Source organism: Paroedura picta, chromosome 2, assembly GCF_049243985.1.
Source record: "Paroedura picta isolate Pp20150507F chromosome 2, Ppicta_v3.0, whole genome shotgun sequence".
Lineage (NCBI taxonomy): Eukaryota > Metazoa > Chordata > Lepidosauria > Squamata > Gekkonidae > Paroedura > Paroedura picta.
Window position 1 is genome coordinate 122,127,457 of NC_135370.1, and position 1,083,700 is coordinate 123,211,156.

The following is a 1,083,700-nucleotide window of genomic DNA, read 5'->3' on the forward strand; positions in this document are numbered from 1 at the left end:
CCATCTACTCCTCCATAGTGATGCAAAGTTACCTTGACCAATTATAATACCAGGTAATACCCCAAATCATCTGTATTTGCTGTATTTGCCAAACTTCTGCAACACACATCATAGGAGCTCACTGTCTGATGTGTACCTGACCCCAAATTCATGGTTGGCAGAATATATCAAATTCTGGATCTTGCCCTTACAGACTGGACAACTCCACTGCCAAGCTCTAGCGCCCCTTGTATTCTTGGACACAACGGGCTTTACCCCTAGTAGAACAATAACTCACAAAGAGTGATATAATAATTGACAACTGTTCCCATACAGGCTCACTGGATGGGCAAAAGAACAAACAAAAACAACCTTTGGGATTACGTTCATGAGTGGGAGCATGACTGCAAACTCATATCTGGCAGAAAGGTGGGTGTCTGGTGTCTGGCAAGCCCAAAGCACAGAATACCTTAGTGCTTACAGGTGCTAATGGCTCTAGCTGGACTGGGCTTACTATTTCGCACCTTGCTAGAAAGGCACACCTAAAGAGAAAGGATAGATACAAATGGGTAGCCTGTTGGTCTGAAGTAGAACAATAAAATCAGAGTCCAGTGTCACCTTTAAGACCAACAAAGATGTATTCAAGGCGTGAGTTTTCAAGTACAAGTCTGAGGAAGAGTGTTTGCACGCCCTGAATAAATCTTTGTTGGTCTTAAAGGTGCTACTGGACTCTGATTTTATTGCTCTAACGAGAAAGGGACTTTGACAGCCAAATGGTTTGACAGTAATTTCTTCTTCTTGAGGCAGGAAGTTTTAAAAGGAGGTGGACTCCTAAGGGGAGATTGTAAATTCTCAGAACAGAAGGAAGATCCCTCTCCAGTCCTGTGGGTTTTGATGAAAGAAGCACAAGCCATGAATGGCAAGTCTTCCCCTGAACTCCATCATGTCTACTGGATAGAAGTCCTAACTCTGAGTGTAAAGGTAATGATGGAATCTTAATTTTGCAACTTCAAGTTTTACCAGCCTATCCTAGCAGCACCATCAATAGAATAAGAACAGAGTTTAGGGAAATGTGAATGTGTCTTTCCATTTTTTCTTTGTATCCTTGCTCAGTCCGATGTTTGGACAGACTAGAGGTACCGGTTTTATTTTTATTTATTAAACTTCCTTATATTTTGACTAATCTAAACCTTGGATTTTGTGGTGATGATTACTACTCAGTTTAGTTTTGGTTTGTCCCAGGAATAAAGAAAAGAGGGGGGGGTGCCAATAGTTACAGCTTTAAGGTTTTCTTACTTTCCAGGATCCAAGGACTTGCAAGTGTGTTCCTACAAATTCCCAGTCTTTGCATGGCCTGGAATCTGCATGGCTGAAGTGTTATGTGGGCTGCCACCCCTCCATCAAAGGCTGGCGCACCCGTGTCAACCCTTCCTGACACTCCTGAGCAGACCTTGGCACCAGAGAGAGAAAAGCCAGGTCAAGCCTTGCAAAGCATAATGGGAGAGCAACTAAAACCCACTTCTGGCTCAGAAGCAGGACTTGGAGTTAGGCTTCCCCCAACCTACTTGCTTGCAAACAAAAGAGGAGTTTGTCAGCACACCTGGCAAGTACAGAGAGACAAAGGCACCCCACCCAAGACTCCCCTCCAGCCAGCCAAGCACATTGTCTTGTAAGGGGAACTGGCCACTCTCTTTCAACACCAAATCTAATCCAAGATTTGGTCTTTGTCTTTTCCCTTACCACTATCCCCAGGCACAAGCAATCATCCAGGATTTGCCAGAAATGGGCCATCAGCCCTACTAGACAGGAAATATTTCTTCATATTCCCAGCAGCTAGTTTCTTTGTCTCAGCAACCCGTTTCTTTGTTGGGACCTGGCTACAGTCGTTACTGGCCATCAAACTCTTTGTCCAAGCCCTGGACAAGGTAGGATCAGCCCCCTGTAGCCTCAGGCCACAGATTTCCTTTAAATATTGGGCTCCCACAGCCACAAAGTGCAGTCAGTTTCCAGGCTACAGAAACTCTGTCCGACGTTCGTCTTGGTCCCTCGTCCGTCACCCCAAATTGCTTCCCTGGACCTCCGGAACTCTGCTCCACCCAGAAGACAGGTAGATATCACATCCAATCAACCCTTAGTATAGGTTCCTCCCCTATAAGTCTTTTCCTTGTGTGCTAGTGGCTAGGAATGTACATTTCTTTGCTAGAGTGCGCATGTGTTGTCTTTTGTCTAATTAGTGTGTGTTAATAAAATCCTTTCATGTTTAGATCATTGTCTACCTTGGTTCTATCTCAGTGACATAATTACCCAGTAAACTGTGCAATACAAGGTCCCACGTTACGCCACGCTGCCTCTTGCTAGCTCTACTAGCTGATTCCCCACAACTAAATTTAGACACGTGTCCTTACAGACACGCATTTGGCGTAACAGATGAACTGTCTCTCCCTATATCTATGCAGATGTCAGCCAAGGGCCTCTCAACTGATGTTGCTTATGATTCCATCACACTCCCTGATTCAGCCCACCTTGACAAGGTCATGCTGTTTTCCCATGATTGTACCATACCAGTTTCCCATCATTACTAAGTTTCATAAGCTGGGCATGGTGATGAAGTGAGATGGACTGGTTCTAGTGTACTATGGCTGAATTTTGCTGTTAGACACTCTGAGCTGAGTTAAGGGGGGGCATGCATTTTTAAATAAATAAAATAAATGGTGATGTCTGTCACAGCAGGTAAAGCAGCATTGTGCCTTTGGATATTCAGCTGGATCCCTTTTGCAATAGTCAAGTCTGTGTGTAACAAAAATCCAGATACAGCAGTGTGATAGAGATGGTAGTTCTGGAGCTGGTCAAATGGCCACGAGGATATTCTGCCTGGAACTAATGCCTATTGGCAACCAGATCAGACCTATGTCTGTTATGGACAGAAAGGAACAGGTGACAGAATGAGGAGACTCCAAAACTGATAGCAGCAGCTGTAATTATAGGTCAATTGTTTATGACTTTAGTACATCCAGAGGCATTAGTTACACAAGTAGTAATAACTGGCCATGAAGCTCTAACACAGCCTTTCACATTTGCAACCTAAGATCCCTGTCCCTTGTATGAGGCTCCCATCTCCATGAGAGAGCCAATGTCTGAACCAAGCCAGCATGACAGAGGCACATCCCTGGCACGTAGGCACATGTGCTATGCCAGCTGCTTGGTGCATCAGTGTTGCTAAGGAAGAAGGCGTTTTAACATGTTGATTAATGCCCTGACTCTGAATAAGTAATTAGAATTAATGTGGGATATCAAATCAGGAAATCAGGCATTATTAGGAGGAATTAGCAATTTATTTTCATTTTACGCCTGGCTCGCCCCAGTTCCAAATACTGGCAAGGATTTGGCTGGATACAAAGATCTCCTCTAGCAGATGAGAGAGATGAAAAACTGGAGCACAACAGAATCTGTAAAAAGGATTCTTCTCCTTTGAAATCTCTAGGTTAGAGAGCTCTCTATGTGCGCTTATAATAAATCAGTCACAAATTCCTTTGGAATGACTGAATATGGATTCACAGTAGCAGCAAGCATGAACTATGACCTGGGATTTTCCAATCCAAATCACACTTCAGCAAGAATACGCTGGGTAGCCTTAGGCAGCCTGCAATGTAGAAACAATACTATGAGCTTGCATGACCCTTATAGAAAACTGCTGTACAAATATATTAGGATGATGATTGCAAAATAGACACCCATGGAATGTGCACATGTTTCAGTGTTTTCTGCAACATATTGGCATGTACTTCTAGACATGTTCAGAGTCTGGATCTCTTCTGTTCATCAACCCCTCAAAAAAGGTTTAAGTCCCCCCCCTCAAATCATCAATGTGCACCACATGGACCTGTAGTACCCACTAGCCAATCCACTGGGCTTCTGCTTAGCAAGAAGTGGTACACTGGAGGAACAGGAATTGAGATATAAACCGTGCCATTTTGGGTTATTTGACAGAAAAACCTTTGAGCCCCTCTAAAGGGAATGGTATTGTTAAAATGTCCACATACAAGGTAAGGATCAGGCCCCAAAGAAAGGTAAAGAAAGCTCATTCTTCTGCAGGCTGAACTGCACACAGCTGCCCCCCCCCTCCTCCCTGAAGGAAGGCAATCAAGCAAGAGTGGTCAGCCTTTCATGTTAAGGCCAGAGAGGATATGAATGGTCCCTTCCGTGGAAGAAGCGTGGCCTGAGCTCTCCCAGATGGAAGTGGCTCTTCAATCACACACCACCATTCTCTGCAGCTCATTGATCATGTCGAAGGATGAATCTTAATTGGTTGGCTTCAGCTCAATAAATCATAGGTGCAATTAAAAGTTTCGTTTACACTGACTAATTGCTCCTTAGCCTGGAATGGTGCTAAGGTTTTAATCTGTTTAGTGCTGCTGGCACAGAGTATACGTGCAGTGTCCCTGGATCGGACATCACAGGAGAGCAGGCTGCAGTCCAGGGAGACCAAACTTATCCTAGTTTAAGTATTCTTTGGTCAATTTCAGGTGTGTTATCTAAACAAATCTATGCCAGGCAAAGGTCTATGGGCAAAAAATATGACAGGAAAAGACAAAGTCCATGGAAGATAGATTCAGGTATGTAGAGGAACAACAAAGTTAGAGGCCAGCAGCAGCTTTAAGAACAAGAAAGTTTTATTCAAGGTATCAGCTTCCATGTGCAAGCACACTTCTTCAGACATAAAGGACAAAGAGTAAGGATATAAATGGTCCCTTCAGATGAAGAAGTGTGGTCTGAGCTCTTCTAGATGGAAATGGCTACGAACTATGAACTGGGGTTTGCCATGGAAGTTTCAAACAAACTCTAATTTGACAATGCAGTCCATGAGTTTAGAAAGATGTAACTTGGCTTAGGACTCTTCTGGAAGTTTTACACAAACACTCATAGGCTGAGCTTCATAAGGTTCTAGATGCTGCACTGTAGGCAGACTGAGCTCTCCCTTGTCCTGATTCTAGCTGCCCCCATCCCGAAATCTCCTTGCTAATAAATGGATATTGTTTTGCTCGCTCTCTCAACTTGTCCCCCAGCCAATTGGAACAGTCCCTTATTTCTTCCTGGAGCCTCAATCCACATTCTTTCCCACTTAAAAAACAAACAAACATGTGGAAGAAGGCAAGGACATAGCCATAGATGGCTCATATACTTTTGCGTTGATGAAATGGTTGGTGATGAAATAATTAGGCCAAGGAGCTCCATTCGCTCAGCTTCTTGTGGAGTATGAATATCACCTCCTCGGCTCCTTACGTCTCTTGCCTGGCTTGGTCTTGGTATTATTAATGCACAGTTACGCTCAGTTTGTTTTGAATGGAGGAGACACTGTTGCATCATGTCGAATCATAAAGACATGGTGGTGTTGGAGGAAAGGGCTGCCAGGCTGCAGCCAACTCATGGAGACCCTGCAGTGTTTTAAAGGCAAGAGATGTTCAGAGGGGATTTACCATTGCCTGTCTCTGGACTTCTTTGGTGCTCTCCTGTCCAAATACTGACAAGGGTTGACCCTGTTTTGGTTCCAAGATCTAATGGGATCAGGCAAACCACGTCTGATCAGCTAACCATAAACACATTTACTGGACTAATTTTCAACTGGAAGAATCAGGTGCCAAAGCTTTTTCTGGCCTCTCTGATTTTAAAGTTCTCAATAGGTGCACATGTATGTTGCATTCCCAAACACTTTCTATTATGACAGACTCCCTGCCGGCAGAAAATTAGCATGTCAGGCAGAAAGGTTTGATCTAGCTTTCTCCATGACCTGCAGGGGTTTCTTTCCTCTTTGTGCAGGACAGGCTTGTTGAGGAGAAATATTCAAATATGCATTCCCACATCTGCATTCAAAGCTGGTCTTCTCAAAGAAAAGTGTGCCTCTTAATATTGCTGGTTGTATAAGCCCTCCCTTTGAAATTTGCCTATGCTTGCATATACTCAGGTGTCTGATGCACTTCTGAAAGGTGGTCAGGTCCCAGCAGCAATTTTGTACTGTTAGCAAGAGAAAAGGATCTCTACTTCTGGTTGAGTAGAATTGGTGGTGGCTTTCCCACTCATAGGAACATAGGTCCAATAAGAAGAAGCAGGATTTTTCATGTGACAACTGGAGCTTTATTGCTCGTAAGAATCTCTCTTTGCCCATGGTTCATGCATATCTGTGGATCATAGCCATAGAAACCATTGCAGCTTTGTGATATTAAATAGTAACGAGTGTGATAGACCTATAAAGTCAGTAGGGAACCCACTCAAAGGTTATCTGACCTAGTCATTTTCATTGCTATGATTTAAATGCTATGGCCTGATCATTATGACTACTCTTTAAAGCTTCCATGAAAAAGAGTTTAATCCTCCAGTCTGACTACATGGGCAGTTAGGGTGGTATTTTATGACAACCATCCTTCATTATGTTTGCTACAAACAAAACCCCTGGCTTCTCCCTGGTGGATTTGAATTTTATTGGGGTCAGTTTTACAGATCCCTGAAAGCTTCCATTGTGCATTTCCTTCTCCCTCTTATTTATTCTGATGACTACTTCTATTTTTTTTCCTTTTTTATATAAATATCTGTTTCATTTGTATTATTCCTTTTAAAAAATTAAAAACGCAATTGCCAGGTCTGTAACTGAAATTTACATTTATACAAGCATATGCTCATAACATAAATCCAGAGTTAACAAGCCTGCTGTTTACACTATGAACTATTCTCAATGTATCTTTCCCTAAATCTCTTATCTTAACGCAGAACCATAGGCAAAATTGAGAACACAGAGCAAGACCCTCCTCTGCCTTTAGTGCGATGGGGTGGTTAAAAGCAGCAGACGCTAATCATGAGTTCAGTGTCTGATTCTGCACTCCTCCACATGCAGCCAGCTAGGTGACCTTGGACCAATCATAGTTCTCTGGGAACTCTTTCAATCACACCTACCTCACAAGATAGGTGTTGTGGAGAAGAGAAGGGAATTGTAAGCCCCTCTGGGACTCCTTAACGTACATCAAAACAGGGTATAAAAACCTTCTTTTTCTTCACTTTTCTCCTTCAGCATCAAGCTAATTCAAAGAAGCTTGTACTATTAAAGACCATCCTAGAGAGTTTGGTTGTTGAAAGAAATAATCCACTTAAAAGAATAGCTCACCCATAACCATTTGGCTTTAATGGCCCTCATAACTGAGCAGACAAGTAAGGCCTGATAAGGCACCCCTCAGATTGGCTGTATTTTTATTTCAAGTCATTATGTTCAATCTCTATATTAGGTGGGTGCTGCTCTGAACCGGTGCATCCCATTTGTTTGCCACAATGTTTTGCTCTTCTTTGAATTCTCCCCAGTTTGCTTGTAACGTCTTTAAAAGTTAAGCCTCTTATTTTTGAGTGAACATTCTCCATTTTATAGCTCCATTTCCAAACCATCCACAGAGTACAAAACTCAACATCCAGACTATCCTTTATTTTGAGATTTTTGATTTAACAACTGCAATAGCAACCTGGCCAGCTCCTCATATTGTCTTATAAAAAGCTTTCTCGGAGCAAAACTACTGTGATAAATTGCACATTATTATCTATTAATATGATTTATTTATCTGAGGATAATACTCCACATCTCTTGCTCCAAAAGGCAAAGTCTTTAAAAAAAATGAGAATCTCTGAGGCAATAGACTCTCTGTTAATCAGTTGGAATCTCACAACCAGTTGAGAGCACCAAAATGCACAACCTTTACATGCTGAAGACTGGGAATCACTGGAGACTGGCTGCAAATGACCCTCCCCCTCTGCAGTCAGAAGAACGCATTGATCCAGTGCACATCACCTGTAGTCACCCTGTATACCTGCCATGGGTACACTGGGTTGAGACAAACATTTCCTGCAGCAAACATGTACATATATGCAAACATACACATCCTTAAATAACCATTGACGCACATCAAGGAACAGCGTCCCAGTTGCTACTGCAAGATGTCTGTTGTTCATGTTACATGCTGGCTGTGGGACAAACAAGTATAATGCTTATGTGCCCACAGCAAATGTAATTTCTATGTAAAGTGTGAAACAGTTCTCAGTAGGCGTAAGTATTACATTTGCGGCTGAAGTGTGATAAACAGATGCAAATAGAAATTTCCTACACAAATGGGCCTTCTATGAATTATTACCTGGTAACATTTTTGCAAAGGAAAATACTTAAATTTATATTACTACAGTAAAGTCATGGTGTAAATGGTATAAATTGCACAGATAGTAAAGTGTATCTCCAAGGGCACTTTATGCAACCAAACTGGTATATGGGAAATGTTGCAAGATTAGATCTAGACAGAATTCAGCATGTGGTGAAGTAGTTGTGTGATTATCTCAACTCACAATTTAGCGATGCACAATTTGCAGCACTACTGAAAGCTACTGAGAGCCAGTTTGGTGTAGTGGTTAGGAACATGGACTTCTAATCTGGCTAACTGGGTTTGATTCCCCACTCCCCCACATGCAGCCAGCTGGGTGACCTTGGGCTTGCCATGGCACTGATAAAGCTGTTCTGACCGAGCAGGAATACCAGGGCTCTCTCAGCCTCACCTCCCTCACGGGGAAGGTGATTGTAAGCCACTTTGAGACTCCCTCAGGGAGAGAAAAGTAGCATATAAGAACCAACTCTTCTTCTTCTTCTATACTTGAAACTGAATTCATCAGAGATGCTCCAGATCTAGGTTCAGCTGGAAAATGGACATAAGCAAAATAAGTCATTTCACCCTGTGCCAAACTGTTCATAGAATGGATGTGCCCAGCACATATGCCTACTATGCCTATCTGGCTATATGAACTGTCTCCAAGTAATATAGGTGCTACCTGATTGACTCCTAATGTCAAAGCACTAGTAGTGTGGTAATATATTAGGTGGTGACATGTATAAATTGCTATGAGTTGATTTTGGGCGGCACCCTGACCAGTCTAGTAAGGACACTCCAACAAGATCTAATGTGTTCCAAATTTCTTAGAACTTCCAACTCAACCTACCTTCAAAATATTGGTTCACTGGAGAGGGGCTATGCCACCATGGTAGAGCATCTGCCTTGTTTGCAGAAGGTCCCAGGTTCAGTCTCCATGACCTCCAGTTAAAAGGATTTGTAGAATCATAGAGTTGGATTTTAGGGGGCATACAGTAATCTAATCCATCCTCTGCTCAATGCAAGATTAGCCTAAAGCATCCAGGATAAGAATCTGCCCAGCTGCTGCTTAAAGACTGCCAGTGAGGGGGAGCTCACCACCTCCTTAGGCAGCTGATTCCACTGCTGAACTATTTTTTTCCCCCTGATATCTAGTCGAGACTATTCTACACATAGTTTAAACCCAGTTCTGTGGGTCCTATACTCTGCTGCCAACAGGAACTGTTCCCTGCCATCCTCCAAATAACAACCTTTCAAATACTTAAAGAAAGCAATCTTGTCTCCTTTCAACCTTCTCTTCTCCAGGCCAAGACTGCATTCACCTTTTTTACTGCCACATTACACTGTCTGCTCATATTTAGCTTACAGTCCACAAGTACCCAAGTTCTAATTTGCACACACTGATACCCAGAAGTGCATTTCCCATCCAGTATGCATGCTTCTCATTTGTGTGATGCAGATGTAGAACTCTGCACTTTTCCTTATTGAATTGCATCTTTTTCTCATTTGCTCACTTTTCCAGTGTGTTCAGATCTCGATGAACTCTGTCTCTATCTTCTGGGCTGTTCGCTACTCCTCTCAATTTGGTGTCACCCGCAAATTTAATGAGGAGTCCTTCCACCCCCTCATCCAGACCACTGATAAAAATGTTGAAAAGTATCAGACCCAGTACTGAGCCGTGAGCCACTCCACTGCTCACCTCCCTCCAATATGATGAAACACCATTGACAAACCCAGACCACTCATCATCAACATGTGCCTGATTACGGTTTAAATCCCACTGGAAATCTGCAGTGCCGGGCTGAGAAACTAAAGAGAAACAAAAACACAACACACAGCATGATAGCAACATGCTTCTGTAGTCTTCCAGTTTACCAATGGGAACATCACTGATGTTTACCCATGGGAACATCATTACCCATGTAGTCCTCCAGTTTACCCATGGGAACATCACTGAGAACCTTGTCAAAAACCTTATTGAAATTCAGGAAACAACATCAACTGAGTTCCCATGATCTAGTAAGCCCATCACTTGGTCACAGAAGGAAACCAGGTTGGTTTGGCAGGACCTGTTGGAAACAAATGTGGTGAAAGACAAATGTGCAGCAGTCTGACTTTGCAAGATCAATGGTCTGGTTCAGTATTAGGCTGCTGCTTCTATTCATCCAGCCTGATATTATTTGCCATAACTAGAAGCAGCTCTCCAGGGTAGCCTCTAGGAGTATACATGCCAGTCTCTCTGCTCGAAAGCCTTCAGTGAGATAACACAGACAGAACCTGCAAACCTCAGGGAAACTTAAGAACAGCCCTGCAGGACCAGACAAATCTATCTCAGCATCCTCCCTGTTTCCCTCAATAGCCAATCAGATGCCACAGAAAGCCCACAAGTTGAGAATGGAGGCTAAAGCCTTCCTTATTTTTGCCCCTCAGCAGCTGGTATTTCTAGGAGTGTGGGGAATTTCTCAGGCTCTGCCTAGTGAGCAAACAGAAGGTGACAAAAGATCACAGAATTCAGCATTAAAATATGTAAGCCTGAGCAGAACAGACCCCACCCAATTCCTGTTTCCTTACTGTGACACTTCATTTCAGAGATGCTTCTGTTATAAGTTTGCCGAAGGTAATAAAGAAAGACTGGGGAGGGGGAGGAGGTTGACAAATTCAACAGGTGCAGCTTTCTCCATCTCTGCCATCTCTGCTTTAGCATGGGGGAAAGGTGCCTGTAGAATTGTCTCCCTGTTAGAAAAAGGTGCTGACTCATGGAGACAGGAAATTTATTGCCAGATGCCAAAGCCAACAGAAGCAGGAGGGCAGCAGCCCCCCCAAGTCTTCTCTGGAGTCTTCCTCACACAAGAGGAAGAGAAAAACAATGGTGCTCTGGGCAAAGCTATGTAGCAAATGATAGCATGATGGCAGGTCTATGGCAGGCTTGCTTAAGCATGAAATCCAAGTGGAATATTTATGAGCTCATTTAAATACTAATGAGGCCCTAGCTAGTACAGGAGCTGAGAAGTAGTTCTTTCACTTCCAGCTAAATACCATGGAAACCTCAGAAAAAGAAAACAACAGAAGCTTTGTAGATAACAAAGAGGGGCAAATATCTCCTCCTATGTGGCTGCAAACCAGCCTGTGTTGGGGACTCCTGGGTAGTCCTTGTTGCTAAGGAGGGTGACCTGATGCAAAGGAGGTTGCGGCTGTTCTACCCTTAACTGCTCCATAGAAGAGAAAGATTCTGTATTGGCAGAAAAAGCAGCTTAAGCAGCAACTGTTGAAGATCCCTGTTTCTCCTCAGGAGCCTCATCTTCTTTTGTCTCAAGTGCTCAATGTGCCCTTAAGGCCCCCAACAAATCTGGTAGTCTATTAAGACCACCTAAGGTGAGCCACAAGGCCAGGGCTGCCAACATGGAGGGAAACAATGTCCTGCACCTTTAATAGAGGCTTGATACATGGGAATGGGCATGTGAAGTTTTTCATGGCATGGAAGGAAATAACCTCGCCTGGAATATAACATCCTACTAATTATCTGTTAAAGAGGCAAGCCAATTTTTTTCTCCAGGCCTGTTTTGCCTGTTGGCAAACCTACCACCCTCTGGAAGTTATCGAGGCCAGCTATATTAAGAAAGGGAAATCTCTGTGACTATTGTTGCTTTTAGCCAGCTCAGTGTGGTAACCGTGCTGAGGCCAGAGAACAAATGCAGGCATTCACTTCACATTGTTCATCCCGTCCCAGTAGGAGCGCAAGGTGGGATGTACCTGCCTTCCTCTAATTTTATAAATGTTGCACAATAGAGGATTCCCACCCCTTTCCATGCAGAAGAATGCTAAAATCTCACCTATCTGTTCTGGTAGGATATTTTCCTGACTTAAAATGATTTCATTCTCCTCAGCTAGCCTTCTTTGAGACTTCTCAATATCCCCTTCAGTCTCTTGGTGAGTTTATTCAGATGTTCGCTCATTCTCATATCCCCTGCCTTTCTACAATTGCTTAGGTAAACATGTTCACACAATTAAATGACCTCAGGTCACTCTGCTTATTGTTAATTTCCCCTAAGCAATCTACCTAGATTCACAATGTACAGAATTCATTTTGTTATTTGGACCAAGATATCCCTTGAGTGCTTTATCATTATATGAGCATTGTGGAAACATGTGAACCAGTCCCCTGCATCTATGCTGACAGCAGCCGCAACTGTTATCCCTTAAAATAACCTCAGCAAATATTTTAGTGGTTAACAGAAAAGTGCTGGGGCTCAAACTAATCTGGTGGAACACCTATCAGTCTGCGCATGGCCATGCACTGGTGAGGAAGCCTCAGTTGCCTTTATAATTATTTCACATGTTCATGAGTCAAACTTAGGCAATGAAAACACAGAATCATAGAGTTAGAAGGGGTCATAGAGGCCATCTAGACCAACCACCTGCTCAACACAGGATCAGCCCGAAGTATCCATGACATGTTCCAGAGTTGGGCTTTACCTCAAATTAACTCATTAAGTCATCATAATTTTGCCTACCTACGTTCTTTTGTGACAAAGTATTAAACAATAATATGGAGTTTGTGGCAGAACAGTTCTGCTCTGACCTGCAGGCCGTGTTCCCCGCTGCCCTCCAAAATGTCCTCTCTGTGTTCATCCACTGCCACCACCTGGCCTTTGTACAAACTGCCAATGGGAGGGCCAGGGCTCCCAATTTCCCTTCCAATTTTTGGGGCCTTGCCTCTGCATCTCCTGCTTATTTATTGATTGATTTGTTTGTTTGTTTCTTTTGTGGGTGTCTAGGGCAGAGTCTGCACTTACTTTGTTTATTCCATTGTCAATCCTGTTGAATTCAGATCACTTTGAACTCGGATCCCTCCCCCCCCCCATTGAAACAGGAAAGTCTTCTGCACGTGGTTAGGGTAGTTCAGAAAGGGGGGGGGAGCCAAGCCTCTTTCTTTCTTTTCTTGAAGGGGGGGGGGAGAGGAGCCAGGCAGGGAGCCTCTTTCTTTTCTTGGAGGGGTGGGGGAGAAGATCAGAAAAGGGCAGAAAAGGGAGGAAAAATCCAGGACCGACAGAAGTTGAGAGAAATTAGGGGCTTCTCCTTTAAGGCAAGCTTGTCACATGTCCAGGTGTGGCCTATCAGAGGTTCTCTACCATGGAGCTTGGTTTCCCAATCCAGATTTTAAAATATATTGAGCATTAAAAGCACTCCAAGATATCGCACAATAAAGGTAGGGTCACTCCAGATCAATCCTTCTTGCTGCAGAAGGAAAATTTAAATCGCCCAAAATCCAAACGGAAATCGCATTCTGTGTAGAGGGCAGGGACTGAATCGAACTGGGGTTGGAATAAAAGCTCCGTGCAGTTTACACCTAGGTCACCTATTTCCAGATGGCCTCAAGGTGGCTTACAACAATTTGACAGTTTAAAATCCCATACAAAATTTTAAAATTCATCAGTTTAAAATACATTAGAAAAAACAAAACAAAACAAAGGCACACTCTGTTGAAATATCTCCTATCGCACTTGGGACCACATATATTTTAATGTCAACCAGGTGCAAAACGTCAGGGAAGCCGTTCAGGTGAAAGTGTGGCCCTTGGTGTTAAATGCTGTTTTGCAGGCCCTTCAGAACTTAAAAAGCTCCATGAGTGTCTGGGCCTCTGCTGGCAGCTCATTCCTCCAGGATGGAGGCAGGGCCAAGTGCATGTCTCTGGGGTTGGGAATCGCCAGCAAGTTAGAATTAAAATAGTGTGTCCAAGACAGTGGAGGTCTATGTAGTACAGAAAATTACTAACAGTATCAAAAGTCCAAAGGAATTTATTAAAACGAAAAGGTTCCCAAGCATACTTTTAGCACAGCACCGGAGTAAGTAAGGGATTCAAAAGAAAAGGGTAAAACACAATCCCTCCGTCCATCCCTCTAGACATGTCCTAGTAAGATGTGAAGGCAAGCTGCTTTGCTCAGGAGGTTACTAGATGTTCTGCAGAGTTTCCATTTCCTTGAAGAATATTTCAAGAGTGCGGGCCAGCACGTGGCAGTGCTGTCTCCTATGGACCTAGGTCAAGTGCTCCATCTGCCTCACTGGAATCAGCACCAAAGCAGTGCCCTCCTCTTTGGCCCCAGAAGTTTTCTCTCTCTTCCTCCTCCCACTGTCAGGTCAGGCTGGGTCAAGGAAGCTCCAGCATATAATTCCTCCCAATCTCTGTTCCTTTTACATAGTACCTGCCTAGCTAGATTTGGGGGGATCTGACCCATCCCATTGCCTTTAGATAGACCTATTAGGGTGGCTGAAGTGAGGCTGAAAAGCAACTGACTTGACTCCTCCACTCACCCTCCTGCTTGTCCTTTGCCATGAGAGAGAGAGAAAACTTTTAAAAACTCAAAATGGAGGTTTTGCTCAGTTTAAACCGTCAAAGAAAAATGCATTTCTTCACAGGGCTCAAAACTGACAAATGCAAATTTAAAGAGAAAAACTCAGCACATTTTGACAATTACACATTATTGATCCTGTTACTGATGACTGATAAAATGGCCGAATGTTTCTGTTTAAACAAGGATACTGTGGCATTCAATCTGCAGTCCTAATATACTGTAATCCTTAGTACAGAAAGACATGGGTTGGTCAAGGGACAGAGCGTTGTTATGATGCTCATTCACTACTTAGGCCCGTATAACATTTCTCCACCTTGGGCCATTATTCAACACTGAATTAGGACTAAAAAATGAGCTTAAATCAGCAGGACTGTGGCTCTGTGGAAGAAGTTAAGAAGCAAGCCTAAGGTTCAAATGTATTTTACATTCCTGACATGACCTACATGAAAAAAGACATTCTCTAGTCTAGAACACGTAAGTTGCTAGCCACTGTCAGCCTGATAAAAGCACTAGGACTTCATAGACAGTGTCTTGAGATAGCGATTCTGCTTAAATGCGGAGCCACTTCATCCACTGCACTGTGCATCTTGCTCATGTATGGTACAGGTAGGTACACTTTCCAGGGAGCCATGACTGAGTAGCAAATATGGGCTTGACTCTGTGTAATGTTAGTTAGTTCTAAGTAGAATATTTATTTGCTGCAATCCCAGAAAACTGTCATTAGAATCACAGTCATAATTTGGCATATTATTGTACGTAGAAACAACATGATTATTTTGGAAATTCTGATTCGGGATGGGGTTCGGCTGAGCTTTAAATGTACCTTTTTTAAAACCTTGCAGCTTGTAGATTTCACCATTTTTGTGCTTTTCCAGTTTTTATTATTCATTAATGGATGCAGAACATGAGCTTCCCTAATTGCATGCTATTACTACACTGGCTGTAGTTTTTAAAAAAGAATTGCTACTGTTTCTTTGTGTTTATTTGGAAGAGAGTCCTTAAATTATCATTAAAGCAATGGATTTTCCAGTGCTTCTATTAACAAGTGCAGCCCAATTATGCTGAGATGTTTCTAAAATTAAAATTACCTGTTCTTTACACAGCACAAAAGACTAATGGAGCAGTGTATGCTGTACCCTCTCCAGTTCTGCCTTCAGAATGCCTCTATAAGTGACCATTACGCAGTTCTTTTTTTTCTTTTTCATTTCTTTTTTTTTTTTGTCAGAGACTGGAAAGATAACCAAGTTAAATGTGTGTGGTGGCAATAATAGGTATATAATAAAATATAGGTACAGGAAAGGGTTATACCTGAGATCGCTCATGCAAGGTGGACATTTCCAGAGCCGGAGCTCTTGGCGCTAGTAGGAAAGCTTGAAGCCTCATGGCACAGAAACATGCATATACATGCTTCTTCCAGCAGGTGGTAGTGGACTCTGGCTTTTTCCAGCCCTGTTAGCACTGACAAGAGTTAGAGGTGTTTAAATCAATCTCATTCGACTTGCAGCTGCAGAAAGAGACAGCTATCTTAGTTTGATTGCCAGGCCTGTGACTGGCAGCTCCGCGCATGCACGTTTGTGTCCACTGGCATGCCAGCAGCCGCGCCTGCCTCTTCCCCCCCCTCGCAGCAAAAAGCTAGCTGGGCCGCAACCGAAGCGGCCTGGTGAGCTTCTCGCTGCGGGGGAGGGGAGAGGCAGGCGTGGCAGCCCGTTACTGAGGCCTTCGCGGCCCGATAGCGGGCTGCAAACCGGGGGTTGATGACCCCCGCCTTAGAGCTCAGGTCACAATAAAGAGCTGAAATGAACTCCCAGTGTCCTGGTCTCTGAACCCACAGATTTAAGAATTCCCCTAGTAATCATGTAGGTGGCACATTCAGATTTCTAAGAGTTACGTCTCCAGTCCTTTCCTCAACTGTATGCTGTTGGGGCAGGATGCAATGAGGCTTATGGTTGAGGCCAGTTTGAGCAAGCGAGCACACGAACAATAAAGCAACTTCCCCCTGCTGCAATCCAGATAGCTCTCACGAGAGAGCTGCAACAAAAAGAACTCTAATGGGGATGTCACCAACTATTTGGTTGATTTGATTGTGGCTTTAATTGTTATTATATCTATTAATGTTGCACACTGCTACAAGATGGAAAACTGCTAAAGGCAGTCTAGAACTCTGATAATAAATAAAGTCCAGACTGTAAAGATGCAACTCCTAGAGGCTAGAATGCCTAGTTTTCACCTAAAATATGTCCTCCTTGCTTTTTCCACCCAAAAGTGTCCTTCAATGCTGTCATTCAGAAAGTGTTATTAAGTGTCAAGCCCTTTTTGGGGAAAGTGCCCAGGGACCCCCGTTCTCTTGATGAACTCTGATTATGCCAATTGAAAAAGATTATATATTTAAGTTCAATTTAAAAGACACATTTTCCAGGTGCACAGTGCCTGCATGAGACAGCACACATTTCCTAAAAGGACAGTACATGAAACAGTTTTCCAATGTTTCCATGGTGCTCTTTGTGAAAACCATATTCTGTATTATACACACCACACAGTGCCTCTGCCAAAAGATCAACCTCCCTTGACCTCTCAACATTTGTCAACTAGAACACTGGCAAAAGTCACCCCATACACAAGTGCCTTGTCAGAAAAGTACTTTGGGGATCTACAGCACTGTGTTTTGTTTGTTTGTATATCTCAGCTGCTGTATCTGTTAAAGCTGTATGGTTTAAAGTTTCATATCAACAGTAAAATCTTTTTCTTTTCTCAAAAATATGTCTTTGTTTGAAAGTAATAGAATAGGTACTTTATCAGACATTTAGGAAATAGGTAATGGGGGTGTGGGGGCTACTTGAGGCAAAAAACAGTATGAACAAGGGAAATTTGGGAAATTTAAACACATGGCAATTTATGGGAAATTAGTATCCTTTGGACGCACAGGGCACCTCCTCCATGATGCTTGCATCATTTGGACATTTGAAGAGGGTTCTTCATGTTTAGTTGGGTCATTGCACCGAGATTCTCCATTGAGGTAGTAGTGGGTATTGGAGTCTGCTGTCAGGAACACCTTGGAAGCTTCCATGGCACACTGTGGGACAGAGAAATTTTTCTTCAGGGCACCATGGACCAATTCATGGTCATGGTGTGCCTCTCTCATCATCTGCACGTGACAGCTCATCCTTTTTCCACATTTGTGCTGCTTCGGGCTCCTTGCTTGAGCAGGCCTTCATGCGCTACACTGTACTATCCGGCAACATGTCTCTTCCTGTTTCTTGCATTGGTTAGCTGAGTATTTGGCAAAAGCTGGACAACACTTACCTGTGAAGTATCTATTGCCTCTGCATTGGGGGGGGGGGGATTTTGTTACCATGTTAAATTAGAGATGCCTATCCACGTACACTCCTTTTCTCAAACATAGTACAACCATGATGGTTATTCTGTACTTCCTTCAGCATTCTGTACTGGTGTGCTTGTATTTAAACCAGATCCCCCTCTCACTGGAGACTCTGTCCCTGAAAGAATTGAAATATATATTCAATAAACAGCAATATCTGTCTGAGTGTATGAGTCACAACACCAATTATCTTTCTATCATGATTACTAATAGTGCATCAAATTTTGCCAAGAAAGATGCTATTGAACCCCTGCCTAGTTATGAAAGTATTCTATGTAGGGACCATTTGTTTCAGTGTAAGCACCTTAAAGCACTAATATACATCAGTGCTGGCATGCAAATTTTAAAGATCCCCACTACCCTCGCACAGGGATATAAACAAAGTTGTCTGGACACAAGAAAAAAACTCAGGGCATTTCTGCACATTTGTAAAAAATAGTGTTACGCCAGCTGAATGGCAAAGCGCTAAGTATTATCGTGCCTCCCATCCACTCCTCTCCTTTTTGCTGTCTCACTCTTGTCTGCTGCCTTTTTGCCCGATATTTATTGTAATGTAGGTCAGTGGCCCCCCACCATTCCGAGGCTGGGGACCGGCAAGGCATAGGGCTGCGCCCGCACTGACCGGCTGTGCCCGCCGCGCCCGCCGCGCCCTTTGCGCCCGCCGTACCCGCGGGCCGCGCCCACGCATCGGGCCACGCAGCACATCGGGCCACGCCCACGGGTCGCACCCCGCACATCGGGCCGCGCCTGCGCATCGGGCCGCGACTGCGCATCGGGCCACGCCCGCACGGGCCGCGCATGCGCGATGCGCAGCCCGGCCCTGATTCCCTCTCCCCGCCCTCCCGCAGTAAGAAGCTTCCCGGGCCGCAAGCTTGCAGCCTGGGAAGTTTTTTACTGTGGAGGGGGGCGGGGAGAGGGAGCCACGGCCCGGCGCCATGGCCTTCGCGGCCCAGCAGCGGGCCGCAGCCCGCAGGTTGGGGACCACTGATGTAGGTGAATGAAAATGGAAGGGGCCATCTGGAAAATGCCTATGCCCCCCCCAAAAAATGCCCCCCCCAATCAAACGACTCAAGAATCACTAAGGTCCCAATCTGGGCAATTTGGCTTCAGCACCTATTAAAGTCAATGTGGTCATTGGCTATAATGGGAATTTCAGCTTTCCCACGGCCTGGGGGCTGGAGTTTTAAGTTACAGCCTCCAAATTTTCAGAGTAGCTCCAGGAGGCTCTTCCCTGACGCCCCTCCAAATTTCAGAATTATTGGTCAAAGGGTTCTACTTCTAGGTGCTCCCAAGAGGGTGCCCTCATCCCTCCATTATATCCAACGGAGAGGCTATCCCATAGGATATAATGGAGGGATGGGGACACCTTCTTCAGGAGCCCCAGGAAATGGATCCCTTGGACTAATAATTCTGAAATTTGGAGGGGAGTCAGGGAAGAGCTTCCTGGAGCTACCCTGCAATTTAGAAGGCTGTACCTCAAATACCCACCCCCAAGCCCGGGAAAAGCGGAAAAAGCCAAAATTCCCATTTTTGGTTAATGGAGGAAGGGGATTGGTTGCCTGAATTGATTGACAGGTGGAAGTACAACATGTATAAGGTGTGTTGCCCTCTTCCTCCATTTCCAGCAGCAGTTGTGGAAGTTGAGATGCGCGAAAAGGTGCAGACAAAGGCAAAACAGCAAAAAGGTGAGGAGGAGCTTGGAGGTGTGATATGATTTAGTGCTATGCCATTCAGCTAGTGTAACGCTATTTTTACTAATGTGCGGAAATGCCTTCAGAGTTAATTACAACTGTGCAGGCAATCTAAGATGGGAAACAAACTCTATGGAACATACAGCTACTGTGTGAAGCAGCAGGGGGAAGAAGGTTAGGAACCAAACTGAGTTAAGCCTCCAAAATTGGCCATTTTTTTGTTCAGTATGCTTCTCCACAACCTAAGGGGAAGTTGCCAAAACGCCTACGCTTGCCCTGTTTCTGCAGACTGTGGGAATATAGCCAATTTTTCTTTGGAAGGGAGGGCACTTGATTCTCCCAACCTAGGGGGAAATTGCCCCAAAAAATATTTTGGATGAACAGAGAACTGCAAGAGGAACTAAGAAAGAAAAGGAAAATGTTCAGGAAATGGAGGGAAGGACAGAGCTCTAAAGAAGAGTACCTACAGGTTACTAGGCACTGTAGATCAATCATAAGAAAGGCCAAAGCTGAGAGTGAGCTACGATTGGCCAGGGAAGCCCATTGTAACAAGAAAAGATTTTTCAGTTATGTGAGGAGCAAACGTAAAGTAAAGGAGGCAATAGACCCACTGTTGGGTGCGGATGGACAAACTCTAACGGAGGATGCAGAGAAAGCAGAAAGGCTTAGTGCCTATTTTACATCTGTTTTTTCCCACAGGTCAAAGTGTTTAGGCACATCTAGAGATGGCCATAGCCAAAGGACAGTGTCTGGGTGGCAGGTTAACATGGATAGAGAGGTTGTCGAGAGGCATTTAGCTGCACTGGATGAGTTCAAATCCCCTGGTCCGGATGAAATGCACCCGAGAGTACTCAAAGAACTTTCCAGAGAACTTGCACAGCCCTTGTCCATTATCTTCGGAACCTCTTTAAGGACTGGAGATGTCCCGGAGGACTGGAAGAGAGCAAATGTTATTCCGATCTTCAAAAAAGGGAGGAAGGATGACCCGGGAAACTACAGACCAGTGAGTCTGACCTCTGTTGTGGGGAAGATAATGGAGCAGATATTAAAGGGAGCGATCTGCAAACATCTGGAGGACAATTTGGTGACCCAAGGAAGTCAGCATGGATTTGTCTCCAACAGGTCCTGCCAGACCAACCTGGTTTCCGTTTTTGACCAAGTAACAGGTTTGCTGGATCGGGGAAATTCGGTTGATGTCATTTACTTGGATTTTAGTAAAGCTTTTGACAAGGTTCCCCATGATGTTCTGATGGATAAATTGAAGGACTGCAATCTGGATTTTCAGATCGTCAGGTGGATAGGGAATTGGTTAGAGAATCGCACTCAAAGAGTTGTTGTCAGTGGTGTTTCATCAGATTGGAGGGAGGTGAGTAGCGGGGTACCTCAGGGCTCGGTGCTTGGCCCGGTACTTTTTAACATATTTATTAATGATCTAGATGAGGGGGTGGAGGGACTACTCATCAAGTTTGCAGATGACACCAAATTGGGAGGACTGGCAAATACTCCGGAAGATAGAGACAGAGTTCAACGAGATCTGAACACAATGGAAAAATGGGCAAATGAGAACAAGATGCAATTTAATAAAGATAAGTGTAAAGTTCTGCATCTGGGTCAGAAAAATGAAAAGCATGCCTACTGGATGGGGGATACGCTTCTAGGTAACACTGTGTGTGAACGAGACCTTGGGGTACTTGTGGATTGTAAACTAAACATGAGCAGGCAGTGTGATGCAGCGGTAAAAAAGGCAAATGCCATTTTGGGCTGTATCAACAGAGGCATCACATCAAAATCACAAGATGTCATAGTCCCATTGTATACGGCACTGGTCAGACCACACTTGGAGTACTGTGTGCAGTTCTGGAGGCCTCACTTCAAGAAGGACGTAGATAAAATTGAAAGGGTACAGAGGAGAGCGACGAAGATGATCTGGGGCCAAGGGACCAAGCCCTATGAAGATAGATTGAGGGACTTGGGAATGTTCAGCCTGGAGAAAAGGAGGTTGAGAGGGGACATGATAGCCCTCTTTAAGTATTTGAAAGGTTGTCACTTGGAGGAGGGCAGGATGCTGTTTCAGTTGGCTGCAAAGGAGAGGACACGCAGTAATGGGTTTAAACTTCAAGTACAACGATATAGGCTAGATTTCAGGAAAATGTTTTTCACAGTCAGAGTAGTTCAGCAGTGGAATAGGCTGCCTAAGGAGGTGGTGAGCTCCCCCTCACTGGCAGTCTTCAAGCAAAGGCTGAATACACACTTTTCTTGGATGCTTTAGGATGGTTAGGGCTGATCCTGCGTTGAGCAGGTGGTTGGACTAGATGGCCTGTATGGCCCCTTCCAACTCTATGATTCTATGATTCTATGATTCTATGATTCTATTCTCATCCTGCTTCCACAGACCGGGAGAGCTGTTTGAGCTCAAAGAGCACAGAGTCCATCTCTGGGACACAGGCTGAGAGACTCAATGGGGGGCCCACCCTGGGTGTAAAAATGAACTCTGAGACTGGCAGCAGCAGGATTTTCAGTCCTGCCTGTTGCATGGGGGAATACCCTAATGTTGCGCTGCTTGAAGGTTCCCTGAAGTGGGTGGGTGCAGGTACAGTGTGACCCACCCAAAACTCACAACTAACTCCTGTAGCTAGCTTACAATGGGAAAAGAGAAGACAGATGAAATAGGGAGTAGCCTATTTCAGAAAAAAACACATCCACGAATGACAAGCCCACAGACAAGGCCAATGGGCTCCTTTCAGGAGTTTTCCCTTACGTCAGGGGTTACTCCAGAGTGCAGCACATTTGCCTTACTCTTGTGTAAGCCCAGTGGTAGATCCACGTGATCCACCAATTCTGTTATTGAAATTATTATTATTATTATTATTATTATTATTATTAATTGAATTTATTTCCCGCCACTCCCCGTAGGCTCGTGGTGGGTCACAACAGTCCTATCCCCATTAATATACTCATTAAAAGACTTTAAAAACAATCCTAACATGGCGGAAGCTCTCATTATTCCCACCCCTGCTATCAGAGCGGCAGGGAGGGTGGGGAGGAAGTCTAACTTACTAGGTCCGGGGAAAATCATCAGAAAGGCCAAAGCTGAGAGTGAGCTAAGATTGGCCAGGGAAGCCCATTGTAACAAGAAAAGATTTTTCAGTTATGTGAGGAGCAAACGTAAAGTAAAGGAGGCAATAGGCCCACTGTTGGGTGCGGATGGACAAACTCTAACGGAGGATGCAGAGAAAGCAGAAAGGCTTAGTGCCTATTTTACATCTGTTTTTTCCCACAGGTCAAAGTGTTTAGGCACATCTCGAGATGGCCGTAGCCAAAGGATAGTGTCTGGGTGGCAGGTTAACATGGATAGAGGGGTTGTCGAGAGGCATTTAGCTGCACTGGATGAGTTCAAATCCCCTGGTCCAGATGAAATGCACCCGAGAGTACTCAAGGAATTTTCCAGGGAACTTGCACAGCCCTTGTCCATCATCTTCGGAACCTCTTTAAGGACTGGAGATGTCCCAGAGGACTGGAAGAGAGCAAACGTTATTCCGATCTTCAAAAAAGGGAGGAAGGATGACCCGGGAAACTACAGACCAGTGAGTCTGACCTCTGTTGTGGGGAAGATAATGGAGCAGATATTAAAGGGAGTGATCTGCAAATATCTGGAGGACAATTTGGTGAACCAAGGAAGTCAGCATGGATTTGTCTCCAACAGGTCCTGCCAGACCAATCTGGTTTCCGTTTTTGACCAAGTAACAGGTTTGCTGGATCGGGGAAATTCGGTTGATGTCATTTACTTGGATTTTAGTAAAGCTTTTGACAAGGTTCCCCATGATGTTCTGATGGATAAGTTGAAGGACTGCAATCTGGATTTTCAGATAGTTAAGTGGATAGGGAATTGGTTAAAGAACCGCACTCAAAGAGTTACTGTCAATGGTGTTTCATCAGACTGGAGAGAGGTGAGTAGCAGGGTACCTCAGGGCTTGGTGCTTGGCCCGGTACATTTTAACATATTTATTAATGATCTAGATGAGGGGGTGGAGGGACTACTCATCAGGTTTGCAGATGACACCAAATTGGGAGGACTGGCAAATACTCCGGAAGATAGAGACAGAGTTCAACGAGATCTAAACACAATGGAAAAATGGGCAAATGAGAACAAGATGCAATTTAATAAAGATAAGTGTAAAGTTCTGCATCTGGATCAGAAAAATGAAAAGCATGTCTACTGGATGGGGGATATGCTTCTAGGTAACACTGTGTGTGAACGAGACCTTGGGGTACTTGTGGATTGTAAACTAAACATGAGCAGGCAGTGTGATGCAGCGGTAAAAAAGGCAAATGCCATTTTGGGCTGTATCAACAGAGGCATCACATCAAAATCACAAGATGTCATAGTCCCATTGTATACGGCACTGGTCAGACCACACTTGGAGTACTGTGTGCAGTTCTGGAGGCCTCACTTCAAGAAGGACGTAGATAAAATTGAAAGGGTACAGAGGAGAGCGACGAAGATGATCTGGGGCCAAGGGACCAAGCCCTATGAAGATAGTTTGAGGGACCTGGGAATGTTCAGCCTGGAGAAAAGGAGGTTGAGAGGGGACATGATAGCCCTCTTTAAGTATTTGAAAGGTTGTCACTTGGAGGAGGGCAGGATGCTGTTCCCGTTGGCTGCAGAGGAAAGGACGCGCAGTTATGGGGTTAAACTACAAGTACAATGATATAGGCTACATATCAGGGGGAAAATTTTCACAGTCAGAGTAGTTCAGCAGTGGAATAGGCTGCCTAAGGAGGTGGTGAGCTCCCCCTCACTGGCAGTCTTCAAGCAAAGGCTGAATACACACTTTTCTTGGATGCTTTAGGATGGTTAGGGCTGATCCTGCATTGAGCAGGGGGTTGGACTAGATGGCCTGTATGGCCCCTTCCAACTCTATGATTCTATGATTCTATGAAATGCTCTTAATTTTGGGGAATAGCAATATGAGAGAGGATGAGCATGACTTTTGCCAATGTTCTGAGGTAATTGTCCTCTTTTAGGAATCTGTGGCAGACAACACACAAGGCAAATAATAGACACAACTAACAGAAATACAATTACTCTAAACACACTCGGGGGGGGGGGGAGAGGAGAAAGAAATACCTAGATTATAAGGGAACAAGAGGCAGCAAAATTTATAGATACCAAATCTGGGCGCAGGGTGTGCTGGAAAAAGGAGCAAAGCAACACGACTGAACCGGCAATCAAGTTGGGCATCTGGCAGGATCCGTAGTCACCAGAGAGGCAATTTAGGGGCCTAAGCAAAGGGGTTTTATATCCTTTTCCCAACAGTGTACATGGTGAAAAAGCATATAGGCTTAATAGGCTTCTGATAGAAGGTGTGATTGCTCTATGATTGCAGTGGTGGGATTAATAAAAGGGGATACTTAAGGGGGAAATGGGAAGTTTCTGGGTGCTTCTGGAAACATATGATACCTAATGCCTGGTTGATGTGAGTAATCAAACTCTGGTAGGCTAGCTTAATGCTTGGGACAAGAAAGAGGTTTTTGTGGTAAACAAAGCATTTCTCTTTAGGAGAAAGACATCTGTCTGCCATACTTAGCAAAACAATAGTTGAGATGGGAAAGATGGTCAGGAAGGAGGATAATATTTCTCTTGTTATTAATAATTTTTATATAGAAAAGAACAAGGGAAAATATCTTTAATTACAATATTACAATATCATCCCTCCCTCTACCCCCCAAAGTCCCCATTTGCTTGAAGTTTCATATTGCTGAATACTCTAGATGTCTGTTGCCTGTAAATATAAAAACAAAGCCACAACAAAAAAAATCCCACTTTAACATCACATTTCCAGCACTTACAGTCAACGGGTGTTTTTTATACCCTTAGACTTGACCCAAGGCATATCCTTAAGCTAGAAAATCAGCTGGTTCCTGCACTTGTTCAAAGCAACATATTTTAAGTACTTAACATTAAGCATTTCTTATAAAACAATACGAAATTTAACCCAGTATTTATTTAAAAAAAATTTAAAGGAAAAAAACCCTTTATCATGACATTTACAGCTACTTTAGCCCAGTATTCTTTTAAGGGGGAAAAAAAAAGAAGCCCACTTTGTCATAACATTTGCAGCTCTTTAATTCTTCAATTCAAATTGTTTTAAAATCTTTGCAGTTACCTTAAGTATTAATGCCATGCATATAAAAGTATACAGAAACAGAATATAGAAAAAATGTTAGCCCTCCCCCCTTGCCTCCTCCCAATCTTCTTAAGGAGGTCTCAATTTGAGGCTTAGGAAATGAAGTTGTGCTCTTTTCCACAAAATTCCAATGATTCTTGAAACAGTTGTACCTTCTGATCTCCAATTTGTGGTGTGTTAGGACCTTTTTTTTTTCCTGGGAAGCTCTTTTAGAATAATTACTTTCAGGACAAACCAATGTGTCTTTTGGCTGGTTCTTTTGTGCTTCTGCTTTGAGATATGTCTTTTCAGTAAAGGTATCCTCATCTCGGGGAACTTGATCACTGATGATAATAACTTCTTTTTGCAGGTCTTGCTTTCCGACGGACTCCATCTCCAATGCTTCAAAATTCTCTTCCGTTGAAGATTTCTAATCTTGTAATTCTTCACTCTTGCTATTTTTTTGTTCCAGTTGGTTAATATTATTATCATTTGGTTCATCATTCCTGTTCTTGCCATTTCAGATCTCCTTAAAAATATCTTTCAAAACATTTTCTTTGAAGGCATTCAGATCTTCTCTTTGTTTTGCTAATAGATGGACCATCTGAGTCAAAATAGCAATATTAAAAATCAAACTTAAAAGCCAACACCAGCCAGTCTTGTACAATTTTTCAAACAGCCAGGAGAGGTCCTCCTGCAGAAGTTCTGATTGCTTAGAAAGTCACACAGTGAGATATTAAGACATGAAAAACATTTTCCAGAAGGATGTAACTGGATGTTGAAACTTCAAATTTCATCCTTTCTGCAAAGGAAAGAAATTCAAATCCAATTGGATAGACCATTAACGGATTTTGAAAAATTAATCAACAACATAGATAAAATAGAAGGGAAACTAATATCAAAACTATATAAAATATTATTAGATCAGGAACAATCCGCATAACAAACAATTTAAAAAATGTGGGAATTAGACCTAAATATCACTATTAATGGGATGGTGTGGAATAAGATATTTAGGCAAGTTCCATTTAAGTCATTTAAGTCATTATCAATGAAAGACCAAGAACATGCAATAAAGGTAATACAAAAATGGTATTATACCCCAATTAGGGTATATCAAATGAAGAAATCTGAGGATAAAAAATGTTGGAGAGGCTGTGGAAAGGAGGGAACTTTTGTTCATATGTGGTAGAAATGTCCAGCAATAATGAAATTCTGGGAGAAAATCTTTTAGGAATTAGTAAAATTATAAAAGTGAAATTTGAACCTTTAGTCCAGTTGATTCTCCTCAATTTATTTCTCAATGAAAATGCTCAATGTAAGCAGAAAATATTGGTGAACTTTCTGATTGTAGCTGCCAGCATGTTAATTGCTACTAACTGGAAAAACGCAGATAATATCTCATTAGATAATTAGCAAAAGAAAATTAGGCAGTTTATGATGTTGGAAAAGTTAACAAATAACATTAAAGTAATTCAAGGGGAGAAAAAGATTGAGGATTTCAATATAATTTGGCTGGATTTGGCAAATTACTTAAGGAAATTTTCAGACTATAAGGTATGTGAACTAGTGTAGTAATGTGTGACTTGGAATTATGATGAACAGTTGAATTGTAATAGATGAAATGGACATTGTCTACAGGATTCAAATGGTTTATGAAGCTACAGAGTTGTGCTACAGTGAATTTTGTTTTTGGTGGGGCGTTTTGGTTGATTGTTATTTATTAATTATAATAAAAATAATTTTAAAAAATTTAAATAAAAAATAAAAGGAAGTCACACAGTGGGAGAGATATTATGAGAGCCGTTATCAAGGAAAATATCCATATAATGTAAACAGTCAAAATTAGCTCATTTATCTTTTAAAATTGTTCATATGTTTCACCTTTCCCCCAAAGTTTGAAAAAAGACAAGAAAGACAAGCAGAAAAGTCTTTGTGAGAAGGATGAGTTCACTGCCGTGGCTTGGTAGACGAGACAGGGGGAGGTGTACAAAAACAATTTAGTGTCATTAAAACGTTACTCACTGTTGATAGCAGACGTTTGAAGTTAGAGAATTCTGAAGACTCTTCAAAGCAGTTCAGAAAATGATAGAGGAATGAGAAAGAATAGGTGATCCTTGTTAGAGAAGGCTCTGATGGCAGACTGCTTCTTGGCCTTGGTCACGTATAGCTATTATCGATCTGGAGAATCTCTCTCCGCAGATCAGTGATGGGCCTTTTTAGAGTTCCGGAGCTTTCCGAAGCGTTTATAAGGAGAATTTAGCAAGGTTTGCGCATCTTGCTTGCTTCTGCCAGACGTAGATACGTTCGGCCCCATATACGGACCAAGAGCTCCCCCTTAGGAAAACTGCTCAAGCAGCCATCTTTCCCATCTCTCCGTTCTTTCTCTTGATTGAAGATGCATAAGTGACACTCAGTCTGTGCAGAAAGGCCTAGTTAATGAGCAGGGTCAGTTGGTCCAAACATGGCTACTCTTGCTCCTTCAGATTGCCTTGTGCTGTTGGCCTGGCTTGCCTTTGCCTAGACCAGGGGTAGTCAAACTGCGGCCCTCCAGATGTCCATGGACTACAATTCCCAGGAGCCCCCTGCCAGCATTTGCTGGCATTTGCTGGCAGGGGGCTCCTGGGAATTGTAGTCCATGGACATCTGGAGGGCCGCAGTTTGACTACCCCTGGCCTAGACCAATGCGGGTATCGATGGCAGTTCAATGCAGGGGCACCTTTGCCTTCTTTCTTGACCAAAGGGGCCTATTGCTACTGGTAACATTGTGGGGAAGGTCTGATTCAGTTTGGCATGGGGCGGGAAGAGTTTTCTGCTCCCCCTCCCTCACTAGGATCACCAGGTCTCCTGCTATGGCGGGAAACCTCCTGCCAGCAATTCCTGCTGGTGGCTGCTATCCACCAGCTAGCAGGATAATCAATTTTAAAATCACCATTGGCACCATGACATGACATCACTTCCAGGGAAAACCTTGAAGCAACATCATGCTACTGTAGGAATTACCAGAGACTTTATGGTTTTACCCAACATGGCATAACATGATCATGCTGCCAGTGGTCATTCCCCCCCCCCCCAATGTTTCCACTCCTCTAAACTTTTACCATTGACACCCCTACCCCACACTTTAGAGCGGAGTGTCTACCTGGAACTGAGATGCCAAACCTGGTAACACATATTTGGTCCCTAGGTGAGCTCTATAGAAGCAGCCCACTAGAGTAAGAGAGCATTCTGTTGTGCATTGATTTCAATATCCATCAATCAAAAACGTTCCACATGGCATTGGTCTGCATATGTGGCCTTTTCCTCCCAGAGAAAAAGATTAGAAAATTGGGGAAGGATGTTAAGGAAATCTGGGAATCCAGGAATCGGGTGGCATGCCTGGAGGCTGAGTGGAACCAGCCAGACAAGCAACATGACAACAACAGACTGAACAGAAACAGCAAGACAGTGTTGTTTTTTTTAATGGCATTTTTTCTGAAGCCTTCCATTATGTGCGGGAAAGAAGAAAATGTTCATGTGGCATTCATCCTAGCCCATGGAAAATTGGCCAGTTGGTGACTTCAGTCTGTTCTTCATGCAATGCCCTGCTTCCTGATCCATAGCTCAATTGATTTGGAGGCACTAAGAGAACAGGAATCTGCATATACTAGAGTAGCACTCATACCGTGTGGTTGACACATGGCACAATTGCTTGGCTAACAATATGTCATAGAAAGTAGCCTTCCATAACAACCCAGTTAGGGACACAGTGGTATTGATCACATATGACCCAGGGCTACATAAGGAAAGATGAGTGGGCTTGGTGGGGGAAAAACAGGGACCCAAACTAACAGGAGAGAGTTAAATTCCAGGAGAGAGGCAAGAGATCTCAGTCACCATTAAGTTTATTGACTCTGGTTGCCGATATTTACCCACAAGGCACAATAAATTTGTGCAACTGACTGGAAACATGCATCCTGCTTTGGCTCATCACATAAATCCCATTGCAGATATTAATTAGAATTGAGATTTATTTGTTTAATTACGAGTAATTGTGGGAAGGATTGGGATAAAATTGCATCAGGGAGTTTGGGGCTCATGGAAGCAGCAGCATCTGGCTGGGCAGGGAACAGCCACCTGACTCAACTCTGCAACAAAGCAGCTCTTAAAGTGAATTGGGGAAGAAGACGACGACAACTGCCTCCTGCCCTCTTGATGATGGCGAAGAAGAAGAGATGGGGGTTTTGTACCCTGCTTGCTGCTACTCAAAAGAATCTCAAAGCAGCTTACAATCGCCTTCCCTTTCCCTCCCCACAACAGACACCCTGTGAGATGGAGATGAGAGAGCTCACCCAACTGTCTTCATGTGGAGGAGTGGAGAATCAACCCAGTTCTCCAGATTAGAGGCTGCCACTCTTAGCCACTACACCATGCTGGCTCTTCAGTGTCCACAAACACAAGGTCAATCATCTGGTTTGTTTCCACGGAGGGACTTCCATCCTCTGTTATCTGTCTGCCAACAAAAGAGTGCACCAATAAGTAGGATGAGAGACCAGGCCTTACGATAGGATGAATATTGAGCCTTCAAGAGAATGGCCATCTTGCTTGCACCCCCCCCCCATTATTTCCTGATAGTTTGGGGTGAGAGGAAAAACAGCTGTTTTTTATAACCCGCTTTTTATTACTTAGAGTAGCTTACAAAACCTTTCCCTCCCTCTCTCCACAAAAGACACCCTGTGAGGTCAGCGGGGCTCAGAGAGCTCTGAGAGATCTGTGACTAGCCCAAGGTCACCCAGCTGGCTGCATGTGGAGGAGGAGTAGGGAATTAAGTCTGGTTCTCCAGATTACAGGCTGACATTCTTAACCTTGACACCAAGGAGGGAGTGTAAACCACAAATATTTGAGCCCATATTGGGGAGTGTTCACTTTAGTGCTCCATACTGCAATCAAATTATTGACAGGCAAGCCCCAGGCTCCCTGGGATGCTGCTGCCTTCTTTAATGATTCCTTGTTCAAGCTCTTAGCCCCAAAGCAAGCTGCCGGAGGCAGAATCAGTGTCCCACTGCTTGTTGCACAATACCCTTTGCAAGTACACGCAAAAGTAAGTGCTGCTAATTCAGAATCAGCTGGTTCGATAGGAAAGCTAAAATCCCCAAAGAACCTGCAGATTCTATAGGCCCGTCAGTGAGTCATATCCCTACATGTTACCCACTCACATATTTCTTTACATGTACCCATGTAAGCAGCCAGAGGCATAAAGTGGGGCAATTGTCCAGGGATGCTAACTTGCAGGCACCCCCAGTGAGATTCATGTATCACCCATCTGGGAGCTCTAAATCATGGAATTAAAGTGAGTGACCGAGTGTACTGGAGAGACAGTCCTTCCAGAAACTAAATTACAATTCCTTTGAGGCCCTATTTCAAATGTCCTTGCCTTCAGAGATGAAGAAGTTGGTGAGTGGGAACAAGGGGTTTTTCTGGGCTAGCCTCCCAGTTGTGGAACATCTTCCCCAGAGGTATTTGTCCTGAGCTATTCTTTTATCATTTCAGCACCAGCAGAAGGCTATTTATTTTCCTGAGCTTATGAGGAATGGCATCATAGCCATCTCTGCTTCTGATTCGATTTGGTGTCCTCTGTGCATTTTATTAATTACTTTAGATTCCTGTTTGACATGGGTCCATTTTAAAACCACCTTGAGCCCATTTTGTGGAAGAGTGAGATAAAAATAAGTTAAATGAATAAATGCCTCCTAGGTGCTAAATCAAAAAGGCAGACAGGAAAAGCATTGAATTCACAAAGCCAATAGCATTCTGAGAGCTAGTCAGCCCTAAAGGTCTTTCAAACAGCAGGGGCTGTTATAAAAATAAGGGCACATGCTCACTTATCCAGAATCTTACACACACTGCACATGTGCAATGGGTTGCCACCTACAACCCTAAATGCAAAAGCACTTGCTGTTTTTCTGATTAATACAAGAACTGTGCTTATATCCTCTGTGATCCCAGGGCCCTACAGTTCTCCCTGAAATCCAAAGGGATTTATTTATTTGTCCTATGACATGTGTGGTGTAGCCAGGAGATCCGAGGATGGTTTGGCAGCCAGGCAAGGGATGTTAGGAGGTGGTTTGCCATTGCCTGCCTCTGTGTCAGCTTCATATTTACAAACAACCTGCGTTGTAATACAATCCACATGCCAAAAGAGCTGGAGTACCACTTTGCATTTAACTTCATTTGCTCACAAGAGGCATCCCCTCCCCCATAACACTAGGCTCCTCCTCCCCCTTCAGGTGCTGTGGGAAGCCAAGCATCTCTTCCCAAACACGACTAAGATCATTATCCAGATGAATAGTCAGAAGCAGAAGGCATTAGAATAAGCTGGAGAACAGCAAAGACAAAACAACTGGGAAGATGCAAACACGAGTCTAGGGGCATTTCCAAACAGAGCAGTTTTAAAGTGTCAGTTGTAAATGTTTCAGTGCCCCTGACAACATCAGCTAGTTGCACAGCAACTGTGCCAGTCCTCTGGAGGATCACAACTATGCCAAAATTCCAAGGCCGTTTTAATAGGATTAGCTCAGCTGACAAAATCCACTTGTGGTGGTGGTGGGGGGGGGGAATCACATGCTACTTGGCATTTTGGCTACTGCCATTCTGAAGCAGCATCATTTCTAGATAAACCTTTCCTTCATGTTCCCGGCCAAAAGACCCAGAGTGCTGCAAGAGACAGCCGAACAAGGAGGCATCACAACCCACAGAGGAAAAGCAACAAGACAAGAATAGGACAAACGTTCAGAGCAGTTTATTCTTGTAGGAAAGCCTGTACTTGGTGATCGTGCACAGAGGGAGGGGATGGCACTCTGCACATTCTCCAGAAATGCCACTGCGGCTTTCCAGCACTGGCTTGTGGAGGCTGTTAGCAACCCTGGGCAGGAACATCACCACCACCTGTAGCCAAGTAAGGCATTTTTTCTAAAGGTGTAACACACATGAACACCGCCCTTCAAGAGGTGCTTAAGACTGCCTTTATCCATGATGGTTTGACTGGTGGAATTTGTGAAAACGCAGGGGTGGCCAAACTGTGGCTCTCCAAACAGCCATGGACTGCAATTCCTATGAGCCCCCACCAGCTCATGCTGTCAGGGGCTCATGGGAATTGTAGTCCATGGCCCTCCCAGTAAAGCAGCTCAGGACAGTGTACAGTGTTGTATATAAATATGCAATAAGTAAACAACCAGTTTAAAATTTAAAATGAAATTGAAACAATTAAGCAACATTAAAGTTAAAAAGGTCAGTATCAGTACCCTTTTTACTAGACCCTCTTCCCATTTCACCCAAACCAGACTATAATCTGGGTATTTTATAGTAGGTGGTGAATGACGGAAAGGTGGGGCCCATTAGATGTCAGGTGTTAAATATATCATTGACTCAACCCAAAGCCTGGTGGAAGAGCTCCGCCTTGCAGGCCCTGCAGAACTGTGCCAGCTCTGACAGGGCCCAGATATGTTCGGGAAGCTCATTTCACCAAGGGGTGGCCAGGATGGAAAATTTCCAGGCCCAGGTTGAGGCCAAACATACCTCCTTGGGGCCAAGAACCACCAAGTGTTGTGAGGATAAAATAGAGAACAGGATGACACTGTAATGGTATGGGGAAAAGGTTACCTCATGGGAATACCAATGAGCAGCTAGTCACCAAAACAACGGGTTCTGAAACCACGTCTAGCCCCTATACAAGCAAGGCCCATCGTTTCACATCACGTTTCTACTTCAAACTCCAGGGAACTTGTGTGGTTTAGACCCAGAATCAGGAGTACTTGGCCCTAGAATCTAATTTGGTGGTGAAAAGCAACTGAAGCAAGTTCTGCCAGCTCCTGTGTTGGCAGAAAGACAGAACCAAGCTCAGCAGAAGACTGATAGGGACCTGGCAGAAAATATCCTCTTGATAGCTAAGAACAAAATGCAAACAAATAGAAATGACAGTCGCTTCTGTAAGATTTTCCATCACCTCTGCCAATAGTAGGAAGAGTGCCTGCAGTTCCACGACTGATGCGTCTCTGGAGACCCTCCACCACTTGGAAGAAACAATCAGGAAGGATAAAAGAATTACTCATGGAACCCAAAGGAGACTTCAGATCCTTATCAAGAACAAAAAGGTCATCAATCTGACGCCAGCACAGACCTGTCAAACTCAACCTGCCTGCTCAGCAGTGTGCCCAAGGAGTTGGCTGGGGGATGTTCCTATCTCTATGAAGGATCTGTTATTTTCATGGCCCTGCTGATTTAGGCAATGTCATCTCTGCTGAGCCAGCAGGGGTTAGACTTTCCAGGGTGGTCTCCTATTTATACACTGACTCCAGATCACTATGCAGCTGGGACCCCCAAACTAGAGAATGGAAAATTCTCTCTCACAGGGGAACCAGCCCGATCTGAGGGAAAGCATCTGCTCAGCCCCACCCTTCTCTGTGTTGGAGGCATTGCAAGAACATGTTGTGTGAGGTTTTCAATGCTAATCTGTTGAGTTACTATATCCATCTGCAGCCACATTCATTGTAAGCTTCTTGAGTCCTGCTTAGTGTTAGAAAGCAAGGCAAAGAGCATTCCTAAATAAGTAAATAAATTAAATTTATCTGCAGTACAAAAATAAAAGTGTGAGCGAGGCCCTCTGTACAGATTTACAGTTTACTTTAAGTTAGTCTGGGAAAGTTATTGCTGCCCTGCAGGCCTTGTGCCATATTTGAGATTACTTCTACCCAGTCCAGCCCTACCTGCCTGCTTCGGTCTTTGCTTTCAGTTTCCCATCTCAGGATGTTTCACATACTGTTGAATAAACTTAAGTATCTATGTAACCAATATATGTTATAGGTTCTTTAAGGTTGCTAGTATCATTTTAATTCCTTTCTTTTAGGGGTTGAGATGTTCAGGAATGGCTCCAGTCTATTTCTGCAAACTAAAAATGTCACAGCACTAGGGTTGCCAACAGAACCTGGGCCTTCCAAATCTTAGTCCAACAGTAACCATCGCACCACACTTGTCTTGCTAACTGGACAGGCAGAATGTCTTGTCCTTTTAATAAAGGCTTAATGGGATATTATTTACCAGCTGACATTGGTCCCAAGGAAGCTCGCCTGGCCTCGACCAGGGTCAGGGCCTTTTCAGTCCTGGCCCCAACCTGGTAGAATGAGCTCCTAGAAGAGCTGCGGGCCCTGCGGGAATTGTCATCATTCCACAGGGCCTGCAAGATGGAGCTCTTCCGCCAGGCTTTGGGTTGAGGCCGGGCAGCAAGAAGATTTAGCTCCCCTCACAAATGTGACGGTTGCGTCTGTCATCTGCCCCCTCCCTTTCTCTTCTTGGAATTGGGTTATCTATATTGGGTTTTGCCGCCATTCTTGTCTTAACTTTTGTATTAATTGTATTATGTTTGATTGTGCTTTTATTGTTTTAGGGGATTGGTTTTTATGTGACCTGCCTCGAGCCTCCGGGGGAGGCGGGATATAAATTAAATTATATTATTATTATTATTATTATTATTATTATTATTATTATTATTATTATTATTATTAATCTTCATGCCGTGAAAAACTTCACCTACCTGAGTGCAGTCTCTGTTAAAGGGACAGGACATCTTTTGCTCCAGGCAGTTGGCAACACTGGAGAGAAAAGGATTGAAGCAATACAAGTTCAAACTCCCACTCTTTCTTGAAGCTCACTGGTTGGTTGGACCAGTCACTTTGCCGCAATCCAATCACAGGGCTGACTGGAGGGTAAAATGGAAGGAGGGAATTACAGATGGCCCCCAGAGTTTTTAGGAGGAAGAATGAGTTTAAAATGTAATAAATTATTTTTAGGTGCTCTTTATTGCTCTAAATTTGTACATTCACTATATATAACAGGGGGGAGTTTTGAAGTGCTGTGCCCTCTAAACTCCAATAAAATGCTGCAGTGCTTTGATGAGCTGGAGGTGGAAACAAATACACTCCTTTTCCCTCCTATAAAACAAGTAGCACACATTTTAAGTGACACATTCCTGTGGTGTACAACTCCGTTTTGGACTGCTGCATCTGCCATCTCCTCAGGGAAAAAGCCTCACCTCTCATGTTTCAGGGCAAATCCTTGTAGGGGCCTGTGTATGCCAAGCCACTGAGCACATGGCACCAACAACAGATGTCTTGTTCTCTTGTCTTGATGATGGCAGAAGGGAGAGCTGTAATGGGAAGCCTCTGGATCCATCAGCCAACTGGAAACCTTTCTAAACAAAGCTAAGGTTATGGTTTGCTTTCAGGAATGGAAGATGCTTATAGATTTCCAGCCACAAGCAAGGGCCCCGGGAATTCAGAAAGAGATGCTTTTCTAATTGAGTTAGCCAGCTATTTGGATGACTCAAATGTCTGATAGTTTTTGGTCACTAACAAATCTCATGACACTTGTAAAAGCCATCATTAATTCATGCAGCAAACAGGCCAGGTAGATACATGCTACGTTCTTAAGTTAACCTAAAAACATATCCCACTTACAGCAGAGAGTGTATGACTCAGGGAAAAGGAAAATAAATTCAGGTAGGATAGGCCATTAACTGTGAATACGAGAACTAGCTCTGTCAGCAGTGCCACATCTTTCTCCAAGCAGTAGCTAAGGCCATCCAGGGTTTTTTCCAGGAGTGAGAGAGATTGCCAAGTAGTAGGGAATAAAAGCATGTTAGGAGGTTGTAGCTAAGTCAATTACCATTTATGCACTGAGAACTTCACTGTCCCAGCTCCCGTGCAGGAGCACAGATCGGGGGCAGATGAGGTGCACCGGGCCAAATGCTCCCCTGTGTGGGTTCAGGAAGAGGTGGGGCAACCTGCCATAATGAAAATTCCAGCCTGCAGCCCAGCATGAAACCTCCAGTGCGTAAACGGTCAATCTGAAGGCTATTCTTCAGTCACCTCCTGATCAGCTCAGGATACTGTAGCGCAGTGGTCCCCAACCTTTTTCAGGCTGGGGACCGGTGGGGGGAGAGGGAGGCCCAGGGACCGGGGGGAGAAAGGCACAGGTGCGCGGGCAGGTGCAAACGCTTCCCCCCCCCCCACAGCACGGTGCTTGCTGTGCCAGGGCCTGGGAACAATCGACTGCCGAAACAGCCGTGGGGGGGAGGCGCACCTACTGGCACATCCGCTGGCATACCTTCTGGTGCATCCTCACCTGTGCCTCCCTCCCCCCCTGCTACAGCCTGGTACCAGACCGCAGCCCAGGAGTTGGAGAAGACTGCTGTAGCATACAGGCCTGAATGGTGTCCAACACAGTAGGTTGTCCAAGTATATTAGTAGTAGAGAATCAACAGACCACATGGTTATTTTCTCTCTAGAAAGATATCCTTTCACATATCTATCTAGCACATTTTTATTCCACTTTGATTATCCCTTTTATTCTCATAACAGCTCTGTGAGGTAGGTCTGCATTCGGACGAAGTCAGCCGCTGAATCCCAGTGCCAGGAGGCAACATCGGATTAAAGCCTTGGCCTCTGTGCCCTGTTGTTGGACTTCCAGAGGAACTGATTGGTCATTGTGTGAGAATCATAGAAACATAGAATCATAGAGTTGGAAGGGGCCACACAGGCCATCTAATCCAACCCCCTGCTCAATGCAGGATCAGCCCAAAGCATCCTAAAGCATCCAAGAAAAGTGTGTATCCAACCTTTGCTTGAAGACTGCCAGTGAGGGGGAGCTCACCACCTCCTTAGGCAGCCTATTCCACTGCTGAACTACTCTGACTGTGAAAAACTTTTTCCTGATATCTAGCCTATATCGTTGTACTTGAAGTTTAAACCCATTACTGCGTGTCCTTTCCTCTGCAGCCAGCAGAAACAGCATCCTGCCCTCCTCCAAGTGACAACCTTTCAAATACTTAAAGAGGGCTATCATGTCCCCAGATGGGATGCTGGACTAGATGAGCCACTGGTCTGATCCAGCAGGGCTTTTCTGATGTTGCGCTGAGAAAGTGAGAGCGATTCTCCCAAATCACTGTATGAGCTATATGGTTGAATGAGGATTCGAACAATAGTCCCCCGAGGTTTCTGTACTGTTCACATGAGGACAGTCTGTTGTTGCTACGGCTGCCCATACAGTGCAGCAGTAATGGAGCTTCCACATGTCAAGTTTACCTGTATTTTCCCTGCCCTGGTCCCTCAGCAGTAGTCATCCTAATCACCTACCCCTCCCTGACTGCCAATGGAACTTTCCCACAACTGAATATTGTTATATGGTTATAACAATTAGGTTATCTGAATTCCCAACTTCTATTTTTTTAAAGCAACTCTCTAGGCACCTTTCATTGTGCAAACCTTTCCCCTTTATATCTTTAGTAGAGAGCAAGCCCACTGTATGCTAAATACAGTGGGTGCTAGGATCCTCGGCCTGGGGAAAGGAGCAGGGTCTCTGATCTTTTGCCAGACATTGCGGGTGGCGAAGCTTCCCTGGCCGCCTCCCAGGTACGTCGTGCTTCGTGTCCGGCAAAAGGACAGCGCTGCCGCGTTTATGACGCGGCTAAGCTGTCCTTTAGCCGGTCCTGAAGCTCCCCACCCCCCCAGCCGGCTCCCAAAGTGCCTCGTACTTCAGGGCCAGCAAAAGCACAGATGCAGAGGGGCTGTCCTTTTGCTGGGCCTCGAAGCTCCCCCCCCCAGAGTGGCCTGGCCGGCTGCCTACCTGCCATGTCAGCGGCCAGGGGGTAGGCCCAGTCTGGGGCCAATTGGCAGCTGCGTGCAGCCAATTGTCAGGCGCCGGCCTGACAAGTGGAGGGCCCAATCAGCAGGCGCTTCGTGCCTACCGATTGGGCCCTCTGCTTGTCAGTCCGGGGCAAAAGGCCAATGGGCACCCTTCCCTTACTGTTTTATTTATACAACTCCCACGGAGCGGTTAAAGATATACAGCAGAAGGACAAGGGAGATGCCTGCCATGTGGGCAGGATTACGAAAACCTGAACTTTTCCATTTACAAAGCAACCATTCAGCAAAGCAGGTTTGGGAAGGAGCAGGGAAATATTCAGAATACCTGAGAGGTACACAAATACACCATGATGAGATGGGAAAAGCTGGGGCGGGGGGGGGGGGGAGGCATCAAACCCAGACAAATATCTGTATGTAAATAGCTTTAGTCTTACACGCTGACCATTATGAAGTAGCTCTGTAGAGGGAGCTCCGACTGCTCATACCATATTTCATACCTTTGCTCATTGTAATTTGTCAGGATGGAGCTGTTAGCAGACTCTATGAATTGTACCAGTTGGAACCCAGGCTCAGTAGCAATGTCAACAGGCCTGGAGATAAACGTTCTATCCCTTTCACAGGTGAGGAGAAAAGAACCTTAAAGAGCAACAAAATTTGTGGCAGGGTATGAGTTTTTGTGAGTCACTGATCTGCTCTGGTCTACTGCTACAGACAGACTAGCATAGCTCCCCATCTTGACCTTTCACAGGCAGTTTCAGCTTTTCATGGCATGGAGGTAAATTATTAAAAGACAGGACATCCCCCCCACCAGGCAGCTGGCACTCCTATATTTAGATGAACTTAACAGTAAAGTATGGCATGCATAAACATAAATGTACCTGTAGACAAACAGTGAATAAATACAGGTTTCTTCAAGAAAGGACGTTTCAAGTTTATTACTACTTCTGTTGTTAGTTTGTTTAATGTAGAACTTACACTAGAAGGCATGTAGATAATTCAAAGTTGATCTTGCTGTCATGTTAAGAGAATTTTACCCCCTTCGGGGTCTGTCTTTCTTGAGCAGCAAGGACTTGTTATCACTGGTTAGTTATACTAATATTTGGGTAGACAGATGACCTATTCAGCACACATATGGAATTGCTGCATCAGTATCGTTATCATGGTCTCTAGACAGAGAGTACACACCTGAAACATTGATAAGACTGCACAACAAATATTCCAACATCTTTACAGTTTAAAGCTTCCTGCTCTGATTTTGAATCCGGGGCTACTTTCAAATAATGTCCTTTTTAGGGAGACAGTTTACTTGCCCAGATGTGTAATTAAGATTTTTATGTAAGACAATCTACCTTCCATGAGAGACATCCTTGATGATGCACTGGAGAGGTTTAAACTGCAAGCTGTACCTGGCAACCTGTGGCACTCTATTGTTTTTCCCTGTGGAGATTTCCCTGTAGAAGGTGACTTCTGAGTAGCTGTCTAGCTTTTTCTACCTGTATCTTTGCTTTTCCTATGGGGCACAGTCGTTTTTAGGAATGATTGGTGTTTGTCCTTGCTTAAAGATTCGTGCTGATACAGCCATATCTGACGGCTTGGCTGTAGACAGTGGACTATGCAGGGTGTTTCAGATGGTAGCTAGAAGCCTGTAGGTAATAATGAGCAGGAGGTTTCTGTTACATGTATGTCCATCATGTAGTTGTACAGAGGTGTCCAGAAAGTAGACATGCTGCATGGACTGGCCCAGGCTGAGAATGACAGTTGTCCAAGAAAGGCTAATGTTGTGGTGAAATTTCTCATGGGTCCAGATGGTAATTTCATGGTGAAACTCAAGTAAAATGAGAGAGAGAGAGAGAGAGAGAGAGATTTGTTCGAAATCTGCCATAAATATACCAATTCTGACTTAGAATGATTGCTCACTACAAAAATGGTATCATCATAACAGGGATGTTGATTATGCCCCCACAATTTAGCCCAGACATCCCACCCCCACCGCCCATCTGAGTGGAAGCTGGTAATCCTATTTCACATTCATGTTAAACTCCCTCCTCTCCCCAAACTCTGCCTTCCTCAGACACTACTCCCAAATCTCCAAGCCAGAGTAATCAACCTATTGGGGAACATCTGATAGTCACTGAGTAGATCTTTTATCCTTTTGTCGGGATTTTGTTTCTAATCTGAGTTCTGCAATGTTATGTCACAGACCTTGTCCTAAGAATCTAGGCCTTCTGATCTCTATTTGTAATAACTTCTGACCACAATCAAACATCAGACTCTTGAGCAATGCTTTGTTGTTGTTGTTAGGTGTGAAGTCGTGTCCGACCCATCGCGACCTCATGAACAATGATCCTCCAGGCCTTCCTGGGCCAGTTTGGTGTAGTGGTTAGGAGTGCGGACTTGTAATCTGGCATGCCAGGTTCGATTCTGCGCTCCCCCACATGCAACCAGCTGGGTGACCTTGGGCTCGCCACGGCGCTGATAAAACTGTTCTGACCGGGCAGTGATATCAGTGCTCTCTCAGCCTCACCCACCCCACAGGGTGTCTGTTGTGGGGGAGGAATGGGAAGGCGACTGTAAGCCGCTTTGAGCCTCCTTCGGGTAGGGAAAAGCGGCATATAAGAACCAACTCTTCTTCTTCTTCTTCTTCTTCCTGTCCTCTACCATTCCCTGGAGTCCATTTAAGTTTGCATCTACTGCTTCAGTGACTCCATCCAGCCACCTCATCCTCTGTCGTCCCCTTCTTCTTTTGCCCTCAATCGCTCCCAGCATTAGGCTCTTCTCCAGGGAGTCCTTCCTTCTCATGAGGTGGCCAAAGTATTTGAGTTTCATCTTCAGGATCTGGCCTTCTAAGGAGCAGTCAGGGCTGATCCCCTCTAGGACTGACCGGTTTGTTCGCCTTGCAGTCCAAGGGACTCGCAAGAGTCTTCTCCAGCACCAGAGTTCAAAAGCCTCAATTCTTTGACGCTCGGCCTTCCTTATGGTCTAACTTTCACAGCCATACATTGCAACTGGGAAGACCATAGCCTTGACTAGACGCACTTTTGTTGGCAGGGTGATGTCTCTGCTTTTTAGGATGCTGTCTAGATTTGCCATAGCTTTCCTCCCCAGGAGCAAGCGTCTTAACAAATGCTACTTTGCATTATTCTCCTGAAATCTGCCAAGGTATGTGTTCTCCTCACCTTGGCAGGAAGCTTGTGCCAGCAGAACTCCAGCATCAAAGACCCATGATCAGAATGAAGCAGATCCAATTGCCCCTGGCAATGGAACAGACTAGTTGGGCCACTGTTTCATTTAAGCAGCCCCACCTCCCTACCTCCTCTTCCCACACTGAACCAGGGCAGGAAGCCACCACTCACTAGGGTTGCCAACCTAGGTGGGAAATATCTGGAGACTTTGGGGGTGAGACCAGGAGTGGGCAGGATTTGGGGTAGGAAAGGGCATCAGTGGAATATAGCACTATGGAGTCCACCTTCCAAAGCAGCCATTTTCTCTAGGACAAGTTATCTATTTAGTCTGGAGATGAGCTATAATTCCAGAGGATCCCCAAGTCCCACCTGGGGCCTATCATCCCTACGATTCACTCTTCAGTGTGGTGGTGAGGAATGTGAGATGGTGAGGAAAGGAGAAAGAGTGCCAGCCCCCCACCCCACCCCATCTGAGAATGAGGGAGCAGGTGGCTGCCCACTGAGGCTGTGGGAATGCCTCTCCAATTGCCACAAGCCGTGGCCAACCCAGACACTGCAAGCAGAGGGGCAACAGCACTGGTGACTCCCTTCCATCTCTCATGATTGCACAGGAAGGCTTATTGGACAGGACAGCCCCGTGTACAAGGAGAGTAGGAGGGGATCAGGAGACGCAGCCTTTTTAAAGGGAAAAGGCCATAACCTTGAACCAGAAACAAGTAAACAATGGTAGTTGTTTTAAAATAGATTAAACCTGTATGCTCCAATCAAAAGACAAGCAGATTCCGTTGGTATTAATTCAAATGTCTGCATAATTTCAAAGGGCAACCCCATGTACTATAACGCAGCCTGGAAGCTACAGAAGCATGGATTGGAATGGCTGAGTCTAGAAGGGGAGATAACTTACATGCGCTGCAAGATGTGAGGGGAAAAAAACATCATACCAACAATATTGGACTCGTTTCCCAACAAAAAAAACCTGAGCAAAGATAATTTCAAATCTCTTTAGAGAGCCTTTTGAAGGCAGCCTGTCTCTCTCCAGAGTGGGAAGTGCAATCCTTTCCTGAACATCAGCCTTGCCCACCAGCCAGCTGAAGCCATATCTGTCAACATTCTTTGGTTCACACACAGCCTGCTCTCTGCTGCTTTTGCTTAAGGAAAAGTGTGGAAGAAGGAAACACAGAATTCTAAATAATGTATACTTCAAACCCCAATGTGAACACAGAAAGAGCCACGATCACCACTCTGTATGCCATTGCATGCCAATGTGAAAATATGAACCACATTGCCACTGTTTTTCAGGTCTGTCTGTACTGAACATTCTAGAAAAGTGTTTGCTGTGCAGCCAAACTGTGCCACACAGACATGTGCCTTGGGGGATTGGTTGCTAGTGAAGCTCCTCAGCCTCTCTGTTTTAAACTCTGCCAGCTGATCTCCATCTGGAAGCAAGCTGTGAGTCACCGGCAGGTAATTGCTAATGCAAGCGGGGCTGTGCTAATTGGAACGCTCCCAGCCAGGGATGTACTCACAGTTAGCCTTGGTTCTGCAGTACTTAGTATGGGAGAAGTTAATCCATAGGGATTCAGATTCAATTTTCCACTGTGTCGCTGCCTCCAGAAGTTAAAGCCAAGCAGGACTGATGGGATTCTAGGAAGAGGAAAAGATCTCCATGAATATTGCAAGATTTTACCACAATTGCCACTGATAGTGAAGACAGGCCAGTCTCCCAAACCCTGATCTGTTTGGTTATGAACTCCTCTGTTCCTAATAAGCATTCCTGCATCAACTCTGTACTGGCTGTCATCAGATTGTTTCTTCTGAAGACTGCTTTCATCACCTGGCCTGGGCTTTTCCCATGACTCTTTGGTTCATTATTCACAGCACTTTGTAGCAGGAGACTTGACCTGAGCTGTTGTTTTGATCTTGAGAATACGTGTTGTTGCTTTCTTAGAAATTGGCTATTTAAACTAATAGTTTTAAAGGATAAATGTCTGGAGTCTTAGGGCCAAATTAAGCATGACAGCATCCTCATGACTGCTATTTTTATATGCCATGAGAACTCTTGTTTCCCTTTGAAACTCATCAGAAGGCTCTGTATGCTAAGCAACTTCTCTAGTCAGGGTGTGATCAGTTTGGGATCCCCTTTTGCAACCCCCCCCCCCCCCCGACCAGGTTGAGTCTCCCTTTTGAAAAAATTGTGGCTGTGGTCCTGCCATTGGAGGACATCCATTCCACAGTCTTCCTTCCTTTCTACCTTATTGCTCATTGCCCCTTTTGATACTCCATAGTCCGACAGCTAGTCCTGTCATAGGTATCAAGGGGTAATTTGGGAAGCATTTTGGAGAGGCTCTCGTTTACCACTTTCTCCTCCCTTCCAGGGCCATTTACCCGAGTAGCAGCACTTTTTGGTTTTCCTTTGCCTTGGGGCTTTTCCTTGTTTCACATTCAACAAATGTAATGGTACTCATAGGTAATTGTACTCAGCAGGTATTAGATAGATGAGTAGATGGTGATGTAGGTGGACAGGTAGACGGTTAGGTAGGTAGGTAGCTAGATACCTGGTTAAGTAGGCAGATAGAAAGTTGGTTAGGTAGGTAGGTATGTAGCTAGTTGGTTAGGTGGGCAGATATAAAGTTGGTTAGGTTGGTAGCTAGATAGGTGGGAAATCAGAGCCATAATAGCATATGGCTGCTACAGTCAAGCAGTCTGTTTCTTTCTTCATCTGCTTTCACCCAGCTCTACAAGGCTGTCTGCTCAGCCAGCCAGGTCTTCACCATTGCAGATAATGAAACAACTTTTCCTCTTTTCTTAACTTCTCTTCTTCTTTTCCACATTTTCTTCTCATTCATTCTGCTCTTTCACTTTTATGATATTCCTTCATTTCTCTCAGCCCCTTTTATTTATTAGTCTTGGTTTCAACTCGTTCTCATCTCTAGAGATACCAGTCGCCAGGTGGGACCTGGGGATCCCCTGGAATTATAACTCATCTCCAGACTAAAGAGAATTTCCCCTAGAGAAAATGGGTGCTTTTAAGGATGGACTCCATACCTTTATGCTCCACTGAGGTCCCTCCCTGCCCCAAATCCCACCCACTGCTGGCTCCACCCCCAAAGTCTCCAGGTGTTTCCCAACCCTGAGCTGGCAACACTACATCCCTAGTTGGCACTTAGAATGTACAGCAGTATACACTTGTTAATATTATGAGCCGCAGTGATCTATCAAAGTAATAAAAAGTTGCTTCCACGTTTTACATGCATGGTACTGGGAAGTTACTATGTCTTAGTGGTTATACATATGGATCAGAAGTTAGAACTCTGTCTTTCTTTTCCTTCTCCCCCCCCCCCCCCTCCAATTAGATTTAATTAAATTTTAAGCACTGTTCAGGCAGGACAGGACATCTAATATCCCCATATGTTATATGACAACACAATATTTTTAGAAAATATGTCAGTAAACTCAGTCCCAATGATCCCAGCATTTCTATTTCAGCACCACTGCATAATCAATTTGACCCTGCCTTTGTGCTTGGTAAAGATCTATGAATAAACTTAAATAGATTTCTTACTGATCTCCTTACTACGATTTAGAATCCTAAGAAGTTTTTGTGAATGACAGTCCACTTCATCAATTGTAAGAAGTGTGCTCCATATTTGTATACATATGTATGGGTAGACAAATATGAAATTAAAAAATTAAGCACATGATTTGGCTCAGGGTCATATAGGGGGACATGGTGGCTCTCAGCAGCCCTGGGGGCAGACAAGCTGTCAATCTCTCTATGCAACATGCAATCAGAATGGAGTATCGGATATATTCTTGCACCATGTTCTGGTCATGTTACACAATCAGTATCATGCACGATGCTGATTAAAATTTAATATGCACATTCAAACATGGCCCCAGAACCCTCTTCATGGAAGATAATATGAGACTCACTTGATTTCTGTCAGAAATAAGCTTGTCCCACAAGTTGCCTTAGCTTTGGGTGCAAGTAGGTCTTTTAAAACATTGGAAGACTGCCATTTTATCAGTCAACATTTGGCTCAGGGGGATATTTATTCCCCATGCTTGGTCTCAACTTGATCATTTTCAATTTAATGAACATTATTAACAGGAATAAATAGAAGATCAAGAATTATCTATTTTATTTTGATATACAACAATGGCAGTGCTGAAGTGGATTAAGAGAAGGTAGAATGAAAGACCATTCATTGACTTGTGGTGAAGTCATCTAGGAGTATAAACCAGTCATTTCCCTGTCACTGTAGTATTGCCACTATAGTCTTGAATCATCTACATGTGCCTTTCTAATGGCAGACAATGGCAAACCACCTCTGAATGTCTCTTGCTTTAAAACCCCTACCTACAGGATTCCCATAAGTCACTTACCTTCACTACAAGGTTTGGTGTGAACAAGGAACAGAAGTAGAAATGAAGGGTCAAAGCACAACTGAATTGACAGTGGCTTGGACCTCATGAAAAAAACTCTGTTGGAAGGGGAAGATGTTCATCAATTTCCACTTCCCACTATGGACCTCAGACACATGGTGGTCCTAGGAGTCCCTCACTCCGCAGCTGCAGCAGTTTTAAGATCATTTTGACCTGCAATGAGAAGAGTTATGCAAGAAAGTCCTCCTCCACTGACAGGTATCTCTAGAGCAGCAATTTACTAGGGGATCCAAGCCCGTGGGAGTTCTTCTGGGTTTCAAGAGCCCATTCTGCATACATAGGATAATGCACTTTCAGTGTGCTTTAGCAGCTGGTTTTTCCTGTGCAGAACAGGAAAATCTACTTCTAAAGTGTATTAAAAGTGCATTATCTATTGTAGGCAGAATAGGCCAAGGACTGGCATGTTAAACCATTTTGAAATCTGCACATATTGTGAAATGGGTCTAGACTAAAATAAGATAGTAGCAACCTCTTTCTGTTGGATGGAGAAGAAATCCTGGCACTATTAAAGAGCCCAAATATCTTTTCAAGAAAGGATAGTCACAGGATTTGGGAATGGAAGTTAGATCTGTTAAAATTTTCACATCTCCTCCCTGTGGATCCGTTTGGCAAATCAGAAGGCCCTTGGCTTTAGTTCTATGTTGGGTTGTACTCCCAAAGCAAGGTTTGGGAAGAAGCTACGGGCCTGGTTGTTATGGTTACAGGAACTCTCAGTATCAAGCAAAGAAAGAAGCCTTCCTTTAAATCAGCAAGTTGCTATGGCAACTAGTATCTTCAAAGGCCAGTTAAAAAAAAAATCCCAAGGGCTTCTGTAAGGAGAGAAAGCCCAGTGCATGAAAGAGTGTTATGCCACACCACACGGAAAGTTGTGAAAGTCTTTGCCCCAAATAATCGGTAGAAGCTAGTGCCTCCAAGCGTACCATACTTTAGGAAAGAGATAGACCAAAGGTACATGCCAGGTTTTGTGGTGATTGGTCTAGATACAGTTGCCAAATCCAGGTTGGAAAATTCTTGGAGCTGTGGGGACAGAGCCTGGGGAAGGCAGACTTTGACAAGGGGAGGAGCTCCAGTGGGGTATAATATCAAATAGTCCTGCTTCAAAGCTCCCACTTGTCCCAGAGGGGACTGTTCTTTGTAGGCTGGAAATCAGTTCTAACCCTGAGAGATCTCCAGGCCTCACAGATTTGGCAACCTAAAAATAGGCCAGTCTTTCACAGATCCTTTTCCTTTTGGCCTTAGTCCATCCTCTTCTCTATTACTGTAGCCTTTATTTTAAACAACAATTATAAAGTGACTACATGTCATTAAATTCAGATCTTGTCACTGTAAGCCTCTTGTTAATTTCTGTCCACAAATTTACTTTCAGCAGGTTATTGTTGTTATCAGCCATTCAGTCATGTCTGACTCTTGAAGATCACATGGCACAGCTGTCACCACGATCCTTGATCCTGCATCACCTCCCTCACCCATGCAATGTTCTGGTTGGTGTCCATTTTGATCATGTCCAAACATTGTGTTCTTTGCTGGCTTGGTTTCCTTTTTCCATTGACCAATCCTAGCATAATTGCTTTCTCTATTGAGTTTGATCGCATTTTATGACCAAAGTAAGTGAACTGGACTTTCGTGATTTGGCCTACCAATGATATATCCAACTTTATGCACTTTATTCTCCTGTCTTTCAATGAGTTCCTCACAAGAATCTTGTTAGGCAGGTCCAGCTGAAGATATATGATCAGCCCCAGATCAACCAACAAGGTTCCACAGCAGAAAGGGTGTTCAAAACTTGATTTCCCAGATTCTAGCACATTTTAATCACTACCACACTGGATCTTGAAACCAAACCACATGAACCACATCTTTGTGGGAATCAAGCAGCATTCTATGCAGTGTGTGCATCACCCCCAAAAATGTCAGTTTGTAGTAGTATGGCTAGAAATGTGTTTTTAATTGTAATGTAATATAATGAGGAAGCTATTCACACCAGCAGCTTTTCAAGCAGAGCAGCTGCTTTTCTGTGGCTTTTCAAGTAAGAATGTATTGCAGAACACATGCATGAATCAACCTTAGAACTGAGAAGACATCCGTTGCCTATTCCACTTGTTTCACAAAGAATCCAGTGAAGTTCCTATAGCATGGCCTGGCCTTGGACACTGAATGGCTGCAACACACTTTTACCTTCCCTCCTACTTGCTTCACCATTACCAAGGATTTATGAGCATTCACAGTTAATACAGTACTGACACTGAGGTGTATTTTGACAAGTGGTACAATCCATTCCTGGAATCAACATAGTAGTAAACAAGAATAGTATCCAAGTAGCAAATGAAACATCTGTTCAAATGACTGGAATACTGTGACATTTCCTCCCCTCCTACAAAAAAGAGGACAGGCTATGAATTCAGGGCCAAGAAGATTTGGCTTCAGGTACCAGAGCTATTGGCCAACTCCAGTTAAACTCCCACTGTTTTTTTTTTTTTTTGGTAGGGTTTACTCTTATTCCATGTATAGGACAAGATGAGGGTTGCTTGGAAACCAGAAGGAGATGGGGGAGGTAGGGACTTCTGGGGGCAGGGAAATGATCAGTGTGCCCTGAATTGTGACCTTTCTGATCGTAAAACCTGGAAGTGATGTCATCATGCCAAAGGCGATGCTCTGGCATCTGCCCCAAACTCTTTCGTTTAACCATAGTGTTATGACATGACTTCTGGGTGAAGCTAGAGAAACGACATGTGGTAAACTGTATCAGTCCATTACTTTATTTGTTGCTATCACATCATCACACCAAATATGCCAGTCATGCTCCCTCATTTGGCATGGGAATGTCTGCTCACTGCCAGATGAACACCAGTGGACAGTGAGAACAGGGGGCAAGAAATTTGCCACCCCCAACAGGGAACAAGGTGAGCAGCTTGGCCGGGGGGGGGGGGACTGTCACTGTTGCCACTCCTCCTGCAGGTGTCTGTCTGGAGCAGCGGAAAAAAGTGAGATCGGCATGATGGGACAAGAAGCAGAACTGAACTGAGAAAGCCTGGGGGGAAAACAATTTATATACAATCGTGAACAATGGATCTTCATGCCATTGGTCAGTTTCGGTTTAATTTCTGTGAAAGTACACTTGCATAATGTTATGGACATAAGGAACTGTATTAAAGGGTCGCAGCATTAGGAAGGTTGAGAACCACTCCCATAGAGGCTATTTGAATACATTACAACATTCTCCCCCCCCTTAAGTTTCAACTGAACTCCCAAACCAAAATACAGTAAAAATAATATTAATACACTAAACATGGATAATTTTATACAACATAGTCCTTCAGATGAGTGGGAGTACAACTATAACTTATAGAACAACATACTGGCAGTTCCATAAATGATGGTGTTTTAAGTGTGTCTGTAGTAGTGGAAAACACAAGATGATCAGAGTCCCCCTCATTTTGCACAACAGGAGGCACTGTTTCATTCTGCATCTCAGTGTTAGTGACTGTGCTCCCAGACACATGTATAATTGGACATTCTAAGTCCAAAATAGATCCCAGACAATTTTTGAGGATATAACACTAGGTACAACTGGAGAAAAGACAACACCCCTTTTCAAATGATCCACATGTCTCTGCATAATCCTTCCATCTTGTAAGGTGACAGAATAAGGACCTGTAAGTGTTCCCACAGTAGCAGGTATCCCCAAAGGACCCAAAGCAAAGTTTTCAACATAAACAGCATCTCAAACTGTTAAAAAATGTTCTTTTGCTTGTTTGTCATGTTGCCATTTCTATTGCTGCTGTTTATCATGCATACATCCTGTCAGGTATAACAAATCGAACCTGGACCTCAATTTCCTGCCCATTAACATTTCAGCTGGAGATATACTTGTGATAGAATGTGGCAAAATTCTATAATTGAACAAATAATGAGCAAGCCTTATATTAAGACTTTCACCTAGTATCTGGGAGAAACCTGCTTTAAAGACTGCACCACACGTTCTGCCAGGCCATTTGATGCTGAATGATATGGGGCAGAGGTAACATGCTGAATACCATGTTGTTCCATAAACTGTTTAAATTGCTGGCTCATAAAGGAACTTGCATTATCCATCACAAGCATTTCAGGCAGCTCATGCATAATGAAACACATTCTTAATTTTGCAATGGTAGCTTGACTATTTGATGTAGACATAGGATAAATCTACATCCATTTCAAAAGAGCATCTACTAATACAAGGGTTATCTTACCCAGAAACATACCTGCAAGATCTACATGTAACCGCCTCCAAGGTTGATCTGGCCACTCCCAAGGATGAAGGGGAGCCACATCAGGTATTTTACAGCTTGTTTGGCACACACCACAAGTATGTACCATGTGCTCAACTTCCTGATCCATTCCTGGCCACCACATGTAGCTTTAGCTAAGCCTTTCACCTTAAGGTTACCAGGATTGTCCTGGTATAGATCTTGTAAAATGGTCTCCCATCCTTGTTTTGGAATCACCACATGGGCACCCCACAAAACACATTGATCATAGACACTCAGTTGCCATTTACCTAGGTAAAATACTGTAAGTTCTTTGTCTTTCAAATATATGGTCATCCTGTCAACATAAATTCCATGACTTTGGCCAACATGGGAAATGCATCAGTCCATGACTTTATTTGTCACTGTCACTGGTGGGGTGACATGATCATCATTGTGTTCTGTTGTAGGTACTTCAGGTAATGGCAGGTGGCTTAAGGCATCTGCATGGCCCAATTATTTTCCAGCTCTAAAAACAATATTATACTCATAGGCTCTCAAAGTGACAGCCCATCTCTGGATCCTTGGTGAAGCCATCTGTGGTACTGCTTTATTTCATTAAATAATTAAATCAGAGATTTGTTGTCTGTACTAATTGTAAAATTCCACCCATAAATGTATTTATGGATTAGGTTTGATGGCTTCTGATGGCTCTCTATATCCAAAATGGACAAATTGCTGAGGTCAGTGAGGGCGACCACTTGTCCCTTGATCCCTTTCAGTCATGGTTGTTCAAGTTGAGTGATCAGTGGATACGTGATCTACTGAGGGATATTGTTAATCTCTTCCTCTCTTCAGGGGAGTTCCCTCAGTGGCTTAAGGAGGCGGTGGTCTGCCCTCTGCTGAAGAAACCATCTCTGGACCTGCGGGACCCCACTAGCTATTGCCCACTTTCACACCTTGCATTTCTTGGCAAGGTAGGAGGGCCATGGTCACCCAGCTCCTCACATTTTTGGAGGAAACTTCAGCCCCGGATCCATACCAGGCTTCCATCTTGGCCATGGGATGGAGACCGCACTGGTCACTCTGATGGATGATCTCTGGCGCCAACTGGATCAAGGCGGGTCAGCCATTCTTGTGTTATTAGATCTGTCAGCCACTTTTGATGTGGTCGAAAATGAGGTCTTGGCCAAACGCCTTGCTGACATAGGAGGTATAGCTCTTAAGTGGCTGACCTCCTTCCTTAAGAACAGGTTGCAGAGGATTACAGTGGGAGATGAATTGTCTGACCCCTTTGCACTGCCATGCGGCATGGCACAAGGAGCAGTACTCTCTTCCACTTTATTTAACATCTATATGTGCCCTCTTGCCCAGTTGGTCTGGAGTTATGGGTTGAGCTGTCACCAATATGCAGATGACACCCAGCTCTATCTCCTGATGGATGGACGGACGGACCCCCCCCCCTCAGATACATTTGCCAGCTGTTTGGAAGATGTAGCTGGATGGATCAGTGATCTGAAACTCAACCCCTCCAAGACGGAGGTCCTCTGGCTGGGTAGGAAGGGGCAAGATCAGGAAGCTAGCCTTCCCTGCCTGGATGGGGTGCAACTGTCATATGTACCACAAGCTGGGAATCTGGGAGTGATTTTTGATGCCTCCCTGTCCATGAAGGCTCAGGTCACTAAAGTAGCCTGGTCAGTGTTTTTCCATCTGTGCCAAACCTGGCTACTAGTGCCCTACTTGTCCCCAGAACACATGGCCACCATGATCCATGCAATGGTCACTTCCAGGCTGGATTTCTGTAACCCGCTCTATGTGGACCTACCCTTGTCCCTCAACCAGAAATTGCAATTGGTACAAACTGCAGCAGCATGGGTTCTTTCCAGGTCTTCCTGGAGGACTCATGTTCAGCTGCTACTTAAACAACTTCATTGGTTACCAATTTACTTCCAGATTCGGTTCAAGGTATTGGTTTTGATATTTCAGGCCTTATGCAGCTTGGGCCCTACTTACCTTCAGGACCACCTGCCTCCTTATGCCCTCCACAGAGCACTCCGCTCTGCAATATGAATCTGCTGAAGGTCCCAGGGCCTCGAGAAGCACACCTGGCCTCGACCAGAGCCAGGGCCTTTTCAGTCCTGGCCCCTACCTGGTTAAATGAGCTCCCAGGTGAGCTGTGGGCCCTGTCAGGACTCTATTTCTGCAGGGCCTGCAAAATGGAGCTCTTCCACCAGGTGTTTGGTTGAGGCTGGGTGGGAACCCTGCGGTATTAGATCTGGTCCTCCCCCCCCCCCCCCCCGGCTGCTACTGCAGTGGTAGACTGTGCTGGGATCTGTTTCCACCTCCCAGCCGGTACATATACATATATATCTTAAGACCGATCCCCGAAATATGAAGAACAATTTTTAAAGTTGTTAGCATACCACCATCTTGTATCTGTATTTATATTTTATATTGTTTTACTGTTCTATCAGGAGTATTTTTAATTGATACTGTTTTGTTTATGAACCGCCGTAAGCCAGTTTCTGGGAACAGCAGTATAGAAATGCAAGGATAAATAAATGTTTAAAAATCAATTAAATTTAAGAAATTTTTGAACTGCAAACATAACAGCTAATCCTTCCCAATCCAGTTGTGAATAATTGCATGCAGCAGGAGACAAGGTTTATGACATAAATCCTATGGGTTTCTAAGATCCACCCTCCATCTGATGAGCCAAAATTGCCCCAATTCCATAAGGAGAAGCATCACAAGCCAAAAACAAGTCTTTATCTGGTTGAAAATGAACCAGCACATCTGAAATCTGCAGGAGCTGGTTTGAGTTCTCAAAGGCTTGTTCTTGAGGGGCATTCCAATACAACTTGACTCTCTTCTTAAGCAAGGTGTAAAGAGGCCAGAGACATGTTGACAAATTAGGCAAAAACTTACTATAATAATTAAATAATCCTAAATATACTTTCAGCTCAGAAATATTCTTTGGTCTGGGAGCATTCCAAATGGCTTGGATTTTATCCATCACCGGGTGAAAACCATGAGTATTCACTTTATATCTTACGTAGGTCACCTCTAGTTGCAAAAAAGAGCATTTGTTTTTCTTAAGGCACAACCCTGCCCCCTTCAGTCTGTTTAAAACTTGGGGCTTGACTCATAAGAATAACACTGCAACCCATGTCCAGTTCAAAGATATCTGCTTATTGTTTGCATCCATAGTAATGCAAATAGGATCCACTTTAGGAATATTTTCCAAGTCCGATTATAAATTGTATATATTATCTCCTCATCTCTCTCTGGCGGTGTCTTCTTGCCATCAGGCCCTCATGATACCTTACTCGGCTCTAGACTGCTCTACAGGAGCCTTGTAAGGCCTAAACTCTAAGATCTGCAAAGCAGCAACTTGCCCCCCCCCCCATGGCCACTTGTATACATTACAACATGCCGTATACATTCACTGCATGCTATTACAAATGCTATTACTTTTGATTTTGGGGGACTCGAAGTCCATGCAGATGAGCCGTCTTCAGAACTTGGCCTGGATCTAGTGTCTGCCATGGAGACACTAGGGTTCTCATAATTTATTGCTGGTCCCACCCATCCGGCTGGCCATACCCTCAATCTGATCTCTGGCTCAGGTGTAGCAGTAGATCTGGTGGTGAATAACATTGTTCCATAGTCAGACCACCATACCCTGAATGCTTGGCTAAGGATACCACCCCCTGCCCATTTGAGTGATGGGTACTTTCCTGTCCGCCCATGGAGATTTATGGGTTCCGAGAGATTCCTGAATTCTCTGCAGGACCTGATGCCCTCTGGCATCTCATTGGTGACCTTGGTGGAGGACTAGCTGTCCCGCCTATTGGGTGCTATAGACAAGATTGCTCCTAGGCGCCTTCTCTGCCTTTGCCTCAAACAGGCTCCTTGTTATTCCCAGGAGCTTCAAGAGAGGAAGAAGAAAGTGAAATGGCTAGAGTGGGTGTGGACGAAGACTTGCAATGAGGTGGCTAGGATATCTTATTGCACACTTATGAAGGCGTATGAGAATGCGGTGAAAGCAGCAAAATGGGACTTCTATGCCAAGGAAATTGCGTCCATGAGCTCTCACCCAGCACAATTGTTTAGAGTGATTAGGTTTCTTACTGCCCTCAAGGAGGGACATCAAACGATATGGGAATTGGATTCGAGCTGTGTCGCTTTATCAAGCGATTTTGCGGACAACGTTCTGTCACTCCACCAGGACCTTCCTACCACAATTGATACAGTTCGTGAACTGGAAACTCCATGGCCATCACAGGGGTTAGTGTTTGATGGTTACAGACAGCTCTCTTATACTGAAGGGGACAAGTTGCTGGGGTCAGTGAGGGCGACCACTTGCCCCTTAGATCCCTGTCCATCAGGTGACCAACAGATAGGAGGTTCCTTGAGGGAGATTGGGAACCTCTCCCTAACATCGGAAGAATTCCCTGAGGGGTTTAAGGAGGCTGTGGTATGCCCTCTATTGAAAAAGCCATCGCTGGACCCGCAGAACCCCGCCAGCTACCACCAGGTCTCACATCTTGCGTTTCTGGGTAAGGTAGTGGAGCAGGCTGCAGCTCCTAGCATTCTTGGAAGAAACTTCAGCCGTTGATCCATGCCAGTCTAACTTCTGTCCTGGTCACAAGGTGAAAACTACACCAATCGCCTTGACGGATGATATCCAGCAGCAGCTGGACCATGGTGGTTTGGCCATTCTCATGCTTTTAGATCTATCAGACACATTTGACATAGTCAACCACAAGTTATTGGCCCACCGCTTCGCCGGGACCAGGATTAGGGGGACCGTGCTGCAATGGCTGATCTCCTTTCTCTAGAACCGGACACAGCGGGTTGCTGTGGTGGATGAGTTGTCAGCCCCTTTTGGGCTCCCATGTGGAGTGCCACAGGGGGCAATATTCTCTCCCATACTTTTCAACATCTATAGGTGCCCTCTAGCCCAGCTGGTCCGGGGCTTTGGGCTGGGTTGCCACCAATATGCGGATGACGCGCAGCTCTACCCCCTAATCAATGGATAGATGGACAGACTCCCCCCTAGATACTTTTGCTAGTTATTTGGAAGCAGTGGCTGGATGGCTCAGGCAGAATCACCTGAAAAAAGGCAAGCATGGTAAAAGAGTGATCAGGCAAGCATTTTGCTTTTCTTGTTAGAGGCTTATACCACAACAAAGTGAATTTTAGATTTTTCATTCTCATCAACTGGGCTCTTCATGCTCGGCAGTCCTCTTGTGTTCCTCCTACAGGCAGCTGCATCATCAGTCTGAATAAAACACCTTGGGGTTGCATGTTGCTCAGTCAGCTTTGCAGATTTATGTGCTCCCTTGATAGGCAGCAACTGTTTCTCCATACCTAAAAAGGGGAAAGGTTTTATATCTTAATCATAATAATGTTTGTTTCCTTTCTCTCCCTTTTGGAACTGCCTATACCTGCCTCTCTAGCAAATATAACAATGAATCTGAATTGGCAAGCAGATGTCCCTGGATCTGGTGTAGTTTTTTAATCTCATAAACTAGGGCTGATTCACATGTTGAAATGCCCATCTGGTGGATATGTAGACTGTTGACAGAACTGTTCTGGGAATTCCATACTGAGAACTTGGATAAAGCCTGGAGATCTTCCAGAATTACAAATTACAGTGGTCAGTTTCTTTGGAGAAAGTGGCTGCTTTGGAGGGTTGGTTTTCTGGCATTGTACCCCACTAAAGTCACACCCCTCCCCAAACCCTGCCTTCCTCAGGCTCCATACCCCAAATCCCCCCCCCCACACACACACACACACACACGGTATTATCCTGCCTGGAAACAAGTCTAGAATTCCATTTGAAAAGAAGCTTCTTGAGAGAGAGCCAGTTTGGAGAGGGCCAGCTTGTTCTACTGGTCAGGAGCGCAGACTTCTAATCTGGCGAGCCGGGTTTGATTCCACGCCCCCCCACATGCAGCTAGCTGGGTGACCTTGGGCTCCCCACAGCACTGATAAAGCTGTTCTGACTGAGCAGTAATATCAGGGCTCTCTCAGCCTCACCCACCTCACAGGGTGTCTGTTGTGGGGAGAGGAAAGGGAAGGTGAATGTAAGTTGCTTTGAGACTCCTTCGGGTAGAGAAAAGCTGCATATAAGAACCAACCAGGCTGGGCTGCAGAGGCACAGGAGCTTGGGAGCTACACTGAGCCTGGAAGTGCAGCAGGCACTGCTGTAGCTGGTGTAGGCAGCACAGCCACTCAGGACCATGCTGGGCTGGTAGTGGAGGTATTGCAGCCTGGGAGCAATGCTGGTCCTAGCAGCAGTGGAAAATGCTGGCCTTAAGAGCTGCAGCAGAGTTGACACCGGGGGAGGGGGATATGTGATCTCCTCCAGCTCATAGCAGCAGAGGATGCCAGGCCCCACAGCAGTAAAGAAGGACACTGTAAGTCTCCCCTCCCCGACTATAAGCAGAATCACCAGAAATGGGGAGAGGGACTCCTCCTCTTGCAAGTATCACATTTCCCTACTTGTTTCATAATATGAAATTCATATCTTCCATGGCTGATTTCCATGACAATCACAAAAGAGGGGAGACCAGGTACCTACAGACAAGGTATCTTGGGAGCTTATCCCACTTTGAAGAAAAAATGTGACAATATAAATTAACCAAAAAGGTGGAATCACCTTTAAAAAAGCCCATGGAATGCTAAGAATGCTCTAGAAGGGATGGAATACCAGGAGCAATTCTGTAAGTATTAAAATAATGGGTGGGGAGAATCAGTGATATCAGATAAAGCCTAGAGAGGGAAATTTGGGGAAGTGACATTTTCAAATGGCATAACTCCCTCCCTTACTGTTCCCTGTGGGCCCAAATTATGTAACTGTAGATATTCATAATTCAGATGTGTAACTGTCATCTGTACTTTTGTATTTTTTTTCCTTTTAATGCCAACTTTATTATTATTATCATTTCATCTCTAGAGGCACATTCAGGGAAGTTTCGCCCCGTGGGGTTCGCTGCTCTCACCCAAGGTGAGCTTGTCAAACAGGTACTCCCCCAGGCTGTTCTAAGGCATCCCCAGGCGCTTCAGGTTGGTTATGTGGTCGCCCAGCCTCTTGATGGTCTTCACTTGCTCCTCCAGGTATTCAGACTCCATGAAGTCACACAGATGGGGGTCTTTCTTCTCTGTGGCCAGCTTGTGCAGGTCCAGCAGAGCCTGGTTAACCTGCTTCTCCAACTGCAAGGCTCTCTCCATGGCTTCCAAGCTGCTGTCCCACAAGTCCTGGTCGGGCTTCTTGATGTACTTCAGCACAATGTGACCTCCCCGCTTGTTCTGGTATTTTAGGAACCTCTCAGCATGCTCTCTCTCTTCCTCAGACTGCTCCCTGAAAAACTGGCCCACGTGGTTCAAGGCGATGTCATCACAGTCAAAGTTACTGGCCATAGAAAGGTATACATAGCTAGCAACGAGCTCCAAGTTGACCAGCTGGTTCACAGCAGCCTCATAGTCAGGATGGAAGTTTTGTCTCACCTGGGATGTCATCTCTGCAGCCAAAAAAACAAACAAACTCCAAACCCCTTTGCAATAATCAGATGGCTCTTCAGCTACTCTCTCTGATTTAAACAAAAGAAGCTCTAGATATACAGTGTCCTACATGAGACCTCCAACAATGTCTTCCCTCCCCTTCTTTTCTCTCTCTCTTCATCTTCCTCCTAGCTTTACCCTCATCCACATAAAGTAGTCTAGATTTTAATAATAAAGACTTTGGTGGGTCTTATTGAGCAGACTTGCTCTTTGCCATCAAGACAACACTATGCTGTGTTTCTGTGCTATTAATAGGCTGTTTGGGCTTCCATATTAATACTGAATAAAGCAAGGATACTTTAAGAGGAGAGAAGCATTCCCTTCATTTAAAAATCTGAATTTAACTTCACAGGCACAGACAATCGTCTGAGGCAACTTCATCAAAGCATTGTGTCATTAGAACATTTGACATAACCAGGCTCTTTTTGAGCATTCTCTCCCCTTGCCGAGGACAAGCACTCTGCTGTATCCTAGGCTCTCTACAAGAGCTCAACTGTACTGCAATGTTCAATGAATAATAAACTCCAAGCACAAAGGAGGACTCTTGTCATAATCCAGAAGCGAACATTATCTCCAGCTCTCCAAGACTGGTGCAAAGAGGGATATGGCCTGCAGTGAACCCAAGCTGGAATCCAGCTCCCAAGGAACATCCACAGCACTACAGTAAGGGCACAAGGAATTACAGCAGCACTTTCACTCCCATTAACTCCCTTAAACAGCTCCATGTAAAAGCACCAGGACAATCCATAAGATTCAATTATGTTTATTGGGTAATTAGGCTCACAACAGCCCTGTTAGTGTGGAAATAACACTGCGTACCCAAGGAAGGAAGGGGAGAGCAGGTTAGGAGGAGAGAATGTTGGAGCAGCAAGGTGGAGAAAGAGAAGTGAGTGACTTGTAGCATGAGGGAGGTGGAATGCACATTGCTTGCTTCTGATTTTCTTTGGGAGACAAGCATGACTAGCAAGCAGTTTCCAGTAGCAGTTTTCAGCCTTCAGTGCATCATCACAACAAAAATACAGAAAGCCTGGGGCAATAAAGTATCAAAAGGAACACTGGTTCTTTCCCTAGGCTGCCTATGTGCTCATGTCTAGGGTCTAATATTTTGTCCTTCATTCTCTTTCTTAGCAAATGTTTGCATGATAAGCACTTGAGCATCAGGCCCACACCAAAATAAACAGTCCTTTGAGCTCCTGCCTTACTGAAACTACTCGCCAACAGAAAGAAACAGTTATTGTTGGCTCTGTGAAGTCACTGTGCAAGATTCACTTCTCAGAGATTCTGTATAACTAGTTCCCTCCACCCTCCAAAGCAGACTCTTTGCTTATATAGTGAACTAGGAGGAAGAGAAAAGAAGAGAAAAAGAGTAAAAGGAAGAGGAAGAAGAGTTGGTTTTTATATCCCACTTTTAACTACCCGAAAAAGTCGCAAAGCAGCTTTAATCACCTTCCCTTCTTTCCACACAACAGACACCCTATGACACAGGTGGGGTTGGGAGAACTGTGACTGGCCCAAGGTCACCCAGCTGGCAGCATGTGGAGGAACTTAATTCTCCAGATAAGAGTCCACAGCTCTTAAGCACTGTACCACGCTGGTTCTCAAACATGAATATGGGTCAATAAAATGTTCTCTGTGGGTTAAATGAATACCCTGCCTGTCCCATCCCATTGCAGACTAAAATTCCCACTGAAAATGAAGGGAACTGATATCTGAAGAAGCTATTTTCTCCATGAGAACCGGTCTCGGGGCCCCACCTGAAAAGTGGAAGCTGTCAGTAGTCTTGGGAATAGTGGCCTAGGATCACTGTTGGGGCAGTCCACAAACACCTAGTTTCTTTAAATGAAACAAAGTCTTCTGGGCCAGATGAATTGCATCCAAGAGTACTAAAAGAACTTGCAGATGTAATCTCTGAACCTCTGTCCATTATTTTTGACACTTCTTGGAGAACAGACCAGGTGCCAGATGATTGGAGGCGGGCAAATGTTGTCCCCTCTTCAAGAAAGAGAAAAAAGAGGATCCGGGTAACTAGCAACCTGTCAGCTTGACATCTGTAGCTGGCAAAATTTTGGAACAAATCATCAAACAGTCAGTCCTTGAGCAGTTGGAACTGACAGCTGTGATTTCTAAGACTCAGCACAGGTTTCGCAAGGACAAATCATGTCAGACCAACCTTATCTCTTTTTTCGAGAAAGTGACTACCTTGCTGGATCAGGGGAATGCTGTGGACATAGTTTATCTGGATTTCAGTAAAGCGTTTGATAAAGTTCCATATGATATTCTTGTTGACAAGTTAGTAAAATGAGGTATGGATCCTAATTCTGTCAGGTGGATCAATAACTGGTTGACAGATTGTACCCAAAGGGTACTTGTTAATGGTTCAGCATCCTCTTGGAGAAGAGTGACAAGTAGAGTGCCCCAAGGATCTGTCCTGGGGCCTGTGTTGTGCAACATATTTATAAATGATTTGGATGAGGGTTTAGAGGGGATACTTATTAAATTTGCAGATGATACTAAACTGGGAGGGGTAGCAAACACAACTGAAGCCAGAATCAGCATACAAGATGATCTTGATAGGCTCAAGAAGTAGGCTAAACTGAATAAAATAAAGTTCAATAGGGACAAGTGTAAAGTTCTGCATTTAGGTAGGAAAAAACAAACACGCCAAGATAGGATGGGGGAAACTTGTCTCGGCAGTAGCATGTGCAAAAAGGATCTAGGAGTCTTAATGCAACATACATTGAACATGAGTCAACAGTGTGACTCAGTGGCTAAAAAGCCAAATGGGATTTTGGTCTGTATCAAACAGAGTGGCAGTCTTCAAGCAAAGGTTGGATACACACTTTTCTTGGATGCTTTAGGATGCTTAGGGCTGATCCTGTGTTGAGCAGGGGGTTGGACTAGATGGCCTGTATGGCCCCTTCCAACTCTATGATTCTATGAGAGTATCGTGTCCAGATCACGGGAGGTGATGATACCGCTTTACTCTGCATCAGGAAGAAGTTCCTGACAGTTAGAGCGGTTTCTCAGTGAAACAGGCTTCCTCAGGAGGTGGTGGGTTCTCCATCTTTGGAAATTTTTAAACAGAGGCTGGACAGCCATCTGACAGAGAGATTGATTACGTGAAAGCTTAAAGGGGTGGCAGCTTACAGTGGATGAGCGATTGGGATGTGAGTGTCCTGCATAGTGCAGGGGGTTGGACTAGATGACCCATGATGTCCCTTCCAACTCTATGATTCTATGATTCCTGCTAATCAATCCAGGAGGATGGGGCAACCCTAAGGGAGGCAGAAAGAAAAGAGGCATTCCTTGGGGAGTCTTGGTTATATGGGCCAAGAATTCAGGCCTGATAGATGTTTGCTCTCCTGCTGGCTAGCCATCTACAACGGAAGGCAGGAGAAAGGGAGGAGGAAGATATAGGATGCTGTTAACCTTCCCTCTCTCTACTCTGAGGTTTGTCAAGAGGTGACTAGAGGGAGTCTTGGCCCCATCCTACCCTGACAGCAGAGCAGGTGCTCACGAATTTAAAATATGTTAAATTATAAGACACTAAAATGTCTTTGAAGGGGTGCTGAAGGGAATTAAGAGACCTGTGGTGGTGACTGAGCCAGCTGTCAGAGTCTTAGAAGGCTGGGCAGTCAGAAGAGCCTGCCTGGTATTGGCTGCTTTGATTCTAAGGACAAACAGAAAGGCCTGAGGAATGAGACAGAGAGAGAGAAAGCATGAAGAAAAACAACACACATCAGCCACAAAATCATCATGCGGGCCTAGGGAATGAAGGGGGCCAAGGTAAGAGGGAGGGAAAGATGGACAGACAGACAGACTGGCAGATGGGCAACCAGGAACCCCAGGGATAAGGGTGGCTGAAGTTCAGAAATAACTACTGTAAATTTCTAAGACACCTTCCTTTGGAGGGTTGACTCTATAAGCAGCCATTTTCTCCTGGTCAACTGGACTGTTTTCTGGTAATCAATTGTAATTCTGAGAAATCTCCAAACCCCACCAGGAGACTGACAACTCTACTGCAAGCCCCTAGTCAGCAATAGGTGCATAGAAGGCGCACTAAACCTAGGTGTAGGTACAGACCAAGTATCTTTCCTTTGCCCATGGACTAGTAATCTTGTTCCCATCCTCCCAGTTTGTGACCCACTCTGGCTTCCTTTTCTGGGCAGACAAGGCAGTATTCGGGACCCATCAGTTGAACTGGCAAAGCAACTTCCACCAGCTGCTGTCTCACCTTACTTGTTTGCTTTCCCAAGGTGCCTGGGCACCTTAATTCCCTGTAATTCTGTGCTTAATATTCTGGGCACAAGACTGTTCAGCATCACTTCAACGACAGCCAGAGATTTAAAAGTACAAATATAATTAGGGCAATAATGCCCCAGTGCAGCCAACTGGAATGTCAGGAGTGGGTGGGCAAGCTCATTGTCATGCTCTCTACAGCATCTCCCCTGGATCAGCCTCCACAGTACCTGCCTACTTTGGACAGCGTTTCTGCTCTTGCAGATGGTGGGGGCAGATCTCCATTTCTCCATACTCTTCATCACCTCCCTTGTCTCACTGTTCCCCTGGCTCTAGATGCAAAAATTTGAGCATCCTTCCTCAGTTGCCTGAGCGTGTGCCTCTGATATCATCTTGATGGGAATTTGTTTAATAAAAGCTAATGCCACATGTGGACTTTGTGCAAAACATGACCTATATCTTGAAGCCAGGTCCTTGTATTCGACAGTGTTTGATACAGATAGGAGGGAAATGATAGGGCAGCTTTGGTTAAAACTAAAATGAAAAGAGAACATTATATTAAGTATAGAACAGAGGAATTAGAAGTTTAATTACATTTTCCCCCATTTGACAATTTTGCCGCAGACTGCAGAATTTTATCTACATGACAATCACCCAGAAATTAACTGAGACCATTTACACACTAAGGACTCACCCACCCATGGCGTCGTGATGCTTCCTGTTTATAAAGTTAGGCATAGCATCCTGGACCATTTCCGATGTCTGCATTGGAAACCTTTGGCCCCCTTTGCCATCTATTTGCCCCCAATTTGAGCCCCCATATCTGTCTCCGCAACTGAAGCCAAGGGACAGGAAGCCTTTTTTTCCTTTACCCTTGTCCATCCTGATGAAAGCAGCCAATCATCTGCCACTGTCTGTCCCCTCTTTACATTTTGGACATCTTGCTGACTTAAAAAAAAATGCAACCAAAATTGCATTATAGCGTTATGCAACTATAATATACTCATCCCCTCCCACCCGCCACCATGCGGCCTCATTTATTCTAACATCTGCTTCAGAGCCCCACAGTTCTTGGAAGGCAGACAAACCCACCCCCACCCCCAATTATGCAAGAGCCAAGCAAAGGAGTTGCAAGGAATGCCACTGGATGGCAGACTTCAGGCAGTTTCTCTGACCAGGTCTTATCCCTGCATTGCCAGAGCCTCTAGGAAAGGAGTGGGGCTTTCACTGTGGGGGGCTCTTTGGGTGGCCCTTCCTCCTTCCGACATTGGTCAGCCCTCCCTCCCGTGCAGGGGCCTAGATGAGGACTTGGGCCAACTGGCTGCGGGAAGAAGATCAGAAGATAACTTAAGACTGCTGACGCTGCTATTCTGTTTTTCATACTAGATGTTGTATTAAATGTTAAATGTATCTGATTAGATTTTAAAACTAATTTAATGAACTGTTTAATTAATCTTGATGTTGATAATATGATGTACCTGTCCTATGCCAGTTTGCTGGGTAGGGTGATATATAAGTTAAAAATCATTACATGGATTTTGTTTTAGATTTTGCTTTGGCTCAACAGAGCTACCTGCAGCCTTCACAAATATCTGAAACCGCTGGATGCGGTATTCATAATGGTTAAGGCCTAAGTAGGCAGGGAAGTGGGCGGGGCCAGTCTGGGTGAGGGGCCAATCAGAAAGCATGAAGCGCCTTTCGATTGGCCCATTACCCAACTGGCTGGAGTTTGGCAGGGAGCAGTCCGGGCGGCAGAGGCTTCCCTGCGGGCCTCCGAGCAGGCCCATCGTATCAGGGACGTGGCGGGCCTGCTCTGAGGACCGCATGAAAGCCAGGACTCAGTGGGGAGGGAGTTGGGTGGTGGAGGCTTTCCTGTGGGACCCACACAGGGGGGTCCCCGGGGGGTGCGGGGGCCACCACTGTGGTCCCCCGCCTTTCATAGCCCACTCGTAAGAAGCCTAGTGCTGGTATAAAATCCAGCCTTCAACCTATTGTTCCTCACCAGGGCTTCTCTAGTCAGTTATGCAATTAACCACTCACCAAAGGGGAAAGGCAGCAGTTGTCCTTGTAAAGAGGCCAAGTTGTATCCTTTCATCCCTCTTTTTATCAGTTCCACTGGATGGAAAGAACATTTCAAGGCTCCTGTGATTCTTTCTAGCCCGGCCCTTTGAAGAACAGCAATGTCTTGCCAGTCAGCAGTTCTATGGCCCACATTAAAAGAGCCAGGTGACATAGGGGCAGTGAAGCATTTTCCAAAGAATAACAACTCCAGGCTGTGTTGAAAAAGAGCCATCCAAGGTTACCTGTGCAGTAGAGTGTCTCTGTGCATAGAACGAGCGCAAAGCCATCACAACCTCCCATGTACATCTGGAGTGACAGGGCAAGGCTTCAAGATGATAAGATGTCGCTTTTAGATATCAGGACTCTGCTGGGTACAATCTCAGGTACCTCTTCCATATTCTCAAATTGTGTCTTTCTGGCATGCTCACTTCCTTGCATTGCCTTCCACTGCTGGAGCCTTCAAAAATGCCTCCTCAAATCCTCACCTCTGTGAGAATGTAGTTTGACAGGAAAGAGAGGGAAAGCGGGAACAAAACTGCTCCTCCATCTGTTTTCTCACCTCCTCCTGCCTTTCCCAGCACCGCTGTTTTGGCTGGGAGCTGAAATCACATACTGTTGGCTCAGGAAACACAAAGCTATCAATCCCTGTTAGGCAGCTCTAGCCTCATCACATAGTACAGAATACAGGCTGAATGCTAAAAGTGAGCCAGTTTGTTGAAAGACCCTGGGAACCAAGTTTTGTGAATTGACAAGACTGAAGTTTATTTCACCACCCAGTTGTGCACCTAGGAATTCTAGCCTTCAGGCATCCCCGGATTGCAGAATGTGGCAATTAATGCAGAGGCTGACATCTCCTGCAAACTCCTAAACTAATTCAACAGTGTGAATGTGCACAATAGATTTCTAGCTCTCACTTTTTGCAGAAAATGTCTGCAAAGATTAAAAACCTAAGGCAGACTGTACATCTAGAGGGTGCAGCTGCTGCACTCAGTATGACTTCATGAATATACACACTGCCCATTTTCACTTATACCTTTTTCTCCAACTATCTTTCATGATCCCCAATCTCTGTTTCACCATCCAAAGCTTAGCTTAGCTTCCCAGGGAGAAAAACATCAAATCTGGACTGATCTGGAAACTGCAGCCATCCTAGTAATTTAGGAACTGTTACTGCTCAGAAGTTAGGAAGCCAGTCGGATGTCCTCACTTTATTACTATCCATTATTTCACATGAGTTGTGGAATTTAAAATTCATAGGTCATGTCTTCATTATAAAACAGAAGACCAGTGGCACCTAACAAAATGTTAGGCATTCAAGCATGAGTTTTAATAAGCTTATTTTTTAAAGAAAAAAAGAGTTGGTTTTTATATTCTCCTTTTCTCTACCCCAAGGAGTCTCAAAGCAGCACTTACAATCTCCTTGTCTCCCTCTCCTCACAACAGGCACCTTGTGAGGTAGGTGGGGCTGAGAGAGCTCTGAGAGAAACGGTGACTGGCTCGGGGTTACCCAGCAAGCTTCATGTGAAGGAGGGGGAATCAAACTCAGTTCTCCAGATTAGAGTCCATGTTGTCTCTTGTTCAAGCTAAATTTAGTGGCTTAAGATTGCCACTTATCCAAGGGTTAGTTCATACATAGTGTTTTCTTTCAAACACAAGCCATCCAGGCTGTCCTTGGCACACAATCACATATTACATGTGTCATGTGAAGTGGCAATCAGTAGCAATTTCTGACTGTTTCTAGCCACCATGCCCAGAAATATCCAGTTGACCTTGGACATTAATCTATGTACCTAACAGTCACATAGGGTTGCCAGCTCTGAGAGGGAAATACCTAGAGACTTGGGGGGGGGAGCCCTAAGTGGGCTGGATTTGGATCCAGATGGGACCTCAGTGGAGTATAACGCTACAGAGTCCACCCTCCAAAGCAGCCATTTCTCCAGGTGAACCAATCGCTTTTAGATGAGCTATAATTCCAGAGAATCCCCAGATGGGACTGTCATCCCTATATTCACAGTCTATTCACCTTACAAACAGATATGGAGCTAACCACAGTTCCAATATACTGTTCTGTGAATCAGAGAGAACTGCCAGATTTGCAAGAAAAAATTTAATTTGAGAGGGCGGTACAACATTCTCCTGTTAAGAAAAACTTTTGCAGAGTCATTCATGGGTAGGGATGACAGATGAAGGGAGAACAGACAGAAAGTGGAGGCAAAAGGCAGAGGTGAGGAGGGGAGAAAATGGACTTTTCCTTCCCATGTGAATCTTTGGTCAGTCTGTCAGCATCTTTCCTAAGTCAGCCTTGGGCCTAGCAGCAGATTCTTTATACGATGCCCAGGATAAGCTAAGGACCACCTAGGGAAGAAGAGAAGGGTCACCCACTACCAGTAGACACACACACACACAGACCCACATCCTCTGAATTCCAGTTAAAGGACTCACCTCTGAAAGCTCAGCGGCAGAAAATGCTGCCACTATGCCAGATCTTGCCAACCTCCTTCCTTATAGGGCCAGATCCTTCCCCCACCAGCCCCCATTTGTCACCCAGCAGGAGCAGTAAAAAAGAGGCTGCTCAGAAATGAGGGAGCACCAGGTGGACAGCCCATGCTCCAGACACTGAGCCAGAGCTCTACAGTCCTTCGCAGGATATGGTCTTAATCAAGCTCTGGCTGCAGAAAGCTCCGGAAGGCTGGATTGGCTGTTAGGTCTTCTGGATCTCTTCCCGTGGCAGAAGAACTTCATCTGGCCTGCCCAAGCCCTGCACTGCACAGGGGGAGGCAAGTGATGAAAGCCACACCTGGGATCCCCAAGGTCTGTGTGGAGCGAGAAAGGTGGCATCTTGACCTGCCCAAACACTGGGCTGTGTTGAAAGATGGTACCTGGCATGCCCAAGCACAGCATCGAGTGAGGGAGGGGTTGCCCCTAGTCTGCCAGAGCCCTGCATGGTGTAAGAAAAATGGTGCCAGCCTCCAGGTGGAATCTTGGGATGCCCAAAATCAGAGCATCACCCACTGATGGATTAAAAAATTAGAGCATCACTAGTAGATAGAGCTGGATGTCATCGGCCTATTGATGGCAACTGAAACCAAAACTCTGGACTAGCTGGGCCTGAGGGTACATGTAGATGTTGAATAATATGGGAGAAAGGACTACCCCCTGCGCGACTCTCCACAAAGTTGGTGAATGTGTGATTGCTCCTCTCCCACAGAAGCCTCTGTGTTCAATTCTGGAGGAAGGAGATCAGCCCTGGCAAGGTGGTGGGCTAACAACTCATGGTCAGTGACATCAAATGCCACTGACAGATCTAGCAACATGAGGAGCACCGACCCATCTCTATCCAGCTGATGCCAGAGATCTTCCATAAGGGAGACCAGCACCATCTCCACCTTGCAGCCAGACCAGAAGCCAGATTGGAATGGTTCAAGCACCAAAGTTTCCTCCAAGTATGCCAGGAGCTGGTCTGAAGCAGCCCTTCCCCAGAAACACAAAATGCGAGATGGGGCGGTAGTTGATTGGGTTCTGAAGATCCAGAAATGGTGTCTTAAGCAGGGGGCAGTCTACTGTCTCCTTCAGCCCCTCTGTAAACTCTTATGATGACAGGAAGAGGTTGATAATATTCATGAGGGGGGCCACTATCCTCCAGACACCCCCCCTTGTGGAGCCAAGAAGGATAGGGGTCAAGGGGACACATGGTCGCCCTCACCGCACCCAGCAACTTGTCCATGTGCAGCATTCTTTTGATTTGGAAGAGGTTAAGGGGAATTGCATGAAGGGAGGTGCATCCTAAAACTGGGGGGCACCTGGACCAGGGGATCTGGTCATATCAACCTGGGTCTGGCAACCCTATTCCCCATCCCCCACACCACACCAGCAGCAGTGGGGACCTGGCAATCCTAGGCTCATTATGCATACTCAGCCCAGAGATCAGGAAGTGTCACCAAGCCCCTCTGAACTCCATGTTCTATGGATGAATCTATTCCTGGCCTACCTGAGACCTGTACCAAAGAAAGAATGTGGTGTCTAGCTAAACTGCATATGGCCCCAAATAAGCAGTGCCTGGATTGCCTGAGCCTTGCACAGAGTAAGGAAGGTTGTACCCAGCACACCTGGGCTGTTTCTGCAGTAACTAAAAACTTCACAACAGTACCCATAAAGAATTCATGAAGAGAAATTGAGCTATGGTCAATTTCAGGCAGGGAGGCTAGCCTCTGGTGGCTTTCTCAAAGTACAAAAAAAAGCTTCTTTGTTTCACAACATAGGAGCGACCTAACATAATGACTGTTTTTTAAAAAAAAAATAACATGCACTCTATGGGGGGAAGGGGGGAGGAAACTGATAACACAGAATGCTTGCCTGAAATGGCACACTTAAAATAAAGGCGCAAGCAGGCACCATTTTTCCCAAGCTGTCTTTTAATTTGCATTGCTCCCAAGAAAGGTTGGGGGGGGGGGAGAATGAACTGCACAGCATATGGAGAAGGGGAGCACTTGGGCACTTTGGCAATGAGAGCAAACAAAAAAAAAGGAAGGGGGTGGGACCAGCTGCCTGTGCCTGCAAAAAAAGCATAGGAGGTGGGATTGGCCGCCAGCACTTCCAAAGTGAATGTGAACTTCATGGTGTGAAACCAGTCCTCAGTACTGCCATTCGGATATGACGCGTGAAGAGTCAGGCGCAAATTCGATGTCAGCTTCCAGAGATCAATATGAAGGAAACTTGGAGAATACAGACAACTGCGGAAAACCCCTGATCTAGGGATGAAGGAACCAGTTGGTGTATGAGTGTCTTTAAGGAAGAGACAGAGAAAGAAAGAAATGATGGTACGTGTGTCTTTAAACATAACATAAATGGGTTGCTGTTGTCAAAGCTGGCTGATGGTAGGCTTAGATTCCAAATGCATCTCTGCCTTTCAGAGAAAACAATCTGGGGGGTTTGGTATGTTCATCAGCGAGGCTGAGTTGCCAGGATGCGAAGTGGAACGTCATCCTGAACTTTCCCCTAAAGTGCATAGCATCAATCCATACCCATTTAATGGAGACTATATTTCTTTCCTCAGGAACAACTAATAAAAATTCTAAAAGCTTTATCTGCTTCCAACATTGATATATCTCCTTCAGATGCAGCTGTTTGGCTGGCTAAAAATCATCTCCCCCCCCCCTGAAAAAAAAATGTAACAGCCTTCTTCAAAAACATTGGTTTTCTTTTTTTAAGTAGCAAGAAGAGTTGCATGTGATGGGGTGGCTGAACGATCACACTGGGATCAAGGGGACCCAGGCGCAAATTTCTACTGGTGATCTTGGGCCCCTTGAAAGCTCTGAGTCTAACCTACTTCATATGGTTGTCAACCTCCCAAAGAGGCATGGAGTTCTTCCAGAAGGACAACTGAGCTCCAGACTAACAGTGACCCATTCCCCTGGAGAAAATAGGCGCTTCAGAGGGGGGACTCAAAGGTACGGCTGAATTCCCTTCCCCCCAAAACTATGGGGCTTTACGCACTGGGATCTTTGTAGCAAATTGGTCACTGAATGAAAAATCGCCATTTAAAATAGTGGAATTCGTCGTTATGCATACCTGCCTTTGTAGTGGAATCCAGTTGCGTTTTGTAGCATTTCCCACAGGCTTCCGGTCTCGGCAGAAATCGCTAGAAAGGAAGCACTATTGCCGAGCTCGTCCCGCCCCTGGCCGTCAAGCAGCCAATGGGCAGCCGTTAGCATGCTCCCAAACAGCCCCAAACAGTTTAAAAAAAAAACAAAAAACAGACCCATTGCAACGAATCTGTGTTAATTCGTTGCAACGGAGAGACCCATCCAGCTCCTGGTGTGTTTGAGCTGTCGTTTGATCGTTGCCACGCTCCCTCCGAGTGAAACCCCCCCCCCTCTCACGGGCCCGATTTTCGGCTGAATGAATGTGTAAAAAATAAAGGGAAAATACATCAGCAAACGGGCTTCTCTGTTCTTTGTGCTTACTGACTGAAGGGGAGGGACTGAAGCCGGGGAAGCCTCTAAACTGAAAGAGGCTCGCTGGTGCGTTTATCCCCGCTCGCTCGGAGAAAAAAAAATGGCGATCGCTTCGCCAGAAGATCAGAGAAGAGAGCCAGGGGGAGGGACTTTGTAGAAACCGCAACAATGTTAATGCACAGGTCTTTTTCGCTAGTGTTGCAGATTGGTTGCAGGAGTGTATCGCTTTCCAGAGGGTGAATCCACTTTTGGGGATTTCCCTGAAAGCGCTACAAGGAAGCGCTTTTTGCAGATTGGTTTCAGGTGTGTGGCAGATTGTCGAAGACGTTGTGCAAAACAGCAAATCAGTAGCGTTTTCAATTGGCAACCATTGTGCTATTTTGAAGGCGTGCAAAAAGCCCCTATGTCCTCCCCAGCCTTCCCAAACCAGAGCTGGCAACCCTACCTATCTCCTAAGGTTGAGACAAGGATAAAATGGAGAAGAGAAATATGTAAGCTGTTTTGGGTCCCCATTAATTTAAATTACATTTATATTAAACACTGAAATCAAATTTTATTTTCCCCTCATTCTGAGCCCTGGCAGGTGCAAATTTAAAGACACACATATATGTGGTTGGAAAATGTATATTTTATGTACGTTTTTGAAAATGCTAAGCGGCATACCTATCACCAGATTCAAGGAACAAGATTCACGTCCATGCTGAACATAGCATTGCCAGCTCTGAGTTGGGAGTGGAGCCAGGAGTGGGTGGGATTTGGATTGGAGAGAGACCTCAGTGAAGTATAACTGCTATGCCCACCCTCCAAAACAGCTATTTTCTCCAGGCAAACTGATCTCTTTAGTCTGGATGTGAGGTATAATTCCAGGGGATCCCCAGGCATGTTTTCCATCTGTGTTGGTCAAGGAGGAAGAGGAGTTGATTTTTATACTTTGCTTTTCACTACCCGAAGGAGTCCCAAAGTAGCTTACTATCACCTTCCCTTTCTCTCCCTATAACAGGTAGGTGAAGCTGAGAGACCTCTGAGAAAAACTACTCTGTGTGAACTGTTTCTAACAGGACTGTGACTAGCCTAAGGTCACCCAGCTGGCTGCATGTGGAGGAGCAGGGAATCAAATCATTACCAGATTACAGGCTGCTGCTCTTACCCACTACACCTAGTTGGCTCCACCCAGGAACTGGCATCCCAACTGAACACCACAGCCTAAATGCACCTGGACCATCACAAACTAGACAGAAAACATCCTCATGGCCAATCAAGCCTGAGAACTGATCTCCTGGGACTTGGCTCCATCATGCAGCTGCCAGAGCCTGAGATACCATTGGCAACCACTAAACTGCTCCTGCCCTGTTTCGCTGGGCTTGGGCCCACTCTGGGCCTGCCTGGTTCCTGTTGTAGCACAGTGCTGCATGGAATCAGGACACTTTCTTCCCCACACTTGTGATGTTGGCAACTGCTGCTCCACTCACATTTTTGCTGAGGTAGAAAGGAGAAAGGGTTGTTTTGCTTCTGCTTTCCATTGGCCTACTCACCTGTGGTTTCTTTACTGTTCTTTACTGTACAGAGGCTTGTTTTCTTGCAGTTACAAGCTGCCTGTCTCTGTTGAACTAAGAGGCAAAACTTAGGAGAGCGTCATTGTTAGCCCTGAATCTCCTAGCACCACAAACATCCTCCACCCAGATCATAGTCTATGAGTTCCTCTTTTTAAAAATCCAGCAGCCTCCAAAGAAAAAAGCTATTAGTGCCACCAAGAGGGAGGAAAAAGAAATGAGTAGAATCAGCAGGCACTGCTGAACCAGAGGCTGTCTCCTTCCAGAGTTAGCTGGGGGAACACCTATATCTATAGATGTCTGCAGAACCAAGTATCTTCTTAATAAATAAATGTATTTTGGAAAGCTGGCAGTGAAGAAGGAAGTGCTGGGAGGGGGGCTGGGAGTGCTGGGAGCCCTGCCCACTGGAATGCTGCTTCTGTAGATAGCAGCCGGGTGAAAAAATACTGTGAAAAAGTACTGTGAAAAGATGGGTAGGGTCACACTTAGAAGAAAAGGCCAGGTTATTTAAAATCAGAAAGAGAGCCCATATCCAGTTTGTGCTGAGGAAGCTGCATTGGTTGCCAGTTGCTGTCCAGATCAAGTTCAAGGTTTTGGTCTTGACCTTTAAGGCCCTTTGCGGTCTGGGACCCACATATCTGAGGGACCGCTTGTTGCCCTAAGCCCCCCGCAGGGCTTTACAGTCTGCAGGTACTGTCCTGTTGGTTATTCCTGGCCTGAGAGAAGCAAATTTGGCCTCAGCCAGGGCCAGGGCCTTTTTGGTCCTGGTCCCAACCTGGTGGAATGAGCTCCCGGTCGAGCTGAGGGCCCTGAGGGAGCTTTCTGTGTTCTGCAGGGCCTGCAAAATGGAGCTCTTCCACCAGGTCTATGGTTGAGGCTAGGGTGGTGAAGAAGATCGTTGGGGGGGGGGGCTCTCAGGCCTTGGGCCAGTCCCATCGTGGACTGTGGACTGGCCAGTGTGACATCGTTAGCTCTCCTCCTACCTCCCCCCACATTATTACAATTAGATATATTTGATTGATAAAAGTAGACTGAGACAACAGTTAGGGATGTGTGGGTGATTGGGAAAGTCCATTTAACATTCTTAGAAAGGAGGCTGGTTTAGGTCCAAATCCATTAAGCATAAATGACTGGACATTCAAGATTTTCCCTTGCCTTCAGTTTTCAGTCTTCAGTAGAAAATGGTTCCACAGAAGGTTGACTAGGAGTTAACAAGCCCTTCAACCTCTTGTTCCCACGAGGAACTCTGCCCATTCTGGGAGGAACCAGCTATAGCAATTAGCTTAGTCCCACTGTATTGCTTTCCATTTGAATATCTATGTGCTGGGTGCTTTTCCCTGTATTTTGTTTTGCCTTTCCCCACCCCTTGATTAAACCCCCCTCCCCCCTTTACAATAAACTTTCTTATAAAGTCTTTGGGGGTGCTATTCACTTAGTACAATCTATTTCTCTGGGATATTTATCTTTTTTGCATGGGTGAGGAGAACTTCTCAGAAAGGCAAGGCCCCATTTTCTACTTCCTACCATAGCAATTATAACCTGCTTTTATTAACAATTTACTTCATGTAGCCTGTCCCTCTTGCTGACACTCAGGGTGGGTTACAGAATCAAAGCAACGGATTCATACAGCATAAGATATCCAGTGAACAATGTTACAGTACAACATGATATGGAATAACAATCTGCCTTTGTCAAAGTGGACTATAAGCAATGTAGTAAATGGAATTACAAAGGTATAGAATAATGCAGTACAAAAGAGGATAATATGTAGAATAATCATTGCCGCAAACTATAGTCCTATTCCATAATGAAGGCAAAGTTGTCATGGTGGAATATAAGAGAAGAGGCAGCACCAGGGCCGGTTCATCCATGTAGCACATGCTACAGGCCCCATGTTTCCAGGGGCCCCACCTTGTGCCCCCCCCATGATCATGGCTGTACCTTCTCCTCCCCTTTTCCCTTTTAAGGACATTCAGAGTGTCACTCCTTTCCACGGGGGGGGGGGGGGGCTGTGCCACAAGTTTGGCTGCTCCTACCACAATTGTAATCTGCTCTGGTGCTTTGAGCCCCACAAATCCTTAAACCACTCCTGGGCAGCCCTGATGGTGTGTGAATCTAAGACCATTGAGGGTTTTGTTGATGATAATTAGCACACTGAATTTAACCCAGGAGCCAATTGGTAACCAGAATGGGTATAATATAGAACTACCTTGGAGTGGGGCCTGAACTGACTGTCCTGTGACGTGCCAAAAGAACTGAGCAAAAGAAGTTATTCTTTTGTTTAATTTCCCTCCTGTGTTATGAGCTCCAAACACTTCCAGCTTCTCAAATCTTCCACAGACAGTATGTCTCACCAAGGAATTGCCTAACTTTGTGCACTCAGGCCATCCTACCAGGGAGAAATTGATAGAGCTCTACCTCCAGACTCCTCAGGCTAAGCATTTTAATTTATAAATGGGATCTGTCACCCCTGACAAATTATATCTCCCCTCCCTAAGGCTGCCTTCGAAATGAGTTTTTAAGGTTGGGCCATTTGGGGAGACTGTGGGGTAACTTACACTGCAATTCTAAGCACAGTTACACCTTCTAAACTCACTGACTTCAATGAACTTAGCAAGCTGTAACTTTGTAATTGCACTGATGTTTTCTTGCTTAGGTAAATTCAGAACAAGTACAAAATGTGGGTTAAGAGGACTAAGAACAAGGAAGCCCCAAATTCTGTCCTATCTGGGAACTCACAGGGAGGCAATCAATTCTCTCTCTGCTACCCCCCCCCCCTGCAAAAAAAAAAATCTGTCATGTGGGAATACTGCCGGTCCACTGGAACATTTCTTGTCATAATAATTTCTGAGATTGCTAAATACAACACTTCAAATGTTTATGATCCACACAGGTTATAAATGAAGTTAGCTTTCCCCTGGGAATCTATGTGTAAGGGATACTTGTTAGTGAAGTACTCTTGTATATGGGTCCCTGAATTCCTAGGAATTCCAAAAGTCTTTGGTTTTAAGGACTGTCTCTTAAATGAGAGAATGTAACTGCCATTTCCACACAGAGGGGTAAAACGCGAGTGGCTTCCTGCTGGCAAACGCGGGATGGTAAATCTCGCGTTTGCAGCCCTCTTCATGGGGAGATTCCTCCTGCATTTTCCCTCTACCCCATTGAGGCTTTCTGCTTCCTGACAAGGCTGCAAGGGAAAACAAGTTGAACTTCTCCCTCTGCTCCTTATCTTGTCAATCACAGCAAGCCACCAATCACAGTACAGCAGTTCTCTCGTGGACTGAAACTTTCTGCTCCCCCCCCTAGCCCCCAGTTTTTTTTAAGGCACTTCCGCGTTGCTATGCAGTAATGCCATGACACAGATGCATCTTAAATAAAACAACACTGCCCCGTTGCTATGGAGAAACACCAGAATGACACAGTATTCTCCCCCCTCTCCCTTTTTGGAGTTCCATTGTTTTTTGCAGTTTATTTCTGTCTGGGTGGATTTTTGAGACACTAAACATTGTCCCTGGAGCCCAAGAAGACATTTTGTGCTAATGTTTGGCTTTAAATCAAGCTGTTCAGACCCCTGTATGATTGGGAGGAGGCAACACGAACCATGCCATTAAAAAAAATTACTTGGAGCAGGAAATGGAGGGGATAAGGTGGGACAAAGCTGTCAAGACTATCGCACATTTCCTCCTGGTCCTATCCCTGGTTGCTCACTGGATGCTAACCTGTAGTTTGCACAATTTAGGGTGGTAAATCCAGTGTCCTGGATTCCCAAAGTTGCTTTTTAAAAATGGCTAAATCACGACCCGGCTACTGGACAGCCTCAGGATGTTGGTGACATCATGTGAAGGGGGTTCTATATGCCACCAACATGCTAAGGCTGTCCAGGAACATTTTCTTCATGAGGAAGTGGCTGATCGTTGATCAAAGACAATGGGCATCCATCATTCCAGATTCCTATGTCTTCCCACAGAACGTATTTCATAGTTAGCAGAATGTCTCTTCAGAAATCTATCCTGTAATTCTATTTGGCACTTTGAAAGCAGACATTCTTCACAGTAGACTAAAGCTAGTGCACAGGAGTGCTCTCCCTTGTGCTGCTGGGGTTTTTTAAATCCCACATGCAGAAAATGGACCTTCCAAAATTTGGAGCAGAAGCTGCCATTTTACAGCTCTTTGCAACAGACTCCTTCAGCTGTGGACTGTGTTTGACATTTGGCAATAGACAAGGGCTGCTACCAAAGGCTGCAGAAAAGGAGGAGCAGATGAGTTCCAGGACAGAAGCAACAGATAGGAAGCAAAGTATTACCTGCCCCATTCTTGACATTTCTCCTCTGCAACTATAGCTTCAGCCACAGTATAACAGGTGGAGACTTGAGTTTCAGTTAGGAGAGTTTTCGAAGCCCTAGTACAACCCCCTCTTCTCCAAGTTAAATCTGAGAGAGAAAATATCCACTCAAGGCTTTTTTGTTTTGGCTTGGCTTTTTGTATTTAAGAATTAGTCTGAAAGCCTGTTGTATCCAGGAATGAAATGGGCACTAGCGGGGGCCCCAGAGGGGGCTGCCGCTGCCCTACCTTCTGTTCCGGCTTGCAGCTGGGCCGACGGAAGCACAGCCAGCTGGCCTGGAGCATGTCAGTCGATCTGGTCCCCATGCTGCCGGCTGGGACAACAGCACCACAGCCATTCGGCCTGGTGCGCAGCAGATGAGCCAGTAGTCCTGCCAGCAGCTGGGCCAATGGTGCCACGGCTAGTTGGGCCAGCGCAGTCGCAATGTCTGCAGGCCAGACATCCAGATGTGGCCCGGACAGCGCTCCACCTAAAGGGGGTTTTCACAAATATCAGAGCCACCAATGGTTATGATCATCATTCTAATGTGAGCGCATCTGAACAAGCTGACATACTGAACAAGATTCAAAGTTCTTCCTTTAGAGAAAAGAACAGGCAAAAGGTCAGGGCCTGTATTTGGGGAAAAACAGTTTGAACTTTCGATTCTTAAACATAATTCACACTACCCCCTGTTTAGAGTACATTTCACATTCCTAAATGGAGCATAAGGAAAACAAACATTATACACTTTCCCTGAAAGATAAAAATGGCACGAGCCTTTGGCTGAGGTATCTGGCAAAACACATATTTTGAGTAAGGGTAAAAATAAGGCTAGGAACAAACTAAAATTTAGAAAATCAAACCACAAGATAACAAACCAATCTTCAAGCACAGCTTATTGAGAAGTTATTTGCTAAATTCTAAATGATGAAGTACAATTTTCTAATGTATCACAGTATAGGGGAAAGCAGCAAGAGTGGACAGGAGAAAGGCAACAGGCAGATGGAGGTTCAAGTCCTTCCTTCCCTACCAAACATTTGTAGAGGTCCAGCTTCCTAGAGCTAGTTATGCTGCCATTTAGCTAGAACTGCAGTATATAGTGCTGCAGGTTCTGCATAAGGTAAACAATCAGATGCCACAAACAGAATCAAAGGGGCAGGAACTTGCCTGGTGCCACATAGTGAGCTTCAAAACTGAGAAGGGCTGGGAGAGAGTAGTCTTTAGGAATGTACAACTGCTAAGCTGCTAATTAAGATTTGGCCCAGGCAAAGCTCATTCGTAAATATTATGAATACTCTGAATTAAAAAATAATAATTCTGATGTTCAGGGTGATTGGATTGTCCAAAAGGGATTAAGTCTATTCAGTGTGGAATGGAAGCTCACTCTAATGGGACCTCTAGGGATCCAGTTTCCCAGATGCTCTAGGTGGCTCTCTTGAATCTTTGCAAGTTTTAGGATTTCCGTCACAATACTGTCAAGAGAGCCCTCCAAAGCAGCCATTTTCTCCAAAGGAACTGATTCCTATAGTTTGAAGATCAGGTGTAATTTCAGGGCCACACCAGGAGATTAACAACCCTATGGTGGAGCTAGTAACAAAATGGGAGCTTATACCAGAACTGCAATGCTTCCGAGCAAGTTGGCAGTGTGAAGTGAAGAAACTTTTCCTCCGCCCCTCCCCCAGGTTATATCTTGCCCCGCAGGGAGGAAATGTATAGTTACTTCATTTCCCTTTAAAAGGCAAATCATAACATTGATGTCGTAGGAAAGAGTCAATAGCATACTACTTTAGCATCCAGAGATCAGATCTCCCCCTCAATTTTGCTGATAGCAGGTCTTCTTTAATAGAACTTAATAGGAACTCTTGAGGAAGTCGGGTACCTCCAGATGCACAATTCCACTAGTTCCTGGCCACTAAGCTGTGATTGGGCACAGGAACTGTTGTTTAAAGTATCCATAGTCAGATGAGTGCTGAGTTGGGGGGGGGAGTGATCCTTAAATCAGGGGGAGCAGGGGCAACTCCCACCCGTGAGACATAATATGTGCATTCAGTGATCATCTGAATAGGGAGAGGGTGAGTACAGGAAATGTGCAAAGAAAACAGTGCTCATACTTGGATGAGCCACCCTGTGTTCATTCCAGCCTCTCCCAGACTACTTTTGAGCATAATGGATAGCCAGGGCATTGCAGGTCTTGGCTGCCCCCACACTCTTGGTTACTCTAAGCAACACTACGCTGGTGGTGTTTGTTGCAGCAAATGACTTTCTATCTTGCTGGCTCACATACCCTTTATGCTACCCTGCCTCAAAGCCATTGAAGCTGTGGGGATCATTTCATCCAAGGGAAATAGAAATGAAATCATCAGGGGACTCAGCTAGTGCAGCCAAGAAGCCTGTTATAGGCCTCATAAATAAAAGCCGGCATCGGCTGCAGGCACTGCAGGGCTTTATAGGCCCATAAAGCACCCCAAGCTGCCACTGAGGCAGAAGGGGAGGGCTGGGAAATCTAATTTCACAGGATTTAAAGCAGGTGAGAGAGATATAAATGTGTGTTTTTAATAGTAATTAATGCCACCATTCAGGAGCACTTAGGCCTCTGGTTTGAGAGCTTCCAAGGGCCTGAGTGATAAATCACAAGGCACCTCCTTGCCTGCAACACTTTGGGAGAGGAAGTGCTGCTTGTTCACTTCATCTTCAGGGTGGCACAGCACTGAACGCCTGGTGGGAGCAACATTCAAACTGGAAACAGGATGGCTCCCATAGGGTTGCCAGTTCTGGATTGGGAAATACCTGGAGATTTGGAGAGGGTGGGGTTTGGGAAGGGGAGGGATGTCCACACTGTATGATGCCGTAGAGTCCACTGTCCAAGCCAGCCATTAGTGTTGAGATCAATTGTAATGACAGGAAGCCTCCAGGCCCCACCTAGAGGTTGGCAGTCCTGCCTCATAGTCAGTCGGCCTTTTTGTCCTCTTTACTTGCATGATACTTGTCTGCTGTCTTGTGTGGCCCAAAAAATTCACTGACAAACAACTGTTCAGAGAGGAAGGGTTGCAGGTTCTCCAGACAAATACGATTCCTTTCTGTGCCTTTTTGGTTCTCTGCAATTACCTAGTTTGGCATGTGTTTCTGCTGACTGGGATATGCTATGCATAATAACTAATGGGATTAGTAAACCAAACTGCTGTAGAGGTAGAACAAAGTTTGAGTCCAATGGCATCTTTAACACCAACAAAGTTTTATTCAAGGTATAAGCTTTTGTGTGTAAGCATACCAGAGACAGGTAGGAAATGATCTGTCTAGGCCACTGGTGTAGTGAAACTGATTTATATTAATCTTTTATCCAGTGACAGTTGTGGGTTTTGTCATTCTATGAAGATTTTCACATCTTCTGAATTGGTTGTGTGGCAGTCAGCAACATGTGCAGAATTAGGTTATATTATGCAACTGGAGCCACTTGACACCAGATACCATTTTAGCTGAGTACCAAAATTTGAACTAAGCTGAGTTGCTCTCTAGGATGGTCGCAAGACTGGCAACCAGTGGTGTTCCCCTCTTAGACTCAGCTGGAGAATTTAGTTAGTGAGAGGGGTAACAAAGGGATCTCCACAAGTATATACTAGGGTTATTCCCTTGGAAACTCTTAATGAGCCACACCAAAATAAGTGAAAGTGATTTTTATGTGAACAATGATTTAAAGGTAACTAACAAACTTGCACTCATAATTCAAGTACTGTCACACAGAAGATGGAGCAGAGTTATTTTCTGTTGCCCCAGAGGGCTGGACCATAACTAATGGGATGAAATTAATTCAAAAGAATTTTTGGCTAAACATCCAGAAGAAATTCTTGACATTTAGAGTGGCTCCTCAGTGGAACAGGCTTCCTCAGCAGGTGGTGGGTTCTCCTTCCTTGGAAGTTTTAAAGCTATCTAGCCACTTCACAGAATTGCTGATTCTATGAATTTAGGCAGATTGTAAGTGGGTGGGCAGAAGGGATTGTATCTATACTTGGCTCTTCTGGCCCTTTCTTGCATGCCCAGGGAAATGCTGATCACCATTTTGGGGTCAGAAGATAAATTTCCTCCAGGCCAGACTGGCCAGGGATTCTGTTTTTTGAGGGGGGCATCATCTGGGCATAGAAATGGGGTCACTGTGGTAAATTGGTAGTTGTGAATGTCCTAGGGTCTCTGGAAAAAGATGAAGCCTACATGCATGTATGGATGTGCTTATTGGATCCAAGAACACATACACAGAGAGGGGTTCTGGCATGTGCCTTAAATAGCAGAATTTGTATCTTGAGGTTAAGGTTGGGCTCTGTCGCCCCTAAAACAATATGCTTGACTTGACTCTGTGTGTATAATAAAAAAACTAGAAAACATGTTGGTCTTGTTGGGTATGAGACAAAACCTTGGACAGAACTCTGGAGGTTTCCCACATTGGGAATAATAACTGTGATTGCCCTGAGTGGATCATTAACAAATTGACCAGAAAAAGAGTCAAAGCCATCACTGCATTATCTGTCTGAGACTAAACATGTAAGTGGTTGATGACCCCTAGATCAGTGGTTCCCAACCCCCGGTCCAGGGACCGGGACAGGTCCGTGGATCAGTCAGGACCGGGCCACGGCTCCTCCTTGTCCTCTCCAGCTGCTGCCTCAGGGACTGCCCTGCCACTCTGCCGCCGGCTCACCTTTGGTGCTCCCCAGCGGCCGCAATGGCTGGGGCTCCCCCTGGATGGAGCACTGCGCAGTTGCTACTGTCAGCGCCCCTCAGTGGGCAGCAGGAAGTCAGGGGCACCAGTGGGAAAGCAAGTGGGGCTCAGGCAGCAGTGATGTCCCTGTAAAAGACTACCCCCACGGGCCTCAGTAAAATTGTCAAGCATTGACCGGCCCCCGGTGATAAAAAGGTTGGGGACCACTGCCCTAGATGGTGGGACAGAATGCTGACCTGTGTTGATAATTTGACAGAAATAAATTAGGGAGGAATAGAGCAGGGGGGGAAGGAGTTAACAGAAAATAATACTCTACCTTGTCTTGTGTTGTCCAAAAAAAGCAAAGGTCTGGAGGATGTCTTTTGGGTTAACCAGAGGGCCTTGGGATTCTGATTTTCATTGAATTTTCTCTTGAACAGATCTCTTTCAGTCATTAACTAATCTTACAAAAAAGAGATTAGAACAGAAAAATTGTTTCCTCTCTTGGCTGAGGCATCTCCTTCACACTGCTTAGGAGAAAGGCCAGCTCTACTTAAAGTTGACCAATGGACTGTGCAAAGGCATTTGGCTTCTCCTGGCACCACCTACACCAGTTTCCAGACGTGTTTAGCACAGACCACAAGTCACCTGCTGAGTCTCCCCACTCAGAATCACAGCAGGCTCCCAATATAGGCAATTGCTGTGCTAGACTGACAAGGAGCTTCCCACCTTCTTAGGATGCTGCAGAAGAAGATACTTTGATAGATGAAGTTCAATCCCAATAATCATCATGATTAGCGATATAAAAATTGAAAAGAATCAGACACAATCACAGTTTGTCATGACATGGTGGTATCCTTTTTCTTTTATTGTAATCTAAATTTTACACAATAGTGTGTACACAGACACAATACTCTTCATAGTCATATCATGATCAAAAATAAAGTACAAAGAAGCGGAAAGGAATGCATAATTGGACAACAATTATCAGAGCTGAATGTTTTGTTGCTGTTGTTGTTCTAAACGTGGAAGGCAAGTACCTAGAAGGTGGTCAGAAACCCCAAGGCATGGATGTGTACATGACTGGCCAGTTCTAAAATAGCTCAGGTATCAGGCAGAATCAATCATTCCTGTTCTGAAGAAGAAACTGTCATGCTATATGGTATCAACACCAAATCAAAGAGGGAAAGGTAGAAGCATCTCAAATGAAAACAGCAGGCATGCCCTCTGATTTCATTCCCTGTGCGACCTCCAAGTCCAGTTCTTCAGTCAAACCAGAAGCTACTTATAGCACAGAATGAGGACATCGACCTATCATAGGAGCTCAACACATCTCTAGCCATTGATGATATGAGGGATGATTAATGTTTCCTCCTGGACTTGAACCAAAACTCGGTGGGCCCAATTCAAGTTCAGTTCAGACAAAGACGGCAGCAGCACAAGACAATGCAGTGAGTGCATCTTTTTTGAGGATCAAAATGCCTTTAACCAGCTCTGATGACAACGGACTTTGTCAGGTCACTTCAGTTCCTCATCTATAAATTCTCAGAATCACAGAATCATAGAGCTGGAAGGGGCCATACAGGCCATCTAGTACAACCCCTTGCTCAATGAATAATTGTGGCCTATCTGATAGATTATCATAACATTACATAAGCAATAATGGGATGAAAATGGTGGTATAGTGTCTGCTAATGTTACAGTATATAAACAAGTATCAACAACTTATCTGTAGGCTATATTCTTGCAAAGCAACTTCATGCAGATAATAAAGCTTGGTGATATTTTTAAAATCCCATATTGATTATTGCATTTACTTATGAATTGTTACATTTATTTGCGGTCCCATCTCCGAAGAGTCAGGGTAGCTCACAACAATGTAAATTACATCATAAATAAAATATAATTTTGGGATTTTAATAAATTAATAGATTTTAAAATATGAAAACTAAAATCAGTACTATATTGCCCGATTCTCTTAATCTTATGGGAGAAAGCAGGAGAAGGGTAACAAGACCCCAAGCTGAATTCTAATTTGGTGGGTTTCCAGCAGGAAGACCAGTAGTTCCAGATGTAGTTACAGTCTCAGCCATAGATCTGGCGGAACAGATTAAGGCCCTGCAGGGCTCCGATCTCATTTGACAGAGCATTCTACCAGGGCAGGGATAGAGCTGAAAAAGCTGAGGCCAGTTTGATCTCCTCGAGACCGGAGTTCTTGAGCAGATTTCAATCTCCACATCTTAAGGCTCTTGGGGAAACGCAGTCCTGTGGGTATGAAGGTAGGTGATGTCATATTCTGTGTTCTATTGTTTCTGTGACAAAAAGAATCTGTAACTATAGAAAAACAGTATGGGGTGAAATACGCTGACTACAATTCTGAAAAAATCAGGGGGTTAAAAAACCCTAAACCCAGATGCAGTTTTGGAGCGGATGCAGGTTAATTAATTGAAGTTGTATTGTGACAAGATGAAAGTGCTGCTGGTGAGCTGAAGGACTTACCAGGGACATAAGGTGACATCCTTCGTGAAAGATTCAACTCCACTTTTTACACGTTTTTATATTCTGCATTTCAGACAAATGTGTGAATGTAATCAACCTGTGTTTTGTAAACCTGTTTCATACAAGTAGACTTGCTAAGAAGCCAGAACTGGTGATTCTGTGAGTCGTTGATTGCAAACCTTGGTTTGTTTTCACATAAAGTGTGAAATAGCAGCTAAGAGTCCCGGTGGGTGATGGCTGGCAGGATTCTGTTTGCTGAAGCAGAACCTGTTCCTTTGGTATGCCATTTTTCAATGGCATACCTTTTGCTGCCCTCTAGTGTAATTATCTGATTACAGCATCATGTTTTGTTTCTTGCCTCCACAACATACTGCAGATGTATTATTATTAATCAGTTCCATATAGTACTTTTATTCAGGTAGTGCTATGTAAGTATTATTTCAGTCACCCATGCATAATGCTTCCATTACTATACAGCAGGTACTTGAGACCAGTTGTGTAGAACAGTGGTCCCCAACCTTTTTCTCACCAGGGACCACTCAACGCCGGAGACCACTCACCAGGGACCACTCAACGCCTTTTACTGAGGCCCGGTGTGGGGGGGGGTAGTTTACTCCTCTACTCTCAACCACCGCCCTAACACTCTCTGATCGCTATGGTAATGTTTAAACATCCCTTCAAAATAAGATACAGACACGCGACAACAATGAACATAAGGAACATTTTATTTTCATGGAACTTTTAACTCATGACAATGACAAATCAGTGGGAACCCTGAGCTTGTTTCTCGGCAACGAGATAGTCCCATCTGGGAGTGATGGGAAACAATGACACCCGAAGTGTGTTGTAAAGGGCCGGGGGGGTGAAGTAAAGGGCCGGGGGGGGAAGGCATCCTTCGGGGCCCACCTCCAACTAGACGAAGGACCACATGTGGTCCACGGCCAACAGGTTGGGGATCGCTAGTGTAGAATACATGCAATCTTGGAAACATAACACAATTGAGTGATGCAGCTGCTCAAGTCACCGGGATGATCTTCATAAAAGGAGTCACCCCAAAGGGTAATAATCATGACAGCATATTACAAGTACCAGGGATGACATTCTGCTAGGCCACACCACCTATTTCCCACCTGTATGAATACAGCCCCATCTTTAACCTATGGTGGCCACAAAAGACTCATCATCTCAAGTTTCTGCTCCCTGACTGGAACTCTACAAACAGTATGTGTAGCAGCTACAGCTCCTCGTTTTTCAGATATCTTGAAATGCAGAATGACAAGATCTGCTTATGTTCCAAGGCTCTCAGGAATATTCTTAGGTGTGGGCAGCTTGCTCTGTTGTGCTTGGTATAGTGGCTAAGAGCAGAAGCCTCTAATCTGGAGAAGTGGCCTTGATTCCCTCCCCTTCCACAAGAAGCAAGCTGGGTGAGCTTTGGCCAGTAAGAGTTCTCTCAGAACTTTCTCATCCCACCTACCTCACAGGATGTTGGTTGTGGCAAGAGGAAGCAGAGGTGATTGTAAGCCATTTTGAGTCTCCTTCAGGTAGTAAAAAGCAGGATACAAAAAAAAACCCAACTCTTGCTCTTATTTAAAACACTTGGAAAAGCATTAAAAGAAGAGTCACAGAATCATAGAGTTGGAAGGGGCCATACAGGCCATCTAGTCCAACCCCCTGCTCTATGCAGGATCAGCCCTAAGCATCCTAAAGCATCCCAGAAAAGTGAGTATCCAACCTTTGCTTGAAGACTGCCAGTGAGGGGGAGCTCACCACCTCCTTAGGCAGCCTATTCCACTGCTGAACTACTCTGACTGTGAATGTTTTTTTCCTGATATCTAGCCTATATCGTTGTACTTGTAGTTTAAACCCATTACTGCATGTCCTTTCCTCTGCAGCCAAGAGAAAGAGCATCCTGCCCTCCTCCAAGTGACAACCTTTCAAATACTTAAAGAGGGCTATCATGTCCCCTCTCAACCTCCCCAAGTCCCTCAACCTATCTTCATAGGGCTTGGTCCCTTGGTCCCAGAACATCCTCATCGCTCTCCTTTCAATTTTATCCACGTCCTTCTTGAAGTGAGGCCTCCAGAACTGCACACAGTACTCCAGGTGTGGTCTGACCAGTGCTGTATACAATGGGACTATGACATCTTGTGATTTTGATGTGATGCCCCTGTTGATACAGCCCAAAATGGCATTTGCCTTTTTTACCATTGTATCACACTGCCTGCTCATGTTTAGTTTACAATCCACAAGTACCCCAAGGTCTCGTTCACACACCGTATTACCTAGAAGCGTATCCCCCATCCGGTAGGCATGCTTTTCATTTGTCTGACCCAGATGCAGAACTTTACACTTATCTTTATTAAATTACATCTTATTCTCATTTGCCCATTTTTCCATTGTGTTCAGATCTTGTTGAACTCTGTCTCTATCTTCCGGAGTATTTGCCAGTCCTCCCAATTTGGTGTCATCTGCAAACCTGATGAGTAGTCCCTCCACCCCTTCATCTAGATCATTAATAAATATGTTAAAAAGTACCAGACCGAGCACTGAGCCCTGAGGTACCCCGCTACTCACCTCTCTCCAGTCTGATGAAACACCATTGACAACAACTCTTTGAGTGTCGTTCTCTAACCAATTCCCTATCCACCTAACTATCTGAAAATCCAGATTGCAGTCCTTCAATTTATCCATCAGAACATCAAGGGGAACCTTATCAAAAGCTTTACTAAAATCCAAGTAAATGACATCAACCGAATTTCCACAATCCAGCAAACTGTTACTTGGTCAAAAAAGGAAACCCGGTTGGTCTGGCAGGACCTGTTGGAGACAAATCCATGCTGACTTCCTTGGATCACCAAATTGTCCTCCAGGTGTTTGCAGATCGCTCCCTTTAATATCTGCTCCATTATCTTCCCCACAACAGAGGTCAGACTCACTGGTCTGTAGTTTCCCAGGTCATCCTTCCTCCCTTTTTTGTTTTGTTTTTTTATAGTTTTATTATTTATTATTATATAAAGCATTTACAGAAAAATTAAGAAAAAAGCGACCAGCTGATATGGTTTGCCATCTCTTTTAACATACATATTCAGTTCCCATCACATATTATTCCTAATCTAGAAGTTTTTACCATTTTTCTTAGCAAAGTAATTGTTAATACATATGAGAATATGATCTGTTATAAGAATATATTCTGTTATTATCTTAAATGATATAAGGTCAGTCCCCTTCATAAATTGGCCCTGACCTAGGAGTTACTACTGCCGTCTTGTTAATACCTATGAAGTATAGTTTGTCATCCTCTTTTAGCATACATATTAACATACATATTCAATTCCCATCACATATTGATCCTGATCTAGGAGTTATTACCATCTTTCTTAGCAGAGTAGTTGTTAATACATATGAGAGTATAATCTATTAAAAGGATATATTCTATTATTGTCTTGGATGATATAAAGTCAGTTCCCTTCATATATTGGTCCTGTCCTAAAAGTTACTGCTGCTGTCTTTCCCACAGGAAACCAGGAGAATACTCCATTGTTCAACTCATCCTTCAGGTGGTCGCAGAAAATGAAATTGTGATTTTTTCCATAGTAGAGTGTTTCTGATTGTCCTTCTGTCAGTGCCAAAGAAGTCTCTTACTTGATTCTTGCTTGCAGTCGCCTTTGAGTAGGCTCTGTATACTTTATCAATCTGGATCTCTTCCTCTGGTCGCACAGGAATATCTCCTGATAGCTTCCTGGGTGCTGTCACTTTTGAATAGACTCTTTTTATTTTGCTGATCCAAATCACTTCCTGCTCTGAATAGATTTCCAGGTTTTCGGTGCTTTCCTTCCTTGAATCTGTTTTCCCAGGTTCTTCAAAGGTGCTTTGGGTTTTTACATCCCTAGCTCTCTCTCCCTCCTGTTGACTAACTTCCAAACATTGAATTTTCGTTTGATTTATTATTGGCTGAGCTATGTCAGCTGCTCTCTCCAGACTGTCGGCTCCGTCCAAAAACTCCCCCTTAATCCCACGGATTTCCTTTTCCAGCTTATTGACTGCTTTCAGTATCTTTGAGTTCCCTTCGCATAACAAATGGAAAAGCTGTGCCTTAGTTAATTTTTCCATAGTTCTAGGCAGTCACAGATTATAAACAGAAAGTCTCGTGAGGTCTCGCGGGAGCACGAGCGATCCCAAATTATCAGTTTGTCGATCTCCGTAACAAGTCAGCTACCCCCACTGAACTTTCACTGACAACACTTCAAAGCTCTCTCTTTGTTTGGTTAGTGGGTATAATTAGCTGGGAGTCTCTCACTCGATGAAAGAGGGAATTCACTTGTAAATTGGTTGAGGAGGGGGGGGGAGAGCTTGTGGGAAAAGAAAGGGAAAAGCCAGAAAGCTTTCAATCCTTACTGTTGTAAACTTCAGCTTCTGTCAGCACTCCTGTCAATCTGGTAAAAGATGGTCTGGGAAGAATGTAGGGTCAGCTGGTCGTTTCAAGCTTAGAAAGTTGTTTGCGACAAGGGCGCCATCGTGACCTTGAGCACACGCCGCTGTTGATCCAGGGAGCTCGGTATCCCTACCTCCCCACGGATCTGTAGGACCATCAGGATGCCGTTCCCGGTTCCTGGGGCGACCGGCAAGCAGATTTGCGTATCTGCTCAGGTCAGCCAGGTGCAGATGCTCCTGACCCTCGGCATGGCTTAAGAGCTGAACAGAAGTCCAGCTTTTACGGTGCCATCTTCAGTCCTGCTCTCCTTCCTCCCTTTTTTGAAGATTGGAATAACATTTGCTCTCTTCCAGTCCTCCGGGACATCTCCAGTCCTTAAAGAGGTTCCGGAGATGATGGACAAGGGCTGTGCAAGTTCTCTGGAAACTCTCGGGTGCATTTCATCCAGACCAGGGGATTTGAACTCATCCAGTGCAGCTAAATGCCTCTCAACAACCTCTCTGTCCATGTCAACCTGCCACCCTTGGCTACTGCCATCTCTAGATGTGCCTAAACCCTTTTACCTGTGGGGAAAAAACAGATGTAAAATAGGCGCTGAGCCTTTCTGCTTTCCCTGCATCCTCCATTAGAGTTTGTCCATCTGCACCCAACAGTGGGCTTATTGCCTCCTTTACTTTACGTTTGCTCCTCACATAACTGAAAAAAAGTTTCTTGTTACAATGGGCTACCCTGGCCAATCTTAGCTTACTCTCAGCTTTGGCCTTTCTGATGATTGATCTACAGTGCCTAGTAACCTGTAGGTACTCTTCTTTAGAGCTCTGTCCTTCCCTCCATTTCCTAAACATTTTCCTTTTCTTTCTTAGTTCCTCTTGAAGTTCTCTGTTCATCCAAATTGGCTTCTTAGAACTCCTGCAGTGTTTTCGTCTTTCTGGGATTCAGTTCTTATATACTGTTTTTCTCTACCAGGCGTCTCAAAGCAGCTTACATTCACCTTCCCTTTCCTCTCCCCACAACAGACACCATGTAAGGGAGGTGAGCCTGAGAGAGCCTTGAGATTACTGCTCAGTTAGAACAGCTTTATCAGTGCTAATCAGTTTGGAGAGCCCAAGGTCACCCATGTGGAGGCGCGGGGAATCAAACAGGCTCTCCAGATTAGAAGTTGGTGCTCCTAACCACTACACCAAGCTGGTTCTTAGCTGCTCTGGCTCCTGTGGATGAAAGAGTGATACTGTACCAAGGCAAGTGAGGGCACCATGGTGGCAGTAAAGGAGGAGGCAGAGGCTGCCATGTCCCAGAAACCTCCACGTGACACAACTGCCTCCCCTTGGCTCCTCAGGGATTCATCTCTCAATGGCCGTTTCATAGATGGCTGTGTTTGGCCTAGTGGATCACAAACAGTGACCCCTGCACTAGCCTGCACACACATGTAGCAACCATTCCAGCAACTTGGATATGGAAGGAAGGCAGAGTTTGTACTAGCTAAGACAGACACAATATCTAATATAGCATCAGCACTAATCTACTTCTTTTATTCATCTAAAATGAGGGAATAATAGAAAAACATGGTGTTCCAAAGAGAAACATTTTAAGCATCCAGATTGAGATAGATGTTCATGCTAGGCATTAAAACATTTCCATCGTTCCACCTTGCATTTTGGTCCACATTAGGTATCCAATTGCTCGCATCAATGCTATTTATCATACTTGCTCACATCAGATAATATAAGGTAGTATTCTCAGCTAGCATCCTTCAGTATAGTTGCTAAATTAATCTTACTTGAATGCTCACTGCTGCAAGCTGAGGGTAAAATGATAGCCTAAAATACTTTTCACTGTTTCAATAAATGAAAATGGGGAGGGGGAAATCTGTGGCTTGGAGAAATGTTGAGTTACTCTACAGTCTTAAGGCAAATCTAGTTGACTGGTTGCCTAAGTCCAAAGCACGTTTGCTCTAAACTATGTCCCACTGAGTTCTCTGAAAGTAATTTACAGGTAAATATGCACAGGACTATACCCCACCCCAAAAATGGTGATTTGTATGGATCTATATAATGAATGGCAAGTGTTATGTGTGAGGTCCACCTTCTGCCCAACTTGTAACCCAATCCACATATACTGCATCATGTGCATCTGTTTGGCTCATACATCTAAAGAAGAGAGCTTGGTCTCACAAAAGCCAGCACTGTGACCCCAATTCAAACACTAAAGTGCTCTATGAATAGAAAGATAGACTAGAAATGCACTTAAAAAATAACCCCCAGCAATGTAGAGAAAAGCGATGACTGGCTTTTTAAGCTTTATTGAAGAGATATTTTAGGAAAGAAACAAGTGGGCGCTAAGAAATATATGGCCCAAAGTATGTTGGTGGTCAGAGACATTGCATTGTTGCCTTTTATGTCCTCAAATGAAAACTGCCATTTTCCCTTCCCCAGAAGGCTTAGGTGCAACACAAAATCAGCTCCACCTATGGTAATTCTCTGGGCCATTCCACACAACCGCCAATGTAGCTAAATGTAAGCACTATTGTAAAGCGCTACAATTAATAGCAGCAGGTCTTGACAATGAACACAGCCGTTTCTAGCGGGGAAAAAGCTCTCCCACTAGCACTGTTACCCACAAGTTCGCCGGAATCACAACAAAGGAGGCAATATTTTTCCACGCTTCTTCCTGCCCCTGGCCATCAATCAAACAGAACAGAGAATTAACTGTTGCATTTGGGCTCCTGGAAAGCCCCTTTCCCTTTAAAATCTGTTTTTTAAAAACCCGAAAGCACCAGTTGCAATGAATATTTGTTCATTTGATGTTTAAGAAAGACCTTTTTCGCTGGCGTAGGAGCTGGCGCTTAATCATTTACACTCTCTTCAAGTAAACCCCCCCCCCCAATGGGTGCAATTTCTGGCTGAAAATAACAGTCAGTGTTGAACAGGGGGCTGTACTGTACTCAGAAAGTTTAAAGACAATTGCAGAAGGAAGCTTTGTTTTACTGTTAAGCACTTCTGTGGAGGGACTTCAGCCGAAGAAGCCTCGCTTATTCGTTGCTTTCGCTGGTTTAAGGGAAAAAATGGCGATTGCATCTCCGGAAGCTTGAGGGCAAAAGCTAGGGAGGGACATTCTTTCTACCGCTATATTGAGAACGCACATGTCTTTTCGGATGTGTTGCAGGTTGCTCTCAGGAGTGAAGCGGGTTTTTTTAGGGGGAATCCACTTTTTATGATTCCCCAAAAAGCGCTACATCGAAGCGCTTTTTGCGGAAGTGTTGCAGATTGTGTACGACGTTGTGCATAATGTTAAAAAAATAGCATTACACAACAGTTAGACTTCAGCAATATTAGCGCTGTGTGGAATGGCCCTCTGTAAAGGGCCACTGTGTAACTTTGGCGCTTGTGGATGGGGCCCAGAACCTAGCTGCCACCTGCCACTGCAGCCTGGCATTTCAGTCATAGCAGTGGGTGGAGCAGGCTGCCGTTCTCCACCCAGGTGAGTCCTCTTTGGGTTGGGGGCTGTTTTAAGTCTGGGTGAGTTGGAGGGAGAGAGAGGGGACCTGCCCCTCTTGGGGTTGGTTGGGGAGGTTGTCTAGGTGATGTAACTTCCAGTGGCATGTCTCTTCCAGGTGCATGACAGGGAAGCATGGTCAGCTGACATCACTTCAAGGTTACCTCGAAGCCTGCAACATTTTTTCGGGGTAACTTCACAGTCAAAAGGTTGAAAAAGGCTGCAGTAAAGCATTCCACTGTCCTAAAATAAATTGCCTTGAAATGCCAGGAATGTGTTTCAAAACCACTTCAGCCACCATTTAGAACCTCTGTCTTTGTTTCTTGGCCTTTGGGCTAAGATCAAGTGCAGTGTGCATTTATCTTCACACAGTTTTCAGTACTGTCCTCTGTATACTTACTCAAAGATAGGCAGTTTGTGCTCAGCTGAGCTTACTCCATGGTAAGCACGCCTAAGGCTATAGCCTTTAGCAGATATCTGCTACAATCAATGACAGTTGAGGACTGGCCTTTGGTTTTGTTCTTTTGTGAGTGGCCTGCTTTCCGTCATAAAGTCAACAACTGTGTAGGTGTTTTTTGCAAAAGATTTAGCAGCACAAAAGAGTGACTCTGAACCATAGCTGCAGTAAAGTGCATACTTGCAACATGCATAGCCCTTATTCCACAGATTCACAATTCCCTTGTGCAGAATGGTAAGTTGCTGGAACAGCTCTAAGTGATGCCAGGAATAACATCTCTTTCAGTATCAATTACCACCTTGATGCTCCCACCTGTGTAACTGAGAAGGAACCTGTTCTATATCACAATGACCTCTTGTCCTATATCTACTAAACAAGACATCCCATAATGAACCTGCTTATTAATTAATGTCTGCATCTTCTCAGCTACAGTATGATGCACAGGTATCAGAGACCTCTCCAGTGTTTTAGCAGTGCTAATTCCACATTACCTAAATTATTAATCTGGAGAGAATCTAAAACTACCATTACTAATAACTTGACAGAACAGTTATGGCCAAAAGACAAGCAGATAAGGAAGTCATACTATAGCAAACATAGTAAAAGATCAGTCCTGTGTTCTGCTGTACCCACAGGCTCTTTTATTGATATAGCTAAATCTAACACTGCACTTTAGATCCTGTTCCTTCCTTCACTTCCTGAAACTTTAAATGCGTCCAAATCTTATTTATTTATTTATTTAAATCTGTCTCTTGACAGAGAAACATATACATAGAAGGTGTGCAGGGGCAAAAGGGGTGAGCTCCCATGGGCCTAGCATCATTTCATTATAAATCATAACATCCCATGAGATTTACTTATTGCAAAGCATGCACAAGATAGCAGGCTAACCATCCTAAACAGCGTTACATCTCTCTAAATTCACTGGTGTTAGTGGTCTTCAAAAGATATAACTTTGATAAAGAGGGCATAGTAATGAATACTGATGGGAGGGCAGGGCAAAAATTAACTTGCAACATAAAATGAAGTTTGGCACCTTTAAGGCCAACAAGTTTGATTAACAATGGCACATGAAAGAAAAAGAATAGAAAAAGAGTTGAAAAATTCAAGAAAAAGAAAGAACTATTTAAAAAGTTTCACAAAGGTTCTGAAACATATTATAACCCCCACCCCCACCCCCACCCCCACCCCCAAAAAATCCTGTGCACAGGCCTGATATAGGTACAGGGTTTAGGTTGATGGCTGGAAACGCTAATTAGATTCGAGATGAATAGCTAACGAAGCAGTAAATTTAGCTAAGACTGGATGAAAACGATTGGTAAAGCCTGTAAATAGCAGCAAATTAGCATACAAAAATTGCAAAGCAGTTTACAAGCAGATGCACACCAAGGCTTATGCCCCAAAGGGAACTTTGTTGGTTGCGCCAGAGAAAGTGAAACTAGAAGTTCTGGCTTGTCTGAATCAGGATGGGATGGGGGAGGCCGGGGCTGCGGCTGCTGCGGCTGCTGGCCGTAGGTAGCAGACACTGAGCAGATATATAGGGCTATTATGGGCATGGATTTGCAATGATACGGCAAAGCTGCGTCTGTTGGCAGTCTTAGACGGAAGTAACAGGTCAGCTCAGCGGCACTACGCGGTATGAGAACACCTTTGACACATTTCTCGTTGTGGGGCGGTCCCGAGGGGAGAAGGAGGAAGCGAAGATCCTGGTCGTGCAGGACGCTGGTCCAGGAGGAGGAGGAGGAGGAGGAGGAGACGGCGGGAGCAAAAGCAGAAGAGCCTCCGGCTGCCCAGGTGAGCGAGCCCCCGAAGCGAGCGCTGCGCTAGGAGGAGGCGTCGCGGCTCCTTTAAGGAGACCCAGCCCCTCGAAGTGCGACGCGTCTGCGCAGCCGGAGCTCGGCGCAGGAACGGGTGGGCCAAAGAGGAAGCGGAGGACGGGGCTGCCCTCCTGGGATCCCTGGCCGCAGGGCTGCGCTTGGCCGTCCCCAGCCGCGGGCCGTTCCCTGGGGCTCTTCCCCGCCCCTGCCTCCGGTTGCCATGGGCTTTGCAGCCGAGTAGAAGTCGCCTTGGGGTCGCGGCGTTGTCTCACTTGCCGAAAGCGCTGAGTGCGCTTGCACGGGGCGAGAGGGGGATCTTGCCTCGCATGGCGGTGACCCGAGTGGCACCCTCTGCTAGCGAGCCTCGGCAGGCGGCTTCCTGCTCCTCTAACTCGCCTCCCTCCTTTCTATGATGAACAGGATCCAGCTGAAGCGTTCCGGGATCCTCAAGATGGCCCTCAGCGGCTCCTCAGACCCCCTGCTCCAGCAGGAAGAGGAGGAGGTCGGCAGCAAGCAACCCTCGTTCCTGCTCAGGGCCTTGCGGATCGCCACGGTGGTCTCTCTCTACTGGTTTATCTCCATCACTATGGTTTTCCTCAACAAATATTTGTTGGGCAGCCCCTCACTGCGCCTCGATGCCCCACTTTTCGTCACCTTCTACCAGTGCTTTGTCACGGTCCTCATCTGTAAGGTGCTGAGCCTTCTGGCTGCCTGTTGCCCATCAAACTACCTGGACTTCCCCTCCATTCGCCTGGACCTCAAGGTGTCCCGCAGCATCTTGCCCCTCTCCGTGGTCTTTATTGGCATGATCACCTTCAACAACCTGTGTCTCAAATACGTCGGAGTGGCTTTCTACAACGTAGGGCGCTCCCTCACCACTGTCTTCAACGTGCTGCTTTCTTACCTGCTGCTGAAGCAAACCACTTCCCTCTATGCCCTTTTGACCTGTGGGGTGATTATAGGTGAGCAGAACATCACTCGTGTTAGAATGAAGGTTTTTTGTGCAATAGCTGCGGAGGGAGATCAGCGTTCTGCAGAGTATAACCCGCTGCCTGTTCACACAACGTTCTAAATTCAGTAGGGCTTCGTCCCAAGAAAGTGTGCCTAGTATTGCGCTTTTACGGCAACTACTCAAGATCACTTATGCAGTCTGATGACTTCATTCTGGGAAGAGGCTTAGTGGTAAGGCACCTCCTCTGCATATGGACAGTTCCAAGTTCATTATTATTATTATTATTTAATTAGATGTATTGACCACCCATCCTTGATGGCAGGCTTGGGGTGGCTAACAACAGTAAAAACATGAACAAAATAAATGTAAAGGCATTTATAAACATGTTTTATTTTTTTAACAAAACCCTACTGGGTCCTCCAACTCTGGCCACAGGTCAGAGTAAGCTGTGGCATTGATTTTATAGCTGGATTTCAGGATGGGGGAAAGTGGGGAACGAAGAGGAGGAGGGGGGCCTTTTGGATGTCACATTGTATTGGACTCAACCATATGCCTGGTGGAAGAGTGCTGTCTTGCAGGCAAAGGCTCACAAATGTGTGTGGAGAGGAGACTTTTTTGTACCTGGACAGCTACTGCCATTTAAAGTAGACAATTCTGATCTAGATAACTGTCAGACTTTGTATATAGCAGTATTGTGTGTTCCTCAGCATCTTTCTGTCATGCTTTGGAAGGTCAGAGATTAAAAGGCAGCTATTTTCCAGTTCTTTCAGTGTGTGAATATATATGAACCTTGGGTTTTAATCTGCACTGGACTGTGTGTGTTTGTGGAGAGGGGGGTATTTGGTGTAATTTGTTAAAAAGAAAGTATGAATCTGCTGCCAGTCAAGTGGCAAACTGAGAAACAAAAAAAAAGAGAGAAAGAAAAAGAGAAAGGCCTGGGATGGGAACATATGTGAGATGTTCATGACAATTTTAGATATTACTGTGATCTGGACAAGAAAATTAGCAGATAGAATGGTCTAAGATGACAACACTGCTTTTTGCACACATGAAGCTGCCTTACATGGAATCAGACCATGGGTCCATCAAAGTCCTCAGAATGGGCTTCTAGGGTCTCAGGCAGAAATCTTTCACATCACCTGCTGCCTGACTTTTTAAACTGGAAATGCTGTGAATTGAAACTATGACCATCTTCATGTGAAGTAGAAGCTCTTCCACCAAGCCACAATTCATCCCAGTTTTTATGCTAGAAGAACAGAGATCAAGCAGCTGAGGAAAGGTAGAAGGCTTTTTTGTTTTAGAAAAATAATTCTCAAAATATGAGATTGCTTTTATCCAATGATGTGTACATTTACTGTGGAAGCAGAACATAGTGATTTCCATCCAGATAATATGAATCTGCAAGTTGTTTATTTCATGCTTCTCCAGAGTCTCTAGTGTATCACCAATCTTGTTTGTCTTGCAGGTGGCTTCTGGCTTGGGATAGATCAAGAGGGCGCAGAAGGTACTTTATCATGGGCTGGCATAGCCTTTGGAATCCTGGCCAGCCTCTGTGTCTCACTGAATGCTATTTACACTAAAAAAGTTTTGCCCGCTGTGGATGGCAGCATCTGGCGTCTGACTTTCTATAACAATATCAATGCCTGTGTCTTGTTCTTGCCATTCATGTTGTTCTCTGGTGAATTTCAGACTCTATACTACTTTGATAAGCTGGGAAGCCTCTATTTCTGGGGCATGATGACCGTGAGTGGGCTGTTTGGATTTGCCATTGGTTATGTGACAGGGCTCCAGATAAAATTTACTAGCCCTCTAACACACAATGTCTCTGGGACAGCCAAGGCATGTGCCCAAACAGTATTGGCTGTCTGCTACTATGAAGAAACCAAGAGCTTTTTATGGTGGACTAGCAACATGATGGTTCTAGGTGGCTCCTTTGCCTACACATGGGTGAAAGGGTTGGAAATGAAGAAGGTTCAGGAGGAACCTGTTCCAAAATCAAATGAGACTGGTGTCTAAATTAATCCAGCCTGCACCCCACTATGTGCATGTCTCGTCTCCCAGTGTGCATGGAACTGAGCCTCACTGGAAAGAGAAACTGGATTTGAGGAAGACCCTGGGACCTGAAAGCAGTGTGAACAGAGCCAAAGTCTTCCACACTTAAACAGAGTTTGCTGCAGTAAAAGGGGAAAGGGTGTGAAATAAAGAAGGTGGTGGGATGGTTAGCTCCAGTAAAGATCTCTGTCTACCAATGCACTTTTTCAAATGGCTGCTGTCCCCTTTAGGTCCTGCTTATTTGTAACTGGATTTTTCCCCCTGTGATAGAGAAAGCGGTGTTCTGTTCAAAGACCAATGAATGCTAGATGCCTTGTGGCTCTTGTCCAGTTTGGAATATGCTTTCTGTGTAGGTGCATCTTTTTAGTCTTTGGCATCTTACACAACATACTGAGCCATTCTGTGTATCCTTAGAACCGGTCTCTTGGCCACCCAGGGACGTCCAAGGTTGGTTGTTAACTGTTCCTGCCCTTGTGGGGCATATTTGTAGTAAGAAACATAAGGCCTCAAGTGTATGAGTTAAATGAATGCTGAAGAGCATTTCAGTTAGCGGCATTCTTTCCAGCAAGTTTATTTACATGGGGAAATCTTTCCTCTTGGTTGCCTCATTGTAATAGAATAGAAACGAAGGTCAGTGTAAAAAGAAATAGGCTTTGGAATTTCCTCAGAACTCATGGACAGATTCTAGCTCCACTGTAACGATGCAATGATACAGCCTTCTCACAATCCAAGATTAGTAATGAAGTGGGAGGTATTTGTTGCTGACCTATGTAAATATACATTGAAAAAAGCAAAAATGTTGCTTGCTCTCAGAGCAAATGGTTTCTGGTTTGTTTGTTTTTACTATCTCCTTTGCTGAGGGAGCTGCTGTGGGCTCCAAGAGTGCCAATCTGATTGGATGCCCCACTTGCCACCTGGCTATCTGATTTTGACAGGGGGAGTAGGTTTTCTCCAACCCAACCCACCTCTTTCCCAATCCTTTTTTTTTTTTAACTCGGAAATTAATTTTGATTAATGATTTGTCATTATTAAACTTTAATAAAAGTGTGATTTGCATATTTGTGGCTTGATTTGTTGTTGTTGTAGTAGTAGTAGTAGTAGTAGTAGTAGTAGTAGCAGTAGTAGTAGTAGTGGGAAATGAAGCAGGAGACCTTTGTGGCTATGGTAAGATAGACTGGATAATGAATGAGAGGGGAGCAAGTAGAACAGCCCTTGTAACTTGTTCCCAAGATAAAAATTTTGCCCTCTTCAGGTCTGCTTGGAGATACCTCAAGGCTAGAACCTTAGTAAAGGTGTACTTTTGCGATTTTGAAGGAAATTATTCTTGTAGGTAACAAAGCTCAGTAAAAGGTTTTTAAAAATTTTTTTTGAAAAATTAAAAATTTAAAACTATATTAAAGCACAATAAGGAAAATATCCCTAGATTCAGGTGAGTAGCCATGTTGGTCTGAAGCAGCAGAACAAAGTTTGAGTCCAGTGGCACCTTTAAGATCAACACAGTTTTATTAAAGATATAATTTGAAGAAGTGTGCTTATACACAAAAGCTTATCTCGAATAAAACTTTATTAAAGGTGCTGCTTGCAAACTTAAATGGACTCCGGGGAATGGTAGAGGACAGGAAGGCCTGGAGGATCATTGTCCATGGGGTCGCGATGGGTCGGACACGACTTCGCACATAACAACAACAACAAAGGTGCTGCTGGACTCAAACAGAATCTCCTAGAAAATAAACGGGACAGACCATGGGTGAGATGTAGAAAGTCAGTCTTGCATGCCGAAGGTCTCAAGGACAATATTCAACACTTCCATTAAAAAGCATCAGGTAATAAGTGATATGAACAACCTCTGCTTGAGAACCTGAAGACCTGTTGGCAATAGGAATAGGCAGTACTGACCTGCAGGGCAGCTTCATGCATTAAAGTTTTTCTATATCAATTTTGCCATATTTGTTACAAGTTGCTGGGGACAGTAAGGGCGACTACCTTCCCTCTGGATCCCTGTCCATCTTGGATACTCAAAACGAGAGACCAGCGGACAGGATGCCCTCTAGGAGAGATTGTCAACCTCTCTCTCTACAGGGGAATTCCCAGAGGTGCTAAAGGAGGTTGTGGTTCATCCCTTGCTGAAAAAACCATTGCTGGATATGTGGGATCCAGCCAGCTATCGCCCAGTTTCGCATTTTGCGTTCTTGAGAAAGGTAGTTGAAAGAACCACTGCAGACCAGCTCCTGGCTTACTTGGAAGAAACTCTGGTGCTCAATCCATACCAGTTGGGCTCCCATCCTGGCCACAGGGAGGAGACAGTGTTGGTCATCTTTGGACAGTCAACTAGAGTCCCCCTCCCCAATACATTTGTCAGATATTTGGAAGCCATAGCTGGTTAGAGCAGAGCCATGTGAAATTCATCCCCTCCAAGACGGAGGTTGTTTGGTTGAGCAGGAAAGAGACAGGACAGGAAGTGTTTGCAGCAAAGAATCTCACCCACAGCAAAGAATTTGGGATTGATCCTGGATGCCTTCCTATCAATGGAGGCTCGGATCACGGGAAGCATGCACAGCATTTTACCACCTTTGCCAGGCGAGGCTACTAGCACCTCTGTACTGTTTGGCCACAGTGATCCATGCGACTGTCACCTCTAGATTGGACTTCTATAACTCTACACTGGCCTACACTTGTCCTTGACCCAGAAACTCCAGCTGGTGCAGAATGCGGCTGCTAGGCTCCTCACTGCTTCATCTTGGAGGACCGACATCCATCCTGTGCTGAGACAGTTGCATTGGTTACCAGTCTTGACCCAGATCAAGTTCAAGCCTTTAGTTTTGACCTTCAAAGCCATCCGTGACTTGGGCCCAGCCTATCTGAGGGACCACTTGTCTGCTTATGCTTTCCATAGGGTTCTTTGCTCATAGGTACTAATCTGTTGTTGGTCCCTGGTCCCGGAGAGGTACACCTGGCCTCGACCCGGGCCAGGACCTTCCTGGCCCTGACCCGGTGGAATGAGCTGCCAGGAGAACTGAGGGCCTTTGCAGAGCTACCAAAGTTCCACATGGACCTGTAAAATGGAGCTCTTCCACCAGGTTTTTGTTTGATACTGGGTCTCTTAAGATCACTGGGCCCCCCTCAGGTGACATGTCATCACATGACCCTCTTGACGATTGTGGGAAGGACTGGAGAGTGTTTCTGTCTGACCCTTGGGGTGACGCCCTCTAGTGTTTTCATGGCAGACTCAATACGGGGTGGTTTGCCAGTGCCTTCCCCAGTCATTACTGTTTACCCCCCAGCAAGCTGGGTACTCATTTTACTGACCTCGGAAGGATGGAAGGCTGAGTCGACCTTGAGCCGGCTGCTGGGATTGAACTCCCAGCCTCATGGGCAGACAGCTTCAGACAGCATTTCTGCTGCCTTACCACCCTGCGCCACAAGAGGCTCTCTTGGGAAACCATACACAACCATAAAAAGTTATGCATCCCTCAATGACTGAGTATTCAAGCTGATATCTGGCTAGACAGGTTTGGGGTATGTATTCCACCAGGGCTGTTTACCTGAGGTTTACTGGTCAGCAGCTTAAGGACTTTAGAGTCACTAGAATAAAAGGCAATATGTAGCCTGGAGAAAAGGTCCATGACGTCATGTTTTGCAAGAGGCGACTGCCTTGCATATCTGTAGACTCATTCAGTGCTTAAACTAGGCAGTTCCCTTCTGCAGGGTAGGGTTGGGCTATTTGCTACCTGCATACATCTGACTAATTTCCTCAGCATGTGCTATATAACCCTACATTTGGATCCACCCCTTATCTCAAGTTGGGAATGTCAATGTCTTTGATTATTCAGAAGCAATGAAAGCAACTATGCTTTCTTGTTGGCAGGATTACTAAGGCTGTTAATTGAAAGGTATTGTTATGATAGATATTATTACAAGTTTATATGAGAGACCAGCTGGCGAAACACTTTTTTTAAATATATTGACTGGCAATAAGAAAGTTTCAACTGCATCTGATGGTAAGAAAGTGACAGAAAATTCCAGAAGTCTTAGACTGATTGCACAGTTAAAAATGTTTGTGCAGCAGCACTCAAAGCTCTGCAGACTAGCAAACGTTTTATACAAAAATCTGGCTCTTAAGGAGCTGATATAATTGCAATCTCTGTTTGCTGTGCAGTTTGAGAGTCTTCAGAAACCATGATTTCTCCCCCTCTCCTTGCAAGGTAATTCACGGTTATCCAGCAAGGAAGCCGAGGATTTGAGTCTGCTTCCTCCTCCATTCCTGCCTTAAATGATATCATCGTAGATACGCATCAACTCTGCCTACAAATGCCTCTCCTCTTGCCCACACCCTCTCCCCACAATATTTTTTAAATAAAATTGAACATTATTTATTTATTATTATTATATTTATATACCACCCTCCCCGAAGGCTCAGGGCAGTTTACAAGCGGTTTATCATGTTACAAAGCAAATTAGCAATAACAATAGCACCTGCTTTCTGGGAACGCTACAGAAAGTTAGCCTAAAGTCAAAAACTAAGACCACATTCCTCTCCCATCTCCCACTCCAACATCTAAATGAATTTTTATGATTTAAAATGCAGTGGCACTTTGTAACTTTTGGGCAAATAAACATTTGTTTAATGGTGGCTGATGTGCTTGTCTTCATGCATGCCTAGTGATTGAGCATACATCAACACAAGAGCTCCCCTCTTGCTTGGGTGATTCAAATGCCATGGGCATCAAGGGATGGGGTGCAATTTTTTATTGCATTACAGTGTGAGTGCATTATTGCACATGCTCAGACAAAAAAAAGGGTGGGAGGCATTGACAGGAGACAGAAACACCCACTCTCCCAACAGAAATGCAAAACACATGCTGTAATTGGAGTCCTGACCAGTGACAAAAGAAAGCCTCAAATGCAGAACGTCAAGCGCAAATTCAGCGTCTACATTTAGAATCCAGTGTGGTAAAAAAACCTCAAATACAGAACGCCAAGCGCAAATTCAGAGTCTACATTTAGAATTCAATGTGGTAAAAAAAAACAACAGCAAATTATAACTGTGGAATCAGCCCTGTTGAATTCAAGGGGAAGAAATGCATGCAGCTATGGTTGAGCTAACAATAACTCTCACACATGACTTTATTCATTGGGTTATTGATTTACGCATTGGTTTATTCAGTTATCTTGACTCTAATTAGCCCTTCCTGGCAACTAACTCCCTCCTACTTTTGAGTAAATCTGTGTCAGTGTATCTAAAATGTGTGCATCTACACATGCTATGTCTCTTCTTGCTTATATCCAGAATTGAATTTTGTTGGTCGTGGAAGCAGCACTGAACTCAAGCTCAGTTTTCACATCCATTAACTATTGTATTTACATGCTAATTTTCTGCCATTCACATGTCTTACCAACTGCCTTAATCCAATCTCAGCTATGATCACGCACTTACTTATGCATATTGATTCTAACTAGCCCTTCCTGGCAACTACTCCCCCCCCCCAAAAAAAAAAATGTCATGGTTAAGGACATCTTGTTTCACTGTATCTGAAGAAGTACACAGAACACTTATACTATAAATCAAACTTTGTTGGTCTTAAAGATGCAAGTGGACTTCAACTTTATTAATGATTCAACCCTATCCTTGTCTTCTGTGAATGCTGAAGCTCTTGTCGGCATTTCCTCCCTGGGTTATTGCTGCCTTCTTCAGATTCCTTCTTTAAAGGCACAGGAGCCCTTCAAAGCAGAGAGAAACTCTTCCTGGCATTTAGGCATAGTGGCTGGGAAAGCTTCCAACTGCTGAACTTTTGCTAGTTGCGAACCAATTAAAAATGCAATAGGAATCAGAAGAACCAGATTGTAATCCAATGTACCTTTGAGATTAACAAGGTGGGGGGGGGGGTTGAGAAATTAGCAATCCTGGCAAAGTAGTGTGGAGTAAATTGTTTTTGTGTGGGTTATATTGTAGTTATATCCTTACCATAGTTCCTCTATATATTTTTGAAAGGGCCATCTGGGCAGCACTGTCTGGGTCTCAGGGTTGCTGTCCGAAACCACAGGCAGTGGGCCAGTAGAGCCCGCCCGCCACAGTAGCTGCCGCCTCTATACAGGCCTGCTGCCCTCTGGCTGCCGCCGCCGTGCCAGCCGCTTCCAACGGCCCTGGCCACCAGCGCGATGCTCACCAGTCACTCGCCGCGTGGCCAGAACACACCACTGCCCCCGCCATTGCCTGACCTCCACCCTCTCCACCGCCAGGACGTTGGCCTCCAGCCCTCCGTGTGCCCACCACTGCTCGCCAGTGGCCTGCCCACCACCGACCTCCTTGCCGCCAATGCACCGATTGACTCAAGTACGCCCCCTCTCAGCCCGCTCTCCCTGCCACTGCCTGCTAGTGCCCATTGCATTCCTGAATGCAATGGGCTTTCCGGCTAGTTGTTATATAAATGTATTATGTTGGGCCTACAAGACAGAATACATTAAAACTAAGGTTTTATCCCTGTTCCTGGCTATATCCTTAACAGCACAAACTCTGGACTATACACAAGATGAACTTATTGTACTGTACTGCATGCCATTATATAGTGTGTGTACATTTGCTTATGTTTCCCAATTCTTTTGTAATCACCTTTGGCATAAGGCCCTGAGAATACCATACCCAGAACACATTACTAGAAATTAAGCAAAATAGGAATCAAGTGGCATTTTAAAGACTTAACATAATTTATTCTGGTATAAATTTTTATGAAACAAAATAGGAATGGACAGTTCAGCTCAGATAAGCTGAAAAGTACCTGAATCAATGCTGATCTGAGTACTTTTTCAGCTCATCCATGCCCATTCTCTGCATTCAAATGATCTGAATGCATCCCCCCCTTAGGTAGCGGCTGAGAAGGCAGGGGGGGAGTGTGCACCTCACAGCTGATAATGCCAAGTAGCCCGCCTGTTTCCTTTAAATCCCTCTCCAACTGGCTCTGTTCAGGCTGCAGACACTGCTGCCTGGGAGTGGGGGGGGGGGGGTAGAAGCAAGCTGACAAAAAGGCCCAAAACTAGTATAGTATAAGTATTTAGTATTAGTATTTACTGCCGAACTCAAAAAGGGATATTCGTGCCTTTCATATTCAGCAAAACAGTTTTCGGTCAAATCTGAAACTATTTTTTTTACACATGTCTAAAACAAAGTCTCCTCTCACTCAAAAAGCTTATGCTAGAATAGATTGCTGTTAGATTTTCAGGTGCCCCTGGATTCTTGTTTTATTTGCTGTTACAGATATAGACTAATATAAATATTCACCTGATACATTTATTTAGAATATTTGTAGACTCTCATTTCTTCCCTAAAAACTGGAGCTCCAATATGGGCTACAACAATAAAACCAATGCCTCATGAAAATATCCTTACCATTGTTCTCCTTAATATTTGCAAAAGGCCCCCATAGGCGGAGCGCTGTCCAGGATAGTTAAAAAGACTATCCTATTTAAAAAGACTATCAAGATCTGGGGAGGAAGCTCAAGCAAATGGGGGCACAAGTGGTATTCTCTTCAGTCTTGCCTGTCAAGGGAAGAGGAATGCGTCGGGAGAGGAAGATAATGGAGGTGAATCACTGGCTGCGTAGTTAGTGCCGGCAGGAGCGATTTGGTTTCTGGGACCACGGGATAGGCTTTCTTGAGGAAGGCCTACTAGCACCTGATGGACTGCACTTATCGAAACTGGGGAAGAATGTGTTTGGCAGGAACCTGGGGAAATTCATTAGGAGAGCATTAAACTAAAGCCACAAGGGGAAGGAGACGATCAACATAGGGAGTGTATGGAACGAAAATGATCGGGGGCAGCCCAACCGGCAAGGCCAGGGAAGCAAAAGTAAAAGGATTCAGATGTCTTTATACTAACGCCCCAAGCATGGGCAATAAAAAGGAAGACCTGGAACTTCTCATGCTGATGGAAAGGTATGATCTAGTAGGCATCACAGAAACTTGGTGGAATGATTCTCATGACTGGAATGTAATGGTGGATGAATATGAACTGTTCAGATAAAACAGAATAGATCGAAGAGGTGGAGGAGTGGCACTGTATGTGAGGAAAGGGCTTACCTGTCAGGAAATTCTAGTGAAGGAGAGCATATCTACAGTGAAAAGCATCTGGATGAAAATAAGCGAGGGGAAAACAAACAGTGTGGTGGTTGGTGTCTGCTACCGACCGCCTGACCAACGAGAGGATGTGGATGCTGCACTTTGTGAGCAGCTTGAGAAAATATCCAAGCGGCAGGACCTTGTCATCATGGGTGACTTCAATTTCCCAGATGTGTGCTGGGAAACAAACTCTGTGAAGCGACCTCAGTCATGCAAGTTTCTGACCTCCCTGGCTGACAATTTCATTTATCAAATGGTAGATGAACCCACAAGAGGTTCAGCCATCCTGGACTTAATACTGACCAACAGGCAAGAGTGGGTGGATGAGGTGAAGGAGGTGGGGACCCTAGGGGGAAGTGACCATGTCCTCATAGAATTCCTTTTGAGATGGGGAGACAAGGAAGCTTGTAGCCAGACGCGGATGTTGGATTTTCGTAGGGCAAACTTTAATAAACTGAGAGACATGATGAGTGTCATACCATGGACGAGAATGCTGGAAGGGAAGGGAACATGTGAAAGGTGGGCGCTACTCAAACAAGAGCTATTGCATGCTCAATCAATGACTATCCCAGAAAGACGAAAACACTGCAGGAGCTCTAACAAGCCTATTTGGATGAACAGAGAACTTCAAGAGGAACTAAGAAAGAAAAGGAAAATGTTCAAGAAATGGAGGGAAGGACAGAGCTCTAAAGAAGAGTACCTACAGGTTACTAGGCACTGTATATCAATCATCAGAAAGGCCAAAGCTGAGAGTGAGCTAAGATTGGCCAGGGAAGCCCATTGTAACAAGAAAAGTTTTTCAGTTATGTGAGGAGCAAACATAAAGTAAAATAGGCAATAGGCCCACTCTTGGGTGCGGATGGACAAACTCTAATGGAGGATGCAGAGAAAGCAGAAAGGCTTAGTGCCTATTTTACATCTGTTTTTTCCCACAGGTCAAAGGGTTTAGGCACATCTAGAGATGGCCGTAGCCAAAGGATAGTGTCTGGGTGGCAGGTTAACATGGATAGAGAGGTTGTCGAGAGGCATTTAGCTGCACTGGATGAGTTCAAATCCCCTGGTCTGGATGAAATACACCCGAGAGTACTCAAAGAACTTTCCAGAGAACGTGCACAGCCCTTGCCCATCATCTACGGGACCTCTTTAAGGACTGGAGATGTCCCGGAGGACTGGAAGAGAGCAAACGTTATTCTGATCTTCAAAAAAGGGAGGAAGGATGACCCGGGAAACTACAGACCAGTGAGTCTGACCTCTGTTGTGGGGAAGATAATGGAGCAGATATTAAAGGGAGTGATCTGCAAACATCTGGAGGACAATTTGGTGATCCAAGGAAGTCAGCATGGATTTGTCTCCAACAGGTCCTGCCAGACCAACCTGGTTTCCTTTTTTGACCAAGTAACAGGTTTGCTGGATCGGAGAAATTTGGTTGATGTCATTTACTTGGATTTTAGTAAAGCTTTTGACAAGGTTCCCCATGATGTTCTGATGGATAAGTTGAAGGACTGCAATCTGGATTTTCAGATAGTTAAGTGGATAGGGAATTGGTTAGAGAACCGCACTCAAAGAGTTGTTGTCAATGGTGTTTCATCAGACTGGAGAGAGGTGAGTAGCGGGGTACCTCAAGGCTCGTTGCTTGGCCCGGTACTTTTTAACATATTTATTAATGATCTAGATGAGGGGGTGGAGGGACTACTCATCAAGTTTGCAGATGACACCAAATTGGGAGGACTGGCAAATACTCCAGAAGATAGAGACAGAGTTCAACGAGATCTGAACACAATGGAAAAATGGGCAAATGAGAACAAGATGCAATTTAATAAAGATAAGTGTAAAGTTCTGCATCTGGGTCAGAAAAATGAAAAGCATGCCTACTGGATGGGGGATACGCTTCTAGGTGTGTGAACGAGACCTTGGGGTACTTGTGGATTGTAAACTAAACATGAGCAGACAGTGTGATGCAGCGGTTAAAAAGGTGAATGCCATTTTGGGCTGTATCAACACGGGCATCACATCAAAATCACAAGATGTCATAGTCCCATTGTATACGGCACTGGTCAGACCACACCTGGAGTACTGTGTTCAGTTCTGGAGGCCTCACTTCAAGAAGGACATAGATAAAATTGAAAGGGTACAGAGGAGAGCGACAAAGATGATCTGGGGCCAAGGGACCAAGCCCTATGAAGATAGGTTGAGGGACTTGGGAATGTTCTGCCTGGAGAAAAGGAGGTTAAGAGGGGACATGATAGCCCTCTTTAAGTATTTGAAAGGTTGTCACCTGGAGGAGGGCAGGATGCTGTTTCCATTGGCTGCAGAGGAGAGGACACAGTAATGGGTTTAAACTTCAAGTACAACGATATAGGCTAGTTATCAGGAAAAAGATTTTCACAGTCAGAGTAGTTCAGCAGTGGAATAGGCTGCCTAAGGAGGTGGTGAGCTCCCCCTCACTGGCAGTCTTCAAGCAAAGGTTGGATACACACTTTTCTTGGATGCTTTAGGATGCTTAGGGCTGATCCTGCGTTGAGCAGGGGGTTGGACTAGATGGCCTGTATGGCCCCTTCCAACTCTATGATTCTATGATTCTATGATACATCCAGTGTCTGGACTGCGCTTTCGCCTGCACGGCCCAATGGGCTTTAAGACTAGTTGAAATATAATCCTTAAAATAGTAATAACACCTTTAATAGAATCATCTAGATGGAGGAAGGGAGAATGATGTAAGCTGATCTGTGTACCCATTGGGGGAAATACAGGGTATAAATTAATTAAATAAAGAAAAATCAGCCAAAATCCCTTCTAAAATGTTCATTCTTGGATCCCCTTTGAAACTGCAGAGGAGAGGTAGGTCTTGCATGTTCTCTGGGAGAATGTTCCGTAGGATCAGAGTGGAAGCTGAAAAAGCTTAGCATTGGAGCTACTGGAGGCATTGCTGTTTACACCAAAAGCTGGAATATCATTGAATCATTTCATTTTATTGTTGAATTGACTGAATAAGCTGCTAGTACCTGTTTTAAAATGGCCAGCATTGCCATGGGAACAGATTGCAGGTGACCAAATAAACTGGTTAGGTAACTTCTAACTACAAGCAAATTACTGGGCTGGAAAAAGCCCCAACAGCTCTCAAGTCCAACCACCTGTCCCCAACCAGAATCTTCCCTGCAGCAGTACTTGCATACAATGCAGCCCACAAAGTTGCAATCAGAAAAGAATAGGGAGCATTGTATCAAGATGTTTGCAGAACTGTGTGTGCCAACTGTTCAGCCAACCATTGTAGTTGTCCCTTAATGAGCAGGCATTAGAAGGTTATCTGTAAAAAAATCACCTGTTCATTTCTGAGTAACATGCGATTCAAATCACAAGAGCAGGTCAGGCCCATTTTTGGGTCACTTGGCAGCTACTACAAAGTGCAAAAATTACCTCAAGTGAGAGTATCAAATCATGTATCACATTTTTATCCTGCTGTTTTTCTAAGGAGATCGAGGCAACGTACAGAGGGTTCCTTTTCTGGTTTTTAATTTCATAACATTCCTGTGAGGTAGACCAGGCTAAGAGTTAGTGAAGATCACTCTGAACTTCACAGATGACTGATGATGATGAATTGTCACAGTCAGATATTTGACAGGTGGGTGGTGTTCTTCAATTGAACATCTAGTCAAGTTCTTGGGAATTTCAGATGTATCTTTGCAGGATTTTCCTGTTCCACGCAACACTGTCTTCTAGAACTGAGCTGGTGTTAATTACTCAATGCCCAGAATGTGCAGGTACTTCTTGAGACTTCTAGGCACTGCTTCAAGGTCTCCAATGCCAGCTGACATGACAGTAACCTAAATCTATTCATACGTCTTGGTATTTCATTAACATCTCTCATTCTTTTCTATTCTGCTGTCTCCTGGGATTGCAATGTTAGTGATCCAAACCTGATTTCTCTTTTTTTCTACCATTATGATGTCAAGGGTGTTATGTCCCAAGAGTTTATCTATCTGTAATCGGAGGTCCCAAAGAATCTTTCATTGCTGCATTATCTTCATAGAATCATAGAATCTAGTCCAACCCCCTGCTCAATGCAGGATCAGCCCAAAGCATCCTAAAGCATCCAAGAAAAGTGTGTATCCAACCTTTGCTTGAAGATTGCCAGTGAGGGGGAGCTCACCACCTCCTTAGCCAGCCTATTCCACTGCTGAACTACTCTGACTGTGAAAAATTTTTTCCTGATACCTAGCCTATATCGTTGTACTTGTAGTTTAAACCCATTACTGCGTGTCCTTTCCTCCGCAGCCAACGGAAACAGCATCCTGCCCTCCTCCAAATGACAATCTTTCAAATACTTAAAGAGGGCTATCGTGTCCCCTCTCAACCTCCTTTTGTCTAGCTTGTGCTGCCATCAACTTTGGGCTGACGGTAAGCCATTCTTCTGGCAAAGATTCCAGTGTCATTCTATCATGTCATTCTTTATAGTTAGTTTGAGCAGTTTTACCACAGGAACTGACCTTGTGGTCAGCTGTTTCATCCTTTATCTTACAAAGTTGACATTTGCTGTTATCACTAGGCTTCTGAATCTTCTGAGTGCCTGCTCTTGTGCAGCTAGGATGTTCTTTTTTTTCTTCTTCAAGTGGCCATTTTGGAGCCACTTCCAGGTATTTGGTGTAAAGATAGTTGGGATGGGGGTGGGTGGGCTGGAGTTGAGTTTTAATTTAGAATGACTGTATATTTGTTGGAGAAATGAAAGGGGAAGACACTTCTGATGACTGGAAAGAAAGAAGGTACACAGTACCAGAGGTTACAAAAATGTGCAATGGCATGTATATTAATAACAACAAAAATGACAAATTGTCCTTGTTTTTTGTCATTATTAATACAACAGCTTTATGCATTTTTGTAACTTCTGGTACTTTGTACCTTCTATGTTTTGTTCACCAAGTCTCCAAGTCAGTCTGTCTCTGTCATGGTCCAGTGCAGATGCTTTGGTCAAGGGAGATGGTAGCAAACAAGCTATAACTGAACTCATACTAGATAGAAGTGATACTGTCATCCATCCATTTTAGGGGGAAATGCTTTACCACCTTTAAATGGAACGAGATGCTCTTTTACATATGATAAATAGGGGTGTTTTTAGATCCAAGATTACTAACAGAGAAACAGCTTGGGGAAATTGCCAAAAGTATCTTCTTCCAATTACATTTTGTGAGAAATGTATCTTTTCCTGTAAACTTAGCTGATCTCCCCTGATGCATGCTACTGAACCTCATTATTAATTATTGTGAGAGCTTGTATTTTGACTGGAGCACACCAGCTTGGTGTAGTGGTTAGATCTGCGGACTTCTACTCTGGCGAGCCAGGTTTGGTTCCACGCTCCCCCACATGCAACCAGCTGGGTGATCTTGTGCTCGCCACAGCACTGAGAAAGCTGCTCTGACCGAGCAGTAATATCAGGGCTCTTTAAGCCTCACCCACCTCACAGGCTGTCTGTTGTGGGGAGAGGAAAGGGAAAGCAATTGGAAGCCGCTTTGACACTCCTTCGGGTACAGAAAAGCGGCATATAAGAACCACTCTTCTTCTACCAGGGTAAACAGTCTTGAAACAATCCCATTGGTTCACAACTTTTGTGTACAGATTGTGTCTGACTCATCTACCTACTGCACTCCTGGAAATTTAAGCCTTTTTTCTGCATATGGTATGTCTTTTTGCTTTGTGGGAGCAGTTATTCACTCGTGGAATGCTAGATTCTTCTACACACACCAGACCAATGTCTTTCAATAAGCTAGAAAGTCTCTAGTGATGAAGGAACATGCTTAGCTGATGACTGACTCCACTGTAAAGAGGGGCACGAGAGGAAACAAGGCCTAGGGTCCAAGCCAATGGTACTTGTGTGCCATGCCATCCCATAGATTCCAACTGATCCTCACCCATCACCCAGCCCCAACTCACTGGAATGGTTGAGCTGTAGTTTAACTTCCAAAAGTCCTTAGAAGGTATTACAAAATAATTTGGTTTAAAGGGCTTGAGGGGAAATATGTGTCATTTGAAGTTTTGTGGGACTTTTTATCACTCATTTTGTTATCTGTAAATTGTTTGAATGTTTGAAAAATTGTACATGATTGTTTTACATATATATCAAAGCCAATTTTTGTCCTATTTTAAAAGGAGATTTTTCAATAAATTAGTATTTTATATGTGGTTTTAAATAGTAGTTTTTAAATGGTTTTGTAGGTCACTAGTGATCTCCTTACAGCCTTTCAGGTGGTATGTGAGTCGACAATGAAAATGATAGAAGAAAATACTGGCCTGTATCTCAGCATGCAGTTAAGAAAACTGAAGAGCCCCTATATTTCATAAAGGGTGTATTTATTTCTGCAATTCCTCCCTGCTGCTGCAGTCCAAAGCCCACACAATTTTATGCCTTGAGGTCAGTGGACTCTCATGAACAGAACAAAGGGGGCCTGAAATGAGGAAATGGGAAGAAATCCGTCAAGACTGTCATGGTATTAAGTCATCGAAATGTGCTAAGATACATAATGCTAAGGAACATGAGGCTCCTCTGAAGTTTCATGATTCCCTGCTCCCCCACATGCAGCCAGCTGGGTGATCTTGGGCTCGCCACAGCACTGATAAAACTGTTCTGACCAAGCAGTAATATCAGGGCTCTCTCAGCCTCACCCACCCCACAGGGTGTCTGTTGTGGGGAGAGGAAAGGGAAGGCGACTGTAAGCCACTTTGAGCCTCCTTCGGGTAGACAAAAGCGGCATATAAGAACTTTTTCTTCTTTTAAATCTTGTTAGTAGCAGAAGTGAGACATTTTTAAGTGAATGTACTAATCTAGGAAGTGCATCTTTTCACTTGGTTTATAGAAATTAGGTAATCAAAAGTATGTTTGTTTAGTCTATGCATTAATTAGAAGTCTCACTGAATTTGCTGGAGAAATTCCCAAGTATGTATGCATTGGACTGAAGACCTGGGGTTGGATGTAAACTAATTTTCCACCAAGAGGGAACTTCCACTGGAGGTGGGTAAATACAATTTCTGCCAATTTCTCCCTGCTACTGGAGACCCTATGTTGTACCCAGTGCTGTTCCTATGTTTATGTGGAACCAAAATCTCATTATTTAAGACATTCTTCCAAGGAAGGATGCTTCAGAATTCAGCCCAGATGTTACATCTGTTCATAACATGTTTTCTCAGACCTTACTTAGTAGTTGTTTGTACAATGTTAGCTGCACCCTCCTGTCCACTTGGATTATTGATTAAATGAATGCTACAGGATGTTATGATGACCATGACTAGCTTCTTGAAAGGATTATGTAAATATGTAGTAGACAGGTCTAATGCTGCCCTATTGCTGAAAGTACAACCTTCATATTAATAACCAGTATACCTCTGGTGATGCTGGAGACAAACAACAGGAGATTATCTCCAGCACTGTCTGTACTTTTCCTGTTGTTTTGTGTGCTGTGATCCTCTGGGTATCTAAGCCCATTGAAATAAGTACTTGCTATCTTAATGATACCTTAATGACTGGGGAAGGGAATGGCAAACCACCCTGTATTGAGTCTGCCAAGAAAACACTACAGGGCATCACCCCAAGGGTCAGACATAACTCGGTGCTTGCACAGGGGATATCTTTACCTTTATCTTACATGCACCTTCCACTCTCCACTTAAGAATCCCAAAAAGAGATCTAAATAAATGTTTTATTGTTGTGGTGTGTCCCCACAGCAACATGGAAGTGTATCTTTCTTTGAAAAAAAAATTGGGACTGGAGGGGGGGTAGTTTGAGTCCCCCAAACCACCACTGTGAAGATATTGGTGGCTAGTGTTGATTGACAACCAGAGGAGCTGAGGAAAACTTTAAGATGTCCATACTTCCTGTTTCTCTGCCGCCTTGTTGGGAGGCAGAGTTGTGATGAGAAAGCAGAATAATGTGGGAGGGGTCTCCCGTCAGGAAGCATGCAAATGCACAGTTTACTAAAATGTGTTTGCAAGCAGGAAATAGCATGCGTTTTACACCTCCATGAAGAATTGGTCGATTTGTTTTCCTTCTCAAAACCTCTCATCTTCTGCTCTATATGTGAACAGGGTCAGTCCATGGTTACCCCCCACCCTAAAGTGGCCAACAGAAGAAAAGGCCCAGTGACAGACTCAGATGGCAGAATACTGGATGGTATCGCTTTGGACAGGAGATGGGAGGTAATAATTTGGATATTTCCAGATCTTAAAAACTTTCTGCACATAAAAAACATCAGAGACTTCAAAAACAAAACAATGTAGTGCTTTTCAAGGAGTTCTGGCTAACTATATATATATATATTTAGTGGAGCAAGGTTTTAAAAAGATTTCCACCTAGTAGTACAGTCCAGCTTTCTAAAATATATAATAATTTTGCACTCTGTTTTGTAATACATAAGGCTGTGGTTATCAAACTATAGGTAAGAAGCCCAAAGTGAGTTATAGTTCTCTCCCAGGTAAGTTATATGATGAAGATGTGACAGGGAAACAAGGCCATGAAATGTTCAATAATGCTACATATTTATAACATTACTATATAGTAAGAGAAAGATTCAGTGCTAACTGATTTGAGACTACTGCATTATATATTAGGAAGGAGGAAAGCAGTATAAAGTTCAGTGACACCAAAGACCAATACAGTTGTATTCTGTATTTGAAGTAGTGTGCTTGCACAAAAAAGTTTATACCCTGAATAAAACTTTGTTGGTCTTAAAGGTTACTGGACTCAAACTCTGTTCTGCTGCTTCACACCAAGACAACTATCCACTTGAATAACGTTATTTGGATGTAGGCCCCCAAAAACGTAGTCAGTTAGAAGTGGGTCCCATTTTAAAGAGTTTAGAGAACCAGGTCCACTAGTGTAAGGGCCAGAGCCAAACTACGGCTTGATCTGTACAAACATACTTGTTTTGCACAGTAGCCACCGTGAACGATCAAACCTTGCCTTCTTCGAAGACCCCTCTGCTTGCACATGCTACGAACGAAAACGAGGGGAAGGGCCTTTAGGATAAAGGATTCCAGGGTTGTGTAAGGCTTCCCAGATATTATCGGGAGCATTTGTCAGCACTTAAGCAACTGCCTGTTAACTAACAAGTCTGTGTGTGAGCCCGGGATTCCTCAAATGATTTCCGATGGTCCTTCTCGCCAGTTTTTCCATTTCTATTTTTTAAATCCACAGGAAATGGCACCGCTCGGGTTCCAACCGCATCCCGTGTGGCATAAAGGGAAGGTTGCTTGGGAGGGCCCAGCGCATAAACGCCACTGGCAGCGTCGTCAGCCACGGCATGCCCACAGCCAGGCAGCCGGCAGAGGCAGAGGCAGAAGGACGGGTGTGCTCGGCGAGCGCCCAGCCTTGCGCCTCCCAGCCGCGTCTGCCGCCTCCTGGGGCGCTGCGGGTCATGCGGCGACGGCAGCCAATGGGCTTGGGCGGGCGGGGCGCTGGGCGGGCTGGCTGGCTGGCTGGCTGGCGTCCGGGGGAGGCGGGCGGGTGTTGTGTTGTGTTCGTGGGGCTTCGGATGGCTTCTCTCCGCGGCGTGGGCGCTCCGGCGCGGCCTTGCGATGGCGGCGGCTGCTCGGTGCTCTGGTTCCGCCGGGGCCTCAGGCTTCACGATAACCCCGCGCTGCAGGCGGCCGTCCGGGCGGGCGGCTCCGTGCGCTGCATCTACATCCTGGATCCCTGGTTCGCGGCCTCCTCCGCTGTGGGCATCAACCGCTGGCGGTGAGTGGCGGGCCGGGCCGGGCGGGCGGAGGGGCGTCGGGGCGGGCCGGGCCGGGCCGGGCCTGACCGCGGGCGTGTGAAGCAGCCGCTGCCCCGGCCGCCGCTGTCAGGACAGGAGGCCGAATGCGAGCGGTGCGTCTGCGCATGACGAGCTGCCCCCGCTGGAACCGCCCTGACTTGGAGGCTCCGAGGCTACGGGCAAGATGTCAGAGCAGTTGCTGAACAAAGTTTGAGCCCCGTGGCGCCCTTAAGGCCAGCGCAAAAATAATATACATTTAATAAATAACAGTAATAGCGAAGGGGTCGCTGAGGTAGCCTCTCCTGAAACAATAGAACAGATATCTGCAACATTCGTTCCAGGACGCATTAAATAGTCAAACAGATTTATGGAGAAAATGTTTATTTGAAATGTTTGCTAAATAAGAATTATGCAGATGGTATAGTCACTTTTTAGGAAACTTTATTAGAAATAGTACAGGAGGTAAGGCTCCTGTTAGGTTGCTTTCAGATATTTAGGAAGTTTTGTGTCTGGTAAAGTTATACATGTCAACTACAGGTGGATTTCTCCTCCCTTCCTCAATAGTTCACATGGTCTGTACTCCCCTTTTTCTCTGTACAAGTCAGTGTATCTAATCCTGCAAGCAAGACAGTCATGGGGATTAATTAATAGATGAACTTCACAAAACATGTTCCCCCTCCATATCTCTAGGATTCAGAAGAGGAGTGTGGCCTCGCCATCAGAAGAGTGCCTCCTGCTAGTCTATAATTTCTGCTGGTCTCCGTGTCTTGCCTCTTTGCACCCACTTCTGTCTTTGTAGATTGCTGGTGGCAGCATTCAATAACCTTTGGAGCCATGTTCAAGCAGCCATAGAACAGAAGCTAGTAACCTATTTTATTCTGTAGCAGGGTGACACTACAATTAGAGATTGCCTTTGAGAAGGCATGCGAGAACACTCTTGTTTGGCAGACTTCGTTACTCTAGCTGTCTTGTTGGACGGCTTTTTGTAGCTTTTCCCTCTCAATTTTACAAGTAAGATTATTAAAATTATGATCCGCATAGTGGTTTATGAGGGTTTAACAAACATTTTGATTCAAGTATGTTTATTTAAAAGTAAGTACAGTTGGATTCATTGGCCTTTTCCCTTCCTTAGTGCTTGTAGGATTGCAGTGTGATTTAGTTGTTCAGGTTGATAAGAGTTTGTGGCATCTGTGTGTGGCTGAAATGGTCCAAAACGGTATTTGAAACGCTTTTCTTCCTTGAGAATTTTTAATCTTTGAAAAGTATTGGAGAAACTAAGCATGCTAGAAGGGTGTTATTGCTAGCAGTTGGCATGGCTATTGAAATTACACAATGAACAAAGTAGAGCTGGCACCTTTCCTAGTTGGTAATATTCCTGTTTTACTGGTTTGAAAATACCCGCCATGCACTTAACTTTGTCTTTACATATAGAATCCTATGTATAGAAACTGGGAAAGCCCTGTTATATCATGCTTAGTAATCACTGTTGTTGTTGGACTTGGATTATTCTGTGTTTAAACCAGAGGATTTACTATCTGTGCCCTTAGATGTAATTTAGCAAATTTAAATGTTAAATGGCTAAGGATTTACTGGAGACCAGAAAGGGTCAATTATACTTGAGCAATTTCTGGGGATTTGGTTATTTTGTTTTAAAATATATGTTGTTCTGTAGAAGGTCTTGCAGTTCTTGATGATTGCTGAAGGTTTGGTTTAGGTCAGGGATCCGCAGTGTGGTCATCATGGATGCTGAGCAACACCAAATGTTTACGGAAAAAGGACGGGGCAGGTTTTTTACTCAGCAAGGCTCCTGAGTGGAGATTCGGTTAGCTGTGCATATTTTAAAGAACATTTCTTTAGCAGCAGCTGCCACCACAGCACAAAGATCTTCACAGTGTGACTGAAGGTAAGCTGTGGCAGGCATTTTGTGACTGGCTCTGCCTCCTACAATAATAATTTTGTGACCGTGCCCACCACATTGTGTCAGAATTCCCAAAATGCTTGCTGGCTGAAAAAGTTTGGGGACCCCTGATTGACTTTGCTTATGAAAGCTTGCAATACATAAAATCAGTTCTGTTTTCTCAGTGTTAGCAAATTCCTAAGGTCTTGATATTTTTGCATAAAGTTTATTACATTTGCCAGCACCTGGCTATTCTGTGGACAGTTGCTTTCTGCTTAGTATAATGTTATATGACTTCACAAAACTGGCAGAAGAGAGTTTTAGTTCTATTGTGTTTCTTGGTAGCAATATTTTTCTTGTTCTTTTAACTGCATGAGTCCATGAAACCTCAGGTGAAATGCAATTCAACAAACTTGCATTGTGAAGCCTTCAGCCCTCTGGGCATAGAGACATATTTCCTCTGGGGTTGGGCTTTTATGATTGCTTAAAGAAGAAAATATGGAACAAACAGTTTGCCTCTTTCTCTTTAATACAACAATGAAATAGTGCTTTAAACCTCCTCCTGTCTCTTCCCTGCTCAGTCCTCCTTGCCTGGTGATGTCACTTTTGGTGACATGCCCCTTTGGTGACAAGGGGCATGGCAGGGAGGCATGGGCATTTAGCGTCACATCCGGGGCCCCTCGAAGTCTGAAAAATTATTTCAGGGATTCCTCAGCAGTCAAAATGTTGGTTTAGAATTTGTCAGAGCAGTGTTTCTTTTTAAATCTCTATACCTAGTGCATTGCAACTTGACGAGAAGCTACTAGATCACATTTGCAGATGTGTCTAAATCAGGCTTTCTTAGCCAGGATTTCATGAAACCCTAGGGGTTTTTGTTGGCCCTGGAAGAGTTTCCTGAATGAGTGGGAGTTAGACTCATAGAATCATAGAGTTGGAAGGGGCCATACAGGCCATCTAGTCCAACCCCCTGCTCAATGCAGGATCAGCCCTAAGCATCCTAAAGCAGCCAAGAAAAGTGTGTATCCAACCTTTGCTTGAAGACTGCCAGTGAGGGGGAGCTCACCACCTCCTTAGGCAGCCTATTCCTGCTTTAGGATGGTTAGGGCTGATCCTGCGTTGAGCAGGGGGTTGGACTAGATGGCCTGTATGGCCCCTTCCAACTCTATGATTCTATGATTCCACTGCTTATCTACTCTGACTGTGAAACAATTAATTAATTAAAATTAATTAATTAAAATTAATTAATTTTATTTATTTATTTAATTAATTAATTTTAATGTCTTTTCAACATTTGCTAAACATTTATTGGGTAATTTGATCATATATAGTCTTGTTGATATGCCCCCCCCCCCAAATGGCCAATGATGGGCCTGGAGATGGTAGGAAGGGGAGGGGCCCTGGGGGGGCATTTACACATCTACAGTTTCTAACCACGTTGTGCACAATTGTGTCACTTCTGTAGTTTCTCAAAGCCTGAAATATCAGGGAGTTCTCAATTATTAAAAAGTTGAGAAAGGCTGGTCTAAGTAGTGATCCTGATAAGCAGATGAATTTTATAGATAAACTAGTAGCAAAGCCCATTTTGAAAATAGTCTGTAGGAAGGCGGGAGGGCTCCTACAGAGCAGGGTGGCCCCTGCCAGTAAGCCGGTGTAACGCAGTCAGCTGGCCAACCTCCTGTACTCCCTGGCAGGCAGCTGAGTGCAGAGCCTGGCAGGCCAATTTGTGTAAGCCAGCCTGCCAGGGCCAGCACTGAACCAGCAATGGAGCACACTCAGTCTTCTCCTCCAGCTCACTTTCTGCCAGCTCTTCCTCCTCCTTTCAAGTGCCAGGAAGCTGCATGGAGGAGGAAGATCTGCAATTGTCCCTCAGTGGATGTGTCCTCTCCCTATTGGGGGGCATGTCCCCCAGTGAGGGCCAATCAGAGGGACTAGAATGTTCAGCAAGTTGTTGGAAGGATGCATTTTTATATATGGTATGATGATGATGCTATATGGCGTGATGATTAGGCTTTAGACCAAATAAGTAATAGAGGAGAAATTTTAGCATTTATTTCTAGCTTCAGTTTGAAGCACTAGTTCTAATCTCAGATCACATTTATTGTTGTTGTTACTATATTTATTACCTGCCTCTCCCAAGAGACTCGTGGCAGTTTACAAAAGTCCAGTTAAACCCCCATTAAAACCCATTAAAATGGACAATCACAATATAATAGCAACATAACAGCAACAACATGGTGGAACCCCCAACCCCCCTCCTATCCTACATCAAGAGGGAGGAGAGACAAGAACACAGATGGCATCTAACATCAGGGGGACCCCAGCTGATCTTCCTTCAATGCCCCAGCCTCAACCATATAACTGACAGAAGAGCTCAGTTATACAGGCCCTGCAGAATGCTGGAAGGTCCTGCAGGGCCCGAAGCTCACCCGGGAGCTCATTCCACCAGGTCGGGGCCAGGACCGAAAAGGCCCTGGTTGAGGCTAGGCATGCTTCTTTGGGTCTGGGAATGACCAGTAAATTCTCACCCACAAAGCCCTGCGGGGGGCATAGGGCAATAGGTGGTCCCTTATGTATGTGGGTCCAAACCCACGTAAGGCCTTGAAGGTTAAAACCAAAACCTTGAACCAGATCTGGACAACAACTTGGTAACCAATGCAGCTGCCTCAGCACAGGCTGGGTGTGGGTCCTACATGATGTTCCTGTGAGGATCCTAGCAGCTGCATTCTGTACCAGCTGCAATTTCTGGGTCAGGGACAAGAGCAGGCCTGTGTAAAGTGAGTTACAGAAATCTATTATGGAGTTGACCGTCGCATGGATCACCGTGGCCAGGTGTTCAGGGGACAGGTGGGGTGCTAGTAGCCAGGCCTGGCAAAGGTGGTAAAATACCTGGCTGGCTACCTTCTTGACCAGAACCTCTATAGTTAGGGAGGCATTGATGGTCACACCTAAATTCCTGACCTGGGATGTGGTTGTAAGTATTGTTCTTGTCTGTATTTTAGGCAGTATGCCAAACCTGCCCTATTCACTAGTCTTCAGGTAAGTAAAGGTTTGACTGCAGAAGATTAAAAAAATTAAACTACAAACGAGAAGTTGGAATTTGCAGAGATGGTTAAACTTCGATTAGAGAAAAGATAATAACTTAATTCATTGCTAACTGGAAATCACTTTTTACATGAAAAGGAAAAATGATTTGATGATTTGTGGTTTTGAGGACTAAAGGAATAAAGAAAAATTATTAGATGAGATTTGAAGAGAATAGAGAAATTGTTATAGATTTTTAAAAGATTTTTGTTATAATTTTGCAATACTTTCTATCTTAACTTTTATTCCTTTTTCCCCTCATCAGCCCTTTTATTTCTGAACTTTTATCATTTTAAAAAATTCAGTTAAATTATATAGATTTTTTTTTAAAGGTTTGAGTTTTTTCCCCTTTTGAGTTGCATTTCCCACCCTGTAGAAGTTTGACTGTCCCTGCCTTTGTTTTAAGCTGCTCTTTAGTGTATTTGGTGCTGGTTTTTAGAAATTTGTTTCATGCATTATGCTGTATTGTGTTGTTTGTAAGATATTACATTGAAAGAAATGCACCATAAAGGTAAAGGTATCCCTTATGCAAGCACCGAGTCATGTCTGACCCTTGGGGTGATGCCCTCTAGCGTTTTCATGGCAGACTCAATATTATTATTATTAGTAGTAGTATTAGTATTAGTATTAGTATTTTTAGATTTCTTTCCCGCCTCTCCCGACAGGCTCGAGGCGGGTCACAACAACTAACCCCATTAAAATTCCCATTAAAACATCAATCTACTAACATGATGACTAAAAATCCCATCCCTCCCCCAATTATTAAAGAGGTGAAGAGGAAAGGATAGGGGAGTAGCGTACACCCCAACTCCTAGGGGGGGAGCAATGTCCCTGATTCACTGATCCCAGCCTCAACCATAGACCTGGTGGAAGAGCTCCGATTTACATGCCCTGCGGAAAGCTGACAAATCCCGCAGGGCCCGCAGATCACCCAGGAGCTCATTCCACCAGGTAGGGGCCAGGACTGAAAAAGCCCTGGCCCTGGTTGAGGCTAGGCACGCTTCCTTTGGGCCGGGGACAACCAACAGGTTCTCACCCGCAGAGCGTAAGGCCCTGCGGGGGGCATAGAGCGGTAGGCGGTCCCTCAGGTATGTGGGTCCCAACCCGCGTGTGGCTTTGAAGGTTAAAAACAAAACCTTGAACTGGATCTGGACAGCAATTGGCAGCCAATGCAGCTGCCTCAGCACCAGCTGGATGTGGGCCCTCCAAGATGTTCCAGTGAGGACTCTGGCAGCTGCATTTTGCACCAGCTGTAGTTTCTGGGTCAGGGACAAGGGTAGGCCTGCGTAGAGCGAGTTACAGAAATCTATTCTGGAGGTGACGGGCTAGTTCACCAGTGCCTTCCCCAGTCATTACCCTTTACCCCCCAGCAAGCTGGGTACTCATTTTACCAACCTCGGAAGGATGGAAAGCTGAGTTGACCTTGAGCCAGCTGCTGGGATTGAACTCCCAACCTTATGGGCAGAGCTTTCAGACAACATTTCTGCTGCCTTACCACTCTGCGCCACAAGAGGCTCATTGAAATGCACCATAGAGCCTTTTAAAAAATGAATAAATTCACTGTTTTATTAGTTTGTTGGGCTTGTTTGTGGTAGCTGATACTTGTCAATTTCTGTATCAGTCAATAGCTTACATAATTTTAGTTACCTTTGCAAGATATATTAAATTTCCCAGAAATTGGAGTATAGGCACTTAATACTATATTTCCATGCATATTTACTCAGAAATGTCCTAGTAGATCCAGAAAATATGCAAAATGCATAATCAAAATATTCATCTCCAGCAGAAGTATTTTCTTATGAAACTATAATGTAGTACAGAAATATGGTAGCATGGTGCTGTGAGAATCTCTAATGAATTCTTCCATATCTCAAAAACATCTTTTTGAAGGGAGTCTGTCAGTGCTCTGTGGATATGAACTGCACTGTATCCAACTGCTGCTGATTGCATTTCTTTTTTATCCATAGGTTCTTGCTCCAGTCCCTGGAAGACTTGGACAACAGTCTAAGAAAACTCAACTCCCGCTTATTTGTTGTACGAGGCCAGCCTACTGATGTGTTTCCAAGACTCTTTAAAGTGAGTTCACAAAGTTGTGAGAAACTCATGCCCTATGCAGCTACTGCTGATCTTAAAGTTCCTGCTATTAATCTGATCTTCCCGACTGATGTACATGGAAACTTCTAACTTCTTTGTTTTCAATATTTAGTTGAGTTGGGAGCACTGCTTAAGTTTCCATGCATGGCCTTCCCTCTCAGTGCTAGCACTAGAGAACATTCTCAGGACTTCATGCTATTCAGTTTGACTGGTGAATGAGATGTCCAGAACAGCAGAAATATGCAGCTTAATATTAAGTAAGCAAATCAGATGAAAGTAAAATTAAAGATTGTTGTAGTTCAGGTGTAATGTATTATTTAGGTTTCAACAATCCGCTCAATCCCACTTTGGGGTGCTATCTTAAACTTATTTAACCCATTGCCTTTAAATGAACTATGCTGATGAGAGAGATTTACTGTCTCCCACTCCTTTATTGGCCCTATCTGATTATTCTTCTGCTTTCACAGTATTCCAGTTTTTCCATATTCAACAGGAGGAAAGAGATGGGTGAATGGAGCACACTGTAGTATGAGCATCCTAATGCTGCCTTGTACAAACTTTATGTTATAAACTGCATTAAGCCTGCCATGTAGGGTGGGGGCAGCCTAGAAATAAGAATAAGAATAAATTAATTTTAAGGTGTCTAGTGGAAAATAGTCTCAGAAGCACAGTTATTTATAATTTATAATCTAACTGCTTAATATAGCCTTCTTGAATTTCTTTATTTGTGACAGTACTTCTTCTGTGCTCGTTAGTTTCATTTTTAAAAGTTACCTTCTGTCCCTTGATTGTGTGGGATTTGCAGCATACCCTTCTGAGTTCTCAAGAAGTCCAACATGACAAGAGCTGTGCGAGGTAACACACCCTAGTGTGTGAGTGTCAAGAAAATAGCCATGTTTAGAGGTTTCTTGGACTTTCAAGTCCCAGTGGGAGTTTTGTACTTACATTCCATCTCTTTATCACAAGGAACCCTGGACATGGGAGAGTAGCTTAACTGTAAAGTACATGCTAGCTGCAGGAGGACAAATCATGGGTCTTAGTAATACACCTGATTGGCCAACGGGATCAAGATGGCTGCAGGCAGTCTGGCATAAAGCAAGACCATTCATTCTAGTTTAGAAGAAGAAAAAGAGTTGGTTCTTATATGCCACTTTTCTGTACAAGGAGTTTCAAGGTGACTTGCAATCGCCTTCCTTTTCCTCTCCCCACAACAGACACCCTGTGAGGTGGGTGAGGCTGAGAGAGCCCTGATATTACTGCTCTGTCAGAACAGCTATATCAGTGCTGTGGTGAGTCCCAATTTCACCCAGCTGGCTTCATGTGGGGGAGCAGGGAATCAAACTTGACTCGCCAGATTAAAGTCCTAACCACTACACCAAGCTAAACTCCCCTTGGGATTGACTTCCTTCTTACCATCCTTTTGACTTGTGTGGCTGGAACACCTGCACTTTGGATTTTAGGGTTTGGTGTTCTCTATGGATCCTGTACTTTCAGTCTGGCCATATAACATCTGGGTCTCAGGAGTAAAGCCTGAATTAAGTATTCTAGGATAGTAAATTTATTTTATTTTTATTTACATTATTTATAGTTCACTTTTCTCACAGGGACTCAAGTTAGATGACACATAATGAGGCGGCACAAGCAACAAAATGCGTCATAGATAACTGATGCATTATAGTTTTTTGAAGTCTCAAATGATCATGTAGAACTGAAGCATAGCATTAACATGACACGTTAAGCAGAACAGAAAATACATAATAGGATCCTACATACAATAAGCTGTGCACAACAGTAAAGAGTACAGTCCCAGTCATCTGTCTAAGTTTGTGAACAATTTTGTACATATTTAGTTTTATTTTCTTCCCTGCTTTGCATTTGCTTCTACATTTGTGTACTTTTGCACATTTATTTTAATTAACGTTATTAATCATATTCCTGTGGTGATATTTGGGGCTTTAGTATAAACCCTATATCCTGGCCTATTTTGGCTACATCTGCTAAATACTATAATTGCTTGTGGAATTCAACTTGCAAGTATTCTAATTTGAAGGGCTGGCTTCTTGATTAATATCCACTAGGCTGGAGACTTGGTTCCTTGTTCTCTGAGCTGATGGTTAAGTTAGTGGCTGATGGTGGGTTGATATCCTGGGCAGTGAGGATTCATTCCTCAGTATTGTGTGCTTTACTCTTGACCTTCATCCAAAGCCTTCTGATGGGGCAAAGGGCTTTGACAGGAGGACATAGAGAAAAGAGCCCAATTTGGATTAAGTCAGGTCTATTGAGAAGTCTTGGGGAAGGCACTGGCAAACCACCCAGTGTTGAGTCTGCTATGAAAACGCTAGAGGGCATCACCCCAAGGGTCAGACATGACCCGGTACTTGCACAGGGGATACCTTTACCTTTATTGAGAAGTCTACATATCCTTGTTTTTGTCTTCCCTTAGAGGTAAGCTGGTTGTCAGGGCACTGGCCAAGGAACACCATGTGTTTTATCCTTTCCAAGATGAAGCATCAGAATGTTTTTGTTTGTTTTGGACAAAGTATGTGCTGCTTTCATCTCTTAATGGAAACTTGCTGAGCAGTTTGTCCATGTCTTCATTTCCCACCAGTGTTTTCTAAATTAAATATGTTCTCATAAACAAGTTCTGGGTTTAGTCTCAGCTAATTGCTTTAATTTGAAAATGAGATCTACACAGCCAGTTAGGAAATGGCCATTTTAAATTAAGTCAGTTGTTATGGTACAAAGAATAATACTATTGTCAGTTATTTTACTAGTGCTGATATGAAAAGAGCTCTTTGAACCAAAATACCATATGAGGGAAGCATGAGGTTCACCAGTGGGAAAAAAATGGCTTTCTTAAACATCCAGAGGGTGTTGAATTGTAGATTATTGAATTGTAGATTAAATAAAGTGTAAAAATTGTATCTGAAAATATACAGCATACAGATTTCCCAACATTTCCTTAGCAGGAGGCTGGTCAACGACACCATATCAATATAAAAAACAGATTATTTCTGTGATAATTTAAAAATCAAGTGTCTTGATTCAAAATGAGTAAAAATTGATTCTTTACAGTGTTGGCAGAAAAGCAATATCCCTCCCAGAATTATTTTATGCATGAAATACAAGGTGAGATGCATCAGACTTCATTAGTAAAAAAAGCCTCTGTTTTTATAAGTAATCTTTAAAAGGAGAGTGCTTTAAAAGAAATTTAAACAGCAACATTTTTATTTGAGATAATTAAGTTAAACAGAAATTTTCTACAGCAAATGCTGGTTGTTCGACTCCATTATAAATTGTTGGGTTTTTTTTGGGGGGGGGGGTGTTGTTTTGTTTTTTTTTTGCATTTTCATGCTGTTAGCTATGCACAGTTTTTAATTAATAGCTGGTAGATTTTATTAGGATAATATTGCTTCCAATCTATTTCATTTCAAATTTGTAGCAGCTCTGCACAAACAAATTTTGTGAATCTATCTGGGGAATACCTGGAGCTTGGTTGCACTGAACAAAGTTTATTGCATCCTATAGAATATTTATTTAACTGTGTCATGTTTTGCAATGACCATAGAATGCTTGCTGTGGCAACCATTACATCTCCCCCTCCCCCATCTTTGTCAGAAAAATAGGTCAAGTTTTTGAAGAGTGAGATATTGCAGAAAGGTCTCGATCAGTGGTCTCCAACCTTTTTATCACCGGGGACCACTCAACGCTTGACAATTTTACTGAGGCCCAGTGGGGGGGTAGTTTACTCCTCTACGCTCAACCACTGCCCTAACGCTCTCTGATCGCTATGGTAATGTTTAAACATCCCTTCAAAATAAGATACAGACATGCCACAACAATGAACATAAGGAACATTTTATTTTCATGGAAATTTTAACTCATGACAATGACAAATCAATGGGAACCCTGAGCTTGTTTCTCTGCAACGAGATAGTCCCATCTGGGAGTGATGGGAGACAATGACACCCGCAGTGTGTTGTAAAGGGCCGGGGGGGGGGGGGGAGAAGGCGTCCTTCGCGGCCCACCTCCAATTAGTCGAAGGACCACATGTGGTTCGTGGCCCACAGGTTGGGGATCGCTAGTCTAGATGAAGCTGTGAATGTGCTTCAGTTTTGCTCTGTGATTTCCTGCAGTGATAATTCTACAACATATGGACACAATGATGATTTAGCATATAACACAATTCCTAATAGGCCTCCTAAATATACCTGTGCCTTTCTAGATGTGAAAATAAAACTTTTCTAGTTTATGGAACATTTATCACAATTCAGCAGTATTACTTTTTCTGGGTGCCTATTGATGCTCTGCCCGTCTTACACATCACTAACTTAATTTGGGTAGTTGGGAGGTAGTTTTGATAGTGGCCTCTAATTGTGGAAAGTATGCGCTTCCTTCCAACTGCATTAATTGCAACTTTCCATATGATCTCTGCCACAACTGGAGCAAGTTATCACATAACTAAACAATCAAAAGTGGTATAATTATACTGCTTGAATGGTGTGAGAGAGCCCTGATATCACTGCTTGGTCAGAACAGCTTTATCAGTGCTGTGGCGAGCCCAAGGTCACCCAGTTGGCTGCATGTGGGGGAGCGCGGAATCAAACCTGGCTCAGCAGATTAGAAGTCTGTACTCCTAACCACTACACCAAGCTGGCTACACCAGGAATTTTCTCCAGTACTGAGTGACATCGCCTTTCCATCTTGCTACTCCTCTACAAAGAGGGACTGCAGACCCATTTTAAATGCAGTAAAAAAAGTGAAAGTTCATCTTAGGGTCATAGTGGCATGAAGGCCACTGTTCTAGAATGCCTTCTCCATAATTTCTGTTTGTTTCTTCCACAGCACATTGGCCTGATTTCAATAAGACTCTTCTTTAATTTCAATGTTACTGCTGCTTCACTCAGACTGGTGCATTATTTTTTTAGTGTGAGTTAAGCATTGTGTGGTTTCTTGCAGGAATGGGGAGTGACCCGTCTTACCTTTGAATATGACTCAGAACCATTTGGGAAAGAACGAGATGCTGCTATAGTGAAGTTGGCTAAAGAAGCTGGTGTGGAAGTGATGATAGAGAATTCACACACCCTTTATGACTTGGACAGGTAAGATATAAGTAGATGGCATCATCATATTTGACAGCCTAGTGGAACACCCTACCCAACAAGATCAGGGCCCTGCAGGGGACCTTAACCAGTTTTGCAGGGCCTGTAAGACAGGGGTATTCTGCCAGGTCTGTGGTTGAGGCCAAGAAATAACATGGAGATGCTAGCATCCTTTCTTGAAAGTCCATCCCTAGAAATGACATCCACCTATAAGTTCCTCATAAAAAGGAGATGGCTGTAGACTTTGAATTAATTGAGTTGATTATTTTAATTACTGATTTTTAGAATTTTAAAGCCTAAATTAATATTGATTTGTTGTGTAGTTTAAACCTTTTGTAAGCCGCCCTGGACCTCCAGGGAGTATAAATGGAAAAAATTAACAAAAAAAAGTACTGTACATTGCAGAGGTTTGGAATTTATATGTTGAATGATGAAGTTTCAGTTAATCCCACAGGAACAGGGGTTTTATTTTCATACTAAGGTCCAGGTTTTATTGAAGAGACAAGGATTGGTCTAGAGACATAATGAGAGTCAACCCATGGACCAGAATGGTGGCAGAGAAAGGAGCAAGTGACAAGTGGGCTCTCTTTAAACAAGAGCTATTTCATGCTTAAGATGACTATTCCAGCAAGGGGTCTTTACTGGGTTTTTAAGAGAGGTTGTAACCCCGCTGCGAGCCTCCAGGGAGCAGCGGACAATAAATTCAATAACAATAACAATAATAATAGATGGAAACATGGTAAGGGATCCAAGAAGCCTATTTGGATGAACAGAGAACTTCAGGAGGAGCAAAGGAAGAAAAGGGAAATGTTCAAGAAATGGTGGGAAGGACAGACCTCTAAAGAAGATTACCTGCAGGTTACTAGGCACTATAGGTCAGCCATCAGAGAGGCCAAAGCAGAGAGTGAGCTGAAACTGGCCAGGGAAACCTACTATAACAATAAAAGCTTTTTCAAGTACATGAGGAGCAAGCATAAAGTAAACTAGACAATAGGCTTGCTGCTGGGTGAATATGGAGAGACTCTGACAGAAAGAAAGCAGAAAGGCTCAGTACCTATTTTGCCTCTGTGTTTTCCCAGAAGAATATGGACAGATCTAGGGATGGTAGTAGGCAGGGTATAGTGTCTGGGTGTCCAGTTGACATGGACAGAGAGGTTGTCGAGAGGCATGTGACTACACTGGATGAGTTCAAATCCCCTGGGGCACATGGTATGCACTCGAAAGTGATCAAACTTCCTGAAGAGCTTGCAGAACCCTTTTCAATCATATTTAGGACCTCTTGGAGGACTGGAGAGATGCCAGAAGACTGGAGGAGAGCATATGTTACCCTAGTCTTTAAAAAGGGGAGGAGAAATGCCCTGGGAAATTACAGGCCAGTGAGTCTGACCTCAATTGCAGGGAAGGAGCAGATTGTAAAGGGGATGATTTGCACTCATCTGAATAACAAAATGTTGATCCGGGGACGTCAGCGCAGATTTGTCTCCATCAGGTCCTGTCACACTAACCTGGTTTCTTTCTTTGACTGAGTGATGGGCTTATTAGATCATGGAAACTCGGTGGATGTTGCTTACCTGGATTTCAGTAAAGCTTTTGACAGGGTTCTCCATGATGTTCTGATGGATAAACTGGAGGACTGTACACTGGATTTTCAAATGATTAGGTGAATAGGGAACTGGCTAGAAAACTGCAGTAATCAAGCTATGACAAGGAATCATTACAGATATAAATTCTGCTGAAGGGTAAGGAAGTATACCATCTCCTTGACATTGATGTTGTGCAACAACTGGTCCATAAATAATAAGATCACAACCCTGCAGGATTTTCTTGCAGGGCAAGACATGGACCTGGCTCGCCTGATGGAGACCCGGGTGCAAGAAGGCAAGACAGTCGCCCTGGGTCAACTATTTAAGAAATCGTCACTGGACCTGCAGAACCTTGTCAGCTACTGCCCCATCTCACACCTAGCATTCCTGGGGAAGGTGGCAGAGCAAATGACTGTGGACCCGTTAATAGCATACTTAGAAGAAGCTTCAGTCCTTGACCCCTTCCAGTCCAGCTTCTAACCTGGCCATAGGGTGGAAATAGCACTGGTTACTCTGACGGAAGACTGCTGCCAACTGGACTGAGGCAGATCAGCGTTGCTAATACTACTAGATCTAACAGCAGCATTTGATATTGTTGACCATGGGCTCCTTGCTTGCCGAAATGGGTATCCAGGGGTCAGTCTTAACATGGCTGTCCTCCTTCCTCCAAGGCTGAGGACAAACAGTAGGAATTGGGGAGAACCAATCGCACTGTGAACTCAAATGTGGAGTCCCACAGGGAGCGAGCCTCTCCCCAACACTATTCATCTTCATGCATCCTCTTGCCCAGTTGGTCCAAACCTATGGCTGTTGCTGTCCCCGATGTGCCGATGACACCCAGCTCTACCTCCTGATAGGTGGTCAGCCTGATAATCCTCCTGATTCCCTGGCCAGATGCCTGAAGGTGGTAACAGAAGGTTTTCCCATGAAACCTAACCCCTCAACAACAGAGGTCCTTTGGTTGGGAAGGGAAGGGTAACACCAGGAAGCATGTCTTCCCAGGCTGAACAGTGTGCATCTTAAAACAGCACAATTGGTCAGAAACCTCTTCCTCCACCTCTGCCGCATCACCAGCCTCCACAGGCTGACAGGAAGCAGGAGCTGAGATGACTAGACCAAGGTGGGAGCCAGATTCATGACAAAGCCTCTAAAATATCTTATAGGAGGCTTATGAGCATGAATTCTATGCCACTTCCATTGCATCTGCAAACTCACACCCGGCTCTGTCATTTAGGGTAATTTGGACCTTCTTCACCCTGCAGGAAGGGTGCACAAATAGTAGCCAATTGAAGATCAGCCGTGAGGCTTTTGTGAGCTATTTTGCGGATAAAATCTCATCACTCATCCATGAACTCCCCCTGACAATTGCTAATTTTCAATCTTATAGTAATAATTTACTGTTCTTGTAATCAATGTTAGATCTTGTTGTACACTGGCCAAAGACGGCTAGTCTGAAAGAGGTGGTATACAAATTGAAAAATAAAATAAGATACTTTGTGGTATTTCACTCATATGTTCTGGGCATGTGACCAGCTGAAAATTAGCACTGTTTTGTAACATTTAACAGTTTGGTAGCTGGTTCTCCTCAGTCTTTTTATTGCCAATTCCTCTCAGGCCAGTAGCTGTAATGGAAGGGTAGGATTGCCCGATCCAGGTTGGGAAGCTTCTGGAGATTTGGGGACAGGTCAGTGGTTTACAGTGCCATAGAATCCACGCTCCAGAACCTCCATTTTCTCCAGGGGAACTGGCATTGGTACTGGCATTCTTATGACAGTGATACACTTGCCCTCATTAGCAATGTGAAAAAATGGATGAGAAATTTTAGATGGAGATGGAGAAGGGAATACTAAATTGAGGGGCTTTCTTAAGATCTCCTGGTGGTCTGGGCCCAACAAATCTGAGGGACCACTTATCTCTCGGTGCCCCCTGCAGAGCTCTTCACTGCAGGTACTAATGAACTTGTGATCCCTGGCCTACGTGACGTTCGCCTGGCCTTGACCAGGGCCAGGGCCTTTTTGGTTCTGGCTCCTACCTGGTGGAATGAGCTCCCAGGTGAGCTGAGGGCCTGCAAGAGCTATCACAGTTCTGCAGGACCTGCAAGGCGGAGCTCTTCCACCAGGCATTTGGTCAAGACTAGGGGCAGAAGATCTTATTGGTCCCACCTTCTCTTGATGTCTGGACATCTTAGACATTGCACATATCCCGTCCACTCACTTGAAACACAGGGTTTATTGCTGAGGAGGTTGTGGAGCTGGGAATGAGAATGACTAAGGATTAAATCTCTGCTACTATATTGTACAGTATTGTGTTTTAGCTATGAGGTTTTATGCTTTTACAGTATGGTAACCTAATGTATTCGGATGTTAAACTGTAATTTGTATTTTGATGTTAAATTGTAAGCCACAACAAACTGGCCTTGGTCAAGACCGGCGGGTAACAAATTGAAATATATAAATCAATTAAATTAAAGGTGACTGAGCTGGGAGGAAATAGTATTAAAAGGACTGCATTTTCAAATCTTCACAGTGTTCATAGGTTTCCTTTTGCAGGGAAAATGTTCTCTTTCTCAAGGGTGCCCAGTCCTGCCCTTCTTCATAATATCAGAGAAATGTTTATTTGTTACTTGGATTCAGGGGGCTGAAAAGCTGTGAAGCAAGGAGCTATCTTTTGCTTTGTAGTAGCTTTTTATTGTTGGGAAGCTGGCTCACAGAGCGCTGCATGTGAATACAACAGATGGAAGCCTGGGTGGCGTGGAGTTCCTCCCCTTTACACGTGGAGCCTGTGGGGGGGGGGGGACTGGCACATGGCTGTGGCTGAAACACTAGCCTAAAAGCCCCAACCCTTTGCATAAGTAGTTGACTGAAAGGGTGTGGCTATTGGAGCTGCAACTGCTGCAGTGCACATTGAGCAGGAAACTGATTTGGCTGCTGCAGTTTTATATAAGCCAGCGACTCAGCTCAGATTTCCTCTTTAACTCTTCTACTCCTGGTTTTATGAAAGACTCTCAGCCTCTGTTTCTTTGTAGTTGATGTTAACAACTTCAATATAGAGGAGGGTTAAAAGCCAAAAACTTGCAGTGTAAAATGTGCATCAGTACAATGGATGCCTTGTCTAGAATATATGCCGAATATATGTAAGCATACCCTGTGAAAATGATATGTAAGGTTCAGTAACCATTCTGTTACTCTGGCAAATGTAATGCTTCCCCATTAGCTGGACTTACATCCTGCAGGGGCATCTATGGATTATCCACAGGTTATATCTGAGCATGATTGCTACTGGGAACACTCACCAAATGGCTTAACTGCATAGGAAATTACTTGAGTTGTGCAGTACCTTGCCTTTGATCCTTCTTAACTGTAGTTGTAATCCCATTCACGAATGTGATCAACATTGCTTGGCCAGAGTGCAGGTGGAGTGAGACTAAATAGAATTGCATTCATCCTGGCAACTATACCACTAGTTAAAGAATTACTTTCTGAGCATCTGTTAATCATCAAGAGGAATCCCAGTCTTGGAAATTTGGGGCAAATTGGGCTCCATGTGTAGTCCATATCTTCCTTTCTTTGTTCTGCTTTTTTTCTCAGAAGAAATGAAATGGTAGTTTTGCAGCCCTATATGATTGTAAGATTTTACTCAGAACAGTAAGATTTTACAAGAAGAAAGCTTGGAGCCATTGTACAATTTGGGGTTATACCATTAGGGGTTATACCATTTGAGACAGCAGGTGGTGATCTTCACACCTTTTGAAGGCTCTCCCACATTAAAAACTCCCTGCATATTGAAAGCTAGCACATCAGGCATAAAGCTTTATCATAACCTAGTGATCCCCAACCCCCGGTCCGGGGACCAGTGGCGGTCCGTAGATCAGTCGGTACCGGGCCGTGGCTCTGTCTAAGAAGTAAGGTGCTTCAGCCCACCAATGTCGACCCAACTTTGCAGAAGTCCAGGTCACAAAGCTACCCTTCTCCATTCCTGCTCTAACTAGGACTCCCTCATCTCGCGTCCAGTAGCACCTTAGTCCCAGGGCAGCCCACACAACTCCGTGGCAACAAGGTTCCTTGCCTTCAGCAACCACAGCAAAAAGAAACAGAGGCCAGCTTGCTCCCTCAACCTTCTAATCTGTTTGCCCAATCAGAGGAGCCGTAGTGGCCAACAGTTAATCCCGCCACTCCGGTGCCATCCAATGACGGGTCCTTTAGTAGACTACCCCCCCCCCGGGCCTCAGTAAAATTGTCAAGCTTTGGCCGGTCCCCAGTGATAAAAAGGTTGGGGACCACCCCCTTGTGTGTAGGGGAAGCCTTCAGAAATGTGATAGTGATACCGCTACCATATACTCTGCAGACTGAAGCAGAACAGTCCAGAATTATGTCATATCACCCAGTTCATTCTGTGTAACTTGTAGAACGATTCTTAAAGTTCTGTTTGTGCATTTAGATTAATGAATTAAATGAAGGTAGAACTCTTGCATGGCAAATAAAACAAACATGTGAAATCTGATTTTTTTTGCAGTTGAAGAGGGATTTCACTGATCCCACAGAAGGAACACAAAGTTCTAGGAACAATGATATTTCCTCACAGTAACCCTATACACACATATAATACTAGTATGATCTGAGGCCTGGCACTACTTCTTGGAGGGTGTCCTGATCATGCTACACCTTGGGATTTTGTCCCTAGAGTGAAGAAGTGAGAAGAGGTTCATGGTAAGGTTTCTTTCTGAGGGGCTGATATTGTTGAGGGAGGATTTTAAAAATATATATACATTAAGACATGGTAGGACAAAGATGTGAAGGGGCCAGATTGGGTACTCTGGTCTTTTAATGGCAGAGGTGGGGAATAATAGAATATGTATGAATGTTTTGTGTTTTTCTTGCCTCATCTGCCCCCTTCCTTTGATCTGAAAGAGACTTCATGATTGAAGCTGCAGTTTCCCTACACATCTGTAACTGCATTTTCCTATTCTGCAGGATAATTGAGCTGAATGGACACAAACCTCCTCTTACATATAAGCGCTTCCAGGCCATCATTAGCCGTATGGAACTGCCCAGGAAGCCAGTTGCTGCCATAACAAGTAGTCAGATGGGAAAATGCAAGACGGAGATCCAAGAAAATCATGATGAGACATATGGGGTTCCATCCCTGGAGGAGCTGGGTATGTTGCAGTGTTCTGGGGCAGTTACAACTTGTTTTGAGCTTGTAGTAACTTTGAGATGGGCTGCAGTTTTCCTCTTACTTGACCTGGTTTGGCTTTTTCTATAGATTTAGAAAACAATTCTGTTATTAGTACATCTTGGAGCCTAACAACACAAATGGAAGTGTTCTTTGTACTCAACCTAACGCCACAATTCGGCCATTTTTGCAGAAATAATTGCCTGCTGCAGGTTAGTGGACAAAAGAAAGTTACATATGAAAAACTCTGCCCCAAAATATTTTTAAATACTATATCACTAGAAATGTGTTGAAAGCATGAGTATTTAAAATCTTTTTGACCTACTATTCGTTGCTTTCTCCTTTTTACAAATCAGATTTATTTAGGGGGGGCATAGATTAAGAACCATATAAAATATTTTAATTTAAAAAGTATTTGGATTTTGGCCAATTTACGAAGCCATATTTTTCTGCATACTGGGGGAAACCGCTGACGATCTACCCCATCTGTTGGCAACCCGTTTGTGCTACTTTTAGTATAGTGTAGTGTTTAAGAGTGTTGGTCTAGAGTCCAGAAGATCCAGGTTCAAATTCCCATTCTGCCTTGGAAGTTTGCTAGGTCAGTGGTCCCCAACCTGCGGGCCGCAGCCCGGTGCCGGGCCGCGGCCCGGTGCCGGGCCGCAAAGGCCATGGCGCCGGGCCGCGGCTCCCTCTCCCCCCCCCCCCGCAGTAAAAAACTTCCCAGGCCACAAGCTTGCGGCCCGGGAAGCTTCTTACTGCGGCAGGGCGGGGAGAGGGAATTGGGGCCGGGCCGCGCCCGTGCGGGCGCAGCCCGATGTGCGGGCACAGCTCGCGGGGCGCGGGCCGATGTGCGGGCGCGGCTCACGGGCGCGGCCGATGCATGGGCATGGCCCCCGCGGGCCGCACCCCAATGCCCTGCCGGTCCCCAACCTCAGAAAGGTTGGGGACCACTGTGCTAGGTGACCTTGGGCCAGTTATTCTCTTGCAGTCTGATCTGCATCATTTTTAGGATAAAATCTAGGAAGAGGAAAAAGATTGTAAAATGTTTTGGGTACCTCTTGCTTTGGGGAGGAAAGTGGGATATAAATATTTAAATAAATTATTGGCATGTAGTCCATCCACTTTACAATTAAATTTAGTGAAAGTAGTGTTAACAAATAAAGCTGTTCTTATTTAAGGTTCTATGCATTTCAGGGCCACGATTTATAAAGTTTTGTTCTTGGGACTTCATGTTGCTCTAGAAATAGAACTAGACACTGTTTTGGTTACAGACATAGCAAGTGACATAAACTAAGAGCAAAATGAAAGGAAATTTGAAATGCTTTGCTATAGGCATCTATCAGTGCTTTGCCCATTAATTCTGCTCTAGTGCTCCTATGGTTTTGCCACTGCATCATTGTGCCCAACCATCATTCCATTTAATTCATTCTCAACAGATAGAAGTACGATTATGAATTATAGCATGAACAGAAAAGTACACGTATAAGCTGGTCCATGACACTCTATTACTTGAGTAATCTCCAAACTATACTGTGGTCTTTCTGTGTATTCATCATGGACTTGTTTTTGAGGCTGATAAGTTAATTGCACAAAAATGAAGACCTTTTGGTTTCAAAACTACTGCTTTACTATTTGCTTTCTACAAGTCCTTATTCAATAGCACCCTCTTCTGGTTACAGGAAGTCATCCTGAATTAAATAGGAGCAAAATTAGTAAATATGTAGCAGTATTGCGTTAGAGCTAGGGTTAAGTAGTTGTCTGATGTTGGAAATGTTTAAGGTTAGCTACAGCTCCTGTCTTCACCCCTCAGGTTTTCCCACTGATGGTCTGGCCCCTGCTGTTTGGCAAGGAGGAGAGACTGAAGCCTTAACTCGTCTGGATAAGCATCTGGAAAGAAAGGTAACCCCATATTATTTCACACTGCACCACCTTTGCCATACTACTTGCTTTCAAACTGTTATCTGCTGAACTACCCTGAATTTGTTGGGCATATATTAATGTTTTTCTAAAAATAGAAATCTCTCTACATGGAGATATCACAAGCCAAAGATCTTCATTATTTATTGCTCTATCCTTAAATTAGCATTAAATCCCAAATTGTCTTTCATAATGTTTTTAATAAGTGTGTCTTACCCCATGTACTCCATCCTATTCCTTTACTGGTATTGTTTGCACTGTTTATTTTTATTTATGTGATTGATTTGATTTGATTTTATACCACCTTCCCAGCAATCTGGTTCAGGATGATAAAAATTATCTATGCTAACTAACCAAGCAAGAGAAAAAGATTGAATCAGTTTTTAATATGACACCAGATTATAGCAGGAGAGCAAGGGGGGGACCAGGCTACTGAATAAAATTATTGAGGGAGAGTCGTCTCTTTGTGATGTTTTGACCAGACTTGGCTATGCCTTATAGTTTGTTGTCCATGTAATATGTTGCTATTCTGGCTTCCCTGACCTACTTCCTTTATCTTGTGTGATAGTAGTTGATTGGGCAAGGTCTGCTGTCATCCAAGGTGGATAAGCAGGTTTCATGAATTAGTGAGAAGATGAGGTATTTGGGTGAAAAGGTTGCATATAAATGTTTTAAATCAGAGAACTAGTGTCATGTGTCTCAATGCCTTTTAAGCTGTAATGCTGCTAGAGTTCTCTGCAGTTGTTGAATATTGAAGTAGCAGTAAGCAGCTCTTGTTGATAAACTTTTACAAAACTTTATTTTTCATATTGATTTTAAACCATTGTCCTTGTTTTTCTTGAATCCTGTTAGGCATGGGTTGCAAATTATGAAAGGCCACGAATGAACGCCCACTCGTTGCTAGCAAGCCCCACAGGGCTCAGTCCCTACCTTCGTTTTGGCTGCTTATCTTGCCGCTTATTCTATTATCGTCTCCGGGAATTGTACAAAAAGGTGAGAAATCAAAATCTAGGCCAATAATCCAAATGATTTTGTACATTTAGTAAAATATAAGCACCCTTTGCATCTTTAGTAAAGACAACTGTTGCAATAGTTTGTAACATTTCGATTTTTTCCTTTACTATTCTCCTTTGTCTGCACTCTTCCTTGAGTTGTGCTTTACTTTCCATTGTAGCAATGGCTGTATTGATACCCCATGTTATAGAAAGATGACGTTTTATCTCTGTGCTGGGTAAGCATATAAGAAGTTGTGGACATACCCAGCTGCATGAGTCTGATGAGCGTTCTGTGTTGCCCCCTGTGACTGGCAGCAGCTCTTCACAGTCTCAGCGGTGTGACAAGTCTGTCTCAGAGACCTTTTAATTCTCCAACTAAATCAAAGGCAGAGTGATTGACAGAAAGTAGAACTGCCACTCAGGGCATTCCTGTTTGATTAGAAGATTGACAAGCAGTTCTAGTTGGATTGATGTCTGCTGATATCTGCCCTTTGCTACTTGGGAAAATTTTGCCAGAAAACTATCAGATAGGGAAGATTCTGGCCATTACTGAATGTTAAAAAATGTTTCTATTTGAATTTGACTCATAATATTTTATATCATGATAGTTAAGTGTGGACTCCTGTATGGATATCTGAATCTGTGCATTGGACCCATACTAACAGTAAATAGTTAAGCACACCTGGGGAACCTCCCAAGTTTTCTGAAAAATCAGAAAACATGCATACATTGGTGAGTTGAAATGCCTCCTCAAATCTCTTATTTAGCCATAATAGTTGTTGGGTGGTGTGCAGACAACACACACCCTACCTGATTGGCCCTGGGGGAGCATGCCTCCAATAGAAGCAGCCACTCTCTCACTGAGGGCCAATCACAGATCTTTCCCACCCTCCTCCTCCTCCTCCTTACTGCCACTTCTAGGCACTTGGGAGGGAAAAAAGCCGGCAGCAGACAAGCCAGGAGGGGGGGAGCAGGAGGAGGAGACCAGCTGTACTCTGCGGTACTGTACTCTGCGGTGCTGCATTGGCCTTGGCAACCTGTCTCTCCTGGCTAGGCCAACCTGCTCTGTCCCAGCCCTCCCACCTGCCTGAGACTGGGGGTGGAGGGGGGGAACCAGGCCCACTTGCTCGCCCTGCAGTGGTGAGCACAGCCTGTATACCTGCCCACCCAAATCCAGGGAGAAGAGAAAGAATTGGGCCACTTGCCAGCCCTGCAGCTGCAAGCAAGATGTCCACACTGCCCAGGACCTCTGCCCCCCCCCCCCCCCCGGTGAGGTTGCCACTAGTGCCCATTGAATTCTCACAAGCAATAGGCTTTGCCTCTAGTAAAATATAAAACCTGTAGATGGCTGCCAATGCCTGGAGCTGTGCCAGGCGTGGCAGCAGATGGGAAGAATGGGATTCCTCCCCATGAGTCTTGCAAGCCCCCACTTGTATATTCTAATAGTCAACTATGGCCCAAGTCTCTGGATACTTAAACCCATGGAACAGAGCCACCAAGAGAGAGAAAACAAGTTTTCCTGCAAAATTGAAACCTCCAGGTTTGTAGAAAAATCTGAAAGTTTTTACAAATCGGGGGGGGGGGGGGTCCTTTAATCCCTCCAAAAGAAAAGATAGTTGTCTGCGCAATCTGCCCCTCTGCTAAACCATCAACAAAGGAATTGAGGAAGGGATACAGGAGTCTTCATGCGCCCAACCAAGTCAGCAAAAAGGGAGGTGGGTCCTGGAGAGGGGGGGGTTACTGGAAATTTCAGTGACCCCAGCTGTGGCATTGTTAGGTGGTGATCACTAGGAGCCTTGGCAGCCACTGCAACAACATGGGTGGGGCAGAAAGAAACAAAGAGAGGCACGGTAACACCCCATAAGTATCAGGTCTCTACAGGTTTCCTTATATTTATGAATGTATATGGTTTGGATAGATTTTTGATCAGCAAAATTCCAAGTAGATTTCCAGCTGCACATCTCTCCTTTAGAGTTTGTGTTCAGGTACCCCAAAATCCCAGATCTATCTGTTTTATGCACATTTTGCTTCCTACCTTTTCTAGGTGAAGCGGAATAGTACTCCTCCACTATCACTATATGGTCAATTGCTATGGAGAGAATTTTTCTATACAGCTGCAACAAGCAATCCCAAATTTGACCGTATGGAAGGGAACCCAATCTGCATCCAGATCCCATGGGACAGGAATCCTGAAGCCTTGGCAAAATGGGCAGAAGGCAAGACAGGATTTCCCTGGATTGATGCCATTATGACACAGCTGAGACAGGAAGGGTGGATTCATCACCTAGCTCGGCATGCTGTGGCTTGCTTTCTAACCAGGGGTGATCTGTGGATCAGCTGGGAGTCTGGAGTGAAGGTGAGTTGTGGGGCAGAAACTGTGCATTGGCAACTAAGTTTCAGAATGATTCTGTAGATGCATCGCTGCTGCATATTACCATTTATAAGAAAAAAAGCTTCCATTGAATAGTTGTGTTGGTTTAAAAATGCACAGCCCCTCTTTAGATTTAAACAGGTGCGCATGTTTATAAATGCATGTTGACCTCTGCATCACAATCTCATTTGGCTTTCATTATTCCAGAAGCCTGTGATGTGGTTGACTGTTTAGCACATTTGTATCTTTTCTCTCTAAGACCCAAGTAATTAAATGTAATCAAGTTGACAGTGAGTTTCTGTTCCTGCTCTGCTCATCAACATTTGCACCAGTGATTCAACATGACACTTCCTTTGAAATCTGCCTTGAAGCCTTTCCTCACGGGTTTTCATTCTGTTTTGTTACAGGTGTTTGATGAGCTGCTGCTGGATGCAGATTTCAGTGTGAATTCAGGCAGCTGGATGTGGCTTTCCTGTAGTGCTTTCTTCCAGCAGTTCTTCCACTGCTATTGCCCTGTTGGCTTTGGACGTCGTACAGATCCTAGTGGTGACTTTGTCAGGTGAGCACATTGACCAGTTTTGTCTGAACTTTTCAAGGATGAAACCTCTGTGGAGTTTGGGCATTTGATTGTCTTATGCTATGTAGGCTCTGTTTATGTTGAAGAGTGAACAGTAATGTCTATCTCAATTTGTATTGCAGACGATATCTGCCAAAGCTGAAAGGCTTTCCCTCACGCTATATCTATGAGCCGTGGAATGCCCCGGAGTGTGTGCAGAAGGCAGCTAAATGTATCATTGGTATAGATTATCCTAAACCTATGGTGAATCATGCAGAAACCAGTCGACTGAACATTGAGCGCATGAAACAGATTTACCAGCAACTGTCACGCTACAGAGGCCTCTGTGAGTACTGGCAGCTGCATTGTGCCATGGAGTTGAGCGGTTTAGTTTCCGTAGCAAAAGTAGTGTTTACCTTTTTATAAATAAGAATGGTTTTGTGTTAGGAGCCAGGGTCTGTTTCTTGTCACTGGTACAGGAAAATCATACTGTAAATATACTTGCATATAAGCCAAGTTTTTCAGCCCTTTTTTAAGTTGAAAAAGTCCCCCTCGGCTTATATGCGAGTATTTTAAAAAACCTGCCAGAAAGGAGGGTGGGAGTGGGAGACAAGTATACTTGCCTGAAAAACAGAAGCAGAAACAAAGCAGCAAGTCTGGGAGGGACAGTGGGAGGGGAGGGAAGAGCAGTCTCCGCCTCCCCCTCACTGCCTTAATGAGGCTAGCACAAGGCTAGCACATGTAGCAGGAAGCTCTGAAGCCTCTGTCTCAGAGGGAGAGCAGTGATCAGAAGGAGGAAAGGAATGAAAAGTGGAGGGAACAGAAGGAGCACAGGATTGGATGTAAAAAGGCAAGAGGGGTCAGAGGGAAAGAGGGAGGAGGAAGGGAAAGAGGGAGGAGGAGGAGGAGGGTGGGAAGAAAAGGGGAAAAAAGATCCTGCCGGGAAGGGAAGGGGGAAAAGCCATTATCCAAATACCACCCTCAGCTTATATGCGAGTCAATATGGTTTTCCAACATTTTGTGGTAAAATTAGGTCACAATAAAACAAAATCAGAGTCCAGTGGCACCTTTAAGACTAACAGAGATTTATTCAAGGCGTGAGCACTCGAAAGCTCACACCTTGAATAAATCTTTGTTGGTCTAAAAGGTGCCACTGGACTCTGGTTTTGTTTTATTGTAAAGACAGATGAGAGAGAATGGTAGAATTTGCTACCAAAAGTGAATAAATATCCTGTTATACTATGTAGACCACATTCTGATATTTCTGAAAATGTTCAGGCCTTTATCACTCTTTGCCAGCTGTGTGCTTTCCAGGCAGCTTGTCATTCTTTCCACATTACAGCAGTATTGTACTTATCATTTGGAAATTTAAAACCGCCCTGAGCCTCCGGGGAAGGTGGTATATAAATATAATAAATAAATAAATACACAAATAAATAAATAAATAAAATTTAGCTATCCATTGGCTAAATTCCAAAATATAACATGTTTTCTGTTTCTCTGCAATATTGTTGTTAGAAACAAAATGGTCATTTCCATTAAATCTAGCCTCTCTCCCGTAATGGGCCTGTTGACAGTGTACAACGGGGTTAAAACACATAAAACAGTTAATTCATTGAAATTTAAAGTATTATTTAAAATTTTTAAATTATTAAATCAACTTACTAATAATTAAAAAATTGACCTCTAGTGACCATGTTGTGGCTTTTTACACTTTTCTCTCCCAAACAGTCTTACTGGGATTTAAGTGCTTGGGGGCTAAAGCAGATAATAGACATTCAGATATAACCAGTTCAGGATGAAAGGCAGAAATTAGACTTTGAATGCTGAATATGATGTTTGCTGCAAAAGTTGTCTAGGCTCAGCAAAGTAAGAGAGCTAGTTCCCTCCCTATAAGCAGCTTCTTAGTATCACTGTTCTAGCTGTAGTTGAACAGTTTCAAAGCTGAACTTTTCTGCTACATTAGCTTCTCCTTTATGCATTATTGCTTTTCTGACAATAAAACCCTTATGCTATTACTGCTGCAGGATTAAGTAACCATTTCTAAATAATATGCATTTGATGCTGTAGGCCCATACAGTCCTTTGACTTTGCCTAACACACTAGGTGGCTATTGGAGTGGCAGCCTTAAAATAGTTTGTATCCCTGTTCTTCATGGGAATGCAGGGAGTGGTGAGGGCAAGATGTGGAATTAGTCCCCTGGGAGTAGACATGTGGGCTGCCCCAGTGGCTTCTCCTCTACCCCGTGATGTTTCTTATCTATGAGCAGCCATTTAGTAGAATTATCCAAGTGGTGGTGTTGGATATCATCATGCTTTTGGAGCATTACTTGGGCTCAGATCAAGTAACTAAAAGAGAACATGCTACAATTGATAAGACAAGATTAAGATAATGCTGGTTGGAAAGGCCAGTGTTCTGAGAAAAGTACATTTAATACCATTGGATGGTATATCTGGGGATATGGATCTGAATTGCCTTCTGGTGGGACTAGGGGAAAATTGTTTTTGTTTGTTTGATATTCTCTCAGTGATCCTTAGTTCCCATCCAGTGGTTTTGTTTTGTGTTTATTTTAACTCTCTTTTTAAATTGGGGGGTGGGTGGTTTTAAAATGTGGTTTTATAAATGTTTTAAAATTTTAGTTGCCTTGGTAGCCCTTTTTGTAAATTCTGCAAATAAGTTACTTAAAATATTCCTGTATCCAGCCCTGTGGATAGTGAAGTGATGGTGTTAGGTTTCTTTCCATAACATCTAGGCAGAAAACTACATCATGTCCTGAATTCAGGCTTGTATAGCTGCACTGGTCATGCTAACATAACCTCAGGACTAGATTACTGTGCCATACGCTGTGTGGAGCTGTTTTTGGCAGTGGCTCCAACTACAGTTAGTACAGAATGAAGCTGCCTGGTTTTTGCAGGAGCTAGTAAGTTCATCCACGTTACTGAAACATTGAAACATCAAGGCTGGTTTGGTCTGAATGTGATTCAGAGTGCTGTCTTGACCTGTAAAGTTCTTAACACCCTAGGACCTATGGATTTGCTGTAGTGCCTCTCCCAGTATGAGACTCCCAGAGTACTATGCCCACAACAATAAGAAATGTTTGCAGTCCTACTACTGAGGAAGATTAGGATAGTTTCAGCTCATATTTGGGCTTTTTTCAGTGATGACGCCAATTATTTGGGATGCGATGCACAGGGAAATGTGATGTCTGACAACCTTTCAGGGGAAAAAATGTTTGGCTGAATTATTTTAAAAGGCCTTTAGAAATTAACCTGCAATTGTGCCAGTTGTCTGTATCTGATGTTGGTTTCATTGTTTATGGGATTATATTTAGAAACTGCTGTATAAACATTTTCAGCCATTAAATATAAATTAGTTGCAGCTCTCATCTTTTAAAAACTAAGACGACTATTTAAAGGGTCAGTTATTCTGATTTCAGGTGGAAGAAAGGCGGTGGAATGTTCTACAGACCAATACCTTGGTCTTAACATACCCAGTAGTAGTATGTCAGTGAAGCCTTTCTTTAATAGACATTGTTATTTTTATAGGTTTATTGGCCTCTGTCCCTTCCTGCATGGAAGACCTCAACAGTCCAGCCACAGACCCTCCTGTGGGGCAAGGAAGCAGTACTAATACAAGTGAGTAGGAGCTGTCCATAAATCACATGACTCTTTTAACAGGCACTTGAAGACCATATAAAAGCTGGTTACACAAGGGCTTAGAGGCAGCAAGATATAACTTTAATTCATCTCCTTGAGACTTTCTGAAAAACCCAGTGAAATCTCTTTCTAGAAGATCTGTAAGATTAAGCTCATAAGTTAATCAGTGAAACATTATCTAAGCCTTTTGGCACCCAAGCCTTTTGGTACATGTCTGGGCAGACATTGATGGGATATTTTAAGTAAGAATGCCCAGGGTGGAAGGAGAAAGGGTGAGTTCTGAAGTCTGAAACAATACCATAAAGAGGAGTCTGGATATAGTTCTATATGAGCATTGCATTCCAGTGTCTATCCACTATTGCAAATACTTGAATGTCTAGACAGTAGCATTTAAATCCCTAGAGTTAGAAGAATGTTCTAATGATTCTCTGCCATTTTGCAGTGCCAAGACAGTCCCACTTGGGTCATATTTCTCCAAAACGGAAACATGAGGTTGCAGGTGAAAGCAGTGAAGAACTGTACAAACGAGCCAGGGTAACGGCTCTTCAGACCTCAGATAATCCACAACAGGAACTTGAGAATGTGAGTCACTAGCTTACTTTTGTCACTGGAACCCATTTGATTGTCCACTCAAACAGCAGATCTCTTTTGCTTGGTGGGTGTTTCTGTAACAGCTTTTGCTTCATAGCACTGTCAGATTTGCTCAGAGGTATAAAAGCAAATATTTGTATGCTGGCCACTCCTCCCTCTCTCCGCCCCCCCCCCCCCCCGCAGTGAGAAGCTCACCAGGCCGCAAGCAAATTGGCCGCCAAAGCAGCCGATTAACTTGCGGCCCGGTGAGCTTCTCGCTGCGGGAGGGGGGGAGATGGTGGCATGGCTGCCAGCACGCCAGCAGGTGCAAACGTGCATGCGCGCAGTTGCTGCGCATGCGCATTTGCGCCAGCTGGGGTGCAAACGTGCATGTGCAGCAGTTTCACGCGTGTGCAGAACTGCGACACATGCACGTTTTCACCCCCACCGGGGGCGCAAACACACACCGCGCATGTGCGGCACCCCAGGCCGCCCTCTACCCCCACCCCTCCTTGCAGTCCGCAACTGTGAAAAGGTTGCGGGCCGCTGCTGTAAAATACTCCCTCTGATTACTGTTATCTGATGGATGTGTGAGGATAAAATGAAACCAGAGAGGACCATGTATGCTGCCCTGAGTTCCTCTGAGAAAGGGTGGGATAAAAATGGGAGTGATGTAACTTTTTCTAGTATCTTCTTAATTGATTCAGTAGAAGCGTTTCAGCACACTAAAAAAATTTGGTATGATTTTGATATGATAGCCATCTTCAAGTACTTGAAGGGCTGTCACATAGGGGATGGAGCAGAGTTATTTTCTGTTGCCACAAAGGGTTGGACCAGAACCAATGGGATGCAATTAATTCAAAAGAATATTCGGCTTAACATCTGGAAGAAGTTCCTGACAGTTAGAGTGGTTCCTTAGTGGGACAGGCTTCCTCAGGAGGTGGTGGGTTCTCCCTCTTTGGAAGTTTTTAAGCAGAGGCTAGATACGCATCTGACAGAAATATTGATTCTGTGAACTTAGGCAGATTGTAAATGGGTGGGCAGAAGTAATTGTGTCCGAGTTTGGCTTTTGTGGCCCTTTCTTGCATAGCCAGGGAATTGCTGATCAACACTTTGGAGTCAGAAGGTGAATTTTCACCAGGCCAGACTGACCAGGGATTCTGTGGGGGTGGGGCTTGGGGGGGAGGAATAATCTGGGCATGGATTTTCGGTTACTGTGGGCAGATAGGTAGTTGTTAATTTCCTGCATTCTGCAGGGGGTTGGGCTAGATGACCCTGGAGATCCCTTCCAACTCTGTGATTCTATGATTTATGCCAAATTGATTCACGGTATACCAAAATCACCGGCTTGGGACAGGGATTAGGTTCCTGTGATTTGAGTTTACCCAAATCAATTCATCTCCATTGGAGACCGACAATCGGCTGATGCTGCAGAGAGCTGGCTCTCCGCAGCATCAGGCAGTCTGCTGGGATTTCTGAAAGCTGTCCAACAGGATCAGTTGTGGGGTGGGGTCTTTCTCAGACAGCTAAATGAAACCTGAATCGATTGAGCCTTCTCAGATTAGACCCATTTATATTCATAGGGATTGCAATTTAGTTTGGATAAGCCCAGAAAAGAACTGAATCAGCATTTAATTTAGTTTCTTCAGGCTAATCCAAGCTAAATCACATATCCCAATTCAGTACAAGTGGATTTAGACATTCGGTAATGGAAGGGAAGCAGAAGTACCCTTGTAGCATCCAAAATGTAGTCCCCCCCCCCCCCATATGCAGGATGAGATGTGATGGTTCCACTTGGAATGCTGCAAAAAAAAGAAAAAAGGAAGGATAGATTGCTTAAGCATCCTCTGCCACTCAGCTACGTAGTATCCAGAGCCAAAAATTAGAGAAAATGCTGTAAAGAAAGAAAGTACAAATATTTGCATCATTCGGGTACTTGAATCTTCTTGTTCATGCATTTAAGAATATTTATGATTCTAAAGGACAGATAGATTGACCACTGGGTTTTTTGGTTTAAGGGACTAAGGAGAGAGGAATAAGGGAGGTGCTTTCTGTTAGAAGTCTCCTGGAGATTGTTGTCATGCTATGATTTGCTGAACTGGTCAGTAGATGGCAGTTCAAGAATTTTATTTTGAAAGGAAACCATTGGTTCCCATCCTAAAACTGATTTTGTAATAGTCTAAAGAGAGTTAGATATCTTAATGCCTAAGAATCCTGTTTCTTTTTGAAGAAACTCAGCATAAGTTAGGTTGGTTGAGTAACTGTAATTTGTCCAGAGTTGGGTTAGTATTAACTTCAGCTGGATGAGTACCAATTTCACAAGACTTTAAATGACCCTTTAAAATCTCATGTAGTTTGACCGTTAGTGAGCACTGGATACAGATCTCCCTATCTAAGTCTTACAGTGTTGCATTATCTCCTTTTCCACTTAACTGCAGATTATGTTATGCTTCTGTCTTTTCTCCCTTTTTTGGAATTCACTGCATCCCAACAGCTTCACCTTGCCTTTCTTATATATTTTTAGAAGTTACGTAAATGATGCTTGCTTCTCTAAATCATTGCTTCTCCTTCCTTGTTCTTAGATTACAAACCTCCGGCTGGGGTTGGACAAGCTAAAAGGAACAAGTTTCCACACCCCCACCCCCAATATTAAAAAAACCAAGGATATTAGGAAAAGGTTGGAGGAGGAGAGTGAAAATGTAGAGACATGACTAGCTGAATAAATATATAGTACTATTCCTTTTCAGCTAGTGAGTTGTCACCCATTAGTGGTCATGCCCCAAACTAAGATGAGTCACACCAATGACATAATTTCATACATCTTGTTTTTTTAAAAAAAACCTTAAGGTAAAACAAGGGTGGTGAAAGATGGTAAAAAGTCAGTTCCAAGATTGAGTGGGTATAAAATCAGACCAGGTGGAATGATACTATAAGGAATATTTTCTAAATGATAGCTAGGAAGTACTATTTCGAGGATGCATTGAATTTGAAGAAACCTCCCTGCTTTCTGGGGGAGGAAAACTAATTTTGGGGTGTGTGGTTTTTTTAATTTCTTTACAGCCTGAGATCGGAGAATGACAAGGCAACAGCTGTGTACTGGAGTGGCCTCTGCAGTAGCATAGCAGTGTCTACTGCTAGAAGGATCAGAACGTTGGCCAACTTCATCTGTTGAGTGTCTGTGTGAATGTGTAACCCGGATGGCTGCCACAAGGATTCTGCAATTCCAGCACAGGATGCAGTCAGGAAGGTTCATCTGTAAACAGAAGCCCAGGGAACAAATATCTGGCTTTCCTGAGATGTGTTTGCAGTCTTAAGACAGGACATTGGAATGAAACATACTCATTCCAAAGTATATTCCATTTACCTCATGTACTGATCCAGTTGTTGCTCCATTTAGAGCTTTATTTACTAAGTGTTCTCTCTCTGCTGTTAATTAACAGGTAATGAGATGAGCCATGCAAAATATATCATGGTGCTCACCATGGGTCCAAAAGCTGCTGCAACAATTAAAACACTCCAAATAGTCTTTTGAAATCCAGACAGGAGAAACATACATCAGATGAGAATATTAACAAAAATATGTAAACTATAATAAGGGTACATTGATTTAAGTGGGTAGCTGTGTTGGTCTGAAGCAGCAGAACAAATTTAGAGGCCAGTGGCACCTTTAAGACCAACAAAGTTTTATTCAAGGTATGAGCTTTCGTGTGCATGCATGCATACTTCCTCAGACATCAAGGGTAACCTGAGTGATTCTAAAGTGACTGCATAGTAATGACCAATTTTTCCCAGATGGTAGTTCAGTTGGTGAAGGGTCAGAATGGAAAGAATTATTTTGTTTGACCAGAGAAGCCACTACAGCTTTTTTACCACACGATTCTGAGAAGAGGTATTCTTGCCACTTTATAGTTTTTCTTTGGGCAGGGCTATATCTGCGCTGCAATTCAGCAGGAAAACTGAAAATGCTGCAGAATATAACTATTGCAGAACTTTAGTTTCCATGAAATTGTCTGTTTTTTAAAAAAACAAAAAGGATGCCTGAAAACGTATGATAATGTCTGGTGAAGTTTCCAAAATCAGAGGAGTTGTTGAGTAAGATTTCCTGTGATCAAAAGTTGTGGCTTCAAGTGCCGTATATAGTTCCTTCATCTTCCCCAAACTAACAGAAGCAAAATAAATTACAGAATAAGAGAGAGTGCATAAATATAACTTGATTTGCAAACTCTGAATTTTTCCAGAATTTGAATTATTAGGCAAAGTAATTCTTGTCTATCTCACTCCTTCCTACATGTGAATTTTTTTCCTAAAGTATAAAGGTAAAGGTAAAGGTATCCCCTGTGCAAGCACCGAGTCATGTCTGACCCTTGGGGTGACGCCCTCTAGCGTTTTCATGGCAGACTCAATACGGGGTGGTTTGCCAGTGCCTTCCCCAGTCATGACCGTTTACCCCCCAGCAGCAAGCTGGGTACTCATTTTACCGACCTCGGAAGGATGGAAGGCTGAGTCAACCTTGAGCCGGCTGCTGGGATCGAACTCCCAACCTCATGAGCAAAGCTTTCAGGCAGCTGCCTTACCACTCTGCGCCACAAGAGGCTCTTTCCTAAAGTATACTCCTCAGAAAAAAAAAGATCTGTTTCCTGTTGTGGAAAGTCTCATTGGCATATAGCTACCTGATATTTTCCCCATTTCTTGCAAGAATATATGGATTGAACCAAATCCATTGTAATGATTTTTATGTGATGATTCACTTGGATTAAGGAAAGCAAACAGATATTGCCCATGTATAGAATTTCCCCAGTACTTTACTTCTGTTCTATTTTCACAACCATAGATTGCAGTGAATTTGCATCTTTAATTATTCCCAGGTTGTGTGCCCTGCACAGCATGCCTTACCTTGCTCTTTGAAGCTTTTTGAATTCTAAACAGTTTCATAGTTCCTTCAGATTTCCATCATTTGATTTCATTGTAGCCTTGGCAGGATTGTTGTACATCTTCCTGCATTGCACTAGTGGGAAATGCCATGTTCTCCAAGATCTTTGGAAGAAAGTTTAATGTAGCTGGTATTATGCAGCTATCCAGAATTTTTGCACTGTAAAGTACTTTGGTTGTGTTAGCAAATTCCAAGAAGCTCATCACAGATGCAGGAACATTTCTGGACACTATATGGAGCTTGACAGCCTGCTCTTACGTAGCAAGAACACTGACTCTTACGTGAAGTAGGGAACTGGACTTTGGATATGAGAACACTGGTAAGGGACTTGGTGACACCTGAAACTATGCAGTCAAGGAGAAGGTCATACAGTTCTATAAGATGTATCTACATCTGTAAGATGGTAGTTATATGGTAGATGTGAAACAGCAAGTCAAGTCGTTTCTGAAAAGGGAAATATCTAGTAAATTAGTAATGCTTCTCTCTGCTGGCCTGCTTTCTAAACTAGTATGCCTGGCTCCTCTGTTGAGAAAGCTATGTACAACCCATTTTTTCTAGTGGCCTGTCTCCTAAATATTCAACCTCAAATGGTAGAGGACAGGAGAAGAATTCATCCCTGTTCTGTATTGCAGAGTAGGAAAGAAAGGCACTTTGTACACTTCAAATTTGGAGACTGTGACTTATCTTCCTTGAAATGTTTTCCAGCTTTGACAATTGTTGTTTGTTGACATTTTGTTTTATAAACGTCTTTATCACCCTAATTTGTTGTATGTCAGTTAATTGGTAATGAATCTAGCATATTTGAAACATGACGGATTGCCAGAAAGACAAGTATGTTCTCAATCAAGTTTGAGCTTTCTATAGAAGCCAAAATGACTGAGGTTATTGCACTTTACTCATGTGATTAAACAAGACTCACTGGAAAAGACAACAGATCTAGGGAAAGTCAAAAGCAGCAGGAAAAGACTTGCTATAAAATGGATTGACTCAATAAAGGAAGCCATGGCACTGGTCACCCCCATGCCACCTCCAGATTGTTGAGCGGCTGTGCATGCACCACCACCACTGCCGCAATTGAGAACCGCTGCCTTAGAATCATAGAATAATAGAGTTGTAAGGGACCTCCTGGGTCATCTAGTCCAACCCCCTGCACTGGGCAGGACACTCACAACCCTATTCCTCATCTATTGTAACCTGCCACTGAACCTTCACAGAATCATCCTCTCCATCATACGGCTGTCCACCCTCTGTTAAAAAATTTCCAAAGACTGAGACCCCCCGCTGAGGAAGCCTATTCCACTGAGAAACCGCTACTTCCAGATGTTTAGACGGAATTTCTTTTGAATTAATTTCATCCCATTGGTTCTTGTCTGTCCCTCCGGGGCAAGAGAGAACAACTCTGCTCCATCCTGTATATGGCAGCCTTTTAAATACTTGAAGATGGTTATCAGATCCCCTCTCAGTCATCTCCAGGCAAAACAGACCAAGCTCCCCAACCTTTCCTTATACATCTTGGTCTGCAAACCCCTCAGCATCTTTGTTGCCTTCTTCTGGACATGCTCGAGTTTGTCTACATCCCTCTTCAACTGTGGTGCACGAGACTGAACACAGTACTCCCTTGTATAACACAATCCCTACTCCCTTCCTCAGTTCTCCCAACTTCTTACCCTGACTTGAATTTTGAGAGTGTGACTTGGCACACCGGGTGGGGTGGGGGCCGCCAGGTGGGGGGGCCTCCCGTACCCACCCACTGCCCACTAGCGCCTGCTGTATTTCAGATACAACGGGCTTAATGTCTAGTATATATTATATTTTACCCAAGATACATTTTTGGAACCTCTTACGGAACGTTTAGACTTTCATGTTCAGAGACATTTTCCTAGGACAAACTCACTTTATTAATACAATAGAACCGCTCCAGATTCCATGCAATTTTGGTTACCATGGATATAAATTCATTGTACACTAACATCCCTTTAGATGAAGCAAGAAATGCGATAGAAAAACCTGAACTCCCGCGTCACTCAGAACCCACCTACTCCTTTTTGTTAGACCTTTTGGATTTAATTTTGGAAAACAACTGTTTTGAGTCCGAGAGGGAAATATTTTTGCTGATTCATGAGATCTCAATGGGCTCAGTAATAGCCTTGGTGGTTGCCAATTTATTTATGATTAATCTGGAGGTAGAGCAGTTATGTAACATGCTTAATAACCCATTCAGCAATTACATGTTCTTTTATGCTTGTTTATTGGACAACATTTCTTTGGTGTACACTGACAGATGAAGTTTTCAGGATTTTGAGAGGTGGATTAACAACCAGCACCCAACAATTAAATGTTTGGTCAGCACTAATGATGAAAAAATACAATTTTTGAATACTATGGTCTCATTTTACGTCTGAGGTAAATTAGTGTTATCATAGTATTGAAAACCTACCAACTGCTGTGTTACACTATTTTCCACTCTCCACATCTTAAAGATAACCTTCATGGTAAGTGTCTTCATCATAGAAGAATTAATACTCAAGTGGAGGACTGCAAGGAAGCAAGTAACTGTTTATAAGTTTCTTTGATAGAAAAGGGTTGTCCGCATTCAGTTATTCTTAAGGCGAGTAACAGAGCCGCTTTAGTTAAGAGGCAGGAAATATTACAGTACGGTGAAAAGGGAACTTTGAATAAAATTGTTCTTTTGAGTTTTCAAGTAATACTGATAGAGTTAAAAATATTTCTAAACATTGGCATCTGAGATCAGATATACAGGACTGCTAGGGGGGACCCTTGTCCACATGGGGAAGAAGTCACATCAAGGATTTGGTGACTGAGGAAGAATCCGATGGGGGTGTCTTTAAGGCAAGTACCTAGTGGAAACTTTCAGTGTGTTTCATGTATGAGCTATAAATGTATGTTGCCTGTTAAGGAATTTGTCAACTCTGGAAATGGCTATGTAATCAAGGTGAAATTGTTCGTTAATTGTTTGTCTAAAAATACCATCTATTGTGTAATATTCCCATGTCAAGTGTTATACATCAGGATTTCATCCAGACCACTTAGAATTATGGAGCACCAATCCCAACTATGTCATTGTGTAAGAAAGGCTCTGTTGATGGACCATTTTGAAATAAAGAAACTGCAGTCCTGAAGATCTTCACTTCTTTCATATTGAGCAATTATCTATCCCTACCCACCAGGGCATCGATGTTTCTCGTATACTATAAAGGGAGGGTTTTTACATTTTCATTCTGGAAACTCAGCCCCAAAGGTCTGAATACTTCATAGGATTTGGTGTGTTTTCTATTATGCAGTCCCATTAAGTGGCTTTTTACAAGGTGCACCTGCTGTTTATGGTTGTTAGGTGCAAAGTCGTGCCTGACCCATCGTGACCCCAATCATGATATAACATGCCAACAGTTCAGCCCACTTCTTGAGCCATCAAGATCATCTTGTATTCTGATTCTGTCTTCAGTTGTGTTTGCCATTTATGGCAGGGGTAGTCAGCCTGTGGTCCTCCAGATGTTCATGGACCACAATTCCCATGAGCCCCTGCACTGCAATTGTAGTCCATGAACATCTGGAGGACCACAGGTTGATTACCCCTGATTTATGATATGCAGTGTTAAATTGGGTCTCAATCTTCCAGTTGATGGAGTTTTGTGACAGAATCCTCTGTGTAATGCAGGAACCTATGGTCAAATGATACTAAAGCTCATAAATATTTTTGATTATATAAAATCAAATGTTGTATAATGTATGGGATATTGTATTGTGTTTATTAATATGTATAGAAGCAAGAACCAATGATCCATTGTTATTTATTGTGTAGATTTTGAAAAATTGTGAGACATTTTTGAACGCTTGAGGAATTAATACAACGGTGGGACTCTATTGTTTATTTGTATTTAGATTAGAGCTGTAATTTTTTGCTATGGCCAATAGATGATTTTATGTTGATTTGTACACAGGAACAAGGCAGTCGTCTAGAACATGGATTAATATCTGGATCCTGTTCTGGTTTGACCCAATAATTTTGGGGAAAAAGACTGAGTAATAATTTGACACGTCATTTATTAAAGAAAACTTTGTTTTTCACACCGCTGAGTCAGTCATTCTACATTCTTGAATAATGTTTATTTGGCCATGCTGAAAGTAATGTATGATCCTCCTGAAGAAAGTACCCCTGGATTTCAGTGATCTAAATCAGGGGTAGTCAACCTGTGGTCCTCCAGATGTCCATGGACTACAATTCCCATGAGCCTCTGCCAATGTTTTCTGGCAGGGGCTTATGGGAATTGTAGTCCATGAACACCTGGAGGACCACAGGCTGACTACCCCTGATCTAAATAATTACTGCCTGGCAGCCAATTTTTCTTTCTTTGGAAGGGTGTTGGTGGCTTTCTTTGGAAGACTAGCTGGTGGCTAGGTGGCTTTAGGAGGCCTTGGAGGAGATGGATTATCCAGACTCATTTCAACTTCAATTCATGCCCAAGTTTTAGACAGAAATGGTTTTAGTTACTGGCTTTATGAGGTTTGACCAGCGACTTCAGGGAGAATGTCATAGTTAATTATTGTGGACCTTTAAAGGTAAAGGTAAAGGTATCCCCTGTGCAAGCACCGAGTCATGTCTGACCCTTGGGGTGACGCCGTCTAGCGTTTTCATGGCAGACTCAATACGGGGTGGTTTGCCAGTGCCTTCCCCAGTCATGACCGTTTACCCCCCAGCAGCAAGCTGGGTACTCATTTTACCGACCTCGGAAGGATGGAAGGCTGAGTCAACCTTGAGCCGGCTGCTGGGATCGAACTCCCAACCTCATGGGCAAAGCTTTCAGGTGGCTGCCTTACCACTCTGCGCCACAAGAGGCTCTTTGTGGACCTTTAGGCAGTTTCAATTCCATTGACTGACATCCTTCAGGAGAGGCTGGCCAGGTTGAGATTAGGTCGCACTATGCTTTGTAGCTATGCTGTTATTAGACTGCCTGATTCCAAAAGGCAGTGGTGTAGGACTGCTGCTTGGACTCATGGCATGTGTCCCACCAGAATCCGTCCTGCCCCCATGCTGTTTAATATCTACCAGAAACCCATGAAAGAGATCAGCAATTTTGCTACCTGTAGATGATGCCAATTCAGTTTCTGCTTAACAGCTGTCTCTGTGAGTCTGTGGCACTGGGATGGATCCATGCTGTGATCACATCCAGGCTGTGTTACTGTAATGCTCTTTACATGGGACTCAATTGAAAAAAAAGTACCATAAAGTTGGTTTAGAAGGTGGCAGTTAGGCTAGTGTTGTGGACTGGATATGGGGATTGTACACCCCTGTGCTAAAAGAACTGTTGGTTGGCCATGTGTTTCAAGGCATTATTCAAAGAGTTCGCTCCCACCTTTAGGGCTCTTAAATGTTGTGGTAACTGAAAGATTGCCTCCTCCCTCCTCGCAAGGTCTACTCCCCGGACAGCAGAGGTGAGGTGAGTAGTGGTGGCCAGAGACAGGGCTTTGTTGAGCTTTGTCTGGTAACCACCCTATTCCAGTTGAAGTGGCCGGCATTTTTACCCAGGCTTTTAACTAAGGGGGCTGATCTTTTAAAGTTAGTTTTACAATCTGTTGGTCACCTGAGGACCCTCTTAAGAGTACCAATTTTTTTTTATGCTAAATGTTTTATTCTGTGTTGGCTCTGGCTAGGTTGTAGTAAGTCCAAGATTTTCATGCCATGTTATGATTTTTATGTTATCCTTTATTTTATTTGTTTGTTTGTTTAGATTTTTATACCGCCCTTCCAAATGGCTCTGGGCGGTTTACATAAAACGTCGCAGAACAGTTACATAGAACATATAGCAATATAACAGATAACAATTATGACATAACATGCCAACTGAAACAGTAAAACAGTATTTTATCCAAACAATAATACTGGCAATTCCTGGGTAGGTTTGATTTTTTAGTCGGGGGAGAGGGGGGCACCTGTAGATGTTTTGAGTCAGTTGGCCTCAAGCAACTGCCTGGTGCAGGACCTCCCTTTTGCAGGCCCTGCCGAATTGTGGAAGTTGAGGCAGGACCCTGATCTCTTCAGGGAGCTCATTCCACCAGGTGGGGGCCACCCTGAAGTATGGTGCCCTTATTGATGTAGCATCTCCACCCATAATAGATGTTTGAGCAAGTAGGAAACCTGTCCCATCATGATTTATGACAATGTTTCAACAATGTTAACTAATCTACTTTAAATGATCATGAACCTATACCTACAGCGAATAGGTCAGAGATGATGTTCTTAAGGAGACTAATCATGAGCCTTAAGCATGCATGAGATCTAACAGGAGAGATCAAGTTTTTAAAGTGTGAGTGCCCTGTCTTCCTTGATTCGGTCACTGTTGTAAGTTTAGGAAAGATTTAAACTCTGGGTATTGCTTAAAATAAGACCACTGCCCTGAGTGCCTTGAAAGATGGGAATAATAATAAAAATGCATAAGGAGATATACTCTTCTCTCCTTGCCCCTGCCTTGTTATTGAAGACTCTGCAGAACTCAACCCCGTAGAGGCCTAAATGCTAGTGCCGTTGCTGTCATCCCTTCCCTTCCCCCAGTCTCCGGGCAGTTAGCTTTTACTGTAAGCGCCTTGAGAGCAGAGACCTGGCCTCCTGCTCTTCCTGCGTCTTGCTTCTGGAGCCCTGTGAAGCGCGGCGCTCCGTGCAGGGCTCCTACCTGCAGCACCACAAGAGAGGGGGCGGCAGTGGCCGCAGGGAGGGCCCCTCCTCTTGCTTCCACCTGCTTCTCTCGTCATTCATTCTTGGGAGGGCTCCTCCCCTTCTCTTCGACGTCAACCCCACCCCGGGGGCCTTCAGCCCGCCTTTGCGCCTGTTTCCCCGGTCGCTTCTGCCCCGGCCCCGCGCGGGCCACCTGCCTGGAGACGGGCCCGTTTTCCCCGGCTGCAGCTCCCCGGGAAAGGGGGCGGGGGCGGCTTCTGGGTCGCAGCGGCTGCTGCTGCCGCCGCCAGACCACATCTGTCTTGCAGCTGCCGCCGCTGCCGCCGCCGCGGTAGGAACCTGCTTCGACTGGCAGCGCCCCCCCCCCCTTCCCGCTGACCTCCAGCGTCCCTCTCCGAAACCCCCCGGGTAATCGCAGTCTGCTCGTCCTGCTGAAGCCTCCCTTCGCCTTGCCTGCCTGCCTGCCAGCCTCAGCAGCCTCTCCCTCCCCTCCCCTCCCCTCCCGCCTGCATGGAGAGGGAGAATGGCGGAGAGAGAGAAAGGAGCCACGTCCCCCGCTGGATCCTCCCCATTCTTGGGGTTGCATCTCGCCTCGCCCCCCAATTTCAGGTACCGCCGTTTCTCCTTTCTCAGGGGGTCCTTGCTGAGGGGAGCCGCTTTAGCCGCAGGTGGGGGAGCAACAGCCTCGAGGCTGCCCCTCTGCCCCATCCAGCCCCCGCTTTTCCGAGCCTTCCTGAGCTCAGGGCTTCTCCCAGTGTGTCGTCTCCCTTCGTGCGGTGGGGGGTGGTTGTCCAGACAACGGGGATTCTCCTCGTTGTCGTCCCCCCCCCTCCCATCCTCATATCAGCCTGCTGTTTATCATAAGGCTTTAGGTAAATGATGCCCAGTCTCTGGGTTGGAAGAGGAAAGGAATGATGAGGGAGAATGGGGAAGATTTCCTATTACCCTGCATGCCAGGGCCCTGGGAGTTAGGAGACTGGAGGTGGGGGTACAGTGGGGCCACTAGGAATAGATGAGAGAGGGGACTGCAAACCATCCTGCTAGATTATCCATCATCTCTCACCACATGAGATTCTGGCATCATGAAGCATCACCCACCAGGTGGGCGTTCATAGTCCATCTCCCCTTGTAAACAGGTGCGGTAGTGGGCCCTTGCTAATGCATGGCTCTTTGAGGTAGTAAATGGAGCCAAGCTGCCATTGGGCAGCAGCTACTCACACAGAAGGAAGGAGGGGATTCCCCTCCCCCTTTTGAGAAAGGGAAACAGGAAAGATTTGTCTTCACATTTCCCTGAATGTAGCTGAAATTAAGGCTGTTCCCTGCTTAGCATGCATTCCTACCTCAGTAAACCTCCTGCACCTTATCTTCCTGTCACAATCTCTATCTCATAATACTATACAGTCCCACTGAAATCTGGTTTTCCTCATACTCACTGTCTTTGGGAATTTTTTCCTCATACTATTCTGTGGTTTCCCTCAACCTTTCCCATATCTTAATTTTCTTATTCAGAACACCTTCTAGAAAATAGGATTGCAAATGGAAATCTCCTTCCAAATATGTCCTCTACATACTGTAATTGAAACCCAAGCCACAAGGTTAATGTCAGATTGATACGGATTAGAAAGAGAGATAAATAGCTGAAAAATCAAAGGTTCACAATTGTGAAGAAGACATAATGCTTTTGAGGTGCAAATAACAGCATGATCAGGACCCGAGACAGTCACAAGGGACCTAAACCCATCTATCTAAGGTTACATGGCTGCTTATGATGCCTAAGAGATCTATAATTTTGCTCCTGAAGGTTTGCATTGCATCTGGGCAGTAGGTCAGCATACAATTGTGTGTGACATTTTTGTTTAAAGAATTCGAGGGGCTGGGTGGTGCTGTTTGTCATAGATTTCTGATCTGCTGGTTTCTCATTATTTGTTATTTTTCTGGTTGAAATGTGAAATCTTATAGTTGAAATCCTTTCTGATCTGGAAAAGAAGCCAAAATCTGTGACATTCTTCCTGTTGCAAGGTGCAGCTGAAGTAGGCTGCAAGAAACCGACTTTCCATAATGCTCAGGCTTCAGAAAAATAGGACCCTATTATGATTCGTTTTGCTAGAGCAGTTTTAGAAAGTTAAAAATGGGATTCTGCATGTAAATGAGCCTGTCTTACATCATAGAATCTGCTAGTTCTGTGTTCCTTTTGATTTGATTGTTAGTACTCAAAAGGGACCAGGTAATGATCCAACCCAACTGCCATCTAATTCCTGAGTTTCTGAAACCAGGGCAGAATATAAATCCCTAAATAAGCAAACAAAATAATTCAGGCTATAGTTTATCACATGCAGAGAAGTAAACAAAGTGCTTCCATGTAAATTTGAAGTTGTAGTAAGTGCTATTCAGAAGCATACAGCTAAACTTGGAGGTTCCATTTAGGTCTCCTGGTTAATAGCCAACTGCTTTCAAAACCGTCTAGAGCAGGGACTGACATAATAGTTTGGTGTAAGAACAAGCCTTGTAAGAACAGAGCCACTCCCATGTTCCAATAAAGAGAGAAACGTGTTTCTGACTATGAGGAGTATTGCTTCTAAGTTACAACAGGTATTCATTTGAACTTTCCGGGATACCCTCTGCTAGTTTTTTTGTATGACTTTTATAGGTAACAAAAAGAAAATGATTTTTTATGTTGGTCCAGATCCAGTGTCAGTGGCGCAACGTGCTGTAATATCAAAGAGTATTTGTTGTGTGTGTATGTTTTTTTTTAAGGAGACAGGTATCCAGAACTTGAGCCCACAACAAGGCCCTGCTCTAGTGACAAAGAGAGCCTTTGCAAAGTGGTCCCCCATCTCTTTCATTAAGTGCTTAAGAAGAGCTTGGCTGGAACAGTCCCCCCAGTCCACCCATTGCGGTTCCAACAGTGGCTAATAAAAGACTTTCAGGAAGCCTTCAGCAGTGCATGAAGACAGCAGCCTCCTTGTTACCTCATGCTTCATCTAACCAGGAAGGTTCTAGCCACTGATCTCCTTTAAAAGTTATGTAGAACACAAGCCTTTACCATAGTTTGTGGTAGCAAACACTTTAAGTTAAACACGTTGTAACCAAATACTTTATTTTTCCTGAATCCATTGCCAATCAACTGATTTGTGTGAGTTGAATTCTCCCTCATTCTTGATTTTATCTATGCTTTTTGGATGTACTTTTTTCTGACATAAAGAGCCATAAGCACTATAGTTTTTCCTCATAGGGATGGGACTGCAAATAATCTGATTTTACTTCACCTTTTTTTCTGATGGGAGGATCAAAACTATACACAATCTTCCAAATGTGGCTGCAGCATTTAGGTATATGGTATGATAATGTTCTTCTATTTTCAATCAATTTTCTGTGTTTCTAATGCAGAAGTTAAATTTTTAGCTGCTGCAGATTGTTAGTGTTTCACCCTGCGCCTTTGATCTCCCTTTTTTAGTTACTTTTATCAAGGCGATTTTTTACCCCCTGTGAATTATTTTATGCTTACACTGAACCTTTCTTGCCATTTTGATGTCCCTTAACCCGTTTGTAGGAATAAATTTTGAGTTCTTCCCAGCCTGTTTGTTTTTCACCATTCTGAATCATTTGGCATCCTCTTCAAATCTGACTGCTTCTCTGCTCACCCCTGATTCCAGATCACTAGTAAACAACTTGAATCACACTAACCCTCGTACAGTTTCCTGAATGGGATCCTTTTGGTTGTTTCTCTTTAAGTCTGCATGAGTGATCATATATTTTGTTGCAGCAGCAAACACTGTACAGAGGCCATTTAAAAAAAAAGAATGATCCAGCAAAAATGAAGCACTTTGATATCCTGTTATCAGTCTAACACATGTTTCAATCTCCCCATTGAAATCAGAACATTAAGGTTCTTTTGAGAAGACAAAAATTCAATCTAAGAGTGCATTAAAGACTGACACAATTTCCCTGGGAATATGCAGGAGCCTCTTGTGGCGCAGAGTGGTAAGGCAGCCGTCTGAAAGCTTTGCCCATGAGGCTGGGAGTTCAATCCCAGCAGCCGGCTCAAGGTTGACTCAGCCTTCCATCCTTCCGAGGTCGGTAAAATGAGTACCCAGCTTGCTGGGGGGTAAACGGTAATGACTGGGGAAGGCACTGGCAAACCACCCCGTATTGAGTCTGCCATGAAAACGCTAGAGGGCGTCACCCCAAGGGTCAGACATGACTCGGTGCTTGCACAGGGGATACCTTTACCTTTACCTTTATGCTTGTGCAAGCTTGCTTTTATCAATGGCAAATTAAGTTTTCACCAAAGTGTACATTCTCAAAAATCTGGGGTCTTTAAGATGCTTCTGGACTTGAATGGTGTCCTACAACCATAGACTAACACAGCTGACCAACTGAAACTGTCTTGTAGAAAGACAGATATTGCTAATGGCCATCTTCCAGAGGCTGTTGTTGGGGATAAGCTTGTAGCTTAGCAATTCTGTTTCTCTCTGTTCGGAAGGAATATTATCTGATTTATCACTGTTCTGATATATCATTGTCTTTTAAAGCCATTCCAAGGTTTATTTTTACTTCTATTTTTGTGCTTGCTCTTCAGATTTATTAACTGCAAAGAATTGATCAGGTGTGGGTGGCTCTCTAGCCACCTCTTTTGTGAAGCAGAACAGTTCTCTAGCTCCAAAGCTGTTTGCTGGATCTGTTGAAAATGATTACATCATGGCCATTTTTTAAATCTTGCCATGTAAGCAATTAAAACTGTCCCTGAAAAGACAAACAGTGGAGAAGCAGCTGTGTCACAGGGCTGGCTAAAATAAGGTTAGAAATAGAGCGCAGCCTCTTCTTTCAGTCATCTTGGACTGACTCTGTTGCCCAAAACATGGCATGTGGATACACAAAGTAAACAGGAAGAATGGAACTCAGTTCTGTCATAGGTGTCCAGGACCTCTTTGACTTCAAAAGAATCCATTTGATGGGAAGAATTCTTGACTCAGCAGTAGGGCATGGTTTGCATTATATAGTTTATGATGAAGTTCCAGGTCTGTATGCAACCAAGAGAGGAGAAAAAACACAGCCCTATACAAGGAAGGAAACCAAAAGAGGCTGAGACAAAAACCCCACAAAGTTAAAATATAGCAAAATATGCAGTGCTAATATACAAGTTATCAAATATACTTTAATTATACATTTAAAAGTATGAAAATAAAATTTTAAAGCCACATTCTAAAGGATCTTTATGTAAGTACTAATGCCTAATACAGAGATTGATGTCTAAATATAAATACAAGTTAAATGATACATATTATTTACATTTACAAGAACCAAATATATTTCAACTAAAAGCTTCCTCAGTGGTAGAATTCAAATTGAACACTCTATAAGTTAAATATAAATAACTTGTCATATAGAGATTGAACCAAAAACTCATAAAATGTAATATGAACCTTACTCTCATTCATGTGTTTACCTGTGGAGTAAGTGGAAATAAATAATCTTAAAATGTGCAGTGTTTTACATGCCCATGAACCTGCTTAGGCCCAATCCACAATGCTCAAAGTTTTAATGGAGTGCTCAGATGCCCTATGAAAAGAATCTTTGAGTCTGCAGAACCTTTAGAATGTGATTTTAAATGTTATTTTAATACATTTTAATGAATAATTAAAGTATGTTTGATATTTTTAATATTTCTGTGTCAAGAGTACTTGCCATAACTGTTAATAATTGCAAACATTAATCTGCATTGCACAGTGTAAACTTTTTTTTTAAATTTCATTGCAATGTATTTTTCCCTCTTCTCTCCTGAAGTCCCAGAGCTTTTATATCCCTTATAAGTGATTGTTAGCTTCTTAAAGGAAGTTGTGGGAGTCATTACTTTGAAAGTAGGACTATAGTTAGTCTCAGTTCTTTTGAATGGTTTGGAATCAGAACTGTGTGACCTGCCAATACTGAAAGCCTAGTTTCTCAGGAGTATAATGCAAATGCTCCATTTGTGAATAGAGCATTTGCATCATGGGGATTGCTGAAGTGCATGCCTGAGGGAGCAAGCTACCAACTCAACTTTCCAAATATGTTTGGTAACTCTTATAAATGAACAAATTCATCATAAACAGAAATATTAAACTTTTTAACTAGCTATAGACAGTGCTTGAATCTGCATATTGTTTGACTTCAGGAAGTCAACATTTATTGTACTACAGTTACTTGTAAGCGAGAGCATGCACCTGGTGAAGGATGCTCTTATCATGATTCATTTGATAGTCTTTAGGTGCCACAAGACCTGGAGAATCCCCCAGAATGAAAGCCCCTCTCCAGATTGCAGATATCAGTTCCCCTGGAGGAAAGGGCTGCTTTGGTAGGTGGGGGTCTCTTTGACTCTGTGACCCAGGGATAAACAAGAATGTGAGCTTCTTGGTGGGATTTGGGATCCCCTGGAATGACAGCTCGTCTCCAGACTGCAAAGATCACTTCCCCTGGAGGAAAGAGCTGCTTGGGATGGAGAACCAAGAAGACAAAAGCATTCCTCCCTTCTCAAATTGCAAACCTTATTAACCACCTCTCCATGTGGGAAATACCTGAGTCTCTCCCTCCTTAGATTGCTCTGAGAAGCCATTGGCCAGAAGGTCCAAATTTAAAGGAAAAGAATCCCATAACATCAATGAGCAAATCAAGAAAGGACTTACACTATCCTCCTTCAACAGCTTCTTCTCCCTGTGCTCTAGCTACATCTCTTTAAGGCAATGGCAATTTTTACAGCTTGATGTAGTGGCTAAGAGCAGCAGTTGAACTGGATTTGATTCCCTGCTCCTCCACATGCTGGGTGACCTTGGGCTACTCACAGCCCTGTAAGAAACTGTTCTCACAGAGCAGTTTCTCTCAGAGCTCTCTCAGCCTCACCTACCTCACAGAGTGTATGTTGTGCGGAAAGGAAGGATATTATAAGCCAATCTGAGACTCCTTTGGACAGGAAAATGTGGGATATAAAAACTAATTCTTCTGCAACAGGGAAGGTACTACCAGGAAACTGACTCCTCAGTGCCTCATGGTGATTCTGTGTCCCATCTCTAGTTTCCCCATCTTCCATGTCATTGGTGTCAAATCTCTTTTGTTGTGATGGTCTTAGAAAGGTTACAGCAAGACCAAGATGGTATCCATTTGGAAAGGGACAGTGTACATCTTCCTAGTCCCACCGACATCATCACTGTTTTCCCTGCTGCAATTGCCTGTGATAGTTACCCTTAAAGCATTCTTCCCTTCTCATACTGCAAATTGCAGACCTCACATAACTTACTCATGAGTAAAAATTCCTCAAGGAGAGGCTATTCCAGGATTTCCAGAGGGCTAGCAGGGGCCGTTTCTGGGCCTTGCACGCCCCCCCCCCCATGAAGGTGTGCAGAGGTTGTGGCAGGAGGTGGCTCACCACCCACCCCAATGTCCTTCAAGTTGAAAGAGGCCAGGAGCCAGTGCAACTTACTGGCAGCAGGGCATGCTCTGAGGCTGGCTCCTCTTCCACCCAGCAAACTTCTGAAACTGGCATGAAGTTGGAGTCAGAGAGCTGAATCCTTATTAGCCCTTCCTGGTTAAGAGCTCCCTCCTGATTGGGGCTAAACTACCAGGGTGGGTGTTTAGTGTTTACAGTGTTTTTATTCTTCCTTTTTTTGTAGTTCAGGGCAGCTCATCACAATAGTTGTATGCCTCCTGATGAGTTTATGTAGGATGAATGTTTGCATGAGAGTGTTCATCTTGTTCTTGGTTATAATTGTTGATAATGTAGTTACCAACCCAGTCACTGTTCCCTGTATGTGAGGAATTCTGAACAGAGGCTGTGATTTAACTTATTCCTTTAGTGTGGAAGAATCCATGCCTTCTCACAGGATTCTTCTCCTCTGACCATCAGAAAGCTTCAGTGCTGTTAGGATGTAACTATATCGTAGCTAGTACAACTCTCAGATTAATGTTGCAAACCCTGTAGCTCTGGAGAAAGTGACATTGGAGAATACTTCTGGAAGTAGGCCTGTAGGAGTTGCCTTCTTTCTTCACTATGTCCTGCTAATTTTTTCTAGCACAAAAATATAAGAAGAAAAAAGGAAAATAGTATGAACACATGAAGCAACTTTGAATCAGACTATTGGTCCACTGAGGTCAGTGTTATGTGTTCTGACTGGAAGCAGCTCCCCAGGATCTCTGGAGGTCTTTCACATCACCTCCTATCTGAACCTTTTGACTGGTTGGTGCAGCAAACTGAACCTGGACCCTCTGCAAGCCAAGCATTGCCCCTCCTCTATGGGCTGGACCCCATGTATGAATCAGAATCAGAATACCTTTATTGTCATAAAAAATCAACCCTATGTATTGCAAGCACAATTGCACAACAAGACCCATTTTCACTGCAGTATTTTGTGGTTTTTTAAATCTCGGTGTTGGGATACATGGACCTTTAGGTACAGAATTGAGGGTCTGTGGAGGGAAGGAGAACTGGCAGGAATATTGCATAATGAGAAGCATAGTTTACACAAGGGGGATGAGGCATAGAATTCCACATAATGTGTTTCAAGGGAGGTGCAATAAACATACCTTTAGACAAATTAAAAACAAGTAGGCAAAGTCCCTGAACCATGGAAGCTTTCTAATACAGTATAATTATTATGGCATATTGAGGTCAGGGAGCAAGTATTCTTGCTAAGTTCTGGAGTTGTTCTTTGGCGGCCAAGATGACAGCTGCAGAGGATACAGAGGGGGTAAGGCAATCTCCTCCTAGAAGAAGATTGAATGTCAGGTTCTGACTGCATACTTGTCATTTACCTGGTCCTTGCATTTGTTGCTATGAAAGCAAATTTTGTTGTTCCCAAAATTTGAGTAGGATTATAGAACTCAATGCCATTTCAAATTCCAGTCAACTAGAGCAATAATAGTATTGGATAAAACTGCAAAAAGGTGAAGTATAAAAACAGTTGTTCCACCAAGGATTAGGATCTTGGGAACTAGGTCATAGATACTACCAGATTTCTCTCAGTGCAAAAACGAAGACAATCAGCATTAGCACTTGGATTGCTTTCAGTTTATCAGCAGTGTCACAAAACCTTTTTGTGGAATGTTGCATATGTCTGTTTGTAAGAAAAACAGTGGGTTTTCTCAGTCTGCAGCTTCCATGGCTGACGTGAGTGGATGCATCACATAACATCTCAGAGGAATTGAACTGAAATATCTAGAAACAACTGAAGAATTGGAATTCACGCGATGGCTGCAAGTAGAGTTTTTTATATTTGTTGACATTTGTTTAATCTCAACATCTTCCCCCCCTCCCGTAATAGAGGCAGGCCACCTGTAAATCACCAAGAAATAAGCCATTCATTGATGAAATTCTAGGTAGTGATCACATTTGTACAGCCTCTATTCATTCTTTCTATTAACTCAGGAAGATAAGCAGAACCAGCAGCTTCTTCATTTAACGAGGAATGTGCGAACTGCTCTACTTCATATGGATTAATAGAGAAGGAAGAAAGAATAGTTCAAGGAGAGTATAATACAACAATTTGTTCATCAACAAATTTTGTCTGGCAATCACAAGGCTTCTAACCATTAAAAATTTAACATCTTTGAGTATATAATTGTGAAGGATTTATTATTTATTTATTTATATTATTTATTTATTTGTTTCATGCATGGTGGATGTAGTGCAGCCAGGAGATCCAAGGCTTGTCTGGCAGCCAGACAAAGGACATTTAGAGGTGGTTGGCAATTTCCTGCCTCCATGTCATGACCCCTAATGTTCCTTGGAGAAAGTCCATCCAAATCCTTGGAGGCCTCCCATCGAAATACTAGCCAGGTGTGATCCTATTTAGCTTCTAATATATGATGGTAAGTTTGGTGTGAAGGGCTTATGTTTAAAGTGCAGCAAGTCAAATTTCTGTCAGAAAAAGTCCAAGATTTTGTCTACATTTGCAGATTTGTGTTGGTCAGTCAAGCCTTCTTTGAGAAATAGAAGGACAGATTCTGTTTCACTCCATAGCTATAGTCGAGCACTGTGGTCCAGATTAGGCAATCTGCCTGGTTTGTAGCATTTTCCTTTCTTAATGCAGGCTTCCTGCTGACACTGCATAAACTACTCCTATAACTCAGTGGCGTTTTAGAAACAGTCGCTGATGCAAGGGTTATTTGGATTGCAACCCATATCCTCTATTCTTCTGTAGTAGTTGAGATTACAGTAGTTTAAGCCATATTGGATTGGGACTAAAGCTCTAAGAATCTTTTTTGGTTTAAGGTGGTGGCAGTTTGGTGCATGGCACATATATGCACTGTGAAGGCCTGATTGCCATGCCTGAAGAGCAGCAATGAAACAAATTAGTTGGATTTTGCTTTTCCTTCTGCAGCTGGCAGTTTGGATCATTTGTTTGAGAAGCCCCTGATGCAATTCTCAGCAGACTGACGTCCTTAGAATACAGACCGGCATATGATCACACTGCTTTTTTTCCCCCAGTCACAAACTTCAGTTTCATGCACCTTGGTTTCTGCTTCTTCCAAGCCCTCTACAAGCCAGATCCTGGCTTAAATGTCACAAACATTATGAAAGCTAAGGATTACAACATTCTGCAACCTGAATAAATTGGTATAATTTCAGTAATTTATTCCGTACTCTGAATCTGATTTTCCATGATGTAGACTCCAGATACTAATTCTGTGAGATGTGTATATATACATGGCAGTCACAGGGGTGGGGGTGAATGTAGTTTATCATTCAAACAGTGGTCCAACCATTAGTTTTGCCAGTTTGGGGGCTGGATATTTGAGCTGCTGGATAAATCCGTTGCCATAGTACAGAGATTGCCTCTGTCTCCAACAAGTCACTTGAGTCTGGGAACTGCTGCTAAATGCAGATTTATTGGTAACAAGCCTGCAGAGTAATGAGATGATTTCTCCAACCCCTGGGAGCCCATGCATTTGCAGGAAGGAGGCCTAACTGTCTGCTTGTTGCTCATGCAACTTGCACGCTTCTGCTACAGAAAGGGTCTGTGCATCCCCAGGGACTTCTAATAGCTTCTTCCAAGTCAGCCTGAATCCCCATAGGAACCAAAGGACGGGCGGGAGGGGGGGGCAGAGTAGTTTTCAGCTGGTAAGCACCATGGACAGGGATTTCTGCTACAAAATGCTGTGGGAGAGAGAATTAGCTTGATAATCTTTTTGTGACAATAGAATTTTAAACATTTTTTCTCTAACTAGTCCCCATGAACTTAACCCATGGAATTTAAGCACCTCCCACAGCCATGTGTAGAGATACAAGAAGGAAATAAAAATCCTTATTTAGTGTTGTTTGTAACATAGTCTTGCTGAGGGGTTCAGCTGACAATCTCTGCAAACGCTTTGTCATGATCAATAGCAAGAATAAAATTCTGTGAATAAGCACAGAGCTAAACTGAAGAAGCAGCGTCAAAGGAGGAAGAAAAGCATGAGAGATCCCATGTGAAGGCCAAAGGTTCTCTGAGAGTATGGAGGTAATAGTGGTAAGGAAATGAGCTTGTATCCCAAGGATGCTATTCCATTCAGTCATTTGCTGTCATCCTAGGCTAATGCAAGTCCCTGAAATAAAACATCTTCACATGAGTTCTGCTAAAGTTGGGTTGACTCCCTGATTTGGCTGTTTCCTAAAAGCTAGGCTTTGTTCCTGTAGAATGGCTATATTAACTGGTTGCTTGGGATGCACGTTTAACAAGGGAGAGATGCCCCCATAGCTTTATCCAATGTTCATTGAAATGCAAGTTGTATGCGATGGGAGAAACACAAGACTAATACCTTCCGTGGCCCCGAGCCAGTAGGTTTGGGGTGTCTGTAGTGCTAGGATGACATTGGTAACTGAATCTAGCTCTAGTAGTAGCAAGCAGGTGCTTTGCATGTAAAGCTGGTGCCTGAGGACTCTGGTGGAACATTGTTTTTGTTGTTGCTGATGTTGTTGTTGTTGTTTTACAAAGCCTTTTTTTACAGCACAATAATATGTAGATAGATCTGCCAGCAAGTTGGAAAAATCAGTGGGAAAGGGTGCAGGTTACTTACTATGAGTGCATGAGAACTGGATCAGGGCAAAGGTTCATCTAGTCCAACATTCTGTCACCAGGGGTCAGAAGACCCATGGAAGTTCACAAACTCAGTGCCATGGAAAGTGTTATCCTCACTCATGAGTTTGGCATCTTCTTCTGAGAAAATTTGAAGTTTGACTGCTGTCAGAAATAGGATATTGTGCTAGATTGGCCATGGGTCTAATCCAGTCTGGCAGCTCTGATGGGAAAAACAAGACTGAAAATGAAAGACTGGCAGGAAATTGAAAAGGTAATATAATGAACACTAAGAAAAAATGGTAAGACAACAGGAAAGTATTACAGAGGGACATACACAATGCTGTATATATTAAAGAAAAAGGATGGCGAGCATAAAAGAGATACAGTAGGGGAAAGCCAGAGATGATAAAACATTGAATAACTCCTGCAGCTTTAGTAATTAAAATTGGTATTACTGTGATTAACAGTATCCAATAAAATTGAATCTCACTTCTTTCTCTCCTATCAGGGCTGTATTGTAGGGACTTCAGCTTACTTCATTTCCTGTCTTAAGTCTGATCTTTCTCTCAGTAGTTCAAAGGACGCTGTCATACCTTCCTGATCTGAGAGAGGGTTTATCACTTGGGTTTTCCCTGCATTCATGATACTGTCTTAAAGCATAGTGTTTTTAGGTGCACTCAAATGTCCCACTGTAATGAATGAGGTACGTATTTTTCACAACACTTTGGCAAGCAAACTGGTTGTCTTGTTGGGCACCTATGGTTTTGATAGGATGGCTCCAGCTGGCTTCTGTGGTTTAAATTAAGCCCTTCCAGAAACCTTAATGAACATAAAGTTGCAGCTGTTGACTTAACTTCTCTCCACAGTCCTTAAAAGCTTCAAATCCAGCTAGGTTTTGGATATATCCCAAGTGTAGATCCCTGGGCAAGTTACTTAGTTCCGGTGTGGCTGAGAGCCAGATATTGGTATATCGCTGAGAGAACAGGAATATCAAGTGCTTTGCTGCATTGTTGTCTTCATCCCCACATATTCCAAATCAGAATTTTTGCATCTCTCTCCTTGGCATCTCTTGCTTCATTCTTGAAAATAGTAGAGAGCCAGCTTGGTGTAGTGGTTAGGAGTACTGACCTCTAATCTGGTGAGCCAGGTTTGAGTCCACACTCCCCCACATGCAGCCTTGGTGCTCTAACCGAGCAGTGATATCAGGGCTCCCTCAGCCTCACCCACCTCACAGGGTGTCTGTTTTGGGGAGAGGAAAGGGAAGGCAACTGTAAGCAGCTGTGAGACTCCTTCTGGAAGAGAAAAGTGGCGTATAAGAACCAACTCTTCTTCTTCTAGTACCGGATCACAAACTGGGGTCAGCTTGTTGACTGTCATGGCGATAAAGATAAGAAAGTTCTATTTCAGGTACAGTTGCCAACAAACTGGAGGGGAAAATGTCCTGCTCCTCTAATCTTGTATTAATATGTAGAAGTGGGCAGGGGAGACTTTTCATGGCATGAAGTTAAATAATAGCTTAGTGTAGTGCTTAAGAGCAGCAGCTTCTAATCTGGCAAGCTGGGTTTAATTCCCTGCTCCTCCACATGCAGCCAGCTGGTGACCTAAGAACTGTGCTTGCCGAGCAGTCCTGTCAAAGTTCTCTCAGCCCCAACTCCCTCACAGGATGTCAGTGGGGAGAGGGTGATTGCAAGCTTCTTTTCAGATAGTAAAAAGTGGGGCATAAAAACCAACTCCTCTTCTTTTTCAGCAACTTGTTAAATATATTAATTAAAGGGGCAGGGCATTGTTCCTCCAGGCTTCAGGTGGCACGAGGGACCATGAAGCACTTCCTATTCTGCCATGGAAGTATCACATCATAAACTACATTCAGGTTGCCCTCATAATGATATAGATAATAGGGCTTCACTGCTCTGGAGAGTAATAATGATAAATAATACTGAATCACTTAAAGGTTTGATAAAAGACACTTGATATAAAATGGCTGTCAGGTGGAGGCAAACCTACATTTTATCCATACAGTTGCTGCTTTAAACAGTGAGCCATCCAGGGAAAGTGAGTTACCACACAAATCAGCTGCCTCATGCTTTATCTGTCTGATTTATTGGCTTATTTAGAGCGTTTACATGCAGCAACCCCCGCTTTTTTCTCATGAGGAGGCATCCAGCAGTTATAAAAACAGTTAAAACACAAAAAGCATCAGAAAAGAGTAACCAGATAAAAATAAACAATGACTATAGTACAAAAACAGTACAGTTAAAAATGGTCCAGTAGTGAAGCATTTAAAGGTACATGCAGCATAATTCAGGGCAACCAAAAAGATATTCGGGGAAATGATTATGGATCTTTTTTAAGAGTGTCAAATCTACAGGCACTGGCATGGAGAGATATGTGGCCGGCCGGATAGTCTTGAATGGAGTATGCAAAGCATGGTCACAGAAGAGGAGCTAAGGTCAGTACCAGGAAAGCAATCACTCATATAAAGCAGGTCCAATAAAGTCAAGAAGAGAGTCCATAGTTGAAAGTCACAAACCAAAGTTCAGTCAGGGAAGCAGGGTCCAAGAGGTCAAGGCCAGAGAGCAGGAGCATGAGGTGCAGGTTGGCAGGAAGAACATTGGACTTCTGCCTCCAAGTTCTTTTTAAGATGGGTACACAGCAATCACTGGCTCACTGTTCAGGCTGAGCCTTGAAAAGCCTCTTGGAGGCCAGCTCTGCCCTGAGCCGCTAATCTCGCACATCTCCTTTCCTGAAAAGCAAAGTTCTACATTTTACACCATTGCTCCTTATCTCTGGAGATAAGGGTGGGGAGCTAGCTGCTGGTGGTGTTTCTGCTTGGTGTCCAAGGGTTGGAGGTGCTGGATGCTTGTGCCTGGTTGTGGTTCTGAAATAGAAACATTTGACTGGTTGGCTATCAAAAAAGTAATCTCTTTTTGTTTATAATTGTTTCAATTTATTGAAAAAATATATAACTTCAATAATTAATATTCAATAGATATTATCTTCATATCTATGATGTTATAGGCACGAAAACATAAATCAAACCAAAATGGGTTCCGGATAAACACAATTCTTCCTCAGAGGCAGACAGGGTTGCCCTGGCTGGGGCCTGAGAGGCAGGAATGTTTCCTCCTAGTACCTAAAGCTCAGGTGCTTGTGCGGAGGGAGTCCTACCATTGAGGTGCACCACATTTGAGAAGGTCCTGCCTCTGGTGTTTATCCAATTCCCACCCAGTATCTCAAAAGCAGATCTTTAACTAGAGGGGAGGTTTATTATTCTTATGAATACATTTTGGGTGGCCTAGAGAAAAACCATAGAATATCTGCTAGTCTCTGTGATGAGCTTCCACAGATCACCATATTTATATGCAGCGGTGGCTCGTTTTTGTGAATAAAATGTCTTGAATTAATAAGACAAACCTGCTGGCCTAAGACCACAGTCTTGCCAGGCCTGTCGAGAGAGGTCAACAGTGAGGTTAAAAGGACAGCTAAACATTTGGAGGATGAATGATTTTCTGGCACCTTTCTTTTATTTGAGTGTATTTAAGTGAGAAGGAAGACTTAAAAAAAAAAAAACTCTGATGGTGAGGGTTTCTCATTCCACCGAGCAAGAGAATGATCTGAGAGGGATTATAACTGACAACATCCCAGAATTCCTTGTTTGGTTATCAAGGGATTGGAACCTCAGGACAGTGACTTTGAAGCAATGCTCTCTGGAACTTCGATGGGTATAAATAAGCCCCTTGTTTTGTCCAGCCCATTTGGATCTCTATTCTGCATGCCAGATAGTGAGGGCAGCTGGGTTGTCCACTGGTACCCAAGAGTGGGGTTCCATGAAACAGTTGGATGGAGCTCTGATTGTCAAAAGTGTTGCAAGGTCAAGGAAAGAATGGCTTGGCAGAGTTTAACACCACTGATATGGTAACTTGATTCTCTTTTCCCCTTGACTGCAGATAATGGGGGGGGAGGGGAGGAGCCGGCAGAAGGAGCTGCTGCTGGGCTGGAATCTACCTCGCTGAGGGAAGCAATGGACCGGGCAGAGTGCAGGCCTTGGCACCATCTCAGCCCAGAGGGTTGTTTTCCCCCCAAGACAGCTGATTCCATATATTTTTAATGAGCTCCCTCAGACTGCGCAGTCGGAAGCAGAGAGCAGCGCAAACAGCAGTTTCTTCCAAGCTGGGACAGGCAGAGGAGACCGGCACCTACTCAACTCTATCCAGTTTTCCTCTTTGAGAAGATCTCTTTTAAACTGTGGCCCCGGCTCCTCTCCCCCTGGCACGGGGCTCCTCGTAAATGAAGCTTGAACTTAAAATGCAGTCGAGCACAGAGGAGGAGAGCTGGCTTGAGGACCAGTGGGAAAAATGGTAGGCGACTGTCCGGATGTTGGAAGGCGTGTGTGTGGTACAGGGTGAGGGGACGGAGCAGGTTTTGGAGAGACCTTTTAAAAGGAGTTCTGTTTTGCTTTGCTTTGCTTTGCTTTGGGAAATGTGTTTGCTTGCTTGGTACGGTGTCCCTGGGTAGAATCCCTGCCCTCTGTCTAGGCAAGGTATCTGCATAGCAGGTATTGAATGCAGAGTGCAGACCTGGTTGCAAACTTTGTTTGCTGCAAAGACTGAAAAGCAGCCAGACGGAGAATCAGGCAGGACTCTCTAGCTATGCAGGCTTTGAGTCTAGCAGGCCCCTCAACCACAAAAGGCAAATAATTTTCTGTCAGCGAGCTCTTAGCACAGGAGGGAGCTGATAATAGTAGGATATGAATGAGGGAGATATGCTGAGGAAGACACTATTTTTGCTTGTGAACATTGTAATGGGTTGTGTATCCAGGCTTTCTCATGTCCTTCCCTTTTCATTGTCATGGATGGATGATGGATAGAATACTTGGTGTCCCAGAGCTGAGCAGGGAGATGTCTCCTGGCCTATCATAGTGATACTTCTCTCACTGCCACTCAAAGCATTGTATATGAAACAGCATCAAGTCCAATCCTGCTGGATATTGGGAGGTTATGAATATGTAAAATGCTCCTGCCTGCCTGCCTGTGGTGGTCCCTGTCCAGCTTGGTGTAGTAGTTAGGAGCATGGACTTCTAATCTAGTGAGTGGGGTTTGAGTCCCCGCTCCCCCACATGCAGCCAGTTGGGTGACCTTGGGCTTGCCCCAGCACTGATAAAGCTGTTCTTACCGAGCAGTGATATTAGAGCTCTCTCAGCCTCATCTACGTCACAGAGTGTCTGTTCAGGGGAGAGGAAAGGGAAGGTGAATGTAAGCTGCTTTGAGACTCCTTCAGGTAGAGAAAAGTGTCATATAAGAACCCTCCTCCAATTCCTTCTATCAGCACCCCAGTGGCTCAGACAGATGCTTCCATATAATAGGATGAATTTTATCAAAAGTGATCGTATGAGACCTGTGACTGCTTTGGAACAAGAGAGGGAATACATTGGCACTTTATTGAGCTCCCTAATGTTCTCCTCCTTCCTTTCTCCTCATTGCTTCCAGGGTGTGAACTCTTTGAGAGGTAGAGGCTACATGCCCCCTTTCCTTTTGCTCATCCGCTGATGTCACCATTGCTGCCCAGCTGTGGGGACCTCCCCCTTTACCTTGGAGGCAATTATGTATTTCGTGCTAGAAATCCCTAGTCCTAATGTCACTCTGATAAAACACTGAATAGAAAAGTCAGGTGGGAGGAGAGAAAAGCAGGGGAGTATGTGGAGCTTCTGCCTGGCTTCTTTTGCCATCTTTCTGTTATAAAGTATGCACTAGACAGCTACAAGTCAGAGTGGCAACTCTGCAGTATCTCCCAGGGTGCTGTTGATACCTAGTGAGCTGAAGCAGAGGAGAATTCCCCCTATGGATAATGAAGATGTGGGAAGGATTCAGCTGGGATCTACTGTGAAAACAACAGATTCTTTGCTGAGCCTAACTCTGTGCAGGCTTTGCTTCATGTTATCTACTGTTCTGCTGCTAACTGACCTACCAAGGGCTGATGGTTGTGAATCAGAGGGGCTGGAGAAAGCACTTTGGCAAGATTTAGGAAAAATTAGCATCTATGCTGATGATGCATTTAGATAACCTATTGTTCTTGCTTGGCTCTCTAACTATATATTTTTCCTATGGGAAGTCCGTCAGTTAACATGTGTGTTCTGGTTCCTAATGCTTAGTTTGAGAATCATGACAGTGGTATGTGAGGATATTTTTCATCCTTTTCCATAGGGCAGCCTTTCTCAACCTTTTTTCCGTTGAGAAACCCCTGAAATATTCTTCAGGCTGAAAGTGCTATCAGCAGGCCATACCTTCCTGCCACATCCCTGGAAGTCACATGTCAACAAATGTGACATCACCCAGACATTCACACCAGATGTGACATCACCAGGCCACTCCCACAGCACAGAAAGTAACAGCGCAGAAATATGTTAGGAGGTTTTGTGAATAGAACCATACTAGCACTCTGGGCGAGGCTACCAGTTTGCTTTTCTTCACCAAAGGGAGCCTGCATAAACAGGGCTGCAGCAGGCCTATGCCTCTCCATCGTCTCCACACACCTCCAAAGTCCTGAAACAAGGCTGGAGCAAGCCTATGGCATTCTGTTCCCACCCACCAGGCCGTTAAAATGAGGGTACTTATCTCTCTGAACTCCAGTCCCTACCATGTGCAAGGAGCCTTGGCCAGCAAAAATTTATATGGCTGGGGCCCCTCCCCTTCCCACCCCCTCCAGGCCCATCATTGGCCATTTGTGTGGGGAGCAAGTCAACATGACCATATACGGGCATATCACCCAATAATTTTTTAAAATTAAACAATATATACAAATTTAATTCTCACCCAATTGGCCAAAGCCTTCAGAGACCATCACAAAACCCCAGGGTTTTCATGAAAACCCTGAATGAGAAAGCCTGCCTTAGTGCATGTAGGGGAAAATGGGATATAAAATGCCCTTCTTGTCATCTATGTACATCCCTGAACATCTGGGAACAACTGAGATCTAGCAAAAAAACTTGAACAGGTGGTACTGGGAGAAGTAGGCTCTGGGCCATGCAGGGAAGGGTGAGAGAAACGAACCTTCTACTTACTTTCAGTACACAGAACCAGGCTTCCTGCTTTATTCACATTTTAAGGGGGAAACTACATTCTTAAAAGATCATCATAATAGCCTTTCTCATTCTCTGTTTGTACTGGCTGGTTAACCTTTCTGGCAGAATCAGCTGAAGTTTCCACTTGGCAAAGCTTCTGCTCCTTTTATCTCAACAGATGAAACTTCTTGGGAAAAATCTCTTGGCTGGAGATTGTAGAATGAAAAGTCAGTTTGATTCTCCAAACCAGGGGTAGTCAAACTCCAGCCCTCCAGATGTCCATGGACTCCAATTCCCATTCGCCAAATATAGCATTATTGATGAATTTCACAAACTCTGTTTGCAGCATCTTAGAAAAAGATAACAGAGCTAGAAATGTGATGGTTTTTGCTGGAGTGTGTTGTAGAAAGAAGGGCTGTTTCTTTTTGTACCCTGCTTTTCACTACCCAAAGGAATCCCAAAGCAGCTTACTATATCTTTCCCTTCCTTTTCCCACAACAAGCACCCTGTGAAGTAGGTGGGTCTGAGAGAGCCCTAACAGAACTGCTCTGGGAACAGCTCTGATACAACTGTATCTAATCCAAGGTCTGCATGTGGGGGGGGGATCAAACTCGGTTCTCCAGATTAGAGGCCACCACTCTTGTTTTTATTCTGTGCAGCTTTGGGGGTCCTTGGTTAGGTGGAAAGATGGCTTAAAACTATTTAAAGAAATCCTTATATCTTTAATGTATTAAATAATGTTTCTGCAATTAATGGCTGCTAAATTCATTATCAGAAAGTTCTTCAGTCTAGAAAAAAAGCATAATGTTTGGATAGGGATGAGCAATAGAAGCCAAGGAGCCTCATATGTCTCCTTGAGGGGCAAAGCAAGAGGAATCTCAGTATTGAACTATAGACAATATTGGTCTACTGAGGACTGAAAACCAGGAGTCACAAGTCACAGAACATGGGACCTTGGGATGCCCTGGAATTATATCTCATATTCAGACTAAAGAAATCAGTTCCCCTGGAAAAAATTGACTGCTTTGGAAAGTGGACTCCCTGCCCCCAAATCCTGCCCACTCCCAGCTCCACCCCCAAAGTCTCCAGTTATATTCAGCCTGGAGAAAAGGAGGTTGAGAGGGGACATGATAGCCCTCTTTAAGTATTTGAAAGGTTGTCACTTGGAGGAGGGCAGGGTGCTGTTTTCATTGGCTGCAAAGGAAAGGACGCACAGTAATGGGTTTAAACTACAAGTACAACGATATAGGCTAGATATCAGGGGGGAAATTCACAGTCAGAGTCGTTCAGTAGTGGAATAGGCTGCCTAAGGAGGTGGTGAGCTCCCCCCACTGGCAGTCTTCAAGCAAAGGTTGGATACACACTTTTCTTGGATGCTTTAGGATGCTTAGGGCTGATCCTGCGTTGAGCAGGGGGTTGGACTAGATGGCCTGTATGGCCCCTTCCAACTCTATGATTCTGTGATTCTGTATTTCCCAACCCAGAACTGGCAACCCTACAGGAGAGGGTTTAGAGATCAAGCCCTGAGTCTAAGCCAGAAACCACATTCAGGAGTCAAATCAGCCATTGAAGTCAGAGTGAACAGGAATTGTTGCTTCTTGTGCAATGGCTACAACCTGAACAGGAAATCTTTTTATTAACAACCAGCCAGTGGCCCATCTGGTGGATAGAATCATTCTGGAATTTTTTATTGCTTTTGCATGTTCTCATCCATGGTCCTGTTGGCTCACCATAAAATGATCTATGTGGCTCTGATTCTAGCCCAGGGTTCTCCTGACCACTGGGGCGATCCACTTTGGAGGCAGGAGTTATGTCTTTTGATCTTTCACGCCTCTCAAAATGGCCTCCAGTGGATTGTGTTGTCATCCAAATATTATAAGTTAAGGGAGAAATACTGTTAAAGCCAAGTACATTATCATGGTTGTTTTTCAGTTGTTCTGTAAATTATTCTTCTCTTGAGTGGCTTTTCCTCTGCCTGACTCTCAGCTATAGATTAGGGCTTATTTTAGCCCAAGGTTTTGACTCTGCTTCCCTGCCATGTATTGCATACTTGAGCAGTTAGATACCTGCTCCCACCTGTATGAAAGACACTGTGAGAACTTTTCTAGCCCTGAGTGCATCTTTAGTTCTTCTGTTATTTGAATAGATATTATGGAAGAGGGAGTTTGTATTCTTGTACTGATTATTTTTTATGGAGAAGGAACTTGTAGTGTCTTTCCAGCAGAGAAGCCTGCATTTTGCATTCATTACCTTGGCAAATGTATCTTTTTAGATGAAGATATGCAACTTCTCTCTTCATCCATTAGCTGCAAGCATGAATTTGCAAAATGATTCTAAGGTCATGTTTATTTTCTTAAGAGATGGGACCAGACAATGTGTGCTGTACTCAGGAAGCTATAAAAGATCACAATGGAAAGAGGAGGATCTGGAAAGACTCAAATAATTGTCTCAGAGCTGGAAATAAGTTTGCTTGAGGCTCTGCCTAATATAACCTTCGAATGCAACTGTTCATGACGCTTCCTGTTCTCCCTTGTACTTCCAACCCGGTGTTTATAGTATTAACCCATGAAACAATATATGTCCTTTTCTTGTTGATTAGTCTCCTTAAATGAGTAACCTCATGCTCTTTTGCCTTAACTAGGCTCACCCATGACATCAGCCTTGAAGAGTTTGAGGATGAAGATCTCTCTGAAATCACTGATGAGTGTGGAATCAGCCTGCACTGTAAGGACAGCTTGGCTTCACGGGTAAGAATACCAGCATTTCCTTAATTACTGCCAGCCAAACAATTGCTCTTGTCCAAAAAGGCTGGAATATACTGACTTCAGTCAACCAATGGCAACTTAGCAAGTTCACTTGTCCAGGTTATTTTAGGTCTGGGTACAGCTAAATGTTTACACTGCAACTGTAACCTGAACAACTTGTTTGTCTCTATGATTTGTGGTCAGTGGAACCTGTGTCATCCTAAAGCAATGTTCCTGCAATTCATTTTGTCTTGACTGCACTTGGGGTGGCGCCCATGGGCTAGAAGATAGCACGGGTGCCATTCCTTTTGACTGCTTAAATAAGCAAAGTTGGGTGCATGAAGTTTTAAGAAGGGATAGTTGGTTTCACTTTATGAAGGGCTAATACTTTCCTAAATGTCTGGGAGATCCTAGGACACAAGCTAATGCTATCTTATATGGATGAAGAGGAAGAAGGTGGAGACTTGATAAGTGATAAGAATCCACATTGTCTTCAGATATGTAGTATTAACCTCAGTTTCCTCACTAACTGACAGAACATAATGTCTATATTATAAACACTGTATTATTTTGAAGATTCTTTGTTTTAAGGGGTTATCCTTCATTACAGAGCAAATCCCACAGAATAAAAGACTTGTCCTGTATATACAAATTTAACATTCCCTAAAGGGTGGTTTTATTTTTAGTAGCTTATTTCTAATACCGCAGCTGCTGGGGCTTTAAAAACCAGATCATCTACTCTGGCCTCTCTCCATAATTCCAGATATGTGCAAATGGTTATGGTAAGTCAGTGATGAGGAAAAGCATTCTGTACATGCTCCAGAATATTCTCATTCCCCCCTCCCCTTTATATGATCCAGATCTAGGCATCAAGATCAAATAAAGCAGTATGACTCCTGTGGGGGAAAAAACATTTGTAAAGATAGACAATATGATCTCATCTTAAATTTAGTTGGACCATTTATTTGGTTTTTGTATAACATTGTTTTATAATGGTTGATTTGCTCTTTGCTCTGCTGGGTATTTAAGTTTCCCCAGCAGAGTGGATAGTGGCTCCTTGGGGACATGTAAGGTTGAGAAAGTGGTACGGTTGAGAAAGTGGCTAATCCAGCATCCTGTCTTACATCCCCTGATGTTGCCTCCAGGTGCTGGGATTCATAGGTTGACTGCCTCTGAATATGAAGGTTCTTTTTAGTCACTATGGCTAGTAACTACTGATAGATCTATTCTCTATGAATCTGTCTAATCCCTTTTAAGGTTTTGTATTCCTGTGGCCATCACTACATCATCTGGCAGCAAATTCCACATTTTATTCCTTCACTGACCAAAAGGTTGGTAAGACTGGACTTCCATTTGCAGAAACCATTCTGACTTTCCCTCAGCAGGCTTTGTTCCTCTGTGTACCTAATAATTCTATCTTTGATTACAGTTTCAACTAATTTGCTTGGAACAAACATTAGACTGATCACCTGTAATTTCCTGTTTCCTCTATGGACCCCCTTTTAGAATCATAGAACTGGAATTGATCTCCAGGGTCATCTAGTCCAACCCCTTGCACAATACAGGAACTCATAACTACCTGCCCACCCACAGTGACCCCAATTTCCTGCCCAAATGACCCCCCCACCAAAAATCTCCAGAATCCAGCCTAGCCTGGAGGAAATTCACCTACCATCCCACAGTGGTGATTAGCAATTCCCTGGGTATGCAAGGAAGGGCCACAAGAGACAAACACTGGCACATCCCTTCCTGCCCACCCACTCACCATCACAATTTTTAGAAATTGTCAGTTTGCTACTCTCAAGTCTTCTGGTGCAGTGGCTGAATTTGGTGAGAGGTTACATATAAGGGTTAGTAGATCAACATGGTGTAGTAGCCAGCATTGTATATAGCAGTTAAGTGAGGAGAACCAGGCTTTATTCTACACTCCTCAACATGAAGCCTGTTGGGTGATTTTGTGCCACTCACAGTTCTCTCAGAACTTTCTCAGCCCAACCTACCTCACAGGGTGTCTATTGTGGGGAGAGGAAGGGATGGCAATTGTAAACTCCTTAGGGCAGAGAAAAGCAGGGTATAGAAACCTACTCTTCTTCTAACTCACATAAGAACTCTCTGAGAACTATCTGGAGAATACTTGTAATTTTTAATTTCTTTGTATATCCTTCCTGAAAATAGTGGTTGTGGCATGGGTACAAAGCACACACTTACCACAATGGACACAGAAGCAAAAAATGCATTGAGCATCTCTTGTCATCTCCCCATCTTCCATTCTCTTTACTCCTTGGTCATCCAAAGGCCCAATGGCTTCCCCTAGGAGATGTGTAAGCAAGAATCCTTCTAGCACTGTAAAGGGAAAGGTTGCAATCAATGAAATACTTTTACGTGGTGTTAGGATTTTACTGTTTTACAAGGGAAGAACAGTATATCTTAGGGAGTAAGAAAGTTGTTGTTGCTTTAAGCTCCTAGGCACTATTATTGGCTTTGCTCATGCGAGAACATTTGGGTTGCCAAAATATTAATCGAACCTACCAGTAAATATTCCTGTCCCCTGTCTCTTGAATTTCACTGAATGTCAAGGAAGCCTGAAAAAAGTTCAGACGGCAATTTGAGCTGTCTGTGAAAGCCACAGGAGCTAGTAAAATGAATGCGGGGTGCATGTGTATAAAATGGCATGGTTTTTGACACCCAAGGCACAAGTGTGGCACATTTATTATGCATTCCATGCTAGAGGGAAGAAAGCTGTGAAGATGCAAAGAAAAGCTGTCACCAGAGGAAATGTATTCCTTACAAGTGATGCAAGAAACGTTTCAGATCCCAGAAGAAAAAGAATTAATGAGGAACTTTTAATTAACAACTCTGGACTTCAAAATATGGAACTTGCTGGCAGTGAAAGAAATGCTTAGTTTTGAGCTGCAGCAATAAAAAGGCATATGAAGAACTACAAATAAATCTAGAAGAGATTTTTTTAAAGTTATGTTTAAAAAGTGACAAGTGTCCGACTTCAAAAAAGTGTATTGTTGAACATCAGACAAATATTTTGTATATGCAAGCACCTTTGTAAAGTCATTCTCAGAAGGAGCCAAATAAAGCAGACACTGTGATATTCTCAAGCAGAGAGAAAAATGATTGAGAGGAAATATTGCTAAGGTGTCAGTTGATGGATTTACCTGCAACAGAAAAAAATCTACCACTGCTCTGGTCGTCCAGGTACTACTAACTGCAGCAAAGAACAAGGAGGGAAGAAATGTTGCAGAGAACAAAAACCAAAAACCCCAACTGGAATAGTTAGGACCTAAAAGGTTGAATGTCTGTGTGAACTAGACAAGAAATTATAAAAATATGTAAACATTTATTTTGCACAACTTAAAAAAAACTTTAAAGATACAAACACACACAAAGCCCATAGGCCGTTGTTGAAATTTATCCTGTGCCTTTGGCACAAAGCCCAAAGGCACAGGATAAATTTCAACAATGGCCTATGGGCTTTGTATGTATTCATAACTTTAAAGTTAAATGTCAGCTGCATCAGACATTAGAATTGAAGCGCAAGTGATCCAAGTTCATGCAAGGTAAAACTAGTGATTATATTTGTTTACTGAGAAGAGCACCCAAACTGTGTGTAAACAAAGGTCTGAAAAGCTGGCTATAATCAAAAGTAGTGGGTCCAGAGAGCATGAGGAAGAGTAGAAACACAACCAAATCAGTTGTGATGTAAGAAATTAAGAGATGCTGCTACGGGAATGTGTGGGTTTTGTTAATTCTGAACCTTCAAGGTCAGATTGCAGGGCAGCTGGACATCCATATGTTCTGATCTTTGAGGAAAATATGTTTTCATAAATGTGACTGGGATCCTATCACTTAATTGGCCACATGGCCATACACATATTTGCTCTTACTTGGGTCTCAAATACTTGGCACTGCAAGCAATTTCCTCCCAAACTTCCCTGAGTTCCAGAAGCTTCCTTTGTGGGCCTTATTGCCCAACAGGACTGAGCACTCTCTCACCCTCCCCCCTCGTTTCCATACAAAAATAGACTCCCAAACATATATGTATGAACACACCTATGTCATTGGGTTTAATTTAGATCCGTCCCCTCTGGGGTGGACCATAATTCATTGTGTCGCTTGGGTATCTTTATGCAAAAATTCAACTCTCAGGGCTTTTCTGCATGCGATAGTATAGTGAAATGCTTACCTTGTGAAGACACTATATTCCGGCCTCTCCGCATGATGTCGCCAACCTCCTGCATCTGGCCAGCAAACTGCTCACTACATCCACCATTTTAAAGTGCTAGTTGGGGAATCGCATAAAGTGGATTCACCAACCTAAAAGTGCTTTCCTCCAGCAGACAACCAGCAAAAGAAAGGTATGGAGGCGAAGAAGTGCTACATCTGCCTCCAATGTCCTGCCCTTGCACCCGCCTCCCTATCCCTTCTTCTGGGGGATGGGAAGTGCTTTTGAAAAACGGAGAACAGCCTGGAGCAACTAATAGGCAGACATGCACCTTGGCTGAGATTGTCTGTGCCTTTATGAAGGTTCAGATAAGCATTTAAATGAATACGTCTATTTTAATTTTTTTTTAAACGGTAGTAGCCAGAAATTCATCTGTTAATCAGCCATGTTGGGAGGGGATTGACTGACCAAAGTGATTGACACTGGTAGACAGGCCAAAGCGCAACAAGTCTAAAGTGGGAGAAGTGGCCAGAAACATGAGAGACAGCTCAAGAAGTGGAGTGCCGGTGAGTGGTGATTATTTCTCGCACTTTGCAATACAGCAGGCTTCACGCTACAGTGCCCAATGTGCGAAAGTGCTCTCGGTATCTCAACTGGTAGTTTCTGTTCCACTCTTGCCCCAAATTGCTGCCTTAACTTTCAGGCAGAAGGTGAACTATACATTCCACAGTGCAATCAGTCTAAATGCCCACCTTGTGTGACAGGGTGTAAAAAGACCTCTCCCTAACATCTTGGAGAACCACTGCCAGAGTAGACAATACTGTCCTTGATCCATCAATGGTCTGACTCAGCATAATGCAGCTTTGTGTGTTTAGGTGTACTTTTATTGTATCTGCAGCCCGAGGTGATAAACTGCCTCTACAAATGTGCAACTTCCATATCATGATTAAAACTGCAGGAGCCTGCCCTCTCTTTCACTGGCAGAAATCCTGTATGGGGTTAGAGTTTTGGACTTGGGAGTACAGATCTCCAGTTAGCAATTAAGTTCACTGGGTGATCTTCGGCCAGTTTCTTCTAGGGTTGCCAATTTCCTGATGGCGGCTGGAGATCTCCCAGAATTACAACGATCCCCAAGCTACAGGAATATTTTCCCTGGAGAAAATGGCTGCAAGAGAGGTTGGATTCTGTGGCATTCTACCTAACCCCACGGAGGTCCCTCCTCAAACCTTGCTGTCCTCAGGTTCCACAGGAATTTACCAATTCAGAGTTGGCAATCCTAGTTTCTCCCACCCTCCCCCTCCCCCACAGAGTATTACTCAGAGGATAAAATGAGAAGGAAATCTCAGTTTATGCCACCCTGAGCTGCTTGAAAGAAGGATGGGGGAAATAGTGTGTGTAGTTAGGTAAGTGCTTCTTTTCTGAGACACCCTTCATTGTACAGTAGGCTTGAATACCAAATTGGGCCAAATTACTTTTAACATGAAGTGACATCTCCACTAGGGCCACAGTGCTTTGACACCCTCTCACTACAGTTCTCACTACAGGTGTTCTGAGGAAGACTTGGGACCGAATGGATGGCTGCAACATATGCTGCTGGAATCGGAACAGTCAGCGTTAGGCAAGTGGAACGATGGCTGGCCTTGCAGATGGCGCTGCAACTTCAGACCATCTCCTAAAATTGTAACATGAGAGCTGCACATTTTATTAGCTCCAGGAATGTGCCAGGCACCATCAAAATACAAAACATAAAATGTGTCTTGGTCAGGTTGTTTAAAATCTGCATTAGCTGCAGTTCATGGATGCAGAGAAAGGTTTTGATCAAGTTGGAGGAAAGGCTGGCTAACCCATTGCAGCATTAGCTACCTCATTTTGAGAGTGGACACATGCAGAACAACCTCACCTCCTTGAAAAAGAGTCTATGGAGCTGCAATATAAACTGAGGAGCATAGTAATGTGCAGACAGCATGGGACCCCAAAGGGCCCGATCTAGGAAGAAGATGTAATGACTTGACCTCAGTAATTTGTGACATACTGCAAAGGAAAAAAAATAGTATGTACTGATGATGTTTATTTGCTAGGTCTGTCATTATATCAATCACAATTAAATTAATTTAATTAATTACACATGCAAAATGCATGAAATAATTTTAGGAATGGGGAAGTCCTTCTCCCTGATAATAAAAAATGTGCATATTCAAATCAGTAGCACTAGGAGAGAGCTTATCAAGCCGTCACAAACTGGCTTGCAGAGTCAGGGAGGCAGTTCTCTCTCCAATCCTATTCAATATCTTTATGTGCCCTCTTGCTCAACTGGTGCGGAGGTTTGGGCTGGGTTGCCACCAATATGCCGATGACACCCAGCTCTTCCTCTTGATGGATGGCCACCCTGACTCTCCCCCATTAGCCAGCTGTCTGGAAGCAGTGATGAGGTAGTTCAAGCGGAGTCGTCTGAAGCTCAACCCTTCAAAGACAGAGGTACTGTGGTTGGGCAGGAAAGGTCCAAGCAAGGAAGCACACCTACCCAACCTGGATGGAGGACAGCTGTAAGTGGACCACTTTGCCAGGAACCTGGGGATGGTTCTTGATGTCTCCCTTTCAATGGAGGCTCAGATCACAATGCATTTAACCATCTTTGCCAAGTCAGACTCCTAGCAACCTGCTTGGCCCCGGAACACCTAGCCACAGTGATCCACATGATGGTCACCTCTAGACTGATGGTCACCTCTAGTCCTGCCATTATCCTTGATCCAGAAACTGCAACTGGTCCAGAACGTGCCAGGGTCCTCACAGCAACATTCTGGAGGTCCCACATCCAGCCCATCCTCCAGCAGCTGCACTGGATCAGGCTTAAGGTCTTGGTTATCACCGTTAAGGCCACATGTGGTCTCAGCCCAGTATACCTGAGGGATTGCCTCTCTGCCTACATCCCTCAAAGAGCCTTGCACTCCACCACCTCCAACCTCTTGGTGGTCCCTGGTGTCAAGGAAGCCCACTTGACCTCAACCAGGGCCAGAGATTTCTCCATCCTGGCCCCCACCTGGTGGAACGAGCTCCCTGAGATGATCAGGGCCCTGATGGAACTCAAACAGTTCCTCAGGGACTGCAAAGGAGAGCTTCTCTGCCAAGCATTTGGTTGAGGTCGACCTGAACCACCACTTCCCAAACCTCCCTTCTACGACAATCACTGCAGCTCTGCCCAACCCACTGGGCCATCAGTATGCATTGATTTAATGTTCTCCCCAGTGTTCTACCATTCTATAATGTTGTTTATTGTTATCACATTATTATTATTATTATATAAACTGAGTTATCTGTATTGTTCCTGTTTTATGTAAACTGCCCTGAACCTTCAGGAAGGGTGGTATATAAATATAATGAATAAATAAATAAAATTTCCATTATATATTTATTTGCATGTTTTTATTACTTATCTAATTCATTTATTATTTATTCTTTTAAATTGTGCTTTCACCCTGGTGAGGCCATCAACTGTTTTCACTGTTCTCTTCTCCTCTATTTTATCCTCAGTCTGAAAGAAAGTGTCTGTCCCAAGTTCACCCAACAAACTTCCATGGCAGAGTGGAAATTTGAATGTGGGTCTCTCAGATCCTACTCTCTGCATTCTAAACATGGCACCATGCTGTATTAAAACAGTAAGCTCATGATCAGAACATGCACGTACTGAATGAATCTGTGGAAGGAAAGACATGCAGACTTGGATTTATCACAGGATGCCCAGTTTTGATTAAAAGCTGAAGCTGCAGCAATCCTAACTAATAACGCATGCAGAACTTTCCGCCATTACCGAATTAAATAGAAAAATCTTTTTAAAAGACACTTTCATAAATCACTCTACTGAATTCTTTTATCAGTTTATTGATCTGAGCATAATGCATGTTTTATTCTGGTACAGTGATCATGAATAGATACATAGCTGAACCAGTGCACAGAATGGCTTATGCTGATAATGCTACAGTGACACCCACCATGAAGCAAAAACTAACATTGTGGCTGTCAGGTGCACAGTGTTCCTAGGCTTGCCAAGTGTCTTGTAGCTGCCGATGGGGCTTGGGAGTGTGCATTCCGAGAGCGGGGAGGAGTGAAAAATGTGATGGGTTGATGTAACCTAGAAATGATGTTATCATCCCGAGGAACAATGCTCTGGCTTTTGCCCAAAAACTCTATGATAGAATTAGCTTCTTAAAATAGAGTTTTGCCCAAAGACCAGAGAATCCACCACCACCACCCCCTTACAAACATGCCTGCATTGCTTCCAGGTGACAACAGTATGTCACATTTACTTCCTGACAGAAATGCTTATTCGGTGAACTTAGGCAGATTGTGAGTAGGTGAGCAGAAGGGGCTGAGTCATTGCTTGGCCAGGGGAATGCCGATTGCCACTTTGGGATTAGGAAGTGAATTTCCAGGGCCAGGGATTCTGGTTTTGGAGAGGGCATCATCTGGGCATGGAATTGGTGTCAATGTGGGCAGGTAGTTGTGAATTTCCTGCATTCTGCAATGTGTTGTACTAGATGACCCTGAAGATCCTTTCCAACTCTATGATTCTATGTGTAGGCAAGTAATGCTGTTCATTATCCAAGCCTGGCTATTAACCATTCATTCCTATTGCACAATTTTCTACAGGACTATTACGCTACATCTTATAATGTTAACTGATGAGCATCAGTACTGATCCCAATATTTCAGGGCATGCAGTGTAAGTTTGAGTAGTTCACTATCCCTAAAACAAAACTGGTAAAAATCTCATGCTTGGAATAAGATCTTATTTTAAATATGTAATATATTTAATAGGGTATGAGTGTAAATTCAGTACATTTTCATTTAAAATCAATTTCTTATTGTAGATAAGAAACCCCCAATTACCGAGCCTTCAAAAACTGTAGACAATTTGAGGATAGCTGTGTTGCTCTCCAGCAGAACAGGTAGACTGAGTCCAATAGCACCTTAGAAACAAGATTTTCAGGAAATAAGCTTTTGAGGATTAAAGCTATCTAACAAAGGAAACTTTGACTCCCAAAAGCATATCCCTTGAAAATCTTGTTGATCTTGAAGGTGCTATTCACTAGGAAGCAAACAGAAAATAGGAATAGTACAAAATACTTTGAATATGTGAAATACTTGTTATATTTGTGGTAATTGGGGTTTTAATGGGCCTTTAACTGGGGTTGTTATTGGATATTTTTATTGTATGGATTGTTTTACGTGATGCGCTGCGAGCCAGTTTCCGAGAGAGGTGGGCTATAAATCCAATAAACAAATAATAAAGGCCACCTGTTTTATTTGCTTGGAAAGTAACAGCCATGCAGTAATCAAAGGAGAACTGTGACTTTGGAGCAGAGATTATTTTAGTACTCAGAAACAATTACTGAAAATGTAGTTCCTTTAACTTCCCTCTCTCATAAATTAAAAGATGTTGATAGGGCCCAGTAATTGGACCACTGATACTGGAAGCAATTTAAGCTGATATTCTCCAATATATTTGAACAATTGCCTAAATGTTTGTGAAGAAATGCAATTCCATATAAAGGTCAGTGGTGACAGTGATTGCCCTAGAAAGAAGCCTCTTCAGCAGTTGGGAACCTCGTGGAGTGAGGAGGGTGGAATAGGGCTTGCAGACCAAAGCAGGCCCATTCCGCCACAGTGTTAAACAAGGGATTGATTGTATATTAGGCCTGCAGAATGTGCGGTCCACCAAGGCTGACATAGCCTACCAGCAATATTTGTGGGCCATTAAAGTGTCAATAAGTCTCTGCTGCATGCTTAGAACTGCAAAAACAGATGGGTTATTAAGCACGGACAATATATGTTTGATGAATCCCATCTGATTTTGTAGGTCATAAATTGTACAGACCTACAGAGAGACTAACAGTGCCATCCTAAGCATTAACTTCAGTGGACTTAAAAGGTTTTAACTCTGCTTAGCACGGCAGTGTTTCAATTACAGGGTGGACTGGGTAACAGAGAAATCAAAGTAATTCCTTATGTTAAAGCATTCTCTCAACATAGCTTCATTGTACAGTGAACCCTGGGCAAAGAGATCCGAAGGCTTTGACTGGAAGTGCTTCTTCCTTGAACATTTGGCTAAGGGATTTGAACATTCAGAGAGAATGAAGCGGCAGGGACTTACCGGTGCCGCTGGTTGGCTGGGGGAGGGCGAGTGGGGAAGCGCCGGCTCGGCATTCCTTGTGCGGGGCTCGGGCGCGGGGCGCGACGGCGGCAGGCACGCGAGCCTCGGGCGGGGGTTTAAGCGCCCCGGGAGGACGTTGGCCATTGCTTCCCTGCCTCTGTCTCCCGGCGGGGAACATTGATGGACTTCTTATCGGGTTGTGTGGGTGGGGCAGTCAGCGGACTGCCTAGGTAAGGCTCATTCACCTGGTGTAGCGCCAACCCTCCGTGGGAGGTTGTTTGATTAAAAGCTGTGGCCATTTTTAAGCCAATGCTGAGTCGCGTCTTCCTTCCACCAAATCTGGCCTCGTACCAGCCAATGATTCTACAAGCAGAAGAGGCTTCCTGTCAAGCCCTTGAGAGAGATGTACACTTGCACCTTCTTATTCATTCTCTTCCTATGTTCAGGAACAACTCTGCAGATCCATGAGCCCCACTCCATTTTGGGCCTTCTGAGGCATCTAGACATGCAGCGGTCATCCTAAGACTCTTCCCAGTGGCATGCCACTCCATTGAGTCTGCCTGGAGGAATTGTCCTGCTTTTCACATTACCCACTCAGAGGACCAGCACTCTATTCACGATGCTTTTATAAAGGCCATGCCGAGTGCCTGCATCTTCTTCTACCCAACTCCTGGTTACCATGGAGACAGCTTACTGCACTGGCACACTCCCAGGAAGATAGTGATCCAACCACAAACTGCCTCCCTTCCCTTGGTGCTTGTTTTAGAGAGAGCGTGCTCATATGGCGGTGTATATGGTCCAGAAAACATGCCAGTATTTAAAACAGGAAAGGATTTATTTTTGTTAATGTCCACGCATACCCCAGACAGCAGCTGATTATTCTAGGGATACAAAGAAATGGGATGAGCATGCAGTTCTTTCTCCCTCAGCTTTGTATGTGCCCTAGCTGAACTTATCCTGAGGCAGGGTCTTTAAGCTTAGGAGTTAACAGCATTCCGAAAGCACTAGAGAGCATATTTGTTGGGTATTTGTTAGCTCCGAATGGCAATGGTGGCTATCAGCTATTATCATTGGAAAATAACCTTGCAAAGTAGACCCTGCTGAATGGACTGTATTCCCCTTGTGTCCAAGGAATATATTACCTTGTGGGTCTTTCCTTCTCTTCCTGTATTTTTCCTGAAGAGATGCTATCTGGCACTGGCAACTCCAGGTCTCTGTCCGTTCAAGGTGTCACATTATTTTCAGGCTGTGAGATGATCCTATGGTTGTTCTCGGCTACCTAGAGCGTTTGCATCAATAGGAGGGGGATGGATGACCGCAATGTACTTCTCTTCTGTTTTCTGTCCTTGTGCTGCCTGAGAAGCCTCTTAAAATGAATGTTGGGGTTTTGTAACCCCAAAATGGAATGAATTTCTCAACAGCTGCCATGCTCCATGTTTAATTGCTTTGTGACTCTTTCTCCCCCACCCCCTCCACACTCCATGCTTCTTGTTGCAGACTAACAATAGAACCCAATTTGGAGTCTTTTTGCAGAGTTGTAGAAGAGGGAAAGTATTTTGATCTCATAAACAAGGGGATATATGTCTGCTACTATTTAAGCAAAGGATCTGCAGAAAGGGGAAGAAGGAAAATTCCCTCTTCCCTTTATCTAAAATTCCTGATAAAAGTACAGAGCTCTGAAAAAAATGGCCCAGTTATGATTTGATGGTCTATTTATCCATTTGTTTCTTGTTTAATCCTACTCTTCTTGCAAAACACCCAGGGCACTGCACAAGGTTCTTCTGTCCTCCTGTTTATTCTCACCACAAGTCCAGATTTACCCAATGAGCTTTATAGCTAAATAGTGATTTAGTGCTACAAGACTTGTTTTCCTGTGCGTAAGAAAGCCCAGGAGACGTTCAGTGTGATTTGTTTCATTTCCCACTATACAAGCCGAATTTGGGGAAAGGAAGTAGACTCTCCCCAAACAGTCACTAATTCCCCAGACAATAATTTCCCAGCTTCTCCTCCTGTCCCCCAGCTGCACCCCAAGTTTCACCCAAGTTTTTCTAAAAGTGCTTTGCTTTTTCTGCTTGGCAGTTCAAATTCTGTAACTTTTTGTGTGTGCTTACACACCTGTAAACATACCTAGAAATTATGAACTTAGATCTCAGCCCTGCCAGGTAACTTATTTAGAGTGATCAAGGTGGCTGAACTGGGAACACCATTCCATTCTCAGAAACAGAGATCTTCTGCAACATGCTCACTTCAAAGCTGCAAGTCCTCTTGAGTAAACAAAAACTGAACATCCTCGTGAGAATGGACAATGTAGAAAATGATACCAGACTTCAATGGGTGTTTACTTTTAAAATGTTTTCAATTCTGTGTCAAAAAGGAAGGGCATGATTATCATTTTAATTAAATGTTGGGAGTAAATTAATTAAATAGCAGAAAGTCATCTTGCAAAAAAAATCAATTTTAATTAATATTGGGGGTGGTGTAGCTATACTCCCAAAACTGAGTGAAAATAATCATGCCCTTTCCACAATTACAAAAGGAAATTAAAACATAATTTTTGAAATGCCTGCAAGGAATGACAGGAAATGTATTCTTTTCCATTCAACTTTAAAAGACTGTTATTTTGGAGGGGTAAAATACCTGGACTTCAGAGGCCAAGTCTGCCAGCCCTTGAAATAGCAACTTTTTAAAGTTTAAGGGACCGGCTTCTGCCGTACGGGATATTGGTGATCTGATACCCAAAATATCAGATATTTTATTGGCCCAGTAGTATCTGATTGCACATGCCTATATGTGGCACATTTAGCTATTTATATATTAAGTAAGCAAATCCCTCTCCCTGGAACCAGCAATCAGGAGGACTCCATTAAAAATCAAAAGGCAGTTTTGCCCTTGACACAAAATGTTCCGCTCTTGTTCATAAACAGGCAGCCTTTTCCTGGGTTCCCCAGTATTTTCTCTCAGTGAACGGGTCCTCTTCAATCCACACAGGGGTAGGATTAGAAAATCAGTTGATTTCATTGACCCGGGTCAGACAATTAGCCCTACTTTGTACTATTGCCAGTAGGAAATAATAGAAAAGCTACAGACAATTATGAAAACACAAAAGTTTGTTAATTCCAGGCCTAAATAGAATTTGGTATCTTCAGGGATTCCCACTGCATGGCAAGGGATTTCTAGGCACAGTTCTATGCAAATCTCATCTGAGAGTTTCAATCAAATTGTCTCTCAGTGAGGTGGTCCTTTTCCTTACATAGATTGCATCTCAACATGCTCAGCTCATAAAGTTCTTCAAATCTGCTGCCAGTTCTCCCCCACCCTTACCACTCTTGATCTCATTCTTGGACTAGTCCAGCTCATTTTATTATTTATGTATTTAGTTAACAATTTTTTTGCCTTGAATTACTGGCCTCATAAGAACCACCAAGGTGATAAAGTGATTCAAAACATACAAGATAATAATATGACTTTAATGCCATTAAAATAAAGTAAAAACTCATAATTAAAACAAAACCCAAGCTAAAATATACATACGGAAACATTAAAACATAGAAGAAGAGAAGAGTTTTTTGTTTATAGCCTGCTTTTCACTACCCGAAGGAGTCCCTAAAGCAGCTTACAAACATCTTTCCCTTCCTCTTCCCACAACAGATGCCCTGTGAGCTAGGTGGGACTGAGAGAGCTCTAACAGAACTGCTCTGCATGAACATCTCTAAGCCAACTGTGGCTGGCCCAAAGCTGCATGTGGATGAGTGGGGAATCAAACCTGGTTCTCCAGATTAATAGCCACCACTATTTTCCAGTATATATTTGTTTGTTTGCCTTGTAGACCACTCCTCTCTGAGACAGTCTCGGGGTGGTTCACAACAATAAAAAAGCAATGGGGTTGGAATACAATAAACAATTTAAAACAGTTTAAGAATTAATTTAATAAAAATGTTATTAAAATGCTCCATTGATAGACCAAGTTGTTCTGATTCGAGCTTCATACTTTATGTCTGGGCTTCAGTTGTTGGACTATGGTGGTGAAGAGGGGGAGAGGAGAGGAAGGAAGCCTATCTCTGTGCTTCTATGTGCTTACATTGGCCTCAACCATAGGCCTGGTGGAAGAGCACTATTTTGCTGGCTCTTCTGAACTTTGGTAGCTATGACAGGGCCTGAAGATCTCCTGGCAGCTCATTCTACCAGGTCACAAAGGCCCTGGCTCTGATCAAGGCCAATCTTACTTCATTGGAGCCAGGTCACCAACAAGTTGGCATTAGCAGAGCGTAGTGCTCTTCAGGGGGCATATTTGGAGAGGCAGTCCCTCAGATACAAGGGGGCCTGAGCTGTGCAAGGAAGGTGAGAACCAGCACCTTGAACCTGATCCAGAACACAGCTGCCAACCAATGCAGCTGTGGAGAACAGGTCAAATGTGGGCTCTCCATGGGGTCTTTGTAAGGACCTGAGTAGCTGCATTTTTTACCAACTGTAATTTCTATATCAAGACAAATGGTTAGGCCTGCATAGAGTGACTTACAGTAATCTAGCCTGGAAGTGATCATCACCTAGATCACTGTGGCTAGGTTTCTGGGGCCAGGTAGGGTGCGAGTACCTTTGCTTGGCGCAGGTGGAAGAACGCCTGCCAAACTCTCTTAGTGCCCCCATAGAAGGAGGTGTCAAGAGTCACACCCAAGTTCCTGTTGGTCTGTGTAGCTGTCAATTAGACACTGTCAAGACAAGAGAGGTGTGCTTCCTCTTCTGGCCCCTCCCTGCACAGCCACAGGACCTCCGTCTTCAGGGGACTGAGCTTCAGGCAGCTTTGTTGCAGCCATTCAGTCACAGCTCCCAGGCATCTGGCCAAATATTTGGGAGGAGTGTTCAGTCGGCCGCTCATTAACATGACACCACACTGGCAGCATAAGGGGACAGGTGAATCTTGTGCACTTTCTTCAGTGTAGTAACTGAGGCTAGCTCCTCACTGTTGAACCCAGAGGACTTGGCTTGTCATAGAGACCACCTATGGCCTAGCAGTTGCTGCTGGGACAGTCCTAAGGAGAAAACCGCTGGAGAAATATAGCCGGTTCAACGGACTGTATTGGGGAATGTAGTTTGATAAGCATGACTGAGATTCCAAAGCCATGAAGGGCTTTAAAAGTAATAACTGGGCTGGGATGCAAGGTCACCTGGCTTCCACAGCAGAGTGGGAATTCAAACCCACATCTCCCAGATACTAGTCCAGTGCTCTAACCACTGTGCTCTAACCACTATCACACTGGCTCCCTAAAATCTAAAATTATTCTCATTTGCCACTGAAAAAGATCAAGACAAGCATTTCCTGTGCCAAAGTGCAGTTCAGCACATAATACCCTTTTCAAGATGATCCTCAAGAAGAGACACTCATGGGATTTGGTTTTGTCAGAGTATTGATTTTTCCCTATTGATTTTAATTGATCGAGAGAAAACTTGCTATGATATAATTGTCTCAGCATTTCTTCCTTAGCATATTAGTGCAGTACTAAGCAATATCCCATAGGTGGCAGCAAGGTTCAAGTTCATTGTAGGTATTTCTAGACCTTGCTATTCTTATGCATAGGCCAAGTTTGCACCACTGCTAGGTTGCTAAAGTTGTAACAAAACCTCCTGCATGGTCTCTTTCTCAACTTTTTTAACATTGAGAAACCCCTGAAACATTATTTAGGCTTCAAGAAACCCCAGAAGTGTGTGATGGTGCAGAACATGGTTGTGAAGCCCACCCCCTCCAAGACCATTGTTGGCCATTTGAGGAAGGGGGGGGGGGTAGGTTGACATGACTATATATGATCATATCACCTGATAAATGTTTAACACATTTAAAAATATATATAAAAATTAATTAACTCCCACCCATTCAGGAAACCCTTCCAGTGCCATCAAGAAACCCCAGGGGTTAGGGCTTCTAATATGCAACTTTAGGGTATATCCCTGTAATAACCCCATGCACGGTTTTGTTTTTATTTCACATGCACCTGCTGACAACTGTTATTGGCCATGCCTGCTGAGGATACACACACATATAACATGAAATACATGCATATTGACTAGTAAGATGTGACAACACACAAGTTTCATATCATGTTCTAAGTGGCTCTTTTTGCTGTTCAGTTCAGGAATGCCCTGGAATGCAATAAGCAGATGAAACTGTCACTATTTTCAGAGTAAACTGCCCAGAGCTGTAAGGAATGGGCGGTATAAAAATCCAAATAAATAAATAAGAGTAGTGTCACAGATGGAAAAGAAAGGCTGCTGACAAACGGACCCAAAATATACTTGATGGTAGTAGACCTGTGACTGTTCCATGAATGAAACAGGAGACAGAACAGTAACTTACAACATAAAAAGTCATATGGATGGAGGGTAGAAAAATATAAATTCTAGGGTTGCAAACTGCCAGCTGGAGATCTCCTGGAATTACAATTGATTTTTAGGTGACAGAGATCAGTTCACTTGGAGAAAGTGGTTGCTTTGGAAGATGGACGCCATGGTATTTTACCCTGCTGAAGTCCCTCCTCCCTTCAAATCCTGCCCTCCTCAGGCTTCACCTCCCAAACCTCATGTTTCACAGAAACCTCATGTTTCATGTTCCACCCCCCAAACCTCATCAACACAGAGCTGGCATCCCTGATGGTTTGGGTGGTGGCTTGGAGTGGAGTTGTAGGTGGGTTAGCATCCAGCACAGGGTTACCAACTTCCAGATGTGGCTTGGAATTCCCCCAGAATTACAGCTGATCTTCAGACCAGAGATCAGCTCCCATGGAGATAACACTGCTTCAGAGTGCTTCAGAGTGCAGCCTTTATGGCATTACAGCCCCAATGGGCTCTTTCCCCTCCCCAGTCTCTACCCCCAGATCTTCAGGAATTTCTCAGTGTGTAGTAGGCAACCATAGTCCAGCATGCTCTTCCCACCACGTTTCTTTTATGCTTCAATCACAGGTGCTCTCGACATTATGGGCAAATGCAAGTTTCAAAGTGTTGTTTCTATTAATAGCCTGAAATGTATGGAAAACAAATAATTTAATGCATGTAGTACAAGTTTCCATTTCCAAGTTGAATGAATTCAACAGGTTTGTTCTGAAACCAGACAGAGAGTCCACTTGACTATCTTTCCTCCAGCCTAGCTATCATTTTACGCATGAGTGCATGGAAATCTCCCTGAGGAATGAGCCTAAGTCTTGTATGTTCCCTCCCATGATCATTGAGCTCCTCTCAGCACAGGAGAAGTAAATAGCTGAATGGGAAAGGCTTTTTGAATGACAGAATCATAGAGTTGGGGGGTCATCTAGTCCAACCCTCTGCACAATGCAGGAACTCACAACTACCTGCCCACCCATGGAGACCACAATTATGTTTCTTGAACACAAGATTACCCCTGGAAGACTAAAGACCAATGTTTGCAGTATTTTTTTCTGGGCACCCTAGTCCTCCCTCTAGGCTTGTCTGTACCAGTATTTGGAGGTATTATGGAATATTTTCCATACCCTGAAAAAAGGAAGCAGTTCTTCACATAATGTAAAAGAATTACTTGTACTGCAAAATTTGGCGATGACTATGAGCTGAGATGGCTTGTTAAGATTCCTGGACAGATGGCCCCTCATGGCCTTCGGAAACGGAACCCGCCGGCACAGAGTAGGGTAAGGTCAATGTTCCTCCTCCCCCACCTTCAAAAGGCCACATGCACTGCAGGAAATTGGCTGGGTGTAATTGCTTCTCCCCCCCCCCCGCCCCCCCCAACATTTCCAGTAGGTGTATAAAAAGATATGACACAGGATCACTGTCTGCCTTCATTCTCTGCATCTTGATTAGGCCTTTTTCTTCATACCTTTGCATGGGTGGGAAACCGGAGTCTGGCTGTAGCTTTTCAGTTTAGAGTTAATGGACACTCTCAAGACTCTTCCTACAACCTTGAAAACTAGCATGATAGGTTCTCTCACCCTCTGTGTGTGTATCTGTGTTTGTGGGGGAGGTGGGGGGAGGGAGGGAGAGAGAGAGTTTGTGTGCAGGTATGCACAGTATTAAATCCTGTGAGCATCCACCTACAATCTAAAGTAGTACAGTTGGAGCTCAAGGTTTAGCTCCTGAAAACAAGGTTTGTTTCTTTTCATTGGAGATGCAGAAATCCTATGACAAAGAGTAGGGGTGGGGCGTGGATATGCCATGATGCAGCGGCTACCCCCGGTAGTGGTATTTATTTTACAAACGTCTTGGGCAAGCTGGGAAATTGAAAATTCTGCTTCTTGGATAGGTTTGATTTGACTCCTTTATTATTTTATCCTGCCACCTTTTCTCTTTCTCTCTTTCTGAAGCTGAGCAACCAGCTCCGGTGCTTTTCACTGCTTGGGGGTTTCTTTTTCTCTCTCTATGACACTCTGAGTCACTGGACGGAGGCTGATCAGGCCTGACATGACTGCCTGACCTCCCACTCCCCCCCCCCGCCTCTCTGTCTCTCTGCCTCTCCCATTCTGAGCTAGTCTCATGATCACTCTCTCTCTCCCCCCTCCCCCCATCCTGGCAGAGCCATGTGAATCTGCAGGCCAGTAGCGTCCTGGGAGTGGGTGGCGGAGAGGCGAGCCGGCTCCAGGCAGAGATGCTACAGCTAGACCTGATTGATGCTACTGTGGAGACCCCCACTGAAGAAGGGACGGCCCTGGAGCCCATCAAGAAAGAGCCCCCATCCGTAACCATGGATACCTATCGACCCAAGCGGCCCACCACGCTCAATCTCTTCCCACAGGTGCCTCGGACACAGGTGAGCCTCAGGGAAAGGGGAGGCTGCAGGTCAGTGAATTGGGGCCCTCCTGTTGCTATGACAAATGGCTGTTCTATGCTTCCATAAGGAAGGGAGAGTTGATTTGTTTTAGCCTCTCCCCACCCCCCCAGTGCTTTTTCAAAACAAATAAAATCTCCCACTGATTTTCAAGTTGGATTTCCAACCACCAGGTCTTAATTCCCATAAACTGCATCCCTTGTGGCTGATGACATCTTCCCATTACTGGGATTGGTTGTCAATGACCCTGTGCTGAGGGGGAGGTCTGGAAGCTGCTCTTCTTGCTAAGTTGCACATGCTCAGTTCCTGCAAAATGAAGGGTTTTGTAGCAAGTGAAGCCTTTGGGGTTTGGTGTGGTGGGTGTTCTTAGTGTCTGATGTTTTTAAATGAGAGGTGCTAGGGCCCAAGCATTCCTGGAAGGCTCACTCTTTACCTGAAAGCTCTGATCCATGATCCAAGAGGCATGAAGGCGACTGGGGTTGCCAAGAAGTGTAGGGAGTGCACTTTGCATATACATTCCTGCCACTCAAAAAGTGTTCTGGAATGAAAACTGTCGGAACTCTGCTTTAGCCTGTCAGTCTGGAGTCCAGTGCAGAGCCCTGCCTAAAGACAGGCACAGTTTGTGGAGAAAGAGCTGAGAATGTGAGAAATTACACTTGCAGGGGCCACCCTGGATAAGGTGCTGCCTGTGGTGCTGCTTGGACTAACTCATCTCCTATTAAAGGACTGTTGTTCAGGATGACCCTGCTCAACTGATCAGCAGAGGCTGCCTGTTCAGCCATATGTGTGTGCTTGGGAGAGCTGGAGGTGTTCTTGCTGCTTATGGCTGGAAAATACCAAACAACTGGAGAACTCCAGCCCTTGTCTGCCCTCTTACAAGTTTTCTAGTTGGCATTGATAATTTTTATCCTTCTCAAGAAATGCTCATCATGTACACTATGACCTCCTTGTCAAGCTTATAGAAAGTACACCGCCTGTGTATTCAGGCCATGGGGCTTTTCTGCTGGATGGCTTGTTGGACTGTGCACACCCAGAGAACAAAGCTTTCAAAGAATGTTCCCAAGAGCTATCTTTGCAGCGATATTGAGCCTGATCTAGTAGATTGTGGGACTGGTTCTGATCACACCACAGTGGTTTATAGCTAGTGGACCATTCATTGTCAGGAATACCCTAAACTAGAGGAGGGGCTTTAGTGAGACCCCAATCAGAGACCCCAATCAGAGGAAAGGAAGTGTGCATAATTTCTTTTCTTGAAGTAAATATGTTAAGAACATCTCTATCTGAAAGAAAGAACTAGCAGAAGCATCTAAAGAGATTACATTAGGGGGGGGAACAAAGCATTTGTAAAGGTAAAGGTAAAGGTATCCCCTGTGCAAGCACCGAGTCATGTCTGACCCTTGGGGTGACGCCCTCTAGCGTTTTCATGGCAGACTCAATACGGGGTGGTTTGCCAGTGCCTTCCCCAGTCATTACCGTTTACCCCCCAGCAGCAAGCTGGGTACTCATTTTACCAACCTCGGAAGGATGGAAGGCTGAGTCAACCTTGAGCCGGCTGCTGGGATTGAACTCCCAGCCTCATGGGCAGACAGCTTCAGACAACATTTCTGCTGCCTTACCACCCTGCGCCACAAGAGGCTCTAAAGCATTTGTAGAAGTGACAAAAATGTGTGAATGGACCATCCACCTTAAGTCAGCTGGAGAGAGATGTGAAACTAGTGGATGCTTTTAGTTTGTATGTGTGTGATGTTCCTCCTTCATCTGTGGGAGGAGAATGGATTTCAGTGGTCCTTGAAGTAACTGATCACAGGCCAGCTGTCTGTGGTCCCCTCTGTTGTTTAGTCTACAAACTGATGAAGGTTCCTCATACATGAGAGGCTATTTTTAATCTGCTGTCTGACTCCACTTACTGAATAAGTAGATTTTTCACAGTGATGTTAGCCAAGGCAAGTGTATTGAAAGGCAGGTGTTGCTCTGTGTGGCAGATGGTGGAGGCTGAGGGGGTGGGAGGGGTGGGAACATGTATCATTATGCAATTGACAATGAAGGGCTTTTTTGCCAAAGAGCCACACAGCTTGATGTGCATGTGTGTGTGTGTGGGGGGGGGGGAGGGATTGACGATAAGAGCCCTCTAATGGCTGTTGTGCCTCTGGTGATACACAGGAGAATATAGTTGGAAATCCCCAGCTACTGAAATAGTCTCCCAACCTGGACCAGTCCTTTTACTTGTCCCAGAACTTAGGCATCCCACTGTGTTCATCGTAGAATCAGGACTCCAACTACAGCATCGTCACTTTAGGAGAGGCAGGTGAAGCTTCTCATAGCATGGAGAGAAATAATACTCCACCACACCAGTAAATAACATCCCATTAGACCTATTTTGAAGTAATGTGTTATTTCTACCCAGACCTGTTGGCAACCCAATGGCTAGGGCAGGAATTGAGCAGACCCTGATATCTTTGGGATCTTGCTCCGTGGGAACTGAGACCTTCACAGAAATATTTCTAGTGTAGTCAGCACACTCAGTGTTTGTTACCTAAATACTCATGTTTTTATCATAACATGATTTTTTAAAATCCTACAATCAAGTCTTTTCCAACTTCTTTAAGGGCAAAATTCCCAATGTAATACAAAAAACTTGGCACCAATATAAGGAGTCTGTTTTATAGGTTCTTTTTTGGCCTTTGTTGGACAGGTTTTAAATGTCACCATCATCTTTTCTCTATGGTTCCTTGACACGTTATGATACCCAGAGTGTAGGTGAAAATGTTGGCTTGCTTTGTCCATCTTCCCTCTCACTAGCTGTTGCGGACAGTGACAGATGCAGACTTGAAATGTGGTTGGAGCATATGCTGAGGGGTGGAAGGAGACTGCTGGGCATAAGATGATCAGTTGTTATGGGAGGTTGTTTTATGAGGTACAGCTGTAAGAAATACATGCAGAGAGAGAGAGAGAGAAAACTGACCTCGGTCTAATTCATTGGGTTTTGGTTCCTCCCCCCACCACCATGTGTTGGACAGAATGGGTTGAAATGAGTCATTCCCATGAGAATAAAGGTGATAAATTATATCACAAGTCTCTTCCTCTGCCTGGCAGGCCCTGCTAAACTCTGGGCCTTGGTTTGCTGCACCTCTTCTTGAAGATGGAAAGTAGAGTATGAGTAAATTGGGTTCACCCTTCCCCACCCCCTTTTCATTTGGTTGTTACAATGGTCACAATGTCTGGATACTAAGAACTTTGCTTCCAAAGCTTGTCATATTCAGGGAGGAGTTTCCGTGCCAGTCAGCTGTGTCAGGAAACTTCCTTCCAAGCCTTTCTTGCTGGTCTGTGAGGCCAGCTGTAGGTGGTGCTGTACAGATTGGGGGGGGGGGGGGCGCTAGTCATGTCAGCTGCAGTCTTTTTAAGTAACCCTTTCAGAACAAGCTTAAAGCAGCAGAATTCTAGACTTTTAAGATATTGTAAGGAAAAATCTCACACTATTGGAACTGTTTTGTCTGCATGTGGGTTGCCTCGAGGCATCTTGTTAGATAAGGAAGTCTAAAGAGCAGCCTGGTTCAAATGGTAGAGCCAGTCCCCGTGTAACATTTTCTGTTTTTGAAATTTTCATCCAGGAGTGATTCCCGTGGGTGCACTTGTGCATGTTTAGTTCAGTTTTTCAGGTTAAATATCCACACAGTTTGCCTGCAAATGATGTTTTTGGACAGGGACCTGGTCCATGTTCAAACATCCTCCATCATTAAAATGGACAGACAACATATACAGGCAAAATACTTTGGGGCACGTAGTTGCCTTGCCAATTTCATGCATGTATGATAATCTTCCCTTGACATGGGCAACCTCGGTGATTAATATATAATAACAAACCACAGACAGAACTTACCATTTTCCCAATAGTCCATTATATGCAGGATTCCAAAGAGAGTCGTTAATCCTTGCTGCTTGTCCACAATAAGCCAACTTGGACTTACTATTCCACTGCCAGTCGAATAATAAGATGCTAGAATATGCAATATCTGAAGTGTGCATGATTCAGAACCATAGGAAGAATATCCTGCAGGAGGCATCATAGGAGATGTGTACTTAGCAGAGTCAGTTTAGGATCTTCCAGATGTTTTCCAAATAATCTCCTCCTTTGTCCTGATTGGCTCCTTGGAGACTTCCTGCTCCTTTGAGTACATTTCCTCCCTGTTTGCCTCAACTACAGACTGAATGAATATTCAGAATGTTCACTCATGTTCCAAATTCCTTTCCCCCTACATTATCAGTGGCCAAGCCTATAAACAATACAAGAGAGGAATAAAGGCAATTTAAACACAATGCAAATGCATGAATTCTGTTTCTCTCTTTTCCTCAGTCCATGATAAAATGGTAAGATCTAATAAGATAATGCAGTGGGATAGATCTCTAATTTTTGTTGTTAAAAACATCTGCATTGTTTCCAAATACATGTGCAAAACTTTCACCTCCAGTGTTCTCTATTTAGAGTTTTATAGACTGTGTATTTAGTGTTAAGTGCCACTGGTAACTGTATCTCAAAACCAAATCTATTTTCTTGTGAGAGGCATTGAGTTTACCTTGAGGAAATTGCCTGTATGGCACAGTGTCAAAATATCCTGGTGCAATAGGGATCATCTGATAGGGCATCAGTTTGTCACGTTGTTGCAGTGCAGAGGGATAGAACTGAGTGAGGCAGACCCTTTTAAGACAGACAGAGGCATGCATACAAGCTTCCAGATTCTTTGAAAGAGCAAACAGTACAGTGGATGCCAGGCTGCCACCCTCAGGCTGGTCTCATTACCTTAAACTTTATGGCTGTAGCAGAACTCAGAAGCCAGCTTGTGTCCTCCTCTTCCTTCAGCATTCTGTGTGAACAATTTTCCTGGAGGGTTGGGGTGAAAAACACAGAAGGTGAAAAACAAAGTTGTCAGAATATGGGGCAATTTTGCCAGGGTTATTGTTTGGTAGCCTCTAGCCACACCCTGTCTTTCATGTAAAGGTTGTACCCTCTCTCTGCTGTCCTTGGAAGGTGTTGCATAATCCCAGGGACAACAGAGGAAGCTGTAGGAGTCAGGGATTCAGGAGTGGTGGAGACCATGATTCCCCCCTTTATGCCTCCTGCACAGGCAGACAGATCGAGCATGCAATGTCAACAGGGGTCATCTATGAAAGAAATTCCTCCACCAGTATAATATAAAGATTTATTTTTTTAAAAAATCTTCAAGGACAGGGGAGTCCACTGAATCACTTTCCACCCTTCTCCCTGTCTGTTTCCCAAGTCTACTGTCTCTGAGAAATCATGCAGAATACTGTCAGTGTCCTTGCTTCATTATGCCAGGAAAGAGCACTGTTGATTCCTGCCACTAGGTGCATGATCTCATAATCCTCTATTGTGGCCATAAGTTTGGGGTTGGGGGAGGAGTAGGAAGGGAGAAAAATGCCTGTTCTGCTAGCCTATCTATGTACACTGACTGAAGTAGCTGCTGTCCCTATCATGCAGTCTTTCTCAGCCTTTGTACTGTTCAGAAACCGCCGAAACACTCTTCAGGCTTTGGAAAAAAAAAACGGAAGTGATGTCAGCAAAACCTCCATGTCATGCCCCTGAAAGTCACACGTCACCAGAAGTGACATCTCCCAGACACTCCTACCAGATGTGATATTACACTCTGTAACACCCCCCCCCACACACACACACACACACCACAATGCAAGAAATGGCCCAGCAGGCTACTCCACTGGTTCAGGAACAGGGCAGGCCTCCGCCGCTCCGTCGCCTCCCCACCCCCAATGCTGGGTTGTTCTCCCTGGAGTGGCCTCCCTGGCCTTGGCACTTGCCTGCCTGTCTGCCCCTTCACCAAGTTCCAGGCATGCTGGCAAGAAAGGCAGCTCTCGCACAGAGCTCAGCTGGCTGCTGAGTTTGCAGGGCTCAGCCAGGCTGGCTCAGGAGGAGCGGTTAGGAGCCAGGACTCTGCATCCCCCAGCTTATCTGGGGATGGCCAACCATGATCCAGAGGGAAAAGTAGAAATAGTGCAGCAGGGGTAGGTATATTGCAAGGATCTTCCCCCATTTTCAGGGCAAAAGCCGTTGCTATGCTCTCCCATCTACCCTCATGTGTGCTGCCCCCATGATTCCCTTTCCTCCCTTGCAGCAAATGAAAGTTGAGCCAGGTTTCATGGAGCTGCCTGGGCAAAAACAAGCTGTTTTGGCCCTGCACATTGCACTGGCTGGGCAGGCTCATCACAAACAACTTCCCACCCCTGCATGATTCTTTTTTTTTTTTAATGCAGGCTCACAAAAGGGTTGCGTGGGCACACAGTGAGGGCAAGCACCTCACCTTTCATGGAAGGTGGCAGCTGCTTTGCTTCTCTAACTCCCCCAAGAGCATCTTGAAGAGGCTGGGGGGTCACCAAGGAAGGCACAGCACAGCTATCTGTCTTCACCTGAAGGTGCAGCAGCTACAGTGCAGGAGGGGCCAGAGGGAGAAAGCACTCCATCCCCACCCCACCCCCCAACACCAGAAACAACCCAGCAGCCTACTCCATTGGGCCGAGAAGATATATATATATGTATGTATGTATGTATGTATGTATATATGTATGTATGTATATAAATTAACTCCCACCCAATTGGAGAAACCCCTCTGGGGCTTTTGAAAAACCCCAGGGTTCCATGAAGCCCCTGTTGAGAAAGTCTGCTATAGTGGCTCAGAGCTTGAACACAGGATGTTTTGGGGGGGCACTGGCTTCTTAGTGCCAGCCCAGAACCAGGTTTGCAAACTACATGGGTAACCTAGTAATAGCCTTCCTGCTCTGAGAGAGGACTGGCACACCCTTGGGGCCATACATCTTGATGTTTCGCTTTATGCTGGCTGGCAGTCCCAGGATTTTGCTGCACACCAAAATATATCAACAAATGAAGTGGGCGAAAAAATGCTGAGAATGTAGACTAGGAAATCTCTGGCAAGTTTGCTTTTCATTTTGTGAGTGTTGTGAAAAGCAATGGAAGCCAAAGCAAAGGATCCAGTGACAGTTACCCCTGGGCAGAATATGCTTGGAAGAAAATAATTTCTATAACAGAAGAGAAATGCCTAATTTGAGAAGGTTCTACAGAGCAGGAACAAGGAACCAAAAGAGCAGGAGGACTAAACAGAGTCATTCCAGAAAATAAGAGCATGTCCACAGCTCTTTCATTCAGGGGGGGGGAAGTCTGTGTCCTGTCTCTTTGGTGCAAATGTCTTTCTTCTCAGGAATTCACATTATAGTTGCCATGCCACCTCATTGGCCCCATGCCATCAATCATGGGGATTCCCTCTTCTTAGTGTTCTGATGTGCCTCTCGGTACTTTTCCAATGCTGTGGCTGTTTCACCTCCCCTCTCTCTGTCTCTTAGGTTCCACAGTTGCTGGGTTCATTGTTTATAGCTTGGTATCTCTTGTAGTGCCTGAAGGGTAATAACCATCCTTGAAGAGTGTTCCCAGCCAGGTGTCAAATCCTGAGTTACTATCACTTTGGGGGATGGAAGGGCTTTTCTGTGGGAATGACCTTTGTCTCAAAAATGCCTGGGTGAAGGGGGATTTGGGCTGAAGCCCATATGTATCTTGATTCTGCCATTGTATTCTGGCTTTAAGAATGATGACCTGCTGTGATCATTTGCCCGTCATTGCTTTCTTGGATTAAATAAAACTTCTCAGTGGATGTTGCTTATCTGGATTTCAGTAAGACAAGATTCCCATGATGTTCTGATGGATCAACTGGAGGACTGCAGACTGGATTTTTGGATGGTTTGGTGGATGTGGAACTAGCTAGAAAACTGAATATTATGGGGAACATATGGTGGCAGTCACTGTTGCTCATCTTTCCAGGAATCAGGGACATTTCATTTTTAAAAAATGTGTTCATTTAGTCTTTCCCCAGACTCGTTTCCACTTGGAAGGGAAAGGAAAATGCTAGATGTGACAGCATCATGTGTAGTAGGCCTTTCAGTGACATGAGCTTGCCAGGACTTTCAAACTCCTTGGTTACTGTTAGGGACAATAGAGACGGAGTTAAATGAGAGAGCAGAGTGCATATTAAGCAACTGTGTGATTCGTTCTCCCTGTGTCAGGGAAATCCCCGTGAAAGTGCCCCTGCCAGTGAGAGTGATGATCATTCTATGGCTGAGATCCAGGGCGCTTCCTTTCCCCTCCTCCTCTTCAGCCATTACTTCCAACTGCCCTTCCCTGTTGTGGCACTGGCGCCTGTGGCAGCAAAAGCAACAGATGGGCTTAGCTGTTGGGTCCCTCTGAATAGCCACCCTTTCCTGATGCACACAGACAATAGCTGGCGGGTGTGGAGGGGGAGGTGAAACAGCAAGGCTGGAGGCTGGAGTCGAGGGGGAGGGATGGGACCCCTTTGTGCCATGCGCCGTTTGCCCTGGCAGCTACAAGCCCGCTTTGTTCTTTTCCTCAGGACACTCTGAACAATAACTCTCTGGGGAAAAAGCACAGTTGGCAGGAGCGAGTGTCCCGGTCATCGTCCCCACTGAAAACTGGTGAGTTCATCTCTCTGCGGAGGCTGGTTCCTTGTTGATCATTCTTCTCTCCTGCCACCCTTTTCATTTTTTATCTTTGGGCGTGCTGGTAGTTTCTTTGGCACTTGGACCTCAACTCTACAGCTTACTTTAGTCTGCATCTTGCGATGGATGCTGAAATTTTATTAATTGGCTGGTGGGAAACAAGCCATCAGGGAATTGGCTTTTCTTGTCTGCCCCCTTCGCCTGAGGCTTCTTTTCTTCACCTCACCTCAGCCAGCACACGAGTCAGTACATACGGGATTAGACAGGGCATCAGGTCAACAGTGAATCTCCCTAGGAGGTCTCAGACAAGACAAGACGCTGTACCTCAGAGAGCTGCTTTAAGGATCATGTGGGGATGGGGGACCACATCCATCATCCGTGGGATTCATAATAATATCTGGGCTGACATACCATCATTGTCTTTTAACCTCCTCTTGGGCCACCTATTCCATAAGTTGGCCCAAGTTCTAATGTTTTCTGCTAACTTTGGAACGTGGGTGGTGGGCCATAAGGATCAGAATATTAAGGAAGGAGTAGAACAGCCACATATCTGTTGGTTGGCACCATACGTTATTAATTGTACTAAGCATTCTTACAGCAATTTCAGTGTACATAGCACTTCACATACATGACAGCCCCTTGCAGCCCCTGGGGTGGGGGGTGAACTTGTTTTTGCTGCAACTTTGAGTTGACTTCATCATTTAATTAATTTTTTTCTTTGCCTCTAGTATGTACTTTCTCTTTTGCCCACCCACAGGTGAGCAGACCCCTACCCATGACCACGTTTGCCTGAGTGATGAAGTCAATCACCAAAACAGCACAACTTCCACCAAAGATCGGGGCACATCAACCGAGAGCCCGTGCCGGCGTACGACAGCCACACAGATTGCACCTGCGTGTGTTGCATCTTCCCACCCCCCTGAGAAACAGCAGGCTACCAGTCGCCCCCCACCACAGAACCCTACAGTTGTGGTAGTGACAAGGGGGACCGAAGCCTATCGGGACCGCATCCGCTACCAGACAGATGTGAGGTTGGAGGCTACTGAGGAGATTTACCTAACACCAGTACAAAAGAATTCTGACCCTCTGGAGTCTGAGAAGCCATTTATGTCACAGTCCAGTGACAACCGCATGTCTATCAGCTCTGATATAGACACTTCCAGCTACCCCCACCTGACAGGAAAGCCCAATGCCTCAATCAGTGAGGAGGATGAGGTTCTGGACTACTTGTCTTCCCCTGAAAAAATGAATGCACCAAGGACTGTGTATGCAAGCAGCAATGGTGGCTACCGATCTTGCCACAGCCTCCAGAGGGCATCGGTGAGCTCTGACACCAGTGCCCTCTCCTACGATTCTGTGAAATACACCCTAGTGGTAGACGAGGATGTGCAGCTGGAACTTGTTAGTCTGAAACAGTGCTACTCGGGTTACAGTGATGAGAGTGATTCAGCCACCGTCTATGACAACTGTGTCTCCTCACCCTATGAATCGGCCATTGGGGAGGAATATGAAGAGGATGCGCTGAAACGTGACTCTGTCTGTCTCTCTGAGGATTCCACCCCCGAGGCAGACATCCACTTCTCCAAGAAGTTCCTCAACGTCTTTATGAGTGGCCGGTCACGCTCCTCCAGTGAGTGTGGGGCAAGAGGGGTCCTGTGTAGTAATGGCGGGAACTGAAGGAGAGGGACGTTCAAATTGCAAGGTGATGGTGGTTTCTGTTGGTGTAGTGCAGGGCTTGACAAGGTGGTGGGTTGGTGCCAGCAAGATGGTGCCATGACAAAAAATCTCCTGGTGTCCAAAAGTGTCATCGGACCTTAGAGAAAATTGAATGCATAGTGCAAGAGAATAGAAAATTTGGTTTAGGGTCCCACTGCTGTTGTCTTAGCTTAGAATGGAAACAAATCATTACCAGTCATAACAGTGTATTGCTTGTGACTTAGTGCTTTCTTGAGTTTACTCAAATCTTGTTGGCTGCTAACTTCCTACGAAGAGCAAGGATTTCTTCTTTTTTTGCTGTCTCTAGGCTGAAATAATAGCCTCCAAAACTGATGTGTAGCACTCTTGAAAGACTCTTTGATGAAGTCATTAGTATGGAAGCTTCTGCACTGATGTTGTTCTGATAGCTTTGAAGAATTTTTCTTTTTCTTTACTAGGATTTCCCACCTGATGATTTCTCAGTGTTTCCTGTACCAAATGAACCAATAGGGCTGAAGACAGATGGTGCCTTTTAAGTGTGATAGGATACAGATTTGGTAGTTCATGTATTTTCTTTGTTCCCCTGTGACCTCTGGCCTAACAGGTTTTGCATGCTTTTGAAACCCTACAAATCCCTAGAAATCTGCTTGTCAGTGGTGACAGTGAGAGGAGTTTACTACAACCATGAGAAATAAATGTCTGTCTCTTGCCCCTTGATCCATTCCATAAAAAAGTTATTAGCTCAGTCAATTGATTGTTCCAAAGGCCAAAATATGTTAGGCCTTGGAGATGGGCTTTTTCTACCATAGTTTCCTGTAAGAAACAGCCATGCTAAAACACTGATATACTGTTGCCTTGGCTATATTTGTTTAGAAATGGATCATTGTATTAAGAAGGTACATACTATGCACATGCGTCTGGATCCCTCTGCATGAAATGCTTTTGCACCATGTCTGTTGCTGATATGGCACCGGGTATCCTCTCCACATTGATAAAAGGGTGTGATGAGATGACCCAGTGAAAAGCTGTGTTTGGTGGTATTTTAATTCAGAGCATGACCTAACCTGATTTATTAGCCCAGCATTTTTCTTCTTTTGCATTTCCAGGTGCTGAATCTTTTGGGCTTTTCTCTTGCATTATCAATGGAGAAGAACAGGAGCAGACTCACCGAGCTGTCTTCAGGTGAGTGCTTGTAAACCTTTCTGCTCCTAAGAGTGTAGAGTCGTTGCATTCATCCAGTCATTGGAAAGTTCCCACGCAAGTTATTTGCTGAGTTTTCCCCTCACCATCCCAGTGGAAGAGAGGCTTAAGGCCTTCTCAGTGGCCTGGATTTATGAAATCCCAAACTGGGATAAACATAGCAAACCACATTTGGACCTAGATGCAGGTGGGTAGCTGTGTTGGTTTGAAGTAACAGACCAAGGACACCTTTAAAGACCAGTTTGGAACCTTAGAAGATCTTTGGTGAAACAGGCATTGGGCAAAAGAGGCAGTATGCATTATTTTGTTTATGAGGGTATGTAGAGCTAGTATAGACATTAGTTTTTGGTGCTGACTTCCATAAATACTTGTGGCTCATGCTTGTAGTCCCCACCACCACTTTCCCTGAGCAGGGAAACACTGGAGGAAGCGCTTGTGCAAGACCGCAGCAGCCATGTTGGGGGCGGGAGGAACATCCACTTATTGATTCCTGCATCCTGCTCATGACAGTATCCTGTGGTTTATTTATGAGTTGCTCTCAGGATGTTACTTATCTCAGATGTGGAGCTAATTACCCAGTTAAGCCCTGACAAATAACATCTGGTTCATGAGCCTGATCTTTTGCAATGCTAGCACAGATGTCTCTGGACAAAGAGAGCTTTGACTAATACTCTCTGACTTTGACTGTAGAATTTCCTACCAGTCCTTTTCTTTTAACTTCTGGGCAAGATTGCAGAGGATGCAAGCTTGCAAAGCAGTGGTGATTGTCTTCACAGGTTTGTGCCTCGTCATGAAGATGAGCTGGAACTGGAGGTAGACGATCCTTTGCTGGTGGAAGTTCAGGCAGAAGATTATTGGTATGAGGCTTATAATATGCGGACAGGGGACCGGGGCATCTTCCCTGCTTACTATGCTATCGAGGTCACCAAGGATCAAGACCATATGACAGGTAGTGGCCTCTCTACAATCTCCTTGCACCCACCTGGGCTATTGTCCCCGTTTCTGTCCTGCGATGGCCATGTTTATTTATACACCTCAGCTTGAGCTCCCCAGTGTCTACTATAATTTCTTGCAACAAGATTGCCAGTTAAGACCAGTAAATGTGAGAGGGAAAGGGTTGTATACAAACTTCCATTTATATGAAGTAGTTGGAAACATACACAGCTTGTGGGCCCTTCAACCATATCATTAGTGGTTCCAGTATGTCTTTAAACTTTTTTCCAGCAAATGTTGGATTGGGCAAGACAATGTTTTTCTTCCCTGATGTTCGCTTGCTGGAAAAGCCCTCACACCACTGGTTTTACCTCTTTGGGGGAAAATACTTGGATGCTTTAGGATGCTTAGGGCTAATCCTGCGTAGAGCAGCGGGTTGGACTAGATGGCCTGTATGGCCCCTTCCAACTCTATGATTCTATGATTCTATACAAGAAATGACAAAAGAACAATTATTCGATTTCTTGACTGCACCCTTCCTGCAGCCTTCTTTCCAGCAACTGTAAAACTGGCTCAGGAATGAGGTGGCTGTTTCAATGAGAATATGATAGGGGAGGAAAGGGTTAGAGTTTTCCTGTTTCACTATGTCTTCTTTCTCCTTGATCAAGCAGTGCAGAAGACTACATTTGCCAAAATGTAGGTGGGACGTTGTTTAAAGTAAATGTTGGGGGGAAACATGCAGCTGAGCCTTGGGTTAAGCAATTGGTTGAGTCTTTTCTTGGTAGGACAGGCAATGTAGAATATCTGTATGACTGTGATATATCTCACCTCTCTTGGCTCTTGGCTTTCAGACTCGAGCAAGACCAGCGATTGGGTGGATCAGTTCCGGGTGAAGTTTCTTGGTTCAGTCCAGGTTCCATATCATAAGGGCAATGACGTGCTGTGTGCAGCTATGCAGAAGGTACAGCTCCTTTTCCCAGCCCACACAAAAAACTGGCTCAAGACCAACTTGACGTTTTAACAGCGGTAGGGATGGTCTTAGAGCACCCTCGTGACTTTCAGTACAAATGTACTTTTTATTTTGCCCTTGGAAAAACTGTGGAAAACCAGATTCAGGTGTGTAGTCATGTTGGAGTCAAGTGGCACCTTTAAGATCCACACTGTTTTATTCAAGGTATTGGCTTTCATGTGCATGCACAAAATAGCATGCGGATGAAAACTTATAGCTTAAATAAAACTTTATGGGTCTTAAAGGTGATGCAAGCGTTATTCTGTGGAAAACCAGGTCTGCAGTTTTTCACCTGGTTCAATTTGAACTAGAAAACAAGAGTGAGGGGAGCGTATTGACAAAGTTCAGTGACATCACCCATATAGTTTCCCATTCCTAATCCATAGAGTATTTTTCAGCTGTTATGAAATGTTAACAATTTGTTCCCCATAATATGATGAGCCTAAAATTATTTTTCTAGCCAGGTGAGAGGGAACTTATTTTCCAGGGTCAGAACAATGTCACTGAAGAATTTGTGCAGCAGTTGGCATACCTGTAGCCTTTCTCCCCTACAGATTGCCACTACTCGCCGTCTCACCGTGCACTTTAACCCACCCTCCAGCTGCATCCTAGAGATCAGCGTGCGAGGAGTCAAGATTGCAGTGAAAAGTGATGAGTCCAAGGACCCCAGCAAGGTACGTTTTGAGCCATGCTACCAGCCATGCTGCCCACTCATCCATGTGCTCCCAACCATTATTGTATCTGCTAGTCACAACTGAGAACTACTCAAGTCAAGTGAATATGCAGGGCAAGCCACTTGTACGTGTCTTGGGGAGCAACATTTGTTATTCCTTGCAGGGGATCGGGAGTCTGGATATAGGACAACAGCCTGTAGAATACCCATTGCACTGGAACGTTTGTCCCCTAAGCTTCTTTGATGATCTGTGAAACCATTGCTAAGCCCTCCTGCTACTATTTTAAGCAGTGCTCTGTGGATCTGTGCAGTAAAGCTTCTATGATTAGCTTTTCTACATAAGTAGCTCACATCCAGCTTTCAAGAGGAAGGAACAAAGCTATTCAGAAAGTGTGTTCCCCTATAATAGGATTGCTTTGCCAGGGTCAGCCAAGGGCATTAGGGGCATGATTCAGAAAGACTATGCTGGGGATATATCTATTTCACTGACTTTGGGGCTGTTTTTTAAAGACTACTGTTAGTATAGATTTTTTTGTTGTTGGAGCAAAACAATAATTTATTCTTTTTAGAACTTAAAATGACCAACTCACTTGTCATATGCTGCTGCATGCACTAGCAAACCAGAATCAGCTCAGTTCAGCATCACAAAGTCTGCTTTCAGCATCACAAAGTTCAGCAACTTTTGAAAAAGTTACTCAACCCTGTATGCATCGGTGTCCAAATCTTTCATTTATTTGACAAAAATACTCTCATTCTGTCTCAGCCTACCCTACCTCACCAGGTTGCTGTTGTGCAGATAAAATAGAGGGGCGAGTGTTGTAAGCCAGTGGTCCCCAACCTGCGGGCCGCGGCCCGGTGCCGGGCCGTGAAGGCCATGGCGCCGGGCCGCGGCTCCCTCTCCCCGCCCCCCCCCGCAGTAAAAAACTTCCCAGGCCGCAAGCTTGCGGCCCGGGAAGCTTCTTACTGCGGGAGGGCGGGGAGAAGGAATCGGGGCCGCGCCCGTCTGGGCGCGGCTCGTGGGCGCAGCCCGATGCGGGGCACGGCCCGATGCGGGGGCGCGGCCCGATGTGCGGGTGCGCGGCCCGCGGGTGCAGCCCGATGTGCGGGTGCGTGGCCCGCGGGCGCGACCCAATGTGCGGGCGCGGCTCGCGTGCGCGGGACGATGCGGGGGCGTGGCCCGCGGGCGCGGGCCGAAGTGCGGGCACAGCCCGCGGGTGCAGCCAATGCGTGGGCGTGGCCCGCGTGCGGGCCGCGCCCCAATGCCCTGCCGGTCCCCAACCTCAGAAAGGTTGGGGACCACTGTTGTAAGCCACTTTGAGTCCCCTTCTGAGAGGAAAGCAGGGCATAAGTATGTAAATGTAAAAAAATGAATAAAACTGTAGCAGGCTTTGAAACTGGTCACTTGGGAGAGGCTGAGGATTGTGACATCGGGGCATATAAGCCAAGTCCTCCATTTGCAGAGGAAAAGACATATTTTTTTCCAGTAGCAGAGCTCATCCATGGCCATGGCTATAGGCTGCAGGTGAAAGAGGGAATATTCCACTCTTTCAGTGAGTGGTTCTGGGTAAACTGAAGATCCCTTCCATGTTAAATATGAATTCAGGGTTTTAGTAATGATGCTGGCTAGTCATATGTGGATGCCAGACCATGAACTTGGGCAAGTGTACAAAAACTCTGGGACTGGAATTATCGTCATCTGATCTGATCCTGATATAGCCTTCCTACCATCCTGGCCCTTCAGTCTCCTCTGCAGCATTCCTGTATAAAGGAAGAACTGTGTGTTATGGGTGGTTCCTGTTGGCAGAGTTCAAGTATGCAAAGAAGGGGGAGGAGCACCAGCTGCTTAAATAATATAATAGTTTTATTGAGAAGATAAACCACCATGTAAAGAAGAGAGGGGAGAGATAGTCGTAATAGTCTAACTCAGGGTTTTCAACCATGGTACTGTGATGTGATATGAAGGCGCCTCATTGTTAACATGGTGGGAAGGTTTTCAAAATGGTGGCTGCTGAGAGCTCACCCAATCTGTGCCTGCCATTTCCAGCTCTGAGCAAAGAGGAAAGAAAAAGGGGTTTTGATTTTAAGAAAAATTCTACCTTATTTGTGCAGGTTGACTCTCCCTTTCTCAAAGTAGCTAATGATGGACCTGGAGGGGCTGGGAAAGGGGTGGCTCCAGCCATTTAAGCCTTTGCCACCCAAGTCACCGAACATTGCTTTTACCATTACTAGAAAAAACTGACAAGGTTTATAAGAATCCTGGAACATTTGCATAACATGTTCCGTGTCTGTGAGGTACTCATCACCTGCAACTTTCTATCATATTTCATGTCAGAATGAAAATGGTCCAGGGTTCGCTATCTCCTCCCCCTGCAGATACAAGTTTAATAGGGGTTTTCTCTCTTTTTTCCCCCCAGGGAAATAAATGTAGCCACTTTTTCCAGCTGAAGAACATTTCCTTCTGTGGATACCACCCAAAGAACAATAAGTAAGTTTCAGGAGGTGGTCAAAAGTTGTAGAGTAGTTCATAACAAAGGAGGCCTCCAGCATGTCTTCCTTGTAATACTCTGTAGTGTCCGTGCAACATAAACACTTGCAAAACTAATGTCTGAAACCCTGGCACTTCCTAACAGTTTTAGGTAAAACCATTCTTGGAAGTTTAAAGATTTCTTAAGTATATATGTAGTTTTTTTGTTGGACAATGCAGAGAGTGATAGAGCTACCTACTGGTTTTCCCATTGCACAGACTTGTATTGTTTGGCTTTTGAGGAGTAAGGAAGAAAGGAAAGCCCGTGTGGTGTCGTGCTTAGAGCAGGCTTTCACAACCAGGATTTCATGATAGCTCCAGCAGTAGCTATTAGGCAAGACAGTTATGTAGCATCTCCATGTTTGCAGGTAGGCATCCCTTTGAACAGATGCTAGAACAAACAATGGTGAAAGCATTTGCCTTCATATCTTCCTTGTAAGCATTCCAGAAATATGTCCTTTGCTGGATGTAGATGATGGAATGTTTGCTCGATTAATGTCCCACCCAACAAGATTCGTCTTGTATAATTTTTAAGTTAGTGTGATGGTTGCCGAAAACTGTGTTTTCTAGGGCTGCAGGGTCACTCTGAACAGCTGGCAGGGGGTGAGGGGTACGTTTACTGGGAGCTGGGAGTTTCTTTGTACATTTCAGTGATGTGCCCAGGTGACTTTCAGTGTGATGCAAAAATGTCAGGGATGTTGGGGCAATGTTCTGGTTTGGGAGCAAAACCAAAGCATTCCCTTGATGTCCCCACTATGCCAATGTTACTTCCAGATCACATTGAAGTCAGATAGGCATGTTGCTGAAATGTCAGGCATTTCTCCCTCATTTGGAGGGTAATTCCCCACCACCAGCCAGCGGCAGAGAGGTGGGGCATGGCAGTGGGGGATCCCTGCCCCCACTACTGGATCTGGAATCCCTAGTATTTTCCCATGGTTCAAACTGTAGTTTACTTCTCTTGAGAAATGCAGCTTCACTTCCCAGTACCATTTGCAAAAGAATTTTATGTACTACGTGGAATGTGTCTGCACAAATGTCTTGGCATATAATGGTTAGTGCCCATGAGAGCACTGAGGAGTAATGCTTTACTCTTCATCCCTGGGTTCTGATTTTCTTCTTTAAAAATTCCCTAGAGCTTTATCATTGTTGTTATTTATACAGCTCGATTGATGACCATGGCATTTTACATCACATAAGCAGCACAAAAGAGAGAAAGTTCCTTGCCTTAAGAAATTGTCCATAGACATTTCAACAGAGGCTGAAGAGAGGAGAAGGATTTAAACAATTAGCAAAGGAAACAAGTTGCCAGTCCCTCAAATATTTGTTAGGAAATGGAAGTAACAAAAACACTGGCCTTTCCCTCATGATATTTGCCCATTGTATTGTGAATTTTTACCTTTTTAAAAAATGAAATGCCTTGTTGTTGTGGACCTCCCAGTACCAGTCCTGAAGAGCACATAACACTGCTGCAATGGGCACTAGTAACAGTTTGTGTTGCCCTGCAACAGAGCCATCCTACTTCACCATCATCTGTTGCTGCCTGTCCTTTACAGCTCCCAAACTCCACCCTTTTTCCTTTGGCTGGATGCTGGTAAGAAGTGCTTCTAGCAGCCAGGAGTCAGTGGTGTGTTTCCATTGCTCTTTCTAATGTGTTCTATCAACCCGACTCCCCCAGAACATATTCTCTGCATTAGGTGTCGGCAAAATGCAGGAGGCAGCACCGACTGCCAAGGTGGAGTGGATTAAAAGGTGAACCAGCCAAGCTGTGTTATAGGGACACTGTTATTCCAGTGCCGTATCTCCTGCTTCCTGATATTTGCCTGGGTGTGCAACAAAGTAAAACAGGAAACTGACTCTTCAGAGGACTCCTGATTCTGTTTCTGTCAGACTGTAGATTGCAGGAAGTCTTTTGCTTTGGTAAACCAGTGCCTTTGGGGAAGGGAGGGAACCCTCAACTTTAAGCCCAGACTTGCCTAGTATGTCCTCTCTTTCTCTCTGTGTCAGGTATTTTGGGTTTATCACCAAGCACCCGGCTGACCACAGATTTGCGTGCCACGTCTTTGTGTCGGAGGAGTCTACCAAGCCGCTTGCAGAGTCTGTAGGGTGAGTCACAGGCTGCTTCCTGGATAGTCTAAGTAGACTGAAGGGAAGAGATTGTGGGTGGATACTGATGATGTCAGCATGTATCTAGGAGGTCAGGGGGACAGCCAGCCTTCCCCAGCAAGATGAGCTGTCTTTCAAAATGATGCGTGACCATCTGCTCTTTTTCCTTTGATTCTCATTTTCCTTTGAATGGAAGGGAGCCAGAGCTTCGCTGGGTAATAGAAGCAATATAATGCTGGGGAGACGAAAAGTTCCCCCCCCCCCCCGAATTAGCCTCTTCTCCAGAGCTGGTGTATTTTTCCTGAGCAGTTCACAAGTGAGGAAGCGAAACAGACAAATGCCTCAATTATCTAGCAGCGGGATATATTTCAGTCAGAACCATATAATCCTGCAGGGCTGCTCCTGCTAGTCTATGTGTAGCATTTGAGAGCCTGCACAATCACAGCAGGAGGCAACCAGGTTCATACAAAGTCAGGTGGGCTCAACACGGTGCATGAACACAGCCTGTGAATCTGGTTCCTTGCATATATTTGCCACCAGTCTGCTGGCTTGATTGGTTTGTCACCTAATAAATGTATTTGCACAGGGGTACCTGTGTATGTGAGAAGGGCAAGAACAACTTGCTCACAAAAGTAGCTGCAGCAGTATTTTAGCCCACTGTGTGTTTTTGAAGGATAGGCAGGACCATCTCTAGCATATACATAGGAGGACTATAGAAACATAGAGTTGGAAGGGGCCACACAGGCCATCTAGTCCAACCCCCTGCTCAATGCGAAGGGAATATACTTTCTTCTAGGTGCCAAGCTAAACTAAGGGAATATTTACATTTATAGACCACCCCTATCAAACCAGTCATCTTGGGGCAGTTTACATCCATTAGTGAAAAAGATCAGAATGAGTTAAACCCAAGACCTTGAAGTCAACCCGAGTCTCAGCTGCGAGCCGATGTAGCTGCTGCAGTACTGGCCTGATGGGGGCTCTCCGCGGTGTTCTAGTGAGGACCCATGCAGCAGCATTTTGGACCAGTTGTAATTTCCGGATTAGGATCAAGGTTAGACCCATTTAGAGCTAGTTAGACCCATGTAGATGTGACCATTACATGGATCACCTTGACCAGGTGTTCAGGGGCCAGGTAGAGTGCTAGTAGCTTAGCCTGGAGAAGATGGGGGAAAGCCAGCCTCTATTAACATGAAGGCGTCAAAGATCACACCCAAATTCCTGGCCGTGTGTGCAGTTGTTAGCTGCGCCCCATCCAGGCAGGGCAAGTGCACTTCATGATCTGGTCCTTCCATCTCCAGCCATAGGACCTCTGTCTTCAACGGGTTCAGCTTCAGGCGACCACCCTTATCTTAACAGCCCGCGGCGCCGCAGGCGCCGAGGACTAAATAAAACGATAAGGCCTTGGGAGGCGGTCCCTCAGGTATGTGGGTCCCAACCCGCGCATAGCCTTAAAGGTCAAAACCAGAACCTTGAACCTGATCCGGGCAGCAATTGGCAACCAATGCAGCTGCCTCAGCACAGGCTGGATATGGGCCCTCCAAGGTGTACCAGTGAGGACCCGAGCAGCTGCGTTTTGCACTAGCTGGAGTTTCTGGATCAGAGACAATGGTAGGCCAGTGTAGAGCGAGTTACAGAAATCTATTCTGGAGGTGACTGTCGCATGGATCACTGTAGCCAAGTGGTCAGGGGACAGGTAGGGCGCTAGTAGTCGGGCCTGGCGAAGATAGAAAAACGCTTGACCCGCTACTCTCTTGATCTGAGCCTCCATAGTCAAGGAGGTATCAATGGTCACCCCCAAATTCCTGGCCTGGGGCGCAATAGTAAGTTGCGTTCCTACCAGGGTGGGTAAGCGCGATGCCTGGTCCTGCCCTCTGCCTCCCAGCCACAGGACCTCCGTCTTGGAGGGGTTGTGTTTCAGGCGATTCTGCTCAAAACATTCAGTCACTGCTTCCAAACATCTGGCGAATGGTTCTGGGGGGGGGGGGTGGCCGTCCATGAGGAGATAGAGCTGGGTGTCATCAGCGTACTGGTGGCAACCCAGCCCCAAACTCCATACCAGTTGGGCCAGAGGGCGCATAAAGATGTTGAATAACGTGGGGGAGAGGACTGCGCCCTGCGGTACCCCACAGGGGAGTCCGTAGGTAAGCGAGAACTCTTCCCCCACCGCAACCCTCTGGGTCTGGTTCTGGAGAAAGGAGCGTATCCAGCGCAAGGCTGTGTTCCGTATCCCCGTGCCGGCGAGGCGATGGATCAGAAGGTCGTGATCCACGATGTCAAAGGCCACCGAATTGATGGAGATACATTATTCCCCCTCCCAAAATACTAGAGCAGTGGTCCCCAACCTGTGGGCCGCGGCCCGGCACCGGGCTGCGAAGGCCATGGCGCCGGGCCGCGGCTCCCTCTCCCCGCCCCCCCCGCAGTAAAAAACTTCCCAGGCCGCAAGTTTGCGGCCCGGGAAGCTACTTACTGCGGGAGGGCGGGGAGGGAATCAGGGCTGGGCCGCACCCGTGCAGGCTGCGCCCGCTCGGGCCAATCCGCAGGCGCAGCCCACGGGTGCAGCCCGATTCGTGGGTGTGGCCCGCGGGCGTGGCCGGGCGCGGCCCGATCTGCGGGTGCGTCCGGGCGCGGCTCGCGGGTGCAGACCGCGGCCGCAGCCCTAAGCATGGGCGTGGCCCGCGCGGGCACGGTCCCTGCGGGCGCGACCCGATGCCCTGCCGGTCCCCAGCCTAATAAAGGTTGGGGACCACTGTACTAGAGGGCATCCAATGAAGCTGATGGGCAGTGGGTTCAAGTTGGAAGAAAGGAAATACTACTTTATACAATAAGTAATTAAAATGAGGAGTTCACAGACAGAGGACGTAGAGGTGGCTGGTGGAATAAACCACTTTTAAAAGGGATTAGATAGATTCATAGAAAAATAGACTATCAATGGCTACTAGCCATGGTGACTGAGGGAAACCTCCACATTCAGAGATATTAACCCTCTGAATCCCAGAGCCAGGAAGCAACATGAGGGAAAGCCTCTTCCTCTATGCCCTGTTGTTGATAGTCCAGAACTGGTTGACCCCTGCATGAGACAGGATGCTGGACTAGGTCTGATCCAGCAGGGCCCTTCTTATGGTTCTTATGCCTCAATAGTCTAATTCCAGCTCCTGACCTACCCTATGCCTTTGTCTTTTCATGTTGTGCTTGTTTCTGCAGGAGAGCCTTCCACCAGTTCTACAAGGAATGTGTGGAATATACATGCCCCACAGAGGACATCTACCTGGAGTAGGGGCAGGCCAGGGCCCCTCCTTCCTGTACAGACCAGGGCCATTCCCCATCATGCATGGACAAGCTGCTTCGAGGCCGGAGGAGGAATGGGCCTGTGATTGGTTTCCCTCAGTGTGCAAAGCCCCGCCTCTTCCAGTGCACCTCCTTTCTTTGGGCTGGGGGGAATTGGGGAGGGGTGGGATGGGTGGACAAAAATGGGTTTATTATTTCTGAAAGCAAATGTGCTGTTTTGGTTTATTCTGTTGAGAAAAAAACACCATCAGTGGAATCCAAGCACTGCTGCCACAGGTCTTGGAGGAGAGAAAGCATGGGTGCTGGATCAAGGAAGGGCTGTGCTGGGCTTCCCACTTGCAGTGCGCACACAAGGGCTGACTTGGTGCTACAGGCACAGAGGGCATAGCCATGGGCCTTGGCCTGGTGCTACTGCATGTCAGGAATGGGGCATGCTCTACCCCCAAATGCCCTCTCCAAGCTGTCAGGGTTTTAGGGGTTTGATTTGAAAGCAGCAGAGAATATCTGCCCTGAAGGACTAGATGGCTAATCTGCTTGGGAAGCTGTGGGAAAAGGGGGCAAAAGCAAGTGAATAAAAGGGTTTAGTGAATTTTGCTCTGGAAAATCACAGGACATACCTACTGGCATCCAAGGAAGAATGTTATCCTGTGCCTGGGAAAAACCAGACAACTTATGGAAAATCACAGGTGCCTGGCCCTCCTTTGGCAGAGAAAAAGGGTTGGAGCATGTAGCTAGCCAGTGAAGACCCAAGTGCCCTCTTCTGTTGATGGAAAGAGCTCCTCTGTTCCAGCCTTTAAAGTATCATCTCCTTTCTCCTGCCACACTGCTCCAGCTGCCAGATCTGCATCTAGGAGGGAATCTGGATACTGAAAAACCCAGGAGAGCTGGTATATTTATTCATGTCTAGGGGCCTGGAAGGAGCTCCAGCTATAAGCACAAATAGAAACAGGAAGGGGTTGGTCCCACTGAGAAGAAGCAAAGCCAGGGAAATAGCAGGTACGACAAGGGGCTGATGAAAGCCGTGGAAAGGTGTGCCTTTGCCCTCCTCCCCCCTGCCCCTCAGGAAGGGGCTCTGTGCTTCTGCTGGATCTGCTCTGGTGATAACAAAGATTAAACGTGATGATTCAAAGAGCATGTGTGGCTGTTGTTGTGTTGCCCAAGAGGGCCGAGCCCCTCAGCAATGGCTCTTCTGTCCACCCAAAGTGTCTCTCACTTGGTGCAACACAAAACATTCCGAGGTCAGCAGCCCTCCTTCTGAGTCCAGATGGTGGCCCATCAGATTCAGAAAGCTGCTCAAAAGCCTCCATTTTAATAACTGAGGGTGTCAACAGTGGAAGTCTCCCTTTTAGCCTGGTTGGATGAAATGACTTTGCTGAGGCATAATGAAGCAGCCCCATTTGTGTATGTCTTTTTCTTCCCTGATGATGCTTCTCCGGAAGTGAGATCAAGGCTTCCTCTCTCGCTGACGCCACACCCTCATTTGTCAGGGATGAGATGTGAGGCAGGCCGTGTGTGTGTCTTTGTCATTAGAAATGGGGGGAATTACTTTTTTGACACAGTGTTGGAACTCTATGTTTATCTATTTATGTAAAAGATTTATAAGTCTGCCTTTCTCCCAGACACCGGGATTCAAGGTGGATATAACAATAAAACTAAATAAATAAAATGAGAAATTGCCAGCTGCCCTATTCCCAACTCTTGGTGTTCTGTATCCACCAAATGTTGTCCTGCAAAACTTGTCATGGTGCCACGTTTTGTTTAAAGGCTTTCAGTTAATGGAATCCCAAGAACATTCATCGGTTCAGCCTCAGAGCCTTTTGCTAATCTTCTAGCTTTTTCTCAAGCCAAACACAGATCGTGCCCTGGTGGAACTGTAGTTACCAGCTCAGGAAGCGTTTCAGAATTCTCAAAAGTCCTTGGTGTGCATTCCTCCTAAAGATGTTTGGAGGAAGCAGCTATGACCTGTATTTTGCATTGTAATATCATCACTAATTTGACCACTAGCGAAACGCAAATAATGCAATCTATTTTGCAAAAATGGGGATTTTTTCCCATTTATTTATATTGCATGCTTTCATGGAATTTGGAGTTTGTGGGGAGGCTGGGAGCAAAGAAGGGAGGAAAGAGCTGGAGGGGGAAGTACACATGGGTGGCAGCCAGAAGTGTCATAGCAAGGGCAAGGCTGAGCAGAGCAACTGTGGCAGAAGTACACAAACATTTGTAACACAGCAACAACCTCTGCCACAGAAGCCCATCTGTAGCCACTAGTCTAGGGTATTCCACACCTACTATGCCCTCACTAAATGCATGAATGAAAAGCAAAGGTTCTCCTCAGGGCCAAGGTCTGTGATTGTAGCACAGGTCCATGGAAGAGGCAGAGGAATTTCTGCAGATGCGCATTTTCCGCCTTTATCAAATAGATGGTGCAAAGGCCACTGAAGAGGTGCTGTTGTCAGCACCAGTTCCCAAAGCATTCAAAAGATGTCATCGTAATAATACTCCTCAAAATCAGGCTCATCCCGTTTGCTCTTGTGTGCCCTCTGCAATTCTCTTGATTCTTTACGAGACAGCCGTGTTCGGAAGGTGGGATGCTTTGGTTGAATGCCATAATCTGCAGAAAGATGAGCAAATGAAGGCTGCGGGTAGTACTGGTCAGATAAACAATACTGGCAGATCAGGAAAAGAGCCTCAAATGTTGTACAGCCTGAAGAGACTAATAAAGGAAACTCAGGCTTATTTACATGGTCTGGGGATTGCTTGTGTGAGTCAAGGGGTCCCAAATGGTTTTGCCATATCCCTTCTCCCACCTTGGTCATGGATGCTCACTACATGCTTGCTAGTCGATTATTATTATTATTATTATTATTATTATTATTATTATTATTCGTTACCTGCCACTCTCGGCAATTTGGACCAATCTCTTGTCTCAGATACCCTAGCAAATGGCACGGCTGTTATTCCCAAGCGCAACAAATCCCCCTCAGTGCCTCTTCTGTTTTCTAGATGTCAGTGTGCTTCAGTTCTATGCTAATCCAAATCAGAGGCTAAATTGGACTCAAGTACTTTCTTCCTTGATAACTAGCCTCTTAAAAAGGAGTCCCGTGACACTTTAAAAGTTGCCAGATGGCTTTTGGGGCTCAACCTGCTTGTTCGTAAATGTCTGCTCTAAGGTGTCCCAATTACTCCTATTGGGTTTTGCTGCAAGACTAGCACAGCTGTCTCTGTGGAAATTGGCTCTAAAACAGCTGGCTTTGAGATGCCGCTATTGGAAGTCTCCGCCACATTTCTTCTAGGTGCTGCTGTGGCTGGGCATGTGCATGCATGGCCTCTTCTAAAGGAGAACCCTGTTGACAAGCCCTCCACAGACGGTAGGAACTGGAACGAATACATGCCGTCCACTAAGCCGAAGTGCTGCTGCTGAAGCTCCAGAGGTGCAGTGAACTCCTCGGGGACAGGCTGACCAAGCTTCCTGTGGAAGAGCACATCATTGGGAAGGGCTGTGGCTGGTGACCAAGGCTGGCTTTCACATTGACCTTTGAGGTGAGACAGGGCCTCCCTTCTCGCACACATATATTTTAATGGGGTGAATTTTTATGTTGCAGAATACAAAGGCAAGTAGGCCAGAGCTGCAATTACAATGTCTTTAATAAGCCCTTTGCAGATAGTAGACGTATTTTCAAGCCCATACATCTCTTTATTAAGGAATGACCAATTTATTAATGAAAAAAGGCTTCTACAGCACTGATAGTCTTCATTATAACATTTCTGCACAACGAGCAATTTGTGACCTTATATAAATGAGGGTTATATATGAGGGCGAGTCAAAAGTATTGCTACAAAATATTAAACAAAAACATCAAAATGTGAAGTCATTTTTTCTCGATATATCCTCCATCTAAGTCTATACATTTCTGAAGGTGGAGTTTCCATCTTTCCAACCTTTCCCCAAAGAATTCTGCACTCTTCACTGTACACCACATTAAACAGCAGTTTTGTTAGCCTTGAGGGATTTAGTATTCATTTTACATGTTCTTTGAGTTTTGGGAACAAAAAAGAAAAGGTCTGATTGGGCAAGAGCAGGGCTGCAGTGTGGACAGGGTAAGAGTACCCAATGAAATTCTCAAAGTACAGCCCTTGCTCCCCTCCAAGAATGGGCAGGTACGTTATCATGGGGGGAACAAGAATCCTTAGCACAGCATTCCTGGCCTTTTCCTCACCAATGCAGGTTTCTTAAAACTTCATAGTAATTAGCTGGGGGGTTTTGCTAATGGAAAGGGAGGTATCATTTTTTGGCAATTCCCTTCCTGCTGTAGATCCCTAATTTGCCATATATGCCATTCCTGAGGGTTCCATCCCCTGAAAGTGAGATTTTAGGAAGTTCAATGGATTTTGGTGGAAATGGAAGAGACAAAAAAGTTTTAAAAAGTGCCTTCCATTAAGTGAAAAAATTAGATGGAATTGTATTTCTCCAGCACAATCCTGATAAGGAGGCCTGCGAGGGGACAGATTTCCATTAAGATAGCACCTGCTGGATTGGCAATTAGGCATAAATCAGAATGTACATTCAACTGTGACTTTCCCTTGGATGTAGTGCCTCTCTGCCCATACTAGCACCACTAGTTGAGTGCAACTGTATGTGTACAGATGGACTCAAATACTCATCCTGAGACTCTCTTCCCTTGGAAATCAAAAGTGCATATCCTTAGTCCTATTTCTTTCACATAATTCAAAATTATAACCTCAAAGCATGAATTATGCAGATCTTTGTTCAAGATTTTATTGGTATTTTATTTTCCACATAAAAAGTATCTTCAGATTTAAATCTGAAGAGCCAGTTTGGCGTAGTGATTAGGAGTTAGGAGTGCAGATTTATAATCCGGCGAGCCAGGTTTGATTCCACACTCCCCCACATGCAGCCAGCTGGGTGACCTTGGGCTCGCCACAGCACTGATAAAGCTGTTCTGACTGGGCAGTAATATCAGGGCTCTCTCAGCCTCACCCACCTCACAGGGTGCCTGCTGTGAGAAGAAAGGAAAGGCAACTGTAAGCCGTTTTGAGCCTCCTTCGGGTAGAGAAAAGCGGCATACAAGAACCTGCTCTTCTTCTAAATACTGTTGTGGGAAACTAAGATGTACTTCTTTCTTGCACTTTTCAGTTTTCATGAAATACTTCATAAATGTGTTTTCCTTGATGAAGGGTGTACAAGGCTTGAAATACACTGGATCGCTATAAAACTTCTTAAAAACATTGTTGTGCTTGGCTCTGAGCCATTATTTCCTTAAATATTCTTTCACAAGAAGAAACTATGCAGTGGTGTGGGATAGTTACCATGATGAAAAACCCTATAGAAACCTACACATTCCGAGATAGGGTAAATAATAAACATGCATTCTGGAAATAAAATTCACCATAGAAAAACTTAATTCATACCACCATACCAAGTTTAATTGAGATCATATACTTTCTTACAGAAACCTATTCTTCAGATTTGAAGTTCATTAGCTTCTCCTTGGTGAATATATTTGTGACTAATGGAAGGCTATAATGGTCACAATCCCTGGCCTAAGAACGCATTTTAATAGCAGACAGCAACTCAGTCAATCTGGACATGTGAAGTGGACTGATCCAAGTAGAATGTCTGCTTCCGGACTATTAATTCTAGGCTGCTTGCTTCCGCACAGAGCCCTTGCTCCACCATGCCTCCTCCCTGGCAACGGTTTTTTCCCCTGCACAACACTGTCTCACACATGTGGGGCAATTCTCTCCCACTCATCATGGCCCACCTCAGCACCATCTCCTGTGGGGCTTTGCCCTTTTAAAATTATCTGTAATGCTAAAACACTAGCAGTGCACAAGTCATCTTTTTTTTAATCTGGGGAATCCCATGATTCCCCATGTGGAGATTCTGTGTCACTGGGAATGAAAACCATTTGCGATGCCCATGAGATCTAAATGAAGAATGGTCCTCTTCAGAAATCGCAGGAGTCGTAGTCACTGTCCTAGGCCTTTACCAAAGGATGCCACACGAAGAGGAGATGGCCAGAAAGCACAAAGAGGACCAGAAAAGCACGATTCCTAAAACAGAAAGCTTTGAAGAGGAGGGAATAATGGGTTTCAAATCAAAGGAGCCAGTTTTGTGTAGTGGTTAGGAGTGCGGACTTCTAATCTGGCATGCCAGGTTCGATTCTGCGCTCCCTCACATGCAGCCATCTGGGTGACCTTGGGCTCGCCACGGCACTGATAAAGCTGTTCTGACCGGGCAGTGATATCAGGGCTCTCTCAGCCTCACCCACCCCACAGGGTGTCTGTTGTGGGGAGAGGAATGGGAAGGCGACTGTAAGCTGCTTTGAGCCTCCTTCGGGTAGGGGAAAGCGGCATATAAGAACCAACTCTTCTTCTTCTCTTTATCACCATCATTCTTAACTACATTTTAAATTACGGTCACCTACGGGCTGAGTCATGCATGCCTTCTGTATCAGCATGTGGGAGGGAATCCAACACCAGAGTGGCTGTTACCTCTGATAACTTGGCACCAGGAGCCCTGACTCTAGCAGGAGAAGCAGCAGCAGAAGGAATCCCATCCTGCTAACAGAGAGGAATCCAGCTTAGCTCTGCTAATTCTGAATGGCTCTCATGAATGGAACACAGGGTCAGGACCATCACAAAGGAAAGGAATGCAGGCCACACTGAATTCTAGCCCACAGGCCTGGCAACAGGGGTGGAACTTAGAAACTTCTTTGGACAACAGCATTCTCTCTCACACAATGCAGACAGTTTGCCAGAGTTTTCTGGCTGAGCCCTCCCCCCCTCCCCAGTTGCCTTTAAAAAAAAGAGGCTTGAACAGCATGTGAGAGTCATACAAATGGCAAAAATTGTAGGGAGCAGAGTTGATCAGTGGAGTAAAAGTCCATTGCTATGTCATCAATTTAGGGCTGCAGCATTTCCTCATCTCTGTTTTAAGATCTTCAAACTGCAGCTTCTTTCCCCCCCCCCCTTTTCCCCATTGTACCTAACATTCAGCCTGATTAATAGTTCTTGGGAACTTAAAGGCTTGAGATCTATTTGTTATTGTAGCTGATCCTAATAAAAGAAAGAGATAGCACTTTTATTTTTGTGACAGGCAGAAATTCTACAGACAAAACTAACTTCATATGCTCAGGACAGCTCCACCTGTTGAATTTTCCCCATCTTACATCTGTATTAAAATCTTCATGAATTTTCCCAGCACCATTGAGCCGAATCAAGTCATTTTTTCTGCTTCTTTACTGAGCTTGCTTAAGTGCCCAGCTAGAGTATTGCTAGTTGTCTTCTACTGCACAAATATCTACTTTAATAGATGAAAGTTTTAGAGGAAGTGGTATTGTCAGGGTGGGTAGTTTTCGTTTTCATTTTCAGGGATACTTATAAGAAGCTGAGCATTCTCAATCGGTCTCCAGAAACTGCTGAGACTTCTAAACTCACTCATGGAAAAACAGTACAGGCCATCCGCCCCACACAGGTACGTTACAGAGGCCACAAAGCATGGCATGACAGCAAATGTGCATTCACAGAAAGATTAGCAACAGTATATGAAATTCCAGGGGGAGGACATCACGAGCAAGAACTGCCTTATTTAGGAGCCCAGAAAGGCTTCTATAGTTAAGGCCTTCATTGCTTGCTTGGATACTTGCGCACTCTGGGTCACCTGACCTAGGCAGCAGTTCTGGCCCTGACATTTCATTAGCTGAAAACCTCATATAACCAACATCAACTAATTTACCTGGGCCATTCCCCTGCTTCACCAGCCCCTCAGCAGCCAGCATTTGTTCTGCAAAGCCACTCTAGCCATTAGCGAGGCAGCCTGCAAGCTGTGAAAGTCAATACCCCTGGCAAGGGAGAAGAGAGGGCAGGAAATTTAGCACACCAGCGAGGAAAAACACCAGTAGACTCAGACCCAGCTGAGACACATATGGACCACAGGAGCCAGGCCAAGGCCAAGAGGACCCAAGAGCATTCTTGGCTTACAGCCTCACCAGGCCGGAGGGGTGCTCAGTCCCATGGCAACTGAAGCAGTGTTGTCGATGCATCCTGGTGAAGGCAAAGCAACCTAGTATTTTAGACAGGAAGGGTTTTTAGCCTGCAGACAGAGCAGCAATAGCTTAATATGAGCTTTGAACATATTTTTAGTGCTTATGCTTGGTCCTAGAATACATGATGCAATCAAAACAGAGAGGACAGCCCTTGAGAGACGCATAAGGCACCCCCACCCCACCCCCGGATCTATGGCTCCTCAACAGTTTTTCATGAGTCGAAGCTAGGCTATTAGTCCATCTACTTCAATATCCTCCAGCTCAACTGATCTGCTCCAGTGGACTGCCCTAGAAGAACATAAACTGCAGTGCAGAATGAAAGAGCTGGATAGTTGACCAGAGTGATTTTGATTATCTCACCCCAGGTTTATGATCAACACAACTTGCTTGTGCGTTCAGTTCAAGGTATTATATCAACCCTCATAGTTGGGGCCCTCAGATCTGTGGGATGTTCTCCACCCCTATGTGCCTACAAGGCAGCACCAGGTATCAAGCCAAGGATTCTTAACAGCTCCTCCAGAGTTTTGGAGGCCTATAAGTGGAGCTCAGGTGTCATGACCAAGTAAAATGGCTTGCTCTTGTTATCTGAATTTGTGTGATAGGAGATTTCAGCTGGTTTTAATAATATAAGCAACTTTGATGGGGAGAAATGTAGGATATAAACATTTCAAATGAAGTAATATCGTCTTAAGTGGTAGCAGTCTATCTAGGGGTCATACAGGGTCTTTACAACAACATCTACCAGCGGAATTGATAATGAATATGCTCTAAGAGACAACCCTACACACACACTTACATGCCTGTATCTGAGATGGGGGGATTGCTTCCAGATGTCTGGCTTGGAAGCAAGGAGGTAAACACCTCCCAATGTAGAAAAGACCACACCAACTAGCCCAAAAGCACTGCCGACTCCCGGCTTTATTAACTTGCAGCCATACAAAATGCATACAAAAAGAGTCCCCTCACCAGCTCTGAAACCAGGTACCTCAGAATGGAAAGGGAGAGTAGCATAGGTGCTTCAAGTCCCACACTGTGTGGAGTTCACAGTTCACAGTTCACAAGAAGATCCTTTAAAGAGAGAGAGAGAGAGAAAAGAGAGAGAAGAGCCCTTCCTCTTCCCTGTATACAGGAACGTCTGTAATCATTGGCATAAGATGCAAGAAGACATGATTTATTTTTGTAGGTCCCCATAGCTGGCTCCCTCCGCATGAAAGCATCCTGTCACTGCCAGATTCTGCTATCAGTCTGAGCCAGCCCAGCTCCAACTTCCACAATGACGCCAGGTCAACCCCAGTTGTAGAAATAAACCTTCTGCCAGGCTGGCAAGTAATCCATCAGTGGCCCTGAAATAGGAGGTAGAAAAGAGTGAGTGTAGACAGTAAGGAAGGCCATAAACTCCCACAATGCCACCTTCTTCCACTTTCCTGTGCTCAGACATAGGAAGCGCTGCTGGACCATGGGTTAAAGGGAAGACCTGTGAGGCAGAGAAAATGACCTTCTGCTAGCTAAAAGAAGAGCCTTGTCAATTCATCTTAGCATTGCCCAGTCTCTGAGCAATCAGCCCCTCTTGATAGAATCTCGCCTTCCAAGAAGAATGGTTTGAAGGAGGAGAATTACAGGTGTAAAAACCTTGTAAATCCAGCCAGCATGGTGTCAGACTAGGATCTGGAAGACCCAAGAACAAATCCCTACTCTGCCATGGAAGCTTGCTGGGTGACCTTGGGACAGTCACTCCAAGCTACTTTAGGACCCCATTGAGGGGGAAAATGGGGTCTATACAAGGAAATTCTGTGACTCAGCACACTATCTGCGACTGCTAGGCCTCCTGTCTACAGAACTTTAGATAATAGTGGCAGGCAATGCCAGCAAAAACTGCACTAAGTTTACCAGCCATTTTCTCCTACCAATGCCAAAAACAGGGTTTAAATGCCTCCAAATTTATCATAACATGGTTTATAGAAAGCCATAAACGCATCAAAGGAAATATTTTTAAAAATAAATATTATATGATATTCTGTATTTCCAGATACCAAGTTTTCTGGTGCCTGCATCTCAATCAACCCATATTTAAACACATGACAATTTGAGGGTTCCTTTAAAATGAGTGAGCAAGGTTTGACTCAAGGCTGGTAAAGGATCCATTCCAGCCCAGTAACCGCCTACTTACGTGTGACTAAGCCTACTCCAGGGACGTAATCTGCCAGCAGGCGCAGCAGAAAGAGGATCCTGCCCCTAAGGAAAGAGAAGACAAAACAGGCTTGTGGGAATGGGATCCTGCCCAACTGGAAAGAGTTCCTTGAAACCAAGCAGCAGAACAAAACCCTTCAGAATGATGAATCCTCATGAGCCACAGGTTCCAAGGGACGAGCACCCAACTCCTCCAGAAATCACACGGTTCCCTTTGGCAAGGGGCAGCTCTTTCTCTTTAGACAGAGTGGGCAGCACCAGCCTGGTATCCTTACTCTGAGTATCTGTCATAGAAGGGCGATCTCAGCAGGTAGTACAGCAGCAAGATAGTCCGGCGTCTCAGCTCCATGCGCTCACGCTTGTTCAGCTCTTTCATGTCACTCAGGAGACTCAAGCTGTAAAGGACAAGCAGAGTGTCAAAGCAGCCGCTTCTATACCTTGGCATGGGTCAACATGTGGGGAGCATCCTTTCATATTTAATTCTTCCTAAGGGAGGAAAGCTCATCCCTTTGCCCAATAATTAATTGTCAACAGGGGAACGGTTTGGCCTCAGGCCTGCCTGGGAGCAAAGCTCCTTGGGGCAAAAGCACTTCCCTGCAGAGCTAGTCTAATCCTACTGCTGGTAAGAACGGCAGCAGCAGAGGAAGAAAACTCACTGGCAGCACAATCAGGCATCGCCCACCACCTTACTGACTAGCTCTTGGATCACTGCTCTAAACAGGGACCTCAACACTGCACATGTGCGAGGCTGGTGCTGCAAAGCACCCGAAAAGCAGAACACTGGAATGCAATGATGCAATAAGTCTGTTGCATGGGTTCTCTATGAAGTTAACACTAACTGGAGTTAACTTCTCCAGCCTTGTTGGAAATAAGGCCTATTAGCCTCCCTGTCAGAACCCACCGAACAAGTAAAATGGCCACCATCATCATTCCCCCTCTCTCCTGTGATCAGTTTAATTCTTGTTTAATGCATTTATTTAAAATATACAATGCATTTGATGTATTGTATACAATGTTACGCTTTTATTGTAATCACCCTTAGCCCCATGAGATAATAAACAAATTATGTCCCACACATAAGCAGCTATTATGATGTACCAAAACTGAGCCTTGGCAGAAGAAGAAATACATCATGGCTCCAGTCAAGCTCAACCCCAGGAATTTCTAGAGTTTGTAGAAAAACTACCACATGGGCTCATCCACTGCTGAAGGTGAGCTACCCTCCCCATTCACATTTCTCCAGTTACTTAAGTAATGCTATCTCTCCCCCTTTCACCTGTGAACAAATGTGCCAGTTATTGCTGCTCACTGTGCTACATCATGAAGGGGAAAATAATTGAGATACAGAAATCCTTTACTCCAAACTGACCTTGTAACATCCAAGAATCCTGACAGGAGCCAGGGTTTCCATGATCTCTGTCCCCAAAGCCCTAAGCTTAATACTAGGAACAAAGGTTAAGGAATGAACAGGAAGGAGAGAATTGCTAAGCCTGTGGGAGTAGAATGGCTCTCCAAGCCAGAAGAGGTTACAAGCAGCTATTACACTGTGTCAGCACAACACCAGAGGGCGATAAGAGAAGATCTTCCTGCCAACTGACAGATGCAAAGCCTTGCCGGAGAGGCCCGCCCGTTTAACAGGAAGGACTGGGAAACTGTATGCTGAGGCTGCAGCTCTCTCTAGTGGCATACAGGATACACTACAAGGTCCGTTGGAAGCCAGAGCAGGATACAGTGGAGCAGCGGCCGGGTCACATAAATCGATTCCGCAATGGTTTCTTGGATGCTCAAAGGGGTCGGAGGCTGGTCCAACTCCATGGCTCTTTGGTTCTGCTTCTCCTCCCGTTGCTGAGGTGCTCCCCAGTGTCTGGAGTGAAGGGATGGGGCTGAAACCAAAACAACCGGTTTTGAAGGAAAGGTAAGCACCCTTTGCATGAGCAACAGGGCAGTATGGTGTCAGTGGTTCCAGTGTCCAATTAGGATCTGTGAGACCCAAGTTCGAATCCCCACTCTGCTGTGGAAGCTTGCTCGGTAACCTTGGGACAGTCACTCTCTCACCCTCTGCTCCCCCACAGGGCTGTTCTTGGGAGGCTATAACAGAGGTGGTGCCCACTGGGTACAGACAGACATTTATAAATGCTGTGCTTCAGCCCGTAGTCTTCCACCATCCAAACACTACCTGGCTACTACGGGTCCTCACTGGGAGGAAAGGCAGGAGAAAAAATGAAGCTCTTTGTTCAGGCTGCTTTCAGATATTAGCATTGCTACTGACCCACTTACAGTTTTTACCCTTGCAGTTTGGCAAAGCATACCACCACCTGTGCTCACCCCAGGCAAAAGATAGAAGACAGACTCAAGAGAATACTTACTGCTTCCGAGGCACCTCATGACACGGCTAGAGCGCTTCCCCACATATATCTGCTCCTTGCCTGCTGAGTTGCCCTCTTTGTCTGTCAGGAGACAGGGGTATTAGATCAAGGACTAGGCTTGGGGGAAACCCTCCCTGCAGCTTTGACTTTGCTCAGGCTAAGACATTTGTTCACCTGTCAAGACCAGTCAATGGGCTTGGAAGGAAGAGTAGAGGGAACCAAGCACTGGCTCCTGTTTTCCTAGCACAGGCCAAACCAGCTCACCAGAAGATACCACTCAAGCTTTCTGCTGTGAGTCCCCTTGCCAATGGCTTGGAGAAAAAAAAAACGCTCTGTCCTTTTAACAGAGGTTTATTCAAACGTCATTTCCCAGGTGAGATTATTTACCTCCATGCCATGAAAAGCTTGCCCATTTCCAGACATTGTCTCTAGTAAAAGATCAGGACCTTTTTCTCCCAGCCTACCAGGAACCTTAATTATGCTCTTCCAAAAGATATAACAAGGTGGATCCAGCCACTCCAATCAGCAAAGTTTGAAGCTTTCCTCTTCTCCAAAGAGTCTTCCACCAACAGAAGATCCGGTTAAGTTGATGAAAGGCATGAAACTTTACTGATCCCCCCTGAGAGCCCTGCCCACTCTTGGTCATCAAAGAGGGCTGACAGGAATTCCAGAGAGCCTGTGAGGCAGAGCGAAGCACTACGGCACTCCGTGTGGTAGAGTATAAATGAGTAATTATTTTTGGATTTATATGCTGCCCTTCCTCAAACCACGAAGACCCTCAAATTCATAAAATTATACAAATTGAAAAAGTATACAATTTTTAATAATAATATACAAACCCTACAAAACTATTCTCAAATACTACAGTAGTCCATGTTATCTTTGATAATAGCTGGGTTTTATTTTTTCTCTCCTCTATATATTCCCCTGCAGAAGCTGATGCAAAACAGGCTGAGCTCCTGGGTCCTGTTGGGAGTTCTCTATATACCTTGTGATTGATTGTGAGGAGACATTATGTAACATTGTACTCTTGTGACTTTTTGAGATATTGTGTGTAGGAGATATCAAGAAATACTGTATGGTTTTTTTTCCTGCGTTTTCATAACATTATATGATCCTTTGATAATTTATAGAGTTTAGTAGAATGAAAGCCCATTGAATTGTAGAATACAAGGGGCTCTAGGCTCTCCCAGTGGGGGGGGGGAGGGAGGGAGGGAGGGAGGGAGGAAGGAAGGAAGGAAGGCAGGAAAGGGGAAAAGGAGGGAGGAAAGCAGGAATGGAGGAAGGAAAGAAGAAAGGGAGGGAGGAAAGGGAAAGAAGGAGGGAAGGAGGAAGAGGCCCAGAAAGGACTGAAGGAAGGCAGTCAGGGAGGGAGGGAGGGAGGGAGGTGCATAGCGTGTAGCAGCACAGAGCCTGGCGAGACGGTGAGGGCCATGGACAGTACTGGAGCAGCCCGGGGCCCATGGTGGTGCACCTCGGTTTGGTGGGGGGAAAAGACCTGGGAAGGTAGGCAGAGGGGCAGTGGTGAGCATACAGGGAGACCCACTTCCTCTTGCCGCAGGAGCACTCCTGGGCAGGGTTGTTGGGGGTGGGCAGTAGTGGGGCTGGGCTAATCAGGCTGTGCACATCCTGATTGGCCCAGAGTCCAGACACACACTGCACCAAAGAGAGCTCTGTACTTTAATCTATATAGCAAATGGTTAAAGATTGTATTTGAGAATAGTTTTGTGGGTTTTGGATATTGTTATTAAAAATTGTATGCATACTTTTCCAATTTGAATAATTTTATGAATTTGAGGTTTTTTGTGGTTTGCATATTAGTCTTTTTGAATTTTTCCACAAGGTTCCCTGGAATTTTTTTTTCCTTCAAAGGCTTAGGACAGCTACCAAGTAAAAAATACAGTTCATTAATTTATATATATATTTTAAAATCTGCTAAACATTTATCAGATGATAGGAACATATAGGGTCCTGTTGACCCACCATCCCCCCCCCCAATGCCCAATGATGGGCCTGGAGGGGATGGGAAGGGGAGATGCCCCATGTGGGCATGTACACAGTTATGCTTTCTAACCATATTCTGCATGATTGTGCCACTTCTGAGGTTTCTTGAAGCCTGAAGAATGTTCCAGGGGTTTCTCAATGGTAAAAAAGTTGAGGAAGGCTGCTTTAGGGCCAGGAATCCTAAGTAGGTTTTGATCACTGGATTGTAACACTCTCAGGGGGACATTGTGGGATGGCACAATCCTACACTAAAGGATGTAGTAGGAGTCTGCTAGAAGGTAGTAGGAATCCTCTGTATTTTGGGCCCAGTTCAGAATCCATCAGCTTAGCTATGGTTCCAAAAGCCTCCCTCAGCACCTACTTAATGCTGTGACCACCAACGAGATGAGCTTTGTTCTCTCACTAGATACACTCACTCCTTTCAGGATTCAGCCCAACAGCAGGCAGACAATCCATAGAACTGAATGCTCACAGAGAAACACAAGGGAAAACTGGAGCTTTTCTGTTCACTAAACTACTCAAAAATCCTAAACATTGTTCTGCAAAAAGGGTTCCTTCTTCCTTTAGGCTAACAGAGACAAACATCATTTCAGCTGAGCTGCTTCATCCAAAACTTCCTTCCAACCCTCATCAAAATGGCTGCAGTTTGTGTTGCATGTGACTCACCTCCCTGCTGCAATGAGTGTCTCCTGTCCAGAGGCACAATGGGAGGAGACGTCTGGATGCCAGCTTTGTACCAGAGCAACAGCAGGAGGCGCAGGATGGCTCTGTGGGTTAGAATCATACAGTTGGAAGGGGCCATACAGGCCGTCTAATCCAACCCCCTGCTCAGTCAGGATCAGCCTAAAGCATCCAGGATAAGTATCTGTCCAGAGGCTGCTTGAAGACTGTCAGTGATTGGGAGCTTATCACCTCCTTAGGCAGCCAATTCTACTGTTGAACTACTCTGACTCTGAAATCCCCCCCCTCCAATATCTTGCTGTTATCATTCTCCCCATAGTTTAAACCCATTACTGCAGGTCCTATCCTCTGCCTCCAACAGGAACCTTTCCCTGCCCTTCTCTAAGTGACAACCTTTCAAATACTTAAAGAGAGCAATTATGTTCCATCTCAACCTCCTCTGCTCCAGGCTGAACATGCCCAAGTCCCCCAGCCTTTCCACACAAGACTTGGTCCCCAGGTCCTGGATCATTCTCATAGAATCAGAGTTGGAAGGGATCTCCAGAGACATCCTATCCAACCCTCTGGACAATGCAGGAACTCACAACTACCTGCCCAGCCACAATGACACCAATTTCATGCCCAAGTGATCCCTCCACCAAAAATCTCCCGAATACAGCCTGGCCTGGAGAAAAGTTACCTATCATCCCACAGTGGCAATTAGCAATTCCCTGAGTATGCAAGGAAGGACCACAAGAGACAAACACTGGCACATCCCTTCCTGCCCACCAACTCACAATCTGCCTAAGTTCATAAAATCAGCATTTCTGTCAGATAACTATTTAGCCTCTGCTTAAAAACTTCCAAAGGAGAACCCACCACCTTCCGAGGAAGCCTGTTCCACTGAAGAACCGCTCTATCAGGAACTTCTTCTGGATGTTTAGCCGAAAACTCTTTTGAATTAATTTCAACCCATTGGTTCTGGTCTGACCCTCTGGGGCAACAGAAAACAACTCTGCTCCATCTTCTATATGACAGCCCTTCAAGTATTTGAAGATGGTTATCATATAACCTCTTCATTGTCTTCTCTCCAGGCTAAACAGACAAGCTCCCTCAACCTTTCCTCATACGACTTGGTCCCCTAACCCCTCACTATTTTTGTAGCTCTCCTCTGGACACCCATTTTGTCTATCTTTCTTCAGTTGTGGTGCCCAAAACTGAACACAATACTCCAAGTCAGGTCTTACCAGAGCAGAGTAAAATGGTACCATCACCTTGCATGATCTGGACACAATACTTCTTTTAGGTAAAGGTATCCCCTGTGCAAGCACCGGGTCATGTCTGACCCTTGGGGTGACGCCCTCTAGCGTTTTCATGGCAGACTCAATACGAGGTGGTTTGCCAGTGCCTTCCCCAGTCATTACCATTTACCTCCCAGCAACCTGGGTACTCATTTTACCGACCTCAGAGGGATGAAAGGCTGAGTCAGCCTTGAGCCAGCTGCTGGGATTGAACTCACAGCCTCATGGGCAGAGTTTCAGACTGCGTGTCTGCTGCCTTACCACTCTGCGCCACAAGAGGCTCTTATACTTCTTTTAATACAGCCCAAAATCATGTTTGCCTTATCAATCGAGTCACACTGCTGACTCATGTTCAGTGCATGGCCTATTAAGACCCCCAGATCCTTTTCACATGTACTACTGACAAGTCTCACCTATCCTATAGTGATGCATTTGATTTTTCCTACTTAAATGAACTTTGCATTTATCACTATTGAAATTTATTTTATTCATTTTAAACCAGTTTTCTAGTCTGCCATCCTGATTCTGTCTTTTGATGTGTTTTCGGCCCCATCCCAGTTTAGTGTCATCTGCAAATTTAATAAGCACCCACTCTATTCCTTCATCCAAATCATTTATGAATATGTTGAATAATATAGGGCCCAGGACAGATCCCTAAGGCACTCCACCTGTCACTCCTCTCCAAGAAGATGAACCACTTACAAGCACCCTTTGGGTATGATCTGTCAACCAGTTCTCTATCCACGTAACAGTAATAGGATCCATACCGCATTTTACCAACTTGCCAATAAGAATTTCAGGTGGAACCTTATCAAAGGCCTTACTGAAATCAAGGTAAACTATGTCCACAGCATTTCCCTGATCTAGCAAGGTAGTAACTTTCTCAAAATAAAAAGAAATAAGATTAGTCTGACATGAGTTGTTGTTGAGAAAGCCATGCTGACTCTTAGTAATTATAGCCATCTGCTCTAGCTGTTCAAGGACTGACTGTTTGATTTGTTCTAAAATTTTGCCAGCTATAGACATCAAGCTGATGGACTGGTAATTACCTGGATCCTCATTTTCCCTCTTCTTGAATATAGGGACATTTGTCTACCTCCAATCTTCTAGCACTTTACCTGCTCACCCAGAATTGTAAAAATTATGGACAGAGGCTCTTGTCTTCTATGAACCCTCTCAATTTTGTCCACATCCTTTTTGAGGTGAGGCCTCCAGAGCTGTGCACAGTACTCCAGGTGGGGTCTGACCAATGCAGTATACAGTGGGACTATGACATCTTGTGATGCCTCCGTTGATACAGCTCAAGACTGCATATGCCTTCTTTACTGCCGCATCACACTGTCTGCTCATATTTGGAGTACAGTCCACAAGTACCCCAGGTTCTTGTACATATACACTGCTAATCATAAATGTATTTCCTATGTAGTTTGTATGCTTCTCATTCTTGTGACCCAGCTGAAGAACTCTGTACTTCTCCTTATTGAATTGCATCTTGTTCTAATTTGACCACTTTTCCAGCATGTTTAGATCTTGTTGAACTCTGGGGTGTTTGCTTCTCCTCCTAATTTAATGAATAGTCCCTCCACCCCCTCATCCAAATCATTGATTAAAAAGTTGTAAAGTATCAGAGCTAGTACTGAGCCTTGTGGCACCCCACTGCTCACCTCCTTCCAATCCAAGAAAATACTATTGACAACTACTCTTTGGATATGGTTTTCTAGCCAGTTCCTTGTCCACCTAACCATCTGAAAATCCAGTGTACAGTCCTCCAGTTTACCCATCTGAACATCACAGGGAACCCTGTCAAAAGCCTTACAGAAATCCAGGTAAACAACATCCACTGAGTTTCCACAATCTAGTAAAACCCATCACTCTGGGACAGATTGGAACAAACCATGTACTGGAAGATGCAGTTCATAGTCAAGAGTCTTGGAAAATACACAGCTGCACTTCACTGCAGCAGACCTGCATTTGTGACACAGCTTAGAAAGGGCTTGTTTTCAATCCAAGTTCAACCACAGGCTGAAAAAACAGGAAGGTTGGCCTACAGCACAAGCGATGTACAGATCAATCATGAGCAGCATTAGTAGATCTGCTTAGGATGACTTTGGAGCAGATATCACTTTTGCCTATTTAATTAATGATTCCGATGCATGTGACGAAATGTCCTGCTATGTTATTGGTCTTCCTCTCAATCCACCCACAGCATCCCCAGGGCCAAAGTAAAGACATTCAAAACCTTCAGAACCCCATAGGAGGAGTAAGTGGGCAGAGAACTCAGTGTCAGAACCCCCAGCTATAGTCGCTGGATGAGCAGGAGGAATGGGCAAGGCTCAGAACAGCTGTGTGGCTTACAATGCCTAAGGCAAGTCCTTTCAGAAAAGGAGTAAAGTTCTAGCCAAGACCCCAGAGGATCTAGCAGGTGCCCATCTCCACAACCAGCTCTTCCGTGGCCCTTGTCATTCATTGTGCAACATCTGCCTCTTTTCCACACTGAAGACTTACTTGGCAAGCTGGATGAGGACAATGATGGCCCATCGGCCAGTCTCACCCCACACCTTGGCAGCCCCCATCTCTGCAAAGACTTCCATGCACTCGAGGACGCTCAGCCATGTCAGCAGCTTCTGCTGAGGAAGCGACTGCAAAGCAAGAGATAGAAGAAGCAGTTTTTTATTTCCCACTTTTCTGTACCTGAAGGAGTTCCAAAGCGACATACAATCGCCTTCCCTTCCTCTCCCCACAACAAACACCCTGTGAAGCAGGTGGTCTGAGAGAGCTCTGAGAGAAGTGCTCTGTGAGAACAGCTTTGTCTAAGAGAAATGTGACTAACCCAAGGTCACCCAACCGGCTGCATGCAGGAGAGTGGGGAATCAAAGCTCACTGACCACTGCAGCACGCTGGCTCTCAAGGAGAGGAGTCATGATCTGAGCCGGCTTCCATTCATTTCTCTCTCAGATCACAGGATGATTTTATTTATTTACAAAGTGTATAGTTTATATACCGCCTAGTCCTGCAAAAGTGGGCTCAAGGCAGTTCACAACCATTGTTAAAAGCATCACATAATTAAAACACAACAGAATACTATTAACAACATAGTAAGTTCTCCAGTGGTCAACCTCCTGTGTCAAACGTTGCAGTTTAACCAGCTAATAAGGTATAAATCAAGGGGGAAAGGAGAATGGCAGGTCACAAGATTCTGTTGGGGTCCCAAAAAGTAACAAGCCCAAGATCTTTCCTCAGAAATCCAACCAACAGAACAGCCGTTCACTGCTAACCTCTTCAAATGATCACTTGACCGGTAGAGATACAGGCCACCCTAACACAGCTTCTACAAAACAATTAAACAGCTAGGCAAGGACACATAAGGCCATTCAAACCCCTTCCTGAGTGTTGTGGCCCCTTTCCCACCTTAAAGCTACAACTGCAAGACACAGAAGGGCTGACAGATGCCTGAGATTTCACAGCAAACTCAGACCACTACCCCAAACACCAACAGAATGGAGGAAGCCAGAGCCATGTTCCAGTCACCAAGAATGGAAAAAGCAGACTGTCTCCCATCACCTCCACCCTCCTCTAGCTGAGAGGGGATTCATACCACAGGAAGGGACTGGTGGAACTCCTTCCGAAGGATCCAGTCATTCAGCAACACCAGCAAATTGGAGGCAGAATACACTAAGGAGAAGGTGAAAGAGAGACACCGCTGTTTATTAACTGGAAAAAGAAGAGCTGTTTTTTGTACACCACTTTTGACTACTCAAAGGAGTCTCAAAGCTGCTTGCTCTGGGATTCACTGTTTCTTCTTCTTTTATCTGAAGGGCAGCACTTTTTGCCTTTTCTTCTTGGGGTTGTGTTCCTTTTAAAAGTTGATTTTTGCAGTTGCTTACAGTTCTGTCTTTCAGCATTGTTTCTGCAGTGGGGGTAGCCCACCTTTGGGTGGGTGGCTTGCTGCCCTACTGCTGTTGCTTCTGTTTTTTTGGGGGGGGCACTGTTTATGGTGGATGGTTCGGGCCTAGGCTGCCACTGTTGTTGTTCCAATTTGGGGCTTTTACCCGCTGTAACTCGCCTCAAGCCTCCGGGGAGAGGCGAGTAACAAATTAAATAATGAGAGGGAGAAGGAGGCCACCCTGAGATCCTCCACTGGAGGACAGTACAGTAGGTTCACATGATAATCCTGCTGAGGAGGAGGAAGGTGTCCATGTGACAAAACCCCCTTGCTTTCTGAGGCTACCCTGGGGCTAGTGGGTTGTCTGTTGGTGTGGATCTGTCATGCCCCCCCACCTTTGATGTGGTGTTTGGTGGGCCTCCAGGTCCCCCCTGGAGGCTGGCATCCCCAAACCGCTAGTGATGCTGTGAAATTTCCCTCTCGCACACCCTTGCCAGGCATCCCCCTCCTCTCCAGGGCCATGGGAAAGGTAGAAACCTGAAAATCCCCATTATAGTCAATGGCACCATTTACTATAATGGGCTCTGAAGCCTCTCAGAGATCTCTGAGGCAGCTTGGGAGAAGTCAAGGTGGGCCAAGCCAGCTTCCGAGGTGGGCTGGATTTTCAGATGAGTGCATTTCCCTACTGTGGCTGGCCCAAGGTCACCCCGCTGGCTGCATGTGGAGGAGGAGTGGGGAATCAAGACCAGTTCTCCAGTTTAGAGGCCACCGCTCTGAACCACTACACCACACTGGCTTTCAAGAAAAGAAATTGCACATGCGTGAACCCCTCCCCCCCAATCAAACCTTTTTACTTTCAAAAGGAACAGTTGCTCTGGAAGCCCAGTCCTCACTGCTGTCTCCTTTCCTAGCTTCTTCAGTGGCACAGAGACTGACAACTACCCCAGTCCAGGGAAAAGAAAATCTGGGCCGGGTCAATTTTGCCTTGCTACAAGCCTTAATTTATGCCCTGAACTTTATCATCCTGTGCAGTACTGCAAAAAACCTGCACATTGCTCATATTCTTTGACAGCTTTGCCCTACAGCAGACGGGGAGCCCCAAGCAAACACCCTGGTCTCATAAAGCGGTATAGAACGGAAGCAAACCAGATCAGGAATGGCCCTTAACAAAAGGCAAATGCTGACTGTCCTCTGCACACTGCAGTACCAGCTACTACTTGGCAGACATCTTGGCGAACTGACTAGAAATGCTGGCAGGATGTACCATGGCAATAAAGCATCTGAATTTAGAGTGCCATCTTTCCCCAGGAATACAGTATCGGAAGACTTGGAGAGGACCCAAATGCCGTCATTTCAGGGCCTGATTCCAACACGGTTACATAAAGTTCACCCATAAACAAGAGAAGGAATGGAGGGATCTGAAATTTTATGACAGATACAAGGGTAACGAGAGATCCTGCAATGCACCCAATCTGGGCCTTGTGGCACTTTTTAAAGAACAAGAATCGCTGCAATCACCAAAGGATGGATCATGTTTAGATTGGCTCTAAAGGAGGGACATGATGGAGGTCTATAAAATCATCCATGATCTGTCACCTATGCACAGAGTGAATTTATTGAATTGTGTGTAAACTGGATTGTAGAATATTCTGTCACAAGATGTTGTGACAGCCACCAGCTAGTTGGCTTTATAATGAGATCAGAAAAGCTCCCAGAGGGCAAGATTCACAATGGCCCTTAGTGACAACTAAATGGAGCCTCCATGCTTAGGAGCAACAACCTTTGAGATACCCATGCAGAGGGGCAAAACTGGGCAAACTGGGCACACTTTTGCTTCTATGACTGGGGAATCTTGTCTAGTGTGTGATGTCAGCTGCTGTACTCAATTGCAGGGGTAGTCAACCTGTGATCCTCCAGAAGTTCATGAACTACAATTCCCATGAGCCCCTGCCAGCAAATGCTGGCAGGGCTCATGGGAATTGTAGTTCATGAACATCTGGAGGACCACAGGTTGACTACCCCTGTTCAATTGGACCAATTTAGCACAATTGCTCTTATATCCTTATATTCCTCAAGCAGTTACTTAGGAGACTGAACTACAATTATCTACTATTCACATGTACAATTTCTTACACAAAACTTCACATTCAAGGAAGACAAAGTGGAATATCCTGAAATTCTCTTCTGCTCTGCTTTCTAGACAGGAAATAGTTACACTCTGTACAGCAGACAGCAGCCCTACTTGGAGAACATTCACATATTCATCTTTCTGCAGCCAGTATGGTATAGCGAGACAAGGGTCTGGGAGACCAAAGTTTCAATCTTTGTTTTGCCATGGAAGTTTGCTGGGTGTTCTGGTATTGCATAGTCTCAGCCCACCTCACAGGATTGTTGTGAGGATAAAATGTAAAAGAGAACAATTTAGGCCACTTCAGGAACTAGCTTGGTGTAGTGGCTAAGAGCAGTGACTTCTAAGCTGGTGAGTCGGGTTTGATTCCCCACTCCTCCACCTGCAGCCAGCTGGGTGACCTTGGGCAAGTCATAGTCATGTTAGGGCTGTTCTCACAGAACAGTTCTGTCAGAGCCCTCTGAGTCCCACCTATCTCACACGGTGTCTGTGGTGGGGAGAGGAAGGGAAGGTGATTGTAATGTGCTGTGAGACTCCTTCGGACAGTGAAAAGCGGGATATAAAAACCAACTCCTTCTTCTTCTGCACTGGGGAGAAAATAAATAAACATACAGATAAATTATCCAGTCTTACTTACCAAGCTCAGAAAGTTCATGAGAGTCAGAGAACCGACCTGAAAAATGAAAAATAAGCATAGGCAAGGTGTGAGCCACTATCCCATAAGCTGCTAAAAACAGCCAAGCAGCATTTCTGAGGGTAAACATCCTCTTATTTAAAGAAGCCAGCACATTATTCAAGCAGTCCTGAGAGTAAGGTTCTCTGCAGAACCTTTCATGACCCCAGAGTTTAGAAATTCCATTAATGCCTCACAAGAGCTAATGCTTACAGACCCATCAGTGAGAAAATAACTTTCTCAGGGGTCTTCTTCTTTAATTGGAATCTTCTTGCCATCTTTTTGTTTGACAGCTATTGGGGCCAGTGTGAGTCTAATAATACAGTTTTTAAAAATATATCAAATACATGATTTTTCTTGATGTACTACTAGTAAATTGTTTCTTTTTTGTTAATTTCTTAATTTAAAACTTTTCTATGCCATCTTTTCACCCAGTTCATCCTCATGGTGGCAAACATTAAAACATTTCAGTTTTTAAAAACAAAAATCTAAATATACACCCACAACAAAATAATTAAATAAAACATGTAAATGCATCTTTATACAGCTATTGCTGTATAAACATAAAAGGCTAAGAGGTAAGTGGGCGGAGAGTGGGCGGGGCCGGGCCGGGTGAGGGGCCAATCAGAAGGCTTGAAGCGCCTTCCCATTGGCCCCTCATCAGGACAGACAGCAGTTCTAGCCAGTCGGGTGTGGGCTCAATCGGAAGGCACGAAGCGCTTTCTGATTCGGCCCTCACCAGCACAAGCCAGACCAACTGTCATAAGTACACAGTCAGTCCAGCCACTCGCCTCGCCGCCGGGGAGGAGGCCCAGGATGGGTTCCCCAGGGCTCGCCGAGCACACCCGCCACCTCACTGGCCTGCCGGGTGTGCTCACTGGCCGCGGGGGGGCTTCAGAGCCCGTACTTAGGAACAGGCTTTGAATTCTAGTAAACATAAAACACAGGAAGGAGGGCTAATAAGTGTTTGTGAGGGAACACCCAATATAATAGCAAATTTTTCACCCGCTGGCTGAGACAATGATAGAGGAGGTAAATGAGTCTCTTTGAGGACCGTGTTACAAAGTTTCAGTGCATTAAGAAAGCCCATCTGTCTAGCTACAATTTGGCCAGGCACCTGAAGCAGAGCCTGCATAGATGACTTGAGTACTTAGGTAGGTTCATACGGGAGAAGGTGGTTGTTCGGGTATGCTAGCTTCAAGAAATATAAGGCTTTAAGGATCAATATCAGCACCTTATTAAATATATATTTCAATGATCAGACTCATGGCTAACATGGAGCAGGTAGCTGCGGCCATCTGGTTCCAATAACCGAAAGAGGTAGACGAGGCCTAATATGGCTCAAAACAGATTCTTTCAAGCAAAAGGGCAATGTCATGTATACAGGATGGAAGAAAAACTCCTTGTGGGCAGATGGTTTGTACTGTAACCACACTACACCATCACACTACCTTGAAATCATTGCATCCTAAGCCATGCAAGGTTCTTCATACCTGAATAAGGGTTGATTCTACTCAGTGTATAGTCTTTCAAAAGCTTTTGACCATGTTCCTTAACAAAGGATTCTAAGTAAGCTTCTAAGTCATAAGATCAGAGGACTTCTTATGGACAAGAAAATGGTTAAAGAGCAAGCAGCAGAGGATCAGAAAGTACAGCTTTGCTATGGATAGAGATAAGCAATGGGGTTCCCCAAGGATTTATATGGGAGGTGGCGGCATTTCACTTATTCAGGAGTAAGCAGTGAGAAATACCAAGTTTACAAATGACATTTGAGTGATTAAGAACTGAGAAAACACAAGGGGACTGGTGAAGGATCTCCTCAAACTGCGAAATACACAAAAATTAACAAGAAAGATACAATGTAAGGAAATATAAATTTCATACTTATTGGTGGCACCAGCATTAGCTGAGGCTAACCAAGAAAGGGACCCTTGAGAGTCATGATAGATAATTCTATGGAAACATCAAAACAGTGAAACAGACAAAATATATAATAATTTTATATAATTCCTTCAACATTTCATAAATCTATTGAGTTGCAGGATCTGGAATATTAGACTTATATCTCGAAGAACAATTGTGCAGCTGTAAAAAGTATAACAAAATGATCAGGAGGTACTGAGTCAGGCTAACAACTGGATAATTTATTTAGGTCTTTTAAAGTTGGGGAGGGAAGAGGGAGACTAAACTGTTCCACCATAAGAGGTTTATAAAATTATGGTGTGGAGACAGAGAAATGCTTCAGCCTGTCATATAACACCAAAATATCAGTCATGCTGTAAAAATCAAGTAGCATTTTCAGTATTGGGAAAAGACATGTACAACTGCCTTATTAAATTTATTAAACAAAAAAGATGAGTCATGTGAGGCAAAAAAGTAATTAAGAAATTTTACTAATCAAATACCTCCTGCTTCAATGCAAACAAAACATGTAGTTTGCATTGAAGCAGAAGCTATTGTTCTACACTAGTAAATTTTGTGGGGGGGGGTTGCTTGTTTAACTTACCATGCAGCCACATTTTGGTTACTTATTAGATTTACTGACACAAGTTGTAAGGATGTTATGTTGTTTAGACAGGTTTCTCTGTAGGAACGCAGAGAAGTTTATGAGAATACATTTATTAACCAAGGTAATGCTTAGAGAAAGTATACTTCTGATGCTGGGAACAAAAACTGAAGGAAGGCTATTGATTCCCCCCAGTTCTTGCTCTTTAGATTATGCTCAGCCACCAGAACAGTAGGGAGGCTGACCAATTGAGAAAGAGGATGCACTGTTTAATCCGGATTCTTCAAAGGGGAATCTGAAATGTTCCATTTTCCCAGATTTGCCTTTGATCCCGCAAACGCTTAACTCCTAGGTTACTCTGCGCCAGGGGAGCAACTACGGACTTACTGAATCACTGAGAGAAGGCTGGATCCGGGGAAGGGCTTATAATTTAAAAAATCTCTGCTGCGAGACTACAACAAAACCTGATGAATTGGGTCGGCAGGATTCCCATGCATTTCGTCTCGGCAGGATTCGCACGCGTTTAACCATTGCAAAAATGGCGATATTCAGCAAGTGATTCTGCTCATCCAGGTACCTTTCGCCCGCCGGACTTCTACCGAGCTGTCATGCACAGGGAATACCACCCTGCCCCACGGCAGTGAGCGGCAGAGCCGGTTCGGATTCCGCAGTCCGCCTCTCCTTTTCCCAGGCGCCTGCCCATCCCCCAGTACCTGGCAGCAGGTAAGAGAGGCCGCGCACGGTGCTCTCCAGCTGGGCAGTGGCCGCCGGATGCCGCTTCACGTACTCCTGATAGCGGTGGCACAGGCGCCGCAGCCGCCCGACCGGCCCCTCCACCAAGCCAGCCATGGCTGCCCGGGGGGGGGGGGGCTCAGCGCCGCTCACGACCCTCCTCCCGCCCCAGTCAGCCCCAGCGGGCGCGCGCCGAGAAACACTCTCGCCCACGCACTTCCGCGCCTGCGCACGTCGATTGCCAGGGAGAGAACGGCGCCAATCAAGTGTCGAGCAAATGAGCGAAAGGGGGTATCAATCGAAGGTGGAGAGGTTCGGGCGAGCGGAGAGGCGGGCGTGAGTAGAGCGCGCGGGGGCGGGCGCTTTCCTCGCTGGCGGCCCCTGCGGAGCTCCGCGCGCCCCTCGGGGGCTGGTGGCGGCCAGTGGCTCCGGACTCCCCTTGTGGTGGCCTGCCGAGGCGGCGGTCTTGACCTGGCGAACGAGAATGCGGGGGGTGGGAAGGGTGGCCCTCCGTCTGCATGACCTGGACCTCTAGGCCCTGAAAAGAAGGCTGCCTCCCTGGCCTACCTTTCCGGAACAGTCTTGCTGCCGCAAACGGAGCGCCGTTGGGTGGCGCCCTGCGTTAAATTAGGAAAGGTAGTCCGGAAAGTAGCCTCGCTTGCTACGAGCTGCAACAGCTCCCTTGTAATTAAGTCGTCTGTGTTAGCGCCAGTTATAACTTGCAGTATTCCCAAGCCAGTCCGACGTCTGCAGACGTTAGGGAATCGCCTTTCCTCTCCTGCTGCGCCCACCGCGTCGTGGGTTTAGGTTATCTGCGGCTGCAGGCTTGGCTGTATTGACCTCCCAGTCGAAGTCAAGTCTAAATTTGCTTAGAATCGGACTGAAAATCACAGTTCCATTCCCGAGTCCGGTGATTAATTTATTTAAAAGAGAAACAGCAAAAGTTAAACCTTTTGGGGGCTTCTCTCCTGGTCTTCTAGGTGGAGGTGAGATGAGGCCGAGGATCCTTAAGGAAGACTGACCCTATTTCACAGAGAATATCATCTTCCCACGGTCCATGGTTCAGCCCACAGGTACTGAGATGGTCCTGCTTCAAATAGATTTCTGGTAGAGGATCAGGGTTATTCGAATGGATAGAGCAAACACCGCATATGAGGTCTGATGGGAAAGAAATACTTGGCTTTCTCTAATAACAAAATTTGAGTACTGTGGCATCTGAAAGACAAGAAATTTGTTGAACCGTATTTCAAAGGCCACTTCACCAAATTCATATTGTTTTTAATCTGCCTTGAGTCTCTGACTGAAAGGTGGATTATAAATGAAGTAAGTAAATAAATGATTCCTTGTTTTGGCTAATGCTATTGTCAATTATTTTATTGTAGTTTATTTTTATCATGTTTTATTCTTTTCAGAATTCTTGTTATTGTGCACTGCTATGTAGATAAATATTTCAAATAAACATATTCTATTCAGTAGAGTGTGCATGTATGTGAATGGGGGGAATTTTAAGTAATGGGTTAAACAACCACGAGTTGTTACAGTTGATGACACTGATATACAAAACTCAAAAGTATACAAGGAAAGCCCAATAAAAAAAAACAGGTGATACCTTTTTAAAAAGTGCAATGGAATAAAATAATATGCTAAGCTTTTGAATTCTCTATAACTCATCAGGCTGGATGTTAAAATAATTATTGGGCAGGGGAATAATGCCACAGGCCCTGATTAAGGCCTCTTATCATCCTGTTTGCAAGTTATAACTGGTGCTAACACAGACTACTTAATTACAGTGTTTAACACATATAGGGCAGTAGCTATACAATCTTATACATAGTTCTTGTACTCTAAGCCTATTGAAATCAGTAGGTTTATATTGGCACAGTTCTGCAAGGAATTGCACTGGAGTAGTAAAATGCAGAAATCAGTAGCAAAACAGTCCAGTCTTCTAGGACACTATACTCCTGACCTGGAAATCAGTATTCTTCAGCAAAGGGATTTTAAAGTGAGGTTTCAGCAAGAAATCTCCAAATTGAGTGTTTTTATCTATAGTTTAATGCATTGAGCAGATCTCACCTGTTCTTGCCTCTGTGTTTTGTGTGCGGGTTTTTTTTCTTTTTTTTCTTTTTGCCATTCACAGCTTTTATAAATTGTCAGTGCCCTAACCTGGACAGTTCAAGCTAGATGGATCTTGTTGGATCTGAGAAGCTAAACAAGGTTGATCCTGGCTAGAATTTGGATGGGAGGCCTCCAAGGAATGCCAGAGTCATAATGTAGACATGGACAGTGGCAAACTACCTTCAAACCTCTGTTTCCTTGAAACCTCTTGAAACTTGACAGCAAAAGGGACAGCACTGTACTCTTCTTGTATTTATCTAAAGTTTGCATAGAAATATCACAGTTTTGCAGTTAACAGTATTTTTACCTCCTTTTCACTATTTTTTCTTATCCCCCCATGCAGTATATACACTTATATTGAACCTTTACTTCTGCTTATGATGGAAGATATTATAGACCATGGAATCCAATGATGCAATAAATCTGCTCATCTATAAAGCCCCATAAGACACCATTTTGTGTTTGCTACAAGTGATCAAAATGACTGAATTGTGCTTTCTTCAGAGTAGCCTTGTTGAAGATCTGGTCTCAAAGATCATGACAATCTTTTATCTTTAAAACCACTGCACTCACACTCACACACATGCTCCATTCTACTGCTTCCCATTAACAAGAGGGTATAACGTTTATCCAGCCTTTTCAAAGTACTTCATTTGATGACCATTCTAAAATAAAAATAACTTGATGATAAGAGATAGGTTTAGGCATTTTAAAAATCACTTATGTTCCAAAACCATGGAATTAGACTGCCAACTTATATTGTGTCAGTGGTTCAAAATTACAAGGCCAACATTTCAGGCACTTTTGCAAGTTATGTTTCTCATAGTCACACATTTCCTTGCTTTTTTAATTCCAGTTATTTTAGTCTCAACTTGATGTCACTGTGATAAAAATGTATAGTAAGAATTTGATTACACGTGGGAATTATTGATGTGGAATGCCCATAGGGAAGAACAGCTGTTTTTGTATTGTTTTTATGATTTATGGGAGCCTTTTTCAACCTTTTGACTCTGGAGGAGGGCATGACATATTTTTTCAGGCTTTGAGGAGCCCAGGAAGTGATGTCAGCTGGCTACGCCTCCCTGCCATATCCCCATAAGTTATGTCACCAGAAGTGACATCACCAACTGCATTAAGAGGCTGTCTTGAGGAGGACTGGGGGGAGGCAGTTTTAGGTGGGAGTAGGTATGCAGGTTCTGCCCCCTCCCAGACACAGAAACTACAAGAGAACTTATGGTCGGGAGGGGGAACAATGGAAGCAGCCAGTTCCCTAGCTTGGGGTTGAGTCCATTAAGCCAGGAAGGGGAAAGCTGTGGACCCCCTCTGGAACTCCTGCGGACCCCCAAGGGTCCCCAGACGCCTAGTTGGGAATATCTGGTTTGTGGTTATGGTTTCTATTGTTTATTTTTGGAGCATGAGTGATGAATGAGTACCTTCACTTTTCTGTTTAACTCAGTGTTGTCATTTTAAATTTTCCAGAGCTTTCTTTGTTGAAGGAAGATGGTGACAGTTCTTATGGTTCAGACTGTCTCTCCCATCTTCAGCTGGACAAGAGCCAATATTTTTTTTTGGGGGGGGTTGCTGTTTTTGGAAAAACATGCTATGTTTACCAAATGCCAGATTATATCTCTCTCCAATTAGGTTCTCCATGTCAGATTTCAGATTGATGATGAATAATATGTGGTAAGGGCAAATAAGGTGCCCAAAGTATAAAATAATTTTTTTGCCAGTCTAAGCCAATTGATCTCAATGGCCTTAAACTGGAGTAACTGAGCAGAGGATTATACTGTGAGCTATTGCATTATAGTATGGAATTTTACAAACTAAGAATGTAATTAAACCTGCTGGTTTTAGGGGGTGCAGGGACACTTAAATCTCTGTTGAGCTGTAATCCTATTTACTTCTGTGTAATTATGGGTAAAATTTTGCTGTAGCTTATTTATTGCTACATATAAAGCTACATTTTTGTAACTATGTTTATTTTTTAACTTGTGTAATTCTTTTCTGCCTTCAAAAGAGACCCCAAGTTTGAAGTGTCACAAACTCTTTTTGGCCTGTGGTAGCTCAGTCTCTGTACTTTTTATCTGCTAGTATGTGTCCTGGTGTCCAAGTGATTACAATACCCCTGCCCCGCCTTTAACTGAAGGGTGTTTTATGCAAGCACTTGTGCAGACTGGCATCACACAGAATTAAGTCCCACTGAAGTTAAATCTAACTTACTTCCAACTCCTTTATGTAGGGCAGTGCCCTTAATTTTCAGAGTGCTCCAGAGCTTTCATTCTGTCAGTCACCTTTATTTTTAAGACTCTGAGTTGTAACAAATAATATATAGATTATAGTAGTAACTCCATAAGGAAGAAACAGTAAAATGGTATGTTATACCTGCAGATGTTGTACCTGCAGATAATTAGAGGAATTTCTTCCTTTCTGATTCTGTTGGATCTTTCTGATGCTTTTGACACAGTGGATCTTGCCATTTTCTTTCAATATTTGGAGCATCGAGTTGCTGTTGAAGGGAGAGCACCTTAATAGCTCAGGTCTCCCCGCACCCCATCAACTAGTTTACAGAATATTTGAGACAGAGTCTCCTGTTTGGGGACTTCCCAGGATTCCCATACTGGTTCATATTTACGGAAGTTCGTCTAGAACTTTGGAGTGTTGCCAGTATTTTAGACAACAGCCTATTCTGCATTTTTTATTAGTTTCTGAAAGCTGTGATGTCTCAGCTAAACCATTTCCTTGGTTCTGTGGTCAGATGACTAAATTAGCCCAATTTGGGCCAATCTCATCAGAGCTTGGGAGCTCAGAAGGGTGATCTCTGGACATACTTGGATACAAGACCACCAAGGAAGACCAGGGTTGCTTCACAAAGCAAGTTAATGCCAAACCATCTTTCCTCATCTCCTGGCTGGAACAGCCTTTGGAAAGGGTCCCAATGAGTTCGGTTGCTAGTCAATGCTCATGTTGCATACAGATAAGATTGTGATGATGCAAATTGATAAGGCTGAAGTACGAAAAGGAGTTGGGATTCCTACTTTGGATGTGGCCTTCTTTTGACAGATCCAGTTCAGAGATCAGAATCAGTTCAGAGCTTAGGAGCCTTGTTAGATTCAGCCCTTCTACTAAAGGACAGCCTAAATGCTATGCCTTCACCCAAAAGCTATCTCCCCTTTTGAACTCAGCCAATCTAGTTGTGTTACAGTAACCTTGAGACTGGTCTGTACACATGCCACCCAGACAACAACTCAGAAATTGCAACTGGTTCAAAAATGGTTGCACAACTGTTAATTGGGACTGGCATCTTTGCTCATATTATGCCTCTTGTGAAATTTCTCAACTGGCAGTTTCTGGGTTCAGTTCAATGCTCTTTAAAGCCTTTCACCCCCCTGGGACCCACCATGTGAGCACTTGCAGCAAAATCTGTTCTCTAAGGGGTGCTGTTCAGCCTCCATGAAAACTGCCTCAAGCATGCATTTTTTCTATAGCTGCCCCTGCATTGTAGAACAGCATGCCAGAGGCAATTAGGAAGGAGGTGGTACAGAACACCTGTTTTAAAAGGCATTTGAAGGGCATTCCCTCTCTCTGTGTGTACTTGAGTTGAAAGAATCTTTTGTTTGTGACTTAATTTTTAAATTTTTGTTTACTGCTTTGGCTCCCATGGGGAGAAAGATGATTTGGAAATCAAATAAAACCAGAATTTTTCATCATTGTAACAATCTCTCAGTCTACCTTCAGTGGAATCTTGCAACAACAGTTGGAACAACTTCTATTTTTATCTTCTTTGGGTTGGACAATCCTGGGAGCTGAGTGATTTCTTCCAGCATACAGATGGAGACTGCCAGAGACAAGTTATCCAAAGCAAGCCTGAGCAGAGACAGGTTCTTCTCATACCACTTGCTATAGCTATCATGAAAACACAGGCAATCCTGGTAGCCAGAAATCTATCTCAGCTCCTGGCAGTTGAACAGCTCGAGGAAGATGAGTTGTGTGTGGCATTGTTTAGTGCTTATTTTCTGCATACGGCTTATTGTCAAGGTGACTTGCTTCTATCCCTTTGTGAAGCAGAGCACAAAGGCAAAACAGAAAATATCTCACAAAACAGTCTGAATTTCTTTTATTCCTCTGAAAATCGATCCACTTTCTTCAGAAAGTGCATCTGCTAGGCAGTGGGAAAGTCTGACTGGATCTTTGTGCAGGTGAGGACTGTGTAATAATGTTGACCAATGTTGACCCTTGCCAAAAAGTCACTGGGCTCAACCCTGACAAAAGGATTATGTTTGAGTAGGAATAAATCGTGCTCCTATCTAATTTATAGTATTATCAAAGGGTTTAGGATAATTCTACTGCTGGTTGGTCCAGTGCTGGTGATTAAAGCAGCCAAACCAAGCCACCCAGGTATGTCTGAGGAATATGCAGGACAATATGATTTGTACTTTGGCCACCACATGAGAAGGAAGGACTCCCTGGAGAAGAGCCTAATGCTGGGAGCAATTGAGGGCAAAAGAAGAAGGGGACGACAGAGAACGAGGTGGCTGGATGGAGTCACTGAAGCAGTAGGTGAAAACTTAAATGGACTTTGGGGAATGGTAGAGGACAGGAAGGCCTGGAGGATCATTGTCCATGGAGTCATGATGGGTCGGACATGACTTCGCAACTAGCAACAACAACAACATGATTTGTAAATGAGAGATTTTAAAAGCCTGTTGAGGACTGAATATTGAGAAAAGCTGGATGTCTGTTAAAGGGACAGGAAGGAAGAGAAATACACTCCTTCGGTCTTCTGAGAACAGAATGCTAGGAGGGAAAGGTTTTGGAGTGGGATTTCCAAACTCTGTCCCCCTCCCTGTTTGTTTTTTATTACTTCCAATCACCCAGCAGTGCTAACTATGCTGGGAATGCTTGAAATGTTGTGAGGTGAGGCAAAAAACTGTCCTCAAGTAGAAGCAATGCAGAGCAAGTGCAAGCAAGTTCATTTATGTAAAAATACCTGAGCATTTGTGAGGAAAAGGAACTGCGTGGTTAGTGAGAGATGCCCGAGTCGAAAAAGTAATGGAAATGATGAGGATCACTGCAGGACAGAAACTGAATGCAACTTGGGCATGTATGTGAATCTATGACAAAGGTCTTTAGGGAAATTTCCTAAGTAACGAGATAACCAGCTGTCTAAATCAGAAAGCCAAGTCTGCAGGTGACACATAGTTTGCAGGATTAGGCCCATGGCCTTTAAGTTCATAGTTGTAGGTCAGAGATGAAAGGATAATATAGTTTAAGGAAAGTCTGTCTTGTCCTGGATAGTCCAGTCCAAAGCTAGGCAGGATCAGCCTTGGTTAGTACTTGGACGGGAGGCCACCAAGAAAGTCCAGGGTTGCTAGGCAGAAGCAGGCAAAGATAAACCACCTCTGTACATCCCTTGCCTTAGACCCACCTGAGTTCTCGCAAGTAGGCTATGACTTGATGGCGCTTGCCACCCCCACCACCAGGTATGTCTATCAATAGCTGATATTCATGATGGCTCCATGGAACCTCCATGCCTAGAGGCAGTATCTTCTGAATAGCTGGAATCTGCAGATAAAACAAATGTTATTTCTGGGTTTCCCTGAAGTATCTGGCTGTCCACTGTTGGTGACAGGATGATAGACTAGTTGGACTTTTGGTCTGAGCAAGCAACATTCTTATAACACGGAAGCTAGGATTTCAAAAATTGATTTGTGGTAATGCTCCTTAACATTGATTGCTTTGTGATCAGGGGTCATGGCCGGGGGAGAGAGAAAATCTCATGTGCCTAATTAATGACTGCAATTATCTACCATGCATCTGTATCCTATTTTAAAATCAAATCACAACCCTTTCCAAAAAGTGTATTAATTTCATTCCCCATGAATGTAAGAACATATGGACAACATGAACCTTCATACCTAAAGAAGAAGATCCATTTTAGATACATACACTGCATGGGCCTCAGCGTACAGAAATAAATAGAATGCAGCAGACCTATCACATCTTGTGCTATCTTAGGCCTCTTGGCAGTTGGCAGAAACTTACTGGGGTTTTAAAAAGCAATGTTCTGATATATTGTTCAAGAATATCTGTGTTTGCCCTGGGCTCCAATGACATTTCTGGCCATCACAAGGACAGGGGAGTGTGACCACTGACTGCTGACAGATTGTGAATGAAATGACTTGAGAGGGAGGGTACCCATTCCTAGTTTTCCATAATTAAAGTTTCCCCTGTTATTTACAGTTACGTCCTGTTTTTCCATTACGTTTTTCTCAGTAGCTTTGTTCGATTGTGTCTCAGAATATTAAACTAGTGTGACCTTAAAATGTTATCTAAATTTGGCAAAAGATGAAAGGTTTAGATCTTGGCATCCTGTTATTTATTAGCTAGTTCCTAAGAGAAAGGCAGATTAAAATTTGTTTCTTGAAAATATCCCAATGGGGCCAGTGAAGAAAACTCAAAGCAAAACATGCGGTGCGTGGAGAACCACTCTTCAGTTGTTTTTAATGCTCTCACACTTTCCAGGTGTGCTGGGGAGGGTTTTGGAACCTTCCAAATATGGCAGGGCAGAAGTTGTGAGCCTATTCCAGAACTTGTTTATTGTTAATGCCCAGCCAAGTAGTAAAAGCTGAAGTTTCCTGAACAATCTTCTGCTACTTATTTATGTGATTATTGGGAGTAAAGCAGAGAGGTTAATATTTTGCATTAATCTGTGTGTGACAGAACTCCCTGTGGTCAAGATGTATCTGCAGTCCAATGAATGCTCTTTAGTACATCATAATTGCCCGCAAACCTATGTTTAAATGGAGTTAGATAAGATTATGGTATAGGACAAGCTCTATCTTTAAACCGCCCGTGGCGCCGCGGGCGCCATGGACTAAATAAATGGTTAAGGGCTTCTAAGGTGGGATTTGTCCGTGATGAGGAAGGGTTCGGATTGGACCCTTCCTCAGGACAGACAATCGGAGGGACCAATCGGCAGGCGCTTCGCGCCTGCCGATTGGTCCCTCCGATTCCCAGCCCCAGCAACTGCGAGCCGCATGCAGCGCGGCTCGCAGTTGCTCCCGGCCTCTCGCCGCGTCAGGCCGCCACCCGAGGGAGCCCCCGGCAGTCGCGCTCCGCGCGGCTGCCGGGGGCTCCCTGCCCGGCGGCCTGACGCGGCGAGAGGCGCAAAGTGCCTCTCGCTGCATCAGGCCGCCGCCGCCACAAGACCGCCACCCAGGGCAGCCCCCGCCCCATCAGGACGCCGCCTCAGACAGACCGCCGCCCGGGGCAGCCCCCCCGCCTCAGACTGCCGCCACCGCCGCTGAAAGCCCGCCGCCCGGGGGAGGACCCGCTGCCCGACGGAGCCCCCACCCACAGTAAGTCCCTAGCGCCCGCTGTATTAATCATACAGCGGGCTTGATTACTAGTTGATATATAATAGGGTTGTTAACCTCCAGGTGGGGCTGTAAGATCTCTCAGAATTACAGCTAATCTCCAGACAACAGCAATAATTTATCCTGGAGAAAATGTCTGCATTGGAGAGTGGACTCTATGAACTACATACCTTGCCCAGGTTCCTCCCCTCCCCAAGCTCCACCCCCCAAAATCTCCAGGTATTTCCCAACCTGGAGCTGACAACCCTAATATTGCAAGAGTGAGTTTGGGACTACCCATGGCCTTTGTTGGTTGATCCTCGGGTTAGTTGCAAACATGTCCCTTTCAATAGTTTGTGGCTGCATCTTAACCACATTGTGATTTATACTTGTCCATCAAATTGGAATAGAATCACACTGTGGTTGCCAATTCTGGACTGGAGGGCAAGCACAACCCATGGCTTGCCAGTTCAAAATAAACAGCAAACTGTAGTTTGTCACATAACATGAGCAGAAGAAACAATAAAATAGCAGCTCTAGGGAAAAGAGAGAGTACATGAACCCAGGGCTTATTAGGAACCGTGTAACATTAGGGTTGCCAGGTCCCCCTGGCCACCAAGGGAGATTGCGTTGGGGAACTCCTGGAGATCTGGGGAGGCAGGCACCTCAGTGGGGTACAATGCCACGTAATCCATCATCCCAAGCATCCCTTTTCTCTAGGGAGACTGATCTTTGTATGCTTGAGATGAAATTCCAGGGGATCCCCAGGTCCCACTTGTACTCTGGCATCCCTTATGTAACACCATCCTTTGGCACAGCATTGGAACTGGAGAGCAGGGTCTCTATTCTTTGACATGGGAGGGGGGGGTTGGCATAGAAATGTGTTCAATAACTTTTGTAATACTTTGTCCATATTGGCAGATATTAGCTCAAATCTGGCCTGCTTCCTTTCTAAAATGTTAATGCCCCTGTTGATTGATATTATTATTTTTCTAAGCTCTGCAAAGAAGAGGGTCCCCCTGAGGACAGAACTACATTCAGTCTTGGGAAACAAATGTTCCCAACCCCATGTTTTCTTAGACAATATAAAGAAATCAGGGGGGGGAGTATAAATAGAAAATTGGTGGGTAGGAGATAGGGGAGTTTAAACCTGCTGCACCTACTGCTTCTGCCCTGGAAGTTCCCTCCCTGAGCTCTAGGTAACTTTATTTCTAGATTCAGACCTCCACAGGGATAAACCAGGCAAATGGCTGGAGAAAAATTAATATAAATATAACCTCCTACCCTGAAAACCCACACATGTTAGCATTACAAGTTAGCTTTCGGGTTGAATATTCCTTGTTTGTCTTTCAACATGTACTTCTGGTAGCATTGTATGTTTGTTCACTTCAAAGGGAACCTGCATTACCAAAAAAGTTGGTTTCCCAATAAATGATGGTGAGTTGACAGCTTTTTAAAATGTGACTTTGGCTTGCATCTCCCAATAGTATCTGGAAATGGATATCATCTGTGCTTGATCACTGTAGACTTTGCCCAGAGAGGGAGAGCCGAATCAAGCTTTGACATTTTGTAAGAAGTGAAGCCAGTTGGATAAACTTCCCAATTCTGCTGCTAACATAGAGGCAAGTTGAAACTATTCTTGAAGTTAGAATCCAGATGCCCGGACGTCGTGCTGATTTAGATAACAGCATAATCATTTATAAAAGTATTGATTCCCTATAGGGGCCCAGGCACTTGACAAAAGATAAAGCAGACAATAGGCTTTGTTTACAGGTTTGCCGTCCATCGACAGATAACAAGTACAATAATTGCACTGGCCCTTCTCTCCCAGAGTACAACTTGATGGGATGTGCTCCATTTATTAGTCTACAGTAACCATTAAAGGACTCCAATGAAAGGCATTGCTTGCAATTCGGTCCTGACTCATGCATGCTTATTGACAGTGGACACCAGCTGGCAATATTACAAAATTCTCTGAATAGACAGTGTATCACTGGTGATCCATAAAAAGCAGTGTAGATCCAGGATTTTGGCTTAGTCTAAATCTGTCCCTTACAGCTTGGAAATGTTATGTTTATTTTATTGGGGGGGGGGTCCAAATAATGACGGCATCAATCTGTTTTAATGCTTCATGCCATGTGTTATGACGTGGCTGTGTAAAGCCGATCTTCTGCTGTCTGGCTGACTGCCTTACTTTGATTGTGCAATGTCTATAAAATGAAATAATTTCTAGAGGCATCACCTGACATCTGTCAAACCTCTAGAAATTGCTTTATTTTATAGGCATTGCAAATAAAATTGGGCAGGCAGGCAGCAGAAGACCAGCTTTATCTACAGGGGCACAATGCAGAGGCAGGCAGAGACAAACCCTCTCTGAACATCTCTTGCTCTGAAAACCCCCCAGTGGGTCACCATATGTTGGTTGCGACCTGATGGCGAAATGTTTATACACATTCATACGCATACAATTTTTGTTCCTGCAGAACTTACATTCTCATCTTGAGTTTTGGAGAATAATATTAATCTTGTCTTGATTGAAGCAGGGGAGAGAGATCTTGTTGGGTTGTTTCCTGCCAGCTGACTAGATAGCAAAACATTGAGTTCATCGGTGTATCACTGACTTACGGTCTAGGCTTGGCCACAGACACAGGTTTTTGTATGATTAAAGCCTGGAAACATCTCCTTGTGCTTTCACAGAGAGCAAATGTTCCTGTTCATGTGGCAACTGAAAACAGTGCTCCTTTTCTAAAGGAACAAGCTGATCTTGGCTTTCCTTTGCCTCTTTGGTGCAGGAATAGTTTAAGAAGAGTCTAGGAGGCGTTGCTTTTACTCTTGCAAGCAGTCCCAATTCTGAAACATCTGCTGCCTCCATCATAGGAAGATTCTTTGCTTGAAACCTCTTTGTAGTAGCCATTTTGGATTAGCTCCCGCAATCCTTTTTTAATATTCCAGAGTGATCACCAGCTTTGCTGCTTTTCTGCTCCTGTTGAATGTCCAGTACATCAAATAAACCTGGCAAAGCTGGTGAGGACAGTTTTGCTGTTCCAACATTTTCCAGGAGAACAGTGCAATTGTTTGGCTTCTAACGCTAAAACGTAACCAGTGAAGTCTTGACATATTTTGTCATCTTCTCTTATTCAGTCAGGCCGTGAGGTGGTATTCATTCATCAGCCATAAGACAAAGTGAGCGGTACAGGAGATTCAACGAATTGATAATTAAGACTTCCATTAGAAAATCTCGTAATTACATGTAGTGGTTGCATACTTGGGAAAGGTATTTATTGGAATGGCTTGAAACACACTTAAGGATAATCCTGCATTTGAACATTTTCTAGCTAGAACATGATTCTGAGTTGAATAACTATCATGGTGTTAATGAGTTTTTCTCTGCAAAATGTCTATTCCCTTTTGCTCTGTGCCTGATCTCTACCAGGATTAACTCTGGCACCTCCCTGTTAAATCTTCACTGTGTAAGCTTTCTAAAACTTTATAACTATGGATCCACTTGAATAGATGTAGTTTGAAGAATGTACTGGGTTCAGTAAGCATGTTTTGAAAACTAGCATAAAGTCTTACTGCTAAGCAGACTTTCCGGCTTTAAGACAAAGAATGCAGCATCAATGCAGATATGCAAATTATTATATACTAGTATTCAAGCCCGCTGTGTTCTGAATACAGCGGGCCCTAGGCAAGGGAGCCCCTGGCTCTTCCAAGCCCGCTCCGCCGGCCGAGAGAAGGCGGCCAGGCCCACCCGCCCCCTGAGGCTCTCCCAAGCCTTCTCCCGGCCGGCGGAGCGGCCTCGCGGCGTCTACAACGCCGTGAGGCCGCTCCGGCGCCCGGGAGAAGGCGGCACGGCCGACTGCTCACCTGTGGCTGTGCAGGTGAAGCAGGCACTGGGGAGCCGCGCAAAGCGCGGCTCCCCATTGCCTGCTTCGGGCGGGATGGACACTTGGAGGGGCCAATCAGGAGCTGCTTCGCGGCCCCTGATTGGCCCCTCTGAGTTTTTATCCCGGACAGGGCCCGCCCTAACTCCTCCCACAGTGCCCTTACTGCTTTATTCAGTCTGTGGCGCTCCGCGCCACGGGGCTGTTTAAAGACTAGGGGAAAAGCCCGTTGTATCCAAGAAGCAGTGGGAAGAGGAAGGGGAGGAGTTGTCTCACTGACCAGCCTCCTGACAGCTCTGTCAGGGTTCTGAGGCAATTTGCAGTTGGACTTGACAGTTAGGACAGCCTTGGGGCGAAAAGGACTGGCGCAGCCTCTGTTCTCATCCCCCTGGCAGCCCTTCTGACCTCCTCTCCCTGCGGTGGTCAGGAGCAGACTGGCAGCCATGTCTCCAGATTGCCCTGGAACTCTGGTCCTGGTGAGGGCCCAATTGGCCCCTCTGCTTGTCAGTCCGGGGCCAAAAGGCCAATCCGGGAGTTTTGATCACAGACACAGCCCACCCCAACACCCCTTACTGTTTTATTAAGAGGGAATAGATGATGATGATGAAGAAGAAGAAAGTAGACAGAACTAATTTTTACTGTGTACGACTTTGTCTTCTGTGCACATCTTAAATTAATTCTTTATCTTCTTTTTTTCTTCTGTAATAGTCAAAGCATCTTTGATGGCCTCATAAAATCTTGGGCATTTTAAACTCTTCATTTCCCCCCACTGCTGTCTTTTGCCTGGTATGGATATACTTAAATTCCTTATCTGTAGAGTCAGAAAGATCTGATTTATTGTATCTCTAACCAAGTGCTTTTCTATGAAAAATATGAACTATGCAGTTGTGTAATGTCCCCATCATTTATATATACAGCATGTGTGTATTTTCCTGTCCATTGTTATTTAGAGAGGGTTGCCAAATCTGGTTGGGAATTTCCTAGAGATTTCTGGATGGAGCCTCAGGAGGATGGAGTTTGGGAAGGGGAGGGAGTTCAACAGGGATATGATGCCAGAGAGTCTACCACTCAAAACTGCCCTTTTTTCCTGGGGCACTATGAAATATGCAAGATAGTACATACCACAGTCACTAACCCTTTACCCAGTTATCTTTCTGAATAATTGTTTCAGTACAGCCTTATTGCTTGTGTATATATTTTAAAAACCCTCTAGAATGCTTCATCTCAAAAATTTGCTTGCAGCAGCCCACTAAAAGTCTCTAGAAGTGGGTTGGAGGAGAGGGTTGCCTCAGTCATGAGGTAGAAAACTCTGCTGTGGAACACTTTTGGAGTTAGGTATTGCCTCCCCCTGCAGATTATTTCTGCAAATAACGTTAAGGCCTTGGTCTGAATTTACATGGAAGAAATCTAATGTCATGTAGGAGTCTGGAGAAAAACCTCCTTAAAATGCAGTTTTCAGAAACCGAAGATGACTTTTTTGAGGAAAAGGCCAGCAGGAACTCTCAGCCCAAAATGAAATCTAAATCACTTCGATAGTTTGGTAGCATGAACATAATGACAAAAGCCGTGCTTATTTCATAATTTTGTCTTCTCATTTTTCATGTGATTGGTCATTCAGAGTTGCACAAACTTCCCATTTTATGGGATACAGCATGCTAGAGAAGGCCCTGTTTCTAAATGCTTTGGTCAACCAGACAGTGTACCTGCAGCTACTTGCAATTGTCCATATCCTGCCCTCATTGTTTTTGTGTAAGTAAGATTCACATAGTTCGCCACAGAAATAATGAGTAAGTGACAGCTGGGTACTCATGCCTAATACTCATATGATAGACCAGGCTACCTACCTGCAAGTTTATTCAGTAGCACATTAGTCTTCCAGTTTAGATGACATGCTTGGAATGCAAATAGCATTTATTCCCAGAACAGCTGGTTCATGGCAGCTCACAGCAAAGTCAATATACATAACAAAACAATAAAAATCCCCCTCCCCACCCACCCTCAACCCCCCACACTGACCCCTTACTCACCCTCCCATCCCCACCTCTCCCCAGTAGCAGTTATTACTGTCACCAACCCCCCCACACACCGTTATTTATTTTATTTATGAATTTGCATACCACTCTCCTAGAATGGCTCAGGGCACAGTTGAACACAAAATACAATACAGAGCAGTGATATCAGGGCTCTCTCAGCTTCACCCACCTTGTCTGTTGTGGGGAGAGGAAAGGGAAGGCAACTGTAAGCTGCTTTGAGCCTCCTTCAGGTAGAGGAAAGCGGTGTATAAGAACCAACTCTTCCTGTAATCTACATCAGCAGTCCGCAAGCTTTCGGCCGCTGCGGACCGCTGCTCCGGAGTGGGGGGAGAGGGCGGCCCGGGGCCCGCGCACGCGCGGCAGCCCCAGCGCAAACACGCATGCACGGACTGCCGCCCACGCACATTTGAGCCCAGCAGTGGCACAAGCGTGCGTGCGCGGCAGTCCACGCATGCACGTTTGCGCTGCCGCCATACCGGCGACCGCGGCTCCCCCTCCCGGCCCCTCCGGGCCGCGAGCTAATCGGCCGCTTTGGCGGCCGATTTGCTTGCGGCCTGGCGAGCTTCTCGCTTGGGGGGGAGGGAAGAAGGAGCCGCGGCCCGGCGCCAAGGCCATCGCACCGGGCCGCGGCCTGTGGGTTGGGGACCACTGATCTACATTATAAACATTTATTAAAAACATTTAAAACCATAATTAGTAGCTGTCTGGACTTTAACACCGACTCTTTCTAGATGTTCTCAGGCATTGATGATGGGAGTTCTAGAGGGGGCCCAGGAGATGTTACTAGTTCACTGGCCCCAACCTAAAGCTTGGTGGAAGAGCTCCGTTTTTACGGGCCCGGCTGAACTGTGCTAGCTCCAACAGGGCTCAGATCTCCTCCAGGAGATCACTGTGTGTGAACGAGACCTTGGGGTACTTGTGGATTGTAAACTAAACATGAGCAGGCAGTGTGATGCAGCGGTAAAAAAGGTGAATGCCATTTTGGGCTGTATCAACAGGGGCATCACATCAAAATCATAAGATGTCATAGTCCCATTGTATACGGCACTGGTCAGATCACACCTGGAGTAATGTGTGCAGTTCTGGAGGCCTCACTTCAAGAAGGACGTAGATAAAATTGAAAGGGTACAGAGGAGAGTGAGGAAGATGATCTGGGGCCAAGGGACCAAGCCCTATGAAGATAGGTTGAGGGACTTGGGAATGTTCAGCCTGGAGAAAAGGAGATTGAGAGGGGACATGATAGCCCTCTTTAAGTATTTGAAAGGTTGTCACTTGGAGGAGGGCAGGATGCTGTTTCTGTTGGCTGCAGAGGAGAGGACACGCAGTAATGGGTTTAAACTTCAAGTACAACGATATAGGCTAGATATCAGGGGGGGAAATTTCACAGTCAGAGTAGTTCAGCAGTGGAATACGCTGCCTAAGGAGGTGGTGAGCTCCCCCCCACTGGCAGTCTTCAAGCAAAGGCTGGATACACACTTTTCTTGGATGCTTTAGGATGCTTAGGGCTGATCCTGCGTTGAGCGGGGAATTGGACTAGATGGCCTGTATGGCCCCTTCCAACTCTATGATTCTGTGATTCTCTATGGATTATTTTCAGCACCACGAGGAAATTTAAGTTGATGCATTTACTGTTTCTGACTATGTGTAATCAGCCTAGTGATCAGGCTTCAGACTTTACATCTGAAGGGCAGCCGACTTCAGCAGTTCAATTCTATGCAGAGTGACTCTGGCTTGTAATCACTCTGCATAAGATTTCACTGTTGGACAAGTTTTCTGTAATTTTGTATTTGCAATCCTTCCTTTGGCTTCTGCAGAGAGGGAGAAAACTGAAAGATGGAGATTTTCCGACCTTTTCTAGCAAGGTTGTTGTAAAACTAATACATATCATCACAGCATATTTGTTTTCAGTCATGCCACTTACTAATTTTAATGTGCTTTAGGTTCCACTTTAGGCTTATTAGAAGGTGGGCCAATCTGGTGACAATTTATTCTTTGCTTCTACAATGAAGCTGTTAAAGGGACACTGGCTGGAAAGCTGGATGCCTCCTGTACAGAAGAATTACCTAGATCTACTGAATAAAAGTAGTTAAAGTGAGTCAGCCCTGAGTTACTGTCATGTGACAAAAGGATATTTTCCTTCAGAGCTTTCCATAGTGACTGAATAATCAAATAGAATGGGCAAAGTTGAGATGTAGTTGTTTGGTTGTTGATTATCTCTATTTTATCGCTTTCCATATTATTTGCAAAGAAGAAGAAAAAGTAGAAGTAGTAGTTCTTATGTACCACTTTTCTCTACCAGAAGGGAGGCTCAAAGCGACTTACAGTCGCCTTCCCTTTTCTCTCCCCACAACAGACACCCCCCGTTTCAGGTAGGTGATGCTGAGAGAGCCCTGATATTACTTCTCGGTCAGAAAAGCTTTATCAGTGCTGTGGTCACTCAGCTGGCTGCATGTGGCGGAACAGGGACTCAAACCTGACTCACTAGTTTAGAAATCCATGCTCCTAATCACTATATGAAGCTGGCTTTCAACTTAAAAGAAGGTAGACAGATTCTTGGAAGATAGGTTCATCAGTGGCCTCTAGCCATGATTAGTAATGGTATTCAAAGGCAATAAACTTCTGAAACCCAGAGTTAGGAGGCAATATCAGGGAAGTCCTTGTCCTCTGTGCCCTGTTTATTGGCTGTTCAGGGCAATTGGTTGGCCACTGGGAGAAAAAGGATGCTGGGTTGATAGACCACTGGTCTAATCCACAGAGTTCTTCTTATTTTCTTATTCTAATCTAGCACTTGAGGTGCTGGAAGGTCATAAGGGCCTCCATGCATCACCTCTGTTTTCACCTCTGTGCAGCCGCTTCTGTGTGCTGTAGGGTTATAGTTGTGTGTTTTAAACACTGATTAACAGAGAAAGGCTCATCTCATTCTACAACCTAAAATCCTATGGTGCACATACCTGCAATCAACGCCCTGTAATCCGCCAAGACCTCTTGCAACTGTTGTGAATTACCCTTAGTAAATCCAGCTGCCCTGTCATTCTTTAAAGGCTAGTTTTCATGCTCTTACAGTGCAGGAAATACTATCTTGTATTCTAGAGAGTCAGAAGGGAAGTAAGTTGGTGTGGAGTACTTACCACTTCTTATTGCTGAGAAGGCAGTTTAGGCCCACTGTGGCTAGGGTTGTCTGTTCTGGGTGGCGAAATACCTGGAGATTTTGGGAGTAGAGCGTGGGGAAGGTGGTGAAGGTGGTGTTTGCGGAGGGGAGAATATGCCATAGTGTCCACCTTCCAGAGCAGCCATTTTCTCTAGGGGGACTGATCTCTATTCGCTGGAGATTGTAAGAGCAGATCTCCAGGCCCCACCTTTTTATATATATAAAATTAATATAATAAATAAATAAAACACCAGATCGCTTGTGGCTGATGCGTAAAATATGTTCCTTTTTGACCCATGAGAGGGTGCTGAGCAAATTGTTAGCTGGTCCTCAAGTTTGTTTGCCTGGCTGTTTGTGCGTGTTGGGGGGGGCATCCATTACAAAACTGTTTCAGCTGCAAATTCCAGTCTTAGCTGGAAGCAGCTTTTGGTCTTTTGGGTGCCTCTTTTGGAATGCAGGTTGTAGGAGACCTAGTCAAGTGGGGGAGGGGAGAGGAGGGAGGGAGGGGAGATTTGGTACTTGTCCCTTTTGGTGTGCATAGCTGTGCTTTAACCCCCTTTTTTGTTCCATCCAACATTGTTTCTTCTTGAAGCCCTTCCTTCAGGGGTTTGTTGCTGTTCTCCGGAGGTGCCTCCTTACCTCTCATTAGTGCTGGGTCTAGCATGTCAAGCTGAGGGCAGCCTTCCTTTCCCCTGAGCCTTGATGGGATTTGTCAAAGCCCCCTTCCTTTTTCATCCTGTTTATTGAATTTTGAAACAAAAGGAACAGAAAGAAGAAAGGAGCCCAATTGAGCCTGAGAGAGAGATGCTGAAGACATTCTGATCCCCCTTTGATCCCCCAGAACAGAAGCTGGGGGAGTGGTTAAAATTAGTGTCACAGTCCTTGGGGGGCCATGTCTCCACTCCGGAACTGGGAGTCCGCTGCTTTAGTATCTGCCCGTCTATCTGAGACACTTCAGATTGGGCTTTACTCTAATGCATGGCTGGCTACTTCTGGCTGGGCAGTGCTGATTCTGTAGCTGAACAAAATTGCTGTCTTGGAGTACTGAGGATCATCATTATTTCCTGTTTTTATTACCTTATTTGAATATGCTCTTGTGTTGTGTCCCTAGTTGCCTGGTGGGGAGGGGGGCTGTTAACCAGGCAGGCACACTTTACTGAACACTCAGCAATTCTATCTTTACCTCCTCCTCCAACCCAACCCTTGTGCTAGATAAGAGGACTGAACACTGGCCTTCTGTGAAGCAAATTGCCACCATAGAAACCTCACCTGCTTTGCAGGGGCAGGTGAAAAGGAGGACATTTCTTTGTCTTTGCATCAGCCAAAAAACAAAACAAAAAAAGTGGAAAAGAGGGTCATGTGACCTGCATGTCGACTTTAGCCTCCTGTGCAATGACTGAATCTTCTCCCTATTCTCCTCTGTTCTCTCCTTCCACCTTGCATTTTTCACTTTTTAAATTCAAGGGGCTGGCCATAGGGGAGGCGTAATCACAATATGCTTAGAGCCAAGCATCCTGTTATGAAAGGGTGTTTCTGAAAGAGTGCTGTTGGCAGACACAAAGTTGTTGTCCCCTGGGCTCTTAGGAAGTAATTCCTGTTGCAGTGAGATGAATGACAGCCCAGGACTCGATCTCTGTGTTGGAGAAAAGGCACTATGTGGACAAAGCAAATGTTTGCCAGGAGATATATCAGTGGGCATCATAGGGATCATTGGGCTATGATGGTCACTGCAGTGAACATGGAAACATTTACTTTTAATGGCTTATTTTTACAGAGGGCTTTCCTATACAAATCACACAAATTGAGAGGATCCTTTCTGAGTGAGCTTGTTTCATAGCATTACTGCTGGATTAGGCAGCCCAGTTCAACATAAATCATCTCAGTGGGTTGTAAAATGCACGGGCTGCTCAGTTGTGATTTGCGATTCCATCATCACTTCATTTGGATTTATGAGCTTCTTTGCTCTCCGCTATTAATTCCCCACCCCTTATCCTTAGACTTCATCCTTTCCAGTTCCCGTGCAGCAACATGCCTCTGGGATGTCTGTGGAGAATGCATTCAGCGCCAGGCACTCATCTCTTCCCTCTGCCTCAAGGACAAAGAAAGATAAACGGGAAGAGTTTTTGTTACATTTTTGTTAAGCTGTGGGTGTTACCTGCACATACAGTGCACACTATTGTACTACAAAAAGAGGGAGGAAGGGAGTGGGGAGAATGCGGACAGGTATTTATTAATCAGAGAATCAAGAAAGATAGGGAGGAGATCATTCTCCATTTTGGATCTGCATTTATAATATAGTGCACAGTGTTGGTTGGTCTTTGTCAGTCATACTGTTTTGTCTGCTTGTTTTGTTTTCTATGCCCTACATTAAAGGCAGTGAATACAAAGTTCTGTATGGAAAGAAAAAATCTTTAGTTGTTTTTTTTCTGCATCCCTCTTTCCTTTCTAGCTTTGAACTGCACTGCCCTAATCATGTATTTCTGATTAACTCTTTGCCATTATATTGATTCTTGCCAAAATAATTACACATTCTGTAAAAACTCAAACACAGACTGAAACACATGCATATAAGTGAGCAAGGGAGAAAATAGCAAAGAGAGCATCCTTCCTTGGTACCCAGGAAAAATGCTTTCCCTGCTATTTTCTCCCTATTTATTATATTTATTTATTATTTTTATATACCTCTCCCCCCCAAGGCTCAGGGTGGTTTACATAAAACAAGAACTATACAGGTAACTCAATTTATAATAATAATAATGCAGTGGTAACAGTAGACAACAATGGGGAGAACATTAAATCAACCAGCACATACTGATGGCCCTGTGGGTTGGACGAATCCATAGGAGGATGGATCCTTAGGAGGGAGGCTTGGGGGCCAGTGGGAAGATGTTGGTTCAGGCCGACCTCAACCAAATGCCTGGGAGAGGAGCTCCCTTTTACAGGCCCTGTTGGAACTGTGATCTCCACCAGGTGGGGGCCAGGATGGAGAAAGCTCTGGCCCTGGTTGAGGTCAAGGGAGCTTCCTTGGGGCCAGGGATCACCAGGAGGTTGGAGGTAGTGGAGTGCAAGGCTCTTTGAGCAGTGTAGGCAGAGAGGCTATTCCTCCATACACTGGGCCCAGACTGCATATGACCTTGAGGGTGATGACCAGAACCTTAAGCCTGATCCAGAATTCAACTGGAAGCCAGTGCAGCTGCTGGAGGATGGGACAAACATGGGACCTCCATGGTGTTGCTGTGAGAACCCTGGCAGCCCTGTTCCAGACCAGCTGTAGTTTCTGGATCAGGGTTAAGGGCAGGCCTGCATAGAGTGAGTTGCAGAAGTCCAGACTAGAGGTGACTGTTGCATGGATCACTGTGTCTAGGTGTTCCGGGGCCAAGTAGGGCACCAGTAGTGTGGCTTGGCCAAGGCTGTAGAATGCCAGCCATGCTACCTTTATGATCTCAGCCTCCATTGAGAGGGAGGCATTGAGAATCATGCCCAGGTTCCTGGCAGAGTGAGCCACTGATAGCTGCCCTCCATCCAGATTGGGTAGGAGCACATCCTCGCTTGGACCCTTCCTGCCCAGCAACAGGACCTCCGTCTTTGAAGGGTTGGGCTTCAGACAACTTTGCTTGAGCCACCTTGTCACTGCTTCCAGGCAGCTGGCTAATGTTTCTGGGGGAGAGTCGGGGCAGCCATCCATCAGGAGGAAGAGCTGGGCGTCATCAGCATATACTTGCTCTCTTACCTATAACTGTTGTTTGTAATGCTCTCCCATGGAAGCATATATTGGGGTTGTGTCTGCACAGGTCGGCTACTGATAAGATCTTTCTAGCTCACAAAAGAGCAAGGCAGGGGGTGCCCCTGCATTCTGCATGTGACACGGCTGTTTTGCTAAATGTGTTGCACCAAGAAGAGAGGCACCATTTCCCCTGATTTTCTCCTGAGCTGCCCAAGCTGTCATGGAGGATAAGTGGTAGTGGCCCCCAGCGGGGCAGGAGAGGGGGAATGTGTACCTGTACAGGTAAACACAACTCTGTTTTCATTGTCACTCTCCATGCAGTCCCGCACTGAGAGAGTCGCAGGCAGGCTTACCTAGATGAGGGAGTGAGCTGATCAGTCAAATGGAGAGCGTGCAACAGCTTGGCCCACCGTTGACTCCATGCATTCACATCCACAGCATAATGATGGATGAAAGTCTCAGAAGAGGACTGCGCAGTGCTTGCAGATGTCATCAAGGGACACACCTCTCGGGAAGGCAGCTGAAGAGGACTGAGAATTCCTGGTGGAGTGCTCCGAAGAAGCAAAGGACACTTCACGCCCACTTGAGTAACTCAACACAGTTTAATGGTGCTCACAACCCAGTGGGACAGAGGCTGAAAAGAGGCCCTTTTGCCCTGGTAGGGCCTGGTGTGGCAAATGAACAACTTTGGCTCATTATAAATGGACAGAACCTTATGAATGGACAGAACTATACCAGTCTGGCTTCCGTGCTGGTCACCCTGACGGTGCTGGTCTCCGTCGCCAGTTGGATCAAGGTGGCTGCTGTGTTAGTTCTTTTAGATCTGTCAACCGCATTTAATGTGGTCGACCACGAACTTCTAGCATGCCGCCGGGACGGGGATAAGGAGCACAGCATTACGCTGGATACACTCCTTCCTCCTAAACCGGACCCAGAGAGTGGCGTTGGGGGATGAGCTATTGAGCTCATTTGGGCTCCCTTGTGGAGTACCACAGGGCTCGGAGCTTTCCCCCATGCTTTTCAGCATCTTCATGTGCCCTCTGGCCCAGCTGGTAAGGAGTTATGGCTTGGGTTGCCATCAGTATGCTGATGACACCCAGCTGTATCTCCTGATGGACGGCCACCCTGATTCCCCCCTGGATCCATTTGCCAGATGTTTGGAAGCCGTAGCTAGATGGCTCGAGCAGAGTCATCTGAAACTCAACCCTGCCAAGATGGAGGTCCTGTGATTTGGGTCGAAAGGAGCAGATCAGGAAGCGCGATTACCCACCTTGGCCAGGACGCAACTGACCATCGCGCCCCAAGCAAGGAATTTGGGGGGGACCTTGGATGCCTTGTTAACACTGGAGGCCCAGGTCAAGAAGGTAGCGGGCCAGGCTTATTTCCATCTTTGCCAGGCCCGGCTACTAGCGCCCTACCTGTCTCCTTGACCACATAGCCACTGTGATCCATGCGACGGTCACTTCCAGAATAGATTTTTGTAACTTGCTCTGCGTGGGCCTATCCCTGCGCCTGATCTGGAAATTACAGCTAGTACAAAATGCGGCTGCTAGGGGCCTCACTGGAACACCCTGGAGGGCCCACATCCAGCCAGTGCTGAGGCAGTTGCACTGGCTACCAGTTGCTGTCCAGATCTGATTCGACGTTTTCGCTTTAACCTTTAAGGCCCTCTGCAGTCTAGGACCCACATACCTGAGGAACCGCCTATTTCCCTATGCCCCCTACAGTGCCCTACATTCTGTGGGTGATAATTTATTGGTTGTTCCCAGCCCCAGGGAAGCACAACTGGCCTTGACCAGGGCCTTTTCTGTCCTGGCCCCGACATGATGGAATGAGCCTCTCAGGTGAGTTGTAGGTCCTGCGGGAGCTTCCAGCTTTCCACAGGGCCTGCAAAATGGGACTCTTCCACCAGATTGAGGCCAGGGTGATGTGGAAGAACATCCCCACCCCGGTCAGCTAGCAGAGAGTCTTACGATCTGACCTTCTTTCCATCCCTCCATAAATGGGGAAAAGGGGGGAGAAGGGGTAATTTTTCTGGACTATTTAGTGCCATGTTGCCATGAGTGAGAGCTTTGTTGTTGTGACCTAGTCTAGGCCTTCTCTGTGACAAGAGAAGGAGGAGTCAGGTCAACAAACAAGAAGTGGCAGTCTTCCTGTTTCACTCTATACATGTTGTCAATCTTCCCTGAGGTAGGTTGAATTGTAGAGGGTTTTTCACAGATGGATTTGGCAAGGTCCGGGAAATCATCCAACACTGGGAATGCAGAGAGCCTGGTGTTTTCAAATATGGAGTGTTCGGAATTTTGTTCTTAGGCTGGGGATTGCAGGCACTAACATCCATGTCCAGTGACTTCACCATGCAGAACATTTGCTCAGAATAGAGGTGTACATCATCATTAGGTGACAGACTTGAGGTGTGTCCTACAGCTTTATTCAAGGAGAACATGTCTTCTACTGATGGCAGAGAAGAAGGAATTAGGAAAATGGCATATTTTCCCTTCATGCATGAGGGTTGGTTGGAAAAGCCACAGTACATGCAGAAAGGAGGGGCACCCCATCTTTGACCTTTTGAGAGTTAGAAAGATCTTCACACCCAGCCTGTGCAGATGTAGTCCCAATGTGTTTCAGCACGGAGACTGACCATGAACTGGATGTCCTGTCTAATCCATCTAGGCTACTTTTTGATTCTTATTAATGCAATTTTTAAAATTCTGCTCAGCTAAAGTTGTCAAGGTGGCTTACAGATTTAAAAAAGAAAAGCATAAACAAATGAGAGTATACAAAACACAATGGAACACATTAATATAATATCCTGTTTATGACTAATTAGCTGTTTCCCGCCTTTTAATACTAAAAAATCATAGCTAAGAGTGTCAAACTGATCTTTCTTGCTCCCCTAGGTATGGTGCAGCACTGTGTTCCAGATATATTCAAGCCTCAGCAGACTATCTCTCCTGTTTGGAAACAAAATACTATAGGAGAACATTCACGCTAGCTAGATGCTTTGCGTTACCTTCTGCCATGCTGGTGGGCCGCTTCAAGAAAACCCCAGTAGCTGAAAGACTCTGCCCCTGTAATTCTGGGAAGATAGAGTCAATCGAGCATGTCCTCTTGAGGTGCCCTACCTTCAACTCTGTAAGAAATAAATTCATCCTCCCATTACTCAGGGATTCTTCCAATAGCTCAAACAAAGGTAAAGTCCAATTTCTCCTGTGGAACACTAGAGGCCATATTATTAAGCAGGTTGCAAAATTTTGTGCTCATGTGCTTAGCATACAGGAAAGACAACTTAAGCTTAAGTAAAGGTGTTTTAGAGGAATTTTACTATGCATTTTTATAATGTACTTATCAATTATGCAATTTTAAATATTTTAAATTTTGCATTGGTTCCCTGATTATGTAACTTCCGCTGTGAAATGTTTTTTTGCCATCTGTTTTATTTGGACGCGGTGCTGTATTAAATAAATTTGATTTGATAGCTAAGTTTCCCCATTTATTAAAATTGTTCTTTCTTCAGTCTATTGCAATATTCTATTAACAGCAGATATTATATTATGCTGGGGGGAGTTTCAGCATTGTATAACTTTCTTTGGTAGTAGTTCAACAGAAATATACCTCTGTACTTAATGGTAAATGTACTTTCTGTTGTTTGTACTGTTGTATAACTAGCCCGGCTACTAGTGGTTGTTTTGATTCCCATTATAATTTTACAAATTATTTTTGTTTAGGAAGTGCCCTAACATATAGTCTAATTCTGAGAGATTGTCTACAATTTTAGAATTGTTCTTAGGATTGTTCCGTAAGTCATTGCATTTTCTTATTTTTAAAACATCCTTTCCCCAGCAGAACCATATGTTTTTGTGAGTCCTCTAACTTCTCTGTTCACTTTGGTTAAGGCTGTTGGGGTGAATTGGCTTGTAGTACCTACCCCCTCAAGAGCCTCTTGTGGCGCAGAGTGGAAAGGCAACCGTCTGAAAGCTTTGCCCATGAGGCTGGGAGTTCAATCCCAGCAGCCGGCTCAAGGTCGACTCAGCCTTCCATCCTTCCGAGGTTGGTAAAATGAGTACCCAGCTTGCTGGGGGGTAAACGGTAATGACTGGGGAAGGCACTGGCAAACCACCCCGTAGTGAGTCTGCCATGAAAACGCTAGAGGGCGTCACCCCAAGGGTCAGACATGACTCGGTGCTTGCACAGGGGATACCTTTACCTTTACCTACCCCCTCTATATAGTGAAACTGCTTATGAAATACCCAGTGTTTAAGAGGTAGACTAATCACTACAGGACCAAGAGAAGCTTTCCCCCCCCACCCCCTTTTTTTTGTACTCTGTTTTTACTACCCACAAGAGTCTTGAAGAGATTTACAACTGCCTACTCTTCCTCCCCCCACATCAGGCACCCTGTGAGGTAGGTGAGGCTGAGAGGGTTCTAAGAGAGCTGTGACATGTCCAAGATCACAAAGCTGGCTGCATGCGAAAGAGTAGAGAATCAAGCCCAGTCCACCAGATTAGAGGCTGCCACTCTGACCCACTCCACCAAGGTGGCTTTACCCTTTTCTTGGGCCCAGTCACCGAGACTTCCCTATTTTTAGTGTGGTTTCTTGTCTCTGGGCACAACAGGAGGTTTATGCATTGCTAGGATACTGTGGTGCCAAGGCCAGAGCTAGAAATAACTCTGCCCAAGAATGACACAGGGTGGGCAGTTGACATTCTCTGGGTTATGCATGTGCCAGTTCACATGTAAGAATGTGAACACCAGCTGTAGAGCTGTTACTAGCTTCTGTCTCATGTTTTTTAAATATTCTTTTAAAGCGTTTGGGATACTGTAGGCAGGTCGCACGCCAACGTAATTGTCCAGGGTTACATTTTGAGGAACAGCAAACAATCCTTGTGGTTAAACAACTGTCTAAATGTGTGCTTAATTCTGAACCAGAATGTTAGTGGCTGAGTGAATAAAAACAGGAGGGGAGTGCTAGCCTCAGTCCTCTTCTGTATACCCTTTCTACTTTCACCCTTCCAGGCATGATGATGGGTTGACAATACAGAGGAACTGGATAGGAGTTTGGTTGCATACTAAGGAGAGGCTCAGGGGAACATACCTGCAATAGGGACGGTGGCCAGTAAGTAGGAGCAGGAGTGCAGGGCTATTGATAGGGTTGCAGAATCCCAGTGCAGGTGACTTTATTTTTTTTTAATCCTAGAAGAGTATTGGAGTAGGAGAAACTACTTTTATGGAACTTCTCCCATTCTACTATACCTGCCACGTTTGTACCTACAACACAAATTATAAGAACATAGGCAGAATCAGAAGCTAAGGTGCTTGGGATGGGGTCCCTTTTTCCTTGGACTGCTTATTAATGTTCAGATCAACCTCATCTTGTGCTGTTTTTCTTCCAAACCTGATTATCCCTCACTCTTCATATTTGCAACTCATACCAATCCACACCTCCTGCAGTAGGTGATCCATGAGCTTGTAGCACTGAATTGTTGGGGGCTGGTAGCACACTGATTATTTCCTTCTAAATCCACAAGCTTTTAGCTTGTGCAATAGCAACAAGATGTGTCATTACATTTGTTGGTAAGCTCTGGGTAGTAAAAGGATTGCCAATTTCTCAAGCAAAGGTAATTCCTGTCCCTTTAAAAACTCTATAAGGGGGGAGGGGGGAGAGAGAGCTGGTGCAGCTGAGCCTGCTGGGCCAATGGTCACTTCAGCAACTCTCCCTTTCAGTGGGGAGGGCTGGGCAGCTTCTGTGTGGGCGGAGCGGCTGACCTCTGCCTCCCTCTCAGAACTCCCTAGGGCAGAGACACTATTTCCAGTAGTTGAGGACTGGGTACTTGTAGCCGCTTTCGATATTAGTCATTCTGGCTAAAGCGATATGGGGATTAAATGTTCAAAATGCATGGACAGATTTTATTACTTCTTTCGTCATCCCAGTGCCTGACATTTACTGGCAAAAAGGTCCCTGCTATCTACGCCTGTGTATTATAAATCCGAGAAGGAAGGGCAGAAAGCAGACGGGTAAACAGTAAACAAAAGCACTGATGAATGCATGAAAGCAAAGGAAGATGCACTCACAGTTCCTGAAAGCCTATTCTAAGACCTAGTTCTAAAGTCCACAAATTAAGACTGAAGTAATCAGTTTAATGCAGCGATAGGGAATTGGGACACATGCACACCCAATGAATATATACAAAACAAGGCCCATGGTCCTGACAGTGCAACAGCAGCTAGAACCATCATTTTCCAAAGGAAATGGGCTCTCGCCTCCTTACTATGAACAGTCTGCTCTTAGGTAGAGTCTAAACCACTGGAAGCAGTGTACTTAGGTGTACCTACTTTTGCAGTCTTGGGCTGTTGAATGGTTCAGCCATCTCCTCCTCTACAGGCAAATAAAAAACAGGCCCTTCCTGGCATGACGGAGGAGTGCATTATGAGAGTACATAACCGAGAAGGCAGTTCTGTACCTCAGTCCTTCAGGAGTAGTCCTGTGGTTTTGAACTGACCTGGGGAGATCATTCTAAAGGCATCAAGCCTTATACATAGGGTTGAGGGATACCGTAAGGCTGGCCAGTCAAGTGCAAGGAGAATCTTAGATGCTAGAACAGAAAATGTGGGGGGAGGGGGATTTTAAAACAACCTGAACTTTATCTGTCCTCTTGGAATGCAAACCACAATTCTGCATAAGAATGCACAGATCAGGGCGAGCTGCTGTAGGGCACTACAAACAATAATGTACTGTAAGCAGTGCTTATCTATATCCTTTTAATGGGAACAAAGAATGCTTTTATGAGGGAGCCCTAGATCTTAATGTTTGTCTGAAGTAAGCAAGAAGCTACTGAAAGGGGGGGGGGAGCAATATATTGAGGACTTCCCTGTAATGAGGGTGTGCAATGTGTGTGAATGCTGTGGGGATGGGAGTACCCTTTTATTTGGCCCTTTACTATTCCCTCCACCATCTCCATTATTCTCTTGGGGGAGTCACAGCAGTCTAGAAAGTTGTCTGATAAAAAAGCAGCTCCTTCAGAAGAAAAAGTTTGTCTTAAATTTCTACTTGGAGGTTGCTCTGCACAAGTCCTGACAAAGTCAGCCGCATTCCCCAATGCTGTGCTAACGGAGGAGGGCAAAAGCACTCAGGGATACATGAAAGAGAAGGTGCCTGTGCACACAGGAGTGGCTGGTTGCCTCTGGCCCTAGAGATGTGAGAGCTCTCCTGGCCAAAAGACACCTCCCCCCAAGACAAAGGCCATGAAATTCTGGTCCACCTCTGCAAGTTATTGTGATCTGCAGTGATTCTGTAAGTACTGCTAGTGTGCTGCAGCTTGCATAAAGAGGCTGAAATATGACCTCCTTGTCTTTAAGGGGGTGGAATTCAGCACTTAATGGGGGATCTCTTCCAGAACATTCCCTTAGCCCCTCAGACCATAGGTTCATGTCTCAGGAGTTTGTTCAGAAGATGGAAAACAGACTTCCTGCCCCTTAAAAGGTTTACATCCCAATATGAAAGCCTTTGTATCTTCGGAATAAGCTTAGGTTTGACTTGCTCCAGAAATCTCCCCCTGCAGCATGCCTGTGCAATGCAACTGACTGGGCCGGCCCCAACTGGGAGCCAGGGACGGTGCACGTCTGCTGAGATGCAAATCCGCCTGCCCTCACTCACTCACGCACGGGCGCTTTGCTCCTAGGTCAAGCGGGCACGGCAGAGCAGCTTGGAAGGGAGGTGGGGGGGGGCTTGAATGCAAAGGAGGGCCCCTGGAAGAAGTTCGCCCTGTGCAGCCCGCGGCCACAGCCGTCGGAGGAGACGCCGCTGCAAGCGAGCTGACATTCCCCGCGGCCGCACAGAGGCCGTTTCGCAGTGGAAGTAAGTTGCAGCCTCGGGACAGGCATTTCTGCGGCTTGGTGCGTGCGCAAAGCCCCAGCTCCGGGCCGGCTACAGGCAGGGCCTGCTGGCGCTCGCTGCACCTGCGGGGAGGGCGGGAGGGGGGCGGCTCTCCGTTCCGCCCCGCGGGCTCTTCCCGGGAACTCCGGGCCCGCGTCGTCGTCGCCGCCGCCCTCCCTCCCGGGCCGGGGCCGCAAGCAAGGGCGGGCGCCGCAGAGTTGGCCCTCCGGGGGCCAGCTGGAGCCGGAGAACGACGCGGGCTCCTTCCGTCACCTCAAGACTTTGGGGGGAGAGGGCCGCTCGGCCCTCCCCCTGCCCTTTAGTTTCCACAAAGAGCCGGCTGCCCTGGTGGTCGTGCGGGGCTGCTCTCTTCAGAAGTGCGCCGAAGTCAACGGGCTGCGGGGCCTAACTCTGCCCGACCTGGTGGGTAGCGGAAGCCTTGGGGGACGACGAGAGATGCAGCCCGGCTCGATGGCCACGAGAAGACTGGCGGGCGGCGAGACGCGGGGGTTCGCGGCGACCAGCTGAACACGGCGACTTCCCGGGAATCGGCTTAGCCTCTCTGCCTCCTCGCCCCGGTTTCGTGGCAGGTGGCGAGGGCGGCCCGAGCAAAGCGCCGAGGTGAGATTCGAACTGGGCTCTCCGTAGGACTGACCAGAGAAGCCACAAGTGCGAGGGGGGGGGGGGAGCGAGACACTTGTGGCTTCATCTTAATCAGTCCGCAGCCTGCAAGGCATCCAGCGCGCTCTGGCGTCGCCTCGCCCGCCAATCCCACCGCTGCCTACCCCCCCCCCCCGCCGCCCCGGCTCCTGCGTGTCTGATGGACGCACCTCCTCCCGCCTGGCCCAGGCCGGCACTCAGCGCCTTCCCCGGCGGCGCTCTGCGGAGAGCCCGTCGCAGGTGGGCGGCTGTGCCCGTCCGGGCCGCTCCGCCTTGGGGGGTGGGTGGGGTGGGGGGCTCGGCTGGACGCGGAGGGCGGGCGAAAGGCATGAGTGGGACTTTCCTCCGGCTGCGGCTGCGAGGTCGGCTTGGTCCTCCTCCTTCCGGGCAGGGGAGGCGAGGCCGCGCCAGGTGAGGCCGGCGGGCGCAGGTGGGAGACGGAGGTGGGGGGTCCCGGGGTCAGCCTGGGCGGGCGAGTTACTCGGCGCCGGGGGGGGGGGGGAGGGCGCAGCAGCAGCAGCAGCAGCAGCGCCTTCGCTCGCCCCAGGGCCAGGTGGGCGCAGAGGAGCGCCCTGGCGGAGCGAGGAGGCAAAGCGCCATCCCGTTGCCCTTCTGGCCACGCCGAGCGGAGGCGCCTGTCCGTGGCCGCGCGGCGGAACTCTCGCGGGCTGTTTAGCGGGCTGTGAAGGACGCGCGGCCACGTGGGCTCTCCGGCGATCCGCTGGCCGCCCTTGGGCGCTCTCGGGGGCGGGGTTCTGACCGGGGAGGCGCGGTCTGGCCACCTCAGGGCGGGTTCGGGAGAGATTTCCCCAGCCTCCTTGGTGAAAATCCAGCTTGAAAGTCTCTGAAACTGTTTGCCCCTGAAGGGGCTCGGGGCTTAAACATCTGCCAGGGAGATTTGAGTGAGTGGACAGGACAGGACGTGCACATGAGGTTCTTGTGGTGCCTGCCTGCCTTCTTCCAAGTGGAAATTAATTCTTATGCCCTCTGGAGGGAAGAAGTGTGGCACAGCCCAGCCTGGTTTGATCTGGGACGCTCAGCAAGGTCAGACTCAGTACTCTGCAAGCCATGTGCAGAGGAAGGCAATGGCAAACCAGTTTGGTTTAGTTGCTTGTCCTGCAAACCTTGGGGAGTCCTCCTCCTTAGTAGGCTGTGGCTTGACAGCATTTTAGTCACACACGTCCCCTCAAGCAGGAGAGTTTGGGCAAGTGGGCAGGTAAGCCACAGGCACTTGCGATGACCTCTGCAGGAGTGGCTGCCTTGGGCTGAGCAGAGGCACCCCTCATGCCAGCATGATCCAATGAAGCTGACAGGCCAATGGATTTGGGACAGACCCAAGGACTTCACACAGCTTGGGGCATTCACTGCCACCAATCGTTGCGAGTTGACTGTAGAAAGAACAATTCAAAAAGGGTCAGCAGTTGTTAGCTGTGATGGCAAAATGTTTATGTTCAGACTCATAAAGCTGAGCTCCAGCTGATCACAGTTAGTGGAGGGAAGATCTGTTGCCTTGTCGCTCAGCAATTATGGGAAATAGCATGCTGAAGAAGGCAGGGCTCCTTTGGTCTGATCCAGCAAACTTTTGCTTCTGTTTTCTCATGGTGGTCATTTTCATGATATTCGGAATGTGAACAGTAATAGCTTCTGCATCTGGGCACTGGAGGGAGAGGAGTCTGCTGAAGGGGGGTGGTAGCAGTTGTCTAAGGGAATCCGCTTCATTGTTTGAACAGCCGCTCTGCAGGAATCCTGACAAAGGATTTGGAGAGTGGTTCCCTTGCCTCCAAGCCTTCCCCTTCTCTTCCCTCCCCCACCTGGATTGGAGGCTACAGGAAGAATCTGCACATCAATAGGCTCCAGGGGTCTGAAGGGAAGAGACATGAGTCAGCCAGGCCAGGCCAGTTCAATGAGAAGGCTACAGAGAACATCACACCCCATGAAGCCCCATTGTTTGTAGGTGATACAAAACTGGTGGAAAACCCTCCAGTGTGTGAACTCTTTTTAAGCTGAGCAATATTTGATGATCATGTATCTGTCATGCATGGTCACATGAACAGTTTCACAGTGCAGGAGTGAAGGTTCTGCGTTTTTAAGCGGGATGGCACTGAAAGCAGAAGGAACTTCTGGTCTTACACTGTGTCCCCCTCAGGTGCCCACGGGTGGGTACTGTCACTGTGTGACAACTGTTCTGCAACCAGTTCCAGGGCTGAAGGAAGAGCTGCTAGAAAGCTGGCACTGATGGCACTGAAAGCAGAAGGAACTTCTGGTCTTACACTGTGTCCCACTCAGGTGCCCACGGGTGGGTACCGTCACTGTGTGACAACTGTTCTGCAACCAGTTCCAGGGCTGAAGGAAGAGCTGCTAGAAAGCTCTTTACTGGGGCTTTGTGGCAGTTAGGATTGTCTGGGGCAGGAGGCATCCCAACACTGGGAGCCACTGGGATTGCTTTCACCTTGGTGAATCACCCTGGGGATCCATTTTTTTGGGTGCTTCGTAATGTGTGCCTTTTTCCTTCCCTTGTGAGATGTTATGGGATTAAAAAAAATCTTGTTCTGTTTATTTGCTTAATAGTCCACTAGTAAAAGAGCCCATTGTATCCTAAATACAATGGGCGCTAGGAGGCAGTGGGAGAGTAGGCAGTGGGAGAGTTCTTACCCGGCGCTGTGTTTTCAGAATGGCGGCCATTTTGATGGCGGCGGAGGCGGCTTGATCGGTGGCGGCGGAGGCGGCTTAACGGCGGAGGCTTGAGGGCGGAGGCGACTTAACAGGGAAGGCTTGATCGGCGGGCGCCGCGCTTCGCGCGACTGAATGGCGGCCATTTTGATGGCGGCGGAGGCGGCTTGATCGGCGGCGGTGGAGGCGGCTTAACGGCGGAGGCCGGGGTCTCCCTGGCCGGCGGGCTGACGCATCCGACGCGTCAGCCCGCCAGCAAGGAAGCAACTGCGAGCCGCGCTTCGCGCGGCTCGCAGTTGCTTTCTTGAGCGGCGGCTTGACGCGGCGAGAGGCGCTTCGCGCCTCTCGCCGCGCCAAGCCGGGGGCTCCCTGGGCGGCGGGCTGACGCGTCGGAGGCGCAGTTGCTTCCTTGTGAGTGGGGTGGGAATCGACCGAGCCAATCGGCAGGCGCTTCGCGCCTGCCAATTGGCTCGGCCGATGGTCCGTCAAGAGGAAGGGGCCAATTGGCACCCTTCCTCATCCCGGACCGAGCCCGCCCTAACTCCTCCTACACAGCCCTTACGGCTTTATTTAGTCCGTGGCGCCCATGGCGCCACGGGCGGTGTAAAGATTTTTGTTCCTTAGGCTCAGTGCAGTAGAACATTGTATAATAAATATAACTAACGAGGCAATACATCTGCTTTGCAGAACAGGAAAAAAGACAACAAAAATATAGTACACCATAATGCTTACAGTAAGCAGTGCAATTAAACTGCCTTAAAATTGTCATAGACATTAGAATGGCAACCCGACAGGTCAGTTTTTGAAGTTGTTTAAGGATGAAACAGCAGTCCTAGTAGAGTTAAAGTAAAGGTAAAGGTATCCCCTGTGCAAGCACCGAGTCATGTCTGACCCTTGGGGTGACGCCCTCTAGCGTTTTCATGGCAGACTCAATACGGGGTGGTTTGCCAGTGCCTTCCCCAGTCATGACCGTTTACCCCCCAGCAAGCTGGGTACTCATTTTACCGACCTCGGAAGGATGGAAGGCTGAGTCAACCTTGAGCCGGCTGCTGGGATTGAACTCCGAACCTCATGGGCAAAGCTTTCAGGCGGCTGCCTTACCACTCTGCGCCACAAGAGGCTCATATCCTAGTAGAGTTACAACCTTCTAAATCCATGGTCTTAGAAAGGTATAACTCTGCCTAGCATTCAACTGTTAGTGACATACTAGGAATATCCATGTTTAGTAGACCAATTATTCTCCTCCCCCAGTAAACTGATACATTATTTGGAAAATATTAACCATGGGGATAGGGAAGTTCTTCACACTCCGAATCTTCTGCATACAAAGCAAATTAGTGAGTGAGGAGAAGTCATAATGTGACCTGGCAATCTGTATTTTACCCCCAAGGAGCATGCAAAATACAAGGCTGGTTGATATTTCTGGAAAACGGAGACCCCCCCCCCCTTTCAAGCTCTCCTGTCTGCTGTGTCTTGATCCTGGTCATAAAAACTGAGTTTTCCACTAGACTAGAGGATCTTGAGCCACACTTCTGTGGGACTTGGAATTCCTTCTGTAATAGCTGTTGGGAGGCAGAGTGTTCTTTCTCTCTCACCCACTGAAAATGGGGGGCATGGCACGGCCTGCCCGGTTCCTTTTGCAGAATCCTGGTGCTCCCGGGCTGCCTTGTTTCAGTCAGGCAGGTGGCAAGTTTTCATTGATGTTTTCCATTTTGCACATGTGCAAGGAAAACAAGACAGGGAACCCCAGGAGACTGTCTGGGCTGGAGTTTCTCCGGGAACAGTGTTAACAATAGGTGCCAAGGCTTCTGGACTCTGGTGAGCAGGGAAGTAAGGAAGAGCTGCAAATGTGTTTTCCACTTGGCTTGACCAGTGACCCCTCAGCCTAAATGGAGCCTCTGTCTGGTTGGTAATTGCCTGGCAGGTCTCTGAGGAATGCAGCAGTCCCACTGGAGACTGCAAGGCTTAAGGATTAGGTTTGTGAACAGTGGGATGCTAAGCTGGAGAGAGAGAAAAAATAATCACATGAGAAACTTGTCTTCTCTCATTCTTGCAGGTCAGTAGAGAAAGAGGCCAGACGCAACCCCTCCTGAGCATAAGCAGAAGTCTCCTCCAGGTGTAGGCAACTGAATTTCTTTCTGTGTCTAGCGTTAGGGAGCCAGCATTGTGTAGTGGTTGGAGTGTTGGCCAGGATCTGGGAGACCAGGCTCAAATACTCGTGCCATGGAAGCTTGCTGGGTGAGACAGCTACACTTACTTTGTCTAACCTGCCTCACAGGGTTGCTGTGAGGATAAAGTGAAGGAGGGGAGACTGTTGGAAGTGGGTTATAAATGAAATAAAATGCATAGAATTCCTTTGGATACCTGCATTTTTCTCCAGTTGGTTAATTAAACTGAACGACGGTTGGGGGGGAAGGCATCTAGCTAATGATTTGAGAAGTGATTTCGTGATTAGCTAAAATATTTTTGTACTGAGACTGCACCTTTGTGGAGAGGGAGCTTTTAGGGGAAACAAGGCAGGGAAATAAGACTTGCAAGGAATTGTGGGGGGCATCTCATTTTCCTCTGCACCCCTATCCCTACTATTTCTTCTTTCCCTTCTCTGACAGTCCCTGTAACCTTTCCCTGCCTCTTCCTGCCCACCAACCAGCTTTCCAATCTGTTCTCCTGTCTTCAGCTTTCTCTCTTCCCTTCTTCTGGGAGCCTTCCTCTGGGAATAGTCTGGCCCACTTGCCTGGAAGCAGGTGACTGGGGAAGGGACTAGTTGCTGCTGAATTGCTAGGCAGGAGATTAAAGATTAGGACTTCCAAAGACTAGCCCTACACATAGATGGAGATCACTGACAGATGTGTGTGAGGTGGTGAGGCTGGGAAGAGGGGAATATTTTTGGACAAGTGGACTCTGACAATACAGACGAGCTTTGCTTAAACCAAAATGGAAGCAGAGTGCTGACACTTAATAGTCAAAAGGTCACAGAGCAGATTTTAAATTGGCCTGGGGAAAGTGACAGGAGCTGGGGAACATCTGGTTTGGGATGACTCATCCCTAAGGGACAATGGGTGAAATGTTCCAGGTCATTAAATATGAACAGGTTAGAACTTGACAACGAGTGTGTGGCAGCTCTTTAAGGAGATTAAAAGGGGAAATGTGCCTGCCAGCACTTGGGGGTGGTTCAGATATGAAATCTCCAAGCCAAGTTGGTGGAGCAGGAGTGCAAAATGAGAGCACAGAAACAGCTGGCATTTTAGAAACTTGGCGGAATGAGTCGGGTTAACTTTAAACACTTTAGAAGGGCCGTCTGTGGAATCACATCGCTCTCTGTGTTGAAAGAGAGCATGGAATCTTGGAAACTAGAACATGTAAGAGAGAAATACATGTTCCGTCAAACTGCTGTGGATGGGAATAACAGGAATGAAACACAATTGAAAGCTGGGGATATGCTTGGCCTACCTAACTCAGACCCTCTAAGGATTTCCTGGAGAAAGAAAGAAAGCTCCGCATTTGTGTACACTCAACATTTCTCCAGAAGTCTGTCACATCCACTTTTGCTTTGAGAAGAAGAAACTCCTTGAAAACAACAATGCAAAAGGAAGGTGAAAGGAAGGGTAAAAAAAAATCTTAATAATTATTTATTAATTTATTAATTTATTAATTTATTAATTTATTAATTTATTAATTTATTAATTTATTAGTACACACAGGAAACATATAATAAATATGAAATATATTATCAAATAGGCACAATGGTTATGCAGACCGATTAGACAGTCCTCCTAAATACTAATATTACTGTAACTTGCTCTACATGGGCCTTCCCTTATCCCTGACCCAGATGTTGCTGTTGGTACAAAATGCAGCCACCCAGGTCCTTACAGGGACCCTGTGAGGAACCTATATTTGACTTGTTCTCCAACAGCTGCACTGGTTGCCGATTGAGTTCTGGATCAGGTTTAAGGTGTTGGTTTTAACCTGACATGGTCTGGGACCTGTGTATCTCAGGGACCACCTCCCCATTTATGGCCCCAAATACCTTGGTGGCCAGCAAACTCTAATCTCCTGATGATCCTTGGTCTTAAAGAGGTGCCTCTGACCTCAACCAGAGCCAGGGTCTTCTTGACCCTAGCTCCAGTGGAATGAGCTGCCGGCAGAAATGCAGGCCCTTACAGGATGGTCAAAATTCTCAAATTCTGCAAAATGGCACTCTTCCACCATGCATTTAGTTGAGGCTATACCTGGGCCCCCTGCATGCCCCCATTTGGGGGGTTACTTTTGGATGAGTACCCCCTCTGAGCCAAGCTTTTCTGATATACATCCTAGCTTGTTTGCCTAACTCACTGGATTGTCCATATGTGAAGCAGCTTAATAGGAGTTAGGAAATTGCTTTTAATTGAATTTTAGAATTTAGAGAGACAGTTTGGTTAGGAGTGCGGACTTCTAATCTGGTGAGCTGATTCCCCGCTCCTCCCCCACATGCAGCCAGCTGGGTGACCTTGGGCTCTCCACAGCACTGATAAAACTGTTCTGACTGAGCAGTAATATCAGGGCTCTCTTAGCTTCACCCACCTCACAGGGTATCTGTTGTGGGGAGGGGAAAGGGAAGGCGATTGTAAGCCACTCTGAGACTCCTTCGGGTAGAGAAAAGCAGCATATAAGAACCAACTCTTCTTTTTGTATTTTGTATTCTTTTTACTGCTGTATACTTCCCCAAGACTAATTTTTTGAAAGGGATGATTTAGAAATCACAAAATTAAATATCTAAGTTTTCAATCTATTCAGTCGCAGCTGGGTAAGGAACAAAGTGCTCTGTCACAGGTCCCTGAAAAGCATCTCCCATGAGAGATGGAAAATAGTTTGGCGGACTGTTCCACAATCCCATTTGGGATCTGGTATTTCCCCCCATTTAAACAGCAAGTCCACATGGCTAGCAATGCCTGTTCGTATTCTATTGGCTGTCTTCTATACTTTATGTGGCAAGTCAAATCCTGCAGGCCTCTCGTTGAAGTTTATCAGGTTTTGGATATTGGGTGGAACTGATTGTATTCATGTTTGCAACAATTCATTCCCTAAGGCAAAATCTTGTTATTGCAGGATTTGTGCAGATCTTATTGCTGATTTTAGTCTGTGTCAGCCATGTCTTTGGGGATGGGAGTATCTCAGTTTTCAGTGATCTTTCTGTATTCACAAAGAACATAGAATATTTGGAAGTTAAAATCCCAGATCGTTAGGATGCACCACAGATTAGGAAAGGTACTCTCAAAACTAAAAAAATGCCAGTGTGTTTAGTGAGCAAAAACAAAAAAACCACAAAGTCAAGAAAGCTCCCCTTGAACATTGGCTTCCTTGTCCAAACGAGGAGAACAAGAAGGAGCTGGTGTGCTGCCAGAATAAAAGTAAGGGGACAATAAGGCAAGCTGAATGCGTATATGGGGGACACATTGCCCAACACTGCAAAGTCATACAATAATGATGTATTTGAATACGTCAGGAAACCTGCTGGGCAGGTGATTCGGCCCTTAGATGACAGAGGAGACAAGACAGAAAACTGAATGAACTCTTTGTGTTGGTCTTTGCCTCAGAAGACTTGGAGAAGTTGCCCATGCTGGCACAGTGTTCTTTGGGAAAGGATATCTAAAGAACAGATTGAAAGTGAGGTTACAAGTGGTGAAGTTGTGGTGCCAATTCATGTTGTTGTTGTTATGTGCGAAGTCGTGTCCGACCCATCGCGACCCCATGGACAATGATCCTCCAGGCCTTCCTGTCCTCTACCATTCCCCGGAGTCCATTTAAGTTTGCAGTCCATTTAAGTTTGCCAATTCATATAAGCTAACAAATCACAAGGAGTGCACCCAGGGTTCTTATAGAAGTCAGATATTACATGGTTGACCTCTTAATAATATGCAGCTTGTCACAAAAATGTGCATCCTCCCTCAAGGATTAAAACTTTGTAAGTAAAAAGAGAGAGGGGGGAATCCCAGAAATTTCAGGCTAGTTAGTCTTGAGACTTTTCTGGGTAAATGGTTGAAAACAATTGTTAAATCTGTTCTGGTAAGGCCTTGGAGGAAGAGCGTGTCTCATGGCTTAAGTGCCACTCAGCACTTAACACCCACTCAGGGCGGCTGTCCTGCCCCTGAGTGCCTCCTCCTCCAACCAGCTTGCCTGTCTGGCCTTCCGTCCCCCCCCCCTGACCACCCCTCCTCCTTCCACTTCCCTCTGAGGCTCAGAGGCTGCAAATCCCTGCTGCTTGAGAGCTGCCCCTGCCAGTGAGTTCCCTAACAGCTGCCTTCAGCCTTTCCAGGTCCTGGGGAGAGGGGGAGGCTATCCGTAGAGTTCTTCCACTCCATCCCACCCCACTCTACCCCCTACCCCAGTCTAACGCATGTTGTATTCCAGAATGCAATGGGCTTGCCCCCTAGTATAGAAATATTAAGCAAACAGAGGAACAGGCCCAACTCAGGAAGACTCACGATGTCCTTGCTGAAGTCACCTGATGAAACTTAATAGTTTTAGTATAATATGACAGTGTGTTGGACATGGGAGAATTTTACTTTCTTGGCTATGGCCATGAAAGGGGATGAGGTACGGCCTGGAGTGTTAAGACTAGGAGAAACAGGAATAGTTTAACATCTGATTTACAGTGGATTGGGCATGCAGGGAGCAAAGCTGCTGAGTTTTGGTGGGAGAGGGTCTAGAAGATATCTTGGTTATGAAGAATGTCCAGTGGGGACTTTAGCTATCATACAGGTAGGCAGGGATTTGGTAATATTCCTTTAAAAAACCATTATGAGAACTATTTGCTATTTACAACTCTGTACGTTTCAAAGATCTTAAAAAATTAAATTGGTACTTCATCAAGACTCAACTCTCATTTACTTTGTTCATGGAAGAACTGAAATTGCTGATAGAAAAACCAGTCACTTTGGCCAGATAAACTTTGTAATTGCACTTGTGTATGTGTGCATTTTCACCCTGGCTCTAGTGTATTATATAACCTGTTTGGGGATCTCATGAATGTAAGGAAATGTATGTTCAGCCCCAGGGATCTGGAGGAGAGATTTTTAGTGAAGTGAAGTGAAGTGAAGTGAAGTGAAGTGAAGTGAAGTGAAGGGCTTTAATCATGAGGAGGTCTTGGTAGATGTATCTCCTCAGGTATCAGCAAAAAGAAGCAGAAGGTAGGAATACATTGAGAGGCCTGTGGAGGAAAGTTTTCTGTAGAGTGTTTAGGGAAATTTGTGGTACTATAGCTGCTATTTCATTTGTTCATAAATGATCAGGAATTGGGGGTGCATAGTGAAGGGGCAAAGTTTGCGAATGACACCAAATTAATTAGGATGGTGAAAAGAGTGCTTGTGAAAAGTTGTAGAAGGATCATGGGCATTGGAAGGAAGACCTCCTCTATTTTTCCAGAAGCTAGATATGGTAATCGCTGTCCTAAGGCATTGTGGTGCCTAAAGCAGAAGGGCCTTATGGAGCCCTCATTGAATGAATGGGTGTGGGGGGGCAGCTTCCCAGGATCATGTGCTTCTGCACCAGTCTCACGGAAGTAGATGGGAGCAGGGCAAGAATTTCTGTTCATTTCCATGGAAGTTGTGCAAGATTTCTACTACTGTGTGCTACTGTGTGCAGTTCTGGAGGCCTCAAGAAGGACGTTGATAAAATTGAAAGGGTACAGAGGAGAGTGACGAAGATGATCTGGGGCCAAGGGACCAAGCCCTATGAAGATAGGTTGAGGGACTTGGGAATGTTCAGCCTGGAGAAAAGGAGGTTGAGAGGGGACATGATAGCCCTCTTTAAGTATTTGAAAGGTTGTCACTTGGAGGAGGGCAGGATGCTGTTTCTGCTGGCTGCAGAGGAGAGGACACGCAGTAATGGGTTTAAACTTCAAGTACAACGATATAGGCTAGATATCAGGAAAAAGTTTTTCACAGTCAGAGTAGTTCAGCAGTGGAATAGGCTGCCTAAGGAGGTGGTGAGCTCCCCCTCACTGGAAGTCTTCAAGCAAAGGTTGGATACACACTTTTCTTGGATGCTTTAGGATGCTTAGGGCTAATCCTGCGTTGAGCAGGGGGTTGGACTAGATGGCCTGTATGGCCCCTTCCAACTCTATGATTCTATGATTCTATGATTTCCCTTTTGTACTCCTGATCATGAATGTCGCTCCTTAATGGCACTCAAAATCCACTGCTGAAAGACTCTCCTCTACCCTACCTCGCATGGGGCGGTACAGAATATCATCTTGGGGGAAAGGTGCTTAATTTAACCTCATGTTAGGCTCCTGATAACACTTTCTTAGAGATGGTTGCCTAAGGATTTTTTTTTCTTCTGTTTGGTTAGAATACACGCTGTTGGTATGAGACAGGGTTCCCTGGGAAGTTTGGGTCATATGCCATTTGGATTCTTACTAAGCAGGTGAGAATATCCAGTGCGTTCCATAAAAATGCCCTGGTGGCCATTCTTCCCTTTCCCCTCTTTCCCCCTTTTACGTCCTCTAAATTGTGTTACATTCCCTTCACTTGTTGAACTTTCAATATATGCTACGTTTGTCATTAGAACACTTAAATAGGACTGCAAATTTAAATAAGCTGCAGTGTATTCCTGTACTGCTGATGCTGCAGACTGCCTGGCATAATATAAGTGCAGTAGCATATGGCTAAGCTGCATCATGTCAACTGAATGAAGCTGCTGTATCTGGAACCCTTGCAGTTAAATTGTTCACCCCAAAGGCTGTTTATAGTTTCTGTCGTAGCAGTTCCAGTGTGGCAGGAAGCAGCAGGAGAAATAGCAGGACTTCTCTGCGACTGAGCTGCAGAGCATGGCTTGAGCCACTCCTGACACCACTCCTAACACCAGCAGAGGCCAACAAATTGAACACATCAGAAATTGGGCTAATGTCACAGCTCAGTTATGTATAGGCAAGTGTGTGAAGTACAACCAGTGTCTGGCATGGTGGAGACTGCTTGGCTCCGTTGTACGTTGGTGTACAGCTGAAGATGAGTGGAACAGATACAACACCCATCCTTGCAGTGTTGAGTCAAGCTGCGAAGTAGAAACATGTATGGGCTGCTGATCCCTGGCATCTGAAGTGGATGGAATTTGGGAGAAAACAGTTTTATTTATTCTTTTTTGGTTCTGAGATTTCTTCCATTTGTCAGCATTTCCATTCTGGGGCTCCTGTTCCATTGACCAGCCTGTCCAGGTGGCAGTTTTCTATGCTACAGCATCAAATTGAGAAGCCCCAAGCCCCAGGATCACAAGAATTGTTTTGCAGAAAGCAAAGTCTATCTTTCCTCGGGGACTTTCAAGCATGCAAAATTAACCATGTGAGCGACATAGTTTTGTGCTTGCCTAGTCAGCCATTCAGACAAGCATATGACAAGCTAAAAATCCTACCATGCCTATCTATATGGAGGGCAGCTGAATCAGCCCTTCTGACCTCAAAAACTAATCATCAAGATATGCCTCAGCTCTAAGGCCATGAGTTGTGTCCTATGACAGGATAAGTCATTTAAATAAAATCCTGCCATTTCATCATATATTAATTTATATCTTCCTACCTGGTTACTATTATGATAGTGATATGGGGGAAGTCACTTTGCACATGTCTGAAGCCATTTTAAATTTTAGCTTCTAACACTTCTGTACAGGGAGTCATGACTGAACCCGAACCCTAGCCCAAAATTTGTTCTGAGAGTTTGTCCCCTAGGTCCTAGGAGGTGGAACTGAACCCAAACCTCAAATCTCTTGTTTGCCTTAAAAGGAGAACTGGTGTGGACCTCCTACACAGAAAACAAATGGTGTGATTCAGTGTAAGATTGTCTGAAAGAGTTTGGTTTCAGTTCCGATTTACACAGGGTGGGGGCTATCTGAACTGGGTTTGGGAATGGTGATCAGGTTTGGTTTGACTCCTGGTTTCTTATAGTTTGTATCCTATAAAGCCCTTAATTTTGTCCTCACAAAAATGCTGTGAAGTAAGTATGAGATAATATTTTGTCCAGGGAATTGTATAGACTATTTTGCATTCCCAAGCCCCTAAACTCCAGGCACTAACCCATACCTGCTGTTATTAATATGTTCAAGGGGAAGCCCCACTTTCCAACTGCATCTCCTGAATGAAGGAGTGTTGTCTTCAGCTACAATGCCTGCAGGAGTAGAGGATCTTCTTGTCCTCATATCTTGAGAAAGTTAAGTACTTTCTTTGAAGATGAAGGTAGCCGCAGAAAGTTGGCAAGTGGGTAGCCCTGGAAGCTTTCTGTCTTATGTGGAGTGGGAAAGAGTGTAATATTATTTTTAGCAGAATACTAAGAAAATTAAGTATTGCTTCTTGGACATTTTCCAGTTTTAGAAAGCCATGGCTAGTAAAGTCCCTCGTGTCCATTTGGGATTGAGGCGAGAGCTCTTGGAGGGGGGGGGGGCAGAAGAGCCATGGGCCACCTCCCTTGTCTGAGGGCTGGCACTGGTAGCAATGGTGTTGGGGGTGGGGGAGTATGCTGGACCCAGCGCAGCTCCCAGCCTTGCTGCTGCTGCCAGCAGAAGAGGGTATTAATTAAATAGTGTACACTACAGACGGTGTGGCCTGTAGGACACAAAGTTGTGTGATGCACATTGTTTTCTGTCAGTTCTATCACTCTACATGTGTTTGGAGGTAGCAACAGAAGTGTAAACTTCAGGTGGGCCATAAATGGGAGGGTAGCTAATGGCCTTCCTGCCACCCCCACCTCTGGTGATCCTCTGCTCAGGGGTTGGGACTGCTGGTAACTCTGTCTGAACGTTGTTTATGTTTCTTGCAGGGTGTAGAATGCTGGTTCCAGTGAGACTAGGCCTGCCCCCATGAACTTTGCCACCATCATGCTGTGGCCCTGGAGGGGGAGGCTGAAGGTGTTGCTTGCCACACTGATGCTGGTGTTACTCATCTCATGGCTCTACTTCCTTTTGGTCAATCTGGAATGTGAGTGGGAGCAGGGGTGGGTGGGTAGCTGGTGGGAGGGAGGGAGGGGGGTCTGCAACACAGATTGGTTTGGTGTGTGCATGGTTTGGGGCAGGGTGCTAGAACGTATTGGTGGCAGTGCTGCTGTGTGGTTGGGGAACCAAGCCTGGTTTGCCCCGTGTATATGATGGAAGGGTGAATCTACTGCGTTGAGAATGCCATAAGGAGAGGGAGTTGGCCACCAACATCTGTTGTCAGCTCCTTTGAGTCCCATAGCTCAGTACACGAAGACTGTTTGTTTCCCTCTCAAATACCATGCAGAAACAGTAGCTTGACCTCATTCCCTTTTGTAGATATTTGTTAAAAGCTACTGATTTGTACAGCCCAGCTTGTGTTCTATAATATGCAGGCTGTACATAAAATGCTGGGTCTCCAGTGAAAGATTTCCTTAAATCCCCTAATTCTGTCTGTGATAGACAAGCAATGAATGGGAAAGCCAGTGGTATAACTGAGTACAACATGATGAATGGGGTGTATGAGAAAACCCCTGGATTGCAGCCACAGAATAATTCTTGGCAACCTACCTGGGATGGCTAAAAGGGTTCAAGGCAGCAACAGATTGTCTGGTTAAGTGTTCTGTGGTATCCAGACCCTGCCTTCTACATTAAGCTTCTAGCTTAAAACCAAGCCTTGCAAGCTTGCAACTACCCAGGTCTGTCTTGCAAATCTGAAGCAAATTTGAGCATTTCTTCCCATGAGTGTTCAGATTTGTTGGCAGAGTTTAAATATGGAAAGAAGAATACAGCACCAAGCTGCTTAAAAGAATAAAATAATTTTATTATGGGAAACAAACTGTATAGAAAGAGGAAAGAGAGTTTTAGCTGTGTGACCTTTCTGTTGTCTTCATTTTGTGTGTTCTGCAGGCAAGTAGGGAGGAAGAGTGCTCAAAGGAGCAGGGAGTCTCCAACTGAGCCATTCTGGGCACTGGATGAGATTACTTTAAGAACATCAGGAAGTTCCTATTCTAACTGTGCTAAATACATGTCTCCTCCGATGCCCCCTGTAGGATATTCTCCATATGCCTTTGAATCATGCACGTCACAGGTCTTGAAGATTCAATAATTTAGATTCACCCCTTGTGGAACATTGTGTGGTTTCTTTTTCCTTCAGACTTTAGAGGAACTATTCTACCTCTAGAGGTCAACTTTTAACTATGGAGTAGGGTTGTCAACCTTCAGGTGGCATCTGGAGATCTTCCACAATTACAAGTGTTCACCAGACTAGAGAAAAAACTTCTTCTGGAGAAGACGGCTGCTTTGGAGGGTGGACTCTGTGGCATTATACACTGATGCCACCTTTCCCCTCCCTTCGCTAAAAATTGCTCCCCCCAAACTCTGCCCCCCAAGTCGCCAGGTATTTCCCACCTCAGAGCTGGTAACCCTACTGTACAGACAGATAAGGTGAGAAATATGTTTTGGGGGTCACCCAATTTCATTTTCACAAAACAATGGCAAAGTAAGTTTAATTGACTGAGAGTTGGTGATCCCACTGGTCTTCATGACTGAGTGGTAACTTGAATTCTGGTCTGTTTGCTTCACGTCCACCATACCACATGGTGGTTGTGACTGATTACTAATACTGTGCAGCCTTCAAGACCAAGCGGTGTATAGATCTACCCAGTCGATGTTTTAAGTCATAAAATATAGACAAGATAGAGCTTGACAATAAATATATGGCAGAAAATGGCAACTCCTTAAGGAGATTGAAAAAGGAAACCTGCCTGCCACCACTTGGAGAGTTAAATGGGAGGGGGGGGGGGAGTGTTTTCCCCTCTTCCTTTGTTGAAGTTCACCAAATTTAACTTGTCTTGCCCTTTTCTCTTGTACTGCTCTATTCTAACTCCCTATATTGGGGTGGGTTTTTCCTCTGCAGATGGGCCTTCCCTCCTGCCCTCCCCTTGCTTTGGAGAACAGCCAAAGTGGTACCTTGACCATGAGGCCTTGGCGTCCCAGGTGCGGAAGGTGGAAGAGGAAAACCATCTCTTGCGGCTGCAGCTAATCCAGTCTCAGGCTCAAGAAGGGAGCGATAGCAACCGTCAGGGGTCATCTTTTGTGGAAGACCATGATGTGCTTGGTGACAGGAGTAATGACACTGGCTGTTTTAAGCAGAGGACGGTGCAGAAGTGTGAGGTAAAAATGAAGCTCTGCTCATAGCTGAGGCACTAGTAGGCAATGCTCCACTTTCCACAGTGGGAGGGATTTGGAGGTTGTAACAGCCCAAGGTCCCGTGACAGATTACAGTTCCCAAAATATTGGATGCAGGCATATTCCCTTCTTGCTGTGGCCTACCCTGGATACTGTGAGACTCATTTTGCAATAGAAGCTGTAATGAAAAGAAGCAGCAGTGTCCCCATCTGCCACCTAAGCAGCTGGAATCCGGAGTGTCAAGGCTCTTAAGGAGGCACAAATGGTTTGTGCTGGTTGCCTCTCCTAGCTCTACCACAGTTGGCTTTTTGGTCTGTTATGCTTTCAAGATGAAGCCTGTAACTTGTCATCTGAGTCTATTGCAAAGTCGGCAGACCAAGACCAAGGTGTGAAGACCAGAGTAGGCTGGGTGACTCGGCATTTAGAATGGTGATGTATGCAATTCTTGCATTCCCAGCTCTATGGGGGAGGAAAGGAAAGAGGAGAGGGCTTGTTGTATTGAATTGTGGTGTGTGTGTGTGTGTGTGTGTGTGTGTGTGTGAGTCAGTCCTGATGATATCTTGTGTTTTTGCACAGCTTATCCATGTTGCAATTGTGTGTGCTGGCTACAATGCAAGTAGAGATGTAGTTACCCTGGTGAAATCCATCCTCTTCCACAGGTAACCTGAGGCAGAAACTGGGCTGTTTTCAATTTGAACAGATGGTGAGGCCCTTGGCTCTTCTGGGGCATAGGAGTATGAGTTTCTTTTGAACCTTGGCTTCCAAACTCCGGTTCTGGATAAGGAAGAGGAGCAATATAAGAGACTCAGATCATGGAGGGGGCCAATAAGGCTGGGTCCCCTCTCCCCTATTCTCTTTGCCTTTGTTTCAGCTGCCAGGATTCCTTGTTTCAATAAGGAGAGGAATCCTGAGACAACATGGCTGTGCCATATAGGGAAGGAAGGGATGGGAGCTACCATGGCTGCAATAGAAGAGTAAGAGGATATCAGGAGATGGGGCAAATCTTAGAAACTAAAATACCTTGCCTGTGAACATTGATCAAATTCTCATCTGACAGGAAGAACCCTCTCCACTTCCATCTCATTACTGACAATGTGGCACAGAAGATCCTTCAGACCCTGTTCCAGTCCTGGATGGTGCCCTCTGTTCACGTCAGCTTCTACAATGCTGATGATTTGAAGGTAGGAAATGCAGACCACAGCTTATATTCTCAATCAGCCCTTCCCTTGTTTCTTCCCTTTCTAGGCTGTGGGTGTCTGTGTTCACCTCCCTAAGAAAAACCTGGATGGGAATTGCCAAGAAGGCAGAGGACCTTAGAGATGGGAGCTATTTTATTCTTCTTCTGTTCTCTCATTAATTATTCTCATTAGTTATTCTGGGGGATTAGTTATTCTGGGGGAGCACCTTTTAATATGGCCTAAATCCTTTATGTAGGTATTAAGACCCTCCTGGGAGGAATCAGCAGGCCTTCTGTGAATGGGCAGGTGTGAGTTTGCTTGCTGTAGAGCAGAGATACTTTAGCAGGGTCAGAAGAGCCTTCATTGGGAAAACATTGCAGGCCCAAGAGGGTGAGTTCTGAATTTGTGAATCACAAACAAGACTGCTGTGTTCCTATTTGGGTATCGTCCCATGGTCCCCATGGCTTGAGGAAGTGCAGTTTAGGGCTTGGTCTTACCCATAGATGAGCATGTGGTTGGGACATTGGCTTACCTTTTCTCATGTTACTAAGCACCTGTCTCTGTTGCAGGCAGAAGTGTCCTGGATCCCTAACAAGCACTACTCGGGAATCTATGGGCTGATGAAGCTGACTCTCACCAAGGCACTGCCCTCTGACCTCTCCAAGGTCATTGTCCTGGACACAGACATCACCTTTGCCACCGACATTGCCGAATTGTGGGCTGTCTTGGGGAAGTTCTCAGGTAAGCGCTAAATGGGATGGAAAGGAGTTCTTTGGATTATCTGTTGGGCTTTTGCCTCTTGAAGAGGTGTTCAAATCTCATCATCAGGTTATGAGTAGCCTTTTGGCCTCATACTGCATGGAATTCTTTCTAAATAGTCTTTCTAGTCACTTTACTCAATGGGCTCACATTGTCCATACTGGATTCCAGAGAGTTAAGGTCATGTCAAGCATTCTTCTGTTTTCTTTGGGTCTCAATGGCTTTGTCTCACAATCCAGACAAACAGGTGATTGGGCTGGTGGAAAACCAAAGTGATTGGTACCTTGGGAATCTCTGGAAGAACCATAAGCCATGGCCAGCATTGGGACGTGGCTTTAACACAGGTGAGCTCTAAGAGGATGGTATGTATGTAGGGTCAGTTTGGAGGGGGTATATGTAGCTTGGATTAAAGATCCTTCCCTCAATCCTGCACAGTTTCTTGCAGTGGCTTGAGTGTTTGGATTTATTTGTGGGGAAGCTGCTTCTCTGTCATCTGTGAACCTCCCTGGGTAGTCTTGGGCAAGCTACTTTGGCTACCCACACTTTGCATGTTTAATTCATGCCATTTTAACTATCATGGTTTTGGGCAGAGAATCATGGGGATTGTATTTTGGGGAGAACTGTCAAGTTTCCTTTGGAGGTATCTGTTAGTAAGAATCTGAAAGAGGGTGGGGAGGCTGTACGTTTTTAACCATGATTGTCTGAAAGGAACTCACTATGGAACTGGGAGGAGAGGAGTAGAGTAGCATGTGGGCAACCGCACAGAACTAGAGGAGAGCCATTCCCATTTTTTACAGTCTAGTAATAGAGCTCCTGAAAGAGCAGATTCTGTCCCTTCCCTTGGAACAGTCATCACTTTCTCTGTGTATAAGGAGGGCTTTCCCAGACTTGGCTGGTCACTGAATACTTCATATATCCACTCATGGGAATCCACAGTCAAAAGGCATTGAAGTTTAGAAGAGAGACGGCAGTAGGATTAGAAATCTAGGAAACCCAAGTGCTTTTCCTTCAACAGACACAAACTGTAGTATGTATTTTCTAGTGCTGTTTAGGGATGTAGTGTGCTTTAGATCGCTTCCCCCGCCCCCCTGGGGGTGTGTGCTCATCCTTCTCTTGTGTCTGCTCCCTAGGAGTGATCCTGCTCCTGCTGGACCGCCTACGCAAAATTGGCTGGGAACAGATTTGGCGCTTGACAGCAGAACGGGAGCTCATGAGCATGCTGTCCACATCTCTGGCCGATCAGGCAGGTGTTCTGACCTCCTGAGCTTTGCTGCCCTTCCAGCTTGCCCCCTACCCCCATTGTTTCCTTTTTTGTTGTGCCTGAGCATCCGTGATATAATAAAGATTTGTATTATTGTCCTCAGCTGATTTCAGTTTGCTTCTGCTTGGGGCTTCTGGCTCTTTCCAGAATGCCCACCAATCCATTGTACAAACTATGATCTCTCTTCTAGGACATCTTTAATGCAGTGATAAAGCGGACCCCATCGCTGGTGTATCGGCTCCCTTGCTTCTGGAATGTGCAGCTCTCTGATCATACCCGTTCAGAACAGTGCTACACAGAAGTGTCTGATCTCAAGGTGGGTGTTTCTTCTGCAGCCTTCCTGAATGCATCTCTGAGGAGGACTGGCTCTTGTGGAGCCTCTGGGCAGGGCGGCTTGCATCTTCAGCCTCCACAAATGGCTGTGGGGTGAGGTGGGGGGGAGCTTGTAGTTTGTTTCAGATGAGGAATAGAATTAGCTTCTGCAGCAGGACTGTGAAGCATGTTGTGTGTTCTCAGGTGATTCACTGGAACTCTCCTAAGAAGCTGAGGGTGAAAAACAAACATGTGGAGTTCTTCCGGAACCTTTACCTGACTTTCTTGGAATATGACGGCACCTTGCTACGAAGAGAACTCTTTGGATGTGCCAACCTGCCTAGTTTATCCAGTGGCCAGGTAACAGAGCATGTGATTCAACATAGTTCACATGTATAAAATGTAAAATCCCTGTAGCTGGTCAGAAAAGGTAGCCCCAACCCACCTTTTGTAGTTAAGCAAGCAATTGGATGTTGCTGGCTTTCAGGGTATCCTGGCAAGCTCAGCTTTTAAAAAAATGGGACAGCTTCATTCCAGCTCAGTTTGGGGGGGGGGTGATTTTCTGCCCTTGCACCTCTTGGCCTTGCATAGTCACAACGTCTTATTAGTGTTCCATTGTCCTTCCCTAGTGATTTTGCAAAGATGAAAAAATCCCTTTCCCCTTCCTCACTCATGTAAATTTCAGTCCCAGCAGGCCCTGGAAGAGCTGGATGAAGATGACCCTTGCTATGATTTTCGGAGGCAGAGCCTTATCCAGCACCGTGTGCACCTCTTCTTCCTGCAGTATGAGTCCCCAGCCTTGACTGATGCAGCTGATGTAACCCTTGTAGCTCAGCTGTCTATGGACAGGTACCAGACAGGAAAGGAGGTGGGGGAAGGTGTGGCATCTTTTGCCACAATCCCACTGTTTTGCCCTCTTGTGGCTCTTTCTATGGGTTCATTGGACCAGGAAGTCTCTTAAATCAGACCTGGCTAACAACACTACAAACTGCTGTGGCTATAATTCCAGCAAATGTGACTCCAGGGTAAAGTAGTCTTATTGATGTGGAAACATCTATTGGCACAGCCCCTCAAATGGAAGTCTACGGACATGGCATCCATAGCCCTGCTCCCAGGGATCACTCCAGTAGATGGAGAGCGTGGGCAGCCTTAAAAACAAGCGGCAGCAGCAGACGGTGAGGCTCAGAACCGAGCCCCATTGGCTGTACTGCTGCCACCTGTCCTGTGCCCTCAGGAGAGCGTGGGCAGCCTCGAAGAGCAAACAGCAGCAGCGAACAAGGCTCGGCTGTGAGCCTCACCAGCCACCACTGCCACTCGTCCTCTGAGGCCACCCTCACATTTAGGAGAGTGCAGGCAGCCTTGGAAGCAAGCAGTGGTGGTGCCGGGGGATGGCTAGGCTCAGAGCCAAGCCTTGTTTGCCGCACCTCTGCTGCCTGCCCTATGAGCCCGCCCTGCCCTCAGGAGAGCACGGACGGGTGGAGGAGGAAGTGGCAGCGGCAGCGTGGTATCCAGGGCCTGGCACCCGGACTTGCCAGCCGTCGCTCTGGCCATTATGTGGGATGTTTCCACATAATGGCTGAGAACCTGGTTGCTGGCACTTATTTTTAGTGTTTTAAAAAGAATAGGTCTATTTAGTCCATCCTTCCTTCAAGGATTTTGTACATGGTTCGGTTCTCTCTCTCTCTCTCCCCCCCCGCATCGTTCTATCATCTTCTATCTCCTCTCATCCATCTATCATCCATCCCATCTATAGTTATGTAGGGTTGTTTGGAAATGGTGGTTGCCCTTGCCTGCCTCTGTGTCATGGTGAACCCCTAGTGTTCATTGGGGGGAATTACCATCCAAATCCTTGGAAGGATTGGTCCCTTGCTGGATCATTACAACAACTCTGTGTGGTAGGTTAGGATGAGAATGACTGGCCAAAGGTAATATAGTGAGCTTCCTGGCTGAGCAGGGATTTGAATGCAGCTCTCTTAAATCCTAGGCCAACCCCTATACCACACTGGCTTCCTAGCACTCCAAAGGGCTGAGAAATATTTAGAAATCTATGTGCACTGAAGACTGAAATCTACAGGAATAGTTTCATGGGTCCCTATTAGTTGTAACAGCAAGGCCAATATAAACACATATAGACAGAAAGTTCTCCAGAAGTATTTGCTGATGGGTGAAAACTGGAAATAATAACAGCAGGAAGCAACTGTACTTGGCTCAAACTTGCTAGACCAGGCTTCTTCCACCTTTCCCCCATTGAGGACTCCCTGGAACATTCTTCAGGCTTCAAAAAAACCCCAGAAGTGGCATGATGGGGCAAAATATGGTTGGGAAGCATAGCTGTGTGCATGCCCACCCTCCCCTCCCCACTCCCTCCAGGGCCATCATTGACTACTTTGGGAGGGGTGGGGTGGCTCAACGTGACCATATATAATCATATCAGCCAATAAATGTTTCACAAATTTAAAAAACATAGTAGAAATTAATGATCTCCCACCTATTTAGGAAACCTTTCCAAGGTCGTCAAGAAACCTCAGGGTTTCATGAAACCCCGGATAAAAAAGCTTGCACTAGACTGAATGTTGCCCTAGTTATAAACCAAGTTTTAGTTACTACTCATTGGAAATACAGAATCTTGGCACTTTGTCAGGTAGAAGAGATCTTTTCTAAAATATGAAGGGCCCTGGCTGTTCACAGGTTTGCCAACATCTGGACCTGAAAGGCTCTGCCTTCATCAGATGTTTTGCAAATGTGTCTTCTTCTACTACTGCCCCTCACCTATTGGTCTTCTTTCTACAAGACATGGAGTTTGGGCAAAGATTGGGAGAAGATGGTGATATCTTGTGAGTTTTGTATTGATATCTGGTTTCCACTATTAACAACGTGCACACTCAGTGAAAATTTGTCCCAAACTGGGCGTGATGCTAAGAAATCTATGAACAGATCTATCTAGTCTTTCTACAGGGAAATAGCAGGTGCATTATACCCTTTTTCATACTGGACCAGTGACCCAGGACAGAGGAAGCATAGCTTCTCCCTCCGCTGGGTAGTTCTGCCAGTTGTCCTTAACACTTCTTTGTGTGGCTTTGCCTGGAAGAGAGAGAAACTGGGTGAATGTCCTCTTTCATTTTCCAGGGCTAATAAGATCCAATAGAGTGGGAGAGAGGGATTTACAATTGGAACTGCAGATAAGGGAAAGGTTAAACTCCCTTTCCTTTGCACTAAAGTCCCAGCTCATCATGCAGCCGCTGTTTCAATTTCATAAAATGATGGGGAAATTCCCCCACCCCCCCAGAATGGAAGATCAGCTGGAAAGTATTTCTGTCAGGACTCAGAAATATTTGGAGCGTCACGGGGCTGTCCTGACTCTGTTGCTGTTGGTTGTTCTGCTGAGAGACCGTCTGTTGTCGCAGGGCATTATCCTGCTCTTGATTGTTTCTTTGGTCTGCAGGTTACAGATGTTGGAGGCCATTTGCAAACACTGGACTGGCCCCATCAGCCTGGCATTGTACATGTCGGATGCGGAGGCCCAGCAGTTCCTGCGCTACGCCCAGGCCTCGGAGGTGCTGAGTGGCCGCAGGGACGTTGCTTATCACATTGTGTACAAGGAGGGGCAGTTTTACCCAGTCAACTTCTTGCGCAACATAGCTTTGAAGAACGCCCAGACGCCTTATGTCTTCCTGACTGACATTGACTTCCTGCCGATGTACGGCCTCTACGATTACCTCAGGTATGTCTCATTGAACTCCAAGGGGCTTTTTCCCTGACTGAGGAAAAAGCAGTCCTCAAAATTGTTCTCCAGAGCTGGTAAAGAGAAATGTCATTCCCAACCCTTGAAAACTTGGAAATTAGCCAAATTCCTTTCCCTCTGGATGGGGGTATTCATTCAGGGGGTAATGAAACCTCATTCTTTCCCTCCACCTTGCCCCTGACTTGTCCTTTCACAACGCATGTCAAGCGGTTGAGTTTCCCCACCATACTGTTAGACTGAAGGGGAGGGTGTTTGTATAATTCCAGCACTGCCCCCTAGCCAAGAAATATGCTACTATCAAACCCTACTCACAGAAAGGGATGCATAACCCTCCACTTGGCAGCAAGTTGGCAACTTTTTTTTCTCTTGCTTCAGGACCTCCATCTTGCAACTGGAGCAGCCCCAGAAGAAGGCTGCTCTAATTGTGCCTGCTTTTGAAACACTACACTATCGCCTCACCTTCCCCAAATCCAAAGCAGAACTGCTCTCCATGCTGGACATGGGCTCCCTCTATACTTTCAGGTGGGTGCTGGATTGGAACAAGTCCGTGACTGCTGGCTCCATCTCTGGACCAGAGCACACCAGCAGCCTCCTTGCAATAGACTGTCTAGGGATGGGCAGCCTGTTTGGTAACGGCATGTAAAATGCAGGTCCTGGCTCTGTACGTATATAAAACATACCTTTTGAGACAAGCACTTGTGGACTGCATCCCACATCATCAAATCTATGAAGTGTCTTCTTAGTTGGCAGGTATATTAACATAAATAGGAAACTGTAATTAAACTATGAGGTCAAAAGCCCATAAATTGCAGTAATGGATCTAGTCTGACATTTCCATATCATGCAAGAAAAATGTTGTGACTCTTCATAGCAGTATTAATCAGTGATGGTACACTCTGACAACGACTTCTGAGCAGATTTCACACCTGTAGTGTGAGAGGAACTTTGTGCTCAGACTGACCTGTTTGGTATTTATTTGTTTGTTGGGCTTCTAGACCGCCACTTTCCAAAATGCTTTTGCACATAAAATCCTCATACTATAAATATCATGGCAATCCTACAAATCAATTAATTTAAAATTATAAACCAAATGCCTGCTCTGTCATTTTATCCTCCCCAACAAGGCTGGGATCACGAAAGGTAGAACTCTGGTTTTCAACCAGGCTCAGGTGGAGGGGGGAGTCTGCCCTGGGGGGCGGGGGCTAGGTGAAGAGGGGCCTGTGTCAGCTGGTAAGAGTGCTGCCCTTGGCCTCAACCTGGTGTCTGGCGGAAGAGTGCCGTTTTGTCTGCTCTTTGGAGCGTTGAGAGTTCCGTGAAGGCCTGGGTCTCTGCTGGCAGTTCATTCCTCTAGTCTGGAGTCAGCTGCCAGGTTCTTTGGGGCCAGGAACTGCCAGCAAGCTGGAATTTACTGAGCATAGTGCTCAGAGTGGCATTCCCTCAGACCTGCATGTTCCTGATCTTATAAGGCCTTAAGGAAACCCACAAGGAAACATTTTTAAGTGAGATGAGGGCTTTCACAAGCCCATGCAGTGAGCACATGGCAAAGCAGATACTTGGGCCCATCTCACTCAGCTCCCTACAACTCTGTTCTTCATGTTGGCATTTTGGTATGAGTTGCTCTGTTGAGCTCATTGCTGATGCAAGGGCAGAACCAGATGGCAATAATTATTCCTCTTTATTCAAAATGCGGCAAGCATATTCACCCCAAAAGTCATCTTCTTGTGGACATCAAATTCATAGAATAATGAGGAGAGCATCACATGGTTCAGTGTCACAAAGAGCTCGTGTATGTATGCACTTCTCAGCACAGGAGACTGTCTCAGAACAAAAGTGCCCTAGATAAAGAATCTTCCTAACCTTGTATGTCTTCATGCACAGGTACCATGTGTGGCCCCAGGGCCATGCTCCAACAGACTATGCCAAGTGGCGGACAGCCACAGTGCCATATCGTGTAGAGTGGCGGCCACACTTTGAGCCTTACGTTGTAGTAAGGCGTGACTGCCCCTTGTATGACCAGAGGTTTGTTGGCTTTGGCTGGAACAAAGTGTCCCATGTGATGGAACTTGATGCCCAGGTAAGTGTGCAGCCACTTCCTCCACGTCTGCCTCTCTCTGTTCCGAAACAGTCCAAGGAAAATGCCCCTAACGATGCCCTCGTGCATTTTTGCAGGAGCACGAGTTTCTGGTGCTGCCCAATGCCTTCATCATCCACATGCCTCATGCCCCTAGTTTTGACATCTCCAAGTTCCGCCTGAGCCCCAGTTACCGGGAGTGTCTGGAAACCCTGAGGGAAGAGTTCCACCAGGACCTCTCACGCAAGTACGGCGCTGCTGCACTCAAATACCTCACTGCTGAGAGGAGCCTGTGAATGATGACCCTCAGTGGCCTGCCAGTGGGAGAAGGCTCGATCCTGCAGACTGCCAAAGTCCATCGTTTGCGGATAGCTGGGGGGTTCACTCTGCCTGGGCAGCAGCTATGAATATGACGAGCACCGCCATTCAGGGCCATGCAGAAGCTGGGGCAGTCTAAATTCTGTCCCCAGGCAAAATTATGTAAATTAGAGAAAAGTATACATTCCTAGTCCTTTGTTCCACTGCATATTGTCACTTCCAAGTTAAGGTTTTCTTAGAATTCAGAGTTCATTCTTTGGAAGGGAGAGAATGGTGTGTGTGTGTGTGTTTGGGGGGGGGGAGGATTTGTAAGCAGCAAGGAATGTGAGAGTGACAAAGTAGCACATGTAGCTTTGGTGTGGGACTTGATCCCCTCCTAGACATCCACTAAATCTCGTGCCCTCAGAAAAACTTCTCCTAATCCTTTGCTGGAATGATGAATTGTGCAGCTTTAAAGGCAAGAGACAGAGGCGCTTTGCCATTACCTGTCCCCGTACAGCAGCCCTGGACTGCCTTGGTGGTCCCCATCCAAATATCTTCCAAGGTTTGGCCATCCTGGGCAATGACATAGGCATGGAATTCAGCCCTGCGGTTCAGTCCAAAAGCGGAGCTGCTGCTGCTGTCCTTCCTTGTTTCTCTGCTCCGGCATATATTTCCATACTCATGCATTCCCGCTTTTGTTTTTGCCACACCTTGAAACCAAATTCAAAATTTGGCAAATTAAAACTATGCAAGTAATTATATCATTACAAAATATCAGCCTTTTTAGTGGAAGAATTTTCATTACCTGGATAGCTTGTATTTAGCTATTTGTAGTTATGTTCAAGGAGGACGATATGTATGTCTCTCTTTTTTTAAGAAATTGAATTACTTGCTAGCTGTCAGTCATGGTTCAGATCTTATTGATTCTTTGGATGGCTAATTGGGCTTCTTACAAGCACTGCCTAGCAGCTTACCCTGGGCCTGCCCTGCCCCCTCCCAATCATTCCAGTTCCTCCTGAGGGAGGGGAGCAGTGGTGTCAAGGTGGCCCCTCCTCAGAGCGACTGTGATAGGACGGTGCCTCAGCCAGAAACCGACCCTAGGCTGCTTCAATGCAACAGGCACCTCGCAAAGAGTCACAGATAAAGTATGGTGCAAATATCTGCACTGCTGCAAATACATAGCTTAGCTTGAGGTTCACACTCAGTTCAACATCACACAAATGTTTATGTACGCAGCAGGTCTCCAGGCAAAGACCCATCCTAAATTGTTTCTTTGTCAACTCCTGTGGACCTTGTAATTACTTCCAAACTGCTCTAAAAATGCAGGGATGTTTTGATGCAAAATGTAGCTATCGGGGATTACTGGTCTGGGGTCTGCCTTAGGGTGCTTTCCACAGCTCTAGGTTATTTCCGGTGCTGTTTGTGAAGAGCTTGGGGGAGATCAGCAGTCCATTGGGTATTAGAAAGATGGTTCCTTTGGCAAAATGGGCTCTGCAGGGACCGTATTATGTTGTGGGAGACACGGAATTTATTCAGCTGGTCAGGTCACCAGAACTTACTGAGGTATTCCTCATGCCAGCTCTGTTCTGCCACTTCTCCAAAAGGATTGCCTTTTCATTTTGCCACCAGGTGAAGAAACTCCCATCTTGATTCACTTACTCCTAAATGAGGCTTCTATACGGTTAGGTGCCTATAAAAGCACTCATGGTTTTTATGCAGGGACTCAATGGTGAAGTATCATGTCATCAGAACACCCCACCTATGTTTCTTTGTCTAAAGAGCCATCTGGAGCAGCTGTGACCATTCTGGTCAGATGGCTGAGATGGGACACTGAAGTTGAATCCAGACAAATGAAGGTGATGCTGGTCAGTGGGGCTATACTTGTCCTCTTGGATGGTGCTGGACTCCCTGCTTTGAGCAGGGTCCAATTTCCTCTGTATGATTCATTGAGGGGTTGGAAGCTGTGCTAGATCCAGCAGTACGCTAGAAGAAGAGTTGGTTTTTATACCCTCTTTTCACTACCCAAAGGAGTCTTGGAGCGGCTTACAATCTCCTTCTCTTCCTCACCCCATAACAGATACCCTTTGAGATAGGTGAGGCTGAGAGAACCCTAACAGAACTGCCCTGTGAGAACAGTTTTATCAGGACTGTGACCCAGCTGGCTGCATGTGGAGGAGCGGGGAATCAAACACGACTCACCAGATTAGAAGCTCCTGCTCTTAACCACTACACTTGGCAGGTCAGCTTAGCTGCTAAGATTGCTTTCTTTGATCTTTGCTTGGCTAGGAAGCTGCCCCCCCCCCCTTCCTTGTCTCAGCTGAAGGCAGAATTGTAACAGCCTTGAAAGCAGTTTGGTGCAGAATCCATTGCCTTCCCCTGTGAAGCTAGCTGCAGAGGCTCCTGGGGTTGCCTACACAATGAGTTAATGGTGATTACCTAAAAAGGCCTTTATGGTCAGGAAAGTGCATATCCTCATGTTATGCTGTGCTGCTGCAGTGATACAGGCCCATCAAAGACCAAGGCCCATCAAAGATTTCCTTCCTTTAAGTTAGGGAAGACAGTGCTTGCTGTGTCCAGACCTTTCTTAGAAGAAAAGCCATCCTACCAATGTGAGGAAGATCCCTACCTGGTGGCTCAGCCAGAGGCAGTGAGAAGCAAAGCTTTGGTTATGTGTTTGATGTAGTGATACTCTGGCTGCTTGCATTTGATTTTTCTTCTTTTTTTTGGCTGTGTTGATTTTGTTGACAGTGATTTTGTAGTGATGATCAAATTTGATCTGTATTTTTATTGACATTGTAACCTGCCCTGATTCCTTGTTTGGAGAAAGGCGGAGTAAAATGTCATGAATATTTCAATAAACTCTGAAAATGTTTCTATTGTTGTAAATCAATGTAGCATAAGTGAGAGCTATCCTCAGTGCAGTAGAAAAGAGCAAGGTCCAGTAGCATTTGTGTATGAGCTTTCACGAGTGACTGCTCACGGCTTCATATACAGCTAGACTGTGAGTCCGGCGGTCCTTATACCTTGATCCACCTCTTGAGCGTAGTTTTGGTCATTGTAGCGATACCACTTAATAGAGTATCCCATGCAATGAGCCCCGCACAATCAGTCTTGATGTCAGATTTGGTATCTCCTTTTGTTGGGAAATGTGGATAATGTGTTGAAAAAAATGACTTAAGATTTTCTAAACAATTTAATTTCCAAACTGGTCTGGAAGTATAAGTCTGTTGTCGACAATATCTGATAATGAAGCAGATTGTGAATGGGTGGGCAGGAAGCGGTGTGCCAGTGTTTGTCTCCTTCCTTGCATACCCAGGGAATTGCTGATTGCCACTGTGGGTGGTAGGTGAATTTCCTCCAGGCCAGGCTAAATTTTGGAGATTTTTGGTGGGGGGATCACTGGGGCATGAATTTGGGGTCACTATGGGTGGGCAGGTAGTAGTGAGTTCCTGCATTGTGAGGTCCCTTCCAGTTCTATTATCTTAACACAGCCCGCGGGCGCCGCAGACTAAATAAAGCCGTAAGGGTTTAGTGGGAGGAGTTAGGATGGGCTCTGTCCGGGATGAAGAAAGGTGCCGATTGGCCGGGCCATTGGCAAAGCGCCTGCCGATTGGCCCGGCCAATTCCCGCCCCGCCGGCAAGGGAGCCCCCGGCAGCCACGCTGCGCGCGACTGCCGGGGGCTCCCTTGCCTAGCGCCCGCTGTATTTTTATTAGAGCGGGCTTGATTACTAGTTCTATGATAAAGGAACAGACTGAAATGGATCTCTACCTGGAAACCTTATTTTACATGCTTGATATGTTCCAATGATTTTTTCTAAATATGTTGCTGTAAAATGTTTGTTGGCCATGCCATGTTCATGCTGCTTATTCAGACTTTCTGAACCCCCCCCCCCTCCAATAGCTATTAAAACCTAAGATCCCTCAAACTTTGATTTGTTACATAATGGACACCAAGGTGCTTTATAGCATGGTAGAGATAGCAACCTTGTCTGCTACCCTTGTCCAAGCAGCCTTGAACATACAGGTATACTATGCTTTGCCAGAGAGGTTCTATTTAGCTTTTGTGGCTACTAGGTCATTGCTCGATCTATCCAATACTAACCTCTCTGGCACAACATCTTCCTCCCATGAAAGAATGTGTTCTGCCCTTCCTTTGTAATTTGATGGAATATGACTTTGAAGTCTTTGATGTCTTCAAGATCATCTCAAATTCCCTTCTGGCTAGTACAAGCAGGAACATCCTGTGTGTTCTACTCAGGTATCCATAGTTGCGTCTGTCTCTCTTCCCACCTTAGACTGTTGAGAGTGTCAAGAGTTTGTGCATCACTGGAGGGAGTCTATTTGTGTAAGGTGCTGGTTTTGCTGTTGCTCAGAGAACCAGGTCTTCTGAGGGGCTCATTCTGATGATGGAAGCCAGAATCCAGATGCACAACCGCTGTACAAGGATGCAGAAAGCTTCTGTACAAATGAATGCTGGGGCTGGGCCCCTGTGCTGGAAGCAACTTCAGCCTAATGTCAGTTCACAGTTATCAAACACTGGCGTACAAGAAGGGCACAACCTGCAAGCATTTTTCTTTGCTTGCTATTTATATAATTTATAAGGTGATTTCTTACAAGGTGTATATGATTCAGGTGTCTGCTTGAATATTTTCTAATAGTTTAACTCCTTTGGAGGAGAGCGATTCTGGCCCCTTCTGCGGCTAAACTCTGTTTCTCCTTCTGTTTTGTGGTATTTGGCACACGAGTGCCTCCAGCATGCCAGAACACAGGATGGGGCTGAGGCTAACAACTGCTTCAAGTTGAGCATTGTACAGAGTGGGAACAACTGTGTGTCTTTTTTTTAATTAAATGTAAAATTCTTTTTCAAGCCTCCGAGTTGTGTAGTTATTGGGTTTATGGACACTCTCTGGATCTCTGTGCTGGAGGCAGCCATTTCTGAATGGACAAAGGTCACGCCTCCTATGTTCTTCTGAAGAACCATCTACTCCAGCCGAAGGAGAAACCGAAGGAGGCTCAAAGCGGCTTCCAGTCGCCTTCCCTTTCCTCTCCCCACAACAGACACCCTGTGAGGTGGGTGAGGCTGAGAGAGCCCTGATATCACTGCTCTGTCAGAACAGTTTTATCAGCGCCATGGCAAGCCCAAGGTCACCCAGGCCATGCTTTACTGTTGCATTACCCTACTCAGATAGGATTCAGTGGGGAAGGGTCACATACAGCTGGCACTGATTTCAAGGGTCTGAATAATTGCTTCTCTTTGAAGGTGCTGTGAGCTTTTCTTTGCCTTGAAGACCACACTTCAGGAGACAAATTCATGTTTTTTTCCTCTAAAGAACAGCTGGCAGGGAGTCTGAACCAGACAGAAGTTGGGTTCCTAATACAAATATACAACTTTTTGCCTGCAGCTTTACCTTGACTGTTTCTTCACTGAAGATTCCCCCAGCAGTTATATTGCAATGTCCAAAGCAGTGTCCACTGGCTTATTGCTTTAGGATGGCTCCCCGGACCTTTTCCCACATCGGCATGGAGGAGCCTTTATCACCCTTCCTCCCCCCCCCCCCCCCCACATTTGACCCTAGGTTTCTTTCTGCGCATGATAACTGAGGGACAGGAAGTCAAAACTTCCTGCTGGTTTTTATTGTCAAGTGGCAAAAACTTCCAATCATATTCCAGTGCCATTTTGCCTCATTTGAGTGCCTCCCCTCCAAGTCCAAAATATTTTTTAATTACCACAATCTCATAATGCAAAACTATAACAAAACAGTTCACCTTTTTGTATCACACACACTCACCCACACACCCAGCATGAAAAACAATTGCTGGTAAATTATGCACATGAGAAAGAAGGAAAGGTGCTGACTGATAATGGCAGTGGGTTGTGTGAGTTATTTTGTTATATTGGAAGGCAGGGGAAGGCTGCAAGGGTAGGTGACAGAAGTGATGCTCAGAAGAGGGAGCAATGGCTGGGAAAGCATCACTTTTCCTGTTTCTGCATGGCCCAGCCCTGACACACACCCCATTGGATCCCACATCAAAAAATGGAACGTGGATTTCTGAGGTTCCCTTGATGCAAGCCAACTGAGGGAACAAGTTGGGATAGCCCTGGGGCCAGCCCTGAACAAGCCCGATTCCGTGCAGAAGGGGGAAAAAGCATGGATGCAAAGAGAAATCAGAGCCTAATCGGTCACGTGAAAACTGTCCTTGTGCGCATATATTTTCTGCCTAAATGTGTAGCACCCATACTAAAAATGTCACAATTGAATCAGCTATCAGGGGCCTTACTTCATTGGTGTTAGTTCCATCCTAAAATAGCCAAAATACCACATTCTATAGTAATTTCTGTCCCCCCACTCTGCTTTTTGCAGTTCAGGATTGCAGTAAAGAAGGCAGGTTCTCCTGGCCCAGTATCCTTGAATGGCCCAACACAATTATAGAGCCACCCCCCCTTCCACAACTGCATGATAAACACAACTAAAAGAGACAAGAAATTTTATTGTTTTATTTAGTAAAATGTTAAATAAATACAAATTAATCATTTACTCTGCACCCCTCTTCTTTTCTTCCCACTTTAATAGACTAAATCTAAACACAATAGTACCGAACCCACAAGGGACTGGAAGGCTACAGAAAGAAGGCAGCAAAGAGATTGCAAATCATGATGAGAACCAGCTGATTTTTTTTTTAACACTCCCTTCTCCCCGGCCACAAAAAGAAACCCTCCATCCAAACAAAGTCCAGCAGCCACACTATTCGCAGAGTCTTGATCTGTGAAAGCAGAGCTGCACCCCACCCAAATAATTTAAAGGCCTTACAAACAATGTGGGCATTTCGGCTGTAGAGGCTTGTGATCCAGCATACACATGACCGGAGGGGATACTGACGGCTTGTGAGGCTGTGTCCCTTTGTAAAACTCAAGGAACTTCTGCCCTAAAGTCCAAGGGCATCTCTTTCTACCTGGACCTTTTTGCAGTTAGGGCAGAAACCTCATAAGCAGCTCTCTCCAGAGACCTGCTCCACATCGTAACATTATTCTGCCATAAACAGCCATGGCTGCCCTTGCCACAGGAATGGGTGACTGTCTGGCAGGCAGCCCAAAGCAGTTTGTCTGCTACTGCAAGATGGATTGAAGCAACAAAGTTTACCACAGATGGATGGAACATTCAACACAGACTCTGAAAGCTGCATAGGCTGTTCAGTAGATGCTGGTTCAACTATGACCAAAGTGACACAGTTCCCCAATGCAACTGGATCTAGGATGACAAAATAAAGTCCCTGTTCAGTTCCCATTGGCCTGATGGTGTTAAAAGAAAGCTGATACAAAGTATTTTCCACAAATGTTAAATAAAGCAGTGGGGCTTTCTGACACTTGGGTCATGAGGACCCTTGGGTGGGTTTCATGCCTCACTCGCTAAGCCATGGGCCCCTCTAGAGCTAACTTTCCCCCTTCTTTTGGAAAAGGCCTGCTACCGGTGCATAGGCGTAGAAGACAAGAGCTCCTGTTCTGTGTTCTAGCTAAGAGGAGCAGCAAGAAAGTAAGGATTTGGTCATTCAGTGGCTGAAAGGATTTCTCCAGGGCTCCATTTGTTTGTTCGGTTCTTGGCTTGCGATTCTTGTCCCTGGCTGTCTTATTGGCTTTCCTGACTTTGACACAGTGTGTGTGTGTGTGTGTGTGAGAGAGGGGAGGGGGTGGCTTCACCACTGGACTGGTTGAAGAAGTCAGAGTTAGGAGGGAGTTGCCCTTGCTGCGATCAGCCCAGATGGAACATGAAAGAGCAGCAGTAAATAAAAAGTTCTGCCTGATTTTCACTGAAGTTCTAGATTCTTTTAGCACCAGGATTGTAATGAGAAGGTACGCAGGTGCTAAAGATATGATGTGAAGAGACTTGGCCATTTAGTTGCACTGGATCCACCTGGAGGAAGATGGCGGATGATAACTTTAGTTATAAAGGTTACCAGTAATAGAAGACGGAAAGGCAGAGTGTCAAACTCAGGCAGAGCAAGCAGTGGCAGGAAGAAAGAGAAGGATAAAATGCTGGTTAGAGATTAACGCCAATAATAATTAAAATCAGCAAATGCCAAGGTGGATGGTAATGAACAGCTAGCTTATGAGGGAATGGGTCTGGTGTTGTAAAGAAATATTTAACTCTTGTAGGACATTTATAAAACTTTTAACAAAGAGGTATTTCCCTATCCTTAGTTAACTGGAAGAAACAGCTGTTACCGTCTTTGAGTTTAGGCCCTTCTTGCTTTTATGCTCAGCTTGTGGCCTCTTTTGCAGGTCCCCCAGAGGTGTTACACATAGCTTTCGCACACAGCTGCCATCAGTCTTGGAAAGCAGAGGGCTATTTATTTATTCAAGTCCTTGCATTTGTGCTTAATCTAATGCTGTCCAAACTGCAGGAGTTCCCACTTCCACTTAGGAAAGAAGTGTAGCTTTGCTGCAAGGGGGAGGGAATAATTTACAATCCTGTTTGCTTCAAGTTGAAAGAAGGGTGCTAGTGCAGATATGTGCAGGAATGCTAGAGTGAGCAATTGCACAAGTGAGAAATATTAAACAGAGAGGAAGACTTAAAAGCTGCTTTTAAGCACTGCTCAAAAATCAGTCCAGAAAGGCTCCCTTTTACAGCATAACTACTGGATCTGCTCACCCAATCAGATTTATCTTTGTCTGCAAGGAGGCAGATTAGACATTTGCAACTGTACTGTTAGAAGACTTGTTGCACCACCTTGTGTTTAGAAAGGGTACACTCTCGTGCTTGCACAACCATGTCCCTGCAAGAAAAAGGGCAGCAGTGGAGGAAGATGTAAATGATCAGGATTAGACTTTCACTTGGAAGGAACTAGCCATCTAGTCTAGGATTCTATAAATCATGTTGCCGCATAGTACAAATGGTATTTCTAAATGTTTCTTTGGCTGCCAATTGTCGCTGCCTTGTCAAGCACAGAGTGCCATGGGGCAGTACTAGTAAGTAACAGCGGGCTAGGAGAGCGACATTTCCCAGCCAGGCAGCCTTTCTAGGTTTGGTCTTGGCCACCATTTCCTTTCTGCTGCTGCCATTCTACTCTTATATGTTAGCGGTAAAGAAGGAAGAGTGGGTCTGCGTCACAGGCATACTTGGACCTAGAGTTTCTTCGTTTGTAATCTCTTTCGACTTGGTTGCCTCCACTTGCCTACCCTTAAAACATAATATAAATTTTAGAATCCGCAGATTAAACTAATACTTCTTGATTCAGTAACAATTTCAAGCCCCAAACCGAATCATCCAAACCATTAATGATATGGCCTGATGATCAATCATAAAATAACTATTAGTCTTAAAATTCTCTGTAGTGTGGGAGACAGACTCTAAGGCCTTACACATTAGCTTTTCAGTTTCGCAAACCTCAGATTATATCAGTGTATACAAGAGTCCTTCCAGCCAAACAAACAAGTCTCAGCTATGCTTTGTCTTTTGCACTAGTTTCCTAAAAGCAGGATCAATATTTCATCTGCGTGACACTCATAGGAAAAAGGAGAGGCCTACTGCTTCTTCCCTCTTTAATTTAGCTGGCTGTGATGCCGGGACAGAAGAGGAGGACGCACACTACATTACAGGAGCTGTAAAAGGGGACTGTTCTCAAAATGGTGGGCAGGCAGCCTTGCCCCTCTGGGCTCTCCAGAGTGGTGGCTCAGCAAAGTTGTTATCAATGTTAATAGTCCTCTGAGCTGAATGCCCCAAAGGTGAAATCAGACAAATGCCTTTGCATGGTCATGGCTTAATCCAAAGCAGGTTTCCAACACATGGGTAGATATTATTGTACCAGAGATGGAATTAGTTGAGGGAAGAGTAAGATCCTAACCCTTAGCTGCTTGTGTTAATGCCTCCTTGCTGAGGCACCACTTCCACATTCTCCAGTGAATGGCATGGAAACACACAGTTCTACCTTACCTCAGGATGGGACTATGCGATGCATTAAACATGGGGCTGGCACCAGAGGCAGCAGCCCCATGTGGAGTCCCCTCCCCATAGCATATAGTGGAGCACGCCTGACTTGGTCCACCTTTCACTGCATATCACGGAGGGGGAGAAGTTGATAGTGAGGATGCCAGTTTTTGACAGCTTCTCCAAGTCCTGCCCTCATCTCACTTGCCATCACAGGCTTACTGGTCATCACGGCCAATTTGGGAATTCATGAAATATTTTGCCATCCTGAATGAAATGGTGCTCCCAGTAGCACGAGAAAACACACACAAAAATGATGCATGCGCGTGCACATGAGAAAGTGTGATGTGAGGATGACAAAGGGCACCTAAGAATTGCAAGGCCAGCTGAAAGAACTAGGCATTGCTCACTAGCCTGCTGCTGCACTAGCCTGGTCAGCCACGCAGGACAACTACGGACAGCTGGTTCGGACAGGAGGTTCTTCCCTTACCTGCAGTTAGCATGAAGCAAAATCATCACATCTCAAAATCGTCTTATCCAGCCCTCCAGACATATTGCTATTCTCCCATTTCTACAACAGAATTTGGTGGTTGAACTGAGCACTTGGTATGCTGCCCATACTTGGCTGGTGGGCTTGATGCATCACTAATTATACAGGCATACTCAACTTTTGGTCTCAATAATATTTGGGGTTATACTCTCTGAGTAGTTTTCAAAGTTGCCAGCAGAAAATGTATTTAACAGATGGCTACAAAATAGCAGGAGGTGATTTTAAAGCCTGTGTTCTTCAAATATAAAGCTAAGGCTACCAAACAAGGATCCTTCTTAACCAATAAGCATAGAACCAGAAGATCGCAATTGGATTCTAAAAACACTGAACCTAAAAGTGATACCGAAGCTAGAAGAGTCCTTGAGGAAAAGGAACAAAAGCTAGACGAGATTCAAGGAATGGCCACAATAATGTAGATGAGTTAGGAATGAATTTCAGAGGAGTAGGTACATAAAGTGCTTTGGGGTGCATAGTTCTTTACAACATTCCCGTTACAGGACATCTGGTTGGCTATGTCTGTCTCTGAAAGAAGAGTTCTGCTCAGATTTGTCTTGGTCATGCAGGGGTCAATTTGGGTGCAACTGGGGCGTAACAGAGACCACGTCCAAGAGGTATAAACGCTTGGCTTATTGCATTCATAGATGCAAAGGGGTTTATTTTAGACTAATCCATTTGATGTCTGGCATCTGCTTTTTCTTTAAAATGTGACATTATCATGGCAATCTGCCGAATCAGGCAAACCGTCCTACCTACCACTAGCCAGACCTCCAGATGAAACTCCTCAGTGACCACACACCTCTTAATATAAGAAAACGGTTGATAAATAGTGATGCCGGTGCTTTCTGTTCTTAGTTCTAAGCACACGAGAAAGTTAAGTGGAGTAACTGATGAAACAAGAATGACAATTTTCTCTGCTAGAGGAAAGTTTGTCGATTGGATATCATGGACCATCTCTGGACAGCCACCCCTATGCACTTTCAAACAGAAACACAGCAGAACGGCAACATCATAAGCAATATCTGTGTTAAAAAAATTCTAAGTACACAGCATTTTCTCCAGTTCTGACACCTTTTTAATAGAAATCACTTGTTTAGGAAACAAATAGCACTTTTTGTAATTTGTACAATGTTTCTTACCTTGATCTTATTTTCAGTAACACTAGGAAGACCTCAATATCTTTTTTCTTTTTTTAATTTAAAAAAAGTTGTTTTTCCCCCAGATACAAAGATTTTGCCCTTGCATAAAAAACAGTGCCCAAAACGATGACACACGGACTCACAAAGACTCACGGGATCTCACTGACACTATTACTTCTAATCTATACCATGCAAGGTCCCATCTACCTCTTCAATTGGACTGGCAGCCTGAAAAAACAGCTTTTCTATTCCTTACATTTGTAACCCAAAGAGAAAGGAAACGAAGGAAGCAGGCCTTTATCTGCTTGGGTTGGATGCCTGGGACATGTGCTGCTTTGTTTGGGATATAATGTTTGCTTGATCAATGTATAAACATGGTTGGGATTTTCTTTTCAGTCATGGCACATTCTTCCAAACACCCATCATGCTGATCACATGAGTTCCTGCCCCCCTTTCTTCAACAAAGGCTTCCTGAATCAACTTGATGACCAAATCAGCAATGCATTTCATTTGTCAATTTGAAAAAAAACCAGGGATAACCTGAAAGCTGCCAGTCAAGCAATCCCCAGCTTAAGCATGTGCTGGATACTTAAGTGAAAAAGCCTTCCTCGTTCCTTTCTATGTCTCCCGTCTAACCAACAGCGAATACTGCTCATATGATAGGCTCGGTCCCGCCCACCCCTCGGGACGCTAGGACTTGTTCATTCGTATTTCTGGATTTTTGGTTTAGTAGTACGGATAATTTAGAAACAGGAAAAGCCCACAGGCTCTTTGGACTTGACGTTTCCCCAGCTAAACAAACTGGTCTGCAGACAGGATTTGAAACCTGCTCCTCCTCCCTGCTCCCCACCCCCAAACAAAAATAAAACAAACCTATAGTGGCTGTGGAGGCTGCTGCAGGCACACACTGGTGTAAAATAGAGAGAGAGAGAGAGAGAGAGAGAGAAAGAGAGAGAGAGAGAGTAAATATATTATTTAACTTGGCATGGTGCTGGCTAAGAACCTCCAGCTGGCACTATTCATGTAACATGGTCCAAACTTTGCACATACACACAGAATAAGGAGGATCGATTGGCAACTCTGGTGCCGCCTGGCACAAGCGTCTTCACTCTCTTTCTGGAACCAAAGAGTTCTGCACTTTCCAGAAGAAATCCAGCTTTGCTTTTCTAGAGAGTTTTATTGTTTTGCTCTGTCTCCTTGCCACCTTCCCCCCCGGCTCCTTCTCACTGTGCTGTGTTATTTAGTCTCCTCAGCCTTGTTACAGTTCACCATGCAGCTCTGGGAGGGGGAAGAGGCTGGAGTGGAGGTGGCAGCATTCGCATTATTAGCAGAGTCCATGCCATTGGAGATGGCTAATGAGCTGCCCTCGGAGTTTATTGGTTTGGAAAGGTTGATGCCCTGGATGAGGCGGATTAACTGTTTTACCTTCTCCAATGAACTGTGCATTTCCTTCTGTTTTGCCAGGATGGTGTTCTTCATTTCCATACATTTCTGAAGCAAATGGGAACATTAAACATTAAGATTGCACTAAACAGGACCTTGGAATGAAAACATAAAGAAATGGATCCCCAAAACCCACCAGTCACCTTTTAACTGCTAAAATAGTCTATCAAGAACTTGGTGGATATAAAATACCAGACACTGCTGATATATCAAATATAATTTGGGGGCTACATACAATTCAGATTTCATAGAGTAAGATCAACCCTTGAGAGTTCACAAAACTAGACTCTAGAGTTTGTAAGTCATAGTGCCTGCAGACACAGGGTTCTAGTTATAATAGTTTGTTTACATAAATACATTTGCTGTTAATTAGATACACAACAGTATCATAAATGCCACACAACTGTAACTCATTCTCAGACTTAAAAGAATACTACAGACTGTCTGAAATACCATCTTTGTCCATATCTTGTAAAGGATTCTCACTTTGACCGTTTATGTACTGGGAACTGCCCCAGCTCCCGTGCAGGAGCACAAATTGGGGGCAGATGAGGCGCACCGGGCCAAATCCTCCCCCATGTGGGTGCAGAAAGAGGTGGGGCAGCCTGCCATGACTAAAAATCCAGCCTGCAGCCCGGCATGAAGCCTCCAGTGCATAAACGGTGTTCAATCAAACAAGCAGATTATTCTATCTGATCTATACCTGCAAAGGATAGTGGGGTGTGGGACAGACACACCTGGCACAGGGCTACTCCTGCACTCTATGGGTGCTGCCATGCACCTGTCATCACTTGACTGTGTTTGTTTCCTACCCTACTCCCAAGCCTCAATAATCTGAGGATAGAAAGGAGTGATGTCTCTGGACTTACCTTCGAAGGGAAATATATTCATAATGTAGCTTTTTTGTGTTTAATTTAATTATGATATTTTCACCATACTAATATTTGCAAAACAGGGGACATTACTGACATATAAATAAATACTAAAATAAAAATTTTTTTAAAGAAGAAGCTAAAGAAGGTTTTTGTTAATGCATACTCCCTAGCTGCATTGGGAGGATTCTTTGGAACTGATTGAGTGGTTGGACGGCGATGCACTAGGATTCATGGCTGTAGCTTCTAGCACAATGCCTAAAGAATCATTTGGCAGAGCAGTACTCACTGTTATAGAATTGCTGAGCTGTTTGACCTTCTGTTCTAGTTGTTCCCGTTCCTGTTTTAAATCTGAACTCCATTTCAGTAATTTCTGTTTCTCTTCTTCTTTTGCTATGCAAAGGAATCAGTTGCTTGAATTAGATGTGATCTCCCAACAGTTTTCCAAAATGGATCATACCATGAAAAGGCAGAAGTTCTCACACTGGGTCCTACTGAGAGTACAGGTTTATGCATAAAGAGAGATGAGGTTGCCTCATCCAACGATTCCAAGGGTTATCATGCATTCAGTCCTTAATTTCCTTTTGAAAACAAACATCAGCCTGCCTCTCTCAAAAATAACATTTTCCAGAAAAGAAAGAAAGAAAACTGAGCCAAGAATTGTTTTCTTACCTGCTTTGTATGCAATATATGAATGAACAATTGCTAAAGTCCCTGGCCATGGAATTGCTTCTTCTTTCTTTAGCATCTAAAAAACAAGAATGTGAATATTTGGCTGACTTGTTCTATGTGTGGGTAAGGAAAGACGAGTTTCTTGAACAGCTATCATTAAACCAATTTTTAAAATGTCCCTTTGCCGTTTTCTTGTTAGGATATTTCAAGAAAACAAATAACTGGTGTTCTCCCTTGGCATCCCACCTGTACTGCTGCTAGTTCCAATCTGGCACGAGCAGCACAACACTTTGTCTGCATCTAATGGCAGCGGCAGAGGGAATAGATATACCTCTTTTTGAGGGGGGGGGGAGTAAAGGGAACCATGCTGCTGGTTGCTGATACCAGGATGGGCCTGTGACACACCTTGTCTATGCCCAGTGCTCACAATCTCAACTGGCATTTCAACAGGGGCCTGGGGGGGGGGTCCCCTCCCCCCAAAGTAGGCTTTTTTGGAGTGGGTAAAAATGTTATTTTTGTTCAACTGCATAAGTACTTAGCAAATAAAGGTGTCTAAGCCATGGTGTTTCCCCAGATGAAACAAACATTTAAAATATCATGCACAACCCACCCCCCCAAAATCATTTGGAAAGGACTAAGACTTAAGAGCATGAAATAAAGGCAAACATCTGTGCTATGTTTCCCACAATGGAAACCTGTGTAATCATAGTTCCAGCAACTTTCTACATGTCTTTGCCTCTGCAATTGTTTTCTGCTGATAACATATTAACAAATTGAAGAGGAATAAAAAGACAATTCATCTGCTCTTAAATTTCCCTAAAGAAAGCACTTATCCCTTTCAGATTCACAAACAAGCTGCTCATCTAAGGTTTTTTCCTACAAAGGTTGGCATGGTTTATCTGTGGCTGCCACTGCCATGGGGCTTTCACATGGCAGGTCCCCCCACATTTCCCTTGCCCAAATCCCCCACAGTGGCCATTCCTCCTGTCACCCGAGCACTTCCTCTCTTTAAACAAAACAATGGACATATTGCAATGTTTATCATGTTTTCTGAAATCCCACCTTTAAAAAAAAGTCTCTAGTCCCTTTGTGGGGAGAAACTAATTCTAGAGGTAAATTTACTGGAAAGGATTCAATATAACATCTACAAGACAAGAAGAACTTTTCTTGAAGCATTTTTGCTTGTGACAGAAAGGCATTATTTTAATGTATCAGTATCAACAAGAGAGCACTTTGAGATCTGGATTAAAACAGCAAGCAGTAAATGTCTATGTTAATTGGCTCAGTTTATAAAAGTGATTCGATAACTTCAGCTGTTCTCAACCTCTCTACGTCCAAGCAAGCCACGTGACCCAATGTTCAATGCAGAGAGCCTTGAGAGCCTTTGGTAACAATACCTGGTCTTGACATTTGGGACAGATCCACATGCCCTTGGGAATAGTTTTCAGAGGCGGGTCCAGACAGTCCAGATGATACACACGTGAACATGTGTCACACATCAGTAACTGCCCACTTTTCCGGCAAACACTGCAAAAATCTTCATGGATATCACCCTATAAAATTGACAAGAGGAATAAGATGTAAAAAAGTTTATAAGGTGAACTGTTTTAAAATCTATTTTTCAGTTCAGTCTAAAGTCATCCACAGAACCCCTTGATCCCATATAAAAGTATCCTTTTCCTTGATACATAAAGAACACTACCAAACATGCCTGAATTGTAACTACTACAACTTTATACAGATTCACAAACATAGTAAAATCTTGTAGCCACAGTTTCTTGAAAAGATCCCATCTCTTACTTAGTAGAACTGTAAATTATTAATAGCCTTAAAATCTTATTTGTCTTACTTCCACAATGCATATATTTAATAGCAGGAATTGGATTAAGTCATTCACTCGTGCAAGATCTGCAGATCTACCCAATTTCCCTTCCCTCCAGCAATTCTTTCCAAATTCTGACCCCAGGAAAGTTTATTCCCAGGATCATGAGACACATGTGAAGTAATAGCCATTGGGCTGGAGGGCTGCTGTGTTTCCCAGGATCAGAAGGGACTATGGGGAAGATCCCCAATGATATTTTCTGCTGACAGATCACTGATGCTAACCCAGGATCTAAGCCCCAAATCAAATAAGACATCTATATCAAATCTCCCGATTGACCTAATTCCAGACAATAGTGTGATGTGTATGTCTCAGCATATGGGAGAAAGAGCACTAAACTGTCTGACCCTTAGACAGAGAAGATCTAGCACTGAGAAGAAAGTGCTTACAGCCTAGAAACAAACAAACAAACAACAAACAAGAGACAAAAACAACACAATACAACAAAAACCCAGGAAGTTGCATTGGTGTTTGCCAGTGTTTCTGTTTCTTTATTTTAAGTGGCAAAATGAGCATTCCTAAAATAGAGTGCCCATACTGGGAAGAGAAAATATATAGGTTGTGGCCAATGACTCATAGTAACTATTAAACAGGCCCCTGTAACTTTTGCCTCACCGCATTCCAACACCAAATCAAAACAGAGAAACAAGATGCTGGGGTAAGGGAATCAACACTTTCCATCCAGATCCAGTGATGTACTATCAGAATAACAGCACTCCCCACAGCAGCTCTGCTGCTTGAGAAAATTCCTCAGCAACTAATGGACAGAACTTCTTACAGGTTGTGCAAGACCCCTCTGACTAAAACCTTAAACCTAGTTGACATGTGAGCACAAGAAGCACAGCTCAATCTGGATATGACCCACAGTTTTCACTGAAGATATAAGGGAGCCATACATCACTTTACAAGAACATTCACATGCTGCATCTGTTAAATATTCTGGAAATAATTGTTTTCATATGCAAAATTAAACTTAATGCGTTCTTTGATCTATGACATACTTTAATCTTGATGTAAGCACTGCCAAGTACATTTGGGATTATAATGTTTTCAACTCCAGTCCAATGTTAGCCACACTCACTTCTGAATTATCTCAATTAACCTGGGCCATTCAATAGAAAAAGGCCAAACTAGATCACAAACAAAACGTCATTTCTGCTGTAAAATGTTAACAGTACTGAAAGACCTAGTTAATAGTTCAAGCTTAATGGCTAAGGTTATTCATTTTGCACTGCTGCTGGACACCATCTCATCCCCAACTGTTAATTTTAAATGGATTTTTCTGGTACAAAATTTACAGCAAATCGATTGGGGCTCTCTCCATCTCCTGTTGTTGTGTTCTGGCCAGCTTGGCATAGTAGTTAAGAGTGGTGGCCTCCAATCTGGAGAGCTGGGTTTGATTCCCCCCTCCTCCACCTGCAGCCAGCTGCGTGACCTTGGGCCAGTCACAGTTCTCTCTCTGCCTCACCTACCACACAGGGTGTCTATTGTGGGGAAAGTAAGGGAAAGTAATTGTGAGCCTCTTTGAAACTCCTCTGGGTAGTAAAAAGTGGGGTACAAAAAACAGTTCTTCCTCTTCTAAATGGTTGCTATTTCTATTTGTATATCTTAGCATTCCGGGGTATAAAGACAAAAGGGCCTAAATAGGACAGATTACAGAAAGGGATCCAACATTTTGATCAACTGAGGGCAGAAACTGAAACCTGTTACAAATGTGGGCCAATCTCTCAAACTCTTTCCAAATGTTTCACAAACAGAAAGATACCATTTGCAAACAAATAACATCCTGCTTTCCTTAAAATACAACACTGAATCTTCTTTCTCAATCTGAACAGCCATGGAATTAAATCACAGATTGAACATTTGTTATAAACTATGCTGCCTTGTTTTTCACAGCCTTCTGAAGTATGTCTTCATTAAGGATAAAATATTAAATGTTTTAAGTCAGAGTACCAACTGCTAAAATAGCTACCTACAAATATCAGCAAAGACCTAAATTTACTGAACCTGTGAAAGTCAAAGCTTTACTCTGCTGGGAACATCTTTCCAATAAATCATTAAATTTGCAGATAACATCAAATTGAGAGGAATAGCGAACACCCAGAAGATAAGAATTCAATGAGAAGTGAACACACTGGGAAATTGGGCAAATGAGAACAAGATGCAATTCCGTAAGGATACGTGCAGAGTTTTACATCTGGGTCACAAAAATGAGAAACACGAATGCTGGATGGGAGATACACTTCCAGGTAGCAGTGTGTGTATGAATGAGATCTTGGGGTGAACTGTAAGATAAACATGTGCAGTGTGATGCAGTGGTATGATGCAGTGGTAAAGAAGGTGCATGTAGTCTTGAGCTATATCAACAGAGGCATCACAGCATAATCTCAAAATGTCATAGTCCCACTGTATACCACATTGTTCAGACCACATCTGGAGTACTGTGTGCAATTCTGGAGACCTCACTTCAAAAAAAAAGTGGACAAAATTGAGAAGGTGCCAAGGGGAACAATGAGGATGATCTGGGACCTTGGGACTAAGCCCAATGAGGGAAGACTGAGCAACTTGGTAAAGTTCAGTCTGGAGAAGAGAAAGTTGAGAGGAGACAGGATTGCTCTCTTTAAATATCTGAAAGGTTGCCACTTGGAGGAGAGCAGGGAGCAGTTCCTGTTGGCAGCAGAATATAGGACCCACAGTAATGGGTTTAAATTATGTGTAGAATGGTCTTGACTAGATATCAGGAAAAACATTTCACAGTCATTTCACAGAGTAGTTCAGCTGTGGAATCAGCTGCCTAAGGAGCTGGTGAGCTCCCCTCATTGGTGGTCTTTGATCAGAGGGTTGGACTAGATGGCCTGTATGACCCCTTCCAACTCTAAGAATCTATTTTAAAAAATAGGACAGAGAAAATCCCCCATGGGCAATCTGAAATAGTACACTCTGAAATGGTTCTACTACTTCATTGCCATCTCATTTTGCTGCATATGTACACCAGGCCTCAGAAAGCCTTCCCTTGCACCTTGCTTTTGGTAACTGAACATCTCAATTCTGAGCAACTTCTTCACCAACTGGCTACTATTTCAGTTGTAGATATTCATAGAAGTCCTAGATTAGACTGGTCAAATAACATTAAATATAAATCTCATCAAATCTAATAATTATCAAGGCAGGAAGACACCAGGTATGTTTAGTGAAGCTATGACATATTCATAAGATGTTTATGGGTTCTGGAGATACATAAGGAACATTTTTGGCTTGAATGTTGAAGAATAATCTGAGTTCTACCACTACTCAAAGTTGAGAACATTATTTGAAACATTGCCGCACATAGCAAAAAATAACATTATGCCAGCTGAATGGCGTAGGGCTAGATATTATCGCACCTCCAGCTATTCCTCACCTTCTTGCCATCTCTCTATAGTCTGCTACCTTTTTGCGCTTCTTACCCTCCACAAGCACTGCTGGAAATGGCGGAAGAGAGCAACACGGTTTATATACGACTCTCTTCTGCCTGTCAATCAAGCCAGGCAGCCAATCTCCTTTCTCCTTTTTTTAAAGGATCCCGCAATGCCCACCACTTTTTAAAAATTAATAGTTCTCAGTTTAAACACCTATGCAATTTAAACACCTAATCATAGATGCATAGTGCTTTTTATAACACCACCCCCTATGGAATCACAAGCTTAAATCTTTAAAAAAATATATTAATCTCATTCCTGATTTGGGGATGGACTTTAGAGAGGTTTGCTTTGTGTGACAACTCTGGGGAAAAAATATTTTTGGCTTCGCCTGCACACTTGTACACCTATTCATTGCCCCAGGCAGTTTGCTTTAAAAAAATCCCATCTCTGGGAGAAGGGAGAGGGAGGCAAGTGCAAGGGTGGAGATAGTGCTTCTTCGCCTCCATACATTTCTTGGCATGTAGTGTGCTGGTTGTCCACTGTGGGATAGCACTTTTTAGGTTGGTGAATTAACTTTTTGGGATTGACCAACTTGCACTTTAAAATCCTGGATTTAGTGTGAATTTTGCTGGCCAGACGTGGGAGGTGGGTGACGTCATGTGAGGCACCCAGAATATAGCATCTTCAGGGGGTGAGTAACACACTAAATTTCTGGCATGCTGAAAGGCCCTGAGGTACAGACAATAACTAGAATGGCAACCCACAAAAGTTTTATTTAGAACACAAATGCAAAAATAAGGCTCCAGTAATTTTTCTGCAAACTTCTTAACTCTTAGAAACATCTTGTGTTCCATTAAAGCATACAACTTAAAAAAGCTATTCTCTTTTGTTCTGATCAGGTTTTATAATTACGATTTAGCAACTTCAGGCTGCTTAGATTGTTGCATTTTTCAGACTGTATTTTATGTTGATTGTTAGTCATCTTGTACAAACTGGAGTCAGGATATATTTTCTATTTAAATAAACAACTCTGAAGATTCCATCAATAACGTAATACCCAGAGAACTAAAGAATCTGGCTCAAAATAGGACGTGGCCCAGAGTCTATAGGAAAAAACAGATTCATTACCCATAACTCGTGCCCTTCAAGTGGTCATCTGTGTAATCCTACATGTGTATTCTGCACTGCACAGAAGGCAATTTAGGAAGTTCTACAGCTCAAGCCAAAGAATGAGTGTTAAAAGCCTCTTCCCAAGAGAGGGCGATATCCCTCTGAGAATGCTTTGGTGGGGCATCTTTCTGTTCAGTTCCTTCAGCAGCTCCAATAAAAAGGATAGCCTGAGAGATGTCAGCAGCAGTGAAAGATGCTTTCACAGATGATCACTGAGCACATCTGTTCCTGTTACTGCAGTCGTATCCAGAGATTATTCAAGTGATCTACTTAGCAAAGAGTGTTGGTATCAGATCACAAAAAAACAGAACACAGAATGGTCTACCTGAAAGAAGCATTGTGCTGGACATAAATATTAAGGGCATAATGCAAGATGAACACTGAAAATGCCAATGAGTTGCAGCTTTGCAGACGTATTATCTCCGGGGTGTGGAATTGAAGATGAATATACTCAGCAGAGGCAGCATGTTGGGACAAAATTATCCTTCCATCCTTGCTAACTTAGTCTACATATACATTGTTGCCATACACAACAATGAAGATACCACCAGTAATGCATCAGAAGACGTGTCAGACCTTCATGGGACATGTTTATTTACACTGTCCCACCTTTCCTGCTACTTTCTTGTGCACTGCAGAGAATTGTGACAGGCATAGCATCCTAATGGTAACAGTTGGTGGCAAATTTTCAACACCCTTCCAACTCACAACAGTTTTTCCACTCCACATGACCTTTTTTCCAAGAGCAGCATCAGTATCAGATCCGCTGAAGTTGATTACATGGACAATCCATCCCTAAATAGGCTTCACCATCTGCTCAACCATGGATGATACTGAAAGATTGGGCTCAGTTGCTCCAATAGGTAGTACTGGCATGTACCTTGAATAATTGGCAACAAGCATGACAAGTACTTTGAGTAGTTTTCCAATGCTAACAGTGGGTGCAACTGGACAACTGTCAAGCTTGAGGTCAGTTTTGTGGGGAGAAAGAAGGAATCTATATCATGTACTAGTGTAATTTCATATTCCCCAAGCGCTGAGATAATGGTCGTATAGATGATAGTATGGATTACACATCTTTAGTGACTTGGAAAAGGACTACAACCATTAGCAGTGATGTTGGGAATGAAGTACAGGACAAGCTGGCAAATTATATTAAATTATATTAATGGAGATTGCTACACTTGCATTTCTAAAACTAATGCTACCTGCTTTTTGAGATCCACCAGACTTTCAGATTCCCTGACTACAAGGATGGACTTTAGTCCCTTGTGATCTAAAGAATCCTGAAATTTATCATCAGAGTGAATGGGTGAGAAACTATGAGTGATTTCAACTGCATAAATAGTGGTAGTTGCTTGATCCATTTGAGTGGTAACAAAGGACATAACTGTGGGAGGACAGCAGTGAACAAGAAAAAGGGAGACCGATGTGGAATCTGTGTTGTGGGGGAAGATACAGAATGAAAAGCTGCTTTGTAGGAAATGTCATAACCTAACAGCAAGGAGAACTGGACCTTAAGGAGGAATATTGGGACCAAGCCTCATAACTGCAGTCAAGTCAGTCTTGATCTGGACTACTCCCTTCATGGCAAGCACAGTCCCCCAATGGAAGACAACAGAGTTGCTCCTGGTGCCCCCCTGGAGACTGCTGCCACTCTGCAGTGACATGAAACCTACTGATGATTTACTCAGTCTATGCAGATATTGAATAGATGGATAGGAGAGAAGTGGTGCAATCTATTTTCCCAACCAAGAACACTGTAATGTAGGTTATGTTATCTTGAGAGAGGTGTCTTAAAAATCCACATGGAATTGCTTCAGGATTGGCTACATTTGTAGCAATAATATGCTCTATGCCAGTCCTGAAGTACATCGTAGCATGGGTGCCACTTTGGGAAATAAAAGTAGTGTCAAGTTACCTCTGGCTTATGCCATGGTTGCTTGAGCCATGGCCCAGGATCCACTTGGGGCAAGTGGCTGGCTCTCTCCCTGATTCTCAGGCCCTTGAGCCATCTGGACTCCTACCATATTCTGAATATTACGGTTTTCCTTTCCTGTCTCTAGGTGTCAAGTTGTAAACTGTGCATACTCTTTGAAGATAAGGGGATACATCCTGTAAAATTACAGACTGTGGGAACAAATGGTGCAGAGGAGGGGAAGGCCTGGGTCTATATCTGCTCCATACCGTCATGTGTTTTCAAGCTTTAGTAATAAAGTGTTCTATGTAGCCATTTATAGTTTCTCCAATAAACTACTGAGGTTTCCCCCTAAAATTCAGCATTTACCTTCTTGGGAAGAATTGCCATGGCACATGACAGCTAAAGCTAGACCGGATGGGGCAGATACGTCCATAGTATCATTTGATGTTCCAGATTTGGTATGCTGCCACTTTTTCTTCTAATATCCATCTACGTTCTTGCTGGGATCAATTCAGAGAGCTCCCTGAGTTTCATGCAGCACATTTTGGCTGTTGACAAATCTCTGCTATCAACAGCTAGAGTATGAACTGGAGATGCAGAAGCTATTTGTGAAGCCCTGGCTCTGATAGCAGATGATGATGGTGGTAGACTGGCACATCAGAGGACAGATGAGCCATATTTCAAAGCAAAGATTGATCTGAAAGTAGGGTCCTAAAACTGGGCTTCAGGGCTTTGTCTAAGACTGCTCCTTCAAAAGGAGCAGCCCTTGGCTTTCTCCTAAAAACAACAGGCAAAGATTTTGGTCACGAGATAGCTTCCTTCTGCTGATGTAATATTATTTAAAAACCAGGCAGCTTTTCTGGAAACCAATCAAGACTAAAGGAGAGGAGAGTTGAGCAAGAACCTCTGTGTTTAACAAAGGACAGGAAAATAGGATGAAGAAACAGAAATTGTAACAGCTAGAGTTGGGGGGGGACGGGACCCAACAGGAACAGTAATTCACCAGATAGCTGTAAGAGAGCTGCTAACTTTGATGCAGAACAAAACTGAGTAGGAAAAAGTCTGTCTTCAAACCAGGGGAAATAGACCACCGATGTTTTGGCTAAAACTCTAAAACTTTTTGCAGTTACCTTCTGCACCAGCAAAGAACTCACATATAGGAGTGTAGAGAGATCACAAAAAGGATATTCTTTAATACCAAATGATGCAGAATAGATGCTGATGAAGTCATTGATTTGGTTGCACTGCTGAGGGCATCAATATATTCATGCAACTTAAAACAATCCTTGAGCTGCTTAGCCCAAGTGCTCAGCTCAGCAGTATAAGAAGTACACTGGAGGCACACATGCCTCCCATTGTAAATGAGTTTACAAATGTTTGATTGTATATTAAACTTGTTTATTAAGCATGGAGCTACTTAAGATAAGGAAATAAAGACACAGAGAAGCAATGCTGCTAAATTTGTGAGCCCAGAACAGTCTGTTCCAGGCCATATTTCATATGAATGATGGATGCTCTCTCCCCCCAGTAATTAAAATTACTAGAAATTACATTGTGTTGTAAATCAGCTGAGAGTTAGCTCAGCAACAGCTTGTGGTAAACCAGCAGAGTAGATAGCTCCACAGAGTCCAAGCACCATAAAGTGACAGGAGTATATCAGCACACAGAAAATTATTCTTGGTTCCAAGGTTCTGTGTTTGTAGAAATCTACAGAAGACAAGAAGCTCTGACAGGCATAGGTAAGACTCCACAGATAACTCCACTGATCCCATGTCAAGGTAACTCGAGCACCTTTGTATGGTGTTTTTCCTTTCCTTTTCAATCACAATCAGCAGTTGTTTTATCGCTTTGACGTGACAGGCTTCATTCCCTTCCTGCTGTTACACCATTGAAGCACCATTTATTTATTTATCTGTTTGACTTATTTTTTTACCCTGCCTCACAGCCAAAGCAGGGCATGGAAACACTTATTTCTCACTCAGGGGGAAGAGAATGTCAGTACGAGAAGTAGAAATGCAGGGCCTGAAGAAGGGGTGGGTTCCTAGTATGATGATTGACCGTAACAATGGCATAGCTAAAGAAACAAATTCTGTAGAACGGCTGGCTCAGAATGGACTCTACGAACAGCAAACCTTTCAGCAAGAGTTACTTACGTCTGTGGAGCTGGGGCTGGGCAGGGACACAGGCTGAACAGTTGCAGGGAAAGTAAATGTGGTCTCTGTCTTTTCATTTTCTGGGGAGTCAGGATGACTGGATATAGGGGATGTAGGGGTCAGAGCCCCAAACCCCAGCACCGTGTTGTATTTAGGAGGACGACCTACACATTAACAAAAGGGAACAAAAAAGGGGGAGAATAATCTTACATACCTTTGGCCAGTGCTCCTCATTGGCTAGCATGAAAAAAAGAAGTGATGCAGGACAGAGAGGAAGTTAGTGCGAGAGTCACAAGTGAAAGAAAGCCAGGTGAAGACTGTAAGTTATTGTCAAGATATATAAAAAGAAAACTGTGCAAGGAAAGGACATACTACAAGAGGGGAAACAGCTGTTCAGATGGTATACAAAAGAGCACTATTTCTGACATGGCTATATCATGTGTCATCAGATTAAAACTGTACCTCCTACAAACACACCGCCTCTCTCTCATTCTCTTCACAATAGCATCAAAGGAAAGTTTCCTTGGTATTCTACTGGTTTCCATTATCCAGATACCTTCATCATATTATCTTATGATAATTTTCAAGACTATCAATGCTAGATTTCCTCCATAAATTCATTCGCTTCTAGAGTTATCTGGCAATACTAAACAATTTTGGAGACTATGTCTGATTCTTTCATAGGCATAAATGCAATGTCCAAGGAAAATGAAAGACAATTTTACTGTTATTCTAGTATTGACATATTAACAAATATTTTAATAATACTTTAAATGTCACACATTATCCTGAACCTTCAGGTGGGACATACTTTTTTGAGGAAGAGAGATAAGAGGGTTTTTACAAACAACAAACCCCTCCCCTAAAGAGAAAATATTGGAACACCCCAGACGTCCGGTTCTGTGTCAGCAGGCAGCAGAGCTCTCCAGCAATCCACATGACATTTCGAAGTGTGAAGGTTCTTTTGAAACCTTACCAATGGTTGCAATAAGATCTCATAGCAAAACGTGCTATTATTCCAAATAAAATAATATTATAGGAGACAGAAATCTTTGTTTTGTATATTACCCCCTTATAAACTTGCCCAAAATTACTTAATCTGTACACCTTATTAGTAAAATGCAGTTTGTGTTCAGAATTGACTATAACTGAAATGCCCTTTTTTGAAGGGTTACAAACAAAATGTAAGCACAACTAGAGCCGGAGGAAACAGACAGAAGTCTAGAATTAAACACTCAAACCCTGTTCTCTGTGACTGACACTTGACAGGTCAGGGGGCACAGAATGCCAACACTCTCCATTTGCTTACAGACAGTGCCAACAGCAGTGTAAAACTGCAACACATCAATGTGTCTCTATTTTGCTTCAGACCAGATACAGATTCTTCAAGGAATGAAAGGAGAATTTGAACATTGGAGCTCAAAAATCAATTATACTGATGATTCAATTGATCAGTATTAGTATTGTGACAATTTATGAAAAAGGAATGTCTGTTCAATGTGACCTGCAATGAAAACACCCTTTAATTTCCAAGACATCAAAAGCTACCAAAGAGTGAAAGACTTTTAGTCACTATGTTTCAAGATGGGATTCAAATCAGACAAGACTCAAACACAGCACAGTCAGCTAATCATTCATCCAGTCACTTGCATGGACATGATTGTGCAATTTCTGTTACACAGCTAAGACACACGATGGCTTATAGTCAAAAGTGCTATTCTGTGCCACAGTAGCAACTTGCACACATGAACACATTAAACTGCCTTAAAGTGAATCAGACCTTTGGTCCATCAAAGTCCATAATGTTTTACTGGAAACAAATGGCTCTCCAGGGTCATAGATAGATGTCCCTCATATCACCTACTACCAGTTTCTTTTAACTGAAGATGCAGGGACTGTAGTGCTGCCCTAGTTGCCCTGTACTATTTTCCTTCATATCCACTAATCTACAGGAGAACAATTTCAGGGGGCACAGAAAGCTGCAGTTAGAGGGGAAAGAAAAGAAAGTTGCCTTCTTCTAGAGCAACTCCACTCATGGGCCATTTAAACCTAGCTGCTGAGCAGGACAGTGTGCCTACCAGTTGGTAGGTTCAAATGGCAGCAAGCCATTTAAACCAGGGGTAGTCAACCTGTGGTACTCCAGATGTCCACGGACTACAATTCCCATGAGGACCTGCTAGCAAACGCTGGCAGGAGCTCATGGGAATTGTAGTCCATTGACATCTGGAGGACCACAGGTTGACTACTCCTGGTTTAAATCATCCATTTGCTTCTCCTTCTTCCAAGTAGGAGGAAGCAAAATGGACTGCTGAAATGGCTGTCAGCGTTCAGTGATTGGTTTTGCTTCCCCCCATTTTGAAGCAGGAATGAGCAAAATCAATCTGCTAAATTAGCAATCCCAAACCTGTGGGCCGCGGACCACATGTGGTCCTTCGACTAATTGGAGGTGGGCCCCGAAGGACGCCTTCTCCCCCCCCCCCGGCCCTTTACTTCATCCCCCCCAGCCCTTTACAACACACTTCATTGTTGTGGCGTGTCTGTATCTTATTTTGAAGGGATGTTTAAACATTACCATAGCAATCAGAGAGCGCTAGGGCAGTGGTTGAGAGTAGAGGAGCAAACTACCCCCCCCCACCGGGCCTCAGTAAAAGGCGTTGAGTGGTCCCCGGTGATAAAAAGGTTGGGGACAACCTTGCTAAATGACTGCCAGCCATTTAAACTGTCCATTCCCTTCCCCCCACTTTGAAAGGTGGAGAAGCAACAAGGACTGGCCTGAAAGGGCTAGTTTATTTGGGGGCTTATGATTTGGCTCAGGAGTTCAGCTCAGAGTCACTCCAAATGGAACCAGAAATGTCTAGTTCTTGTCCATATCTACTCAATGCTATCAGGTCACATCCAAAACATGAACATTTCTTTCAGTCACAGTTATTATACAGCAACAAAATCAGTCTCAAAAGCAAGCTCCACTATTACTATGCAAGTGGCTAGCTCTAAGAACACAGCAAGTATCACAGTAGATCAAAACTGTTATCTTGCCTCAGACACAAGAACAAAACGCTCACAGAAGTTTTAATAGCATGCTATCCATAATATAATCCCCTGTTTGCTGGTTATCTATATTCCCTGATAATCTAAGATTTAGGGATGTACAAAGCACAGCTGTACTGGCAGCAACCCCCACAGGAAGATACAGAGCTGCATCTTAAGACTCAAACGCTCCACCTAATCTGGTATTAGTAGGGCAGAAAAATGATTTGAGATGAAAAAGTGGATGCTAAAAACAAACTCAATGGAAAAGATTTTGTGGAAGTACATTTCTTTTCAAATTAATCCACATGCAACACAGCTTTCTTTCCATAGTGTTTTGTTCATCACTGAAGCAATGTAACTTGGATAAGGGATGAGCAGATATCCTTCATTCAATTTTGTTAGCATCCTATGAGTAGGTTCTGTCCCACATCCTAGCTCTGTCCAGATTTTGTGTTAAACTTCAGTGTTTCTAAACTTCATTTCAGAATTGGCACACATGCAGTTTGCCAGTTTTCAGTACACATTACTTTTCTTTAAATGTTAGAGATGTGCACCAGCAAATATAGGTCCTGAGTAAATCACAGTGCAAACGCCTTCCCTGTCCTTCTGAGGTGACCAAAGACCCTAGAACAGGAGCCTATGTTGGTATCTCTCTCCTCAAGTAAGCCTAGCAGTCAGGATTGGAATTCTTCCATTGCCTAAGATATTCTTCATACAGAAATATCCTCTTTTTACAATCTTACCCATCAGTGCCTTCTGGCTACATCCCAAGCATACCACTAGCATACCTCTATAGGTCAGCTGACACTGATCCATATGATATTCCTGATTCTCAGTTCCACGCATGACTACATCATCCTTACTGTGAGTATTCAGAATCAGAAAATTATCTCATGCTGTCTTTCAGTTTAAAAGAAATAAGTGTACAAGATGCTAATAAGATGCTTACCTCGTTTGCGTGTCCCAGGATGCATTGTGCTGTTCAGATATGTGACTGCGCTCTTCTTGCGCTTTACAAAAGAAAAGAACAAAATAGATAAAACAATTTACCAAGTGAAGTCTCCAGCAAACATATGAAGTCTCCAGCAAACATATATGTATAATATTATGTTTTAATTTTAAGAATATGTACATTTCAATTGGATTTAAGAAGAAGAGTTGTTTTTTATAGCCAACTTTTCACTACCAGAAGGAATCTCAAACTGGTTTACAATCCCCTTCCCTTCCTTTCCCCACAAGACACTCTGTGAGATAGGTGAGACTAAAAGAGCTCTAATAAAACTACTCTGCAAGAACAGCTCTATCAGGACTGTGACTAGCCCAAAGTCACCCAGCTGGCTGCATGTGGAGTAGTGGGGAATCAAACCCGACTGTCCAGATTAGAAGTCACTGCTCTTGACTACTATGCCACACTGGCTTGAGTTGTTTGGATTGTGGTCATTATATGTTCTAGGCCAATCATACAGAAAGTCTAGCTTTTCATGCTAATTCTGATATCTGGACAGAAGCAAGAACCTAAAGAAGATGATCCACTTAGAAAAGACTGGATAATTTAATACTGAATCTGTAACCATTCCAGAAAAAGAGGAAGGGATGAGGAAGAAGTATAAAGCTGAAATGACGTCTTTCATTTACAGTTGAGGATCATAATGCTGAAGTGGCCATCTCATGCTAATTACTCTTTTGACAGCTCTCAAGGACAGAAGACGTGATCACAGAGCAACATTTGCAATAGATTTATACCTCAGGTTCAAAAACTGCTCCGCTGTACACTGGATTTGCTGTTGTTCTTCGTTTTCTCTCTTGTCTCTTACTTTGTATTTCTTAAGGAAAGAAGTGATCAGGTTAGAAATAAAAGCATCTGAGAAATGATAGCCACATTATATAGCATGAGCAAGTTAGCAGGAGGAGACACTGTTTCTAATATGCTCTATGGAAAGTTAGTGCTGTACAACCATATAAATGTGACATGAATTGAACTGAAAATAAATAAGCAATGTAAGTTTTTGGCCATATTTGTTTTAGAAAGGGCTGCCTATACACTGATAAGGAACAACTGTCAGCCAAGATTTTTATCTTTCATATTTTGAGTCACACAAGATTTACTCCAGGATGAACAAAAAGGATACATTGCCTTACCATACACACAGAAACATACTGCAATATAAAGGATGGCAAAAGGCAGTGTGGCCAGATGCCAAGTGACAGACACGTAAACATCTAATTTTATTTGCTTCTATTGTAACATTCTTCATATTAATGAGCCTAAAGAGTGCTACAGTGTGTGTGTGTGTATACACACATACACACACACACTGCAGAGTAGATTCAGAACAAACCATATTTAAATCCTTTAAGGAATTTAGGTCCACTGGCGTTGTAGGTCAGTTTTTCAGTCAGGTGCTGAATAGCAAGCATTTCCCTTTCCAGCCAACAGAACATGCTTAGACTCTGAAATCACTATTCTTAGCAATATAAGCATCTATTCTATTTTCATCCCAGAAGAGAAAATATTTCACGTGTGTTTAGCAAAAGTGTGAACACACTCTTCCAAGAGTTTTCACTCTGACATATGGGACAGAATGTATTCTAAGCAGAAATATCTCAAACTTTTCCTTAAAATTCAGAACTTAGGAATTATTTATTCAGTCCTACTGTATGCATGGTACCTTGGAAGTGCTTCCCACTATATTGTGCAGGATTTATGTGCAGAGTGTATGGAAAGAGAACAACCTTGTGATTTGTCTTACCTTCTAAATGATCATGTGTAACCAGCCCTAGAGACACCATGAAGGCAAGTTTCTGTATCAGACAAAGAAGAAAACCTCTATTCACTCACCAATACAAGAGATATGGAATTGATAGTGAGGTGACACAATAAGTAATACATTATTGGAAATGGCATTTATTTTTATTCTTTAAATGTTTGTCATTGGCATATTTCTGAAGTGCTTCATAAAGAGGAAAGAAAAGCAAACACAGTGCTATGTATTTTGATACAACATGAACATGAAGATCATTTGTGAGAATATGACAGATAATAAGCACTAACTTGTGGGACTATCAGTCAAAGCAGCTCTACACTTTACACAGCAATCTGCTGCTGGTATGCAGCAAATACATAAAATACGGACAGCATATCTATCTATCTATATATGCACATCTTTAAACACCCACATATGGAAACCTTCATTCCATCAGGGTTCCTAGAAGCCTGTAAAGGAAAATGGGATTAGCTGGGTATCATCCATTACATGACTGCTGCAAAAAACAACAACAAAAAACCTCACCATCTTAATACAGGAGAACACACAAGAAATGCAGCTGATATATGGAATGTGGATAAAAACCCATGGCTGAAATTAGCTGTAATTGTTGTTCACTGAGTAGTCTTCTGGGCAGGCACATGTGGGATTGTGCATGTGCAGGCCAGCAGCAGAGATAAAAGTTCTACAGCCTTCTTGCACTTTCTAAGACACTTGGTGCTTTCCCTCTCCTCCAGTGCACACAGGTGTTTCCCACTCAAACTGGCAGGTAATGGAGGTGGGGAGAGCATTTCTCTCTCAGTCCCCCTTTACCACCATGGGGAAGATAGGGCTCTCCCTAATGGTGAAGCCCACAGCAGGGAAAGATGGGTGCCTGCACAGAAGACAACTCAATTAAATACAATTAAGTGATCTTTGTGGCTTCTGTGCAGTCCCATATGGGAGAATAGGAAACTCCTTTACCAAGGAGGTGGGGGAAGGGTACTCAGAGGAAAAAATGACTGTGACACTGCCCTCCCCACAGCAATGTGACGGTGAGGACCATGTTGCTGCCTAGCAGATGTCTACTAAGGACAATCTAACCAGAAACACAGATAAGGAAGACAGTGTTGTAGTGGCCCATAGTACTGTAATGTAATGTAACAAACTCTATATTTTGAGTGGAAATATTGGGGGGTCGTCTTATACGCCCAGTCGTCTTATATGCCGGCAAATATGGTACCTAATAGCATAGGGTGGACAAATGACAAGTAGACAATGGTTCAAAGAGTTTATTAGACAAGGGAAATGCTCCACTGAGGAATCAGAGGGGAGATGGAAGGGGTACTTGCTAAGCAGCCATTTCAAGAATTTCTTTGACAGCTGAGTTGCAAACCCACTTCAAATACATCAGCATAATTATGGTAAGCCAAGACAGCTGACAATGGACTTTAATGGAGGATACCGTTAGATCCAAATCCTTTAAATACAATAGGTACTCAAAAAAAAAAAAGGAAAAAAAAAAGATGGTGAACATGATTCAAGCAGAATGCCATGGGTGGAATGCCCAATCCACACATTTGCATCACTTGCGAGCATAGGGCTTTCTGGTGGCTGGTCTCTGTAAAACCTCAGCAACCCTGAAAGGCCAATGTATCGCCAATTCACCCATCATGCAATGCAGTTCCAAGGACATTGCTAACCTTATCAACTGTTCTGCATAAAGTCAGGTTTTCCATAGGTAGCGAGTTCTCCACTGTTTCAGTGGGTAATGGGTCTGATGGTGCATCAGATCTAAACTCCGGGAGTTCAGTGACAAAAACTATTTCCACAGCAGCAAGGGAAGGACTGAAGGTGGAGGGCTCTTCCTGCCTCCATCATGTGCCAGTTTGGGTGGGGAAAGTTAGCATGCGCTGGTGGAAAGGCTGAGCATTCTAAACACCTTGGAAAGCATTAGAAAGCACATGCAGTCCCATAGAGGATTCCACAGATATCATGAAGATTATGCAAAATTTTATTATGCAAAATTTGAAAACTCAGGCACACTTTCTCAATGTCAGACTCACAACTGATGAAAAAGAATCCTCTGTGTCAGGTTTTTTAATATAAGAAAGGAGCAGGAAATAAGGATTTTAGCAGCCTGCAGACTACACTGAATTAACTTGGGCAAGTCACTATCTCTTATAGTTCCTTCATATGGTTGCCTCCTCTCAAAATTATAATGGTGAATGGGGTGGTGGGAGTTCAGAAGGAAGTCAGGCCTTCCCTCTCCTACAGGGAAATTGTCTCAAGTAAACTGTTTATACAGATTTTACTGATTATATAGGGTATGTGAAATCAGAAATACTTTCCCAGCTCTGCTGAAGATACTGTTTTGCACCTCATGTGAGACAAACAGTGAAAATGACACTAGACCAAATATTAGCACCAAAATCTGGCTTCCCTGAATTCTAAATTATAGATCATGGAGATAAGAAAGCGTATTCTGAACAGCCCACTTAGATACTGCTTTCTGAAACTCACCATTACATATAACCTTCATAGCAGTCTAAGAATAGAATAACTTGGCTGTCTTTTGAAAATGCATTCAAGTGGGTAGCCGTGTTGGTCTGAAGCAGCAGAACAAATTTAGAGTGGGTAGTTCTTTTGAAAATGCATACAGCCACAATGTTCTGAGCAAACTGCTTATGCAGCAATCAGCTGGGCACTTTGGAGATCCTTGCTTTGCATGTTAAATGGCGGAAGGCTTCATTATTTTCAGGTTTTGGTATTTATAGGCCTTTATAATTCAGTGTGCTCTAATATTATGCTTTTATTTTCATTAGGTATATTACCTGTTATGCAGGAAAACCTTTATAAGATTCAAAATAGAATTATGATTAGACAATATAGAATTTTCAAGAATCAGTACAGTGTTGCAGCTTTAGTCTTGCCTAGGGATGTGGAAATCCCAAGTTCAAATTCCTGCTCAACCATGAAACTCATGGGTGATCTTAGACGCATCACCATTTTCAGGCTAATTAACCTTAGAGAGTTGTCTGAAGGATAAAATGAAATAATCCTGTAAGTCCTTGGAGAAGTGGATATACCAGTATCGCAGATACACGCACTCATAATAAATATTTTCCATAAAAAGTTCAAGGACATTTTAAATGATAATTATCCCAAACTGAGCTGGAACATTCTATGACACACTTCAAAACTGCCATGTTCTAGGGCAGCGGTCCTCAACCTTTTGCAGGCCGTGGACTGCTGCGCCAGGGTGTGGGGAGGTGACCCGGGGCCCCGCACACGTGCAGCAGCGCTGCGCATGCGCGGAATTGCCCAGTGTGCATGTTTGCGCCCCTGCTGGACACAAACGCGCATGCGTGTATGCGCCGGCGGCCGCGGCTCCCTCTCCCTGCCGTTCCAGGCCGCAAGGAAATCTATTCGCTTGCGGCCCAGCAAGCTTCTCTTCCCCCCCTCCCAAAGCAAGGAGCTTGCTGGGCCACAAGCTAATTGGCCGCTTCGGCGAGCTTCTCGCTGCGGGGGGGGGGGGGGCAGGAAGAGGCAGCTGCGGCCCGGCGCCAAAGCCTTCGCAGCCGGCACCAGGCCACGGCCCGGGGGTTGAGGACCACTGTTCTAGGGTACACTTCAAATTTTTGATAGGCTTTTTTCATTTATTGGCATAATCTATTTGTGTGGACAACATAACACAAAAAATAGAAACGCAAACATCTGAGACTGGAGAACCTTCTGTGGATAAGGGGATTCTGACATTCAATCAGATCAGGGAGTCCTGGGTTGAAATTCCTATTCAGTCATGAGGTTCACTGGGTGATGACTTCAGATTGTTCATGTGCTCTCAGTCTACCCTGACTGTTGTATTAAACAGATACACACATACCAATCATCCCAATAGCCTTGGGGAAAGGGCAGAATAAAAACAGATATTATACAGCACAGTGGTTCACAGAATGATATGTTAGGAAGTCAGAAAGGGGACCTTAAAGGTAGACCACTGTTCCCTTAGTCTTCCTTTTGAGATATGGGATCCCAACATTAGCAAAGATCACCGAGACTACATGCAGCTCTTTGAATAATCTGAAGTACTATATAAATGCCCAGAATTATTACTATCATAAGCAGTGCAGAATCTCCAGAATTCTTCCAGTTATGAAAATACTGGGTAAACAATATGCAAATAGATTTGGCATTCTATAATCTTATTAACCTCTTTATTTCAATAATGTTATGATGATGCATGATAATCTCTGTTAAAGTGAGAAAGAGGCATTAAGAGAGAAGGAATACATGAGATATGGTTCAGGAGTAGTCTTTGCTGTGACAAATACTGCAACAAATTTTAATAGTACCTGCGGGTTTTCTTCTCGTTTTGGCTTGGGTGGTGCAGGAGGGGTAACTGTACGAGACTCTGTTGGCTTCTCTTCTGCTTCTGCTTGGGGCTTGATAGTCTGAAAAAGAAACAGGAGCAAACAAATAGAAGATACATTTCTTACTTTAGCAAAGCAAACAAATGAGCACACTGAGCAGTACAATGAAGCGGTCACAAAATTTGACAGCACACCAAAAAGCCCTAAGAAATATTTAAACAATGCAGCACATTTTAAGCAAGGCAAACTGATCTGGAACACTGAGAAAAGTATGCACTTCTAAGGAGTTTAGAAACCCAGTTCAAGATCCAAACAAAAACAGATTGGCATTTAGATTTGTTCTGATAAAGCAGAATGGTTATAGATCAGGTGATGCCTTACAGAGTAGCATTCCATGAAGAGTCTAGACACCATTCTATCTGGGAGAAGTATCTTTCACTTCTCTCACTCATTGTTCATTATAACAAGAATCTGCCTCAAAAGTAACTTTCTGTATAGCCTAAAAAAATATGGATTTCCCTGAAGCTCAATTGCTCCTTGATGTCTAAATTCCCTGCAAGTAGAATCATAAATGCCTATACAATGATCCTTACTTTATGACCTGGCTGTGAAGTCATAGAACAATATCTGTTTGTTCCAAGAAGACTCAAAATATTTTCAGTTGTCTTATCTATTTGATTTGATTTACTTGATACATTTATTAGTGCCTTTCTGCCATATATATTCAAGGCAGCTTACAATGTATATAATATATAATATATAAAATATCATAAAATACATTACTGTCACCTTGCCTATTTAACTTGTATGCGGAGCACATCATGAGAAAGGTGGGGTTAGATGAGTCACAAATTGGGATCAAGATTGCAGGGAGAAATATCAACAACCTCAGATATGCAGATGATACCACTCTAATGGCAGAAAGCAAAGAGGAACTAAAAAGCCTTTTGATGTGGGTGAAGGAGAGTGCAAAAGTTGGCTTGAAACTCAACATCAAGAAAACGAAGATCATGGCATCTGGCCCTCTCAATTCCTGGCAGATAGATGGGGAAGAAATGGAGGTAGTGACAGATTTTATTTTCCTGGGCTCCAAAATCACTGCAGATGGGGACTGCAGCAAAGGAATTAAAAGACGCTTGCTCCTGGGGAGGAAAGCTACGGGAAATCTATACAGCATCCTAAAAAACAGAGACATCACCCTGCCAACAAAAGTTGCCCCTTACTGTTGCCCCTTAGAAGAAGAAGAGTTGGATTTTTGTATCCTGCTGTTTACTACCCAAAAGAAGTGGTTTACAAACACCTTTTCCTTCTTCTCCCCACAATAATAAAATAAAATCAGAGTCCAGTGGCACCTTTAAGACCAACAAAGATTTATTCAAGGTGTGAGCTTTCGAGTGCAAGCACTCTTCCTCAGACTATGAACTGACACTCAAGCTTGAAAAAAGTCACTTCATTTCCCATGTCTCTCCAGCCATTTACTTGTTCACTATTTACAGTTTCAGGCTGAAAATATTCTTTATTTAGATCTTCCTGCACTTTCCAGACTTGCAGGATGGATGCTGGTCTGTCTGTGCCCCAAAATACAAACAGTTGCTGGTAAGGGCTGGCCAAAACCCAAAGCTCAGGAAGGACACACCCACACCACTCCACCTCAACTTCAGTCTGCAAACCTCTACCATTATCTCTAGATCGCTGCTCATCTCTAGATTATAATTATAATGATACACTTTGCAGGCAAAAATGGCTACTTTGGAGACTGGACTCTGAGGCATTGTACAGTTTTGTAGTCCCACCCCAAACCTCCAGGAATATTTCCAATCCAGTGGTAGCCAAACTCCAGGTGGGGCCTGGAGAGCTCTTGGAATTACAGCTCATCTGCAGAGAATAAAGGTCAGCTCCCCAGGCAGAAAGGGCTGCTTTGGTGTTTGGACAGGGTTGTTTTGGAGAAGAAACATTTAAGGCCTCCCACACAGGTTGTTGTTGAGTTGAAACACTTGAGGCCTACTGCACAGGCCTAACTGTCAGCTTCAGCAGAAGTGTCAGCAAGGTTGTTGGGAAATGTTCTTGTGAGTTATATACTAATGCAGCAAGGGGGGGGGGGAAAGCACCAACCTGCAATAATTATTCTGAAGTGTTTTATATAAAAATACAAATCAATCATGTGCACATAAACACAGTTTGGTGTACTCCTACTACCCTTCTGCAGAACCTGGTGTTATTGACACAAGTCGGAGTCAGTTGAGTTTTCACACCTCAGCCCCCCCCCTCCACAAAACAGAAGTAGTTAAATAATGAACTATGCACAGAGGGTATATATCTCCACCTGTACCTGCTTCTCAACGTTTGGTTTGCTGATCTGCAGAGTCTGAGGTCCAGCAAGCCTGGTACCTGGTGCTGCTATAACAATGCTGGTGAGTTGTGCCATTGGGAAAGTTTTGGCTATGGTTGCTGTTTGCCCATTCACAACACGGATTGGGTGCATGGAATTCTGTGCAGAAGGTAAGGAGTTGGGCGTGAACTTCGTTGTCAGCATCACAGGCCTCTGAATTAGTTGAGGAGCAGCAAGCATAGGAGGAGGTGGGGCTGGGGCTATAGGAATGTTATTCTGGGCAACTGGTTTAGGTCGAACCTGTACAGAGAGACAGACAAACTATGTTTTAGAAAAGAATGCATTCATTATGTAATAGCTTTTTTAATCAATACAAACGTAACTATGATCTCAGATTATAAGGTACAGTTGTTAAAAATATTTATAATGCCACACATCAGCCCCTAAAGAAACTGAAAATAGCTTCAAGGCTTTTTAAATCCTATCCACAAAGATTCCAGAAATGTTAGGTGCTACAAATTGTCAAACATTTCTACAATACTGGCATCTGTTTGTAATGAAAAACACATATATTATTATTTTATATGGATAAATTATACCGCTCATATTTTATATGATGTTTTTCAAGACCAAGAAGTACTTGTTGGACATACATATATTGCAAAATGCGCAGAAGCTCAGAGTGGCATACATGGTTCCTTCTCTCCTATTTTAGCCTCACAGTAACCCTATGAGGTAGGTCTCTCAGGGGCCAGCTGTGGGACTCAGTCCCAGGCCTCTCTGGTACTTGTCCTCAAGTAACATTAGTAGGGGGGAGAAGCAGATATAGATTCAGTGAAATGTGCCTGGCATCCTCTAGAAGAAAAACAGCAAGTAAACTAATACCAGTCACTACAAATTCTATTCATGTTATCATACATTTCTCTACATCATCAGGTGCAGGTATTAAATAGATTTGACTTTAAAATCTGTTATTTGATCAAGTAATCTTTATTTTTTATTTTTTAGCTCAAGCAGTTAATCTGCGGAACAAAAGATTAGGGGAATAAACAACATTAATTACATTACAAACAGATATGTATTGACGTTTTTCTAGAGAAAAGGTTGAGAATTCATATTAAAGAGCAATAAAAATATTTAATATCTACATGCCTAACAAAAATTAAACATTTTATAGTATTTTTACTGTCATTTGGTTCTTGCTGAGTCACTGTAAGAAAGAAATGATACAGCAAATTTAATTTGGAAAGCATACTGGATATTAGTTCAATAAAATTACTGATTGCATGGAATATCTGGTATTTTCCATTTAAAAAGTACACCTTTCAGAAATGCAGACTGTTCATTTTACAGCTGTTTTCTATAGGTCAAGTTTCCCCCGTCCGTATTGGATAGACTCACCTGTGGAAGGAAATTTGGACGAGGTGTGAGTCTAGGAGGAGGGATAAACTGTGGCACTTTGATGGGCTGAGGAGGTGTCGCTTGAACCTGCTGAACAACAGGAATAGGACCAGATGAGGGAGGGGGAAAATAAGCAAAGGAATGTGACTGAGTGATTTCAAAGCTCCTAAAGCACAGCTGGTCTTTCCCAAGACTAGCACTCTGAAGAGTTATGCTACAAAGCCAAATTGACTCTTTTTCTTATAAATGTAAAGTTCTAAGGCCTTGACATATTTTAGAAAACAAATCAGTTATCTCTGGTGCTTCTGTATTCTCATTTTGTTTTATGAGTTCTACATATTGTAAAAATAAAATCTGAACTGGCTGGCAGTTGCCTGTTCAAAGGCAGCTTCACACAATGCCTATTCCACAAAGTTCACTTCAGTTTGATAATTTGGGGAAATGCTGTGAAATGTTTGGAAAAACATATAAAACTTCAATATTCAGAACTGCTAGTCAGAGAAAATCAGTACTGGACAAGTACATAAGTTTGGTTCCCTCTGGAATAAAGCAAGAATACTGTTTGCATCCAAAGCCATTTACTTTTCGAATGTGATATTTAAAGCAGTAAATGGATTCACTTACACCTGCAGCTCTGGATCAGTTTTTATTTATCTAAAATAGGCCTCCATTTAAGATGGCCCTGTTTAAAAGTTTGGTCTTATTCACAAGGTGATATATTAAATCCAAATTAGTTTTCACATTTCAGTGTGATTCAACTATTTAGTTCTTCATGAGACTCATTACACAGTCTACAACAATCCCCCGGAGAAAGCATGTTCTGCAGAATGAGGAAACATTGGCAAGATCTCATCATGTGAGGGGTAAAAAAACAACGGCAAACACAAAGTCTCAATTTTTTTTCACATGAGCTGCCCAACCTCAAAACAGAAATCTAGATGTAAAACCACCCCACATAGACATGGAAAGTCTGTCCATATGCCTCTAAGCCAGAATCACAAAAATACCTACTTGGCAAGCAGAACACTGTAAAATCTCACATAGCAAAATTCATTTCACATTATTTCTCACCATGTGCCAAGGACACATGGCTGAGTGATGAAGACAGCAATGACATGAATCAGTTATTCAAACAGTAAATTATATAAAATTATTTAAATTCATTTAAAATAAAAATAACTTCTTAACACCTGTGTTTATATATCTCTTCATGAACAATTAGCCTCCAAAATCTTCCACAGAACCTGCTTACCAATGTGACTGTGTTTTTTGCCACTATTTGGACTGCCTCTGTTCCTGGACCTGTGACTTTATTTGTTGTCTGGAGGTTGACTGGTGTGTTCTGTGCATCAGTGCTAAGGACAGTTTTCTGGCTGCTGTTGATGGCAGTCACCATAGCAATTGTAGGCCTTTGACCCACAACAGAGGCAGGCATGGTTGCTGTTGCTGCTTTTAGGACTAGAGGTAGTGTCTTAGTGGTGATCATAGATGCTGTGGTCACAGTTTTCTAAAAGGAACATAAAGTACACTTTAAGAGTCCAGAATTTTTCCTAAAGAACTGAAAACTGTTTCTTCTCATGTTCACTATTGAGACAATGGGTAAGGTTTTATACACCGATAAGCTCTCTGTGAATCTTGTATGGGAACAATCTACTAATTTTACAAAAATTCTACAATAAAACTTTCACATATAAATTTGCAATCAAAACAGGGATCATTGTCATGGCTTGAATCACACAGTAAACAAACAGAATACAAGCATTATAACACTTTCTTCTTTGCATAATGTGCTGTAGACTCCCATCCTGCTCAGCTAATGGCACACTCTACTGGTGCAAGACATATTCGGTTTGCACAAGACGAGCCCCACCAATAAAGGAATTTCTCAGTGGCAGGATTATGGTTGCCAAATACATCTTGGGAACTTCCAGGAGATTTTGGGGGGTAGAACAAGGGAAGGGCAGGATTTGGGAAGGGGAGGGACATCAGCATGGTATAATATCATAGGGTCCACCCTCTAAAACAGCTACTTTTTCCAGGAGAATTTATTTTTCTTGTCTGGAGATTAGCTGTAATTCTGAGAGATTTCCAGGCCCCACCTGGAGGCTGGCCGCCATAAGGAGGGCACAATTTACACTGATGAGATTTGCCTCTTCAGTGGCAAAATACAACCCATGTATTCATTCCACATCCTCAGATGATTGGAGAGGCCCATTATGACAAAAAACAAACAAACCCCAAAACCTCTCCATGCTTCTCTACACCAAGGCAAATTTTCCCTCCAAGAATTCTGTTCCCTCTTCGTCTGAGCCACCCAAGTGACAGGATTTCTTTACTGAATAGTGACAGGATTTATTTATTGAAATTAATAAAACCGGCTACCCCACCATATCACTGAAAGACAATTCAGCTTTTAACTCAGCCCTGGAACATAATGGGTAAGTATAGGAACCCTCTTTCCCAAAACTTCTTCAGAATGACTCTTGAGATATTGATAATGTCAAATAAAACAAAATATTTTATTTAACACACAGGGAAAGGTTAAGTGGAATGGGGAGTTGGAAACTTTGAAGTAAAAATGTAGTTCTTAAATACAGACTACTGAGAGTTATAGAAGTTTATCACCTTAGTTATTAACAGTATCTGGGTTTCCCCAAATATATATAGATATTCAACAGCTAAGATCTTCTCTGAATGTAGGTCTCTGTTAGAAATCCCAATTCCCTCAGCATACAGTTCTCACAGGACTTATCTCTCAGTTGTTGCTGACCAATCAGAATGCTTGGAGTATCCTGATTCTTGTTTGAGTTTCCCTGACTTCCACTAGTTTTCTGAAGGCTGATAACATCTGTGAGTATCCAATATCCCCTTCTCTGAAATACTATCCTCTAACTCCTGAGATATCCTAAAGCAGTATCCTTTCATACCACACCAAGGAAATTCTCAGCACTCATTTCCCTAGAAGATATATTCCCTCTCTTTGGCCTGACTGGGAGTCTTAGTCCACTACCTTAAATCACCCTGCCAAATATTATTCTTAATTCTTCTGTCTTGCAACTCTAGCACTTAATAATTTTAAATGAATGACTAGAAATCTTCCAAAAATAAATTAAACATAACAAGGACTATGATGACCTTTCAACATTTAAGTAAAGCTTAGCTAAATAGGAATCTAGTTTTTGTCAGATACTTTTTCAAGCACCTTTTCAACACTGATAAATTCTGAAAGGAGTAATTGAGCTGTTTTTTTTTTTTTTTTGCATCATTCCTTTAAAATAAATTTTTCAAAGGGGGGGGTGAATCAGAAAAATATTACGAGAAGTTCAGGTAATAATGCATACAGAGGTGAGATGAGCAAAAGAGAAAGTACTCTTGTTCATCGCACTATCATAAAGCCTGGCACACTTGTTTAACCATATTCCACACATTAATTCCAATTGTAATCTATGTTATTTAAGGAATAATCCTGTTTTTCAGGAGCACAATCTTAAAGCTGTGTGGAATATGTGTATCAATAACAACAACAAAAACATCGATTGTGTATTAAAATAATGATTTGGTAAGGCTGATTCCTATTCCCAATCATGGCTTGTGCAAATGCTTCAAATAAAAGTGAGTGTTGTACACCTTACTCCTGCAAAAACACACGGTGCTTACGGAATTTCTCTATTTCTACACTCTCCAAAATAACTATTTCCTGCAGTATGGCTGTGCAAATGCAGCAGCCTCCGTTTCATACATTTTAATTTGATCATCATTATCATCTTAAAAAATATTAGATGCAAGTTAAGCAATACAGAGTATTCATTATAACTTTTTCTTTATTTATTAAAACATTTAATCACACCTTTCTCTTTAGTCTCAGACAGTTGCCAATAGTTAGAACATTCTCAGCTAGAATCAAAGATAACAAGCCCTAAGTCCCTCTTTCCTCCTCTCTTTAAAAGATGCCTCCTATTCAAACCATCTCAAAAGCCCTGGCAAATAGACAGGCGTTACAGCATCTCTCAGAGGAGGGGACCCCACTCACCTCTTCAGAAGTCCCACTCCACAGAGCCAGAGCCACTCAGGCCCTGGTCAATACCAGATGGGTCATCCTAAGTGCTGAGTTAGCCAACAGATGACTACCTGATGACTGCAGTTGATGCACAACAACATATGGAAGGATATGGTCTTTCAAATATATGGGTCCTATGTCATGAAGGGCTTTAAATGCCATAACCAGCCCCTTGGATTTGGATTCAGAAATAGACTGGCAGCTGATGAAGCAGTTTCAACAAGGGCAACTTATGTTCCCAGGGGTTAGCCCTGAAAGTAGTCAGGCTGCTGCATTCTGGACCACTTTTAGTTTCCAGGTTGTCTTCAAGGACAGGCCCACACAGAGTGCATTGTAGTAATCCAACCATGACTTTACAGAAGAATGGATCAGCATTCCTGATTGGCTGTGTCAAGGTAATGAGAAAGTTGGTGAATCAAATGCAGCAGAGGGTAGTCCTGGTCACCACGCCATCCTGCTTTTCAAACAGCAAGGTAAGGTCCATGAATCCCCCAAACTCATAACCTGCTGTGAAAAATCCACCATTATTTCATCTAGGACAGGTGGATTCAGCCCCTCTAGAATATCAGCTCTCCTAACCAGTGTTACCTCTATCTTTTCTGGATTCAGCTTCAGATTGTTCTGCCTTAGCCGCCTGACCACAGCCTCAAAGCATTGTTTCAGAACCAAGACAAACACATCTGAAGGATGGGATAATGAAATATTGAGCTGGGTGTCATACACACACACACACACACACACACACACACACAGATTAAAGAGCATGGGCGAAATAACAGAACCCAGTGGCAACCACATGACACATTTCACACAGTGCATTCTGCACCTTTGGTGGAGACTCTTTGTGTCTTGTCAGACTAAAAAGAGGGAAACCAATGAAGGGCTGTGCCCTTAATACCAACCCCATATTTAAGTCAGTAACTAAGAGTGAAATGGTCAATTGTGTGTAGTGGTTGGTGTAGTAGTTAAGAGTGGCAAGCTTCTAAGCTGGCAAGCAGGGTTTGATTCCCTGCTCCTTCACATGCAGCTGGCAGAGTGACCTTGGGCTCATCACAGTCCTGATAGATTTGTTTTCACAGAGGAGTCCTGAAGGAGCTCTCTCAGCCTCACCTACCTCACGGGGTGTCTATTGTGGGGAGAGGAAGGGAAGGCAATTGTAAGCTGCTTTGAGACTTCTTTGGGCAGTGAAAAGTGGGGTATAAAAAAACCAACTTTTCGTGTGTAAAAGTTTTTAAGAGGTTCAACAGTAACAAGTGGCCAAAACCTGGGCAGGAGATTAATTCACTGATGAGTCAGTCGCATGCCTAACCATTGCCACGGAGGCTTATACTCATCTAGATCTACCAATGTAATTTCATCCGCAAGGACAGGTCCCCCTGAGTATGAAATCTATTAACTATCAAGTAGCTAGATGGGCTTGATTGTTTTTACTGACCTTGTCTTAATCTCTCATATCCACCTGCCACACACATGGGTGAAGCTTCCACCCTGCCAGTCCTTTTGTTCACTCTGCCTTAGATGTACTCACTTTTTGTTACCTTTCTGGGATGCTCCCCTTCCTATCAATGTCAGGAAAGCCACAGATTCTCATCCTGGACTCACCTTGGATTCCTGGACTTTACAATTTGATATTTTTGCTGGCTCCTCTGACAATCGCTACTTTGCCAGCCAAACTTGTAAAGTTTCACCCCCCTGCTGGCTCACAGGCTGCCAACTCCACTCCTCTCTGCAACCACAACCTTTCTTACTATTTCCTTGGGAACTTCAGAAGCTCTGCCTAAAGGTCCCCTACACAGAATCTTTAGATCATCGTATTATATCCAGATCTAAATCCTTCTCTGCCCACTCCTTTTCTCTTAAAACCCTTCTTTCCCCCTTTCAATTCCTCTCTTTCCCAATTCTCATTGTAGCCAGTCTTTGGTGCAGAACCGTCACTCAGTAGAGGCTTGGCTAAACCTAAGTTTTAGGTCCATACATGTCTAAGAATACATATGAAAGGGAGAAGAAGGCCTCACAGATCAAGTCCTGAGCCTGACCTGACCTCCCCATGTACGCTAACATCCTCAAGGACAATCATCCTCAGGGTTCTCAGTGCGAAAACCGACACCACCAGCGCCAGCTCAGCCAGAGATCCTGCTGGTAAGCTGGGTGGATGGTACACCATCACAATTGCTAAGCTATCCCTGAGGCCCATCACAAAGTACATACAGACACAAAGTACATAGTGATGGGGAAATGTTCATGGAAAACACAGAAGGAGTAATTCATTCAAGAACTTAGGAAATAACACACAAGCACTCCGCAGTGCTTCGATTTTAGAGTCAATGTTTTTTTTTAAACAACCTCTACAAAGATCATAAGACCTCTCATACGTAGAACATGATACCACCAAGGAAGACTATGCAGAGGAAGGCATGGCAAACCACTTCCTCTCACCTGCTTGCCTCGAAAATTCAATGAGGTCACCCTAAGTCAGTTGCAACTGGACAGCACTTTAGACACACTCACAATCCTTTCAAAAATGTATTGTTTAAAACTGATGTATAGTGTAGGAAATGCTAAAATAATATTTCAAAGAATTAAAATCAAAATATTTATAAAGGAGCAAACTGAGTCATTAATTGGAAAGAAATCAGAGTAAGCACTTCAGAAAAACACGTGTTACAATATCACTTCTGGATGAGACACATACAGTTCTCTCCACATGTGAAAAGCATGTATTGTAATCCTATACTTTGCAAGAACTACTAAAGTTTGAAAGAATCGTAGCAATTTCAAGGCAGTTTCACTAGAGGGCTCTTTAACTTTGAACATAACTTTCTACAAACAAAGCAAATGACCCGGAAGTTAATGCCAAAGTACACAGCCTAAATGCAAAGGAGATAACGTTCTTTTTACAAAAGCAAGAGTAAATTATAGACAGTGATTTAGTTGGCTCACAAAAGTGCTAAGAGACGTTCATGCATATTACCCCTTTTGTGTGTAAATTGCAATTTGTGTCAATTCCCTTTAAAAGCACACTTTTACAAGCAGGGTTTGCTAGTCCACAAGGACTAGGCATTTTTTTCCTTAACACAGGTCTGAAAATCCAATACCTAACCAAAGCCACGACAATATCTAATTCTAAGTTAAGGATTCCCACAGAGCAGATCCTTCTAAATTAAATTTTAAAAATTTCTGAGGGCAGATCTACATGAATTTAATTCCAATATCATTAGCTCCATTTGAAATTCCTCTTCTCTTCAAAAACTAATACAAAGATCCCCAATAAAATGAGAGTCCAGTAGCACCTTTAAGACCAACAAATATTTATTCAAGGCGTGAGCTTTTGAGTGCATCACCTGAGAGCACCATAGTGCCCATACAAATGCACTGAGCTTGGAAATCTAACAGGAAGCAAACCCCAGAGCATAGAATCCATCCTAACTTATCAGCAGGAAAAAAAACTGAATCCCTGAAGTAGTTTTCTTGACAAGTTTCACACTATCTGTTCAGAAACACAGCAATAATATTCAGTGATACTTTACATTCAGTGTTCTTGAAACAAGATTTTCCTCTTCTAGTAAAGAATAGCATCAGAGTCTACCTAGTATATAAACTCCTAATCAAGGTATAACAAAAAGATGTTGTCAAATATTTCTGATAAAAATCAGAGGAGAATCTCAAGCTAGCACTATTAACAGTGTGCTTCTGAAAACACTCTCCACAATGCATCAAAACTGGAGCAAGTTGGGGTTGTTGTTCTTTTTTTAAAGCACTGGTCCAGCATCTTCCCCTGATTGTCCATTCCCGAGGTTTTCCTCTGCTTTGCTCTGATCTTTCCCAAAGTTGATTTGATACAATCTTTTTGGAATTTCAGGGATCAAACTGTGTTTGCACACCATGAGAGTAGGAAGGTGTGTGTTTTTCATGGTCCCAACAACATCAGCACCATTTTCCTTAGCTTTCTGTAGTCACCATTTCCCCCCCACTGTGCCTTTTCCAGGCTTAAAAAAAATCAGGAATTGCTACATCACTATTTATTTTATGCATTATCTGAATGACATTTCAAAAACAAACACATTTTGAATAATGTTCAACACTTTACCTGTGATCCAATCAGGTTTGGAGAGGGCACAGTAGTCTGCTGCTGCTGTAGCTGTAGTGATTGTGGCGTCTGTATTTTATTTTCTGCCAATGGCTGTATTTGAAACTTGCTGTCTGGCTGTTCCTGCTTTACCATAAGATTCTTCCGCAGCTGTTCAACCACTCTTTTCTAGCAAAGGAAAACAAAAGCAGTAAAAATATTACTTAAGATGCAACACATAAGGGAGTCAAGTTAAAAAACGGTTTACTGCCTGACAGCCCCTTGAACATGATGTATAATCTCTCATAATGAAAGCATTAATAACAAACAACACTGTGGAATGTACCTTCAAACAGAGATGCACATACATGTACTTCCAGAATCATCAAGATGATAGTAATAAAAAGCTTGAGAATAAGGGCATGTGCATGATGTGTTCATCAAAATACATGTCAAAATTTATGATTGAAATATTTCAGAATATTTTGCTGCTCCCTATAGAAAGCTGAAGTTCAAGTTGTCATTCCTTTAGATCTCAAAAGTTAGAACTGCAAACAGTTACAAAGATTTAAAATTTGAATGTTGCCCATGTTAAGAAAACAGTGCAGTTTTTTTTTAAAGCTAAATCCTGCAGTTTTCAGGATATGGGAAATTCATAGTGCAAACCTTCCAATAGAATTTAAATACCATATTTCCAGGAGCCCCAAGATTTTTGAACCTGTAGACAGATTTGGAGTTCTGACACAACATGCTGGCCTCAGCCACAAAATGGCAATCACAAAATAGCTACTGCAGAATACCTTTAGTCACACAGTGAAAATCTTTGTGCTGTGATACAGCTGCCATCAAAGCAGTGTTTTAAAGAAACTGCACAGCCAATTGGATCCCCAGTGGTCAATCAGAAGCCCTTCTGGGCAAAAGCCCTACCCACTTTCTAAAAATATTTTGTGGGCACCTGGAAAGGTGTCATTGGGTGCCATGCTGAGGACCGCTGTGATAGCTTAAAGCAGGTTAAAAGTTTTCAGCAACAATAGCCCTGGATTAACTATATAGCATCTCCTTCTCTACAAACTATAGTTTGAATTGTGGTTTCACAGAACAGGAACACAGAAAGAAATAGGTTTCAAGCACTCTGGATGACAAATCTACCCATTCAGAGATCAGCTGTAACAGCTGCCTAGCCATGGCTTCTCAGATAATTTCACAGATTTCTGTTGCATATACTGGTCTATGGCAATCTATATTCTAAATTTTTACCTCCTCTTCTAGAACTTTGTGGCTCCTGGACAGGGTATTTGGTATTCCAAAATTATTACTTATTTCAGCCAGATAAGTAAGGCCTCAAAGTCACTAATATGCTCACTTGCACTGCTCTTCTGGGACACACTGCTGGTTTAGGAATTAAACAAGCATTTCTCTCATTTTACAATAGCCTCCTGACCTACAGGAATGTTCATCAGGTACCTGTAGCTATTTTAAAGCCTGCTCTATATTTTATAGGATGATTAGCTTATTTGAACTTATTACTCTAGTTCATCCAGAAATGTACATTTAAAAATCACAACAGTAAGGGTTTATACCAAAAGCAGAGAATCTGCTTCATATTTCACTTTATAAATTTACTTTATACATTCAGTCATTTAACGTTGCTTTCTGAAAACATCAACTGTTATAAAGCAATTTAAAATGCTATGTCAGCAAGCAGAGACAGGAATGTTTCCAGAAAGCAGAGAAACAATAGACCAGCAAACCAGTTACACCTGCCAAACAAAAACTCCATCTATTAACAGCATGGGAGGCTACATTACTGTACCCAACAAAATCAGGCAGGTTTTTTTTTTCTTTGCTGTAGCCGTGCTGATGAAGTTCAGAGATAATGGTGATTTTCTATCAGTCCTCTAGTTCAAGGGAACTAGCACCAGAGAGCTGGGATTTATTTGCTTCATGTCCTTCACAACACAACAAAACAGCAGGGAAAGGAGAAAGAAGGGGAAGCCAAGCTCGAGTACTCCCGAGCCAGACTGCTATAAAAAGCAAGAGCCAATCAGAATTGGAATTAGGGAGAGTAGGAGTCAAGTGAGTCACATCACATTCACAACTCTTCCTCCCCCGGGCACTGAAACAAAGCCCAGGAAAACTGTGGAGGAAAACAAGAACGAAACACCTGCAAACTTTCATTAGTTTTTGCAGAAGAACAAAAGGCTTGCATACTTACACCCAAAACAAGCAAAATGGAGTGGGAAAAGTTATTTTTGTGCTCTAATAGAAGGATGAGAATTGTTTGGCAGCAGCGATTCCTGCTGCCCTCATTTATTATGAGACTATTTAGGTGGAAGAAACTACCCTTGTGTTTAGATCTGAAAGATGCAAAATGCACAGGGGCTGCAAATAAAACGACTTCAAATCATTAAATAAAATTAATACTGGATTATGTTTCTCAGACTATTTTTTTTCAAATGTAATTTCCTGAAAATCATAGGCCTTCTTCCCACTTCCTAAAGGGTCATATATTCAGTGGGTGAGGAAAGCTCTGAAGGGACTGGATTGAAACAATTCCACTCAGGCATGCATTTAGAGCAGATGATACAGAGGGTGAAACATGTGTTAACTATGGGGATGGTAAGAGAATCAAGGGAATATTGGTACAGTGGCAGAAGGCAGAGTCAGTTCTCAAAAGCAACAGCTCAGTGACTACAGTGGGAATATTCAGCAGTGGAAAAAAAGAATGAGTGGGGAGGGAATGGGAGAATTTGACTAAGGCCAATCAACTCTGCCTGCAGGATCACAAGAAAACTTTTGAGCACACACAGTGAGAACAGTGCACAGAGACCTGTGTGTGTTTGTGAGGTGTTCTCAGTAGCTGCTGACTTACGGTGGCCCTCTGAATTCATGACCTCCATAATGTCCTTTTAACAGCCTTGCTCAGATCTTTAAACTGAGGGCTGCGGCTTCCTGTATTGAATCAATCCATCTCATGGAGATTTCAAGCCAACTATTAGTGGGATGTTTTAAATTTATAATTTAGGATGAGGGTACAAAGAAAACCAGATTGCTCTCTCATACATACACGACCCTAGCTCCTGTATCACTGCTTTATGGGTAACTGGAGTTCTAGAGAAGCTACATGCAAAGTGGCAATTCTTGATAGCTGCCTCAGAAGGCACATTTTTTATTATCATCATCATCAATTATATTTCTTGATTGCCATTCTTGGTCCAGCTGGCTCGCAAAGGTTTACAATCAGTTAAAAATACAATGCAATAACCCCACAATACCCATGAAAACCTAAAATTCTAACCATTCTCGCCCTGCCAGACTTAATAGACCTCTTCAGCCCACTGCTCTGTGACAGGGCCCTTAGTTCTTCTGGGAGCTCATTCTACCAGGGAGGGGCCAGAATCAAAATGAGATGGAAACATGCCAATTGGGCTACCTTCATTACTTGTGCCTCCAAAGAAAAGTAAGCATCAAAGGTCCCACCCAAGTTCCTGGCTGAGAGCTGATCTCTAACTGTACCCTGTCCAGGTAAGGAAGATGAGCTTCCTGCTCTGGCCTTTCCCACTCAGCCAGAGGAACTCATGTTTTAAGGGTTGAGTTTCAGGTAACTCTGCTTGAGCCAGACTGTCACAGCTTCCAAACAACTGACAAATGTATCCTGGGGGGAGTCAGGGCAGCCATCCATTAGGAGATAGAGCTGGGTGTCATCAGCATACTGGTGACAACCCAGCCCTAAGCTCCAGACCAGATGGACCAAAGGCCACACATATATGTTAAACAGAGTGGGAGAGAGAACCACCCCCTGTGGCACTCTGCACAGAAATTGGTAGCTGTGTGACTGATTCTGTCCCACAGCCACCCTCTGTCTATGATTCTGGAGGAAGGAGATCAGCCATTATAGGGTTGTCCCTCATACTTCAGCCCTGGCAAGGGGCTGGGTTAGCAACTCATGGTCAACTACATCAAATGCTGCTGACATCAAATTGTGACAATAACATAAGAAGCGCCAACCTGCCTCTGTCCAACTGGCACTGTAGGTCATCCACAAGGGCAACCAGCACCATCTCCACATCATGGCCAGGATGAAAGTCAGACTCTAATGGATCAAGCACCTCCAAGTATGCCAGGAGCTGATCATAGAATAATAGAGGTGATGTTACACTTTACTCCACTCTGGTTAGAGCTCACTTGAGTATTGTATTCAGTTTTGGGCATCACAACTGAAGAAAGATGTAGAGAAATTGGAGCATGTCTAGAGGAGGGCTACAAAAATGGTGAGGGCGCTGGAAGCCAAGCCATATGAGGAAAGGTTGAGGGAGCCTGGTCTGTTTAGCCTGGATACTTCTCATGTTACAAAACTATTTATGTTCTAAGCTAGTAGTTCTAACCTTTTAGAGTATGAAAAACTCCTTTTTCACATAAAAATGTTTTACAACGCTCCCGACCCCAACAGTAGTTGCAAAATTAGTATTCACTGACTGAGAAAAAACATAATAACAAAAAGATCAAAATGACAATTCAAATTTTCACTGGATGCATAATTCTCCCTTGTAGATTCCATCCTCATTATTTTGCTGACTCCATTGTCTTCTATCCATATTGATCTCAGTACTAACTGTGATGTTTTGCTGAGCAGATGTTAATGTTGGTTGTTCTAGGTGCACAAAGACTTCACTGTAGAAACTTTGCAATATAAAACACAAGTTGCACTCTAATATAAGGAATGTCTCTCTTCAAGATGCTTTAGTGTCAACTTTTATAAGACTGTAGTTCTGTAGACACTCTGAAATATGAGAGCCATTCCACACCCGATAAATATAGTGAAATACTCACCTTATGCACACACAATGTTTTTGGCTTTTTGCACAACATCGCGAACATCCAGCATCCAAGCACCAAACTGGTAGCTACATCCTCCATTTTAAAGTGCTAGCTGGGGAATCGCATAAAGTGGATTTCCCCAACTAGAAAGCTAGAGGAGAGCAACCAGCAAGCCACACGCTAATGTGTGTAACCGAAGTAGTGCTATCTCCGCCTCCAATTCCTGCCCTTGCACCCACCTCCCTCTCCCTTCTCCTGGGGATTTTTCTTAAAGCAAACTGCCTGGATCATGCAAGCAAAGCAACCCCCCCCCCCCAGATAAAACACAAAGCATGCCTCTCTAAAGGATTCCCCAAATCAGGAGCGAGATTAATTTTTAAAATATCCAAGGCTCATGATTCCATAAGGGGTGGCATTATAAAAAGCACTATGCATCTATGATTAGATGCACAGGCATTTCAAAGGAGAAGTTTTACTTTAAAAAGTTAGCTGCCATCACGGGCACTTTAAAACACAGAGAAAGGTGATTGGCTGCCTGGTCACGTGTAAAGCACGTTGCTCTCTTCTGCCATTTCAAGCAGGCATGTGGAGTGCAAGGAGCACAAGAAGGTAGCAGATGAAAATGAGGGCCAGAAGGTGAGGAATGGCCGGAGGCGCGTTATTTTTTAGCGTTATGCCATTTTGCTGGCATAACGTTTTTTTCCCCAATGTGCGGAACTGTCCTGAGTTTCAGTGGAATAAGTAGTAAAGCTAAAACTTTACATCTAGTCATTCAACAAGTTATTGTTCTTAAATGAAGAATCTCATTTACATAGTAAAATAAGATGCCATTTCCTCCTTCTCCCCAAGCCAGTGGACTTTCTGCCAGTTTGTTTTTAAATTACTGGTAGCTGGTATATCAGTATAACATTGAGACACTGAAGCAATACACAAATTACCCATATAAACACATACACCCACTGGAAAGAAGCTGACTGTAGCTGAGTGGGGGGGAGGGGGAAGAGGAGAAAGAACAAATTGCTCCTATGTGTAAATAGCCTGAAACTGCCTGATAATTGCTGTCACATTTGACTTTTGTTGAGAAGAGAAGTAGAGTGCAATCCTGATGAGGCTTCTGGGTATTTCAGCAGCTTCTGATTCTATCAAAAACACTATTCATTTGGACCAGTATGGTCTTAATCTTACCTGGTTAATTGGAACCAGAAAGCATTGCAGGAAGGCTATTGTGCAGCCCCCATGGCATTCGTGTTGCAGGGTTCCTTAACACCCCTGTGATACTTAACGTTTTCATGAAGCCACTGAATGAGGTAATCAGAAGCCTGGAAGGAAATGCCAAGAGGATGCTGACAGCATGTAACTCTTTTGCCTTTCAGCAGTGTGAGGTGGAGTGGTAGAAGTTCTGAACAGATGCCTGCAATCACTAATGAGGCAGATAAAAGCTAAACCAGACATGGCTGAAGTGCCCCTGATCAATAGCAATGCTAACTGAGGAATGAGAAAACAGTCTGCTTTTAATGGAGTTGAACTCTCTCTAAAAATTGGGATATTATAAGATTCATTACAGCAGGTGAGCACTTAAATGAAATTATGGGTTGGATCCAACACAATTTTTTGTACTTGCACTAGAGCTCTTGCACAAGCAGAAATGCAAGAAAAAAACTCGGTAGTTGTTTTTGCTAAATCCAACTTAGTATAACCACACCTGGAGGCTATTCAGGTAGAAAAACTGTAGGTTTTGGATAAGAGCTTGAGCAGGCAAAACTATACTTGTGCATCCATAGATCCAGTCCTATCCCAGATATTTCTAGTTGAAGTAATATTGAAAAATTTGGATGATCAAAAAAATATAGAATCTGTGGTGATGCAAATAAATATGATTTTTGTATATTTGAAAGTAAATGGAATTTAATAACAGATTTTTAAAGCTGGTATACTAATGAATAATGTATTATATATATATGCTGTTAAAATAATAAAAGTTCAGTTTGATAAGAAAGTGTGGTAAATGTTCCAATTTATCAATTTATAAAAACCCCAAGGGGGAAGTGGTGGGACAAGATAACTAATCCGAGATACAGCCATGGCTGGACCCCTTACAACCTCCATTCCATTCCTCGGGACACTAGAGTGAGAAACCTACCTCTGACCCTGATGCTGTGCAATGCCAGGTTGATAAACAACAAAACCTCTATCCTGCAAACCTACTTTGCAGATCACAGAGTGGACCTGGTGTGCGTGATGGAAACCTGGGTCAGGGAGGGCAAAACAGTTGCCCTTAAAGAGCTAGCCCCTGCCAGATTCTATGTCCTCCATCAGTCTCAGACCATGGGGAAGGGAGGTGGGGTGGCAATCCAAATCTGGAAGGATTTCTCCTCCAGGGCTCTTCTTGTGTCGTTAATCCGAGGAATTGAATGTGATGGCCTCAGGTGGGGCTCAACCAAGAGGATGGCCATCTGGTTGGCATACCATATGCCCAATACACCTCCAGATGCCCTGTCAGCCCTGCCGGAGATGGTAGCAGCCTGGACACTACAGTTCACTATACTACAAATTCTGGGAGACTTTAACATCCATGCCAAGCTGACAGCCTCTGGAAATGGGCTGGCCCTGTTATCAGCCATGGTGACACTGGGGCTCTCATCAGGTAGGCCACAACCTGGATCTCATGTTCGGCATGGGATTGAATGTGGATCTGGTCATGGCAAATGTTGTGCCATGGTCAGACCACTATGCCCTGAAGGCAGGGCTAAGGCTGCCACACCCTCCTCAATTGGGCAGATTTTAACTTGCCCACAGAGACTTATGGATCCAATCGGATACACTGAGGACCTTTGTGGTAAAAAACTGGAACGCCTATAGCGAGCCTATAGGACGACTTGCAACGAAGCTTTGAAAACATCTTATAGAATGCAAATGAAAGCCTATAAGATGGCAATGAAGTCAGAAACACAACTTTACTAGACTACCATCATGTCTGCTCACTCACTCCCAGCATAATTGTTTAGGATAGTTTAATCACTCACTGCCCTAGAGGAAGGGCAACAAAACAATAGCCAATTGGATATCAGCTGTGAGCCATTTGCGAGTCATTTTGCAGAAAAAATCTCAACAGTCTGCCACGACCTCCCTCCAACATTAGACACAGAAAGTGAACTAGAGGCCCCTTTGCCATCTCTGGAAAGAACACTGAGTAACTTTAGATGACTTACACTGATTGAAGTGGACAGGATGCTAACAGCAGTGAGACCAAATACTTGCCCGCTAGACCTCTGCCCATCATGCCTATTAAAAACACTGGGGCCTTTTCCATTTCTATGGGAGAATTCCCAGAGGGATTCAAAGAGTCAGTGGTATGCCTGTTGCTGAAAAAAACAGCTCTATACCTGCGAGATCTTGACAACTATCAACTATCAAGAGAGCAAGTTTGGTGTAGTGGTTAGGAGTGCGGACTTCTAATCTGGCATGCTGGGTTCGATTCTGCGCTCCCCCACATGCAGCCAGCTGGGTGACCTTGGACTCGCCACAGCACTGATAAAGCTGTTCTGACCAAGCAGTGGTATCAGGGCTCTCTCAGCCTCACCCACCTCACAGGGTGTCTGTTGTGGGGAGAGGAAAGGGAAGGCAATTGTAAGCCACTTTGACACTCCTTCAGGTAGAGAAAAGCGGCATATAAGAACCAACCAAGTATATAAGAACCAACTTTCTTCTTATAAGAACCAACTTTCTTCTTCGTGTTTCTGGGGAAAATGGTTGAAAGGGCTGTCACCGACCAAGTATATAAGAACCAACTTTCTTCTTCTCCTTCTCCTTCTCCTTCTCCTCCTCCTCTTCCTCCTCCTTCGTGTTTCTGGGGAAAATGGTTGAAAGGGCTGTCACCGACCAAGTATCAGCATTCCTGGAAGAAGCTTCAGTCCTAGACCCATCTTAGTCAGGTTTCTGGCCTTGCCATAGAAACCTGAAACAGTGCCCTGATGGATGACTTGTGTTGCCAGTTGGACTGAGATAGGTCAGCACTGCTTGTACTATTAGACCTCTCAGCAGCATTCAACACAATTGACCATGAGCTTCTAGCTCACTGCCTTGCCAATGCCAGAATACAGGGTCAGTTCTTCAGTGGTTGATCTCCTTCCTCCAGGGTTGCAGAGAGTAGCAATAGGAGAGAGGTTATCAAGCTGCCACCAGTTTACATGCGGAGTCCCTCAAGGAGCAGTCCTCTCTCCAATCCTGTTTAACATCTTCACGTGCCCTCTTGGCCAGCTGATACAGAAGTTCAGGTTGAGATGTCACCAATATGCATATGACACCCAGCTCTTCCTCCTGATGGATGGCTACGCTGATTCTTCCCCAGAAGCTTTAGCCATCTGCCTGGAAGCAGTGATGAACTGGCTCAAGCAGAGTTGCCTGAAGCTCAATCCTTCAAAGACGGAGGTTCTATGGCTGGGCAGGAAGGATCCAAGCAAGAAAGCATATTTGCCCAAGCTGGACAGTGTACAGCTCTCAGTGGCTCACTCCACCAGGGTGTGACCCTAGATGCTTCTCTCTCAATGGAGGCTCAGGTCATAAGACTAGTGCAGCTGGCATTCTACCACCTGCGCCAAGCCAAACTACTAGGGCCCTACTTGGCCCTGGAACACTTAGCCAAAGTGATCCACGTGATGGTCACTTCTCGACTACACTTCTGCAACTCGTTCTAAACTGGCCTATCCTTGTCCTTGATCTAGAAACTACAGCTGGTCCAGAATGCATCGCCCAGGATCCTCACAGCAACACCATGGAGGTCCCACATTTGGCCCTTTATCCCAAAACTGCACTGGTTACCAGTTGAAATCCGGGTTCTGGTAATCACCTTCAAAGCCAAAGCTGGGCCCAGTGTACCGGAGGGACTGCCTCTCTGCTTACACCCCTTAAAGAGCTTTGTGCTCTGCTACCTCCAACTAGCTGGTGATCCCTGGCCCCAAGGAAGCCCACTTGACCTCACCCAGGGCCAGAGCCTTCTCTGTCCTGGCTTGCACGCAGTGGAACGAGCTCCCAGAAGAGATCAGGGGACTAATGGAACTAAAACAATTCCACAGGGCCTGCAAAAAGGAGCTCTTCTGCCAAGCATTTGGTTGAGGTTGAGCATAACTAACAACATTCACTGGGTCCCCAAACCTCTCTCCCATGAATCCATATAGCTGAACTGACCAACCATGAATCTATTGAACTGCTGTTCTATTAGATTGTTATTCTCTCTGTTTATTGTTACTATTATTACTGTTAAAATCAGAGTCCAGTAGCACCTTTAAGACCAACAAAGATTTATTCAAGGTGTGAGCTTTCGAGTGCAAGCACCCTTTGTAATCTATTATTACTGTTATTACCCATAGCTATTGAGTTTGATGTTTTGTTCTTGTTCCCTATGCTTCATGTGAACTGCCCTGAGGCTCAGGGATGGGTGGTAATATATAAATGTAATAATAAGTAAATAAATATCTTTGTTTACTCATTACTTCAAAATGTATCGAGACATTCAAAATGTCTGGAGACCTCTCTCTAGCCTTTAATCAACTTGGTTTGGTTTGGCAATTCCTGAAACAGTGAGATCTGACCAATTAACCATTGATCACATCTAGAATGGATTATTTTAATACATGGGTTTGCCTTTGAAATCCATTTAGGAACTCTGCAATGAGCACAAAGGCATGCATGACCAGTATAAAAATGCTGTCTTTTATTTCCAAGCACCTTTCAAAGTGATGTTGTTTACCTTAAGGTTTTCAATAGACCAGAACTCATACCTTAAGGGCCCCCTCCAACCTGAACATTAACATCTACTTTGGATGCCTTATTATTATTATTATTCCCCTGTTATTTAAGTGACAGTGTAGCCATGAGGGGAAAGTATTATCTATGCAGGCATATTAATGGAACTTCACCCCATTCAGCTTGTACCTCCTTTGTTAGTTTTTGGATGACAACTGGAAAAATTTCTATTATCCGGGCATTTGGTGATTTAAGTGCTGCTAAACAGATCTGAGTATTGTCTTAAATTTTTACTGTCTGCATCTTACCACACTGCACAACAAAGTTTAAAGGCGTTTTCCAGCATAAGCAGTCATCCTCCAGGGTAACAATCTCATAAACAGGAAGAAGGCTTCAAGCTTCACTGAAGCTTTGTTGATTTGCATTGTTTTATTGTTGGCTGTTTTATAACATTTCTTTGTTTCTGTACCTCAGCAGTGTCATGGTTACAAAGCAGTATAAAAACAAATGAAATTTCCAGACAAAGCAGGTATAGAGAAAGTTTTTTTCTTTAGTGAAATAATCCTACACAAAATTAGAACAATGCGTATAAGACAGTCAAAATATTCTTCAATATTACCTGATTATAATATTGTTCATTTATCTCCTATACCAGAAAATACAACAGAACAAAACCATCTGATTACACTTATGGAAATAAACCATCATAATACATTATTGTTCCGACCCAAAAAAAAAAGGCACAAATGGTGTAAAAACCTAAATAAGACAAAACCAGAAGCTAAACTAAAGCCAAAAGAATTTGGGGGGGGGGGAGCTGCCATATAACTTGTCATTCTTTCTACATAAAATTATTTAATCCAATTCTAAGCAACATTATATCCATCACCTTATTCTAATATAAATAACTAGATTTCAAGCCCATTTTAATTTGCAATAAAATGGGCGCTAGATGGGCTGGGGGGGAGAGCCCGTCCCCGGCAGAAGCCGGAGGGAAAAGGGGGGCTGGGAAAGGAGGCTTCTGTCGGGGCGGAGATCTCCCTCGCGGTTGCGAGGGAGAGCTCAGCCCTGGCAGAAGCTGGAGGGAAAAGGGGGGCTGGGAAAGGAGGCTCCCGCCCCCCCACCCTCCCCAAAGGCTCCCACGGCGTCCTGTCGGCCCCGGGAGCGGGCTCGCCGGGCGAGGCCGCTGCCGGGGCCGAGAGAAGGCCGGCTCCCACTACCCCCACCCTCCCCCAGCGGCGAACGGCGTTCTCTCGGCCTCCGGAGCGCCCTCGCTGCCGCGAGGGTGCTCCAGAGGCCGAGAGAAGGCCGGCTCCCACCACCCCCACCCTCCCCCAGCGGCGAACGGCGTTCTCTCGGCCTCCGGAGCGCCCTCGCTGCCGTGAGGGCGCTGCCGGGGCCGACAGAAGGCCGGCTCCCACCACCCCCACCCTCCCCCAGCGGCGAACGGCGTTCTCTCGGCCTGTACTACTCATGGTACTACACCAAACAAATAAATCATAAGTTCCTGCAAAACGTCCAGTACAGGACAAAAGTTGGAAGGAAGTAATGGGATAGATCATAGAATCATAGAATAATAGAGTTGGAAGGGACCTCATGGGTCATCTAGTCCAACCCCCTGCACTATGCAGGACACTCACATCCCAATTGCTCATCTACTGTAACCTGCCACCTCCTTAAGTCTTCACAAAATCAGCCTCTCAGTCAGATGGCTATCCAGCCTCTGTTTAAAAATTTCCAAAGATGGAGAACCCACCATCTCCTGAGAAAGGCTGTTCCACTGAGAAACCACTCTGTCAGGAACTTCTTCCGGATGGAGGACAATTAATGAGATGTGACGACGAATTGGGGGTAGGTTCAGCTATGGTCCACATATCATGACACTGGAAGGCCATGGACTGTGGACTGTGTATTTCAGGTTTAACTTTCAATGGCATAAAAAGGCAGCCTTATCATCATCATCATCATCATCATCATCATCGGACTTATTGCCCACCACTCTCATTTCTGACTAGTGGCAGCTTACAGTTTCTTCCAAAATTAAAACCTCATTAAAACCATACCGGACATAACAATATACATATCAGAATCCAACAATAAAAACCATAATGGAGAAATCCCTCTGACCCCTCCAACTGATATAGGCCTGTAGCAATTACAACATTAAAAGTTAACACTTCTCATCTCCAATTTCTGTTGTGAAACCATAAACAATAAATAAGACAAGAGTACTAAACAGGAACTAATAAGGCCTGTAAACGCCTTTTAAAAAACAGCACACATAAACTGCTTTTTTAAAGTTAGATACAATTTCACTGATAATCTTCAGATCATATAAATCTTTTACCTTTTAGTATAGTTTTTGAAGGATTTTGAAGGTTACCTTATAAAGGACAACTAGGTTAGGATTTTGAACCTAATTGTTCATCTACAATACATTCTATTTATACATGTGGTACGCACAAGTTCAGTTTTTCCACAGATACTCTTGAACTGTTTGCTCAGTTTGTAGCTTCCTTTTCCCTCACACCTGTTTCATAGCTGTAATTTAATTCCTCAGGTAACACAGGACTTTGGGCACATTTTCATTATAAAGTGATTTTAAATCAAGCCGGTGTTCACCATGTTAAGGAACAGTAGAAATATTTACCACATTTAAATATGTGATTATAGCTAAAGATACAACCTGGAGCCAGACATCTTGAAATGTGAAGTCAAATGGGCCTTAAGAAGTCTGAGCAACCATAAAGCTAGTGGAGGTGACAGCATTCCAGTTGAACTATTCAAAATCTTAAAAGACAATGCAGTAAAAGTGCTACACTCAATATGCCAGCAAATTTGGAAAACTCAACAGTTGTCACAGGATTGGAAAAGGTCAGTTTACATTCCATTCCCAAAGAAGGGCAAAGCCAAAGAATGTTCTTCGAAATCCTGCCTGTACTTCTGGAAGTTCTCAGTCCACATGTTGCTGGAGCCTAGCTTGTAGGATTTTGGGCATAACTTTGTTAGCATGAGAAATGAGTGCAATGGTGCGGTAGTTTGAACATCCTTTTTGACAAGCCGTTGTTAATCTGGCTCCAAGACACTTCAGTCTGATCCAAATCCTCCATCTTGAACAAGATGGATTTTATTTCAGTGGAAAATCCTCCACTGTGTCGATCCTAGGAAAAATGTCTAATGCTGAAGTGGTCATTGTTGATATTCTTTTCTCAGAAGACCCAGCTACAGGCAGTCAACTCAAGCTGTACAAAAATGGTCTCTGAAAATACTTTTAAATGCATATAAAATTAAATCTTAGAAGATAAGTAAAAGATTCCAAGTTACCTAACTCTATAAAAAGGAGTGTTAGAAATCAGAAGGCTAAGATATTTGCTGTTGCTGAATCTGTGTAGACATGTTATTACGAACACTGAGTGGTATATGCAACAAACTGTTTTACTTTCAGAAGCACCACTATAAAACCAGTGCAGACATTTAAGGGAGACTGCTCTGCAAATGCAAAAGTAATGATAAAACCAGACTAATATTGGTTTGTTTTGTTTTGTGTGTTTGTGCGTCACTGCTCATAGGGATGCTTGAATACTCACTGGTTCAGTTCATGCCCTGTTGACTGGTTGTGAATAGGGAGTCAATTCTCTGATGATCAGTTCAGCTGTTCACCAGACCCTTTGTGGCTGTTCAACGGAATGCTTCACTGTATTCTTTCCTAACTGCAGTACAGCACAACCAGCTTTTCCTGTAGCCATGGCTGCCATTTCTCCTGCCATTTTTTCCACCAGAGGGCTTTAGGAGGAGTTAAAAAAACCCCAAAACCTAGCATTGCAAATGCTAGCATGAATATTTTATTGCCGCATCTCAGAACTCTCGGCTTTCTTCTTCTTTTCTTCAATAAAGATTTTAGTCCATTCCTTTCTGAGTTATAAGGGAGAATGCCCTCATCTTTCTTCTTGTAAATCAACAACAAAAAGGACTAGAGAGACTTTAAAAAATGAAAGCCAGGGCTGCAGAGATTCTAACAACTGATTGTTAGAATGTTAATTTGAAATTATGCAATAGCAATTACATCTACTTTTCCCCCAAAATTCTCTGGGGGGGGGGGGAGATTCAAAGTTGTTTGGGCTTGCTATGTGGATCCAACTATAGATAATTAAATCAGGCCAAAGTTAAATAAGTCATACTGTTGTTTTTTTTAACTACCCTTCTTCTGGTCTGACACCCATTAATTCCTCCCTTGCACTCTACCTGCTTACTTTGCATTCTACGCTGTAGCCACTGTTTGCAAAAAAACACAAATAAAAAACACAAACAAGAAACAAAACAAATCTGTTTATTGGCCATATCATCCTACATTAGGAAATCTGAGAGACCATCCCACTTCCTCACTAGGTTAAAAGGAACTCTTGGCTTCTGAAGGACCTCTTGATATAGTAAGGAGCAAGCCTGTGTCGCTGTTTTGCCACACCCTCTTCCAGATGCCTACAGAGGAAGGGGCATCTGATGTATTTTAGCTAGCAGGAAATGTAATCTCTATTTTTTACCCTCTTAGATCTCCAGGCACAATTCAAAATGCTGAGGGTGCCAACTGTACAGCTTGTCTGTTAAGATCTTCTTCCCAAGGCCTACTCTCTGTGCCCTGACCTGCAGAAGAATGGTGGACGGCAACCAGAGAACAGTGCTTTCTCAGTAGTGGCCTTTGGAAACGTCCTCCCTCTTGAGGCTCACTTGGCCAAAATATTTGTTTTAAAGCTGCTTCACCGACTGTTTTAGTCTAAAGGTTATTTTATTAATACTATTTCATTTGTTTTGTAGTGTTTACATCCTGGTTTGCTTTTAATAGATTTTTAATGGTTTGATCATGTTCATGCTCTTGTTTTTATGAATGTGATGTAATATTTTACTTTATGAGCTGACTTGAGTAGGTTGTTAGAGAAGTGCCATACATATTTTCTAAATAAATAAACTCTCTATTAGCTTGATTATATATGCAGATAATAAAATCCTACCCACCCACCCCTGGTGCAACACATAGACATTTGTTATTTGGTTCTGAAAGACTCTCTGGATTATCTTCCTTCATGAGCCTGCTTCTCAAGGACAGGGTATGGCTTTCTGGTTGCTTCCATCTCTGTGATTGGGGGTTGATCTCTACCCAGTGTTGTAGCATTGAGGAAAAATGAGACACAAGAGGTAACAACATCATCAAGTTTGTCTAATCTTTAAACTGACTTGGGCATTGTGTCTTGGAAGAGTCGAGCGATTTCTTCCCAGTGGAAAGGCATACTGTCATGACAACCAAGATTTCAAGACCAACTGTGGATTCTTACAATCTGGGCACAACAGAAAAAAAAGTATCTTTGGAAACCAACACTAATGAAAAATACCTTAAAAGAATGGAATACAATAAGAGAAAAGCAAAATAGAATAAACGGGGTGCCTGTAATTTATAAGCACTTTTCTTAGAAGATTGTTCCTAACAGAAGCTCTGCCCAGGGAAATGAAAACACTCATATCAAGTTTGCATTTATGTCTATAGTGTGTGTATGTGTGTGTCTGACAATCACACTGTCATAATTTTTAGACTGTTGAACCTCCGCTCTAGGGTTTATAAAAGAGCAAGTACTTGTCGCTCTCCAAGCAGGTATAGTGAGATAGAGTGGGTGAACAGTCCATTTTTCTTTATAATTACACTCCATTAACCTTCTACATGAGAGCTCCCCTGTGATTTCATATCAACAGCACCAACTGTCCATGTTTGATAAGGCACTTTGGAGTCTGCAAAACCAGCAAGTGTAACAGAAGAAACACTTCAATACTGCAGACTTAAGCACAAACCAACACATAGTTCTTCTTACTTCACAGGAAACATATTCAGTTTAATTATGCAAGACTGCCCAGCCCCTCACTTTCCTTTCCAAGAAGCTTCCAATGAATAGCACAGATACCAAAAAATAAAAATTTAAACAACCAAGCAGTTATTCACCTTGCTAAAATGCATATTCACTGTGTTCTCCCTTCAGTGCAGAAACTTTCCAAGAGAAGTGTTATCAGTGTATAAAAAGACAGGGCAATATACAAGTAAGAAGCGATGTGTTAGATGACATTTTGGCGGTAAGTGACTATAAAAAGGAATGATGAGTATGTTGACTCCCTTTATATTAATTCCTATAAAAATCCTAAATGAAAACTGATTTGCAAGCAACATTAGATCTTTAGCTTTTTCTAGAGTGACTACATAAATGACAACCTTTCCTTAAAGTCAGTTCTATTAATAGATGTATCCTCCATGAGTATGCAAATCTGTGCCGAACATGCTCTATTCCTTGTGCAAAAAAGTAGACAAGCATCAACAACAAAGGACCTCTAGCACTTCCTTGGAGAGATTAAGTGGAACAAATTTAACATGGTAGAATAAGGAGCAATTATTCTGCAACACCATCTGATTTCTTTGTAGAAAACTGAAATGTTACAGATTGCTTTAAACAAGGACATCTACACACGTTAAAATCATTTCATGAGATTCCACTGCACAGAGTACGCAAATCAAAGGATGGTTGGGATCAGGCTTAATTATCAAAGGTTGGAGCAATCTGGATTACATTTGTCAATTTGGACCTGCAGCATCAAGTATGGGTTCAATAACTGATGCATGGATTACAGCTATCTGGCATGTCATTTATATTTATACCTCATCTTTTAACGAGAACATTTGGGACTATTATGAATAGGGTCATTCTGATTCTATAATATAAGCTTCTTTGCTGGTAGGAGTAATCAGCTCCCTAGCTGCACTCCAGGAGTAGAGTGGAAAGCTAGTGGTATGCACCATCTGGGAAAAGCAGACCAGAGGCAGTGAAATATCCACTAGCTGTCATCTTTTCTCTCAGCAAAGATCCTTCTCTTGCCTTGTTCAACAACAAGAGCTCAAAGTGCCCAAACTTCAAACTAGGGATGCGTCTAGCAAGCTTCTGATCCCTGACTAGGAACATTATTGGTGAATGGTCTTGTGGTGAGAACTGGAGAGCAAGCTGCAGAGTTGTTATTGGTCCTAATGGGGAAACTCACTGTCTGCCTTCCAGTAAAAGGAATGTACAACCATCTGCACTTTGTCTAGTCCTGGAAAATTCATGAGAACAGAGCTGCAATAAGCTCACTCAACAGAGCACAGGAAAAGGCCTATTCCCAATCAGAGAAGGAGGACCAGGGTTATGCTCAACAAAGAGTGAGTTTACTTGAGCTAGAACTGTTTCTATGCTTCCTTCTCTAGTGAATCCTGCTATATTGCCCTTTTGATTTAAGGTGCTTCCTAACTGATTTAGTTAAATAATTTTTTTGAGAAATCTGAAGTGACTAATCCTTAGGGGGGGAAAAATCTGTTTCTCACCACCACCACCACTCTCTCTCTCTCTCTCATTCATATTGGTGTAGTGGTTAGGAGTGCAGACTTCTAATCTCGCAAGCCGGGTTTGATTCCCTGCTCCCCCACATGCAGCCAGCTGGGTGACCTTGGGCTCCACAGCACTGATAAAGCTGGTCTGACGGAGCAGTAATATCAGGGCTCTCTCAGCCTCCCCTGCTTCACAGGGTGTCTGTTGTGGGGAGAGGAAAGGGAAGGCAAATGTAAGCTGTTTTAAGACTCCCTCTGGTAGAAAAAAGAGGCATATAAGAACAAACTCTTATTTTTCACACAGACACACAAGCAAATAAGGTAAACCAGAGACTGTCTCTCCCAGGCTTTGTACTGGGAAAATACATCACTAGAGAGTCCCTGGTAGCTGTAAGACACCCTGAGTTCTAATCTGGTTTGGATGAAAGGAGTACAAACAAACTGCCTTCTCACTGGCTTGCCTCAGGCACTAAGTGCAACAGTGGGCAGGTGAAGGGAGTGAGCCAAGTGCTAAGAAGGCATGGATTGTCACAAAGGCTGCAGCCCCCTTCCCCAAAATATTTTGCACCTTATCACAGGAGCAGATTGGTGGCAATGTATGAGACGGAAACAGCTGAGACTCACCTCCAAAAGGCCATGTTGGCACAGGCTGGGGGGGTGGGTCGATTGGAGACTCCCCCGCCCTTGGTAAATTGCACAAAAAGCAGGCACTGCAGGGGATTACTGTGGCCAGTCCCATATGATCTAAGGCAGGGGTAGTCAAACAGTGCCCCTCCAGATGTCCATGGACTACAATTCCCATGAGCCCCTGCCAGCAAATGCTGGCAGGATATGCTGGCAGGGGCTCATGGGAATTGTAGTCCATGGACATCTGGAGGGCCACAGTTTGACTACCCCTGATCTAAGGGCTAGCCCAGTCAAGCACAGGAGGATATGGGGCAGGCTCTACATCGTAATAACATAGAGTCTGCAGAGGCCAATTTAAATTGCACTAGCTAGGGCAGGGGTAGTCAAACTGCAGCCCTCCAGATGTCCATGGACTACAATTCCCAGGAGTTTCAGAGGAATAGGCTCCTGGGAATTGTAGTCCATGGACATCTGGAGGGCCGCAGTTTGACTACCCCTGAGCTAGGGTTTCCACCCTCCCTCCCCTTTTTGTCACAGCTGTTGGTTTTGCACACCTGGGTAAATCCTATTGAGTGAGATGAGTCTGCATGTCCACCTCCCTCCTTTTTGGCAGGCTGTGGGACATTTATCATGTGTGTGGCAGGGAGGTCACTCAATTTCCAGGATCTGTCCACATCTTCCACCAATGCTCCTTGGACTGCAATCAATAAATGCTGTGTCCTGTTTTATTCCAAAAATTGTTGCCTGATGTGTTTTTATGCATCTCTGGAAATATTCCCCTTAATGTACCCTGGGCCTACAATAAGAGCTTGGCTTGACTGCCCATTTCACCTCCCTTTTACACATGATATTATCACACTGCTCTCAACTATGAGTGATTGTAAGCATGAAGTCCACATGCACAGGGTCTTTCCCCATGATCGGAAACTCTATCAATTCAAACATTCCCAGTCATGGGGACAGAGCCTACAGGTGTAGATTTCCTACATGCATATAATCTATGTTCACAAACCAGCAATTGGCCATTTTACCTGTGCCAACTCTCCCCCTAGTATGAATTTAAAATGTGTAACGCTGGAAGGTTTATAATAGTTCTTTGCTGCAAGTAGAGCAGACTTGTCCAAGTTAGACTGACTGCAGTTATTAATAATAAACATCTTGCCATCATGTAAGATATGTTTGCAAGTAATTAGTGAAGCTTTGTCTATTTTTAAATTCCTGTACCAGGGTCCAATGGTGTAATGTAGCTCTATTGCTGGTGGGAGTTTCAAAAGGCTATTCATGTTATTCAGTATAAGACAGGAATATTTAGAAGAACTCAGCTGGTATCTATGACATTCTTAATAAAGAATTTTTGAAATTTTGAAAAGAAGTTTCTGAAAATAAATCAGAAGGATATTTTTAAACATGTGTTTTAAAAGGAACAGATGCATCCAGGGAATTAAATTAGGGGGCTTTAATATACAAATGTGTGTGTATTCTTTTGGACAGAGATGTATGGGAGGAAGAAATGATGCACAATAACTTATCCAAGATCAGTTAGTTATTGCATGGTTATGCAAGGATTTGAAACAGCACCTCCTACTGCCACATCTGTGTTCAAGGACAGCTTTACATAAGCATTTAAACATAAAGCTATTTGTTTCTAGCACATATTTTAACACATAACATGCCAATATAGGCATAGAATCATAGAGTTGGAAGGGGCCATACAGGCCATCTAGTCCAACCCCCTGCTCAACACAGGATCAGCCCTAAGCATCCTAAAGCATCCAAGAAAAGTGTGTATCCAGCCTTTGCTTGAAGACTTCCAGTGAGGGGGAGCTCACTACCTCCTTAGGCAGCCTATTCCACTGCTGAACTACTCCGACAGTGAAAAACTTTTTCCTGATATCTAGCCTATATCGTTGTACTTGTAGTTTAAACCCATTGCTGCATGTCTTCTCCTATGAAGCCAATGGAAACAGCATCCTGCCCTCCTTCAAGTGACAACCTTTCAAATATTTAAAGAGGGCTATCATGTCCCCTCTCAACCTCCTTTTCTCCAAGTCCCTCAACCTATTCCCAAGTCCCTCAACCTATTTTCATGGGGCTTGGTCCCTTGGCCCCAGATCATACTTGTTGCCAGATCATCATGGTATGGTAGCAGCTGAAGATAACATTGATTTTAAAACTCCCTTATTCTATACTTTTGGCAGCAATACACGTGATGTATGCAGGTGTGTCACAGCATGAGTGAAGCCAGTCTCATCTTGTAAATGGTACAGACTGAGTCTTTAAAAGAAAGCACTTAATATCTAGAATATGTTTGCAAGGAATAAAGAATTTCTAAACTGCTGAAACTAGTTTTGAAAATCTTCATTAAGTCCCCACTCTCTTTCAGTTTCTCAAGATTCATTCCTGCTGAATCAATAGCACTCCACCAGCTAAAATTACCCTAAATATGAAAATGTTACTTAATATTGTGGGAAGAAAAATAGGCAATACTGGCTCCAGCCTTCCATCTTCTAAATTATTCAACATTTATTTATTCCAAAACACTGTACGTTTGTTACTAATCATGTTGTTCATGTTGCAAACTGACATGAGGTAACTGATGTTCACATGATACATTCAAAGGTATATCTAATGGATTTATATGTATATTGTATATCCAATAGATATACAAGCCTATATATAACATATGCAGTCACAAAAAGTCCTGTGAATTTTGTTACTGCACTTTAAATGCAGTTTATCGAGCAAACTTTTCATGAATGCTCTGAAGTATTGAGCTAAATCAGAAAGAGGACAGAACTGGCTCATGCGATTATGGAAAATCAAATACTTTACTCAACATTTGGCACTGTTATTTAAATGTTATATACCTTCTCACTACTAACCAGCCAAAACTTTTCTCACCTAATAATGTATTGCAGAAGTGATCCAAAATCTTGTGAGGATGCACAGCATTGTCAGGAAGATGAGCAATGTTTCAAAGTGTAGTAAGGTGACTACCTTAGGTGCAGTTGATACATATGGTAAACTATGATTTGTCTCATGAATGAGGCATGGGATTTTTAGGCTCACAGATTTCCTTCTCCCTATGCACACAGCTGTGCTATTTTTACTTTCATATCAAGCTACAGTTTAACATCTCAGATGGTAGACATTTATACACTCCCTGCAAGAATTCTTGCATTTCTGGTTTTCACAAAAAGCACAAACTAGAGTTCACCACTTGAACTGAATGGCAAATTATTGTGCGTTTTAAAAGGACAAATCCTTAATTCATTACTTGTCTGTGAGTGGGGGACCTTGTGAGTCAAACCATGGATCCCCTATCACTAGCAAATCATGACTTAGCTGGGTAATTTGAAAATAATTAATATTTGATAACTGCTTCCACACAGACTTTTTCTGTTTTTGCTTCCTTTGGGGGAGCATTTGCATGCTATTCACATTCCTGGTTTCACAATCCTCTTTCATATCTTCTCTCTATTCTCCCTCAAATCTGATCTACTACCATCTTTTTGGAAAAAGTATAGTTGAAGCATGTCAGCATGACATCTGGATGAGGAAGTTAGTATTTCTGAAGGTCCCATATACACTGCAGTCACTTTCCTTTGGCCAGCTTCATGCAGCTACCGTTTTCCCCACTGCACTACTAGAAGGATTCTGATGGCTTAAAAAAAAAAGTAATTGCTATAAAACTACTGAAATCACCATTAAAAAAAACCCAAATAATGCCCACAACAAGCCCTCCAGTGGTGCAGTAGAGAAAAAATACAGGTGAAATGGGAGAGGATTGAGGAAAGTATACAGAAAAATCCTTTGTGGATGTTCCTTTGCCAACGTGAATGCCTTGGCACCAACAAAGAATGTAAAATGGTGAATCCTTGCTGTGTGCATAGTAACCTCTGTGGAACAAATCCAGTTTCTGAATAAATGCTACAGTTAGCAATATAAGTTTTAAAGATACACTTTTTAGTTACACTAAGTTTATTGAGCAAACTTAAAAGGACTCCAGGGAATGGTAGAGGACAGGAAGGCCTGGAGGATCATTGTCCATGGGGTCGCGATGGGTCGGACACGACTTCGCACATAACAACAAAGTTTATTGAATAGCAAAGTGCTTCTCCAAGACTGCACTCAGATGACACAATATGCTCAGATTAATTAAAGATGTCCACAAACACATTGTGTTGCCATGCTTTCACACATGCCTTGCTCCTTCCCACTTCCCTCTCATGCAGCTATGCATCCTAGATTTGAAACAAGCTCTGGCTGAGGAACCCTGCTCAATCAGAGTTTGTTTTCCCCACCATGGTTTAATTCACAATTAGAATTCCGGCTGGCAGAAAGAAATATGCTGATCTAGCTGGGTGCTGTATACTGAAGCAAATCTGGGTTTCTTTGAAACCCAAAATTCTTAATTATACTCCATGCAAAGAGGGAGAGGGAAGAGGGAGGTATATGCATTGTACATGCCTTGATAAATTTTCTTTGGGCCTGTCAGCCCTCAAATTTAGGAGCCAGAATTCTTTTCCAACCTTCAGGGCTTAGTATTTTATATTAAACTAGGGGCAAAGCCCACTGTATCCAGGAATACAAAGGATGCTAGAGTATGGGGGTGGTAAAAGTAAGTCAGGAGTTGTTGATTCTGGAAGAATATGTGGATGCATGGATGTGTTGTCTGGGTTGTCTTTGTGTGGCTGGGCATGAGGATGTGTGATTGCAGAGGGTTGTGGCACTGACAGGGACTCTGGAAGCTTAGTAGGTTTTAGAAGAGGAATCTTCAAATCACCCCAAACCATAGGGCTTTCCCTTCAGAATTCCCACAGCATATGGAGACCGGGCATTAGAGGGCTCTCCCTCTGATTGGCTGGCTCTGCTTTCCCCACATTCTCATTGGCTCTGGTCACCGTCTGTTGCAGGGAGCCTCACTGAGACCAGTTTCCTGGGTTTTAAAGGCCCCTTCAAGCTTCTTGGGGATGGATGAGGATGGACCATTTTAATTCTGTAGAGGCCACTTCTTTGGGCAGCTCCTTGCTGGGCAGGCCTTCTTTGTAGGAAACATGAAAAAATTAGACCCCAGCAAATTCAAGGGTGTGTGAAGGGCCAGAAGTATAGAGGGTGGGGATTATGAAAAGTCCGTATGTTATCAGGAACAGTGCAGGGAATATTTGCTTACGCATTCACAGAAGATGACATCTTTGTTCAAAAAGCTTTTATCCCTAATGGCCCTTCATACCTGATTTGTGCTTGCAGAACTAAGGCGGAAGAGCCCTGAGAGAGGAAAATAGTTTAGAGCAGCCCACCCCGAAGGGCCACCATGCAACTCTGACAGTTCACTCTCCAGGCACCCACCTGCTCAGTCAGTGGTCTGAGGCAAAGTGAGGGAAGTTGTTGGAGGCGACAGTTAGAGATGGGAGATGAAGACTGATTGGGCAGCTGGCAGGTCATTCAGGAAGCAGGGACAACACAGGCAGGAGCATTCATTGGCCCTTAAATTGTGAGGCCCAAAAAATCATTGTGAGTCCCAAAAGGTCATTAGGCCTTTTATTATAGGTACAGATTATATCATTATCATATTGTTATTGCTACCACAAAGCAGAGTTTTTGTAATTTTATTAAAGTGATGACAAAAGGGTTGTAGTAAATAAATAAATATGAGGTAACCATGGTGGAAATCACAAAAAAGCTGACCTCTAACCTTAAGCTTAACTTTTCTCAATTTCTCTTGATGTTATTATTTCTTTACAAAGTTTCATTTAGTTTTCCAGTATGGAAAGCAACTTATGAAATGAATTCATGAAGCTGGTATGGAAAACAACTTATTATGAAATAAATTCATCAACACACTCTACCACTGTGTTGGACTAGGATTTGAGATACCCAGGTTCAACCGCCAGCTCTGCCATATGAGTTCACTGGATGACCCTGGGCCAATTATACACTCTCAGCCTATTGTGAGGATAAAATGGGGGGAAGGGGAATGGTATAAGTTGTTAAGGGTCCCCATTCAGGTAAATAAATAATAACACACTTTAAAGAAGGAATGACAAGATACAATGGGCATGTATTTATGTATTTACTAGGGGCCAAGCCTGTTGCATTCAGGAATACAATGGGTGCTAGATTGGGTGTGTGTGTGTGTGTGTGTGTGTGTAGAAGAACTCTGCGGATAGCCTCCCTCTCCCCCCAGGACCTGGGAAGGCTGCAGGCAGCTGTTAGCGAACTCACTGGCAGCCTCCGAGCCCCAGAGGGAAATGGAAGGAGGAGGGGGTGGTCATGGATGGGGGATGGAAGGCGATTAGCTGTCTGCTGGACAGACAGGCAAGTAGGCTGTAGGAGGAGGCACTCAGGGGCAGCAGCCCTGAGTGGGCGTTAAGCGCTGAGTGACACTTAAGCCATGAAACACACTCTTCCTCCAAGCCCTTACCAGAAATATATGCTGTGGAACGGTTGAGGCCTAAAGATAACATCTAAATACTATTAGACTCCCTGTTAAACTCTGCCTATCCCAAGATTCCATCTATGATCTCCTTCCATTCCTCAGAATAGGAGACAATTTTCGCAGAATAAGATTATTTATTTATAATTAAATTTCTATACTGCTCCTCCCAGTATTACTGGCTTAGGGCAATTCACATTATTATAGCTGTTGTTGTTGTTGTGTTGCTTTACTGTTTTAACCTATTACCAACTATATTTTAAATATGACTGAATTTTAATCTTAAATATCTATATTTATAATATTGTACAATTGAATTTGTATCTAAATTATGTAAGCCACCCTGAGCCCACAGGGAAGGGCAACATATAAATACAATAAATAAATATATGACATGTGTATTATATTGGATTGCTGAGACTTGTTACCTACTCCGGGCTGTGTACGGAAGGGAGGGCTATAAAAGGTTTTGTAAAAAATCAAACTATATTCTTATATGAAATGATGATAAACAAGCTTTGTACTTCTACCAAAGATTGCCAAGGGACACTCACCCTTTGGGGACTACTGTGCTGTCTGAAAGCTTTTGAGACACATTATAGCATAATAAGCAAAAACATTAGAGCCCACTAAAAATGACAATACCAATTTAATGCAGCAGAACCACACTAAAAGCAATTGTGATGTTAAGAACAATTCTAATTAACTTAAGAATAAAAACCATATTATAAAAAGCAAAAAGAGCAAAGCAGCAAAATTTAAACTCAAGGAGAAAAGCCAAGCAACAAATAATTCAAAAGACTAAAATAAAACTAACCAATCAACAGACTATGAGACCAACAATAAATCTAATCAACAGAATAAATTACAACCCAAGTAACCATTTAAGAGAAGGTCTAGGTGAACACAAATGTTTTTACCTGACACCAAAATGACATCCAGTCTAGCTTTGGCAAATAACAGGGAAGAAGGCATTCCACAGCTGGTTCTAGTAATAAGCTGCTTTGCTGTTGTTATGGATGGAAAGCAAAGCAAGGCCTGTGCTCAGATCTTAAACAATGGGCAGGAAAGTATGGAAGCAAGCAGTCCTTTTAATATCCTGAGGCCAGACTATTTAGGGATTTGAAGGTCAATACCACTTCCTGGAATAGGACTCACAAGCAAACTGACAGCCAGCAGTCTTGATTCAAGACAGGCATAATGTGTTTTCTGTGCCAGGCACCAGTTAGCGATCTGGCTGCTACATTCTCTATCAATCTGAACTTCTATATTCTTTTCAAGGAGAGTCCCAATTAAAGCAAATGACAGAGTAGATCAACCTGGTTGCAATCACTACAAGGATAACTGTGTCCAAATCGCACTGCATGTGGCAACACCGGACTCACAGAAAGCCACTGTAACCAGGCACAGCCTGAATAAATTAGCACGTGACAATTTTCCCACAGATCTATTGCTTCCATACAGATATATTTTGAAAAGTATAATGTAAAATGAAACAGACAAGTCTTTCTGCCACAGGCTCTACAGCACCACAATTGATCTGAGGGATGGCTGCATCTCTCTTCTTTTCTCTCTCCCCTTGGGCAAACTATAGCCCTTTCTTACCTCTCTGCCGGGATGCTTCTTTAAAATATTAGATCTTTAGGAAAAACAGCTGAGTGTGTACATTATCTATTCAAAATGGCATGTTTGCAAGGACATTCAAAGCCCAGACAAGTTCATAGAAAGCAAAGGTGGGAATAGGATAATTCTTGTTTCGCTCCTAGGTTCAGGGTTGCACAATCAACATGGCACACATTTTGCCAGCCAGTGAACCATGCTGCATTTTGCCAGCCAGTGAACCAGAATTAGCCTTAGGAATGATTTCAGTTGTGTGCCTCTGCCCTACACAGAAGTAGCATCTATTCAGAAAAAGCACCTTATGTGAAGTCTCCCAAGGTAGTTCTCCCACACAGATTCAGAATGTTCCTGTACCCACACAATATGCTTGCTGCGTGCCTGTTCACTGAGGAGCAGCATGGTCAGGAAGAAATTTGTGGCCTATATTGGAAATGCACTCTGAGGCAAAGGTTTCAGAGGAATAGGTTTTTGTCTTGGAGACCAGACATTAACATTCTCTGGAATACTGCTGAATACACAGTTGAATCACACACTATGAAAATGTATATACAGTTCTTTAAGCAAATCTGATAGTCTTCAGAATGATTACAAAAATATTTGTGCTTATTAAAATAGTGTTTTTTAAAGATATAAATTAATAAACTGGCATTTGCAACGGGTAAAAATTATCCAAAGCCATTAACTTGTGAAGTCGTAGATTACTCAGAATGCCAATTGACAATAAAACACTTTTGCATTAGGTTAAAAGGCTAATTCACAAGTTACATTAAGTACACACAGGAAAAGAAACAGCCTTTTACACCATAAATTTGGCTTTCACAATGTTTACTTTCTTTTTTGTTAAATGTATGCAGTTGCCAGATTCTTAAATATTACATTCATAACAGGAGAGAACCAATAAGAAACCTTTCAATTTGGATCTTCACAGGGGATGCCATTCATATAAGAAAAACATCACTTTGATGCACTGTTTGCATTCCATTTCTAATAACAAGGAGGATGAAGATCTCTGGTTTCTATGGTAACCCAGATGGGCCACAATGCAAGATCCTTACAAATGTTCAAATGCTGAAATGCAAAAACAAATTAAACAAGAGAGTTTTCACTACTTTGTAGTTAAAATTAACAGTAATATCACACATGAGTGTAAATAACTGCATCCACACCTTTCTTTAAAAAATTGCTTTTATAAAATGATTGCTAAATCATTTTAAGAGAAAACAAATGTTTCCCCCTTGAATTTTTAAAAAATGATACAGATAAATTGCTACCGTAAAAATACCAGGCATATAAATATAATTTAATTTACCAACAATGCAATCCAGCATTTGAGTTCTGTTCACTGGTAGAATGCCAAGGTATGATTGTGCTGCATTGGGGTTGTGTTGCAGCAGTGTAACTACTGCACCGGTGGTTTTGCCTGTGTCAGGAGAAAGGTAAGGTATACAAATATTCCAAATCATCAATGAATAAATATATATATTCTCCAAAACTAAATGAATATGCACACATACAAACACCACCAGTACAAAGGTCAAAGTGACTGTATTATGGGGTTTAATTAGAATCCTAAGGAGAGAGTATCACCCCCCCCCCCCCAAACACAGACTAATAAAAGAGATGGTGCAAGTTATAGCATTCTTCCCAAGATCAATAGAGGGCCCAAAATGACCACTTCCTCCCTGCCTATAACAAACAAAAAGGTTCCAGTCTGCAGCCAAAGCAATACCATATTGTAAGCCCCAGCCAGGTAATATACAACTCTTATTCCCACAGCCTACACCATTCTATAGTCAGGATTATGAGCATGAAAGAACACATTGAAAGAACATGAAAGAACACTATATATCTTTTAGCATTCACTGGGGGGGGGGTCTCTTTCTTTCAACTACATTGGCCTGTGAGTCTGTAGCTAGAGATTCAATGCTGTACCCACTGAACTACAGCTTTACACAGCACCCCCCCCCCCCAGTACTAATCTAAATGGGTGTGATTCATCCTCTCCAGCCAATTCCACATGGTGACAACTGCACCGGGCCACCGGTAGTGCATTGCTACAGGGCTGCATATTCCACAGCAGTCTGTGTTCACACAGGGGATGAAGTTCAGTGGCGGTTTCATTCCACCGTATGGGGTGTGTGTGCCAGGGAGGGGTCTTTATTTTGCAGGATGGTGGGATTGCATGGAACGCAGTTCCATCTTCCTGCAAAAGGTAAATAAATGCTCCGGTCTGCTCCATGATGAGGCAAAGCACCACAAAGCCGACTGGGGCATTGTTTGCCCCCTCTGGACCACCGTAGGACAGGGAGGAGCCGGGTATGGAAGACTCAGCTCTTCCTAGTCCACATGAGCATGCTGCAGTGGCCCTCACAGTATGCTAAAGGAACTCAGAAAATTCTGTGTTCCCTTACTCCAGGGCTTCTGGGGCCTGATCCCAGGATGGCAGCAGCCTGGCAGCAATGTCATATGGAAGCAGGGATTTGCCCCACTTCTATATGGCTGTCCTCTTGGCCTTTTCCACCCATGCAGAATCGGCCTCTGTGAGTCTATGGGGGAAAAAATATGCCAGACATCCCATCATGAGCTTGTCTTCCATATGAACCTGTGGGTGTACTGGCAGCATGGAGTATGCACATTCCTCCTGACTTCACCTTTTTCATTAAAATTATTGTCACCATCCAGACACCCAAGAGGAATATTTTTCCCTACAGATGTTGCATTTCCAAATCCTAGAGAAGCAACTTCTGCTGGGGTACATCGACTGCTCTCCCCCGGGCTTCTTCTTGAACATCGTGGACCTCCTTCTCCTCCACCACCCCTTTTTTTAGGAAGGGGGGTAGGAAGGGGATCTTATTATTGTGCCGCCATGTTGTGACATTTTAAAGTCTTATAATGGGAGTTTTAATGGGGTTTTAAGACACTCCAATTGGGAGTGGCGGGAAATAAATCGAAATAATAATAATAATAATTTTAATAATTTTAATAATTTTAATAACTTTAATCACCCTGCCTTCCTTCTCACTTATCGTTTCTCATTAAACACTCAAGGCAACTCTCTGGATTTGTCTCCTGTAAGCTTGTTGTTTCATTTCTATTCATCCTTGTCTGTTCTCTCCCTTTCGAAAAGCTTGTTCTCCTTTCATGGAAACCAGCACAGGCATGATGTCTACAGTGTTATTTGTATTGTCAGTGTGGGATCCTGAATCTCACAGTTAGAATCCAATAGTTCTCTTGAGAGACCTGGACTTTGGAGATGACTATTAATTTTCTTTATCTAGCCTTTTCTACTTAGCTTAAGAAGCTTACAATAACCATAAAGCCAAGGAATACAATTAAAACAGAATGTAAAATTACAGTAGAAGAGTTCACAAAGTTCCAAAAGAGAACATCAAAACAACCAAAAAAGAATTAGTAATTTCCCCCCATAAAACAAATATCTTATAAGAGCATTGTGAATGCACTGATAGTTCTTCATTCTCTAAGTGGTCTGATCCCAGATAAGCTGTGACAAAATGGTTGCTTTGCTGTTAGCAGGGAATTCAAACAACTGATTCAAGCGACCTTTGGATTTTGTAGTTCTACTTAGCAATTGTCCTATCATATTCATTGTACCCAAAGAGGCAAAATCAACTTCTTTGCCAGTGGGTTTGCAAACTGTGGAACAAGTATGGAGTACATTAAGTGATTTCACCATGGCATTATTATGTATTAACATTACAGGGGAAGCACCAATATGGAATCCATCAGGAATGACTTTGTGATGGGTGGTGATGGTATTTTCATCTGTGGGAGTGGCTGCTAGTGAGAATTTATGTATTTCTTTACACAGTTATTACTAAACCTTTAATTGTGCTGCTGTGAAAGCACAGGATCTTAGTTATTTACACCAATATCAGCTTCAATATAATATACCCTCCAACCACAGGACTATACTGCCTCCAAGTTTATAGCTGTGACATTAACACTCATTCAGTTCTTTTTCATTATTTGCTTTGTTCCAATAACAGTGATGTTTCATTTCTTACTAAATCTGCATGAGCACTTCATGACCTTTCTGTGGAAAGAGCATTAACAGCCATTTCAGTCCAGAAATGAGCATATAAAATATTCTGACAAACATTCAACACAACAATAGGCAATTTTAATGTATACCTTGAATATACTAGCAGACCAACTGGTGAGGATGAAATATAACATTTGCTACACAGCAGACAGAAAACAAGAGTCTCAAATGCCAACCAAGCATACACATGCAAGTACACAACTTGATTTCTCATCATCTGACTACCTGCCGAATGTTTGCATTCACTTAAATAAAAAGTACAGTATCTAAAGGGCCATTAGATAATTGGTGAAAGAAAATTAGGCAGTTTATGATGTTGGAAAAGTTAACAAATAACATTAAAATAATTCAAGGGGAGAAAAAGATAGATGATTTCAATATCATTTGGCTGGATTTGGCAAATTACTTAAGGAAATTTTCAGACTATAAGACATGTGAACTAGTGTTGTAATGTGTGACTTGGAATTATGATGAACAGTTGAATTGTAATAGATGAAATGGACATTGTCTACAGGATTTAAAATGGTTTATGAAGCTACAGAATTGTGCTGCGGTGAATTTTGTTTTTGGTGGGGTGTTTCTGTTGATTGTTATTTATTAATTATAATAAAATAAATAAAATAAATAAAGGGCCACTTGGTGAACTAAGAGTTTTATTTATTTGATATTTACATCCTATATTTCTTTCCAGTGGGAACTCGAAGTAGCTTACAACATCGCCCCCCCTTCATTTTATCCCTCCAAAGCCACCCTGTGCGGTAGGCTAGGCTGAGAGTGCGTGGCTGGCTGCAGGTCACTCATGGCAGAGCAGAGATTCAAGCTTAGGACTCAAAGATCCAGCCCAGTACTCTAGCCAGGACACAGTGATGACCCTCTCTTATTATTCATGCAAGCATATCATCAAGGGAGGAATGTGCCTATGTGATTTTGTCCAGGCACAATTGGGGTTATATAAGTATTCTTTTAAAACATCCTATAAGTTTCAGAAAGTAATATAGAGTTTAACATATAACATGAAAAGCTATTTTGCGGACAATTTCATAAACAATTTATATACTGAACAATTTTCATATTGCTCTAGCCAACAAAAATTAGATTTTATGCCACAATGCATCAGCTGACAAATGATGGGTAAACAAGAATTTGCATATAACCACGGAATTACACACCAATTGTAGTTTCTGCACGTAGATATTTCCTTGTACATCGGTATATTGTGTAGTTTAGGAAGCTTAACTGCAAGAATGTCAGTGGGGGTAGGACGACAGTCTAGTCACTGTTTTGTTTTTAAATACCCAACTGCAAAACTTAGAATATGGAGAAAGAGCGATGAGATCAGGTCCTGGGCAAATATCTTTATATGCTTTATTAAAAACTGCAGACACCTGCCCTTCATAAATAATTCCTTTTTGAATATTGCTATCAAGAGCTATTAATTCAAACTCTTCTGCTACTTTTTAAACTGGCACTACAAGTGAATTATTATATAAATATGTATTGGGTATTTAAAAACAAAAAATACTTTGATGTGTTAAGTTTTCAGCTGTGAGAAATACCTCTGAAAACTACTTGCATATCTACTCTTCAAATAACAGCAAATAATGAATGAACAGAAAATTAAAGGGACCCATAGAATATTTTAAAATGCAGACCATTATGTTCACTTTGTTGGAAATGTTTTTATTTCATAAGAATTGAATTAAGTATATATACTGTGTAAAAAATGGAAAAGGTACAGATACAACATCCAAAATGAAATCAGAAATGATATTGACCAAACAGCAAAATTAATTTAATGGCTTCATTTTTACTCTTGGCAGAAAACAGACAACAGTCTTAAGAATCACAAAATACAAAAATATGAACTGCTGTAACTATCTGTTATTTTTATAGCAAAAGAAAAGAAAATGAGCAAAGAGGTTCACACTATGATTTTGTATGCCACCAATCAATTATTCCGTTCACTGACAAGGCCAGATAAAACACAATGTTTTTAACTTGCTGCCCGTATGAAATGTTTGTAAATATTTTTTAAAATTCTCTGAACACTCACATATTTAGCATGCATCCCATTATATGAACAATCCTCAACACTTCTCTTTGGAAATGATTAGTTAATAGGTCATCTAGCTTAAGTAGTTGTCTCAGAGCTCGCTCAAAATGCCATGTGATGCTCAAGAGTGTGTGGGTGGACTAGTAAGGTTTCTGATTCATGAGCAACACTGTATTACAATTTGTAATATAATGCTTTAAAAGTGCTGAAAGTTCCACTGAGAATGAACTATAGGGATACAAAGTAGCTTTCACAGTCATGGAAGGGCATTTTACTGAAATTACCTAGGTTGATTTTCAAAAGACAATATCCAAAAATTAGTGTTGAACTAAGAATTGCTAATGTGTGTGTGTGTGTGTGTGGGGGGGGGGGGTTTCCAGTGAACAGAGATGAATGCCGTAAGTGAATGCTGCTCTAAATGAAAATGAAGTTTGCTTGAAATCAAGTACAGGGCAAAATCCTCTGTATGAACTGCTGCAGTTAAAGCAGCTGTTTATGATCAGGCTGTCAAAATGATACATTTTGTAGCTGCTATGATGCCTGAACCCTCCATCAGGATCAAGCCTTCTGGTTCAGAATTAAGCACTACTCAAGAACACCCATTTTAAAAGTGCTATCATTTATCAATCAATGTGGAAACAACCCCATGTGAAGACCCTTGCAGCAGCAGATCACTACATTTCAAAATAGTATCAGTGCCCAACCAAAATTCTCAAATGTATTGATGTAGAACACGTCTTCTGGCTCACTTCCTAGGATGGAAATGGGTACGGACATGATGTCTGTAGTCCCATTCCAGGGAGCATGCCACAAGAGGCTGGGGCAGTCACAGGGCAGCATGCCAGCATGTCAGGCCAGCGCCACCACAAGAGATGGGGAAGGGAGGGGGAGATGGGCTGGAGGAAGGAGCCTGGGTGTCTGAGGGAAGGGGGAGAGACCAAGGAGGTGGTCAGAGAAGTGAGAGGTAAGGGGTGGGCGTGGGCGGGGGCAGGGGGAAATGAAAGGAAGGAGCTTGTGTGTGTGTTTGTGTGAGGGGGGGAGGGACCAAGGAGCCCCAGAGAAGGTTTGTGTTCCACATACCTTGTGAGAGTTGGGTTGTCACTAATTTATTTATATTTATATCCTGCTTCTCTTCCATCAAAGACCTTAGAATTCTGTGTGTCTGTGTGTGTCTATCAATTTATAACCATATATAAAATTCCCTGGAGTACTCCCATCTAGGCACTGAAAAACTCAGTACCAGCTTAACTTTATTACATTTCAACAATAATGCTTGAAATTCTACACAGTGAATAGCATTTTAATGGCCATAACTTTGTATATATGAAAAAGGCATGAATAACTCAAAGACAAACTTCTACAACGACAGCAAAGAATAGCTTCCACCTCTCTTTGAGAAATAAATGCTGCAGAAAACAATGTGTACAATGAGGAAAGTAATTTAAGAATAACAAGAAAAATAATAAAACAATTTTGTGTTGTCATTGCCAACATTTTAGCTTCTACAATTAAATGCCAAATTCATTTTTATAAGTTAAAATCGGGTTAGCAATACTGCTTTAATATTATATTCCAAAATATAGAAAGCAATATAGAGAGTAAGAGAGAATACCAGACTCAATGCTCTGTGTCTTTGATCTACTACTGCGTGAGTGTCAGATCTCTGCATTGTCGTAAACTTACAAACATGAAATGAATACAAGATTAACTATTGTCCATGAACTGTAGCCACCATGAGCAGGAAATGGAAAATAATACAGCAGAAGTTGCTGAGATCGCCATCTAGTGGGAATGATAAGATTTCCCACTAAACCAGGTTATATTAAAAAACACTGAACTACTTCCATGAAAATCATTATTGAAACCAGTTTTTATTTTCACACTACTGGATTTTGTTCTCTATGGTCATCCCACATAAAGGGAAAATGAATTATTTCATGATTTAATGCCACATGTTCCAAGCTGGATTCAAAACAGGAAGAGACACAGAAGATCATATTGCTAATTTACAATGGTTACTGAAGCACACCAGAGAATTTCAGAAGAAAATCAACTTGTGTTTAATAGAATACAGCAAAGCTTTTGACTGTGTGGATCATGAAACACTACGGTTAGTTTTTAAAAGACATGTGTATGCCAAAGAATCTGATTGTTTTGATGTGCAACCTCTATACTGTTAGGATAGAATATGGAGAAAAAGAATGGTCCATCCAATTGGCAGAGGTGTAATATAAAACTCTAGCCACTATGCCCAGCTGGCTTTTGTGAGGTGACTGCTGTTGAACAAAAACAAGCGGCCCGTCCTGTGTGAGTTGTGCAAACTGAATGATAGCAAGTTGCTAACTGGTTGTTATCAGGCTTCCCTCAAAGGCCAGTCACAGGCTAGGTTTATGGTTGCTTCAGCTTTCATGGTACTTTATTAGGCTTGTGAAACAGAATGAACATATTAAATGTTTACTTACAGCTTACACAGACATCCTCAACACAAAAACTTGAAGCCAGTCGTTGAAAATGATTAGCAATAAAAAATAAACAGAGGAACACAGTGAATGCATAAAATGTATTGCTACCAGATGTCTTGATGACCACTAGCTCAGATTTAAAAAACAAAACTGAAACAACCAGACAACTTCACTGAAGGTCTATCAGTGTATTTTAGGAATCAATTAAAAATGGAGTCTCCATGTTTAATAACAGTACTGATTCACAAAAGCTGAGGACAAGGATAGCTCTCTCAATCATGTCCAGTTATGATTGTCTTGAAACATCTTGGGGGATACTGCTTGGGAAAAACTACCACCACTAAGATTCGTTCTTATATTTTAATGCGTACAGTAAAATGGAAAAGATAAGAGAACAAAAGTTGTTTTTTTTTTAGAAAGGTTCTAACATTAGGACTCAACAAAACACACCTGCTGGAGGTCACTTAACTGTGGACTGAATGATACCTGTTTTCAGGTGGTTAGAAAGTAAGGCTCGACTGTGGCAGACATATTTTCTAAGATCTTAGGGCTGAGATGGCGATCCCAACAACTTTGTTAATGAAATAATCATGACGGGTAACAGTAGGACCGTTTCTGCACTGGGAACTTTGCTGCCCCAGCTCCAGTGTGGAAGCACAAATCTGGGGCAGATGAGGTGCAATGAGGCAAAGCCCCTCCCCCGTGCAGGAGCAGGAAGAGGTGGGGCAACCTGCTCTGACTCAAACTCCAGCCTGCAGCCCAGTGTGAAGCCGCTGGTGTGCAAACGGTCTAAGTTTTTTCCAAAAAAAAAAAAGAGAAGAGAGATTTTCACTATGTTTTTCAAGATAAACTTAAAATTGTCCATTCATGGGGTCACGCCAGACATTTCTAAGACAATATGGAAACTTGGGTTACAATCCAATTATCTCCAAAACCGAATATGCACAGCAGCATTTTATTTTCAGCAAGTCCACCTAGTAACACACAATAAGACCTTTAAACTTTGGGGTGTTTTAAAAAGTTGGATGTGATGAAACACTTAGGGAGAAAGATGAGCTCAGTTCGAAGCAAGTCAACTCAGAAACAAGGGTCATTAGGACTGCAGCCACGAACTATTATTTTGAGAAACAAAATGATTCTTACGGCTGGGCAGATATCACACACTTTGATTCTTTGAGGTATTCTTGTCTGAATCAGGTTACTGAGGGCACAAAGACTGGAAAAAGCCAGGAGAGATACCATGAAGTTTTTTGCTAGCATGAGAAATTACATACTCCAAATCATATGATTAAAACCCTTTCTGAACCGACTGCACTGGAGGATTGCATACTTGAACAACCTCCCATTGTGCCTAGCACATCAGAGAGAAGAGTAAAGTAAACTGCAACTAATCTCTGAGTGTAGGAGGCTACATGGAACTGCTAAATAACGTGCTTCCCTTCCACACATCAGCACTGCCCGCCGGAGAAAAGGCTGGCTAAGGAAGTTGATATGTCAGAGCCAGCAAAATATCGTGGTTAAAGTGTTGTACTCAGATATGGCAAACCCAGGTTCAAATCGCTATCCAATCTCATCAGATCTCAGAAGTGAAGCAAGGCTGGGCCTGGCTAGTATTTGGATGGGAGACCACCAAGGAATACCAAGGGCATGATGCTGAGGCAGGCAAGAGCAAACCACTTCTGAGTGTCTCTTGCCTTGAAAACCCAAGGGGTCACCGTAACTGTGACACAACACCATCTGGATATTATTCAAACAGCATGGTGCTGGACTTCTGCGAAGCAGCTCCAACACCTCTTCAACTGATAAAGTTTTCTCTAGGCACATCTGGAAGTTTATTATAATCAGACATAATAGGGGTTTTTTTACACACCTGACAAGCTGTGGGCTTCTAAACCTTTTCCTAGGCAAGCAAGCACCTAATGTGTTGCACTCTATTCAATATGCAGAATCTCCTCCTGATAACAGGGTAGTAAATTAGAGGAAGGGATTTAAAAATCCAACTCTTGCTACTATGTGTAGCTTTTAGGAGCCAGCACCATGATCAATGACTTAAAAGAACAATGCTAGGCCAAGATACAATTAACAAGTCACAGCAAGCAGAATTCTGGTGAGAGCAGCAAAAGTATTATTCAGTAAAGGTCAGGAATACATAAGAAAATATGGCAAAAGTAATATGATGAAAGAAATGAAGGGGGCAGGACAGGGCAAGGTTACCAGGTAGAGAACAGAAATGTCATGCTACAAACACTTTTGTAAGCAATGCTCAAGTTCATTTAAATATGTTTGAATAACTATAAAAGAGCCTGTCTTTTTAATATGAAATTTGAATGCTACAGATCTTGCACCTGGTACCACATTCCTTACTATGATGTACATTCAGAATTGAAGAAAATAAACTGTCTTGTTACAATACTATTAGTATATAATTAATGGTAATTAATGTTCGGTTTAGATAAAGGCATTACCACACACTGCCTGTAGGACGATTTCATCACCGTAAACTGTTTTAAATTTCTAACAGTTGGTAGAAGGAAAAAGCCAAATCACACTCACACATATACACACATGGAGAAGCAGTAACAAAAAAGACTATCAATATAATGCTTATTAATAGCATAAGTTAAATGAAAATTCTAGGTTAAATGAAATTTAGTTATTCTCAAAATCATCATGAAATCAAGGGCCACACAGTTTAGATAGACATAGTTAACTGAAATCCACATGGGCAACTTGCATAATATAAATGTGCTTTTCTTAGATACTTATAAGGTTCTTTGGTTACAAATCATTTTGTACTTTAAAGAAAATTGTTGATGTAACCTTAAGTGCCGCTGAGCCGTAGCACAGCTATAAGTTTCCTTTGCAGAATCAGCACGTCTTTAATGGCTCAGATTAAAACTTTAATAGGACACTTTCATTGCTGAAGGCTAAGATACACAGTACACGGAAAATTAGAGACGGCAAAAGTTGGGACATGGAATTAAAAAAAAAACTTTGCTGAATGTAGAAAGAGCTCACTTAAATGGTTTACGGGAGGAAGAAATGACTTTGCATGCACTTTCTGATAAGCTTGGCATCTGAGCTAAGAAAAAGTTAAAGGAAATGCAAATCAGTTCTTAGTTATTCAAGAACACGTGTGCTTAAATCAGGTATATAAATATGCAAAATATGCAACACTTTTAATTTATACAGCATCTCAAAAGCAAACTGAATTGTAATCCCTCCCACTGAATAAAGAAAATGATTTAGCATGTACTGAACTGACTGAATTGCTCTCCAGTATAAATGGCCACTTATTTTAGACTCAGCTTTTAACAAGCAAGTGGCCATTGAAGTAAGTAAACACTTATTGGCAATATGAATAGCAGACATGCTGACATGCAAATCTAGTGTTAACAGTCTGCCTGCAGGAAAACAGGGGCATGATTTGTCATAGACTCACTGCTATTGCACACTATGCACATCTTTTTTCACGTACCCAATAGAAAGAAAACCCTGCTCAAATTGAAAATACCATTTGAACTGAAAAGCATAATGATTAAACAAACTGAAGAAATTGTACTAGTGCTACCACTAATGAAAAACCTCCCTGCACTCTTTTGTGATCTCTCAAAAGTACACTTAAAAAAATGTATAGGCTTGATGTCCACACATTATACAACTTCAGGACAGGAGCACAAAAAGATGTCTTGATATACTGTAAATCTACTGCTTTCTTCTAAATTTATTGGTTCTGGGACCTGGGTCCCCCTGCTCTGACTGGCTTAGTAAAAAGGAGGAGAGGGGAAAGAAAGAGACGAAGACCCATTATGCACGGGGGGAATAACGCACATTCGGGGTGGAATGGCAGCGACTAAAATCACCGATAAGGCATGGTGCCGGCTGCAACCGGACGCAGCTTCGGTGCATGCCACCGAAAAAGCCGCGTTCGCGAAACGCGGAAGAAAGCGCAGCATCCGGGTGACCGGGGCACAACCAGAAGAGGCGCCGGGATCGCCGCGTGCATAATTGGTTACTCTGGGGTTTGCAGCCATTGCGCCCCGCCCCGTGCATAACCGGTCTTCCCCCTCCGCGTTTTCCATGTGACCCGAAATCACCGTTTCGGCGGCCGTGCATAATGGGCCGAAGAGAGACTAAATGCAACATGGCTTGCCTCCCATCATTTATTTATTTTATTATTATATTTCTATACCCACACCTCTTAAAAGACTCGTGGCGGTGTACAATAAAACCATAAACACCCAATTCCCTAAGACAATTCCCTAACAATGTGACCAGATGGTGAAAACTCTGTAAACCCTCCCACATCCCAGACAGCCACCCAAGGTGGGATTCGCAGATGTTGATGTGAGGACCTGATCCCACGGAGGGGCCCCAATAGATCTTAGCTCTGGCCTCACTCAAAGATCTGGTGGAAGAGCTCCATCTTACAGGCCCCGTGGAACTGTGAAAGCTCTGATAGGGCTCTAAGCTCTTCTGGGAGCTCATTCTACCAGGTACGGGACAGGACTGAAAAGGGTTGAGGCCAGGTAAACTGTCTTAAGGCCAGAGATCACCAGCAGATTAGCACCTAGAAAGCAAAGAACTCTGCAAGGGCACAAGGAGATAAGCGGTCCCTCAGATAGGTAGGGCCCAAGCTGCAAATGGACTTAAAGGTTAAAACCAAAACCTTGAACTTGATCCAGGCCAAAGCTGGCAACCAATGCAGCTCCCTCATCACAGGCTGGATGCGGGCCCTCCAAAGTGTTCCAGTCAGGACCCTAGCAGCCATGTTCTGTACCAGCTGTGAGTTTCCAGGTCAAGGACAAAGGCAGGCCAGCATAGAGCAAGTTACAGAAATCCAGCCTGGAGGTGACCACTACATGGATCACTATGGCCAGATAGTCCGGGTGTAGGTAGGGCGCTAATTGCCTTGCCTGTAAAAAGATGGAAAAACGCCATCCGGACTACTTCTGTGACCTGGGCCTCCATAGAGAGGGAGGCATCCAGGATCACCCCCAAATTCCTTGCTAAGGATGAGATGTTATGCTGCACTCTGGCCAAGGTGGGCAAGTGTGCTTCCCGAACCATCCTTTTCCTGCTTAGCCACAGGACCTCCGTATTGGAGGTGTTGAGTTTCAGGCAATTCTACTCTAACCTTCCAGCAATGACTTCTAAACAATTATATTTGGACAAGATCATATGCTATTGTTTTTGAGCATAAGAGTGTACACCTGCCTCCAAAAGCTAAAATACATTTACAGTTCATTCAAGGTTTTGGTCTTAACCTTTAAGTCCTTTTGCAGTCTGGGCTCTACATACTAGTGGAAGTGGTGGGATAAAAATTTAATAATAATAATAATAATAATAATAATAATAATAATAATAATAATAATAATAATAATCTTAACACCACCCGTGGCGCCATGGGCGCCACGGACTAAATAAAACTGTAAGGCGTTCTGAGGCGGGTTGTGTCCGGGATGAGGAAGGGTCCGGATTGGACCCTTCCTCAGAACAGACAATTGGAGGGACCAATTGGCAGGAGCGAAGCGCCTGCCGATTGGTCCCTCCGATTCCCAGCCCCGCGCAACTGCGAGCCGTGCACAGCGCGGCTGGCAGTTGCTCCTTTGCGCCGCTGCCGAGGCCTACCTGCCGCCACCGCCGCCGTCGGAGAAGAAGAGAGCCGCCGCAAAATGGAGCCGCCGCCGCCCCATGGAGCCCCTGGCAGTCGCGCAAAGCGCCGCTGCCGGGGCCTACCTGCCGCCGCCTCAGAAGAAGAGAGCCGAAGCGAGACGGAGCCGCCGCCCCACGGAGCCCCCAGAGCCACGGCTCGCCTTCCCCAGGGCCTGGGGAGCTTTTTTCCGGATCTGGGGGGGAAGGAAAAAAGCTCCCCAGGCTCCAGGGAAGGCGATCCGCAGCTCGCAGAGCCGCGGATCGCCTTCCCCAGGGCCTGGGGAGCTTTTTTCCGGATCGGGGGGGGGGAAGCTCCCCAGGCCCCTAGCACCCGCTGAATTTTAGTTTCAGCGGGCTCTACTACTAGTAATAATAATAAGTGAGAGCTCCCTAGGGGTTACATGGCCTTTCCCAGAAGTTTGGATGGCTCCTGTCATCACTAGACATCCCTGGAGCCCACTTTCCCTGTTGCTCTACAGGCCTAGTCTCTTTCTACGCAATGAATCATAGAATCATAAAATCATAGAGTTGGAAGGGGCCATACAGGCCATCTAGTCCAACCCCCTGCTCAACGCAGGATCAGCCCTAACCTGCGTTAGGAAATCATAAATGATTGATTGATTGATTGATTGATTGATTGATTGATTGGCTGGCTCCCGCATCTCACTTCTGTGCTCACTTGTCACCATTTCCAGGATTCCTCAAAGCCTTAAAAATATTTCAGTGGTTCCTCTATAGTCAAAAGGTTGAACAAAGCTGTTCTGAACAGTTATAGCTTTACCACTATTTGTTCTTAGCATGAAAGCTTAATGAGATTTCTTCACAGCAACAAAAAAATCCAGTAATCAAGAAATCTAGGTTCCATGTTGGAAATATAAACCAAATCTGTGGGAAAATCTGCTGCAGTTTCACCAGAATTTGGTGGAAACAGTCTCAGCACCATTCCCAAGGGAATTTTAGTAGGCCATATATTAATGAATATCAAGTTCTAGCTCTCATTTCTTCCATCCAATATCCTTACAAACATTTCCATTAACACATAATATGTATGTGATCCATATGAGGAATGGATCGCCATGTGGCTGGGCCCGACCCCCTAACCCGAGAGGTGTGTTGCTTGCCAGGGGCAAAAATTAAAGATGTTTCAGAAAGGCTGCCCAAACTCCTCAAATCTACGGATCACTACCCATTTGTGATGGTCCATGTGGGAACAAATGACATGTCCCTGAATACCATCGCTCCTATTAAAAAAGGCTATCAAGATCTGGGGAGGAAGCTCAAGCAAATGGGGGCACAAGTGGTATTCTCTTCAATCTTGCCTGTCAAGGGAAGAGGAATGCATCGGGAGAGGAAGGTAATGGAGGTGAATCACTGGCTGCGTAGTTGGTGCCGGAAGGAGAAATTTGGTTTCTGGGACCATGGGATAGGCTTTCTTGAGGAAGGCCTACTAGCATCTGATGGACTGCACTTATCGAAACTGGGGAAGAATGTGTTTGGCAGGAACCTGGGGAGATTCATCAGGAGAGCTTTAAACTAAAGCCGCTAGGGGAAGGAGACGATCAACATAGGGAGTGTATGGAAGGAAAACGATCAGAGGCAGCCCAACCGGCAAGGCCAGCTCATAGGGAACCAAAAGTAAAAGGATTCAGATGTCTTTATACTAACGCCCGAAGCATGGGCAATAAAAAGGAAGAGCTGGAACTTCTCATGCTGATGGAAAGGTATGATCTAGTAGGCATCACAGAAACTTGGTGGAATGATTCTCATGACTAGAATGTAATGGTGGATGGATATGAACTGTTCAGAAAAAACAGAATAGATCGAAGAGGTGGAGGAGTGGCACTGTATGTGAGGAAAGGGCTTACCTGTCAGGAAATTCTAGTGAAGGAGAGCATATCTACAGTGGAAAGCATCTGGGTGAAAATAAGCGAGGGGAAAACAAACAGTGTGGTGGTTGGTGTCTGCTACCGACCGCCTGACCAACAAGAGGATGTGGATGCTGCACTTTGTGAGCAGCTTGAGAAAATATCCAAGCGGCAGGACCTTGTCATTATGGGTGACTTCAATTTCCCAGATGTGTGCTGGGAAACAAACTCTGGAAAGCGTCCTCAGTCATGCAACTTTCTGACCTGCCTGGCTGACAATTTCATTTATCAAATGGTAGATGAACCCACAAGAGGTTCAGCCATACTGGACTTAATGCTGACCAACAGGCAAGAGTTGGTGGATGAGGTGAAGGAGGTGGGGACCCTAGGGGGAAGTGACCATGTCCTCATAGAATTCCTTTTGAGCTGGGGAGCCAAGGAAGCTTGTAGCCAGACGCGGATGTTGGATTTTCGTAGGGCAAACTTTAATAAACTCAGAGACATGATGAGTGTCATACCATGGACGAGAATGCTGGAAGGGAAGGGAGCATGTGAAGGGTGGGCGCTACTCAAACAAGAGCTATTGCATGCTCAATCAATGACTATTCCAGAAAGACGAAAACACTGCAGGAGCTCTAAGAAGCCTATTTGGATGAACAGAGAACTTCAAGAGGAACTAAGAAAGAAAAGGAAAATGTTCAGGAAATGGAGGGAAGGACAGAGCTCTAAAGAAGAGTACCTACAGGTTACTAGGCACTGTAGATCAATCATCAGAAAGGCCAAAGCTGAGAGTGAGCTAAGATTGGCCAGAGAAGCCCATTGTAACAAGAAAAGATTTTTCAGTTATGTGAGGAGCAAACGTAAAGTAAAGGAGGCAATAGGCCCACTGTTGGGTGCGGATGGACAAACTCTAACGAAAGATGCAGAGAAAGCAGAAAGGCTTAGTGCCTATTTTACATCTGTTTTTTCCAACAGGTCAAAGTGTTTAGGCACATCTAGAGATGGCTGTAGCCAAAGGATAGTGTCTGGGTGGCAGGTTAACATGGATAGAGAGGTTGTCGAGAGGCATTTAGCTGCACTGGATGAGTTCAAATCCCCTGGTCCGGATGAAATGCACCCAAGAGTACTCAAAGAACTTTCCAGAGAACTTGCACAGCCTTTGTCCATCATCTTCGGAACCTCCTTAAGGACTGGAGATGTCCCGGAGGACTGGAAAAGAGCAAACGTTATTCCGATCTTCAAAAAAGGGAGGAAGGATGGCCCAGGAAACTAGAGACCAGTGAGTCTGACCTCTGTTGTGGGGAAGATAATGGAGCAGAGATTAAAGGGAGCGATCTGCAAACATCTGGAGGACAATTTGGTGATCCAAGGAAGTCAGCATGGATTTGTCTCCAACAGGTCCTGCCAGACCAACCTAGTTTCCTTTTTTGACCAAGTAACAGGTTTGCTGGATCGGGGAAATTCGGTTGATGTCATTTACTTGGATTTTAGTAAAGCTTTTGACAAGGTTCCCCATGATGTTCTGATGGATAAGTTGAAGGACTGCAATCTGGATTTTCAGATAGTTAGGTGGATAGGGAATTGGTTAGAGAACCGCACTCAAAGAGTTGTTGTCAATGGTGTTTCATCAGACTGGAGAGAGGTGAGTAGCAGGGTACCTCAGGGCTCGGTGCTCGGCCCGGTACTTTTTAACATATTTATTAATGATCTAGATGAGGGGGTGGAGGGACTACTCATCAAGTTTGCAGATGACACCAAATTGGGAGGACTGGCAAATACTCCGGAAGATAGAGACAGAGTTCAACGAGATCTGAACACAATGGAAAAATGGGCAAATGAGAACAAGATGCAATTTCATAAAGATAAGTGTAAAGTACTGCATCTGGGTCAGAAAAATGAAAAGCATGCCTACTGGATGGGGGATACGCTTCTAGGTAGCACTGTGTGTGAACGAGACCTTGGGGTACTTGTGGATTGTAAACTAAACATGAGCAGGCAGTGTGATGCAGCGGTAAAAAAGGCAAATGCCATTTTGGGCTGTATCAACAGAGGCATCACATCAAAATCACAAGATGTCATAGTCCCATTGTATACAGCACTGGTCAGACCACACCTGGAGTACTGTGTGCAGTTCTGGAGGCCTCACTTCAAGAAGGACGTCGATAAAACTGAAAGGGTACAGAGGAGAGCGACGAAGATGATCTGGGGCCAAGGGACCAAGCCCTATGAAGATAGGTTGAGGGACTTGGGAATGTTCAGCCTGGAGAAAAGGAGGTTGAGAGGGGACATGATAGCCCTCTTTAAGTATTTGAAAGGTTGTCACTTGGAGGAGGGCAGGATGCTGTTTCTGCTGGCTGCAGAGGAGAGGACACGCAGTAATGGGTTTAAACTCCAAGTACAACGATATAGGCTAGATATCAGGAAAAAGTTTTTCACAGGCAGAGTAGTTCAGCAGTGGAATAGGCTGCCTAAGGAGGTGGTGAGCTCCCCCTCACTGGCAGTCTTCAAGCAAAGGTTGGATACACACTTTTCTTGGATGCTTTAGGATGCTTAGGGCTAATCCTGCGTTGAGCAGGGGGTTGGACTAGATGGCCTGTATGGCCCCTTCCAACTCTATAATTCTATGATTCTATGATGTAGCAAATACTTTCCAGAACCAACAACAGAAATTGTTGCACGGATACCATTACTAGCAGGAATGGCTTCTTGTTTGTTGTCTTTATTTGCTTGTACTAACAGTACAATAAAAAGTTGCAAACACATAAAATACAGAAGTCCATTAACAAATTTTAAAAGCTCAGTTGAAAACATAGAGAGATTTTAAAACATAGGGCTATATTTGCTGAGACTGTTTCTTCTTCAAATGCCCTGTGAAACAGAATTGTCTGGCATACCTTCCTAAATGTAACAAGGAAAAATACCCTCTGTTCTAGACTAGACCTGAGTCTGCCAAGAGAGAGAGGAATAAAAGACAGCCAGTCCAAGGGTGGTATAAAAATCTAACTATAATTAAATAATAAAGCCTATGACCTAACTGTTGAATATTGTCTCTCTGAATTGGGTCTGGAAGCAAACAGGTTATCAGTGCCACTGATGCACCATATTGTAGAGATGTGTTCTGAATCGCTGACCCCCAACAAGAATCTCACTGCAATATTTCATAGTAACAGAAGCTTCCAAGATGTCTTCAAAGGCAGCTTGGTAGTTCAGTCTGGAATTTGCATGAATCAGGGTGGCTAGGTACAAACACTAAATAAAGGACCAGCTTGCAAGCCAGATGTAACTGAAAGAAGTCAGCAACAATGCCAACTTGTTTATCCACCAATAAGGCCAGGTCAAAGAAATTTCTCAAACTTTTAACTTGATCTGATTATTATTATTATTATTATTATTATTATTATTATTATTATTATTATTATTATTATTATTATTTTATTTTATTGCTTGAAAAAGATTTGGAACAGCCATCACTCCAACTGTGTTTTTCACAAAAGTTATGAATTTCTGTATCAGTAGCAGGGAATGAGTGGTAGACAGAAATGTAAAACAGAAAAAAAGAAACTATTCATCTACACAGAATTCTTTAATCTGAACAGGAGTTTTGCTCTTCTTAAATTTTTGCTCCTCTTCTTGAGGTCACAATTTTTTTTCTTCTGACTGGAATAATTAATGTTTGGGTTTGTGGCAAGATAATAGAAGACAGGTGGAAAAGATTCCAAAGTTACAATGCAACAGAGTAACAGCATAGTGCATGCAAGGCTACATGAACTGTGACAAAGTAATCTTGGCTAAACTTCTGTTAAACCCACCATAAGCCTTTCCTCCCACACAGCACTCTGTTTCTCTCTCTGTTTGTAAGAAGTGAGATTTGGAAGCTATATTCTCTGCACGTACAATGTATTAAAGTTTAATATATGTAAATCTGTGCTACAAAACTCAAGTTCAGAGCAGGTTAGAGCAGTAAGTGGTCTGTTTTTATTTCTGTTAGTTGTACATCCGTTGTCATAAAGTCTAGCTAATAGAAAGCATTCTTTATTTATATGTATATGAAGTAGGTTACTATATTTTAAGAATTCCAGCCAACTAACCATCCCAAGTATTGCATGATTTTGACATGAACACGCAATGGAACTAATTACAATTAATCACATAATAATCAGTGTTGCTTGGATTCCCAAATAAACACATTTAAATTTAGAATTTGTAAAAATATAAAGAGGTAATTTTGAAAATCATTAGTAACATGCCATCTTTTATATATAACCAAAAACATCTTAAATGTTTTGCTGTTCAATAACTAACATGAGTGGCAATGTTAAATGATTTGCCTGAAAAGAAAAGCATTACACTATATTTTGGAAGGTTATTTGTTTTGAACTTCAGAACTTGCTTTTTTCAACACAAAGTAATTTAGTGCTAAAGTATACTCATTCTTAAAAATTAGAATGCCAGTAATAGGTACAATCATTCCTGTCTGAAAAATTATAGCACAGTAATTCAGCTATCAGCCTGTATGAATATACATACGCTGCCATTCCAGGCAGCAGTAGCAGCTCTCCCCTCTTGTACTTTTCATGATTTCCTACAGGACACAGATTTTTGCATAGTTTTTCTTGTGTTGTAATTGATATGATACCCACAACAGGCACAATTACATTTGTTTTTATGATTATCCAGACAGAATGCCATACCAATCTGCCACCCTGCACACATAGATTTGCAGAGCTGCAAAATTGTATCTTGAGTTATGAATTAAGCATTCTGCATGGTAATACAGCACTCACTCACATAGTCAACCAAGAAACCTGTCTTCTGTTTATTTTAGCATGTAAAATCACTTGGACCACAAAAATTAGAGATTTTTTTCCTAAACCTATTTATCAGCAGCAGAAGTTTACAAGCCCACAAACCAATAAGATGAACTGATTTGCCTAAGATTTTGCAAAAAGTAAAATTGAGTCAAGTGTGAAGTATTTTTCTGTTTGTATTTTCATCTCCAAAAGACTACTATTAAACAGTTGTTCCTTGCAGCCTCACATTTGTTGAAATGCTATAAGCACTACCTATCATAATTAACATTCAGGGAATATCATTTTAAAGAATTATAGCTGCCTTATTTTTATCCAGGTTTCAGCATATTAGTCAGTCTGTGAAAATGCAAAATAAGTAAAGTGGCTCATATTTTATTTTGCTGTTTGCTGCATATTAAGTTTCATTACTTAGCCAGTTCTAAAAATGTCACTCGCTGTCACAGTTGTATTTTTACTTAGATACAACGCAATGTACAATGTTTGTCTGGGAGACTAAAGAATTTAAGCAGGCTTCCATAATGCACCGTTTCAACAAAAATTCTGCCAGCACCCCAATTGCAACCTGGAATGCCACAATTCAGATGGCAAAAGACCATGCCATTCTCCTCCCTTCCTACATCCTCTTTTGCCCTGCAGAAGAACTGCTCTTCCACAGAATACTAGAGAACTGAGGGACTTGGAGAGTGGGAGATGGCTGAAGTGTCAATGGTCAATATACTAAATTGAATACCACCGAGCCAATGTGTTAGCCTATGAGATGGTAGTAAAGTAGACAAGAAAGGGGGTTTTGTTTCTCCACCACTGAGTTAATGAACCTTGTCAAGTCAAATAAGGGGCTACTGAGTCTCCTGAAGAATCCAATTTAATAACTAGATCAGAAATGGTTCAAAATTAATTCCTTCTTCCAGCTTGGTAGCCAGGTTAAGGGTGATTTACCTTATCAGAGTCTCCCACCTGTCGGAACTACACGAATACTTAAGGGATGACTTCCATCAATGAGGTAAGCAGAACTCTTCAAATTATGACGCCCCACCTATAAACTGGACCTCAGCCCTTCTTAGTTAAATACATTCTTCCTGGAGAAAACAAGAATTTCTTCAGCTAAGATCACTAAGACTTCTTTAACAGACAGAGTTTTTCCTCAACCTCTGAAAGAGGCAGGTCACTTTTCAAGAAACTGTCTTTGGTTAAAGGTCTGCTTCTGATCTCCTGTTTTTAGGTAGGGTGATTGAGAAGGTCATGGCAAACTACTTCAGCTCCCTAACCCCCAAATGCTTCCTGTGCCTATGACCTACTACAATCTTGTTTTAAACCTGGGTTAGGATTGCAAGGTCTTTAATAATCTGGCTGACAATCTTCAATTGCAAGGAAATTCACCCTATTGGCTATTTTAGATCTGCTTTTGACACAGCATATAATTTGGTTTTATTGGCTAACTAAAAAAATATGGTGGTAATTATAAGGATAGCTTTTCATTGGTTTTGTTACTGTTTGTTCAACAAACCCAAGGAGTTTCAACTGGAGACATGCGCTGTGTTGTATGGGATCTAACTTGTTCAGTTTCTTTTTCAACCATGTTCTTTTAATGTTTACATCAGATGCCAAATGACATGTTCTTCAGCATTAGTTGTCATCAGTAGCTAGATGATATCTCCTAATTTCTAGGAATGTCCTACCTTTATCTGCCCCTCAATTCAAAGCAGTCTCTCTCCTCACTACTGGCAGGAAAACTAACTAGGAAAACTATGGCTCAGTTGAGCGATGCTAATCGCTGCTAGCCACTTGTGAAGGTGCCTCTCTTCTGTATCTCTGCACTATTGCCCCTTGCCCTGTCCCTGGCAACCCCCATATTCTCTCCCTGTTATGTGCCTCATAGTCCCCTTCTCGGCTATTGACTATCCTACCCTTTATTTGGCTTTCATAGGGTGCCTGCTTTCAAACAGTAGGATGCGGTCCAGAATGGTGCGTCATGCATGATGGGTGGCACCAAGTCATCCAGATGTTGCTGTTAGGCTATGGTTTCCAACCTCCAGGTGGAATCTGGAGATTCCCAAAATTACAACTGAACTCCAAATCACAGAGACCGAAGATGTCTATGGCATTATATCCAGCTGAGGTCTCTCCCTTCTCTAAACCCTGCCCTCCTCAGACTTCACCACAAATTCTTCCCAACCTGTAGCTGGCAATCCAAGCCAAGCCAGTCTTCTAATAAGTTCTCCCTCAAAGACCCAAAACTGGGTTTGTGTGTGTCTTTGTTGCTGCTTTTTTTCTTGCTATTTTTCAGCTCAGATCTATTGAACCTGAAAAACTAAGGATTTTGGGGAAATCCCAGATTTTAATACTTTACCAGTATCGGAATCTAAGGTTTTTTTTGGGGGGGGGGATTTGAATAATAAATAATAAATTATTGGGTCCAATAGACCAAAACTGAAAAAGAGAAAAGAAAAAAAAACCTTGCACACCCTTAGTACACTCAAGGTATACTGAACATTGGCCACTGTAAATGCAACACATAGGCCCATTATGCGCGGCCGCCGAAACGGCGATTTCGGGTCACATGGAAAACGTGGAGGGGGAAGACGCGACGCACACCGGTTATGCACGGGGTGGGGCGTGGCGGCGGCAAAACCCAGAGTAACCGATTATGCACGCGGCGATCTGGGCGCCACTTTTGGTTGCGCCCCGGTCACCCGGAAGCTGCGCTTTCTTCCGCGTTTCACTGACGCGGCTTTTTCGGCGGCATGCACCGAAGCTGCGGCCGGTTGCAGTCGGCTCCGTGCGTTATCGGTGATTTTAATCGCCGCCATTCCACCCCGAATGTGCGCTAAAACCCCCGTGCATAATGGGTCCCAAACAGATTTTTCTCTACCCCATGAACCCTGAACATTTTATCTCTTATGTTCTGCCCTGCAAGACTGTGCTAAGTTGCTGTTATATACTAAATTCTCTGGATTAGTATCAAGAATCTATATTAAAAGAATTCTGAATGACTTTAACTACTCAATCAGTAAATGGATGTTTGTACAATTCCTTCAGAGGATTCTACGGTGAAACACCCTAAGGTATGACTCTATAGGGAGAGGAATGTTTTCTTTCTTTCTTTTAGGTATATGAACTAGAATAATAAAATCATAGAGTTGGAAGGGGCCAAAGCATCCTAAAGCATCCAAGAAAAGTGTGTATCCAACCTTTGCTTGAAGACTGCCAGTGAGGGGGAGCTCACCACCTCCTTAGGCAGCCTATTCCACTGCTGAACTACTCTGACTATGAAAATTTTTTTCCTGATATCTAGCCTATATCGTTGTACTTGTAGTTTAAACCCATTCCTGCGCTTCCTTTCCTCTGCAACCAACGGAAACAGCATCCTGCCCTCCTCCAAGGGACAACCTTTCTAATACTTAAAGAGGGCTATCATGTCCCCTCTCAACCTCCTTTTCTCCAGGCTGAACATTCCCAAGTCCCTCAACCTATCTTCATAGGGCTTGGTCCCCTGGCCCCAGATCATCCTCATCACTCCCCTCTGTACCCTTTTAATTTTATCTACGTCCTTCTTGAAGTGAGGCCTCTAGAACTGCACATAGTACTCCAGGTGTGGTCTGACCAGTGCTGTATACAACGATGTAGTTAATAAACTACAAAAACTTCATCACATGTAAGGATAGATTTCTGTTCAATGGGAGACACTTGTAGAAGAATTGTGGTTTGATTTTTCTCATCACCTGGGAATCAAGGGTGCAGACAGTAAGTAGAAACAGCATTCTTGAAAAGTTCCTACAATAAAGTTAATAAATCCATGCATGCAGGCATTTGCTCAGATTTAAACTTAAATATGCTCTAGGATCCATGAAAAGGGTTTTCCTGAGATCTATAGATGTAGAGAGAATAATGAATACCTTTAGACACTCTTCTATGGGCAGAGCTTGCAGATATTCCCATCCAGACAATTGTCTTCACAGATCTTTAAAAGTTACAATGTAACATTTGGTTTGAGTAAGCAGGATCTAAACCAGTGGTCCCCAACCCCCGGTCCGGGGACCGGTCCCGGTCCGTGGATCAGTTGGTACCAGGCCGCGGCTCTTCCTCGTCCTCCCCAGCTGCTGCCTTTGGAGCTGCCCTGCCACTCTGCTGCTGGCTCACCTTTGGTTCTCTCCAGTGGCTACCATGGCTGAGGCTCCCCCTCGGCGTGGCACTGCACAGCTGCTGCTGGCAGTGCCCCCAGCGGGCGGTGGGATAGCAAGTAGAGCAGGGTCTGTGGTGGCGGTAACGTCCCTCGGCAAAAGACTACCCCCCCGGGCCTCAGTAAAATTGTCAAGTGTTGACCGGTCCCTGGTGATAAAAAGGTTGGGGACCACTGATCTAAACTACATATATGCATGGATACTTATGGATAATCAACTATGAGGTTTTTTAAAAAAAAACTGCACTAGATTTTTAAAATCTAGTTTAGCTAGATTTTAGTTCTATAGCACCTTTGAGACCAATTATTAAATTGGTTTCAGAAAATAATACTGTTTACAGCAGACCATCTAGATTCAGGTCCAGTAACATCTTAGCAATCAACAAGACTTTGGGGGTATGAGCTTTTGAGAGTCAAAGCTCTCTGTCAGTTTTGATTCTCAAAAGCATATATCCTGAAAATGTTGTTGGTCTCTAAGTTTGGCCTTTTCTTAAACATTAAAGAGACAAAATTAATGACCACTGCAAAAAAAAAAAAACAGACATGTCACAATAACAACTGATGGTGAAGAGATTTAATGCATTCAAGATTTTTTTTGGGGGGATCATAAATGGATCAGAGTGATGATTGCAGTATGGAAATTAAATGTCAAATTGCTCTGGGTCACTCAGCAATGATAAGCTTGAATTGAGCATGGAAAATCAAGGGCATATAACTGATTACCAAATGTAGATTAGTTCGATGTATCATATTTCCAATAGTCACTTATGGCTGTGAAAGCTGGTCAGTTAAAAAAATTGTACAAGAGGAGAGTTGATTTATTTGAACTTTGGTGCTGGAGAAGGCTTCTGAGGATTCCATGGTCAGCAAGTCACAAAAAAGGAAATACTAGAGAGCATAAAGCCTGATATATCACTGGAAGGCAAAAATCATGAAACTCTGACTCACTTTCTTTGTCCATATCATGCAATCCAACTCAACGGAGATAGCAATTATGCTAGGACTAAAGGTAAAGGTATCCCCTGTGCAAGCATTGAGTCATGTCTGACCCTTGGGGTGACGCTCTCCAGGGTTTTCATGGCAGACTCAATACAGGGTGGCCTTGCCAGTGCCTTCCCCAGTCATTACCGTTATGCTAGGAGTTGTTGTTGTTGCTAGGTGCGAAGTCGTGTCCGACCCATCGCGACTCCATGGACAATGATCCTCCAGGCCTTCCTGTCCTCTACCCTTCCCCGGAGTCCATTTAAGTTTGCACTGACTGCTTCAGTGACTCCATCCAGCCACCTCATTCTCTGTCGTCCCCTTCTTCTTTTGCCCTCAATCACTCAGTAAAAGGAAACCAGGCCAACAAAGACCATGGTGTGTAGATATGATGAGCATTATGAAACTAAAAAAAGCAGTGCAAGATTGAAAAAACACAGCAACACTTGACACATAGGATCACCAAGAGTCGGACATGACAGAATGGCTAACATCATCATCAATATGCTACTGATTTGAATCTAGCTGTTAGTTTGTTATTTTACCTGAAATTGCTTTTTAGATTAAACAGAATTCTAGGAATAGTGAATCTCTATTTACTTGAAAATCTGGAATTGCTTCATAAATTGCTATTTTCCCAGAATGTTAACCATGTATGAGTCCCAAGCAGAGTTCCACCTTTCTAAGCTCACTGACTTCATATGATTTCTAAATCATATGTGCAACTCTTCTTAGGATAATTCTGTATATGTATTTAAGGAGGGGCCATGGCTCAATGGTACAGCAGCCACATTGCATACAGTTGGTCCTAGGTTCAATCCCTGGCATCTCTACTTAAAGACCATATAGTACGTGATGTCAAAGATCTTGATTTGTCTACTCTATCAGTCAGAATATACGGTATTGATCTTAATTGACCAATGTCCCAATTCAATGTAAATCAAATTCCACTGTAATCTCAAACCACATTACAGACTTCAGCATCCACTGAAGTCAATGGACATGGAAGGGTATAATTCTGATTAGGATTTGTCTCATATACTGGTGTCTCTGTAGAGAAATAAATAAACCATCCTAAAACTATATTTTATACAAGAGTTTTTTCTGACTTAGTCCCCCTCTAGTCAACTCAGCTGCAACAAATCAGAAAACAAATTAAAGGAAGTCTTGTTGTATTAGTGTTCTTGGGCTCCTTGCGACTGAAAAGTTCTAGTACTCCAAAGGAAGGAAGAGCAACCCTGGACAAATACTGCAAACTGGTCACAAGTTTTTTATATACAACCACAGAGCAACAATAAACATAAAACTATGGGAAAGTGGTCAAGGTCTTGGAAGTATTAATCTCATCCTTAGGTGACTACTTTGCTTCTCCACAAGAAAAAAAAATACAACACTAAGCAAATATGTTGCAACTGCAACAATTCCTGGAATATCTACCCTTTTGATGGAGGAATCATTCTAGGAACAACACTAGAACTTCTTAAAAGGAAAGAGTGCCTATATCCCTTCCAAGACTAATCCGTGTATCAAATCTCTATCCACTATCAGGAACTAATGGAGATAATAAACAAGAGCTGCTGTAAAAAAGGCAAAATTGCTGATACCAGACTAGCATTCCTTCTCCTCCTTGATTTTATGGCACTATATCTCCATTACAAATACACTAAAATTGAAGTGATATGGTTGTATGACCCACTCCAGTCAACATCCTGGTTGCAGTATTGTACACCAACCGAGGTTTTCAAAAACTTTTCAAAGGCAGCCCACATAGAGCACGATGCAGTAATCCATTCTACATGTAACTACATCATGCACCACAGTGCTATAAATCACTCACAACACAAGCAAACAATAATTTGTTCCTCACTCCTGGAATTTAGCATGGGTACAATACCAGAATACCAGAAAACAAATCTCACAAACAGTTATATGGTAAATCTTCCTGTACCACAGTACATATTCTCGTTGATATTTATATATATCAGCCTCACTCTTCTGTAACTATTGGGGGTGGAAAGTGCCATCAAGTCATAGAAGAAGAAGAGTTGGTTTTTATACCTTGTTTCTCACTACCAGGAGTCTCAAAGTGGCTTACAATAACTTTCTTTTCCTCTCCTCACAACAGACACACTGTGAGGTGGGTGGGGTTGAGAGAGCTCTGACAGCACTGCTACATCAGAACAGCACTATAAGCACTGTGACTAGTTCAAGGTCTCCCAGTTGGCTGCATGAAGAGGAGCAGGGAATCAAACCTGGCTTGATAGATAAGAGGCTTCCACTCTTAACCACTACACCAAGCTTGCTTATGGAAGACACCGTAGGGTTTTCAAGGCAAGAGGCACTGGTTGCCTCTGTGTCATGACCCTGGTATTCCTTGGAAGTTTCCCATCCATTTATTAGCCAGGGCCGACCCTGCTTAGCTTCTGGGTTATCGTTCACCTGTTATGAAAACGGAGGACTGTAAAGGCACACACACCAAACCTAGAATTTTCAATTCTACTTAAGTCACACTGTTTCACCAAATTTTAAGTTGTTAAAAAAAATCCCATCTGACAAAATACATATTTTTATCATACCTTGTCTAATGCAATACATAAGCTTGCTACATTTCACTGTATATAGACTACTGTGTATTATATAGTTGTTTTTAACATGGAGGCCTGAGAGAGTGAGACTACATTTAATATTTTTACTTGGTTTTATGGCAACCATATGGAGAACTTAATCTTAGAAAGATTCTTCTTTCTGTTTGCAATTATAAGAGAACCACAGTGTCTGCATTTAAAAAGAAAATAAGTATGATCTTCTTGTCCTTCATTTGATCAGAAAATAGAAGTCACTTTGCAGTTCTCTGAACACATCATTTAGACGTTTAATAAAAGTGGTGTCAGACAACAAGTCTGAGTCTGGTCAAAGTATGGCAAATTTCTTCCTGGACCCTATAGCTACTTAGCACAGTTACAAGTATGATGAGAACACACGGATAATCAAAAGCTTTACAACAATGTCAAGGTGCAGCTTTAGATCTGAATTTCTTCAATTCACCTGGACTTCAAAACAGTTCATGGCTTTCATGCCATAATTCAGAGATAAACAGAGTCCTGCTACCAGCCACTCTGACTGCTGTAATGGTTGTTGGGAGACAGACTGATTCCGTAGTTATGATTTGCCAGTGTGTTTTCAATGCACTGGATTCTAAATGTAAATTCTGAATATGTGCCTGGCTTTCAGCATCTGTGGTTATCTCCCATCACTGGTCAGGAGTCCAATCTTGGCATATGTTTTGCATTTCCATCAGGAGAGTGGGCAGTCCCACCTCCCATCATGCCCCCTCTTTGTGGTCTAAGCATGTGCAATAATGCACTAGTGCCGTAACACAATCATTTTTTTAATGCATCCCCTTCATCCCTTGATTCCCATAGCATTCAAATCACCAAAGCAAGGGAGGGGGGGTGTCTTGTGTTGATATGCGCACAATCACCACACACAAAGCACACATAAGCCACCATTACACAAAAGTTTGTCTGCACAAATGTTACAAACTGCCCTGTTGTACCTTAAATAATGAAAGTAAAGTGCATTTAGATGCTGGAGGGAGAAATGGGAATGTGAGGAGGGGAATGTGGGGTACTTAAGGATAACTTTCTGGGGTGTCCCCTGAAAGCAGGTGCTATTGTTCTTGCAAATTCATGTTGCAATGCGATCAGGCTCAATCTTTTAAAAAAAATGTAGAGGAGGAGGACGGCAGGAGAGATAGATAGTAGGGAGAATTAATACATATCTGTGACAACATCACTGGAGGTAGGAATAGAAAAGGAGGAAGAAGAGTTGGTTTTTATACCCTACTTTTCTCTACCAGAAGTCTCAAAGTGGCTTACAATCACCTTTCCTTCCTCTCCACAGAACAGGCACACTGTGAGGTAGGTGGAGCTGAGAGAGTCCTGATGTTACTGCTTTGTGAGAACAGCTCTAACTGTGACTAGCCCAAGGTCACTCAGCTGGCTGCATGCAGAGCAGGGAATCAAACCTGGCTTGCCAAATTAAAGGCCACCACTCCTAACCACTACACCAGGCTGGCTCTTGAATTCCTTACTGGATTACTGCCAATTGTCTTCCAAAGAGACAGGAAGAAGTCACTTTTTCTGAGGATTCACAAACCATGGAGAAAACTGGGATTGCAAATGGATTTGCGCCTTAAGAGCCAGGTGTTGGTGTAAGACGTTAGCTATTCCAAGGAGTGTTATGAGTGCTGCAATATCGTTTCCAGATCACGGGAGGTGATGGTACTCCTTTACTCTGCTCTGGCGGCCTCACTGTGTTCAGTTTTGGGCACCCCAGGTGAAGAGGGATGTTGACAAACTGGAGCGTGTCCACAGGAGGGCAACAAAGATGGTGGGGGGTTTGGAGACCAAGACATATAAAGAAAGGTTGGGGGAGCTTGGTCTGCTTAGCCTACAGAGGAGACAACTGAGAGGGGATGTGATAACCATCTTCAAGTATTTAAAAGGGTGCCATATAGAGGATGGAGCAGAATTGTTCTCTCTTGCCCCAGAGGGACAGACTAGAACGAATGGAATGAAATTAATTCAAAAGAAATTCCATCTAAACATCCGGAAGAAATTCCTGACAGTTAGAGCGGTTTCTCAGTGGAACAGGCTTCCTCGGGAGGTGGTGGGTTCTCCATCTTTGGAAATTTTTAAACAGAGGCTGGATAGCCATCTGACGGAGAGGATGATTCTGTGAAGGCTTAAGGGGATGGCAGGTTACAGTAGATGAGTGATTGGGATGTGAGTGTCCTGCAGAGTGCAGGGGGTTGGATTAGTTCACCCAGGAGGTCCCTTCCAACTCTATTATTCTACGTTCTCAGATTGAGCCCCACCTACTTCATAGGGTGTTCAAGGTAGAGAGAGGAGAGAAATGGTGTTTGTAAGCTGCTTCGGGACTTCAGGTACTGAAAAGCAAAGTATTAAAACAGTTCTTCCTCTATAAGAAACTCTAGTCTGTAATACTTAAGAGATTTTGCAACCCTGTGGTTAATAGGTATCCCAAACTACTATGTAGTTATAGTTTTAAAAGCAAGCAGCATCTTTCCAGGGCAGCGGCCGTGGCGCATGGAGCTAGTTTCTATATATTTCAAATTGACTTTCTTTCTAAATTTGGAATTGACCCCATAAAAATTCTTCTTTTTCAACGTAATCACCACCAAGAAGAATTTTTCATGGTAAGGTAAATCTCAGATCCTCATTCTTTAATAAAAATGGTACTATCTCAATTCTATCAACAGACCCAAATTCCTCAGGATTGGAGCCAACCATTCTGCTCTGTAGAAGTCATAACATTGGCAATACAAAATGATATGATCCAATGTTTCAAGTTCTCCCTCAGAACTGCTGATGGGAGCATATTCATTGTGGTTAAAAAAAGGCTCGGCTATATGCAGGAATTGTTAGAAGTTTCTAATAGACTGGCGGGGCAGGTGATGGTCAGAGATCGACTGAAAAGAATGAATGAACTCTGTGTACTCTCTGGAGGATGTGCTTATCCTATCTGACTCTGTTGTTCTCTTTTTCAGAAGGGTGATTGCTGCAACTTTGCCCAACTCCTGCAGTTTCCATTTTTATCCCCAGCATTCCTATTTTTCATCACCAGGATGGAACCATCTGCTTCCATAACAGTCTTATGGAATTCTGTCTAATAGCCCAAAGCCATCTAGAGCAGGGGTAGTCAACCTGTGGTCCTCCAGATGTTCATAGACTACAATTCCACCACTGGTTTAATAGGGGCTTCTGCATTTGGGTTTTCCTCTCCTTATTTCCCAGGCTGAAATTTGTGACATGCTTTCTGCACTGAGTCCGATGGAAGTATCCTCCCATCATGCTTTGCTCACTTCCCCTTTTCAAAGAATGTGGGGTTTTTTGCTATATGGTGCCTTCTTGCACCTTTGTTTTTGTTGTACCTCTTAATCCCATCATTCTGCACCCATGATTGTCCCCCCCCCAAGTGTCCTGAATGTAATTAAAAAAAAAAAACCCTGGGTAATAACATTATAACACTGCTATGCAAGACTGTTTTTTTAAATCTTAGAAACAGCATTGTAACACGATTATCCCTTTTTTAAAGAGGGGCAGATTGTTTCTAATGGAGGGCGGGAGGACGGCGACGAGGAAAGGGACATGCCCAAATTACTCAAAATGGTGTGAATGGGGAAAACCCAAATTGCACACATTTCTGCATTGGGCAGCCCCGAATTAGACCCCATTAGACTCTTCTTGAAGAGATGAAATTGGGTATTCTGGAGATTCCTTTGAGGCGGGGCAATTCAGGACTGCACCAGAAGAAGCACGTTTTAGTGCGGACATGGACAAAAAACCCTTTAAAAATGTGAATCCAAACAATATCACTCGTGCAGAAACAGTCCCACTGAATACCACATTGATCAGGCTGCAACTGGAGTAATATATGCAGTTCTGGAGGCCTCACTTCAAAAAGGACGAGGACCCATCTGACAGAAATGCTGATTCTGTGAACCAAGGCAGATTGTAAGTGGATGGGTAGAAGGGATTGTGTCAGTGCTTGGCTCTTGTGGCCCTTTCTTGCATGCCCAGGGAAATGCCGATCATCACTTTGGGATCAGAAGGCGAATTCTTCCAGGCCAGACTAGCCAGAAATTCTGGTTTGTGTGTGTGTGGGGGGGGGGGGGGCAACTGGACATGGAATTGGGGTCACTGTTGTAGGCTGGTAGTTGTGAATTTCCTGCGTTCTGCAGAAAACTGGACTAGATGACCCTGAAGGTCCCTTCCAACTCCATGATTCTATGATCTATTATTCTAGGTGCAGAAGACAGTGACAAATTTGACCAGGGGCCTAAAGATCAAGTTCTACCATAAAAGGCTGGAGGATGTGAGAATGCTTAGTTTGGATAAGAGAAGGCTAAAGAGGGACAAATTCTCCTAAAGTACTTGAAAGCCTGTCAGAGGAGGGCAAGGAGCTATTTCTGTTGGCAGCAGAGGACAGGAGTCATAACAGATTTAAACTATGGGTGGAAAGATACTGGCTGGATTTAGGAAAACCTTTTTTACAGTAAGTGTAGGGAAGCAGTAGAATCAACTGCTTAGGGAAGTGCTAAACTCCTGACTGACAGACTTCAAGCAGTGTTTGGACAAACACTTTTTAGGAATACTTTAGGATGATCCTGCATTAAGCAAAGGGTTATTTCAAAACCACCAGAACCGTAATCCCGTTAAACAAGGCAGTAGCATTCTCTGTAAGTTAAATAAGTTAAATAACAGTGAAAGAATGAAAATTTATCAAAAGTCCAGTTGGCAAATTGTAACATTCACCAGACCAGAAAAGAGTGTGCTTCTATATGACAGCCCTGACATTAAATATTTCATTTAGAAGACTGAAAGGACACTACTCTAATAATTTCACTGACTCTTAAACTACACACAGCAGTACTATCAGAGAAAGAAAGATCAGTCACAGCTAGAATATTAAAGTGAATATTTATTTTAGGTGCAATTTAACTTGCAAGGGAGGAGGAGTGACCCTGCCCAATTTCCCTCCTTACTGCAGTATACTTCCCAATGTGGCTTTTGAGCATGAAGGTTTCACTGTTCCTGGTATAACTTTTTAAGGAGGGTCAAAAGGGTACAGAATTAGTGGGAAACTGTTTTGACCTAAACCACAACAAAACCAACACTAAAGAGAAGTGAAGAAACCCTGCAATGCTTAATAGTAAGCCAGTGTCAAACTGCTACAGAGAATTCTTCCTCCAGCTGACATAATGATGTCAAAATGAGCTTCAATAAACAGAATGACTCTTTGTTTAAGTTTCCAACCAATTACCTTTCAACTGACAATACATAAAAGAAAAACAGAATGAAAGAATCTGCAAAAAGAACAGTCATTACAAAACATTCCTTGCTAAGGTTTTCATATACATTTTCCCCATCTGAAATTGACAAGTTTTGTTCTATGAGAGCATTCCCTTTCTCTTATATGCTACTAGAAATAGAGCCCACTGTAAATGAGACAGCGGGCGCTAGCGGGGTGCAGGATTGTGGGGGCGCAGCAGGGAGGGTCAATAAAAACAAGACCAGGAGCTGATTGTGGTTCAGATCATGAGCTTCTTGTTGCAAAATTTAGGCTTAAATTGAAGAAAGTAGGGAAAAGCACTAGGCCACTCAGGTATGAACTAAATCATATTCCCGACGAATACACAGTGGAGGTGACAAATAGATTTAAGGAATTAGATCTGATAGACAGAGTGCCTGAAGAACTATGGACGGAGGTTCGCAACATTGTACAAGAGGTAGCAACTAAAACCATCCCAAAGAAAAAGAAATGCAAGAAATCAAAATGGCTGTCTGAGGAAGCTTTACAAATAGCTAAGGAGAGAAGGGAAGTGAAAGGCAAGGGAGAAAGAGAAAGATACACCCAATTGAATGCAGAATTCCAGAGAAAAGCTAGAAGAGATAAGAATGCCTTCTTAAATGAACAGTGCAAACAAATAGAAGAAAACAATAGGATGGGGAGGACCAGAGATCTTTTCAAGAAAATTGGAGATATGAAGAGAACGTTTCATGCAAAGGTAGGTATGATAAGGGACCAAAATGGTAGGGACCTCACAGAAGCAGAAGAGATTAAACAAAGGTGGCAAAATTATACAGAAGAACTATACAAGAGCGAGCTTAACATCCCTGATGACCACAATGGGGTAGTTACTGACCTGGAGCCAGACATCCTGGAATGTGAAGTCAAATGGGCCTTAGGAAGTCTGAGCAACAATAAAGCTAGTGGTGGTGACAGCATTCCAGTTGAACTATTCAAAATCTTAAAGGACGATGCAGTAAAAGTGCTACACTCAATATGCCAGCAAATTTGGAAAACTCAACAATGGCCACAGGATTGGAAAAGGTCAGTTTACATTCCAATCCCAAAGAAGGGCAATGCCAAAGAATGTTCAAACTACCGCACCATTGCACTAATTTCTCATGCTAGCAAAGTTATGCTCAAAATCCTACAAGCTAGGCTCCAGCAATATGTGGACCGAGAACTTCCAGAAGTACAGGCAGGATTTCGAAGAGGCAGAGGAACTAGAGATCAAATTGCCAACATACGCTGGATCATGGAGAAAGCTAGGGAGTACCAGAAGAACGTCTACTTCTGCTTCATTGACTATGCTAAAGCCTTTGATTGTGTGGAGCACAACAAATTGTGGCAAGTTCTTAAAGAGATGGGAGTACCAGAGCATCTTATTTGTCTCTTGAGAAATTTATATGCAGGTCAAGAAGCAACAGTAAGAACTGAACATGGAATCACTGACTGGTTCAAAATTGAGAAAGGAGTTCGGCAAGGCTGTATACTGTCGCCTTGCCTATTTAACTTGTATGCAGAGCATATCATGAGAAATGCGGGATTAGAGGAGTCACAAATTGGGATCAAGATTGCAGGGAGAAATATCAACAACCTCAGATATGCAGATGATACCACTCTAATGGCAGAAAGTGAAGAGGAACTAAAGAGCCTGTTGATGCGGGTGAAGGAGGAGAGTGCAAAAGTTGGCTTGAAACTCAACATCAAGAAAACAAAGATCATGGCATCCGGCCCTCTCAATTCCTGGCAAATAGAAGGGGAAGAAATGGAGATGGTGACAGATTTTATTTTCCTGGGCTCCAAGATCACTGCAGATGGGGACTGCAGCAAAGAAATTAAAAGACGCTTGCTCCTGGGGAGGAAAGCTATGGCAAATCTAGACAGCATCCTAAAAAGCAGAGACATCACCCTGCCAACAAAAGTGCGTTTAGTCAAGGCTATGGTCTTCCCAGTTGCAATGTATGGCTGCGAAAGTTGGACCATAAGGAAGGCCGAGCGTCAAAGAATTGAGGCTTTTGAACTCTGGTGCTGGAGAAGACTCTTGCGAGTCCCTTGGACTGCAAGGCGAACAAACCGGTCAGTCCTAGAGGAGATCAGCCCTGACTGCTCTTTAGAAGGCCAGATCCTTAAGATGAAACTCAAATATTTCGGCCACCTCATGAGAAGGAAGGACTCCCTGGAGAAGAGCCTAATGCTGGGGGCGATCGAGGGCAAAAGAAGAAGGGGACGACAGAGAATGAGGTGGATGGATGGAGTCACTGAAGCAGTAGGTGCAAACTTAAATGGACTCCGGGGAATGGTAGAGGACAGGAAGGCCTGGAGGATCATTGTCCATAGGGTCGCGATGGGTCGGACACGACTTCGCACATAACAACAACAACAAAGCAGGGAGGGCTCGGAGGGCAGGCGGTGCGCGGGCGGCGATGTGGCGGCAGCGGTCGTGGCCTACCGGAGGTGGGTCCGTGCAGAGGAAGACGGTGCGGGCCATATGGAGGCTTGGTGGGAGGGCAAGAGGCAGTCAGCAGGCTCGTCAGACATGCTCTGGGGCTGGCGGGCAAGGTTCGGGTGGCGTGTGGGCGGGTTGGGTGTGTAATGTGGTGGAGGGCCGGTCGGGGGCGGGCTTCCTTGCGTGGCACGGCATGCGGAGGCGTGTTCCCGTGGCCGCAGCGAGGCTGTGGCAGCCGGCGGCAGGGCATGGGCGCAGGGAGGGTGGCGGGCGAGACAATGGTGGTGGCGAGGCTGCGGCGAGCACAGCTGAGGGGGGGCAGATCGGGAGGCGCTTTGCGCGTCAGTCCGGCGGCAAGGGAACAATCGCGAGCCATGCTGTGCGCTGGACTGACAATCGGAGGGCTTCGTGCCTGCCCATTGGCCCCTCCAATTGTCAGTCATGAGGAAGGGGCCTATCGGCACCCTTCCTCATCACGGACAGGCCCTCCTTAGGTGCCCTTAACCAATTAGTAGTGTTTACAATTTGCGATCCTTTTGCAACATGGAAGTCGTGTGGAATGGACCACAGTCAAGATTTGCATACAGGTATGATCCACTAGACTTCATGCTGCTCTCTAGAATACAGAGGGTGGGGTTGCCTCTGAGGCTAAGTCTGAAGCACTAGAAGTTTCTAAATAGCTGCTCTGCTGTAATGCAGAGACAATCACAGTACGACTTTCTAGCTGCTTGCCCTACCTTTGCATTGGGGAGGCAATTCAGTTCTGGCCCTCCCCAGGTGGAATGAGCTCCCAGGAGAGCTGCGGGCCCTGACAGAGCTTGCTGGGTGCTGCAGGGCCTGCAAGATGCAGTTCTTCTGCTAGGCGTTTGGTTGAGGCCGGATGAAATTACCAGGGCTTTGAGAAAAGCCCCCCCCCAGCCTGCAGTTCCAGGACTAAGTATCAGAACATGCCCGGAACCACTGGGTGATCTACCCCCTGGTTTCAATTGCCAGTGGTTTGATTGTATTCCATACGGGCTCCTTGTGACGTTGGGTTAGGAATTTTTGTATTTTAATTGTCATATATTCTTGGTGAGTTGATGTTATATTATGTTTTTAAGATGTTGATTTGGATGTTTTATATGTTATTGTGAACTGCAAGCCAGCTGTGCTGAGAGCGGTGGTATAGAAACAGAATAAATAAATAAATAAAATAAAAAATAAATTCAAGATTCCAAAACTGATTCTTATAGTGCAGCCAGACAACTAGTTTCACTATTTCCCTCCCAGACTTTGAACGGTTTAACTACAAATCCAAATGGAGGGAGAGGGAGGGAGGTGGGGAGAGAGAGAGAGAGAGAGAGAGAGAGAGAGGGAAAAAGAGAGAAAAAGAGAGAAAAAGAGAGAAAAAGAGAAAAAGAGAGAAAGAGAGAAAGAGAGAAAGAAAGAAAGAAAGAAAGAAAGAAAGAAAGAAAGAAAGAAAGAAAGAAAGAAAGAACTGGTCTCCAAAATCTCCATGATTAGACTCACTGGGTCATGTCCATCATCATTAAAGGCATGACTGGAGTGGCTACTGCTGTGTTTCTCCTCTCTCTTCCACCAACCAGTGCCACTGACATTAATAACCTTCCCTCACCAAAGTAGGAACAAACTGTGAAAGTTACCTCTTTTCTAGCCTTGAAGGACAAGTTCTTCTTTCATACTAGAAAAGAACCATGTTTGAAACACAGGGCAGCCTAACGATGGAACAGCGTTCCAAGAATGGAACAGCATTCCATTCTTGCTGCTACCGTCATACTGGTATTAAAGAACCAAAACTATGCAACATTTGGCAATAATGGCAACAATCAGGATGGCTGGGAGTAAGTACTGGAACTCAGAAGAAGAAGAGTAGTTGGTTTTTATACCTCGCTTTTCACTGCCTGAAGAAGTATCAAAGCGGCTTACGATCTACTTCCCTTTTCTCCACCCCCCACAACAGACACCCTGTGAGGTATGTGAGGCTGAGAGAGCTCTGACAGAACTACTCAGTCAGAACAATACTATCAGGGCTGTGACAAGCCTGGGGTCACCTGTCAGGAATCAAGCTGAGCCCAGCCCGTAGAGTGTGGTAAAGAAATATCCAAGATTCAATAGGCAGTTGAAAGTCCAAGGAAGAGCTTTATTAAACGGAAACTACAGAATCACTGGAAGTAGCCAAGATCTCCGGATCAAAGATCTTGGCAATTACAAGATACAATAGACACCTCAGGGTTATTATAGAGTACATTTGATAGGGAAGGGGGCATAGGTATTTAGGCGGGAGAGCACAGGGCACCAAAGGTGCAAGAATTCTCAGACAGCCAGATGGCTCAGCTTTGATCCCAACAGTTACATTTCTGTTGAGTCTCCGTTGCCTTTTCAAGGTCGAAGGAGCAGTTTGATAAGGCAGGCAGATAGTGACACCCCGCTGGGAAAGCAGGGGAGACATGGAGCCAAAGGACAGATGTACAGTTTTACAATGCCTTGCCTTGTCAGGCTGCAGGAAACAAAACAGGCATGAATCGGGGTTCATGACATCACCCAAATGGCTGCACATGGAGAAGCGGAGAATCAAACCCGACTTGCCAGATTAGAAGCTGCCGCTCCTAACCACTACACCATGCTGGCTCTCAAAAGACTGCATCAGGACAGAGGCACTAAGGAAGTACTAAATTACAAGGCTGTCAAAAATTCACAAGTATGGTTTCATAATGGAAACCGGCCCAAAATAATACATAATTCCATTTCTTTTGCAATCATCTCTCACAGTTTATTTGGGAAAAATGTGCGGCCTTATAAATAAGGGTGTTTAGAACACAGGTTTCAATGCTGAGAGAAATTTTATCTATTAGTTACATCTAGAACTGCTCCATTGAGAACAATGAAAGCTTTACAAAATACAGTTTCTTTTGAAGTTATCTACTCTGAATTCAATCTAATCCTAAAGGGAAAAATCAACGTTTACAAAGTGTTATGTTCTTACAGACTTGAAAAAAACATTGGACAGGATGTTCAGGTCAATTCTTCTTCAGAAGAATTCATGTTGCATTCCTGTGAAGAGCCAATTACTGACATTTAATGCTAGTTCTAGATTACCGTCAGAATATTTCATCTAAGAAACTATTTTGCTTTAGTAGTCAGATGCTAAACATGCTTAAATTTGATCCAATGAATATTCCACATTTTCTTCCTTTAATAATCTGCTCATGTGCCATACAAACTAAACATGAAAGAATGAATTATAAATATCTGACCAAAAGGTTTCTGAAAATCAGATCTGTAATATATAGTGAAATTAGTTTGCTTTCCTTACTACAAAAAAAAAAAAAAGATCACAGCAGAAATCATGAATGCTAGATTTCATTTATTAATCTAAAAAGAAAAGTTCTTCCTGGAATAAGTGGTAGGAAAAATATCTAATAAAAACTATAATCCTTTCAAGTAAAAATAAAGGTAATAGAGGAAAAAAAATTTTCATTTGCAGGCCAATCATTCTTGTACACTAATTCTATACAGATTTTCTTTCATGATTTCTTCTAAATAAATATGTCAAATTCAGTTATATGCATTTTACTTCAAATACCAACAATCCTTTAATACAACCATCAGATTGAGGTTTATACATAATATATGCCATGCTTAATAACTCAGGATGGAAGAAGTTCATTTACGTATTACAACCTATTTATACTATTTTTAAAAAGGGCAATCAAAACAACATCATTTTAAAATGTTTCTTACATACAATTGGGATCCTATGTACAAAACAAACATTATTTTGGGCCTAGTATTTTTCAGCCTCTAAACATGATCACAGGGGGAGGGGGGAGAGAAATAGGGATTTATTGATTTTTAAAATTTTTTTACTTCATTTTTACTACCTTTTCCCAATAAGGACCCAAAGGATCTCACAATAACTTCACAAGGTAGGTTATGCTTAGTCTGTGTAAAATTCTTTGTTGGTCTTAAGGGTATCACTGGACTTAAACTTTGTTCAGACCAACATGGTAACACCCCTGAATCTATCAATGTACCCAAAGTTATTAAGCAAGCTTCCATAGCAGAGTGGGAATTCTTAACCATTACACCACACATGATCCTGTATCAGAGTTTTCACCTTTTCACTACAAACAAACCTCACATAGCATTGCTTTCTGTTGTTGTTGTTTGTTTGTTTTTAGTGCTCTGATCAGGCCGAATGGAAATAAAAACAACCACCACTTACCCTCCTGTGTGGCTGGGCAAGAGAGGAGAAAGGAGGCTGCTCCAGGCAGCAGAAAGTTCAACCCAGCCAAACCCTTTATTCTGGGTGGACGGTAGAAGTGCCAGGACTGTGCCGTGGTAATGCAAAGATATGGCAGCAAAGTTCAGCCTGGTTATCCTCCTTCTTAAAGAACTGAGGGCAGGGAATACCCAGGCTGGACAGTGAACAAATCCCCATTAACACAGTGTTAGAGATACCTCCTATAGCACTGTTTGCATAGCAATTTGTTGCCAAGATTAGAACCACACCATTTTATGAGGGAATTCTGAAATCTGAAATTTAGATCTACAAAGCTGGAGGGGGTGGTGATCAAATGTATTCATTATTCTCATGTGATTCAGAGTTGGAGTGGCTAACAAACAATACAATAAACTGTCAAATGCATCATACCAAAATTTACAACAGAAACTGACTTTAGAAATGTGTGGAATACCTTCTAACTGTTCCTTCCCTAAGGGAAGCTCTACCTATACCCACTGCCTCTAGTCATAAAACAGAGAGAGTACAACCCAGCATTTGTGCCCATATAAAAAATGGAAAGCAAACAGTTGTGGAACCCACCACATACATACTGCAAGTTTGCCAGGGAAAGTAGTTTTGCTAAACTAAACTAAAGGAACACAATCTTATATATACTTAGCAATGAATCCATGTACCACAACAGTGGCTTTGCTCACCTGATCTGAACCAGAATCAATCAGCAGAAAGAAGTTTGGAAGCATAGAAATCCCCTGCTGCACACCTCCCTCAAGCCAATACAATCACACTGGGCAATTGTCAAGCCAAAAGTGATTACAGAGGGGAGGGATCTGCTTGGAATGCAAGTGTCATATTCAGTCAGTTTAGAGGTGAAGGCAAGTATTTGTGAGACCAAGCAGAAGTTAAGGAGATTTCACCCTGGTTAAATCTGAATGTCTACTTCCTTAGACCAGGGGTAGTCAACCTGTGGTCCTCCAGATGTCCATGGACTACAATTCCCATGAGCCCCTGCCAGCAAACGCTGGCAGGGGCTCATGGGAATTGTAGTCCATGGACATCTGGAGGACCACAGGTTGACTAACCCTCCCTTAGACCCTTGATGCTGCAGCTGCCACTCCAGATATTCCCAAAGTAACCAGAGTGCAAGCAAACTAAGGGCCATTCCACACTCGATAAATATAGTGAAATGCTCACCTTATGCAGAAGCCATATTTTTGGTGTTTTGCATGACGTTGCCAACATCCAGCATCCAAGCAGCAAACCGGTAGCTACATCCTCCATTTTAAAGTGCTAGCTGGGGAATCGCATAAAGTGGATTGCCCAGAAGAGCAACCAGCAAGCCACATGCTAATAAAATGTGTGGAGCTGAAGTAGCGTTATCTCCCCTTCCAATTCTCACACTTACTTCTCTGTCCCTTTTACTGGGTATGCCTTTTTTTTTTTTAAAGCAAACTGCAGGGAGCAAGGAATAGGCGTTCAATCATGCAGACAAAGCAAAATACTCTCCCCCTGGTGAAAACACAAAACACAAGTCCCCCTCCCCAAATCGGGAATGAGATTAATTTTTAAAAGATTCAAAGCTCATCTTTAAACAGCCCCGTGGCGCGGAGCTCCACGGACTGAATAAAGCAGTAAGGGCCCTGTGGGAGGAGTTAGGGCGGGCCCTGTCCGGGATAAAAACTCAGAGGGGTCAATCAGGAGCCGCAAAGCGGCTCCTGATTGGCCCCTCCGAGTGTCCATCCCGCCCCAAGCAGCAAATGGGGAGCCGCGCAAAGCACGGCTCCCCGTTGCCTGCTTCACCCGCACAGACAGCCACGGGTGAGTGGTGTGCCGCACCGCCTTCTCCCGACTGGGAGAAGGCTCGAGAGAGCCTCGGGTGGCGGGTGGGCCTGGCTGCCTTCTCCCGGTCGGCGGAGAAGGGAGCACCCAGCAGTCGCGCAAAGCGCGGCTGCCGGGGGCTCCCTACCTGGCGGCCTGACAAAGCGCCTCTCACTGCGTCAGGCCGCCGCCCGAGGAAACCCACGGCAGACGCTGCCTCCCACCTCCGCCGTTCTCCCGGCTTCTGCCGAGCCAGGCGCTCCTTCGCCGTGGCGAAGTGCCAGAAGGTGGCAGATGGAAGCAAGAAAGCCAGAAGGTGAGGAATGGCCAGAGGTACAATAATTTTTAGCATTATGCCATTCTGCTGGTTTAATATTATTTTTTTCAATGTGCAGATATGCCCTAAACTAGAATACTGGAAGGTACTGGAGAGCCCCTTCTCTTCTCACCTAATATTCCCCCAGCCTATCATAGCAAGTGATTCTTTTCCACACCTCCAAATCTCCATATGCACTCACTCAAATCTGAGCCCTGCCAAAGTCACCCAGCATCTGCCCACATATGTATGTTATGTCCACCTGACACATGGGGCCATGCAACATGTAAGCAGTGATTGAGTGATGTATATGATTATTGCAATGAAAATGTAAGGCAACAAATGTGGGCAACAAAGAAAGCTCACAAAGCATCTCTGTGGGCAGGACTGTGTAATTCATGCATGTACTAAAGTGGACATTGTGGGAATTCTTAAATACATATGTGCCACTATAGCAGCTGAATAGTTGTTAAGACATCTTGTTTTTTTTTCCAAAAGTGCTTGGTTTATTCAGTCTAAAGTCTGACATGGAGAACCCAATTGAACAGGATTGTTGCTTTGACAAACTTCAGAAAAAAATCAATAGATGGCCAAGTTATAATAGTATTTTTTAAATGCATCTATCTGTAAGGAGCAGAACATTTGCAACCAATTTTTGCACATCCCAACCCCCCTTTTTTCCTTTTGTTAAATACATTCTGTCAAAAATTCAGAAATATTCCACAGAGCTTGTTCTAACGGTAAAAAAGGAAGTTCCGTTGGTTATTGAAGTTCTGTAAATTCCTATCTAAATTATTCACAGGTGAAAGGGCAAGTTATGGTCACCTCCATATTTTGCAAAATACAAAATGAATGGATTCCCAAACAAGCATGGGAGCTACATGTCCAGCTGAATCTGAAGCAGACTAAGCCCCAGCAGCAGAAATGGCTGCCAAAGAGGTAGATCCCAAGGAGAGAAAGAAACACATCTAGTATTAGGATGGGAACCTTTTTTCAGCTAGTTGTTAACATTCTATGGGAATGAAGAAGGTTAATTTTGTTGTATAAAGGTGCAACTAAGATGCACCGTTTAATGTAACTGACAGAAAAACAAGCTCCCTCAAAATTAACCAGTTGTTTGGGGGGGGAAATGAAACCACTTCCACTTTTAACATTATTAAATTTCTGCGGTCTATAGGCAAGCATTATACACCTGCTGCTTTAAAGCTTTTTCAAACTAAAATTGTAGTCCAATTACTGTATGGGACTATGATCGGGCCTTCTTCATCTCACTTCAACCATCTTGAGCATGTTCAAACAACATTCTTAAGAGTGGCTCTGCAAGTCCCCAGATGTGTGCCAAATGCATTGCTCTGACTTGAGTCTGGCACGGTCAGGGTGGAAGCCAAGATATGCTTCGCCTCAATAAAAGACTAGCTGAAGATCTTCCCTCTTCCCTCAAGGGCTGACTCCACTGCTACTCCTGGATGATGACTGGTTGACTAAAGACTATTCTAGCAAGCTTACAAATCTAGGCTTTTCTTTTTCTATGATTCTGGCCTCAGGTAATGAAGCAAAGTGTATGTTAAAACAAAGGACACTGGATACTGAACAGCAGCAAGATATAGAAAGGGTACCCTCTTACCTCTCTCCTGCAAAATGCAGACATACAGTAGTACTGGCTGCTTGCCTCTCTTTTTTGGAGCTACATGACAACAGAACGGCCTTCTCTCTTGCAAGCTATAATGACTTACATTCTGCAGTGCTAGAAGGAGGATACAGAAAAGTTCCTATTGAGGAAAGGTTCTGCCCTTGCAGATCTGGGAAGGTTGAAAGAGTAGATCATTTTTTCCTCTGCTGTTCTTTATAGTCTGAGGTTTGCAAAAAGTTAATAACCCCTTTGTTGGATAATTGTCTTTCAAACTCAGAAAATACCAGGCTGTTATTGGAAGACAGAGACCTGGGGCATTTCTGCACATTAGTAAAAATATCGTTATGCCAGCTGAAACGTTATGCCAGTTTTATCGTGCTTCCCAGCCCCTCCTCACGTTTTTAATGTCTTGCCTTTGTCTGCCACCTTTTTATGCATCTCACCCTTCACATCTGCTGCTGGAAATGGTGGAAGAGAGCAACACACAGTTGCACTTCCACCTGTCAATCAATTCAGGCAACCAATCCCCTTCCTCCATTAATTACAATGGGAATTTTGGCTTTTCCACCCTTCCTAGAGCCTGGGGAGGTGAGCGCTTGAGGTACAGCCTCCAAAATTTCACGGGACCCCAAGGAGGCTCTTCCCTGACTCCCCTCCAAATTTCAGAATAATTGGTCCAAGAGATTCACATTCAGGGGCTCCTGAAGAGAGTGTCCCCATCCCTCCATCATAGCCTATGGGACGGATTTTCTATTGAATATAATGGAGGGATGGGGCACCCTCTTCAGGATCCTCTAGACGTGGATCCTTTGGACCAATCATTCTGAAATTTGGAGGGATGTCAGGGAAGAGCCTCCTGGAGCTACCTTGAAAGTTTGGAGGCTGCAACTTAAACCCTAACCCCCGGCCCCAAGAAAGGGAGAAAAGCCGGATTTCCCATTATAGCCAGAGGCCACATTGACATTAAGGGGTGCTGAAGCCAGATTGGGCCCTTAGTGATTCATGGGCCCTTTGATTTGGGGGGGGAATCATTCCTGATTTGAGGGGGGAACTTTTGAGAGGCACGCTTTGTGTCACAACATAGAAAAACATTTCCTGTTATTTCTGGCATCGCCTATACGTGTGTCCACCTATTCGTAGCTCGAGGCATATTGCCATTGTAAAAAAGAATTCCTGTCCCTGGGAGAGAGAGGCGGGTGCGAGGGCAGGACAATACAGATGACTCTAGAGCATTTGAGCCTCCATACCTTCCTTCTGCTGGTTGCCTTCTGGTTGCTTTCCAGGCGCTAGCACTTTTTGGGTGGTGAATCCACTTTATGCGATTCCCAAACTCACACTTTAAAATGGAGGATGTGGTGAGCTGTCGGCTGGCCAGATGCTGAATGTGGGCAACGTAATGCATAGTGGCCAGAATATAACGCCTAGTTAGGTAAGCATTTCACTATATTTATCACATGCGGAAATTCACAGTGCCAATAGTGAAGTTTCTTTCCATAGCCTGCAAAACCCACCAACTGATACTGACTTCAGAGCTAGTGTACTGACCTTAGAATTTGATATTTTAGAAAACAGAGTTTATTACACTTTCCTAACGTTGTAATTTAAACTTTTGATTGCTGGATTTTATGACGTTCTGGTCTTTGACTGCAAAATGCATTTTGACCTTTTTATTGCTTTTAAATATAGTACACAGGAGAGTTCTGGAAGTTGATGTAATTCTGTGATTTTTTTTCAGAAAGCAAAACATGCTAAAATTCTATACAGTTTGTTTAGAAGAGAAGTTAATGGCATGATCCAAATGCTAATCTGTAAACTATTTAGGCCCACTACTAAATCCCATAGAGGCATTTATCAGAAATATGTCAACACTAGCTGACACAGTGGCCAGAAATAGGCAGCCAAGGCGAGGAAAAGGAATGTACCTTTGTCAGTATCCTAAACCTCCTCAGCCCATGTCCAAATGTCAGTGCTGGAATAATAGGTCATTAGTAAAACGCTGGTGTAAGTATAATCCCTCCTTCTGAGCTCAGCAGGAACGAAAAACAAAGTACCCCTGCCTGCAACCTCCCATAATGCCCAAATATAGCCATGGTTTTCTATGTCATATTTTCAGTAGCTGTGATTAGGGCAGAATCTGCACTTACTTTGTTTATTCCATTGTAAATCCTGTTGAATTTAGATCGACAGAAGTTGAGAGAAATTGCAGGCTTCTCCTTTAAGGCAAGCTTGTCACGTGACCACCTTTGGCCAATCAGGGTGTCTCTATCACGGAAGAGAGTCCAGATTCAAAACAGCCTGGCTTTCTCTAATCCGAATTTTAAAATATTGAGCATTAAAAGCACTCTAAGATATCGCACAATAAAGGTAGGGTCACTCCGGATCAATCCTTCTTGCTGCAGAAGGAAAATTTAAATCGCCCCAAATCAAAACAGAAAACGTGTTCTATGTAGATGGCAGGGACTGAATCGTTTTGGGATTGGAATAAAAGTTCCGTGCAGTTTACACCCTGGTCTCCTAATTCAGCAACAAAGGAAAAATCTGCATGGTAAACATGGATCATGTGTGAAGAGGCAACAGGCAAATTCACAAAACATAGTCAGAACTCAGCAACAGTTGAAAATGAAGACTTCAGCATCTTGGATAGCTCTGTAGGCATGAAGCATGACATGTCCACTCAAGCTATGATGCAAGGCTGGAGCTGTTAGCCAGAAAGTAGAAGTCCTGGTGACATTCCATCAACATGAGGTGTCTTGTAAAAGCACATCAGGCAGGCCCAGTCAGCAGTATGCCAGCCTGACATAACAAATCTTGCTGTGTAAGAATGGACAAAGGAAACCTGAAACATTGCAAATCAAGTGAGCAACATTTCCATTTGTACTAGAAACCTAAAAATAAAAAACCTACAAAACGCAGTTGCAAGACTGACTGTCCAGGAAAAATCTCCATTGGTCCAAGCCAGTATAACACCATTTGAAATAATTAGTTATAGCATATATTGGTTAAAACCAACACAATCTTGGGAAAAAAGTATAATAGAGTTCTGCATTTTTCAATGGCTGTTTTTTCTCATTAAATGATCCTTATTCTCAGCATTCATTAAGATTTTTATCCTTGTATTATCATTTGACACGCATCCCCCCTCCCCCAAAAAAGTAACCTGGTGCAGAGTTTTGTGTATGTCAGCAAAGCTGACAGCAATACTATAAAGACTTTGTACTCTGTCAAGAGACTAAACTTCTAGCACAGTCATTCAAGGTGGAATGATCACAGCTGAGACACCAAAGATGTATCCACCCCCTCCAGGGATCAATGGCAAATCAGCAAACGAGAAAAGACAGTTCCAATAATTATGAGAGCAGAGGAATCCTTGAACTGTAGCTATTGGGCAGCTATACTAATGGAAGGTAACACCAGCAGAGGATCTATCATAGACAGCAGCACTCAAACTTCAGCTAATCCTGGTTAGTACTGCACTGAAGATAATCCAAATCTGATCATCTCATATCTTGAGACAATTCAAAATCAAAATCTATACCCATCTATCGTTTATCAATCACTAGATATTGGGCAGCAGAGTTTTGGAATACAGGAAACTAAGGGTATATAGCACTCAGTTAATGGGAAAGAACAGAGGACAAGTAAAATTAGTGCTATTCTTTATGATGCAACTGTTCTAAAACCGAAAGGACATTCAGTTGTTGACGAGAATGGATGCAAAAGGAAAGTCCAGAGCTGCTTGACACATATAATAGAATGCATACCATGAGAACTATTAATCAAGATAAGCTTAACATTGTAAAATGAGAAATGGAATGTTTATACACTGCAATCCTGGGAATGAATTAAGACATTTTCATTCAGAAAATTTCAAAGTTTTTTACTCTGGAAATGACAAACATAGAAGAAATTGAGCCAGTCTAATAGTGAAGCAAGATGTAACACAAGCAATCAGGAGTAGGGTTGTGCGATTCGGCCGCTTCAACGGCCGTTCCCTCCGGGCGCAGCCAGTGCCGCGCAGCGGGGGGGGGAGGGCGGTGTCGGCAGCGGCGTGACAGCGGGCGCAACCACGCAGGCGTGGAATTCCGCGCCTGCATGGTTGCGCCCACTGTCATGCCGCTGCCGGCACCGCCCTCCCCCTCGTGACGCAGCGCTGGCTGCGCCTGGAGGGAACGGCTGCTGAAGCGGCTGAATCGCACAACCCTAATCAGGAGCTCTAATGCAAAGTTTGACTGAATAATATTAATGGAAAGCCTATCAACATTACCACTATTCACGTTTACACTCCCAACTACAGATACTGAAGAGGAAGAAATCAAAAGCTTTTATGTGACTGTCCATATGATCACACACCTAAACAAGATGTGCTGGTAATAAAGCAGAATCAAATACTGGTGGAAAATTGGGCTTGGAGCACAAAATGAAGCAGGAAAAACAACTGACAGCATTCTGTGAAGAAAGCAAGTTGTTCATTGTGAACACGTTTCAGGCAACTGAACAGATGATTGTAGACACAGATATCACCAGATGGTAAATACAGAAATCAAATACATTATATAATCTGAAGCAGAAGATGGAGAAGCTCTATTCCCTCTGCTAAACCAAGACCAGAATCTGACTGTTAAAGACTATGAAATGTTAATATTGAAAATTAGAATACAGAATAAAGGTAAAGGTAAAGGTATCCCCTGTGCAAGCACCGGGTCATGTCTGACCCTTGGGGTGACGCCCTCTAGCATTTTCATGGCAGACGCAATATGAGGTAGTTTGCCAGTGCCTTCCCCAGTCATTACCGTTTACCCCCCAGCAGCAAGCTGGGTACTCATCCTACCGACCTCGGAAGGATGCAAGGTCTGAGTCAACCTTGAGCCGGCTGCTGGGATTGAACTCCCAGCCTCATGGGCAGAGCTTTCAGACTGCATATCTGCTGCCTTACCACTCTGCGCCACAAGAGGCTCGAGAATACAGAATAAAAGTAGCAAAACATTCATAGTGCCTGAATAGTTTAAAAACTATATTCTCAAATAGTATTAAACTGTGTAAAGAACATATTTACATTACTATGTATAAATGAATGGTAAATGGATGAAGTATGGCTTGAAACTAGAGATATTATCAAGAAAGGATGCATAAAGACCATTTTTGTAGTCAAAAGAAATGAAAAGCCTTAAAGCAGCGTGTCTCAACCTTCCTAATGCTGCGACCCTTTAATACAGTTCCTTATGTTGTAGTGAACCCCAACCATAAAATTATTCAAGTGTTCTTACACAGAAATTAAACCGAAACGGACCAATGGCATGAAGATCCATTGTTCATGATTTATAAATTGTTTTTTTTCCGGGGTTTCTCAATTCAGCTCTGCCTCTTGTCCCGCCAAGCTGCACTGCCACCTAGAATGCCTAGCAGGAGACTGCACTGCACTGGAGGCACTGTTGGAGTAGCTGGCAGCTGAGTGGGCGCCTGCAGGAGGAGTGGCAACAGTGGCAGCGCCCCACTGGGCCAAGCTGCTCGCCCTGACATGGCCCCTGTGAAAGGGTGGTTCAACCCCCAAAGGGATCACCATCCCCAGGTTGAGAACCACTGCCTTAAAGGATAATTGATGAAACTCCTAAAATTGCTAAAGAAAGATGAGAAGCAAAAGTAAAAGGTGACAGAGAATCAGAAGTCTAAATGTAGGGTTCCAGCAACTGGCACATAGAAAGAAGAGAACTATTATAATAACCAGTGTAAAAGAAATAGAAAAGAACAGAAAAACAAAACAACAAAACAACAAGAAAACACAAGAACCACGAAATCGAGGAGAAATTTAAAGCATGGTTAGGCATGCTGAAAGGTCAACATGGAAATAACTGAACAGGACAAAATAAAAAAAATGGAAACAATACACTGATGAACTATACAGAAGAGGTGAAAGGGTGATAGATTGCTTCAAAGAAGAAACTTTTGAAGAAGAACCTACCATTTTTTATAGTGAAGTGAAAGCTGCACTGGTAGCAACTGGGAAAAACAAATCACCAGGAATAGATGGGACATAAATAGAGCTATTCCAGAACATAGAAATGTAGTCCATCAAAATATTAACAAGAATATGCCAACAAATATGTAAAATGAAAAAATAGCCTGAAGACTGGAAATGTTCAATCTACATTTCATTTTTTAAAGGAGATTTCAAAGGCTGCAGCAACTATCACATTAATTTCTCACATAACTAAAGTGATACTCAAAATCTTACAAACAAAAACTGTTAGCATAAATGGAATGAGAAATGCCAGATGCTCAAGCTGGATTCAGAAAAGAGGCACTAGAGATCACATTGCTAATTTATGATGGTTACTAGAGCATATGAGAGAATTTCAGAAGAAAATCATCTTATGTTTTATAGAGTACATCAAAGCTTTTGACTGTGTGGATCATGAAAAGCTATGACTGGTTTTAAAAGAAATGGGTGTACCACAAGACTGTGTTGATGTGCAACCTATACTCTGGACACAATACTACTAGGACAGAATATGGACAAAATCAACATTGTCCAAGATTTTCTATTTCTTGTCTCAATCATCATCATCAAAGAAGGAAACTGTAGCCAGGAAATCAGAAAGAGAATGAGAAGGGCAGCAGGAAAGGAGCTAGAAAGAATTCTCAAGTATAAGGATGTGTTGTTGATGACAAAGATCAAGATAACTCATGTTACAGTATTCCCCATTACTATGCATGAGTGTGACAGTTGGACAGTTAAGAAGCTGACATGAAGAAAGTTGATTCACTTGAAATACAATATTGGAAGAGAGTGTTAAAGGTACCATGGTCTGCCCAAAAGACAAATCGGTGGGTTCTGGATCCAATCAAGTCTGAACCCTCCCTAGAACTCTCCCCTTAAAATGACTAAGTTGAGGCTATTGTGCTTTGGTCACATTAGAAGATAAGACTCAGTGTATAAGATAATAATGCTAGGAAAAGGCAGAGGAAGACCCAGCATGTGATGCATTGACTCAGATGGCAATTTACAAGACTTTGGCTAGCCTGTTAATGAGAGGCCATTTTGGAGGTCATTATTTCATAGGGTTACCATAAGTTAGAATTTGACAGAACTTAACACACATACACACACACACTATCATTTGAACAATGGACATTATCTAATCCAAGGAGGGGTAAAATGTTGCTTCTTTTGATCACAGAACTCACATGGGTCCTCATTACTCATATTTGTGAGCATATTGATGATAGGTTCCCATGAAAACCCCTGCAGATAGGATGCAGAACAAGAGAAGCTTGCTCTTGTCTTTTGTATCACTCTTTGCATCCACCACAAAATGATACAGATCCCCAACTTTGAAAAGCAACACAAGACAATGCAAAGCCATTTCATAACAAATCAAAACACAAATGATAAAAAGTTTGCTGAATTAAGTCTTGACAAAGCGGAAAAATGAGGCACACAAATACAGCCATTTTTAATCCCTTACTGGTTTGCTAGTATTGTTTGAAAATGATGTCGCTGATATACTTATTGTAATTTCCCCCCTGTTAGCTATTTTCTTCTGAAGTTAATAGTCAGCATAGATTATGTATACTTCAGACACTTGAAAGGTGACTGGCATAAATGTTATCTCAAAGACCTAAGTAAAGAGCTGCAGAGTAGGACAACACGGAGAACTGTACCCAGTCTGAAATACTGCCTTGGACAGACTGTACTCATCTCCCTGACCCAAATCCACTAACATAAAACTACAATATTCTTTCCTAGCATACAAAGTGCTTTGCTGAATTTAACAAAATTACAGCAGACTTTCCCTGTAATTCAGTTCCATTTAAAAAATCCACATTGTACAAGTAATTTATCCATTAATAAACTGGATAGACCAAAGCTGATACATTTAATAGTTGGTGGAGGAAATAATAGCTTTTATATTAAAATCTGTGGAACAGGCATATAATATTTCTGAGTAAACCAACAAAAGTTTTCAGGATTTCTACTACTACTACTACTACTACTACTACTACTGATATGTGTTGATTTTATTGTACTTGGTTTGCGTCTTTTATTCCTATTTTGCGAGTGGGGCTCAAGAACAGGAGGCTTAAATCAGATTGCAGGGAGAAAATAACTTTGTGTCAGTGTTGATTGTGATTAATGTCGGTCTTGTACGCTCCTGCCCTTCTACCCCTACACTGAATGTCAAAAGAGAAAGATGGTGGTCCTGAATTAAAATTGTGGTGAACAAGTTTGTATAACTGAACAAACTGGGATTAGTTTTCTTATAGTGAATGGAATTGTTAACCAAGATGTTTAAGAATCCCCAGTACTAGAAATGAAACTAAATCCAATTTGTTCAGGACCTCACAATTAATTTTGGTTAAAGATGACCATCTTCAGTCTCAATGTACTATTCAAAGGGAGGATGGAAAATGAATAAAAGCTTGATGGTGACTGTTATCAGAAAGGCTGAAGGATGATATGGGGGGATGGAGATTGTAGATTACTGCTGCCAATTTTGATTGTACTGGGGGTGTTATCTGGTTTTTATGTAAACTGCTATGAGCCGAAAGTGGTGGACTATAAATACAATAATAAATAAATAAAATATTTAAATGAGGTTAATTTCCATCACAAATAAACTAAGATTTGTTCATGGCATCTGAATGAAGCTATGCTGCCCTATCTGGCCGCACCCACTGGCGGCTGGGAGGGAGGTGCCTGGGCTGCAGAGCCTAGCTGGAGTCCACACCAGAGCAAAGTCAAAGTCCAGTCCGAGTCGTTAGGTACCAAAGCAAGCAGAGTTAGGGGCAAGGCAAAGCGTAGTCAAGGGAAAGCCAAGGTCAGAGTCCAGATAAATAAATAGCCAACAAAGCTACTCCAATTACCAGGTACATAGTCAAAAGCCATTTACCAGGAGTCAGGAGTTCCCAGAGCCAAGGAATCCGAACCAGACAGGAGGGTTTCTGAATATACTGCACCCATGCCGAAGAGCTGCTGTCTTGCCTAAAAGTAGCCAAGCTAATTGGCTGCACCTGGGGGAGGACTCACTCATTCTCTCCAGGAGCTATCCCAGCTGGGCCCCATCTACTCTGACAGCGTGCCTGCAGTCTTTGGCTCCTTCGGTGTTCAGCAAATACTACTCTTCTGCACCCTCTGCGTCTTTCAGCCGAGCTGTCAGGGCTGGAGTACATATGCAGCTGCTCCAAAGATGCCTCTTAGGAAGAGCCTGGCTGACATGTGCTGTTTTCCCCTGCTGCTACTGGCTCAGTAGCAGGCCCTGGTTGCTGTGGCAACTCCTAGGAGATGGGAGATGGCAATGGGGGCATGACAGAAGCCAGTGACATGGCCAGAGAGTACACAAAGCATCCATGTCAGAAGGGAGAATAAAATGGTACAACCCGACTGGTCCTGTATCTATAGGACCTTTACTTTTACTGTAAATATTATTATTATTTATTATTATTATTTATTTGATTTGTATGACCGCCGCTCTCGGAAACCGGCTCGCGGCGGTTCACAACATTTTAATACAATACAATATATTAACCATTAAAATTCCCCATTAAAACCCCATTAAAACAATGACTAAGTCACAATGATGGCGATTAAAACTATTCCCGTACAGGCCCACTGGATGAGCAAAAGGGAACGGAGGATAATTGGGCATAGGATGGAACACTCTGGGGAACCAGGTCAGTTTAGTACTGGCCTCCCCCCTCCGGGGAGAGGGGTCCGATCTTAGCCCCGGGCCATCACCCGGCCTTAGACAAACGCCTGGCGGAAGAGCTCCATTTTGCAGGCTCTGCGGAACTCAGAGAGCTCCGACAGGGCCCGCAGCTCTTCAGGGAGCTCATTCCACCAGGTAGGGGCCAGGACCGAAAAGGCCCTGGCCCTTGTCGAGGCCAGGCGTGCCTCCCGGGGTCCTGGGATCATCAGCAGATTCTTACCCGCAGAGCGAAGTGCCCTGCGGGGGGCATAAGGAGATAGGCGGTCCCTCAAGTATGCAGGACCCAAGCCGCGTATAGTCTTAAAGGTTAGTACCAAAACCTTGAACCTGATCCGGAAACAAACTGGCAACCAGTGCAGCTGCTTCAGCAGAGGCTGAACATGGGACCTCCAAGATGATTTAGTGAGGACCCGTGCAGCTGCATTCTGTACCAGCTGTAACTTCCGGGTTAGAGACAAGGGTAGGCCCGCGTAGAGCGAGTTACAGAAGTCTAATCTAGAAGTAACCGTTGCATGGATCACAGTGGCCAGGTGTTCCGGGGGCAGGTAGGGCGCTAGTAGCCGAGCTTGGCGTAGATGGAGAAACGCCGTCCGGGCTACCTTAGTGACCTGGGCCTCCATGGAAAGTGAGGCATCCAGAATCACTCCCAAATTCCTGGCTTGGGGCACAGATGACAATTGTACCCCGTCCAGGCAGGGAAGACGCGCTTCCTGTTCCTGCTCCCTTCGGCCTAGCCAAAGGACCTCCGTCTTGGAGGGGTTGAGTCTCAGGCGGCTCTTCCTGATCCATCCAGCCACTGCTTCCAAACAACTGGCGAATTTTTCTGGGGGGAGATCTGGCCGGCCATCCATCAAGAGATAGAGCTGGGTATCATCAGCGTACTGGTGACACCCAAGCCCATAACTCCGTACCAGCTGAGCCAGGGGACGCATATAGATGTTAAATAACGTGGGGGAGAGCACCGCTCCCTGTGGCACCCCACATGGGAGTGCAAAGGAGTCGGATAACTCCTCCCCCACAGCGACCCTCTGTGATCTGTTCTCTAGAAAGGAGGATAGCCATTTAAGAGCCACCCTTCCAATCCCAGTATCAGCGAGGCGGTGAACCAAGAGCTCGTGGTCAACCACATCAAATGCGGCTGACAGGTCTAATAGCACGAGAATGGCCGACCCGCCCCGGTCCAGCTGGCGCCGGAGATCATCTGTCAGGGCGACCAGCACAGTCTCCACCCCATGGCCAGGACGGAAGCCAGACTGGTATGGATCAAGGGCCGAAGTTTCCTCCAAAAATGCTAGGAGCTGGTCCGCGGCGGCCCCCTCAACCACCTTGCCCAGGAATGCAAGATGCGATACCGGGCGGTAGCTGGCGGGGTCCCGCGGATTCAGCGATGGTTTTTTCAGAAGAGGGCGAACCACTGCCTCCTTGAGCCGCTGAGGGAATTCTCCCGATGTAAGGGAGAGGTTTATAATCTCCCTCAGGGGAACACCTATCCGTGGGTCGCTGATCTTAAGCAACCACGACGGACAGGGATCAAGGGGGCAAGTGGTCGCCCTCACCGACCCTAGCAATTTGTCCACTTCGGATAAAGAGAGCCGCCTGAAGCCATCAAACCTGATCCCCCGCAACGGCCACGGAGCTTCTAGTTCACGAACTGTATCAACTGTGGCAGTAAGGTCACGACGGAGCAACAAGATCTTATCCGCAAAATAGCTCGAAAAAGCCTCGCAGCCTAGTTCCAATTGACTACTATTTTGATGCCCTCCTTCGAGGGCAGTAAGGGTCCGAACTATCCTAAATAATTGGGCTGGGCGAGAGCTAGCGGACGCGATTTCCGCAGCAAAGTAGTCACACTTTGCCGCTTTCACCGCCATCTCATACGCCCTCATAAGCGTGCGATGAGATGTTCTTGTAGCTTCGTCGCGGGTCTTCCGCCACACTCGCTCTAGCCGTCTCACCTCCCTCTTCCTCTCCCGAAGCTCCGCGGTAAACCACGGGGCCTGCTTGAGGCGAGGGCGGAGAGGGCGCTCAGGAGCTATCTCGTCAATGGCGGCCAACAGGCGGGACTGCCAGTCCTCCACCAAGGCCTCCAACGAGACACCGGAGGGCATCGGGTCCCGCAGAGCATTCAGGAATCCTTCGGATTCCATAAGTCTCCGTGGGCGGACTAAAATGCGTCCGTCACCCAAACAGGGGAGGGGTGGCATCCGTAGGCGAGCCTTCAGGGTATGGTGGTCAGACCACGGAACGATGTTGTTAGCCACCAGATCGATCTCAACACCAGCACCAAAGATCAGATCCAGGGTGTGGCCAGCCTGATGAGTGGGACCAGCAACAAATTGCGAGAACCCCAGTGTCGCCATGGCCGACACCAGGTCCAGGCCAAGTCCTGGAGCCGACGAATCCGCATGGACATTAAAGTCCCCCAAAATTAATAATTTGGGGAACTGCAATGTCCAGGCGGCCGCCGCCTCCAGCAGGCCCAGCAGGGCATCGGGCGGGGCAGTGGGTGAACGGTACACCGCCCAGATGGCCACGTTCTCGACCGATTCCCACGTCAGGCCGACACATTCAACTCCTGGGATCGATGGTGCTGGGAGAGCCCTGAAGGCATAGCTGTCCCGGACTAGGATCGCCACCCCACCCCCCCTACCATGGAGCCGGGGCTGATGAAGGACCGAGAAGCCGGGTGGCGCAAGATCTTTAAGGGCGACTGTTTCACCTTCGCGCACCCAGCTCTCGGTGATGCACGCCAGGTCTACCCCATGCCCTGCGAAATAGTCCCGCAGGGTTGAGGATTTGTTCTTGATCGACCTGGCGTTGCATAGCATCAGCACCGGCTCCGCCCTAGCCCTCTCTCCTACAGATTTGGGGATGGGACGGAGGTTTGAAGGACAGCGAGCACATCGACCAGGCCACCTACCGTGTTTCCACGGTCGGGGCCTTTCTGGACCTGCGTGTGCCGCTCTCCCCCTATTATTGAACCTCCTCCCACCGCCATACCTCCCTTGGCCCAGAAGTGCTGGAATAATTCTCCCAGGTTGGGTTATAACCCCCTCTCCCCTTCCATGCCCACTCTGTCGTTCCTGTCTGGCAGACCATGCCATGTCTAGCCACGTCCAGTAGTGCCCTGTATATTGGCCCCAACCTTATCTAATTGCTGCAATACTTTGGGTAGAGCGGCTGTAGCTCCTCCCTCTCACTGGCCCTAACCAATCTAACTAATCTAATTTAACCTAGCTGCTACCAATTCCCTCCCTAACCCACCCTAACCTCACCCTCCCTACACAGCCCCCTACAAAAATCCCCCCTAGCCCACCCAACCCAACCTGACACCTAACAGCTGGTCTAACCTCACAGAGGAGAGGATCTGCCAGATCCCGCCTTTCGGGGCTCTCTAGCTTCCCCTCTCCCCCACAACTCCACTTAAGGCCACTCCAGCCGCCCTAATAATTTTCTCCCAGCATCTCCCACAGCTCCAACAACAGCTATCAGATTTTTTGGCTGTACTAGTTCTTCTTTATCCCAGAATATGGCAAGCAACAAGGAGCTGAGCTTAGTGGGGCACTGACTTTTTTGCCGTAATGGACCAATCCTTGCATATTGCTTTCTGTCCACACACCAGGAACTGCAGTATGAAAAGTATGCTATGCTATTGGCAGTATGCTATGCTATTGCAGTATACTAACACCTATGCAGACCAATTAGAAACACTCAAGGGGCCACAGGCTGGCATCCAAACATATCAGTCTGTAATAACTGAAGGCTGTCAGTAGGAGTAATTTTGTTCAGACTGGAATCAAGCCTGGGCTTTCTTGGACATGACTGTAAGGATTGGGGGAAATGGAGGGGTGGATATTGATCTGTGGTGGTGACTGGTTCCTAGCTCTTAGATAAGCCCTCATGAGAGAGAAAAGAGTAAAACAACTTAGCTAGAAAGTGTGATGTGATCTTTATGGCACAATTGAAGATAATGGACACTGAGTTTTATCTATGATATGATGTTTCTTTGAAGGATCCATGAGGGCCTTTTCCATATTTTTCTTTTAAAGCAATAATGTTGAATCTAGAAATATGGAGTGGGGTTCCTTTGTTGTTCTACTGTAATCAAGGGTTTGTGTTCTAGTCTATAATTAGTTTCCTTCTAGATGTAGTCACAAAAGCTGCAAAAAGCTAAGCACACCTACTAGTAAGCAAGCCTCAATGAGCCCACTTGGACTTCTGTGTCAACAACATGGTTATGACTGTACTGAAAATATCTCTCTCCCACCCTATCAGGCTGCCTGAGATACACCTTTTATATGCCTCCCTGCACCTTTTTATTTGCTTTTAAAAATCCAACATGATGAATTGTGAAGAGCTTGAAAGCTTGCATACTGTGCTGTATTGTGTTGACTGTTTTCAGTATCGATAAAAGAGTATTGTGTGTGTTTGGTTTGGTTTTTTGAATATTTCTAAACAATTAAACTATTATTATACACACACTGAAATTTGAACTCTTTTCCATTCACTCCTTCAAGATCCCATATTCCTGAAGTATGTCTGAGGACCCTTACTGTAATATAGCATTTGGCAACAGCTAAAGAAAGTACTATCCAAAAAGCCATGAAAACAAGCCCAAGTTTCAAGCAGGCCAGAACTGGTATAATCTAAACTCCGTTATATTCATAGGTCTATACAGTGGCTCAGATTTTAAGATCATAAATTTCTGTTAATCCCAGCTTTCCTTCTATGCCTTTCTCTGCTCTTTCTCTCCCACTGTCTAAATTTAGAGGCAGCATAGTAGCAGTAGCAGTAGTAGTGATGATGATGATGATGGTGATAAATATGCCCATAAAATGGTACATTTCTTTGAACAAACACAAAAGCAGTGAAAATGTACATAAAAATACACCTCTACAACTTTTAAATAGAAAAGTTATTACTTGGTTAGGACATTGCCAGTGTATTCCTATGTATTCCTTGAGTAAAACCACTGAAGTTAATGGGCTTAGACTGGAGTAACTGCACACAATTGCACTGTCAGAAAGAGTTCCCCAGCATTTCTTTGACTTGTCAAGCTAGTAGTATGCTTATTTACTTAAGTATTAAAACAAATCTAGTAGGTTTTGTTCTGCATTGAAATGCAGTCCAGAGGTTTTTATTAACAGTGCTTAATACTATTATATGTAGAAAATAAATCAAGTACAAAATTAAGAGAGAAACCTAACTGGGGTTGTATAAGTGGTATGATCTAGAGTAGCCTTTTCCAACTTTGTCACCATTTGAGAAACCCATGAAACTTTCTTCAGGATTCAATTTTACAGAATATGGTTGGGAACCAGTTGTTTACACTCCCACCTGGGGCCCTGCCCCTTCCCACCCCCTCCAGGGTGCTGTGGCAAGCCTAAAGTCACCCAGCTGACTGCATGTGGGGGAACGCAGAATCAAACCCGGCACACCAGATTAGAAGTCGGCGCTCCTAACCACTATACCAAGCTAGCTCTCCCAATAAACGTTTAACAAATTTAAAATATATATTAAAAATTAACTCCATACCATTCAGAAAACCCTTCCATGGCCATCAAGAAACCTCAGGGTCTCATGAACCCCAGGTTGAGAAAGCCTGGCCTACAGGTTGGAGAAGAGTGTAGACAATGATGGTTTGTAGGGGTTGTGGAGAACTGACCATTTTCCCCTAATGCAATCAAATGTAGTAATCCAGAAGCTTACTTAACCAAGGGAAGAGGCTCTTCTTAAGTACAGTTAGATGTTATCTGTTAACTGATTACTATGTTTGTGGGCCAAATTAAAAGGTGGTCGGCATCCTTACGGCCGTCAAAAGAATGCCACTACCATTTTTAACATATTTTAAAATGCTGTGAGGGCCTGATCCTGGTTAGACATGCAACGTGGCATTCTCCCCTCTCACAACTGCTATGGGATAGGGTACAAGAATTTAAAATGGCAGCATTTCATTGGGCCCTGAGTGCTCTTAGTTTTTCAAAGGATAATATGGAGACAAAATCAGTGTTAATTTGGCTTTGCCTCCATTTACAATTTGCTGCCCTGCCTTCCACACTACCTTACTGAGCACCAGTGGTCACTGACAAAATATATTGACAAGGCTTCATTAACTACTTCAAGAGGAATGAATTTAGACTGAAACAAGTGCAAAAATCCAACTACAAATAGCATATTAACTGAAAACTCCTCTCAAAAGAGTTCTCCTTAGTTTCATCAATGCTGTCGTGAAAAACTAAATTTACACAACAAATGCAGTAATGGAGCGAGCATTACAAAGGCTCAAGAAAATTATTTAGATTGAAAGAGACCACAGTCAAGCCCCCAAGGCTGTATGAAACCACAGCCCCCATTTTTTGGTTGGGGGGAGGGCTGCTGTAACTTGTTCATGTAATTCTGGCAATGACAGTAATCATTTTTCTCAGTTCTGACAGCCTTTCCCTTCCCCCTTCTCCTCTACTCATAAGATGCCAATATGTCCTAATTCTGCTGTTCCTTAAGACACAATTACATAATTCCATCACACTGTTTCAACAATGCAGCCTGCAAACAAAGTGGCAAGACTGGGTTCATTATAATGCAGCAGCAGAAATTTTACCAAGTTCAATTGTATTAGTTTTAATATATTGCGTTCTATATTGTGATTATCCTTAACTGCTTTGAACATTTTAAGAAACTGGCATATATGATTAAACAACCACCTCCCACTGGCCCATAAAATCTGTTTGCTTCAGTTTATAATCCAAAAGGATACAGAGGAACTGTGACTGCATTGTGCTGTTAGTGAGAAAAGAATATGAATGAATGAAAAATCTGAGTAAATTTCAGATTCTCTCACTGTTGGTTCTCTGAGGCCGCTCTGAAGCTTTAAGGATTCCAATAATCACTTTAGAGTAGGAATGAAATTTTTGGTGTCTTGTGAGGCAACTTTTTTTTTTTGCTGAAGTCACTGCAAGGGTAGGCCTTCTCTTCAAGGTATACCTTCTCATATGCTTTGAGATATATTTTGCCATTTTTCAATGCACATAAAGATCTTTTCTGCTGTGTGGATAATTTGGCATGCCACCAGACTGCCTCTATTCTTCAATGTTTCCCCCCGCATCATTCACTGGGGCATTTCTCAAACCTGTATTCACCAAAGATTTGTTTTTTTCACAACATTTTTCTAAACTTTTTCAGAAGGCTTTATTGATGTTATCTAAGGATTCTCTAATGAGCGGCAAAATAACTTTATACTAATGTTTCTCTCATGTTCTTGAATTTGATCTCTCCACCAGAACACAAGAACCTATACAGGGAAAAGACAAGCTGGTTGTAGGAGCTCTTAAATCAGCAAAGGATGGAATTCAACTGGAGGCCTATTAATGTCCCTCCCTTTCCTTTAGCTAGAACTGGCGTTAATTCTGCACTTAATTTGTTTTTTCTATTGTGGAATTCAGATCAATTTGAACTCGGGTCTTCCTCTATCCCCCCAATTGAAACAGAAAGTGTTCTGCACTTGATTGGGAAAGCTCAGAGCGGGGAGGGGAGCCAAGCGCAGCAGGAGCCTCTTTCTTTCTTTTCTTGAATAGGGGGCGGGGCAGGGAAGAAGACTGGAGACAGCAGAGGAGAGGGAATAAATCCGAGAGGCAAATCTCTACTGAGAGACGTTAGGGTTTCTGGAGCGTAGTCACTTTAAGACAAGCTTTGCAACCGGGAACTAGGAAATCTGTGGAACTAATGCCCTAGCCAATCAGGGAAGACTGCTTTGCCACAGCGATGGAGGCACGAGGCAGAAAGTTAATTCACAAAAAACAGAGATCTGTACATTTACTCATGCCGATTTTTGAAATATCAAGATTTATATCCTCTTTTGGATATTGCAGGGGAAAGGTAGGGTCACTCTGGATCAATCATGCATGTTGCAGAGAGAAAATTTAAAGCACCCAAAATCAAAATGGAATTTGAATTCAGTGTAGACAGCAGGGATTTATTCGAGCTGGCAGTAGGTAAAAAGCCCTGTGTAAACGACACCCAGGTCTCTAATCCTGCCCACCCCTAGAGAGGTTATCCTCCTCTTGGCCACCACCAGAATCTGGAAAGCATCACTTTTCCTTCTGCCCTGGCTCTCTGTTGTCTTTATTTCTAAGGAAGAGGAGGTAGAACGGACCACTTTGGGGTTAACTCCTGTCCATCCCACTACCAAAAAAGGATGACTCAAAAAAACTATTCCAATGACTGCATAATAGCCCTAATTTCTCATGCTAACAAGATTTTACAACAAATAGCACCAACCACTGAAAGAGAATTACCAGATGTTCTAGCTGACTTTCAAAAGTGATGTGGTGCTCATAACCACATAGCAAACCTGTGCTGGATTTTACAAAAGTTACAAGAATATCATAAGGATGTCAACATCTGTGTGGATCACAACAAATTGTGGAAAGCACTGCACAACTTGGGGATGCCAGTGTATTTTATCAAACTGATGCAGTCACTGTACGCAAACCAAGAAGCCATTGTACATACACCATTTGGTGACCCTTACTGGTTCAAAATAAAGGAGTGTGCCAAAGTTATATTCTTTCCCGCTTCCTGTTTAACTCATATGCTGAGACCATTATGACAGAGACTGAACTAAAAGAATCAAGCATTGGAATTAAGATCAGAAGAAGGAATATAAATAATCTTTGGTATGCTGATGACACTACCCTCCTATCAGAAACTAAGGAAGGCTTAGAACAGCTGATTACAAAAAATTGGTGAAGGAAGCAAGAAGTTTGGCCATTTCTTAAACATTAAAATGACAAAAATAATGACAAAAACAGACATGTCACAATAGCAAGAGATAGAATGCATTCAAGAATTCATTTCCCATAGAATCATAGAGTTGGAAGGGAGCTCTAGGGTCGTTTAGTACAACCCCCTGAAGAATGCAGGAAATTCATACCTGCCTACCCACAGTGACCCCAATTCCATGCTCAAATTAATGCTTTCCTACTTAGGAATCAATAGTCATTCTTGTCCTCAGAAGAGATTTTATAAGCTATTGCTGTCTCTCCAGAAGCTGGGGAGAAGTAGCAAGCACAATCAGCCATTATTGTCATACCTCTTGCAGATTCTAGCAGGTCTGTGTTATGAAAGAAAAAACACATAAGAAAGGTACCCTACTCTGCATCAACAACAACTAAGTTCATCAACAACATTTTTAACATATTTATTAACGATCTTGATGAGGGGGTAGAAGGACTACTCATCAAGTTTGCAGATGACACCACATTGGGAGGACTGGCAAATACTCCAGAAGATAGAGACAGAGTTCAACGAGATCTGAACACAATGGAAAAATGGGCAAATGAGAACAAGATGCAATTTAATGAAGATAAGTGTAAAGTTGTATACGGCACTGGTCAGACCACACATAGAGTACTGTGTGCATTTCTGGAGGCCTCACTTCAAAAGGACATAGATAAAATTGAAAGGGTACAGAGGAGAGCGATGAGGATGATCTGGGGCCAAGGGACCAAGCCCTATGAAGATAGGTTGACATGATACCCCTCTTTAAGTATTTGAAAGGTTGTCATTTGGAGGAGGGCAGGATGCTGTTTTCGTTGGCTGCAGAGGAGAGGACACGCAGTAATGGGTTTAAACTACAAGTACAACGATATAGGCTAGATATCAGGAAAAAAAATTCACAGTCAGAGTAGTTCAGCAGTGGAATAGGCTGCCTAAGGAGGTGGTGAGCTCCCCTTCACTGGCAGTCTTCAAGCAAAGGTTGGATACACACTTTTCTTGGATGCTGTAGGATGCTTTGGGCTGATCCTGCGTTGAGCAGGGGGTTGGACTAGATGGCCTGTATGGCCCCTTCCAACTCTATGATTCTATGATTCTTTCTTAAACATTATTTGCTTCTCTTCCTTTTATTCAAGGCCAGTTTCCTCAATTACAATTTTTGCTTTTAAAATCAGAAATTCCCAAATGATTCCCAGTAAAGTAACAGCCAATTACTTTTTTTTTTCTGTAAAGAATGAGCTGTAAATGATTTTCAAAATACTTGATTAAATATTGCATATCTAAAACTTCTTGTCCAGAGAAACAAGCTTCAAGGTATTAGAAAATGATACAATTTCAATTCATACCTCACAATCACAGAGCAGCAAAACCGTTCCTTTGATCACAGGCTAAAAAGATATAGAATACAGGGACTAGGGGCACATTCCAATCCAGAGCTAGATGGGTCTGAATGGCACCAAAATTACGGAATGTCCTCTCCAACAATGTTTATCTGTCCCCTTCTGCCAGTAGGCAAAGACTTCTTTATCAATGGCCCATCCTACCTGCCCTATGTTTTGATTGCTGCTAATTGGTCTTTATATATTTGGCTTTATGATCTGCTTGTATGATGCGCTGCTTTTATTGTTAGCCACCTTAATATATCTGACTGGGCAGAAAGATAGAATATAAATCTGTAAACCGCTCCGCCGTTATAAATAAAAGAGTAAGGGCAAGTTGGGAGGAGTTAGGACGGGCTGTGTCCGGGATAAAAACTCGGAGGGGCGAATCAGGAGTCGCAAAGCGGCTCCTGATTCGGCCCTCCGAGTGTCAATCCTGGACCAAGGAGGCAATGGGGAGGCGCACAAAGCGCGCCTCCCCATTGCCTCCTTGGTCGCCATACACAACGCTTCAATGCGGGGAAAGGAGCAGGGACGCCGCGTCTTCGACGCGGCGGCCCTGCTCCTTTCCAGCCGCACGCCCTCAACACTTCGACGGGGAGCCAGGCAGCTATGCCACGGTCCCAGGACGCCTTCCGCCTCCCACCTACCCGCTGCCAACCTCCAGGACCCTGCCACCAAACAAGGAAGAAGCTCGCCCACCGCCCCCTCTCAACACTGCCCGCCGGTGATACCCCCTCCCTTCCCTCACTACCCCCCCAATATCTCCCCTTCGCCGACTCCCCCGCGCTTCCCCTCCTAAACCCTACCCCCCCACACCACACTGAGCCCCGCCACCCACACACACTCAGACAAGACCTTACCCCCTCGGAGACCGGCCCCTTCTCCCCCGGCACGCTGCGAGCCGCGGCAAAGGCACCGTCTGCACGCCTCCGAGCAGCCGCCGACCCAGCATCCCCACGCCTCGCTGATGCTATCAAGCCTCCACCGCAGAACACAGGTAGGCCGCAAGACCACCAGAAGCCTGGCCCGCGGATGCCTGCTTTTGCGGCCCACGCCAGCCCCGGGTGCGCAGAAGCCTTTGGAACTCGGCCCCGGGGGAGGGAACCTCTAGCCAGTTTGGTGTAGTGGTTACGAGTGTGGACTTCTAATCTGGCATGCCAGGTTCGATTCTGCACTCCCCCACATGCAGCCAGCTGGGTGACCTTGGGCTCGCCACGGCACTGATAAAACTGTTCTGAACGAGCAGTGATATCAGGGCTCTCTCAGCCTCACCCACCTCACAGGGTGTCTGTTGTGGGGAGAGGAATGGGAAGGCGACTGTAAGCCGCTTTGAGCCTCCTTCGGGTAGGGAAAAGCGGCATATAAGAACCAACTCTTCTTCTTATTCTAGCGCCCATTTTATTTAAAGATAAAATGGGCTTTAAATCTAGTTTCAAATAAATGCCACATATAGACTACACATGTGTATCTTTTTTGCACTTTATTATCCAGGAACTTTCCACATTTTTAATCAAATTTCTGCCCTTTGTTCTGTTGCCTTCTTCTCTATTAATATCATTGGATTGGATACTGGGAGCTTCATTTCTGAAATCAACATCAATAACATCATGTACCAATAATTTGCTCAAAGCATACTGCCCTGGTAGAAGTTCAGGGATAAATGAAACATTTTTTTTAACAAGGAATAGTAGAAAAAGATAACAAGTAGTATATAGAAGTTCAAAGAATTATTGGGCGTTAGTTATTATTTCCAAGTAAAGGAAAATGGGCACTCCCAGAACAAGCAATGCCTTTCTGATGCAAATACTGGCTTGGATGAAGATGGATGGGCTTGTGTGGCAGAGCACTGGCAGTTCTTTTTCTGCAGCACAGAGAAGGCAAGCAGTAAATTCAGTCTTTGTGACCTTCCTTCATCCTCTGACTGACTTGCATCAGATACCAAAAAGAAGGGTCCCAGATATATGTATTGCCTACAACATGTGAGTGGGATAGACAGAAGTAATGTGTACTTTAAGAAACACTTCTTAATGAAAGAGTGTACAAGTCCCCAAGTCAGACAATTCTTCTTTCTACTTGATGATCAAGTACACATCCTGAAAAACAGCACATTCTTTTAAAAACTTCAAGTACCTCTTAGACTAGAGCCACCCTGAGGTTACTTTGGTATGCAGTACTAGAAACAGGCAGACCCTTTTGGTAAAGTACTAAAAAAGTAATATATTATTAGTCTAGTGGCGGATGCTTTGACATAGCACAAGACAGTGTGTGTTGAGGGAGAAACAGGCTGCAGCAAAGCTCAAAGGGAGAAAACTCATGGGTCATATGTTATGTTATTCTGACTACAACCTGCATAGCTGAGGTAAGCCTGATCCTGTCAGATCTCAGAAGCTAAGCAGGGTTGGCCTGGTTAACACTTGGAATGGCAATTTCCAAAAAATACCTTTTTATGGTGCTGGGGCAGACAACGGCAGACCAACTCCAAACAACTCTTGTCTTGCTGCCAGGCAATCTTAGGATTTCCTGGCTACATTACATACATGCTATATGGTAAATATATACATATTCTATGTTACTTCCTTTCCCTCTCAATAACTCTACACCTTTTCAATATCAAAATAGCAGTTGCCTATTTCACAGGATATTGTAAATGAAGACAAAGTCTGCAAATGAAATGTACTCTATGAATAAGTTTGAGGGTGAGCAGCCATCACCTTCATAGTGATGTTCTTGACTTCACAGCACATTTGGTGAAATATTATTGACTAATCAAACAGCAAGGCAAACCTAACAAATCCATTAGCTGTGTGATATTAACTGCAATGGACCATGCTGGATCGTGGAAATTCGGTTGATGTCGTTTACTTGGATTTTAGTAAAACTTTTGATAAGGTTCCCCATGATGTTCTGATGGATAAATTGCAGGACTGCAATCTGGATTTTCAGAAAGTCAGTTGGATAGGGAATTGGTTAGAGAACCGCACTCAAAGAGTTGCTGTCAATGGTGTTTCATCAGACTGGAGAGAGGTGAGTAGCGGGGTACCTCAGGGCTCGGTGCTCGGCCCGGTACTTTTTAACATATTTATTAATGATCTAGATGAGGGGGTGGAGGGACTACTCATCAAGTTTGCAGATGACACCAAATTGGGAGGACTGGCAAATACTCCGGAAGATAGAGACAGAGTTCAACGAGATCTGAACACAATGGAAAAATGGGCAAATGAGAACAAGATGCAATTTAATAAAGATAAGTGTAAAGTTCTGCATCTGGGTCAGAAAAATGAAAAGCATGCCTACTGGATGGGGGATACGCTTCTAGGTAACACTGTGTGAACGAGACCTTGGGGTACTTACGGATTGTAAACTAAACATGAGCAGGCAGTGTGATGCTGTGGTAAAAATGGCAAATGCCATTTTGGGCTGTATCAACAGAGGCATCACATCAAAATCACAAGATGTCATAGTCCCATTGTATACGGCACTGGTCAGACCACACCTAGAGTACTGTGTGCAGTTCTGGAGGCCTCACTTCAAGAAGGACGTAGATAAAATTGAAAGGGTACAGAGGAGAGCGACGAGGATGATCTGGGGCCAAGGGACCAAGTCCTATGAAGATAGGTTGAAGGACTTGGGAATGTTCAGCCTGGAGAAAAGGAGGTTGAGAGGGGACATGATAGCCCTCTTTAAGTATTTGAAAGGTTGTCACTTGGTGGAGGGCAGGAAGCTGTTCCTGTTGGCTGCAGAGAAAAGGACACACACTAATGGGTTAAAACTACAACAATATAGGCTAGAGATCAGGAAAAAAAATTTCACAGTCAGAGTAGTTCAGCAGTGAAATAGGCTGCCTAAGGAGGTGGTGAGCTCCCCCTCACTGGCAGTCTTCAAGCAAAGGTTGGATACACACTTTTCTTGGATGCTTTAGGATGCTTTGGGCTGATCCTGTGTTGAGCAGGGGGTTGGACTAGATGACCTGTATGGCCCCTTCCAACTCTTTGATTCTATGCTTGGCATGTGAAGTCAACATCTTTCATAAATAGGCAGTATACAATTATTACCCTGGAGAATCCTGCAGGCTGATGCTCAGAAAAGGTGTAATTGTCCTAGAATTAATTCAGTATATCCACAACTCTGAACTTTTTACATTTTACAAGCAACTTGAGCAAAAGAAATTACCAATGAACAAGTTTTAATGGAACCCGCTATGAGCCACTGGTAATCGCGGGCAATAAATCTAAGTATTATAACAACAACAACAACAACACATCAAATATAGTTAAATATGCAACCAAATATTTCCATTAACCAGTCTCCTTATAAGTAGTTTTTGGCCAGTCTAGTTATCTCTGCTGTGCACCAGTAATATGCCTCAACATTTTTGCCTCAAGAACTGTATATTATATTGCTTTTCCCCCAGCCCACAGCAGCTCTTTCCACAGAAAATTGGAAGGGGGAAAACAAAACTTTAAATATTAAAGATTATTTTTGTAACTGAAATTTTGTGCTCAAAAGTGCTACCTTTTTCCCATTTCTTTGCCAGAATCTGAGGAAAAGTTCTTCATTCAGTTCTTCATTCTTGCTGAAGTTGTAACTGAGTAATGACTCCCTCTAGCTAAGACTTTAAGTATTGTTGCCTTGAAGATAAAATGCAGAGAAACTATAATGATCACTTCAGCAAAAAGTGCTTACCTCAGACATGATCAATATGGGGAAGTATAGCAATAGCAATGATATGAACATTATGCCTTATTCCCTGTGAAGAGGCAATTATATAACTTATAGCCCAGTCCTTGGTAAATTTACTCAGAAGTCTCATAGCTCAACCAGTGTTACTCTCATATAAGAGTAAACAGGACTGGAGTCTTGTAATGTAAGAGAAAACAGAAAGCCTCTATCCCAAGGTATCACCTGCTATAAGAAACTTTCATGTTTATGTATTTCACAAAACAAAAGCTGTTCATGTCAACAGATAAGGAATTCAAAGGGACAGTAAACAAAACTGTCCCAGATACATAATTGTATATATTAAAATATGAAAACTTTTCCCTACAGTACATAAGAATTGCAATGCTGTTTTATACTTATTTTAACTCCTAATTCATTGACTTATTTTCCTGTTTTTAAGTAGACCACCTCTGACAGAAAACTTAGAAATTACAAAGAAAGTGTTTCTGGTTTATACATGACCAGACTACTAATACAAAGTTACTTTGGTGGGGAGTCCTGTGAACTAAAGCAGTTTCATGTATGTACAATTCACACAAAACAGCCTTGTGAAGTAGGCCAGTGCTATCATCCCCAAACTGCAGATGTCAGTCTGAAATTGAAAGAAAAACTACTTTCCCTGAGGCTACCTTGTGAATTTGACAATGTGATGAGATTTGAAGCGGAAGACCTCCTAGATTACAGTTTTTTCTTACTGTCAATATGCTATACCACTTTTTCCTTCAGTTCTGAATCCTGCCTGTGGTGTACCAGTCTAGATAAATGACAATGAGACTGGGTGGAGGAGCCAATATATCGTTGCTACTCGGTATGTAAGTTAGACAGAGCATGAGTGGTCTAGAGATCAACCTTGGCCACTTCATTCATGAAGAACATTATAATGCAATGCAAACCACCCCCCCATCGCTATAGTTATTCAAGTAAAGATAAAGTACTTATAATTGTTCAGTTATTTATTTTAAATATCCCGGATTATATCTTACATGTATATTTGTGGAAAACAGTTTTTTCCCCCTGCCTTCTCCATCCCACAGCAGCCCTCTACAATCCCTGAATATTTGCCCAGGTCATAGAATCCTTCTTATGTGTAAATAAAGTCACTAGCCTACAGTGCCCTTGGTTACTGGAAAAGGGAGAAGTGGCAATTTTGGCCAGTTCTTAGAGAGGCTGGATTAGATAGCCTGATTCAGCAGGCTCTACATATGTCCTTAGCTTGCCTTCCATTTTTTCCATGTTCCTCCAAATTTCCCATTTTTTCTATGGGAAAACCAGAAAATGTCATCAGATTTTTTTTCATGCTAAACATTTAGAATGAAAGAAATGGATTTTAAGACAAGAGTTTTCTAACTTAGAGGAAGAGAGTTTTTTTTCCCTCAGTGCCCCCTAAGGCTCCCAAATTTTCGAACAGAAAAACTGAAAAGTCATCAGATATTAAAATTGTACACATGTTGTGTGCGAAATGTATAAAGTGATTCACTAATTATATGAGGGGAAATATTTCATAGGAGGTTCTTTGTTTGCTTAGTATTCCCCCCTCCCTGAATTCCCACCAAGGCCTTCTCATTCCTACCAACTGCCCCTTCCTCACCGCAGCCTACTCAACCAGCATATTTTCCAGGATCATAAAAAGAGTGCTGTAAGACAGGAGGAAAGATCCTTAACCTCAGAGCAGAAGTTTATTTTTAAAATAGTTTAATATTTCTGGAATAGAAAACAGATAACAACTAACACATTACACTTCTTTTGTACAGCTATGCCAAGTTTTTAATTTTTTTTTGTTACAACTTTAAAAGGATAACAAGTCAGAGCACTATGCAATTGTCCTATAACAACACTACAGACCTTATTAAACTGCCCCTGCTCTTACTCCTTAGCTCTCCATCAATATATAACCTTCCCTCCCTGCCTCAACATATATGAATTTATAATATGACTCATCCACTGGCATCACTTCAAATTACCCTGAAACTATCAGGGGCCTTCTGAGCTAGTTAAGGAATTTACTGACACATGAATTATCATGCTGACTTCAGAGAACAATTCACCAATATTAACACAAAAAAACCTAAGTTACAGTCTGAATTTGCCTTCTAAGCACAACTGGTTGCCACAATACTATTCATTCGTTCAGTAAAATGTCTCATTGTCTTTTAGAAGCATGACAATGTGACAGGAGAACATATTAAACCTGTGGCCTCTTTTAAAGTTTTAGGCCAAATGCTATCAAATCTTGCTGGTTCTTTCCTTGGGACGAGTACAGCTCATAACACTGAACCAGGGAACTAAACAGTCTTTATGGAAGAAACTGAGGAGAGTGACTACAGCAGTAGACATAATTATTTATTTATAAACTATGTTTCTTGTTCAGATGTGAGGCAGATTACAGAATATAAACCAGTGCAATCAGACTGTTTTTTAAAAACAAACAAACAAACAATGCAACAGGAGTTAAGATCACAGAATTAGAAAACAATGTGATAAACCCTGTGCTAATTCTGTTACAGAATTAATTACAGCCCAAAAGTGAGGCATCAGTAGTTAAGATCACTTCATGCGTAGAAACCCCAAATTATATTCCCTGGGAAAGATTATTGCGCAGTCCCCACTAGGCCAAAGATCAGATAACCCATCTGGGTATAGAGAATTTATGCCATTGCAGGTGATGATGTACTTAACAGGACAAGAGTCTAAGCAGAAATGGCAACATGTGAAGCCTGGTCAATGGTAACACTGAAGAGGTAGACGCCATATATCTTAGCAATTGCAGAATTTGACAAATGTTTGGAACCTCTTAACAGAAAACAGGATGATGGAGCACTCCCCACCCTTGGCTTATATGTGAGTCAATATGTTTGCCCAGATTTTGTGGTAAAATTAGGTGCCTTGGCTTATATGCGGGTCGGTTTATATGCGAGTATATGCTGTACGCACTTCGAGTAGGCACTAAGCAGAACTTTTCCCAATTCATCAAAAATCCCAATCATATACACATTTCCAGTACCTAGTTGGAGTGATCTACCAACTGTCCACAACCAAAAAGCCAATTATCAAGGCACAGGTAGATATCGAATCCTTTTAAACATAAATGGGCTACAACAGAGGCTAATACCCTGGGGGCAATAGCCAATCCCAAGTGAATCACAACATATCAGAAACTCTGGATCAATACTTAAAACATAGAAACTTTCAAGACATAGAATGAATAAAAATATTAAAATACGCATCCTTTAAGTCAATAACAATGAACCAACAATTAGGCTTTAATAATTTTAGAATAGGAATATCAACCATTCTGAAATGTGAAACCTGAAAGTAAACAGTTAAATTTTAAAAATCAAGTATGTGCCTTACACCACCATCTTGTCAACAGTAAACATTCTAGAACCCTTGGATAACTGAGAGTTTGAAAATTCTTCAATTGCCCACTTTTCAAAAGCCCTAGAGCCAATGAAAGCTTGGGTAAAGGAAAAGACCTCCTCTGTACAGAGAAGTACAGAGTGGTAACACCTTTTATTCCAACCTATCATCATCTATAACAATACCAAGGACCCACTGGTTCAAAATAACAGACTGCCAGTTAGCCAGTTCCCAAATTTAATGGGTCCAGCCCCCCCGGTAAGAAACCCATCCTCTAGGTTTGTCAGACAACTTAGAAGAAACTGAAGTTATAGGCGGACTAGTGGACCTCCACTTAGAATGCCCCTGTTTGTTTGGGAAAGAGTTTAGATGGAGGATGCTGATTCCTTGTGTGTTGCTGTATTTGTTCTCCCTCTGGTAGGGATGCCACTGTTGATGTGAAAAAGTAATTGCTTATACTGAGAGGTCCCCTGCTGTGAAATCAGGGATTTCACTGTTTGTTTACTCTTTTTTATAGTGGACAGCATCTTGGATGTCTTGGCTGAGAACTGAGTAGAGCCTTCAAAAGGAAGATATTCAATCTGCAATCTGCATGATGATACCAGAGAGCCTCTAAAGTAGCCATGGCACACAATGCAGTCTGTGGAGTGTCTATCTGTTTTTATTTGTTCTTTGACAACAACAAATAAATGGCCTCAGTTTGTAGGACCTCTGCCTAGGGCCTCTTATCTTCCAGCAGCAGTTCAATAAATGGACCATATGTTCCTAAAGAAATAAATGGTATCCAGCCATTATTGTATAGTAATTTGCAGTTTTGAATACCAAAGCAGGAGAAGAATAGAACTTTCTGCCCAAGTTTTCATCACAATCAGTGGGTGCAGCATGGTAACTCTGTTTTCCCTTAGGATGCATTTCCTCAGTGAGGAGGGTGCATGGAGAAGAATTTAAAGGGTGCCTTTTTGACCCTGCAGAACTGCTTAGCTTGCTTTGTAATGGGCTGTATGGTCACAAGTCACTGCCAAATGTCCTGGGCTAGGCCTTCTAAAATCAGAAACATGATCAGAGCTGGCTTAAGATTTTATCTTTGGGTTTATGCTTCATGTTAGTGATCTCAATTTTCAATGATTGTGGCATCAGGACCATGTATTCTCTATACATTCATAAATTGTCAGTAGGAGAGGAAGATTACTCTCCAACCTGTTTTGTTAGTGCTTGGATCCAATGTCTCTGACTCCTCTGATTCTGAAGCCTGTTCCAATTGCTGGTGAGGCCTAGGTGACTCTGGTCCATAGGACATAGTGGCTGATGGAGTGCAGTGCAGTACTTAAGCTGTCTTGATTCAAAGACATTGTCTTCCCAAGTGTCCATATAACAAGGGAGTTTAAAACGGAAGGTACATTTGCTCCAGTTCCAGTGGTTGGAATGGTTGTTGCAGTGGGATGTCAAACTCAATTTCACCCTCACATATTACCAATTGGTGACCTCAGATTCAGCAATGTTCTAGGCTCCTCTGCCAAGAGTAGGGCCAGTTCTGGGGTACTGACCACAGCCAGCTGCTGGACAGTATGTTGTCGCTTGTCCTTAGTTTTAAGCTTAGATTTCTTTACTGATTGTTTGAAGGAAGCCCTCATGGCATGGGGGGACCTCAAACCCAAGAGCAAAGCAGGTCGAATCCAGCATCAGAGCCTCAGAATGTTTTTCAGGAGTCAATTTTGTAGCAGGCTCAGAAACCTTAAACACTTTCTCCCACAATGCTGCCTTAGGCTTACTAGATTTGTCCCCTCTCACCTTGAGGGTGAATTTTTGGCAGATCTTACATGTAGACAACATAGACAGTGACCGTGTCCATCAGTCTGGACATTCTTGCAGTTGAAAATATCTAACTCCTTCAGTTGCAAAAGAGGAAGAGAGGAGGGGGGTGCTGTGGCATAGGAACACATGGTCTCTGGATGGGAACAAAGGCTTTGGCTATGGCACACAGCATCCCCTAGAGGCTTTAAGCTACAAAACCTTTCTGATGGCGGGCTTGCTCATGTACAGTTACCATGTGGGCCTGCACATAAGATTTATGATAAACACTGTGATTCTACTGTATGCAATACTCCTCCACATGAGAATTTGCTGGTAACAAAATGCAGAAAGGAATCCTCTTCCAATTTGTACTTCCAAATATACAGTACCCCAGATGCAACTGTCAGAAAGCTAATCCATAAACCAAAACTTGCAAGTACAAAAAAAAAATTAATATTGGTTCTAACCACCCGTTCTGCTGCAGAACTACAACTTGAAGGAAATTTCATACATAGAAGCATATATTCTTTAACATCAAGTTAAATAGCATTTTAAAGGAATCACAAGTATGTACAGTGTTTTGTGTCATAACTCTGACTTACAAACCCTTCCATTTATATCAGATAAGGTGATGATATCCATTTATATCAGGACAAGACTACATGCTGTTGGAATTGATGGGTTTTGGGAGGGTGGTACAGACATTTAATAAATAATACTAAAAATAACTGAATGTGGCTCTGCAATCTGCAGAATGAGGGCCAAATGAGGCAAAGAACAATGAGACTCAGTTTATAAGTGGCCCATCTAATATAGCATTTTACTTCCAGAAGTGGCCAAACACCTGGCAAACTTATTTAAATGGCTCTAGAAACTGACAACCAGGTGTGAAGGCAACAGTTCTGCTCCATTATTGTTATTCAGAAGTCTATTTCATCTGAGTATGAAGATTCTACTTGTTTCTATTCCATGACTCTGTCTACTCACTTTTCAAGGGATTTAACCAATGCATTCCATGAGCTAGTTACACAGTGAAATACTTTCTTCTGATTGCACTGAACTTACAGTTGATCAGCTTCAGAATTTAAAAACAGAAACATCGGGGATTTTCTATGTTCATAATTAATTTATGACACAGCACTTAATTCTAAAAGGAAAGACGTTTTTATAAGCTTTGCTGCTGCTGCTTCTTTGTTTTGTTAGTTTAACCATTCTAGCCTTATTAATGCTACCCATCAATTTGTATGGGACATGTCAAGGCAATATCTTGTATTATCTTCAAAAAAGAGATTAATTAATACTGATTAGTTTAATGTTTTTCACATTCATTCTTCAAGGAGCTCTCATGTTAATGCTACCTGGCTCCACTGATGTTAAATCTGTTAGTTCTAAAACTTGATCTTCTCTTACCTGTAGGCAATGTTCTTCAGCCATATTCCCACATGTTCAAATTCTTCTAGTGACAAAGTGGTATAAGTTTGTAACTAAATAGTCTTAATATGGCCTGGGTGTATATGACCTCCCTACAGGTTCTTGTTTAGAAAGTTATTATTGAACTGTTAACTGTTATAATATTGTTACTCAATTTTGGATCCTACTGTTATGGTTTTTGTTATTATGATTGCAATGTACTGTATATAATCGCATATAAGCCGACCTGCATATAAGCCGAGGCACCTAATTTCACCACAAAATGCTGGAAAAACGTATTGACTCGCATATAAGCCGTGGGTGGTGTTTGGATAGTGGCTTTCCCCCCTTCCCTTCCCTTCTCTTTTGGGCACGATCTTTTTTTCCCCTTTTCTTCCCACCCTCCTCCTCCTCCCTCTTTTCCTTCCTCCTCCCTCTTTCCCTCTGACCCCTCTTGCCTTTTTACATCCAATCCTGTGCTCCTTCTGTTCCCTCCACTTTTCATTCCTTTCCTCCTTCTGCTCACTGCTCTCCCTCTGAGACAGAGGCTTCAGAGCTTCCTGCTACATGTGCTAGCCTCGTGCTAGCCTCATTAAGGCAGTGAGGGTGGAGGCGGAGACTGCTCTTCCCTCCCCTCCCACTGTCCCTCCCAGGCTTGCTGCTTTGTTCCTGCTTCTGTTCTTCAGGCAAGTATACTTGTCTCCCACCCCCACCCTCCTTTCTGGCAGCTTTTTAAAAATACTTGCATATAAGCCGAGAAGGACTTTTTCAGCTTAAAAAAAGGGCTGAAAAACTCGGCTTATATGCGAGTTCATATGGTATATCCCTGTTTTATGTTAACTGCTCGGCTTATATGCGAGTTCATACGGTATATCCCTGTTTTATGTTAACTGCTCTGAGCCTTATGGGAGAGCAGTACAGAAATACAATCCAGCCAACCATCCACCCACACACCAAATTTGTGGTCATGCAGCTTCCTTGCCTATTGTTCTTCAAAATGGTACTTCCTTGAAAGTACTGAGAAGACTACCAAACAAATCAATTAATTCAAGACTAATCAAGTTTCATGTGCAAAGGGAGCTTTTGGTTTTTTACATTAAAAGCACCATCATATGGGTAAGCTTCAAAAACTGTTTGTTTTCCTAATTGTTTATTTTATTTATATACCATCTTCCTCTAGCAGCTCAGGAATGTGAAACTATAAAACAGATACAACATAGGGTCGGTAACTGCAACAATGTAGGGTATCTCACAAATGCTTCCTGGTAGATGGCCACCCTAATTCCCCCTCAGAAGTATTAGCCAGTTGCCTGGAAGCAGTGATGAGGTTGCTCAAGCAGTCATCTGAAGCTCAACTCTTCAAAGACAGAGGTCCCGTGGATGGGCAGGAAGGGTCCAAACAAGGAAGCATGCCTACCCAACCTGGATACATTGCAGCTATCACTCCGCCAGGATCCTGGGTGTGATCTTCAATGCCTCCCTTTCAATTGAGGCTCAGGTCACAAGGGTAGCATGGCTGGCATTCTATCACCTTCACAAAGCCAAACTACTAGCACCCTACTTGGCCCTGGAACATCTAGCCACAGTGATCCACACAATGGTCACCTCTAGAATGGACTTCTGTAACTCACTCTATGCAGGCCAGACCTTAACCTTGATCCAGAAACTACAGCTGGTTTAGAACGCAGCAACCAGGATCCTCAAATCTACACCATGGAGGTCACACATTTAGCCCATTCTCCAACAATTGCGCTGGTTACAGGTCAAACTCTGGATCAGACTTAAGGTTCTGGTAATAACCTTTAAGGCCATACATAGTCTGGGTACAGTGTACCTGAGGGACTGTCTCTCCGCCTACACCTCTCAAAGAGCTTTACACTCCCACCACCTCCACCTCCCTGGCCCCAAGGAAGCTCGCTTGATCTCAACCAGGGCCAGAGCTTTTACTCTGTACTAGTCCCCACCGGGTGGAATGAGTTCCCAGAGGAGATCCGGGCCTGCAAAAGGAAGCTCTTCTGTCAGGCATTGGGTGAGGTCGACCAGATCCAACATCTTCCATTGGACCCCTGAGCCTCCCTCACATGAAAACACCTTTAACCAACCAATCATGGCTCCATCAGTATGTTGCGGTTTTGAATTTATTGTTTCACTGTTCATTATTGTTTTATTGTTATTTATGGCCAATGACTTTTTCTATACTGTTCCTGTTCTTTCTGTTTCATGTGATCCGCCCTGATCCTCAAGGGAGGGCGGTATATAAATGTAATTAATTAATTAACAATAATAACAATGATAATAGCAATAAGAATACCCTCATTGAGAACTGATAACTTCAAAGTAAAAAATTATATTGGTCTCACTCAAGTCTCTTGCATAAGTCCCAAAATTCCTTTGGATCCTGGTCTATTCAGAACTTTGCAGAAGTACAAGCTGAGGCATATTGGGCAGGACAATGTTGTCTGAATGTCAAGAGTCTTTAATACTCATAGTCTGTATTAATATATTACTACTTACATCTATATAATCCACAATCCCTTGTAAATTGCAACAAGCATGAAGCATACACAAACTGTGAGCAGATTAGTAACTGTCAAAATAATCAGATTTTAAATTTTCAGAAGAGCCAAGACAGATTTGCTGCTTAAGAATTAAAGTGAGCAATTTTCTACATTTTCTAAGAATTTTGGATCTACATGTAACTCTTAAAATAGATTTTATTCCATTCTTACTGTACAATTAATATAGTTTCACAAAGGATATATCTCTAGTGCAACATTTTTCAATCTTATATAGCATTGAATTGCACTTAATCCAGAACCAATACTTGTTTTTGTTTTGGTAAATATGATTTAAAGTGTTTGGCTGCCTACACTTATTTTCACACTTGAAAAAATTTAGCTGTACTTTTGGTGGGGGCGGGCAGAAGGACATATCTTTAGAACATGGTTTTAAAAATATACCAGTGTCCCTACCTGTTTCTCACTCAGAGCTGTGATTTTGGCTTGAAGTTCATGAAGCTGCTTCTTTAAATCAGCATTCTGATTAGAAAGAAATATAAGTGCCATTAACACAGACCACAAAAAGGTTTTAAGCAAACAAAACATACTATAAATAAACAATCCTCCAGTTGCACAGTCCCTCAGACTACTTAATCAGTTCTACAGTGAAATATATGTGCACTGCCCCACACTCAATTTAGTGGCTCTTTTCAGTGCTATTTTTGTGGATGGTAGAAAAGACTTTCAAAGTGGCTTATAATTGCCTACCCTTCCTCTCCTCACAACAGACACCCTGTGAGGAAAGTGAGGCTGAGAGATATCTGCAAGAACAGTGTTGGGCCCAATGCTGCATGGGGAGAAGTGGGTAATCAAACACCATTCTGCAAATTAGAGGCCACTGCTACACCAGTCTTAACCACAACACCACAATCTTAACCATTTGGGTAACCAGCTTTCTAGAGAAGACACGCTATGGTCATTCACTAAAAAGACTGAACAAACAGACTTCTCAAGTGTTTTATATAAGCAGGTTTTTTTAAACAGATAGATTGCTACCTCCAACGGGTAATGTCTCTCCCACTAAATATTAATGAATACATGTTACAGACGTATCTCATGTCTTCCAGGAACCTCAGCATGTGTGTCTCCCCATATGAAGTGAAGGTGGGGGTGGGAGTATGTACTTCAAATGTCTAGCACACAAAGTTTTTAATACACAATTGTAGAAGAATTGGTTCTTATATGCTGCTTTTCTCTACCAGAAGGAGCCTCAAAGTGGCTTACAATTGCCTTCCCTCTCCCCACAACAGACACCCTGTGAGGTAGGTGAGGCTGAGAGAGCCCTGATATTACTGCTCGGTCAGAACAGCTTTGGTGTTCCAGTTTGGTGTTCCAGTTCCAGAGCCAGTTTGGTGTAGTGGTTAGGAGTGCAGACTTCTAATCTGGCATGCCAGGTTCGATTCTACACTCTCCCACGTGCAGCCAGCTGGGTGACCTTGGGCTTGCCATGGCACTGATAAAACTGTTCTGACCGAGCATTAATATCAGGGCTCTCTCAGCCTCACCCACCTCACAGGATGTCTGTTGTGGGGAGAGGAATGGGAAGGTGACTGTAAGCCGCTTTGAGCCTCCTTCGGGTAGGGAAAAGTGGCATATAAGAACCAACTCTTCTTCTTCTTCTTCTTCTTCTTCTTCATCAGTGCTGTGGCGAGCCCAAGGTCACCTAGCTGGCTGCATGTGAGAAAGCAGGGAATCAAACCCGGCTCACCAGACTAGAAGTCTGTGCTCCTAACCACTACACCAAGCTGGCTCCTAACCACTATACCAAGCTGTACATATCTTGGAAAAGTGAATACATCAATCAGTACACATTAATCAGCATCATCATATAAAGCATAAAACTGGACCTTACGTCTCTTTTTTAGGATTTTGTTTATATTTCTGAAAGCTACAATTGTTAGAGTGCTCTACACAACTGTTATACCTAACAGTCACTGTGCTTTCTCTCAAACTTAGGAAATATCAATGGCTTGCAACTTTTACTTAATATGTCAACAATTGCCCTAATGTACTATGCATCTAACTTATTTTGACAATCCTGGTGTTACCTTTGCAGTAATGTATTATTTTGACATTTAACAAAGACCTAATCAATACAGTGCCACATGTGGCCCCCATCTACAGATAGCTGAATCCATAGATCATGGCTACATGGAGGCTAAAGAAATTTTTCTGCAAACTTGATGTATTCCCAGGTTTGGAGAGAAATCTGAAAATAAAAAAAGTGCACAAGTGGTTTAAATTGCCCCCAAATTAAATAGTGTTCTCTGTGCAAGGACAGAGAATACACACCGTCAGTGGTGTTGGCACCAGAGAGCTACACTGGGTCCAGCAGTGGTAGCAGCTGTGCAGGGCTCTGCACAAGGTCAGGTGGCAGTGACTACAGAGCCCAGGAGATGTGCTGAGCATGCCACCACCACCTTGCTGGAAATGTTGACATTGCTGCAGCTCAGGAGATATGCTGGGTGTGCTGCCAATGCTGCAGCTTGCTGCCAGGAGCCATATAGGCAGCAGAAGCACAGACCTGCAAATCATGCTAGGTGCAAGTCTGGCAAGAAAATGTGTGGCGGGCAAATGGAATTCCCTACACAAGTACTGCAGGACTATACTTGTTACAGTATATTGTACAAGACACACAATTCTTGAAAAGCATGTGAGAACGTACAACAGGTACGTATTATCTATCTACATTTCCAGGATGATTCTTTAGCTACCGCTAATAGGTAACCCTGTTTACAGAATCATCTATGAAAAAGTTAAAAGATAATCTATTTGGAATGTAATCATGGTTTTTCAGTAGTTTTCATATGAATACAAGATGAAAGTTGATGAATGTTATGTCAGAAAGAACCAGTCAGCTCACTTACAATGCTATTGCCATACAATGAATTTTCCACATTTTTCTACTTCATTATGAAAAATGCTCATATGAAATGCATCACAGAAGAATTCTTTCTATTATGAACAAACAGGTTTACCTGTGGATCCTGTTTCATTTGGGCAACCAGTTTCTAGAGAGGAAAAGGAAATACAGACATTAATATTTTGAATAGCTTACTAAAGGTTAATTTGTACAACGGCGCTTAACTATTGTTGGATTTTAAATCAAAGTTTATGATGTTCAGAAATAACTACAAAATCCAATGCATTGCTCTTCTTAAAAGTTGAGAGCCTCCAACATTTTAAGACTTGTGAGCACTTCTGGAATTCTGACAGGGTGGCAGGCACAACAACAAAATGGCTGCTGCAGGATATGGAACCAACCACAGAATTTCAGGGAGCAATATTAGGCACAACTCTCACAGTCATTCTTCAGGGCAAAAGCCCTATTAAACAGGATACCTTTTAACCACAGGCCCCATGCTGGAAACCCCAACCTACATCATCCTTAAATGCAATACTAATAGAAATGGGAATGAACAATGCTAAAATGATTCTTTAAACAACTCTAGAGAAAGGAACTTAAGGTGTCTGGTTACCCCCTAGAGTAGTCTCATATAATTGCTGTCATGACAAACTTTGCCCATCAGAAAAAGTAACACAGGCAACCATCTCAGATGAAAAAGCCACTGTTTTGTATAATCAACATCTGAAACATTTGAAAACTATAGAATTCCCTTCAGTAGTGCATGATTCACAATAAGAAACTTTGTGAATCATCCACTGATGGAAGTGACAAAGACACACCCCTAATCCAAGAGGAAACAAATTTAAAAATATCCCCTGTATTCTCTTTAACATATTATAAGGAAGACACTATGTTGTCGTTCTTGGCAAAGAAAAACAGAAAGGCATCAGGAGCTGCCTGATGACCATTAGAAGCCCAAAAATACATGATGAAAAGCAAAGTCAGAATGTGTTTCCCTTTCTCCTCACTGTAGTATATGTGGTATTTCTTTTTCTTTTCCATCTATTCTTTTAAAGTAAAAATGTATTTTAAAAGAAAGAAACTGATGAACACATAGTTGCTGATGAGCTTGTAGGACAATTGACTGAATGTAGTAAGATCTTGCAAAAAGTTATCTTACCACTCTTGAGACTTTTCAGTTTGTGAGGGCCAAGATAAGGAAACTCCATGACCTTGGTGACAGTGTCCAATGGAGTGATGATGTTCATAGACATATAGAAACAGAGACATGGCACCCATTGTGAGGTTTGTGGAACAAGTGTGTATACACTTAGGGGCTTTTTGCACGCCTTCAAAATCGCACAATGGTTGCCAATTGAAAACGCTATTGATTTGCCATAACGCACGATGTCGTTGACAATCTGCAACACTCCTGAAACCGATCTGCAAAAAGCGCTTCGTTGTAGCGCTTTCAGGGAAATCCCAAAAAGTGGATTCACCCTCCGGAAAGCGCTACACTCTTGCAACCAATCTGCAACACTAGCGAAAAAGACCTGTGCGTTAACATTGTTGCGGTTTCTTCAAAGTCCCTCCTCCTGAGCCTGTCCTCCAAACTTCCGGCGAAGCGATCGCCATTTTTTTTTCTCCGAGCGAGCGGGGATAAACGCACCAGCGAGCCTCTTTCTGTTTAGAGGCTTCCCTGGCTTCAGTCCTTCCCCTTTAGTCACTAAGCACAAACCACAGAAAAGCCCGTTTGCTGATGTATTTTCCCATTAATTTTTACACATTCATTCAGCCGAAAATCGGGCCCGTGAGGGGGGGGGGGTTTCACTCGGAGGCAGCGTGGCAACGATCAAACGATCAAACGACAGCTCAAACACATTAGACAGCTGGATGGGTCTCTCCGTTGCAACGAATCTACACAGATTCGTTACAATGGGTCTGTTTTTTTAAAAAAAAAACCTTTCTTAAAGGGAAAGGGGCTGTTTGGGAGCATGCTAACGGCTGCCCATTGGCTGCTTGACGGCCAGGGGCGGGACGAGCTTCGCAATAGTGCTTCCTTTCTAGCGATTTCTGCCGAGACCGGAAGCCTGTGGGAAACGCTACAAAACGCAACTGGATTCCACTACAAAGGCAGGTATGCATAACGACGAATTCCACTATTTTAAATGGCAATTTTTCATTCAGTGACCAATTTGCTACAAAGATCCCGGTGCGTAAAGCCCCTTAGAGTGCAGGTTTCCTGACAATGAACTGAAGGAATGGTGAGTTTTTGAGATGGCATCCTTTCTACTACATTTAGTTTGAATTTTGGGCTGAAAGGGACAGCAATTATCTTTTCTAGATATTTTGCTTGTTCCCCTCCCCCCTTTCTGAGTGTAACAAGGTTAATGACAGCCCTGGAGTTCCTAGTTGAGAAAAGCTCGTAATTTCTCTCTCTCTCTCTCTCTCTCTCAAATAGGAATAGGCTGCCTAAGGAGGTGGTGAGCTCCCCCTCACTGGCAGTCTTCAAGCAAAGGTTGGATACACACTTTTCTTGGATGCTTTAGGATGGTTAGGGCTGATCCTGCGTTGAGCAGGGGGTTGGACTAGATGGCCTGTATGGCCCCTTCCAACTCTATCATTCTATGATTCAACAGTTTATGATCTCTCAGAAATAATCAAGAAAGGAAACAAAGGCTCCAGTCAAGGCAAAAGACAAAAAATGACACTTAAAGATGACTCGTAAATATAACAATGCTAGGAAGCTCCTATCTTCAGCAAGAAAGGAATGGAGGAGGGAGCCCCATGGCAGTTTGGGCTGGGGTGGGAATCATAATCACTCTCAAGTGAGAAGGGCAGCCCCTCAGATCAGTCTAGTCATAGCTGCACTGAACATGCACGAATGTGGGCCTGCTCAGAAAACAGAAGACAGAATATGAACTAGAACTTGCATACTCTACAAGCAACAAAAACAGTAATGACTGTATTTGCTGGCGTATAAGACCACTTTTCCCCCCTGAAAAACATGCCTCCAAGTGGGGGGTCGTCCTATACGCTGGGTGCCCTTCAGTTGGGATAGACATAGCTGCCCATAGTGGCCTCCCGATGCCCGCCCACCTCATTCTACATACCATCCAGTATCGCGCAGTATCCAGCGTGCTTGATATGGCAAGAAGTGTATGATCAGCGAGGTATCTCCTGGAATGAATTTCTATTTGCATTATAAGGCATTTTGTACTATGCCTTATAAGAATTTAGTGACCTTACCAACACTTTGGGAGGGAATCAGTTCTATACTATACTATTTGATATACAAAATGTATCACTGGAAGAGTATGAATTCCTCACTTGGCTTTTCCCCCACCACCATGACACGCATGCACAAATGCACATATGTAAGTGTGCACTTGTATACACACAACCTATCTAAAATCTGGACTAGAAGACTGGCTTCCACATGGTGACGACTTTCAATGAGCTCTCTAAGAAGAAACACTGCAAGCAACACCAAAGTATCCACATAGCAGTGTAGAACAGAAACTGGACACCTCAGGGTAGCATATGAACAGTGACGCTAAAGGTTCTTACTACTGAAGGATCTTAGTTTCTGACTACCAGTACTGATGTTTGCAGGACTGCAGCCTCTGCATTTTCAGGAAATGCTGATAAGACATGGTCATCAAAAAAGAGACTGAAAATGCAGAGCACAGTTCATTCGAGCCTGCTTAAGCAGCCATCAGGGGATGTCATGCCTGTCTGTGGACAGGATCTTTCCTAAGCAAATCTGAGGCGATTTAAAAATGGTGGACTGCACTCTAGACACTGAAGAATCCTAGAGAAACAAATGACTTATATAGTTAACTGTGAACAAGAGAAAAATACTAGCTACAGTGAAGTGAACTCAGAAACATTCCAATTTGTTGGATTAAAAGAAAACGAGGAAAAGGTACAATTCTTGCCCTCAGAGTATATGCAGTCCAGATCTATGTTTCTGAGAAGGTTTGATGTTCTAAGCGCTCGCTTTGAAAGTTTCCAAATAATTGCTCTGCACAGGCAGGGACTGCTGTTCTTTTTTGTGATGTACAACGAACAAGAAGCAGTAAAATCCTGCTCCGCTTTACACACTAAGAGCAAAACTTCCAAGTGGAAGCAGCCATGCATTAAAACCCTTGAACTCAAAATGAGAGACTTGCTTTTCAGAGCAAAAGAGGGGAGAGGGATGGTTGTGTATTTCACACATATTTAGCATTGAAATACTTCTTTTTGATCCCAAAATGTCTAACAAAAGTTGCTTTTGATGTAATTGGCAAAATTACAAACTTTATTTCATAGGTTATCAGCCTTTAAAATACAATGTTGATAACTAAGTTTAACAAGCTCTAGCAAAAAATGAATGCATTTTTCTGTATATCTAGGGAGCTTCTTTTATAACCCTAAGATGAGCAAGCTTTCCTTTTCCTTGCTAGAAAATAATGGGCAGAGTAGCAGAGGGTTCAAAATGAGAAAACCACGTGCATTTGTACTCTTGATTTCTATCATTTTTAACATAATTTTAAATCCACATATATCACTTGAATGATTCTAACAAAGGGTGGTTGATATCTTGCCCCTTCTCTATCTGCAGTCCTTCAAACCCTGGAAGTCGCACTCTAGAGGTTCAAGATCTTTCTAGAATGGTATAACTTAGGAGATTTATGAGTAGAATTTCCATTTGCACAAAATGAGGTTTACAAAACACCATTACATCACTTCAGCAAGAATAAGCCAAATGTCTATTGCTGTTGCCATACAATCAGCATATTCAAGTTTGCATCTAGGGTTCTAGTCACTGAATTAGAGCTGTGAGGATGGATATGCTGTAAAAGAATTCTTATGAACTATATCCTTATAGATAGGTGTTTTTAAATTGTTTCACTCATACATATTGTTAATAGTATCTCTGCATTATGACCATCCTGTGCAGTAGCACAGTATAGGTAAAACCAGAATATTTCATACCACAGATAACTTTGTATTTGTTGTTGTTATGTGCGAAGTCGTGTCCGACCCATCACGACCCCATGGACAATGATCCTCCAGGCCTTCCTGTACTTTGTATACTTAAAGACAATGCAAATTACCTTTCATACAGCCCAGATATGGTTGGGTTCTGCTAACCTAACTGAAACTTAGTGAAATAAAGACAGTTTGTATAGAATAGTGAAAGATCCGTTAAACTTAGGATAGTTATCAAACAAAACTTCCCAAAGAAGCAATAATTTATCATGAAGAACTATTATCCATATTTATTTTTGACTTGCTTTTACTTTTTGTTAAGAATTCCATGCAGTAGTTCTCCTCAATCTGCATGTGAATCAGCCATCATTGAGCTGGTTGCTGATAAGTATAGACTCATCACCTTCTTGTACGGTACCAAATCTTGCTAAATCTATACAATATAGAGTTTCCAAGAATTTGAATTTGGAGACGTGAAAGTTATCGTCATCAACTAAATCTATGCCTTCATGAATCTGTCTCCCTCATAAAGTCATTTATGCTCATGGCCTGTGTAAACTAGCAGTTTCCCCATGTGTGCTGAATAATAAACCTTTTACTCTACCTGTGCATTAAGGAGATCTCACAGTAAATTATTTAGAGCTCCATTGAAATTTGACCTACTCAGATGATGTTGTCAGGACTGGAATATTAGTTTAATATTAGTTAAAATATTTGACTCCAAGTACAAGCTGAAGTTCTTTTTCATATTCCCAAGTATCAATTTTAAAAGAAAGAATTTTATGCAATAAGTAAATCATGCCTGCCACCTATTGTCTGGAGTTAGTCATATATTCTTGCAAAATAATTTTAGTTACGCTGAATATGCAAATCAACTAACCGACTGATTCATATTGTACTTTCTGCATGGTCACCAGTGCCAAAGCCAAGACACAAAATTCAGAACAAAATTCATACTGGAAAATTCATCCAAGACAGAAAATTCGGAACAAAAATAGACAACCATTGGATTAAACAGCATTAAGAATGACTGAGCAGTCATGTGTCCAAAAATTTGATTTTCCACCCCACTCTTAAAGAGAAAACGTTTATTACTGTGGCAGAATCAGATCCCATGAATTTTGAAATTAAAAGAATGGCTTCAGGGTTTTTAAATATTTTTTAAAGAATATTGACACATTTAGGAATGATAGTGTGCAAGGTATAGTGTCTGGGTGGTGGGTTGACATGGACAGAGTGGTTGACAAGAGGCACCTGGCTACACTTGGATGAGTTCAAATCTCCAGGGTTGGAGGGTGTGCACTCGGAGAATGCTCAAATAACTTTGTCCATCATCTTCAGGTTGTCTTGGAGGATGGGAGATGTGCCAAAAGACTGGAGGAGCACAAATGTTACCCTAAAAGGGAGGAGAGATAACCCAGGAAACTAAAGGCCAGAAAGTCTGACCTCTGTTGAAGGGAAGAAAATGGAGTAGATATTAATGAGGCTATCTGCTAACATATGAAGGACAACTTGGTGATCTGGGGAAGTCAGCACAGATCTGTCTGCAACAGGTCTTGCCAGACCAACGTGGGCTGATTCTGCACTTATTTCTTTTTCTGCTGTCAATCCTGCTGAATTCAGATCTATTTGAACCCGAATCTTTGTGCTTTGTCTCCCCCAACTTGAAACAGAAACACTTCTGCACTTCAGCACGAAGCTGCTTGCCTCTTTCCTTTCCTAAGGAGCAAGCAAGCAAGAGGGCGGGTGAGCTGAGCCAGCCGCAGCCTCTCACAGAATGAGGCAAATCTCTACTGAGAGAAGTCTGGGCTTTTGGAGCACAGTCACCTTAAACCTTAAAAAAATAAATCTTGGGAGAAAAATCTTGCAGCTAGGAAGTCTTAGAACTGCCGCCCAGCCAATCAGGGACAGACTGATTCTCTACCTCAGCGGGGAGGACATTGTTCTATCAAAACACAGATCTACACTTTAATACTGGAAGCCCTCAAAGCGGCTTGATCAATTATACTGAGTTTTCTCTGCTTCTGGATATCATGGGGGAAAGGTAGGGTCACTGCAGCTCAATCAGATTGGTTGCAGATGGAGATTTTAAATCACCGAAAATCAAAATGGAAATTGCATTCAGTGTAGACTGCAGGGATTTAATCGATCTAGGATTGGAATAAAAGCTCCAAGCAGATTCAGGCCTGGTTTTCTTCTTTGACTGAGTGATGGGTTTACTAGACTAGGGAAACTCAGTTGATGTTGTTTACCTGGATTTCAGTAAGGCATTTGACAAGGTTCCCCATGATGTTCTGATGAGTAAACTGGATGACTGCAGACTGGATTTTCAAATGGTTAGCAAACGGGTTAAAAAACCGCACCCAAAGAGTAGTTGTCAATGATTTCATCAAAGTGTTTTATCAGTTTAGTGGGAGGTGAAGCAGTGGGGTGCCACAGAGCTCAGTACTGGGTTTCGTACTTTTCAGCATTTTCATCAATGATCTGGATGAGGAGGTGGAGGGACTACTAATTAAGTTTGCAGGGAGGAGTAATGAACACTCCAGAAGATAGAGTTCAACGAGATCTGAACAGGCTGGAAAAGTGGACAAATGAGAACAAGATTCAATTCAATAAGGAGAAGTGCAGACTTCTACATCTGGGTCACAAAAATGAGAAGCAAGCATACTGGATGGGAGATACACTTCTCGGTAGCAATGTGTGTGAATGTGATCTTGGGGTACTTGAGGACTGTAAGCTAAATATGAGCAGACAGTGTGATGTGGTAGCAAAGAAGGCAAAGAAGTCTTGGGCAGTATCAACCAAGGCATCACATGGAAATCACAAGATGTCATAGTTCCACTGTATACCAAATTGGTCAGACCACACCTGGAGTACTATGTGCAGTTCTGGAGGCCTCACTTCAAAAAGGATATGGACAAAAATAAGAGGGTGTAGAAGAGAGTGACAAGGATGATCCGGGCCCTGAGGATCAAGCCATATGGAGAACAGCTAAGGGATTTAGGAAAGTTCAGCCCGGAGAAGAGGAGGTTGAGAAGGGAGATGATTGCTCTCTTTAAGTATTTGAAAGGATGTCACTTGGAGGGCAGGAAACTATTCCTGTTGGCAACATAGGTCCCACAGTAATAAGTTTAAACTACATGTAGAATGGTACTGGTTAAATATCAGGAGGGAAAATTTTTCAGTCAAAGTAGTTCAGTAGTAGAATAAGCTGCCTAAGGAGATGGTGAGCTCCCCCTCACTGGCAGTCTTTAAGCATTTATCCTGGATACTTTATGCTGATCCTGCGTTGAGCAGGGGGTTGGACTAGGTGGCCTGTATGGCCCCTTCCAACTCTATGATTCTATTATTCAAACCTTTACCGCTTCAGTCACAGTAGACCACCTGCTAATGTACCCTTTTAAGGTAAGAGTGCAAGCCTCCTACGTTGATGGTTATAGTGGATTTTGTGGTCTACTTATTTTCATTCCTGATATTATATGTACAAGCTGTACAAATACATAACAGCTATAACATGGCGAATAGAACAAATGCTCCACCTGTCACTCCTTTGCCTCATATTCACCTTGAGGCGCCACATACTCATGGATACAATATCTTAATGGGGTTAGTAGGCTGGAGCAGAATGGTGAAGCCAGAAACTCCCACTTCATGTCTGCTCCATAAGTTCTCCTTGAAGACAAATACTTGCACTACACTCCCCTAAGAAGGAACACACAGTTGAGAATTCCACTTACCTGGTGAACTTGAATTTCCACTTTTAGAGCCTCCTGTAGAGTCTGCAACTCCATTCTCTAAGTTCTCCACTTTCTTGAGCTTTCGAAGTTATTAAATCCCCACCACCTTAGATGCTTACTTCAGAGGAACGGAAAAGGTCTCTTCTTCACACTATTGAAGAACAATATATTTTATGGTTACTATGAGAGAAAACTTGAAAATCCAATTTATAAACAACTTTTCAGTAATAGTACAATATTCAGTTTCATAAGCACAAGATCTTTGCCTTTTACCTTGCTTTTTAGTACCAACAGTTTACTAAAATGTCATTTGGGAGTCCTACTGAGTTAAACTGAGCTTGCTTCTTAGTAAGTGTGAATAATAGAAACTACAACGTAATAGCATAAAGTATATATGCACCGAGTAAGGATTACACAAAGTAATTGATGCTAATCAATTTTTTTACTTATTTCTGTACTACTTTTCCTCACTCCTCAGACTAGTTCAAAATAAAACAAGTAAAATAAAGGTGATGAGAAACATAATAGATTTTAACATTAACAAAATTAAAACACCATTAGAACCAGTCAGACCAACCCTAAATAATGCAGCTGTCAACACTGAACGAAAAAAAAGGCACTCCTTACTTCAACTGGCTGCCCATTCCATGAGAATGGGTAGTCCACATAAAACAATCTTGCATTTGCAGCCACAAATCTCAACTGCTTTCAGGTGAGGAAAGGCAGCATGCTTTGCTGTGAGGATCATAAGATTTATCAGGGCTCATATGGGGGAAGCAAAACTCATTTCTATTTTCTGAAAATAGAATTACTTTTAAAAAGAGGCTGACAAGATCACTTCTTCTGTTAAACTGAAGTGGGAAACATGCTAAAATAAACATGGGCTCCCACCTAGTGTTTCTGCAGGGAGAATGTAGGGCCATTTTCACCAATTTCTCCCCTTGTTGTTGTAGATCTTTGAGCCCCCCCCCCCCATTCCTGTTCCTGGGGTCCCCTGCCACACAGAAACAGTATTTCTGGGGGCACTGTGGGCTGCAGTGGGAGGGCCAGGCAAAAGAGGTACATTCTAATGATATAAATCCTTTCACCAGTGATAGATTCTGGAAGGGTCCAAGTCAACTTTTTATTTCAATAAACATCTAATGTTAAAATGTACCAATAAATACTGAATCTCTTTAATTTTATTAAGTTTTCAAACATGTCTTAGGTTTCAAGTATCTCTTCTATTTGATGAATCGAGATATCATTTCGCACAAATTTCCACTTCTTGTTTTATGGATACCCATTTGACAAAATATACTTTCTGATGATTAATACACTTCCCTACAATTTGCCAATAAAAAAAAAAACTTACCAGTTTCTGAACACAAGTATTGTCTTCAGCCCTATATCCACCCTGCAAAAAAGAAATATGGAAGAATCAATATACTTAATATGGGTTTGAAACAGAAAGAAGCATTCTTAAGACAATCAAACATATTATTAAAAATATGCAGCAGTAAAAACAAGTAAATAAGCAAGTAAATAAAGAAGGGATCACTATTACAGTTTGTACTAAACAAGAATAGAGTTCAAAATTTCTTTCCTGAATGGCACAAACAATTCCATGAGACAAGTTAGGCAGAGAGAGCCATTCACTCTGCAGGGTTCCAAACCTGTTTTTTTATGGTCAAAGCCATCATTCTACCTACTACCCTACTACCCATCATTCCACCTACTACCCTACTAGGCCCAACTAAATCTTGCTTTTCGAACTTATTCAAGCTACAAGTAATCTGTTTTGGATATATTATTCGGATTAAAGGTATAAAGGTGTGGAATACAAATGAAACTTGTATTCTGTTGTAGCAGTGAGCTGTGAGCTAATATATGAACTGATTAAATATATTCTACTGCAGGGGTAGTCAACCTGTGGTCCTCCAGATGTTCATGGACTACAATTCCCATGAGCCTCTACCAGCATTTGCTGGCAGGGGCTCATGGGAATTATAGTCCATGAACATCTGGAGGACCACAGGTTGACTACCCCTGCTCTACTGCATAGCTGAGGCCAAAACGTTGAGTACTCAGCCTTAGGTGTTGGCCTCATCTATGGGTGAGTTCAGAAATCAGCAATTTTTTGATTTAGCACTATTTTAATGAGCTCTAGAGATTTCCACTTCAGTGCAAACCCCTGGATTGGATCCCATAGAAGATTATCATGTGCATAACAGTTTTTGTCTAAGAGAAAGGACAAAAATTAGTTTCTGATATCTCCTTTACTACGTTAGAACAATTGTATCCCCACTATCTCTTCTACATGTGGAAAATACTTGTAGGTATTTCTTCTGATACCATTCCAAAACCAAATTAAATTAAATCATGTGAACTGTTTATTGTACATTCTATTGTTTCTCATGTCCATTGTTGTAGTAGTCTATATGTTGCTAGTACCACTGCACTACCATGTACACAGGCAGAACTGCATTAAGTAAATTTTCTTTTCCACTCACATGTTGCTGGGTCCAACCACAAATTCAAATTAGTTTATCCTCCCCCTTCTCCCCCTCAAGCAAATCAACTGCAAACTATGGCTTATGATCCTGGTTTGAAAGGGAAAAGCAAAGCATACTTGGGCAGTTTGGAATGTTTTTTTTAAAGCCATCAACCAACTGAGCACGTGAGGGGAAGAGGGAACACATGCATAGAGAATCCATTCACACTGTGCTAACATATTATTTGGTGTTATGTCTGAACTCTCCCTGAGTACCAATTAACAATTGTGACAATTTTTAAGACTCCTACACCTAAAGTTCATGAGAAGCCTACAAAAACATTAAGATGCTGGGCTATTATTATATGAACAATTATTCTAATAATTCATGCAGTTTATGTTTACTCTTCAGGAAGAAAAGAAGCTGCTGAAGCTTTGTTTTCCCCATAACTTAACCCTAAGGAAGGCTGATCGAAACTCAAAGAAACAAGCCTTTTTTATTTCATTCACATGCTATCACAGGCAGACAAAGTGTTTACAATGTAGCCTTGCTATTATTCCTCTCTACAAGATATGGAAGTTTGCCATTGTTAGGCTGAGAGAAAAAACACTACCTCACCCAAAGCTAGAGGGTTTCATAAAGGAACAAAGGCCTGGTGGTTACCTTACATCTAAAACCAATGCCAGCCTTTACCAGTTCACACATTCAGCTGAGGTTTATTTAGACATTCCATATAAAATACACATTATTTCAGGAAGAAAATATTGAGGACATCACTATAAATTTTGGTTCTGAAACTTTTTTTAAAGGCAGCTGCTAACATGTTTAATGTTGAAGTCTCTTATTTTCTTACTCTGGAACCTTTGAAGAAGTGTATACATATAGAATCAGTAAGTTTTCACTCAAATTCCAGAAGAGCAAACATAATAAGTTCTCTCACCTACTCCACTGTCACATGTGCAATGGGCAAGATTATGGCTATGTTCCCGGATGCAATCTGGGCCCAAGCACGAGGCAAAAGTTTAGAGTGGGGTGTCATGTCAGTAGACATTATTGTTGAGATGAGGTAGTTATGAAAACACATAGCTGGCCCCGACCTGGTGAAATGAGCTCCCAGAAGAGCTGAGGGCCCTGAGAGAGCAATCACATTTCTGCAGGGCCTGCAAGATGAAGTTCTTACATTGTAGAAAATCTTGGGTTCCTTCTCAGAATGATCTGGAACATCAAGGGCCAGTTGTGGGAGCCCTTTCTGAGGCTTGGAGGTGGTGGTAGGGGGCTAGTCTGGACTAATAAACTGGGAGGGGGCTTGTAGCTGGGGGTTTCGCTGCCAAAGGGTTGTATTGTTGTTTATCCATTGCTTTATGGGTGGGTTTACTGTAAACCAGTGGTCCCCAGCCTTTTTATCACCGGGGACCGGTCAATGCTTGACAATTTTACTGAGGCCCGGGGGGGTAGTCTTTTGCCGAGGGACACCGCTGCTGCCACCTGACCCCCTGCTCCACTTGCTTTCCCACTGGCACCCCTGACTTCCTGCCACCCACTGCTAGCAGCAGCTGCGCAGTGCCATGCCGAGGGGGAGCCGCAGCCATGGTGGCCGCCGGAGAGCACCAAAGGTGAGCCGGTGGCAGAATAGCAGGGCAGTCCCCGAGGCAGCAGCTGGAGAGAAGGACGAGGTGGAGCCGCGGCCCGGTATCGACTGATCTACGGACTGGGACCAGTCCCCAGACCGGGGGTTGGGGACAAACCATTACAAGCTGGCCTGGTCCAAGACTGGTGGTCAAGAAATCAAATTAATACTTAATATATATGTAACATGTAAGCAAACAAACTGCCCCTTTCCAGAGAAAAATGAAGAACTAGAAAATGTTGTACCTTGGCAAGCTCTTCCTGTGTATCATAAGCAAATACTACAGCTTAACTCCAATTCTGGCTCTTATATAACAATTATTATTTAATTTACAAATGTAAATACCTAGTTATTAATCTGTAAACATTTTATTCTTTATAATCAAAGGTCACCATAATCTGTAATGTATAATAAAATATGTAAGAACTTTAATTCATCCAGCTGTAAAGGTTGTAACTAAAACCCACCATAGCACTTGCATCACATCACTGCTATGTCAACTGCACTGATTGCCAATTTGTGGGCCCAGTTTAAAGCACTATATTAACTTGCAAAGTCCTAAATCGCTTAGGACCAGGTTACTTGATGAACTGCCTCTGCTTTCTGCCTATACAAACCTTTGTGCCTGCATGGAGACAGAGTGACAACTAATTGACAACTAATTCCCTGCCACAGAAAGCTCGTCATGTATCTTGGCCACTTGGCCTTTCAGAAGACCAAGACTGTCTTATTTCATAGGGCCTTTGTTTTACTCCATTAATAATCAGTAATATTGTAACCTGTTGGACTAGCTTTCTACTGAGGCTGGTTTTAAAGAGTGGTAGCTGCTTTTCATGTTATTGATGGATTTTTTAATATTTAAGATTATAAGATTATGACATATGGTCATGAGCATTATCATGTTCCTGGGCAGTGGACTCAACAACTTAATTATCTGTTTACTACCATTTCAATTTGTCTATGCTGAAACTATTGCCCGTCAACTTTATTGGTTACTCCTGGGAGACAGAAAAAGCTTTCATCATCTCCTTTCTCCACAGCCCCTTTCTCCCAGTCATCTGGTTTTCTAGAAACACAAAGCTACTAATTCTTCAGACTTTCCTCAAAGGGAAGGTGTGCCAACCCTTTAGTTATGATGGTTGCTTTGCTGTACACCTTTTTGAGATATGGTGATCTAAACTGCACACAGTATTTCATCATTATACAAATGCAATATATTCTTGGCATATTTTCAGTCCTCTTATAATCCTAATAATCCTCATAATGGACTTTGCCCTTTTCACCACAGCTACACACTAGGCATGTGTGATTTGGTGTGGATAGTCTGAAAAGTATCTTAATGAATGTTGGTTCAGACACTTTTTGCACTAATTTGATCCGAATCGACCTTACCTGTTATTAAACTGCCTACATCATCTTTAGTCAAACCAATGAATCATGACTCAAGTGCATTTTGACCATGTGGAGATAGTGCAGTTTTAAGGGATCAACATTTTCCTTTTCTGTTGTTTGGGCGGGGGGGGGGGGGAGGCTGAGGTAGAGGCACCAAATTTGCAGCACAGCTATAGCTGCAGGAGTATCTCCTCAAAAGAACCCTCGAGTTTCAAAAATACTGGACCAGGGGGTCCAATTCTATGGGCACCCAATGAGGGTGCCCCTTCCAACTATCATTGTTTCCAATAGCGAGGGGGGATTCTCTGTTCTTGTCCCATCACTGGAAACCATGGAGGTAGGATGGGAGCACCTTAGTTGGGTGCCTATAGAATTGGACCCTCTGGTCCAATCTTTTTGAAGCCTGGAGGCTGTTTTGAGGAGAGGCTTCTGTAGCTACGCTGAACATTTTATGCCTATATGTCAACCCCCTGCCCCCTCCAGACATGGAATGGACAGAAAGGGAAATTTCAGCTCCATTATACTCTCAATTATAGTCAATGGGTATAATGGAGAATCGATCTGAAGTTTCTGGGGGTCTGAGGGGGCTGGGTTTGTTTTGTTTTTTTAGGTAAAGGCACTAAAATTGCAGCAAAGTTGATGGTGCATTTCCTCAACCATCTCCCGAAGTTTCAAAAAGATTGGAAAACGGAGTCCAATTGTATAGGTCCCCAAAGAAGTAGCCCCCATCTTCCACTTCTTTCAATGGAAGGGGAAAAACTAATTTAATGGGACCCTGTTCCCTTTAAATGTCTCTTACAAGTGCTGAGTTCATTTGGTAGACCCACCTCCCCCCCCCCCACAGCACACCCGCCGCCTCGCTGGTCCGCCGGGTGTGCTGGGCAGCCGCGGAGGGGAGGGCCTTTCAAAGCCCGGTCTGATGAACGGGCTTTCAATCTAGTAGTTAAATAAAAATATACAAGAACCTGACTTGAGCCCTCACCTTCTTGCACACAAATATTATCTCCACTATGATGTACAAATGCAGGTATGCAGTTTACCCAGAGAATTTTTCTTCCCCTACATGTGGTGCTGAAATGCATTCCTAATGAAGCTCCCTAAGTTAATATAAAATTAAACAACAAATTCCATTCTACAATCTTCAAACTCTATCATAATCTGTGCAAAAGAAATCACCTGCTCAAGTCAGTCAACTAATTATTCTTAAAAAGGCAAAGCCAGCAAGTGTTATATCAAGTCATGATATAATCGAACAAAAATCGAACAAATTTCAGGAGTGGAATTTTTTTTCAGCATTTAACAAGTATATGAAAATATTTCTCTCACAAACACAACATTTCATTCAAGAGGAATAACCACGTGAGCCTTTAGCCCTTTAAATACTAACAGATGAACTATAACATACTTTTACTTGAATAAAGTCTATTTTATTATATGTTTTAAAATCACAGAATCGTAGAGTTGGAAGGGACCTCCAGGGTCACAATGCAGGAACTTGCAAGTACCTGCCCACCCAATCATAATCACATAAAATCAACATTTCTGTCAAATGACTATCTAGCCTCTGCTTAAAAACTTCCAAAGGAGAACCCACCACCTCCCGAGGAAGCCGGCTCCATTGAGGAACCGCTCTGTCAGGAACTTCTTCTGGACGTTTAGCTGAAAATTCTTTTGAATTAATTTTAATCCATTGGTTCTGGCCAGACCCTCTGGGGCAACAGAAAACAACTCTGCTCCATCTTCTATATGACAGCCCTTCAAGATGGTTGTCATATTACCTCTTATTTGTCTTCTCTCCAGGCTAAACAAGAGCCTCTTGTGGCGCAGAGTGGTAAGGCAGCCGCCTGAAAGCTTTGCCCATGAGGTTGGGAGTTCGATCCCAGCAGCCGGCTCAAGGTTGACTCAGCCTTCCATCCTTCCGAGGTCGGTAAAATGAGTACCCAGCTTGCTGCTGGGGGGTAAACAGTCATGACTGGGGAAGGCACTGGCAAACCACCCTATATTGAGTCTGCCATGAAAACGCTGGAGGGCGTCACCCCAAGGGTCAGACATGACTCGGTGCTTGCACAGGGGATACCTTTACCTTTACCTTTACCAGGCTAAACAGACAACACTCCCTCAATCTTTCCTCATACAACTTGGTCTCCAAACTGCTCACCATCTTTTTAGCCCTCCTCTGGACACGCTCCAGTTTCTCTACATCTTTCTTCAGTTGTAGTGCTGAAAATGGAACACAGTACTCCAAGTGAGGTCTATCCAGAGTGGAGTAAATTGGTAACTTCACCTTGCATGATCTGGACGCTATAATTCCCATTTGCCTTTTTAGCTACCGAGTCACACTGCTGACTCATGTTCAGTATATGGTCTACTAAGACCCCAAGATCCTTTTCACAAGTACTACTGCCAAGAACAGGGGAATGGATCCCTTGCCAGGGTGATAGGGCAACATTTGCTGGTTACCACAGAGAACAACATGCAAATGCTGGCAGGGGCTCATGGAAATTGTAGTCCATGAACATCTGGAGGACAACAGATTGATTACCCCTGTGGTAGAGTATCTTCCTTGGGGGGGCCATCAGATCTTCTCCCAGCATTAGCCTCATCCATAGACCTGGCAGAAGAGCTCTGTCTTACAGGCCATATAGAATGCTGGCAGCTCCCACAGGGCCCATAACTCTTCCGGGAGTTGATTCCACCAGACAGGGGCCAGGACCGAAACGGTCCTGGCCCTGGTTGAGGCCAGGTGAGCTTCTCTAGGGCTCGGAATGACCAGTAAGTTGGTACTGCAGAGCACAAAGCCCTGTGGGGGCACAGGATGACAGGTGGTCCTGCAGATATGTGGGTCTCAACCTCTGCAGGGACTGAAAGGTTAAAACTAAAATCTTGGACCTGATCCGGACCACAACTGGCAACCAAGGCAGCTGCCTCAACACAGGCCGGGTATGGGCCCTCCAAGGTGTTTCTGTGAGGACCCTAGCAGCTGCATTTTGCACCAACTGCAATTTCCGGGTCAGAGACAAGGGCATGCCCACGTAGAGCGACTTACAGAAATCAATTCTGGAGGTGACTGTCACATGGATCACCATGGCCAAATGCTCAGAAGACAGATAGGGCACTAGTAGCCTCGCCTGACCAAGGTGGGCTACCTTCTAAACCTATGCCCCCATGGTCAATGAAGCATCCAAGGTCACTCCTGGCCTGGGACGCAATTTTCAATTGTGTTCCTGGCAGGACGGATAAACACGCTTCCTGTTCTTCCCAGCCATAGCACCTCCATCTTGGAAGGGTCAAGTTTCAGGCGACTCTGCTCAAGCCATCCAGCTGCAGCTTCCAAACAACTGGCAAATAGTCCCGGGGGAGAGTCTGGGCAGCCATACATGAGGAGATAGAGCTGGGTGTCATCAGCATATTGATGACAGCCCAGCCCAAATCTCTGAACCAGCTGAGCCAGAGGGCGCATGAAAAGAGTGAGGGAGAGCACCACCCCCTGAGGAACTCCACAAGGGAACTAATAGGAATATGACAGCTCATCCCACACTGCCACCTTCTGGGTCCAGTTGTGGAGGAAGGAGCGTAGCCCGCCAACTGCTGTACCCATATCCCCATCCCGGTGAGGCGGTGAGCCAATAGCTCAAGATTGATCACATCAAAGGCAGCCAACAGATCTAACATTAAGAGAATGGCCAACCCGCCCCAGTCTAGCAGGCGCCGGAGATCATCCATCAGGGCAACCAATACCATCTCCACCCCATGGCCAGGACGGAAGCCAGACTGATATGGATCGAGAGCTGAAGGTTCTTCCAAGAAAGCCAGGAGCTGGTCCACAGTAGCCCTTTCAATTACCTTACCCAGAAATGCAAGATGTTGTTCTCTAATATCCCTGGCCACCCCTTTGAACAGCCAAGATGGACAGGGATCAAGGGGACAAGTGGCAGCCCTCACCAACCCCAGCAACTTGTCCACTTCAGGTAAAGGGAGCTGCATGAAGTAATCAAATGTCACCTCCAGCAGGCCTCCGGCTCCCTTTCTTTATCAACCGTGGTGGGAAGGTCTCAGTGGAGCAACAAGATTTTATCTGCAAAATAGCTCACTAATGCCTTACAGTTAAGGTCCAATTTCCTAGTGTTTTGGCACCCCTCCTCGAAGGTGGCGAGAGGTTGAACTAACCTAAACAATTGAGCCATGCGAGAGTTAGTGCACATAATTTCCATAGCAAAGAAGTCCCATTTTGCCACTTTCACTGTCATCTCATGCTCCCTCTTAAGGATGTGATAAGATGTTCTTGCCACCTCGTCACGAGTCTTCCGCTCCAGTAATCTCACTTCCCTCTTCCTCTGCCAAAGCTCCCTAGTATACCAAGGGGCCCGCTTGAGGTGAGGGCACAGAGGACATCTAGGGGTGATCTCGTCTATGGCTACCATCAGGCAGGACTGCCAGTCCTCCACCAGCACCATCAATGAGTCACTAGGAGGCATCGGGCCCCACAGAGCATTCCAGAAACCAACTGGATCAATAAGTCTTCGCAGGTGGGCTAAAATACGCCCCTTGCCCAAATAGGGAAGGGGTGGCATCCTGAGCTGAGCCCGTAAGGCAAAATACTACTAGCATGGAGCTCTAGAAGTGCATGTTCCTTCATGGTGGCAAAAAAGCAGCTAAGGGAAGAGGTCCATCCTGCCCTCAGAGCATGATGAAAATGGCTGGAAAACCCATGCATGTGCAGCTCTGTTTTAGGGCGGGCTACTCTATTGTAGAGCTTTAAAACTAGAAATTGTTCTCCATGTGCAAAACAGGAGATTAGCCGTAAAGGGTAAAACCAACACTTTGAATTGGGTTCTGAAGCAGACAGGAAGTCGAGATAATTGTTGTAATATTGGTGTCACATGAGCCTAATAACTGGCCCTAGCCAGCTGCTCGTTTTGCACTAGCTGCAGCTTTTACACACTCTTCAAGGGCAGACACAAGTTGAGTACATTACAATAATTGAGTCTAGATGTAACTATAAGGAATGGATCATTGTAGCTAGATCAGACAGTGCTAGAAACAGGTGTGGCTAATGCACCAATCAAATCTGGGCAAAAGCATTCATAACCACAATAGCCGTCTTATTTTCTAAGGTGATGCCATGTTAAGTAGCACATCTAAACTGCAAACATGATTTTTCAAGGGGAACATAACCCCATCCAAGGAACCCTCAAGGAGCGCAAATCAGAGCACTTTTGACTTGGTTCAGCTTGTTCACTTTCATCCAGCTCATTACTGGATTGAAGCACTGGTTTAGAACATCAACAACTTCCTTGGAATTAAGTGGAAAAGAAAGAAAGAGATGAGTTGTCATCTGCATGTCAGTGGCATCACAGCCCAAACTGCTGGTTCTCTCCCAGGGGCTTCATGAAGACATTAATAGTAGGGGGGGGCATAAGACTGAACTTTGTGGAATGCAACAGACCAAAGGACATGGGGCAGAGCAGGAATCCCCTAGCACCACCTTCTGGAACCAACCTCAAAGACAGGACACAAATCATTACACAGAGACTCTTAGTCCCAGCATTGAGAGGCAGCCCAGTAGGATACCATGGGCAAAGGTATCAAGGGCTGCTAAGGCCCTAGGAAGGTCACACTCCTCCAGTCTAGTGCTTGGTAGAATTCATCAACCAAGGGAACCAAAGTAGTCTCTGTTCTAAATCCCAACATAAAGAGGGATAGAAATGGGTCCAGATGGGTAGCAAAGGAGGATTAGAAGTCACTGCTGTTCATCTCCACTTCCAGTCCCACCACCACTACTCTGCAGGTTGGCAGGGGAAGAAGAACCACTACTTCTGTCCCTCACCACCACACACCACCTGAGTCAGAAGGATGGGAGAGCAGCAGAAATACTGCAAGGAGTTGGAAGGATCCCTGCCAAATCTCACAGGTCTCCTGCTCACAGCTGCTAAAACAAGTTTAAAACTCTATAAATTCTATCTCAGGTTATCAGAAGCAGGTTAGGTGGAACAGCCTGGCAGTTAGTAAGGCTGCAATAGGCTACTGAGCATAACTACACAAACTAATCCTTCTGGATTCATATGCAGAAATCTGGTTTTGGGTTGCTATAACTGGAGAAGTGGTATGTATACTTTTGCGGTACTTTCAGTAATAGTACTCCAGAGGTATCCTCGCCATCTAAGTTTTCACCATTAGATGACTAACTTTGTAAGATGGCAAGCATGCAAAAGGAACAAAGGAAGGTTTGGGTGCAGACAGTAAGTGGGCTGTTGCATTTTTTAAAGAACATATAGGTATCACAGTGGATCCATGAATCCAAGCAAATGAGTGAGAAAGTGTGCCCTTAGATTTTACAAATACAACAAAGGACCAATATCTGTTTCCGCCTCTAAGGTAGCTGGACTTGCAATTTTTTCTTCTACAATAAAAGCTTTTGCCTTAATTACTATTGTCAGTTTCTGCATAACAGAAACATTTCTCCTTTCATTTATGTACAATCCAACACATTTAATGCAATTTTATTTAATAGCAAGAAATTTTAAAATGATGCTTTCCAGCATTTTAATTGAATTTCAATTTACATTCAAATACGACTTGGGAAAAAACCTTCTAAACTAATTATCTAGCAAACAAGCAATGTATTTCACACAATGAAAAACATAAGAGTTAAGATATCTGAATTTTAATTTGTGTCCCTGCAATGAAGTTTAAGCCTACTCCGTTCCACTAAAACATAGATATTAAAATAATTATTTCCCACTAAAACAGAGATATTAAATTAAATTAATTCTTTTCATCTCATCCACCTTGGGCTATTGGCAAAGCAGCTAGAATTCTACCACACCAAATCAATTCTTGCCACTATGGACACTAATGCCTGGTCATTATTAAGAACTAGTCCTTATATTCCCTATAAACATGCCTTTTCTTGCATTGAGCCACATACAACACACTGCAAGCACACAGTAATATGAGAGCCAAAATGCAACTGATGGATATCATGGATTTCTATCAATTCCACAATCCACAAATGATACATAAAATCATAATTTGGAATGGGGCTGCACAGGTAAAGAAGAGGGAATTTAGTACTCCAACCCCCTCCCTGTTTTCACTATTGGAAAACACGGATAGTTTTTAAAAGCATGTATTTAAATCTCTCAGCAGCCAAGGAACCCAGGTTCCGTTAGCAAAACTGAATGGGACTTGAAGGGTTATATAGTCTTCCTTTCCTTAATGCACACACACACACACTCCACAGACTTATCAAGATCCCTAACCATTTTGGCCTCCAAATTATCTTTGTACTCTTTCAGAACCACCTACTGCAGGAGCCAGAATTATCAACAAAAACAGCAGCCTATGAAAAAAGTAACGGAAATGCTTGGTCGGTTTATTTATTTCTTTATTGAATTTCTATACTGCCCTCCCAAAAGGCTCAGGGCAGTTTACATAAAATGTCATGAATAAACATAGAAATCTAGTGACAGTAACACAACAGTGGTTCCAAAACTCAACATAACAAATTATAACAAAATGCTATAACAGATTCTGTGTGACAACTCCTCAACTTCTAACATGAACCTGTGAGAGGTCAGTGTGGCTCAGATGGGGGACCAACACATGTTGTTGAGTCGGCCAGCCTCAACCAAAAGCCTGGTGGAGTAGCTCCCTTTTACATGCCCTTTGGCATTGTAGTAGTTCAGGATAGGCCCTGATGTCTTCGGGGCGTGCTTCGTTGGGGCCAGGGATCACTAGGCAGTTGGTGGTGGCAGAGCGTAGGTCTCTTTGGGGGGGATAGCCAGGGAGGTGGTCTCTCAAATACACTGGGCCCATACTGCATATGGCCTTGAAGGTGATTACCAGAACCTTAAGCCTGATCTGGAATTCAACTGGGAGCCAGCGGAATTGGTGAAATGCAGGCCGGATGTGGGATTCGCTGGAAAGTGTTATTTTTAATAAGTATATATATCAGGAAGCCAGTACTGCAGCAGGAATGCTAATAGAACTAGAGAGCCTGAACTTGTATGTTAGGTTGCTAACACATGGAGTAGAAGGATTTAAATGAAAGTGTAAAAGTTATCAAGAAAAACGGTCAATTTAAATCAGGTAAATCAGTGGTCCTGAACCTTTTTCCGATTGAGGACCGCTTCTGGGGGGAGGGGAGAGCCGGCAGCCCCGGCACCGCACGTGCGTGGGACTGCCGCACATGCGCAGTTGTGCCTGCCGGCAGGGCGCAAATACACATACATGGCAGCTCTGTGCAAGCTGCCACGCATGCACATTCCCCTCCCCCCCCCTGCAGCAATAAGCTAGCCAGGCCGCGAGAGAAGCGGCTGCTTTGACGGCCATTTTTCTCGTGGACTGGCGAGCTTCACGCTGTGGGGGAGGGGGAAGAGGCAGGCGCAGCCGCCGGTCGCCCGATACTGGGTCGCAGACCGGAGGTTGATGATCCCCAAGATAAATCATTGGTTTAAATTAAGTATCCAGCTTCCTAATGCATGAAGAATACATTGTAATTTGTTAGCATACAAAGAAAGAAAATGGTAACTGTATAAATTAAGCCTGTTATTCCAGTTCTGTTCTTGGATCTGTCAAACAACTTTATTATGCTATTTGATACTTGCTGCTCACTGTCAACCTATATGTATGGACTGGCAACTTCCATTTCAATGTACCTGAAGAAGTGTGTGTGAACACAAAATCTTATCTGTTCCACTATATATTTCTGGTAAGTCCTTGGAGGAGGAGCGTGTCTCATGGCTTAAGTGCCACTCAGCGCTTAACACCCACTAAGGGCAGCTGTCCCACCTGAGTGCCTCCTCCTCCAACTGGCTTGCCTGTCTGTCGACCCCCTCCCTCTTCCCTCTGAGGCTTGGATCCTGCAAATCCCTGCTGCGTGAGAGCTGCCCCTGCCGGTGAATTCCCTAATAGCTGCCTGCAGCCTTTCCAGGTCCTGGGCAGAGAGGGAGGCCTCCACAGAGTTCTTCCACTCTACCTCCCTAATCTAGTGCCCATTGTATTCCTGAATGGAACAGGCTTGGCCTCTAATACTTTTAATAAAACTTTGGTGATCTTAAAGATGCTACTGGACTTGAACTTTATAGAGAACAGGAGTATAATGCCTCTTGTCTCTCTTTGCAGAGAGAGGAGCAACAGGACCAATAGCAGGGGTCACTTAGCAATGGAGACAATTCTATTTTAGCACAAGCAGGTTCAGAGTCTCTGTCTCCAGTTCCTGCATGTACTTGCAGCTCAAAATCTCCCAAGCTGTCACCTGGATAAACTGGATCCTGGGCCCAAAGATGAAGACCACTGAATTATACAACTACTAGTAATTAAGTCCGCTGCAACTAATGCAGCGGGCGCTAGGGCAGGCAGCCCCCGGCAGTCGCGCGGAGCGTCAGGCGGCCGGGCAGGGAGCGTCAGGCCAGAACAAAAGACACTTAGTATAGCTTCCCCCCCCCCAAAAAAACTTTAAAATCAAAATAATTTTAAAACATATTTTATCAGCATGCAATTGTGAATGAATGCTCATACATACCACAAAAATTGCTATATGTCAGGAAACAAGATAATCAAGGCGTACATGGTTTAAATAAACTACCTTCTGAAAGGGAAAATGTATCTAAACTTAACTATGTGAATATAATCAGTACAGAACACAGTTCCAGTTTGCTTCTGTACAGTACAGAAAAATTATTTCACCTTTAAAAGTTCAGGGAAGAAGCCTGGAATGTCTCTAAGCAGTAAACTTCCTTGTTATCAAAAATAAATGGAGATAAATTAAATATGTATAGAAAAACAAGAGGTGTATTGAACACCACCTGTTTTCCTTTGTCCATATGAAAGTAGTCACCAGTAGTGACTGTAGTGGATGAGGTGAAGGAGGTGGGGACCCTAGGGGGAAGTGACCATGTCCTTATAGAATTCCTTTTGAGATGGGGAGCCAAGGAAGCTTGTAGCCAGACGCGGATGTTGGATTTTCGTAGGGCAAACTTTAATAAACTCAGAGACATGATGAGTGTCATACCATGGATGAGAATGCTGGAAGGGAAGGGAGCATGTGAAGGGTGGGCGCTACTCAAACAGAAGCTATTGCATGCTCAATCAATGACTATCCCAGAAAGACAAAAACACTGCAGGAGTTCTAAGAAGCCTATTTGGATGAACAGAGAACTTCAAGAGGAACTAAGAAAGAAAAGGAAAATGTTCAGGAAATGGAGGGAAGGACAGAGCTCTAAAGAAGAGTACCTACAGGTTACTAGGCACTGTAGATCAATCATAAGAAAGGCCAAAGCTGAGAGTGAGCTAAGATTGGCCAGGAAAGCCCATTGTAACAAGAAAAGATTTTTCAGTTATGTGAGGAGCAAACGTAAAGTAAAGGAGGCAATAGGCCCACTGTTGGGTGCGGATGGACAAACTCTAACGGAAGATGCAGAGAAAGCAGAAAGGCTTAGTGCCTATTTTACATCTGTTTTTTCCCACAGGTCAAAGTGTTTAGGCACATCTAGAGATGGCCGTAGCCAAAGGACAGAGGTTGTCGAGAGGCATTTAGCTGCACTGGATGAGTTCAAATCCCCTGGTCCGGATGAAATGCACCCGAGAGTACTTAAAGAACTTTCCAGAGAACTTGCACAGCCCTTGTCCATCATCTTCGGAACCTCTTTAAGGACTGGAGATGTCCCGGAGGACTGGAAGAGAGCAAATGTTATTCCGATCTTCAAAAAAGGGAGGAAGGATGACCCGGGAAACTACAGACCAGTGAGTCTGACCTCTGTTGTGGGGACGATAATGGAGCAGATATTAAAGGGAGCGATCTGCAAACATCTGGAGGACAATTTGGTGATCCAAGGAAGTCAGCATGGATTTGTCTCCAACAGGTCCTGTCAGACCAACCTGGTTTCCTTTTTTGACCAAGTAATAGGTTTGCTGGATCGGGGAAATTCAGTTGATGTCATTTACTTGGATTTTAGTAAAGCTTTTGACAAGGTTTCCCATGATGTTCTGATGGATAAATTGAAGGACTGCAATCTGGATTTTCAGATAGTCAGGTGGATAGGGAATTGGTTAGAGAACCACACTCAAAGAGTTGTTGTCAATGGTGTATCATCAGACTGGAGAGAGGTGAGTAGCGGGGTACCTCAGGGCTCGGTGCTTGGCCCGGTATTTTTTAACATATTTATTAATGATCTAGATGAGGGGGTGGAGGGACTACTCATCAAGTTTGCAGATGACACCAAATTGGGAGGACTGGCAAATACTCCGGAAGATAGAGTTCAACGAGATCTGAACACAATGGAAAAATGGGCAAATGAGAACAAGATGCAATTTAATAAAGATAAGTGTAAAGTTCTGCATCTGGGTCAGAAAAATGAAAAGCATGCCTACTGGATGGGGGATACGCTTCTAGGTAATACTGTGTGTGAACAAGACCTTGGGGTACTTGTGGATTGTAAACTAAACATGAGCAGGCAGTGTGATGCAGCGGTAAAAAAGGCAAATGCCATTTTGGGCTGTATCAACAGAGGCATCACATCAAAATCACAAAATGTCATAGTCCCATTGTATACGGCACTGGTCAGACCACACTTGGAGTACTGTGTGCAGTTCTGGAGGCCTCACTTTAAGAAGGACGTAGATAAAATTGAAAGGGTACAGAGGAGAGCGACAAAGATGATCTGGGGCCAAGGGACCAAGCCCTATGAAGATAGGTTGAGGGACTTGGGAATGTTCAGCCTGGAGAAAAGGAGGTTGAGAGGGGACATGATAGCCCTCTTTAAGTATTTGAAAGGTTGTCACTTGGAGGAGGGCAGGATGCTGTTTTTGTTGGCTGCAGAGGAGAGGACACGCAGTAATGGGTTTAAACTTCAAGTACAACGATACAGGCTAGATATCAGGAAAAAAATTTTCACAGTCAGAGTAGTTCAGCAGTGGAATAGGCTGCCTAAGGAGGTGGTGAGCTCCCCCTCACTGGCAGTCTTCAAGCAGAGGTTGGATACACACTTTTCTTGGATGCTTTAGGATGCTTAGGGCTGATCCTGCGTTGAGCAGGGGGTTGGACTAGATGGCCTGTATGGCCAACTCTATGATTCTATGATTCTATGATTCTAGTCCTCTGTGCATGGGAAGATTACAGTTACTCTACATAAAGTGAAAAGACCTTATGCCATAGCTACATTTGCCCAGCAGGAGAAAACCTAAACATCTTGCCATTGTGAAGAAGTCAAAAACAAAACAGGGACATCCAAGAGTAGGGAAGATTTGAAGACAGAGGACCCATTCAGTCCTGTATATTTAGCGAACCCAAACGTGTTTGGCTACACTTTATTTACAACAATGGAATGCTAAGCCTAAATTCAGAATTGATTTACAGAACCACAAACTGGCATACAGCAAATCCAATGCACATTACAGCTAGCAATATTGCAGAGTACCCAGCTGAATACTCTATTAACTTTCTATTTTACTCTAACCATCATCAACTACCCTTAAAAATCCTTGAGTACTATATTTTTTACTAAAAGACTTGTACATAAATAGACAGATCAAGATGGGTAACCACATTAATCTGTGGCAGCAAAAAAAAAAAGAGCATTGACTCCCAAAAGATCAAACCCTGCTGCAAATGTTGTTAGTCTTTAAGGTGCTCCTAGATTCTTGCTCTTTTGTACTGTACATAAGTGTAGCCTTAGAACATGATACAGCATAAGAAAGATCTAATGAGAATGTCTTTCAACCTGACCTATAGAAGTGTCAAATTTAACTACAGTATCATTTTTTGAAAGGTAAAGGTATCCCCTGTGCAAGCATCGAGTCATGTCTGACCCTTGGGGTGACGTCCTCTTGTCGCGCAGAGTGGTAAGGCAGCAGACATGCAGCCTGAAAGTTCTGACCATGAGGCTGGGAGTTCGATCCCAGCAGCCGGCTCAAGGTTGACTCAGCCTTCCATCCTTCCGAGGTCGGTAAAATGAGTACCCAGCTTGCTGGGGGGTAAACGGTAATGACTTGGGAAGGCACTGGCAAACCACCCCATATTGAGTCTGCCATGAAAATGCTAGAGGGCATAACCCCAAGGGTCAGATATGACTCGGTTCTTGCACAGGGGATACCTTTACCTTTATCATTTTTTTGAGAAAGGTAAATAAAAATATTTTTATTAAGTCATATCTGAATTATGTATGGTTGAACTAGTATCTCAATAGCAGTTTGGTGGAAGAGTAGTAGTCTTGTGAGGGTAGTTTTATGCTGGTAGAGTAAGATTTTTATGAAAAGAGGATGGAGGGAGGGTTTGAGTACAACAGGTCAAAAGCACCATATCCTAAATTAAAATCATGATTGGGATCAATGAGCAAACTTAAATTCTAGTAAAATAAAGCCATATGGTAAGAATATGGCTGAGGCCATAGTAGTTGACAAAGCTAAAGATTAGCAGCTACTAGACATCTGCTCTTACTTCTTCCAGGATCCTGGATCAGACAAAATACAGTAGAAATAATCCCAATGAGCTCTGAACCATTTCACCTATGATATTTTTACCCACAAAGAGTTAGGTTGATGCATACAATATTCACAGGATAATGGACTCACATCTCTCATACATAATATGGAAGCGAGTTTTGCCTTTTTGTAATGACATACTAGAGGAAAAGGAAAGCGGGGAAGTTCTACAGATGTTAGCACCTTCTGCTGATGACTCACTGAAACCAATCCCAGATGTTTTATCCTAGCAGTGTCATTGCTGCTTAATGTGGATGAAAACTAAGGAAATGGCTGGGAGCATCTTTCACTCAAAATGCAGAAAGGTGTCCAGGTAGGTATCACACTACAAAGACAACTAAATTTTCAATCATAGCTGATTTGCCACAACCTGAAGTGAGGTCACTTGACAGTATCAGAGAAGCAAAGAACGTTGCAATTATGTATTCTGGTGGTAAATGTTATAAACCAGAATTCAAGTATAAGATCAAAGGACCTTAAAAAACAGAAGAGGTTTTGGTTTCAAATGCTTACTTTCAGAGGGAGAATAAGCTCATCAATCCCAAAGGAGGCGTCTTATATTTTTAAAAAGATCTTCCACAAGGGAGGATCACTACTCCAAGAATAATAGTTATCACAAACACCTTATTAACTGTATGGTTTTAAACTATGGGAGGCTGTGGGGTTGGAATTATTTTTTTGATAACCAAAGTTGGGAAGTAATAAGCTTTGCCTTCCATGATGTTTTCAAAGTTATGTCTGCACTGGGAATCTCCACTGGGTCCCTGGGTGAAGAGAGCAATTTAGAATTGGTAGCCACTAAGGAGTCACACCAGAGGCTGTGTGTTTTTTGTGGGGCGGAAAACACTTTAAGAAGCTGCTATTACTACATTTTGAGAATGAATTCAACAGTTTCTCAAACTTCTTAACTATTTATCAGATAGGTATTCCTTCCATAAAAACCCACCCAAACCAGGATCTTTGAAAAAACACCCACACACAAATTTAGGATTGAAAGTATCATCCAACAGAAGAGTAGTGCAGGATTGTATATATGATAAGCACAGTGAAAGCCATTTTGCTTCTTAAACAATATGATATTCAGAGTAGATGAAGACCAAGATTAGCTCTACAACATACTGTTAATAAAGTAGACTTGAGGGATGCCAATCCAGAAAGGAAGTATCATAAAGCTCACAAGTCTTTCCTTGTACTACAGATGCAAAGGAGTAATAGGTTACATTTGTATTACAGTATGCATATGGGGACAGGGACAAATCGCTTCAAGGAAAAATAATTTCCACTTAAATGCAGAAGAACATTAGGAAAAATATAGAGAACTACATGGATGATGAGATAGAAATATTTCAGAGTACTTTTCATACGTGCAACTGAAGACCAAAAGTTTAGCTCACACAATCACACATATGCAAAAGCAGATGCCAATAATGACAACTTCTGCAACCATAACTTTCATGCATGCACAGTGTTTGAAAACTTTTCTTAATTTACCATAAACATTTTAAGTTATATACCTACAGACTACAAGTTTTTAAAATCAGATGATAGGAATTCAAAAAGGCATTTTAAAAAGTAAAGGCATGTTCTTGCATTAACCAAGAAGTATTTGTTTACTGCTAATGCTGGCCTTTTACAAGCAGTTGCAAGAGACTTCCATTAAACTTTGTTCAAAATCCCATGAGCCTTCATTCCCCCCCCCCAAAGTCTCCTCATCAGAGCAGCAAGGGGTCCCATTAGACACCCTATTTTACTTCCACCTTATAAATAACATTAGCTGTACACCATTTCCATGGAAACCGAGTACAATGAAACACATTTAAATGAATACCTGTTAAATGTTTGAATTTATATCTAAAAGTATTTTCTACTCCAAATAAAATTGACAGAATAATGAGACATTCTTAATTTAATAACTTGACTACATTGGTCCTAAATTACTAAATATTTTTTGCATATTAAAAGCTAATATCAAGGGGCAAGATCTTACAGGCTCTCCTGTAGGGGACACCTAGTCCCAAATGAGGCTAACTGCACCAACACAAGGCAAAATCTGAGAAATTTATAAAGGACCCATTTCAATATGTCATGTAGATAGGATTAATTATATTTTCAAACTCTGATTTTTAGTTTCTTATATGCTAACTAAACCCCCCCACTAATTTAATCAAACCTTTGATGGTATATTTTTAAAAAGACTGTTCAGAAAGCTGATGGCTTTCATATACCAGCTTCAGGGTTAGACACAGTGCTCTATTACTGTACAGATAATATATATTTGATAAGCACCTTTCATCCAATCCATTAATTAGCAAACTCCAGCCAACCAAACAGAAAAGACAAGTAAACATTTAACTACAAAAACTGATTATCCAGGTCCTTTTGGAGGATATTTTACTCTTGGGATTGTACCTGGGAATGGAACCAGAAGCAGTTCTCAAGTTCACATACTGCCCTCCCCTGTTTCTCTCACCATGGACGATATGAACAAATGAACCACAATGTGTCTATCTGAATAAAAGATCCCCTAGTTTATTTGCTTCTCTGCATGATGACAGGAGCAGGGGGGGGGGGGAAGCATGTGAGCCTAAGGCCTGTTCCCTACCTCTCGCAGGTGCAAGTTTGGAAGCACAACATCACATCACATGAACAAGACAATGTGCTGAGCATTACAAATCTTTGTGCTTTCACTAGAAACAACCTTAACCCTTTTTAAAATGCATTCCTTATAGTATCTCTTATTTAAGACCATTTATCCACTCGGTGAGGGAAAGTAGAATGTTAAACATTAGGAAGATAGCTGAATCCTACGCATTGATGTTTGCTCCAATACAGAAATCTGGAAAAAAATAAGGCACACTGGAAAGGTGGGGTGGAAGGAGAACAAGGTGCAAAGTAAAACAACGTATTGGATTCCCGCCACAAAATGCATTTTGCTATTGACTTCATCAGGGGGATCTTATAAAAAGTTAAAACAGATACAACTACATTAATATTATGAAAATTAGAATGAATATACAAAATAATGAAAATATTTTAATTAAAATTACTTTTACTATTTTTTTTATTTATTATATGCATAGCCAACACATTCTGAGCATCTACAGGAAACCTAACGTATTCTCTAGAGACAATATGGCCTACCTTAAAGGAACGCCTCTCGTTCCCCCATAATACCAATAGAAAGGTTGGGTAGAGCTCAGTATAACTTATGATCAGGTATATTGCATGAAATCCAGACCCCCTTTTAATTCTTAAAGGGCTAAGGAAAGACTTAAAGAAAATACTAAGCCATTCCTTTTCTACTATACATTTGCCACCTAAAGCTGAAACTAAGCTCCTCATATGGATGCACATGAGAAGATGACTACAGGAAAAACACAGGGGAAATGCTTTTTTGGGGGGGAGGGGGGTAATTTCTTTCTCTCACACATACACCCAAAGCCGTATGTAAAGACACCATATGTGATTCCACAACATCCAATTGGCCCTCCATTAGAAAACCTCCACGAAGAACATCAAATATATGTCTACATCAGAAATAATTGTGATCACACTCATGACACTGCTGAATGGAATTAAATTATGAGATATAACTGTAAACGGTTTTTAATATTAATTTATGTGTTTGTTATTCCTATTGATGTACACAGCCATAAGCTAGTATGGTAGGGTGGTAGAGAAAGACTAAGGCTAAAAAGCCTCTTATTACCAATGTGTGAGATAGGAATAAAATATGAGATATTCAGCAGTCATTTAGGAGTCAAATTTAACCCTCAAACCACCAGTCACATTAAATTTTCCTGACTCCTTCAGACATGGAAACAAAAAATAAATATTCCCTTCTGGGAGCCAGTTTGGTGTAGTGGTTAGGAGTGTGGACTTCTAATCTGGCATGCCAGGTTCGATTCTGTGCTCCCCCACATGCAACCAGCTGGGTGACCTTCGGCTCGCCATGGCACTGATAAAACTGTTCTGACCGAGCAGTGATGTCAGGGCTCCCTCAGCCTCACCCAGGGTGTCTGTTGTGGGGAGAGGAATGGGAAGGCGACTGTAAGCCGCTTTGAGCCTCCTTCAGGTAGGGAAAAGCGGCATATAAGAACCAACTCTTCTTCTTCTTCTTGGTCACTTCTCCTTCATTTGTCTTTGGGATGGCCAAAATAGTGTTATCACAAAGATAAAGCAACCTCCCGGCACAAAGATGGATATCAGGAACTCCAGCTCTGATGACCCCATGGCCAACCTCGCCACCAAGCTTTGTCAGTTTGTCTTCACTTGCAACTACTTCAGTTTTGGGGATATTTATTCCTTCAGATTAATGGCACAGCTGTGGGCACCCACATTATTATTATTATTATTATTATTATTATTATTATTATTATTATTATTATTATTATTTCGATTTATTTCCCGCCACTCCCAAATAGCTCGTGGCGGGTTACAGTGTCTTAAAAACCCCATTAAAACTCCCATTAAAAGACTTTAAAATGTCACAACATGATGGCACAATAATAAGATCCCCTTCCTACCCCCATTCCTAAAAACGGGGGGGGGTGGAGGAGAAGGAGGTCAATGATGTTCAAAAAGAAGCCCGGGGGAGAGCAGTCGATGTACCCCAGCAGCCCCAGCCTCGACCATAGACCTCACGGAAGAGCTCCGTCTTGCAAGCCCTGAGGAACATTGAAGGGTCCCGCAGGGCCCGCAGCTCACCCGGGAGCTCATTCCACCAGGTGGGGGCCAGGACTGAAAAGGCCCTGGCCCTGGTCAAGGCTAGGCGTGCTTCCCTAGGGCCGGGAACGACCAGAAGATTCTCACTCGCAGAGCGCAGAGCCCTGCGGGGGGCATAGGGCACTAGGCGGTCCCGCAGGTATGTGGGTCCCAGCCCGCGTAAAGCCTTAAAGGTTAAAACCAGAACCGTGAACCAGATCCGGACAGCAATTGGTAACCAGTGCAGCTGCCTCAGCACAGGCTGGATGTGGGCCCTCCAAGGTGTGCCGGTGAGGACCCTAGCAGCTGCATTTTGTACTAGCTGGAGTTTCCGGATCAGAGACAGGGATAGGCCCACGTAGAGCGAGTTACAGAAATCCAATCTGGAGGTGACCGTAGCGTGGATCACAGTGGCCAGGTGTTCGGGGGACAGGTAGGGCGCTAGTAGCCGAGCTTGGCGAAAATGGAAAAATGCCTGGCCGGCTACTTTCCTGACCTGCGCCTCCATAGTCAGGGAGGCATCAATGGTCACACCCAAGTTTCTGGCCTGGGACGCGATGATAAGATGTGCCCTTGCCAGGGTGGGTAAATGCGCTTCCTGTTCCCGCCCCCTACTTCCCAGCCACAGGACCTCCGTCTTGGAGGGGTTGAGTTTCAGGCGACTCTGCTCAAACCATTCTGTCACCGCTTCCAAACATCTGGCGAATGGTTCCGGGGGGGGAGTCTGGGGAGTCCATGAGGAGATAGAGCTGGGTGTCGTCAGCGTACTGATGGCAGCCCAACCAAAAACTCCGTACCAGCTGGGCCAGAGGGCGCATGAAGATGTTAAATAGTGTGGGGGAGAGAACCGCACCCTGTGGGACCCCACAAGGGAGTCCATAAGGGCGCGAGAGCTCATCCCCCACTGCAACCCTCTGGGTCCGGTTCTGGAGGAAGGAGCGTATCCAACGCAAGGCTGTACCCCGTATCCCCGTACCGGCGAGGCGGTGGACCAATATCTCATGGTCCACGATGTCAAAAGCAGCCAACAGATCCAGAAGGACCAGCACGGCTGACCCGCCTCTATCCAGCTGGCGACGGAGATCATCCAGCAGGGCGACCGACACCATCTCCACCCCGTGGTCAGGGCGGAAGCCGGACTGATATGGATCGAGTGCCGAAGTTTCATCCAAGAAAGCTAGGAGCTGGTCCGCCGCAGCCCTTTCCACCACCTTGCACAGAAACGCTAGGTGCGACACCGGGCGGTAGTTGGCAGGGTCCTGCGGGTCCAGCATTGGTTTTTTCAGGAGAGGGCGAACCACCGCCTCCTTCAGCCGCTCGGGGAATTCCCCGGAACTCAGGGAAAGGTTGATAATATCCCTGAGTTGGCATCCTATCCCCTCTCCGCTCCCCTTGAGAAGCCAAGAGGGACACGGATCAAGCACCACATAGCACCACAATGTACCAACATTTTCATGGTTTCATGGAATAATGCTTCCTCAGCTCCCAACCATTAACACTCCTCTTGAGATTTACTGGTGACATTTGTACAAATACATAAGGGAAATCTAAAAAGCACCTTTTACCCAAAACCTACTGATTGCCAAACCTATCTACATGCCTCTAGACACCATCCTAAACGCACCAAACAGTCCAATGTCTACAGTAAAGCTCTACATTGAGAGCTGCATTTGTTCTGATTAGGGATGGACACAAACCAAGAAAACTGAAATTCCTGCAGGTTCATGGTTTGTGGGTTTGCATAAACCACAAACTTTTGTTTCTTGAACCAGTTCGGTATGTGACATAGAATGCCACCCCCCCAAGCAGGCTAGAGACACCAAATTTGCTGTAAAACCCCAAATGCATTGTCTCCTCTTCCTGACATACACATTTTACCTATTGAAGGGTGCTCCAGAGTTTGGGAGCAATGTTCAGGGGACTACCTGGCATATAGCCCCCTTTGATGGAGTTGGGGCATCAGGTGAACTCAGGGCTCTGAGCCACTCTGTCTCTCTGTCTATGCCATCCAGAGGGGCAGCTGAGGATCCACTCACTCTCCTCATTGTGAATACCTGTGTGCCACACAGGTGAGAGTGGGTGTTAAAGGAGCTTGTTATTTTTCACTCTTTTTCTTTAGGATGAGATGGTTTTGTGCACAATGAAGTTAATGATGCTTCGTGGGAGTGGGGGGAAGAGGTATTGACCTATGAATTGAGTAGTGGATCTGTTCTTAGGACCACTTGTTCTTGAGAAACAGACACAGTCCTTTCCTGGCAGATAGAGCTCCTGATGCAAAGAACCTTCTGGTTGAAGTCAAAGCTGTTAGAAACAGGACTTACTTTCTAAAGCATTTTAATGGAACTCTCTCAAAATTTCAAATAGGAGTTGATTGAGTACTGACAAGGACAATGTCTAATCGCAAAAAAAAACAAAATCTATGGACAACTAGAGGGTTGACATGGGCTACTCCTTTCAGCAACCTGAATGTGTTAGGATGTCTGGACATCAGGCATCTATCAACCTGTGGGACCAGGGCTGCAACTTGTCTTTGTAACACATTTTGTTCAATACCTTTTTCTAGGTACTTCAAGAAACACAAAGAAAAATGGGTCAAGGTGTTTCAATTTGCACCATCTGGCATATGCCTTCCATGAAGAGTGACAAAGTCTTGATATAGAAACTCTTCCAGAGGCTACCATGATGCTTGTGATCCTTGTAGAATTGTATTAAGAGTCTTTCCCTTTCAATTTCCATCCAGTCATTCATAGCCATGCTGGGTCTGAATGTCAAAGTGGCCCTTCCTGAAGAACATCCAGACAATCTGCCAAGAATCTTCTACTGATAATTCAACTAACATAGAAGACCAGAGTCTGCATGGCCAAGTGGGGACTATGCAGATCAAGAAGAAGAGTTCATTTTTATACACTTTTCACTACCTGAAAGGGTCTCAAAGCAGCTTACAATTGCCTTCTCTTCCTCTCCCCACAACAGACACCCTGTGAGGTAGGTGAAGGTGGGAGAGTAATGAGAGAACAGGTCTATCAGGACTGTGACTAGCCCAATGCCATGCAGCTGGCTGCATGTGGAGGAGCTGGTATTAGCTGAATAGGGGGAAAGGCATAAAATGAGGCTCTATGGCCAAGTTGCCATTAGGACATCTGGTTCCTTTGTTCCCATGGTCTGCAACATGGGCATACAGTAACTGAAGTCTGAGGCAAACAGGTTTATCACTTGGTTTCCAAAGAGTTTCATAATCTGAAGCAAGAGCTCCATTTTGTGAGACCATATGTTGCCATCCAGCTGTTTTCTGCTTAGCCAGTCCACTAGCTCCTTTTGCTGGCCCTTGATGTGCTCTGCTGATAGGAACTTTGAGGTTCCACGCCAACTCTTGTGTGTGGGATCAAAGAACTGGACCCGCCTTGCTTGTTTATGTGAACTTTTGCCACAATATCTTTAATTGTTCCTGATCACATCCTGGAAACCGACTAGAGCCAGTCTAATTGCCCTGATCTCAAGAAGTGTATGCAAGGACTGTTTGTCTTCTAAAGTAGTGATCCCCAACCTGTGGGCCGCGGACCACATGTAGTCCTTCGACTAATTGGAGGTGGGCCCCGAAGGACGCCTTCTCCCCCACCCCAGCCCTTTACTTCATCCCCCCCAGCCCCTTACAACACACTTCATTGTTGTGGCGTGTCTGTATCTTATTTTGAAGGGATGTTTAAACATTACCATAGCGATCAGAGAGCGCTAGAGCAGTGGTTGAGACTAGAGGAGTAAACTACCCCCCCCCACCGGGCCTCAGTAAAAGGTGTTGAGTGGTCCCCGGTGAGTGGTCCCCGACGTTGAGTGGTCCCCGGTGATAAAAAGGTTGAGGACCACTGTTCTAAAGGATATGCAGTCAGAAGTGTTTCAGGAACTGCTGCAGAGGACGAGAATGAAACCTCACCAAAGGAACCAAGTTCAGGCACGCAATCATTGGGTTTAGCCATCTTGCCAGAGTCATTAGTAATGATGACCTGGAATTTATCAGTCATCTTGCCATTTCTGGATCTTCTCTGCCAGGTACACCATTAGACTGCTCTTGGACAAACTGCTAAAGAACCAATGGCAGGCTAAACATTGTGTGGTGGACAATGTATCAGGCTCAGAGATCTCATCAGCAGGTTGTCCAGAATGGGTGACCATGAATCCCTTGTTGATGGAGAAAAGCTGCTGAGGTCACCATCACATTGCAGAACATCCTTGGGGCCATAGAGAGCCCAAAGTGTAGGGAGCTTATGGTAGTATATTTTGTTGTAGGCAAATCTCAGGAGCCTCCAGTAAGCTGAAAGAACGGGAATGTGGAGATATGCCTCAGTGAGGTATATGGAAGCCATGAAGTCTTGTAAGCAAAGTGCTTCTATGATAAGATCAGAGTGTCTTCATTCTGAAGCATTTGTAGACCATGATAATACTTCAGTATTTAAAATGTAGAATCCCCCTCTAGTCCTCATCTCTTGGGAATTGTGAAGAAAACTGAATAAACGCCTGAAGATGCTTCGCAGTCAGGGACCTGTTCTGTGGCCTCGATGTCTATAAGATGATTGGCTTTAATAGTAAGCATGTATTTTTCTCACCATTTGGATTCTGGAGACAGGAGAAGCCTGTCTGGTGGAAAATGTTTGAATTACATATCTCATTTTTATTATGTCTATTGGTCTATGCTGGGCCAACTCCACTGGGGGAAGAAGTGAGGTAAACTTGGAATGTGGATTCATGCTCTCTTGTTGGGGTTTATTCCCTTATTGGAATTAAATGCCGAAGTGGTTTATCTCTGGACTAGAAAAATATATTTGCCTATTCTCCCATTTCTGTTCCAGGTGGAGTGTCTTTTGCCACCTCTGAAATGTTTTAAAAGGAATGGGAAGGGATCTGCCTTTTATTGTCTCTTCTAGGTGTGTCTTTCTTCTTATACCTGGTTTCTTCCAGAGTATCGTTCACTTTGTCTCCAAATAATTTATTTCCCTGAAATGGAAAGGATGCTAATACTAGCTTAGCATGGTAATTAGCTTGCCACTCTTTGAGCCACAATGCAATTACAATACAAAAAAGAAAGAAAGGTTCAAAACATATACAGAGAAAAACAGAACCTTTCCAAGGCAATTGGTACAATAAATTTTATATATCAATAATTTTTTAAGGACCAACCAAAACGGTTTCTAGATATACTCCGTTTTCACAATTTTTCTTCAGTGGTTGATTACTTATACTCTTATCAACCAATTTTTATATATAGATAGGCCACTGGCTCTGTAAAGTATTGTGGGGAATGTCAGTCAATGAGGAGGAATTGAGGTTCAAAACAAAGAAATAAGAAGCTGGTATAAAAACATAGAAACAGAAGTATTAGGCACCTTCTGTAGAGTTGTAGAGGTCTTGCTGAGCAGTTACCTAAAAAGTCTGCTCACCTAAACAAGGCAGAAAACAAACTGAGAAAAGTAGATAACTCCACCCAGGGAACAGAAGTTTGAAGTGAGAAACAGCAGTTACTGTATACTTGAAGCTATTTAAAGTTATTTTGATACAGAGTTGCTCAGAGTTCAGGTGAGAACAGCTGAAAGAATATAGTAAAAAACGAACAAAAAGTTATGAGGGGCTTCCCAAAATTATCTCAAGTTGCAAGTAAGCCAGTAAGCTCTCTTCCAAGCAACTTTAAAACAGGGGAAATCAAAACTGACTGGTGAAATAGCTGCCAGCCATTTAAACCTAACATCTTGGCAGGTGCCTGCCAACTGTTAAGATGAAATGACTGTGAGTCATTAAATAAGTCCATTTCACTTTACCACCCCCCTTTGAAGCAAGGGGAAGCAAAACAGATGAGTTAGATGGTTGCCAGCCATTTAACCCTTACCAAGCGATCCCCCCCCCACACACACACACAGACCTCCACCCCATTTTCCCAGCCACAACTTGAGTCTGAACTTGCTTGTTCAGTTCAGGGAAATTCCATCTTGGTTTGGGGGCCACCTCAAACCAAAGTTTAAGGTTCATGCCCATCCCTAGTCACCAATACCCAACTCTCTTGCTTATTAAATAAAAAATGAGGTTTTTCCAGACTATTTTACAACTTTATGACCATCTCCTGTGTGCAGTCAAAAATGAACTGTCACTTCCTTATAGATGCAGATACGAGCTGCAACTTTCCCTCCCTCTATAACATGCAGCTTTGTGAGAGCAGAATCCAATGACAATCTAAGAGTATGTAAATAGAAAAGTTATCAAGGAGAGGAAAAACAGCACAGGCCTTTTTATCTTGGAAATTCCTCATCAGAAATTGATTCAGTGTTCATCAGATCAGTAGTTTATGTCATTAACAGCCCAGTTCCCAAAACCCACTTTCCCTTTTAAAGAAAGTAATCACAAAACTTCCCAGCATATTCCAATAGTGCTGGAAAGTGTAAGGGTAACAAAATTGTTCATTCAATACCTAAAAACCTTAACAGTATTCCCATTTAAGTGTAGTATCTTACACAAACATTAACAAAAAATATAACTTACCCTTTGCCTAGACTATAATCTATAATGTACCTTGCAAATTCTATTTGATGCAGAATTTGGGTTAGCTTCAGGCAAAATTCTATCAGCCCTATTTACACTACACACACAAAATTCCTACAAAGCCATTCAAAAATACTTTAATGATGCCAAGGCAATATTTCAAGGTTTCTACTATTCCTTGTTCCACAACCTCAAAAACCTGCACTTGTTTCCCCCAGCTTAATTTTCAAAATTGCTGCCAAAGTGGTACTTTAGCCATATGTATTCATTTTTTACCATACTGTCATATTTGGTGCTCATAAACGAATGCCTGGAAAGGCTTTAAAAGGATCCATCACATCTGACATCTAATGTCTACACCCAACTTGAATAGCCCAGGCAAGCCTGATCCCGTCAGATCTCGGAAGCTGAGCAGAGTCGGCCGTGGCTATTTAGCACTTAGTAGGGCAATCTCCAAGGGAATACCAGGGCCATGACACTGGGGGCAGGCAATGACAAACTACCTCCAAAATCTCTTGCTTCACAGCCAGATGAGATCTCCTGGCTATATTGCACACATGCCATAAGACAAATAAATCTTACACCAATCAAATACCATAAGTTTGTACAGTACTATGATTTCAGTAAGATTTTAAACATGAATACCTTTAATAAGTTGCCTTATATGGAATGAGACCATTACTGTTATTGGCGGCAGCATTGATTTCAGGGCAGTTTTCTACTCTTGCCAGAGCCCCGCTGTTTCCCACCGAGCAGAACAGGCCGATCACGCCGAAAAGGCTGGCACCCCTGTCTCGCTGCTGATGCTCGCCGCAGCCACGCTGATGACCTGCTGCGGCCACGCTGGATACCATGCGATACTGCATGGTATGTAGAATGAGGTGGGCAGGCATCAGGAGGCCACTATGGGCACCGGGCGGTCACTTTAGGCAGCTATGTCTATCCCAGCTGAAGTGTACCCGGTATATAGGAGGACCCCCTCCCCCCACTTGAAGGCATGTTTTTCAGGGGAGGAAAGTAGTCTTATACGGCAGCAAATACTGTAAATAAAAACTTGTATACAGTTTCCATTTTTTCGTATCACCTTGAGCACAACAGATGCTATGACTCTGTTTTGCATGTAGAAAGTTCTAGGTTCAGTTCCTGGCACTTCCAGTTAAAAAGGATCAAGTACTATGTTAAATGATAGGCCTCTTTCTGGAGAGATGCTTCCAGTCAAAATAGGCAATATTGACCAATTGCAGTTTCATATATTTTATTAGACACCAAAAGGTATCTTGGTTACACATCTGTTCCAGTATGGTATCTCAGAGGTTCCCTAGAGTTTTGAGTGGATTAAGTGGTATGAGAAATTGAGAGTCATATTTGAGAACTTTGGAAAATCTGCTGCATGTGTGGCCCCTGAGATCCCAGTACTTACAGAAGCAGAAGTCATACGCTGTCTAGGAGATTATGTGCTCTGAAGCCAGCATTACAAATATTCTATTAAGGACAGCCCTCCAATGACTGATCTCCTTTCTCCGGGGATGCAGACAGGGGGCAACAATTGGAGAGAGACAATCGAACCACTGCAAACTCACTTGTGGAGTTCTGCACGGAGCTGTCCACTCTCTTATTTGCTTTAACATCTTTATGCACCTCTTGCCCAACTGGTGTATTTGTTGATGTTAAGATAGTTAACACAGTTACCAAACTTATCTGTAAATTGTTTCTCATCTAACATTTTCTGTAAACCATCCTGAGCCAAAAGGGAGGGCAATATATAAATACAAAATATAAATAAACAAATATAAACGGAGGGCTGATGGCTAAGAGGTGATATGATAGCCATCTTCAGGTACCTGAAAGTATGCCATATAGAGCATGTAGCAGAATTCTTTTCTGTTGCCCCAGAGGGCTGCACCAGAAACATTGGGTTGAAATTGATTCAGAAGACTTTTCAGATAAACATCTGGAAGATGTTTCTGACAAAGCAGTTACTCAGTGGAACAGGCTTCCTTGGGAGGTAGTGGGTTTGCCTCCTTTGGAAGTTTTTAAGCAGAGGCTAGATAACCATCTGACAGAAATGATGATTCCGTGAACCTAAGCAGATTGTGAGTGGATGGGCAGAAGGGTCTATGTTGGTGGTTGGCTCTTGCGGCCTTGTTTGAGTGCCCAGGGAAATGTCGATTGCCACTTCGAGGTCAGGAGGCAAATTTCTTCCAGGGCATACTGGCCAGGGATTCTGGTTTTTTTTGGGTGGGGGCTTCATCTGGGCATGGAATTGGGGTCACTGCGGGTAGGCAGGTATTTTTGAATTTCCGGCATTCTGCAGTGGGATGGACTAGATGATCTGAAGGTCCCTTCCAACTCTATAATTCCATAATTCTATTCGGTGATGTGTCAGTTGCTGTGAGGACCGGCATTACAAGTTCAACACCATGAACACTTGAACCCTAAGTGATTCAAAGGAACTGCACGAATAAGTTTCTCAGGGAGACCATGGACAACTGTAGTTATCCATCCTCTACAGATTTTAGTATTTCGGTAGCTCTTCAACACAGTCAAACTGCTACACAACAGTTACTAAAGATGTAAATTACTAAATAGATAGATCTACCAATTGAACAGTGGCAAGAAAGGACTGAAAATGCTCCAGAAGGGAGAGAATGCTGACAGAAGCTGAGGGAGAAGTCAGCCTACTCTAGTTGTTGATTGTTTACAGAATCTTGGAGGGAATGATTTTGGAGCACAAGAAGATCTTCCATTAGCAGAATATACTGACTAGAAAAATCCTAGTATTTTAGAGGAGTAGCTGTATTAGTCTACTGAAGCAAAATAAAACAGAAGTCCAGCAGCACTTTAAGACTAACCAAGTTCATTCCAGCATCATTTTTTGTAAGTCAGAGCTCAAGAGCGGCTGAAGAAGTGAACTCTTAATTCACAGAAGCTCATAGCATAATATATTTTATTAAATATTGCGACAGCAATGACATATGCTAAGGACGCTTTGGATTTCTTAACGCAGGCTTTTTCAACAGGAGTTTTGTGAAACCCTGAGGTTTCTCGATGGTCCTAGAAACGTTTCCCCATTTGCTTGGAAGTTATTTTTAAATATGTTTTAATTTTTAAAATAAATGTTTTCGGTGATATGACCACATATGGTTATGCTGACATACCCGCCCCTTCCCCAAACAGCCAGTGACGGACCACGAGGGGGACGAACAGGGTGGGGTCCCAGTCATAAAAATTCTTGCTGGCCAAGGCTCATTGTATATGGTAGTGAATGGAGTGCAGAGAGGTAAGTACTCTCATTTTAATGCAACTTCATTGGGGGATGAGGTGGCAATGGATGCCTACCCCAACCCTGTTACCAGCCCAGCAGAGTAGGTCACTAGGCCATTTCTGGCATGGGGGGAGCAGGGGCGATGGACAGCGATGTCACACCCACTGGAAGTGTCAGGGTGATGTCACTTTTGGTGACATGACTTCCAGGGAGAGGTGTGACCAGCTGATATCACTTCTACGGTTTCTCAAAGCCTGAAGAATGTTTCAAGGGTTTCTCACTGGTAAAAATGTTGAGAAAGGCTACCTCAATGGAAAGAAGGCAGAAATATCAAATGCATACATACAAGTACTTGGAAATATAAAATTTTTCCATGTTTAATTTCAGCTAAAGCAATCATTTATTATTTAGAAATGGTTTTAGACCTTCAGGGAGATAAGCCCTTTAAGCTACAACGAATTGTAAATTCCTCCTAGTGTGCTTTCTAAAAGAGCCAGAACAGGGAGTTTGCTGGCATCACAACTACAACCAGTTCCATGCCAGATTTTTAAAAAGAGCTGTCTTGAACCTCAGTTCTCAATGCATTCTATTTTCCAACTCTGACTTCCCTGAACAAAGTAAATTATGATGAACAATAGAACCACAGAAAAGGAACAGGAAATGGCATCACATAACAGACAGATGTGTATGCATAGTGTCCAAGGCTACATTATAGGCCAGGGGTAGTCAAATTGCGGCCCTCCAGATGTCCATGGACTACAATTCCCAGGAGCCCCCTGCCAGCGTTCGCTGGCAGGGGGCTCCTGGGAATTGTAGTCCATGGACATCTGGAGGGCCGCAGTTTGACTACCCCTGTTATAGGCTATACAAAGTCTATGCACCTACAATCTATGTTAGGCAATAAAGGATGCAAATAACATTTAAATAGTTAAAGTGCATTTTAATCCATGTGCAGTATCTTCTTCTGAGAGGTAAGAGCATAAATATAAATAACTATTCCAAAAACCAAGCAATGGATAACCAGAATTGTAAAATTCTCCATTGTTATATAAAGTTTCCAAGTACTCCAAATTTGACCAAAAGATTGTTGTTGTTGTTGTTATGTGCGAAGTCGTGTCCGACCAATCGCGACCCCATGGACAATGATCCTCCAGGCCTTCCTGTCCTCTACCATTCCCTGGAGTCCATTTAAGTTTGCACCTACTGCTTCAGTGACTCCATCCAGCCACCTCATTCTCTGTCGTCCCCTTCTTCTTTTGCCCTCGATTGCTCCCAGCATTAGGCTCTTCTCCAGGGAGTCCTTCCTTCTCATGAGGTGGCCAAAATATTTGAGTTTCATCCTCAGGATCTGGCCTTCTAAAGAGCAGTCAGGGCTGATCTCCTCTAGGACTGACCGGTTTGTTCGCCTTGCAGTCCAAGGGACTCGCAAGAGTCTTCTCCAGCACCAGAGTTCAAAAGCCTCAATTCTTTGACGCTCGGCCTTCCTTATGGTCCAACTTTCGCAGCCATACATTGCAACTGGGAAGACCATAGCCTTGACTAAACGCACTTTTGTTGGCAGGGTGATGTCTCTGCTTTTGAGGATGCTGTCTAGATTTGCCATAGCTTTCCTCCCCAGGAGCAAGCGTCTTTTAATTTCTTTGCTGCAGTCCCCATCTGCAGTGATCTTGGAGCCCAGGAAAATAAAATCAGTCACTATCTCCATTTCTTCCCCTTCTATTTGCCAGGAATTGAGAGGGCCGGATGCCATGATCTTTGTTTTCTTGATGTTGAGTTTCAAGCCAACTTTTGCACTCTCCTCCTTCACCCGCATCAACAGGCTCTTTAGTTCCTCTTCACTTTCTGCCATTAGAGTGGTATCATCTGCATATCTGAGGTTGTTGATATTTCTCCCTGCAATCTTGATCCCAATTTGTGACTCCTCTAATCCCGCATTTCTCATGATGTGCTCTGCATACAAGTTAAATAGGCAAGGTGACAGTATACAGCCTTGCCGAACTCCTTTCTCAATTTTGAACCAGTCAGTGATTCCATGTTCAGTTCTCACTGTTGCTTCTTGACCTGCATATAAATTTCTCAAGAGACAAATAAGATGCTCTGGTATTCCCATCTCTTTAAGAACTTGCCACAATTTGTTGTGTTCCACACAATCAAAGGCTTTAGCATAGTCAATGAAGCAGAAGTAGACGTTCTTCTGGTACTCCCTAGCTTTCTCCATGATCCAGCGTATGTTGGCAATTTGATCTCTAGTTCCTCTGCCTCTTCGAAATCCTGCCTGTACTTCTGAAAGTTCTCGGTCCACATATTGCTGGAGCCTAGCTTGTAGGATTTTAAGCATAACTTTGCTAGCATGAGGAATTAGTGCAATGGTGCGGTAGTTTGAACATTCTTTGGCATTGCCCTTCTTTGGGATTGGAATGTAAACTGACCTTTTCCAATCCTGTGGCCATTGTTGAGTTTTCCAAATTTGCTGGCATATTGAGTGTAGCATTTTTACTGCATCGTCCTTTAAGATTTTGAATAGTTCAACTGGAATGCTGTCACCACCACTAGCTTTATTGTTACTCAGACTTCCTAAGGCCCATTTGACTTCACATTCCAGGATGTCTGGCTCCAGGTCAGTAACTACCCCATTGTGGTCATCAGGGATGTTAAGCTCGCTCTTGTATAGTTCTTCTGTATAATTTTGCCACCTTTGTTTAATCTCTTCTGCTTCTGTGAGGTCCCTACCATTTTGGTCCCTTATCATACCCATCTTTGCATGAAACGTTCTCTTCATATCTCCAATTTTCTTGAAAAGATCTCTGGTCCTCCCGATTCTATTGTTTTCTTCTATTTGTTTGCACTGTTCATTTAAGAAGGCATTCTTATCTCTTCTAGCTTTTCTCTGGAATTCTGCATTCAGTTGGGTGTATCTTTCTCTTTCTCCCTTGCCTTTCACTTCCCTTCTCTCCTTAACTATTTGTAAAGCTTCCTCAGACAGCCATTTTGATTTCTTGCATTTCTTTTTCTTTGGGATGGTTTTAGTTGCTACCTCTTGTACAATGTTGCGAACCTCCATCCATAGTTCTTCAGGCACTCTGTCTATCAGATCTAATTCCTTAAATCTATTTGTCACCTCCACTGTGTATTCGTCGGGGATATGATTTAGTTCATACCTGAGTGGCCTAGTGCTTTTCCCTACTTTCTTCAATTTAAGCCTAAATTTTGCAACAAGAAGCTCATGATCTGAACCACAATCAGCTCCTGGTCTTGTTTTTATTGACTGGATAGAACTTTTCCATCTTTGGCTGCAGAGCACATAGTCAATCTGATTTCTGTGTTGACCGTCTGGTGATGTCCATGTGTAGAGTCGTCTCTTGGGTTGCTGGAAAAGAGTGTTTGCTATGACCATTGTATTCTCTTGACAAAATTCTACCAGCCTGTGCCCTGCTTCATTTTGTACTCCAAGGCCAAACTTGCCTGTTATCCCGGTTATCTTTTGGCTTCCTACTTTAGCATTCCAATCCCCCATGATGATAAGCACATCATTTTTGGGCGTTGCTTCTAGAAGGTGTTGTAGGGCTTCATAGAACTGATCAACTTCATCCTCTTCAGCAGCAGTGGTTGGGGCGTAGACCTGGATCACTGTGATGTTGAATGGTTTGCCTTGGATTCGAACTGAGATCATTCTGTCATTTTGGGGATTGTATCCCAAGACTGCTTTTCCTACTCTCTTATTGATTATGAAGGCTACTCCATTTCTTCTGCGAGATTCTTGTCCACAGTAGTATACCTGATGGTCATCTGAATTAAATTCACCCATTCCTGTCCATTTTAGTTCACTGATTCCTAAAATGTCGATGTTCAGTCTTGTCATTTCTTGTTTAACCACGTCCAGCTTGCCTTGATTCATGGATCTGATGTTCCAGGTTCCTATGGAATAAAAATCTTTACAGCATCGGACTGTCTTTTCGCCACCAGTTACTTCCACAACTGAGCGTCCTTTCGGCTTTGGCCCAGCCGCTTCATTCATTCTGGCACTACTCGTACTAGCCGTCTGCTCATCCCCAGTAGCATATTGGACACCTTCCGACCTGAGGGGCTCATCTTCCAGCGTCATATCGTTATGCCTATTGGAACTGTCCATAGAGTTTTCATGGCAAAGATACTGGAGTGGTTTGCCATTGCCTTCTCCAGTGGATCACCTTTTGTCAGAGCTCTCAGCTATGACCTGTCCGTCTTGGGTGGCCCTGCACGGCATAGCTCATAGCTTCACTGAACTACGCAAGCGCCCTTGCCACAACAAGGCAGCGATCCTTGAAGGGGGTAAAAGATACATACACACCAAAAGATACATACACACAAATCCTTACAGAATATAATTAAATATCATAATTACAATTTTATACAAGCCAAAACATACTACACACATGCCAATTGTGTATTTGTTGGTGGCACCAAGACTGTAATTAGCTTTACCTCCTCCTCAGTATTGCACGCACAGTTTCTTCTTCATCAAGCTAATTTTTTTACTTTGTACTTGATTTTATGCAGCTGTACAACTTGATTTCTCTTTTAAAATCACGTTTTAATGCCTTGACAGCCAATAACACATTTCCATAGGAATACTGAACCCTTTGTTACTTCTTAGCCTTTATACACTTCTTCGCTGTTCTGAGGTTTTAGTGAATTTGTAGTCATACAAAAGAATTTAACATACATACATAGCAAACAAATTTATTTACAGCCTTTCAGACCAAACTAGACACTTGGCAAACAACTTGCAGTACCCAATCTGATTCAGCGATCTTGTTTTCACAACATTCTTCAGTCAGGAGGAATATAACTCTGCTGTATTTGACAACTGACAGTATATGATCATGAACTGCATTAAACTATAACACATATTAATAGTGCAGAGCACATGTCTCAGAAAGATAGCAGTAAGAAGGCTATTGTTAAGCAGCCCAATTTTTTTCTTTCATTATAAAGTATATTACCTACTACCTTCCCAAAAGCACACCAACTGGGAAAAAACCTCAAAAAGCAATCAAATCATTAGCACACAAGAGGCAGAGGAGAGAAAGTGATGGCTTTACCACAGCAACTTCTGTTATGGGCTTTGTGTACATATTTTAGTTTTAAGTTGCAAAACTCAATCCAGACATAAAGCCAAACAAAGGCTAGGGAACCGTAACAATGGTGTGGCATGATGTCTAGTCTGTCTGACTGGGCAAAGCAAATCAGCCAGCAAACCAGAACCTGAACAATAAATGGCTCTGCAAATCAAGGTTTGAGCTAAGAATGATTTGGAATTATGTCTACATTGACAAACTTCATTGCCATCACAATATCTCCAAAGGTTGCTACACTATGGAAACTGCACTGATGAAGCTGCATGTGGAGGGAACAGAAAAATGAATGCAAGCAAGCTGTTCTAAAGTACTGTTTGCCAGCTACATTTCAGTACGTTTAAACTTAGTTTGGATTTTCAAGTATAGTTAACACAGACTATGGTCTGGCACGATGTATGAACTAAGTCATATGACTGTTCAACCAATTAGCAGTGAACAACACAATATGAACCATTTTGCCCATGGGTGGAAGATGATGGCCCACAGCCTACAGCTTTTATATTCTGGGGGAGGGGGGGGAGATAATGGCCAAAACATATGTACATTGGGGAGTTCCATGTCTAGAGCACTCAGATTTTTAAAACGTTAAGTGAGTGGGGACTAATTCAACTTGTAACCACCATGCTGTATGTAATTTAATTGTTTAAACTTATAGACTTAACACATTTCACATATGTGCTTCTCATTCAACTACTTGCACAAACATGTGTTACCTCAACACCCGGATCATGGCCTGTAGCACCCTTGATAAAGCAGAGTTTTCTGATTTTCTGCTCTTTTCCCTAGAGATTTACTTCATACATTATTAATATTGAAAGACTTTGCTTATCCAAATGTTGCCTCCCAAGAAACACGCAGCTGACAGAAAATATTAAATAAGAAGATATTTCCAGTGATATAAAAATCTTTGCACTTATGCGCTTACCTTTACCTTAATCTTGTAGTCATATAGTGTCGCACAGATATGTACAAAAATCATGAAATAAAAATTTCCACACATATGACCAGTTGGCACAAGAAAAAACTTCAAGAGGTATAGAAACCCCAAACAATCTGCAAACAAGACTCTAACAAAGTCAGAAGCTAAATATGAACAGCTGAGGCTGTTCATCATGGTCAGTACTGTCTACTCAGAATGGCAATGACTTCGGGTAGAGGTCTTTCACTTCACCTTTTGCTTAATCCTTCGAACTAGAGATGCCGGGGAATGAACCTGGGACTTTCTGCATTAAAAAAAATGCTCTACCACTGAACCATGGCCCCTCCCACTTTTGAATCAAATGTTGCTCCTAAATCAAATAGATTAATCCCTCCAACCTTTTCTACTGAAAAAAGGTTAAATATATTCACTTTTTTCAACAGAAAGAGCAAAGAAGCTAATAGTAGTAAGTATAATACCCAAACAGGTTTAATGTAGACCAACAGAAAAGGCAACCCACTCTTCCTTAAGTAGATAGTCCCCTGCCATCCATTTCTAGAAAAATGAGAGGCTATATTTCTATTATAGCTGAATAAATATAGGAGCAGTGAACAATCTCTGCTTTAAAAAGACTCTCCCACTCCAACAGACTCACAGCCATTTCCAGGCCTAAGTTATCTGACTCTGAGAGTACAAAGTGTTACAAGAAATCTGCCAAACCTCTAAGCAATTTATAAGACTGACAAATCACACTTATGATTAGCTGGCTGTTGTTATGGGCAATCCTATTTATACAAGAGGAAAGCAAACCAAAATTGAGGTTATGCATCGGATTCAGCCAACTTTCTGCTCATGGAAACATAAGGGGGTGCCCCCTTTGACTATGGGGGGAGGGGCTATGCTGGGGATGGTGGGACTACATGTACAAGTGCCACGTAGGATGACAACTGTAGTAAGGATGGAAATACAGCTGAATAGAAGTTAACTGAATCCATTCCATGTTTACTGACATAATTCTGTAAGAGGCCCTTCTGGACCAACAGCCAGGAAGCTAAGCTGTGGATCTACGGAGAAAGTAAGAAAAGACACAGGATTGTTCACTTATCTATGGATCCCAAGAGAGACAAAGGCAGCACAGAAATGGGGTCAGGAATAAGTGAGAGGAGTTAGACCAGAAGTTAAAGGATGCTTGCACTTCTCTGAGGATGGAGAGCAACAGTTCTTTGTAGTGGATGGATATAAGGGGTTCAAGAGCTGGTTTCATAGTTTCAACTTCTTTGAAGGCACCCTGATATATGAGTATAGAAGCCTAGCAGGCTCAATGAAATAACTTGGAGCCACAAGACAGAGTCAAGGACAGGATTAAAACTTATAACAGAGCTTCTTGCCAGGAGATAACTGAACCTCCTACTTAAGCAATGTCATGATCACCACCAGAGGGGCCTCCACAAAGACCTGCTGCCCCACAAGTATCTTTCAGCTCCCCTACAAAAGGGCCCTCTCCTGTGAAAGCAATCTATGTCATCTCGTGATCAGCATGCATTCCCTATAATTAACATACTTACAAAGTATACACAGCATCTCGCAAAATAAGAATTCACTTAGGTCTAAATCTCAGATTATTCTATCAGCAACTTTTAAAATTTGTATATTTACTATTAAAATCTATTGACTTTAGAAATTTAAAATTGAAATATGTAAATTAAATGTTCTGAAATCTTTATTAAAACTGTCTTAAAACAGGGCTCTGTGTGTTAAGTCCCAGCAAATCACTTCCACCTTATGGAACCCCTAAAGGTAAAGGTAAAGGTACCCCCTGTGCAAGCACGGAGTCATGTTTGACCCTTGGGGTGACGCTCTCTAGCATTTTCCTGGCAGACTCAATACAGGGTGGTTTGCCATTCCCTTCCCCAGTCATTACCGTTTTACCCCCCAGCAAGCTGGGTACTCATTTTACCGACCTCGGAAGGATGGAAGGCTGAATCTACCTTGAGCCGGTTGCTGGGATTGAACTCCCAGTCTCATGGTCAGAGCTTCCGACAGCATGTTGGTTGCCTTACCACCCTGTACCACAAGAGGCTCTATGGAAACCCTATGTATATCTAATTCATATGTAAGTAAAGAAATAATTATATGCTCAACATGACGGTACTCATCCCCCACCCCATGAACATTTTCTGGATATGGCTGTGATCTTGCTTTGGCACTTTCTGCTGTAACTTTTATCACTAGTTGTTTCAAGCCTTAACTGGTTTCTGCTAGTAATGTGGTGTCACCTACTGATCTTAAATTGTTAATGTTCTTTCCACAAATTTTCAGTCCACCTTCATCTAAATCTCAGTTTTCCTTGTGTTCTGCATACAAACTGGAAAGCTGGTGATATAAGATACATCCTTGTCTACAAGATACAACTATTCTGTTTCTTCATAGTATGTCCTAACAGTAGCCTTTTCTCCAGAGGTTGCACATCAAAACAATCAGATTCTGCGGCATACCCATTTCATAAAAAACTAAACGGTCAGAACCTTTGCTATAATCTATGAAACACAAGCTGATTTTCTTCTGAAATTCTCATATGATCCAATATCATATTTATATTGGATATTATAGAACCATAAGTTGGAAGGGGCCAACCAGGCCATCTAGTCCAACCACCTACTCAATGCAGGATCAGCCCTAAGCATCCAGGATAAGTATCTGTCCAGCCACAGCTTGAAGACCACCAGTGAGGGAAGTTCACCACCTCTTTATGCAGCCGATTCCATTGCTGAACTACTCTATGATCAGTTTCTTCCTGGACACTTGCATAGAAGTTTCAATTTCTTCCTCTTCAGCTCTGTAGCTGGGGTGTAAACTCAAATGATGGTTATGCTGATATGCTTTCAGTAAAGTCTGATATTATTCAGTTACCCTTTACTCAACTGCTCATGAGACATCCTGCCTCACTATTAGCACAATGCTGTTTCTTCTGTGTTTCTCATTGCAAGACAAAAACACTTTATAACTTTCAGACTGAAAATGTCCTAATCCAGTCCATTTTAGTTCATTCACTCCCAGGTCTGCAGTGTTTGAATATTCTATTTCTCTTTTTATGATTTCATCTTACCTTAATTTATACTTGTCACATTCATTATATGTGTAGCAGCTTTGGATTCTCCGTTGGCATCCATTCCCATCAACAACAGGGAAGCCCTTCTGACATTAACCCAGTTGTGTAATTAAGAAAAACGCTACTTGTAGCTGTCCTCCACTCTTACCCAGCACGACTGAGTGCCACCTGACCTGGAGGTTCCACCTTTCAGCACTATATAATTTTTTTGCTTCAGATTGTCTTATCATAAGATATATCAGCAGTGGTTTACCATTGCTGCCTTCTGCTTAGTATTAACCAGAGCTCTCTGAAGTGGCATCGCTGTTGTGCCAGTATTACCTGCCACTACTAAATAGGGCTACAAGTCATTTATCCTTGTGTAAAGTGAACTTTACTGTGTACACTGGCAAATGTTCCTTTTGGTGTAGTGGTTAGGAGTGTGAACTTCTAATCTGGTGAGCCGGGTTTGATTCCACACTCCCCCACCTGCAGCCAGCTGGGTCACCTTGGGACTCACCACCAGCAACCAGCTGGGTGACCTTGGGACTCACACAAGCTGTTCTGACTTAGCAGTAATATCGGGGCTCTCTCAGCCTCACCCACCTCACAGGGTGTCTGTTGTGGGGAGAGGAAAGGGAAGGCAAAGGTAAGCTGCTTGAGCCTCCTTAGAGTAGAAAAAAGTGGCATATAAGAACCAACTCTTCTTCTTCTAAAACCAGAACATTAGGAAGTTTCTCAACTCTTCTTGTCCCTTCTCCTAATCAGCATGAACACCTGTCTTTGGATAGCCAGTACAGAAGGGGGCAGGACCTCTTCCCTCAAATCAGTTTTTTTAAAACAGTAGAATGCAGTTTTAAAGAATGTTCAAGGTATATAACTAATATTCAGTTACTAGAAATTAATCCTACTGTAGAATGAAGACAGCGGGCGCTAGAGAATGGGGAGGCAGACTGTAGGCAAAGAAGGAAGAAGAGGAAAGGGGGTATGGGAGGGAGAAAGAAGGGCAATGGGTGGTTGAAAGGATGGGTAGAAGGGAGAAAGAAAGGAAGTAAAGGAGAGAGACAGGAAGCAAGTGAGAGGGAGAGACAGAGAGACAGGAAGGAGATGGAGAAATAGAGGAAGTCAGGAAGTAAGAAGGAAGAAAGGAAGGCAGGCAGAGAGGTAGATGAAAGGGGAGGTGACAGGGGGGGTGTGAAGGTGGGGGGAAATCGCACGGGGCGAATTGGGAGGGGGAGGTGGTGAGGAAAGAGGGGGGATAGAGAGGAATGTGTGCATGGTTGTGTGGGGTGGGAGAAGGGGTGGGAGAGCGCAGTGGGTGGCTGTGTGTGTATGTGTGTGTGTCTGTGGGTGCAGGAAAGCGGCAGCGGGGCAATTGTGTGGGGGAGCGGCCAGGGGGGTTTGGCTGGTGTGTGTGTGCGTGCATGTGTCTGTGGGGGCGGGGAAGCGGCAGCGGCACAATGGGGGAGCGGCCAGGGGGGGTTTGTGTGTGTGTGTGTCTCTGTGGGGGCGGGGAGCCAGCAGGAGTACTCACCATCGGGGAAGGCTGCTTCTCCTTGTGTGCGGTGAGTCCCTGGCCGGGCAAGGCAAGGCTTGGCCATTTTTATCCCAGACAGAGCCCGCCCTTTCTCCTCCCCCTTAGGGCTTATTCGTTTATTTATTCCGCTCCACAGGAGCGGTTAAAGATAACAGGGATTCCCAGCAGGGGTACCAGGGAATCCTGAGATTCCATGAGAGCTCCCTGGGGATTCTGCAGCCTTTCCTGGAAGTTTGGGTGGCCACGTGGCACATTGTGGTTGGGTGGGGGCACTGAACAGGGGCTCATGCTGAGGCCACCAGCTCTGAGTTGGGAAATGCCTGGAGATTTGAGAGGTGAAGCTTGAGGAGGCAGGAATTAGGGAGGGAACAGACTGCAGAGCTCACCTTCTAAAACAGCCCTTTTCTCCAGTTAAACTATCACCAGAAAATCACTTGGAATAGAGGGAAATTTCCAACTACCACCTGGAGGTTGGCAATTCTAGTTATTACAGTTATTACAGTAATATACAACACTTAAATGTAGGTGTGGTTGGAATGGGATTAGACATGTCAATTCTGGTGATGCAGAAGAGGGGTGACATCATTTCCTATGATGTGGCAATGGGAGAGGCCTGGTCACATCCAGTGAGAATGTCTGGGTGACATCACTTCCAGAGGTGTGGCATGGAGGTATGGACAGCTGACAAAAATTTCAGAGTTTCTCAAAGCTTGAAAAATATTTCAGAGGTTCTTCCATAGTGAAAAGGTTGAAAAAGGTTATAATATTACTTGGTACAGGTCTAGAAAAATACATTGCACAAATAGTGAGACAGATATTTCTCAATATTGGGGAGTCTTATTTCTGAAAAATAAACAATGTATTTCACATGAATGGCCCCTAAGAAACATTTTTAAAGGAGAGTAACCTGAGGCAAAGAACCAGATGACCTACAGAAGTTGAAACTGCCAGTTCTTATGCAAGTGGACAAAAATGGTTAACCACTTCATAGTCGCCATAGTTTCTCTACTGCCAGTACAATAATGTTGCACCTATGCTCTTCTTCAAATAGACATAAATTCGCCAGAGGCAAGGAAGTATCTGTTCACGGCCAGCAGTTGACGGAGACATTATAGCACGAGTACACAAAATCTGTGGAGTTCATGGAGAGGTGTTTTCAATCCTTCAAGAAGAAAAGTAATCACTTGGTTCGTTATGACAGTTTGTATCTCTCTCGTTCATATAGAACAGATCTCATAAAAACTGACTCAGCTATGTTTCCAGTCCATATCATACATGAAATTCCTTCCAAAAGTTTTACTGAATCAAGAAAATATGGGCACTCAGAATTTAAAGTAGTAACTCATTCAAAACATTTGAGTTGTCTGCAAATATTTTTTTAAGTTCAGTAACTGAGCACTTAACCAAATAAAGAAATATTTTGGGTCAGCATGAGTAGAAAGAGTTCATGCAAATTGTGCACACACACATGTGCATGTGCACACACACAGCTTCAGCAAGCTTCAAGCTAAACTGGCTGCAACCGTCATCATAGCAGTATGTTCATGAACATATATAAAGAGCTTCTCTAGCAAACTCCGTTGTGCATCCACAAGATCAAACCCCTTTCTCAAGTTAGTATTAATTTTTGACATATTCTACTTGTTGTATTTACTCAGCAGAGTCAGGCATCCAGTGCCCTGTACTTAACCGTACATTACAAAGATGTAAGATATAAGGATTTATGCTTTCATGAAAGAAGATAAAATTTCTGCCAAGAAGACAGCAGTTTCTGCCAATTCTCACTACCCTTGGATAGAGTCAGCTTGGTGTAGTTGTCAAGAGCTGCAGCCTCCAATCTTGGGATTTGATTCCCCACTCCTCCTCCATAGGCAGCCAGCTGGGTGACCTTGGGCCAGTCACAGTTCTCAGAGTTCTCTCAGTCTCACCTACCTCACAGGGTGTCTGTGGTGGGGAGATGAAAGGTAGTTGATTCTAAACCATCTTGAGACTCCTTCGGTTAGTGAAAAGTGGGGTACAAAAAAATTGGTTCTTCAGAAGTCCACTTTGCCTATGTTGGCCACAAGGAACAAAGTTTCAGAGGATCAGATACAGCAGAAAGGAACTACTGATATTCCTTCTGAAATGTCTTTAAATCTCTGGATACAGGCCAATAGATTCACTTTTCTTTAGTTGCCATTTTATTATAATAAAATAATAACTGTATTCTTGTAGCCTGCCCTTTCTGGTTGGTTTGATGGGAATCTTCTTCAATAAAAACTGAACAGCTATAATTTTGCTGAAAGCTTCACAATTCCTCAGATATGGCAATTTAATCAAAGAATTAACAAATAAGCTTGCCACAAAAAAAAAAACCTGATTTCTGCAAGTAAGCACTAAAAGGATCCAGGAACAAGACAGAAAGCCAAAACACAATTTAGAATGCCATAAGCTACACCACTTTTCAAAATTCAATTCACTACTGATTATATTCAGAAACAATTATAGAAGTGTTGATTTAACAGCTTAGCAAAATGCAATCTGATGCACCCCCCACAAGGGTCTAACATATTTTTCAGTTCAATAATTCTACTCTGTTTCTCCTTGCAGTTCAATGAAAACATGAACACATAAATGAGTGGGATACAAATACATACAGTTGTTGAAGCAGATTAAATAAATTTGCATCCACAATAATTAAGTTCAACCTTAGGTTGAAACCAACAGGTTATTTGGATGGCCTCTTTCAGAAACAGTGCCTGCACTCCATCATAGGTGTGCGCTATCAGTGTTTGACATTTATGCCACAAACATGCTAAAGTGTTCTTTGCATAGCTATCTAATTTAAGTAGAATCTAGTGAATGAAATGGACAGAAACTAGTAAAACATTCATATTACACTGACATCTGTACACAGCCCGTGGCGCCACGGGCGCCACGGACTGTATAAAGGAGTAAGGGGTAGTGGGGAGGAGTTAGGGCGGGACCGGTCCGGGATAAAAACTCGGAGGGGCCAATCAGGAGCCGCGAAGCGGCTCCTGATTGGCCCCTCCAAGTGTCCATCCCGCCCGAAGCAGGCAATGGGGAGCCGCGCGAAGCGCGGCTCCCCATTCCCTGCTTCACCCGCACAGCGACAGGTAAGCGCTTCGGGGGCCGTTCGCCGCTGGGGGAGGGTGGGGGTGGTGGGAGCCGGCCTTCTCTCGGCGTCTGGAGCGCCCTCGCGGTAGCGAGGGCGCTCCGGAGGCCGAGAGAACGCCGTTCGCCGCTGGGGGAGGGTCGGGGTGGTGGGAGCCGGCCTTCTCTGGGCGTCCGGAGCGCCCTCGCGGTAGCGAGGGCGCTCCGCAGGCCCAGAGAACGCCGTTCGCCGCTGGGGGAGGGTCGGGGTGGTGGGAGCCGGCCTTCTCTGGGCGTCCGGAGCGCCCTCGCGGTAGCGAGGGCGCTCCGGAGGCCCAGAGAACGCCGTTCGCCGCTGGGGGAGGGTCGGGGTGGTGGGAGCCGGCGTTCTCTGGGCGTCCGGAGCGCCCTCGCGGTAGCGAGGGCGCTCCGGAGGCCCAGAGAACGCCGTTCGCCGCTGGGGGAGGGTCGGGGTGGTGGGAGCCGGCCTTCTCTGGGCGTCCGGAGCGCCCTCGCGGTAGCGAGGGCGCTCCGGAGGCCCAGAGAACGCCGTTCGCCGCTGGGGGAGGGTCGTGGTGGTGGGAGCCGGCCTTCTCTGGGCGTCCGGAGCGCCCTCGCGGTAGCGAGGGCGCTCCGCAGGCCCAGAGAACGCCGTTCGCCGCTGGGGGAGGGTCGGGGTGGTGGGAGCCGGCCTTCTCTGGGCCTCCGGAGCGCCCTCGCGGTAGCGAGGGCGCTCCGCAGGCCCAGAGAACGCCGTTCGCCGCTGGGGGAGGGTCGGGGTGATGGGAGCCGGCCTTCTCTGGGCCTCCGGAGCGCCCTCGCGGTAGCGAGGGCGCTCCGCAGGCCCAGAGAACGCCGTTCGCCGCTGGGGGAGGGTCGGGGTGGTGTGAGCCGGCCTTCTTTGGGCGTCCGGAGCGCCCTCGCGGTAGCGAGGGCGCTCCGGAGGCCCAGAGAACGCCGTTCGCCGCTGGGGGAGGGTCGGGGTGGTGGGAGCCGGCCTTCTCTGGGCGTCCGGAGCGCCCTCGCGGTAGCGAGGGCGCTCCGGAGGCCCAGAGAACGCCGTTCGCCGCTGGGGGAGGGTCGGGGTGGTGGGAGCCGGCCTTCTGTCGGCCCCGGCTGCGGCCTCGCCCGGCGAGCCCGCTCCCGGGGCCGACAGGACGCCGTGGGAGCCTTTGGGGAGGGTGGGGGGGGCGGGAGCCTCCCTTCCCAGCCCCCCTTTTCGCTCCGGCTTCTGCCGGGGCTGAGCTCTCCCTCGCACCCGCGACGGAGATCTCCGCCCCGACAGAAGCCTCCTTTCCCAGCCCCCCTTTTCCCTCCGGCTTCTGCCGGGGCTGAGCTCTCCCTCGCACCCGCGAGGGAGATCTCCGCCCCGACAGAAGCCCCCTTTCCCAGCCCCCCTTTTCCCTCCGGCTTCTGCCGGGGCTGAGCTCTCCCTCGCACCCGCGAGGGAGATCTCCGCCCCGACAGAAGCCCCCTTTCCCAGCCCCCCCTTTTCCCTCCGGCTTCTGCCGGGGCTGAGCTCTCCCTCGCACCCGCGAGGGAGATCTCCGCCCCGACAGAAGCCCCCTTTCCCAGCCCCCCTTTTCCCTCCGGCCTCTGCCGGGGCTGAGCTCTCCCTCGCACCCGCGAGGGAGATCTCCGCCCTGACAGAAGCCTCCTTTCCCAGCCCCCCTTTTCCCTCCGGCTTCTGCGGGGGACGGGCTCTCCCCCCCAGCCCATCTAGCGCCCATTTTATTTAAATTTAAAATGGGCTTGAAATCTAGTTATGGGAATAATTTGTTTCTGTTTACATATGTCTAGTTAATTTCATCAGTAATTAAAGCAATGAAAATAGTTTCGATTGAATGATATGAATAGTTTTCATTGTAAGGAAAATTACCTATTTTAGAGACTGTGCTCTTAAGATTTTGCTTTGCAACAAGAACATAACTATTGTCAAAGCTACTTTTTTGGTTTAGCAGTAAACAAAAACAAAACTTGTCTGTGGTGACCTGTGCATTAAACACTAATTTTCCAGTATCCCTCACTATTTCTGGAGCCCTTCTGATCCTCAAAAAGATCATTCTTGAGGTCACAGTACCCATGCAGAAGACTAGCTATGCAAGACAGGCAGCTACTGTAGGAGATAGGTTTGAAACTGTTCCATCAATCGAGCTCTACTGATTTGAAGTCCTTCATCACAGAGTTACCTGTGTGGGTCTCACAAACTCAGGATGACTTTCTAGGAGGCTTGCAGAAACTAAGAAAACTTCTGTGCAGGGATGGTAAGATACAGGCCAATTTTTACATGTCCATATAATTTCTCTACTCTTTAACTTTGTAAACAAAGCAAAAGCCCAGCCAAGGTTCCATACAGAATAAACCAAACAAAGCAATAGCAAAAATTAAGCATTAGCATTATACAGGCAGCCAGGGAAGAGCTACAAGATAATCCATGCAGTTCAGGAATTCCTCTCTGTGATGGAAGTAGAACAGATTTATACCTACAGTAATGGCATTTTCAAGTGAAATGCCCGGCTGCCCATGGAAGGAAATAAAACACTGTTAAACCTAGTTAAATATAAACCTATACTCATTAACCCTAGTTTATGAAGCAAAGTCTCCAATCAAAAATATTCTAGCCAAATGCAGCCCATTTACTATATTCAATATATTGCCCTAGTGTAAGGTGACCAGATTTTAACATTGGTAAAGCAGGACACCATTGACCGGGGGATTTCTTGATTAAAAATGTGGTCTATATGGAGCAACAAAAAGTTTCATAGAATGCATAGAACGCAAAAATAGTATTGTAATATATATATATTTAATTTCAACATAAATACAATTTGCCAGGTACCTCCAGATGTCCCTCCAAAAGTGGGACAATCTGGTCACCTTATCCTAGTGCCATGGGGCATGGAGGGAGAATCAAGCCTACTCCAAATTGTATAGCTCTGATCTGGATTCTGTTCCATATTCCTACTACAGTTTGAACAAAAACATAGAACTACCTTCCATTAGATTATCATGAGCCTGTTGAACTGTTCTTTTATTCTGTTCTACACAAAATGTAATGACTATATTCCAGAGTAAGAAGTAGACTTTAAAAACTGTGTTTCACAGAACTGAAAAAAACCAACCATCATTCCGAGGGACCCAATCAACTACCATGCCATCTCATATCTTTAGTTTCTGGGGATCTGTTCTAATCTGACACCTGGCCACAGTGAACCATGCAACTGCCACCTCCAGATTAGACTTCTGTAACTCGCTGTACGCAGACCAGCCCTTATCCTTGACCTGGAAGTTGTAGTTGGTTCAAAACACAGGTGCAAGGGTTCTCACAAAAACATTACGGAGAACTCATATCCAGCCGATGTTGTGGTAGCTGCATTGCCTGCCAGTTGTTTCCCGGATCAAGTTTAAGGTTGTTATTTTGACCATTAAGGCCATACAAGGTCTGCTCCCAGAATACCTGTGGGACCATTTGTCTCCTTATGCCCTCAGCAGAGCTTATACTCTCAGAACCCGTTGGTGGTTCCCGGCCCATGAGATGTGCACCTGGCCTTGACCAGGGCCAGGGCCTTTTTGGTTCTGACTCCCAACATGGTGGAATGAGCTCCCAGGAGAGCTAAGGGTCCTGATGGGACTTCCCCAGTTCCAAAGGGCCTGTAAAATGGAGCTCTTTCACCAGGCATTTGGTTGGCACTGAGTAGGAGAACAGTGACCAGACCCTCCTCTAAACACCCCACCCTGGTGCATGAGGTGGCATATATAATCCACTGCTATACAGGAGGGGGTTGGTGAGGGTGGGTTGGTTTCTATGTGTTTTTAAAATTGTTATCTCTGTTGATGTAAACTGCCTTGAGCTGGCCAGCTAAGAGTGGTGTGTTATAAGTTTAATAAACATAAATATTGCTCTATAATAAACACCAGGAGAAGTTTCTATCACAAAATGGATGTGACCTGGTCCTACTTTTTGTCCCCTATATACAAAATTTAAACGATTGAAATGGTATCCCAGAGTTGCATCTATGAAAATGAAAGGCCAGCAGATGAGCCATAGATCTAGCTCCAAGATAATTGTATTCAACTGTTTAAGTAACTGAATTAAGATTTAGTTCATGGAGTTTGCCAAGTGTCAATCTGAATATAGTTTTTCTAACATTCCATATTTTAGGATTTTAGGATTTCTCCTCTATAAAGTCCACAGGGCTTTTAGGTCAGCTAGCAATGAATCAAATATAACATTTTAGGGCAGCTAACAATGTATGAAATAGAATAAAACTACTACCACCAATAGACAGGCTGCCTTTATCTCAACCCTAGCTCTGTTCACAATTTTCAACATCTGAAATGTCAATTCACAACAAACATAAGGCCATGTACTCAAATGCCAACATCTTTAGCATATAAAAGAGAAAGCAAAACTGTCTTGATGGACTTCTCTGTGGACAAAAGTTCATGATTTTGGTGTCGATGCACCAAGGAGGCAATCCCAATCAGTTTCAGAGAATGGAGGAATTTGAATCAAGCCTCAACTTCAGTCTTTGGTATCATCCTACCCATGTACTGAGACAGACTGAGTGTACGCTCTTATAATTATCCTAGATATGCTCAAACTTCTTAAAAAGATAGCTTCCCTTTGTTTCATATACGATACAAGATAATCTAAATTTAAGGATATGTATGTATACATACAATTAAACTACCACAACATATGACAATGCAATGTACTACTGACAAATACTTAATTGTGAGATCTTACATCTTTAAAATAATGCAAGATATCAGTTTCTTTGTACAATAAAGGAACAACAATTAAAGAACAACCTCCCCAGGAAGGTGACCTGGCCCTCTCACTTTCAATCTTTAGCAGGCAGCCGAAGGCAATTTTATTTAGGAATGCATTTGATTAGAGCAATCCAAAACTATTATTTTAAGTTTTGGCTTTTATGATTTATATATAATCTATTTTATTAGTTCAGTAAGTCACCTTAAGCTCCATAAAAGTCAATGTGGTGTAATAGTTAAGAGTGGCAGAGTCTAATCTGAAGAATCGGGTATCATTCTCCTCCCCTCCACATGAAGCCTCCTGGGTGACCAAAGGCCAGAACTCTCTCAGCCCCACCTACTTCACAAGGTGCATGTTGTTGTGGGGAGAAGAGAAGGCAATTGTAAACCACTCTGAGACTCATTAAGGTAGAGAAAAGCAGGATATAAAAATGAATTCATAAGAAAGATGGTTAATGTTTTAATGTTCAAGTCATATGCCTCCGAAAGAGAGGCAGAAACAGAGAGAGAGTTCTGCTTGAGCATGTAATTCCACCACTATGAAACCCGTACTACTAAATGGTACCAACTTAATGATGAAGCCTGACTAGTCATGAGGGGATCAGTTTGTGAGGCACTTTGTTCCTAAACTGTTATCTGGAGAATGGTGGCCCTAACAGTAGTTTCTTTCCAGAAGGATGGGTATTAGTTTTGCAAGCAGTTGCAAGAAGCACAAAAAAGTAACTTGTGAACGCTTTCTGAATTTCCAGGAGCAGTCAGAAAACCGACCTTAAAATGAATGTTTCTGAATATGTCTATACAAATACACCTTGAAAGAGTAACTGAAATGCAAACACAAATACTACAGGTTGAATCCAACTAATTTAAACATATTCTCATGGGTGTTATTGTGCTTCAATCATAATACATTATTTATAGTCCGCCTTTCTCTCTGATGCTCAAGTAAGTAAACAATTAACAGTATGGGACATATAATAAACAAGTTAATGATTGGATTTGCAGAAATCCAAAAACAAAGCTTAAGCATTAAAATGACATTAAATGATGTAGCGATTACACAGAAGGCTCATACTTCTAGTGGCAGGCAGCTTATACTACACATAGTGGTACAGTACACAGTCCCTAAGCTTTTTACCAAAACATCCTTCTGAAACATTTCACCACAGTACAGCCCTAATGACCTGTATAAAAAATCCTTCCTGAATAAATCAGTTTTGCATACTATGCAAAAAGCCTGAAGGGTGGGTGCCTTCCTTGAATTCATTGGCAGCCATCACTGGATCATTGGAGGAAAAGGCAATCCTGCAGATACAAGGGAGAAAAACCTTGAAGAGCTTTGCATGTGACAGTCAATACCTAGTATTGAGTCCAGTTACTGATAACCAACTAATGGAGTGACTACAGAATGGGAATAATATAAATGTTCCACCAAGTGTCCTGCGCCAACGGGAGTCTCCGAGTTGACTTCAAAGGGAGACTTGAGTACATTACAGTAGTCTAGTCTTGATGTTACTATGGTATGGATCCATATGGCCCTAACAGCCCTGTCACACTACTGAGCCATCTAGATTGAGTTGGAAAAATATGGGGGGGTTTGCAACTGCAGTAACAGCAATGCCATATCCAGTTTAACCCATAGACCCTTAACCAAATTAGCAATGGTCAGCCAAACACCATCACAAGTGGGAAGCACAATGTCCTTCAATATTTCTGCCTTTCCAAACACAATGATTTCCATTTTGTCCTGGTCCAGTTTCAATTTGTTCACTTCCAGCTATTTAATGACAGGAGTCAAGAATTGGCTTAAGTCCCCTACCAAATCACCAGGGAATCTGGCTAGAGAAATACAAAACTGAGGTCTCATCAGGAGATGGATAACATCCAATGCCAAAGTTCTGAATAATATCTCCTAAAAGCTTTACATAGAGCAGGCTTTCTCAACGGGCCCTGGAAAGATTTCCGGAGTATGTATGTGTGTGTGTGTGTGTGTGTATAATAATTATATAATTATATAATAATATATATATTATTTTAAATTTGTTAAACATTTATCAGTTGATATGATCATATATGGTCATGCAAATCCACCCCACCCTCCCAAAATGGCCAACAATGGGCCTGGAGGGAATGAAAAGTGGAGGGGTCCTGGCTGAGCGTGTACACAGCTATACTTCCCAACAATATTCTGCACAATCACACCACTTCTGTCTCACAGTCTGAAGAATGCTTCAGGGGTTTCTTAATGGTAAAAAAGTTGAGAAAGGCTGACAGAGGCTGAATAATATGGGAGACAAGACAGCCCCTACAATGAAGTAGTAAGCAGAAACTCACTAAAGAGCATACTCTGTAACAAACCTTGTTAGTCTTTAAGGTGCAGGACTGTTGCTCTTTTCCACTAAGGCTTCTGTTCTACAACAGCAGTTCTGAGGCTATTCCATGATGAACAGTTTAAATCAATCTAGGGACATCCTTTCCTATCTACATCTGCTTCCAACTGCCTCAGTATACAGTTTAAGAATTGTATAAAAATATTTTTGTACAAAAAATTAGAAGGGGCTTTATATATCATTTAGTATTTGCTGCTCAAGGTGAGAAACCCAAAGCTATATCATCCACAATATATGACTATTGGAGACACTTGAGGAGTTCAAGAATTGCAAAATATAAAATATTCTCTTTAGAATTGAATAAAATGTTTTGTTATTATTTTTACTCAAAGTGTGAAGCATGAAGATTTAGGTACATACAATATTTTAATGATATGCTTATTATTTATGTGACCAACTTTGGCCACATTTAGGGCCAAAAACCAGCGTTACACAATCGAAATGGCAGAGCGGTAAAAATTATTGCTCCTCCAGACATTCCTCACCTTCTGGCTCTCTCACTTTCATCTGCTGCCTTCTTGCACTCCTTAAATTCTGCATGCCTGCTTCAAATGGCAGAAGAGAGCAACGAGCTTTACATATGACTCTTCCGCCTGTCAATCAAGCCAGGCAGCCAATCCCTTTTCTCCATGCTTTAACAGGCCCGTGGTGCCAGCTAATTTTTTTTAAGTAAGACTTAATCATAGATGTATAGTGCTTTTTATAATGCCACCCATTATGCAATTACGAGTCTTTAAAAAATTAATCTTGTTCCTGATTTTTTTTTGTGAGGGGGATTTTAGAGAGGCATGCTTGTGTTTAAACTGTGGGGGGAAATTTTGTTTTGCTTTGCCTGCACGATTGAACGCCTATTTGTTGTTCCAGGCAGTTTGCTTTTTAAAAAAACCAAGCCGGGGAGAAGGTGGGCATGAGGGAAGGACATCGGAGGCGGAGATAGTGCTTCTTCGGCTCCATACATTTCCTTAGCGTGTTGCTTGCTGGCTGCTCTCCTATCGATCGTGTTTTTTAGGCTGGGGCGCCCACTTTATGTTATTCTCCAGGATGTAGCTACTGATTTGCCGCTTGGATGCTGGATGTTGGTGACATCATGCAAAAAAATATGGCGTCTTCATCAGGTAAGCATTTCAATATATTTATCAGGTGTGGAATGGCCCTTAGTATGGTACAAGCAGGGACTCACAAAGAATTTATGGGAGCAGTCTCTATTCATCTCTGGCTGAGGCTATGTTTGTCCTGCTGGTGATTTATGTATTTTATTTATTTATATATTTATTTCTAAACTACCCCTGTCTAACAATAGTCTTGGGGCAGTTTCCAACCATGAAAATCGCAGATACAGAGTTCACGTATAAATTCCAGATACATATAAAACCATAGATTTTAAAATAGACTTTAAAACAATCCATTTAAAACAGTATAACAAACCAGATTCCTATTCTGTCAGTAGGCCTGGGGGCAGATGTAGCAAATTTCACCCCAGTTTAAGTGGCACCCCAGTTTAAGAGGGAGAGGTGGTAAGGGTCCCAATCAGATAACAGGAAATGCTTAGCCGTGGCCTCAACCATAAGCCTGGTGGAAGAGTGCCATTTTACAGGCCCTGGTGAAAGCTGTAGCATGCCAGGTGGCCATGACATTGATGGCAAGAGATGTGGTGGAAAGAGCAGCATTGGGACTGAGGACATCATCAACCCCCCCACCCCACCTGGTCTCACAGCAGCTCTAACAGAGCAGGCCTATACAACATTTCTTTGCTTGAGGCATTTAACCCCCAATTTTCCCCACTGGATTTTTAGGTATTTCAGAAAATCTGCCCCTTCCAAGTTTGTAGGAAAATTGCTTGCTCTCCATCTGGCCCCCAACATGCTAATTTCAGAATCTCCGGACTGTGGTAGAGCTGCCACTGGAGTGTTCTGCTCATTCAGACCAACATGGCTACCCACTTGAATCACACCACTAAACAGTCTGTTATCAATACTCTCAAATTTTAAAAGATAGCCAAACGCACTTTTTTATTAGGACCACATAAAGCCAATTCTATCTCAGTACATTCTTTACTACAAAAAATGTTTTCTACTTTCAACAACACATGCTCAGGGAGCATAGAATGTAGCAATTTGCAGCTGTCTCTCAATACTGGGCATATTCATAATTCTGCAGGTAGAATACGGGAAAAACTGATATACTTTAAATACTATAAATTGTCAAGTAGTAAAATCTTATGATAAAGTGTATTTGTTATAGCAGTAAAATGATAGTTAAATATTATCTGCATTTCAATTTTTCCCCCAAATTTAATTTCCCTCCAAATTACTTCAAAATCTCCAGAAGTTTTATATTTCTAATTTGAGCACTGTGTACTATGTTCACCGTCCATAACATAGATTACTTAAACACATAAAAACATCTGTAAATTGATAATACCCTGAGAAAATAAAATAGGTTATAGCGATTAGTGATAAGTTCTACAAGTAATTGCTTTCAACTGGCTATTCCCCTGAGCCTGAACATTAGGAAATTTTGCATTTAATATGCTGTAAGAATTTCCAAACTGCCTAGCTGATAGCTTTTAAGCAGTTTGCTCAGAACTTCACAGCTACATCTATTTTAAAAATACAACCAAGTTATTTTATTCTCAGACACCATACTTCAAAACAACAACAATAGTTTACTTTTATCCAAGCAAGCTGTTTATAGTACACTTATATTATAAACAGAAAAAACAATTTCTACTTACTCCAAAGGGTACCGCATAGGCAGAATATGAGTGCCCTCAAGTGTAGCATTATCAATAGATAAATTTCTACAGCATTTTTCACCTTAAAATTCTTGTTAGCCCCAAGAGTCATGTTAGATAGATACTTCTGTTGCCTGACAGAATCCAAAGTTTTGAAACTTTCAATTTTAAGAAGCCTATAACATTCTGTAGAGTAATAATTTTCTTAAAATTGATCTGCATAGCCACCTGAGTTTTTGAAGACAGGGCGGAGTATAAATCCCATAATAAATTAATAAATCTCTGCTAAAAAGCTAATATCAAAAGGCAATTAAGACAAGTCCCAACACATTGCTTCTTTAATTTAACCATTTCATGTTTTATATATGAAAAAAGCTGACCTGTGTTTCCAAACCTATATAACTGTCACAAAAATGCAAGCTAGGGCTTGTCATCAATCACGTTCATATCAATTATACAAAATGATTGACAACTTGCAGATCAAGCTATACATTAAATGGAGTTCTCCAAGTCCAAGGCAACTTCTCTATGGCTCTTAATGCACAACAAACTGCCTCCATCCTTAACAGACTGTTCTCCCTGAAGACGTTTCTTAAGCTTATGTGAATTTTAATTATTTTAGCGTACAGTTGCCCATGTTGCTACAATATCCAACAATCATTTTTTAGGGATTTGTGCCACCATTGGCCTAATAAATATCACCATCAATACCAGGTAGGAATCTGGGTTTTGTGTAACAAACAAGGCACAGGACATAACTGAAAGTTAAAGGACATTTCAGAAAAAACCTTCTAGAAGTGTTTGTTGAATTCCAGTTCAGTAGGTGAAAGGGAAGTTCCCCTTGGCTAACCATTTTAATGTTCCTATCAAAGAAAGTTACATGCTTGCTACATACTCCCAACTATTCAACTGAAAAAACCTCTTCATGGTTAATGAAGAATCAATATTAGGAAGTGTAATAGTTGTAACAGCATTCTATCATAGATTGAATCATCATTATTAATACAACCATTTGGCGAAGGGGAAAGAAAAATAAGGTTCCATAAAGTTTAGGGATATGAAAGGTATACAATGCAATACTGCTTAAATCCATTGGAAAGACATTCTATTGCACTTCCCTCTGTAGGCAGAAGTATTGATGAAGCCTGCAGATGCAGCAAGCAGTACTGTCCATAAAAAGCCAAGACAGCTGTTGCCATGGCTACTATAAGTCAGCTTATCAGAAAAAAAATTATTACGATTACTCAGAAGTTTGAGTTTAAAAGATACTAGGCTTGGATTGCTAATTGATGGAGGAAATCAACTATTATTTGCATGCAAGTGCATTGCTGTAGAGTAGCACATGGTTCACAATACTTGGATACACAGCAGGAGGTGAAAAGGAAAAAAGAAATCAATGCCTTTCTGCTACTGCTCCTTCTCTTCAAGTACTGACAGTTTGTGTTCTGTATGCAGCCAAAACAAAACAACAGATACCCATCAGGTTTGTGTATCAGAGCTTTTTCCTTGGCCTACCGACAAAGTCCAAAAAGTGCTACCAGAGCGTCAAGCTTCAACACACTAGGCCCCATCTTCTTTAGTACTCCATTTGAACACTTATATATTTAATATTTCCCATTGTTTTCTTGTTTAACCAACATAAATATTTTAAATTCCTATTCCAAATTCATGGAGAGTTCAGCTATTTAAAGCAAGAAAAAGATACGACTTTTATAGTAAACACGTCATAACAAAGCTTTTCATCATTGAATGACAGTGAGAAAACATAATATTTGGAGTTCAGAGGTGTCATATTTTTGCTCTTTTTCTCAGCTGCCCCATTATGTAACATCTGTCGTCTTGAGGTGATATGTGCTACGCTGACTCCTTGCCTTCCTTAGCGTTCTGTACTTATTTTTGCTGCCACCAGAGCCTGCCTTAGAATTCTTATACTTGAGACACAAAGGACAGGATGGCTCAGCTGTGCATAGTAGAATGAAAGAATGGTCAGTGTGTGGGGGCAGCCCTATGGCAAAAGGGAATTCTTACTCTTAAGTAGTTGTTTTCTCTTAAATCAAGAACTTATTTAGGCATATAACAGCTTAACGGTTCAACATAGTCTAATAAGCATAATGGTTTCAGATAGGTGTTCTTGTTTCGCTGAAGTTCTTGGACAAAAGCTTATTTCCTCACTTGCAGGCTAAGCACATAACTACCACACAGGCTTCTTTTCCTCACTTGCTACTTAAGCTAACACCTTCCACACAGAACACTTTGGCTAACACCTTCTCACTCTACAGCAGCTCATTCAATCTCTTCCCTCCACAGAAAACCCCACTATGACCCATTATGCACGGCTGCCGAAACGGCGATTTCGGGTCACATGGAAAACGCGGAGGGGGAAGACGCGAAGCACGCCGGTTATGCACGGGACAGGGCGTGACGGCGGCAAAACCCAGAGTAACCGATTATGCACGCGGCGATCCCAGCGCCGCTTCTGGTTGTGCCCCAGTCACCCGGAAACTGCGCTTTCTTCCGCATTTCGCTAACGCAGCTTTTTCGGCGGCATGCACCGAAGCTGCGGCCGGTTTCAGCCGGCACCGTGCATTATCGGTGATTTTAGTCGCCGCCATTCTCCCCCTGCATAATGGGTCTAACTGTCTCTCACACAAAGCTGCTCATAACCAACCAGTCAGCTCCTCACCCCATAAGTACAGCCACTATAATTATAATTATTTATTTTTATACCCCACCCTTCGCATGTGGCTCAGGATGGATAACAAAAAATATACAAGATAATAAACTTTATATAATTAATTTAGTTACTGTGTAAATTTAAGTTGAAATTGTACACTTAAGGCACCTCCTAAACAAGTTAAAGAGGTGGCTAATTTATATTGGATGGGTTGCTGTTTTGTGGGTGGGATTCTTGAGCAAGGAGGTCAGCATTTCCTCAGTGTTAATCCCCTGGCTTCAAGGCCCACCAAAGGTGTGGACAGTCCCAACTGTAACAGATGTCAATCACCCACCGAAGCCCATTCCCCTTTCTTACTCTTAAAAGTCTGCCTTTTAAATCATCACAGCAACAAACATATAAAGCTCCACACTAACTTATAAATAAAGCTCATATTTATATAGTGAAAATATCACAAGAGGGAAAATCAGCAACAGCCGAAACCTGAAGCAAGTTTGCCACTAGTCTGTGTCAATAAAGTAACAGTGCCAACTGTACTTCACTATTGCTGAAAATAACATAACATTGTTTTAAATTGTATATGAAATTCAAGATTCAATGTTTGAGTATCTGAAAACAAAAATAATTACATATTTTAAATTAACTGTATACTATAGATCAGGAACTTTTACTCATAGAAGCAAGCACAGACATTTTGAACTCTGAGGGTCTCAGTTATCATTTAAACATGAGAAGGGTACAATTTTGGATGATACAGCAGGCCTGGATCAGAATGCAGATCTCATTAATAAAGAAAATGAGTTATTAAATGGCACCTCTAATTCAACTTTCTACCCCTGGAATTGCCATTAGGCCTTATTTTAGATGTCTAGGAGACTTGAACATATAAAGCTGTGCTGTAAGAGCTTGAAGTCTCGTTTTGGTTTGATTCATTGCTATACTTTATAGATGAACACTTAACCTCTTTTTCTAAAGAACCTTTATCTTTCATTCCACACCAAACTGGCATTAAACATGGTTGAAGAAACACCTTCCAAACATGCACCAGCTTTCTTATTATGTTTCATATATACATGCACCAAGACATACACTAGCAACAATAGGAGCTATCTGCATGGTCTGCAACATGCTGTACTCAAATACATTCAGCTGATTGGCAATATGCTTTACTTACAATCAATATACATAGCCATATCTTAAAATGTACCTTTGAAGTATACAGTACCAAGTTCTGAGGTACAGCTTTAGCCTAAAAAATGTATATACTACTCACCTCAGAACTGAAGTAATCAAAATCACACCACATATGCACAAAATAGGTTTTATACAGCCACTCTGGCTCCTTGTCCTCCAATATAGATGTAGTACTGCAAATTACAGGGAAGTCCATCATCTAGCACTGTTTGGCACTTTGCACAATGGGGAAAATGTACATGGCCAAAGGTATTATCCACAATAAAAGAGTAGGGACCAGATTCCCAGGGATCGATATAAAGCAACTGCCACCATATTTTCACAGTACTGTCATGATATCCTCAATGTTAAGTTCTCTGCATATTAGAAATATGTAAAACCATATATATTTTAAAAGTTGAACTGCTTTTCTATTTTTCTATATTTATTTTAACAATTTCTATGCCACCTTTCCACCCAGTTCAGAGCCCCAAAGCTGTGAACATTTAAAACATTTAAAAGAATGTTTAAAAACAAATAGAGTACATTAATGTATTTTAAACAAACACATAATGACACAGCCAAGAAGGAGAGTTAATAAGAGTTAGTAAGGAAATGCCAAACAAAAAAGTATTTAAACACTGGCAGAAGACAACAATAGAGGAAATTCTGGGTAAGATTTTAAAATGGCACACATACTTCAAAAACCATCAGCAGAAAAGTAATTGCCAAAGTACAATTTAGACAACTGCTGTGAACTAGCAACTGCACTCAATGGTGGAAAGTAGTTTCATTTTAATTTAAGAGTTTTCAGGGGGAGATGTCTTCAAAATAATTCTCTATGTAGTAATTCGAACTCTTCGCTTCCCTCCCTCCCCTCCAGGTCTGTACAATGAAGTATCCCTTAAAACTTGAGATTCATCAAGAAATGTCTGTGGCAAAGAGAGTTCCCATTAGTGTTTTACCATGGCAGGGAGTACAACCATTTCATAGGAACTCTTAGTAGCTACTACAATTGTTTTCCCACTGCATAAATTGAAACAGTATTAACAGAGTAACTTTGTATTAGTACACAGAACTTAAGTGTGACGAAGTGCAATCCTAGGTAGAGTTCCTGCAGACTAAACCAAGTGAATTCAAAAGATTACAGTGAAAAGTCCTATGCATGCTCTCTTGGAAGTAGACCTTATAGAACATAAATATCCTTATGTTCAAGCAAATATGCATAGGATTAATCTTTTAAAAGAATCCACTTATTTAAAAGGAGATGTTCGGCGTGTGCTCAGATCCCTCTCACTGAAATCAAAGAGAGAGAAATATGATGAAATTAAACTTAAACTGCAATTGCCAGTGGGCTTGGAGAAAAAGTTTAACATGTGAAACTGGGCAGCTGAAGTTTTTCAGAGAGATAAACAATACCACCTGGTGAATAACATTCTGTTAAGAATCTATAAAACGGACAACTTTCCCCCCTTCCAGGTAGTTGGTAACTCTATGGACCCAGGCTCAAATAGTTTACCTCAAATTCAAAAACTATGGATTATATGGAAAATTCATATATATATATATATATATATATATATATATATATATATATATATATATATATATAGACACAATTGAAGAGAGAAACAGGACAATATCAGCCCATGCATTTGATCATTCTTTCCAATATTATCTAGAAAACATGCCTCAGCACTGCTCCTAGCCTTTATGTTTATGATGCAAAAACATTCCTCCATGTATGCGTAATCTTACTGGCAGTACACAACGTAAATCAGGGGTAGTCAAACTGCAGCCCTCCAGATGTCCATGGACCACAATTCCCATGAGCCCCTGCCAACATGGGGCTCATGGGAATTGTAGAGCCTTTATTTAAGCAGGGGCTCATGGGAATTGTAGTCCATGGACATATGGAGGGCTGCAGTTTGACTACCCCTGCCTTAAATAAAGGAGGAGAAATGTAAGGGGGCTTCTGATTTGTTGATACTCTGATTTGTAGACCAGAGTACACAGGTCGTGAAATTCAACAGACCTCCAGCTGACAATTTCCTAAAACAAGCCATTCTCCTAACATCTGGTACATTTGCCAGGTAGTATAAGGGAGGACTTTGCCCCTTATTTTCCCATAAACTCTCCTATAACTAACTACTTAAATTTACAGAAGTTACTATACCAACCACCAAGAACAAAAACCATAAGATTTTTTAAAATGGGAAATGACCAGTCTCTCCAAGTACTACAATATGTTTCTCACTCTTAACAGGCTATGCATTTATTGTTATGGAGCAGAACTAAACACATCCAAGTTTTTCATTTCAGAGAACTGTAGCTAAATTAATAAAAGGTGTCTCAATATTAGATTTAAGAGTAACATATTTATTTTAGGTATTCTCAAATCACAGCATTGAGTGCCATAAAATAGTACTCAAAATTCTGCCCACAATCCTTCTAAAACTTAATCAATTGGGCTTACTTACTAAGTACTACAAAAACTAATAACGCTGTATTGTTCATTCTACAAATTTGTTCAAGGAACACAATAGTGATTTTTGTTTTTTAATCTCAGAACTCCTATTAAATATTAGTACCAGTATACTTAATAAAATAATTAAAAATGAAAGTGGAGAGCTTTTAAAGACATTAAACCTAAAGTAGAAAGTTGTTCAAAAGTATGATTGTTCAATAGCATGTACTGTCAAGGTTCGGAATCAACAAGGTTGCCTAAAGTAACCTCACATTTTCAATGAGATCATAAAGTGATTTATAATACTGACCCTCAGCTTCTTCCATCCCAAATATGTTATATTTAAATAAAATACTCAAACTCAGCTCTTCATTTTACTTTTCATGGGGTATAATTAAAACTTAATCATTCCCTGGTTTTACAGGGAACTAAAGACACTCAGATTTTGGTGAGTGCTACATGGAAATACAAGAAATTAAGTTGCCCACGAAGTGAAACTAAACATCTAAGTATTGCAAAACAAATGATACATTAGCTAGTTTACATTTTATTTATAAAATTTATTTAAAAAAACAAGAGGCATTAATATTTGGCTGCTACTGTAAAACATTTTGACCTCAGAGCAGTTTATTTGTAAGTTAGACTGCAACACTAAACAATGTTTTTAGAAAGCCTTAGTGAACTCAGTGAAACTGACTTCAGGGTAAACATACTTTAGACTCTACAGTATTTGTTAAAAGTTTTTGTCTACGATATTCTGTTAATACAGAAGTTTTGATATTCTAAGAGTAGTGTTAGCAATGCCTTCTTCATAGTTTCTACCCTTTACTTTCTTGCCAAGGTTTTCCACTATGTAGAGATGAACAGCTCCTCCTAAAACATAACAGGCTTGCTGTGATTGACACAATCAAATGTACATGATATTGGGCCCAATATCCATCAGTGAATAAAGTTTTGTTAACACTACTATTTCAAAACTGGCCTACCTCAAACTACAGACCTATTACCCAAAATTACCATACAGAGTTTTACCCCTACTCAACCCAGTAAATAAAGCAAAGTGCATTGTCAGGTACATAGGCCTGAACACAGACAAATTAAAAATTGATAACTTTTAAAAGGATAAGTTTACAAATCATACAGAGGGGGAGTTTATCACATATAATACATAACATGAAAAAACATAACCCCATGGCTTAACCATGTTAAATAGAATGACTTATATTTACAAATAAGTCTGTAAAACCTAGTTAAACATTTAAAACAAAGACTATTACAGAATGTAACTCCCATGAAATGGCATTCTCTCACACATCAAAATAATCACCTTGCTACATCTCCCCACTCCAATTTCAAAAAAGCACTCCCTGTAAATGTATAGTTGTATCCCAACCAGTGCAAGCTACATTCTGCGACAGCTGAGGGAATGGTGTTGATCCAAATCACAACAATAAAAAGTCTAACTGTGCAGTCCTGAAGCATCAACCATTCTGCAAACGTGGTCAAGGAGAAAAAGAATCCCATCTGTAGCAAGGCTCAGAATAACAAAGAAGCAAACAGAGAAAAGTAACGAGATCCGCATGCACAACGGGACTAGACTAAATGGCATCCCACATACAATCCCACTCCTCCTACATCGCACACACAGGAATCTGAAGGGGGATGCATCTCCAGTGCAAACATGTGCCAGAGTAGGAGTGTGAAATCCCAAAGGTGTCCTTGCACTGAGCTTTATATCTGTGCAGAAAGGGCTGCCCCAGGGTGAGAGGGGCAACAGAGACTTCAGAATAACAAGTTGCTGAAGAAACGGAATTTTTCCCAGCACTACTCGGGCCACCAAGACAAATTAAAGGCAAAGGGAAGAAGGGGGAGGGAAAAAACCGCCGCAGCAGCAGCTTTACTACGAATCCTCAATCATCAAAGCAGCATCATTTCTAAGATAATAAAACTTCCCCAGCAGCATTACGGGAGAAAAATCAACCCAAGAGGAAAAAATGGCCTGGAAAAAAATAATCCTGAGGAAAACCAGAAGGGATGGGAGAAATCTTTCTCTCCTCCCCTCTATTCAAATGTGTCATCTCTTTCACCCCCCCCACCTACCTCCAATGTGTCACTTACCCCCTCCCGTTCCACCACTCCCTCCTCCTCTCATAAACTTACTTCAATCCTTACAGGTGACAGAAAGAACATGCCCCCTTCCCCGCATCCCTGGGCTACACAGATTAGGGTGGGGAGAATTAAACTGAAGTTGTTTCTCCTTATCTCCAAGTTGGCTCAGGAGTCTTACATGGTGGACTGCACCTCCCACCTATCCATCCTTTAAAAAAAAATCTTCCCCAATAAACTCCCTGAGACAGAACGGGAGGGGGGAGGACTAACCCTACTCAAAGGGGAAGGGAGGAGAAAAAGAGAGAGAGAGAGAGAGAAGAGAGAACAGAAAGAGAAAACAGGGAGGTGGTGGAGGAGGAGAGAATCCAAAAGGTGGGATACTACACCCTGCTGGTGGTGGTGATGTTGCTGCTGATGTCTGGCTGGGGTCCCCCTGGCAGGACCTCTCTTTGAGGGGGAAGGACTCCTCTTCATAGGGAGAAGGTGGTGCAGCTGCTCCTCTGGGCCTCCCTGTCCCCCTCTTCTTGGCTCCTCTCTCCTCCTCCTCCTCTCACTTTCTTTAATCTAAGCTGGGAGTGGAAGATGGTTGGTTGGTTGCTCCCTTTCCTCCTCCTCCTCCTCCACTCCTCTTCTCCCTCTCCTCTGAGGGGTCCTTTTCCTTCCCCTGGCCCTGGGGGCTCCTCCTGCAGCGAGAGGAGGGGACGGGCAGGAAGAAAGGAACGCAGCAGAAGAGGCGCAGGAGAAGAGAAACTGTGACACAAAAACAAGCCGAGAAGCTGAACTCTTCTTCAATCCCATTCACCCGGCCCGGCCGCAGCACCGCACGCCTGGATCACTCCGCCACCGGCCTCCCTTCGCTTGGCTTGGCTATGCCTGGCCTGCCTGAGGCGCGCGCTCTCGACGCGCGGGCTGCGCGGGCCCGACACAACTCCTCTCGCTCGCACTGCTACTCCGGCCGCTCTTCGGAGCGGAGAAGGAGAGGAGGAGGAGGAGACTGGGAGGGACAAAAGCTAAAAGGGAGGCGGGCTCCCCCCCCTCCACCCGGGCTCCCCACCCTCTCTCCCTGTGAATGAGGAAGGAGGGGGTGGCCGGCCTCCTGGCGGAGAGGAGGGGGCGCCTCAAGGCTTCTCCTGAGGGACTACTTGACGTGTCGGTGCAGCGAATTTATTTCCCTTTGCCTAAGGAACGGGCTGTGCTGCGGCACCCATTGCCTAGGGAAAAAACCCGGATGTAAAGTGAGTGAAACTAAAGTAGAGTGAAGTAGGGCAGCAAACTCTAGTAGAGCAGCAGTAGCGGCGGCGGGGGAGGGATCATGCACCAGGGCAGGCAGTGGCGGCCGCGAGAGGAGACCAGAAGCGCGAGCATCTCCTTTTCCCCTTCCCCATTGCGAGAGGCTCTGCGCAGGAAGCGGATACACCGAGGAATGAGGAGAAACACGGCCAAGCATCCTCCGTCGCTCCCCCCTCCCCCCCCCCACCCACCCCGCCCCAAGTGCGAGGGATTCTGCACAGGAAGCTAGTGCACCAGGGCAATCGCCCCCCCCCCCCCAACACTTAGTAGTCGGATAAACATTTCCCCTCCTCCCCCCCCCCATTTGCAAAAGATTCTGCACAGGAAGTTGATGCACCAAAGGCAGGAGTAGAAGCATGAATAATCGCCCCAATGCAAGGGGCTTTGCACAGGAAGTTGAATGCACCAAAGCAGCCGCCACACAAGCATCCTTCGCCTAACGTACGGGATTTTGCACAGGAAGCTGACATACCGGAGGAGGGAAAGGGGTGTGAGAGAGAACAAGAATCATCATCATCCCAAAGCGAGGAGCTTTGCACAGGAAGTTGATGCAACAGGGCAGCAAGCGGGGGGGGGAACCAAAATAACTATACATACCATCCTCACGATAAGAAGAGCTTTCTTGGCCGCGGGACTTCAGCCCGAAACCTACGTAGTGGAAATGTCCCCACCGCTAAAAAGAATGGAACTTACTGTATGTCAAAGGTGCGTGCTAGAAATTAAACCAGGGGGCGGGATCGGAAGCGTCATTTCAAACCAATGCGAGGTAACAGAACAAAATTCGAGTCCAGGAGCACCTTTACGACCAACAAAGTTTTATTCAAGGTATCAGGTTTTCTATGCACGCACACTTCCTCAGATGTATTGAAATGGAAGTTGTCACTCCATATATAAAGGCAGAGGGTGAGGAGCCAATGAACAGACATCCTAATGTAGGTGTTTAACAGATGCAAGGACCAGTGAGGAAGAACAAGCTTAGTTTAAATGGTCACTTGTTTGGATTTAATTCCGGAGGGAAACATAGGTGAACAAATATGTCAACATTCTAGAGTAATGTGTAAATATAACCACCTTAATTGTGGAATGCTGTGGGTAATAACAGACCCCATTGTTATCCTCCAACAACAGGGTCGTTAAACATCTTCATTATGTTGCATGCTACTTTGCTGCTCATCCTCTGCCTATATATATGAACCGGTAACTTCTATTTCAATATATCTGAAGAAGTGTGTTTTCACAGGGAAAGTTTAGATCTTGACTGAAACATTGTTGGTCTTAAAGGTACCACTGAACTCAAAGTCCATTCTGTTGCTTTAGACCCACATAGGTACTCCACCTCAATCTATCTTCAAAGGTAGTTCGCTAAGGTGCCAAAGCAAAATAAGAGGGACAGATTATAACATGAATCCTAGCTCCAAATACAGCTGTATAGTTCAATCCAGAATTGAAGTATATATTTATGCAGCTATAGGACGAGTTCTCGTTTCTTTTCTTGTACTAGTATTATTTTCCTCCCTGATCCCATTAAAAAACTGGATTTATTTAAAATGTTATATTTAGTAGTTCAGTTTTTGTTCATGGATTCCATGAAGAATAGAAAACCCATCCCTCAATTGTCTCTAAATGCATGCCGTTTAAAAATTAATTGAATGTTTGAACTTGAAGGTATAATTTATATGCGCAATTTGATACAGTAAAGTGGTTCCAATTTTACATATTACAGATAACAATGCATAAATATGTATGTTTTGTAACGTTTTCGTGTAGTTTACTATTTAATAAATATAATTTTAAACTGGGGTAGCACATTTTGAATTATATGCTTAGGGGCCCATTTTAACTAATTGGTAGAGCTCAATATAGTGGTTACAATACAGTAAAAAGAAATCAGCGGCCTTTAAGATAGTTGCTCCTAAAATTCCATTCTATTGTTTTTAATAGTTATGGTTAACTTGTCATATGAACTAGTTTTATGATTTTAGAATGCTGAAAAGCCACAGCAAGAAGTTTTAAAGAATTTACAGTCAATTTATTGGATCCCTGGCCCCAAGGAGATTAATCTGGCTTCCACCAACCTGGTGGAATACTCTGCCAAATGAGATCAGAGCTCTGCAATACCTTAAACAGTTCTGCAGGGCTTGTAAGATGGATTTGTTCTGCTGGGCCTATGGTTGAGGTCTAAAATAACACCTAAATCCACTGACCTCTCTTGCTGTACCCACTAAAGTATGTCCCCTAGTGAGGGTTGGGTTATTATGACCCGCTGACCTGGTTTCCCCATTTTATAAACAAATTAGCATGGGCAATATTAGTATTTTAATAAGCTTTTGTGAGTCACCAGTAACATCAAGAACTGCATGAAGAGCTACATTCAGTAGGTTTGGCACATACAGACTACCAAACCACAGAAGAGTGGGACAGTGGTGAAGCATGTTTGCACCAAGATGGCAGAAGATACTGTTTTCCAAGTTAAGGATGTGTTATATTACAGAATACAGATGTGTAAAAATCCAGTCAGAAGAGCAAATGGTACAGTTAAAGTAGATATAGCCTGTCCCATCAGTTAAAGAAGTGAGCTGAATAGTGTACATAAATCTCTTGAGGTAAATTTTCTTTAGTGAACTAACCCAAACCTGCATATAAAGCTCAGCAACTTCCTGATAGAGTCACCCTTAAAATGTTGGGTATTTGAGACTACATATTGTCACAACCTATGATACTGTTTGAATAAATCTATTCTAGTGATGTTCAGTTTCTAGACAAATATGCCAATAGGTAGCATCCATCAAGACCCCATGAGACAATGCAGCTATAGGATGAAGGCAACAGAGGTCTTTTATGTCACATCTAGAGGCTCTCCCGCTCCCCAACATTCAAGAACAGCTTTATGAATGGGAAGAGGAGCTACAGGGAGAAGGGGACTAGACAAATCCATCTTTGTGATCCCTGACATATATATGCATAATTCATATAAGGCCTGCCTAATACTGAAGGCTCATTATTATTATTAGTGATAGTGATTGGAAGACTACTCACATCATTTTGGGAAACTATACATTCTGAGCTGTGATACCTGAGAAATCTACTCTTCAGAAAACAGAGTAACATTGTATATACAGTAGTATCATAGTAGCAAATTTTTGCAAGTTTATTGCTGGCGTGTATTTACTGTAGATGTTGCAAGAAGCCAAAATGAACTTATTACTAAGTTCTGAAACAACAAGGCCTGTATAATGCAGTCATGATGAGTAGGTGATGGTAGGAAATTGATAGCAATACTAATGTTATAATTACAGAATTTCTATAAGTGTTTAAATGATGGGAGGTCTATGAGAACTTTATCCTTAAGAGGTTGCTTTGCAATATTTGTAACATATTACAGACTAACTACCCAGTGAATCCAGATGTAGTCCTAGATCTTAAAAGTATCAGTTACCCAACATAGTATATGCCTTGTATCTTGCATACTATTTAGTGGTAAATCATCCTCACTATAACTAGTAGTAGAATGACTAGCCCCTTTTTGGCAAAATAAAGCCCTACCACAGGGCCCTCCCCAGACTAGATAGTGTTCTCCACATACTGGAGGGACTCCCCATGCATGCAGAAAAATGTAACTGTAAATTAACCAAAAGGGACAGAATATTGATGGCAGCCAAGTATTAGTTAAAAGAAAAGAAGAAAACTCTGTGGTTTAGTGCTAAGTTGACAACAGGAAACCTGTCCCTTTAACAGAGACTTAATAGAGTATAATTTACCCTCACACCAAGAAAAGCTTCAGCTGCCTATTTTCATGCTGCTCCCCCCCCCGTCAAGTTACATCCAATTTATAGTAACTTCATAGAGTTTTCATGGAAAGAGATGTTCAGAAGGGTTTCCCAAATTCAGCCTCAACCTCTGTACCCAGCATGTGTTTGGCTATACAGTTCTTCTGCTTGTGTTTCCTCAAATCTCTTGTGTCCCAGTTGTCTTGTTACTGGATGGCCACTAGGAGTCTCCAAAATGTGTTGCCTGCGTGTTCAGAGCAGCCATTCTCAACAGAGGCCATATGGCCTCCTGGGAGGCCTTAGCACATTTGAAGGGGGCCCCAGACTGGAAAACATGAGAAGGGTAGTCCAAAGGGGCCCTGATAGCCAATGAAATACCCTTATTGTCACATATTGTATCAGTAATTGCTAGAACATCCAGCCTTCATCAAGGGAAAGAAAAAGAAATAATGTAATCAGTTCTTTTGTGTGCTTGAATTAATGCATTCAAGAAAAAAAATGAATGCACATGCTTCTCCAGGTCAAATGTTTTAAACTTTAATTTCATACAGTCTTTTAAAAACTTTTTCCAGAATGTCGGAATGGTCATGTTTTCTTGGTGTTCAATAATAAATGATTTTTCTATCTGTTCTTGTTGTGTTGTGTCCTTGATGGATGGGGGCCCTGGAACCTGAGAAGAGTTCCTAAAAGGGCCATGGCCCCAAAAAGGTTGAGAATGGCTGGTTTAGAGGACTGTGCAGAACTACAGTGCTCCTTGTTCCAGCCGGCTTTCCCTAAGCCACTGCCTAACTGGCTTCTGAGGTTTTCAGCCTGAGTGTTTCAGCCACCCTGTTCCCTGGGACCCACAGTGAATCTGGCCACATCTCCTTCAGAGAAGAAGAGCTGGTTTTTGGTACTCTGCTTTTCACTGTCTAAAGGAGTGTCAAGGTGGCTTACAATTGCCTTCCTTTCTTCTCCTCACAACATACACCCTGTGAGGTAGAAGGGGAGCTGAGCTCTAAGAGAACTGCTCTGTGAGAACAGCCCTGAGAGAACTATGACTGACCTAAGGTCACTCAGTTGGCAGCAAGTGGAGGAGAAGTAGGGAATCAAACCCAGTTCTCCAAATTAGAAGCCACCACTGTTAACCAACACGAAGCTGGCGATGTGTGTGCTGTCCCATCAACAACCATCTGGCCCTTTCATGGGTTATCACTTTCTTCTGGCCTACATTACCCTTCTGCTGCTTCCTTGGGATCCCTCCCTCTTGCTTCTGACCCACAGGAACTTTGGGTGGCCAGAATCTCTTCAGGTCACATTCTGATGTTTCCTTCAGCTTAACCATGTTTATTTCTGGCTGAGCCAGCTGGTGTGCCCCAACACCACCCAGGCCCTGGGAGTGATTCATCCAGACACAGGTTTCTTGCATGTCTTTTTTCTGTTTTCTATTATTTAATTCTGACCATTGAAAATAAAAATAAATAGCTCAGGATGGATGTTACCATTTTTTTTCCTTTCAATAAAATAAAATATGTATTTTTACACTTATCTATCTGGTACCATATCTTATACAAAGAACCAGGGAGGAGAAATATTACATGGAACAAAACAACAACAACAACAAAACCTTACTGGAATTAGCTAGGACCTGAAAGGTTGGGTGTCACTGCAACGTAGACAATAGGTTATAAAGTTATATAAACGTTTATTGTGCACAGCTTTTTGTAAAAAAATATAAGGCTAAAAACATATGCAAAGCCCATAGGCCATTACTGAAAAATTATCTTATGTACCATAACATCTTAGGCCTTAGGCTTGATGCATTTTGACCCACTTTGGGTCTTCCTCAGAGGTCTAATTTTTTTCATACATTTTATCAATATAAAATGCAAAATACACAAAGCAGCCAATAACATAAACAAAATATAAGAACTTATTTTTTAGGATGACAAAATCAATAAAAATGAACTGGATGGGAAATGTCCATTTATCAGATAACAGTCCCCTTCTTTCAGGCTGCCAAGCAATGTTGATGTGTGCCCATGAAGTCAGTGCATGTACAAAAATAATGTCTTATTGTGTTGATCATGTTGCAGTGAGTTTTGCTTGGGATGGAATTTTCTAAGGCCACAACTTAAATCCACTTTATTTGGATTTAATTTATTCATTGTGCATTTCTTAAAGAAACTCAAAGATTGCATCATCTTTAAAAAAAAGCAATTTTAAACATGCATGCTTGAGAGTAAGTCACACTGAACTCTACTCCCAAGAAAACATCTGTAGGGTCAGGCAGCATGCTCACATACTCTGAAATGAGAAAACTAAGGCTGCAGTGTAAGATAATTAGGTGGCAATTCCCACTGGTAACCAGTACGGCTGCAATCCTAAGCACACTTGGAAATGTATCATTGATTTCAATTCCAGAGGGGTAGCTTCTGTAGCCAAAGAAGCAGAGAGTCTTGTGGCTTCTTAAGTTTAGTGAAGATATTCTGGCATAAGCTTTGTGATCCAGAGACCATGTTATCAAATGATGCTTGCATCTGTGAAAAATATAGTTAGAATAGGGCTGCAGGTGTCTTTCTGTTTGCTGCATAAGAAGTTCTACTTATGCATAAAGCCCTCACAACTTGAAGTGCTGCTTGGCATTTTTAATGTCCATGGCCATCAGCACATATTGTGGCAGCTAAGAATCTTTGAAGATCAGGCTGATGGAAATTTGCTATATTTGGCCTAATCTTTTATTTCTAGGTTGTTTCCTAACACATTGTTACAAGTCATGTTGCCTGTTATTGTACGATGGGGTCTTCATTCCAGGCTGTCTTATAATGTATTTGTTCAGGGCAGGGGCAACGGGCAGTTGGTTGTTCTAAGCACCTGTAATGAACATAAAAACCACATTCCAGGATGGGTCTGGGAACGGGTTTTGCCCTGGAAGACATGAGCACAGAAAACTGGAAAGCAGCCATTTGGGGTTTTGCCCAGCAGAGTTGTTTAAAATGCACAGAAGCAGTTTTTGGAGTTTATAACCCTGATGTTGCTTTGGGACTAGCATTGCTAGCGTGTGCACTTGTTCCTGTACTGCTGTAATACTTTTGCAGCCTGGATACTTGTACATAAATAGACGCCACAGACGAGCTCTCCTACAATTGCCAACTGACCAGGAAAAAAACAATTTAGCCTGTTGTTGTGACTTTAACAGACGCTGCTTGACCTGCAGGTAAAATTTTTCAAAACACGGAGAATAAACCACATCTGCTAATCCATCCAGATCAAGCTGCTGTCAGAAATTATATAGGCCAAGCCCTAGGAAGGGCATTTTAAAGGCCCACAGCTACTGCTCAGAGCTGGATAACATTTTCATAAGAATGTGAAATTCCTGCCCACTAAGAACTCCTGAACTCTCTAGAAGCTAAAATGACCAAACTGAGGCTGTCATACTCTTGTCACATTATGAGAAGACAAGACCCACTGAACAAGGCAGCAAAAAAAGAAGACCACCCAACATGAGATGCATTGACTCAATAAAGGGAGCGGCATTTAGTGGGCAAGAGCTGAGCAATGCTGCCAACAATAGGATGTTTGGGAGGTCATTAATTCATAGGATCATCATAAGTCAGAATAGACTTGATAGCACTTAACAAACACACACACAGTGGATGCCCAGTATGAAGATGTGTTTCATAGTAATTAGACAATTAATTCAACATAGGCAATAATATACATGTGCTCTATTTTTTAAAAAATCCATGTTTCAAAGATTGCAGTGATAGGTGGGGAGGGCAGTTTTCTGCAAAGGAAATTTACCTTCTTTTGTGAAAATGAGATGGACCACAACAGTAAAGATAACAAATGCCAAGTTTTTTGCATAAGGGTTAAAAGAATAAACAAACAAAAAACACCCAAATGTCGTCGGTCATTGTAAGATTACTAAAGAAAGCAGGAATTTCCAGCACTCTCCTGCTAGACCAGCACCATTTCCCACCCATAGGAAAAAGTGGAGAGAAGTGAGCTAAGGGGTTTCTATTTCAGAAATCTATGAAACAGAACCCGTTGGTCCATTCTGTTTGAAACTTAGGGAGTCTTTAGAGAAGACAGATCACTATTTTCTGGGTGAATTTAATTCAGATGACCATCAGGTATACTACTTTGGGCAAGAATCTTGCAGAAAAAATGGAGTAGCCTTCACAATCAATAAAAGAGTAGGAAAAGCAGCATTGGGATACAATCCCCAAAATGACAGAATGATCTCAGTTCGAATCCAAGGCAAACCATTCAACATCACAGTAATCCAGGTCTATGCCCCAACCACTGCTGCTGAAGAGGATGAAGTTGACCAGTTCTATGAAGCCCTACAACACCTTTTAGAAGCAACGCCAAAAAATGATGTGCTTATCATCATGGGGGATTGGAATGCTAAAGTCGGAAGCCAAAAGATAACCAGGATAACAGGCAAGTTTGGCCTTGGAGTACAAAATGAAGCAGGGCACAGGCTGGTAGAATTTTGTCAAGAGAATACAATGGTCATAGCAAACACTCTTTTTCAACAACCCAAGAGACGACTCTACACATGGACAACACCAGACGGTCAACATAGAAATCAGATTGACTATGTGCTTTGCGGCCAAAGATGGAGAAGTTCTATACAGTCAGTAAAAACAAGAGCAGGGGCTGATTGTGGTTCAGATCATCAGCTTCTTGTTGCAAAATTTAGGCTTAAATTGAAGAAAGTAGGGAAAAGCATAGGCCACTCAGGTATGAATTAAATTATATCCCTGATGAATATACAGTAGAAGTGATAAATAAATTTAAGGAACTAGATATGATAGACAGAAGAACTATACAAGAGCGAGCTTAACATCCCTGAAACCAAGACGGGGTAGTCACTGACTAGGAGCCAGACATCCTGGAATGTGAAGTCAAATGGGCCTTAGGAAGTTTGAGCAACAATAAAGCTAGTGGAGGTGACAGCAGTCCAGTTGAACTATTCAAAATCTTAAAAGACGATGCAGTAACAGTGCTACACTCAATATGCCAGCAAATTTGGAAAACTCAACAGTGGCCACAGGACTGGAAAAGGTCAGTGTACATTCCAATCCCAAAGAAGGGCAATGCCAAAGAATGTTCAAACTACCATACCATTGCACTCATTTCTCATGCTAGCAAAGTTATGCTCAAAATCCTACAAGCTAGGCTCCAGCAATATGTGGACCAAGAACTTCCAGAAGTACAGGCAGGATTTCAAAGAGGCAGAGGAACTAGAGATCAAATTGCCAACATACACTGGATCATGGAGAAAGCTAGGGAGTTCCAAAAAAACATCTACTTCTGCATCATTGACTATGCTAAAGCCTTTGATTGTGTGGAGCACAACAAATTGTGGCAAGTTCTTAAAGAGATGGGAATACCCGAGCATCTTATCTGTCTCTTGAGAAACCTATATGCAGGTCAAGAAGCAACAGTGAAAACTGGGCATGAAATCATTGATTGGTTCAAGATTGAGAAAGGAGTTCGGCAAGGCAGTATACTGTCACCTTGCCTATTTAACTTGTATGTGGAACACATCATGAGAAAGGTAGGGTTAGATGAGTCACACATTAGGATTAAGATTGCAGGGAGAAATATCAACAATCTCAGATATGCAGATGATACCATTCTAATGGTAGAAAGTGAAGAGGAACTAAAGAGCCTTTTGATGTGGGTGAAGGAGGAGAGTGCAAAAGTTGGCTTGAAACTCAACATCAAGAAAATGAACATCATGGCATCCAGCCCTCTCAATTCCTGGCAAATAGATGGGGAAGAAATGGAGATAGTGACAGATTTTATTTTCCTGGGCTCCAGATGAGGACTGCAGCAAAGAAATTAAAAGACACTTGCTCTAAAAGAGAGCTATGGCAAATCTAGACAGCATCCTAAAAAGCAGAGACATCACCCTGCCAACAAAAGTGTGTCTAGTCAAGGCTATGGTTTTCCCAGTTGCAATGTATGGCTGTGAAAGAAAGGACCATAAGAAAGGTCAAGTGTCAAAGAATTGAGGCTTTTGAACTCTGGTGCTGGAGAAGACTCTTGCGAGTCCCTTGGACTGCAAGGCGAACAAACCTGTCAGTCCTAGAGGAGATCAGCCCAGGCTGCTCTTTAGAAGGCCAGATCCTGAAAATGAAACTCAAATACTTTGGCCACCTTATGAGAAGGAAGGACTCCCTGGAGAAGTGCGTAATGCTGGGAGCGATTGAAGGCAAAAGAAGAAGGGGACAACAGAGAATGAAGTGGCTGGATGGAGTCACTGAAGCAGTCGGTACAAACTTAAATGGACTCCAGGGAATGGTAGAGGACAAGAAGGCCTGGAGGATCATTGTCCATGGGGTCACGATGGGCCGGACACGACTTTGCAACTAACAACAACATTGGACCCTCATATTGATCCCTCACTGAAATCGATGGTTCCAAATATCTATACCCACCCCACCAAAAGAAGCAGAAGAAGAAGAAGAAAGCATAGATTTGTATATCAGACTGGTACTATCCTTTCTGAAAATTAGAAACAAATTGTAAAGTTGTTCTTCCCAATTTCCAAAACCAAAATTATATCAAAACTTTTCTTGGAACACACCAGGGTTTTAGAGCCAGGCTGCAAAAATTGTGTTCTGTGTTGTGCTTGTGCTCTCTACAAAAAATAGAATGTTGTATTGTTTCACTTAAATGCTTTTCTTATGTGTTTATGCGACAAACCATACTGCACCAAAGTTTAACTTTATCTTTTTATCATGAAAATCCATTTTGCCACTAATTGTTTCCTCAATTTATTCTGATTGCATTGTGTATTATTAAAAACAACAAACTTTAGCAGCCTCCTTTCTCTGGATTATTTCTTAATCTCTGCTCTATAAAAAGTAACCTAAAACATACACTGGGGTGCAAATCTGTGCACTTTGGGGGGCATAAGCACCAATGAACTCACTTTTAATGCTCTGGTCAAGATCAAAGACATTTAAAAATATATAGATTTTATCTTAAGACCCAAAGAAATATATAATAATAGTCGAATCTGAGCCAGCATGAAGTAGTGCATAAAGAGTGTCAGACTCTAATCTGGAGAACTAGGTTTGATTCCCCACTCCTCCACGTACAGCCAGCGGGGTGACCTTGGGCTAGCCACAGTTTTCTTAGAGCTATTTTGTAGAACAGTTCTCTTAGATCTCTCTCATCCCCACCTATCTCACGGGGTGTCTGCTGAGAAGAGTGGAAGGAAGAGCAGAGTATTAAAAAAAAACAGTTCTTCTTTAAATGCTTAAAGACAATGCATCTTAAACATAGGGAGCTACAGACAATTTTGTTGTCAGATTAGTTTACCAAGACAATGTGTTTGCTTTTTATTCTTTGTAGATATTATTGCAGATTTGGCATTTGATCACTATGGATCAATATTTTCAAGTTTACATATTTAACTTTGTATGGAATTCTCCGCATCCTACTTTTCTTTGTGAAGGAATCCTAAATTCCTCTATCAAGGACAGATTGCAATGTAAAGGGATGCCAAGACTCTGCAGGGGTAGAAGAATCTATCAAAATAATCCACCCCCAAAGCCTGATGGATTCAAATGGATTTCTGACAGCTCTAGGGGATTTTCCTGTTGATATGGTAAGTATTCCTGTTGATACCCTGGTTGACCTCTGGGATGAGGAGATGACCCAGGCAGCTGACACAATCACTCCCAGGTGCCCTCTCTCAAATGTTAGATCCCGGGGAGTCCCTTTGTTTGCTGAGGGGTTGTGGAAGGAGAAAAGGCAGATGGCTAGAATGAGAGCAAAGGAAGACTGCAGATGATCTGAGATTTATTCCAATTGTAAGCTTTCGAGTGCAAGCACTCTTCCTCAGACTTGCACTTGAAAGCTCACACTTTGAATAAATCTTTGTTGATCTTAAAGGTGCTACTGGACTCTGATTTTATTGTGCTACTTCAGACCAACACGGCTACTCATTTGAATCTATCCAGATGATCTGATAAGACATAAAATTAATTTTAAAGCATATTCAGTAGTGGTGATAACAGCAAGGGAACTAGAGTTTTCTACCATCATTGTTGTGCCTTGTGCACAGGGTAGGCCAGCAGAGGGAGTTTGTGGAAAACACTGAACCAATAGGCAGTTTTAGAGTAGATAGGGTCTAATAAATGGAAGCTTAATTCCAACACAATGGAAGTGCTACTGAGTGAGTAGAAGGGGAAGAAACAGTTCCGTAGTTTGAAGGTGTTCAAGCCTAGGTGGCAGTTATGGCAAGGAGTGCCTTTTAACAGCTTTGACAGTTTAGCCCCTGGACAGAAAAGAACTGGCTGCTGTAGTGTATACCCTTCTTACATTTAGATTACATTGCTGGCATACACTTTGTGTGGAGCTGCCCTTCAAAAGAGTTTGGAAGCTTCAGTTGACGCAGAGTGCTGCAGCCAGGATGTTGACTGGACTTGGTTGTAGGGACCATATTACTTCAGTCTTCACCCATTTTATTAGCTCTCAATCTGTTGCTGGGCACAATTCAGGTACTGACCTTTAATTCCCTATACAAATTTGGACCCCCATATCTTATGGACCACCTATTTCTACAGGAAACTTCCTGATCTCCATGGATGCTGGTTTGAGTGCCAACTTCCATGTAGCAACTAGAGATCTCCTGAAATTACACCTGATATCCAGAACTCCATGTCCACTGGGGGGACATGGCAATTTTGGAAGGTAGATTCTATGACCTTGCTGAGATTACCCCCTTCCCAAATGCCACTCTCTCCAGGCTAAAATTTGCAGACATTTCCCAACCTACAGTTAGAAACCCTATTTGAGTGCTTTTGTCAGCTAGCTGCATGAGAGTCCAAGAAAGGGCCTTCTTGACTGTGACTCTGAAAGTATGAAATTCTCTTTCTCAGGAGATTCTTCAGACCCCTCCTACCATTGCTTTCTGCCAGCTGGTGAAGAGGTTTCTGAGGGTTTTTTTCCTGTTTTGTTTATTTATTGTTATTGCATTTTGTTTTTAATTGGTTTATACGTATGTGTGTGTGTGCGTACTTCCAGGTTGGTTGCAATGTTTTGGTTTTCTGCCTTGGGGAGACAGGCGGCATAAAAAGAATTTAAATAAATTACATCGAAAGGTAGATCACATTTTTGTGACATTTGCAGCATACCTAGATCCTTTATGTATTTTTGAAGGTGTGAATACATGTTTTATTGACTACCACCTGTATAAGAATATTTTATTTTTATTCTTCTAAGCTGAGCCTGGTGGCAGAAGCTTTGGTGTATGTTCATTGACAAGAATCACTTCACTGGCCTCTCTTCCTTCTTGAAACAAATAAAATCCAAGCCAAACAAAGTTTGAATCCAGTGGCACTTTGAAGACCAATACAGTTTAATTCTGAATATAAACATTTTGTGTGCATCCATTACTAAGACCAACCAAAATGATAGAATTTGTCATCAGACTGGATGTGAAAAAAGCCCTTTAAAAAAAATAAAGTGGGAGAATGCTTTCATTCTTTTGTCTGTTAAAATATTCATGCCCACCTTTCCCTTGAAGCTTAAGAAGGCTTCCTTTTTCAAAGTTAGAAACATATAAAGGAAAACCATATTAGCCACCTTCCCCCAAATGAAACACCTGTGGCTTAAGCCCCATTAAAGGCACTCCCAAATGAAATTACTTTAGGCCATGACTTTGAGTCCTTTTTGTGGTACTCCTTTTGCAAAATCCTTTGATATGGATGATGCTTTCTGGGAAGAAGAAGGTGAGGTCTCAAATGATTTTTTGTTTTAATTTTTTCAGTGACTGCCCGAAAACTTGATAACCACTAATTTCTACAGCAATCAATGGATTTTATCATAAATGAGTGACTTAAGGACGGGAACCTCATATCCCAATTCACTTTGGAGTGTACCTATCCTTACATGCTCCACTGATGGGCTGGGGGAGGTTTGAATCAAATTGCCAACTTTTCATCTACAGGTGAAATTTTAACAACAAACAATAGCATGCAGCGTTGTCTCCATATTTCTATTCCTCAGACTTCTGTCGAAGACACAAAAGCAGGGCAGGCCTGTGGCTTTCTGATAATTTCAGAGCTGTAGCTGTGACTTACTGCAGCCTATTGGGTAGTTCTAGAATCATTAACATTTCTCCAAATATGAATGTGTTCCTATTATCAAATAATAACTGTAATATATTAAAGATCAATACAATTGACTACATTCACACATTAAATTGCATTTAAATTATTCAGCTTCTGTTGAGTAGATTGAATTGATAACATGTGTATATATATGAGAGGGACTTTATTTTTAAACTGTTTGCCTTTTCTTTTAAAAAAATTTTGCATTTTAAATTGCATCCCCCCCAGCAAATTTATATTTATCCACTCATGAATTAAGGATTAGTACAAATTATCCTAGAATACTCACTCATGTTGATTGACTAAACTTTCCGATACCACCTGCAAAATAATAAATGGCATCTCCCGCAGTGGGGCTGCTAACATCTAAGGCAGGGGACCGCCAATTTCACACTGAGATAATTGCAACAAGAGGTCAAGTAGAGTTCTGTTTCATAGCATTTCCCCCAAAAAATCATTCCGCTATTCGATATTCCTGTAGCAGAGTCTATGCCCATATTGTTTATGGACCCTCCTCACAACACAAGATGGCCTGTCATCTTTTTTTCCTTTAGTGGCCTTCAGCCTTTAGTGGGACAGGCAGATTCAACAGATGTAGCTTTCCCTACATTGTATTTTCATACCAAGAGAAAGCTGCCCCTGTGGTACTTCTGCACAGTCTTCAGTAGCTGTAGTAGCTGGAGCCTCAAATCCCCTGCCAGGGAAAACTAACAAGATAAATGAATTCAATCAACAGAATTCATTGTTAGGCTTCTCCAGCCTGATGTTCTTGAAGAGGTTAGAAGTTGCTGGGTTCTCATATTCTGATGTAATTCTATCTCCTTGTTCCAGCAAGCATAGGATGAAACAGATTCTGTATAAAGGTAAAGGTAAAGGTATCCCCTGTGCAAGCACTGGGTCATGTCTGACCCTTGGGGTGACGCCCTCTAGCGTTTTCATGGAAGACTCAATACGGGGTGGTTTGCCAGTGCCTTCCCCAGTCATTACCGTTTACCCCCCAGCAAGCTGGGTACTCATTTTATCGACCTCGGAAGGATGGAAGGCTGAGTCAACCTTGAGCCGGCTGCTGGGACTGAACTCCCAGCCTCATGGGCAAAGCTTTCAGACGGCTACCTTACCACTCTGCACCACAAGAGGCTCTCTGCGCCACAAGAGATTCTGTATACAGGCCACCAGATAAACTGATGAAAAAGTTCATGCATGGATTTTGATGAGGCTGTGTGGTGTGTGTGTGAGAGAGCAGCTTCTGCCTCTTTGCATTTGATACATGAATGAAGACCTTGAAGCATGAGAGAAGTTACCATAAAGAAGTGGTTCTCAATGTTTTTGAAGGAGGGTCCACTAGTAATCACACTGTATTTTGGGGGACTCACTTTACTTTCCCCATCCCCATTCCCACCCCTTTCCCCATTCCCATGAGGAAGGAGGAGATAAGAGAGTCATTACATAGAAAGTTTGAGTGGGTTGTGGACTGTAAAAGTTTATAAGTAAGTCAGTTGGTCGTTCATGTGTAAGCTAGAGGGCCTACCGTTATCCTTGACCCAAAAATTGCAACTTATCGAGAACGCAGCTGCTGGGTTCTCACAGGAACTCATTCAACTTATCCTTCAGCAGCTGCACTAGTTTCTGGTTGAATTCTGGATCAAGTTTAAGGTATTGGTTCTCACCTTTAAGGTCATCCATGGTCTGGGCCCGGCATACCTAAGGAACTACCTCTCTGCCTACATTTATTTATACTCTGCCTTTTGCTCCAATAAAGACAATGTGGCCCACACAGTTTGCAACTGGCTCACCAGCCAAAGGTGCTCCTAGCCAATACCAATACTCAATTATCCAGCAAGAGGCCTTAGTTAAGCAACCTCCCTGAATTATGAACCTGTTCTTATAGGGGGAGTATAATCACAAGAGACAGCTCTGGTTAATCCTTCCTCATCTCCCAAGAAGCATCTCTGTTTTGCTGAAATTAACGAATTTACCTTCATAAATCCAGTTTTATTCCTCCAAAAAGCTCAGGGCAGTATACATCTCCCCCTCTTTCTTTTAATCAAATAACTACTTTGTGTGGCAGGTGAAACTTAGAGCAAGTGAATGGGCCAAGATAACCAAGCAAACTTCATAGCAAGTACGGGCATGAATATGACTCTCCCGAGTGTTTTTCTGGTGTTCTGTCCTCTACATCAGTGGTCCCGAACCCCTGATCCAGGGACCAGGACCGGTCCGTGGGACAGTTGGTACCGGGCCACGGCTCCTCCTCGTCCTCCTCCCTGGCTGCTGCCTCAGGGGCTGTCCTGCCACTCTGCTGCCGGCTCACTTTTGGTGCTCTCCAGTGGCTGCCATTGCTGAGGCTCCCCCTCGGCGTGGCACTGTGCAGCTGCTGCTGGCAGCACCCCCCAGCAGGCGGCAGGAAGTCAGGGGCACCAGCGGGAAAGCAAGTGGAGCAGGGGCTCAGGCGGTGGCAGTGACATCCCTCGGCAGTGACATCCCCCCCCCCCGGGCCTCAGTAAACTTGTCAAGCGTTGACCGGTCCCCAGTGATAAAAAAGCTGGGGACCACTGCTCTACATTACACTGGCTGTTCTCCAAACAGTCTGATGGTTTGCCATGTCCAGTTTGTATCACGGTGAGCACCTCATGTGATCACCTCAACCATTTGCTGCAACTCAAAACAGACAACAGCATTCAAGATGTTTTGAGTCTGCACAGGATGGCGACTGCATAGCCACTGCTGATGCATAGTTTTGGGTCACTGGCTTGCTTGGGTGACATAGATCTTAGAGTTATCATGGGCTGATCATGCACTATTTACAATGAACTGTATCACAGTGTATGTGCTGCTTTTGCACTTACACAGTTGGTTGCATTCATCATGCTGACACTTTCTTTGAACTGACAGGATCAAACCACAGTTACTAGAGGGCAGTGCAAAATGCATGCATCCAATTAATACAAATAAACAGAACAAGTTCAGCTCTTGGAGACAGGCAGGGAGGCACTAGAGGGACAAACAGTACAGCTTCCCCCATCTGAGCAGTGCTGAGCCCATGAAGGAAGCCACCTCTTTTGTAAGCTGAAATTTTGTTTCTCTTTGATGCATTTGGTGAGCAGAAGGGGAAGGGAACATCCTTGGCCAAGTATCTGCAGTTAGAGCCTGCCAAATCCTGAGCTAGCAAAAAGATAGGCCAGATAAGAACAAAGAGACAAACCACATAGGCCCTACCCATCCACCACCACCCATGTTTTTTTTTTGGGGGGGGGATGATTTTTAACATGTGTCAAAGATGATGGATAAAGTCAAGAATGGAGAAAGAGGTGTGAGAACATACCTATGCTATATGCTTTCAATTCTGTCCCAGACACTGGAGTGCCAGCCAAATATATCTTCAAGGTTGTTATTTATTTGTTTACAGTGTTCATAGTCCGACTTCCTCAAAAGAGACTCAAGACAGATTGTGAGATATTTAAAACCAGAAGACACCAATAAATATTCTTGTAGTTTTGGAATGAATTATGATTTGAACAGAGGGCTGATTGAGCATCCCACGTTGTTCCATGAACAGCTTTTGCACATTGGTGAATAGAGATGAAGATTTGAAGGAAAGGGAGAGGGAAGGGGACGAGGGGGAGAAGTAGGAAGTTTTGTAACAATATAAATGTGTCCAGAAAGTTTCTGTCACAAGACTGTTTATTAACGTATTTAATACCATGTCTTCCACTTAAAGAACCCAGAAAGTAGTCCAGAAAAGCCAATTAAAAACTCCAGTAAAATGTTAAAACAGTAAAAACAGAAAAAGTGAACATGAGAGCAGATAAATAGAACCAACTTGGTTTAGCAGGGGAAGACGAGTGCTCAGTGGAGGAGGAGGAGAACAACCTATGCCCAAATCCTGCCTTGGTGTCTCAGGCTCTCCCAAACAGACCCTGAGTTAGCAGTGGTGCCACCCCCTGAGCCAGCAGGGTCTTCAAGCCAGGAAGTCCTAGCAGGGACATGCCCACTGCCAGACCCACCATGGTTACCCAAAGAAACACAGGAGCAGAAAAGGCTTCTCCGCCACTAATTCGTTGTAGGATCTCTACTCCAAATGAGCAAAGCAGCTAGCTGACTAAACTTGTGCAGAGGTACATAACATGGGAAAAGCTTCACCTCCAGGGAAAGCTGTTTCATGCCTCAACACCTCCTACTACAATGAAAGGAGAGGAGATATAAAGTTCGGGATCACCAATATTTATCTTAAGCCTCTAGAAAATCTCACCAGTAGTTTCATGGAGACAATACAGAATCCCATGGCCAGTGTCTCTGTAAGTTTAAGGGCATAAAGCAGAGCAGTCATCTTCAAGCAGTACTTTCTGGAATTTCCCCCCTAGAAAGGGCTGCACCTCCAGAAATGCACTTCTGAAGGACACCTCAATCACAAGTATCTGAAGTCACTAAGATACAGGAAAACCAACAAGTGGATAGATGAGAATTGAGATAATGGAGAGATGGGTTCATGGGTAGTGATGCAAAAGTTTGCTAGTTTGGCATTTGGTCAGATGATATGAATCCGACTCTGGAATTCAGTGGGAAGAGGAAGACAGATTCTCTGCCTGGAATAGGCTCCCCACTCTGTCACACTATTGTCAGTAGCCAAGAAATGTTTGCTTTTGGTGTTTGTCAAAAAATTGGGGGCCACATTTCAAAGTCTGAGAGGTCTCAGTACAAGCCTGCCAAGTTCTGCTACAGTGGGGAGTTCAACAGACCCTTTCAGACTGTACTGAGACCACTGTGTTTCACTTGATAATCCACAACAAACATATTCAGTAGGTCAGAGGACTTCATGGAGTTCACATATTTGTAATGTGGGCAACCTATTACAAATCAATAGCACAAGCAAGCAAGAAAAATTTCCTGACCTTCAGATATGTTTGTTAGTCCTTAAACTAAGTCTTCATAAAGGCTTTGTCACATAAGTAATTTACTGGGAAATAATCTCATGTTTGTTTCTTTTTTGCTGCATATGTTTCCTTTGAGATTGCTCTTCTTCAGAGGACACCACATCTTTTCAAAGACTTCAAGCACAATATTTGGTACCTGGGGAAGTGTGATTCTTTCTTCCCTGATCCAAGTGCTGTCGTCACAATGGCTGCATGGAATATTGGAAGCATCACAAGACCCTGAGACACTCTTGCTGGCATAATTAGTGTTGACCTATGAGGATGCACCCATCTACTCAATGCCTGCAACATTTACTGTTTTTCATTCTTTAGGAATTATGGGTTCTTCCTCTCCTGTTTTGTGTCATACCACTAGTCTAAGTCTCACAAAAAGGTAGCTGAAATTGTGAATCTGCCTATGGACTGTACCATTCCAGATTGCAAGGGGGAGCTCACATGATGGATTGCTCTACCGTTCCTACACACAGAACAGTAACAGGGCAGGGGGAAGGCTAGGCTAAAACAATTATTTGAAAAAGTTCTCTATATCCATGCTATTTTTAACAGGTAGATTATTGCTGTAAACTTCCCTGAGCCCATATGGGGAGGGTGGTATATTTTCATTATCATCAATAATAAACAATAACAATGATGATGATGGAGTTTGGTCATTTGAACCCCCCCCCCCACATCTGGTCTAAAGTGGAGCTGTGACTCCAGATACCACTTTATTGGATTATCAGCTGTCTGTGAGAACTAGTCTTCTGGGAAATTGAGGATGTTTTTTATGTTTGCTTGCCTATTTAAATTATTTATTGTAGAACATTTAGGGCCTGACTGTGAGGAAAGATAGCTTGGTATAGTTAAGCAGGGCCAGTACTTGGAAGGGGGATCACCAAGGAGGATTCTGCAGAGGAAGGCAATGGCAAACCACCTCAGCTGCTAATTTCCTTTTGAAAGCCCATTTCTAGGGGCATCATAAGTCAGTTGCAACTGGACTTTACTGCAACTTTACCTGACTTTTGCCCCAAAATAATTTTCCCTAGGTAGGTTAGTGGGAGTCTTCTTTGGGGATCGTGCAGGAACCTGGGCTGAATATTTTGAAGGCTGCCGTGAAGAAAGAGACTTGATTTCTAACTCTGCCCTTTATGTGAAGGCCAGAATCTGTACCCCCTGTGTCCTAGGACTTAGTGAGAGAGTAAATGTGACATAGTGGTTACAGTTCTGGGCCAGCATGTGGGAAACTCAAACTGATATTGCCACTCAGCCACAAAGTTCACTTGGTGAACTTGGGACAGACACCACCTTAAATCTAGGGAAGGATTTCCATGAATAAGAGGGGTAATTATTGCCAATTTTCCCTCTTGCTGCAGACCCCCCAACTGATCCCTTTCTGTTCCTTTGGATCCCCCACCTTCCATGAGCAGTACCAGAGAAATCTTGCCAGTCAGCAGAGGTTATAATTGGATCGAAGCCACTCGTTTTCAGTCTAATCTGCTTCACAGGGTTGTTGCGAGAATAAAACAGGGAGGGAAACCATGGACATGGCTCTGACGTTCTTGAAAGAAAGAGCTGTAATTATTTATGCAACAAACCATCCAAGTCTCTTCTCAATAGATCCCTTGCCAAAAAGAGAGAAGATGCTTTTGGAAGCGACCCTGAAATGCTGGAGTGCAAAGCACTTTTGACTCCTGGTAGCTCTCAAGGAAGGAATGATCTGGGGCACTCAACATGTCTTCTTCACAATAAATAAGTTCAGATGAGGTCTACAACAGCTTAAAAAGAACCTCAATTGGATTTAGGAGCTGTCCCAGGCCCTACAGAATTTGACCTTGCTCTCTGGAGCCTGACGTTTTGTTGCTTAGCACTTAATGTCTGCTGACCAGTGCCAGAGAACTCCTAAATCCATATGAGTCTCAATTCTGGCCTTGCCCATTGCTGCTAGTCCAACTGGCTCTGGATACTCTGAAGCACAGAGAATGGACAGCAGTAGCTGTAGCAAGGATTATACTCTGCAGCAAGGATTATACTCTTCCTCACACAAGATGTATTTGTTATTTATTTAAATAATTTCTATGCTGCCTTTCCATGTAAATAGGTTCCCCAAGGCATACATCAACCATGAAAACATTTCAACATGAGAAACGCTGAAATCACATGTAAGATAATTCAATACAAACATATAAACACACATAACACAAACAACTAGGGGAGAGGCCTGTATGTATGCTGCCTTATACTGACGGCCATTCCACACAACGGGCAATGTTGCTAAATCTGTGCGCTATTGAAAAGCGCTGCAATCAATAGCGGCAGGTCTCGGTAATGCACACAGCCGTTTCTATTGAAAAAAAGGCTCTCCCACTAGCGCTGTTCTCATAACACACAAGTTTCCAGTCTTGCCGAAATTGCAACAAAGGAGGTGATATTTTTCCGCGCTTCCTCCTGCCTCTGGCCGTCAATCAAACAGAACAGCCAATTAACTGTTGTGTTCCTGCTTCCCTTTAAAAACTGTTTTTTTAAAAACCTGGAAACACCTGTAGCAATGCATATTTGTTCTTTTGATGTATCAGAAAGTCCTTTTTCGCTGGTGTAGGAGCTGGCGCTTAATCATTTACACGCTCTTAAAGTTAAAAAAAAAATCCCCCACCCGTGCAATTTCTGGCCGAAATTACGGGCAGTGTAGAACAGGGGGCTGTATTGTGCTTGGAAACTGTACAGACAATTGCTTGTAGAGGGATTTCAGCCAAAGAAGCATCACTTATTAGTTGCTTTTGCCAGTTTAAGGGGGGAAAATGGCGATCATGATGCTGGAAGCTTGGGTGCGAGAGCTTAGGGAGGGACATGCTTGCTACCGTCATATTGAGAACACACATGTCTTTTTCGGATGTGTTGCAGGTTGTTCTCAAGAGTCTAGCGGTTTTTAAACGGGGAATCCACTTTTGTGGAATCTACTTTTGTGGATTCCCCGAAAAGCGCTACAACGAAGCGATTTTTGCGGGAGTGTTGCAGATTGTATACGACGTCATGCGTAATGTTAAAAAAGTAGTATTACACAATGGTAAGACTTCAGCAACATTAACACTGTGCGTAATCACCCTGAGTTATATCACTAACCCATTATCAGTGACACACCACCACCCCTGTGCCAGAATGGAGTCTGGACTGCAACACCCTCCAGCTTCCCTCTACCCATCCAAGTCAGAGAAGATCTTCAGTCTAGAGTTAGGAGGTGGAGCTCTCTCTCTCTTTCTTCTGCCAAGTGCCTTTCCCAGAATACCTTGGGAGTAGACTGGCCTCTCTTCCTTGGCCTTCCATGGGCTGGCCTAATAAAGGATTGCCTAGAGGTGGCCTGACCCAAGATTCTCCCCAAGCTCTCTCTTCATGGGTGGGCCCATCGTGAGTGAGGGGATTCTTGGCCTTCCTGACTGGGCCCTCCCTTCTCCTGCACTAATCTCCCCTGAGATGTTAAAAGAGGCTGCTCTGTCTCACTGTACAGGCCCCAGGAGGACCTAGCTGCTGCTAGCCTCCTTCTCTGACCTGTTTCCAGGGATAGTCCGCTGTCTGAGCCACAGCAGTAGAAGAAACATTGGCACAATTGCTGCCTCACTTTGCAGATGTGCAGCTACTCAATGGATAGGAAACCAAGAAAAGACAAGTGTTATGATCAGTGGTAGCATCCACCTCAGGTACTATTATCCACTCAGTAGCTAAAAACCTGCACTTGCAGCTCCATTGCCTTATAATTCCCTGAAAATCCCCTTCTTAGTGACAGCAGCTGTAGCCTTCCAAGTGAACCTCCAGAAGTGCTAGCACTGAAAATAAATATTATCTTATGTTTTGCCTTGGAACTATGTCTTTAGAAAGAAGATTGCTGGAAAAAATCTTTTACTTGGTACTTTAAAAAGAGGTTCATTCTCAGAGTTGGCACATAGGAAATTCTCATTGGTGGAGATACTATGAGTAGCAAATCCCTGAGAAGTCTGTGGATCAAAGGCCTGGAGTTTCTAGAAATAAAAAAAGAAATGAAGAATGCCCATCTTAGCCTCCATAGTGTAATCCTTCGTGGATAAGTTTGTATTTCACATGAATATCCCAGACAGCTTCTGGAGTCCATAACTTGTTCTTTTATTTCCCAGTCAGTGCATTACTTCCTGATTTCACAGTATCAGAGCTTTAAAAAAAATTAAAAGGGAACTAATTTTGCAGTTATTTCTTAATTTCTTAATTCTTCACATAATGTCCCTTATTCTGAACATATTTCTTACCTTCCTTTTTCACTTGAGTTTCTTTCTAACTTGTCTAAAACTAGGTAAACTGGGAATATGCACCAGTGGGACAGCATGAGATGTTATCAAAAGCAGTTTTAATGTCTCTTAAAATAGTTTTTATTACTGTTACCTGACTTGGATTTTGCAATACTAAAGAGAAGAGTGGGCTTATAAATGAAAATTAAACAGCTGATTTTACACTGATCTACCTATTAGACAAAGAAGAAGAAGAGTTGGTTCTTATGTGCCACTTTTCTCTACCAGGAGTCTCAAAGTGGCTTACAATCACCTTCCCTTTCCTCTCCCCACAACAGACATCCTGTGAGGTGTGTGAGGCTGAGAGAGCCCTCATATTACTGCTCAGTCAGAACAGCTTTGTCAGTGCTGTGGCGAGTTCAAGGCTACCCAGCTGGCTGCATGTGGGGGAACAGGGAATCAAGCCTGGCTTACCAAATTAGAAGCCGCCACTCTTAACCACCCCACAAAGTTGACGTTCTTCACATGTAGATGACCAATTATTTTTGTTTTATTTGGAAGAAGTTGTTCTGATCTTGCCTATATCTCTTCTGTGATGTTTGCCATCCCCAGGAGATGCCTCACAACCCCCTCCGTTTTTCACACTCCAGCATTGTGAGCATAAGTATGGAGCAGTCTGCACAAGTTCAGAGTTATTTTTACAAGAGAATGGGATACCTCTAGAAATAACTGAAGATCTGTACATTGACAATAAAGGAATAAATTCAACAAAATCTAAAGGACTGCCACAGAAGGGAATTCTGTACTTGAGCTAGTCAGCTGGGATGTCAGTATAGAAATTAAATTAATAATATGATTGCTACTATTATAAAACCTGAGTACAGTGTCATTGTTACAGTATGGAGGAGCAAAGATCCATGTAGTAAGCACTTTGGATTTTCTTTTTTATCTAAATTAAAAAAATAAAACAAATTATGAAACAGGGGACTTTATCTTGCATTGCTTGACATTCATGTTGATTTCTTCTAAATAATGATTTTAAAATCAGATTATTACATACTAGTAAATAAGCCCGCTGCAGTCGGAATGCAGTGGGCGCTAGCAGGGCTGGGGCTGTTGAGGCTGGCGGGTCATGCTGGGACAGGGGCGGGGCGGGCTGGGGCCGGCGGGGCGGCATCGTGGGTGACCTGTTACCCATAGCAGGAGGCGAGTCCGAAGTGTAGGCTGCGGGTCCGTGGTTCCTGGCGTCGGCGGGAAGTTGAGGCGTCGGCGTGCAAGGAGCTTGGGCTGCCGCCGCTGCTTAGCTTCTGGTGGGGCTGCAGAAAAGGCGGGCGGGCGGGCGGGCGAGGAGGGAGGGAGGGAGGGAGGGAGGGCGGAGAGAAACCCACCCACTGGTGGCACCGCCGGTGCTGGAGGTCATGCTTGAGCAGGCGGTTTGAACACCTGGCTTTGTGCAAATGTGGCCGGAGGGAGGAGGCAGCGGGAAGGCGTGGCATACCACAGCAGCAGCAGCAGCAGGAGGGCATGGATCCGGGAAGGAACAAAGAGAAGGGGAAATCAGCGCACACCGGCAGATGAAGGGACAGTGCAGGTGTGTGGCCGTGTCGGTCCGCGGTCGCATGCGCTCGGTAGCTGTTAAGACAGGGGCCTGGGAATGGATTGTCCTGTCTGGAGGGAATGTGAAGCGCAGAAGAAACAAAGTGTGATCGGCGGCACCGCCAGCGGGTGGGTTTCTCTCCGCCCTCCCTCCTGCCCTCCCTCCCTCCTTGCCCGCCCGCCCACCCACCCACCTTCTGTGCAGCCCCACCAGAAGCTAAGCAGCAGCGGCAGCCCAAGCTCCTTGTGGGGTGGTCGCGGGCATGTTGAATGAATAGCTCTTCATCTACTCTGGAATAGCTATTCATCTCTCGTGGGCGGCGGCTGTCTGAGGTGGCGGCCTGATGCGGCGAGAGGCGCAAAGTGCCTCTCGCCGCATCAGGCCGCCAGGCAGGGAGCCCCCGGCAGCCGCACTCCGCGCGACTGCCGGGGGCTTCCTTGGGCGGCGGCCTCTCGCCGCATCAAGCCGGGAGCAACTGCGAGCCGCGCTGTGCGCGGCTCACAATTGCTGGGGCTGGGAATCAGAGGGACCAATCGGCAGGCGCTTTGCGCGTGCCGATTGGTCCCTCCGATTGTCTGTCCTGAGGAAGGGTCCAATCCGGACCCTTCCTCATCCCGGACACATCCCGCCCCAGAATGCCTTACTGTTTTATTTAGTCCGTGGTGCCCGCGGCGCCACGGGCGGCGTACAGATTGTGGTGTTGATGATATGCAACAAATATATGGGTCAATAAGGACTTGGCATAGCATAGTGACTTGTAGTGCCATCCAAAGCAGAGCGCCCTGATGAGGCCAGGGCAATAAGATCAGGGCCTCTCCCTGAGCCAACCAGGTCACTGGGCTCCCTCTACAGATATGCCCTCTATGGCAGTGCTATGGTGCCTGAGGAATTGGAGGAGGGCTATTTTTCACCACTAACAGCGGGATTTTATTGGGATCCTACTAGGTTTTAATGTATGGGGGATTTTATTGTGCGTTTTTTCCATTGTGACCTGTCACAAACCACTATGTGGGAGTGGCGGGCTATACATAAAATAATCAGAGTTGCACCCTTCAAAGCCCATTGATTTTAATGGATTTAGCAGGGTGTACCTCTCCTTAGGACTGCAGTATAAGAGAATGAGCTGTGCTCTAGGTGGTCATTGATTCATATTTTGTTCCTCTCATCTGTAATATAGGCATATTTTTTATAATCCTGGATTAACCAGGAACAGAGCTGTGTCTGGCTTTCTGTCCTAGGATGAGGGGTACCAACACAGTGATAATGTTGGCCTACCTTGCACAGCTGTTGTCAGGATTATGCAAAATATTATTGATGCTCCCAGACTGCCACAAAATTTCAAACTTCTTTCAAAAGGGAGGGACAAGGAACAGCTGGGTTAGGACACAGTCTCCTTCCTCTATAGCTTGGTGCACTTATCCAAGAAGGACTGAGTAAGATAATGATTAAACTGGGCAAGTATCAATTGATTGCATTATTAAAGGTAAAAGTATCCCCTGTGCAAGCACCGAGTCATGTCTGAACCTTGGGGTGACGCCCTCTTGCGTTTTCTTGGCAGACTCAATACGGGGTGGTTTGCCAGTGCCTTCCCCAGTCATTACCGCTTACCCCCCCAGCAAGCTGGGTACTCATTTTACCGACCTTGGAAGGATGGAAGGCTGAGTCAAACTTGAGCCGGCTGCTGGGATCAAACTCCCAGCCTCACGGGCAGAGCTTTCAGACTGCACGTCTGCTGCCTTACCATTCTGCGCCACAAGAGGCTTTGATTGCATCATTAGAATGACACCAAGTAAACAATAGTATCAATAAGCAAAAAGATGGTAAGACATACAGTCTTTACATTTCTCTCAGTGTGAATGTTTGGTCCACATGCTAACTAGCCTCTTTAATTTGAGTCATCCCACTTCATGCTGAGGTGTTTTGTGAAAGTGCATGAATATTTATTTCAGTGTTGCCAGTCCAAAGTGTTCAACAATCATGAGTCAGAGCTGCTTGAAATTGTCCAGATCTTGAAAAAATGCATTTGGGTAAATTAAGCTTGTCAGCATCTCTCCCTAAGTCTCTTCTGTATTTCTGCCTTTCCTCTTTCCTTGCACAAACGTGTTCCTGTAATCGGGGCACCACAAACAGAAACTGAATTTTGTCTCTCTTCCACTGTTGCATCTGAAAGGGAAGCTAGCAATGGTGTATGGGGAACATGTCCATACTGCAGCATATCCAGATCATCTAGAAAAGCATTCATAAATAACTGCTGTAGTGCAGAGAGCGAAGGTCTTGACCTGCACATAGGACAGAAGACCCATTTGTACATTAAGCGGGCTGCCTTCACAGATACGCACACAAGATGTCTCAGTCAGTTCAACCTCAACCACAGGAAAGAAGGGGAAGTTAACTAACTAGACTTACCGACCACATTCCCTTTCCTGCACTTGCAAACTAGAGATTCATTACTATAGAATCATAGAGCTGGATGGGGCCATACAGGCCATTTCGTCCAACCCCCAACTCAGTGCAGGATCAGCCTAAAGCACCTAGGATAAGTATTTGTTTCTATGTAAGTTACATCCCACTCCTAAACATAAGGAACTTTCCCAAGACTTTCCCAATACCTTGGATTGAGGTCTTCATTATTGTCTGTCATTTGCATGTCTTGCCTTTTTGTAATTCGCCTTCCACCCTATGGCAAAGGGTAGAACCATATCCATTTGTTTTACAAAGATATCACTCTCTGTCATTGGACTTGAGATGAGCATTCTTCTTATATGAGTCTAGTGTGACTATTTGGAAACCTCTGGTAAATGCTGCCATTTTGAAATAACGTTTTATGTAGAGAAGGAATAATAATTGGTGGACTACAGGCCGAACCATTTTTTTACCCACAGTGGCCCTGCCACATTTATTCCAGGTATGCCAGTCAACCACTCTGCAGAAAAAGGAAATTGCATTCACAATTTATGTTAGAACTATATTTTCATTTCTATTGTATTGTGCTCCTCATGGAAGACTTCTGACATTGTTCTGCTCAGTTGGAGAAATGGCATGGAATATTCACAAACATTCCAGTTATTCAGAAAACAATCTAGAGTGATTCATGTGACGGTCACCTCCAGACTGGATTTCTGTAGCTCGTTCTATGCAGGTCTTCCCTTATCCTTGATCTGGAAATTGCAGTTGGTACAAAATGTGGCATCCTGGGTCCTAACCAGGGCCCCATGGAGAGTTCATATCCAGCCTGTTCTCCAGCAACTGCAGTGGTTGCCGATTGTATTGTGGGTCAAGTTTAAGGTGTTGGTCTTGACCTTTAAGGTCATATACGGTCTAGGCACTCTGTATGTAAGGGACCACCTCTCCAAATATGTCCCCAGAAGAGCTTTAGGCTGGTGGTCCCCAGCCCCAAAGAAATCAGGCTGGCCTCAACCAGAGTGAGGGCCTTTATGGCCTTGGTTCCTGCCTGGTAGAATGAACTCTCAGAAAACATCAGAGCTCACTGAATTCTGCAGTGTCTGTAAAATTGTGTTTCCCCACCAGACCTATGGTTGAGGCCAGTGAAACAGCTAACATCCCATTTGGCCTCCCTCCTATATCACACCTTAAATCATATCCTCCTCAAGGTCCTAGGATCCTGGCCCTAGATTTCTGGATTTTAGATTTTATAAACGTAACATGTTTTAAATCCAATTAATTGTATTGTAGTATATTAGTAGCAAAGCCTATTTTAAAAACAGGCCATAGAATGGTGGGCGGGTAGAGAACCCTGTGGAACAGGGCAGGTGAGCTCATCAGCTGGGCCACAGAGCTCTGCAGGAGCCCTGTCACCCTTTGTCCTCCATCCTTTTGCCCTTGCACCTGCAGAGCAGGCAGGGCCAGGTGGTGAGCTGGGCCAGATAGTTTCCCCAAGCTCTCCCCCATGGCCAGGAGGCTTGGGCAGGGAACATGGACTGGGGGAGCCACGGAGCATGGCAGAGCATGGCTGGGGAGGCATCCCCAGCTCTACCTGGCTTACCTCCTGCCAGCTCTTACTCCTCAAACCAATTGCTGGGAAGTGGCATGGAGAAGGAGCAGGGGGGTGGGGAAGAGCCTCTGATTGGCCCTCAAGAATTGCCATCACCTATTGCATGGTTTCCAAAGGACAGTAAAAAATGTATGTGGTATGATATGACATGTTGTTTGCTGCCCTGAGTTTGCCTTTGGCAGACTGTGTGAGTTATAAATTTAAATAAAGAAAATATGAATGGGTAGGATTCTTAATTTGGATGGGACTGAAACTTCACACAAATTAGTAAAGTAGAATTCACTTTGTGGGGGAAGTTAATGATTGGAAAGGGATAATCTTAGGTGGTAGCAAAACTAAGGAACTATAAGGAGCTAAAATTGGAATCAGAGAAGCAATGGAACCTGAAGAAAGGCATGGTGGAAGAGAATGGTGTGAAAGGAAGATGCTCTAAACAAACAGACAGACAAAATAAAGGGCTCTGTAGAAATTGTCACACAAGTCCAAAAAGGCCGCTTGTTAGATGATGCGGAGGCTAGGCCAAGGAACAATGGCTAAAAGATGGTGGCAAAGTAGGCATTGGCAATGAAAATCAGGCAGCTGAAGAAACTATTATTGATGGGAACATAATACAACGGAAAATGAAGTTTGTGTAAAAATACATTTCTGGACAAGAAGGAAATTTGGAAGGTTGGGGACTCTGGGTCAGGGAGCAAAGCAGAAATAAGAATCTAGACTCTGAAAGGAAATGCCACTCCAGCATTCTTTGTGCTTATTGTCCTCTGCACAGTGTTCTCATCATGGCCATGTGCATGCGTTCCTCCTCCAGTTTGGTGTAGTGGTTAGGAGTGCAGACTTCTAATCTGGCAAGCCGGGTTTGATTCCCCGCTCCCCCACATGCAGCCAGCTGGGGGACCTTGGGCTCGCCACAGCACTGATAAAACTGTTCTGACCGAGCAGTGATATCAGGGCTTCCTCAGCCTCACCCACCCCATAGGGTGTCTGTTGTGGGGAGAGGAAAGGGAAGGCGACTGTAAGCTGTTTTGAGCCTCCTTCGGGTAGAGAAAAGCAGCATATAAAAACCAACTCTTCTTCTTCTTCTTCTAGCAAGGAAGGGTTTGGGTCACATTGCAATAATGGTCATCTGCTCCCACCCCAATTTGGTCAAAACTGATCATTCATAGATTGACCACTCCTGACGTATTCTGGCTGTACTGTGTAGTTTTACTTGTATATAGCTCTGCCTGCCATTTAAAAAGAAATGAGCCCTTAGATATAAAACTCAGTGTTTTGCTCAGGAGCCCTTTCCTGTCATGATCTTCTGGTTATGAGACATTGGCCATATCCCTTCAGCTCTCCCCACATCTCAACATCACTAGAAAGGTTGTGAGATGATATACTTATCACATTTTTTCCTATCCAATTATGTGAAACTTTTAAAGACTGTTGATACATGAATCACTGTTGCAGAATGTAATATATGAGTCAGTGATGACTTTTCTCCTAGAATGGTGTGTCTCTATTCCTGACTTCTCTGTGTTCCTTTTTGTGTTCACTATGACTAGATTTCAAGGAGTGTTTTCTCCCTGTCTGCGAAAGATAGCTGGCAAGTTGTATGTGTGTGGCCTTTCCAAATCACGGAGATTCCCCCCCACCCATGAAGAAAATACGCATTATAAACTCAGTTGTCCCTCACAATAGCAGATCTGCACTTTCTCAGAACTCAAAACAGAGATCATTTCTGGGGAAATGAGATGCTCCTCATAGAAGCTGTGAGAACACTATGCGTTATGTTTATGTGTCATGGTACTAACTGACTATTGCTCATGATGTCACTAGTGATACAACTGACACCCCTCCTGTGTCTACATTATTTGCATTTCTGAAGGATTTAATTCATAATTCTTAAACCAGTCCATTGCAGTACCCTGGATTTGCCAACTTCTAGGCTTTTCAAAAACACATACACCAGCCAAGTTATTACCTTCTCCCTACAATAACAGTTGCCGACTCTCCCTCCCTCCCTCCTCTCAGTTCTGCATGCTTCTTTTCTCCCACTAGAGGTCACATAGCAATTGACTTTACATTTTTCCCACAGAGAGAAAACCAGCTTAGGGGAGCACATTTTAGCAGGAAAATCATCATGGGGAGAAGATTAAGAAACCCCTCTCCCTCCCTGGACTGTTTTTTTTTTTTTTTTTTTGCTGCAGATTGAAGGTTCCACAGCTACATTTTGCAAAGAAACTGTCGCAGAGAAGCAATATCCAGTTGTAACTTAATATTTTGCAATTAACATTTCACATTATACCCTCTCCTCCCCCATACATCTATATCTATATCTATATTGCTATTCTGTTACACATACATGTGCATAATTGGATCGTAAACTGCATGCAGGTTTCCTCTGCTCATGAAGAGGATGTTTTACACCTTATAGTAAGTAGCCTGTCATACAAAAGTATGAAAGTGAATCCAACAGATGTCCTTCTGCTTGGGCAATTGTTTGCCAAGGCATGGGGACTGCTATAGAACCTACCAGTGATAGCATTGCATGGACATCCTGCACAGTCTTGAAAAAACAGCTTATTTCTATAGTAGATGTGATTTCCTTTATGCAAGATGGCTCAAAGCAGCTCACTAGAGGTCTTCTGCTGATTGTTCTTTTGACATAGCCTGTGGTAAACTTTTCCCCCGGGATAATGGCTGCATTCTTTTGTGTTCATATTAATCTTGTTTGTGTTCATATTAATTTTATCCTCCTGTTACTTGTTTAATGTAACCTGCTGCTCAGGTAATTTGCCACCAGACCTCTTGCAAAGAAATAATGTCACAGGAACTCTTCATTTTCATAGCTCCATCCGTTCAGTGCTTATTCTATGATTCCCAGTTCTTTACTGTCTTGTTATTCAAATTTGTTTTAAATTTCTTATTTCATTAAGACGAGCGATATTATCCACACTGAATTGACAGGAAGTTGAAATATAATCTGAGCCATATGACTTGATTCTAAGGACGTATAATCTTAAGGACTTTTCCTCGGGGGTAAATGAAATCACTGTAACTTACACTATTAGTGCTGATCGATTTATTCATAGTCTTAGAGGAAAGCTGGAAAGAGAACTCAAGTGCCATGAAATTTAGCCCAGTAACTGGCGGATTCAATCCTGCAATATATTTTCCAAATTCTATTACCTGAAAAATTCAAATTCTGTGGTTGGAATTATATATTTTAGAATTATTCTTTTTTCTGAAGAGAAGAGACAACTAGCTAGAAAGGGGAAAGGGCAAAGGTAGAAACTAAGGGCAATTCCGCACAATGGGCCATTTTGCTAAGTCTGAGTGCTATTGAAAAGCGCTGGAAGCAAAAGCAGCAGGTCTCGATAACGCACACAGCCAGTTCAATCGAAAAAAGGCTCTCCCACTAGCGCTGCTATCGTAACACACAAGTTTCCGGTCTCGCCGAAATCGCAACGAAGAAGGCGATATTTTTTCGCACTTCCTCCCTCCCCTGGCCGTCAATCAAAGAGAACAGCCAATTAACTGTTGTGTTCGTGTTTCCCTTTTTAAACGTTTTTTAAAAACACAAAAAGACCAGTAGCAATGCATATTCGTTCATTCGATGTATCAGAAAGACCTTTTCTTGCTGGCTTAGGAGCCTGCGCTTATTCATTTACACATTCTGAAATTAAAAAAAAAAAATCCCCCACCCCCAGTGCTATTTTTGGCCAAAATTAGTGCAGTGTCGAACGGGGGGCTGTATTGTGCTCAGAAACTTTACGGACAATTGTTTGTGGAGGGATTTCAGCCATAGAAGCATTGCTGATTTGTTGCTTTGGCTGGTTTAAGGGGGAAAAATGGCGATTGGGACGCCGGAAGCTCGGGTGTGAGAGATTAGGGAGGGACATGCTTGCTACTGCTGTTTTGAGAACGCATATGTCTTTTTCAGATGTGTTGCAGTTTGTTCTCAAGAGTCAAGCAGTTTTTTTTAGGGGGAATCCACTTTTATGGATTCCCCAAAAATCGCTACAATGAAGCGATTTTTGCGGGAGTGTTGCAGGAGTGTTGAAGATTGTGTACGACGTCTTGAATAACGCAAAATGAATAGCATTACACAATAGTAACACTTCGGCAACATTAGCGCTGTGCGGAATGGTTACAACTTTGAAATCCATCAACTCTAACACAGACCACTGTGATCCTTAGCAGTATTTTGCCTTTCTGTTGATTTCAGTGATTTTGCTTAGGATAGTACTAGCAATGGACCATGGCCGAAGCACATGACTGTGGAACTTGAAGTCACCGGCCAGACCACCTTTAATCATGAAACATCTTGGGGAAACGGAAAATCTGTGTTTTTGCACCATGAAGATAAAAAACCTATTATCTCTTAAGGGCAGATGCTGAGGTTCTAAAGACCATTTCAGGGCTCTGTGACCCAGAAGAGTCCTAGACAACTAGGCTACAGCTTCTCATGTTGCATCTCCCTTCTATGATTTGTGAGCAACATTCACTTCAGCAGCAATCTGTCCTTTAAAATGCTGTTAGCTGAGTTGCTTCACACATTTCATTTTTTTAATGCAGATAATTGTTTTCATGGTTTGCATATCTACAGCATAAAGCAAACTTTCCTCTATGGAATTCCTGCTTTCCCCAATACAGTCCATATTTCAGGATATATCCACGCAAAGTATCATCAGAAATTCTTCAGATGTTTGTGTGGCTTCACTAGTCTTCTTAAACCCCTTATCAGGACATCTTGAGAGGACTGGTTCTGTGTAGTGAGTCACAAAGGAGTTTCGACCTCTGCTGATAAGCCCATTTACAGCCCAATGTTAAACATCCTCTTTGCAACAACAGAAATGACATTTTGTGCTAATACACACATATATGGGGCAGATGACCGGTCTTCTCCCTGTCAGGAAAAACTGTACCAACAGAATAAGAAGAGCTTCATGATGGGATCACAAGTACCTTTACCTTGTTCACATAAGGCAATGTACCACAAATAAGGCAATGTACCACAGAGAAAACAAAATTAATGCAAGAACATCAAGAGCTGATATTGCCCTGACTATGAGGTTTGGGCCAATTCCCTTTGCTTGTGCAATAGTAACTACACTTTCTCGCAGCACAGTAATATAACTCAGGAATTATTAGTCACTTGATGTTTCAGCCTTTATTTTATTTAAATGAACCTACCACATTTTCTGACCCCCGAATAGCATACAAACCAATGTAAATCAAATAAATAATTTTATAACCCACACTTCCTAAGTGCTCAGGGTGGGTAACAACATAGATCCAGTGATCGATACAATTATAAAATCATGTAAACCATTAGTGGCTCTAATATTTTGTTAGAGCCACTGTGGGCAGAGCAGTGTCCAGGACACATCCGGTGTCCAGCCGCTGCTTCCGGCTGCACGGGCCAATCCAGAAGCACCCAGCAAAGCTGGGCACACCAGGTTTGGGCCAGCCCGTGGAGCACCCACCCCAAGAAACTGGCTGCAAGGTGCACTTGCAGCTACCAGTTGCTCCTTGGCCACAGGGGAGAGCACTCCCCCACTGCCCTGGCCAGGGTGCTGATCTGGCCAGCCGCCTTCCACCAATACCAGCTATGCTGCTGTGGCCAGGCCACCAATCTGGCCAGCCAGCTACCAGCTCACGTGGTGGCCCGGCTGCCTGCCACCAACGTTGAGCAAGCTGCCAACACTGACCACAGGTAGGGCAACACCACACCAGTCGTGCACTCCCGCTGCTAGTGCCCATTGCATCCCTAGGCACTAGACTTTGAGCCAAGTAAATACCATTAAAACATTCTAAAATAATAAAAGTAACACCAATAATTACACTTCTAAAACAATTAGTCATTTCAATGGTTGCAACACTATACCTGCAATCCTTCAGTCATGGCTGTTGGGAAGAGTTTTTTCTCCCTCTCATAAATCATAGACAATTGTAGAAAATGTCTCTAGTATTATGACTTTGAATTTAAAGAATAATTCTACTTAATCAGCTGTATCCACCTCTCTTGTGACTCCCTTGGACTGCAAGGTGAACAAACCGGTCAGTCCTAGAGGAGATCAGCCCTGACTGTTCCTTAGAAGGCCAGATCTTGAAGATGAAACTCAAATGAACCCTCGTGGAGGGCAGTATATAAATGAATGAATGAATAAACAAACAAACAAACGAACAAATAAATAAATACCTTGGCCACCTCATGAGAAGGAAGGACTCCCTGGAGAAGAGCCTAATGCTGGGAGCGATCGAGGGCAAAAGAAGAAGGGGGCGACAGAGATTGAGGTGGCTGGATGGAGTCACTGAAGCAGTCGGTGCAAACTTAAATGGACTCCAGGGAATGGTAGAGGACAGGAAGGCCTGGAGGATCATTGTCCATGGGGTCGCGATGGGTCAGACACGACTTTGCACCCAACAACTACAACAACAACAAGAATTGTATAGAGTTTTAAATTTTTTTATTGTAAGCTGCCACAAGTCGGCAGGGTCCGTGAGTGGCAGTAAATAAATGTGAATATAAACAAACAAACCAAAATTCAGTTGCCATTTCATTTGAAACTCTGTGTATCCTCGTGGTGTGTTGACATCAGAGATGTTTAAGATAGGTGTTTTTGAATGCTCATTTGAGTTCTGCCAAGTTCAGAGTGGGATGGTTATCCCATCCACAACACAAAATTTGACCGTGGCATCATGTTTTAATGGAGGTGGACCACAACTAGCTCTCAGTACCACTTTCTGTCATGAACCCCTGGTTCCTGCCCCAATTCCTCTATTCCTCTCCCTGATACCTCCTGGGACTCTCTGAGGCATCTCTGAGGGAGCTCAGAGCGTCACCCCTCCCTCCCCTCTCTCCTAGCTCACATATCAAAGGCTTCCCTTGGTTCCTTCAGTGCCTCACTATCTGTCTTTGGAGCCCACAACAACAGTTGGGGGAAATGGCCTTAGCGCTATTCCATATCAAAGGACGATGTGCTCTGGCTTTCCTGTGTGAATGCCCAGTTCCCGCCTTCCCTGGTTTCCCGCCTTGTCCCTTTCCCACGGCTGAGGTATATAGGCTCCCCCATTCCCTGTAACAGTGTCTCTGTCAAAACCCGTGGTCTGTGACCATGTGCAACATGTGGATTCTACTCGGCTGACTTTCCAGATAAAGACTTCTTACGTAAAGCTTCCACCCTGAAGCCCGGTGGTGTTGTCTGTGCTTGGTGCTTGGTTCCTGACACTTTCTAACTGTCCACCAGGAAAAAGGGCATTTATGGCTTTTGCCGTCAGGGACATTTATTTTTAAGGAAGTGAGATTGCAGAGCCGCCTGGGGCATTTTTTTATGTCTCTTCTGGGATCTGTACTTGGCTGTGGGTGGGGAGGAGTTGGGCCAGGATGGCCCACCTCTTCCCTGCCAGATGGCCCTGACCCGATATAGGCCCTGATGAACCCCGTGGCAAGGAAGGTAATGCAGAAGAATCTGTGTTCCCTTGCCATGAGCCCACTGAGCACCTGAGTTGCACCAGGCCTAGGACCACCCAGGACTAGTGCCAATGTTGTCTGGAATTGGGCATTAGCCCTGCGACCGACTGAACAATGGCCTGGGCTGAATTCCACATGTGGAATCGGTCCTTATGTTCTCCACGTTACAAAAGCAGCAGGAAAAGGGTATTTAAAAATTCTCACAGAACAAATAAAATCACAGACAAAATATTTTTAGAGTTTCTAAAAGAAAAGGCAAAGGAAAATGCAGCTGTCTTACCCACTGCTTTCTCTTGTCAAAGGTCCAAGAAGTGGATCAGCAGCTGATTCTTGAAAAGGTAGGTTAGAACCACAGTATCATTTTACATGCTAGCAACAGAAAAATCAGGATAACTCAAATTATATAAAAACAAGGGTTTCCCCACTCTTCCTCAATACTCCCAGGAATGAGGGTTGTACAAGGACATGAAAGGCAGCACAATGATCCGAGGCCTCACAAGGAACCCTGGAGCTGGGTATGGAACTCAACATTTTTTCTGCCATGAGGCTGCCTTGAGGTGGAGTCCTGCACCACATTCTCCTTGCTCTCCTTTAGGCATGTTTCCGTGTTGTTTCCTTGTCACTAACAGAGGCAACAAATCAATAGGGATATGCCATTTTTATGTATGAATGCATTCATTTTGTTGATTTGCTCATTTACATTATTATGTTTTCATTTTCATTATTTTTTACAGAAAACACGTTTTCAGTGCTAATTTCTGTGTTTTCTATCCGATTTTGGTAAGTGTTTGCAGATTGTATCTTTCAGCCAGAGAACAGCTCATGCCTCCTCTGATAATACAGTGTACCTCCTTAGAAAGAATAATCTCATATACAGTCCCAATTCACATTCTCTGTCATGGACAAATTTTTATGTAAGGTGCTCCTCTCCCAGTGTTGGTGCAAACTGCAAGAGGCAGTAATATCACTTCAAAGGTAAAGATAAAAGTATCCCCTGTGCAAGCAGACTCAATACAGGCTGGTTTGCCAGTGCCTTCCCCAGTCATTACCGTTTACCCCCCAGCAAGCTGGGTACTCATTTTACCAACCTCGGAAGGATGGAAGGCTGAGTCAACCTTGAGCTGGCTGCTGGGATTAAACTCCCAATCACATGGACATCGCTTCAGACAGCATTTCTGCTGCTTACCACTCTGTGCCACAAGAGGCTCCTATCAATTTACATGTGCTTAAATCAGACTTTTCAAATTTATAGATAGCTATGCAGTAGGGTGGATTTATAAATGCATCCCAGTCTTCCCTGCACTCTGCAGCAACTGTGCCTTCGTTCTGAATTGGGTTGCTAGTTGCCATCTACCACTTTTTCCACCATACAATTGTACAATTTTCAAACCTTGGCTTCTGCTGCATAGTAGCACCACTGTTGACACTATAAAAAGGCAGAGCCTGCCCTTCTCTTCAATTCCTCCTCCCTTTCAGTGACTGTTGGCATCTGAGGCATAGCTGTTTCCTTCCCCATTTTTTCTTCCCTTACTCTCTGGTTAAACTAACCAGTTTATAGAAAATCATTGTCAATTTAATTGAAGGAATATGGATTGTGTAATCCAGATGACAGATATTAATACAGAGTATATGAGGTAGGTGTGTAAACTTGTTCTGGGTCATTGATAGAAGCCTACTCTTATTTTATAGCTCCTGGCTGGATAGTTAAGAGGGAGCATTTTAGTGTTCTTGTTTGCTGCATTGTATTCTAGATCTTATGCTGTGAAACTGTTTTAATGTGTATAAAATGGGACAAAGAAAAACTGCAGCAGGTTATTTGTTCTAACAAATACACAAGGTATCAATCACCCATGTTTGCTTTTGTAGGGCTGCTATGCTACAAGATATCTGCCGTGATGAACAGACTACTTACTCTACACTGAACTGTGCATGGAAATCCAAGGACATAGAGAGTGGGGCAGTCTTTATCCTCTCGCAACAAAAATCAGAACTGCATAAATAGGGCCAGATGAAGGCCAACTGATGCTCTAAACACAGCCCAACAATGGTGCCCCTCAGCCCGTCCATTGCTTGACTGACTAGTCATTAAGGGCCATTCCGCACAAGGACCAATTTTGCTGAATGTTTGCAGTATGCAGAAACACTATATTTAATAGTGAAATTTCGTCATTCCGCATAACTTTATTTCTAGTGGAATATTGAAGTCCCAGTAGCGTTGTATTCATTCCCCACATGTTTCCGGTCTTGCTGGAATCGCAACAAAGGAAGCAATATTTTCCCACGCTTCTTCCCGCCCCTGGCCATCAATCGAACAGAACAGCCAATGAACTGTTGTGTTCATGCTCCCAAAAAGCCCCTTTCCCTTTAAAAACTGTTTTTTAAAAACCCAAACACACCAGTTGCAATGAATATTTCTTCATTCATTGTCTCAGAAAGACCTTTTTTGCTGGCGTAGGAGCTGGTGCTTAATCATTTACACGCTCTTCAAGTAACCCTCCCCCCCCCCCCCGATGGGTGCAATTTGTGGCCAAAATTTCTGGGCAGTGTCGAACAGGGGGCTGTATTGTGCTTGGGAACCTTAAAGACACTTGCAGTAGGGAGCTTAGTTTTACTGTTAAGCACTTCTGTGGAGGGACTTTAGCCAGAGAAGCCTCGCTCGTTCGTTGCTTTCCCTGGTCTAAGGAAAAAAACGGCGATTGCGTCTCCGGAAACTTGGGGGTGAGAGTGGGGGAAGGACATTCTTTCTACCTCTACATTGAGAACGCACATGTCTTTTTTCAGATGTGTTGCAGGTTGTTCTCAAGAGTCTAGTGGTTTTTTAAGGGGGAATCCACTTTTCTGGATTTCCCGAAAAGGGCTACAACAAAGTGATTTTTGCAGGAGTTTTGCAGGAGTGTTGCAGATTGTGTATGATATCATGAAGAACGTTGAATTAATAGCATTTTTAAGTCTTTTAATGGGGGTGTTTTACTGGGGTTTTAAGACCATGTTACCCACCACAAGCCCATTGGAGAGTGGCGGGATACAAATCGAATGAATGAATGAATGAATGAATGAATGAATGAATGAATGAATGAATGAATGAATGAATGAATGAATGAATGAATGAATGAATGAATGAATGAAGGTGAAATAAGGTGAAAAATTCAGTTTTCTTCCAGACTAACCACCAGGTCAGATTCCATTACTCTATTAAATATAAGCATTAATTTTTTTAAAAACATTATTTAACCCTAAATAGTAGTAAGAAATATAAGCAAAGCCAGAAGAGCCCAACCCTTCCTGTGATGCCTGTGAAGCATGTGATTATTCTGTGCATGAACATGAACAAAGTACAAGAAAGGCTTGGGATAAGTGGTCCGCTCTGATGTCTGCAATCAGTGATTTTTGAAATCTCTGTGGGTCAAATCCATCCAAGGGATTTTCTTTAAAGTATAACACATCTTTCCATGCTAAATGATTACTGATTGCCTAATAAAGTATTTGAAGCTAGAGTATTTTCCAGGACTCATCAGTTAAAGTCTGAAGTTCTGTCAGCTGATGCTTCAGATGCTTCTTCACAGGGAGATTTGCTATCTTCCCATTCTCCCATGATTCATCCACATTTTGCAAACGGTGACTTCACTGTGTTGGTAACTCAGAGTGAACACATGAGTGCATCAGGAAATCTGGAGGGTGATTCAGTAGAGGCGATGCTGAGACACCACAGAATCAGTCCTGAAGCACGATGCCAGGGATCACTGTGCTATTTCCATTGTTTCTCGTGGTGTTTCCCAGGTGATGTTATGCTAAAGATAAAGCACGAGCAATGAGAAACATAGACAGCTACCCCAAAGGAAAAGCACACATCTAAGCATAGAATGGAAAATGTGCCAGCAGTAACTCTGCATTATGAGGCCGGTGTTGGGAAGAAGCATTCTGTCCTGCTCAGAAAATGGCAGCACCTATCTACTCACTGTCCTTTCTCTGCTAAGAGGTCATTTGGATTACTGTTCAGTATTAGTGCTACAATTCAAGTAAGCAAGTTGTAAACAGTTTAGAAGAGGATACTGAAGACGAGTCACATGGAGAAAAGTAGAAGACACTGTGGTTGGCTTAGGCCTTTAGTCTTTAACTGCTGGGATAGGAAGACCCTGGATAGGATCACAGTCTCATCTAACGAGTAGTGCAGCAACGAGACTATGTTTTATTATTAACTTTTCTAAAATCAATAGGAAGTTTTATTGCCATGCATGATAAAACCATAAGAAGTGACTTTTACGCTGTGTGTGAGGGCAATCGGTTCAACTCCTGCCAGTATCTGGGAATGGATATTAGTGGCATGAGATTTGCATTTACGGCTCCCTCAAGTCAACAAGAATAGGTTGTCTTGTCAGACAACCTTAAATGTAAGCTGTGGGCCAGTGGTACCTTGACCAACCACAGTGGGGCATACAGTCAAGGGTCTAAAACGAAGACCCTGGGTTCATGCTGACAGACTCCTTAGTTTGTACTTGTAAGTGAGTCAATAAAGTTTTCTTTCTGCATACTAATTCAATGGAATTCGATGTACAAGTGTGGATCACAGTTATTCTAGACAGGAGGAAAACAAGTTCATTTGGGCCTGGAATTCTCCCAGAATCATAGTTTATCTTTTGGTGACAGGGATTAGTTTCCCCAGACAAAAATAAAGACAGTTTTGGAAGGTAGACTCAATGATAATTGAACTTTGCTGAGGTTCTTCCCCTCTTCAAATTCTGCCCTTCCCAAATTTCCAGGAATTTCCTAACCCAGAGTTGTCAGCCCTAGACATCACATTTCAAGTACTGCATCTTCCCATGTGGCCTTGTGTGTGCAGCCTTATGAAGGAATGAAGGACGTCCTAATCTAGGGTTGTCAGCTCCACAATAGGAAATGCCCGGGGATTTGCACGTAAGGATTGGGGAATGGACCGGGACCAGTGAGAATGTAATGCCAGAGCACCCACTCTCCAAAGCCACCACTTCTGCAGGCAAACTGGTCTCCGTAGTCTGGATTTCAGTTGTATTTCTGGGAGAAGTCCTGGCCCCACCTGGCAGTTGGTAACCCTTTCCTAATCCTTTGGAGCGACTTCATATTCTGAAGCTGAAATTCCCATAAACCCTCGCTCAAACAATACAGCTTTTAGAAAGGTGGGGTTAGATCATACTTTACAGTTGAGAGGTGGCTGGTGATGAATGGGGATGGCCACAGCTGTTGGAGGCAAGCAGTTCTCTACCCCCCCCCACACACTCCCACACACACTCAAGACACCCATCTCCACCCCTCAGCGGAAAGGCCCAAATTCATTGCCCATGCAGCTGCAGAGGGGACTGGAGCTAACCCAAAGGTGCTCGACTGGTGTTTCCCTATGAGGGAGGCATAGCATGAAATGTAGCAATGCACAGATTGTATTTCCTTGGACCAAGGAGATCACTGGGCTTTTGATCTGGAGTGTATATGGTGAGTTTCCACATGAAAAGCACCAGAGTTGACAGACAGAAATGTGGCCCAGACTTATGTTGCGAATCCTAACTGGAAAGACATAGCAAGCTCAGCAGTTTGCTGAATCAAGCAGGGAGCAGATTATGCAGAACAAAGTCTCTCCATCCCCTTTTTTATGACTTAGAGGTGGGAGGGGCGGGGTGGGGGGTGGGGGGATGTCACCATATCCTCTCTTTTGGTGCCCTCTGTTGGCCATTGCTGGTAACAAATGACGAGACAAATAATACAAATGACCATAAGAAAAGAAGAGGATGAAAGTGCTGAATTGCGAGAATGAAGCTCTGCTTCGGTTTGCACTTCTCTGTGGGGCCAGCATAGATGTTATAGTGGCAGGAACATGTATAAAAGCAGGGCCGTTGCCAAATTCATATCCAGTGGAGTGAGGAAGGTGGCATTTAAGGTGAGTCACGGGCAGGAAGAAGAGTCTTCTGTGTCCCAAATCTGGGAGGAAAATGCTGCAGAAAAGCACTTTTGGCAGTTAAATAATGTGGCAATGGGGATAATTAAGGTGCCACAAGCTGCTTTATGTGAGTCTGGCCAGGCTGGACGTGAGCTATACAGCCTGGCTCTGTGGCCTTCAGTTCTCAAGGTTGACAACCTCCAGGGAATTACAAATGATCTCCAGGCATTATTTCCCCTGAAGAAAACAGTCACTTCGGAGGGTGGACTCTGTGGACTCCAACACGATAGCCAGAGAGGCAGTGGGATATATCTGGAAGACGTATCTGGTTCGAATCCCTGCTTGTGTCATGGAAGCTTGCCCGATGACCTTGGGCCAGGCACAGCCTATGAGCCTATCTCACAGGGTTGTAGTGAAGATACAATGGAGGAGAGTAGGATGATATAAATCACTTTGAATCCCCATGGGGGGGGGGAGGCAGAGTGTAAAAGACTTAAAGAAATAAAATGATTAGGATATAGCAAGCAGTTTGCTGTCTGGACGCTGGGTGTTGGTGACATCATATGGAGTGGCCAGAATATAATGACTACATGAGGTAAGCATTTCACTATACTCAAAGGGTGCGGAAATGCCCCTACAAAATTATTAAAGGCTCCTGTAACCCCCCAAATTATTAAGCTATGGATGAGGCTGCTTGGACTCTTTGCAACCTCTGAATATGCCTTCTTCCAATTAGCCTCTGCTGGAGCAGTTATTCTACTGGGCCTCTGTAACAGGCATGGATCACTCAACCGTCAGCTCACTAATAGAGACAGAGAACTGGTCTCCCTTAGAAGAGCCCACCCACTGTAGCTCTGTACTGCTCTGGGTTTGCTTTCTTCCAGGCAGGATGGAAGCATACAAAAGGGGTGTCTGTGGCACACTCTAAAAATAAAGCATTTGGAGTATACCTGTAAAGTGTTCCTTCAATTTTAAGGGGGAGGGGGTGGAGTGTATTTCAACTATCAGGAAGCTGAGAAACCACAGTTCCTTATCTGCAAGGCAATAATCCTTTGACCTTTGCTGCTTCTGTCTGAAGTTCCAGTGAATAGCTCTTCCCACCCCAAGAAGCACCAAGCCTTTTTGTCTTCTGTTCTACTAGTGAAGAGACAGGACTTTTTTCTGCAATATCCAGCTAACATATCATGAAAGCTAAGGAAACCCTTCTGATAGAATGCAGATGCTGGATGCTAGCTATTACATTTCCCAAAGCAGCAGGAGAGAAGACAGCTATGGCTCCTCCTGCTTATTCTCTCCCCTGTTCTGTCATTTGACCCTTCCATCACCTGCTGGGTAAGCACAACTCCAGGTATGCCACACAGCAGGTTAATGTGGAGGATGGATGGCAGAACCACAGAGGATTTGCAGCTGCCTTCCTTCCTGCTGCACTGGGAGATGTGCAATGAAAGCCTAAGCATGTTTACTCAGAAGTAAGTCCCACTGAGCTCAATGGGATATGCTCTCTAGTGCCTGTGTTTAGGATTGCAGCCTTAAAGGTCTGTGCCCACCACAGAGAACTTCCTAAATATTTTACAGACATTTTGGGCTCTCTGCGGTGTTCAGAAACTGTTCTCATAGAGTTGTTTTTATAAAAAATAATTCTTTTTAATAACAAAGAGAAAAACCACTTTGTTTCCCACATACACACTAGTTGTCAAAAAAGGGCCATCTGTTTGTGATGTGTCTAATCAGAAATAAGAATATACAAAAGATCATTAACATATCCTAAAAGACCATTAACATTTTGAATTTTTTTTAAGGCCCATATCTTGCAGTGCTTAATTAATATAGCCTTTCTCAACTTTTCTATAATTGACAAACCCTGAAACATTCTTCAGGGCTTCGAGAAACCCCCAAATGTGGTGCAATCATGCCAAATATGGTTGGGAAGCGTAGCTGTGTACATGCCGACCTGGGGGCCCTCCCCTCCTCATCCCCTCCAGGCCCATCATTGGTCATTTTGGGAGGGGAGGGCAGTTCAACATGATCATATATGGTCATATCACCCAATATATGTTTAACAAATTTAAAAAATATATTAAAAATTAGGGGCTTTCCGCACAAGGACCAATGTTGCCAAATGTTTTCAGAATGCAGAAACGCTATATTAAATAGTGGAATTTTGTCATTCTGCATACCTTTAATTTTAGTGGAATATTGAAGTCCCAGTAGCGTTGTATTCATTCCCCACAGGTTTCCGGTCTTGCTGGAATCGCAACAAAGGAAGCGAGATTTTTCTGCGCTTCTTCCCGCCCCTGGCCATCAATTAAATATAACAGCCAATGCGCTGTTGTGTTCATGCTCCCGAAAAAACCCATTCCCTTTAAGAACTGTTTTTTAAAAGCGTAAACACACCAGTTGCAACAAATCTGTGTTCAATCGTTTCAGAAAGACCTTTTTTGCTGGCGTAGGAGCTGGCGATTAATTGTTTACACACTCCTCAAGTAACCCCCCCCCCATGGGCATGATTTGTGGCCGAAATTATGGGCAGTGTTGAACAAGGGGCTGTATTGTGCTTGGGAACTTTAAAAACACTTGCAGTAGGGAGCTTTGTTTCACTGTTAAGCACTCCTGTGGAGGGACTTTAGCTGGAGAAGCCTCGCTTTTTCATTGCTTTCACCGGTCTAAGGGAAAAAAGAAGGTGACCACTTCTCCGGAAGTTCGGGGGCGAGAGCAGGGGAAGGACATTCTTTCTACCACTACATTGAGAACACACATCTCTTTCGCTGATGTGTTGCAGCTTGTGTGCAGAAGTGTAGCGGTTTTTTCAGGGGGAATCCACTTTTCCCGATTCCCTGAAAAGCACTACAACAAAGCAATTTTTGCGGGAGTGTTGCAGGTGTATTGCAGATTGTGTGCGACATCATGCGGAACGTTGAATTAGTAGCGTTTATCAAAGGGAAGACTTCTGCTACATTTAAGTTGTGCGGAATGGCCCTTAATTCCCACCCATTAATGAAATCCTTCGAGGTCCATCAAGAAACCCTAGGGTTTCATGATACCCTGGTTGAGAAAGCCTGGCTTAATACATATCCCCCAACCCACTGGAATAAGAAGTATTTATTCTGCTTTTGTTTCAAAAAGGTTTTGAATGTCTCCATTTCTGGCACTTAAAGGACCTTATAATAAAAGCCAAGGAAAGTAGAGCTGAACATGTTCAAACTGAGCCAGGAAAATCTGATGTTCCCCCAAGGTTAGTTTAATGTTAAGATGTCTTGAAAGCAGGCAACTAAGGATATGCTTTTGAACACAGAGTCCTTTTTTCTTTCCCTTACCACCACAGCTTTTCCTAAGTGTATTTGTCACCATACCCCCATCGAGAGTCTGCAGCTAGTGGCAAAATACCATACATTAAATAACTGTAAAGTGAGTGAAGGCACCAGGGGCAAACTGAACTGGTGGCATCCTTAGCAGAGCCTACCCTATCAGCATGCACATTGGTAGGAGAGTTCTTCTCCTCCAAGATCTTCTGCATTTTGCAAGCACTCAAATATTGCTTAATATTCTTTCATCTCCTTTCAGATTCTCCTGTGTTCTGGGTATGAGATATGAGGTTCAGAATTCTTTCTGTGCAGGAATTTTATTTATTTATTATTGGATTTATATCCCACCCAGTCTTTAGATACAGGGCAGATTACATATTTCAGTTAATACAAATTCCTGTCAAACTCATAAAATTAATAACAGTGAAAACAATTCCATGATCTATGTACAATCTTAAAACCGCCCGCGGCGGCGCAGGCGCCGCGGACTAAATAATGCGGTAAGCAGAGAGTGGGAGGAGTTAAGGTGGGCTCAGTCCGTGATGAGGAAGGGTATCGATTGGCCCCTTCCTCCGGACTGACAATTGGAGGGCCCAATCGGCAGGTGCAAAGCGCCTGCCGATTGGGCCCTCCAATTGCCCGCTCGCCGCCAAGGGAGCTGCTGCTCCTCCCTGCACGCCGCTCTGCAGACTCGCCACCTCGAGATTGCCGGCCCCAGAAGACGAGCCGCCATCGGCGGCAGCGGCCCCAACATTAGCGGTGCCGCAATTGGCATGCCCGGCGGAGGAGCCGCGATTGCCGCCTCGGGCCCCGTGAATGCCACTGCCTCAAGAAACGACGACAACGCCCGCAGCCGCGCCCACCCGCCCGGCCCGCACACAGACCTCAAGACACTTGGCGCCCTCAGGTAGGCTGTGGCGCGGCCGGGGGGTCCACCAGTCCTACCTAGCGCCTGCTGTATTTATACGACAGCGGGCCTATTATCTAGTTTTTAAATAATACAATAATAAATACAATACTAAATAATAATTGATATTGACCATTGTCCTTTCTATGTAGGGGGTGAGATATTCAAAGTGGCAGCACAAGTTTTCAGTCTGGTGGGGTCTGGCAGAAAGGCTAGCGGTTTTGATATTATTGATCCTGCTTCTGGCCTCAGCCATGGGCTTGGCAGAACAGCTATCTTGCAAGCCCTGTGGAACAGACAAAGGTCTCACAGGACTCTGACCTCCTCAGGCAGAGCATCCCATCAAGTGGAAGCAGGGTCTAAAAGGTCCTGGCTCTGGATGAGGCCCGCTTGATTTCCTTAGGGCAGGGAACCCTAAGCAGATTTTTCTCACTTGAATGAGGAATAAAGACTGAGTATCATTTAGCATTTATAAACTGTGAACAGTGGGGTGAACAGTGGGGTAGTCACTGACCTGGAGCCAGACATCCTGGAATGTGAAGTCAAATGTGCCTTAGGAAGTCTGAGCAACAATAAAGCTAATGGTGGTGACAGCATTCCAGTTGAACTATGCAAAATCTTAAAAGATGATGTAGTAAAAGTGCTACACTCAATATGCCAGCAAATTTGGAAAACACAACAGTGGACACAGGACTGGAAAAGGTCAGTTTACATTCCAATCCCAAAGAAGGGCAATGCCAAAGAATGTTCAAACTACCACACCATTGCACTAATTTCTCATGCTAGCAAAGTTATACACAAAATCCTACAAGCTAGGCTCCAGCAATATGTGGACTGAGAACATCCAGAAGTACAGGCAGGATTTTGAAGAGGTAGAGGAACTAGAGATCAAATTGCCAACATACGCTGGATCATGGAGAAAGCTAGGGAGTTCCAGAAAAACATCTACTTCTGCATCATTGACTATGCTAAAGCCTTTGATTGTGTGGAGCACAACAAATTGTGGCAAGTTCTTAAAGAGATGGGAATACCAAAGCATCTTATCTGTTTCTTGAGAAACCTGTATGCAGGTCAAGAAGCAACAGTGAGAACCGGGCATGAAATCACTGATTGGTTCAAAATTGAGAAAGGGGTTCAGCAAGGCTGTATACTGTCGCCTTGCCTATTTACCTTGTATGCAGAGCACATCATGAGAAAGGCGGGGTTAGATGAGTCACAAATTGGGATTAAGATTGCAAGGAGAAATATCAACAATCTCAGATATGCATATGATACCACTCTAATGGCAGAAAGAGAAGAGGAACTAATGAGCCTTTTGATACGGGTGAAGGAGTTGGCTTGAACCTTAACATAAAGAAAACGAAGATTATGGCATCTGGCCCTCTCAATTCCTGGCAAATAGATGGGGAAGAAATGGAGGTAGTGACACAATTTATTTTCCTGGGCTCCAAGATCACTGCAGATGGGGACTGCAGCAAAGAAATTAAAAGACGCTCCTGGGGAGGAGAGCTATGGCAAATCTAGACAGCATCCTAAAAAGCAGAGACATCACCCTGCCAACAAAAGTGTGTCTAGTCAAGGCTATGATCTTCCCAGCTGCAATGTATGGCTGTGAAAGTTGGAAGGCCAAGCGTCAAAGAATTGAGGCTTTTGAACTCTGGTGCTGGAGAAGACTCTTGCGAGTCCCTTGGACTGCAAGGTGAACAAACCGGTCAGTCCTAGAGGCGATCAGCCCTGACTGCTCCTTAGAAGGCCAGATCCTGAAGATGAAACTCAAATACTTTGGCCACCTCATGAGAAGGAAGGACTCCCTGGAGAAGAGCCTAATGCTGGGAGCGATCGAGGGCAAAAGAAGAAGGGGACGAGAGAGAATGAGGTGGCTGGATGGAGTCATTGAAGCAGTCGGTGCAAACTTAAATGGACTCCGGGGAATGGTAGAGGACAGAAAGGCCTGAAGGATCATTGCCCGTGGGGTTCATTGTCCATGGGGACACGACTTCGCACCTAACAACAACACAACAACAACAACAAACTGTGAACAATGGAGAACTTTATTCTTGTGCTCATATAATTGTAATAAAATATTTAAAAATCCTGAAAACTGCAAGTATTTGAACAGCTTTCCAAAATTTATCACCAGCACAAAATCCATAAGTTAGAAAGGACCAAGGTTATTTCCCATATAGTAATTTTTTCACACAGACCTAATTGCGGTGTGCAAAGCACATATACTGTGTCCCATGCACATTAGCTTTCTGATCCTTTGATCATGCAAAAGAAACATTTGTGCCACACTTCAATAACGACAGTGTATAAAGCATTGGTGCTTTCAAATGTTCATACCAGAAAACTTTATATGTGGCCCTTAGTGCCCATGCGCTGCCAGAGATAAGAGCAGTGTGATGACTTATCTGGCCAGCAGAGGGCAGCTTTTCTATACTTCTGTAAACTGGAAAGTCCTCTTAGTTTATTCCCTTGGATTTCAAGGACCCATTGCCATCACATGTAGATGTGCTCACTCCACTGCTATAAAGGAGATAGGAGAGGGATCTCATACAGAGAAGTTTAAAAGGCTGGAACTGAAGGCGATGCACAAATGTCTGCAGTGTTCCTAGAGCTTTTACATGGAGTCCCCCACACACAATAGCTGAAGCCCCTATTCTTTGCTGTGTGGGGTTCCGCATCAGCAGGAACTTGTGATGAATGTACTCGCTTTTATCCAAAACGGAAGTCATTCAGCGTTTCATATAGTCCTAGCCCTCCATTAGATTTATCTGTCTGTACTGCATCCAGAGATGGCAGTCTGTGCCTTGTGTATGTATTCTGTAAGGGTTAGAGTAGAGTAGGCTTTTGTAGAGCTGGTTAGAGTTAGTGGGAGCTGGTGGATGCAGTCTTGCAATTTGAAAAGCTGTCTGATAAACTGCTTATACTTTACATCTGGTTTGCCAGCTATTTATTTTCTTCTTCAGCCAAAGTGGCTATTCTAACCCATGACTTAGGAACCTCATAGTTAAATCTCTGTAATATGCTCTATACTGGACTGCTCTTGAATGCAACCTGAAAACTGCAGTAGGTTCAGAATGTGACACCCTGATAATTGTCAGGGACTAGCCAATGGGGACCCATTTCACCCATCTTAAAACAGCTACCTTGGCTAGCAGTTGGTTTCCAAGTCCAATTCGAAGTATGATCTTCGAAGACTTTCAAAGTCAAGGACCCACACATCTAAAGGACCATCTCTTCCCATGTGTCCCTGGGTACCAATTCAAGTCTTCAGGCTGATACCTAATAGCTATTCTTCTACTGAAGAGGAAGAAGAAGAAGAAGAAGAAGAAGAAGAAGAAGAAGAAGAAGAAGAAGAAGAGTGAAGAGTTGGTTCTTATATGCTGCTTTTCTCTACCCGAAGGAGGCTCAAAGCAGCTTACCGTCACCTTCCCTTTCCTCTCCCCACAACAGACACCCTGTGGGGTGGGTGAGGCTGAGAGAGCGCTGATATCACTGCCCGGTCAGAACAGTTTTATCAATGCCATGGCAAGCCCAAGGTCACCCAGCTGGCTGCATGTGGGGGAGTGCAGAATCTAACCCGGTTTGCCAGTCCGCACTCTTAACCACTACACCAAACTGGCTCTCTGAAGGTGGCTCATCAAGCATCAATCACAGCCTGTGTTTTTTTCCCCATTGTAGCTCCCACTTTCTGGGATGGGCACCTTGAGAAGCTGAAAGAAGCACTGTCATTAAAAAATCTTCAGGAGTTGCATCAGCCGCCTCGAGCCTTCGGGGGGAGGCGGGGTATAAATATAAATATAATAATAATAATAAAAAGGGTACAGAGTACTGGTGTCTTTTGGGGGAGTGGGGCATCTCAAGTTTAATTCTATTAGTTTGTAATTGTAATGTTTCCCCTCCCCTTCCAGCAAACCCCCCCCCCCAGGCCCATCATTGGCCATTTTGGGAAGAGGGTAGGTCACCATGATCATATATGTTCATATCATCTAATAAATGTTTCACAAATTTCAAAAACGTACATAAAATTAACTCCCACCCATCCAGGAAACCCTTCCTGGTTGTCAAAAGAAAGTCTGACATAAAAGACATTGGTACAATCCAACATGGAATTAGCCACACTTAAAACCATGGGTTTCTGCATTATACAGAACAAGACCCTTTGATTGTTTTGTAGATCTGTAGAACATCTGTATTGAGCTATTAGTAAATACAAGAATCTATTTCATAAGAAGTTAATCCAGATGCTTTCTCCAAAACTCTTTACTGATAGAGGCTCCATAACCAATAAACAGGCCATTCTTGACTTGGGAGTAGCTCATTGGGGGTTGCCAGCTGCGGCCAAGAGAAGAGCACATGGCACAGAGCATGTCTATAACCAGTAGACCTGGTTCCGTACCTGACATTAAAAGGTTCAAGTCTCAAGGCTGGGGATATTCCCTACATGAGGCCTTGTCTTGGAGAGCTGCTGCCAGTAAGAAATGGCTAGGCTGAGCTGGATAGTCTGCTGCCACCACTTAGGAAAAGAGGGTTCCTTATAGTCACTTTAGCAGCTGTGCTATTGGTTGGTTCCTGTAAGGAGGGGTAGTCAACCTGCGGTCCTCCGGATATCCATGGACTACAATTCCCATGAGAATTCTCATTTCCCATGAGAATTCATGGGAATTGTAGTCCATGGACATCTGGAGGACCACAGGTTGACTACCCCTGCTATAAGGCACTTGCCCTTTAAAAGATGGAGACAGTGCAGGAATGGGGGGAAAACAACAACAACATTTTCTTCTCTCATCACAAACGATGGAAAAGAAAATGAAAGTGACCTGTGAATTTCTTTTGCAAGACTTATTCTGTGTAAAGGAAATCTAATTAAGTCTGATGAGGATTACTTCATTTTCTTGACGGCTTTGTTCCTGGGGTATAAGATGTGAAGAAAACGTAAGAGGAAAAGTGCCTGAGGAGGCAGCAAAGCCAGTGCAACAAATGAAGTGAACTTCATGTACCCCAAACTTCACTCCGCCTTCCAATTTTGCAGATGACGGATGTTGCCCCAAGGCATGTTATTTTAAACACTTCTATGGCTTATATATCTTCACAACTTAGATAGATGAAATCACTGATGTTGCAAATTAACTAAAAATAAATCACTTAATGAAGAAGCTCTGGGCCTCTTATATACAGGTCTAGTTTCAATAAGTTCAGCTTCTTCGGTCCACTTATTAAATTTACACATGATCTCCGCTGATGGAAACTTCCTCATCAGGGATGGATTAACTATTAGACTAAGTAAGCCATACAACAAACTCCCCAATCTAATAAATGTCCTTCCCGTAGTGCAGTTATCTTAGAGCTCTGGGGTAAGTTGATACCATGCTCAATGCCATGTTCCTATAAAATTCTCATGAAACAGAAGCATAGGCCATGTTTCCATTCTCTCTATAAAATTTAAAGTGCTAGTAAGCCCACATAGAGCACATTGATCATTGCTTGGATTTAAGTGCCAGGCTGTATTTTTGAGTAAAATATAGCTTCAGAGGCTGTGGTTTGCTACAGAAGATCTGTAAAGGGGAGAAAGTTCTTCATCTTTTTTCCCCCTGTGGCTTTCTCCATGAAAAATCTCTCCCAGTATCGTTTTCCCCTTTAAGGGAAAAGGCCGTTTGAGGGATATTTTTAGTGCAAAAAAAAAAAAAACGCAGAAAGGAAACAGTTAAGAAGAAGTGCGTTTCTCACCCCACAACTACTGTTCCTTCACATGCAGATCTTCCGAATTATATTACAGCCTTTTAAACTGGATTTCTTTTTGGTGGTGGGGGGGGAGATTTACTGTAAAACTACATACATCTCAGTATCACACATAGAATCATAGAACTGGAAGGGACTTCTGGGGTCATCTAGTCCAACTTCACGCAGAATGCAGGAAATTCACAACTACCTGCCCACCCAATTCCATGCCCAGATGATTTCCCTCACAAAAAAAAACATCCCCCCCCCCATCCATGGTCAGTCTGGCCTGGAGGAAATTCACTTCTCAATTCCAGAGTGGTGATCAGCATTTTCCTGAGCATGCAAGAAAGGACCACAAGAGTGAAGGATGGGCACAATTCTGCCCAGACATTTACAATTTGCCTAAATTAACAGAATCAGCATTTCTTTCAGATGGCTATCTAGACCCTGCTTAAAAATTTCCAAAGAAAGAGAAGTCAACATAGGTTGACTTTACTTTGTTACTCCCCGAAACCAAACCCAAGGTAAAATTGCCTGCACAGAATAGATGTCCCAGCCAACAGCCTAACAATTTCTGCACTGGTTACCAGTCTGTTTCCGGATCAAGTTTAACATTCTGGTTTTAACCTTTAAGGCTATACGCGGCCTGGGTCTGGCTTATCTGCGGGACCACTTATCTGCTTCTGCCCCCCACAGGGCTCTTTGCTCTGCAAGTATGAATTTACTATTGGTCCCGGGCCCCAGAGACATACACCTGGTCTTGACCTGGTGGAATGAGCTCTCGGAAGAGCTACGGGCCCTGCAGGATTTGTCAGCTTTCTGCAGGTCCTGCAAGACGGAGCTCTTCTGCCAGGCATATGGTTGAAGCCAAGGCGACTCCCAGCATTGTCAGCTGTGGACCTCTAGCTGAAACCAACTAAGTCCCTCGCTCCCAGATAGAGAGTAATAGACCTTTGCTGGATGGGGGGATGGGAGTGGGTTATATATTTATTAACCATCACCGTGATATTGTGTTTCAATTACATTTTAATCGGTTTTATGGGATTTTATTGTTTTTATGAATCCTGTAAACCGCCGCAAGACATTTGAGAGCGGTGGTATATAAATATATAAATAAATAAATCCTTATCCATTGTTGTTCCTCTATATATTTGTGAAACAGCCTAGGGGGTGGGACATGTCTGGCTGTCCAAGTTAGAATAGGGCCAATCACGGTGCAGCCAGCTTTGCCCTGATTGACCCTGCCCCTGCAGCTCCCGCCCTCCATCACTGGACTCTAGCCTCTTTGCTCTCAGATGCCTCAGTGCCTGGAGCCAGCAGCAAGGGAGAGGGCCCTGGACAAAGGGTCATGGTGGAGGGCATGCTAAGGAGGGTCTCTTGGCCTGCTAAGCAGGGCCTGCTGACGAGGGCCTCCCAGCCTGTTGACTGCCTGCTAAGGAGCTCTGGCCTGGCCCTGCTAATGAGCCAGGGGAGGGGACCCAGTTCTTAGGACCGGGCTTTGAAGCTAGCAAATAAATGAATGAATGAATGAATGAATGAATGAATGAATGAATGAATAAATAAATAAATAACAAATATGAAACTGACTTATGCATTGCATAGAAAAGCATTCATGTACTTTCTTTCACAGTCAAAATTATACAGATGGATGTGCATCTCTGGATACATTTATTCATCAGCATTCCATGTCTGCCAGAAAGAGACAGCCATATTTAGTTCCTCCATTTTATACCAAATCAGCTTTCTTTATATTGATACAGAGCACTTGCAAGAGGCCATCAGTTCAAAGAAACTACAAGGAGAAAGCAGAAGGAAGGAATAGAACACTTCAGCTGGTACACATATTCTCTATGAAACTTCCTTGAACTTCCCCCTATATCTGCTTCACACAACCAATATGAAACTGGGTTAGATGAAAAGCTGAAGATGAACTAGAGATGCCAGCTTCCAGGTGGGATCTGGGGATCCCTTGAAATAGCAGCTCATCTCCAGACTACATAGATCAGTTCCACAGAAGAAAATGGAGGCTTTGCAGGGTGGACTCTATGGCACTGTACTCCACTGAGGTCCCTGTCATCCCCAAGCTCCATCCCCAAAGCTCCAGGAGTTTCCCAACCTAGATCTGGCAGAAACACAACTACCCATCCCCTGCTGGTGGCAAGGGGGACCTGGCAACCCTAAAATGAAATCAAATACATTTGGACCTATGGAAGTATAATCCAATAGAATTCACTAATGGGCTTCAGCAGATTTATCTACTGCTAGACTGTGACAACAGAGAGATCCTGCGTTGGTTCCTGTGCCTGTGGTTCTAGTCTAATATAATGCTATTGCCCTGGATTAGAAGAGGAATGAGGGTTAAATTTTGGCCTTTACCCAGTTATACTCTTCTAATGTGATACGTGAACATTAACAGGAAATAGTAAAAGATGATAAACTAGCCACATATCACACCCACCCCTGCAGATGCAGTGATGCCAAGTAGTACACTTGGGAATGCATAAATAGTCATAGAATAGAATCATAGAATCATAGAGTTGGAAGGGGCCATACAGGCCATCTAGTCCAACCCCCTGCTCAACGCAGGATCAGCCCTAAGCATCCTAAAGTATAGGAGTTTAGAAGACTACTGGCAACATATTGGGTTATTCCGCACCTGATAAATATAGTGAAATACTCCCCTTATGCAGACACCATATTTTTGGTGTTTTGCATGCTGTCACCAACATGCAGCGTCCAAGCAGCAAACCAAGTAGCTACATCCTCCATTTTCAAGCGCTAGCATAAAGTGGATTCCCCAGCCTAAAAAGCGTGAGCCACAGGAGAGCAACCAACAAGCCACACACTAAGTAAATATGTGGAGCCGAAGTAGTGCTATCTCCACCTCCAATTCCCACCCTCGCGCCTGCCTCTCTCTCCCTTCTCCCGGGGATGGTTTTTATTTTAAAGTAAACTGCATGTAGCGATGAATAGGTGTTTAATCATGCAGGCAAAGCAAAAAGATTCCCCCTCCCCCAGTGAAAACACAAAGTATGCCTCTCTAAAGTCTCCCCCCCAAAAAATCGGGAATGAGATTAATTTTTAAAAGATTCAAGGCTCATGATTCCATAAGGGGTGGCATTATAAAAAGCACTATGCAACTATGATTAGATGCATATGCGTCTCAATGGAGAAGTTTTACCTTTAAAAAAATAGCAGGCATCGCAGGCCCTTTAAAACTTTGCCAAAGGTCATTGGCTGCCTGGTTTGATTGACAGGCAGAAGAGGGTCACGTGTAAAGTGCATTGGTCTCTTCTGCCATTCAAGCAGGCATGTGGAGTGCAAGGAGCGTGAGAAGGCGGCAGATGGAAGCAAGAGAGCCAGAAGGTGAGGAATGCTGGTGGCACAATAATTTTTAGCATTATGCCATTTTGCTGGCGTAACACTATTGTTTTCAATATACGGAAATGCCCATTGTATTTCCCCTACCAAATGACAATAACTGATCAAGATGCCACTGTCCAAATTCATATTTGCTATATACGTTTTTGTATAGCAAAGAGGCTAGGAATGTTAAAGAGATCTCTATGAAAGGTTTGGAATCATAATTTCTCCCATATTTTTAATATTCATATTTTTGTCAATGGTTTTATATGTATATTGTATTTTTATACCAGTCAGGTGATATTTACATGTTATTTGTATTTACAATATATGTAATGTATAATCATGATTTATTAATGTGGAAAAATATTGAAAATGCATGGATTTTAAGGGGTAAACTTGGTGCAAGGAAATTAAATGGAGTGATTCCCCACCCCCCACATTTGAATAGGGAAAAACATGATCACAATGTAGTTTTTTTTACTTTGAAAGAGAAATCTGAAATTACTCCTTTTAATTGGTGGGGGTATATGGGCGTTGTCATCATCTCTTCATTTCTCTTCGATATACATAACATTCCTATTACTGAGTAGGTTTCCCAGACTTCAGTCTATCTCACTTCTCAGATGATGAGAAAGCTCTTCACAATGGTGGCTGTGTTCCTTCAGTCCCTCCGAATTTCCTATCCCATAAATGACATCCAGAAAGTAAATTACCATAAAACAGCATTTTACAAGCACTGTAAAGAGGGTTGATTACTTGCTCAATCAAGGAATTCATTGTCAATAAACAGTCTCTTCAGGGCCTTCTATTGTCTGCCAGCACCGTCTGTGAGCTGAAGCCAATCATACACATTTGCCTTTTGAACACTTTTCTTAGCATAAAGGCCATATCGTAGCCAACGGAATTTATTAGACTTCTACCAATGGAAAAGGTTTCCTCAGGAACATTCCACTGATTGTGTATGTGTGTGTGGGGGGAGGACTATGCTGTGTCTGGACCCCACCCTTTTAGGGAGTCAATAAAGCTGAGTAGCCAAATCCCAGTTTGTCAATTCAGTTTGAATCTTTATTGCTTGCAATATCAGCGTTCCAAAGACTGAGATAAATGTCTTCTCTCCTGTTAGATGCAAAACAAATAAGTAATGATGATAAATGAATAAAGCAATGAAATGAAGCACCTTCCTTGGCTCAGTCAATCATGCCACGGGGCAGGAGCAGTTGCCAGGGGACCCTTTCTAGAAGTTCTTCCTCGCATAGTTGCCATATTATGCAAGTACTTGCAATACTTTTGGGGAGGTGAACAAAAGCCCTGGAGCTACATGCCCCAAACTAATGCTTCTGTTGCTCCTTTTGAGTGCAAGTTTTTACCCAGCTGTGCACAGGGGACATATACACTGGGAGAAGAGAGAGAGATACTTGGAAACTTTTTTCTGTTATCTGAGTTTAATTAAGCTTATCTCCAGGCAGTAAATGGCTGATTGACCCCAGGACCAAGAAGGGAACAAGACTGCCAGAATTAATTTTAAAACCTGAACTGGAATGTACTAGGGTTGTAACTCAGGCTTCTGTCTTGGCTGCTGAGATCCTTCAGGTGCTGGTAGACGAGAAAGAACTGTTTAGTTGAATTTAGAGAACTCATGAATTTTCACTTGCCAGGAGATCATTCTATGTCTTCCTACCTCCTGTCACAGTTATTGTAAAAATCTGGATCTCTTCTAATGAGCCTCTAATAAACCTATGAAAGTGACAGGGAATTGCTTATACAGATCACGGGAGATAGAATATATTTAATCCTATGTATGTTTATGTCCGTATGCAGATATATGTGCATTCAAGCATTCATGGAATCATTTTTTTTCTTTTTGCAGCAAACTAAAATACTTTTCAATACTGCAGGATCAATTATCCTGAGACTGACGTGTACCTATTTCTTAAATGAAGGAAAGTAACAATTTGACATTCATTAACTGTACAACTATACTATTCAGGCAACATAAGAAAATATATTTTTGAACTGGGGATTCAAGGAACCTGAGAAAAAGTAATTTGGCAGATTGAAGGTGTTGAGAAGCCCGGGCTTAACAAATTTGTCAGTTGGCCTTTATCCCAGTGGTGTTTGCTGCACTGGACTTCTTATTGATTACTGTATATTTTTATTATGCAAAGTATTCTATAGTAATTTTATCTCACTCATGCAAGAAATTCTCCAAGGTAGCAGTAGACCATTGCACTGATTCCACAAGGGAAATTCAGATGTGAAAGCAGACTTCTGTGTTGTGTTGTGTGCATTTGGATATGTGCCTGTATCGAATCACAGTGTTGACTGAAGTCCATGTGAATGACAAGATGCATCTTTTGATGGAAGGGGGAATGTATTTCTCCATCCAGAGCTACCCTTTGTTACATGTGACTAGAGCTGGACCAGGTCCAGTGTTTGTGCTGCAAGTGAGACACAAAGTACGCAAAATCCATAAGATTAAATCAAAACAAAAATAACAGACAAAACAGAAAAATGTCTAACAACAAGAACAAAATGAAATATAAGTGATGGGGAGGGGGGGAATAACCATGTTACGTTGTACCCTGCTAAGAAGAGTCACATCCTTCTAAGCATATTGGCTTCCAGGGGCTGAGAAGCATGGGGGAAGCAGTGTTTCTACAGGAGACCGGTAAGGAAGCCCAGGGTTGCTAAGCAGAGGCCCCCGTCAGCTGCAAATTAACAGCACTTTCCACTGCCCCGACTGTCTTTAGATTCATACTGATAATTCTATAATCCAAAACAATCAGTCAGAAGTACCTATAGAGTCATAGTTAGCATTTAAGTGCAATGAGATAGATATCTGTGTAATTATCTTAAGTGACAATGAACATAAGAAGACCTCTGCAGGGTCAGACCACTGTTTCCATATAGTGGCCAACCAGTTCCTTTGGATGGCCAGCAACAGGGCACAGAGGCCGAGGCCTTCCTCTGAGGTTGCCTCCTGGCTCTTGGATTCAGAGGTTTAGTACCTTTTAATGTGGAAGGTCTCCTCAGTCACCATAGCTAGTAGCCACTGATAAACTTCTCCATGAATCTGCTTATTCCTGTGGCTATCACTACATCCTCTGACAGTGAATTCACATTTAACTCATTCTCTGTGTATAGTAGTATGTCCTGTTGTTCATCCTTAACCTACTGCCCATCAGCTTCATTGGATTCTAGTATTTTAGGGGAGGGAAAAATTGCCTTTGTCAGCTCTCTCCACCTGTGTAATTCCCCCTTAGTCATCTCTTTCCTCATAGGGAAAGTGCTCCAACCCCCTAATGCTCACCTCTGCACTTTTTCCACCTCTGCAATTTCCTTTTGGAGATATGGTGACCAGAAAACCATGTAAAACTTTTAATTTTATTTTTATAACCAGAAGTGCTTTATGAGTCTGGAGGAAATTTGTAAAGTCTGAAGAGACGTTTGGCTTCTTGAAATCTATGGTAGGGGGATGATTCATGCTGGGTTGGAATGCATAAGGTCCTGTCTCCAATTCTTACTTGGACACAGTGATCATCCTCATCCCAAGGCACCAAAACCATCTTGCCAGGCCACTGGAGCCCAACCCTAGCAGGGCATCAGCAGGGGTCTTGGAGCCTCCTTTCCCTGTCCTGTTCCTGGGGCTTTCCTTGGAGGCAAAAGAGTTGTCAGCACTGCTCAGAGACACCAGCAGTTGCTAACACTGTTTGGAGAGGAGGACTCTGACAGCACTGATTCAAAGGGCAGGGAGGAAGCCCACAGATTGGAAACATTTTCTCACCTACCCCTGTTTCCCCTGTGTGGCAGAGTGCCAGGTGTGCCACACCCAAGTCCAAAGGGGCACAGACCTTCAACACCTGTCTTCCTCCATCATCTGCAGGCACCTGCAAAGAGTGCACCATGACCCAACAATGTTGCTGCCAGAGAAGAGAGTGACAGCCAGTGGGAGGAAGAAGAGAGAAATAGAGCGGGACCAAGAGGCCTTTCTAAGAAAGGCAACCTGCACTTGGGATGCCATGGATGGGACATGAAGTTGGGCCACCCTCCAAGAGGTCAAAAGGGCTACATGGAGGGCCCTTGTTGGTGAGATTATTTCTCCCTCATGGAGGATGTAGCCTTTCACTGGCTGCAGGGATGATGGTCACAAGCTCAGCCCTCCAGAGCGCAAGGAGAACTGTGCACTTCATGGCAGACCTCTGGAGGAGTCAGGAAGACTGTTGGGACATGTCTCAGGCCCTAGGAGGGAGCAGTCCTGCCACCAGGTTCCAAAGTGGTTCTGCTCCATATGCAGGGGATGGATGCAGACCACATAGCACAAAACATCACCTCTGTGTGACACAGAGTAGCCTGAGGGGGTGGGTGGGTGGGGGCAATATTGTTTGTGGATACATGTTCACGGATACAGGTGCCAACATCTTGGCAAAGGTGAAGTGTGTGTGCCTCAATTGCATAATGAGTCTGGTGAACATGTTTCAGCTGGTGGTAAAGGATGCTCTGGGGCTGGGGAGCATTGTTATGACCAACTGGAAAATTGCCCGCCTCAAGATGCGGTACTTGCTCAAGACCTGCCAGTGTCTGGGTACCTATTTTTCATGCAGCATCGATTACCTACCGGCTGCACAAGAGTTACGAGAGAGGGAGTGTTTCCAAGGTTGTTGTTAGTCACCCTGAGCATAGGAAGGGAGGGATATAAATAAAAATTGTTGTTGTTGTTGTGTTGTTGCTACTTTGAAGTTTTGTAAACAGTTTAATTGGGCAGAGACAGTCTATCTGGAAATGTATCCATTCATGAACCATCACAAATCACCACAACAGCATGAAAGTTCATGGATAGTTTATGCCAGGGGTAGTCAACCTGTGGTCCTCCAGATATTCACAGGTAGTCAACCTGTGGTCCTGCCAGCAAACACTGGTAAGGGCTCATGGGAATTGTACCATGAACATCTGGAAGACCACAGGTTGACTACCCCTGGTTTATGCCAATCACTCCACTATGAACATTACTTCACAAACCAGCCAAAATTCATGACAAACTTTCATTCATGAGCTAATTTGTGCCCATCCTTAGTCATGTATGTTCATTTTACTGTCATGAATAAAGGAGGCTAGTTTTTATTTTGCAGAAGGGAGCTCTGCAAAGACGGTGAGAGGAATGCACATTCCCCACCACCACCCTGTTTCTGCTGTCACAACATCAGGTGCCATTTTGGATAGCTCAAGTTGTTTAGACTCTGGAAGGGTGTACAATGTCTGTTTATGTGCAGACAAAATTCTTAAAATTTGGGGGGTTTAATCCCCCCATAACTTATTTTTTATCCACATGGGGGCCATCCATTAGATACAGAAAGGGGAGTTATTAGATACAAAATGGTGAGCTAAAGCCTTGAATTCCTCCACCTTATCTTGTGATGAACTAGGGTTCTCAGGTTGCTTGGACTTGCAGGCGGGGGGGGGAGCAAACTTACTGGGAGTGGGGAAGAACACAGAAAATAAAGACAACGTGCCTACCTAACTCGGAAGTGACACAGGCACATCAGGGATGTGGAGAGAACCAACTTTCTGATTTGGGGGCAACACTCTGTGGTTGAATTAGCCTCTACCATAAAGTTTTGCCCCAAAACAGGGCATCCCCAGCATGCCCATGTCACTTCTAGCTCATGTAGCCACATTGTGTTCAATTTCCACGTTCTTCCCTATTTTGGAGGGGCGGGGGGTAATTCTGGCTGGCAGTAAATAAGTGGGGCCCAAAAGAGGGGGACCCCTGCTGGAGGGTCTGGCATTCCCATGGTGCACTATTTATTTATTATTATTATTTATTATTATTATTAATGTTATCAAGCAGCTTTTCCCTGTCCTGCTGTTGAAAGAAACACATTAGGCTGCAAAGTAACATGCTTTGAAAGGAAGATGTATATCCAGTTTTCTAGATCTAGATCACATTTACTCAAAAGCATTACAATTCAGTCCCTTTATCATTCAAAAATATGTATGGCTGCCCCTGTCAAGTTCAGTTTGCCCTCACTCTTGAAGCCAACGTGTCACATTTGTTGTTATGAAGTCCCATTGATTTTAACAGGAGTTTTTAAAAATTTCTTTGCATTGGGGACCTGCTGCACCTCATAGGATTGCTGTGATCATAAATAAGAAGTTGCAAATCAACAGGGGCCAAGAAAAGTGCTGTGAACATGAAGGAAGCCTGGTAAGATAACGTTTTCCCCCACCAGTACCTACAACTGCTTGCTGTTCTTTCTACTCTTTGCCTCCATGATCTAACACAATGTCTTTTTTTCCTCCCTTCACTTCAGCTGTCTTCATCCACACCCACTATTTAACCATTTAGATATAAAAATAAATAACAAGCCGCTAGACAGAGGGTTTTCTAAAGAAGTATAATTTGGAAACGCTAGCCTTTGAGGTTAGAGAGTAATTGCAGCATTGAGCCTGTGTGATTCAAGACAGAAATTATCCCCAAGCAACCATTAAAGCAAGGGAGTGTAACAACATATTTGGTGGGGTAACTGGGAAAAGAAGCCTAAGGGTAGGCGAGGCAGAAGAACAGCATGCAACCTGGTGTAAGTTTTGCAGCTCTCTCCCTCTGTCTGGTACCGCTTCCTCCAAGATATCCTGTGATGTGCTTATAGTGTTATATGTGAGCTGTGACTGTAGCCGTGCATAATGAAGAGGAAAAGAGAACAAAGTTTCCCCCTTTCTAATATTTGGTAGTATTCTAAATCCGATGATTTCTACTCACCCATAGCAGACAACCTCTTTGTGCACTTTGCAGTCAGGGCCAGCCAGGTTTCTTCAAGTGGACCTTTGGAACTGGAACATGTATCATTAACCTTTCATTTGGTGGGCCCATAGAATTATAGTTCATCTCCTGACTGAAGAGATTAGTTCCCCTGGAGAAAAATACTGCTTTGGAGGGTGGACTCCATAGCATTAGACTCCCTTCCAGCTTTGAATCTTGTCCACTCCTGACTCTACCCCCAAAGTCTCCAGGAGTTTCTCAACCCAGAGTTGCCAACCTAGCATGGTCTGGCCCTGGAGTAGATTACGGGCTGTAAACCAGGCTCTCTTCTGGGCTACCTCTGTACATGCACATTGTACTATATGTTCAGTTGTTGTTGCCACTTAGTAGCCTAGTTAGTCATTGCTATAACTGGGGTTGTGACTGGGCATGTCTGAGCAGGGGGGTCGGATTGGCAGCTCTGGGTTGGGAAATACCTGGAGACTTTAGGGATGGAGCTGGGAGAGGGTGGGATTTGGGGGCAGGGAGGGACCTCAATAGAGTATAATGCTATACAGCCCATCCTCCATCCTCCAAAGCAGCCGTTTTCTTCAGGGAATCAGTTTCTGCCATCTGGAGATGAGCTGTAAAGCCAGGAGATCCCCTGGTCCCACCTGGGAATTCACATCCCTAGAAGGAGGGAAGTTGGTTGTCCCTGTTTCCAGGTTGTTCTATGGCTGAGACCTTATAATGAACATCAGCAATACTCTATCTGGCTAATTTGGACTGCCTCCATTGCACTGGTGACAAGGGTGGGATTGGCCAGTACATTCTCACTATGTAAGTGACAGTACAGCTACTTTGGAACGCGGAATGATTTCTGATGGGATAATTAAGGAGTCTAATCTGGATATTAAGTTTGCAGAAAGACTCTCTTAGCATTATATTGCCAATGAAGTAACTGATGAAAATAAGAAGTGGGTGATTTTGCCAAGTGTTTGTGGAACACAGACTTATGGCTTAATCAGAAGCTTGGTAGCACCTGAAAAGCCCATGGCCAAATCCTTTGAGGAACTGATGGAATTAGTTTCAAATCATCATCGGGAATTGTACAGCAATTTAAATTTAAAATTTTTTGCATCCATCTGGAATGTTTTTGTAGCAGAATGTTTTTGTAGTAGATGTTTTTGTAGCAGAATCACTTGGCCTCTCTGGTTTTAGGGACACCTTGAATGTGATGCTAAGGGATAAGTTGATCTGTGGTGCCAATGATGAAAGGATTCAGAGATGTTTACCAGCAAAATCCAGTTTGGATTTTAAGGAAGCTTTGAACATTGCACAAGGCATGGAAGCTGCATCCAAAATGCTTTAGATCTGCAGAACTCTAAACAACCTAGGGATGTCCAACCACTCACAGCTGCAATGCAAGAGTTGTCCAAAACTGTGATGGTTACAAAGAAGTCTCCCAGGGAACAGAAAGGCTTTTCCAGAGATATACAGCCTTTTTTTTTATTGTGGAGGGAAACATGATGATCACCCATACCCAACAAAATGATGATTGCTGGATATGCCAAAAAGAGGTTACTGAGCTAAGATATGCTGTACAAAAATGCAGAGAATAAAGGACAGAAAGATTTCAGGACTGAAGTCCATCAAGAGTGGGGAGGAAGATTTTAGAGGCACAGAAGAAGTATACATGATGTTCAGTGTTACAAAAAGCCAAAAGGAAAAGTCACTGCACATGACAATTACAATTAATGGGGAAAGCTTGAATATTGAAGTATCTACAGGATATTCTATGTACCTAATAAGTGACGCCACTTATAAATGTTTGTGGTCAAAGAGGACAGACCCCCAGTTTGGAGTTACAAAAATGTTTCTGCGTACATAGACAAGGCAAAAGATTCCAGTGAAAGGCACCATTAGTTAAAATCATGTCTTAGAATCATAGAGTTGGAAGGGGCCATACAGGCCATCTAGTCCAACCCCCTGCTCAACGCAGGATCAGCCCAAAGCATCCTAAAGCATCCAAGAAAAGTGTGTATCCAACCTTTGCTTGAAGACTGCCAGTTTGCCATTAGTAGTGGTTCAAGGAATTATTAAACTTGTACAGTTTTCTGACTGGCCGCTCCTATTGTCCCCATGCAAAAGTCAGATGGCAGCACCAGGATATATGACAACTATAAAGTAACTGTGAACCATGTAGCCAAGTAGGATACATACCCCATTCCCAGGTTTAAGGATCCATTTGTTCTGGCTGTCTTGATTAGGGATGGGCACGAACTGTCTCACAATCTAAAGTTCATCACAAAATTTGACAGGTTTATGAGGAATGTTCATGGCAGGTCAATTGCCATGGCCGTTCCATGAATTGTCACGCTGTTTGTGGACACTTGTGGTGGTTTGTGAATGGACATATTTCCAGACAAACTGTCTCTGCTCAATTAAACTGTTTACAAAATGTCAAAGCAATGGGGGTGTGGAATTTTCCAGCCTTGGAAACACCAATAGGAGCCCTCCAAGGTTTAACAGGCATTGGTGGTTGCCATTTTACTCTATGGGATCAGAATGCAATAGATGCACTCAGTTCCACAGCCTCTCCCTCTGTTGGGCATTGACAGTCGGAGAGAGAGGCAGGGAACTTGTTAAAAGCAGAGCACATTTATTCCTGATTATGAACTCCTCTTCCCTGCTGGGGTTTGGGTGTTCAGTGGACTCAGGGCCCTGAGCCAACCTGTCTGCTCATGCCGAACAGAGCAGCTGAGTGAGGACCCACATTTTATACCCTCCTATTGTGAATGCCTCTCCCCTGCTGAGGTTTGGGTGCTTGATGGACAGGGCTCTGAGTGGACATCTTTCTGCTCAGGGTTCATAGCCACACAAGAGAGGTCAGGCCAGATGACCACAGTTCATGACCAGTACTCCAGGCAGGCTCAGGGGACTTGGCAAGGTACTTCCTCAGCAAATCCTCTACCAAATCCTCCTCCATAGCATATCTGGCATTCCCACTACTGCTGACCTCCCAGCTCACTACTGACAACTGGTAGTGGGGCTTCTCCCTGGTTGGACTCTTTGGAGCAGAGGTGTTGGGCTGCAGCTCCTCCTTCTTGACAGCCTCTTCCACCCACTGTTCCCTCTGGCAATGTCTGTTTGCCTCTGCATTCCTCACAATTCCGCTGCAGGATCTCTGCATCCAGGAGAGTAATGCTGCCTTTTATCCAGGGGCTGCAGAAAAGGCCTGCTTGTACTCCCCTTTATTGCAGAGAGGATTCAACCTGGTGGTGATGCCCCCCCCCCCCCCGCAAACTCTCTGCCAAGGCCTTGACCCATGGGAGAATAGCTGTCCCCTCAGGACCTGACTCCAGCATTTGAAGAGGCCAGCACTTGGTCCAGGCCTTGAATCAGGGAGATGACTTGCCCCAGGCTGGCTGTATTGGTGCACAATACTTTAGTGGAGTCCTAGAAGGGCTTGAAGACATGCACCATTTGGCAGAGGGTCAACCAGTTGCTGGAGCTGATGCTGAGCTCCACTTCCCCATGCAGGATACTCATGGAGAAGACACTGACAGGTCCCAAGCAAGGACTGCATCTTGAGGTGGGCAGTGTCCCAGGTGGTCTTGACAGTGCTCCTCAACCCCAGAACATCTTTCACCATGAGCTGAAGCATATTCACCAGGCACATTAGGCCCTTTAGGTTCTGCAGGGCCTGCAAGGCGGACCTCTTCTGCCAGGTGTTTGGTTGAGGTCAGGGCGGTGACCAGAAATGACATCTGTGGATCCCTCCCCATATATGTGATCCACCCCGGGTGGACAGGATTAGGCGAACATCTATGCTGATCTGGCTGGAACAGTTATTGTGTCAATGAATGCTGTCATCTTTCTCTTGATATTATTTTTAGTTCTTGTATAACTGGGGGTTTTATGGGCTTTGATGCTGTATTTTATGGGTTTTATCTGTAAACAGTCCCGAGATGACTTGTTGTGAGGGGTAGTATAAAAGTATGAACATAAGTAAACAAATAAGTGTTGTCACCAGTGTCTATGACCATGTATTCACAGACAACATTGCCACCACAAGCCCACCCCCTCAGGGTATCTCCCTCTTTCTTTTGGCTACATCCTCCTCTGGTCCTCCCGAGTCTTTTTTCCTCAGTGTGATGTTTTGCGCTTTCTGGTCTGCATCCATCCCCTGCACATGGAACCACTTTGTAGTCTGGTGGCAAGGTCCTCTCCTGGGGCCTGAGACATGCCCCAACAGTAAGCTGACCAGGGATTCCAATTCTTACGGAAGTGTCACGCTTTTGGGCAAAATGTCCCACATCCCGCTGAGCTCTTTGAAAACCCTGCAACGCAGCCAGCTGCAACGGGACGTGTCGTGGTTCTGCCTGGCCCCGCCCACATCTTGCTCAGCCACCAAGCAGCGGTGCCAGAGGCTTCCCGGCACAGAGAGCGGTGCGGCGCCTCAAAAGCTCCGACCGGCCGTCCATCCACTCACAGCTCTCCAAAACTTGGCAAGACTTTGCCTTGCTTCACCATGCCCCCCACACCTGCCCCACTCCTTCCTCCGTGGGGCGTGGGCAGCCCAAGAAACAGGGCCTCTGCCCAGCCAGAGTTGGGGGCTGCTGGAGCCTTGCACTGCAAGCACTCTGCCGCATCACCTGGAACCCTGCGGGGCTGAAGCCACCACTTGGGTGCCCGAAGACTCCGGCGATTGGAGGGGGCAGCTGGGCTTTCCAGTGGGTCTCATCCCCACCCTCCGGGGCGAGCTGCCCCAAGGGAGCCACCAGCACGCCTCCCAGGAGAGGTATCTAGCGGAGCCTGGCAGTACGCGGCCCATCACCGGACCGGGGCTTCCCGCTCGCGCCCTTCCTTCTCCTGCTGCCCTCGCCCGACCCTGTAAGCCATGAACTTTGGGTGGGGACGGCAGCACGTGCAGCGAAGTGAGCAAGGCAGGCGGCTGTGGCAGAGGCCTGCGAAGCAGACCAGGTCTCCTCCCCGGAGGCAGGGTTATGGGCACACACACAGGCACAAGTTTGGGCGAGGCGGGCCCAGTGAGTTCCGGGCTGGGAGGAAGGCACTAGAACTGGATAGCAGCGGCGGAGTCATGGTGGTGACGGTGAGCCCAGTCAGAGGGAGGGAGGGCCGCCACTGCTGTTGCCACCCCCGCTGCCCCTGGTGTCCCGCTTTACTCCATCAGATTCTGGTCACTTTACCCAACAGTCCTGCTAGCTGCTTCAGAGGTCTGCCATTAAGTGCACAGTTCTGCCTTGTGCTACAGAGAGCTGAAACTTGACCAACATCACTGCAGCTGGAGAAAGACTGCATCCTCGATGAGAGAGAAGGGGCAGCCATCTGCTGCTATTATCTTGCCAACAAGATGAGTGACTGTAGGAGATCTTGGGGGGGGGGACACAACTGTGACCTCAGAGATGTAATCTGTCTCCAACAGTTTGTAGAGGAGCAGGTGGCAGGTAGCTGCTGGGGTCCTGTAGCTGCTGGGGTCCATTCTATACAATTTGAATCTGTGCCTGACATTACCCCACCCCCACCCCACCCCCAAAAAAACACTTTCCTGCTTGAACTTAGTCCTGTTGAGTTTCTCCTGTGGGGTTTACTAATTCTGCTGGGCACATTGCACTTGTTCTGATGGACTTCCAAAAATGCCTCCACCTTCATTTTCTACTGTAGAAATTCCCTGATACTTTGATTCTGTACTGCGGGGTTTCTATTTCTCTTGCTTTTTTTATTGGTTGCCTTGGGGGGCCATAATTTAAATCCTGGAAATCTAATCCTCACCAACCAGGAGTCAGCTGGCGATCGCCTGCGTGTTTGGTGTCTCTACCGTGCTGGGGAGCAGTAGCTATCACACCACAAACCTCACAAACTGAACTAGGGATGGCCCAGTTCATGCCCCCTGAACTGAGGTTCAGGAGAAGTGCCTCCCCTGAACCTTTCACAGACTTTTGTCCAATTTAGTTTGGGAGTTTGGCTGACAACCATTTTAGGCTAACAGAAGATGGACATGAATGACATGCTGTCAACCTAAAATGGCTGCAATCCATTTCAGCTTGCCAGTTTACTTCTCCTTGCTTCCAAAGGGAGGAAAGGAAACCAGTACACGGAAATGGCTACCGATCCTGAACTGCTTAGTTTAAAGTAAGGAGGAGGACATGTCTCCCACGCCTCAGACTGGGGAGGCAGCTTTTGCTCCCAGAAGCCATTTTAACATGCTGTTTCACTTCTCTCCACTTCTTAGTGGGGAGAAGCAAACCAGACCAGCTCATTTTGCGGGTTGGGTCATCTGGATTCAGGGGTTCAGGAATTTCTGGTCCATGTCAATCCTTAAACCAAAGTGACTGGTTCATTTAGCATGTAAAGGTTCATGAGCATTTGTGGTCTGTAAAAATAGCCATGCTACAAATCACTAATCAAACTTCATTTTTCCTGTTTGTGTCCATCCCTAGTCTAGACCAGGCAGGATTTGATGGTTTCGTGTTTGTGATGATGGACATCATATATCAAAATAAAATACAGCTTTGAGGTGAACCAAGCAGAAATTTTAATGGGCTATGAATGCTCATCATATGCACCTAGATTTCCCTGGGTACCAACGGAGGACGTCTGCCGTTGGCTTACTTTGCTGCATAACCAAGAGGTGTGATGGCAATGAGCCAAATCCTCAGATTCTGGCTGTCCACTGATGGACCACTGATGCCTTTTAAGGTTCTGGGACACCACTGCTGTAATAGGATGAGGCAGCCAAATAAACATATCCAAGAGAGAGGGTGATTGCTTTAAACAAGGGGCAGTTCTGCCAATAGTAGCCAGAAAATAGGCAAATGGTTTTCCCTGCATTTATAGGTTGATCATGAGGGACTTGTACTGTGGAGGGAAATTCAAGACTTTTGTTTATTATCATGCAAACCTGAGTGGTTATTTGTAATGAAAAGTTGTGAGAAGCTCTGGATGTTTAAAGGAACCTTATTTATATTTTCCCATAATATTCAGGAAATCAGGCTGCTACTTGCCAGGAGTGCTTTAGACAGTCTGGGTTTTGGTCAACCTTTCATATCACACTAGCTATTTTCCTGCTCACTTCAGGAAACTTAAGGCCAAAAGATTTTGGAATGTATTTTTCCTGCATCTCTGGTATCAGAAGACTAGAGAAGCTTAGAGTGTTTTTGTTGGAGATAGCAGGCCATGTAACACCAGCCACTCTCCTCGTAAATCCTGCCTCACAGAACAGGAATGTGAAGACGTCTGGTAGATGAACTGTTGGTGGGAATGCATCAAAACTCACTGGTAAGATTTACTGTGATATCAGTATTGTACAAATTCTGATAGCTCTGTACACAGGAAGCATTTTTTAAAATAAAAAAGCTCCTTTGTAAGGGTCCAAGGAAAGTTAGATTTGTACCAGCAAAATGTCTTGTAACCTGCTGGAGGAGTGCCAAGGACCTGCTGTTTCCTTGAGGTGACTGAGACAAAACTATCAGGAGAATGAAAAATGTTGATACGTCCAGGGCATTTCCGCACATCAGTTAAAAAAGCGTTATGCAAGCTGAATGGCAAAATGCTATTTTTTTTTTTTTGCATTTCCGAGCCTTCTACCTGTCAATCAATGCAGGCAACCAATCCCCTTTCTCCATACTTTAAAGGTCCCACGATGCCCACTAATGTTTTTTAAAGCATACTTCTCCATTGAAATGCCTATGCATAGACTCATAGATGCATAGTGCTTTTTGAAGGCCACCCCTTATGGAATCACGAGTCCTTTGAGACATTTACAGACTAATATTGTTACTGATTTTGGAGGGGGGGGGGAGACTTTCAAGAGGCATGCTTTGTATTACAACTTTGAAGAAAATATTTTATTTCTGGCATGGCCTATACGTGTGTCCACCTATTGATTGCTCCAGGATGTTAGCCATTATTTAAAAGACATTACTGTCCCCGGTAACAAGGGAGAGGGAGGTGGGTGTGAGGGTGGGATAAGGCAGGTGACTCTAGTACATTTGAACCTCCATACCTTCCCTCTGCTGGTTGCCTGCTGGTTGCTCTCCAGTAGCTAGTGCTAAATAGGGTGGGGAATCCACTTTATGCGATTCCCCAACTAGTGCGTTAAAACGGAGGATGGCAGCCGGTTACTGCCCAGATGCTGGATATTGGCAACATCATATGGAGGGGTCAGAATGTAATCTATGTAAGGTCAGCATTTCGCTACATTTAAAGGGTGTGGAAATGCCCTGTTTTAGGCTAAATTGTAATAATCTTTTTTCCAGCATATAAAGGTTTTATTTTAAGAAAAGAAATAAAATACAGCTTATTAAAAAACTTGAATTGTATATTAACTGTTATATTCCTCCTTTACATCTATTTTTCTTATCACTTAATAACAATTATTTAGATTATTTAGCTGCTGATAAAAACTTGGCAACATATTTTGCCTTTCCTCATACATCTTATATCCAAATTAATTTTTTAATTTAATAACAATTTTAAACTCTGATATAAACTTGATTTATGATATTCTACTTTTCCTCATACATCATATATCCAAATAAAAATATTTAACTGTCAATTTTTACATTTTCACATATCTAAACTTAAAAAAAAATGTTTCAAATACACAAAAAGAAGAAACTGTGGTGCATGTAACAATATATTTTAGATAATGTTATTGTTCTTTCTTTCCATCCTATCCCCCAGACTTTGATCATCTGGGTAATTTCATTCATTTTGGGGTGTCTCCTTATCTAAACACTAATTTGCACATCAAAAGAAATTATTTTCAGTTTCATGCCAGCATTTGTTACAAGGACGCTTGCTCTGCAACCTTCAATTTTGATTCTAGGAGTCATCTGTGGGCTTTAATTTCCTCTGTTTGTGGCATCCCCTAGTAGGATGCTACTAGTTCAGGAATGCTTTCTTGCCTCCTACTCCCACCCTTTTGAGATGCTGGTTAAAAACTCTGCCAGTATAATTCAGGGCCATAAACCACACTCACAAAATTAACAATTTTGGCTTTCAGTCATTGTGGATCAACCCTTTGTTGCTTTGTATAGCTGCGTTTCATCTCTAGACCTGAGATTTAAAACAAAACAACAAAAAAAACCCCTAGAATCATCCAAAAGAAAAAAACAGTGAGAGTTTCTAGAACTGTTTCAAAAATACAAATTCAAGTCTAATCAGAAGTCTGTCAAGAAAGGAGTTGAATTAATATATATTTGGCTTTTTTCCCCAAAAAGGTGTCATATGCAGTAGTCAGACTACCAAGCTTTCTTATTAAGAGTTCCCATGATCAATTACTTGGCATACTCACAGCTAAATAGATTGAGCTGATAAATAAATAGCATTGCATTCTGGGGTCAAATGAGAAATCTCCACCTCTGCACTGAGGACTTTGCCTCTGCTAAGCTTCCTGAATTCTGCATGGTACAATACATGCCCATATTCTGCATCTATATCTGAGAGAAAATTTTGAAACTGACGATGAGCAAGGAAACGATGCCCAATGTAATTAATGCTGGGTACAACAATATGCATCATGCTTTCTCACTGAAGACTCTTACTACACAGGAAGTGTACAGTTTAATTTCAATATCTCTTCATTGATTTTTGCAACTACAACAGTTTTACTTCCCAGCATATTTCTTGCACCATCAGTTGTGATGCTTTTCCATTTATCCCAACTCAGACCAAGATTTTTTACTGAATTACTCACTTTCAAGAAGATATTTTCTGCAGTGCACACAACTCTTCTGTAATTCTGAAGTTGGAATCTATACCCCTGATAAAAATTAGTAGTTGAACAGTTATTGCTCTCATCTAATGCCAAAGAAAAAAATGCCTTGACAACCAGTGACATATGCAGCTCTTCTCCTAGTTCTTCAAAACAACTGGTGACTGTAGATGCAGATAAACTGACAATCTTACAGGGTTTTTAGCAGAGTAGCAGTTGCAAACTTTCAATATTATCCTTGAATAAAAAATATGAGTAGCATAATTTTAGTATCCAAACTCCTCCCTTCCCCATTAAATCCACTCCATTCTAGTTGCTATTAGCTGGGGATTTTCAATTTGACCAAGGCAAAGAAGAGAAGAGACCACTACCCCCCCCCCCATCCAATACAGTTCTCAGAAACACTGAGCTATATACACAGGCTAGGAACAATTTTTAAAAAATGGATTGTGAACCTGGTCTACCAGATGGTAGACTTGCAAGCCTAGATACATTGAATACTTTGAGATTTATTTCAGTCCCTTGAAGTTTAAATATATCCCTGCTAATATGTTTTAATTTTAATACGTTGAAAATTGGGGGTCTTCCAAAAAAGGGCAAGTAGACAGAATGAATGAGGGAAGCCTTCCACCTGGAACAGAGGATATTTCATTAAGTTGGCTCCAAATTATATGCAGGGGCACATACACATCACTGCTTTTCAGCAAAGCTTCAATCATGAAAAGTAAAATGGCAGCCAGAGGGAGGAGAACTTGGCTGGAGAAAGGGCTTCCTTGCTAAGAGAGTACTCAAGGGGCCACTCACTGGCTCCTATAATCACAGATGTATAAGAAGACTCCTAGCTGGAGTGAGGAAGGGAGGAGAGGCAGAAGCAGGCAAGACCATAAGTCAGAGCAACCAGCTCTTGTCGTGGAAGGAAGAATGCTTTTGCTTGCAGCAGCAGCAACCTCACCAGTAACTTTGGAAGCCACTTGCTTTGATGGATGGAGCCTCTAGAAATGTTCAGTATGCAAAACACTTTGTATCCTTTTTTTTTTTTTTTTGCAAAAGTACCAGGCCTTTTACTGTCTTTTTCTTGCCTTTCCCCCCCAAAAGCAGACCTGACATCTGAATCTATTCACGCAGCGACTTTACCTTCCTTATATACATACATAGCTTCAACATGGTAATTCATAGAAAGGGGGAGTTAAAAAGCTGAGTGGGATGGGTGCCTGCCTGTTGGCAAGCAAAGCACCTAGAATGACCAAAATGTTATTATAGAGGATAAGAACAAGAGGGGGCTGACAAAAGGAACCATGGAGACCAAAACAATGTTGCAATTGTCTTTTTTGCAAGAAAGGGACAGGATCTTTAAGTATAACGAATGAAGACTATATTTTACTGTTCTTTGTATTATCAACTTATACTATCTCGTTTCTATATTTCTATCTTTATGAAAATAAAATATATATAAAAGAAAGGGACAGGATGAACAGCAATAGTTGGTGCCCCTTGAGGCAGGGAGAACAGTATGGGTCTGAGGGAAAATGCCCTGAGGGTGATAGGAGCGGACAAGCACGTTGGAGGGCTGCACAGAAAAAGGTCAGGGGCTGGATGCGGCCTGTGGGCCTCAGGCTGGGAATCCATGGATTAGAGGATCTGTGCACAGTAATGACTGGGGAAGGCACTGGCAAACCACCCCGTATTGAGTCTGCCATGAAAACGCTAGAGGGCGTCACCCCAAGGGTCAGACGTGACCCGGTGCTTGCACAGGTTGGAGGGCTGCACAGAAAGAGGTCGGGGGCTGGATGCGGCCTGCGGGCCTCAGGTCGGGGCCCCCTGATCTAATCTATCTATCTCCACCTTTCTAACCATATGACCGACTTCCCTAAACACAAACACATATGGCTCTCATAATGGTAACCAAATGCCTCATTTCAGGAATTCTGAACCTCATAGTCCAGTCATGGGAGCTGCAGTCTGTGGAAGTAGCCTTGTCACACCACATTCATAAAACCAGATGACATGCTAAGGGATGAGAAATACAGAACAATATTACTCATGACACGGTTTGGGATCACAGCATCAACTGCTCATGCCCACAGGAGTAAAAGAGTTCCAGTGGGTGCACCAGTGGGTCCAATTCCAAGCAGTCATTGAAGCTGCCTCTCCCCCTGGCTGTTAACATTGGCTTAAAGCAAGCAAGTCACAATCTGCAGACACTACTGATATGCTCTCCAGACAGCTCTTTCCTGCTGTCATGAATCTCAGAAAGGGTCTCCGTGGCACTGTAATGCTTCTGACCTGCCAGAAAGTGATTTTTTAAAAATCCCCTACTATATCTCTCCTTTGGGAAGACCTGACATCAATATTGCTTCTGTTCATTTGAGACGGCTCTAGTGCAGAATAAACTTTCCTTTTTTTCTCATCAGGATGTAGCTGTAGTAGGTTTAGTTAAAGTGTCCTCAATCCATTTTTCTTTAAATAGCATTAGCACAGCATCCCAGTCATGATCTGTTTACTGTAAATTGCGTTACCATTTATCGTGTTCTATATCCTATATGGAAAAGATACAAAATGTATTATAGAGAATGTCAGTGTAATCCTAAGCAATTTATACTTTCTTAAGTCCAACGAATTCAATGCACTAAGAAGGGGATAAGTCTGTTTAGGATTGTACTGTATGCCTGCTAACTTTAAATCCATGGCAACTTCTCAAACGCTATGAGTCAATCAGTCTACTTGTTCAGAAATGCTTAAGTTATCTGCTTTATTCTCACTGATGTTGTTTTTTTAAAATGTTTTCATTCATTTATTAAATTAACACAAAATCATAGAAATGATTTAGAGTTTCAACTCTACCAGGCACCATTACATCTCATGAGAGCCATTACAGTGTACTGGTTAGAGCAGTCTTTCTCAACCTTCTTACCATAGAGAAATCTCTTAAATATCCTTCAGGCTTTGAGAAACCCATTCACACCATTCTGCCACACCCCGGAAAGTCACATATCACCAGAAGTGACATCACGTTGACTGTTTATGCATTGGGAACTTCACTGCCCCAGCTTCCATGCAAGAACACAAATTGGGGGTGGATGAGGTACACCGGACCAAATGGTCCCCCATGTGGGTGCAAGAAGAGGTGGGGCAACCTGCCATGACTAAAACTCCAGCCTGCAGCCCACCACGAAACCTCCAGTGCATAAATGGTCTCAGACACTACCACCACATGTGTCTTTACCAGGCCATTCCCACAGCACAGGAAGTAACAGCAGAAATATTTCAGGGGGTTTGTGAACAGAATCATCCCTAGCTACCAGTTTGCTCTTCTTTACCAAAGGGAGCCTGCAGTGGGAGGCTGCAGGAAAAGGCTACAGCTCCATTGCCTCCACTCCTCTCCCAATGCCAGAAACAGGGCCAGGGCAGGCCTATGCCACTCCATTGCCTCCACACACACCCCATGCTAGAAACAGGACCGAAGCAGGTCTATGCTGTTTTGTCTCTCTCCCCCGCAGTTAAGTTACTTACTTAATTCTCTGAACTCCAGTTGTTGCCATGTGCAATGAGCTTCAGCCAGCAAAGATTTGTATGGCTGGGATATCTCCTCTTCTTACCCCCTCCAAGTCCATCATTGGCCATTTGGGAGAGGGGGTGACATATATGTTAATATCACCCAATAAATGTTTTATTTTTTAATGTATTGAAAATAATTAAAGCCCACCCAATTGGCAAAAACCTTCTAGGGCCATCATAAAAGCCCTGGGTCAGAGTGCTGAATTAAGATCTGGAAGATCCAGGTTCAAATCTCACTTTTGCCATGGAAACTTGCTGGGTGACCTTGAGTCAGTCACCTACACTCAACCTAACCTAGTTTTGGGGAGAATAAAATAGGGTAGAGGAAGACAATGTAAGCCACTTTGCCCCCTGTAGGGAAGAAAGATGGGATACAAAGGAAGCAAATAAAATAATGTGCACACACAGTTAGCTCTGTGTATCATCATCCTTCCCCCACATACATAGTTACACTGACTTTGTGTAATTATATCTTGTTGTCTAACAAGGAACTGTGAGATGAAAGGATATGTTGGGAACCCATCCACTCTGCTACATCTGATATGACCGCCCACTGTCTGAGCTGGAGTTTTGTTCCTTGAGCCTCTTGAACTTCTCCTTTGTAACTGATTGGCCTTTTGGACCTCACACTATATGGTGGTTCATCCCTGAGTGTTTGTTGGACTTCAGCTGGAGCATAACTTTGGCCCATCATTCTAGAGGGATGAGAGCCTTAAATGACATTCTGTTATGTTTGGGCTTGTTTACCAAAAATTATGTCTGGTAGAGCTAACAAATGCCACTATGAGGATTATTTCTATACAAGGGAGAGGGAGTTCTGTTTACACCTATGTATACAGCTGGTGTTTCTTTCAGGGGAGAAAAGGACTCTTGACCACTTGTATTTCTTATAATTTATTTGCATGGCTTTAAATATTAGACAATGTTTAACAAGCTTAGGTAAAAGCCAGTGTAGGAAGAGAAGATAAAAAGCCATGTAAGGCTGATTTAAAAACGGGCAAGTGAGAAACCACTGTAAGGGCAGCAAGCTAAGGGTATCAGTGGATTAAGAAGTCACATCAGCTTACTGCTGTAATTTGGTATTAAGGTAAACTAACCTCAAGGACATCCGCTGTTTGCTGTAACTGTTCTTCATTGCAAACAAATTAAATGGGACATGAAACTTTTTTGCTTTGGTTTGCTCTAGAGAATACCATTTGGACTGCAGTGTCTATTGTGCCTTGGTTGAACCCAGCAAGTCCAACAACTGATGGGCTCAGTGGGTTTCTGGAGGGAACAGAGATGCTTCTCTCTCTGATGGTGAGGGACAGTGATTAGGGTTTGCTGTTAATAGTGACATTTCAAGTATGCCTGTAAAATCAGTTGCTATGGAGACGCCTATTAGAGCCTGAACTGAGCGGCACCTCCTCTCAAGTTGGGAATCATGTTTCACATTATTTATTTAAAAAACAGCCCTAACAAGCGATTTTCAGGAGGAAGGGACAAACTAATCCCACCACACCCCCCACTGCTGAGTGAGTCAGGCACACTTCAAGCTATTAATCGGCCTACCTGACGTCAAAAACTCTCCATCAGAGAGGAAAGACGGAATGGAAATGTCAACATGTCTGAACAGAAAGGCCAGAAGTTAAACCTTTCCTCGTACTCCCTCAGTTAACTGAAAAAAGGGAAAATTAAAATTCAGCCAGTGGGTTATACATAAATAAATTTTTGATTCAACCTTCCCTTTCCTGTTATTTCAGAACAGTTTAATGGCAAGCCCATTCTGTTAAGAGACTCTTTAATGTGTAGGGAAAGATATCAGATTCCTAAGAAGTAGACAGGTTCCCTAAGAATCAAATTAACTATAGCAGTAGCAGATTCGTGTGCGTAAAAATGGATCTGCTCCAGTCAACTATAAAAACAGGCCCATATTTGACAGCAGAAAGACTGCCTGGATGAAGATTACAAAATCATATATTCACCCATGGCTTACCTTTCTGCAGCTGTACTGAGAGGCAGAAAAAAGATTGTACAGTCCAAAACATGTGGTTCCTTATGACATTTAAAGTTGGATTTCCATTATTGGGATTTGATGTATTATTTAAAAACAAAAGACTGCTGCCTCCTCATCCTTGTCCCTGTGTTGATTGATTCCTTGGTTTTTCCAGTGCCATTTCTCAGTCAGAAATCCAACCCCTTTCAACTGTTATACTTGTAGGGGAAACTAGTAGAAGAAGTAGTAGGGGAAACTGTGTGTATTTGGCATGTGTGAGGATTTTGGAATGTGTGAATTCTCAGCTTCCTCTCATTGTTCAAGCACTAATCACTGCAGTTTGTTTCTTGTTTACTCAATTCAAGTCTTGACTCTTGTTGACCTTGTATACCCTTTTGGCATTTTTTAGAAAGGTAGTTGGTACCGCTGCAAAATGATTGTTATGGAGAGGGGAAACAGAAAACTTCTATTTTTGTAGGAGTCCAAAGGAGTTTTCAGACTACAGTAAAATAATGCAAGCTTACTAAACATTTCTCTGATTGAACCAAGTGTCCCTAGATACCATTTTCAAGCCTTTGGGAGACCATGGATTTAAATATTGAAATCCCTATGAAGCCAACCCTGGGGAGTATGTAAACCTAAGTATAATGGATTCTATTTGGTTTGAATATATGATGGTATTCTGGATATGACAGTAGAAAGATGGGCTTTGTTTACTATTATTCATAACATTTGTATGCTGCCTTTTCACCCTTACAAGGTACACCGTGGCAATTTAAAGCATATATGAAAAAATTCATTTAAAAAAACCCTTAAAATCAACTCCCCTCCCAAACACAGATCATTAAAACAATTTTTAAAATAGTAAAAATACATACAAAATATAACAGTGGTCCCCAACCCCGGGTCCGTGGGTCCGTGGATCAGTTGGTACCAGGCCGCAGCTCCTCCTCGTCCTCCTCCCCAGCTGCTGCCTCAGGGCTGCCCTGCCACTCTGCTGCCGGCTCACCTTTGGTGCTCTCCAGTGGCCACCATGACTAGGGCTCCCCCTTGTGTGGCACTGTGCAGCTGCTGCTGGCAGCACCCCGCAGCAGGTGGCGGGAAGTCAGGGGTACTGGTGGGAAAGCAAGTGGAGCAGGGGCTCAGGCAGTGGTGACATCCCTTGGCAAAAGACAACCCCCCCCCCCAGTCCTCAGTAAAATTGTCAAGGATTGACCGGTCCCCGGTGATAAAAAGGTTGCGGACCACTGAAATATAAGACATTGCTTAGGAAGGAGGGATTATTGAACTGGGGAGAATATCAAATGAAACAAAAAAGGCTTCACCCACTGGCAGATAGAAGACATTATATTTAACTTGGTTTTGGAGACACTGGCTATAAATATAAGTGTGGACCCAAGTATTTTTGGCCTGCAGACTAAAGGTAAAGAGTATAAGATTAGAAGTTACGCCGCTTACATGGTTCTGATGATGATAAAACCTGAATTGTCCATGCCAGGACTTATTAATTGTTTGAATGAGTTTGGTACAGTTTCTGGATATAAAATAAATAATAATACAAAATTATATTATATGAACAAGAAGAAAAAGCAAAAGAGATTCAAAGCCTTACAGACTGTGAAGTGAACCCAAGTAAAGTTAAATACTTGGGAGTGTATCTAGACAAAGACTTTAACAAGTTGTTACAAAACAACTATGTTGGAACCTGGCAAAAGATTAAGAGAGACCTGAAGTTATCATGGTCAGCAAGGATAGTGACAATTAAGATGAATGTTTTACCATGGTTGAACTTTTTATTCCAAACAATACCAATAGAATTAAAAGAGAAGACTTTATTGATGTGGCAAAGTCATATTAATAAATTCATATGGAGCAACAAAAGGCCCCAAATCAATTTCAAAATATGACAGGATGATAAGAAGAGAGGTGGATTGGAAGTCCCTAACATTGTTGCATTACCAGGCAGCTGTTTTGACATGGATTGCACATTGGATCAAAAGCGCGAAGAAGGCTGTAAAATTTTAACAAAGGGGTTTGGTGATACAGTTGCACAGATCATGTGGCCATGTAAGAAGGAGGCTGATCAAAAGATAGGTCAACAATAAATTTGGAAAAACAGCCTTATAAAGATTTGGGCTAAATATAAAGAAAGAATAAGTCCTAATACCTCACCATTGGAAATTGTCATTTCTTATGCTTAAGAATGCTTAAAGATATGACTGTGGAATTAGCATGCATTCAAAATTTAGTCAATGAAAAAAGGAAAATGAAAAGCTGGCAATACTATGCCCTTTCATTCTTTCTTTTATTCTTTCTTCCATGTTTCTTCCTTCCTCTTGCTTTCTCTTTCTCCCTCTTTTTCTGTCTCTTTATCCATCTCTCCTTCCCCCCCTCTCTCCCACTCTCCCTCATTGTTTCATCTCTCTTTTTATATCTACTTTCACTTCATATCATGAGGGTCTTGCTATTTCTCTGCCAGGGCCACCACTTCAGACTCTCCATCCTCCTGCTTAAGAAATGAGCCAGTTGGCTGGAGAGGTGTCATGGGGGCTAACTGCCCTGGCTGATGCCTGAGACTGATCCAGAAGGTAGCAAATGCAGTTGACTGAAGGGCTAGGACTGTCAGTCCCACCTGGAGATACCCCAGTTTTGCATCTCCTCTCTAGACTAAAGAGATCAGTTCCCCTGGAGAAAATGGCTGCTTTGAGGAGAAAACTCCACAGCATTATACTCCTGCCCCACCCCAACTCCTGTCCACTCCTGGCTCCACCCACAAAGCCTCGAGGTATTTTCCAACCCAGAGGTGTCAATCCCACATAGGGCATGGAGAGGGCTGCACTACCCTTGATTTCCAGCTGCAGCCAAAGTGATGCCCCTGGTTGTTGTTGCCTCTTTGCCTCTCATGATGGTGGCAGAGAGGGCAATAGTGGCTGACAGCTGGGGCCACTTTGTGTTCAGAAAGATCCCAGCAACTCCCCTTTCCCTAGTGTGGGAATTAAAGGCAGCTGCCCTGGCTCAGTCATAGCTAAGATAGACCGTGTGGAGGGAAAAAAGGACAAGGAACTTGAAACAGAATGAGGAAGGAGTATTGAAGAAGTTTGGAAGCAAGGCAGAAACCAAGCACCAGGAAATACATTGGCTCCATGGTGCTAAAGGGTACTACAGTGGCAGCTACAGTGCTAGACTGTATTCACCTTGCTTACTTCTGAAAATGACACACCATGATCTAGGTCATAGGGAATTTATAAGACCCAACTCAGTGTAGCTAATAAACCATCAGGTCCTATCTGAGTTTACATTGCTATGTGCAATACAGCAGTGGTCCCCAACCATTTTATCACGGGGGACCGGTCAACACTTAATTTTACTGAGGCCCGGTGGGGGGGGGTAGTCTTTTGCCGAGGGAAGTCGCCACTGCCTGAGCCCCTGCTCCACTTGCTTTTCCGCCGGTGCCCCTGACTTCCCGCTGCCCACTGGGAGGCACTGCTAGCAGCAGCTGCACAGTGGCACACTGAGGGGGAGCCCCAGCCATGGCAGCCACCGGAAAGCACCAAAGGTGAGCCAAAGGTGAGTGGCAGGGCAGGGCAGCCCCGAGGCAGCAGCCTGGGAGGAGGACGAGAAGGAGCCACAGCCCGGTACCGACTGATCCACGGACCTGTCCCGGTCCACAAACCAGGGGTTGGGAACCACTGCAATACAGGACAAAAAAAGGAAGGCATTCTTCTTATGGAGAAGAGACACTGACCGATTTTGCATGGGGCAAGAAAACTGGGGTGGCAGCAGCAGGGCAGCCCCGATTATGCATGACATTGCCACCATCCCAGCCCTGGTCCGGCACAATGCCCAGGAAGGCCCACGGCAAGGGAATGCGGAATCTTCTGCATTCCTTAGGATGCTGTTGGCGCCAGTGGGGATTTGATGCCATGCATAATCAGCAGAGCCAGGCCTTTGGGTCTAATCCTTCCCCTGACCTACAGGGACACCGCACGCCCCTGTCTGTTCCACGGAGCCACAGAGCTGGCTGGGGAGTCCCCCCCACCGCCACCTTGGTGGGAAAGTGGTATGCCACTCTCCCCACCACTGCTGACACCTCCAGGCAGCATGCTGGGCTTTCCAGCTCTGGTGTTTTGCACGCATGCGCACTATACCAGGACATCCCACATACACTGGGGGATTCCCTCCCTGTGAATAAACAGGAATTCCTGGCAGCAGTCTGACATGCATAATGGGTCATAGTGACTCTTCCAAATCCCTTCCCTATTAGATGCAGCAGCTGAACAGCTTTTAAAGCTGTGATCCCATGAAATCTCTATAATCTCTGCACCTTTTTGTAGTACTAAATGTTAGCTTCCTTCTGAAGGCTGGGCCTGGCATATTGCCACAGACATTATATTTGGGGGTTTCTGTTTGAAGGAAGAGTTTCTAATGAAGGTTTCTTCCAGTTTGTCTCTCTTTCCCCCAAGTGAAAGTCTGTAATTACCCACCATGGGGTGAGGCTGCCAGGGACTAAAACAATGTTATTTGAACCAGGATGATGAAACATCACTGAAGTTGGTGCTCTGTGTTTTAGTTGAACTCTGTGGAGGAATCCAACCCATTAAAAAAAACTCTCTGAGGAAGTTGAGAATGTGAAAGAGATGTCATGCATTCCTAAGAAAAGATTGTCATGAAGGAAAATGTCTTGTTCTGAGCACATACAAACTCAAACAAAAAGAAAAAGGAAAGAAAAAAAGACCTGGAATCTTCACTACATAGTGTCCAACATACTGCCCCGGGATTTCTTGAGGGAAACCATTTGAGCTATACTAGTTGAAATCTTCTAAGTTTCTAGTGTATCTATTTAATTTTTGACTTTTTTCTCACCTGGTCTTTCACAGGCTGAATTTGCACTTACTTTGTTTATTCCACTGTGGATCCTGCTGAATCCAGATCGATTTGAATTCGGGTCTTCCTCTATCCCCCCCTCCCCATTGAACAGAAAAGTGTTCTGCATGTGGTTAGGGAAGCTCAGAAGGGGGCAGGGAGACAAGCCCAGCAGGAGCCTCTTTCTTTTCTTGGGTGTTGAGGGAGAGGATTGGAGACAGCAGAGGAGGGAGAAAAAAAACAAGAGGAAATCTCAACCGAAAGAAGTTAGGGCTTCAGGAGCTTCTGACAAGAGAAGGTAGGGCTTCCCCTTTAAGGCAAGCTTGCAGCCTGGGAACGAGGAAGCCTTTGAGCCTTGGCCAATCAGGGCTCCTCTATAATGGAGGCTCAGCAGCAAGTTCTGAACAGGCAGAGATCTGCATGCTTTCTCATGCTGATTTTTCAAATATTGAGGGTTATATCCACTCTGGGGCCTATTCTGCACACACTGGATAATGCACTTTCAAAGTGCTTTTGCAGTTGGATTTTCCTGTGCAGAACAGAATAATCTACTTCTAAAGTGTATTGAAAGTGCATTATTCAATATGTGCGGAATGGGCCTAGGATACTGCAAGGGAAAGGTACAGTCACTCCAGATCAATCATGCTTGTTGCAGAGGGAAAATTTAAATCAGAAAAAATCAAAAAGGAAATAGCATTCACCGTAGACGGCAGGGACTGACTCAACCTGGGATTGGAATAAGAGCTCCATGCAGATTCAGCCACAGTTTCTCTGGCAAAGTAATATTAAGCTAAAAGAGGCATGTGGAAAATAAGTTTATGATGTGGAACAAATTCGGTTTATTTCAGCAGTAGTTTACAACTACTGAAAGATAGTTCTAGGACAATCTGCATTATGTAGAGCAAGTACCCCCCAATCCTACATTTATTTGCTGCCGTTAATAAACCTATTCCAATCTTATTACTGTCATCCCTAAATCTTTAAACATGGAAACCTTCCAGACTCTAGTCTGAGCTGCATTCATCCCAGTCTGCGACTGAAGCAAAGATAGCTATAGACCCAAAAAGCAAATGTGGCATATTGTTTAATACTTCATATTACAACCTGAGTTCAAACCCCTCCTCAGCCACAAAGTTTACTGGGTGACTTTGACCCTCTTACTTTCTCTGAACCTTATCTCATTCACAGTGTTATTGTGAGAATAAAATGGAGCAGAGGAGGCCCGTGTAGGCTACTTGGAGGAAGGAAAGATAAAAATGTGTGAGAGATTTCATTTCTGCTTACTTCCATGCTCTATTTACTTTAGAGATCAGGATTAAAATTCCATGCTGTCCATTATTTATTTCTTGTAGGAGTATAGAGATTCTTATTCCCAATCATTAGATTAGTTCTATGGTCTTCAGTAATCCATTTAAGAGGAGAAATAAAGGAGCAAGCCAACATTATACTATTACAGGAAACACACTTTAGGAAACTACAGGTATATATATCATCTACAGATAACAAAACTAAGGGAGTTAGTATAGACCTTAAAACCTTACCTATACATATTCAAGATTATATTTCTGACACATAAGGTGCTTTGTACTTGAAAGGAAAATTAAAAGTTACACCACTTACTTTGGTAATTATGCTTCAAATGTTGATCAATGACAGTTAATTGTTATATTATATTATAAATATTATAAATGTTATTCAGTTAATGGTTATACAAGTAAAATTACAAGGTTAAAAATTAGAAATGTTACAAGTTTATAATAATGTGTTTTCTATATTGTTCTATGAATTTCACTGCAAGGCAGGACAGTATAAAAATGTAATAAAAGAAATAAATAAAAAACAAAAAACATATGCAGTTAGAGGAAGGCTTAGATGACTTATCTGTAGGAAATACTATAACTGGTGATGATTATAACATCCCGTTGGATAATAAAGAAGTCACTACTAAAGTTAATGTTGGAAAGAAACCATTGTTTAAATACTCTTTACTGACCTATCGATTAACCGATACTTGGTGCCATCTAAACCCAAGAGATAAGGATTTTACTGTATTTTCAAGCACTCATAATTCATATTCTAGACTTGATATGTTTCTCTTTTTAAAACTGTTTTGAAAGTAGAAAAAGCTAGTATAGGGGTCAACTAACCTCTTAGATCACGCCCCAATTTATCTGATGATTTCCATGGATATTCAATCTGAAAAGACTAGCCAGTTAGATGATTTACTTATGAATACTCACTCACTCACTCTATCTATTTTTGTTTTTATATACCGCCCTCCCTTGAGGCTCAGGGAGGTTTAGATAAAACATAGAAAACAGTACATGGAACTTAGTTTTTCATAACAATAATAATATTAACATGAAAACTATAACAGAGGTAATGGACTATAACAATGCAAACAGGTCCAGAGCAGAATGCATGAGTGGATTTCTAAAGATTTTTTCCCCTAGGCATCATAAAAATATGTTAAAATTACCTTATGAAATATATTATTGATAAAAATACTATCTTTAGAATTATTAATATGGCTTGGAAAGTAGTGCCTTAAAAACGGCAATGAGGTATTACAAGGTTTATACCATTCATACTTTTACATATAAATATATTTTTATTACATCCTAGTGAAAGGTATTGTGTACATTTTGTTTTTGGCTTTTACTGTAGGCAAATGTGGCTATCCACAATAGCAGTAAAGAAATAATTGGGTAGGATGAGACTTCTTAATTCTTTGTTCTCATCCAAATCAAAATACAAATATCTGAATGTGAGCCAATACAAATTTGAATCAAAATAGACTGGTTTTATATAGTGAGCATAAGATGCCGTACATGTATGTATGCCGTACATCTGTACAATGGATACAGTGGCTGGCAATCAGCACGAGAGAGTGGGAACAGGTTTTATCGTGGAGTTTTGAGTGAATCTTAGTGCATCATACCAAAGTTGTGACATCACTTTCAGGTTTGCATTACAAGTTCCAGCCCATTTCAATACCAGTACCCTATCAATTTACAGTGGGGACAGCAATCAGATAACAGGAAGTATCCCATTCCCAGACATTTTCCAGACCGGGAATTTGCCTCATTTCACTGCTCATCCAGTGGCAGGGCAAGTTCCTGATTCCAGATGACGTTGTGGCCAGGCCAGGGCTGTACCAAGCCTGGCCCAACTCAGGTCCTCATCTGCGCCAGGGCAAGAGAACATGAATATACCCACATTCCTTTTTTTGCCCCGGGCACCTATGGGGCCTATGTCAGACCTGGGCCATGGGAAGGGAAGAGTCAAGCTATCCTGGCCTGGCTCCTTCCCATCCGCAGCTATGACTACAGGATCCTGGAAGGGAAAAAAATGCCCCAGGCAGCCTAACCACACTATGCACCACAGCGGAGCCACCCGGGACATTTTTTGCATTTATTTTTAAGAATGGGGTATTGCATTGTAATCCAAGAGTTCTTAAAACTCAAAAGAGGTTCCTGCCATGCTGCAGTATGGCAGAACCTTGCTGCCCCAGTTGCCTCATCCTGAGGCACAAATCTGGGGCAGACTGGGCCCGATGGGGAAATTGCTCCACCATCTGAACTCAGGAAGAAGCAGGGCAACCGGCCTCAGCTGAAACACCAGGCAGCATCCCGGTGTAGCACCACCAGTGCAGAATAGGTCACAGAAATTACCTAGTTAGCTTGGTACCATATCATATTTATGACATCTGTCATCTTATGAAAACCTTTTATTTTCCAGTCTTCTTCTCTGATCCAGATTATTCTCAAACCAGATATAAATTCTCCACAGATCCATGTTTGTGATTTCTCTTTCATTTCTGGCATAGCCTCAGGTTGCTCAGCAAGCCACAGCATTCATGGAATGTATCCACAGACAGGATTATAATTAATATTTTTCTCTCCTCATCTTCACTTTCCCTTAAGCTATTCCCAGAGTTCTGACTAGTAGAACAAAATATAACATTTACTTTTATATGTTCTCCCTCTCACACATATGCTTTAGATACAAACACACAACTGACAAAGAACTCTCTTTGGACTTGGCACACAGTTCTAATATTCACTTGGCCTAAGATGCACAAAAGCAGCTGTAAATCAAAGCAGCTGTGCTTCATCTGCCAGATTTGTGAACTAACTGGAGACTCCCTCTCCTAGTTACTACAGAAAAGTCTGACATGATATTATATCACTGGTGATTCCTGGGAGTAGATGGGAACAGGTATTTTGTATACCTGGCATAGGGACAAAATGAACAAGGAAGCAAGAAACTGAAAGCATTAAGCTGGTAAAAAGTGTGTATGGCTGATACACACAGCATTTGGAAGGTGATCAAAAAGGATGCAGGCTTCCCTTCCCACCCTTAAAAAAGCTGATAAGAGTTGTCATCTTTACAATCTTTCCCTAGAAGGATGCTGGGTGCCCTTTAGAAAGATGATGCATGTGTCATTTAGGTAGTTATGTTCTGCTTTTTGCATCAATAGAGACCCAAAGCAGCTTGCAGCATAGTTCTCCCCTCTTATGTTATCCTCACTACAACCTTGTGATGCAGGTATACCTGAAAGGGCCTGCCTAAGTTCTCAGTGAGCTTCCATGGCACAGTGAGGATCAATAGTCACATCTTCCAGATCCAAGTCCAACTCTAATGTCTACATTATGCTATTAACACAATGTGACCCTGTAGGGCAACTACAGTACAGTTTCCCAACTATAGTACCACGGTGCCATATGATGCCGCAGAGGCCTCTCAAAGGTACTGCAGCATGTTTTTTTCCAAAATGGTAGCTTGGAAGAGCCCTCCCACCCTCTGCCTGCCAGTTACAGCAGGTTCCTGCCAATCAACTTGGCATTTTCACACTCTATGGGGAGTGCATGACACTGCCCCAAGTGCAGACCCCATCCGTGGCAGGACAAGCACATTTCAGCTCCTGCTGTGTAGCTTGTTTGATGCATTCTGAGTCTGCAAGCAGAAACAGACATAAAATGATCAGATGCCCCCCCCCTCAGGAAGATCTACCATCATACTGGTGACCAGTGGATGCTGTTCCACCTTGATGCCCGGCTGGCAGTCAGCCGTGGTGGGGTGAGGGTTGATTTTTACTGCCATGATTTATAAATTTTTGTATGCTGTTTTAATGACATTTTATTGGGGGGAGGGTTATTGTAATTGGGCATCAGTTTTGTAACCTGCCACGAGCTGCATGTTGAGAGTGGCGGGAAATAAACAAATAAATAGTTAATCACTTCCGATAATCTCATATCTCAAAAATCCTATGATGAGACAACACAAAAAGAAAGTAGATATAGAGCTGGAAAAGAGGACCACAAGTCAGGAGGAAGTTAATTTTCTACTAGGGAAAAGCAGAGGACATTAATAGCTCTGTTCTTAATGGTGCAACTGTATTAACACCAAAACATTACATTACTGGTGTGAATACATGCAAAAAGGATGTCCAAAGCTGTAGGACACTTATAATAGGGACATGGAAGTGAGAAGCATGAATCAAGGTAAGCTTAAAACCTTAAAAAACAAATTAAATGTTTAAACATTGTAATATTTGGTTAGAATGAACTAAAATTGAATTGACATTTTCAGTCAGAAAATTTTGAAGTGTTTTACTCCGGAAATGACAAACACAAGAAATGCGCTAATAGTGAGGTGAAGTGTAATAAAACAATAAGGGTCTATAATGCAAAGTCTGACTGAATAATTTCAATCAGACTTAATAGAAAGCCTATCAATATAACCATCATTCAAATTTATGCCCAAACTACAGATGCTGAAAAGGAAGAGATGGAAAGCTTTCATGCAAGTTCTCAAGAAGAAACCACTTATACACCCAATCAAGTTGTGCTGATAATCATAGGTTATTGAAATGCCAGAGTAGAAAGTAAAACAGAATCAAATGATGTCAGAAAATTTGATCTAGGATTATAAAATGAAGCAGGGAAGTGATTGACAAAATGTTGTTAAGTCAATAGTTTCTTCATTATGAACACATGCTGAAGGCAACAGAACATGTCCTTATCCATTGTTGTTCCTCTATATATTTCTGAAACAGCCTAGGGGGTGGGACATGACCGGCTGTCCAAGTTGGAATAGGGCCAATCGGGGTGCAGTCAGCTTTGTCCTGATTGGCCCTCCTCTGCGGCTCCCACCCTCCAGCCCTGGACTCTAGCCTCTTTGCTCTCAGACACCTCAGTGCCTGGAACCAGCAGCAGGTGAGAGGGCCCTGGGCAAAGGGTCGTGGTGGAGGGCTTGCTAACGAGGGCCTCCTGGCCTGCTAGACTGCGCCTGCTGACTGCCTGCTAAGGAGCTCTGTCTTGGGCCTGCTAACAAGCTGCGCAGCTCCCGCCTGCCCCACTTGATTTGGCTTCGAGCTGCGGCCCAAAGCCACCTTAAGCTCCCTGGCCAGGGGCCAGGGGAGGAGACACTTTTAGGGTCCGTTCTTAGGAACAGGCTTTGATGCTAGTAATTGTATAAGTGGACATCACTGGATGGCCAATACAGAAATCAAATAGATGACATAATCGGAAGCAGAAGATGGAGAAGCTCTACTGCCTCTGCTAAAACAATATCCGGAGCTGATTCAGGTATAGACCATGAATGCAACACACATGAACACATGAAGCTGCCTTGTACTGAATTAGACCATCAGTCCATCAAGGGCATTATTGTACACTCAGACAGGCAGCAGCTCTCCATGGTCTCAGAGAGAAGATTACACATCACCTGCTACATGATCCATTTAACTGAAGATGTTGGGGATTGAACCTGGGACCGTGTGCCTGCCAAGCAGATGTTCTACCATTGGACCATGACCTCTCCCTACCAAACATTAGAATAAACCTGAAGAAAAACACTGAAATTATCATAATGCCAAAATATAATCTAAACACCATTTCCTGAAGAAGTTAAATACCATGTAAAGAACAGGTTTGCATTACTGAGTTCTACGAAAAGTGAACTAGAAGAATCATAGAATCATAGAGTTGGAAGGGGCCATACAGGCCATCTAGTCCAACCCCCTGCTCAACGCAGGATTAGCCCTAAGCATCCTAAAGCATCCAAGAAAAGTGTGTATCCAACCTTTGCTTGAAGACTGCCAGTGAGGGGGAGCTCACCACCTCCTTAGGCAGCCTGTTCCACTGCTGGACTACTCTGAATGTGAATTTTTTTTCCTGATATCTAGCCTATATCGTTGTACTTGAAGTTTAAACCCATTACTGCGTGTCCTCTCCTCTGCAGCCAACAGAAACAGCATCCTGCCCTCCTCCAAGTGACAACCTTTCAAATACTTAAAGAGGGCTATCATGTCCCCTCTCAACCTCCTTTTCTCCAGGCTGAACATTCCCAAGTCCCTCAACCTATCTTCATAGGGCTTGGTCCCTTGGCCCCAGGTCATCTTCGTCGCTCTCCTCTGTAAACTTTCAATTTTATCTACGTCCTTCTTGAAGTGAGGCCTCCAGAACTGCACACAGTACTCCAGGTGTGGTCTGACCAGTGCCGTATACAATGGGACTATGACATGTTGTGATTTTGATGTGATGCCTCTGTTGATACAGCCCAAAATGGCATTTGCCTTTTTTACTGCTATGGATTGAAACTAGAAATGTGCGAAGACTATCCTTTAGCCTAAAGTAATGAAAAACTATGTTAGATAACAGATGAAACTCTTAAAATTGCAAAAGATAGACAAGAAGCAAAAGGAAAAAGAGACAGAAATAGAATCAGAATTCTAAATGCAGTTTTTTGGCAACTTGCATGTAGAGATAAAAATAAATACCCCTATTATAATAACTAGTTCAAAAAGAAGAAGAAGAAAATAACAAAGAAGGAAGGACAAGAGATATGTTGCACAAGATCCAAAAAATTATAGGGAAATTCACACCATGGCTAGGGATACTGAAAGATCAACATGGAAGAACAAGAGATCTGTCCCAGGAGATCCAAGAAATCAACAGGAAATTCCCCTTATGGCTCGGATACTGAAAGATCAACATTGAAATACATTATCACCTCAAGACTAAATAAATATGTAAATGGTAAAGAAAAGATTAAAAGATGATAGATTCCTTTAAAGAGGAGTATTTTGATGAAGAACCTGTTATGTTCTGAGAGCTGGGTGTGATCACTAACTGTATTCTGTTATTGTGTCTTTTGGGCTGACTTGCAACAGGCTTTTTTTTTGTACCACTCTGGTTTTGTTAATTGGTTTCTTGACTTCATCAGGTGGATATTTTAATTCCAAAAGGTTTGTTTTAGATCCCTCAGGTGAGAATCTCTGTTTGTAGGATTGGAGCACATTTGGCTATAGCATAGAGACTGGCTGTATACAATGGATCTTTTGGTATGTTTAGGATGGAAGCTGGAGGCATGCAGGTATGTTTGTCCATCAGTAGGTTTCCTGTATAAGATGGTGTCTATCCATTCATGGTGTATTTTTACAGTGATGTTTACAAAATGTATTTCTTGCATCTAAATGCATTGTTAGATTGATAGTGGTGTGAAAGTCATTGAATGCCTAGTGGAATATGTCCAGGGCTTCTTTACCAGGTGTCCAGACAATTAAAATGTCATTAATGCATTGCAGGCATAAGAGAGAAGTGAGTGGGTAGCAGTTTAAGAAGGGCTGCTCCAAGTCAGTCATAAAGATGTTAGAATATTGTGGGCCCAAGCAGGTGGCCATGGCTGTATCATTGATCTGAAAGAACAAATAGTCACATTTGAAATGGTTATTGGTGAAAACAGAATGATAGGGATTGGTGGCAAAGTCAACTGTGGTGTTGGCAGAAATGTTCCTTATTGCTTGTAATCCATCTTTGTGGGGGATGTTGGTATCCACATCCATAGTGGTTAAAATAGTATATTTTCCTCAGAAAGTCTTTGGTGTTGTATACATAACTAGGAGTGTGGGTGGCATAGGGCAGCCTTTCTCAACTTTTTTATCTTTGAGAAACCCCTGAAACACTCTTCAGGTTTCAAGAAACCCTGAAAGTGGTGCAATCATGCAGAATATGGTTGAGAAGTATAGCTGTGTACATGCCCATCCGGGGTCCCTCCCCTTCTCACTCCCTCCAAGCCTATCATTGGCCATTGGGGGGGGGGGGGAGGAGATCGATATGATCATATTAACAAATTTTAAAAATATATTAAAAAATTAACCCCTACCCATTCAGGAAACCCTTCCAGGGCCATCAAGAAACCCCAGGGTTTCACAAAACCCTGGTTGAGAAAGCCTGGCAAAAACCGTTTATGCACTGGAGGTTTCATGCCAGGCTACCGGCTAGAGTTTTAGTCATGGCAGGTTGCCCCACCTCTTCCTGCAGTTGTACAAACTGTATGGTGGACAAGAGGCTACTATTACAACAAAACATAGGGAAATGACATCACTTCCAGAAGGAGAAGGTTTCAGACAAGGATTTATTGTCATTGTGCAGAACATATCATATGGAAAAGTTTAGATTTTTATTAATGGGGCATGAAAATCGGTAGAAGCCAAAAAGAGAAATAGTGTGTTCTAGATCAAATCAAGCCTGAACTCTCCCTATAAGCTAAAATGATACAACTCAGGTTGATACTTTGGCCATATCATGAGAAGATAATTCACCAAAAATAAATGCTAGGAAAAATTGAAGGTGAGGGAAAGACCTCATATGAGATTGATTGATTCAATAAAAGAAGCCATGACCTTCAGTTTGCACGACATGGACAAAGACATGACAAAACATTTTGGAGGTTACTAATTCATATGGTCATCATAATTCAGAAGTTACCTGACAGCATATAACATGCACACAATCCTGCAGCTTAAACACTGCTCATCTTTCCTGTAACATGATGGCAGAAGAAAACTCTTATTGCAGGCTGTGCTTTGGAGGAAACCCTGAGCTAGACCACCATAGTCCACACAGTGGAGCTTCTTCCAGTAAATTATTCTAAGAGGTTTCCCTGGATGTCTATCAGAAAGAGGATGAAAGAGGACAAGGATCTATAATCCCATTTATTTCAATCTCTGTAATCTTCTTGAAACTCTTAATTACAGACTGATTAAATGGGCTGTAGCAAATAAGCCCACCTGCATTGACAGTGTAAACTAAGGATAATGACAGCAAGATAAATCCCACCCTTCCTTCAGGGCAGCATACATGCCTCCCCCCATTTTATCCTTAGTCTTTTGAAGAAAGTTAGGTTGAAGACCTGCATAATATATTGTACTCATATCAAAGTCCTCACCCTGCTGACAATACATAGGTTGTGAAACTGAATCATCAGGTGTGTGAGGTCCCTAGTTCAGATAGTGACCATGGTGTGCAGGGACAACAGGTTTAAACCCCCCCCCCCCCAATTTCCTGACCTGAAACAGGCCCAGAGAGCAATTATTTTTCCTAGTGGGTAAATTTATGTAGTGGGTAAATTTATATAGTCCTGAAGTTTCAGAGACTCAAAGAATTGTGGCTTCCCAGAACCATTTAAGGCTGAAGTTCCTTTTCCCCAGGCCTCTAGTCCCAATCCAAATCAGGGTCCCTTGTGCCTTGAAATTCAGCTCTGAAAATGGAACTGCCCTTAGAGAAAATAAGCTGGGTTTTTTGTACCCTGTTTTTACTACCCAAAGCAGCCAAAGCACCTTCTTCTCCCCACAACAGACACCCTGTGAGGTAAGTGGAGCTGAGAGAGCTCTGACAGAACTGCTCTGTGAGGTTTGGCTGCATTTGGCAGAGTAAGGAATAAAATCCAGTTCATCAGATTAGAGGCCACCACTCTTAACCACCATACTGGGTCTTGGACTATAAAACCCAGATTGACACAAGGACAACATATCATGTAGAATAGTTCCTGACTGAGACAGTCACCCATTGAGTTTTATGGAAGAGTGGGGATTTGAACCTGGGTCTCCCCTGCACCACAAACAGTAATTGAGTCCTGTTCTTTAGGAGTGTAGAGCTGGAATCCTAAAAACCTTTTCCATGAAGGGTTTACTAGGACTGCTTCATAGGTCTGCTCACTAGATCTTCACACATCCAAATAAAATTATGATGATTTGCCCAAACTGTCTCTTTCAGTTAGGTGGTTGACTCTGTCACTCTCAGGGAAATGACCAGGAAGAACATTGCAATCCCAGTAGGTTGTTATTTCTGGTGCTTGAGCAATTGGGCGGGGGGGGGGGGGGGGAGGTATAATTCAATAGAAGAGTTCTCTTGTTTCTATGTCATCCTAATGTCCTAATGAAGCTCTCTTAGGAGAGATCTGTGGAGTAGAAGGTGCACTGCAGTTGCCATTGTTAACAATCATCTCATACAAAGAAACGGCTACGGAGCTTTCCCTCGGGCCCCAAGGCGCAGTCTACAGAGGTGTGGTGCAACAACCTTGCTGAAGCCAGGGAGGCTTTGGGGTCAGCCCGGCACCTGGATGGGAGCACACACCCCTCCCCCGCATGGGGAGGCTTTGTGCCAAGTGCGAGGCAATCCTAGCCTGGGAGACTTGAGAGCGTTTCTGGTCCGGTGCGCAGCGTCAGCTAGGCGGGTTCTCTTCCGAGGAAGCTCCCCGTTTTCACCGGAGGGACGATGAGAGAAGCCACCATTTCCCCAGCTGTGCCCTTCGGAATCTCTTGGCCGCCGGCAGAGAACGTTTCTACCCACAAGCGGGGGGATGCGCGGCGGACCAAGGGGCAGGGGGCCGTCGCTCCGTCAACGAGAGCGTGCCCGGAATCTGCCCTCGGGTCAAGCACCCGGGATCCTGGAGCGCCGCCACCAGCGACCCGCGCCGGGCAGACAACGCCGGCTGAGTCTCGAGTCCGGGTCAGCCGGCTTTTCAGCCTTGGGGGAGGCTGACAAGCCAGCGGAGGCCTCCGTTGCCGGGGGAAGAGGCAGCCAGGGACGACGGAGCCGCTCTCCGCGGCCTCTGCAGGGTGCAACCGACGGACCTCCTTGCTGGCAGACGCCCGAGGCTAGAAGCGGCCGCCGGCCCGGGGACAGCACGGCTCCTCTCCAGCTGCAGAGCGGCTCGGACCGAACTAAACGAGAGCGCCGGCTCGTCCTGCCTTGCGCGCCGCGCCTCCCATTGGCGGGTCCGTGGGTAGGCGGCCCTCCCTTCGCATGGGAGGCGGAGGTGGCCTTGCGTCTGGCCGATCTCCGGGGGGGGGGGGGAAGAGGGAGGAGGGGCGTGTCATCGAGGCCGGCGGCTGAGCCGGCGGATCTGCGGCGGAGTGGGACTGTGACAGCTGGGAGAGATCCCGGAGGAGCCGAAGGCGCCCTCTCCCCGCTCCCGCCCGCCTGCCTGCCTGCCTGCCTGCCTGCCTTCTCTCCGCCGAGGGGTCTCGGTCAGGGCCGCCCCTTCGCCCCCGTAGGCATTGCCTCCCCCGGGAAAGCGATCGAGGCTCCCCATGGAGAAGGGGGTTCCTGCTGGGGAAGGAGCCGTGGCCCTCCGCTGCCCAGCGCCCCGCGACCTGCTCGCCCCGGCGACTCGGGAGTGAACCGCGGGCTAGTTTGGGAAGGAGCCCGCCGCGCTGGAGGGGAAGACCGCCGCTGCCTTGTTCCTGCCCACCTCCCCGGAGCCTCCTCCGGCTCGGCTCTTCGGTCATGGACGGTCTCCTGGAGCCCTTCCCCTCGGAGCGCCTCTTCCCCGGGGGCGCCTCCAGCTTCCTAGACCTGGGCGATTTAAATGAAGCGGATTTCCTCAACAATGTGGTAAGGGAACTGGTTGGTCGGTCGGCGACCGAAGCCGTTAAGGGGGGGGGGGGATGGGGGGGCTGTTTCACTTTGGGACACCTTCGCAAGGAATGAGGGAAGGAACACCCACAGCTGCCAAGTTCAGGCGAGCAGGAGGAGTTGAATGGAAGGCTGCAAGAGACCTCCTGTGACCTGCCTTGCCCCCGGATTTCCCTCCGGGTTCCTGTGCCCAGCCACTCAGATTTGAATAGGTCACCCAAGATCTGGCACCTTACAGGTGTTGGAAGCAGATTTACTCAACCATTCTTTCCCCATTCATCCATCTCATGCCTGTTACACATTGGGCCGGTTCACACCGGCATGGCCATCCTGTGGTTTTCGTATCCTTTGATCAGCCTAAAGCTGATATCATGCAACAAAACTGACTCCACTGAAAAGAATTGTTTGAGGTGACATAAAATTTCTATTAGGGATGGTTCATTCAGGCACATGGGCACTGACTGATGCATCAAGATATACTGCTCAATGTGTGGGTGTTTGCAGTGAATTGATTCATAGAGCTAGGATCCCTTGGGATTTCTCTGGAGCCCTGAATGCAAAAAGTCACCTCCCCAGTGAAGTCTTAGTCTACTTAACCATCAAACTGAACATCGTTAAGGCAGATTTACGCAGCTCTTTTTGCATTCCAAGGTGACTGTTTTCAGTTCCACTTAGTGAAGGAATTCCATGTGATCCCAAATTATTAGCAACTTTCACATGCTTTGGTTGCAGCATAAGTTCTGTTAAAATCTTGTTCATTTATTATGGTGTCAATACAGGTTTTGCCATTCAAAAATCCCGAGGTACTTGGTGCTTACAAAAAGTCACTATCTGATGGAAACCCCACTTCTAGATAATGCTTTATGTATTATCTAGGCTTAAGGTTTTCTAATTACAGCACATTAAAAACATTACAAGAATGGATTCTCCCCTATTCGAGAGCATGCTTATTTGCACTGGCAATTCTAACCCACATTAGTTCCCAGGAAGACCCCGTGAGTATTGGAAGTTAACTGGTTACTATCTAGAATAAAGCAGTGTGTTTTTGTGAAATCTTTGAAAATTGATTTAACTGTCACGCCTTAGCTAACTATCTCAAGAGATCTCTGAAGAGCTGCTTTAGAACCACAGGGAGCTGCCTCTGTATTTCAAATTGTACCTCATATGTGAACTCATGAGCCCCTCTGAGGAGTCTGCCAAGCTTTACTCCACTACACATTACTCCACTACCTTAGTTTGGGGGAAGTTCTAAAATCTGTGAACAGTGGGACCCTATTTATGTCAGTCACTGAAAAGAGATATACATTAAAATAAAAAAACAGGTGTAGCCACCCTCATATCTCCATATTTTAGATGACCTTCCACAACGGCATCTTATACCTAACTAGATTTAAGGCTGACTATAGCCCAAATACAGCGGGCAGGTGGCTGGGTGCGGGAGGGCCCCCTGGGCCCCCTCCCCCCCCCCCCGGGCTGGGTGCCTCCTCTCCTCTCCCCGCCCCCTTCCCCCACCCCCCGAGGCTCCAGCTTCATCCTGGGAAGCCTTCTCCCCCCCGAGGCCCCGGCTTCATCCCAGGGAAAAGAGCAGGCCCGCCATGTTGGAGATGCGGTGGGCCTGCTCCTTTCCCCGGGACAAAGCCTTTCCCCCCCTCCCCCCTGAGCCAGGGCCTCGGGGGGAGCGGGTGGGGGAAAGGCTTCATCCCAGGGGAAAGGAGCAGGCCCACAGCCTTCCCCCCGAGGCCCCGGCTTTGTCCTGGGGAAAGGAGCAGGCCTGCCGTGTCTCTGACACGGCAGGCCTGCTCCTTTTCCCGGGATGAAGCCTCCCCCCCCCCCCCCAGCTTGTTAGAACTGTATAATCTTAATGTCCTTGGGAGAAATAGTCAACAAAGCAGTCCCTCAAGTACACTAGACCCTGACTGTGTATAGCCTTGAAAGTTAACACCAATACCTTGAAGCAGATTCAGAATTCAACCAGGAGCCAGTACAGCTGCCTCAGGGCAGGCCGGCTGTGGCTCCTCTAGTAATACCTTAAGTCCTACGCTTAATCTTTTCCTATTCCATATGAATTTATTTATCATTCTTGTCAAGATTTAATAATCGCATCTTCAATATATATCAGTACTATTTGAAACAGAAAGGTCAGTTTTGGCGATATGTTTACAGTATTTGCTGGCGTATAAGACTACTTTCCCCCCCTGAAAAACATGCCTCCAAGTGGGGGGGTCGTCTTATACGCCGGGTGTACTTCAGTTGGGATAGACGTAGCTGCCCATAGTGGCCCATAGTACTGTAATGTAATGTAACAAACTATATTTTGAGTGGAAATGTTGGGGCAGGGGTAGTCAAACTGTGGCCCTCCAGATGTCCATGAACTACAATTCCCAGGAGCCCCCTGCCAGCAAATGCTGGCAGGGGGCTCCTGGGAATTGTAGTCCATGGACATCTGGAGGGCCGCAGTTTGACTACCCCTGTGTTGGGGGGTCGTCTTATACGCCCAGTCGTCTTATACGCCGGCAAATATGGTATTTTAACCAGGAGATTTTAATTTTTACTCATCTTTGTATATCTTTGGTTATCTTTATACACATTTCTTTGTAAAGTTTTTCACTTTGGTATGATACATTCACTCCCAGATATATAATTTTTAACTGTTATGAATCCCATTGATTTTCCTATTTGTTCTTCCTTTGACCTATTTAACAACACTATCTTGGTTTTGTTTTTGTTTACTTTATATCCAGAATACAAAACTGCAAATTTGATCCATTACATATTTCATTGAATTATCAGGATTGGTTACTGAAATAACATAATCTGCATAACTTTTTCATTTATTTGTTTCTTCATTTGTTTATTCCAGTTAAAATTTTCAGAAACAAAATTAATAATATGGGTGAAATTGGAAATCCTTGTTGAATTACTTTTTCAATTTCAATTTTCTCTGATAAAAATCCATTTATTAGCATTCCTGAATAGTGCTTTGTATATATACTTTCAATCTACCTTTTAAAATGTCTCCACATTGTAAGAGTTTTAAAACTTCTGTCAAAAAAGTTCCAAGAGACATTATCAAATGCTTTTTCAGCATTCAAAAACATTCCAAATTCTTTTTACCTTTTTTCTTTGAATGTTCAATTGCTTTTAAAATAAAGCTAATATTGTCTTTTATGGATCTCTGTGGAACAAATCCTGTCTGATGCTCTTGTATAAATCTGAGATGTACCTTCTCAACCTTTCATCCATTATTCTTGTAAAAATTTTGTAGTCTACATTTAAAAGAGAATAGTCTATACACTTGTGGTAATAGTGGATCATTGCCTTCTTTATTGATCAGAGTAATATCTTTTGGATTCCATTAATAACTTTATACAAAGGCAGTTAACGCTTCTTCAAAAGATTTATAGTAAGTCGCAGTCAAACCATCTGGGCCAGGAGTTTTGTTTCATTTAATTTTTTCATAGTATATTTCATTTCTTGTATTGTTATTTTTTGATTTAACATTTTTTGTTCAGACTAGTATATCTTCTATAAAATTTTGAAGACTGTCATAGTCTGTAAAATCTGCTTTATAGAGATATATGTAAAAATATTCATCTCTCTCTGTATCCTTTTATCTGTATAGACAATCTGTTTACCTTTTCTAATTCCTGGTATACTTTTTTCCCTTTTCATTTTCTTAAACAATATATGCCAAATACCTGCCCAGTTTATTCACATTTTCAAAGTCTTTGCTTTAAAAACTTTAAATTTAATTTTTTTTGCAAATCTTTCACTTTTATTCAGTCTAATTAAGCTCTTAAGTTTCTTAGTTCTTTTAATTTCTTTTTTACTTCCTGTTGATTGTGGTCTTGTTCTTCTCTTTTTATTTACTCTGTTAAGTTCTTTACTAACTCTTAAAAATTATTTTAGACTGCAATTTCTATAAATGTTTCCCTAATACAGGCTTTGTTGGTTTCCTAGACCATCATTACTATGACATTGTTTGTATTCTTAATAGCAAAAAATTCAATCAAATCTTGTTTACATTTCTGGAGTACATTTTCTTGCAATGGTAGTATATCATTTAATATCCAACTTTTCTTTCTTTCCTTTTAAAAAATCAAGTGGGTTATAATCTGCTAGTGTTTTTGGAGATACCAGGGATTCTATGCAGAATTCCGTGACTCACAAGGATTACGTGTCATAAAGTCACAGTGTGACGTTAGAGAAAGAATTTCTCAGTGTATATGACCTATACTATCTTACCTTGAGAATTCACCTAATGTGAATTCCTGGTTCTATTCCAATTTACTGGTTGTAATGACAGAACCAGATTAATTTAGAATAAATAGGTGTCATTTTAATTAATGACTTCTAAAATTTCAGCTTAGCATATGTGTGCTGGCCTTTGTGTGGAATATGAGCTTCTCTCTGTGGCAGCAAGCTTAGGTTTCCCATAATGTGAATATTTAAAAGTTGTTTTCTGGTCATATATATGGTATTATTTTTCTGATTGATTTAAATTACTGTTTCTCTTTGAATGGTGATTGTAAAGCAGGCCTGATGAAACTACATTATTATTTCTCTTTAATCAGTGCTCAATATGTAATGATCAATAATCGCCAGCAATTGGCTGCACATATGTTATGTTACACCAACAATAAAGCATCTAAAAGCTAAATTTAATGGGGGGGAAAGCATTTATCGAATTATACAGTTCTAAATACTTAATGGTACTGAAGTTTTGGGAAGAGGGCCTGATACTTTCCATCAACTCTCCTTTCCCAGTGCAGGCCTTTTCTTTGACCCTAATGTTGTTCCTGAGTGGTTGCTGGCACCAAGCAATAAAGACTGGGAGGAGGCTCTCCCTCCAGATCACCAGAATTTCCCAACCTTGAGTTGGCAACCATATCTGGATTCTGGAATATGTAATTCTCTTTAGGATTGCTCCGTAACAGTTTCTGTGCACATGCTAATGGTGAGGGCTGGACATTGAACCAATGATTCATGAAATAAATAAAACAATGGGGATGGGTAGGGCAGAATCAGGCCACTGTGAAAGAACAGGCTGCGCCAAGATGCTGCTGGGAAGGATTCGGCTAAAGAATTGGAGAAAGCCCCTTCTAGTAAATTGGTGATCTTCTGTTTGGTAAGTTGGTGATCTTCTGCCCCATCAAAATTTTTCAGCTGCACCAGAAAACAACAAAAATAGCGACTTCTTATCTTCATATTTAAACATATGTACATTTGGAATTGCTGGCAGTGATGCCTGAACAAAGAAACCAAAACTTGACCAGAGGACAGAAGTTCTGTTCAAGCAGTCTGAAACTAGACAGGACTAGAATACAAAAGACTGGCCTGTTTAGGGTTTAGCCAGAGGCAAGACCTCAGACATCCTTCGTCACATTGCCCTTGTGAGTGAGTCATTATTCATTCCCCTTCATAGTTAGACAACCTGGGTTGCTTAAAGCCTGGGTCAGATTGAATAGGTTTCCCTGGACTATCGAACTGTGACTTCTAATGATGTAGTTATTCTTTAAAAAAAGAAATGTTTAAATCTGGATTGTTTTAGTGTTTAGGTGGATAGTTCCTCCTCTGCCAGAAAGCGCAACAAAATTCTGTTTCTTCCAGTAGTTGCTAGCAGGTCTTCAAGTACTTTGCTCCCAAATCTGGTTTTTGGCACACAGTCTTTGGTTTTGAACTTGGGACACCTGTTTCAGACCTGAAAGGACTCTTCATAAACAAGGTTAATCCTCCATTTAATGTTTACTTATAGCTCTCCATGAGCTCGTCATATCATTATGCTTACTGAATTAACCTTTCTCTTGTCCGCATCAGACTTTGGCAACGTTATTTAATCTTGCCAGAATGCCCCTATTCATTCATTGTTTTTATTAATATTGCACCTGTGATGGCATTCCTTTCTGAGTAGTTCCAGACACAGTCACCTTTTCAGCTGTCATTTGTTTCTCAGCTCACCATCGCTGGTACATACATTGGCTCTGCGCCACTGACATCAGTGAGCTGTGGAATTTGGCCCTTTCTTTAAATTCATAATGAACCTGCTTTGTCTATTAAGGCAGTGTAAATGCCAGGACAACATCATTCACTCCGTAAGTCCTAAGAGGCTTCTGAAAGGATCAGACAATTCTAAGCAGGAATAAAAGAAAGTTGGGCATTATATATACATGAGAAATGATTTACTGAGTGCTAGCAGTGCTAGGAAAATCAGATATGGGTACCTTAGGTGGGTAGGAAGGAGTAAAAGAGACAGGACATGGGGAAGGACTATGGGGGCTTTCAGGGAAGGGTAGGAGAAAATAGTGAGTGAGGGGGAATGAGATGCCCCCCACAATTCCTTGTGGACACCCCCACTTATCAATATAACCCATTTGGAAAAAATCTGAAATTAAAAAAAATTAATTTGGGGAGTTAGCTTCCGCAAAGTAGTAAAAGCAGAAATAAAATAGAAATGAATGCCTGCTCTGTGGCTAGGCAACCACAGCCGTATTGCCAGCATTCAAACCTTGGATTCTGTCAATGAAAGACTGAGAGAAAGTCAGGAACCTTTTTAGGGCTGGTTTGGCTTTTGAGGAAGGACTCATTGGGGCCAGGCCCACCAGCAATCACTGGCCTACTTGCTACCACTGACTTACATTATTCACCCAAGTCTGGCTGCTTTCTGCTGTTCAACAGTAGCTACCTAATTGCAAAAATACTTTGGGCCGTTAACTACCCCCCCCCCCCCCCGCAACACAGAAGCACCACCTGTATGCCCTCTGAGATCTCATGCTAGGCAAGCACAGCAGTATTGCCAACCTTTAAATTTCGAATGCAGCAATGATCAATTTAATGGCACACAATTTCTTTGGGCCTAGCAGCAACCTCCACTCAGCTTTAGGGTTGCTAAACTCCAAGTGGAGCCCGGAGATCTCCCCGAAATTCCTGCTGAAGTCTTCTTCCACCCTCCGCAGGCTCCACCTCCAAAATCTCCAGGAGTTTCCCTACCCAGAGCTGGCATCTTAACTCAGCTTGTGCAACTTGGCTGGACTCTGCAGCTGCCACCACCCAATTCACTTTAGCAACTTGCTGCTGCACAATTTTTGCCACTCAGCCAGACTTTCCTGGGGAGAAACCGCCAGGGGTAGGGAAAGTCAAGAGTGTAGTGATTAGATTGCCCAATCATCCAAGAGTTCAAAACTCTGCCATGCAGTTTGGTAGCTGACCTTGGACCAGTTAATTCTCTCAGCCTTATCTACCACACTGGGTTGTTATGAAGATAAAATGGAGGAGAGAATGATGTTATCTGCTTTGGATCCCCATTGGGGGGAAAGGTAGGGTACAAATCCTTCACTATTTAGCTCCCTTATATTTGGGAAACAGCCTCCTGGGGGGAGACTGTCCGAGGCCCTGTCCGTCCAGGTCCACCCTGATTGGCCCTCCCACTCAAGCTCCCACCCTCCCTCCTTGCCTGCTTGAAGCCTTGTGGCTGCAGCCTCCATTGCTGCCCACAAGGGGAGAGGCAGTGGCAGGGTTTTGAAAAATCTAGGGATTTGGGGGGGGGGGAGAACCTAGAGAGGGCAAGGTTTTTTTTGGGGGGGGGATTGAATTAGGTGGCATATGATGCCATAGAGTCCACCCTCCAAAGCAGCCATTTTCTCCAGAGGAACAGACATTTGTTGTCTAGCAGTTAGCTGTGATTTAGGGATATCTCCAGGCCTCCCCTGGAAGTTAGTAACTTATATTTCTGTGTTTGGGCCTCAGTGCTAGACGTGGTGTTTCTCATTATTATGCAGCATATCATCTTTGAGCCTGCATCTAGCCTGTTCTAGTAAGAACATCTACGGGATGAATCCTATCTCCATATGTTGATATCACTTGGTAGAACAGAGCAAATAAAAAACACAGTGGAAAAAGGAAGTCTGTAAATGTATGCTACAATTAGGATTTTTGCCAAAGGCAAAGAAATACAGCATTGAGCAATTTCTGCCATCACTGGACAATACTTTAGCATTTTACCCTGTGATATTTAAAAAAAATGATCCAGATGTCTACAAAATTATGAAAAGATATTTCCCTACAGTATGAAACAATTATGTATGAAATAATTAGGTGGGGTATAATCCACTCCTCCATGTGCAGCCAGCTGGGTGACCTTGGACCAGTCACAGTTTTCTCAGAGCTTTCTCACCCTCACTTACCTCACAGGCTGTCTGTTGTGGGGAGAGGAAGGGAAGGTGATTGTAAACCACTTTGAGATCCCTTCAGGCAGTGAAAAGTAGGGTACAAAACAACAGTTCTTCTTCAAAACCAGCTATCAGTTCTAGCAAAATGGAGAGCAGCCCCAGTTTAAAAATATCAGTTAATGTCATTCACAATTAAGGCCTTGAGAGACAAAAATATTTTTATTCTGTTCCGGAAAGCCTGATGCAATGGCACCAATTTCACCTCCCGATATGTTGATAACATGTTTTTGGTTTGGAGGTATATTATCATTCATTACCAATCCTTACATCCATCTCTTCCACTTGTATATTTTATTATTTTTGCATCACTTTCCTCCTCTGTTTTAACCCTTTGTAGAAGTCATTCAAACTCTTATATAACCAGGAATGGAACTTGTCCCTTGTGTTTTATCTATTTCTCCTTAAAATAGCATTGCCTAATATTGTATAGCAAGGTGTGGAAAAACAGAATTGTTCTTTGAAACAAATTTTTAAGAGGGAACCTCCATCAGACCAGTTGAACTGCCATGGATTCCTTCTGGAATACCCTAGATTTAAACCAAAATCATATAATTCCCAAGGTGGTCAGGGTGGATCCTCCAGAATTTTCTCCTCCTGTCCCCAGCAGCCATGGCCCCCATGGTAGGCTTGCCACCTTCCAAGTGGTAGCTGGAGATCTCCTGCTATTACAACTAACCTCCAGGCAACAAAGATCAGTTCACGAGGAGAAAATGGACACTTTGGAGGGTGGCGTCTATGGCATTATACTCCATTGAAGTCCATCCTCTCCCCAAACTTCCTCAGACTTCACCCCCGAAATTTCCAAGATTTCCCTACTCAGAGCTGGTAACACTAGCCTTAGAGGGACAACATCGGAGAGATCAGAAAAGTCAGTGGTCAGTGCTTCTATCTATCTCACTGACTGCGCTAAGTCATTTTCCCCCCATATGGGTTGAGGCAAGAGACATTACAGGACACAATTTCCAACATATTCTCTCTGATGTGGAGACTGGAATGAAAAAAATATTGATATTCGGATTAATTTTTAAAAACCTAGTATGTTTTAAATAGAACCGCTGATGTTCCAAAGAACTTCTGCAGATCCCTGACTATAGAAAAGGGCAAGAGAAGTAGTTAAAGGGAGTCCAAAGCTAAGGCAGATTGTGGCACTAAGTAAAGAACACATTTGGGAGGAAGGGGGTCTATAGATAGTAAAATTACCATTCATTAGTATAACAGTTTTGGCAGACTTAATAAATATATATTTTTAAAAAACAAGGCAAATACTCATTGTGGAGAAAATGTTCACTTCATTAAAAAGGGCCATATGAATTTCATTCTGCTGGTTGAGCTCACCCCCCCCCCCCCAACTTGGAACTGAAATCCTAGCCAAGAATTCTGACCAATCTCTAGTTCTGCTGGATTCCATAGCTCAGTGGGAAGCTATCCCAGCTGCTGCAAGAGGTGCACAGATGTCTCTGGAGCTAATGCCAGCCCAGCACTGTGGCCTACATGGAAAGTGTCCTGCTTCTTATTTCATAACTGCAAACAGTTTATCCATAGCCATCTTCTTGATTTACAGTTCGTTTGATCCAGTCAGTGTAGCGGTGAGTAATGAAAGACATAGAAACATTGTATGAGATTTTATGTTATAGGGCAGGATTAAACCAAGATAATAAATATGAACAATATCAGAATGTATTATAGATATGTGAAGTAGGGGCTAGTTTTCAGCTCATTTGTTTTATGGGCTCTTGGGTGGTTCAATCATGCTGGATCCTAAGTCTGCTTCCACTTTCTCTGCACTGTTCTTGTTGTCACTGCTGCAGAGTGATCCTTTGCTGCAACCTGTAGGGTTCCCAAATCTGGCCAGGGAAATAACTGGACATTTGGAGATGGTGTGGGTGAACAAACGGTAGTATGCTCTACTGTTTGCCCTCTGAAGGTCTTTGTTCTAGGGCAGGGGTAGTCAACCTGTGGTCCTCCAGATGTTCATGGACTACAATTCCCATGAGCTCCTGCCAGCATTTGCTTCAAAATGAGAGGCTTCAAAAAGGCATTTGCTGGCAGGGGCTCATGGGAATTATAGTCCATGCACATCTGGAGGACCACAGGTTGACTACCCCTGCTCTAGGGGAACCAGGCTCTGTGAAGAGCAGTTGTAATTCGGGAAGTTGTGTCCTGCAATGTCTTGCCTCAGCCTGCAGGAGAAGAGGCCTTACCATAGAGTCAGTGAGATAGATAGGAACACTGACCACTGACACCTGCTGAACCCTTCAGAACTCCACCCCCCTTTAAGAAAGGTCCACTGGGTACATTGCAGTTCACAGTCCAGTCAATCTGTTAAATTGTGGTTAAATGTTTTAAATGGTTTTAATGGTATTGGGTTATTTTAGGTTTTAACATTGGGTGTATTATATATATTGTATTTTAAACTGTTGTAAGCAGCCACAAGCCGGCATTGCCAGGAGTGGTGGATTAGAAATCTAAATAAAGGAATAATTTCGGGAGAACTCCAGATTCCACCTGGAAGTTGTTAATTTTAACTGCAGAGTTCCTTCCTTTGGTGCAAGGAGCTTCTGCTCAAGCAAGACTGCCATCTGTCCATGAGCCACAAAAGTGCCAGGGCTAGAAAGAAAATCACCTCTGCAGTAGGCAAAGAGGGGTACAGCTATAAGCAGGGCTTAGGGTCCAAGACAATGTGAAAACGTCAGGAATCAGGAAGAGTGATGATTACTGTGGCGGTGTATAGTCAGAGACAGACTCACCAAAGGCTGCTTATTGTGGCCATGAAGGATATGAGGATGCCAGGGAGACACAGGGTGATGGAGGAAGCCAGTGAAGGGAGGGACCCGGAGGCTGCGTGGCCTCCAGCATGCTCAGCACACTGTCACCGGCATGCTACACTAGTGGAGAGACATGGGAGGCCACGGGCTAGAGAGGCTTCAAAAAGGCTATTGTGCCAGTTCCCAGCTTCATTCCCCTCTGGACTGGCTCCCAAGGTACCTGCCCTCCCACCTTGCAAATCTTTGACTTAAGCAATATAAGTAGAGTTGCTGTTCCATCTTTCTGATAAATCACTGTTTCATAGTTACACCGATGTCATGTGGTATCCAGAAATGGCAATTGTATACCTCATTACTTACCATCGTCACAGCTGGAAGTTGTTGGGTACTGGGGCAGATCCACCGCTTGGTCAGAACAGCTTTATCAGTGCTGCCAGCTGGCTGCATGTTGAGGGATGGGGAATAAAACTCGGCTTGCCAGATTAGAGGTCTGTGCTCCTAACCACTACACCAAGTTAATGGATTATCCGCTATACCACACTGGTTCTTTTGATTAACTAAAAAGGTGCCCCTGATTAATTGCGCAACTTAAAAAAAAGTAAATATTTCCAAGGTCTTAAAAAAGCTGTAGATCACATATGCTATCTTGGAAGACAAGGATGGAATGCCTAAGATGGTGCTTATAGTCATGCATGCATGTAATACCCAACCCCCCCCCCCATAGAAAAACATGCTCATCCTTCAGTATTAGCCCTTCATTATGTGCAAATAAATGCAAAGGTTAATTGATTAGTCAACTGATTGACACTCAGTGCTATCCTAAACAGAGTTGAATCCTTTTAAATCAAGTGAAGTCCATGGTTTTAGGCACCTGTTGAGAGTCTAAAGGAGACAGGGATATGGTAAAACCAAAGACTTTCCAGTGATTCCTAGAGAGGATTGGTGAAAAATAGTGAGAACACACAGGTGTGTGTTTTGTTGTTGTTGTTGTTGTTGTTTGCACTGCCACTCTGAGCAATGGTGGGAGTAGCAGAATGTCACTGGGTGGTCTCCTGTCATATTGTGAGACTAGCAAACCCTGGGTTTAGGGTATTTAGGAATTCACTGGAAAACATCATACAACTACAATGCACTTATTCAGAAGTCTCACCAAGTCTAATAAAACTTATTTTATTAAAACAAGTGTGTTGTATCCTATGGCTGTAATCCTAAAACTGCTTTCTTGGGAGTAAATTCCATTGAATAAAATGGAACATTCTTGTGAATAGAACTGCCTAAGATTGTTTCTTTCATCATGTGTTCTTAATTATTATGTAAATAGATTATTGCTCTTGGAGTTAGAAGCAGAAAAGGGGCTTTGTGATTTGTTTCAAATAAAGGCAAGCTGTGAGGGGTGCAACCAAAGGAAAGTTTATGAAAATATTTGCCAAGTAAACTTATTTAATCCTCAGCATAGGGTTGGAGCAGATGTATGTTGGTGGTATCAACACCAGATGTTAACATCTTCTCTGTGTACACTAGGAAAGTAATCTACATTTTTAAGAGCAAGGAGACACAAATTCTGGGTAAGAACTGTTGATTTTCCTAAAAGCATCCTTTTCTGATTTGTGCAAAAAGATATATAACTAAAGATGGCTTTTCTGGGTTGTCAGTGTGCTGAATTTTAATACAGTTGTTGCTTGGAAACACTGCTTATGTAGGCAATTTATTTAGTAGGATAATTTTCTTTTATTTATTTTACAAAATTTACATCCTGCTGTTGTGCCCTCACAAGGGTCACCAAAGGGGACCAACAAATTATACATAATAAATCATATTTTATTTATTATTTATTTTTAAGTTTGTATGCTGCCCTTTCCCAAAGGCTCGTTTTAAAAACAGTAAAAGCAACAAAAACCAACAACACATGATTAAAATAATTAAAACCAGAGCTAAAATACAAGGACATCAAAACCAACAATTAGGTCAGGAAGGAAGGATAATAAACCAACAAACAAGTCTTCACCTGCTGGTGGAAGATGGCAACAGAAGGAGACAGACACATTTCTCTAGTAGGAGAGTTCAAGAATTTTATTGCTCATTTCCATATATAAAAGACATTCAAGTTAAAATATATCAAAGACAGCTAATCCATAAAATCATATGAAAAGCAAACAGACTAAAGCAGAATAAACCCCGGAGATGACATAAAATATTGTTTCAAGACCTTTTAGAACAGACAGGTTTTAAAAAACTGCCAGGATGCCTGTAGCAAATGGGCACCCTGAAGCTCTTGCGAAGGGATTTCCACAGTTTAGGGGCAACTGCTGAGAAGACTATTTGCATAGGTCCCTGTCAAATCCATTACTTCAGGATCCTGTGACAGAGCCTGCTCTAATTATCTCAGTGTCCAAATAGGAGGCATTAAAGGCCAAACCAGGACTTTGAACAGGACTCTGAAACACACTGGAAAACAGTGCAGATGGCATCTGGTCCATCTATTGCATCAAGACCCTGTTGGCAATGTGGATACCTTTTGAATAATCTGGAATAATTCTGGGTAATTTTCTGGACCATCTACAGAGAGAGCCTCATGTAGAGCATGTTACAGAAGTCCAGTCTGAATATTAACAATAGTAACCAGAACAACTTTCTCAAGAATGGTTGCAGCTGGTGCCCTAGTAACCTATGTTGGTAAAAGGCACTCTTTAACTCAGTTAGGGACAAAGGCATGTTTAAGGGCACTCTGGGTGACAAATATACCCTTCAGGGTGAGTTCACCTCTAGCTATACCATCTATGAAGTGAAACAGGAATAATTATTACAGCAAATAACTATATTAGTGTAATTTACTGAGTAATAACATACTGTACCTTTAAGAAGGATGAATGCAGTTACCAAGCACGGAAAGTTTTGCGCCTTTTGAGCCTTTAAATTGGGGCGTGTTGCCTCTGTTTGTCAGTGTGAGTTGAGTGAGTTGCTGTTAATAAGTGTTGCTGTTGCTATAGGTGTTTCTGATACATTATACTGGTGACGAAGGTGGGATCCTGAGGCTTGGCAGGATGGCTGAGGGAATCCACTCATTCAGAATCAAAGCGCCAGCGGAGCAGAATGGCAAGGCACGGCCACATAGAGAAGTTTGACCCAGCAGAGCCCGTTTTGTGGGAAAGCTGTGTAGAACGGTTCGAGTTCTATGCGACTGCAAATAGGGTGGTGGATGAAGACACTAATAGAGCTGTTTTCCTGGGCATCTGTGGGTCTAAGACCTATGAGTTGGCCAATTGGCAATGCTGATCACAGACATAATAACCGGCTTGATGAATTGTTTCACACCATGGCTGTCAGGGATTGCCAGACGGCATTTGTTTTTTCTGCGAAAGCAGAAGCCAGGAGAGAGTGTGGTGGCTTATGTAGCAGAGCTGTGGCAACTGGCCCAGTACTCCAAATTTAAGGACCTTGAGGAAACCTTGTGTGACTAGCTGTTTTGTTTGTTCATTTATTTGTGTGTTTGTTTGTTTATTTGGATTTCTATACTGCCCATTCTTTGTGCCTCTGGGCGGTTGACATTGTACATTGTATAACTCTTACATGGAACATTACATAGTCTGCAACATTGAGAAACCTTCAATAAAACATAACAGTTCAAGAGTAATACAATATGTAATAACATTGGGAGGTCAGTTATTTCGGTCATGGGAGGGTGTCTGGGGGGGATCTGTAGATGTTCTGAGTTAGTCGGCTTCAAGCGAATGCCAGATAAGGCGGTACAAAAAAACTCTTTGCATTCCAAACACTTCCCTTTCAACGAGCAGTTGATGAGGCATTGGCGGTGGAGTCCAGCACCAGGGCAGTCCAATCATCCTGGATCCCCGGGGAGTTGGAAGGAGAGCGAGTTGGAGTGGCAGGAGACGCCATGCATCACCTGCGGTCCTCTGCCACACCAGGCTGAGGGCCGGTGTCAGCGGTGGCGAGCTGATTGGCAGAGGCTGCACAAAGTGGTGCAAACTGTGGGGGTCAGCATGCTAGGAGCTCCAGCTGGTTCCAAGGCGTGCAGTGCGGGGCCTGCCGGAAATGGGGCCATATAGCCTGAGTTTGCAACACTTGGAAGAGCCAACCTTTGCAGCAGCATAAAGGACCACGGAGGCTCAGTGGAGACACCGGGGCACATTCGGTTATGTATGAGGAGGAAGAAGTGAAGGAACCTGAATTCCTGGTGCAGAATGTGCAGCAGCATGTGGAGAGGAAGATAGTTATTTATTTATTATATTTATATACGCCCTCCCTGGGGGCTCAGGTTGATTGTAAGAATCAATGGAGTGGACTGCGAGATGGAAGTGGACTCTGGCTTTGCATTTTCCATCATGTCGGAGTCCGTGTTCCAGCGCATATGGCAGAATGCTAGCCCTGAGCTCAGTGTGTGTGACCTGCCACTCACAGATTTCCAGTGGAACTGGGTACCTGTCCTTGGCCATGGTCAAGGAGTTCAAATGGTTTTATGGGACTCCTACCATTGCTGGTCCTGCCAGGGCAGCAGACCAACTTGCTGGGGTTAGAATGGTTCAGCATGTTGGGCATTGTAGTGACTGGGGTTAATCTAGTGTGAGTGGGAGGCTATGATGTCCCAGAAGTATGTACAGGTCTTTGATGGCAAGCTGGTGGAATACAGGGACCCCCGGTATAATTAGCCCTGGACCCTGGTATGGCCCTGGTGTGTCTAAAGCCACGCAGAGTGTCAATTGCACTCAAGCACAAGATTGAGGCTGAATGGGATCAGTTGGTGGGGCAAGGAATCTTGGAGCCAGTTTAACACGCCAAGTGGGAGACCCCAATTGTAACTCCAGTAAAGGGAAATGGGGACATTAGAGTTTGTGCTGATTATAAGTGCACCATAAACAAAGTGTTACAGCAGCATGCATTTCCCATGCCTGTCATCAGCCACATGTTGGCTTCCCTCTCAGAGCAAAAGATTTTTGCCGAATTGGATCTGGCCCAGGCATATCAGCAGTTAAAAGTAGATGCAGAGTTAGCAGAAATACAAACTATAGTAACCCACAAGAGAGCATTTAAAGTAAAATGGCTGTAATTTGGGGTCAGTGTGGCCCCGGGAATATTTCAAAACCTAATGGTGGACCTCTTAAAGTGGATCCCTGGCACAGTGCCATAGTTTGATGACATTTTAACGGTGGGCCAATCGGAACAACATGGGAGAGATTGGGAGGAGTTTTAGGCTGTTCTGCAGGACTGTGGGTTAAGCGAGAAAACTGGCTTTTGGTGTGCCTGTCAAATTCTTGGGGTATCTCATTGATGCTGCCGGGGTCCACATGACACCTGAGCCGCTGTGAGCAATCAAGGAGGCCCCAGCCCCTACCTCAAAGAAGGAGCTCCAAGCATTTTGGGGACTCCTTTATTTCTACCGTGCCTTCCTCTCCCATAAGGCATCTGTGGCAGAGCCATTCCATCGCTTATTGGACAAACAGGCAGAGTGAAGTGGGCCAGCAGACCTGGCATCTCCCGAACCCATTCACAAAGTGACTTTACCTTTCTTATATACATACATAGTTCAACATGGTAATTCATGGAGAGGGGGAGTTAAAAAAGCTGAGTGGGATGGGTGCCTGAGCTTTGCTGGCTAGCAAAGTACCTAGAGTAGCCAAAATGATATTATGGAGGATAAGAACAAGAGGGGGCTGACAGAAGGAACCATGGAGACCAAAACAAATAATTTTGCAAGAAAGGGACAGGATGAACAGCTGTAGATGATCTGTCTTGAGGCAGGAAGAACAGTATGGGTCTGAGGGAAAATCCCCTGAGGGTGATAGCAGCAGACATGCATGTTGGAGGGCTACACAGAAAGAGGTTGGGAGCTGCATGCCGCCCTTTGGGTCTCAGTTTGGGGACCCCTGATTTACAAGATTTTGTGGATAGGGGGAAGGGTGTAATGTACTGAATAATAATGTACTGTACCTTTAAGAGGGTTGAATGCAGTTACCTAGTGCAGGAAGTTTCACACCTTTTGAGCCTATATATTGGGTCATGTTGCCTCTGTTTGTGGTTGGTGTGAGTTGAGTGAGTTGCTATTAATAAATGTTGCTGTTGCTACAGAAGCTGCCTGTGATATATTATACTTAATATAGCATCTACCTTCCTGTATTTCAGAATGAAGATGAAATAATGTTGTTTTTAGAGATAAGGGCTTGCCTTTGTGCTTCCCAAACAAGTTTGCTGTCTTCCTGTTTCTGATATGGTCCATAAAGCTGTGTATGGAATAAGAATTATGTAAGGGACGGAAGGAATAGCTAAAGCTTAACTTATTCCTCAGTCAAATGGACCATCATAAATGAGGAGACTAGGAAAACTGGGAAAGAATTGAGAGGGAAGTAGAAATTTTTGTGGCAGTTGCAAGAATTCAGTTACAAGTTTTGGGTCTGGATAGTTTTCTAGTGGTTAGTATGGGAAACTAGCAGCCATTTTGGCTATTTTCCTATATGGAAGTTAATAAAAATTTTCTGTGATTTTAGTGTGGTCAGCTAAACATGTGGCAGGTTTTGACTCAAAATGCTTGCAAAAATGACTAGTTTGAATGAAGAGATGGTTTGCAACATAGGCAATTGCTAGTGGATTCTCAGTTATTAAATGCATCAAAATCCATTGGGGGAAACTCTGTTCTGGCTGACTTCACTGTATTAAAATGGTGGTGCGAATTAGCTTGAGACTGATGATCAATCCTCAGTCAGTTTGGTGTAGTGGTTAGGAGTGCGGACTTCTAATCTGGCATGCCGGGTTCGATTCTGCGCTCCCCCACATGCAACCAGCTGGGTGACCTTGGGCTCACCACGGGGCTGATAAAACTGTTCTGACCCAGCAGTGATATCAGGGCTCTCTCAGCCTCACCCACCCCACAGGGTGTCTGTTGTGGGGAGAGGAATGGGAAGGCGACTGTAAGCCGCTTTGAGCCTCCTTCGGGTAGGGAAAAGCGGCATATAAGAACCAACTCTTCTTCTGCTTCTGCTTCTGCTTCTGCTTCTGCTTCTGCTTCTTCTGCTTCTGCTTCTTCTGCTTCTTCTTCTTCTGCTTCTGCTTCTGCTTCTTCTCCTGCTTCTTCTCCTGCTTCTGCTTCTTCTCTTGCTTCTTCTGCTTCTGCACCGGACTTTTTATCCCCAGTGACCCCACATTGAAAAAGTAATTTACGATGGGGGTCGTCACTCCCAATCCATGGCCCGGTACCGGGCCACAAAGGCCTCAGTACTGGGCCGCCGGCGGACGCAAACGTGCATGCGTAGAACTGCTGCACATGTGCAATTGCTCCCCCAGCGGACGCAAATGCACATGTGTAGCAGTTCTGTGCATGCTCGTTTGCATGGAGCTGCCACGCATTCTACACAGCATGCCTGCAAAAGTACTTAAGATCATAGCCTGAATGCTGTTACCTCCACTGCCAAGGTTTTATGTGTAGCACGTAGCCTGATGGCAAATTTTGGAGAGCTTAAACACTTGCACAACATTTTGTCTTGGTCCTAATAAAAGGTATCCCATGACTTTTACTTTTGGGGGTTGCTTTGAGCCAATTCAACTATTGCAGGCTCTGTTAACTTCAGTGGCCATGCTGTACTGTTCAGAATCTTGGGTTCCCACAAATTTTATAAGACATGTAAATATTTATAGCTGCAAACAGGTTGTTTAATATCAAGTATATTTCAGTTTACCTTTCATTTTTGTTTTGTTTTTCCGACTGTTGACATCATACATTAAGAAGAGACCCACACTGCAACAATTCACTTGATGATGCTTTTATACTAGGTCCAGTGCCTTTTAAGAGCTCTTCTCCAGTTCCAGGGTAGGCTGGCCACTTGTGCAATGAGCTAGGCTAAAAAAGGCCTAAGCTAGGTCTTAACTTACTAATTTGTCTCATATATATGCAAAACAGATTTCTAGAAAGTTTGATCAAGAGAAGAATTTGCATTAACACAAGAACTTTCTTTCCCTTGATGAAAGTTGAACTTTCTCACAATTACTGGGTCAGTATATGACAGAAAGGGTATTTAGTCTGCAGCCCAGAAAGTTTTTTGGAACATCCATTAATTATTTACATTTTATTTATATTTATTTTATATTTGCATTTATTAACCGCCACTCCAGGACACTGCCGGCTCATGGTGGTTTACAATAAAATCCATAAAACCACATAAACAATAGTATTGGCAACAAAATCTAATCCATATCCTTGTTCCCCTCCCCAAACTGGCCACAGCTGATGACAGTGACCTACCTACCTACCTACCTACCTACCTACCTACCTACATACATACATACATACATGGACAGCAAAGTGCCCAAGCAAATAAAGGACAGAAGGTGTGCTATACTGAGTTTTTATGCCTGGGTGGAGAGCTGCATCTAATAAGCTATACGTGTAATTTGGATTTATTTTTGTTACAAAGCAACACCACAGTAACATCTTACATATATATCTGCCCTCTCTATGTTTCTGTGCCTTGGGATAAAGCCTATAGTGGTGCTACATTTGATTTAAGAAGGAAAGATTGTTTTTCTCTTTTAAAAGCTGCCCTGTATAGAAAAAGTTCTGAGACTCTTGGCATTAAGGCTCTAGCTTCTTCCACTCTTACAACATAGAAAACAAATTCTGCTTGGCATAGGTGAGTTCAGACATGAAAGGTAGGAGAGGACCCTCGCTACAAAAAATTGGCCTTACCATGCATTTCTCCTGATTCCAAGACAAGTCTTCAGCTACTCAGTATCAGATTGAATATGCAACCCAATGAACATGACAACTTTATACAGATGTGTCTGTGAGGGAGGGTAAGCAAGGAAAATAAGAGATGGCTAAAAACAGTGACTGGAGAATAAAGAGTGAAAATAATTGGCAACTTATTCAGCATGCTCCTGAGTCATTCGGAGCTACTGGCACAGTCTCAGCTGGACAAATTCACCATTTATTCATGGCATGATGTCATCTTCACAATCCCGTTCTGGTTTCTTCCTCTCCTCTTGCACTGGATGGCCTTGCAGCAGAAGCACGTTGAGAGTGGGATTTTTGATTTCCTGTTGATATCTGTGGAGATTTCCTGGCTGCTTCTCAGTAGCAGCTTATGTTTTGTGTTGCTTCAGTCTCAGTTATAGGATGCTGTACAGCCAGAATACCAAACAGCTGGACATGACTTTGTCAGGCTCCAAGCCAGATCCTTGTGTGTTGGGCTTATCCCACAGTCCTTAAAGGACAGTCATGGAGTGGACTGTGCAGGTCAGGCTTTCTCCATCAGAGTTGCGGGAAACCCTGGGTTTTCTTGATGTCCCTGGAGGGAGTTGATGAATGGATGGAATCAATAATTATAGAATCATAGAGTTGGAAAGGACCTCCGGAGTCTATTTTAATATATATTTTAATTCGCTAAACATTTATCAGGTGATATTACCATATATGGTTATGTTGACCTGCTCCTCCTCCCAAAATGGCCAATGATGGGCCTGGAGGGGGTGGGAAGGGGAGGATACCCAGGAGGGGATGTACATAACTATGCTTCCCAATCATGTTCTGCACAATTGTGCCACTTCTGGGGTTTCTCGAAGTCTGAAGGATGTTTCTGGGATTTCTCCAAAGTAGAAAAGTTGAGAAAGTCTGGTGTAGATAATGCTCTGATAGCTTCAAAGAAGGGCTTCCCAGCCCAAAGATAGGAAGCCCAGCGGCCTGCTTCCATCTATTTGCAGAGAAACGTGACACGACTAGACCTGTCCTTACACAATGCAAGTAAATGGATTTTGCCATATTTAGAAGCCTCACACCCAATCACCCTTCTGTGGCCTAGTTTCTGCCCTGAATCCCTGGGACTAGAACTACACCTAGGACTAGAACTATCAGCCTGGAGATAGGCTAGGGCTAGGACTAGAACTACACCTAGGACTAGAACTATCAGCCTGGAGCAAGGACAGAAAATGTGCTACAGCAGACTGGAGATAAATGGTTAAACCAAACTTTGCAAGGAGTGAGCCATGATTCAGTCAGTTAGTCTGTCTATCTATCCATCTACTAGGCAGAATTAGGAGAAGCCTCTTGGTAGCCAAGGGACAGCTGTTATTCAAGAGTAACTGATTATATAAATAAGCCCTTGGAGAGGCCTCCTTAAAATCCTGCTGGTTAAGAATCAAGTGTTTCTGCTGAGCGCAAGCCAGTGGTTTTGAGTCATTGCTTTGGTTGGTGTTAATAGAGGTAGGCATCCGCCCTGCTCCTTCCATAGCTGGGGAGAGCCACACCTGCCATAAGAGAGCCAGAAATAGCAGTGATAATAATAGCGAACCTCAAGCTCCCAAAATATAATCTGAGGAAAAAATCAGGTCCAAAAGCAAGCTGGAATAAGAGTGGAGGAGAATTTCAGGGAAGCCAAGAGCCAAAACCCACACTAGTGGCATGTCAGTTGAAGCCTGGAGAGAATTTTCCTTCTGGGCTCAGAAGCAAGCAATGGTTCCTGTTGTCCAAAACACAGCATTTCCAAAGCTCTGTTAAAAACCTCCAGAAAATGAACGCAAGATGCACAATTAATTGCACAATTATTTCAAGAAAATCCTCAAAAGATTAAGGGTAGTGCATACGTTGTTTGGAATGGGAAAAAGAAAGATGTAGCAGAACTGACAGGGCTTGGAGCACAACAGAAATAGTGAGAGATTTACAATAAAACTTAATTAATACTAGCTGTTATCAAAGTCTATAAAGTTTTAGTTCTAAGTGCAATAGATGAGATCCTTTACAGTGTAGATTGCAGCTAGAATGAGGTTGGCCTCAAGCAGATGCCCAGCAGAGATACTTAGACTGAACTTGGGACTTTATTCAGAGATATTTTGCACCTGAAGAAAAATATCTACTAATTTTTAAAAAATGACACAGAAATGCAGGAAACTCCTCCCCCTACTTGTCGAAGCTCTACCTCAAAATACCTCTGTCCAACATGTTGGCGAACCAGCCTGTCTCAAAGGTTCCATGTGGAAGGAGAGCTGAAAGTCTTTATTTGCTTCATTTATACTCTGCCTTTCTTAACAATGGGGGCCCAAACCAGCTTACATTTTTCTCCTCTCTTCCATTTTATGTTCTCAACAACTCTGTGAGGTAAGATGCCCAAGCCACCCAGTAAGCTTCAGTGGCAGTATAACGATTCACACCTCGATATCCCAGGTTCTAGTCAAAGACTACACCAAATTGGCTTATAGTTAGCAAATTTTTATTTGATGAACGAAGCCTGCATTTATACTAAGGTGACCAGATATCTGGCCCTACAAGGTGGGACGCGCTGCGGCAGCAGTGGCAGCAGACAGGCCCTCCCTCCCTCCCCGACTGGCCTTAGGGCGGCAGCGGCCCGGGTCAAGGGAAGACTCAAGGCCTGGTCCTGGAGGAGGCAGGGATGCCCAGAGGAAAAGGCCTCCTGGAGGAAAAAGCGGCAGCAGAGCTGACCAGAAAGCCCTGCCCCGGACCCTGGGCGCCTGCACGGGGGCCTCCTGAGGCCAGACGCCTGAGTGGGGGCCTCCTGAGCCTGGGCTGTCTAGTAGGCTGCCTGCCACATGGGCAAAAAAATAATAATTAAAAAAAAATTAAATTAAAAAAAAATATGCAAACGCTGTGGGACACGGGGCAAATGCCCCAAATGCGGGACTGCCCCGCCAAAGGCAGGAAGGATGATTAGCTTAATTTCTACAGGATTGTTTTACTGAATGACCTGACCAGGCAGGCCAGGGGAGGGGGGTACAAGTAGGTTGAAATGGCCTGTGAATTTGTTTGTTTGATCTACTCAGTGTCACAAGGAAGCTGATGTTTGTAAAGGTGTAAAGGCCAAAATATTTAAATTATTCATTATGTCCCATATGCTTGCAATTTAAATTGTATCGGCATACACATAACTAGCATTGTTCCAGAAGTACAAATGTTTTGGCTGAGTTCAATGATTTTATAATTCCCCCATCCTGTGTGCATTTCTATATACTGTTTGCAAATTTTAAGGAAATATTTTCAAATTATGCTGGAACAGGGCCAACCACAAGATCCTATTAGAACTTGCTTTTGACACAGTATAGTTCTCTCAGAATATTTGTTTGAAAGTAGCCTATGAGGCAAAATATCCATGATACCTCCCAAGGGTTAATGTGAATAGTAAGAGGCTTATTCCATTTTGCAGGTCTTGCTAATTAGGCCTCTCGGCCTATATGGCCATTATCATCCTCAAGGCCAGGGTTAGAAATGTGATAATTAGCTCTTCATGAGAACTTGCAGCCCAGATGGTGAGAGTGATGATGAGAGTGATGAGGTGACTTTCTAAAGCAGCGGTTCTCAACTGCTGTGTCCTTGCGACCACAACTGTGGCGGCAACGGGGTTGGTGTGCGTATGCAATGTAGATAGTGTGCGCATGCACATAACAGTCAGCAGCATGGAGGCAGCCATTGCCATGGCTCCTCTGCCGCCGGCCGCCGCCACCTGCCACCGCCACCCGGCACCGCTTCTGGCTGCTACAGAGTGCCCGTCAGAGCTGGGTGGGGGAGGGAGGGAGGGGGCCGCAGCGCCCGTCGAGCCTCCGGAGAGGCTGGCCAGAGGGCGAGGCTTTGTGGTGGTGTGGCATGGGTAGATGGGATGCACCAGGAGTAGGCAGCCGCCCAACAGGGCAGGACTTGGGGGACGCCAGCAGCACCACTTCCCGCCGCTCCCGCCGCCTGCTACTGCTGCCTCCACCTACTACTGCCGGCTGCCACTGCGGCGGCCACCAATCTGGTGACCCCAATCAGGACCCCAAGATTGAGAACCACTGTTCTAAAGAGTTCCAGAAAGAATGAATCCTGACTGGATTGTCATCATCACCTGATGCCAGTTGGCCAAAAATTATAATTGGGCTAAGAGTCTGGAGAAAGGAACTAATTTGGATTCTGATAGATTAGGGGCTTGGATTATGATAGGTTTATAGTGCAATGAACAGCAATATAGGAGATGCTTAAACTATAGCCTTTGGCTTTGGGGCTTTAAGAGTATGCCATCTAAGGAAGGTTTCAAATATATTATATAGTTAAGCTACTTTTCCTTGTTTTCTTTTGCTGCATAATTTTATAGTGATGTATTGCCTAGAGATAAAACTATTTCTGAAAGTTATTCAAATAAAGTTTATGATTTTTATGATTGTTTTATTGTGTGCACTAGCTCTGGGAACCCCTGAGTTCAGGCTTGGACTCCTTGACGCGGCCTCATTTCAAAGTATCTCTGCATGGGAAAATGTTCAAAGGTTAGAGTAGCCTTTCTCAACTTTTTTGCCATTGAGAATCCCCTGAAACATTCTTCAGGCTTCAAGAAATCCTAGAAGTGTCACAATTGTGCAGAATGTGGTTGTGAAACATAGCTGTGTACCAGGGCCTCTCCCCTTCCGACCCTCTCCTGGCCCATCATTGGCCATTTTGTGAGGGGGGTTGACATGACCATATATGGTCATATATGACCTGATAAATGTTTAACAAATTTTAAAAATATCTTAAAAATTAACTAACTTCTACCCATCCAGGAAACTCTTCTAGGGCCATCAAAAAAACTCATATTTCATGGAACTCTGGTTGAGAAAGCCTGGGTTAGAGAGAAGACTAAACTTCCTGTGAATGGATTCCTCTCAATATGGAAAAGTCTTCATTTGGAAGCAGTTTCCAAACCAGCAGTTCCCTACATATTCTTAGATACCTCAGTTATGTGGATAGACTGCACCATGCCAGAAACACTCCACTGTCAGCTAGATTTTTTTTATTTATTAAATATTTTTATTCCATGTTCTTATTGAAAAAACCCATGGGGCAGCTTACAATTAAATTTTAGAATACAGTAAGAATACAGAACATAACATATACAATATACAATAAAGTAATGAAATAAACATATTAGAACTTAGAAACCTGAATAAAAACTCATAAGACCATTAAAAGCAGATGATTGTGGGAGCAGTTTTTTTAAGTATTTGATAACTCCATCAATTGCTAGTGTCATTAGATGTTCATAGTGGCATTAGATGCTTGGTACAAGGTGGGAGGGCTGGGAATGCTTTTATGTCACTTTGTATAAAGTTCCAGATGGGTCCAAATGATGATGGGCATCTTTAAATTAATGCAGAGACAGCTCCTACCTCAAGTTGTTTTGTTTACTCTGGGGTAGCTGTTTTTGTGGAGAACCACCCCTTGCTAGCCTTCCTCCCTCTATCCTTCTCTTACAGTTATGATCAGGGAACCCCATCACTGTGACTCCTTGTACATGGTGTCACCCCAGGGCATAGGGTAAGCCCAGTGCCCTCTGTAAGGTGGCCAGGACCCACCCAGGTCCTGCAAAGTAAGGCCTCTGGTATAGTTAGCCCGGTGGCATGGTGCAGTCCACACATGTGGGTGGTGCCATGTTTGAATCCACTCTCCCAGTTGCTTCTGTGGGACTCACTAAGGGCAGCTGTTTCCAGAGCGATGCCCTCCCCCTTGACAAGGGCAGTGTCAGTTTTTGAGGAGTTTACTGAGAAGTCCTATAAATGCAATGGAAGGAGGGGGGGAGTAACCAGCAGACAAAAATGGGAAGGCAGAGAAACTAGGAATTGTGTCTTCCTTTTGCTTTACCCTCTCATATAAGATCAAACATATCAATGAATTGTTGAAGGCTTTCATAGCCAGAATCAACTGGTTGTTGTGTTGTCTGGGTGTGTCTGGGTTGTCTGGGTTGTCTGACATTTTGCCAGTAACTGTGGCTGGAATCTTCAGAGATAGGACACGGCAAGATGGGAATTTCTCAGTGTCAAAGTGTGAAGTATATGAACAGCAAGGCATAAAAGACCATCATTGAGTGCTGCTTCTTGGCTGCTATCCCCCCTTCCTGGATGATGCAGCTCCATCTTTCCAGCTTAGTCAGATAGTGGTACCCATCCAATCAGGGATCACTCAGTGAATGGGATAGCAGGATTACATGTTATTGTTGCAGAGAGCAATGTAAATTAACACGCAAAGTTTCTCACAAGAAGTGTTGAAGGTTAGTCATCAAAGAATGACAGGTTTTGACTCTGCAATAAATATTTGTGAAAAACTGTGAGCAGTTTTGGCTCATCTTTTCTAAAAATGTCCTTGGCTTTGATTGAAAGACATCCAACTGATTTGAAAATGGGGACCAACTTATATAGGAAATTGAAACATTTATTAAAGTTAATAAATTCATATGATGTATCATTTATGAAAATTGTGAAAGTTCTGCTTCTTCATGGCTTGTGAGATATTTATAGATGTGTTGGCTCTGTACCTTTTTTTCCTCATCTTGCCAATGACTACAGTTCCTGATGAGAAAGATTTTTGCAAATTAATCAAGCATTATTTTGAGGCCTTTTATTTGTGGTCAAATGCAAGAAATCAAAATGGCTGTCTGAGGAAGCTTTACAAATAGCTAAGGAGAGAAGGGAAGTGAAAGGCAAGGGAGAAAGAGAAAGATACACCCAATTGAATGCAGAATTCCAGAGAAAAGCTAGAAGAGATAAGAATGCCTTCTTAAATGAACAGTGCAAACAAATAGAAGAAAACAATAGAATGGGGAGGACCAGAGATCTTTTCAAGAAAATTGGAGATATGAAGAGAACGTTTCATGCAAAATTGGATATGATAAGGGACCAAAATGGTAGGGACCTCACAGAAGCAGAAGAGATTAAACAAAGGTGGCAAAATTATACAGAACAACTATACAAGAGCGAGCTTAACATCCCTGATGACCACAGTGGGGTAGTTACTGACCTGGAGCCAGACATCCTGGAATGTGAAGTCAAATGGGCCTTAGGAAGTCTGAGCAACAATAAAGCTAGTGGTGGTGACAGCATTCCAGTTGAACTATTCAAAATCTTAAAGGACGATGCAGTAAAAGTGCTACACTCAATATGCCAGCAAATTTGGAAAACTCAACAATGGCCACAGGATTGGAAAAGGTCAGTTTACATTCCAATCCCAAAGAAGGACAATGCCAAAGAATGTTCAAACTACCGCACCATTACACTAATTTCTCATGCTAGCAAAGTTATGCTCAAAATCCTACAAGCTAGGCTCCAGCAATATGTGGACCGAGAACTTCCAGAAGTACAGGCAGGATTTCGAAGAGGTAGAGGAACTAGAGATCAAATTGCCAACATACGCTGGATCATGGAGAAAGCTAGGGAGTACCAGAAGAACGTCTACTTCTGCTTCATTGACTATGCTAAAGCCTTTGATTGTGTGGAGCACAACAAATTGTGGCAAGTTCTTAAAGAGATGGGAATACCAGAGCATCTTATTTGTCTCTTGAGAAATTTATATGCAGGTCAAGAAGCAACAGTGAGAACTGAACATGGAATCACTGACTGGTTCAAAATTGAGAAAGGAGTTCGGCAAGGCTGTATACTGTCGCCTTGCCTATTTAACTTGTATGCAGAGCACATCATGAGAAATGCGGGATTAGAGGAGTCACAAATTGGGATCAAGATTGCAGGGAGAAATATCAACAACCTCAGATATGCAGATGATACCACTCTAATGGCAGAAAGTGAAGAGGAACTAAAGAGCCTGTTGATGCGGGTGAAGGAGGAGAGTGCAAAAGTTGGCTTGAAACTCAACATCAAGAAAACAAAGATCATGGCATCCGGCCCGCTCAATTCCTGGCAAATAGTTGGGGAAGAAATGGAGATAGTGACAGATTTTATTTTCCTGGGCTCCAAGATCACTGCAGATGGGGACTGCAGCAAAGAAATTAAAAGACGCTTGCTCCTGGGGAGGAAAGCTATGGCAAATCTAGACAGCATCCTAAAAAGCAGAGACATCACCCTGCCAACAAAAGTGCGTTTAGTCAAGGCTATGGTCTTCCCAGTTGCAATGTATGGCTGCGAAAGTTGGACCATAAGGAAGGCCGAGCGTCAAAGAATTGAGGCTTTTGAACTCTGGTGCTGGAGAAGACTCTTGCGAGTCCCTTGGACTGCAAGGCGAACAAACCGGTCAGTCCTAGAGGAGATCAACCCTGACTGCTCTTTAGAAGGCCAGATCCTGAAGATGAAACTCAAATACTTTGGCCACCTCATGAGAAGGAAGGATTCACTGGAGAAGAGCCTAATGCTGGGAGCAATCGAGGGCAAAAGAAGAACGGGACGACAGAGAATGAAGTGGCTGGATGGAGTCACTGAAGCAGTAGGTGCAAACTTAAATGGACTCCGGGGAATGGTAGAGGACAGGAAGGCCTGGAGGATCATTGTCCATGGGGTCGCGATGGGTCAGACACGACTTCGCACATAACAACAACAATTTGTGGTCATATGATTTGGTAGTTTCCAGTTTTGATGCTATGATAAATTAGTTTTGTTAGGAAGAACAACGGTTCTAACACATTTCATTATACCAAACAAAAGCCTTTGTACCAGCGGCTTCCTCATGGGATGTATATATCTTTCTTAATAGGCCAACTAGTATAGATACATTTTCAAACTAGAATCTAAGATCAGACTCAGATGTTTAGGAGGTACAATCATGTATGGTGTGCAATTGTACAATACAAAACCAAAAAGGGAAACAAAACCCCAACTTGTCTAGACAAATTAGGAACCTAAAGGTTGAGCTCCAGAAAAGGTTTTATATTTAAAACACAAATATTTATTAAAATCAGGTGTGCACAATAAAAATTTAAAACACTTTTGGCACTTCCTTTTGAGCCTCAGAGCTCTGCCAGTGCAGGGATTCCCAAGCCATTTTCAGCCTGTGGGCACCTTTGAAATTCTGACACAAGGTGTTGGGCACAATCACAAAATGGCTGTCACAGGAGGAAGGGCCAACCACAAGATCTCAAGGAGTTAGGTTTTGCATAATTCTCATAGTAGATAGAATCATAGAATCACAGAATCATAGAGTTGGAAGGGGCCATACAGGCCATCTAGTCCAACCCCCTGCTCAACGCAGGATCAGCCCTAAGCATCCTAAAACATCCAGGAAAAGTGTGTATCCAACCTTTGCTTGAAGACTGCCAGTGAGAGGGAGCTCACCACCTCCTGGCAGCCTATTCCACTGCTGAATTACTCCGACTGTGAAAATATTTTTCCTGATATCTTGCCTATATTGTACTTGTAGTTTAAACACATTACTGCGCGTCCTTTCCTCTGCAGCCAACGGGAACAGCATCCTGCCCTCCTCCAAGTGACAACCTTTCAAATACTTAAAGAGGGCTATCATGTCCCCTCTTAACCTCCTTTTCTCCAGGCTGAACATTCCCAAGTCCTTCAACCTATCTTCATAGGACTTGGTCCCTTGGCCCCAGATCATCCTCGTCGCTCTCCTCTGTACCCTTTCAATTTTATCTACGTCCTTCTTGAAGTGAGGCCTCCAGAACTGCACACAGTACTCCAGGTATGTTCTGACCAGTGCCGTATATACAATGGGACTATGACATCTTGTGATTTTGATGTGATGCCCCTGTTGATACAGCCCAAAATGGCATTTGCCTTTTTTACTGCTGCATCACACTGCCTGCTCATGTTGAGCTTACAATCCACAAGTACCCCAAGGTCTCGTTCACACACAGTGTTACCTAGAAGCGTATCCCCCATCCAGTAGGCATGCTTTTCATTTTTCTGACCCAGATGCAGAACTTTACACTTATCTTTATTAAATTACATCTTGTTCTCATTGGTCCATTTTTCCATTGTGTTCAGATCTCGTTGAACTCTGTCTCTATCTTCTGGAGTATTTGCCAGTCCTCCCAATTTGGTGCCATCTGCAAACTTGATGAGTACTCCCTCCACCCCTTCATCTAGATCATGAATAAATATGTTAAAAAGTACCGGACCGAGCACCAAGCCCTGAGGTACCCCGCTACTCACCTCTCTCCAGCTGAAACACCATTGACAACAACTCTTTGAGTGTGGTTCTCTAGCCAATTCCCTATCCATTTATCTGAAAATCCAGATTGCAGTCCTTCAATTTATCCATCAGAACATCATGGGGAACCTTATCAAAAGCTTTACTAAAATCCAAGTAAATGACATCAACCGAATTTCCACGATCCAGCAAACCTGTTACTTGGTCAAAAAAGGAAACCAGGTTGGTCTGACAGGACCTGTTGGAGACAAATCCATGCTGACTTCCTTGGATCACCAAATTGTCCTCCAGATGTGTGCAGATGTCTCCGTTTAATATCTGCTTCATTATCTTACCCACAACAGAGGTCAGACTCACTGGTCTGTAGTTTCCCGGGTCTTCCTTCCGCCCTTTTTTGAAGATTGAAATAACGTTTGCTCTCTTCCAGTCCTCCGGGACATCTCCAGTCCTTAAAGAGGTCCTGAAGATGATGGACAAGGGTTCTGCAAGTTCTGCGGAAAGTTCTTTGAGCACTCTTGGGTGCATTTCATCTGTCCCGTGTGATTTGAACTCATCCAGTGCAGCTAAATGCCTCTCGACAACCTCTTTGTCCATGTCAACCAGCCACCCATACATTATCCCTTGGCTACTGTCATCTCTAGATGTGCCTAAACCCTTTGACCTGTGGGAAAAAAACAGATGTAAAATAGGTGCTGAGCCTTTCTGCTTTCTCTGCATCCTCCATTAGAGTTTGTCCATCTGCACCCAACAGTGGGCTTATTGCCTCCTTTACTTTACGTTTGCTCCTCACATAACTGAAAAATCTTTTCTTACTACAATGGTCTTCCCTGGCCAATCTTAGCTCACTCTCAGCTTTGGCCTTTCTGATGATTGATCTACAGTGCCTAGTAACCTGTAGGTCCTCTTCTTTAGAGCTCTGTCCTTCCCTCCATTTCCTGAACATTTGTCTTTTCTTTCTTAGTTCCTCTTGAAGTTCTCTGTTCATCCAAATAGGCTTCTTAGAGCTCCTGCAGTGTTTTTGTCTTTCTGGGATAGTCATGGATTGAGCATGCAATAGCTCTTATTTGAATAGCGCCCACCCTTCATATGCTCCCTTCCTTTCCAGCATTCTCGTCCATGGTATGACACTCATCATGTCTCTGAGTTTATTAAAGTTTGCCCTACGAAAATCCAACATCCGCGTCTGGCTACAAGCTTCCTTGGCTCCCCATCTCAAAAGGAATTCTATGAGGACATGGTCACTTCCCCCTCGGGTCTCCACCTCCTTCACCCCATCTGCCTACCTGTTGGTCAGTAGATCTTCAACATTTCAGGCAGATGATCTGATTAATAGGATATCTTTTAAAATTAACATTGTTTTAAAATTATTTTCTTGTATACACACTAAATAAGTATTCATATGGATGCAGCAATATTTAAACTGGCAGTATCTACTATTATTTTGCAGGCATCTAGTACACTTATGCAAAAGGAAGAGGAAAAATGTTTCTCCTGTCTATCCTTTTACATGAGCCCTATTGTCAGGAGCCCAGCTCTTTTCTATCTGCACCCCTACTTTAACAATGGCAACTGGTACTGAAGGGCTTGTGAGAGTTTCTGGCACATGTGTACAGTAAGGCAGAGATTCTGGCCAGATTTTGATAAGAATACAAATGATTTTTGAAAAGTGAACGGAACTTGATGTAGTGCAATGCAGATTAAATTGCCCCAAATTATTTTATTTTAAAAAAACGACATTTAAACTGGCAAGAGCTGATTACTTCAATAAGCATTTTAGCCAAGCTGCAGTAGAGTTATGTTTGGTCAGAATCAAGTCCTACTCTTTGCACAGGTAGACACAGGTAAAGCCCTTGATGTAAAGCTACCATCTGCATTATACTATAATCAAAACCATCTGGTTCCCACCCACCTTATAAAAACATTTGGCAGGCACCACAAAAGATGATGATGGGTGCCGTGATGCCCATGGGCATTTAATTGGAGACCTCTGTTCTGAAGCAGACAAGGTAAGAGGATGTTATTTATTAGCTGGATGCTGTCTCTGCTTGCATCATTCTGAGTTAATATGCAGGCAAGTTGGAGTCCTCCAGAGGTTTAATATAGAACAGTGGTCCCCAACCTTTTTATCACCAGGGACCGGTCAACGCTTGACAATTTTACTGAGGCCCAGGGGGGGTAATCTTTTGCTGAGGGACGTCGCCACCGCCTAAGCCCCTGTTCCACTTAGTTTCCCGCCAGCGCCCCTGACTTCCGGCCACCCACTGGGGGTGCTGCCAGCAGCAGCTGCGCAGTGCCACGTCGAGGGGAAGCCCCAGCCATGGCGGCCACCGGAGAGCACCAAAGGTGAGCCAGCAGGAGAGTGGCAGGGCAGCCCTCGAGGCAGCAGCCGGGGAGGAGGACGAGAAGGAGCTGCGGCCCGGTACCGACTGATCTACGGACCGGTCCTGGACCGGGGGTTGGGGACAGCTGATATACAGCACACAAGGCATTTTCTGCCAGACTTGCATTCCTTGTAACTTTTAGCTCAGTCACATGCTCCATAGCAGTCTAATATGAGTGTTCTAAAAAAGCAATCACCAGATAAGGAAACTCCTTTTAGAAGCAAAAAGTTTTGTTGTATTGAGGTTAACTGGGGATGAAAATGAAAGCTAATCTTGCTAAAACATGCCTTCTTCTAGGCAAGCAATCTTGTATGCTGTATCATTCCTGTGGAGAGCTTCCAGACAAATCACACAGATGCATAAGCTACTTATCTGCTTTGCCTAGCTGGGCTAGAAGGGGGGACACCTTGATAGAGAATCTGCATTCCCTTTTCGTGCTACTGGGGCCACCAATGTGAACAGGAAGAGCCAGATGCACCTCCAGTGGGCCTGGGATCACCAACAAGTTTGTGCAAAGAGCCCTGCGGAGAGCAGAGGGAAATAAGTGGTCCCATATATATGTGGTACCAGATTGTAGATGGCCTTGAAAGATTAGTACCAGAACCTTGAATTTGATCTAGAGAACTGTAACCAGGTTCTGCAAGTCTCAGCTGATGAATAAGTCATTGTAGACATTTTGGCCCAGAAATGCCATGACATCCCTACAAATTATTTAGAACATTTATATTCCAATAAAATGTTAACATTATATCAAAATTATAATACAATGTAATGCGATTCATATTGAAACACTAACTCCAGCCCTCATGAAACAAACGTCCTATAGCTTCATGCCATTCCAGATAGACAGCACAATGCTCATTCATGACAACTGGCAAGATAATTTTGAGCATAAAAAGGTAAAGGTATCCCCTGTGAAAGCACCGAGTCATGTGTGACCCTTGGGGTGATGCCCTCTAGCGTTTTCATGGCAGACTCAATACAGGGTGGTTTGCCAGTGCCTTCCCCAGTCATTACCATTTACCCCCCAGCAAGCTGGGTACTCATTTTACCGACCTCGGAAGGATGGAAGGCTGAGTCAACCTAGAGCCGGCTGCTGGGATCGAACTCCCAACCTTATGGACAGACAGCTTCAGACAGCAGTTCTGCCACTTACCACTCTGCGCCACAAGAGGCTCTTAATTTTGAGCATAGTTGCTTTAATTTATGTATCTTTGCTACTACAAGTCCTTTTCTCTTTCCATCTCTTCTATCACTCTAAAACTCCTCTTAATGCAGTGGCTAACTTATTTCCTTTTCCTACAGTTGTTAACACTGAATCACTCCCCTGATTACATCACATGATTGACCCTTAATGTTGCACCATCTGGCACCCCAGTGAAGTTGACACAAGTTCATCTTTCCATAAAGTTCCATCTAATGGTTGAGGTGAAAAGGCCTTGTCAAAATGACTTGAGAGGGCAGATGCAGAGCACATGAGCAGACTCCATTGGTTCTTTGAATATGTCCAGTCTCTTCAGCCTTCCGCCCTCCTGAGTTATTACTGTGTTATTCACCTTGAACTTGGTGCATGTCCTGAAGAAGTACTGTAATTAAATGTCTTAGTTATATTAGATAAGCCTTATGCCACCTTTTCAGAAAAAGTTCAATAATACCAGTCTGTATGTTAGTACATTTCAAATGATAGTTGTAGAAGTAGGTCAATGCAAATATGAGAAACCACTTTATTTCTTGGCAGTATAGCTGACCATGATAGGACTTACCCCCTTCCCCAGTCTCCAAATACCGGGCAGAGGCCTTCAAAAAGCTAGACTCTGTTCAGTTAAGTATTGCTGGTAACTTGTATCCCACTGAAGTAGCTTGTAAGATTCAAGACTTCTCTGGTACATTATCCTGATTTCTCCAGTCCCCTATTCTTCAGCCTTAATGCTCCTGTGAACGTGATTATTTTCAAATCTAATAACCTGTCTGAGTGTAGGGTGCAGGTTTTCCATTGGGTTACTGGTGTCAGATCAGAATTCTTTATTATAAACTGAGGCAGGTAAACACTCCTTTTGCCTGGAGGTCTGAATGTCACACATACACCGAGACACCTCCCGCCACCAGACTTCCCAGGAAGCTCACTGGCATGCCAGGGTGCCTAGACATATCTCATCACTAAAGCCATGAGCAGTCTAGCAGCTGGTGAGCCCCTATTCAGTCAGCTAATTACATCACCATTCCACTTGAAGTGAGGCCCTTGCAATCTTGAAGACTTTTCCAGTGTGGCTTGAAGAGAACTTATAAAACAGAGCCTTTTGTCAGGCTGGAGCTCAGTTGTTTTTAACTTGGACTGATATTTGGGGGAAATTAAATATCCAGGAGGAACCTGAGAATGAAACATCGATTTTGCTGCCTGATTTAGAAGCTCTCAACATATTAAGCTTAGCAGAGCTTTCCAAAAAGCCTCTCAATTGGGGCGTGAAACATGGGCAGTTAAGGGATTCTCCTGGCTTTCCTCCTTAGAAGAGGGGGGGGGGACTAAAAAAAGGAGATTTAAATCCTCTCCTAACAGAGCCTCCATCACTCCAGCCTCATCAAGTGCCACCCCCTCTGAAAGGATGGCTGGAGGAAGGGATGGGAGGAGGAAAAGGAAGGAGGCAAGGTGGGGGTGGGAAGGAACCACCCCTGCATAAGCTGGACAGTGCAGCAAGGTTGTGAATTTCTCCCTCACATGTCTCAAAAGCTCACACATGTATATCTACATACCAGTTACTGGGGGACAATGTGGCTTTTGAATTATTTTCCTGCTTGTTGAAGCATCTGGCTACTCACTAGAATGCAAGTCTAGATGGACTCTTATGCTGACCCAGCAGGGTCTTGTGATGTTCCTAACTAAACCTGAGTGCCTGACAGGGTTTGTCTTTAATCTTACACTTCTTGGGTTACTGAAGAGCACCACAAAGGTCATCCTGTATTCTTTCACACCAGCAAGAGAAATACTCAGCAACCCATTGTTTCTTCTAACCGCTCCTAACTGGTTACTGGGCTGCCCTGCAAATATAATGAAATGCATTTTATATAGTGTTTAAATTATGTGTATATATTTAATTTTCTTGGATTTTAGTTACGTGGGCCTGCCCGTGACCCTGACCCAGAAATTGCAGCTGGTGCAGAATGAGGCTGCTAGGGTTAGCAGTCTCACTGGGACATCTTGGAGGGCCCATATTCAGCCACTGCTGAGGCAGCTGCATTGGTTACCAGTTTGAGGTCTTGGTGTTGACTTTTAAGGCCCTTTGCAGTCTGGGACCTACATATTTGAGGGACTGCCTGATGCCCTATGTCCCTGGCAGAGCTCTGCGCTTGGCAGATTTTAATCTATTGACTGTCCCTGGCCCAAGGGAGGCTTGCCTGGCTTTGACCAGGGCCAGGACCTTTTTGGTCCTGACCCCTGCCTGGTGGAATGAGCTCCCAGGGAAGCTGCGGGCCCTTGGAGAGATTTCTGCTTTCTGGAGGGCCTGTAAGATAGAGCTCTTCCACCAGGTCTATGGTCGGGGCCAGTGCTAGTGCCAAGATTACGGGTCCCCTCTCTGGTTGGAGCAATTAAATCTTGGCTCTGAACACCAGGCCCCCAGGCTGCCTCTGAAAGTTATTTTGCTGAGTAGGGTTTTTCACCATCTGGAATTATGGTACTCTTAATGTGGGTTTTAATGGAGTTTTATGAATTTTATTATATTACTAGAAAAAAAGCCCGCTGTTGTCTGAATACAGCGGGCCCCCCCCCCCCATGGAGCAGCCTACCTAAAGCGTAGGAGGGAGGAAGAGCGGAGAGCCATTCGGAGGCATTCTCCCTCCCTCTCTGAGTTCTGTCCTTCCGGCTGCCCTGGCTGCTCGTCGAGGGTTCCTCAGGCTCTTCTCCCCGCCCCGCGGAGTGGGTGCACAGGCCGCGCGGCAGGCCCTGCGCCGTTGCTGAGCGAGGCGAGCTTGGCTGGCTGGCTGACGGGCAGGAGAAGGAGGCTTTGGCCCAGCGGCAAGCTGAGGAAGCGGCAGCAGCAGAGGTCAGCGCAGCAGCAAGAGGTGGCGGAGGCATAGCTGCTGGGTGTGGGGCGTCAGGGGCGGCGCGGACGTCTCCGGCGCCGCAGCTGACGGGGCCGCGAGCTTTGCCACCGCCGCCGGTGCAGCAGAAGCCTCTGGATTGTTGGGCTGACAGCCCCACCGGCTTCGGGGCGGCCAGTGGCTTGGCGGCGGGCTGCGGGGCTCCTCGTTGATGTTGGAGGAGGTGGCGGCGGGAGGCAAGTGCGGCCAGCGGCTCGTCGGCGGGATGCGGTGCTCCGTGTTGATGTTGGAGGAGGAGGCGGGAGGCGCTTTGCGCCTCCCGCCGCGCCAGGCCGCCGGGCAGGGAGCACCCGCCAGCCGCGCTATGAGCGGCTGGCGGGTGCCCCCTTGCCAACAGCCTGACGTGTCGGGAGGCGCTTTGCGCCTCCTGACGCGTCAGGCCGCCGGCAAAGGAGCAACTGCGAGCCGCGCTATGCGCGGCTCGCAGTTGCTCGGGCTTGGGAATCGGAGGGACCAATCGGCAGGCGCTTCACGCCTGCCGCTTGGTCCCTCCGATTGTCTGTCCGGAGGAAGGGTCCAATTCGGACCCTTCCTCATCACGGACACATCCCACCCCAGAACCCCTTACCCTTTTATATAGTCCGTGGCGCCCGTGGCGCCACGGGCAATGTCAAGATGATATATTGTTTTTTATGTAACCTGCCGCAAGCCAGGTTTGGGAATGGCAGGCTAGATAGATAGACAGACAGACAGACAGACAGACAGACAGACAGACAGACAGACAGATAGATAGACAGAATAGGAAACAAATTGCACAGATATTCATAGAATCATAGAGTTGGAAGGGGCCATACAGGCCATCTAGTCCAACCCCCTGTTCAATGCAGGATCAGCCCAAAGCATCCTAAAGCAATTCATGGCCTTTTAAAAAAAGTTCTACATTGGTGTCTTTATAATAAGGAAAATACTTTTACATATCCTTAGTTTTGCTGTTCTTTGGGGGAAAACAATTGTTCTAACTGATGACAAATGTTGCATGGTGCCAACATAGGAGCTTTGTGTTGCCAACAGAGATTTTACAACTCTTAGGTACTAACACCAATGATCAATCACGCGGTTTTTCAGTTTTGTCAATAATTTTATTCTCACAGCTATTTACAGAGATCATAGCAATGATAAGCAGTGAGCACTGCCAGCATAACAATCTTGTGTTCCATTCGAACAATAGGATGGTTGTTACAGACAGAATAAGGCAACATGGTGGGCATATTTATTTATTTATTTTTGTATTTATATACCGCCCTCCCCTGAGGCTCAGGGCGGTTTACATAAAATGTAGAAAACAGTACATGAAACTTAGTTTTTCATACCAACAACAATAATATTAATGTTAAAACTATAAAAGAGGTAATAGATTATAACAATGCGAACAAGTCCAGAGCAGAAGACAAGAGTCGATTGTTGGGAGGGAGGGAGGGAGGGAGCAGGGGCCCTTTAGATGTTGCTGGTCGTTTGATCTCAACCAAATGTTTGGTGGAAGAGCTCCCTTTTGCAGGCCCTGAGGAACTATTTAAGCTCCGTCAGGGCCCTGATCTCCTCCAGGACCTCATTCCATCAGGTGGGAGCCAGGAGAAAGAAGGCTCCAGCATTGCTTGAGGCCAGGCAGGCTTCCCTACGGCCAGGAATCATTAGCCTGTTGGTGGCGGCGGAGCATAAAGCTCTTTGAGGGGTATAGGCCGGGAGGCGGTCCCTCAGGTACACTGGGCCCTGACCACATATGGCCTTAAAGGTAATTACCAGAACCTTTAGCCTGATCCAGAATTCAACCGGTAACCACTGTCGTTGGTGGAGAATGGGCCAAATGTGAGCCCTCCATAGTATTTCTGTGAGGACCCTGGCCGCTGCATTTTGGACCAACTGTAGTTTCTGGACCAAGGCTTAGGGCAGGCCTACATAAAGCGAGTTCCAGAAGTCCACTCTAGAGATGACCATCGCATGGATTTCTGTGGCTAGGTGTTCTGGGGCCAGGTAGAGTGCTAGTATTTTGGCTTGGCGAAGGTGGTAGAATGCCAGCAATGCTACTTTTGTGACCTGGGCTTCCATTGGGCTTCCATTGTGAGGGAAGCATCTAGGATCACAACCAGGTTACTGGCAGACTGAGCTGTTGAGAGCTGCACGTCATTTAGGGTGGGTACTTCCTCACATGGACTCTTTCCTACCCAGCCACAGGACCTCCATCTTTGAAGGACTGAGCTTCAGATGACTCTGCTTGAGCTATCTCATCACTGCTTCCAGGCAGCTGGCTAATGTTTCTGGGGGAGAGTCAGGGTAGCCAACCATCAGGAGGAAGAGCTGGGTGCCATCTGCATATTTATGACAATCCAGCCTGAACTTCAAGAGGGCACATAAAGATGATGAATAAAATAGGAGAGAGGACCGCTCCTTGTGGGACTCCACAAGCAAGCTGTCGGTGGTTTGATGTTCTCTCTCCTATTACAACCCTCTGTCTGCAACCCAGGAGGAAGGAGATCAGCCATTGAAGGGCTGTCTCTCATATTTCAGCACTGGCGAGGCGGTGAGCTAAGAGCTCATGATCAACTGTATCGAACGCTGCTGAGAGGTCTAGTAGTATCAGTAGTGCTGACCCACTTCGGTCCAATTGGCGATGGAGGTTGTCCGTCAGGGCAACTAGCACTGTCGCTACCCATGGCCAGGCTGGAAATCTGACTGAGATGGGTCTAGGACGGAAGCTTCTTCTAGGAATGCCATTAATTGGTTTGCAACAGGTGAAGACCCATCAGCTGTGATAAAATATTTTAAAAAGTCTCAAGTTGGTGATGGCGAAGTGATTTAATGTTCAAAATATCACAATGTTCAAAACAATATCAAAATGGATTCTCAGGTATAGTCTGTTTTTGCTTCCTTCATGAGTGAATTCTAAATATAAATGTATGATATAATATATTATATAACATAAATATACCCCATGCTACATGTTAATTCAATGTAAAGATCAAAATATGAATACTGCAATTATGTCATCTCAATCTTCTCTAATAATGTTTGTTGGAAATAATTTAGTATCTTGTAATTTCTTGGGTATATAATTCAATCTCAAACCAGTCACATAATTTCAGATTCGTAGGGTATACTAATATTAACATCATTATGTGTAATTCCTCTGTAGCAGTGACCCTGATGAAGGAAGCGAAAATGGACTATACATGGGAATGCATCTGGAGGTGCATTGGTTACGTGGTACACTAACCAGTGGGGTTAGGATTGCTACCCCTCCTCCCCACCCCACAGTCTGAGACTGGTGGAGGACAGAGAACCCGGCAGGGGCTAGTTTTTAAGGGCAACTGTTTTGCCCTTCCTGGCCCAGGCCATTACTAGAGCAAAGCAGCCCCACAAGTTGAATGGATCTGCAAGATCCATTCCAATACCCAGCTATACTGTGCCAGTTCATGCCACAAGCGGGATTCAATATTGGAATTAATCTATGTGAAAATCTCCTTGCACATACACATTTTTAAAAATTAGCCTGGTTTCTCCTTGACATTGAACCCGCCCCCCCCCCCATCTCCCTTACTACATGGTGTAGTTTATCCTTTGTCACTTAGACAGGAGACATATCTTGCCAATAATTCTAATGAACTTATTTTGGTTCAGCAGCACTGTATAGTAGTGGTCCCCAACCACCGGGCTGCGGCCCAGTGCCGGGCCACGAAGGCCCTGGCACCGGGCCACGGCTCCCTCTCCCCGCCCCCCCCGCAAGCTTGCAGCCCAGCAAGATTCTTACTGTGGGAGGGGGGGAGAGGGAAGCAGGGCCGTGCATGCACATTGTGAATGCGTGGCGGGCCGTGCATGTGCGCATGCGCCATGTATGGCCGCATCGAGCATGTGCGGCACTTTTGTGCATGCGTGAAAGTGCAGCGCATGAACGATTTTGGCTGTGCATGGCTCATGCACGCATGCACGGCCCGGCCGCACATGCATGTGCACGATTTCCCTGCTGCCGCCGGTCCCCAGCCTCAAAATGGTTGGGGACCACTGCTGTATAGGATAGGCTTATGTGAGTCTTGGCAATAGCATAGCACTAATGGTCGGATTCTCCAACCCAAATTATTTGTGCCACACGTCACTAGCAAACAAAAGGAAAGGCATACAAAGGGTGTCCAAGGCTGCACTTGTAAGAATATTTTCCGGGAATTAAGCCTCACTGAATAAAATGCGACTTACTTCTGAATAGACCTGCATAGGATCATCCCTCAAAATCTTTATCATCCCTGTGTAGTAACAAGACTTGGACAGCTCAAGCTTATGCATCTCTCAGCACTAGGGAACTGGGTTTCTGAGACATTACTTGGCTTGCAGTGTTACACTCACCCACTCGAGTATTCCCAACAATGAGCAGATGCAATGTGTTTGTGTTAGCACTCCCTTGGAGTGTTCCACGCTCTGTGATTCAAAGCTCCACAATCCTATCCCCCAGCAAGGCCTGACTCATCTCTGAGGCTTGGCCTCCTTCCATCTTATCTTGCTAGCTATAAATGTTTTCCTGGCCTTTGAAAGCATGTCCAGAGGCCAGGTCCACTTAGAAGAACATATACTGTGTAAGATAGGGCTGAATACTGTGCTGGAACCAAGTCCTTTATGGGTGTATCATGCCCACCTGGAGACTGGAAGTGCTGTTTTACTATATCCCATTTTTATGATCACAGCAAAAAAAAAAATTTTTTTTTAAATCAGCACTCAAAGGTTAGTGTTAGTGGGGTCTCTACATTCCTTCCCAGTGAATGCTAAGGAAGAAAATCTCACTGTTCTTCATGACTTGGTTCTTCTGGCCACAAATTTCTGATGTGGTCAGCATTGTGTGTTTGTGTATGGACAGCATCATCATGAATTCGGTTTGTGTCTTTTCCCAGTGTGGATAAGGGAGACATGTTTGCTAGTGTCTGCCACGGCAGAACTACAAAATTCGAAGAAGGAATGTCTCGGTTCTCTAGAAGAAACTCCATAAGAAGACACAAACATTGGGGACTGTAAGCTGATGTAGCATTTTTAGCCTGAAAACTGCTGTGGGAAGAGATAACAGAGAGCAAAGGGACAGAAGAGTAGAAGGAGGATTTAATCCTTTTCTATCCCATTATTATGGAGCACAGAAATGGAGTACTTCTCCCTCCTGCTTCTCTACTTTCTGTTGCCCCCATTGACTGATTATGCACAGGGCAGAAAGGCTGAGCTGGCAGAATCATGACAGCAGAGTGAATCCCCGCTTAGGCCTCTTATGCACGGAGGGGAAGGTCCACATTTGGGGTGGAATGGCAGCGGAGGAAATCGCCAATAATGCATGCCGGCGGTGGCAGCCGGGCACAGAGTCGATGTAGGCCGCCGAAAAAGCTGCGTTAGCGAAACGCGGAAGAAAGTGGAGCTTCCCAGGCAACCAGGGCGCAACCAGAAGCGGGGCCGGAGTGACCGCGTGCATAATCGGGGAGGTCTGTGGTGTACAGGGCTTCTGGGTGTGCTTTCTCCCCCCTTTCCATGCCCTTCGGTTCTGCCATCAGGGCCTGCGCCTGCGCGTGCCGTGGCTGCCCTGCTTGGCGGCCCAGCCTCGGTCAGCACCACGCTCACCTTCCTTCCTGTTTGCTCCCCATCACCGCCTCGTCGGCCAGAGCCGGCCGCAGTTGGCGGCTGCTCTGGGTTTTACCGCCGTTGTGTTCCGTCCCGTGCGTTTGCGGTTTGCCTGCCGTGCATAATAGGCCTTACACATGACATTGGTAACGGCTGCCATCAGAAGCTAGGCAGGGGCAGACCTATGCATATGGGAAGAACTGGGCCTTCGAGGCCTGGCTCTCCCCCTCCCCCCACCTACAGTGTCCCTGCAGGGACATGAAATGCCCCATTCGGCTTAACGGTACTGTGGAGTTGAATGGAGTGGTTTTACCCCCCCACACACACCTCATCCTGCAGTGGGGCCCCTGTGCCCCCCTGTGCCCTTGCCACTACAAGGTGCAGCAGGACCATCCTGCCCTGGAGTTGTGTGTGTGCATGCACAACTCCAGGGCAGACCCTGTTCACCAGTGGATTTCTTCCCCCATGCGTACATGGGAAGTGGCAGGGCAAACTGCCTGGCCATGGGAAACTGGCAGCTGCCCAGTGTGGCCTCCACCATGCATAATCGGTCATTGAAAGCCACTTTTCAAGATAAGAGCAGCCAGGTTATGACTGCACAAGTCTGACTCTTAATATTCAGACCTCCTTATTAAGTGTTCAGATTTGCCATTCAAAGCAAGAGCCAGGCAGTCAATCAGAAAAGACTGATTTTAAGATCAAAACCAAGACTGAGAAAAAAAATCACAAGTTTTTATTCTTAGACTGATATGATATAGAAGGAACTAAGAAAAGTGTTATGATTTATAAGCTGTACTGCAGAAATATTATCTTTACATTTGAGGGGTGGGGGGAGATCAACATTGTGGATTCTAGTTAAATTCTGGGCTTCAGAATGTTACTACTGAGCCAGATCACACAAATTCTTTCACAGTAATTCCAGACGTTAGTAGATATAGTGGGCTACTAAATAGTTACTTGAGTGCAGAGAACACAGGCAAATGCCAGAGGGAATCCAGGTAGGGCAATGCTGATGAATAAAATGGAATATGTGGTTTTCTGGCCAAGAATATACTTATTCAAGAATAAAATTCTGAGAATGATATTTAGTGCACATTGCCAAGAGAGAAATCTGAATACCATTTCTGTGTCTGTTTCTGCATGCCTGCAAAAGGGAGCTCTTCCGCCAGGCATTTGGTTGAGACCAGGCATAACCAACAACATCTGAAGGGCCCCTGCTCCCTCCCTCCCAGAACTCCATCAATGCATTCTGCTCCTAGACCTGTTTGCACTGTTTGCATTATTTGCATTGTTTACACTGTTAAAATTATTAGTTAGTAGTATTAATATTACGGTTATTTATATGTTATGGATTGTTTCTTGTATTGTCTATATATTTTATGTAAACTGCACTGAGCCTCTGGGGAGGGCGGTATATAAAAATAACAAATAAATAAATAAATAAACTGATATACATTTTAAAAGTATACCAAAGTATAAGATGGTAGAATTTTCTTTATTATAGGAGTCAAAAGTCCAAACTTTTTCAAATGAAATGTATCTCTTCAGAAAAGGGTTTGAAGTTAATTGACATGAAAGATAAATTTCCAAGCAATCACCATCTACTAATACTGATTAGTAAACCTCAGCAGCAACCAGCTGTGTTTCCAATGAAATAACCAGTTTGCCTGATCCAAGATATTTTGCAATGTTCAGATTTTTTGGTTTTTAGTCAGGATAGATCCAGTAATATGTACTTCTAAAATATTAAAGATTAAAAATAGTAATAAAACACAGATGTAGTCATGCTTCTTGGTTATCATATCAATATTGTAGCATATTCTATGGGCACATACATTTGAATTACTGTGCTGAATGCTATTGCAGTTCTCAGAGACTGATGGTAGGTATAGCATCACCAGTATGCTGTGAAGTGCTTACTGAATGTAAATAGAACAGCAGCAATTTGTTTGTCCCATAATCTCAAAAGCAGGTTGCATTAGTAAATCTCTATTTCCCTCTCACGCTGTGTGACAGGATACTTCTCATATTAGTTTTGAAAATCAAGTTTCTTCTAGACTTGTCTACACTCCAGTTTTCTTCCTGGCTTATTAGCTATTGCTGTTGCACCAGCAAGCTTCTGGGCAGGGCCTATGGCTCAGTGGCAGCAGTGGCAGAGCCAGTTTGGTGTAGTGGTTAGGAGTGCGGACTTCTAACCTGGCATGCCGGATTTGATTCTGCACTCCCCCACATGCAGCCAGCTGGGTGACCTTGGGCTCGCCATGGCACTGATAAAACTGCTCTGACCGAGCAGTGATATCAGGGCTCTCTCAGCCTCACCCCTTCACAGGGTTGCTGTTGTGGGGAGAGGAAAGGGAAGCTGACTGTAAGCTGATTTGAGCCTCCTTCGGGTAGAGAAAAGTGGCATATAAGAACCAACTCTTCTTCTTCTTCTACATGCTGGTCAATCCTCATCTCAAGTAAAGAGGCCCAGATAGTAACTGCTGGAAGCGACCTCAGTATGAAGCCATGGAGAGATGCTGCCAGACAGACAACTCAGTGGTCTGATTCAGTATAAGGTTAGCTGTACCTCCTAGAGGCTTGGCCAATCCATGTCACAGGGGTCGGATTTGGAGCCTCACCTCTCTGTTTCAACTGTGGATCCATTCTGCTCTGCTGCAGTCAGTCAGGCATGTTAACAAGATCAGTGATGCCTTCTTACTGCACAAGTGCTTCCACAATGCAGAATCTGATCCACCTCAGTGTATGTTTTTCTTTTACGGATTATACCTAATTCAGAAAATAGTCTCCAAATCAGCATTACTAACTACATTTGATTGAAATCTCAAAGGCTATAAAAGGACTATCAGGGATTAAGCATTTAATGGATTCCATACCAAGACTTGGCTTCTAAGCATTTTCCTGACTTATCTGCTTGCAATACAAACATGATGCTTACACATCAGTTAGTCACAGTGCAACTCAATCTAGGCATTAATTTTTAAGGACAACCAATCAGAACTGGGCCAGAAGACTGATTTTTCTGAGCTCACATTAACCCCAAGAAAAGGCATTTATTTCTGAAAATTTAGGCTTATTATTAACTAATTATTATAAACTGCTCCTTATGCACATAACCTCATAAATTGACGGGCGTTTGCAACAGTCTAAGGTTTCAGCATCGTACCGCCCATTACCCGATCCATATTAATTTGTGTGGCTTGGTTCCCATTCCCACATATAGTATGAGATTCAAAGGATGCAAAGCTCATGGGCCTTGGGGAGGTCAAGGTCTCTTAGCGTGCAAATGAGGTATTAGCCTTGGAGGCCACAGGCGCAAGATAACCCAACCAGCACCCCCCATTAGAATGCTGAATCCAGAATGCTGATCTATCGTTCCTAACCCAATTCGTTGCAGGAGGTCCTTGCGGACTTGTTTCCCTTGCATTTCTTCTATATTTTTCATAACGTAGATATACTATTGAAATCTAAAGCACGTGGGAGGCAAGATAGGGATGCAAGGGAATTTTTTTCTTCTTGCCATATGATCAGTATTACAGTCCTGTAAAGTTGGGCGGCTCCATTGCATCCCATGAGGATTTCTCCTACTTGACTGCGTAGGGGACTACAAGTATACATTTCGTCTGCGTCTCCAATGTCATTCCCCCCCATGATCGTGTCACTAAGAAAATATAAGAAAAAGCTTCAGCAAGGGCTTAAATAAAGCAGATCTCGTAGCGATCGCATCTTCCTAGTAAGACCCCCCACTACCCGACGCAGGGGGTTCTATACTCTGCGGCCCAGCCGGTGAATTTTCTCCCCCGTCCTCGAGGCCATGCCCACCAGCCCTGCAGAAAGCCGCTGACCAAGGGAAAGAGCAGCGGTGCGGGCAGACGGCAGGAGGCCACTGCCTCCCAGCCCCTGCTCGGCGGCCCTGTTTTCAGGCGCTGTCACGCGTGCGGCAGACGTCAGAGCTCGACTCCCAGCCCGAGCCCCCCGCCCCGCCCCGCCCCCGCCCTGACGGACGCGCAGAGCAGCTGCTCCATTCTAACCCTGCACTCCTGTTGATCGGCTCACCAAAACGGCTGGCAGGCTCTTCCCATTGGCCCCAGGTCGCTAGGAGCTGTCCAATAAGCCCGTCGCTTTCTTACTGTTTTCTTTAGAAGGTCTCTTTGGGGAGTGATTTAACCCTTTGCTTGGATGTCCATTGGCTGGAAGCCGGCGGAGTTCGCTTCTGTCTCTTTTTTTGTTTGATTTCTTCGGTTTTCCCTCTCTTCCCCCTCCTCCTTTAACTATGCGATGCATCATTTCTTTTGGACCGTTGCAACCCTCATTCCTTATACGTCTAGACCGAAAAGCAAAGGAGTCCCCCCCCCCCCGCCAACACCCGCCTCAAGCACACATACAGCAGCCAAAGGCGAACTCCTCCCAGTCGCTTTTTAAAATTCGAACCACCGTTCTTTTTTGGTTAGAGCATACCGATCACGTTTCGTCTGTGTTATTGTTCCAGGACAGAAGTATCTGCTTTTATCACCTCCTAGGATCTTTACCTGTCAGCAGGGCTGTGAAATGGTACCACCAACTACAGATCTGGAAGGAATTTCTACATCGTTGGGGTATTACTTAGCCATGAGGGGGTGGGGTGTAAATAATTTATTTTAAATGCCGGGTTAAGGACGGAACATGCTCATTGCTGTTTACAAGTGACAGAATGTTGAGAGCAACTGAGCAAAAGAGAGTGAGAAGTTTTTTTTTTTTTGGGGGGGGGGTCAGGCAGGTATTGGACTGCTTGGAATGCCAGTAACAGGCCGTTGGTAGGCATGATGAGCCCCTGGCCAAATATGAATATTTCCTTATGAATAAGAAGTGTCCAACCCAGTAGCCAAGCAGTTACCCTAGTGGGCAAACAAACAAGGCAAAGAGGCAGGCCAAGACCTCTCAGTGATGCATCCCAGAGCTGATATTTGGAGGAATACTGTCCTTGAATGTGGGAACTCCTTTCATGGATTTATCTAATCACCTTTTTAAGACATCTATGTTGATAGCCAGCAGTTAATTCCAAAACACAATTAAAAAAGGATTTCCTTTTCTTCATCCTGGATCTATTGCCATCAATTTAACTGGGTGTCCTTGAGAGAAAAAGTTCTCTCCGATTTATCCATCCTTATCCATGGTTCTCCTTAATATTTGGGAAATTGCCCAGGGGGTGAAGCGTGTCCAGCCCCCAGACAGTGTCCAGACTCGAACCGGCCCAATCAGGGTGCAGCCAGTGAAGTGCCGTACCTCGCTACTCGCTCTCCTCTCTGGCAACCTGGCCGCAGATGCGCCTGGCTGCTGGAGCTGATGTGTCTCCACTGCATTGCTGCTGCTCCTTTGGGAGGGGGCCGTGGCCAACCTGCTGGGAGGCCTCTCCACACCTCCCCACACCTGCCTCCCACCCACTCCTTCATCCCACTAGCGCCCGCTGCATTTTTTACTGCAGCAGGCTTAACTACTAGTCTGTCTATAATTTTATACATCACTCTCATGTCTCATGTACTAAACTCAAGGATTACAAATCATCTCCAAGCCATAGAGATTAGTTCAGGATAAAATGACCACTTTGTCACATGAACTCTATGGTATCATATCCCATTGAAGTCACTCCCCTCCCCAAACCCCACCTTCCCCTGTCTCCACCCCCAAAATCTCCAGGTATTTCCCAATCCAGAGCTGCCAACTCTGTCTAGAGGTGGATTTGGAGGGGAAATATTGTCTAAGAAAAGCCCCTAGACTGCTTCCCCAAGAGAGGGAGGGAGGAAGAGGCAGTCCAATAGCCCTAGAGCTGCTTGGCTGTTCTCCTTTACTATGCAGGACTCAGCAGCATGCCTAGTTTCCTGCCAGACATGGGGCCAGGCTGCATCATGTGCTTTTCCCCTCACCTGGCATGATGTTAGGGTCGGGCACATGTGTCATTCCCTGACTGGCTTGGAACCTAGAACCTACTTAGAACACACCTACTGCAATCTATGTAAAGTACTCTTAGACTGTAGTATGTGGAAATGCTACTAATGCACACTTGTGATGAATTGCCATAGGGACATTGTTATGGGAACATACATGAACAAAAAACATCATTTTAGAAGAATTGTATAACCATCTATCTTTTTATTCTGTTTTAGGAAATATAAGATATGTACCAAATCTTTAAAGATACAAAATATAGTTCAGAAAGGAAAGGAAAAGATTAACCTTAGTAATAAAATTAATTATAAAATTATGAATATTTAAGGCAACATGCTAAATTACTTTCTATCAATTTATTTATTTATTGGACAGATTTCTGGAGAGGCAATAAAAAAATTATAAAATATTTTTTTACCATAGAACAATTCTACCATATATGTAGATATATTTCTTCTGCCTGTAAGAAATGCTAGCACAAGTCAGATTCAGTATTGGTTAACTTAAAGGTTCCTTGGGGTATATAATACCATGTATACATAAGTTTCAGACAATTTCATCATTTCTAGTGGTATTCAATATGTCATTATAGAAGTTTATTGATGTTTGTATTAGCATTTATCTTGCCAGATAGCACAGCTATTTAACTCTATACACTGGTTTCTTGTATCTTAGTATGGAATTCATTTTTGCTATCATGCCTTTTGGTTTAGTAAATGGAACCAATTAAATTAGTGGTCTATATAAACAACCTGAGATTATTTAAATTTAATGAAACTCTTGATGTGAAGAAAGTGATACCAAGAAAGAGCATTGTGATCCATTTTTTGGTCTACTTTCTTCCAGGATATTTCAACTGTTTCTTTTATAAAATATGTAAATCTTGATTGTTGTTGTTAGGTGCGAAGTCATGTCCGACCCATCGCGACCCCATGGACAATGATCCTCCAGGCCTTCCTGTCCTCTACCATTCCCCAAAGTCCATTTAAGTTTGCACCTACTGCTTCAGTGACTCCATCCAGCCACCTCATTCTCTGTCGTCCCCTTCTTCTTTTGCCCTCGATCGCTCCCAGCATTAGGCTCTTCTCCAGGTGGCCAAAATATTTGAGTTTCATCTTCAGGATCTGGCCTTCTAAGGAGCAGTCAAGGCTCATCTCCTCTAGGACTGACCGGTTTGTTCGCCTTGCAGTCTAAGGGACTTGCAAGAGTCTTCTCCAGCACCAGAGTTCAAAAGCCTCAATTCTTTGACGCTCGGCCTTCCTGATGGTCCAACTTTCTCAGCCATACATTGCAACTGGGAATACCTTGACTAAGCGCACTTTTGTTGGCAGGGTGATGTCTCTGCTTTTTAGGATACTGTCAAGATTTGCCATAGCTTTCCTCCCCAGGAGCAAGCGTCTTTTAATTTCTTTGCTGCAGTCCCCATCTGCAGTGATCTTGGAGTCCAGGAAAATAAAATCTGTCACTATCTCCATAGACTGGTTTAAGACCCATCCGGGGAATGGTAGAGGACAGGAAGGCCTGGAGGATCATTGTCCATGGGGTTGTGATGGGTCGGACACGACTTCGCACCTAACAACAACAACAATAGAATTACCTGTTCTGGAATGTCTCAAATATTAAAGGCAATATCAGAGAGGATCCTGGAATCAGTTGGTTTCTGTATTTTTTCTAGGTATAAATTAGTGCCTATTTGAGTAGGCTTTATCCTGACACTAAATCTGATCATGTACCTTTCCTATATTCAAGATGCGCTCGATATAATAAAGCCAATATGTTCCAGAATGTCCCTGACACAGTTTTCCTAAACTAGTACATAATGACACCTAGTTCTGAAGCATGATAATATTTTTCAATACAAAGTGGCATCAAGTCTCATTTTCTTTGTGGTGCCTGGACTATTACATTTCTTGCTTTCATGTATTCCCAAACAATGTGATTGCAGTTTCTGCTTCTTCATCAAGACTTCACTCAGAAAGAATAAAGGTACATCTAAAGAAGAAAAGAAACTTTGGCAGAATTTCATCTGCAATACAGCCCAACTAAGAAATTGATCTTCCTTACAATATTTAATGGAAGCTTTGTTAGAGTTTTCAAAAGAATATTTCTAAAGAATGAAAAATCTGCCAGCAGCAGAATGAAGTGAGAATGATATCTTCTTCGAGTTTGATACAAAACTCTTCTGTTCCTTTGCTGCTCTGAGACATTTTTTTTATAGATCACAGTAATGTTCAAATGTCATCCGAGTTTCATCTAGAAATGTGTACTGTCAAAATTCTCCTCCTGCTTGCAGTGTCTTGATCTAAGCAAACTCTACTGATGATGGGGTAAAGGGGAAGATAGGCAGTCATAATGTTCTGTATCCTGTTCCCACAGCCAAATGCAAAAGGAGATAATCAAACTGTCATAAGTTAAAACTTGCATCTTTCAAACTTCCTTGAAATAGCCTCTTTGAATGGATTTATGTTGCTGAGTATCAGAAAAATCACTATCACTAATCACTAATAGTCAATATTTGGTTATGTGCAAGTGCAACAAGATAGAGAAGATGCATTCCCCCCCTCTCCCAATTTCTTAGGGCGAGACAGCCTAGAACCTGTTGAAGCTTTCCAACAGTTTCTTCTTGCATTTCTTGTGCCTGCGATATACTTTGCAACACATATGGGACCGAACATCAGAGAAACTGTAAATCTGTGCTCTTTGCCTGAATCTTTTCTTGGGAGGAAGATTTACACTGAAATGAATGTGTGATTCCTTGTGGCTTATTTAAAAAGAAGAGGACCGCAGCCAAAGAGAAAATATAACTTGCATATCAGTTTCTACTCTGGTCTCTGAAAAAGTTTGCTAGAAAGGAAATATTTTTTCACAATGGCCTAGCAAATAACTATTTCCCCCTTTATAAGTTTTTATGTAAAATGTTCCCTTTACTACCTTCATTTTTCTGTTGGCAGCAGTAAAGTCAACTAGAAATTCAAGGATTCCAGTACTTCCAGTGCTTTTTACCTCTTTCCTAAAGAACTGGACAATTCAAGAAGCTTCCTCTCAAACTATCTACAGCTAGAGTAGCAGAGGGGCTTTAAGTAACGAGTGGAAGGTACAGGACTCTGTTAATAAAGGCCAAAGATTATTATAAGGATTATTTATTTTATTTATTTATTTATTTATTTAGATTTATATTTATTTATTATAACCGGAATTTTTAAGAGGCTGTGGTTCTAAATCACCAAGCTTCCTCTTCTTTCAGGGGTTCCATAATTTTGCCTGCAGTTTCTTTTATTTATTTATTTATTTATTTTTATTAGTTTGTTTGTTTATTTGTTTGTTTGACTTGTTGCCCACCACTCTCATTTCTGGCTAGTGGTGGTTTACAGATCTGCCCAAAATTAAAACCCCATTAAAACCCCATTAAAAACCATCCGGACCAACAATATACTTATCAGCTCCAACAATAAAACCATAAAAAGAACCCCTCTGACCCCACCAGAACTAAAATAGGAGCGGGAGGAAGAACACAGATCTTCAATAAGTATGTGCTCTTAGTGCTGGGGGGGGGGGGCTGTCAGATCGTCCTTGCTATGCTAGCCTCAACCATAGACCTGGCGGAAGAGCTCCGTTTTGCAGGTCCCGTGGAAATGAGCTCCGGGAGCTCATTTCACCAGGCAGGGGCCAGGATTGAAAAAACAGGGAGAAAGGTGATTGGCTGCCTGGTTTGATTGACAGGTGGAGGAGATATGTGTGTATAGCGTGTTCCTCTCCTCCACCATTTCAAGCAGGCATGCAGAGTGTCAAGAAGTGAGGGAAGGCAGAGGAGAGCAAGAGACTCAGGAGGTGAGGAATGTCCGGAGGCATGATTTTTTAATAGCATTACCCCATTGTGCTGGAGTAATGCTATTTTTTTTAATGTGCAGAATGTCCCATAGTATTCACAGTCAGACAATGGCATTTTTATATTTCTTGAAATTCCATGGCACCATTGTCCAGCAAGGAGAAGGACATCATCTCAAGTAGGGAGACCATACTGTATACTTATTTGTTGCACAAATCACAATCAGCCATGGATAATGTACTTTTTTTCTCTAACAAATTATCTGAGGGGGAAAAGACACCAATTCATTGAGTATTCTGTATTAAAATATATTCTTTCCCCTGGGATACACTGCATTAATTGTGGTCATTTGTGCAGATTAGAAATTTTAAAAAAATGATTCAATGATTTATGCAGATGTTTTATATTATCATCCTCTACACCAATTGTATGCTTTTTAAGTTTAGCCATTTTCATGATGCTGGAAGAAGTGGTTGTCTACATGTGAACGTGTCAATGCCCCTTTTCAGTTTCTTTTATTTTCCTCACTTCTATCACCCATCTCTGGGTAATTTATAGTAGAGCAAAGTGTTCAGAGATTGATCTGATTCACATATTGCATTTATCTCTGTGTTTGGAAAACTACATATCACTTATCCTGCATATACATGTCCTCTAACACAGTGATCCCCAACCCCAGCTCCGGGGACTGGTACCGGTCTGTGGATCAGTCAATACAGGGATGCAGCTCCTCCTCGTTCTCCTCCCCGGCTGCTGCCTTGGGGGCTGCCCTGCCACTATGCTGCTGGCACACCTTTGGTGCTCTCCGGCGGCCGCCATGGCTGAGGCTCCCCCTCGGCATGGCACTGTGCAGCTGCTGCTGGCAGCGCCCCCCAGCGGGCAGCGGGAAGTTAGGGGCGCTGGCGGGAAAGCAAGCGGAGCAGGGGCCCAGGCAGCGGCGACATCCCTGGGCAAAAGCTACCCCTCCCCCGGGCCTCAGTAAAATTATCAAGCATTGACCGGTCCCCAGTGATAAAAAGGTTGGGGACCACACAGTGGTCCCCAACCTGCGGGCTGCGGCCCGGTGCCAGGCCGCAAAGGCCATGGCGCCGGGCCACGGCTCCCTCTCCCCACCCCACCCCCTCGCAGTAAAAAACTTCCCAGGCCGCAAGCTTGCAGCCCGGGAAGCTTCTTACTGTGGGAGGGCGGGGAGAGGGAATCAGGGCCGGGCCGTGCGGCCGTGGCCCGCAGGTGTGGCCCGATGCGCGGGCGTGGCCCGATGCGCGGGCGTGGCCCGATGCGTGGGCGTGGCCCGATGCGCGGGCGTGGCCCGTGGGGGCGCGGCCCGATGAGCGGGCGCGGTCCGCGCAGGCGCGGCCCAATGCCCTGCCGGTCCCCAGCCTCAGAAAGGTTGGGGACCACTGCTCTAACACACTCATTGGGAAATGAACACTGGTGCCACAGTCCACAGGAAGGCTGTATGAAACATTTCAGTCAGGACCAAAGTACTTTGATAAAGATAAGAAACCACACATTGGACATGATTTGCAAATCATGGCCATTAGGCATGCAGTCTCAATTGACACATCATAGTTTTGAGCTGTTCTTCATTTCCAGAGGTCACTGCATGAAGATGAAAGTAGACTTGTGAAGTTGACAGCAAAAAGCTAAAGCAAACAGATTCCTGTTATACGTTTGAATGCTCAAACTACGCTTTGGGTTCAAATTATGGTCAGCATGAACCCTGGCTTAGTTGAGCCAATAGGGAAGTCAAACATATGCTTTTAAACATATGCATGGCTGTGGACTCCCAGTCAGTTGCTGGCTCCTTGCCTTGTGTATGTGTTTTCAGCCACTGTGTATGAATTTTTAAAACACACATTTGTCTCATTCTGTGTATGTGTATTAAAATACAATTTAAGAAGAGGCTGCTGGAAGATGAAATCATTCCAGGCTATGGGCTAATAATAAAGGGTGTTAGAGCACTGAGGCAGGTAAGGGGGAGAAGCATGGGGAAAGGCTTGTAGTGGTGATGGGCTAGATCTGAGGTGTGTTAGCCAAAACCAAAGCATGCTTAGCAGTGACCCACATTTTGACTGGCTCTTATTAGTAGCATCAGTCTGTCATTTTGATGAGCCCTAAAATCCACATTTTTAAAACTGTGAAAAGAATGACTGGAGGCACATTGCTTTTGTGGCTTCTTTTTTCTTTTCGTGTGTAAAGGAAACCTCAGCTGCAAAGCTGGAGTACAGGGGAGGGGGCTCATTCCTTATTGAAAGCAGAGAAGGAAAATGCAGATTCACAGCTGGAATGGGTGATTTATCTTGGCAGGCAGTAAAGGAATTTTTTTCTTAAGTTAAAGAGAAAACTTTAAAGAATCTCCTCCCAGTTTGGCATAGCTGGCCAGGAGAACCCTGACTTGCAAGTGGCCTTAATCTTTTGAATTTGGGCTTCAACCCAGTTGCACTGACCCTTTGCTGACTTCTTTTTGACTGTTGAATTTCAGTGCAGGAATGACAGGGCTGGGATAGCTTGCATGAATCTGAAGGGGAAACTCATGAAATTCAAAAGGTAAACAACTAGGGAGCAAAGGAGTAAAAATTCAGTCTTCTTCCAAGTTCCAGAAAGTATTCGGAAAGACATGAAAAAAAAACCTTGCTTTATCTTAATCACTGAGGTAAATTTGTATACCTAGAAGGAAGTATAAAATGACTTTGATGGTGTTGTTTAAGCAGCCTCGACTATAAGGTTGGGGTGAGAACATGTGGTAGAAATATGTTTGGAAGGCTCCTCTATCATATGGCTGTCGCTGGGAAATTGCGGTGCTACTGCCAATGACTGACAGGCTCAGATACTTGCCTTGGGAATTAGGTGATTTAAACATGAGCAGATTTTCCCATAGAATCCAGGTCTGCCTGTGTTTGATGGCCACACATGATATTGATGGGAGGTGTGCCTGCTGTCTCCGAGCACATGGAAATGAGCTGAATGTAAAAAGCCACCAGAAAATTTCTTGGATCAGGAAATGGCCCCAGCATGGGGCTGATGAACCTTGGCTGCCCTTTTCCTGACTGCTTATTGGTAATACTACATTGGAAACACATCTCATTCTTGGCTGTGAAATATGAGGGGGGTGGACAGACAAGAGAGAGGGGAAACAAATGAAGTGAAAGGGAAGAAGATAACTTGAGAGAACGGTGTGCATGGAGACTCTGTGTGTGCGTGTGTTTTCCCCTTTGGGCCTGCTTAGAAACATCTTTCTCAGGAAAATGTCCTGAAAAGATTATTCAAGAGCAGTTCTGTAGAACTTTGATGTGTTTTCTATCTTCAGTTTTTATTGAATTTCTCCACCTTCTCACAGAATTGTATAAGTATCTAAGACCAATTGATAGATGTACTTTTGTTAGTCCTGTGTTCAAAGATTTTCCTTAAAACCACATTGTAAAAATGACCAACAGCCTTTATTTTGTTTAGCCCCAACAACAGTTCTTGGGTTCCAGTCAGGGATTAGTAAATTTTATCTTTGCATCACATCTCAAGGCTATGTACATTTTAAAACAGTATTATTGTGTTGTAAATATATCTTGAGTTCTCTTTTGGATGTACATGTGACTATAGTATTTCGGTGGATTTAACATGTTGTAGCTGCTGGCAAGCCACCTTGTGCCTGCTATTTTATTTCTTCTATTGGGGCACAATGCTGTGAAGGACTGCATTTTAAAAGTTTATAAGTGCTATGTAAACATATGAAGCCATGTGAAAGGATGATGCTTTTTTAGAACCAGAGAGCCTTGAGTGACAGGCTGCTCAAAGGAATTTGACTGGTTAGAATCAGTGGAGCCAAAAGACTTGGGAACTGGCTGCTGAAGGGAACTCAATTTAAGTTTAGCCCTGATTGTGGAAAGTTTAACTCTGACTGAGGAGAGTTTAGCTGACTGAAAACTGGAAAGGCTGGCAAGGAGGAGTGGGTGGATTAGTGAAGACTCCCATTTGGCCAGGAAAAGGGATAGAGCTTCTAGTAAGAAAAGAGTTTCTCTGCCCAGTTGAAAGAGAAAGTGGAGTGATCCTTGGTGTGCTCAGAGAAGGACTTCGGGTGCTTGTACCCTGCCTTCTGAAACCTGAATAGTCATTTAAGCTCAAGGAAGTGAAGTGGAGTGTATAGGAAACACTGAAATGAAAACCTCTCATCTCATAGATTCTAAGACTGTGAAAAGTTTAAGAACTCTTAAATGGTTGGAAACATGAACTGTATTTCTTGAAAATATTAAGTCATCTCAGAGTTCTTATTGATTTACCTCAGACATTGTACCCCGGTTTCACTTGACCTTTCTCCTTCTACAGTTAATAAAATATTTGACTTATTTTTGAACATTATAAAGCCTCTCTTGTGCCTTTTTCAGAAGTTTAAGAGTGTAATCTTGTCTCTTCCCTCAAGTTCGTGGTCTGAGCCATCTTTAAAATACAATAAAATGGCAGGGAGGGGCAGCCATATATCTTCAGAAAAGAGAGAAATAGATAAAGGGGCTGCTAAGTCAGAAAGGAAGTCCTGAGTGAGAGAATGGGGCCAGGTTGTCACCTAACAGCCAGTTGCTGAGGCAGACCACTTTCACCTTAGACACTTTGTTGTGGGACTCTTTCACTATGAGCAGAAAGCTGATACACTTTATTTTGCAACTCAGTCCTGATGTGTTTGCTGTGATGTCTTTTCTTTCTCTTCCTGCTCATCCTGTTAGGAATGAAAGTATGTTGTGCCTGAGAGAGAAGTGGCCTGTTATAGGCAATGGGCTGTGTGACCTCTTATTCCTAAGAAGAGAGGAGCGAGGAGACAGCAGCAACATGGCAGTTGTCCAGGGCCTGTAGCATATATCTGCATCAGACTCATTGATATGCTACAGCCACACAGACAGTGAAAAGAGATCTCTTACCATGTATATACTGTTGTAAACCTCTTTTTACAGCATGACAGAACACAGCCTAAGATAATACGTCCGGGCATCTTAAGAGGGTGTTTTGTGAAACCATAATTTGTAGGTTATATGAGAGGAATGATAATTCTCCATCATCTTTCAAAGCAAGTTTATTCATGATCTTTGCTCTCACCTTGCTAGTTTCCTTGAGGGTTTATGGTGTTCCATGAGTCTATCTAAATGCTGTGATCATCATGGACTGATCGGTTTTGAATAGTTTGAGGAATGATCATCAGTAAGATGTAGTCCTGCATGAAGAACACGTTGCATCTGCAGTAGCAGCTCCTTTTATGCCACCAATGGCAAGGTGCATATCTCACTGCAGCCCTCTTCTTGTTGCATTCCAGTTCTTCACTCTCTTAACAGGCCTGAGCACTAATGGCTGTCAAATGGATTTGTTCTTTTGACCGCTCCCCTCTGGAGCCTTCTCATTGCTGGGCTTCTGTTTACAGAATGATAAAGTGTTAAAGCAAAGCAAACACCTCTTTCCCTTGGAACCAGGAACTTACTCCCTGTAGTGTCCGGGGTGCTCAGGTCAACTGCTCCTTTCCCCAGCCTTTCTCCTTATAGGCTGGCACTATGTTATGTCCTCAGCCAAATCTCCCTCCCTCCAGGATCTGAGCAACCAAATACAAGCAGTGTGCAGCAGAACAGAGTTTAAAAGCATATTCATCACAGTTGAAAGTACTTCTCTTCCCTGCTGGCTTTGTAAAACACTTGTATGAAATATTCATTGGTATTTATTTTTTCCTACAAACATTACCTTTCAACAATAAATTGGATGCTCTGTAACAGATTTGAAATGTACACAAAAACACATCCTATTTCTTTCTTTTTTAAATATTGTGGTTGAGTAGATCTGCTGTTTTTTAAAATTGACTTTGCCTTTATGCCAGGAGTCTGACACATAAAAATGTACAAATGCCTGTTAGAGGTAAATCCCAATGAGTTCAATTGGTCTCACGCATAAGTAAATGTGCTGGGGTAGCATAGTGTAGAGGCTAACAGACCTCCTTTGTTCATTTTTTATATCTGCCACAGACTCATTGGGTGGTCTTCAGACTAAGATGTGGGAGACCTATTTATTTTTTTGCTTGCTTCTTTGTTTGTTTGTATTTATATACTGCCCTCCCTTGCAGCTCAGGGCAGTTTACAGAAAACGTTAGTTGAGTAACAGAGAACAGATAAGTTTGGTAATTGTGTTAACGATCTTAACATCATGGTATAACATATCAATTCCAGGTAATTGTATCAACAATGGTAACATTCAACTGTCATAATGTAACATCTTCAGGTAAACATTTTGTCCGCAGTCCCAGAGAGTATGTGGAGGGAGGGGAAATAGATATTTTCACTGACCTTGACCAAATGTCTGGTGGAACAGCTTCATTTTGCAGGCCGTAAAGAACTGTGCTAGCACCGACATGGCCCAGATCTCCTCTGGGAGCTCATTTCACCCCGGTGGGGGCCAGGACAGAGAATGACCTGGCCCTGGTCAAGGCCAAACATGCTTCCTTGGGGCCAGGGATCACTAGCTGGTTGGTATTGGCAGAACATAGCGCTCTTTTGGGGGGGGGCATAGGCAAATGGTATCCCGGGTACACTGGATACAAACCATGTATGTCCTTAAAGGTAAGACCTTAAGCTTGCTCCAGGAGTCAACTGGCAACCATTGCAACTGTTGGAGTACAGGCCAGATGTTGGCCTTCCAAAGTGTTCCTATGAGAACCCTGGCTGCTGCATCCTGGACCAGTTGTAGTTTCCAGATCAGGGATAAGGGTAGGCCTACATAGGGCAAGTTACAGAAATGCAGTCTAGAGGTTACTGTTGCCCGGATCACTGTGGCTAGGTGTTCTGTGGCCAAGTAGGTCACTGGTAGTTTGGCTTGGCACAGGTAGAAGAATGCCAGCCACACTACTTTCGTGACCTGCCCCTCAATAGAGAGGGAGGCATCTAGGATCACACCCAGATTTCTGATAGAGTGAGCCACTGACAGCTGCACACCATCCAGATAGGGCAATCACGCATCCTCATTTGGACCCTTCCTTGCCCAGCCATAGGACCTCCATCTTTGAAGGGTTGAGTTTCAGACAACTCTGCTTGATCCATCCTGTCACTGCTTCCAGACATCTGGCAAAAGGTTCTGGTGGTGAATCTGGGTGGCCATCCATCAGGAAGAGGAGCTGGGTGTCATCTGTATATTGATGGCACCCAAGCCCAAACCTCCACACCAGTTGGGCAAGAAGGCACATAAAGATGTTGAATAAGACTGGAGAGAGGGCTATTCCTTGTGGAACTCCACAAGTAAATTCAAACCTAGGAAAATTTGCCAGGAAAATTCTGCCAGGAAAATGTGTTGGATGATCTTGGAACAGTCACACAAACTCAGTGTAAACCTCACAGGGTTGTTGTGATGATAAAATGAAGGAGAGGAGAATAATGTAAGCTGCTCCAGGTCCATGTTGTGTAGAAAGGCTGGGCTTATATTAAATAAGTAAATAATAAATATCCTTATCCATGGTTCCTCTATATATTTGTGAAACAGCCTGGGGGGTGGAACATGTCCGGCTGTCCAAGTTGGAATAGGGCCCTGCCCCTGTAGCTCCCACCCTCCATCCCTGGACACTAGCCTCTTTGCTCTCAGATGCACCTCAGTGCTTGGAGCCAGCAGCAGGTAAGGGGAGAGAGCCCTGGGCAAAGGGTTGTGGTGGAGGGTCTAGTAACAAGGGCCTCCCGGTGTGCTAGGCTGGGCCTGCTAATAAGGGCCTCCCGGCCTGCTAAGCAGGACCTGCTAACGAGGGCCTCCCGGCCTGCTGACTGCCTGCTAAGGAGCTCTGTCCTGGGCCTGCTAACGAGCTGGCCAGCCCCTGCCTGCCCCACTTGATCCGGCTACAAGCTGCGGCCCAAAGCCACCTTAAGCTGCCTGGCCGGGGGCCAGGGGAGGGGACCCTTTCAAGGCCCATTCTTAGGAACCAGCTTTGAAGCTAGTATATTAAATATAAATAACATATTATATAAGTAAACAATAAATATAACTGAAGGTGAGTAGCAATTAAAAGAATGGTGGATGTGTGGGTGGGAAGGAGAAAAGGAAGCAGGGAAAGGTTGCCAAGAGATAGAAAAGAAGAAATAGCTTGGAAAAGGGATATAAGGGAAAGTGAAATGCCCACTGCAAGCCCTCGCAGGTTTCCCACCACACAGCTGGGTCCAGTGGCTAGCATTACACAACTGGGACCAGCCTGGCATGTTTTCCCAGGCAGAGACTGCCAAGGGGACAGATGGGAAAGCCAAAGACAGATAAGCTGATCGGTGGGAAAGAGAGAAGGAAGCATTAAAAGAGGAAAGACTATGGGAGCTTTCAGAGAAGGAAAAGAGAATAGTGAGGGAAAGGAAAAATTGATCCCATCTTCTCACAAGGCCTTGTAGGCCCCCTGCTTCTAATACTTAGTTTTGTGCAGCCTAGTTAAGAAATTCTTACCATGTACTACAGTTCTGTCAGTTTTTGAGGTGCCACAAGATTCCTGTTTAATTTAGAGGATTATCACAAGATTATGTATAATTAGGGTTGTCAGGTCCCCATTGACCACCAGTAGGGACGTGGGGCTCGGGTTGCCAGATCCAGGCTGTAAACTCCTAGAAATCTAGGAATGGAATCCGTGGAGGACACGACCTCCGTAGATACAATGCCGTAGATTCCACTCTCCATATATATTCAGGCCACCCCTCTCTAGGAGCAGTCTCAGGGTAGCTGATAACAGTTTAAAAATCCCATACGCAAATATAAGAATTTACATTTAAAATCATATCCTATTAAACAAATAACATAATCCATCACTAAAACTGGGGGCAGATAGATCATATCTAGCCACCCAGGCATGAGATGGGGGGGGAGGGGCCCAGTTTGATGTCAAGAGTGCTGGCCTTGGCCTCAACCATAAGCTCAGTGGGAGAGTGTTTTTTTACATGTCCTTGAGACCTTTGACAGTTCCAAAAGGGCCACGATCTCTATTGGCAACTTGTTCCACCAGGTGGAGCCAGGTCCCAAACCACATAAGCCTTGAAGGTTAAAACCGACACCTTGAACCTGATTTGGAACTCAACTGGCAGCCAGCACAGCTGCTGAAGAATAGATCAAATGTGGGCTGTCCATAGGATCTTTGTAAGGACCAGTTATAATTTCCACATCAGGGTTAAAGATAGACCCATGTAGAATTAGTTAAAGTAATCTAGCCTGGAGGTGACCGTTGCATGGATCACTGTAGGTAGGTGTTCTGGGTCCAGGTAGGGTGCTAGTAGATTTGCCTGGCATAGCTGGAAGAATGCCAGTGTCTGCATTGAAAGTGATATGTTGAAGGTGACAACCAAATTCCTGACAGTCTGTGCACTTGTAGATGCACTCCATCAAGACATGAGAATTGCACTTCCTCCTCTGGTATCTTCCTTCCCAGCCACTGGTACCTTCCTTCCCAGCCACATCATCAGGCAATTAAACTTCAAGTAGCTTTGTTGAAGCCACTCTGTCATAGCTCCCAGAGACCTGTCCAAGGAGTCAGGTGGTATATTTGGCTGGTCGCTCATTAGTAGGTAAAGGGTGTCATGTACATATTGGTGACACCCAAGCCTTCAGAAAAGCTGGGCAAGAGGTTGTATAAAGATATTAAATAGTATCAGGGAAAGAATTGCGCCCTGCAGTACTCCTCATTGGAGTTGGCAGCAGCACAATTGTTCTTCCCTGATAACGCCCCTCTGTCCCTGACTTCGGAGAAAGGAGATCAGCCACAGCAAAGCTGACCAATATATCCCCGCATCAGTGAGGCAACAAGCCAAAAGGACACGATCTCTTAGATCGAACACTGCTGTGAGATCTAGAAGTACAAGCAACACCAAACTGTCCTATCCAGTTGTTTTCAAAGGTCATCTATCAGAGTGACTAGAGTTGTTTTGACTCCATGGCAGGTCAGAAGCCTGAATGGAATAGTTCCAAAACCAATGCTTCATATAGTATGCTTTTAATTGGTCCATAGCCATCTGTTCAACCACCTTCCCCAGAAACACTTAGATGCCATTTTATGATGTTGTCCATCCTGAGTCACTTGAGATAGGGTGGAAAATAAGTTGGTTAGAATCATAGAATCATAGAGTTGGAAGGGGCCATACAGGCCATCTAGTCCAACCCCCTGCTCAACGCAGGATCAGCCCAAAGCATCCAAGAAAAGTGTGTATCCAACCTTTGCTTGAAGACTGCCAGTGAGGGGGAGCTCACGACCTCCTTAGGCAGCCTATTCCACAGCTGAACTACTCTGACTGTGAAATTTCCCCCCCTGATATCTAGCCTATATCATTGTACTTGTAGTTTAAACCCATTACTGCGTGTCCTTTCCTCTGCAGCCCATGGGAACAGCATCCTGCCCTCCTCCAAGTGACAACCTTTCAAATACTTAAAGAGGGCTATCATGTCCCTTTTCAACCTCTTTTCCAGGCTGAACATTCCCAAGTCCCACAACCGATCTTCATAGGGCTTGGTCCCTTGGCCCCAGATCATCCTCGTTGCTCTCCTCTGTACCCTTTCCATTTTATCTACATCCTTCTTGAAGTGAGGCCTTCAGAACTGCACACAGTACTCCAGGTGTGATCTGAACAGTGCCGTATACAATGGGACTATGACATCTTGTGATTTTGATGTGATGCCCCTGTTGATACAGCCCAAAATGGCATTTGCCTTTTTTACCGCTGCGTCACATTGCCTGCTCATGTTTAGTTTACAATCCACAAGTACCCCAAGGTCTCGTTCACACACAGTGTTACCTAGAAGCGTATCCCCCATCCAGTAGACATGTTTTTCATTTTTCTGATCCAGATGCAGAACTTTATACTTATCTTTATTAAATAGCATCTTGTTCTCATTTGCCCATTTTTCCATTGTGTTCAGATCTTGTTGAACTCTGTCTCTATCTTCCGGAGTATTTGCCAGTCCTCCCAATTTGGTGTCATCTGCAAACTTGATGAGTAGTCCCTCCACCCCCTCATCTAGATCATTAATAAATATGTTAAAAAGTACCGGGCCGAGCACCGAGCCCTGAGGTACCCCGCTACTCACCTCCCTCCAGTCTGATGAAATACCATTGACAACAACTCTTTGAGTGCGGTTCTCTAACCAATTCCCTATCCACCAAACTATCTGAAAATCCAGATTGCAGTCCTTCAATTTATCCATCAGAACATCATGGGGAACCTTATCAAAAGCTTTACTAAAATCCAAGTAAACGATATCAACCGAATTTCCACAATCCAACAAACCTGTCACTTGGTCAAAAAGGAAACCAGGTTGGTCTAACAGGACCTGTTGGAGACAAATCCATGCTGACTTCCTCGGATTACCAAATTGTCCTCCAGATGTTTGCAGATCACTCCCTTTAATATCTGCTCCATTATCTTCCCCACAACAGAGGTCAGACTCACTGGTCTGTAGTTTCCCGGGTCATCCTTCCTCCCCTTTTTAAAGATCAGAATAATGTTTGCTCTCTTCCAGTCCTCCAGGACATCTCCAGTCCTTAAAGAGGTCCCGAAGATGATGGACAAGGGTTGTGCAAGTTCTCCGGAAAGTTCTTTGAGCGCTCTCGGGTGCATTTCATCTGGCCCAGGGGATTTGAACTCATCCAGTGCAGCTAAATGCCTCTCGACAACCTCTCTGTCCATGTCACCCTGCCACCCAGACACTATCTCTTGGCTACTGCCATCTCTAGATGTGCCTAAACCCTTTGACCTGTGGGGAAAAACAGATGTAAACTAGGCGCTGAGCCTTTCTGCTTTCTCTGCATCCTCCGTTAGGGTTTGTCCATTCGCTCCCAACAGTGGGCCTATTGCCTCCTTTACTTTACGTTTGCTCCTCACATAACTGGAAAATCTTTTCTTGTTACAGTGGGCTTTCCTGGCCAATCTTAGCTCATTCTCAGCTTTAAGTGCAAGATGGGGCAGTAGCTTGCCGAGACCTGTAGATCCAAAGATACTTTCCTCAATAAGGGCCAGACCACTGCCTCCTTCAGCTTCCCTGGGAATGTCCTTGATTATAGGGACAGATTTATTATTTGTCAGAGAGGCCTCCTGATGCTCTAATTTAAGAAGCCATGGGATACTGGCTTCTGGGATACTGCAGTGTTTGTATGTGTTTTCAAACAGAATCAGAAGCCTAGATAGATTAGGGATGTTGCTTTTTGGATGCTATAGTTTAATGATGTAATATTGCCAGGTTTCTATTTAAACTTTTCCAGCAAATTAGATATTCAGAGGCAATATGTGGTTTGTTGACAAATCCTCAAAATGTTGCTGGAAAACCAACATGAGTTAAAATACCAGGACCTTTTATTTGACTCAGTTAATTCTTCTTAGAAATAGAAAAAAGATCCTCTTGTAATTCCTATGGGGACAGAGATGCCTTATTGCTGGGTACGTATGTTATATCAGAAGTGGCTTCTGCAAGGCAAAGCATTCTGCAGTACCTTGTCTTTAATTTGTGCATGGGTTTTTGACATTTGTTCACTTTCAACTAGATGGATGGAGTTCAGGTATCTTGCTTTCCTGTGGTGAAATTGTACTACACATCAAACTTCTGAAGTATTTGCTTGCTTCTACTATATCTGTTTTGCACTGCTGAAAGATTCCTTTTATGTAATTCATTGCAAGTAGAATTGAACCCATGGTTCAAACAATAGTTAATAAAGCACTATATTCCACACAAAACTCTGTGATCCTTACAGTCAAGATCCTACTATTATATTTCCTTGAAAGGCAAGTAAGTAAATCCCATTCAGTAAAGCTCCCACTTCGGTTTGCAAGAGCCCATTGATATTTTGTTATTTCAATCTTCTGTTTCACTGTGAGGCTATGAGCACTTTTGCTTTTCTGCTTTTAATTAATTACTACATTGTAATTTATGGTGGCCACAGCATTCCTAAAAGAATTGTGAATCGGTTTACTTTCACAGGAACTGTAGAGGTTTTAATTACCACTTTTTCCTTTGCAGAAAAAATGATGGCTCGTTAATTTAATATTTCTTATTTTTCATTGTTGTAATTATGATGATGAAAAATAAAAGACTACATACAATTTTTCCACCTTCATATTTCGCTAAGGGGTAAGTGGGTGGAGAGTGGGCGGGGCCAGTATGGGTGAGGGGCCAATCGGAAGGCGCGAAGCCGGAAAGCGACAGGGAAAGTGACAGAGAAGCAGCAGGACACCGTGAGTAAAGAAGAAGGCCTTCCCCTTGGGTCGAGAAGCACACCCGGGGGCAGTGCTGCCTCTACGTGTCTGCTGGGTGGCCACAGTGGGGGAGGGGCCTTTCAAAGCCCCTTTGTGAGAACGTGCTTTGAATCTAGTAAAATAAATAAAAGAACATTGCTTGGCCCTTTCCTCTAAGAACTTATAGTGGTTTTATCCTCACAACAGTCCTGTGAAGTAAATTAGGCTGAGAGAGAGAAACTGGCCAAAGGTTAGACAGTGAGTTTTATGGCCAAGCAGGGGTTCGAATCCGGGCTTCCCTGGTCTTACTCTAATTACCACAGTTGCTTTACTGCAAAGAGATAATAAGTGATGTTTCTCCTTCTGTCAACGGAACAGGACCCAACTGAGGGCCTAACCAGATGTGATGCTTGGTGGTAGCTCAGAAGAGCTATATCTATCTGCTTATGATTGCTAGCATGGATGTCCTGTTGTTTCTCATTTTTAGAAGGAGGGGGAAAACTGTTACCAAGAGGGGGAGAGAAAAAAGGAAGTGTCATTCTTATACATGAAATAAAGAAGTATGGAAATTTTGAAAATCCAGCAATGATGAGAGACGGGGGGGGGGGGGGGAGAGAAGGGCTGCACATGGCTGCTTCCCTTGCTCCCTGAGTGGTTTCTTAGGATGGCCTGGTGAGGCAGGAAGGGAAAGAGGATGAAGGGAGGGTCATGGCAGCTGTGAAGGACCAACATTCTCACCTTTGCTGGGAACATTCTCTGCCTCTGCTGTCCTCTTCCTTGTCTTGCTCCTCCAGGATATGCAGTGAGATGTCTTGGGGGCAAGAGTGGGTATCCAGCCTTCTTTCCTTGCTTTTCAGTTTCCCCACTTTCTTCTTGCCAAACATCTCCTCTCCCTCCCCCACCCCCCTTGCCAAGCTTCAGGATTTTTCCTTCTATGCCAGGCAAGCAACAACCACTATGCTAATGGCTATAGTCAGGTATATGTGGCACTTCCCAGTTACCTGCAGTGCACAGGTGTAAAGCACCACAAGTCATTAAGGAAATGAAGTCATTAATTAGGCTAAGAGGTTGAAGCTGATTGGAAACTACCAAGGGAAGAAAGAAACCTTAAAGAAACCATGTTCCTGGGAAATTTCAGTAGCACCTTTTCATCCCTTACATGGACATGGCATTTTAACTGGGAAAAAAATAAGGTCTATTTTTTCAAAGACAAAAATGACATGAAATGCTGGAATGCAATTTAGGATAGATATGTCTACATTCTGTTTTAAAACTTAATAACTGGTGGCTAATGTAGAAGCAGCCCTGGTCACCATGAAAAGTGGATGAGCCATGTAGTGACAGCTAGACAATGCAAAGCAAGAAACCTTAGTAGGTCCTGGCTGTACAAGCCGGTTCCTGTGCCTAATTTGGAGTGAGTGAGTAGGTTTCCATACCCTTTGAAACTGGGCGGAAGAGAGACTGAAGAAAGGTTTGGTAGAAAATGCTTAGGAGTCCTTAGAAATATGAACTAGTGAATAAGATGGAATAGTTTTTTTTTTAAGGGCAGGTCCACACATAACAATTGCTGCAGAAAAACATCAATGCTGTACCAGAATTTCCTACAGAAAACTTGTAGCAGGTGGACATCATACAGGCATCATCTTACCCACACTTCTACAAAACTACAACAGGGGAGGAAAAGTAATGCACAGTTACTATGCAAAAGGGAAAAGTAATCCATAATGTTTACGTGTGCATGTCAGAGATTCTTGCCCCAATAAAGTTCCTAGATGTTTAACAATGTTGTGATCATGTATCTGAGACTTCAGCAGGGAGCATTATCATTTCCCACAATTATCATAATGCAAGGAGAGATCATATGCAATGTTCTTTACACTGAAATACACCCAAGGACTATGTTTCATAGTAACTTAGTAGAACCATCTTTACACCGCTCTGCAGGAGCGGTATAAATAAAAGGCTAAGGCCTGTGTCGGAGGGCTTGGTCCAGGATGGGGGGGGGGGCAATGATTGGCCCCTGGCCCCTGAACTGAAGCGCCAGAAGATTGGGCCCTCTGCTTGTCAGCCCACCTCCCGACCCGCCCACCCCCCAACCTGGCCTGCCTTCAGCTGCCAGCCGCCATTTTGCAGCTGACCGCTGACAAGGCAGGTAGGCAGCCGCCCGACCTACCCTGCCATGCAGCCCTTGGAGGGGGAGCCCTGCCCGCCCACTGGACCCTTCGCCTCCCCCCCCCAACCTCCTTACCCCATGGGCCGCTCCTCTCCACCACACTCTGCCGTCGCTTCGCTCCAGCGCTCCGCCACCTCTTGCCCACCCCGCCTTCTCCCCCGCGCAATCTTCCCAGCCGCACCCCCATCCCCCCTCACCTCCGCTGCTGCTTCCAAGCCCCCACCCACCCATACCCACCCACTCTTCTCAACCCCCCCACCTATCCACCCATTGCTACTGGACCCTCCCCCCATAGCACCTTCCCCCCCTCTGCCTCCCACCCCTGCCCCAGTCCCTTTCATGCCACCTACCTGACTCCCTTCCTGCCTTCCTTCCTCCCAGCATTCCCTTTGTCCTTCCTTCCTTCCTTCCTTCCTTCCTTCCTTCCTTCCTTCCTTCCTTCCTTCCTTCCCTCCTCAATTTCTCCCTTTCTCCTATCTGCCTCTTTCTCTCTCCCTGTTTCTCTCCCTCTTCCTTGCTCTCTTTCTGTCTTCCTCCATTTCTTTCTTTCTTTCTTTCTTTCTTTCTTTCTTTCTTTCTTTCTTTCTTTCTTTCTTTCTTTCTTTCTTTCTTTCTTTCTCTTTCTCTCTCTCTCTCTCTCTCTCTCTCTTTTTTTCCTTTCTTACTTCTTTCTGCCCATCCATCTACCCACCCCGCTACCACCCACTGTATTTTGGGTACAGCGGGCTTAATATCAAGTTTTATACTATAACTGTTCAATCCTCAGCTATTGCATTTGATACACAGATCCTTTTTTTCTGCCCAGGTATGAATAAGAGCAGGATATCCCAAGGCATGCTGCATTTTATTATGGGGCCACAGAGGGAGAACCGGCAATAGCTGCCTATTTGGCCAGTTCTTGGAAGGTCAGAAATGAGAGGAATTCTTTTTAAAGGATGCATCTCACTGGTAACTGTCACTGCTATAAAGACAGTGTTGGCAAGCTAGTTATTATGATAGCCACAGTCACTAATGTCACCAAGTGAAAAATGAATTGCTGGAAAAGATGGAGAGATAAACTATTAGGAGTCCTATGGGATGGTTAATGGGATGGTTAATTAACGGCACGAGATAGCTTGGCAGATATATGTTTGTGGACTTTGGCATGTTCATTTTTAATGTGAAAAAGCCCAGTTTTCTTTAACTATAAAAACAGTAAAAATAAAAGATGAATATATGTTTCTCATCCAAATCATATGGCTGCCACCATGTCTGGCCTGGGATATGGAAGGCCCTCTCATCTGTTGTGGAGGGGACATTAATGCCTTTTCTTTCCCTTGTTCCTTTCACAGCACTTCTCCGAGAGCTTTGATCACTTCTCAGAGAACATGGAGGATTTTTCCAATGAACTATTCAACAGCTTCTTTGATGACCCTATTCTGGCAGAAAAGAACCCGCTGCTGGACATGGATCTGGATCCTCCCACTCCTGGTATCCAAGCAGAACACAGCTATTCTCTCAGTGGAGATTCTGCTCCTCAGAGCCCCCTCATGCCTGTCAAGACGGAAGAGAATGCCAATGGTGAGCCCAAGGAAAAAGCTTGCTGGATAATACCTGACCTGAATGATCTTGCAGTGCTCTTAAAAGGGGGGAGGGAGGCTACTGACAGGAACAACATAGTCCAGTGGGTTGTTGCCCTTCAAAGCAGAAGACCTGCCTTGCAAACAGAAACAGCCCAGTCCTCTGATTTTAGTGGAATTCCAGTACATTTAAATGTGGCTCTAGGCAATTAATTTGATCAATTTTAACACTTTTTTATAAGTAACAGAACCAATGTTGTTCATCAAATTATCTAGTAGGGAATAAGGTAAAGGTAAAGGTATCCCCTGTGCAAGCACCGAGTCATGTCTGACTCTTGGGGTGACGCCCACCAGCGTTTTCTTGGCAGACTCAATACAGGGTGGTTTGCCATTCCCTTCCCCAGTCATTCCCGTTTTACTCCCAAGCAAGCTGGGTACTCATTTTACCAACCTCGGAAGGATGGAAGGCTGAGTCAACCTTGAGCCAGCTGCTGAGACAGAACTCCCAGCCTCATGGTCAGAGCTTCAGACAGCATGTCGGCTGCCTTACCACCTTGCGCCACAAGAGGGTCTCTAGTAGAGAATACAAATTCCTAATTAACCAAACCTGAGAAATCTTTAATCCCTTCTTCTCTCACACACATTTTATTCTGGTGTTCCTCTAAGGAGCTTGGGAGGAGGATACATTATTCTTTCCTCTTACATGTTATCCTCACAACAAACCTGTGAGGTCCCTTAGTCAAGGGCAGCTCTCAACTTTGCCCAGCAACATGAAGATGCAATATGGTGCAGTGGTCAGAGTGCTAAGCTAGGAGTGGGGAGATATAGGCTCAAATCACCATTTCAGGCCTTAGTATTGCATTTGCCTCATGTCCTGATCCAGTTGTTAGAATTGTTATGTTCTCAGAACTCAGTAGCCAGATGTATGGCAGGGAGCACACAGCACACAGAGAGAGGAGGGTGAAAACTCCCTGCAGCAATATTTTCCTAATCTGAAATGGTCACAGTAAGAAATTGTTTGTCCCACTGGGGAAATATCTGTGGGGCCCCTCCATATATTCAATTTTCCCCAATATGAAAACAGCACAGAAGGGAGGCTTAGACCCCTTCTCCCCACACACTATGGTTGAAGGCTGAATTGACCCCCCATATGGCTGGGAATTTAGTTTTGATAGTCTGAACGGGTTAAGAACAGGAGGTTATTTTAACATTAGTATGGGCTGGGAATTTGAACCTGGGTCTCTATGTTCCTTGTCCAACATTCTAACCACTGTACCATACTGAGTCATAGTTTGGGTTACATCTTTTTAAGTAATGTATTTTTTGTTACTAGTTTGAAGTAGTTGTGCGAAAATTAGGAAACTACAATTTTTCTGACTTGGCCAGGAGAAGGGTGTTTGCCCTGCCCTTGTGGGGGAGTCAGGCACCTGCAAGCCTGCCCAGTAGGGCATTTACTCAGGGGTTGGGGCCCTAAAGGTCATTCAAACCCTGGAAACACTTCACTTGTTCTCGTCACCAGAATATAAAAAGCTGGCAATGGAATAAATTTCAGCAAATCATAGCCTCTGGGGAGGGCGGTATATAAATAAATAAATGAACAAATAAATAAACAAATAAACAAACAAACTAGAAAGCCAGCTACAGTTTACTTTCTTTGATAGTATTTTTCTTTAGTTCCATGTTTATAAAGAATATTGGCAAAAAGGGTAAACTGAAATTGTCTTTCTCTTGTTGAACCATTTTGTTCCACAAAAACAGAGTTCAAAAATAAAAAATATAAGGAAAAATATACCAGACTTAACATTGACTCGGTTACTTAACCAGGGTCTCCAACAACAGACTAAACAGATTTTGGTTTCATGAGTCACAGTAAGAGTCACTAACCCATTGTTCAAAAGGGGGGAGAAATACTATCTTACAGTAATTCAATGTACTAACTAGCTGTTTCCATTCTGGGTTGTGTCCAATACACTGACATGTTACTAAAGATTGCTGTATTCGTTCATATTTTAAGTGCTGTTGCTTGCCCAAGTTTGTTCTTTTTCTATGGCTGGAAGTTTCCGGAACTCTCCACTTACACTGGGCAAACCAGGGGACTCTGAGCCTTATTAAGGAGAAAATTAATGGTGCTCAGAATTTTTTTGTAAAGATCTTTACACACTTTGAAAGTTAGCTGAATCAACATGTCCCTAAGCAAACCCTAAGCATTCAGTTAAACAGTCTGGCACAAAAATGTAGCTTTCTTCTTTTCACAACATTGCTGTTCAGTCTAGGTTTTCTAAAATATTTTATACATTAATAAATTATTATGTATTTCCTGGAACTAGCCAGGAACATCTTGTTTAGATCAGGCCACTTCCCAAATGCACGGTTTGGTTTTGTTTCTGCTGCTATACTGAGTGAGGTGATTGCTGAGTGAGGTGATTGCTGGGTGATTGCTGAGAGGATTAAAAAGGGCTGCTCCTCGCCAGAGGCGGAGCTCAGACAACTGGGACCACGTGGTGAGAGCTGCTGGGGAGAGCTGCTGCTGCTGACCAGTTGCACTGCCTAGAAGTTACAATGGACCTCCAGGACACTCGCCCCATCATCTGCAGTGAGTGTGACATGATTACCTTCCTTCCTGAAGACAAGATGGACTACATCTGCCCCAAGTGTAAGCTGGTAAGATTTTTGGAGGAAAGGATTAGGGGCTTACAAGAGAGGATTATTACTCTGACAGCAGTTAAGAAAGGGGAGAAGTTCATCGACAGGAGCTGTGCAACTCTGAATAAAGAGGATACAACCAATCCTGAAGAGGATAAGGTGATTGACCTCATTACGGAGCCTCTGCAGACAGTTAGGAAAAAGACTCAACGGCGTAGAGCGAGACGGTTCTCGGGGCCTTTGGAGCTCCAGAATAGATTTCAGGCCCTTGCAGAGGAGGTGCAAGTGTCAACGAGGGAAGAGGTCCCAAAACAAAGTCTAAGACAAAGTGAAGAGGCCACGGGGATAGAAGGAAATGTTGTTGAGAAGGAAAAAAAGGAGAGTACTGGTAATTGGAGACTCCCTACTAAGAGGAATGGATCGTCATGTGGCTGGGCCCAACCCCCTAACCTGAGAGGTGTGCTGCTTGCCAGGGGTGAAAATTAAAGACATTTCAGAACGGCTGCCCAAACTCCTCAAATCTACGGATCGCTACCCATTTGTGATGGTCCACGTGGGAACGAATGACATGTCCATGAATACCATTGCTCCTATTAAAACAGACTATCAAGATCTAGGGAGGAAGCTGAAGCAAATGGGGGCACAAGTGGTATTCTCTTCAATCTTGCCTGTCAAGGGAAGAGGAATGCGTCGGGAGAGGAAGATAATGGAGGTGAATCAGTGGCTGCGTAATTGGTGCCGGCAGGAGGGATTTGGTTTCTGGGATCATGGGATAGGCTTTCTTGAAGAAGGCCTACTAGCACCTGATGGACTGCACTTGTTGAAGTTGGGGAAGAATGTGTTTGGCAGGAACCTGGGGAGATTCATCAGAGCTTTAAACTGAAGCCACAAGGGGAAGGAGACGTTCAACATATGGAGTGTAAGGAAGGAGACCGATTGGGGGCAGCCCAACCAGGAAGGCCCGCTCATAGGGAACCAAAAGTTAAAGGATTCAGACACCTTTATACTAACACCCGAAGTATGGGCAATAAGAAAGAAGAGCTGGAACTTCTCATGCTGTTGGAAAGCTATGATCTAGTAGGCATCACAGAAACTTGGTGGAATGATTCTCATGACCTGAATGTAATACTGGATGGATATGAACTGTTCAGAAAAAACAGAATAGATCAAAGAGGTGGAGGAATGGCACTGTACGTGAGGAAAGGGTTTACCTGTCAGGAAATTCTAGTGAAGGAGAGTATATCTCCAGTGGAAAGCATCTGCGTGAAAATAAGCGAGGGGAAAACAAACAGTGTGGTGGTTGGTGTCTGCTACCGACCGCCTGACCAATGAAAGGATGTGGATGCTGCACTTTGTGAGCAGCTTGGGAAAATATCCAAGCAGCAGGACCTTGTAATCATGGGCGACTTCAATTTTCCATATGTGTGCTGGGAAACAAACTCTGCAAAGCGTCCTCAGTCATGCAACTTTCTGAACTGCCTGGCTGACAATTTCATTTATCAAATGGTAGATGAACCCCCAAGAGGTTCAGCCATACTGGACTTAATACTGACCAACAGGTAATCTGGATTTTCAGATAGTTTGGTGGATAGGGAATTGGTTAGAGAACCACACTCAAATAGCTGTTGTTAATAGTGTTTCATCAGACTGGAGGGAGGTGAGTAGCGGGGTACCTCAGGGCTTGGTGCTTGGTCCAGTACTTTTTAACATATTTATTAATGATCTAGATGAGGGGGTGGAGGGACTACTCACCAAGTTTGCAGATGATACCAAATTGGGAGGACTGGCAAATACTCTGGAAGATAGAGACAGAGTTCAATGAGATCTGAACACAATGGGAAAATGGGAAAATGAGAACATGATGCAATTTAATAAAGATAAGTGTAAAGTTCTGCATCTGGGTCAGAAAAATGAAAAGCATGCCTACTGGATGGGGGATACGCTTCTAGGTAACACTGTGTGTGAACGAGACCTTGGGGTACTTGTGGATTGTAAACTAAACATGAGCAGGAAGTGTGATGCAGCAGTAAAAAAGGCAAATGCCATTTTGGGCTGTATCAACAGAGGCATCACATCAAAATCGCAAGATGTCATAGTCCCATTGTATACGGCACTGGTCAGATCACACCTGGAGTACTATGTGCAGTTCTGGAGGCTTCACTTCAAGAAGGACGTGGATAAAATTGAAAGGGTACAGAGGAGAGCGACGAAGATGATCTGGGTCTATACATGGAGAACAGCAAGAAGTAAAATAATGAAATGACAGATTTCCCTTGAGCTTCAGGCTTGGTTTCAGAACTTAGACAGTACGAGTTACTCATGTGGATGACTTTTTGGACAATGATAATGGATTCCTGTTGGTTCTGCTAGACCTTTCTGCAGCCTGTAATACTGTTGATCATCTACATCTTTAGAGACATCTGGTAAAGAGTTGGGCTTATAAGGATATCACTCTGGTAGCCTCAATTCTTCTGTTGGGTTGAGGTTCAGAATTTAATTATTGCAGATGCTGACACTACAACTTGGGTTCTACCCTATGGTGTTCTGTCGACTTTTGTCTATTCCAGAATGTTGGCCATTTGAATTAGATTGTCTGAAACTTTGGGGTTGAGTATCAGTTGCTTCATTGTCATCGCAGCTTGTAGGATTGTACATTCTATGGAATGGATATGAGGCCGTAGGGTTGTGCGTTCCCGCACACTTCAGCCACTTCGGCAATCACTGAAGCCCGAATTGTCCAACACTGCGGCGCGGAGGAGAGGGGCAGTGTGTGCCAGCCAGCGCCCGCACACATATGCAGAGGACTCCTAACTAACTCCTTACTCCCTCCCTCCTGATCTTCATAAAATACTGGAAGATTCACCACTGGATGAATTATGGGCAGTTCCCCCCCTCCCCCATTTCATTAATTGAAGTATTGTTTTCTTTTTTAAATTTATTTCTGAGGTTGTATTATTTACTAGAGGCCAAGCCATTGCACTCAGGAATATAACAAGCCCTAGATTAGTGGGATGGAGTATAAGAACTCTGCAGATGGCCTCTCCCTCCCTCCAAGGACCTGGAAAGGCTACTGTTATGGAACTCACAGGTAGGGGCAGCTGTCATGCAGTAGGGATCTGCAACCTCCGAGCCTTGGAGGGAAGTGGAAGGAAGAGGGGATGGTTGGGGTGGGGGATGGAAAGCAATTGGCTGTCCGCTGGACAGACAGGAAAGCCAGCTGTAGGACGAGGCACTCAGGGGCGGGACAGCCACTAAATGGGTGTTAAGTGCTGAGTGGCACTTAAGCCATGAGACATGCTCCTTCTCCAAGGCCTTACCAGAAATATATTATGTGGAACATAATTTGCATACATTCTTAACCTCCATATGCCTCTGTTTTCCAGAGGGAAAGGTGGGATATAAATACTGGGGGGGGGGGGACTTGAAAGGTCTTGCCCCTGAGAACGAGAAATATTCAGTAAGCCCTCTAAAGCAGTGGTCCCCAACCTTTTTCAGGCTGGGGACCGGCGTCCGCAAGGACGGCGATTGCCCGGTCGCGTATGCCGGGCATACGTGGCTGCGCATGCACGCATGCTCCATGTGCGGCAGAAAACGCGCACGAGTGGCACTTGCCGCACATGCACGTTTTCGGCCACGCATGACGCATGCAAGCAAATGCGGCCCGGCCGTGCATGCACATTGCACGTGCGCGACCCTGCTTCCCTCTCCCCCCCTCCCACAGTAAGAAGCTTGCCGAGCCGCAAGCTTGTGGCCTGGTAAGTTTCTTACTGCGGGGGGGCGGGTGGGGAGAGGGAGCTGCAGCCTGGTGCCAGGGCCTTCGCAGCCCGGCACCAGGCCGTGGTCCGGTGGTTGGGGACCACCGCTCTAAAGGCTGAGGCTTCACCAGGCACTACCCTACATGCTCCCACACATATTTTTGTAGCTTAAGGCTAGAAATTTGCTTGAGTTCTGCAGGGAGAAAAGCAGCCAATAAAAGTTTTAAATAAAATAGACTTTAAAAATAAATCAAAGCTGAGATTCTCAGGAAGATGAATTCTATAACTCATATCAATTTTGCATAGGGTTGCCAACTCTGGGTAGGAAAATACCTGAAGAGGGTTTGGGGAGGGGCTAAATCTCCGCAGGGTAAAATGCATGAGGTCCACTCTCCAAAGCAGTTATTGATTTCAGGGCACTTGATTTGGAGAGCAATTGTAATTGCAGGAGATTTCCAGGTGCCACCTAGAGTTTGGTAATTGTAATATTGTGCCCGCCTGGAATCAATGGATATGGACAAGCTCTAACTACAGATTGAAACATGTAATATTTTTTATTATAATGCTTATATTGTTATCTTCCTGAGAAAGAAGTTAAGCCAAAACATCCATTTCAGAGAAATGGGGCTAATAAAAGTGACAGTTTACCTATTTTTTCCTCTGGCAGGCAGCAGCTGAGCAGCCCTGTATAGGGTTGCAGGTTGTGGGAGAACAGAACTCAGAGCCTTTCCTGGCACTTAGGGCGGGGGTAGACAACAAGGAAGCCATTGCCCACAGCCAGGCACAAGTGGTAGGCTTCAGTGGCTTTCCTTCTTACCAGCTGATCTCTCCGCAGGAGATGGGGGAACAGTCATTTCAGGGTCTATTTTTAAAACAATTCATTTCAGGATAATTCATGATGGCAGGATATTTTCAGAGCTATCCCAGCAGAGGATCCTGTAATTTGTGGGGCCATGTGGGTGTCCTAGTGGTTGATGGACAACAGTTGGCCTGAAAAAAGCAGTGACACAGATTTAGAGTATACAAGAGAAGACCTTTCTTTTAGTAAAAGCAGGGAGAAGACATTCCCTGCTGCAGCCAGAGATTATTCATGCTTTGTGACATAAAACATCAAGAAGGGAAAGACAGATAAACTATCCTTTTCGTTGGTGATGCATCTGGAACAGTACAGTCAGAACTGGTCTATCAAAAACAGCTCATCAAGTGGTAAAGCTATTCTGGACCATATCATTTAAGATAACATGTTCAGGGATTTAATTCTCTCCTGTCTATAGATAAGGAAAGGGGTAGGTACTTACCAGAGTCACCTCCAGGGCCATGTCAGGTATGTTTTTGAAAGACTGTAGTTTTATTATCCATCATGAAGTCTTCATTTAGATACAAGTTGGGAGCATTGTATTCAGCCTGACATAGGAGAGGCTCCAGAGCAGAATGAAAATTCCTGCTTATCTCCTTTCCCTGTGATTTTCTCTACTCAGTACAAAATCCCCTAAACACTACCCATCCCAGTCTAAGATATTGCAAAAGCTGTTGGTCAAAAAGTTGTGGGCCATTTTTCAGCAGCTGGAAAGCCAGATGCACAGCAGTCATAATTCTTAGTAAATATGCAGTGTGATTAGCTGAATGTGAGTTTAGTTGCATTCTTTTTGCTGGAATGCATTTCTTTAGAAAAGAGGTAGATGTTTCTGATCCTGGCCTAAAATGAATGAGGGGAGGATTTGCAAAATAAAGGAACGCAAGTTCTTTTGCATGCTTGTGATTAAGAGGGAAAATCTTGCAAATCAAGATCAGAAAAGAAGACAGTGCATTTAATAGCTTTCTCTGCCCATTAATTTCTCTTCCATCCCTTGTGCAGTTTTGGAAAATCAATTGGCTTTTCACTGTAGAGTCTGTAGATCGTAAGTCCAGAATTTTACTTCACATACACATTTCAAATTTCTGACTATTATATATACAAAGTATCCAAGGAAGATTGCTCAAGCCAATTTTCTTGGCGACCAGAGCATAGTAAGGTACAGCAGTTCCACCATTATAGCTCTATAGCTCATCTCTGATGAGCCTGTGGAGAGAGGGTGCATCTATTCCAAAAGCCATTTTTAGGATCAAACTAGATGTGATGGAAATCATAGATCTCCAAATATCTTTTAAAGATGTATTATAGCCATGTGGGTTGCTGATTTGAATTGGAGTTCAGCAGGGAGGGGAAAGAAAAGGGCATTTTAATCTTTCTATCACTGTTTGTTTTCACTAAAGGGGCAACACTACCATTGGACTCCTTAAAGAAAAAGAGGGACCTGCCTTTTGTCTATTTTCTTTAAATTGTATGTGCTCCTTAGATTCTCCTAGATGGAAATGTCTGGTGATGGACTAATCCAGTACTTTGATTGCAGAGGTGCCACTGCTGCATCCTTCTCGCTTAGTCAGGGAAACTGAGGCAGAACTTGTGGTAGCCTATAGGTATCAACAATGGCAGCAAAAGCATGCATTTGTCTCTTCATGGTAGTTGTGTAAATCCTCATGGAAAGACATTAAGTTCAGAGTTGGTAACTGTAAAGTGATACAAACTGTAACAAAAAAAAATCCCAATTTTATATGCTGATGGATACTAGATTGGCTGAGGTTAAGACTGAAAGAGATCTTGTGGTTACAGTGCAAAGCTCAATGAAAATGTTGATTCAGTGTGCACCAGCAATGAAAAAGGCAAACTCCATAGCAGGGATTATTAGGAAAGGGATTGAGAATAAAACAGCCAATATTGTAATGCCTGGTATAGAGTCATGGTGCATCTGCATGTGGGATACTGCGTATAGTACAGACCACCCTATTTTTTAAAAGGATAAAAAGACCTGAGGGAAGTCCAGGAAAGTGCAATCAAAGTGATCAAGGAATTGAAGCACCTCTTCTATGAGGAAAGGCTGAAGAGTCTGAAACTTCTTCATTTTGAAAAGAGACTACAAAGGGGGGACTTGATAAAGGTTTATAAAATTAGGCAGGCATGGAGAAAGTGCATAGAGGGAGCTTGTTCTCCCTTCCTCCCAAAATACTAGGACTCAGGGGCACCTACTGAAGATGAGCATTGTGTACTGTATGACCAAAAGGAAATATTTCTTTATTCAATGAGTAATAAAATTGAGTTCACTGCCAGTGAATGTAGTGGCGATCATGCATGTAGATGACTCTAAAATGGGCTTAGATGGATTCATGGAGAATAGATCCATCAAAAGCCCTGATGACTGAGGGGAACACCATATTCAGAGTTAGAAAATTTCTGAATACCATAACCAGGAGGCAACCTCAGGAGATCTGATCCAGCAGGTGAGAGCCACCAAGAGCCCCCAGACAAAAATTCCGTCTCCCCCATATGACCCTGATCCAGACCAAATTACTTGTTAGCATACATCTATAATAATGAAAGGATCCACATATCTATCTGACTTTCCATTTGTGGCAGGCATAACTTATCAGAAAATAAAATTAGGAAAGTCAAAATTGGGCTACCAACTTCAGGATGATGATGGGAATTCCTGGGCTAAAAATGAAAGGAACTGAATTATCTTGGCCCAGATTATCTCCAGACCCTCAATGTATTTGCAATGGAAACTAAGGTTGTGCAGTGGTTAAATTGTCAGATTAGGATCTGGGAAACCCAGGTTCAAATCCCCACTCATGCTATGGAAGCTTGCTGGGTGGTCATGTGCCCGTCCCTCCCTCTCAGTCTTACCTACCTCACTGGGTTTTTATGAGGGTAAAATAAAGGAGAGCAGAATGATGGAAGTTGCTTTGGGTCCCCCTTGGGTGGTAAAGGCAGAGTATAAAATAAATAAATCTATAAACTCTAACTTCTGTTTCTCATTTGTTATCACTGCAGTAGATTAACATTTATTATCATGCATGTTAAGGGTGGAAGAGGAGGGGAAGCATCCTTTTACTACTTTAATAGATTATGGGAGAATATTAACTCTCCCCCCTTCTGTCTATAATATTAACAGAGGTTTGCTTCTGCAATGGTCCCCAACCCCCAGTCCAGGGACTGGGATCGGTCCATGGATTAGTCAGTACCGGGCTGCAGCTCCTCCTCGTCCTCCTCCCCAGCTGCTGCCTCGGGGGCTGCCCTGCCACTCTGCCGCCGGCTCAGCTTTGGTGCTCTCCAGCAGCTGCCATGGCTGGGGCTCCCCCTCGGCGTGACACTGCACAGCTGCTGCTGGCAGCGCCCCCCAGCAGGTGACAGGAAGCCAGGGGCGCTGGCGGGAAAGCAAATGGAGCAGAGGCTCAGGTGGCGGCAGCAACGTCCCTCGGCAAAAGGCTACCCCCCCCCGGGCCTCAGTAAAATTGTCAAGCATTGACCGGTCCCGGTGATAAAAAGGTTGGGAACCACTGTTCTATAGTACTACTAAATACATTTTAAGTTGTCAACCAGGATGAGTGAGGTGAAATTAATATTAATACTGAAAAATAAAGGAAGGGCATAAAGAGAAGAATTACAAGCTGGAATAGGGGTGGTTTTTCCTACTGCTGTTTTTGCTCCCCTGTAAGGCTGCCCTGGTGTACAAGAGTTGAGTGGCATGAAAAGGAAAACAAAACCATAGATAGGATTGCCATATTTTGAAAACCAAGTGTCATAAACTGAACATATGAGTTTAATTTCATGAGGGGTACTGGATTGTTCCCACAACTGCCACTTATTTCCTCCCTGCATCTCCCTGTCAAGCCAATATCAAGTATCAGAACCAGCTGAAAAAAAGGAATGAGTGGGGTCCAGTCTTTTGAAATTGACCATGGGCAAAGAGAACCCCTATTTGAATGTCATATTTATGCTTAAATGGCATCTTTCCCTTATTTTACTCTTTTTATGTAATTAGGGGCCAAGCCTGTTGCATTCAGGAATACAACGGGCACTAAATTGGGAGGGTAAGGTGGAAGAACTCTGAGGACGGCCTCCCCCCAGGACCCCCAGGAAAGGCTGCAGGCAGCTGTTATGGAACTCACTGGCAGGGGCAGCTCTCATGCAGCAGGGATCTGCAGCCTCCAAGCCTCAGAGGGAAGTGGAAGGAGGAGGGGGTGGTCAGGGGTGGGGACGGAAGGCGATTGGCTGGCTGCCGGACAGACTGGCAAGCCAGTTGGAGGAGGAGGCACTCAGGGGCGGGACAGCTGCCCTGAGTTGGTGTTAAATGCTGAGTGGCACTTAAGCCATGAGACTGCTCTTCCTTCTAGGCCTTACCAGAAATCTTAAGCGGAACAGATAATTCGGGCAGACCTGGATTTAAAGAGAGAAGGGTGGCACTCCTGTACCTCATATGCCTCTCAGTCAGTAACAGGAGCAGAGTTCTTTATTTACTGGGTTATGAGAAGTGATCCACTGCTGTTCTGTTAGGGTCTTGCGTTTAATTATATTCTTGTGGAGCCCAAGACATCTCAGAGAGCCAGTTTGGTGTAGTGGTTAGGAGTGCGGACTTCTAATCTGGCATGCCGGGTTCTATTCTGCACTCCCCCACATGCAGCCAGCTGGGTGACCTTGGGCTCGCCACAGCGCTGATAAAACTGTTCTAACCAAGCAGTTATATCAGGGCTCTCTCAGCCTTACCTACCTCACAGGGTGTCTGTTGTGGGGAGAAGAAAGGAAAGGCGACTGTAAGCCGCTTTGAGCCTCCTTCGGTGAGAGAAAAGAGGCATACAAGAACCAACTCTCTTCTTCTTCTTCTTCTTCTTCTTCTTCTTCTTCTTCTTCTTCTTCTTCTTCTTCTTCTTCTACAAAGTGTACTTATTATTAGCCCAAAGGAGAAAGTGTGTGTGTGTGTGGGGGGGGGAGGACATGGAAACCTCCACGTTATGTGATTTGCCTATACCTGGCACTCTTCTAATTTATGGTAGCCTCCCATAGATTAATTTAATACTTGACGGCTGCATCTTGCTGAAACTCTGCTGCTTGATATATAGTGACAGAAAGGAGGAGGATCCTGAAATTGCATATACCAGCAAATTCCTCCCCTGGGCAGAGCTGGGAGTCTTTGTTCTTCCTGCCTGCTGATAGATGAAGCAATGGACCAAGAAAAAAAGGGAGGACACCTATATAGGGAATCACAAAAGGTAACCCAAAATAAAGGTATCCTGATGCATTTCAAGATCATTCTCTTAATCAGGGTAACTGCTATATGTTATAGATGTACAAGAAAACAAGTTGCTTTTTCCTCAAGGAATCTGCAAGTTTACTTGCACAGCAAATATTAATTACTCTTGAGGCTTTTCATTGAAATATATCATGTGTACATTTTTGAGTACCATTTGTGAATTTTTTCACTCATTCCCACTCGCTTTGGTGGGGGCAGGGGGATGCCACTGCCGGCTCCATGGCTCCGCGGAGCCCACAGGGGCGTGCGGTGTCCCTACAGGGACACCGTAGGTCGGGGCGGGGTGGGCCAAAAGGCCCGTGCTGACAATTATTACCGTGCTGGCAATTATTGTCGTGCTGGCAATTATGCGCAGTGCCGGCCCGCCGCAACCCCTGCTGGCAATTATGCACAGCGCCGGCCCACCGCCACCCCTGCAGCATCCAGGAAGCCTCGGAAGTACCCGCGTTTCTATAACACGGGCCTTCCGTGGCCCTGGGCTGGGCTGGGCCCTGGATGGCGGTGAAATCAGCATAATCAGGGATTTTCCTGGAAGCCCTGTCGCCGCCACTTCGGACATTGTGGCCCGTGCATAATGGGTCAGAGTCAAGATGCATATGTAACTGAGCTATAAATCTACCATTCCAAATCACATTGCATTCTACTGTTCATTACATTACATTCTACCTATATGTAACGTTATTGCTGGTCTCTGGATATTAGGGAGACATCCAGATTCCAGCTCCATATGTTAGAAGGCGTTCGCAGAGTAGAGAGGGGAAGCTCTCCTATCATAGGCACCCCACAGTGCTGTTTGACTTTGATGTGATTCTTTTCTCAGACTTGGAAACGGGTATGTGGTCCCTCCAGCATAAGCTGTGTTCGATCATGGTGAAGCAGGAGCAGCACATGGCAACGGAACTTCCTGAGACGCAGCTGGCAACTAACTCCATGCCCATGTTGAATCTTAACTCCCTGGAGAGGTTGCCAGCCTCTGAAGAGGTGAGTTTATTGCTTCCAAAATGTCTGTTCTAGTCAAAGGATTAAAATTCTAAATTCTGATGCTGTCTGTGGTTCTGTTGGGTTCTTCATTCCAAATTCCTAGGGGCCCTTTTGGGGTAGTAGAAGAGAAATGCCTACCTCAGTAGCTAACAGCACAAACAGAATAGAAGACATTACACAACCAGATGGAGTACAGAAATATTTGAAAACTGTGCTTAAAACTGGTACATCACACGGGACGTATGATAATCAGCTGATTGCTGGTTGCCCATAGGAGTAGCATGATGGGCACCAGCAGCGCAGTCTAAAATGGAGACTGTTAAGCAAAACTCCTGCATGAGTTTGAGAAACACCTCTCCTGTGGTTCCAGGTACAGCCCTGCAGCACTCAGTCAGGGAGGGGAAGAAGCTGCCATCCTGACAGCCCTGAGGGGAAGCCTCTGAAATTCCACTCTGAAAGTGAATGGTCTCAATTATTACCAGTTTTCCTATTGTCTAAAAGAAAACATGGTCTGTGAATTATCTCTCAACCATTTCATCCTTCACTAGTAGTTCTTTTCTTCAGGGCTGATGGTTCTACTTACTTGCTTTGTTTCTCCATTCTGCTGGTTACCTTTCAAGGGTGCTTCTTCAGACATAAATCTGTGGGAAGGCAGAGGGAGCCAAAATTGACATGAGATAGAAACACCTGTGCTCCCATCCAAGCTCTGCCTGGGCTTTGGCATCCTGTAACCTCTTCTCTTGGAAGCCAGTGGAGCCACTGAGCAGTAATCTTGAAATACAGCCAGTTATGTGGAACCTAGATTACGAGAGAGTGCTCTAGTGTGCATTACACCTAGTTTTGTGGATTAGTTTTCTGGAAACAAAGGAAGACTGTCAAGTGGAGGCAAAGAACCAAATAATAGGCTCCCCTTTAGAACATCCTGAATGCTACCAGGTATCCTTTCTCTTTTATAGTGTTTTTGCATGTATATGTATTATTATTACATGCGTTTAGGTAAAAGTATGTAGAGCGTTGCCACCACAGCTGATGCTAGAGGTCAGCAAGGGTGGGCAGTTCCCAGAGACCCAGAAAGGACCCATCGAGTCAAACGTTCCATCATTCCCACTTCATGCAGAACACTTTGTAAGGAAGCATTAAATCCCTCTTTCACACCTTTTCCAGCCTCTGCTCTGAAGCATGAGATGCCCCTGAATAGATACCCTTGAGATATAGTTAAGCCTACTCTGGGTTATCTTCCATAAATTTATGGTAGACATGAAACCAACCAGCTACTTAAGCCAGACATGGACACAAACTCCATTCTTGTTTACACAGCTTGAATTAATTGTGTCCACAAATGGAGTTCCACAGGGAGTGTGTATTTAACAGTCACAGCATGTTTCCTCCCCAAGCTGTGTTTACAATCTGAGGTGGTGTGAAATGTATCTGTGTATTGTTAAAAAAAAAGGGGGGGGAAGCCCTCCAAACTCCCTTGTTTTTGGTGAATGGGAGGAAGGGCAGGCTGGTAAGAAACAATCATGTTGGGGCAGCTGGGAATGAAGTGCTCTTCATGTTAATGTTTAATCTCATTTGATTAGAAACGGCTGTTGGTTTGGAAGGACCAGAGATTTCTGTGGACGGAAGGGATTCCCATTTGCAGAGCAGGACTTTCCTGCTTCTCCTTCCTGCTGTAGCTAAAATTGCTTCCCAAATACTGTTCCTAGGGGAAAGAGAACCTCCCAGGATCAGTTTTGGGATAGAGTTAGAGGTTTACAGTGAGGTGGGATTGCCTTCCATTTCCATTCGGGGAAGTCCCTCTGCTGGACCCAGGCAGTTGAATGACTTTGCAGAAAATCTGATGAACTATCGAAGGAGTTATGCATCTCCAAAACCTGTACAAATACTTCCAGCTACAACTGCAACAAATCAAAGAAAAGGCCATTCCGCACAATGTTGCTGAAGTCTTACCATTGTGTAATGCTATTTTTTTAACATTACGCATGACGTCATACATAATCTGCAACATTCCTGCAACACTCCTGCAAAAATCGCTTTGTTGCAGCGCTTTTCGGGGAATCCACAAAAGTGGATTCCCCCAAAAGTAGATTCTCCCAAAAAAAAACAGCTAGACTCTTGAGAACAACCTGCAACACATCTGAAAAAGACATGTGCGTTCTCAATATGGCGGTAGCAAGCATGTCCCTCCCTAAGCTCTTGCACGCGAGCTTCTGGCGTCGCAATCGCCATTTCCCCCCCCCCCCCTTAAACCAGCAAAAGCAATTAATAAGCGATGCTTGTTTGGCTGAAATCCCTCCACAAGCAATTGTCAGTAAAGTTTCCGAGCACAATATAGCCCCCTGTTCGACACTGCCCGTAATTTTGGCCAGAGGTTGCACCGGGGGGGGGATTTTTTTTCCCTAACTTTAAGCGCATGTAAACGATTAAACGCCAGCTCCTACGCCAGCGAAAAAGGTCTTTCTGATACATCAAATGAACAAATATGTGTTGCTACAGGTGTTTTCGGGTTTTTAAAAAACAGTTTTTAAAGGGAAGCACAAACACAACAGTTAACTGACTGTTCTGTTTGATTGACAGCCAGAAGCGGGAGGAAGCACGGAAAAATATCGCCTCCTTTGTTGCGATTTCGGCAAGACCGGAAACTTGTGCGTTACGAGAACAGCGCCAGTGCGTTGCCGAGACCTGCCGCTATTGATTGCAGTGCTTTTCAATAGCGCTCAGATGCCCATTGTGTGGAATGGCCCAAAGAGTCTCCCCTTGAATCTGAAGTGAAGCCTTAAATATCTTTAATGGATTTTTTTTAGTGACTGGAGAGAAAAAGATACAATGACAAAAGATATAATGCTGTTTGTGCAAATGACTCTGATAGCACACCTGCATGATGTTCACTCTCCTTTGGTAGTATGTCCCGGTCTATGATTACATCTTCCTTGGAGACAAAGATTTTCAGAGTATTGTTTGCCAAAGAGCTTTTGGTGTACAAAATGACACAAAAGGAACAGAGCAGAAAAGGCAGAGTGATAAGCTAGAACGATAGAGGCTATAGTTGCAAGGCAGATGGCGCTCCTTAAAGGTTAATTCTAGGCCAACGCTGGTTTGCAGCTTCTGCCCTCTAGCATACACCTGGGAGGGGCCATAGCTCAATGGCAGAGCACAAGTTTTGAGTGTACGATCATAAACGAGTGCTAGCAGGGTCCAGCCCCAATAAATGGAAGGCGGACAGTGTCCAAAGCAGAAACAGCAACAGGCAGGCAAGGGAATAGCCTTGAGGCACAGGAGGACAGCCCCCTGACTTCTCTTGACAAATTTTCCAGACTGAGGAAGTGTGAGAAAGTAATTTATGAGTGGCATACAGGGAACAGAGGCATGATATTGGTTCTCTGGGAGGGGACCCAGGACTGATTCCCAGGAGGGTTTGCCTGTGGCATGTTTTATTACCAGCAGCTTCCTGCATTTTCTCTTCTGAACTGCAGTCCTGATTGTGCTGGAAGGAGTGCTTGAACTGTAGGTTTTCTATTTGGAGCCCACATTGCCTTTCAGTCCCTGTCCCTCATACCCTACTCCTGGATGAGTTAATAGCACTTGTTGCATGCATGAAATGTATGATGAAATGTACTCTCACTCAAAACACTTTTGCTTGATGAAACCTGATTAGTCTTAACATCTCCCTATATTGTTTATCCTGCCAGTTAAGAACTTCCCATCAAGGGCTGCTCTCTGTGCCTCCACCTTCAGAGGTGAAGCAGATGGCAACTAGAGACAGGCCATTTTCTGTGGTGGCACCATGCCTTCAGAGGAACCCCCCCCCCCCCCCCCACACACACACCAAGGCTTTCCTGGTGTCTATTTTACTTTTTTTAGACACCAGGCTAAATTGTATCTTTTTAAAACCAGGCTTTTAATTAGGCGAATTATTTTACCAGCTTTTAAACAGTCTCTGTTGTATAACCAATGGTTTGTGTTTTCATACTGTGGGTATACATTGCAAGCCTCAAGCAGGATGCTGAAGAGGCAACATAGAAATATTCTATATAAGTAAATAATAAAGATGCCACTTGATTGCTGTTTCACTTATCACTCCCAGAAAAGGGGAAATTAAATCTACTGCTACCTGTGTAATCAGTGGTACAAAATTTCATTAGAACAACAAAATGAAGTTTGGATTGGGATGAGACCTAAGAGGAGGATGGAAATTATACCCATATCTGTTCAGCCACATTGTTTCAGAATTAACCTCTTTGTGTTTGGCCCAGGAACACAAATCAGCCAAAATGGCAAAATACAATGCAAATATTTGGAAGCAATAGGAAAGTACATTGCATGACTAAGGAAACAGTTACTCTGCCACAAAATCATAACCGATCTGCCTTCAAAAATCAAACTACTTCACAACTGTATTATTTTTCAGGCTTCCATAGAAATGGCTCCTCAGCCTGTAATCAAAGCAGAACCCAGAGAGGTGAACCAGTTTCTGAATGTACCGACAGGTAAGGAAATAGACTCAAACAGTTTTCACTGACTCTCTAGTTTCTTATTCCTCACTATCAAAGAATGGTCCCTGCCACAAGATCCTCCTTCCAGCCCATTTCCAGAAACATTTGAACAAGCGGTATAAATTTCACACATACAGATAACTGATATTGCTGTGCGCAGTCAGAGGGACAAGTGTATCTTGGATATGCATCCTTGTGAATGGTTGGCTTTTCAGTTTGATCCCAAATTCACACAAGGGTAGCCTAAGGAAATAAACCCTTTCCCACCCACTCCTATGAGATGCTGGCTTACTTTTTATGCAGAGCCTGTGTGTATTCAGGGCAATGACCAATGCAAACAGCTACCAAAGTGACAAGGCTTTTAAATATATTTAGGCAGTGACAGGAATATCCAGGATACAACAATACCAAATACTGCAGAGCCCACATTAAGATGCAAATATTCTAACTGTACCTTCACTCTCTTACACCCAGATACTGTGCTATGTATATCACACCAGGATGGGAGGATATAAAGATAGACTGGGAAAATAAAACAGGTGGCTATAGATGCAAGTTCCAGGAAGAAGACCCAAATCAGGGTATCAGAATATCTGTGCAGATAATAATTTCAAAAGTAAGGGCTAAGATCTGCACAATATTGCAGCCAATGAGGGGTTAGGCTACTGCACAAATAACGGTTTGGAATGGAACAGAAGGATTCTCTTTCAGGATAATTCTAGTAGAGATTCAGAGGGGAAGAGAAGCAAGGAGGTATGTAATGTGTGCCACAAACAGGATTTGTTCAAGACAGTCATAAATTTGCCAGGCAGGTATTCTGGTTTGAGTAATAGGGCCTGGGTTTTGTATTCCAAAACAAAAGAAGAAGAAGAGTTGGTTCTTATATGCCGCTTTTCCCTACCTGAAGGAGGTTCAAAGCGGCTTCCCATTCCTCTCCCCACAACAGACACCCTGTGGGGTGGGTGAGGCTGAAAGAGCCCTGATATTCCTGCTCGGTCAGAACAGTTTTATCAGTGCCGTGGCGAGCCCAAGGTCACCCAGCTGGTTGCATGTGGGGGAGCACAGAATATAACCCAGCATTCCAGATTAGTAGTCCGCACTCCTAACCACTACACCAAACTGGCTCCCAGGAGTAAAAAGGTTTTTACTCTCTCTCTCCTGGTTTGGAATGCAAGGAGGGGATTAGGTGAGTTTACAGGTATGCCATGGTTGGTGCAGTTCTCACGATTATGTGCGAGAACAATCTGCTCCTAGCTCTGTGGGTGACTTTCAATTGCTTAAGCTTCAGATAGTGGACAAGCTACTAAGAATGTACAGCTCAATGTGCTTCAACGTGATAGTAGCTAGCCAGGTCAAGTTTATTGAATGGGTTTGGGAGGTAATACATGCCTCTCTATTAGAGAGTGTTATTCCATCTTCTTTGAAAGAAACAGTCTTCTGATCCCCCCCACCTCTTCAGAAGAAGATTCTGCTGGACTCAAGCAACCTAAGAACAACATTCTATTCTTGAGCAACATACTCAAGTGGGTAGAGGCTATACGGTTTCAGGCAACCTTGGAGGAAACAGAGGATCTGTATCTATATCAGGATTCAGGCCTGAGTTTTGGATAGAAACAGCCTTGGTCATCCTGATAGATGATGATTTTGGGAAGAGTGACAGGGCAATGTGTGCCTGTCGATTCTTCTGGACCTCTCATTTTCTTTTAGTACCACTGACCATAGCAGTACTCTGGGATGTTGGAGATCGAATTTATTAGGACTCGGTGGTGGTCCTGTGGAACCAGGCTATGGCATTTATGGTATAGGGTCTCACAAGGCTCAATCTTGTACCCCTATGCTGTTTAATTTGGACATGGTGCTGCTAAGAGAGATCATCTGGAGATTTAGACTGAGGTATCACCAATATACAGATGACATTCAGCTCTGTTTCTCCTTAAATTGGGTTGGTCTGTGGATATCTTGAACAAATGCCTGGAGCAAATAATAGAATGGGTGAAGCTTGATCCAGACAAAACTGAGATGCTTTGGTCAATGACAAAGCAGCTTGAGAACTCATGAATCATCAATGGGTGGATGTTGAGGCTTTGGTCAGGAGCCTGCACTTTCACGGATGAATTTGGTTGAGCCACACAAGGACCTTTTTGGAAGCAATTCCAGATTATGGAAAGTGCATGTAGCCCACTCTTACAGGCCTTCCAGCATCAGTTGAAACTTATTTCAGAAGGCCTTAAAAGAGTGTGATCATGTTTATGTGCTGGTGCTTTTATTGATGTTATAGCTATTGTTGTTGTTAGGTGCGAAGTCGTGTCCGACCCATCGCGACCCCATGATCCTCCAGGCCTTCCTGTCCTCTACCATTCCCCGGAGTCCATTTAAGTTTGCACCGACTGCTTCAGTGACTCCATCCAGCCACCTCATTCTCTGTCGTCCCCTTCTTCTTTTGCCCTCGATCGCTCCCAGCATTAGGCTCTTCTCCAGGGAGTCCTTCCTTCTCATGAGGTGGCCAAAGTATTTGAGTTTCATCTTCAGGATCTGGCCTTCTAAGGAGCAGTCAAGGCTGATCTCCTCTAGGACTGACCAGTTTGTTTGCCTCGCAGTCCAAGGGACTCGCAAGAGTCTTCTCCAGCACCAGAGTTCAAAAGCCTCAATTCTTTGACGCTCAGCCTTCCTTATGGTCCAACTTTCGCAGCCATACATTGCAACTGGGAATACCATAGCCTTGACTAAACGCACTTTTGTCAGCAGGGTGATGTCTCTGCTTTTTAGGATGCTGTCTAGATTTGCCATAGCTTTCCTCCCTAGGAGCAAGCGTCTTTTAATTTCTTTGCTGCAGTCCCCATCTGCAGTGATCTTGGAGCCCAGGAAAATAAAATCTGTTACTATCTCCATTTCTTCCCCATCTATTTGCCAGGAATTGAGAGGGCCGGATGCCATGATCTTTGTTTTCTTGATGTTGAGTTTCAAGCCAACTTTTGCACTCTCCTCCTTCACCCGCATCAACAGGCTCTTTAGTTCCTCTTCACTTTATAGCTATATGTTGTTCTATTGCTGTAAAATAATTTGGGAGTAATTTGTTCTTACAGAAAGGCAGCCTAGAAGTTTAATAGATAGATGCCATCTGCCCCTTATGTCATAATGACCAATGAGATCGTATAACTTAATTGATGGGGTAGGATATCCAGTTTCCTAATGAGAAAAAGCAGCTTGTTTCACCTGAGCTGTTATCTGGGGTCAGTCACGACAGGGATTAAACTTTTCTTATCACCTTTCAGCCTGTGATGATCTTCATCTTTGTGAAGCTCTGATGTGGCTTCAAACAAATGTGACCAGCCATTTATGGCAATTCTCATTGGTAGCAGTGGTAAATCATATCACAATAACTTGGTTGTGTGTATTCACCCTGAGATTGCAGGGTGCAGATCAGGCACTGAAATGTGTCCCCCTGGGGACACAGAAAGCTGCAGAACATAAAGCTCCACAGCACTACACCGCCGGCGGCATGGGATGGTTGCTGCCAGGTAAAATCAGCCTGGGAGAATGTTCCACCAGTCCTGTACCAGAGCTGAAAAGGCCCTGACTCTGGTTGAGGCCTGCTTTACTTCTCTAGGGCCAGGAATCTTCTGCAAGTTTTGTGTGCCGGAACATAAACTCCTTTGAGGGACATTTGGGGAAAATATTCCATTTGTGACCTCTCTATTTCCTTTCCTGTACATTCCACTATCTTCTGTCCTTTGTTGTTTCATTCAGGCAAACAAGCTAAAGTGTTTGTAGTCCTGATTTGGAAGGATAAGTGTGAACCGTACTTGGCTGATTCAGATGCAGCAACAAATTGTGGCTGGCTGAAACAAGGAAGTAACTAATTCATTTGCAGTCAGCAAAAGAGGAAGGAGGAAATGCTGGCCCTGAAGATCCTCCAGGTTAATTGTTGTGTTTGTAGCCCTGTCAAAGGCTGCACATTGGTGGAAAGATCTTTTGTTGTGTTTGGGGTTCTTGTGGGGTTTTGCCTAGTTCCGTTTTAGTTCAGTTGCTTGTATAATTGTGCTGGGGGTCACAATAAAGAACTGAAATGAACTCCCAGTGTCCTGGACTGTTTCTGCACTAGAGGCTCCATGCTGGACGGCAGGCTAGAGTTTGAGCTGGGGCAGATTGATCTGCCTCTTCCTGCTCCCACACCAGGGAGCATTTGGCCCAGTGCTCCTTGTCCGCCCTGGATTTGCACTCCTGCATGGATGCTGTTGCAGTGAAGTTCCCAGTGCAGAAACAGTCCCAGGTCTCTGAACACACAGATCAAACACTAATTCTGCATATCTTCAAGTTCACTGAAAAGCATGTTAAAATTAAGAAGGCTGAATGCGGAAGTATCATGTTAGAACCCAAGCTTGATTTCCTTAAATGATGGTTCTTACTGTGCTTATAATGTTGCCAGCTAGTCAGAGGGAAACGTTCTTTTAATAGAGATTTAATGAGTGAAAATAAGCAGTTGTCAAGGCACAAAGTTAAATAACATTGCCTGATCACTGTTTGCAGGTCAAGTAGATATTAACAGGATAGCTGGAAGAACCAGTTTTAAAGTTGGCAGTCCTAGATGTGAGCACCTTGCAAACTTCATCCGGAATTTGCTTGAGTCCTAAAGATGACAAAATTCCAAACAATCTCCAAAAGTCTGCCTGATTCCTGCAAGTCTGATGTAGAACCAAACAGACAATTTTTAACTTCTTAAATCAACAATGCTGTAGGAAATGTTTGTGGGGATATAAAGGGATGGTGCCAATTTTTAAGTTTCTGGTATCACTGGAAAGGCTCTTATATTCAGTTCCAGAAGAGGAATGACATCAGGAATGTAGCTTGGCAGTCACTAATCCCACAGTGGGGCCTGTTCGGCACAAATGAGCACGTTTATTTGTTTGCTTAAAAATATAATTTCTCTCTAGGCTCCGGACACTCACATTCAAGTAAGCAAACAATATTTTATGGAAAATATAAGCCCCACTTAATGCTCAGCTCATAGTAATCCCCCAAAAGAGGTTTGCCTTATAATAGAGCCATTAGCAGTCTGGCCATGTTTCATTAGCACTCCCTGAAGATCTGGAGGCCTTTTATCCATCAATGCCTGGTGCTTTCAGATCAGGGTTGTTGGTAAAATTCTAGGATTCTTTCCAGGGAATTCCCAGCTAACAATTCCCAGGCTCCTAAATCTCAGCCAGGCCAAGATCAATAGCTCTTGTTGACTGCACATGTAAAATTACCAAGCAGGGTCCAAGGGGACTTGACTGATTTTTTACCCAAATGGAACTGACAGTAGTAGGTATGTTCATTTGAAAAACTAGGACTAACCCAGGAAATCCAGATAAGCTCAAATATATGGAAGATTTAAATGAGGAGCACTTCTTTAGCATTTGTAACTTTTTGAGTTCCTTGGGAACATTAGGGTAAAAGTGGATTATACATATTATAAAAAAGAAAACAAGTCTTAGTTTATGCCTTTGGTTTTACAATGCAAGATTGAGTGTGTATTTATTAAATTAAGTGAAAGACTATGTGATAGCATTCTGCAAATGAATGGGATATCACCTAGATTTTATTGACTTTGATCTCCGTCCAAGTGGCTCAAACTTGTACCTTAAATCAAAAGCCGAAATGCCCTGCAATCTCAAGATAGTTTTGCCACTGTTCAAAGAATCATAGAACTAAGGGGAATCCAAAACCCATCTAGTACCAACTCCTGCATCAGAAATGTTGAGCTATGAGCTGTCCAATAGATCCACCTGTACAATCCAGATGTCAGGGTGCCCCAGGGAGCAACTGCAGGGAGAAATGGGATGAGCTGAACAGTAAGCTTCAGGAAAGCCAAGCTGTATGTCATACAAAAATGTAACAGCCACTCTGCCCAGAGGTGGAAGCACATCTTAAATCAGAAGAGATTGTTTTGGAGTATGTCTGTGATTCACGCACTTAGTGTGAACAAAACCAGTCTGCTGACTATCCCACAGCCATTCTTTACAATCTACTGGAGTTTTCCTTGACAGCAACTGTGCAAAATCTTGGCAGTCCCCATTTTCAGCCCAACAACACATCCTTTGATCTAGGGATGTTAGGGATGGAACCTCGAACTACGGTTGCCAGGGCCCCCCTAGCCACTGGCAGGGGATGGGGATGTTGGGTTGCCAGATCCAGGCTGGGAAATTCCTGGAGATTTGGGGATGGAACCTGGAGAGAATAGGGTCCTCAGTGGGATCCAGTGCCAAAGCTGCCATTTTCTCCAGGGAAACGCTGCAGATTAACTGTAAGTCTGGGGGATCCCAGGTCCCACCTGGAGGTTGACAACCTTACCTTGGAACTGCATACAGGCTTCCGTACGGTTTATAAATATTTCTCTGACGTTGCATTGCTTGAGTCAGAATGCCACTTTGCATGCTTAAATCTCATATTTTTTACACTTTGCTCTGCTCTGGACCTGTTCGCGTTGTTATATTTTGCACCTGCGTTACAATTTAATGTTAATATTATTACTGTTGTATGAAAGTTGTTATGTAAACTAAGTTCTATGTACTGTTTCTACATTTTATGTAAACCGCCCTGAGCCTCATGGGAGGGCAGTATATAAATAAAAATAAATAAATGAATAAATAAATAAGATAAATAGCAGTTCTCTGTAGCTTCCCATGGCTCTTCACCTGTTCTCTGCATCTTCCCTCAGATGACCTGGTGCAGATGCCCCCCACTCCTCCCAGCAGCCATGGCAGTGACAGTGATGGATCTCAGAGCCCAAGGTCCCTGCCTCCCTCCAGCCCAGTCCGTCCTGCTGCTCGTTCCTCTACAGCAATCTCCTCTTCTCCTCTCCTCACAGCACCACATGTAAGTGTGGGGGGAGGGAGAGTTACTGTCATAGCATTTTGTTTTGCCATGAGGCTCCGTGTGGCTCTCTTACATCTCCAGGAATAAGGTGAAAACTGCTTTAGATACTCCCAATATGGAGATGGCTGTTCTGGTACAGCAGCAGTTTGCTACTTGCCCAGATTTGTATTTCAGACTGAGACTAAGCCACTGAAGTTATTTGCAACCATTTACTGAAGTCAGGTTTATGTATGCTCTTGCCTTGCTCTGGCATGCTTAGTAGTTCTTGTTGTCTGAAAGTTCACAGGGCATAGATTGGCAGAAAAATAACTTTCACCTGCTGCTAATAAATAATTAAATCATTCTCTGAGGTGGAATCCATAGTGGTAGGAGAGGGAGAAGAGGGGAAAACTTTATGAGGGAGGCTGAAAGTTTTAGGGGGGGGGGGTTTAGTACAGTTTTAAAGGTTCCATCTTGTGTTCTGTTGCAAACCTGTCCAGTATACTCCAAGGCAACCCCCTGTGAATGTCTCCTTTCTTTAAAGCCCTGGAGTTTCTTGCCTTAGCTCAACTTGGCTTCTAACCTATTACATGCTTATTACAGAGTGGGCTCTGCACAACACCCTAAGAAAGCTCCAGATTCCCATTACTGGGCTGGCTAAGGGGCAAGGGTATGCTGCTTTGCCTGAAACAACAGAGCACCGCAGCATTTCAAGTGATCCTTTGAGGAAAAAATGTGTGAGAATCAAATTAGGAACACTTAATCTGCCACAATCTGATCACTGTGCTGCCGCCACCTCCAGCACACTTGAGGGGGTGTCCTGCTCCCCAACCTGGGTCTCCTGCTCTGCGGTAGCCCAAGAGGTGGCCTGGGCTGTCCTGGTGTTTGTGGCCTGGTGACTCCACCCAGTCTGCAGGCTGCGTTGGCCCTCCCTCTCTCCCTCTGCCCCAGGAAAGCCTGGAGGGGATCGGGGGACCTGCTGGCCAGGCCGGACCAGAGCAGGCACCAAGGTCCAGTAGGTGGCGGAGCAGACGGCCCTTATTTCTCCTCGGCTTGCCTGTGCTGGGCTGGTCTCTTGGTTCCCTGGTGCTATGCTCCGTTCCTGCCACCGCGTCTCTCACCCAGGCTGCCTCCTCTGCCAGCTATCTTCCAAGGCCACGTGTGCCCCCAACCCCTGCTCCTGCACCCGCTGAGTCTGAGCAGCCGCCACCACTGGTTCCATTGCCACTGCCACCACCGTCTATGGCCATTTCCATCCCAGTGCTTGCACCTGTACATCAAGAATGCTTTCAGGACTCTCACCCACCAATGTATACAGACATAATCAGTCTACCCCCTTCACTCTGTGCAAGTGGATCACAAGGGTTCTCCTCTCCTCTTTCTCACTTCATATCCTATGTATTCTGGTGGTTGCAAAGAAAACCTTGGGCTAGATTATTTTTCACAAAGGCAAGTATCTTGCATAAATTCTCAAAACACTGCTCCTTTCTTCTTCTCCCTGGCAGAAGTTACAAGGGACATCAGGACCGCTCCTCCTTACTGAGGAGGAGAAACGTACCCTTATTGCTGAGGGTTATCCTATCCCAACCAAGCTGCCTCTCACCAAAGCAGAAGAGAAAGCATTGAAGAGAGTCAGGCGGAAGATCAAGAACAAGGTCTGTGAGTTCATTGTGTAGGAGAATAACTCATATGCATGTGTGACTCATGGGATCACGGAATTCTCACTTTTTACCTCTTATATCTGCTGTCATTAAATCTTTGTGCAATTAGGCCTTGGATGCAGTCATAAATGTGAGGAAGAAACTAGAACTTACAGGAATATATAGAACTCTAGAAATATCAAAGCCATCCCTTCATTCATGCATTCATTCATTCATTCATTCATGTACGTATGTACATATGTACTTACTTACTTATTTTTGTACTAGAATTAAAGGCCGTTATAGCCGATACAATGGGTGCTAGTATGGGTGGAGGTGGAGAAATAGCAAAAGAGAGAGGTGGAAAGAAGGAGAGTGAGAGAGAAAGATGATATAAAAAGAGAAAGGAAGGAAGAGAGAGATAAGAAAAGAGAGAGGGAAAAGCGAGTGAGAGCAAGAAGTATAGGTAGAAGAAAAGTTAGAAACAGAGAAAGAGAGAGAGAAGAACAGAGAGACGAATATAGATAGAGAGGGAGAAAAAGACAGAGATATAGAAGGAGAGACGCAGAAAGAGGCAGAAAAGAAAGAGGGGAGAGGGGGGGAAGGCCTGGCACAGAGTCTCCCAGGCTGACCAGGGCTTTTCGCGCCAGGTGAACCTGGGAGAGGTGGTGGCAGACAGCCCTCCCAGATGCTCTCTCTGGCCCATGGGGGAATGGAGCCAGCCCTCCACCTCTGCACTCACCTATGGGCCAGGAAGCCCTCCCTGGCACCCTTTCCCCTCCCTCAGATCTTTGTTTATTCATTCCTTGTAATCTGCTCAGTCCCCACCAAGAATTCTAAACCATGGTATATTTAAGCTTGGAGTTCTCGAGTTAGAGAAATCCAAGAGCATTCATACGTATTTGAATAATTCAGGGATCCCTAATCTTACTGAGCCGGTGGGCACCTTTGGAATTCTGGCACAGAATAGTAGACACAACTACAGAATGGCTGCCACAGGACGCAGAGCCAACCACAAAGTGTCAGAGAGTGAGCTCATGCATAACTCTAACTTTTCAGCATGACAGGAAGAAGTTCAGTTTGACAGGCTGCCGTTTAAAATGAGTATTTTAAATAGTGTTTAAAATATTATCTTGTATACACACAGAGTTGCCAGGTCCCTCTTCACAACCAGTAAGGGATGCAGTAAGGAGAAGGAAGAAGGCCCAGGTCACGCCACTGGTGTTGCACAGAAAGTGAAGTCACACACTGGTATTTGGGCACAAACTCTGATATAAAAACAGCTTTGCCATAGAAGCACAAATTGCCCAAATACTAGAGCATCACCCAGACATTGCTGACATGATGATGTCAGTTCCTGGTAAGGCCCCGAGTTGGCCAGCTCATTGATGGCTTGGCACCCCCACTTCTTCCGACCTTATACATGCAGCTTACCTTTGGTCATACAGTGAATCATAGAATCATAGAGCTGGAGGGCCTCCAGGGTCATCTAGTCCAATCTCCTACACCAGTGGTCCCCAACCTTTTTATCACCGGGGACCACTCAACGCCTTTTACTGAGGCCCGGTGGGGGGGGGTAGTTTACTCCTCTACTCTCAACCACTGCCCTAGCGCTCTCTGATCGCTATGGTAATGTTTAAACATCCCTTCAAAATAAGATACAGACACGCCACAACAATGAAGTGTGTTGTAAAGGGCTGGGGGGATGAAGTAAAGGGCCGGGGGGTGGGGGGGAGAAGGCGTCCTTCGGGGCCCACCTTCAATTAGTCGAAGGACCACATGTGATCCACGGCCCACAGGTTGGGGATCGCTATCCTACACAATACAGGTCGCACAGCTATCTGCCCACCTACAGTGACCTCAGTTCCATGCCCAGAGGATGCCCCTCCCTGAAAATCAGAATCCCTGGTCAGGCTGGCCTAGAGGAAATTTGCCCTCTGACCCCAAAGTGGCAATCAGCATTTTCCAGGGTATGCAAGAAAGGGCCACAAGAGCCAAGCACCGACACAACCTTTCCTGCCCTCTCACTCACAATCTGCCCAGTGAAGTTTCTTGTGCTACTGCTGTGGAAACAATTTTAGAAAATCTGCACAGCCAAACAGACCTTCAGTGGCCAATGAGAAGCCCCTCCTGTCCCCACCCACTTTCTAAAAACACTTGGAAGACACCAGGAAAGGTGTCAGGCATCAGGGTGTTCACATGCACCCCACGGAGGACCCCTAGCATAATTTTAGGTGATAGCTTGCATAATTTCCACATGTGGACATTGTGGCTGCAGAATGTAGAAAACCTGACAGCATTTCCCATCCATTCACCCCATTCGCCGTCTTGATGTAGTGATTAAGAGTGGCAAGCCTCTGATCTGGCGTGCCAAGTTTGACTCCCCTCTCCTCTGCATGCAGCCAGCTGGGTGACCTTGGGACAGTAACAGTCCCTGTTAGAACTGTTCTCACAGAGCAGTTCTGTGAAAGTTCCCTCAGCCTCGCTTACCTCACAGGGCATCTGTTGTGGGGAGAGGGAGGGAGGTCACTTTGAGACTCCTCTGGGTAACGAAAAGTAGGGTATAAAAGCCAACTCTTCTAATATATTATTAATGTGATAAATTAACCCACCAAAAATGCTTCCGAGGAACTTGATTTCTGAATACAAGTTGAATGGTAGTCTAGTGAGAGGAAGGGAAGGCGATTGCAAGCCACTTTAACTGTGGATCCCTATTAAATGTGGATTCTTATATTGTGAGTCTACAATGTGATTAGTCACCAACTGTGATTCAGAAATAGCCTCTAAGACAAGATTCCATCGGGCCTAAATGATTCCGCCAGTTATGGAAAACTGCATGTTTAATTGGATTTAAGCTGACACAGCCTGATCATAATGTACAACATGATTTGCCTGCATAGAATTGTTAAAAAATGGTACATGAACAGATCCTCACAAAGCTGGTGCTAGTGTCAGGAACATTTTGGATGCCAATCCTATAGAATGTCTGTTTTTAATATGCTTTGACATATCCAACTTCTGAACTTGCCATATACTGAGTCAAACCTTAAATCTACCTAGCCCAGTTTTATCCAATTTTTTTTTTAATCTGGAGATTGTAGAAGTTTGAAAAGTGCTCAATCACTGAAGCATGAGACGTTCCCAAAGGAGAGGGTTATTGAATTTCTACCAATAGATCTTTGATCTGTCTAAACTAATTTCCTGTACTCTGACTGAATGCAGCTTCTGGAACTTTAAGCAGAGTCTCACTTGATATGTTGTGCGTTGACTGTGGAATCTTATGCACGCAAAACCTGTGAGCTGTCACTGAGCTATGCACCCTTCTAGCTTGTGTGGGTGGTCAGCATTTCACTGCCTCAAGCATGGACAGGCCGGTCTAGGGTTCTTCTAGCGCAACTCCCTGCAGGGTGGTGTGAGAGCTCCTTTCACAAGCAGTGCAGAAGAACTGCAGATGGGGCAGCTCATGCTTACTGGCATATATGAAAGGGTCCTGAGAAGTGTGTAATGGCAGAAAACACATCTCTGACTTACAGTGTGGAAAGTATTTTTAAGCATGTCCCAGTGCTAATCCTTGATCTCCTCATTCCTCAGATTTCTGCACAAGAGAGTCGGAGAAAGAAGAAAGAATATGTGGAGTGTCTAGAGAAAAAGTATGTGTGTTCTTCTGTCTGAACACCCTGACTCAGTCAATGTAAACTGGTTTCATTGGATAACAATGACCACTAGGCTCTTATTGAGATGCTTGTAAATTTCACACACCCCTACCAAGTATCATCCTTGATGACCTGATTACTGTCTAACAGAAGAGCCCCTACTTGTATATTTGAGATCATATGAGAAGGTCATTCCATGAGTACCCTAGCTATCCATTTACATAGTTCATCCATCAAGCCTGCCAAATCTTGTTGACCCTCCCTGCATCCCCCCCCCCCCAGTTTTGTCCTCATGGCATAGTTTTGCTCTAGCCCAGTTAAGGAACAACTGAAGCATAACAGGTTGCCATGTGCCAAAGGTTGTGGTTCGTCATGGGTAGATTATATGTTTAATTGTCTAATGGACTGATTCATGTGGGTAGTTGTGTTGGTCTGAAGTAGCACAACAACGTTAGAGTCCAGTGGCACCTTTAAGACCAACAAAGATTTATTCAAGGCGTGAGCTTTCGAATTCATGCGCTCTTCCTCAGACTAAGGAACTACCATTATAACAGTGGAAATATAAGGCAAAAGCTAATTATGGTAAATTAGTAAACTGTGTCACAACATCTAAATGTAGCCATATGATGCCATATGATTCTTTGCAAAAAATAGCCAATCAGTCCCCTTGAGTTCAGTTGTAGTTCACAAAAACATTAGAGAAATAAAACTATCTGTGTTAGTAATTAATGGTTGTCATTTCGCCAGTTGTTGCTGGCCTCATCCATTTCCACCCAAATGTGAGAACATCCCTGCAAGTAACAAGCTGAGCTGGCAACTGTCTTGTCCTGAGACCAGAGAGTTAAATTCAAGATTACATTATATATTACTAACATCACAGTAGAGTCACAAATAGAATCATTTTAAAAGGATTGTAAGGAATGTGGGCACAAGAGTTGAACAAGGTTAGCATGCATAGTGAGATAAAAAAACCTATGTCCTTGTTGAGTCCAGGGAATGCCATTGCTTTGAGTGTTGTAATAACTTGCATGTTTTTTATGTCAGACTTGTGTCCATTAATTCTTTGGCGGAGGGTTTGACCTGTTTGCCCTATGTAGAGAACAGAGGGACATTGTTGGCATTTGGTGGCATATATAATGTTAGAAGATGAGCAAGTGAATAATCCTTTGATGATGTAGGTGATGTTGTTGGGTCCAGTGATTGTGGCATTGGAGTGTATATGGCAGCAAAGTTGGCATCTGCATTTGTTGCAAGCTTTAGTACCAGTGTCCATGTTCACATTAGATGCTGCATTGTTGTGGGTGAGGAGTTGTTTGAGATTGGGGGGCTGACTGTGTGCAAGAAAAGGTCCCCCCCCAGTACATGGGAAAGAGAACTGTCATTATCCAGTAGAGGTTGTAACTCACTGATGATGTCTTATACTGTCTTGAGTTGAGAGCTATATGTAACCACTAGTGGTGTTCTGTTATTTTCTCTTTGGGGTCTGTCTTCCAACAGGTTTTCTCGTGGTATCCTTCTGGCTATGTTGATCTGTTCCTAAATAAATCTTTGTTGGTCTTAAAGGTCCTACTGGACTCTAATTTTGTTGTGCCTAATAGACAGGCTATGTGAAGGTTGCCTTAAGGACGATGGAATCACTTTTCCCATTTCTGCTACAGAGAGTCATGAAAGAATGGGTTCAAAGGACAGCTAGAAGATTGAGGTTGCATATTAGACAGAAGTTTCCAATATGGTGGCAGAGTCTTTGGAAAAAAACCATTTAAGAGTCCATCACTGGAGAGCCCCTCACCAGAGCTCGTTAAGGGCAGGCTGAACAAATGCCTCAATGGGCTGCTATTTCAGGTGCACTCAACCCAGCTGAATGGAAGAGGAGCAACAAAATGATCTCTTGAGGTCACTTAGAGAATCATAGAATTGAAAGGGGCCATACAGGCCATCTAATCCAACCCCTGCTCAGTACAGGATCAACCTATAGCAGCCATTACTTCCTATTGACTAGTGATAAAGGAATTTCAGATTCAAAGAGCTCTATGCTCCATGACCTCCAACTGGCTGGTGATCCCTGGACCCAGAGAAGCACATTGGACCTCAACCAGGGCCAGGGCCTTCTCTGTCTTGGCCCCAGCTAGTGGATTGAGCTCCCAGAGGAGATCAGAGCCCTGTCTGAACTTCCACAGTTCTGCAAGGGCTACAAAATGCAGCTCTTCTGCCAGGCATTTGGTTGAGGTCGACCAAAGCAACAGCATCTATTGGGTCCCCAGAAAACCTCTGTCTATATACTGAATCCCAAACTGGTCTACCTATAAAATCATAGTTAATATAGTCAGCAAGTTAATGCTGTTACTGGAATCATTATATGGAAATGTTAGATGAAATGTTATAGACACTTATCACCAGTTGAAACCATTGTTACTATTGGTTTTTTCAATTTCGTGAATTATGATGTACATCCTCTATGTTTTATATAAACCGCCCTGAGCAAGAAGGGAGGAAGTATAGAAATATAATTAATTAATAATCAACCAATCAATAAATAAAGATTCCATTCATGGGAAAAGGAACTAAAGAGCTGGGCTGTAAAAATGAGGATTATTCGTCCCCTATAGAGTAGCATATAAATGTAATAAATAAATGCATGAAATGATGAATTTCTAATAATATAGTTAAAAATCATGTTAAGATTGTGTAACTATTATATAAGTGACAAAATTAATATGAAGGAAGGGAAATTATCCCCAAACCTGTTTAACTCTTTTGGAGTAACAATGGAGGGAAATGCAGAGATGTTACAGCTCAGCTCCTTCTTTCCTGTTCCCATGACTGGAATTTATTGGTGAGTATAAGACATCTGTGTTCTCCAGTTTCTTATTAAAAATGCTGGACTTACCACAGGTGTCTCATTGCTCCTGTCAATTGCATAAGATACTATGAGATTCAGACTTTCCAGTGTGTGTGTGTGTTTTAAATCACATGTGGTGGTGAGCATCATTTGGGATCATAAGACTTTAAGCCTTGGGAAATGACATGGCCCAGGAAGTTGCTGTTTTGCACAGCCGGGGACACATACAGACACCTTTGTTAGTAATTCTGTTTCTCCAACAGAGCCAACACAGGCTTCATGGAGCTATTTCATACTGGGCAAATGGTGGGAAGGACGACTTCAAATCCCCCTCCCTTGCACTGTAATCCCACTTAAAATCAGGACCTGCTGCATGTGGTTAAAATGATATTCTGGAAGCTTCATTTACAGAACTTTGCATTTGACATGTAGTTAAACTGGTGAATCATTGTTGTGTTGAGGTCAGATTACTCCAGTTTGACATGAGAGAAGTTCTTGAGCCATGATGCTTACTGGATAGCATTGGGCCAAATAAATACAAAAAAGGGATATCTTCAGCCCTCAAACAAAGCTACACGCAAACAGCTGACACAGGAACCTAAGTATGTTCTCAGTCTTCCAGCAATCACAGTGAAGTTTTGGAGCCAGTCCTGGAGGTTTACTTTTTTTGTAAATGTGACTTCTTTTTAATTTCTTCAGGGTTGAAACTTATACATCTGAGAACAATGAACTGTGGAAAAAAGTGGAGACTTTGGAAAATGCAAATAGGTGAGGAGAACCTTCATTTGATCTTTGGCTGAGGGATGTTGCCAAGCGGGGAGGTCAGGGTTGTGCTGGAAACAAAAGGAGGAGGGAAGAAAACCTTCATCTACTTCTTGACAGGCTTTGGGTTGCTCTGCAGGCCCTGGTTTCCTCCAATAGTACTACCAATTCAGCTGGGTTTGGTGAGCAAGTGGAGGAATGTTTGTATGGGGATAGCCAGGAAGGAACCTTTGTTAAAGAGATGTTGAGGGAGGATAGACAGACTTGCTCCAATCCCACTCCTGATACATTTCCCCCAAATTTGCTATCCCCAGAGCACTGCTAAACTGAGAGTTTCCTTCTTATGTCAAGAGTCTGGACCTCCATCTGTAGCCCAGTAGTCCAGAGCTGATCAGGCTAGCAGCTGAACTGCTTATTATTTATTTAACCCTGGCCAGCCCAATCCCATCAAATCTCAGATGCTAAGCAGAGTCAGCCCTGGTTATCACTTAGAAGGGCGACCTCCAAAGAGTACTAGGGTTGTGACATGGGGCAGGCAATGGCAGACCACCTCCAAATGTCTCTTGCCTGCCAGCCAATCTTAGGATCTCCTGGCTACATCCCTCACATGCCATATGTTAAATTGATAAATAAATAAATAGTCAAGCACAGAAGTGTTTTATAAGCTAGTGAGCAAACAAGTTCATCCTGACTTCTTCACTAAATGTCACTTGTGGAAAATTTATTTGTCTAAAAAACAATCTTAAGTGTTATATCTGGGAGCCCTTCTGAACCAGAGAGTTCCTATAGGAAATGATGGGAAAATAACAAAAAATATTTGTGTGACATCTTAAACACTAACGTTTTTATTGTGGCGTAAGAACATCTTGGGCATATTGTGCTGGCTCCCAGGCCCTTTGAACTGAGTCAGTGTAGCTTTGGTCTCTGGACTCTAAATAACAGGGGCTGACCCAGGCCGTCTTCTATGTTCTCAAGGTCTGTCTAGTGGCACAAAGCCTAGGAAAGAGCTGATAAGGGGATTCCTATGGCAGATGTGTTAGCAAAAGGAAGGATCACTCTGCTGACTGATCAGCAATGACAATGAGGACAGTGTGCATAGGCTCAGCCAGTGCCACCTTCTGCACTGCTGCTGGCTAGGTCCAAGATGGGCATTTCTGCCTCTTGTGAATGGGCCAGCTGGTCAGGCTCTATTTAGAGCCTGCTCCCTCTTTATCTGTGCCTTTTTGCCATGAGCTCAGCCATCTGCCTGCAGACTCCATGATGGGGCCATTGTCCTCATTCTGCAGAATCTCAGCCTGTTACTCCTATGATGGATTTGGAGAGAACAAATATCCAGTGTAGCAATGTAGGAAAACAGCAGGAAGGAATAGGAGTTTGCCCAGTCTCCCATGAAAGGCCAAAAAAGTGTCATCTGATAAAACATGTGCAAAGAGATCTCACTTTCATATCCTTTTTCTGTGCTCTTGATCTTGAAACTCTAATTCAGCTCTTTTCATGCATGTTTGTAGGCCAAATCCACACAAATAGCTACTTTGAAGGAGCACGTGCACTTTGACAGTGTAATACAACTTCTGCATGGTTTGTGCTAAGAGGAATTAGGGCAAGGAAGGCCAAGAGTACAGAATCCTTTTTAAAGAGTAGTAATGTTCTAGAGTATTCTTGTGCCATCTTTGTGTATATTACAAGAGCTGGTCCCGTTCTCCTTCCCAGCATGCCTCAAATAACCAGAGAGAGTATGCCCTGTAGGAGGCCGTTCCAAGAAAAACCCTAAAATAAGTTTATATGACCTCTGTGAATATAATCGGGGGGGGGAGCATTCTGTATTGCTGTTCTTAAAGCATGTGTGAGCAGTACAGGATTAAAGTCCTTCTGATTAACCTCTGTGGAAGCATCCAAATCTGTTTGCTTCATGTTCTTGCGAATTCAGCCTGGGATGCTCCCTTCTCAAGTTCTGCCAGCTGCATGCAGAGATTCCATTAATCAACAAGACTTCAGCCAAAGATGGGAAACTATAATCGGTGACCTTGTTAGCCAGAACCAATATCCTCACTTAACCTTGACAGCTCTCTTGACCTTGTGTTGGAGCTTCTGGGGTGGGGAGCGTTGCCCTCCTGGCCTCCCCTCTGAGGCTCATTGTCACAGTCATTTCCTCTGATCGCCAATCAGCAGGTTCTGACCTTGTCTTTCCGGTTAGATGCTGCTCTCTAGAGACCCTGGCCATGTCAGATGCTCTATTCTTTTTAGTGAGCTTGGTTGGTGGTCGACGCCTGCCACCTGCTGGACAGCTTCTTAGTTGCAGACCCTTCTTTCCAATGGAGCTTTTGTTTAGAAGCTATGGCAACGGAATCTTGCTCCCCCTTTCTCCCTTGAGGATATTGCAGGGCTGTTCTTCACGCTTCAGAGTAGTTATTTTGAAACTGCTCATAGCCCTAAGCATCCCAATAAGCTGTGATTCAGTATGATCGTATCCCCAAACTGCTTGCATTATCCTTTTATCATAAGTCTTCAATAAGGAAAGCCAGAATGAAACTTGTGACCTAGTGAAAGTTTGCCATTACATTAGATCAAGAATTACATTAAGCATTTAACCCACTACTGAAGATTACTAACTCCTCTCATGTTAATTCTCACATGATAAACAAATGAGATTCAGCATCTTCAGCATTTCTCTTAAACCATTCAATGCGTACAGTATGCATGGGAAGGTAACAATGAAGATATTATTTTCTGAGTTTGTAGTGTACTACTATTTTTCAAGAACATTTTAAAAGCTCAAATACATATTTTCTCTTTAAATGTCAACTTCTTTCATAGGACTCTGCTCCAACAACTTCAGAAGCTACAAGCCCTGGTTGCAGGGAAAGTTTCTAGGCCATACAAAATGGCTTCCACACAAACAGGAACCTGCCTGATGGTAAGGGCTGCACATTCTCCTGTTGTCATTTTCTTATTGTTGGCATATATGTCTACATATAACTCACTCAGGGATTCCACATTGGCAATATTTGCCTGACTTCATATAACTAGTAAAGTTTGGGTAGTCACAACTTCCTTTATTCTGTTCTCTGTGCTATTTTCCCTCTTGTGAAGCTATGCTTTCCTCAGATGGCTTCATACATACATATTTAAATTATAGTTCCACATGTCACGACTTTTAGATTATTTAGTGGGCTGCAAAATCCAACACATTTCACTGTACAGAACTTTCTGAACTTGTGTGCTGGATGGAATTTGGCAGCAATGCTAACTGTGAACCCACATCTTGTAACGACAGATCCAATATTAGAGGCACTATTTTGTTGCTTTCTCCCCTTTTTTAAAGAGCAAGAACAGCATGTTAATTTGACTTTTCATTTCAGGTGTGAATACATCTAAGGACATTGCATTCTGAATGCTAATTTATAATAGCCAGATTCACTGGTCCTAGATTAAAAATAATACCTTTATACATGCTGACCTTAATTAAACTCAGTTCTTTGTTCTTCTGTATTATTTATTAAAGAGCTTCAGATTCACTGCCTCTGAATTGTTTTTTAAAAAGTGACACCACAAATATATAATGTTTACACTGGAATCACTGTGGTGTAGTAGTTGGAGTACCATATATCGATGGAGGAAATTTGTGCTCAAAAACTCCCCTCAGCCATGAAGCTGCAAGGGTGTCCTTGGTCTAGTTATACTATCTCAGCCTGACTGAACTGAGAGAACAGATACTAGAATGAAATGGGGAGACAACCATGTATGCTACCGTTGAAGAAAAGGTGGGGTTAAAATCTGACTGTTAAAATGGCTTAGGAACAGGCCAAGTTGAGCCCTGGGGCATTGCCAACACTGGAGGACCACGCCGCTGACCGATAAGCAGTAACAATGAGGACAGTGTGTATAGACTCAGCCAGTGTCACCTTCTGCACTGCTGATGGCTAGGTCCAGGATGGACACTTCTGCCCATCCTGCCAGCAGTACAGGAAGAAACAATGGGCAAGCTTACTCCAGTTGTCACCACCCTTGGCCAGTTCTGAATTCAGTGGTCCCTGCATCACCACCAGGACCACTAGGGCTCAGTTCAGCTTGTTCCTGGTGACCAGCAGCCCTCCAAGACAATTGCTCATTGGGCACGTGCCCAAGAAATGAAAGAGCCAATACATTCCTATTTCAATTGCCTTGTATGAATACACACACACCTCCATGTTATTTCTGTTTAGTTGACCACACTGATGATTTCTAGTGGTGCATCTAGGGTGTGGCAACTAGGACACATATCCTGGGTGCTGTTTAGTGGTGGGGCAGCATTGTTTGCAAGTCTCCCCCTACCTGCCCACCGCTGGGATGCTGGAGGGAGGCTCTGTTGTCCAGAACCCCGGCCCTGTTGTCCAAGAGCTTGCTTCTCCTCCTGGCTGTGGAGGGAGACATGGCAGAAGGACCCTGGGAGCTGGGAGGGGAGGTCACAACACTCGCTTGGGGCACATGAGGGGGCTCCTTGAATTCGCCAACAAGGGAAACATCACTGTCAAGCAACAGCCCAGTCGGGTGCCCAACTGGCTCCGCTTGCCTCTTTCTCCTCTGCTCCTATGTCACCACCACCCCCCTCCGGCACCAAGCCCTGCCTGCCCCAAGTGCCAAATCAGTATGCCTCTGCTTATTTCTATGGTATCTCATTTACAGGTCCTGGTTTTGTGCTTTGTTCTGGTACTGGGCTCCATAATGCCATGTCTCCCAGAGTTCTCAGCAACATCGCAGACAGTAAAAATAGCTCCAACACCAGACATTTACACAACCAGCAAAAGTGAGTCCAAAGTCATCTAACTCTTTGCTACTCTATCCCTTTTGAAAGGCCAGATCTAGTGTGTCATTGCTGTGTCCTGCCTGCCACTTTTGGAATATGGCACACATTATCCTTCTGTTCCAAGGATGACTCAGCCAGTTTTGCCCGGGTGGTTTATGGGGATTCATCATGCAGTTAAAATTATCCATTACTATCTTCTCCTTGTCAAGCTTTTCCTTCAAAATTGTCACAACAGATGTATGTTTCTTCCCATAGTCCTAAGCCAGGGTGGAAAGACCATTTTGTCTTTCCAAGGATTAATTCTCCTTCACTTGATCCCCTCTTGAAGTAATCAGGGGAATGAAACATCACCTGGGGGAGAGCAAAAGTAGGCCTTGGGTTTATACAGTCCCCTCACTGCTTTCCCTTGCGATGAAGAAGAGTGAACAAATCAACCAGAAGGCCTTTCTCACCCTGCAAGATGAAACCCCAAAACAGACTTCATGTAAATACATTGTCTTTCAGCTCATTTGTCCAGATCTCTCTGTAGTTAGGGGAGGAAGTTGAAGAGGAACCACATAAGCCCAATGCCTCTTCCAGTTCTCTCAGAGCTCTCTCAGCCTCACCCACCTCACAGGGTGGCTGTTCTGAGGAGATTGTAAGCCATTTGGGATAGAAAAAGATGGGGTACAAAAAAACCAGCTCTTCTTTTCTATGAGGAAAATCCGAAGAATCTGGGATTTTTCAGTCGAGAAAAGAGACAACTAAAAGGGGCACATGGTAGAGGTATATAAAATTGTACATGAGGTAGGCTGAGTAGACAGTATTTTCTTGCTCTCAAAATACTAGAACTCAAGGGCATCTAATGCAATTGATGGCCAGTAGATTCAGAATAGATTAGACAAAAGGAAATACACAATGCATGATTAAAATGTGGAGGATCTGGTGATGGCCAGCGTTAAAAAGGGATTAGACAGATTCATGGAGGATAGGTGATATATCAGTTCCTGATAGCCATGGTGACTAAAGAGAACCTCCATATTCAGAAGGAATCACCTTCTGAATCCCATCTGGGAAGGCCTTGGCCTCTATGCCCTGTTGTTTGCCATCCTGCGTAAGACAGGATGCTGGATTAGGTGGACCACTGGTCTAATCTAGTAGAGCTCTTCTTATGTTTTTATATCTTCAGTAAACTTCTTCACTATTTTAGGGCTTGTGTTTGTGGTCTTAGAGATGGGGACACAATGAGATCTAAAGGTTATATTTGATTTATAGTCTTCATCATAGTTCAGTATGGCTGACAGGAGTTATTACCTCTGAAAGCAGATCCCTTTCTGTTCCCAACCTGCTAACAAGCTAAATTTGGAGAGCAGGCAGGGGGAGTTGGGAAACTGACATAATTTATAAAACATAAATAGATTTCAAACACTCTAGATACTTGCACTCCTACAATGATTGTCACCTCAGCTGGTTGACAGTCCTCCGCCTTCCTTTTCCCCTGAGCAGCTATATCTGTCACTTCAACTCAACTCCCGTACTTGCGTCCAAATCTTTCTTCTGGGCCAATGAGTGCCTCTTGCACACAAGCTGGAAACAAAGGTTTGGTCATCACCAAAACAGACGAGGTGATAAACCTAAAATGCTAGGGAGAAGGCGAGGCTAGGACCTATCTTCAGTCTCACTATATGGTGGGAAGTTGTTTGTGAAGGACTGCTGTGTGTTCTGTTACCTGCCATTTGAAGTGGTGTGGTCTAGACCTAGGTTTATTTTGGGTCCTGGCCCCTACCTGGTGGAATGAGTTCCTGGAAGAACTAGGGGCCCGGACGGAACTTGCTGGATTCTGCAGGGCCTGCAAGACGGAGCTCTTCCGCCAGGCTTTTGGTTGAGGCCGGGATGCAGACTGGGGAAATATGATTGTATCCTCCCCTCCCCCAATCTCTGTGCAATCAGTACCCCCCTCCCCCGGGGCTGTCATAGCCCACTGGGCCAGACATCACCCAGTGATAGGAGTGGTTCACACCTGGGAACAGAAGTGTTGAGGTGTTTCAGGATCTTATTAGAGATGGGAATGATTGCTGCCATCTGTGATGTTTTGGGATTTTGTGCTGGCATGATGGAAACTGTGCTAGCGGTATGGATTATGTAATTTTGTATTTTAATGACTGTTGTATTTACTATTATGTTTTATTGTGAACCGCCCCGAGTCGGCTTGTCTGGGAGGAGCGGTATATAAGCCTAATTAATAGATAAATAAAAATGAATAAATAATAAGCAGCCACCCCATAGGCTGTTCTGAAGCCCTGCAGGATGAAGAGTCTGCCATATGTGTGTGTTTTACTGCCACTGCAATGTATGTCTTGGCCCCCGACAACAGCCTAGTTCTCTGTCACTGGGGAACCAGACCGATTGAATGCCTTGAAAGCGACTTCTCTCCCCCAAAAGACAGGTGGGCTGTTTTAAAAGCTTTGAGCAGCTGGATTTCTGCCTGCCATATAGCTGTAAGCTGTGATAAGAACGCACAGTCCTGCAGTAAACTTACACCTGGTAGATTAGAGGCTTTGCAGGGGGCAACCACAATAGCAAAAATATTGGACTCTCTGAATGCAGGATTTTTTTTTAAAGCCTTCAAGGTACCACAGGACTCCTGTTTATTTTTGTGTTCCTTGGCAGTATGTCCATATTACTAAGCACTGGGGGTGAGGGTGGGAGCAACATCAGCATCACCATATGCGTCCCCTGTGCTGAATGAAGTTCTCTTTTGCAGTTCAATCCCGGAGCCTCCTGTTCTACGATGAGCCCGGAGGCTCCTTAGAAGACAGCTACAGCTCCTTCCTCTCTGTGGAGCGTCCTGAAAATTGGGAGGTAGACAAAGGGCAAGGTGAAGGATGGCAGCCGCCTCAGGAGCACGCACACAGTCCACTGGCGGTGGCCCATGAAACAGCCAAATACCTGAACAAGCCTCACCTGGAGGGTCCAGACCAGAACCAAAACAACTCAGCTCTCCCTCACCCTGAAGAGCCATTCCATAAGAGGTAAGCAAGGCAAGAAATGTCCTCTCTTCCCAACAGACAGCAGGGTTCCCATTTCCAACAAACAAAAACATCTGAGTGACAGTTTTCCTTTCAGGGGCAGGATGGCCTTTTGTCCATCACACTGACTCTTGGGGAGAGAACAGGCTGGTGTCTTGGTGGTTAGGCTGCACAAGGTCTGATTCAAGAGGAAGGCCCTGAAGGTTACAAGGCCAAACACAACTCATATATTTACTCAAGGGCAAGACTAGGCTTTTTACCTGCAAATTTGTTATTTCCAGTAATAGGTGTTTTTTTGGGGGGGAGGGTATAACATTTTGGGGGGTCATTATACCTTTAGGGGATTGGGAATCCCAGCTGGACAGGGTGTACTCTAGCTCCCTTCTACCAGCACTAGACAGGAACCCCCTGCTGCTTTACGTCAGTTTTCACAAACTGATCAGCCTCCCAAAATCTCCAAAACAAAAATTCAATCGGTCTTCACATACATACTGTAAATTAATGCAATTTTAAACATGATGAATTAGTCTCTCTTAAGGAACTCTTAAAGTTGTCAGTTTGTGATGGTTATGAGTTCCGGCCAAAGGAGGGAGGCAGAATATAAATGTAAGTAATAAAATAAAGATGTTCTGTGCTAGAGATCACTAGGTGACCCTCCCCTTAACAGCAGAATGACACTTGGTGCCAGAGACAGTGTGGTTTATGCCTGAACAACAAAGGACTGCACCTAGGCTACTGGGAAATAAGAAGATAGAGGGGTCTTCAGAGGAACTTAACTATCTGCCTGAATGAATTAAAGGAGTCTGGAGAGGCATCAAAGCAGTTACCGGAGGACAGGAAAGAGATAACAGTTGACAAAATGAGTGATGTTTTTGGTTTGATTTTGTTTTTTCTGCAGAGAGAGACACTCCAGTGACACAGCTGAATCCTTGTAGCAGCTGCCAGCCCTCGAGGCCTTGACTGTCTGGATGCAGGATCCATTCCTAGCTGAGTTATTAGGGAACTAAGTGGGAGAGGATACTCCATTTAGACAACTCCAACCTGGCCTTGAGTTAAACCTCTTTCTCACTCGCTCCCTGTACCCCCAGTGTCAATACTGATCTTTCTGTCAGGACTCACAGCGATCACCGCCATCAGGGATATTGCCTGGCAACAGACAGAAGGCCCAGCCCTCTCATTCCTTCCTGCCTTCTGATCACCATGGCTACCAGCTGTGTTCTTTCCTCTATTTGCAATCTGCCGCCAAAGTTATCAACTTCCACAACACACAAACTCCAAATCTGCTCTGTATAAATTGTCCCCAGCCATTTCTGTCTCTGTGCCAGGGGGAAAAAATTCTACTTTGTCAGTTTGGGGTTTTTTTTAATTTCCATTATTTTTATATGAAATTATACAAAAAACAAAAGCAAAGATACAAGAATATATCACAAGTAAGCATCCAAATGACTGAAGAAGTCAAAATCCAGTTATTTTCCCCATCAGCAGTCAAGAAGCACTGAGTCACAAATCCTAAATCTTGATTTGTGTAAATCTATCACTGATGATTGTAGAAGGCTCTAAAATGAGGCCATTTCATATAATAGTCTAACATCTTAACACTGTTTTGTCAGATACTGGTGTTAAATCTATTCTTGCTTTCCCCAGCATGTCTGTGTATTTCTTTCCTACTTTGATAAATAGAACATTTAGAGCTCAGTGCCTGAAGTTGTTTTAGGAATGGCCTGGAGGGTCTTCCATAAAAATTAAGAATATGCATACACGTCTCAGCTCTCACACACTTCCTCCAGAGTCTTTTGGTTCACTTTTATCCAAAATAATTAGCGCTAATGAGGCCATTTGTTCCGCTTATGCTGTCACATTGAAATATAAGATTGCAAACTGGATGGGCCTTCATTACTATTAAGAAAAGATAAAAGAATATGTGGAAAGTAACCACGCACACATCATTTTGAAGTAGATTAGGCAGAGATGGTAGGATGTTTGTGTATTCCCTACAATTCCCCTTTCTTTGACTATTTTCTGGTGCCACTTGGGGCACGTATTTTTAAAAAACAGTGTACTTTCCCTTCTAACAGACATATGGAATAGAAAGACCTTTCAGAGCAATTTTCCAATTGACACCACCAGGCACTGAAGCCACAATATGCCACTGTACCTGCAAACATGTTTTTAAAAGCCTTCTTTTCACTACCCAGCATCAGTCTAAAGAACCACTGATCAATTAATGCATATTATTTCATCTGTGTCATGTGCAAGACATTCCACTGGCATAGTCCATGTGTGCCTCAAATTCCCACCATTGTATAGAGACCAAAACCAGAAATTGTTTGTACATAGTGAACCTTATTTTGTATTATTACTGATCCCTTAAGATATTGTATTTTGGAGACTCTCAGATCCTATTTTATGTATTGTATTTTATTATTAAGAGTTGTTATTGCGGGCTTGGCCTCTACGAACTTCCTCTCTTTGTAGGACGCTGTTTCCTCTTGGTCTAGCAGCTAGTTTGCCCTGTTTTCTTTTTAAATATACCAATATTTTCCTCCTGTTACTAGCTCTGCAATTGCTTTGGAGCAGCAAAATTAAAAAAAAAGATTCAGCATCAACTCTGTTGTTTAGGTCATTTGTTATTTAATTGAGGAGTCATGAATTAGTGCTTGCCTAGCCCTTCCATCACCCACTCTCCTCTGATGCAGACCTCTCTCCAAACACATTAGCTTCTAGAAGTGCTTGCCCAGAGACACAGGCTTTTGAGTTGCAAGGGCAGCACTCTTCCCTTCCAGATGCACTAACTCAAATCCCACATTGAGAAACCTTAAAATAACAGACATTATCTGTTTGACATATTGATATGCCACTCTTTTTGTCTTTGAAATCTCAAAACCAAACTTCCATATGAACACCACAGGGGAAAACAAAAACCACCCTCAGCTTAACCATGCTGATCATGCCCATCTTTCTGAAAGTTAAAAGAGATGGTGTAGCCCTTGCTTCACTGGGCAGCCCATTCTGTTTAGGAGGGCTGCCACAGAGAGTGCTCCTTCCCTGCCTGCAGCTGTCCTGAACTGGCTTCATAGATGGAACGGAGAGGTGGGAGGAACAGAAGACCTATCCAGGTTCCTACAAAGGACGTGTTTCAGTTAAGTGAGCCTCAAATGAATAAGGGAGAAAGTGTGCTGTGTGGGGGAGAGGCTGGAGAAAAGCACACTGACTTCTGGACTTAAAAAAATGGAAGCCTTCCAGGGGTAGGAAATAGAAAAGAAAAAATACAAAAAAATGCTCAGGAATGGAGGTACTTTGCAATGAAAAGGGTTCTCCATTTCTTTTGCTTGTTAAGAGTCCAGTGAAAGCCAGTGGTTTCAAGGACCTGTGCTGAGCCAAACAAAATCCCAAAACAAAAGCCACATCATTAGTTGTATTTGAACCAACACATTGAACACAACAGCATGCAAACTATTTTGGAATTTTGCTTGGTCCCTAGAAACTATATTATTACATGGTGTTTATTTTTTAGATGAATGCTCAAGCATCCTGGAAAGGACTTAGAACCAATTAAACCTTTCTCTAAAGGCCAAAAAACTGGGCAGGCATAGAAGGGAGGGGGAATGTCTTTAGCAGTAGGCATCTGCAATAGCTAGATAAGCCAAAGTTAGAGATTTGCAATGTAATCCCCTGAAGTGAAGTTTAGCTTTATAAAGCAGCTGGAGACAGGAAAACTGGATTAGGGCCAAGGTGGAGGGGCCTGGGGAGCCCCCAGCTCTGATGGGGGGGGGAGACAACAGGCACTCTCTTTTCACCCATGATCTTTTTTCATTAACTGGTTTTGAAAAAGAAAAACATTCCACATGTAAGGGATGGAGGAGTTTCAGCCCCTGTCACCAGTAAACTTCAGCCAGCACTGGTCTCCCAGATCTAGTGGCTTGAGCTTGGGGAGAAGAAGCATGCATGCCTCACTGCTGACATATTAGAAATGCACTGTCATCTCTCAAAGAGATCCAGAGCATTAAGAACACAGAAAGCTAATTCTGAACGGAGAATCCAAATGCTTTGCCCTGAAGGTGCAGCCGTTTAAGTGGATTCCAGCAGGGTGCTAAGAAAGGTTGGTTGGTTGAGGTCAGCCACCTGCCACGGCATCCCCAGCGATTATCCCTTCTCCATTCTAATCCATTTATCAAACAGGCTCCAGCATTAAACCCACCAGGCCATTGCAAAACCTTGGAAACATTTAGTTGCCTTAGGATTTGCAAACCATAAAATGTGAACAAGCCCTAAAGTCTCACCAACTGTGGCATTCCTCACATTCCTACTTGAAATGAAAAACCTTCATTTGCTAGGAGGGCTGCAAATGATCCTGGAAAATGGCCAGTGCTTCGCTCCCACCCCACAACATTGCACTGCTCCTGCAGTGATCCCAGTCTGCTGTCTTGACAGTCATGGACCAGCTGTGGCTCCTTTGAGAACGAATCCCTACATATGTGCAAGCAGATACCTGCCTAGACAGTCAAGAGCTTTGAATCAGTGTGTGTACACTGGGAGCAGAGCACACTGCCATGATCCTACTCCCTTCCTCCAGGCATTGAACAGACATGTGCAAAGGGATATATTAGGGTCCCCCAAAATTTTGAACCTGAAGAATTTTGCAAGGCCATGGTAAGAGCCATCCCAATTTTTAAAATTATTTATTTATGATTACATTTTTATACCGCCACTCCCGAGTACAGCTGGATCATGGTGATTTACAATCAATAAAACCACAGCACATCCATAAAACATTATAAAATCATCACAAAACATACTATAAACCCAATAATTCCAAGATGATGATAAAAATTAGACACTCCTCTCCAACGATGCAATGCCCTGGCATTAACATATGATGCTGTCTCTATCATCTGGTGTAACCCAGGGGGGTAGATTACCCAATAGTCCCAGACCTGGTCTAACACCCAGTCCAGGAGAACTCAGGGGAGGGGATGGCTGCCAAAGGAAGCTTAAGCAAAACCCCAAACACAAATGGCTGCCACAGGAGGTGGAACCAAACATAATACTTCCCTTCTTACTTTGCAAAAGAATCAAAGAATGGGAATAAAGAGAAATGAAGGAAATCCTGACAGTGGAGGACAGGAAAAAGGGACGAGAGAAAAGAAACAGAAGAGCCAGCTTGGTGTAGTGGCTAAAAGCAGCAGTTTCTGATCAGTTAAACCAGGTTTGATTCCCCACTCCTTCACAGGCAGCCAGCTGGTAACCTTGGGCTAGTCACAGTCCTGTTAGAGCTGTTCCCACAGAACAGTCTCTCTCAGAGCTCTCTCAGCCCCACCTACCTCACAGGGTGTCTGTTGTGGGGAGAGGAATGGAAAGAAATTGTAAGCCACTTTTACTCCTTCGGGCAGTGAAAAGCTGGATATAAAGACCAACTCTTCTTCAAAGCCTAAAAGGGGAAAGGAAACACTAACCTCCATGATTTCCTACCCACCCGATGCACCTGTGGTTGTGGCAGCTATTGAAAGCATAGAAACCACTTGCATTTGAATGAGTGCAGTCAATCATACGCCCTTATAATGGGAGTCTTGCTGAGCTGATGTGAAAGGGAAGGGGCTTGGAGTTTTAGTTATTTAGCTGCTGGGGATTGAAGGGTAAGGGTGGGTGTTTAATTGGGGTTGTATTTTCCTTTTGTGAAAAACTTGTCAGGCGACAGGGAAAGCAGTTCCAGGGGCCAGGGTGCTCACAGGGGCCACATTGGGGAACCCTGTGCTTGGCTGTCTTTTGAGTGCAGAAGGAATTCAAGTAGTTCTGCTTTCATGAGGGTGTGCTGGCATAGTTCCCTTTCTTGGATCATGGATAGACATTGGGCTAGAACCTGGGAAACCTAGGTCTGAAAGCTCCTTGTAGCAAAGAATGTTTTAAAATTAACAATATCTCTGTTATCCACCTGTAGGCATTAGAATAGCTAAATGCAGTAAGCTAATTCATGTTGAAAGTTCCAGCATTCCTGTTTGTTGGTGTCAAGAATGTGAAGGGGATATTTGGAAACCTGTAATACAGGACAGGTCTATCACTGGCTATTAGACAGGATTACTAGAGATAGCCTCCAGGTTCAAAGGCAGCATACCTCTGAATACCAGATGCCAAATGCAACTAAGGAGGGGGGAGTTCTGCATTCATGGCTATGTGGAGCCCACTAGCATCCTACTAAGGTTGACAGCCCTGGGTTGGGAAATACTGGAAACTTTGGGGGTGGAGCTGGGAGTGGGCAGGATTTGGGGCAGGGGGGATCTTCAGTAGAGTCTAATGCTATGGAGTCCACCTTCCAAAATGGCCATTTTCTCCATGGGAAATTGTGTCTTTAGTCTGAAGATGAACTGTAAAACTGGGGGGTCTGGCATACCTACTTGCCATTTTGGGGGAGGGAAAAGTTGTGGCTCAGTGATGGAGGACCTGCTTTGCATGCAGCAGGTCTCAAGCTCAGTCTCCAGTGAAAAGCATCAGTAGTACCATATTTTGAAATGCAAAAAGAGGACATATTTTCCAACTGACAACTTCATGCAAGCAATCACTATGACAAACCTCATTTTAAATATCCATAGTATTCAAGCTGGGCTAATTGTTGGAATATGCAAGATCTGCAGTGTGCATAATTGAGCAGAATATGGAGGGCAATGGAGGAGATCTATATTTAGCATAGATAGGACAGAAACTTCCTGATACATTTCAAATTATTTCCTCCAGTATCAACAGGAGACTTCCCTCTGCTTGCCTCCAGAACAGTTGCTGAACATAACTGCAAAATGACTGCAAACAACAGCTAACTAGATAGTTAGATCTCTTTTTTCCTCTTTCTGTACATAGTTGTTTCTTTTCTGAATAAGAAACTATTTTATTCTTTAAGCTGCTTGGTGCTGTACACTCTCTGCATATTCAAACTCTGTCAACATCCATTGCCATTAACTAGGAATATGGCCAGTGATGGGCCTAGAGGGGGCAGGAAGGGGCGCAGTCCAGGGTAGGCGTGTACACAGCTATGCTTCCCAACCATGTTCTCCACAATCGTGCCACTTCTGGGGTTCCTCAAAGCCTGAAGAATGTTTCAGGGGTTTCTCAATGGTAAAAAATGTTGGCTGGATTAAATGAACCATTGATCCATTCCATTCTTGTATTATTAGAGTGTTGCCAAGTCATTCTGCACCTTCTGTGTACAGAGCTTACAACACAGCTGCTGTTTTCAGTAGCATAGCCATGGCCACTATTAACATGTGCCCTTGCTCATAAATCCAATGCATTTCAAGCAAAACTGTACACACGTTTCTTTTGGGTGTGATACACTCCCACATCATAAAGGCCATTCTGTCATTTCACATTTGGCTCCATATGCTTATTTACCAAAAGCCTGCATAATTGGGAAGAAAGTTTCCCTAAAGGTAAGAATTAGGCAATGCATCATTCAAATCCTTTATACAAATGGCTGTGCTTGGGGGAGTGGGGAGGAGGACTCTGCACTTCAGTACGGAGTGGGCAACACTTCCCCCCTGAGTTCAGTGCCATTTACGCCTCTGCAGACCCAGCCCCCGTGTGGCTGCATCATTCTTCCCTAACATACCTTGCAGGAAATGGGTGGGCCGAAGACCTACACTGAGCATTGATGTTTTTTGTGAAAAACGGAGAAAATTAGAATGGATTATTATTTCTGCATATGAAGTGCAAGTGGAATGATTGTTCCTCTTTCAAAAAATAGCTTTCGTTGCTGGGAGTGTGGCACCCAAGGCCGGTTATTGCCACATTTCATCTACTCAGTATCCTTGCAAAGGAAATCTGCCATTGTTACCAGGGGCTTGGCTTGTTCAAATACAAGTTTTTCATTCCAAAGAGATTGAGTTGTCACTCCCTCTCTGCCTTAAGTAGCTCTAGTCTCTTGGTTAGCATAAAAGCTGGTAGAGTATAGTAGTTAAGTACAGGAGCTATGATTCGGGGAGCTGTTGATTCAATTCATACAGAATAAGGGGGTGGCTGCAACATGGGAGAAGGAAGAAGGGTCCCTTTACTACTACAGCAGTAAAGGGCTGCTGTAACAGTTATTCAGATAGTACATGTAATATGCTTTAAACACTGAAAGTTCTACACAAATAGAGTTGCCAGTTCCGAGTTGGAAAATACCTGAGGATTTTGGGAATGGAGTCTGGGGCGGGAAGGGTTTGCGAAGGGGAGGAACCTCTCCAGGGTACAATTCCAGAGAGGATCTCTTGATAATCGATAATTCCAGGATCTCTCTCTCTCTCTCTCTCTCTCTCCCTCTCTCTCTGCCAGAAGGATTCTCCTGGCAGCACTAGATGATCCTAAAGCCTCAGCCTAAGGATGCCAGTCCCCAGGTGGAATTATCAATTATCTCCAGATTAAAGAGCTCAGTTCCCCTGTAGAAAATGGCTGCTTTGAAGGGTGAACTACATTGCATTACACTCCAATGAGGTCCCTCTTCATCCCAAACCCCTCCCACTCCCAGCTCCACTCCCCCCCCCCCAAGTCATCAGTTATTTTTCAACTCAAAATTGGTAGCCTACCTCAGTATTAGGTGAAGGTGAAGAGTTGTTTGGCTTGCACCCCTGATCCAATTACAAACTTCTGCCTGAGATATTCCTGGAGATCTGGATGCATGTGGGGAGTACTGGGGGGATTTCACCTAGAGTCTATAATATGCCATAAAATCTGCCCTCTGAAGCTACCATTTTCTGAGGGGAACAGATCTCTATAGTCTGGAGATCAGTTACAATTCCAGGAGAACTCCAGGCTCCATCTGGAGGTGGACGACTGTAACCCATGACTGTGGCCCTGTCTTAGATATTTGCAACAGAAGACAGACCAACACTCAGCCTGGCTCTTACAAGAGAACAGCCATCTTCCCACAATTCCCCTTCCTGCTGCTAAGTATGTCTACCCTATCATTAAAAAATTTAATTCATGTTGGTTCTGTACCAGCATATTGTATTCTGAGTGGGTTACTGTCCTTTAGCTAGTTACTTATCAATGTTAAAAGTACTATACATTCCTGATTGAGCGCTATGACAGAGATGGACACAATTACACTGCAGAATTAAACAGGTTTTAACAGCAATAGTTTTGCAGCCTGGGTGTAGAGAGAGCTCAAGTCTGTAATAGAGAACTCTTAGCATCTCACAGTCCAAAGGATTATTGTAGGGATGCCATGATAGTTAAAGAAGCATAAAATGAATATCATCATCATCATCATAGCACTTTAAAAGGAACTTGTAATCAAGGATGGCTCACCAACATGCCCTGCAGTCTGAGGGATCTGCCCAGCATCTGCTGATGATTGGCCCATTCCACACAAGGACCAATGTTGCCAATTGGTTCCTGAAAGCAGAAATGCTATTTTTAAAAGTGCAATTCTGTGTTGTGCATACCTGCCTTTGTAGTGGAATCCAGTAGCGTTTCAATCGTTTCCCACAGGTTTCCGGTCTCGGCAAAAATCACTAGAAAGGAAGTGATTTTTTCTGTGCTTTGTCCCGCCCCTGGCCATCAATCAAACGAACAGCCAATGGGCGGCCATTATCATGCTCCCGAAAAGCCCCTTTCCCTTTAAGCACAGGTTTTTTTAAAAAAAGAAAAATACATGTTGCAACGAATATGCCTTGATTCCTTGATTCCTCCTAACTTAGAGACCCATCTAGCTGGCAGCTGGCGTGTGAGCTGTCGATTCATCGTTACCACACTCGCCCGAGTGAAACCTCCCCCCCATGCACGGGCGCGATTTTCGGCCGAAAATAAAGGGAACTTGCAAACGGGGCTGTGTTGTGTTTGGTGACTTGAGGGGAGCTTTAAAGCAGCTCTGTGGAGGGACTGTAGCTGGAGAAGCCTCACTGGATGAATGAAGGCTCGCCGGTTAGTTGCTTTCTGCTTGCGATCGCTTTGCCAGAAGTTCAGAGGAGAGAGCCAGGGGGAGGAATTTGGCTGGAACCACAACAATGGGAACGCACAGGTCTTTTTCGCTACTGTTGCAGATTGTTTGCAAGAGTGTAGTGCTTTTCAGAGGGTGAATCCACTTTTCTGGATTCCCCTTTAAGCGCTACAACGAATCACTTTTTGCGGATCGGTTTCAGGAGTGTGGCAGATTGTGTGTGATGTCATGCATAACTGCAAGTTAGTGGCGTTTACAATTTGGAAGCCTTTTGCAACATTGAAGTTGTGCGGAATGGCCCCAGATTATCTTTTCCCTACTGGTGCCAGTTTGGTGTAGTGGTTAGGAATGCGGACTTCTAATCTGGCATGCCAGGTTCAATTCTGTGCTCCCCCACATGCAACCAGTTGGGTGACCTTGGGCTTGCCACAGCACTGATAAAGCTGTCCTGACCAAGCAGTAATATCAGGGCTTTCTCAGACTCACCCACCTCACAGGGTGTCTGTTGTGGGGAAAGGAATGGGAAGTCGACTGTAAGCCACTTTGAGCCTCCTTTGGGGAGAGAAAAGCGGCATATAAGAACCAACTCATCTTCTTCTTCTACTTCTGGTGGAATCTCCCTCACTCAAGACCAATTGTGGCTCTTCCTCAGGATTCTCCACGCACACCCTTTCCCTTCAGGCCTGATGTGAAGGAAATAGCTAACAGAAACTAACTGGAGTGAAGAACACGTTTCTCTGTCTGTCTGTGTCGTGTTGAGGGGTGCCTCTGGGCATGCGCCTACATTATCTTTGAATGGACTTGTGTGAGGGGCAAGAGCTTTCCCTTTCACCCTAACGTTCAGCCTGCCGAAAAGCCCCTTGTCATTTACATACTACTACAGTTTTCGAGAGCCTGTTGTTATTATTTTTTGTACAACAGTTTTTATGGCTAGTATGTGTATATTCTAGATACAGTTATGGCGGGGTATTTGAGTTTACCATACTGGGCTTTTCTTTTGCACATTTCATGAGGAGCCATTTTCAGCATTAAGCAGATTTCAAATGTCATCCTGAGGAGACTTCTCTCCAACACCTCAGTCCATCTTCCAAACTCCAGCTTTTGTGAGTGGTGTAAATCAGCGGTCCCCAACCCCTGGTCCAGAGACCGGTAGCGGTCTGTGGATCAGTTGGTACCAGGCCGCAGCTCCTCCTCGTCCTCCTCCCTGGCTGCTGCCTTGGGAGCCGCCTTGCCACTCTGCTGCCGGCTCACCTTTGGTGCTCTCTGGCAGCCGCCATGGCTGAGGCTCCCCCTGCTGGCAGCGCCCCCCAGCAGGCGGCGGGAAGTCAGGGGGACCGGCGGGAAAGTAAGTGGAGCTGGGGCTCAGGCAGCGGCAACATCCCTTGGCAAAAGACTACCCCCCCCCCCCGGCCTCAGTAAAATTGTCAAGTGTTGACCGGTCCCCAGTGATAAAAAGGTTGGGGACCACTGGTGTAAATAGTTCCATTCACCCCTAATGGCTATTTTTCTCAGGTTAGAAATGTCAGTTGGGTAGGGGACACATTTTTATTCCATGACTGGAGCGTTAACTGAGCAGCTGTCCAGCACCTTTGCACTCTAGGGAAGCATTCTGGTGGCATCAAACCTTTTTGCTACTAATGGCTATCCTGTGTGGTCATATGGAAAGCTGGATTCTATATCCCTCTGGCTTTCAGATTTGCTACTAGCTGGAAGCCAGCCTGGGCTAGGAGGCCTTGTTACTTATGATGTGTACAGTCAGCTCACTGAAGCCTCTGATAATCAGGCATCGTAGGTGGTGGTAGTGTTTCAAAAACCACTGTTTGACCAGAGATGTTAGTAGGACAAGCAAGATGTGTGCACACACTTAGGGCCATCTATGATGCTTCCTCCAGCTCCCTTAAACACTCTTCTGTCTCTAATCAGAATGCTGTTGGTTTTCTTTGCTTCTATATTTTCTCTCAGAGAGAGCTTTTGGCCTTACTGACTTTCCTTTTTGGCCATGATGCTGGTCCCAATCATGACATATCAATTAGAGTCTCCATCATAGCAATTTTAAACAACCTTCACACTGCCTGTAGGGAACTGGTCGTCCAATCTATACCATGCAGCTGTTGTTTTTAAAACAAATCCTTTGATTTTTGACTTATATTCCATTTTGAAAAGAAATATGACTGAGTGCTAAATTGTTGGAGCAATTTCCCACCTACATATGTGCCAGTTCAAACAGTGCTGTGGCCACTTTTGCCAAGCAGCTTAACAACATTTACCACAGAAGCCAGTTTAAGATCAAGACTATGGGGGGGGGGCACATCTAGTTGGAGGTTTTTGCAAATGACGGGTACACTGGATCAGCAGGATTCAGCAAGTAACAGCCTGCACAGGATTAATAGCTGCATGAACTATACAGAAATCATGGAGGTACAGTGCAAAACCCTCAGCAACCATGCCCACTCATTCTTATGCTAATCAGTACCTCTTGCCTTAAGGTTTTGATCTTTCACTTCCTGGCTGTCTGTATGTTTGCTATGGAAAGTGCTAATCTGAAGCGCTGTTTTGGTCTTATAATCACTGACCTTTATCAGATCTTGAAGCCCTGTTTGTTTAAACTAAGCTGTCATTTATTGCATTTGAACCTTTATTCAATCTGGGCGAAGTCTGATGTTGTTTGCTTTATTTATTACACATTATTTTGTTAATTATACTTACACATGCTCTTCCATATGTCTGGTTCTTGGATGGTCTTCCACAAAGGGAGCTTACAGGGCAAACTTGCTGAGCTTCAGCATGAAAACTGGGTCATAAGGTCTTCAGACCACCCTTGGGGCCTCTTCTTGTCCTCCAAACCTATTATATCTACCAGACATTCAAATGATTGATTGATGTCAGAGGAACAAATGCAATTTCCTTTTCTTGTGGAAGCATTCACATAAGCATGTGCATTCTCATTACAGTATCTTCTCACACCAGTCCTTTTCATGCCAGTACTGCTGGTTTCCATTGTATTTCTCTTCATGAAATGTGGCCCAGAGTTGCAAGCAGGCAGCAAGTTGGAGGCTTTTCTATAAGCAGTCAAAGCCTTCTCATGGGTTTATGGTGGAAGAATAAATCACAAGTGATCTTTGATAGCTCCCATGAGTAACTTCCCACATCTGGTAGCCAAGTTCTGCCACAAGTACCAGCAGTGTTGATAATTTCAGGAGAATATCTGCATTGGCTCACGATAGCCCAGTCTTGTCATATCTCAGAAGCTAAGGGTGTGTGTGTGTGTGTGCGTGCTTGCGTGCTCTGGCTTGTATTTAGATGGGAGCCAACTAAGGATGTCCATGGTTGTTGCTAGGGTTACCAACCTCCAGGTGCTGGCTGGAGAGCTCCTAACATTACAATGGATCTCCAGGTGACAGAGGTCAGTTCCCCTGGAGAAAGCAGCAGACTCTATGGCATGGTACCCCACTGAGGTCTCTCCCCAGGCTCCATCTCCCAAATCTCCAGTTAGTTCTCAACCCAGGCCTAACAAACCTCTTTGCTACACAGAGGCAGGCAATGGCAAACCATCCCTGAATGTCTCTTGCCTTGTAACCTCTACAGGGTCACCATAAGTCAGCTGCAAGTGCGTTGGAACTTTCCACCCCTGCCACCAGCTCCAGCAGCTGTGTTGGTCTGCAGCAGAAGAGCTAGGTTTGACTCCAGTAGTCCCTTAGAGGCCAACAAGATAGTTCAAGTTATAAGCTTTCAAGAGTCAAAGTTTTTGTTGGTCTAGGGGGCTACTCTTGAATCTAGGTAAGAGTTGACATGTGTGGAGTCACAGAAAACCACTTTGAAGAACATAACAAAGTTATCATGGCCCTATGGTTGTCTACAGCAAATTCTCTTTTTTAAAAAATGGAAGAGGTAAGCCTGAGAACTCATCTGCCAATATAATCCCTCCACACTCAGACTAAACCCTCATAAGGGTCTGAATTATCAAGGTGGTTTTAAAAATGTTTTAAAATGCTTAAATTTTGTATGATTATTACCCACCCTGAGCTGACCAGGGAAGAGGAGGATACCAATACAAATTTATTATTGTCATTATTCTTATAAATATTCGGTCACCTTGGTTCACCTCAGCCCAACCTCCCATCAAAGCCAGCTGTACAATGCCTAACAGGCAGCATGACAGCCAAAACATACAGTGGGGAGCCACCAGTATCCACTCTGCCCCCATCACAATAAGCTAATCGCTTCAGTGAAATGAAGGAGCTCCCATCGTAAGCCAAGGCTCCTGCTAGCACTCCCAAGAACCCTCACTTTGTGCTCAATACTTCAAGGTCTGTTACAGCGGTGCCAGCATCAAGGGGGGAAATGTCACAGGCAGCAGCCATCTCCAGCTGACTGGAAATCACACCCCCGGGTTCTCTGTTGGTTTCTCTGCTAATTAGCCCCGGGTGTCGAAGCGCAGGTGTTAGAGGAAATGTCACAGGATAAAAGGCACTAATGAATTAATTCCATGGATCAGTAAGCAGATAAACTTGAAGCTTTTGTACAGCACCTCCTGCCGAGAAAGGAAGAGCCTGCAAGTGCTGTTTGCTTTCATGGGATGCAGCTCCTGCCAAGCTCCCTACAAGGGGAATTTCTTGAAGACTCTTCCCTCGTAACCTCACCACTGTGGTTCTCGGCCTGCTCCCAAGAAACCTCCTGCTGGTCCAGGGCAACGGCAACCAGTTTTCCACTTGCAACTGATTCCTCTACATCTATTCCTCTGGAGACCAAAAACAGGGTTGTCAGGGAGGGGAAAGGTGACAGTCTGTCGTGGGAAAGGAGTGAATTTCCATGTGTGATGCTGCTGTTGGAGGCTTAGCAAAAACATCCATTCAGGTAATGACCAACTGATCTGGATAGCCCATTAAGGCCAACCTTGTCCGATCTCAGCAAAGGTCCATATTCATCACAAATGGTTTCAATTTTTTTCTGGAACAGTAACAGCAAAATCATCAATCCAAAGAGTGCTTTTAAAACTGGGGTATGAGTCAAGTTGCATTGCCTACCACTGTATTTTTGAAACTTAGGACTCAAAAGCAGCTTTGCAGTTCCTTGACCTGTTGCTGTAACTGATCATAAGGCGTGTGTTGACGGGCAACAAGGCCATCTGGAGGATAATGGAGCCAGAATAAATAATTGTAATGAGGTTTACAAAGACCAAGTCAGGATGACTGAGAAACTCCTCCGTCACTTCCCTCGCTAGAATCTTGAGCTCATTTTGACCAAGGCTGCTTTTCGTTGCCTGGTTTGGCCTCCTTTATGCGTTTAATGACACACACAAGACATTTCCTTGTACTGAGCCAGACCACTGGTCAATCAGGGTCAGTATCATCTGCTCAGACTGGCAGCTGCTTGGGCAGAGGCCTTTCACATCATCACATACCACCTGATCTTTTTAAGTGGAGATGGTGGGGCCTGAATCTGGGAATTTCTGCATTAAATTAATTTAAAAAATATGTTGTTGGTTCTTATATGCCACTTTTTTCTCCCCAAAGAAGTCTCAAAGAGGCTTATATTTGCCTTCCCTTCCTCTCCCCACAACAGCCACCCTGTGAGGTGGGTGAGGCTGAGAGAGCCCTGATATTACTGCTCAGTGGCAAGCCCGAGATCACCCAGCTGGCTGTAGGTAGGGGAGCGCGGAATCAATCCCGGCTTGGCACTCCTGACCAGTACACCAAGCTGACTGTCTTTAAAGGACTGAGGTAGATTAAAACATTTATCCTTGATATGCTAATTTCAACATTTACTCCACCATCTTTCCAGCCACCAGGAATGCCACTATCCCTTCCGCCATCTTAGAATGTTATTATTACCTTTTACAGAATAGCACCTTGATTCACAAGAAGGTAGATTGGCTGTGTAGCCCCTATTATCTGCACCCGTTATTTGAAACACAACCTGACTGTATATGCTTACTCGTGAATAATTCGTTCAAACTGCAATGAAGTGCCTTCTCAAGTAAATATAATTGCAGCCTTACTCCTCGCTCATATTCTTCATTAAGGATCTAAGAGTCAGCACAGAATGGATGATGCTAGCACAAGGGGAAATGGTGATGCGGGCTGCAGGACCCACTACGGATGTCACATTGTAGCAAAGATTTTTGCACCTTGACAAAGCCTGTGGACTCGCAGTGTGACTTTCCAAAATGCCTGTGTGCTGGTGGGGGTGGGGGTGGGGGTGCAATGAAGAAAATATCTGTGTTTACGTCAATAGCTGTTTTGTGAGTATCAGACAGAGGCTGTGAAAATTAATTGAAGAGGAGGTATTAAAAACTTGCCTTTTAGGAGTGGAAACTAAGTTGCTGACCTTGTTGCGTCTTCCCAGCATGGAGGAGGGTAAATGGATTTGGGACAAGAGAGCTCAGCTTCCTGACACAACTGTATGCATGCCACTGGGTCCAGATGCAGAGGGCAGGATGCAAATAACTTTCAGAAGAGGACATTTCAGCATGTCTACACAGGACAAGCCCCATCTGCTGAGATTGCCACCTTTAAGCATTACAAGTTCAGGAACCCTTTCTAGTAGGGAACAGGTGAAGGGAACCAAGAGAAGTTGGCTAAACTGAATAAAATGAAGTTCAATAGGGACAAATGCAAAGTTCTGCATTTAGGTAGGAAAAACCAAATACATCAATATAGGATGGGGGAGGCTTGTCTTGGCAGTAGCATGTGCGAAAATCGCGAAAGGATCTAGGAGTCTTAGTGGACCATACATTGAACATGAGTCAACAGTGTGACTCAGTGGCTAAAAAGGCAAATGGGATTTTGGGCTGTATCAAATGGAGTATCATGTCCAGATCACGGGAGGTAATGGTACCGCTTTACTCTGCTCTGGTTCGGTCTCACTTGGAGTACTGTGTTCAGTTTTGGGCACCCCAGTTGAAGAGGGATGTAGACAAACTGGAGTGTGTCCAGAGGAGGGCAACAAAGATGGCGAGGAGTTTGGAGACCAAGATATATGAAGAAAGGTTGGGGGGCTTGGTCTGTTTAGCCTGGAGTGGAGACGACTGAGATGGGATCTGATAACCATCTTCAAGTATTTAAAAGGATGCCATATAGAGGATGGAGCAGAGTCGTTCTCCCTTGCCCCAGGGGGACTGACCAAAACCAATGGGATGAAATTAATTCAAAAATAATTCTGTCTAAACATCCAGAAGAAGTTCCTGACAGTTAGAGCGGTTTCTTAGTGGAACAGGCTTCCTTGGGAGGTGGTGGGTTCTCCATTTTTGGAAATTTTTAAACATTTAAACTTAGCCATCTGACAGAGAGGCTGATTCTGTGAAGGCTCAAGGGGGTGGTTACAATTGATGAGCAATAGGGATGTGAGTGTCCTGCATTGTACGGGTGGTTGGACTAGAAGACCTATGAGGTCCCTTACAACTCTATTATTCTATGATTCTATGATTCTAGCCAACATAGTGTAGTGGTAAAAAGTGGTGGACTCTGGTCTGGAGAACAAGGTTTGATTCCCCACTCCTCCACATGCAGCCAGCTGGCTGATCATAGTTCTTTCTGAATTAGAGCTCTCTCAGCCCCACCTTAGAGCTCTCTCAGCCCCACCTCCCTCACTGGGTGTCTGTTGTGGGGAAAGGAAGGGAAGTTGTTTGAAAGCTGCTTTGGGACTCCTTTGAGTAGTGAAAAGCAGGGTATAAAAACAGCTCTTCTTCTGAATACCCACACATGCTCAACTCACAGGAAAGATGACACTGATATGGGCATCATTCAACTGGCCTATGGGTACACATTACTGGAGATGTATGTATGTATGTATGTATGTATGTATGTATGTATGTATGTATTTGTTTGATTTCTATACCGCCCTTCCTCAGTGTGGTTTACATACAACAACGGGGGGGGGGGGGAAATGGAACAAATTAATATATAACATATATGTCCCAGTTCATGCTACAACAGCAAATTAGGAACTACCCACTAAGAACATAAGAAAAGCCATGTTGGATCAGGCCAGTGGCCCATCTAGTCCAGCACTCTGTGTCACGATTACCGCACTGATGCTGTTGCTCCCAGTTGCAGCCAGCTAGTTGAGCTGTGGGGAGATTGCCCCACCCCATCCTGCTCCCACACCACACCCATCCCAGATTTATGCCCACACATGGGAAGTGGGTGAGGTTCCACCACACTGCAGGGTGACATGGGGCTGGTTTTAATTTTCATTTTTAAGAACATGGTATTGTTGTCCACCACAATTCCATGTTCCTAAAAATGGGGAAAAAATACTCTAGGAAGTTCCATGGCCTTGGGGCATTTTTTGTCCCTTCCAGAAAGCCGTAATCAGGGGAGGAGCCTGGCCAGGATGGCCCGACTCATCCCCTTTTGTAAGGATCTGCCCTGACCTAGGACCCTTGCCACTCAGGGCAACAAAGGGAATGTGGATATATCTGTGTTCCTTTGCCATGGGGCAATGGAGGGACTGAGTCAGACCACACCTGGGATGGCCCCACTCACTGCCAGTGTTGCATGGACCAGGAATTTGTCCCACCACCAGACAAGCAGTGAGGTGGGGCTAATTCCCGGTGCTTAGATGGTCACAGTGGCCAAAACTCAGGTGCCATCAGAAAGTCCACCAATGGGGCCAGAACTCCAGAAATCCTCCCACTGTTTCCCCACCCAGCACCAAGAATAGGGAGCATAACTGCCCTAGACATAGTGTTCTATCTATAGATTGTGGCTAATAGCCATTGATGGACGTACTCTATATGTTTATCCAGTCCCCTCTTTAAGCTGCCTATGTTTGTAGCTGCCACCAGTTCCTATAGCTGTGAATTCCATGAGAACTTGCTCTAACTTGTCACTGAACCTTACCTTATCATGTACTATGCAATTGGGAGGGGATGGGATGCTCTGAATTCACTCTCATTCCAGATATTCAGTTTGTTTAGTTTCACCTACATACTTAGCATCGGCTTGGACAAAACATGTGGTGATAACTTCAGATTATAAATCAATCAACAGTGCAAATCTATGTGTTTTTATTTGAACCTAGCCTATCTCATTGAGTTCAACGGTGTTTACTTGCATATAAATAGGGGAGGGGCTGTGGTTCAATGGTAAAGCATCTGCTTAGCATACAAAAGATTCCATCAGGGTCAACAATCCTGTTAAAAGGACCAAGTGGGAGGAAATGCGAAAACCTCAACTTGAGACCCCAAAGAGCCCCTGCAGGTCTATGGAGACAATGCTGACTATGATGGACCAATGGTCTAATTCCCTATAAGTCAATGTTGTGTGTTCATGTGTTCAGACATACCTAGAATTTCAGCCTACTTGAGGGGCAAAATTACCCATGTGTAGCAACAGGAGGGACACTTTGCATTGGAGAGGGAGGGAGAGAGGGAGGGAAGGAAGTGTTTAACCCCACTTTCTCCCTGCCATTCTTCCTTCCAAGTACATTTTCCTCCATGACCTTCTAACCCTGAGATCATGAATATTAGAAATCACTCTAAGATGGGGTCTAAATAGAAGAAGGTACATTGGCTATGTTAGATCAGCCTTGGGATTTTTCGGCACAAGTTTAATCAAGTATTGAGCCACAAACAACTCTGTCAATTGTTCTGCCTCAAGTTCCTACAGAGGTTCAATGAAACAGTTGTTAAAGACAGGACTGAGCTATCCATTGGCTGGAAACAGGCATGGATGTCAGGTGCTAGATCTGAATCATGTCTTGCTGAGCACTGTAGCTGGTTCTAGTCCCATCCAGGACTGGATGAATACCCTTGGAGGGTGGGAGATAAGAATATGGAACCAGTCATAGAAAAAGGAAAAGGGCCCTAGTCCCATGATAACTCTGAAAACATACCACCATGTCACTACTGAAGAAGTGAACTCCCCATAGGGCTACATTGTACAATTGAGAGTTTTGGGGGTACAACTCCCACCCATTTATCCTAAGAAGTGTCTCTGTCAGTACAAGGACAGTAAACAGGAGTGAAGTGAGTTCCTCTCAAGCCATTGCCCCCTTCTTTTAAGCGCTTCAATGCACAAGGCTGCTCTATGCAACTTCCTCTATCCAGGAGAAAACAATCAAAGGACATTTAATGGACTGGCAGAAATGTGACACCTGGGAGGTAACAAACTTGGGAATGCCAAATGCTAAAGAGAGGCTCTTCCAGGAAAGGACAAGAAGAGAACGACTAACCCACAGGGAGTAGGACGAGCAAGGTAATGAACTCCCTGGAAATGATGGGAATGAAGTCCAATTTGGCAGGCCCTCTTCATGAGGTCCACCTCAGCTGAATCCATCTGGATGACCATTTTTACCACATAGAGCTAACAAAGGGCAGGCAGTCTGGATAAAGACTCAAGGTAATGGATTCCCCACTCCTCCACATATAACCAGCTGGATGTCCTTGGACCAGTCACAGTTCTCTCAGGGGTCTCTCAGCCCCAGCGACCTCAAAGGCCATCTGCTGTGGGGAAGAGCTTTGAGACTTCTTCAGGTAGTAAAAAGTGGGGTACAAGAAAGCAACTCTTCTTCTGGAACCCAGAAGTGCACAAGTGCCATCCCTGAAAAAGCTAGCTGGAGCCTGTAAATGGCAACATGGATGGAGAATGAGGTCTGGTGGCCTTTTGAGTAGGAAAGATTCCAGCTGAACAGACGAGGGCAGTGTAGATATCTAGAGAGAAATGAGGAACCCCTCAGGGAACTGGGTGGGCTGGGAAAGCTACCAAGCAGAGACCCAGGACAGCCATTGTGTATCTTGACCTCTCAGAGGACCCAATGCAAAATGGTTCTCATGGGTCAGTGGGACATTCTGTGACATGGAACATGTTTGAATCTTTCAAATGAATGTACTTGCTATCCATGTAGTTCAGGCACAGAATATGACAACTAGGCTAGGGAAAAGGAACTAATGCTGTTTGGAGGTTGATGGAGCTGAGTCATGGGAGAGAACTGAAAGGAAAGTCTGGAAAGTTTGGATAAGTGACAAGTCACGACAAGGCAGTAGGGAGCTGTAGGAGGCATGAGGGGTTAGAGATGATCAAGTGATTGATGGGTGTAAACTCTAGAGAGTGGGGAAAAGGGGGTGTTGAAAGAGAATTATCATAAGCAGCACTAGAATCAGAGAATCAGAGGCTTGGAAGGGATCATAAAGGCCATCTTGTCCAACCCCCTGTGCAATGCAGGATCAGCTTAAAATATCCATTTAAGTCTCTGTCCAGCTGCTGCTTAAAGATTGCCAGTGAGGGGGAGCTCACCACCTCCTTTGGCAGCCAATTCCACTGCTGAACTACTCTGAAAATGTTTTTCCTGATATCTAGCTGGTACCGTTCTACATGTAGTTTAAGTCCACTGCTGCAAGCCCTATCCTCTGCTGCTGACAGTTACTGATCCCTGCCCTTCTCCAAGTGGCAACTTTCCAAATGCTTGAAGAGAGCCATCCTGTCCCCTCTCAAGCTCTTCTTCTCCAGGCTGAACATTCCCAAGTCCCTCAGCCTTCCCTCAGAGGGTTTGGTCTCCAGGCCCTGGATCATCCTTGTCTCACCTTCTCAATTTTGTCCACATCTTTTTTGAAGTTAGGCCTCCAGAACTGCACACAGTACTCCAGGTGGAGTCTGACCAATGTGGTATACAGCAGGACTATGACATCTTGCAATTTTAATGTGATGCCTCTGTTGATACAGCCCAAGACTGCATTTGCCTTTATTTTGAGTATGAAATGTGACATTTCAGAGGGGCCCCCTGCCCCATTTGCTTGATATCCCATCTAATTTGGGATTTGCAGAGACAACATGCTTCTGGTTATATGCTTGGAGCTCACTGGGTCCCAGATCAGAAAAGGTTAAAAATAACTGCTTTAATGAATCCATGTGGACTCCTCACAGATCTGTGTTAGACTTCTCAGATGATCCCTCCTTCCCCCATAAATCCACACATATGAGAACAGTCAAGTTCCACAAGAAAAGGTTCTGTGGCACTAATATTTATCAAAGGGAGTGGACAGTCCAATTCAAAGAAGGGGTGGAAGGGAAGAAAGAAAGCCTGAAGTATGGAGAAACTGGGGCCAACAGGAGGTGAACTCAGCCTGATTATTAATGGCTATCCTAGAGAATGACCTGCCATCTGCATTCAGTGATAGTGGCAGGCAGGAAGACTAGACTAGTGGGATGGTTGGTGCCAACTCATGCACATGGTACAAGGCAGCTGTACATGATTAGTCTGCACAGCACAGATCGGCAGGTATTGTGTTGGCCAAGAGTGATTTATGGATTTGTGGGGCCCACAGCCAGTTTAAGGATTCACAGGGCCCTAGCAGAGTACAATTGCAGTGGGAGCAGCCAGACTGGGGGCAGAGGGGCCTCCACATTGGAAAGGGGTGTCAAGCTGAGTGTCCTTAAAAAGGGAAAAGAGGGGAGAAAGGCTACAGCCTGTTCCGGGGGGGGGCACAGTGCAGGGGCCCCGGAAGTGCAGGGCCTGTAGCACATAGAATCATAGGGCCATGCAGGCCATCTAGTCCAACCCCCTGCTCAATGCAGGATCTGCCCAAAGCATCCTAAAGCATCCAAGGAAAGTGTGTATCCAACCTTTGCTTGAAGACTGCCAGTGAGGGGGAGCTCACCACCTCCTTAGGCAGCCTATTCCACTGCTGAACTACTCTGACTGTGAAAAATTTTTCCCTGATATCATTGTACTTGTAGTTTAAACCCATTACTGCGTGTCCTTTCCTCTGCAGCCAATGGAAACAGCATCCTGCCCTCCTCCAAGTGACAACCTTTCAAATACTTAGAAGGCTATCAGGTCCCCCTCTCAGCCTTTCAACCTCTCAACCTCTCAACCACATGCTACATATGCTACACGGATAAACTGGCCCTGGTGCTGGCATGGTAAGCAAGCAACCTAGTTTGAATAACACTAGGAACAAAGTCTCATTGGAAAATACTTCTGCAGTTCATTTGGAGAGGAGGCTTCCCCCAATAGTACTTGGCACATATTTATGGTATATGCACTGGTCTGTGCTAAACAACAACAAGAAGAGCTGTGTTGAATTAGTTTGAATCAATCCTTGAGGCTTGAACTCAAAGGGCTGCTTTTGGGACCTGTCTGGGGTCCCACAGGTGTCATTCTATCCCCAGTGCTTTTCAGTCTCTATGCAAAGCCCTTATGGCAAATCATTGGTAGCTTTGGGATTGGTTGACATCAGTATGCTGATCATATTCATCTCTATATATCCTTATGTAAATTTCCTGGTGGTGCAGTAGAGGTCCTAAATTGCTGCCTGGCTGCTGTGGTTTCCTGGCTAAAAGTAAACAAATTGAAACTTAATCCTGTTAATACAAAGATAATGCTGGTTGGGAAGAAAGATGTCTTGATGTACGTTGTTCTCCCAACTTTTGATGGAGTTTGTCTGACCCTTGCTGACTCAGTTAAAAGCCTCGAGATCATACTGGATCCAGTGTTATGACTAGAGAAGCAAGTTAATGCAGTGGCAAAAAAGGGCTTCCTACCATCTACCAGGGGGGGGGGGGTGCTGAAATGGGAGAGTGGAGGCCATCATGTGGAGGAGGGGTCACATTTTGGAATGCTCTCCTCTGTTCAAAGCTACCTGCCACCAGAAAACCAGCATAGCAAGCCCCAGAAGATGACAGAAGCCTTCCCCCTGCTGCTCTAGTTTTCTATTTGCATGGAAAGGGGCGTGCAGAACTGGAACCCACCGGCCGGAGGCGGCGACCCATTCGGCCACTTCCAGTAGATGCCACCTCCTTCTCGTGTGCATGGGGAGGTCCGACTAGATGACCTCTCTCCCCCCCGACGCTCACGTGCAAGAGAGCAGCCGGGACCCCAGCAGCGAGGAGCGTGGCTCTCCTCCAGCCCGGGGCGCGAAGAGTTAAGCCCCGCTCCCGAGTGTCTCTAAGGTGACTCTGCGCTCCTTGCGGCGCGAGCACAGCCCCTCCCTCCCTCGCTCGCTCGCTTCTTGCCGGGCTTCGTTCGGTGCCTGCCTTCGGGTGCCGGCGAGCGAGGGCTGCTGCGGGACACAGGCGCCGCGCCCGACCCCCTGCTTCCCCTCTCGGAGCCGTCGGGTGGCTCTTGGGCGCTCCCTCGGGCTTGCCTAAGTTTCTGCCCCCCGCCCCGCAGTGCTTTGCTCCCCGGAGGGAGTCGGCCTGAAGGAGCGCTTCTCAGCCGCTTCCACCGTCTAGCTCAGCGAAGCAGCTGCCGGGGGCGGTGGGGGGGGGGGCAGTTGGACTCCTCTCTTCTCCCTCCCTCCCTCCCTCCTTAGGAAAGTCCAGGCGGCTGGCTCAGCGCCCCGGAGCCCTTGAGGCAGCAGGGGGACCAGGAAAGCGCCTCTTGCTGGAGAGGATGGCCGAGGCTTCCCGCCCCTGGAGAGGATGCGCGCCTGCCGGAGAAGAGGAAGCCGCCCGAGGAAGTAACCCAAACCTGCGGAGGGTCGGCCGAGAAGACGAATGGAGGGTGCTTGGGGCCGGGAAGTCCCTGCCCTCCAGCTTTCAGCTGGGCGCCAACCTGAGCCTCCAGCTGGAAGAGCGGAGAGCGTCTGGAGCCGAAGCCGGTCCATCCATGGGAGCACAGCTGGAGGACCAGTTCCCACACTTGTCCATCAGGAAGCAGGTGTCCTACAGGTAAGGGATCCCTTCTGCCCACGTTTACTGGAGAGGCTACAGTTTGAAGGAAACCAAAGGTGCTTTCCCAAGCAATTTCAGGGTCTTGGCCTTCCCACCCCCAGGGACCCCTAGTAGTTCTTCCGTTTGTGGTAAGTAGCTTTATGCGGGTAGCTGGGTCAGTTTGCAGTGGAAGGTCAAGAGTTGCACCCTATAAATAATCACTGAACTAGTCACAACTCAGTCTTATGCATATTTACTTGCAAATGAATCCCATTTAATTCGCTTGGAAACCCTCCCAAGTGAATACGCCCAGGACTACAGCCTTTTACTGTAACTATTGAGTCCATCCTGGCCAAAGTGCATAGTGGGAACATGAGATGGCTGTACATTGGGGCAGAAATGAACTAAATATATCTAGGGAATTCTTTGAGTTTTAAGAAATCAATCTTCCCCAATAAAATCAGTCCCCTAGCATTATTTCTGCTTCATCCCACAAAACACTTTCACCAACAGGAGATGGCAAAGAAATGAAGGTGAACAAGAACGGGAGTGAAAATTCCTAAAGTGCATGAATGGAGAAACTTTGTAGCCTTGATCCACCAAATAAACCAAATGCAAACATTTATGTTCCTTGACTTATTTTTTCCCCTGGGAATGCACCCTGTGCAGACTCACTCCTGGTGATGGTGAATCGCATTGGAGCCAGTAGCTGACACACTGAGCTGAGCTTCCATGTACAACCATATATACTGTGGTGCCTCCAGCAAAACACCAGCTCCATTCTTGTTGGTTTAAATCTAAAAGATTTTATTTAAGCGAAGCAAAGACTTTGTGACTACATTACTTGAAGGGACCATGAAGAAGCACATAAAGCATATATGTATTGTATATACTGGGTCACTATTGTGTGAAATGTCAGGGAAATGTCAGAAAGCCAAGGGTCAGCTATTATATGGTAATAGGAAAGCAGGAGATATTTGGCAGTCAAAACCTCTTACATGGTGTTATTATTAGTGTTATTTGCAGAGATATGATGTCATTTGCTGGGAGGGGAGAGCTATTTGTTCCTTTGGGGGCCCTACCTGTAGCTCATAAGCATACATGTAGCCCCTCAAGAAGGCAAATGGCATCCCCACCAGGGCCATGCTGAGTTAGGAAAACAGCATTAGGAGGAGAGGCAGAAGCCACTTCTACCCCTGCTATGTGGACCTGAACCTAGCTGGGGCCCCACAAACTTGGGAACCAATTTCCCTTGCACCTGCTGTGTGACTGAGTAAAAGCCAGACTGAGGGAACCCAGATGCTGTACATTAAAAACTGCAATTTGTACTTTTACCATAATGTATTAGGTTTTAGATGATGTGAGTACAGAAGCTTTGGTGCTTCTGGAAAGCTAAAAATAATTTCAAATTTATGGACAGAGCATGTAAGGTTAATTAGCAATACCATTTTATTTATAACAGCCTCATAACATGACTGTAGCCCTTGAAAGAGCCAACATGAATAAACTGAAAACCAGGCATTATAGAATGACTCATTTTATAGACTTTTCCAGAAGCTCAGAAGCAATTTTACTTGAAGAGCACGGTGATACTCACAAAGTTTGCATGCCCATTCCCATCAAAGCAGCAATAACACTGCCTGCTTATTCTGTGGGATGTCATAACACTGATTTACCAATTGAAAATTACCTGCTGATGAACTGAATATCCCAAACAGAGCGAAGACAAGGACTGTGTGTAGACTGGTGTTTCCCACAGCAAACGTATGAAGAGTTTTAATTCAGGAAAATGAATTACACTGTTGCTTCAGCACAACCTGTGTGGTCCAGGTACCTAGCTGCTTGTAAAAAAAAAAACAGGTGGGTGTCCTGAAGGCATGCCTGGATTATCTGCCTTTTCCTTACAGTACACTTACTGTGTACTAAAAAGAGTACAGTGTACCTAAAAAGAGTTACATTTTCTACCAAAGTCTATGGACTTAGAAAAGTGTGGCTTGTTTTACAGTTGGACTATTATTGCATTTGTGGTTATGTAGTATAGTGATAGAATGGGCTCATAAACTCTTGTTATTCAGATGTGCCTTAAGGGCCTGCCAGAGACATTTTGCCACACCAGGCAGATACCCCAGATGCCGAGTAGCAGAGGATGCTGGAGGTCTTCTTTTGAATTGTATTCTGCTCTTGTGCTGCCCTAACTGGGCAGTCAGACCAGTTACACTAACCTTAACTGAAAACGAGGGTGCTACAAACATACTTAGAAGGCTGTGCATAAAAGAAATAATACAAAAAGCTACTAATTTAACCAATAAAAACTATTAAACAGTACAAAAATAATAGAAAAAGTGAGAAAGACCTAATTAAGAATTTTCACAAAGGTATTGTGCTGTATTGTAACTCCTCCCTTTAAATTCTTATCAAAACCCTTGACACAGCACATAACGTCTAGGCTTTGGGGCACAACTAAGTCATAGTACGGGAAGTCCAGCAGCTCTTTAACCACTCTCAACATTTATTCCAGCAAAGGCTATAATGAGCTGGAGCTCAATCTATCAGATGTCTTGGAGGTTCTATGCCTTAACTGTGGAGTGATCGCTTCACCGATTTTGGTGTCCATAGGGTTTATGGAACAAGCCTCTGAAGATTTAAACCATTCTGGCCTGGATGCCACCAAGAATAAGAATGATTTGGCCTCAAAGGAGACTGGCAGGATTTGCCTTTCTTAGTTTTTCTCCAGATGCACATGTTTTCTGGATGAATTAGCTGGTAGCAATTATTCATAATTCTGTGCGGGTGGAATGGAACATATTGCAAATTAATTTGATCAGTCTGGATTTGCTCCAAACTCTGCCTAGGGTTTCTGTGGAACCGTTTTACCTTTTCTATGGGCAAGGGCTCTTTTGATATTGCTCTGCAGAAAGCAACTCCATCCTGGAGTTTCAATTCCGCTCTAATCAGGACCTGCAGCATGATTCACTTCTGATTTCATATGCCTCCCTGCTCCTGACCCAGAAACCACCTCTCGCACCGCTGTCCTCCAGCATGGTAGCTTTCATTGCTAGTAATGATGAATCTTTGATGAAGGTGACTCAATGAGTCTGTCAGGACATTCTTAAAACGTACCTTTTCAAGCAAAGGACACTTTTTGCTTTATCCCAGGGCTCCCCAATCTGAGGCCCGTGGACCACATGCAGCCCCCAACCTCCGACCTGCTTGTCTGCTATCACCCTCAGGGCATTTTCCCTCAGATCCATACTGTTCTTCATGACTCAAGAGGCACCATCTCCTGCTGTTCATCCTGTCCCTTTCTTGCAAAAAAGGCAATAGCAACATTGTTTGTTTTGGTCTCCATGGTTCCCGCTCTCAGCCCTCTCTTGGTCTTATCCTCTATAATATCATTTTGGCCATTCTAGGTGCTTTGCTAGCCAGCAAAGTTCAGGCACCCATCCCACTAAGCTTTTTAATTACCCCTTTCAATGAATTACCATGTTGAAGCTATGTATGTATATAGAATCATAGAATCATAGAGTTGGAACAGGCCTCCTGGGTCATCTAGTCCAACCCCCTGCACTATGCAGGACACTCATATCCCTATCGCTCATCTTCTGTAACCTGCCACCCCCTTAAGTCTTCACAGAATCAGCCTCTCCGTCAGATGGCTAACCATCCTCTGTTTAAAAATTTCCAAAGAAGGAGAACCCACCACCTCCCGAGGAAGCCTGTTCCACTGAGAAATCACTTTGTCAGGAACTTCTTCCTCATGTTTAGAAAGAATTTCTTTGGAATTAATTTCATCCCATTGGTTCTGGTCCATCCCTCCGAGGCAAGAAAGAACAACTCTGCTCCGTTCTCTATACTTGAAGATGGTTATCAAATCCTCTCTCAGTTATCTCTTCTCCAGGCTAAACAGACCAAGCCCCCCAACCTTTCTTCATATGTTTTGGTGTCCAAACCCCTCACCATCTTTGTTGCCCTCCTCTGGACACGCTCCAGTTTGTCTACATCACTCTTCAACTGTGGTGCCCAAAACTGAACACAGTACTCCAAGTGAGGCTGAACCAGAGCAAAGTAAAGTGGTACCATCACCTCCCGTGATCTGGACACGATACTCAGTTTGATACAGCCCAAAATCCCTTTTGCCTTTTTAGCCACCGAGTCACACTGTTGACTCATGTTTAATGTATGGTCTGCTAAGACTCCTAGATCCTTTTTGCACATGCTACTGCCAGGACAAGCCTCCCCCATCCTATATTGGTGTACTTGGTTTTTCCTACCTATTGAATTTCATTTTATTCAGTTTAGCCCACTTCTCGAGCCTATCAATATCATCCTGTATTCTGTCTACTGTTCTGTTTGCTACCCCTCCCAGTTTAGTATCATCTGCAAATTTAATAAGTATCCCCTCTAAACCCTCATCCAAATCATTTATAAATATGTTGAACAGCACAGGCCCCAGGACAGATCCCTGGGGAACTCCATTTGTCACTCTTCTCCAAGAGGATGCTGAACCATTAACAAGTACCCTTTGTATACAATCTGTCAACCAGTTATCGATCCACCTGACAGAATTAGGATCCATACTGCATTTTACCATATAAGGAAGGTAAAGTTGCTGGGTGAATGGATTCAGGAGATGTCAGGTCTGCTTTTGAAAAAATGCAGGAAAAGGACAGTAAAATGTATTTTTGCAAAAAAAAAGGATAAAAGTGTTTTGCATACTGAACATTTCTAGAGGCTCCATCCATCAAAGCAAGTGGCTTCCAAAGTTACTGGTGAGGTTGTTGCTGCAAACAAAAGCATTCTTCCTTCCACAACAAGAGCTGGTTGCTCTGACATGGTTTTGCCTACTTCTGCCTCTCCTCCCTTCCTCACGCCAATCTTCTTATACATCTGTGATTGCAGGAGCCAGTGAGTGGCCATTTGAGCACTCTCTTAGCAAGGAAGCTTATGGCATTCTCCTTCTCACATCTTCCTCCAGCCAAGTTCCCCTCCCTCTGGCTACCATTTTACTTCTCATGATTGAGGCTTGGCTGGCAAGCAGTGATGTGTAAGTGCACCCTGCATATAATTTGAAGCCAACTTAATGGCATATATTTTGAAGCCACCTCTGTTCCAGGTGGAAGGCTGCCCTCATTCACTCTTTCTGTCTACTTGCCCTTTTTTGGAGGGCCCCCAATTTTTAACATATATAAAAATTAAAATGTATTAGCAGGTGTATATTTAAACTTCAAGGAGCTTTGTTTATTAAGAAATAAATCTCATAGTATTCAATGTATTTAGGATTGCAACTCTACCATCTGGTAAGCCAGATTCACAATCCATTTTTAAATAATTGTTCCTAGACTGTGTATATAGCCCAGTGCTTCTGAGAATTGTAGTGGATTGGGGGGGGGGCAGGGGTCTCTTCTCTTCTTTGCTATGGTCGAATTGAAAATCCCCAGATAATAGCAATTAGAATCATAGAATCATAGAGTTGGAAGGGGCCATACAGGCCATCTAGTCCAACCCCGTGCAGTAATAGCAATTAGAGTGGAGTGGATTTTATGGGAAAGGGAGGAGTTAGGCCTAAAATTATACTAGTCGTATTTTTATTTATTCAAGGATAACATTGAAACTCTGCAACTGCTGCTCTGCTAAAAACCCTGTTAGATGTCTGCAAAAGGAAGTTCTGTTTCAAAGAAATGAAAAACTGCAGATGTCTTTAATGACAAAATGGACTACTGAGTACTTCTTTGTTTTAAACAGGATAAAGTTGTTTGTCTGATATGTCTTGAAACTGTCTCAGTATTAAAGTACAATATTAAAAGGCACTTTAAACAAGAGTTACTCAATTTATCAAGGAGAGGTGCAAGTAAAAAGATAAGCTCTCTTAAAAAATCAATGTTTTTGCAGCAAAATAGTTTTAGAAAGCATGTTGAAGGGAACTTGTCTACTGTTAGGGCCAGCTATCATGTTGCTAAATGTACTGCTGAAAGTGGTAGACCATTCTCTGATGGTGAATTTGTCAAAAAGTGCATGGTTAATGTAATGGAGGAAATGTACCCTGAGAAGGTATCTTGTGTTAGTTGTCAGTTTATCTGCATCTACAATCACCAGGTGTGTTGAATAATTAGAAGAGCTGCAAATGTCACAGGTTGTCAAGGCAAAAAGTTTTGATTTTTTTCCCCTTTGGCATTAGATGAGAGCAGTGACATTATGGACACTGCTCAACTACTAATTTTTATCAGGGGAATAGATTCCAACTTAGGAATTACAGAAGAGTTGTATGCACTGTAGAGTTTGAAAGGCACCACAACTGCAGAAAACATATTCTTGAAAGTGTATAAATCAACAGAAAATCTTGGTCTGAGTTGGGATAAGTTGAAAAGCATCACAACTCATGGTGCAAGAATTATGCTGGAAAGTAAAACTGGTGTAGCTGCAAAAATTAATGAAGAGATTTTGAAATTAAATGGTACACTTCCCATGCAATTTCACTGCTTCACCTATCAGCAAGCATTTTATAGTAGGATTCTTCAATGGGAAAGTGTGATGTGTATTGTTGTATCAAGCATTAATTACATCCGGCATCATGGCCTTGCTCATCGTCAGTTTCAAAATTTTCTCTCAGAGATAGATGCAGAATATGGGGATGTATTGTACCATGAAGAAGTCAGGTGGCTTAGCAGAGGCAAAGTCCTCAAAAGCTTTTTCAGTCTTCATCATGAAATTGATGTCTGTCTTAAGGAGAAAGGAAAAGGTCAAGAAGCACTTTCTGACCCTGAATGGATTTTTGATTTGACTTTCTTAATGAATATCACTGAACATCTGAACACATTGAATCTAAGGTTGTAGGGGAAAGGAAAGCTTGTGTGTGACATGTATACTGAATTGAAACCTTTTGAAGCAAAACTAAACATATTTGTGAAGTAAATCAGTGAAGGTAACTTTTCAAACTTCTTATACTGCAATGGACTAAAATTTGAGAAGGATGGGAATTTACAACTCAATTTTGAAGGATGTATCAAAGCACTGAACCTATTGCAGAACAGATTCACTGATTGCCATAAGCTTGAAAAGGAAATAAGAATGTTTCAGAATCCATTTGAAGTAGCACCAGAAGATACAAGTACCTTTTTTCAGATGGAACTAATTTATTTGCAAGCCAGTATTCATCTCAGATACATTTATAAAGAAAATAGTCTGTTAGATTTCTATTCTGGTCTACCTGATATATTTATCAACCTAAAGAAATTTGCTGCAGGCATGTTCACAGTCTTTGGCATCACATACATCTGTGAATAAACCTTTTCCAAGATGAAAATTGTGAAATTGCAGTGTAGGTCAAGGCTTTCAGATGAACATTTATATGACATTTTAAGAGTGTCTGTCACAAACCTTGACTTGGCTAACAGAAAACAGCCACAAAAATTGCCATGACTAGGTAAGCATGTATAGCTAAATAAAAGGATTCCACAGTAAAATATTGTTCCAAAATGGATTGTATTAAAGTTAACATTTCTTCATTTACCTTTGAATGTTTACTTTTGATCTAAATAAGTAGGTTAATAATTTTGGTTTAAGATGTGGCCCTCTTTAGGCACCGGGCATACTAATGCAACTCCCATGTGCCAAAAGGTTGAGGATCTTTGCTTTAGCCTATTTAGTACAATATGAAAAATGACATGCTACCCAGCACTGGAATATCCTTCTCTAATGAGCATCCTAATCTTTATGCATGGGTGCTAAAAAACCTTTCAACAAGAATGCATGGAAGATCACCTTCTAAACGAGAATTGGAAGCCAGGGCAGAATGATGTGGCTGGAGATAGGTCTACGTAAGGTCTGGCTTGTATGCTGTACATAGCTAATAGACTAGTGATGCCCAATGTGGTGCCCTTTGTTGCTCTGATGCCCACCAAAGGGTTGCCTGGAGCCCATGTAGCAATTGCCAGTCTTGGTTTTTCTTCTTCTCATTGAAAAGGAGTGTTTCATCACCTTTGTGTCAGGAGGGTATATCCATTCAGCAGCAGCTGCCACCATTGTAGAAAGATCCTTGGTTTGCAAACCCCCAAGATTTTATGATTGGACCTGGTACTCCATGGGCAGCAATTTTTTGACTGGCCTCGCTGCCCATGGTGGCCATTTTGTGGTGGCCCCCACTTCCCGTCCATTAAATTCTACAAGTGTCCAATAGAACAAGGATCAAGCAGTAAGGGATGTGAAAGGTGTGCCCAGGACCAGCCAGGAAGAAAGAGCTAGATCCATTCCTGGACAGGTGGGACCTGTAACTAGAAGATCAGAGTGAAAAGAAACCCTCCTTTTGCTCTGTTTTGAGGTTCGTTCCTGGGACACTTGCTGAACTAAAAGTGATTCTGGAGGAAGAGATTCAGTGGAACCTGACATTCTGATGCCACACTAGTTGCAGGAAGAGACCACCACGGTAACAAGTTTCAGGTAGAATCACCACATTTGTATGAAGCACATCAGTTTGTGTACAGATCACAGTATGGAAATATAGCCTAATTCCAGCAATTTGCAAACAGGCAAATTCAGATCAGCCTTTAACTGTGGCAAGAGACGAGAGAGGAAGCTTGGGCAGGATTGGCTATATAGTCTAATGGATGGCAGGCTTTGAATATCAGTAGTGGAGAGAAGCTACCCACTTTATAATTTCTGGGGAAGCTACCACACAGAGAGCCAGTTCGGTGTAGTGGTTAGGAGTGCAGACTTCTAATCTGGCATGCCAGGTTCGATTCTGCACTCCCCCACATGCAACCATCTGGGTGACCTTGGGCTCGCCACGGCACTGATAAAACTGTTCTGACCGAGCAGCGATATCAGGGCTCTCTCAGCCTCACCCACCCCACAGGGTGTCTGTTGTGGGGAGAGGAATAGGAAGGCGACTGTAAGCCGCTTTGAGCCTCCTTCGGGTAGGGAAAAGCGGCATATAAGAACCAACTCTTCTTCTTCTTCCCATGTCTCTATCACAGGTTATTTCAGCATACATTCCTTACTCTCCTGGTGGGCAACTAATTTTTATAGTGACCATATTTTGAGTTGAACAAGCACTGATGAGCCAGAAATTCTGATTCCACCCAGTGACTCACTCTTCGGTGAGTCAAGACACAGACAAAGAGCTCTGAGGTGCATAACAGGAGAATTCCCATGGAGCATTTGCTGCTTTTCACATTGGTGGATGTGTGGGGTGTGTGTGGGGGTTATTCTGTGCTTTGCCTTGGCTTCTGGTAAAGCAACTGAGATATATAGAGCTCTGACATGGTCTAACACCCTCAGGATATAATTTTAATTAAAGGGGAAGCAAAATGTTTTACATGATATTTTTTAATGCAAAAGTGTATTAATTGTTTTTAAAATCTGTTGTTACCCACCCTGAGCCATCCAGGGAAGGTCGGATTGTAAAAATTAAATTATCATCATTATTACAGTGATGGTGGAAAAACCAGACCCTCATGCTGCTATTTGTTTATTACTGTCTTGGCTATTTGCTTTTATATTCCTTGTAAATCATAATTTAAAAAAATAATGCAGGCTAACAGGCTTGCTGTCATGGGCTAAGACCCCAGTCTACAGGATGCCAGAACAAAATTGTCAGCCACAGAAATATATTCACAATACAAGGAAATTTAAAAAATGAAAAGTGGGTAACTCTGCCATGAAACACAAGAGGTATGGTTTGTGACATATCTGTCAGGAAACTCAACTGTATACAGCAGGGGTCCCCAACCTTTTTGAGGCTGGGGACCGGCAGGGCAACTGCCTGCCTGCACATGCTGTGCATGTGCGCATGTGTGGCCCAGCCGCGCATGCACAATGCGCAGGCACGGCCCTGATTCCCTCTCCCCCCTCCCGCAGTAAGAAGCTTCCCGGGCCGCAAGCTTGCGGCCTGGGAAGTTTTTTACTGCGGGGGGGGGGCGGGGAGAGGGAGCCGCGGCCCGGCGCCAAGGCCTTCACGGCCCGGCGCCAAGGCCTTCGCGGCCCGGCACCAGGCCACGGCCCGCGGGTTGGGGACCACTGGTATACAGGATATATATGCTGTGGAGTCCACCCTCCAAAGCAGCCATTTTCTCCAGGGGAACTGATCTCTTTAGTCTGGAGATTAGCTATAATTCCAGGGGATCCTGAGGTCCTACCTGGGGCTGACAGGGTGGTGGAAAGGACAGGCACCTGCAGGGAGGATGCACAAGAGGCTGTAAAGAAACCAAGTTTCCAAGCCACTTACATGTGGTCAGTCTGAGTCTTTCCTTTATTGCTCCCCCTGCTTGTGTTCTTTCACACATTCAGCAATCTGGAGCCATGCAGTTCTTCTCCTCTAGGATAGCTGACTGTACTCCCTTTCCCAATGCTGCACTCACTCGTTTCCACTCAGTCTTCCACCTCTCCCAACTCTGCCTCATGACTGCCTCGCGCCCATTAACTGGCCATGCCCTTCTTGTTCCAGCTGCCACCCCCCAGGCTGCCAACCCCAATCTCTCCACAGTCCTAAGGCCTCCCCTTGTGTACACAAGTCATCTGAACCCCACTGTCAGGATTCCTGGCACTCTTGCCAAGCAGCCCCTCCTACTGCTTCCGTGTCTGGGCCATGAGACTTTTCCACAGCTGGATGCATCCTGTTCTGGTCCATGTCTTCCCCCACTGGGCCCCAGTTCCACACTTGCTTACTTAGGATATTTATTTGCCATTTTTCTCTCCAAAGGGACATAAAACAACTTACAGCATTAATAAATACAATACAAATTAAATAGGAAAAATACACTTTAAACAAATCAAATCAAAAGTAATCAACTAAAACTTAGGCTGGTGTTAGCCCCAATGGTCCAGCTCATACAAGGACATGATCCAAGAACTAAAAGCCCTCTGGCTCTTGCTGTTCAGCTCATACCCAAGGGATTATGCCCATGCATAAGCGGGACCATTCACGTTAATACCTGGAGGCAGGAGGAGCACCAGAAAGCACAGCTTAAGTGTTGCAGGTGGCAACAATGATGTTCCTACCAGTTTGCCCTGCCTGCTCACAGAGCCTCTGGCAGACAACATATTCTCCTGCCTGCTTCCAGCCAGGTTAATTGTCTTTAAAAACTGGATGACACTCTCTAAGCTCCGGTCAGACTGTTTGGGGCCTGTTCCTACTTTACCCCAGCAGCCAGCAGGAGGAGGTGATGGCATCATCCGTTACATAAAGGCTCTGGAAAGAACACCCATGATATTTTAATTCGGTGAAAATAAAAGTTTCTTCCAAAAATAGAGAGAATGTGGTGTGTGGAGGTGTTTCAGGCTGGTGGAGCGGAGGCTGAATGCACAGGTTATATTTAGCACTTCCCAAGCCAAGCTTGTTAATGGCGCTGGATTTGCAAGGCTCATTGGCTCCAGCATTTGATGAAGTTTCAGGTTTATACACCTGGCTCCAGCAGCAATTCCCTCTACATCCCTTTTCAGTAATGGCCATTTTTCACATTAGCAGGCACATAAACTATAACCCTGTGGATCCACCTCATCACCCCTCTGTGTGAGAGATATACCACATGCCTCGTGAGATCCAGTGCACACCAAGCATGTACATTATAGAGAGCCACAACTGGTCACAACATCCTGCAGCCAGTCAAAAATAAGTGACCCCCTCTCTTGTATGTTATGGCATATGCTACGGGGTGATACACAGCTGTGTATCCTTAAATTATGTGTAAAGTATGATGCACTCCTATGAATGTATTCGCCAAACGGTTTTGTCCTGCTGTGAGCAAATTCTCTGCTGATAATGTATACTTCCATGCACCCCAGTCTCATTAATAGCTCAATATATCTGCAACTTGCAGACTTTCAGAAGTAAAGTTGTTTTGTCAGAGAAGCTACTGCTGTGTAGAAAGAACAGTAACTTAAGTTCCAAGGCAAAGTACTGAATACAGTGGTTGTTGTTAGGTGCAAAGTCGTGTCCGACCCATCACAACCCCATGGACAATGATCCTCCAGGCCTTCCTGTCCTCTGCCATTCCCTGGAGTCCATTTAAGTTTGCACCTACTGCTTCAGGGACTCCATCCAGCCACCTCATTCTCTGTCACCCCCTTCTTCTTTTGCCCTCGATCGCTCCCAGCATTAGGCTCTTCTCCAGGGAGTCCTTCCTTCTCATGAGGTGGCCAAAGTACTTGAGTTTCATCTTCAGGATCTGGCCTTCTAAGGAGCAGTCAGGGCTGATCTTGTCTAGGACTGACCAGTTTGTTCGCCTTGCAGTCCAAGGGACTCGCAAGAGTCTTCTCCAGCACCAGAGTTCAAAAGAATACAGTGGTACTATTCTTCAAATCAGATTTTCTCAGATGGTAAGGCTTCATTCAGAGCCTGTAAGCAGTGCTTCTTAGAAACCATACAGCAGAGGGCAATAGAGGAAAACTTTGGGATTAATTAAACAAAACAATGTCTTTCAGTGGTTAAAACCCCAAGATGCTTACTTGGAATTATATAATAAACAGATATTTTAGTAAAGATACAGGTGAATAGGTAGTGCAAACAACTAAAGGCACAGTCACCAACAGCAACTTAAAATTTGGATCTGATGACTGATTGCTCTTGGGTTGTTAAAGAGCATGGAAACAAGATCTGGCACCTATTGTTTGTGTGAATGGGTACCAGGCCTCATCACCACTTTCTCTTATACTCTTCATTGTCCACACCATTTTTTGCTTCATCATTCCTGCTCCCACATCATATTATTTTTCATTCCCTTTGCAACTTTGTTGTTCTAGCACATCCTTAGGCTCCCTTCCCCACTCTAGTGTCCTTTCTCCTCCTTTCCATTCTACTTTAGCTTTCCTCACTTCCCTTTTCTTCTTTCCCCAGTTCATGTTTTATAAACCTTTTTCCCTTGTTGTTTTCTTGTCCTTCTTTGGAAGTGAGGGTTCTTAAGGCTAAGCTCCAGTACCATTTTCAGCATTAGAACATGAGATAAAACTAATTTCAGAGGGTAGCCAGTAGAGCAGTTAGATTAGAGTCCAGGAGCACCCTAGAGACCAACAGCGTTTAAAATTTTAAATAGTTTTTACACACTTGTATGTGAGGACACAGGATGTAGGGTGAGGACTTAGGGTGGTCATCAGCATGTAAGAAAAACAGAAGCTTAACTGAATGCTATTTAGCAAATAATGTTATTTACCTCCATGCCATGAAAAACTTCAGCAGCTCATTTCCACACACTGAGATACACATGAACACACAAAGCTGCCTTATACTGAACCAGACCCTTGGTCAACCAAAGTCAGCGTTGTCTACTCAGACCAGCAGCAGCTCTCCAAGGTCTCCGGCAGAAGCCTTTCACATCACCTCTGACCCAATCCTTTGAACTGCAGATGCTGAGGATTTGAACCTGGGACCTTCTGTGTGCTGAGAAGATGCTCTGCTACTGAGCCACAGTCCTTCCCAATACCAGACACAACATTTTTAAAACCAAGTTGTTGGCAGCTCAATTGTGCGCTAGAAAGGGTGGGGGGAGATGAGAATGCATGGCCAAAGCACAGTCTCATCTCACATTGTTATATCCTCCACATTCAACCCTAGCTGTCTCTTAGATTAAGAAGAAGAAGAAGAAGAAGAAGAAGAAGAAGAAGAAGAAGAAGAAGAAGAAGAAGAAGAAGAAGAAGAAGAAGAAGAAGAAGAAGAAGAAGAAGAAGAAGAAGAAGAAGAAGAAGAAGAAGAAGAAGAAGAAGAAGAAGAAGAAGAAGAAGAAGCGGCAGCAGTGTGGTTACCTAGTACCAAAATGGACTGTGCAGGAATAAAATACACAAAATACACTTTGTAACCTGTCCCTTATGACCCAGTCTTACAAAACCACTTTAGCTTCCAGACTGCAAGGAACAATTTTCTGTGAGAATGCCTCCTCCAACTGTGCACACCTAATCAGAGTTATTCCTTTCTAAGCCTACTGACTTAGAATGGTGTAACTCAGTTTAGGATTGTACTGATAGGTTCTCATAGGGAAAAAACATCTTTCATACTGTGAAAGGTCTGCTTGGATGCTTCCTGCTGGATTGGGCTGTTAGCACTGGCATTGCTAGACAAGTTCTTTTACATTACATGTTAGCTATATCTATATCTATATCTATATCTATATCTATATCTATATCTATATCTAATCTATATCTAATCTATATCTAATCTATATCTAATCTAATCTAATCTAAATCTATATCTATATCTATATCTATATCTATATTTATATTTATATTTATAACCAGCGCTTTCCAGCAAGCTGGCTCGCAGCGGGTTATAACATCAAAAATCCCACGGTAAAATATAAACTATCCCCAACTTAAAAACATTCTAAGTCCGATGACCGACTAACCCACCCCCCACCCCTGTCTGTTCAACAGCTCCCCTGTCCAATGCCTCAGGGGAAGGATGTGATAGGAGGAGAGCCTGTCTATGGTGTGTCTGTGCATATACATGGTGGGGGGGGGGGCAGTGGTATAATATAAGGGCTGGAATTAGGTTCTGGGTCCATCAGTTATTCTTTTGTCCCATGACTCACAAAAAAAAAATACTCTTGTGCACTGAATCTGCTACCCAAAACACAAATTCAGTGAAATTTTGGGTCAGATCTAAGTTTGTTGTCATCTCCTATTGTTGTTATGATTAAATTCTCTATTATACAAAACTCTATTATACAAAGCACAGACATAGTTACTGACAAGAAAAGCCATCAAATGGAGACTCTCACTTTTGAAGCTTCTAGCCCATAAGTCTGAAATTATAGCAAAGCATGAATGCCAATTGCAATGCCTGATGAGGTCCAGCACAATGGGGTACTGAGGAGGATGTCCAAAATTGGGGGCAAACTCTTGTTCCCTGCATAGAGTTTTGCTGCTTCTTATCACTAACAAACTGAATACATTATGCAAAATCTGCATATATCCAACCATCGCATTGTGCCATAGACTAGATTCCACTTTTTTTGTACAACCAGACCCACACAATGCATCAGTTTGCAACTTGTCTGCTGTATTGCAGTGACAGGAATCTCTCCAAGTGCTGGACTCCTTCTTTACTCACTTTGGACCTTATCTCCTACCACCTCCTAGTTTCTCTTGACTCTCATCAATATTTCATGCATTACATTTCTTCTTCTCCAGAAAGGGCACAGCAACTCCGATGCCAAACACTTGCATTGCAAACAGGTGCAGCTCCACTGAACAGACAGGCACTTGTGTGGCCAGGATGTGGGGTTCTTGCTTTGAGATGCCTGCCTCTGTTGTCACACTGCATGAATTCTCAGTGGTCTTGCCATATACCACAGTGACATCTGTGGAGTCCAGAAGGCTGCTGTCATTATATTTGTGTTCCAAGAAATGAGATGCAAGAGCACATCAGCCACTCCCAGGTGGAAAGCCATGTGCAGATGGGATGGATACTTTATGGGTAGCGAGTTGATGAACAACTCTTTCCGGCCTGGCCTTCCTTTTGAATCCTGCCTGCCAGACTTTTTAATCATGTTAATCAGCCTTCATAGAGTAGCATAATCAAATTCCAATTTGTTTCCACCAATCTGTGCCTGATTTGACAGGAGCCAGTGTTACAGCTTCTCTTCAAGCAAGAAGTGCTCACAGGGCCAGAACTTCATGAATAAGCTTATTTATCTCCATCCAGCTTTGGCACTACTTTTGTTGTTTTCAAAACCAGTTCCACTGGTGACCCCCAAACAGATTTGAGATGAGTGACAAAAAACAGGAATTTAAAATCGAGACGTTCACATGCTCAGCGTCCCAGTCAAGCACTTGCTGTAGATTCTGAAATATTTGGAACATCTACTGCAGAGTTACCCAACCATGGTATACAGCACTGCGAAGGCCCATCAGTGGTACCACAGTGTGGGGGTTTTCAAAATGGCGGCTGGGGAGAGTCCTCCCACCCTGTGCCTGACATTTACAGCTCTGAGTGAAGAAGAAAGAAAAAGAGGGTTTTTTATTTTTTTTTAATTTATTCTTATTTGTGCAGGTTGACCTGCTCCCCTCCCAAAGTGGCCAAATATGGGCTTGGATGGGGTGGAAAGGGGAGGGGCCCTAGGCTTTAACCTTTGCCAGCCAAGGTTCCTCTTACTTGGGGGGAGGTGTATCACAGGGAGGCATGGTCAGCTGACATCAGTTCCTGGTATTTCGAAGCGTGAAAAAATATTTCAGCAGTACCTCCATGGTCAAAAGGTTGGAAAAGGCTGACCTAGTAAGTGATGACTGGACATTGCTGTAGGATGGGAGTGTCATTAGGTCATGGCACAAGGTAATCTGAGGAATTAGAGCCAAGTATCTAGGGTTGGCAGGTCTCCACTGGAAGGGGATGGGGGATAGGGCTGCTAGATCTAATTTGGGAAATTTCTAGAGATGTGGGGAGGTCACAGACAATAGTGGGGCACAATGGCATATGGGCCACCCTCTAAAACATCCATTTTCTGCAGGGGAACTGAGTTCTGTATTCTGGAGATGAGCTGTAATTCCAGGTGATCCCCAGGTCTCACCTTGAGGCTGGCATCCCTACAAGTATCCACATATACATACATGCTCAAAAGGAGGAGGAGACAGAATCTGGAACTCTTGGTTGGACCAGCCAGTCTCAGTTCAGCAAAGTAGTAATTTCCACTGCCCCCCTCCAGACTGAACAGGCTGAGCCCAGATTTAAATGTAAAGCTGATGTGGCAAAAGCACATTCTTAGGAGACTCCACATTTGTACAATGTCTCTTCTAAACTGGTCCGCTTTGTGCAAGATGCTGTATGAAGCCCCATGGGTGACTACTTTTCCTCAGAGGGTGTTACATTTAAACCAAGCCTCAGGGACTCTTGGGGGGGGGACATTTTTTGACCAGAAGGACATCAGGCCTTAGCGATCTTTTAAAATGTGTCTTTGCGTCTCTAGCATTGTCCACATAGGGGGCAGGATCTTCTCCCCTTTGAGTTAGTCTAAGCTTCTGATCAGTATAAGGTAGTCGCCCCCATGTTTTTCATCTTCCACCCTGGCAGATGGTTTCACTTGCAAATGCTTCCTCCTTCCTTTGGCTGGAATTTTGCCCAAGGGATTGAACACATGGCACACATCTCTGCTGTGCTCTCTTCCTGCCAATCCCACCTCTTCATTCAGTCAATTGGCCTTTGCTTAGAAGTCTGCTCTTCTTTTCCAAGCTGCATATGGCTCTGTCCTCCCCTCCCAGCTGGTGGGCACTGCTTCCTGCTTATAGCATTTGGAGATGCATAATGAAGGAAGGAACATACATTCAGGTGGGTAGTCGTGTTGGTCTGAAGCTGCAGAACAAAGTTTGAGTCCAGTGATACCTTTAAGACCAACAAAGGTTTATTCAAGATACTAGTATCAAAGCAGGTTTTTAAAAGGGGCTCTCACAGGGGTGGTGGGCAGGAGGGCTCCCACAAAACATGGCAGCCCAACCGGTGAGCCAGGCCACTTGGCCGGTGTGGCACCACAGAGCACAGCTGGCTGGCTTCCCCCCACTTCCAGGCAGGCAAGAGGCCCGGAGTTCAGCAGCCCAGTGTGTGCCTGCAGCACCACAGAGCAAGGCTGGCTAGCTTCCTCCACTCCACAATGGGCCAGAGGGCTTGGAGTGCAGCAGCCCAACCATGGGAACTGGGCTGCCAGGGCCAGTGCTGCAACCGTGGCAGAGCATGTCCAGCCAGCCTCCATTCTCCCTCCACCCCCACCCCACAGCTACATATTATTAATACTAGTGTTTCTTCAATGCTATGCCAATTGGGAAAGGTCAGTTTCCTAAACATCCTGGTTGTTTTGGGAAAGGAGCAAAGGGATTTCTAAAATATGTGCTCGTTGGTTCTGTCAGCTGACCTAGTCTCTATCTCTAATCATGCTATATTTACAAACTCCATAGAAGCCAACTCAGCTAGAATCTTATTGAAAGCATGCAGTTAAGATCAGAACTCTGTGATTAGACATAAATGCTGGACTAGTTTTCTCAAGAAGTGTCTTCAGCCATAATCTAGATCACTACAATGTGCTGTATGTAGGATGCCCGTGAAGACTGCATAGAAACTACAGCTGGTATAGCATGCTGCTGCTAGAGGGTTGACTAGAATGTCCTGTTAGTGATTATGTCACTCCAGTTTTGTTCCATCTACACTGGCCTCCAATTTGCTTCTGGGTTCAATTCAGGGGGCTGGTATTGACCCATTAAAGCCCTCTGTGGTTTGGGACCAACATACCTGAAGGGCTGCCTACTCCTTCATGATCCTACCTGCATACTTCGGACAGCTTCAGGGGCCCTTCTTCAGTTGCCCTCACCATTTGAAGCTAGATGGGTGGCAACCTGAGAAAGAGCCTTCAGAGTTGCAGCACACATGGCCCGGCCCAAAAGATTCACATTTATGTCAGATTGTAACAAATGAGTCTGATACCTCTCCTCCACTACACCACAGTGGCTTTTTCTTTCTAAAGAGATCTTTGCTTAGGTCACAGGGCAGGATGAATATAGCTTACAGTTGAGTCCGTGTAGCTTCCATTTTTGAAAGTGTAGGGATTCCACTTGTAGGACTGAAATGGCTTTAGTCAATAGTAGAAATGTATTTATCCAAGTGCCACAGATAGCAGCTTGGGCCCATTCATGTGTTTCCTGTCTTCACCATTACAACCACCTTGGCCTCAAACGCCATATGTTCAGTTCACATACTGTCAAGCCAAGCATGACTGCCTCACCTCTACTCCCAGGTACTTACTTTTCCAGTTGGAGCTGGTAGAAACTTGAACCTGTATTTCTGTGCTAGATCAATTCTAAGTTATTACTGTAATAAACCAAGAGAAACTCTAAGCTTTTCTACACCTTGATTTACTCCTGATTTTCGTGGAAGTCAATCCATAAACTTTGGAATTGGTCTGAACAGAGTTCTTCCAGAACCGTTCTGCCCTTCTTCTGCATTTTCAGAGTTGAGGAGTCAGTTTATTATCTTCCAGATATGCCTTAAATAATCAGGATTTTCAAGGGAGGGTGCTGTTGTCACACCACATTACCCTTTTCATGTTTGCATGTTCATGGTTGCATTTTCTTGAAAAAATGCCACTAAAACATTGATACACTGCTATATACGTTCCCCCCTTATATATTTGCAAGGGGAGGTCATTTTATAAATGAAAGCTGGGAGGTCAACAAACCCACTAGATATATAATCACAGCAGTATATCAATATTTTAGTGCTACTTAAAAAATGAAAACATTTGTCTACAGAGCTGGGGAGAAAGGAGGGACTAGTTCAACAATGATTACAGTCCAATAATTGAAAAGTGGCCAGGAGGTATATGAGAGTGGATGGGACAAAGAAAACCAACAAATATTTCATGTGACAATAAAGGTGATTCAAAATTGGCTTCAAGAAAAGTACTGGGGTAAAAGTGATCTCAAAAGAAATGGAAGACTACTGGGGGGGGGTTTGAGGGTGGAGAGAAAACTAAAGGCAGAAAAATGTACAGAAATCAGGGGATAAGCCAAAGTACTATGGAGAGTACTGGTGGTGAGGGGAAACATGTGGAAAAGCCTTCTGTCATGGTGGATTTACAGGAGTACACTACAAAAACTATGAACAAGTGAGAATGTACATTCCCTGTGTCAGTTACAGTAAACCTCTGCAAGCTGTGTGTATAGGATATCTTTCTATTTTCCATATATTCAGTGTTACAGCCCATAATAAGAACACACGAAGTGCTGAAAAACAGTTGCTTTGTCTCTTGGGATACCCACAGCATGCACAGTACAGACTGCATAATTCATGCTGGTCTCCATTGGTTCCATTAGGTCATGTCAATTATATGGAAGGTGACTGTGCTGAAGTACTACACATGGCCCTTTATTTGGAGCCAATTAGATGTGTAGAAAGAAATGTACTGTAAGCACATTAAAACATGTCCAAATGAGACTTCTAACAGTAGAGAAAAGTGGGGTATAAATCCTAACTCCTCTTTTTCTTCCAATCTCAGTCGGAAAGCTGATCCATAAAGATATCACAATCAATGGTATGAAAAGCCATTTTTCACAAGCAGACTTGCAGGAACTTTGCAGATGATTTTAAAGGCGATACTTTTCGCTTTGTGCTAGAATTCTGCTACAATCGAGCCAGCATTATAACATCCTTCCTTATTGTAATGGAAGAGGATGTACTTAAGAACATATGAAAAGCTGTGCCTCAGCCAGTCAAGTTTCATCTAGAGTAGACCAATGTCAGATTGTTAACTGTGGGTGGGGGAGAGCAGGGTTCAGTTCAAACTTTATTACAGACGTTCAGAGCAAGTCGTATGAAATTGGGGGATAGCAGGGCAATGAGAGCAGGGAGGGCCATTCCTCCCTCACCTGTTGCCAAGTAGCATCATGAAGCATCATGAAGGCACTCAAGCTTTGAAGTTCTCTAGTACAGTCAGGACTGTTTGTCTCTGCAGCAACTTAGCAAGTTTACAGGAGGTCTCCTGGATTTCTGATGGGAGAGTTAGCAGTTCTAGGAGACATTGCTTTACAGCAGGTGGTCATGAGTGAGAATACTCTACCTGTTTATATGGGGGTAAGGGAATCTAGCCAGAAATGTCAGGCAGAGGCATACTTTGGAAATTGATAAAAATTATTTTATTGAAAAACAAAATAAAAAGTCCCTAATACACATTCACAGTAGTTAAACTATCAAGCATACAGAATAAAATAAAGGGTTGAGATGGTGTGAAAAAAGACTAAATGTTGGGGTCAATAAAGGCTTGAATACCTACCATCAACAGGGAGGTTTGCATAGGAAAGCAGCGAAGAACAAGGGAACATAGGAAAGCAGCGAAGAACAAGTCACCACAGTATGCTAGAGACTGAACCAAGCAGGGTGTTTTTATAATCAAACATGTATCCTGGGACCAGGTTTGGGTGATTAGTTTCTAAGGCTACATGTTTGGATTAGCTGTGTGAGACAAAGAGTTGGAGACTTTGCTAATAAGTATACTAGTTCTTGACAAAAAAGCCACGATTGGCTTATTGGGAAACCTCTGATGTTGATGTAACAAAAAGGGAGTTCCTCAGGTGATGGCCATATTTGCATTCTGGTTTGAATGGACCACCTAGTGAATGGAAGCTCAACCCAGCAATTAACAATGCAGAAATGGCTGGAAGGATGATCCCTTAGCCTACACCCCTAGCCACTATTCTCTTTCCAGCTGCTGGCTTGCAGCATTCTGGCTGTCCCCCAATGGAGAGACTTTCCTGCTGCTTCTCAGAAGCTAACATATAAAAATGTGTAGGCTATGTTTGTTCTCCCTAGGCTCAGAGAGCAATTGGAAAGTGCCTTTCTGCCCCCCCTCCCCCTGGGCCTATGTTGCTCAGTGGCCCACCTAATTCTGCTCAAGATCCGTTATAGACATCTCAGCTGTGCACCTAGGGACAAACCTATGCTAAATAACCAGACTCTAATCCCAAAACAATACAATATACCAAAGAAAAACAGCACTTATATGTTCCATTGCAGGTTTTACAACAACTCTAGTGCATCATTAAAGCTTTTGATAAGGTTCCACATAATATTCTTGTTGACAAGTTGGCAAAATGTGGTGTGATCCTAATTCTGTCAGGTGGATCGATAACTGGTTGTCAGATTGTACCCAAAGGGTACTTGTTAATGGTTCAGCATCCTCTTGGAGAAGAGTGACAAATGGAGCACCCCAGTGATCTGTCCTGGGGCCTGTGTTGTTCAACATATATTTATAAATGATTTGGATGAGGGATTAGAGGAGGTACTTATTAAATGTGCAGATAATACTAAACTGGGATGGGTAGAAAACACAAGCAAAGACAGAATCAGAATACAGGATGATCTTGATAGGCTCAAGAAGTGGGCTAAACTGAATAAAATGAAATTCAATAGGAACAAATGTAAAGTTCTGTATTTAGGTAGGAAAAACAATATACACCAATATAGGGTGGGGGAGGCTTTTCTTGGCAGTAGTATGTGCAAAAAGGATCTAGGAGTCTTAGTAGACCATACATTGAACATGACTCGGTGGCTAAAAAGGCAAATGAGATTTTGGGGACCGCTCTGGTTCGGCCTCACTTGGAGTACTGTGTTCAATTTTGGGCACCACAGTTGAAGAAGGATGTAGACAAAACTGGAGTGTGTCCAGAGGAGAGCAACTATGATGGTGAGAGATTTGGAGACCAAGACGTATAAGGAAAGGTTGGGGGAGCTTGGTCTGTTTAGCCTGGAGAGGAGATGACTGAGAGGGGTTCTAATAACCTTCTTTGAGTATTTAAAAGGGGATGGAGCAGAGCTGTTCTTTCTTGCCCCAGAGGAAAGGACCGGGACCAATAGGATGAAATTAATTCAAAAGAAATTCCATCTAAACATCAGGAAGAAGTTCCTGACGGTTAGAGCGGTTTCTCAGTGGAACAGGCTTCCTCGGGAGGTAGTGGGTTCTCCATCTTTGGGAATTTTTAAACAGAGTCCAGATAGCCATCTGACAGAGAGACTGATTCTGTGAAGACTTAAGGGGGTGGCAGGTTACAGAAGATGAGTGATAGGGATGTGAGTGTCCTGCATAGTGTGGGGGGTCGGACTAGATGACCCATGAGTTCCCTATGATTCTATGATTATGGGAGACTTTTAGATATATTTGGTAGTCTGGTTGTATAATGAAAGGCTGGGGCCTCTGAAGCTTTGGGGAAAGGTCACAAAATTGTGGGGTATAGCTGAGTGAAGCCTTTGTATTCCAAACTGTGTTTGGCTAGATGAGTGCTGTGACTGAATGGCTTGCAGAAAATCTTCTTTAAAGTAGGGTGGTTGTTGTTTTTAAAAATAGAATTTTCTGGATATTTTGATAGATTCTAAGTTTTAGTTCAAAGAGCCAGGATAATAAGATGGCTTTAAATGCTAAATATACCCACTCTCTTTTTTCCTGGGAATTATGAGGCCAAATATTGGCCAATCATCACCTCATCTGCATGGATTTCCTTATGTAAGTCAACATGGGAAAGGTGCTGCGTAAATTCTTAATTGTAAAACAGAGATTTTTCTTTGTGCATCATTCTGGCGTGGTCTGGAGTGGTAATTTTAGTGCTTGAATCCAGGAGAAGGAGGAACTATATGATCATACGATCTGTCCCTCAGATGATATCATGCTGGTTAGATCCCCCCACCCCCCACCTTCTACTTTTAGACGTGACCTGTAGTCCCAATGACTGGTCTTAGTACTTTCAGTTCCTCCAAGGGCTTTGAAGTCACAGAGCCCTTGTGATTTTCCTGTGACATGATTGGAAAATGCTGGATACTGGGGCAAGGCTTAAGTTTAAGAAGGCATAGGGAAAGTGAAAGATTGCTTTGCTAGTCCCTGACACGTTAATAGTTCATAATAAAGTATTACATTACTGTTTCTGTTATGCCATGTCTGCTTTACAAAATCCATCCAGAAGAGGTGATACTGTAATTTAGATTTGCCAGCTTGGGAAAATCCCTCACCCCACTGTAACATCCTCCCTTCAGTTACATACTTTGGCATCCCTGAGGGAGTTGAAATATTGGGGGGGGGGATTTTTTCAAACTTTAGGTATACATTTCTAGAACTTACTGACATTTTTTTCAGAGGGAGGGAAATGACTAAGACTGCAAATACTTGCCATCCTGGTGGATTAAACAGCTGCAGCATAGTATGCAAATCTCAGTTTTGCATTGCATCTGTCTGCCCCAGTGAGAAATAATGTGGGATGTTGTAATTCGATCTATGAGACTCCCTTGGGAGCCAGTCCAATGGCCTTTGTGCATCCCAACGAGTTGCCATCTTTTGACCTCAGTTTCCTTACGTGTCACACGGGACCAACGGAGGCCTACCTTGCATGGCTGCCAAAAGAAAAGACAATTAGTCCTCAATACATTAGAATGCCAAACTGCCGGCTCCTTTCTTTAGCTGCAGGGCAGCCCGTGCAAAGAAGAGGCACTTCCTAGCTCGGAGGGGAAGCGCCATTGTTCCTGGCCCCGTGGCGTTGTTTTTCCTGCTGCCTCGACTTTTTTCCTCCTCGACTGTGACCGGGGCCCTCGAACATCTCTAGCGGGCCTCCTGCTTCCAGCGAGCGGGACGGCGGCGGCGGCGGCGGACGCGTCGGGTTCCCTCTGCTGGCTTCCCGTGGGGGAAACTTTCCTCCCTCGCAGTGACTTGTCCCTCCTGGCTCCGGCGAGAGCCGAGGCTTGTGTTGTGCCGCTGGCCGGCTCTCCGCGCTTGGCGACCAGAGAGCCCCTTGGGCCCGGGGACAGCACAGGGTGTGGGTGTGGGTGTTGTTTTGAACACCGCGTGGGACTGCGCTACTCTTAGCTACCCTTTCAGGAAGCGCATCAAAAAGAGGAACCGGGAGGAAAGCGCGAACAAAGCCACTGCCCCGTCGCAGCCCCGATGGCAGGGAGCCGGCGAGAGCCTGTCCTGGGGATGACTCCGCAGCCCAGCCACGCGGGAAGGAAGAAGGCGCAGGAGCCCGAGGTGCTCTGAAGAGCACCTGCCCGTATCTGAAGCAGATGTGGTGGCACCGGTCTTGGAATGTCCCGCGCAGCCCCCCAGGGAGACCCACCAGAACAAGGTACTGGCCGGGCTGGGACTGAGGGAATTTCCTTTGCTGTCTGGACTGACGCCCTGATCTCTAGCACAGAGAGCTCTTGTTTACATCCTGCTATTGTGGAGGGAAAGGCCTTTGCCATGTTGTCCCCTCCTCTCCCTTCCTCCCCTTGGGGCCATTCACTGTCGAGTGCGGAGAAAGGTAGGCCTCCTGGTAGGACAATGAGGTGGGTGGCTAGGCAGCCAGCCAGTCTGCTCCCTCTGATACCAATGGCTTTAACACATTTGGGGCAAAGGGGGTGGGAGAGATGTTCCAGGAATTCTGGATCTTCTCCCACCAGGAAGTCTGTTTTTTGATGAAACTGCAAAAAGGCATCCTTATTTCTGTCCAGAAAGTGTTGTAGAAACTAAATAGAGGATTCCCCCCCACTCCAGTACAAATAACAGCCCCAGGGGAATCTCATGGGGTAAATTTCCCTCTCTGCTCACCTATGCTGAGCTTAAATGAGGTTTTGCACAATAGATGAAAAATCAAGGAGGAGGAAGGAGCTGGTACTAATTCATTTGTTTGCAAAAAAGAAAAAGAAAAGGAGGTGTGTTGAGCGGGTAAAGTGACAGCTGCTTCCATTTCCAGGGGACAGGTATGGGTCTCCTAGGTGAAATCAAGTTCCCTTGGAGAGTGTAAATAGCATGCCTGGTGAGTGAAAGGACAGGCTAGATTGGTGCTTTGCTTCCAAAACCACAGGGAAGTAAACTCTATGCTTGCTCTAGGACAAAGAGAAACTGTGCGTGTGTCTGTAACAGAAACGGGCAATAGAGACATTCTGAAGGAGCAATGGCATGGAGGGGGCCCATCCATACACACCCTGTGCTCTCCCCTTCCCATATCCCATCCCATTTACATACTACCTTTTCACTCACTCACAGTCACAGTCAGATAGAGGCTTGTGACTCAGGAAGGAGATCTGAGTATGGTTGTTTGGTAGATATTCTTATATAGGTAGAATAATTTCTTAATTCAGACACGGTTGTTGATTACTGGGATGGTCTGGAGAAATAAGGGAAGGAGCTCAGTCAACCCTGAAATGGCAGCAGCAGGGCATTTAAAAGTAAATACAAGAGAAATTAGAATGATGGTTTTGCTATACAGAATTCTGTCTTTGGTTTAGGACTGCACAGAATTTTGTTGCATGTTAGTGAATAAGGCAAGCCCTAAAGGCAAATCCATTGCTGGCCAACCTGAAAATTAGTTTGTGTAGTGTACACTTGAGTTCATTCCAGTTTAGTAGTGCATGTAGTAGTGGATGTGCTGTGGTGTTGCATTCTCTCAGGACAATGCCCCCCTTTCCCCCCATTCTCTGAACTTAAGAGCCCAGATGATGTAAACATCCTACTTTTTCCTGTTGGCACTAAAGCTATGCTAGTTCAGAATGCAACATCCTGTCCTCATGGAGGTGAGGTAGCCTGGATGCAGAAAAGATTAGCTGACAGGGGGAAAGGTTTTTGCTTATTTGTAGTCTTACATTTTTTAATGTACATTTGCTTTCCAGTGCTAAGAAAGGAAACACACAGCTATGGATCAAGCTTTGAAAAACGATTCATGATATTTGTGTCATGATGCTGCAGGGGAAGGTAGCCTTTCTTGTGTGTGCAAGGTTTGTTTTCCAGCACATTTTAAAAGGCTGCAATGAGTGCTATTGTTGAAGTGGCCTAGTAGGAGTGCTCAGCCTCCAGCAAAATGAATTTGTATTGGGGGCACATTAAAAGGCTTTAAAATTATATGGGCAGCATCTCCCTGGTAATATTGGAAGGTGGGGCTTGTTGTTACTCCTGTGGTGGAATATATAAGAAGAGTTTCATACCTGTCTGGTTGCATGAACTAACATTGTGTTCACCACAGGTAGCCTGGCAACCATATTTGGGGACTGCTAGACACAGTCTTTACTAAGGAACAGAGCCTGTGGTAGGGTTGTGCAGATGAAGAGAACAATGCAGATCAAAGGAGATTTAATACTTAAGGGCTGGGGTAAGCAGCAATAAGTTTGCCATCCCCTGCAAAGTTATGCTCAAGTGTACCCTTGGTGTAGACCATTATGTGAACATATTCTCTCAGTTTTTGAGTTTGTCAAAGCTATATCTACCACTTGCAAATGTTTCCTGTTACCACTAGAGAGAAATCCTTTGCTTTCCTCTCATTTGACTCCCTGCCGCTTGGAGGAAAGGGCAGCGGGTTCTTTTAGGAAATGAACTTAGAATGTGTCATCTGCCTAAAATTTCCCGATTGGCCACATTTACAACTACTGTCAACCAAAGGCCATATGCACCAACTCCATAAACACATGCACACAATAATGTAAAAGACAGCTATTAATATTAAATAGATAACCTTTTAAATTACCAGTGTGTGGAGTTGCCTCTCCCTACCACTGTTTGAACCGCTATGGCTTGCAAGTCAGAGTCATGACATAAAGCAGTGTGCATGCTTTCAAATTCTCCAGAACTCTTCATTAGGCTGGATAATAAAACGTAAATGCTCATCATTAAAGTTTCCCTTCAAGTTGATCTCATTATTGTTGCAGGGGACAGAGTGGTTAGCACTTCTCTCTGTGCCAGCATGGTGTAGTAGTCAAGGGTAGCAGCTTTTAATCTGAAGAACAGGGCTGCACAGGAAAGGGTGGACAAATTCTGTCTTTTCTTTGTGGTGCCTCCTTGCTGGAATCTGAGTAATCTCTGCTGTGTCTTGGGCTGAGGAGAGAGCAAAGAGGGAAGTGAAGGAAGGAAAGGCCTCCTCAGTTTTCGACTGTAGACGTCTGCTCAGGTTGGACCATGAACATTCCAAAGGCTGGCTCCAAACTCAGAGCAGACCCCAACAGTGGGTAGCCTGTGCATCCTTCTTCCCTTGATGTCTTCATGCTCACTTGCCCTCTCTCTCTGACATGAGGCCCTCAGCTCAGTTGAGAGTAAAATGGTCAAGACTCCTCTGCATCATGCTTGGAAGAGAGCAAGAAGGCACTGAGAGAAGTAAAACAGTGCTCAGGTTTTCCACCGCAGAAGCCTGCTCTGAGCCAGCCAGCAGTTTTAAGAACATAAGATGGACCAGTGGTCCATCTAGTCCAGCATCCTATCTCACACAATGGCCAACAATAGGGCATAGAGGCCAGAGGCGTCCCTAAAGTTGCTTCCTGGGAGAGGTTTACTGTCTCTGAAGGTGAAGATTCCCATAGTTGTTAGCCACTGATAGAAGAGTTGGTTTGTATACCCCTTTTCACTACCCAAAAGTCTCCACAACAGACACCCTGTGAGGTGAGGCTGAGAGAGTTCCAGGAGAACTGTGACTGACCCAAGGTGCATGTGGAGTGGGGAATCGGTTCCAGAATACAGGCTGCCACCCTTAACCTCTACAACACGCTGGCTCCCTGTCCTCCACAAATCTCTCTAATACCTTTTCACAGCTATCTTTGCTTACGCCCATTGCTGTACCCTCTGGCATTCTACATTGTATTTCCTTTTTGGGGCCTGACGGTATAGTGCCCACAGAATAAATGTATGTATAAGGAACTAGATATATTTATCCAGAGCCACAATTTAGATAGCACCGCCGTCATTGCTCAAAAGCTGAACCCTGCACGGGAGGCATAAAGCTGGTAACCGACAAAGGTCTCTTTTCTAAATACATATGCAGCAGCCTCCTGATGAGTCAGACCTATGGGCCTATCTCAGCCAGCATTGTGCACTTGGAATGGCAGCAGTTCTCTAGGGTCTCACATCACCTACGACCTGGTCTTAACTGGAGATACTGGGGATTGAATCTGGCACCTCCTGCTGACAATGTAGATGGACTGTCACTGAGCCACAGTCCCTTTCATATTTGGCATGTATCTGTATAGTCTCTATGCTCTGAAAACCTAGATTTTTCAATGGGAGGTGGGGGGGGGGGGCTCAAGGGTGATTCTCTTTGGTCTCTTCATTAAATTACCATAATAAGACACTAGCATCTGATCAATGTGAGTTCTAAAGAAGAGTCTAGTAAGTCCATGAGTTTACTCCCAAGTAAGCCTAAGTAGACAATTAAGCAACAAACAGCCCAACACAGCTGTTCACATGATCTGATCTATGCAGCAGAATAAGGAAGGAATAATGTTGTGAAGGGGACTGTTCTACTTCGGACTATAGGTATGATGGGGTCCATATTTTAAATACTCTTTCTGCATGCAAATCAGATGCTGTACCACTGAGCCACGGGCCCTCTCATAGCACATAACGTGTTCATATGCTCATGTGGGCAGGCCTGTGCTCTGTACTGTCAGCTTGGACCGTATGTGCTATGAGTAGGAGTTCTGTTTGAACTATCTGCTGCCCATAGTAAATTTGAGGGTCTAATCTCTGCCTTGCCCAGCTTTATTCATTGCTCACGCAATTCCCTGAGTGGTCAAATTTGTTTATGTATTCAAATCCAATGTACCCTACTTTCCATAGCAAATAATTTTAAAAGCTGTTTTCCTTTCCCCTATTTACTTTTCTTGACCATAATTGCAATGTGAGCACATCACTTTCTTCTTCAAGAGGCACAGTCTGTAAAAGTCTCAGCTGTTCCTGGATATTTCATTGCCTGCTAAACTGGAAGGCTTTATGAGATCAGTTCTGACACTGAAGCAGCCAGGTAGTAAAGAAGGCACAAAATAAATAAAATAAAGGTGCACCATTGGAGCAGATTTTTCATGTAACCTGAAACTGCTTTAATATGGGTAGGGCCATGCTGTGGGTCTTCTTGCATTCAGACTTGCCCATATTGTTGTCGGCGTTTAAGAGTTATAGCAGCTTAGTGAAAAGAACTAACAGAAGAGTGGCTGCCACAGTGTTGCTATCATAAAATTTGCACTATGCTGCTTGGTACAGAGAAGTAGTGGGAATCTGCAGAACATGAACAGGGTTACTGTCAGGGAGCCCACAAGACATGCAGTGGCAAATGAACATCACTAAGGTAACTTTGGTGCTAATTAGACTTTTGGCTGACACAGTTGTGTCTGCTTCATTGCAAATAAGCTATTCTGAGTAGTGATACTGTGAAGCTTAAAATAATGGGCTCATAATGCAAATTCCCTTTTTAAAATATTCATTTTTATCATGAGTCATTCTCCCTTGCTATCTAATCATTACACTACTCACAATTTTAAAAAAAGAAGAATTTCAAGCTTTTGTGCTTGTATAGCAGGGATTCAAAGGACTGCTGGTGCATGCTCAGAATTAACCCATCACTGGAACCCTGAAACAGACAGAAGCTCTTGCAGACTCCTTCACTATGAGGGATTCCTGCTGGCAGACATGGAACTTGGAGGAAGGTGTTATAGTGGCACAAAATGTATACAGAGGCAAATGTTTACAGAGGCCCAGCCAATGTAGCACCTTCCCTTGCATCCCCACACTACGATTCCTAAGCAACAGTGTGAGAATGTGCAAGTCCCAAGAGAGAATTTTAAGTACTTGATATTTCTCATTTCGTGAGTAACCAAAGACATTGCTTGCAATTAATGATCCAATTATTGTTCAGCAGCAGGAAGTTAACCCATCAATTATTCCAAGCAGTAGTCTGAAAGCAGCCCTTTCCTTCTGGAACCTGTATATTTTCATGGTAGCTACTTGATAGAGAGCTGCTTAAACTGAAACACTGTGGATGGAAAGAGAAAAAAGTATCACAGGATGCAGCTTTGCTTACCAGTGAAAGAATCCCAATATATCAAAGGCCCTGACAATACTGCCAATATGTGTGGCTGCTTATTACCTAACAGTCAACTGTTTCAAGATCACATACAAGGCATTTGCTGCATTTGGAAAAGGTACTGGAAGCAGTAATTCTATAGGACCAGTCATGATGAACCTAAAACTGTCCTAATTTATTATAGTTATAGTTCATGCCCGTGCCATGATTAACAGTGCAGTTCTAAGCAGAATTACATCATTCTAAGTCCAATGAGAGCCTCTTGTGGCGCAGAGTGGTAAGGCAGCCGCCTGAAAGCTTTGCTCATGAGGTTGGGAGTTCAATCCCAGCAGCCGGCTCAAGGTTGACTCAGCCTTCCATCCTTCCGAGGTCGGTAAAATGAGTACCCAGCTTGCTGCTGGGGGGTAAACGGTCATGACTGGGGAAGGCACTGGCAAACCACCCCGTATTGAGTCTGCCATGAAAACGCTAGAGGGCGTCACCCCAAGGGTCAGACATGACTCGGTGCTGGCACAGGGGATACCTTTACCTTTACCTTTTTACCTTAAGTCCAATGACTCCAGTGGATTTACAGTGAGTCTTGAGCAGTTTACTGGGAGTAAGCTTCACTGAATTGATCCGAGTAGAATTATGAGTAGATTTATTTATCATAATCACAAGGACTTTACTCAGGTGGGAGTTCTCAAATTATGCCTGACCTTTATGCATAAAATAAACACAGTTTTACTGATGATGCCTGGCAGGCATATGATCTCTAGAATCTTTTCTGGGAGGCCTTGCTAGTAGCTTCCGCCCTCCCCGAATTCCCGCGTGCCGTTCGTGCAGTCAGCCTCCCATTGGTGCTTCGCGCGCTTCTCCTTCCCGCTCTTGCGCCCCCCCCCCCCCCCGTACGCGAGCTGGGCTGCAATGCGCGCCTTCCTACGGCAGATGGCGCTGCCGGCCCGCCTTTGCTGGGCTGTTTGGGCTGCGAGGAGGCAGCTTCCCGGGCAGCTATGTGGGGTCCTCGGGCGCTTACCTTGCTGTGCTGACGCTTCCTGCAGGGCTCCAGTGTCCCCGCGGGGCTGGCCGGGCGCCGCTGCCGAGGCTGAGCCGGACAGTCGCCGCCGGGGCATGTCCGGCCGTGACGCGCTCGCTGTTCCCGGGAGAGGCGCCCTGGATTAGCCCCGGGCTGCAGCAGCGCCTTCGATCTCGCGCCCGCCGGGGCAGGAAAGCGCTTCATGGGCTCGGGGCGCGGGCGGGCGCTGCTTTCTGGCGCGAGTCCTCGCCGGCGGGGATGACGGGCGCCCAGCGGGGCAGGTGAGCGCTGCCTCCCCAGCGGCGAGGGGCATGGAGCAGCAGCAGCAGCAGCAGGAGGGCAGCGAGGAGGGAGCCGCCGCCGCCTGCTCCAGCTCCCCGTCGTCCGCCAGCTCGGAGACCTCCATGTGTCCGGAGGCGGAGAAGGCGCCTGCGCTAGGGCGCCGGCACAGCCACAAGCGGTTCACGGGGCTTAAACTCTTCGGGCGCAGGTAAGCGAGGGGGGGGGGCTTTCGGCTGGACTTGGGGGCTGCGTGACGGCGGGACATCGTTTCCCGGCCACTGGCCGCCTGGCCTGAGACTGGTTGGTCGCGTAGCCGTGCTCTCCGCCGGAGCCTCCTGGCGCGCCTTCCATCGAGGCGGGGGTCCCCGGCTGCCGCGGGTGGCGGGCGCCGAGTGCGGGCGGAGAAGCGGCGCAGATCCTCCCGCCGAGAGTGCGTGGTGGGGCAGGCGGCGCGGTTCACTCCGGATTCGTCGTGCCGCTGGTGCTGTCGAAAGTTCGATTGTCCCTGCCGCTGACAGCCTTCCGCCCCCGTCGCACACAAGTTTTATTGCTTTGAGTATACATTGTGTAGTTGGTCCCTTGTGAAACCGCAGTGCCTTCCAGTGGGAGTCATCCTCTCCCCAGTATTGCTGTCAAGAGTTTGACAACAGTGTAGCCAGATTTTGTCGCCCGCTGGTGTGAGAATACAAGCTAAGGTTACATGACAAAGCCTATACAGATTCATGCCTGGCCCTGACATGAAGTAATCCCTGGGTGGGGTCAGAAAGAAATCCTAGAAGGAATTGGGCAGAGTTTCTGAATGGGAGATGGAGAAGTAGGTGCATGAGCTCCTCCACCACCAGTCTCACCATCTGCATTTTCCTTAGGGTTGTCTCAGAACTTTGTCCTTTTATTTATTTTCAGACTTTTAGCCTGCCCTTCCTCGAGGTCTCAGGGTGGGTTACAAAACACAGAAATACAACCAACATTTAAAACCTCCAAATTAAAATTAAATATAAAATAACATTATATTATTATACAAAATAAATGTATAAAATACAATAAAATCCATAACTAAAAATATAGCTGCAATACAGCTTGACCTATTCTGCCTCTTATCTGGGAAAAAGGGATGGGCAACTTCAATAGAGTTGACTTGATGGAGTCCAGGCGGGAATCAGGCAGGGAGGCCGGCTGAAATCAGATGTATCCCAGGCCTCAACCTTTGACCTGATGGAACAACTTCATTTTACAGGCTCTGTGGAACTACTGAAGGTCCTGTAGGGCCCTGAGCTTGCCAGGCAGAGGGTTCCACCAAGCTGGGGCCAGGGCCAAAAAGGCCCTGGTCGAGAGCGCTTTGATTTCTTTGAGGCTGGAAAATGTGTTCTTCAAGTCGTGCACAAAGTGAAATACCTGTGAGAAGGACCTGGATTCAGACATTTGCTTGCAACTTTTAGTTGTGCAACTTTTCATGAACAGGTTTCGTGCACAAAATTGAAAATTAATAGAATGGATATCTTCTGCTGCAACTAAAATGGCATCCAACTAAGTGTATGAGCCAAACATGTCTGAGCCGCAGGTGGGTGGGGAGGGGGGGAGGCAGTATGGACACATGGATTTTGAAGGATCATTCAACCAATCAAATTTTATTACATTATTTGTCAGCCATAACAAAAACTTTAAAACAAGCTTAAAATAAAAATAAATGAATTAGTAAAACAGACAAAAGTAAAAGCTATATAATGGGAATTATACTAAGTTGTCTAATTAAATTTGCACAATATTTTGCAACAAGGATGGTGATAGGGGTGTGGTCTCCCATAAGGAGTTTTTTGATCCACCCTTGCATTTTAAAGGATTTTAAAATCATTCTGTGTGTGCCTGTTTTTCTTGAATAAACCTTTGTCTTGTCTCAGAATATTTGTGGATTTTGTCTTGAATTCTTGGAAGCTCCTCTCTGTGCTTGCTCTATGCTGATGTGCAAATTTTTGAAGAAAAGATATGATGATGTTTGAAAGGCCCTAGAAGAGTCACAGGCCACACATCAGTCACTCTTCTGATTATGTTAATTAGCATACCTGCCTGAATACATGTATAGAGAGCTGATGCAGTAGCTAGAGTGATAACCTCAGACAGGAGAGACCCAGCTTCAAGCCTTACGTAGCCATGAACCTTACTGGGAAGATACAGTGTGTGCAGTGGTCCCCAACCTTTTTATCACCAGGGACCACTCAACGCTTGACAATTTTACTGAGGCCCAGTGGGGGGGGGGTAGTTTACTCCTCTACTCTCAACCACTGCCCTAACGCTCTCTGATCACTATGGTAATGTTTAAACATCCCTTCAAAATAAGATACAGACACGCCACAACAATGAACATAAGGAACATTTTATTTTCATGGAAATTTTAACTCATGACAATGACAAATCAATGGGAACCCTGAGCTTGTTTCTCTGCAACGAGATAGTCCCATCTGGGAGTGATGGGAGACAATGACACCCGAAGTGTGTTGTAAAGGGCCGGGGGGGGGGGGATGAAGTAAAGGGCTGGGGGGGGGATAAGGCGTCCTTCGCGGCCCACCTCCAATTAGTCGCGGCCCACCTCCAATTAGCAGCCCACAGGTTGGGGATTGCTACAGTGTGTGTATATGTGTGTGTGTGTGTGTGGGGGGGAACTATGTATTTGTCCCTGAACTCCTTGAAGGATAAACATGGAGAGTTGCTGGTTCTCACAGCAGCATTTGCTGTAGTAGACCTCAAGCTTCTTGCTTGCCACTTTGTTGACATGGGGACCAGAGGGACTGGACTTCAGTGGGTTACCTCTTTTTTCCGAGGCTGAGGATAGAGGGCTGCAATTGGAGAAGATCAGTTACACTACTGCCAGCTCCCTTGTGGGGTTCTTTTCCCAGCATTATTTAACATCTTTATGCACTGTCTCACCCAGTTAGTCCTGAGTTTCAGGCTTGGGTGCCACCAATAGATGGATGACACCCAGCTCCAGCTTCTGATGATGGGCCAGATGCCCCTCTGATCGCATGGGTCCAGTGTCTGGAGGCAGTAATGGAGTGGCTTAAAGCAAACGTAACCCTTCACAGACGGAGGTCCTCTGGCTTGGAAGGGAGTGACCAGACCAGAAAGCACAGTCCACCAGAAACCTGGGAGTGATCTTTGACGCCTCCTTGATGATGGGCTCAAGCCACAAGGGTAGTTCAGGTGGTGTTTTCCCACCTATGCCAAGTTACTAGTGCTCTAGTGAGCACCTAGCCACTGTGATCCATGCAACAGTCATCTCCAGACTTGATTAATGCAACTCGCTGTACACAAGCCTACCCCTGCTCCGGAAACTCAAGCTCGTTCAAAATGCAGCTGCTGAGGCTGTCACACAGACACCTTGGAGAGGAGCTCACATAAGACCAGTGTTGCAGTAGCTGCATGGCTACTGGTCAAGTTCCATATTTGGGTCAAGGTTTTATTTTTAATCTTTAAGGCCGTATGTAGTCTGGGCCCTGCATATCTGAATATGAGATCCAGTAATACCAACTGGCTAAGGATCCCTAGCCCTAGAGAAATATGTCACAGCCAGGGCCTTCTCGGCCGTGGCTCCTGCCTGGTGGAATGAGCTCCCCAGTACTGCTGGGCCTGAAAGACAGAGCTCTGCCACCAGGCTTACGTTGAGGCCAACCAGGAAATGACACATTGCTTTGGATTAAACCATCTGCATGAAACTTAACAAGCCTTAAGGTGCCTTGAAGGCGAGGTCTGAAAAGACCGCTAGATGTTCATGGATAGGTGGCATTTGGTACTGTGCTGTTCTGCTGATTTCTCTGCACAATAGATACGATTCAGGAGCAGACATGGGGTGGGGCACACAGGCAATGTGTTTTTCTTATTGTTTGTCACAGCACAAATCCAGCATGAAAGGGCGATTTGGAGAAGCAAATGCTAAAACCAGAAGAACAGGTTCAGTTGTGGTGGGAGTTTTTAAAGAATAGCACTTAGAGGACTTTCCCCTGTTACAGAAAGTATTAAAACTCTTTTCAGTTGGAGGGGTGGGCATGCAGAGTATGTCAGCAAAGCCAGTGTTGGTGCTTTGGTGCTTAGAGGTGGTATGTTTCTTTTGATCTGTACAGGTGGCAAAACATAGTCTGTCTAAAATGTGACACCTTTTGGAGGCTGAAGGAAAAACAGCTCTAAACCATAGGATTGGGAAATCCTTGTAGTATTTCTTATTTATTTATCAAATGGTATGTGTGGTGTAGCCAGGAGATCCGAGGATTGTTTGGAAGGCAGGCAAGGGATGTTCGGAGGTGGTTTGCCATTGGCTGCCTCTGCATCATGACCCTTGGTGTTCCTTGGAGGAACTCCATGCAAATCCTTGGAGGTCTCCCATCCAGATACTTGCCAGGGTCAGCTAAAAGAGATAAAGCCAATGACAAAGAGCTGGATACTCATTTCATATAGCATAGCTATAGATTTTTTCCCCTTCTGTCTTGCCCTGTTCAGCCTTACTTTCACTTTTCATAACTGGACATCCCTTTTAATCCAGATTGCCCTTTTGAAGTTAATGTGAATTGAGGGAGTGCTCTCAAGAATGAGTTTCTGTGCATGGGTGGCAGCTGTAAAACATACTGTCTGAGCAGGTGCTCTCCCAGGACCAGGATATCTGCGGTGCTGGAGGTGGAGAAAGGCCATGCTGTTCTCTAAAGAGAAACATGTTTCATGTTGTGCCATGCAAGTGTTGCCTGCCTGAGCTGAACGGTGATCTCTGCGTGGGAAGCTATCGGTATAGATTGGAAGTAAGCTGTAATTTCAGCCTCAGGGATGTAATTAGAGCTGCAGAAGACAGTGCTATGGTGTCTGATTAGGCTGTCCACAATATGTAATGGCAAGTGATGGGGCTAGGTGGAAGCCACGGTGGCTGCTGGCCAGCTTCATGTGTAACCACATTGATCACTGTTTAAGCCAGCCTTTCTCAACTATTTCACCATTGAGAAATTCCTGAAACATTCTTCAGGCCCTGAGAAACCCCAGAAGTGGGGCAATCATGCAGAATATGGTTAGGAAGCATAGCTGTGCCCCTCCCCTTCCCACCCCCTCCAGACCTGTCATTCGCCATTTTGGGAGGGGGAGCTAACATGACTATATATGGTCATATCACATAATAAATGCTTAACAAATTAAAAACTATATGTAAAAGAATTAACTCCCACTGATTTGGGAAACCCTTCCAGGGTCATAAAAAAAAAGGTTTCATAAAAGTCTGGTTGAAGCATAGAGTGATCTCTGAATTGTTATTGTAGAATTTATGCCTAGATGGGGAAGAAATTGAGATAGTGACAGATTTTATTTTCCTGGGCTCCAAGATCACTGCAGATGGGGACTGCAGCAAAGAAATTAAAAGACGCTTGCTCCAGGGGAGGAAAGCTATGGCAAATCTAGACAGCATCCTAAAAAGCAGAGACATCACCCTGCCAACAAAAGTGTGTTTACTCAAGGCTACGGTATTCCCAGTTGCAATGTATGGCTGCGAAAGTTGGACCATAAGGAAGGCCGAGCGTCAAAGAATTGAGGCTTTTGAACTCTGGTGCTGGAGAAGACTCTTGCGAGTCCCTTGGACTGCAAGGCAAACAAACCGGTCAGCCCTAGAGGAGATCAACCCTGACTGCTCTTTAGAAGGCCAGATCCTGAAGATGAAACTCAAATACTTTGGCCACCTCATGAGAAGGAAGGACTCCCTGGAGAAGAGCCTAATGCTGGGAGCGATCGAGGGCAAAAGAAGAAGGGGACGACAGAGAATGAGGTGGCTGGATGGAGTCACTGAAGCAGTCAGTGCAAACTTAAATGGACTCCGGGGAATGGTAGAGGACAGGAAGGCCTGGAGGATCATTGTCCATGGGGTCGCGATGGGTCAGACACGACTTCGCACATAACAACAACATTCCCAAATTAAAATATTGGATGGGGGATTGGGGCAGAAACACCGCAGGTATAGGGTGTGAGTGTAATGCCGATCCAGCACACTGGTTTCTGGCTCTGATGATGCACTTCAAATCAACCCTCTGTCCTTGTAGTACTTTTCACAGGAAGCTAGATTCATGTGGGTAACGGTTGGTCTGAAGCAGCAGAGCAAGGTTTGAGTCCAGTGGCACTTTGAAGACCAGCAAAGTTTTATTCAAGGTATAAGTTCTCATACCCAGAATTAAAGTTTGTTGGTCTTAAAGGTGTCACTGGACTCAAACTTGGTTCTCATATCTATTTAACTCTCTTATTAGTATGCTAATTTGCTGCTGTTCACAGGTCTTACAAACTGCTTTAATCCAATTTTAGCTATACTTATCATCCAGTTACTTATTTATCTTGACTCTAATTAACAGTTCCTGGCAACTAACACCCCCCCCCACACACACACACACTTTCTCTATCTATATGTAAGGCTGCTTCAATGTATTTTAAGAAGCATGCATGCAAAAGATTATACCTAGAATTGAACGTTGTAGGTCTTGAAGGTGCCCCTGGCCTCCAACTTAGTTCCCACACTAAGCCAGTTAGCTTTCCTTGGGTTCTACAAATCATGAGTTAACCCTTGGGTCTCCTGTGAAGAATAGGCATCCCCTTGTGGTATACTGGCAGCAGGGTGTGTGGGGATGTTATATCAGTGTTTGTAGTCTTCATTCAGTAAAGTGCTGTCATTCAGTAAAATCTGTTCTGATATTAAGAGAGAACCTTTGGTGAATTTGCATGAAAATAGTATAATTCATGCTAGAAGCTCACTGAGTACTGAAAAGGAAGGCATTCAGTAATCACAGAGCTGGAAGGGACCATCTAGTCCTAACCCCTGCTTTTAACTTGATACTGTTAGGTGACTTTAATGCATGCATAGGTCACAAATCTCTTGCTGTTCCCCCCATTACCTTTATTGATCCTAGTTCAAATAGTGCCTCCAGTCCTTTTCTGGATCTTTGTAGTAAATTCAACTTAAATTCTAACCTCTGCTCAGTGCTGGAGCAGCCTAAAGCCTCCCTGGCATGTGTTTGACAATTGCTGCTTGAAGACTGCCAGTAAGGAGGAGCTCACCATCTCCCTAGGCAGCCAATTCCACTGCTGAGCTACTCTGACTGGAAACATTTCCCCTCCAAAATCCCGCCGGTGTCTTTCCATCCTTAATTTGAACCCTTTATTGTGAATCATGTCCTCTGTGGCCAACAGGAACAGCTCTCTGCCCTCCTGTGACAGCCTTTCAGATGCTTAACGACAGCAATCACAGTCCTCTTCAGCTTCCTCTTCTCCAAGTTCGACATTGCCAAGCGCCTTGGCTTTCCCTCTCATAAGGCTTGGTCTCCACGTCTCTGACAATCTTCATCGCTGTCTTCCATATCCACTCCATTCTGTCCACATCTTTTTAAAAATGAGGCCTCCAGGGCTGCCCAGGTGCAAGCTGACCAATGCAGTGTCCAGTAGGACTATGAGATCTTGCAATCTGGATGTTGTGCTTTGTTGGCACACCCCAAAACCACATTAGCCTTTTTTGCTTCTGTATCACATCAACTTCATAGTTAGCTTACAGTCCACTTGTGCCCCAACGTCTTGTTCACACCCGATGCTATAAGAAGTGTGTCCCCCCATCTAGTATGCGTGCTTCCTGTTTTTGTTATGCCAGATATTAAACTCTGCATTTACCTTTGTTGAACTGCATCCTGTTTGCATGCACCTGCTTTTCCCGCGTATTTAGAAGCTGAGTAAACTGAACATGTGGAGGTCCAACTCGAGGCCCTTATTCTTAGCAGCAATTTTTGAATGGCTTAACCCAAGCATATTTTTTTCTTTGGGTTAAAGTCGGGTTCTGTACAACAGTAGCCTGAATGAATCATGAATTAAGGGATGTCAGGAGCCATCTATTAAAACCTCTATTCGGATGACTTGGTTTTGTGTTCTTGCAGCAGATTGAGTAACGTCTTACACTCTGTTCCTGAGCCGAAGCATTCTTGTAGTCTTCAAGGGCCCTGGAAGATGACTGCTGCTGCCCTCCCTGAAACATTTAACCACCCCCTCCCCCCTAGAGTTTCTTAGCCAGCAAGATAGTTCAGCAAGAGCAGGCTTCATATTGGACTGTGGGATTTTTGAAGAGTCTGCTGACTTGTGGCCCCACTTATGGGTACGATGTGCTGACTTCTCGCTTACATTTTCTGGGCCCTGTGATGATGACTCGAGGAGCTGTCTCCTTGTCAGGATAGCACCTGATTTCCAGCTTCTATTGTTGTTGTTATGTGCGAAGTCGTGTCCGACCCATCGCGACCCCATGGACGATGATCCTCCAGGCCTTCCTGTCCTCTACCATTCCCCGGAGTCCATTTATGGAACTCTATGGAACTGTCCATAGAGTTTTCATGGCAAAGATACTGGAGTGGTTTGCCATTTCCTTCTCCAGTGGATCACCTTTTGTCAGAGCTCTCAGCTATGACCTGTCCATCCTGGGTGGCCCTGCACGGTATAGCTCATAGCTTCACTGAACTACGCAAGCCCCCTTGCCACAACAAGGCAGCGATCCTTGAAGGGGGTAGCTTCTATTACCTGAGGCTAACATATGGGAAAGCTTGCACTTCTATCACAGTGGTTCACTTTTGCTCCTTTATCCCATTTGAGTCCCTGTCTTGTATAAGGAACAAAAGTGCAAATCAAAGGCAGAAGATGAGCAGGATGGTGGAAGCCAACAGCATTCTGTCCCGGCTTATTTGGGCTAGGAGTATCAGCTTTCTTTCTGGGAATATGGACTGTCTCAATTGAAATCCATCTATACTGGAAGAAAGAGTAGGAAGAATAGTGGTTGTTTTTTTGTTTTGTATTTTGTGACCTGGTCTGGAGGATGCTAATTGGTTTCTTGAAGGATTATGCTAAGTAATGAGAGTCAATTTAATTAATTTCCTAGGTGATGCTTCAAGTTGACCATTAGCCAGAAGGTCCTGGTGTCTACAAACTTCCTTGCGTGAAATCTGAAAACTTACATTGGATACTAATCCATTGTCTGGAACTTACTGTGCCTGGCTGCACGAGTATTCCAGCCTTGTCTCTAAGGTTTTCAGGAAATCGTCAGATGAATATAGAAATTGTTCTGAAGCTTACAGTCCACTTGTGCCCCAATGTCTTGGGGCACAGATTTCTTTGTGCTTCAGAAACAAGCTCTTTAGACAGCGCCTGTTCATTTACAAGCCTAATTTCATTGACTTGAAAGCAAAACACACTTTAAAGAGAGAGGGGAGGGGAAGCTTTAACTGGAAGATTAATTGAGGAAACTTTTATTTGGTTAACCAGTGAGCACAAATTTAATTCAGTTGTGATTATATGGGAGCCGTTTGATTATTTTTGAGGCCATTATGTATTAGTATTTTAGGATATGATTTTTTCAGTGGCTGCTTTTTATTCCCCCCCCCCAACCATGAGTGATAGTTTTCTTAAAATGCAAGTTGACTTTTGCTGCTTTCAGTATCTCACCAAAGCACCCTAGATTATGGTTTTGGCAATATGCAAATTCCTTTAAATGTAGTCTGTTAAATGGGAGTTGAGTGATTAACTAAAAAATGGAGATCCCTAATATTTTTCCCTCTGCACTTGACTCAAAGTTCGTACTTTCTAGCAACGTCTGCTCTAGTTGGGATGACCCTGTTGAAAAACTGGCTTGTTTTTACTTGTTCCAGGGTTACACAAATGCAGCCTTCAGAGGCCAAATTGATGTGGCAATCTTAGCAACTATCACTATATACTTTCATGGTTTGATGTACGGGAAACCCTAGGTACACTTTTTCAGTTGCGGGCGGTGTGGGGGAGAGAAGCTGGGCATGAAAGCCATAAAAGGGCAGTATGTCTGAGGTATTGTACAGATGGTTTATGTTTGCATTTTGGAATAGCTGTTGACATGGGACATGGTGAGTTGGTGCCTGTAACCATGGCTATTAGACACTAGCTGTCCCTGGCAGTAAGCTTTCCCACTAGCAATCATCGGTGCTTGCAAGAAATGATATTGATAGTTGTGAGTTTTGCAAGACTTCATATTCAAGCTAGTAGAAAAAGCTTCCCCTCCTACCCTCACCTTGCAAGCCTTTTAAATGTATATGGCAGAATTAGATACTGTATTTCATGGGACAGGTTTGGCCCATGTCTGGTAAAGCTCTTCGGGAATCACATGCAGCAGCATGAACATGCCCATGTGCATCAAATCATCATCATATATAATAAAAGTACCACCTCTATCCTTTCTCTTGTCTGCTCATTCCCTTGGTTCCATGATTGTGAACTGTGGCCACGCTTGTTATTATATACTGTCCTTTTCAAACCTTTGCCAACTTGCTTATCTTTCTGAACTCCACCCTTTGAGTACTGGTAAGCTCATTCACTTTTCTGTCTTGCAAAGAGATCAACCAATCATGCCAGCAGGCAATTCCATAAAATAGCTGCAGGAGTACTGAGTACTGTAGTCTTCCTCTGCATATCTGCAGACATGGTTAAAGGCTTCAAGGGAAGATATTGGAAAAGCAACCTGGGCTACATGGCAGATTTTTGGTTCAAGATTGGGCCTTGATAGCTTTTACTTCTTTGGTTCTTATCCATAGAGAAATAAGTGCTATCAAGAATTCATTGTCAAATCAATATTCTGGAAAATGATTAATATAAAAAATCTAAAGTCTCAGTATTTTGGGTCTCATTTAGGAAAATGACTTACCACATGGTATAAAAATCTCTGCATAAACTGAAATGCAAATTCAGTAGTTCTGGTGTGATTCCCTTCATCCCAGGGGATTTTCACCTGCCTCTCCGAGCTGTATTTCAGACATATCTAAATGTCTGTGCTTTGCTTTGCTTCCCTTGGATCAGAGTGATGGTGTTTACTTCCTGTGAATGTCTGCTGAACATTTAAGAATGCCAGGCAGAAGTTACTGATCCCTGCAAGAAATACAATAGTGGCTCTGCAGTAATGAGTAAGTGTGAATATATTTGTTACTGAGATTGCTAGATTAAATATGGAAGCAGAGACTTTTGAAGAGGTGAACTCAAGAGAGATCTTTGTAGCAAAGTTGGTTATCCCATTGTGATAGCATTATTAGGAGATAAACAGCACTTGTTGAAATTTGCAGTTCAGCGAAAACTTAAAAGAACTCTCCCGCCATACAGAATCTGACTATTTCAGTCTAAAGGTTTGGCAGGAGAGTGGGTTGCAATTAAATTCAGAACAAAGCATGGTGGTTCCTGCCTCCCATCAAAGCCATTCTCACTAGTTATGTTGAAGGACCGCTAGAACATTAGTGGCACCATCAGCAAGCCTCATAGACTCATCACTTCCCACTGAGAAAAAATTAATTTCTGTAACATCAAATGGCTCTTGAATTGTCCCCACCATAATCGGAGATGTGCTGTCACTACGTGATAGCAGTCATGGGTGCTGCACACACCAGTTAAACCTCACAGTTATGTGGTTTGACCTCTGTGTGTAGGCACATGGATGAAGAGAACCAGCCCACAAGGCCTGAGAGAACTTTCTTGGGCTTTGGCATACAGTAGTGTGTGTATTCTGAATATTTGGCTGACACTGGTTAAAATCCTTTGATTTTTAGCTTTAAAAAAAAAACAGTTGGATGCTTTGCAGCGTAAAGATGTGTTTGTATGGTGTTCATTTTACCAAGACAGGTTTCATTTATTCTTGGTGGTGGTTGCTTTTAATTCCCGTTTTCAACTTTCACAAGGCAAAAGAATTTTGCTGTTGACTCTAACTCTTCCACATTGAGAAGGGGTTTTTCAACTGAGCATGTTTGCCCCCGGGTATGGGGCACTTGCAGAGAAACAGAGCTCTCACAACCTCTAATCTGCTTTCTTGAGAGTCATTCCAGACTCCCATCTCAAGGACCAGGCACAAATGACTAGTGCTAGAATCTCTGCTACTCGGTCAAAGAGCAATGGGAGAAAACACCAAGTTGGTTGATATCCACTGCTGTAGTATTTACCCAAAGCTCTATCCACAGTGTGATTCTTGGGAAAGTACTTCTCTTCTGATTGAGAGGTGGGGGTAGAGGGCAGGAAGAGGCAACTTCCTCTAAACCTAGTGCAGCTGTAGGCTGGGCTCCTGCATTCTGACAACAGGCCTATTTCTGTACCTTGTAATTGTCTTAAGGCAAGTGTGGAATAATTGGCTCCTGCACTGATTGAGGGAAATTCATGGTGTGTGCATCTGGGTTGCAGCATGGTAATTCTTCTAATTGGGCTGATGGAGTGGCAGGTGGTGAGGATTAAATTGCTTTTTAGTTGTCCTGGAGGTATAGTCTTTGTTTCATTTCAAATTAGGTATCTGGAGGGGCTGTACATACTTGTCTTTGAAGATATAAAATCCCCACATGTTGACGAGCAGCAGTGATAAGGCAGGTATTGGTCTCGGAAGGGCTGAATACTGGCCTTGTATGGATAGCCCAGTTTCATCAGAACTTGGAAGCTTAAGCAGGGTTGGCCCTGGTCATATTGGGATGGGAGACCCTGAATACCAGGGCAGCTATATAGAGGCAGTCATTAGCAAACCACCACTGAACATCTCTTGCCTTGAAAACCCCATGGGGTCATCCTGAGTCAGCTGTGACGACAGCAAAAAAAAGGAAAATGGCTAGTAAGAGAGGATCAGTTGGCAACTCTCTGCGCATGTGTTGCATGTGCAACAATGAGCTGGAGCAAGGTGATAATTTGATCATCAAGGGTCAAGTTTAAGGGGGAAGAAACTATCTATGCAGAGGAAAAATTATTGATTGTGGTGTAACTAGCTTCTCACCTTCACAAGATGTCATAGTCCCATTGTATATGGCACTGGTCAGACCACACCTGGAGTACTGTGTGAAGTTCTGGAGGCCTCACTTCAAGAAGGACGTAGATAAAATTGAAAGGGTACAGAGGAGATCGACGAGGATGATCTGGGGCCAAGGGACCAAGCCCTATGAAGATAGGTTGAGGGACTTGGGAATGTTCAGCCTGGAGAAAAGGAGGTTGAGAGGGGACATGATAGCCCTCTTTAAGTATTTGAAAGGTTGTCATTTGGAGGAGGGCAAGATGCTGTTCCCATTGGCTGCAGAGGAAAGGACACGTAGTAATGGGTTTAAACTTCAAGTACAACGCTATAGGCTAGATATCAAGAAAAAATATTTCACAGTCAGAGTAGTTCAGCAGTGGAATAGGCTGCCTAAGGAGGTGGTGAGCTCCTCCTCACTGGCAGTCTTCAAACAAAGGTTGGATACACACTATTTTTGGATGCTTTAGGATGCTTTGGGCTGATCCTGCGTTGAGCAGGGGGTTGGACTAGATGGCCTGTATGGCCCCTTCCAACTCTATGATTCTGTGATTCATCCAGTGAAGCTAGGAGCCTTACATTTGGATGTGGGAGCTGCAGGTTCAAATGTCTGTTCTTCCTTGGAACTCTCAAATTGCCTTGAGTAAGCTTGTCTCTTGTTCTCGCTGCTCACCGCACAAGATTCTTGAGGTGAAAATGGTACTTGGACAAAAAGATGTGGTAAAGAAACTAAGCTATTATCTGGGGTTCTTTATTTAAGCCTTCAGGTTGCTGTTCTTGAAGATTTATGTTCCTGTTGGATGCCCACTGTTACAAGGGGAGGAGTCTGGCCAAAGGCCAAAATTTTGTCCTGCCCCCAAATTTTATTTACCTCCTGTGATTTACAAAGCAATTTGGCTCTTAAGTAGGCTGTGGGCGGAGAACAGAACTTTCCTGTATAGATTGGGTTCCAGACAATATTCTTTCCAACTGGGTTTAGTGGTGCTCATGAGTGACCTAGTGAAGCCAGATGTAAGTACAGACCTGGGAAAGAGAAAGGAGGAAGAAACTGCAGCCATTATCTGCTTATTTTAAAATGTGTACATGTGGGAGTGGAGGGTGTAGCAGTTGCATAGTGTTTCCATGACATCTGCTGGGCTCCTGGACAGTTCTTTCTTTTGTGTAGACAGACACCTCTTAATTTATTGTTCGTAATGAAGAGCAGGTGGGTGAATGAGATGGGAATTCTACACTCCACGTGCAGAGCTCTTTGCCAAGTTTGTTCTTTCTGCTCTGGTGGATCTCATGCCCGAACTGTTACCATATTGCAAGGCTTTCCAGCAAGGCCATGCTGTCTTAAATCATATGGTACCTGTGAGTTTGATCAGAGCAACAATTCTCAATATGCACTCCACATCCTTCTTACACTTGTTGAGCTTTAAGGCACAAATACTGTGTGGGACTGAGAGAATGTGCTGTATGTGACCCTAAGGAAGCACTCTATCTATTCTTGCTTTTGACTCAGCATGGCTCATAAATCATCAGGACCTACTGCTTGGGCAGGCCCCTCTTATAGCACGTGTGTTTTCTGTAACACATTGTGGTCCAGACTGAGTGACACATGTTCCTATGTACACACCACCCAATAAAATGAGTTTAAAACTAATTGTAATTTTCATCTGTCCCAGTTCTGTTTGCTCTCTTACTCTTTCCCTGTTATTTTTAGTAGAAGTCTGTATTAGTAGAAACTGAATTCTACATTAAAAAAATGCATAATTCATTTGTTGTATACATTGGCCCATTTTATCGTAATTGTTCTGCTCATGTGTAAAGATTATGATGTGTGTGTGCTGGGCTGAAATTCTGCCCACTGGTCCACTAAACTGCCAGTGGCATTTTTTAAAAGTTTATATTTATGCCGTTTAGGGCTAAAAACTTGCTTTGGATTATATAGGCAACTAAACAGATACCGGTAAATGTGTTTATGCTATATTGCCCTTGTAGTAGTAAAAACTACCCAGGAATAGCACATACCTTGGACAGGGAGGGGCGAAAGAAGTGGGTGAGAAAGGGAGGTGATGGAATAGCTGGGTCTCAAGTAAGCACTTTGGGAAGGTTAGAGGAAGAAAAGTGATTCCTTGAGTTTAATTCTGATATTTAAAATGGCTTCTTGATACAAAGACAGTGCAGTTCTCTGTGGGAGCAAAGAAAAGAGAAGAGAGATTGGGGTTCTGTGGAGATCAGAAACACTTGAAAGTTATTTGGGTACCAGAAAAGGGATTAGGGAAAACCAGAAATTATTTTCTTGTAAGAAAGAATTGGGTTTTTGAACTGAACATTAAGCTGCCATTGGAGGTAAGGCAGTACTTAATTTAGAAAAAAAGTAAGTTGCTATAGTTCAGGCCTATGTGACAATCATATGCTGTGTGGCTTTAGATTTTTGGCAGGTGGCTCAGTAATGAGAGTATTTCAGTCCTCATGCTTCTCTGGACACAAGAGATTTCACTGTGTTTGTAAGAACCTAAGGGAATTGTGTGACTTCAGGGGAAAAAGACAGATACAAAACTTATGGCCCACGAAAAAAATAGTGTTTAAGAAAAATAGCCATGCAGCCTGTGGATAGGATATACATCTATTTACATTTTATTTAGAGAATTTATATGCTGTCTCTGCAGAGGCCTGTTCAAGGTGGCTTACGAGTCAAAACCATATTACAATACCACAAAAACAACTAATTCTGTAGTGCTGACATATTTCAAAGGGCACACAAGGGAATATTTGAGACATCTTGGTTGACAAAAGGGAGGCTGGGATTCTGGAGAAGGGGGGACTAAGTTTTATGCATAGTCTAATACAGGGGTAGTCAACCTGTGGTCCTCCAGATGTCCATGGACTACAATTCCCATGAACATCCTGCCAGCAAACGCTGGGTGGGGCTCATGGGAATTGTAGTCCATGGACATCTGGAGGACCACAGGTTGACTACCCCTGGTCTAATATGTATCCATGGTTCCTCTATATATTTGTGAAACAGCCTGGGGGGGTGGGACGTGTCCGGCTATCCAAGTTGGAATAGGGCCAATCAAAGCTGGCTGCACCCCTGATTGGCCCTGCCCTTGCAGCTCCTGCCCTCCGTCCCTGGACTCTAGCCTCTTTGCTCTCAGTGCCTAGAGCCAGCAGCAGGTAAGGGGAGAGGGCCCTGGGCAAAGGGTTGTGGTGGAGGGCTTGCTAACGAGGGCCTCTTGGCCTGCTGACTGCCTGCTAATGAGCTCTGTCTGGGCCTGCTAACGAGCTGGCCAGCCCCTGACGGCTCACTTGATCCAGCTGCCAGCTGTGGCCCAAAGCCACCTTAAACTGCCTGGCTGGGGCACAGGGGAAGGGGCCCTTTCAAGGCCCATTCTTAGGAACGGGATTTGATGCTAGTTATATAATATAGTTATGAGCCAAAACTTTTTCTGCGAGGCTACAAGTAGTATGTGTGTTGTTGTTGTTTTAAATTAAAGAGTTAAAAGCTCAAAATTCTTAGGAGGTTGAATTACGCCTCTTGTACCGCATTCTGTTGCAAAAAACCTTGGGTATGCCATGTTGCAGAAGGCTGAACAGAGAGATGATATTAGTCACATGGATCACATGTGAACGAGGAGTGGTGTGCGGGGGCTTTCTCTGCACTCCTCTGTGTGACACACAGTGTGATAGTTTATAAGGAGATATAGCAAGCCCTCTATATTTAGCCTCGAGCTCTATTCTTTTGGAGCTCCAGTTTCCTTTTGTGTTTGTGTTCCCAGGTGACCCATTGAGCAGGCACTTAGCTCAGCCTCCTCCTCCCCTCCACTCTGGTTATGAGCTAGATTCCTTCTGAAGGTTGTTGCTTCAAATATGATCAGTGGATGAATGTCATTGTCTCAGAGAGCTATACTTACCTGCTCCCTCGCCACTTTACCTAACCATGTCTGTAACGGTATATGTACGTAATGGCTGCGCATGTCATATAAAACCTGTATCACTGCTAGTAGGGATTCAATAGTCCTTGTGTCACGAGCATTACAGTAAACAAATTAGGGTTTTGAGATGGGACCCAAATCACTTTCATTTCAACTTTTAGAGAACAGCACAAAGATTATGTATTTCATGATTATATGGTGTAAAACTATTCCTTTGTAGTAATTAGTGTGTCAGACTAGGAACTGGCTGACCCAGTTTGAACCCCCACTTTGCCATTAAAACTTGCTAGGTGACCTTAAGTTGAAGCTTACTGACTCAGACTACTTCATAGAGTTGTTGTTAGAATAAAATGGAGGAGGAGAGAACAATGTTGGGCCTCTGTTGCAAGAAGAATGGAAAATGAAGTCTAAATAAATAGTTCAATGTCTTTTTTTTTCCTTTGCATTTTTCTCTGGGAATCTGTATCTGCATTTACTAAACATCAATGAAAAATCACTTGTTTTCTTTTGATTCTATTAGTTCTATTCTATTGATGGAAAACATCTTCCACCAGGCTTTTGGTCAAGGCTAGGGCTAGAAGATCCTGGGTACCCCCCCCCCCCATTACGGGGTTGGCTATTATGTCTGACATCAGCTGCCTGCAGATATGAGCTCGGGCTCGTTGACTGGACTTGGTTAGAAGGTGGGAACAAGGGGAGAGATTTTATGCTGCCATTGTTAGTTATTTATTTTCTGTATTTTAACTGTGTTGGGGTTTTATTGTAATTGGGGTTGTAACCTGCCACTCACTGGCAATGCGGAAAGTGGAGGTAGGGAGGTAAATAAAATATCTCCAGAGCTGTGAGCTGCTACTTGATCTGCAGAAAGTCTGATGGCCAAATGTTGCTTTTGGTGTTATGGGCCATATGTGCCTGTGGAACATGAAACAGGGATGCTTGAGTGGGTACAGGCATAGGGTTGGATCACGTGAGTCTGTTCTGCCTTGCAGAGGGCTCAGCAGCAGCCACTTGTTATTTTGCTGCATTCTTGGTGAATATAACTAGTAACTAGTCTTTAACCGCTCCTCGCGGAGCGGATAAAATAAAACAGTAGGGGCTCCGTTGGCAGGCCCTGACCGGGATGAGGAAGTGCCGATAGGCCCCTTCCCCCAGAATGACAATCGGAGGAAGCGCCTGCCGATTGGGCCCTCCGACTGTCAGTCCGGCGGCAAGGGACCAATGGTGAGCCGCACGCAGTGCGGCTCGCCATTGGTCCCTTGCCGCCAGACTGATGAATCGGGAGGCGTGAAGCACTTCCTGATCCACTCCCCCTCCGCGTTCCCCAGCATACGGCTGCCCGCCGCCATTACCTGCCTCCCCTTGGACAGGGCAGGTCGCCGCCTCGCAGGATCCAGCGATGGCGGCAGCGGTGGTAGCGGCGGATGCCCGCGCACAGAGGGGCGTCTGCTGGAGCGAGCTGGTGCCGGGCCAAGCTCCAGCGGCGCCGCCGCCAGCACCGTGCACTTCCACACGCCCTCCGCCGCCGACCCACACTGCTAGCAGCGGCCGCCACCCACAGCTCTAGGAGCGGGCCGTGCCGCCAGCCGCCCCAAGAGACACCAGCGGCTGCGCCGGCACCCGCCCCGCCTGCTCAGAGGAAGCACCAAGCTCGGCAGCAGGCGGCCGCAGCGCCGGCACCTGCTGCGATGCCGGGCCTGCCGCCTGCAGAAGAGAAGCCCTCGACTTGCTCCTGGCCTCCCGCCCGCCGCCATCTCATGCCTCGCCCCCACAGTCACTGGTGGGCCGCGGGACGGGGAGGGCGTATGGGGAGGGCCCATGGAGCCGCTAACATCCTAATCGTGACCCCGCTAGCGCCCTCGTAGTTACTAGTACATAATAATTTGACACAGATCAGTATTTTATTTATATTTTCATATGGCCCGCAGCTGATCCTTATAGATCATGGGATGAACCTGGGAAGGATTGTAGGAATTGTAGAAATTCCAAAAACAGTATTATTTTATTAGAACTTATGAAAATACCACAAACCAGTCAGCAGTTGGTTGAGTTCTCCTGAGTTAATATTCTCTAAGAATGGTTGCTTTTTGTTTGATTCTACATTCAAGAAACGTTTGGTGTATTTTTTTGAACCCTGTTTAGTACTCAGTATTGTGCAATCCAGTTAAATCTGCAACACATTCTGTATTCCATTTGAAGGCTCTATGAACTGCAGACTAGGGATTCCTCCATCTTGCCCTGAAACATTTTCCCCTCCTTCACCTTTCTTTTTTATAATTTGCATATCTATCTTGATGAAGAATTCTGGGAAATTTGAAAACTTGCTTAGCTCTTTGTGATGTTTGTGCTGAGAAAGCTATTTTTGTGGTAATGCAGCATATGGCTGGTGGTCTTTGTGAACTGCAACAGTAATGGGTCCTGTTGCTCTCCTATAAAGGAGGGTGTATGACAGACTGATGATATGAGACTGTGTGATCTATGATGAGCACCACAGTCCACAACTGCTTTATAAGAGCCAGCTTGGTATAGTGGTTAACAGTGGCGGCTTGTAATCTGGAGAGCCAGGTTTGATTCACGACTCCCCTACATGCAGCCAGCTGGGTGACCTTGGGTTAGTCACAATTCTCAGAGCTCTCTCAGCCCCACCTACCTCATAGAGTAGACATTTCAGAGCAAGCCTCCTTTGTCAATGTGCCTTTGCAAAAACTCTCAGACTTTCTCACCAGATCGTTTCTGCACTGGGGCTTCTTGCTGAGCTGCGGGTTGGAGTTTGAGCCAGGGCAGGTTGCCCCACCTCTTCCTGCTTCTGCATGAGGGAGCATTTTGCCCAGTGCACCTCGTCCACCTCAGATTTGTGCTCCCGCATGGAAGCTGGGGCAGCAAAGTTTCCAGTGAAGAAATGGTCCAGGTTTTGTAGAACTGGGATTATCTTTCTCCTAGGTTTGTCACTATATTAAAAATTACTTCCTCTGATTCAATCTTTGTGATTTATTGTTTGTTTGTTTTTTGCTCAATGTGCCTTTTGTAGTTACTTCTCATCTCTCTATATTTGTTTTTCTAAGGAGCTTCCAAATAGTTATCAAACATGGCATTTACAAGTGATCTAACTGTCAAGTACTGCTCACATCTAGGCCTAAAATCATCAATGAAACGTCATCATCTGTCTTTTAGATAATTCTATTGTGTGAGTTCCTGTCCCTTTATACTTTCATTGTGTTATGTGACAGGCAACTGTAGAAAGTTGTACGTTTCTTGTCTCTCCAAAATGACATGCCAGTTGGCTCAGCACCAGAGTGGATTGTTGATTCCTGTCGATCAAGGAACAATACTTTCAATTCAAGATTGTTGCTGAAGGCAACTGTATGTTGCTGGATTTAATCAGGCAATCCAGTTGTAACTTTTCTTTTGCCCCACCATATGTCTTGTGCTTACACCTGCTTCCTTCTTCACTTGCAGGCTTTTTGAAATGTTCTCTGTATGCCCTGCAGATCATCTCCTGCCATCACTAATGGTCACTGCTGAGTTGTTAATACACTTCTCTTTAAGCTATTCTTGGCAGTGCCAACTAATGGCAAGCTTTAGTCATGATACAAATATGGTCAAAAACCTGGACGTGGGTGTATTCCAACGAATGTTGCCTTGGGGCCCTTTCCAGTGGGTGGAGAGAACAGTCTAGAGGTCACTTCTTCTTTTAATGATTCATCTTCCAAGGTCTCGGGTGCAAACAGGGGGCTTATTTGTATTGGGAGTTTACAAGAATAGGCATTCAAGCTGGAGTGAACTTAACATAAAGTTGACCTGGAATACCCCATGTTGTAACTGCTGTCTCTTCTGACATTTGCCAGAACTGAACACACTCACGTTCAAGGGGCCAAACACCTAAGAACAGCCTAAATTGTGCATTCATAAAAATGCTTAAAGGCAAACTTCTATGCATTTTCTCTTTTTGTATTTTATTTTGATCTTTGGAGCAAGGGCTGGATAGGTGGGAGGTGGGACCATACGACAATTAGATTTGCCAGTGTGTATAGCCGTAAAAAATCGTGGATCATTTGCTCAAAGCAACAAATCCCAGCATTGGATTGTTACCCACTCTTTCTGTATTTCTAATCTTACATTGGAGAAAGCCCATGCTCTTTAGAATTGCTACAGTCACATTGGCCGCAAACTTCTTTAAAGCATGAAAGCTGAGATTCACAGAATGCCGTAGCCTATACTTGTACACCAGTCATACACAAACAGCATATGTATCCTGTCCAGGAGATTAAGTGCTCTGACAGAAAAATTATCCTCTGTGTTAAGGGAACATATTCCCTTGTTTCAGTTTAATTGTGTCACACTGTAGGCAGAAGTCCCTGAATCAGCCACCATTAGATATCCTATCTTATCTTTAAAAAGCGAGAGACTCAGATTGGCCAAATTTTAATGCATGTACCCGGATAGGCAGATTCAGCTTCCATGGTCATAATTATGAGGAAATTAGTAGGAGAAACTGGATGGAGGACATGAGCAAATCTTGGTAAAAAATTTAAAGAAATATCTGGGGGGGGGGGAGACCTGAAAAGTTGAGGGGAAAGCCATGTGTGGGGGAAGCAGTCTGGTCTCTTAAGTCACATGGCCAAAAGAGGATGTGATTCTATGAGGAGCCTGAGAAGTCAAATTGCCAGATGCAAACCAACATAGCATTAAATAGAAACAGGCTAACTTGTATGGTTGACATGTTCTCCTCCTAGGCGGCTTTCAAACTTAAATTGATTTTTTATCATAAGTGTTAATGTTGCTCTGAGAAGACAGGTTGAGCTTGGATCTGCAGGCACAAAAAGTCCTATGGTTTGTCCTCCCCCTACCCCAAAGAGCTCACTTCCCAAGGAAAGCATTGCCGTAAACAGCTCAGTATGATTAGCTGCTACTGGTTATGTTTACCTGCTACTGGTATGTTTACCTACTACTGAAAGTGATGTGAAATGTTATGCAAATAGGACTCCCAAAGGTTCACTAGGTCTGGTGGTGATTTGAGACTAAATACTGTTACTCTCCAAGGTAACAGTAATTTAAGATTTACAGCATGAAGAATTTTCTCCACAGCTGAGATCATGGAGAATATTCTTCATACAGGAGAGCTGAAATGACTATTACTGCTTCTCTAATGGACACTTTTTAGGGTTGCCTCCATTTTGAACATGGAGGACTTGGATTTGGATATTTAAGCTGCCTTCTGTCTTGTATAGAGTGACAACTGCAGCCCTAGTGTTCACCCAGTTCTACAGACCAGTATGACAGAAGCTCGATCTTTGCTAATTCCACTTGGGGTCTCCTTATCACTCTCCCTGGGCCCTGCAGATTCACTACTGGAGCAGCTTGAGGCCTGGGTGCAATATACTCATGAGCCACCTCCTAGTGGTTTGAGGCCATTGCCCTAAAGGAAGAGTGGGTGGGGAAGGTCCCTGTATCTAGTACATATTTTTCTGCGTAGGCTGCCAAGTGTGAAGCTTATATACACACTCACGTTCCTCCAACTCTTGCCCACAGCCTAGAAGAGGGAGGGGAGCATGCCAAGCCATATGTTGCCTGCTTCATGTGTAAGTTCTCTCAATCGGATTGTTAGTGTTGTATCTTCTTCTGTCCCTGGCTCTTGCCTTAAACTGTCCTGAATCTGCCCTAAGCTTCTTAACATGATGACTGTGAGGTCACTATCAAACAGCACAGCTTGCCCCAGAGTTTGACTGAAATACCTGGCTTTTAGGCTCTCAGGATGAAGCAGAGCCTCTGTGATTGTGAGGTGCTGGCACAAGGCAGGTATAAAGGCAGGCTAGGCAGCTCGGTGAACCTTCAGTGAGAATTGAATCATAATGCCTCTTAAAACAGTTTTCAAGTGTTAATGTACCTGTATCCCTTCAGATGCTGGTGGTGAATTGAGAATGAAAACACTGCCATTGATAGAAAAATTAATGTGCTTGTACTAGTTCATGTTGATGAGAAGTTTTCCTACAGATGTTGGTCAAGCAAAAATGTAATTCATCATGTGCATGGTGAACAGGACAACAAAAATAATGTTTGATTAATATCCTTTGCATTCCTAAATTGTAGTTACCTGAAAAAACTTGGCTACTCAGTTGTTAAAGATGTGCCTTATATCGGTGGTCCCCAACCACCGGGCCGTGGCTCCCTCTTCCCGCTCCCCCCCCCCCACAGTGAGAAACTTCCCAGGCCGCAAGCTTGCGGCCCGGGAAGCTTCTTTTTTGCGAGAGGGGCGGAGTGGGAAGCGTGCCCACCAGTGCAAACGCGCATGCGCGGCAGGTCCACGCATGCACATTTGCGCCATGTGAGGCCGCAAATGCACATGCGCAGCACTTTCGCGCATGCGTGGCAGGTCCGTGCGTGTGTGTTTGCGGCCGTGCATAGTGCAAACACACATGCGCGGACCTGCCGCGTATGCGTGAATGCATGAAATTTCCTCGCATGCGTGTTTGCAGCCGCACATGGCACAAACGCGAATGCGCGGCAGCCAGATCGCCCTCCCCCCCACCGGTTCGCAGCCTAATAAAAGTTGTGGACCACTGCCTTACATTAAAGGTAAAGGTATCCCCTGTGCAAGCACCGAGTCATGTCTGACCCTTGGGCTGACGCCCTCTAGCGTTTTCTTGGCAGACTCAATACAGGGTGGTTTGCCAGTGCCTTCCCCAGTCATTACTCATTACTCAGCTCTTTCAGATGCACCTTACATTATGACAGACAATAAGAATTCTTTCATATACATTTTAGGGTTTATATAAATATTGGGATTCTATCTGGAACTGATATTTTTCAAAAACATCCATCTTACCAAATGGACAAAATCGTGGTTACCTAGGACTTTTTATGCTTTCTAGTTTCTTTACTTTGATTATTTGGTTTTCTTCCTAAATAAGACAACTTAAATGTATTCTGTATTTCCTCAAGATTTGAGAACTTATTCTATGCCTCCTACTAGACACCTTGGTCTGTGAGCTAAGTTAGACTGACGGTGCGTGATGTCCCAAGGCCATCCCAGTGGCAGACTGGGAAATCAAACCTGAGTTGCCCAGATTCTACTCCAACTACTGCAGCAAACAGGGCCAGAACATCAGAACAACAGAAATGCTTTCTGAAAGACCAGAAATGCATTTAGCTTATACCAGACTAGAAATCAAGGCCGCTGTATCGGAAATACGGCGGGCACTAGCAGGTCTTCCCTGGCACCTGGGAAGTGCACCCTTCGCCAATGGGAGTTGGCGGGTGCGCTTCCCGGGTGGCAGCCAATGCAGGGCCTCCCCTGGGGCTACAGGCCCTCCCCTGCCTGCCTTCCAGGGCCTGGGGGCTTACCTGGCATGTTGGCAGGCAGCGCGGCAAGGGTGGACATGGGCCGAAGGTGTCAGGAAGTGCTTCGTGCCTCCCAACTGATCAGTCATGGCCCAAGGGGCCAATCGGCAGCCACGCTGCGTGTGGCTGCCGATTGACCCCTTGGCCCCAGACTGACAAGCGGAGGGCCCAATCCCGATTGTCAGTCCGGGGCCAAGGGGCCAATTATTGCCCCCCCCCATCCCGGACAGCGCCCACTCCCACAGTCCTTACTCCTTTATTTATACCGCAGAGTGGTAAAGATGGTTAACAATCGTGTATACTTGTTTTAACAGTCTAGAAATATACTGTAGCCCTATGTATAGCATCAGCATTTCCAAGGATGAAACAACTAAGATGGGTGGTTTTGGATAGCATGTTGAAGAAGGATGCCAGTGCTTAAAAGGTATATCCCCTGTGCACGCACCAAGTCATGTCTGACCCTTGGGGTGACGCCCTCCAGTGTTGTCATGGCAGACTCAATACAGGGTGGTTTGCCAGTGCCTTCGCCAGTCATTACCGTTTACCCCCCAGCAAACTGGGTACTCATTTTACTGGCCTCGGAAGGATAGAAGGCTGAGTCAACCTTGAGCCAACTGCTGGGATCGAACTCTCAACCTCATGGGCAGAGCTTTCAGACTGCATATCTGCTGCCTTACCACTCTGTGCCACAAGAGGCTCCTAGCTATCCTAGCTATAATGCCTCAATAAGTGACTGAAGTCTAGTGAAGAGTATGAAGCCAAAGCATTCTGATACAAACCACCTTTAAAAACAGACCTGAAAATTGCATGAGTGGCTATTGTGACCAAAGCAACAAGTCAGTTTGTGTATTTATTTTGGACTTTTTATTTTTGTGTGAAGAATGAAACAGGAGTCCAATGGGAACTAATAAAAAGACTAATGGCATTTATTACAACACGAAAGCTTCTGCTGCAATAAATTTCGTACATCTTTAAACTGTCACTGGAATTTATTTTTATTTTGCTGCTACAGGCTAATGTGGCTTCCCCCCCCCCTCAAATTATGTTTGCTTATGTCTGACTCATGCTAGATGAACTAGCATGCACATCAAAGCTTATATGTTGAATAAAGCTTTGTCAGTCTTAAGATGCCACTGGATTCAGACTTTGTTTTACCACTTCAGACCAAACCAGCTACCCAGCTGAATCTATTTTTATAGATTATACTGGCTTCTGGTGGGATTCAGTTTCTCCAGCACAGCATCAAGGCCATTGTTCCTTTACCGTCAATTAATTGTTGAAAACCAGGTCAGATGACCTTCTCTCCTATGAATTCAAAGAACTGTTTCCCTCTGGCCACTTAGACATGGTCTCTGGGCAATGAGAGTGTCTCCAGTGACATTTCCCTCCACATTCAACTGCCTCGTGTGCTGTTCTTTTCCAGTCATTACTCTGCCGTCTTTGGAACTGTACGCCAGAGACTTTGTCATCATCTCCCCCCCCCCCCTTGAAGGCATTGTTCTCTCTGACAGGTGGCAGTGTGTTTATGAGAACAGCGGGAGATCCGTCTTTACGCAATGCTGCTTGCTTCACAGGGCAGGTGGTGCTTTTACTGGATTCTGAGAATGCAAGGCCCAGGAGCTGTCTGGCCTTGCTATCCAGTGAAGCTTGACAGCTTGCCTGGGAGAATTGGCCAGACTTATTTATTTATTTATTTGAGCTGTTTCCCGCCACTCCCAGCAAGCCAGCTCGTGGCGGGTTACACAATTAAAACCCAATAAAAAATTAACACAGTACAAAAATACAATAATATAACATGATGGTAAAAATAAGCCCTCCCCTATAATGGTACAGCAACTGACAGGGGTGACAAGAAAGTACAACAGCTGGCCACCACCAATGATGTTCCCAAGCGTGGTGGCAATTGTTCTTTAGGGGGGCCCATCCAATCTTCTCACAGCATTGGCCTCATCCATAGACCTGGCGGAATTTTGCTTCTAAGACAGCCCCATGTGGAGTTGACTTATTAAAAATACATGTTCAGTAGCTTATATGGCCTGCAAATCTTGTGCTTGGAAATGGTTGGATCAGAGCTACAGCAATTTCGTTTCATATATTTGTCATTCCATGGAAGATAAACTTTTTGAAATAGGTCACAGTCTGCCTCTGTTTTGGTATAGTAGAAACCAGGAAGTTGACAGTTTGTAGGGGAATAATCATGAGGGTTGTCCTGCTGCTGATGATTGCTGTGCCTTAGTGAATATCAGAAAAGCCTTGCTGGACCAGACCAGTAGTCCATTTAGTCCAGCACCCCATTTTCTCATGGTGGCAAATGAATAGGCAATACGGGCCAAGGCCTTCCTTAGCCACATTATTTAGAGGTTTGCTGCCTCTGCATATGGAAGTTCTCTTTATTCCATATGAGTTCTACCCATCGGGGGAATCTGCCCTTCAAGGATCTGTATTATTTTCTAAAGCCAACTGTGTTTGACTGTATCTAGCAGCACTTAATCCCATTATTGAATTACTTCTTAAGTTGAAGAAGTACATCCTTTTGTCTGTCCTGAATTTGTTTTCCATCAACATCATTGAGGATCCCTAAAATCTAATGCTGAAGGAGAGGGAGAAAGCATTCTCTCCCCACCTTCTCCACTTCTTTGCTCAGGGTGAGGAGGGGATGAAAGTCCTCAAGCCCAAGGCAGCTCATCCTCTAGGTCAGGGGTAGTCAACCTGTGGTCCTCCAGATGTTCATGGACTACAATTTCCATGAGCCCCTGCCAGCAAATGCTGGAAGGGGCTCATGGGAATTGTAGTCCATGGGCATCTGGAGGACCACAGGTTGACTACCCCTGCTCTAGATTCAATGCCATTGGGGTCTTGTGCTGATGATTCAGGGAATTTTAGATAAGATTACTGGGACAGGCTTGCTCATGGCAGGCTGTTGTTTCTTATTGCCAGCTGCCTAATGTACTTTATTTGAGAAATTTGAATGTCATTTACATGTGGTAGAAAAGAGGTGAAGAATTAAATGAGGCATCCCAGTTTTGTAGGAGAGGTTGGCCACTCTTATTTGTGCTTTAGAGAAAAAGCTATCCAAAACATTTTGTATTTAAGCAGTCTAACCACCATATTTCACCTTGTACACTTATGTTTAGATTATATATAGATGGGACTTCTGAGCTTGATGTCGTTTTTCAGATAGCCCCACTAAAACAAAGCTTCAGGGCCATGTTGCTCACAGTGTTCCCAGTGCCTAGTCCTGGTGCATTTGAATGACAAATCAATATCTGTGTCTAGCTGCCAAGGTGAGTGCTGTGGATGAGGCCTCAGAGCCAGCTTGGTTTTGTGAACGGGAGGGGGGAAGGGTAATGCAGTTTCTCCTGTTAGATCTGCAACCTGAGTCTCCTTACTGAGCTTTCCTGTGGTGTATCTGGGTCACAGAGACACTGGGAGAGGTTTGAAAAGCATTGACAGGCTCCTTGGCAGATACTACTTGTCTCTTGCTGGATAGAGAGATTACTCCACCTGGTGGTGAGAACAGCATCTGGCCATTCAGCTAACTTTCATTTTGGGCATGTGCCAGTAGAAGAATTGGTTTTTATATGCTACTTTTCTTTACCAGAAGGAGTCTCAAAGCAGCTTACAATCACCTTCCATTTCCTATTCCCAAAATAGACACCCTGAAAGGTAGGTGAGGCTGAGAGAGCCCTGATATCACTGTTCCATCAGAACAACTCTATCAGTGCTTTGGTGACCCCACAGTCACCCAGCTGGCTGTATGTGGAGGAGTGGGGAATAAAATCCCACTAACCAGATTAGAAGCCACCGCTACACCAAGCTGGCTCTTTATTTCATAGGATGTCCTTTGTTCAATTCAGGATTTGAGAAGGGCTAAGATCCTACCAGAGAGAAAAAAACCTAAGCATTATCCCAGTTTGTTGAAATGTAGGAATCTCATCACTGAAAAGTCTTAGCTGATACTTCTAGCAGTAATAATGAAAAAAAACATGCTTCATTTTAAAATAATACATATGTACATACTAGAGGCAAAGCCCATTGTACCCAGGAATGCAACGGGTGCTAGGATGCACGCCTGCATTGTGGCCTTCCTGGGGACTGGCTACATGGCAAAACTCCTGCCCCCCCCTTGGACTCTTGAGGCCCTGCCTCCAAACGTCAAGGAATTTTCCTGACCCAGGGGTCACTGACTTCCAGCTGCATCCTGGAAATCTCCTGGAATTGGATTATAGAGATCAGCTTCCCAGGGAAAAATGGCTGTTTTGGAGGGGGGACTCTATGATAACTCATCTCCAGGCTCCCAGAGATGAAAAGGCTTGCATGGGGGTGGGGGGGGGACTCTGTGGCAGAGAGGTTGCACTATGGGAAAGGTTGGGACCTGGGGATTTGCTGGAATTACAGGTCATTTCCAGGAAACAGAGATCAGTCCCCCTGGAGGAAAGCCCTGGCTTTTGATCCATTGGAGGTGCAGGGATGCCAAGCTCCAGATAGGAAACAAAGAGAAATGCTGGTTGCTAGTAACTGCTAATAACCATAAACATCAAATAATAATTAATATAAACTTGTCAGTTTCTTTCTTAAATGAAAATATTTAATTGATAGCAAATTTGCTTGAAGAACTGAAAACCTTTCAGTCCGTATGTTCTTCAGTTCAGTATCATCGGAGTAAATAAAAAAACAGTTGTATGTTACTATTATAATCAAACATGAAAACATTGATTGCCAAAGAACTTACAGAGGATTTGTCAGCTTTTCTCAACTTATTACCATTGAGAAACCCCTGAAATATTCTTCAGGCTTTCAGAAACCCCAAAATTGGATTCTCCAGGTCCCAGTTGGAGGCTAGCATCCCCACCACTGTTCAGGGATGCCAGCCTCCAGATGGGACCTGGAGAACCCACAGAATGAAAGCTCCTCTCCAGACTGCAGAGATCAGTTCCCTTGGAAGAAAGGGCTGCTTGGGATGGGGACAGAGGGCTGTGTTGCACTCCCCTCTAAACAGAGAGAGAGAGAACACAGAAGACAAAAGCATTCCTCCCTTCTGAAATTGCAAACATTAACCACACAATCACCTCTCCTTGTAGGAAATACCTGTCTCGCTTCTTGGATTGTTCTGAGAAGCCATTGGCCAGAAGGTCCACATTTAAAGGAGAAGAATTCTGTAACAGTCAGTGAGCAAGTCAAGAAGACTTACACCATTCTTCTGCAACAGTTTCTTCTGCCTGTGCTCTAGCTACATCTCTTTAAGGCAATGGCAGTTTGTACAGCTTGGTGTAGTGGTTAAGAGCAGTGGCTTCTAATGTGTGAACTGTATTTGATTCCCTGCTCCTCCACATGCTGGATGACCTTGGCCTAGTCACAGTCTTGTTAGAAACTGTTCTCACAGCAGTTTCTCTCAAAGCTCTCTCAGCCTCACCAATCTCATAGGGTGTCTGTTGTGGGGAAATGAAGGGAAGATTATTATAAGCCACTCTAAGACTCCTTCAGGCAGTGAAAAACAGGGTATAAAAACCAACTATTCTACTTGGAAATGCTACTAGGAAACAGTGTCTCCCCTTCCCCACCACTATATTTTCCCATGGGCACACGGTGCTTCTGTGCCCTGTTTACACTTTCCCCATTTTCCATGCCATTACTCTCAAATTTGCTTTGTTGTCATGGTCTGGCTGTCTGCGTGCAATTTGACCTGATTTGCCCTCATTGGCAGAGTGTGATTTAAACTGATTGGCCTTCATTGGCAGAGTGCAGTTTGAACAGATTGGCTGTCACTCATGAGTAAATGTTCCCAGGACAGGGGCTTATCCTGGCCACCCCATGTCCCAGAGGGCCAGCAGGAGACTTTTTCTGGGTCTTACACACACACTGCCCCCAAAGGCATGCCAGGCCTGTGCCAAGAGGTGGCTTGCCCCCCCCATGTCCTCCAAATTGAAAGAGGCCAGGAGGCCAGGGCAATTTACTGGCACAGGGCTTAGCTCTGAGGCCAGCTTTTCTTCCACCCAGCAAACCTCTAAAATTGGCAGGAAGTTGGAGAGCTGACTCCTTATTAGCCTTTCCTGGCTGAGAGCTCCCTCCTGATTGGGACTAAACTACCAAGATTGAGTACCCTCCTGATTGGGGCTAAAGTATCCTGTCTGGGTAAACATTCCTCATGAGTAAACATTCTAAGTTGGGGGCAAGACTTATTGATGGGTAAACATTCCCGGCAGAGAAGCTTTTCCTGACTGTCTGCATGCAATTTGACCTGATTGGCCCTCATTGGCAGAGTGCAATTTGAACTGATTGGCCTCACCCATGAGTAAACATTCCCAGGGTAGAGGCTTTTCCTGACTTTCTGCATGCAATTTGACCTGATCAGCCCTCATTGGCAGAGTGCAATTTGACCTGATTGGCCCTCATTGGTAGAATGCTCATTATTGACAACATACCCCAAGGGAGGGCCAATCAGTTAGTTCAACTAGCTGATTGAAGTTCAACTTTATAATGTTTAGTGATGATTGCATGGTAGATATTCTTAGAAAATGTATTCCTGTCTCTATGTGAAAAGGCTTGCCAAGCTGGCCTCTACCCTCTGGTGCTTTTGTAAGTTCTTGTTGTAAAAATATTTCTAAAGTTGCCACCCAATGAATTATGTGGAGATGGTGTGGAGTGGCGGCCTCTAATTTGGAGAACCTGGATTTATTCCCTACTCCTCCACATGCAGCCAGTTGGATGACCTTGGGCTAGTCATAGTTCTCAGAGAGCTCTCTCAGCCCCAGCTACTTCACAGGGTTGTCTGTTGTGAGGAGAGGAAGGGAAGGTGTTTGGGAGTCACTTTGAGACTCCTTCAGGTGATGAAAAGCGGGATATAAAAACCAACTCTTTTTAAAAAGTTAAGTTTACTAACCATTGCTGCCCCTGTCTTAAGGCATCTTAGATGGGTTCTGGTTTACAGACTGTAGAAACCTTTGCTGTTAATGCCTACTGTGATTTTCTTTAAAACAGATCAATCTAATTATATTATGTAATGCTTGATGTTACAGTTTTTTTGTTTTGTTTTGAATAATAACCTATCCAAAAAAGGAATTCAAAGATATTCCAAGCTGCCACCAGTTCTATCTTAGATGCACATTACTACCAGTAGGTGAAATTCATAAAAATCTTGCTGTTGCTTATTCAGTCACATAGGCAAGGTAAGTCTTGGTAGTTGCTTTCTATTTCTGCTCTCTTTGGCCTCTCGTTCACCGCTTGAATATCTAAACCAGTGGTTCCCAAACTTATCTGGCCTACCGTCCCCTTTCCAGAAAAAAATTCCCACTTTGGGAATCACTGATCTAAACACACTGAAGTCTCCACTGAGTACAGTGGTGGTCTTCATAGGATAACGGATGGCTATGTGAATGACTCCTGGTTTTCTTGCCTTGGAATCTAGGAAATGGGAGGAGTGGATGGCCTGCCCAAATAACATCTTATTTGATGAGTACTCTTCTATGTTGCACTGGTATTATACTTATTTTGTTGATCAGCATGATAACTTCTACTGTGGTGAGTAGAACTCAAATAAGGGTAACTGGAGTATTGCAGAACAAAGGCCTAAAAGAAGATGCCATCTTGTGCTTGTAAGGTCCTGTGTGAGTCCCATTTTGTGTTTTTCCGAAAAATGAGAATTTCCTCTAACATATGCTCTGTCTTGAAGGCAGAGACCCCAGAGTAGTACCCATTCTCAGCTACTCAGGAGTTGATTTTTTTCTTGCTATGAATGTATTTTTGTAATTGACTTCTTGCAAAACAGAAAATGATGATGTAGGGATTCAAGAGTGACATTGTTTTCAGGATTTTTTTTAAAGATATAGCACTAGAATTTTTATTGACTAGTCTCTGTCCTGGGTGGGAGATCCTTTATGGTGGACACATGAACAGCCAGGGAATCTTCAAGAAGAGTATCCAGCTTCAAACCATCCCGTTGCTTCTATTGCTTCCTTTTAGCTTGATAATACCTGAGCACTCTCCTATATGTTCTGTCACTCACAGAAACTGATTCAGTGTGCTGCCATTCTGTTCACTTTCGCCTTTGTTTGCCTCGTTATAATGAATGCCAGAGGAAGAATCTATTTCCTGTGAATATTATTGAATCAAGAATGACCAGAATTAGAGCCTATGTTCTTCTTATCTGAAATATCTGGTATAGTTCAAAACTTTTCATTCAAATTTACCACACTAGTAACTTCAGATTTGAGATGTGTGGCAGATGAAATATTGTACTTTAAACACAAGAGGGCACATGTGATCTTCTGTACTGGTACAACCCTCTCATAATTAGTGGGTGTGGAGAGGAATTCAGTCTCTAGCTTTTAAAATGTCCCCAGTGATAATCTCTAGCATATCCCCCTGAGAATCAGCACTCTTGCTGGTGAATGTGTGCACACTAAATTGTTAATAGCACATCATTAGGTGTAGCTTCCCTTCAGATATTTGCAAACTGGTATGTCTCTTGCCCCAGTTAATAGAGAGAGGTCATTAATAGAAATTTTCCTTTCAGAAAGTGGCTCTGCAGAGGCTTCCTGGGGAAGAGGGGAAGAAGCTGCTGTCTAGTACCTTTATAGAGTATAATAACACCCCACTCCCCACCCCAAAGCATTAACTCATTAGCTTCTACCCTGCTTTTTCTGACACTCAGCCTTGCTCTCAGGGGAAGTTCTTTTTAAAAAGGAAGCCATTAATGAGAACTTACTAGCTTCCCTACTGAGAGCTCTCTTGTGCCGTAAGGATGCCATTAACCCCATGGCACCTGGATTGTAGCATGTGGTGCCTCTTAGGCATTTCCAACAACAGGCACTCCAGAGATTCTGCAGGCAAGAGCGCCAGCTATTCTTACCTAAAGAGAGGTGATGGAAGCAGGACATGCATGCATGCCTGATGTTGGTTTTGCTATCCTTCTTAAAGTGTGGTTCCCTTCAAAGCTTGGATGCTCTTTATACATGCTTTGGCATGACCCGATGTCGCTAGTGCTTCTCTCTCTCTCCCCCCCCCCATTTGCTCTGCAGTAGAAATTCTTTTAGCTCAAATAGTGGGCATAGGAGAATCCTATGCTAACATTTTTCTCACCAGTGGGAGCCTTGCACTCACCCTGTTGGCAATTATAGTTCAAACAGGTGAGACATCATCATAGACAGAAAATGGATGTCGCGAGGATGGGATCTGATGCCCATGTAAGGTGTGAAAATGTCCCTAGCTTACCCAGACAGTGAAGGTACTTCATGTAATTTGCCTGCTGAAATTAGACAGGTATGACCGGTAAGCTATGAAGACTAGGGACAGTTTGGAAGAACTATATGTAGTCTGTACAGAGTTTTTCTAAGGAAGAACAAGGTTTATGTAATACTGTTGAAGCCTTCAAGTTTCTTTCTGCCTGTGTTCCTGCTGTGTTTGCCTCACAAGCAACAGGTTTTTTTCCCCTTTGATTTGCCTTTACCTCCAGAGAGATCAGCTGCAGGGCAGCCACTTATTGAGTACTTCTGAGCCTAAGAAGGCAGAATTCTCACCCATCTGTGCACCAAATGGCAAACCCTCAGGCGTTATAACCTTGGAGGCTTCCATACTAGATCTGTTCTTGTAGTCTCTATCTCTGTATTCTAATTTTTGCTAAACTCTCAATAACATTTGCAAAATCTGTCTTCTCTGACCCCATGGCACAGTCCTCATTTTAAGGTGTTGGTGCTTTCCAACTTTGGCAATCTCTTTGAATCTAAATCTAGACAATCTGTTATTATATTGAATGCTACACATAACACACGCACGTATGTACAGCAGTGTAAATGGTATGAGCTTTTTTGCTTTCTACTGTACCCTTTGTTTTCCTGGCAACTGCAATGAAATAGCTCATTGAATTAGAGAGCATATGTATTTCATTCATCTTAAAGGATTTCTCCCTGCATACATAGGCTAGAACCACATTGCTGTCTCCAAATTAAATCTGTATGAAGGAGGCTATAAAGTGAGTTTTCATGCCTGAAATCAAGTCCAATTTTGGTCCATTACTGCCTAGGAAATATAATCTTATATATTCATTGTCTCCTCTTGTTAAAAGTTTGCATTGAACAGTAACTGATTAGAATCTCCTCCTGCCCCCAACACAGGCACATGCAGGAATCCAGCCTTGGGATTTTTGACATACCTGAAGCCATGATATTATCTTCCTGGAGGAGAGAGATTATTGCTTTAAATGTGAGCATTTGTTCTCCCTGAAACAGCGTTGTTCTGCAACATGTAATAGCTAAGTTTAGGAACAGTCATATTACAGGATTAAAAAACAACCACAGCCAGACCTGGCCTAGGGTCTGCCTACAACATCCGCTTTGCATAAACAAGTTAAAATTTACTTTCTGCCTTAAGAAAAAATGACCCTGCAAACAGCCCTATAAATCATTTTTGAGCAATGCATATTCGAAGCCATTTGTTTCCTTTCCTTCAGCTGCCCTCTCTTGAAATTGGGCTGGCATTTATCCCTGCTACATGGCAAAAGGCATTTTAAAAAAGAAGATGCCCCAAGGAAAATGTCATGTGTCTTCCTGTCATTGGAAGGCATCCAGGGCCTTCAATGTAGATTCAGGTCTGGAAAGTTTGAAGGCAACTGTTTTAGATGGCTTTAAAAAAAAGGCAAATAAAAGGATAGAGTGACTGCATCAGTTTGATTAAATGCATTGGCACTGTCATGGCCCTAACTTGTATGTTATCATAATGGGATAGCTTGAACTCATGGAATCAAACACTGGAATTAAGATTGGAGGAAGGGATATAAGTAATCTTCCATATGTTGATGATACTACCCTCCTGTCAGAAACAAAAGAAGGTCTAGAACAGCTGATTAACAAAATCAATGAAGAAAGCAAGTTCAACATTCTCTTAAATATTAAAAAGGAAAAAAACAGACATATCACAATAACAGTTGATGGTGAAGAGAATGAATGTGTTCAAGAATTCATTTTTCTTGGATCATAAATTGATTGCAATATGGAAATAAAACATCGAATTGCTTTGGGTCATTCAGCAATAATACCTTCCCTTCTAAGGACATAGTTGGTTTGCTCCTCTTTAAAACTATCTTGTTGGTAACTTTGGCTGCCCATGGTATTTGCAGCATTCGTCTCCAACACCATAATTCGAAAGCATCTATTCTCTTCCTGTCTTCTTTCTTCAGAGTCCAGCTTTCACATTGATAGGTTGTTATAGGAAAGACAATGGCATTGACTAGCTGGCACTTTGTATTAAGGCTGATATCCTTTCTCTTCCGTATTTGGTTCATGCCTAACATTGAGTTCCAGCCCAGTGGTATTCGCCGTTTGATTTCATGGCTGCATCATAGAACCAAGAATGACGAAATCATCAATACATTCAATGTTCTCATTGTCAATTGTGACTTTGGTGCTACTGCCAGTGGTTGTCATGATCTTGGTCTTTTTGATATTTAGGTATAGCCCCATCTTTTCACATTCTTCTTTTAGTCTCTTTATCAGATCACGCTCCGATTCAGCAAAGAGTGTTGTATCATCTGCATAGCGGAGATTATTGATGTTACGACCTCCAATTTTGACTCCTATCATGGTGATTAGATATGATCAAAATGGACACAGGCCAGAGCATTATACAACTAAAAGAAGTGTTGCAGAATCAAAATACATGAACACAGCTGAACCATAGGATTGTCAAGAGTCAGATACAACTGAATAGCTAACATCATCTTATGTAATAGCAGCTATATGGGCTAAATGAAGCCTCCTTGTTCAGAATAGTGTACCTCAGAATAACACTTGCTGGTGGGGAAGGATAATAACAAAGATTGTTGCTCTATATTTATTTATGCCATTTAGCCTCTTGTCTATTTCTCACTTAGTCCTAGTTCTTGGAAGACTTTACTTGGTTGTGTAGAGACCTTGGTGTGTATTGATTCGAGGAGATCACTTGTTAGCATTGTTGTCTACCCCTGAACATGTGAAACTGAGGCTTCTGAAGAAGAAAAAGAGTTCTTATATGCCACTTTCTGCTACCCGAAGGAGTCTCAAAGCGGCTTACATTCACCTTCCCTTTCCTCTCAGGGCTGAAAGAGCCCTGATATTACTGCTTGGTCAGAGCAGCTTTATCAGTGCTGTGGTGAGCTCAAGGTCACCCAACTGGTTGCACATGGGGGAGCGCGGAATCAAACCCGGCTTGCCAGATTAGAAGTCTGCACTCCTAACCACTACACCAAGCTGGCTCTCCTTTTGCTCCAGCTGTTTAGTGTGCTACTTGCAGGTCTGGAGACTGACATTCAGCTGAACTGAAGCTGATTTGGTGCTCTGTGTATGTTACCTGCAGTGTAGTGAATGAGCTCATGCCATAATGGCAGGCTTAGATTAGATTTCTGGAGGTCCTGACTCAGCAGTGGCATATGAGGGGCTCTTTCCCCTTCCCCTCCTGAACTTGCTTTTCCTGCCCTCCTGCCAGTTTCTGCTTTTTTCTCAGCAACCTTTCTGTCCCGTCTCCATCTTCACCAGTATTACTATTGCTAGATGGGCTGTGTAAGTTTGCACCCTGATTGTTGTGGGATAAGAAACTCTATGGGCTTATTTATTTAGTTTTCACTACATTTCTGTTTATCTGTTCTATGTTCCCTATACAAAACTGACTGGAACTACAAAATACTAGCCAGCTTTCAGGAGGGCTGGTGCAATTGAGGGGTTCTGTCACGATTTAACAGATACAAATAGAAGCCATAAGGTCTGTTCAGTTAGGATATAACTGAAATAAAGAAATATTACCCAAATTGTCTTATATTGACTCTTTAACTAGTACATCATCTAAAATTAATTTCCAGCTTTGTTACTATGTCTACAATAATCTTCCTCTGCTCTTGACTTGCTAATGGACCTGTATATTTCATCTGGTGCTAGACATTTGCTCAACTACTAGTTCTCTATTCTCAAGTAAATGCTTCATTTTGTTGTTGCTATTCTTCCTGGAAGGCTGAAAATACAGCCTGATATCTGCTAAACCCAGCAGCTCTTTATTCAAATTTGCCAGGCGTTCTACACAGGATGCAGGCCACAGGCCTGAAATATCTACTCTCCCCCTGTACTTCACATTCAATCTGATGAAGAGTTGTGAAGAACTGAAAAGCTTGCCCACTGTTTTGTGTTATTTTGGTTGGTCTGAATAACTGGTATTTTATTTATTTATTTATTATATTTATATAACGCCCTCCCCAGAAGCTCAGGGCGGTTTACATAGAACATAAGAACAATACATGAAACAGTCTGTCATATGAATAACCGTACAATATTAATAACTAATAGTTGTAACAATATAACAGTATAACAGTATAAACAATGCAACAGTGCAAACAGGTCCAGAGCACTCTGGTGGAGTTCTGAGAGGGAGGTGGGGAGCAGGGGCCCTTCAGTCGCTGTTTGTTATGCCTGCTTTCAACCAAATGCCTGGCGGAAGAACTCCTTTCTGCAGGCCCTGAGGAACTGTTTAAGCTCTGTCAGGGCCCAGATCTAGGAGCTTTTTCCACTAGGTGGGGGCCAGAACAGAGAATGCTCTGGCCCTGGTCACCACCAGGCAGAGTTCTTTAGGGCCAGGGACCACTAGCTGGTTGGTAGCGGTAGAGCGCAGAGCTCTTTTGGGGGCATAGGCAAGGAGGCAGTCCCTTAGGTACACTGGGCCCTGACCGCATATGGCCTTGAAGGTAATTACCAGAACCTTTAGTCTGATCCGGAATTCAACTGGCAACCACTGCAGTTGGTGGAGAATGGGCTGGATGTGGGACCTCCATGGTATTGCTGTGAGGATTCTGGCCACTGCGTTTTGGACCAGCTGTAGTTTCTGGGTCAAGGCTAAGGGCAGGCCTGCGTAGAGTGAGTTACAGAAATCCAGTCTAGAGGTGACCGTCTCATGGATCACTGTGGCTAGGTGCTCTGGGGCCAAGTAGGGTGCTAGTAGCTTGGCTTGGCAGAGGTGGTAAAATGCCAGCCGCGCTACCTTTGTGATCTGGGCTTCCATTGTGAGAGAAGCATCCAGAATCATGCCTAGATTCCTGGCGGAGTGAGCCTTAGTGAGCTGCACACCATCCAGGGCAGGCAGACGCACTTCCTCACATGGGCCCTTCCTACCCAGCCACAGGACTTCCATCTTTGAAGGATTGAGCTTCAGACGACTTTGCTTGAGCCATCTCGTCACTGCTTCCAGGCAGCTGGCTAATGCTTCTGGGGGAGAGTCAGGGCAGCCATCCATCAGGAGGAAGAGCTGGGTGTCATCTGCATATTGATGACAACCCAGCCCAAACTTCTGTACCAGTTGTGCGAGAGGGCGCATGAAGATGTTGAATAGTATAGGAGAGATGACCGCAAGTAAGTTGCCGGTGGTCTGAAGTTCTCTCTCCTAATGCAACCCTCTGTCCACAATCCTGGAGGAAGGAGATCAGCCATTGAAGGATTGTCCCTTGTATTCCGGCATCGATGAGGCGGTGAGCTCGAAGCTCATGATCGACTGTGTTGAACGCTGCTGAGAGGTCTAGTAATACCAGAGTGGCGACTGGCTATTGATTTCAGATTTTGTTTTGGAACTATGTGGCTACCAATAACTAACCACAGTTGAAAACAGGGACACTCCCATGCATGAATAGATGGTGTTTGAAGGATAGCCTGGTAATATAGGAGAAGGCTATTTAAAGAAATACATATGTTAGCCTACCAATATGGCCTGTTGGACAATGGCCAAGCCAGTACAATCCACAAATGTTTCACATCCTGAAAGTAGGAATTAAAAGTGTATGCATGCATACATAAAGCTCCAAATACACAAAAGTAATATGGCATAGACCAGGGGTAGTCAAACTGTGGCCCTCCAGATGTCCATGGACTACAATTCCCAGGAGCCCCCTGCCAGCGAATGCTGGCAGGGGCTCATGGGAATTGCAGTCCATGGACATCTGGAGGGCCGCAGTTTGACTACCCCTGGCATAGACCATAGGCTCCACACAAAATTAGAGCCCTGCTGGATCAGACTAGCGATCCATCTAGTCCAGCATCCCATTTCACATAGCCGCTAATCAGTTTTCCTGGAGGGCCAGCATTAGGGCATAGAGGTCAAGGCCTTCTTCCCCCTTTGCCTCTTAGCATTGGTATTCAGTCATTGGTGTATCCATGATAGTGATCATCCTAGTGTTTGGGATGTGGAGGATAGAAAATAAATATAGCTGCCTCTTCAATAGTGGGAGTGGGATGTGAAAAGTAAGGTGTTCTGGACAATTGCTGTCCAAACTGAGTCCAAACAGTTATTCTTCTATTGGAGCTTTTCCTTCTGCTTCAAATTTGTTTACTTTCCAATTCTTACTTTTTTACTTTACAGATAGTCTGCCTCCCCCACTAAGACTTGAGGCATATTGCAAAATATGGGGGCAAATGCAGTAAAGAAAAATAGCCATTACCTAGCACAAACATTGCAACATATGGATCGTTGTTTTATTTGCATTGTCAGCCATCTTGAATTTCACAGCATAGAAAGGTGACCATATAAATGGTTTAAATAAATTAAATAAATTGAAAATTGGGATGAGATTTGGACATGCCTTGATATTTTCAGATCTAGCATCCTGCCTTGGTGGAAGCAGCATGCTTGGAAAAAATATGTGTCCCCCCCCCCTTTCTATTGCAGAATATTACTTGTGTCAGTATAACAGAAACCTTTTTTCATTTTGGTTAATGATATCCTGTGTGAGGTTTTGAAGATAATCATCAGTGGAGCACTAGCAGGCGACTGGTGCATTGTCTTCAAACTTCCCCTTCCTGCTTTTGACATGATGTCACAGTATGTGAGGCTATTAGCCCAAAGCGATGGTGGTCTGATGTTGCCTTGTGACCCTCCAGGCCCGCGGAAATGGTTTCAAAGATATAGATTTTTTTCCTTAAGTGGCACATTCTAAATCCAAAATAGGTGCTATGCCTGTGAGAAGCCGCCTTGAAGTGAATAAAAGGTTGCTTTCAGAAGCAGTTGCTGCATTCTACTATATAGGAATAAATGCTTCCCAACTAATTTTTTTCTAGGAAGTGTAGGATGGAATTGAAGGTAGGTAGGTAGGTAGGTAGGTAGGTAAGTAGGTAGGTAGGTAGATAATGCAAGTATTGGGATAGTTGTTAGTGTTGGACAAAGATCTGAGAGACCCAGGTTCGAGTTTTCATCTTGCATGTTGCTTGCTAGTTGACCTTAGAGGAGGGGTTAACCATGAATGCTGCCTGGGCTTCTTCAGAGGAAGTGCAAGATAAAAATGTACAAAATAAATGGCATTTAATATCTGGGGACTAATTAGTTCTTTTTGTTTTTCATTCATACAAAGGATTCTGTGCAAGGATAACTCAACTCCTTTTTGTCCGAGGAAGAGTGCATGCACTGTAAAGCTCACTCCTTGAATAAATCTTTTTTGGTCTTAAAGGTGCTATTGGACTCAAATTTTGTTCAATTCTTTATGCAGCAAACACATTTATTATTGTAAATACAAGTATGTTTCATGTAGCACACACATGGTGTAGATTATGATAAAATGATGGTTATGCATGTCTGGATCATTGGACCATGAAGTTTTTAGACATAAATGTACAGGCATTGAAAAATCCATGTGCATGCAAATTTTCCATCAACTTTGTGCTTGCTACAAAAAAATATAGCATATGTGCAACTAGCTTATTTGTAGCATCAAGTGTAAGACTACTCGCAATTTCTTTGTCTTACAGGATCAGAAAATAACTACTTGGAGTGATTATTAGAATAATGTAAACTTTTCCTTGTTAATATGTGATTGTTTTAAAAAAATCTTGGATTAAAAACTAGAATGTTCAGCACAGTTCACCACAATCTTGGCTACTGTATTCTTTTGGGCTACTTTCCAAACTAAGAATGCTTGCTCTGTCACTTAGTAAAGAAACTATTATACTCATTAACTATTTAAATGTATTCTTTTTATAGAGATAAGAACAATAAAGAGACTAGTGGTATCTTAAAAACTGACAGGTTTATTGAAGCATACACTTTTATGGGCTTAGAGGTCACTTACGAAATTCATGAATTGAAACCTCACTCATTGAGGTATATACACAGTAGAGGAGGAAAGGAAAAAATAGCAGAGTGAGTTAAAAGGTCGTGAAAAGACAAGATGCTTCATCCTGTGTCATTTCTGTGCAAAACGCAAAACCATACAAGATAAGTGCACTGATAATAATAAACTGTAATGAGTGATGTGATGTTAAATAGTATAACACCTGTAGAGGCTGAATATACATTTACCTCCTGATTGTATAACAAGAAAATCTATGGATAACTTCTGATTCAGCCATGGCTTGTGGAATCTGACTTTGACTTCCTTTGTGGACAAATGAACTCTTGAGATGAGCAACAGGCTGTCCCAGTAGACAAACATTCTCCCATGTATTTTGTGTCAAGTCTGTGTATTTATTCTGATACGGGTAGATTTTTTAAAATGCCTTTTTATCTGGAAGAAAACCTCTGTACATGGAAGAAAATTGGAGGTGGGCAGGAAGTGATTCCTTTGGCAGCAGAGGATAGGACCTATAGTAATGGGTATAAACTACATGTAGAACAGTATCCGCTAGGTTTCAGGGGAGGGAAATTTCAGATTAGTTCAGCAGTGGAATCAGCTACCTAAGGATGTGGTGATCTCCCCCTCTTTAAGCAGCAGCTGGACAAATATTTATCCTGGATGCTTTAGGCTGATCCTGCATTGAGCAGGAGTTGGACTAGATGGCCTATATCAGTGGTCCCCAACCTGCGGTCCGCGGCCCGATGCCGGGCCGCGAAGGCCAGGGCGCCGGGCCGTGGTTCCCTCTCCCCGCCCCCCCCCCGCAGTAAAAAACTTCCCAGGCCGCAAGCTTGTGGCCCGGGAAGCTTCTTACTGCGGGAGAGGGGGAGAGGGAATCAGGGCCGCGCCACGCATCAGGGCCATGCCGCGCATGCGCAATTTTGGCCACGCAGTGCGCATGTGCGGCCCGGCCTCGCTTGTGCGATGCGCAGGCATGGCCGCGCATGCGCTCTGCGCGGGCAGGGCAGTTGCCCTGACGGTCCCCAGCCGAAAAAAGGTTGGGGACCACTGGCCTATATGACCCCTTTCAGTTCTATGATTCTATCAATAACAAAGCTTTCAGGACACCTACATTTTTACAAAAAAAAAGGGTCAAGTCCACTCAAAAATTAACTGCAGCATAATTATTTTGTTGCTCTATTGCCTGTGTGTACATTTCATAACCATTGAATAGCAAAAGATGTTGAAGATTATGTCTCACCGGTGTTTCTCTCTGGTATCTCTTACCCAGATTTTAATTGTCTGAGTTCAGGGGGAAACATTGTCCAAAAGGGAATTGTTGTATAGTGAAAAAAAATTAATTGATCAAAGTATGCATTTGTGCCGAGCAAGTAGCAAGTCTGGCTCCATACATCTTGCCAGTCCAAGTTCCCTGCTCCTATGCTGCCCACATCAGCCCCAGGGCAGAGATGCTCTGCAGCTCATGTGCAACTCGGACAGTAGTAAGGCGGGACTGGGAGGTGATGACTGGCACAAGCCACATCTACTTTCCCACTCCACATGCCTCCCTTTGCTGACTTGGGTTCCAGAGTTGTTGCTCCAAGAAACAGAAATGCAAAATTACCTTCCCTACATTTTATCTGCCATCCTTTGCTGTGGACTAGTCTGCATGATGTATCTATTTGGAAAAAGGGAAAGTATGATCTGCTTAATGGACTTGTATCAAATGCAGCAGCCTACACAGAAGCCCCACAGAGGAATAATTTTTGCTCTCTTTCAGCAGAGTATTATGGGATGGTGTTTGATTTTACTGCAATAGGTGAAGCGTTACTCAAATTTAGCAGCAATAATCCAGGTAATGGAAACAGAAGATGTGGCATGATCTGGCCAACTAAAAATGGTATTATGCTACTGTTGCTGTTTGGGTGCCAGCCTCATTTAGCCAGAAAAAGAGAGAGAGATTTGAATGTGTGAACTGTGACTGGTGGAACCATCTGTTTAAGGAGAAGCAGCTATATAGTGAGGTGTGAAAAAAATGAGGCAGGAGGGTGACTATGGTGGAGCAAAGGGTGGCAGAGAGAGAGAGAGAGAGAGATCTTTGGATCTTGGAGCCTTCCATAGTCTGATGGATGATTTGCTCCAAAGGTAGAGATGCATGCTGACAGGAAAGCCAAAGGAGGACAGCTCCACAAGTCCAGAAGCAAGATCTTGTAGCAAATAGTCCTAAAGCTTTTGCAAGACCTGAGAATTTTTATCTGTTGAACTGTTATGAATTAGACTGTTACTTTCCGTTATAGTTGCTATTGTTGTTGTTATCACTGTTATAGTCCACTTATATGTCATGAAGAAGCAAAGTTCCATGTATTGTTTATGTTTATGTTCCATATGAACCACCCTGATCCTCAGGGGAGGGCGGTACACAAATATAATAAATAAATAAATAAATCTCCATTTGTAGGTAGCACAGCACTTGTAAACTTTGTCAGGTTAATAAATGGCTTCTGAATCAAATTGTGTACGTATAGTTTCTTCTCTTTCCTCTTTTATAGTGTGCTAAAATTTGGGATTGACATGGAGCAGAGAGGTGTTTTGTACTTTAGTAATATAGATTTATTAGTAGACTGCTTTGCTTCTCACTTTTCAGGTCCCACGAAGCAATGACTCCCTGTATCGAATTCAGCTAGGGTACGTGTGTGTGTGTGTGTGTGAGAGAGAGAGAGAGAGAGAGTTGCTCTGTCTCCCTCACTTCCCACCCCATCTTGAAGGAGCCCCGCCCCATAGCTGCCGTAGGAGGAAATGCCGTTGGTTATTTTAAAAAGAGCTGTCGTGATTTGCAGCGTGAGGAAGAGACCGAGGAATAAACAGAGCCCGCTCTCTCCAAACTAGGACTGAATCTCTTCAAGGGCTGGCAGCCTTTCCTCCTTTGGTAGCAGCCGCCGCAGGCAGGCTCTTCACCTGCAGGATTTCCCTCTTCGGCTCCGGATCAGGTCACAAGGGCTCTGCCAGTCCTTTCCTCTTCTTCCTCCCCAGTTTAATCTTCTGGTTTAGGCTTTGTTGTTAGATTGAAGAAGTAAGAAACTTTTGAGGGTGGGGAAAGGAAACGTTGGATCCTTGTGTGAAATAACCTGGTACCATAACGCTGGATTCCTGATGAGGAGATGTAGCCATCATTAAGGAAGCCAAAATGAGATTCTTGGGAGTAATGGCTGAAAGGCATGTTGATATGGGGTGTTTTGGGGTTTGTAACCAGAGCCTGAGTAAATCACAGTTTGGGCCTCCTGCATGCTCATTTTGTAAAGGGGGGTCTGTTCTCTTGGTGAACTGAGCCTTGAATAGAGAGGTACCAATCGGAGGTTGCCATCATACCTGATGCTGGTGAATATATTTGGTGATGCAAACTAGCATTCCTGTTCACAAGTTTTGTTTTTTAGATGGTGTGGTCACCAAAAGGGCCTTTAGCTTGTAGGAAACTGCTGAGCTGTGGTTTCATGAGATGGAGAAAGGAGAGAAAGATGAGTGCTATTGTAGTTGCTTTCCAACTTTTTACAGTCATGGGATGAAAAACCTTGAGATGTGCAATGGGAGTAAAGTCCCTAGACAAGCATTCTGCTCTGACCTGGCAGCGTGGGAACTTTCTGCACAGGGGCTTGTGCACATGAGCATCTCCCTGGATTGATCATAATGTACAGACTGTCCCCTCAGTTAAATGCCAGCAGAGTCCGCTTAGGCATCCTTGCAAAGTGTTAATCCTCCCAATTATATAGAAAGGCCAAAGAAAGTTTGAAGGTGCTATTTGGCTTGTAAACAGGCCCCCAACACTGAATTTGCATCAGGATCTCTATCCCCAGTTGTGGGAGACTTGGTGATGGCTCTGTCATTTTATCAGCAGCTTGTGAGCTTGGGGCTCTAGCAGGGTAATGTTGCACTCCTTTCTTGCAAGCTGTCTGTAATATCAGCTGAAAATCCTAAAGAAAATTTCTTCCCCCTCCAGTCCGTCTCTTGTCATACCAAAGAATTTGTGAATCAACAGCTGCTTTCTTTGCATAAGTCCCTCAGGCATAAACTGGCAAAATAAACCTGTATGAGATGAGAACTGTGGATTCCGATAGAAGGTGCACAGGGAGTTGCTTCATATTTAGATGGTTAACTTTTTGTCCCAGTGCTCTTGGGTTTCTTATACTCAAGGCATACCATCTTTTCCCATTTAGCACCATGTATGAAATTCTCCAGGTTGCATTTAAATACCGGAAGAGCTTTATAGTCCCCTCAAGGTTACGGTAAGGAAGGACAATGCTGGTTTATCCATGTAGCACTTAAGGCACGTACTACGGACACTGCAGTTCAAGGGGCCCTACCCCTGCCTTGCGGTCAAAGCCCTTGAATTGAGTGACAGAGCTTGCCGGAGAACGCACATGCAGAGAGTTATGCACGTACTTCTGGCACTCTTCTGCCCCACTGGACTCAGGTAAGGAGCCTCATTGCCTGGATCATCAAGCGGCAGAAGAGGAGTTGGAGAGTGATTGTTGTGCTGGAGAGGAGACAGCAGCAGCAGCAGGGTGTGTGTGAAGTCAGATCTAGGGCAGTGTGTGTGAAGTCAGATCAGGCTGGCCAGATCTAGGGCAGTTTTTGGATTCTATCCCATTAAACACTTTGAACAGATTTGTTCATTGCAATATTGCAGAAGATAAGTTTTGCAGCCTTCCACCCCCACCCCACCCCCTGTCTTTAGGTGCTCCCCTTTCACCTCAGCCCTGCAGGAAAGCCTGATTTCACCTAAGATCCCAGAGGTTCGCTTCTATAATGGGTAATCTAGCAACACACAGAAACTGCAGAACACATATTATTGCAACCCAACTAACATAGGAACTGAAAGCTAATGAAAAAGAACAAATTCAGGGGGTGGAGTTTCCCTCCACTCCTAATCAGGTTTCAGTTAACTCTTTACTCTCCATTTCACTATATTCACACATAAAGGCACAACGCTCAACAGGAGAAAAGGGGAGGGGATGCTCTAGTGGCAGCATGTGCTGCATTTGATGGCCTCCACCACAGCCTGCCAAGTGACAAGGCAACCCACCTCCAAAGAAACAGACTCCCCCGCAAGAAAATCCTTGAAGGGAAGGCCAGAGCCCCCCCCCCCCCCAATGTGCAATAGCCACTGAAGGGCAAAGCTGAAGGCAGTGTGTGTGTGTGTGTGGGGGGGGGTCTGTGGGCAGCTTGGAACTGCTGGAGTCAATTGAGACAGTAGGGCACCCTCTGAACTGCAGTGAGTAGCTGGCACATGTTAAAGGATCTCTGTGAGACATTAATGCTCTGGAACTGGAATTACAGCCCTCAAAGAGAATGACAGTCCCTGATTCTGTGAAGGCTTAAGGGGGTGGCAGGTTACAGTGGAGGAGTGATAGGGTTGTGAGTGTCCTGCATAGTGCAGGGGCTTGGACTAGATGACCCATGAGGTACCTTCCAACTCTATGATTCTATGAGTGTACTCAAATTTAAAATATTAGGTTGTTGTCTTTTTTATGCTAAGGAAGTTAAGAGTTCAGGATAATACTAGTAAATGGTTTCAGCAAAGGGCAGGTATCAGTTGCTTCCAAAGTTCCAGATTATCCCTGGGAAGGGTGCCCCTCTGTTCCTTGGGCAGCACAAGGAACAGGGCCAGTTGTGCTCTGCTAGGGCCCTGCTGGTTCTGGTGATACAGGCCCCACAAATCCTTAAACTGGGCCTGAGTATGGGGTAGCCCTTTATCTAAAAGATGTTTGAGGCACTTTACCTATAGTTTGACGCACTTGTACCTATAGTGTACAAACTGGTTCTGAATAGCTTTGAGCTGGAACCAGTATCTGGGTTTCAGGCGCCAGAAAAATTAAGTTATTCATAAATATTTGTTTTATTTATATTCTGCGTTTTTCCCTGACAGGGACCCAAAACAACTAGCATCATTCTCCTCCATTTTTATTCTCATACCAACAAACCTATGAAGTGGTCTAGGCTTCAAGCAAGGGTGAGAGACCCATGGCTCTCCAGATTTCCATAGACTACTAGTCCACGGTCATCTGGAGAGCCACAGTTTGGCCACCCCAGCTTAGGGTATGTGACAGCTCCAAGGCATGGCAATCCATGGCAAAGTGGGGATTTGAGCCTGGATCTCTCCCTGGACTCTGTGACATTCTAAGTACTAAACCATACTGTGATGACATTGCCCTTAAACTTCACTTGTTTACCCAGAGATTTTCAATTAACCAGATTTGACTGGTTAGGTGACCATTTCATTGTTTCTACAATAAAGACAGCTGTTTTGAAAAGAAGTCCACGCTTTGGTACTAGGCCGCAGAGCCCGCCGCCCCCCTCCGGAGCCTTCTGCCGGGCCCTAGGGCAGCCGAGCCTGCCCCTGGGCCCAGCAGAAGGCCGCAAAGTCCCCTTTCAGGCCACCTACCTTACTCTGTTCTTCCCTTCCTCCCAGCATTCCCTTTGTCCTTCCCTTCCTCCCAGCATTCCCTTTGTTTTTCCCTTTCTTCCTCCCTCCCTCTCTCCCATCTGCCTCTTTCTGGCTACCTGTTTCTCTCCCTCTTCTTCTGTCTCTATCTTCCTCCCTTTCTTTCTGTCTTTCTCTCTGTCTCCTTTTCCTCCTTCCTTTGCCCCATCCCTCCACCCACCCACCATGCTAGGGCCCACCGTATTTTGGCCACAGCGGGCTTAATATCTAGTTTAGCAATAAAAGAGCTATTCCTTTGGATGTGCCCCTCACTAATGGTGTCCTGCCTCTAAAAGCATGATGGGCCATGGCAGCTTTTAATTCAAACCGAGACCTAGCCAGCACGTTTCATGGACCACACCGTGAGAAGTTGCTTAGTTGGCCTTGCCTAGTTACACAGCAACTCGCTAACACCTAAATGTTTAAAACTTGGTAGTAAATCCATTTCAAAGCAGGCTTGCCCAGTCTCGGCAGTTATTTATGTGAGGTTGGTGCGTGCATGAATGTGAAGAATGTTTGCCTTCTGCCAGATCTTAGGTGTGAGTAAGACTACAGCTCACATTTGTGCAGTGAGCATGATATATAGGTGAAGAATGAAGCTGCAGACCAGGAATTTTCATCTCCCCCTGCCCCACATAGTGTTTTGTTGAGCCTGTCCCCTCAAAGGCTCAAAAGCTCCATATAGGGCAAGGGCGAAAGCACTTTTTACTATTCCATGTCAGTACTGAAATTAAGTTTGAGAAACTATAGTTGCTGGGCAGGCTGGAGCCAGGAGAGACAGAATGTGATTGAGATGAGCTGTTTGCAGAGTCCTTGAGAGAGATTTCAGCGCCTAGCAGGGCAGGTGGTTGTGCATGTAAATGCAACAGCCCAGAACTTGTGTTAGGCAGGAACAAGGCTGTTGGATGACAGCAGAATTGTAGCTTTCTGCTTGAGCTGAGAGAAGAGATACTTTTTAGGGATTATGCTGCCTTGCCCTGTTGCGTTTGGGTAGCTAGCTGTTGGTGATTCAAAGGGATGGGTCTGTACTTGCCAGTGGCTAATAATACTGAAGCAGCTCTGGCAGTGGAGGAGCTGGGATGGCAGAGCTCTTGACAAGCAATGTCTTGCTTCTGGGCATGCTGTAGTCGTGTTACTTGATCTTAGCAACAGGAATTGCTTGGAGGGGGAGATTGCAGAAGACACTTAAGAATTATTTGTGTCACAGTTGATGGTCCCCTAACTGGGGACAGCAGCTACAAGGCCAGACTTTCCTCCATTTCACTGGAGGGAGTTAAAGAATGTGGTCCTGGCAAGACTCCTGGTGGCCCTTTGGAGGTTGATTGGCACTTTCCAGAGGACGATGTGGATATAAATAAACACATAAAGATAAGGGTCACAGTGTGGTAACAAAGTTTGAATTCAGCAGCAGCATCAAGACCACAAATTCAAGATATAAGCTCGTTTTATTCAAGAGATTTGCAGCTTTACTCTGCAAATACACTTCTTCTCTTTTTCCCTCCTCCCCTCCTCCTCCTTCTCCTCCTTCCTTGACATTCATAGTCAAGCTTCTTAGAAGATTCACTTCCACTCTATTCCAAATGCTATGTTTTAGTAAAACTGAAGCCGTAAGAAGGACACTCGAGTCATAAATTGCCAATTTTTCAATGGTCTCCAGTCCCTACCATTGGACACTCTCCTCTATGGCTTCTTTTATTTAGACACTGAAAGGGTATTCTTAGACTTCCATGTTTAAACATCATATTTTACCTGCTATGATATCCTACAAAAAAGCAATAGTTTGGGAGGGCAGGTATGGGGGGAGATTTCCAACAAAGATTTATTCATACGTAGGAGTAAAATTGCCTCAAGATAGAGAGCTTAAAGCCGAGAGATACGTCTTAATTTACTGTTAAATGGATTACAGACTCTGCAGTGGCAATCATTGAAGATGTATTCGAAAATGGGTAAGAATATACCTAGGAGCCCGTTCTGATTGCCCAGAAATTATATGATTTATACACCAAACAAGAGTGGCTGTGAGACTTATCATTTTGGCCAGTTGATTTCCTTTTTCTCTTATCTGTAACATTCGGAAACGGTGTAGTTCCTTTTCATTGAACAAAGATTTCTCAGCTTCACATTACTTCAGTTTCAAAGTACCTTGTGAGTGTGGGAGGAGAAGTAATGCCTTTTTAAGTGCTTTAAATGGGCCATGTCCTAGGACTTTTGAAAAAATTGTACACAGGACCAAATACAAACTCCTTGTATAGGTACATGACGTGTACCACATAAGAGACCTGTATCTTAGAACTCCACATTTGGCTACCCTGCTTTTGGCAAGCTGAGGCAGGGCTTCCTTCACTGGGGGCAAGAAAAGGAAGTGAATATGTTGACTTCTGTATTCCATTTACTGCCATTGGTGTTTTTAGCAGATAGCCTGAGTGTGAGCAGACACACCTGTTTCTCATGCAGACCTTGGCATTTGTTCTGGTTCCTCAGCTCATGGATTCCTAAAATAGGACCCGGCAACGGCTATCACACTGCCAGCTGGGTTGTTTCTTCACACAAGGCTATTATGCGTTCAGAGCCAAGCACTCAAACGGTGGAGGCTTCGCTGACCATCCTGTCTGTCTTCTCCAGAGTGTTTGGAAGCATAATCACCCCATCATTCCCAGATTAAGAGGCAGATGGCAAAGGGCAGCTCCTGCTCGGTCATGTCAAATGTTAAATATCCTCTATTGGCAAACAAGATGTTGAGCTCTAAGATGATGCAAGTGACTTTATACATCATGAATCATTCTATGCACATGTGGCTGTACATTCTTACGCCAGGTGGGTATGTGTGACTCATGTGCCATTTGCACTGGCAAATGGGAAGGGAACTGGGTCTGATGAGTTCTTGCAAGAGTGCAATGCTGTGAGCAGTGTCTGCCCTTTTCTGCACCAAGCTGTACTGATAGCCACACAAGGTTTCCTTCCTTTGACTGCTCACAGTTGACCTTTCTGCATCTGGTGAATCATGGGCCTTGGTCTTTGCATTAAAAAAATGCCAGTGTGGTGGTGTGGTTAAGAGTAGCCAGCGGCGTATCTAGGGTGTGGTGGCCAGATCACATGCCCTGAGGGCCTTACTTGATGGGGGGCCCCTTGGGGGGTGGAACAGGACATTGAGCATTGGGGAAGGCCTGGCTTGTGAGTGGGTGTTTCTTTGCTGAGCCCCCACATCACCAAATCTCACCTACCTGCCTGTCCCAGGTACTTAGGGTAGGTACACTGATAAGAGTGGCAGCCTTTAATCTGAAGAACTAGGTTTGATTTCCCACTCCTCCACATGCAGCGAGCTGAGTGACCTTGGGCCAGTCAGCCGTACCAACCTCACTGGGTGTCTGTTGTAGGGAGAGTTAGGGAAGGTGATTGTAAGCCGCTTAGGGACTCATTTGGGTAGTGAAAAGATTGGCTCTCCCTCTTCCATTGGCTGCCTATGCTGCTGATTAGGAGAATCTAGCCGCTAGGATACAGATAGAGGAAGGAGCTGCAGCATTCCAGTTAGAATAGAAAGAGGATCTCTGTTGAGGGGGTGAAGGCGAGACAGCTGCCTATATGAGAAAATACATCTTGAGATGTCAGGAGGGTGTGGGAGTGGGAGGGTTTGTATGGAAACACAAGCCGGAGGAAAGCTCTGGCATGTGAACTGTGCGGGAGTTGGAGCAAAATCTCTGGCCAAGCTTTCCAAGCCCCAGCCTCCTTCGCGTCCTGATGGCAAAGCGATAGTGAGCAAAGCCCACGAGGTCCCAGTGTCAACAGTGCAGATTATTAATAGCGCCTGCACTTTTAGAAGTTTCCTGATTCTGGGGAAGCTACTGACTTGTGCTGTAGGAAAAAACCCATCTGGCAGGCTTCAGGGTCTGCCCTCTTGGAACAGGCTCTCTAATAAGCAACTGTGGTGTTGTTGTTGTTTTTTTGGGGGGGGAATAGTCTATCCTGCAGGGTTCTCTCACTGCATTTTTATCCCTCCCAAGAAGTTTGTGATAGTGTACATGGTCTCTCACTGCCCCGATTTTATTCTCACAACAACCCTGTGTGGTGGGTCAGCCTGAGGCAGACTAAACCAAGGTCTCCACTGAATATCATGATGAATTAGAGAGCGTAACCGAAGTCTTAGTTCAGGACTCTAACCTCTCTGTAGCACTGTCCCTGACATTGGCTTCTCCTTCCTGTTTGCAAATGAGGCCTGATTAAAACAGATGCTTTCAGGACAAAATAGCTCACTTGTATGACTTTGCAGATACCAAATGTTTCTTCTTACACTGGGCCACTCCAACCACAAATCTTTGGAGCAGGCTTTCTCAGTCAGGGTTTCATGAAACCCTGGGGTTTCCTGATGGCCCCGAAGGGGTTTCCTGAATGGGTGAGAGTTAATTGATTTTTTTGTATTTTTTAAATTTTTAAATTAAAGAGTGGTATAACCATATATCTGTCTCTTGAGAAACCTCTATGCAGGTCAAGAAGCAACAGTGAGAACCAGGCATGGAATCACTGATTGGTTCAAAATTGAGAAAGGAGTTTGGCAAGGCTGTATACTGTCGCCTTGCCTATTTAACTTGTATGCGGAGCACATCATGAGAAAGGCGGGATTAGAGGAGTCACAAATTGGGATCAAGATTGCAGGGAGAAATCTCAACAACCTGAGATATGCAGATGATACCACTCTAATGGCAGAAAGCGAAGAGGAACTAAAGAGCCTCTTGATGCGGGTGAAGGAGGAGAGTGCAAATTTGGCTTGAAACTCAACATCAAGAAAACGAAGATCATGGCATCCGGCCCTCTCAATTCCTGGCAGATAGTTTAGGAAGAAATGGAGGTAGTGACAGATTTTATTTTCCTGGGCTCCAAGATCACTGCAGATGGGGACTGCAGCAAAGAAATCAAAAGACGCTTGCTCCTGGGGAGGAAAGCTATGGCAAATCTAGACAGCATCCTAAAAAGCAGAGACATCACCCTGCCAACGAAAGTGTGTCTAGTCAAGGTTATGGTCTTTCCAGTTGCAGTGTATGGCTGTGAAAGTTGGACCATAAGGAAGGCCGAGCGTCAAAGAATTGAGGCTTTTGAACTCTGGTGCTGGAGAAGACTCTTGCAAGTCCCTTCGACTGCAAAGCGAACAAACCGGTCAGTCCTAGAGGAGATCAGCCCTGACTGCTCCTTAGAAGGCCAGATCGTGAAGATGAAACTTAAATACTTTGGCCACCTTATGAGAAGGAAGGACTCCCTGGAGAAGAGCCTAATGCTGGGAGCAATCGAGGGCAAAAGAAGAAGGGGACGACAGAGAATGAGGTGGTTGGAGGGAGTCACTGAAGCAGTAGGTGCGAACTTAAATAGACTTTGAGGAATGGTAGAGGACAGGAAGGCCTGGAGGGCCATTGTCCATTGGGTCGTGATGGGTCGGACACGACCGCACCTAACAACAACAACAATATAACCATATATGGTCATGTCAACCCACCCACCCATCCCAAAATGGCCAATGATGGTCCTGGAGGAGGTGGGAAGGGCCCTAGGTACTTCCCAACCAAATTCTGCATAATGGGGCCACTTCTGGGGTTTCTCAAAGCCTGAAGAATGTTTCAGGGGTTTCTCAACAATAGAAATGTTGATAAAGGCTGCTCTGGGGTGTGGATGTTGCACACATAGTCATAGATGCAGAGTGATACGTGCGTAGCAATGCCCTCCACCCACAATATTGTGTTTTGGAGAGGGGGTACTGCTGTTGTGGGTAGATCCAGCTGTGCCCAGTGGGCAATTAATCATGGATTTTCAAAATCTAACAGCAAATCAAGGAGTGTACATTACTCTAATATTGTTTATAAATTTGCTTCTCTTCATGCTTTGCATCTAAACTATGCCCTCAACCTTGATCTCTCATTGGTGGTAGTCCAGTCAATAAATGTGACACACCCCACAATACTCCTGTTTGTTTTTGAGCCACAGCGTTGCAGATGCACCACCACATTAAGCAGTCACCTGATACTATGCACACAGTGGCTTAGGGCCCAGTTTCAAGGAGACATTATGCAGCATTGCACAAGTGAGGCTGTCTGTCCCACCAGCATGTATAGATCAGGCCTTAAACTCAAGATAGTGCTTTTTTTAATGGAATTTTGTTTTTTAGCATAAAGATAAATGATGAAGACAAAATCGTAGGAATGCTGTCATTCTATGGAGTTCACTCAGCCACCAAAAAGCATGGATGAGGCATTGCTGACTGGAGATTATCTTTGCAGGACTGTTGAATTGGGAGGCTAAACTGGATTGGAGGTGGAATTAGCACACCCTGATGTAGTGGTTAAACTGGCGGGCTGGGTTTCATTCCCTGCTCTGCCACATGCAGCCAGCTGGGTGACCTTGGGCTCGCCACGGCATTGATAGAGCTGTTCTGGCTTGGCAGTAATATCAGGGCTCTCTCAGCCTCACCCACCCCACAGGGTGTCTGTTGTGGGGAGAGGAATGGGAAGGTGACTGTAAGCCGCTTTGAGACTCCTTCGGGTAGAGAAAAGCAGCATTTAAGAACCAACTCTTCGTCTTCTTCTTCTTCTTCCACAGTATAGAGCAGTGGTCCTCAACCTTTTTGAGGCTGGGGACCGGCAGGGCAACTGCCCGCCCATGCATGCCATGCATGCGCGCCCGTACACATGCGCGCCCGCGCCATGCGCAGCCCGGCTATACATGTGCAATGCACGGGTGCGGCCCTGATTCCCTCTCCCCCCCTCCTGCAGTAAGAAGCTTCCCAGGCCGCAAGCTTGCGGGCTGGGAAGTTTTTTACTGCGGGGGGGGGGCAGGGAGAGGGAGCCGCAGCCCGGAACCAAGGCCTTCGCGGCCCGGCACCGGGCCGTGGCCCACAGGTGGGAACCACTGGTATAGAGCATAAGTAGACTAGAACTCCTTAGATGTAAGACGCCTTGGCTCTCAAAGCTTTAGATCGCATGAATTGCTCGAGGTGGAGAAGGCTTTCTTTATCCATCCTTGGTCCAAAAGGAGTATGTCCAAAACATTGAGGCACTGGAATCTGAAGCGCTTGATCAAAGCAGTCACTTGGCCTGCTGGCTAGTGGTGCTGGGGTTTCAGCTGACCTTTTCCTGGGGTAATGTGCTTCATTGGCAAAGCTTAGAGACTATTAGCAGATCAAAGCCCTGTTAGCAAAGAGAATTGTGCGGTCCTGATGGGAAAGGGGGTACAAAGGGATCCAGAGACTTAGTTGTGCAGCACAATGTATATTTCCCCTCTTTGTCCCAGTTGCCCCACCTCCTTACTAGACTCTTACTTCTGTAAAAAAGGAAAAAACTTAGGCACAAAGGCTTCAAAATAGATATGAAGCAAATATACTTCTTGTTCCTTTTGCAAAGATTTGGTATAGATTATAACTGTTGTTAAATATGATAGGCCATGCTCAGAGAGATAAGCTTCAGCTGTCATGTATGAGAGCTTGGCTTCACAAAAAAGACATATGAGAAAGGCAGTTCCAGAGATGCAATGCTCTGTTATCCCCATCACGTTGTAGATTAAATTCTTCTGCTTGGGCAAAATTCAGAGGGGCTTTTGTTCACAGGAATGCCTAATTGTTAATAAATAGAGGCCCTTGCCAATCTAAAGGAGAGGTTTTAACCTAGTCGGAGTAAATACTGAGTTTTCATTAATGCCTTAATGTTTTTTATTTTGTTTTCATCACTTTTATTTTGTAAGCTTCCAGGGGCAGGTTCCTGGAGAGACATTATAAGTGTTCTAAATAAATAATAAACTTTTTGCACAGGGGAAGCTGCCATGAAAGTCGTCCTTCTTTCTATACACCCCTTGCGTGAAATCTACAGTTACTTCATGTTTTAAAAGTCACTGATTGTGTGGCTCTGTTCTTTTTCTTTGCAGGACAGGTACATTTGTTTGTATTTTGAATATACATGGTATACGTGGTTCCAAATAAGGAACCTTTTTCTCCGGGTTTATTCTGACTATGGGATAGTCAGCCTAGCCTAGTCTCGTCACATCTCAGAAGCTGAGCAAGTTTGACAGTGGTTGGTACTGGGACAGGGACTACTAAGGAAGTCCAGGGTTGCTACACAGAGGCAGGCAAAGGCAAACCACCTTGAAACAACTCTTGCCTTGGAAACCCTACAGCGTCACTCTAAGTCAATTGCACCTTTTAAGAAAAAGGGTGCATGAAGAGCTGCCATGCTGCCTAAATAGCTTTGCTCAAATTTAAGGCACGTGACCAAATGCTTGTTTAGTCAACCACTAGCCTGAATTCCAGATACTTTTTTTAAAAGTCCAGTCCTTCTAGTTGTGCAGTCGTGATGGGAGATGTGCAAGCAGTATTCTACCCGGTACTTGAGTAAGAAGTCGCAGTTAAGGCATACGTGTAGGCATTGCACGAAGGAAGAGGAAGGAAACATGGTTTCTTTATTTCCGTCTCCTTTTAAAGTGGTGAGAATCTTGGGTGAAGGGAAAGAATCCAAGGACTAGATAGTATTGGGTAGCATTACAAAATAAAGTCTATTGCATTTTATCCTGCCTTTCTTCCAGGGCAGTCACTCACAGAACAGGACAGCTACATGGCTTCTTTCCTTCCATTTTACTCTCACGACAGCCTGTCCAGATGTGTGGGATCTGACATGAAATGGCAGGGAATCTCTTGACTGAGGCAGGGTGTGGCTCTACTAAGCTGCTTTTCCTCACAGCATTTGGGAGACCAACATATCTGCGTAGTCTTGTACGAAGCATTGTGCAAAATTGTGCAAGCCGCCTACAAATTAAGGGTTGGAAAGTTCCATGTGACCACCTAGTTATGCTCGTATTTCCATTTGCAACTGATAGCATTTGTCTGTACATATGTGCTGCACTCCAAATGCTGCTATGTGTTGGGTTAATTTACAGGTGCGTTGGCTGACTCCATTAAAATAAATCATCCAGAGGGTTTGGTGTTGAGATCTGTGCTTAATTGCTAAGGCTTAATCTTACAAGCGTTCCTTCCCTCTTTAACTTTAGCTGTAGAATTCTGTAGTGGTAAAAAAAATGCACTCTAGCTGCACAAATTCAAATAATGTATCACATTTTCTGGGTCTGGGACTTGATCCTGGAAGAGGAGGGGAATGAAGAGACATTTTAAAAATCTGAACCGATCCTTACTGCTTTGCCTTTTTTAGATGACAAGCCCCGTTTACAAGTATTACATTTTGGCAGGATCCAGTTATATGCCGCAATTCACAAATAAATCCAAGAAAAGTTTTATTTACATCAGAATTTAATAATTGTTAGTGAAATGCCTGTGATGGCACAGTCTGCTTTAAAGCAGGCCAGCTGAAATTTGGACAATATGTTTCTGCTGATATTCAAAGCTAACCTCTCTCTTGCCCCTAAGATTCAGTTCTAGATGTATATGAATACTAAAAGTACAAAAGTTTTGAAAGAAGAACAAGGTACTGGTCCTTGTGCTTTGAACTTTCCCCATATTAACCCAGGAGCCATATTCTTTTGAAGTGGTGGAAGGGACAGGTATGTCAATGTGTCTGCATAAATGATGGTGGCTTGTTCTTTCTAGGGACAAAGAAAAGGGAAGGTTGTTCTGCTGCTCCTTTTTAAAATAGTGCATATTAGGAGCAAATACAAAACAGTGGTGAATTTTTTATTATATTTATATATTTATTTTATTATATTTATATACCTTCCTCCCTTACGGCTCAGGGCGTTTACATTTCATAGAAAGTTGCATTCTTTGCTCATTAAGAATTCTTATTTCACCTCTGGGTGTCTGAAAAGCTCTGCAGTTGTTTCTCAGACCTGTTGTTCTTCCACTTCCCTGGTCTGACTCTGCATACTGTTGTTGTCTTTCCAAACAACAATCTTGATCTTCCATGATTCTGCTGAGGGTCTGAATGCAGGGTGGCCCAGCATGCTTTTTCTGTTAGGGCCCATCCATGGAATGACTTTTACAGTAGGATAACAGAAGTAGGCTGAGTGGCTTTCTCCCAGGATCTCATTAAGATTTCTGTTCTTTAATCATTCCCTGTGAGTGAAGGTACTTGTGTGTGTGCGTGCATATAACTTATGATAGGATATAGTGCATACAAAAATCCCTGGTACTTGTGCATACCCAAGTAATAGGGAGCATTTGAACCAGTGACCTAGATGTCTGCTCAGGTGTTTCAAGAGTTTTTAAGGCTACAAGTAAGATCCATCAGATAGTTTCAGGGGGTAGCCATGTTGGTGGTCTAAAGTAGAAGAATTAGATTTGAGTCCAGAAGTACCTTAGAGACCAGCAAAAGTTTCAGGGCATAAGGTTTCAAGATTCAAAACTCTCTTTGTCAGACACAGTAGAGTAGACATGTAGACCTGAGTCCTTTTATCCTAGTCAGAAAGTGGCAAGGGTGTTGTAAAGGATGCAAAGGTACAGTGTATATTGTAATCGGCTTGATTAGAGCAGTGGGGAAATGCTTGAGGGAACAAAATTAACGTCTGTAGCAAGATAAAAATCCTGTGTCCCTATTCAGCTCTGGAGCTGATCCATTTGTCATCTGTTGGAACATTACTATTATTAGATATGCAGAAATTCTTGTTTCTTTGATACCCAAAAGCGATTCTGACCGCTCTAAACTCAATTGTAACAGAGCTGGTCTTCAAAAACTAGAACAAGAGGAACATCATCCAACTTATTATTATTATTGATGATTAAATATTGTTTACCCCTCCTTTTCTCTTGGCTCATTTTATGTGCAAATTGAACATGGTGATAGACCATAACTCTCTCTATGTTTTTCTAAGTACTATGTGATGAACTTGGCACTTGGGTTGGGGTTAAGAGCTAACTGCAGCTTGTTGTTGAATCTGAAAACCTGGCACAGGTGTGGTAATGGCCTAAAATACAGGTCTGATGTTTAGAGGGGAAGGGCTGAGGTCCAGGTGGGGCTTGTTGAACCTGGTTTTGCTTGAGTTCCTGAGGTACAGAAGGAGATGTCCTATGACCACCACAATTACATCTTAATTAATAAGTTAGGCGGGGCAGATGAGCTCTTAAATTAACCTCCTGGTTTCTTTGTTAACAGCCCCCATTTGCTATGGAAACCTTTTTCAAAAAACACTTCAGGAAGAAGAATGTGCCACCAGGGCCCCGGCGTAGCAGTGTGGTGGCCCTGCCTGCCAGCAAAGCAAGGCGGCGCTCTGTTGTGGGCCAGGCCTCTGCCATGCTAGTACAACGCCGGCGCAGATCCAGTGCCCAGCTGCAAGGGTTGTCATGCTTGGGCTCCCGGCGGAAGCCTCGGTTGAGTGCCCGAAGGCGATCCAGCACTACCGCCCCTCATCTCAGCCCTAGATTTTCAGTCCAGAAGAAGCGTGGGGGCCAAGTGCGCACCATAGACATTCATCTTTTAAGCCCCTCCGTTCTGCTGGCCAGTCTCATCCAAGTGTGTGAGGAAGAGGAAAGGAGGCAGTCACCTTGTACTGAAAGCTCCAGCCCAGAAACTCCTGAGGAGGGGCTAGAGGAGAGTGACCAGAGTGAGGAAGCGGCCTCCTCAGGCTCTGAAGGAACTAACCTATCAGCAGAGCAGGAGAGGAAGGAGCTTCCGAAAGAGTTTTCATTGTGCGCTTGTCACCTTGTGCAGAATTCCACTGGCCTGAGGCCTCTCCTCCGAGGCCCTCGCTGCTTGCGCCGCAGCTCCTCCCACCTCCTACCTGCAGAGTTTGTACACAGCAAAGCAGCCTATGGGCTTCAAGGCCACTACAGATGTTTGGGCCAACAGCGGCGCTCAAGTGATACTCCCAAGCCAGGGGCTTTACTTCAGACTGTCAGAATGCGGAGAGCTGCCAGGAGGTGGAAGGTGCCTGCTGGACCCAGGTGGCTGTCGGCAACCGCACACACGTTCCTGGGCAAGGATTCTGCCCATAGTGGCTGTCACACTGACTGCTCTGAAGGCTGCAGTTCCCAAATGCCGTATGTAATCTCTAAGAGGAGGGATATTAATGTTGTGTTGCGCCTGAGGTGGAGTCTGGGGAGAGGGGCTTCAGAAACCAAGCTTGCATAGGTTAAGTTTGGTGGAACCTCTTCCACACTCAGTCGGGGCAGGTTTATTTAGGTGGAGGTGGAAGTTGAGAAGACCAGCACATCGCATCATAACAAAAGCATTCACTGAAGTTCACTTTATTGTGGGAGTAACATGGCCAGAGTTGTTTTGATTCCCCCCCCCCCGCCCCCACGGCAGGCTGGATGAAAGTTTTATAACATTTCTCTATTACTCTTTGCACAAGGAGCACCTAATGAGGTCAGTCAGTATATAAGGGAATGAATTGCCCAAGGCCGAGCTTTGGTGATTTTAACTTGGACTTCCCATGCCCGGCACTCTAACCGCTAGACTTGTCTAGTTCTTTAACCATCTAGAGCTTCACTTCCTTTTCTTATGTGCCGTTTCCTGCTTTCCTCAAATGACGGTGTCAGGAGACTGATGGGATTGGAATCGCACCCTTGATTGAAGAAGAAGAAGAAGAAGAGTTGGTTCTTATATGCTGCTTTTCCCTACCCGAAGGAGGCTCAAAGCGGCTTACAGTCGCCTTCCCATTCCTCCCCCCACAACAGACACCCTGTGGGGTGGGTGAGGCTGAGAGAGCCCTGATATCACTGCCCGGTCAGAACAGTTTTATCAGTGCCGTGGCGAGCCCAAGGTCACCCAGCTGGTTGCATGTGGGGGAGCGCAGAATCGAACCTGGCATGCCAGATTACAAGTCCGCACTCCTAACCACTACACCAAACTGGCTCTTGTACTTGCTTGATGTACCCCACGGTGAAAGAGACAGAGGTCTTTGCATCTAGCTGCAGACAGATCTGCTACTTAGTGACCTAGCCTACAGTAGCAAGTGGTAATGTCACTCTTAATGGTGCAGAAGAAGCCCTCATACCAGACGTCTTAGGGTAAATACTGAAAAATCACCAATTGGGTATTCAATATCTCTTAACAAATTTTAATCATTCTTGTTATGCATGTGAAGAGTTAAAGAGTGACAAGGACAGGACAATACCAGTTATGTCACTTCATATCTTTTTGTCAGGAAGAAAAAAAGAGATTATTATGCTGTGATTCATCCACTATGCCTTTACATGCTCTGATTTCTGACATCACTCCCCCCCCCCCCCACTGTTGTGTCTGAGAAGCAACAGGGATACCTGGGCTGACTTCTCAGAAGTCCCAAGCCTGGATAGTTTTGCCTTTTCATTGTTTGTCTGTTTGAGAGAACAGCAGTCTTCCTCTAGGGACCTTCTCCTTTTGGAGGACGGATTCAGGACTATTCCCCATTCAAGGACTGCCACCAACAAGCTGCTGTCAGCAAACAGTGAAACCTTCATCTACTGCTGAGAAAATACGGCTTGTCTTCCTCTGGGCTGCTTCCCAGGACTGGTGCTAACTCATAAAATGTCTTTTCTCCCCTTTGGTCCCTTTCTAGCATGCCTCTTCCAGAGGAACCTTGACTATTGCTTGTTTATTATTGTCTGCTAAAATGTTTATACAGCCACGCTTCCTCCTGTCTTTCAGAAAAGCCATTGCCAAATCTGGTCTCCAGCATATGGTAACCCAGCCAATCCCCACACTAGCCCTGAGGAGGGACTCGGAGAGGGAAATTCGCAGTACTGTCGACTGGAGTGTAAGTTTCTTCTCTTCCTCCTGGGTGAAGGAAGTGGGAGGTTGAGGAGTTCCTTGTACTGTTGACAGAGCAGCATGCATCTCATGGCCAGTACAAGGGCATGCATAAGTTCACAGTGCAGTGTAATACAGTTCTCCTGGACTGGGGCCCGGCATAGCTCCAGTAGAAGAGACCTGGAGCCAAGATGCTTCCCATGGCCTTGAGGTGTAGTCTGTGCCATAGTGCACAACCAGCAGCATGGAAAGCTGCCATGAAGATACAAGTCATAGTATATATCTGTTAAAGGAGAAATGTGACCCAGATGTTGAACTCTTCCTTTTTTGCCATATGAATATGCACTCACGAAAGCTGTTCCCATAGATACATATGTGTGGCGCTCTGTGCAACTGGACGTAGGAAGCCATTCAGTTCTTCCTGTTGGAAAGCTCCACAGGCTTGGAATTCTTCATCTGGTAGATGCATGCAGTAGGCAGCCCTGCCCTAGGTGAGAGTCAGCCAGAGAGATCACATGAGTTTCACTGCCTTGAGCATCTTAGTGGTAGCCATAGATGTGTGCCGACAGGAAGACACCACATCATATTTGCACACAAAGTGGTATTACTGTGGAATCTTGTCATGAGGAAGTTGCTATGACATAGTCAAGTGTATTTTGTCTACCTCAATTATTATTTTATAATAATGGAAATGTCTTCTAAAGCAAATGCATAGACCGGTGCCAATTCATCCTCTTGCCTGGATTGGAGACATGGATGGCTGTGGTGAAAATCATAGTTGGGCCCCGGACTGAGTATAAAGACCCCAAGGATCCTAAAGAATAACATCACTGACTCTGTCTTTCAGGAGACTGCAATTTATGGGGAGCATATATGGTTTGAAACCAACGTCTCTGGGGACTTCTGCTATGTAGGAGAACAAAACTGTATAGCAAAAATGCTGGTAAGTATTTTGCAAGAGGCTGTCACTGGCTGCTTAACATGGAGTTTTTTGTCTGCTTTGGCTTTCAAAATGGAGTGGGTTTTTGTGTTGCTTGTTTTTGCTTTGAACATCCATACAAACTCTCTGATGGGGAGAACATATTGATATGGGTGATTCAGGACTAAAATTCTTCCAGACTTCCTGTTGCCTGGGCAATGAAACCCACTTTCCTGAGTTTGTTTGTTAACTCAGCAAGGCCCCTACAGCTCAGCTGAAAGTACCCAAGCCTCCTATTTCTATGCTTTTATACCTACTTTCTTTATTGTATACCTTAATTCCTCGTTTTGGCCTACTCTTGGCTCCCACGCAAAGGGCAGAGTAGCTGAGGCAATGGAGGAATGTGAAGAACATGGATGGATTCATCCCCAAGGATGACGGTGATTATCCCCAAAAACGGGAGGGAAGGACTACTCCCTGGTGATCAGGCACAGACAAATGGACAGAAATTGAGCAGGCAAATGGACAGAAGCAGCAAGAGGAGCCTGCCTGCCACATATGTGACTGTGCCTTAGAGGACACCTCAATAGCAGCAGCTGATTCTGGTGGGTAGATCCTTCATGCCAACAAAGATGGTGGACCTTCAGGCTCGGTGCTCATGGGCACAGTGGAATAGTTAGGAAGACGAATCACTACTATGAAGCAAGCTAGAGATTCATACACTCGACTGCATGGAAACTGAATGACTCTTAAGACTAGGTTGTTCTACAAGGATCACAAACACTGTGGCTAGCTTCTAGCAGAGTTCTGCATCAAAACTTTAAAACTTTTCATGGAAGGCATGTACCAAGTGCTGCAAATGAAGACACCTAGACACATTTGTCCCTATGTTATACCAAATCCTGGTGTTTCTGCAAGATGATGTTGACCAAAATATGGTACGCAGGCAAGTGGCAGTCCTGGTTATATTCTTATGGATGCTCAATATCCAGACATCATCACATACTCAGGTATCTACCCCATTTCGGGCCTCCAGTTGTCCATAGATTTAATTCTTGGTGACTACACAGTCTTGTCAGCACTCACTCAACCTCATTTAAACTTTTGAGGGAACTTCCACTAAAATGCATGAGAAGGAATGTCCTAACTTCAGCTGAAAAGATCTTTGAATTCAGGAGCTCTATTTACCAGGGAATATCTGTTTGTTTTTCAAAAGGACATGTGGCCCTATGAACAGATCCAACAGTCAGTCCAGAGATCACTTCCTTTCACCACTCCCAGGATTTATCATAGTCTTCATTCTGTGTTGTTTTCTAATTGTTCCTTCTCTATCCGTAACATGCTCTCCCAAAGCCTAGTGTTTGGAAACGCTGTATCCTACCATCTGTATGGATGGAAAAGTACATGTTTTCTTGCCCTACAATGATTTGGCTTATCATGGTGTCATTTTTCTGTCCTGTATCACTGGAGGGCTTTTAAAACATCACTTATTAATGTGTAATTACAGGGCTATATCCAGAAAGTACACAGAAAGTCCCCATATGGAGACTCCATTGCCAGTGAGCATGGGTCGGCATTTGTAATGGAGATGAAAGCAGCATGGATGATCTTTGCAATATGGGAGCAACTACTCCGCAGTAAACTTGCAGCGCAATCCTAAACAGACTTACTTTTCCAAAACCTCTTGATTTAGAAGGATATAGCTCTGCTTGGGATTGCACTGGTTGTCAGTATATGAGACTGCACCACCATCTAGTGGAGAAATGGAGGATCCTCCTAATTCACACATCCCAGGGATTGCTTAGTGCAGGGATTCCCAACCAGGACTCCTTGAGAGCTTCCCAGGTGTTCCCCAGCCTTTCCCCTATATCCTGTTCTAATGGACTCAGCCGCAAGCTATTCCTAGCATTGCCATGAAAGCAAGGACCTAGCCATTTCCAGTGACCTGGGGGTGACGTTCTCATGCAGATACCAAGCTTGGGAAAGGTGGCAGAGCCTGGACACCTACTGTGGCCTCGAACTGCCTCTTTTCTCTCCCCGTCTCCCGTTCCTTATTGGGCATGGCAGGGAGGCATGGCCAGCTGACATCACTTCTGGGCCAATTCTGGAGCTCCCCAAAGACTGAAAAAAATTCAGGGGCTCCTCCACAGCCAAACAACAGTTTAATTATAACAACAATTTTGCAAGGGGAGGGGATTAAAACTGCATGCAGCCCTTTGTATTGCTCCTGATACTACTGTGAATATTACTACTTGGTGTTTTGTAGACCCCCAGCAGTACTGTGGAATGTGGTGTCCGCTGGCAGCATCCACACAAGGGCTTGAATCCACTGGAGCTTCTTCATGGTTGGAGGCATTTTGGAGGACATTTTGGACTACTGTGGGAGGAGGGAGGTGAGAAAATGGCACTCTGTGGGTAGAAAACTGCCTGAGGAAAGACTCTGTGGATCCAAGTCAAAGAGAAGAGCTGCTTCTTGCTGTTCTTCATTACAGTGTTTAGTTCAGTCACCAGCATCCCCAATTTTAAAAAAGGTGGCAGTGCTAGGGTAGACTTCTGCCTAATGCTCTGGGTAGTTGCAAACAGTTCCTATCCTTTTGCCTCCACATATTAATTGCTCAGTGTCTGGTGAGGCTTACTCTGCCCTCTACTATTCAACTTAGATGGAAATTCTGCCATTTCCCCCCAGTTGTACAATGTGACTAAAAACATTTTAAATTGTACAAGCCTCCCTAAAAAGTTATTTTAATGGCAGGATTGAGCTTTTCTGGCATCACCACTGTGATACTTAGAAATGGAATAATGTATAATACACATGCAGCTTCATTGGTTGCTTCAAAAGAGACAGGCTTTTAAGAAATAAAAGGAGCAGAAAACAGAATCAGTGTTTTCGTGTTGCATCTGTGCAGCTGGAGTTGGCAGGGTTCTTCTTGACACGGGTCCATCAAGATTAGCACGCAGTATCCCTTTTTATCGCACTGTCTATATCTTTTAAAAACTTATCTGGACTTTTTAAAAAATTGTCATTTCTAAAATCCAGCTCAAGTGTATGAAAGTAGAACAGAAACAAATTTGCCCACTGTTGTTATTGCTAAATTCACCTTGGAGAGCTTGGGGGTGTTGATCATTCAGTAACTTGTATGTACTGCTTATGAACTAGTTCCTGGCTCCCATTTGTTCAAGCATGACTGAGAGACAGCACATCCCAGGCACACAACTCATTGCCTTCTTCAGTGGAAGTGAAAGAGGAAAATTTACCAGCAGTATTCCTGTCCTGCATTTGCATTTGTTCCAGAATATATCTTTCTTCCTGCTCAAGCAAATGGTACAGTAACTGACAAAGACCACTTTTTTGTTGTTTGTCTCCTCCACAGCAAAAACCGATGTCCAAGCGTAAGTGTGCAGCGTGCAAGATTGTAGTCCACACACTTTGCATAGAACAGCTAGAGAAAGTGAGTAAAAGTCTTGCAAACTGCAACTGGTCCACAATGGAGGTGTCTGTTTGCTGACTGAGAAAAGCCACTGATTATATTGGTCTAATTTCAATTTAGAGTTGTTTCCAGGTTCAGTTTAAAAGTGCTGGATTTGAGTTTTACATTTGTAAATGGATTGGGACTGGGCAGTGCTTTCTCTACCATAAAGCTACCAATTTACTTAAGCTCACTAGAGAGTTATTCCCTGGAAAGGGTATCTGCCCCTTTTCCTTTTTAATGATGAAGAAGATGAAAATTACCCTCCCTCTCCCCTCCCCCAGCCATTGATGTGAAATAGTCATGGGGATATTTAGTTCATACATAATTTGTGTTTCTAATATTGTTACATTTTTATTGCAATTGCTCTGCTGTTTATTCTTTGATTTTACCCATCGATAGTTTAAGTTGATTTGTTCAAGGGTTTTACTGGCAAGCAGGATATCAGTAAAATTCTGGTCTAACTGCCTTGCTTAAATGTGTACAGACCTGGTGAGAGAAATTCAGGTCTTCATTGTGCATATATTGAATATAAACCAGTTTGAATTTAGCAGGGATCATACTTCAGTGATTCATTCCCTGGCATGTCCAGCTAAAAGGATCTCTGCTAGCAGGGTTGTGAAAAGATCTGTGCCTGATATGTCACTCAGATACAAAGCTAGCTTGACTAGTCAATTTGGTATAAAGCAGCTTCATCTGTTACGGGTGGAGAATACAGAAACAAGGAAAAGGCTAGCTGATTTAGTGTAGCATAAGCTTCCATGGGCTAGAGATATCTTAGTGCATATGTTGAAGTTGAACGCCAACTCATGGACACTTCTGTTGGAATAAATGTGAAAGAGTATAAAATTATGCATGGGGCAGAGAGAGAAATGGATGAAGGGAACTTTTTCTTCTGCCAGAATAACTAGAATTTATAGGCATCCCAAGAAGTTGATGGGCAGTCTCTTCTGAACAGAGAAAAGGAAGACCTACTCCATTCAGTTAGTAATTACATTGTTCATTTGACAGCAAGAGCATGCACTCATCAGTGTTTGTTTAATTGACGACAAACGCATGAAGCATAGATCCATCAATGGTAATTAGGCAGAATGACTAAATTACTCCACCGTATTCTGAAGCACTAACCTCTTGAACACTATTACAGGGGAGGGGATGAGCACCAGTACAGGAAAGCTTTGGCCTCTGCATCTGCCTTCTGGTTAGCCAGTGTGTGAAGCAGGATGCTGGACTATAGTTAATTAGTCTGAGCCAGTACAGCTATTCTTAGGCTGCCTGTTGTTATTTTCACATGACTACATCCCCTGGAATTTGTCACCTTGATTTGAGACTCTCAACGAACAACTGAAGAGTCTCAAATCAAAAAGTATGTCACCCTCTACTCCTTTTAAATCTTCAGATAAATTTCCGCTGCAAACCTTCCTTCAGGGAATCTGGCTCAAGGAATGCACGAGAGGTAAGAGAGTTTTATATGAATTGCTTATGCTATAGTAGAATAAGGGAACTGTCTGCAGACACAGCTTGATGCCAGGAGATTCAGAGTGCCTTGTCAGACTTGTTTTGGGAAAAAGTCAAATACCCTGTAGTTGAGTCTCAAGTTCTACATCAGTTTGATCTTCAGAAACCAAAGTACAAATGCAGAGTAAGACATGTTTGGGCAATATAAAAATATGTGGGGACAAATTCCTCCTCAGCATTGGTTTAAGAATGTCCATTGTTGTGACATTAACAAGAAATAATCATTTTGTTGTGCAGTCATATACACATGTACCTGGAAGTAAGTCCTATTGAACCCAGTGTACCTGAGAGACCACCTCTCTGCCTATACCCCCAAAAGAGCCTTACGCTCTGCCACACCCAACTGGCTGCAGATCTCTGGCCGCAAAGAAGCATGTCGGACATCAACAAGGGCCAGAGCCTTTTCAGGCCTGGCCCCCACCTGGTGGAATGAGCTCCCTGAAGAGATCAGGGCCCTGCCCGAACTTCCACAATTCTGCAGGGCCTGCAAAAGGGAGGTCCTGCACCAGGCAGTTGCTTGAGGCCGACCAACTCAAAACATCTACAGGTGTCCCATCCCCCCAAACTGAAAAATTGAACCTACCCAGGGACTGGTAATGTTATTGTTCTATTAAAATACTGTTCTGGTTGCCATGTTACATTATGATTGTTATCTGTTATATTGCTATATGTTCCATGTAACTGTTCTACAACGTTTTATGTAAACCATCCAGAGCTGTATGGAATGGCGGTATAAAAATCTAAATAAATAAATAAGAAATTTACTTCCAATTAGATCTTCTTAGGCATGTTCCCTATAGTCACCCGCCAGTTTGTTCATACATAAAGCTAATGGCACTTATGAAGGGATGAATGCATGCTTAGGTGTACACAGCTACCACAGCAGTCCCGCTTTGAGAACTGTTCTTAGTTACATCAACATTAATATATCGTAGTGGTTAGAGATGAAAGTGGTTTCTTATTATAAAATTTTAGCATTAATCCTTGCAGTGTTCCCTGTGATATTTCACTATTTATTTAGCCAATTCCCCCCATCCTTCCTCTAAAAAGAGCTCAGGGAGTATTTAACACCTGTTCCAAAGCATTTAGCTTCCCAGAAATGCATCCTACCTTATTTTAAAACCTTCTCTGACAAAACCAACAGTTCTTGTGCTCATTACAATATTTAATGGCTGCTTTTGTAAGTGATCAGAACCCATAGTTCATGTTTGATATCACTCTCCATGGTCCTGAAAAGTAAAGTAAAAAAATGTTTTTAAAAAAATAAAGGGTGGAGTCTATATTTTTCTCAGGGCTAAATTAGATTTGATGCTGGGAGATCCATGCAGGTGCCCTGTATGTTGTTGATATGTTTCCAGCCAGCCAGGGTTAAACAATTCCTGTGGACTGTTTTGAAGTATGGAAAGTAGCTTTCCCCCCTTCTTGCTGCATAAATCATAGCTGTGGTCTAAGTTCCCCAGCTGATGTTTATCAATTTAAAATGTTCAAATCTGTTTACAAATCTTCCAGTAACACATCCAGTTTGGCTCTCTGAAGAAAAAACATACAGCATAATGTGTGAATGATGAAACACATACAGTGAAATATATTGAATTCAACAAGGCAAAGAATATTATTTTCAATAAAGTTGGTTTGATTCAGAAAAAGATTACTTATTTTGTCCTTGTAAAGGGCATGGAAAATGCCTTCCCAGAGGGAAACCTGGTTCTAATCTCCTCTGCCCTGCTTTTGAATGAGTATTTGGCTTTGAGTCTGCCACTTGGAGGCCTTCTGAAGCAGGTGGGAGGTGAAGGGAGCACTGTCTTCTGGATAATTAGGTCATTTTTAGAGCACAATGGCTGTGTACTCCAGAGAAGTGCGCTCAGGGGACATCTCTCTTCCCTCTTTTTTCCCTTTTCTTGAATTGGTTCATGTGTCTCTTTGTAGCCTACAGTGGTGCGGCATCATTGGGTTCACCGGAGACGCCAGGAAGGGAAATGCCGACAGTGTGGAAAGGTGAGGAATAAGGAGTGCTTGAAGAAAAGGAAGTGGACAAAATTGAGAGGGTCAGAGGAGAGCGACGAGGATGATCCAGGGTCTGCAGACCAAGCCCTATGAGGAAAGGCTTGAGGGACTTGGGAATGTTCAGCCTGAAGAAGAGAAGGTTGAGAAGGGACATGATTGTTATCTTTAAATATATGAAAGGTTATCACTAGGATTGGGTGCTATGGTGGCCGAAGCACCCAACCCTAGTTGTCACATAGAGGAGGGCAGGGAGTGGTTCCTGTTGTCAGCAGAGGATAGGACCTGCAATAATGGGTAGAATGTAAAATGGTACCAGTCCAAGTAGTTCAGCAGTGGAATCGCTGCCTAAGGAGGTGGTAAGCTCCCCCTCACTGGCAATCTTTAAGCAGTGGCTGCACAGAGACTTAAATGGAGGTTTTAAGCTGATCCTGCATTGTGCAGGGGGTTGGCCTATGTGACCCCTTCCAAGCCTCTGGTTTTGTAATTCTACTGCTGTTTGTGACGATTCTGTCTTTCAAAACCCCCTTTCGCCCACAAGTTTATACCCATCAATCACTTGATCATCTCTAACCCCTCATGCCTCCTACAGCCCCCTACTGCCTTGTCATGACTTAAGAGGTCCAGAAAGCAACTGAGGCTTTAAAGAGTAGCATGGGATACTTTTGACTGACTTTCTCCAGTTAAGCACCCACTGCTTAATACTTTTCTAGAAAGTAGCCAGACTAGCACAGGTTTCGTGGTATGACTGTTCATAGACATGAATTGTGTATGTGATGAAGGGGACTAGTTTACAAAAAGTTCCTGTTACAGTATCTTTATTGATTTTTAGGGTGCCCAAGGAAGAGCCTTTGTAGTTGTACTTACTTAAGAGACCATGAACTTCTTGCTGCAACACAGGAGGACATCAAATAGTGACACACAGCTTCCTTCTCTTCTCTGCAGGGTTTCCAGCAGAAATTTACTTTTCACAGCAAGGAGATTGTAGCCATCAGCTGTTCCTGGTGTAAGCAAGCAGTGAGTGCAGCATGGACCTGTTTGCTAAAAATGTCTTCATATATATGACACATGCACTTCTGTCTTCCCCCCCCCCTACATACAGACATGCTTTCTAAACTTCATGCCATCTGTCCACAAATGTAGGCCAATGAGAGAGGTTGTCATTGTTCCCATTTCCAGATATACAAGGAAAGTTCAGAGAAAGTTCTTAAAATTTTATTTAGGCATCTTACCCTTCTTCTCCCCCTCCCCCCAAGTGAAGACCTGTATCTTACAAACATAGAATTTAAATAAAGAGAACAAATGAGAGTACAACTAGGGGCCATCCTAGAATCTCCTCAGTTCATTGGGCTGGTTGACTGAAACAGGCTGTGAGCCAAGAGCCCTTTGGGTCTTGCCAAAACACTCATGTTTTGGCTTTTCTACATCTATCAGGAAAGCCTAGATGTTATGCAGCAATTCTCCTCCCTTGCTGAAAGAATATCTGCCATGCATGGGCTGAAGGTATATGTGGTCATGCACAGGCTATGAACACTTCCTCCAAGCCATCCACAATTAGGAGAATTGAAGGAGAGACTGAAACCACATCTTGCCCACTTAATTGATTCCATGTCTCCCTTTTTCCTCTGTCACTCTGAGGTAGTAGAGTGGACTACTGCAGATGTGCAGTGCTGTTTTCAATACCAAGAGAGCAGCTCAAGCAGCCAAGGACACCAGGCTGCCACTGGGGTTCACCTTGCCCCCAGTGGTCAGTGGCATGGGAGGAAGCAGTGAGTGTAGTTTGTGGTCACTGTAGCCTCTGGAGCTGATCTTGGCCCTAGCTGGCAGCAGCACAGAAGGACTAGACAGGTGGTGCAAATTGCACCTTTTGACTTGACATAATGTATTTATTTATCAATTTCCATGCCGCCACTCTCAACAATAGCCATCTTGTGGCAGTTTACAGAATATAGAATCAATAAAATCACAATACAACCCATAATACCCCATAACAAACATCTTACAATAAGATGCTGGCATAACTTCTCAAATTCTCCCAGTCTCAGCTCCATCCTTAGGACCTATGCAGGTGATCCCAGCTGATATAAACCTAGGCAATCTGATCGTAAAGCATATAATAGGGCGGGACTCACCTACATAGAACATTCAGATATTTGACTTCCTCCCCACTTACAAATGATACAGCCCATTCTACTGCCTCAGAATTGTACCACAGAACTTCCAGTTCATTTTATCTCATGTATTGGCCAAGTTGACAGAAGGCTGTGATGGCCCTTGGCTGCCCTGACCACTGATAGGTTCTGTTGTTTCCCTTCCCTTTCAGTATCATAGTAAAGTTTCATGCTTCATGCTGCAGCACATCGAGGAGCCATGCTCTCTTGGAGCACATGCCGCAGTTGTCGTCCCTCCCACCTGGATTCTACGGGTCCGGCACCCCCAGGTATGTTGCTGTTTTGAGTTTCTTTCCTCTTTAAAATCAGTGGTACTGCTTAAGCTAATTTCTTCGTTACATAGCTTCTGTTGTTGTTTTCACTAGAATCCACTCAAGTCAAGTAAGAAAAAAAAGAGGACCTCATTCAAGCGGAAATCCAGTAAGAAGGGACCTGAGGTTAGTGATGAAGGAGGGCTGAGAAGGGGGAAGGTGTGGAGGGAGGAAGCAACAGAGAAAGTACTGAACCAGTGGTTTCCAGTGCTTGGCTTACAAATGCTGTTAATATACTGTAGGAAGCAAAAGATGCTTACAATTGCTTACAATTCAGATGTATGCTTACAATTTAGATGTATGTTCTGATCAGCTTGGTCCAATTCAAATTAATGTAGAGAGCTCAAAGAACAAAATATAGAGATTGGGATCTTATTTAAAAACAAAATGCAAAGATGTTACTGGAAAAGGAAGAAATGGAATCAAGTGGGCTGGAAGATATAGTCTCCACATATCAAGCTTCATTGAAACAAGGAAATCACATGAAACATCTGAAGGGATTTGAGACAAAAGAAAGCCATCTTCTTAACAGAGACACATCTATAGATATTTTCATTGCAAACATTATATGTAGGGAAAAACACACATTTGGGTGAAAAGCAGACTACAGAAGTTCAAGAACATTTAGGAATATAAATAAAAGAGTCTCAAATCCATTGTCAGTGCATGTAGATGTGCTATGACAAATCTATTGCAGATTCTGAAACAACTGGAATTGTAGTCTAATTTTGACTGACAAATTTCTTCTTATTTGTAAAAGGTCTTCAGTAAACATCAGCATACACTTTTGTTGCATGATCATCAGCTCCCTGTTTACATGAACTTCTTTCCATTAAAACAGTGATAGGAGTCTCACAGCATTATAAAGAAGTTTTCCCCCCTTTAAAATGATTGTTAATTGAACCTTTGAGATACAAAGTAAGAAAAAATTAAGTTCACAGGAAAGAGATAATTCAAATAGGAAATAATTAGTCCCATAATTATTAGGGAGATCAATGACTAACAGATTCATTGTATGCTACTGTATGACTCCTTTGTTGTAGCAAGAACAAAAAATTAACTTTGGAATTCTTTCAAATGATCAGCTAGCTTCTGACTGCTCTCAGTGAGAAATTGCAGTAGACTAAATGCTGATACCCATGAAACAAAATTTGTATTAATGATCACCACTGACTAAATTCCACTGAAAGATGGTATTGTTTTTAAAACTAAAGGAAGATTCTAATTAGCGGCCTTGATACTGCAGAGTGAATAAACCCTATATTATTCTGATTCCATGGGATTCAGGGCCCAAGCAATCTTTGCTGCATTACTTGCTAAACAATAAGGCAAAGCAGCTCAGAATGGCTCTTAGAAAGACACACATACACCCAAAACTCTGCTCAGCCAGGCCAATTCACATGCACAAGTATCCAGTGTGCTTAGGTTGTTCTAGTAGACATCACAAGAATTGTGTCCTAATCAAACTCTGAGCCCTATAGGCAAGAATTCTATTTGTTTGGCATTCAATGATATGGGTCTCTTTTTCAGGAGGGGCGATGGAAACCCTTTGTAATCAAGCCTATCCCAGCACCACTCATGAAGCCCCTATTGGTGTTTGTGAACCCAAAGAGTGGTGGAAATCAGGTAAATTTGTTTTTTACAAGCACTGACTACAGATTATGTGCTGATCTTTTCTTGTCTTGACACCAGTCCTTCTGCAATTCATTTCTCATTTTCATCCTCCTTACTTTTAGGGAACAAAGATCTTCCAGTCATTCATGTGGTACCTCAACCCTCGACAAGTTTTTGATCTCAGCCAAGGGGGCCCCAAAGAGGCGTGAGTATCAGCAGGAGAACTCGTAGCTCAATTCGTCCCTGTTGGAGACTTTATCTGCATCTCTTCTAACTGTTCAAAAACTGGGGTGGGATGGGGAGACAGGACCACGACTAAAAGACTACATGCCTTCTGCGTTAAATGTGTATCCTGTCTCTGGCTAAAAGAGCACAGAATAGCATGTTAGTATCATAACAATGGATGGTTTTAGGAGTCCCTGATACAGTGGCAATGTTCAGAGTAAATAAATGTGGGTTCACACCAAGGTGGGAAACCACTGAAATCTCTATGTTATGCCAGTCTGGAATGCGTAGAGAATAGCAGGATAGAAGGGATAAACACTTCTGTGAGGTATAAGAATGGGGCAGGTTAAGAGAGTGATTTTACTGAGACCAACCGACCTTCAGGACTGAAAGTGGGTTTCCTACATCTTTCCCACTGGGTTACCAGTTCTTTAGCTACTGCACTGCCTTTCAGATGGGCATTGAGGATAGAACAAAACTGAATTATTTTCATTATACCTCCTAACCCTGACCCTCTTCTGCTTCTTGTAGGAGTCTAGGCTTAATCACTTTGAGCTGAGTCCATGGGCCTAATGCTCAGAGATCTGAAATATGTAATCAAAAGAATAAATCTTCTCTCCCATAACACGGATATCCCCCTATTTGTGACCTGAGTGTAGAACTTTTTCAGACAAGAATAAGGACATATTAATTAATATGCAAGGCTGAGGAAGGGTTCAGGAGACAGAAGCATTCTTAGCTTAACTAGCCTAGATGCCTGCCCCCACCCCTAAGTTCATTACAAAACCATCAGTAAAGTATCTGTCAGCTGCCTTAAAAACCCTGCATGCAAGGAACAAAAAACAATTCTTGAGACTATCAACTTTACAGTGAGAGTCGTAGCTGAATGAGGGTAGGCAAACCATGTTATAAAACAGGGGTCCCCAACCCCCAGTCTGCGGCCCGGTACCGGGCCGCAAAGGCCATCATACCGGGCCGACAGCAGCTGTGCCTGCCTCCACCCCCCCTGCAGCGAGAGGGTGGGAAAGAGGCCGGCACAACAGCTGGCGCGGCAGCCGGCGTGGCAGCTACGCAAACGCGCACGCGCGGAACTGCCATGCGTGCGCGTTTGCGCCCCTTGGTGGCCAAAACGTGCATGCGCAGCACTTGGGCATGCACGTTTATGAGCAACTGCGGCAGCCGGGCTGCTGACTCTCCCCCACCCCTGGAGGCGGTCCCCGACCAGAAGAAGGTTGGGGATCAATGTTATAAAAGGTCCTAGACACTGACATAATCAAAAAGTTAAGGATTTATTTATTGCACAGGGAAAAACTAAGGAAACTTATATGATGTTAAAGGGAGCCGGCTTGGTGTAGTGTTTAAGAGCCTCTTACTTGGACACCCAGGTTTGATTCCCCACTCTTCCATATGCAGGCAGCTGGGTGACCTTGGGCCAGTCACAGTTCTCTCAGAGCTCTCAGCCCCACCTACCTCACAGGATGTCTGTTGTGGGGGAGAGGAAAGGAAGGCGATTGGAAGCCGCTTTAAGACTCCTTCAGAGGTAGTAAAAAGCAGGGAACAAAAAAAGCTCAGCTCCTCTTAAAATATACCCACCAAAATCTAAAATGGCAAAAGCTGTAAAATCAAAAAACATAACATTCCTACACTGACAAACTGTCAGGGCACAAAACTTGCTTACTTTATAAGGCCCTTCTGTTCAAGCCATTTCAAAATGGACTTGGCTGCCTGCTTCTTCAGAATTACAGGCTAACAACAACCAAGAAGTTAAATTTGGCCCCAACCCCATACAAAATGCCAAAGATCTCAGGAAAATAAAAGAGCGATGCCTTATTTAAACTTTCCCTTGTGATCAAACACTGTCATATTAGGGTTGATTGAGAAGCTTTTTATTAACCCTTTGTCTGATTAGCTAATTGAGTGCCAGTCAGAAAGAATATTGAAATCAAGATTTGAAATATAACATAATCTTCTCACCTGTGGAGGCAACTTCATGCTTCCTATGGGACATTTTAGCAGGAAAGAAATGGAAGGCTTGGCTTTGAAAGACAAAAGGCATTTCATATTCTCATACTGGCAACCAGTTTCCTGATAAGGGGGAGGGGAAGTTGCATGCAGTGAACAAACAGCACATATTAGCTCAACCCTTAAAAGTCAGCTACTAAAATTTGTAACTTGCCACACATGGCCCCTCTGGCTCATAATTGACAACTGCTGAAAACCTTAAGGGAATGCTGACTCCCCCCCCCCCTTGCAGTGGATAGGCTTGTGATTTAAACAGCTTATTCTGTTCTTACTCTCTCTACTTGTTCTGGCTTCTGTGCAGGTTGGAGTTGTACCGTAAAGTGCATAACTTACGGATTCTGGCATGTGGGGGAGATGGTACGGTAAGTAGCCGTGAACCCATTAGGTCTTGATGCTCTCTGACGGAAATGGACTAAAAAAGTGGAACCTGCCCAATGCTCCAGGAATATGGTGCTCTGTTTTGTGGGGGAGCTGTCTGTGTCCCCCTGCATTGCCTTTGCCACATGGGCTGGTTTCTACCTAGTACTGATTGAGACCCCAACTGGTTTCTTTTTATGTTAACCCCCTCCTGCTTTAGCAGCTCCTCTGTAGCCCTGAGATAGGCAGTGCTTTCAGTTTCTCTGTGTCCTATTTCTTTTACTCCCCTGGAAGTGCACCTACTCCTTCCATGTTGGTCTTGGTATATAATGCCATAATTTTGTACAGATGGATTTTGAGGCCTGAAGGTTTACCCGTGCCAAACCGAGTGCAAGTGCTACATAAATGCCTACCATGGAACTGGCTGAGGATGTTGAATAAAACAAGACGCTAGCCCTCTCCATGCATTGAATGAATGCATTGGGAGGAAGAGCAACCTGGAGTATTGTGGCTCCTGCCTTGCATATTCACTAGTTTGTGAACTCAGGATAGAAGCAAAAGCTTCTAGCATGTGCTTCAAGTTCTGACAATGTATGCTGTCTTTCCTGTCTGAATAGGTGGGATGGATTCTCTCCATTCTGGACCAGTTACGCCTGAATCCTCCACCGCCTGTGGCCATCCTTCCCCTGGGGACAGGGAATGACCTGGCAAGAACACTGAACTGGGGTGGGGTAAGATAGTTGATGGTTATCAGCTCAATGCCTGTCTTTGTTCCTGGTCAACAATGTGCATCTAATCTGTGGTTAAAATGAGGTACTACATGTTGAGTATCGGTCCCTCACAGAGTATATCTCAACCCACAGGGTTATACGGATGAACCTCTTTCAAAGATCCTATCACATGTTGAGGAGGGGGAAATTGTGCAGCTTGACCGCTGGAACCTACAGGTGGAGCCAAACCTTGACGCATACCCTGAAGAGAAGGAAGAGTCAGCTACAGATAAAGTGAGTTCCACAATGCCATCTTCACTAAGCACCGTATCAGAACCCTGTCCTTGTTCAAAAGCCACCTCCTGAGAACATCAGCAGGCCAAAATGATAAGTCTCACAGCCAGGGGCACGTAGGAGTAAAATTGCCTCAAGATAGAGAGTTTAAAGCCAAGAGATACGTCTTAATTTACTGTTAAATGGATTACAGACTCTGCAGTGGCAATCATTGAAAAAGTATTTGAAAATGGGGAAAAATAAACCTAGGAGCCTGTTCTGATTGCCCAGAAATTATATGATTTATACACCAAACAAGAGTTGCTGTGAGACTTATCATTTTGGCCTGCTGATTTTGTTTTTCTCTTATCTGTAACATTCGGAAATCAACAGTGTAGTTCCTTTTCATTGAATACCTCCTGAGAATATAACATGCTCACACCCTGTTTCTGTGCCTTCTCTTTTGATGGCTGACTTGTAAAAACAAATTAGTTAAACGAAGGGATGAATGTTACAGCAGGGGCAACAGGTTTCTAAACTTCCTTGTTGACCTTACTGGAGATTCCCATGTGCATCAGAAAACAAGCACAATACAAACCATTACGGAATAACCTTTAAAGCAAAGATGGGACACAGTAGATGAGATAAATGATCGTTTTCACTGTACAGATAACTGAATGTCAGTGGGTGACCAAGCGTCTGGGGCCTGCGCTTTAAATTTTAAAGCATTAATTTAAGTCATGCTCAAATAATTAGGGCTGCCATGAATGCTAACAAAACCTGGATAACAATAAAAAGGTACAGCTCTGCATTAAATTGCAGACAAGCTTACTCGTGTCCATTCCCTTTCTATCGAATTGGCTAATTGGTGAACTGTGTAAACATTTGTATTATTTCCCTGAATGTGTCATTTGCTCAGAGTTGCACTACATAAGTAATTCTGTGGCTATTTATGTGCATCAACTGCATTTTACACATCCCATGAGGCAGTGTGCCTGTGAGTAAGTTATCCCTGTATGAAACCATCAAGCCAATTTTCAGCTGTAAATGTGAGAAGAATGGCAATGCACAGAGATAATCCCCAATTGATTGTTTTCTGTGTAAATGTGTTGCCTAAGAGGCACAGTGCTCCTCAAGATTATGCACACAGCTCAATTTACCTATCATGTTCTTTAGGGATGCATCAAATTCCTTAAAGGTGTATGCCACATTAAACCCCCATCCCTTATAAAATGCCAAAACTAAAGGTGCTTGAGTTACAAGAACTGCCTTCATGTGGTTTTTATTTCTTCCTATCTTTCATCTCTCGAGGAAGACAAATTCTATTCATTAAGCTTTCCTTTGTTTGGTTGCAAGTACCAGTAGGTGGGTTTAAATATGATCTCACTTTCAGACTTCACAATCTTTTGCATGCGTTTCAGCTCCCTCTGGATGTCTTCAACAATTACTTCAGCCTTGGCTTTGATGCTCGGGTGACACTAGAATTCCATGAATCCCGAGGTAAGTGACAGTAAGAGGAAAGTGAGGCTGTTCCTCTCTGTGCTCCAGTTAAGGACAAATGGCCTCCTCTAAGGAGGAGGAGATCAGGAGTTGTAACCTGCTCAATATGCACAGAAGGAAAGAGCCAGTGGCAAGGAATTGGAGGGAAATGGCTAGAAAATCTATGAGTAACACATTTTATTCTTGCCACTATATGACTGTAATATCTGGTGCAATATATTGTCATGAAGCTAATGCAGGAGATTGGCATTGGGTATGTGTGTGTGTGAGAGAGAGAGAAAGATGAGGGGGTGATTGTTCCACCTTCTTTTCTATGAGGGATGTTTGTAGAGTGAAGGCATTGCTTACAAGAACTGTAGCCATTGGGGTGGGATGGGGGCTTCCTGAGAGCAAGTAACTGACAGCTACTTTCTTTCTTCAGAGGCCAATCCTGAGAAATTTAACAGCCGATTTCGAAATAAAATGTTCTACGCTGGGGTGAGTTCACCAGAAAATTCTGTCACAAACAGTCAGGAACTTCTGTTTTTGTTCTCATTGTCCCTGAAATAGAGTGCAGGGTTCATAATGTAACCATTTTCATCACAACATGTTTCCAGATTAATTTACATGAGAAAAGGCAGGTGCAAAATGTTACACTGGAAATGACAATCTACATGGTTGTTGCTTGTTTCAATTCCATCACAAAGTTTGTCTGTCATATCACCTACTGCCAGATTCCTTAACTGGAGATGCCAGGAATTGAACCTGGGACCTTCTGTGTGCCAAGCAGTTAGTCTACCACTGAGCAGAGAGAGAGGGAGGGAGAGAGAGGGAGAGGGGGAGAGAGGGGGGGGGGAGGGAGGGAGAGAATGAACATCTCATTCTTTCTCAAAGCTTTGTATGAAGGATTGTGGAGAAATGAACCTTTCAAAAGCCCTGTGGACCCTTACTGAGCCAGCATTTCCTGTCTCATGTTGTTTCAGCCTCTCTTTTATAGTGGTTAAAAAGTATATAGTGGTTAAAGTGGTTAAAAAGCAGCAGCCTCTAATCTGGAGAACCAGGTTTGATTCCCCACTCCTCCTCCACATGTAGACAGCTGGGTGACCTTGGGATAGTCACAGTTCACTTACAGGTTTCTCAGGCCCATCTACTTCATAAGGTTTCTGTTAAGGGAAGAGTAAGGGAAAGATGTTTGTAAGGTGCTTTGGGACTCCTTTGAGTAGTGAAAAGTGGAGTGTAAGAAAAATCTCTTCTTCTTGAGAATTGCAATATTAGCAGCGGGTTTCTCCATAAAGAGAATACTATATTCCAGTTTCCTTCTGGGTTTAGCATCTCTTTGAATTTATCTTGCTTACACTAGCTCCTAAATTTACAGCCTCTTGGGAGACAATGTACATTCAGCAAACAGGTTGAATTTCCTTGTCCCAAATTCTGATTTCCTAAGTGTGCATCTATAACTGCTGCTGCTGCTTCAGTTCAGTAAGAAGTAGCAGAGCTCAGTGCCCAGAACACCTTGGATCATCTGCATCTGCTTAGCCAGTTCTCACTCTTCTTGAACTGTCCTGATCTATGCTTTTGTATCTTTGCAGCTGGAGTGCTATAACACACACTTATGTTTATTTATTATATTTATACTAGCAAGAAAGCCCATTGCAAGCAGGAATTCAATCTGTGCTAGGACCCAGGGGACACCGGGAGGTGCAAATCTCTCTCTCTCTGTGTTTCTCTCTCCCTCTCGCTGCGTGTCTCTTGGTGTGCCTCGCAGCAGGAGGCATAGCAGGTAATCAGGGTTGGTTTGTAGGATTGAAGGAGAGCTGGTGTGCAGTTTGGGGGTAGCTCTCTCTGTCTCTCTCTCTCTCTCTCCCTGCATCGCAGCAGGGTTGGCTCTCTCTGTGTCTCTGTCAGCAGCTTGAGGCAGCTCTCTCTGTGTCTCTCTCTGCCTCCCTCGCAGCAGGAGTGATAGGAGGGAATGTAGGCTTGTGTTGGGTCTGGCAGGGCTCTGTGTGTCTCCCTCTGTCTCTGGAGTGTCTGAGAGGAACATGGCTAGCATCCAGGGAGGGAGGGCGGAAGCTGTAGGGGCAGGGCCAATCAGGGTGCAGTCAGTATTGCTGGCTGCACCCTGATTGGCCCTGTTCCAACTCGGACAGCCGGACACATTCCACCCCCGAGGCTGTTTCACAAATATATAGAGAAACCATGGATAAGGATATTTGTTCAATTTATTCACCACCGCTCTCAGGCCAGCCGGCTCACAGCAGGTTACAACAATAAAATAAATAGCATAAAACTCAATCCCCCCGGCCGCCCCCTCAACCCTCCAGACCCTAAAAACTCAGCTGCCCTCGAAAACTGTCATTTGTAAGCTACCTTGAGCCAAGAGGAAAGGCAACATATATTTTAATAATAATTAAGTAGAAGGATCAGCGGAGTCCTCTGCTGACATTGCTCTAGCTAACACAGAGACTGATCCAGTCTAATTGTTCTTGTACAGATGGGGGGGGAAGTCAGGTGGGAATGCAGGTGGTCATAAGAGAGCTCCTAAAGCAAACCGACATCTGCAGAAATCGAGGCTAAAGTAGCAGAATGATGGATAAGCATTGGCTGAGTCTGAGGAGCAAAATGGGAGAAAAGTAGAAACACAGCAGCCCGTGAGTGGAAGGGATTACCAAGAGGCATTGTTGGAAAGCAGGGATTCCCTTCAAGTTTCTTTCTGTGACAGCCGGCGCACGTCAGAGTTACTAAGTCATGCATGCTTCAGGCTTGCAAGAATGATAGGTTTCATGCCAGGCTGCATGCTGGAGTTTTAGTTGTGGCCGGTTGCCCCACCTCTTCCTGCACTCACAGGGGGAGCATTTGGCTCAGTGCACTTCATCCACCCCCAATTTGTGCTCCTGTATGGGAGCTGGAGCAGTGAAGTTCCCAGTGCATAAACGGTCCATAATTATAATAGGGGTTGTAGATAGAGTCAGTGACATGGGGAGCAGTCAGGTGGGGAGATTGAGGAGGGTGGTCTGTATCATTCCTACTTAAACTAGCTTGTCTGGTTTAAAATGTTTATGTACACTGTAATATTTAAGGGGGAGCGTTTGCAATGGATGTTAGATGTTAGCACCCACTTTGAAATGGCAAAAATCCACCTGCTTCTTCCAAACCTCCATTTAGGTCTCTGTTTGATGAGTGCAGGTTAGTTTTACATGGAAGGTCCCATGTTCAATCCTCGGCATCTCCAGTTAAAAGCTTTAGGGAGCAGGTGAAGTGAACAGTCCTCTCCCTGCAACCTTGGAGAGCCACTCTCAGTCAGAGTAGATACCATTTGCCTTGACAGGTCAGTGGGCGGACTCCGTATGCTTCTTGTATTGCTCTAACTAAGTTTCTCTTCCGCTGGCAGACGGCTTTCTCGGACTTCCTCACGGGGAGCTCCAAAGACTTAGCGAAACACATCAAATTGGTGGTGAGTGCACGCTGGGGTGGATGGCTTTGGGGGGGGGCATTAGCAAGAAGATGATGCTGGGGGGGGGGTCGGCGTTTGCAACTATCCTTCACTTGTTAATATGAGAAGGCATTAAGACGTTATCCCTGAGTTCCTCCAGAGAGATGCTTTTGTAGTTCATCCGCATTACAGCCAGCTCTGGAATTTGATTGGTTTATTTTATTGATTTTGAATTAGTGTGATGGGACAGACTTGACCCCCAAGATCCAAGACCTGAAGCCCCAATGCCTAGTCTTCCTGAACATTCCAAGGTGAGTAGCCTCTCTTAAAACCGAGGAAGTCCAGTGGTCCTCTGCCAGTATTTCTTTATCTCCCTCCCACCCCCCCACCCCCCGTTTTGTTTCCAACAGCTCTTTTCTTTCCTCCTGTCTGCGTGCAGGTACTGTGCAGGCACTATGCCTTGGGGCAACCCTGGGGAACACCACGACTTTGAGCCACAGCGCCATGACGATGGCTGCCTTGAGGTTATTGGCTTCACCATGACATCCCTGGTAAGTTGGTGCTGTCCCCTGCGGCTTGTGGACAGAGGCCTTCTTTCCTCATAGAGGCTCATTTCTTAGCTCCCTCTGGGGCAGAGTACGGCAACACTCGCCTGGAGCAACAGGGAATCTTGGCCTCTGCAACACTCCCCAACACTTAAAATAAAAACAGTCCGAAGCAGACAGTCGCTAAGCCTAATGATGAAGGATTCTGGTGGGTAGCCGTGTTGGCCTGAAGCAGCAGAACGAAGTTTGAGTCCAGTGATACCTTTAAGACCAACAAAATTGTATCCAAGATGTAAACATTTATGTCAGTTATGGTGGAACAAAATATCTTCATGCTTACATATAGATCGAAAGAGGGCAGCGGGTTTAATTGCCAGGAAGGGCTGGCTAGAGTGAAGATGCTTAAGAGTGGGTGACTATAACGGAGATTGAATTAAGGCAGTAATCAAGACCTGTGAATTGCTGCAAATAAGCATACAAATATGTGAGTTAACAAACAGACATTATAATAAGTTTGAGGTCAACCAATGTCAACTCTGGGTGCCAGCAGGAACTGAGAGACTAGGTATTTGCAGGCATACAGTCCTTCAGCTGCATTAGAATAGATTTATGTGAAACAACCTGCTCAGCAGTTGCCAACTTGCTTGGAGCCTCCATCTGCTGTAAGCTCCTGGTTCAAGTCCCCAGGGAGTTCCTTGTACATATGCCGATGTCTCATACATGTTTTGCATTACAAAGTCCCTGGTTCAGCCCCCAGTATCTTCAGTTGCCGGAAGGCCCAGGCTAGCCCAGGCTTATTATCTTGGAAGTTAAGCAGGCCATCCTTGGCCAGTATTTTAATGTGAGACCCCCAAGGCATTCCAGGCCTGCTATGTAGAGGCAGAAAATGGCAAACATCCTCTGAACATCCGTTGCCTTGAAAACCCTACAGGGTCACCATAAGCTGTTTGCAACTTGACAGCACTTTCCACCACCACCCCCTTAGCCAAAGATTCTTGGTCATCAGGGCCGGGAAATACTCCCTTTTTGAGTTCAGGGAGAACCACAGCCTCTCAGAGGAGACTGTACCTAATTAGATTGATTGGTTCTGGTTCAGGGTAGGTGAGGTTCCTGGAGCTCCATAATCGGATCTTCCTAGAGTTTTTAAAATCCTAATCTAGTAGACAAGCCTAATTTTGGGTTTGATGGAGAAAGCAGAAGAAAAGCTGGGGAGTTTAACTCTTTTTCACCCTGGAGTTTATCTGATCGAAAACGCCGCCCACACGCAAGCACCATTATTAGCCATCCAAAGGAAAAAGTGGTCCTGAATTCCCCTAGTGTCCACTTTGTCCCTCATTGTGAATCAGTTTCATATGTCACTGATGGTGGGAGGCACTAGGGCCTGGCTTCATCAGTGCCAGGCATATGTTTCATTGGTGCAGAGGCCAGAGGGGCGACTGTCCTGTGTACCTATTGTCTCATTCTTGTCAGGTGACCAAACAGGTAACTTTGGTCCCCAAGTGCAATTCAGATGTGAGAGATCCTATCACCGTTGGCTGTCGTAGTCTTTCCCTTTTACACTCTTGTTCTTTTCTCTGCAGGCAGCATTGCAGGTGGGTGGCCATGGAGAGCGGTTGCACCAGTGCCGAGAGGTGGTGCTCACCACATCCAAGGCAATCCCCATGCAAGTGGATGGAGAGCCCTGTAAGCTGGGGCCCTCCTGCATCCGCATTTCCTTGCGCAACCAGGCCAACATGGTGCAGAAGACCAAGAGGCGCAACTCTATGCCCCCGCTTAATGAGTACGTTCTGTCTGACATGAGGGCTCCCCCAAAGCACCAGCTTAAGATATATGCCCTTGCATGGTGGGGAGCTGCTGCTCTGCTCACCGTGCCTCTTCCCGGTCCTTTCACAAGACCGCCTGTTCGTTTCGCTCTCAAGATTCATCTGGCTTGGATTGGACTCTCGCTCCATTCTAGAAGTTCAGGGTGGATTTGCAGTGTTCCTAAAACCGTCAAGAAGCAAGCTCCAATGCTATACATATAAAACAAAAAATAAAACTTCGTGGAGTACAACAGCTGCTAACTAACGTCCCAGTTCCTTCTTCTTTCTCTGCTATGCGCATACAAGTACCACCTTCCCTTTTCTAAGGCTCATCTGGAAGTGTTCAGTACTCTCTGAGGTCTGGTTGTGAGCAGGTGTATGAAGAATGAAGCAAGACAGGTGCAGGTGTCTCCTCAGGGGGAGTGCAGTTCCTTCATTGCTCTCCATTTAAAAAAAACATACAATGGAATACTTGAGAGTTGCCCCAGAATCTGCCAGACATTGATAATCAGCGCAAGATTTTGAGTATATGGCTTCCCATGTGGGATTTGAAGTTAGCAGTTAGCAGAAGTGCTTAGCATAGGAAAAAGTAATATTTGAAGAGAGTTTGTATTTTTCCTGGTACTCATGCCCACCTCAGGAAACCTATCCTGCTTCGATCTGAACATCAGTTTCCCCCCCCCCCTTACATTTTATTCAGCGTTTTAGCCATGTTGACCTTTCTTTCTGTGCCAGTGCTGAGTATACACAGCTCTCTGTTCACGTTATTAATTGATGGTAGTGAGACCAGTGCAGCAGGAGCCCAGCCAGAGATGCACTTCGTACGTTGGGGGATGTTGGCCTCTTTTACACACATACACTCACCCCGAGCTTGGTTGCAGTGTGCCCACTTTAAAAGCAAAGCACTGGTGCCTTTGCAGGGGCATCCTCAGTCAACCACAGCACAGTGTCCTCGGCTGGGAGATGCAGCCATTGTTTTTTAATTCTTGTCCAAAGAAGGAAGGCAAGATAGAACTCTTTGAGGAATTAATGGGTAGCTGTTAGGTCTTTATGGAGCATATCCTGTTGCCTTCTGAGATTTTGTCAGCCCAGACTTTCCCCACCTCCTCTTGCTCCTCACTCAAAATAGCATCACCTTGCTCCCTTTAATGGGCCAATCCTAACTGGCCCCGCCTCTCTTTCTTCTTGCTATGTGTACAGACAGCACCCAGTCCCAGAGCGGCTACGAATCCGAGTCAGCCGAATTGGCATGCATGACTATGAGGCACTTCACTACGACAAAGAGAAGCTCAAGGAGGCCTGTGAGTAGTTGGCTTTCCTTAACTGGGTTGCCACGCCCTGTTTGGAGAAGGGGAGAAGGTGGCTTCTGGGAGCAGGCATTAATACTGCTCCTCTCTTTAGCTGCCGGCTGTTTAAGAGTCAACTGAAATGTGAAAACAATAGAGAGGTTTGTGCCACTGCAAAACCTAGCACACTTATTCTTGCATAAGCATTTGTGGGCAAGCATCTGCTTTGTATTGTATTCAGATGTGCTTAAAGCAACATAATAGAGTCCTTTCATGGGACGCTACCATCTCATTATGCACATAGCAGCTTTTTGGAAACAGTCTCTTTTTGGAGTGTTGCACTCCGCAGAAGCAAACACCTCCATATGAGAAGGCTTCTGGTCTAGCATTCCACCTGTTCCATATTCCACTCTTCTGCCTAGAAGCTCAAAGTGTCAAAATTGCTTATCTTCTCAACAACGTCATGGTAGGCAGAGTTCCTGACCCAAGATCACCCATTGAAATGGATGGCTGAGCAGGGATTTGAATCTACTCTTTCCACTCAAGTTCCAGTTCTCTAATCACTGCATTGTGCCAACATGTTAAGTTCTGCATGCTCAGATTTGGTTGGGGGAAGCATTTTCAAGCAAGTAGTCCCATGTGTATTGTGAGGTCAAACAGCTTTGTGAAAAAACGCTGCTTGTCACCTGCATGGTGGCATGATGGCTTGCTGTCCTCTTCTGGAGTTAAACTTGGCTGTCTGGGTTGTCAGGAATGCTGTGAGCAGGCAGAAGGATGTTTTCTAATGTGTGTTTTTGTTTTTCAGCTGTACCTTTGGGAATTATTGTTGTGCCTGGAGACAGTGACCTAGAGATGTGCCGGACTCACATTGAAAGGCTGCAAGAGGTGAGATGCTAGCAAAATTGTTAGAAGAGACTTTCTCCCACTGGTGGAGGTATTCTTTCAGGGGGCAGCAGCAACTATGCATTAATTTCACAACCATAAAGGGCATGCCTCTAGAATTATTGGTGTCATTGTAGTATCTGGATTTCTGTGTATCTACTTGTGAATTATCATGAGGAAGGCAGGGTTAGAGGAGTCACAAATTGGGATCAAGATTGCAGGGAGAAATATCAACAACCTCAGATATGCAGATGATACCACTCTAATGGCAGAAAGCGAAGAGGAACTAAAGAGCCTGTTGATGTGGGTGAAGGAGGAGAGCGCAAAAGTTGGCTTGAAACTCAACATCAAGAAAACGAGGATGGCATCCGGCCCTCTCAATTCCTGGCAAATAGATGGGGAAGAAATGGAGGTAGTGACAGATTTTATTTTCCTGGGCTCCAAGATCACTGCAGATGGGGACTGCAGCAAAGAAATCAAAAGACGCTCCTGGGGAGGAAAGCTATGCCAAATTTAGACAGCATCCTAAAAAGCAGACATCACCCTGCCAACAAAAGTGTGTTTAGTCAAGGCTATGGTCTTCCCAGTTGCAATGTATGGCTGTGAAAGTAGGACCATAAGGAAGGCCGAGCATCAAAGAATTTAGGCTTTTGAACTCTGGTGCTGGAGAAGACTCTTGCGAGTCCCTTGGACTGCAAGGCGAACAAACTGGTCAGTCCTAGAGGAGATCAGCCCTGACTGCTCCTTAGAAGGCCAGATCCTGAAGATGAAACTCAAATACTTTGGCCACCTCATGAGAAGGAAGGACTCCCTGGAGAAGAGCCTAATGCTGGGAGCGATTGAGGGCAAAAGAAGAAGGAGACGACAGAGAATGAGGTGGCTGGATGGAGTCACTGAAGCAGTCGGTGCAAACTTAAATGGACTCCGGGGAATGGTAGAGGACAGGAAGGCCTGGAGGATCATTGTCCATGGGGTCGCAATGGGTCGGACACGACTTTGCACCTAACAACAACAACAACAAGTGTGGAAGTCCACGGAGTCTTTCAAGCTTGCTTCTGGTGGTAAAGAAAATTACAAGAAGTAATTATGAATAAAGAATTTGTGTTAAGGAAGGGATGTATAACTCGTAAAATCAGAAATATTGGACTGGAGTAGCTTATGGCAGTGGTCCCCAACCTTTTTATCACCGGGGACCGGTCAACATTTGACAATTTTACTGAGGCCCGGGGGGGAGGTAGTCTTTTGCCGAGGGATGTCACTGCTGCCTGACATCCCTGCTCCGCTTGCTTTCCTGCTGGCGCCCCTGAATTCCTGTTGCCCGCTGGGGGGCGCTGCCAGCAGCAGCTGCACAGTGCCATGCCGAGGGGGAGCCCCAGCCATGGTAGCCACTGGAGAGCACTAAAGGTGAGCCAGCGGCAGAGTGGCAAGGCAGCTCCCAAGGCAGCAGTTGGAGAGGAGGACAAGGAGGTGCCGCGGCCCAGTACCGACTGATCCATGGACCAGTACCAGTCCCCGGACCGAGAGTTGTGGACCACTGGCTTATGGAATCATTGCACTTTCATTGTCTTTCCCCCTCACTGCTTCAAATCTTCTCACCATGCTTGAGAGTCATTTGCCTCCAGGGTTTGTAGACTCATTTCTTGGTTTGCATAAACTAACCTGGGTGGCAGAGGAGGCTGCCTGTTCAAAGTGGTGAGGGTTACCCTGTATATTCTCTCACAAAGGAGAGATGCAAGCACATCAACTGTGTTGGTAACCCAGCTCCTTCCCTTTCCACAGGATTTCCCTTCATGTCCTTCCATTGTTCAGAGCCTGTTCCTTCAGGTGTGTATCTTCTGTATCTCACCTTGGCCAGAACCACCTTTTCCCTTTGATGTGCTTGCCATTGATACCTGTCCAGTGAAGTTCAGTGCCTGTTTTTTGGAACCAGCTCTGTGTGCTGTGGCTCTTTGCATACCCTATTTCTATCCTTTTGTCACTACATGTTTACCATTCGTTTTCCTGAGCTTCCTAATGTAGAACCAAGTCATAAGAGATTTCTGAAAGAGGAGCCTGTATGAAAGTGGCATTGAGGAGTCTGATTCTTGTTGCTTCTTTTGTTACAGGAAGGGGATGGAGCCAAACCAAAGACAGTGTCATGCCAGAAGCTGTCCCCCAAGTGGTGTTTCTTAGACTGTAAGTACATGCAGAAATGTCTGTGTGCATGTGGTGGATATATAGATATAAACAGGAGCTGATGCATCAAAGACTAATGTTACCATCTTGGGGAAGCTTATTGCCAGTGACGTGTGCATTTTCATGGGAAATAATTCCTTAATCACACTGCTGTCTTCTTTGTTGAATTCAAATATAAGCTGGGTGGCACCTTCTGTTGTTACATGTTGCCTTTTGATTCCTTTCTTTACTTGCAGCTGAATTTTACAGCTGGGGTGGGGGTTAAAGACCTGATCCCACGTTCACACTAAGTATACCCTCTGCCTAGATACTGGCAAAAAATCCCCAAATTTCACTTGGTTTGTGAATAGGAACCTTCCTACATAGGGATGCCTTGGCCTAGAAATCTCGCTTAAGTGAAATATCATTGAATTGGGTTTGGCCGTATGCAGTATCTGGCAGGCAAATCCATTCCAGCTGGATTCTAACAGAAGTCAGTTGGCTACCCCGTCTTTCCTTTCTTCATGCACAAAAAGAAAGATGCATTGGCTAAAGAGTGTACAACAGTATATGTCATCATATTTTGTGTATTATTAACAAATAGGGAGAGCCTCTTGTGGCGCAGAGTGGTAAGGCAGCCGTCTGAAAACTTTGCTCATGAGGCTGGGAGTTCAATCCCAGCAGCCGGCTCAAGGTTGACTCAGCCTTCCATCCTTCCGAGGTCGGTAAAATGAGTACCCAGCTTGCTGGGGGGTAAACGGTAATGACTGGGGAAGGCACTGGCAAACCACCCCGTATTGAGTCTGCCATAAAAACGCTGGAGGGCGTCACCCCAAGGGTCAGACATGACTTGGTGCTTGCACAGGGGATACCTTTACCTTTAACAAATAGGGGTAAGGGGAACATCTAGGCCAGGGACTGTGTATGTGGGCTAGTAAAGAACTGAGCACAAAATTATGCCTAGACCTGAAAAAATTAAGTTCCTGCTTTCTGAATTGGTAATATTCACAAGACCTCATAAACTTGTAACAGTGGCTTACTGCCCAAAATGTTTACAGGCCTGTAGGCTGGTTCAATAATGTGGAGCATTTGTTACAGTTCCTTTCATAAGAAAAGTGACAGGTTATTGGGACTCATTATTTTAGGGCTATAGGGAGCCTAGGATGGTGGTACTCATGAGAAAATAATTAAATAGCACCTCAGTTTTTTATTCCAGTTTCAAGCATAGTGGGGGCAGAAAAAGCAGGCAAGTTGCAACTGACTTATCGAGACCCCGTATGACCGTGTCTCCCGGTCTCTAGCCTGAAAAAGGTTGGGGACCACTGCCATAGGGTTCTCAAGGCCGCCTCGAGCCTTCGGGGGGAGGCGGGGTATAAATATAAATATAATAATAATAATAATAATAATAATAATAATAATAATAATAATAATAAAGGCAAGAGATGTTCAAAAATGGTTTAGCATTGCCTGACTCTGTGCTGCAACCCTGGAATTCCCGGCTGGTTTCCCAGCCAATCAGAGCCAACCCTACTTAACTTCTGAGATCTTTCTGCATGCACAGTTTATTCCCAATTTTCAGTCTGGTATTGCTTAATTCAACTGCTATGCACGCATTCCGTTCCTATCTTATTTTTTCAGATTTTCCCCATGGAAATGAGGACTATCCACTCTGCATTCTATCAGATTTCTTGGGCGGGGAGACCATCACAGTTAATATTAATCACCTGATTGGTCAATTTCACTGAAGGCAGGGAAGAAGGAGGTTCTTTGATCTGTTGTGCTTCCTCTTTGATATTCTCTCTGGTAGCCAGGAGCAAAATAGCTTCCCCCCATGCATCCATGTACAATGTTGACAGATATTAAATGTATTAAAGCACCTCAGTGGCTTATTTGGGGGGGCGGGGGGGGAGATATTTGTAACATGCCTAGCAAAAGAGCTGGTTCAGTAATAAATGTTTTGCTGCCAAGACCATTTGAGAAGCCATTGGCAGGGAACATTCTTAGGGAAATGTATGAAATTTCAGTTTGAGTCAGTGCCACTGGCCCACTTCCTCAGTGCCACTGATGATGAGACAGAGAGCCTGCTACTGGTGGGGGCCTGTCACATGTGCAGGAGGCCCACCAGTAGCCCCTGCCCCCAATATCCATCCCAGCAGGTAGAGAATGGCAGCTGGAGATGGCCTGGATGTATGCCATGTATTCGAGGAGGGATGTGGCAGTGTGTACAGCCTTTCCTCCACACTGATGGGCATCAATGCCCCGGTCCCCTATCACCTCACTTAGCCCCTCATGTGGGCATCAGCATGGGCTGGCCCCAATGGCTGCCAGTCCCCATCTTGCTCCCAGGGGTGGATATGCGCTGGGGGACATGCAGCCCTAGCCAGCCAGCTCCTCCGCCACCACCCTTGCATCTGATGGTGGGATGCAGGGCACAAGGGAGGTCGTTTCTTTGTGAAGGTCCAGGGTTCGGTCTGGCAGATTGTGGGAGGTGGGAAGGTGGCTAGACCTATTCCACAAAGAGCTGCCAAGCTCAGCAGAAGAGTGTGGGCAAAAAATATGACATAATTTTTCTGCGTGAAAACACTGGCTTTGGGATGAATAAAAGAGAAGAATCGCAGTTTAATTACTCATTAAAAAGACAGGAGGGTAGAAAATCCTGACTGTCATCCACTCAGAAAGTGCAGAATCCACTCAGAAAATGCAGAATCAAAAATTAATCAGGCAAGAATGCATGGTGCACGTGCTGGAAAACACCAGAAAATGCCAAACTCAAGCTAGCCTGGCCTATTCAGGTTAGGGCATTAATTTCAAGCATTGTAGAGTAGAATTCAGGCCAAACAGAGCATCTTCTGCCAGCAGGAGACACTGCTGTATATATAGAGTTCTGGTACCATGAAGTTGTTGCTTCTTGCTATTTCTTTGCATCTGACTCAATGATCTTTCAGCTAAAATATGAATCCCATTTTTCTCCAGCAGGTGGCTATGTAGGAAAAGGAGTAAAGGAAATGTGACAGCTTTAGCCTTACCCAGCCAAATCCAGCAAAAGCTTCTAGGACCAGTGAATATGTTGCATTCATAGCTACTTTTTGTAGATCAAATTCAATTATAGATTTTACAGTGGGTGTACAATGAGGAAAGGAAGTGCAGCTGGTTGGGGCTCTCCCCGACCCCCCCTTTTGCTGAGTCTCTGACCCAACCAACTCTGTTTTTGCAGGAATCCCCCTCCCTTCCCAATGCTCAGTGGGGCAGCAGAAACTTATTTACAAACACAGCTTTGTTCCAGCTCCTTTCTCAGACCCTCTCCCCGCACCCCAGCTGAGGAACTGATGCTGTGCTGCAGACTGCACATTTCACTTTTACTAGCACATTTTTGCTGGTTTTGGTTTGAACAAGACTCAGGGGGGCTGTCTCACAGACAGAGACAATAGAGCCTTTTGTGCCCTTGTAGCAGTGGAGGAATGAGTTCCCAAACACACAGGGAGCAGCTAGCTTAGGCTATTGGGCTGCAGTGAGCCTGAAAGCCACCAAGGCCTCCCTCCACCAAGGTCATCGCAAGCACCAATGAGGAGGCCCAACAGGTGGGGCCTGTTTCCATGGAATTTAGGACTAGGAAGAACCCAGAAAGTAGGCTGGGCACAGGTCATACTAAGTCACTTTGGGGAGAGATTTCATTCCAAAACTCTCTCATGCTGACTAAAGAATTGTCTCCATCCTTCCTTCATGCTATTTTTATTCCCATCTCATTTGGCTTCTTGTAATCTCCTCTTCACAATTTTCTGTTTGATTGCCAGTTTGTTTTGTTTTGTATAGCACCCAGCCCTTATTGCACAAAAGGGGGTGAGGGGTTGACCTTGAATCAGTTTTGGTTGCTAAATTGGTAGCTTTTTCTTCCCTTCCAAACCATTCCTCATTCTGTATACAAATAAGAACTCACCCACCAGATGTGCATAGTCCAGGCTTTCTCAGCCAGAGTCTTGTGAAACCCTGAATGGGTGGGAGTTAATTTTTAATATATTTTAAAAATTTGTTAAACATTTATGAGGTGATGTGACCATATGTGGTCATGTTGACCTCCCCACTCCTCCCAAACTGGCCAATTCTTGGCCTGGAAGGGGTGGGGGAAGGGGAGGGACCCCAGGTGGGCCTGTACACAGCTCTGCTTCCCAATCATATTCTGCACAATCCACCACTTCTGGGGTTTCTCTAAGCCTGAAGACTATTTCAGGGGTTTCTCAATGGTAAAAAAAGCTGAGAAAAGCTGGCATAGTCCCTTATTACTAGGAAAAGTATGAGCTTACTGATATTGCTACTGTTTTGTAAATGGTGGTTATGGTTTCCTGCTGAGGTGAAACATTCTCTTATGCATATACACATATGAGGGTCTTGTTCCCAGATATTAGCACAGCAGATTATTTTCTCCTCCTTGCCAGTTTCCCAGCAGCATGTTCCAAATGGAGGAAAATGTGTTGATGAAAAAAGGCTTGAGTGGCATTCAAGGGCAATGCAGGCTCATTAAAATGGTTGAATTACTGGCCTTCATCAACTGCTCTGTGGCTGTAAATCTCTCCCCGGGACAGGATAAACGAGGCTCTTTCACTCTCCTAATCTGCTCTGGCTTGTGTCATGGACACCCCTCCCTCCCCCATTACTTCTTTATTCCCAGGGAGAATTCCCAAGTCTTTGTAGGATCCAGCCTTAGCAACCCCAGCTTCTCTTCAGCCTTATGAGAGATCATAATAGATGCCCTTCCATTAATGGAACATTTAACAGAGGTGCGGTCCTGTGTCACACTTCTCATTTGCCTTCTCTGGAGCTCTCAAATATAGCTCATACATTGAAAATGAGAGGATTATTGAACCTGAATGTATGCTTATTTTATAGTTCTCCCCCACCCCCACTATACCTGTAAAATGTTTTGCCTCAGAAATCTCCAGTAGGACCTAAAAATGCCTTTTGGCATGATAGGAAAATAGAGCTCCATTGTCATTGGGGAGGTTCTTATGATCTCGGTGGCTGGCCTCAAATGAAAGAGCAAATTGCAGTAAGTGAACCTGGTATCTCCTCAGATTTTTGAGCTGTCTCCTGCCTTCTCACTCTCCCCTCCCCCCCCCCCCCGCCTCACCTGCATACACGACCAGGTAGTTAGAGACTTCCATTTTCATGGCAAAACTGGCTATCAGTTTTGAAATCCTGGTTTGCAGGGCAAGTTCAAGCCATAGTTTGTTAGTTCAGATATAATGGCAAACCGTGACTTGTTCTGAAGTCAGGTTATTAGGTGTGCATGAGAGGGAGAGAGAATCACAAGCACTAGAATCCAATAATCACTGCATTCATACATGCATATAATTACATGGAAATAAGCCTGTATGAATCAGAAGTAATCCTGTATTTTGCTCCTTAGCGCTGGAGCAGTTCCCAGTGTATCAGTGTTGCTTTTTGGAACGAGTGAGATTACAGGAACCACTCCCATCCCGGAAGTTAATCTTCATGCAGTCACAAGGATATACACAAGTCTGTGGTTGATCCTGTTCAGATCATTGTTCATCTGCCACCTATTTAAACTGACTGTTAGAGGCCGGGTGGAGCAGCCCAAGGTTCTCCATTCTTTTTGGAAATAACTGTGGATGCTACCTGTACAAGATGAAAAAGCCTACAGGGACAAAATTGTCTGCATTCACAATAAGAGTTTATATTTTAACATTTTTTTAAATGCACAGATTTCCCTCATGGGCATTGATTCTTGGATCCTTGTATTGGAAAGGGCAAGAGGTCCTACATGTGCAGTTCTGTAAGCAAGTCATCTGACTGCACAGGAAGTCCCTGAACATCTGCAAAGCAGATTTGAGAAGCTTTCCTCTGCTACTCTCCATTCAAAAGACTATATTTGCACTTCTGGTGGCATGGTAGTCTTTACCCCCTCCCCCCAATTAAAGTGCTTCAATTCCGGCCTGTTCAGTCTGCTGCACTTTCCCTGTCCCGACAGTGGGAGTTTAGCTGACATCCCACTTTGTTGCTGCTGAAATGGAGGGCCCTTTCTAAATGCTCTGGTTAAAGGAGAAGAGAATGAGAGATGTTTGTTTCTTGCCCATTTTTACTGCCCAGTGTCTCAAAACAGCTTACAATCGCCAAGCCTTCCTCTCCCCACAACATACACCCCGTGAGGCAGGTGAGGCTGAGAGAGCTCTGAGAGAACTGTCATCGGCTCATCTGCAGTGTAGGGAGGACGAATGGAGAAGTCAACAGGAGCCTGTGGCAAGAGGGCCGGTGGATTCCTGCTCTCCTGCCTGCCTCTCCAGTCTTGTGCTGTCTTGTTTGCCTCCCTGACTAGGAAAAACCATGAGGGAGGAGATGGGGCTGCATTTTAGAGACAAGAGAACAGCCACGTTGTTACGGTGACTGGATTTTTTCAGCCCCAGACTTCAGAGGGAGCAGAGGAGGGCATGGAAGACCGAGGGGAAATGTGGGGGCCATTCCGCACCAGGATCTATGTAGCAAATTGGTTGCGGAATGAAAAAATGCCATTTTAAATAGTGGAATTTGTCGTTATGCATACCTGCCTTTGTAGTGGAATCCAATTGCGTTTCTATCGTTTCCCACAGGTTTCCGGTCTCAGCAAAAATCGTTAGCCAGGAAGCGATATTGCAGAGCTTTGTCCCGCCTCTGGCCGTCAAGCAGCCAATGGGCTGCCGTCATCATGCTCCCAAAAAGCCCCTTTCCCTTTAAGGAAGGTTAAAAAAAAAAAAAACACGGTGAAACGAATCTGTGTTGATTTGTTGCAACGGAGAGACCCATCTAGATAGCATAGCAGGTGGTGTTTGAGCTGCCATTTCATCATTGCCACGCTCCCCCCGAGTGAAAAAAAAATACCTCCCCCCCCGCACGGGCGCGGTTTTCGGCCGAAAATACAGTGAAAAATAAAGGGAAAATAAGCCAGCAAACGGGGCTGTGTGTTGCTTCGTGCTTGGTGACTTAAAACAGCTCTGGGGAGGGACTGCAGCCAGGGAAGCCTCGCTGGGTAAACGAAAGCTTGCCAGTGCGTTGATCTCCGCTCGCTCCGAGAAAAAAAAAATTGCGATCGCGTTGCCGGAAGATCAGAGGAGAGAGCTAGGGGGAGGGACTTTGTTGGAACCGCAACAATGTTAACGCACAGGTCTTTTTCGCTAGTGTTGCAGATTGGTTGCAAGAGTGTAGCGCTTTCCGGAGGGTGAATCCACTTTTTGGGATTTCCCTGAAAGCACTACAACGAAGCGCTCTTTGCGGATCGGTTTCAGGAGTGTTGCAGATTGTCAACGACGTTGTGCATAACAGCAAAACAGTAGCGATTTCAATTTGCAACCATTGTGCAATTTTGAGCGAGTGCGGAATGGCCCTGGGTTCTAACCTGACACTCTACCGCATGCTTACTGTTTCCATGGTAACAGAAAAATAGGTGGGGACTGTATTTTACAATGTGTATGTTTTGGGTATGACTGAATTCGTAAATTTTGCTCTCAAACCAAAGGCTTTTTAAAAATCCTCAACTGCATGTATAATTTGGGATATAACTTGTAGCATGCTTTGAAATCAGCTGCTGCTGTCCAATTAATGTGTGGTGTCCCTTAGTTCAGTCCTTGGGAGTGCAAAAATGGCCCTTATGCACATGAATTATAGTTCCCTGATTGTGATAGAGCCATTGTCAAGAATTAGCCTTGCTTGTCCCTCTTCTTTTATTGACTCTAGTGATCTAAATAACTGAGTGTGGTTAATGGGCTAAGTCCTGAAGCAAGAAAGCTTTATAGATTCTGCCTCAGCCATTGCAAATGAATATTATGCCACGTCAGACTTTAAACCTAGCTTGTTCCTGTGCATCTGCATGCCCCCTGCACCTCCCTCCTTCTCCCTTAGTGTGCAGAGCTTGCTTGAATACCTCCCAGCTTGGTCAAGTTCCAGTTCATTCAGCTGTCCAAAAGCAAGAACCTCAAGAACTTGAGTCTGTTTACTTCCCACAGACTAGGATTCTAAACCTTGATTAAGAGTCCCAGCTTGTCTGGGGTAAACAGCTCCAGTTCTCAGAGGCTGCTGCATTCATACATCACAGTGGATTGCAGTTTGATTAAGCCAAGAAGTGCTCAGTCAAGTTCCATGCTGCAGCAAAGGAGCGTCAAGAGTTGTGTGAACACAGCAGTTATAACTTACTGTGATGTGATGCCTGAAGGCAGCCTAGGGGATTCTGAAAGCATGCCTTGATCCATCTCTGCCGTGCATATGTAATTGAGGATGATCTTACTGATCTACCCTGCATGGCTGCTGTGAGTATTGCAGAGAAAATATATGTGGAATATTCTGAACGGTCTAAAGCATTCTCAGAATACAAAGTGATGTTTTATTCTCTTTCTATCTTGCAGCAACTACAGCAGATCGTTTTTACAGAATAGACCGTGCACAGGTAAGCTCCAGTTTGCTTTCAGGGAAAGGTGAGAATGGCTGCATGCCTCCATGAAAATGCACATATGTGGAACCTACACCTTGATTTCCATTCCTTGAATGTTCCAGGCTTTATGATTTTATTTATGGGACATAGCAATTTGGTCTTGAGGGCAGAGATTTCTTGCAGTCAGAAAGCACTAGATTTTTTCTTGATCTTTTCTTTTTCTTTCTTGGTCCATGCAGGTGGAAGCAACATTTAGGGTACAATGTCACTAAATGCGTAGAGAAGAATGTCTGGGAAATATAGGGAAGGCTTCTTCATATATTGGGACAATGTTAGACCTTGTGGGTTTTGTCTCCAGTGAAATCCCTCATTTCTCTATACACATTGGATTGGATCCAGCAATTAACTGCCAATAGCAGAAGAGGAGTGACTTTCACCTGTTTCTTCCTTCCCACCACCACAGATCTGAAGTTCACCCCTTATAGTGTTTTTGAGGGTCCCAGTTCTCTCAAACAACATTTTGGGAAGGATTTCTAGATGCAGTGTTAGGTAAAAGCACAAAATTTGTCCCGTTCTGCTGAGGCTAATCCTTCTGTGGAAATTCCTCATTTCTTTCTCAATTTACAGTATTTCACAAGTCACAATTATAGACAAAAGCTTTGAAATTGGCTGTTCTGAAATGCAGTTAAAGACTCTAAATTCTGTACTGTAAATGCAATAAGAAAATGCATGGTTATGTTTTCATAACAGACAATCTGTACCCTTATACTTAGCAAAAAAATACATCATAATCTGCTGGTATATTTTGGGGCTAGGAAAGTTTTGGCTTGGTTATTGTCTTGCTGAGCAAGAAGCATGAGAGTGGGACAAATGATCTCATAAAAGCAGAGAAAGTGCGATTGGTCGGGATGGCGAGTGGCAACCTCTCCCCTTTTGAAATCAGGCCCCTGGCACTCACTCTGTTTCGCTACTCTTAGGGAAGTAATAGAATTCCATGTCTTTCCCCATCATGTAATATTTCTGTCTTCAAATGGAAAACGTCTTTATTCTCTAGATTTTGTCCAGGTGGCTGCATATTCCACGGTAGTACAGCGTGTGTACCCTAGCAAATCAGATCTGTCGGTGAACAATGTAACGCAGTGGGTATGCCACTTCTGTACACTCAGCAGCTTCAGATGGGAGCCGATGACTGTATTTAGATGTCACCACAAGGCAACATTCAGCTAAAGATGTACATGAGCCAAATCTGCTTTTGAGCCACATCCACGTTTTCCTCCTGCCTCCTCCCTTCTTCTGCAGACAGTCTTTGTAAACTAACTCCGTCTGTCTATGACAAACATGAGTTGACGGGGATGAATTGTTGGCCTGTGATGTCTGAATGTATAAAACTTTCACCAAGGTTCCAGAAAGAGCATTTCTAGTCAGATGCCAGTGCTTTGTTTGTCCTTCTTCCACTATTGCTTTTGAAAGGGGAATTAGTCAAGAAACTAATGTTCTTGTCCAGAAGATGAATAGTAAAGTTGGACTTGGTATGCTAATCCTATCTCTGAAGTGACTGACATGTACTTTTCAGGAACATCTGAACTATGTGACGGAGATCTCTCAGGATGAGCTCTTTGTGCTGGACCCAGAACTTGTGCTCACCCAGACTGTGGGCACGTCTCCTGCCATGCCTGATCTTGTTGATGTGCCCTCAACACCCACAAGGCAACACCTTGCTGTCCCAACTTCATCATCACCACCCACACTCGTTTCCAGGTAAGGTTGTCTGCTTGGAGCCTGGAGGTAAGAAAGACCAGGCTAGCTTGTGGAAGGACCCAAGGAAGATCAGAGGGTTAGTTTAAAAACAGGAGCAGGGTGGGGTTAAGTTTAAATGGGCAAGCACTGACTTGCTTACCTGTCATATACCCCTTATCCAGGGGCATTCATTGATTTGTTAAACAGGCTACCTACATCTGATCTGAAGTTGGTAAATCTGACATTGTTTGAAGCCAGGATTGCATTTCAGTAGTGGCATGCTGATACGTGAAAGGAAGACACATGCAAGACAACTGGTGTGGTACAATAAAATAAGCGAGAAAACACCGGGTTCTCTCTTTCCTGGCCTATTCTGTCTATGCAGATAGGTCCATACTACATGTTTCATTTAACACATGACCCCAACAGGGATTGGCAACAGGGTGTCAGCTGTGAGTTCCCTGTGGGGGCTCAATTCAGAAGTGCCATGGGGGCCTAATTTGGACTGAAACTATGACCTGGGTGGAGAAGGGCCTCCAACCTTCGTCCTCTTGTACCATTTTCCCACCCCCAAATGACTGGAGGATGGGGAAGGCTTCGTGTACACTATTCAGTAAATTTGTAGCCCTCCAGTGAGACAAGAACTATTTGGAGGACACAGGGAGGGAAGGCTGAAGGCCCTTCTCCCCTTTGCCATGGTGTCAGTACAAATCAGGACCCTGCAGCCCCAGACAGATTCCATCTGGGCTCCCCCCCCCGCCCCATATCACCCTGATTCAGACAAAATCTCAAACAAAAAAGCTCTTGGTTTCCTGATCCCATGATATATATATATTATTTAAAGTGGATGAGATTATTAAATAACAGATTCTCTTTAATTTATGGTTTACACTGTGCAGATTGCAGTAGGATACAGTGCACAATAGCCACCCAACTTCTTCTGAACAAGAAAGAAGTTACCCATTTTGTTTGTCTTTTGGGGCAACTCCCTATTTACATAAATGCTAAACTTAATAGCTTTATGGTCACTGCTCCCAACTGGTGCTGTCATGTTTCTGTCTCTCACCCGGCCCCCAGCGTTACTTCGGACCAAGTCCCAGGTCACCTCTCCCTCCCCACTCCGGGGGTTCTGTGACCATCTGCTCCATGGCACAGTCACTGTGTCTAGAAACCCAGTCTCTCTCTCCTGACTTGTGGGTAGTTGAAATCACTTGTTACTACACAGTTATTCCATCTAGCTGCTTTCCTTAATTCTTTTGCTGTTTTTAAATCAGCCTCTAACTTTTGATCTGGTGGGAAATAACAAATTCCCAGAGTTTAAGCTTCCTTCTGGCCCCACTATTTCCACTTATACCATTTCTGTAAACAAATCTGTTTCACTTCCATTCTCAATTTTTCTGGTTTGTATCCCCCTTTCTGACTTTTCTCTCCCTATCCTTCCAATACATTTTATATCCAGAAATCACTGTATCCCACTGATTACCTTCATCTCACCAAGCTTCAGAAGTGCTCAAAGTTCTCGTCTGACACTAAGCATTCCTGCTCCTCCATTGTACCTTGGGCACTTCTAGCATTAGCATATAAAAATCTATAATTCCCCAGACATGTTAGGCCTGTAGCCTTCCTCCTGTGGCCTCTAGACCTTGTCAAGTGGTCAATATTGTTTATCACCCTCATCCATTTTCCTAGCTTTGCATTTCTTAGAGATGAGCCATTCCAGACCAGAGATATTTCTTCTTCTGTTGCTTTTCCCACAGGATTGAGTTTAAAATCTGCGTTACCACTTTTTAAAATGTTAAGTGCCAGCAGACTGATTCCGTAGAATCATAGAGTTGGAAGGGGCCATACAGGCCATCTAGTCCAACCCCCTGCTCAACGCAGGATCAGCCCAAAGGATCCTAAAGCATCCAAGAAAAGTGTGTATCCAACCTTTGCTTGAAGACTGCCAGTGAGGGGGAGCTCACCACCTCCTTAGGCAGCCTATTCCACTGCTGAACTACTCTGACTGTGAAGAATTTTTTTCCTGATATCTAGCCTATATCGTTGTACTTGTAGTTTAAACCCATTCCTTCTTGAGATAAGTGGAGGCCAGCTCTTTTGCATAGGTCCTGCTTGTTCCAAAAAGCATCCCAGTGCCTAAGAAACTTAAACCCTTCCTCCTTACACTATCATCTCATCCACTCATTGAGACTCCTAGTTCCTGCCTGTCTAGCTGGCCCTGTGTGTGGAACAGACAGCACTTCTGAGAAGGCTACCTTGGAGGTCCTGTCCCTGCCTAGCAGCCTAAATTTTATCTCCAGGCTCACATGACCACATTTTCCCACATTGTTGGTGCCAACATGTACCATGACCACTGGCTCCTCCCCAGCACTGTCTGCCAGCCTATCTAGGCCATGTGCAATATCCACTACCTTCACACCAAGTAGGCAAGTCACCATGAGGCCAGTATGTGGGTGGGTTCACAACCTATCTGTCTATATGCCTAAGGATCAAATCACCAACTACCAAGAGCCCCTCCCTCCCCAAGGAAGGTTCCATGGTGTGAAAGTATACCTGTTCAACTGTAGAAGGGGTCCCTTCTGGGGTAACATTCCCCCTTACTTCAGCACAGGGCCCTGTTTCCCCTTGACCCTCGTACTCCTTGACAGTGGCAGGGCTGCCATTCTCGGAGTGGGACACATCTAACAAGTCCCTGAGAGCCTTATCTGTGTGCCTAGCTGATTGTCTCTACTTTTCCAGGCCAGCCATCTTGACCTTGAGGATACAACTCATTCCTGAGGATCAGGAGCTCCTTGCACCAAGCCCACACCCATGATTTCTGTTCATCTGGCAGATAGTCATACATGTTGCAGTCAGTGCAATACACAGGATAGCCTCAGCCTCTTGCTGGCATTCTACCTTCATAACTGTTTTGTTTTTAAATAACCTTTTTCCTACTTCTCTTTGCAGAAAGTGTGCTTACCCTTTTAGGGATGTGGAAAGATTACTACCCTGGCTTCCACACCCTGCTGCTGAACTTGCTTGTTTATTTCCTTATTCCAGATACTTTGTCATTGGAGCTGGGCCTGTTACCTCAAAGAGCTGGGGCCTGCTCCTAGGAGCCCCAAATAAGTAGCATAGACCAAATTTTCACAACCCACTGGAGCAAACCACACTGATTGGGAGCTATCCAAAAAAGGATGAGTCAGCCTCTGGTTGATTAACAATAGTTGAAAGAGAGCTGATCAGACAAGAGCTCTTCTCCTTCCTAGCTAATTCAATTTCAAATGTTAATTTAGCTCTTCTAAACTTCCATAAGGAAGGCCGAGCATCAAAGAATTGAGGCTTTTGAACTCTGGTGCTGGAGAAGACTCTTGTGAGTCCCTTGGACTGCAAGGCGAACAAACCGGTCAGTCCTAGAGGAGATCAGCCCTGACTGCTCCTTAGAAGGCCAGATCCTGAAGATGAAACTCAAATACTTTGGCCACCTCATGAGAAGGAAGGACTCCCTGGAGAAGAGCCTAATGCTGGGAGCAATTGAGGGCAAAAGAAGAAGGGGACGGCAGAAAATGAGGTGGCTGGATTGAGTCCCTGAAGCAGTTGGTGCAAATTTAAATGGACTCCAGGGAATGGTAGAGGACAGGAAGGCCTGGAGGATCATTGTCCATGGGGTCACGATGGGTTGGACATGACTTCGCAACTAACAACAACAATAACAACAAACTTGAATTAAAGGGGACCCTAGCTTAGTAGCTTCAACAGTTACAGGAGGTTTCCAGCTGCTTGTTTTCTTGGAAGGGGGGGGACCCTTCCTTAAAGAATGTAAAAAATTGCTCTTTTTCTAAGCTTTATTTAAACCCTAGCTGCAGTTTGTTTTTTGTTTGTATTTTTCTAAGGCCTAGTCTTATCTGTGAACTTACTGGGCATTTCCACATGGAGGGGTAAAATGCAAGTGGCTTCCTGCTAGCAAGCATAGGATGGTAAATCTCATATTTGCAGCCCTCCTCACAGGGAGACCCCTCCCATGTTTTCCCTCTGCCCCAGCAAGGCTTTTTGCCTTCTGATGAGGCTGCAAGGGAAAACAAGCTGAACTTCTTCCTCTGCACCTTGGCTTGTCAATCCCAGCAAGCCACCAATCACAGCACAGCAGTTCTCTCATGAACCTTTCTTCCCCCTCTCCAGCCCCCCCCCCATTTTTTAAAAATAAGGCACTTATGCATTGCTATGTGGTAATGCTATAACTCAGCATCTTTAACAAAATCAACACTGCCCCTTTGCTATGGAGAAACACCAGAACAATAAAGCATCATCCCCCCCCCCTATTTGGGGATTTGTTTTTGTTTGTTTGTTTTGCACTTTATGTCTGTCTGTGTGGATTTCTAAGATGCTGCCCATTGTCCATGAAGCCCAATAAGACATTTTGTACTAATGGTTGGCTTTAAAGGAAGCTGCTCAGATCCCTGTAGGATAAGCAGAAGGCAGTCAGATCACCCCCCCCCTTTCCCAGCTCATTTCCCACCTGCAGGAAATGCAAATGGGACTGTTTTTGCCTGCCCGAGTTGTGAGAAGGCTAGACAGGTAACTGAAGCCCAAAAATACATTTTGTGCTAATGGGAAGGCTTAAAAACAAAGCCCACAAGTGGCTGAATGATCAGGAGAAAGCTGCTCAATCACCCACCTGCCCCCCTTTCCCACCTTATTTCCCACCTCCAGAAGGCAAAACAGGGCAGTGTTTTGCCTGCCTGATCCCAAGAAGATCGTGGACACTTTAAAGAAAATTTCATGTCACCTTGCCTAATGTAGGTTTGTGGTCCCTCTGAAAGACACGGACCACACCATTAAAAAAAAATTACTCAAAGCAGGAAATGGAGAAGCGAGGGCAGGACAAAGCTGCCGAGACTATTGCGCATTTCCCCCTCCATATAATCTTTTCCCTGGTTGCTCACTAGTGGTTCTCTAGTGGTTTGCATGATTTAGCATGGTAAATTCACTTTCCTGGATTTACTGCATCACGATTTAAAAATGGCCAAATTATGACCTGGCTACTCGACAGCCTCAGGATGTTGGCAAGTCATGTGGAGTGGGCTGTACAGGCCCCCGACATGCCAAGGCTGCCCAGCCTGAGGTATTGGTGCTTTAACCTGTAGGTGTAATAAACCTTAAACTATTCCTACGCCCACAATTTTAATCTTTTCCTTTGTTTGGCCCCTTTAACTCTTCCTGTAGGGCAATAAAACTAGCCAAGAACACCTAAGACTGTTTAGAACTAAAATTAGCTATACCTAAGTAGTTTGAACAGCTACAATACGAAAAAGTTACCAAATGGTGGTACCTAGAGGTATTTTAACAATTGCCATTATTACTATTTAACCTTTTTCACTTAGCCTATGACTGAACTTTAGAATAAAAGTTGGGTATAAATGTGGATGGATAGATGGATGGGTGCCACTTACCCCTCCTAGCCCATTTATTAAACTTGCCTGTTTATTCTAGACACTTTGGCACTGGAACTGGGCCTGCTAACCCCCTCACCCCAAACTCTTATAATTCAGTAGCTTATTTAAAAACCCAGAGGACTGAGTGGAATCACTAAATGACATTTTTAAATGTCTCCATAAACTTTAACTAGCAATCTCAAATTTCATATGTGTTTTAACTGAATGTAAAACGAGTTTGGACCATAGAGATGAGTTGCTGGGGGGGGTGGGGGAGTAGCCGACGAGAGCTGCTTCAGAAAAGGTCTGACTTCTTATTTTTGAATCTCTTATTTCCAGCTCAGAAATGGGGAGCTGCCACCCCCTCAAAGGTGAGATATGGTTTTTTTGCTCACAAGATAAGCTTCCATTATGTTTGCTCTAATCTCTCTTTTCAAGGAGCTCTTTATTATTGTTCTGTTTCATCTTCTTGTTCTTTGATCTCCCTCTTGTTGGAGCTTCTAGGAAACATCCATCTCAGCGGAATATTTATACATGGTCTTGCATGATACATTTAGGGACTCCAATAGATGCCACTCACACAGGCTGTTCCCCAAACCATTTGGAATGTTAGTATGATGCCTAATGAGAGGTTGATGTGCCGTGAGTTCTAATGGAATGTTAGATGATAAATAAAACTAAAATTAAACTAACTTAAATATGATTGCCTCAGTTACTGTTGGAGTAATCCAGATAAACACAGTCTTCTATAACAGTTGACATTTCTGGAACATCCATCATAATCAGGTATACATTTTCCATCCCAGAATATACTCTGGGCTGCCATCTGGTGAGGCTACAGCTGACATCAGACTTTGCTAACCTTGGAAGTAGACAAGATGAGCGTGGCATTGGCAATAAAGTAGTAGAAGAAGAAGAGTTGGTTCTTATATGCCGCTTTTCTCTACCCGAAGGAGTCTCAAAGTGGCTTACAATCGCCTTACCTTTTCTCTCCCCACAACAGACACCCTGTGAGGTAGGTGGGGCTGAGAGAGCTCTGACAGAATGATGACTGGCCCAAGGTCATCCAGCTGGCTGCATGTGGAGGAACAGGGAATTAAACCCAGCCAGCCAGGTTAGAAGCCGCCGCTCTTAACCACTACACCACACTGGCTCTCCATCTATCCTTATAGTCATACTAGTGTAAAGTGGGCCTGCTACAACTGAACCTGCAATACTATTGCCCATGCGAGTGAATCCTCAGAAGGAATAAGCCCAGACCTGGAAACAGCAGTGTTTCAGCCCAGTTGGATTGGACACTTGTCTTCGGCACTGAACAGGTTGCAACTGGACATGTTTCAGCTGCAGAGGCTACAGGAGATAGGCCATGGCCCGGGTTGGGGTTGTGCAGTGTGCTGCCCTGCAAGAGAATTAGAGCTTCTCTTCAGCCTTGCAGTGCTGTGGGGGCCCCCATCAAAAAACCTTTGGCAGCTGCAGGACTTGACTGGCTGGGTGAAATCTGACATCCATTGGCTTTGCAAGCTACTTTCCCTCAGCTCATTTACAAAACCTGGCAGGAAATATCATTACGGTGCAGACTTAATCTCCCACCTGCAGAGACTTCAGATGTATGGCTAGTGGGGTGGGGGGGGGCATGGCTGGTCTCTGCCAGGCAGCAGTGAGGGCTTCGGGAGGTGTGAGCACAAGGTCAGGGGCCCCCGTTGGTTGAGCAAATGGAAAGTGTTTCCTGGCACTTGAACAGGGCTTAATTCGTGGAAGTGTGAGTGAGTCACTGACAGAGGCATCCCCAACTGCCATCTCCCTGGAGATCCCTGCTTTCCATCTCTTCTGCTCACCCTTCCACTATATAACCTCTTTATGCTGACCATTCGTTTCCATGTGGGCTTGAAGTAATCTTTGCCAAACTCACCTCAGCTCTGCTTGGAAAGTCCTCTCCTTTTTTACCTCACCCTGTGTTCTTGCTCCCCCTCCCACCACCATGGCTAGTTCAGTCATTCCCTACCCAATCGCCTTGGATGGGCAGCTTTTGGTTCCTTCCATGCTCTTTGTTCCCACAGACTGAGGAATGGAGTCAAGGGAAGCAGGCAAAGACTTCATGTTTGTAGCAGATTCAGGAACGGTTCATAGTAAAAGCTACATCTGTGTACACAGCTCTAATACACACTCAAGCATGCTTTACAAATGGCAAGCAAATGGCAATAGGAAAGAATATTGAAATGGAGCTACCAGCACACTCACTAGGAGCTGGGTTAACACACATCATACTTCTTTCATGATAAATACCAAAGCTTGGTGTTGCACACATTCTTCATTCTTTCTCTCCCTTTTCCCAGACACTAGCCAGCCCCAGTAGAAACTCATCGCAACAAGCCTAGACAGTTTAGATATTTGTGGTCAGTTTTGCAGCAGCCTGTTTATTGCTGAACATGCTATTCATCTGATGCAGAGGATGGAGAAGTCTCTTTAGATCCCAAAGGGCATCCATTATCCCTGGGTTATTAACCAATCCTTGTCCCTGCCGGTGTGTTGGCCTGGCCAGAACCCTCACACTCATGCGCACATGTGCCTTACCTAAACCCTTTCTCCTGCTTGGTTTTGTAACCCTGACCTATGTCTCCTCCTTGCAGATGATGCTTTGATAGATGCTGCCAAGAATAACGATTTCCTCAAGGTAACAGCTGCCATGTGCTAAACCCCAAATGGGGAGCTGGGGAATGGGGTGGTGCCCTCGGTCACAGTATTGCCGCCTTCCTGTCTCCCTCTAGAGTTGAATGCTCTGTGTTGTCAACGTTAAATTTGCAACCCCTTAGCAACGCCAGCCAGATGTCAACTTTACCCAGAGGTTCCCTCCCCAAAGAGCTCCCCAAAGGGCTCAGAGTACCGAGTTCCTGCCAACTTTTGCCCTTCCTGTGCCAGGCGGATTTCCTACCTGTTGCAGTCAGAATGGCACAAAGGCAAATTGAGCTGCTTCCATAGAATTGTGCTGCTCATCCCATCTAGATGACCTGATGGGATAATTCATTAAAGGTTGTTTCTGCTGGTCAATTCCCTTTTGAATGCATCTTGACAGTATATCTCGTCACTCATCCCACATCCATCTGCACAGCAGTCAGGAGTGATGTTGTTGCAGGCCTGTTGTGCATGCCACTTGGCAGCTGCTTAGAGAGAAATAGGGCATCTTGTTGAAGCTCGGAGCATGGCAGTCCCACAATATAGCTGTAATGATCCTAGCGATTTGGGGGGGGGGGGGATATGTTGTTTCCTTCCTGTACCTGTTCTAATGGAACACAGTGTGAGTTTCGTAGTGTTTTGTAATTGGAGGTCCTTTACCACAAGGTGATAAATCTCAGTAATTCTACTGAAGTTTAGCCATGCCAGATGTACAAAGTTTTGCGTCCAGGGGCACCTTTAAGACCAACAAAGTTTTATTCAAGGTGTAAGCTTTCATGTGCATACTTCGAATAAAATTTCATTGGTCTTAAAGGTGCCCCTGGATTCAACTTTTGTTCTGCTGCTTCAGTCCAGCACAGCTACCCACCTGAATCATAGCAGATATATTATTTAAGCCTTAATAATAAATGTTGCTTTGTTTGGTGCAATAGAGGGAGACAGCCATGACATTTTGTTAAAAGTAGGTTTTTAGAGGTGGAATGTGCTTTTTTCTGTAACAGGGCACATTTAAGCAAGGAAGAACTGTAGTGATTTCTCATCTTGTGGTGAGAATTCCTAGTAACATACAAAACAAATTAAACTTTGTTCTTCTGAGGTTGTCTATAAGCATAATTACATACCCATGTGAACCTCCCTGATTCCTGAGGTCTATGATGGAGGCCTGGCCCAATATCACGATCCGGCAGGAATGAGGGACACAGCTCTCTCAGTTGTAGCCCTAGTCTGATCCAACTCCCTCCTTAGGGAGATCTAGTTTGTCCAACAGTATTGCATTTTGTTTATTTATTTGTTTATTTGTTTATTTGTTTATTATTAGATTTCTATACCACCGCTTACCACAGGCCTCACAGTGGTTTACAACATAAAATTCTAAAAACAATAAAAATCCCAATATTGTCCATATCAAAATAACAATCGCATAGTACAATACAATGGCGGCAGTAAATCTATAATAATCCCACCTTGTTCAGATTTAAAATAAAAAAAACATTCCTGTCTGGTAAATCTCTTTATTTTTTTATTGCTTCTGCCTGATACAATGTTCTAATTGCGTGTGATTTATAAGGATTTTAAAATGGATTGTTCCTGATATTGCTTAGTTGTATTCTTGTGTCCATAAACTGCCTAGTTAAGGTTTTCCACAAGGAAGTCTGCATTATTGCCTTACACTGCCCTGTCTTGCCTTTCTGCAGTTCAGAGAAATACACCAGGCTGGAAGTAGCTTGATGGTGCGAGATCACACAGGCCAAACTGTCTTGCATCATGCCGTCAAATCAGGGAGCAAGGAGATTGTCAAATACATAATTGAACATGGTAAGCCACACCAGAGATCATACAGTTTGGGATTAATGGGCCGATTGTTAGCATGTGAATAAAACATTGGGGCAGTCTACTAAGCAGTGGAGCTGGTTCACTTCTTGGAATCTGAATACACCATGTGGGTTTTGAAGCAAAGCCTCAGAGGGGCTGTGGCTCAGCGGTAGAGCATCTGCTCGGCATGCAAGAAGGTCCCAGTTTCAATCCCTCTGTGGCTGACGTTTAAAGGGTCTGGAAGTGCATGAGACCCTGCCTGGGACCCTGGAGAGCCACTGCCAGTCTAAATGTACTGATATGAATGGACCACTGGTAGCCTCAAAGTTGATGTACTTTCAGCCTCTTTCTGTTAAATGAGGCAATGACCTTCCCCACTGGCCCTTGGTGAACGGGAATGCTGGGCTGCATGTTCACACACCTCTGATCCCAGCAAGAAACTGGGTGCAAAAAGAAGTTCTACCCAGTGAGAGTGGAGTGAGGTAACAAGGGGAGTGTGTTTGCATACATGGAGAATATTGGGAGGACAAGGCGGATTTTCCTCAGGGATTTACACTTGGAGAAGAGCCTCCACTACCACTTGCTCCATGCACATGATGCCCCCATCTCCTATGCACATCAGTGCCATTTCCACGTGCCTACCTGGTTTTCATTCTTGTGGTCACCTGAAGCCTTTCTCTTCTGCCACAAAATGGCAGAACACAAAATATTTATTACCACAAGGAAACACCAATGGGACTGCTGTCTCTGAAATATTTCTCTGATAACTCTGGAAAAATATGTAGCCTCCACACCTCTATGCATGTTTGTAGGCGTGACTGGGAAGGAACTGTGTTTTGCATGCTAGCAAAATGGGCCTGTAGCATTCACACTGGCCTTTCTTACAGCTTTCTTCTGCCTTTCCATCCCCAGCTCCTTCAGAGATTCTGGATGTGGCGGAAGAAGAAAAGTAAGTTCCTTTCTAGTTCACCATGTTAATTACTGACTTATTCCCTCCAACCCAAAAGGCAGGCCAGCAGGGTTTAGTGGTGAACCAGCAGCCTCTAATTTGGAGAACCGGGTTTGATTTCCCACTCTTCCACATCCTGGAAGACCTTGGGCCAGCTACAGTTATCTGAGAGCTGTTAATTGCAGAGCAGTTCTCTTAGAGCTTTCTCATCCACCACCTCCCAGGGCATCTGTTGTGAGGAGCGGAAGGTAAAGGTGTTTGTAAGCTGCTTTGGGACTCCTTCAGGTAGTAAAAAGCGAGGAGATCATGGCGACAGTTGTGTTATGGGATTGCCAAGAGTAAGAAACAACTGAATGGCTGAGGACAATTTTTAAAAGCTCTTCTCTACCCCAATCCCTCCTATCCACGCTCTGGCTCCCTCTGTTGACAAGCCAGCTGAGCCAAGAGTTTTAGTGATGCAGCTTTATTTGCACAAGAGGAGGAGTGGGGAGAGGTACCTTACTCCTCATGAGTGGATATGTTTGCATGGAAAGGGAACTTCCAGCAGAGGCACTCCCAGAAAAGGCAGCCAGCTTGCCATCCTTTGCAGCAAGCTAGATACCTGTGGGAGGGAAATAGCAGAGATGAGCCAGGCTTAGGTGCTCTTATCCATCTCCCTGGCCTCAGCTCTCAGCTTGCTGCTTCCTTTCTTTCTGCGCCCCCAGCTGGGATGGGAAATTTAGCAGAGGCTGGAGCTGGGAGGTGCAAGAGAGCCGCCTTCAGTCCTCCTACTGTCTATGAAAGAGGTGGCCAAACTGTGGCTTTCCATTTGTCCATGGACAACAATTACCATGAGCCCCTGCCAGATGCTGGAGAGCCACACTTTGGCCACCCGTGCGCCCTGATATGGCTAGCAGGTGGGGCTTTGCCCTGTGCCTAGCCTCAGTGGAAAGCACTGCCCCTCTTGGGGTCTCATCAAGCCAATAGGTGCGTTCATGTGGGATAAACTCTGGTGTGGGCTGGCATGATCCTGGCCCAGCACCTCTGTCACAAGCCACGTGCTCTTTGAGGAGGGCAAGATGGGAGTGTGTGACATTCTTACTCTGTTTCTTCCAGTGGCGAGACCAGTTTGCACCAGGCTGCAGCCCTTCGCCAACGCACCATCTGCCATTACATTGTGGAGGCTGGGGCTTCACTGATGAAAACAGACCTGCAGGTACGAGCTGGGGAGGGGGGGGAGAGAGTTGTGAAATGGCTGAAGCACCATTTTAGGTCCAGTTCATGCACTCAGCAGGTAAAGCACTTCCTAACTGTACAGCGGCAAAGCTCTCCCTGCCCTGGAAAAAAATTATCCTTGGAAGTGGAAAAAGAGAAAGAGGTTGAGACTGATTCTCTCACTGCTAGCTCTCTGCATATGGGGAGACTTTTGTTTCCTTTTGAACAGACCATGGACATGTTCCATAGACACATTTATGTGTGTGAAAAAGGCAAGAGAAAGGCCATGTGAAAAGAATAAAGTTCACTGCTTGATCCTCTGTTTGCATGAAGGACCCTCGGAAGGCAGTGCTCTAAAAGAGCTGTAGCTGCTAACTCTACCTCAGGACTGGGGAAGGAAAGGCCCACAGGATGTATGGAGAAGCAGCAGCTGCATCTTCTGGAGAAGGACTGCAGCATTTAACCCACCAGAAGAGTTAAATTAGCCTCTGCTGCTGCTGCTGCTGTTTTTTCTAAATGAGGGGCCAGAATGTCTCATTTCCCCTCTTCCCACTCCCTGAGGTCACTTCTAGGACAGTCTTGCTGCAGGCTTTTCCCTCTCCCAGCTGCAGACTGTCAAGCCTGCTAGACAGGAGGATGGTCCAGCATTGAGGAGAGAAAGAACGCATTTAGAATTGCCAACTCATGCAGTTTCAGCAGTGGGGTAGGTTTCTGTCTTCCGTGGTGGAATGGGAATTTTATTTTTAGGGGAACATGCAAATATTCAGTACTTAATTGTCCATGTGTACACACAGCCCCCCCCCAAAAAAAAACATAAAACAAAGAAGACTGTCTCTCTCCAGATCTCCTTTAGAGTCAAAGAATCACATAATCTTTGAATATATCAGCCAAGATACAGCCAGAAGAGAGAGAGCAAAGAAACATGGGTCGTCTTTTGATGCTAGCTCTTGGGAGCTTCTTATAAGCAATAGAGGGGGGAAACAACATGTACACAGAGGCCAGTAAGAGATGGGCAGTCCTGCCTTGGTGCCAGCCAGTTGTGCCCTGGAATTGAGTCATATGCTCAGTCACCGAGACACGTCTTGTCATGTTTCTCCATAGGCTCCTGGGGTTTGTGAGTTCCCCTGACCAGTGTCAATGCTAATGGTGCTGTAAAAACACAGGCACATTTCAGACAGGCAATAAAACCCTCTGCCAGCCTCACTAAGTTGTTTTATAGTCAAATCTTGACAGCTCCTTGCTCTTCTAGCTCAGGCCATGATTCAGCTAAAGCAAAAGGGGCTTTGGCCAGTAAAGGGACAGAAGGGCTCAGGTGAGAGAGGAACATGAGATTATGAGGGTGGACAGCCCCACAAAGCCTAAAGGCATTTCTCAATAGTACAGAAGTGTGTAGAAGTGGCCCTTTCTCTGCCTTTAGTCACAGGTCCACAACGCAGCCACTGCCAGAGGGCAGGATGCATGCTTCTGTGGCATTCACTGGTTGGATTTTGCTCATATGAAGTGAACTGTGATGTTCCATGAAATGGTAGCGCAGCTGCAGTACCATAACTGAAGCATAGTTGCTGCTGCCTAGACAGAGCCAGTCTCCAGAATAATGTGGCTGGAGAGCATCAGGCAGCAGTTACTTCTGTGCGCGTATGCACACGGGCACCTCTTCGAGGCTGAAATTGAGGGGAGGTCTTTGCAAGGGAAGCAGTTTTTGTTTGGCAAATGCTGAAAGTGAGTCCATGTGCAGTGGCCTCTTGCGTGTGAACCTGTGGCTCAGCCCCGCAGCTGGGTTTGTACGTGCCCTTTGCCTTTGTTCCTCCATCCTCTGGGGAGAGGGGACTGGGGGACTTGTTTCTGTGGCTGCAAGGGTGTGGCAGAGTCTCAGTGTGGCCTGGCCATTGTCCCTTCCCATGGCATATCACTGCCAGTTGTCCCGGGGGCTTGGGGTCCCTTCCTGCCTCTCCAGGCCTGCTCGGAAGCGAGAGCCAGGGTGGGAGGTTTGCCCTCTCCGGTTTTCAATGGAGGCGGCCGACAGCCAGCTTTCCTTGGCCTTCCTCGGCAGTTAGTTTGTTCAGCACTGTGGAGTGTGTGTTGGGGGGGGGGGTAGTTAATGAGGGGGAGGGGAAAGTTGGTGGAGAGAAAAGGGGGAGAGACATGGCTGAAAGCTGTTAACAGATTTGCTTTTTATGGAGTGCAGGAGTTCATTAGTGGACGCAGTCCAGATGGCTGCAATAAGTTCGTGAAATGTGAGCCTCCTCGGGGATCAGGAGCGCTAGCGAGGCTGTGGGGGTGGGAGGCGGAGGGATGGTATTTCAGGGCACTCCCCAGGCACACACCTCACAGCCCCCCACTCCTGTTGCTTATGTTATCCTGGCTTCCACGGAACAAGAAAGTAAGCTGGCTGGAGCAAATGTTTCATTTGCAAACCTTTTGCCTTTTTCTGTTCACACAGTCAGAAATGGGGATGGACAAACAGAGGCTTTTATTTGCCCAGCAAGAAAGTTGTGACTTATCTTGCTGTTGTCTGCCAGTCTCCCAACAACCTCCCCCATCCCCTACCAGCACACTCCTCTGGATTCCAGCCTTACTCTCCCCCTCCCCCTTCTGCAGAGGCAATGCAGTCATGGGCATTTCTAGGGAGCCCCTGTCTTCTCATAGCCACCTTGGCCCATGGATTCCGAGCGACTACACCCCCCCCCCTGCCCCAGCAGTCTGCCTCGAGGCTCTCAATTACCCTGTGACTGGAAATCAATTCCTACAGAACTTTTTCTCCTGTTCTTATTTATTATTTAGACTTACTACCCACCACTCACACACTGGCTTGTGGCAGGTCACAATCTGTCCACATAAAAACCCAGTAAAACCTCATTAAAACAATTGCGGACACACATATATGTGAACGAGACCTTGGGGTACTTGAGGATTGTAAGCTAAACCTGAGTAGGCAGTGTGATGCAGCGGTAAAAAAGGCAAATGCCATTTTGGGCTGTATCAACAGAGGCATTGTATACGGCACTGGTCAGACCACACCTGGAGTATTGTGTGCAGTTCTGATGGCCTCACTTCAAGAAGGACATAGATAAAATTGTACAGAGGAGAGCGACGAGGATGATCTGGGGCCAAGGGACCAAGCCCTATGAAGATAGGTTGAGGGACTTGGGAATGTTCAGCCTGGAGAAAAGGAGGTTGAGAGGGAACATGATAGCCCTCTTTGAAAGTATTTGAAAGGTTGTCACTTGGAGGAGGGCAGGATGCTGTTTCTGCTGGCTGCAGAGGAGAGGACATGCAGTAATGGGTTTAAACTTCAAGTACAACGATATAGGCTAGATATCAGGAAAAAGTTTTTCACAGTCAGAGTAGTTCAGCAGTGGAATAGGCTGCCTAAGGAGGTGGTGAGCTCCCCCTCACTGGCAGTCTTCAAGCAAAGGTTGGATACACACTTTTCTTGGATGCTTTAGGATGCTTAGGGCTGATCCTGCGTTGAGCAGGGGGTTGGACTAGATGGCGTGTATGGCCCCTTCCAACTCTATGATTCTGTGATATACATACAATAAAAACAAACTCCTAAAAAACCATGGCAGTCTTCCACCCCATTAATCCCCCCCCAAATCTGCATAGAGGAGAGGAGTGGGAATAGGGAGCATAGATGATATAGCAAGTGCTGCCCTCTTAGTACTGGGAGGGGGCATCACATCTTCCTTACCATGCATGCCTCAACCATAAACCTGGCGGAAGAGCTCTGTTTTGCAGGCCCTGCCGAACACCGAGAGCTCCTGCAGGGCCCACAGCTCTTCCAGAAGCTCATTCCACCAGGTGGGGGCCAGGACGAAAAAAGGCCCTGGCCCTGGCCCTAGTTGAGGCCAGGAATGCCACCGTGGGGCTGGGAACAATCAATATATTGGTACCCACAGAACACAAAGCCCTGTGGGGGGCATAGGGTGAAAGGCGATCCCTCAAATATATGGGACCTAGACCACAGAGGGCCTTGAAGGTCAAAACCAGAACCTTGAACCGGACCTGGGCAGCAACTGGCAACCAATGCAGCTGCTGGATATAGGCCCTCCAATATGTCCCCGTGAGGATCCTAGCAGCTGCCTTCTTCACCAGCTGCAGTTTCCAGATCAAGGCCAAGGGAAGGCCCGCATAGAGTGAGTTACAAAAATCTATTCTGGAGGCGACTGTCGCATGGATCACCATGGCCAGGTGTTCAGAGGATAGGTAGGGAGCTAGTAACCATGCCTGGCGGAGGTGGAAAAAAGCCTGGCGAGCTACCTTCTTGACCTGTGCCTCTAAAGTCAGTGAGGCATCAATGATCACTCCCATGTTCCTGGCCTGGGGCGTTGTCATAAGTTGTGTCCCAATCAGGGTGGATAGGCGCACTTCCTGACCCACCACACTACCACCCAGCCACAGGACCTTCATCTTGGGGGGATTGAGTTTCAGGCGACTCTGCTATAACCATCCTGCAGTAGCTTCCAAACACCTGGCAAATGGTTCTGGGGGAGATTCCAGATGGCCATCCATGAGAAGATAGAGCTGGGTGTCATCAACATATTGATGACAACTTTAGAGAAAGTTACACATACAATGGCTGGAGTTTTGAGTGAGGGATACAAAGCACGGCATGTGCATGAGGGTGACTTCACTGATCATTTGGATCCCTTCAAAGCCTGGTTAATGTTCTTTGGTGGGGGGGGGGGCATTTTCAAGCTTTCTGTCACCACACTTGGGCAGAGGACTGAAGAAAGCAGCACCGCCTTAGAAAGAGGCTTCCGAGTGCAAGTAGTGTGTGACTTGTTGTTGTTGTTGTTGTTAATTACCTGCCTCCCCCTGGAGGTGGAGAAGGCAGTTCTGAACTCTCAGCCCTCAGCAGTTTTGAACTCTTCTGCCTCTCCTTCCCCACATTTGGCCCCTCACCCTTGGTATCCCACACATGAAGCACCCAAGTAGTCAAGGGTGTCCTTTTCAGGCTCCATACCTTTCCATAGGTCAGGTAAGGTCCCCTAATTGCTGGGAGTCTACAGAGCCATATGTCACCAGCACGTATACAGGAAGACTTTTCTGACTGTGGCAACATCTCTATCAAGTCCTCCAAAGATCGGCTTTCACTTTGCTATAGTATATGGCAACATTTTGGCACCTGTGCATAGAAAGCCCCAAAAGTCACTGAGTATCTTCCAGCCCAGCACAGCGGGATACCTTGGACATGGCATGTAGCAGCATTTTATATCTGTGCTACGGAGAAGGAGTTGAAAGACCACAGAAAGGCCCAGATAGTTTCTGCTATGATATCTGTTTTTATTCCAATCTTCTTCTCCGTTCTCTTCCTGCAGGGAGATACACCGAAGCACAGAGCTGAGAAGGCAAACGATCCTGACCTGGCTGCCTACCTCGAAAACCGACAGCACTATCAGATGATCCAGCGGGAAGACCAGGAAACAGCGGTGTAGTACTCACTGTGCCTTATGCCTGCCTAGGGGAGCAGGAGCAGCGTGGCACAGGAGCCAGGCCAGCCTTTCCTTGAACGTCCAGCATGGGGAGGATCAAGAACTATACTTGGGCTTGGCCGTGGCACTATTATTTATTAGTGTAGTGGGTACTGAGCAATGCTGGCTCCGTGTCCCCCACCACATTCCACGGATGGACTCTGCTGCTGAGTGTCCCCTGACTTCCTGCCTCCGCGGCATATAGGGGGCCGTTAGTGTTTCCTTCAAGCCTTGGGGAAGAAGCTGTTATTCTCCCCACCGTGGCTGGCATCCCTCCCTGTGATGCCCCTGCCTGCTCCTGGTGTGTGATGCCTCCAAAGGGCAGTGTCTGCAGCCCGCTCTGGCCTTGTCCTGCCCAGTTCCAGCCACCCCCTTCAGATTCCCAGCCTCGAGTGCTGCCTTTCTCAGTAGTTCTACCTACCGGTGGCGGGCACAGCCTAGCCATAGCCTGTCAATGGAAATTGCTGGAGCAGTTCATGAGACAGGAATATGTTCTGCAGCCTGCCTGTTAGCGACACATTGCGGCACTCAGCTGCTTGCATGGACCTTGGGCAGCAGTCACATGGGCAAGGGCCTGAAGCAAACTGTGGACCAGTCTTGCATCCTTTCATTCACAGCACATCATCCCCTGCGTCCCTTGTTTTGTTTCCCTTGTCACTGGACTCCATACTGTGTATAATCCTGTGAAGGGTCCTTTAATGTAAGAGAAAGGAAGCCCCTAGTATTTCCAGGCAGCACCATGTCACGTAAATCCCTTCCCTCCAAGATGACCTTTGAGCCTGCTGTGCTAGAAGTTGTGAGCAAAGTGCCTGTCGCCCACCTTTGTTACTCTCAAGTTTGTTTGGGGGGTTTTTCTGCTCCTACATATTGCTCCTCTTCTCCTGCTACTTGCTTATTTGGAACAACAGCAGCCTGGATGTTATAAAAGCTGGTGTTGAGGCAGAAGGGAGTTACCTGAGAGGGGAGTGTTCAGATCTCACCCTGAAAAAGACCATCTGCTGTTGTCACAGTTAAGGGCCAACAGCAGTCTTCCAATTTTCTTTGTACTGGTAAGGGGAAACCCCTTTTTTGTTTGGGGACAGTATGGCTGCTCCTTTAATATAGAAAGATAAATGGATCTGAGCCCATCAACCAGTGCTAATTGTACACTGTGTCCATTTATCCAAGGGTGAAGAGCTAGATATGCTAACTGTGTAAGAGTGAAGAAAAAAATAGTGCATAGCCCCCCCCCCCCCCCCCCATTCCTGTTCACAGTAGTCTTGGGGTTTTATTCCTGGGTCCAGCCCAAGATCACATGTATATGTATACCTGTGTGTGAGGAAAATCAGTATCTCACTGTTCCAGATTCATCCTGAATCATTTCAATGTAGTGTTCCATCCCTTCAAGCAAGCAAGAAACCCTGCTTTTTGGCCTGAAGCACTGGTTCAAGCAGATCTTGATTTGCTACCCAAGTTCCTGCCTTACTCTTTCTTTTCTTTTCTTTTCCACTAAAGAAAAAATGTGTTGAAGGAACTCACGCCTTGCAGTAATCTTGCATGGGCAGCATCTTATTTTTCAGGTAAATTTAAACCAAATATATTCTGGAACACTGACCTCTAACCAGCCTGAACATATCTAGATGCTAAACTGCTTCTTCTGAGCTGGTTGCCAGCAGGCCTGGCACGTGTTCCATGTGGAGTGGGAGCAGCAAGCCTGGAGACTTGAGGCTGAGTGGATTGCAGTCCTATAAGCAGCCAGTCCTGCCAGAAGGTTCAGGGTCCAAGAGCTCTGTGCTTAGACTTAGGAAGTGAATTTAAAGTTCTAGTTTGAAGGGAAGAACGTTTGAGCCTCAGTTAGACTTCAGATTGTGTTCTGAAACAGCAGGGAGAAGAATGTCTTCCTCTAGAATAATGACAGCCTTGGATGGCAAGGGAGTACAACGTATCGATTTGTGAAAGAGGCCTTTTTAAAATTCAAATTATTTGACATTGGTTTATATTTAATAGGTATAACAGCTGTTGGTAAGTCAACCAGGTTGGAAAGTCTGCACGCAGATTAGTCAGTGTTATAGATGCAAGAGATTTAAGGTGGGGGGGGGAGGATGAGCTCCAGAGATTTCTCAGTTATTTCCCACATTTTGAAAGATTTCACCAGATGAGGGTAAGGCTGTGCACCCCAGATATTATTCCTCATTAGAGACTTGTGTGAGTCTGGAAGCTTGCCTTCCTCAAAGACTACCACATTACATTCTGTGATGACAAAAGTGTTGAGAACCTTTGAGATGGCTGCTGGTGTGTGTCTGGGGTCATGTATCCTTTGAAATCCCTTTGGAAGGTGACTTTTTCCATCTAACTTTGCCCTGTTTCCCCACCAAGACCCCTGTGCAACTAAGACTCCACACAAGCACAGTGATACACAATCTTCCCGGGCAAACGGTTGGCACTCCTGAACCAGAGGCTTATTCAAATGCTGTCATTTCCGTGATACTTGTATCTTTCCCTGTTTTCCTCTCCAGAAGTGTGATTAAACACCTGAGGCTTTTAAGGCAACTAGGCATGGTGCAGCCTCACAGCCACCGCATTCAAATGCCTGCCACTAAAGATGGTTCCTGGTTCTCCTCTTGGATAATGGATGCTGCAGCTCAAGCAGATGATGACATTCATATGCTGTAAACAGTCAAGGAAGGTCCTACCGCTACGCCATGGCAGGGCATTTGTTTTGGTCTTCTTAAAATTGTGAAAACTGCTTTCCTAAAGCTGGAGGTTCAAGCCAATCTGGAAGCATTTACACACCACAAGCTCTGCTGTTGTCTTCTCCCCCTCCTTTTATAGGCTCCTCTGGAACTTTGTACAGGTAGTTCAAAAGCACACTGTTTCCCCGTCTCCTCTGTATGTGTGTTTGTGCACGCGTGCGTGTCTGAAGCAGAGTTGCTGTGCAATTCAAACCTTGGCTTATTTTTATCCCAGGAGGGAGGAGTGTTTTGGAGGGTGGATTTTATTCCCCGTGCAATACCTATTTCTTTTGTTTCCTAGATTCTGTATTAGAACACTTTGGATTGATGGTATTTTTTTGTAACTGCGTTGGAAGCTTGTGCTTCCGTTTGCTTCTCTCTTTCACAGTTTAAATGTTTTGTTGGGTTTTGCCATTAAAATACAAGGATGGATATTTTACTTCACCTCTTTTGAGTGTGATGATGATGGGTCCTCCCAGATCTTTTGTGCTCTGGGTAAAAGCCTGGTTTGTAAAAGGGGGGCTCTTGGTGAGACCGTTTGCATCAGAAAGGGCAGCTGCAGATCATACTAGTCCCCATCTGTGTTACTAACTATTCAAATACAGTCACTGATAATCACAAACCTCAATCCTAATATATTTTCATGCTCTGCAACATAATTGTCACTTCAGTTTGGAGGGGAGAGCATGGCCAGTGTTGCATGGCCTTTATATTTCAGTTCTGGTGCTGGGAAGCCACTATAGATGGTGGTTTCCAAGCTCTAAATATTATCAATGTTGCTCACCAGAGCTATCTAGCAACAAGGCAGGGTTTCTACATACTTGATGGAATCTCTAGGCTTGCAAAAAGAGACACACATGCCCCCCAAACAACTGACTAAAAGAAGGCAGGGGAATTTAAAAAAAACTGGATTGCAAATGGTTCAAAAAGGACAATGGTGACAGCAGCTAACAGCAATTAAAGGAAAGGAGGTGAGGGAGAAGAGACACTGGCCTCCACAAGCCCCTGAAATCTTACTGAAGTCAGGAGAGGAAGATGTTGAGAGGTGAGGTGAGACCCCAGCACTCAACCCTTCAGTTCCTCATTGGCCCTCCACTTGTTACATCCTACAGCTCAATATTAATAAATTCCAGCAAACACTATTGTGTTGTATCAGAGAGAGAGAGAGGAAAAATATGATAGTCATTTTGTTGGCATGTATCTACTTCATCAGATAAATGTACGTGGAATACAGGTAGGTAATGATGGAATGATCAGGAATTTTCAGCAAGGTATAAACGTTAAACTAGAATAGAAGAAGGAGTGTTTGGACCAGAGATGGGTGTTAGTTCGACTGCAAGTAACACTGCATGCAAGAATGCATATCCTTACCCACATCTATCAGTAGCTTGGTAATGCATCATCTGTTCTAATTTCAATATCATTATACTACTTGCATTTTCTTGCATGAGAGAATCTGACCAGTTTAGAATCGGGTCAGTGACACCATACAAAATGTTTAGGAGCTCCAGGATGGGACCACAGCCTTGCCTCTTAAATTCCAACTCCATTTTTTTATTCTCCTTTTCCCATATTTATTGATTGAACTCTCTTTCCCTGTTTTCTCCTACAAAGAGACCTGAAGTAGCTTACAATTTTTAAAAACCCATGAAAATACCATATGGCATAAAAACTCAGTCCAGATCATAGAGCTATAAAGTTGGAAGGGGTCATATAGGCCATCTAGTCCAACCCCCTGCTCAATGCAGGACCAGCCTAAAGTATCCAGGATAAGTATTTGTCCAGCTGCTGCTTGAAGACTGACAGTGAGGTTGAGCTCATCACCTCCTTAGGCAGCCAATTCTATTGCTGAACTACTCTGACTCTGCAAAAAAAATTGCCCTGATATCTAGCTGGTACTGTTCTACTCGTAATTTAAACCCATTCCTGAGGGTCCTCTGCTGCCAAGAGGAACCTTTCCCTGCCCTCCTTTAAGTGACAACTTTCAAATACCTAAAGACAGCAATCATGTCCCCTCTCAACCTCCTTTTCTCCAGGCTGAATATTCCCAAGTCCCTCAGCCTTTCTTCATAGGGCTTGGTCCCTTGGCCCCAGATAATCCTCGTCGCTCTCCTCTGTACCCTTTCAATTTTATCTACGTCCTTCTTGAAGTGAGGCCTCCAGAACTGCACACAGTACTCCAGGTACAGTCTGACTAATGTGGTATACAGTGGGACTACGTCATCTTGTGAATTTGATGTGATGCCCCTGTTGATGCAGCCCAAGACTGCATTCACCGCCTTAACCACCGCATTTCACTGTCTGCTCATATTTGGCTTACAGACAAAGTACCCCAAGGTCTCATTCACACACACTGCTACCAGGAAGTGTATCTCCCATCCAGTATGCCTGCTTCTCATTTTTGTGGCCCAGATGTAGAACTCTGCACATGATCAGAGTCATGTAATCTCCTTTAAAGGCCTTCCTGTCTGTAATCTTACAAAATCTCCTGAATACCGGAAGGGAAACAGGAATTCAGTTCCACTGATCATGTGCCTCCCCCATAGGAGCCCCCTACTGTGCAGTTGCATTCTCAGGTCTGCAGAAAGGGACAGCAGAAAGGAACTGCTGCGGAGCTGTTGCCCCAGAGCGCCATGCAGGAAGCAGTGGCCCTTCAAGAGACACTCCTTGGGACAAATACTTGGGTACTACACAGTTCCATCTTTATGCAGATGGCCCATGTATTTTAGCAGTACTTACAACAATGTGCATAAGATTGCAGCTGTGAAACTGGTGATCTAACATGAAGCAGAGAAGTCTTTGTTTAGCTGAGGGGTTCACCTTTGTGTGTGACGTATTGAGCTGGGACTCCCTGAAGGCTAGAACATCTATTTTATTCTGGCACGGGCTAGCAAGCTTGTATGTATATGAATCAGAGTTTCCTCTTCATTTGTAATAGCAGATTTGCTCAGTTGGAATTTTTAATCAGCAATGTTTATTTTGGCACTCTTCAAAAAGAACATTTTGGCATTCGCATACCAATAAACCGCTTGGTCCTATCTCCTAACAGGATATGTGGTTAGAAGTTAAGACCAGGGCCTGCTTGTAATTCTGTTCCTAGCTTAGCGTGCTGACTCATATTTGGGGGAATATCTCGTTTCCTCTCTCAGTGTTCCTCTCTGTAAGTAGAAGATAACATTCTAAAATACCTCAAGCAAGCATTCTGAAGGCAGCTTTGGGACTTGCACCTTGAAAGCAATGTTTAAAATTAATCCAAACGCCCATAGAAAGCATTACTATTTCACAGCAAAAGTCTGGGTCTAAAGAAAGTGATGTACATTCAGCAGTATCAGAAAGGAAGGGTATAAGTTTGCTGTATAAAAAATAGAGCCACTAAATGGGGAATATGCATTTTAATTATGGCTCACATTTAACCTTTATTGTGGTACCGACCTACAAACATGTTATGAGTCTTCAAACATAACTTTCCTGTCACAGCTTAAGAAAACAAGATGGGGAGCCCCCTTCATCTTCTGAAACTCCTGAAGTTTCCCTCGATTTGCAGAAAAACAGCATCACACAAGATTGAAAAGGAAGAATAAATACTTGTCATCCAAAGTGCCTTCTTTTCTCCTATATTCTTTACAGATAATTTCATCACTGTAAGCCCATACAGACAACAGCCAAGGGTGAGCATTCCCACACTCTCACCCCACATAGTTGGTTATTAATACCCTACTACATGATAAAGAGGATGTTGGTCTATGGTAAAATGTGTTGTAAACATCATCTGTTTGGACCCTATCTCCTGCTGTAATGCAGCAATGACCCATAGAATTCATAGAGTTGGAAGAGTCCAACACTCTACTCAATGCTTGATCATCCTAAAACATCCCTGAGAAGTGTTTGTTGAGTCACTGCTGAATGTCTGCCAGTGAGGGGGAACTCTCCACTTCCCTAGGCAGCCAATTGCCCTGGTGAACTACCATGACAATAAAAAAAAATATCCTGAGATTCGGTCAGTATCTTATTTAAACCCATTATTGAGAATCCCGCCCTCTGCAGCTAATAGAAACAACTCTCTGCCCTCCTCTAAGTGACAACCTTTCAGATACTTAAGGAGAGCTATCAACTTCCTCTTCTCTAGACAGAACCTCCCCAAGACCCTCAACTTTTCTTCATAGGGAAGATGATCAAGGTCCTTTCATCAAGGCCCCTGATCATCTTCATTTCTCTCTTCGGGACCTGTTCCATTCTGTCCATATCCTTTTTGCAATCAGATCTCCAGAACTGCACACAGTACTTCAGGTGTGGCCTGACCAATGCATGTACAGTGGGACTACAACATCCTGCAATTTAGATGTTGTGCTTTTGTTGGTAAGACTGCATTGCTACTGCATCCCAAATTTAGCTTACAGTCCACCCGTATCCCAAGATCTCGTTCGAACACACTGCTATGAAGAAGTGTGTTCCCCATCCAGTATGGATGCTTCCCAATTTTGTTAGCCAGACATAGAACTCTAGGCTGCACTGGTTAAACTGCATCTAACATCTGCCTACTTATGTCCTTGTGATCCAATAAAAATGAATTATTGAATGCATTTGATCCCTTCACCATCAATTGTTATTGTGACTTGTCTGCTTTTGGCAGTAGTCATTATTTTTGTCTTTTTAGTGTTTTAAGAAAAGGTCAAATTTCTTGCTTACTTCCTTCACCTTTTTAATCAACTGTTTTAGGCCTTCCTTAGCTTCTGATAGGAGGGTAGTGGCATCAGCATACCAAAGATTATTATATTCCTTCCTCCAATCTTATTTCCAATGTTTTTGATTCTTTGAGTTTAATCTCCTTTATAATGATCTCAGCCTACAAGTTAAACAGGAAGGGGGGGATGCAACCTTGGCTCACTGGCACCTCCAAATTTTGCAGGGCTACCCACAATTTGTTTTGATCCACACAAAAGCTTGGAGTGTTTGCTACTCCTCCCAATTTGATATCATCTGCAGACATAATGAGTAATCACTCCATAGCCTCATTCAGATCATTTATAAAAATACTGAAAAGTACCAAGCTCAGAAGCACGCCCTGTGGCACCCCACTGAACACCTCCCCCCAATCAGATGAAATTTCATTGACAACTACTCTAGGTATGGTTCCCCAACAAGGTCCACTGTCCTCCAGACTGCTCTTCAGAAAATCATGGGAAATCCTGTCAACAGTTTTACAGAAGTCCAAGTAAAAACATAGGCAGTTAACAGATCTTAAGTATATTTTTCCAAGATCCAATCTTGAACTGGACTATGTTTAGTTTTGTTTCTGCTCAGTCAGCTTGACTCAAATTTGCTTCACAAACAATTCTTGAACACAGTTTCCTTCTGTCATCTTACTCCTATGTTCAGATTTCTAATGTCTCCAAATTACATACACTCAGAAATGCCACACTTTTGTAACAGAAACAAATATGGAAGATTAAGAGCAGATCTACATAATAGCAGCTAGCACGCTTCCGTAGGCAAACGGAAGTATTCCTCAAAAGGACTTTTTTTCTCTGTGACAATCCTGCACAGCCAGCAGAAGACTGAACATGAGGGCTCACCTGCAGTTGCCTCAGGCAAGGAATTAGTACTAGCTGAAATTCCAGACTGTACGGCTGCTAGGGAAAGACAGCCCATTGGAATATGTCCAACCTCAAATTAAGCACTGGATAGGTTATCAAACTGTGTTTCTAAGAAACTGGAGCTCCTCGGAAGTGTATTATGCTTCACAAAGCAACAGTGGAGAACTTGCCCATAACAAAGCTTGTTTTCTACTACTGATTTTATCTTGAAATGCGCCACTGGAAGAATAATGCTGAGCATTTTCTATGTAAACTGTCAAGGTGGAACTATATATACCAACCACTGCAAGTGAACACAAATGCAAGAACAGAATTTGCAGCTGTATGACAAGTTGGAAGAGAAAATTGTCCATGATGTGGTCAGAGACCTTCATCTCTACTGATCCTCTCAACAAATAACCCGTTGCCCAGCATTAGCATTATAAGAAGGAGAGTTGGTTTTCACTACCTGAAGGAGAGTTGGTTTTCACTACCTGAAGGAGTCTCAACGTGGATTACAATCGCCTTCCCTTCCTCTCCTCACAATGGACACCCTGTGAGGTCAGTGGGGCTGATAGAGCTCTGAAAGACCTTTGACCCAAGGTCACCAAGCTAGCTGCATGTGGAGGAGCAGGGAATTAAACCCAGTTCTCCAGATTAGAGGCTGCCGCTCTTAACTACTACACCACACTGGACCCACATAATTGGAGAGTTCCATGCTCCACTAGGTCTAATGGTTAAGAGTGGCAGTTTCTAATCTGTGTAGTGGAGTTCAATTCCCCACTCCTCCACATGAAGCCAGCTGGGTGACCTTAGGCTAGTCACAGTCCTGCTACAGCTGCTCTCACAGAAAAGTTATGTCAGAGCTCTCTTAATCCCCCCTACCTCACAGGGTGTCTGTTGTGGAGAGAGGGAGGTAAGATGATTGTAAGCTGCTTTGAGACTGCTTTGAGTAGTGAAAAGTGGGGCATTAAAAAAACAACTCTTCTATCTGGAGGGGTCCAACGAACTTAATCAGTATCCTGTGTAAAGTAAGATTCTACAGGACAGCAAAACCCAGAGTTCCTATGACTAAGTATGGAGGGGTTCCTCAGCAGGGAAATCCATAAAAGAAGGGACCTGAGTTTTATTGGTTCACAGGGAGTTCTTGTATTGTAGAAAAGAGTTTATATCCCCTTCACTCATAACCTAGAAATGTTTCCCTTTAACTGTCTTGCCCCCAAACTGCCATTTCTTTGATATTTCCTCCTTGATGGATTGATTGTGTAAGCCTATGAGATAGGCCATGGCATTCAGGTGCCACTTTGATGATTTTAAAGTTACAATCCCAATAAGTTGTTTTGAGAGGTTTTCTTGGCAAGAAATGGGAAGGTCATTGCCATAAATAAAAGATGCATGCTAGGCTAGTGGGCACAATTTATTATGAATGCGGGACTTGCTGACTCGGGGACCTCGACACACCAAATTGACTAAAAATATTACTGAGTTTGTGTTTGTACATTAAAGGTAGCTTTTCTCCAGTTGTTCTGTGAACCTTAAGAATAGTGAACATTCTTCCTTGTGCTTTGTACTCCATACAAAACAGTAGAACAGAGAGGCTCATCTCATGCAAATCTTGACTTGCTGAATGATTTGACAAGAAAGTTTGCCAATTCCTCATACACTGGAGGAACGAGGCGGGGGGGGGGGGGACTGTGCAAAAGCAATATGCTCTTTGGAACTGTGCACACTGAAACTTTGGATCCAACTCTCTTCATGGCTTCTGTGGGCTTCTGCAAGCATGGCTTGTGCATGGAAGTGGCACACATTATAAATGCATTTTAACTTACATCAGGCAATAATTGAGCCAAAGTTAAAGAACTGTCAGAACTGTCAGAACTGTCAGCAATATGTATATTAAAAGGGAGGATGGCTTGGCAAGAAATTCCTAGGGCTGGAGCCACTCATAAAATCTGAGACAGCTTTAGCCCACTTGGCAACAAATTTCTAGAGGGGATGGTGGAAAAATTGGCCTCATTCCTCGCCACAAATTGATTCCTTTGGTATGACATGAGACTCCGTGCTTCACTGGCAGCTCAGTAGGAGAGGCAGCCCCAACACACGCACACACACACACACACACACCCCTGGATTAAAGAAAGGCAAATGAGTCCATCCAGAAGTTTTACTGTTTGCAATGAGTTCACCATCCCAGCCTATGAGATGCAATGTTGGGAGGGGAGAAAAATGGAGGTGCTGGGCAGGGACACAATATTAGTATATTAGTAGCACAATATTAGTATATTAGTACCAATTACAATCCTCAAAGCCATGAGCTAAATTTCAAACTCTACAGAGCTTTTTTCTAAAGTCCTAAGTAGCTGTAAATATTTAAATGTGTCTATAGTGTCTATAGTGTTGTTGAATTCACTGGTTCCCTGTAAAGCAGAGAAAATGTTGTGGCTGTAATACGTGTTTAAATTACATGGCATTAGTATAATCCTCACACATCTGAAGTGTTTCTCATGGTAGCAACATTTATTATGGATAAATAGCAACATTTATTGTTGTTGTTATGGGATTTCTAGCCCACCGCTCCCCTGAGGCTCGTGGCGGGTAACAACATGTAAAACCCCCATAAAACCCCTAATACATAAAACACCTAAAAAACACCCAACACCCCCCCCACCTGATGGCGGCGGAACTATCCAGGAAACCAGGGGTCACTGCTGATGTCGATGTTGGCGGGGGGGGGGACGATCTATGTGATGCATTTTTATTCCATCCTCTCTCCAAGGAGCTGAGGACATTTTACATGTTTCTCCCTTCTCCACTTTTTGCCTCAGAACCACCCAGTGAGGGACACTGGGATGAGAAGCAATGACCAACCCAAAGCCACAAGCAAGCAGAGCTCTGACCCTGGCTCTCTCTGCTCCAGCGGTCTAATCTCTCTAGCACTAGTGCCAGCTTGTTCTCTCACAGGGTTCTGTGGGGGGGGGGGGAGGAAGGACTACAGACAAGTGATTGTAAACTACTTTGAGACTCCTTCAGGTATAGAAGGTGGGGTACAAAAAACGAGCTCTTCCAGTGTTACAAAGCAAAGAAAAATGGAGGTGCTGGGCAGGGACACAATATTAGTATATTAGTACCAATTACTATCCTCAAAGCCATGAGCTAAATTTCAAACTCTACACAGCTTTTTTCTCAAGTCCTAAGTAGCTATAAATATTTAAATGTGTCTATAGTGTTGTTCTGAATTCACTGGTTCCCTGTAATGCAGAGAAAATGTTGTGGTTGTAATACCCCTTAGTGGGGACATCAAGAGGGGATGGCTACCCTCTTTAGTCATTATTACTACTCAAATTGATGAACCTAACCTCCATAAATCTGTCTTAAAACCAACTTGTTAATGGCTATCAGGGTTGCCAGCAACTAGCAAGAGACTAGGGGTCAGGATCATGGGAGGGAGGGGCTCTGTTGCATCCACAGCATGATACTATTTCTGGAGTGAATCTGGAAATGTCACACCATTGATGCAGAGCTCTAGCATTCACTGGAAATTCTAGGCCAGCCTTTTTCAACCTTTTGATCCTGGAGGAGCCCCTGCAGTAATTGGTCAGGCTTCAGGGAGCCCCAGAGGTGGTGTCAGCTAGAAGTGACATCACTGTCCACATTAACAAGCAAATTCAAGGAGGACGGGGGGGGGGCAGACAGGAGGTGGTTTAAAGCAGGAGTAGGTATGCAGGCTATGTCCCCTCCCAGGTGCAGAAACCATGAGAGACCTCCCGCAGGTTCCAGAGGGGGAGCAATGGAAGCAGCTAGTTCTGTAGCTTGTGGCTGAGCCCATTAAGGAAAGGCTGGGGATCCCCCGCCAGAGCTTGTCCACGGGCCCCTGGTTGGGAATGCCTACTCTAGACAATGGTGTCACTTGTGACATGTGAACACTCCAGAAATGACATTGTGCCTTCAAGCAATGGTGATTTTAGGGTCATTCCCCCACCACCATCACCACTGGGCAACTGAGCAGCAGCAGGGATCAGGGCTGCTGCCAGTGTATCTCCTGCTATAGCAGTATCGGAAGTCAGCACAGTCCCTGCAGCCACTGGCAGTGGATCCCACCAATTATTAATTCAGTGAAGAAGAACCTCCTTTGTCTATCCTGAGTTTATTGTCCATCATGGAGGGAAAAAATTCTGTAATCACTTTCTCTACTCTGCACCTAATTTTATTGTGTGTGTCCCCTTCCCCAATTGCCTTTTGTGTAAACTGAAAAGCCCTAGAGCAGACCAATGGTCCCCAACCCCCAGTCGGGGACCAGTCCATGGATCAGTCAGTACCGGGCTGCTGCTCCTCCTCATCCTCCTCCCCAGCTGCTGCCTTGGGAGCTGCCCTACCACTCTGCCACTGGCTCACCTGTGGTGCTCTCCGGCAGTCGCCATGGCTGGGGCTCCCCCTCGGTGTGGCACTGCGCAGCTGCTGCTGGCAGCACCCCCCAGCGGGTAGCGGGAAGTTGGGGGCACTGGCGGGAAAGCAAGAGGAGCAGGGGCTCAGGCAGCAGTGGCGACGTCCATCGCAAAAGACTACCCCCCCACTGGGCCTCAGTAACATTGTCAAGCGTTGACCGGTCCCCGGTGATAAAAAGGTTGGGGACCACTGCCCTAGACTCTCCTCATGGAAGTTACTCCAGCCCCTTAATTGCCTTGGTTGACTTATTTGGCACTTTTCTCAGATCTTGTTTGAAGTCCAGCGGAACAGCGCACAGTGTTCTAAATGCGACCACACGATAGCTCTCTGTAAGAGCACTGCAACATTGGCTATTTTATTTTCAAAGCCTTTTCTAATAATCCATAGCATAATAATCCTTTTTCACCACTGCCACATCATCAACATCTTCATGCCTGAAATGTAAATATGGTGAAAAGGGGAGAAAGTTACTATATATTATTCTAACCTGAATTTTTTTTAATTCCAGTCCTGAAAGACTATTTCAAGAGTCACTTCCGCAAATGCTTTTATCATACAAGATGTTCTTATGAAACAAAGATATTAACTGAAATGATATCTTTCTTAGGAGAGGACTAGAAGAGTAGAGCTTTCCAGGTACAGAAACCCTGTCTCAGGCGGAATACTTTTAAACAAGGTTAAGCGGAGGCAGCTGGAGGGTGGGGGGCGTTTATGGTGAGGGTACATGAAGTTAAAACTCTTGCGGAAGCGTTTCTTGATCATGGACGGTGGGTTTTGCAGGCTGCCGGACCGAATGTTCCACGTGGGGGGGGGGGGATAAAATCGTCTCTGCGGCGAGTGAGAGAAGGAAAAGGCGAAGAGGGCAGTTTCCAGATTCCTGGAAACGTTGCATTCCCATGAAAGAGGAGCAGATGGGGCGGGAATTGGGGCCGGGCCAACTGGGGGAGGGGGGCTTCTGCACAACCAGGACCCCGCTTGGATTTGCCCCCTCAGGTCCGGCGCCTTTTGTCTGCGGCTGCACGAGGGACGGGCGACGGGCGGGAGGGAGGGGGGGGGGAGGAGCCCGGTCGGAGGAAAGTTTGGGGTCCCTGAACTACCTTTTGTTGTCAGCTGGGCGTGACGTCAGAGGCCGCCGCTGCCGCCGCGCAAGGTTGTGTCCACATGTGACCAGCTTAAACTAGTTCTGAAGACACAAAGGGAGAGGCGAGGGAGATAAGGAGGCAGATAGCGGGGCAGAGCCGGCGGCAGAAGGAGCAGCCTTCGCCACGACACACTCCCAGGCGGCGGCGGCGGCGGCGGCGGCGGGCAGGGCTCCCTCAGCAGCGATCCAGGCAAGTCGCCCGGCGCGAAACTTCGCCGGTGCCCGGCTTGGGGCCACTGCGCCCGGCGGGGTCGTGCCAGGCAATGGGGAGGGGGCGTCGCGGAGCCCTTTCCTCGCGAGCCTTTGTCCTCCCGGCCGGGCCACCGGGAGCCCCCTGCTCAGACGACCGAAGCGCGGCGGGGCGCTGGAGAAGGGATGCCGCTGTCTCCCCAGGGTGCCGGGCCAGCGGCTCTCTCGGCGGGGTCGCCTCCTGCCTTGCCGCGACGGCGGCTGCCCCGGCCCTGGACGCCCTGTGGAGCGGAGGCGGGGCGGGGGGTGGCTCGCGGGTCTGCGGCGGCCTCCGCAAAGTCTCGTGGCCCCTCGACCTGGGGAAAGCGGCTACTTTCTCGCGGCGTGTCCCCCTCGAGAGCCCTTCCACGTCCCGAGGAAAGCCCCGTCGGTGGCAGCACAAGTTCCCTGCCCCGGGGACCTCGACCTCTTTCTTCCGACTTTCCCTGGTCTTTTAGGTAGGAAGCTGACGTCTTCGACGGGCTTTGGACGAGCAGGGAGACGTTGGATGCACAGAGCATCCTTTGCAAGTGGTTGCATCTTACCTTTGTGCCCGCTCAAATGCCCTCGGGAAATGAATCTTTGCGGGGGGGGGGGTGATCAATCCTAAGCTACAGGAGTTATCCCTGTCTGGGAGCTGGATGTCAAGAGAGGCTGAGCCAGTTGGGCGTCCCAGCACAATCCAGGTGGCAGCTTAATCCAGTTCTGTTTTAAAAACTGGTAGGACACAAAGGTATGAGAAGTGAGTAGAAGTGCAGACTCCCTCCTTTGGGTCTGCTGCACTGTTGCTTTGGACACAGTTCTACCTCTCCCCTGTGCCCCCCTACTCTGCAAGGGGGTGCTTCTCTTTTCTCCTGAGCTCTGGCATGCTTGCTGCACACCACGTAATGCATCCATGCAAGCACCCACAGATGCACACACATGTACATACATACTGTTTGTGCCTCACATCCAGTGACACAGAACTCTTCTGTGCAAGTGCTGTGCGCAAAATGTTACAAAGAGCAATGGCTTAATTAGTTCATCTTGTAAAAATGAGAGTATTCATTGGGTGTTTTGTTTTTAACCAAACCATCTGATTTGTCTGCACCTCTAATACGTACGGCTGGATTATTTCTGCTCTTGTCACATTCTATTTGGGGGTTATTTGGGCTAATACTGCTAGTGTTATTTTGGAAAGTTGGAGGTAGTGTTCCTTCTCAATATTGAGGCCCACAGCACATGACTTTCACATCACTTTCAGCTTACAGGTGAGTAAAGTCTGCATTGATCCAGGCCTGAGGCATGCCTTATTCATAGGGAGGAAACTCTTAGCAATGGATGACTGTTTCTCCCACTGCGGCTGAGACTCTCTGAGGACTGTTCTGTTCAATTCTCCTGTTGCTTGGAGCATGCTGAGCTAAGCTGGAGAACAGAGGGACACTTACTCAGTGCAGTGCTGTTCAGAGCCAGGCATTTGGAATTGGAGAGTGCACATTATGCAAAATGAGGAGCTTCACTCTAAGCTGAGCACCTCTATTCAAAGCTCTGGAGCTCTTGGACCTGTTCCAGCCTGAAGAAGAATGAGAAAAGGGAGCTGTTTCTCCCCAGGAAGGAAGTGTCCCCATGAAACTAGGACAGCTCGTCTCGCTATACATGCAAACAAAAAATATTGTGCATTCTTATGAAAGAAGAAGCCATTGGTGGGTCTTTATAAACCCCTTTCAACTAATTTTGCAGTTACGGGTTCTTCTTAATAAGGGCCTTTCCTGGAGCTCAGTCTGTTTTCTATACCCCGTCTTGACCCCAGTTTGTTCAGGCCTCATTTTTTTTAATGTAGTCCTGTGATATATTATTAGCCAAGATGCAAAACTGAATCCTGTAAAGAGAACACACTCTGCTGCCATTCCTGCTTTGCGATGGTCTCCACACCCAAAGTCTGAAAGTTTTTGGCAACAAGTAGGTATTGAGGTAATTCCTCGTCCCTTCTTCTTTCAATTAGATGGTTTGGGCTATGTCCAGGGTCTGTAGAATGGTGCAATTCTGAAATTTGGAAACCACCGTCTTCCGTTGGATTGAATAGTGCACTTCAAGCAATTGGGCATAATTTTATTTACTTCATTTATACGCTGCCTTTCTCCTTCATGGGAAACTAAAGCTGCTTCCATCATTCCCCTCAGGCATTTTATTTTTGAACGTTACATCCATAATTCTCAATATAAAGCATTTTTTTCTGGTTCCCTTTCTTTGCCTCCCCCTCCAGATTTTTGAAACTTTTCATTACAAACTGGAGTGGAGATGATTGCAGTGTAGGAGGCAAAACAGTGCAGGAGGGTATGATCTAGACCCATTAGGGTCTATCTTTAGCAAACACATTTAAATCTGCAACTTTGAAGTATGCTCATTTCAAAATGAAAGCCAAATCTTGGTATTCTGAGGGATTTGCAGCTTAATTTGTAAACCATGACAATATGAGACCTATGTTTGTGTCGCCTTTACACCTTCCTAGCTTTGAGTTTTTATGTGGTAAAATTATCATTCTTTCCCTGCTCTTCCCCCAAGGTATGATTTTTGGAGAGGCAAACCTGGGAGGGGGGAGGGGGGAGCAGGGTATCATGTGCTGAAGCGGCTGTCCTTGGTCATGGCAGCCTTTACTAACAGGTTCTCCATCCATGCTGCCCAGACAGCGTTTCCATGGCTTCATTGGCCAAAGGAAGTGCTGACACTTAGGTCTGCTCATCCAAGTCTAGCTGTGCTCTCCAGCCGTTCCTGAGGGTAGTTACAAATAACCTATGATGAGTCTATTCGACTTGACTACACAAAACAAAACCCTCCTTCTCTGCCCCCCCGCCCCACTTTGAATTAGTTACCATTTAACATTATCCTCCTCTCGCATTGGCTCTGCTGGATGAAATGTCAGCTTAGCAAGAATTCATCTCTTATTTTTGCTCTGTGTCTGGAATTGTGATAGCCCCTTTTGGTGCCTGCAGATAGAGGAGCAATCTGTTGTTGTTGTTGTGTCAGGCCTACTGGGTCAATGTCCTTGGCAAGCCACAAAGGGACTGTGCCAGGCCTTCTGCTAATTGCTGCTAGTCTATATAGCAGATCAGGTGCTCTCAGGATCTCTGGATGGAATCAGGCAGCACAGCCCATGAGAGGGACTAAGACACTAGTTCTAAGTGAGTGTACTCAGAATTTTTCTCAGGCTTATTCAGTAGGGCTTACCCAGGAGAATTGCAGTGCAAGGCTGCAGTCTAAGAACACTTTATGGAGAGTAAGCTCCATTGAATAAAATGGGATTTGCTCCTGAGTAGACCTGCTTAGGCATGCTCTGTAAAAATGCATTCTCAAGCTGAATCACATCCTTCTACATCCATTGGTGTGTTTACTAGGATCTGGGAGAACCAGGTTCTAATTCCTGCTGTGTCATGCATACTTACTGGGCGACCTTGGGCCAGTCCTGCATTCTCAGCCTGACCTGCTTGGGTTGTTGCAAGGAAAAGAGGACAAGCTCCAGAAGGCAAGGTATAAATGAAATAAGCATACTGTCAGTTCTGGAAAACAGTTGGCCATATTTGGTGCTTCTTTTTCGAACTACTTCTTCCAGTTCAGTACTATAGCATCCATGATAGAAGATGTTATCTTGTGTCTATTTGAATCTGTGGAGTGGAATCAGACTACTGTATACTCTGGAAGCAACAGCTGTGGGTGAGAGAGAATGATAAGAGAGAGAGCAGTAGAAAAGGAGTCATGAGAACACTGCAGGAAAGAGCTTGAGGGAAGGGAGGAGGGACTGGGGAGCGAGTGGAAGAACAGGGCACAATGTTGGCTCCAGAAATTTGAGAAGACTGCAGGTTGCAGGGAGAAAGTGAGGAGAGGTGGCCAATTTATCAAGTCCTGTACAAGGAGGGAGAGATGCAGGGCCAGCAATGGAAGGCAATAAGAGAACTGAAAGAAGGAAAGCACGTAGAAAGGAGTTGGGAGGGCATGAAGTCTCTCTCCATGTAAAGAAGAATGCAAGCACATTAATGGGGCTTAGAGAATCTGTTTCTCATATTTAAGGGATGTGCCTTAGAGGCAATGCTTATTCAAGGATATTATTAACTCACATTGCTCATTTTGGACATCATGGCTTCCAGAGTATTCCCTGCTCCTGAAACTTCCTTGAATGCAAGGTAGAAGGTAAACATGAGTTCTGCATAGTGAAGATGAGTTCCCATAGCTTTCTGCTCACTGACAATATTCTGTGCTTCTCAGTTCAGACCCACAAACTCTTAGCTCTGTGTGAATCAACATTATACATTTGATGGTTTTCTGTTGGACATTTTTATTTTATTTCTTACATTTATATACTGCCCTTCCTTGCGGCTTAGGGCAGTTTGCAGAAAACATGCAACCATTGGCAGATATAACATAAATTCAGTAATTGTATCAATTAACAATAGCAACAGTATCAGCAATCATTGAACTATACAGTTAACAAATCAACCATTGCCTATGATGTGATTGATGGGTGCATCTGAGTGGGATGGGGATTCTGGGGGCCCAGTATATGTTGCCAGTTCCTGACCTCAACAGAATGCTTGGTGGAAGAGCTTAACTTTGCAGACCCTGTGGAACTGTGCTAGCTCCCCCAGGGCCCTGCTCTCCTATCCTCTGGGAGCTTGTCCCACCAGGTAGAGGCCAGAACAGAGAATGACCTGACCCTGCTTGATGCCAGATGTGCTTCCCTGATGCCAAGGATCAGCAGCCTATTGTTGTGGACTGAGTGTAATGCTCTTTGGGGACATAGGCAGAGAGGTGGTCCCTCAAGTATACTGGGCCCAGACCTTGTATGGCCTTAAAGACCTTAAGCCTGATCCGGGATTCAGCTGGCAGACAGTGCAGCTGTAAGGGTTGGATATGGGCCTTTCAGGTTGTTACTGTGAGAACCCTTGTCGCTGCATTCTGTACCAGTTGTAGCTTTCGTGTCAGGGATAAGGGTAGGCTGATGTAGAGTGAGTTGCAGAAATCCAGTCTAGAGGTGACCAACACATGGATCACTGTGGCCAAGGGCCAAGTTATGGGGCCAAGTAGGGTGTTAGTAGATTGGCTTGGTGCAGGTGGGAAAACACCTGCCACACTACCCTTGTGATCATCTCACACTTGTGAGTTGGAGGCATCCAGGATCATGCCCAGGTTCCTGGCAGAGTGAGCCACTGATAGTTGCACCCCATCCAGTTTGGGTAATCACACTTCCTCGCTTGGACCCTTCCTGCCCATCCATAGGACCTATGTCTTTGAAGGGCTGAGACAACTGCTTGAGCCATCCTACCACTGCGTCCAAACATAATTCTGGCAGCCATAGAAGAACTAGCCCATGTAATATTGCATGTGCCCGGTGTGTCATTTAAACTGGGGTGTCTGCTGCAGTGCATGAAATGGCAGCACACCAGAGGTTCCTAGCCTTTATGGGTGCTGCACTGGCATGCTAATACTGCACACATTCCTGCTTCAAAGGAGGCTCTGGGTGTATGCAAAACTGCACAGTTAAGTTCTTGACTGCCGGCATCACATGTAAATCAGGACTCAGTCTTCTTGTATATGAAGTGAAAAGAACTGTTTAGGAAGGCTTGAGGAAAAAATATGTTTAGATCACCCTCCTTACATCCATGTAGAAACATTTTACATTGTGAGCTGATACCAGAACAGGAGGATACCTGGATTTCTTTTCCAAAGAAATTGAGAAGGCCAGCCTGAGGAATTTTGGTTACCTTTATGAGAACTGGACATTTGTATGACTATTACCTATTTTGAGAGAAACATGAATTTTTCTGGGAAAGCCTATGCTTTCTCCATCAGCCCTATAAGATCATCCCAACATCAGTAGTGTGTTTGGGCAGTCTGTCTTTTCCTCCCATTCCTTGCTATGACCTCTAGGAACATACAAGCAACATACAGGGCTCTTATTCACTGAAAGCTCTGCATGTTGAGGGAGAACAGTCTACGTATCCCCTGTGCAAGCACCAAATCATGTCTGACCCTGGGGGTGACGCCTTCCAGCGTTTTCTTGGCAGACTCAATACAGGGTGGTTTGCCATTCCCTTCCCCAGTCATTACTGTTTTACCCCCCAGCATGCTGGGTACTCATTTTACCAACCTCGGAAGGATGGAAGGCTGAGTCAACCTTGAGCCGGCTGCTGGGATCAAGCTCCCAGCTTCATGGTCAGAACTTTAGACAGCATGTCAGCTGCCTTACTACCCTGCACCACAAGAGGCTTATTCAAAGGTCTTATAAGACGTTAATAGCCAACTGGTATTCTTCACTATGTAGTCCAGTCCTCTACCTATTTACTCAAGAGTAAACCCCATCCCAAAAAAGCGTGCCTATGACTATAGTTTTAGAGTCTTGAGTTGGCCCAATGAAGGAATTTTTAGCCCATGGAGTAGCTAATCTAGCGAGGAGGAGGTCACCCTGTGTTGATAAGTAAGTTAGAAAACCTGGAACTGATCTTGCTTGACAAAGAATACAGGTCAGAGCAATAGAAGGGCCCGCATTATTGTGTTTGGCACCTACAGTCCCATTCCAGTTACAACCAGTGGTTTTTCCATGGGTGTGGTCAAATCACTGGCAATCTTAACTGTTGCCAAAGTATGTCTAACTAAACTTTCAGCTACAGCAGAGCATATGCAGTTAATGGAGGTGAGAGAGAGTCATGAGATATGTTTCTGAATATGTTAAATGTGACAGGAGAGTAGAATGGATCAATGGGGAACCAGGGAGAATTGCTTACTAAAAGCATCTTAGTTTTGCAGGGGGTGGGGAAGAATCCCCAAATGATCAATTAATTTAATAAATTAAATAAATGTTCTCATTTGGGATTATTGACTGTATTATATTATTTTCTGTGGCTTCTTTCTTATTCTTTTCCCTTGTATAACTTTGAAACTTGGTGAGATAAAGATCAACTTTTATTTGCCAAAAAGAAGAGTGGGGAAGCATCAGGGGTGAGAGGGAAAACCTCTTCTCTAAATGTCTGAAAATGCTTTTTTAAAGTTTGTTGTCACAGTCAAAATTGAAGGGGAAGGGAGGAATGCCAGAGCTGATTATGCAAGTTGGGGTTCTCTGTTACTTGAAACAGTAGGTTCTAACTTTAGGTGATAACTGTGGCACCTGACCATCTCTTGCTTGCAGCTTCTTCCTCCCTCTCTTCAATTTAGAAGCCGTCACAGTGGCCCTAAACCAATGTCTGACTTTAAATTATAAAAGAAATTATGCTTACCTATACAATAGTTGAAGCCTGGATTTGAACCTTAGTTTGTAGACAGAAAAACCAAGCCATAGTTTGAGATTCCTGTGTAATAAAAACCATGGTTTATTGTGAACCAGGACATTTTCAGAGTTGGAGGCCACCAAAAGTGGAGGATGGAGCAAAAATGTGAACCTCAGGACTTCCAAAGCTTTCCACTGGAATCTTATACAGTGACTCCAGATGAAAGCCATTGATGTTTATGGACTTTGACTGGAGAGACTTTGAATAGGATTGCACGACAATAAGCAATAATTTGTTGTTTTGATGCAATGGAGTCTGAGGGATGCTTCAGACATAACGAAACTCATACATAAAATATACTTCGGTATAGAAATTATATATGTGGATTTTTTGCTTTGTGTACAGCCGTGAGTATAAGAATTTAGTGATACATCAAACTATTATTTGATTATCTGTTCCACATAATATATTTCTAGTTAGGCCTTGGAGGAGGAGTATGTCTCATGGTTTAAGTGCCACTCAGCGCTTAACACCCACTCAGGGCGGCTGTCCCGCCCTTGAGTGACTCTGCCTCCAACTGACTTTCCTGTCTGTTCAGTCCCCCACCCCTGTCCACCCCCTCCTCCTTCCACTTCCCTCTGAGGCTCAGAAGCTGCAGATCCCTGCAGCAGGAGAGCTGCCCCTGCCGGTGAGTTCCCTTCGGGGGGGGGGGGGGCTCCATCCTGCAGCCTTTCCAGATCCTGGGGAGAGGAGGCCATCCACAGAGTTCTTCCACCCCACCCAATCAAGCACCTGTTGTAATGCAATGGGCTTGGCCCTAGTTTTATATAAAACATTTCTATTTTACCTTATCAACTGGGACACGAGGTGGAACACTATACAGCAACCAAGTTGCATGGACACAAATTATAAGAGTCTAATTACGAAGAATTAAAACATGAATTCAAACACATATTTCAGAGCTCTCAGGATTTAAAACACACAAGCATTAAAACATGCAGGAATAGAATGAGGACAGGCAAACCTAATGAGGCAATTTACATCTCCACCTAATGTTTTCTGGAGTAATGATAGCCTTACTCACCTGACATGTAGCAAGCAAAGGTACCCTCCTCATAATAATGAATAAGGCCCATGATATCATAGAATCATAGAGTTGGAAGGGTAGAATCATCTAGTCCAACCCCCTGCAGAATGCAGGAAACTCACAACTGCCTGCCTACCCACAGTGACCCCAATTCCATGCCCAGATGATGCCCCACAAAAAGCCCAGAATCCATGGCCAGGCTGTATTACAGTAGCCTTATTGACAGTCCTATGGGAGGACATCTTAGGAGGAGGTTGAGTCTCTTCTTTGGTTTTGGTTCTATCATCTTTCTGATGCCACATGACCCTGACCTGGATGGCCCAGGCTAGACTGTTCAGTTCAGTTCAAACTTTATTACAGTCGTTCAGACCAAGTTGTATGAAGTTAATACATAAAAGACCAAAAGAATATGGTCATTTGATATAATGCAATTTAAAACAGATCATAAAATAGAACTTAAAATTATGCTACTTTACATCGGATTTTTATGGTGGCGGCACAAAACTTAGCCAGCTGTCACCTGGGGGAACTCATCACTTAGCAGCCTCTTTGCTTGATCTACATCATGATGTTCTGGCAACTTTTTAAGGAGTGGTTCAATCAAGTTGCTACGAATGTCTACATAAGCAGGGCAGTGGAACAATATATGCTCTCTTGTATCAATTTCGCCACTCCCACAAAAACATTGGTTAGACTGCCTCTTGCTTTGCAAAGCTCTTAAGTCAGCCACAATTTGATGGCACTTTCTACCATGACTGTAAAGGTAAAGGTATCCCCTGTGCAAGCACCGAGTCATGTCTGACCCTTGGGGTGACGCCCTCCAGTGTTTTTATGGCAGACTCAATACGGGGTGGTTTGCCAGTGCCTTCCCCAGTCATTACCGTTTACCCCCCAGCAAGCTGGGTACTCATTTTACAGACCTCGGAAGGATGGAAGGCTGAGTCAACCTTGAGCCGGCTGCTGGGATTGAACTCCCAGCCTCATGGGCAAAGCTTTCAGACGGCTGCCTTACCACTCTGCGCCACAAGAGGCTCTTCACCATGACTGTGGGGTGATGTAAATTCCATTCCTTAGTCCAGGTTCCTCTGGTCTGAGCTGCATTTGGCCTTCTGGCATTCTAGCTGTTCTTTTCTTCCCATATAGAATCATAGAATAATAGAGTTGGAAGGGATCTCATGGGTCATCTAGTCCAACCCCCTGCACTATGCAGGACACTCACATCCCAATCACTCATCCACTGTAACCTATCCCTTTGCCCTCACAGAATCAGCATCTCCGTCAGATGGCTATCTAGCCTCTGTTTAAAATTTTCCAAAAATTTCCATATGATATGATAACCATAGCTAGGACTAGGAACAACAGAATTTGTTTACCTTATTTCTTAAGCCATTTATAAACGGAGTAAAGGTATGCAAGCCCTCGCATGCAGAATGTGATGAATGTGTTACAAATGAAGGAACATACTTATGGTGGTCTGTTGGCAACTGAAGCACATCACTAAGAAAGAAGACAAACTATTTATTGAGCCATATCTCCAAAAATACTCCCCTGTACCAGTTCCTCAGACAGCCTCCTCTTAAGGTGCCCTCCTCTAGGACTGTCAATAAGGCTACAGTGGATCCATGATGGGGCCAGCCCTATGGAATGGCCTGCCTGACCGTGTGAGTGATGCGGATGGACAGACGAATGGGCCAAAGCAGGCATTAAACAGAGTTCTGTGTTACTTTTCTCTGCATTTTTAAATGCAAAAGCAATCTAGGTGGGCTGTCAGTTTGACTAGCAGAAGGCCAGGTAGGGAGTTATTTGCTTAAGTCTTTCCCTTTCAGCAGTTGCTCAGCTCCGAGTCACCTGTGTGTATGCCCCCATAGGTCAGCATGCCTCACTGCTCTGCTTTTTAAAAATTATGCATGGGATTTAATTTGATGTCTACATTTCAAGTCACATTTAAACATCTCTCAACTCTGCTTTCTTATTTTGATTATTCTTTCCTACTTCGCATCATGTCTCATCATTATCTGCTCCACCCTCTTCCGATTCATGCTTCCTTTCCTTGCCTGTACATTCTCTGTAAGGAACTTACAGGGGAAGGGAATGAGAATCTGCATTGGCCCCACCAGCACATGCCTGATGTTCCAGGAAGCTATACTGCTCCAAAGTAAAACAAAATATGAATGCCTATGTAACATTAACCAAAACAACACAAGACTAGGCAGGGTTTCGAGTTCTTTCAGAATTCTTTACCAGAGTGGGTAATAACAAAAAAAGTGGGCGGGTGAGTGGTGCTTCGGGCCATGCCAATGTTTCCTCTTGAGAGTTGTTTTGCCACATGAAATTTCTTTCCAATATAGTACTAGATAACAAGCAGAAGATAACAATAATACCTTGGGCGAACGTGTTAGTCTCATTGTTTGGCAGTCAGGAATATTGGATTTGGACCAGTCCCTCCACGGTGTGGTTTCTGTTTCTTTGTGGTCTGATCTTATGCCACACTGGAGGCATCTGAACCAGAAAGATTGTGTGAGCTGGTAGATGATGCAATTCCTTCTGACAGCCCTTTTGGAGAGCCAGAGATACTGCCATGGATAATAAATGCATTGTATGGCCACACCCCTTAAGCTAAGTTTAGATGTTACTGTCACTATGCTTCTGTCTGGTGATGTGAGGTCTAGGGAGAATACTTGCTGCAAGTGTTGATGGCCGTAAATATTAATTTCATTTTAGGACCTAAAGGATTTTAAAGTGGTGGGAAATCTTTCCCACCTGCTCTGGAGAAGTGATCCTATAAATCATTGCAAGCTTCCCAAAGACAGCTGCAGAACTCAGCTCTTTGGAAGGACAACTGTGGCTGGGAGCGTCCCATTCTTTCAGGTGGTTTGGAATCAGAAGTCTGTAGCCAGCTGATCCTTAATAGCCTTCTTCCCTGGGGGTAAAATGCAAATGTTGTCGTTGGTGCAGGCTTAGAAAGATCATGAAAAAACAATCAAAATCCTTAAGGTAAATTCTTGAGCTGGCAAATTTACACGGTAAGTCTTCTAAGTGAACTGATATGTCACATGGAAAGAGAAATGTCCTCGGGATGCCTGTCTCACCTAGACTAAGCCTTATCAAGGGGGGGGGAGGTGGCACATACAACCTAACCACACAGAAGCACCCAATAGATCTAGATGGCTTTGCCCATGAATGAGCACCTAAAAGGATGTTCACCTAAAAGGTCATCTATGCTGCCATGGTATCGTGGTTAAGGAGCAGTGGCCTCTAATCTGGAGAACTGGATTTAATTCCCTGTTCCTCCACATGCAGCCAGCTGGCTGAACTTGGGGCAGTCACAATTTCTCTCAAAGCTCTCTTAGTCAAGCCTACCTTGCAGGGTATCTGTAGTGGGGAGAGGAAGGTCAAGGTGTTTGTAAGATGCTTTGGGGCTCCTTCAGGTAGTGAAAAGTGGGGTATTTAAAAAAAGCTCTTCTTCTCTTGTTCTTCTCTAAAGAACTTTAATGATTGGAAAGCCATTTGTAAGGAGCCATGTGCCCAAAGTCCACCCTGCTCAGATGGAGATAGTACCATAGGAGAGATCTTAGCTTGAAATCTAGCTGTTTTTTCCCCTAAAGACTTTTTCCTCAAGAATGGTGGGATGCAAAAAAATACATACATCTACTTGCAGGGTTTTATTTTGTGTGAGTTGTTAATGTTCATGACTGAAATAAATTGTCTTAACCCACACGCTGGGCAATGCTATTATCAGGCACTCCAAATCACAGCAGAATTTGGATGTGGATGGCAAGTCAGAGCTGTGCCTCTGTCCCTGGAGCATGAGTTTGGTGGAAGGAAGCTGGGGCTGCACCCTGGCAGATACTCTGCCCCCCTGAGGGTAATTCCCCGCTGAAAGCGGGGAATGTGGCTCCCATCCCTTGGGCTTTGCCTTCAGCCACCCGGGCTGTGTAATTCTCTGTGACAGTTCAATTCAGAGTGAATCCAGCAGCTTCACAGCAACAGACACACAAAAGGTGAGCCCGCTGGAGCCTGAATAATGAACAACGCTGCTCTGCAGTGGGCTGCCTGGGGAGGGGGGGGGGCACAATTGCTGACCCAGTGTTTCTTTCCTCAGCTCTTCTGGACATTTCTTTCCCCTACAGTGAGCATGGCATGTTTCACCCCACTCTGGGATGCAGTCAGTGCCTTTATGAGTTTCTGTGACAGTAGTTCAGAAGCAGGAGAACTTTCCCACCTATGCCTCCTGCACTCTTAAGCTCCAAGGCACCATGTGGGGAGCTTCTTTCCTCTGCCCTGCATTTTGTGGCAGAGGAGCACAGGGAAATCCTGCAGACCTGTAGAAAGGGGGAAAACCCTACTGGTCATATCTACTGGCACAGAGCTGGTACCATGGAGTTACGGGGTGGTGGGGAAAGTATTGCTTCCTGCAAAGCATCAGGAAGGGTGTCCTCCCCACTCCATCCTTTTACCCAGCCTTTATCACAAGCACTCCATTTTCATGCCTTAATCTCAGCTCTTGTTTTCATCCTGGAATTTTTCCATCTGTCACTCAATATAGACAGACAGCTGTGTAGATTCCAGAAAAATACCATGCAAGCTTCAAGTCTTGTATATCAAAATTGAACATCTGGGGAATTTCATTTTAAAATGTGTTTCCAGTCCTTAAGACTCCTAAGGCGGTATTTAATGAAAAAGCCTGAGAAGAATTTTCAGGAGTCCAAGGATAAAATGTACATTTTGCCTCTTCTATGACTAGTAAAAATGACTAGTAATTTACATAACACAAGGGAGCAGTTCATCTGGACTGTAGAATTTTGATGTGTTAGCAACTGAAGAGTACATGCCCTGTGCTATGTATAGCATAACATCGCTGTGAAAGCCAGTTCATGGGATTTATAAGGAAAGCCCTGTATATAAAGTAGGACATTCTGTGTTATTCCCAAGTGGAGTTTCTGTGGCACCCTCTGTGGCCATCTTGGGACTGTACAGCTGCCACTGAACCCGTAGTAACTGCCTGTAGTTCAGTTCTTCAAAGCTACAGCAATTAATTTGATAGAAGGGGAATGTAGCCTGGAGGAATTCTATTGGAATTCTACGTTCCGATACCAAACCATATTGCTCCCTTTGGTGGTACTATAGCACCCATAGTCTGTTATCTTCATGAGTCATCCATACCAGTATGAAATCTTGTAAGACAGAATAGTATTTTGGGGTATAGTGGCTAACTCTGTGTCATGAAATAAGAACTTTGTTTTCTGTTTAGTCTCCTCATTCCTGCCTTCCCATCTTTGAATGGAAGACTTTTGCATTTATTTTTGATTGTTTCTTCTGGACAGCTTGCTGCTGGGCTCTCCTGGTTGTGTAAGAATTGTATGTTGGAATAATTAATTGTATTAAGAGAAATGCAGGTTTTTCCATAATCTTATTCCAGATAGAGAAAAAGTTCTTCAGCTTTCTTGTTGCTTTCTTTGTCTGCTCTGGTTATAACCATGGCATTTCAGATGCACATCTTATACGCCATATATACATCTGTGGGTACACCCAAGCGTTCATTCACCTGCGGCCACTTCTTTATGGCACTCACACACACATCTACACAGAGTCTTTTTTCCATAGCCCCTTTGTAGAGATATGGTAATAGGCTGACATTAAGAGAGCCAGCAGGGGGAGCAGCCTGCCTTCTAAAGCTCCACATGAGATCCAATTGTGCAAGGCTTTTATTTTCAATCTTCTGTTTTAGTTCTCAGAAACTATGCCTGTTGGGGTTTCTTTTCCCACCCTGGATTCTTTTTGAACTGGATAAAGGTTCCATGGCAGCTGAGGTCCCCCCAACCTCAGGGAACGTTGGCACTGGCGAGGTCGCCCGCTGAGCACTCGATAAAAGAAGCACTGGGAAATGAGGGGACGGACGGACGGACGGACGACGGGGGACTGTGGAAGCGTTTGAGGGGAGCTGGGAGCAGGGCCGCACTACTGCCAGCAGGCAGAAGCCGCTTGGCTATCCAAAGTCTGGAACAGCATAAATCCCACAAGCAGGATCGCTTTACCCGCCTCCATTTGGTTGCTCTGGTTATGGAATCTGAGAAGGGGAGAGTGTGTGGCCCATATTTTGAAACGGGAGGTCAAAAACCGGTTCAGTTTTTTCCTCATGATTTAGGGATGGGGAGTATTTATTTGAGTTGGTAACCCCTGAGGGGGGGGGCGCAGTTGACCAGGCCAATGCAGAAAGGGTAGACATGTGTATGTGTAGGCCTGGCTGGAGCTTGCACAGTGCCCCCAGTTTGTGTCAAAGGTTAGAAAGCAACAAGCCTCATATGGTGGGTTCAAGGGAACGCACCTGGGAATCAAGTAGAATTGTAAAGCTCTTTGTACCCTGAGAAAGGCTTGGAAAGTTAGTGGCAGTAGTTATCCTTGAAGAATAAGTTTCAGAAGGCAGCCATGTTGGTCTGCTGCAGAACAATGAGGTTCCAGTCCAGTAGCCCCTTAGAGACCAACAAGAATTTCAGGGCATGAGCTTTCGAAAGTCAAAGGTCCTTTCATCAGACTTGAGTAGGGAGCTTTGACGCTTGAAAGCTCATGCCCTGAAACTCTTGTTGGTCTCTTAAGGGGCTACTGGACTTAAAGAAAGAGATTGTCACTACTCGTGAATGGGGGAGAGACGTGGGGGTTTGCATTAGTTAATTCATAAACTGTGCAAATCTAAATATTGTTTTTTATTGCCTAGGATTTAGGTAGAAATGGAGGGGGGGGGGGGAAATGGCAGCCTAAATGATAGCAATAATTGGTCCTCACCAGGGAAAGGATGGATGCATTCATGTACAGTGCTGATCCAGCAGAATACTTTTTAAGTTGCTTTTTGCTAGATGTAGAGAGGATACATCAGTGCAGCCAAATAAACAACCACATCTCAACCTGTTCTCAAACTTTAAATGGGTAAGAAGCCCGGCTTGGTGGCAGGGGGCTGAGTGTGGAATGTAAGCCCTTACAGTTTTATCTGGTAAAATGAATGATTAGAGGTCTTGGGGACAAAAGGATCTCAACCAAATAAGCAACCAAAAGGTACCGGGGCAAGACTAGTAGAAAGGCTGTTAACTTACTGATGCTCCAGATACAACTTGTGGTCCGTTTATTCCAGCATACTGCTTCTCACAGTGACCCACCAGTAACCTTGGGGGGCCAATAAAAAGGGCATGGAGGCCAAGGTCTTCTCCTTATGCTGCCTCCAAACATTGGTGTTTTGGGGCTTTACTACCTCTGAATGTGGAGGTTCCTGCTTGCTACTAGGGCTAGTAATCATTGCGGGAGCTATGCTTCTGTGTGTGGTTTTCCTTTTCACTCCTGCATGTAGGAATTTGAATCCTGAGCAGATTGTCCTTTCTTACACAGAATGCAGGTCCGTGGACTCTTCCTCCTCTTGGTACTGGCTCTTCTGGCTGCATCTTCTGAGGCTGGCAAGAATAAAAAAGGTAAGTGAGAGACTGGGGAGAAGAGTCCCAGTCTGCTGTTCTTTGTGATTGGCTGAAAGTGGAATGCAGTCTGTTTTAGTGCTCTGAGGCCGGAGGGGTAAGATTACTCCTCTAATGCATGCCTGCTCCCATATTATCACTGCAGACAAAGTGAAGAAAAATGGCTCCGATTGTGAGGAATGGCGTTGGGGTCCCTGTGTCCCTAACAGCAAAGACTGTGGTGTGGGCTACCGTGAGGGAACCTGTAACGAGGAGACCAAGAAACTCAAGTGCAAGATCCCCTGCAACTGGAAGAAGGAATTTGGAGGTGAGTGGGCATCTCACGTAAAGCAGGCTTGAGGAATGGTGCACTGTCCCATGAGAGCTTTGGTGTGCTAGGGGGGCAGATTAGCAAACAGTGGCGAACTTATAGTTCATGGCCCAGAATGATCATAGGCTCAGGGTGCCCACGTGGCACTCTGTGTGGCACAGGCTGGTATGTTAATTCATGGCTAACTTTGGAACACTTACTAATTTGCCTTGTTTACAGTGAGTTTGCATCTAGTAATCTTCTTGCTCCAGCACTTCCTTATTAGAAGTACATCTTGGCAGGAAGTGGACTTGGCAAAAAAAATATGTGACCGGTTTCCTGTATCTGACTTAGACCATGCCCTTAAAAAGCAAAGCTTTGTCAGAAAAGTGTTGCGTTCACACCTACAGTTCAATAAGCATCTTTTCAATGCTTCTCTGTTGCTTCTTAGTGATAATAACCAGGCTTGTTGGAGGCCAGGGGGATGCTGGTAGAGTGGTTGGAATCTAAAGTGAAGGAGAGGGAAAGATTAGGATGGTTAAGATGGAGATTGTCCAAATCAAAATGCTCCCATAACTGGAATAACTTCTGCTTACATTCTGCTGGGGAGCTGAATTGTCTGTAGGTGAGCAAAACACCTGCCTCTGGGCTTTAAAGCAAAACACAGGTCAGTGGATTTATATAGGTGTATATATTCCATTAAAAGACATGGAACTCAAGTTGATTGTTGGTTGATCTCTACCTTTAAACCACTTTCTATCCATCCCCATTGTCTCCCCCCCCCCCCCGCCGCCCCGTCCCTTGCCAGTCTGGTGCTGCTACTGCCACCTCATGGTCATATTGATGTTCCCTCTGTCTGCATTGCTATTTAATCACATAAGAGTCCTGCATCCTGTTTCATATAGTGGCTAGCCAGTTGCCCTGGAGGGCCAACCATCAGGCCATAGAGGCCAAGGCCTTTCCTATCCCCAGTATTCAAGTATTTACTGTGTCTGATTGCAGAGGGTCCCTTTGGATGCTTTGACTAGTAGCCATTGTTGGACCTGTTCTATATAAATGTTAGTCATTTTTAAAGTCATCTTTGCTTCTGGATATCACTACGTCCACTAGCAGGGAATTCCACAATTCAGTTATTCATTAAGAAATTTCTTTTTGTCTATCCTTTACCAATTGCATAATTTGATTGAGTTCCCCCGTAGGGCTGCCAGGTCCACTGGCCTGGGTGGAGGACCCCTGCTTCCCAAGTACTCCTTCCTCCCAGTTTATCAGAAACTGGATGAAGTTTGCATTTTAATGTGATGTGCTGACATCACCCAGAAGTGGCATGGGATCATCAGAGGGGACACTCTGATTTTTGAGGAAAAGTCTATGGTTAGAAGCAAATTCTACCATAAAAGCCAGAGTGTTGCCCCTTGACATCTCCGAGATGCCGGCGTCACTTCAGGCGACCTTAGCACATTGCATCACTCCAGAAATCTGCCCCCTATCCCCCACCAGCAGAACTGCTGGACCAGGCAACCCTATTCCCCTGAGCTTTAGCATTGTGGAAAAGGGAGAAAAACTTACAGTGGGGAAACTTAGCCTATGACTAGCTTGGAGAAGACTGTCAACAGTAACCTCCCAGCTTTACTCAAACTTGGATCCCCCCCCCCAGAGGACTGCTGCATTCTTTAAAACCTGTGCTGTTTTAGGAATAAATAGGATTCATCTGATCATGTCTTGGAAATTGCCAGTCTTTTTAAATGGGGACCCTAAACCATAGTGAAATTGGCTCTTTAAAGTCACACAAAAATGATGCATTGCAAAATGAATTTAACATCAAGTGTCCAGTTTCTTGTCCCATAAGACTGTGTAAATTGCACCCAGTGTAAAGGATCTTGGGATGGGGACAGGGCATGACTTGGAGCGTTGTGTCCTTGGGCCTCTTCTGCAGATGACTGCTGTGGGTGCCCTGTAGATCTAACCATGCTTACTTTCTCTCCTAGCTGACTGCAAGTACAAGTTTGAGAGCTGGGGAGGGTGTGATGCTGCCACAGGTCTGAAGGCCCGTTCTGGCACTCTGAAAAAGGCCCTGTACAATGCCGAGTGTCAGGATACGATCCAAGTCACTAAGCCTTGTTCTCCTAAGGCCAAATCGAAATCCAAAGGTCAGTTCCATCTCTGTGGGGTGGGGATGCCTCTCTTTTGATGCTTTATGTTGCTGTTTGTGATATAATTGCTCTTCTGGGGATATTTGAAAGTTAAAAGGACCAACATGGGGGGGGGGGGGGCTTGGTTAAAAGGTAGCATTTGTCATTAAGCCGGTAGGGGGTCTTTGTTAAGCTGGTAGGGGGTCTTTGCATCATCCAACTCTGGAGCAAACCTGAATTCATGAGTTCCAATATACACTGTTACCACTCTATCTGCCCCCCACACACACACACACACATACAGTGCAGTTGATACAAGATTATGACTTGCCTTTTCTGGCACTGGGAAGAGTGCAGTCTCCTCAGGGGTGGGGCTCATGACAGAGGAGCCACAATCTCTTGTCAGTTTGATTCCCAACTCCTCCACATGCAGCCAGCTGGGTGACCTTGGGCTCACAGAGCAATCCTGTCAGGCTGCTCTCAGACCTACCTGCCTTACAGGGAATGTAGTGTGGGGACTCCTTTTGTTAGTGAAAAGTTAGGTATAGAAACCAATTTTTCTTCTAGATTTTCCACATGACCAGTTAACTGTGCATGGCTGATCATCAGATTTTTTTAAAAAACTATTTATTATTGGATTTTTATTTTTTATCCCATAAGGGCTCAGAGTAAGAATGACATCCTTGTTGAATAAGGTCCTATTGGGTTTTCCCTACGTCTAATGTTGCTGCCTTTAGCAAAATATATCCAGGAATCTTCTCATTGTCTTCTGCTTTTTCTGTTGTGCTGTATGGTTATGAGCTCTATGAGCCTCCTTGAATGTGGCCTCTAATGTCAGGCCCTGGTCATTCTTGATACTCGCCTTATCATCAGACAGTTTACCTCAGATTGGGGAGGGGCCCTGGCACATCTGCTTGGCATGCAGAAGGTCCCAAGTTCAGTCCCTGATAGCTTCAGTGAAAAGACTCTGGCAGTAGGTGGTGTGAAAAAACCTCTGTGTGAGACCCTGGAGGTGTTGAACTCATTTGTTATGAATGTCACTTTGTTGGGCCTGCCATGGGAGCCCTAAAATATAATGCCAGGTACCAGAAATATAAACTTTATAAAGAGCAGAGACAAATCCAATTAATGATGTTATTTTTTATTCAAAATACAGACAAAATCAATTGCTTCCTAGTGGTAAAATCAAGCCCCAATTTTAATCATATGCATATGTATTTAATCATATGCAAGACTATTTTTCCCCAAGGGATATCATAAAGGGGTGGTATCTTACATTTCTATACAAATTAGTTACTGTGTGTGTGTGTGTGTGTGTGTGTGTGTAGCACGTTCAGGAGTGAATGGACCAGGCTGAGCAACTGGCCCTGGATGTCCCAGAAAACAAGGCCCTGGCACAGGGGGAGGTGGGAGTCTGAACCTAGCTCTTTCACATCCCCCACCTCTAGACCTGATGGAGAGGCTGTTTCCAAAATGCTCAGGGGGTACTTTCTATCCTCCCATGTATGAATACAATGTTTTGACACCCCAGCCCTAGAGAGCTGCTGCCAGTCTGAATAGATGGGCAAATGTACATGTCACACAAGTAATCATTGAGAAAGTCTAGTGGTGGCAAAGTTTCTTTAAATACCAACACCACAGTAGGGTAGGGAGGATTAGACAGGTTTCATTAAATATTTGTTTGTATTTATGTACCATCACTGCTATTTACAAGCATAAAATAAAGATGGCTCACAGGATCATAGCAGTAAATAGATAAAAATAAGAGACAATAGACAACTTTGCCAAATCCCCACCAGAATAACTGTCTGCCCTTCCCCTTCCTGTCTAAAACCAGAGGTGAACTGGCAGTGAGGAAGCAATATGGTGGCAAGTCCCTGCTCTGATCTTGCCCTCTTAAACATGCAAGCAGATTGGTAAATGCCGAGGATCAGGATGAACATAAGAAACAGGTCTTCTTGTGCTGAATCCAAACATTGGTTCTTCTAGTTTAGTGTTATGCGCTCTGCTGGTCAGCACATCTCCAGGATCTCAGGACTCCGCCAACATCTGCTATCTGGAGACACTGTGGACTTTCTGCTTGCTGAGTAAGAGTATGTAGGGGGGAAAGATCTATTTAGGAATCAGTTAGCTTTCTTTTTAAAAATGACACCACATTTAATTTAATATTGGTATTTGAGTGTTCATTAATCTAATTTTTTTAAAATGATAACATGTGTCTAAAAGTTCAAAGTGTCAAATGGACTAGAAGAGTAGTCGAAAGCCAGTGCTCCAGAATGTAACCAAGATCTCTTTGATTTGGGGAAGGACTGTGGCTCGGTGGCTGATCATCTGCTTTGCCTCCAGAGGGTCCCATTTTCAATCCTCAGCATCTCCATTTAAGAGGATCAGCTTGTAGGTGACGTGAAAGACCTCATCCTGAGGATGAGGACAGTTGCTGCTAGTCAGAGGAAACAGTACTGACCTTGATAGAACCACACTCTGACTCAGGATACGTCAGTTCCATGAGAGGGTCCCATTAGCATACAAGGCCACATCTGTGTGTGGAAAGAAGCAGTCACTTTGTCAGTAGAAACAGCAGCTTCACCTGAAAGGCAAGTGTTGTGTTTATAGAGGGAAACTGTGCCTGGCTGGATTTGTTCCCAGTAGTTGTTTTATGTGCTAACCTGCCTAAACTATGAGCCAAATAGACTCTTGGTCAGCTGGCAACTGTAGGTGCCTCCATGGGTCACACTAACGCTTGTGTTTCTTCATTGTTTCCAACAGCCAGGAAAGGAAAGGGGAAAGACTAGAGCGATGGACATAACCCCACCATCTTCAAGGCACGATGCCTGAATCCAGTTGGACACACACCACTCGGAGCTGCAGCATGCTCCCTCCCAGCATGGCGATGCTTTGCCAAATCCCACTGCTCTTCTGCATGCACAACTTTGCCCTTAACCAAGATACTATTTCTAAACTCTAGTTTTGTAGAAAGCAAGCCCACCCTGACCAGAAGGAGGTACTGTTTGCCTTCCCTTTAACTTCTCCCTCCTGTATACGTACCCCAGTGTTCTTTGCTCTGGTCCCCCCCCCCTCCAAAAGAAAATCAGCCTGATACTTGTTGAAATGGGTTGGGCTGAGCTAGGCTGTGGATTCACATCTGGGATCCTTTGTCAAAGCCACATCGCCTTTTAGTACATCTCTTGCAGGTTTAACTATGGCAGCAACTTTCCTGTGTAATTTTGCCTTGCCACGTACAAATTAAGCTAGCCAGGGAGACAGCTTCATGGTAGGCCTGTGGGGAGGAAGTAATTGCAGTAAGAACAAGGAGAGTTCAGAGCCCCAAATCTGCCCAGCTTCCTTGCTAAAGAGACCATGTGCAGTAGGAAGATTTCGACTTCTCTGATGACACGGTGCCCTCAGATTTACAGGGAGCTAAATGTGTGCCTACTACCCATGGTGCTTTGTGTGTGTGCATGCATGTGGTTACTTTTCCTATGTTATCTCTCCAATTTATATATGAATCAGCACCGTATTCTGTTGGAGGCTCCCCATCTGGGAAGAGGACTCCGTGTGTGTGTGATTTTGTGTGTGTGTGTGAGAGAGAGGGAGAGAGGTTTCCTCTATGAGCCATGTCTGCCCTGTTTTGTTTTTTGCCAGAAGGCCATACCTTCTATCCCATTCTACACCCAGAAAAGAATATTTTCCAGAGTTAATGAGCATAGTTTTTCTTTCAGTCATTATGTCTTTGTTCCTTCTGTCCCTTCTTGTCTGTATTTTTGCTGGGACGCTGCAGCCTTTCCCTACTTTACTGGTGCTGGGGAAGCCCTCTGCTTTTTACATTCCTCCCTTTTCCAATAAAAATCTTTTTACAAAAACAATGCTCTTATTTGGTGTCCTGTTTCTCTGGAAGGCTCTTTAAAGGCCATAGGATTGGCTACAGGAATACTGACTGTGTTGCAGGAAGACAGCTGCTGCTGTGGGGGCAGAGGTTCACTGGATCCAGTGTTGCTGGGTGAGCATAAGAATATATAGGTGAGAGAGAGAGGAAAGGGAGCAGCCCTTCAGACTTGACAGCTCTTGGTAGAAGGCCACAAGAAAGGTGCTTTCATTCAGAGTTCTCTAGTTTTAGGGCAGCAGTGTGAGATACACAAGACCCAGGGCTTTTGAAATAACCAGTTGAGGCACGGGGAAGATAAACACAATAATTTGGGCTGCCAAAAGTACTATAAAAAGATGTCAGCAGGTTCCACATATGGCCCAACAGGGAAAGTGTCCTGTGTGGCATTTCCCTTGGAGATCCACTTGTCTCTTTGGGTAAAGAGAGCCAGTTGGGCGAGAGAGCCAGTTTGGTGTAGTGGTTAGGAGTGCGGACTTCTAATCTGGAATGCCGGGTTCGATTCTGCGCTCCCCTACATACAACCAGCTGGGTGACCTTGGGCTCGCCACGGCACTGATAAAACTGTTCTGACCGGGCAGTGATATCAGGGCTCTCAGCCTCACCCACCTCACAGGGTGTCTGTTGTGGGGAGAGGAATGGGAAGGCGACTGTAAGCCGCTTTGAGCCTCCTTCGGGTAGGGAAAAGCGGCATATAAGAACCAACTCTTCTTCTTCTTCTTCTTCTTCTAAAGGGTCTCCTGCTCAGGTCAAGGACAGGACAAAAAGAGGTATGAAGGCACCAGGGACTGTGTTAGCTGCAGCCCCTTCCTCTAAAACAGGATTGCAGTGGGTGGTAGATTTAAGTTCTCTCATAAAGTAGCTCGCAAGGAATAGGTAGCCTTGCGGAAGGGCTGGCCTAAGTCGAGCCAAAAGCAGTTGCCTCCACACTACAACCTTTTCATGTTCACAAAGGATTTCTTTTCTGCCATCAACTACAGACAGAATTGAAACTGGTCCCACAATCAGTGTAAAGCGTTCTTGTAATCATTAATAATTGGACTTAAAGGCAAGATCCTAGAATTGTCAACTTGGAAGGGCTATTTGCCCAAAATCCTACATTCCCAACAGTTTGCTGATTCTGCACACATAATCACTCAGCAATCCTGAATGGATCCTTAATCAGTCCCTGTGGGAGAAGAAGGGGTGTTAAATACTGTTTTTATCTTCGTAAAATAATTGCTCATTATTTTATTTTTTATCATCTATGTATATAAAAATCAATTAGAATTTATTCAATTATTTTGTGATTTCATAACTATGTAATTAATGCTAAAATAAAATTAGTGTGAAATTGCTGTTAAAATCTCCCCTTCCCTTCAGGAAATGGATTAAGGGTCCAAAGGGCATTGGAACTTGAACTGGAACAGGAAGAGCAGACATAAGTTACTGTTTTGAAGGAGAGTACCCTGAGTAAATCTTTGTCAGACTATTCATGGACAGCAGGCACTGCAACAAAGGGTTTTTTTTAATGTGTGAAACAGAATCACTACAAATCAGGACTAGAATAAATGGCAAACCCCATAAAAACCCACATCAATGAAACAGATTTTATGGATTCTCCTCCTGAAAAGGAAAGAACCCAAACTAATAATACCTGTTGCAGACTAAATGGGTAGTACAGATGCAGCCTCAGTTGGTGAAAGAGACTCCCCACTGTGATTCAGAGACAACTAGCAAGCTAGCTGGTATTTAATGAAGCACATGCCCTCACATAAACCCAGAGTTTCTAAAATATGTTGCCTACCTATCCCTTACAGAAGTCCTGAAACAAATACATGAAATGTAATAGATGCATAAATTAAAAATTCATTGAAAATCAATAAAATGTAATAATACATTAAATGAAGCTGGTAATCGTTAGTTACTTTGGTGTGTGTGTGGGGGGGGGGGGGGGAGAGGCAAGGACCATTTCCGCACTGGGAACTTCACTGACCTGGCTCCTGTACAGGAGCAGAAATCCAGGGCAGATAAGGTGCTCCAGGCCAAATGCTCACCCACACAGGAGCAGGAAGAGGCAGGGCTGCCTCAAACAGCCTGCCTCCAGGTTGCCCTGCCTCAAACTCCAGCCTGCAGCCCGGCATGGAGCCTCCAGTGCAGAAACGATCATAATGATGGGCACACAAATTTTAATTCTTTGTTGGCTGTGTCAGTGCTCTAATATATTTCAGGCTATATAACTTTTCTTTGGGGGAATATTTCACCCCCAGCTATTTCTATCTATAGGGGAAATAAAAATAGTAGTTCAGAAGGTTCACACTGACTCATCGCCTTGCCTTAAACAAAGAACTGGGTTAGGGTTGCTAGGTCCTGCCCCCCCTGCCACTGGTGGGGGATGGGGGGGGGTTAGAGTTGCCAGTTGAGGAATTCCTGCTGACTTGGGTATAGATCCTGGGAAGGACAAGGACCTCAGTAGAGTACAACATCACAGAGTCCATCCTCCACTCCAGGGGAATTGATCTCTTGTCGTCTGGGAGATGCTCTGCTCCCACCTGGATGCTGGAATTCCTAGGTTAGAGGATCCATTGTCTTCCATTGCTTCAGGATTGAAGTTTTGTTAGGTGCTCTGCTTATGACACAGCTTCAAGGTAACAAAGCCCTAAAACAGCTGTTCTGGTAACAGAGAAAGTTCTGCAGATTACACAGATTAAATGCAAGCTTTAACTAGTTGGGCATTGCCCTGCAGGCCACATTCTCAAGAGGTCTCTTTTAGCCCTGGAGTCTGCTTCCAATCATCCCGCAGCATTTTCTGCCCTGAGCTTGTCTGGTGGCAATTATGCTGCATTAACTGAGGAATTTTGGGGATCACAAGAGCCTAGAGCAGGGATTTTGCTCCTACAAGATGAGTACACTGGGGAGGAAGAAGGGACAGGGAGACAACTAGGCAGCTATCCCTGCAGGAATACAAAGCCCCCTCTGAGGCCCTTCTGTCATTAGGCACTGGGTAGCAGAACTGTTTCACAACCACATGGAGACTATTAGGCTGGCCATCAGCAAAATCTCCTGCTAAGCCTACTAGGGTTGCCAGCTCTGGGAAATACGTGAAGACTTTGCAGGTGGAGCCAGGAGTGCTACAGATCCCACTCTCCAAAGCAGCTGTAGTTTCCAGGGGAACTGGTCTCTGTCACTTGGAGAGGAGGTATAATTCCAGGAGATCCCCAGGTCCCACCTGAGGACTGACATCTCTAAAACCTACCCCAGCAGCCTCAGCTGAGAGATGACAGGTTAGGATTGATGTCTGAGTTTCCCAAAATTGTCACTTGGCCTTTGTGTGGGAGAGATGCAAAGGCTGGTGAAGTCAGAAGAAACTGGAAAGCTTGTCCTCGCACAACACCTTGCAGGATGGAAAGGAACCAAATTCATGGTAAATAAAAGGGAAGGTTGCAAGGTGGAGCTGGTCCTAGGAGCAATCCGGAGGGAAGCCCCTTTGGGTTTTTCCTTCTGTGAGGGATGGGACTTGGACAAAAGGCACCTGTTGATTCCAGGAGCACTTGTGCTGGAGATGCCCTCCAAGACTGCACTGAGATAAAGTTCAAGAGTGGGAACAGAAGATTCAGTGCTCAGAATGCCATATCAAGTCTGAAGGGGATCACTCGAAGGAAGGTGGGTTAGCTTTGCTAGTATATCAATTCTGGACTGAGAAAAAAGTAGGCACACAGATAAGTCATTGCTGAATGCATTTCAAAGGCTACACATTCTTAATGGGAAGAAAAGGTTATGAGCAAGCTGGATTTATCATTCTCGTTGGTTGCTACTTCAGAATTTCTTTAGGCAAAGTTCACCACATTCATGCATTATGAAGCAGAACTATCTGCTTTAAATGCAGAAGATCAGGGGTATAATGACATCTTCCATTAAAAGGATCAGGAAGTAGGTGCTGTGAAAGATTTGAGACCCTGGAGAGCTGCTACCAGTCAGAGTAGATGATCCTGACCTTGAAAAGCCATTGGCTTAACTAGCTTTGCATGTTTCACCTCACATTACCCAGTAAACACCCATAGGTGAACTACATTAACTATATTAATGCTCTCTTTTGCTAAGAATATCACAGAGTTTCACAAGCAGCGTCCCACCTTCTTGGAACTTTCTACACAGGCTCTCTGTCTACAGTCCAGTCCATCATACTAAATCCTATCCTACCAGCTGAGCACGGGGGCCCTATGTAATAAGCCCCATTAACCACATTCTTGCTATGTTGCAGCCTCCTTTATCTTCTTGGTGACACACACAAAAACTACTCAATGCAAGTATAGTTGTGGATAACTGTTACTGTAGGGAGGGCAGGGTTCTACAGATGTGAGACCTGGCATTTGGAATTTTATCATATGTCAGTCACATTTGCATCCCGCCCTTCCCCCATGGAGCTCAGGATAGCATATGAGGATTCCTTACAACAACTCTGTGACATTGGCTAGGCCAAGAGAAAGTGACTGACCCAAGGCCACCCAAGACATTACATGGCAGGATAGATATCTGAGCTTACTCCCCTTCAGTACGAGTCCTCTAATCCAACTCTATCACACTGTCTTTTTTGTGACCCTCTTTATTGGTTTTTATTTATTTTACATTTATATACCCTCCCTTGGGGCTCAGGGCGGTCCTTTTTGGAAACATCAAGCTCCTAGTTGATGTAGGACATGAGCTTCTTGCTTGTTTCAAGTAAGAGCTTTTTTTTTTTTTTTTTTGCACTCTCCCAGGCTGACCCAGAGACATCAGAAGCCACAGAGAAGGTGGGTAGTAGAAAAGTAAGATCTGAATCTGCAGCACCTTAAGGACCAACAAGACGTCCAGGGTATAAGCTTTCTAGAATCAAAGCTCCCTTCATCAAATACCAAAGAGACATCTGACTCTCTCGAAAGCTTATACTGGAAATCTTATTGGTCTTTCAGGAGCTGCTGGACTCGGATCTTGCTCATCAAGGAACCCTTTCATACACTGGCCAGCCCCAAGAGCCTTAAGCGCTGATCTGGGAGTCACGGCCTTTTCCAGCTCCTAGACAAGTGGACTGAATTATATTTATATGGTTACCTGTGGACATGTTCTGTTTGTTGATTTCACACTTTCCATTTCAAAATGGACACATAAGATCTCAGTGGCTTTAAAATGTATGGCTAATGTGGCCTGCGGTCTTCAGGACACTGCAGAAAAACTTTCAGGCCTTATTGCCTGGTTTACTTCAACTGTTGGGGGTTACTGCAGGCCCAGGAAACAAAATTAATTGGCTGAGCCAGCAGGCAGTTGTCAGTATGTGGCAAAATGCCAAATACAAGATTAATGCCACCTTGCATTGCGCAGCTTAGGGGCCTAGCCAAATCCAGAACTTTCCTTAACTAGTGCAGGGTCCTAAAGTAAATATCCTTCAACCAGTGCCTCTTATTTGGCCTATCTGCCATGGATTTTAGTTTGCAGATTGTTTCTCGTCAGCCTGTCAGAAATGCAGCAGTGTTCATGGTTATTCCACACCTTCTTCAGTCTTCAGTTATAATCGTAAACAACAGGAGTGCTTGATAAAGATCACAGCAAAAAAAAAAACACAACAGTTTGTGTTTATATATGCAATAATGTAATAAGTTGTTAATCAAACTTTATAAGTCCTGTTTATTATCCAATCCTTGGCAAGCCAGGGGAAAAGTTCTCAATAATGCATACTAATCTGTCTCAGGTTTTGCATCACAGCTGAAGACATCCAAAAGCTGAAGATATCTTCAATAATACCCCTTGATTCCTAAAATAATCAGATGAAGCAGGAGGCATCTGCAGTCTGCTGAATAATGACCAAAAGACCTGGCTCATGTAGCTGAATTGCTTTATTTGGGTCCCACAGTAGTTGTAACAATTAAAAAAAACCTGCAAGGCATTTTGGGCAACGTTATGCAAATTATTCTAAAGGCAGTGGCAGCCTGGCTGCCTCCCGAGGAGAACGAAGCAGCAGCCTTTGTCCAAATACCATTGCATCTCCAAGCCCAGAGCCCTTCACCCTGAGATGCAGCCTGGCACACCTGTGCCACCTGCACCAGGCCATGGATGGATCGGCTCTGCCTGAGAAGGCTGCGGAGTGCTGGTAGCATCTGGAGAAACTGAGCAACCATCGAGCTGAATTGGCCTTGGTTGTATATGAATATTCTGGGATTTAGGCTGTACACTTACATGGGAGCCCACATGCAGGAGACTCCAGACAACACGGACTAGGCAGAAGGTAATGGTCATTTACAAAGCTCATTGGCCACCTGCTTGATGGGCCCTCAGGCACTTGGAGGAGCAAAGAGCGAAGAAGTCCCCTCATTTCCCTCCCCCAGCCCTTGCAGGAACCTGCTGCTGGAAATCTAATAAGCAAATGAATTGTTCCTTATGCAATATTCAGAGCTAGGAGGACATATGGTATTTAAAAAAAAATAACCTGAGGGGAATTCTGGTCATGCCAAAGAGATTGTACCCCTTGGAAAGATTCCGCTGTGCAGGGATCTTGCACTGTCCTGGGTATTTCTGGTAATCTCCAGGGCAACCACTTTTAATGTTGACATAGATCTTTCTAGAAGTATTCTGCTGGGCACGTGGCCAAAAACGTTGCAGATCAAACTCTCTCTCTGGGTGTGTCAGAGAGATTCATATGCTTCATATGTTTTCTTTTGTTTTCAGAATTGTATTAGGTTTCATACTTGTAACCTGGAAAGGAATCTTTCCATTCATCTGCTCATCTGGTCCAACTGCCTGCCATGGGAAATCGAGACAAAGATCATGTATAAAAACTGGTTTTTCTGCCTATAGAATCCTCACCCTGAGGGAAAGCTATCCCTTTCACCCAAGACAGCAGAAATCCAGCTGGACAAAGTCCTATACAGAATAAAATAAATATTTATACATCTGCTGTTCACCTGTTCTGAGCACAACCGGTCTAGCCTCCAGATGCTTGGAAGCTGGTTCTGAGACAGTCTCTTTTAGTCTTCATGTCTATTGTTTAGAAATTAATTAGCACTGAGGCACCTTCTCATGCACTCATTCACTTTCTCTCTTCCTCACACACACACACACACACAAGCAAGGCATCCAGGGAAAAGAGGAGCGCTATCAGGTACATCCTGTTTTCTTGCACAGAGAAATGGCCCGTCTAACACACTGGCATAGCCGTCAGCAAGGAATTTTGTGAGTTTTTATGCAAAGACTAGCTTTTGTTCAACCAACAGAGTAGGACTGATGGTGTCTGTCCACCTTCTTGTAGCATCCTGCACCCCACTTTCCTTCTCCATCATTTTCGAGAGAAGCACAAGCAGGATTGTGTAGGTGGAAGGGATACTTCTTGATTAGCAAAGGCTTGAAGGCCAGGAATGATGGGAAAGTGCTGTGCCTTATCTCTTTTAATTTTGCACTGAATGAAGAACTTCTGGGATCTAATAGGACAGTTACAAAAGTGCATTCGTCTGGCCGAGGAACAAAAGAATAAGTCTCTGTAACAGGTTTGCTAAGAAGTACCTCAGTTCCCAATTATCTCGCTGTGCCAATGTTCCTGTACTGACACATGAGAAGGTGCTTAAAAGTTTTTTTGAATGTTGCGTTGCAAAGAGCATAGCAAGCTGGATTGATAGTACTGTTGACATAGCACAGCCAGTACCCAATGGACCAGACTGTGTCTGGGACACAATAATTACAGAAGGTATTGATGAGGACCATCACATTGTATGGCGTCCATGTCAGAATAAAGGCTAGCAAGATGGCAAAGATGGTTCTGGTGACTTTCTTCTCCCGGGCTGCCATTTGGCGTTTCTTCCTCACTTGACTCCTGGCAATGCTAGCAAATTTCCTGGCAATGTTGGCTGGACGGTTGTTTGACAAGGTTATTGGGGTGGAGCTGGCCTCTTTGTCTGCAACAATCTCAATGGCAGTGATGCATTCTGTACCCGTTTGCTTAGTGACGATCTTAATTTTGGACCATTTGGATGGTAGATTAACCCTTGGGGGGCCTGGGCTCTGCCCTTGATCAGCTGTGGAAATGTCCAACCCCTGCTTCTCTTTATTGGTCTGAGTGATGCTTACTGTGCTGGATTCGTTGGAGGTCTCTTTCTCTTCTTGATGACCAGTGGTCTCTGATGGCTGTAAGGGTTGCTCATCAACTTTTCCATTTTTCACCTCCTCCTTGACCTCTACTGCTTTTTTTGGAGAGTTGTTGTTATTCTGCTTGACCAGAGGGTTCTTCAGAAAACTGATTGGCTTAGGCCTCTTCTCCTTCTTGCTCTCGGGCTTGTGCCTTCTGACACGGCTCCTGCTTGCTAGCGAGATGTGAATGTAGAGCACAGTCATGATGACCACGGGGAGGTAGAAAGCCGCAATGGCTGTGCCAAAGGTCACAGCGGGGTTGGAGAGGAACTGGATGTAGCAGTCACCTTCTGCAACTGTCCTCTTCCCAACAATGAACTGCCAAAACAAGATGGCTGGGGCCCAAAGGAGAAAGGATAATATCCAAGCAACTGCAATCATCAACCCTGCCATTTTGGTCGTCCGCCTAGCGGGATAAGTTAGTGGCTTGGTGACACAGAAGTAGCGGTCAAAACTGATAATGAGTAAGTTCATGACAGAGGCATTACTCACCACATAGTCCAAAGCCAGCCAGAGGTCACACACAACAGCCCCAAGTGGCCAATAGCCCTTGATAATATATACTGTATAGAGGTTCATGGAGAAGACACCAATGATCAGGTCAGCACAAGCCAAGCTAAAGAGGAAGTAGTTGTTGACAGTCTGGAGTTGGCGGTTCACCTTGATGGAGAGCATGACCAAGATATTCCCTACCACAGTGACCAGACTAAGTGATCCAGTCACAGTGGCTATGAAGACCATTTCCACTGTCTTATACTTGGCGGTGAAATTATTCCCAGTGATGTTGTCGTTGGTGAGGTTGTCCATCTTTATCAGCAGCATCTAAGAAGTGAGATTGTATGTAGAGTCTGTAGAAAAGGAGGGAGAAAGAGAAAATGGGAGAAACAGGTCATTTGCAGTGCTTAGGAACTAACACAGCATAGTAGAGGTGAAAAGTCATAAATTAACTCCCTTTTTGCCATTCCTCTTAACCAAGATTACAGTGGGACACACCTGAGCTCTAATTTCTAGGTGCTTTCTTTTTATAGGTTATCTCTTCATTTGGGCGGAAATGTCTTTTTGGAGGGTACTGATAGCTGGCAAGGGCTCATGGTAATTGTAGTCTATGGACATCTGGAGAGCCGTTGTTTGGACACACCTAGCAATTCTTACCCAGTTTCATCCCTTTTTTCACTATTACATGATTCTGACTTACGAGAAAGTGCCCAAAGGATACATTTTACATTTCTGATGTAATGTTATGCTGTGAACATTCAGTAGCTATCCAACTGTACATGGGCTGCATGGAGCCTGAGCAACCACTCCTGGTTTTATGCAAGACAAGCTTTCCCACAGGGTAGCTGTGTGTGCACCAGGGGGCACAACTGGACTCTAAGGTCATGCCAAGAATCAACAGTAAGGGGGGGGGGGAGTTGCATTTATTTGCTTGTTGGTTTGTTTGTTTTGCATTTTCAGTGGCATACAGTTCATGTCATTTCTCTGACTTGTTGGTTTGTTTGTTTCAAACATCTTTGTCCCCACCCTTAAAACAGATAACTGGTTCCTGAGCTAGTAAAAAGCAAAGATAATCAAAGAAATAAAAATGTCATGCACAAAACATGAAGCAGCAGAATAAACTGGAGCACCAAGCAGCAAAAATACTAAAACCAGCTATTAAAAGAGCAGAACAAAATCAGAAGTTGTAGCAGCAATCCATCCATACTACCGAAGTGGGGGAACCAAATCAAACTCAACCAGCCTCAGCTATGATAATGGAGGATGTGAAAGCCTTCATGATACTAAAAGACAACCAAGTGACAGTGACTGGCCTAGATTAGCCAGGGAGCTTCATAATGAGTGGAGATCTGGACCAGGATTCCCAGTCCCATGCAACCCTGGCTCTTACTCCCTGCGTATCGAAAGAATTATCAGTGGGCTCACAGCACTTCCATCTCCAAAATGTGTCCTCCCCTGTCTCCCAAATCCCACAGTAAATCAAGGCAGCAAACGCTTGTTTTTGTTTGGAAGAGGATGCTAAGCAAACATCTCTGTAGTGCTCTCCACGGCAGCTGTTTATGGCAGGAGTTTGTATGACCGACTGAAGCCACCTCAGGAATCGCTCTCAGTTTGGTTTCCAGTCATTCATGGCAACCTGCAGATGCCCAAAGCCCCGGAGGAAACCCGCAAGGGGCAAAGGCATCGCAAGCAGCCCTCTCTGCTGAGCCGTCCTCGCAGGGTTTGCTTAGCGGGGCCTGCCCTCTATTGGACATTCACAGCATTGTGTGATTAAGACCGGACGGGCCTCTGCAAGCATCCGCGAGATCCTGTGAACTCTTTTCCCAGTCCGGAGAAAGGAAGGCACAGAGGCAGGCAATACTTCTGCTCTTTGTTGTGTCTGGTTTAGATTACATGGTGGGCCATGCTGGCCAACCACAGTGAGTTCACATGCACAAAAGTCCATGCAAGTAGCAGAAACCAGGAATGTGAGCTTTATAGAGGACTTGATTCAGTTGGGGAGCCCTGGCCGCCTGAAGCAACAGAACAAAGTTTTGAGTCCAGTGGCACCTTTAAGACCAACACAGCTCAATATCCAGAATTAAAGGTAAAGGTATCCCCTGTGCAAGCACCGAGTCATGTCTGACCCTTGGGGTGACGCCCTCCAGCGTTTTCATGGCAGACTCAATACGGGCTGGTTTGCCAGTGCCTTCCCCAGTCATTACTGTTTACCCCCCAGCAGCAAGCTGGGTACTCATTTTACCGACCTCGGAAGGATGGAAGGCTGAGTCAACCTTGAGCCGGCTGCTGGGATCGAACTCCCAGCCTCATGGGCAAAGCTTTCAGACGGCTGCCTTACCACTCTGCGCCACAAGAGGCTCATAATATCCAGAATTACTTCATGTTTATTCTGAAACATTTTAATGTTTTGTTTTGATGTTCACCACATTAGGGACCCTGAATTAGGTAGAGTTTTTAAAAATAAATAAGTAAATATTCTCTGTACTGCTGTCCTAATCCTTTTGATGAGTATAATTTTTATTTCATTTTAGATTTTTGGAGCTCAGTCTGAATATGCATAGCTGTTTTAGACCTAAAGGCAGAATGTCCTCATCTGGCAGTTTTAGAGCTTCGTTTTCTATTGTAGATAAAAGTGTTAAAGAGTTATTTTTAGAAGAAGAGCTGAGTTTTCTGTTCCCTGCTTTTTACTACCCCAAGGAATCTCAGGCAGCTTTTCTGGAGCAAAAATGCCTGGAGCTCAACCTCCTGAAGACGGAGGTCCTGTGGATGGGGTGGAAGGGACCAGAGGTTGAAGTGCTCCTTCCTACTCTTGACGGGGTGCAGCTTCAGGCCGCTCACACTGTCAAGAATTTGGGAGTGATCTTCAGTGCCTTCTAATCCTTGGAGGTGCAGGTCACCAGAGTAGCTTGCGAGGCATTTCCCCATCTATGCCAGGCAAGGCTACTGGCACTCTACTTGGCCCCAGAAAACCTAGCCATAGTGATCCAAGTGACGGTCATCTCCAGGCAAGATTATTGTAACTTGCTCTACATGGGCCTTCCCTTATCCCTGGTCCGGAAGCCACAGAGGGTTATGACCTGTTCTCCAGCAGGTGCACTGGCTAGTTTTAACCTTCAAGGCCTTACACAGGGTGGGACCTGCATACCTGAGGAACCATCTCTCCCCATATGCTCCCTGAAGAGCTCTTCACTCTGCAAATACCAACATGTTGGTTGTCCCCAGCCCCAGAGACGTGCCCTTGGCCTTGACCAGCCTGGGGGAATTGCTGCTATTCCTGAAAGCCCCCCCCCCCCCACTGCCTAACCTCCCACCCAGGCTTTTGCCTGAGTCATTCCCCTGATATCAAAGCTGGGCCAATTATTCTATAATGGCTCTAACATCAGGCCCGGGGAGATGTTTTAGACAACAGTTGGATTTTAAAGATGTTAAACATTTTATTGTACAAAATTATTCCTCTTGTAAGCCTCCCTGAGACCTTTTTGGAAAGGGGCAGCCTAGAGCTTGCATGGGAGGACACTATACAAATCCTTATCCATTGTTTTTTTTTTCTCATGCAAGTTTTTTATTGTAAAAATAATTTAGATTAACTTTACAGCTGACCTTTACAAATTGGAAAGTACAGAGAACTGGGCTTTTTAGGTATACCACCTTTGAATGTTAAAAGGTCCCCAGTTTACCTGCATATTTGATAACTGGTACAGTTACACAAGCCATTTACTGAGCCAACATTTTAACAATGAAAACTGCAGTCAAGCGATTGCTACCATTACTAATAGACATGCAAAGGGAATTGAGAACCCAATTTTATTGGAAGATATTCTAGTAATTCAATTAAAGCCAAGTCAGCTGCAATTGCACTATACTAACCAAAAGTTCTAAAATAAATGCATACTGGACAAGTGAGCAAAGAAAAGATAAACATTAACAATTTAATGGCTGACTACTTTTACAAATATGTCTTTTTAGGCCCTATTATTTCAAGATGCACTGCAGCATATTTAGGTCTTTTTTGCAGCCATAAACTATTTTGCTCCTCTCTGAAGAGTCTTCTTCTCATCAGCTGCTTTCTGCTTTTGCTGCATTATTTCAGAATCTCTTTGCTTCCTCTGAGAAGCAGACAGAGCATCCTCTTTTCTTTTTCCTTTGTTCTGTTCCTGTGTTTTCTTCATGTTCTTCTGGCGAGCAAGTTCACGCTGGTTCCCACGGGCCATGGTGAAACAATAACCCCAGTGGTAGCGGTGGCGGCAACCGTTCGGCACGAGCCTTTATAACTCCCACCAACCGCTCCGACTGCCAGAACCTTCTGCGCAATCCTTATCCATTGTTGTTCCTCTATGTATTTGTGAAACAGCCTAGGGGGTGGGACGTGTCCGGCTGTTCAAGTTAGAATAGGGCCAATCAGGGTGCAGCCAGCTTTGCCCTGCAAAGTCCTGCCCCTGCAGCTCCTGCCCTCCATGCCTGGACTCTAGCCTCTTTGCTCTCAGACACCTCAGTGCCTGGAGCCAGCAGCAGGTAAGGGGAGAGGGCCCTGGGCAACGGGTCATGGTGGAGGGCTTGCTAACGAGGGCCTCTTGGACTGCTAAGCAGGGCCTGCTGATGAGGGCCTCCTGGCCTGCTGACTGCCTGCTAAGGAGCTTTGTCCCGGCCCTGCTAATGAGCTGCCCAGCCTCTGCCCACCCCACTTGATCTGGCTGCGAGCTACGGCCCATAGCCACCTTAAGCTGCCTGGCCAGGGGCCAAGGGCCAGGGGAGGGGACCCTTTCAAGGCCCGGGCTAAGGAACAGGCTTTGCAGCTAGTTAAATAATAATTTTAGAATCCAAGGAATAAAATAAAGCAATTCACAATTGCCTTCCCTTCCTCTCATAACATACAGCCTGCAAGGCACGTGAGGCCAAAAGAGCTTGGACTGGCTCAAGGTCACCCAGCTGGCTGCATGTGGAGGAGAGAATCAAACCTGCAGCCATTCTATGATGGAGATGCCATGAGTAAATGAATTCATTGTTTGTTGTGAAGCAAGCACAGATCTCAAGTCCTATCTTGACAAAGGATTTGAATAAAACATCTGAGATTTCATGGAGTCAGAGAGTCAATTGATGGGAGTGGAGCTAGGAAGGATGCTGGCGCTGTCAAATGCAGAGAGAAAAGGAGGCACAGCTGAAGTGAAGAAGAGAAAAAAGAGGATTGCCAAGTGGCCTGGAGTGGCCTGTCCCTTTAAGAGAGGCATAATCAGCCGTTATTTACTAGGCAGTATCACCATGACAAATCTCCATGGCCCATTACCACATCTTAAGATTCTGTTAAAGGGACAGAACATTTTTCTCCAGGCTGCTCGTCCATCTTGTTGACTGAACATACATGGAAAGGTCACGGAACTCAAAACTATCTGCACTCAGGATTACAGTAGGCAATATGGCATAACTAGCTATCGTATTAGTGAAGTACAGTTCTTCTGAGAACCAACTATTGGAGAACTGAGATACTTTGGAGAATTAGGTGCTCTATTGTCCTAGGCTAGGTAGTAAATGACTAGAGCAGGCGGAGGAGGGTCTGTTGAACTGATGCCACGATAGAGGAGGCAGGTCTTGAAATTGCCATTTTCTGGGATATCCTTACAGGGCACAGAGGTTTACGAGGAAGCGGACTATTTGCTGATGCCTTCCCTTGCAGTCTCCAGTTCACATTCTGGCTGTTCCTGAAGGGAGACATTTTGACTAGTTGGCAGGTTATATACATTATCTGCAAAAGAGGTGAACCGGTTGCTTATAAACCATTTTTGTCTAGCCTGAGCTGCAAATTCTAGCCAAGAATAACTTGAGTGGGGAATTGCACTTTGCCATGGTGTCTTGTTACCTAAGCATGGGTGGAAGGTAGGCAAGGCAGTTTCCTGGGTATATATTTATCTCGTGCCCCCTTCCACCTCCCTGTGGCCCTGCTGTGCTGTTGCCAAAAGACAGTTTCCATCATACATACTTTAAACCCTTCCCTCCAATGATCAATGTAGTCATAGGCCAAACTTTATACATCTGTCCGAGATAATAACCCTGGACAATATTCCTCGTGGGATAGTTAATACATTTTGTTTTCTTGGATAAACCAAGAGCTACCCGAGCACGGAGCCTGCAGATGTCTGCTCTGCTGCCCTTTGTAATAAACTACCCAAGGCTGCAAAATAAAAAGCTCCCAAGACCATCATGTGCTCCTGGGTGACACATTCTATCCAGGCAGATCATTAGCTTCCCTGACCTGGTAAGGCTGGAAAAAGATTCACAGCAGGAGCAGGGCAACAGTCAGCCTTGATCATCTAGCTGTTATCTCTGGCTCTTGTTTCCCTGTCAAGGAGGCCCACTAGAAACCCCTGACAGATGGCCTTCAAGTCCTGCTCTTAAGGATCAACTATGTCTTCTATTTCGAAACAACAGGCCTTACAGTTATCGCTTAGTCCAGGAGTAGTCAAACTGCGGCCTTCCAGATGCCGTGCATTCGCTGGCAGGGGCTCATGGGAATTGTAGTCCATAGACATCTGGAGGGCCGCAGTTTGACTACCCCTGGCTTAGTCAATGGTTGTCTGTATTCTGATTTACAGGGGGAATGCGAGCATGGCTGTTAGATGTGGACCATCACCAGTTGCCAAGAGAACAAACTCATCACCCTCCATCTCTCTCCTTTACATCAGTCCTTGGCATTTTCCAGAAAGAGGACATCACTGCTGCAGGTACCCTCACCAAGGCTATAAGCTCCTAAAATATTAAATGTGACAAATATGTGTTTGTAAATAAGCATGTCCATTTCCTTGATGAGTATAACTTTTTGGATTGGCCATGACTGTCAGTTTAGGTCATCTAGGAGGACCCATGTCCAGGCTCTGCAGAGGCAGCTCCATTGGTTACCAGTCTATTTCTGGATTAGGTTCAAGAAGAAGAAGAAGAAGAAGAAGAGTTGGTTCTTATATGCTACTTTTCTCTACCCAAAGGAGTCTCAGAGTGGCTTACAGTCGCCTTCCCTTTCCTCTTCCCACAACAGACTCGCTGTAAGATGGGTGAGGTTGAGAGAGCCCCGATATCACTGCTCATTCAGAACAGTTTTATCAGCGCTGTGGCAAGCCCAAGGTCACCCAGCTGGCTGCACGTGGGGGAGTACAGAATCGAACCTGGCATGCCAGATTAGAAGTCTGCACTCCTAACCACTACACCAAACTGGTTTTGGTTTATACTTCAAGGCTATACATGGGTTGGGCCCTACCTACTTAAGGGACTGCTTACCTTCTTACACCCCTCCACAGAGCACTTTGCTCTGCGGGTATGAATCTGCTGATGGTCTTGGGACCCCAAGAAGCGCACCTGGCCTCAACTAGGGCCAGGGCTTTTTCTGTCCCGGCCCCTACTTGGGGGGAATGAGCTCCCTGAAGAGCTGTGTGTCCTGACAGCTCTAGAGATGTTGCTAGGAACCTACCTCTATCTCTCCTCTTTTACTATCAAGTATATTAGTTCCTAAATAAACCTTTATCTACTCTTTAATCAGGTCATGCACCATAGCTGCATTTATTACTCTGCCAACATTTAGAAGGGTGTCAACTCAGCATAGGGTTGCCCTGTTAGCCAATTTTTATCTGAACTGTCTGCTTGTTCACAGATTAATGAATCCGTTAAGCCTAAATTTGTTTGCATATCACCAACAGTTACTAAATTGTTATGTTGATGGAAGTTTGAGATAAGTTACAAATGTATAAACAAAAAGGAACAAATAGTTGAAAGGGAAAAAAGTCCTCACTGGATTTTTTAATTTCCCATTGCAGATCCAACAGACTGGGGTTGGGGGTGGGAGAGACATCATTAACTTGCAGCCCAACTAATTTAATTGCCATGATTAAAATGGGCACCCGCCAATTAAAGTTTCAGCTGATTAATCTCCCTTAAACCCATTAGTGTTTGCAGCCCTTGTTTACAGATCTCTCCCACTTTCACAAAAGGCAAGCAGAGTTTCTGATCACACACATGGGCAGAGTGTGTTTTTGCATGGAAATTCCTATCTCCTCAGATCTGGCTCTTGCATCAAACTTGATCTCCAGCACAGGCTGTGTCACTTCACTGCCTAAAAGTAGCTGCTATTTCTAGGTCAGCTTCTCAGCCTTGAGGTACCACTTATTTCTTCTGCCTCCAGTCAGGTTTATTTGATTTTAATAGGATGGTTAAATCCCTAGTCTCCAAACCGCCAACAGCCCACTTGCACAAGGCTCTGTAGAGTCTGCTTCCTTGTAATGTTCTGGCATAATCCCAGCACGATGGAAAACACAGCCAGGGGACTCTCGCCGTCTCTCCTCAGACAAGTCACCTCAGGCCCTTCAATTACAAGTAGAATCAATGAAGGATAAACTTGACTCTCATGGCAGTCGCCACGGGGGGGGGGGGAGTAAAGTAAAGCCATCACACTGCTTGGCGTAACAGCCCCTGTAGCTTGGATGGGGTGGAATGTATAGAGATGACAAGACTACAGACCATAAAGGGGGGTGGGTGGGTGGGAGGACTCCTGTAGAAGGACCTGCAAGTGGCCTTTTCCCATACATCCTATCTGGGCCACATTCCATTCCAGAATTCCAGAGAGGGCCCTGTGAAATCAGATATAAAATAGTGTAAGAGAAACAAATGCCAGAAGGAGGAACTTCCCTGTTTTGTAAGAAGAATGCTTTAGGCAAATTTCAATGTATTTGGACTAATGAAATCTGGGTTCAGATGTCTTCTAAACAGCAGGGGCAAAGTCATTATTTCTAAGACTCCAAATTCTCAGAAGATTTTTGTGAAGATAAAATGAGGCACCAACTTGAGGCCCTTGAAGGAAAAGTGGGATGCAAAGGTGATAGGCTGATTTAATCCAATCAGAGACGTTTATTAGTTTTACCCCTTTACTTTAAGTTCCTCCTTTTACTTCATGTGTAAAGAGTCCCTCAACACATTTTATTTTCAACAGTCTACCAACAGGCATTTTTCTCCCACCTCCCTCTTCTTCTTTTTGAGATTAACTCTACTTCTTTCTCTCCTTACCAGCGAACTGTTTCTGGTAGTTACCATACCAAAAGACAAGGATGAGTAGGAACCTGTCCTGTTAGCATTTTTCAAAGAAAGGTTTCCTCACTTTGGGTTAGATTGTTTCGAATCACTTGCTGAAATTCTGATGAGATCAAGACTGCTCCAGACACCTTGCTTCCTACCTGGACACCTCCCTAGACATACCTTTGAGGGAAAATTTCCCAGAATTATTAACATCTTCCCCCACCATGGCCAATCAGGTGACACACCTGAATCCCCATTTCCTCCTTCCAAGCCTGTAAATTAAAAAAATAATAAACTTTTGGTTTGGGATCTATAGGTCAGGCTGCCAGACCTATAATGGGTCAGAATTCTTCCCAAATTGTGTGATGTCCTGCTGGCTTCCCATCACACAGCTATGTAGTTACAGAGTTCTCCATTGACCCACAAGTCTTTGTCTTCTGCACTGGATTATTTGCTTCCTAGATGCTTGGACCCCTGGTTTGGTGATTGGGCCTCCACTCAGACCAGCACAGGGAGGTAACTGCTTGGCCTCTCCTCTTGGACAGCATCACTTGTACCATGTTTGGATGCTTGTAGTCACCCGCTTCTTTAGTGTGTTTTCTAGTGCTGGGTATCACAAGTAATGCTTGATATCGACCGTTTATGCACTGGAGGTTTCATGCCGGGCTGCAGGCTGGAGTTTTAGTCGTGGCAGGTTGCCCCACCTCTTCCTGCACCCACACAGGGGAGCATTTGGCCCGGTGCACCTCATCCGCCCCCGATTTGTGCTCCTGCACGGGAGCCGGGGCAGAGAAGTTCCCAGTGCATAAACGGTCATCGTCTGGACTTGATTATGCTAATATCCTCGCCCTATTGTACTGTTTCTCTCCCAAATAAATGTAATTTCTCATTTCATTGTACCTAAATTATCAATATTCTTTTCAAGATTACTGAGGAATCTCACTTTCTTGTCAAAGATTCCTTGTAGCGATTTGTGGAAATCATTGCCCATATTGGATGTGTTTGTTTAAACCAAGCATAGAAATTTAACCATTGATTCTTTGGAATGATCAGCAGAAAAAGGAAAGTTTTCTTCTTTATGCTTTGGCTCTGAGTTCAACTTGGAAAGTGGGCTGTATTAAATCTGATCTGTGTCCTGGGCAGGGATTCCCAACCAGGACCCCTAGGGGTCCGCAGGAGTTCTGTTATGTGTGGCAAAACCCTGCATCGATGGACTGGCACATTGTGCCCAATGATCCATGGCACCCTTCATTAGTCTAGCTTATGCTAAAGCAAGACACTGTTTCCATGGTCCACCAAGACCAAGCTTGGCCAGACTCTCTCTTCTCTCCAGCTTGACCCAAGCCACAGTTTCAACATGACAGCTGCAGCCTGCAACATGTCCTGCATCCCCCCCATTGTATTGCTGATCAAGTGGCCAACAGAGTCAAGTTCACTTAGAAGCTTCTGGGTGATCTCTTTTGTCTTCACACCTCTGACTCATCCTAAACCAATCTGCCAGGGGAAATCTTGCCCCCCACCCCAAAAATCTAGTCTATAGAAACCCCAGATATACCTATTGAGACATAATGGTTTCCTTTCATTATCACCCATCTCCTCACCCATCCATTCCATTTCCCCAGTGTCTTACCCCTGGAAAATTCCATCATGCCCCCATCATGTGCCAAGCACAACCCTCCCACCAGGCATTGGGTTGAGGCCAGGGCAATTAAGATCAGAGGCCCCTCCCTGGCATAGCCATGACAGCAGGACCGTCATGAACATCTCCTCTGAGGCACTTATAGGAGGCTGTTGGGGGGGGGGGGTGATGGTTGCATTTTGCCACCCGGGAGGGATTCATTTTAAGGGGTTTGTTTAACTCTCTGGGAACCAGCTTACTGGGAGTGGTGAGAAATCAATCAATCAATCTTGTAACTTCTCTTCCCCTATTCCTTCCCAGGCCATCAGGAGAAAAACTGCTGCATGTTTTCTCTTGTATCTTCACAGCAAATGGGCTGGAGGGTTGTTTTTTTTTAAATGGTAGCCTGAAATTCAGAAGTAGGAATGACATATTGTTGGAGGGGCATTGCCTCCATATGACCCTTGAAAGCTATGCATTGGTGCCTGGCCAGCTATTGCAGTGGGAACACAATCACAAGTAAAGACGCTAACAAGTAACAATCCTGGGGAGCAGAAATTGAAGGGAAATTGTTATTGTTGTTATGTGCGAAGTCGTGTCCGACCCATCGCGACCCCATGGGCAATGATCCTCCAGGCCTTCCTGTCCTCTACCATTCCCCGGAGTCCATTTAAGTTTGCACCTACTGCTTCAGTGACTCCATCCAGCCACCTCATTCTCCGTCGTCCCCTTCTTCTTTTGCCCTCAATCGCTCCCAGCATTAGGCTCTTCTCCAGGGAGTCCTTCCTTCTCATGAGGTGGCCAAAGTATTTGAGTTTCATCTTCAGGATCTGGCCTTCTAAGGAGCAGGCAGGGCTGATCTCCTCTAGGACTGACCGGTTTGTTCGCCTTGCAGTCCAAGGGACTCGCAAGAGTCTTCTCCAGCACCAGAGTTCAAAAGCCTCAATTCTTTGACGCTCGGCCTTCCTTATGGTCCAACTTTCGCAGCCATACATTGCAACTGGGAAGACCATAGCCTTGACTAAACACACTTTTGTTGGCAGGGTGATGTCTCTGCTTTTTAGGATGCTGTCTAGATTTGCCATAGCTTTTCTCCCCAGGAGCAAGCTTCTTTTAATTTCTTTGCTGCAGTCCCCATCTGCAGTGATCTTGGAGCCCAGGAAAATAAAATCTGTCATTATCTCCATTTCTTCCCCATCTATTTGCCAGGATGAAGGGAAATAAGTCAGCCTTTTTCTTTCCTCTCTCCAGCCTTCTTCTTGACTTCATAATCTGACATTCTACTGACCCACGCTGTATCCCATCCCTGTCATTTGCCTCCTTTTTTGCATCTCTTTCCCCTGTTTTCTTCTGCCCGATTTGTCTTGTCACTTTCTCTATACCAACACAAGGGCCAAAGAGAATTTGCAGATCTGACTTAATGCTATTTTGAAAAGGTTTGTGGGAATGACAGCCATTGGGAGTAATAAACAGAGATGCCAATTAGATTTATTCCCTGCCATTCTTCTGGAGATTTCAGCAGATGCTCTTGCAGATGCACTTTGACCAGCAAGCTGGCACAAACTCAATTTTTGTCCTTTTTGCCTTGTGATTCAGAGAATGTTTTCCTTTATCTCCTGTCTCTCATTATGATCATGGTCCTGATACACTTGGAAGATAAGGCCCAGCTGTCTGTCTGCTTCTCCCCACACACACCTTTTGGGGATTTGAACACAGCATAAACAGCCTTACCATGTGAATATAGCCACAAAGCCCAAAATGACCATTAACTTAATGTTGCAGCTTTATATCTGAAGCACAGAACTGCAATCCTAAACCCTAGCTCTGGAGGGCTGATGAGAGTGTCTGTAGAGCCAGTGTCAAGATGTGTGGTTGCCACATAAGGATGCCAATTCCCAGGTAGGACCTGGGGATCCCCTGGAATTAAAGCTCATCTCCAGATTAAAGGGCTCAGTCCCCCTGGTTGCTTTGGAGGAGGCACTCCATAGCATTAGACTCCACTTAAGTCTCTCCCCGCCCAAAACCGACCCATTCCCAGTTCCACCCCAAAGCCTCCAGGTATTTTTCAACTCAGAGCTGGCAACCCTGCCATGTCCAGTGATGACATAGAATTGGATGGGATCAGGGGTGAGTTGTGCATGGAGCAGAGTTTACAGAGCATTCTAAGCCTCTCTAGCCCCAGTCAAGCCCCCAGTGCTGGTGTAGCATTATGCCAGCAATATCTGTATCTGAGATGAGTATGTGTATCTACGTTCTTCATACTTAAATGCTACTACTGCTTTACAGTAACAAAGTTTATGTTTTTGCCAGCTACCAAAAGTGGCAGTAGCAAATTTAGATGCCATGCATTGAGAAGGAAACCCATGCAGATTTCCCCTTCTTCTCTTTTCTTTTGGAAGCCCCTCAGCACTTTTAAACTGAACGAGCAGCTATGCTGACGTGCATGATGAAAAGACATTGCTCAAATAGATTTGAAAAATGTTCTCTAAATAGAGAAAGGGGGAGGGAACACAGAGACAGGGTAAGAGGAAGCTTCTGCTCAGGCAGAATAACCATTGGAGTTGGGGTGGGAGGACAGACACTAATAAGACAAAACATGTAGATATGGGAACAACATGAATTAGATAAACCAATTAATTTATGTAAACCACATGAATATAATCTCCTCCCAGAAGAGATCAGCTTCTGATCTGTGGTTATTAAATCAGGACCTTTGGAGGAAGAGCGGGGCTTGGAAAGAGCAAGGCGGGTGGGCTGTCTCCTCCCCAGACAACAAAGAGAGATGATTGGATTATTTATTTCCTTTTTAGATGCAGAAAGCAAAACAGACTCTCTGGTCCCCATGCAAATCAACAGATTGTGTCCCGTATTTAGACCTGCAGATTCAATTCCTCACCGCTCTCTGCCAGGAAAAACAGGGCAGAGATCCTGCAGGGGGGGGGGAACCCCTCAAATTCAAAAAAAAATTCACTGTCAATAAATGTGACAGAATGCACACTGGGGGCCATAACCTGAACTAGCTAGACACACTGTTGGGTTTTCAAGCAACAGTTTCTGACAGGCACAATAAGTATGGAGGTGTAATGCCTCTGTGAGGGATCAAGGAGATATATTTTGGTGAGGTTTTCAGGCAGGACTCACATGAACACAGTGACTGAGAGAACAGGGCCATCTGTTAGTAGTCAGTTGTATATTGGTGTCAGTTAATGTAACACAATTTATATAGATCTCTAATGCAGTTACCTTGGAACACTGTGTGTACAGCTGTGGGCAGCCCCTCTCAAAAAGGCTGTTGTAGAACTGGAAGAAAAGGTTTTGATTCATAGAATTATAGAATAATAGAGTTGGAAGGGACCTCATGGGTCATCTAGTCCAACCCCCTGCACTATGCAGGACACTCACATCCCTATCGCTCATCTACTGTAACCTCCCACCCCTTTGCCTTCACAGAATCAGCCTCTCCGTCAGATGGCTATCCAGCCTCTGTTTAAAAATTTCCAAAGATGGAGAACCCACCACATACCGAGGAAGCCTGTTCCACTGAGAAACTTCTCTGTCAGGAACTTCTTCCAGATGTTTAGATGGAATTTCTTTTTAATTAATTTCATCCCATTCGTTCTGGTCTGTCCCTCTGGGGCAAGAGAGAATAATTCTGCTCCATCCTCCATATGGCACCCTTTTAAATACTTGAAAATTATTATCAGATCCCCTCTCAGTTGTCTCCTCTCTAGGCTAAACAGACCAAGCTCCCCCACTTTTCTTCATACATCTTGGTCTCCAAGCCCCTCATCATCTTTGTTGCCTTCCTCTGGACACGTTCCAGTTTGTCAACATCCCTCTTCAACTGGGGTGTCCCAAACTGAACACAGTACTCCAAGTACTCCAAGTGAGGCCGAACCAGAGGAGAGTACAGTGGTACTGTCACCTCCCGTGATCTGGACACGATACTCCGTTTGATACATATTCACACTTGGCCTCTCTGCAAGGGGAAATCTCTTCCCCAAATCCTAGCTGCTAGACCCATTGAGACATGATGGCTCTCTTTCTCAGACACATTTACACCTTTATCTAAGGCCATCTACAGCCATCACCAGATCTGGCCAGGGCATTGTCCAACATCCTGACCCATAGAAACTGCCCATCATGTGCTCACCTGAGTCTTGTCACATAGCCCGTTCCCCAAAATCTTATATAAACCGTGGCTTCACACAGCCACTCTGAGTGTCTCCTAACTGCCTTCTGAGTGCTTTCCCACACTGGTTGGGTTGCTTCATCTGGCTCTTCATTCTCTAGACAGGTAATTATACCAAGCTTTCCACCCTTCTTCCCTTTACATGACTGTTTATAGGTGTGTTAGATATTTGTGTCTTTTTGTTATTTTCTTTCAATAAAGCTTATATGTACTGTTTTACCATTTACATTTGTGTCTGCCTTGAGTTCCTACTGGTGGAATTACCCTCGTATACACAGGCATCAATCCATAACGCTAGTTATCCTCCTCTCACTATAATTGAGCTAACTTCACCACAAGCTCAAAGGCATGTGTTATAGGACATGTGTCTACACAATTTGGCTAACACTGTCATGTAGAACACATAAAATGTGATGAGGCATAGGTTCAGTCCTACAAAAGTACTTCACCTAGGGAATTACAGCATTTGCTGTCATAAACAGAAGTGGAGACCACTGTTCGGATGGCTTTAAAAGTGAATTCAGCAAATCATATTAAAGAATCATATTAAACTCATGTCGTATATTTTGAAAGACATAAGGGCGGAGCCTGGTTGTTTTTGTTTGTTTGGGTTTGTTATTGCTAAAAGAGGGCCTGAATGATCCTTTATCTTCTTCTCCAGGCTTCCCAAATATCTATTTTGTGTTCTTCTATGATGAAGAGTATATGATGGCTCAATAGACAAGGGAAGGTATTTTTCTTTCAACATGACTTTTCATTTCCATAGACGTTTATAGTACTGCAATTGGTTCTGCCTTCCTTTTAATGAGCAATATCAAATGGGGAATATTTGATCAGTCAGGCATGTCCTTTCTCTGGGATTTACACATCTTTGGTCATTAGTTAAATCAAAACATAGAGACGTAAGAAAGAGCCCCACTGGATCAGACCTGTGGTCCATCCAGGCAAACATCCTGTTTCACACAGTGGCCAACGAGTTGCCTTGAGAGGGCACAGGCCAAAGCCACCTAGTCTAGTGGTTTGCTGCCTTTAAATATATGGTCATCCTGTTTAGTAGCCATTGATGGACCTATCTTCCATGAACCTCCTTCATCCCCTATTGATATCTGGAGAAAAAATGCCACCGAAGAACACAGGAAAGGTCATGGGCATTAGAAGACTTCCTGAGGAATCTGAAAAGCAAATCATTTGCGCTTTCACATGGTACCGAAAAAGCTGAAAGTAAACTCAGTTATGCAGCTATTTATTTCTTTTGTATAAAGACCTGACAAATGCTGTCTAGTAGACAAAGGCAGGTGGTAACCAGAAAAGTGTTTTTTTGTATGACTGATCTGTTAAAATGTATTGCTGTTGGGCTGGGAGGGAGAAGCTGGCAGATGAAGCAGATGTAAAACACTTTGAAAATGAATTGGGCAATCTTAAGGGGTGATGGGACCACCAAAGAGGCAGATACTTTATTCTAATAGTCCTCAATGTTTACAATGGACTATCTTAATTTTTAATGTGTATCTTATTTATTATTATATATTTGGGGGAAAATCCCACCTTACTCAGAAAGGCTCTCAGGAATTTGCATATATGAAATTAGTACGGACAAAATAATATTTTAAAAAACAACTTGGGACCTTAAAGACGAACTGATTTATTGTGGTCTATGCTGTGGCAGACTTTTAAAGTTACCATAAGAATTAGTTTGTTTGCTTAAAATATTTATTATCACCTTTCACTAGAAGATCCCAGACAACTTACAACAATGCCAGCAGCTATCCAAACTGGCAATCGTGCAAAAAAGGTTATATAAAACACATACGTACACGCATAAAGTATTCTGCTGTGCCAGGAACAAATTTCCTAAAACAATATAGTATATTAAACATATAAAATTAGCAGGAAGACCTTTAAACAGTGCGGTCTTGCATATACTTATGGACCTGTTAATTTATGACAATTCTGGCAACCCAACAGCCTGATGAGCAATCCTCTCAACACGTGCAGTTGCCATCGGCCCTTTGCTTAAAGTATTTTCAGCATTCCTTCAGCACAGCTGGCCTTTCTATGAGGGGAGGGAAGGCAGTCGGTTTCCCTGCAAACACTGCTCAGAGGCAGATCTGGCCTGGGTCACAACCCATTGAGGAGTCATCCTGTACAAGCCTTAAAACAACCATAGGGAGCACAATGATGATGCTGCCCAGCAGCCAGACATTCCGAATATTGACACCCCACTCAAGGCCAGCAAGTAAAATAACAAATAAAGCCTCTTTAAAACACCTTCTCATCTGTTCCACTATATATTTATGGTAAGGCCTTGGAGGAGGAGTGTGTCTCATGGCTTAACTGCTGTCCCACCCCTGAGTGCCGCCTCCTCCAACCGGCTTGCCTGTCTGTCCAGTGGCCAGCCAATCACCTTCCATCCCCCACTCCTGGCCACCCCCTCCTCCTTCCACTTCCCTCTGAGGCTTGGAGGCTGCAGATCCCTGCCGTGTGAGAGCTGATCCTGCTGGTGAGTTCCCTAACAGCTGCCTGCAGCCTTTCCAGGTTCTGGGGGGAGGGAGAGGCCATCCTCAGTTCTTCCACCCCACCCCAATCTAGTGCCCGTTGTATTCCTGAATGCAACAGGCTTGGCCCCTAGTTAAAACAATAAAACACCAACGAATCCCTAGCAAGGAGACCATCCCATTCTTCATATATAAAACCATTAACAACAGAAAACGTTTATGGGAACATAAAAGCATCATTCAAATAGGCCAAGCAGGGAGGCTAAGATCACTAAAACAACTCAAAGATGGGGTAAAGTTTCAGTTGAAAGTTTGGGTGGACAGAAATAGTTTGACCTGGCACCCAAATGCTAATAGATTTAGGGAGGCCAGTCCCCAGGTGGGACCTGACCGGAATCCCCTGGAATTATAGCTCATCTCCAGACTAAAGATAAAATGGCTGCTCTGGAAGGTGGACTCCATAGCATTATAGACACTGAGGTCCCTTCCTGCCCTATATCCTGCCTACTTCTGGTTCCATCCCCAAAGTGTCCAGGTACCAAACCCAGAGCTGGCAACCCTAAATAGCTTAGGCACTGTACATTCTCTGAAATGGCCCCCTCCTTGTGGGATGCTCTGCTTATGGAGGTCAGAAGGAAAGTCCCCGCACTTCTGGCCTTCCACTAACTGTTCAGGAGAGTATTATAAGGGTGAAATGGCTGTATCATAGCAGAACGGTTCCGGGGATGTTTCAAGGGAAAGAACAGATCTATGGACTTGACTACTGTGCCTGGCCCGTGCAGTCTGTTGCTGTATGTGTCATCTCATTCTAAGCAGAGTGCATTTCTACTTCTGTAATATCATTTACTGGTTAGTTTAACATGTCATGTTTAATATTTGTACTTTGTTCATATTTCTGAAACCCCAGTCCTATTACATTGTCTCGTCCTCTTGATTGCATTGACTGACACTGTGTAATCATCCTCAATTCTCACTGAGAAAGGTAGATTAAAAGTTACATACATGCATGCATGCATGCATGCATGCATGCATACATACATACATACATACAGCTACACATGTCCACCTTTGATATGCATTAGCAGAAACACTGATATTTGAGGGTACATGTCCGTGTATACCAAAGCTAGAAGATATGCACACTGCCCTACTAATGCTAAACGTGCATGCTTGAATCAAAAGACACATGGGTAGCATTCTCTCCCAGTTCTCAAGGTTAGAGTACCAAAACTGAATCGGAATCTCACAGAACTGGAAGAGACCACAAATTGCCATCCAGTCCATCTCCCCACCTTCCTGGGCAATTAAAAACATACACACTCCTCCTGACAGGTGCTCATCCAATCTCCTCCTAAAAACTTCCAATGAAGGGGACTCCACCACCCTCCAAGGCAGCACATTCTATCTACAAACAGCCCTCACCATCAGAAAATGTTTTCCAATATTTAAATGGAACTTCCATTCCATAATTTGAATCCGTTCCCTCTGGTCCTTGTCTCTAAAGCTGCAGTAAACAAGTGCCCCCCTTTCAACATGTCTTTTTATTTATCTTTATTTATTTTATCTTTGGATTTATATACCACCACTCTCAAAGAGTCTCATGGCAGCTTACAATAAACAATAAAATATAATAAATCCCTAAAAACCCCTTAATAGATTAACATTTAAACATTTAAAAGATGGCGATACTGTCAGAGTTCTAAACTCCCCCCCCCCCGTTAAGTATGTGGTCAAATGAGCTCTCTCATTAGGAGTGAGGGCTGAACTAACCAATAAACACTAAGGAATCCCCCCTTTGAAACACTGGGACCCCACCCTGGCCTCAACCATATGCCTGCAAGAGATCCATCTTACAGGCCCTGCTGACAACTCCAAGAGTGCCCTCAGCTCTTCTGGGAGCTCATTCCACCAGGTTGGGCCAGGGCCGAAACAGCCCTGGTCCTAGTCAAGGCCAGGTGAATGTTCTGGGGGCCCAGGACAGCCAGTAGATTCATACCTGCAGAGCGAAGTGCCCTACAGGGAGCATAAACAGGTAAGTGGTCCCATAGATAGGTAGGGGAGATGTAGTTAAACACTGCTATCATGACATCCCTTGCCCTCTTCTTCTCCAAGCAACACATACCCAACTCTCAACTTCTCCTTCTAAGGCATGGATTCCAACCCCTCAACCATCGTAGTCCCGAACACATTCCAACTTACCTATATCCTTCTTGAATAATAACTGGAATAATGGGAATAGGGTTTCTGGAGGACTGCCATGTAGAGGCCAACGACGCATCCTCAGAGACAGCCTTTCTCCACACTTGGACTAATAAAAGTTAAGACTTGGCCTCAAGAAGAGGCCAAATGGGCAGGACATGAACCCTCCTCATGTAAAGTTCAATTTAACCTGCAGCCAAGTAGCTAGATACTTGCCACTTCCTCCTGGGCTCCAGGATGTCATCAGGCCACAAGTTGTAAACAGCCATATCAGTCCATGCAAATTCTAGAACATGAAACAAAACTCACGCAATACTTTTTATTAGGGCCAGCCAAAAGGGCACAAAAGGCAGCTGTGTTTCCCACACAAACTTTTGTGTGATATGCAGTATTTTTTCAGGTGAGATGACCCTCCATTGTTTGCAACTTCTTCCCAGAAGGCAAGGACTGGGATTGAATACTTGCATCAATGAAACCGTGAGCTTGCCAGTATCAACATCAAAGGCTGGCATGGGAGAGAGAGACTTAAGACCTTGAACTGAAAAAGCTGCTTCTTCCTCCTTCGGTTTTAAATTTTTATAACTTATAGCCTGACGGACAATTCTGATGAGCTCAAAAAACACTGCACAGTGTTTTATGGCACTTTGGTTGGCCCTTCTGGATCTAACAAGAAAACAGCATGTTTTCAGTTTCAAATTTGTCCATCTTCTGCAGCAGAAGCAAATATTTTAAACCATGCAAACCTCTGCAAATAAGCTGCATCTGTGAAGAAGAAGAGCTGGGGTTTTGTGCCCTGCTTTTTATTACCCAAAGAAGTCTCGAAGCGGCTTGCAATCGCCTTCCCTTCCTCTCCCCGCAACAGACACCCTATGAGGTAGGTGTGGCTCTGAGAGAACTGTGACTGACTGCATGTGGAAGGGAAGTGGGGAATCAAATCCCGTTCTCCAGACTAGAGGCTGAAGGCTCGCCATCTGTTTTATCTGGCCGCAGTGCTATATTAAATAAATAATAATAATAACCACTACACCTTGCTGGCTCTTCAGGCTGGCAAGATAAAATACCTTCTTGTTGAAAAGGGGTCTTAAAGTTCCTTGGCAGTTTGCATAGGGAGAAAAACCCTGCCTTCCACTATCAAATCTGTCCCTGTTTGGCTTCATTAATCTTAATGATCTCAATGTCTCCGACACCATGGGATGTGCCTGGATTCTCCAGATCCTGTTTCTATAGGAACCCACTTCTGGCTTGTCTTTGTCTTGCTAGGGGGGGGGGGGGAGAGAGAGAGAAACCTTTCACTAGCACAGAAACCAAAGTCCACTAGATGGCACACTTTGTTCTGGTAAATAAAACTGATGTGGTTGCTGTAAGTGCCAGGACTGATCAATACTATTACATCTGATTGATATGCCCCTGCCAAGACTGTTGCGTCATACTGATACAGCTCTGGTCCTGTTAACACGTTGTGTCTTCAGTTGGACTCAAGTAAACTAAAGTCCGATTTGTATGTTCTTCACCCGCAGAGCTTTCCTGACCTTGCCTAGGTATGCTTGCGTGTGTGAAAAAGGTGACCATGGGTACAGAATGCAACTATTTCCACGTCCACAGTGCTGCTTTTTAGGATTGGTGTGGTCAGGGTCAATTTCTATGTTCCTGGTTTACATTTATAATGCTTGCCCACGTGAATGCACAGCAGGGGGAAGCCAGGGCCCAAAAAGGCACTTTGTGTATTGCATCCAAGGCAACTCGGCTTGAGGGTTTGTCTGATTTCCAGCACTGACGTGAGTTATGTCAGTACCCCCAACCACTTCAGCACTTTAGTTCATGGGTCGGTAATGGCAATGTGTATCCAGTTTGGGTTTGATATCACCTCCTCAGATAATCTGGAGCGGAACATCCTCAAAGCAATGAGACCTGGGGCAGAAGCAGGGCCATCGGAGCTCCCAACTGGGTGGAACCCCTGAACTATGGCTGGCAGTTCCAGGTAGGAAAACTTGTGGACATTTGGAAGAGGGATTGGGGTGGATGGAAGGGACCTTAGGAGTCCTGACCAGGGCTGAATCTTCACTTACTTTGTTTATTCCATTGTGGATCCTGCTGAATCCAGATCGATTTGAACTCGGGTCTTCCTCTCTCTTCCCCCCTCCCCATTGAAACAGAAGAGTGTTCTGCACTGCTTGGGGAGGCTCAGAAGGGGAGGGGGAAGCCAAGTACAGCAGGAGCCTCTTTCTTTCTTTCTTTTTTTAACGAGGGGGGGAAGAGGATTGGACACAGCAGAGGAGGAGGGAAAAAACCACGTGGCAACCTCTATACCTTAGGGCTTGTACTGAGAGAAAATTCGGGCTTCCTCTTTAAGAAAAGCTTGGCAGCCTTGGCCAATCAGGGCTTCTTGGAGTCTGCTTCAAATGCGCAGCAGCTGGAGTCCCTCATGGCTTCTCAATCCGATTCTTAAAATATTGAGGGTTAAAAGCACTCTAAGATATTCCAGGATAAAGATAGGGTCACTCCGGATCAATCATGCTTGTTGCAGAGGGAAAATTTAAATCGTACAAAATCAAAATGGAAATCGCATTCAGTGGAGATGGCAGGGACTGAATCGACCTGGGATTGGAATAAAAGCCCCATGCAGCTTACACCCTGGATAGCCCAGGCAAGCCAGATCATATCAGATCTCAGAAGCTAAGCAGGGCTGACCCTGACTAGTCTTTGGAGACCTTCAAGGATTTGGGTGGAGTTCCTCCAAGGAACACTAGGGGCCATGACACAGGGACAGGCAATGACAAAACACCTCAGAACATCTTTTGTCTGGCTGCCAGACAAGCCTCAAATCTTCTGGCAACACATACTATACGATAAACAAATAATCTTCACCCCCCCCCCTTCATAGCAGCCATGTTCTCTGGGGGAACTGACTTCTGGCTTTCTGAGCACTCCATCGTTCTCTGCTTATAAATAACTGGGGGAGCAGCATACACTCCAAACTTTTCCTTGATGATATAGGCCCTCCTGGATAAAACACAGGATTTTAAAATGGATGTGTTCTGCCTCTCTTATGTGGCTGAATTTCAGGCCAAGAAAGACTGAAGTGGGTAGCCGTTTTGGTCTGAAGTAGCACAACAAAAATAGAGTCCCAAAGCACCTTTCAGACCAACAAAGATTTATTCAAGGTGTGCGCTTTCGAGTTCCAAAAGAAAGACGGCTTCTGTTTCTTTTTGAACAGGTGATACAAAATGAGGCAGGGAGGTCTTCTTCTGGTTCAACTCCTGCAGCCAACCCCAAGATCATGCTCTGTCAGTCTTTGAATAACAACCACCTTGTTCCCTGGCAGAGTAGAAAACTGCCTAAGAGCTTGTGCAGAGGACATATTTTCAGAGCTGCCGGGTGACTTTGATAGGAATTCCCATTTGTTCACAACATTTTTAATTCTGCTACACTTCAGTCAGCAGCAAACTAGTTTTTCAGATGTCTCTTGTTACCTCAAAGGGTCTCTGCTAAAACTGGAAAACTTCCCCATTCTAAAAATGTACACCTGTTCACATTTTTGTTGTAATTGTCCCATGCACCTGCTGTGGAGTATCTGTGATATCATCGTTAATGAAATATCATTCCTTCTCCTGTCCCCAGAAATTGGTTCCAGTTTGAATACAGTGTTTCAGTAATAAAGTTGTTTAGCTCAGCAGTGAGAAAGCGCTTCCCTTCTTAGCTACATGGTGTGACTCTTAAAAGGAGAAATACCCCGTGCAGAGCTACCCCTCCTCCTACACCAATGCCTTGCGATATCAATCATCTCTCCTTGTTTTCTTTTTCTTCAGAGGATTTAGGCTCTTTCTGTTGGTCACCAGAGTTGGCTTTTTCAAGTGAGCTAACAAGATTTTCCTCAGGTGAGGTGCACCTAGAGAGCTGGCTATCATGGGCAAGACTTCCCTGCTTAAAGGGGAAGTCTGAAGATGAGTAGCCCCCCACTCTGGCTCATTCCAGTACAGGAAGACTCCTTTTGACTGTGGTAGTCACACTCCTGGGCAGAGTCTACACTTACTTTGTTTATTGTTGAGAGAAATTAGGAGCTTCTCCTTTAAGGCAAACTTGTCACATGGCCACCTTTGGCCAATCAGGGCGTCTCTACCACGGAGGTTTAAAACAGCCTGCTTTCTCTAATCCAAATCTTGAAATATTGAACATTAAAAGCACTCTAAGATATCGCACAATAAAGGTAGGGTCACTCCAGATCAATCCTTCTTGCTGCAGAAGGAAAATTTAAATCACCCCAAATCAAAATGGAAATCACATTTTGTGTAGACGGGAGGGACTGAATCAACCTGGGATTGGAATAAAAGCTCCGTGCAGTTTGCACCCAGGTGCAGGATCAGGGCTAAGGCCACTTGACACTTGGGTTGCCAGCTCTGGGTTGGGAAATTCCTGGACATTTTGGGGGTGAATCCAGAAGTGGGTGGGATTTGATGCATGGAGGAACCTCAGTGGAGTCTAATGCTGTGTAGTCAACCCTCCAAAGCAGCCATTTTCTCCAGGAAAACTGATCTCTTTAGTCTGAGCTATAAATCCAGGGGGTCCCCAGGACCAGCATCCCTACTTGGCACTAAGACCTACCAGCTGCATTGACTGCAAATGATCTTTTGTATAGGTCACAATTTCTATAGCAAAGGCAGAGTGTTTCAAAAGTTGGGTTTGGGTCCAGGAGGCCCAGGCTCTTACATCAGTGGTCCCCAACCTGCGGGCTGCGGCCCGGTGCTGGGCCGCGAAGGCCATGGCGCCGGGCCGCAGCTCCCTCTCCCCGCCCCCCCCCGCAGTAAAAAACTTCCCAGGCCGCAAGCTTGCATCCCGGGAAACTTCTTACTGCGGGAGGGCGGGGAGAGGGAATCAGGGCCGGGCCGCGCGGCCGTGCGGGCGCGGCCCGATGCGCAGGTGTGTCCCGTGCGGCCGTGGCCCGCAGGCGCGGCCCGATGAGCGGGCGCGGTCTGCGCGGGCGCGGCCCGATGCCCTGCCGGTCCCCAGCCTCAGAAAGGTTGGGGACCACTGTCTTACATGAAGCTTGCTCAGTGACCTTGGGCCAGCTACACCACTCTCTCAGCCTGACCCTCCTCCCAAGGCTGCTGGGAGGATAAAATGGAGGAGGAGAGAGGGATGCCTGCCCCCCAGAGCGCCTTGGAAGACGGGCAGAGCAGAAATGCATACGATAAATCACTAATCAGTGTAGACGTCCTTAATAGCACCAATTAGCTAATTCTGCTTACAATCCAAGACAGCATCCAAGAAGATAGTCTTGCTTGGTATCTTCATTCCCTGGGACAAGCACAGCAAAGTTGTCCTATTTTAACTTTTGCCAGCAAGCTGCACGTCACATTCATTACCATGTATTTAACCCATCACACAGACGCAATGCCTGGGACATTTAGCATCTCTTACATACACGAATTGTGCAATTTCTCTCCCCTCACCCCCATGCAATTACCAAGACTGTGTGACCCTCTTCACAGTGAGTGTGGAGCTAGCAATCATGGAGACTTTGGTGCCTCACTTGATAATTTGGGGTTGCGTGTGGCTTCACAGCTTACGCAGTTTTAATGCATGCTGACTAGGGGTTCTTCTGGCACTCTGCCATTCCTTCTTAGCCTTGCCTCTGTGCTAAGCAATGAGCAATGTGAAATTTGCATACATTTAAATGAATTAACCTATTCAACTGTGCAATGTCCCTCGTTTGCCCCTGGGAGAGGCAGCACACTGAAGACAAGAGTTGCTCGTGTGAGTGATTCCTCACACATGTTCCATGTCCCCCACAATCAGCATCAATCTCATCCTGGAGCTCACACTGGCCTGGTGTCTCCTACTAAAAGGCATCACCAAGAAGGGAAACATTTGGGGTGTTCTTTCCCTCAGTCTAATTGGGAAGGAAAACATCTCCCTGTGACAACAATGTCTTCACCAGCTCTGTGTTCCCCCTACTCAGTTATTCTATTGCTGCCAATTACTCCATGCAAGTTTTATTTATTTATTTTACATATATTTATTTTAAGGTGACCAGATTTTAACATTGGTAAAGCGGGACACCATTGACCGGGGGGGGGGGGGGGTTCTTGATTAAAAATTTGGTCTATGTGGAGCAACAAAAAGTTTCATAGAACGCATAGAACGCAAAAATAGTATTGTAATATATATTTTTAAATTTCAACATAAGTACAATTTGCCAGGTCTCCCCAGATGTCCCTCCAAAAGTGGGACAATCTGGTCACCTTAATTTATTTATTATTTATAAAGGAATTTATATCTCATACCATCACCCAAAGATCCCACGGCAACTCACAACAAGGCAGAATAAACTTCTACATTCAAAATATTTAAAAATATAACACCCCCTTCCTTTGCTCAAACCCTGGCAGGACAGCACACAGAAGAAACTAGATATTTAAGGCTGGGTGGATAGGTGTGTTTTCATCAGACACTGAAAACCGTATTATGAAGGTGCCTGGTGAGTCATGAGAAGGAGGCTGTCCACAGTCTGGGGGCCACCATGGAAAAGGCCTTTCTGCATGTCAGTGCCCCTTGTGCCTCTGAGAGAGGTCAAACTATAAGAAAGCCCTCCCTTTGAGATCTCAGTGCTTGGGCAGGTCTGCATGGTCTGCATCTTCAAACAACCGGGGCCCAAAACATTTAGGGTTTTGTATATTAATATCAACATCCTGAATAGGGCTTGGTAGTAAATAGGAAGCCAGTGCAGATCTTTCAAGACTGGCATGATGTGTATTTGACCAGAGACTCTCATTATCAATCAAGCTGCTGTGTTCTGTACCAGTTCCAGCTTCTGGACTGTCTTCAAGGGTGTCCCCATGTATAGCACATTACAGTAGTCAAGTCTAGAGTTTACCAGAACATGGAGTTTATTGTGGCCAAATTATGTTTATGCTTATTAGATTTTTAGGCCACCCTTCCATCAAGCTGGCTCAGGGTGGTGTACACAGGTATAAAATATACAATATCAGCAATAACATGGGATTTAAAATTAACTTAAATAAACAATAAGTTAAAACAGTAAAAACAGCAACAATGAGTATTCAATCTGGCGGGGCTCTGATGTGCTCTTGGAGCTCATTCCACCAAGTGCAGGCCAGGACAGAAAGCATCCTCGCCCTAGTTGAGGCCAGACATATCTCCTTGGGGCCAGGGATCACCAACCGGTTGGTATTTGAAGAACAAAGTGTTCTTTGAGAGGCATAGATAGAGAGGCAGTATCTCAGATACGTAGGACCCAGACTGCAGATGGCCTTGTGGACTAATACCAGTGCCTTAAATTATCTAAGGCCAGGAAAGACCAAAGCTGGTGAACCAGTTGCAGATGGAGGCAGGCAGTCCTGGCTACCACCAGCACATGAGTCTCAAATGTCAGCAATGAACACCTCTGCCGTGGACATATTATGTGGGGTTTTGGAAGGGTCCTCCCTATCTCTCAGCCTCATTTCCCAATCCCTGCCCATGCATCTCAGCTGTTCCTCATTCCATTGTTTCTCCACTCTTGGGTCAAGCCTGCTTCTCAGCTGATTGCCAGGCTGCTAGAGGGCCAGTTACTGCCAAGCAGCTGATAACAGCAAGCATTGCCTTAAGGGCTCTGTATGTGTTGCTGCCTTGGCAAGTGGATACAGAGGATGATTCTGTGGGTCTCTTCAAACCCAGGGAGCCCTTCAATAAGTAAACAAATAGTGAGGAAAAATGCTGTACAGATTGACATAATTTACAGGTTAAGGGTTAGATCTAGACAAAATTGACAACTTTTGCCTCATTTTCCCATTTTGATGCAGAATCCCCTAGTGTTGTTGGCCACGTTTCCCTTTCCCCCAATAGCAGCATGTAGTAGAGACTAGTGAGCTTATAGTGGAGCAGGAAAAGCAGAAAAGATCCATACCATGAATGAAAAATTTAGCCTGGTTCTAACCCTAAATTGGATCTCTCTCGCACACACATATGCACACAAAGGTGTCAAACTACATGTTATGTTTATCTATCTGTTTATTTATTTTTCAATTTATATCCCACCGCTTCCAGCAAGCTGGCTCATGGAGGGTCACAAATAAAAACCCCAATAAAAAACATGCAATATTATCCTTGTAAAACACCCATTAAAAAACACCTCTATTGCGGTGACAACTCCAAAATCCCATAGCGCTAGCTATCATCTGGTGTCAGGAGGGCCCTGAGTGCTGGCTCCTCACCCACCGCGATGGTTGGCTGGTGGGGACTCTACCGATTTCTAGTTCTGCTCTTCCTCATCTGCCAGGGGGTTATCAGATCTTCCTGGCCTCAACCACAGACCCGGTGGAAGAGTTCTGTCTTACAGGCCCTGTGGAACGCTGGAAGCTCCTGCAAGGCCCTCAGTTCATCCAGGAGTTCATTCCGAAAAAGCCCTGGCCCTGGTCTAGCAAGCTGGGTCTAGATTCATGTATACACATAAAGCTCCAAACAGGGCAAACAACTCTCACAACCACCCTGAGCTACTTCAGCTCCAAAAACAGTATGAGGGGAAGCCAGAGCCCCTTCTCCCCACATGCCACGGTCCTGAGGTAAATCAGGCTCCCAACGCTAGTTAAAGGGCAATTCCCTGCAGCTGCTGTGGGGCTGTGGGAGAAGTGAGTTAGGTCACAGGAATCTGGTCCTGACTCATAGGAGCAAGTAGCTATTTTCTAGGTATGACTACAGAAGCCCTGCTTCACAAATCACAAACCTGTTTAAGCAGATTGCTCTTATTTAGGGGTGAAGGAAATGATTCCTGGCATGATTTACCTAATCCAGGGCCAAGTTGCTAAGGTCTGGCCACACTAAGCAATGAGCTAAGATTATTGGTCTCCCTAAAAGTAAAAGGTAGTGATGGGTTACCGTGTGACAACAGTCAGACTGCTCCATTTGGATCATGGTTTGGTTGGGAATTTGCCCAAAGCCCAAAATATACACAAGAAGAAGAAACAAGTCTAAGTGAATATTATTCCAACCCAATTGCCTGGTTATTTTTGCTTGCTGAAAAACAGCAAAAAGATCAACTCCTAAAGGGATTAGTTCTGTCATTTTAAATGGCAAAACAGCCTTCAGCATTTGGAAGTAAACCCCAAGGACAGAGCACAAAATGGAAGGGAAGAAGAGAGGGAAGCTGTGACGGGAAGAACCCCACCAGAGAGTGGAAGCTGGGCAAGGAGAAGAGTGAGCCGGATGTGGAAGCCATACGAAGATATTTGTGTCTATGAAGCAAGTGCCTGACGTGAGAAGCTATGCATTTGGGGATGCTTTTGGTGATAATAGCTTTATCTAATAGTTGTTAATTAGTTACTGAGTCATGGCACCAGTTTACATTTAGCGAGCAATTGTTCTAGCTTGACACCCTTTGAGAGTGTGAACATGAAGCTCCTGCTTGCCAGTAAAAGCCGCCTTACAAATATGATGGACGGACCACAGAGAGTTACAATAATTTTGATTCTGGTGCCAACACTGTTGCCAATGTTCTTGTCTCTGTGCCAAGCTAAAAATGGATCGTTCAGGTTGGCATTTAGATGTTATCTTTGACATGAGGCTGCTGCTCAAAATGACAGCCCCATATCAAGTCCTACCTCTCTCCCCCTAATGTTTAGGCACCTTTGTCTGGGCTCTTTCTGCCCATGCCAGCTGTTGCTGTGGAGCAGAGTAGGGACTTATATCACTTGCTGCTGCTGAAATGTGGGTAAAGGTGCCTAAACCTACAAAGCACTCAACGAAGGGCCACCATTTTATGTTATGGTGGTTCTGTGTTGATTTTAATGTCTCGGTTTGCTTTCTGAGGCAAACACAATCAGCTGTGTAGTATCTTGATAAAAGTGGTTGTTTCGTGTATTGTTCATGTGTTCTATGTAAACCGCCCTGAGCCTCCGGGCAGGGCGGTATATAAATAACTAAATAACTAAATAACTAAATAACTAAATAACTAAATAACTAAATAACTAAATAACTAAATAACTAAATAACTAAATAACTAAATAGAATCCAGTCCCAGCCTATGAATACTGCGGGGCTTAGTACTTTCCCATGTTATGATCTGGGTTAAAAAAAAAGGTGGTCTCCTCCCCATTGAAACAGGAAAGTCTTCTGCACGTGGTTAGGGAGGCTCAGAAGGGGGGGGGGGAGAGGAGCCAGGCAGGGAGCCTCTTTCTTTTCTTGGAGGGGAGGGGGAGAGGATCGAAAAAGGCAGAGGAAGGAGGAAAAATCCAGGACCGACAGAAGTTGAGAGAAATTAGGGGCTTTTCCTTTAAGGCAAGCGTGTCACATGGCCAGGTGTAGTCTGTCAGAGGTTCTCTACCACGGAGCTTTCTTTCCCAATCTGGATATTGAGGATTAACAGCACTCTGAGATATTGCACAATAAAGGTAGGGTCACTCCGGATCAATCCTTCTTGCTACAGAAGGAAAATTTAAATCGCCCAAAATCCAAACGGAAATCTCATTCTGTGTAGAGGGCAGGGACTGAATCGATCTGGGGTTGGAATAAAAGCTCCGTGCAGTTTACACCCAGGACTGACCCGAGATCATCCATCCATGTCAGGGCAGTAAAGACAATACTGACCTTAATAAGACTAATGTGTCAGTATAAGGAAGACTTATGGGTTCAGCTGACCCTCTTGTACTCCAGCTAAACTCAACACATATCTGTTCACTGGATGGTCAGCAAACAAAGAACTGTTTGTTTGAAGTCAAAATATCACGATGCCTCTTGGCTGACATATATTAAAGGTGTGTCTTAGCTACGACAACAGTGCCTGAAAATCCAGCTGGCTTCTAGCCCAAGGGACATAGGCAAGTGTGTTCACCTCTACATACAACATCCAGTCTTTGGCACATCATCACACATTATTGAGCATTTGCAGCCGCCTGCTGACCACATTTCCTTGCAGGCTACTGTGCACCAAAGTTGTCCTGCAAATAGGGGCTCAGATGTTCTTCTTGACATCATCTTTCCTCCCTCAGGCTCTCTCCCATCAGACCAAAAGAGGAACAGGAGAAAAAGGCTTGGTTCAGACAGAACACAAAACTAGCTTGTGGAACACACGTTCAGCTCACAAAGGATCATTCAGACTCAAGTTTGCCTTGAAAAATGCTTCCTTCCTCACACTCACCTAGAGAGACCCAGTTGGCTTCCCAGCCTGCAGTGCAGCCAGGGCACTCAGTGCCTGGGAACAACTCAGAATGTTCACAACAAGGCCAAGTTAATGTTCACAACAAAGTTAAGACTATCCGTGGTTTCAGATCCTATAGTCTATTACAATTATATAGCCTCTGCACTTGACATTATGCACGTTGAAGGGGAGCAGGTATGGCTGTCCTGGCCCTGACCCACCTGCACATGGCTCATGAGCATGGCGTCTATGTGAAGCTTAAATGTGTGGTTGGGGGTGTTAAAGAAACAGCATCCCTGATCCCTGGAAGGGAGCCAAAGTGATGACACTTCTAATGTGTTCAAAGTCCATGCTCATGAGTCAGCCATCAATGTAGGCGGGGGGGGGGAGGGGAAAAGGCCAGTGCACTTGTGCCTGCCCTACCCTTAGACTCATTGTCTAAAAAGCATGTGATATCACGTGTTGTGGGCTACATAGTGGAGTGGTCCTCATTTAAATGATCACACTAACCATAGTTTAATTAAACCATGCTTTTGTCTGTTGTCTTAACTGAACCCCTGTCTAATTATAGCTATCCAACCTGAGCCTAAGTTCACTTACACAGAACTAGGACTCACAGGAAAAGATGATAATGCTGGGGAAAGTTGTAAGTAGAAAAAGAGGAAGACTCAACAGGGGATGAATTCCCTATTGGCAAAATGTGTAGGGAATTTTTACAGACATGACATCTGTTCATTAACTGTTATACTTGTATACTTGTTTACTGTCATTCACAGATCATAACAACCACCCTATGCCAGTATCAACTATAATAGCTCCATTAACTATGCATCTTTACTCTAGCTAGCCCTTTCTGGCAATTAAATCCCCCACTCCCACCCTCCCTCTAAGAGAGCCAGTGTGGAGTAGTGGTTAAGAGCAGCAGCTTCTAATGTCCAGTGATGCACCTGGAGGGGGTGGGAAGGGGATTATGCCACTTCTGGGGTTTCTCAAAACCTGAAGAATGCTTTAGGGGTTTCTCCATGGTAAAAAAAAGTTGAGAAAGGCTGGTATAGTGGTTAAGCACTGTCTTCTAGTCTAGCAAGCTGGGTTTGATTCCCCACTCCTCCACAGGCAGGCAGCTGGGTGACCATGAGCTAGTCACAGTCCTGATAAATCAGTTTCTCTCAGAGCTCTCTCGGCCTCACCTACCTTACAGGGCATTTGTTGTGGGGAGAGGAAGAGAAGGCAATTGTAAGGTGTTTTGAGATGCTTTTAGGCAGTGAAAAGCAGGGTATACAAACCAACTCTGCTGCTGCTGCTTCAGTCCAGCATGGCTGCCCAGTGATTTTTTGTAAATGTGCTTAGGGCTGTAGCCAGATTCAAATGATAGTCTTTTCAGGTTCCATACCCACACCTTGCATGACACCTAGAAGCTAGTGTTACTGACTGAACAAAAGTATACAAACTCTGAAACCAGATAGGCTGCTGTGCCCTGCACAATCCCAGTCTCCTTCTGAGTGATCCAGAAAAGTAGCCTGACAGTTAAGTCAGTGGCCTCATGTCAAGGCATGAAGATCAAACAGGTTGTGTTCCTTTCCTCCAGATCAAGCCAAGCAGCTTAGCTCAGTGTTCCCTTTAGCTTCAAACAGAGACAGGAGACTGTCAATGGGACAAGTCAACTCTTTGGAGACCAGGCCATGCTGGTTAATTACCTGCATTTGGACACAGACAACACTGGTTTCCTTCCTATCACTTCTGTCACTCTAGGCTTCATGATGAGCTACAGCACCTCCAGCCTCATTTCCCCCCTTGCCACTGCCTGGAGAAAATGACAGAAAGTCTGGACAGGCCATTATCTAGAGAGCTGAGGTCTCTGGGGCCAGACCGGGAAGTGAAAGTGTCCCAGGAGCAAGCCCAGCTGAAAAGCCCTCTGGGTCACACCAAGCCAGCAGGGCCAAAAACAAGCATTGGCTTTTCCCTGCAAACGGGTGGCTGCACAGTAGGAGGCAATTGGCGAGATGACAGGGACTCTCTTTGGTACCGAAAGTGGGCCCTGAGACACCAGCAGAGTTGCTGAGGCTTCGACCTGAAATGGCTAATCCCTCTGGGGAGATCTTTGTGGCTCAGGAGTCATGTAAAGCTCAGCCTGCCATGCAAAAGCTAGGTGGCCAACTGGTTCTTTCAGCGCCCATCCCTGCCCTGCTCCAGTTTTAGGTGGTTGGAACCGAGGGAAGCGCTTGCAGGCTGTTCAGCTGGAAATTGCCCCTGCAGAGTATGTCCCGGGAGTTGTGTGGATTTGGGGAGGAGGAGGTGGAAATGTTATTTCCTTGCAATTAAATCACTCTGTGGCTCCCCACTGGCTCCGAGCGATTACTGCTGGCTTCGCATTCCTCTTGCCAGCACTGATGTGCTGCTGCAACATTAGCATTCTGAAGCTGGGAGCCCAAACGTTCAGCCGCCTGGCTAGAAATCCACCCCCCCCCCTGCATTGCTAGAAATACAGAGCTAAGACGGCACAAGCTGCATCCAAAGGCTGCTGGCAACATCCTAGTTGGTGTCAAGCAGCTCTGAACTGCAACCATCTCAGTCACGAAAGAACACCTCTTGCAGAAGTAATCTTATCCAGCTCAGTGGTACTTACTCCCAAGTAAGTATATGCAGGATTGTAGCCTGTTTCATTTCCTTTGTTTTCTGGCTATGAGGCCTTCTCTAAGCTGCAGCATTTTTTTTTCATAATTTGAAAATCAAGCTGGTTTAATACACACACACGCACACCCCAAGAGCCACTTCTTGCTCCAAAATATTAAAGCTGCTTCCTGCTTTTGTCACTTGCAGCCGTACAGCTGACAGGCCCGTGCTGGACAGGGACACTCAGTAGCCCACCCAGAGCAGAAAGGGACAGGCAGGACCTCTAAGGCATCCTTGTTAGGTAGTCATGGCCAACAGCAGCATCCCCTCAGCAACGAAGTCCCTGTGCCTAGTCCAGGGGGAAGGGCCATGGGTCAGCCTTGCATGCAGAATCAGGTCTTGACATTAAGGGGCTGCTGATGGCAGGTGTTGGGAAAGACCTTTGGCCAGCCAGTGATCCTGGAGAGCTGCAGCCAGACAAGTAAACAATACTGCCAGTGCCATCCATCACAGAGTTACACCCTTCGAACCCCATTGCTTTCAATACCCCCTGAAGGATGTAAATCTGCTCATGATTGTACTGCAAGCATGGTGAACCAGTGGTCTGACTCATGATTAAGGCAGCTGCACCCCAAAAAGGGCTTGTTGCCAGACTTGAGACAGAGCTGCTGGCACAATCAGGCAGGGTCCCACCTGGGGCTTCCAGATTCAGGAGGCCCAGCCATGCCACCAAAAGGTTCCAAAGAGCAGAAATTACAAGGCAGGATATTTCCTGCTGGCACCCAGAAATGGAGGAAGCCTCAATTCTGACAGACGCACCAATCAGGGCTTTCTTGGAGCAAGGGAAGACCAAGACCACTTGCTTCAACTGTGTTGAGCTCCAGGAGATGCTGCATGGAGAACTGAGTGCCTTTCAGAACATCTACAATGGTACATAAAAACTTCTGAGTTTTTACGTCTGCTTGCTTAGAGAATTTATGCATCCTCTTTCCAGCAGAATGGCTCAGGGCAGCTCACAGCCACGTCACTAGAAACCCCAAACAGTGCAGAAAGGGAGACCCTGACCAACACTGCCTAGGTTTTCCATTAACAAGTATTCTGGGGGCTATTATTGTAAAGAGCACATTTTCTAATTTAAAGTGTGTTCAGGTTTGTGGACATTCAATAAATGTCATTTTTATGATTGTGGGTGGCAAGGCCAGGAGGATTGTGCGTCATCAGTAAAACACACCATTACATGTTTCCTGCCTCTCTACACGGTGCGAGGTCCTGGGGGAGCTCTGTGTGGGTTGGTTCTCTTTGAGCACTAGAGGCTTATGGCATTTTTGAAATGGAAGAAGAGCAGGAATTTTTACCCCACTTTTTATTACCCAGAGCATCTTACGATCACCTTCCCCTCCTCTCCCCACCACAGACACCCTGGGAGGTAGGTGGGGCTGAGTGATCTCTGAGAAACTGTGACTGGCCCAGGGTCACCCAGCTGGCTGCAGGTGGAGATGGAGTGGGAAATCAAACCTGATTCTCCAGATTAAAAGTTGCTGCTCTTAGCCAGGACACCATGCTGGCTCAAAGTAGATCACAGGTAGCTCTCCAGATCAGAGACCATGACTGAATCCATCGCCAGTCAGGCTGGCAAAAGGTGAATATGGCAGGATTACATTGGATGGGAATTTCTAGCCATTTCTGTGGGAACCAGACATGGGGAAGGCAATGCCCTTCCTGCATCAGGAAAGTATGATTTGGATTTCAAATCTTCCTCTCACACGTGACACTGAAAAATCCATGCAATGTTTTTCATCCATATTTTCCTCCCATAGTCCTGTCATGTTACACAAGTGGGGGAGTTTAGGTAAGTGAGATTGTTACTTCAAAAATTCACACATGGACCAGCAATCAACGCAGGTGTAAATTCTGTGTGGGTGCTTGCGAGTGTATCCGCATGAACACTGCAATGATCCATTTGCTTGTTGCTAAACTGTCTCCTGTCTCAGTGGGAAAGGCGAATCTTCCATGGGAGAAAGGAGACGGAGGGCATTGGGACAGGGGGCCGGTGGACAGACTTTGTGCTGCCTGCCATCCCCTCATGGCCCCGGCTTCAGCCCTCTGGTCTGGCAGAGTAACGGGGCAGGCGAGGGATGCTTGCCACTCATTTTTCCTGGCTCAGAGGTATCGGTGAGAGCCAGAGAGTAATTTGAGGGGAGAAAGACTGTCTGCAAGAGCAGCTAACAGATTATTCCAAACATATGCACCGGAGCAAATACAGAGGTATGACTAGAGACCGTGCAGCAGGCAGGAACAAATGGAGTGAACAAAAAGTCCAGGGAGTCCCCTGACCGACTACATGTGATGAAGGAGGAGCATTTCATACTGGACAATGACACCAGGAAAGGACATGGAGTGGCTGCCCAGGCAAAGAAGCTGCACAACAGTCAGAGCTCTGGTGGTTTTGCATAGGCTGCAGTCATAGAGAGGCCATGAAATGTAGGTTTCAGAACTACCTTTTGTATGGTTTTATTGGTGGTGAACCTCCCTGGGTCCCAGCACTCTGGGAGAAAAGCAGGTTTATAAATGTATAAAATAATTTAAATAAGAAATAAATGAATAAAATGAGGATTGCCACTCCTGAGAAATGCAGCACAGCAATACTTTGGCTAGGTCTGAATATGACACACAGAGCCAAAGTTGATTCTAGAAATGATGGTATTTTTTAATCACATCCTTGGAAGGGATTTGAAATTCTTTGGAAGGGAACCCTTAATCCAGCTGGTAATTTGCCATGCTCTCTCCTTTCAGAACCGTACAAGGAGGGAGGGGGGCTGTAAGGCGGATGGTTCAGTATCCTTTGAATGGCCCAATACCTAGATCAGTCAGGACTGAGCAACTTGTGACCTGCTATCTTGAACACCCCTTAGGTGTTGGGACCTGCTAGATGCTTTTTACACAGCCACACATTCCCTGTTTTTGCAGGCCCAGAGAAGCAGCAAAACCTGGAGATCAAGAAAACCATGGTTGAGCCGGGGAAAACTCATCTGTGGATCATTATTATCATTAATAATAATGGAATTTATAGACTGTGGTTTACAACATATCATAATTGTGCAGGCCTGGATGAAATGTTGGATGTTGTTACAGTGATCCTGGGCAACAGGAAATCCCTGACACTAAAAGTTGTGATAAAGGGAACATATAGTTCCTCTATATATTTGTGAAACAGCTTGGGGGATGGAACGTGTCCGGCTGTCCAAACTGGAATAGGGCCAATCAGGGTGCAGCCAGCAATCCTGGCTGCATCCTGATTGGCCCTGCCCCTACAGCTCCCTCCCTCCCTCCCTGGACCCTATCCACGTTCATCTCAGACATGCCAGAGACAGAGGGAGACACACAAAGCCCTGCCAGACTGCACACGAGCCCTCATTCCCTCCTATTGCTCCTGCTGCGAGGGAGGCAGAGAGAGACACAGAGAGAGCTGCCCCTGCTGCGATGGAGGGAGAGAGAGAGAGCTGCCCCAAACCGCACACCAGCCCTCCTTCCCTCCTACAAACCTGCTATGCCTCCTCCTGTGAGGACAAGTTTCCTGGGCAGCCTCGCAATTCCACCTCTAAAGAAATAGGTAGCTGTGACTGCAAAGGATGTTTTTTTGATGAAGGTGACCCACTGTCCCACTCATTTGACAGCCTGGTTCCTCCTCCTCGGGTCCACACTGGGCCTTGCCAAGCAGTGCTCTTTGGGGTCCTGCTGGGAACTCATCCTTGCTGGGAACTCGCCCCTTGTTGTCATTGATAACTCTGCTGTGTCATTTATTTGCCCAGGATGCAAAAATGTGCTTGAAAAATGTGCTGATCTTCAATAGAAAAAGGTGTGAGGAAGCAGGGAGTGACATACAAATTAAGATTTCTGGTTTTGTTTCTTACAAGGTGGGGGAGGGGAACTGAAATGGTACTACTAGAACTGAAAGTTGATCTCATTCTATTCCAGTTATTCAAATACCAAGCTTCTAGGGTTGGTTTAAAGCATTTTGTTGCCTCAGGCAACACTTCCTGGGCCTGCACCAGTTGTGCAAGCGAACAGAAAAAATTGCCATTAGCCATAACGGCAATGTAATGTGCAAATGTTGTTCATGTGGATGGAAAATGGGGTACATTTAAATCACACCTTATGCCACTCCCACCCTCGGCACACTTTTGGAGTCATTTTGATATCATCTTTGAGAAATGAATGACTGAACAGTTAACGAAGCACAGCAAGGGGGAAAAGTACAAGCGAGAACTAGGTCATCCCTTTCCCTTCAGTAAAATGTGAAGTCTCTCGACCCCCCAGACATTTTTAATTGAACAAATTAATATAAACTAGTAGGGGCAAGTTTTAGCATGAAAACACTGCCTTCGCTGAGATGCCCATCGTAATTGAATCACATCAACGATGAACCCTTTTCATTTATATTAAAACGAATGACAGTAAAATAAAACTATCCTCATTCACTGAGGTTAGTATATGTCTAAGAAAACTTTTTAAGAGTGGTGTATTAACTCTCATGAATGCAGAGCTGATCTTTATCCCACCACTAATGTCACATCCCTTAAGTGTTAAATTTCCTCAAGATAAGACCATGGCATTCTATATCTTTTGTGAATTCATGGTTACAACCTTATGCCCTCAAAATCTGCCAAAGAAAACCACTGGCAAGAATAGTATTCATGGCAAGATTAACTAATTCATGTGATAGATCATATTTCCAGTACCCTCAACAAATGGGATCCTTTGTGGGAAGTTGAACTGGCATAAAGCCAACATGGGCTTGTGGTGCAATTTCCCCCTGTGGTCAGTGGTGATGATGGACAGTCACAGAGCAACCCAGCCTTTCTACTGAATGAAGTCAGGGCAGTCTTTTTATAATGCTGGAGTTAAGGTGTCGGCTAGCGGAAGAAGGAGGGGGCTTGCATTTGTGGAACCAGGCTGGGAATGGTTCGATGTGTATAAATCAGGTTATTTATAACACCGTCCAGATTAATTTGTAGAAGTTTTGAGCTATGAGGAGCTGGTCACGAACTCAAATAAAAGTGTAGCTTGACTCAGTAACTTCATATCCACAAGAAAAATCCATTCTTTTTAACTTCAACAACCAAGACAATTTTTGTTAACAAGAATTATTTGAAACATTCCCAAATCTTGGCTTTTCCTAGCAAGTCAAAGCTAACACACCATTTATCTTTAATTAGCTCAACTGAACGTAAATATCTGGTAGACAAGCATCATATGGATGCTTTTGTGTGTGCACATAGCTTTGATTAATGATTAATTGTGCCAGTGTAAATAAAAGGGGAATGCTCATGCACGCATGTACACACACACACACACACACACACAGGTACTCCTTTGTCTTATTTATTTAATTTATTTGCATCCAAATTCAATATCCATTTTTCACCAAGCCATTCCTTACATATGGCAAAATATTGTCATTATCATTTCCTTAATTAGAGATTTCTCAGGGTAGGTATTGACCTGCCAAGAAACCTCTAAGAAGACTGTTTGGGGCTGTAAAAAGAAGCCCCTTTGGCAGAAGAAACAGAAAGCCAGGTGCCTGTTCTGGTGCCAGGAAGCCAAATGGCTCCCACTCTCATGTCACTGAATGAAACACGTTCACAATGGGCCACCGCCATTGAAGTGAACAATGTAAGCATTACATCAAATTAAGCCATTGTTTAAACATGACCGCAGCAATGAGAACTGTGATGTTGAGGACATCATGTTATATTTCTGTCCTGTTTATTTACCCAGGATCACTCTGAGTCACTTTACACTCTCCAAAGTATACAGCAAATAGGTGAAAGGGCTCCTGGGCTTCTGTGATGGGCGGGATCAAAATCTACATACCAATAAAAAGGAATGAGCAGAGGTCAAAGGGAGGGTGGGAAAAGCCTTGAAAAAAAGCACACTTCCGGGACTCTTGGGAGTCATGACCAGCAACAATGAATGCAAGCCTCTAGCCAGCAGGCAAGAGAGGGCCCTCTGGTCTGTATTTCCATATCATTATACTGACTATTGGTGAGCAGATGCGATGACTTGGGACAGCCAATATCCTGAGACTCAAATACAAACAGCCAGGAAAACTACACTGTCCTTGATGCATCCCGTTCCATCCCCATCCCATCTATTTCCCTGCACATCCGTTGGCTTTTAATATTCAAGGGAACTCTGTATGAATAGGACGAATTTATCAAGGAGCAATCCCATGGATTATTGCTCCATAAAACATAATGTATCATTTTATGGGCACCAACCTAGCTTATACATACTCATAAACTAACAGTCAGAGCTGTGGATCCTCCCCAAAGGATAGTCTCCCAGTATTTTTCTTTGACAGACCTGAAATAACTTTGGTCACATTAGACCAAAATTTGGTCCTTTAGACCAAAATTTAACTGTTCTCAGTCCTCTTCCCATCTACAGTATGTGGGCGAGTATCCTGTCCTCCTTTACAGGGCTGTCAAAGTGCTGCTGTGCTGATGTCCGTGAAATGCCTCAAACAGGGAAAGCGCTGTGCCCATGCAAAGTGTCAAAAGACGTACCTGCGATTTGCCTTGCTCACACCGAGTCCTGGAGCTTTCCCTGCCAATCCTGCTGCTTCATTCGGAGCACCGAAGAGTGGTTTGCGGCAACTCATTGCATCGAGTGAGCTTTGCTCGCCTCCCTCCCTGCCCCCTGTGTTTTCTAGGGCAGGCACTGATCTTTACGGGGGGGGGGGGACTTAGTCCCTGTGCACTGGAAGTTGAAGGGGAAATGAAGGAAAGCTCGGCAGCTCCTGTCCCCACCCCTTAGTCCTTGAGAGACGTGGGTTTAGCAAACAGGGATGATTCCATTTGCATAATCTCACATTCTGCTACAGCCAGAAGGAAAGGCCTGAATCTGAAGACATTTTGCTCCTTAGGTATAGTCAGGTGCCTCGTCAAATTTTTATTATTTTAAATATCTATGAACTTCCTTTAGTCACAAGCATGCTCACGCCAGCTCTCTGCTTTCCTTTCCCTCACACACCGAGCCCTCCCCACCGCCGACCTGGATATGGGGGGCCGTAATGAATTCTTAAAAGAAAAGGGGGGGGCGGTCCCAGGCTCCAGCCTGTCTGCTGTCCCTGCCTGCCGTCACACTCTGAGCCTCCCTCCGGGTTATCATTTGTGGGGAGGCAGTTGTGGTAATCAATGAAAGTTGCCCGAGCTCAGAAATGGGGCTGAGAGCTGGGCCACCAAATACATGGCAAGCCCTTTTGGTCCAAGCACCCATTTGGTAGTCCAGCTCCATCTACTGCAATGCCAGAGATGGCATCAGGAAAGCACCCTGCCTGGAGGAAAAGATGGAGGGGGGACGCGATCCTTGTACTCTCCCACAACCTCTCACCCTCCGAGTATCTGTGCAAGAGAGGAGCATCACCGCCGCCGCCGCCACCATCCCCAGCCGACCGGCGGTATAGGCAGAGGGGGAAATTCCCGCAAGGGGAAGAAGCACGAGGAGTCCATGGGAGGCTGACCAAGCCCAAGAAAGTTGAGAGGCAGAAGAGCACTTTCTCCCCCCCCCCCCCGTACCTCTTCAGAAGGAAACGATGCCCAGCCCTCAGGAAACCGCCGGGGTCCGCGGCGAGGGGCCGAGAGGGGAGCCGTCCTGGCCGCGTGCCCTGCCTCCTGCCTAGCGGGAGAGCCTGCCTGGCTGGCCGGGGCCCTCGCCTCCCCCTGCGCGGCTCCTGGGCACGTCCTTGCCAGGGAACCAAGGTCGCCGGTCGAGGCCGCCTCCGTCGGGAGGGTCCCCGGGCAGGAGCGGGAGCGGCGGGGGAAGCGTCGTCGGGGCTGCGGGTCGGGGGGGCATGGCCGAGGCAGGGAGACTTACCCGACGCGTCCCGGCCGCGGCTGCGGGGCGTCCTGAGGCGCGAGAGCCGCTCAGAGGCGGCGGCGTCGGCGGCGTCCTCGCCCTCCGGGATCCGCTGCGCGGGACCTTCTCTGGAGCATCTCTCCAGCCGCCGCCTCTGCCCCGGGGCCGCCAAGGCGCTGACGCCAGGCTGGCCGGCGCTCCGGGGGGGGCGGGGGTGGGTGGGACGGAGCCCCAGATGTGCCCGCTCGCTCGCTCGCCCGCCCGCCGGCCGGCCGCTCCAGAGGTGCCTCCTGCTCGGGCTCAGCGGCGCGCCCACCCTTGGCTCCCCAGCGCCAGAGAAGCAGCCCGGCAGCCCAGGGAGAATGATGTAATGGCGCCTCCTCCAATCGTCAGGGCGCTGCCAGCGCTACTTTCCCCTCTCCTCCAGGCCGGGACTGGGGCTGCCCCCGGGCACCTCGGGGGCGGGGGGAGGGGGCAGGAGCGGGAAGCAGGCAGGCGCCTCCCGAGGTCCTCTAGTCTAGCCCACCCCCGCCGCGCCCCGCAACGGGCTCCGGCCCCTCTGAGCGGCTCCACCTGGGAGAGCCCTCCGGCCCGCCGGGAAAGCTGCCTCGGGGGTCACCTGCGGGGCGGGAAAGCCTGTCCGCACGGGGCGAAGGGGCTCCGTCGGCTCTGGCAGCCAGCGCTTCGCTGCGTGTGCCTAAGCCCCGGCCTCGGAGGGCGGCTCTGTGGCGCTCAGCGAGTCTCCGGCTCGGGGGGGGGGGGGTGGAGCAGGGGGCGCCCGGCCGGCTGACTTGGCGCTACTCTGCTCGCCCAGGAGCCCGCGGGCTGGCGGGACACGACGAGCGAGTGAGGCGCCTTTCAGCACCGGACAGCTCCAAGCGAGCCGGGAAGACCGACCGTCGAGCAGCGGGAGGCCAGGCGCTCTTCGGGATCGTTGCTGATTGGATAGGTGGACCGACAAACGGACGGACGGACGGACGGACATGGGTGGGTGGGTGGATGGATGGATGGATGTCAGTCTTGTCAACTCTGACGAGGCTTTTGAAACAGTTGGCAGCAGCCCTTTGGTCCCAGGCTGAGCAAGATGCTACAACAGCACAGCAGGAAGTTCACTTCTTCCCTGGAGATGGTAGAAGTGCTTCTAGCCTCATCTGCAACAGGGGGATGATGTCTCCTTGCCTCAAAAGGTTGCTGTGGGGATTATGCGGGGATTTCTTGTGCAGGGCTTGGACTAGCTGCACACTAGTTCAGAAAGGTCTCTCCTCTCTGGGAAACTTGTTCCCTTGCCATAACCGAGGTGACCAGCCCAATAAAAGAAATCATCTGGAAGGTGGCCCTCCCTTTCTGCAAACTTTGCCAGAGTTCTTCCACCTCCTTAATGGAGTTTAAGTGCCCTTCCCTGAGAACCTCACAGGGGATATTTGGGGATAATGGAGACCAAAACCAGAACTCAAATAGCTGAGCCTGCTTTAGTCAAGGGATGGCAGAGTTAGCTTCGGTCCAGAGCTATGCTGCCTGCGTGGTCTTTGGCACCTGTTCTAGCTGGACAGAAATCTGCTCATTTCCAAGCCTCCTGATCAGGACAGGAACCTCAGGAAGAGAAGGGGTGCTGTAAGAAGCATTTGTCAAATAATGCTCTCTCAGGGCACAGCCAGTGAATGCACTGCATCTCCCAAGGCTCTGCTTAATCCCATCAGATTATTTTTCAAAGACTTTATAAATGTAGATACAATCGCTTCCGCTGAAGAATAAGAACTTGTTTTTGAAATAGAAAAATCTATTTGCGAAAGAAGATCACTGGTGGCTGGTGCCCTACCATAGTGACAGTGCTTCTAACTGTACCTACACGACTCACTCAAATTGCTCCTGGCCCAGAGTGGATTTGTTCAAGATCCCTGTCCCCCTTATAGCACCAGAGAACAATCTGCCTTTAGCTATAGTGACTGAGCATGGCAGATTATTTAAAGGGGATAAAAGATTGTCAAATTCTTCAGCTCAAGGACTAGATCTTCCCTACCCAAATCATTAAGTGGCCTGAATCCCCTGGCAATCCCATTGGTATGTCTGACCTTGGTATAGCCCCCCTCCCAAACTGAAGATCCCTCCAAACACTCAAAGAAAAGTCCTCTCATTTAGTGTTGAGAAGGGGCCAGCCAACTGGGAGGGAAGCCTGGCAGCAGTGCCTTCATGAAAATATATAATTCATTAGCTGTGGTTATGGCCAAGTGGTTGTTTGAAAGGGTTAGGTTATCAGTGGCTGTCAGCTAAATGGAACCTGTGTGTGTAGATGCCACATGGCTCTAAGTATTAGATTCCAGGCCATGCAGTGGGCAAGAGCTGTTACTTTTATGCCCTGCTGAAACATCTGACTGGCCATTTCTGCAAACAGGATGATGGTCTTGAGACATTCTCTTTTGATACAGTATGGATTTTCTTATATACTCCAAGAATGTGCAGGCTTTCTTTCGTAGCATAATGTGTGTGTTTCTCTGTGTGAAGATCTTCAGTTACTCAGAAAAGCAAACCCTTGACTTGAAGCAAAATATTTCATTTATTGAGTAAGCAAGCACACTTGATAAGATCTTGTTGAAACTGAGGCAAGAATCAAAGGCTGTAGCATATAACTCCTCACCCGGCACCCCTGTGAGAACCCATTCAAATGCAGGAAGACTTCCAACAGTCTCAACAACCAGACAGGGAGATGCCTATCTGACATTCCGACAATCTGTAAAGTGCTACCAGGCTACAGCCAAATTATAGTGCACTCATAGGATTTCCAAGGCTAACAGAGGTGGTTTGGTATTGCTTTCCTCCGCATAGCAATTCTGGAATTCCTTGGTGGGCTCCCATTCAAGTCCTAACCAAGACCAATCTTCTTAGTTTCCAAGAAGTGGTGTGCTACTCTTACTGAGATAAAATCTCTAATAGCTATGATGAAGAACAATAAGGCCCCTGGAGAAAATCTTATTTCCCTTGATATCCTTAAAGTTTTTTTAAAATAGTGGGTACCAGTTCTTGCTCATCTATTTACACATATTGATAGAACTTATAAGATTATGAAAGAATGGGCATCTTTATACAAGAAGAGGAAAAGATGAGATCTAATTATAGAGCAGTTTCTTTTCCTTGATATCATAGGAAAATTATATGCCAGGCATCTCTATACAAAATTGGAGAAATGGGTAACTGAAAGACTTTACTGGCATCAGAGCAAATAGGATTTAGGCAGGATTGCTCAACTTAGATTGTTGTTTTCTATTACAGTGTTTTATAAATATGTGCACAAACTAAACGATTATTTATTGTCTTTGTAAATCTCAAAGTGACATTTGATTCAATTTCAAGGCACCATCCTTGGATGAAATTGTGCAAGCTCGGTATAGATAATAAGCTATTGGAGCAAATAAAAGGGCTCTACTCCAATACATAATTAAAAGTTAGACTAGGCCCTCATGGACAGCAATTTGATTCAATAAAAATTTCAAAAAGGGTGCATCAAGGTTTTATTTTAGCACCATTACTTTTCAATCTCTATATAAATTTTATGGTGGTCTCTCTTAGAGGGGCACATTTTTTTCCAGTAAGGATCAGCAGGTAAGGCCATTTCTGTCCTATATGCAGATGACACATTATTCATTGCTCAGACACAAATTGGTCTCAGAATAGATTGTTAAATCAATTTAGTCTATACTGAAAGTGGAATCCACTCCAGGTCAACTATGCAAAAACAAAGATGGTGGTATTCAGCAAGAAATGCAACAACATAGGTGGACAATGGATGGAAATTTATTAGAATAGGTTCCTTTCTTTAAATACCTAGGAATTATCTTTCATCAGATAATCCAGGATCCTGGACAACACATATTGATTTAGCCAGACAGAAATGTAATTAAATACTATCTAGATCAGCGGTCTCCAACCTTTTGATGGTCGGGGACCGCCTCCGGGGGTGGGGAAGAGCTGGTGGCCCAGGCGCCGCGCATGTGTGGTAGCACCCCCTGGTGGTGAAAACACGCATGCACGGTGCTGCCGCGCATGAGCGTTTTCACCACCAGGGCGCTAATGCGCATGCGCGGCAGCTCCGCGTATGCATGTTTGTGTCTGCCGGCATGCTGGCGGCCACGCCTGCCTCTTTCCCCCCCTGTAGAAGCAAGAAGCTAGCCGGGCCGCGAGTGAAGTGGGCCAATTTGGCGGCTGCTTCTCTCGCGGCCTGGTGAGTTTCTCGCTGCAGGGGGGGGGCTTCAAGACCTGGTACCGGGCCGTGGACCGGGGGTTGATGACCCCCAATCTATATCATACAGATCTTAATAGAACAAAGGGTGGTTCATTAGTCATTCCCATTATAGAAATTTTTAAATCTAAATTACTACCTCAAATGTTGTAAGGTGCTCCAATCTGGGGACTTGGATATCTATAGCCATTAAAAATTATACAAAATAAATTTGCATGTCTGCTGCTGGGAATTCCTAAATCTACATCATCAGTCATAGTAAGATCAGAACTGGCTTTGCCATCAATATTGATAATGGTTCATAAACTTGTTATATATTTCTTACTGAAGAACTTTTTTCTCCTGAGTATTGCTTCTAGTTACAGTGGCATATGAAGATGTTTGTTTGTTTGTTTATTTATTTGAGGGATGAGGGATGTTTGAAGGTAGTTCGCTACCCCTATCTCTGCATCATGACCCCTACTGTTCCTTGAAGGAACTCCACCTGAGTCTCCCATCCAAATACTAGCCAGGGTAGCTTCTGAGTTCTGAGGAGATTGCATTTGTCTGGGCTTTCCAGGTCAGGCTCTATAAGAAAGATGTATCATGGAGATGACATTACTGGCTACACTAGGATTATCCAAATAATATTTATGGGGTCTGATCATGTAGCTGCTAGACATTTAATTAAATAAAGATTATTGGACATGAGTACACAAGTGGATCATAGATTACTTGGTCCCATGAGTTCAGCCACTTTATATAAATATTTATATATTTTCCTATAGCTCGCCCAATATCTCTTGATATCCTAATGGTCATATAATATAAGAAGACATTTACTAGGACTCAGATGGATATTTTATGATTGGTAGTAGTGAAAAGCTGCTACAATATGATCCCGTTTGATGACTGAGTGTGCTCCTGTGACCATTAATCCATTGAAGATCTGGTTTATGTTACATTTTAATGGCCAAGATTTGTAACAGTTTGGGAAAGTACCTTAGAAATACCTTACAATGTTTGTGGAGGTCAGAGCTCAATGAACTAGCTGTGATACAGGCAGGTAAGGACAAATAAATGACAATGAAAATACCAAAGTTTGTAGTATCATTTACCAAGATACAATTAAGATAACTGAAGTAAATTGTATTTATAAATACATTTATTTAATAAAATTCTTTTTGGAGGGATTTATTATATCATATATATGATTTATGGATTCTATGCAATGGAAGGATAGCCATGCAATTGGTATTATTGTTTCATTGATCAATTTATGTTATAGTTTACCTTGACATTGTAACTTGGCACTAATATTATTATTGCATTTTCCTTCTTTTCTATTGTTGTTTCTATTGCTATGGCTGTGCTATGCTGAAGCAATAAAGTTATTGGATCTGATCTTATTCTGTACATATATGAACATGAAAGAAATATCTGATTTTAAGTATACAATGCTTTGAACATAAAAGTCAAAAGAATTCCTAGCCACTGAAATGTAAATGTGGACTTCACAACAGGATTACAGATGTTTCTATTGATTCATAAGGAATTGCTGATCTTCTGTTTGTGACCTCACCTAGCGAGGAAGCCTGGCAACAGCTTTGTGTATCTTAGCCTGGTCAACACCAAGGAATGGAATGACTACAGAAGAGAGCAAGTGAGGATTCTTAAAAGGTTTAACAGCAGAACCAGTTATCTTGACTACACTCCTGATTATTGCAACTAAAGGAAAAGGCTGTGATGGAAACAGAACATGTACATTAAACAGATTCAGAAAATAAGGCTCTCCCCTTCTTAGTTACTAGTGCTGTAATAGTTGGGAAAAAACTCTTAACTGGCACTAGCTGATTTGCTCTTACATGTTACACACAATATATGACACACAATGCACACGGCCAAGAGCACAATGCAAAAAAAAAAAAAAAACAGGTCAGAAACCCAAGGAGGCTTTTAAAACAACCAAGATTTCTCCCAGTTACTACTGAAACTGTTTGGGGGCAAGTCAGAGAATATGCCAGGTAGAGAGGATTCAGACCAATACCAGCCCAGCATGACTTTTAAAAAAATGATGAAATGCTCAAAAGAGGAGCCAATGTAAAAGCTCTGTTTGTTTTTTTTAAACACTGCTCTGCCCACAATGGGGAGGATCCCCAGGGTTATCCCAGCACATTCCCTAGAATTTTCAGCTTTTTAAGAAACCAGGCTTCAGTCCTTTTATTTAATGCAGTACAAGGGAGAAAAGCATAAGAAATGTTCCATGCAAATACTCAATATCTTAAGTAATTTCCAATGCAATAATGTACTGGAATGACCAGCAAGAAATTGGCATACATAATAAATTGCATGCATTATTTTATTGCATTACGAATTTAATCACTGGCATGCATGATCCAGCCATCTGCAATGTACTCTTAAGCAGAGTTCTTGTTGTTAGGTGTGAAGTCATGTCCGACCCATCATGACCCCATGGACAATGATCCTCCAGGCCTTCCTGTCCGCTACCATTCCCCGGAGTCCATTTAAGTTTGCACCGACTGCTTCAGTGACTCCATCCAGCCACCTCATTCTCTGTCATCCCCTTCTTCTTTTGCCTTCAATCGCTCCCAGCATTAGGCTCTTCTCTAGGGAGTCCTTCCTTCTCATGAGGTGGCCAAAGAACTTGAGTTTCATCTTCAGGATCTGGCCTTCTAAGGAGCAGTCAGGGCTGATCTCCTCTCTGACCGGTTTGTTCGCCTTGCAGTCCAAGGGACTCGCAAGAGTCTTCTCCAGCACCAGAGTTCAAAAGCCTCAATTCTTTGACTCTCGGCCTTCTTTATGGTCCAACTTTCGCAGCCACACATTGCAACTGGGAATACCATAGCCTTGTCTAAACACACTTTTTTTGGCAGGCGGATGTCTCTCCTTTTTAGGATGCTGTCTAGATTTGCCATAGCTTTCCTCCTCAGGAGCAAGCGTCTTTTAACTTCTTTGCTGCAGTCCCCATCTGCAGTGATCTTGAAGCCCAGGAAAATAAATTATGTCACTACTTCCATTTCTTCCCAATCTATTTGCCAGGAATTAAGAGGGCCGAATGCCATGATCTTTGTTTTCTTGATGTTGAGTTTCAAGCCAGCTTTTGCACTCTCCTCCTTCACCCGCATCAACAGGCTCTTTAGTTCCTCTTCGCTTTCTGCCATTAGAGTGGTATCAACTGCATATCTGAGGTTGTTGATATTTCTCCCTGCAATCTTGATCCCAATTTGTGACTCCTCTAATCCCGCCTTTCTCATGATGTGCTCCGCATACAAGTTAAATAGACAAGGTGACAGTATACAGCCTTGCCGAACTCCTTTCTCAATTTTGAACAGAATCAGTGATTGTGGTTGACTTTAAAATGTCTGGGTGAACATATATGTGTAACTCAGTTCTATTGAACTCAGTTGGGTTTGAATGTGCTTATTTTTTGTTGGATTGTGGCCTGAGTAAGTTTAAACACCTTAGAAAACATGTTTTTAGATTCCTGTTGTTTCGTATCAAATGATGATGGCTTCCCCATTGAATCCCTGGCCATAGGCCCAAGTCCTGCCCTGTTTCACTGCAACAGCAATGCTGAAGCATGCCTAGTCCCGTCCAAGAACGAGGCACTGGAGTCAAGACAATTCAGTCCATTGCCCCAAGATGTAATACAACCTTCCTTATGTGTCTGAATTACAAGATAATCCCCCAAGGAGCCACTTGGCTGGGACAGCAGAACCCCATCATTTTCACAGAACTTGTTATAAATCCTCCTGCTTCAGGGATAAAATTTCATTCTAAAAATGTATCATAACATGGTTATTATCATTGCTCTCCCCTCCCCCATCCCATACACACCTTCAATTACAGGCTAGGTTGTGCTTTCCTGCTCCACTTCCTGTCAGTTCTACAGATCATGCAGATAAGAGATCACTGATGCTATAATAAAAAGGGAGGGGGAGAAATCCAGAAAAGCAGCAGCTGTTCACATTTCAGGAGGTGACACACTGCACTGAAACCCTGCAATTTCACCTGACACTCTTTTTCAATATTGATAGGGGATTTTCTTCTTTTTCTCCCCCCCTCCCAGTGTATCTTCAGTTTCACAGAATGTCAAAGGAGGTTCTTGCAAAAAATTATATGTCAAAGTCAAATAATGTATATAATTTTAATAAAAATCTATATGTACAGACACCACAAGGGATTTGGCTCCAGAATTAGGCTATGTATAGCTCTAAAAAGAAAGCCAGTCCCCCTCCCCCCATCTTAGCACCTCCCACCCCCAAAGAAACACAGGCCTGAGAAGCCTCACTTTGAATCATTATTCATTTTATAGTAAAAGCAACTCTTTAATGTGAATGAAGAGAGAACATTAAAATGCTCCATGCTTAGAAACTTGAAAGTCAAAGATCTCAGCTACAGACAAGGAACCCTCTAAGAAATATTCCCTTGGGGCCTATTTTTTAAAAGCCCCTATTCAGTATAATCAGTTATCTGCATTCCATTGCACTTTGGCTCTTTGGTTCACAGGACAGCAGTAAGAATAGTTATTGGAGCCAATTTCCCCTACCCAAAATAGCCCATTGACCCATATACTCCCCCAAAATTGCCTTTCCACATCACACAGTTAGCATGCACAGGATGAAGAACAATGCCCTTCTTTCTCCTCTCCAGGTGTGCTTCATTTGATTCCAGAGCTGAGCGTCTTGGATCCAGATTAATATTTTTGCACATAACAGAGCCAGCTATTTTTCTGTGCTTCTAAGGACGCTCTGTCAGAACTTGGGAAATGGAAATTGCTTTGCTAATGAAATGAAGAACTAACTTTTGCAGGAAACAAAATAACCCCTCTCTCTCTCTCTCTGCTTTAAAAAGGGCAATTTCCACATTATTCACATTGAAGTAATTTGGATATTGCCGTTATGGCTAAACCTGCTTCTGGGGGGGGGGGGGGTGTACCGCCTTTCCAGCAAAATGCAGTTTCCCAGTATTTTCTTTTACCCCTTGGTGTTCTTGTTTCTTTTCTGTGGCTAAGAGTAGATCTGCTGACCAAGGGAAGCAAATGAAACTCCTTCATCCTCCTTCCCAACATCTTTTACAAGCATTCCCATAAGGATCAATCTGAACACATTGTTGGTACCTAAAGCCAACTCCTTAACATGAGACCTCATCCATGGGGAAGTTTTAATGCAAGGTCCTTACTGAAATGAACATTGAAGTAATTTGGATATTGCCGTTATGGCTAAACCTGCTTCTGGGAATAATTGTAAGAATTATTCTTACAAACTGCCATTTATTTCCCAGGGACTTGTGCAGGAGAAGTTCTCTGGAAGTCAACTGAGCCATCTGTCTTCCACTCTGGTATCCTTAAAGGTACAAAAAATACCCAGTCTGGGGCAGCCCCCTCACCTCGCATTATGGATAAGGCTTAGGGCAGGAGGAAGGACTCTCTGGCACCTTTCCCTCTGAGAAACAGAGTAGGTCCTCCGATGCTAAAGGGAACCAGAGGCTCTGTGTGCTGCCTCAGCTCTGCCTTCCCCTGGACTTTCCTGCCCTGAGAGAAGGAGATATTTCTGAGTCACAGCAAAGATAATGCCATATTGTAACTGAAGCCATTTTCGCTGCTGCCATATCTTCTGTGGTAGAAACTTCAAATACATCATTTGGTCTCTGGGAAAGGTCAGGCACAGAATCTGCTTATAGCAACTCCTACTGTACTGCTCTCCACCTACCTAGGGCAAATTTTTCTCTCCTGGACGGAGTACAGCCTATGGGAATGTCGTTTTTTCTCCTCATCATACGCAAGTCCCAGACATTTCTCAGTGAAGGCCCCAAAGAGGGCAAGGGTTTTCCCCAGCATAACAGCAGGTATCCAAGCATTCAATCGCTCATGGATGCCTTTGTGTGTTGGCCTCCATCCCTGCAACTCTCTCTCATCCCCAGAAAGATCTTTCCTGAGACTTGAGGGATCTTTGCCATGGCTGCCAGCAGGCTGGTGGGCTGGAGGCAGGAAGGGCAAAGGAATGAAATTCATGCTGTGGAGCTGTGCTTGTGGAGGGAGGGTTGCTTGAAGCCTTTGTTTTTCCTTGCTCCAGCCCCATCCACTGTGCAGCTGTTCCACTATGAGGCTCCCACTCTCCTGGGAATGGGCTTTCTGAGCGATCAGGAGGAGCTGGCCAGGGACATGTCAGAGCCATGCAAACCATAATGAAGCCAGCGACATTGACATCCATAAATCTGCCCAAGTAACATGAAAAGTGGAAGGTGGAGGGTCTATTTCTTTACACGAAAAGAAGAGGAGAGTCTGGAGAGGGGACTTCTGTTTCTCACTGGCTTAATCTCTCCCTGCTGTATCATTCCAAGTTTTTTTCTCCCAAGCCAGCTTTGATCACAGAACTTACTCAGGGCAAATTCATGGAATTGGAAGGGACCCCCAGGGTCTCCTAGTCCATCCCCCCTGCACAATGCAGGAACTCACAACTATCTGCCCATCCACAACGAACCCAAGTGATTCCCCCCCACCACCACCAAAAATCTCCAGGATCCAGCCTGGCCTGGAGGAAACTTATTTATTTTATTTATTTATAATTTAATTTATATCCCGTCTCTCTTGACAAAGTCATCTCGAGGTGGCTTACAAAATAAAATATAAAACAATATAGCCAAAAAGCCCCTACAATTTCAAATCCAAATACCCACAACAATTAACAATATTACCTCCAATGGTGGCATAAAATAACCCTTCTCATTATCCAGTCAGCCCTGTCCACCTACAACTGCATTAATCCGCTGATATCACTCAAGGCTTCAGATCTACCATGCCAAGCAATACACTGAGCATTGGGCGGGATCCCCATTTCATAACTCTGAGCACACACACACCCTGCCCTGAGCAAGTGCCTGGCAGAAGTGCTCCATCTTGCAGGCCCTGTGGAACCTTGATAGCTCTGTCAAGGCCCACAGCTCTTCCAGGAGCTCATTCCACCAGGCTGGGGCCATGGCCTGATCGAGGCCAGGTAGATGTCCTGGGGGCCCGGGACAACCAGCAGATTCAAGCCTGCATAGCGAAGAGCCCTGAGGGGACATAAGCAGATAAGTGGTCCCTTAGATAGGTAGGACCCAAGCCACATATAGTGTTGAATGTCAGAACCAAGATCTTGAACTCTGAAAACAAACCGGTAACCAGTGCAGTTGTCTCAGCACAGGCTGAATGTGGGACCTCCAAGATGTCCTAGTGAGGACCCTCGCAGCCTCGTTCTGTACAGCTGCAGTTTCTGGGTCAGGGACAAGGGTAGGCCCACGTAAAGCGAGTTACATAAGTCTAACCTGGAAGTGACCGTTGCATGGATTTGCCTATCATCCCACAGTGGCGATCAGCAATTCCCCCAGCATGCAAGAAAGGACCACAAGAGCCAAACACCAACACGATCCCTTCAGTCCACCCACTAATATTCTGCTAAGTTCACAGAATCAGCATTTCTGATGTCTATCTAGCCTCTGCTTTAAAACTTCCAAAGGAGGAGAACCCACCACCTACCGAGAAAGCCTGTCCCACCGAGGAACCGCTCTAACTGTCAGGAACTTCTTCCGGATGTTTAGCCAAAATTTCTTCTGAATTAATTTCAACCCATTGGTTCTGGTCTGACCCTCTGGGGCAACAGAAAACAACTCTGCTCCATCTTCTATAGGACAGCCCTTCAAGCATTTGAAGATGGTTAAAATATCGCCTCTTAGTCGTCTTCCCTCCAGTCTAAACAGACCAGGCTCCCTCAACATTTCCACTACAAAGAAGTAGAGTGAGTAGAGCTACAGCTTATTAATATAAATTAAATAACTTCCAACTGGCTGGTGATCCCTGGCCCCAAAGAAGCATGTCGGGCCTCAGCTAGGGCCAGGGCTTTTTCTGTCCTGGCCCCTACCTGGTGGCATGAGCACCATGAAGAGATCAGGGCTCTGCCTGAACTCCCACCATTCTGCAGAGCCTGCAAAAGGAAGCTTTGGAGGGTGGACTCCACACAGTCCATTCCCTCCCTGCCCCATATCCCGCTCACTCCCAGCTCCACCCCCAAAGTCTCCAGGTATTTCCCAACCCAGAGCTGGCAACCCTGTTTGGCCAGGCAAGCAGCACTCTTCCAATACTGAAGAATCAGACCATGGATTTTAAGTGAACAGTCAGCATGGTAGCTGCCCTCCAAAGACCCTGCCATGTTGATATTCCACCAAGGAACTGCAATGGAAATACTGTTGTTATTGACTGCATTGCCCAACAGTCCATACCTGTAGCTATGGCCCAAGAAGCAGCTGCCCTTTTCCTGAGTGGGTTTAGAGAAGAAGAAGGAAAGGCTGGAAAACGGAAGGCAATAAGAAAGCGGTGGTCTTAGTCAGAAACCCAGAGGCAAGCCTGTAAGAAGATGGAAGGACATCTGTGGGTACTGTAAAATATGGAATGAGAAAGTTCTACTAACAGACTGAAGTCAAAGGTAGAGAATTTGAAACAGACCATGGCCTTAGGGAAAAGGTCTGGAATCCCCACATTCCTGCTACGGAAACCCCATAATGCCTAGAGAAACCCAGATATTATTACCTCACCTCCTTGGCTTCAGCTTCCCTGTTTACTGAGTCCACTGAAGAACATGTTGCTGTCAGCCATGGGTCTGAGACCCCTGCAAGACTGATGTGAGAGTGGTCGGGCCTGGCATTCCCCACTAACAGCTCAGACAGTACTGTAGTTCAGAATGCTTTATACTGCCAACCAAAGACATCTCTTCTCACTTGGAGACCACTCTTCTTATTCAGAAATATCTCCACAGCCCTCCCTCTTTCCTCCTCCTTCTCTTTAGCCAACCAGAAAGCATACCGGGATGCCCGCTTCGTCTCTTCTCTGCTTCTTCAAGTCTGGAAAGAAATTAATCTTTTAAAAAACAAAACTCAGGACTCTTGCCCTTTAACTAGGATCAGACTCTGTCCTCAATGTATGCTTTTGATGTGTTTTGAACAACCATTTTTATGCAGTAACTTAAGTCTTTGCCAGCCACAACATCACATGGATCTTGCACTTTACCTTTGGCTTATATAGTGGGATTATTTTCTACCTGTATGCTTGGACTAGCACCTTGTGATTCAAACATTTGCTAATCCTGCACACTAGGTAGCTATAGTTCCTGGCTTTAACCTCTAGCTCTACTTATTTAGCCTCTTCTTTCCTTGTGTGACTATTTGGAATATTTGGCATTTAATGTAGGCTTTCTAGTGTTGGGCCTTCTAGCAAAACTAGCAAAAAGGCCCATTGTATCTCAAAATACAATGGGTGCTACCCCCCCCCCAAGTCCCGGGCAGGCCTCCACAGGCATTTTCAGAGCGGGGGAGCACTGGCGGGAACTCCACTCCTCTGCCCAGTGCCCCAGAAAGGCCCGCCAAGACCTCCACAACCCGCTGCGGGCATTTTTGGGGAGGGGAAGCGCTGGTGGGGCCCCCTGTTGCCCTGGATATCCCTGCTGCAGCCTGGCAAGACTGTGGCCAGAACTGCTCAGGGCAACAGGACCACTGGAGGGGACTTGCTCAGCCTGTCCCCCCACCCCCGCAGCACCACCAAGGCCTGGTGAGACAATGACTGGGGCTGCTTAGGGCGAGCACTGGTGGGGGATCCTTCCCTCCTTTCCCACCCCCACCAGGCCCGCAGTCCCAGGCCCTCTGCCCACCCTCCAGCTCCCGCTCACCAAGTTGGCACTTCTTCCATATGGGAGAAATTGGAGGAGGAAGTGGCCAAGGGTGGGATACCCTTCCTGATTGACCATTAGTTGGACATCAGGGATGAGACAGCTGGGACAGCCTACTTGATTGGTAGGCAATGTCCCAACTTCTCCAAGCACCCCCTTCCCATTTTATTTATATGTTCAGATCAGATGGCTGATGTTATTTTGACTACTTGGGTTTGCTAATTCTCTGACCCAGCTGTATGTATTCTTTCCTTCAATACACTTTACTTCTTTTTTCAGTCTATCAGGACTCTCAATCTTCCTGATTGCATTAGATCTGCAGATCCCTTACAGCTGTTAGTAGAGGTCATTGTGTAAACTGGGGGGAACCCTGAAGCCAAATGTAAAACCTAAGCCATCATGTTTCTTTAGCATATACAGTGGAACCGAGGTTCCTTTGTCACATACAGGGCATTTTTCTGTGGGTCTGGGCTGAATTGGAGAATGGGCCACATTCTCAGTGACACATGCCTACTATACATGTGTCTCCTTAATCACGTGCAGCTGCAACACATCCAGGCAGCTGCCTTCTGCTGAGTCAGAGCACTGAGTTATCCCAGTCAGCATTAACTTTCCAAGGACTGAGGTGTTACCAAAACTGGACCCGAAGAAGTAGAAATCTGCTTTAAAAAGGGTCCCGACAGGAATAATGCAGGACCTTGGCCTATACATACTGGGGTGGATCTTGGTAGTGGTACCCCAAAATAAAATTATGATCCTAAACTGGGCACCTAAGAACTAATTCCCTATGCAGCCACACACACAACCACCAAGAGGGCACACTTATAAAAGGTAGGAGGGGGGAAATGGGGAAGTTTTCAGGAAGGGACATCTGACCTGAAATCCTGGGCTTGCGGTCTGCAGAGGTCCAGGGGCAAACACCACTGAGGTCCCAAGAGCAGAGCCAGGAGCCAGCTCAGGGAGGAGGAGAAGCCTGCACACTGCAGCAGGGCTTCTCAGAAGTTCAGTTCAAACTTTATTACAGTCGTTCAGACCAAGTTGTATGAAGTTAATACATGAAAGACCAAAAGAATATGGTCATTTGATATAACGCAATTTAAAACAGATCATAAAATAGAACTTAAAATTATGCTACTTTAGAGCATCGGATTTTTATGGCGGCGGCACGAAACTTAGCCGGCTGAGTTGTCACCTGGTGGGACTCATCACTTAGCAGCCTCTTTGATCAATCTACATCATGATGTTCTGGCAACTTTTTAAGGAGTGGTTCAATCAAGTTGCTACGAATGTCTACATAAGCAGGGCAGTGGAACAATATATGCTCTCTTGTATCAATTTCGCCACTCCCACAAAAACATTGTCTCGGTGTAAGGGGAATGTTCTTATAGCGACCCTCTACAAGAGCTGAAGGCAAGACGGAGCATCTTGCAAGGGAGGCTTCTCAGAAGGAAAACAGAATTCTGACCAGCAAAGATCTGGACCAGGGATCTGAGGAACAATCTGCGTTTCATGGAGTTCTTCTTCTATGTATAAAAGATCCCCAGGGCAGGTGGGATTTGGGTCATCCTAGCTTTGGATTGGGTCAAGAAAAAAAGTTTGAATTTCACTAGCTGGTTTAAAGTTGATTGCTGTTAAACTTTAATGGGGAAGAATGGGGGAAATACCTTGATCAGACTATTTTGGACCAAATCTATATGGGCACAAAGTGACCCTGGGGGGCAACATGATTAACATGCTTTAAAAAGGCTGATATCATAGTCCCATTGTATACAGCACTGGTCAGACCACACCTGGAGTACTGTGTGCAGTTCTGGAGGCCTCACTTCAAGAAGGACGTCGATAAAATTGAAAGGATACAGAGGAGAGCGACAAAGATGATCTGGGGCCAAGGGACCAAGCCCTATGAAGATAGGTTGAGGGACTTGGGAATGTTCAGCCTGGAGAAAAGGAGGTTGAGAGGGGACATGATAGCCCTCTTTAAGTATTTGAAAGGTTGTCACTTGGAGGGGGGCAGGATGCTGTTCCCGTTGGCTGCAGAGGAAAGAACGCGCAGTAATGGGTTTAAACTACAAGTACAACGATATAGGCTAGATATCAAGAAAAATTTTTCACAGTCAGAGTAGTTTAGCAGTGGAATAGGCTGCCTAAGGAGGTGGTGAACTCCCCCTCACCGGCAGTCTTCAAGCAAAGGTTGGATACACACTTTTCTTGGATGCTTTAGAATGCTTTGGGATGATCCTGCGTTGAGCAGGGGGTTGGACTAGATGGTCTGTATGGCCCCTTCCAACTCTATGATTCTGTGATTCTGTGAGCCAGATGATCAGTGAGACAAACAGCTGGGTGAGTCAATATAGCCCCTGAAACAGGATAGAGCATAAACAAATGGCTTGAGCTCCCTTCACCTTGGCACTTAAAACAATTAAATTCAACATAAGTTGGGGACCCCACACCCAGCTCTCTCTTCTCATGGATGGCCACCTGGACTCATCCCCTGGGATACATTTAGCAGATGTTTGGAAACCATGGCTGGATGGTTGGAGCAGAGCCATCTGAGACTCCACCCCTCCAAGGAGGTCCTGTGGCTGAGCAGGAAAGGGGCAGGACAGGAAGCGTGCCTTCCTACCGTTGTGGGGGCACAACTTAACATCTCATGTACAGCAAGGAATTTGGGGGTGATCCTGGATGCCTCCCTTACAATAGAGGCATAGTTCACAGGGGTAGTGTGCATAGCATTTTATCATCTTCACCAAGTGAGGCTAGTCTGGTTGCTAGTCTGCCTCTGGGTCAGGGTATTGGTATTGACCATTAAGGTTATACACAGCCTGGGTCCCACTTACCTGTAGGACCACTTGTTTGGTTATGCCCCCCGGAGGGCTCTTCATTCTGCAGGTATGAATTTATTGGTGTCCTGGAGCCCCAGGACATTCACCTGGTGCCAACCTGGCCCAGGCCTTTTTGGTCCTGGCCCCAACCTAGTGGAATGAGCTCCCAGAAGAGCTGAGGGCCCTGCCGGAGATGTCAACTTTCCACAGGGCCTGCAAGACGGAGCTGTTCCGCCAGTCATTTGGTTGAGGCCAGGGTGGAGTTCCAGGGTTTTCATAAGAGGATCACCCCTTGATGCCCTCAATGCCTATCAGATCTGGCTCCTCACTCCCAGCAGAAGACAGCTGGGCCCTCCGGCTGAATGGAGGAAGGGATGGATATTAGACAAGTTGAATAAGAAGTCGCCATCTGTTCTGCTATTTGCTATCATGCTGTAAGGAGCGTTTTATAGGGTTTTATTGTATTTTTACTGTTTTTATCTTGTGTAAACTGCTGCGAGACCAATGGAAGAGTGGCAGTGTATAAATAAATAAATAAACAAACAAACAAACAAACATTACCGCCCTACCTGCCCCCAGACAATCTGGCTACAGTGACCCATGAGACGGTCACCAGTAGACTGGACTTCTGTAACTTGCTCTACGCTGGCCTGCCCTTGTCCTTGACCTGGAAACTCCAGCTGGTGCAAAACGCAGCTGCCAGGGTCCTCACTGGTTCAGCTTGGAGGACTCATATCTCACTGCTGAGGCAGTTGCATTGGTTACCAGTTCTGGCCCAGATCAAGTTCAAGGTTTTGGTTTTGTCCTTTAAGGCCATCTGTGGCTTGGGCCCAACCTATCTGAAGGACTGCTTGTCTGCTTATGTCCCCTGCAGGGTACTTTGCTATGTGGGTACTAATCTGTTAGTGGTCCCTGGCCCCAGGGAGACACACCTGGCCTTGACCTGGGCCAGGGCCTTTTCAGTCCTGGCCCTGACCTGGGAGAATGAGCTCCTGAGAGAACTGAGGGCCCTGATGGAGCTGGCAATGGTCCACAGGTCCTGTCGTACGAAGCTCTTCCAACAGGTCTTTGGCTGAAACCGGGTTAGCAGGATTAATGGGCCCCCTCAAGTCCCACGATAATATCTAGCACACACCCTTGTTAGCTGACTGCAGGAGGTAGGAGGGATCTTGCCATTTTAGTAAATCTTGGATTTGTGCTGTTTTTGGGGTGGGGTTTTTATAGGGATTTTTTACATGTAACCTGCCTTGAGTCCAAGGAGGATGGTGGGCTAGAGATGTAATAAATAAATAAAATAAACAGGAGGGTCTCAGCTAGGAGAGGGGGTGAGGTCCTTACACAGGAGCTGGAGAATTTCCAGCCTGGCAACCCCAAACCCCTTTAACAGTGGATACTAGAAACTGAACCTCGGGCTTTCCATGTGCCCTTGATGCCTGCCCTCTGTTTTTGTAGCGTTCAGAATAACTGGAATCAACAATAACACATGCATGGTGGCAGTTGAAAACTGGGTGCCAGCCCCCAACCCAAAAACCCATTTCCTTAGATTGTGTTGATGCTTGGAAGTAGCAAAATCTTCCATGTACCTAGAAGCATTGCCCTTCTTCGTGTTGTTTTCTTCTATAGCCATGCCCAATTTATCCAGACTTCAAGCCAATTAATTTTTTTCCTGACCACTCTCTTCCCCTCCCTCCTGTCCATCTTTTATCCCAACATGAGAACTTGCATAGAAAGGCAGCAGGAAAAGAAGTTCCAGTTGATGTGCTTCAGAGCCAGTTTGTTTATAGTGGAGCTGTACTGCTTGACTGGACTCCTGTTTAAGGCCTCAGCTCCCCATGGATTGGCACCAAGCAGTAATGAACAGCATGGATTCTTCTTCCAGAGCTGATCAGACAGAGAGATCAAAAAGTTTAATCAAAAAATTTTTTGGAACTTTTACATGGTGAACTCCCATATTAGTTCCACCCACCTTCATTAGGTAGAAGAACTTGGGTCTTTCTTGTGCAAGTGAATGTTTCACCTAATGCAGTCAGGATACAAATTGCTCTTTCTTTCTTTGTCTTCTTCAGAATTTTAATGCACTTATTCCTGGCTGAAAACCTTTAAGGAAGGGGCAGGGGGCGGGAAAGGATTTCTTTTCTTCACTCAAAACAGAAGAATACTTTTTTTTTCCTATTGGGAAGGATGAACTTCTATATTACATCCTTTTCCTGTTTTTCATCCAAGGCGCTCAGGGCTACATTTACAGTTCTATTCCTCACTTCATCCACACGGTAAACCCTATGAAGCAGGTTAGGCTGAGAGACAGCAACTAGCTCAAGATCATCTACTGAGCAGGAACTTGAAATGGTGCCTCCCCAGTTCTAGCCTGCCTCAATCACACTGTTTCTCTTGAACAGCCAGGGATGTTGCCATGCCTGATTCCTATCATTCATCTTGTGCGTACTGCTGCTTGCATGGTGTGGGCATTAGGAGTGGTGGCCTCTAATCTGTTTGATTCCCCACTCCTCCACTGGCAGCCAGCTGGGTGACCTTGGGCCAGTCACACTTCTTAGCACTCTCTCAGTCCCACCTACCTCATAGAGTATCTGTGGTGGGGAGAGGAAGGGAAGGCGATTGTAAACTGCTTTGAGACCCCTTTGGGCAGTGAAAATTCTTCTTCTTCTACAGTGGTTGTGTTGGCTCTCGAGGTCTGCATTGCCTGTTTTCATAACAGCTGCAGATTTATAGGCAGATCTTAGATTAAACAGCAACAGTGCAGAAAAGATTGCAATTCAGCCTTTGAAGAGGTGATTTTCTTCTTCCACTGTGGAGTAAGAAGCTGAGGAGTTTTCTTATTGCCTTGCATTTTTATGCAAGCATCTGCCTGGTTTCTAAGGACTGCAGTTTGAAGTGTCCTGTTAACTCAGTGGCACCTGCACTGACTCCCAGGTGTTTTTGAGGGCAGATACTCAAGGCTAACTGCTCACTATGCACACTCCAACATTCACCCACAGGCAACTCTTGGGTGGCAACTCTAGATTTCTTTGCATTTTTCAGGTTTTTGGTGATTGAAGATGAAGCCAACTGAGCTGCACTATTTGCAAATAATACTACTGGATCCTTGACACAAAGACATGATTGCCTTAAAAATGGATAGTTTAGCATGCTTCGAAATTGGTTCTTTTGTTGGCTTAGTACAGTTGAATAAATCACCATGGAAATGTATCAGCTACTAAAGACCAATCGAAGCTAGTGGCTTGCTACTGAAAATACATGGAGAAAATTAAACCACTCTCCTTATACATGAAGTCCAGGTTGCTGAAAGCCAGTTCTGTGTAGTGGCTAGGAATGCAGACTTCTAATCTGGCAAGCTGGGTTTGATTCCCCACTCCCCCACATGCAGCCAGCTGGGTGACCTTGGGCTAGCCACAGCACTGATAAAGCTGTTCTGATTGAGCAGGAATATCAGGGCTCTTTCAGCCTCACCCACCTCACAGGGTGTCTGTTGTGGGGAGAGGAAAGGGAAGGCGACTGTAAGCCACTCTGAGACTCCTTCGGGTAGAGAAAAGCGGCATATAAGAACCAACTCTTCTTCTTCAGTAATGTCAGGACTCTCTTAGCCTCACCTACCTCACAGGGTGTCTGTTGTGAGGAAAGAGAGGAAAGAGAAGGCAATTGGAAGCCACTTTGAGACTCCTGGTAAAGAAAAGTGGCATATAAGAACGAACTCTTCTTCTTCTTCTTCTTCTTCTTCTTCTTCTTCTTCTTCTTCTTCTTCTTCTTCTTCTTCTTCTTCTTCTTCTAACTTTGGGCACATTTCACTGGACGATTTCCCTTTATGATCTCACAAGTGAACAGGAGTCACAGAAGAACAGCTCTGCAGGGGAATTCCCAGTGGCTTCTCAAATCTGTCCTCCTAGCAGTAACATCCCTAGAATAGGGTGACCAAGAATTATGATTGGGAACACTGACTAGTAGATAGAATTTTGTTTTTAGTATGCCTTGGATCTCTGCAAGAAAGGCAGACTAGGCCATAATTAAAGCAAACAAAATAATAATAAAAATACTTAAGCATGGGCTGCTGAGGAAGCCAGAGAACTGGCACACATGTATAAGCACACTTTTACTTTTCATTTTTAAAGTAGCGGACATGTTGCAACAGCCTAAATTTGTGAGCAGTCAAAAGGTTCCTAATGCCGGACTCCAAATGGGCAAAGGTACTATGCCAGCCTTGCAGGGATATCATGTGAGCAGTTGCATGGGAGGGGGGAAGAGAGAGAGTTTTCTTACTGCTCACAGCTTCTTCTTTTGAAAAAAGAAGTCAAATAAGCACTCCAGAACTGCATTTTCCTGAGTACAAAATGTACCAGTGCTAGGAAAATACAATACCCCCTCAACAGAAGGATACTCTCAAAGGAAGACAACTTGACTACGCACAAGAAATGGCTAACCACTGTGTGTATATATAGAGAGAGTATTAAATGTGCAAAAAGACTCTTAGGCTGCAATTTTATACAGTCTTATTTAGGAGGAAATCCCATTACACTCAGTGGGATCTGCTGTTGGGTAAACTTGGGTAAACTTGCATAGGATTAAGCTGCAGCGCGGGAAATCTGCATCCTGGCTGCAACAAATGGGTTTAATTCTCTTTCTTGTGCCAGAGCAATGCTGGCTGCAGTCTTTAGGCTGCAGTCCTAAACAGACTGTCTTGGAAATAAATCCCCCTGAAATCCAGGGGACAATTCGGAGTAAAGAGGATTAAGGACTGGGCCGGCCGCTTTAAATATTAGCACTGCCATAGTCTCATTGATTGTGTCCAGGAAGTGCCATTATATCTCAGATTTTCTTTCTCGTCTGTGCCACATTATACTGAGGATAAACAAGATAAGAAAGTACTTTGCACACTGAAAGAGCAATTTAATAACCACCTCAGCTATCTTTAAAAGAGACCCAGCAAACAATGAAGTTGATCCACAGATGTTAGGTGAGGGATATTCTTGTAACCACATCCTTCCTGTAAAAATGTTGGTTCCTCCTCCATTGCACGTGGCAGACTCTCACAGAACACGGCACTGCCATTACGTGTACAACCTGCCTCCTAGACCGGGAGATATTAGTGGTTTGGGCTGAGACATTCTTCACTTGATTGACTCAAGTGAGAGAACAAGTGTGGCATAGTTTATTAGAATTTGGGAGACCTGAGTTCAAATCCCCTCACAGTCATAGAAATTCCCTGTGTCAACCTGAACTCCCTTACAGGGTTGTTGTGAAGTTACCATGGGGAAGGGAGAACACTGAATTGTGTTCCTTGTAGGAAGTGCAGGATGGAAATGAGAAGGATTTTGCAGCTTCTAACGTGAATTGATAGTGCACAGTTCCTCAGTGGAACAGGCTTCCTCGGTAGGTGGTGGGTTCTCCTTCTTTGGAAGTTTTCAAACAGAGGCTAGGTAGTCATCTGACAGCAATGATGATTTTATGAACTCAAGCAGATTATAAGTGGGTGGGCAGGAAGGGATGTGCCAGTGTTTGCCTCTTGTGGTCCTTCTTTGCATATCCAGGGAATTGCTAATTGCTGCTGTGGGATGGCAGGTGAATGTCCTCCAGGCCAGGATGGATTCTGGAGATTTTTGGTGTGTAGGGGAATCACTTGGGCATGAAATTGGGGTCACCGTGGGTGGACAGGTGTGAGTTCCTGCACAGTGCAGAGGGTTGGACTAGATTACCCTAGAGGTCCAACTCTATGATTCTGTAATTCTATGATTCACTTGGCTGCTTCAGTTTGTGGCACAGTGATCTAGCTTATCTTGATGGCAGCATCCTTCCAGGACTTTTAATCCTCCATTGAAGGTGTTTACTTGGCTCCCCTTGGTTGCACATCTCCTTTGCAGGTTTAGTGGGCTCCGGGTAAAGGTGTCATGAACCCCGATTCATGCCATCTCTGGCTCTGCATATTTTCACACTTCTCTGCCTCCTCCAGCCGGCTCTGGCCAAGGCCGTAAAGCAATAAACCTGTCCTCTGAGAACTTCACTCCCTTCCTTTCCCAGCGGGAGAGGCTCCATCTGAATGTATCAATCTTACTGTAAGTGTCCTTGCGGAGACAACTCAAAGTCTCAACAAAGTGCCAACCGCTTGATAAGGTTCCTGGCCATCTGGCCGCTTGGGAACCAACCTCTTTTGTCACCTCTGTACTCTCCCGCCGAAATACCTTTGGACCCCCTCCCCTACTTGGTGAGCCCTATACCTAACCCTCCTGTTCCCTTGATACGTTGTTATTATCAAGATCTTTGCTTAGGAAGATCTTGGCATGCTTTAGCGTACTGTGGACTTTGCCTAATAAAGCTACTTTTGGAATTTGCAACCGGCTGTTGGATCTCGAATGCGCTTTCACCTGAGGCTCCACAGGCTGGGCTCAGCCTGATTCCTGACAAAAGGTATCCCCTGTGCAAGCACCGAGTCATGTCTGACCCTTGGGGTGACGCCCTCTAGCATTTTCACGGCAGACTCAATACAGGGTGGTTTGCCTGTGCCTTCCCCAGTCATTACCATTTACCCCCCAGCAAGCTGGGTACTCATTTTACCGACCTCGGAAGGATGGAAGGCTGAGTCAACCTTGAGCCGGCTGCTGGGGTTGAACTCCCAGCCTCATGGGCAGAGCTTCAGACAGCATGTCAGCTGCCTTACCACCCTGCGCCACAAGAGGCTCATGGGCTCCAGGTAGCATATGGCAAAAGGAAATGCAGAAGGTACAAAATACTGTATGGGGGTGGGGGTAGGGGACAGGCTGGGGAAAAGGGGCCTGCCTCAGTTCCTGATACTTTTAATGATTCAAATGGTATCTCTAGCAGGCTGATCTAGGTGATCTTTTGTCCTTTTCCCAGTTTAAAAAAAAACTATAGTGGTTAGCAAGTCACTTTTAAGCAGCCATCTGCAACCCCCAAAGGTGCACCAATCCACCAGGATGTTGTGGGGGGAAGCAAGGTGGGAAACACAAAAGCCCTGAATGTGGAGCTGATAATCTGTGCAGAAATGGCTCAGCTGGAAGATGTACCTCCCTGAAGAAATGTTGTTGGCTCCTTATTAAATTGTCTTTGGCAATATTTAAAACAACCTAATAAAAGATAATTATTATTAATCTTTACTGCTCTGAAGCATCTCTTCTTAGCCAGCCTCTGGGGTCTTGTTTCATGCCGCTTTCTCCCTGGACATTAATCGCTAGCTGAAATGTCGTCATTTGTTAAGGCCTAATTGGACGTCAGCCTTAATGCCCTTAAAACGGAGGAAATGGGTTGATGTGCTTTCTTGAGAACAAGGCCTTGTAACCCTCTCGGACACGGAGGGACTTGATTGATTGAAGGAACTCTTCCCAACAAAGAATTGGGGGTGCAGATCAAGAGTGAGCAGTTGATGCTGCAGCAACGACGGAGTATAAATGGAGTTATGAGGTCAGTCATTTTTCACAGAAGTATCTGTGTATATTATCCTTACCATCATACTTTATTATCTGTTTTCAGATGGCTTCTCTTTTATTGCCTTTCCCATAAAATTCTCCATGACTCTTGTCTGCTTTAACAATTACTTTGTCTCCATTATCTGCTGGCAAAGATCCACCAGGACCCTTTTGCTTCACATCTTTCCTGCTCCCACGTTCAGCGTATAATCTTGGGAACCTATAAGGACTTTTTCTTTATAGCTTTCCCCATAAATTTTTCCATGAGTTGTGTCTCCGTTAACTATTACTCTATTATCGACTGGCAAAACCCGCTGGGACAGTCTTACTTTAAATCTCCCTTATTCCCACTTCTGTTTCCAACCTTCAGATTCAACAGATCCTTGATGAACCCAGGACTCTTAAGCCAGCAGAAGGCAAACAGTTATGGGCTCTGAACATGAAACAGGGGTGGGGGTTGGTTTTAACTTTTCCCCTTCAAGAGTTTTCCCCGTGTAAATTACTCACCCCCAGTACTCCATTGCTTTGTAGGGTGGAAGGTTACTGATGTTTCTTTTTGCTGTTTGTGGGAGAAACTTTATCTTTGGACATTTATTTATTTATTTATTTATTATATTTATTATTATATTTATTTATTATTATATTTATATACCACCCTCCCCGGAGGCTCATCATGTCCATATCTGTGTTATGTTTTAAAATGTGCAGAGCATGTCACATGTGTTATCTCAGTCACCTTTACCACAAGAGAGGTATTATCATCTCCATGTTGTATTAGGGAGGGGGCCCTAGGCGGAGTGTAGTTTGGCTAAGGCTACCAAAAGGTTCGTGGCTAAAGTAAGATTTGGATATGTTTTCTCATACTTGTGGTCATACTAGACTACAATTTAAATCTGGAACAAGTTAATTCAGTGGCAGAAATCTTTCTACCATCTTCCTTTCACCCAGAATCATAGAATCATAGAGTTGGAAGGAGCCATACAGGCCATCTAGTCCAACCCCCTGCTCAACGCAGGATTAGCCCTAAGCATCCTAAAGCATCCAAGAAAAGTGTGTATCCAACCTTTGCTTGAAGACTTCCAGTGAGGGGGCGCTCACCACCTCCTTAGGCAGCCTATTCCACTGCTGAACGACTCTGATTGAGAAAAACTTTTTCCTGATATCTAGCCTGTATCGTTGTACTTGAAGTTTAAACCCATTACTGCGTGTCCTTTCCTCTGCAGCCAGCAGAAACAGCATCCTGCCCTCCTCCAAGTGACAACCTTTCAAATACTTAAAGAGGGCTATCATGTCCCCTCTCAACCTCCTTTTCTCCAGGCTGAACATTCCCAAGTCCCTCAACCTATCTTCATAGGGCTTGGTCCCTTGGTCCCAGATCATCTTCGTCGCTCTCCTCTGTACCCTTTCAATTTTATCGATGTCCTTCTTGAAGTGAGGCCTCCAGAACTGCACACAGTACTCCAGGTATGTTCTGACCAGTGCCGTATATACAATGGGACTATGACATCTTGTGATTTTGATGTGATGCCCCTGTTGATACAGCCCAAAATGGCATTTGCCTTTTTTACCGCTGCATCACACTGCCTGCTCATGTTTAGTTTACAATCCACAAGTACCCCAAGGTCTCGTTCACACACAGTGCTACCTAGAAGCGTATCCCCCATCCAGTAGGCATGCTTTTCATTTTTCTGACCCAGATGCAGAACTTTACACTTATCTTTATTAAATTGCATCTTGTTCTCATTTGCCCATTTTTCCATTGTGTTCAGATCTCGTTGAACTCTGTCTCTATCTTCCGGAGTATTTGCCAGTCCTCCCAATTTGGTGTCATCTGCAAACTTGATGAGTAGTCCCTCCACCCCCTCATCTAGATCATTAATAAATATGTTAAAAAGTACCGGGCCGAGCACCGAACCCTGAGGTACCCCGCTACTCACCTCTCTCCAGTCTGATGAAACACCATTGACAACAACTCTTTGAGTGCGGTTCTCTAACCAATTCCCTATCCACCTAACGATCTGAAAATCCAGATTGCAGTCCTTCAACCTATCCATCAGAACATCATGGGGAACCTTGTCAAAAGCTTTACTAAAATCCAAGTAAATGACATCAACCAAATTTCCCCGATCCAGCAAACCTGTTACTTGGTCAAAAAAGGAAACTAGGTTGGTCTGGCAGGACCTGTTGGAGACAAATCCATGCTGACTTCCTTGGATCACCAAATTGTCCTCCAGATGTTTGCTCCCTCCTCTGACTTAACAGGTCTTGCTGTGTGGATCCATGCCATGGGGGCCTCAAGACTAGATTACTGTAACACATTCTACATGGGTCTGCCCTTGTCAACTCAGACTTTCCCAAACTTTCTCACTTTGGCCTGCAACAACAACCAAATGACCGGCTGTGGTCCAAAAAGTATGCACTTGATTTCTCTTCCAACACCTTCTCTTAATCAAAGCAGGGCAGAGGAGATCTTTGTCTGAGGGCCTGGGATGGTCCTTGGCAGCCGTGGCCACACGAACCCACATGTCCCTTCCACATAGGCCTCTGGGAGACATGGTGCACATGCACAGTTAATAAGCAGAGCAATGGAGGGTTGGAGAAAGGGAAATGGCCTTTAAAATAAATATATTTACACGGTATAAAATAAATGACTTTGCAGCCACCTGCCACTGGCAAACATTGGAGAGAGGCGAGCCAACTAATGCTCAGTGCCTTACAGTGCAATCTTAAAAATACTTCCCTGGGAGCAAGCTTCACTGAGTAGACTTGAGAAGGATTCTGAGAACACCTGTTTAGGATTGCTTTCTCCTTCCCAGGAGCAGCTGGATCCATTCCTCACTGCCGCTGGAAGAAGGGAGGCGGGGCAGTAGATGGCCAGACAGAAGCCTCTTGAAGTGCATCTGAGGATCAACAGTTCCAGCCCCAGTCGAGAAGCGAGCAGAGCCCAACCAAGGGGAGGTTTTAGGGTCCGGGACACAGGGAGCTCCGTCATACAGGGAATCAGAGAGCAGTGCTGAGCTGATGGGGACTCCTGCGGGTGCACTGTCTTGACACGGCCATTTGCCTTGACATGAAACGTCATTGTGATATCTTGGGCATAATTCCCTTTCAAAGCACTTTCCACTTGAAGAAGCATTTATCACTCAACACTCTGGTGATTTAAGCGATGAAAGTCATTTCAGAGAGAGATAATGAAGTAATTAGTGAGAGACTCTCCGGACATACTCGGAAGCCAATATGCCCTGCCCAGAAGCCAATATGGGGTTTGCCCTTCTCTCTTTCAGTTCTTCACCTTCGGAAAACTGGTCCTAAAACAAGCTTCAGGTTTCTTTTCTTCTGAAGGCGGATGTGTCCAGCTTCCTAAAATTGACATTTCTTCCTATCCTTTTGGGAGAGGCACCAAATGCTTGGGAAAATATTGGTATCAGTAACAGTCCTGAGGCAAGTAACTCTTTTTGGGGGGCAGAGGCCAATTTGTAATCTATTTCCAAAGCCTAATGGGATGGTTTTACTACCCCAGTTTCATATTGGGGAGCCATCTGTCTGGACTTAACATATCCAAGAGAAACTTTAAATACTAGTGTTAAGTTTCATAATTTCCAGTGCAATTTCAGGCAAATGAATCTTGAAGTGATACAGAGACAGTAAAGTTGTCACATGAAGATTTTACCAAAGAGATCCGGAGGACTCCTAGAGTATCATATGAGCATCATAACTTTCATTTGGGGCATATAAATGACACTATGACATCACACTATACAGTTTTTCCCCTCCATTTTCTCTTGCCACCTACTGAATGTCAGTGAGAGATGGGAGAAGCACCATCAGTGGTTGCCCACGCCATGGTAGGAAAATGGGAACCCTGATGAACAATGTCCTGACCTGAATGGCCTGAATGGCTCAAGCTCATCAGATCTGGGAAGCTAAGCAAGGTTGGCCCTGGTTAGTGCCTGTATGGGAGATCCCCAAGGAATACCAAGGTCACTATGCAGAGGCAGGCAATGGCAAACCAACTCTGAAATGTCCTGCCTTGAAAACCCCATGGGGTTGCCATAAGTTGGCTGTGATCTGAAAGAGAGAGAGAAATAGTCTCACGATTACTTTACTGTTTCCATATTGTGAGTCTTTACCCACATACTTCAGAGACTATCTCTGCTTTCCACAAACAGAATGGTCATATTATAAATCTCCATCTTCCCACCGGTAGTTTCCCAAAGGTGAAATTGGACTCAACCAGGGCCACTCAACCAGGGCCTTTTTGGGGGCCTGCTTGAACACTCTGCCAGGAGAGATCAGGGCCCTGAGAGACCTTAACTACTCCCGCAGGGCCTAAAGGCATTCAGTCGGTGCCCTGACAAACCTCCAAGAAATGCTGGCTTCACTGCCATGAACTGAGACCGGACTGGAAAGAATGGACCCTCCCCCCATCCAAACCCCCCATCAATTATAAATTCTTATGGATAAATGAGGGTTTCAAAGGACTACTGCCAGTAACCAACACGTCAGTCTCTTTCTTTCCAGATATAAGGGGGAAGGAACAGCTGTACAATGAAAGGGAATTGGAGAATTGCCTTAAAAATTGTGCCTTGAAATTCACAAAAATGTACACATAGCTTGTTATAATGCTATATCAATATAATTATATCCATTGACTATTTGTGTTTTTTTAAACACTGGCTGGGGAAAGAATAGCCATGAAGACAAGGGCATGGCAGAACTTGTAGGTGGGACTGGGGATATCCAAATTTTACCAACCACACAGCAGTCCTCCAAGCTTCACTGGGATCTTTCTCTAAAATCCAGAGCAGAGCAAGTGAGAAAAAGATCTGAGAAAGGGAGGCCCAAGATGCTGTGGGGAAGTAGGGACAATAATCCAACCGCACTGGATCCAGCCATACTAGCTCACCCTCAGGTATATCTCCTCTCTTCTCTGCCCCTTTGCCTGCTGGCCGGGGTCTGCATAAGCCACAGAATGAGAGGGTAGAATCCTGAGGTGGGACAGCGGGCCGCTGAGAGAGGCTGCTGTTTTTGAATACTCCTCTCATGATTTAAAAAATGTCCTGGTGACAAACAAAGAACCCGAGTGCATTAAAGGGGAAAGCCCTGCTCCTTGCAACAAAGGTAGGAACCTATGCAAATAGTATTTTATGCAGGGAAGCATTCAAGATATAATCCTCCTCCTGCAGTCTGAAATGATATAATCCTTTCTACGACCTCAGCCTGCTGCATGACTTGAGATTCATATACACACGCACACAAACTGACAGCATCCCTTGCTACATACCAAGATTTTCAATTTGTACACACAGTTATTTTATTACAGATCTCACACTGTCATAGACCGTTCAGTTCCTCCGTCCCACCCCCTCCCACGTACTCCCACAGCTCTGCCATACCAATTCTAGTATCTTTAATATTCATAAAAAGTCAACTCCAGTCAAAGGAAAACGTGTGGCAGCTGATGAAAGTATTTACATTTCAAATCATGTCTAATAACTCTCCTGTAGTCAGGCTTGTGATACAATGCTAATCCTTCTATCCACCGGGGAAGTGGGAGAGGGGGGAAATTCCAATCCCTTCCCCCATTAGCATCTAATGGAGATTATCAGCACCTGTTTCTTTATATCATTAAAATGTGATCATGTGCTGCAAACCTAGCACTACATCCCTGTCACCAAACAAAATAAGGTATCAGCCTAAGAAAAGGAAGGTAAAGGAAAAGGTGTGTATTAAGGCTCATATACAGCACATGAATAAAGCAGGGGGATTTTTGTGTGAAGGCATGTCAGCATATCATGCATGTCAAGGGTGTGGAACTAGACAAAGTATTGAGGAATGTGATGGGACAAAACACAGTGGGAACGGCCTTACGTTTGCCAGATCACATCCCACAGCTCCTGCGTGATCTTTTGAATGTTCCAAAGCAGTCACAGAAGATGCCGATGCTGCTGGTCCCTCCCCCAGTCCTTTCGGCCCTCCTCCTCCCACACTTGCTATTGTGAGCAGAGCTTTTGGTTGTGGGAGAAGGTTGGACAAAGGAATGGGTGGAGAAAGGAGTGGAAGACACAGCAGCTGCATTCCCACTCACTGACTTATCGTCAGAGAAATTCTCTAGATTTCTGTCTATCAAACTGTGTTTGTGTATTTGTGTGCGCTTGTTCGAGTATATTTGCGCACATGGCTGTGTATTCCACAACAATAATTCTCAACTTTTTCAGACCTGGCATCTACCAATAACTAGGGAGACCAAGGATTTCACAGCTTTGTTGTTGCTAGGTGCGAAGTCGTGTCTGACCCATCGCGACCCCATGATCCTCCAGGCCTTCCTGTCCTCTACCATTCCCCGGAGTCCATTTAAGTTTGCACCTACTGCTTCAGTGACTCCATCCAGCCACCTCATTCTCTGTCGTCCCCTTCTTCTTTTGCCCTCGATCGCTCCCAGCATTAGGCTCTTCTCGAGGGAGTCCTTCCTTCTCATGAGGTGGCCAAAGTATTTGAGTTTCATCTTCAGGATAAGGAGCAGTCCAGGCTGATCTCCTCTAGGACTGACCTGTTTGTTCGCCTTGCAGTCCAAGGGTCTTCTCCAGTACCAGAGTTCAAAAGATTTCACAGCAGCCTCATTCAATAGGCAAATGTATTGTGTTCACCAGCCACAATCACTTTCTAGCTGGAAGTCCCATCTGGTCATCACCTGTCCCCCATCCTCCTCAAAGGGCTATCAGAGAGCTTTGCAGCAGCTCTTCTGTAATGTCTTTGGCTGAGGCTAGGGCAGTAAGATTGGAGGCCCCTCCTCACGCTACGCCAGTCCAGGGGACAATTGGTTGGATGCTGGGTTTTGTGTTGTAACCTGCAGTGAGTTGTTCTGGGAATGGCAGGCTAAAAATCTAATCTAATTCAATCAATCAATCATGCTGGAGTTTCATTTCCTTCCCATGTAGAGACTTTTGGATCTGCACAAAAGGTGCAATGATTCTTCCCAAAGTCACAGATGGTTGGATCAGGTAGTCAAATGACACAAAGAGGACGTTAGAGAAATGCCTCTTATAAGGCAGTGAGAAATTTGTGGAAAATAACACCCATATCTCAGACATAACACCAAATTGTAAGCCTTTAAAAAAAATGAAATACAGAATTTCTAATTGCTGTCTGACTGTTTATACACTTGGTTGCCCAATGCCCTGCAGCAACATAAAACCTGTGGGGGTGGGGAGGAGGAAGTAGGTGCATAAAATCAGCATTTCTGTCAGATAAGTATCTAGCCTCTGCTTAGAAATTTCTAAAGATGGAGAACTCACCACCTCCCGAGGAAGCCTGTCCCACTGAGAAACCGCTCTGACTGTCAGGAACTTCTTCCGGATGTTTAGCTGAAAATTCTTTTGAATTAATTTCATCCCATTGGTTCTGGTCCAACCCTCTGGGGCAACAGAAAACAATTCTACTCTAAGTATTTGAAATGGTTATCTCCTTCAGTACCCTGATTGGCTCAACAAGAGACTTCCTGTTTGTATGAGTACACTTCCTCCCAGCTTCCTTCCAGAACAGTTGCTGAGCTGAAGAATGTTTGCAGATAACAGCTAGCTAGACTGTTAGATCTCTTCTCTCCTCTTTCTGTACATAATTTTTTATTCTTTAAGCCAGTGGTCCCCAACCTTTTTATCACCGGGGGCCAGTCAACGCTTGACAATTTTACTGAAGCCTGGGGGGGGAGTCTTTTGCCGAGGGACGTCACCACCTGAGCCCCTGCTCCACTTGCTTTCCTGCTGGCGCCCCTGACTTCCCGCCACCCACTGGGGGGCGCTGCCAGCAGCAGCTGCACAGTGCCACGCCGAGGGGGAGCCCCTGCCATGGTGGCCGTGGAGAGCACTAAAGATGAGCTGGCGGCAGAGTGGCAGGGCAGCCCCAGAGGCAGCAGCCAGGGAGGAGGATGAGGAGGAGCCGTGGCCCGGTACCGACTGATCTATGTACCGTTCCCGGTCCTGAACCGGGGGTTGGGGGCCAGTACTTTAAGCAGCCTGATGCTTCACTGTCTCTGCATATCAAAACTCTGCCAATAAAAACTCTTTCCCTACAGTTCAGGGCCAAAATCAAAGCAGACCCTGAAACTGACCTCTGCATTTTCCAGACCTGGCATCTACCTTTAACTACAGAATTTGCTGGCGTATAAGACTACTCCCCCCCCCCTGAAAAACATGCCTCCAAATGGGGGAGGGGGGTCGTCCTATACGCCGGGTGCACTTCAGTTGGGATAGACGTAGCTGCCCATAGTGGCCCATAGTACTGTAATGTAATGTAACAAACTCTATATTTTGAGTGAAAATGTTGGGGGGTCGTCTTATACGCTGGCAAATATGGTAGGTCTTATTTCCTGCCATCAGCCCACTGAGAGCCTGTCTTGATCCAAGGGATGATGCTGTTGAGTGAAGACCTCTTAAGGCAACACCTGGTTGGCTCCTGATAAACAACAAGCCAGAGCCAGATCTGACAGATCATTTACAAAGGGATTAGAGCTCAGAAATAGAAGTGGCCTACAGGCAGCATCTGTGTTGAGCCATCAAAGCAGCACAAAGGCTGCCTGCCTCCCCTCAGCAGAGAGACAGAGACAAGAATGTGAACAGAAAATGTTTGTTCCCCCATTCAGTCTGCACCCAAATAAGAAACAGTGTCCCTGTCAGGAAACTACCTTGTCCATCTGCCCTCAGACACTGCTGTGCCTGGCTTGGAGCGACTGAGGCCTCCCTCTTCTCAGGGTAGAAAGAAATGGCCTTGAACCTGGGTTTAAGTCAGAATCATCATTCTGGAGGCCCACAGACTTGATGAAAATCAGGGGGGAAGGGGGGAAGAAAGTCAGTTCTCGTCATACATATAAGGGAGAATATGTTGGAGGATTATGTATACAGCGGTTGTGTACCGGCTGCTAAGTATACACATGAACGGAGTTGTCATTCTCCCAATGTGGTATAGTGGTTAAGAGCAGTAAACTTTAATCTGGAGATCTGGGTTTGATTCCCTACTCCTCCTCTGCATGCAGCCTGCTGGGTAACCTTGAGTTAGCCACAGTCCTGTTACAGCTGTTCTCACAGAGCAAATCTGTCAGAGCTCTTTCAGCCCCACTTACCTCACAGGCTGTCTGATGTGGGGAAGTGTATTTGTAAGCTGCTTTGAGATTCCTTCAGGTAATTAAAAGCGGGGTATAAAAAACTCCTCTTCCCTCCTTCTTATACAGAGCTAAAAACAAAACTGGTCTCAGATACCTGAAACAAAAGGTCAAAATGACGCATGGGTGTGTGCACACATAAACTTCTAGCCTGGAATTCACAGAAAAGACAGAGCTCAGTGTCAGGGGAAACAAGAAATCAAACTGTTCTCGAAAGAGTTTGGAAAGTACCTAAGAACAGAGCTAAGCAGGTTTGGGTATGGTCATAACGGGGGGGGGGGGGGTCACTTCAGAGCCCTCTGTAAACCACCTTCCTGCTCTGAATCCTGCTGCTCTTGGAGCCTGCTTCGTAGTGAGGAGGGTCTTCATAGTATGTCCCCTGGTGATAAACAGAAGCACTGCCATGTACACCCATGAACTGTGCCAAGGACGTGTGGCAGGCTTAGCAGGGTGTGGCTCACAGGCCTGTGGCTCCTGCAGACATTCTCCCCTGCAGTGCCATAGCCGTACCGTGCTGGAGTATGAAGGGCACACGTCATTCTGGTGATGGATTGCCAGCAGCATCATGAGGATGATCAAGACTCGGTCCTGAGGAAGAAGATTTTCCTCCTTTAATTCTGCATCAGTTCATCAGAACTTCTCCATGCCAGCACACCCCAGTCTTACCATGTTTTTCAATAAACACGAAAGTCAGGAAGGGGGGAGGAGAGGAAGAGAGAAGCCTAAATATTTCACAAGGAAGGTGTGTTCGACAGATTGCTTTCAACTCAGCTGTCTTTTCAGCCTCCCGGGTTTGTTGTCAAAATAAATGATGAACAATTCACACACACCAAACATCATGATTTATTTAAACTGACATGTCAGTGCTGCTGACCAGCCTCCCCAGAGGATCCGAGCCTTGTGCGTAGCCAATGAGACAGATATCTTTGCAGGTCACCACTGTTCAGCCTCCCCGTTTTGCCCACAAGGGCCGTCTGGGGAGGAGCTGTGCCAAGAGCCCCGTCCCCAATCCAGGCCTCCCCAGTCTTCAATTCCCCTTTGAGGTTGGGAACAAATAAAGCAACTGAATATCAGTATCTGGGGGTCATGGGAACGCTCATCTAAAGACCAAAGTGGGACTCCTAACAAGTTTTATGCAGGCTTGCAGGAGAGCTGCAAAAGGCAATTATTTCAGTTTGATCACTGTTACAGACTACTGCCAGGCTAGGGATGCCAGACTCAACGTGGGACCTGGGGACCCCCCCCCCCCCCAGAATTACAGCTCATCTCCAGACCATAAAGTTCAGTTCCCCTGAAGAAAATGGCTGTTTCGGAGGGTGGACTCTGAGGCATTGTATCCTACTGAGGACCCTTTCCTCCCAGGCCCCATCCCCAAATCCCCCCAGAGTTTCCCTAAATGGATCTGGCCATCCTACCCCTGCATGGGGCCTGGCAACCCTATGCCAGACTGAAGGAATTTGATCTTGCAAGGACAGGGGACTTGTGGACTGTAGAGGTCTATTTTGCCTGCCTGTGTGCTCAGGATTGTCTTCCAGAGCTTTCTTATTCTAGGGTCTGAATTCAGACATCTCTCATCAGACACCAGAGTCTGCAAACAGGCCTCTGGCATGTCATTATATTTGTCATTAATGCTGAGCAATTAGCTGTTCATTTTTAACAGTCAGGAAAGGGGGGGGAGGGACACTACTGAAACATTTGTAAAGTACCCATTGGAGAATTATATGGATGACAGCTCTAAGTGAAAAGGCAGCTGAAATTATAGATCTTCCTACGCTTAAAATGTCCTCCTTCAATATTCTCTAGAGATATCATTTCTGGATGACTGCAAAAGGAAAAGAGATGTGTCTTTCTTCTGCGGATCAAGAAGAACTTGCAGTACTTTCATGTCTCATTACACCAGCACCAGGATGGTCTTGCTGCAAGGGCCCCTCCCTCAGCTCACTTGCAAGCGATGTGAGTGTTCAATAAGCATAGACAAATAAGCATAGGCCAGCAGAGTTTCGGTCTTCAGCCAGTCAGGGGGCAGTTCTCTCCCACACACTGTTTAACATCTATGTGCGCCCTGTAGACCAGCTGGTCCAGAGCTATGGGCTCTGGACCAGCTATGGTCCAGAGCCCATATGGCCAATATGCGGATGACACCCAGCTCTATCTCCTGATGGACAGCCAGCCGGACTCCCCCCCCCCCCAAAAAAACATTTGCCAGATGTTTGGAAGCAGTGGCTGGATGGCTCAGGCAAAGCCGCCTGAAACTCAACCCCTCCAAGACGGAGGTCCTGTGGCTGGGAAGACGAGGGCAGGACCAGGAAGTGTGCCTCTCATGCCTGGATGGGGGGCAATTGACCCCTGCACCAACCTCCAGGAACTTGGGAGTGATCTTCGATGCCTCCCTTTCTGTGGAGGCTCAGGTCACACAGGTAGCCCAAAAGGCATTTTTTCATCTGCACCAAGCTACTAGTGCCCTGCTGGTCCTCTGATCATCTGGCCACAGTGATCAATGCAATGGTCACTTCCAGGCTAGACTACTGTAACTCGCTCTGTGCAGGCCTACTCTTAGCTTTGACCCAGAAATTATAGCTGGTATAAAATGCGGCTGCAAGAGTCCTCATGGGTGCATCTTGGAGGGCCCACATTCAGGCAGTGTAATTTCATCTGCACTGGTTACCAGTCTGCTTCCGGATCAAGTGTAAGATATCTGCTTTAACCTTTAAGGCTATACACGACTTGGGCCCTCAGTATCTGCGGGATCACTTATCTGCCTATGTCCCCTGCAGGGCACTCCACTCTGTGAGTATGAACCTGCTGGTCGTCCTGGGCCCCCGGGACATTTGCTTGGCCTCGACCGGGGCCAGGGCCTTTTCAGCCCTGGCCCCAGCCTGGTGGAATGAGCTCCCATAAAAGCTAATGGCCCTGCTGGAGTTATCAGCTTTCCGCAGGTTGTGCAAAATGGAGCTCTTCTGCCAGGCATATGGTTGAGGCCAGGCTGAGATCCCGGAGTTACCATCTGCAGATCCCCTAGAATTAGTGAGATCAGGACCCTCACTCCTAATGAAAGAGCTCCTGACTGCAGCTGGACAGGGGAGGGGAGATGGGGAGTTAACTCAGATGAATAGCCATCTTTTAATATATTGGGGGTTTTATGGGCTGGGTTGTTTTATTCTTTTATTGTAAACTGCTGCGAGTCTTTGAGAGTGGCAGTATATAAATTAAAAATAAACAAACAAACAAACTCTAGAGCGGCCTCCAGGAATGGCCCTTCTCAAGGGCCAGTCTTGTTGCATGAGAAAGTGTCCTCAGGGCCCCAGCTGAGAGGAGCCACCATGCCTGCAGGAGAGGGTTCCAAAAATAGACCAAGGCAGAGCGTGGACAAATGAAGCAATGGAGGACACCCTGCATGCCTACAAATGGGCTTGCAACATCCAAAAAGGTGACCTCCCCCGCCCCACACACACACACACACACACACACCAGTTTTACTTTGGTCTTCAAAAGAAACAAGTGAGAATGATGTACATTGACCTAAATACAGATGAAGGGATTTGGTTGTCTTGGTGCAGTTGTTGATTTGTTGGGGGAGTTTTTTAACACACCACTTAGCCCTGCTACGCACCTTCCCAACAGCAGCAAGAAGAAAATTGCTAGAAATTAGAGACTCTTCCAGTGGATAACTGTGACTGACTTATAAGCATAAAGTGTAGACAGATGGTATCTGCTCTAGGGCAAAACTAATTGACCCTCAGGGCAAAGGCTGCATAAGCACAGTATGCTCACAAGCTATTTTCCTATCTAAAGCCTGCGTGCCAAGCCTCGACATTATCATTCTCTCCTTGCAGTACTGGATGGAAGCACTCTCGATCTTCCCTGACCCAGTACCAATTCTTAGAAGTCCTGAATACCAAATCAAATTGCTTCTGTCCGTGTCCTGCTCAAAGAACCTAAGATGCTACTTTGCACAAAGAGGGACAGGAAGGATCTCAGAGCCCTTTCCTTGATGTCCCTGATGTCTGCCCATTCCTGGCTAATGAACTCTGCAAATCAATGCCCCATACGTTATACTGCATTTCCCTTATCTCTGCCGACTCTCAGCCATTTGACAGCTTCAAAGAGCTCCATATCCACCTCATGGCTCTCTGGGATCCTAGCAGAGCTGGTATGTGGAGCTAACTCTGCACCTGGATCTGGGCCTCTCGGGCACACAGAGTGTTGAACTGGATGGGCCCCTGGCCCAATTCAACATGGCTTCTCTGATGTTCTCTTACATTCTGACAATCCTGATAAATACCAACAAGCACTTTGGGAAAGAGGAATTATTGCTTCTGCTCAAGTTAAGTGCTACATTCTTTCCCCCATTCTTGCGCGCCGTGTTCTCATTTCCATCAATAATCATCCACTTTTGTACCTTGAAAAAAGGCAGCTGCTGCTATTTTAAGGATGCACTCAATTTTGTCACATTTGCCACATAAGCACGACATGAAATATTTCAATATAATTGTTTTGTTGCATTCTCTTACACTTTTTGTGGGCAGAAAGTGAAAGGCATATCATTCTCGATCACTCTTTTGTATAGTATTTTAAAAGCTTAACTTCGCATCTTTATCTGGTTGCTGCATTGTTACTGTATCGTTCCCCACAATGATGGATAAGAATCAATTCCTAAACACTGGGTCTATTAATGCCTCACTCATCAAGAGGAGTGTTAGCAAATGCTATGGACTCAGAGTCCAGTAGCACCCTGAAGACCAACAAAGACTTATTCAGGGTGTGAGCTTCCGAGTACAAGCACTTGTCCTTGAATAAAGCTTTGTTGGTCTTAAAGGTGCTACTGGACTCTGATTTTATTATGCTATTCAGACCAACACGGCTAACCACCTGAATCTACCCAAATGCTATGGAGAAAAGTGCTCAGGGGTTCCTTTCTTTTGCTTCCGCGAACTGACCACTCACTTCATGCAATGTGGCCCGTGGACAACCTGTGAGGCATTGGGTGGGGAATCTGCCAGGCATCGGATGTCCCCTCAGAGCTGCAAGTATGGGAGTGGTCCTATGTTAGGAATTCGATTCCAGGGATCTGCACTAGGGATCTAACCTTCTATTAAGCATTGCTAGGCACAACCTCTGCATTCATGGCAGCATCAGGAGATGCCATCGCTTCTCCCACCCAAATCTCTCAAGTCCTTTCAGTCACCTTCTCTGCACACATGTGTGCACACACGCACATACACACCCTCCTGCTGTAGCACACAGGATGTGCCGAACAACAACTGTAGGGAGGGGGCAAATGAAATGGCAGCTACAGCTGCTTCATCTCCCTCTTCGGCTGTGAACTTTAAGCGACATGGAGAATCTTGAGACTGAGCCCTGTCTTTCTCCTGAGAACACTCAGAGCAGCCGTGCGGCATCCGGCACCAAGGGCAGCAGGGCAATCGCCAAGCTTGAATCGTGTTGCCTTCCAAGCTACCGGCAACTGACAAACTGATAGGTGAGATCCTGAGGGATGACAGAGAGCCATTGCCCATCAGGAACACGCGCTGAGCTGATTCTAATCAAGGGTACGTTCACATCTGCCCTCTCAGCACTCATTGATGTGGATGTGCATTAATAATTGTATTGATTTTCTTTATTGTAGCTGGTAATACAAGCTTGGATTCCTCCCTCCCTACCCAATTCTTGATTTGTTTCCATAGGTTCAACACAAAATATGTTTTCCTCTGTAATTTTTTGTTTCCCACCTAATGCAAATGAAAATTTCAGGAATTGTATATTTTAATGTTATATATATTATATTTTAATGTTAGGATCCTATCTGCTGTATTTTGGCCAGGAAAATCATTCCTGTATCAATTTCCCTTCCTAGTAAGTGGTGATTTGTGCCTCTCCTCCAGGAGAGCCTTCCAGAGGGTGGCCCCTCTGCAACAGAAGGACCTCTGGGACCCTATGGGGCTGTAGTAGAAGGGCCAGATCCAAGCCCAGGAGCACCTCAGAGGCCAAGAAGAGTTTCCAGGCAGGAGCTTTTGAGAGTTACCTGACCAAGGGAGCTTTGACTCTGGAAACCCAATTCCCTGAAAAACTCTTCAGTCTCTGAGGTGCTATGAGATTCAATCTAGCCGTTCTAAGAGATCCTGTCTGTCAGATTCGGCCCTGGACCCTTGCCGGTCTGGCTTCCATCCTGGCCATGGGGTGAAGACCATGCTGGTTGCTCTGCTGGATGATCTCCACTGCCAACTGGAACAAGGCAGGTCAGTCATTCTCGTGTTATTAGATCTATAGGCCGCATTTGGTGTGGTCGAACACGAGCTGTTGGTCTGCCGCCTCGCTGACACGGGAATAGGGGGAACAACCTTGAAATGGCTGACCTCCTTTCTTAATAACGGGTCACAGAGGATTGCAGTAGGGGAGGAGTTATTGGTCCCCTTTCTGCTCCCTCTAGCCAAGCTGGTCTGGAGTTACGGGCTGTTTTATGAAGTTTTAAGATGTTGATTGGATGTTTTTATGATATGTTTTATTGTGAACTGCTGCGAGGCAGCAATGCTGACAGTGGCAGGATAGAAATATAATTAATAAATTAATAAATAATACTCCTAAATAGCATAGAACTTTCCCATTCTAAAGAGTATTTCAATTCTCACTTGCACAGAGAGTACAAAATGGCAAGGCAACACTGGTGTATGACTTTCCCTCCTCTTTCCACAGCTACTTCAGGCCAGGCATGGAGGTCTTTTAAAAAGCAAAAACCAAAATTATGCAGCCAAGGAGAACCACACACACACACACACACACACACACAGACCCCCCCCCCCACACCCCGCACTCTGGTTGCACTGGAAAAGGCCCACCCAGCTCCTGCCTGTTTTTCATGTGAACAGAGTTTGCCTGACGTGGTTCTGTCCTCAGGCTGATACCAGAAAAGGGCATGGCAGCTTCGTGCTTTTACATTAAAGCATTGGTTCTCCCACATCACTGACTCTTCATGTGGTTTAATATGTGAGTCTCTTCTAGTGAGGAGCAAAGTTGTCGTCTCTGCCTCTTTTTCCCTCCCCATTTTCAAAGCAGGCAAGTGTGGGTCACAGGAATTGGTAACCCAGACATCACAGTTAGGAGCCCTACCTGCCTGCCTGTTAGTCCCTATAAAGCACTTGCCTCTGATGTCCCCAGGAGGGCAGGACCACTGCCTGCCTCTTGGAGAGGGGAAACCCCCCTTCCCCAGCTACACAACCCTACCTATCTATCGGGAGGTACAAGCAAAGCTTTCTCGTTGCTTAGCAGGTGCATTCTGAGATAATGAAATGAGTCATGTAAACAGGATCCATGCTTAGAAAGACAAAGAAAACCTCCCAGCGATTTGCAAAATGTAGGAACACTATGCACAGAAACACCAACTGGGACAATTTTTCTTGGCAGGAACATTAGTAAACTGTGCTGGTTGGACAATGTCCCTTCCTTTCTTTTCTCCATGTCCCTTCCACTGCCAAGGAACCTGAAAGTAGATAGAAAGCACACACACATGCCCCGAAGAGTACTCAGATCCAGTTATTTTCTATTGTTACCAAAGGCCATATTAGTAATATGAACTGCTTTAAATAATGGTCATGATTTGGGACATGCTTCATTTCAACAGTGAAATATTACTCTTCTGCCCTGTCCATATTTGCAGTACTGTGACATGTAAATTAGTTCTGCTCTGTAATCTACTGAGAAGAACTTTAATGCTGAAGTTAGATGTTTGAAAGGACAGATGCAAATGCACCTCAACAAAGTACTGGGACCTAGTTTTGATGTCATTAGATGCATTTTGACTGGGGGATAAGAACATAAGAAGAACCTTGCAGGATCAGACTAATAGTGGTGGGTGGAGACGGTGGATGGTGGCAGTAGCAGGCGGCAGGCAGGAGAGAGTGCCGATTGACCCTTTCATGGGGGTTGCTGTGGTGCCGGCCAGTGAGGAGCCCAAAGCAACCCCAAAAGTGCTTTTACTCATGAGCAGCTCTCCTACTCTTCCCTCCCACCCCCACCCCAGGGGGAAGCTAAGCAGCTCCCTTCCCAGCCGCTGGTTTTTGCAGAGAGGTGAGGGCAGTGGTGGGATGCTGGGGAAGGGGGCCCATGGGCCTGCTGCTTCCTCTGCAGGCAGGCACTGGCTTCCTGTCCTGTCCTGTCCTGTCCTGTCCTCTCATGTCCTGGGCAGCCGGTCAGCACGAGGAGGGAGCCAGCGAGGCAGCCAGAACAAAAGTGTGGCCAGATGCCCTTTGGCTGTCTGTCCCGCCCGCCTGATGCCCACACCAGCTCCCGTGGCTGCACTGGGCCCTTTCTTTCCCATGGCTGCTTGCATGTACGCATGCCCGGCTGCCTTTGCACACGTAGCTTCTGAGGAAAGAGACGGTGGGGGGCTTCTTGGCCCCTTCTCTGCCTGCACCTAACCTCAGTGAGGCTGCCCTCTAGCCCATCCACCTGCCTGCCTGGCGTGTCCCCCTGGTAGACGGTGGAAGGCGGCGCCAGTGGCGCTATGGCACTGGCCTCCTCCACACCACTGTCCAGGCACCGCAGACCCCATGGGAACGGGCCTTTCTGAGGCCGCCTGATCCTGGACCAAGGCCAAGCCGCAAGGCAAGAGATGAGGAGAGGCCACCAGAGCCACAGGAAATGCCGACGTCTCCACCTACAGCTCACCCAGGCAGGCTGGAGGGGGAAGACTGCGAGGGAGGGGGATGGTCAGAGCCCCATAGTCACCCTCAAATGGGGGATAGAAAGGGGGCTGTAAGAGGGAGGAAAGTGGGAGCTGGGTGAAGGTGAAAAGCATGAGCCCTACAACAGATGAATGACAAGGCCCCAGCAGTCAAACCTCAGCTGGCCGGGGAGATGGGAGCAGGGTGGGGTAGCCCAGGAAGCAACGTACCGCCTGGCATTCCCCAGAGAAAGGGGTCGCCGCTGCCGTTGGAGGCGGCGGCTGGGGTCGCGGTATTAGTTAGGTTGAGAACCACTGCACTAGGGGCAGAGGGAAATCTGAACATAGCAAAAAGCACATATTTAGATTTCTACACCGCCCATTTCTTTGCAGCTCTGGGCGGTTTACAGTTCTTTCCCCAAAATTGATGCTAACTTGCTTAACAAGAGTTGAGCCAGCACCTTGATAGCTGCCACAATAATTGCTAGGCTGAAGATAATTTTCTCCAATAGTATAGCTTTTCTCTCTTCCTTTCTTTGCACCCAGCTCGGACAGATCTTGCAAAGTTAGGGTGTTACGGCAAGAGAAAACAACCTTTCCCTCTTTAAATTTCTCTCACTCTTTTCCACACTTTTTAATTAATTTCTGTCTCCTTTCAACTAATTTGGTTTTATACCCTGCTTTTCATTGCCCAAAAGGAGTCTCAAAGCAGCTTACAATCATCTTCCTCTCCATCCCCCACAACAGATAACCTGTGAGGTAAGTGGGGCTGAGAGAGCTCTGACAGGACTGCTCTGTGAGAACAGCACTATCAGGGCTATGACGAGCCCAAAATAGAGGAGGGGGTGTTAAAAAGTTAGCTGCCCCAAGTGCCATGTAGGCTGGGTATGCCCCTGCCTCTGAATAAGCTTAGCAGTCATATGATAGTGGGCAGATCCACTTATGGATTTAAATTAGCATAGGAACTTCTACAAATTAATGGGAGGTGATTGCTAACTAAGCCCTTTATTAAAGCAGATAAATACAGCCTGCAGCCATTTTTGCAAAATCACTGAGCATATGTGAGCCTAAAGGCTGACAGGAGATCAAACTATTGCTCCAAATATAATGACAGAAAGTCAAGATCATGCAAGCCTTGCTGGCACAGAGCACAATTTTTTAGGATCAAAGCTGATAAACCACAGGCAAATGCATGTTCTTGAGGGAAAGCTACTTAGAAAGCTCATGAACAAACAAGCAATGGGTGGTACCACATTGGAAGACCTTAGGATTTGACCCAAGTGAACACAGATAGATCTGAGGAACAGGATGCCGATTTCCATAGAATTCTACCTTTGTGAAGAAGGAAACATCAGGAAACGAAGCACAGGGAGCAAGAGCGTTCTTGAAATTCATCCCCTAATAATTGATTCAGTGTTGGGAATCATGCAGGTGGGAGGGAAGGAAGGAAGGAAGGAGGAAGGGAGAAAGGAAGGAGGAAGGAAGGGGGGGGCTGAGGATCTTAACTCTTCTCCAGACTAGTTCTATTACTTCTAATGGAGAAAAACGGCTGCTTTGAAGGGTGAATTCTCTTATACTTCAAAGAGGTTGCTTCCCTCTCTAAACCTTACCCTCCCCAAGCTCCACGCCCAAATCTGGTGACCCTATAACCAGGCCCTTTCACCAGAGCACTAGCAGACCCCCTCTGTTTTTCTACCTCTCCCCGTCATGGTTCATTTCTTAGCATCCCGATGAGACCTGCCTTGTAATAGCCACCTTGCTTAATAAATATTTGCTTTTATGCCCCCATTGTTCAAGGTTTCTATTAACAAGGACTAGAAAGTTCCCCTCTGCTGGAGGTAATCACCAGCGGGGCTCCAGCACAATGAGGGGTGCGTGTCTCACCCCAGGCAGCTCTCCTTAGTTCTGGGGTTTGGACAGGCCTGAAGCCGCCCACACACATATTTACCTAAGGCAGAGAGCTCATTAATATTAATGCCAGCTTCAGACCTATTCAAAGGTAATCAAACCAGGAGGAATGCTGCTGTTCAAAGCCTGTGAAGCATCGGCTTGACCTTTTGTGTGAGTGTGTAAAGCCACAGCCCTTGAAAAACAGTCAGCAATTGCTGTGTCAATAGAGAGTTTAATGCCTGCAAAGGAAAGCATGTAATTTCCCCTCCCAAGGAAAGGCAGGCATTGAGTATCTGATAAAACGCTCCTTCACCCATGGCCTAATATGCATGAGTGTTTCCCATCATTTTCACCCCACATGTCCATTGGGTTTTCTTTTTGGTTCTGCATTGATTTTTTTCCCATCAGCATTCAGTTCTCTTTTGAGTCATGGGGTGGTTTTTCCACCTGCTTCACTTCCAAGCTGAAGGTATTTCCAAAGTATATCAGTTTCCTTGGATTTCCCCCTCCACTCTTTTTCCACCTCTGGGAGGCCGCTTTGCCACCCACATTGGGGTTATTCTTCCAGTTCTGCACCTTCCACCATCCTCCCCCATTCATCGGTATACAAGCTCCACTACTGAATCATAGAATCAAAGACTTGGAAAGGAGCTCCAGGGTCATCTAGTCCAATTTCCAACACAGGAAATTCACAACTACCTGCTCGCCTACAGTGACTCCAATTCCATGGCCAGGTGATGCCCCCCCCCCAAAAAAACCCAGAATCCCTGCCTGTCTGGCCTGGAGGAAATTTGTCTCCCAATCCCAATGTGACAGTCGGCATTTCCCTGGGATGCAAGAAAGGGCTACAAAGAGCCAAGCACCAACACAATCCCCTCTGCCCACACACAATCAGCCCACGTTCACAGAATCAGCCTCTCCGTCAGATGGCTCTCTAGACTCTGCTTAAAAACTTCCAAAGGCAAATCCACCACTTCCCAAGTAAGCCTATTCCACTAAGGAATCACTTTGTCAGGAACTTCTTCCAGATGTTTAGCCGAAAATTCTTTTGAATTAATTTCAACCCATTGGTTCTGGTCCAACCCTTTGTGGCAACAGAAAACAACTCTGCTCTGTTCTCTATGCGACAGCCTTTCAAATACTTGAAGATGGCTATCATATCACCTCTCAGTCACCTCCTCTCCAGGCTAAACAGACCAAGCTCCCTCAACCTTTCCTCATATGTCTTGGTCTCCAAACCCCTCACCATCTTTGTTGCCCTCCTCTGGACATGTTCCAGTTTGTCTACATTCTTCTTCAATTGTGGGGCCCAAAACTGAACACAGTACTCCAAGTGAGGTCTAACCAGAACAGAATCAAGTGGTACCATCACCCCACCATCCCCACCACTGCCCAAACACCAGCACCAAGTAGGAGCCCAGCTGGAGAGCGGATGACTATTAAGTCACCAGAGTCCCACTGTGAGAATGGCAAGGGGGACAGATTTGGGTAGCCATATGCATGCTGGGCAGGGGGTGCCACCAGTTCAATGCATACTTCCCTCCCTCCCTCCCTCCCTCCCTCCTTCGTTCCTATGAGTTATCCAGAGGCACACATTTGGGTGCCAGGCACATCCACAAAAACACTTGTCTAGGGGCGGTGCATCAATGGTTCACCAGTGTTTTGCATACTAAAGGTGCTAGGTTCAGGCCCAGGCACCTGTAGTCCAACAACCTCTAATAGTAGGAAGTAGTTAGACTTTCCTCTGCCTGAAATTCTGGAGAGTAGCAGCCACTCAGAATGACTGCTAGGGCACCAATGCCTCGGGATCATTCAGGTACCTTCATCTATGCTCAGGAGATCACAGAAACTGTTTTGTTACCTTCCATAGTGCAACTCTAGGTATGTGCAATCAGTCACAGAACACCAGTATAAGGTTTAGCTGTAATATGGGAATGCCATCCCTAGATGTAAATGTTTTTCTATAGATTTGGGGGCTTTTCTCAGCATGGTATTAAAGAAATGTGGCTGGTTCTTTCTTTCTTTCTTTCTTTCTTTCTTTCTTTCTTTCTTTCTTTCTTTCTTTCTTTCTTTCTTTCATGTTCTACTGAAGAACAAACATCCATGGAACCTCTATCCTGAAAGGAAGTCATGTTCCTTAATTGTGGGGTCCAGGCTGCAGTTGTTTACCAGGAAAGGAAATACACTCCATACATGCTGAGAGACACTGTACTGTATATTTATTTCTCTTTAAGGAAGAAGCAAAAGAAGAAGAAGAAGAAGAAGAGTTGGTTCTTATATGCCGCTTTTCCCTACCCGAAGGAGGCTCAAAGCGGCTTACAGTCGCCTTCCCATTCCTCTCCCCACAACAGACACCCTGTGGGGTGGGTGAGGCTGAGAGAGCGCTGATATCACTGCCTGATATCACTGCCCGGTCAGAACAATTTTATCAGTGCCGTGGCGAGCCCAAGGTCACCCAGCTGGTTGCATGTGGGGGAGCGCAGAATCGAACCCAGCATGCCAGATTAGAAGTCCGCACTCCTAACCACTACACCAAAATGGAAAGTGTGGTGCAAACTAGGTGTAGTTAAAGGATGAGAAATTGAATCACAAGACCAAAATTGATAGCATATTTTTTCTGATTGAACTGAATTTATGATACCTGTAAAGCATACGTATATACCTGTACCGATAGAGTTGATATACACTGATGTGATTCAGTTATATAAATTACAAGGACTGTTGCAAGAGCTCTGAGACCTGTGCAATCACACAGCAAGTTTTGAGCACGTAGCCTGGCAAACTGAGATGGCACGGAGATGCTGGCCTAGCAGGTAGTTCCTGCCCATGAACTGGGGAGGAGGGAGACATTTCCTTATATTTAGCCACAAGGACTTGAGGAAGTTTTGGAAAGAGGATAGCTTGATCTTGCACAATTCACAATGGAAAGACCTGCGCATTCATGTGTTTATGCATGCCATGCAGGTCCAGACAGCAGCTTCCTTCATTGCTGGTTGCAGTATCTAGGGCTAAACCCAAGACACAAGAAGCAAAAAGTTGCTTCTGCTGAACAATCCTGGACACTCCTTCATACGATCCCCAATTTGCCATACTGAAAATGGCAATCAACCCACAGTTTGGCAGAATACCCTTATGGTTTCTGAGGTTAGATTCAGGTGGTTAGTCATGCTGCTCTGAAGCAGTATTTAAAAAATTGAGTCCAATGGCACTTTCAAGGGCTACAGAATTGTATTCAAGGTATCTTCTTTTGTGTGCAAGCACAGTTTTGGAGGCTGCCCTCTCTGCATGATGTTCCCCCATCCCAGGAGACCATGTTTCTGTGAGAGACCTAGGGGACTAGGAATCTTTTTGGGAAAACATAAAACTACCCTAAAATGGTTTTTACATTTATGGTGTAAATCAGCTCTGAATGTCAGTACACCGAAATGGCATACTCGACGCCCTAAAAATCCTTTGCCTCAACCACTCTTAGAAGACAGCTACCATTCTGCTTGAAGAGCCTGGCATAGTACAGCAGGATACAGGAACAGTCACAGTTGCAGACCAGTGATCAGATGAGAGTGAAACCTTCAAGGCAAGAGGGCTGGTATTGCTCCATCTGCCTTTTCATTAAGAGCACGACTGTCCCTGACTATGCTTCAGGGCAATATTCTTTTGAGCTTCAAAAAACTTTATTAGCCATGGTCTTCTGCTAGGCAGAATTTTTTTTTCTTGAGCAGAAGAGCCTGCTGGCTGCTGGCTTCCAGGTGGATAGCTGGGTTAGCCTGTTGCAGCCAAAACAACCAAGACTCTTGTGGTACCTTGGAGATGAACACTTCTACTGAGGGATCCCTGTTGAGCCTGTAAGCACTTTTGGAATATTAAGGAGGAAAAGGAAGAAGAGTTTTATACCCAACGTTTTCCTACTCAAAGGCGTCTCAAAGTGGCTTACAATCGACTTCCCTTCTTCTCTCTACAACAGACACCTGCTGAGGTGGGTGAGGCTGAGAAAGGTCTGAGAGTACTGAGACTGGCCCAAGGTCACCCAGCTGGCTGCATGTGGAGGAGTAAGGAATCAAACTCAGTTCTTCAGAGCTCTTAAACACTACACCAAGCCTGCCCTTGGTAATGGGTACCACCAAAAAACTGGATGCCATGCATAGGACTGCCATCACTGGTGTGGGGAATTCCAGCAAATTTCGGTGGTACCAAAAGAAGGGGGAGCCTGGAGGGGAAAGGGAGCTCAGCCAGGATGTGATGCCACCTTCCATCCTCCAAATGTGCCATTTCCTCCAGGGAAATTGATCTCTCTAGTCTGCATATCAGTCGTAACTCCAGGGACCACATGGAAGTTGGCAACACTAGCCATGGGGACAGAACTAATTAAAAAATAGTTGCCATGAGGGGAGGGCAGTCACAAAATGCTGCGAGGTTCCAAGTCAAACATCCCAATAAGAAATAGTGTGGCATTTGCTGTGCTCTGAGCTGGCTTAGGTTGGGGGTATGTTATGGTTAGTGCTCTGCCAAGATCCACTCATTTACTTGTTTGTTGACTATATTCATAGTCCACTTCCTTACTGAGACACTAGGCAGATTAGACAGTGTCAATCAATGCAGGCATCCACAGGATGCGGCATCTAATAAGTATTAGACTAGAACCAGGGCCACCTTAGCGGCATTATAGCCCCTGGCAAAGCAGTACATTGGGACCATACCTACACAACCAGTCACAGGAATAAAAACCTAAATTATGGATAAAATTAAACTTATATGTATCTGTACCTCCAACAAAATCAGTGGTTAAACATTTTTTTAAACCCCCTAGGTCTACATTCTTACATAAGCAACTTGTCCATTGCAATATCACAAACTATCGATACATGCAGAGATTAACATGGGGCCCATATGTTTGTGGGGCCCTGGGCAACTACCCATCATTCCCCTCTGCTAAGAGAGCCCTGACTAGGACTAGGATTCATGAAATGAGAAACAAGCACAGAATATTAAACATGATGTCAAATGCAGGTACCATGCAGGGAAATTTAGGTATCTGTAGAAAACAATGCAGTGAGAACAGGATAATACATACCACAAACAGTTAATATGTCCAGTATAGAGTAGTATAGTCCACTGCCTCTTTCCCTTTATAAATGATTCCATTATAGAACAGCCCTATTACCTTCCTAGAAATGCCGTTCTGGACAATGATCTTCTTCATAGTTTGCAGAATGACAGAACTGTGGGAGGCTATTCCAAAGGTAGAGGCTACAAAAGGAATGCACGTGTCCGGGCAGTTGGGTTGTGGATCTTGACCATTTGCAGAGTGGCATCCACAGAGGGCCCCGATTAACAGAGTTGTCACAGTGGGGCACAGGAGGAGCGGTATTCCTGCAAATATATAGGGCTTTGTATGTGCTAGCCAGTACTTGACTGGAATCTAGTAATAATGATCAAGCTGGGACACTGTACCAGCTTCAAGGGCAGACATTCACAGAGTGCATTGCAGTCATCTAGCCTTGAGGTGACTGTGGCATGCATCCAGGTAGATGATCAGCTGAGTCAAAACCGGGGGCCACCTTCTGGACTAGACAAAGTTGGAAGAGAGAGGTTAAAGGGAGCCAGGACAAGTGAGGGGTGGGTGGTCCCTTCCCTCCCCTGTGCCAGCCCCTCTGAGAGGCAGTGGTGTGCAGCAGGGTATGTCCAGCAAAGAAGGTTGATACAGAGTGCTAAACAAAAACGCAGGAGGTAGCTCTGGCAGGTTTCGTACTGCACCCTTCAGGAGACCTTGTCAGGCTAAAGCTCTTGCAAGTCTACAGGTGGCTGCAAAGACACCCAAAGTCTTTTCCAAAGGAAACTGATCCTGGAGACACAGACTGCTTACAGCCCAGCAGGTCGTCACTCTTCTCCTGCCTCAAAGCGCTGCTAGATTTGGTGGTTGGGGTGACTGGATGCACAGCACACATTTCCTTTTAGTTGGAAAATAAGCAATCAGCTGGCAAAAAGAGTTCATGGAGTTTTCCCCTCCTCTGGTTCAGCCTTTCTTCACCCTCCTTTTGGGCCCCTTCCTTTTCTCTCATCCCCTCTCTTCAGACCCCCAGAGCTCTCGTTTATTTTCACATTCATGTTTTACTTTCTCTGTATGTAATTAATTTGTGTTGTTTTTTCCAGTAGCTTCTCAATTCCCGACTAGCCTTGATTGTTCTGCTTTCTTTTCTTTCCTCAGATTCAAGTCACAATGTTGAACCGGAGGGCTTCCATTATAGAGAGGTTCACTGCACAAATTTTAGCACCCGCAAATCCTGAAAGGACCTAAAACCAGCTCTGGCACCAATTTATCCTGGACCACTTCCATTTCTGAAATGCACAGTTCCTACCAGCTTTCTGTGATACCTGAGCAGTTTCTATGGTTGCTTATTTGTTGTATCTGAGGGTGTGTTCCCACACAGCCAGAAAGCTTTTTCATGACTTGTCACAGAGCTAATTTACAACAACCAGTGTGCCTGACAGCTGCATCACAGTGATGGATCCAATCAGTTGGTTAAAAAAAAGGAGGGTGTCTCCTCAAAACAGTGACACTGGAATCCTGGGAACTTTGTGGCAATAAAATGGGAGAAACCACAGCTGAGCATCACTGGTGGAAAGAGCAAGGCTAATTGAACACAGCATGGAGGTCATACTAGAGCCTATTCGGTGGTGGTGATGGTGAAAAGGTCATTATTTCTCTGCCACCATTGGGTCTGCTTGTAATCATCCAGCTGAGCTGTTTCCTGTGGTCTGAGAGCTTTGGATGTGCTAGCCAGTACTTGAATGGAATCTGGTAATAATGACCGAGCTGGGACACTGTACCAGCTTCAAGGGCAGACTTTCACAGAGTGCATTGCACTCATCTAGACTACTGAACAGCCTCATAGCACTGGGACTACAGGCCACTGCATTTTGATGGTTCAAGTCCTATTGAGTGGTCTCAGACAATAGCATGGGGGGATTCCTGCTCTGTGTGTTTCTGCAGGGTCCATTTTATTTCCCATGTTATCTAATGTCTATAGGAAGCCACTGGGAGAGGTCAACAGGAGGTATGGGCTGTAGTGTCACCAATATGCAGATGATACCCAGTTCTACCTTTCTTTTCTGACTAGTTCTAAGGATGCCATTGATGTTCTGAAGTGGTGCTTGGAGTCAGTAAATGGACTGGATGAAGGTGAACAAGCTAAAAATTAATTCTTACAAGACAAAGGTCCTCTGGGTTAGTGGAAAGGCAAGCTAGAGACAGTGGAGCTCTCTCTTGCCATCGTCTTAGAAAACCAGGTGGCTACAATGGCTCAGAGTGTTTTTGCCCAGCTTCTGATGATGAATCAGCTGGGCCTGTTCTGAGGCCAGTTAAATCTAGCCACGGTGATCCATGCTTTGCCTACATTTCAATGGGCTGTACTTGGGGCTACCCTTGAAAAGTGTTCAGAAGCAGCAGCTACTGCAGAACACTGTGCCTAGACTGCTGGTCAGGGCAACCATTGGGAGCCTGTGACCCCAGATACTACAACAAGTACACTGGCTACCAATCCATCCCTGAGTCCAATTCAAGATGTTAGTTTCTTCCTTCAAAGTCCTACAAGACTTAGGACCAGGATATCTGAAGGGCCATCTTGTCTCTCTCATATGTTCCTGCCCAGAGCGAGGCCCTCCTGACTGTCTTGTCAATCCAGGAAGCTTGTCTTTTCAGTGTGGTGGGCCTTTTCAGTGTTGCCTCCAAAATTATGGAACATCCTACCCAGGATGGTGAGCTTGGCCCCCTCACATTTGATCTTCAGGAGGCAATTGAGGACCATTGACTGACTTTGTTCTATTTACTGGCAGCCTTGCTACTTGAGATTATAAAATGTCACCTCTGATGAGTTTTATAATGGCTGCTGATTTTTATTTACATTGTTTGTAGCTGATGAGTTTACAGCTGATTTTTATTTACATTGTTTGTAGTCTGCCTTTCTCTCTGGGACTCAAGGTGGATTATGCAACAAATTGAATACAAGCAACATGATGGTACATCCTACAAACAATGCAATAGAATTTGACTTGTGGAAATATGGAAATTAACTAACTGAAAGTGAGGCACAGCAGAGCTATTAAGAGGACAGTTTAAACAAATGCAAAAATTACATAGTAAGAACCTACTTAAAGCAACAGACAGTATGAGCAATACTAAGGAGTGGGTGTGACTGAGTGAAAAAAGTTTATAGCCATTCCACAAACATGACTTCTCCCAAAGAATCCAGGGAGTTATGCTGACTGTCTTGGGAATTAGTAGTCCCCAACTCTCCAAGCAGATGTTAAACTCCTGGGATTTTGTGGGGGGAAGAAAAGACTGTTTTGTGCACAGGATATATCTTTGGCCAAAGAGACCAGCATCAGCATCATACAACTCTGGCAATAACTGAACCAAAACTACCTTAATTAGTAGCTGTTTTGAGGTCTTTTCTGTTCTGTTTCCTTTAGATTTGGTGCTAACTGGTTTCGATAGAAAAAGGGTCTTCTCCATATGGAAGCAAATCTGTCTCTTTGAAAAAAGACAATGAAATACTTGTTAAGGAATGCTAGAGGGGCAAATAGGGGTACATCATGCAATATGTGAAGGGAGACTTATAAGGGACCCTTTTAAGGGTACCCAAGAAAAGATTTTTAAGGGACCATGGGTTTCTCATAGATATTTTACAGGAAAGGAAACGGCAGAGGTGAACAACTGCCAATAATCAAAGTGCAAACCATGCACAGACTTATGCCAATACACCAAACAATTGTGCAGGGTACATATATCACTTATTGTGAGACCTCATGTGTGCTGCTCTTAATGAAGGGCTCACAACAACCAGTATTTGGAATAACAGAAACTTTGTGGATTATTCATCAATGTGTTAATTGTCATCAATGTTAGATTGACTGAGAGCCAGTTTGGTGTAGTGGTTAGGAGTGCAGACTTCTAATCTGGCATGCCGGGTTCGATTCTGCACTCCCCCACATGCAACCAGCTGGGTGACCTTGGGCTCGCCACGGCACTGATAAAACTGTTCTGACCGAGCAGTGATATCAGGGCTCTCTCAGCCTCACCCACCCCACAGGGTGTCTGTTGTGGGGAGAGGAATGCGAAGGTGACTGTAAGCCACTTTGAGCCTCCTTCGGGTAGGGAAAAGCGGCATATAAGAACCAACTCTTCTTCTTCTTCTTCTTCTTCTATATTTTCAGTTGTGCAAATGGACTTTCTTACACTGGCCCTTTGTTTGTTGACCTCTTGCTTGTAGGTTTGACTTCATTTGGATCTTTAATTCTAAACAGTTGCTGACCCCAGATATAGTAGTACCCTTGGGATAAATACTAAGTATCACTAACAAGCCACTGGAAGAACTGAAGCATGAACCTATTTCATGAAGAGGGGCCAAGAAAAGAGATTATTGGGAGGAAGGGGGGAGAGAGCTGCAGGGTAGGGTCTCTCTTGGCCAAGCTAATAGCCCTGTATTAAATTACAGGCTGTGATTTTGTATAAGCTGTCTGTTTAGATTCATCAGCATAGTTCCTGATATGGCCTTGTCAAAGATCATTATGATAATTTCCCTACTTTATCTGTCAGGGGAGGTAATGGGGATAAGGACGGTCGTAGGAGGACCCCACAAGGGCAGAGAGGGACAGAGGCGTCAAGTAGAGCAATGAAGCCAATTTCATCTTCTGGAAGGCTGATGGGCTGCACAATGAGCATCAGGAAAATTCAAGCAGGCCTGCCTAAGAGGCATGCAGCATCAAAAAGCCAGTGATTATGCGAGCTCAGCAAGCCAGCTCAGTCAGGTTTGAGGGAAGAAATAGGACCAGGGAGATCAAGCTTAGATCCATGCTTCCCCTCCTCCGTTTTAGTTTTCCCTTTTGTAAAATAGGAATAAGAATCCAGTATTAGGATGGCAGTAATGTACAAATGATTATAGAGATTTCCTTTCCCTCGTAGGGCCTGGGGTCTCCATCATAGTTTTGGTGGGTGCTCAGTGGGGATCCCTTCCTGCTCCTGTGCAGAAATTGATGGATCAGAGCACATCTCTTAAAGATCACAAGTTAGGGGCAGCCACATGGCACATTCAGCATTTTGTTGAGAAACACTTTGGCTACAACATTATAATGCCTTTTATATGATAGAAAGATGCCCTATAAGGAGTCAGGCAGGAGGCATCTCCTTTCCTTTGCATGTTGTACCTAAGGCTTGACTGTTCTGAAGATAAAAGCGAGAGAAGATTCTGCTGGTGACAGGAATACATTAATGCCAGGGGGCTGGCTGGCTGGCTGATATGAGTTAGCCAAAAGAATCACCTGATGAATGCAGTACAATAACTTCCCTAAAGCAAAGACGCTGTTCCCCCTGCAGGATGTTTCTGAGCTGTGGGATCTCTTCCTGCTCTCTTCCCTGCTTGAAGCCTCCCTGTTTCTTCCCGAAGGACTCTGGTGTGTGTGTGGGGGGGGGGTATATTTCCTTCAGTGCTGTTGGAAATAGAAGCCTTATGATCCTGCCTTGGGACTGCAGGGGGCTTGGACCTTGCGGATCTTCTACTCTTGTGTGTCTGTTTCTTTTTAAAAGATGCTTGGAGAAAGGCAGAAGATAATTTTGACACAAAATGGTGATCAAGCAATAGAGAGAGGGCACAGGCAGCAATCAAGTGACAGCAGTGGCAGTGGCAGCAGCAAAAGAAGAGGCGGAGGAGCCCTTTTACTACCCAAAGGAATCTCAGTGGCTTACAAATGCTTTCCCTTCCTTACCCCACCACAGACACCCTGTGAAGTAGGTGAGGCTGAGAGGGCTCTGAAAGAACTATGACTGGCCCAAGGTCACCCAGCTGGCTGCATTTGGTTGTCCAGATTAGCAGATGCCTCACTTAACCAAGCTGACTCTAAATAACAACAAAGTATGTGCTAGAAGAATATATATTTCCCTCCTCCTGACTGCAAAGCAAATCCCTGAAGATCCAATGAAGGTGAAAATTGGAAGTTCTGTTTTGGCAGTAATCCCTCACCTCTAGTTAATTCCCAGTAATTGCATCATTTATTTAAAGCGGGTTCCAAGTAGCGAGTGTAGCAAAGCAAGAGTGGGGAGGCCAGCCTTGCTCGTCCAGCCAGCCCCCCACCTTAAATAGCAGAGACAGCAACAGGGCCAGTGTTGCAGATCTACTGCCCCCCATGCCCTCCCCCTAATTCTTATTTATAACAGCTGCAACCAGGCAGCATCGCAGCCCTTCAAATCACACAGCTGGATCCATGCCAGCCCCAGAAACATGAACTCAGTTTGATATTGCTGTTTTCCTGTTTACGAACACTTGTTTGGCAGAACACAGAGCACGCACTGCTTTGTTCCTTTGCCTTTCATTAGCTGCCTTGCAAAGAGATCCCTTCGATTGGACAAAAGGCAGGGTGTAGATCCGCCTGGGTGGCTCCTGACAGCAGATGGTGGCTGCAGTCCTGGGTGGGGGTGGGCAGAGTTCATTTATGACGCTACTGCTAAATGGCCCTTGTGGGGGGCTAGCAATGCCATCCCAAGCAGAGTTATGCCTTCTAAGGCCCATTGAAAGCAAGGGCTGTAAAAGAGTGGAGCTCGTCAGATTCCACTAGAAGGGAGGTGGACGCAGCCTCTGTCTACACTTTGATTCTTAAGCAAGGATTTTGCCACTGGCTGTTGGCAGTATTGTCATCCAGATGCCACCAGAGATGAGCAAATCACTCATCCTGCGTGTAAAAGAAGAGACAGCCAGCAAGGTATCTCCTCTCGGTGTGCTTGCAGCCACTGAACAAAGCACCTACTGAGCAGGGCCTCAACTGTGGGTCAGGGCCCACCGGTGAGAAGCGTGAGAGTCTTATCTGCAGGTCACGTTGGCTGCCACAGATGTCAGAACAAGGACACCTGGAGAAACCTAGCAAGGGTCAAAGGGGGCCACTGAGGACAGCTGCATGTCTTGCAGGTATTTCCACTGCTGCCCAGAGTGAGGAACAAGTACGTACAGTCTGTTGCCAAGAGTATAGGACTGGGGAGAACTGGTTCAGATCCCTTCTTAACCTTGGTCAGTCTTGCTTTCTCAGCCTATTTTATCTCACAGGCTTATTGAGGGGAGGAATGGGGGTGGGGGTGGGGGTGGGGGTGGGGGGGTGCTTGGAGGAAGGATAGCAGGAAGAGTGTGTGCATGTGTGTGTGTGTGGGGGGGGGGTGTTATGGGCTGTCACGTTGCTTCTCATTTATGGTGACCCGATGAACTGATGTCCTCCCAAATGTCCCATCATTACCAGCCTTGCTCAGTTCCTCCACACTGAGGGCAGAGCTGCTTTTGTTGACGCAGCCCATCTCATGTTAGGACTTCTTTTCCTGTGGACTTCAGCTTCTCCTGGCATTGTGGTCTTTTTCATTCAGCCTTGTCTTCTCACAATGTGAGACTCAGTAAAATTTTATCTTCTAGAACGAGTTTAGACTTGATTCAAATCTAGTACCCACTTGTTACTATTATTATTTATTTGATGTATTAACTGATTTATTAACTCATTTGTACATGTCATGAATAAATAAAACAAAAAGGTGGTCTGAGATATTTAGTGTCTAGTTGACCTAGGCTGTGCTTCACCGTGGTGGCAGAGTTATACACTATGGTGGCCTGCCTGTGTAAAGAGATTGGGAAATGTTATTGCTAAACATTCCTGTCAGTGCAATGGTGGGACTAAAGCCCCCCTTCTTCTCCCCCCATTGCTCCTTCACACCACCTTAGCTGTGATAATGGCACCCAGGCACCAGAGGCAGAGGTTGAGGAGGAGATAGCATCCCCCCCCCCAAGAAGAAGAGGTCAAGGAGGTTGGTGAACCAGCAGGAGGCGATGTGGAAGAGGATGCTCCTCACAGCCCACCCACCCCCCAAAGCCCAGGTATGTGCCTGTTGGGATATGCCACCTGTCCAGTGAGCCTTTCTGGTGGCTCAGACCATGATGAGTGGGGCAATTGCATGTATGGGCCCACTGTGACAGGTGTTTCCCCCTGATGCAGGCCATGTCTTGCCATCCCAGGAGGAACAGGTGGAGCAGGCAGGTGAATGGGGAGAGCACCCTGTAGTGGACACTCCATGAAGGAGCTCCTACAGGCTATTGAGGGTCTCCAGGAGAGAACCATGTCAGCCAGTGAGTGCCATCTTACCATGCGGGGAAGTCCTGGGGTTGTGTGCGCTCTCTGGGCATGGGGGTTCAATGGATGCTTCAATTAAATGCACCCTCCTCCCCATCCCACAGTGTGTGCCCAAAATGAGAGACTGGATGCCCGGGAGCATTTGAGAAGGGAGGCTTCTCCAGCTGCACGGGAAAAATCTCAGGGAGATGAATGTGAGGCTCCTGCGGATAGAGTTTTGGGAGAGGATGGAGGAGGGGGGGAATGGGGCTGCAAATGGGCTTTTTTCTGTTTTTTTCTTGGGTGGGTGGGCTTGGTTGAAAGTTTGTGCGCAGGCTTTTTGTCTTTGTGTGGCACTCAAGCCCCAAATGGCTGTGTTCATAGGCTTTTTGTTCCCACCTCGCTCTGCCCAAGGGGAATTTTGAGTCCTGGTAGGCTTGAGATTCATACTGGCCACGTTGATTGGACCCCTAGGATCATGTGGTGGCTTCTTTGTTCCCGGCAACGTTTCTCTCCTCCATGAAACATGTGGCTGCCGCCATTTCAGGGTACCATAGCAATGTGTCCATGTAACCATGGCCATTTAAGTGCAAAGACCTCCCTTGTGTGTTCAAAGCACCAAATAAATACACATAACACTAACACTACACCAATAGGAAGATGTCTCCCACATAAAATCCCCCCCATCCCCATTTATCGCCTCCCATCAGAATAAAAAGACATGAACGTGTCTTAGATGGGGTGGCTGGCCACTCCCAATATATACATGTGCACTTTGAAGACAACGTAACTGTGCATGCAGTTTATTTCCTCCTTCCTGTACATAGGCACATAGGTTCATGTATGCGTAGCTACACGTACCATGCCATTTTTTTAAAAATCCCAATCTGGAAACAGGGAGGGGAAGGCAGATGCAGGGGCGGGCAAAATGGTACCAAGACTGTTGCACGTTTCTCCCTTCAGAAGACCTTGCCCCTGTTTGTGCCCCGATTTGCAGCATGACAAGCGTTTGTAGGCACAGGCATTTAATGCGTCATTTCTTTGTTTTTGCCCTGCAAAGATGGGCGTCTGTTACTCTTTTCATGTTCCCTTCATAACTCAGTCCTTTCAGTTGTTCATCACTGACACTGCTCTGCCTCCAAATCCACTTTGCAGACATCTGTGGGTATTGGTTCTGTCTGGTTTTACAATGGAAGCTGCAGGAGCCTTGGTAAATGGATCGAAACCAACTCTCTGGTGTCACCCTCGAGACAGTAAAAGACATATTTTTTGCAAAACATTTAAATACTGCTGTCTGTCATGACACCCTTCACTGAGTCTCAGCGCATAGCTCCTGCCACACGCCTAGCATGTGGTCTACATTTTCTCTTTTCCCCACAGTGGGAATAGTTCTGCATTATTTCGAGAATCAGTGCTTACAGATCTTGCTACGCAGAGACCAGTAAACTCAGTGTGGGAGAAGACAAGTCCAAGGAGATGGATGGCAGGAGAGAAAATGAAAAAGAGCCAAGTTTATGTCACCAGGCATGGTTTGATGCAAATAAGGATGGAAGGCTTTAGATGGAGAACTTCTGACAGCTTGGGAGCCATTAGCAAACACACTCCAGTTTGCTGGCCTCAGCAGCACACAGGACTCATTAGCATCTGCCATGAGATCAGTGAGGCAGGAGGTGACAAGGCTGTGAATGTGCTTGACCACAAAAAAGAGTAATGAATCTGTAGGATAGATACTGCAAATACTGACTTCACACCTCATGCAAGGCAGGATCCTGCCTATGGGGCTGGCTTCACCAAGGGCCGGGTCTCACCACCCTCTGAGTGTGTCATAGCCATGGCTATATATAGAATGCCTCTAGAGATGCCAACGTTGACTGCTGGACACAGCAGTGGATGCTCATGATTGTTTCGCTGAAGGTTGGGTACCAACATGCATAGGCTTCTCACAGACATGTTTCCACCAGCTGCCAGGCATCTCCAGTTATAAGGATCTAAGAAAAGACCTTTCTCAGCCATTGCCTAGGAAGCCAGAGGTGGTGGAAATGAGCAAGATGGATTAGTGATCAGACTGAAGCTTGCCAGTTGCCTGGAGAGAAAAAAATGCCCTATCCCTTAAAAAGAACCTTAATAAGATGTTATTCACCAGCTGATGTCATTTGCCCCCATGCCATGAAATGGCCCATTTCCAAATGTTATGCCTCTCTTAAAGGGGCACGATGTTTTCATCCAGGCCTGCTGGCAACTTTAGTCCTCCTCAGTACAGAGCTGTTGCACATGCCACACAGAAGTGGTTGAAGAAAAGAGAGAAAGAAGAACAGAGAGACAAATATAGAAAGTAAAAGAGGGGGGAAAGACAGAGAGAGGAGTACAGAGAAAGAGGGAGAATGAAAGAGATATAAATTAAGGGAGAGAGAGAAGTAAATGAAGAGAGGGGCAGAAAGAGAGAAAGACAGAGATAGAATGACTCTCCAGTTGGCCGTGGGAGGGCTTTCCTGCCCAGGGGGAGTGGAGACAGCCCTCCCCCCACACACACTTAGCAGCCCTCCAGCAGGCTCTCTGCGTGGTGGCCAGGAGCACAATGGTGGTGAGTTCACCAGAGTGCTCCTGGCTGGGCTGTTGGGAGCGGGTAGTAGTGGGACTGGGCCAATCAGGAAGCGCACAGCTTTGTTGTATGATTCCTGATTGGCCCAGAGTCGAGACAGGCGTTCCACCCAGGAGGGCTCAGTGCTTAGCTACTTGTTACAGATGTATAGAACACTACTCTCAGCCAGCCGGTTTATGGTGGTTTACATTACAATAAAAACAGTATTAAAATCCCGATACAATATATAGTACCATTTACAGATTTATGGAGGCAAGTCAACAATCAACTCTCCCCTGTGGTCCCTCAGCTCTTCTATTCACAGTTGTTGTTTCTCTCCAGATGACTCCAGGTGATATTAGCCTAAGGGGGTAAATATAATCTATATTGTGTGATTTTAACCGTAACTGTACAAGCTCAGTGATATTATTGTAGCATTACACATTGAGGATTCCCCTGAAGAAGTTGTGTGTGGGGGGGAACAAACTGGGAATGTTGGCGGTAGTGTTAATTATTTTAATTTTACCTTTTTTGCTCCCTTGACCTCGGTCTTGTTTTTCCATAGTTTCAGACCTAAGCAAAATGTAATGTCATTATGCATTATGGGAGTGGAAACCCAAACGAAGACATCAGCCACTGCTCCCAAAGAAAGAACTACTCTATCCTGTAGACCAGGGCTGTCAAACAGGGCTGCAAGGCTCTTGTCCAGCCTGTGAGCCACTAGTCCTTTGCCTTTATTGCAGGATGACAGGGGCTGTCCGTTCTGTCCCTGCATATTGTCCCAGTGCTCATGAGTAATGCCCGGTGGCAGTGGGAGGGTAGGCATCAGGGAAAGATTTACTTTGAGGAAAGACAGGAAGGTCATTAATGTTTTAAGCACGTTTGTATTTAGAGTATCATCAACTCGGTTTGCCCGTGTCCTTTATAAAGTTTATATCTCCTATACCTGACTTTACATTTTATGGCACACACATGGCTCAGCCTGACAAACTGATATTTATGTCAGATCCAGTCCTCATAGCCAATGAGTTTGACATTATAAAAGCCAGCATGCACTCCATTCAAATGAAGTTGTAAACCTCTTAAATCAGACACAGATCTCCTAATTGGCTTGGACAAGTCCGTGTCTCCTACTCCACTTCCCCATCTTTGGGGAGCTTCGCCATTTCTGATTGAGCACTGGCTCTTGTGTACATCATAATTTCAGAATGGTTTATGATATATTTTATCATCATTTTAATGGATTTGTGTATATAGCTGGGTGAAGTCACGTAAAACATTTTGGGCATCCAAACTGGGGGGGGGGGATTTAGATTAAAGTTTTATAAGCACATGTACTGCAGTACATTAACATCAAGTTCAGAGTCTAAGACGTTCAGGGAAAGAGGGTGGTACCCTGAATGTTTCACTTTTTTCCTTCATTTTTATCAACATAGCTAACAAAGCTTCCTGCTAGATGGTTTCTAACTGTTCACAGAAAGCCATGATGTAACCAATCACTACCTACCTAGATGTGCTGCAGAGAAAGGGTGGAGCTACCACAACTGGGCTCCAAAATGAAATCCGGTTGGCCCAATTCTATCCAGCAGTGTCAGAGAAAGTCTGCCAGTAAAAGAGATTGTAGGGTTATCCAGAGCAGGATTGTGACAGGAACAAGAGCCAATTCTCCCATAAGCAAGACTGCTTGGCAACTTGATTTTGTTTGTGGAAAGAGAACCCCCTTAGCACACTTCTTCTGTTGAAACAAACTCAAAGCTTAGTGCAACTTTTGCACCCATTCTATTGACCTAGAGAGTGTAAGTTCCTTGAAGCAGAGACCTATCTTATGAAAGCCAAGGCCCTACCTAGCATACATGGCTAGTTATTAGCCTGCTTTCCTTTTAGCCCTTGCTTGAGCCAGCTCCATTTCATTACCAGACTTTCTCCCCTGCTGCTCTCTACTTATGTCATAGCAGTTCAGGGTTCACCAGGCAGGGATGATGCTGTCTCAGTGCAGCTCGGTTGGAATAGATTTGTTTAATATTGCCCTCATGTTAGCAGTCAGACCCTTACTCTCACAGAAGGGCAGTTTATAGCTAGAATAATTATAAACACCCTTCTTAAAATATCACCACAAAATCATAAGTGCAGGTTACTCCCTAGCTGCAAAAGAAACAAAATGGATGCTGATCATAGAATCATAGAGTTGGAAGGGGCCATACAGGTCATCTAGTCCAACCCCCTGCTCAACGCAGGATCAGCCCTAAGCATCCTAAAGCATCCAAGAAAAGTGTGTATCCAGCCTTTGCTTGAAGACAGCCAGTGAGGGGGAGCTCACCACCTCCTTAGGCAGCCTATTCCACTGCTGAACTACTCTGACTGTGAAATTTTTTTTTCCTGATATCTAGCCTAAATCGTTGTACTTGAAGTTTAAACCCATTACTGCGTGTCCTCTCCTCTGCAGCCAGCAGAAACAGCATCCTGCCCTCCTCCAAGTGACTCAAAAACTTAAAGTGGGCTATCGTGTCCCCTCTCAACCTCCTTTTCTCCAGGCTGAACATTCCCAAGTCCCTCAACCTATCTTCATAGGGCTTGGTCCCTTGGCCCCAGATCATCTTTGTCGCTCTCCTCTGTACCCTTTCAATTTTATCTACGTCCTTCTTGAAGTGAGGCTTCCAGAACTGCACACAGTACTCCAGGTGTGGTCTGACCAGTGCCGTATACAATGGGACTATGACATCTTGTGATTTTGATGTGATGCCCCTGTTGATACAGCCCAAAATGACATTTGCCTTTTTTACCACTGCATCACACTGCCTGCTCATGTTTAGTTTACAATCCACAAGTACCCCAGGGTCTCGTTCACACACAGTGTTACATAGAAGTGTATCCTCCATCCAGTAGGCATGTTTTTCATTTTTCTGACCCAGATGCAGAACTTTACACTTATCTTTATTAAATTGCATCTTGTTCTCATTTGCCCATTTCTCCATTGTGTTCAGATCTCGTTGAACTTTGTCTCTATCTTCCGGAGTATTTGCCAGTCCTCCCAATTTGGTGTCATCTGCAAACTTGATGAGTAGTCCCTCCACCCCCTTATCTAGGTCATTAATAAATATGTTAAAAGGTACCGGGCCAAGCACCGAGCCCTGAGGTACCCCGCTACTCACCTCTCTCCAGTCTGATGAAACACCATTGACAACAACTCTTTGAGTGCGGTTCTCTAACCAATTCCCTATCCACTTAACTATCTGAAAATCCAGATTGCAGTCCTTCAACTTATCCTTCAGAGCATCATGGGGAACCTTGTCAAAAGCTTTACTAAAATCCAAGTAAATGACATCAACCGAATTTCCCCGATCCAGCAAACCTGTTACTTGGTCAAAAAAGGAAACCAGGTTGGTCTGGCAGGACCTGTTGGAGACAAATCCATGCTGACTTCCTTGGATCACCAAATTGTCCTCCAGGAACAAGCCGGGACAAGTAGTTTAGAAGTGTAAGTCAGATCAGCTGACTGTCATGTCAACTGTGCCCTCCATGCCCCAGAGAAATGCATAATTTAGGACAATTGTCTTCTCAAAATTTATTGATTCGCTCTTGGACTAATACCATCAAGACCTAACACCCAACACCCAACCTTGCTTCTCCTGCACCTGTTTACATTAATTAAGCAATGCTTAATTCTATTCACATAACCTATTAACCCTTTCTGTGTACTAGTACAAACCTCTGCCACACCATGGTCTACCTTAGGAAAGGCCATTAAGTTATTGTTTTTCTGGCAATCGTATCATACCCTCCTAAGGGTATATTTTGTCCTGGAGCACCCTGTTTCCCAGAAGTGTGTGTAATTTTCACCCATTCCTTAAGAAAAATCTTCCCCTTTTTCGTCCCTGATTTCTTCTTTGTTAGCTCTTACAATGGTTTTTAGTGTGTGTATGTTTGTATGCATGTCTGTCCATTTCTATTTTCTTTTGATAAAAACCTTACTGTTTGAACATCTGCCTGGTTTATTTGAGAATTCTCTTAAGGGAAATATCCTGGTATACATAGGTGGAGAATCCCAGTTACCTCTTCTTGCTCTATCTACTTAAAGCTAATTCACCTAATTTGGAGACTGGTTCTTTGGGTAACACTCTGGCCCTACACATCAGTGATTCCCTACAGCTATCTTTTGCTTTGTCTTGAGTACATGAAATTGCCCAATAGAGCACCAGTCCATCTATGTTGACTGGCAATGACCCTCTAAGATCCCACACAGGGAAGGTCCTTCTGCTTCTGCTTGCAAAGACCATCCTCTGCTTTTGAGCTATGGCTCCTCTGTAGAGGAGGGGAAGCCCAAGTTTCAGGGAACTTGCCTCAGTTATTAAAAGATTTTAGAGAAAGAGCCACTGCCTGTACTTCCAGAGGAGATGCACAGATGGTTGGCTTGGCAAGCGATCTGCCCAGCCTTTGAGCAGAAATGCTGGAGATCCTTTTCACCTATTGCACTATGCACAGGGAAGAGCTGTAAATGAGGGGGAAGAGACAGATAAGGAAGTGGTCAACACTCAAAATGAACACAATATTCTCTTATAAACTCCATATCTCTGAATATGCAGCTCAGCATTCTATGAAATCCAGGGGAAGGGAGAGGAGATTTTTAATTCATTTGCATCAACAAAAACCCTTGGCCAAGGCCTGGCTATATCTACGCCTTCCTGGTGGCACAGGATGGCTTAAATCTGATTCCACAACAAAATAAAACACATCCAATAAAGCTCTGTGCTCCCTGCTCCCATTACCAGATCCATAAGTTATTAATAACATACTCCCTAATTCAGGACATCCACTTAGGATATGCACAAAGCAAAGATTCAGTGTTTTAAGTCTGCAAAGTGTGAGGCTCCAGGGGCATGTTAGGATTACAGCTGGTCTACTGTCTACTTAGCCTGGTGACTACAGCCCAAAGGGAGCTGGCAGAGTTGGTCTAAGAGGAGGTGTTGCAGATGACAAACCTCGTTGTGCTGAGGGATTTTGTATTTTTTACAGCCCACCTTTCTCACTGAGACTCAGGGTGGATTGCACAGGGTACATCAATGCAACCAAAGGGATGGGACATCCACTAAGCAATAAAGACTGCGGATATCAAAAAGAAAACTAATTGAAAACAAGCCAAAACCAGAGATGTGGCAGGGTATAAATATTTTAAACAAATAAGTATTGCATCTATGTCACTGGTACATTGATTCTCCCGTCTGTTTTGAGAGAAATTACAGCTAGTATAGCCATATCCCTATTTAGCTGACTGGATCAGTCTCCCGCTGTCAGCTCACAGCTTTGCCGGGTTTTTCATCTTGTGTTTTCTGCTTTAAACCTAATTCTCTCGCAGAGCACCCGGGTTCCCGGTTTGCTGCAACCAGGTAGGGGTCCATGCTCATGAGATAAGGCCTGGATCTGACCCAGCAGGAAAGGTTGTTATGCGCCACATAGACGGAATAATCAGCCTGCAGTATTTGGGAAAGGGTGTTGTTCAGAAGCCCAGGCTGTTGCTCTCAAGGTTTTCCCATGTGTAGTTCCAGGCAGCTTTAATCAATTTCTTTGAGAGAACATAGTAACAACTGAACAGACAGAAATGCCCTGGGGGCTCATATGAGATCACAAAACAACATTATGCCCTTTTGTGTGCATTTACGTAAATCACAAAACATCAGCAATATTCAGCAGGCTGGATGTTTAAGAGATGTGGGGACAAAATAACCAATAAACTTGTTTCAGGACATGGAGGGAAAGCAACAAATCCATTCATTACATAGTTTACATTTTGGCCACCAGAGGGCACAATTTGGATTTTCTCTTTTGGGCACCCAAAGGTTTTTGCCTGTCTGTGGAACAAGTGCCAATCAAGCAAAAGGCTGGTAATAGCAGCAAAATGTTCTTGAGCTCAGCAGCTGCCTCGGCAGAAGGCTCTGGGGATCAATGACCGCTCAGTGCAGAATGAGAATGAGCCTATGATGGATGGGATGCAATCCCTCTGCATTGCCTAGGCCAGTGGGTTCTAACCTGCATACTGGAGCAGGAGCTGATGAGGGCCTTGGAAAATTAAACCGGTGGATTGGCTGCATCCAGTATTATTCCCCTACAAGTGAGAAGTCCTGGTCAGAAATCATCTCCCCCTCTCCCTATCAGTGTCTGAGAGGAGATAACATTCAAAGGGAGGGGGGGGGGGAAAGAGATACCAAGCCAATTCTGGGGGAAGTCCCACAAACCTTACTGGAGTCCAGAAAGCAGGGCCCAATTCTGGAGTCATAACTGACTTACAAAGCAAAGGCAGATCTTGGGAGTCAACGTTTACTCCATTACCTGCAAGAAAGAGGCCTGGAAGCAGACTGAGCAAGTATCTGTGTACCATTTTAAGTGTACAGTTACTATAACTGTTGCATGTGTTTAGATGTTTATAAGAGGTGGTCTGAAGGCCCTGTGGAGGGCATTTCATTTCCCATTCCCCCACTATTTCCTCCTTCACTTCCCTGAAAGCCCTCATAGCCTCTCCCCACCAACCTCCCTACCTTTATCTGCCCCTCATCATCCCCTTTCCCTCTCCTTGGTAATCTCTCCCCAAGGAAACTCTGGCCCAGTTGCAGAAGGCTGGTTGAGCCTGGCTCAGCTGTATGGTAGGGAAACTGCAAGGACTTGCTGGGGGCACCTCACTTGCCTCCTTCTCCCATTCTACCTTTCCTTCCCTTAGCAGCCTCTCCTGGAAAACTCTGTGGTTCTGCCCACAATGACTTGCAGGGAGGAGCACCCTTCTCTTGTATCCCTTTCCTTTCCTCCTCCTGGCAGCCCCCATATCCTCCCCTTGTCTCCTTCCCACCAACCAACCAGCCTGCCTGCCTACCTACCTTTTATCGACCCCTCTGTTCAGCTATGGTTAGCTTTTGTTTGTGGTGTTTCTTTACAATGGGGTCTCATTGTTCTCCCCTGAAAGACCAAAACAACTCTAGGAATGCTCTCCTTCCCTCCCCATGTCTTTTTTTAACTGAAATCAAGGCTGGAAGGCTGACAATACTTTTGTGGCTGCCTAGCAAGGGTCATGAAGAGCAACTGTCCTGAAAACTTACAGGCTCTCCTTGTACCATTCTGGGAGGTAGGTTAGGGGTTAGTCGGAGAGTGTAGGACCGGCCCAAGGTCACCCGGAAAGCTTTCCTGGAAGAGTGGGGATTTTAACTGGAGTCTCTCAGATCCTAACCTGACATTCTAACCACTAAACAAGCGGAGAATGACCCATTTCCCCAAACTGTAGAAACCCATTCTAGATACAGCTAGAAAGTGGCACCCTAACTCCAGCAGAGCCTACCACCTTTTAAAATCAGGGAGTGGCTGTGACAGCTCTGGCTTGCCGTGCAGAAGGTCCCAGGTTCAGCCTCTGACATCTCAAATCAAAAGGGCCAGATCGTGGGTGACATGAAAGACCTCTGCCTGAAATCTTGGACGACCCTTGCCTGTTGGAGTAGGCAGCACTGATTCTGAACTTTCAAAAGAGTGGAAGGGAAACGGGGTGACTGTTCTGCTGATCCCCAAAGTGTGCCTCGGTGTGGCAAGTGCTGTTCTTTCTTCGGCATGGCAGATGTTCACCGAGTGCAAGCAAAGCTGCATAGGGAATGTGAGTGCTGCGTGCCTGTGGGAGCCACCCACCTGCCTTAAAGATCCTGGATCAGGGGTCCCTCTGTGATTCATCGGCTTGATCAATAGAGACAGATGTCTGATAGGCACAGCAGAAACATTACTGTCTGCTTATTGAGCTGGGATTCTTCAAACAGTGCTGAACTGTGACACAAATTATAGTTTTACAAAGCCTATTAGGCCATCTGGACGGATTTAAACAGCTCTAATTGAGATGGAGCAGAGGCTGCATAAAGCAAAAGGAATCTCGGTAGCGGCAGCTGATCCACAAAGACACGGCTGACATGGGCCTACGGTCCCAACACCCAGCAATAAGAGCTGCACAAAACCTACAATCACAGAACTTCAATCTAGGGAATTAATGGTTGCAAACATGGACACAATCAGTCCTTCCCTCTATCAATTACCTCATAAGCACCAATGAGAGGCCTGCAGGATGGGACTCGCCACATAAAGCATGGAAGATGGCTAATAGAATATGAACAGGCTTGGGCAGTTGGGCAAACTGGTTGTTTAAATGGGGCAAACTCCGGGTCCCGAATGCACTTGTGGTGCAGCCCACCAAACTATTTTCTGTCTGTCACAGGACTGTGAGTATCAGGATTTCCAGTGAGATGTGATATGACCACCGGCCAGTCAGGATCCCTGCCCAGTCTGGCCTGGAAGAAATTCCCCTTCCGACCTCAATGTGGCCATCAGCATCTTCCTGATCATGCAAGAAAGGCACACAAGAGCCAAGCACTGATCCAGTCGCTTCTGCCCACCCACTCCCAACCTGCCTGAGTTCCTCTCTGCAGGAAGGTACAGTTCCAACCTCATTGAAAGGGGTGGTTGCAAAACTTCTCTTTACGAAGGCATCACTGGACCCAAAATGACTTTCTACCTGGTGGCTAATATTCCATTCTTCAGCATGTTGCTCAAATGGGTGCTGGCTACTCAGCTTCAGGCAATCTTAAAAACAGATTATCTAGCCCAGTGGTTCTCACCTTGGGGGTCAAGTTGAGCCCTTTGGGGGTCAAACAACCATTTCACAGGGGTCACAGCAGGGGGAGCAGCTTGGCCGGGGGGGGGGCGTTGCCACTGTTGCCACTCCTCCTGAAGGTTCCCACCAATTTATATACAATAATAATGAACAATGGATCTTCACACCATTGGTCAGTTTCAGTTGAATTTCTGTGAAAGAACACTTGCATGATTTTATAGTTGGGGGTCACCACAACACAAGGAACTGTACTAGAGGGTCGCAGCATTAGGAAGGTTGAGAACCACTGATCTAGCCCCATTTTAATCTGAATTCAGCCCTGGCTTTGGGACAGAGTCTTATCACCCTGGCTGATGTCCTTTGCCAATAGACTGACAGGAGCCCACTGAATTTCCTGGACCAGCTTTCGGTATCATCAACAGTGGTCCTTCTAGAGAGGCTGGGAATATGGGGCACTATGCTTTGGTGGCTCCACTTGTATTTGAACAACCAATTCTGGAAGGTGGTGTTTAGGGACTGTTACTCAGCATTTATGCTGCATAGTCTTGCAGGATCCTATCTGGTCTCCCATGTTATTTTACACCTACATTAAACCACTGGGATAGATCATCTGGAGACTGGGAGTGTCACCAATATCCAAATGAACCCAGCTGTATATCTCCTTACTGGCTAAACCAGGTGAGTCCATGGCAGTCCTAAATAGGTACCTGGAAAAGGTAATAGATGAGGGCCAATAAAGTGAAGTTGAATCCAAACAAGTCTGAAGTGCTGTTGGGGAGCTGCAGAGTCAGCCTGAAGGTGCCAGTTCATAGCTTGGGGATGGTATGAGGCTCAGGTCTCCTCGGTGGTAAGTAATGACTTTATCTGCTTTGGCCATTCCTGAAAAGTGTGACATGGTCACAGTCACATGTACTCTGACCACATTCAAGTCAGACTACTGGAGTACTTTCTATGTGGGCCTATGCCTGAAAATGGGTTAGAGACTTCAATTGGTCTAAAATGTATCAGCCAGGATATATCAGGAGCTGGTTATATGGATGTATCACCCTCTGTGCTGAAAGATCTGCACTGTTTATCCATCTGTTTCCAGGCTGAATTTACAATGCTGGCTCTTACCCTGAAGGCCCTAAACTGCTTGAGGACAGGGTACTTGAGTGACTGTCTTCTTCCATACCTTCTAAACTACCAGTTAAGACCTGCCTGTCAAGACCTGCTGCCTGTGCCCTGACTTTTTAAATGTTGCTTATGTTCAGTGTTTTTAATGGTCTGTTTTTAGTACTGTAACAATTTCAATCTTAGGCTGCCTCAAGCAGGACTCTGGGGAGGCAGCATAGAGATAGCTTAAATCAATAAATATACAGCTTTCCTCAGTACTAAAAAATGGGAGTGAATCCTTGGGGCAAACCTGGGGACAGGCTCATGGCTAGTTGTACCCTTGGAAATCGCCTGTCCATTGCTGTTGACTGGCCACTCCAAAAGGATTCACACAGCCAGATACTGAGGACCTTGACAAGTGGACTCTCACATGGCAGGAATGCAAATACCCAGGGAAGGGCTTAGGGTGGCCAGCTCTGGATTTGGGAGTACCTGGAGACTTTGGGGGTGGAGCCAGGAGTGGGCAGGATTTGGGACACGGAGGGACCTCAGTGGAATATAATGCTATGGAGTCTGCCCTCCAAAGGTGCCATTTTCTCCAGGGAAACTGATCATCCTTAGAAGGACTTCTTGAAGGGAAGAGGATGCCTCTTCTACAGCTATAGGCCTATCAGAATGGCAATGATTCAGAAATAAACTTTCCTGGTTGAAGTTTGTATGAAGCTGAATCATTCCCCAATTGTGGCATTGACAAGCCCTCCTTCCCACACAAGGGGTTACATCTCCCTTCTTTCCACCTCCCTGAGAAAAGAAGAGTTGGCACAGAGACGCTGTCGCTTTCTTCATGCTCCCTGGCATCTGCCATTTGCAGAGATGGGGCTTCTAGGAAATGCAGTGTCTCCTTTTGAACATTGCTCAGTGAAATGAGTAACATGATAGAGGCCATTTATCTCTGAAAAAAAAGGGGGGGGAGATCTCTGACTTCTTCCTCCAAATGATGTGGCACAGTGAATATTGGAGGCAAAGTAAGGGGATATGAGAACAGATGCATGAGAGTTGAGCGGTACTCTGTGCAATGTAAAGAGCGACAAAAATCCATCCTAAATAATCCTGTATCATGGAAGCATCCCTAATTCCTTCTTATGCATGCCAGCAGCTTGAGCATGCAGATTGCACACCCTTCCTCCCAGGCGGAGCTGGTAGATACACTTCCACTCTGTGATTAAAATGTGCACTTAAGCAGGCCAGAGAGTTTTAAAAAACAAGGTAAGTACAGAAGCTGCAAAAGACAATTGGAACCTAAATGGATTTCAATCCTTCCTTAGCATTAAGAAGCCAGAAGAAAAGGGATGGAGTGGGGGTAGGCAGAAAGGAAAGAACATCTGTGTAGGCAAAAACTGGATAATACATATCAACTGCATTAAGGAGAATTTGTTAAAAGGCCCTTCTCCTTGGGGGGAGAGCTAATTTATTCTCCAGTTTATTATCCTGCAACAAGAACCAGTGATCCCTTCGGGGAACAAAAGCAGAGTAACTGGGAAGCCAGCAGGAGAGGTCAGTGATAGAAATGCAGGGAAAGAAGTGGTGTCCGGCCCCTGCATGCTCTTCTCCCTGCTCTGATGCAGAGCAGAAATGGGGCTGCTTCACATTCTAAAGCCCTGATCCAATACACACTTAGCGGCATAAATCCCAGCCCCCAGACCACATGGACAGAATTGCACTGCACAGCTCACTCCCAGCATCACACTTTCAACCATGGGAAACCTTACTGGACCTCTTTGTGGCTCCCATCTTGTATTTGCACTGCAGCTGTCAGAAGGTGAAAGATCACCATCATGGTATTTTGTCACCATCATGGAATGCAGATTGACTAGAACAGAGTGTGAGTCCCATCAACAAAGCTTTCATTGGCGCACAAAAGTTTATACACTTTGAATAAAGCTCTTTTGATCTTAAAGGTGCCACTGGAATCAGACTTTGTTCTGCTGTTTCAGACCAACGTGGCTACAACCCACAGTTTTCAGAGCCAATCTTAAAGTATACTTTGTGGCACTTCCTTCCAAAGAAATATAATTCAGACTAAAATGTTTAACTACTGGGACTTAGAGTTAGGTTAAGAGCCTCACAATTCCAAGGACAGTTTGTCACTAGTGTGGGTAAAGTTCAAAGCTACAAAAGGGCTGCAGCACCAGGATGCTTAAAATAATAAAATAGTTTTATTTAGAAGAAAAACAAACTTTTTATAGAAAGAGGAAAGAGACACCTAATAGTCTAACTTACTGTTCTTCTGCACTCCTTTTGTCTGCTCTGGAGGCAAGCAGAGAGGAAGTGTGTCTAAAGGAGCAGGAAGTCTCCACACGAGACAATTAGGGCATAGGCAGAGACTCTTTGAAAAGTATCAGGGAGTTTCTAAGCTAACTATGCTACATACATGTCAGTGCCCCTGTAGAATATTCTTCATATGTGTTTGAATCATGCACACTACAGATCTTGCATATTTCAACGATCATCAAGTTGCCTAGAGGCTGGAGGCTTCCCTTAAGAACACATTAAAGAGACATCCAGTAGAGATGCTTCAGTTATTCGATACTCTACTTGGAAGTGGACAGAAGGCAGTGATGTAATTCTAGTGTCTGATCTGCTGCCTTCCTATTTAAAATGTGTAGTTCCACATATCTGCCCTTTAGCTTTTTGCTAAAAGAAGAAAGTCCACTTTTTCGTCATCCTGATTGCATGAACAAAAAGTATTCACACTCTTGTTATTAGTTATACTGTCCCACTTTACAATGTAATGGTACAAGTTAGCAACACAAAATACTAATACATCATAAAAAGCTCGGTGTGCCCCACCCCTGAGGGCCAAGAAGAGAGGCCCCACAATCTGGAGACGAGGCATGGGGTCACCATATCTAAGTAACTGGGGAGCCCCCTTCTCTGTGAGCAAAACTTGAGGGGCTTAGAGTCATCTGTTGGAAAATGCTAATTAGCCGAGAAGACAGCAGCACAGTGCTTCATGTGACAGAGCGTGATGTGACTTGGAACCAGACCAGTTTTATGAAGAAGTGGATCAAAGAAAGCAGCTCACCATTATTGGGCAACATCCCAAGAAGCAATGCGATTGAGTCACTGCATAGGCAGAAAGGCCAGAGCTCTCTTTCTGTGCTCCGAGCCACACAAGTGGTGTAGAATCTTGGCCTTTCTGCATTGAGAGAGCTGCACAAAGATGACAGGAGACAACTAGTTTGCAGAGAACGCAGGGAGTATTGTCTGCAAGAAAATTACTCCTGGGTTGCTGCAACAGCAGAGTTACTGTATCTTAGTGGCTGGGTTTTTTAAAAGAACTGGAAGCTAGTCATTACACCCCACCCCATATCTTTGTTTATATTTTCCAGTAAATAATAGGGCTTTTGATAAATAGTTCAGTCTCATCATCATTAGTGGAAAAGATGACCATTCATGGCATTTCTGCCATGTTATAACATATAAAATGAGCCCAGTGTGCAAGGATAAGCTCAGAATTCTATTGAGGCGATCCAGTGGGGCTTACTCCCAGGAAAGTATTTTTAGGATTGCTCTGTTGGTCTCTATAAGCTTGGATCCAATTTGCTGCTGGGCAACATGCTTCATTTACTGCCTACTATAAGAATCTAATATTTGCTTAGCTCCCACCTGAAATCTGGCAACATTCACCCCATCTCTCCAGGCTTTTGTGCAGAGAGCTTGATCAGATTTGCAGATGACACTAAATTGGGTGGGTGGCCAATATCCCAGAGAAAAGGACTACTGTTAAGAAGATCTGGCTAGATTGGAAAATTGGGCCATAACCAACACAATGAATTTTAACAGGGAGAAGTATAAAGTATGACATTTGGGCAATAAAAATGTGATGCATAACTATAAGATGGGGGATACCTGCTTGATAGTAGTATATGTGAAAGGGATGTAGGACAATAAGTTGAATATGAGCCAACAGTGCAATGTGGCTGTGAAGAAAGCTAATGCGATATTAGGCAACATTGCTAGGAGAATAGAATCTAAAGCAAGGCAAGTTATTATACCACTCTCTTATTCCACATTAGCTAGACATCACTTGGAATATTGCATCCAGTTTTGGGCACAACAGTTCAAGGAGTATATTGAAGTTGGAACGTGTTCAGAGGAGGGCGACGAGGATGGTTGAGGGGCTGGAATCCATGCCTTATGAGGAAAGGCCAAGAGAGCTGGGTATGTGTAGCTTGGAGAAGAGACAGGAAAGGGGTGCTAGGTTAAAGGTAGTCATGTTGAAGAGGGGGCCCACTTGTTTACTGCAGCTTTAGAGACAAGGACTAGGGGCAATGGATTCAAATTATGGGAAAGGAAGTTCTGCTTAATTATTTTCTGATAGTGAGGGCTGTTCATAGATAGAACATGCTTCCTTGGCAGGTGGTGGAATCCCCTTCATTGGAAGTTTTTAGCAGGAGATTGGATGAGCACCTGTTAGGAGTGTGTGTGTGTGTTTTTAGTCCCCAAGAAGGTGGGGGGCTGGACTGGATGTGTGATCTCTTCCAGCTCTGTGTGATTCTGAATACCAGGAGTCTCCAGAGAAGGTAAAATTACCCAAACCAAGATGCTAATCCAAAATTATGTATGCTAATTTACTGCCATACACAGTTCTTAACTGTCTCAACCCAGTCTCAGCTATAATTACCCAGGATCTTATTCACACAACTAACCCTTCCTGGCAATTAACTCCCACCACCACCAGCCTCTCTTTGCCCATATGTAGTGGTTGAGGATTTTTTGTTTCAATGCATCTGACAGGAGAATGCATACACATGAAAGATTATGCCTAGAATAAAACTTTTCTTGGATTAAAGATGTTACTGGACTCAAAGTTTGTTTTTCTGCTTCAGACCAACATGGCTACCCAGCTGAATTTACCAAGCCAAGTTAGGTCAACTAAACAAGACGCATTTGAGAGTGAACTGGCCTGCGTTGTGAGCCGTAAGTAGGTGATCACCAGCGCATTTCTGTTGCCATTTTCTTAGGGCTTGTCTTGTAGCAAGCTGCCCAAGCCAGTCAACATATTATTAATGACTTGCAACTCGTACTAGATAGTGATACATCCCTCACACAGGCTATGGGAGGCCAACCTCTTCTTGCATACACACAGCCTGCTAACCTGCAACAACTTCTCACCTGTAATGATAAACTACTGAACCTAAACATGGATTCTGGTGTCAGGCCTGCAGCAAACCAAGATGCCAGCTTTGCTCTCATATACATGCTAGCAACACCCTCAGTTGACCCAGCAATATCAGCCATGCCATCTCAGGTTCATATCCCTGCTCATCCTCTGATGTGATTCATGCCATCATGTGTCAGCAGTGCTCTTCCATACTGGACAAACAGGTCAGTCCTTTGACAAAGAATTAATAGACATAAGTCACATTAGAAACCACAGCATTCACAAAACAATATGGGAGGGGTGACATTCCAGTCTTCTGGGACATTCAGTTGCTGGTCTAAGAGTAGCAGTTCTCTATAAAAGGATTTTCAAAGGGAGATTAGAAAGAGAAACTAAATTGCAACTGAAAATAAAACTCAAGACAATACATCCTCCTGGACTGAATTGAGACCTAGGTTTCCTGACTCATTACCAATGCTGATTTCTCCACACTTACTACTACCCCTCTGCCTATCACACCTAATCAAATCACACCTGCTATTGTCATTCACCTTCTATAGGCAATTTGCCTACTAATGTCATTTGGCATCTGAAATCCCTCCACATTCCAAAATATAGGACAGATGGACTCACATTCTAGCTGTATCTGAAGAAGTGAGCAGTGATTCACGATAGCTCATACCCTACCACAAAGATTATTAGTCTTTAGGGTGCTACTTGACTCTTGCTGCTACAGACAGACTAATGCAGCTACTCATCTTGATCTAACAAATAAAGTGAGAAGTCCAGTACCATTTTCAACAAAATTTATTTCAGAATATTTCATCGTTGGCTTTTGTGAATCTGAAATCACTTCATCCAACGAATGATGGGGGGAAATTTGCAGCAGACCAAAGTAGCTTGCTTCTGGAATTATAATCAGATTCATTTAATCAATCAATCACACAAACTACAACTGTAGCACAATTAGGTATTTCCCGAAGGAATAGGAACACTTACTTCATAAAGAACTATCTTAAGCCTTCTGGTATTGATCAAAGAATTTCTGGCATCTCATTGGAAATCAATATGACCTGCTATCCTCACAGCATGCTGAAATCAGGGATAACATGCTCACATACAAAATCATGCAGCCAATTTGGCAGGCAAAGGCCAAGCAAATATGAATTCTTTTTACAATGTTTTGTATTCAAGAAGGATGTATATAAAACTGAAAGGGTACAGAGGAAAGCGACGAGGATGATCTGGGGCCAAGGGACCAAGCCCTATGAAGATAGGTTGAGGGACTTGGGAATGTTCAGCCTGGAGAAAAGGAGGTTGAGAGGGGACATGACAGCCCTCTTTAAGTATCTGAAAGGTTGTCACTTGGAGGAGGGCAGGATACTGTTCCCATTGGCTGCAGAGGAAAGGCCACGCAGTAATGGGTTTAAACTACAAGTACAACGATATAGGCTAGATATCAGGAAAAAAAATTTCACAGTCAGAGTAGTTCAGCAGTGGAATAGGCTGCCTAAGGAGGTGGTGAGCTCCCCCTCACTGGCAGTCTTCAAGCAAAGGTTGGATACACACTTTTCTTGGTTGCTTTAGGATGGTTAGGGCTGATCCTGCGTTGAGCAGGGGGTTGGACTAGATGGCCTGTATGGCCCCTTCTAACTCTATGATTCTGTGATTCTGTATCTAATCCCTTTTCTTCATAGAAAATTCTTTCCTTATCACAGCTCCGCTAGCTTTTAATAGAGAAGTACTTACACAGTATAGCCACAGTGCTGGTGTTGTGTTTCTCCTGGTATTTCGTACATTCCCCTACCTCCTCTGAAACTGCTCCCCTTATGCATCTCATGAAGGGAATTCTGATTCACAAAAGTTCATGCTGGAATACATTTTGCTAAGATGCCACTGACTTTATTTTCAATTCTAATTCATCATTGCATTGCTATTTTCATGTATACATTTTCTGTACAATTCCTATAAATGTGTTTTATAAAATCACGGTGAGCATTAGGCAGCCTAAACCTGCTTATTTATGTACCACAGATACCTGCTTCTGACTGCCACACCAAATATAACAGCCCTCTGCTGATGGCATTACACAGTGATATTTACCTACCCTAGAAAAGAACTCTGATATGAAATTGGTGTATGATGTGGTCAGAGAGGACTGGGGGGGGGGAAGAGCTGTATTGGGAGAGAACTTAGTAGAGGCAAGGGACACACTGAAGTCCCAGTTAACACTTAGCATTTGTGATGTGTTTCAAGTGTTCAGTGTTCTTTGCGTACATGATCTCAGTAACTGCCTAGAACAACACAGCCAGTTTTACCAGTTTTGCTATCTTGGTATTGAAGTCTCGGGGCAACTGAGCTGAGAGAACATCTATTTTCATTCTGAGTTCCATTTAAGACATGCTTCAGTCCCCTGGAAGCATCCCTGCTCACAGCCTTAGCAACTATGCCACACTATAATAAGGAGCCAGTTGGTTGCAGTACCTACCATGTACATGTCTTTTCAGGTCATCTGGTGAGAGTCAATAAAGAAGGAGGAGGAGGAGTTGGTCTTTATACCCTGCTTTTCTGAATCGTCTGTAAAACACCACTTTCTCTTTTTGGAAGGACCATTCCAGTGCATTATATTCCCAGGCAAGATCCTATTCTTGTACAGATTAAGTGTTGCCAGAATTCCAGTTTCATCTAGCAAATACTTCATAGGCACTGAGCCCAAAGGAAAAAAGAACAGTTGTTTTTTATATCCTGCTTTTCACTGCTCAAAGGAGTCTCACTGCAGCTTACAATCACTTTCCCTTCCTCTTCCCACAATAGACATCCTGTGCGGTAGGTGGGGCTGAGAGAGCTCTTAAAGGACTGCTCCATGAGAGCAGCACTATCAGGGTTGTGATGAGCCCAAGGTCACCCAGCTGGCTTCATGTCATGTGGAGGAGCAGAGAATCAAACCTGGCTCACCAGATTAGAAGCCGCCACTCCTAACCACTACACCACGCTGCCTCTCAAGAAAAGAGGCCTTACATCTGAACTACTAGCAAGTTGAATGGGAAGAGAGTAGAAGTTACTTGCATTCCTCACACCATAATCTGGTGCAATGAGGCAGTGAGGCATAGGGATTCAAGTGCTGTAGTAGAAGTTGGGACAGGTAGGTGGAAAACTCCACTCTTCCCTGCAGTACACCAGGTGACGTTATTCTCAGTTACTCTCAGCCTAACAGTGAGACAAAGCATCCTGGTTTCATCAATCAAGAGTTATCATAAACTAGTAGGAAAGCTTGTTTTAAAAATTGGCTGGGGATTCTGGTGGCCCCTGCAGTTCTCCCAGAGAGCAGGAGGCTGGTGAAAATGCTGTGGCCAGCATACAGCGTGCCTGGACAGTCTTCCATGCCTTCCCCTGGTGACCAGGAGGCTGGTGAGAGTGGTGTGACTGATGTGCAGTGTGCCTGCCAGCCTCCCACACCCTCCCCCAGTGGTCAGTAGCCCAACGAGAGTGGCACGGAGTGTGTGTGGCCAGTCACCCTCAGCCCCTGATCTTACCTAATGGCTGCTCTTCCTATTCAGACCAAGTGCCAGGAAGCTGCATCGAGGAGGAGGAGCAGAGGGGCAAGGAAGAGACTCTGACTGGCCCTCAGTCGGGGATGACTAGCACCCTATTGGGGGCTGTCCCCCAGTGAGGGCCAATGAGAGTGGCGCATTGTCAGAAGGACCATGCTGTTTTTATGTGGTACGATAACAGTGAGACTGCTTCAGCTTGCAGGTGTTTGTAATTAGCCTTTCTGGGAGATAATATCTATATCGTTCTCCTAATATTAGAAATGACTAAGTGAAAAAAAAATCTGTGCTCAGTTTAGTAACTAGGTTGGAGGGTCCCATGGCAGCTTTGAGACCAACAAAGTTTTATTAAAGGAATAAGCTTTCCTGTGCATGCACACTTCCTCAGATACAAGTGGTTAAGTTATATTCAAGGTAAACACACATGAAAGCTCATACCTTGAAAAAAACTTTGTTGGTCAAACTTTGTTCTGCTGCTTCGGACCAAGACAGCTACGAACCTGAATCTGTCTAGATGGGAGAGGTAATCCCAGAGCATGTTGCTGCGTATCATGGGAGGCTCCAGTTAACGAGCACTCTGATTGGATTCCAAAAACGGCCTGTTGCCAGAGAGCAAGAAAGAAACTATGGCAGGGCCTTAGATAAGGATGGCAGGAGGCTAACTTTTGATCCCATGGCACAAACACAGAAGTTTATAGTTTGAACTTTACAGTTTGAATGGTGAACCAGCTAATGCCAGCTATTAAAATGCCAGAAAGAAAAGTTAGTTTTATTGTGCTTGTGTGTTTGCTAATTAACTCTAGAGTCTGTGTTCCCTAGTAGTGTTCTCAGTCCTGTTTCTTCAGGAAACCCGCGTACATTTTCTAAAGATTTTCGTTTCCTTGTGTCTAACCTCAGGGACCCATGAATCTGAGCACTGCTTATTAGTCTGCGAGGGAGTGGCTCAGAGGGACCTAGTCTGGGGTTCTGGACATTATCATCCTTCCCAAGGTTGCCGTGGTGAGGATAAAATGGAAAAGGGGAGACAACTATGGAGGCCACCTTAAACACCTTGGAGGAAGTGTGGGAAGACCACACTGCAAGAACTGATATAAATCAATAAATACAGGCTGGAGCAAGAAAGTTGAACGACCCTTGACAAAGTGAAAATGGACTTTTAAACAAATTATCACCATATGTCACCTCAGGTGACACAGCTCTAATTTTCTCATCTTAGAAACCTGAAGGGACTGAAATGAATAGCACGACGGGTGTCTTACTGAAGACGTTCAGGACTCATGTTTACGGGGCTTCACTATTCAGTGAGCAATTAAATTGTGGAATTCACTGCCCGTGGCCTTAGCGCTGGGCCCCTGCTCTGATTTGCCATGGCTCTTCATTTGTTCTTATGCCACCCACTAAGACAATGCAGAGGAAGACTCAGACCAACAATGAGCACAGAGTAGGTAGCAGTCAGTTTGGCTGTCAGGAGGACCCCGAAGATCCCATAGCAGGGGAGGAAGGGCTGAAGCATGCTCTGCAACAGAGACCAATAGAGAGAGGAGGGGATAGGGAGGGGAAATAATAAAAAAACATTAAAAAAATTTAAGCCACTGAGGGAAGGACAGGTTTAAAAGGATATAAACATATGAGAGCAATAATATGAATTATTAGAAGTAACAAAGTGATCTGGTGTTGCTGATGCTGCTAAAGGTGCTGTCCTAATTCTTGCTCATAGTCTTGCTGCTGCAGCAGTCTTGGTATGTCATAAAAATAGTTTTTCTTTGGTCATTCCATTTTTCACATGAGTGAGTCCTTGGTGCCCACAGCAGACACCAGTGGCTGAGCAGAGCCATTCTCAGAAAAGGTGCAAGAACCACTTTGTTTCCTCCTTGAGTAATTGTTTCAATTAGCATTTGGTTTGATGTAAGTGATTAGTGGAAGGTGCCTGGCAGAGGTTCCTTGAGAACTTTTATGGCAGTGCAGACAGATGCATGGCCTGCTGCACTCCCATAGCATTTAAGCACTTGGATGTCACTCTCCTAATAGCTACTAGTCAGTCTTCATTAAGCGATTGAAGCTTTGCTAATTACGCCTACGGCTGAACCCGCCACACGTAGTAGACAAGGAGGCTTTGCAATGGCCTTAAACATTTCAGCAAGATCAAGTCGGAGAACACAACCATGATATTTACTTGACAGAAGAACACTGCTGTCCTCTTATTAATTATCTTCACTGTCTCATTACCAGGGATAATTGAAGATGAGCTGTGCCTTGTCTATTATGCAGAAGGGGATGACAGAATTGCTCTCACCATTTCATCCAGGTAGCAAGCTACAGTTCACAGCCCTGGACTGGACTGTTGTCTTCACTGGGACTCCTAAGTAATTGATTGTTTCGGTTTCCTAGCCATATTTTTTTGCTTCAAAAAGGAAAGGATGACACTGTTGAAAAGAAAAGCAAGAGGTAAGTGAAGACCCAAGTGTTATCATTACAGAAGCATTCAACACATATAGTATTTCTAAGGCTCAACTTGCCTCTTACCATCTCATAATAAAATGAATGAATGAATAAATGTAGGATCCTTTCCCCCAGGGTCTAATCCCACACTGACCCAGAGCTGGCCAAATTATGTGTTAATTCTTAAACCAATGCTGCCCATGCGCATGGGGTGAGTGGGAAGATGTGACAAAACCATGTTATTGGACCAATGTATACAGTTTCCTTGAATTATAGGTGGTCCAAGTGGCACAATTCCTTCTTACGCACATGTTTCTTCCATCTCCTTTGAGCTGGGTGCTGCTGACATGCGAAGAAACATGTTATTTCTTACATATTATACTGGAATAGTATGAAGCTAGACCACGGGGAACTGATTCCTACAACAGCCTGATGACATTTCCTACTGATGCCAGTTTTCTGTCAAACCACACTGGATACTGAATTCCTCAAAGGTAACAAAAGCCACTCTTCAGACAAGATGCAAGTACAATTTCTGATTGGTTCTCCAACCCCAATCCTATTGCATTGTTTCCTGAATGCCCCATTCCATCAATTTTATTGACTCACTCTGTGTAATCCATGAGTTCAAGTGAGAAAGACAAACTTGAAGTGACATAAACATCCCTGACTAAATTTTGACAGCAATTTCATTACCATGGCCAGCTCATTTTCCTCTTCAGCCTGCACCTTTCCAACTGAGCTGCATGCCAGAGACAAGCCTGCCGCCTGCAGGTCTGTGTGCCCCCCCCCCCAATCCATGATGGGCCAGCCTCTTGGGTGGGCTGCAGGAAGTGGCTTGAGAGCTGACTGGCTAACAACTGATGCTGGGCCCAATTGCCCAAAATCATTCTCGCCCAAAATCATTCTCCACACAGGCACAAAGCTAACCTCCACCAGCCCATAACTGGGAGCTTTAATTCACTGACAGTTTGATGTAATTGTTAGGAGCAGTATTCTCTTTTTGGGAGAACTGGATTTGATTCTCCACTCCTCCACCTGCAGCCAGATGGATGACCTTGGGCCAGTCATCATTCTGTCAGAGCTCTCTCAGCCCCACCTACCTCACAGGGTGTCTGTTGTGGGGAGAGGAAGGGGAAACAGTTATAAGCCACTCTGAGCCCCCTTAGGGTATTGATAAGCGGGATATAAAAAACAATTCTTCTTCTTCTTCTTCCTCTGAAGTTTGAGAACAAATGATGCAGACTAGGTTATCCATTTGGTTGCTTGAGCAATTGCTGCACTTACCTCCAGGTGAGTGCACTCTTCCATCTAAGTATGGGCAGGGAGGGAAACTTTATTTGGCACATCCTGGGACTTATTATGACTAAAGCCAACAATATAAGGTCTACTTAATGCCCTGATAGTTCCATCTGTATTTAAAATCTTGTGGTGCATAAAAGCATTAATAGTTGTTCCACCAAAACCTATGAAAATATTTCAGGAGGTCTTTATTTTTCTGCACATCTTGTGTTTATTTTCAGTTTTCCTAGTTTGCATCTCATGTAAAAATAAGGAACCTGGTGGCCCTCAAAGGTGTTGTTTGTTTCCTCATTTTTACAGGAAACATCATGAGTACAATTCAGCTATAGTTGGTTGTGCTTAAGCCCCATCGGGGAAAAAGATAGTTGTAGCTAATCCCCCGCACCATTGCTTTCAATGGAACTTAGCCCCAACCAATAACAGTGGTTTTGGCCTAACCTGTCTATAGAATGGCATGAAAATCTTTAGTGCATTGAATCTGGTGAGTAATATAATCACAAAGATGAGGAAATCTTCCTGGAGAATGCAGGAGGACAGAGGGTAGTTCCAGAAATCATACATCAAAATCCTTTGGAGCCTATTAAACTGCTCGCGGGGAAAATTCCACTGAAATGCCTGGTCAGCAGCCAGAGAGTGCTGTGATGATAACAAGCTGCAGCTCAGCCTGAAATCTGTCACACAAAAAAATAAATAATCTGCAAATTAAAGTTTGCTTCTGATACAGCAGCTTTCTCCATTGCTCTTCTCAGAAGATTAGTGCTGATCTGTGATCAGAGCCAGCCCATGATACTATCAAGGTATTACTGTCTTATTGAACTAGGAATTGAGCAAGCTATTTTAATAGCCAGGATCTTATCAAGGAGCTGGCATTAAACTACAGGAAAAGCAAGGTTCCTTTTTCTATAGAGCATGGAATTCCTCAGGGTGGAACGCGGCTCCAAATTCATCCAGATTAACACACTTCTATACCTTTCATTGGGAAGCAGGATTCATGTACAGAATACGCAGAATGTTAAGAGGTTTACCAATATTCCCAAGCCCATTTCTGCAGCAAAGATGTACTTTGTAAATTAAGCAGGAGAGAAGTGTGGAATAAGATGCCTTTTGTTTATTTGCGGCTTGATCTTTTCACCCTCCGCAATCTAGCCACAACTTTTGACAATTTTTCTAGATACAGAGCATGGATAAATCCAACAACTAGGAAGAGGCTGCCCCCTCAGCTGACCGGCACAAGCACAAAGCCCTCTTTTGGCTTCTCTCTTTTAGTTATCACTGAGGAAGTGATGTTTACTAGTTTGGTCATACTGACAGGGTGTCTGTTGTGGGGAGAGGAAAGGGAAGGCAATTGTAAGCCGCTTTGAGACTCCTCCGGGTAGAGAAAAGCAGCATATAAGAATATATGTCTTCTACTCATAACCACTAACAAAAGCTAGCCATCAAACTCAGCCTTCGTAAACATGACAGATGGTTGGCTTTGCTGGTTGGCTTTTGTCAGGATGTCTCCTCCCAACTTGTATCAAGGTAGTCAGAGGATGGATGACTCTATGCTGCCAATGCTGATGACTTTTATTTATTAGCGGATGGAATTCAGAACCAGCTTGGAATCCTTAAGGGGGGAGGAGAGGGTAAAGCCTTCTATAGCAGGATACAAGTCCTTGTTCTTGCTGTTTTGTTATCAAGATAACATGTGCTTGGGGCTTGTTTTGTATTGCAGGCTGTATTTGTATTGTATTTGAAAGCCAAAATCATTTCTTACAGAACATTATACCTTTGCAAATAAATACTTCTTCACTTTTTGCCATTTAAAAAAGTTTTGTGGCTTGATTTGGAAATACCTGCTTTTACGTGCCAAGTTATTTTGGTTTCTCAATAAATACACCTATCTATTATATGGTATGCTTATGGATTTCAATTCTCTGCTCCTACACAGATATAAATGATCTGTTATGGTACACCTCCCTAATTACCAGGTGTGCTGGGTTTGAGGAACGGAGACATCCCACATGCCTTGAGGGTAAAGGAAGCTGATCTGAGATGGTGGCACATAACTACTGTAAAACGTTATGCTTTTTCAAATTTTAATTGGGAACCACCTGAAGATATAAGGGCAGGAACCAGATGTCCCCAGGACATCTCTTGAATACCACTGGGAAACTGAAACTAACAGGGGTAAAGAAGAAATGCTGAGATTTTTATGGGGCACAGCTTGCCTCTTTCCCCATCTTTTTTTCGATATTTCCTCTACCCCCTTATTCCATGAAAGGATCATCATTTCTAATACAGCCCAGAAGTCCAGAAACAATGAGTTTCACAGGCCATATTTCAGCTTTTAGCTTATATATGCTAAGCATGAAAGGTCTCTACAAAACTACACAAGGATTCATCACAGGTCACAGCACTGTGGCCTACCTCCATCTTCCCTTCATGTTGTAATACCTCGTGCAATAGTCACCAATCTTATTCTCCCTTTTAGTGACTCAGGCCTTCTCTACAGTCTTCTTTCCAGCTTCTTAAATCACAAATCACTAAAATATGAAAAGAAGATTTTAAAGAAAGAGTATCTGGATGATATTAAGGAGACTGGAAAAACTAGCTTTTGTATTAATGAAAGAGGGACCATCAAAGCTATTATGAAGTGTAGAACCCATAACTTGGTGGGTGATTCCTTACCATAGGTCTGACCAACGGAAACATGGAGAAGAAGCCTTGATCTCTGATGCAGAACATGTCGTTCTGCTTTCTTTCCTTCACTTGCCGGTGCTCCTTAAATTCAACATTCCTTCTTCCTGAGGTCTTAACAAATTAGAAGGGGAAAAACGTTCCAGTTTTTCCGAATGCCCATTTTTTCTGCTGGTTGTCTTCCATATATTTCTATGCTTCCCAACCTTATTTTGCATGATCACACCACTACTAGGGTTTCTTGAAGTCTGAAAAATGTTTCAAGGGGTTCTCAACAGTAAAATAAAGTCGAGAAAGGCTGGGCTAGACTAACTTTGCAGATTAGTTTGCTGTGAGTTAGCTCTGCTAACTGCTGCTGTGAGGAGAAGAAAACCTACAGCACACAAAATACCCACTTTTTCCTAGAAGGGCAACACATTTTAGCTCTGGTCATGATCAGACTTGCAACATGATTTTGCCTGACCCCACAGAAGCCACTTGGGGTGCAGGACCAGGCAAACTTGACCTACCTTTTGTGCCTGTCTTAAGAGTTGTTAGGGGTGGAATACAGCAAACAACAACACAGGGACACTTCCACCATTACCATTGCTGACCACCAAAAGATGACAGAACACTTTCTCCTTCCTATATTCTCTCAGGATGCCAGGTTCTCCCTGGCCACCAGCAGGGGATGGGAGGGGACAAGGTTGCCAGCTCCAGGCTGGAAACTCTTGGAGATGTGGGGGTGGAACCTGGCAAGGCCAGAGTCTTCAGTTGGGGTACAATGTCATAGTGTCCACCTGCCGAAGCATCCATCTTCTCCAGGGGAGAGCACCTGTACTTCCAGGGGATCCCCAGTCCTGTGGGGAGGCTGGCACCCCTAATACTCTCCCCCAGAAGATGGCAACAGTGGTCTGGCTCCTGTCTCAGATGGATGCCACGTCCAGTTTGTTGAGGAAGCTGCTTGTGCTGATGCAGACTTTCTAGCCACATCAAAACAGCTGGGGAAATAGAAACGGATGGAAATGCTCTTAGCAGAGCTGCAATTGTTTTAACCTTGAGATGGCCACCCTCTCTCTCTCTCTCTCTCTCTCGACCAAATGAATGTTTGGTGCCCTAAGTGGGACAAGGTTGGGTGGAAAAGATGGACTGCTGGTGTGCCTGGCAGTACAGATTGGGTGTTATTCGCTTCAGCTTGTGCTGTATGCTAGCAACTGGCACTTGAAAGGGAAAACAAACATGAGTAAAGGGAAGTAACCGAGAACAGATGAGATGTGCTTCACTGAGGGACGCTGTGGGGAAACAAATGCGTGTATTTGCTGGAACGCACTGAACATGTTTTAATGAGCCTCCCACCCAATTACCATGGCACGGATGCCAGGCAAAGACAGCAGGGTGGTGAGGCGAGGCCTGTGCTGCTTCAGGCTCTGGAAATCAGGGTGGAGAGGGAAGAGGAAGGACCACTAGGCAATCATGGGTTCCTGTTTCTCAGAGGACACAGGCTGGAAATCAAAGGCCGTACCCCCTCTGTGCCTGCCCTCTCCTCCCCGCCTCCCTTCTGTTCGAAGCACAGAGCTCCTTTGGCATAGATTTTTGGATGAGAATGACATTTACATGCTGTGTGCTGAGATCCCAATTAAAGCTAGGACAGCTCACCACATGGCACGCTTTAATTAATATGCCTTTTCCTGTTGGAGAACAGCTTCGCTGACAGATTGGGACTAAGTGGGGAGAACAGCTGTTCCACAGCAAGCTGCTTCTCCCCTCCCTCTAGGGTGGCTGCGCTGTCCTGGCCCTGGCCCGCCTCAAGGGCGGCAACTCCCTTCACCCAGCTCCTTGCAAGGCTGCCAGCCCCCTGAAATTTGTGCAACGATCAAAGATTCTCCTGATCCCATTTTCCCCAAAGGGGGAAACTACACACCTGGTTGCTAGTGGCTGTCACCCATGCTGCTTGTACCAGTGAGAGCTTCCTGCTGAAGAATAAACCAGACTGGCTTCCTCACCCAGGAGGGAACACGACTGCTACCCTGCTTAGATCTCCCCCTCACCCCTTGCTGGTTCAGGCTCTTGACTCTTTAGTGGTTAAACGCATCCCAGGTGTGCTAGACGGTAAGAGAAGAAGGCATTCTTATCCTACTACAAAACGATAGTTAGCCACTGGTTTGCCACCAAGTATTGTCAGTACCACTAGTGCAAGGCAAAGGGTGTTCAGGAGTCAAATATGGCTTTCAGATCTGAAATGAAGCAAAAGAGGACAGAAGAAAATGGCATATAGGATTGTTTTAGAGGGTAGCTGTTATTGGTCCACAGTCAAACAGCTAGATTCAAGTGCAGCAGCACCTTAAGAAGCCCAAAAGATTTTAGGGAGTATGAACATTTGAGAGTTAAAGCTCCCTTTATTGGATGTCTGATACCAGACAAGGTGTGATGAAGGGAGCTTTGACTCTTGAAAACTCCTGTCCCCAAAATCTTGTTCATCTCCAAGGAGCTACTGCACTTAAACCCAGCTGGATATAAAGAAGTGGGCCAAAGGACTCAACTTGAGGCAGTCCTGTCAAAGCGTACAGCAAAGTCCAGACTTCTTGGCTATAGTGCTCAAATTACACCTCCTTCCACAGATACCCATGTGGACCAACATGACCAAGATAGGGACATCCTGTCCAGCAGACCTCCATAGCAAACTGCTACCTCAGCTGAGGATAGAAGAGGGCCTGGCCTTGCTCAGTCTCAAAAATTTAGCATGTTTGAGTGTCAGCTTGGTGTACTGATTATGAACAGCTGCCTCTCATCTGGAGAACTAGGTTAGATTCCTCACTCCTTTTCCACATGGATCCAGCTCAGTGACCTTGGTCCAGCATGGTTGACTCAGAGCTCTCGCCACTTCTCTAACCTCACAGGGCATGTTGTGGAGTGAGGAAGGCCAGGCGATCGTAATCTGCTTTGAGACTCCTTCCGGTAGTAAAAAGTGGGGTATAAAAACCAACACTTCTTTTTGGGAAGCTGAGCCAAAAAATATCCATTGTGGACATGACCACAGAGGGTTTGCATGATAAATATACCAGCCAAGCCTTTGTTCTTCATTCCTCTGTCTGGCATTCTGCTAGTAAATGAAAGTAAGACCCCACTATTGACAGTTTCTGGCCCCTGGTGACCTATAAAAGATATTTGTGAGCTGTAATGAAATGGCAAAACAGAGACAAAGGGAGCAGACAAGGGTGGAAAAGGCCAGGAATTAGGAAGACAGCTGAGAACCAGCCCGGACACCTGTATTCGCACAGGATGGGAAGGCAGTCTACTCTCCCACAAGCTCATCTTATGTTCATATAAGAATGCGGATCTACTGGTGACCTTGAATATCTGTCCCATCATTGTTTTTTTCCCAGTGAACCTGGATTCAGCAATTGATTGCCTAAAGGGCATTCCACTGTTTCTTTTTCTGCAAAGTACCCTTTTCAGCTTCTGCCAACTCTCAGTTTAACTTTCTCCAATCCCCCCTCCTTTTGAATAACCTAGATAATTTGTTATCATCAGCAAATTTGGCTGTTTTGCCAGCACCCCTCCTCTTGCAGCTCATTAAGACATTTATAGAACATGGGCTTTAGTTCTGATTCTTGGCCCAGCCCATTTTCAACTTCTTTTCATGATGAGAATCCGCCATTTATTCCTGTCAAGATAATCTTACCTCTAACCCTAAAGGTGGCCAAGTTTCCTTAAAATTCCTTGGGGGGGGGTCTTTTATCCAGAAGCCTTTTGAAAGTTAAATACATTCTTTCCATCAGTTTTTTTTCTTTGTACTTCTTAAAAAGATGTCTATAACAGGTGGTTTTGGGAGCCAGCCAAAGCCTTCAAGGCTCATATTATTTCATGTACCCTGAAAGTGCAAAGCTCTCCTCTTACCCTCAACAGGGATTAGGAAGAAAATAAGTCCACACTGATAGGGAGGAGTGGGGGAAAAGAACAAGATGCAAGGGAGAACAGTTTATTTGACCTTTTAAATCTCAATGAGTTTTGCAATAAAATTTGTCAGAACCTTCTCTGGCTCTTCCATTTGTTCAAGTTGGGAGCCAGAGAAATCTCTACACCCCCAAATGCTTCTACCTTGAACTGGTCATATTGGGCTAATTCACAACCATCCCCCACTTAAACTGTGGAAGGAGTTGTTGATGAGTCTGCATAGGTGTCCTGCCCCTTTGTCACACAGTGACTTAACTGAATGCAAGGAAAGGCTACATAAATGAAAGAGTGGGACAAGGTTGGACTCAGCCCTCTGTGGTTCCCCTTAACTTCTATACGGTACAATCTAATGTAGTTTGGGACATGGGTGTATGTGCACACACATGCATATATATAGACTGTTTTTTCCCCAGACAATTGAGTTATTAGTCCGCAGCATACTTATTTTCTTCCATGCAGCAATGTGAACATGCTCCAGTAATTACAAACATTTGTGGCAGGAATCTACTGCTTATTATTAATTCTTGCTATACTAGATGTTTTCTTATAGATCCCCACCCAACCCCCTGCCAAGTTCATCTAGTCTTTCTCCACTAAAAGTTCTACACTATTGAAATCTGCAGGACTTTGCTTGATTTAGATGGGCAAATGACATGATTTCTATCTGCCACGCAAGGGAAGCCAGACATCCTTTGAAGTATGTTCTTAAAGCATTGCCTTGCTGTTCTGTTCCATGTTCAGAGAAGCCTCCAGGAAACAGTGAAGAAGAGCTGCATCCAAGACATCTGGTTTGTCACCCTTCCATCATACACCCATATTAAGAATCCATTCAGATGAGCCCCTTACCATGTGGAAGCTGTTTTGACATAGTGCAATTGTATGCTGTGTGGGAAAACTGTGTAACCATGTGGTCAGGGTTCAAAGTCCAGTAGAACATTACATGGCAACATTTTTTTTCAGGGTATAAAGCTTTCATGAAAGGTAATTTACCAAATTCTCCAAATCAGGTAAAATGAGTTTTGACTCACCAGTACTTATAACCTGAACAAAACTGTAGATCTTCACGGTGTTACTGGATTTGAATTGTTTTATTACTGCAGACTGACATAGCTACCCCCCTGAGATTATCTTCTTGTGGGTAGGATTTGCCAGAGCTCTTTACTAAGGAACTGGCACCTTGGTGGTCACCGCACTGCAAGATGCCAATTCCATGGCAAAAACTCATCAGGTCAATCCCACTCTTCTGAATACACTGTTTACATGCATGCCCCTGGGTAGCAGGATATGCATGTGAAGAGGCTCTAATAAACATGGGAACTGCACTTACCAACTCATGATGTTAAACTAGTGGTTTGGAGCCATGGGAGCATTTCCAGAGACAGACTCATTTCCACCCACAGAATATAACTTTCTCGGCTTTCTTCCTCCTCCCTCCTGCCACTGCCAAAAATGCCTCAAGGGAGGTGAGAAAGTCATGCCTTGGGAGCAGAAAAGCAATCCACCAAGCCAATGTATGCCAGAGCATCATTTTGAGAGGCTTCACATGATTTTAGTGGGATCAAACCAAGGGGGAAAAGCTGTTGACATTGGAACCCACTTTTTTTGCAGCAAGGGAATAACCTTACCTGGTCCTCTTAAAACTTGTATGTTATTCATTTTGTGCTTTGTCTGCTGACTTGGTGGTCCCATCCTCATGACAACTTTTTTCACTTAAAAAAAAATATATATATATATATATATATATATATATATATATATA

The 1,083,700-nt window shown here is 44.4% G+C and overlaps 11 protein-coding genes, 2 long non-coding RNA genes and 2 pseudogenes across 52 annotated transcripts; 8 read left to right on the forward strand and 7 right to left on the reverse strand.

Annotated features, from left to right (window-relative positions):
- Positions 1–57,202: 57,202 nt before the first annotated feature.
- Positions 57,203–57,831, reverse strand: LOC143828788 (ferritin heavy chain B pseudogene; annotated as a pseudogene).
- A 35,171-nt stretch (positions 57,832–93,002) lies between these two features.
- Positions 93,003–97,390, forward strand: SLC35C1 (solute carrier family 35 member C1). Of its 2 annotated transcripts, XM_077322291.1 has the most exons (3): positions 93,003–93,305; positions 93,749–94,290; positions 95,746–97,390. In XM_077322291.1, the coding sequence occupies exons 2-3, from the start codon at positions 93,780–93,782 to the stop codon at positions 96,294–96,296; spliced, it is 1,062 nt and encodes a 353-aa protein (XP_077178406.1). In that variant the 5' UTR covers positions 93,003–93,305; positions 93,749–93,779; the 3' UTR covers positions 96,297–97,390. The 2 variants fall into 2 exon arrangements, with proteins under 2 accessions (XP_077178406.1, XP_077178405.1); XM_077322290.1 differs by lacking the exon at positions 93,003–93,305 and having other exon boundaries at positions 93,379–94,290.
- A 16,431-nt stretch (positions 97,391–113,821) lies between these two features.
- On the forward strand, positions 113,822–148,860 carry CRY2 (cryptochrome circadian regulator 2). Its single transcript, XM_077322292.1, has 12 exons — positions 113,822–114,156; positions 121,121–121,229; positions 126,207–126,349; positions 132,903–133,087; positions 134,915–135,003; positions 135,874–136,014; positions 138,061–138,372; positions 138,795–138,946; positions 139,087–139,289; positions 142,489–142,578; positions 143,042–143,181; positions 146,230–148,860. The coding sequence occupies exons 1-12, from the start codon at positions 113,837–113,839 to the stop codon at positions 146,245–146,247; spliced, it is 1,902 nt and encodes a 633-aa protein (XP_077178407.1). The 5' UTR covers positions 113,822–113,836; the 3' UTR covers positions 146,248–148,860.
- A 6,036-nt stretch (positions 148,861–154,896) lies between these two features.
- Positions 154,897–218,810, forward strand: MAPK8IP1 (mitogen-activated protein kinase 8 interacting protein 1). Of its 3 annotated transcripts, none has more exons than XM_077322293.1 (12): positions 154,898–155,396; positions 176,509–176,614; positions 195,461–195,694; positions 204,154–204,235; positions 205,017–205,889; positions 207,061–207,136; positions 207,931–208,103; positions 208,939–209,048; positions 209,651–209,770; positions 212,184–212,254; positions 214,298–214,396; positions 217,598–218,810. In XM_077322293.1, exons 1-12 carry the CDS (start codon positions 155,311–155,313, stop codon positions 217,668–217,670), a joined length of 2,103 nt encoding a protein of 700 aa, XP_077178408.1. In that variant the 5' UTR covers positions 154,898–155,310; the 3' UTR covers positions 217,671–218,810. The 3 variants fall into 3 exon arrangements, with proteins under 3 accessions (XP_077178410.1, XP_077178408.1, XP_077178409.1); XM_077322294.1 differs by lacking the exon at positions 154,898–155,396 and adding an exon at positions 171,027–171,168; XM_077322295.1 differs by lacking the exon at positions 195,461–195,694 and having other exon boundaries at positions 154,897–155,396.
- Positions 218,811–219,736: 926 nt separating this feature from the next.
- Positions 219,737–224,474, reverse strand: FREY1 (Frey regulator of sperm-oocyte fusion 1). The gene is made up of 3 exons (XM_077322296.1): positions 224,198–224,474; positions 221,074–221,150; positions 219,737–220,292 (listed from the first exon to the last, which is right to left on the reverse strand). Exons 1-3 carry the CDS (start codon positions 224,260–224,262, stop codon positions 220,156–220,158), a joined length of 279 nt encoding a protein of 92 aa, XP_077178411.1. The 5' UTR covers positions 224,263–224,474; the 3' UTR covers positions 219,737–220,155.
- A 2,169-nt stretch (positions 224,475–226,643) lies between these two features.
- Positions 226,644–244,427, reverse strand: PEX16 (peroxisomal biogenesis factor 16). Its single transcript, XM_077322304.1, has 11 exons — positions 244,172–244,427; positions 240,917–240,952; positions 237,864–237,940; positions 236,774–236,907; positions 232,974–233,074; positions 230,304–230,384; positions 229,668–229,820; positions 229,307–229,379; positions 228,213–228,332; positions 227,918–227,982; positions 226,644–227,093 (listed from the first exon to the last, which is right to left on the reverse strand). The coding sequence occupies exons 1-11, from the start codon at positions 244,305–244,307 to the stop codon at positions 227,035–227,037; spliced, it is 1,035 nt and encodes a 344-aa protein (XP_077178419.1). The 5' UTR covers positions 244,308–244,427; the 3' UTR covers positions 226,644–227,034.
- Positions 244,428–244,506: 79 nt separating this feature from the next.
- On the forward strand, positions 244,507–305,269 carry LARGE2 (LARGE xylosyl- and glucuronyltransferase 2). Of its 6 annotated transcripts, none has more exons than XM_077322299.1 (15): positions 244,507–245,263; positions 288,438–288,595; positions 290,507–290,763; positions 291,355–291,437; positions 291,836–291,959; positions 292,526–292,697; positions 292,955–293,059; positions 293,846–293,958; positions 294,167–294,292; positions 294,493–294,648; positions 294,974–295,137; positions 297,731–298,009; positions 298,406–298,552; positions 299,909–300,104; positions 300,200–305,269. In XM_077322299.1, exons 2-15 carry the CDS (start codon positions 288,478–288,480, stop codon positions 300,395–300,397), a joined length of 2,238 nt encoding a protein of 745 aa, XP_077178414.1. In that variant the 5' UTR covers positions 244,507–245,263; positions 288,438–288,477; the 3' UTR covers positions 300,398–305,269. The 6 variants fall into 6 exon arrangements, with proteins under 6 accessions (XP_077178414.1, XP_077178415.1, XP_077178412.1 ...); XM_077322300.1 differs by lacking the exon at positions 244,507–245,263 and adding an exon at positions 273,596–273,741; XM_077322297.1 differs by lacking the exon at positions 244,507–245,263 and adding an exon at positions 274,034–274,305.
- A 1,615-nt stretch (positions 305,270–306,884) lies between these two features.
- On the reverse strand, positions 306,885–531,337 carry PHF21A (PHD finger protein 21A). Of its 8 annotated transcripts, XM_077322307.1 has the most exons (19): positions 529,726–530,311; positions 528,558–528,720; positions 465,157–465,198; positions 463,803–463,953; positions 455,219–455,251; positions 452,655–452,720; positions 347,544–347,711; positions 340,652–340,906; positions 339,400–339,489; positions 337,999–338,298; positions 335,652–335,750; positions 331,303–331,354; positions 330,296–330,375; positions 329,502–329,562; positions 325,523–325,686; positions 316,393–316,548; positions 314,996–315,071; positions 314,613–314,716; positions 306,885–313,499 (listed from the first exon to the last, which is right to left on the reverse strand). In XM_077322307.1, the coding sequence occupies exons 4-19, from the start codon at positions 463,854–463,856 to the stop codon at positions 313,245–313,247; spliced, it is 2,013 nt and encodes a 670-aa protein (XP_077178422.1). In that variant the 5' UTR covers positions 463,857–463,953; positions 465,157–465,198; positions 528,558–528,720; positions 529,726–530,311; the 3' UTR covers positions 306,885–313,244. The 8 variants fall into 8 exon arrangements, with proteins under 8 accessions (XP_077178422.1, XP_077178421.1, XP_077178426.1 ...); XM_077322306.1 differs by lacking the exons at positions 528,558–528,720; positions 529,726–530,311 and adding an exon at positions 531,227–531,337; XM_077322311.1 differs by lacking the exons at positions 325,523–325,686; positions 528,558–528,720 and adding an exon at positions 325,737–325,759 and having other exon boundaries at positions 339,400–339,486; positions 529,726–530,321.
- On the forward strand, positions 530,963–569,903 carry LOC143830208 (uncharacterized). Its single transcript, XR_013228382.1, has 3 exons — positions 530,963–531,334; positions 567,048–567,083; positions 568,612–569,903. It is a non-coding gene; the product is annotated as an uncharacterized LOC143830208 (long non-coding RNA).
- A 55,056-nt stretch (positions 569,904–624,959) lies between these two features.
- Positions 624,960–738,179, forward strand: CREB3L1 (cAMP responsive element binding protein 3 like 1). 2 transcript variants are annotated; one of them, XM_077322314.1, is made up of 12 exons: positions 624,960–625,500; positions 693,830–694,058; positions 707,401–707,561; positions 711,970–712,048; positions 718,752–718,909; positions 720,394–720,543; positions 724,120–724,178; positions 727,720–727,788; positions 730,597–730,696; positions 732,445–732,565; positions 735,309–735,576; positions 736,472–738,179. In XM_077322314.1, the coding sequence occupies exons 1-12, from the start codon at positions 625,393–625,395 to the stop codon at positions 736,506–736,508; spliced, it is 1,539 nt and encodes a 512-aa protein (XP_077178429.1). In that variant the 5' UTR covers positions 624,960–625,392; the 3' UTR covers positions 736,509–738,179. The 2 variants fall into 2 exon arrangements, with proteins under 2 accessions (XP_077178429.1, XP_077178428.1); XM_077322313.1 differs by lacking the exon at positions 624,960–625,500 and adding an exon at positions 635,310–635,332.
- Positions 738,180–759,708: 21,529 nt separating this feature from the next.
- On the forward strand, positions 759,709–910,788 carry DGKZ (diacylglycerol kinase zeta). 21 transcript variants are annotated; one of them, XM_077322318.1, is made up of 34 exons: positions 791,689–791,825; positions 850,236–851,119; positions 852,711–852,819; positions 853,660–853,755; positions 857,103–857,180; positions 858,598–858,654; positions 860,643–860,711; positions 861,663–861,734; positions 863,041–863,157; positions 863,254–863,325; positions 864,730–864,825; positions 864,936–865,018; positions 867,362–867,422; positions 868,035–868,148; positions 868,281–868,421; positions 869,822–869,900; positions 870,322–870,377; positions 873,268–873,330; positions 873,547–873,620; positions 873,749–873,860; positions 875,435–875,634; positions 876,857–876,957; positions 877,748–877,827; positions 879,604–879,648; positions 879,930–879,999; positions 888,363–888,403; positions 889,962–890,146; positions 895,879–895,910; positions 898,167–898,210; positions 899,904–900,024; positions 900,934–900,970; positions 902,066–902,165; positions 907,486–907,596; positions 909,133–910,788. In XM_077322318.1, the coding sequence occupies exons 2-34, from the start codon at positions 850,248–850,250 to the stop codon at positions 909,166–909,168; spliced, it is 3,624 nt and encodes a 1,207-aa protein (XP_077178433.1). In that variant the 5' UTR covers positions 791,689–791,825; positions 850,236–850,247; the 3' UTR covers positions 909,169–910,788. The 21 variants fall into 21 exon arrangements, 18 of the variants coding, with proteins under 18 accessions (XP_077178444.1, XP_077178442.1, XP_077178440.1 ...); XM_077322316.1 differs by lacking the exon at positions 791,689–791,825 and adding an exon at positions 835,529–835,684; XM_077322319.1 differs by lacking the exon at positions 791,689–791,825 and adding an exon at positions 835,531–835,767.
- Positions 822,176–839,160, reverse strand: LOC143830213 (uncharacterized). Its single transcript, XR_013228387.1, has 3 exons — positions 839,134–839,160; positions 825,807–825,889; positions 822,176–823,747 (listed from the first exon to the last, which is right to left on the reverse strand). It is a non-coding gene; the product is annotated as an uncharacterized LOC143830213 (long non-coding RNA).
- A 10,699-nt stretch (positions 910,789–921,487) lies between the features above and the next one.
- On the forward strand, positions 921,488–943,788 carry MDK (midkine). Its single transcript, XM_077322339.1, has 5 exons — positions 921,488–921,696; positions 937,428–937,507; positions 937,653–937,814; positions 939,782–939,943; positions 942,692–943,788. The coding sequence occupies exons 2-5, from the start codon at positions 937,429–937,431 to the stop codon at positions 942,715–942,717; spliced, it is 429 nt and encodes a 142-aa protein (XP_077178454.1). The 5' UTR covers positions 921,488–921,696; position 937,428; the 3' UTR covers positions 942,718–943,788.
- Positions 943,789–949,636: 5,848 nt separating this feature from the next.
- Positions 949,637–994,230, reverse strand: CHRM4 (cholinergic receptor muscarinic 4). 4 transcript variants are annotated; one of them, XM_077322338.1, is made up of 2 exons: positions 994,194–994,230; positions 949,637–952,780 (listed from the first exon to the last, which is right to left on the reverse strand). In XM_077322338.1, the coding sequence occupies exon 2, from the start codon at positions 952,752–952,754 to the stop codon at positions 951,324–951,326; it is 1,431 nt and encodes a 476-aa protein (XP_077178453.1). In that variant the 5' UTR covers positions 952,755–952,780; positions 994,194–994,230; the 3' UTR covers positions 949,637–951,323. The 4 variants fall into 4 exon arrangements, with proteins under 4 accessions (XP_077178453.1, XP_077178450.1, XP_077178452.1 ...); XM_077322335.1 differs by lacking the exon at positions 994,194–994,230 and adding an exon at positions 993,593–994,180; XM_077322337.1 differs by lacking the exon at positions 994,194–994,230 and adding an exon at positions 993,295–993,567.
- Positions 956,338–956,730, reverse strand: LOC143828789 (small EDRK-rich factor 1 pseudogene; annotated as a pseudogene).
- Positions 994,231–1,083,700: the final 89,470 nt, after the last annotated feature.

Excerpts from the sequence above, each read along its gene's own strand:
- SLC35C1 (XM_077322290.1), top strand. The coding sequence starts at position 93,738 with ATGATGAACAGGATCCAGCTGAAGCGTTCCGGGATCCTCAAGATGGCC. Across the intron at positions 94,291-95,745 it reads GACCTGTGGGGTGATTATAG|GTGGCTTCTGGCTTGGGATA; the intron begins GTGAGCAGAACA and ends TTTGTCTTGCAG.
- CRY2 (XM_077322292.1), top strand. The coding sequence starts at position 113,837 with ATGCGGCGACGGCAGCCAATGGGCTTGGGCGGGCGGGGCGCTGGGCGG. Across the intron at positions 121,230-126,206 it reads TGTTTCCAAGACTCTTTAAA|GAATGGGGAGTGACCCGTCT; the intron begins GTGAGTTCACAA and ends GGTTTCTTGCAG. Across the intron at positions 139,290-142,488 it reads GTCACGCTACAGAGGCCTCT|GTTTATTGGCCTCTGTCCCT; the intron begins GTGAGTACTGGC and ends TTATTTTTATAG.
- MAPK8IP1 (XM_077322293.1), top strand. The coding sequence starts at position 155,311 with ATGGCGGAGAGAGAGAAAGGAGCCACGTCCCCCGCTGGATCCTCCCCA. Across the intron at positions 208,104-208,938 it reads GGATCAAGACCATATGACAG|ACTCGAGCAAGACCAGCGAT; the intron begins GTAGTGGCCTCT and ends CTTGGCTTTCAG. Across the intron at positions 214,397-217,597 it reads CCGCTTGCAGAGTCTGTAGG|GAGAGCCTTCCACCAGTTCT; the intron begins GTGAGTCACAGG and ends TTGTTTCTGCAG.
- FREY1 (XM_077322296.1), bottom strand. The coding sequence starts at position 224,262 with ATGGGATTCCTTCTGCTGCTGCTTCTCCTGCTAGAGTCAGGGCTCCTG. Across the intron at positions 221,151-224,197 it reads CTGGTGCCAAGTTATCAGAG|GAAGCTTGGTCAGCCTGTCC; the intron begins GTAACAGCCACT and ends GCTCTTCCACAG. Across the intron at positions 220,293-221,073 it reads GCACTTCGGCTTAGTGGACG|ATTATGGCATTCAACCAAAG; the intron begins GCATGTATTCGT and ends ATCTTTCTGCAG.
- PEX16 (XM_077322304.1), bottom strand. The coding sequence starts at position 244,307 with ATGGCTGGCTTGGTGGAGGGGCCGGTCGGGCGGCTGCGGCGCCTGTGC. Across the intron at positions 233,075-236,773 it reads GTCCTCATCCAGCTTGCCAA|AGCCATCCTGCGCCTCCTGC; the intron begins GTAAGTCTTCAG and ends TCTAACCCACAG. Across the intron at positions 229,380-229,667 it reads GACCCGGCCGCTGCTCCACT|TATTAAGCTTAGGGCTTTGG; the intron begins GTATCCTGCTCT and ends CTTTGTTCCTAG.
- LARGE2 (XM_077322299.1), top strand. The coding sequence starts at position 288,478 with ATGAACTTTGCCACCATCATGCTGTGGCCCTGGAGGGGGAGGCTGAAG. Across the intron at positions 288,596-290,506 it reads CCTTTTGGTCAATCTGGAAT|ATGGGCCTTCCCTCCTGCCC; the intron begins GTGAGTGGGAGC and ends TTTCCTCTGCAG. Across the intron at positions 300,105-300,199 it reads TGATGGAACTTGATGCCCAG|GAGCACGAGTTTCTGGTGCT; the intron begins GTAAGTGTGCAG and ends GCATTTTTGCAG.
- PHF21A (XM_077322306.1), bottom strand. The coding sequence starts at position 463,856 with ATGGAGTTGCAGACTCTACAGGAGGCTCTAAAAGTGGAAATTCAAGTT. Across the intron at positions 315,072-316,392 it reads GTCCCAAATGTCAAGACCAG|ATGCTAAAGAAAGAAGAAGC; the intron begins GTATTGTTACCA and ends CTTGTTTTTTAG. Across the intron at positions 314,717-314,995 it reads ATATATTGCATACAAAGCAG|CAAAAGAAGAAGAGAAACAG; the intron begins GTAAGAAAACAA and ends TCCTTTGCATAG.
- CREB3L1 (XM_077322314.1), top strand. The coding sequence starts at position 625,393 with ATGGACGGTCTCCTGGAGCCCTTCCCCTCGGAGCGCCTCTTCCCCGGG. Across the intron at positions 712,049-718,751 it reads GTTTCTGAATGTACCGACAG|ATGACCTGGTGCAGATGCCC; the intron begins GTAAGGAAATAG and ends ATCTTCCCTCAG. Across the intron at positions 730,697-732,444 it reads AAACAGGAACCTGCCTGATG|GTCCTGGTTTTGTGCTTTGT; the intron begins GTAAGGGCTGCA and ends TCTCATTTACAG.
- DGKZ (XM_077322318.1), top strand. The coding sequence starts at position 850,248 with ATGGAAACCTTTTTCAAAAAACACTTCAGGAAGAAGAATGTGCCACCA. Across the intron at positions 868,149-868,280 it reads GAACACTGAACTGGGGTGGG|GGTTATACGGATGAACCTCT; the intron begins GTAAGATAGTTG and ends CTCAACCCACAG. Across the intron at positions 900,025-900,933 it reads CAAATACATAATTGAACATG|CTCCTTCAGAGATTCTGGAT; the intron begins GTAAGCCACACC and ends TTCCATCCCCAG.
- MDK (XM_077322339.1), top strand. The coding sequence starts at position 937,429 with ATGCAGGTCCGTGGACTCTTCCTCCTCTTGGTACTGGCTCTTCTGGCT. Across the intron at positions 937,815-939,781 it reads CTGGAAGAAGGAATTTGGAG|CTGACTGCAAGTACAAGTTT; the intron begins GTGAGTGGGCAT and ends TTTCTCTCCTAG. Across the intron at positions 939,944-942,691 it reads GGCCAAATCGAAATCCAAAG|CCAGGAAAGGAAAGGGGAAA; the intron begins GTCAGTTCCATC and ends TGTTTCCAACAG.
- CHRM4 (XM_077322338.1), bottom strand. The coding sequence starts at position 952,754 with ATGCTGCTGATAAAGATGGACAACCTCACCAACGACAACATCACTGGG.